The 1,153,433-nt window shown below is 32.2% G+C and overlaps 7 protein-coding genes and 5 long non-coding RNA genes across 18 annotated transcripts; 4 read left to right on the plus strand and 8 right to left on the minus strand.

The window, feature by feature from the left end:
- The first annotated feature begins 28,783 nt into the window (after window positions 1-28,783).
- Window positions 28,784-29,870, plus strand: LOC126750541 (uncharacterized). The gene is made up of 3 exons (XR_007665750.1): window positions 28,784-29,052; window positions 29,134-29,467; window positions 29,614-29,870. It is a non-coding gene; the product is annotated as an uncharacterized LOC126750541 (long non-coding RNA).
- Window positions 29,871-30,171: 301 nt separating this feature from the next.
- On the minus strand, window positions 30,172-31,035 carry LOC126750539 (uncharacterized). Its single transcript, XM_050460184.1, has 2 exons — window positions 30,888-31,035; window positions 30,172-30,779 (listed from the first exon to the last, which is right to left on the minus strand). The coding sequence occupies exons 1-2, from the start codon at window positions 30,933-30,935 to the stop codon at window positions 30,519-30,521; spliced, it is 309 nt and encodes a 102-aa protein (XP_050316141.1). The 5' UTR covers window positions 30,936-31,035; the 3' UTR covers window positions 30,172-30,518.
- Window positions 31,036-36,022: 4,987 nt separating this feature from the next.
- Window positions 36,023-560,642, plus strand: LOC126750535 (limbic system-associated membrane protein-like). Of its 4 annotated transcripts, none has more exons than XM_050460174.1 (11): window positions 36,024-36,261; window positions 118,688-118,824; window positions 338,876-339,001; window positions 368,613-368,813; window positions 377,219-377,491; window positions 491,099-491,196; window positions 541,091-541,265; window positions 541,321-541,526; window positions 551,274-551,523; window positions 560,285-560,320; window positions 560,428-560,642. In XM_050460174.1, the coding sequence occupies exons 2-11, from the start codon at window positions 118,779-118,781 to the stop codon at window positions 560,541-560,543; spliced, it is 1,527 nt and encodes a 508-aa protein (XP_050316131.1). In that variant the 5' UTR covers window positions 36,024-36,261; window positions 118,688-118,778; the 3' UTR covers window positions 560,544-560,642. The 4 variants fall into 4 exon arrangements, with proteins under 4 accessions (XP_050316135.1, XP_050316131.1, XP_050316133.1 ...); XM_050460176.1 differs by lacking the exon at window positions 36,024-36,261 and adding an exon at window positions 97,944-98,211; XM_050460177.1 differs by lacking the exon at window positions 36,024-36,261 and adding an exon at window positions 118,399-118,510.
- On the minus strand, window positions 50,429-51,028 carry LOC126750078 (uncharacterized). Its single transcript, XM_050459579.1, has one exon. It carries the CDS (start codon window positions 51,026-51,028, stop codon window positions 50,429-50,431), a length of 600 nt encoding a protein of 199 aa, XP_050315536.1.
- Window positions 64,961-70,108, minus strand: LOC126750079 (uncharacterized). The gene has a single exon (XM_050459580.1). It carries the CDS (start codon window positions 70,106-70,108, stop codon window positions 64,961-64,963), a length of 5,148 nt encoding a protein of 1,715 aa, XP_050315537.1.
- On the minus strand, window positions 122,607-122,987 carry LOC126750542 (uncharacterized). The gene is made up of 3 exons (XR_007665751.1): window positions 122,903-122,987; window positions 122,722-122,772; window positions 122,607-122,658 (listed from the first exon to the last, which is right to left on the minus strand). It is a non-coding gene; the product is annotated as an uncharacterized LOC126750542 (long non-coding RNA).
- Window positions 164,625-166,399, minus strand: LOC126750543 (uncharacterized). The gene is made up of 2 exons (XR_007665752.1): window positions 165,727-166,399; window positions 164,625-165,663 (listed from the first exon to the last, which is right to left on the minus strand). It is a non-coding gene; the product is annotated as an uncharacterized LOC126750543 (long non-coding RNA).
- On the minus strand, window positions 172,620-177,505 carry LOC126750536 (uncharacterized). Of its 3 annotated transcripts, none has more exons than XM_050460181.1 (3): window positions 177,307-177,505; window positions 175,512-176,433; window positions 172,620-173,744 (listed from the first exon to the last, which is right to left on the minus strand). In XM_050460181.1, the coding sequence occupies exon 2, from the start codon at window positions 176,354-176,356 to the stop codon at window positions 175,517-175,519; it is 840 nt and encodes a 279-aa protein (XP_050316138.1). In that variant the 5' UTR covers window positions 176,357-176,433; window positions 177,307-177,505; the 3' UTR covers window positions 172,620-173,744; window positions 175,512-175,516. The 3 variants fall into 3 exon arrangements, with proteins under 3 accessions (XP_050316138.1, XP_050316137.1, XP_050316136.1); XM_050460179.1 differs by having other exon boundaries at window positions 172,623-173,744; window positions 177,307-177,501; XM_050460180.1 differs by having other exon boundaries at window positions 175,512-177,505.
- Window positions 193,722-210,430, minus strand: LOC126750540 (uncharacterized). The gene is made up of 5 exons (XR_007665749.1): window positions 210,281-210,430; window positions 196,692-196,914; window positions 194,797-196,640; window positions 193,795-193,956; window positions 193,722-193,736 (listed from the first exon to the last, which is right to left on the minus strand). It is a non-coding gene; the product is annotated as an uncharacterized LOC126750540 (long non-coding RNA).
- Window positions 256,100-259,560, minus strand: LOC126750538 (uncharacterized). 2 transcript variants are annotated; one of them, XM_050460183.1, is made up of 3 exons: window positions 259,403-259,560; window positions 256,453-256,620; window positions 256,100-256,386 (listed from the first exon to the last, which is right to left on the minus strand). In XM_050460183.1, exons 1-3 carry the CDS (start codon window positions 259,458-259,460, stop codon window positions 256,160-256,162), a joined length of 453 nt encoding a protein of 150 aa, XP_050316140.1. In that variant the 5' UTR covers window positions 259,461-259,560; the 3' UTR covers window positions 256,100-256,159. The 2 variants fall into 2 exon arrangements, with proteins under 2 accessions (XP_050316140.1, XP_050316139.1); XM_050460182.1 differs by lacking the exon at window positions 259,403-259,560 and adding an exon at window positions 256,884-257,027.
- A 77,396-nt stretch (window positions 560,643-638,038) lies between the features above and the next one.
- On the plus strand, window positions 638,039-642,283 carry LOC126750080 (uncharacterized). The gene is made up of 3 exons (XM_050459581.1): window positions 638,039-638,303; window positions 638,355-638,640; window positions 639,205-642,283. The coding sequence occupies exons 1-3, from the start codon at window positions 638,039-638,041 to the stop codon at window positions 642,281-642,283; spliced, it is 3,630 nt and encodes a 1,209-aa protein (XP_050315538.1).
- A 418,298-nt stretch (window positions 642,284-1,060,581) lies between these two features.
- LOC126750214 (uncharacterized) lies at window positions 1,060,582-1,061,299 on the plus strand. The gene is made up of 3 exons (XR_007665640.1): window positions 1,060,582-1,060,698; window positions 1,061,079-1,061,139; window positions 1,061,190-1,061,299. It is a non-coding gene; the product is annotated as an uncharacterized LOC126750214 (long non-coding RNA).
- Window positions 1,061,300-1,153,433: the final 92,134 nt, after the last annotated feature.

Here is a 1,153,433-nt window from a genome sequence, read left to right on the forward strand (position 1 = left end):
ATAGAAACAAAGGATTTTAAATCAAGTAAATGTTTTACAGTCGATATCCAAGCAAAATTCGATTCAGAAGACTACTCAAACCAAGTCAAGAAATGGATATCAAACTTTTCTATGGTCACCAAGACAAACTGGATTGTATTTAGATCATTTCCCGATAATAAAAGACACCTCTTTAGAAAAACATATAAGTGCCAACACAACTGCAAAAATAAAGGTGATAAAAGTGTAAAAAACCGACAAAGGAATCTAAACTGTAAGGCATTTGTTAAGGTGCTAATAAAGAAAGTCAACAAGAACACAATAAAAAATGACCCTTTTCTAAAAGAAAATCTTAATGTTCTCATAAAGGTAAGTATCATTAAATCTTAATTATTTATATCATTACTAATATTGAAATGATAAAAGTTACGGGTTAGATCACAAAGTAAGGTTTGAATAAACAATAATTTAGCACAAACGCACAGGGCATTTAATAATCAATTAAAATAAGTTTTATTTTAGATTTCATTTTTCATTTTTTTTATCCCTTTTATAAATAACGTAATTCGATTTCACGGTTTAGCGTGTTTCATTTTTGTGGTAATATTAATAAGGCAATATTTTGTTTTTAGATACATTTTGAACATAGCCACGTGATTGATGTTGCCGAAGCATATGGTTTTCTAAGAATTTCGGAAGGTACAAGGCAATCCTATATAGAATATTTTAATATGGGTATGACACCAGTAGCTGCTCACAGTTTTCATGAACTTAAAATATTGGGCGATAATGAAGACAATTTTTCTCGTGTTAAAATTTTGGCAAATGCTCAAGTCAATCCAAGAAAAAGACAGATATACACATTATTCAATAATTGGAGGTAAGTAACATTCAGAAAATGGTCTAAGGACTGTCATATATTTAATAGGTATGGAGAAATCAATAAAACTTTGGTGGCACGTGGCATGACACCACACGCTTTCTTATGGCATTTGCTGGTTTAAAGTTTAAAGTTGGCAGAATTGAGGTCTATGAATTTATGGCAGTCACAACTATGGCAGGCATGTGGGTAAGGGGATATGTGGAAAACTCGAAGCCGTCAATAACTCAAAAACAATTGAAGATAAGGCCTATGGTACTTTTATCAAAAAATACTTACTTAGTGTCCATAATTTTCAAAAATAAAATAATATATAGGGTATTTCATTAAAAAAATTTGTATAGTCAAAAATAATTTAAATAAAAACTTTACTGCTAGCTCTGAAACTTTTGCTTTTAAAGTTTTTTTCTATCTAGCGGATAAGAGGAAGACGAATTATAATGTTTCGGTATGAAGGTATTGATTCAATTCGCAGAGTTTTTTTTTTCGTAAAATTAATTAAAAGTTACAAATAATTTACATGTTATAAATAATTTTACAAGGATCTCAAAATATCGACAAAACTTATGCATTTTTAATTACATTCTTTTACAAATGTATTTTTAAGAAAATAGTAACCGCTAAGATTTTCTTCTTTGTTTTAGAACTAATAGTTTCGACAGTCGAGATTCACTCCATGCACTTAAAATTTTGAAGGAAAAAAAGGAATCATTTTTGAAAATAGGAGTTGAGTTATTAGTAGATGAAGAAAATTTAAATGTTGCTATTATCACACCCATCATGAGGAGGGCACATTCCATAGCGTTTTCAGAGGAGATAGTATTTGTCCATTCGAGCAGGTCATGTGATCAAGCCAATACTGTTGTAACATTTCTGTTTGGCTCTTCAAAAATTGGAGGAATTCCACTAGGTTGTGTTATGCATAGAAAGCAAACAGAAGAAGATTATACTAAAGCTCTGGAAAATTTAAAAACGCTTCTTGGTTCTGCAGGATTCAACGGAAAAAATTATCCCCAAATATTTATGACCGATGACAGCGCAGCAGAAAGAAATGCATTACGAAAAATATTTCCCGAAAGTAAATTACTTCTATGCATATTTCATATAACCCAAGCAGTATGGAGATGGCTATGGAGCAGCTATCATAAAATATAAAAAAATTATCGGCAACACCTCATGAAACTATTTCAAAAAGTTCTGTATTCTTCCACAGATATTAAATGTGATTTAGCCATGAATGCTCTTCTAAATGACGCTGTTACAAAAAAATATAATAATTTCATGACCTACGTAGAGCAGCTATGGAAAAGAAAAAAGAATGGTGTTTATGTAGTAGGGCTACTTTAACTACGAGGGGGCATAATACTAATAATACTGTTGAAGCATCGATAAGAATATTTAAAGATATAGTGTTAGAGAGATGTAAAGCTTTTAACATATATGCTTTAGTGGATTTTGTTTCTACTATATTGGAGAACTATCACATGAGAAGATTACTTAATTTTGCTAATGGAAGAGAAACCAAAAATGATATTGCATAAGGAAAATTTGTTAAAAAAGCTAGTACCTTGAAAGTAGTTCAAACTGGAGAGAATAATTTTAAAGTATGTTCTTCTCAAGATGAACAAAAAGAGGCGTATAAAGTGATGTCAGATTTACAAATGTGCGAATGTTTTGCAGGTCAAGGAGGAAAATTCTGTAAGAACTTATGTGCCGTCCAAGAGATTTATAAAAATATTTCTATCTGTCCTCAACTAAATACCAGTGATAAAATTTTGTTGGCTAAAATGGCATTGGGCGACTCCGCTGAAAATAATGGTAATTTTTTCTTTCCTATGCAACAGTCAGTGGATGCATACGAAATTAATGCATCTTTCTCTGGTAATAAAAATACTTCGAATAATGAATATGTACACCATGATCTATCAGACCTACATGAAGAAAGTTTTAATCAAGAAACAGCATACGAAGAGGAAATAAGTCGCTTTGCAACAAACTTAACTTTTTTAATTCACTTAACAAAACAAAACGATTATTCCTTGCTGCCTCTTTTGAAGAAAGTCAACAGAAAACTGGAAGGTGTAAAGTCCACTACACAAAATACGCACTTAGTTTCTTTTTATTATATTATTTTTCAGGCATATCTTTTTTAGTGCTTTTTATTAATATTTCTTATAAACAGCGGCAGGCTATAGAGAGTGTTTTTTTAAATGCCAAAATGAAAATGGTTTATGTGGGAGAAAAATCAAATAAAATTAAGCAAGAATCATCTGCAAAAAAGTATATGCAGAAGCATATTATTATCGAATGCGCGAGAGATTTAGTTACTAACCCTATACATATTGAGCGCGAACTGCTGAAATCAGCTAGGATCGGTAAAAAGATTCATCGCATATCTTCGGAAAACTGAGCGTGCTGAATATGTATAGGGTCGGTAAAAATGCCTCCCGGACATCATACGGGCCACTTGGCTGGCAGTAGTGGTTGCATTCATCATGCGCATCGTACCTGTACATGTAAAATATCAATTTTTCAAATAATTTTAAGAAGCTTTTTTTATTTTATTGTTTTTAATTAACTTGTAGCAACACGAATATATTATTTACCAGGCATTTTTGATGTTGTTTAAACTCTGCCAAACGCCAGTTTTAAATTAAAAAAAAAATTTTGTTGGAAATATTTTAGTATGGCTAAAATTTTTATATGATATTATTTAAGTAACTACAAACCCAAAATTAATTTGCCAAGCAGTAATTCAGTCGTTAACCTTCAGCCAGGCCGATCTAAATGTGAACAGTGATTAGGGATGTTGAAAGAGTGCAGACAATCACGTGTTATAGCGCAAGCGAGATAGACGACAGCAGCTGTTTGTAGTCAAGATGGCGTCAGTTTAGTCACGTTGGTGTATTCGTTGCCGGTATTTTTAAAGTTTTTTACAAAATTATTTTACAATGGCCAGTAAAAAATTAAGTGGGCTTTCTGTAAAGACTGAAATGGAAAAATAATAACTTTTGTAGAAGACAAATTAAAAAAGTGTAAAGAAGTTTTACAAATACGTGTAAATCTTAAACTTCCCAGTACATCTAGTTCGACATTGATATTAAATACTGCAGTAGATGTTAGTCAAAACCTGCCAGCAAATACATTTGAAAATTCACAAACAGAAGTTAATAGCCAAGAAATTGATACTTCTGATACAATTATTGAGCCTGAAAATGTGGTAAATGTAGAAACAAATTCGAATCTCCAACGAATTTGTTTTTTTTGTGGAAAAGATCGCAAGCAATCAAAAGGTAAATAGCAAACATTACACTCTTCAAGTGATGCAAAAATTTATAAAAAAATATCAGAGTGGATGACAAAATTAAGTAATCAAAAATTGCTAGACAAAATAAAAAAGTTACAGTCAAATAGTGAAATGATTTTTTATCATCATTTATGTGAATTGGGATATTTAAATGATTATAATAAAGTTATTGCTGATAACCCACAGACTCCCTGGTATGACAACTGAAGTATTCGCCAGTGTATTTTCAAAAAAATCTCTAATAGAAAATCATTAATAGAAGAAGAAGTTATCAATAATAAAAATTGTTTGCTATTATCTTCTCTTTGTGATACATACAATGATGAATTAAAGCTTCAGTCTCAGTCAGATGTAAACTTAATGACAAATCATTATCTTGAGGACAAAGTATTGAAACAATTTTAAAAATTAATCAAAATTATTTCAAAAAATAAAAAAAAAGTAATCATGCATAAAGATTGTAATTTATTAGAAGATAGAGACTCAAAGAAAATGAGCTTATTGAGAAAGTTGCATTAGTCCTACGGAACACCATTTTAAAAATGGACAAATTAGAATTACCATCGAAAATTAAGCCATCTGATTTAATTAATGGTGAATGTACTATTCCTGAAAAACTAGATCAATTTTTCAAAACATTGATTGGTGGTAAAGATATTCGTCGCAGAAATGGTGTAAACTGTAGTCGGTTTAGCAACTCAATAGCCTCTGATACTATTTTTTGTGTGACCAATGGTACTATCAAACCATCAAAGCATATTACTCTTGGTATGACTATTAAAAGTCTTACAAGCAGCAGAAGAATCATTAACATTCTTAATCGTCTTGGACATTGCTGTAACTATACTACACTGGAGGAGCTGGAAACTGAAGCAACTTATTCATCTGTATATCGCTCTCAGATTAGCCCACCTGACATTATTAGGAAATTATCGTTATGCACAGGTGTCGCTTTTGATAACTTTGATAAGGTACGTTGATACGCTTAACGGAAAAGAAACTTTGCATGATACCGTGGGTATAATATATCAAAATATTGATGATACTCGAGATGAAGGTGATACTGATTCTACAAGTAATCAGTCTAATATGTTACCACCACCAGTGAAAAGAAGACGAACCTTTGAAGCCATTGTTCCTAAACTTGTTTCAATTTCTGCCCGCTTGGAAATGCTAGATAGATTAACACCTATTAGGAACATACAACATTATATTCCCAGTACTTTGTCTTTAGTACAAACTGTTGATTTGTTACATATGGTTTCACTCTTTTTCCATGTGCCAAACACTCCAATGTGGACAGGATTTAATTCTAGAATCATTAAAGATAATACTCCAAAACAAAAAGTATCCTACCTTACTCCAATCAATTTGTCACCAACAGAGACATCAGTAGTAAAGTTGACAATGATACAAGCTCAAAAAGTTGGTGTGGAATGTGACCAAAAATACGTTCAAGTAACATATGATTTGACTATCGCTAAAATAGCTCTGAAAATTCAGGCAACAGAAGCTCCAAAATTTTATAACCTCTTCATACATTTAGGCTTATTTCATCTGATAATGGAATTTTTTAAAGCGATTGGAGTTTTTTTAATGAGTGTGGATTATCACATATGATGGTTAAAATCATAGCATCAGGCTCAGTAAACGGAGTCATTGATGGGAAAGGTTTCAACCGGTGTAAACGTCTGCATCCGTTGATGGCTGTAGGTTTAAAAATAATACATTTTGATCAATACTTAAAAACTAAACAAATCGAACACAATCTTTTAAAAGAACAAATCTTTGATGATCTTGTGCAATATCAAGATCTTGAAGTTTCACAATCAACAACGACTGCTGAATTATTACCGAATCACGTATTGTCCTGACTGCTCTCTTCTTATCGAAAATTCGTAGATAAAACAAGGCAAGGTGATCATGGTAAAACTGCTCTGTTCTACATGACCTACATCCAACTAGTTCATTATTACATCATTTTATCGAGGAGTATATGCATCGGTGATTTTGAAATATTCAAACATATCATTCCTAAAGTCACAAATTTATTTTTTATTGTTAATCAGCCGAACTATGCGCGATGGTGTGTTAAATATTACGACAATTTGCAGAATGTTGAAGAAACACATCCAGGACTTGAAGAGGACTTCAAAGCTGGGTGTTTTGGTATTAAAAGAACCAATAAATCTTTTTTGAGAATACCAATAGATCTTACCCTTGAGCAGACAATAAATGCTGACGCAGCTAAACGTCTCAGCGGTACCGCACATTTTACCAATTCGATAGCTGCACGTCAACGCTGGGCAAAAAGTTACAGCATTAGAACTGCTTTGATTTTCCATGTTCTCGATGTTTGTGGATTGAGATACGGCAAGACATAACCGCAGACTTACAACCTAACCGGATTAAAATTTTTGAAAAACAACTTGCCCATTTCATCGATATTTTGGAAATAAACTGTAATCCGTTCAATCCAGATTTAAACAAAGATAATCTTGACAATATAGCTAGTGGAAAGCCGGTCGCTGAACAGATAGCAGAGTTCCTCCTGAACATCGAAGAAAGTGGTGACGACTTAAGAAAGCAGTTCATTAATGAATGTGCTATAGATGGAAGTAGATTTGACAAGCCAATAACAAAAATAAAATACTGAACTTTGCTGAGGCTCCAAAAAAAAGAAAATTAACCCTTGGAAATAAAGTTGTGGAGTTGAGAATGCAAAGGGACTTATTTGGGAGAATGTTGGGGATATCCTTAACTTAGAAAATTGATGTTGAGAAAGTTTTAGCATTTCCACTGACACCAGTGCCAACATCAATGTGCCATGCAGATGGGAGTATTTGTAAAACCGATAAATCGCAGTTAGTTAAGTTGATTGAGAAGAAAATTGGTAATAATGTCAATAAGCCACCTTCGCGTTTTCATATATCTATTTTAGATGGTTTCTTCATGTTACACCTAATGAAAGAAGTACCTGTAACCTTCGATGCTTTATCGAAAAAAATTCTAAGTATGATACTACGATTTCAATCTAATCATGTTGATATTGTCTTCGATCAATATTTTCCACCATCGATCAAAGATTTTGAGCGCACACGTCGGGATGAATTAATGAACCAAGTTACAGTCGGGCCTAATCATTCGACCATAAAACTTTGTGGCTGAACTGAAAAATATAAATTTTAAAGAAGCCCTTATCGATTTTTTTATTGATATTTTTTTTATCGATTTTATGATCATATTGGGCTGGTGATGAAATGGCTCCTATCATTGAAAATAAAATAATTTATGTGAATTTCAGAAAGTGCTTTTTATACCGGGTTGAAAGTAAGAGAGTAATTAGAGTTATGGAAGATTCATTGTCTTGCGAAGAACATGAAAAAGCTGATTCACGAATAATATATCACATTTGCCAAATAAATGTAGATGCCGAAGTTGTAATACGCTGCTCAGACACTGATATTTTAATAATACTACTTGGTAACATAGATCATTTAAATGCTTCACTAACACTCTGGATAAATTTGGGTGTCGGAAATCATGAACGATGCATAAGCACTTTCCTAGAATTTCACATATGTGAAATTCTAGGAAATTCTTTATCAAAAGCTCTACCGTGCTTTCATGCTCTCACTGGATGTGACTACACGCCAGCTTTTTTTCGAAAAGGTAAACTTCGTCCTTTTAAACTGTTAGAGCAATCAGAACAGTATCAGACAGCTTGTCAAAATATTATAACAGATGATGAAGAATTTGTTTTTTGAAGGTGGTAGACAATGGTACAGTGAAAACATCTTGTCGGACTTGCATTGTCTTATTTATTTAATGTAACACGACGTTTCGGTTGGTAAGTATCTCCAACCGTTATCAAGTGTAAACTGTAAACTTTTTTGATGAAGGATTGTTGGATGAATCATTTAAGATCTTAGAAAAATTAACTTGTCATATTTACGGAGCTCGGGATTCTTGGAACGTCAATGAAGTCCGCTTCCAACTGTTTTCAAACACTGAAACATAGAAAGCAGATGATAACTTTGAGAAAAAATTTCGTAATTTTGACCCGTCAAGCCTACCACCATGTAAAGCTAAATTATATCAGCATTTACAACAAGTTCGTTATGTAACAAAGTTTTGAAAAAATGCCTATTTGAAACATCCAACATCCTCATCACCTCAAGCTTCCGGCTGGACTATAAATGACGATAAATACGATTTTGTCTGGTTTGTTGGGGAGCAGTTACCATCATTAGTTGCCGACATTATTATTAAAGGTAACAATTTAAAATTAAATACTAATAAGATTATTTGCCGAGAAATAAAATTTTTAATTCTATTACAGATAATAATTTATTAGAAAATGATAGCTCAAAAGACGATGATGACAACGAAGACAATGAAAATGACAGAAGTGATGAAGATGATTATCAGGATGCCTCCGTTTTTTGTGATACAATAATTAATTAAAAAATCTAACCGCAACTTTCATACAACCATCAGAGTTTTCATTTATTTTCATACCTGAGATTAGTCAATTTCTTAACTTTCTACTACAATAAATAATTATTTTCATATCGTATTAACTCATTAATTTATTCACACATTAATTTAATATTTTTTTATCTTTCCTTTGTAATTTATTCGACAACTATTTTTCGACCAAGTAAAATAATATCACATTTAGATCGGCCTGGCTGAAGGTTAACAACAGATATTACTGCTTGACAAATTAATTTTGGGTTTGTAGTTACTTAAATAATATCATATAAAAATTTTAGCCATACTAAAATATTTCCAAAAAAATTTTTTTTTTACTTCAAAATTGGCGTTTGGCCGAGTTTAAACAACATATAAAATGCCTGGCAATAATATATTCGTGTTGCTAAAAGCTCAATAAAAATAATAAAAAAAAGCTTCTTAAAATTATTTGAAAAATTGATATTTTTCCTGTGCAGGTACGATGCGCATTGATGAACGCAACCACTACTGCCAGCCAGGTGGCCCGTATGATGTCCGGGAGAGTGAGAGAAAAAATATATCTAAAAACTGGTCTACCTGAAATTCTCTCTCGAAAACGTTGCCAGCTCTATAGTCTAAGAGCTGGCAACGTTAAATCAAACAATAACATAAAATTTAAATTTACTGTAAACAATTATCATTTTATATATGAAAACATCTAATACATTTTAAAATCATAAAGATATACATACTATTCATCTGCAATAACTGTAACCGCGACGAAAGGGGGGAAAAAGGTCATAAATACTGTAAAAAACCCATTTTCAACATGGTCTCGAAGCATTTTCAGTGGCACACACTATCAATTAAAAAAATATTGGATATCTTACCTTTACTTTCTATTTACCTGTTTTTATTTTATAACCAAGAATAAAAGCGATCGATTTTGTGTCTCAGGAAATTTTATCTTAACACATTTAATTTTTTTCTTAACACGATTTGAAGTAATTTTTAAAATTTTTTTAATAAAACAAAAAAATTAAAAACAAAAACAAGTAAAATTAAATACTCAATCTAACTTAAAATACTTTATTCATAATAAATAATATATATGTATAATTATACACAGAGTAATCTTACTTAAATTTATACTAATAAACAAAAAATTTAAAAAAATTGTCATTGTTACTTCTTCGTCAGAATCAGGATCAATGTTTTCTTCTTCCGAATCGTCTAAATCATCAGAACTAGCATCACTTTCATCATCATCCTCTTTTATAATTAATTTTTCAGGGATGTCCTCCATTATCTGGTCAATTTTCCAATACCTATTCTCTATATCTATAACATGTCTGACGTTATTTTTCCAATGATTGAAACTAACAGACTCGATACCCTTATATAATAAATCTAATAATTTGGTATAACTGTTATCACCAGTATTATGATTTCTTATATATTGCTTTACTTCGGCCCATATTAATTCTATAGGGCTTAATTCGCACATGTAGGGTGGTGTTCTTAGTGGAATATGTCTATGTTCTTTCAATAAGTTGTCTATTTTATAATTTTTAGTGGTCGTATTAGGCTTATGCGCACATAATAAATCGTAAAGCTCAAAGTTTCTTTTTGATTCGTCAAAATGAATTTTGTTGTCTTTGAGCCAATTCACTATTACACCTTTTGTCGAGGATTTTGTGGACACTACTTGCTCATACAGAGTAATAGGGGGCGTTGTCCTTAATAACGTCAGCCTGTTTTGGAATATTTGGCAACAGTTTTTCTTTTATCCATTTCGTAAAATGAAAATAATGTGATAATCCCCCGTAGATAGTGCAGCTTTAAAAATTAGAGATGCACCCAACCCATTTTCGTTTTCGGCATGTACTACAATGTAGCGACCACTCGAACTAATGTTTTCTGCTATTCCGAATATTCCATTAAAATTTTGCACCGGTTTTGACATTTTCTCCAATAAAATTTATTATTTTTTAATAATCTTCGCAGTGAGTCTTTTTTATATGGAAATTCAATTTCCTCCTTAGTTTTCGCCAGCATCTTTCCTAAAGTTGGTATTACTTTATATTCTGTATAAAATTTCTCAATAATTCTTCTTATTACGTTAAAATCAGCATCATCAATTTTTTCCAGTACTGATAATGTCTTACGTGTTTTTCCTGGAGTCGATAAAGGCTTTGTAGGGTCACACTTACGTCTATGTTGGTCTTCTTTTTTAATTTTAACTATAGTAGATCAAAGATAGATAGATAGAAAGTAGATCCAAAATACATAGCTGCTTGTTCTGTTTTATTTTTTAAGGGTAGCTTAAAAACATTATTGGCACTTTCCTCATCACCAAACTTTATTACATTTGCAATAACCTCACGAGTCTGACCTTTCAAAACTAAGAAACCACGATACCACTTAAAAACTAATATAAACACCAAGGAACAAAATTAACTCGATATTAAAAGATTATCAATAAATGAAAAATTAAACAGATGCTTGCACACTTTTAGAAAAAGATGGGCGGTTCTAAAATAGTAGGTGTGTACCTATGTAGGTAAAAGGCTACCTTGGCAGGTTCTAATAAAAAAAAGCAATTAATAAACCTGTCCTCAAATCATTTACCAATATGAATATACTCGTATATCATAAATAATTAGATTAAAATATGTTTGGTTAATCTACTATTATCAGATTAGCCCTTTAAGATACGATTGGTAAATAATAAAAAGATAAAATCGAAATGTATAAAAATGATACAAAAAGGATTAACGATAGGTGCAGGTCATAAATTAATAATTATTTTATAATATTAATTTATATATAATAATAATTTAAATTATTATAATAATAATAATTTAGTATATAGATACTAAATTTCCCTTTCCTTGATAATCCAACTATTATAATACACTAATAAATTGATAATAAAACTAATATTATAATACCTGCATATACATATATCATAATTTATGGCTAATACCCAGTGCGACGCCAGTGGGACTATTGTTTTCCTTTTAACAAATTTAATAAATTAAACAAAATTTTACAAATTTCAATCTCTAATAACTAGATATGAATAAAAAAATTCATTGGTACACAAAGCATAAAAATCAAAGTAGGTCTATGGTTATGAAATGCGGTATTCGGGCCTAATTTTGCATTCCAAACAACTTTTTCTTATAAACTTTTTTTACATAATGCCTAGAAATACTACTTTACCTACTCATAAAATTTTAAAAATGCTCGTACCAAGGCTTGATTTTTAAACAATAAAAATATGCTAAATTTCATTTTTTAATCAAGGTCAAATTTTAAACACAAAATTTTTTGTTATTTTCACGTATAAATTCGCTCATCCTGGGACACACTGTATATTAAAAATATTTATTACCTGCTGCTTCTGCTGTAAACTGGACTTTTTGCACTTTGTTGTATGCTGGATGCTCGTTATCACATGTTTTATACATGTTCATAATCACTTCCTTTACAGCAATGGTCAAATGTTTTCGTACTCTTTTCCTGGGGGTGACAATGGGGGTGTACGTGGCGCGTCAGCCATTATTTGTTAACAAAAAAATAAACACAATCTCAACTTTTCAATATTGCGAAGATTCAAATATTCGAATAGCAGGAAATTCAACCAAAAATTCTAAAGCCGCTCGACTAATAAAATTAAATAAAACCCCAAGTCATGAACCCTATCGAGGCTCTAGGCCACACCTCCGGCGTAGAACGATCACGTGACCACTCCATCTGATCGGTAAGGCAAGTATAGATGAATATTATATATCTATTATAACTACCTACTTTATTAGAAGTCTAGGGGCTGAAATTTAACACATATAATATTTAGCAAATATGGATGTAAAAAACTCAGCAAATGTATTAAAACATGTTGCACATAAGCTTGTTTAGGTTTTTCATTGAACAATTCTCTCCCCAGACCCTTAATAGTATTTGGAAAAATATTGTAAAATTTAGTAGCTATAAAGCCTTGTCCATCTTGGAACTTGTGATATGCTGAAATGAACAAGCTCTTTTGTCTAGTATAATAGCTATGGACCCCACTGTGACTTCACCTCAAAAAAGCTATATCTATCCTTCACATGTATTCAGTCATCAAGTATATGTATAGCGATAGAGAAGAGTAAGTATTTTATATCTTTTGAAAGTGTTCCTAGGTTCCCCCCAAAACTAAAGCCTGGCATAACTCTGATAGTCTTTCTCTTAACGCCAAAAGTCTGGATGCCAATGATAGGCTACTTCCAAAATAAGACTCCGTGTCTAAGAATATGCTGAAATATAGATTGATGAGAGGTTATTAAAGCGTTTTCTAAAACACACAAGGTTGCGAAGGATAAACAAATCTTTTCAATCTTAACGAAAATTTGGTTTATTTGAGCATCCCATTTTAGAGTAGGATTAATGTTCACTCTAAGAAACTGAACGTACTCCTTTCCATTATTTATATTCCCAGAGTCTCTAAGGGAAAAAGCAATTTTTTTCTTTAATCATGAGAAGTATATTGAAATCAAACCAGAACATTAGATTTGGCTGCACGTCATCAAGCCATGTAGTCTTGGTGATTTAATCTCACTGACATTGAGATAATGGTTATATCTGCAAAAAGGGTATATTGTTTTTCCTCTCTATCTAAAATAGAAGAAAAAAAGAATTAATAAGTGCAATTATACTATCATCACTAAGTTGTAGTAGGTCAATTTAGTTAAAAGGAGATCATGAGTTCAATTTTTATATAATTTCCTCAGTATACTTCATGGTTCTTAAGAGCAATCATCAGCACATGACTTTGCCCGAAATGGATTTAACGCGCTTTATCGGGAAGGTACGCATTTGGCAACATCACTCGCTAAAGCGAAGCAGAACGCTGTTCGTATCAATGACACCCGAGATTAGTCGGGAGGAACAGTATCCTCATGTTCTTCTGGTAATACAGTTTATTCACTACTTAAATTGACGGATTTAATGTATTCATAAAAAATGCTTTTATATAGGAGGGTATTAGTATCAGAATTTTCTGGAGTGAAGGAATGAATATAATTTTTTTATAATTTTGTCTCATTTTTAAATATGCCTAACAGAGTTTGTTAGTAATCAAAATACAAAAAATAAATTATAATAGTAATTTACTTTATTTACCAATAATACATTACAAATTAATTTATAATGTACAGCCTAAGAATAAAAATTACAAAATAAAGATAATAAATCACAAAACAAATTAACATAACAAAAATCAACTATATGAGAAAAAAACACATAACACAACATTTATCTAAAATTACACTTATTAAATATTAATTAAACAGTGTGTGTACCAAGGGTAGAAACATAATAATAAAAATCTAATAAAAAGGACAAAAGGAAGTATATAATTTCTTTTAAAAATAATAATTATTTTTAAATATACCTTAAAAATGCTTAGCAATCAGAATACAAAAAATAAATTATAGACACAAGCATGAGCTTCATCAAAGGTGCATAAAATGAACTTCAAAGTTCAATTAGTTCTTAAAAAATGTGTATCTCACTTTCAAATTGAACAGGCTATAACTTGAAAATTGATATGTAGAGAGAAAATAATAAATAAAATAACATGTCTCAGAGACACATTTTTTAGAATAAGGTGATACTATAGGATAGATAGATAGATAATATAAGTGATATTCTCCACCATACCACGTAGATAATAATAATTTTGAATTTGTTACATTAGATTGCTTATTTTTGTTTTGTGTTTATGGATTTAACTACTTATAATTAATAACGTAGGTACATGGTTTAGAACAAGCTGTAAAATATAAGATAATATTAAACAGTTATGTAAGTAATGTGAAGGTTCGATTTAGGAATTATAAATAAGAATGCCAAATGCGCTTACACCATTGTATATTACTCTCTTCAATGATATCTGGTATATTAGTAGTTATTTTAAAAACAGTGTTCTACATAATTGTCGCGCATACGGATGCAATAGTATTGCATAAATATTTAACAATAATAATAATTCATTGTATAACAAATTAATATACAGTATGATACTTGAAAATAAAAAACATATATCACTATTATATTATTGTACCACAGTAAGTATGCAAAAATGAAAATTATAATATAACGAAGTGGTATATTCTAATAAAAATGGAAAAACCTAACAAATATAATACAAAAATTGTCATTTATCGCTTAAGTTCTAGATGGGTTTCGAATTTCCAGGCTTCTATTATGCCTAGGATTTATGATTTCAGGCAGTAGACATTTAATAAAATCTTTAATTTTTCTATCACTTTTTCTTTCCAAAATGAATCATTTATTTTCATTTATATATAAATAGTAAAAGCAGTGTGGCATTCCTACTCTATATTTGCAGCCATTCTAGGCGCAAACTGATCCTTTTTTGGCTTTCTACTTTTTTGTTTAGAATAATAAATTTTTGACTTTCCGTCTTTTCTATTTCCCTTTTTTTAAAAATAAACGTAAAAAACTCAATAGTACAAAGAACAACGCGCACAAAATTGGAACAACTTCGCAATAAAATACTTCTAAGTGAACTCCGGATCAACTACTCTCAATTTAAAAATTCAAAATTCAACATCTCAATTTTACATAATATTGAATTCCCGTTGACCAGTAGCTGATGCCGTCGTTTGCGCAAATCGGGCCAAACAAGCGTCGCGGGTTTCTTGATTTGATTTACGCTAGCCCGGTCGAGAGTTGTTGCCAAATTGCACACACATTTGCAAATGCCAAAAAATTGCTACTAAAGTTATCGGCGGTTTAAGAAATTGTAAGAGAAATGCCTGAATTTTGTATTTCCATTCTCAAAGGTTTACTATTAATTTTTTTGAAATGGTTTTTTGATATAATGTTTCTAAAAGCGATGTAGCTAGAGGCGTATGGAATGATTTTTGTATTTATTTTTCTTGTTTTTAAATAAAAAATCAAAATTTTAAAAATTGAAAGAACTAGCACCTATCAACTCTTGAAAAGAATATGTACATTTTATTAGTGAAAACCGCATTTAAAAATTATGTAAAATAAAAAAGTTATCCAGGAAAGAGAAATTTATGGGTGAATAATACCCTTAAGTATTTGTACTTACTTATTTTTTACTAGTTCTCCGTTGATCCATAGGTTTTCATTTTGCCAAACTGATTTTGTAATTTGATCTTTTTGATATTTAAGATAACTCCGCTCTTCTTGCTACTCATCACTATTTCATCTGATCAATCAAGCTCTGTAAATCTTTTATTGTTTCGGCAATAAGTATGGGGTCATCTGCATACCAAATACTGTTAATGAATATTTTCTTAACCTTTACTCCCATTGTTGTTTCTTTTAATGCTCTCTGAATAATTTCTTCCTGAATAAAGATCCCTTCATATACTTGTCTTACACAACGTTGCATTTTTACTTCTTCTGAGAGCTCATTATCCACTTTGATATTACCCATTTGATTGTAGAATAAATTATTCATTATTCTAATATCTTTCATGTCTATATTTTTCCATTTATGCAATTGAATAAAATGATTATGGCAAACTTTATCAAATGCTTTAATGTAGTCAAGAAAACAGACTTACATCGGTTAATTAATGTTCATGCATCTTTGAGGTAACTTTGAAGATTTTCTTGTGTCCATTGCATTTCGGAACCCAAATTGGGTTTTACTAATATCTTGCTTAAATTTACTAAAAATTCTCTGATGTATTACCCTTAGAAATATTTTGACAGCATGAATGAGTCATGCTGATAATTCGATCATTGCCACTTTATTTTGCGTTAACCTTTTTTGGTAATGTAATGGAAGCAATTTCTGTGTTCCATATTGAGGCATATTGTAATAGGCCTATTATTCATTCCATTGATTTAATTTTAATCATTTCCACTGGAATTTTATCGAATCCTAGGAACTTGTATTTGCTATAAGATTTTACCATTGTTACTGCCCGTATTAACTCTTCTTTTTGTTGTTATTTCTTGTTCTCTGTTATTATCGAATAATTCTTGGATATACTCATTCTATTTTACTAGTTTCCTTTCAGTGTCTGAAGTTATTTTCTATCTCTGTTCAGCAAGATATCACTTTGGTTTCGTCATTTTATACTAGCTATAGCTCCTTAATTCTTTTATAAAGGTTAAGATCTTAGGTTAAGTTGTCTGTATTTTTGTACATATATTCTTGATCAATTGATCTATCATTATTGGCCTTTTAAAGTTTAAGAGTTGCAGATGTTTATTGTTTTGCTGAGATTTTGACTCTTCAATCGAATTTCTTCAATCTTACTATCACCGGATTATAATCTGTTACTACATTTGCTCCAGGATAGGCTTTAGGCGATATTATGGAATTTCAGTAACGTATATTAATAAGGAAGCCATCCAGTTTTGTCAGAGTGGATTCTCAAACACTTATACCTGGCAAACAAAAGTTTGCTGTAAATAAAGGGTAAAATAAATATAACATTTAAGTAAACACAAAATAAGGTTTAATTAGCTTTAATAATAAGCAGTATTTTACTTTCATTATTTACATTTTACTGTTATAAAAATAACCAATAAACCTTTGACAAAAAATAAATAAATAATTTTACCATTCCGATTTTACCTATCTATATACAATAAATTTTGATATATAATATTACAAATCTAGGTTTATGTATCGAAGCTCTTAAAAATGATTAAATACATAATGTTCCTGCTGATTATCTACCTTTGGCCAAAGTTTTATACTCATTTATAATAAATAAATTACATCTCCGAGGACCGAGGACCGAGGCACCGAGGACGGACATCGCGGCCTCCTCCTCTCGCGACATTCGTGAGCGTCATCGGCTGCAGTCAGTTGAGGAATCACAGAGCGAATGTACCAGTACCACCGACCTTCGTATATTCTATCAGAATGCCAGGGGACTTCGTTCAAAAACTAAGTTGTTTTTTAACGCGGTTGTATCGACGGACTTCGATGTTATTGCGATATCGGAGTCTTGGCTGAATGATGGCATTTTTTCGTCAGAACTATTTCCAAATGAATATTCAGTATACCGCTGTGATCGTAACTATGCAGAGATGAGAGAGAAGAGGGGTGGCGGTGTTATTTTAGCCGTGAAGTAAACATTTTTGGTTATTACCTTAAATTTAAAGCTACCTCAAAATCTTATTAATATGGTCGAGATTGTAGGAACTAAGTTGATTCTTGGGTTTTCTGTCTTGTTTATTATTTTATTATATATACCGCCCGGACCCAGGTATATGAAGATATTTTTAAATATTTATCTACTTTAACTTATTTATATAATCAAAGAGTACTTCTTTTGGGTAACTTTAATATCCCCGAGTTTACTTCTTATTCAGTTAATTCTGCCTCATCCAGTAGACTAAGTTAGTTTATTCACCTCTTGGAATTTTTCGACTGGCATCAAATTAATTCTATTAGGAATTCTCAAGGTAGGATATTGGATCTTGTCATCTCGTCTGATTCTGAGCTTTGCACAGTGGAGGGTTGCTCTGATTCTTTGGTGGAGGAGGAAGCAGTTCATCCATCTTTACTCATAAGAATTAATGACGTCAAGAGCAAGAAATGTAATACTTAATACGTAAAGTAGAAAATATTTTCTATAATTTTAAGAGAGCTGATCTTAGAGTTTTATATGATAGCTTCCTCGAAATTGATTGGAGTGATTTAGGAGTCGCTGGGGATGTCAATAATGCACTGGAGCTCTTTTATCAAAAAATTTATTCCCGTCTTAATGAGCTTGTTCCAAAAGCTGTAAAACGAACACGAACCTATCCGCCATGGTTTACCGCAGAGATAATGAAATCCCTAAAAGAAAAACATAACAAGTGGAAAAAATTTAAACGTTTTGGTCGTCTTCAAGATTTAGCCAGATTTAAAGAAGTACGTTCTATGATTAAAAGAGATATTGATCTGTCTTATAAGCAATATTGTAGAGGGCTTGAAGATGAGTTAAAATTAAAACCTCATAATTTTTGGAAGTTAATTCAGAACTCAAAAGAAAATAGCTCGTTACTACAATCTATGTTTGATCAGAGAAGAGAGCTGTTAAGTAGCCCTCAGGGTATTGCCAATGCATTTGCCGATTACTTCCAGAGTTCTTACACTACTGGTGAATCGCCGCAAAATAATGTTGATATAACTCAAAAGCCTTATGTACAGTCCATAATTTTGTCTGATTTCACTGAAAATGATGTTTTACTGGCCTTAAAGACTATCAAGCCAAAATCAATAGTTGGCCCTGATAAAATACCAGCTTTTCTCTTATATGATTGGGCTTGTATTTTTGCCAAACCGTTAACAGTTCTCTTTAATCTGGCTCTAAAACAAGAATGTTTCCCGAACCTCTGGATCATCAAAGAAAATTCCAGTACACAAAAAAAATTATAAAAATCTCATCGAGAACTATCGGCCAATTACAATAATCAACAACTTTTCTAAATGTTTTGAACGTGTTCTTCATTCGGCCTTATTTCCTTCAATGACATGTCTTATAGATCATCGTCAACATGGATTTATGAAAGGTAGATCTACCACCACAAACTTAGTTTGTCTTACAGAACATATATCTGAGTCAATAAATGCCAGGTCACAGGTTGACGTTATTTATACAGACTTCTCGAAGGCTTTTGACCGTCTGGATCATGGTATTCTTCTAAATAATCTTGACCAAAACTACGGTTTTTCTTCTCACCTAATACACTTTTTTAGCCTTATCTTACGGGTCGTCTTCAGCACGTGGAATGTTATGGCCGTAGTTCGGCTCAGATAGTTGCAACGTCTGGAGTTCCACAGGGCTCTATATTGGGGCCGCTCTTCTTCAACACATTTATTAATAGTATATCGGAACAGCTCACTGTAAATAGATTGTTATATGCGGATGATACAAAATTGTATTATGGCATCAATAGTATCTTAGATTGTATGGAATTGCAAAATAATATTAATCTCCTCAATGCATGGTGCAAAAATAACAATCTTCCTCTTAATGCTGCCAAGTGTAAAGTTGTTTCTTACTCTTTGAAGAAAAACCTGACTGTCCCGAAATCAACGGAGTTCAAGGATTTGGGGGTGACATTCGACAGCACTCTTTCCTTTCAGCCACACATTCAGGACATTGTTAATCGGAGCTACAGAATGCTGGGTTATGTCATTAGGAACGCACATAGCTTTAATAATATCTTTAGTCTTAAAATTTTGTATTTTTCTTATGTGAGATCAATACTGAAATATGCTTCTTCTGTGTGGTCACCATTTTATATGAATCATATACATGAACTAGAAAATGTTCAGCATAAATTCTTAAAGTTCCTTTCATATAAATGTGATGGAGTGTACCCAGAAATTGGTTTTTCACATCAACGCCTATTAGAAAGGTACTCCTTTAGTAGTCTTGAGGAGAGGCGAAAATCTGCTGATCTGAAATTTTTATTTAAACTTCTTAATAATAAAATTGATTCGCCAGACTTATTACGATATGTAAATCTTCATGTGCCCCGCATATCATCTAGAAATTCTGACACATTTTACCTATCTAGACCTAGAACGAATATTTGTAAATATTCTCCAATGTGTAGAGCATGTGGCACTTTTAATTCTGTTCAGGATCAATGTGACATATTCAACTGCAGTTTGTCCGAAATTAAAAGAGTACGCTTTTCCTAGATAGTAGACATAAACAAAATTATTTTTTATTCAAGTATTGTATAATTGTCAAGTTTTGTATTATTTTAATCATGTAAGCTATGTTACTCTGCTACCTTTAGACAGTATCTGATTATATTTTCTCTCCGTCACACCTAGTCACCTCGTGCGTTGTGCGAGAGAGAGAGCGACCGACGCGACGGTGGTCAGGTTGGACTTGACATTAATGAGACAGAACGTTTACGCATCGTTGAGGGGAGGTATCTCGTTGATCCTTTGTAATAAGCAGTAATAACTTTCTTCACTTTGTTTTTATAGATTAAAGTTGTAAAATTGAACTTTAGTTTTCCTCAGCCCCAACATAATTTCTGGTCCTTCGTGCTCGGATACCGTCCAAAGTAGTGCAGATTTCGCCCTGAAATCTCTGAAACCCAAGCAACCTGTGTGTGCAGAACGGCATCGCGTCCGACGCCATTGTGAAGAGAAGTTGTTTATATGCTTAAGCCCGGTAATATTGTAGCCTCTAGCAATATTTGATACCCGTTTGATGGTAATTTGGAGAAATAAGGTTAGTCCGTCACATACCTACCCATTTAGCCCAAAATTTATCCACCTAACCTAAAATTTACTCATTTAACCTAAAATGTACCCATTTTAACCAAACAAAATTATCCATTTAGCCTATAGGAATTCAATATTGAATCCGCTTGATCCACTTTGTGTTATTTTATATAGATTTATACACATTTAACCAAGTAACCTGTATGAATACGAACAAAAACGTTCTAAAAAACCCTTATATGTAACATTAGGTGCCTTTTGATCGCTATTTAATTATTCAACCCTACATTATAATCTGCATGCATATTTTATGTAAAGATTGATTAGTCTAAGCCTTAACTAACTTTAATAAAAGGGTGATTTGTCAGTTTATTTAAGTTTATAAACCTCCAATATGTCTAAATCCAGGAAAATAAGCAAATCGAATACTGATGTGGAATCCAATACAGAATCTCAAACCGAACAACAAATTACTTTATATAACAACCTTATAGCTCGTCGCGATGTTCTAACAAATCAAATAAACCGTTTTCAAACCTTTTTAGAAACCAAATGTATGTCTTTAGATGATCCTCTTTTAAAGTTTGATTTGAGTAAACGATTGAATAAAATTGAATCCATCCTTAGTGAATTTGAGCATATTCAACTAGAAATTGAGCAAGTGTGTATCAAAAACCAGTTTGAAGAATCAAAAGATCAAGAAAAAGAGCGTGAATTTTTTGAGACTTTATATTACACTAACATTTCACATGCTACTTCAATTTTAGAAAAAATCAATAGCTTAAATACCTCACCCTTAATCGAGCAGCTTACTTTAAGCTCTGATCCACCCCCTGTGGTGCATTCAACATTTTGTCCATCAAATAACCAAGTTGGTCCTCGTTTACCCTCTATACCTTTACCCACGTTTAGCGGTTCTTATGAAACATGGATTAATTTCAGAGATACTTTTATCTCACTGATTGACAAAAATACCCATATATCTAACATCGAAAAATTCTATTATTTGCAATCATCTTTACAGGGTGAAGCAGCTCAAATTATAACCGCATTATCAACTACAGAAAATAGCTATATTACTGCATGGCATCTTCTACAAGAAAGATACGAAAATCGAAAAGCAATAATTCATTCGCACGTTAAATGTATTTTTGATTTGCCCACAGTGAAAGATGAATCGTATTTTCAATTAAGAAAATTCTTAGACACGTTTCAAAACCATTTCAAATCACTTGAAAATCTTGAAGAACCTGTAGACAAGTGGAGTACGCTTTTAATTTATCATTTAAACACAAAACTGGATATTAAAACTCGAACAGAATGGGAAAACTTTTCAAAGGACATTGACACACCAAAAATGCCAGATTTTTTATTATTCTTATCGCAGCGTTGCCGCTTTTTAGAATCCCTAGATTTTAAACTAAACCCTAAGAAACCTATTAACAAATTTGAAAGGATTTATGAACGTAAATCCCTAATTTCCCAGAACTCTAGCTCAGTTTGTCCTATATGTAAAAATAACCACTTCATTTACTCTTGTAAAAGGTTTCTAGATTTGCCTAACTCAGCTAAGTTCTTTGAGGCAAAAAAGGCGAACTTATGCACCAATTGTCTGCGGCCAGGACATCGTAATGCAGAATGTCGCTCGATTCACACTTGCAGAAAATGCCAACATAAACACCACACCCTTTTACACAATGAAGTAAATACTTCAAATTTTAATTCTAATCAGCATAAACGCCCTCCTCATTTAATTAACAATCAAAACAATAATTCAGAGTCCGTCTCGGTACCCACTTATAATTCAAATAATGATTTCAACCCTAACCATTCAACCCACAGAGACAACTCTACTTCTCAAACCATACTTTTAACCTCTAACCATGGCCTGAATCGCCCTGATTTAAGCAATGGCACATTGTATGAACATGCACCCTTAAACTCAAACCATACCCCCTCAAATGCAACCACCTATCCACCTATGCAAAATACTCAAAATCTGCATTGTGCAAATCAAGACCCTCATTCTTTTGTGCTGTTATCTACGGCATTCATATATGTCTATAATAAAAATCATAACCCTATTCTTTGTAAGGCTGTCCTTGACAATGGCAGTCAATCTAATTTTATTAGTGAAAAACTGTTTAACCACCTTAGTTTACCCTATAATTCTGTGAATATGTCTATCTCTGGCATTGGTCCAGATGTAACAAACCTTAAGAAACGTACCCAATTGCAGATAAAATCCACCATCAGCGACTTTACTGCAAAAATACCTGCTTTGGTCATTCCAAAAATTACAGAGCTAACCCCTCAAGTACCCGTGGATCTATCCAAAATCACTCTTCCTAAAGGGTTAACCCTTGCTGACGCCGAGTTTCACAAACTCTCAGAAATTGATATCTTGATTGGCGCAGGATTATTTTATGAACTTCTCGGCCCAAATCAAATAAAAACTGGAAAGAGTAAAACCATCCTTCAAGAAACCAAACTTGGTTGGATTGTTAGCGGTCCAATATCTTTACTAGCTTATGTCTCTGATGACCCAAAGCCTTCTCAATCTTTATTTTGTGCCGACACTCTTCAAACCAGCCTGGAAAGATTTTGGTCTCTTGAAGAAACTACCGAACAACACCCTTATACCCTATCCAAAGAAGAACTTGAGTGTGAAGAACACTTGAAGAATACAATTACTCGTGACCCCACAGGTCGTTTTGTAGTAAATCTTCCTCTCAAACCCTCAGTATTTAAATTAGGTAATTCTTTAAAATTAGCCTTAAAACGATTCCAATCCTTGGAGCAAAAATTCTATAAAAATCCTGAAATTAAGACTCAATACTCAACTTTTATTCATGAATACATTAACCTAGGACATATGACTGAAATAAATCCTGATCAAGCTTTATCTTCCCCATATCCAATTTACTATCTGCCACATCATTGCGTGGAAAAATTAGATAGTACTACCACACGTCTAAGAGTAGTCTTTGATGCCTCCTGTGCTACCACTAGTGGTTTATCTCTTAACGATACCCTAAAGGTGGGTCCTAATCTACAAAATGATATATTTTCTATTCTTTTAAGTTTTAGACAACACAATTATGTCCTAACAGGTGATATTGCCAAAATGTACCGACAATTCTTAGTAGAACCCAGCCAGCGTAATCTTCAGCGCATTATATGGCGTGACAATCCTAATCAACAGATTCAGCATTTTATGCTTAACACTATTACATATGGTATGGCCAGTTCCTCATACTTAGCCATTCGTTGCATAAAGGAAATTGCCAACCAGGCTAAAGAAAAATTTCCTCTTGAAGGTCAAGTATTGTTAAACAACTGTTACGTTGATGACATATTGACAGGTGCCAATACCAAAACCGACTTAATTAATCTAAAAATAAATCTCATAAATTTACTTAAGTCTTACGGACTTGAATTAAGAAAGCTTCATTCTAATGACCCTGAAGTTATATCTGATTCGTCTCCTGGAAACCTAGCTTGCAATCATGTCATACCTAATGATTCTCAAAGCACAAAAACTCTAGGAATTTCTTGGAATTCTAATCAAGATATTTTTATTTTTACCTCATCTATTCGATCCATTTCTCAACCAGTTACTAAACGAATAATACTCTCACTCATATCTCAGATTTTCGATCCCTTAGGCCTCCTTGGTCCGATGGTAGTTCAAGTGAAAATTCTTCTTCAAAAGTTATGGCTTCTTCAGATAAACTGGGATGAACCTGTTCCCCTAGGCATTTTTAAAACTTGGAAGAATTTTACTCATAATTTAACCCTTATTGAATACTTACAAATCCCTCGACAAGTAACAATTAAGAATGCTGTATTTATTGAGCTTCACGGATTCAGTGATTCTTCTATAAACGCCTTTGGTGCGTGCACATACGTAAGATCAATAGACTCCTTTGGAAACATTGTTGTTAACCTTCTATGTGCTAAGAGCCGTGTAGCCCCATTAAAGGCTGTTACTCTACCGCACCTTGAACTTTGCGGCGCCTTAGTCCTTTCTCGATTAATGAGAAAAACTTTAACTGCTTTAAATTTAAATATAAGCAAAATAAACTACTACACAGACTCAACCATTGTCCTTTGTTGGCTTTCCTTAGAGCCACGCCAATTAAAAACCTACGTATGTAATCGTGTTTCGGAAATTCAAAACCTCACTAATGTCAACAGCTGGCATCACGTTTCATCCGCTGAGAATCCAGCTGACATTATCTCCAGAGGAATAAGTCCCGTAGACTTGAAAACTTGTCATTTATGGTGGCATGGTCCATCGTTTCTATCACAACCTTTGGAATTTTGGCCCAATGAAACTCATATCTCTAACTATCAACGCAAGAATTTTGATCCTGACGTATTAGAACTAAATCCCAAATCGATAATTCTTACTTCAGCAATTATTGCCCGAAACCCAATCTTTGAAAAATTCTCAAATTACAATAAACTAATTAATGTTATTGCTTATTGCTTTAGATTCTTTCAGAATTTAAAAACTCCTAAATCACAGTGTAAACTTGGAATTTTAACTCCCTCTGAACGCAACAAGGCATTAACTGTCTTAGTTAAATTAGTCCAAAACGAATCTTTCTCCACTGATATAAAACACTTACAATCTAAACATGGTTTACATAATCAAAGCAATTTAAAATCCCTTAACCCTTTTATTGATTTCAATGGAATCCTACGAGTTGGTGGACGACTTGAAAATTCAAATTTAAACTTTCAAGCTAAACATCCTATCCTTTTGCCTAAAAACCATCCCTTTACCCGCTTGGTGATAACCTATGAACATTTAAGAAATTTTCATTCTGGCATCCATTCAACCTTGTCTTTTGTAAGGCAAACATTTTGGCCAATTCATGGCAAGTCAGCAGTCAGAGCAGTTATTCTTAAATGTCTATCTTGCTATAAACTTAAACCTCAATCCCTATCTACCCTCATGGGTGACCTTCCAGCACCAAGAGTACATCCTTCCAGACCTTTCCTCGATACTGGTATAGACTATGCAGGATTTTTCCTCATCAAAAACTCAAAATTGAGAAATCGACAATTAGTCAAAGCCTACCTGTGTGTCTTTGTATGCTTAGCCACCAAGGCAGTTCATCTAGAACTGGTGAGTGATCTCACTTCTCAAGGCTTTTTATCTATGCTCAAACGTTTTGTGTCAAGACGGGGTTTATGTCAACATCTTTATTGCGATAACGGAACCAATTTCGTTGGAGCTGACGCCGAGCTACGCGATTTATACAACTTATATAAAACACCTGCACTTCAAAATTACTTTAAATCTCATATGATACAATTTCATTTTAACCCCGCGCGTTCACCACATTTTGGAGGATTATGGGAAGGAGTTGTCAAATCTTTCAAACATCATCTACGTCGTGTAATCTCTGATAAGAATCCTCTTACATATGAGGAATTTTATACTTTTATTGTTCAAGTTGAAGCGATATTGAATTCTCGTCCCCTAATTCCTATCAGCAATGATCCTAAAGACCTAGAAACCCTAACCCCTGGACATTTCCTTATTGGACATCCACTAAATATGGTCCCGGATGCAGACCTTCAGCAAGTTCCAGCGAACAGATTAAGCAGATACCAAATGTTGCAGTCCATGGTCCAACACTTTTGGAATAGATGGTCTAAGCAGTATCTTCACACTCTTCATGAACGCTCTAAGTGGCAGTTTAAGGGAGACAATCAGAATCTTCTGGGATCCCTGGTGCTGCTAAAGGATGAAAATAGCCCACCATCCAAATGGACTACCGCCAGAGTTGTGGACACTCATCCAGGCAATGATGGTCATATTCGAGTGATTAGTGTGCGCACTTCCAATGGTACTATTTTAAGGCGAAGTATCGTGAAAGTGTGTATTTTGCCCATTGACGATAAACATAGAACTCCCACGAGTAGGGAGCCTTTGCTTCTAGATTAAATCTAAGACTTTATACATTTGTAGGGACTTTAAGTTTTATTTAAATCATTTGTATTCTTATATTTAAGTTAACTCGTCTTCATGCTATTTGAAACTTTGATGTGTTTTCAAATAATTATTAATTTTAATTTAATCCTTTAATGTAATTTCAATATTTAATTTTATTGAAAGGTACTTGCCTCCCGCAGTACTTTCAAGGGCGGCGGTATGTCAAGTTTTGTATTATTTTAATCATGTAAGCTATGTTACTCTGCTACCTTTAGACAGTATCTGATTATATTTTCTCTCCGTCACACCTAGTCACCTCGTGCGTTGTGCGAGAGAGAGAGCGACCGACGCGACGGTGGTCAGGTTGGACTTGACATTAATGAGACAGAACGTTTACGCATCGTTGAGGGGAGGTATCTCGTTGATCCTTTGTAATAAGCAGTAATAACTTTCTTCACTTTGTTTTTATAGATTAAAGTTGTATAATTGAACTTTAGTTTTCCTCAGCCCCAACAATAATATTGTAGGAAATTATTGCTATTAATAATGTATTCTTTTTTTTTTCTCTAGTTTTGGATTGTAATTTGTATAATATTGTATTTTTTCCCCTACTCAATAATTGAAATTTTTTCTGTGGAGTGGTGTAATTAAAATAAAATAAAATAAAATAAAATCTCTTTGAGGGAGGTTATTTATATTAAATTTTATCTTTATTAAAAAGTTAAAGAATTTATTTTAAAAGCAATGAAGTTAAATAAATAAAACAAATAAGTCACAAGTACCCTTAGTATAAACGAAGACTGGTGTAAAAGGTACTTACTATACTCTTATGGAAATTCTACATCCAAGTGATTACACAAGTAATGGTGTTACCTCAAAATATGGCCTACTTTTGGCTTTTTGGTGTTCTCATTAGAGTCCTTCAGAAAAAGAAACAAGATGGTCAATAATCAAACCTGCTAGGTTACAATTTCAGAAGATAATCCTCACTGATCATTAACAATTATGCCAAATATAATCAAAATACCAAACACACTACCAAAGGATTGTATTCCCAAGTAGAAGGTTAAACATTAGGAAAAATAGCAGCAACAAAGCTGGGTCACTCTAAATTGAGAAAAAAAGATGCTTTAAACAACTAAATGCAAGAAAAGAAGATGACATGATCGTTCCCTGTCTGGGATTATGACTTAAAATGCTGTTACATGCATCCGATGTCCGATGATACGACGGTACGAAATTGTTCTTATTGGTCAGAAATTTGAATTGCCATTTTTAGTCCGATAATTTTTAACTTTGTACGATATCGGACGGGAATTAAAATAATTTAATATTTTTTCCGTCATCGGATCAACTTTAACCTCACTTTTTTAAATGTGTTTATTATTATTTGTTTCTGTTTCTAGTGTGTGTTTATTTTCACAAGAAAGTTATTCACAAAAATAAAATTTAAAGATTTATGGACGAATAGCCCTGGCCGTTTAGTCCATAGCTGCCCTCTCTGGACCCAGAAGGGTGTGAAGCCACAAGAAGAAAATTATAGATTGGTTTTTCCTTTTTTTTCGTGGTAATTTACCCCCTGGGAATCATACTTACTTGAATATCATGAATTTATGTGAATACGTAGAAGTCCAAAGGCAAAGAAGACGTATTAACAATGTATTGTTGTTATCGCTACTTCTTATCAGAAAAAGGCAACAAAAAAGGCAAAGATGGTTTTGGGTTCATGACATTTATAAAAATCGGAAGAATCAAGAAGCCTGTCACAACTTATTAAATTAAATGAAGCTTACCGATACTGAAAAATATTTTAATTATCTGAGGATATCTAGTGATTCTTTCCAAGACTTACTTCAACTTGTGGGTGGAAAGTTGGCTAAAATTCACTGTGTACGAGAACCCATATCTCCAGGAGAGAGACTAGCTCTTACATTACGGTACAATATAAAATAAATATGTTATTTTTTTATTTACAATATTATCTTTCTAGGTATCTTGCCAGTGGAGACAGTATGATGTAAATATCCTATGCCTTTCGTATCGCTCCTTCAACAGTGAGCATTATTATTAAAGAGACATGTGATGCTATTTGGGACTGTTTGAATCGAAAAGTTTTACTGACCCCAAAAATAGATTCCTGGTTGCAGATTGCTGAAGATTTTAAAGCCAAATGGCAGTTATCACACTGTGTTGGAGCTATTGATGGGAAACATGTCATAATCCGGGTATCTATTTACCAGATTTTTTTGTCACTACTAAATTCCTATGTTACATTGTCTACAGTAACCACTATAATAAATTTTCAGGCCCCAGTAAAATCTGGATCTACATTTTTTAATTATAAAGGGACGCACAGTTTAAATCTTCTAGCATTATGAGATTGCAAATTATAAGTTTACACTAGTGGATATTGGGGCAGAAGGTAGACACAGCGATGGTGGAAGTTTAAAAAAACTCTGAAATCGGGAGGTTGATAACAACAAATAATATTAAATTTCCAGCACCAACAGTTCTAGGCGATAAGGGGAAGTTATTCAATTATTACATTGCAGCAGATGAAGCTTTTCCTCTGACTACTTCTATTATGCGCCCATATCCAGGTCGGTTTCTCGCACAAGATAAAAGAGTTTTTAATTAAAGGTAAAAAAGTGTTTTTAACTGTTAGTAAAAATGAATATTCCTAGTTATAAAATATTTTTTGCATTTAATGTACAATACAAACTGGGTATGATGCCATGAACTCAATTTTATTGTTTGTTAACTGCATATTTTTTTATTTATTTTAGATTGAGTCGTGGCCTAAGGGTAATTAAGAATGTTTTTGGAATTTTGGCTCAAAGATGAAGAATATACAGAAAAACAATAATCGCAGGTGTACCAACTGTTGAAGCCATAATTAAAGCCACTGTATGCCTACATAATTATGTAATAAATGCAGAAGCTAACAACAGGAGTACCAGAAGTTATTTTACTCTTAATAGTATTGACAAAGAAACCAATCAGGGAGAAATAATTCATGCAGACTGGAGAAATGATGATTCCATAGATGGGCTTATTCCCATAGGAAGAACAAGCTCAAACAGATATGGTAGACCTGCAGAAATTATGAGAGATTCATTATGTAAATATTTTGTAGGTGAAGGAGGAGTAGGTTTTCAGTGGAATAAATAAAAGCGTAATATTTGCTCCACTAGTTTTATTTGTTTTTGCTTTCTGGATTCTTTATCCCCATCTATTATCAGATATGTCAAAAAAATTGATAACAAATGCATTTTAAGAAAGTTACTTAGAAAATTAACCTACCTTTGCACACGTTTTCAAAAATCCAGGCCTCGATTAACTGTTAAGCAGTAAGCAAAGACAAATTCGTTGTCATATGGAGTTTATTGGGGGAGTTGTAGGTGCTGGTGTAATGGGGAGTGGAGCGTTTACTGTTTCTAATGCAGCAATTATAGCCATATCCACCCCTTGCACTTTTTTATGTTTTTTATGATTCTCATCAGCACTAATAGGCGAAGTCAGTGGTGATGGGTTACTTGCTGTCGATGAAATACAACATTTGTCACAGTGGGCCTATAGCTGATTGTGTCATTTAAAAATGACATTTGGTCATAGTACTCCCACTTTTTTTTCTTTTTAGCAGCTGAGCCACTAGGAGTATATTCACCCCTTACCCTCACGTACATGTTTCTTAGATTTCTCCATTTTTTTTGAGAAAATCTAGCGAGAATTCAGGATTTTCTGCAAATTCTTGAAAAATCTCCAACCACAGCCTGTCACGAATTGTTTTACTTCTCTCCTTAAGGGAAAGCCTGGAGTTCCATAATGGAGGTCTCGCTTCAACACACGTGATAAGCAACTCTTCAACGGTATATTGTTGAAGTGTTTCTTCGGGTTCATCAGGATCAGCACTATCAGCAAGTACTGGTGTTCCCTGGGATATTTGTGACATCTGAAATGTTAAAACAATTTATTAGATACATAATGACTTTTTTAATAAGTAAAAAAAGCTAGTACTATAGGGTTTACTAAAAGCTCAATTTCTATGATCTACTCCTACCTCTGAATAGTCATTAACACTCTCTGGATCAAAGAGACTCTTATCCATCTCCAAGTTAAGAAGATTTGAAAAAATTATCAAAAATTAAAAAATAATACACAAAAACACAATAACATAAACGACAGATTGACAGATGACAGAAAATGAGAGAATATCTTATGGACGTGCTATCGGATACGTATGCATGTAAACACAAAAAATAGATAAAAGCGATATATTTGTTGACCAATAGGAAGGTAAGATTTCGACCAATAAGAACGATTTCGTACCGTCGTATCATCGGACATCGGATGCATGTAACAGCACCTTTAGTGTCAATGGTCAACTCGGTCCAGAGCCATCTCGTGACAAGATTTGTAAATATGTGATATTAGGCTATAATTTGTTCTGTTATTTATTTTATGTTGAAAGTCTGGATACCAATACAGGATAACATGAGATTAAGAATTTTTGTCTAAGAATAGAATGCAATATAGATATCATTAAGACCCTTTCTTCCCCTTTAAGCTTAGCGGTAATCAAGCTTATTTGAACATCCCATCTCAGAGTCAAATCAATATACACTCCAATAAACCGAACACACCTCTTTTATTTACATTCCCAGAGCCTGTAAGAAAACAAAACAAATTTTTCTGTGTTTCTTTATTCAAGAAGCGTATGGGCATCAAACCAGACTTTCAGATTTGAGTTCCTGTCCTTAAGCCCTGTAGTCGCATGGTTAACCAATTCCACTGACATTGGGACAGTGCGCTATAATTTTCCTTTTCTCTGTCTTAATGAAGATCATTGATGAAGATTAAAAATAAAACTGGCCCAAAATAGAACCTTGAAGCATTCCCATATTTACAACCCACCTACCATATTATTATCTTAAATCTGCAATAAAGTGCAATTGTATTATCATGAATGAAGTTGTAGTATGCTAATTTACTTAATAGGAGATCATGGAGTCTAATGTCACAGTCATTTTCCTTTTCAATGCCGTTACCTTTTAAAAGGTTGGCTATCCTCATAGCTATTGTCACTTTTGATGCTGCAGTTCTAAACAACTTAACGGAACTACAGTTGTACCATTTTCTCAAATTATTTAAACAAGAAATGCGTCTTCATTCGCTGCTTCTTTTTCTCTATACCTTTCCCTGCATAATATTTTGCGAAAATACATATTTCTTTTTCTTTATCACGTGGCCTAGATATTGCAGCTTGTGTTCAATATTTTCTTTCTCTTCTTATTTTTTCTAAAACCTCCTTATTTGTTACCACGTCCACCCAAGTTATTCTTCAGATCCTTTATATGATTACATCTTGAATGCGTTTAGTCACTTTTATTCTCCTTTAAAGTCTACGATTCTATCCCATATAGCAACGTTATGAAAACGTAACATCTCAGTATTCTGTCTCAAAGTTGTAAGTTAAGATCTCTACGGCATAACACATATCTCATTCTGTTAAATATTGTGAAGATGGAGCTACAGGTGTGAGCATGTACTTGTTGCGGCTGCTGCATTCTATAATTTTTTTTTTTACTAAATAAATGCCGAAAAATAGTATTCTAAGTTTTAAAAGTCATCCAGAACAACTCTGCTATTGGTCAGTTTTTAAGAAAAATTATTAGGTTCGGCAACGCCGCTTCAATCATGTGACGGCTGGTGGTTCAGCAGTCTCCGCGTTTCGCGTTCTTTATCTATCTCTATTTTCTTCTATCGCCATCGGCCATCGTGTGCACAATACAATAAATACAGTCCGCTTAGAAAGAAAGTAATTAATACTAAGTAATATTTTAGCAAAATATAACTTTCCACTTCGAAAGTGGTGTTCTAATGAATCCCAAGTTTTAGAGACGTTAGCACAAGACAAAGAGCTATCCTCGGGATATTTTATAACAAACGACGATACAAGGAAAACGCTCGGAGTATTTTGGTCAGCTAGGCAGGACACTTTAGAGCACTTTATAAATATTAGAAATATTAATGATTCCAGAATAACTAAAAGGTTAATTTTATCGGTCATTGCTCAAATATTCGACCCTTTAGGTCTGGTAGGTCCTGTCACAATTACAGCTAAAATAATTCTACAAAAATTATGGAGGCTTAAATTGGACTGGGATGAGGCTATTACCCTGGAATTGTTAAGTTTGTGGAATAGATTTTACACTCACCTGGAGTCTTTAAATGCAATTAGAATTTCTCGACAATGTGTGATAGACAACGCAGTTGACATTGAGTGCCATGGGTTTTGTGATGCTAGTGAGACATCCTATGGTGCATGTATATATTTAAAATCCATAGATTCTTCTGGAAAGGTGTTAGTCAAATTGGTATGCGCGAAATCCAGAGTAGCGCCTCTTAAATGTGTATCAATTCTCAGATTAGAGCTCTGTGGGGCTTTGCTATTGTCGCAATGGGCAAGGAAGGTTTTACCTGCATTAGATGTGTCGATTTTAAAAATTTGCTATTGGACAGATTCCACAATAGTCTTGTCTTGGTTGGCTCAAGAACTGAGTACCTGGACGGTTTTTGTGGCGAATCGCGTCGCCGAAATCCAGGAATTGTCCGATAGGGCTACTTGGAATCACGTTTGTTCAGCAGACAATCCTGCTGATATAATTTCTCGCGGCGTGAGTCCCTCCGCGTTAAAGACCTTAGACTTATGGTGGACAGGCCCATCTTGGTTGCAATATTTTCAAAAAGATTGGCCTTCGTCCTCATTTATTTGTGACAATATTCCTGAACGGAAAAAACATAAAATAGTCCTGGCAGGCATCATTCAAGACAGAACTATTCTTGAACTAAGATCGACCCTTTTTCAGTTGTTAAAGTTAGTAGCGTGGTGCCTCAGATTTTTTGTAATTCTCGCATCCCGGCTGCAAGAAGAAATCTTGAATCTACTCTTTGAGTTTCCAAAATAGATGCTATCTTAGTTTGTTTAGTAAAGGTGGCTCAAAATCAAGATTTTTTTCCCGAATTGACTTCCTTAGAAAAGCATGGCTTTGTTCATGCAACAAGTCATATTAAGTCCTTAGACCCGTTTTATGGAGACGGCCTATTTTAGTTGGTGGAAGGTTAGCTAACTCTAAAGAGACCTTTGGAGTCAAGCATCCTATAATTCTGCCCCATAGACATCCCCTTACTCGCTTGATAATATTAGATTATCATCGGAAACATTTACACGCGGGAGCTCAAGCTCTTTTAGCTATCATAAGACAACGATTTTGGATTATTAATGCTAGAAGCGCTATCCGCTCTGTTTTAGCTAAATGTCATACATGTATTAGAGTAAAGCCAATCAGCTTTACCCAAAATATGGGAAATTTGCCAAAGGCACGAGTGATCCCCCAAAGACCTTTTTATTCTTGCGGCATAGATTTTGCTGGCCCCCGTCAATCTTAAGGACGGAAAGCGTAGAAACCGAAAAATTGTCAAAGGGTATATGTGTCTGTTTATATGCTTTGCGACAAAAGCCGTGCATATCGAATTGGTAGGGGAACTTAGTACCGATTCTTTCTTAAATTGCTTGAAAAGGTTCGTTTCATATTCACACAGATAACTGTAGTAACTTTGTTGGAGCAAACAACGAGCTAGTTAAAATTTATGACGCTCTAACTAAAGTTTAACACAATATTCCTTTTAAAAATTACTGTTTTGGCAATCATATAGAATGACTGTTTATCCCAGCCAGGTCCCCACACCAGGGCGGGTTATGGGAGTCAACAATTAAATCGGCTCAAGCGCATTTGATACGCATTATCGGTAATAGAAATTTGCTGTTTGATGATCTATGCACTATATTTTCTCAAATAGAAGCTGTCCTCAACTCTCGGCCCCTAACCCCATTATCCTCTGACCCCAACGATCTAGCCGTCCTCACCCCTGGTCACTTCCTTATCGAGGACTCTTTATGAACATTGCCACAACGTGATGTCATGGCGCCACCCAGCAATAGGCTTAGTCACTACCAACAGTTGCAACAAGTGGTTCAGCACTTATGAGCCAAATGGAGCCTCGAGTATTTGGCAACCCTGCAGCAAAGAACCAAATGGCATGGACCTTCAGCTAACGTCAAGATTGGTTCGCTGGTCATCCTAAAAGAAGACTCGACCCCTCCGTTGTGTTGGAAGATTGGGCGGATCGTGAAACTTTATCCTGGGCCGGATGGTTTGGTGCGAGTGGCTAGTGTCAAGATAAGTAGTGGAATAGTTCGCAGAGCTATCCAAAAATTATGTGCTTTCCCCGTGGACAATGTCAGTACTTCAGGTTAAATACGAGACATTATGCAATTTAAAATTTACAAATGTTTATTTTATGTTTGTGTTGTAAGTCTCACGGCATTTTCCGGTTTACACCATCTTATTCTATGACAGTAGGGATTTAACACTTACAATGTAATTTTTAGTATCCTGGTAGCTTTTAAGGCTATGAAGGTTTGCCTAGTAGTTTATATTATGTAATCTGGTTCAGTCATGTGACGGCTGGTGGTTCAGCAGTCTCCGCGTTTCGCGTTCTTTATCTATCTCTTCTATCGCCATCGGCCATCGTGTGCACAATACAATAAATACAGTCCGCTGAGAAAAAAAGTTATTGGCTTTTATTTACTTGAAAGTTAATTAAATTAGTACAAGTCTAAGAGAAAATAACTCAGTCTATAAGGGTTGAATCAGCTATAGTGGAACGTGTAAAGTTAAAATCTAATATCTTTATCCTGAACTTTCTGTATCTTGTAGTGCAGCTATATTGTGGCCATTTGTTTACAATGAGTTTGACAGTTGTAGATATTGAAAAGATCAAGGGTATTTTTAATGATCATTTTTTCGACAATTTGGTTCAAAAAGTGACCAAAAAACTTGAGGAAATATTTGAAAAGCCGCTAAAAGAACAAGCAGAAATTATATCCAGTCTCCAGGAAAAAAATTGAAATGCTTAAACAGAACTCAGAAAAGCAGGAACAGGCATCGCGCAGTCTCAATGTGAGAATATTTGGACTTGTTTACCAAGAAAACGAGAATCTGCGCAAAAAAGTTTTGGACGTATTTAACAACAAATAAAAATTCAAGATTAATAATGTGCATTTATTTAAATGCCACCGCGTGAAATCCAAAAATTTATCGCAGAATCCGCCAGCGACCTTAGTATCTTTTTACAATGATACGGAACGGAGGTCAGCTTTAAAATGCCGGGGACTCCTGAAATCAACCCGTATATGAGTGAAAGAAGATCTTACAGTTTCGTTTATCACTGGTATCGGCGGCAATTAATAAATTTTTGTATAAAAATGCTTGGTGTCTAAACGGAAATGTGTATGTGAAAAGTAGAAGTGTTATTGTTCACATTGAAAATAAAGACGATTTGGATTCTCTATAGACCGTAGATATTGTGAAGTAAGTTATCTTTTATAAAAAAAAATATTTACCCTAATTAGTCTTTAAGTTTTTTTAATCTATTTTCTTTACTAATTTTGTTATATTTTACAGGGTTTATATAGTTGCATTTTTCGGAATTGTTTTTTTTTATATTAACATTGTTTCAAATGAATAATTTTTTTTTATTTTTAAAAAATACGAAGTTTAGAATAAGGGGACAAAAAGAAACTAGATATTTGGGTAAGAGTTATTATTGCTTTAAGCATTCATTCATCTTGAATTTATTAAAACTAATTAAATATGTATTTTTTTTTGCTCAAATAAGCAAAATTTAAATGAATATTATTTTATGAATTTTTATTTAATTGTTTTTTTTTTTTATTTGAGGTATATTTGAACTATATTTATAATATCACATAATATATGTGCTGTAAATTGGGAAAGCTCTGTTTTCTTTTTAAATTATTATTAATATTATTGTGGTTTATTTTTGTAACGTAATTTGTTGCCCCACTTTAATTTATTTTGTTGCGTTAATGGTTTATTATCATAATTAGTGTGGTTTTCGGTTCTTATGTGTAATAAATAGGTACTTTTACTTTATTATATTCTAGGCAACAGTAGTCGTGAGGCGAGCATGTCTCTATATTTACCTTAATTTATTTTTTATTATTTCGATTGATATATTTTAACTCCTTTAGATCCCTTTTCCTTCCTTTAAATGTCGCTTATTATTTCCTATACTAATATACGATCTTCACTGGCAAATTTCTCAAATTTTTAAGACTATGTTCTTGATTTTAATGTAGATTTTTAGCAGTAACTGAAATCTGGTTACACTCAGGAATTAATAGTACTGATAATAATATTAATAATTATAATACTGCGAAATCCGATAGGCAAACGAGGCGAGGGGCTGGTGTCGCTTTTTACGTAAAATCAAATATTAAATTTCAAGTTTTATGTACAGTAATGCTTGATTTCGTTAAATACAATTGGATAAAGTTTACTTCAGGCAATAATCACGTCATAATAGGAAATATCTATAGGCCACCATATAGTAATTCAGATATTTTTTTTCATACGTAGAAGATGTTTTGGTTAACCTATACAGGGTATCTTAAAATATAATATGCAATGGTGACTTTAATATAAATTTGCTAAACTCCACCGATTCCATTAAACGTTTAAAATCACTTATGGATACTTTTAATCTTGCTCAAATAATTAACGAATCTACTCATATAACCTCTACTTCGATAACTCTTATTGACTTTATTTTCACAAATTTTGAGCATATTGAAGACGCTGGGGTTCAAAACGTCTCCCTGTCTGACCATCTTCCGGTATACTTAAAAATTAAATTTTAAGTGGAACAACAACGACCAGTATGTTTCTCTTTTCTTTTGCTGATAAGTTTCCCATAGCGAGAATCGATGATATCTTGGATCAACTGGGAAGAGCCAAATGGTTCTCAACACTCGACTTAAAATCAGGATTTCACCAGATCCCACTGGAAGAAAGCTCACGAGATATCACCACCTTCAGCACAAACACAGCTTCCTATCGCTTCACTCGTTTGCCATTTGGTCTTAAAGTCAGCCCAAACAGTTTCCAAAGGATGATGAGCATCGCTTTTGCTGGTATAACACCTGAAAAGGCTTTATTCTACATGGACGACATAATTGTAATAGGATGCTCAGTAGGCCATCACCTTCAAAATTTAAGAAACGTTTTTGACACTTGTCGAAAATTCAATTTAAAACTAAATCCAACTAAATGTAAATTTTTCCAAAACAACTGCTACTTCCTAGGTCACCAAATACGTGCCAACGGTATTTTGCCGGATGAGTCGAAATATGACGCAATTCTTTCTTAAGTACCCTACACCACAATGAGGTGATGACGTCAGAAGGTTTACCAGTTTTTGCAACTACTATCGACGGTTTATACAAAATTTCGCTGAAATAACAGAACCCTTAAGGAAGCTTACAAAAAAGAATGCGCAGTTCCTATGGACTGAAGAATACCAAAGGTCATTCCACAAACTGAAGCAAATGCTCATCGACCCACAAATCTTGAAATATCCAGATTTTGAGAAACCCTTTATTCTTACAACGGCAAAAATGCAAGCAGCATGAAGCAAGCATATATACACATATTTAATGCATTAAGGGATCAGGAACGAGAAGGGGGAGAAAAAGGATTAATGTTGGGATAAATACATATATATTACGAATAAAAAAAATTTATATATATACAATATTTATTTTTATTTTTTTTCTTTTTTGCTGGCAAGAGAATAATAATTGCTTCATTTGTTTTTTAAAGGTAGCACAAAGTTAGACAGTGTTAGGTCCATATTAAACATTTTTAGGAGTGCCCCAAAGGACCTTTTTCTTCAGTGCCCTTTCTGCGAACATTATTTCTTATAGGTCCCCTCCGATAATTATTTCTTTGTGTGTAGAATACCATACTGGTGGTGGCTTCAGTCCTCACACTGGCGAATTTTGTCAACGCTTCCTGCACAGTCTGGAAATTTCCAGCTTCCATTATTATCTTTGCTTTTTTGGAAGTTGCGTTTGTGACCAGAGCTTTGATGGTCATGTTGGTGGTATATGTCTCTGCCAGTTGTTCCGGTACGCATTCGCTAACGTATGCTGTCTTCAGGTTTTGACATAGTTCCTCTATTTCGGTAGCGTATTTTGAGTCGTTTCGCTGCTTCAAGTTAAGTAGCTTGGCTGTCACTGATTGTGAGCTTTCGGGCTTGATGCCATCCTTTAGCTTTGCATGGATCAAGTCGAGACTGTTGCTATTGCCTACCAAACTTCTAGCTCTACCTATGAGTCTGGTTTTGACGTAAGCGACGGCATTAACTTCGTGCGTCTCAACATTTGCCTTAAGAAGAGTGAGCGCATCCAGAAAAGATGTCAGCTTATAGGCAGAATCATCGAACTCATTTGGTAAAATTTTGCTTGAAAAATTCTAACGTAGACAGAGGCATTGTGAGCGAAATGTCTGTCTCGGTTTTTATTATCGATATCGGTTCGTCAATGTCGTCGTCGTCGTCACTACATGTTAAATAAACTGTGAATTCGTCCTTAATTTCAGGGTCAATTTCCTTTAAAATCGAAATAGGGACTTTATAATCGACGCGAAGAACCTCGAACGATCTAATAACTCTATCTCTACAAGTGCTAAATAAAACTTTTATAGATTGATACTGATTATCGCTTAAGTTTTTATAAATATCAAATTATTTCTTACTTGAATTTTTATACTTTCTGACTGAGGTACCTTTTTCTTTATGACTCTTTTTGATTCCCTGAAAATTTCTTCTTTTAAACATGATAACTTGGCTAAAACGTCCTCAAATGTCACTTTTACGATACTCATAGGTGGCCAATTTAACAAATAATGTTATAATATTAAATACTAATATAAAGCTTAAATTCATTACGTATAGAAGTTTAGGATTGTTTGCTCAGGCAATGGTTTCCTATTATTTGTCTATTTTCAAAATGTTTAACTAAAATCGTACAAAATTATTACCTAACTAAAAAAATGTAATATTTATAAAGCATAACAGCTGACCTATAAATTTACTTCTACTAGAATAATACAATGTCAGCATAATTATATAAAAATTAATTTGTTCTGCGAACTTGACACTATACACTGATACACTGTCGTTACACTGTTGCCCGTGGCTAACGACCTTTGCAAAAATGTATATTATCAGCGTTTTCTACCACGCTTATAGGTTGATTGTTGTTGTCGAAAAAAATGGGCTCTCGCTGGTGCTCTCAGGTTAATGCTCCTACTGATGTCTCTTTTCAAACTCCTTCGGTATAACTTTCGGACACTTAGTACAGTCAGAATAAACACACAGCTCGCAATAATGTACAAAACGGCACGAATATCATGTGGAACTGATGACTGACTGTTTTTCGTCTTCGACTATAAAGTTTGAGTTAACCACACCCGAACTGGTTACATCACTTTCTTTCGATATGGATTTTCCCATAATTACTGGTACTTAGCCATTAATACATAGACTATACTGGGTTTTGCAGTCTGCAGCGGTTTTACTACACGCACGTTTTAAACGTTCCCGAATTTGCCTTGGATCTTTAGGCAGGATCGCCATGTGGAAGGTAGTTACCATAGGGTGTATGAAATAAGACCATAACAAGGTTTGGTAATAGACTGATTTATTATATGCTTGATTCCTCTGAATACAGTTTGGTTGTGACGCGTTATAACAATAACACAACCTCGGAACAAGGTTATAATCGAGGTTATAAAAATATAACATAATATAACAAACCTTGATGGCACCACAATAGGTTTTTTAATCTTAAGGCGTCATTCTTATATTTTCTTGTATTTGTTAATAAGTATTTACTTGGGTCTAAACAGTTTCCGGCATAGCCTGAAGGCTGCATTGACATGGCCTTTTATTTTTTATGTTCTATTACTATCTTCCGTATATATTATTGTAAATCTGTCATGAAAAATATTAAATTTGGTTTATTATTATTAATATTATTATATGGTTCTGACGTATCCAATTCTTGATTTAACTTCATCAGTAATGAATAAAGTAACTGTTATTGTTCCTATGTATTTGTATTTACTGACTTTCTTCACTAGTTCTCCGTTGATGCATAGGTTTTCATGTTGCTGAACTGACTTTGTAATTTTGATCGGTCTTTCTGATATTTAAGGTGAATCTGCTCTCCTCTCTGCTAACCACTATTTGATCAGCCGAGTTCTGTAAATTTTCTATTGTTTCGGCAATAAGTATGATGTCGTCTGCCTACTGTATATTATTATTGTGTATTTCATTCACCTTGTTCTCATTATTCTTTCCTACAGTACTCTCTAAATAATTTCTTCCTAAATAAAGATTTTTACATATACCACATTGTTTTTTTTCTTTGTCTGAGAGTTCATTATCCACTTTGATGTTCCTGTCTAATTGTAGTACAAATTATTTATTATTCCAACATCTTTAAAATCTATATTTTTACTTTTAATTAATTAAATAAGGTGGTTATATCGAACTTTATCAAATGCTTTGTTGTAGTCAAGAAAACAGATAAGTCAAATAAGGATTCTCTTGTTCTCATTGCATTTCTGAAGCCAAATTGGGTCTTGCTAATATCTTGTTCAAATTTCATAAAATTCTCTGATTTATTATCTTTAGGAATATTTTGAGAGGATGACTTATTAAACTGGTAGTTTGACCATTGCTATATTCTTTTGTGTTAAACTTTTGATTAATTTTTGGATAATGTAATAGAAGTAATTTCTATGCTGCATATTGTAATAGAAATATTGGGAGAACTGTATTTCAATAGTTCAACCAATATGCTTATTTGATCTTCTGTGATTAATTTAATCATTTCTGCTGCAATTTCATAAAATCCTGAAAATTTGTTTTTTGCTACTAGATTTTATCATCATTACTGCCTCTATTAATTCTTTTTTTATTATGGTTGGTTAGAATTTTATTTTTGTGTCCTCTTTCACTATTTCTTATTCTCCGTCATTGTCGCATAGTTTCTGGATATAATAAACAACTTTTTATTAAACTCGATGAAGGGCAGCCAAAGCTGTTTGCTTAACCGAGCATACAGAAATCAGCAATACATAATATTATAAATTACATGGTATAAACAGTCTTAATTAGTTACAATAATTATGAATATGAGAAATTTACAAAATTCAATCCAAATATATTTAAAAGTTCACAACCCTGGTATAGAACTATATTTACTCAGCATAAACCCTTTTACGTTTCTCTTAAAACTTGACAAACTACAATTTTGAAGTTTATTATGCAACAAATTGTTATATAACTTTGAAGCAAGAAACGAAAAGCTATGTTGAAACATAGCTATGCGATGCTTTGGTATATTTAAAAGGGTATTTTGACGTGTGATACGATCATGAGTGGAGAATCTAATAGTTAAACGATCTCTAAGATACTCTGGCGCTCCACTAGAGATGATTCTATGAAGAAAGCATGCGAAGTGTACCGTCTCTCGATCCTGCATATTTAACCACTTCAGTGCAGGTAACTTGTATCTGACGTGATCACGGGCCCTTAAATTGTAAATAAAACGTATACATGAATTCTACAAGCGTTGTAATCCTTTTTTTAATGTTACATCCAGGGCTGAGCCATACACAAAATCACAATAAGCAGTATGAGAGAGAACCAATGTTTCGCATAAAACCTTTCTCAACGGCAGTTCGAGTATATCTTTACTTTTGTACAGATTCCGCAATGACATATACGACATTTGAAGGACCCTTGCCAATTGGCTGCAAAATCGTAACTTAGAATCAATTATGAAGCCGAGATTCTTACATTCTCTCACGATCGGGATTAAAGTTTGGGATACATGAATAGCCAAATTATTCGTTGCCCACTCATGATCAATGTATATTACGACTGACTTCGACGGATTTAGTCGCAACCCAATATTTTTAGAATATTCAGCTACTGACTCTAAACACTCATTCAATCTAAGAACAGCTTCGTCCGCATTTGCTTTAGAAAAACTAGTATATATTTGGGTGTCATCCGAGTATCGTTGAATTATACAATTATTGACAATAGAATCCACGTTACACGTATAAATAACAAACAGCAAGGGTCCCAAAATCGATCCCTGTCTCAAAAGGCCTCAAAGATGATTTCCCATCCTCAAAACGCACTGACTGAGTTCTACCTAATAGGTAGCTCTCAAAAAAACGAATGGACGAAAGAGAAAATCCCAAAGAACTCAACTTCGCGCACAGAAGCTTGTGATCTATCGTGTCAAAAGCCTTGCTGTAATCAAGCAGAACCAGTGCTGTAGTATTACCCTTATCAGCTGCTTCATATATGTCGTCTAGAACGCGCAATAAAATAGATGTTGTACTATAGCCTTTACGAAAGCCTGATTGATTAGGGCTAAGGAGAGAGTAGTGCTTTAGATAAGTAGTCACTTAGAGCACACACATAACAAACTTATAGGTCGTAGGTCAGAAAACATTACTAGTTTATTATTTTTGGGCAAAGGAAGAACCACAGATGATTTCCACAGATCAGGGAATTGGCCACACAGAAGGCATTCATTAAAAAGGTGTGTAAGAAAAGGGACTATAACCGGGCAGTAAAGTTTAATCATTTGGATCGGTATACTATCCGACCCACAAGCATTTGATTTAATAGTAAAAATTGCATTTAATACATCAATTTCTAAACACGGTGTAAACCGAAAACTGCTTGTTGGATGTATCTGTTTATATTTATTTATACAAACGTCAGTGATATTTATCGCTAAAGCATCAACTGATTCTATAAAAAAATTGTTTATATCTTCGGGATTCCTTAAATGATTTGGTATTGTTATATTGTGTTTTTGTTTCCCATAAATATTAAGATCATCTAGAGCTTTCCATGTATCTTTACTACTATTATTTCGCGCTACAAATTGGAAATAGGCCATTTTCTCTTTTCGAACAGCATTTGTAAAATAGTTCCTGATCTCTTTATAAGCTTGCCAATCCTCTAGTTTTTTTGTTTGCTTATATTTAGATAGTGTTTTATTTCGCTCCCTTTTCATAATTTTTAATACATCCGTAAACCATGGTGCCTTTGGTTTTGTCACACGTACCTTTTGAATAGGTGCGTGGCAATTAAATAACGCCAATATTTTGTCTGTCATAAACTCTGCTTTTTCATTCATACAAGCAAGATTAAAAATCTTTCCTTAGCCAGTGTTTATCAAGTCAGAGTTAAACGCCTCAAAATCAAAATATTTAAAACTCCTAAATACAACAAATTTAGGCTTTCTGCTAGGTATTCTACATAAGAGTTCACACGATATAAGCTGGTGGTCTGTTAACTCATGCATATCATGATGTTTGATGTCACCGTGAATCATATTAACATTAGACAGAATAAAATAATCCAGCAAAGTACAATTAGTTTTAGAGAGTCGCGTTGGCTCTTTTACGAGTTGCGAGAGAGAAAAGGAATTAAAAAAGATGTCAAGAGTTGAACTATTGAACTATTACAAGCCAAAAAATCGACGTTCATATCACCCATACACACTAACTCATCACACAGAGGAATGACTGCAGCAATAGTCCGTTCAAATGCCGTGATACCATCTAATAAATTAGTTTTAGGCAGACGGTAAAAATTACCAATAGCAACACTTATCCCTCCCACTCTGATCATCACCCAAAATTGCTCAAAGCATTCTACAGATACAGTATCAATTGGTACCGCTGAAAGGTCGTCTCTTATGTATATGCCTACTCCCCCTCCCCGAGATCTCCGATCCTTCCTATAAAATTTAAAACCGTAAATAGCTAAAACCTCATCACTTATCGCGTCGCTCAACCAAGTCTCCGAGACTCCGAGAATATCAAGTTTTAAATTATTTAATTTATCTTTTAAGGCATTTATGCTGGGCAAAAGTGAACGTATGTTAATATGACCTACATTTAAATTTTTTGAGTTAGCCATAACAGAAAAGAATTTCCAATGTATATATAGAATAAAATATGTATCAGTATGAACTTACATCTGAAGAAAAAGGACAATTAATAATATAGAAATAAATAGAACAAAATATTCATGAGGTTAGTTCATTTAGAAAGGCCTCGCTTTTTATAAATATAGCATTTTCTCCGTCATTCTTCCTTGCCAAGACCTTGCCAGTCCGATGCCAGACGTATTTGTATCCCAGTTCCTTTAAAGCCTTGGCCTTTTTGAATAGGCGATAGGTATCCTTAGTTAACTCTTCATCTATGTAGATTGCAGCATCAGATATTCCCAGACCACAAACTCTAGGCGTAATTTTCCCCTTTTGAGACCGAACAGACAGGATGCGGTTTTTAAGTTCTGTGTCTTTTAAAGTTAAAGATATTTTGGTTCCAGCCTTTGTATTAAAAGAATGCACTCTAGCAAAGTCTTCAGGGACCACCTTGACATTCAAAGCAAAACAAAGCTTAACAAGATCCTCAGTGATTACCCTTGTATTACTTTGACCATTAAGGGGAAATCGAGACAGGCAAATATTTTATTGGATTTTTTTCGTATTCTCTAAATCGGCAGCTCTTTCTAGTCTCTCCACTTTTTCTTTTAGTATTTTATTTTCCTTTGATAATTCGGAAAATATTTCAGACATAATTCGATTACGCTCCCTTTCCTCTTCAAATTACTCATTAATGAAATCCATGGATCTTTTCACGTCTCGTACCTCGCTCTGTAGTTCCTTTATCAGCGTCTTAAGTTCCATCATCTCACCTTCGGACTTAGAAGATGAAGCCGGTACCGCGGATAGTCGTCTACTGCTGCTGTCACAATCCTTGCAGACCCAGAGTGTTTTTTGGGCTTGTATCAATCTAGCCTCCACCTCAGTTACGCCTCCACAGTCGAGATGAAACATCGCAGAACAGCGCTCACAGTGCAGCTCAAGACCCCTGCCCACACTTCGGTGACAAACCTTGCAATTTTTATTAGACATGCCCGTAAGGTATATGACGAAAGCAGAATACTTTTGGCAACAATGTCGCATGGGTAATTTATATGCGACTAACTATAAGAAATTAGGTAGAAAAGTTTATAAAGAACCGGCTGCTCAATATGCGCACAAACTCATTTTTCAACACAAAATCGATAGAAAATCCGGTGGCAGACAGAAAAGACGACCGCAATATATTTTCTCTCGCTTCTTATTAAAGAAACCGCCAGAAGAAAGCAGTCGCCGTACTTCGTTTCTTTCTACCTGCCTGGGATTTAAAGCCTATGACGTAGCCTGAAGGCCTACTCAGTGTCGTCTCGTACGGGAAGTGAGTAAATCGTGTAAAAGGCATTTAAAATCTGTTGTGTGTTTTTTTTTAAAGTATAATAGTGAAATAGACTATAGTTTTTTTAGTTAGACTATCCGATTTTTATTGTAAAAGGTAAGTAAAATTGGTTTAAATTATTCAATTGTCTAATAATTTAAAAAAATAAATGAAAATTAATTACTGTTAAAAATTATATTAGTTAAAATACACTTTGATTTTAAGTGACAAAATAATAGGTATTTAACTTGTAGGTATATATGTACAGCCTAGAGTGTGCATGTGTATATTAATTTTTTTACTTTCTAATTTTTTTTTTAGATGTCACCTAAGAAAATAGGCAAACAAGGACAAATAATTCACAGCCAAGGGAGAGAGATTATTTCAGTTAATTCCGTCCTAGTATTAGACAATGCAGCTTATCGCAATGTGCCTGTAGTCAAGAATGTTACATCTGGAAGTAAAAAGCAGGAAATAGTTGACTGGCTCAAGGAACGTAATTTTACATTTGATGCAAAACTCACCAAAACAGAGTTATATAAAATAGTGTCTGAAAATAAAAAAAGTATCCCGTAAAAACCAAGTTGGACGACCTAATGGAAAAGTATGGACACATTGTGTTACGTTTGCCTCCATACCACCCAGAACATAATCCGATAGAAAAAAATTTGGGCAACTGTTAAGAATTAGGTGGCAAACAGAAATTCCACTTTTAAATTGGCGGATGTCGAAACTTTGACAAGGCAGAAATTTGCGGAAATTTCGAATGATGAGTGGATAAATATTTGCAACCATATAGACAACATAGAAAAACAATATTTCGAAAGTCATCACCTTTTCGATGAAGCATTGGATTCTTTAAAATTTACAGTAAATACAGGCTCATCTGATGAAGAGATCGAATGGTCTTCATCGGATGAATCTGATTTAGGTTGTAATACACTATCTGATAATATGTAAAATAATGAAATATAACTTTAAGCTTATACCAATTTGTTTCTTTACACAAGTCGTTTAAAATACCTAATCCTTAAAAAAATGCGAATAAAGAATAATTTTCAGAAGAACCTATTTGAAGTCCTATTTTAAAAATAATTAGCGAACTGCATCCTCCTGTAAGTAAAACTATTTTTTATTAGATTTTTTATGGGCACATCACAATGCTAAAAAATATAATTTTAATTTATCTACATTTTTTTAAACGAATCTCGGAGCAATTAAATTCAAATATATGCATTCTTAGTTGGTATTTCATACTAAATCAAACACACTTATAATATCGCCAGCTAGACCTACTAAAAATTTAGGGCTATTTAAACTCTAGTACAAATAAATATTAATAATTTCAACAAGTTTGCCGCCTCCACTGTCTTCAGACCTCAACATAGTCATCTGACCCTATCGATAGAATAACGAGATGCGCGGATTTTGCCGCCTGTTGATGTCACCGGTTCTTTGTAAACTTTTTTAACTATACCAAACAGTCTAAAGTCCAATATGCCGTGCTAAATCTCGGTAGTTTACAGGTTATTCATAAAAAAAACCTTACAAAACCAGGAATAGCTTACCAGTTACAGGTTCTTTTACAAGAAGGTATCACTCTAATTCGAAGATGCGATAATAATAAAGGTTAATTGCTTCAAAAAACAGCTTTTGAGCAGGACCACAATAAACAAACAAACACACAGCTAGGCGCACCGTTGCCGTATCTCCTATATACTGATTCCATCAAACTAGCAATAATTTCCGTGAGTATCTGGGATTATTTTTTTATCTCTTTCCAGCAAGATATCGCTTTGATGTTATCTTTTTATATCAGCTAACTTCATATTTTTTTATAAAGGTTAAAATCATCGTGTTTTATTAGCAAATCTTTTATTTCTCTAAATTTTTCTCTATTCTTTTCCTTATCTCTTTATGTATATATGGGTTGTTTTCTATATTTAAAAAACGATCTTCTTTCTTTAGCTTTAAATTTTGTCAGTCTTCCATGGTTTTTATTTGCAAATAAAATTGTTTGCAGTAACTCTTTTGCTGAAGTTTTGCGATATATTTGGATCCTCATTCGGTTCAGCTTTGATCTTACTTAGTTCGGTGTTAATATTCTTGGTCAACTGCATTTTTTGAACATGACTTTTTTGATGACATTTTCAACTAAGCATTTTTATTTTGCTGAAATTTTAATTACCAACATATAATTTTATTTCTATCTCTTACCTTTAATTCAAAATGCTTCTTTAAAACATATTCTGTGCCTATTTAGGCATAATGTTCCAAATATTTCTATATCGATAATGTACATTTTTTCGAGACCATACTTATATTATTATGAATATTTTAACCGTATTTGCTGATATGCATTTACATAATTAGGGTATTATAGGATAAGACCATAAATAGTACACTTAATTAAGTTTGATTTTCTTTTTACAAAACTACCTTACAGTCATCTCACTATTAACTTTAAATATTTTCATTTAAATAGATTAAATATAAGTTTTTGTTAATAAAAATAAATAATTTAATTTGTCTTTAAAATAAAAAAATATGAATTTCTAGATATTTTAATATTAATTAAGAACTTTATAATTAATAAAGTTTTTATAGTTTTGATAATATTTCAAAAGTAGTCAATAAAAATTAGTAAATGTAGGCTTATAAATGAAAAAAATTACTTTTCACTTTCTTTTGTTAGAAGTATAGTTATGTTATATATTATTATAACTTTTAAAATTTCGAAAAAAAAAATATACTAATTTTTTCGCATTTTACAACAGCAGTATAAACAATGTTTCAAATCCTAATTAGGTACATTTAAAGGTAATTTATTTTTAAATTTTAATTAATTTTAGAAATGTTAATAAAAATAATAATAAGCATTGTCTTATTTTGCCTTTAAGCACCTTACTATGCTTAATGATTGATTCCCCAACCGGTATATCGATAGCACAGATTTTCCCGCAACTATTTACTCTATAATGATAATAGAAGCTAAGAATATAAAAATGATATATTTAATTAAATTAAAGCTAAAATATTTAATTTTTTTTACAAAACTCTTACATCTCCCTTTAAGGGCAGCCAAGTAAGTCGTCAATAAAAAAAAATATAAACAGATTTGCTTCACTGGATTATCGAAAGTCGTTTTTTTCCAGAAACTCTTTAAATAATTTCACCCTTATTAGAAGCTAGTGGATTTACATAATTTTTATGCACCCCTCAAATTTGCCAATTTCGTATTAATCTGCTAGACTGAATAAAATAAAAGTGTAGTTTTCGATAGATAAATCAACCCGGATAGATAATAAATGTCCTGATAACGCGTCTGTCCCCTTTACATTAGTATAATAAACTCATATATAAGAACTTGTGTCGAATTCAATAAAGGATAATAAAAATCTATGGTTAGTAGGGTAATTTTACTAAAACTCCGATTTCTTTTGTATGTACATTCTATACAGTCGAAATTCATTTATTTTTTCATCAAAATAGAAAGTGGGAATTTAAAAATAAAAAATGTCTTCTTATAGGAATATTATTCTACCATATGGGTTTAATAAAAGTCGTCCCGCTAAGCGAATATATATTTATACAGTATAAAGCTGGGAAAATGCATATTTCATGTTCCTGTAAATAAAATATAACCGGAAAATACTAGGGATTCACGCAGCGCGATACTGTTATTGTGCGACTGTTTTATAGTAGTTTTCCTTGTGACAAAAATGTTTAAAAGGAGTTTTTTTTGAGGCCCACCCGATGGGTGAGAACCATATGCACTTATTTACGACCATGTAGGAAAATTAGGTTAGAAGTTAAGTTTGAGGGATATAGGTGGAAATTATTGAATTATCAGTGGATAACTGGGGATTGAAATGAAACGACACGCGGTTCAGATAAGATCATGACAACTACTACTTTATTGTAAATTAATACTGACAGTTTATGTTACAAGCGGTTAGGCAACACGACATACTGAGTACGGCACTTTTACTCAAACTACCACTAGATAGCGTTAATAGGTTTAGATATCTAATATTAACACTCCCACTTATCTAAACCAATTAATCACAGGTTAATCTAAGTTCACTGTAAACATCTAACAACCTAAGCCTAATTCTGTCGTAAACCTAGCATGCTTTACAGAACATAATGCTTTTGTTAGGACATCCGCCAGCATTTCATCCGTAGATAAGTAATTTAACTCTACAAAACCATTTGCAATTAATTCTCGGACAAAATGGTAACGAACGTCTATATTTTTAGAACGCTTGTGACATATAGTTAAAAGCTAATTTTTGTGCACTTTGGTTATCATTAATTACCCTTACGCACAAAACTTATCGAGAATTTCAGATAATAAATTCCTTAAAAATACAGTTTCTTTAGAAGCTTCTGTAATATTCATATACTCGGCTTCAGTACTACTTAATGCCACCGTTTTTTGCTCGTTACACTCCCATGAAATAGACCCACCAGACAACATAAACACAAACCCTGTATATGACCGCCTATCTATTTCATTACTTGCAAAATCTGCATCAACATATCCCCTTAAGTCATAATTGCTATCTCTTTTACAAGCTAAACAATATCCCTTAGTCCCCTGCAAATACCTAAGTAACCTCTTAGCACACTTCCAACGTTGTTCGGTATAGCAATTATTGAACTGACTCAAAAAATTGACAGCAAATGTAATATCTGGCCTTGTTAATACTGAAATATACACAAGGCTACTCAAGAACTGTTGATAAGGGAGTTCCTTTTGATAAACACTAGGATCTGGCTTATCAAAGCAAAGTCCCTTTTCCATGGGTGTATTTACTGGCTTACAATCGCCCATATTAAACCTATCTAGAACCTGATTTATATACTGTTCTTGGTCTAATAAGATTTCACTTTTATCATCATTTATTCTAACCCTCATGCCTAAACATTGTTTAACCTGGCCTAAATCCTTGATTTTAAATTTTCTAGTTAAATGACCGCTGACAAAATCAATTTTATCTATACAGTTAGAAAATAAAAAAAATCGTCAACGTATACCGCAATGATTGAAATGAAATTACCTATACGTTTTATAAATAAACATGACTCATTATCACATCTTTTTATACTCTAAACCTATAAGTACAAGTTCAACTTCTTTATACCACACACAAGCAGATTGTTTCAAGCCATAAATAGCACGATTTAATTTTAACACACTCTTTTCATTTGTGCTGATTTTACTATCAAAACACTCTGGTATTTCCATGAAAACCTCTTCTTCCAGTTTGCCATTTAAAAAGGCTGTAACAACATCCAAATAGATTATTTCAAACTGAAATTGCACAGACAGTGCTAGTAACAACCTTAAAGTTGAATGTTTTACTACTGGGGAGAAGATTTCATCGAAATCTATACCCTGTTTTTGACTAAATCCCTTGGCAACTAATCTAGCTCTATAAGTGACACTATCATTATCATTACTATACTTAGTTTTAAAGACCTACTTACACTTCACTGGTGTATGTCCACAATGTCCTATGCGCAGTTCTCACTAAAGCTGTCCATTTCCCTGGTCATAGCTTGTAACCACTGGCTGCGGTTAGGACTGGAAAGAGCCTCCTGGACCGTCACTGGATCTCCCACTGGAACTGAACCCTCTGGCCTCCCTGTAAAGTAGCTGACAGTCATCCCATGTCCTTGCCTTTCTGCGCCTTTCAGATTTCCGAACAGCCTCTTCCGCAGCAGGAACATCCTGTTCTGGGGTGTAGCTCGGATCACTCTCATCACATACCTCGTCCTCAGTCTCCCACTTAGACAGCACAGGTGTTTCAAATATAGAGCAGGTTTCCTCCTGAATCTGGAAACGAGCACCATTCAAAATCTTTTCCATGATATGGACATCTCGGCTTGTACATATTTGCCTTGCAGTAGGGTTATACAACCTATAGCCCTTTGTGGTATCAGAAAATCCCACCAATACCAGCTTCTCTGATTTTCTGTCCCACTTCACCCTCTTTTCCTTAGGAATATGTGTCATGGCTGTACTGCCAAACACTCTGACATGACTTAGGTTGGGTTTCCTTAGCATAAAACGTTTTAGGTAATACATACTTACAAGAGATCTGTTTCTAAGATAGCAGGCTGTGTTGACAGCCTCTGCCCAAAAATTCTTTTAATGATCAGCCACGTAAAGAAGACACCTAGCCTTCTCAACCAATGTCCTGTTTAGTCGCTCGGAGAGCCCATTCTGCTGGGGTGTGTACGAGTTTGTGGTTTGGTGTATTATTTCTTGCTTCTTCAGATACATCTGGAATTCACCACCAATGTATTCGCCACCATTGTCGGTACGCAACACCTTCACCTTCCGGTCCAGCTGTTTCTCAATTAAACGTTGAAACTCCTTAAACTTCTCGAACGTTTCATCCTTCGTCTTAAGGAAATACACAAACGACATACGGGTATGATCATCCTGCATGGTCAAGAAATACCTCGGGTCTCCTATAGATGGTGTCTCCATCGGCCCCGCCAAATCACTGTGGATGATATCTAGCGCCCCTGTAGCTTTGGTACCTTTATGGCTAAAAGGTTGTCTGGAATGCTTACCCTTGCAGCGCACCATACAGTTCTGTGTGTCAATCTCTACCCGACCAGGATAATCAATGCCATCAACTATACCATCCTTCATCTTGTTTAAAAAGGTTGAATCTATATGTCCGAGCCTCCTATGCCAAATTTCACCACTGGTGACTTGTCCAGCAAAACTATCTCCTGAACATGTAGTGTCTAGCTTGTAAACCCCAATACTTAAAAATGCTTTAGCCACAAGAACATTTCTACTGTTGAAAATCCTGCAACAGTCCTGCCCAAAATCAACATGATTGCCCCTTGCTATTAACTGGCTGACTGAAATTAAGTTTGTTGTTAATTCAGATACATACTGAACATCTTTTACCTCAATTTCAACATTATTACTGCATACATTTGTGTAAATATTCACATCACCACAGCTGTGCACCGGCAGCTTCGTACTGTTAGCCACAACAATTTCTTTCAGGAATGGAGCTCTTGTATTCTCAAGCCAATCTTGCCTACACGTAAGGTGTACACTGGCACCTGAATCTAAGTACCATTCCATGTTCTTATACTGGGCACTCAAAAACACAACATTAAACGCACTTTTAAACTGATTTGGACTCTCCTTGTTCGTTTTTTGAGCAACTTGTGGGCACTTCGACATGTAATGTTCCGCTTTTTTGCACCGGCAACAGATTACTTCACTTAAATCCCGTTTTTTAACAGAATTTGTGCTTTCACAACTTTCCTTGCGTTTATTTTTGTTTCTATTTACATTCTGTTGACGTTTGGGAAACCCAGCGCCCCCTATAAAAGCACCAGCTGACGAGGAAGTCGCGAATCTGCTGCCATCTGGCTGCATATCGAGCAACTTTGTCTTAATGGCATCGACGGTAATATCGATCCCGCTTTGCTATCCGCTTTGCTATCCAGCGCCATCACCATCGGAGCGAAATGTTCAGGCAACCGTATTTGTATATAGGCAATAGTATTTGTCAACAACGATTTGAGTTGCCAGCGGGAGGAAACGCTTAAATCTGCGGACTTCGACGTCATGTGGTTCAAAATAATAGCCAGTGGTGCCACGAAATTTGTCTGCTGTATCTACAGACCACCAAGTGATACCCAATATAGACGGCTCTTTTTGAACCTGGTTGATTGCATTAACCATCTGCAAATTGACTACCCAAGCGCAGAAATCATCGTCATGGGTGATTTTAACGTTCACAATATCAACTGGCTGCGCTTCTGCAACAAGAACGACGACGAAGGACGGAAGCTGAGCTATTTGCTACCATATGCGGGCTTACGCAGCTTGTGGAGGAACCTACCAGAATCCCCGATCGAGACGGCGAGTTCGCGAGTCTCCTAGATCTGGTCTTGGCTTCAGACCCTGACTCGTACACTGTATCAGTACATGCCCCCCTAGGAACATCGGACCACAAATTGATAACAGTCTCTTGCCAGTTGGAGGTTAAAACGCAGGATCCTCTGATGCCGCGGAAGGTATGGCACTATAAATCAGCAGAGTGGAACCATCTTCGGGAATTTTATCGCTCATTCCCTTGGAAAGAAGTCTGCTTTAGAACCAATAACATCTCAGAATGTGCAAACCAAATTACAGAAACGATCTTGGCAGGTATGGAAGCTTATATCCCTTTTTCTACTAAATGCGGATCAAACAACAAGCAATGGTTCAACCTGAATTGCAAAAAGGCAGTAAACACAAAAACGCAGCATATCGCAAATGGCGTCAACATCCTTCCATCGAAAATCGGAGGAACTTTTTAGCCTCCAGAAATAGCTGCAAGCGAATTATTGATGAATGCAAAGAGAGTCACAACAATAGGATCAAAAAAAAACTGCTAAACTGCCCAAATGGAACAAGATCTTCCTGGTCGGTCTCGAAAGCCGTTAGTCAAGGATTTGCTAAGTCGGCCTTGCCACCCCTAACAGCAGATGATGGTTCTATCGCGGTAACAGCAAGGGAAAAAGCCAACTTACTGGGTAAACTCTTCGTGTCCAATTCTACTCTGCACTCGCAAGGCAAAACACCGCCATATTTACCAAGGGTGAATTCATTGATAGGAGAAATTTCGTTTCCCCAAACGAATTATAAATAAAATTCTTAAAAGCGTAGACACCAACAAAGCTTCTGGACCCGATGGAATTCCAGCCCTAATACTAAAACGTTGTGCAGACGAATTGACTCCTCCCTTATGAAGACTGTTCACGGCATCGCATAAGCAGGGTCATTTTCCAACAAGCTGGAAAACTGCTCGAGTGCAAGCTGTACCCAAAAAGGGTAAGAAGACGATGCCCTCCAATTACCGCCCGATTGCACTAGTTCCAGTAATATCGAAGATTATGGAGAAGGCAGTCAACCAACAACTGTTAAGATATCTGAAATCATTTGGACTAATCAGCGATCATCAATACGGCTTCCGAAAGCTTAGATCCACCGGCGATCTTCTGGCTTACGTCACACACTTGTGGACGGAGGCCATGGAGAAGCACGGCGCGTCCCGCTCAGTCGCTTTTGACATTTCCAAGGCTTTTGACACAGTGTGGCATGAGGGACTACTAACCAAGCTCTCCTCAATCGGCATACAAAACTCATTATTGAATTGGATCAAAAGTTTTCTTGAACAACGAACAATCCAAGTAGCCGTCGATGGATACCTCTCCGAAAAATTTAACATTAACGCTGGAGTCCCTCAAGGATGCATTCTATCCCCCACCCTTTTCTTGATATATATGAACTTAACGTCGAAGTGTTCTCTGAACCAGTTCCGCTGTACCGAGTGCACCAGTGCGACCGACCATGCTGTCCTTCTACCCGACGACCGAGTCTGCCATGGCTCACAAACTAGATGATTTGCTAGAAACCACTGTCAATCCAATCTACACAGCTTTGCGGACGATAGCACACTTATTTCCACATTTAAGTCCGCCAAACCAACGACAGCCGCAAGTTCTCAAAACCTTAGGCAGCAACAAGTAGCTTCAACCAAGAACGATATTAGAGCAATTTTGGAGTGGGGCGGTAACAATCTGGCCAATTTTAACGCTAAAAAAATGCAGGCTGCAGTATTTACGATGAAGACTAACCTTGGTGGCCCGGAGCTGGTTATGGTAGGGAAAACATTGCCAACGAAATCATCTTTACATCTTCTAGGAGTCGAGGTCACCAACAGTGTGTCCTGGCATGACCACGTTGCGGAGGTCGCCAGGGCGGCTTCCAAAAAACTCGGAGTGCTTTTCAAAACGAAAAAACTGTATACACCAGAACAGCTGCTGACTCTTTATAAGGCTCAAATACGCCCTTCCCTCGAGTATTGCTCGCATGTCTGGAGCTCTGCACCCAAGCATAGTTTAAACCTGCTGGATTCTATACAGAAGAGAGCTATTCATCTTATCGACAAACCAGAACTGACAAAGAGTCTGGATAGTCTGGAGCACAGGAGAAAGGTGGCTGATCTCTGTTTATTCTACCGTTATTATCACGGTAAGTGCTCCTCTGAGCTGGCAAGCCTGATTCCACCCAGGGCTGTTCTGGCAAGAAGGACGCGTCTAGCAGTTGCGGCTCATCAACATCGAGTCCACCTGCCTACCCCAAGGACGTCGCTGTATCGGGACTCATTCATCTCGAGAACATCTTCTTTGTGGAACGGGCTTCTACCTCACATATTTCCCGATCGCATACAACCTACAGCGATTCAAGATAAATGCCCACAAATATCTTCGCGCAAGCACCACTCCAAGAGTGACATAGGACTTTCCTCTTGTGCTTGTGTGTACCATAAAAAAAAAAAAAAAACCTTGCCAACATTAAACTGCCTATTAGCTCAGAATTCAACTTGAGCCCCGTACGACCAAGTTTCTGGGACGTTTCGATAATTTGGTTCACGTATTCTTCCATGGAGCTACAGTTTTCCAATAGCAACGAAATTAAACTTCGAAGAAGTCCAATCTTTCTCGTAAAGCCCTTGTTTTCATAGAGATCTTTTAGTTTGTCCCACACATCTTTTGCTGTGGTCGCCTCATTAACATGGACGTATAAAGAAGGATCAATGGACAAAACAATCTTGGCCTTGCACTTGTACGGAATCGGTCTCGGTTCCAGCTATGCAATTACTTAGGCTTTCTAAAACTAGGAAATTTTCCATCGCGAAGCACCATTCTTCATAGTTTTCGCGGCCATGAAACTTCGAAATTGACGACAAATAGTTGTTTACTGCCATCTTGAAAACTGCGACACTGCAACACCGCGGTGAACAAGACCCGGCGCGACGCTTTTCCAGCACAACTATACTGTTTTTCGACCAAAACTAGTCGTTTTCTACACGAAAACTGAACAAACTCGCGTAACTTCGTTATTATATCGCCCTGGGCCCATAACCTATTGAATTATCAGTGGCTAATTGGGGATTGAAATGAAACGACACGCGGTTCAGATAAGCTCATGACAACTACTACTTTATTGTAAATTAATACTGACAGTTTATGTTACAAGCGGTTAGGCAACACGACATACTGAGTACGGCACTTTTACTCAAACTACCACTAGATAGCGTTAATAGGTTTAGATATCTTATATTAACAGAAAGTAGCACTTTCCGCATATGGATGATAAGAAAACATTTATTAAACTTTAAAAGGTTTGAAAACGAGGATAGAAAGTCTAGTAATTTTTCGCGATTAAACTTCTGAAGATTTTAATAAAGGTTTTTAACTGAGCAAAAACTGATGAATACTAATAGAGCACTATTGGACACTTAGTTGTCGTTCAAGAGTGGTAGCGCCGTATCAGTTAAATGTGAACTGTTCATTGTACTATTAGAAAAAAAGACTGTTCAGTCTACTATGTGCAATTTTAAAGTCCATTGCTGGTGATAACTGATGGATCATCACAGATAGTTAGAATTAATTTTACCATGTAAAACATTTAAACTTTCAAACATACATATAAAAATATCTGTGTCATAAACTCTATTATATTTCCTACATCTGGAAATATTGGGAATTCATGGTTGAATGAAATAAATAACTTTTTCCCATTTAAATTTATTTTTATTTATTTGTGCACAAATAGATACGTACGTAAGTGATATGTGACGTGGGAATTAATTCCTACAGTATAGTAACGTAATAGTTAAATTACGTTAGTCCATTTCTTTAGAATTAACCAGCGTACTAATGCAAATGAGTTGAAATATGTGGACTTTGATATTACATTTTTGACTCAGCACATTTGGTTGAAAAGCGAGAAAGTTGTTTTTTTGACTAATATAGACTAGTAAAAAATTATTAAACAAAATCGACAAATAAGCGTCGGCTATAATTTCCTTGCTGAAAAATCTTTTAAATATTTTTCCAAGTATAATTAGGCAATGTGTATATATACGTATAATATATATAATTGGAAGATGACGATTTAGACCTGACTACAAGCGCAGAACATATAAATTATAAAAAAATCGTTATCGGTCAAAAGAGTCCAATTCCAACAAACAAGGTAACTTATATAAACTAACACACTAAATTTTATAAGGTGAATAATATAAATTGTATATTAACTATTTTTAACAGAACGAAGATAATAAAAACCGATATTCATATAAATCATTTTACATAAGATTACTATTATTACACTTCATAACTATATGCTTGTAATTCAATAAGCACTCGATTAATAAGACCAGTATTTGATATGAATTTTACATTATTTTCATTGATTTACTAGTGCCACTATTGGGAACTGATGGGCACAAATACTAATGGCAAAAATTAATAGTGCTGTATCAGTTCCTATAAGTGTTTTTCCGTACGAGTTCTGATGCCGACTTCCTATTGAAGGTTGACGACTACATTGCTGAATGTGTCGCTGTCTTATGCCACATGAACCAGTTCTTAAACATTCATTCCTATCCACTCTCTTATATTACAAAGCCAGATTTTTTCTTTCTTCCTATTTCTTTCTGTCCTTCTATTCTTTGCTATATCATGTCTTGTAGTAGTATATATTTGTCGTTGCACAGAATATGATCTATGTAAGCTGTTTTATAAATCTTAATAATCTTTAGTAGTTTTTTATGTCAAATGTGTCTTAGTACTTCTTTATTCAATATTCTGTGTCCAGCAACGGTACTCTCTAACTCGATAAACATAGAAATAGACAAGAAAAAATATAGAAAGAATATCTTTAATAGAAGAAGAATATCTTTCTATGCGCGATTAGCACTTGCTAACCTTTTCTCTATGTCACTTGGCATCGTTTGGCTTTAGACATTCTTATACTACCCAATCTACAAACATTAGCCTATTTTTATAGCTAATGGGATTTTTCACAGCCCATAATGTCAATTACTGAAATGTCATTCGACATTATCGATCATTTAAGTAATAAGTATGCTTTGTTATTGTTTCTGTTTTCATCCTATATCCATTAGGGATGCCGAGAAGGGAAAAATTTTCTTATAGATTTTTGAAGTAATTTTAGGTATCAATAAGACGGCGAATTTTATGATGGATCCTCCTAATTTTATCTTATCTCTTTCCTAGTGTGTATTTATAATAGCTTAATATAAAATATTTTCTTTTTTTTATTTAAATATATTTACTATTAAATTTATATTTTAATATTTGTCTTAAAATATAGATTTAAGATAATAATATTATTAATTTTGCCTTAGAAATGGAAGAGAAAGAACAAACGATTGAATTAAGGATAAAAGGATCATCTATATATATTAGTAAGTTTCATTTAGAATCACTTTCAAACCGACCCTATTCCCTTTATCACTTCTTAAAAACGTTGTTCCTTGCACAATGGGGCTTAATAGTCTAATTAAAAAGAGACGAAAGTAATAGCAAGACCATATAGTCTCTTTCTATAATTTTTTTCCGAAGGTTGGCGACGGCAACTCGAACTCTACCCGATCGAAACCAGTTGAGATTGAGAGTAGAGTTTAGACTTTTTTTCTATAATAGAAAGAAATTTTCTTTCTATCAAGTTAGAGAGTTCGCTCGCTGGGTATCCTTAGCATGCGTCTATATATCCACATGTCAATCGATTCCAACTTTTTGATATTTTAGGCTTTTAAGGTCCAGGCTTCTACTTTATGCAGTAACACTGACTACACATAATACCATGAACGAGTAACCTTATGAACCTTAGTTTAATTCGTAGGTACAAACTGTTGTTTGCAAACATTGAAAAGTAAGAAATTAGTGTCTCTTGTACATTTGTATTCTGTTCTTGATTTCTTCATCTGGATTAATGACTGTTCCTGAATATTTGTATTTTTTGACTTGCCTCACTAGTACGGTGAATATTAGGGTTTTTATGTAATACCATGAATTTTTTTCGTACGTTGATTCTAGTAAGTTCTACTTCTTTGAATGCTCGGTTAACTCTCTCTAGTAAATAAAAAAGACAAATACATTTTTATTATACTTTCTACACTTTTGTAGTAATACTTTAAGGGCGAAGAAAGCCTCTCTAATTCTATATCCCTTATTCAAACCAGACTGCATCCCATCTGGTTGTTCTTCAGATTTGCGGTATATTCTCTGTTGGATAATTTTTAGGAGGATTTTTAAGGTGTGAGTCAACAGTGTGATCATGCTATAATCATCGCATGATTTAGGATTATTTTAATTATAACTAACTTAAGCCACTCTCTTGAAGTATTCGCCGTTTTATATATTCTACCTAGGTAGTCGGTAAGGCTGGTCACAACTCCTGGAACAACCCCTAGAAGTTTGATCCCATAGTCTGAAACATCCTGTATACAGTGACCGCATAAATTCGATAAAAATTAGAGACATGATTTTTTAAGAAAACGTTTGGACCCATCGATTTTTATTTTAAGTTGCGCATTATTTCACATAAATTTCTGTATACAGGGTGGAACAAAAAAAAATATATGACGTCATCGGTAATTTTTTTAAATAGAATGCTATATTTTTTATTACATTTATGAAATTTAGGCGATATTCCAAGCAAGTTTCATAAAACACACCTTACCTCAAAACCCAACTGTTTCAGAAATATTAACATTTAACCAATGAGAAAGCCAGTAAGTATGTCTATTTACAAATTAAGATAAAATGGAGGATAAAATGTTATAAACTGTGACAACTCTTATTAATGTATCAAGTGTTTAAACTGATCACCATTTACTTCTTAGCAGAAAGCAAGACAGTTTACAAATTTATGTAAAACACTATCAATTATTTCGGGTGATATAAGTCTAATTTCATATCTAATTCTATCTTTCAAATCTTCTACGTTGTGCAGGTACCCCAATAGAAAATAGTCGCAGGGATTTAGGTCTTGTGACCTGGCCAGCCACTCTATTGGCCCTCTTCGTCCTATCCATCTTCGTGGGAACACTGTATCCAAGTAATTACGGACATCTCGAAAGAAATATCGCGGTGCGCCGTCTTGCTGAAACCACAAATTATCTATCGGGACAGCAGGGTCTTGTTCATCTGGGTATAGGGCAGCCATAGCAGGGAAAATTCGTTGTCCTGTTAGGTCTTCTTCGAAAAAGTATGGTCCTATTACTTCATTTTCCACGATACCAGCCCAAACATTAATAGATTTACGGTACTCTGTATGAGCCACAGTTGCCCAGTGTGGATTTGACACTGACTAGTACTGACAATTTTGCTGATTTACGACACCGTTTAAACAAAAAGTTGCTTGATCCGAAAACAAAACTCGTAACACAAACTGACGGTTATTATTGCAAATGTTTCGTTCTCTCTCCTTTTGTTACTTTTTGCTAATTTTACTTATTTTTTGTTAACATTAGTTTTCTTTAAAGTTTAAGATATTTAATAATAAGTTCGGTAATACTTTGTTTATTTTGGTTTATTTACATTGATTTTGCATATAAAAGTTCACCCGGTATAACACACGCGTTTCTTGGTAAATTGTTAATATTTAAACTCGACCTATCTTACATTTCCTTACTCTCTTACTCCAATGTTCCTTCCATAAAGCCTTGCTCTTTTATCCTACTTTACCTTATGGATCCCTCGGGGCGAGAGGAGAAGCTATTTGACCGAGGTCATCTGCCAAAAACTTAAAATACGGAACAGGTGTGCGATACCGGAAAGTAGTAGGACTACGGAAATTATTGAAACGGTACCTAAATCTCATGCGAGATAATACCGAAGTGCATCACGTCTTTGTCGATTTAATGAAAGCTGATTGGGGTGTTCCTTATATCAACATCCTTTACTTCATTTATTACTAGGGTAAGTCGAGTAATTTTTTTTCCTTTTACGTTAAATTGTCTCTTCTTATTTTGCTTCTATTTTATTTCGCTTATTACATAGTCACTAAGGGTGTGCGTCGAAAACAGAGGAGTCACCTTATTTCAGTGTGACTGAAGCAGCGTCCCTATTTTTTTACAGTCTGGCCTTGATAACTTGATAAATAATTAAGATCGAAATAACCTTGATTTAAGTAATTAAACATATAATATAAACAGGCCCGAAACAGCAAATGTTCATTATTTGCTCGCAAAATTGGTTTCTTCGATCAGGATCGTCCTCGTTTAATTCGTGTATTACTCTAATTTAATAAGAGTGGTATTCATTTGCATTTAAGATGCGTCTTACTGACGTTCCGGCTATATTATTATCTACTGAAATTTGTGAAGTTGCATTGTTTGGATTTTCTTCGACGAAGAGCAGAACGTTTAATTTTGTTTCTTCAGAAATTTTTGGACGACCTGATCTTGGCAAATCCCTAACATGACCTGAAGTTATGAATTTGTGCTCTATTCTACTAACTGTTGACTGAGAAATAGAATGGGTATTTGGCAGTAAACAGTTCACTTACTTCTTTTTGCGTGCGCACTCGATCCCCGTACCCTAGCATCATCAAAATTTCAATTCGTTGGGTTTCCGTTAAATTAGCCATAATTTATTCTGATAAAAAATTTTAATTTTCGAACTGACAGTCACATTCAAAAATGGAGATTCTTTACAAGTGCAACCATGAAAATAGAAACAATTGGCAGTGTTTATAACATTATTTTTATCCTCGATTTTACCTTAATTTGTAAATAGACGTACTTATTTGTTTTCTTGTTATTTAAATATAAATATTTCGGAAACAGTTGAGTTTTGGGATAAGGTGTGTTATATGAAGCTTGCTTGTAATTTCGGCTATATTTCATAAATGCAATAAAAAATGTAGCATTCGATTTAAAAAAAATGACCGATAACGTCATATCTTTTTTTTTGTTCCACCCTGTATACAAAAATTTATGTGAAATAATGCGCAACTTAAAATAAAAATCGACGGGTCCGAGCGTTTTCTCAAAAAATCATGTCTCTAATTTTTATCGAATTTATGCGGAACTTTAAGCGGTCACCGTATATCTTAATTTCTAAAAAATTCCTCATATTTCATGAATGTCGTAAGAGCTATGTTATTTCTATTTTAAATGATCTTTTTCCAACTTCCAATCCGTGAATAACCGTCTTCTCTATATATATTTGTCCTACGTTACTCTTTTTATATTCTGATTATTTATGCAAATGGCAGTTGCGTTTTCATTTGCATGTACCTGATTTAATGATTTTCATAATTTTGTTTTCTTTTAGCGTTTATATTTATCCTGTATTTATTGCTGCTATTATCAAGGCTGGAGCACATTTATTACAGTTCTTCAACATCATTAGCAATAGGGACAGTATTATCTGTATATAGTTTCACTCCAATTTCTTGATCTTCAAAAGTTTTCGTACATGTGGCCTCGGAGAATAAATTAAAAAGCAGAGACGATTAGACTACTCTGTCTAACTCATGACGTTATAGTTGAATGACAAAATATTATGTTTGAATATCAGGGCCAAAAATTCTTAAAAAGGTCATTCTTCAAGGCAAAAAGAATTTCTAGATTTTAAACAAACTATTAATTGATTCTCAATTAAATCGTAAAGTGTCAAATCCACACTATCCAGATTAATGAACTTTTCGTTGAGGGATGCTAACGATAATAATTACGTATTCACTTTATCATTTGAATGCAATTATTTGCTCTTGACGGATTTTAATTTCAAGTTTATTGCATTATTTAGGAAGTCCACACTTTCCAAAAATTGAGATTTGGACGTCATCTAATGAATTATTTTATTAACTAGAATTTGGTGTAATTAGATTGAGTTTTCGTTCATAGATGGAGCCCCCACAGCAGCAAATGAAATGTGCCTAAGTCCAGCGGTTTTTATTTTAGTTTGAATTTTGCGTCCGTGCGTTTCATGCTATATCAACATGTGGATTGCAGTGTTTGTTGTTTCCGCAGTTTGTTTTTAAATTACTTAATCATTTTTAAAAATAATTAATATACTGTTTTCCTACAGAATTTAGGTAAGTACAGAAATGTAAAATAATATTTAAATTCAGTTTTATCTTATGTTAACTTATTAGTTTATGCTGTATACTTTTGCGAGAAGTAAGACATTTTTCATATTGACTTAAATTGGAGTTACACATATTTCATACAATAAATTATTATAGCTCTTATCGTAAAAGTCCTAAACTGTTAGATTTACCCAAAAATTGAACTAATATCAAAACTTAAATCATTGTCATTGTAATTATTGCTATTTGTTGGAGAAATATAAAAATAGTGGACTGTATCTTTAATTAATTAATGCATAAAAAATTAAGACGACGGCCAAGACAACCCCAAAATAATTTGTGGCTCACCTTGCTGTCGCTTCTGTTCAGGACTGCTCCTCCAGGTTCACCTCCAAATATTTGCTGGGTTTGACGGTGTGCCGGCACTTATAATTTTTGGAATTCACTCGCGTGTCTTTATATATCGAGAGCGACTTATTTGGTCAGTAGTTTATATACCAATGCTAATGCTGCCAGTTCCCATCAATCAGGAACGATGCAGTACTGGACTAGAGGTGCGTGCGACTCTTCTCGGTCAAAATTAAGGTTGTCTTACATATGACGCGATAAAAAGCCGCGAATAATAATTTAGCAAAAAAAAAACTAAAGAAATTGTAGAATACAACTTTAGATATTAACAACGATCAGTACCACAACGAAGCAAAGCTCATGTTAAATATAATTATATGAATATTGACAATAAAAAAAGAATAAAAATAAATAAAGAAATGAGTCTTCCGATTTGACGGAACATACCGCCCACCTAAAATGTCCCACATTTTAAGTAAAAAAAAAAAAAAAGAGCAAAAATAATAAAAAAAAGCATGAATTCTAACGCGAAATATAAATTTTCCGCAGGAAAGACTAATTGTTCGGTAATGAACATAACTTCGAGACAGGACGGCGCAGTATCCCCTTATGCGTCTTTACCGCTACAACACGCGTAATGCCATCCCTGCCTGGAAAACATTCTATTACACGACCCAACAACCACGAAAGGGGTGGAGCATTATCCTCCTTTAATAATACCAACGAATCAATTTCAATGGCTTTACCTGTATCATACCACTTCGACCTCTGATTAAGGGTGTGTAAATATTCATTATGCCACCTCTTCCAAAAATCCTGGTGGATACGTTGAATAAGTTGCCAGCGCGAAAGACGACCCAATTTAATCTCTGTTAGGTCGGATTTAACGAAGGTATTTAAAGGTTCCAAATTCAAAAAATGACTTGGGGTCAGAGGGTTTAAGTCATTAGGGTCGCTACTTAATGAACAGAGAGGACGAGAATTTAGGATTGCCTCTATTGAGGTCAAGACAGTATTAAACTCCTCATAGGTGAGGATGTGCGAACCAACTACGCGATGTAGATGGCCCTTTACGGCCTTAATTCCAGCTTCCCAAATTCCACCAAAATTTGGGGCTGAAGGGGGGTTGAAATGCCACACTATGCCTTCGTGGATCGATGCATTACGCATATTTTGCATCAACTCTTTTGACGCACCCACAAAATTCGTCCCACAATCGCTAAACATGTCTGTGACACGACCTCGGCGAGAAACAAAGCGCCTTAATGCGGCCAGAAAGGCATCGCTTGATAGCTCTGTAACCAGTTCCAGGTGAAGAGCCTTTGTGCACAAGCAGACAAAAAGGCAAATATAAGCCTTACAAGTTTTGCTGCCACGATGCTTGCCCATAGTGATTAAGTATGGCCCTCCAAAATCCACACCACTTTTGGTAAAACATTTTACTTGATTTACTCTGAAGGACGGTAAATCACCCATAAGAGGAATTTGTGATGAAGGGTTACACCTAAAGCAACGCATGCAGGAAGACAAAACCTTTTTAATAATTCTTCTTGAAGAAGGAATCCAAAAGCGTTGACTGAGTAGGAATTGGGTAGTTTGTAAACCAGGGTGCATATATTTAATGTGAGTTTGTTCAATAATTAGAAAGGTAATTCGATGATCACGGGGTAATAGACAGGGGTGTTTATGATTATAAGAAAGAGAAGCGTGCTTCAATCGTCCGCCCACCCTGAGAACACCATCCTTGTCTAAAAAAGGAGAGAGCTTCCGAATATATTTCGGTAATATTGTTAGATTAGGATTGGATTTCGAAAGTTCTGCCATTTCTTGAGCAAATGAAACTTTCTGAACTTCTCGGATTAAAAGTAAGAGAGCTCTATCCAATTCTGCCAATGTTACATGACCTTTATTGTCAACGAGTTTTGGAGCCTTTACATATGCACAGAAACGTAAAACATATGCAACAATACGAATAATTTTGGATAAAGAGGAGAATCTTGAGATAAAATTATTCCATAAGTCAACCACTGGAGTTGAGGCTAATAATACAATCTTCCTTTTTTCAAGGTCCATATTATCGTCAGTTGTGTAAGGATCGTTAACCCATTTAGTGAGACAGGATGTTAGAAAACCGGGTCCGGTCCACCATTTTTCGAGGTGAAGTAACTCGGAGGGAAGAAGACCTCTGGTTGCAGAGTCAGCAGGATTATTTTCCGACCTAACATGAGCCCAGCAATCCGCAGATAATTTTTCCTGAATATACGATACGCGGTTACTTACAAAAGTAGTCCATTTATGGGGAGAAGACTTTATCCAGCTTAAAGCTACGGTGGAATCAGTCCATGCAAACAATGACGAAATATTTATAGAATCGGCAAACGCTTCTTTAACTGAAGACATTAAATCTGCCAATAAGACAGCCGAGCACAACTCTAGCCTTGGAATCGAGATTGTCTTAAGAGGAGCTACTCTACTCTTAGAACATAGCAAATACGTCTGAACGTTATCATCATAAGTAATTATGCGAAAATAGACCACAGCTGCATACGCCTTTTCCGAACTATCGCAGAAGCCGTGCATCTCACACAATTTCATCTGGGAAGGGATAATCTTTCGAGGTAATAAAAGGCTCGATAGGGTAGAAATACCTTCTTTAAATAAAGACCAGTATTCTTTAATAGAGTTAGGAGCAGGTTGGTCCCAGTCTAGTCCAGATGACCATAATTGTTGAATAATTATTTTCAAAGAGACAGTAACAGGGGAAAGAAATCCTAAAGGGTCAAAAATACGAGCCAAATCAGATAAAATGTTTCTTTTTGTACATGGTTTTACTATAGATTCTATTTTAAAGACAAAAGAATCACTAAGAGGATTCCATTGCAAGCCTAAAATCTTGACTATGGAATCAGTCTCTTTATCAAAGGAAAGGGGGTTCAACTGTGTCAAAGAGGTGTCTAAATGAGATATTAATAAAGGCGTATTACTCGCCCATTTTCGCAATTCAAAGCCACCAAGAGAAAGCAACGAAATTAGTTCTTGCTGAAGGGCAAGAGCTGATTCGATAGAATCAGTACCGCTAACTACGTCATCCACGAATATTTCATTCTCTAAGACTTCAGATGCCCTAGGAAATTTAAACTTATAATCCCTAGCAAGTTGAGTGAGAGTTCTAATAGCTTGGTATGGTGAAGAAGCTACACCGTAGGTTACGGTATTCAGTTGATAGTCTCTCACACGATCAGACTTTGAAAACCTCCATAAAATTCTTTGAAAATTTCTACAGGGTTGATCTATGAGAATTTGTCGAAACATCTGCTTAATATCAGCAGTGAATGCAACAGCAGGGATGCGAAACTTTAACAGCAAGTGAAATATATCCTGTTGAAGCTTGGGGCCGACTAACAAAGTGTCATTGAGAGAAATATTATTTGCAGCCTTCGCGGAGGCGTCGAAAACAACACGAAGTTTTGTGGTTGAACTTTCCGGACGAAGAATACAGTGATGGGGTATATAATAAGAGTTTTTTATATCTATATTTGAGGGTAGGATTTCCATATGTCCAGTGTCAAGAAAAACCTGCATAAAAGCGCGATATTCATCATGGAGCTCGGGATTAGACTCCAGACGCCGCTCAAGAGAATAAAATCTGCGCAGAGCAATATCTCGAGTATTTTCAAAAACTGGCAGTTCCAAATTTTTGAAAGGAAGTTGAAGGACATATCTTCCTGAGGAATTTCGAGTATGTGTCCTCTGGAAAAATTCCTCTGCAGCAACTTCATCAGGGGAATGAACATGGTAATTAGGGACTTGTTCCAGCTGCCAAAACCTTTTAACAATATCTAGAAGAGTGGAGCTGACAGTAGCGCAAAGGCTATTAGGGGTTGAACGAGAAATAGAGTCCTGGTAAGACACACGACCCATAATTATCCACCCTAGTTGAGTATTTAGAGCAACAGGTTTATTAATCGATTGCGATATTTGACCTTCTTTAACAAGAAAACCAAAAACATCACCTCCAACCAACATGTCAATAGGAGCCGAAACATTAAAACTTTCATCTGCCAGCTCGAGATGAGAAAACTGAGTGAAGCAATCTGTGGGTAAATCTGAAGAGGGAAGGTTTTCGCATATTTTTGGAATTATGGCAAAATCTAGAGAAAATTTGGGATTTGTAAAACATTTAGGCGTGAAGGTGCATGTGACTTCATGAGAGACATTTGAGACAGTGTCACCTAAACCTTTAACAAACAGGGAAAGAGGTCGTTTGACTAAGCCCAAACGTTTACATAATTTGTTTGTAATAAAATTCACTTGACTTGCGCTGTCCAATAAAATTCGCGCATTGATAAATTGACCCTGGGAATCCAGAACCCGAATCTGTGCCGTGGCCAATAAAACAGAGCTTTCAGTATTTTTGTGTGGTTTGATATTGGTCAAGGCAACAGGTTGAGATCTGTACTCACAGTTTGTAGAAGATTCCTGCTCAACGGCAGGTGGCTGAGAAGCTTCAAAGGAGTCATGGTGCAAAAGGGTATGATGAGGCTTGGAGCATTTTTCGCAGCGGCGACGAGATGAGCAATTAAACGAGTTATGTTTTAAACCTAAGCAATTGGTGCACCATTTATTAGTTTTTGCAATTTTATATCTTTCGTGGGAATTTTTACTTAAGAATTCTGAACATTTATAAATTGAGTGATTATTTTTGTGGCAAAAGTAACATGACGCAGCACTAACAACAAAAGTTCTCTTTGGCATTGCTGTTTGTTTTATATATTTAGAAGTACTAGGCTTTACATCTTTAAAAGAGCTTGAGACGGTATCTAATGCGATACACTGCTTCTTAAGAAAGTCTAATAAAATTTCAAAATGCTTGTGTTTATTTTGAATTTCGTCTAGAGATTTACCACACTCAAGTTCGAACCTCGTGGCTGTGCTTGAATCAAGGCGATCAAATAGCATGTAAAATAAAACGAAATCCCATTGTGAGACAGGGTGACCCATATTTTCAATTGCAGTTAAGTGTTCAGTAAATGTATCTAATAGAGTTTGAAGAGATTTTGCATCATGCTCATCAGAAAGCTTCACAGTCTTTTCAATCTCACGCCAGTGACTAACCGAAATTAATCGATTATTTTCATATCTACCCTTCAATGTATTATAAGCTATGTTATAATTATTATCAGTTAAAGGAGTACACTGAACAATGCTTAGTGGGGGTCCTTCTAAGGAATTTAAAAGATATGTAAATTTTTCTACATTGGAAAGACTTGAATTATTGTGAATAATAGAATCATAGAGGTCAATAAACGTCTTCCAATTTTTTATAGTGCCATTAAATTTTTTAAGTTCCAGCTTAGGTAATTTAACATGACTGGGGGTTGCCCTTTCTGCCCCTTGCTCAGTATTATCAAATAATTCAGCGCAAGTTGCTTGGATTGAATAAAAATTTTCATCAAAATGTTTTCGAATAGCCTGTTGATTCGTTAAATCATCATCATCACCCTGAGCGACAATATTTAAAATGGAGGCGTGATGATTATTGAATTCAGTAACAATCCCTTCAAGGTGTTTGACCCGAATTTTTAACTGTGTATGAAGGCGTACATTATTAATGGCATTATCAGCAACTACTTTGATTTCTTCTAAGCGGCTAACAGCACTATCGCGTTGAGCAATAAGGCCTCTTAGCTTTTTATCAGCCATATTAACGTGAGCGAAAGAAGAAAAATTAAATTTGGATTTAAATATTTTAATCCGAGATAAAGCAATACTGAGCAAAAAACAAAGTTTTAGACAAAATGAGAAAGGGGTTTTATTATTTTTCTTATTTTGATTAAACAGTAAAAAATGCTTAATGAGGTGAAATTAACCAAGCTACTTATACCTATTGATATAGAGCTATAAACTCAGAGATTCAAAAAAAATGGATTTATTTTTGTATATTTATTTTATACGTTAAGCGTGAAGGGTATAGTTGATTAAATTAGTTATAAAATTGTTCACGCAAGAGCAGAGATATAGAGAGATCAAGAGATATTAAGAGCATTAAAGAGAAGGAGAGATGGATGAGACCATATAAAGGAAATTGTTTTGATACACTAAATTGCAACAAATTTCTGAAAAGGTATAGCAAATAGAGAGAAACTGTCACAATATATAATCAAAACAATTGAGGGAGTTATGCGAGATATTATGAGTAATATTACAAATAATAACATATATAAGAGGAGAGAGGCAAATATCGCCTATGAGTATCACAAAGAGAGAAAGAGAGAGAGAAGATTTGGCAAACCAGGGGGTTTAATATTTGGGGGTAATAAGATTAATTACCAAATCTTTTACCAAAAAGTCAATAAAAAATTTTATTATTTTATTAGCAATATTATTGTAAAGTAATATTACTAGACAAGCCAACAACGAAAACCAAATTATAAGTCCGGGCGTAGAGAGGAAATAATATTAAGTAAAGCCACCGAAACCGAGTTGATTTACTATTCCACTCTGTAAAAATATAATAAGAGACGGACGAGGGACCAGCGGCGCTGCAACTGACGCGATATGCAATTATCGACGCGTTGAGACGCTAAATGTGAGAAGAGAGATAGATAGACGGTACTGTCCGATTGACTCGAGAATGGAATTTCTATAATTAACCAAAATTTTAAACAATTTTAACATGAGGTTTACCAATATAGCAATACCGAATAATAATTTTGTATGCTCTTACACGTTTTGGATGTAATTTTTTGCTGAAATGTAGGTATGCAATCAAAATCCTAAATCCAAATCCGCGATCGAAGTGACCAAAAAATGTTGGAGAAATATAAAAATAGTGGACTGTATCTTTAATTAATTAATGCATAAAAAATTAAGACGACGGCCAAGACAACCCCAAAATAATTTGTGGCTCACCTTGCTGTCGCTTCTGTTCAGGACTGCTCCTCCAGGTTCACCTCCAAATATTTGCTGGGTTTGACGGTGTGCCGGCACTTATAATTTTTGGAATTCACTCGCGTGTCTTTATATATCGAGAGCGACTTATTTGGTCAGTAGTTTATATACCAATGCTAATGCTGCCAGTTCCCATCAATCAGGAACGATGCAGTACTGGACTAGAGGTGCGTGCGACTCTTCTCGGTCAAAATTAAGGTTGTCTTACATATGACGCGATAAAAAGCCGCGAATAATAATTTAGCAAAAAAAAAACTAAAGAAATTGTAGAATACAACTTTAGATATTAACAACGATCAGTACCACGACGAAGCAAAGCTCATGTTAAATATAATTATATGAATATTGACAATAAAAAAAGAATAAAAATAAATAAAGAAATGAGTCTTCCGATTTGACGGAACACTATTTATGTATCTTAATAATTTAATTTGCTTTTTAGGCTTTGGGGTTACTATTAATGATTAATAAGATTTTAAGCTTGTCTATAAAAATTAAAATTGTGATTTAGTAGGTACTGTTAAAAATTGGGTTAAAAATACAAAAAAGGATATTTGATCGTGAAATTATGGTTTAACTATTTTAGAACAGTAATTCAACACAAAATCATTTAACTGTTTTAGCAGCGATACTGGGACTTATCCGTGTTTATAAATTAGTACACAACTTCTCTGTATTAACTAAAGACTGACTATAACTGATAGTATACTTTTTTTTTGTGCTTTAAAATCTAGAATTTCATAAGTTTTTTTATCTTTTTTAGAATGAATCGAACTTCAAGAAGCTTTAAAATTTTCAGCAAAGTTCTTAACGAAAGTCAAAGTGATGAGCCTGAAAACGTCGAGTTTGATAATGCTAAAAACCACGATAATGCCGAACTATCCCTTGCCATAAAGAATTTAGAAAACGAGTGCTTTCAAGCTAAAGTAGCCATAAATGATGAGAATATTGATCCCAACCTATCTAATGAAGATTTTGTTACGAAACTTATAAATCTTAATACCACCGAAGATTTAGATGCACTAATAGACATAGATTGCTTAAATAACGTAACGTTAATCGAAAAACAAGGGGCGGAACATTCTGAAAATGAATCTTCAAGTGGTAATAACAATAATCATAGTAATATTTTAAGTTTACAATCGGATCAAGGACAAGAAAATATTGATATTGAAAGTGTTGAGGCCTATATGATTATCGAAAACATTATGCACCTCTTGGCAACCGCGTATACCTGGGCAGCTTATATCGACGGCTCCGTGCAAGAAAGGAAGGGACTAGACTCCTCTTTAACACGCCGACGCGAAAGTAGCGTCTCTTCACGTTACGCAACAGTGACATAAATTATAATCGTTTGTTTTACGTTTTTCTTATAAGTTGTAATAATTAGTTTAAATAATACATATGTAACTGATTTGCATTTCTACTTTAATAAATTAATGTTTAAAGTAGTGGTCCTTCAAATTATTAAAATAGAACAAGTCACGACAACGAAATTGGTTTCCACAGACCATTAAACATGGTCACTTCGAATCGGATGATATCGCCTATGGAATAATATGGTATGGATGGATCTACACACGAAGACAACAATTGGGTGAGCTCGTTCTTAATTTAATGCATTTAACCTAATTCCTAAATTGTTCTATCCTAGTAGAGAAAGCAAGCTTCTATTATATTATTATCTCGTATATATACTTACTTTAAGACTGTATCGTATTTATCGTAACTCGTATTAACGTATGTGGATATTTATTTATATATCGAAATAAATAAATATTTAAATAACAATCACGGAAAAATCGTACATCGTTTATCGTTTAGTTTATAATTTACAAGTTGTATCGTCTTTAACTCGTTTATTGAACATAAAATTATTTAATCGTTTAATCGATTGTGAGTGCCATTTTATTATCGAAATCTAGACAAAAAACGGCTCGTTTTCTCGTAAATAAATAAAAAAAAAAAAGTAAAGAAAACATGTCTCGTAGAAAAACAAAACAGTCATCAGAGGATGTTGATCGTAATGAAATCGAAATATTAGAATTAAAACACGCCAGAAAAGTTATCTCGGATAGATTAAACAGATTCGTGGAATTTTTATATCAGGAACGCGAAAAAGACATTCTAAATTTAGATGAATTTCAAATCGAATGTCGGCTAAAAAGTGTCGAAGAGGATTTCTCTGAATTTGACAAAACTCAAACACGCCTAGAGTTTCTAGATTCAACAGAAATAGATTATCGCTTAGATACAGAATCATGTTTTTACAATCAAATTTCCCAAGCCAAAAAACTTATTTCTTTAGCTCAAACTGCGCTTACACAGCAAAAAATAGCATCCGATTCGCGTTATTTGGCGACGGAGGCAGCGGCAGCGGCTTCATCGTCACAAGCAGGCGTTTGCGTTGTTGCCAATAGTAAGATTCCGGATTTTGTTCTTCCTTCTTTTCACGGTAATTATGAGTCGTGGTATAGCTTTAAAGACGTTTTCTCTTCGATCGTAGGTAACAAGCAGGATATTAGTGACATCGACAAATTGTTAATTTTAAAATCATGCTGTAAAGACGACGCGAAAAAATTAATTGATTCAATTGAGCTAACTTCAGATAATTATACTATCGCCTTTGAATTATTGATGAAGCGATATGAAAATCGTAGAGCTATAATCAACACGCACGTAAATAAAATACTATTTGACCTCCCAAACGTACAAAAGGAATCATCCTTTCATCTACGAAAATTGTTGGATACATTACACCAACATTTAGCCGCGTTGGAAAAATTGAAACTTCGTGTGAGACAGTGGGACGTTCTTCTAATTCCAATCATAGTGCAAAAATTAGACGATCGTACTAAGCGAGAGTGGGAAAACAAACAGACCGAACAACTACCAACTTTAGAACAATTAAAAGAATTTTTAACCAAGAAATGTTTCACGCTAGAAGCTGTTCAAGTAACAGACACTCAAAAATCATTTAATACGCAAAATAAAAATTCGTACAATCAAAATTCTCAACATAAAGTTGCACAAAAATATTTACAAAAGGGTAACAGACTAGTTTCTTGTCCTAATACCCAATTTCAAGATAACAATTACTCGAACGACAATAAAAACTCGGCTTCTAAATTTAATCAAACAAATCAATACTTCGGCAAATTTGGTCAACATTTTTCTTGTTTCATTTGTAAACAAAATCATCCTAAAATATGCAATCGTAAGCATAATACTTCTTTGCATACTAATGAAAATCAGATCCAAAATAAAAATATGACTTTGCTCGCTCAAACATATCCTTAGCAACACGGTAACTTCTCAAATAATCCTCAAGATGATAGTGGCAATCGCTCATTTTATACTTCAGGCATAACACGGAGCGATAACGCACCTTGCGTTTTTGCACAGAATTCAGATCCAAATTTTAGATAAATTCAGCATAATGAAGCGCTGCGAGGTCAGGGTTTATTGGAACCGGAAATAAAAAATAATCGCTAAGTTTCAAATACAAAAGTGAACGTTGAAAACCCACACGAACTAACTGATAATAATCAAAGAATGTTTACCTACACCACTTTAAGTACAAATCAAGTACTGCTTTCGACTTCATCTGTTTTGATTCAAGATAGTCAAAATAAATGGATAAAATGTAACGCGCTATTAGACTCGGGATCGCAGTGTAATTTGATGAGTCAATCTTTATTTAATGAATTAAATTTAAAAAGCGAACGAATTGACATTCCTTTATCGGGAATTAACCAAATAGAAACTAAAATTACTAGTAGAACAAAAACAACAATTAAGTCACGATTTAATAGCTTCGAAATGGATGTACAATTCTTAGTCTTGCCGCAAATAACTGAAAAATCACCGATATTTAAATTTGAAAAATCGGAAATACTATACCCGCGACATCTTGATTTAGCTGATGAGTAATTCAATACACCAAAACAAATAGACTTGTTATTAGGAGCAGGTATTTATTTTGATTTGCTACAAGAGGGTATTATAAGATTAGGTAAAAACATGCCAATTTTAAAAGAAACGGTTTTAGGATGGATATTAACGGGGAATTTAAATTTAAATACTGATATGTACCAAAGGCAAGTGTGTTATGTAGCTACAAAGATTTCAAATAAACAATTACAAGACTCTTTACTTAAATTTTGGCAAATTGAAGAGCTAGAAGCAAAATATATTATCAAAAAACGAACAGTTCTGCGAAGAATATTTTAAAAATACCACGAAACAAAATGAAGACGGTTCATTTATAGTAAAATATCCGTTTTTAGAAGAAGATAAAGATAGGTTGGGAAACTCGAAAATTACAGCGTTAAAAAGATTTAATAGCTTAGAAAAAAGATTAAATAGAAACGAAACACTAAGAAATCAATATATTGAGTTTATGGAAAATTATGAATCGTTAGGGCATATGACACTAAAGGGCACATTAGACACAGATAATTCAATTGATAATCGTTCATATTTTTTATCACATACGGCGGTTCACAGGGATTCATCGCTGACGACAAAATGTCGCGTTGTTTTTGACGCCAGTGCGAAAACAAATACGGATATCTCATTAAATGACATCATATTAGCAGGTCCTACAATACAAGAAGATCTTTTTTCTATACTTTTAAGATTACCCCTTAGAAAACATGTTTTAAGCGCTGACATTGAAATGATGTACAGATGTGTTTAAATTGATTCAACTGAGCGTAGTTATCAACAAATTTTATGGCGTAAGGATTCCAAAGAAAAAATTAAAGTATTTGAATTAAACACTGTCACATACGGCACCTCGAGTGCACCCTTTCAAGCGACGCGTTGTTTACTTGAGCTATCATTACAATATAAAGACAAGTATCCTCGTACTTCAGAAATTATACGTAAATCTTTCTACATGGATAATTTATTTTTAAGTTTAGACACGGAGCAAGAAGCAATAGAAGTTTATCACAAAATATCTGAAATTCTATCTAGCGCAAATTTTGATTTAAGAAAATGGTTCTCTAATAATAAAAATATATTGAATTACATTGTAAATAATAGTAATAGTCAAGACAAAAATTTAGTTTTGTTTCATGACAGTGGGATCCTAATGAGGATGTTTTAAAATATGCGGTTACACCTTACACGAATGAAAATAAAATCACTAAAAGTAATATTTTATCAACCATTGCGCAGATTTTCGACCCCCTTGGGTTAATAGGTCCGTCAATCATTAAAGCTAAACTAATTATGCAGCAACTTTGGCATTTAAAGATTGATTGGGACGAAGATATACCGAATGACTTAAAAACAGCTTGGTTGGAATTTATCCTACAAATCGATTATCTTAACAAAATAAGAATTCCTAGACAAGTGTTATTAACAGGTATAAAAAATCTAGAATTGTACGGATTCTGTAACAGCTCAGAAAAAGCATACGGTGCGTGTGTATATGTAGGATCAATGAATAATAATAAAAACCAAATTAGACTTTTAACAGCAAAATCTCGTGTAGCACCTCTCAAAAAACAATCATTACCTCGTCTCGAACTATTAGCAGCACATCTACTAGCGGAATTAATTCACAAATTGCAAAATATTTTAGACATGAACATTTCCAAAATAACTTACTTTAGCGACTCATCAATTGTACTTTCGTGGTTAAGAATTGAACCATGTCATCTTAAAACGTTCGTAGCAAATAGAGTAGCAAGAATTACACAGATTTCTGACGTCGAAAGGTGGAGACATGTAAGAAGAAAAGACAATGCTGCAGATATCATATCGCGAGGACTTAATCCTAAGGAACTTTCAGAAAATTACATCTGGTTTAACGGGCCAGAATTTCTTAAAAACAATAATGTTATCGAAATTCCTTATTTGGACAATTCAGATGAATTACCGGATTTAAAGTTAACATTGTTATTAGCTCGAGAAACAAATACGGTTAAAATCGATATCGATATTTTTGAAAGATTTTCCAGTTTCATTAAGTTGCTACTAGTATTTGCTTATATACTAAGATTCAAAGATCGAGTATTAAACAAAGTAACTCAATCATCAATTGAGTTAACAGTAACCGAACTTACCGAATCTCAACAAAAACTAATCAAATTAGCTCAAAGTGAATCATTCCCGGAAGAAATATCAAGACTGAACCTTGGTAAAACTCTGAATAAAAATAGTAAAATTTTAAGTTTGCGACCTTTTCTTGATTAACATAAAATCGTAAGAGTAGGTGGTAGATTAAGTAAATCTGAAATAACTTTCAATCAAAGACACCCCATAATTTTACCTTACAAACACAAACTTACCGATCTAATCATTTTAGACCAACACACAAAGTATTTAAACGCAGGGACTCAGAATTTGCTTTCCATAATTAGGTTGACTTACTGGCCTATTAACGGTAAAAATGCCGTTAAAATAATCGTCAAATCATGCCTAAAATGTTACAGAATTAATCCTAAACCGTGTAAATTTCTAATGGGAGATTTACCAAGTGCAAGAGTAAATCCCAGTAGACCGTTTTCGAATTGCGGTGTCGATTATGCGGGACGTATTTATGTAAAAGAAGGCATATTGAGAAGGAGTAAAATTGTAAAAACATATTTATGTATATTTGTGTGTTTCTCTACCAAAGCAATTCATATTAAATTAGCTAGAGATTTGACAACGCCAAGTTTTTTAAATTGTTTAAAAAGGTTATGTTCACGCCGCGGAAAACCGAGCGACATTTTTTCTGACAATGGGTTAAATTTTATAGGAGCAAATAATCAATTCTTAGAGTTATATAATATATTAAATGATTGCAAACATAATGAAACGGTATCACGTTTTTTGTCAGGGGATAAAACAAAGTGGCATTTTATTCCTGCGCGGTCAGCACATATGGGCGGACTTTGGGAAGCCGCAGTTAAATCAGTTAAATTTCATTTAAGGCGAGTTATTGGCGACGCTTCTTTGACGTATGAAGAAATGTATACCGTACTGGTACAAATAGAAGCCTGCCTAAACTCACGTCCTTTAACGCCTATATCAACAGATCCAAATGATTTCCAACTCTTAACTCCCTCGCATTTTTTAATTGGCGACTCACTAGCCAGTCTACCAGAAGAAAATATAACCGATCTTCAGATGACCAGACTGTCCCGTTACCAGCATATGCAGCAGCTTTACCAGCAGTTCTGGGTGCGGTGGTCTAGGGACTATCTTTGCCAATTACAAACACGATCCAAGTGGAAGACGGATCAAGACAATTCCTTTAAAGTTGGTGCGTTAGTGGTACTAATGGACGACAATTGGCCGCCATTAAAATGGACAATGGCTCGAATTGTTGACATACATAAAGGTGCTGATAACGTGGTGCGGGTGGTATCGGTGCGTTTGCCTAACGGTACGGTTTCCAAACGTGCAATAAACAAAGTATGCTTATTGCCCATTGAATAGTAAATATGAAGACTTTTTGTTTTGAAAAGCAGACTTTTCAAGGCGGGCGGCATGTTGAGGCCTATATGATTATCGAAAACATTATGCACCTCTTGGCAACCGCGTATACCTGGGCAGCTTATATCGACGGCTCCGTGCAAGAAAGGAAGGGACTAGACTCCTCTTTAACACGCCGACGCGAAAGTAGCGTCTCTTCACGTTACGCAACAGTAACATAAATTATAATCGTTTGTTTTACGTTTTTCTTATAAGTTGTAATAATTAGTTTAAATAATACATATGTAACTGATTTACATTTCTACTTTAATAAATTAATGTTTAAAGTAGTGGTCCTTCAAATTATTAAAATCGAACAAGTCACGACAACGAAATTGGTTTCCACAGACCAATAAACAGAAAGTTCAGATCAGCAATTGGTTGAATCTGAAATTGGGCCCGAAGAAAATTTCCAAAATGATGAAGTCACATCAGAAAGTGAAGGTAGTAGCATCAATGTAACAAATAAAAAACGAAAACGTAGGCCAGAGTCAGTAATAATAACGAGTGAAAGTATATTAGCAACAAGAAGAAAAGAGAAAAGGGAGAAAAGTATTTGTGGCGAAAAGACAATAAATTTGTGGTGAATAAAAGTGGAAGAAAAATTAAAGATCGTTGTATCTCCTCAAAAGGACGAAAAAATGGTTTTGAATGCTATAAAATTAAAGAAGAGGTACGAAACGGCATATTTAAAAAATTCTGGAATTTTTCGTGGAGAGAAAAACAAGTTTACGTATTAGGAAGAACGACCGCAACAGTGACGAAAAGATCAAGAAACAGAAAAAATGAAAATGAAGGCCGAAGAACTACATCCTGCAGTTATTTTTTGAATACAAAACCAAGTAACGATAGGGTTAGAGTTTGTAAAACTATGTTCTGTAATACCTTAGGAATATCTCTAAGAACTATTACTTCTTGGGTTCGGAAAGATATGTGCTCTCCAGAGAAGAACAATAATGACAGCCATATAATACAAAACCGAAAAAAAGATGCTGAAGAATCTACTGAACTTTTCAGAAGAAGTATTGAGAAGAAATTGTCAATTAAGCAATTTTTAGAATCACTACCCAAATTAGAGTCACATTGTTGTCGCAAATCAAGTGACAAATTTTATTTGCAATCTCAATGGAAAAACAAATCGGAGCTTTATAATACATACAAGGACTTTTGGTGTAAAGATAAGAACATTCAGCCTGCCAGTATGACACTGTTCAAATATATATTTGAGGAAATGAAATTATCCCTGTTTTCTCCGAAGAAGGATCAGTGTGATGTATATGCAAGTTATGAAACAAAGAACACTTCTGACGAAATCTATAACCTGCATGTTACGAAAATATGCAGGTTTCGATTGTGTGATAGAGTGTTTACAATGGATCTGCAATCAGTGCTACGCAGTCCGAAGTCGAATGTTTTTGCTTTATATTATAGAACAAAGTTAATTGTTCATAACTTTACTATTTTTAACTTGCATTCAAAGGACGGATTTTGCTTTATATGGCTTGAAGGGGAAGGTGAGATCAAAGCAAATTATTTTGCTTCAATTACTTGCAATTTTTTAGATACAAAAGTTTGTCCTTCTCTTGATGCAAATAATAAAAAAAAACATAATTCTTTATAGTGATGGGTGCGGTGCACAGAATCGCAACGTTATTTTGGCTAATGCACTTTTAAATCTTGCAGTTCAGAATGATATCTGCATCATTCAGAAATATTTAGAGAAAGGTCATACACAAATGGAATGTGAATCTATGCACTTATCTATTGAAAGAAAATTATCTGGTAGGATTATAAACGTACCTGCAGACTATGTTTTTTATGCAAAATCTGCGAGAAAAATACCAAAACCCTACGAGGTGCAATATTTGCACCATGATTATATTAAAGATTTCTCTGGTCTAAAGTTAATTAGCAAACTCCGCCCTGGTCATAAAAAAGAGGATCCCGAAGTTCGCGACATTAGAGCATTAAAATATAGCCCTGAAGGGTCAATTGAATTTAAGCTGCAACATACTCATACTTTTGAAACATGACCGGTCAGATTAAATCAAAATAATCTACAATGTATCCCCATGGAAGATATTCCAAGTTTATATCAAAATAAGTTAAAAATAAAAAAGACCAAGTTTGAGCACCTTTAAAAATTAAAGGTAACAATAGAGCAAGACTATCATTCATTCTACGACTCACTTGAACACGAATAAAGCTAATATGATTTAATTTTTTCTGCGTATTTATATGTATTAGGATTAGGTACCCACTTATCTTCTGAAAATAGGGTTTTTATTTGTTAAATAAATATTTTATAAATTTAAGTCGTGTTTTTGTATTCCTTTTTCAGTTTTTTTTTTTTAAATTTTATTCACTATATTTTTTATGTAAATATCATTTACTATAAAAAAACACTATTTACTTTAATCTAATCAAGTTTTCAAGTTTACAATAAAAATAGTATAAAGATAGGGACACAAAATAAATAATGTAAGCTGCCTAACTCCAATCAAAATGACGAAATAACATGTGAAATTTGCCTAACTCCGATGATACCATTAAAAATTAAAAAAAAATATTATTATTTATTACTACACTACAGGAGAAAATCTAAGACACCCATGAAAAGTATCAAAGTATTTATAGCCAAAAATATAAAATTTTAAAACGTTTTTTTTCTCTCCTGTAAAATTTACCTTTTTGGACTTAGGCACTGTTTATATGACGGCGACATTATAACAAAAAAGCTAAAAGAGGGTTCTGAGGGAGCGCCAACCAATAAATGTGATTTATTTAACATGTACATAACCAATTTAATATCAGGCATATATTATGTGAAATGAGTTTACTGAAATTAATTATAATCAAATGGGAATAAATATCCAGAAAACTGGTTGATTTCAGCGTCTTTAGAGGTTTTCACGATCTTAATTGATCAACAGCGGTGATGATGACGATGGCTAGGACTTTGGAGATTACAATGGCGATAAGTACGATGATTTAAGTAATATCTATATTGTTGTGACGAATTCATAATGAGTTACTTATTTAATTGGGTATTACGTCACTTACAGCAAAAATAAATTTAGAAATTACTATCCCACATGCTCAAAAAATTGAAAAGAAGAAGAAAATAGACTTATTCACGTATTTAAAAGAAATATAGACTCAAATCTGTAATGATACCGTTCGATCCACATAATTTAATTTAAGATCAATAAGTTTTAAATACCGTAACATGGGAATACTTTAAATACGGGTCAAACTTTGATGAAAACTTCCTAAAATAGTTGCGCCGTCATACCCCCACCATTTCCCTCAGTACGACAATGAAACTGGACATCTGCTTGGTTCATTAGTTAAGCCAGTTAGTTGAGAGTCGCAGACCGTCGTAATTGTGCATCGATTAAATCAATCGATTAAAAAATATTATCATAAAGTCTACACGTGGTTTGCTCTGTTTTTGTAAGTCAGCAAACTTCAAGGCTATAAAGGTAAGTACATACATATATTACCATTATGTTCCTTCTTGTATTAATTTTAATGTGTATTACTTAGTAGATTTCAAAAAGATTTTAGTGAAATTTAAGTTAAGGGTTATTTATAGAACCATGTTTGTTCCACGGGGTAACTTTGATCGGGCTATGGGGTAACATTGATCGCTTGATCAAAGTTGCCCCATTAACATATATTATAATTATCTTTCCAGAAATTATTAAATTATTTTTTTTTTTCTTTCCAGAAATTCCTCGCGAGCATAAAAGGGTGTTGGGGAGCAGACATTATATAAATTATACCCCTGAAAAGCTGGAGCATGCATTAAAAGTAGTGGTGGATGGTATATGCTCAATACGAGAAGCTTCGAAGCAATCTAATATTCCTTTTTGAACTCTGGAAAAGAACAAGAGAAAACATATTAGTAAACCAGGTCGTCCCACTATTTTTACTATTTTTACTAAACACGAGGAAATAGCAATACTGAAGGCGGCTTCCAAATGTGCAGACTGGGGATTTCCATTAAGTCTCATGGACATAAGGATGCTGGCCAAGTATTACTTAGACCAAAAGGGTGATGTTGTTAATCAATTTAAAAACAATATTCCTGGTGTTGATTGGACATATAGTCTTCTAAACAGGCACAAAGACTCTTACGGGGAAAGATTAGCTACTAACATAAAAAGGGCAAGTGCTGCGGTGTCCAAAGAAACTTTAAATATATTTTATGATAATCTAGAAGTGGTAATAAGAGATCTTCCCAGTGCAAATATATTTGATTATGACGAATCGAATCTTTCCGACGAGCCAGGGAAAAAACGTGCTATTTATAGGCGTGGCGTAAAATACCCTGAGAAGTTTATGAACCACTCAAAAAGTTGCACTACCGTTATGATATGTGGGTCCGCTGATGGGATTCTATTACCTCCATACGTGATTTTTAAAAGTCTACATTTATCTAACTCCTGAAAAGAGGGTGACCCAAAAGGACTCCCGTGTTGTGACAAGCCATGTTGCAGTCTAGGGACTAGATTTAACTGAACACCAAGTGGATGGTTAGATGGGGCAACATTTCGTAATTGGTTTTTAAGCAGTTTTCTTCCCCATACGAAACGTTTAGATGGGCGTAAGGCTTTAATTGGCAATAACCTATCTTCCCATATGGATCCCGAAGTTACGAAGTTGTGTACAGAAAATGAAATTGATTTCATCTGTTTGGTTCCAAATTCGACTCATCTTTATCAACCACTTGACGTCGGATTTTTCAGGCCATTAAAAGAATCCTGGAGAGCTATACTTTCAGAATGAAAGTTGCAAAACTTAAGACTCTCAACGGTTCTTAAGGACACATTTGCTAAACTTCTAAATAAGACAATAAACTACATGGATGCAAGACTTCCACGACAGAAGTCTGATACTTTAATAAAATCAGCGATCAAACGTAATTACGTAAGAACGTAAGTTCATTTAGTGCTTCTGGTATTTACCCTCTAGACCGAGAACAAGTTTTTAAAAAATTACCCCGGGACACCGATGCCATAGATCCTACTGCTGACGTAGAAAGCGCCCTTACTACAATGTTAAAGGAGCAGCGATTTAGCGATCCGAATCAACCAAAAAGGAAGAAGAAACGGTTAGCTGTTGCACCTGGTTGTAGTATATCTATGGCATCAGTAAAAGGTCAGGAAGATAACATTACACCTGGATATAGTTTTCCTACAATAATCTTGGATAATATTTCTGACAGCGAAGACGATATGAACTTGTTGGAGCTTCGACAGGCAATCAATAAAAGTTCAGAACAGACTTTACGTTTAGAAAAGCTTGATATATATGAAGTTGGCCAATATATTTTGACAAAATTTTCTTTGCAGAGAGGCAAAAAAACTTACAAATATCTATGTAAGATTACTGAAATAGATCCCAAGATTTTAGTTACTGGTCTTAAAGCTATTAGTAGAAACAAAACCAAATTTAAACTCGTGCCGGATGATGTTTCTGTGATCAGAAATGAGGATATTATTGCAATTCAATCCAATCCCTCAGAAAAATTAGACGAAGTTCTGAATGTTTATTGTGAATTTTTGTCCAGCATTGCTATCGTCGAAGTTTAGATAATATTTTTTAAGTTAATATTATGTATTTTCGAAGTGGTATTTTCTTTTGTTTTGTTTTTGAATGAATGATAATACTTCTGACACGGTTTATGCTCAATATAATATGTAACTGCTTAATATATTTTTCAAGAAGTAAAGCGAGTTTTTTATTTCTATTATTTATTAACAGAAAACTATTTTTATCAATAAAATTGTCTTATTTTAAGTTTTTGTTTTTTGTATAGCCTAAATCTACAATTTAAAAACATTTTTTTAATCCAAGGCACTTTTTAAAAGGGATTACTTTACAAATCCATACAAAATAAATTGATGATCAAAGTATCCCCAACTTAAGTATATCTTTGATCACATGATTTTTTATTTTTTTTCTCGAAAATATGTAGTTTTTCAAAGTTTATTTATTTGTAGGATGTTTATCAAATAAAACCGATTGCTAAGGTTATTTTTAATTACTGCAAAACCATATTAGAGTAGCTAGAATCCCAAATGTATAAAAAAAATGATCAAGGTATCCCCATGTTACGGTACAATAATTTACTTGAGGTATAATCGATTTTTCTGTCCTGAGCTCGTTGCTCGTGAAGCTGAAGATTTGCAAGATAAGTATATTTTGCTTATATTTTTAATTTTACTTTAATTATCTTAATAACGGTATAGTAGATATAACTACAGAAACATTGATTCAAATTAGGTATTTTTAAAAAAGTAGGTCTTCTCGTTGTTTTTATCGTTTTTTAATTTTAATATTCATAACAACGTTAGGTAGGATATTGAAAAGAAGAAACGAGCTCAGAGATTAATAGATTAAACCTCAACCAAGTAAATTATTGTATTTAAAACTTATTGAACTTAAATTAAATTAAGTATATCGAACGGTATCATTACAGATTTGAGTTCATATTTCTTTAATATACGTGAATAAGTCTATTTTCTTCTTCTTTTTAATTTTTTGAGCGTGTGAGATAGTAATTTCTAAATTGATTTTTGCTATAAGTGACGTAAAACCCAATAAAGTAAATAACTCATTATGAATTTGTCAGAACAATACAGATTTTACTTAAATCAAAATAGGCCTAAAAACCTAATACTAGACATTGAGAAAAAATGTTTATTAAATCTCTCAGTGAAAATAGTGTAACATTTTTATATAAATGCAAACTTATAATATAAAGTAATTTAATACCAAAATGCTTAAGATTACACACATTATACAACAATAATAAAACACATAAAATCAGATGTGTAAAACACATAAAATAGAAAGTGCAAGTAAAGCGTTATTAAGAGAAAGAATTTAATTTTATAGATATAATGAAAGTAATTTAAATAATGAGATTAAAAAATAACTTATTTAGTTTAGTTGATCAAAATGATTTCAATCATATATGCTTCAATATAAATAATAGTTATTTAAATAATTTTAAAAAACAAAAACAAATGTACATAAATAAAATAAATCTACTTTATAATGAAAATATAAATCAAGAACTTTTAAACACAAACAATGCTTTTATAAATAGAACTGTTATTAATTTGTCAGATAGAGTTTTATCTAATACAGAAAAACTTGTTCTTTTTAAAGGTCTAAATTACCTAAAAAATTCTGCCTAAATTAAATATCATTTCAGCTATAGAAAACGCAACGATAGATTTACCAAGGGATCAACAAGATGAATTTAGAATTAAAACAAAGATATAAATTGAGAAAGCAATTAAAATTAAACAAAATTTAAACTCTTTAGAATTAAAAGCTTTAAAGACACTTAAATCCGATAATACTATTAAAATTCTTCTTCCAGCCGATAAAGGTATTGATATTATTCTTTTAAATATTAACACTTGTGAAAATAAATAAAATTTAATAATTAATTATGGCAATTATTCTCAATTATCTAAAGATCCTACAGAAAAAATTAAAAGACGAATTTATGATTTACTTAAAAAGCATAAAAACCAAATTCCTAATATTGATAGATTTAAATTAACTCCACAGAATAGTAAAACACCACATTTTTATGGTTTACCAAAAATACATAAAATGAATGTTCCTTTAAGACCTATAGTTAGTAGCATAAGTTCACCTACTCATCCTCTTGTAAAATATCTTTTAAATATTCTAACTCCATACACTAATAATAACTGTTACAATTCCTAATGCTGTATCCAGGTTATTGAAATAGCTTTGTTTAATAGATTATATGATCAGGTCAAGTACAGTATATCGGCACAGCAACATAGATTCTTACCAAATAGGTCCACAATGACTAATTAACTTTTATCAAATTAGTCTAATTTACACTGACATGGAAAAGGCTTTTGATAGGGATAAGTATTGTTTTATTTCAAAGTTTATTAAGACAACCTAATTATGAAAGAAAATTTACAAAGAGATTTTATGGAAACCTACCAGTGTGCTTGATTTATTTATCATGGTAAAAAAATTAATTTCAGGTAAATATAAGATACTAAATTTAAAATTATTTTACTTGAATTGATTTCAATTTATTTATATATGAGTTCTCCAAAACCAATTTTAATTCTATTAAAAAATTAATAGCCTGTCAAAAAAAACATAAAAAAATTATCATTGTCAATGCTTTTTTAGCTTTATCATAATCATAATAATGATATTAATGATGATGATGATAAAGCACTATCTTCAGAATAATAAACTTAAATCTAAAGGTAAAAGTATTACGAGAAAATTATAATGATAATAATTATTATCGAAAATATCCAGATATCTTTTCCTAAAATAAACTGAATTCCAATCTAACGCCAAATTGTCAAGTCCACAGGATCCATGCTAATGAAATTATCATTGAGCGATGGCTAACGATAATAATTCCCCATTCACTTTATCATGAGTATAATTATTTATACTCTTAATGGATTCTCATTTGAGACTTATGCATTATTTAGGATTCAAATATATACCCATCCAAGCCCAATAATGATGGCTACTATTACCGGTTTAAGAGGTCTAAATTGATTTTCAGTAATATTACCGGTTTTCAAATAGTTTTTTCTTATTATTTGCTCAATATCTATACTGTTGCATCAGTTTTTTTAACATGTTTTTTACCACATAAAAAAATGTCGCAACTAAAATAATATTCGACAATGCTGCCACAGTTACTAACCAGAAACAAAATAAATAACTGTCCGCCCGAATATATTATATAAAAACCTTTGAAAAATATAATATTCACGTTTGACATGAAATATTATCCACTATTAATATTATCACAAAACATGGCGTGTTTTTGGATTAATGTTTATCGCCAGTTTGCACGTAACTGAAACAGGATTACTTTGCCGAAACTATGTTTTTTTGTTGTTCCGGCTAAGAAATTAAGGTTATTTGTAGAATAAACTAAATTTTATTCATAAATTTTAATTCATTTAAATGGAAATCCATTATGAATGAGGCTTAATTTGTTTTAAAAGAAAAATTTTCTGGTAATGATAGACATTATCGTGATACTGGTTGTATATATAATCCATATTAATTGTATGATATTTGATTGTATTGCAAAGATAATTATGACCGTCATTATTATTTTAGTTTATTTAAAATACTCCTCTAGTTTTGGCCGTTTTGAGGTACTGTTGAAGGTTGGAAGTTTTATTCTTTATGAAAGAATAAGGTAAAAAATAGCTTCGACTGCTTAAAAAAAAAAAATTTAGGTTCTTAGAATTAAAAGTGGCTTTAATTGTCCGAAAAATATTTAAAAATACATCCCAAAAACTTACTGTAACTAAATGAAGAACTTGAAATATATTGTAGGTTTAACTGCTTAGAAAAGGAAACAAGAATATGAAAAAAAAAACAGTAACCCCTGGAAAAAGCAAGAAATTTCTGCAATTTGCGAAATAAAATTTAAAAGACCACTTATATATCATCAAATATATGCCTGTCTATAAGCTGTTTTAAACGTAAATTTCAAGAAGGTCAACTTAAAAAAAAAACAAAAAACTTGTCATTAAATGACAGGAAAAGTGCTTTTAAAAATTTCAGATATTGGGAGTATTATTTGTTGGCAGTAGGGATTTTTGGTTGTTAAAAGTAATTTATTAATTAATATTTTGTAGTTAAGGTATTTTGTTGAAGTATTGAAATTTTTTGAAAAGGGTATTGAGTCCTTTTAGGTTTAAATCTAAAAGAAACCAATTCCAGGCGGTTGAAGGTGCCTTTAGTTACCTAAAAAATATTTAATTCTATTTAAATTTAACTTAAGAGCCTTGAATGTGCCTGAAATATTGCTCGAATATATTAAACATTGCTTTATTTACCTAGAAAAAAAAAACAATTTTAAAAATATGAAACATTTATATAAAATTGGGAAATTTTATGCACACATAGCATGATAAATCATGATAACCGCTTAAGCTTATTCAAGATAAATCTTCTCAAGAGCCCTCTGAATTGATTCAAAGTAATACAATTTTTGATGTTAGCATGCAAGTTGTTAAATAGAATTAAACCTTTGTATAGAATTGAATTATGCATTTGGGTTGTGTTATATCTGTCGATTAGTATGAAGTCTATACGATTTCTTGTATTATAGTTATGTATATCTTCAAAAACTCTTAATTTATTACAAATATAATCGGGAAGCATCTGATGTTTTAATTTAAAAATAAACAAATAAATGTTATACAAAATTCTTTGATGTACAGACAACATATCTAGGACACCCAACATAGAGACAACAGGCGTGTAACGATTACAATTTAGAATCAGTCTCATAGCTCTATTTTGAATTCTTTCCAGTTGGTCAATTCTATACTGTGGCAAGTTAAACAATAATGTTGAACAGAACTGTAAATGAGGAAGAGCAATGGCATTGTAAAGTTTTAATTTGATGTACATTGACAAATTCTTTCCAATTCTTGTGATAAATCCAACTTTTTTTGAAAATTTTCTCATTACATAATCTGCATGAGCATGGAAATTTAGATTGGCATCGAAAATTGTTCCCAAATATTTAATTTCTTTGGCATACAAAATACTTTCCCCATTCACAGAAATCTGTATATTGCCCATGTCTATAGAACTTAATCTAGATCTCTTGCCAAATATACAAAACTTGAATTTACTTGCATTTAAACTTAGTTTATTTCTACAAAGCCAGATGAATAAGTTATTGAGTTCAACGTTCATGACCTGTTGCAGTTGATGAATGTCTTTACCCACCACATAAAACATTGTATCGTCCGCAAACAACACCACATTACACCCCCGCACTACCTCCACCAAATCGTTGACATACAATAAAAATAGCAAGGGGCCCAAGACCGTTCCCTGCGGCACACCATGCTTTGCATTAACACTTTTAGATGAACTCTTTTTTTACATGACTCGCTGAACTCTACCACTTAGATAAGATTGAAACCACTTTAATACATTATGTTTAAGGCCTATTATAACCGTTCTAATTTCCTAATTAATATTTCTCCACTCACGGTTTCAAATGGTCTCTTCAAATCCAAAAACACAGCCAGTACTAGATTATCAGAGTCAAAGGCCCTGAGAAAATTATCAACTATATTAATAATGACAGACTCACATGAATGATTCTAACGGAACCCCGATTGGTTAGGTACAACTATTTTATTTATGTTACAATGTTCGAGTAGCTGTTCCTTAACACATACTTCAAGGAGCTTCTCATAAATAGGTACGGTGTTAATTGGCCGAAATTGATTACACAATTTAGTGTTTTGCACTTTTGGAACAGGAACAATAGTAGAAAGTTTCCAGGCTTGCGGAAAAATTCCCAGTACTTAAGGATGTATTGGTAATATCCAAAAGATGATCACCCACAACATAAGCAACATCGCAAAGAACCTGCTTAGAGATGCCACTCTCCTCACCATTAACGTTTTTTAGATTCTTTAGTATTTCCTTCATTTTAGTCATCGAAACTTTATTAAATTATGTTAAGGTATTCTGGAATGAAGGTGATTCAATAAAATATGTTTGACCATTTGCTGCTGGTGGAATATCTGCAAGAATAAGATCAATACTATTCACGAAATAATTATTAAACCTATGTGCAATATCATCCTCCTGTGTCATGATTTCATTTTCAAACTTTATTTCATTAGGCATATTTTGGTTTTTGCCTGGCAAAAGCGTATTCAGGTTTTTCCAGAGTTCTTTTTGATTATTTTTATTTAGATCTATGGTATTCGGAAAAAATCTGTCCTTTTCTACTCTTATCTTGCTTACTATGGTATTTCTTATAGCTTTATATTTATTCCAAATGTTATGGTTATTTTCTATGACAGCCCTTTTATATAATCGATCCCTTTCCTGAATTTGCTTCCTTATATCTTGAGTTATCCATTTTTTATCGGCATATTTCTGTTTTTTGCATAATTTTAATCCTTGGGCACATACTGTCAAGAATTGTTCTAATATTTGTTACAAAAGTATTAGCTAGTAAGTCAACATCTGAACTATTTCTATTCCAATTGCATGGAAGCAGTTCTTCCTAAAGTTTATTGAATTTATAAACTTTAAAAGACCTAGTATAACTTACTAGATCCATTGGCTGTTCCTTCGATTGATCTATAGAAATTGATATAATAGAATAGTCACTAATTTTAAGAGTTTGATGGACTTTATGCAAAAGAGATTTGTTATTTGAAATTAAACAATCAATCAGAGTCTGACTTCTTTGGACTATTATAGTTGGAGTCTTAATTATTTGACTAAACCCATTGGTATAGATGATACTTAATAATTTGTTAATATAAAAACTGTTTTTTAATAAATCAAAATTAAAATCCCCAAGAATAATGTTGGTGCCATTAAATCCACTAACTTGCTCTAAATATTCCCCAAAAAAACTCTCTAAATTTGGCACCTTCTGAGGCGAATGGTACAAAACAGAGCACAAATATTTACCTCCACCCATAGATAGCTCAAAAGACAACAACCAGACATAATCATCAATAGACAATACAGATCTCACTTTATATCTAATATCGCTTCTAATAAGGGCCAAGACCCCACCTGTTCTACTGTTGTTAAAGTGTTTGATAAATAATTCAAAGTAACGTCCAACAGTTTAATAATGGTTAAAAATTACTTGGAAGGTCTTGGAAGTGTGTGCAATATTACTTGGAAACTACTTCAACTAAATAGAAAAGAAAACGTAATTTTTCGAAAATATAAGAAATTTACATAAAATTAGAAACTCTCAAATCTAATATTTAAGACCTGTGACTTGCAGTTTAATTTATGACTATTTAATTAAATTTAGGGCATTCGTGCAATATTCGAAATAAAACTTAAAAAATTATTTCTACTATCAGAAAGAAATAAAACAACTTTTTTTGGAAAAATAATTTACCTGAACTTGTAATATATTTTGTAGCCATTGTTTATGTAAAATTTTAACTTTCATTTTATGCTCATAATTTTATCTTTACTATTTTATATTTACAATTTTAACTTTCCATTTTATCTTAGCAATTAATTTTAATTTTAATCTTGGAATTGTATTTACAGTTTAAAACTTTTTTATCCTTACCATTTTTAATCTAGGTTAGTTTTTATCACTTTTTAATGTTTAGTTTTTTGTGCTTCTCAAGGTTTTTGTATTTTTTTTTCTCCTTGCAGCCTTATGTATTTTATAGTTTAAATATTTTATATACTTTTTGATACCAGTTTTTTGTATGTAGCTATTATGCTAAATAAACGACATTATTATTATTAAACAAAAAATAAAAGTAAAAATTAAAAAGATTTTTTTTTTAAATAAAACTAAACTAACAATATTTAATTTAAACAAATGGAAATGCTGAAAGTATTTTTTTATTTATTTCTGATTATGTTATTCTTTGGTACTGTAAAATCTCAAGTTTCAAGGTTTATGTGGGTATTTTGAAATTTAAGCTTTAATTAAATTACCTGGAAAATACTTAAAATTAAAAGAATTCAAACAGTCGAGTGAAAAAATCTTCTACTGCCTAAAAGAATTAAAAAAAACTTTCTTTAAAAAAAATATTTGCTAGAAAAGGTAATATTAAAATCAAAAATTAATTAAATATATTTAAAAAAATTAGATTAATAAGAAAATCTTAGACAGACAAAACATTGAAAGGCTAGAATTAGTAAACAACTTTGTTTAAGTACAACATATGCACAGGGGCAGGGGGGTAATTTGTTTACAAATATATTCATTGGTTCTTTATTGTCAAGTTTATACGTATTATCAAAAGAGGAAATTTTCAGCTATATATTAACACATATAATAATGTTACATTTTGGATTAAAAATAAAAAGTAAAAATACATACATATGTTATTCTAAGCGCAAAAATAACATCTTCAAAGCAAAAAAATTATATCATTCCTATTCCTAAGACCCCTTCTTTCGAATTCAAAATGGCAACACCGCAGGCAAAAGCTCTTTTTCTTTATCTTTCTGTTTTTTCATTAGATTTTGGTTGAAAAGGGAAAAAGGTTGGATCATTTCAGTTTTTTTTGTAAACTGTTACGATGGTAAAAACTTGTGCCATTTGTGCCGCATCATAAGAAAACGTGATTTAAGCCGATATTTTCATAATTAAATACCCATCATAGTCATTAAATCATATTAAGGGAGAACCATCATCATAAACGTAAAATAATAAAAACTTACTAAGGAATTTATATTAATTAAAAAATATTTAATTTTTATAATAAGGCTTTTTATTAGATAAGTACAGGGTCTTTCCCCATATATTGACCCCCCTCCCCCTACAGGGGTAATGCGAAAAGTTAAAAAAAAAAATTTAATACAAAACTATTGGGGTTTTACTTTAAACTTTTGAATCCGGTGTTAAAATTTTTTTTTTCGTTTAGAAATGTCACATTTTAACAGATGATCAGTTTTTTCTTACGGTACACCCTGTATATGACTTCATAGTTAAGAAGAGCCGAATTTTCTGATTTCAAATATATATAGTTTAACTATGTTTTATTAAACCGTTTCGGAAATATCGGGCTCCAAACTTTAAAAAAATAATATATTGAAGATGGTAGGCGCTGCATTGTTATTGTTTGACATTTATTAAAAAACAAATCATTCAGATGACATTGTCATTTCTTGTTTGTTGACCTATAAATGTTAAAAAATGCCGTACAGTGCTGAAGAAAAATGTGACATCGTCCGTATATTTTATAAAAATAATAATAACGCAAATGCCGCCAGAGAGGAATATCGTCGAACCTTTCCTTTACGTGCCATTCCGGAAAAAAATACGTTTAAAAATATAGAACGAGCATTTTGCATCAGGAAAACTCTACGAAGAAAACGTCGGACAGTTCTTGTCGATCCAGAAGAAGAATTACATATTTTGCTATATTTCGAAGGTAGGTAAGTTTTTACTAAATTTTTAATACATTTAGATCTACGTTATCATGTTCGGGCCTTGTCTCCCTCCCCCCTTGTCTCCCCTTGTCCCCCCTTGTCCCCCCCCTTGTCTCCCTTAAATTGCCCATAAAAAATGTTGAATTTCTTTTTAGAATACCCAAATCATTCCATAGAAGATGCCAGAATTTACTTTGATCGATCGGCCAAAAAAATTTATTCAACTTTAAAAAAGTATAAATATTTTGCTTAAATCGAATATTACCTGTTCAAACTTTAAGTGTAGAGCAAATAAATAAACGGGTAGAATTTTGTTAAGAGATGCTAGTGCTAAAAGAAGAAGATAATACCTTTTTTAAAAAAAATTTGTGGACCGACGAGTGCACCTTTACAACCGCAGGCATTTACAATCGAAAAAATGTTCGCTTTTAGTTAAGAACAAACCCCTGAATAACACGGGAAATTAAGTTTCAAGGGCGGCAATCTCTACATGTATGGTGTGGATTTTTAAATGACCAGGTCATAGGTCCTATTTCTTATAAGGGCAACTTGACAGGAGAAATATACCTAGAGATGCTTACTTATCAAATTGAAGCTAAACTTGAAGATCTACCCATAAGGCAATACGAGCAAATAGTTTGGCATTAAGATGGTGCCCCACCGCATAATGTGTTACCTGTTTTGAGATTTTTAAATGAAAGATATAACCTGTGGATTGGACGAACTGGGCCAATTCGTTAGCCACCAAACAGTCCAAACCTGACACCTCTTGATTCATTTCTGTGGGGTTACCTGCAAAATAAAGTTTACGAACAGAGAACTGAAAATGTCGAGGAGCTCCGCAGAAAAATTATTACCGCGATAGATGATATCAATCAAAATCATAGACAATTTATAAGGAATACAATACACAAAATTGAGCAGGATTATATAAACTGTATTGATAATGGTGGTGGTCATATGGAGCAGTTATAGTTATAATTACGTCTAAATTAAAGTTTAACAATTGTTAAAATAATGTATCTTTGTCAACAAAAAGATGCTAAATATCACCATAGTAATAATAAATCTTCTGTTTTTATTGTTTCTACTCAATTCATTTATCTTAAAAAAAACGCTAAACAATAACAATGCAGCGCTTACCAAGATCTTCAATATATTATTTTTTTAAAGTTTGGAGCCCGATATTTCCGAAACGGTTTAATAAAACATAGTGAAACTATACATATTTGAAATCAGAAAATTCTACTCTTTTTAACTATGAAGTCATATGCAGGGTGTTCTATAAGAAAAAACTGATCATCTGTCAAAATTTGACGTTTCTAAACGAAAAAAAGAAATTTTGACATCGGATTCAAAAATTTTAAGTAAAACCCCAAAAGTTTTATATTAATTTTTTTTTTAACTTTTCGCATTACCCCTGTAGGGGGGGGTCAATATATGGGGAAAGACCCTGTACCTTTTCTCTATTATCGTACGTTAAAAAAACGCATAAAGAGTTCATAAACGGTAATATTGTTTGAAGTTTAAACCATAATCTATTAATACTTAATATTTGTCATGTAAATATTTTTTGAGGACGTCACTGGTAAAGATTACTTGTGTTAGTGGAATCAACAATACGATCGAGCGGCGTTGCGATATTGTTGCTTTTTCCTCTAATACACGTTATTTACATTCATTTTACTTTGAATGTTGACTTCTTTATAGAATAACTTATTAGATTTTAGGCAACAAAAATTGAACAAGCTGCCCATAATTCTATGGCAATGCTAATTCTAGTCTTTTAATGTTTTAGAAAAAAATAAAATAATTCAAAAGGCAAAAGTACCTATATTTTTTTAAGTTTTTGAGTAGTGCCAGGCATTTTTCGTGATTTTCTAAAATGCTTATTTTTATTACTTCTTTTGACAAGGCTTTTTTATTATTTTTTTTAGGTTATTTCAAGGCCACAAATAATTATTTAAAGTTTTTTTTTTAGTTCTTTGGAGCTTGAGAAGCTAAAATTACCTGTAAAATATTTAAAAATTATATAATAAAAGTTCAGTGATATTTAAAAATGATTACAAGGGTCTTAAAAAATTTATAACAAAATTTATAGAGAACAAAAAGATTTAAAAATATGAAAAAATATTATAAAATCGGAAAATTGAAGGCATTTGTGTAATAATGTGTGCAATAATTCTGTCTAAAAACTTCTTTAGAAGATAATTTACTAAAAAGTCTATATTATAAAAATACAAAAAAAATTATTTGATTAAAAATATTAAATTCAACTATTTTATTGGAAAAATTAATAAGGATTAGTATCAATTTTCTTTAAGTACTGTGGAATTTGGAGGCGTTAATTTTAATTAATCCAGGAAACTAAAACAGTTTATTATTATATATAATTTATATTAATTATCTTTAAGAAATGATTTTAGGCAGTTAAAATTTTTAACGTTTTCAGCTTTACACTTTCAATTTTGCTGCCCAAAAACTGTTTGGAATATTATTTGGATAATTTTAAATCAGTTCAACTACCTGAAAATTTTTAAAAAACTTCTTATCTTTAAAAATAAAGTTTAAAAAAATACAGCTTTACCCACAAAGCAGAATTTTAAGAGAGCTTTTTTAAATTCTTTCAAAAAACTGCCTTACAAAGTGAATAATAAGTCAATATAAAAAAAAAACATAAAGTAAAAGTACAAATTAAAAAAGAATAAGATGGTAAGATTGATTTTTTTAATTAGTTTTTTAGATAGCCGAAGACATGTTTACTTATTGGGAAGTTTTTCTTCAATTTTCTTTGAGTAGTAAGTGATTTCAAGGCGTTGAAGTATTTTTTTCTAGGTACTTTTAAACCAAATTGCATAAAAAATGGTTTCTTGTATTTGATGCTATTGTAAGTAAATTTATTTAAAGTAATTTTTCCATAAAATCGAAATCATTTTTGAAAATCACAAAACAGTTTTACCACTAACCAAAACTCTTTATTTTATTCTCGCCACGTCAAGTTCTAATATTATCAATGACTAAGAGAAAAAGATAGTTTCTATTTCAAAGGTGATAAAGTAAAGAAAGCTGAAGATATTTAAAATTTGATATTGTTATTGAAAATAGCTCATATAAAAAGTTTTAAACAATTATCTTGTATGTCAAAACAACATTAAATGATTGCAGAAACCTTGCTTCCTCTTCAAATATATTATTTTAAATTTTCCAAAATTATATTTTTTACCAAAAATTTATAAACCCGATATTTAAATGAGACCATATGTCACCACTATATAATCTCCAATTTACATTTTAGTTTTTGTGTAAAATAATTTGAGACATTAAAGTTACTTTGTGAATATCTTTCAGTCAAAAACAGTTTATTGCAAAAGTCAATAATTGAATTTTAATAGAAAATTAAATTTTTGTTCCTTTGGATGTATCTCTTGGTACTCAAGCATTCCTGAAATTTTGGGATATTTGACTAAACTTTAAGAAAGTAATGGTTTTATTAATATCTGAGATATAAATAAATTACCCAAACTCTGCAGGTCACAAAATAATTTTCAATACAACAATTCATATTCTGAACAAGTTGAGGGTACAGCCATGGGTAATTGCCTCTCTTTCTTTCCAACAGAGTAGAGTTAAATGCAAAAAATACTTTCCAAGAGTTTGATTAATATATGTTGATGATGTGTTTGCCGTGTTCGACAAAAGCAAATGCAATATAAAGAAAAGAAAACTTTTGTTGCAATACCATATGATATTATCTTGCCTAAAGGCTTTAATAGAGATTCTCAAAGCTTATATATGCACTAAAATTATCATATACCTATATAAGATCTTCTACTTTAATATACTAAAAACCGTATAAAGAAAAAACCCTTAAACCTCTAATAAAATCAATCACTAATCCCTTAATCCAGATTTCATCGAAAAAAGAGTAATTTATTAGAACAGGAGGGATCGATTAATAATTAGTGTCGACACTTCCTTTTTATATCAAAAATACCAGCGGCTTCTTCTTCTACTTCTTCTTCTCTGTTTTTTATTTCGTTTCATCCCTAAGAATTCCACAAATAGTTAAGGGAGAGCAGAGTTTGCGCCCTCTAAACTGTACGCGGTTTCGTTAAATCGGGCGCAGTTTTAGCGCGTCCCTCGCACGATCCGCATCTTTTTCTGGATCCTGGTCCGGTATTATCTGCTCCCGTATCCGCGTGATATTTATACGCCGAAATTTTTGAATTTTTATTATTTTCGCGCGCGAACTTTTTTTTGTTATGATTGTTTATTGAGATTTGTGGGGTTTTTTGCTGTTCTTGTGGTAAAGTTGTAGGTTTAAGATATACTGAAAACTTTGTTTTTTATTTCTTGAACGAAAAAACTTAGTGTGGTGGTGCGGGGATTAAGTTAGAGAGATTCAAGTAAGCATAGAATTAAAAGGGAATTTTTTTTCTTTTATTTGGGTATGTTTTTTAAAATGATCCATATATTTAAAAATGTATTTTTTGTTGAACGCACACGTCATCCTCTGAATCGATAAAATTTAAACTGAAAAATTTTGAACAAAACTTTCAACTACCAGGAACTATTCCAAAAATAATGTGAACTGCTTCAACAAACTGTAAAATTACTTAAAAAACTCTTTAACCGACTAAAAATATTGAAAAAGGAGAAAATTCTTATTAGAAAATTATTTAATAAAAAACTAAATTTTGTTTAATAAAATCTTTAATAGTTTGTAACTGTCTGAAAGAATTAAAAACTTGATGTTGTTTTAAAAAAATTGAAAATATTAAGAAAATATCCTTGATGCTTGAAATACATTAAAAAAAAAACTGCTTCAACTAATAATAATAATAAACCGTAAATTATTATAGAACCCCCTCCAATAATAAAAACAACCAAAATTTTAATTTATACAAGAGAACAATCTAATCAATTTTAATTAGAAATGTGCTATACTCACGTGATGACTATTTCAATTCGCCCAAAAATTTTCATGTAGCATAATTGAAGAGCTAAGTGGATAAAGGTGTTAAGCAGCAAAAGTTAATATTTGAGCAAATCGAGTTTAAAAATTTAGAATTTATAGTCTATGTAACTTTGTTGTTTTAAAAGTCATAATTTCTAAATTTAAAACAGACAGTGGCATATATAATGTACTTCATATTATTAAAAAAATACAAAAAAAAAATCAGAAGTTTATAAAATATTTACTTTTTTTTGTACTTACCACCTTTATTCACTACATTACTGTCGATAATTTATTTGTTGATAAATGGATAATGGTAGTAAGAAACAATACTTTAAATATATTTGCAACGATTACAAATGCTTTTAAAAAATCAACTAATAAAAGGACAGTAATTTTGTCAAACCAGACATTTACTAAAATTTGTTGTACTTGTCACCTTTATTCAGCTCACACTTGTTATTTTACTTACTCACTGAATATGGATAATGGTACTAAGTACAAAAAATGTATACCCAAAACAGTAATATACCAGTTTATTTTAAAAATGCGTTGAAGTTTATGTTAAAAAAACTATCAGTATGAAAAAAGTAAATATTTTATTGTTCTTTGTTGCCAACACAAAAAATAAAAGCACAAAACTAAAAACAAAAAAAAATGTTATTCTGCTGTAAAAACTGTTTTATTTTTTCTTTCTTTTTTCTTCCTGTGGCATAAGTTCTTCCTTCTTAATGACATTTTCGTAGAAATATCTGTACTCTTCTTTAACAGACGCCAATTGCTCCTTTATATTTTCAATTTTTTCCTTAGACAGCTGACCAAGTTTTCCTGCTCGGGGAAGTCGTAATGTGGGGTCTGCTTCAAATTGGCGTTTCATTATACACACTTCTTTAAATGGGGCTTCTTCTTCATATAAATCTTTGTATAGATAATAATCAAATCTTTCAACTTTGATCCATTTTACTGCATCTCTAAATTGAACTTTTTCATTAAGTGTGTTTATTTTTCTGTTTACCACTTTTAGCTGATTGGGTAAATCAGAAAAAAGGCGAAAATGTGACTCCATATCAACAACGTGGTTATTCTTATCGGCTTTACTGATAATTTCTCTGTACTGGCCCGGAAGATAAATTGTGCTGTGTTTTCTAAGAACTTTTTCGATTCGACCAAAGTCGCGATCTGAATCCAAAAACGAGTGTCCAACTTCGGGAAACTTATGTTCAATTATTTTGAAGTATCCTTTAACAATAATCAGTTGATATAGGCAAATCATCATAAAATTTTTATTCTGGCCTGCACATGAATCTGACCAGATTATTAACTGATCTTTTTCCCTTATTGCAGCATCAAATTCAATTAAAGTTAGCAAGGAGCTAGCGACTTTCGTGCTTCCTCGGTTAGCAATGTCCTCTATCCAAGTGAAAAAATTTGCTTGATTTCTAGTTGAAGTGATCGTATGAATACCAAGGTTATAAAATCTGCCGGAGATAAAAGGCTTTTGATGTCGTGAGCCTCGGAAGTGGCATAGTTTGCTGTAAATCTACAGTTCAGTAAGCCACTTTGTTATTTTTTTCAGCCTTTTATCTGTCACTTCGTTGAAGGTCAAAGGCTTTGTGAAATCTTTGTATATGTTCTTAATTTCCACTTCCGGCATCACACACACTACACGTGTCGCTCCGTGGATGTCCAAAGGATAGGTTGAATTTAGTTTCAAATATTCTTCTATATGTGTACTGTTAAAAATATCTGGTTTGTTTGCATCTTCAAAAACACTTTTCAAAATAAAGAGAATGCATTTTTCTAACAGATAGTAATGGTGACAGGTAGCGTTTGTTGGGATTTTTGTGTCTTGAATAGTGAGATTTTTCGCTTGGAAAGCTCTTGATATGATCCATCACATAGTCGCACACTTCGTTAGAAATTTTGTGTGGTCTATTTGAATGATGCTCTCTCATGTCTGGTGAAGGTGCGGCGTTTCCATTAGCTAACCGCTTTTGTAAATAGTCAATTTTTTTTCTGCCAATTTGATATACGAAGCTGTAGCGGTTCTAGGTTATGATAGTTTTTTAGAGCTATCATTGCCATTATTATCACTAATTAATCCGTCATTATTTTTAGTATTTACTGCCACCATATTTTTGGCATTATGCATTATTTTAGCCGTTCTTTGCATCATTTTTAATATAAATATTTAGAATAAATACTAACGACACTCTAACAATAGCAAGGTATGACAAGATATAAACAAATCAAGCACGTTTTCCGTCACAAAGTTATATCTAAAAAATGGATGAAGGTGTTAAGTGCGCTTAACCCCTTTATTCATTTGAGAACCGATTTTACCGATGCACTTAACTCCTTTATCCTTAACTAAAATCGTAAATATGTGTTGTACGTTTCTGAATAAAAGATATATAAAAAATGTGTACTTAACACCTTCATTTAGCACAAAATCTAACTTTTCGTCAAATTGTTGCTTAACACCTTTATCCACTTAGCTCTTCAATTGTAAGTCTTATTTCTTTAAAATTTTACCGTTGCTTTTAATTAAAAAATTTTGGAATTAAGTTTTACTGCACTATGACGAACAGTTTTAAAAAATCAATTGGAATGAATTAAATCTAAAATATGTTTAACATCATTTTTAACTATAAAGAAACATTTTAAACATTATTTTTAAATGCCTGAAAGACTACTGTTGTTTTGAATAAAATACTTAAAAAAGTTAAAAACCTCTTTAACTCACTAGAAAAATTGAAGAAAAAAATAAATTTCTGCCGCAAGAAAAAACAATTAAAAATTTAACTTGCTTGGTGCCTGAAAGACATAAAAAAATTATATTAAATGCCTCGAAAATTTTAATAATTATTTGAACAAAAATCACTTAGCACGATTGGAATAATTGAAAAAAAATAACAATTTCTGCCGGGAAAAATATTTAATAAAAAAGAAAACTGTGAATACTGAAAAATTAAAAATTCCTGCCTAAAGAACTTAAACATATTTCATTGCCTGGAAAATAACCTAAAAATGTTAGAAGCTTCCTTAACTGCCTGCAAAAATTAGAAAAATTCTAGTCAACTTATTGATCAATATACAAGTATTAACTTGTGAAAAAACTTGGAAAAGAAAACATTTTCATTTAAAAACTATTATTTAAGTGAATTTTTTACTGGATTTCATATAAGGGCGGAAAAGTTGTTTTATTCACTAGGTTGGATTTTAAAGTAGAACCAGTGTATTTTCATCTCGACTGCTTTGAACAAATTTTTGAATTTTGAATATCGTATTCATCTTACACCTAAAAAAAAATACATTTGGTTCAAAAAAACTAGAGAAACTTATTAAATCATCATCAAAAAAAAAACACTTATTTATTTTTCATAACCGACTTAAGAGCCTTGGATGTGCCTGAAATATTGCTCGAATATGTTAAAAATTGCTCTATCTATCTAGAAAAAAAAACAATTTTAAAAATATGAAAAATTTATATAAAATTGGGAAATTTTATAGACTTGTGCAATCCTAGAAATAAAATTTTGAAAAATAGCTTTTACTGATTGGAAGAATTAGAAAATGTATCTTTAAAAAATAATGAATCAATAAGTAAACATAAAATGAATCGTAGAAAATAGCACAAACTGACCGAAAATTTGTTATTAAAAAAATTTCAAATGCTCAAAGTATTTTTTTTAAATTTTCCAGGCATTTTTAGTAATTTGTTAGAATTTTTTTTTTATTGTTCTCCTAAAAATTTAATTTTTTTTAACTCTTCTTTCTTGTATGCCTTATTCTAAAATTTCTTAATCGCAATACATCTGAGACATCTAGGTCTAACTTTGAAGACTTAATGTCTATATTAACTTTAAGGTCCATAATAAACTGAAATATAAATAAACCTAGAAATACAAACATTAATACCTTTGTAAGCACAGGAATAACGAAAGTTAAACGACATAACGACTTTTTAAAGACTTATTTTATTTTAAACAGTATGAGTAATATAATAATATGAAGCAATAGGTTTACAAGAATCTAATTAATCTCTCTAATTTTAAGACCCAGGAAGCTATATAATAAAAATATAATGATATAGGCAACCAAGTTATGGAAATTCAGCATTTCTCACGCTAATAACTTAATCCATATTGACATTGGAAATGTTTCGGATGCTGATACAAACAAATCAATCTTAGAATAATTCAGCCGCATACCGACGTCGGCACGGGCCTGTGTTCAAAATTTTCGCCGGGCCCTTATTTCTGATAGGAAAACGCCGAAAATAAAATAATTGCCAAAGCAGACAACTTCTCTTGGCCCATTACAGCTTCTTAAGCAATTTTTAATAATTTTTAATTTTTAAAACGATCTTTCTGAAGAAGCTACTGAAACAGGAATTGTAAGAAAAATATTGCATGCGGTTACAATTTCGTTAAAACTGCAGCAAGATGAAAAATTTTGAATCAAAATAAATTCGAGTAGTTCTAAAATCGTATTGTCATTTATTTTTCCCTGAAAGCATTTTCTAAAAGATAATAATTGGGAAGCAATTGAATCGGATAGAAGGTCTGGATATTTAATATAAAGCCTTTCGCCCATTTCATATAATGTCTTATCCGAAATGGATGAATTACGTATAGTTTTTGGTAAAATTACCCTAAAAGTGTCGTAAATTTCGTTCAATGCGCCACTCCTGCTTTTTATTTGAGCAATAACTATGTCGATTGTTTTATAAAAAAACATTAATTTTAAACTATTAACGCTTTCAATGTGGTGGTGCTTTCCGCTCTCGTCAAAAAATATCTTGTTGCGAACTATTCTTTTTTGCACGAACTGAGTAGAGGTACCCCATTCTCCTGCTAATTTAATAACTTCCTGCATTAATAAGTGAAAATTATTCCTCATTTCTTTCATATTTGCATATAAAGTATTAAATAATATGACAGATTGATCAATATTTTGGTCTTTATTTTGTAAGAGCCTAAAAACGGTATCTACTTGTTTTAAGACATTTGTTTTAATTATAATTAAAAGAACTGTTTCAAATTTCTCTAACTAACTTTTTGTCAGTTAGAGCAAGAAGATATAAAGAACAGAAGATGTTGCTTCGGTAATTTCCGCTGTATTTTGAGAAGTAAGTATTATTTTAGAAAGTGTCTTTAATACATCAGTGTACCTAAAACGAAGAGCTTCCAAAGCATCATGCCTGGACGACCACCGAGTAGGTGCTAATTTTTTTAAAGTTATTTTATTTTGCTTCACACTTTGCAATAGCGCCCATCCTTTGATGCTGTGACCAAAAAACACATAAATTTTGAACCATCTCAAAAAAGTTTCTTACTTCCGCAATATCTTTAACTGAATCATTAAGAATTAAATTTAAATTATGGCTGCGCAATGCACATATGGAGCATGTGGTGCTATTTTTAAAATTTCCGCTTTTACACCTTTAACATACCGCTCATGTTAGCAGCTCCATCATAACCCTGCCGACGAAGCTTTTTTATAAAAAGATCATGGTTGTTTAGGATTTCCAAAATGGTTTGGCAAAGGCCCGCACCAGTTTGGTCCGTTACAGGAATAAACCCTAAAAAAAGATTCGTGGATTTTAATTTGCGCCGGTGTGTTTTCTACATAATCTGTTATGACATATCTAATTATTATACTTAACTGATCAACTTTTGCAATATCATGGGTGGTATCAACTATAACTGAAAAAAATAGAGCTTCTTTAATTCTCTTTAAAATTTCTTGTTTAACCGAATTTCCTAATATTTGAATAATTTGGTTCTAATTTTTGGGCTTAAATACGTAACAGATTTTTTTTCCTTGTGTTCCAATAAATTTTGTAATACGGGATCATACTTTGAAAGCAATTAAATAATAGATAAAAAAAGACCTGGATTCCTTGAATTTTTGCTTTCATTATGTCCTCTAAAAGGCATGTTGCAAGAAGCTAGTGTTAGGGCCACATCAATGACGCGCCTTAAGATTTTTCTCCATATAAAAATTTCCTGGCGCATATTTTCATCTAATTTTTGGTCAATACTCTGAAAGTATTTTCGTGTTTGATTTTTTTTAAGTCCGGCTCTAGCCAACCCAACTACAGCACGACGCTTCATGGCACTCCCACTCTCAATACGTATGCCGGCCCACATAACACATAAGAATGTGTTATATTCTTATGTGTTATGTGTGCCGGCCTAACGTTAGTAACATGCACCGATCTCACTTTTTTCCACTCAAATTAATGTATTTTTATCATTTTATATTTTAATTAAAATTTAAAGTGTGCAGTAAAATTTTTTGTCATCTGCACGAAAAAACTAGCAAGATGCTTCATAAAGTTACAAAAAAACGCTAGCTAATAGGGATGAATTTCCAAGCTTTATTCTGAACTATATTGCCAGGCCTATTATGACGCCTCTGGAACATATTATTATAATAAATGCTTTCTTTAGCAAAGTAATTTTCTCTTCAGAATTAAAAATGAATAAAGTAACTCCTACACAGATAAAAAGGTGATGATAGCATCATATCTATCAGCCTATCTCGACTCTCTTGTTCTTTTTGAAGATTTTTAAAAACTCTTTTTACCTTGGTAACATAGTTTTCTTCAAAACGGGTCAACAGAGATGGCCCTTTTTGCAATATTTCTCTATATACATCGTAATCTATATTCGGGTCTGGACATATTTTAAATTTTTTAATACTTAAGTAAAGCGTTTGATGGTCAAATACTAAAATAATTGCAAGCTTATAATATTTAGATTCCCCCTTTAAACTGAACTCCCTCATTATACAGGGTGTTCATTTGAAAACTTCTCACCACGGATTTATCGAAAACCACTGTTTAAAAAAAAACGCCGAAATACGTCAAAAGGTTTATCAAGTTTGTCTTGATAGAAAGCAAAAACATGAAAATATCAGTTTTTATTTCAATAAGTGTTCAAAATGTTGCCCGTTAGGGTTTGCCAAATCTACAATTCGTTTATAATTTAAAACGGAAACTACCAACATAAACAGCAATTCCGAAGATTAGACGTGGAAAAAACTAATTAACAACCTGAATTTTTTTCCGCATTCTTTTCACCAACACAGATATTCTGGGCGAACTGTATTTATTGTTATTTATAGTTGCTAAGGGAAATAAAGAATTTATTTTGCCGTCAGTTACATTTGTGACAGTCTTGAAATAGTGAAAATTTATTTATTGAATAGAAGATTTTACTTTCAAAATGGTTTACACACTAGCCGAAAGAGTGGAAATTATTCTAATTTATGGTGCCCAAAATCAATGTGCTCAGCAAACTGCCGTCACGTTTAATGCCAGACATCAGGGGGTGGGCCGAAAAAAGCCGATTTTTTAAAAGTCGCAAAAAATAAAAGACGCTAGTTTGGAAAAGGTGCCTATGGTTATCATACAGGCAGGGAAATTTTTTGAATTAAAAAAAAAAAATTAACCGGGCCCAGGGGCTATTTTAGGGGTCAAAATTTTTTTGTCAAAAAAATTAGGGGCGCTACCTTAAAATCTTTTAATTAATCTGTTATATTCCCAGAAAAAATTTAAAGATAATAGTAAGCATTTTAACCCGCCCCATGAACGAAGACATTTTTAAAAAAATCAAATATATATCATAAATCAACATATTTGTATGATTGTGCACGTGCATTCGTGCAGCCTTTTGCTTGATTAGTATAATTTTAAATATAAAACTATACTAATCAACCCAGAACCCACCACGCGGAGGTATCTGTACCTGGAGTTCCTCCCAATTGGCATTTGTTGGCAGTCTTTTAGTAGCAAACCCACTGGCCCTGAAAAACTGTAAGGTCCCTTTTGAAGAAGAATTTTGAAGAAGATGACGTAAAGGCAATTCATTGGTATGGAGAAGACATATACTCCACTGAAGGGGTCTTCCGATATGAGTTTCCATAAGACGAATAATGCCTCCCTTCCATCCTGTATTTACGTTCGTTCCATCGCAACCGATTACAGACAAAAAACTTATATCCGTCTGATAATTCTCTAAATATTTTAAAAGATCATTTTTAATATTTACTGCAGTAGAAGCTCCTTTTGTAGATATATGTGCGAAATATATATTACCAGGTTCTTTTATAATTGAAATGTGTTCTTCTTGTTGAATAATTTTTTTGTTATTCACCATAGAAAGCGTTTGATCCTTTCGCCCATCAAAATAGAGGCCTACAATAGAGACTGCGTGTAGCTCAACGACCTTAAAATAATAAGCAGATCATATACGAGGGCAGACCGATATTATCAGCTTAGAAAATTGGTCATGGGCCCGGCTAAAAATTATTATTTTTTATAATATGTTTTTGGGTTATAAGGAGGTTTAATCAAATGTATTTTTTGGTAGCGCCCTTTAAAAAAATAATATTAATAAAAAAAGCCCCTTGAAGTGCCCCTGGGCCCAGCTGGATTTTTTTTTTTGGCGTAAATTTTTTGTTTATTATTTTTTTAGAAAAAACGCACCCTTTTTGCTATAGCGCTTTTTACAATTAAAAAAAAAAATTTTCGGCCCACCCTAATCATCCGGAGAAGATAACTTCGCATAGGTATGTTTTGGACATTGTTACTCGAAACTTGTAAACTGGTTCTGTTGCAAATAAAAAACGTGATCATCGGCGAATTTTGGGTGAAACCGCTCAAGTTGAAGTTTTGGGTCATTTTGGAATAAATCCTAATACTTCATTACGCAAGATTATTGCTGCCACTGGTATTTCATTAGGCTCTGTTCATACAGTTACCAAACTTCATAAATTTCATCCATTCAAAATGAAAATATTGCAAGAGTTGAAGTGAAAATACCGAAGACGATTTCGATAGGCGAGTTGAGTTTTGTGAAAAAATGACCGAAGCGATTAATGATAATACTATTCATGTAAAGAATATCTGCTTCAGCGATGAATGCACATTTTATCTAAATAGATTTATTAATAAGCATAACTGTAGATATTGAAGCAATGAAAATCCTCATGCATTGGTAGAAAGGCATACCCAGTACCCTCAAAAAATTAATGTATGGGCAGGCATTTTAGGAAATAAAGTGATTAGGACATTATTTATTAACGGAAATTTAAATGGAGACATTTATTTGGATATGTTGGAAAATACCATCAATCCATTATCACTGAATCCATTGAAAACCAAATCGATGATGATGGAAACCCTATACTTGATGAGGCTAAAATATATTTCCAGCAAGCCGGCGCTTCTCCTCACTATGTTCTACCCGTTCGGCAATGGCTAAACGAAGAGTTTCCAGATAAACGGATAGGGCGAAGAGGGCCTATAGAAGACTTCGAAAGACATTTTAAACAAGCTATTACTCGATACCCCCTGCCATTTAAAATTTTTAAGGGGATGACCCTGGGGGGCAATGGGTGAAAGGGCGTGAAGTAATTTTAGGTTAGAAAATTGTCCCCCTTGACAAACCTTTTGACGTATTTCGGCGTTTTTTTTTTAAAAGTGGTTTTTAATAAATCCATGGTGGGAAGTTTTCAAATGAACACCCTGTATATCAGATAGAAACCAGTAGGTTTAAATCACAAACAAACTAAATAAATTAGAAAATCATCCTTTTAGAAGTTTTTAATACTTCTATTTTTAATTTGGAGTTCTCCAAGAAAGAAGTCTCTCCCCCCCTTCTTTTTCTTATTTTCCGTAACGATCAATCGAATGACATAACAAAGCAATACGCCCACATATATCAATTTGCTCAATATTTATTCAAAACCAAATTTACGTCGATGAAATTGCAAGCTGCAATGAGGTTTCTATAAATTTTTAAGAAACTGGGCAAACGGAAAGGTTTACTACACCAAAAAGTCATCGTGGCAATGCCGTGCTTTATTCTAAGTAACTTATTATGTTCAGCAAGTTTGGGAATAGTTTGACTCTTTATTCACGTCCACATCCAAAGTTGACTCTCTTGTCGCATCATTAATTCGGGGGCTTCTTCTGACTTCTAGCGACTCATCCTATAAATACGTAAGTTCAGAACCTTGAGCGGCACTGGTCTTTATGAACATGGTGCACATTTGCTTAGAAAGCATCGTATAATGAGTATATTTTTTATATTTCTATAAAGTTTTAGTTTTCACAAAAGCCTACACTTTATACCTTTACAAAAAACTTGGACTATAATATCTGCACACCAGACATTGCCAAAACTTTTTCATTTGGCATGAAGATACGGTCGGTAAATTATCAAACAGCTGAGAAGTTATTAGCAATATTAATAAATTTAAATGAAAAATAAAACAGCTCTTTCTAGATAGTCCGTATTAACATAATATTTTTTCTTCTTAAGTTTTTGAATTTGAAAAGTACGCATGTTTGGTCAAAATATGTTATATACAGTAAACGGCAAAACTATGGAACAAATTTATTAAAAAATAATTGTGAAAGTGTTTGAAAAAACGCTCGCATATATCGATTTGAATTTTTTGTTGCGCATTTAAAAAAAAAATAAATTGTATAAAATAGGAAGAATAGAAAAATGAAATCCGTTTTTTTCTATTTTTAATAGAGTAAGTTTTAAAGGCGTTTAAATTTATAAAAGCAGCAACTTTCAGAGCCGCGTATTTTAAAAACAGTTGAAAAAGGGCATAATATGTGATACGTTAAAATGTTTATAATTTTGTGTAAAATCCAAAAATGTAATAACATATGAAGCATTCTATTTATATAAAAAAAATTGGTTTTGACAACGGCTACATAAGACACCCTATATACAAAATGTTTGTTAAAAAAATGCGCAACCAAAAATTATAATCGACGTGTATGAGCGTTTTTTCGAACACGCATCGATTTATTTTTATTTAATCTATTCCATATTTTTGCTGTCCACTGTATATTTGTTGAATTATAAGTATGTAGTATTATATTTTTTTTGTTTAATTTTAGCTCGATTATTTTTTCATTAATTTAATAATGATGTTTAAACTGTCTGAAAAATTAAAAAAAAAGATAAAATTAACTATGACATATATAAATACTTGAAAAATTAAAGATTACTTTAAATACCTAAATGAATTAAAAAAACTGCAATTATTAAGTTTAATTAAATAACACTTTCAACTTCCTGAAATATGAAAAAATAATTAAACTATTTATTATTATTTTTTTCGGTTTTCTTTTGACGCATTTGAAATGAAAACAAAATAAATTTAACTGTTTAAAAATTTTTTTGAAAAAATTAATTTAAAAAAAAATCCTGAAACTCTTAAAAAACCAACTACAATTAGAGGTAAAAGTTAAATTAATTTAATCTGTAACTGCCTTTTGGAAGAATTTAATATTTTGTAAATAAAATTAAGGATATAAATTAATTATAAATCCAATAAAATGCAAACTCAAAAAATTAAGTCAATTGCCTGGAAAATACTATTTCGAGATTTGAAGGCCGTTTCAACTGCATGAAAAAAAAATCTTGGACGCTATTAAATTTAAAGAACTATTTCACTGCTATGAGGTTTTACAGTACTTAAAAACAAATTTTACAAATCCCTTAGAAAATTTTAAAAAACTTAGGAATAATAATAAGTACTTTAAGTAGTTAAAAAAAGCCTTTAAATACGGAAAATTTTCGTGATATTGAATTTTTCTGATTATTCTTTCATGCAGTTAAAGTTAAGTACTTTTTATATTTAAATTTTCTTTGTAGTTTATCGGACTTTTTAAGTTTTATTTAATGAGAAATTCATAAATTCGTCCAGGCAGTTAAATCAATCTGATAAAGGTTAATAAGTTTAAGGCCCTTGAAATAAATCTTAGACTAATACACCTAATTTTGAAAGATATTTTCTGACATTTCGCAAAAACTTAAGTATATTTTTTAATAGATTAAATTATTTTTTTTATTTTAAGCAGTTTAGCCTTTTTTTGATATATGGTGTAAAAGAAATATTTGAATTTGTGCATGCACTTTTTAAAATTAATAACAAAAAAGCCTCAAGTGTTAAAAAAAAATATCTCTTTCTTTTAATGGTATTTCTTCCAAATTTTCATGATATTACTGCATTTTTTTAATATACTATTATGAAAATGTAAATACGTTAATTATTTTGCTAGTTTTTGTATAATTTTATTAGTATTATGTAGTTAAAGTTGATTCGTAGGGTTTCTTTAGGACTCTACTTACGTTTGGTTTATTATTTTTATCTATAGTATTTAGTTTTTAAGTAATTCATCTTGTTCGAGAGCCCCGTTTTGGCCCCAATTTAGGTTATTTAGGTTATATTATTGTAAATCCCTGTAGTTCTAATTTTCTAGAATTTGTATAATTGCTTGCTTTGACTGTCAGTATTCTCCTAAAATTATTGGTATCTTTCGGCAAAAACAATGAAGATAATTCTAAATATTTCGAAACTGTTCCATCGGGTTTTAAAAAAGACGCGCTTCGTGACAATTCATTCAGTTTTAATTGTTTAGTCAGTTTTTATCTTGGAAACAATTAAACGACAGTCAAGGCGAGTTAGGTTAGTGCTTTTGACGTTGACAATAAAAGTGTGTTCCCAAATTTCGTTACAATACTTTTTTTAAATATTTTATTATTTTAAAGTCAGTTTGAAGAATTTGATCTTCTAGATTGGTGGTTTGGCTGCTATTAATTTTTTATCTTAAAAGAAGGGTCCAGTAGACATTTCTTCCTAAAATCAAATAACGCCTTATTACTTAAATATACCTAACACATCTTAAATTTCTTCGGCAACTACAACTATGTAATTTCCAAACTTTTTCTCAAATTAAATGACATGGTTTCCAAATAAAAATCTCCTAAAGAAACTAACAAAATCGACTTATGTAATACCCTATAATTCTTAACGAGTCTCTTAACGAGTCTCTAAATAATAAAAACGGAAATTAAACGTTAAACCTAAAATTTCTAAAATCTGGAAAACTAAATTTAGATTGACTGTTGGCTACTATAAATTATATAACCTTTAAAAAATAACTCAGTAGGCATTTTCTCCTAAATCTAATAACGCCTTATCAGTCAAAAAGACCTAAAATATCGTAAACTCCTACGGGAATTAAAACTACACAATTCCCAACATTTCTCTCATATCAAATATCATGTTATTCAAATAAAAAAAAATCGCCTTAAGAAACCGAGAAAACCGACAGATATATTACGAGAGACGCCTGCTTTGAACTCATTTCTGTACACGTCGTATTTCAACGTTTTTGTTTCTTCCTTTTTTTTTTTTCTTTTAAATTAAAACCAGATGATGCGTCCCCGAATGAGTCTCTGAATGATTAAAACGGAAATTGGACGCGTATTTTTAAGATTTTGAAGGACATGTAATGTTTTTGAATTATTCCAAATGGTATTATCGAATTCCCTATCGTATGCTAGACCTGTCTAGGGTCTTGAATGACATCCCCTCTAAAATTCTTTCTAATATTTATGAAAGGGGCTGAAATTGAAATTGGGAATTAATATTATTAACTTTCTGGATGGAAGTTTGGGACAATGCTTCTGAGTTATTAATTTTGTATGTTTTTATGGAGATGAATGTTAATTAAGTTTCCAATGTACTAAGGGACATAAAATAAATACTTTCTTGCTTATTCACGACAAAATTAAGAACAATAAACGTATTTTTTATTTGTTTTTTTATTATCTGAAAAGCTAATGGTTTTTTTTTCAGGTTAAGAAAGAAAGGGTTGATTTAATAAGGGTTTGAGTTCTAAAGGGTAATTTTAAAAAGTTGATTTATATATTTTTAAGGCAATTAACTTAATGGGTTTTTTCTTTCAATAAAACCGATATAACATTTTTTTTTAATTTGAATTTTTATTTCGAGTCATTTCTCAGATGTGTCGGTTAATTCACATGGAAGAAATTGAACCCGACTTAAACTTTTTTAAATTTATGAAATTTTCAGTTAGTATCTCAGGAATGTTAGTTAAAATTACAGCATTTTCACAAAATAATTCATGTCACCAACAGGCTTAAAATTTAGTAACCTAAAAGTTATTAAAAATATATGAAAATGTCAAGTTACATATGGGCTGAAATTCTTAGGATTTGCTTTTTAGTCAACATTTTAGAATTCTGAAAAATTAATAAAATAAAATCCTATAAGTAAACTTCCTGTGAAATTATAAAATGTTAGAAGTCCAAGTCAACATTTCAAAAAAGTTATTTAAAATTTTTAATATTTAAAATTTTGAGACTAAAATCAAAATTTTGCAGCTGTTAGATTGAATTAAAAGAAAATAATTTAAATAACGTGCAATTTCAAAACTCTTTTAGGAATTTTAGTTAAAATTTTAATTTAAAAGACTTAATTAAAAAATTGGATATTTTAAATAAAAATTTTGTAGTAGTTAAACTGATTAGAAATGTTCAATAATTAAAATTTCAAAATAAGTTTAAATTTTAAAATTTTAAGAGTCAAAGTCAACATTTAAAAAAATGTGTTTGCAATTTTGGACATTTAAAATTTTAAGATTATTATACATCTAAATTTTGAGATTCGTGTTTAGTAAAATACAGTTTTTAAATTTTGGGACTAGGATCAAAATTTTGCAATTAATAAATTGAATTTGAATTAAAAGAAAATAATTTGAACTAAGTGGAATTTCTAAATTCTTTTAAGAACGTTAGTTGAAATTTTAAAATCGTTAAACTAATTTAAAATTTGGGAGGTTTAAAATTTCAAGGTAATATGTTAAAATTTTAAGATTCGTGTTTAGTAAAATACAATTTTAAAAATTTAAGACTAAGATCAACAGTTTGTTAAGGTTAGATTGAATTGAAATTAAAAGAAAATAATATGTTAAAAGAATAATAATAATGTGCAATTTCAAAATTCTTTTGAGAATTTTAGATGAAAATTTAAAATAATTATTCAAAAAAATCGGATATTTAAAATAAAAATTTTTGCAACCGGTAAACTGGTTTGAAATTTTGGATATTTAGAATTTTAAGATGAGTCTAAATTTTAAAATTCTAAGAATTAAAGTCAACATTTCAAAACATTTATTTGACATTTTGAATATTTAAAATTTTCAGAATATTTCGTGTTTAGTAAAATGCAATTTTTAAATTTTGGGACTAAGATCAAAATTTTGCAATTGATAAATTGAATTCATATTAAAGGGAGATAATTTTATTAAAGTGGAATTTCAAAATTCTTATAAGGATTTCGGTTGAAGTTTTAAAATACTTATTTGAACAGTTGAATAATGAAAATAAAAATGTTGCAATTGTTAAACTAATTCAAAATTTAAGATATTTAAAATTTGAAGATAATATGTCTAAATTTTGAAATTCGTGTTTAGCAAAATACAAAATTTTAAAAGTTTTTAACCAAGATCATTTTTTTTAATAAGGAAAATAAAATAATTCTAATAATATGTAATTTAAAAATGTTTTTAAAAGTTTTGGTTAAAATTTTAAAATACTTATTCAAAATATTTCGTTCTTAGTAAAAAAGATTTTTAAAGTTTTTGAAAATAAAAATAAAATTTTGCAATTGTGAGACTTACTGGAACTAACTGAAAAATAGAATTTTTTGATATTTTCCAGTTTCAACATTTTTCTAGGAATTTAAGATAAGATCCAATGATATTTAAAATTAAAATAATTCTAAATTTAAAATTAATAAAATTTCAAGATAACGAGTCTAAATTTTGAGTTTCCTTCTTGAAAAACACAATTTTAAAATTTTTGGAAAACAAAATATTTTTAATATAATGCAATTTTAAAATTTAAATTTAAATAATTAAAATTAGAATTCTAAGAAAATACTAAGTTGCTATATTAGTAATAGTTACACTGATTTAAAATTTCAGAAAAATATTATAAATAATATATTTTTAATATTGTGCAATTTCAAAATTTAAGCTTAAATTTTAAAAAACCATTTTCGAATTTTAGGAATAAAAATCTAAAATTTGCAATTATTAGACCTATTTTAAAATAATTTTAATAAACGAAATATTTTTGATATGATGCAAATTAAAAATTTCTTTAAGAATTTAAGCTAAAATAAAAAAAAACTAATACGAATTTTTAGATATATAAAATATCAAGTAACGAGTTTAAATTTTATATTCGTTTTTAATATATTTTTTTTTATTTAAAAAAAGAAACAAAATATTTTATATATTACAGTTTAATTTTTTTAGGGTAAAATTTTAAAAAACTGTTTCGAAATTTTAGATATATATAATTTCAGGGTAATTATATATATCTAAAATTCAGTACATATGTTTTAAGGTTTTTGTAAGAAACTACCATATAATGTATTAATTATTTGTCTTATTTTATCTATGTAGCTTTTTGCTAAATAATGATTAGTATTATTATTATTATTATTATTATTCAAGTTTTAAGATAGTAGATTAATATTTCTTCTAAGAAAAAGTTATTTTGAAAGTAAAGATCAAAATCTGTCAAATTTAAAAAAATATATATATCTACATATGTATATAAAATATCGATGGGTTTTTGACAAAACATCGTAAGCGACATTCCTCGAATTTTACAAGAAATGTTTTTTTTTTCTATTTTTTTTAAATTTTTTATTGAAATTTGTTGTTTTTTCTTCTGAACTCTTAAAGTAACTTTTAACTTATATTTTATTTTAATTTTACTTCCCGTTTTTTTATGCATGGTAGAAGCCAAACCCTTTGTTTGGAACGACTGCCTAAACCCCAATAATATTCGAATATCTCATGTCGCTCTTGCTCCGTTAGTTTTGCTGCACATCCATTTTGACATCTTTTATTTTTGCAAGGATTTTTTTGGGCCATTTTTCCAGCCCCTAATGCTCTTTCTGTTTGTTTTACTATTTTTTTAATACCTTTTTAGTTTTCTTTATGCCTGCGCTTCCTACAATGTCTGAGGTGATATCATATCTGCGATCTGATATTTCTGAATCAGAAAAGCTCATATTGGAATCTATTTCTTCATGAAAAGAATATTCGTCAGAGTCGCGTCTATTTTTTTAGGAGTTTTATTTTTATCGTTTTCTGATTCTGAACTGGATGAGTAGTCTACCAATTTATTCGGTATGATTGGTCTTATAATATTACGAATAAAATAAGCATTATTAGCAGCTTCCCCTAGATCTTTTAAATTTACAGGCTTAAGTGGAACGTAGTTTCCTATGACGTTTATCCGTTGCGATGTCAACTGTTGCAGAAAAATCATCCACCATTATTATCGGAATATTATCAATATCAAAAAAAGATGCATTTGCCTGATCTTGTTCGAAACCCATACTGCTAGGATCTAGATCTTCTGCTTCAATGCTATTACTGCATTATACTGGACTTAAAAGAGCATATTCATTTTGCAAATTATTCTCTGATTCTGCATGATTTGTAGGATTATTTTGAGTTGCCGCGTCGACATCTTTTAAAGCCATCATGTCTATGCGGTAGCCTCTTGAATGGGCCATCTAAATAAACAAAAAACAACTTTTATAATGAAAAAAAATGTAAAACAAACTTTCTAATCTTAAACACGAATTTTTGATAACTGCAAAATGTTAAAAAACTTCTAATTTAAGAAAAAATGGCCTTAAAATTTACACTATTTAAATCTTGTACTCAAATGCAGCAAAAGTAAGTTTAGGATTACCAGAGCAAATTAGGTAAATAAACTGATAATAATTTGCTGATAAATATTGCGTAAACGGACGATAATGCACTTTGCAATACCATAAAAACTAGTGGAATGACAAAATAAACGTGCCTTTACAAAATTGTATCGCCGTTAGGCGACGAAAGGGGGTAAAAGAATTATCGCAAGCGACAATAACAAAATCGTAACCATCGCGATTTTACGGCGCATACGATCTTTTGTCAGAAACATGTTGGCTCATATGATAAAAATAGTGACATTTTAAAAAGCGTCTGGAAATAATTGGTGGTTACTATCAAGTAAATATTGATTTTGGCCGTTTATAGTGAATATTAAAGACATGGAAAGTACTACTAATGCGTATTTTATCATAGGCAACAGCTTGTCCAAAAAAAGCAATTTATGAACTTTTTGTCGCCTCCAATGTTTTGTCAAAAACCCGTCGATATATAATTTCAAAGAATTGAAAGAAGAAATGTCAACATTTTAAGAAACTCATTTTAGAAAACGATTTCTATACAGTGAAATAAAATTAATTTCAAAATTTCAGAGTCTAAGGTTTTAAATTTTTGAACTTCTTAAATTAAAATTTAAAATATTCTAAATAATAAGATAAAAATATTATCTAAAATTGTTACGATAATAAATCAAAAGCACAATTTAAAAATTGTAAGACTAAAAAAGTCAAAATTGAATTTTAAGTTGATAATTAGTAATTTAAATCTTTGGGATAAATTATATAATAAATAAATTATATGATAAATTTGGGATTTAAAAGAAATAAAAATTTTGAAACAAAATCAAATTGACACAAAATTTTAATTTTAAGGATTACAGTAATTTTATTAAATTCCGATTCTGATTTCCATGTCAAGGGAATTTAACCAAGTGGCAACGACAAATAATGAAATTAAACTAAATGTAACTTTTAGGCTGTTGACAGCTAACATTTAAATCAGAGCCGCATTTAAGATGATGAATGGGAAACTTTATTATTAAGACACAAAATATTAATTTTTTAATTAAAATTTCCACTGATGAAAAAATAACATCTATTAATAAAATTGGTTTTAAAAAACTAAGAATAAAGAATAAAAAAGCATATTGCTCCAGACTATATAAATTTTATCGTAAAATTAAAATTTTAAGTCGATAAATTTAAAACATTTTGGATTTAAGCTTAAAATTCTAAAAGAATACGAGCATTTGTTCTAAAATTGAAATGTAAGTATTACAGTAATTTTATCAAAGTCTAATACTGATTTACATATTATTGGTATTTAACCAAGACACAATGACAATGAATAAGCTCAATGTCAAAATTAGGCTATTGGTAGATGACATTAAAATCAAAGCCGTATTTAGGTTTAATTAATGTTTAAAATTAGTTTAGTTATAAAAGTTGGCAAAATCCAAAATTTTCAAACATAAAATGGAGTGAAAATAGTTTTTTATTCTGCAAATTAACATTACATAGCAAATCTATTTATTATAGTACAGTCCTTATTTTTACACTAACGATCATTACCGAATAAAATAAACGTCAATTGTCACTTGTATTTTTAACAGGTAACACTAAAATTTTAACCGTATTTAGGCCTGAAAGGACAGGATTACTATGGAGGAATCTTCAATCATAAAATGGTGAATTTTCGGGGGAATTTTAATTAGTTTAATTTTTAAACCCATACATTGCGATACACTATAAGACCCATTTTACTAAAATACGATCCTGATTTTTATAGCAACAAGTATTAACGGACAATCAATGACCTAAAACGTTAATTTTAATATGGTTTTTGATGAGTGACACTTAAATCAGAACCGTATTGAGGCTTGACAAGATCATGAATTATTCTTCAATCATAGAATCCTGAATATTTGTTTGAATTTAATTAATTTCTATTTTATGCCTGAAAATTATAATACACTACAAAACCCATTTCATAAAATACTGTCCTGACTTTACAGTGACAAGTACTGATAGATAATCAATAAGCTAAACGTCAATTTTCACATGGATATTTGACCGGTGACATTAAAATTAAAACCATATTTAGATCTAAAAGGATTAATTTATCAATTTGACTTCATGACATGATGCCTTCTCAGGTTAACTTTAATTATTCTATAAATCAAACATATTTACCACAATACATAATAAAATTAATTTTATAAGATGATAGTCCTGATTTTAACAGTGACAAACATTGACAGATAAACGTCATGTTTCACTAGGACTGTTACTTAGTTTAATTTAGACTAACAAATTATCTTGTTCTCTTTCAGATGAAATTCTAATTAACATTCTTAAGGATGCCAAACCGCAACTAACTTGCTAAATCAAGAAATTCCCGTTCGTTCCTACAGAACCAAGAAAATGCAGTTCTTGATATTTATAGTATTCGGTGCCACTCTGTTCAAAGGTAAGTCAACCATTAAAAATATATTTAAAAATAAACACAGAATGTGTCGGTAAATATCGGCGCCTTTAAAAATTTTAAAATTAAAACTTTTTGTAATAAGACGACGAGGAACAGAGAAAAAAAGGATAAAAAAAGAGTTCCGAGGGAAATTTTTAATATAAATGTCGTTAGACATAAAGGCGGAAAACCTTTGATTAGTGTACTGAAAAATTGGCTCCTTTATGGTGTTATTTTTCGCCTGTAAAGCTGAAATTTTAAAATTACTTACTATGGGGATATTTGTGAGTTTTGAATGGCAGCTGTCGCCTAGGCGGTTGGGATAAGCGGAGACATTAAATTGAGTAAAAAAAACGTTTAAATATTTTACGTAGAAATTATATTTGAAAAATTGGTATATGTTTTCCTAAAGATTTAATTAAATGTAGAATTATTGGGAAGTTCTAATTCTTTGTAAGCATTAACTAAAAATAAAAAGTCTTGTCAAAATTTACTCCCTATAGATCTATTAATATTTCTCTTTCTGAGAGAAAATAATAGATCGCCTTGGATGTCTGAAGAAAAAGCTAAATTGTTTTATCTATGTGAAAAAAAACTTCATAAAAGCTTGTTCGTAGTAAGATCCTTTGTTTGCTATAGATAGTAATAATAATCAAAAAAAAGTTAAGGAAAAAGCAAAAATAGTTATATTTGCTCGAAAAAAAAAATATTTGGAAATTTTTTAGATATAAAAAATGTAAATTTTATATGACTTTAACTGCCTGAAAAAATTTGAAAATAACTAGGAGAAATTCATCTGAACTCTACTATTAAAATATATTTCTTTTATTACCTGGAACAAGTAATAAATTAATTTAGCTGCTAACTAAATTAATAGAAGAATTGTTAAAAACATGTGTATTACATTTTTTTGGAAATGAATTGAAGAGCTCGGAAGATCCACACAATTACATAAAAAGCAGTTTAAAAAAAGGGCATTTTTAAGTCACAAAATGGTTGTATAAATAAAATGTTGTAAATATTTTTCCTGAAAATTTAATTAAATGTCAGATTTTTAGAAAGTTCTAGTTCTTTGTAAGCAATTACTAAAATTAATAGCAAAAAAATCCTGTCAAAGTTTATTGACTATAGATCTATTACTATCAAAATCCATTGAGATGTCTATTTTTGAAAGAAAATAATAGATGGCTCTAGATGTAAATAATCTATGTAAAAACTAACTAAATTAATAGAAGAATTTTTTTCCTTTTTTTTGTAATGAATTTAAAAGCTTGAAAGATCTACGCAATTACATAAAAAAGGAAAAAAAAGCTTTTTTAATTTTCAAAATGGTTTTGTAAATAAATGTTGGAAATGTTTTTCCTAAAGATTTAATCAACTGCAGAATTTTTGGAAATTTCTAGTTCCTTGTAAGCAGTTACTAAAACTAAAAACTAAAAAGTCTTGTCAAAATTTATTGACTATAGATCTATTACTATAAAAATCTTTTAAGATATCTTTTTTTAAGAAAAAATAAAAGATGGCTCTAGATGTCTGAAAAAATTGTAAATTACTTGAAGCTATTAATGCAAGAAGGTGTTAACTAACAAATTATACATCTTGAGATAATTAGGGTCAAAGTTTATTGAATGGAACTTTTTTGCTATTAATTTAATTTTCATTTTACAAGAACAAGTGTTAAGTAAGTAAGGCCAACATTTTTTTATAGCACACAAACTTCTATTATTCAAGAAAGTTAGAGGATAGTCATAAAAATTAGGAAAAAAATGTGAGTAAAAAATGAAAAAAGGAGTTCAAAAAATTTATTTTTAAAAAAAAAGCTACAAAACTGTAATTTAAAGTAAATAAGGAAAATAATTAATCTTCGTCTTCTTTTCTGAGGCCAAGGTAAAAAGCCCGGAAGTTCTCGGGAATGTATGCCATTTGCTGTTGGATATTTTCGTATTTTTTAGATGCTATCAGCCTACTTTTATCAACGGGCGATAATAATAGCTCAGATGTAGTTGAAGTTGACTGGCGAGTTGTAGTACCTTTGCCTTTTGGAATGGAAAATTCTTTCCAACTTTCTTCATCACTTATGGAATATCTATATTTTGTTTTACCAAATTCTGAAATTTTTATCCACTTTACATTGCTTTACATTTTTTATTTTATTTTATCCACTTTACATTACCTTAACCAATATTTTTTCACCACTCTGAGTTTTTTTTTATTTACTAATTTTAATTTATTAGCCAGTTGTTTAATATCCACAAACTTATCCTCTATTCTAATGATTTAAAATGGAGTTTTTTTCTGCACTCTACCATGGTGTTTACATACTGATCAACTGTGTAAATATTCTGATGTTTTCTTACTTCTTTTTCAACAGCTGCAAAATCTCGATCAGAATCCATAAATGTATGGCCCACTTCAGGAAACTTATGTTCTATTGTTTCAAAAACTCCTTGCTGTATAAGGTAATGCCAAAGACATATAATAAACCAGTTTCTGTTTTGACTACCTGCTGAGTCACTCCAGGCTACAAGATATTTTTGTCGTGGTTCCAGATTAGTTAGGAACGCTAGTAGAGAACTTCCAAGTTCTTCAGGTTCACGACCTCTCTTGTCTTCTGTCCAAAGATGAAAATACCCCCTGCCGTTTGTGCTAATAACGTGCACTTCTAAGTTCTAAAGTATCTATATCTGTCTCAAATAAAATGCAATGCTAGTTGAAATTTCGGGCAACGGCATAGTTTTCTGCATGTCAAAAGTAATGTATAGAACATTGTTATTAGTTTTGGCGAGTTCCATATTTTTTTGTTGTTCAAAGGCTTTTTTAAATTTCGCAGAATGTTCATCTGTTGCTTCACCAGAGTCGCACACTTTGCAAGTATCCGATCGTAAAGTACCAAATCCTAAGTTGAAATCTTCAACAAATATTTTCCTGTACATTACTTTTGACACAACAGTCTCCAGTTTTCTTTCAACACAGTAGGCTTTGTATAACTCGTACATCTTATTTATTGATAAGGTGGGTGATAAATACAGCCGAGAAGGGTTCTTATTACGAGAATAGTGGGACATTTCTGCTGGGAAAGACTTGATATGTTCATGAACAATCATTTTGGTTTCTGCAGGTATGGCTTTAGGCCGATTGTGGTGATGACCTCCTTCATCTCTTTTTGGAGTTGTTTTACCAGCTGTTATTTGATTTGGAATCAAATCAAATTTTTTTCTGCCAATGTCAAGCATAGATAAAACCGCCTCTTTACAAACCTTTCGAGACTCTCCATTTATTTTAAAAAAAATACTCGTAAGATTTGGAGCGAACTGCATGTAACGTGGGCCTCTTTACTTTAGTGGGTTTTATCAAACTAAATAAGTATAAATTTTTCTCGTCAGTTTGTAATGCATAGTACTGGTTAAACAGTAAGCTTCTGTCTTCATCCGTGAAACGTTAATCGCATTTTAGTCGACAATTTTCTTTACACAACATCTTACCTACACTTGACACTTTAGCTGGCTCCACCTGACGTTTATAGTCTGTATATGATTTTCCAGCAGCCCTATTATTTTTTTTATTTCTCTTCCAAGTTTCTGGTTTTGCTATAACTTTTCTAAAATTTTTTTTTGTTCGAATCGAATCTAAAACTTTGTTTTAAATAATACCTGTTACGTCTATTTTTGTAAAAAAAATATACCTTCTATGATAAAATTATTTGCCTCTTCAGCAGAAACCAGTAATTATTCCATATCTAAAAAAATATTTTTTATAATAACTGCCTATTTAAAAATATTAAAAAAATACCTTCAACGTTCTGTCTATCTTCAACAAAAGGAACTATTTCATGCATATCTAAAAATATTAAATTATTCTTAAAAATCATTCTAGAATTACTTTGTCCTCAAAAAAAATTACCTTGTATTTCAAAGTTAAGTTCTTCAGCAGGAAAAACCATTTCTTCCATTTCTGAAAAATATTTAATTTTTTTTATTTTTCGTTTAAAGATCAAGTTAAAAAAATATTTGTTAGTTTTGTTTATAAGTTTTTGCTTATTATAGAGAACTAAGAGTTTTAAACATTTTTATATAAGAATTACCATTGTTGTTCCCAATTTCCTGAGTAATTAGAAGACCTTCATCTGTATAATCGTTTTCCTTGTCGAGTGCTTGAACAGATTTTTGAGTACTTTCAATATTACAAGAATTTCCAGTATCTAATAAAAAAAACTAATAAGAAAATTGTCTTTTTGGAATATTTACTACAGTCAATATACCCAAAAAATATCTTGCTCTTTTTACTCCTAAAACATGCACTTCCTCAGATGAATAAGATTCTGAAAACAAAAAACTAAACTGGATAGGCGGTGATAATATCTCTTATCTAAAACAATCGTTACCAAAGCAAATAAAAAAATATAATTACAGATATGTATAAAAAATGTAAACAAAAAATAAGAACCGAGTTGTTATACATACATATTTAAAAACTTACCATAATCCAGAACCAGAATCTTGAAACGGTTCCTCTTCTTGATATTCCCGAAGTGCCAGCGCTAAGATACGCTTGGTTCTGCTATTTTGGTTCATCCTCTCACCAATATTGCGATCAAAATTAGGTTAGAAATATTTAATATTTATCTTCACCAAAATAGATTTTCACCAAAAACAAATACAACAGTACGGAAGAACGCGTGCTAAACGACTAACGAATAATGCTTCTGCGTGTTCTGCAAAAAGGTGTTAACTACTCTGTTGACACCTTCTTGCAGAAACGTTGCGAGTTAACACCTTTATGCGCTTCAGAAAGTGCGATAATGGGATATTAACTCCTTTTTTATATAATTTTTTGGGGTTATTACTGCCATCTAAAAACTTTTTACTAACTAATATAAATGGATGTTAACACCTTTTTGCATTAATAGCTTCATTTTATCTTTGTGGAAAAAAATACGAAAAAGCTTGTTCATAGTAAAGTCCTTTTTCTGCTGTAAATAGTAATAATATTCAAAAAAAATTTAAGGAAATAGTAAAAAATAGTTAGGATTGCTCGAAAAAAAAACAGAAAATTATCTGGAAATTATGGCATATTTTAGGTATAAAAAAAGAGTAAATTAAATGGCTTTAGCTGCCTGAAAAAATTAGAAAATCACTAAAAATATCCATTTGAACTCATTTAGATTAAAATTTAAAAGAAAAAGTAATAAATGAATTTAGCTGCTAACTTAATTAATGAGAGAATTATTAAAAACATATCTAATAATTTTTTTTTGGAAATAAATATAGGAGCTTAAGAGATCCAGATAATTACGTAAAAACGAATTAAAAAAAGCCTTTTTTAATTTACAAAATGATAAATATAACAAATATGCATTTGATTGCCTGGAAAAATTCCAAAAATTTCTTTTTGTTTTGTCTGAAAATATTCGGAAATTACTTGAACAATTTCGAAAAATACTACTATTTAAAAAAAAATGCCTAAACTGCCTGGAAGAAGATAAAAAATACCCGAAGTCTAAGATAAAGCCGCGCTAAGCTTTAAAAATGATGAATATAAAAAAGGATTTAATTGCCAGGAATTTTTATTTTTAAAAATTCCAAGAAAATTTTACAAAGCAGGATTATGTCTGTTTTTTAATTTAATTTTTTGTCCCTAATTATAAATTGGTATAGTGATACTTTTGTACCAGTCTGTCAGTATGCTAAATATAGTTATTATTTTGTTAAGCAGATCAATTAATTTTCTTTCTAGTTCTTTATCTCTATATTCTATCAGTTTATTGGGGATGTTATCTACTCCCAAAGCTTTTTTGTTTTTTAGGTTTTTATTCTTCACACTTACTTCCTCCTTTGTAATCACTAATCTATTCATGATCTCTTCTGCTGTTTCCTATCCATAAATATCGTATTCCTTGTGGGAATGTCTCCCAGTATTCACTTTTGATTCTTTTAATTGCGTTGACTTTTTTTCATGTTTCTTTATGTTATTACATTTTCCTCTGTTAGTGTATTTTTACATGGTAAGCTCCTTTTTTTCCTCGGTCAGCCTTTTTACTTCCTACAACCAAGGCTTGGTTTCGCGAGTTTAGGTTTATGGTTATTTTCCCTATTAATTCGTCAGTTGCTTCTTGTATACATCCCTTATTTATATTCCAGCATGTTCCAAATGTTTTCCACATTTTTGTCTAATATGTTTCTCAATATAAGTCGTCCAATTAGTCTGCTTTCATCTAGATATTTGGTGCAGTTGTCATCCAATGATTTTATGTTGTATTTTTCAATCTATATTGGTCTTTGCTTTATTCATTGACGCCTCTCTATGACGAACTTTCGAAAAACTATTTTGTGAATCTCCATTTAGTTTCACAAATTTCCATTACTGTTAATTAGATAAATAGTATTTTGTAGCTTCTCGTAAACAGTATCTGATTCCTTCTTTAGTTCAGATATGTCCGAAGCGTAGATACAAGATACAGTGGGCCTTTAGTGAAAGTAAGTATGAGTTTCAATATTCTGTTGCTTAGGTAGTCGACGTTTTCTATGATGTCAGTGTAACTTAATTATTTGGATCTTCAGAGCTTTTCAAAGTCGTTTTTCAATCTTCGAAGAAAAAAACAAATATTATCTCTAGTCTGTTTAGCTATTCCGTAAATTCTAAAAAGCATTTAGTTTAAATTTAAAGCAATTTGTTTATATTTCTTCACGCAGTTAAAGCAACTTTTTCTATCCCTTTTCAAATAATTTTCTGATTTTATTAAAAAAATAATTTTTAAATTTTTTCAGGTAAACTCTTCTTTGTGAATAATTTTGTGACTCCAAAAAGGTCTACAGCATAAGGCAATTTTTTGTTAACTTTTCCAGACCGTTAAAACTAATTTTTTAAATTTGTTTTTAAGTAGTTTTCTAGATTTTTTAAGCTGTTCCCAATACTTCCTAAAAAGAAGCATTTTTTTTTAAATTTTTGAGGCAATAAATCTAAATCATCTGTCAACAATTTTAAGAATCCAAGAAAAAGAACTGCTAACACAATTAAATTTAAGGCTTTTATTTAGATTTTTCCAGGCAATGTAGCTAGTTTGTTAAAATAATTTTTTAGTAATTTTTTAATATCTTTAAAACTCTGAAAGTAATTTTTCAAACATTCCAGAAAAAGCTAAAATTAGCTAGTTAAATATAAACGACATAAAATTAACTTTTTTTAATTTATTTATTCAAAAGCTTTAAAAATAAAAATCTTGAATTGCATTATGTCCTTTTTTTTTAAATAATTTTAGGTAGTTGATAAAGTGTTTTTTCTATATTCCGTTAAAATTGTCTTTAAGTGCTTGGAAGAAATTTTACACGCCTGATTTTAGGAAAAACGTCTTCTAAATAAGTTTCTTTTAATTTTATAAAGTTAAAAGTTTTTAAATTCTGAAAAATTTATAGATCGAGTTTATGGCAACTGCCTTCAACAAATAAAGGAAAAACATCAATACAGTTTATAAAGCTATACTATAACATCAGGCTGCATCTGCCTGAAAAGAAAAACTATGTATAATCTATATATAAAAAAGGCTGTTCTTAGAGGTCATTACTCGGAGGTGAAAAGTAATAAAAGTTAACCAATAATAAACTTTTTCTTTTCACCCCCATACCTCAATTAGGAACCCTATTACCGAAAAACTTCCTTAATAAGCCCTTAACAGTAAATCACATCCTCTGTACCAGCATCTAAATTTAAAAAAGCCTCCCGGAACTTTTATATTATAACGGAAAAGAGGGGGAGAAACCCAAAGATGTAAGTTTGTTAATTAATTTATCGTGTTTTTGTAACGACGAGATAGCCCCCTTTCCTCCCGGAGGGAGAATTTGAGATTCTAAAATAACACGTTGGTTAACTTGCCTTTTAAGATAATATTAATTACTTGTTAAATTGCGTAAAAGTTTCTATTTTTATGTCATCAACAAAAGGAAAATTGACTTATCCGAGTTGTTTGTAAAGTTCAAGAAAGACGCAAGGGAACTTTATATTAAATTTTTAGCTTGGATGGGAACGGAGTCAGCCTCGAACTAACTTTTTAATGTTACTGTTATGGATAAAATACACTAAAAAACCTCACGGTGTTAAAAATCTATCGCGTGGTAAAACTCATTTTCTTCAGGTATTATGGATTACAAATTGTTTTCATGTCGAGTGACGAATCAGGAAAATTTGTCGCTGAGTGCTTTTCAAATTCGATTTGTACCGAATCGGGGAGCTGCTTTCATTGAATATTTATGGGTTGTTTTACGTTCATGACACCAGACTTGATGGCCGATATTAAAATTAAATAATGCCCTTTTATTTATGAGATTCCTGTATTTATTTTCTCTTGCTTATATCAAATTGTAACGTATTTATGTCATATAATCAAATACAATTTATTATTTTATTTATATCTCGATGTTAATCAATATGTTTTCTTGATGTTATAACTTGGTTTTATAAAATATACTTGAGTGGTATTATGAGGAATAACTCTGTATAATATTAATTACTTTTATCTGTGAGAGATGCTTTTAAGGACCGCTTACTCCCTGCTTATTGTATTGGTTATGCAGAAGCCAGATTTTTTTAATAGCTTCATTAGTTTTAAAAATCACTTTTTGGAAATTTTTTTAAAATAATATTGCGCAGTTAATAAAGTGTTTTTACTTAACACGTTGAACGCCACGTGCTCACCGGTGGTCATCATTAAAATCAGGCAGGGGACCTCGTGGTCACGGGTGGACATTTCTTGTGTCGCTTGTCAGGATTAATATTTGTTATTTAGTTTTATCGATATTTTGGACCTGGTATGACCTTAGAGTAATTATTTTTGATAAATATTTTCTTATTATGGTATCTTTACTTACTTTTTTTCATGATCCACCGATGGTCACTTGGTCCTAGAATGTAATTTTACATCTTGGGACCAAGTGTTCATCGGTGGGCATACTGCTTTTTTTATTTTAATTTTATGTTTTGTTTAGGTTTTTGTTTTACAAATTAATTATTTGTTACAGAATTAATTAAAAATGACTGGAAGACGCTTAACAGATGCTGAACTTGCCGCTGAATTAGAAAATTTGACTGATAAGAAAATAATAACAGGATTTTCGGATGATTCAATCAATGATCGAGATTTTGAACCGGAGGAGAGCAGCTTTGATTCAGAATCTGATACGGAAGATGGAGGAAATAATTCGGATGAAGATCCGGATGATGTTGTTCCTTTAGCGAATCTTATAAATGGCCGGAGATGGAAGCCTGTAACTGGAGACCGTTTAACATTCGATACATTTCCGAACAATACAGGAGTAAATTCCGCCATAGCTGTTGAGTTAGCTGGAAAAGATCCTGTGGATTTTTTTAACTATTTCATAAATGACGATATAATAAATCTGTTTGTTACGAAAACCAACAGATTTGCTTCACAAAATATTATCGGTATTACAAACTCCGGCAATCAGGTAAAGAAAGAATTGCAAAGTGAGTTGATACCGATCATTTGGAAATGCGTAAATTTTTAGGAATTATTAAGGGATTATTGGTCTAAGGGTGTCCTGTATCAAAATAATATTCCTAAAATAATGAGCCGAAATAGATTCGAAAACATATTAAGCATGTTTCATACTTGTGATAACGAAAGTCCAAGAGATATGGATAATTGCCTTTATAAGATAAGTAACGCCCTAAAGATGATCCAGTACAAGTTTCAAGAAGCATATATTCCAGAAGATATTGTTTGTATCGATGAAAGCAATGTGCCATTTCGAGGAAGAATACATTTTAGGCAATACATACCGAATAAAAGACACAGATACGGCGTTAAAGTTTTTAAGCTTTGTGTAACAGGAGGATAAACTTGGGCATTTAAAGTCTATACAGGCAAGGAGAAGACCGATGATATAGCAGTCTCAAAAAAAGTTAAAACTGAATTGATGGATGGCCTCTTAAATTCAGGAAGAACACACTTTACGGGCAATTGGTATACAAGTATCTTGTTAGCCGATAAAATGATAGAGCAGAAGACCCATCTCGTTGGAACGTTAAGAACCAATCGAAAAGGCAATCCTCCAGAAGTTACTAAAGCAACATTAAAAAAAGGAGAAGTAATTGCAAGACAGAATGAAAGAAAAACAGTAGTACTAAAATGAAAAGACAAACGGGATGTGTTGATGCTTAGTACCAAACATGACGATTCAGTTACAACTTTTTAAAAAAAAGGGAAAATGTATACCAAACCAGCTGTTGTGTTAAACTACAACAAAGGGAAAACATTTATCGATCTTTCAGATCAGATGGCAGCCTATGCCCCCTACTGTCGCCCTAATGGTATAAACGTGTACTTTTTCATTTAATAACTGCTACGACAGTTGTAAATGCCTTACATGTATTTAACAAGGTAAATAACAAAAAAATGAATATAACCCGATTTAGAGAATCTATTGCTTCGGCCCTGGTAGAATCTACTGATAATTTGGATATGCCATTAGCTGCTCGCCCATCAACTTCTAGAGAGTCCCAAAGACAAGTTCACACAAGTGGAGGGTCAAAAGAGAGTGACTAGAAAGAGATGTAAAGTCTGTTATTCAAATATGTCAAGACAGCATAATTCAGCCTATGCCCGAAAAAATGCTAAAAAGGTGAACACTATTTGTCAGAAATGTCAACAACCAATGTGTAAACCATGTTTTAATGACCATAAGTAAATTATTTTTGTGAAATTGCTTAAGAATAATGTTAATTTGGTTTAGAATGTTTTTTCAGTTACTTATTTTTTGTTCAAAATATATATTTCTTTAATTTTTACAAATATTATGACTTGATAACTGTCAATATAAACTTTCAGTCGGAAAATAATGTTTTATTTCCTAAGAATTACCCAGTATTTTTTTGTACATTGTCAGACCAAACTACCAAGTTCAATTAAAAAAAGATTACATTCTGGGACCAAAGTTTATATTTAAAATGCTAAATATAAGCAAAACGTTCCCACCGATGAGCACGCGGTCTCCAAATATAATTCGTAGTGTGCCCACGGGTGGTCATATTGTCATAGCAACTAAAATCACTAATGACCACCGGTGATCACTATAAAAAATTAACATGTCCACTGGTGGGCACGTGGCGTTCAACGTGTACTTAATTCGATGCAATTTCAAAAAAATATGGAATTTCCATGTTTTGCCTTCGGTTTCACAATTTTAAGTTTGGAATGTAGGGAAACTTGGTGCCCTATTATAAAAATGATGATGTAAGAAGATCTTAACTATTCTATTAGTAGAACTAGATTTTTGCTACCTACCACTCTATTTATTCGACACAAAGTTCATAACTCAAAAAATTAACCAAATACCATTTTGAAAATTTGTACACATATTCCATGGACAATTTTGTTAGACACCTATTTAAGGTGTGGCTAGTTTTTTTTCTTAAATTATTAAAAGGCTAGAATTAGCATTGCAGTGGAACTATAAGCAGTTTGTTTGCTTGCAACATGTCTGATGCAATGATGCTAAATGCTTATGTAGAAACGGATAAGTATATTTGTAAACAAAACACCCCTCTTGCTTCTGTGCACATGTTAAACTCAAACAAAGTTGTTGTTCACTAATTCTAGCCTTTTAATGTTCTAAGATTTTTTTGAAAGTTTTGTGTAGTAAATCATTTTTGTAGTTTAATTAATTCAAAAGCCTGAAATATAATATATAAAATGTCCTTAAACTTTATAAAGATATGACTTATAAAATAAAAAATAAGTTCCTGAATTATATAAAAAAATTTATTTAAAAGCCTAAGAATATAAATATGACTTTAAATCCCTGAGAGAACTTTAAAATAGCGTCAAACCAAGGATTGAAAATTTCTCCCAAAATATGACGTTTATAATAAATTTCAGGAAGAAATGCCACAAAGTAAAAAATTTGTATTTTTTTGGATCTTGCATGTATTAGAATACATTTTCCATATCTTTAAAGTAATTTTGTAATTCCAGTCATCTGATGAAATTAATTAATTTTTTAAAGAAATAATTGAAGAGCTAAGTGATTTAAGGGCCAAAATTAAAAATTGCTAGAAATCAAAGAAAACTTGGCAAATAAGGAAAATAAAACAAATGTATTTTTTTATGGACAATTGGCTTTATTAACAAACACAGAGATAAACTAAAACAAATGTTCTGTGGTAAGACATCAAAAAAACTTCGTAAAGCAAAATAAGTGAAGAAATAACGGAAATGATCTAAGTCCACAAAAATAATAAATTATTAAAAATCTAAAATATTGTTAAAAAATGCCCTATTGTTCTGATCAATGTACTTTAGCATTGCGCGAAGGTCTTTTTTCTTACTTTCTTTTATTTGCTTTAACACCAGGCAAGGCTAAGAGCTCAACCGACTTTAAATTTTGCACAGTCACACCCCTTTTTAATACACGGCACTTCTCCCATCCTATTAAGTCACTGAAATTTTTCTTGTACAATACTATGCCGAGCTCTTCTTTCGTCACACGTAACCACGACGCTTGTGTAATGCCCAGTTTAGTTGTATTTATAAGTTTTGATGATAGTTTATCAAAATCAAAAAAAGTACATTCACCCATATCTAAGAGTCTGTATGGCCTGGAAGGTCTCGTAGCCGCAATTGCCGTTTTGACATCGTTTACTGTCTAAAGCTTAGAACGTTTTGCTTGTTTCTCTATAAGGGCAAAATCTCTATCTGAAGACGAAAAACTATGGCCGGAAACTAAAAATTTATGGTCGACGGTGTCAAAATGTCCATTGGCTACTAATAAAATGTATAAGAAAATAAACATTCGTTTTTTTAATTGCCCTGCGCAGTTGTCACTCCATATACATAGTTTTCGCTTATAAATTGAAAGCTGACCTATGTTTAAGGCTTGTACAAGACATGATGCCATTTGGTTGCCACCTCGGCCCGACAGTCCTTCATGCCAGATGCACATTATCTCATCTGACGTATCTTGCAACATGACAACTGGCGGCTGTAATATATACTACTATGCGTTAATTTTGGTAGGGAAAAAACTTTCTGTAGATCCATGGTAATGGTACAGGTATCGCTACCTGGAAGAGTACTACTCGCACTCTCTTCTTGAATGACCTTTAGAGCTTTATCTGTTTTTCTATGATGCAACTCTAGCTCGTTTTTAGCTTTTCTTGATATATTAAAGTCCATGTCCTTCTTCTTAAAAAAAATAAATCACAAGTCTTGCACGTATCAACTCTAGGTCTTCTAAAAGAGAGATTTGGAAAATCCTTTATAAAAACTCTTCTATAGAATTTGTATGTTATAGTGCAAGCAGGATGTTTTATTTTAAAAGCGTTGAATAGCTTATGGACATTTAGGTCCGGACTGAGTTATTCTTTTTCACTTTTTGAACGGCTGTAGTGGCTCGCGTCCCTCGGAAAGCTGTTGATGTGGTCTTTTATCATCTTATTTGAAAGTCCGAGATTCCTTGTTTTACCATTTTTAATAAAATTAGGTACAGTTCTTATGATCCTAATTGGGGCTTTTCTTGGATACGAAGTATTTCAGATAAAATATTTTTATGCCTCTAAATCTATAAAATATACATGTGTCTCATTTTTGAGCTAATATATGAAATTTACCTATTTTATCTACTTTTGCGGTAAATCCTTATTTTCTAAGTATAGGAAAATTATATTTAAAAACTTTTGATTCAGGTTGATTAGAGTATTAAGGTAGAAAGCATTTATTTTCTAAAAATCATTTGAAAATTCTTTTATTTATTTGTCTAGGTATTTTAGCCTAGTAACCCTATTTTTCTATCTAAATAGCTTATATAGAGCTTGGCTTTGAAGCTGTCAGAGAGATACTTTTATCTTTAGATATTTATAAGATTAAGATTAGATCTAATTTTACAATGAAAACGTAACGTTTTTATAAACTATATAAACAAAGCTAAAAACGGGGAGGCCGCTTAAGGTGAAGTTAGAAGCTTCTTCTTGATTGCTCTTAGCTTTTTAATTGGAGTATAAAACTCAATTTAATCATTAACAGTGATTTACCGCCATTTTGGTTTCAATTAAAAACAAGGATTAATAAAAATCAAAAATTTAGGTCGAAACTAAATGCAAGTTTTTTGCTTCTTGTTTAAGATAAATTGTGTTCAATAATTTTTAAATGCAACTTAAATGTTATAATTTTAACTATTATCCTATTTTACTCAATTTAGGGATCCTTGGATTTGTTCATGAAATAATCCTAGTAATAGAATAATAATAAATAGGTTTAGGGTTAGAGAGAATCTAATTCAATTAGAAATTTTTATTGCTAAAATTATGGGAAGAAGGAGAGTAAGCTCTACGTCAAAAATAACAAAAATAACAGCAATTAGAAAGAAGTGTAAAGAGAATGGTAGGCGTGCTAGATTTTTGGGGTCAAATCCGCATTCAAATGGTCTGTTTTTTTCTCGATCATTAAAAGTTTTTTTTGAGATTAAATTAAGGATAATAGTTAATGCGAAAATTAGGATTAGGATTAAATTTCTTTGAAAAAAGATAAATTTTATTATTTATACTATTAGTATAGATTTTTTGATTGAAAGTCAAATGTAATAAATTATATTATATAAATATATTATCTTCCTCATCAGTAAATAGAAATATAAAGGAATAGTCATACTACATCTACGAAATGTCAATATCAGGCAGCAGCTTCAAATCCAAAGTGATGAATCGAGGAAAAATGATTTAGGTAAAGTCGAATGAGACAAATTGTTAGGAAAGTTGAGCCGATGATTACATGCAGTCCATGTAATCCCGTGGTTATAAAGAAAGTGGATTTATAGACTCTATCTGAAATAGTAAATGGGGCTTCTATGTATTCAGTCTATCATGAAGAGTGTACTTGAATTTTTTACAACCTCCTCGTTTATCCTTGAAGGTTGTATGCCCCTCCTTTTTACGCCTAACAAGCGTGGTAATCTTTTGCGGACTGATAGCAAATATTTTCAAAAACTTTTTTTTACATAGCCTTTTTACGTTACCTTGCCCATCTGGAACAGCAAAAGCTATGGTACATTGTCGTCTGCTGCTGACTCATCGTAGGTACCATGGCGGCGACGTTGGACTGGTAAAACTTGCAATAATCCCATGAGATAGCTGCCTTGCTCGTTGAGTTCAAGGCCATGGTATAGATCGAAAAGCTTAACTTTCATATCAATCACATCCCTACAGCTAAATTTACATTTACAGGTGATCTGAAATTAAAAAAATCTCAGGGTAATGTAACTATCGGCTACAAAGATTTGACTATCGTGCCGCGCCGCAAGCGGTCTAAAATTTCAAGCAAAATATCGTTAAAAATCTCGTACTAACCTCATTTTTAGGAACGGCTTTTTCAGGTTTTTGCAGCTTTGATTTTTGTGTAACATAAGATTTTCCACTCAATCTAGCTTCACTCTGTTTTTTTCTTCTTGATTTCGTATTTGTATTATCGCCAAACGCAATAGAGTTCATTGTAATTACTTTAACATATAAATATACAGACAATAACAATCAAATCTAACGACAAACCAACCAAGAATATCGACCTGCATACCGGCACTTAGATTAATTAGCAAAGAATATGATGCTGGACATAGAGGTGACCCCATCTTTGGACTTCGTTTGCAAGCCCTAGGGTGAAATTGGCACTTAGATCTCATAGTAGGATATTGGCGGTGGCACATAGAATATATTGAAAGAAAAAAACGAAAATGTATATTTTGGCACTTTTAGATCATTTAGCTCGACCACTCTTCAATTATGTCCATTTTCCAAGCTCTGGAGCAATTTCTTATTTGTTATATGGTCTTATATAATTTCCATGTTTTTTCTAGGAACTTTAAAACTGACTAAATCATTTAGAAAATTCTTCCGAGCACTTAGCGGTTTGATTTCACAATTTTCAGTTTAGATTGGGAGGAAAATTGGCGCCCAACACCTGGGTAGTTTATTTGTATATCTTTTTCGGGGTTTATAAGTTTTATGTAATAAACAATCGTTGTATCATTTGCAAATAAATTGTTTTTTTTTTTATTTCTTATGCAAAAAATAGGTCCAGAATATATAAGATTATGATTAATTTATCGTAGAGTTACGGGAATAAATTTGAAAATTATCCCAGAAGCAAGAAATTCATATTATTACGTATTGGAACTAATTTTCCTGATTTTTAAAGAAATTTTTTATTTAATTATTGGCATTTGTTGAACTTTGTTTATTTTTCAAGGGATTAGAAATATTCATTTACATTTTGCAAGCAATTACATTTTTAGATGTTGTCCTTTTAAGTGATCAAACACTGACTTATGATCTTATTTTAGAAATTTTTTTGTTTCTATCAGATCACCATAGTTCAAAGTAATGCAGCAGCTGAGTGTCGGCAGTATATGATGGAATGTATGAATTTGCAGTCACCTCAAAAACGTCAAAGGTGGTTAATAATATTGGTGCAATTATAGATACTTAGGGAAATCTAGATATTGTAGTTTTAGCAGAAGAATAACTAGTCAATTTTTCATTATTGTAGTCATTTTATTTACCTTTAAAGACACTGAAAGCATTTTTTTATTTCTTCTAGGCAGTTAAACTAAGTTTTTTAGTCTTTTAGGGAGTGGAATATACTTAATTGGCTCTCCAGGCAGTTTTTAAGCATTCAAACCAAATGAAGTAATCGTTAGTTTTTTCAGGCTATTAAAGCCATTGTTTCATTAGTCAGGCATTTCTTTACTTGTCACATTAGTGGAAGGATTTTTTGTTTCAGTGATATCTATTTTATCAGCTTTCCAGGCAATTTTGTAGCTACCAAGGCAATGGAAGTAATCTAAATTTTTTTCCAGAAAGTTCAAACGAGGGTTTCATTATTCCAGGCAGTTTCATCGTTTCAAAATGATTCTGTATTTAAAACTTTCTTAATTGCCTAAATAAACTATTTAAAGTTGATTTAAAAAAATCTTTTAACCACTATTTGTTATATAGTCTTATATAATTTCCAGGTTTTTTCTAGAAACTTCTTAACTGACTAGAATCATTTAGAAAATTCTTCCAGGCCCTTAGCAATTTGGTTTCACAATTTCCAGTTTGGATAGGGAGGAAAATTGGCGCCCAACGTATGGCTAATTTTTTTTGCATATCTTTTTAGGTGTTTATAAGTTTTGTGTAATAAATAATCGTTGTATCATTTGCAAACAAATTGTTTTTTTTTAATTTCTTATGCAAAACATAGGTAGAGTATATAGGATTAACATTAATTTATCGTAGAGTTTTGTGAATAAATTTTAAAATTATAAGCACGAAATTCATAATAAAATTAAGTTAAATTCTTAAAAAAAAGTTACTTAATTATTAATTCATAGGCCGAAAATATACACACATTATGTTTAAACTTTAGGAGAATATGCCTTTAAAAATGTGGAGTAAAATGAAAAATTTGCCTTAATTCATGGAATATATTAAAAAATTTATTTAAAAACCGAAAAACATAAAAAGGGTTTTTAAAAACTCAGAAAAATAAATAAGAAATGATTATAAATTCCCTGCAGAATTTTAAATTGTCTTTAAGGCCAGGAATTGGAAATTACTTCCAAAACAGGATATCCATAAGAAATTACTATAAGCATTAGAACTCATGTTCCCGTAAAGTAATTTTTTATTTAATTGCAGGCATTAGATGAACTTTGTTTATTTTTCAAGGGATTAGAAAAAACCATTTAGATTTTCCAAGCATTTCAATTAGGCAGAGGAATGCATCTATTTACAGGTTTAGAAAAAAATTCAATAAATTCCAACTTAAGGACGTAAAGCTAGAATGTAAGATTATGATTTGAGGAATTATACAATATAAAAGATTTATAAGTTAAACATCTTTGAAATAATGCTGTATAATATAATATTGTATGTTGTAGTAGTATTTTTAGTATGTTGAGATGATGAGCTCACGGTCGTGCAAAATAACAATTTTTGTCTTAGACATGTGGCGCTATTAGAAGCTAATAGTTTGATCAAAAATTTAACATTACTAAATTTAAAATGTTAACCCATTTTAGCACTTTAGCACTTTTAGCCTAAATTTGCATTTATCGCTTTAGATGTCAGCCATCCTCTAAAGCACAACGTGTTTTTTTTAAAGCAAAACGAAAACACTTCTGTTCTAATAACTTTTAGATTGTGTTCTTTTAAATAATCGAACACTGACTTATGATCTTAATTCAATTTTTTTTTAGTTTCTATCAAATTATTAAAGTCAAAGCAATGCAGCAGCTGAGTGTAGCTGCTGTATGTATGGATTTGCATTCACCTTAAAAATATCAAAGGTGGTAAATAAAATATTAATACAATTATAGATACTTGTGAAACTCTATCAGAACTATCAGAAGTTTTATCAGAAGAATAACATTTAGCCAGTTTTTCATTATTGTAGCCATTTTCTTCACCTCTAAAGGCAATGAAAGCATTTTTTATTTCTTCTAGGCAGTTGAACTAAGTTTTTTAACCTTTTAGATTTAGACAGTGGAATATATTTAATTGACTTTTCAGGCAGCTTTTAAGCATTTAAACCAAATTAAGTAATCTTTAGTTTTTCCAGAATATTGAAGCCAGTGTTTCATTACTCCAGGCATTTCTTTACTTGTCACATTAGTGAAAGGATTTTTTGTTTCTGTCGAGCAATTAAAAAACAAGTTTTTCAGTATTTCAAGCTATCTATTTTATCAGCTTTTCAGGCAGTTTTTTAGCTACCAAGGCAATGGAAGTAATCCTAATTTTTTTCCAAAAAGTTGAAACCAGGGTTTCATTATTCCATGCATTTTCATCATTTCAAAATGATTCTGGATTTAAAACTTTCCTAATCGCCTTAAATAAACTGTCTAGAGTTGTTTAAAAAAAATCTTTTAATCACTTAAAGTAATTCCGAATTTTTAATTATTATAAGTCTAGAATAAAGTGCCTGGAAATTTTCAATAGCTTTATCTTAAAAACTATGTGAAATAAACTTAAAAATTATTCTTGAAGCACGAAGTTCATAATAAAATTAATTTAATTTCTAATAAATTGCTGCAAGACCCTAGGATAAAATCGAGAATAAATGCAGATGCCTAAATTAATTTTTTTAAAAGTCTGAAATATGTATTATATGACTTTCGACTTTAGGGAGATATACATATTAGTCATAAAATAAAAAATGAGTTCAAAATTCCTAGAGTATATTGAAAAACTAATTTAAAGGCCCATAAACATAAAAAAGGTCACAAAAGTTCACAGAAAAATAAACAAAAAATTACTAAATTTCTAGAAGGAATTTAAAGTAACCTAGAAAAAGGACTTTATCAACTAGCTGGAATTAAAAAAACAACTTATAACGGATGGTTAAAATGATTCTGTATTTAAAACTCAATTAGTCGCCTACCATAAATTCACTTAAATTATTGAAAAAAATTTTAAACTTCAATAATCATGTAAAGTGAGCAACTTGGAACTCGCTTAAAGGTCCTTTTAGGCACTTCGTCCCTAATAGGACTATCAACTGTCTAAAATGTTTTAGGCAGTTAAAATAATTTTCAATTTAAAACGAAGATATTTGATAGTACTTCAAATTACTTGAATAAAATTAGAAATTGGATTTTAGAGATTTTATTTTATTCTATGCTTTAAGACCTAGAATAAAATGGAAAACGCCCAAATTCTAGAGCCGGAATTCTTATATTATAATAAAAAATATATTTAGAAAGCTCAAGAAAGTTTTTAATTTAATTATAAATATTACTTACAGTGAAAATCCGTATAGAAAGAACAGAAAAAATTTAAAACTCCAGGTTTTGGCTTCGGTTTAAAAATTTCAACATGGGCAGGAATATTGGCGCCCAACGTGCAGGAATTTTTTTTTTGGATATATTTATCAGTGTTTTTTAAGTTTTGTGTAATGAATAATTATTGTATTATAATGCACACAAGTTATTTTTTCTTCTTTTTATATAAAAAACATAGGTCCAGATTATAGGATTATTATTAATTTATTTTAAAGATATATAACTTATAAGTCTAAAATAAGCCCGAAATTAACGAAGCAAAAATTTATTTAAGTTCTAAAAATAAATCACTGCAGGAGCCTGAAATAAAATGGGGAATAAATCCAAGTGCCCGGAATAATATTAAACAATAATTCAAAGGACTGAAATATATATAAAATTACTTTAAGCTTCAAGAAGATATGGCTTGAAAAACCTGAAAGAAAATGAAAAATTAGTCTTAATTAATATATTATATTAAAAAAATTAATTTAGAAGTAGAAAAATATAACAAAGTTTCGAAACCTCAAAAAAATAAATAAAAAAGTATAAATTCCCGAAAGAAAATTTAAATGGTGTCAAAGCCAGGAATTAAAAATTACTGCCAAGTCATGAGCTCCATAAGAAATAACTATATATTTTAGGAAGAAATGCTACAAAGTTATGAATTTTTTAGGTCTTCTAGGTATTGGAAATAATTTTTTAAACCTTTGAATTATTTTTTTATTTAATTCTTGGCATTTGTTAAAATTTGTTACTTTTTTAAAGGACTACAAATAATTAGTCACATTTTTCAAGTTTAAGTAAGTAAGTAAGTAATTTCATATTTCTTATATATTTTTTAGGTTTTTTCTAGAATTATTTCAACTGTCTAGAATTTTTAAGGAAATTCTTTTAGGAACTTAATAATCATCCATAATAAACTGCCGGGTACTAATTTATTCGACGTTTTTTAGACACTTTATCGGCTTTCTGAAATTATTAGAAACAAGTCCTTTTAAGCAATTAATTTAACTCTTAATTTAAAATTTTATTATTCGCCTAAGAGAAACTATCTAGAATTATTTTAAAAAAATCTTCCAAGAACTTAAAGTTTTTTTTTATTTTGAACTTCATTAATCACCTAAAATGAACTGCCTGAAATTATTAAAAGAACTCTGCGAAGAAGTCATAAAGTTCTACTAAGTGTTTCGTCTAGAATTGTTTTAAGTACCTTAAAGTAATTTTTAATTAATTCCAGGCAATCGATATAGTTCTCTTACTGAATTCCTCTAGAAGTCATTGAGTTATGCAACTGTATTATATATTTTTTTAAATTTTAGGCAGTTGAGTCTCACTTAACTGAAAATATATTTTTTTTAAATTTTAAGTACCCAGGCCATTATTATTTTTTTTAATTTCATGTAGTATGGTTTGTCTGAAAAAGTGTAAGTTAATTTTAAGCAGTTAGGTCAAATAATCGTTAAATGTTAAATTTCGGGCAATCAGGCAATAATAATGTATTATATATTTTATTCAGCTTTTATATAATTATTTTAAATATTAGCACTACAAGTACATTAATTACTATTCATTTATTTTCTCCGATATTTGTTTAGAGTTTGAAGCCACTATACTATAATTTCGTAATTTTATTTATTCTAATGTGTTTTAATTTCAAGCAATTAATAATTATATTTTTTAAAGCAAAATTAAGCTATGGGCTGTTTCAATATTTTTAATTTCAGATATACTCTGTTTTAAATAAGTAGATAGTAACAAAATGGTAATTTCGTATGTTTAATTTGTTATTATTTTAAATGTGCATGGTTGTTTTATCATAATATGTATTATTATTTATATTTTTTAAAAACTTCCTATGAAGTTATTGAAATTGGTTTAATCTATATTATATTTACCCTGCTTGTCGTACCATTTTTAGTGTTTATCTATTGTTAAGAAGAGAGAAAACGTAAAATGCGACTTTATCTCAAAATTGATTATTGTAATATTCTAAACCGTATTTAGGAGAAAAGACTAAAAGAAATTGAGTATCTATATACTTTTTTTATAGCGAGTGGTTAAACTACTCCAAAAGCAAAGTATTTATTTATAATATTTTTGTTTTGTATTTCTATGTATTCATATAACCATCTTGTACCTAAACAAATCTATTTTTATTTTATTTTATTTTATTTTATTTATTTATAATAATAAAAAAAAGCTTATAAGGTTTTAGTACTCTCAACCTTTTTGAAATAGACTGTAACAAAGCCTAAACAATATTTTTAATTTAATTTACCCAAACTATGCCAAAACTATTATCATGCAAGCACAATAGCATTAGTTCGAAATTTGTTTATTCAACAATAAGCTTACAGTTGCAACAATCGATACAACACGAGAGAAACTTCTGCATATATTTCATAAAGTACTTATCCATAGGAAAACTTTTGAATTTGTACCGGTTAATATTAACTTAATCTTGTTTTAGGCAAGAAACTTATTTATCGAAGCAAGCACAAACAGAACTCAAAAACATCTAATTAACATCCCTCATAGTTAATAAAACGTATGCTTAAACTACATACTAAAACGTCTTGTTATACAACTTTGACACCCATCCCTGACAAGCTAGTTTATTCGACGCACAGCTGAAAATAGCTGAAGCTGAGAGAAATATGAAACCTGATAACGTAATGGAGTTTGCCTAAAGTGGATGTGGTATTACCAGGTGCTTTTGATAGCCCCCAGCCCTTTTAGAAGTCTATATTATTTTCATAATTATTCCGTCAGGTAAAGCGTGGTCGTTTCTTATACCCTTAATGATCTTTTTTCACTCAACCTATTATTACTGTAATGTTCTAATTTTGAATGTTCAATAAATGTCGCTCCACTTTTGTAATTTGGTTTTTGGCTTCAAATAATAAAGAATATCGGTAATGAGGTTATAATAGTGGCAATCGGGTAAATAGAGGTGTAGTTTCAGTTTCCAAGGGATATCAATTTATAAGCTGGGTTTCTTGACATTTTAGTTAATAGGATTGGTTGTTTGGTTGAATTACAAACGTAGTTTTATTTGGAATTCATTTATTATTCACAAACAAATATTAAAATATATATGTTTTTCCATCGTTGACTTAGGTTTATTCTGCTTTTAAGTCTTAATAATTAATATCAGATGAACAAGGGTATTTTTTCATCCTTTAGTTCCTTAGAAAATAGTACAATAAATCAATAACTGGTTATCTTTCAGACAAAATACCGCATATTCTTTTGACCGACTCGTTTGAAATCCAGCTTGAAATTGTAAAAAAACAGTTCTTCCAAGCACTTAAAGTAATTCTGGATTTCAAATTTTTACCTGAATTTACTTCAAAAATTCCTGGAAAATTAAAGTGATTCTGTACTTTAAACTTTTGTATTTTAACTATCCAGGGTTATGCATCTATTTAAATCTCTGGAGAAATCTATTAAAAGAAATTTCTAGATTGCGTGAAATTATTCAAAAATTTTTTCCAGGCACTTAAAATGATTCAGTATTTAAGATTTCATGAATCGATTAAGTGTGCCCAAGATTGTAAAATCATAAATAAAATAATTGAAAATTATAAACAATTATTTGACTTCCCTGCCTAAAATTCACTGTTCAAATTTTAAGACAAGCCGCACTACCTAAAAAGAAAATGTAGCCTAAGCTTACCGATTACTTACTTACTTATCTAAGCCTAGTTCTTAAAAATATATTGTGACTTAAGTGCTTACTATCATGAATTCGTAGACTACGTAAATATCTAGTTAAGATTTAACTGCCTAAAATTAATATATATATATATATATATATATATATATATATATATATATATAATTTAAATGCCTGAATTTTAAAAAAAGCTACAAACTAAACTACAAAAAAGTATTTCTAGAGGAATTCAGTAAAAGAATTATACCGATTGCCTGGGATTATTTAAAAATTACTTTAAGGCACTTAAAGCAATTGTAGAGAAATCTTATTGTAGAACTTGATCACTTTTTGGAAGAGTTTTTTTATTAAATACAGGTACTTGGTCTTAGATGATTATTTAAACTTAAAATAATTTAAAATTCATAGTCAGATTAACTGCTTGAAAGAAGTTTTTTAATAATTTAGGATAATTTAGATAACTCTAGAAAAAACCTGAAAAAAATATAAAACCGTAAAACAAGTAAGAAATTACTCCAGAGCGTGAAAAATGTAAATAATTAAGGCCAAAAAAATACAAATTTTTAACTTTGTGCCATTTCTTCCTGGAATTTATAGCTACTTTTTGTAACTGTCATATTTTGGGAGTACTTTTCATTTTCTGGCTTTGACGCCAGTTTAAATTTCTTCCAAGAATTATTTATTTATTTTTTAAAGTTTTGAATTTTTTTTATCTTCCCGGGTTTTTAAATTAATTTTTTAATGTATTCCAGGAATTTGGACAAGCGTATTTCACCTTTTTAAAGCCGTATCTTCCTGAAGTTTCAAGATATTTTGTATATACTTCAGCCCTTTTAATTAATTTTTAATATTATTTTAGGCAGTTGAATTCAATCCTCATTTTACTTCGGACATCTGCAGTAAATTATTTTCAGAACTTAAATTAATTTTTTTTGCTTAATTTCGTTAATTTCGTCCTTCTGTTTATAATTTTCGAGTTGATCCCAGACTATTTATAAGATAAATTAATGATAATCCTATACTCTTAAACTACGTTTTTCATAAAAAGGAAAAAAATTACTTGTTTGCAGATGATACAACGATTATTGATTAGACAAAATTTAAAAAAAACTAAAAAAGATATATGAAAAAAACTACCCACACGTTGGACGCCAATTTTCCTCTTATTTCTGAGTTATTTTAAAACCGAAGCCAAAACATGGAATCTTAAATTTTCCTCTGTTAGGAAACTATACTCATTTTCACTGAGGGTAACATTTATATTTAATATAAAATTTTTCTTCTCTCATGCTCTTAAGTTTTAAAATATATTTTTTATTACATTTTATTCTAGGTTTTAAAGCATAAAATAAAATATAATCTCTAAAATACAATTTTAATTTTGTTCCAGTCGTTTGTCTTATTAATAAATTTCTTCTAAATATTAATAAAGTTTTAAATCCAGAATTATTTAAGCTACCAAAAACAATTCGTTTTTTATAATTTCAGGCAGTGCTTAGAGAATTTTTTTAAATAATTCTAGAGAGTCTATTTTAGGCAATTAACAAAGTTTTAAATCCAGAATTATCTTGAAATGAAGAAAATGCCTGAAATTATAAAACACTCGGCTTCAACTGCTTAAAAAAACTTAAAGATTACTTTCATTGCCTTTGTAGCTAAAAGACTGCCTGGAAAACTGATAAACCAGATTGCACTGATTGAATTATTATAACATTTTGTTTACTCAACTGCCTGAAAAAAACGAAAAATGCTTCCATTGCTTTGACAAATGAAGAAAATGGCTGGAATAATGAAACACTGGCTTTAACTGCCTAAAAACCTAAAAGATTACTTCATTTGCCTTAAATGATTAAAAATTAATTGGAAAGTCAATTAAGTAGATTGGATTATTTCAACTGCCTGGAAGAAATAAAAAAATCCTTTTATTACCTTGATAAGTAAAGAAAATACCTGCGATAATAACAAACCGGTTAAAAATTATTATTCTACTAAAACTAATATCTAGAATTTCAAAAACATTCATTATTGGATAATTTTTATTTACTACCTTTGACATTTTTGAAATTATTGTAAATTCATACATTAAATCCTATACTGACTCTAATGATAAGGCATGGAATATTTTATTGCAGGAATCGAGAAAAAACTTTATTAAGATTTTAATTTAGTGCCAATTATTCAAAAGAACATAATCTAAATATAAAACTTACCAGGACGGAGGTAGTTTTGTTTTGCTTAGAAAAGCTTAGTGGGGTAGATCAATCAATCAATCAAATATTCTTTATTGTCAAAAAATTAAAAAAAAATTGTAGACAAAGCTATACATAAAAAAGCAAAACACACAAATATAGAAATCAAAATACAAGTACTAAATAAATATATACAGAACTGGGTACAAAAGACATAAATATACCTGGTCAAATTTCTTGTATTAAATGTGAAAAGTAAGAAAATAGGAACGTTAATAAAAATAGTAACAAGAAAGTGAAATAAAAAAAGTAAAATAGGTAACAAAAACAGTCAAAAACATTAATACAATGTTTAAAAAGTCATAAAAAATTTTATAAAAATTTAGCAATACAAAATATGGCTATTCTACATCATAAAAAAACTAATAATTATCCAGTGCGTGCATGATACTCAAAAATTAATATTTAAAAAAAATCATCTACTGCATATAAAGCCATCTCCAGTAAATATGATTTCAAAAAATTGCGAGATCGAGAAAGATGTCAATGATTTAATTTCCAAAAGCAGATGATTGTGAATTTTTTTAGCTCCGTAAAGAATAGAGCTTTTTATTAATTCTGACCTTGCGATTGGCACATAAAGATCATGCTCTGCCTTTCGAAGTGGATAATTGTGAGATGATCTATTAGGAATTTCTGATATATGCTTGCGAACCAAGCAAATAGATTCAAGAATGAATAAAGATGGAAGAGTTAATATTTTAAATCTTTTAAACATTTCTTGGCAGTGAGCTTGGCTATCTCTCTTTTGTAGTTTAAAAATGCGCTCAAATTGAGTCGCACAGCATGTGCCCCAGAATGGAAGGGCGTAACGAAGATGGGACTCAAAAAGGGCATAATACACTGTTCTTGATGACGAAAGATTTAATTCCCTGGAAACTGATCTTATGGCAAAACAAGCTGAACTTAATTTTTTACATAAAACATCGATATGTAATTCCCACTTCAAAGAGCTGTCAACAATAAGTCCCAAATATTTCACAGATTCAACAACGTCCAAGCTGGTGTTGCTAAGTAGAAAGGGTTGGATAATACCTTTATAAGATAAAACTTTAATTTTTGAGATGTTTAAGCAGAGAAGATTCGAATCGCACCACGATTTAATGTTGATAAGGTCTTTAGCAATAGTTGCATCAAGTGCCGCAACATCCGGATTGCTCCATGTAAAGCTAGTATCATCGGCAAAGAGACAAATTTTACCGCTAATGTTAAGATGGGTCATATCATTAATAAACAGCAGAAACAGAATTGGGCCCAGAACTAAACCTTGAGGTACCCCACATTCTATTGGTCTGCTAGAAGACATGGTCGTATCAACCTTTACAAGCTGACTTCTGTAGCTAAGATAGGACTTAAACCATTCGAGAGGCGTTCCTCTGAACCCATAGTGCTGTAATTTGTTGTTCAAGATAGTATGGTTTACACAATCAAAAGCCTTGGAGAAATCACAGAAAATAGTTGCTGTTGAATGATGATTGTTTATACTGGAGTAAACACTGTTAAAAAGGGAAAACATAGCATTATTAATGCATTTATTACTCAAGAAGCCAAATTGATGGGGAGTTAGTATTTTATATTTAAACAGGAATGATAATAGCCTTTTTTTAACCAATTTTTTTATGATCTTCGATAATGTTGGAAGGAGAGCGATTGGACGATAATTTGAAGCTTGTTTTTTATCTCGTCCTTTATGCAAGGGAATCATTATTGCAGTCTTAAGGCAGTTAGGAAAGACCCAATTTTGAAATGATTTGTTAATTAGGTTTCTCAGATGGTTTAAGGTGTTATCAGGCAGATTTGAGAACATTTTTAAAGCTCTTAATAATTTTGAAGCTCTGTTATTAGTACAGGGGTAGAAAAGAAACTCTGTAAGTTTTCATTAGAGAGATATGAAAGTGGATCATGAGAAGGTCTTATAGTAGTCATTAGGTTTTTAGCCACGTTTACAAAGTAATCGTTAAGATTCTCAGGTGAAGGGGGGATAGTGCTAGTTGAATAAGGCTTATTTCTTAATTCGTTAACAATAGACCATGTTTCTTTAGCAACGTTAACAGAATTAGCCAGCCTGTTATTATAATAAATATCTTTTGCGGCTTTTATTGGTTTTCGATTTAATATCCTGTATAGCCTTACATAATTTTAAAAAAATATGCAGTCCGAAAATTTTTTTAGGCATGATAAAGAGCTCATTTTCCTTGCAGACACACTTAAGCCTTTAGTGGACCAGGGTTTATGATGCCTAATTTTGATGGGTCTATAAGGAAAGGACTTATTCGCAATACTTGACAAGGTCTTTACAAATCTTGAAAACTCACTATCGATATCATCAGAGATTAAACCCCAGTCAGCTGTTTGGCATAGATTCTTGAACTTAAAAACAAATTTTAACCAAATATACGGCCTAATTTACGAAAATTATTTTTGCCTTAAGTGTCAGTAGTAAATCTGGTCAAAGCAGATTCATGGTCAGAAAAACCTGAATTGAGAACAGTACAATCAACGAAGTTCAGAGTAAAAGATGACACGATATAGTCAATGGTGCTGGAACTATTTTTAGTTATTCTGGTTGGTGAATTTACATGCATTAAAAAACCCATTGAATCGAAAATCGACTGAAGAGATTCTTGAGCAACACACACACTGGAATAGTCAATATTAAGGTCGCCACACAAAATTAATTTACTTTTTAGAGGCATGGATTCTAGCAAGCTTAGAAGTTTTAGACAGAAAGTCTGTACATCAGCGTCAGGTATTCTATAAACAAAACAATATAGAGTTCATATAACTTATGGTAAACGATGGAAAATCCAAAAACTTTTTCAGATATTAAGTTATCAAAATTAGTTACTGGGTGAAAAATCGGTGATTGTAGACATTATCATAGTACCTCCATAAGATAAAATACTTCTCTTAAATCTTGCTATTCTAGTGTAATTTCTAATAAAGACAGGTTCATCTATGTTTAACCAATGTTCAGTTATAGCAACAATTTCTGGAACATTTAGCTCTTCCAATAAAAGAAATAGATCATTAGTTTTGTGTCTTAAGGACTGAATATTAAGTAGAAATACACTAAGCTTGGTATTGTCCGATTTATCAGAGGGTGCTTAATCCTCTTTTCGCGTCACTTTATCTAAAAAATTTTATTTCTAAATGGGGAACCGCTAGAAAAATAGTTAGCATGATTTTCCCTAACTTTTTGAAGCCGTAAAACTCTTTCAGATGAAAAAAAAGGATCTAAAAGCAGAGAGGTCTTCTTCAATTTCATCCGAGTCAATACCATAGACGTCGTGAAAGCGGTTATAAAGACGTCACAGGGAATCCAAGTCAGTAGGTAGTCCCTCAGATGCCAGCATTAATTTGACACTGGTGTTGGTGTGGCCTTCAAAACATACATTCTCCACAAACTTGATGGTGACATGCTCCCGTCCTAGTGATCGTCTCTTTATCGGAGCCAATCTGCCGAACACCCAACGGCGACAATGGACTTACTTCAAGACCATCAATTACAGTACTAGCTGGTCAAGTATTTGGCTTTTTCAGCTGGATAAAAAGATCCTTATTTTAAGCACCAATTTTAAAAGTGGAGTCTAAGTTGTTCTTATTCTTTGGCAATGGAAAACATTGGATAAAGTCAGCAGTTCCAAGTTTTTCTTTGATGGAGTGAGCAAGTTGATTTACTGTGTAGGGGGATGCAATGTTGGATACCACTACATAATGTCATTCCTTTCTAGCAATGATTTTATGAGGTGTAGGAGATTTTGATTGTGTAGAAGTAGAAACCTCCGTGATCTTGTTGGTCTGGGTGGAAATGGACTTTTTTATTATAGGCGGGATGTATTTGGTAAAACTTGGTTTATCTTTTACGCCTATTTTTTCTATTTTAAGTGCCATTTGATTTACACTCCGGCATAAATCCTCCATTTCCTTAAGAAAATCTTGCATAAAGGAATCGTGAATTTGAACCTTAACAGATTAGTTGTGATTTCCCATGAGTATTGATGAGATGTTAAAAATTTCTTGTTTTATGTCCCTGATCGAATGAAAAATTGATTCTTGACCACACTCAGACTTACTTTTAGTTAGAAAGTCATGTATGTCATCCATTTTTTCATACAGGGACTTCCATTTGAAATCATGATGACTCAAAATGTCATAGAGTTTGGTCATGACAATGAAAAGGTCACTATTCTTTTTGAGATATGATCCCAAAGCATCAATAATTTCTATGGGGATCTGCGATTTTTCCAGTTGTGAAACTTTGTCGGGGAGGTATTTTGAAGTAGGAAAATAGCTTCTAATAGCGTCACATGTCTAAAATACCAATTAATATTTTTAGATGAGTATTCACAACCATAAATAATATGGAATACACCAGTTTAGGTGTCAAGATCATCTCAACATGCTTTTACTTTATATAACATTATTTCCAAGATGTTACTTATAATTCCGTTATAGTATGTAATTCTTTAAATTATAATCTTAAAAATTCTAACTTTACATCCCTTAAGCCTGAATTTAGAGTGCATTTACTTGGCGTTCATAAGTCTTGGTGTAAAAAGTTCTTTATTCTTTTTGTGTTTATCATCTTAATTTAAGTCCTTTCGGTACCTGGAATCAGTTTTTGAACAGCTATAGGCAGTCAATTAATTGCTTTGATTAGATTTTATTCTGGAACTGTAAAAAGATGTATGCCTCTGCCTAGTTAAAGTGGTTGGAAAATTATAGATTTTCTCTAATAGATCTCTAAAATTAAAAGTTGTAGCCTGGAATACAACAAATACCTATAAAATAAATATACAGTTTACTTACAACTAAAATTAAAAGATCAGTTTTTCTTTAAATAATTAAGAGCTTAACTGAGTCTAAAACTGTTAATTAACAAAATTTCTTAAATGCCCAAATTTAAGGCAATTAATTCATGGATTAACTACCTAAAATTAAAATTAAATTATAGCTGATAAGTGTCTAAAATTCTAAGCCAAAACACCAACATAAATTTATGAATGGTTTCACTGGCTGAAGTGAGTGCAAACAAATAAATGTATTAATTCATAAATTACTTAATAATTTAACAAATATATAAATAATTCGAGATTAAGCTGATCCAAATTAAAGAAAAATCATTCTTTATTTGACAAAATTTGCAAAAAAAAAATATGGATGCTTGAAATTTGTTAAAATCATGGATCTGCTCGGAATACTTTAAAAAAAGAATATCCAATAGTATAATTGTCGAAATAAAAAATGTGGCTTAACTGCTTCGAATTTTAAAGCAAACTAAAAATTTCTAAAATAACATTTCAACTGACACTAAGATATTAAAAATTCAAAATAATAAATAAACTATTTATTTGCCTAAAATTTAACAAAAATGATGGCTTTACTTTGGAATTTTACTACTTGGAATATAAAAAATATTTAAAGAAAAAAAAAACAAAGTTGTTGCAACACAACTGTTATTTATACAAACCATATATAGAAAAATTAAATGATTGATTTCAGTGCCTAAAATTATAGAATCCATTCAGTTGAATTTATGTAATAACGACGTAATTATTAACCTATTTTTCTTTTATCTATATAACTATAACTTTTAATAAATTTCCGCAACTTATCCTTTAACCTTGATAAATATAAAGAAATATTTTCATTTTGAGCTTTAAACTAATGTAATACGAAAAAATTTTCAAATGGATTTTCCAGTAATAAACATCGGTAGATTTATCTTCATACATCCAAACGGATTTGTTCCGGATGCTTTAAGTGACGTTGACTAAGGAAGTCGAGATTAAAAATTATCGAAGCCGGGGGGCCCTTCTAAATTATTAAGTTGTTCAATAAAAGTTCTCTCAAGTCCGGACGGTCGCCGGATTTATCGAGTAATATTTTCTACTTTAGTCAGCTTGTACCGTTTTATAAGTTAGTGTCGCTTTCCGGATTACTGAGCATCGATTTAATTTTCCTAGGACTTTAAATTGAGTTGTTTTTACGGGTTTAAAGCGGCTTACGAGACTTTAATATGACTTTCGGTAAACTGTATTATTGATTCATAAAACTAAAATTTTGTTAAACTAGTTGTATAGTGATGCAAAATAATTAAAAAAATATTATCATTTATAAAATAAATAGGGATTATTTATTTTTGTTAAACCACTCATTTATTTTCTTTAAGATAGTTAAGCCATGGAATTGTTATGTGCTCGTTAATTAATTAAAAGCTTACTGATGAAAATTTGTGATCCTATTTGTTTTAGATTCAAAGGTTTTAAGCAGGCAATTTATGAAATAGTTTTGTTTTATTGTATATTTTTAAATGCTATGATTATAAATTAACAATTACATCTTAATATCTATAGAATTTATTTATGTTAAGAACGTTTTCCTAAATTGCTAACTTATACTACTGAAAATTAAATGTTTTTGTATTAGTATTGATATTGGTCAAGACTTAAAAAAAACTTTAAATAAAATCCAGTAAATCAGAATTTGAAACAAGATAATCTACCAGAAGCTAGGGCCTATAAGAGCCATTAATTACATCCAACAAGCCAAATCTCACATTAGGAGAATCTTATTATACATTAAACTAAATGAAAATATTGGTTCTGTGAGCTGAATTTTAGGCACTACTAAAAAAAAAACAAAAAGTTAAATTTTTGTTTATTGGTTGGTTAAAGAGATGTCATATGGTTTTATCATTGACCAAAATACTGTAAACTATAGCGCTTATAGCGGAACGGAACTACGTTTAAAAAACACGTAAATTGTCGAAAATATATTATATCGAGCAAATATTAAAATTTACGCATAACCTAAAAGAATACTGTACTCATAATTATATATCAATATATTTAGGTTATTTTAACTGTTAGCACAAGTACTTTAAATTGAAGTAATAATAATAGGATGGAGATGTAGTGCAGAAAAATGGTTATCCAGTTAGTATGCCATCAGATTATGTAAGGTAGTTATTAAATAATGAACTATAAATAGTATAAAATCAGCAATATGCTCTTGTAAACTTATACGGAGGTATCTAGATTTAGTATCCAAGAATGTGTTTCACGATCAATATGTTCTCTCTCTAGCATTATAATCCACTGTTGATTGTAAAGATAATCGACAGTTTTGCTCAAGTCTCACTGCAATTCTAGATCCCTCTACACAAGATTTTGTACAATTAACTAACTTTTTTGGTATGCCCTGTTCTGCCAGGGCATTTTAAAATTCCACTCCAGTGATGCTATCACAGGCTTGTTTAAAATCTATAAATAGCTGGTGTAATGTTCTGTTGTATTCCGAACACTTCTCGATTAGCTGTCTAATAATAAATATCTGATCCACTGTCGATCGATTTATTTCTAAAACAAACTGGTAATCTCCCAATTGATACTCTACACTAGCGCTAATAAAATTATGGAAAACACTTTCCATCTTGTGTTGATAAAGAATATTCCTCTATAGTTTACGCAGTACATTTTATCACACTTTTTACATGTGGTCATAATAAAACTTGTATTCTAGGGGATTGGTATTTCTATCACTAGAGTTTCTCCTTCAGTTTTCATACATTCCGCCGGTAGATAGTAAATTGCTGATATTTCTGCTAATAAAAATATTGAAGTTGTGTGAACTGAGTTCTGGACAGTACTAAAAAAATCAAAAAATTAATTTTTTTCTTAATAGTTTTAATAAACAGATTATAGCGTTTATAGCAAAACTAAACTATATTTAAAAATCATAAGTTGTTGGATATATATCGAATAAATAATAAAATGTACGCATAACTTAATGGGATACTTTACCCATAATTATATATTTATGTTGTTTTCATGGTTAGCACAAGTACTTTGAATTGAAGTAATAATAATAAATGGATAGGATGAAGATGTGGTGCAAAAAAATGGTTATCCAATTATTATGCCACCACTTATAAGGTAAGTATTACATAATGAATGTATTCTAACTAAAAATAATATAACATCAGCAATATGCTCTTGTAAACTTATATGGAAGTATCCTACGATTAGGAACAATATCCACATGTAGAACGTTCATCACAAGTTGTTTCCTTTGAACAACCTTTATCATTTAGGCATTTCCAAGATCCTAAAAATTATCAAAACATCAATACTTTCATGCTGAACTAACACTTTAATTAGTATTAACGGCAAAATTCAGTTAGTGTTGGTAAATTGCTGATATTTCTGCTGATTAAGTTTTAATAGCCTAAAAGAGAATTCTTAAGATTTCCATTAAATTCCGATATTAAGTCGGTGGGACCCATTTCCTTATTTAAACAACAACTCATGTTCTTATGTTATGTTAGTAGTCAAGTATATTTATATATTTATTTTTCAGATATATCTTGTATTCCAAGCAGCTGAATCATCTTTTTTAGGCCGTTAATTCAATAAATAATATAACTTTTTATTCTAAATATTTAAATGATCTATAATATTATTCACTTAAATTATTATATAATTTTTATTTTAAAGTACTTGGTCCATGATTTTTTTTTTAATTTAAGGTAGGGCGATTTATTTAAAAATTGAATTTTAGGGAGTTAATCGGTAAAATTCATTTTAATTCTGGATATTTGAGTGGCATATTTTATAATATTAGGCACTTAATTATTTTTATTCCAGGTAGTTGAGTACATATTTTTTATTTATTTCAGACAAGTAAACATTCTGGATATTTAGGTGGATACCATTTTATAATTTTAGACACTTATGTAGTTTAATTTTAGGTATTTATCTTAGAATCAGGCAGTTCATTTAAGTATTTTTTTAGAAATTTTACTATGTATATTTTTTATATTCCAGGCTGTTGAGCATTGCTTAATAGATCAGGCCAAGATATTAGTTAAAATTTATTTAAGTACACAGACCATCTAAATATTTCAAATAAAAAGTAATACTATTTCATGACTGAAGAGATTAAAATAAAAAGCGTGTAAGTGACAAAAACTTTTCTGTTTTTTTGGAACAGTTACATGAAAAATTACAATATTTTATTATTTTTATAATCTTTTTCCAAAAAGAAAAAGATTTTGCTATAAAAAAATTACTTTTACTTCAATTAGAAATAAAAAATATGTATATTACAAAATAAATATTAATTTTCTTTTAGTAATATTGTAAGTATACAACTGTTAAGTTTTCATTTAATTTTCATTTAGTTTATTTAGTTCATATTAATTCTTGTTGTTTTATCACTCGGTATTTTTCTTTAGTTAAATTTGGTGCCTTTGGTTGACTCACCTTGTTAAGGAAGTATTTCATTTGTTTAAATATTTTATTTTTTTTGTTGAATTTCAACACCTCGTTTTGAGGCCTTAAACAGTGCGCGACACATTCGAGCTCTAAGCGTCAAACAGTTTAGAGTCGCGACTCAACACCGAAAAATCGCTAGCGTGAAAGTGTAGATAATTCGCAAATCTCGGCCACCGATAATAGAAGGTAAGGTCTCACAACAGCGTTTTCCAAGTTTTTTAGTTAATTTCATTAAGTGTTTACAGTCCACTAAATTACCTTTTTTTTCATCGTGAGTTAACTAACTTTTTTATTTTATTTTTTTTATTTGAACCCAGCGCAATTAATCAACATTATTTTTGGTCACTTCGAACCGCATTTTTGCTATTCACACTTTGGCCTTTTGAAAATTAACTTATAATTTTATAGAATAAACCGCCTAGTTAATTCAATCATATAGGCTTAAAAAGTACAATTAATTAGTTGATCAATTTTCTTCTCTTTTTTAATTTCAAAAATACATTGCATTATTCATTTCATCTTTAGTTGGTTTGCAGATAGTTTAAATATCGATCGCGAACATTTCATATTTTCTTAACAAGAATTTATGAATTATCGTTTAAATCAACACAGGTCGTTTTTCAAGTTGAATTCTTTTGCAGGATTATATCTAAAGGTAAACAGTGCACATCTTTTTTTCCAATAGGTTTCATTTTTATATTGGTTTTAACAGGGTGTCACAAGTTCATTCATTGGAGTTTTTTAATTGTTGCTTGTACTGTATACGCAACATCATTCTCGTTTTTTTATAGTCGGTCTAAAGTCGGTCTTGAGACTCCGTTTCTTGCCTTGAACTTTTCTTCTGTTTTCTTCGTTTTTTTTCGGATATAGTAGGATGTCCGATAAACTGAAAAGAGCCAAAGTTCTTAGACAAACTGAATTTAATCGTCTATCGGATATTCTTAATATATCGAGAAGTGCTAAAGAAGACACTTCCCAACACATAATCTTTAAATTGAGTTATGATATTTTGGAATCAATTAGAACTGAGTTTTTCAAGCAGCATAACGTTGTCATTAGTTGCATTCTAGATGATGAGGATCAATTCACCGAACAAGACGCGGTACGAAGCTCATTTGAAAAAGATTTTTGGTATATTAAATCGATTTATTTTGAGCTGTTTGGAGAATCATTGACTACAAATACTTCGTCTTCATCATCTAGTAATCAGTCCCATGTAACACTGCCAAAATTAGAGATTCCATCCTTTTCTGGAAATATTACACAGTTTGCCACTTTTAAGGATATGTTTGATGCTTTGATTCATAATAACAGTACTTTGCGTAACATAGAAAAATTTAATTATCTTTTGAGTTTCTTACGTGGTCAGCCTCTGACCTTGATTCAGAAGTTACCGATGACAGATGTCAATTACACAACCGCTTATGAAATGCTAGTTAAGCGATATGAAAACCCTCGTTTAGTTGCGGCCACACACTGGGCAGCTATCGAAAATAACCCCAAACTCACAACTGAGAATCCTGCCGAGTTAAGACAACTTTTGGATACATTTTCTGATAATCTTGCTGCATTAGGAAATCTTAACTTTCCTGTAGCTTCATGGGATTTCATTTTGGTTCAGATGTTGCTTAAACGCTTACATGTTTCTATTGCTACTGAATTCGAATTGCAATATGATTCACATACTACTCCATCATTTCAACAGCTTACAACCTATCTACATAAGCGTTGTGCCGCTCTCGACAATGTTTGCTCAGCCCTTCATGAAAAAGATAAAAAATCACTTAAGAGAGAGGATCGCTTCTCAAATTCCAAGGTTGCTCTTCTAGGCACTGAGCAATCTAAATCTAGCAGTTGTGCTATTTGTAAAACAGCACATTCTGTTTATCGTTGTCCTATCTTTTTAACAAAAACTCCTAATGATAGATACCAACTTGTAAAATCGCTGAAAATGTGTTTAAATTGCCTAAGTAGTAGTCATTCTGTCAAAGAATGTAAATCGCCGCATGTTTGTCATAAATGTAGACAAAAACATCATACTTTACTTCATTTTGAGAGAAATTATTTTTCTGGTAGTAGCAGCAGTACTACACCACCCGCACTCTCATCAACCAGCTCCATCCACAATGATCAACCATCTAGCTCTCAGGCGGACTCCAGGTCTACCAATTCTTCGCATCTGGTAGCGAGTAGCCTTAACAATTATAATTCTAGTAATGTGCTGCTTTCTACGGCTCTTATAGATATGTTAGATGGGTCAGGAACATTTCAGAAAATTAGAATATTGCTTGATTCTGGCTCGCAACTTCACTTTATCTCACAAAATTGTGTTAAACGTCTTGGACTTACTTCCTATAAGACGCCTTGCTCCGTTCAAGGTATTGGAGAAGCTCATGTACAAAACTGTGCAAGAAGTGTATTTACCAAGATTCGACCTTGTAATAAATTCACTCCCAATTTTGATTTGGAAGCTGCAGTTCTTCCAAAAATTTGCGGGCTATTACCTAGTCATCCTATTTCTACCACAAACTGGCCTCATTTACGCAGCGCGTCCTTGGCTGACCCTTTCTATGATACTCCTAGCTCTATTGATCTATTAATAGGTGCTCCATTGTTTCCCTATATTTTACTGGAGGGTAGACTTACCGGTGACTATAATGAGCCAGTGGGAATTAACACTGTTTTTGGTTTTATATTGATGGGTAAAACGGTTTCCAACTCTTCACCTATCGCTACACAATCGCTTCTCTGTTATCAGGCATCAGTTAATGATACTTTGCAGAAGTTTTGGGAAGTTGAAGAAGTACCACATGTCAAAGTTTTATCTCCTAAGGACGAGAAATGCGAAAATATTTTCCGTAAAACTACGTATCGCAATCGGGATGGCCGATTTGTGGTTTCCTTGCCCTTCCGAGGTGATGAGCCTATTTTTTATGGAAGTAGAGAATTAGCTCTTCGCAATTTCTTATCGTTAGAACGCAGGTTACAGCAAAATCCGAAGCTTTATGCAGATTATGCTGCTTTTATAAAGGAATATTTAGATCAGAACCATATGGAATTAGTATCTTCAGATGTAATCCTAAAAAAGTCATTCTATATTCCACATCACTGTGTTTTAAAGGATTCAAGTCCCACTACTAAGCTTTGTGTCGTATTCAATGCCTCTGCCAAATCATCAGATGGTATGTCACTTAATGATCATCTTCTGTCTGGCCCGAAATTGCAAGCTGACATTTTTGCGTTGCTTCTTGGTTTTAGAATTCATCGATTTGTTTTCCTAGCGGATATTCGTCAAATGTTTCGGCAAATTATCGTTAACCCTGCCCACACTGATTATCAGAGAATTGTTTGGCGCTTTTCTAAAGATCAACCTATAGCTGATTACCGCCTTCTCACGGTAACGTATGGACTAACATGCGCGCCTTATTTGGCTATCAAGTCATTGTTTGTTCTGGCTGAAGAGGAAAAGGATAATTTTCCTGAGGCCTCGCAAATTATTTTAAATTCATGCTATGTTGATGATCTAACTGGAGGTTCATCAACAATTGAAGATTCTAGAAAACTTCAAAAAGACTTAGTACTGATGCTGTAGAAAGGAGGGTTCGAACTTCGAAAGTGGTGTAGCAATGATCCTCGCTTGCTAGCTGATTTACCTCCTTCTTATTTGTATAATGAGGACATTTCTCTGAATTTTGATTCAGAAAGTCCGCTAAAAGTTTTAGGTCTTTATTGGAACCATTCCTCTGACGTGTTTCAATTTTTCGTTAACTCTGTGGATAGGGGTTGTACTAAACGCCTATTGTTATCTAATTTGGCAAAAATTTTTGACTCACTCGGCTTTCTTTCACCTTTAACGTTTCTCGTCAAGTTTTTAATTCAGCGTTTGTGGAATTTAAAGTTGGATTGGGATGCAACGCCTCCAAATGATATTCTTAATCTTTGGAAACAATATGTTAGCGATATTTTAACCCTTTCTAGCCTCAAAATTCCTCGCCTACTATTTCCCTATTCTCCTGTTGAAACTTTGGAACTACATGGTTTCTGTGATAGCTCCGAAAAGGGTTACTGTGCCGTTATTTATTTTTGTAGTTTACTACCTAACGGTCAGGCAACCACTCGTTTTAGTTGTGCAAAATCAAAAGTTGCACCACTAAAGACACTTTCTATACCACGTCTAGAACTTTGTGCGGCCGTGCTATTGTCTCGTTTGCTATCACATGTTTACGATATTTATAAAACATCTTTTGTTATCAATAAAATATACGCCTGGAGTGATTCTACAATAGCACTTTCTTGGATTAAAGCTTCTCCGCATCGGTGGAGTACTTTTGTTAGCAACCGCGTTTCTTTTATCCAAGAAAGATTACCTTTATCTTGTTGGCATCATGTTTCATCTGAGAATAATCCAGCCGACCTCGGTTCTAGAGGTTTGCTCCCTATGGAGTTATGTAATAGTTCGCTTTGGTGGGCGGGTCCTAGTTTTTTAATTAGCTCAACTCGCAACTGGATCCCCTTCATAAACACTCCTTCAACTTCACATGATTTACCTGAAGAAAAGAAAACATGTCTCTCAATTTTTTCTTCTAAGGGTTTTCTGGATAATCTTATTTCAAGGTTCTCGTCGCTCGACAAACTGAAACGCATTATGGCCTATATTCTTCGCTATAAGCATAATATTTCATTGCCCCGCAAAAAATATGAGGGTAACCTTACTTTGGTAGAACTCCACAATGCATTAATGCTTTTGGTTAGACATGTTCAGTCGCAAACCTTTTCCTCGGATATAATGTTAATTCAAGGAAATAAAATACCTTCGAAAGCGTTTAGAAAATTGAATGTTTTCCTAGATAGTGCTGGGATACTACGTGTCGGTAGTAGATTAAAACATTCTTTAAGTTTTAACAATAACTATCCCGCTCTCCTACCCAGTAATCACGAGTTTACAAGGCTTGTAGTTACTTTTTTTCATTTAAAGTATTTTCATGCTGGTGTGCAGAGTGTTCAGTTTCTTATTACACAGCATTTTTGGATATTGTCATCTAAAGCCGTTATTCGTCGTATTCTTGGTAAATGTGTTAGATGCTTTAGATGTAGGCCTCAGTCAATTCAACCTCCTATGGGTGATTTGCCTGCATCCCGCGTATCACAGGTAAAACCTTTTCTTCATACCGGCGTTGATTATGCTGGTCCATTCAATGTCATGATGTCTCGTTACCGCGGCTGTCGTACCAGTAAGGCCTATTTATGTTTGTTTGTTTGCTTTGCGACTAAAGCTTTGCATTTAGAATTGGTATCCAGTCTATCTACGGAAGCTTTCTTAGCTGCTTTGAGACGATTTGTAGCTCGCCGAGGTCGCTGCCAACATTTGTACAGCGATTGTGGTAGCAACTTTATTGGTGCATCCAAGCAGTTAAATAATTTTATGTTAAAATCCGCCGCATCTGAAGGTATAACATGGCATTTTAACCCCCCCTCTGCGCCCCACTTTGGAGGATTGTGGGAGGCCGGAGTGAAATCTGTAAAAACTCATTTATACAGAGTCATTGGTATGCAGTGTTTGACCTATGAGGAGCTAAATACTGTATTGGTTCAGATTGAAGCCTTTCTTAACTCGCGACCTCTTACACCCTTTAGTAATGATCCCAATGATATGACTGCTCTAACCCCGGGTCATTTCCTGACCCTGGAACCTCTGAGTGTTCCTCCTGAATTGGATGTCAACTCACTTCCCGTTCGTCAATTGGATCGTTGGCAAATGCTTCAAAAAATGCACCAAGATTTTTGGCGTCGTTGGTCTGGTGAGTACTTGCATACGTTGCACCAACGTGCTAAGTGGCATAAATCCAGTGGTAATCTTTCACCAGGAACTTTAGTTTTAATTCGCAATGATTTGGCCCCTCCTCTGCATTGGTCAATGGGCCGCATAACTGAGGTACATCCAGGTTTAGATGGAATAGTGAGAGTTGTTACTGTTCGCACTAGTAATGGGACTTTAAAGCGACCTGTGGTGAAGCTCTGTCCTTTGCCACTTTCGGAGGACTGAAAAATGCAATGCATTTTGGTGGGCGGTATGTTAAGTTTTCATTTAATTTTCATTTAGTTTATTTAGTTCATATTAATTCTTGTTCTTTTATCACTCGGTATTTTTCTTTAGTTAAATTTGGTGCCTTTGGTTGACTCACCTTGTTAAGGAAGTATTTCATTTGTTTAAATATTTTATTTTTTTTGTTGAATTTCAACACCTCGTTTTGAGGCCTTAAACAGTGCGCGACACATTCGAGCTCTAAGCGTCAAACAGTTTAGAGTCGCGACTCAACACCGAAAAATCGCTAGCGTGAAAGTGTAGATAATTCGCAAATCTCGGCCACCGATAATAGAAGGTAAGGTCTCACAACAGCGTTTTCCAAGTTTTTTAGTTAATTTCATTAAGTGTTTACAGTCCACTAAATTACCTTTTTTTTCATCGTGAGTTAACTAACTTTTTTATTTTATTTTTTTTATTTGAACCCAGCGCAATTAATCAACAACAACTAATGACTTTCTGAATCAAAAGTAAGAAGCTCCATTTCGTCTTATCCAGGTTTAAATGTATTATTTGGAGGAATGTCCATAGAAGCAATCACTTTTTTATTATCTTCCTTATTTGTACGGATTTTTTGGTGGTATACACTTATATGGCTTACTTACATATACTTACATAGTGATACAGGGTTTTAAGGTGGTATACTGATATACTTTACTAAAGACTGTAAATTGTTTCATTTTTTCATACTAATGTTTAAAGTTTCTTTATTAAGGTGGACAATACAGTTTTCAGAGTAGTGATTTGGCCAGACGCCAAAGATGGACACTCACATGATAAGAATGAAAAACCATTATTAAGGTTACACTTAAAATCAAATGCATAGGATTTTAGGTTTTTATTGTATTTAAAGTGAAATATTTGTTTGTTGACATACTAGATTAGTTTTTTTTTCAGTGTGCTGTTTTGGGTTACTTATTATAGCATTACAATTGTTAAATGTCGGTCTTATCACGTTAATCTAGTCAGAGGATATAAATACTTGTGGCATTTTTCTTTTGCATTTTTAGATAATGCTAAGAGACCGATTACACTTCATATAAGTATGGCCGGGTTCCAATAATTTATAGTCAATTTGTTTAAGCTGGGTTTCCCTAGCCATAAACATGACCATCTTGCATATACATTTATTTTTATTTTGACCACCATAAAGCTATAGGCTATTATTTTTTATTTTATCTGAAATAAGGTTAGGTACTTAAGCTATAATTTATTTATAATTTTAGACACTTAAGCCATAAGTTAATTGCTTTTAATTATAGGCATTTTAGTGATTTTGTTATTTATTAGTTTCAGTCTCAGTTAAGCTGTTTATATTATATTTAATTAAGGTCTAATTTCTTAATTTTAGTTAGCTACAGAACGCCTTTTTATTGCGGACTTAGTATTTATTTTTATTTTAATATTTCCAGAACACTTTTTAAAATTCCAAGCAAATTAATTTGTTTAATTAAATAATTCATAGAATACTTATTTTCAAGTAAAATTATTTGATCATTTTAGGCGGTTAAATTAATAATTTAATTTTTCTGGATAAGGTTAGGTTACAGTTCTTTTTTCAGGCAATTATCCTGTGTTTTTTTTATATTTCAGGGAGTAAAATTTTGCCAGGTATCTGTTTGGATGTATAAACATAAATCTACTAATGTTTATTGCTGGAATTCTATTTAAGATTATTGGTGTTACATCACTTCAAAGATCAAAAATGAAACTTAAGACATTTCATAAAAAATGCTAGAAAATATAGTTAAATTAGATTTTCCTGGTTTAACTAAGTTAAATAGTTAAACAATTACGCAGTTAATCTATAGAATAATTACTTTTAGTAGGCATATAATCAACGGAATAATTTCTCCTTATTCTTGATATTTTGGTGGCATATTATGATTAGTTAGTTTTGTTACGATTTTAGGCATTTAAAAATATATACCTAGTTTAAATTTGCTTATATCATAGATTATTCACATAATTAGAATTAAAAGTATTATTAGTAATTAAGACTCAACAAAAAAATACCTGATTTTTTTACATTCTATGCAAATGTCTGATAATGAAATAATTAAAAAAATATATTAATTAGTTTTTAATATTGACATCCATGATTTTATAGAATTTCAAATAACATCTAGAATTTTATTGCGTTATTTAAAAGTCAGAATTTTATTTCTGACATTTGAATAACGATTTTCCTTTAGGTTAAAATAGTTTAATCCTAGATTAATTGCTTTAAATTTGTTTTATTAAATCCACATATTTTATGGATTATTTTTAACTCCAGTCAGTAAAACCATTAATTTATTTTTTCTGGTATTTTTGTTCAAAATTTCAGGCACTTAAGCTATAATTTATTTTTAATTTTAGGTAGTTAAGTCCTAAATTAATTGCTTTTAGTTTCGGGCATTTAAGTGATTTTTTTACTCATTAGTTAAAGGATCATTATAAGTTATCATCATTATCATCATTATAATTATAGTTAAAGGATTATTTTCTTATTTTAGCAATTATCGTATACTTTTTTAATTTAGACTTTGTTTTTGTTTTAGTTTTTCAGGTACACTTTTTCAAAATCCAGGCAATTAAATAATTTTTGTTTTGATTTAAGATAAAATAATAAACTATGAATTAATGAATTTTAATATCAGGAGTTAATTAAATATACGATTTAAGGTAAAAAAACATTTTGTTTCAAGCAACTTTAAAAAAATTACAAATGTTAGTGTTAATTTTAGACAATTAATGGGTTTTTATTTCAGTACTATTTTAAGTAATATTATTCTAGGCAGATACCGATAATCGTTCCTTTTTTATCTCAGGAAAAACCTGAAAAATTTACGAAATTTTAGTCCAATTAACTCCAATTAACAATTTAACCCTAGATTAATTACTTTTAATCTGTTTTATTAAACCCACATATTTTATGCACTATTTTTAACTCCAGTCAGTAAAGCCATTAATTTATTTTTTCTGGTATTTTTGTTCAAAATTTCAGGCACTTAAGCTATAATTTATTTTTAATTTTAGGTAGTTAAGTCCTAAATTAATTTTAATTTCGGGCATTTAGGTGATTTTGTTACTTATTAATTTCAGACTAAGTTAAGCTGTGTAATAATTAATTAAAGGATTATTTTCTTATTTTAGCAATTATCGTATACTTTTTTAATTTGGACCTTGTCTTTGTTTTAGTTTTTCAGGTACACTTTTTCAAAGTGCAGGCAATTAAACAATTTTTGTTTTGAACTTAGCCAAAATAATAAAACCATGGTTTAATAAATTTTAATGTCAGGCAGTTAATTAAATATACGATTTAAGGTAAAAAAGGCATACACTTTGTTTCAAGGAATTTAAAATTTGGTGTTAATTTTAGGTAATTAATGGGTTTTTATTCCAGTACTATTAATACTACTAGTGAGAATTAAGTATTATTATTCTAGGCAGTAGATATAAAAGTAGATAGTAGTAGTAGATGTATAAAAGTGTATGACCAGTAGGGTGGAGCGACAATATAGGACTTAAAATTTTTTTTTGAAAATCAAAATGCCTAACTTGGATAAAGATGTGCTTGGGAATAAGAGGTTTTTTTCTCTTTTTATTTATTTTTTACCGACATCCCCTCCACCGCCACAGGGCCGGAATTTTTGTCGTTTTTTTTTTTGAAAATTAAGATGCCTGGCTTTGGGAAAGATGTATTTAGGAATAAGGAGTTTTTTGCTGTTTTTATTTATTTTTTACTAGCATCCTCTCCACCGCCACAGGGTGTATACATATATATATAAATATTTTTTTTAAGTATCATGATACCTGGTTTTGGGAAGAATATGCTTGGGAATAAGAGGTTTTTTGATGTTTTATGTTTTTTTTTTCATATCCCAACAACTCACCGACCAAAATCCCTATAAATAACCCAGAATAAAAATACACATATTATGGTTTTGTAAAGCAAAAATTTAATAAATATACTAATAATTGTGCAACACTACTTTGAAGGAAAATCTTTTTTAGTCTCAAATTTTGGCATAATGGACCGTGACTCTAATTTACTTTTTATTACTCCATCTCTTCTTTCATAATCACAAACTGTAGTATGTACCTCAGTTACCAGTTTTACGGCTCTTTCCACAGCTTGTGTGTGGCAAGGGTAATCTTTAATATATGATATTGTAGAATGTTCTGGATCGTTTACTATTTTTTGTAGCGCAACTTCCGTTAATGAAAACGTTATTGGGGGTTCGGTCCAACTTACATGTTGGTAGTCTACTAGCTCATAGTAATCTGAACCTTGAAAATTAAAATCTGGAACGACAAAATTTCGTTGTCTTAATTGACTATGATGTGTTTTAGCCCTGGCCTTCAAAATTCTGCAATAAGCTAGCTGCCTTATATATCTCCGATCATCCCACAACATAGACAATATTATATTTTCCGGGTGTCAAAAAAAACTATTCCTATTAATCACGTTGTGAATGATTTTTTTAAGTCATCTGACAAATAGTTGCATAATTGAATGGTTTTGAAAATATGTTTTGCGCCATGAATGCATGAAGGCTTCGTTTTAATAAAAAACCATATAGGGCCATACACTTTAGTTATGAATGTTACTAATGTAATTAAGTTTTGAGTTGGATTTACGGTGCTTACATATAAACGTAATAGTCTGTTTGCAGTAGTCAACCATCGGGAATGGACTAGTCGGCCTGGGTCACGTTTTAAGAGAGATTCGGAGCAGTAACCATTTTTAATAGCTAAATACATTTCATAAAGGTATTTTTGATCTATACTTAACTCTATGTTCGTATCAATATCAGGTAATTCACACGCTATTATAGAAAATTCTACGCTTGGTAGTTTTTCGCAATCGTTTAACCGCTTTCCTATAGGCCCACGAAATGCTCGAGGTCCAGTTGTTTCACCGTCAAGGTGTTGCAGTATATGTCGCAGAGGAAGCTCATTCGCATGCGACTGGCAAATAAACCATTGCAGGGGTCGCTTAATGTTTCTTTCGAGTAATGAAATAATTCCTCCCTTGGATCCTACATTGATATTTGTTCCGTCGCAACCAACCGCTTCTGAACTGTCGAGCGAAATTAAGGGGTTATCTAAGAATTCAGTCAAAAAATTCAAAATGCTTAAGGCAGTTCCAGAAACAGGGGAAAGATGACCGATATAGTTTGAACCTGGTTCTTGTAATAAAGTTATATGTTCCTTGACTACTATCCTTTTTCTATTGTCTGTAAATATTAATGTTTTGTCTTTACGTCCATCGAAGTACAAACCCCGCAACAGACCTATATTTGAAGATTTTTGTAGCTCTTGTCTTTTTTTCTGTCTTGCACGTCTGACTTTATGACGATCAATGATGTTCTGGGAGTCTTCGCTACGAATAATTCCATAATCTTGAAGCACGCCTAAAGCTATCGCTGCACCGGCTCTGTCTGACACCGCTTATCTGTCTAACATACTTGCCAACATGCAAAGGCTGCTAGTATTACGATTGCCGTTTGAGGTACTTGGATTATCAGAAAATAGTGGCAGTTCGGGAGAAAGATTGTCTTCATCGTTATCATATTTACCTTTCTCACTTTCGAAATCAGGTTGACCTTCAAGCAGCAAAATATCACTGCTGTCCTATGTTGTTTTTTTGACTCCTACTTTCTCTTTTTTGTTGATGTCGAACAGCCTTAAAATCAACAGACCCAATCATCATTTTTCTGTCCGACCTCTGATCTTGCAGGAATGGGCGTTCATTTAGAGGAACCTACAAATATTGACATTTGAAGAATCACAAATACAAACATACATTAATTACCCATACTCTTACCTTATTTGATTTTTAACATGAACACTTTTGAAAGTCAACACATTTGCATGCGGCAACATCAAATAATCGTTGGCTATCATTTACAAAATTTTCAATTTTGGACTTATACGAAGGAACGTCTTTTCTTTGTCGGTATGGCTTCAGGAGATCTTTTCTTTTTTTCTGGTACTCTTTAACTAGCGCCACAATTCTCTGATGACTTACTGTTGGTACAGACGCAGATTTCCAAATCTCTTCTATTTTTTGAGCGACAACTCCTGAAGCTTCGGATACAAGAAGATTGCGATTAACTTGACTTTCTTCCAAGTTATGTCGAATCCATAAAAAATACTTTATTACATCGAACAAACTAAGTCTTTTGGTGCACCAAAAATTGGACGTTCAATTGCCCTTCTTGTTGTAGACATTTTATTTCTTTATCACGAGTCAAAAAACGGAAAACAAATGCACGTGGGTACGTCGTCTACTAGCGTGATAAAACTAACTCGGGATCGGGATCGCAATAACCACAGTCGAGGTATAATACGAGTTCTACCGATATCGACCGACAATCGATTGGCGTTGTGCTCGTAACAAAGGACAACTAAGCTTCGGATAAATATAAGTAACCGATTAATGGCCGCTCATGCCATGTGCGAAATAATGTTTGGTATTAATTATTTTTTTTACCAAAAGGCTGACTGGGGAAAAGATGTATTATGATATTACAAATTTTTTTTTGTTATGAACAAAAATTATTACATTAGTCTTTCCACCGCCCCAAGGACAATATTCCAGAAATTAGAATGAAAGGGGTGGGGCGGTGGAAAGACTTTAGCCAAAAAATTAAGTTTTTGGCTAATTACTTATTTTTGCAATACACAACTTTCTACGTATCAGGCATGTCAATTTTTAAAAATAAAAAATATCGCTCCACCCTAATGACCAGCATGCTTGGGATAATGGATGAATTTTTCGATTTAAATAAATTGTTAAATGTGTGGAAAAAAGGACACTGAATATTAATTTTTCTTCGAATAAATGAGTAAATGTGTTAAAAATATATACCATAAATCAAGTCCGAAAACCCCTAAGAAGCGATACGCCAATTTCCAAAAACTTTTTACCCAAATCCTCCACCTTAAAACTAACCTATTGTAAATCATTTTATCAACACGAGAAATCCAAAAAGGAAGGAATCGACGATATAATTTAAGACACAGCCAGTATATCTTGCCCTTTCAAAAGTTTTAAGCGGAAAATATACCGTGGGGAGAAATTACTGGAGGGGATCCACTCTCGGGCATAAAACGAAAACTTGATACATATATATGCGGCAAAGGTTACGTAATTTAAAATTTAAAAGAAAAGTCAAATGATAAACACATACCAAATAAATTAATTTAGGATTTTTTTTTAATATAGGCCCATATGCGTGCATGTTAAAGGTCTATAAGATGCGATTAGTGCGAACATAACCGGTGATTTGTAGCGCACTCGGTGCCCTAATAACCCCCTTTTTTGGAAACGGTTTCGGAGGTAATGCAATAATGATTTGTTTTCACGATAGAACATTACGGGATTAGTGAGGGTTGGGTTTATGTGAGTCTTATCGCAGTTTCCATAGAGCTTTTCTTGGTTATTTTTCAGAGAAAAAGTGATTCTGTTTTTATTAAGACAGGATGTTTCAGAAAAATGGCACGGTTATGGGTTTTCGTTGCTTTTTTTTTAAGCCTGCAGTGATTTAAAATATATTTGGATATTTTGGTTTTTCAGATAAAGAATTTTGTTTTTTTTTTATTTTTTAATTACAGTCATCTAGATATTTGTTAAATCTTTAACAAATTAATTTTAAAATATTTCGAATTTTTAAAAAAAAGTCAATTTTTTATTTCAGACAGTTGAGAATATTTTTAAGATCATAATTCCATTAGACATAAAAAAATTTACTCATTGATTTTAAGCAGTTAAAATTTTTCTATTCTAATTTAAATTATTTTGTGTTTCTTTTAATGGGACTTTTAATTTATAATCATTATTCATTTATTCCAGGCACTTAAATACTTTTCTTATTGCAGGTAATTAATCGGAAATAGGTGAATTAAACTTCTAATGTAAATTGTCCTGAGTTGCTGAAAAGAAAATATTCCAAGCAATTGAGATTTTTTATTCTATTTTAGTGAAACAAACAAAGAAAGAAAACTATGTGAATTAATATTTAAATCTGAATTGTCCTAATTTTTTTTTAAATTTGAGAAATTATTAATTTATTTATTAAAGTTTTATGTAACTAAGGCTTCTCTTTTAGATTATTATTCATTGTTTAATTATCTTAATTTACAATGTCAGTTTTATAAACTTATATTTTATGCTTACTTATATCAATAAATTAGTTTTCCAAATAATTTTTTTTATTATAGGAAATTAAAGCAAATGAGTATTTTTTTAACTTTCTAAGAAATTTAATTTTAGGCAATGAATCATTACATGTTCAGGGATTTTAATCAAGCATTGATTTTTTTTTGAAAATTTTAGATTGATGAGCAAGTTTCAAAATTCTAAGTAATTAAATTTCAGAATTAATGATTTCTGATTTCCAACATTTCAACATGAGTTATGTATATATAAATTTATAGTTTGAGGTTTTTAAAGTATGACAGATAAACGAAAAATTAATTAATTAAAAATTAATTCTCACATGACGATAAGCCTGTGAGAAATAAATAGTCCAGTGACGTACCAAGTTTTATTTTATTTAACAATTTATTTAATATAAAGATTTTAAAAATTAAATTCCCTATGAAAAATTAATTCATATGGAGATTTCAATCTGCTTAGATCTAATGTGTCACTTCTGCTTACCAATTTCGAATTATCTATGATAAACTTTAGTACGTAGTTCCTACTAGAACTCTAGTACGAACCTCCTAGTTATTTTTGTATAATAAATTGAGGATTCTTAGTTAATTTATAACACTCGTGCGGGTTCTTATATAAAAAGTGTAAACTTGTAAAAATTTCCCTTCAAAAAAATTGGAATTTGAAAAAAAACTTTTTAATTAAATTTTCGACATTGGTTTGAACTAACCTTAAGTATTCTTACCCCTTGTTCTATGGACGTGTCAACAGGAAAACAGACCTCTCCTCTAGCAATGATTTGGGAGGCCTCAAAAGTCAAGCCTTAGTCGGACATATTTAAAACTGGCAACAGCCCACATTCAGTTAAGACAATGCAACTTGGAATGGAATATTCCATAGATGGTATCATATATTCCATAGATGGAATTGTTACTAACTGTCATTTTAATTTTGCTCGGCGGAAGATGATCCACATCTTTTAATGGCAGCACATCCGATTTGAACAAACGTATTTGATTTTCCTTTACCACCATAACAACATCTTTGTGGTTTAACACTGTCTGACCAATCATAACCGACACATACTGTATCTCATCAGGCACAATAAGTACAGGTACGGTTACGCTTATTAAATCCACTTCAATATCTATCTCTACCCTACCGACAGCAAAAGCAGTTCCACCACCATAGCCAGTAATTTTTACACTACAAGGTTTCCATGTAATTTCACATTTTTCTGCGGTAGTCACACGTATTGTAACTACGGCACACCCTGTATCAATAAGACTGTCACATGGAATAACACCTTACAGATAACCTCGTTACACCCTTCCGAGTTCTGGCTAGTCGCTTCACAGGTCAAAACGTTCGATGTAGAGACTCGATTTCTAAAACAATTAGTCACAGTGTGACCTAATTTCTTACACAAGGTGCAATCTACTTTAGGCTTACGACAGTCTCGTAAAATATGCCTCTTTTGTCTGCAATTAAAGCACTTATGTTTATCATCTTCGGGGTTCCCAATATTAGAGACGTATTAAAGGTCGTTGATCCTTGACAAACTTTTTGTCAAATTTATTGAAATAAGTGCCTTGCTTATTATGGGGTCGTTGTTCTTGAGTGGATGCGAGGCCTGATAAATATTCCCGGAACAAGTCCTCGGGTTCACAGTATCTACCTGCTTTTGCACCATTTTGAATTGCACTGTCTTCAATCCCGTCAATCAGCATAGCCACGGCATTTTTCTCTTTTATGTTGCAAGCACGAAGTAATTCCATTTTTCTGAAATACTACTCGGTCCACGATTGTCTTGGATTTTTATCTAAACCGATCATTTTCTTAACCTTCCGGAGCTCGCGCTAAGTATTTTGGAAAGGACGCTCGCATGCGGACTCAGAGTCCGCAGCCTTCAAATGTGCATATTTCTAAAAATTATTGGCAATAAAAGTTAATTTTTATTTATTTTAAGATTTTATTCATAAAATACATTGATTTTGGCATTTTAACAAAACTTATTACTACAAAAAAATTAAAATAAACATTTAACAACTTCCTAGAAATTAAAAATAAAAATGTATTTCATTCTGAGCGGCATTCATGACAAATAACAAGTGAATGCTCTAAACAAACACATTTGTGGCATTCAACACAAAAAAAACGAGAAGGTCTATTTTTTTTTCTATCGCAGTATGAGGAACGTCCACGTTGTCCTGCTGGTAGGGGCTCAGGTGTAGGTGTTTCCAGTCCGAAAAGTTCTTTTATTCTCAACTGCGTAGCCTTAGGAATAGTTTGCCTCATTCGACGGCGTATATAGCCCTCCACTAATTGAAATGACAAAGATCGCAAAAACTTTCTTCGTCGTATACTTTCATTATTATTTATTGAATGAACAACAAAAGAGTTTATTCCCGATACATTGAGTAACGAATAGAACACAACCATGGGCCATCTTCTTGTATTACGTGAACAGTTATAAGACGCACATAGCTTGTCAACACAGTCAACACCTCCTTTAGATGAGTTGTAGTTCAATATCATATCTGGTTTTCCAGTAGAAGCATCTATTTTATCGTCAAAATGCATACTTGATAAAAGCAGCACGTTTTTTTTCTTTTTTGGTGTATATGATATTAAAGTACAGTTATGACGAAAGGCGAACATGGACGATAAAAGTGGACGACCCAAAGGATTCGAAAATTCAGGTGGCAATTCCCTTTTGTTTTTTCTAACTGTACCTAATACAGTTAGCTTGAAATCGGACTGAAGGGAATTGAGTAGCTCCATACTGGTAAACCAGTTGTCAACTGTAATATTACGACAGGTTCCTTTTATTGATTGGCACAATTTCTGCACCACTGCAGTGGGAGAATTACTCGCTTGGAATGGACCCTCAGGCTGCTTTCCTACGTAAACCTCCATGTTGCAGGTGTAGAAAGTCTTGGCGTCTACCATAGCAAATATTTTTAGCCCATATTTATTGAATTTGCTAGGTATATACTGCCTAAAGTTGCAACGCCCCCGAAATGCTTCTAGCTTCTCGTTTATTGTTAGCCATTCTAAAGGTGTATAGGCTGAATCAAAGTTACCAACAACTGTATCAAACACTGTCCGGATGGCGGCTAGCTTGTCAGTCTGGTTTCGTTTATCTCTAGTTGCCAAATCATCAAAACGTAAATGATCTAGCAGAAATCAAAATCGACATTGGGACATCGTTAGTCGAAAAAGCTCAACGCCAGTACCATTCTGTGTCCATATTTCCTCAATATTAAGTCGATTAGATTTCAATACCCCAGATAAATAAAGCAATCCAATCAGTGCTTGTATTTCTAATATGTCCGTGTCTTTTGCATCTCTTTCACGTTGGTAATTGCCTCTACACATGGCAATATGTCTGTTTGTATTTTCGACTATCGAATTCAGTACTTCGTCTGTAAAAAAAAGCTTCCAAATATCAATTTCTCTTTTTAGGTCTTTCGCAGGTCTTTTTACCCCTGGAAGAGCTTTATCAAGTTCTCCGCCCTGGTTTTCACATTTCTTTTCGTCATATGTTTGGCCCACTCAGTTCCATCTTTGCCAATAAACACAGGGTAATTTCCCCTAGTGACTTCATCAGTGGCTTCCGTCTCCGAAGTTTCTTCTTCGGTATCACTATTCAAATCTTGCCTTTCTAAATTGTCTTCTTCTCCATCATCTTCTTGGTCCTCAAAATCACTCTTTGGCTCCTCATCATCTTCTTCCAAACATTCTTGCATGAACTTTTGCAAACGAGCCTCCTCTTGACTCCAGAAGCACGCCATCTATAAAAGTGTACAAATAATAATAATCTATCTTAAATTTTAATAATAAAAGCTAACACTCACCATTGCACCAGAAGTTTAACAAAAAAAAAAACGCATAAAAATATTTAAATTGAACGCTCGCGCGCGGACTTACAGTCCGCAGTGGCTACAATTTGGCAATAAACGCACACACCAACGCACAAATGAGCACTGACTGTAGGAGAACCCGGGATAAAAAGATACTTTAAAGATTAATCGAATACCATACTTACCTGTATGAAGATTAATCATAATTTTCCGAATTTGTCTTCCGATATGATTACGTCTGTAGTTTCTGTCTTTCCCATCTAGGCGATACGTTTTTTTAAAGTAAGCAAAACAAATGAGTCACACCCGACGACCATCTTCATGCCGTGCAGTGCGTGCCTTCATTCTGCTTTTTTTTTTTGGAGCGCAAAATTGTAAGGAAGCAGGGGATTTATGTATCGTGAGGTGGGTGGGCCGTAATCATATCGGAAGACAAATTCGGAAAATTATGATTAATCTTCATACAGGTAAGTATGGTATTCGATTAATCTTTAAATTTTCCTTCATTTGTCTTCCGATATGATTACGTCTGTAGCTGTTTAAAGTTTTTTTTAAAGCAATTTTGCCTGAAAAAAAAAATAAGAAAGTAAAACTATCATCGTTTTGCTTTCATTATAAATTTAATATACCTAATATTGGTATGATCAACTAAATAATAATAACAACGCTAATAATACTTACGTTAAGACAACGTTATATAGTATAATGGTTAACAAGTAATTACAGAATATAATGTAAAATATAAGATATAAACCGAACATAACCCCTAAACAAAATAGTAGTATTTAACATAGTTTGTTATTTCTCTAATGCTAATTTAAGAATTGTATTAGCAAAAATTTCATTTGGTTCACCGACAGGCCTGTTATAGAATTTTAGAAACACCTCAGATTCTAAACTCCAGCCAGCGGTATTTTTTATAGTATTTACATTGACCCCACACCTAAGGGCTGATGAGGTCGAAGCATGCCTTACACTATGACTTGAAAACCGTTCAATATTAATGCCGCTATTTTTAAGGCCTGCTTTTATCCATCTACTGATACTTTGACACGAGGCAGCGTGAAATGGTTTTTTATGTGTTAGAATAATGTTATTAATTTTGCCTCGTTGTAAGGAAGTTTTTTGAATACAAAAGTATATTGTTGTGGCTACACAAATTTCTAATTTTTCTTTGAAATATGGAAAAACTAAGGTAGGCTGTAGTTTGTTTGGACCTGAAGTTTTAATTTTTTCTGAAATTCTTATTTCGATTTTGTCCGTGGAACGAAATATATTATTTAACGTTATTTTACTTAGGGTTTGAACTCTGTGAGCTGTTGTAATAGCCATAAGGGTAACCAATTTTATTGTAAGTTTATCGATACTAAGATTTTCCAGTGGAAAAAGAGAAGCTAAATACTTTAGAACTGGATCTAAACTCCAAGTAATAGCATATTTTGGTTGAGGCGGTATAGTGTTGTAAGTATCTTTTATAAATCTTTTTATAATAATTTCGTCCTTGTTATCCACAGAAAAGATTAAATTAAGAGCTGACCTATATATATTATTAGATGAATATGAAAGGTTTTTATTAATCTCTTCTAACAGGAAATTTAAGTAAGTATTCAGGTTATATGAAAACATATCGATATTATTACCAATACAATAACTCCAAAATTTCTTATAACAGGTAGAGTATTGTTTAAGAGTCCCCTCGCTAATTGAGGAAATCATGATCGGGATAGCCGCTTCGGAAACGCTTCTTTTCATAAGAGCCCTCCGTATAACTTCCCTGCCACCAGGGAAATCTCCTTGCATAGCGGATGCTGTTGTCTAAAAGGAGAGAGAAGTAAGTTTTTGTTAGGACCAAAAACCAACGGTTTTTCTTGAAGTATTTTAAAAAAGAGTGGATACCAAGGCTGGGTCGGCCAGTCAGGTACCACTAATATACCACAAGCTTTTTCTTCTATTATTTTCTCTAATGCCCTTGGGAATATTCCAAGGAACCGTAAAGGCATGAACTGCTAAACAATTGGGATCTGGGAACCAAGATATATATTTTTTGCATTTAGTATTTAATTTGGTTGCGAAGAGATCTATCTCCGGTGTACCCCATTTATGAATTAGTTTTTGAAAAATTTGATTATTTAATTCATATTCTGTTTCTATAGCTAGACTTCTAGATTCTAGGTCGGCGTCTTTATTCTCTGATGATACTATGTATGATGCAAAAACTTTAATTTGATTCGCTTCACACCAATTCCATAGCTCTTGAGTAATTTCATTAAGGGTACCAAATTTTACACTGCCTCCTCGGTTTATACAGGCAATAGCAGTTTTGTTATCAACGCGTAATAGGACTTTTATATTTCTTAATTGTTTGCAAAATGATTGAATACCATAAAGAGCAGCTTTAATTTCAAGATAATTAATGTGAAATGAACATTCACTTGGTCCCCAGAACCCATGGCACTTTCCTTCGCTACAAAACGCACCCCAGCCGCTAGAAGAAGCATCGCTAAATATTTCTAAACTAAATTTTAGACTCTTTATGTGTTCACAATGATCTAAATTATTTTGGAACCATAAGAGTTCCTTTTTAATTTTTGAGGTGATGGCCATATAATTACTATAATTTTTAAGTTTAAGGGCCATACATTTTTCTCTTTCTAACATTTTTAGGTGATGTTGACTAAAAGGTATTGCAGGAGAAGCAGCTATTAAAGTACCTAACAATTTTGCAAAACCACGAATTTTTATTGTCAGTTTCTTGACATGTAATAGTAATTTTTTTATAGATTTACGTTGCTCATCCGGTAGTGAAATAGTCATATTTATTGTGTTGTATAAAAATCCTAAAAAGGTTAAACTTTGAACAGGAGTTAATTGACTCTTTTGTAAATTAATAATAAATCCCAATTTTTTTAACAGCTGTATCGTTATGTTAGTGTCATGTAAACATGTGTTTTTGTTTTTATTTATTATAAGAATATCATCTAAATCAATTACTAACACTAAACCCTTTAGTCGTAAAAACTTAACTACCTGTTTCATAATTTTTGTAAAAATATAAGGCGCGATGTTTAACCCAAATGGTAAACAATTAAATTCATATCGTTGATTATTAAAAATAAATCTTAAGTATTTTCTAGAGGATTTGTGAATAGAAAGAAGGAAATATGCATCTTTTAGATCTATCTTAGTTACAAAACAATCTTTTAAGAGAAGTTTTGCTATCGTTCTTTTGTCCTCGAGCTTAAAATGTGGTGCATGAATGTAGAAATTAAGATTCTTTAAATTCAGAATGAATCGTTGTTTATTATTTGGTTTGGGGGCAAGAAAAAATGTTGACAGGAATTCATTTTTGTTGTATGCACATTTTGAAATTGCACCGATATTTTTTAGTTTCGTAATATGTTTTTGAATACATGTTTTTGTACCTAATGCAAATTTAGATGTAATTTTTACAGGAATAGGTTCTTGAACAAATTTTATTTGAATTCCGTTTATGTATTGAAGTACGAATCTGTCATCAGTTAAGTCTTCCCAAACCGGTAAATAGTTTCGCAAGCGACCCGCATATTTAATATTTGTATTTACCAAGTTTAGTTTTTGCGGTAAGGGTTGGTCTGGTACGGTCTTCTCGTTGTTGCCATACGTGTTCCCCTTCCTTTCATCCTGGATCTGAATACTCCGCGCTGGTAGTTTAAATTCATTAAATTTGTATTTGTTTGGAAGCGTCTGGTAGTTGTTTGAATAGGTTTGGGTAGGTTAAAGGTCGAGAGGCCCGATGTTGAGGCTTTGGGAGCAAGTGGACCTGAGAATTGTTTCTTTTTGATCTCAATAGATGCTTTCTTTAAGTTTTGTTTAGCTTTTAGAGTTTCTTCAAAATTGGAACCAAACAGTTTATCATCAATGGAAGAGGATAGGGCCACGGCTTGTGCCTCAGAATTTAAAAATGGTGCAATCTTTTGTTTGCGTAACACCGAAATGGCATTATGTACGTTTGCGAAAAGTTGTGCACCATCTGCTAAACAAGTCAGGTTTTCTGTATTTTTCTCTTTTAATAACAGGTCCATTACTTTTCCTATTGCACTTAATCCATGACCCAACTGATATTGTAGGGATTTTAGGAGCCTGTCATGTTTGTTTGTTGTATCAGGAAGGCAGGCCAAAATTTCTTCATTGACTTTTGGAGGTAGTAATTGCTGACAGTTTGCTGGTAAATCGTACTTTTCAATAATTTTCTTACGTTCTTCTAAGCTTATTCCTTTTACTAAATATGACTGCCATCTTATTGCTATTTCGTTATGTAATTCAGCACCCAGTTTTGCATCATCCATAGGAGGTTTGGCTCCCAACGGCTTAAATTCATCCTCCAAAATAGGATCACCATTTTCCTCCTCGAGGTAGGTAGGTGGTTCATCATCTGCGTTGTCGTTCATGTTAAAATCGGTATTATCTTCTGTCTTAGTGTCACCCACGTTAACAAACACTATTTCTTCCTCCTCTCCAGAAGAACCTGGAATAGAGGATCTTCTTAAGACAACATTAATATAATGATAATGTTTATTTTAGATTATCATTATTAGTTGTAGTGTTGAATGACCTTGCCAATTTTATCTTACATTTACATAAATAGAGAGACCCCAAAAGAAAATTTACAGAACAAAATATAATTTATTTGTAACCTTTTAACTTTCAACATCCTTAATTACCCTCGGTTATAAGAACTGCTGACCAAGAGAGAGGCCCGTCACACCATATTAATTGCGTCTTATGTATAAACCCATAATAAAAACTTTAATGGTGTTAATATAAACAGAACAGATCTCTCAAATGTGTTTATTTTATTTTTGATTATTAGACGCATAATTTAGATTGTGTACTGAGTGTGCCACCTTCAATGATTAATTTAATAAGGTATCCACCCCGGCGGAAATGCGTAAATAGGGATGTGATTACATAACCTGTCGTTTTTATACCCTTGGTACAAAAAGACAAAATAAAATAAAAATAATACCAATTTTTGGCCCTTGACCCAAATTGCACTAAAATTTGTTGCCCTTGGCCAAATAATAAAAGAAGATTGTAGTTTGCCCTCGGCAAAATGGTAAATCAAAATATAATATTGGTCCTTGGCCTAATTTAAAGACTAAAATTTGTTGCCCTCGGCAAAATATCAAAAGAAGATTAGAGTTTGCCCTCGGCAAAATGGTAAACCAAAATATAATATTGTTATCTTTACCTGTAATGCCGTAATGAAATGAACAAAATTAGGCCCTAAGCCCCTTCACCATTTATTGGCATAATAAAATTACTGATTATGGGGTAAACATTTTTTTTTTTTTTTTTTTTTTTTTTTTTATTAATAACGTAGATCTAAAGTACTTACTTGGGGTAGGTGAGGAGATGAGGAGAGAGCCTCTTTCAATCTTTTCCTCATCCCGTCTAATTCCTCCAAAATATCACTTAATTCCCGCTTTTTGACACTCTTTTCCGAATCTCTTTTACGCGGCATTTTTTTAACGCAAGCTCGCACTAATCGATTAAAAACTGTACTCGCTAGATACGAAAAGCAGAATGAAGGCACGCACTGCACGGCATGAAGAGGGTCGTCGGGTGTGACTCATTTGTTTTGCTTACTTTAAAAAAACGTATCGCCTAGATGGGAAAGACAGAAACTACAGACGTAATCATATCGGAAGACAAATGAAGGAAAATTAATATTACAGCGCTGCGGGTTATCGATTGTCGAAATTAACGACAAAATAAAATAGTTGCGGAGTGAGAGTCCGCGCGCGAACTCCGGAAAGTTAAGAGTTGTAGGCAAATCTTGGTGATCCGGAAATGCATTAATAATTAAATTTTTCCATTCTGTCCAGGTGTGCTCATAAGTTTCCAAACTATTGTACCATGTCTTAGCGAAACCTTTTAAGCGCGACTGCATATCGATGCTTGAAAGGAAAAAGGTCATAAGCGACATTTTTTACAAAAAACACTTTTAAACACTACTAAATGCGATTTTTTTTCCTGCGTTATTATTTATTTAATAAACAGTGTGATTTTAGAAAACAATGAATAACGTTAGAGGGAAAATGTTGGTGGATTTAGCCAAACGCTCAACAAAACCTTGTGAAAGCAAAGAGAAAATTCGCAAAAACTTACTAAATTCAATTGACTGTCACAAGGTAATTATTATTATCGCATCTATTTTTTAAAGAACGTATTCCCAAAGCGCTATAAATTCATAATTTGTTTTAACTTGTAATTATTTCAGAATACTTCTGAAGAAATTTGTTCACCTACATTAGTATGTGAAAGTGCTTCAAGAAATATGAAACAAGAACAAATGGATAGTGTAGAGGTATCGTAAAACTTCATAACTTACCTAAAGGTATTTTAATTTAAATTATCCTTTCAGAGGTTAATTCCAGCAATATTTATGGATTCCCAACAAATTGTTTTTGAACAGTTTGGTGATAAAGAATATTCCATCACAGAACTGATTGATGATGCTCCTTCATCCGCAAATATAGCAGAACCGGTTACCTCAGATCATTTAGCAGAATTACTAACAAATCAACCCGCTAATAGTTCCTTTCTAACTCATAGTGAACAAAACGTGTGGGAAACAAACAATATTTTAAACAGTCCTGGTCCTTAAACAGTCATAAAAAGAAAATCACTTTGAAATAAAAAACGAAAAACTTTGGCATACATGGATTATTTATCTGAAGACGAAGCTTTCTTAGCAGAGGTTTATGGAAATGACGATTCGGATTTATGGGAAGGAGAATCTGATTCTTCATCTAGAAATAGTTGAACATGTGGAAAAGAAGCAGAAGCAAAAAAATGGCAATGAAGGAACAGGTAATGGGGGGAAGGAAAGTATTGTTGGAGAACTGGGCAGTGTTATTAAAAAAGAAAATAAAAGGAGAGTTAAAAAGAACGCCAAACAATCCGGCCAGGAATATACAAGAAGCGACGGCACTTTAGTCTCTGCCAAAAAACTAAGGCCCAATCCGTGTACAAGTAAAAAATGCGGCAACAACTGTGAAATTGTGACTGAAGAGAAAAGGAGCTTTTGGAGCCTTTCTCCAGAACGACGAAAGGACTGGATAGTTGGCTTAATGCAGAAATTACCAGTTAAACGAAAAAGATCTACTGGATCAGAAAAACGCCATTACACTTTTAAGTATTTTATAAACGAAGGTGAAGGCAAACGCGCAGTTTGCCTTCAATTCTTAGCTTGTACATTAGATGTGTCTCAGAAATTTATTTATTATACAATAAGTAACGCATCATTTGGTTCTGCCCAAGAAGATATGCGAGGGAAGAGCATTCCACCAAACAAAACCAAAGAGACTGCCAAAATTATAAATGGCATGAAAAGTTATGAATTATTTAAAAAAAAATGTTTAAATAGTCCTACTAGGAAATCAATAAATTGTCGCTTATGACCTTTCTCCTTTCAAGCATCGATATGGTAAATTGTTAAATTTTCATCCCAATTATTAATCGATTTTAGTTGATCTATCTTTTCGACCCACTTTATGAAACTCATTCCTATTAAATCGGGGGAAAACTCAGGAATACAATCAAAACGAATATTCTGATTGTGCAAAAGTGGACGAGATTTTTGAGTCAAAAGTTCTTTTACGGCATTTTCCAGATTTTTAATTTTTTTATTTTGGTCGGCAATAATGGACTCATTCATCTTACTTGCAACTTTCTTTCTTGGTGGTGGGTGGCTTTCAGGAGATAAGGACGTTTCCTTGACTTCCTTGGAGCCTTTCTGCTATATCTTCCATAATTAGTATCACTTTCTGACCCTGAACTTGAGGTAGAGGACGAAGAAGAAGAGCTGCGACACCTTTTATTTTTCTTGCCCCTGATGTCACAATTTAAAAAAAAAAAACACTTATTATTAACTTAAGCCACTAAATAATTCCTTAAAACACTAATGAGGTCTTGTAAGATAAAACAAGCAAACACTGTAATCCAATAAGTCTCTTCGAATAGAGTGTTATAATCCCACCGCTGCTTTATTAACACCCTTAAATAAAACGCCCAAATCAAATACAAAAATTAATTATTATTCCGGTCTTTTACAAACGAATCGATAGACTAACTCTTATATTTCTTTTTATAATCTTTTAGACGCAAAACCTTAAAAAATATCTTAAATAGCATAACACTACAAATTCCTATATCGGCCTCCTTGATCAGGCGGTGAGCCGGCCGTCGCCAAAGTTGCTTATAAAAGACAGTTTAAATAATTTTTTTAGTCTATTAAAATTAAATTTACTAAAAAAAAACTAAAAAGGAAAATAAATCTAAAATAACATTTTTCAATGATAAAGTGTAATATAAAATGATAAACAAATATATAGCCAGGTAAAACGTAATTTATATACCACTTCGTCGTTAGAAATTACTTTATAAAGTTTATTCTCCTTGGCTAATAACTTATATAGCACATGCCTTTCATACATTATAGCGCAAACATTTTTGCTGCAACGAATAACATGCTAATCTACCGTCGGTTATACGACGCGAGCTCTCGCTTTAAAATACACCGCTTGAAGCATATACTGGGCATAATAATAATCGATCAATCATGACATTATAGGGATTACTTTCCGCTGTCAGGCTTTAGCTTACATACTTTTTTTTAATGTTATTTTAATGTTTTTATCATCTATTAAAAAAACGACTAGATTACATTTTTTCAAGAAGAAAAAAATAAAAAATTAATAAAATTACAGACCGATTAAGACATAAAAATTACTTAAAATAGCCCCATTAAAAACCCCTAAAAAAACTTTCTCCTTAACGCGGTTAAAAAATACATCAACCGGGGCAATAAATAAAGCCATTCAAATGGTCTGAGATTATTATTTTGTCGTTCTCGAAGACAAGCCCTCCTTCTCCCGTTTAAAATACAAAGAAAGTTTCGTCGCTAAGAGTTAGCAGTGCAGGGGTAGGAGGGAGGGGAGGTTTGAAAATAAATTTAAAGTGCTAAAGAGTTCCCGTCATTTTCCGCTGGATTTTCCCGGCATTTTTGCGCCTTAATTCGAAAACTTATCCAGGATGGAGTTCGTTCTTTTAGACAATCTTCCCTATTAAATCTTTTAAAGTTTAGCATTCTGCGGGAGAATGTTTTGGACTACGCGAGTTCGCCTCTTCCAATTGAAAGTTTTAGTTGATCATTTGACAAGCTCCTTAAGAGTTATAGTTTTTTTTTATTGTTCAGGGTAACTTTTTATAATTCTAGAGTCAGGAAGCTCGAAAACTAAGATAAACGGTTAAAACGAAATATTACCTCAACGTCATTATGATTTTTTCATTAATTTTATTGCTATCCGGCCTAATGCCAGAAAACACGGAAACCTGAGTTTAGCCATTAAATTACGGATGCAATTATGGTTCCCTTTCAATAAAATTACAAAGTATGTAAAGGTCGCATGCACTTCCATATGATTAAGTTATTCTTAACATAAATCGATGCGGCGTTGTTTTTGTACTGCGACAGAACACACATTTTTAGGGTCGCAGATTTTGAGCGCGATTTTCGACATAAACAAATAATAAAATAAAAATGACGTTAGAAAATTGGAAAATAGAACCTTTGCAAAATTTCTATTTAATATAGATGCCTCAATGATAAATTTTTTGACACATAAAGGGATAGAAACTTAATATTATTATAAAAATGTAAAAACGTTAGTTATTCTCTTAGGTTTTGTACTATTTTATTGGTATTTTGTAGCTAAAGTTGATTCGTAGGGTTTATTTAGGATTCTACTTACTTTTGGTTGAATATTTTTATTTATTTTGTCTATTATTTAAGTAGTTCATCTTGTTTGAAGTCCCAATTTTGGCCCCAATTTAGGTTATTTAGGTTATATTATTGTAAATCCATGTATTCTTAATTTTCTAGAATTTGTATACTTGCTTGCTTTGACTGTCAGTATTCTCCGAAAATTATTGGTCTCTTTCGGCAAAAACAATAAAGAGAATTCTAAATATTTCTAAACTGTTCCATCGGGCTTTAAAAAGGACGCGCTTCATGACATTTCATTCAGTTTTAGTTGTTTAGTCAGTTTTTACCTTGGAAACAATTAAACGACTGTCAGGGTGAGTTAGGTTAGTATTTTTGACGTTGCCAATAAAAGTGTGTTCCTGAATTTCGTTACAATTGGTGTCAGAAGTAAAGGATATTTGGAAGCCTATTTTAGTGGATGCCTTTAACAAGAAGTCAGGTCAAGATGGAGACCGGGAAATTGATGGAGTTGCTATTAATGAAGTTTGACGAACAGAAAGTAGAACAAGAAGAAAGAGATCTTAAACAGAAAAAAGAACAAGAGGAACGAGACTGTAAACAAGAAGAGTCTGACCAAAATCAAATCTGACCTGAAGAAAGAACATAAAAACTTGATAAGAACCATGAAAGACGACCTAAAAAAAGAAAATGAGGAACGAGACAGAAAACAAGAACACCTTATAAAGACCATGAAAGGTGACTGAATTTAAAAGATAACCTTAAAAAGGAGCAGAACGAACAAGACAGAGAACAAAAGGAACGAGATTTACAACTTAGGGCAGATCTGGAGATGAATCAAAAACAATTCATGACTAACTTTAAAGCAAGAGTGTAAGAAGAATTGGGCCAAGTAAAAAAAAGATCCAAGAACTAAAGATGAAAGTAAAACGGACTCCTCTTCATCCCGATCCTGGAATGCAAACAATGATGAAAGTAAAGCCACCAAAATTTGACGGCAAAGAAACATGGAGTACCTACTTGAATCAGTTTGAGGCCGCTGCTAGGGGAAATTGCTGGGATAACGAAGAAAAGGCAATCAATCTAAAGCTATGCCTTAGAGAAGCTACAGACTTATTAAGAATGGTACCATCTGAGAATCAGCTCAATTTCGATATACTAGTACGTACCTTACAGATGATATACGGTGAAGCCCATCTACAACAAGTGTACCAGGCCCAATTAAAATCTAGAAGACAAGACGAAGTATGACGAACATAATATGACGAAAAACTCCAACAAGGAAAGGCCCTAAAAATCTTTGATGCCGATGTTGGTCGATTAGTAAATCTGGCTTACCCTTCAGCCCCACCAGAGTTCCGAGAATAAATTTCTATAAATTGTTTAAGTGACGGAGTTCGAGATTCAGATACTAACCACGCTTTGAGGATGGCTCATCATAAAAGTATTTCAGAAGCTTTGGTCCATGGACTAGAGTATGAGGCAGCTTTTCAAGCAACTAGAAGGCAGACACAAATAAGACAAACCAGAACTTCGGAAAGTGATCTCGAAGACCGCCTAAAGATTATTGAGTCAATATTAGCAAGGAAACCTAAAATACCATTCCAATGCTGGAATTGCAATGAGGAGGGGTATCTTAAACGTCAATGCCCCAAGCCTTTGAGAGATCTAAGGAACCAGGAAAACTTCAACTAGTCAGCTTTATGGGGCACAAGCTTGCTGGGTGCTACCAAGCCCCACGTATAAGTCTAAACCGGCTACTACATCCTGGCGAGAGCTTGGTAGGACCGGGAAAAATATGCTGCCGTGAATATGAGATGGTGGTGGATACAGGATCAAGTCATACTATCATGCATGAAGCCGAACATCGTAGCTCATTGTAGGCTTTCAGCACCACCCAATTTAATTCTGGAGTCTGCGGATCGAAAAAGGATCCCGATTCTTGGATTGCATGAAGCTACACCATTGGTACACACAAGAACATTCCAACAGCCAGTACTAGTGGCAGAAATCATGGACGATATCATATTAGGATTCGATGTATATAACCGGATATTGACGACGAGAAATGAAGAGATTTTTATGCACCACCTATATGAAGATAAAGAAAATACCAGTGTCGTTAAGCATATTACCATACCAGCAAATTCAGAGGAAAAGAGAGAGAAATTGTTTTGATTGAGCCCATGGAAGGCTGCAAAGTATATGGTCAAGAAATTTTTAGTCAAGGCGTTATCTACGCAGAAGAAATCTACTGTTTTGTTTCGAATGGTAAATTTAAAAGAATATGATCAACACCTGAAACAAGGAGAGAACATTGGCATATGCTCTGAAGTAGTGGCATTCATGAAAAATGCTGATAGAAGTCGTTATTCAAACAGACCTTTTCCTGTATGTGTAGTAAATTGCGACGTCTTCTTCAAGAAAATCAAGATGTGTTTTCCTTGCACGATAATGACCTGGGAAGTACTACTGCTTTGGTGTAGCATCAAATTAACACTGGAGACAAGGCTCCGATAAAACAAGCACCTCGAAGGATTCCGATAGCTAAACAAGGTCATGTTTCCTCAATGCTTTAAGAAATGAGGACACAAGGAGTGATAGAGCATTTTCAGAGTCCTTGGACATCTCCAGTTGTGCTAGTGGAGAAAAAGGATAAATCCACCAGATTTGGTGAAGACTATCGGCGACTGAATGACATTACCAAAAAAGACAGATATCCCTTACCAAGAATTGACGACGCAAAAGAGGAAAGATGATGCAGTATCTTGTTGGTGCGCCTTTTCAACGAATTGCCATAGACGTAGCAGGACCCTTTCCTACTAGTAGCTCCAAAAACCGATATGCTCTTGTTGCTATGGATAACTTTAGTAAATGGCCCGAGGTTTATCTGATTCCAAACCAAGAAACAACGACAGTAGCTGAAGTGCTGTTCCAGAACTGGATTTGTCGATTTGGTGTACCCAAAGAGACACATTCAGACCAAGGAAGGATTTTTCAGTCACAAATATTCCAACAAGTATGCCAGTTGCTGGAAATCAAACCGACAAACCGACTTACCAACCATTCATATTGGCATCCATAAATCAACTGGCAAAAGCCCGGCAAAAATTGTCTTCGGTGATGAACTTCGTTTACCTTTGAACATTATTACTGGAAGACTCCACAAGTCTGAACCCCTTGAGGAGTACGTCGACTACTTACAAGAGCGTTTGCAAATTGTTCACGAACAAGCACGGGATAAACTTCATCTAGAAAGTAACAGAGTGAAATCACGTTATGACTTAAAGGCAAATTGTACCGGTTTTAATCCTGGGGATAAAGTTTGGTTATACAATCCACGGAGGACGAAGGGCAAGTCACCAAAGCTCCAGAAGGATTGGGAAGGTCTATTCAATGTGGTCACTAGAAGTAACGACGTGGTGTACCGTATTCAGCGACATTGGACAACGAAGATAAAAATTGTAAACATCGTCTGGTTAGAGCCCTGTCATGACTCAGGTGGTCCCATGTTTGAGCCTGGAGGTGTTGATTGATCGGGACGATGAACCTTGAGAGGGCAGCAGTATTATGAAAATGTATATACGTTAATTACTCTCTTAGTTTTTGTACTATTTTATTAGTAGTCTGTAGGTAAAGTTGATTCGTAGGGTTTATTTAGGGTTCTACTTACGTTTGGTTTAATATTTTCATCTATAGTGTCTAGTTTTTAAGTAATTCATCTTGTTTGAGGGCCCCATTTTGGCCCTAATTTAGGTTATTTAGGTTGTATTTTTGTAAATCCATGTATTCTTAATTTTCTAGAATTTATATACTTGCTTGCTTTGACTGTCAGTATTCTCCGAAAATTAGTGGTCTCTTTCGGCAAAAACAATGAAGAGAATTCTAAATATTTCGAAACTGTTCCATCGGGCTTTAAAAAGGACGCGCTTCGTGACATTTCATTCAGTTTTAATTGTTTAGTCAGTTTTTACCGTGGAAACAACTAAACGACAGTCAAGGCGAGTTAGGTTAGGGTTTTTGACGTTGCCAATAAAAGTGTGTTTCTGAATTTCGTTACAATATTTTTAACAAAAAAAATTAACACAGCTCCCATACAACATATTTGGATTATCTAGAAGAGTGTTTTACTAAAGTACTTTGAAAAATTATATAAGGAAAACATCATTTCATAACTATACTCTTCTAATTTTTACGTTATACGTTTACCTTAGTAAACAAGAGTATTTTTTTTGCGTAAAATATTTTTTGCATCTAATAGTAAAAATTACTAAAAATAGCTCTCTAAAAGATAAAATAATTTTAAATAATTTAAAAAGCACATTTTTTGGTCTTAGGCACTTATGCACAATATAAATTTTTGTACGATTATGTCGATAGTAAATTCTGTTCTTTCTGAGGTGCTAGAAGAAAGTAATAGTTGCAATCATTGCAAGAAGAGCTTAAAGACCCTCTGGTTTTTGTGTTTTTTGCCCATATGTTTTCTAACCCAGCCAAATTCCCTACAGGCCAAATTTAATTTTTTTTAATTAACACGCTTTATTGGTAGAAAAATAATATATTTTGCTAACAAAGCAAGATTGGTATACAGGAACTATTAAATACATACAATACAAAAGATATAAAAAACAATTTAATATAAAGAATTAAAGAATGCAAGCATTCTTTAACATTTTCTTAGACATATTCTTACATTAACAGACAAATACCACAATAAAAGCAACGTAAAGTCAAATGTTAAAGAGCATACTGATAGAATTCCTTTATATTATAATAAGCCCAGGGGCGTTATTGCAAATATTTCAAAATACAAACATTAACAAGAGACAAATAGGAAATATAAATATTTTTAATTTATAAAACACTAACTTCAACATCAGATATAGTAAACTAGAGATCCAATAAACAAAAATAAATTAAAACTATTAAAAAAATTTCTTCTTATCTTTCATATCAGCAAAATGATTAATCGCTTTAATTATGTCGATATCTTTTAAAATGTTTTTTTTTATAGCTAATAAGAAGAGACAGTGATCTTTTCCGAGATATACTATTTTTCAGATATGTTTTAATTATCTTGAGTTTAGAAAACGATCTTTCGTTACTTGCCATGTTAAATAATATTATTGCTTTGACTATGTCAGGAAAGCTGGTAGCAGATGTGACGTTTTTAAATAAATGTTGTGATCATTTTCATCAATAATATTAATAAACAATTATCTATTACAGGGTCTACCAATAAGAATGATATAAGTTTAAATTGCTAAAAAATAAAAACGAATTGGTTTATTTCTATGATTGACGCTTCATGTTGTAGTTTATTATGTAACATTATGTTTTAAACAAAATATCATTAAGATGTCCACCTCGGCTACGGCGGCAGATGTTTAGACGATGAACCCAATTTTCAATCACTTTTTCTAACAAGTTGGGCTAAATTTCGCGAATAACCCTAGTTATGTTAACTTTCAACTCATTGATGGTTTGAGGATTGTTAGAATACATCTTCGACTTCACATATCCCCAAAGAAAAAAGTCCGGGGGGTAAGATCACAGGACCTTGGTGGCCAGTTGATATTGCCATGTCGCGAAATTATTCGATCTTCAAAACGCTCTCTTAATAAATTAATTGTGGCTCGGGCGGTGTGTGATGTTGCTCCGTCCTGTTGAATCCAATTCTGTTCGAAGTCTCCACCATTAATTGCAGGCCAAAGAAAGTATGTTATCATGTCGCGGTAGTGCTCTTCGTTGACTGTCACAGTATGCCCCCTTGTATCCTCAAAAAAGTATGGACCGATAATTCCACCGACATGCAAATCACACCACACAGTCACTTTTAACGGGTGTAATGGCACCTGTACTAATTTCTGGGGATTGTTCTGACACCAGAAGCGGCAATTTTAGGTATTGACAACTCCACTAAGACAAAAATGGGCTTCATCTTAAAAGATGATTTGTTTCCCAAAATCGGCATTTTGTTCCAACTGCAACAGGGCCCAGTCGGTAAACGTTCTTTGCAAACCATGATCAGCAGGCTTCAATTCTTGAGTTAGAACCATCTTATTTGGATGTAGGTCTAAGTCTTTCTTCAAAATGCGCCACAGAGACATTGGTGAAATGCCTAATTGCTGAGAACGGCGCAAAAGAGACACATTGTTATTCGCGTCAACACTTTCTCTTGCAGCGGCGATATTTTCAGCCGTCCTTGCACTTTTTTATCGCGTTGGTGGCTTATTACTCCCGTTAAAACTTATTACTTGTGAGCCTTACTGCAAGCTCAGAAGGCCGTCCACGATGGCCAAAATCTTCTCTTAGAGCACAATAACAGGCTCTAACCGATTTCGCATTTTCGTAATACCTTTTCACGATAGCTATACGTTGCTCTTGACTTAAACGATTCATGATGAAATGTCAAAGTATACAACTGACGCTTGATCCGCGTTTTGACACATACCATTTTGCATCCTACATGGCCCACTAAACTTCTATCACTTCTATTTGTAGACCCATTACTATATAAGTAGTTTAAGGCCCAAAGATTTAGAGTTAGTAAAATCATTTTTGTAAGATATTTGTAAATCATCTGCATTTTTAAGGATATCTTCTGGTGTTAATGCCTAAAAAGAAATGTATAAAAAAAACAAAATATTTCGTTTACATAACAAAAAGCATTAAAACGGGAGCTTATTTGAACTTATAATATGTCTAAAAGTTCATGAAATATATTTACTTTAAACCTTTGAATTCAGAATCTAAAAATATAAAATCAAATGACAATAATTCATCAAAATGTGATTTGACTCTTAGTGCTCTTTTGAGAGTAAATTGAGGTTTTATGCCGCGTTTTTGGCAAACTTTGACTACTTCTGTTATTTCTAAATACTTATGCCTCATTTTAGCTAAACAGTCCATTGTTTTCTTTAAAAGCACTACCACTTCATTTACACTTAAGTAACAGCAGAACTTCCATAACTTTTGATAACATTAATTTCTTGCAATGTCAAAATGAGAAATACACAAAAAAAACAAATTCAAAATTTTCAATATTATTTAAAATGCTTTTTGTTTTTTCCCCTATTAAGTGGAAATAATTTCGTTTTGTGTTGGTAATAGATATTTAACTTTGCCTTTCAGTTTATCGAATACTTCCTTCGGATCATATCTAGAAAGTGATTGAACTATAGAACGGAAATTTTTGATATAGCTATTATTTGAATTAAAGACTTTTTTATGTCTGCGAAACGCTAAAGTACCTCTAGCAAGTGATAAAGTATTACAAAATAGCCTTCTATCTATAAAATCTTAATTGAAGCTTTGCTTGTAATTAATTTTCTATTTTCCTTGTCAATCGTATTATCCTTTTCCAAGAATCATATACAAAGCAGTTTGTTATATGTATTTGAAATATATTGGTTCTTTAAATTTTCTGGATAAACCTTGCCAATCACTATTTCTAGTTAGCCATCTTGAACCCAAACAACCTACAGTGCTGACAATAGACAACATCTTTTGTTTTTTGAATAACGTAACCAATTATTATTGTTAGAATAACTTTCTGAAAAGCACCTTTGTCTAGTTATATTGGGAAAAGATCTTTAGTCCTTGATAGTTCGTAATCAATAATTAGCTTTCTTAAATTATTACTGTGCATTATATCAAAAATTAAAAAAAAAGCGAAATCCGTAGGATACTCATTGCTTAATTTGAATAAAAGATTAAAATCATTTTAAGTATTTGAATCTGATGCACTAGGTTCAGATAACATCGGACTCGGTTATTTGTTCTGTGTCAATTTTACCACCATTATGATTATGTTGTACATTATTTTGTTCATTGGTGGATAAGACGTTTATGAAAAATGTTTCTAATATTTTATTATGTTTGTCTCCATCTTGTTTAGTAACTTGACTACTTATAGACGGAAGTGTCTTCTCGCTAAATTTTAAATTTTTTTTAGATGATGCTTTAGCATTTGCAGCAAAAAACGTAATAAATTTTGGAAGTTTTGCAGTACTTTTTTGCAGTAACATTCACTTCCGTTTATTTGCAGCTCCACTTCTTGAACTTCTCTTTGCATTCATTCTTCTTTCATTATTCATTTGTACAGAAAAAAGTCCATTTATTTAATATTTGAAAAAGGTTATTAATTTTCGAGACACGTTTAAATTTAAGATTATGGAACGGATGCCAATAAAATTACACACTAGTCGTCTAAGATCAAAGTGATGGCAAGTGTTCAAAACAAAAAGTCGGAAATCAAATTATTAATATTCCTAAATAGCCCAAAAAAATATTGAAATGTGAAATGGACCAAAACAATTATACCCGAAAATCAAAATCAATAGATTTTTTAATATTGAAATATGTTCAAGTGTTTCTCTAAAATCAAAAATCACTTACTATTATAACAAATAACATAAATTTCGCAATAAGATAGAAGATAAAAAAAATTTTTATGTAGCTTTGATTTTTAATTCATTTAATTAACATCTTAGCTCTAGCACACTTAATAAGAGAGCTATGATCTTGCAAATTGTCTCGTTAAAATCAAACCAGCAAAACTGAGAAAAAATTGTTAGAATTTTTACTATGGGCACTCATAGAAGCTGAGATATATTTTTCATTTTTTGAATACCTCAATTCTCTTCACCAAAAAAAATTGGGATCTAAGACTGCCATATTACACTCTAATTCTATAAGTAACTACCAGTATAATTTTTTAAGTGATTTATAAGATATATAAGCTCTTTAATGGCTTCGTGATACCCTAAAAGAGTAATCGATGCCACTGATAAAATCTATAAATCCAAATTATAGTTGATAACTGCATAAAATCGTAGCGAGATTTATTTCGGGCAAAGGAACAAACAGAATGCAATATGCACTTTGGTGGTGGAAGGCGGTATTTCATTGTGGAAGTTAAATCGTTCTTTCTTATCGCGAAAATATGCTCTAGATCCCAAGTTTCTGGTTACTTTCATTATAAATGTGACGCGGGAGTAACGCGGGGATTTGATTTATACCGCGTGAGCTCAGATTTTTAATGCCATTTTTGTTAAGCGTAGTAGTGTTAAATCGTTTAGATTAATCGGGTTTTTAAAGAGGTTGAATTTAAGCGGAAATTATACCTATTTTATGGAATATAAGAGTATATGAGCATAACTTAATAGGGTATAATTTACATTTAATTACTACTTACTTATAACTTATTAAAAAAAGCATCGTTTTAATAAAAGCATCCATACAGAGTGTATCACAACTTAAATAGTCCAACTTAATACATTGGCCAAAAAAAAACGCAAATCAAATTGCTTTAAAAGGCCAATTTAAATGGCGAGAGATACAGTAAATAGAACAATATACATCCCAAAAGTTATGTTTGAATTCATTTAAAATTCAGCAGTGTGTTCGAAAAAAAAACGCTCGGACCCGTCGATTTTTATTTCAAGTTGCGCATTTTTGTACGTGAAGTTTGTATGTATAGGGGTGCTCAAAAATAAATTACGACTATCAACTTAATTTTTTCAAATGAAAGCACCTTTTTTTATTTCATTTTTGAATTTTGCGTAGAATTCTACGTATGTTTCATGCATCATGTCCTATACCTTAAGTCAACAGTTATTGAAAAAAAGACAACCAAACATTATTATTGAAGTTCACCTTATCTCTGAGAATTTTTTTACAGAGCAAAATTCCATTCGTATTTTTTTATTGTTGGCTGGTGACCGTGTATTTTTATAGAAACTGCATGACAGTTGTACGCCAAACAGATATTGTCAAGTGTGAAGTGTACGAGCAAACTTGCGGTTTTCACAATGGTAAAGTTAACGGAACGAGAAAAAATAGAAATTCTGTGCATGGTTGGGTTTGGTGATAGAACACGTACTCAAAGAGAAGCTGCTCAAGTATTCAATGAAATCCATCTTGGTCTTCCTCCAATATGTCAAAAGGTGGTGAGTACAATAAAGGCTAAATTTAGAGAATTCGGTCATGTTAGAGATCTGCCAAAATCTGGTCGCCCTGCTCGAGATGAAAATGAACAACTTGACATTTTGCTTTCTTTAGAAGAAAATCCATGCACTCCTCTGTCTCAGATTGGGGCAAATTTACACATGGCGAAATCTATAGTTCATCGAATAGTTAAAAAGCACAAATATCTCCCCTACAAAGTTATTCCGGTGCAAGAGCTATTTGATGACGATTTCGATAGGCGAAATGAGTTTTGTGAACGTTTACAAAACATGTGCAATCTAAATAATAATTTAGTAACAAATATTATTTTTCCGATGAAGCCACGTTCTGTTTGAATGGTAGTGTGAACAGACAAAATTGTCGATATTGGGCAACAGAAAATCCACATTAGATGATGGAGGTAAACACCCAGTACCTTCAAAAACTAAATGTGTGGTGTGGAATAGTGCGCGGAAGAGTAATTATAGTTCCCTTTTTCTTTGAACAGACTTTAACGGGACAAGTGTATCTCGATTTTCTCCAATTTAAATTAGTTTTAGCCTTAGAACATTGAAAGGCTAGAAGTAGTATGCCATGGAACTATGGGCAGGTTTGTTTGCTTGCAACATCTCTGATACAATGATGCCAAATGCTTATAGAGAAATGGCAAAAATCACTTTATAATATCATAAAAATTTTCAGTTTTTTCCGAAAACTTAAAACAATACTACTGCTCCCCTTTAATAAAATATCAAGCATTTTTTAAAAATAAATTTGATAAGATGCTCTATATCGAAGTCAATATACGTGAAATATGAAAATAAAGTACGAAGAAACGAGAAAACGTTAATGGCATCGCAACGCCGCTCGAACGCATTGTTGACGCCACCGATACAAGCACTCTCTACCAGTGACGTCGTCAACAAATATTTACCTGATAAATTTTTATTAATTATTATAGAGTTTAATAATAATAGTTTAGAGTTATAGAGTTTAAAATGATTTCTTAATAAATCATGTTTTAAGACACAAATTTTTAACATTTTGCAAAATTTTATTATTGTTATATTGGACAAAACTCAGTTTTACATCACTTACTTTAAATCACATAATATATAGTTCTATGGTGCTGACTTTTTCAAAGGGACAGTATTGCTTCAGCGGAAAGAGTTAAAACTACAAGGATGTTCAAATTGTGAAGGAGTTGCAGGTTTTTTATAGGTTATAAGATTTTTATTATGAGTATTATTTAGCCTGTACAATGGTTTTGAGACATTTAACGGTGACCTATATAATACCTAATACCAATTATTATATCATGTTAATTTATACTAAAAAACAAAGCTTACCTAAGAATAAAGACTATGTTGTACAATAGATTAGATTAGATAGTTTATTAGTAGTAATATACAAACAAGTACTTTTACAAGTCAAATAAAATATGTAATATGTTGGGCTTTTTCGAAAATCATGTTATTATTTCTTAAGTATTTTAATAATAACTTGAGACATCTAATTCAATTTCTTTGGCGCAAATTTGTTTGTTGCAATCTTCAAATTTTAATTTTTTGTTCTTTTTTTTTCCATAATTTGGTGACAAGTGATTTAGTTTTTAAAAAGTCCTCAGGATATCATTTTCATTTTACCCTAGAGTAATATACATAAAAATATAGTATTACCAATATTAAAAAGAAAAAATTAAAAAAATGTATTATGATAATCCAATTGATCAATAAAATGTATGTTATTAATAAGAATCTTTGAAATATCATACATTTGATTAATTGCATTTAATTACAAATATAACACAATAAAATACTATATCACTTTTAAATAAGATATATAGAATAAGATGATACATGGCATAAAAGTCTTATTTGTACTTAGAGAAAGAATTGAACAATAATTTTTAAATGTGCTATAATGATGTCTATTTTGAGTGTATTTTTACCTTTTCCTTGACAGAGTCAGGGAATGTGTAGCAGTTAAACAAAAACGGATTGGATGTGAAATAGTAATTGTTGACCTAGACCCCACAGTAACTATTAATCTCAGATGCAGTTATTGTTGATGATGAAAGATCAGATCTGTAATTATACAAAATTGGGTGTATCAAGAATATTAATTTATTTTAATTATCCATACTTGTCTATATTAGCTTCACTGTTTGTACTATATACCATTTTGGAAGCTAAAGAAGTTTTTGCACTCTTCAGGAAAACTACCCTTGCAGCTTTGAAGGGTAAATCACTTGGTAAATTAACTGAATTATCGGCTGCTGTGTTTTTAACCAGTGCATCAGAAATCCTAGTAAAAAAATAGTTTTACACACATAAGTATTAGGTATAAATAAAGCTTATATGAGTAACACTAATACTTTTTGTGACGATTTTTTTATACTAGAAAAATATATAAAAAAAAAATTACCTTTAAGGTAGAGCTGATTTTTTTAATAAAGTTTGGCTACTGATAATATTATCTTCCTTATATAATAAATCACTTCTAAGGATGTGATCTGAACAAATATATTCTTTTTAATTGTGTTGATTTCGATTAATGAAATCCATTGTTCCCTTTGGGCATATATTAGGCAATTTATAATAAGTATTTGATATTTAATCAAAAAGCAAAAAAAATTACAGTAATAAATTAATATGTGGTGCCAACTACTATATATATATTATTATAAGTTGCAATATGGTAAAACAAAAAAAAATTATTGACCAAATTTTAGGGAAAGACAAAATTAACTATACATAGATATCAAATCTTAATAAATTACAAAATTCTTTAAAGGCAATAAAAAATTAGTAATTTCATCTATCTACCTAATGTCTATATTAAAAAACATAACTATATATAGATAGGTATATGGGTATTATGCCATCTTTATGCCAAAACAACAAAAAAAACATAAAATCCTGCAATAAAACTAGGGACAAAATTCTAGTTTTATATGTTTTATAGCCTATTGATAGATGAATATGTTCAAAAATATATTTAGATTTAAAAATATAAATATTTTGGTATTTTACACACACTTTCACATTCAAGTTTTTATTAGGTTTATATCTATAAGATCCCCTATTCTACGTTTATGATGATGGTTACCCCATGATGTGATGTTATGAAAGTATCGGTACTTACTTGTGAAAAGATCGGCTTGAATCACCTTTTTATCATGATGCGGCACAAACGACACAAGTTTTTGCCATCCTAGCAATTTAAAAAAACACTAAAATGTGGCCTTTTGCCTTTTGAAACCAAAAAATTAAAGAAAATACACGAATCCCGAACGTAAACAAAAAGCCGTTTGACAGATGACACTATGCGTATGGCTCAGGCGCTTAAGTTCCGGTGTTGTCGCTTCAAATTTTTTAGAAACGGTTTTAGGGATAAGAATGTTAATAATTTTGCTTTTTTTTGCTTAAGGATATTATATTTATTCTTAAAATAGGTTAATTGTAGTATTTATATTTTTTAATTCAAATTTTCCTATAAAATACAACACAAGTAAGTTAAATTAACGTTATAATGGTTGTTAAAATATAGCAAAAAATTTCCTCCGTTGGAAATTCGCGTCGACTTGACAACAGAGAATCGGCAAATATGTTTGTAAACAACACACCCCTCTTGCCCCTGTGCACATGTTGGACTCAAACAAAGTTGTTGTTTACTAATTCTAGCCTTTCAATGTTCTAAGGTTTTAGCATTACTAGCTTTATTTCCAAATCCATTGGACCCAGACTATCCTGACGAAGAACTAATTTTCCAGCAAGATGGCGCTCCTCCGCACTATGCTGCCACTATGCGTACATTTTTGGAAAAAACCTTTCCCAATCGGTGGATAGGAAGGAGAGGACCCATCGAATGGCCTGTTAGGTCACCTGACCTAACACCAATCAACTTTTTTTGGGGGGATACCTCAAGTCGAAGGTATTTGTTAATAGGCCAAATAATCTAGACGACTTGAAAGAGAGAACTAAGTGCGCGCCATAACTCCGGAAATGATTGAAAATGTGCAACGAGACTATTGATCGCCTTGGATATTGTCAAGCCGTGAATGGCAACCATTTTGAACATTTAACTCAATTTTTGTTCTTTTTTATTTATTACATGAATCGTCTTTTTTCGATAACTGTTGATTTAAGGTATAGGACATGATGCATGAAACATACCTAGAATTCCACGCGAAATTCAAAGATGAAATAAAAAAAGGTGCTTTCATTTGAAACAATGAAGTTGATGGTCGTAATTTATTTTTGAGCAACCCTGTATATACAAACTTCATTTTGTACATGAAGTACAGGCGCAACTTGAAATAAAAATCGACGGATCCGAGCGTTTCTTTTTCGAACACACCCCTGAATTTTAAATGAATTTAGACATAACTTTTGGGATGCACTGTATAGAGACCCTTTATCTTTATCGATCAATCAAAACAATTTATCAATTTTTGATATTCCTTAAGCAAATCAAAGGCAAACAACTATAAAAATATTTATTGAATAAATTATCTATCCTATAATAAAATTAACTCAATTACAAATACAATTTAAACTATAAAAGCCCTTCGGTATATAATATTAACATCATCCCATCAGAAGTTTCACGAGAGTATCTTACCGACTAAAACCCGTTAGTGCAGTGCAGAACAGCTAATTAAAATTTCATACAAAGTTTCCGCACTTCCATCCGTCTTAAAATAAAATTGAATTTGCTACTTGACACAATAGGGCATCACCTTAATGGGTTCGGTAAGAGATACTTTAAAACAAAATCAATTATTTACTTAAAATATACCAAGCTAACTAAAAGGGCTAAAAACAACCCCAAATATGCTCCCTTTAGGACGTTTGAGGAATTACATAAATCAGTATTACAAGTATTACACGTCATTGATACATCACTCACGTTTTGTTTTAAGTATTCGCATAAGTCCAGGCCATCGATGTTTGCATAAAAGCATTGCCTAACAGTCGATTTTAAAGCTAAAAAAAATTTTAAATAGATTTAGAATGTTAAATTTGTACAATACTTACATCCAGATGTAAGCACGATTTTGCCACAAGTTCCACCAGTTTTGGCTTGTAATGGACTGAGCTTAAGTGCTGTCGTGCTGATGTTAAACTTTGAGAAAACTGGCAAAGCTAAAGAGGTATTTGAGGAAGATGCACTGGCCTAGTTTACTGATGTCCACTGGGTCGTCACATATTGTCGAAGTTCCTTCACATGCGTAACATGTGGTAAGCGCGGACGTGGTGCCTAAATAAAAGAAAATATAATTGTAATTGTTTGCTGATGATACATTGCTATTGCCAGAAAATAAAAGAAATGGGAAATAAGGTTTTTTTTTTCAATTGAAGAAGTCTATTTTGGAAGTGGAGTGTATGGTTAAGAAATGAAACATTTTATTTTAAAGGAGGTCATAAAATGAATGCCAATCTTATTTTAACCCTTTCGATACTAACGGGTGATATGTGTCCCACCAAAAAAACTGTTTTTAATATACGCATTTATTTTTAAATTAAATGTTTAAAAAATACTAGTGGGTCATATATGTCCCAGGCAATTCTTTTTACAAACGGGTGGGTCAAAAATGTATTATTTTTATATCGGCTGTTGTCCCAGTAGTATTATCCAGTTTTTGAAATTAAATATAACTCGTGGGCTTTATTTTGAGGTTAGATTGGATAGTAAGTTTGAAATGTAAACAAGCGGTTAAGTGGCGCTCTTGTTTTTGTGGTTATTAAAGGTGTTTTTTTGTCTTTAAAAGTGAATTAAAACTATGACAAGGTAAGCTTTAGTTAAGGTAAAATATTGTATGTTGTATTTAAATAAAATAAGACCCAGATATTTAGATTTAGGGACGTATATGTCCCAGTCGTAAAATTAAGATTAAAGTGGAAATTTAGGCATTAGCTGTATGTTTCTTATAACGTCAATTTATAAGGCAAAAAATCATTGAAAATTACAAAAAGTTAGTAAGCCTTTTGAATATGTGAATATTTTTTTGATATTTTTCGGTTGGAATTTATGCCTCTACACCTCGTAAAAATTTGAACATAATAATTTTATAAAAAGTTCCAATAGGTATTTAGAATTCAAATTAATATAATAAAAATAATACTGTATAATACGTTTATTACAGTTTACAGTACGTACGTTTAAAAAATAATAATTACAGCATTTATAGTCGTTATGTTTGGTGAAGACCTACATGATATATATTTTTAAAAACCCATCAGCTGATGCTTACTTTTTTGTGCTTGCAGTAGAAAACCGCTAAAACCTAAAGAATTACAAGAAATGGCTATGAGTATTGACTAGTATGGATTATCCGATGATTCAGATATGGAAGATCCTTTTCAAGATTCCGGCTCTGAGTACCAGCCCTCATCTGAAAGTGATATTGAAATGGATTCACCTAAAAAGAAGAAGCCAAAACGAGTCTCCCAGGATGAATTGGCAATTATTTGTAGTACCGACAATACTTCCAACATTAAAAACGAAAGCCCTGAAAGCCTTATTGAACCTGAAGTAATTGAAGAAAACCAGGAGAATTCTAAAAATGCAATTTGTGACACTACAAACATTCATTGGACCACCAGTAGCAGCTTATTCCAGCCAGCAAAAACCATACCAAAAATAAAAATCCCCAGCATTTTGTATTCCGACATAACTCATAAATCGTCTGAACGGGAGTGTTTTTTCAAACTGTTTCCTAAAAGCCTGTTTATGATTTTTTTCCAATGCACCAACCAAAGATTACAAATTCTCGAAGTCAAAAGAAAAAAAGCATATGCTCCAACTGATCATTATGAGATCATGATAGTTTTGGGGTGTTATATTGTTATGGCATATAACAAAGTACCGTGCATGGCAAACTACTGGTCCTCTAATAAGTCACTTGGAAATGAAGCTATAAAAGAAGCCATATCACGCGATCGTTTTCTTCTTCTTACATCTAAGATGTATTATAATAATCCAAGTCGTCCAGAAAATTCAGGAAAGCTTTATTACATTGAAGAAGTAATGTCCTGTTTGAAACATACGTTTTCAAAAGCGCGTTTGGAGAGCACATTTCAAAGCATAGATGAGTCTATGGTAAAATTCAAAGGCCGTTCAGCTCCTAAACAGTATCTTCCTCTAAAACCAATAAAAAGGGGCATCAAGGTTTGGGAAAGGTGTGATTCACAGTCTGGTTACGTATATGATATAAACATATATTGCGGGAAAGAAGTTGATACTCCAGATAGCACTCTTGGCCAAGGATTAGGTGAACGGGTTGTAAAGACCTTTAGTCTATAGAAGTCTATTAGAGACCCGGAGGTAATGGTATGCTTTGATAGATTTTTTGCTTCTGTTTCATTGATGTCTTCCATAAAATTTGCTGCAGTGAGTACATGTATGCCAAAACGAAAAAATCTTCCAAAATTTGAAGATTTTGTCGCTAAACAAAACATGAAGAAAGGCGATTCTTGCTCTTTATTGAGCAACGTAGGTGTTGCTGCATACTTATGGAAAGATTCAGAAGAAGTAATTGTTCTCTCAAACTGCCACAGTTCTGAGATGGAAACTGTAGAACGGCGACAGAAGGATGGAACTAAGGCTACAGTGCCGTGCCCCCCAGCAATCAAAGATTATAACTCCTATATGGGAGGAGTGGATCTCTCAGATCAACTCTCCGGCCTTTATGATATAGACCGGAAGTCACAGAAATGGTGGAGAAATGTGTTCTATAAACTTTTTCTTACTTCAGCCACAAATGCGTGGATACTTTTCAAAGAAGCTCACAATCGTGATGTTCCATTTATAGTTTTTTTAGTTAACTTAGCTGAATAGCTTATTAATTTGGGAAGAGAAAATGCAGGCATGGTAAGGAAACGTTGTACTGGCAGACCTTCAAGTTCGTCAAGAAATATGGTAAATGTTGGCGATCATTTACCTATGCAGGGAACCACTCGACGTAGATGCCATTCGTGCTCGTCAAAAAAAATCGAAAAACGTACAAAAACTATGTGTTCAGGTTGCAAAATTCCGTTATGCGCGGACTGTTTTTCGATATACCATAAATAGTTTGCGCGTTTATGGTTTCTATAATTAAATTTTATGTATTATGTTTATCTGGTGGTACACATTTGTCCCGATGTTTACTTAGTTTTCATTACTAGTGGGACACCCGTGTCCCAGGTTGTATTTCTTTTATACGCTTATATAAATAGATAAAAAGCAATTTTTTTTTAATTTCTAAGCTACCTTATCCTATAACAAGATTTTTTATTTAAAAAAATTAAAATTTAAAACTCGTATTTTGAATGCATCAGCTCGTGTGGGACATATATATCCCATTAGTAAAATCAAAACCATTTTTTAAAAAATAAAGTCGTTGCGAAAGGGTTAAGAGTAATACATTTCATTGAGATAACGAAATATCATCAAACTCAACACTTAGTTTTGCTGAATAAAAACCCTAAGTTTTAATTAAAAATGCAAATGTAAAATATCATGAAAGATTCTCATATCGTGATACTTACTATGATGTTCCAAAATAGTATATTTCGGATTAGACTTAAGTTAATGGTAAATTATAGGGAGTGGATTTCTCAGAAACTTGAGCTGAACTCAGTGGACCTGCCTAAGGCAAATATTAGTTGTATGCGTTTTTCCTTATTTACTCAAACACTGAATTTTAAGAAAAAAAATCATAAAATAGAATTCAATTACCTGTAGTTTGATATGCATTAAAACTAAACAAGGAAAATAATAGTTTTTTTCAAAAGAACAAGGGGGATGTATTGGTTCAGTTTTTCACCGTTTACTTAAAAACTACGCATTTTCATAAAAAAACTCATAATATAGTTTTTAAAGAGAATTGAATTTCCTTTAATTTAATAAGCATTACAACTAAAAATAAGACAGAACACCTTTATGCAAAAGAACTAGGGGTATATATTAATTCAGTTTTATACTATTTACTCAAAAACTATGTAATTTCCAAGAAATACTCATAAGAAATTTTTAAGGACAATTCGATTCACTCTAATTTAATTTACATTTCTATAATTAGGAACGAGGTTAATAATATTTTTTGCAAAAGAACTAGGAGGACGTATTGGTTCGGTTTTCCCCATTTACTCAAAAGCGATACATTTAGAAAAAATAATAGGATACTTTTTAAAGAGAATCTACCTCCCTGTAATTTGATATGCATTACAACTAAAAACAAGGCAAATATTTTTTTTAATCAAAAGAACTAGGGAGACATATTGAAGCTTGCAAATTTTGTTGTGCATTTTCTTAAGAAACCCATCATATATAGGTAACTTTAAAACAGTAGTCACTATAGAAGAAAAGAAGCCAAGTTTGCAATCGAACACAATCCTCAGGTCCCTCACACTAGGCACAACCTCAAGAGAACATAATTTAAATGAATGAAAGTTCGACTAAAAATCATCAGCCTAATTTGTTTTTTAACAATAAAACTAAAGATGATTTGCCAATAAAAGGTAGCGACTGTATTAAAATCAGGTACTAATACCGTCGATATTGATATTAAATAAACGGGGTACTAGATGAGAAACTGAAATTAAATTCATTAAATTGAAAAGTCATAGTCTGACAATCTGATAATGATCCGTTAAAATACTTCTAAGCTAATATTATAATGAACCAAAGACGCCTTAATGATTTAATATTTTAAAGAACGTTTTATGATTTGTATGATTTGTTACATGATCAAACGTTTTTGAAAAAATTATGTATTTGAAACAACATGTATCTAACTATCATTCTCAAATGACTATATAAAAAAATCAACAAAAGTAAGAATATTTAACTCAGTAGACCTACTTAGGGCAAATATACTTTTTATGCAAAAGAACTTAGGATACGTGTTCTTTTAGTTTTTTCCCATTTACTCAAAAACTATGCATTTTCTAAAAAACTATCATAATATACACTTTAAAGGAAATTTAATTTCCCTTCATTTGTTATATATTATGAGCCTAAATACTTTTTCATACTGATTTTTTTTTATAACATATAGCACCTTTATGCGAAAGAACTAGGAGTACGTATTAACTTAGATTTGTCCAATTTACTTAAGAACTAAGCAATTTCCAAAAAAGAAAAACGGGAAGGATATTTCTTACGCAAAATTTGATTTACTGTAACTTACTTTGCATTTCTGTAACTAGGAACGAGGTGAATTATATATTTTTGAAAAAGAACTAGGAGGATGTAGGTCCAGTTTTTTTCCTATTTACTCAAAAACTGTGCATTTTCAAAAAAAAAATTCATAAAATATTTTTCAAAGAAAATTGGATTTCCTGTAATTTGATCTGTTTTACAACAGACACAAGGAAAATATTATTTTTATGCAAAAGAACTAGGGGAATGTATTGATTCAGTTTTTTCCAATTTATTTAAAAACTATGCAGTTTCAGACAAAAACTCATATTATATTTATTAAAGGGAATCTAATTCCCTGTAATTTGATATGGATTACAACTAAAAACAAATCAAACAATAATTGTATGCAAAAGAACTAGGGAGATGTATTGGTTCAGTTTAATCAAGAACTATGCATTTTAAAAAAACTTAAAAGATAATTTTTAAAGAGAATTGAATTCCCTGTAATTTAATATATATATATTTTTTTTGATGGTTAACACAAGCACAAGAGGAAAGTCCTATGTCACTCTTGGAGTGGTGCTTGCGCGAAGATATTTGTGGGCATTTATCTTGAATCGCTGTAGGTTGTATGTGTCGGGAAATATGTGAGGTGGAAGCCCGTTCCACAAAGAAGATGTTCTCCAGATGAATGAGTCCCGATACAGCGGCGTCCTTGGGGTAGGCAGGTGGACTCGATGTTGATGAGCCGCAACTGCTAGACGCGTCCTTCTTGCCGAAACAGCCCTGGGTGGAATTAGGCCTGCCAGCTCAGAGGAGCAATTACCGTGATAATAACGGTAGAAGAAACAGAGATCAGCCATCTTTCTCCTGTGCTCCAGACTATCCATACTCTTTGTTAGTTCTCGTTTGTCGATAAAACGAATAGCTCTCTTCTGTATAGAATCCAGCAGCTTTAAACTATGCTTGAGTGCAGAGCTCCAGAAATGCGAGCAATACCCGAGGGAAGGGCGTATTTGAGCCTTATAAAGAGTCAGCAGCTGTTCTGGTGCATACAGTTTTTTCGTTTTGAAAAGCACTTCTTAGAGTCTTTTGGAAGCCGCCCTGGCGACCTCGGCAACGTGGTCATGACAATACACACTGTTGGTGACCTCGACTCCTAGAAGATGTAAAGATGATTTCGTTGGCAATGTTTTCCCTGCCATAACCAGCTCCGGGCCACCAAGGTTAGTCTTTATCGTAAATACTGCAGCCTGCGTTTTTTTAGCCTTAAAATTGACCAAATTGTTATCGCCCCACTTCGAGATTGCTCTAATATCGTTGTTGGTTGAAGCTACTTGTTGCTGCCTAAGAATCTGAGAACTTGCGGTTGTCGTTGGTTTGGCGGACTTAAATGTGGAAATAAGTGTGCTATCGTCCGCAAAGCTGTAAATTGGATTGACAGTGGTTCCTAGCAAATCGTTGATATATACCAAGAAATGGGTGGGGGATAGAATGCATCCTTGAGGGATTCCAGCGTTAATGTTAAATTTGTCGGAGAGGTATCCATCGACGGCTACTTGGATTCTTCATTGTTCAAGAAAACTTTTGATCCAATTCAATAATGAGTTTTGTATGCCGATTGAGGAAAGCGTGGGTAATAGTCCCTCATGCTACACTCTGTCAAATGCTTTAAAAATGTCAAGAGCGACTGAGCGGGACTTGCCGTGCTTCTTCGTGGCCTCCGTCCACAAGTCTGTGACGTAAGCCAGAAGATCGCCGGTGGATCTAAGCTTTCGGAAGCCGTATTGATGATCGCTGATTAGTCCAGATGATTCCAGATATCTTAACAGTTATTGGTTGACTGCTTTCTCCATAATCTTCGATATTACTGGAACTAGTGCAATCGGGCGGTAATTCGAGGGCATCGTCTTCTTACCCTTTTTGGGTACAGCTTGCACTCGAGCAGTTTTCCAGCTTGTTGGAAATTGGCCCTGCTTATACGATGCCGTGAACAGTCTACATAAGGGAGGAGTCGATTCGTCTGCACAACGTTTTAGTATTAGGGCTGGAATTCCATCGGGTCCAGTAGCTTTGTTGATGTCTACGCTTTTAAGAATTTTATTTATAATTCGTTGGGGAAACGAAATTTCTCCCATCGATGAATTCACCCTTGGCAAATATGGCGGTGTTTTGCCTTGCGAGTGCAGAGTAGAATTGGACGCGAAGAGTTTACCCAGTAAGTTGGGATTTTCCCTTGCTGTTACCGCGATAGAACCATCATCTGCTGTTAGGGGTGGCAAGGCCGACTTAGCAAATTCTTGACTAACGGCTTTCAATACCGACCAGAAAGATCTTGTTCCATTTGGACAGTTTAGCAGTTTGTTTTTGATCCTGTCGTTGTGACTCTCTTTGCATTCATCAATAATTCGCTTGCAGCTATTTCTGGAGGCTAAAAAGTTTCTCCGATTTTCGATGAAAGGATGTTGACACCATTTGCGATATGCTGCGTTTTTAGTGTTTACTGCCTTTTTGCAATTCAGGTTGAACCATTGCTTGTTGTTTGATCCGCATTTAGTAGAAAAAGGGATATAAGCTTCCATTCCTGCCAAGATCGTCTCTGTAATTTGGTTTGCACATTCTGACATGTTATTGGTTCTAAAACAGACCTCTTTCCAAGGGAATGAGCGATAAAATTCCCGAAGATGGTTCCACTCTACTGATTTATAGTGCCATACCTTCCGCGGCATTGGAGGATCCTGCGTTTTAACCTCCAACTGGCAAGGGATTGTTATCAATTTGTGGTCCGATGTTCCTAGGGAGGCATGTACTTATACTGTGTACGAGTCAGGGTCTGAAGCCAAGACCAGATCTAGGAGACTCGCGAACTCGCCGTCTCGATCGGGGATTCTGGTAGGTTCCTCCACAAGCTGCGTGAGCCCGCATATGGTGGCAAATAGCTCAGCTTCTCGTCCTTCATCGTCGTTCTTATTGCAGAAGCGCAGCCAGTTGATATTGTGAATGTTAAAATCACCCATGACGATGATTTCTGCGCTTGGGTAATCAATTTGCAGATGGTTAATGCAATCAACCAGGTTCAAAAAGAGCCGTCTATATTGGGTGTCGCTTGGTGGTCTGTAGATACAGCAGATAAATTTCGTGGCACCACTGGCTATTATTTTGAACCACATGACGTCGAAGTCCGCAGGTTCAAGCGTTTCCTCCCGCTGGCAACTCAAATATGCATTGCAACTAACAGCAAGGCAAATAATATTTTTATCCAAATGAGCTAGAGGAACATATTAGTTGAGTTTTTCTCGATTTACTCATAAACTCGGCGTTTTTATACTTAAACTCTCGATACACTTTTTGAAGAGAATTTAATTTCCTTTCATTTGCCACACCATATAACCCCAAATACTTTTTCAAACTAAAAAAATGAAGATATGTATAATTATCACCTTTATGCAAAAAAACTTGAACTACTTATTTGTTCAGTTTTGCCCAATTTACTCAAAAACTAACCCTGTAATTTGATATGCATTACAACTAAAAACAAGGAAAATAATATTTTTATTCAAAAAAACTAGAGAGACGTATTAAAGCTTGCAAATTTTGTTGTGCTCTTAAGAAACCCATAACTTATAGGTAACTTGAAAACAGTAGTCACAATATAAGAAAAGAAACTAAGTTTGGAATCGAACACAATCCTTAGATCCCTAAAAGTTTGCCTAAAAATTATCGAGTGACATGTTTTAATATTTAATTCTATATTTTTGTTGATACACCAAGCTGTAGTCTGCCCAAGTTTCGTTGTAGGTTGACGCAATCAGTCTCATTTGTAAAACTAAGCTCACAATAAAACTAAAGATGGTCTGCAAATAAAAGATAGCTATTGTGTAAAAAGCAGGTACTAATACCGTCGATATTGATATTAAATAAACGGGGTCCTAGATGAGAAACTGAAATTAAATTCATTTAATTGAAAATTCATAGTCTGATAATCTGATAATGATCCGTTAAAATACTTCTAAGCTAATAATACAATAAACCAAAGACGCCTTAATGATTTATTTTTTTTAACAACGTTTTATGATTTACATGGTTAAACGTTTTTAAAAAGTAAGTGTAAATAATTCTCAAATGACTAGATTAAAACTCAACAAAAAAGAGAATATTTAACTCAGTAGACCTTCCTAGGGCAAATATAATTTTTATGCAAAAGAACTTAGGGTTTGTGTTGTTTAAGTTTTTTTCCATTTACTCAAAAACTATGCATTTTCTAAAAAACATCCATAATACACACTTTAAATGGAATTTAATTTCCTTTTATTTCTTATACATTATGACCCTGAAGACTTTTTCATACTGAAGGAACAAAACATATAGCACTTTATACGAAAGAACTAGGGATGCGTATTAATTAAGTTTTGTCCAATTTACTTAAGAACTAAGCAATTTCCAAGAAAAAAGAGTAATTTACTTTGCATTTCTATAACTAGGAACAAGGTGAATTATATATTTTTGAAAAAGAACTAGGAGGATGTATTGGTCCAGTTTTTTTCCCATTTACTCAAAAACTGTGCATTTTCAAAAAAAATTCATGAAATATTTTTTAAAGAGAATTGAATTTCCTGTAATTTGATATGCGTTACAATAGACACGAGGCAAATATTATTTTTATGCAAAAGAACTAGGGGAATGTATTGACTCAGTTTTTCCCAATTTATTTGAAAACTATTCATTCTACGACAAAAAATCATAATACACTTTTTGAAGAGAATTTATTTTTCTTTCATTTGCTATACCTTATAATCCGGAATACTTCTTTATACTAAAGGAACAAGACTTAATACATTTACGCAAAAGAACTAGGAGTACGTATATATCACTTTTTCTTTATTTATTTAAAAACTATGCAGTTTCAGACAAAAACTCATATTATATTTATTAAAGGGAATTCAATTCCCTGTAATTTGATATGGATTACAACTAAAAACAAAACAAATTATAATTGTATGCAAAAGAACTAGGGAGATGTATTGGTTCAGTTTAATCAAAGATTATGCATTTAAAAAAAAACTTTGAAGATAATTTGATAATTGAAGAGAATTGAATTCCCTGTAATTTAATATGTATTACAACTAACAGCAAAACAAATAATATTTTTATGCAAAAGAACTAGAGGAACGTATTAGTATTTTCGTACCAAAACTCATGATACACTTTTTGAAGAGAATTTAATTTTCTTTCATTTGCCATACTATATAATCCTGAATACTTTTTCAAACTAAAAAAATGAAGATATATGATTATCACTTTTATGCAAAAAAACTAGGACTACGTATTTGTTCAGTTTTGCTCAATTTACTCAAAAACTAACTGCTTTTTCAAAACCAAAAGTAAATCAAAGTGTAGCATCTTCTTTATGCAGAGATCACAGAAGTGGAAAGTAATTAGAAATGACGAGGCATTAGTATGACAAAATTTATAAAAGTAAATAAAGGTTCAAAAGAATAATTGAGGAGCAGAGTTGCAAAATGCAGTTTGTTCAAAATTTCACATTTTGAATTAAAGGTGGCGCAACATTATTTAACCGAATTTCTATCATTTCACATCATTTTGGACATTCAAATCGAATTTTGTACCATTTAAAAATAATATATTGCGAAAATTCCCTAGACATGCAAAATGCATTTAGTCCATCACCTTTAGACAAACAAAAAGTATTTTGTCCACAAGACAAACAAATCGCGTTTGGTCCAGATGTAAACATGTTTGTTTCATAACCTAATTTCTGTCGGTGTGGTTTTAGTTTATGTACAAGTATTTTGTGTTTGTTTTATAACTTTTTCGTTAAGTTTAAATCACAATGGAGTCTGTAGATGGTGAGCACATTGTTGGTGATAGTGACTGGGGTAGCCGAAAGCGACAAATTAATTTAACAACTAGGGAAAGAAAAAAACAAGTGAGGTATGAATTTCTTTTTTAATACTTATTTCTTTTTGTTACGACTTTATACTATTTTAAGGTATTCAAACCATGATCCCGATTTAGAGCAATTTGATATAGCTTGCAACCATAAAAATAATTCAAATTTAAAATGTCAGCAAGTAAGTCGAGAAGATGTAATTAAACTTCGGGAAGTTTTTTATAGAAAATCCAATAAAACCGTTCAAAATGGAATTTTAGCCAGTTACATTACTTTAGATATACCTAAACAAAAAAGGTTCCGCAAGGCTGATGGAAAACCTCACTCTTTTGCAGTAAAATATTGCGTAAGTTAAACTAAAAGTGCTCAAATCCCCACGCTATTATATACATTTATTTTTATTTAAAAAAAATATTGATTTGAATTTTTTTTACCTATTAAATTTACATATTTTTTTAGTTTGAATGTTTCACCAAATTTTTTTAAAGTTTTCGTTAAGCAACAAAAATTGCAGGTTTGTCAGAAGTTTATAATGGCTGTTTATAATGTTGGTCAGAGGAGGGTGAATACCATGCAGGAAAGTGCAAACTGGGGAAACAGTTTTAACAGAAAAAAGGCGAGGGGATAGATGCACTTTTAAGTTTGTGGATAAACCGAATGCTGTAAGATCTTTTATTAGTCAGTTACAAGGAAAGGAAAGCCCTTATGGAAGCAAAAAGTCTCGACGGATTTATGTAGCATCAGAATACAACATTTCTATACTTTGGCAATTATATAACAAAAAGGCACCAAACAATCTGAAAGTAAATTACAAATATTTCAGCCGGGTGTTTAGTAAATGCTTTAATATAGGATTCGGTAGTCCCGCTACTGATGTCTGTAGCTACTGCGTTAGAACATAAAGCAAAATTGGTATGTCTCAAATTGCTACACAAAAACAAAATTTATCTACTGAACTAAAAGTGCATAAATTCCGTGCATCACAATTTCATAAATTAATGAAAGTTGAAGATCCCAATACCATTTTATATTGCTTTGATCTGCAACAAGTTCAGGTATTACCCAAGGTCCCTATTCAGGAGGCATTTTACGCTCAACAGCTGTCAATATACTTTTTTTGCATTAACAAACTTAATTGTAAAGACCCAGTATTCTATACGTAGATGGAGCACCAAGCGATTTTTTGAAAAAACTTACATTTCCAGACAAAATCCGTTTTTTGCAAATGTGTGTGGAGGACAAAATAAAAATAATCATGTTGTGCATGCTTTAATGTTTTGGCTTCAAACGTTTTCATGTGAGCAGATTAGAGACATAGAAATTATATTTCCAATTAGAGGTCACTCTTATCTCCCCGCCGATCGTATCTTTGGATGTATTGAAAAAAGCTTAAGGTCCCGTAGTATTGTAAAAACTCCAGATCAATATTGGGATATCTACACCAAAGTGGGTGGTGTACAAAAACTTGGAACTGACTGGCATTTACTTGACATAAAAAAAATTTTGCTGCATTTGAAAAAAGTGACTGGCATTCATTCTTGTCAAAAACTTTTGTTAAAGAAAAAAAGTTCCACCCATAATATTTTGCTGAAAACTGAGTTACTATATCGCAATTCAGATGAGACAAACAAGTTTCAACCACTTGCAAGATTCGATCAAATAGAATTACAGGAATTAGGTTTGGGTCATAAAATAAAGGGAAAAAAGTAGATAGTTTAAAAAAATTATTGGCATCATTATCTGGAGAAAACTGGAATCAGAATCCAGAATTAGAATGGTTAGTTTCAATTTTAGAAGGCCAGTGTGAGGATGAAACCAATGTTGAAGAAAGTGAGGACTGTGACTGTAACGATACGGAAGATGTTAATTTCATTTGAGTTTGTTAAAAAATAAAAATACTACTTAAAGAAAACTGTTCTTAATTTTTTGGTGGTAATTTTACCCAAAAAGTTTTTTCCAAAGGATAATCAAAAGCCATTTTGTCCACTATAGACATGCAAATAGCATTTTGTCCATATGTTTTTCTAAAATACCAAAGTTAGTTTTGCTTCTTCTAGTCTGCCATTCTAGTATTTACTCATCCTAAATTTTCCTAATTTTTTGGTAAAAGTCCTAACTCGGTAAGTAAGACCGATTCGTAGCACCAGTTTTTGATGTTTCCTGTAAATGTACAATTTGGACAAACCGGATTTTGTAAGTCTGCTCCTCAGTTACTCATTAACATTGACTACTGAATTGTTAAAGTCTATTTTCCTATAAAGAAGTTAAAGAAGTATTTTATCTACTTAATTACAAGAAATAAACTACTTCAACTTTGCCCTTCACCAAATCACTTACCAAAATAAATTTTGTGAAATCTTAAAAACCTTTGAGTCTAAAATTATAATATTAAGATAAAATTATTGAATTAAAAAATTCCTGTATAAAGATTTTATGAAAAAAAAAACAAAAAAAACTTCAGTAGGTCTAAATACATATTTAAAATATGTATAACTTCTGTGATTTGTTCAGAAACTTATAGTAAAAAAAGGAAGAGTGCTTGGTTATGATTTATGGATATAAGCGAATATTTTTCAATACACTTACCAAAAAGTCCAATGAACAATAGACACAAATTAACAAAAAGTTTTCCAGTCATGTTGGTTAAGTGCCTAGGGTACAGTCAGTCTTAATAGAAGATCTGAATTTGGATGTTTAACTAGCCAAAAAGCAGGAGACCAAAAACATTTATATTAAGAAAACGCTAAGGTTTATCCCCTCCAAATATTAACAAATCAAAAATCTCTTATCTGCAAATTATTATTATTGATACAACTCAATCAGAAAAATTATCTGATGCAGGATTTTTAATCGTTTTATCTCAAATTAGCAACAGTTTTTACATGATCATCATTATATTCGTCTAAAATAAAAACGCGTTAGTTCCAACTTCCCTTGCCCTTGTACCTATTAATTCTAGCTTTGTTTGCCGTAATCGAAGTCTGGTCTATTGCACTCCACCGGACTGTCCGATCCACAATAATGTTAACATAATGGCCGGACAATCAACCCTGTATCGAGGGCTTTCCATAAACTCATATAAAACATATACCGAGCGTTCAGGTGCAAGGATCTTGGATTAATGTCAATGAACAAAAATAGTGTTATTTTTTAGGAAAAGCTTGGGCGCCATTGACTATGGATTAGTCCAAGCTAGGTTTTATCTAATTATGTGTAATTAATAATAAATTAAATTTAAAATAAAGGACTATATATCGTGGGTATAAATGTCTTTACGATTTTTGAACTTAAAAAAAACATTATTTTATTTTATATTTATGCTTAAAAATAATGAAATAGTCCTGGCTTTAATATTTTTTATTTATTTATCCATGCAAGATAAAAATATTTTTCATTTATAACTAGTAGCTTGAATGGAGCTAATAAAAAACAGTGTGTGTAAACGTCGTAAATGTATTTTCTTTTTTGCTTAGATGAAAATCATTTAATCTCTAAAATGATATTTATCTCAACAGTGATTTTACAAATGAACCATTGCATTTACCATAAAAGAAAATATTTTTCTTCTACTAATCAATTTAAATATTATAAAAATTTTACCGTGATTAACCATGTTTGGCTTTTTTCTTTATCCATGTCCTGACCCAGACCATACTATGTGAAAAAACTACTTGTTAACATAAAAGGAATTATAATCGGTAGGAAATGGAAAAATATATTTTCTCTCATCAGCTTTAATAAACTTTTATAAATATTTATCACAGTAATGATTAGAAACAAAGTCAAACTATTAGCCTGGAAATCGAGTCACAAATTAAATATTGATCCCTTCAGTGATTTCATAATTTTTAGCTGGTTCACAAGAAGATGATGAATTATTTATGATTCATCATTATGATGATAAATCATTTATCTCAAGAGTGATTTTAAAAATGCTATTCAATTTGTATATTAGAAAATATTTATCCTGGCAGCAATTGAAAATGTTTTACGATTAATTAAGCATTAGTTTTTCCTGAGATGTCTAATCCAGACCAAAATATCTCAAAAATTGGCAGGTAAAAGAATTGAGATATATATGTATCACCAGTGATTTTCAAAATGCAATGACTTGTAATTAATGAAAAAATGTTTTTTTTTCTTTACCAATTTGGATATTAAATAATTATTAATTATTTACTACCATATTAACATAACCCATATTGCAGGTAAAAGGTTCTTTTATTGACGTTTTTTTCTACTCTTATAAGCTAAATACCTAAACTATCCAAACTGCCCAACCCAATATATCTTTTGGCTCATCCTGGGACCAGACCGTCGTTTGGTATAGGCAGAATCAATTTAATCCGTGCTCACCCGTGAGCATGTCATAAAAAAGTTATGATTCATCATCTCAAGAGTGATTTTAAAAATGGTATTCAATTTGTATATTAGAAAATATTTATCCTGGCAGTAATTGAAAATGTTTTACGATTAATTAGGCATTAGTTTTTCCTGAGATGTCTAATCCAGACCAAAATATTTCAAAAATTGGCAAGTAAAAGTTAATTGTATCACCAGTGATTTTCAAAATGCAATGACTTGTAATTAATGAAAAAATGTTTTTTTTCTTTACCAATTTGGGTATTAAATAATGATTAATTATTTACTACCAGATTAACATAACCCATATTGCAAATTGTAAAAAGATCTTTTATTGACTTTAAAATGAGAAATTTTCATTTTAACACATTGAGCTCCGCGTGCTCACCGGTGTGCATTTCGAGTTTGCTTTCTGGGATCACATGCCCACCATAGTCATTTTTATGGTATTTTAAGTTTTGGTTACATAAGAAAACGACTGTTTTTTATGACAATTTATTTTTATGTTTTAAGAGTGTTTTTCCTATTTTAAGGTAATATAACATGGTATATTAACTCAAATGTTGTTTTTTTCTACTCTTATAAACTAAATACCTAAACTATCCAAACTGCCCAACCCAATATATCTTTTGGCTCATCCTGGGACCAGACCGTCGTTTGGTATAGGCAGAATCAATTTAATCCGTGCTCACCCGTAAGCATGTCATAAAAAAACAGTCGTCTTCTTATGTAACCATGTAGCGCGTAACTCGGTTCAAACCAATTTATTTCCAACTCATAGTCATACCTACTATCCAACCACAAAAAAAATTACTAAGTCCAGACAAGCAAATTTTGTTTTAAAAGATTCAGAGATTTGGTGGCCGCCAGCTTTTAGACAGTGGAGAAGGTAGTAGAAGAAATTTTAATAAGAGCTCCACTTGATTTCAATATTTTACACCAAACCCTGATATATTATGATGGAATATAAGCCCCCCTTAATCAAGAAAATGAAGACCTATATTTATGCCTGTACCTAGATCCTAAAAGCTGAAAATAATTTGGGAAAAACTCAATATATATAATATAATCATCCAAGAATTTACATAGTCACTTCCATTTATATAAAAAAAAATTAAATTCCACTGAGATATTTAAATTTAGATAATTATTCAAAATGTAATACTGTAGTAATTTTAAATAAATAAGAATTGATAAAAGAATTAAGAGTTACTTGAGGTATACTTAAGGCGAGGAATTAGTAAAAAAAAAACAAATCCGCACTGAACTACTGTTCAAGGGGAAAATCCAAAACGTGATCACGTGTTGTTTACAAGAAGTATATGTTTGGAGCCTAATTCACAATACCTCACTGGCCCTAAATAACTTTTACAAACTATAGTCAAGTCACATTAATCTAAATAAAACTTTTAAATAGTAAGGTTCGAATTTGAAAGCCTATTAATGGTATGTTGGTGCAATAAAACCTATTAACCAACAACCAACACTATGACTAAATATGTTATTTGTAGCAAATAGCCAATCCCTTACAAGGTGATCCAGGCTCAATGTCAAAATCAATTATGTCGATGCTGGACTCAAATGAAAACCCTCAAGTTAATATTAATAGACTTAGCAAGAACGTCTCAACGTTCTTGTTTTACATAAAAGAAAATAAACCCATAAAATTCAAATTAATAAATCAACCCCCAACCCTAAATCAAACCGTTCAATAAGAGAAAAATAAAATAAAATGTGCAAAAACTTGCGTGTCCTCTAATCTCTTGTGTATTTTTGCTAAGGTAGCTTAACTATACAGCTCTGGAACCAGTCAGCTACAACCAGGGTAGCGACCACATGGGCAAATCGATTTCGGGCAAGTTCCAATCCAAAATCGCGGAGCCACAGTTCAATGCTCAGTCCAGGCTGTGTTGAGGCTCCCTTAAGCCGGTTGCCAACAGTGTTGGGATGACCAGAAGATACCAGAGAATAGGAAGAGACCAGAGAATAGAGGAGAGAATGAGAAAAAGGAGAGGCCTTTAAAATAGAGGACAAAAAAAATCAGTAAGATAAACACACAATCAATTCTATGGCAATTACCAACATGTTGCTACATACCTAAGGTGGTGAGCGAGGCCTAGAGTCTCGTTTTGTGGTTAGAAAATTTCAAAATCCCATAAATGGTGTGGGAGCAGCCGACCAAATCCAAAAATATCAGGTCAATCCGAAATCCTCTCAGCTACAACTTCCCACTAGACGTTCATCAAATTAAACCCCAAAACTTGGGAGGAATATTTTTCCATTTTACCGAATTACCGGCAAGATGAACTTAAATTTTCCTTAAAACCACAAAATGTCGACTGTTCTTTCCGATAACGGGATGGCTACCGGCTGGACAAGGAACTGACAACCGACCAGACAATGACAGGTGACACTGGCAGTGAACTTGTCACTCTCTCTCTTCGACACGATCTGATCCTGCCTCTTGGTGCAAACTACGCGGAGCCTCACTCTATCAAAATAGAAATTCCGCAATACCACAGCAAAATGATACTGCTCGGATACTAAAACATGGAAAACTAACAAAATTTTCCCAACGGGGCTACGAAATTCCAATTTTCCTCTTACGTCGCTCTGCCTGATTTATGACGCTCTGTCATCCGCCAAATGGAAACCAAACTTTAATGGGAAACAGCAACGCTGCCAAACCTCCACAACAACAAGTGTGTCAATAGTCATTACTGTCAATCACAGTCACTGTCAATCAGCTAGTAGGGTTAGAAACCAGATGTAAAGGCACGTTTATTTACTAAAACTTAACTTGAAGAATTGAAGGGAAATATAGCAAGCAAAACTGGGGAGGCCAATTTCAAATTAATTAGGATACCTTGCTCAACATGATTCCGCTATAGAAGAAAGTATTTGTAAGTTTTCCTACACTAACGGATCACCATCTAAAAGGTCTTATTTACTCCACTCATAGCGCAATCTGTGGCACAACAGCACCCTCTAGAAGTCCCTCCATACCCCAGACATATACCGGCCTCATAGAAACTCTTGACAAACAAATCAAAGGTCAGAAAGTTCCCAACACCAGGTACATGAATAGGGACTAAGGAAACATAATACGACTAACTCCACAGAGGTCTGCTGACAGAATAGGGTAGGTAAATACATTCCTAAAAATAATTAAACCCCGAAAGCCTTAAAAAAATAAATTGCATTACTATCAAACCCCAAATTCCATTTATAAAAACTGTAAATCACACAACCCTTTCAAGCCGATACCAAAACCCATAAACTTTTGCCCGAATTTATATGAAATCCCATGTTACATGCTTAGGGCAAAATCTGCATGTAACAACCAAAACTTAAAATACCATAAAAATGACTAGCCTAAATATAAAAAAAACTTACTAAAACGATCTAACGTTTGACGAAATACACACTGCCACAAAGAAACTGCTGACACTAAAGTTTTAAGCCAAATGTTTTTGGAAGCAAGTAGTACAAAGGGGAATATTACACGGTACACAAATTGTATTGACCTTTTTCGCATTTTTTCGGGCGTATGCAGCATTGTGAGCCATTGACATGGAGCTGTAGCATTTAGTGCATCTCTTTCGAGTAACTCGTTTTTGGCCTTCCACTTCCTTCATGCGCGTTGCGTTCTTGACGTGGAAGGACGAGAAACAGTATTAAGTTTTTCGTTGTTTTCAATGATACCTGAAACTACCTCTTCTTTGAAAGTGGTGATGCTGATTTTTTTCTTGTTTATTTTATTGTAAAGATGTAACGCATTTACTATTGTTGTAGCTGTAATGAGATGAAACACTAGGCGTTTGTACCATTTTGAAGTTCGCCTTAGAAAAGGCGCGTATGCTGACATTTGATCCGACAAGTCGATAAAGGCCTTGCCCTGATTATAGTCAACAATTACTTTCGGTTTAATAACTTCCTTTCCTTTCTTTGCTAAAGTAACGGTAGAATCATCGTGTTTGGTGCTTAGCATGATAACGTCTCGCTTATGCTTCCACTTCAGGACTACAGTTTTGTCATTATCTTGCCGAGCTACAATTCCACCTCGATTCAACTTTTCCTTTATTACTTCCTGAGGATTACCTTTGCGGTCTGCTCTAATTGTACCAACTAAATGCGTTTTTCGGTCAATCAGTCTTTTGGCTAATGATACGCTCATGTACCAGTTGTCAGTGTAAAGTGTGCGGCCACTGTCCAAAAGACCTTCCATCAATTCCATGACTACCTTTTCAGAAACTGCAAATTCACTTGATTTTTCTCTGCCGGTATATACCTTAAAATCCCAGGTGTAACCTCCAGAAACACACAACCTGAAAAGCTTTATACCGTAGCGGTGTCGCTTATTGGGTATATATTGTCTGAAATAAGTGCGTCCTCGAAACGGGACGTTACTTTCGATACAAATCTTTTTCGGGCATGTAGGAGGACTTAAATTTCTTTTGCAGCATGTCAAGAAATTCGGATATTTTGTAAAGTCGGTCCTCAGAGGGTCTGTCCTTCTCATTATCACTTACATGTAACATGCCCAAAATACCTTCAAATCTGTTTCTACTCATAATTGTGAGTATACGATTTTGGTACAACGATTTGGTTGACCAATAATCCCGTAACTGAGGCATTGGAAGAAGGCCCATCCATAATATAATGCCAAAAAATTTTCGCATTTCCACAGGATAGGTATCCACCCATTTCAGCACCTTGGCCTTCCGGTTTGGATCTGCTATTGCCGCAGCAATTCGCTGTGAAGCAAACCTATTGGTTTCAGTCACAAAGAGATTAATCATCTCATCGTCGATAAAATAGTTAAAGAATTCAGTTGGTTCTTTCCCTGCAAAGTCTGCACTAACAGCTGGAATAACACCAACATTCTGAGGGCTTTCACTGAAAGACAGTCGGTCTCCTTGAACGTGATTCCATTTTTGCTTAGTAGTTAAAGTCGCTAGAGGTACGTTATCATCTAGATCTTCGTCTTCAGATAATAATATGGCAGAATTATCTGAATTATAACCGGATGAATCGTTATCGGATGATAGATCACTTTCAACAGGAATAAAATCTTTATCTACGAACGAATCATCTGAAAATCCGGTAATTTCGTCTTCTATTATATCTCTTGACTCGTCGTCGGACAGATTATTCAGCTCCTTTACCAACTCCTGATCCGATAGATATTTCTTAGCCATATTTGCTTAATTCTGAAACAAAAAAACACATTAAAGCTAGTGTCCACGGGTGGGCATTCAATCCCAAAATGTAAAATAACTATTAACAAAAAATATCCAGAATGAAAATTTGGTCCCTGGAAGTAAAATCCAAATGCCCACCGGTGGGCACGCGGGGCTCAATGTGTTAAAAAGGGTCTACGCAAATAGCTTTTTAGCAATATCAGCTTAAAAATTCATACCAGAATGACTACTAATTTTTTTTATCCATTTCTTAACCAAATAATAAAATATTTTTCTTGACAGTGAGATTGATATTAAAAACGTTCAAGAATTGACTTGGGACATTTGAATGATTTATTATTATAATGTAATTATTATAAATTAAATATTTTAGTTTTTATGTTACACGAGCAATCCAACAACAGTTTTTTTAACCGTTTGAAAATCTAGACTGTGTAAACACAATTTTTATTTGTTCATGCAAAAATAATTGTGAAATTCTCTTAGAAGTGTTTTATCTGAGAGCTAGCAAGTAAAAAAAAATATTTTGTCTTATGAGTGTGATATAATAAAATATTTAATATAACCATAATTAAAAAGCACCAGTGAATATTAAAAAAAAATCTTTTTGTGTATTTGCTCAAAACTAATAATTTTCATTATTGACCCATAGTTAAAACATTATAAATAAAATAATAATAAATATTTATATATTTTACTAAAAATTTTTTCTAATGATCTAATAGGGGCCTACCACTTTCCCTTGTGAAAGTCCAGCAGCTATCAATAGTTTATCATTCTGCTTAACTAGGGCTAACAGCCAGTGCTTCTAGATCAGTAGATCTGTATGGCTGTTGTCCCTGTAAGAGATTTTTTCAACTGGGAAAATAAAAGCGAATATAGACTTATTCAAAACCAGAAGTTAGTATGGTAGATTAATAGATCAAAGTTAAATAAAGGGATGCATCTTTAGAAAAAACAAAATAGTATTTCACACTGAAAATTATCTAATAAACATCTTAAAACATCTTCACATAATTAAGGATTTCTTTACCAACCTATATAGATGAATCGAAGGATCAACAGATATCAAAAATCACATGTGATGAAATATAAGATATACTTTAAAAAGAATGAAGAACGGTAAATGTCTTGGGGAAGAGCTAGAAATCATGAGAATAGCAGTAAAGTATTTAGAAGAAGCACTTCAAAAACTATTAAATATACGTTTATAAGGCGCAAAAATATCAACTGGTATAATGCGGAAGTTGTGATGCTGTTTAAAAAGGAAAATACTAGTAACATCGAAAACTTTTGTTCTATTAGTTTGCCGTCACAACAGTATAAGATATACAAAAAAATAATTACTAACTGTCTTACAAAAAAACTAGATTTTTACTAACCCGCCAAGCAAATAGGATTTTGCAGTGCATTTAGTACCATTGATCATTTGCAAACATTATACATTATAATAGAAAAAACAACTTAATACAACATGCCCATACATCTCAAGTAACACACGATAGTTTAATTGACGTATATTTTTAATTTACACCATGGTGTAACATACATAAAAGACGGTTGCAAAATGCGTTTAACTAAATGAGCTTTTTAACAACTATACTTACCATCGACAAAATGTTAAATTTTTGGTTATAGAAAACCAGTATAAGACCTTTAATTTAATCGTTAAATAATTGTTCATATAGAATTTATAATAAAGGTATCTATTTAAACTTAAATTGTGATATATTATACGGGATATCTAAGAACTCGACCGACAAACTTTATAGGGTTATTCTCTAACAAGGATTGAGAAAAAATTTGTGTATGAATGTATGTTCTAAATCTTTAACTTTTATAACTTTCAGAGTGTTACAACTCAAAAAAAAGAGTTTTTTTTTTGAACAAATTTACTACTAATGTAGATGTTTTTTTTTTATTTGCAGATGTGTTTTATGCATCAGGGAGCATATTGTATTCTTGAGTTATTTATGTTTATTTATTTTTATTTGGTATAATTGTTGTGTTCATATGCTATTATATTCCAATATTACACTAAAAGACATGTATATACGTCTATGAAAAGTATAGCGTATGCTACACAGTGGTATATATGTAATATCGGTCATTTCATCAAATATGTAAAGAGCTATAATCGAGCTTAAAATTAAATGATATATTTTGTTTTTATTATTAATATACCTTAACTATAAACAATTGACAAATATACCAAAAATAATTATTAAACATATATATATATGTTACGATATATATGTTACGATATTAAAACAGTATGTGTTGCTTCTGATTCTAACATTTATAGATTTCGATAAGACAATATAAAACATGATCCTCCCTTAATGCCATGAATAATGCCAGAATCGAATCAAAAATAAAAGGGATCAAAATCAACCGATTATACCTAATCACTTACATTTCGCGGCCGATACTGTTCTCATCTACAAAGATCTAGATGAGTTAAAAGAATGCAACAACTAATATAAAAAACATCAAGAAAAATAGGGCTAAAATGTTTTCCAATTACATTTACTATCTAACGAGATGATTGAAAACGTTGACGAATACGTATACTTAAATTCTTTTTAAACAAGGCAAGATACGGAGTGATAAAAGTGGCACGCCGCACGACGTCTCGAGGGTTACTGGGAATCTTCTGGAACAGCCTTTTGCCGAATATATAGGGAGCAGTATCGCCGATGAGCGTTAGGTTTGTTAATTCAGTGAAGTAAAGTTCGGAATATTGGCACGAAATTAAAATAGCTATAAATAAATACAGTAAAAATAAATATCTCTAGTAGTCGTGGGTGACCGTGTTTTCGTAGTAAACTGTGTACATAAATTAGTTGACTATCTTCGATTGTTTCAATTCACACCTAAAAAAAAAGTGCTACAGTACCTTGCAGCTAATCCTATGGTTGGAACCGTTGGTGTGACACTCAAATTATGAGCCAAACTCTTTATTTGTACTCTCGACACGTGTTTCGCAAACGACGTTAGCACCTTTTGGAAAAGATTGAAACTAAACTAAAACTAGTTACAAATCTCCTTATATACTAATGATGTAGCTAATAGAGCGGAAAAAGCAATGAAGCATGGCCAAACAAATCTTAAACACCAACTAAACTATAAAATTGACTATAAGCGATTCGACCTTTATCCCTGTTAAGAATGTTTTTTAATTTTTGAATATTGCTATTTTATTCATATGTATTTAACAGTCGCACTGGGACCCTAACAGGGTACCCGGAGAATATGGAAGGAGGGGGTTAGGAACTAACCCCAGGTTTCCTTGAAACCGGAACAGGGGTGTTAGCGACTGACCCCAGATTTTTGTTTGTGTAGGTCCTTTTTTTTTAAGTAATAAAATGAATGATCTTATTAAAAAAAACATTTTATTTTTTTAAAGAATTTAATAAAAAATAAGTGTGCAAAAAAACTAAATATTATTACAGATTTTGCAATGTCTAGTTGTTCTAATTTGTTCGCTGGCCGTATGCCTAGGGCAAATATACTTTTTGCAATTAGAACATGCCTTCATATATTTTCAGTCGATCTTGGACAAATAAAACATCTTCCTTTTTTGGGAATCTTCTGCACAGCGGACCGAGTAGCTGGTCCATTTGCCTCTCGACGAACTAAACCTCTTGTTGTGTGCTGGTCTTGTTGACATTCCAAACCAAAAATTTTCAAGGAAGCTATATATTTATTTTGATATCCCTTATACTTTGAACGATTTCTTATGTTGATTTGACACAACTTCTTGCCTAAGCATTTTAGAAATATTTTTCTCGCAGATTTTTGTTTTGGATTCTCTCTTGCCCAGTTCTCGTTAGCTTTTATGAAAAGAATATAGGAGTTGTAGGCAACTATATCGATCAGATTGAAAAAAATAGCCATCGGCCATCTTCTTTTGCCTCGCCGATAACTATATGCCCTTACACATTTATCAAGCGTATCGACGCCGGCTTTTGTAGAGTTATAGTACAGAATAATTTCTGGCTTGTCATTTTTCACTTGCATATTATGATGTTATGTAGAAAGAACAGTGACGACCTTCTTCTTTTTGGGTGCATAACTTACAAGTATTTCACGGTCCCGAAAAACAAAGCGAATAGTGCCGGGAGTTGCAATCTTCAACGATTGTGGTCTTAATTCTGGTAAAATATCTTTTCTTTTACTCATTATTGATCATTATTTACCCATGACTGTAAGATTTTGTTCTAACAAAGCGTTTGCTGTTGGCACTGACGTACATTTTTTGTCCATTGTGATATTGCGACCACTAATCTGCAATTATGCTAATTTTACAAGACGTTTTACGACTTCTGGACCACTCTTGTAATCTTTGGACTGATTGATTACGTTTTCAGCATATGGTTCTGCAGCAAAATAATAGTAATTTTCTGAGTCACAGAGCACATTAGCTTCAATCCCATATTTACCAGGTTTTGTCGGAATATATAAACGGAATTTGCATCGGCCATGGAATGTTATAAGGTCCTCGTCTATTACAACTGACTCTGAAGGAGCCAAAAAGTCTGGAAATTTACCTGTGACACGCTCCCATATATCTTTTGCTACAGCAAAGTTGTCGTATTCTTTACGAACATCTCGAGTAGTTTTATCATGAAGCCTTATACATTTTTGGAGTAGTTGGAAACGGTAGTTTGAAAACGTAGCCCTATAAATTGGCAAATTCTCTTCATTGAATAAGTCGATAAGCGGATCTTTATTTTGCTTGTAAGCATCTGCTGTTATCAAGAAGCCGATGTAGCCTAATATTTCTTCTCTTTAAAAACTCCTAGATTTTTGTATGAAAGAAGATTGTGGAGTGCTTTCTTCTACAAGGGCGAGTTTCTGGTTAGTATATTGCTAAATAAATTCGATGTTGTCGTTATCGAAAAAAAGTCGAATCGCTTCAATTGGCGTTTTAGGATTTACTCCATTTTTGAGACCTGGCGTTTCTTTCATAACATTAGCAGCAATTTGCCTTTGTCGGGCAATAGGATCAGATTTCCATGTAAGACCTGATGCAGAAATCATGTCAGAATTAATTTGATTTATTACAGCTTTAGGCCGTGGAAGACGTCTTGCTGTAGAATCTAGAAAAAAAACAATCAAAACTACTAATAAACCATTTTGAAGATAGAAGTACTATTATTTTCTTCCGTACTACTACTTTCCTCATCTGATTCTTCATCCATAATTTCTTCAGAAGATTCATGCTGCTCTGATTGAATATTTGAAGCTAAAAGAATACAAAAAAAATATAGAATACAAACGCAGTAAAATATTTGCCACAACGCGCTACCTTTTTATGATTTTTTGAAACTAGTTATCTATTTACTTATTTATAATATATGTTACTTACTAGATAATGAGATATTTTCCGTTTCTTGACAAAAGCGATTCTGCTGTTCACCTTGATCGTCATTGGATTCTTCATCTGAACTTTGCAAATCTGGATCTATGTAATCCCTCACATCATCTTCATTCTCGGCATAAAGAGCTTGTTCCAATTCGCGATTAGTCAAATATCTTCCACTCATATTAAAATGAAACAGTTAGAAACTATAAAAAAAACTGTATCAGCACTGAACTACACAACAACTGTAACGATACTACTGATAAAAAGTCGCCAGACGCGGGCACATCGGTATTTTTACAAAGGCGTAGGCATGTGGATCGTACTATGCATTATAAAGACGTACGCCGAAGGTTAAACATTTTACCATTACCAACAAATGTCATGTCTATGGGTTAAAAAAATACACAGGTTAAAAGTCCTAAACGATTTTTGGATAAAAATTAAAAAGAGCTAAGGAATGCTAAAAAAAAATAGGGAGGGGTCAGTGCCTGACCGCCCCGTTCCAGGTGCGACAGTTAATTTTCTATTGTTATTAACTGGTTTAAGTAATTTTGAGTTATCTTACAAAGTGACCAGTATTTAAAACATGTTCAGCCACACTTGACTTTTCAACTCTTCTATATTTCACGTTGCAATTAATCTCATAGATCACTGACTTTTCATTGGTCTTTATTTTATCTTTTGGGTTTTCTAAATGATTTCGTAACTCGGCCGAACTTTGACAGACCATTCTTAGACCTCAGCCTTTGAAAACCCTATCAAAGCCTCTCGTCAAGATAGGATCGTATGATATTGCGACAAAAGTTTGCTTATTTTCATCTTTTTGAAATCTGGTAGCGTTTTTAGGATTAACTATGTCTTGAAATTAATGAATAAATGTCTTGAAATTTTAAACCTATGTTTTCTAATTAGCTTATCAATAATCTTATCGTCATAACCATTGACCCTAGCAATTGTTTTAATTGTTGCTTTTTCTTTTTTAAATCTGCTATTAGTTACAGAAAATAAGACCAAACGATGTACCAAGAAATGCATGCTAGCCATTTTATGTTGAAAACAATAGTTAGAGTCACTAGTTATGTATCTAAAATTATTTGTTTCTTGTTCGAAGGTGAATTTAATAGATGGATACTAGTTGTTGAGTTATTAGTTATTAGTTGAGTTATATCTTAACCAAATTTGTGGAAAGTATTGGAATGTATTTTTTGCATTTAACTCAAAACGGTTTATAAAGAGCTCTGCTTGGAAGGGAGAGAGGCAATTACTTATAGCTGTACCTTCTAGTTGTTCATAGTATGAGTTGTTATATTGAAAAAAAAATTTGTGACATACAAAGTTTTGTTAATTAAATTATTTCTTGGATATTAATGAAACTATTACTTTCTAGAAGTTCCATCAGATATTCCAAGGTTTCTGGTATAGAAATACTTGGAAACAAAGAAGATACATCGAAAGAAACAGGAACTTCATTTTCACTTAGAATTAAATTATTGACTTTTGAAATAACCTGTTGGTTGTTTTTGACTGAAAAGTATTCATAAAGTAATTTAATTATCTCAAATTGCTTTACTATAAACTTTAATATTCGTAACGTAAATATTCAGACGTTTTCAACGTAACTGATCTACTGAAATATTAAATTACGCAAAATACCAAAAGCCAAAAGGCAAGGCCGGCATCATCTTAAGCATTAATTTGATTTATAAAACTCTTTCTTGTGTTTATAACATTTTCCGAATACACAGGTCCGGTATACATTTATCACTTCAAAAATTACTTCAATTTCAAAGTTAAAGACTAACTTAAGATTAATCTAATTGCAGATTTTTCTAAAAGAATTTAATGAGCAGCAGAAAAGAATCGAAATTTTCTACATGCTTGTTAACTGTTGTAGAAATTACGTTAACTGGATTATGAAATGTTATTCAGCAGAAAAGGACATGGACAAATAATTGATTTCAAATTTAGTTAGTCAGAAGATGAATTGAAAAAAGAGAAAGGTAGTCGAATTATCTTGTTATTAAGCAAAGCATACGCCCAAAAAGGGATTTATTAAAAGATATGACATGGTCTAATTAGTAAAAGAAATGTACCTACTCTTGTGTCACATAAAATGTGCAAAATTGACTTCTTCTGAAGTAACAGTCCTGGAATGAAAAGGCAACCGATTAATGACATTTTACTGTACCTAATGCACCCAATTTGAAACAAATACACTATTGGATACAGAACTATTGAAGACAAAAATAATACAATTTTAAGCAAGGATAAAACTATTGCTTTGCTAACAAAGTCCAATTATTAAAAATGAGAAAACCTCAATGATTTTAATGTTAGCAGAATGTCTCCATAAAAGACAGTAATGATACTGCGATCAAAGGTATGCATATAAATAAAAAGTATGGAACTCACGCTATATATGAAAATTGTAATGCTTTTCTATTTCGCGGTTTACTTGCAGATATTTACAATTGCAGAGCTATCCTATTTATAAAGATGTAGATCTTCAGCGTTGTTTTAGGTGTCAAGACTTCTTTCACAAAAGCCAAAGGTGTATCTATGAAGCATGCTACGGATACTATGATGGTGGTGAATGGTGATAGAGTTAGTAGCAACTGCGTATTGCAGACTAAGAAAATACCTACACAGGATGAACCATAACAATTTGCAAACAGATTTCAAAACTTTTTATCAATAACAAAATTAATCACTTCTTACTATCTTATTATTATCTATCCTTATCTTAATGTTGCGTTGTGAACATTCGTTTAATTCATTTAAAATTTTATAGGAATATTGGAAATAATGTTTTGGGTGAATTTATTGCTTTGTTAAGTTATTTGACCACCAATATAAGATAAAGTATTTATCTCGTCAGTGATTTAAACATGATTCACGGTATACAAGAAACAAATAACATATTTATCTTAAAAAAAAAAATGTACCGTATATTTCTAACAGTGTTTTTCGTGCGTTTACATAATAATAATAAAATGATGATTTTGGCAACGATTTATAAAGTATAGTGATGTGTAGCCAGTAAAAAAGGCTTGTAAATAATTATTTATCACGAGTGTGATTATTACACATGAACTGCAAAAAACACAAGCAAACAGCTTCTGTTTGTCTTTAAAACGTATGTTAAAAAATATTTTTTAAGGTATTTGCTTAAAAATATCAAAATATTTATCTCAGTAGTAATTTTAAATATTCAGGTATAATTTGCTAAACGAAAAAAACAGCTTTTTTTCCTTTTCGATTTGGACGTATAATATTTATCACATCAGTAATGTGATAAGCATTAAGCCTGTAATTTGTTTATAACAAACAATTTTAAGCATTGTTGTAAATGGACCTTTTTCGTAAAATCGGCTCAAAGTAATAAGCTCAAGTTAGCGTCGACGCTAAGTTATATCTAAAGTTTAAGGACGCTGTTTTAGATCTTAAAATCAGGAAAATAATAATGAAATTTGTAGCGTGTGATCCCCGTACTATATTACTCTATAACCAAGATTTACAACTTTTATACACTACATGTTGAACTTGGTTGCACTTTAGAACATTTTAACTCCACATTTGTTTAGTAGTGTTCAAAATATAGTTCTATCTATGGTTTCAAAGGCTCTCTTAAAATCAAAAACCCACCAACGTCAGTTTATTAAAGTCAATTGCTTCACGGGACTCACATGAATGGTTCTTCCTAAACCCATAAATTATTTTTTAAATAAAAATCATGCAATTATTTTTTTGTACATGTTTCAGTAATTTTTAATATATAGGAACAGTATGAATTAAGTGAAACTTGTTGAAACACTTTATTACCTGCCAAAGTTATTCTACATCCAAGAAATAGTCCATCTTTTCTCAAAGAGACCAGCTTACATTAAATAGTAATAAAATAACCTTTATATCACAGGTTTGAAATTTAAATTTGAGTTTTAAATTTGTGACATGTGACCAATGGGTGTCTGCAACTACAAATTCACTCAATAGTCATCCTCATCTTATAGTCAGACAAAAATCCGAACATCATTTAAAAATAACAGAGACAATTACTGTTCAGCAAACTTTTGAAATAATAAAATATACTTACCGGAAAACCTCGGTTCCCTTGCAGTATTTCAGATTATATTAATTAACGCAATTTTACAATCCAATATTTAGATATACGGCAATAGGATTTCTCTTTGTTTAACGACTTGCACTTGAGGAATTGCGCATTAATTCCTAATTTAACATAGACTTTTACACCTAATTGTGCGGGCACCAAAAGTGTGCAATATAAAACATCTACATCTACGGGCACCAAAAGTGCGCAGTATAAGACAGATCTATACAAACATACTCATAATGGCCCTACTTCTTAAGATCAACGATATGAGAGAAATAATAATCACCACTGGTAAATTCAGCACACTTATGCCTCATGAGTAATACCTCTCTCACACACACGTCTTTCAAACCTTACTTTCTGATTAACTTACTCCTTCCCTTTTTGTGTATCCTCTAGATCAATTATTAGAGAGCTTTAGCCATATACAGTTTATTAAATATATAAAGTTATTTATTGATTTTAGCATCTATTGACAAAATAAATATTGATCAAAATGGTTTGTTGTGGTTTTAAAAGGCAAATACGAGTATATTAAAATAGAAAGAAAAGAATAATATAATGAAATAGGTTTTTCAATAATTTTGTATAACTTTTGGAAAAATGAAATTTCCTAGGGAGATATTTAAAATATCCGAAACACAATCACAAGAGTATCAGAACAAAGCACTTGTTGTGATACTCCACTCTTACCCAATCCTTCAATTTCCTCTTCTTCTTTCTTTCAAATTTTTAATATTTTCTTTAATTAATTATTTTCTTTTAATCCCCCATAGCTCCTTTGAATTATTTTTAGTTGCGTCTATATAGTTTTTATGTAAAATTGTTCGTTTCCTATTCTGATTTTGTAAATAATTATATTTCTTTTAACTCTTTAATATAAATTAAAACCAACCATTATAATATAATTATCACCTTCCTTCGTCATTTCTTTAATTTAAGCAGTGATCCGTTTTAAATTATCTTGTCATTATATTAGCTTCCGAATTTTTAGAAAATTTATATTAGTTCGGTATACTGCGAAAAGACGTGTTAAACAAATAAAAGAAACTCGCGTGACATACTCATATTAAGCGTCAACATTTTTTATTTCGGTAATAACTGGAAAAGTTAAAAAAACTGGGGTTTTCAGGGTTTTTTTCTAGTAAATTTAATCTACTTTTCGATTCTACCATCAACATTATACCGTCGCATGTAAATTTTTGTAAAAATCTCAAAGTAACAGTCTTTAATTCAAATGACGTCTCCTACTAATTTTAATAAAAATTTCGCATACTACGGGATACAATATTCAAAAGTAATTTCATTTAACTTTTTAAGTCTTTCGGTTACTTTTATTATAAAAATTTCCATGATGTCAGATTGACAGTTCCCGAGATATAGTCTAGTATAGAAAACACCCTGTATATTATTTTTTTAGCAGTAAAATGATCACAAAAACTTTTTTTTTCTGCTTGAATTATTAGATTAGAACGTGCAATAAAGTCTTGGGATTTTTTCGATTTTAAATCTCTTTTTATTAATATCCTAATCTGCGTTTGTTTTATCTATATAGAATATTGAAATTGCCTTCTTTATTTCAATTTTATTATATTATAAAAATACGCTGAAAAATGACATAAGCTTAAATGAACCAGCTAAAATTACACTTTTAAGAATTAAAAAAAAATCTTATCTCTACAAATAAATTTCGCAACGCAATTAAACTTATCGATTTCACCGAAAAAAATCTTCAATCTGATGGTGTCAATAAGAGATTAGATTGCGCTTATTAATTCTACGAAAATTACTCATTTTCTTAAACTGATAAACAAAGATAAAAACTCAATTTCCAAGTGAATATCCACTTTAAAAAAAGATGAAAAAAGATTCCGTTCAGTAGCTACGAACCGAGCTGGGAAGTCCCACGAATCTCCGATTAAAAAAATTTATTCAGGTGCAAATATGGATTCTAGCCTAGTCTGGATTGATTAGGTAAACAAAGGGATGTTTGTTTTTAGACGATGTCAACCCCATCCAGGGATTAGATTGATTAGGGAAATGGACGATATTGTAGTTCTTGAATAAAAGTCAAACACGTTGATAACTACATGGTTTGAGTGTTTTTAATTAAAATGCTTTGTTAAAATAGATCAATTTCTATTTTATATTTACTATTGATAAGATACTAGAACAAATAATAACAAGATAATGCGATTAGTATGACTTTCAGAGGGCAAAATAATCGCAAACTGCTATATTTAGAGCATATTATATACAGCATGTTCATTTAGTACTTTATCTATTGCAGCTGTTTTGAAGCAAAAAAAATATATTTTTTCCTATGCACAGAGGGTGAAAAAAGCTACATTTTAAAATTGTTTTCACTTATACAGACTGCACAAAAGGCGTGGCAGTAGAAATTTATGTTCTTTTTAAATAAAAGACCTTATACAGGGTGATTTTTAGGTTGATACTTTTTTTTAACTGTGTATAGAACTCGGTAAAATATACAGTTTTTTCAAATAACCTTTTTCGATACACTCAAAGGAAAAACAAGGAACATACAGAATAAAAAAAGTTAATATGGGTTTGTTTTTCATCGTCTGTTTATGTTTAGCTTTTGCTCGAATTTTTGTATTATCGATTACGCATTGTACCGATCAGTTAGTCTTAGACACTTTTGGTTTATTGTTGTTAATTTTAAATTTGCACATCGTTAGGAAAACAATGAAGTTGTGGATATGTTGCTTATTTATGGAGAGTGTCTTCAAAGTACTCCTGCTGCTTCGGTATTATACGCAGACCGCTTTCCTTTGCAAAATCATCCTAGACCCAGAAGTTTCATAAATCTTATTCAACGGGCTAGGGATACTGGCGATTTACGGGAACATTGTGGAGGGCATGCAGGAAGAGGAAGGAGACCTGAAAATGTTCATAGGGAAGAACAAATTTTAAATCTCATCGAAGAACATCCAACAATAAGTACTCGAGTTGTTACAGGGCAGGTCGGATTAAGTCAAACAAAAGTATGGACAACATTGCGCAAGAATCAATTTAATTCCTTTCACGTTCAACGTGTCCATGTGCTACTGCCTGAAGACTTCCCCAGCAGAGTTCAGTTTTGTGAATGGTTCCTACAACAACATGAAAATGATCAACATTTTTCGAACAAAATTTTAGCCATGGATGAGGCAATATTCGAAATAACAATTTTCGAAATACGCATGTTTGTTCTGTTGATAATCCCCATGCAATTCGCAGAACCAAATTTCAACACCGCTTTTCTGCTAATGTGTGGGCAGGAATTGTGAATGGGGTACTTGTTGGACCATTTATCTTACCAGACCGTTTGACGGGCGATGTTTATTTGGACTTTTTGCAAAATAATCTGCCTGTTCTGTTAGAAGACGTGCCACTGAATATCAGGCAAGCTATGTGGATCCTGCAGGAGCCCATTTTAGATGAGAAGTAAGCGAATTTTTGGATATAAGTTACCCAAATCGGTGGATTGGCTGAAATAGACCAGTTGCATGGCCACCAAGATCGCCAGATCTAAATCCATGTGACTTTTTTTTGTGGGAATATATGAAAAGTTTAGTTTTCAAGACGCCTATCGACACACAAGAAGAACTAATAGCACGTATTGAGCAGACTGCGGCAACAGACAAAAACCGATTTCTCTATTGCGTGCCGTGGTTACGTCGGGCAAATCGTTGTGTTGAAGTTAATGGTGACAACTTTGAACAACTTATTTAAATTAGAGAGGACTGTATTGGACTTATTTTATAACATTTTGGCAATGCAATTTTTTTATTTTTCGGTTTTTTGAAAAAAAAAAATATTTTACCGAGTTCTATACACAGTTAACCCTGCGGCGGGCGCGCCATTAAAAATGCCATGAGCGGTCGCTCCGCGGTACTCTATGCCGCAAGTAAAATAGTTGTAGCCTCACTGGCAAAATAAGTTTTAATTGAAAAATACGTACAAAATGATATACATACAAAACTCTAATCGTAGTAAAGGCTTTATTTATAAAATAAATTTTATAACTCAAAATAAATACAACAAAAATTATGAGATTCCCCATTAACAAAATATCAAAAATACATTTGTACAACTAAACGTTATACAAAAAAGGAATGTACTTATCACTTATAAATTTTGTTTTAAACTAATCTTCCTCCATTAGTGGAAAAAGACAACTATTACATTGCACCGATTTTTCACTGTGTGATTTACAAACAAATCTTTTGCATTGACCACAAGTAAAGGTAGCATTCGGTTCTTAGCGACGGCGACCGGCGACAGCGACCTAGCGACCAAGCGACAATGGTCGCCTGTCGCTTGGCGACCTACAGCATACGAAACTACGCGGCAAAGCTACGCGACCCATACTAAACTCAGTGCAGATTATAAACTAAAGGTGGTTGGGTTTCAAGTATGTTGAGTGTTTTAACTACAAATAGAAAAAGAAATATTCAGCAGTTATTAGAGGATGAAGAAGATGATTTAGTTATTATGTTATTAACTATGCCTCCGAAAAAAGCAAAGTGGAAAATCGACTCAATTTTTACATCGCGAGAAGAAGAAGGGTGCTTTCAAATACTTATAAAACGGCACTTAAATTACAAAGAAGAGAAATTCAGAAAATATTGCCGGTTAAATCATAAACAGTTTAATTTCATACTCAATTTAATAAATGAAGACATCAGACCAAAACGAAATGGCCCACCAACAATAATTACAAGTGCTCAAAAACTTTTCCTTACATTGAGGTAAGAAAATAATTATCATCATATTGTGTAGATCCTAGATAATCACTAGCATCCGATGCCACATGATCCGATAGTGAGGTAGTTAAGTTAGTAGGCTCGAGAATTGGAGAGGACACACTGTTAGGAGAATCTGGCGTCTGATTTATTGTAGAGGTGGTTGTATTATCTGATATGGAATAGCTTTGATTCGAATGTGAAGTAAAAGAAATGTTACTTCAATTTGAATTTTGATTAAGGTTCTTTAATTCATACTCAGCCATTAAATTAAAAACTTTAGTTTTAGCCTCGACTCTTAGTTCAGGTGTTAATTTATTTAAAATTGACCCGATATGAGAGTAAAATCAATTAATTCCATTTACATCTGCAGCTGGCTGATGTGGCTCCTGTGCCATCACGGCATTCATTTCATTTTGTCTCAGTTTGTCTCTCTCTTTCCAATACTCTATTAAAGGTGCATATGCATTATTATTTTTCTGTTGACGTTTTCTGCATTTTTTCCCTAATCCACTCGTTCCAGCTGTGAGTGTTCCTGTTCCGGTTGCCCTTTCATTGTTTGTCCGTTCACCGCTTACCTTGTCTCTATTGGTCCTCAATCTGCTTGTCTCAGCTGTGCCTATTCCTGCTAGTTCATTTTCCAATTCATTCGTTCTTCTTTCACTTCTCTCTTCTGTATCAATTGTCAGTCCACCAGTTGCCGTGTTTGTTTCTTCACTGTTTTCTTCACATTCAATGTTTTCATCTTGGACAGACGCAATACTGGTCCTTTCTGTAGGAATTTTATCCAGGAAGCGAAGTCGCTCAAACAACAGCCACTTTGTGGTTTTTGAAGAAGTTGAAGATCCCGTGGGCAATTTATTTTTACGTTTGCATCTATTGTAGGAATCTCTTATATACTTCCACCCTTTTTTGCATTCGTTACCTGTAACAAACAATTTTGTTTCAGATTTATAGCCACTGGAGAATCATATGCTTCATTGGAGTTTACTTATCGAATATCGGCAAGTTATATTAGCAGAATAATCAAGGACGTACTTGCAAGCCTACGAAAGAATTTAGTGCCATTTTTATTACCGACACCTACAGAAAATAATTTGAAGAATGTTGCAAATAACTTTTGGAATCGATGGAATTTTCCCAATTGCTTCGGGGCTATCGACGGTAAACATGTGCGGGTTAAGGCTCCTAACAACAGTGGTTCTCTGTTTTTTAATTATAAAGAATATTATTCGATTGTGCTTTTGGCGGTGGTAGACGCCAATTGCAAGTTTATTGCAGTTGACGTGGGCTCTTATGGTAAAGAGGGAGACAGCGGAATTTTCCACAAATCAGGCATAGGAAAAAAAATTGCTCGGGATCAATTTAATGCCCCGAAGCCCGCAAATTTACCAGGAACAGATATTGTACTTCCACACTTTTTAGTGGGTGATGAAGCGTTTGCCCTTGACACGTATATGATGAAGCCATATTATAGAAATGATGCGAGGGTGGATCGTGATAAAGCTATCTTCAACTACAGACTATGCCGTGCTAGAAGAGTGACAGAGAATTCATTTGCATTGTTATCAGAGGTATTTCGAATATTTTACACACCGATATCAATCAGACCAGAGGTAGTTGATGACTTAATTTTGACCGCTTGTTGTCTGCATAATCTATTACGAGATGCTTATTTAGAACGAAATGACATTCCTTATTATAAAGATGACCCAAAGATATCCCGGCCTACAGACAACTTGATACCATGAACCCGGTTTGGTGGCTTTGCAAACCAAGCGGCATTTCAAATTCGGGATTCATTAAAATCATTTTTCTTGCATCCAGCCGGTCAAGTTTCATGGCAAGAAAATAGTATAAATAGAAGAAATTAGTGTTTTCCTACAGTAATTTATTGTAGTATTTAAAATTGCGTACAAGAACCATACATATTATTGTACCACCAAAGTTTAGAGAAAAATATAGAAACATGAGAAGGTACTTACTTGTTTTATTCAGTGTTTGTCCAATTTCCTCCCAAATATTGTCCCTTACAACGTTATCTTTATAAGATTGCAGCTGTACATTGTATAAGGGTGGGTTTTTATTGATTAATTCTATTAATATCTCATCCTCTTGTGATGAAAAAGTCGCCATTTTCACGTGCTTTTCGCTAAAGTCGCCCCGCAGCACTGCCTCGGGTGCGACCACGTCGCGTGTCGCAGGACGTTCGTGGGCCGCGCCTACATGTCGCGCGACTCGGTCGATTATCCCTGTCAGTGCTACATATAAATCCACGTGAAGCAGTAACTAGCGTCTGCCGCCTGGAAATCACTGTACCTCTGCAGTCAGATGTGTGGTGCTACGTTGCCGCTATTCACATTAAAATACCGACTGGCGACTGCATAAGTTGCGCGCCGGCAGCTCTGAGAGATATTTTTTAAGGTGGTAGTTGGTTAAAAATAAAATAGTTTTGTGTTAAATGGAGGATTCTTTTATTAATTATTTTTTTAAAGGTTATATCGCTACGTACAGGGTACAGTAATAGGTCATTATGTACCTATTTAAGTACCAATACCTAATTTATATGGATTTTTCAGTTTTGGTTATTAATGTTAAATAGTTGTCCTTCCCTATACTAAAATGGGTGACATTTAACATTAGTGCAACCGGAATTACATTACAAAATTAATTAATATGATGAGAATAACCTAATTTAAGTCAATTCCAAAAAGAAAAAATGAGGAATTTTAATTTTTTATTATAATATTAATGATTTCAATCTGGAACTATTTTTCGACACATTAGTGACAAGCGAAGCGCAAAAATGTTTTGTTCATTCTAACGGGTTTGGGGTAAGGGGGCGCGGCGCGCCTGAGTTGGAGTAAGGCTTGATTTTAGAGTTGGATCTCAAAACGGATATCGACCGTGGGTTGGAGCCTCCCATCGGTTGGGTTAGTGTCTTTTGAGCCGCGTACCGGGAATATTAACTTTATTCATTACTTTTTTTCGTTTTCACGCAAAAAACTTAATTTTTCTGAATTTTTTTCCTTTAAAAAATAAAAATACTATACAATGCCTCTCGTCTCTAATTTTTCTTCAAAAAAACGTTTACTTTTGATTGCACTAATATTAAATAGACCTCTAAAATGAGTTAAGAATTGATAATGGTACCTACTACGTTTTCAATTAACTCATAATGTAATAAAATCACATGCCATTATTTTATTCAACCATTCATGAGATAAATGTGTTGAAAATTGTGCTTGCTATGACTAGGAAACTGTGCAGGATTCTAAAGATGGTAAAAACATATTGCACTTTTCTGAATGTAACCATTAACCTTTGAATTGCTAATTTTTAGGATTTTCAATTGAACATTCTATATAGGTATTAATTAGGCACAGCTTTACACACCTTTTATGTATATGCGCAATTTGCTATTTTAATATATTAATATTATTAAACCGTAACCCTAATAATATCTACGTCGTTATTTTTACTTCTATGCATTTTTAAATGTTGTTTCCAACGATTTCTGATCGTAAACACTTCTTCACAATGCAAACATTTAAAATTGTCAGTTCTAATTCTTAAATGAGGAGTTATCTCTTCCCGTAACTCCGAATGAAATTTCTTGACATGCACTCGTAAATGAGTGGTTCTTGTAAACAAGCGATTACAAACTGTACATAATTTATTGGGTTTGGAGTCCATATTATCACCGTTGTATAACCTACTTAATATGAATAAATAAAAATCAAAAATTACCTTTATTTATCAAACCTACCCAAGCAAAAAACTATACCTCGACTAATAATTTTTCTTTATCACATTCAAAAACATCCTGCGCGCCAAAATCACTTTATATCAATACTTCCTGCCTCCTGCCTCCGAAAAATCCTAACGAGAAGTGCGAGACTGCGAGCGAGCACATGCATGCATAACTGCTCACACAGAATGCGTTTTAATCATAAAATATGATATCTTTCATGAAAGCGGCAACATTGGCTATGCTCTACCGCGAGAGCGAGCACCGGCGGCACAAGGAACGGTGGTTCCGCAGACCCTAGTGAAGCAGTAGGTCGCGGTCGTGGGTCGCAGTCGCTGGTCGCAGTCGCCGGTCGCCGTCGCTAGGAACCGAATGCTACCTTAACTGTTGTTTTGTTATTTTTGTGTGCGCTGCATATATGACAACGACCAACCCGATTTTTATTTAGTGCCATAGGGACTTCAATAGAAGTATTATAGCGAGATAAAAACTCCCTAATATCCTTAGGAAATGTTTCTATCTTCGCGCGTTTCTTAAGATAATTTTCCATGAGGGATAGAAAGAAAGAAAGAAAGAAAGAAAATGTGCTATATTACGTAAGAATAATCTTGTGTACAAGCATCCTACAAGCTAAAAAAACAAAACACAAATACAATTTCAAAAGTTGACAAAACAATGAACAAAACTTTTTAAACATACTTAAATTAAAGATAACTAAATAAAACAATCAATTACTAAGTAAAGGTAAACTTGTTGACAAAACTAGAGAAGAAAAAAGGAAAAAAAGAAAACTTTCCAACATGTCCAAGGTTAAAACCTATCATTAAAAAAGTCATCCAGGTTATAATATGCCTTAGCCAATAAAAGCGACTTTAATTCTCTTTTAAATTTCTTAACATCAGATATATGTCTAACACACAGAGGAACATGATTGTAAATTTTTTTACTTATGTAAATTAATGAGTTTTTGGTAAGGGAAGACGTAGGAATAGGTAGCGGAACATCATTTACACGACAAGTCAAATGGCCAGTGTCAGAGGGTAGTTTGGGAATTTTGTGAATAAGAGCAGCTGTTTCTAAGATAAAGAGTGAAAAAAAAGTTAGGATTTTTTCAGAAATGAAGAGGGGTTTGCAAGAATCTCTTTACTTAGTAGAACACAGGTATCTAACTGCTTTTTTTTTGAATAACAAAGATAATGTTAAGTAGCCCCTTATTGGTTAAACCCCAAAAAGGCAAGCCATACCGAATATGAGATTTAATAAGTGAGAAGTACACTGAACGTGCAACCACCCCTCCCAGCTCTTGTTTTGCCATTCTTACTGCGAAACATCCAGAAGATAATTTCCCAGCTAAATGTAAAATATGATCTTCAAATCGAAGGCGTCCATCAATGGTAATTCCTAGGAACTTGCAGCACTCTTTATTCTGCAAGAGGGAATTTTCGTCAAACATCAGACCCTGAACATCGCACATAAACCCCATAATAGACGTCTTTCTTACATTAAACACGAGCCTGTTGGAAGCACACCACCCTGATAAAGTCTGAATGTCTTCAAGGATACAAGTCTTAATATAGTCAGAATTTTTATGGCTCCATAGTATGGTGGTATCATCAGCAAACTGAACCACCTTGCCCTGCAGTTTCAATGAACTCAAGTCATCCACATACAGTAAAAATAACAGTGGTCCCAACACTGAACCCTGGGGAACGCCGCATTTTAGGGATCTAGAAGCAGACAAACGCCCAGACCCTGAAACCTTCTGAGTATGATTTGATAGATAGGACTCAAGCCATCGCAATGCTACGCCTCTAAAACCATATTTATCGAGCTTAGATAACAGTATTCCATGATCCACACAGTCAAATGCTTTGGATAGATCACAAAACACTGCCGCCGATGACTCTTCAGAATTCAAGGACACATAGACGCTCTCCAAAAAGCTAAAAACAGCATCATGATTCCCTTTACCGGCTTGAAATCCAAACTGATTTGCAGACAAATTGCCATTATGATGAAAAAAGGACAAAATTCTGCTTTTTGCAAGTTTTTCAACTATCTTAGAGGACTTTTTTTGGAAACACTTGTACCGCGAAAATATAGCACGTTAATGTAAACACGCAACACTAGATCAAAACAATTTAAATTAATTAAAAAAACAAATCAAAACAAATTAAAACAAATCAAAACAAATCAAAACAAATCAAAACAAATCAAAACAAATCAAAACAAAACAAAACTGAGCACCGGCGCCTCCTACGAGTATAGACGTCTACTCTGTACGACTGCTAAACCGATACTGGGAAAATAAACTTAGAGAGGTCAAATACTTTCTTCGTCTTGGCGGCGTATCTGCTGGTCTATTATTATTGATTATAATTTCGGAGTTGATTCCTGCAATATCTAAAATTCTAAAGAAAATTGCTAAAGGCCACCTTCTTGTGATTCTTTGTGTTGTATACGAGGAGCATTTTTGGTCGACTGTATCGACGCCACATTTTGTTCTGTTATAATGTAATATTATTTCTGGTTTTTGTGTTTCCTCGTCAATTTCATCGTTGTCATGCATGGTGGACAGCAAAATTACAGCTTTATTTTTTTTAGCAACATGGGATAGTAAAGTGACATCAAATTGGAATCCAAACATAGAACTGTACGCGACGTGCTCGGTAGGAACTCAGGCGGTAATTCCCTTTTATTTTTTTTTACTGTACCAGTTAAAGTTATGGCATTTTTTAAAAGATACTGTGCCAATTCATAGCTAGTGTAATAATTATCTGTTGTTAAATTTCTTTTAGTGTTTTTCATTGGCTCTACCAGTCTTTGTACACAATATCGAATGGTTTGTTTGAAGTTTTGAAAGGTCCCTCCCGTTGTAATCCGCATTAAAGTGTAGTAGGTACGTTTTACTGTCACAAAGAGCATAGAATTTGATGCCATATTTGGCAGGTTTTAGTGGCATATACTGAACAAATCCGCATCGTCCTCGAAATGGATGTAACCTTTCGTCAATTGTGATAAACTCGCCCAAACTATAACTTTCCATGCAATTTTTGACAAAATCCCCAAATATCTTTCTTATCGCTGCTAATTTATCAAATTTCTCGCGTTCTTTTCTTGTTGTTATATCATCGAAACGAAGGGCATGAAGAAGAAACAAAAATCTTTTATAACTGAATAATGCTCTTAACAGAATCATTCCTGTCCCATCTTTGGCTCAAAGTTCTTCAACATTTACGTGGTTTCCTTTTTTTATGGAAAATATGAAAAGTGCTCCAAATAATGCCAACATTTCTTCGGAAGAAGTTAACTTACAATCTCGGACTCGTATAAAATTATCACGTTTATTTTCGAAATAAATATTAGTGCATAATACGATATGATCTACCATATCCCGAGTCAAAAAAAGGAAAAACGAATCTAATGGTTTTGACACATTTTTGGCCGCACCTTTTGATCCAGGTAAAACTTTGATAATATTTTTAGCCTTGGTTTTATTACCTTGAATTACAGGGGTGCTTTTCCAAATCGTCTCTTGATTTTTCCCAATATAAAAACGTTTACTCTGATTGGGCCTGACAAAGGATTCAGTTTCTTCGGAAAATTTATCAGCGGACTGTTCCGATTCACTGTTATAGCAATCTTCTTCAATAACTTCCTCCTTTCCTTCGCTTTCACTCTTAAAGTCGCAATATCATCCTCAATATCAGATAAGTTTTCGGCTATTCTCTGTAACTCTTTCTCAGTAAGTGGTTTGGTGGAGGCTCTTCTATTCCTAAATAATATACAAATTTTTTTTTTATGCCAGATTTTTTACACAATTTATAATTTTATTGTGATAAAATATGTATTCTGCGCAATAATATATATAAAAAAATACAAAAGATGTTATTTTAAATTTTACGTACATGACCGGTCGCGTTGCGGCACGGAATACCGCTGATCAGCTCTGATTAGTTTGACGCTCTTACTAGCACTAACAGAATCACGCTAATAAAATGCGTGCGAGACAGGCGCTTCTAAAAATACACATGGTGGCATACCTAGACAGCCAGGGGCGTAGGCCAAATATACCGAAAGAAAAATTTATTAAAGTTTAATTGCGGCATAGAGTACCGCTGCGCGACCGGCGAAGGGTTAAAAAAAAAGTATCAACTTAAAAATCACCCTGTAAATTAGTTGATTTCTAGATTCTTCCTAAAATTCAAAAAAATTTGATGTCATGCATGTTATACTTTAATCAAGTAGTTTTTGAATTAGAGACAGTTGCAATTTGTTTTTTTTTTCAACATTAAAATAGAGTCATGACTACTTGTCATAGGATAAAATGATTTTTACATTCCTATCTTAACTTTTTAAGATGTGCCTAATAAAAGAAAAAAAATGGTACTGTCACTTGTCTTTGTTTTTCCTTAAAATATCAAAAAATTTGGTGGTTAACGTAGCTACAAATATATGTCCTAAGATTGATCTTAAAAAGTTATGATCCTAAATGTGAAAAACATCTTATTCTATAACAAATACTTATGGATCTTTAGCCTTTAAAAGTTGAAAAAAGTCAATTTTAACTGTCTAATTCAAACACTACTTAAACATGTATACATTGAATTGTTCTTGTTTCTCTTTTAAGGCTGAATTTGAAAATCAAATATTTTTTAAAAGGTTCTATTTAAAAAAAACATAAAATTCTCCTGCACGCCTTTTGCTAACACCCTGTATATGTCAAAATATTTTTAAAATGTAGCTATTTTACCCCATGTATATAAAAAACAAATTTTTTTTTGCTTAAAAAAACAGAGCCACAATAGAGGAAGGTAGTACTAAATGCATACGCTGTATAATCACATATAGTAAAGGCCAATACATATTTTTATAAATTTCAGTAAAGCTTTTTTAAAGATTTCGGTCTGCTGATGATAATAGTTTGTCGTGCTTTGCTAGGAACACTTTGGTATTGCAAAATGGTTGGCAAGTGTCTATAATGGTTTAATAAGAATTAGATAATTTTTAGATATATAATCAAGACTCATGCAAGACTAGCAAAATTGAAAATAGATACCTACAGTTACATTTTTGGTAATAACCTTAAAAGATAGACCTATCTCTTGACGTTATATCTGAACGATATGACGTCATATGCCGAAGGCAAGAAACAGATTAAGGACTTTCTTAAAATCACCAGCACTTTTTCGGTCCTGAGAAATGTTAAATCCTAAAAGAGAAAGGTAAGTCTTAGAATTTTTATTTTTTTGGCATATCAGTTCTTCAATTTTGAATGTTTCCATCAGGACCTAAAATATACATCCAGTAATGCTAATTTTCAACTCTCTAACCCGTTGATTCTCCGCATTTTTTAAATGCATATCAATTTCTCTTTAATTATTCTTTTACCTTTAAGTTCACTTATTCTTTTTTTGTTTCTAACTTTTGTTATTTTTAAAGATGATTTAATGACATTCAATCCAATTTTAAATCCTAATTTATAACAATGATAGTAAATCAAAATAATTTTATCGACAAATTATTTAAAAAATTCATGGAAAACTATTATTATGTTAATCTAAGAGCTGACAATACAAAACCTTGACAATTTATTAGTTACAAATTCAAAATTACTTACGTATGATTGCATGATTTTCAGTCAAGATACAAGAATTCTTACAACTATTTCTCCAATAACCATATTGAAATAGTTTCAGAGATAAATTAAATTTCGAAACGGCCTTTGCATCTATATGGTAGGATCGATTTCAAAACTTTCAATAATTCCGTAAGTACGATACCTCTCGAAAACGATTTAGTTTTATCAGTATCTTTGCAATTAATAAACTTGATTGATTAATATTGAGCTTAACAAAAACTATTATCTCCATAGTGAAATTTCCTGTGGTAATATATGGGCGTTTAAGTAGTTTTAATTTTGTTAGTTTTCAACTAAAATATTTGTATAAAAATAGTTGAATTTACTAACATGGATTCATCGAGAATTAAACCGAGTACAAATTAGATTAGAAGTACGCGTGTAAAACCTAGATACTGATACTAAATCATTTAAATGTTATCATAATTATTAAACGAAATGTAAAGATTTCGATTATATAATTGTAGAGACTACGATAAAAAAAAATATTATATTAATGAGATTTGTCTCGAAAGTAAACACGTTATTTACACACCTAAGAATATTCTCTTTTAATTTCTAGTTTGTCCAGAAGGTCAACCTTTGTATTTTTAGGGCATTCATGTACTTTAGTACTGATACAATTTTTAGTCAAATAACCACTTTTAAAGATACTCGCTTTAACGCTATTTAACCAAGAGGAAAAAGTGTAGCGTAGAGAGTTAATAAAAAAACTACTGGCCTAATTGGAATATTGGAAGACTATATAAGAGCGGAGTTCTAGATTCATAGAGTACAGTTTTTCTTTTTTAGTGTTAAAGAACTCAGGAGTTAAGCTACACCTTTTTAATATATATTTTACTTTCGTAAAATACGATTAAGTGTCATGAAATCCTCTCTATCCAAAACATCCAATATCTTTTAAATATAGTAATTTCTTCCTAAAATTTCTAAGCAGTTGTCCTTATCTACTTTTGACAATATCGTTACTTTTTATTTTAGTTTTTAACGAAGTTTATTGATGGTATTATTTAATATATTTACATACCTTGAATTGAAAAATAATATAATTTTAGTTCGTATAATGTTCTTATATCTGATTTTTGTAGTCTGCAAAATACTTTTGGCCTTTAGAACTAAAGGTTCTCATGTAAGTAGGTCTACCTCAATACCCAAGCATCATATATTATTATCGTTATCGCATTATTATTATCGTCATCATATTACGCATCATATATTATTATCGTTAAATATATATTTATTCAACGATTTTTTTAGTAAATTTTTGGTTTTGGTATATTTATCAATGGTATATAACCAAGGTATATTTATTAAAAGGGGGAAAATTTCGGCATTTAAAAAAATCACACGGGTTTAACATATCTAGTTCTTAAACTTGATTACTACACTTCAAATGTTTGATGAAATTTCTCTGAACAATCACTGTTTTTCGTCTATAGGATCCATTCAATTAACGCAGTTTTATACTAAATTTTTATATATAAATTCATATCAAATTTTAGTAAACAGTGTTGTTAATTAAATATAAAATATATGTCTTCTGCTAAAACACTGTTTTTTATCAACACAGCCCTTACCCCCCCACCCACCCCAAGCATTTGCCGTGTAATAAATACTTTTGAAAAATCACCGTTTTTCGTCTATAACACCCAATTAAATAGAACTTTTTTTGTATTAAATATATATTATTATACATATGTATAATTATATCAAAATTAGAATTAAATAAACAAATTGTGTTATTAAATTAAGTATTAATGACGAAACCAGCGGTTTTTCACCCGTAGTATTTTGGAAAACCATGATTTTTAGAAAAAATTTTACTGGTAAGTTTTGTGGGGCTGGTGAGGGGCTAAGAGTAGGGTTAATAAAAAAAGCCGCAAATAATTGCCGAGAAAAAATGCTTCTTAAGAAAAATAAAGGTCATAAAAAAATTTATAGTTTTTGAATCTATACTTTCATCGCCTTAGGGTTATAAGGTTTTCGAGTAAAACTTAAAAAAATCCTGTTTTATTTCCCGAAAGCAAGGTGTATCGCTATGAAATTTGCACTAATTGTCCCATTTTTTATCGCAAAGAAGTGAAAATTTAGTATTTTAAAAAAACTCATTAAATTTTGAAAAAAATCATAATCTAGGTTCAAAAAAAAACAGTTTTTAAGTTATATATAAAACTATTGGTATATTTATCAACAGTATATGGTCAACGCTTTTATTAAACTCTAGAATATATAAAATACGTTTCTGTTTACACAAGGGCAAAATTTTAGCATTTAAAAAAATTTAAAAGGGATTTATATAGCTAGTTTTTACACTCGATTACTACACCTCAAATATATGATAAAATGAGCCCGATATCACATATCTGCCACTATGTAGGATAGGATATACTTTTAATACGCGTATATAACTAATAGTGTAATAATGGAATATCATACATAGAGAAATCTCAAAAAAATAGGAAATGCATTAATGTGTATGAATCAAGAATACAAGTTTGCTGAAAACTAAACAAGGCTTTAAAGAATAAAATTTATTTCAGAAAAATGCAGTTATCAATTTTTTTTATTAAATTATATTTACAATAAATCCTTTATAGACGCCACTGGTAAAAATTATGTTGTTTTTCTGTATGTCAAAAAATCCCTCCTGATGCATAAAATACATCTAAAAATTAGAAGAAAGAAATTACATTTGTAGTACAGATATTTAAAAAAAATCTCATTCCATTAAAAGCATTTTATAAACATCTTTAAATAGTATACAACATACCATACCTAAACGTTTAAATTTTTTGAATTAATAATAAATAAACAATGTACATCTGTTGTAAACCAAAAGTAAACGTTAATTTAACCATCGTGTGTTGCTTGGGTATAAAGATTATACTTAAGTTTAAGGTGATATATGCTGTCCTTGGCAGAGGTATATTTCTTTTTTAACAAATTTAACAATATTTCATAAAACTAAAAATAATATTGGCTCAATTTTATTTGATCTTTCCTAAAGTTATCAAACTTTAACCTAATGGTAGCTTTATGTCAATTAACTGCAATTCCTAATTTATTTAAACTGTTTGTAGAACTAATCTCTAATCTGTCCTTAAAAAAAACTATCTAAAATACTAAATTTCAAAAACATTGACTGTTAAACACAGGTACTTTGATAATACGTATTATGATAATATTTAAGTAGTTTATTATCAGTTTCTCGATAAGTCTAAGTTATTGAATCCTACTTTTTAAAATTTTGAGCAACTTTTTTATAATTATAATTTTAATATGTTTGTTGGCTGATTTTTTAACTTAAGGCCTGATGATGCTTTATCTAGAGCGAAACACGTGTAACTATAATAGTATCCATATGTATCTATATAATATATAGTATCTATATGTTGTAAAACAACTGTATTTTTTGTTGTTTTCGACAATTATGGTATGTTGGTCTCTTTGCTATAAACGGATGAGATTTTTGGGTTTATACCCACTTAAAATAGTTTTCCTGAGACAGTTTTCATAAAAGTTTGTTAAAATTATATCCATATTTTCCCTCATAAGGACATAAACATTAACACACTTAAATTTATTAATATAACTTTCCCTATAATGGCAAAAAAATAACATAACATCATCCCTTCCCTCGCCCCACCTACAGCAACGTCAGAATTAGTCAGAAAAGTATCGTCTCCATTTAAGTTATGCATAATTTTTTATAAATCCCACTTAAAATAGTATAGCCGAGACAGTTTTTGTAAGAGCTCGTTTATCAAATAAGTCATAATCGTTTATCAAAAAAGTTTATAATCGCTAAAATATTTTCCCTCATAAAACCTAAACTATAACTTTCCCTATAATGGAAAAAAAACATAACATCATCCCTTGCCTTCTCCACCTAAAGCAACTTCAAAATTACCTAAAAATTTAGGTATCGTCTCGATTAAAGTCATGCATAAATTGTTATAGTTCCTACTTAAAATAATTTTCATTAGACAGTTTTTGTCAAAGATAAAAATAAAAAATAAAAGAACTTAATCACTTAAATATTATGAATATGTTCCCTTATGACAACCAAAACTTTCCCTATAATGAGAAAATAACAAATCGTGCCTTTCCTCTCCTAAACACTAATAAAACGGTTAGTTTTGATGTGTGAGCCCTTCAATTTGAAACAAATTATAATGAAGTTAACCAGAGTCATCAATTTTTCTAGTTTCCTTGATTAAATAGTCACTAATTATGACCAATTGTTAATTTTGACAAAGTGTTAATCAAATAGTCGTATCTCTTAACAACACTATAACTAGCCTATTTGATATTCATGCTCCTCTTAAAACAATTAATTTATTTAAAAAACCGTTCTTACTTTGGATTACCGAGAATATTGGGAAAATACAAAAATTAAAAAATGCATCAATTTAAACGTACTACATGTCCAGAAAAATGTATTAGAACGCGTATTCAACACTACTAATTAAGCAATCCGATTTTCGAAGTGGATATAGTTGCGCAACAGCAGAAGCGGATATTATTGATAAAATTTTTCGTACCCGAGATAATAACAAGATCACTACTTTGGTATTGCTAGATTTTATTAAACTTTTTGATTTTTTAAATCCTCAAATATCGGTAGCGATACTGCACTATATAGGATTATGCTACATCTTTAATAAAGTCATTTCTTTCAAGTAAAAGGTCTCATGCAATTTTTTCAAGATGTCTTTAGTTCTTAATGGGGGATCCCAAGATAGTATGGCCACTCCATTTTATTATTAATACAACATGCTTTCCTCAATAGGTCTCCAGTAAATATATATTAAAATTAAACCTGAAAAAATGTATTGTTATTCTCTATGTTTAATCGTTCTCCCTACTTATTACATATTAGATTTCAGACAGACATTTATCACTTAAATATAAGAAATAAATCTTTAGCTATTCTCAAACACAAAAATCAATAATTAATGCGCTAATAATCATCCAATATAAATGATATTTTCAATTTCATTTATAGATTTAAAACAAAAATAAAAAAAATTGATTACATAATCAGTAACATGCATATTAAAGCTAGAAGATTTGTTTTTATTTTTATTGCTTATAAATTGTAATTGAATGGCTAGTATTAGATATATTCTCCCTTATTTAATTATTGTATTGTTGTAATCTGTACCAAATCTTGAACTACTTAAATATAGTAGTAATTTAGTTTATTAGTTATCAAATTAATTCTCATACATTGGCTTTTATTTACCTCAATAAATACACTTGTAAGTTTATATTGTATGTTTATGCCATGGTAAATAATAAACGTCATTATTAAAGTTAATTATTATTTATTTATAACAATTTTTCATAAATCCCACTTCAGTTCCTGAGACAGTTTTCGTAAAAGTTCGTTTATCAAATTAAAAAGTCAATTTTCCCTCGTAAGAACCTAAACATTTAAATTTTCCAACATAATTTTCTTTATAATCCCAAAAAAATAATTTAATATCATCTATTCCCTCTCCCACATAAAGCAACTTCAGAATTACCTAAAAGTTTGGGTATCGTGTCCATTTAAGTTATGCACAATTTTTCAAAAATCTCACTTAAAATGGTGTTCCTGAGACAGTTTTCGTAAAAGTATGTTCATCAATTAAGCAGTCGAAAGAGCCTAATCCCGAAAATACTATCAATATTTTCCCTCACAAGAACCAAAACATTCAATTTTTGAAACATAATATTCCCTATAATGGCAAGAAAAAAACATGATATCATCCTTTCCGTCCTGGACCTACAGCACGCTTAGACATACTTAAAAATTTATGTATTATTATTATCAAAGTATTATTTATATATTTATGTCCATTTAAGTTATGCACATTTTTTCATAAATCACACTTAAAATAGTGTTTCTGAGATAGTTTTTGTAAAAATTCGTTTACCAAATTAAGCAGTCGAAAGAGCTTAATAGCTAAAATAATATCCATTAGAACACTGCACAATCTTCAACAAAACGATCCTTGTTATGTTAAAAAACTAACATAACATCTTTCTTTTTCTCCCTTCACCTACAGCAACTTCAGGTATCCCGTGGGACCGGCCATTCAATTAATAATGTGCAAACAAAAGTTAATTACGAAATACGTTTTCAATTAATCGACGGTCTTAAATTACCGAGAGGAGGCAGTACGGTGAGAAGGGAGAGTCGAGCAGTTGCCTCGGGACTTGTTTGTCATCGACGCGGGCCCCCCCTTTCCCCATAATTCCCTCGGGAACCCGACATTCGCTACGGCTTTTAATGTTTTGGGCCTCGTTTTTCGATAGAATGTGACCTTTACCATGTTGGTTTGGTGTTAGTTTTCACAGTCTAACAGCTATTTTATTTTAAGGTTTAACCTTTTTGGGGTGGGTATATCGGAGGACATATTTTAGTATGAAAACCTGTTAAGCTTACTGAATTTTAAAGAAACACAAAGGTTAGTAAAATTGGTCAAGTCGAAATTTAGTACAAAAATTTAAAACATATTATTCCATATTGCGTAAAATACCTAGAAAATATAAAGTTTGATAAGTAAACTAAATCTTATAAGATATTAGTTAACTTAGGGATCTTAAAAGTACCAACATTGCTTTTTTCTTTGTTGACTTGGTAGTTATTATTATATCTACCAGGTATTTTACACCAATATGTAAGAATTGGCTTCAATTATTAAAAAAAAGATTTTAAATTACTCCAAGGTCTGCAGTGAATGAGTATAAGAATTGACTTCAAATACCCAGACCCAATGAAGACCAAAAATCTGACGCATATAAGAAATGTCAATTTTTTCTACTATAACAGGGGGCTTTTAATATTTTGATTGATGAAGAGATTAAAAATGTCTTTGATATTCAATAGAAATAAAATATAGAAATCTCATACAAAAAAATTGAAACATATTGTTTAATGTAGAGTTTGTGAATACCTGAAAAATATAGATTTTCATAATTAAAAATTAAACTTTTTATTCCAGGTACTACACGCCAATTAAAATATACATTAAATTATACGAATATGAGAATTTGCTTCAAAGTTCTGAAAAAAAGTCTAAAATGGTAGCCCAAAGGTACTGCCTAAAAAGTCTGAAGCAAATTTAAATTAAAAAAAAAAACTAAAAGTTTAGTCTAAAATGACTGTGAAGAAATATAAATAGCCTCTGTGTGTAAAAAATGAGTTACACGTATTTTGCCTCTAAAAGCACTACCTCTATCTACTATCACACCTAATCAACAGTTTTTGAAAATTACATCTTAAAAAAATATACAGGGTGTTTTCTAACTACGGTACGAAACTATACAGGGTGAATCGTTAGGTCGTTTTATGAAAAAAAGTTCCTATGAACGTATGTCGGGAGTTGCTTTGTTTTTGAGATATAGGGCGATGAAGGTTCAAAAAAATAACGGTATTTTAAAAATACTATAACTATCTTTATTGATGCAGGTATTTGAAGTTATAAGACGCTTATTTAGCTGTAACTAGATTGAAATTATTAGGTCCAGTGGCGTGTCAGTGGGCACCACATGCTTATTGTTGAGAAAAAAACAAGGCCAATAATTAATTGTTTTATAGCTTTTTATTTATTTCTGTATTTAACCAACTAAAAATACAACTTTTTCGTATCTTATCTTATTATCTTCATATCTGGCTTTGTTTTTGAGAAAAAAAATTTAAAGTATCTTTAACTCATTCTAAAAATTATCCATGGACGACAACATGAAATAAAAACCAATTAATTCGATAAACAATTTTGACCTTAAAGTACATGAGCAAAATGTCCATCCTCCAATGCACGACTTTTTGGTCTCTTGTGTCTTGTTTACTATGATAATAAACATTCAACTTCTACGATTTTTATTATCAGATTTTTGAAATACAACAAAATAACAAATACATTGCTTCTTATGACAAATAATTGGCAAGTCCATTCAAGTACCTCCTTTGTACCTACCTGCTTTAGAGACCAGCTGACAGTGATAAATAAATAAATAAATAAATAAATAAATAAAAAGGCCTTTATTTTATACTCGGCGAAGGGCAGCATGCTGTTAACTTAACCGAGTACACATAAATATTACAATAATATTATTACTATCACAAAAACACATAATTATTAAGTAGTTACTAATAGAAAATGTTAAAATATACAGAAGACAAAAAAAATTAACTATAACTTACAAAGAAAAATACAAATTTCACAGCTTAACGACTACTTGACATCATAATACTATATATATGCATGACCGATTTAACAATACAAATACTTATTAAAAAAATTAAATAGAACAATAGAAATGAAATTAAAAAAAAAAAAAAAACAATCCCAAAAAAAGTTGAAATAAAATTATCCAGTTGACTGTTTAATTCTAAGTTATTATTTTATATTATTGCTATTTTTCTCGATATTTATTGTTGGCTTTCAGTCAATATCTTTTTTAGGTTGTTTTTAAAGGATTGGAAAGACTTATCAGTACAGTGACTAATAATATATTAATTTATTAGCTTTGAAGCACAGAAAGAAAATGATCTTTGAAAAATCGCAGTGCTATGTCGGGGGATATCAAATTTTAAAACCGTGCGTGTTGTTCGATTATGTCTGGTAGTTCCTGTTTTAAGTTTATTTCGTAAGTAGGAGGGACTATTGTTTTTTAAAAGTTTGAATAGGAAACTGCAGTAATGAAGTTTTTCTCTATTTTGCACATTAAGCCACTTCAATTCTTTTAGCTTGCAAGTTACATGATCCCTTCCTCTCAACCCATAAACAAAGCGAATGCAAGAGTTCTGTATTTTTTGCAGTTTGTACCTACTAGAAGCATCAAGACAGGATCCATAAACAAAATTAGAGTAATTACAATGTGATAAAATCAGAGCTTCACAAAGCTGCCTTTTTAGTGTAATACTTAATAGATCCTTACTTTTATACAAATTTCTCAGGGACATGTATGCTCTTTGAACTACTTTAGATACTTGTGTTTTAAACCTTAAATTTGTATCAAAAGTTACACCTAAGTTTTTGTGTTCTTTTAAATTCAGAATTTTTTCACTATCTATCACAAGATCACAGTTCATACGAGACCATGATGCCAAGGGGCCAATGTAAATTACAGCCGATTTTTTTGGGTTTAATTTTAAACCACTCTTTCCTGAATAATGGTGAATTGTATCTAAGCACTGACCCAATGATTGCATAGATTCATCAACGTTATTCTTAGTAAACTGTTTATAAATTTGTGTATCATCACAGTATTGAGCCATACGACAGTCGCGAATTTTATTTTTTAGGTCATTTATATAAAGTATAAACAGCAAAGGGCCCAGAATGGATCCCTGGGGAACACCTCTTTTTAAATCGGCTGGCTCAGAGAACGAGTCTTCCACTCTTGTTATCTGGGATCTATTTGTAAGATAATTACTGCAAAAACGCACAGCTTTCGGTAAGAATCCGTAATAGGAGAGCTTCGCTAAAAGTAAGTTATGATGTAGAGTATCGAATGCCTTGCTGAAATCTAACAGAACCAAAGCTGTCGTCTCACCCTTATCCCAAGCATCAATAATATCATCCAAGACTCCAAGAAGGGCTGAAGCAGTATTAAAGCCACGGCGAAACCCCGATTGCGTTTCCGAGAGCAAATTATTTTTCACGATATATTCAATCATCTGGTTGTATATGAGTTTCTCAAAAATCTTGGACAATACAGAAAGTAGGCTTATTGGTCTTAAGTCAGAAAAGCCATCCGGGTTAGAGACCTTAGGTAGCGGCAACACTATTGCCTTTTTCCACAAAGAGGGAAATTTACCTATCTCGATGCAAGTATTAAAAATATGAGCACCGGAATGACACGAGGACAGCACATCTTAACCATTTCTAATGATATTTTATCAATGCCACTGGCATTTGATTTTATTTGCGAAATAGCTTCATATACTCCTCCAGTATCCACCAGCTCCAGATCGAACCTTTGATCCGTGGCTCTTCTACTCAGGTATTCCCGAATGGTCTCCGCTGAAACTGGCGTGGATACCTGACGTACCGACTCAACAAAACCAACAAAACACTGGTTAATTGCTTCCGGATCTTTTAGGCTATCTGGTAGATTTGATGTAGAAGTGCCTTTTGTCTTACTATAGATATTAAGATTGGCCAAACCGTTCCAGAGGGTTTTTTATTCTTGTCTCTATGCAGAAAATTTATATATCCCCTTTTTTCGTTTCTGACTGCAGTTGTAAACATGCTACGCACATTTTTATAGGATTCCCAATCGCCAGGATGTTTGTTTTTTTTATATTTTGAAAGTAGAGAATTTCTGTATTTTTTCATTTCCTTTAGAGTATCTGTAAACCAAGGTGCTTTCGGCTTTGTTACCCTAACCGTGGTGAAAGGTTCATGCTTATTAAAAAGTTGTGTAAGAATATGTGTAAAACACTGGACCTTATCATCTATTTCCGCAAAACTAAACACCTTACCCCAATTTGCGGCGTTAAGATCAAGATCAAAAGCTGCCCTGTCGAAGCTCTTAAAATTTCTAAACGTAACAAACTTTGGGGAAATCTTTGGAGCATTAATTGCAAGAGTGCAATAAATAAGTTGATGGTCAGAGTGCTCATGCATATCTCTATGTTCAACATTACCCATTAGTAGATTTTCATTTGACAGAATTATGACATCAATTAAGCTAGCTTTTTCCCTTGAAAACCTAGTGGGATTCATTGCTACTTGCTTAAAATTAAATGAGTCCAAGAGAAAATCAAATTGTTCATTAACAGATTTATATTCTAGAAGGTTAATGTTGAGATCACCCATTATTATTGTTTCATCTACCATGGGAAGAATGTTTGAAACCGAGGTGTCTAAATGCTCTAACGCCCTAAGGACATTAAACTGAGGCGGACGATAAAAAACCCTAAATCCTAATTTAAGTTTGTTTATTTGTAAAATAAACCATTGTTGCTCAAAAATTTCTACTTGTTCCACCAATTCCACCTTATGGACCCTTAAACTTGACCTCACGTAAACGCCAACTCCCCCACCTCTAGTTTTCCTGTCCAGTCGCAAAAAGTTATATCCTACTATTACGATCTCTTTATCTAAAATATTTTCTGAAAGCCAACTTTCCGTTATGATAGAGTTGCTATAAGTAAAATTCAGCTGTCAATTAGCAGTGATTCATTACTCCATCATGAATAGTTTTACTAACCATGAAATGACCGACATGCACTTTATTTATGAATTAGCAAATGGAAATGCAGAAGAAGCACGAAGAATTTACCAGAACAGATATCCTAACAGAGTAATTCCATGTTCAAAAACATTTAGAAAACTACATGCAAGATTATGTGAAACTGGGAGTTTTAATAAAAATATGGATGGTGAAAGACCAGAAACTATAACAACGCCTGAACTGGAAGAAGCTATACTTGATGCGATAGAAGAAGATCCTTCCAATAGTATCAGGAAGATTGCACTGCAGCTTGAAGTCAGTTCAAAAACCGTTTGGAAAGTTCTAAAAAGAAACCTCCTGCATCCATATCACATACAGCGTGTACAAGCTCTACTGCCTCGGGATTTTCATCCAAGATTAATGTTTTGCAGGTGATTGATTCATTCGATGACACACAATAATAATTTCCTACCAAATATTTTATTTACGGACGAGGCAAATTTTTCAAGAGATGCTATTATGAACTTCCACAATGATCATTTTTGGGCCGACGAAAATCCCCACGTTATTAGAGAAACTCATTTTCAGCAACAATTTTCGCTGAACGTTTGGATAGGAATTATTGGTGACTACCTAATTGGCCAATTTTTTTACCGGCAAGATTAACAGGTGAATCCTACATGGATTTCTTGCAACACCATTTACCCACTTTATTAGAAGAAGTACCCTTACAAGTAAGAGTCAACATGTGGTTTATGCACGACGAGGCTACAGCTCATTTCAGTATTCTTGCTCGTCAGCATCTCGACGTCATCTACCCTAATTGCTGGATTGGACGTGCAGGACCTCAAAATTGGCCGGCTCGCAGTCCTGATATGAATCCCCTGGATTACTATTTATGGAGCCATCTGAAGGCTCTTGTTTATAAAACTCCTGTTCTAGATGTGAATGACTTAAGGAATCGGATAATTGTCAATTGCAATATCATAAGGGATACTCCAGGTATTTTTGAGCATGTCAGACACTCAAGGACAAATCGTTTGCAGTCATGTATTTTATCAGAAGATGGGCATTTTGCTCATTTACTTTAAGGTCGAATTTGTTTATCGAATTAATTGGTTTTCATTTTATGTTGTCGTTCATGGATAATTTTTAGAATGAGTTAAAGATACTTTAAATTTTATTTTCGAAAACAAAGCCAGATATGAAGATAATATAAGATACGAAAAAGTTGTATTTTTAGTTGCTTAAATACAAAAATAAATAAAAAGGCGCAAAACAATTATTGGCTTTGTTTTTTTCTCAACAATAAGCATGTGGTGCCCACTGACACGCCACTGTATCTAATAATTTCAATCTAGTTACAGCTAAATAAGCGTCTTATAATTTTAAATTACTGCATCAAATTTCAACAAAATCGGTTTAAGGATAGTTATAGTATTTTTAAAATACCCTTATTTTTTTGAACCTTCATCGCCCTGTATCTAAGAAACAAAGCAACTCCCGACATACGTTCATAGGAACTTTTTTTCATAAAACGACCTAACGATTCACCCTGTATAGTTTCGTACCGTAGTTAGGAAATACCCTGTATTATTTCTAGTCTGTTTGTATGAACAGTAATCTGTCCGTAGTGTACACGTCCTAAATTTTCTATTTTTTAAAGATGTGATTTGCAGAAGCTGTTGATCAGGTCTGATAATGCCTTTAGGGGCAAAACAGATGTAACCTTTGTTTAATTTAAATATGTTCGAAACTATTTATCAAACTTGTTTACTACTTTTAAATTTAAATTTGTTTTTCGAAAATCTAAACTATAAGTTATTCAAATAATATAAGCAAAAATTTAAGATTACTTTAAGGGCAAGAATAAAATTTAAAAATCAGAAAAATTAACAAAATAGCTTAAGGTAGCCGTGATAAAACTGAAAATTAGTCTAAAAATTCGTAGGTATATAAGAAGTATACTCAAATTATAGGGAAAAATTTAAATGACCTCAAATTCCTGAAATAATTTTAAAAACTATTTAAAAAATCTCATTTAAATTATAATTGGATATAAATAGTAGAAAGATTAAGAAAAATACCTTCAAAGTATAGGTCAATACTGTATAACCGGTAAGTAACGGGTTCAAATTGTCAGGAAAAATTTAAAATAAGAGTTTGATAAATTAAGGGTAAATTTTGTACCTTATGGGTATTTTATTTTGATTAATATATTAAATATTTACAAAATTACTTTAATTTTCTAAAATAAATTTAGAAAAAAGAGAAATTTAAAGTTTATTAAGTAATTTATTAAATTATATCCTACAAATATTTGACAACAATTAATATATTAAAACACTTAAATTTGCTTTAAATTCCATTAATAAAATACAAATGAATAAAAAAATTCCGCCTAGTATTTATTCTAAAATGCCACAAATAAATTTAATGTTTTTTTTTTGCAAAATCTATAAATATAAATATGTCATTCAAATACTATAAAGAAAATAAACATATAAATAAAAATTGTAAATTCGTTCAGAATTTAGGAAAATTAACAAATGTGTCAAACTGAAAATTGGTTTAAAAATCTTGCTTATAGAAAAATATATTTAAGAACAATTTTAAAATAACTTAATATGCCTGGAATAAATTTAAAAATTATTATAAATGTTTCAGCCTAGCAATACTACCTTAGCAATAAATTTAAAATAGCTTCAACTGCTTAGAATAAACTTGAAAATTGTTCCAAAACTCAAAATCATTGAAGATTTTTTAAAAATATTCATGACGCGCTAGCACTAAATCTTTCTATCAGACTTTCTATTCAGTGCGAGTCTCTAACTTGGAATAAATTCACTAAATCAAAAGTATTCCTTTTTTCGCAAATATGCTCGGACACGTCGATTAATATTTCGAATTGCTTTTATTTTAGTATAAAAAAAATTATACAAAGTTCTTAAATGTGGGATTTGACATCATAGATTGTTTTTTAAAAGCAACCCAATTTTTTTAAATACTATTTTAAAAGGGTTTAACAAGTTACACACATATGCCAAATTTCAATCTTTTTCTTAATGTTTTTGAAAATATATCTAACAAATATTATCTAATTCGAAAAATTAATTAAATTTGATAGCTGTCTTATTCGTTTTTTCAAATCTTCAATATTTGCTGGTTTGGTCTTAAAAACTTTGCTATTTAAGTAACACCATAAGAAAAAGTCCAAAAGTGTTAAGTCCGGAGATCTGGTTGGCTATTCAAAGGAAGCTTTTCTGCCAATCCATCTATCTAGAAATACATCATCCAGGTACTCACAAACAGGTATTGCGTAATGAGGAGGGCTAAATCATTTAATAAAAAACAGACTTGCCATTTAAAAAAAGAATGGATGACGTCATATCTTACATTTAAGACACCCTGAATATTTTTTTTTAAATAAAGGCAATTTAAACTTAAATATGTACTTACATTGTAGATAAAAAAGCTTATGGAACATTCTAAGCTATATCACTGTTAGCCCATAAGTCAGCTTTAGTAAATTTTTATAGCTAAATGATATTATGCTAAAAAGTGACAATAATATTTTAAACTATATACAAATAAGAAATATTATTTATCACAGTTAACATTAATAAATATATATATATATTTATACTTTTTCATTTATCGCAAAATTAACTTGTCAAAAACTCAAAACGTATTAGCTGTTATCTCCCATTTCTATTTAACAAAATTATTATAAAATTAGTTTTTTTAATGTTTATTCTAATGAGATAAGCAATATTTATTTACGTATTGTTTTTATTCTCTTGCCATCCATTTAACCTAAAAACCTGATTAAATAAAATTAAAATTAAAAAAAAAAATAAAAAGGGCATTCAACTGCGCCCCGATATCTTTTCTAAGGAATTTTTTTAATTAGATTTTTACATTTATCTCTGTATCTATATCGAATTAACTTTAAGGTAAAAAGTGTCCATTTTTACCATAATCCTATTTCATACCTAAATTTTGTTTAAGGGGTTTCACAGGTGCGATAAAAAAATTATATTTATATACGTTATAAAATTTATTTTATTAAGTGCTATAATACAAATTATTGAAATCACAATAAAAACAAACTAAAAATAGATAGGATGACAATTGTAACGGATGCTCCAATTGCATAAGAAGAATTGCATAATTCATTCTCGCAAGTATTACAAGAAGTCAAGCTTCTTGTTGAATGTTCATTTGTAAAGTTCCTATTACAAAATTCAATTTCACTTTTCCCGTCATCTGAATAATATTTTGAGGATTTTAATGCACATCCTCTTAAAGTTGCAATAGTTCCTTAAAATTAAATCGATTAAGCAATAATACAATATAATATACAAGCAATAATGTTAGGACTCTTACCATTTTCAGCATACACAATTTTATAGCAAATCCTATTAGTATCATTTAATTCGGAACTAATAAGACTATTAAAATGGCAAATGCCTAGCCTTGCAGTATCAACAGCATCGTCACATGCACCAGATGAACTACATGAATAGCATTTGTTTAAAACAGTTCCATTTACAACTAAAAATTAGTACAATTAGTTTTGTTTAAAAATTTCTTACAGATTTAAAAAGATATATAATTTAAAAAATATATGCAATTTAGGTTAAACATTTAATGCTCTAATTAAGTTAAAAGTTTAAGGTTATTTTTATAACTCTTTAAAAAACTTCTTAAATTTTTTTAAAATAGAAGCAGGGAAATTATTACAAATAAAAAAAAGCTTTTTAACCACAGAAATTTCAATATCTTGACAGAAGCATGTAAAAATTTAATAAATATACCTGTAAAAGCTCCTAAAGCCACAACAGCTAACGCCCAATTTATGTTTATAACTGACATTTTATTGAATAATAATATTTTCAATTGCATTAGGCAACTGGCCCAAAACTGGATAAATAGCTATTTATATCACCTCTGAATGACTACGGATAATTGTTTTTATAAGCTTTTCATCTATATCCCAAATAAGCCCAACAGAATATATTAATTTTTGCGTAATAATGTAATGTTTAAAAGGAAAATCTATAATTGTCCTTTAAGCGGAAAAACAGAAGGGGATTTATTTGAACATAAAACCTGATAAAATTAAAATTATTGAAGTATGATTGAGCAATACGCACGATAGTGATCTTTTTTTACCGAAGGCATCAAAATTGCATTTTAGGGTATTGAAATACACGTTTTTTTGGTTTCCGTTACACTTTTAAGTAGATCTTACAACATAAATTAAACCAAATACAGGCATCCATCAAACCTCTTTCTATAAGTTAGTAGTAAAAAAATACATTGTTGGTAAAAAAAAGTATATTTCTAAATCCTTTTGAATGCATTTATAATTGCCAGCACTTCGTTTCCCCAGTTTTCATGTAAGGTATTAATTATTAGTCATTCTTCAGGATAATTAAAGTCCTGTCCAAGAGTTTACTGTAGTCATAGTCAGAATAAATTATTTCGCCTAAATGTGCAATGTTTAGGGGTAGATTATGAAAATAAAATTATGTATGCAATAGGACACTAAAAGCAGTTTAAACAAGAGTTTTAACCAGATAGGGAAAAGAATATAGGCCGTAAGTAGGCACTCGTATTAAAAAAAAATACATCCAATATATATATATATATATATTGGATAACTTGTAACAATAGTGCACCTTCCCGTGTCAATACTGAAAAGGACAAATCACCACTTAAGACCTCAGGTAAATCAGGAAAGAGCCTCGTCATAAACAGCACTCCTACGATTTTAAATCGTATTCTTACCAGAACTGTTGCCACTAGAACCACTTCTACCTCCAGTCCAAGCAAAATAAAGGTATACAATATTTTTTGTGAACAGAATAAGCCTTAGTTTAGTAAACCTTAGTTTTAGTTGTTTTCTAGAGAGTTTTTTTCTGGTTTTTTTCTGTCTAACTTCAAATAATTGTTTAGGGTAGGTACAATATGTCTTTACGTATTTCTCAAATTAATGTTAGATCACTAGTTCCGTATTTGGACGTGTTTAAGACTACCATTTTCAACAATAATTTGGGCATTGTTGGTGTGACTGAAACTTGGCTAGGTCCAGATATACCAAATAATAATATAAAACTAAATAATTATACCTTAAAAAGGCGGTGTGGCTCTTTATATTAGAAATCAATTTAAAACTGAAATTCTCTTTTCTGAGAGTCATGAGTTTTTAGAATGTATCTGGGCAAAAATTACAATAAAGAAAGAACATTTTGTTATTGGAATAATTTATAGACCACCTAGATCGAATATTCAGCAGTTTTTAAACAAAATGGAGGACATTGTTTTTAACTTGTTTTCTTTGTATAACAACATATTTTGTATAGGAGACTTTAATATTGATATGTTGCAATGTGATAATCTTTTCACAAAAAAGTTAGTTCCGATGTTTGAGCCCTTTAATTTAAAACAAATTATAATGGAGCCAACCAGAGTCACGAAATCTTCTAGTTCGCTAATTGATTTAATAGTCACTAATTATGACCAAATTGAATGCACTGGTGTTATCTGTTCTGATTTTTCCGACCACTTCGTAGTCTATTGTGAGATACAAACGGCCAAATTAAATTATAAACCAAAAACTATCATTTCTAGAAATCTTAAAAATATAAACTATAACCTATTTAAAAATGACCTTCAATCGATATTGTTTAATAATGTTTACAATATCGTTGATGTTAATCAAAAAGTCGTATTTCTTAACAACGCTATAACTAGCCTATTTGATATTCACGCTCCTCTTAAAATAATTACATTGCCTAAAAAACCCTTCCTACCCTGGATTACAGAGAATATTAAGAAAATGCAGAAATTAAGAGATGCAGCTCTTCAGCAGTTTAAACGCACTAAACGTCCATAAAAATGGGAATATTATAAATCATTAAGAAACTTAACAACAGCTTCAATAAGAATGGAACGTAAAGCCAATTATAAGCATACATTTAAAAATTGCAGTACTCGAGAAAAATGGGAGGAACTTAATAAACTAACTCCGTCTAAGAAAAAAGATATTCCGGTGCAGTTTAATGATGTTGATCAATTCACCAATTTTGTTATAAACTCTACTATCTCAAACCAAAAAGCCTTTAGATAATGAACTTTTAAATTTTTATTCAACCAATAAAAAAGTGAAATAAATTTCTCTTTGCAGTTCAGAGTAGTGAAAAATTATGAGGTATTTAACATAATTAAAAAAACAAAAAGTAAAGCCTTTGGATCAGACGGTTTTAACATAACTTTCATTATTCATAATTCATTATTTTTAGAAAAACATGTAAAAATTTAAAAAACATACCTGTGAAAGCTCCTAAAGCCACAATAGCCAACGCCCAATTTATGGTCATAACCGACATTTTATTGAATAACAATATTTTCAATTGCCTTGCATTCAGTAACTAGCCTAAAACTGCATAAAGAGCTATTTATATCAGCTCCTAATGATACTTGCCTTTTATCTATTAATCAAATAAAACATAAGTACAAAAGTAAGAATCTATCGATTTTCGCCAAAATAATTGGCACTCAAAAAAAACCTACGTTTAAGCGGAAGAACAAAAGGGAATCTGTTTGATTATGCAGTTTGATAATTATAAAATTAAAATTATGAAAACTCGATTGGGTAATACGCACACTTAGGGGTTATAAGATACATGTTTTTTTGGGCACATCTACACTTTCTTACTTAATTTTTTTAAAATATATTCTAGAAAGATATGAATTTTTCAAATTTTATATTAGCATAATTTAAAGTAGTTTTTAAATATAAGTAGACCGCAAATCATATTTTAAAGTAATTGTAAAAAATTGTACTTTGGCAAGAAAAAGTGTATTTCTAAAGCCTTCGAAGTATATTTTTAATCGCGTTTACTCAGTTTTAAAAAAACCTTTACGTAAATTAAATAATTGTATAATTTATTTCTTTTTTCCTAATAAATAAAATATTTCTATTTTTAATTGCTTTATTAGAGTGTGATTCAGCACAACATATAATTAGATTAAAAAAAAAAACAAAACTGTTCAAAAAAAATTATAAACAAAATATTACAATATAAAATATTATATAACACCCACCAAGTTAAATTATATAAATAACCAGTATAACTCAATTTTAAAATTTATTATAGTAGAGATGTAGTTATATTCTCCGATATTATCCAGGATCTAAACCACAATATTTACCAATACGGTTTCCCAAGGAAACCAACGAAATTGTATCAAAACAATAGTTGACATAGACAATAGAGTTTTACTTGAGGAAAACTTTAGGTTTTATTTTGAAGCCCTCGGGTGAAGAGGAAACCGAATTGCTGAAGCTCTCTCGATATTGTTATTCAGTAAACGTAGCGATATTCATAACATATAAAATCGGTTTTTAATTTGTTATTGCTTGGAAAACTCGTATGCAATAATTTCTAATGATTCTAGTATTTTGTACGCTAAAAATAATATTTTATTCTATAGATCATAGTATATTAATTTTGGTTTGGTAGTTATTGTTGAAGGTGTTTTAATAAACCTTTTCAGAAAATTTAAATAATTACTTAAAATTTAAAGAATTTAATTTAAAAATTAAAAAAAGCATGCCCATTCAAATTATGCACAATTTTGCATTATAATTATTCTAAACCATTTTAGATATAAGGCCAATATAAATTTACATTTTTGCCAATATTTAGTAGAAGTTCTGTACAATATAATGATATTTAAAAATGTCTGAGAGTAATTTTTTAAATTACAGCCAATTTAATTAGTTTTTTTTTTAAGAAAGAATTATTAAAAGTTAACAATAACTTAATGGATACAAATAGTATGCAATTTAATAGTATTTAATTTAATAATCCCTTATGAAAGCCACACATCTCTGATAATTCTCACATTCTATTTTTTTTAACATATATAAAAATTCCTATCTCTCTTCCTTCGATATATATAACTCGATATGTATGCTTATTTATTTCTTTACATTATTTTTTTTTAATTTCTTTTCGTTTTTAAAATCATTAATGCTTTTTTGGTTTTATTCAATTTCTGTTTCGTCTTTTCAATATTTTCTTTTATATAAAGTTAGTTCTAGGATGTGATTGGTTTTTTACTGGCATACTAATTAACTTTCTACTAGCATACTAATGTTAAGAGAAATTAATTATTTTTAATTATTTTGTAAATTATGCATTTTCTTGCTATTTTAAAAGGTCATTTTTTTCATTTCAGTTTTTTACTTTTGGTGTCATAATGTATGTTAAAATTTTTTGATAATTTTTAACATAAAAATTTGCTGTGTAAAAGTTTTTTTCTTTATATATTTGTTTACATTTTTATATTTATTTTTTTAACTTTTTTAATAACAAACATTAAAGATAATAATATTTCCCCTATTTGACCCCCAAAATAATTTTATTTACAATGCATTTATACTGTCAAATTTACTTAACATAAACACTTTAATTTTAAAGCTTTTAGTTGAAAACTTCGGCCATTTAAGTTTTGTACAATTTAAAATATTAAAAATGTATTTAAACCGGTTTATATTTTAATTTATTATAGGCTCAATGCTTGTGATGGTTTTTAAGAATTATTGAAGTGCTTAAATATAAAATTTTTTCGAAATATTAAATAATAATTTTATTCGATATATAAATGTTTAGAAATTTCTAAATTGATTTAATTAAAAATAATTAAATTCTAGATTAAAATTAATATCTAATCTTTTTGCAAAAAAACGCCAAAATATGTTAGCAGTTAACACAAAAGAAAAACATACTTTTTAAAAATAATTTAAAACGTGCTTCTAAAGGACGTAAGCAATATAAATTTCATATAATTTTTTTTGACATTTTTTTCCTATTTTAGACATTTCCTTAACTGATATGTTTTTTCCTTCGTTTGATTATAGAAAAATTAAGGCCTTTTAATTAAATTTTTTTTACTTTTGCTTTAAATATTCTTTCTCTGTTTTATTTTATTGCTACACTTCGTATTACTTTTGTGCAAATTTAATTTTAAATTTTATTTTTATAGTGTTTATCCAGGACTTTTTGTCAACTCTTTATTTATATATTTTTTTATCTAAATATTATATTTTTTGATCAATAAAAATTCTAAAAAAATATTAACATTTTTCCAGGATTTTTAAATAAGTCTAGATATTTCATTTTACATAAAAAAAAATATTTTAAAATATTAAAAATTTTTACTCTAAAGCGCGTAAAAAATTCTACATTATTTGAAATATTCAATAATATCTAAAATAAACATATTTTATATTTATTAAAATTTCAAAAAAGATATTTTTCACGACTTTTAAATCAATTCCACTTCACATTTAAGCAATTTATTAAAAATCAAAAAAGGTCTTAAAGTGTATAAATTTTCACTTTAAACACTTAAAAAAAAACTCACAATTTCTTAATTATCCAACAATCTAAGAAGTAAATTTTCCATTTTAAGTTCAATAAAAATCCAAAAAAAATTATTTTTAACAATTTTTAAATTATGTGCAATTATTTAATTTAAATTACAAACAATTATTCAAAAATTTAAAATATCTTGTATAAAAATTTCACCATTTAAAGATTTAATAAATTTACAAAAAACAATAAAGATTTCTCACAATTTTTAAATAATTTGCATTGATTGAAAATTTATTAAACATGCTTTAAAATTTTGTAAAAATATAAAATATTTTCTAATCAAATTCCACAATTTCTAAATTATTTAATAAGGAAACTCTAGGAATGTATGAAGTAAATATTTCATTTAAAATGTAATAAAATTCCTAAAAAAATTAAATTCACTAAAGCAAATAAAACATTTATCCTTTATATCTTCCTTGATATTTGAAGAGTGATCGAGCTAGGTGATCTAAGTGCCAAAATTAAAAATTGCTAGAAATCAAAGAAAACTTGACAAATAAGGAAAATAAAACAAATGTAATATTTTTTATGGACAATTGGCTTTATTTACAAACACAGAGATAAATTAAAACAAATATTTTGTGGTAAGACATCAAAGAAACTTCGTAAAGCAAAATAAGTGAAGAAATAACGGAAATGATCTAAGTCCACAAAAATAATAAATGATTAAAAATCTAAAATAGTGGTAAAATAGTGCCCTATTCTCCTGATCAATGTCCTTTAGCATTGCGCGAAGGTCTTTTTTCTTACTTTCCTTTATTTGCTCAACACCAGGCAAGGCTAAGAGCTCAACCGACTTTAAATTTTGCACAGTCACACCCTTTTTTAATACACGGCACTTATCCCATCCTATTAAGTCACTGAAATTTTTCTTGTACAATACTATGCCGGGCTATTCTTTCGTCGCACGTAACCACGACGCTTGTGTAATGCCTAGTTTAGTTGTATTTATAAGTTTTGATGATAGTTTATCAAAATCACAAAAAGGACATTGACCCATATCTAAGAGTCTGTATGGCCTGGAAGGTCTAGCAGCCGCAATTGCCGTTTTGACATCGTTTACTGTCTGAAGCTTAGAACGTTTTGCTTGTTTCTCGATAAGGGTTGAAGACGAAAAACTATGGCTGGAAACTAAAAATTTATGGTCAATGGTGTCAAAATGTCCATTGGCTACTAATAAAATGTATAAGAAAATGAACATTCGGTTTTTTAATTGCCCTGCGCAGTTGTCACTCCATATACATAGTTTTCGCTTATAAGTTGAAAGCTGACCTGTGTTCAAGGCTTGTAGAAGACATGATGCCATTTGGTTGCCACCTCGGCCCGACAGTCCTTCATGCCAGATTCACATTATCCCATCTGACGTATCTTGCACATGTATTCCAAAATTGTAGCATGACAACTGGCGTCTGTAATACATACTACTATGCGTTAATTTTGGTAGGGAAAAAACTTTCTGTAGATCCATGGTAATGGTACAGGTATCGCTACTTGGAAGAGTACTACTCGCACTGTCTTCCTGAATGACCTTTAGAGCTTTATCTGTGTTTCTATGATGCAACTCCAGCTCGTTTTTAGCTTTTCTTGATACATTAAAGTCATACATAAGGACATACCTTGCTTTTTAAAAAAAGTAAATCACAATCTTGCACGTATCAACTCTAGGTCTTCTAAAAGAAAGATTTGGAAAATCCTTTATAAAAACTCTTCTATAGAATTTGTATGTTATAGTGCAACCAGGATGTTTTATTTTAAAAGCGTTGAATAGCTTATAGACATTAAAATCCGGACTGAGATATTCTTTTTCACTTTTTGAACGGCTGTAGTGGCTCTCGTCCCTCGGAAAGCTGTTGATGTGGTCTTTTACCATCTGTCTATCATGAAGAGTCTACTTGAATTTTTTACAACCTCCTCGTTTATCCTTTAAGGTTGTATGCCCCTCCTTTTTACGCCTAACAAGCGTGGTAATCTTTTGCGGACTGATAGCAAATATTTCCAAAAACGTTTTTTTACATACCCTTTTTACGTTACTTGGCCCATCTGGAACAGCAAAAGCTATAGTACAATGTCGTCTGCTTTCTGCTGAATCGTCGTAGGTACCATGGCGGCGACATTGGACTGGTAAAACTTGCAATAATCCCATGAGATAGCTGCCTTGCTCGTTGAGTTCAAGGCCTTGGTATAGATCGAAAAGCTTAACTTTCATATCAATCACATCCCTACAGCTAAATTTACATTTACAGGTGATCTGAAATTAAAAAAAACTCAGGGTAATGTAACTATCAGCTACAAAGATTTGACTATCGGGCCGGTCTAAAATTTTAAGCGAAATATCGATAAAAATCTCGTACTAACCTCATTTTTGTGAACGGCTTTTCAGGTTTTTGCAGCTTTGATTTTTGTGTAACATAAGAATTTCCACTCAATCTAGCTTCACTCTGTTTTTTTCTTTTTGATTCCGTATTTGTATTATCGCCAAACGCAATAGAGTTTATTGAAATTACTTTAACCCTCTAAAGGGCCAATTTTTATTTTATGAAAAAAAATCATAGGCGGGTAAATTCATAACATAAAAATGAATTCGAGGCTTAAAAAAAGTTTATCATAAACCTTTAAAGCTTTGGGGATGAAAAAACCTCCCCCAGTCTTAACGCAGACCTGCCGACTAAAGGGACAAAAATAGTCAGAGTAAAAAAAAGCGAAATTAAACTTGAAATGTATATTTTGTGCCTCAATACAAAAAATAAGATTAGTGTAATGCTTTATTGTGTATGAAACTCTTAAAAACACTTTCTAGTTGAGGAAAGGCACAAATTTAAACTGTATTTAGTGCAAAAGAACTGAGTTTCAGCTTTACATCCGTTATTTTTACACATCCTTTTACTGGATCTATCCAAAAGGTCGGGCATGTGGTTCAAACCATCAAATCGGATATCTGGCTCGGGGATATATGTCTTAGATTTTTTTTGCAGGTTGCATTTCTTCCTGCTTCGAAGCAGATGAAGGCCTGCCAGGACGTTTTCTGACAGCTTCGTTACACTGGTAAAGGCGGCGATTCTTTATGAATCCGTTTGTGTAGCAGATATGCGTTGACCATAGCCATGTCAATAAAATGATAAAATAGACGCAATATCCACTTGCTAGTCTTTAGGCGAATATGGTACCTTTCAAGTAATCCATCCATTAGATCAACTCCGCCCATGTGATAATTATATTCACGTATGATGGCGGGGCATTCAATTTGCACGTACTTTTTTGCAGACCGATCATATCTTGTTGCCTTTGATGGTTGTTTATCTTGGAGAGCACTTTTAAAAGGTAGTACCTCGACGTATGTAGAAGCCAAACGCACATTTTTGTTGTCCTTCCAAAATACAGTTGTCAAATCTACACCATGCGCATTTCCCACATACTCAACAGAAAATCCCTTATCTGCTGTAGCAAGCTGTTTATCTTTTTCACTAGGCAATTTACAATTAGGAATACGACCAGAACGAATTGTCCTCAATGAATAAATACCTCGGCCTCTAAGATAAATAAGTAGTGGCAATGTCGTATAAAAATTGTCAAAATATATAATATGATTGACAAAGTCAGGTATTGTTTGAGATAGCCGGACAACAACATTTGCTGCTGCTCCCAGATTAGGCATAGTGGGCAAAATAACATTGCTCCCTGCGCTAGTAAAGATTTCGAAGGCGTAAGAATAACCATTGCTGTCACATAGAACAAATAGTTTGAACCCCCATTTATGGGGCTTTGCCGGCATGTATTGTCGCAATGAACTGCGTTTCATTTTAGTCGCGCACATTTGCTCATCTACGCATAAACGAGGTAATTTTGGAACTGTTTGAAATCGTTCATTTAAATGTTTCACTATCGGTTGGACTTTATATAATGGATCAAATCCAGGTTGATCCCGTTTTTTTTCTTTTGATTTATCGTTGAAGTGAAGATACTTACGAATCATAAAGAATCGTTTTGATATTATTGCCGTACGAACTGGTTCAAATGAATAACGACCCCAGTATTCTGTCGCATTTGGATAACGATATATCGACATAAATACCAAGATGCCAATGTACTTCCGGATCTCAGCAGCATTGGTAACAAATGTTGTCTTGATGTCGTACTGTCGAGCATATAAATTTGTTTGTTCTACAATATTTTCAAGAAACTCTTGTGTAAAAAAATAGGCGAAGCATTGATATGGAGTTTTTAAATCCTGAAAGTGTAGTGGAAGCTCTGTGCTTCCATGGAATACCACTTCATTTTTATGCAGCTGCAAATGCTGTTTACGCCAAATTATTTCTTTGCATTCTTTTGACTATGCTAAAAGTGCACTTGGGTTTCCCGTAAACCCACCTGTGTAAGGCTCGGAAACATCAGCCCCATCTTCAAATTCTGGCAGAGGAGAACGTGGTCGTCTTTGCTGCCGTTGAAATGAAGTAGATGGTTCACCTGAAGTCAACGGGGATAAAACTCTTGCAACAACAGAAATTTTTTGTGATTCAGTTAAATAATTCCCTGATGTCGATGGCTGTGAGGTATCAGGTGTTTCAATATCTAATGTCAATAATTGGTCGTCAGGCGTAGAAGATTCAGAAGTTAAATCGTTGCATTGATTTATTTCATCTTCAAGACAAAAATCTGGGTCAGCAAGACTATCATCATCGTCAAAATCGTCTTCTTATCGTCTTCAATATCGGTGTCAGGTCCTATATCTACATTGTCCAAAAGTTCAAACATTTCGTCCGAAGTCACTTGAGATAAGTCATATAATTCAGGCTCTCGGGGATCCTCCCCGGGCTGTCCTTTCTTGTTTGATGTCATATCTAACTACAAAAAACAAAAATAGTAAGAAAATAAATATTTCGTATGAATGAGATAATTTTCACACAAACCGGTCGATCCGCCTTTAGGCAGGTTGAGGTTATGAGTGATTTATAGCAAAAACACATGAACTACTTTTTTTTTCAACGCATAACTAAGAAATATGACATACATGAACTCACCTGTACATTTTTTGGCTTGAACAGATTGCTACATGTATTTATTTTATAGCACAGAAAATATCATTTATAGCGAATTAATTTTTCTGTAAATTTACTAAGGCGGCACATACGCGACTGACTCTACTGAAAAAATACGGGAACCAATAGCCGTTCTAAGTACGTCAGACACGAAACAAATTCCACTTCAAAGGCGGGATTGCCGCTATGTGGCCAAAAAATTCTAAATGAGATTTTGCTAAAGCCTGCCTTAAGGCGGGTCTGCTGGCTAGAGGGTTAACATATAAATATACAGACAATAACAATCGAATCTAACGACAAACCAACCAAGAATATCGACCGGCATACCGGCACTTAGATCAATTAGCAAAGAATATGATGCCGGACATAGAGGTGGCCTCATCTTTGGACATCGTTTGCTAGCCCTAGGGTGAAATTGGTACTTAGATTTTATAGTAATATATTGGCGGTGGCACATAGAATATATTGAGAGAAAAAAAAAACGAAAATGTATATTTTGGCACTTAGATCATTTAGCTCAACCACTCTTCATTTATATTCATCCTGATATTTGAATTTGCCTATTTACTGTTAATATTATTTATCTAATTTTAAAGAAACAAATAATTAAAATAAAACTCAAATGATTTATAAAATATATTAATTTAAAAAGTATTTTTTTTAATAAAATATATATACTATATTAGCGTTATGTTTATCGAATCAATTCAGGTTATAAACAATTTACACAAATTTTAATCAAAATAGTTGCTTTAATCAAAATATTTTATATTTTTAATTACAAGTTTTTCAAAATCATTATTATTTAAACAAAAAAATTAAAATTAGGCTGTTTGGAATTAAATATAAAAAAATTTATTTGATACAATTTTTTTTAGAAGTTTCTAAATTAATTCTTTGGTTTTCTGCTACCGTATCAAAAAAATAAATTTGGATTTTTCTTTAAATAATAAGGTTCTATGCTATTTTGAATTGTTCGATAAAAAAAATATTAATAACTTGGGCCAGAAACACATTAAAAATTATCAAGAAATAATTTTAAGGTATATACATAATATAGAACTAAACGATATTTATTTAATTTTGATTTTTTTATCTATATTTTAGATTCTGATATATTTTTCTATTTTGTCTCATTCTTTTATTATTATTTTTTTTATTTGTTCGTTTTTAATGAAATTGAAGCATTTGTATACAGATTTGTGTTTTTTTTTTAATATTTCTTTTAATAACTTTTTTTTATGTTTTTGTTAACTTTTTACATTTGCTATTTAATTTTTACAAAAAACAATTAATTTAAATAGAACTTACCACTCAGATGATTTATAAACCATATTTATAGAAAAGGCAATTTTTTATAAAATTTATAAACTCTAATAGCGTTTTGTTTGTCGTATCCGTTAGGGTTATGCATATTTTTTACAAATTTTATTAAATCTGAATAGCAAAAAAGTTAAAATAATAATTAAAATTAAGGTTGTATCTACATTAAAAAATTGTTATAATCTTAGAGAACATTATTTATATTATGGAAGCTCTTAAAAAATTGTGATTTATCAAAATTCTTAACCAAAATATTTGTTTGTTTTCTAGACCAGGCGAATTAGCTCAAATTTAATCAAAAAATGCACAAATTGCTTTCCTGAAACTGACTGTTGGAGTTGGTAGAGGGGTTCATAAAGAGTGAAAAAAACGAAAATCCAACAATGGGGAAAAGGGATGGAAAAATATTCTTTTTGCAATTTCCGGCGAAAGTTGACATCCAATTGAAAAATGTTCAATAGAAAAGTTGTAGACCATAAGAAAATCTATAATTTTTGTAGAGATCACTTTTGAACATAACCTCAAAATAGCCAAGATAAATGCGAAAAACCTTTTTTTTTTCGTTTTTTCAATTTTAATTTTTTATTTTCACAAAAATAGTTTAATCATTGTAAAAATTTGGGAAAATATACCTTTGTAGGTCCTAAATAACCTCAATTTTTTTTTGATTGAAATATATAAAAACATTCGGAGATATGCGTTTTTTTCGGAAAAAAACGTTTTTTTTTAAATGAAAATTGTACTTTAGAAAAGCATGGTACAGGATTCATCCGGGGCTAATTTTTTTTGTTTTCACATGTACTTTTATATAAAATAAAGAAACTATATACTTCCTATTTGAAAAAACGTCGAAAAATGCAAAAAAAGTCAAAAATTATTTTTACAGCAATAACATTTTTAGAAATTGTTAATTATTTATTTAAATTAGTTAAAAAATCAAAAAACAGATTAGACCATTCGATTCTACGGAAAAAAATACAAAAGAAACTATGTATCATTATTTTACCGGAGACTTAATTGGGCACAGTTGGGCTTTGTACACCGTGTAAATACAATCACATTCTTACGTATTTTCTCGATTTTCATAGAAAATAATTGTTTTTAGAACAAAATACAAGAGACAAAAATTATTTAAAATCAAATTGTCTACAACTTTTGTTTAAAATATTTTTCGCAAAAATCATTAGTTTGTCAGTTTTAACAAAAAAACATGCAAAAAAGTCAAAAATCGTTTTTAACATTGTAAATTTTACAGTTATTCTTAATAATTTGTTTGAATTTTTATAAAATTACAAAAACTAATTACATAATTTAATTCTACAGGAAAAAGTATAAAAGAAAATTTTATTATTTTTATACGAAACTAGATTTTTATTATATGTAGCGTATCACAGCTTACATTATGGAATATTACAAAATTACATCAACCTTTTTCTTTTAGACAAAATCATAATTTCTTGCTCATCATCCGTACTTTCATTGAATTCCGTGCTTCCTTCATCTTCATACTCTTCTTTAATATCACTGAGTTGTTATTCACATTCTGGATCCAAATTAATACTTTCAGTGTTACAACAACTATCTGAATTCTGAGATTTTACACATAATACCGTGCATTTTAATCCGTGTTTGCGGCATCCGCATCTATTTGTTGAGCAGCTTGTTTTCCAATTACACGAGATTTTTTTCAACAGCTCTTCAGGTATGACTGCGATGTCAGTGAAGCGAGGCACGAGTATTTTAGAAGTATCATCAACTACTTCCTTCCAGCCCCATTTGGTAGCACTTAATTCATGTCCCAGCCAGGTTTGCAGTTGATAATACGTTCTAAAACAGTGCTGGCTAGCTGCTCTAACAGTTGGAGGTAACTTTTCCAATTGAAACGTAGATTTTGCAGTCAATACCTGGTACCGCTGAAATCGCAAATCATCCAGAGATGAGGTTGATTTAGTTGAATTGTAAATAGATACAATCAATACACAGCCATTTCGAGCAATAAGCTTTGGATCAGAATTCTGTTCATAAAAAGGCTGTACTAGTTCAGCTAAATTTGTATTTTTCATGAGCGACTCGACTGTTTTCTTCTTTCCTTTTCCAGCAAACGCAGACGTTGAATCGCAACCGGTGAAACAGTGTAAGAATGCAACAATTGAACGGTAATTTGAGAAGTTGAAACTATTTGATGAATATAAGCAGTCACTTACATTGTGAGATCCTGCTTTTAAAAAATAAACTGCAAGATTTTTGACATTTAATTGATGTAATAAAAGTTAGTTTTATTTTTGCAATAACAATGATGCATATCACTTTCATTGAATGTATAAATGTAATTTTTCCTGTAGAATTAAATTATGTAATTATTTCTTTATTTTATAAAAATTCAAACAAATTATTAAGAATAACTGTAAAATTTACAATGTTAAAAACGATTTTTGACTTTTTTGCATGTTTTTTTGTTAAAACTGACAAATTAATGATTTTTGCAAAAAATGTTTTAAACAAAAGTTGTAGACAATTTGATTTTAAATAATTTTTATCTCTTGTATTTTTTTCGAAAAATAATTATTTTCTATGAAAATCGAGAAAATACGTAAGAATGTGATTGTATTTACACGGAGTACAAAGCCCAACTGTGCCCAATTAAGTTTCCGGGTAAATAATGATACATAGTTTCTTTTGTATTTTTTTCCTTAAAATCGAATGGTGTAATCTGTTTTTTGATTTTTTAACTAATTTAAATAAATAATTAACAATTTCCAAAAATTTTATTGCTGTAAAAATCATTTTTGACTTTTTTTGCATTTTTCGACGTTTTTTCAAATAGGAAGTATATAGTTTCTTTATTTTATAAGAAAGTACATGTAAAAACAAAAAAATGAGCCTCGGATGAACCCTGTACCATGATTTTCTGAAGTACAATTTTCATTTAAAAAAAAACGGTTTTTTCCGAAAAAAACGCATATCTCCAAAAGTTTTTAATATTTTGATCTGAAAAAAATTGAGGTTATTTAAGACCTACAAAGGTATAGTACAATTTTTCTCTTGAACATTTTTCAATTGGACGTCAACTTTCGCCGGAAATTGCAAAAGAATATTTTTCCACCCCTTTTCACCCCCCTAAAACAAGCCCCTACTACCCCATTGTTGGATTTTCGTTTTTTTCACTCGTTATGAACCCCTCTACCAACTCCAACAGTCAGTTTCCGGATAGCAATTTGTGCACTGTTAAAATCTAATTCGCCTGGTCTATTCGGGTGTCTCAAATTCAAAAATTCTTATATCAAAAAAAATTTCAAATATTAGTTTTTAGTTTCGTGTTTGTGACCCAATATCTTCAATATTGCAGAGGGTTGTTGGGTGAGGTCAGAAATAAAACAGAAACCTGTTTACCTAAATGTCGACGTTTCGACTTATATTAAGTCATCCTCAGGACACTGGTTGGTTCTACATTGTAAAAGAAAACACTTGTGATTTCTGTAATTCGCAAGTTGACTTATGCTGATGTTCGCCCATTTCTTCAAGTATTCATAGGTTTTTATTCCATGATTACGTTTTATATTTTCCAAAAATCCCATGTTGTTACGTTCTTTTAAAATGTAGATCAGTGTCCTAAGGATGGCTTAATATAAGTCGAAACGTCGACATTTAAGTAAACAGATTTCTGTTTTATTTCTGACCTTACCCAACAACCCTCCGCAATATTAAAATATTAGATTCAAAAGTTTTCATAAATTAAAAAATTTGCTAAGGACATTAACTAAAGTAGATTAATGGAAAAATAATAAAAACATTTTTTATTTAAACCTGATATTGATTTACCACATTTGTTTTTAAATATTTAATTTCTGTTTTTTTTGCTCTTTTATTATTTTGGGGTTTACAGTATTTCAACTATTATTATATTGTTTCCTTATTATTATATATTTGTGTTCTCAATTTTTGTTTATATACTTTTATTCTCATAAAGTATGTACGAAATTCTTTTCTTTAATAAATATTTATTTTTACGTTTTCTACTTTTTTTGTCGTTATTTATTTTATTCTTTTTTAGTCTCATAATTTTAACTATTTTAGTATTTATTTCCATCATAAATTATTAATTTTAAAATCTTTATATGCTTTAAAACAATTTTTTAAATTTATTTTAATAAGTAATTTTTTCCTTCGTTATCATGAAACTACTTATTTTATCATTTCTTTTTTGTCAAATATTTGAAAATTATATACGATTTAATTATTTAAAAAACCAATTTTGATCTATTTTTTGAGTACAATTACTGAAAACGGAAAAATCAAGTTCCACATTTTTAAAGCTAATTTGCGTTATTTATTAAAACAAAACTGTTATTAAATAATGGAAAAATTTAATTTTTTTAATTTTTTGAAAACTTTATTGATTTTAAAAATTTTAACAATTAAAAAGCATTACATGTATATTGAATTTAAATTGAAAATAGTTTAAATGAATTTTATGGAAAATTGTGCATAATTTTATTGGAGCGAATATTTAAATTAATATTTTCAAATTAAAGTGTTAATTTTAAGTTAATTTGACACTAATATTTTTTTAATTTGATTTTACCTCTTATTGTTTTTTTTTTGGTAAGCATTAAGAAATGCATAACCTTAATGAATACAACACAAATAATATTATGATATTTTATATATTTAATCTTATTAATTACAATCTTCGCTGAACTAACGGTAGAATTTATATAAAAAACAAAATATCAAGTATCTGTAGCTTTTATAAAAATAAACGTATTAAATTAAATACTCTTAATTTGCATTAATTATTTTATCCTACGTTATTCAAGTTTTGTCTTTTAAGGTTCCACTTGTTTAAAAAATTATACCTTTAATTATGTCATGATTTTTATTATTTTTTCAATTAATTAAAGAGAAATTTATAGTTTCCTAGGAAATTTGAAATATATTGGTTTCTACTAGCCAAAACTATTTAAAACTTCTAAAAACAAAAATTACAAACTTAAGCACCCCTTTAGAACTTTAAGCTTCTCGGAACTTAATAAGCCACCATTGAAATACACCTAAATCGATACAAAATACTCCCTTCCCTCTACAAAACCCGAAGCTGTTTGATGAATTAATTTTACATGGTAGGGTTGTAAAGTTTGGACCCACCCCTAAGGCGACTCCGTTCTCAATTCGTCTAGGGTTCAATTAAAGGGGGAACCTTTAAAAATGGCGAAAAAATACAATTTTAAGAGAATTCTTAATATATAGAAGCCAAGAAAGTTTAGGGAGTATATATTTTCATAATATCCGTTAGCGTAGCCACTCTAAAATCCATTCAACGGTTTGCCCCCGAGAATCTGGTTTAGCATTACACTTTCAAATGAAAATCCTTTATAGATGATGTTGACGGATCGGCGCTTTACATTTTTATTACTTTACTTTTTCCGCTTTCTTTCGAAATATTTATTTATTCACCTGTGTTGCATTAAAAGATTGATAAGATGGCGGTCGTGTCGGAAACTATAAAGGGGTATGAGAACAATGCGTCTTTGCTATGTTGATCATAAAGACAGCATTATATGAAAGTGCACTTAGCATTATCAGGTGATGCTTTTGGTTTTGCATTTAGTATGGATATACTACGTATCCTGCTAAGTAAGTGGAATTGTTGGCTTGCCATAGGATTTCTTAAGGAAAATTGTTATTTAGTACATTGTTTAAGCGTGTCTTCTCTTGATATAAAGTGCTAAACATTAAACCTTATTTCTATGCTATTTGGCAAGTTTAATCTTTTAAATTTATAAAGCAAATTTATTTGTTAATTTAAATATAGTATATAAAATCATGTAGAGTAATTCTTAATGTTAATAAATGTTTTGATTGTGTGTCATCTAATAAGAAATATGGAATGTCACTAAATGTTTAGTGTGTATATTTATATAACACTGATTAATTATCATTATTTTCATCTTAAATTACAATTATAAATTAGTTTGGTTAAAAAATAACTTCTGGTTCTAAGTTACGACACAAGATCCAATGTGGTCATTTCATTTATTAATTTTCTTTTTGATGTATTTAAATCTCAAGGATGTAATCTTATATTTTGTGAATATTATTTAAATAGGCCAAGGTGCACCTATGCAATAATTTTTAGTCAAAGCAAAGTGAGTGCTGCTGTTGTGATATGCGTTTTGTTTTAATTAAATTTATGTTTTGAGAATGTATGGTTGATAGTTTGTATTAAATATTTGTCAGTTTTAGTGTCATGGCGAAGGGGGTGGGTGGATGTGCGTGGGTCAGGATATTTTTTATGGGGTGATGGCGGTTAATACAGCAATACGAGCGGTTAATCAGCAAGATAATTTGATTAATCAAGATTATAAGAGGGTAAGTATGAATTTTACTGTTGCGCATTCTAATATTCGATCGATGAATACCGGATTTGACGAATTTTCAAATTATGTGTTTGATTACGACTTTGACATTTTGGGACTGTCAGAAACGTGGTTAACTCCTGAGCATGATAGCAGTAGCTTCGAAATTCCTGGATACAAACTTATTAGGAGAGATCGAGTAGGAAGGGGTGGAGGCGTAGGGATATACATTAAAAACAAATATAAAAATAAAAATATATATTTTAATGTAATTTCAGCTGATTTTAAATATGCTAGCATTAAACTTAACTTAACTTACAGAACCTACTCGAATAAATTTTGCTGCAAATAGTTTTAGCCTCATTGATGTTATTATAACAAACCAATCATCAATCATAAGAAAATCAGGTTCAGTAAGTATTTCGCCAGACATTTCAGACCATAGTATGGTATATACTGTTTTAAATTTTGCCAAGGGACGTGATACTGTTAAATACATTCAGTATAGAAATTATAATAATATAAATCGGGATCAGTTTAACTTAGACGCAGAACAGCTACCATGGGATAATATATATTATACACAAGATAAAGATAAAAAGATTGACATATTTAACAGGAATATATTATTTCTAATAAATAAACCTGCTCCGCTATTATCCAAAAAGGTAAAAGAAAAACCGTTTACGCCGTGGATTACAAATAATATTAAATTTCTTATGAAAGAAAGAGATAAGGCTCTTCGTAGATATTTGAAACAAAAAACTGAAGCACACCTCCAGTACTATAGGCAATTAAGAAATTTCACTAAGCATGCTGCTGCGAGGGAAAAAATCACCTATTTCAACACAATGTCACAAAAGCATGGAAGAGAATTTTGGAATGCTGCAAGAAAATTAAACCTTGGCTGTAAGAGGAATTCTGGCTTACCAGACAAGTTTTTAAATGCAACTGCTCTTAGGAACTATTTTTCAGGTTTAAATACTACAGCTGATACAACTTCAAATGAAAAACTTAATTTTTATAAAGCTAGTAGGTATTTTAACACAAGGTATTACCTAAGTTTTACACAATTGGATGAGCCAACATTAATTAAAATCATTAAAACAATACACTGTAACGCAATAGGTGAAGACTCCATAGGCTTAAAAGATCTAGAAATGTGCCTACCATATCTTACAAAACCATTATTAAATATTTTAAATAGCTGCTTATTACAAAATTTTTATCCTGCAATTTGGAAAAAAACTATTTTGAAACCTCTAGCAAAGGTGGCTGATCCAAAAGGGTTTAAAGACCTCAGACCCATTAGTATACTGCCTCTGGTTTCTAAAATTTTAGAAAGATTTGTGCACCAACAAATATGCAGCTTTATCGATTTTTACAATATCATCCCGGACTGCCAATCGGGTTTTAGAAATAACTTTAGCACTACCACGAGTCTAGTACACCTTCTTAATAACTGTAGGATAAATGAGGAAAAAAAGGTAATAACATGTCTTGGATTATTGGATTTTAGTAGAGCTTTCGATACTTTAAACCACGAAATGTTATTAGCAAAGCTTTATTATTTTGGTTTTTCGAATAACGCGATTGATTTCTTTAAGTCATATCTTAATAATAGAGTGAATTGCGTAGTAATCAACAAGGCTTCTACAACTGAAAAATCAAGTTATTACCCTGTATCTACCGGTGTTCCCCAGGGTTCTATTTTGGGGCCGTTGCTTTTTTCATTGTATGTTGCAGATATGAAATCCTGCATAAAGTACTCAATGTTACAACAATATGCTGACGATTCCCAGCTGTATACCTCATTTTCACGTGAAACTCTACCCATAATAGAAGAACAATTTAATAAGGATTTAGAAAATATAGATAACTTTTCCTGCGACCATAATTTGAAATTAAATTCGTCTAAATCATGTATAATTTTTCTGGGTGGTGGAAAGAACGCCCTTAATGCAGCAACAACTTTAAATGCAAAAATTCGTAATGAGCAGCTACCAGTAGTACGAGAGGCCATTTAGGAGTATACATTGATAGCGGTATTTTATTTCACACACATATAAAGAATAAGCTCAAAATTGCACACATGCGCTTAAGAAAACTTTACGGCTTAAAAAATCATTTACCTCCTAAAACTAAATATTTTTTATGTAACACACTTGTTTTATCCTTATTTGATTATTGTGATGTGGTATATTCGGATTCATTGATTAAAGATTCCGCTTACTCAATACAAAAACTTCAGAATTGTTGTATGCGTTTTTCCTACAAAATTCCATTTAGAAGTCACATTTCTCCTTATTTAAACAATAACTTAATTCTAAATATGAAAAATCGTAGAAAATATTACATGTATTCCTTTGTGTATAAAGTTATAAAAACTAGGGAGCCATTATATTTAGCTAACAATTTTACAAATTTTCTTCATGAGCATAACACTAGATTTATAAATTTATTTAGAATACCACAACATAGAACAGCAAATTTTCAAAAATCTTTTGTTTTTGTCGCCTCTCAACTTTGGAATAGACTTCCGGGTAATTGCAAAAGTTTTCCGTTTACTGCATATAAAAAATATATTCGTAATAAACTGCTTGATTCTCAAAAAAACAATACCTAATCTACAATAAAAATTAAAAGAACTGAGCCGCTCGATCTTCTATTGCTGTCTACTTATTATTGTTATAAATATTAATTAATTTACCTTTCCTGCATATCCAGAACCCCCGCCTGCTTCGCCTTACTTAAATACTTAAATATGATACTCAACGCATGCATGTCTCGATTAATTAAGAAAATCTTTTTTTTTTACTTTTTACTTTGAAGGTTTTTGAAGGGCTATGCCACACAGGTTCTATCTTATGATGAACCTGTGTAAACGGTTCTCTATAATCGAGGCATGGTCCTATTTATCATGTATTTGGTAGGTTGTACAACATATGTATATTATTATGCTACAATTTTGTATATGATTATTTATTTACCTTCATAATAAATAAATTTGTTTTGAATTTGACTTTGAATTTGAAAAAATGTTTTTCATGTAACCTGGGATAGAACGAATTATAAAACCCTCAAAAAGGTGGAAAATATACAAAAAAATAAATTTATCAAATAGCAACTAGATGCTAAAATTTAATTGAATTCCAGTATTATTTATTTTAACTGTCAGGGTTACTTGAACAATAAGGTTCAGAGTTCTTTGATTGGCAACCTAAACTTGCATTTTTCTTAGAAACTCATTTGTGTGCAGATATTGACATGTGTGAATTGCAAATAGTGGGCTACAATATTGAACAATGTCTCACTAATAATAGAAGAACTGTTTGAGAGTAAAAAAAATTTTGTATGGTATTTATCCACTGAAATTTCTGTGTCTAGAATAAGATATTTGTGTACAGTTCTATATCATCCACCTCAACATGAAAATGCTAAATTGATCGACTTTATGAATAGTTATGTAAAACAGGTGAGTGTATTCGAGGATGTTAATATCATCATGGGGGACTTTAATTTCGATTTATCAAAACCTTCATTTTATGGTGATAAAATTTTGTACAACATTTACTCAAATGGATTTACCCAAATTGTATATATATAAAAATTATTTTATTTATGTATTTCGACCAAATTGTACAATTTCATAATTTGTACAGTATTTTTGTTTGTGTTATGTACCTATTTACTTTGTGTGTATTTTGTCTAAGTATTTTTTTAATCTTTATTTGTTTATATTTGTATTTTTTTTCTTTTAGCTTTGTCGATAAAATGTAAATTTTCTGGCAATAAAGCATTTTGATTGATTTAATTGATTGACCGACAAGAGTATTACTTTAATTGATTACATCATAACTAATGATAAGAGTTTGCCATTTAAAGTACATTTGACACTTAATCTGTCCAACTTAAACAAAAACAGAAAGAAATCTCTAATATAGTAAGTAATATACCATAGAAATATGAGGGATTTTAATACTGATTAATAAGAATTTACAAAATTACCTCTTAAATACTAAATGGGATAAAAACTGTAAGAATGTTAATATTTTGGCTGATAGTTTTGTAAGAGAAATTACAGATAGTTTAAATATTATGTGCCCTAGGCAACGTATTATGCTTAAACAAAAATATGTACGCAAAAATTGGATAACGCATGATAAAAGATAAAAGGTGCATGTTAGGTATAGTTTATAGGTAAATGCTAAAGCAGAAAATATTAAGTATGGGGTGAATATATTTTTTTTTATTTATTTATTTATTAGACTCTCACAAACACATTGGAAATGTAATTACATGTTAAGAGTGCTTACTAAGCCAGTAAAGGCGAGAAAAAGAAAGACTACAACTAAAATATACTAACTAAACAAATTAACAATATAAAAAAAATATAAAAAACATACAAATACATATAGCAGGTTCTAAAACAAATATGTGTACTACTTATACTTTGAACTACCTAAAATCACAGTTCTAATTTGTCATACAGAACTATTAAAGAAATCTATATCAGATTTTTGTATATATTTATTACTTTGGTACATCATTCGATTTATAGGTGAACTACTTGGAGTTAAACATTGGAACAGCTTTTTGTTTCTTATTCTTAAGTTTACTTTAGGAACCACAAAAGTTATATTGATAATTAAGGAACATTTCTTATACTTTAAATTGTTGACAATATTATATATAAATAGTACATCATTTAAACTTCGTCTAATACTTAATCTAACCATACTACATTCAGTCAGCATACTTTCATAAGAAATCATATAGGGACAGGTATTTTGAGTTCTTAAGTACAGATACCTTAAAAACCTCTTTTGCACTTTTTCAATCATATCAATAGGCACCAATGACTGTGGTGACCAAACAACAGAGGCATATTCTAAATGGGGTCTAACCAATGTATTGTATAACATTATGATTGATTTTATTTGTTTAATGTTTTTAGTGTTTCTAATTACAAATCCAAGAACTTTATATGCTTTATTGACAATAGCTTCATAGTGCTGGTTAAATTTAAAGTTTGACTGCATGTACACACCAATGTCCCTACATTTTCTTTTCCTGCTAAGTGATAAATTATCAATCATGTAATTAAACTTTGTACATCCCACTTTTCGTGTAAAAGGTAAAACATGACATTTACCAACATTTAATGACCTTAAACCACTCAGACTTTGAGTTTAAATCACTTTACAACTCATCACAATCTTTAATAGTAATATATATCTTTAAAAAACTTAAAGTCATCTGTAAAAATGACACACTCAGAACATTCTACAGAATATGGCAAGTCATTAATAAAAATCACAAAAAGTAATGGACCAAGGTTACTGCCTTGTGGCACTCCAGACGCTGCCATGTACTGTACAGATAATTCTCTACCCATCTTAACCCGTTGAAGTCTTTTCTTTAGATAGAAAGCTATAAATTTACATGCGGACAGAGAAAAACCGAATTTACCCAGTTTAGTGATCAGCAGACCGTGATCAACCTTATCAAAAGCCTTTTCACAGTCCGTCATAATCACATCTAACTGCTCCTTATTGTCAATAGTCTTAGCTGTTGCCTCTGTCAGATAAAAAACAATATAAAAGAATTCGAAATTCCGTAAGATGTAGAAACATTTAAAAAAGTTAATTCCTGGAAAAAATTATTATTACTCAAAGAGATTAAATTTGAAAATCGGACATTATCAGATGAGTCAACAATTGCAAAAGAATAAAACAAATATTTCGTTGACAACATTTGTGAAATAATTAATAGTATTCTAAAATGTCATCTCTCCTTGGTAGACTCCTTGAGCGTAGCCCTCAATATCACATAGAATGTTTTTAATTATTTGAACAAATTTCTATGGCTGACCTAAAAAATATAATAAGAGATATAAAAAATGTTAGAAGAGGTGACCAGGGAATTTCTAAAAAAGTATTGTGTGATGTGTTTGATGTTGTTGGCAATCGTCTGCTTGATATTATAAGTACGTCTCTCTCAAGAGATTATGGCTATTACTGTTTAATTATATAAAAAAGCATTAGAAGTGGCTGTGAAGAAGCAAGTACCAAACACTGTGATGCAAATAAAATGTAAGTGTCAAATTAGTCTAGATTTCCTGAATCTCACTCTTGTGAATCTGTCATAATTAATATATGTGACGCACTTTTCTTAAAGAACTGGATAGAGAGAATTTTGTTTTAGCTGTATTTCTTGATTTTAAAAGAGCTTTTGAGACAGTAGATAAAAATGTAATGCGGACAATTATAAATAATGACTTATATACTTATAGGGGAATATACTTAAATGGCTTTGTAGAAAAATCCAAATTTTGTTTGTTTGGAATGAAAAGTAAACTATCAAGTATTAACACAGATAATATTCATATTTACATAAACAATATTGCAATCGAACACAAAAAACAAATTAAATATTTAGGTGTTATATTCTACTGTTTCTAAATTTTTACGTACATGCCGATTACATAACACAAAAGTATTCGCGAAAAAAGTAAGTTTTATTTCCAGGGTAAGACAAAATTTGTCACTGACTACCAGATTATTGTTATACCTATAATAGCATAGCAGCACTTCACCTTAAGTTTTGTTCATGACTTCTTTATAATTTACCTAAGTTAAAAATCGACCAATTACAGGTGGTGCAGAATCAAGCAATTAGAACTATTTTGAAATGCAATACTTACACTCATTACAGTCGTGTCATTAATACTGAATGTGTCAAGCATGTTGTCAATAAACAAAAAACATTTCTTAGTGTACATGTCATTCTATTTAAAGTAAAAAATAAAATGTTACCATTGTATATTTACGATAAAATCAAAATTTGTACCGATGTACATCATTGTGGCACACGTCAATCCTCTAACTTTATGTTATTAGATGTAATTCTAGTCAAATGCTCAATTTTTTACTTTATAAAGGTTTATCCGATTTTAGTATTTTACCTGATTTTATTAAGAAATGTACAACTCTAAATGCTTTAAAAGAACTAGTGAGATAACAGTTGTCCTAGTATTCCATCTGTATTATTTTGAAGCAAATTGAGAGAAATTATTTTTTAAATTTAGTTTATAACACAGGCAGTAACATTTTTCATTTTCTGTTTTATACAAAATCTTGCATTTGCTAAATTCGATTTTGTTAGTAGACTTGCACTATATCGGGGTTGTGACTCTTAAACGGGGTACTTCTGGAAAAACCGGGAAGCTGAGATTGTCCATGGAGTTCCGAGGTAATACATAATAGTCTCCCAGGACCGAGATGCCCTGTTTACTTGTGGGTCGATCTAACCCTGAAAAAAAAATGTGTCGTAACATGCACGAAAGATCTACACGAGCCGACCACGAGTTGCTACTTCAGCAGTATCATCGATTGCCGATACTTCGCAAATAAGGTGGAATGCAATGTTTAGCAATTTAAGTATGTTAGATATATTTTTAATATGTTCTGGTTATGTATATAGCACATGTTGCTAAATAAATATATATTAATTCTCTTTTAAAGTTCTCTTAAAAGTTTTTGAATTTTTAAATATTTATATCTTTGATTTTGCAAACAAACAGTCTATATATTTATACTGCAAACTTGTTAATTAATGCATCTTTTCAATAGATGCGAGTCACACTTCATATAGACCAGCATGTTAAGCCTTATTTCCATCGTGAAACAATTTGACTATTCAGTTCAACCACAAGTTTTAATGTAAACGGATTTATCTATGTCTATATTTCCTGACAAATCTTTCCAGAAATTCCAGTTAACAATTATTTATTTTTAAAATTCTTTTACTAATTTATTAACATAAGCATATCGCAAATTTTTAATGAAAAATAGCGTATTGCAGAAAATTAAAAAATTATTGAATCTTAAGTACACAAAATAAAAAAAAAACTTTTTCCGTGACAAAAAATAAATTTAAATGAATATGCTATGATTGCTTTACATTTAAAATAAAAAATTCTGTTGTGTTTGTGGTATCTATTTCGATTATGCAGCTAATCATTATTCACAAATATTTTCCCTTAATTTTGAATTAAAAAAATACTTATCGTATGCATTTAGGTTATGCGTCCATACCTACCCTAATTTTAGTTATGCGTTTAATCGTCGTCTCAAAATTATTTTCCAAAAATCTATTTGCTTTAAAAACATTAAAATTTTGAGTTAATGTCAAAACTTGAGACTTATTGCTGAATGCTAAAATGTAAAAACATAGCTTTTTTAAACGAAAAATTATAAATATTTCTCAGATTAAATTAAATAAAATAATAACGCAAAAAACCAAAAATTTCTCGACGAAATTAAAAAAACTGCGAATGTGTGCCAATCAAACTACGCCTTGTACTTCCAAAAAAGGCCCTTATTATAAAAAAAATTGGGCTTTTAATGTGGATTGTATGCATAATTTTAATATGCACGACTCACACATTCTCTTCATACATAAATTCGTGTTTAAAATTGCTGATCATTACCAAAGGCGTCCATTATAAGCTTAACCTACCAATTTCCTGATATCTCCCACCTTGCATGTGCAACACTTGAAACGTGAGGGTTGTAAATCATATTAATGGAGAAAAATTTATACTTGATATATTTTTTATTATCATGCATATTCTGTAAATTTATTACTTAATTTAGTGATATAAATTGTTTAAGAGTATGTAAACTTCACCTAGTTTTTCCATGATAAATTTCTAGAGATTCTAGAGATATTAGTTGAAAGTAAGTGCCTCTTATTATTAAATTAGATAATGTATAAATTATTTCATGTTTTCAGAATTATGCGGAAATTGCAAATTAAAAAAAAAAACTGTAAAAAAATAATTATTTTGAAACAATCGTTTATTCTTACTTTTATTAAGCTAAATTTTTATAATTATCAGAAAGCTTAAATGTTAAAAAAAGAATATAATAATAATCTCAATAATGCATTTTATTTATTTACGTAAGTTTAAATGTTTAGATTACCTACCAATATAAAAATCAAAAATTCAACAGGTAATACGAAAACTCTTTAAATAAACTAGAAAAGAATCCAGCTATCCATCTCGTACTTTTATACCTTTTAAATGAAATTTCATAGCTTGCAAAAACTTTTAAAATATGACCTATAAATGGAAAATGATGATCTCTAAAATGAATTTTGTGTTTTTCGTATTGGGCTGGTCATAATTTATAAAACAAAAAAAAAATTAAAATCCAGGTTGAAGAACATTTTTTTTCTAAGAAAAAACTATTTTGAAAAAGTGTGCTAATTAATTGTTAAAGTTTCCTTGCTATTAACTTAGAGTTTACACTTTTAGTTATAATTATTCTTCACTTTTTAGCATATATACCTAAGCAATATTCCGTCTTAATTATACTAACTTACTCTTTTTAAAATACATTTCTTTTGATATTTACTTACCAAAAAAAAAAAATTAATCCGTTGGTCAAACCTTAAAATTATTATTAATTATCTCCTTAAAAATGATTAGTGATAACCATAATAAGATAGTTATAAAGTTAGGCATAATTTTAATGTAGACTGTGCACAGTTTCTCTGCTGTTTATTTAAAAAATCCTGATTTTTTTATATAAAATTAACAATTCCTCACAAATTGCATACACTATTTTCTCCCCTTTCTCAAGGATTTAATTTAAACCTTGCTTAAACTTATCCAGGGAATAACGTTAATTCTTCCTTTATGTAGGATATTCTATACCTTAATAAATTGTTTCTTATATTTCAAGATTGAAGATTCACCGTTTTAACATACAAATATTCTCCTTATATTCGTTTACCATAAATTCTAAATGAGCCAATGTTATTTCTGGACAAGAAAGAAAAGAATCTAATTCTAGAATCTATACCATTAAATGACATTTTTTAGGAGAGGCAAGATATCGACAAAATACAACAAACCAGAAGAGAAAGACTATATAAATTACTATTTATAATATTAGGACGTTAGAAACAAGCGACCATTAAGAGAAGCTAGAGGACGAATCGAGGAATATTAAGTAGGGCTTTATGAAACATGGTTTCAAGAAGAAAAAAATTACTTTTTTAAATTCTGGACACAATCCGTTTGAAAGCCGAGAGCTCCGAGACCAAATAAAGCCGGGGTAAACTGACTGTTATCCTGAATTTATATAAATAAGTATCAACCATTATCAAATAGGGTAATAAGCCTAAGAAAAAAATACAATATTCAATTAATACATCGCTACGCACCCACAGGCTCATCGAACAACGAATTAATAGAGGAAAACAAAATGAAGATGTTACCTGGGTCAAAAACCTCGTAAACACTTTAAAGCTTTAAAGAACTTTAAAGCCAAGGTAGAAAAGAACAGCCAGGTGATACATCCTACGTAAAGAACTGTGGTTAAGGAGAACGGAACGAACGAGAAGATACGAAAACTTTACTACATTATCCCAGGTTACCTTTTTCCAAAAGCAAACTTAAAGGCAGTGGATATGGCCCAGGTCAACCGCTGGCCAACTGGTGAAAAGCCAAATAAATTTTATCTTCGCGATTAGGAGCACTATGTGTAAAGATAATGTTCTTTTTGATGATATGTTTGACAGAGGAAGACCATGAACTAGTGCACGCCAAGTACATAGACAGGAGAAGACATACATTCTCTACAAGAGATGCACTGCACCTTTTAAGGTAAGGACATAGATAAAATAACAGCCTTAGTCTTTTATAACAGCCATAGAAGCCGCGAGACTAGCACTGGAAAATGTGTTTAAGAAGCTTGAATACATTAATAAAATATATTTATAGCAACTCAGGGAGCTATGAAGAGAATAACGTTAGGGGTTACTTTAGAAATAAGATATGGAATGAAGAAATAGGTGATAGAAGCAAAGTAACAGAAGTTGTATAAAGGGTCGCAAGCTAGAAGTAGCAATGGATCGAACATGTGCCTAGACAGGATTTAGATAGATATATTTAGAGAACGGTGCTCTAGGGACCAAAAGGAATGACAACAAATATGGAACGACCGAAAAAGAGATGGATATATGATTTAAGAACAAGTATATTGGGGCAAAAATAATAATAAAAAATGTTTTTTTTATTTGCAATTATCCAATATATAAAATAAAATAGTATACAAATAAAAGGCTTACAAATTCAGAATTCCGCAGTGCAGATTCTTTTCTATAACTTTTTGTGACCTAAAAAAAAAAGAAATATTTTATTAAATAACAATTAAAATTATATTTGCGAATATTATTTAAAACTAACGACATGTACTAAGCCTACATCTAAAGCAATACACAATCTATTATTTTTAATAATTTTCAAACAAATCATGTCACGCACACACTCAAAGACAAAAATAAAATAAATACTACTATATTATAATATACATACATAAACAGACTGTATCTTTTGCTTTGTGATGTGTTTTGTTTGTCAGGTTGAATTTGTTTCTTTTTCCTTATGTGGGCGTATATGCTGTCATTTTTTGTTTTGCTGGTTGATATACTCTTTATAATTTATAGCATTTATATTATTCCTATTTTGAAACTTAGTATAGAATATACTTAGGTTAGATAATTAGGTTAGATGGAAGAAGATATCTGAATTTTTGTGCGCTGAATCTCGCCTTTAAACTATTAACTTTGTAATTGTATTTTTTTCCTAAATAAAAAGATCTTTATTATTATTATTATTATAATTATATTATTATTATTATTATTATTATTATTATTATTATTATTATTATTATTATTATTATTATTATTATTATTATTATTATTATTATTATTATTATTATTATTATTATTATTATTATTATTATTATTATTTACAGCCAGTTAAGACTCGCACTCCCTCTAAGGGAGGGGGGATCATTTACTTATCCCAGATACCTCCGATATCAAAAGGATTAAGCTCTGTGGTCTGTGGGGGCCTTTTCGGTGCCCTTAAGTGACCTGAAATGTAGAGATAATAATAATAATCTCCTAGGAATTTTCGAGTGCTGCGAGCAGTTGCCAGTAATACTGCCTTTTGCATGTGCTTATATAGATATTCGCCAGTTCCTAGTTGTTTAAGGTATTCCAGTAGACTCTTTGGTATTACACCCGTTGTCGATATAACAATTGGGATGGTCTGAACATTATCCATTCTCCATTGCCTTCCGATTTGAGTTTCTAGATCTCTGTATTTGGCGATTTTCTCAGTATGTTTCTCTTGCAGATTATTGTTGTTCGGTATGGCTACGTGAATTAGAGTTGTTTTCCTGGAAATTTTATCTATTAAAATAAGATCCGGTCTATTATGCCCTACATGTTGATCGGTAAGTACACTGCGGTCCCAATATAACTTATATCGGTCATTTTCCACTACGGGTTCTGAAGTATATTTATAATACGGAACCTTCTCTGTTGTAATAAGTTCCAACTTCATTGTCAGCTCTTGATGTAAAATTTTCCCAGCTGAGTCGTGCCGTTCTTTGTATTCTGTCCCTGCAAAGGCCTGACATCCTCCTGTTATGTGTTGGATTGTCTCTGATGTTTGGCATCCATACCGGCATTTGTCGTTTTGTACGGACGGATCTCTGACGATGTGCTTGAGATAATTTCTTGTTGGTATAACCTGATCTTAGATAGTGAGTAGATAGCCCTCGGTTTCTGCAAACATCTTGCTTGATACCAACCAATAGTTCGACGAAGCAGTGTCGACATGATTTTGGCTGATCTCATTAGGATGCCGCCCATGAAGGGGCTTCTCCATCCAGATGCGGAGTTTTTCCTGGTCCGTATGATGGTAGCTGCGCGCTTCCTCGCTCTTAAGTTGTAGAGGATTGGAATCGTCTATTTGATTTATTGCGCGATGCAGCGTGAAATTTTCTCCTTGCCTGTAAAAATAGGATCTTAAGTTAGTGATTTGTTTTTCAAGTTGTCTACCCAGATCTATTAATCCTCTTCCTCCAAGGTGGCGGAGAAGCATTTTTCTTTTAGTGGCACTTCGAGGGTGGTGGTTGTGCGTTTTAGAAAGTAGGGTCCTCCCTTTTCTTTGTAGCCTTTCTATGTCTGTCCTACTCCAATTAATTACCCCAAAAGAATAACTAAGAGCTGAACATACGTAGGAGTTAAGTGCCTTAAACATATTTTTGCTGTTGAGATTGGTTCTCAAAACTTGTCTTACCCTTTTCACAAACTTGTTAGTCAGTTCGCATTTCATTGTTTGTTGTTCAATCGTTTGTGATTGTTTCATCCCCCAAGTATTTGTAAATTTCGTGTTCGCCCATGGCCCCGATGGTCTGGAAATTCTGCATCTGATATTCTCCTGGCTGAATTTTTCCTCGAATTATATTGAGAGTACGGCATTTATCTAGTCCAAATTGCATGCCAATGTTGTTGGAGAACTCTTCTACTATATGCAGCATTTGGTTTAGCTGGTTCCTAGTTGCAGCCATTATTTTTAGATCATCCATATACAGTAAGTGATTTAACTTTGCAATCTCGGTGTTATTATCTCGGATGCTAAACCCGTAGTTGGTAGAGTTAAGACGGTTCGAAAGAGGGTTCATAGCAAGGCAGAACCATAATGGGCTCAGTGAGTCCCCTTGGAAGATTCTTGTTCGAATTGAAATGTTGTTTGTACTTACTGCGCTTTTACCCTGTACTTCGAGCTGGATCGTTGTTCTCCAACTTGTCATAGCGCTCTCTAGAAAAGACAAAGTATTACCATCAACTTTATACACTTTTAAAATGTTTATAAGCCGTTCGTGTGGTACTGAGTCGAAGGCTTTCTTATAGTCGACGTAGGCAGTAAAAATATTTCTCTTGTTGTGATATGCCTGGTTGTTGATGACAGAGTCGATAATAAGTTGTTCTTTATTCTAATTTCGCTGCTGGCTCGTGAGAATTAACGTCATTCTTTTATAAAAAGCATCACTAAATATCAATAAAAGACTTGGACCTAAAGAATTAACTTGAGTAGAGGTATTATATGAAAAAGACTGTTTAAATATTTTAGTTTTATATCTAGGTATATAAATAAACTTCCGTCAAATTTCAAGAAGAAGAAAAAGATAAAAAAAAAATTTTAGCAAATTTGCACAGAAATGCATTATTTTAATGTACAGGCCACTCACTTTCCCTTTACTCTCTGTTTATTTGAAAAATTTAATAAAAATTATTATAAAATGATACGCAAATCCCAACATAACCCACAATAATTTTTTCACTTACTCGACGTAGTTAATATGAACCTTGGCCTAATTTCTCTAGAGAATGAAATTGACTCTGCCAAATGTAATATTGCAAATTCTATAACTTAATATAATTATTTCTCAGATTTTAATATTAGAGATTCACCATTTCAAGGATATAAGTAATTATTAATTTATTTAAAATTTACACCTAACATAAAAACCAAGACAAAACAAAAAAATTATGATAATATTACAATAATAGTGCTGGTATAGGGCAAATAAACATGATTAAGATTTTGCATTCACATATGAGTGGAAATATAAAAAAAGGTAAGAAAAGCAAACATATAGAATGTAAAAATAAAATCATACAAATAGAATCTTAAGCTAAACGTAAATAAATAATAAAACATCAGTTGAAGAAGTTGAATTTGAGTGATAAGGTGGCATCAGTTTTAAGAGAAAAATGCCTACGCGGTTCTCTTTTAAAGTATAAAATTTAAAGCAATATTTAAAAAAAAGTAATTTATCAAAATTCAATAATATCGTAAAAATTTGGAAGCGATACCGTTAAAAAAGAAAAAAAAATTACTTTCTTTGAGCACTAGAATTTTTTTTGTTTTTTATTTTAACATGTGTCTGCACAAATTAGAATATTACTTCTTCTTCATCCATTAAAAAAAGGTTAAACTGCTTGAAAAATATAGAAAATAATTAAAAAATAAACTTAGGTTTTTGGGAAATAATAAAAAATGTCTTTCAAAATTAGGCGTAATAGTCTAAGAATTATTTTAAGAGTCTTACAGTTAATAACAATTCTCAGATTGATTAACTGCCTGGACGAAGTCAAGAATTTCCTAGTAAAAAGTCCAATAACGACAAAAAAAAAGAAATATAAAAAACGTTACCTTAACTAAAGTGTCTAAAAGAATAACCAAAAAAACTCAAGATTATCGCGAAAATTTTCCTAGTTTTTAAAGGTTTTTTTACACTATTTAAAGAACCTATTAATTGGGCCCTCTATTATTTTTATTGTATTTAATTAATATTATTGGTGTGGTAGAACATAATAAAATTAAATTACTTGCAGACGACTTAGTATATAAAGCATATATAAGTGATAACAATTTAACTGTCATGCAAGAAGCTATATATAAGAATATAAAACTAATATTTGATTGGCTATGTTTTAATAATTTATGTCTAAGTCTACGTTCTGTTTATATGGTAAAAAAAATAAATATTAATGAATGTTGATCTAAAAGGTATTATAACGAAACACGGGAAGAAAAATGTATATTGGAGTAACATTATAGATTATATTAGCAGATTATATTATAAGGAAATTCTCGACAAAAATAGGTTTTTTATATAGAATAAGTAAATATGTAACATCATACACCAAACATCTGTTGTATAATAATATAGCTGCACCCCACTTCGACTTTGTTAAACAATTTGCCGAGCAACAAAATTCAAGAGTTTTAACAGATTCAAAATAGAGTTATGAGAGCGATTCTAAAAGAGTGGGAAAGAATATTTAAAAGCCGATTAGTATATTACAGACATAAGCTCTGGACCATATGACGTTACAGTATTCAAGAATGCTTCTTGCTAATGCATTATAAATCCGTGTTAAAATTTGCATCTCATATCAGTTTTAGAGACTTGGAATTCTTTTTATGAATCCCAGGATTCAGAATGTTTTGCATATTATATTATCTAGGTACAGGTTTAAGTTAAGATCTTTGTCAAAGATCACTCTCAAGTTATTAATTTAATCCATTTGTCTTATAGGTGAGTTTTTATGAAGTTTGTGTGTTAGAAGGCATTATTACACTTAAAGAATCTCACATGCTTATACTTGGAAACCTTTAATGCGAGATAGTTCGCGTCATACCCAATCATAAAACGGTCCAAGTCTCCTTGCAAGCTCGTGTCTGTAGTAACTGCATTAAAGAATTTCATGTCTCTGGCATATAGCAAGAAAAAGTACCAGCAGCATCATTATTGAAAAGCGAAAAAAGTACAGGACTAAAACGGAAGTAACTCTCACTATACGTAAGACCACAAAAAAAAATAAACTGCCCATACAATACCAGTTGCTGAAAGCTTTCTCAAGAAGAGAGCATAGTAAATACTATCAAAGGCCTTTGATAGGTTGTAGAGGGAGGCTATTTGACAGCTCTTCCCCAATAATGACGATGAATATGGACGATTAGGTATACAGCATTGTATATCCAAAATTGCTTGATATTAGCTAAAATTGTGTGTTCTTGTATGAGATAAACTCAGTACTTGACAAGTCAATATGATATTTGGATTTTCTATAGCAATATTTATCAGCTGATCCAAATCTTTTGTATCCAAGGGCTGTAGCATTTATATATAGTTACATTTTATGAGCATCGTACGTTCATACACACTGTACTATTATTTTAGTCAGCAATCCCAATAATGCTTACTGTTTATTCCGAAATGACCAATCAATGCATAAAAATTAAACAGAGAGACCGTCATTGCTGGTCTGGTAATATTTGTAGACTAGGGATTTTATTTACTAGTTTTTAAGGCTAAAGTTGCTAGTTGAATAAAAGCTAATAAAAGTGAAGGATGATTGCATATCGGATTTGGTAAGAAACGCATTACACTTTTTGATGCAATAAAGGTCTAGGTAGTTTAAAAATATATAGCCCGAATTTTTTGCGAGAAATTGAAATAAAAGTTAATCTGGTGAAATTTTTAGTAGACATTTTTAGTTATCACGAAGTTCTTACAAAACTAAAGAGCTAACTTTAATTAGTATAAGCAGATCACTCTGCTTATTGTGCTTAACATGAGGCAGAATAAAATTACTCACTAAAACAAAGCATGCTTCAGGATTGTCATTTCTAAGAACTTCTATTTTGTCCCTGAATGCCTGATAAGAGTTTACAGAATCTACAAAATTAAGAGTCACCTTGTTGTCTTTGTATTATATTTGTTACCGACTTGTTTTTGTATTTTGATGATAGCGTAATTTTGACTCAAATATCCTCATATGACATGGAATAGGTACCCTGTATAATTGATGCGTTGATTCTTTTACTAACAGCAATTAATATGCTGCCTCCTTGCTTGGACTTTAGTAAATTAACATTTCTCATATTTATAAGAATTAGGGAAAAGTTCGCGACTGTAAAAATCATAGCAGGAAGTAGTATTTTCAAACATATTATCTACCTTAAATTCACTTACCTCGACAAATTTCAAATAAGACAATGTTATTTCTATGACAAGAATAACAATAAATTACATTATTTATTTAGTAAGCACAGCTATTTAACGTGCAATTTTAGACAGAAATGCATAATTTTAGTGGTCACGGTACACATTTTTCCTTTCATTTTGCAATTCGAAAAATCCCAAAATTATTCACATAAAAATGCAAATCCCAACAAATATCTCGCAACAGTTTCTCTACTTACTCAGGGATTTCATTCGATATGTGCCTTGCACCGAATTTATCTACAAAATGAAGAGATCCGAGGTTGTTCTCTGTTTTACTCTCCTAATGTTTGGGCTTATTTCTTATTGCCAATTCGGAATTGAAATTTTTAAATACGGTGCACGTCCACATTTATTCTAGATTGTATCGCGTGAATAATCTGAATCAGTCTGAGAAGAAAATTTTGTTTTTTGGTTCGTAGACACCAATTTACACCTTTCGTTTGCCTAATTTATTATTTTACTTTTGCAGTCTTAACAAAACTTTGACTGAAAATTTGTTTTTCGTTAATTTGTTGTATTAATTTAACTAATATATCGATATTGAATTTCCTAAAGATTTTAGAGATATTGTTTAAGGGCATGCATCCGATTATTAAATAATATGCATTACTGATTATATATATTTCAAATTATGTGGAAATAGCTAATTTCGTAAAAAAAAAAACATAAAAAAACTTGATAGTTTGAAAATAATAAAAAAGAATATAATAATAATCCAAATAATGCATTTTTTTTAATGATGTAGAATTAAATGTCTACATTATTTATATAAAAGTCAAACTTCCAAAATGGAAACACCAATACTGTTTCAATAAATTAGACAAGAATTCGGCTATCCATTTGCTTTTATACTTTTAAAATGAAATTTCATAGTTTGCAAAAACTTTTAAAATATGACCTATAAATGGAAAATGATTACCTTTAAAATGAATTTTATGTTTTTGCAGACGGCTAGCTGTAATTTAAAATAGCAATGAAAGATTTAAGTCCTTGATTGTAACAGAAAATATTTTCCAGAAAACTAATTTGCAAAAGAATATTTAATAATTTGGTGGGTTAAGTTGCCCTTCTTATAAAGCAACAATTGACCAAAATATTTTACACTTTTAATTATAATTACTATCCTTTTTTTTATATACCTAAGCATATTTTTTTCTTAATTATCCTTGTCTTACTTAGGTCTTTTAAATAGAAATTCCTCAAGATATTTACAGATCAAAAAAAAAAATTATTTTTTGTTATGTTGATCAAATTGAAAACATTTTATCAATTATCTCCTAAGGGAAATTATAAATGATAATGATATATTAACCGGATGACCTAAGTAATAGTTTCAACTGCTTTATGCTTCTGAATCCTGTGTCTGAAGCTAAGAATATTACTCATATATCCTCTTTAAAACCAATTTCATTAAAAAATGGAATATCGATGCAATTATTAAATACATGTCACTGAACAATACAAACCTTAATAGTAATAAAGCAAAGGTTCTTCAAAAAGCACTGCAGATGATTATTGTTTCTTTCCGTGAAAAGGTCATTTTATTAAAAAAGCAATATGCCTTCTTGAAGGGAAATAGTACTTTATGCTATACAGGGTGGCCATTTGAAAACGAAACAGAGCCTATTTTGGGTCCCTCAGAACGATTTAAAACTTTAGGGTTATAATCCACATAAAAATACCTTCAAAATAAGGTATCACTCGACCCCTGTTCAATTTAAAATTTTGGGGGCCCTCGTCACCCCCGCTAGGGCTTTGCCCTCAGGGGGGGGCGAGACTAGCAAAAAAATGGTTCTATTTAAATCAAAAATTGACGAGGTCCGAGGATTTTTTCGCAAATATTCTGAGGGACCCAAAATAGGCTCTGTTTCGTTTTCAAATGGACCCTGTATAGTATGTCACATCTAAAAGATCAACAAATTTGAATAACAGTGACAAAACAGTTGTTGTGTTTACGGACTTTGCTAAGGCATTCCTATGGTTGGAACCTAGGTGTCGTTATGATACTCAAATCACAAAATAGTTTTACCACTAGCAAAAACTCTTTCTTTTATTATAAACGTGAGTCTCGCTAACGACGTCATATTCTTTTTGACTTGGTTCAAAGATATCTATAGAAGAGTATCTTTAATAATTTCTTTATGATCCCAAGTTGTTTCGTACAAATATGACCTGTATTATTATCCTTATACCCTTTAGTTTATTTATGTTTGTCTTATTGTTGCAATGGTTTGGGAAATAATTGTATGTATGCGATCGCGTCAATCTATTTATAATTTGTTATTTGCCTATTCTTATTGCGCCTGGGTCAACCAGGCTTTTATGGTACGCAGTATCATTTGGCGCTCCCCATCAACAAAAATATATATGGAACGGAAAGCGGATATAGTCGCCCGAATTTTTGGCGACAGAGAATACAAATTTAGGTAAATTTTGCACTTTTCCTAACAATTTTGGTTTTACGGTCTTTCGAAGTTGGAAATACATATTCCTACGCGATAACTAAACCTCGCCGGATAAGTGTAAAAACACAAGTAATCATTTCAAATTGTGTTATTTTATCGTAGATTATCAAATTACGTACTAAAACAATCATTTTATTTTGATTCTTTGCTAATAATAAGACTGCGTTGCGAGATTGCGTTCCGAATACATTTCTTAAAAAGAAAAAAAAATTAGTTTTTGCGACTTTTTCGGACATATCTCGATCCCAGTTCTGTATTATTCTAAGTAATAATTTAAAATTGTCAAAATCACAGCAGTAAGTAGCATTTTCGAAGCCAAGAGATAAATATCCTTTTGAGTATCCAAAATAAGTTATTTCTAGAATATAAAATTACATTAATAATTTACAAATAACAGCTGTTTCACCTGTAATTTTACACAAAAATGCATAATTTTAATGTACGCGTCACACACTTTCCCTTTATTTTGGCAAATCGAGAAATCCCAAAATCATTCCTATAAAATGACATGCAAATCTCAACAAATATCTCGCAACTATTTCTCCACTTACTCGGGGATTTAATTCGACATGTACCTTGCACCGAATTTATACCGAAAATTAAGAGATTCGAGGTTATTCTCTATTTCACCTACCTAATGCCCGGGCTTATTTCTCATTGCGAATTGGATTTTCGCCATTTTTAAATACGGTGCACATGCACATTTGTTCTGGATTGTATCGCTTGATTAATCTGAATCAGTCTGAAAAGGAGATTTTTGTTTTTAGGTTCGTAGACATCAATGTATACCTTTCGTTTGCCTTATTTATTATTATTAATGTTAAATTTCCTATAGATTCTAGAGATTTTGTATAAAAGGGAATGCATCCAATTATTAAACTAGATGCCTTAATTATTCTAAAAACTTAATACTTAAAAAAAACGTAAAAACTTGACATTTTGAAAGTAATATTACTTGAATTCAGCTAAATTATTATAATTTTTAGAAAGCTGGAATGTTAAAAAAGAATATAGTAATAATCCAAATAATGCATTTTTTTATTGACGTAAGATTAATTATTTACACTATCTATATAAGAATCAAAATTCCTAAATGGAAATACCAAAACTGTTTTAACAAATTAAAAAAGAATTCAGCTATCCATTTGCTTTTCTACTTTTAAAATGGAATTTCATAGTTTGCAAAATATGACCTATAAATAGAAAATTATCTCTAAGATGAATTTTGAGTTTTTTATATATGGCTAGCTATAATTTAAAATAACAATAAAAAGTTTTAATCATTGATTGTAAAAGAAAATATTTTCTAGAAAACAGCAGTAATTTCCAAAAGAATAATTATCAATTATCTCCTAAGGGAAATAATTAATGATAATGGTATATCAACCCGAAATGCATAATTTTAGTGGGCAGGATGTACACTTTCCTTTTTCATTTTTTTTTGTTTATCGATAGAATTTTAATTTTCACGTAAAATAACATGTAATTCCTAAAATGTTGCATAAAACATATTTTCCCCTTTCTCAAGGATTCGAACCTTAAGGATTTCAACTTCGAATAAGGTTTTAATGTTGATGAACCATAGTCTGAATAAATTATTTCCCAAATTTCAATAGTGGAAAATTGCCATTTTAACAAGCAAACATCCTCTTCATGTTCGCTTACTATAAATTGCGAGTAAATTAATGTTATTTTTCTATAAACTTTACCGAAACAATCTAAACAAACTCAAATAAAAAAATCAAATATGATTGCTATACAAAATATTAGTTGGAAAATAAGAACAAAATAAAAAAAAAATATGTGAAACAATTAAAAAAATCACAGGCAATGGAAAAATAAACAATTAAAATTTGTTAGTGATGACACAGAATTTGGAAGTGAAATGACAATATTAAACTTTTACCAATTTGTATGACATAATTCCCAGAACATATAATGCATAATAACATCATGTACACCATATCAACTTACTAATAGCAACAATTGCTTTATGTTTCCAATGAACCACCTTTGGCGTACATAATTAATTTAGTATTTAAAAATTGCAAAGTTCAAACCTATTTTAAGGCTTTAGTTATCTCTCAATACATAAATCAGTAATACAGTATGCCACATCTAAAATATCAACAAATTTAAATAACAGTGGCAAAACAGTTGTTGCGTTTATAGACTTAGACAAGGAATTCCTATGGTTAAAACCTTTGGTGTGAAAACAGTACAAAACAGTTTTACCACTAAGCAAAACTCTCTTTTTTTTTTTCTACACGTATTTCGCTAACGATGTTAGCTTCTTCAGATAAATGAAATGGATAAAGATAAAAACTGTTCTGTACGTTTTTAACAGTCTTAAAACCTGCTCTTTGTACTAACGTCAATGGAAGACTTAATTCGAGATATGTTCAGAAGAGTATCTATAATAAAGCAATCTTTCACGTATCCTTTTCTCAGTTCTTTGTGACGTGTTTCCACGTGATAATTTCAAAATCTGTTTTTGTATTATAAATTATCCAACCACGTACGAAAACAATAATTTTATTTTAACTCCCTGATCATTACTGGATTGCGTCCTGGATATAGGTCTGAAAAGGAAAAAAATCTCAAGTTTTTGACGACTTGTTCCGACATTTTCCTTTGTTAGTTCTTTATTTTCTCAAGTAATAGTTTAAAATTGTCAAAATTAAAATGACAGCAGTAAGTAGAATTTTTAATGTCCAAAGACAAGCATCCTTCTTATATTCGCTTACTTCAATAAATTCCAAATAAATCAACGTTATTTCAAGGCAAGGATTTTATACCAATAAATTATATTATTTATTTAATAATAACAGCAGTTTCACCTGCAATATTACACAAAAATGCATAATTTTAATGGATACATGACACACCTTTCCTTTATTTCGCAATTCGAAGAATCCTAAAATTATTCACATAAAATGACATGCAAATCCCAACAAATATCTCGCAACAATTTCTCCACTTACTCGGGGATTTAATTCGACATGTGCCTTGCACCGAATTTATCCAGAAAATGAAGAGATCCGAGTTTGTTCTCCATTTTACCTACCTAATGCCCGGGCTTATCTCTTATTGCGATTTCGGAATTGGATTTTCGCCATTTTTAAATACGGTGCACGTCCACATTTGTTCTGGATTGTATCGCGTGATTAATCTGGATCAGTCTGGCAGGGAGATTTTTTTTAGTTCGGAGACGTCAATGTATACCTTTCGTTTGCCTAATTTATTATTTCTCTTTTGCAGTCTTAACGAACCTTTTACTTGTGTAAAATTTTCTTCGTTAATTTGTCCTTTTAATTTAGACTAAAAGCTCAGCTACGGCGATAGCTTAAAAGCTATTTCGAAAAGCTGTTTTATGTCGTTACGTTCTCTTTGGAGCAAGGGCATTCTGACAGGGCAAAAAGTTGGAAAACAGATATTAAAACTTGTTTCGGATCCCGTGTTTATTCGTTATGAATATTAAACGGTACGAGCTTTTGACTAGAGGAGCTTTTCTGAGATAGACTTTTTGGTCTTAACGTTTAAATGCTAAATAAAGCTGTAATTTCGCGTATTTTATATCGAAATTTAGGTTTAAAAAAACCTACTCTTTTATCAAATAAATCACTTAGATAATCGTGCATGTCCTGCCCAGCCCCATATTTTAACACGGGGGGCGGGTCAGGACAGTCTATGTATACCGAACCATTTATTTATCAAAAGCGCTAATTAACTTAATTTATACCATCAAGAAAAACAGAGATAAAGCATAAAATTATATGGGCACATTTAATGGGCGTGTACGCTCTTGTGTACACGCATTTATCTAAAAGGTCGACGGGTATAATTGCTCAATTACCCCCCAGCCCCTCAGATAATGATCTACATCCCTGAAATTTACACTGATGGCACTATCATATCTGTTTATCTTTTAGGGGTGGTTTTCACTTTGACGTGAATTTTTTTCACGGTGAAGCTTTTAGGACTTAATTAAGTCAAAGTACCGAAGCGATTTTAGGGTCTGCCACGCGAAATAAACTAAAAAATCATGATTGTTAAGTGCTTTATATTTTGGGGTGAAAATTTTAAAGTTAAGTGAATTAGCATAGTCCTTTTTTTTAATATAGAATTTAAAAGTGTTTTACCCATTTTTGGGCACACTTTATCTTTTGGGTAAAACTAAAATATTAGTTCAATGGCCCTGAAGATTAAAAATATCAATCTTTATTACAATAAATTTATAATTCGTCAAAATTGTAATGATTTGCATAAGCTTGTAAGTAATATTGTTGCCTATATCTTATTAAAAAACTGTGTCTAATCTAAATGAATTTAATTATTAATTTTAAGGTATCAAAGTGAGCATTGGAATTAATAAAAAAGTGGTTATGATTTCAAAATCTAATAAAAAAAAATTAAATTCTTGTTTGATGATTCTTATAGTCCCTAAACTGATTCTCAAAATAATTTCAAATATTTGCTAACCTGATCAATACAAAATTGTCTTGATTTCAATTTATTTATTTTAAAATTAATTAATTTATTTATTTATTTATATTACGGGAAAACCCCATTAACTGTAAATTTTACAAAGCAATAATATTTACATAAACAACTGTCATAATCTAAACCTGCTTAAAAAATTTATACTAAAGTAAAAAACACCTATACTACATATACTAGAAACAACCTTAATATTTTATATGCATGAATGTAAATACAAAATTTTATGCACAATTATGAAGTAAGTGCCCTCTTTAGATGCATAGGAACTTATGTTAAACACATCAATATTCGAATTGTTTAACAAATTCATATACCTATCCATAGAATTATTAATTCCATAGGATGTTCTGTGGAATGGAATGTTAAAGGTTACATTATGGCGCAACCCGTGATGAGGAACATTAAATCGTATGCGACCCAACAGATCAGGGCAATCAATAAGCCTATTAACGATCTTATATATAAAACTAGCACCAGAAATATTAAGGTGTTGCGACAGTGTCGGAATAGATAGTTGACTTTCAATATAAGAATAGTCATTATTCTCAATAACAGTTAAAGTTCTATGAGCACAATATCTCAGGAATTTATGTTGAACTCTTTCTAAAGCATCGATATGAATCTGGTGGTATGGAGACCAAACTACAGAGCAGTACTCCAATATAGTTCTTACTAGGGAGCAATAAGCCCTTCTTGTTGAAGAGACTGAGAAAGATGAACAGTTTCTCATCAAAAATAACTCCCAAATCCCTAATAGATGCAACATAATTCAGTAGCTCATTATTAATGAAGTAATTGGATTGAAACCGGTCGATCCTGCGAGTGAAACTAATAACACAACATTTCTTAACATTTAAATGAAGATTGTTTCGTTCACACCAATTATTTAAGCAATCCATATCTGCTTGTAGTAATTCTTGATCCACAATACTACCAACCATCACCCTCAAAAATTTTAAGTCGTCTGCAAACATCAAACACTGACTATACAGGAAACAGTTAACTATATCATTAATAAATAAATTAAATAATAAGGGTGATGTATGCCCTCCCTGAGGGAGACCTGATGTTACGCTGATAGGATCAGAAAGATGTCCACCTACCCTGACCCTTTGAATACGGCCAGTTAAAGAATTTTTAATCCAACTCACAAAATCAACATGGAACCCTACGGAGATCAGTTTTGACAGAAGAATTTGATGATCAATACGATCAAACGCCTTACTAAAATCGGTGTATATAGAATCAATTTGTTTATGATCCTCTAATTTACTCATAAGATCAGATTGGTAACAGATCAAGTTAGTGGCAGTAGACTTATTCTTGCAAAATCCATGCTGTGAATCTGATATTAAGCCTTTGCATAACCAAGAAAGTTGATTAGCTATAAGGCTATCAAAAAGTTTAGGTATTGAAGATTGAATGCAATTACTTCTATAATTATCTATGACATCCCGATGGCCAGCTTTAAACAATGGCACAATAAAACTTTCCCTCCAGGCAATTGGAAATGTGGATGTTTGTAAGGAAGCATTAAATAACAAAGATAAAGGAATGGCAAGAGTACATACACATTTCCTCAAGAGAAAATTCGGAATCCCATCTAGGCCTGCAGTAATCTTGTTGGGGAGTGAGCTAATACCTTCAAATATATCATATGTTAAGATCTTAGTAATGTTTAAATTTAAACCATTAGCGGGACCATTTTGCAGCTGATTATTATCAATACCAGGAGAATAAACAGTTTGGAAAAATTCTTTAAACATGTTTGCAATATCCAAACCACTGGACACTTGCTTGTCACCATAAAAGAGGGTATTAGGAAGGGTATAATTGGACCTCTTATCATTGATATATTTCCAAAATGATTTAGGGTCATTCTGTAAGCCGGAATCTATCCCTTCAATATATTGTCGGAAGCACAAATCAGACATACGTTTGCATTCAGACCTAAGGCGAGAAAATTTTATATAGTTTTCATCTGTATTATCTCTCATATATAATGAATGAGCACTCCTTTTGTTCCTAGTTAACTTTCTAAGTTCAGGGGAGAACCACTTAGGAAATGAGGAAGTTCTATATTTCTTTAAAGGAAGAAAATATGCAATCCCCATAGAGAGATATTCATAAAAAACGCTGATGATAAGTTAAGATCACTATGAGATAAATATTCGTTCCAATTAATTGAGGATAGAAAGATATTAAGCTCATTGTAGCCGTTTCGGAAATCATTAAAAAATTCTTCATAAGCTAGATTTGAAAAAATTGAGTTATTTGCTGTTGAAATATCCAAATGACACTCATATCCAATATGATGAAAATTGGCTTCAAAAAGAGGGTCAGAAGCTTTAAGAACATTTAAATCCTTAACATTAGAAAAAACCAGTTCTAAAAATACATTTCTATCATTAGGAATCAAGTTACATTGATAAAATTTTAAATAACCAAATCTTTGTGCAACATCTAAAGCTGGGCATTGAACCAGGAGACCATGCTCGTCATTGCCCCATGCAGCCCTTGGTAGGTTGTAATCTCTAAACAGATATACATTTAGGTTGGCATATTGAGTAGTAACACACTCCATGGTTTGACAATGCCAGATATAAGTATCCCGAGGTGATTGTGGAGGTATATAAACACCACCAATAATGAACTTAGTCCCATTACACTGGCATAGAATCAGAATTTGCTCAATACGGTCCTCTTGAATAGAAATGCACTGTGATTGTATACTATCACTGACAAATATCAGAATACCACCTCCACTCAACTTACTACTAGTTCGATAGCTTCTGTCACATCTGAAGAGCCTGAAACTCTTGCACGTCAGTTCAGCATCTACAATACTGTCATTCAAATTGCTCTCTACCAATATAATTATATCATAAGAACAGGACATAATACTACTGAGTAATGGTTGAATCTTAGTACGAAGACCTCCAACATTTTGGTAAAACACAGTTAATGGGGTTGAAGCAAGTTTTTTTGTTTGGACTCTACAACCACTGGAACACCTCTACGATACTGAATAATCAGGTTTTCCTCACCAGCAGATTTTCTATCTAATAAAAACTTCTTAGATTCCTTATATGCATCCTGTTCCATCTTAGTCTGGTCATTAGATAGTTTGTATCTAATTAGTAATTATAAAAAGTTTATCCCTATTAAGTACAGAAACAAAAAAAATTTTTTTTTAATTTTACACATGATTCTCTGTGATTTTATAAAGGAATACGTTTATAATCAAGAAACATTTCTTACGATTTAGATAAATTTTTATTGAGTTTAAATTGCCTTAGCAATTATGATAATTTTGATATTGATTCTAGAATAGAAGCAAAACCAATAACAAAATTGTTTTAATACAAATAATAATAATTGTATAAAGAATTACGTCAAAATCAACAGAAATATAATTAGAAAATAATTGTTATTTATGTAAAGTTTTATTCCATTTAAATTAATTAAATAGTTATAAAAATTGACTGAGAATCAATCAAGAAAATAAAATTAATCCTAACTAACAATTTAAAAGATTTTTAAAGTATATTCTAACGGGTCAATGTATTGGAACCAATACATTGACCCGTTTGTAAATTGTAATTTGTTGATTCTAAGTTAATAATTTTTATATTCATTGTCAAATAAAAATAGAATCATACACAAAATTTGTTTTAATTCAAGTAAGCATGCATTGCCCTAAGTAATTGTATAAGGAGCTGTGTTCATAATCAATAGAAACATAATTAGAAAAATGATATTATTCATATAGGGATTTATTAAGTTTAAACTAATTAAATAGATATAAATATCAACTAGCAATCAAAAACAAAAATTTTGTCCCAGGTAACTAATAAACATATTTTTAAAGAAAATTGTAAATAAATAAAGTATTGAAATCCAAAAATAAATTGTAATGACTCACATCAGCCTATATTTAATATTATCTTATATAAAAATTTATATATAATCTAAATTAAATTAATTATCAACTTTGGGGTATAAGAAAGGAGCTTTGGGATCAATAAAAAAATTGTTAAAATTTAAATATCCAATTAAAATCATTTCAATTCAAGTTTTATTATTTTTCTGGTCCTTTCTACGGATAAGTCCATTGATGTACTTTAAATGTCCATTATTCTGATCAATAAAAAATTGTTTTGATTCTAATTTGAAAATTTGTAAAATAATTATAAAAAGCTTATCCTTTTTAAATGCAAAATCAGTAACAAAATTGTTTTAAATTAAATAGGTCCGTGATTTAAATAAGTTCATGAAATTTAAACTAATTAAGATAAAAAATATAAAAATTGATTAGAAATCAAAACAAAATATTTTAGATAACTAGGGTTTTTACAGTATATTGTAAAAAAAAATATTCGAATCAATAAAACGTTGAACTGATTTAATTGTATCAAATAAGTGTATAAAGCAGATTATTGATAACCAAAAAAAAATTATTTTTAATAATGAACATTATCTTTTATTAAAGTTATATTTGTTATTGGAAAATCAATAAAAAAATTCAATTCTTTAAATATAAAAAGTACCTAATAGCGCGGTATTGATATAATTAATAACAAAATTAATTTGTATACAGTGAGAGCAAAAAGTCCGGAATAAATTCATTTAAAGTTCAGGGGTGTGTTCAAAAAAAAACGCTCGGACACGTCAATTTTTATTTATAACTGCGGGATTTCTTACTATAATTTTATGTATACAGGGTGGTCCAAAAATAAGTTACGACCATCAACTTCAATTTTTAAAATGGAAATACCTATTTCCTATTCTGTATTCTTAAAGAACAGAAAATTCTAGACATATTTCATGTACAATGTCCTATACCTATCTTCATTCGTTTTTGAGTTATTGACAGTTGAAGATCGGCGTATTTGCACTTTTGACATGTTATAAAATCCAAACGGTTAGACATAGACAAATGCGATTTGCACTTTTTATCGAAGCTTTTTTAAAACGATCTGTTGACACTAGCTAGTTAGTGTCAACGGGTACTGAGAAATTTACGGTTGAATTTCTGAACATACAATAATTCATGCAACTATGTAACACCCTTACTAAGGTAACCTTGTTTTTTTGTGTTTTTTCATCCATTGTTGCAATGATGTTGTCATCATTTTTTGAAGTGACAGGTATCAAGCAGTCTTATCCTTTATTATTGTAAAATTTAATATTGCCTGAAAAGATGAATAAGTTAAGTGAAACTGAGAGAATAGAAATACTAATTATGATAGGATATGGTGCTCGCATTAGGACCCAATACCAGGTTTGTGAAATGTTTAATACCAAGTATCCTGATAAGACAATATCTCAGTCTACCGTTAGCAAACTAGAAAGAAAATTTAGGGAATTAGATCACGTCAGAGATTGACTCAGATCGAGTCATCCCTTAATTTCCGAGGAAAAGAAGTTAAATGTTGTTTTGTCCATTAAAGAAAATCCTTATACACCGACTAGACAGGCAGCACTAGATAACGATGTTAAAAAAACATCTTTAAGAAGGATTTTGAAAAAGGCAAAATATCATCCCTATCAATTAAAATTAATCTACGAACTTATCAAAGATGATACAGATCGTCGATTAGAGTTTTGCGAAACTATAATGAATCTCTGCCATAACGACCGTCTTTTTACTCGTAGAATAATTTTTTCTGACGAGTCGACCTTCTGCCTCAATGGTACAGTGAACAGGCAGAACTGCCGTTACTGGTCTTCCTCCAATCCAAATTGGGTGATTGAAGCTCATACCCAATATCCTTAATCTGTGAACGTTTGGGCCGGCATTATCAATGACAGAGTCATAGGTCCATTTTTCTTCGAAGGTACCTTAACAGGTCAACGTTATTTGGAATTCTTAAGGAACGAACTGATTCGCGCTTTATGTTTGATGTTTCCAAATGCAAATATTCCCAATATTCCAGAAGCTTCAATTTGGTTCCAGCAAGATAGCGCGCCGCCACACTTTAGCAGAGCCGTGCGCCAATATTTAGATGAGGTATTTCCGGGTCGATGGATTGGGCGAAGGGGTCAATTGGAGTGGCCTGCTAGGTCCCCCGACTTGACCCCCTTGTACTTCTTTTTGTAGGGTTATTTAAAGCATAGAGTGTATGTAAATAAACCCAACAATTTAGAAGAATTGAGAAATAATATAAGAAATGAGATTCAACGAATACCTCAAGAAATGATACGCAACGTTCTAAGAGAATTCGAATCAAGACTCGCTTACTGTCAAGAAGTTAATGAGGCTTAATTTGAACATTTAATTCGGTCTAGATTAGAATAGTTTCTTTTTGTTCAACGTTTATACAATACTTTTGATTAAATACATTAATATTTTGAATGTTTTTTTAGAAATTCAACCGTAAATTTCTGAGTACCTGTTGACACTAACTAGCTAGTGTCAACAGATGGTTTTAAAAAAGCTTCGATAAAAAGTGCAAATCGCATTTGTTATGTCTAACCGTTTGGATTTTATAATATGTCAAAAGTGCAAATATGCCGATCTTCAACTGTCAATAACTCAAAAACAAACGAAGATAGGTATAGGACATTGTACATGAAATATGTCTATAATTTTCTGTTCTTTAAGAAAACAGAATTAAAAATAGATATTTCTATTTCAAAAATTGAAGTTGATGGTCGCAACTGATTTTTGGACCACCCTGTATACATAAAATGATAGTTAGAAAACCCGCAGTTAAAAATAAAAATCGACGTGTCCGAGCTTTTTTTTTTGAACATATCCCTGAATTTTAAATGAATTTATTCCGGACTTTTGGCTCTCACTGTATAATTATGATTAAATAATTCTTTTCGCAATTATAAAGGAATATTCACCTGAAATCTAGTAAAAGTTATTTTAATTTAAATAAGCCATTATTAGCATAAAACTAATTTAATAGTTTTTTAAGTGATTTTTATTGGCTTTTAATTAAGAATTAAAAGCAAAATTGTTAGGATAAAATCAATTAAAGAATAAAATTTATTCCTAACATTAAAATAAACTATATTTAATAATATATTTTTAAATCTGCAATAACTAGCATCAGTTATTAAGGGATTATTTAATTTGAATCCATACAAAAACCGCCATATTTTTGATAAGTTCTTACTATTTTGAATCTGATTAAATAATTATTGTAATATATATTGATTAGCAAGTAGACCTCAATAAAATAAAATTATAATTATTAATGAAAATGAATTAAAATATGATTCAAATAATTTAATTAAATGTTAAAAAATATAAAAGAAGATTGACCTAGAAACGGTAAAAACTTAATGAATAAAATAAGGTTATCCTGATTAAATAATATTTTTTGTTGGGTATTTTATTGAAAATATGAACATTCGGTATAAAAAAACTCCCATGGTTCTAATTAAATAATTATTATAGTGATTTACCAATGCACCATTAATAATAAAATTACTATGAACTTGAGAAAGTGTTTTATGTTTTTAAGTGAAATTTTTGAAGTTAATGGATTAATGGAAGCTTTTTATAAATATAGAATTAAAAAGCATTTGATATTTCTTTGAGCATATTTTAGCGTTAGGTATATTTAAAAAAACTAAAATTATGCTTTAATAAGCGGGAAAAATATAGAGGCTATTGAAATAGGTCGATGTACATTTCATCAAATTGTTATTATAAAATCAATAAAAATAAATTATAATGAGGATAGGCTTTCATGTCCTTAAATTTTTATTATAGTTATTATAATTTTTAAAAGGTAATCTAACTAGGTTTTATATGCCAATTCTTGTATACAATAAATAAATAAATAATAAAGTAAAAAATAAAATAATAACAACAAAAATGCACAATATATAAAAACAATTAAGTTATTGTATAAATAAGAGAAAACCTTTCCTAGTTTTTATTTAAACTTTTTAGAATTTTAAGCCTAGCGCATTACAACAATTCACTCAACTCATTAATAATTCAGCAGGTTCTAATATATTTTAACTACATTATAATACATTTACCAGTCAATATATCAAGCGTGTTCTCCTGCACGAATACATTTTAATTAAAGCTTGACAAATACATAAATGACCGACAAACAAACAATTCAAACAAACAAATTGCCGCTAGATTGTCAATATTTATGCTTGTCCAATTTCATATAAACATTTAAATAATGGGGGGAAAATATTAAACAACGTATTCGCCCTTTAGAGGCACCACCCTTATGAAATTTCACGGTTTCGACTGTTTAAAATTAGATGATAAAGCAAACCATATTGGTTGGGTATTGATTAAATTATTAATATTTAAAGGTAATTAGAAAATTTAATGATTCAGGTAAGGTTTTATTAAGTTTGTGGTTAAGTTTTAGGTTTTATTAGTTGAGTTTTAACTAATTAAATAATGTTGAAGAAGTAGTCCATACTTGCAGTGGAGTTAATATAGTTAATATGTCAAAGGGTAACAAAAATAGTTACCCGGAGGATGACCGAAAGTTTTTAGTTACTCTTTAATTAAATAATAATGAAAATTTACTAGGAATCGAGGAACAAATAATTTATTTTAATTAAGTTAATAAAGGAATAAATTAAATTTTAAATAGTCAAAATATTGGAATCCATAAAAAAGTTTCTATGATTTGAATATTTAATAAGACAAAATTAGAGTCCAGTTTTATGATTCTCCAAGCTTTTAAACTAAATCAAAATTAATATAAGATATTGTTCGGTAACTTAATCAATAATAAATTCTCTTGATTTATTGTAGCAACATATGGCTAAAAACTACTTTGATAATTTTTATATTCATTAATACAGGTTTGTCCTTATTACGCCTAAAAATAATAACAAAATTTTTATTGTATAAAAGACAATGTTTTTATTTACAGAAACATAATTAGAAAACTTTTATGATTTTGGTAAGGTTTCATTAAGTTTAAACGGAATAAGTAATTTTGAAATTTTATGAGAAATCAAGAAAAAATTATTAATCTTGAGTATTTCGTAATAAAGTAAATTGTAAAGTTTCAAAGTCTTGATTTAATAAAACATGAAATATTAATTATTAATTAAATTGATTTATTAAAACATGAAAATTCACGTTACCATGTAGTAATGTTGTTGCTTATATTTAATAAAAAAAACTGACAAAATTAATAATTGTTAAGGTAATTGTAAAAGGGAAGAATTTTTAAATCAATAAACAAATTTTATAAGTTTAATATAATAGAAATTCTAGATAAATTTATGATTCTCTTAGTCCTAAAACTAATTAAACAATTTCTAAAGTAATTCTTATTATGTGCTAGTTGTCTTGATAAAAACCTAATTTAATAGTTTTTATGCTAATAATAAAAATTTATATTTATTAAGTCCAGAATCAATAAGAAAATTGTTTTAATTCAGATAAGCATATATTGTCTTAAGGGATGTATTAAAACATATGTTTAAAATCCACAGAATTAAAATTGTAAAATTGTTTGATTCATGTAAGATTTTATTGAGCTTAAGCTAATTAACTGAATTGGAAGGTGTAAACGTGTTTCGATCAATAAAAAAATTGTAATGATACACATAAGCTCGTAAGTCATATTGTTACTTATGTCTTTTAAAAAAACTATATTTATTCTGAATGAACCAAATTATTAATTTATAAGGTATGTATAATTTAATATGGAAAGAACTTTGGAATTAATATAAAAAAGTTCCAATCAAAGAAAAACAAATTCTACTTTTTTGATTCTCCTTAATTCCTTAATTTAACTCCCAATTTTCATAATAGTTTCAAATGTTTATTAACCTAATTAATAAAAAGTTTTCTTCATCCCAATATCTTGTATATGGCCAAAAATTAATTTGATTGTTTTTATACCGACAAAAACAATTTTTCTTTAAAGATCCAAAATTAATAACAAAGTTGTTTCAATTTATATATAAAGTATAAAGGAACATATTGATTTTCAATAGAAAAATTTTAATATACGAAGAACAAGCTTTTACTGATAATATAATCGTTATAATAAAATCAACAAAAAAAAATCATTTTAATTAGGAATAACTTTTAAGAATAGGAAAATATTTATACTACAATGTAGAATTAACAACACTTAATATTAGCACATAATATTCGATCACTCCTCCAAGAAAAGGATGGATCACTATCAACAAATTTAAGAAAAAAATTAATTTGGAGATATTTGTGACTATTTAGAAACTTAATAAACAGAAATGATTAAAACGTTAAAACTACATCTCGTAATTCCTTAAAACACAGTAAATCATAATGTAAATTTATTAAACAGACTTATTCAGCAGCAATCAGAATTTAGATTTAATACACATAAGCAATTCATTTTTAATTTTACCCAAGAATCTATTCCTGAGGTTGTAGGCTACACTATAAGCTCAGGTCCCAGGTTTAGTTTAAATGTTATTAATATGATTCATATTCATAACCTTAAAACTAATTAAATTATTATTATGACAATTTCTAAAAAATTATTCACCTAGAATCAATAAAAAAATTGTTACTATTTAAATCATTTTTCTGGCTTTAAAATTAATTAAATAATTTTCTTTGTAATTGTCTATTGTTTCTATATGTAATTATTTACCTAGAATCAAGAAAAAGTTGTCATGATTTAAATAAACCTTTGTGTATAAAAGTAATTCGATAGTTTTAATAGGGACTATCAAAGGTTTGTGATTTAAAATTAACAACAAAATTATTACGATAAAATTAAATAAATAATAAATTTTATTGTCATGACTGAAATTAGTTTAAGCTTGCTTAAATGTCATAGTAAATTTCAAATATTTCCTTATTTACTTTTATATTAGTTTTATACTGATAAAATAATTTGCATAGTAAATATAAAGAATCCTTGATCGTGATCCAATAAAAAGTTGTTAGATATATATCAGCTTAGTATTCATAAAAGTAATCAAAAAAATTCATTATAAGAAATTACAAAATCGCTATGATTTAGATAAGCTCTTATGGATCTGAAATTGATCTGAAGTATACAATAGAACTTAATAAAAAATATTATAATTCTAAATAAAATTAAATCTTTAATAAATTGTAATTAATAAAAGTGAAATTCATATGAATTTATTAAATAATTTTATTAAATGCAAAAGAAAATCATTCATTCAATCTTAGTGCCAAAAAAAATTATCTTACAAACAAATTAATTTTTTTATTTCCTTATTCTTAATTTTTTTATTGATTTTATATTAATAATAATACCATCAATAAAAATCCACAATTTGAATTCTAAAAATGTTTCTGTTAATTATAAATGTATTTCTTTAAGTAATCGCTTAAAAAATTATTGTGGGAATTGTTAACTTAACCTAGCTTTTCTTTTGTTGTTAGTTGTAATGTGATCTGTGTAGGTCTAGGTAATGAGTTTTATAAGCGTTCTTTTTGTTTTGTGAAAAATATCTTAATGTATTTTTTAGGCCTGATGATGCTCCGATAGGAGCGAAATACGTGTAGCTTTTAAAAAATTATATGGATTTGATGAGACCGTGACTTTGTGTGTTTACCTTTGTTTTGTTTTCGTTTGGTCTCTTAGAGAAAAAATAGATGATACGTTTCTACTATACTATACTATGATGTAGAGAAGAATAAATTAGTTTATTTATGTTTTTATTATATCTTGTAAATTATTAAAACAATATTGTAACCTTTAGCTCTGTAAATGGTTTAAACTGTTGGGCTGTTTTGTTAGGCTATCAAATTAGTTTCTAGTCATATATGATCAATCTGAATCAAAACAATTTCTTAATCATTAGTTTAACGAATATTTACAATTGCTAAAATTGTCTTATCAGTTTTACAACTCTGATAATCATAAATTTATTTGAATTTATTTTTTTTAGATAATCAAATCATAGAACACAATTTATTAATTCCCAAGCTCCTCGCACAGACAATTACTATATACATTATTAAATAATTTAATTCAAATTAAATATAGTTTTTTTACATTACATATAAAAAATAATATTAAATACAGTTTTATGTAAATTATTATTATTTTTGTTGATTCCAATACTTTGTTTTTTGTAATGTGGTTTAAAAATACTACATTTGGTTCATCAAAATTATCTATTTTATTTTCAACTCAAGAAACCTAACGTGAATCTAAAGAATTTTCTAATTATATTTATATTGATTATAAATGTTTTCCTTTATACGATCAATAAGGGCAATGTGGGCTTACCTGAACTAAAATAATTTAATATTGATTCTGGAACATAAAAACTATCAAATAAGTTTTTGGCCATGGATGACTAATCTTAATTAAAATAACTTATTATTTGTTAAATTAACGAACATTTATAATAACTGTGAACATTAGTTTTATGACCAGGATAATTATATGTTTACGTAGACTTGTTTTTGATTAGATATTCAAATCACAATAACTTTTTATTAATTTTATTGCTCTTATACAATACCTTAGGAATTACTTAATTATTTATATTAAATTAAATACATCTTTTTTTATTAGATGTGTCTATAAATATTACAATATTACAAGGTTATCCTTAATTGTGCGTTGATAAATCATTATATTTATTATGTACTTAGAACCATAGAAGTCTTTTTATACAATGAATATTTTGGACCTTACTTTGATACAATTAAAATCAGGATACGGCCTGATTTGAATCACCATTATCTTTTTGTTTATTCTACGTCAATTGTCCTTTATATTTATTTAAATGAACTAATTAAACCATTAGTTCATTTAAATAAGTTATTCGAATCATATTTTTTATTGATTCCGATTTACTAATTATTTGCTTTTATTAAAAACGTTGAAAATAAAACGTACGTAGAAGGATTAGGACCTCAAATAAAACTGGTTTTATTTTAGAGGAAATGCCGATATTTTTACCTTTATTTAGGTCTCTTTAGCGTTGCAAATAAATAGTTAAATAAATAAACATATAAAAAAATACATAATTAAATAAAAAACACTATAAAGACAGGCATATCTTATTTATTTTTATATTTATAAAAATCTCTTATTTAATTTATTTACATTTAAAAAAGGATTATCCTGATTATATCATATCTATTGTAATACAGGTTTGATCTGAAAATCATTACAAAAATTATTATTATACTGATTTATGAATGCATCACTCAATGATAACATGACTATGACCTTAATAATTAACCTTAAATAGCCAATTATAGATATTCTGGTTGATAACCATTGTGTATAAGATTTTCCATATTTAAAAAAAATTATGATATTTTACAAATCTGTTACCAAGTTACACCACAATAAAGGGCGAAAATATGAAGGCTCCGCCTATTAGGGTGACCCAACAGACCACCCCTAAAATAAAATTTCACAGAAATGTCACAACAAAAATATGAACACATGTGTCCTTTATACGTGATTACCTGCCAATAGGCGGAAAAGGGACGGATAATTACATGAAAGGAAAACCATTGAATTTTGCGGCACAATCTCGACAATCTTTTTTTCGTTTTAGTTTAGTTGTGCTGGGGAGGACGTTCATATTATTGTCGCCGAGCGGGTAGTTTCTACATCTGTTGAAACAGGACACCCATAGAGAGTTTCGAGTGGATTGAATTGCTTTTTGATTTCGTTTAACGATAGCCCTCCTCGGACCGGTTCAAAGAGGTCTTTTTATATTCGATTTAGGTTAGGTATGTAATCGGAGGGTTGACCCTAGATTGTTTTATTTGATAACATTTACTTGAATAATAAGAGAGGGCGCTCTTAGATGCTTAATTGGAAGGAAAAGATATGTGATTAAGGGTAGTTCTTCGGTTCGGAACTTGATTGTTTTAGGTTTCTTTTGAATGTTTTTTTAGGGTGAATTTTGTGTCTACTGTTGTCAAACTAGTCCACGATTTTTTTTTATTTTGCCAAAATATTATAGAAATAATTGAAAATTTGTCTAATAACGCCAGAAAACAGTAATTTTTATAATAAGAAAGCTTCAAAAGATGTAACTGAAGAAAATGCTATTATGTTCTAATTTACATAAATTTCTGTTTAAAATTTCAAAAGTCGATTCAAAATCGAGGGTTTTCCTACTCCAAAAAACAACTTCTTTTTACAGTGCTATAAAAGTTGATAAAAATAATCCGTTAATATCAAGTCGTTTAAATATGTACATTATGTGCATAAAAATTATGCATTTTTATATAATTATTTGGGTCAAAAAGTATCCCTGATAATAATTTTTTTTCCGAAATATAAATTTATTTTGTAGTTTGTCCGCCAAAAAATCGAAAAAAAAAATTAATAGTTCCAACTTTTGCTTTATCAAAAGTGAAATGACTTCTTGGACGAAATAAATAATAATTTATATTAGGTATATAATGAAGTATTTTTAAATGATATAGAAGAATTAATACATAGTTTACTGTATTTCATATTTTTTACAACGATTTAATGTTAGTTCCTAATTTTCTTTTAAGTAAAAAGCAGTATTAATAAGGTTTAAAAAATATATATCTTTAACGAATAAGAAGTAAAATAGAAAAATAATAAAATACATGAATGGCAGAAAAGCATAAAAAAATAGAAAAGTCCAATTTACATTTCCGTAATTTAGTCTCAGATATCATAAAGAATAGTAATAAAATATTTTTTTTATGTCACTAAATAAACTACACTAGAAAAATAGAATGTATAGAATATCGATATTGTAGTATGAAAATGAAAAACTACTAAATTAAAAGCTCTTATTTTCTTGACAATATTCCCATTTCACCCTAAGTTATTATAAAAAAATGAAAATTATCTAAAAAAAAATTAAAGAGAATTTAGCTTATTCAATGATACTAAGAATAATAAAACAAAGTTATTTTTACTTTGCGTGAGATTTTTATGTTTTAAATAGACTGACTTTATAATTTAAACTTTAAAATTACTTTAACCACAGCTATTTAACAAAAACTTAAAAAAAAAACGTACAATTCAATTTAAATAAATTCAAATCAAATATTTCCATCTTAATTTAAAGACTTCTAAATAATTATGAAAAAATTTTTTTAAATCTTGGTTAAATAAACTGCGTAAAAAAACAAAAAATATATAAAAAACCGAGGTAATAATTTAAATATAAACAGGTGATATAGTAGACTAGAAGTCTTATTTTAATTTTTATATCCCTGCCTCAATTAGATTTATTTTCTAAGCTGCTGTTTATTAAATCTGTAATAATTTTTTATTAAGACCAGAAAACAGTAATTTTTATAATTAGAATATTTTAAAAAAAGTCACTTAAAAAACTGCTTATATTCTAGGGTTGTTTAAACTTACATAAATTTCTGTATAAAATTTTAAAAGTAGATTCAAAATCGAGGGTTTTCCTTATTAAAAATACAACTTTTTTTTACAGTGATATGTAAGTTGATAAAAACAATCCGTTATTATTAAGTCGTTCAAATAAAAAAAATAAAATAAAATGTGTCTTAATGTGCTTTAAAATTATGTATTTTTGTATACATTTTTCGGTCAAAAAGTAACCCTGATCATATTTTTTTTCAAAATATAAATTTATTTTTTAGTTGTTTAATTCTAGAATATGTTATAATTTAAATTCATATATTTATATGGAAAATCTGCCAAACCATGCACTTGTGATAGCTATAAACTATTTGATAGGACCTTTGTTGCTGCTGTTTATTAAATCTTTATTCTTAGTTTTTTATTTAGCACAGAAAACAGTAACTTTTATAATCAGAATGTTTTAAAAAATATTACTCAAAAAAGTGCTATTATTCTAGAGTTATTTAAACTTACATCAATTTTTCTATAAAATTTTAAAAGTTGATTTAAAGTCGAGGGTTTTCCTTATTAAAAAAAAAGAATTTTTTTGTACGATGATATGCAAGTTGATAAAAATAATCCCTAATTATTAAGTCGTTTAAATTAAAAAAAAATTAAATAGGCCTTAATGTGCATTAAAATTATGAATTTTTATATAAATCTTTTGGTCAAAAAGTACCCTGATAATATTTTTTTGTCAAAGTATGATTTTATTTTTTAGTTATGTTAATTTTAGTATATATTATAATTTAAATAAATATATTTGTATGGAAAATCTGCCAAAACATGGACTTTGTCCGTGGCAAAAAGATCGAAAAAATTGTATAATTCCAACTTTAGCTTCATAAAAGTAAATGAAATGACTTAACTTCTGAGACGAAACAAATCATGATTAATATTTAGGTATACAAATAAATATTTGTAAACGGTTTAGAAGCTTAAATACATAGATAGATATGTCTTTTTCACCTGTAATTTTTTACAACGATTGAATGTTAGTTTTTAATTTTCTTTTAAGTAAAAGGCAGAATTAATAGGGTTTAAAAAATATATATCATCAACAAATAAGAAGTAAAATAAAAAAATATAATACTTTACACGAATGGCAAAAATGTATAAAAAAAATATAAATGTAATTAACATTTCCGTAATTTAGTCTTAGGTCATAAAGAATAGTAATAAAATATTTCTTGTTTTATGTTACTAGACAAACTACACTAAAAAAATAGAATGAGTGTAGAATATCGATACTGTAGCATGAAAATGAAAAAGTGATTTAAGAAAAAGTCCTTATTTTCTTGCCTGTATTCCTAGTGTTTGGATTTCCAATTTAAAAGCCGGCTAATAACCGACCACTAAAAGACAATTTCTTATAGGCCAACTTTAATCGTAACAAAAACATAATTCATTACTACTATTCATACTTCTTGGAAACCATCATACGATTATTAAACGTATCTGGGATTTATTTTGGGCTATTAAGAGGGGTAAAATTACTAAATCAAACGAACTTACCTGTAATGAAGTTCGATTATAATTATATAAGACCTCGTGAAGTAAATAAGACAACAACGTAGTATCCCTAATTCATAACGCACACCACGAATTTTAAAGTAAACCAATAGCTCCCCTGCGCAGACATACCCCTCGGTTCTCCAACGTCATCCGGCTCATTATTTTAAAGACTAGTTAGTCTGCAGTGTCACAAAAAACGGGTACCTATACTTAAAGACAGGGAGGGTGGGACTTATTTACTTCACGAGGACTTATATAATTATAATCGAACTTCATTACAGGTAAGTTCGTTTGATTTAGTAATTATAATACGCCCTCGTTCCGTAAATAAGACAACAACGTAAATGTTTAAAGAATTTGTGCATCTGTAGACTAACACAGAAATCTTTTATTACAAAGTTAGAAATAAAAACAAACACTCTAGTGGGAAAAAACTTTTTTATAAGCCATAATTGTTGAATAAACTAAGTATAACCCTAAAGTTTAAGTAGAGACTTTACACTGCAAATGAGACTCTACTCTAAACAAAAAATTTTCCAAATCTATCAGCTATTATATTCCTAGCTAATGAATAAATGGTAACAAAATAAATCAATACAAACAAAACAAAAAATATATACAAAATATATAAATATATTCTATACACTAACTTCAATTTGTATTCAAATAATATGTTTAAATAACAAGGTTACTTTAATTAATCTAATATAGCCCTTGCATAAGAATACGGATCAGAAACAGGTCTCTTTTAAAATTTAGCAAATGTTTTTGAGTGATCGGTCCAGCCTGCTGCTGACCTAATAACATCCATCGAAACACCTCTACGATCTGCTAGAGATGTAGATGCGTGTCTCGTAGAATGGGACCCGTATTCTGAAATATTATTAATGCTTGACTTAACCATAACATTCTGGATCCATTGAGAAATTGTTTGTGATGACGCATTGTGGTAGGGTCTTTTAAAGGTAATGGAAAGTCTATTGCAATCTGAATTTCGCATGGATTCTGTTTTGTTCAAATAAAATAATAAATTGGTAGCTACGCAATCGGTCTTATCTTGTTCATAAAAAGGTAAAGAGATGATGAAAGGGTTGTTTTCTACTTGGCCCAGAAGTTTTTATTCGGTAACGAATGAATATTTGAACCCCCTGGGAGGAATATTTTATATCTTGACATTCTATTACTGAGAGGGTCTGAACTCTCTGGCCAGAAGTAAGGGCCAACAACATGGCCAATTTACTTGAAATTAGTTCCATAGAAACAACTTCATTTATTAAAAACCTTAGATAATTTAAAACCTGCAAAGGATCCCAAGTGTTAACATATTTAGGTAAACTGGGTCTTAAATGAAAGACACCCTTAAAAAACCTTTTTACAGGGAAGTCTTTGGCTAAAGAGGGTCCTAAAATTTGGACTATAGCAAAACGATAGGAATTTAGTGTTCCATATGAACAGCCCCTGCTGTATTACTCCTGCAAAAATTCTAAAACGACTTCAGTTGAGGCAGAAAAGCAGAAAAACAGTTGTTGTTTCTTGAGTGACAGAACTGGTACCATTGTTTAAGGCCCGAGTCATATTGTTTCATGGTGGAAGAAGTAATTAATGCCACGCAAACATCCACCGCGACCTTTGATGTCCCCCTCTTTTCTAAGGCCTTCTGGATAAGTATCCTGCTACCTTCTTCATTAGGTTTTAAATAAACAGGAGGTATCTTTAAAAGAGATATAAAAACGGGGTACCAAGGCTGGGTGGGCCAATAAGGTACAATTACAATGCCCTCTGTTTTATCTTTAATAATTTTTTGCATAACTTTAAGAATTAAAGAAAATGGCGGGAAAGCATAAAATTTAAAATCTTTCCAATCAAGAGTAAAGGCATCTACCTTAAATGCTTGAGGGTCGGGGTGCCAAGAAACAAACAAGGAACATTTGGAATTGATGCGAGTTGCAAACAAGTCTATGTCTGGTCGCCCAAATTTTAGGATTACCTGTTTGTAAAATTTATCGTTAAATTCCCATTCTGTTTCGAAATCTAACCTTCGAGATTCTGAATCTGCAATCACATTCTCCTTAGTATTGATGTAAGAAGCATGGATAGCAAGATTCCTCTCTTCACACCATTGCAAAATTTCCCGACAGAAGGAATTTAATTTAGGGTACTGAATCCCCTCCATTCGATTAATGTAGGCAATGGCCGTTGTATTATCGATACGCAGAAGAATGTTTTTATTATTAAGATTACTAGCACAGCATTTGAGGCCAAAAAATGCAGCCTTCAATTCTAAAAAAATTATGTGCTTTTTCTTTTCTTCTAATGACCAGAAACCATGTGATGTTATATTGTTACAGTGAATGCCCCAACTTGTTATACATTCATCTGAAAACATTTCTAGATGGAAAAAACTTAATTTGATAGAGTTACAACTGTTTTCTAAATGTGTTAACCACCATTTTAAGTATTCATGAATCAATGCGGATATATTCATGACTCTATCATAATTACCATCTGCTCGCCTTAGTGCTAAAAACTTTTCTCGCTCTAGGAGCTTGGTATACATCCAGCCAAAACGAACAGCTGGACATACAGATATTAATTTACCAATAATTTGAGCAAAAGTGCGAATTTTACAAGTTTTGGACCTTAGCAAAAATTTAACACACTTTAAAAGATGAGGCTTTTTGTAATCTGGTATACACAATGTCATATTTAGTGAATTATAATTAAACCCCAGATAACGACATGTCTGAGAAAGGGTTAATTGGCTTTTATTATGATTAATAACAAAACCCAAATATTCAAGAAAATTGACAGTTTTTAAAACATTTTCTTGACAGTCTTTGAATATTTTACCCAAGAGCAAAAAATCAAGAAAAAGTACTGAAAGTAAGCCTTTTCCTCTGAGGTGAGAAAGAACAGGTTTCATTAATTTAGTAAATATAAATGGGGCACAATTAAGGCCAAATGGCATACAATTATGTTCAAATAATTCACCGTTAAACATAAATCTCAAAAATCTCTTATAATTTTTTTTGATGGCAATTAAATAATAAGCATTTTTATGATCCAGAGTAGACATAAAAAAAATTTTATGAATAATGTTGGAAACCGTTCTTTGGTCTTCCAGCTTAAAATGTTGTAAAGAGACAAATTTATTAAGAGACTTTAAGTTTAAAATTAAACGTTTAGAACCGTCAGGTTTTGGCACTAAAAATATACTAGAGATATATTTTTCTCTACAATGATCTACTTTACTAATAGCACTAGAAGCCAACAATTCGTCAAGTGACTCCCTTAAGGCAGTTTTTTCCGAGTCTGTCCACTACCTCTCGGAAGGCCTTAAGCATTGTCTGGGCTTTGTTAAAAAGGGAATTTTTAAACTTGGTAATCAGGATAAAATATTTTTGTCATGGGTAATTTCTTTCCATTTTTCCAAAAATGTTGACAAACGTCCTACTAAACTAACCTCATCGTCTATCGACTGTCTCTCGGGGCTGGACGGGCGACGGTCGACGGTCGGCGACGGTCCTGGTTGGACGACCTTCTCTGGGTCGCATAAGGCCTTTGAGGGACTGGGAGGAAAGTGTCCTGTTCTGCCGTCCACCTCAATAGTTCCCCTTTTGCTGCATTTATCGAGGTGGACGCTGAGAGTTTCCCTGAACCGGTCCCGGAAAGTTTTTGATTGAGGTACTAAGTCTGGATGACCTCGCAGGCTTTAAATCCAGTCCAACCTTTTCGGTGTCCTTGGAGGCCCTTATCCGCTCTCCAAGGTTTCTTCCGAATAGCCATTCATCCGAGGACATATTTGTTAAGGTGTCCCTTAAATCTTTCCTAAGATCAGTAATAAATCTCTACGAATCACTGAATATTTATGGTAAAAATCTAGGAGCAGCCTGCTGGCATTGCTTGCTAGCTCCACATAGGATCTTTGAGCCCCCCCCCTTCTGAAATAAGGGCTGTTGTCAGCTGTCCTAGGGCTGAAATGGCTGTTCCAATTTGGTTTTGAATGACCCTAAGATTGGAGTCCCTACGAGAGACCTGCTCGTTTAATACAGAAGAGATCTCCGGATTAATTTGGAGACTCTTCAGGAGAGGACAGTTCTCTGCCGGTGGGTATTTATTGAATAAGCTTTTTTCTGTCTCTTCCTTAAGCCCTTTGGTAAGAATGAAGGACCACCTACTAGCAACATCTTTATGAATGTTAGGGCTTCGTAATTCTGGAGGTCGCTGCTCGTCCCCCAAAAGAGCTAAGATGGTGGCATCCAAACCTTCTCGGTTTTCTGTAAAAAAAACTTACTGTTTAGAACTTTGCTAATAAGGATGTTTGTACTTTAGCGAGTACTTTAGGAAACCATTTCCACAATAAGCAAAGAAAAACTACTATTACCATAAATAGTAAAAACTTATAAATGGTTTTCTCTGAAATACACAATAATATCACAGGAGAAGGTAAACAATTTTATTAAAATACATTAGGATTAAAGAAAAGCTAGGTAGATGACACCAGTCTTAAAAGTATAATATTTTATTATACTGGTCCTATTTATTTAGTATAATATACCATAATATTATACGGGACTTATTTACTATAATATGCCATAATATTATAGAGGTCCCAGGACTTCGGTCAAAGGAAAGATATACCATAATACCAATCCAATCCAGTATAATATACCATAATATTATACCGAATTAAACTTCAAAATAAAAACAAAAGGGGTTATTCAATTTTTTCTGTCAAAATAATCTCTCAAAATACTTTACACCTGAGTTTGACCTTTCATTGGCGGGAGCTCTAATGCCAGTTGAATTAGCGGCCAAAACCGATAATCGTACATCATCATCCTCCGAATATTCTGAAGAAATCAAATATTCGTCAACGGGGTCAGCGTTCTCAGTCTGAGAGCGAGAGCAGCTCGGATTTTGAAATATAGACGACGACACTGACCTCAACGATCTCCTGACGTCACTCTCGATCGCGCTCAGGTTCGGGCTGTTCCGCCGGTCGTTCTGTGAGCGAGAGCGGCCATGATGGCTTCTTCCACGCCCTTTCTTCAACCGCTTCCTTTATTTCGAAATTTTCCATTGAATATAATCCTCATCGTCCGAATCTGAACTGAAATAACGCCTCTTACATTTCTCTGACATTTCCACATACAAAATGAATAAAAAACTTAACAAATTTGGGTCACACACGCGAAAAACTACGGAAAACCCGGGTGCAATAACGTGGCGTACGGCACGAAAACAGAGAATGAGCCGGATGACGTTGGAGGACCGAAGGGTATGTCTGCGCAGGTATATAGGGAGCTATTGGTTCACTTTAAAATTCGTGGTGTGCGTTATGAAGTAGGGATACTACGTTGTTGTCTTATTTACGGAACGAGGACGTAATATAATATTACTTAGCAGCTCTTTGGTCTTATAAAGAACCTTATTTTATAACAAAGTTTTATAGATAACTATATGTTAGTTTAATAAAATATTTTTATATTAAAGTATGTAATTTAGTATAAAGCATTTATAAAAGATTTATAAAATAAACGTGTTTATTCACAAAATTGTTGCAAGACGCTATAGCTATGTTTTATATTTAAAACTAAATATACAAGTATTATTTTTTTATTATTTCACAGACTTAATGTATAATTATAACCTATTGATTTTGTATTTTGAGATGCCAAACAAAAGTGGCAAGCAAAAATTTTATTAAATAATAAAATATTAAAAATGCCATTGTTACTACTTCAATAAATTTTTAGAAAATATAATTTTAAATTTTGTTTAATAATAAATATAAATTAATTTTATTTGAGAAATACAAGAACAAACAAAAAAAATAATTGCCTGCTAAAAACAAACACACAAGTTTGATAACACCATTTGCAAATTAAGTAATTTTAAATCAGATAAAACTACAATTCAATTTAATTCAGATAAAACTGCAAGTTATTTTTTTCATACGTGAATTTTTTTTAGCCAAAAATACACCAACCCTATAATTTAAATTTTAAAATAACTTTGAACAATCTATTGGACGAAAACCCCGATAAAAACGCGATAATCGAAAAAATATCCATTACCGAAACACGCGTGGGACAATATATGTGGAAAATGCAAATCGGACGGTCCATATATGTATATATAAGCGTGTACTCTATACAACATCCATTCGGTAAATCTGGACGATTTGATTACTCTCGCAATCAAAGAATTAAAATGCTTTCTGGTTTAAACCTGCCACGATAATTGAAACGCTGATTTACAAAGGGAATTATCCCTCAGCCAAAGCTAAAAGCGCATTTTCTGGAAATATCGGTTTTTAATGATAAACCGGATTTTACTATCTGCCGGCTGTTTTATACGCTTTGTAACAAACAACAGCTTCACTCTTCCTCGATAACAACCAGCTACGATAAAACTATATATACGTGCAAATTTGTACTTTTAGATGGATCGAAACAATGTATTTTTATTGGGCAATTACGAAACGGATGCAGCCGGTTTCCTATAGCAAAATAGCCGTCTTAAAATTTATGTAATAACGGCGAATAAGATTATCTTAGTAGTTTTTTGTGCTTTAAAATCGGTTAGGGATGCATGACTTTTATTGCTTAAAATAAAAAAAAAATGGTCCAACATCAAAAAATTACACTTTTAATAACCTATCTTAGCTAGAGAAACAAAAAAATTACCATAAAGTGTCTAGAAAAAGACTTTTAAAAAGCTTCAACTTCCTGGAAGAAGTGGCAAAGTATTCAAAATACCCCTTTAGTTAAATTGTCAAAAAAAAGGAAATAATTCTAAAATGTAAAATGCGTAAGTAAATAACTTTCTAGAAAAAAAATTGCAAATAGCAATTCACTAGAAAAAAAAATTAAAAATTAAAAAGTCAAACACGATTTGTACTGTTTTAAAATTAAAGAACTAGGTATACTCACGGAGAAATTGAATAATTTAAATTACCTTGAAATGGCTAAATACGAGAAAGACAGAAAAAAATAGGGAAAAATATTAAAAAGTAAAAATATTACCTGCGAATATCTAGAAGAAAACAGTTTCATTTTGCAGGAAAAAAGGAAAAAACTAGAAATAGTGAAAAATTATTTGTACTATCAAAGTTTCTATAAACCAGAAATGCCACAACTATTTGAAGAGAACAGAACACTTTAAATGACTTTAATAATTGCTTTTATATGGAGAAGAAAATGTTTCAACTTCGTAAAAAAGTAGGGAAAATTCAAAGAAGTAAAACATTTACATTTACTAACAAAACAGGACAAACTTTTCAAATATTTTTAAAATCTTACATTCACTTAAAATTTAAGTTAAGAATTAAGGGAATCAAAAAAGAATTAAAATATGAAAAGAAACAATTGACAAATCTAAAGAGCTTTTAAAGAATTAAAATTCAAAAGTTTTTAAAGCAATTAAAACACTGAGCTAAAAATTTATTTAAAAAAATATAAATTATAATAAAATATTGTACTTTTATTGCTAAAATCTTTTTTGAAGTACCATTTTTGTCCGGGATATTTAAAATTATGTTACTTTAAATTTCACTTGTTACGCAAATTTAGTTTTTAATAATTAATTAATAATATTATGTATAAGCCAGAAAAACTATGGCAGCAACAAAAAAAGTTTTAGAATATAAATACTTATTAATAAGATAATATTTTGTCAATTGAAGACAAGACAAGTGAAGACATAGTGTACTTTTCACTGTCTTCACTGTTCGTTTGACCTTAATCCTTTAGGTATTCGTGGATATCCTTTGGATATTTAAGAATTTATAATAGTTATGAAGGCTTGGGTTTATTATTAATTAAGGTTCAATATCGTGTTCACACAAAGGTAATTAGTCTTTGAAGTTAGGTACTTATATTACAGGGTAGGTACTTACAAATATTATATTAGACATAAGTGATTTAAGCTGATGTGCACTTCTTCATAGCACAACACAAGTATTTTTCTTTATTAAACCCATATTTAAAAAATTATGGGCTCCAGTAATCTGGTAATCTGTGAGTTTTATGAACTAAGAACAATAAGTTGAATAAGTTAGGGTATAAATAAAAAATTCCTTTGCTGTATTCCTTCGTTAAAAGAAAGTAAATGTTAAGTGAGTTAGGATGACCGCCAATATCAACATATTGCCATTGTTTAAGGCTAATAACTACAATAATTGGGAATTTCGTATGAAGTCGATCTTTCAAATGAATAATTGCTCTGACGCATTTGACGTACCTCCTAAAGACCCCACTACTACCCACGTTACAGCCAGTTTTGTTATTCAAAATTTTCATAATTCATAACTTATTCAACGTAACAAATACATGCTTAATAGAGGAGAGATGTAAACAAAATTAATTTGTAGTACCAACACAATAAACTAAACCTAGGTGCAAGCACCTATATGTGTATAACTTAAAATTAATTATATTACTATACAACATAATAATATTTACTAGGGGCCCCATGCCACTAATTTACATAAACTTGAGGGTAGTACATTTAAAACACAGGTAAAAGAACTATAAGACACTAAGATTAAAAATTTCAGAAGAAAAGAAATACGCTATTTAGATAGTTATTTATAGAAGAAAATTTTTGTTTATTTGTAATCTCCCGAATTGTCCGCGGCAACTTATTGAAAATGTGTGGTCCTATTACAGAATTACAACTTTGGCTTCCGTCGAATCTGCGAAATGGTACATTAAGATGTCTTTCAGTTAGTTGTCTGGTTTGATGTTGGTAACTTATGTAGTTTTTATTTTTAAGTTTATACCAGAATACACAACTGGAGTATAGATATAAGGATCTGATATTAGGTATTTTGGTATCATATAAGAGCGAGGTGGGGTACAATCTGTGTTTTTTATAGATTATTTTGATAATATAATTTTGAACAGTTTTTAAGGATTTAAGAAAATTATTGTAGAGTCCACCCCTGGTCATTATACATATAAGAGATTCTTTAAATAATTGGTACAACATTATTAAAGTTTTTTTATGAGTTTCGTTCTTACAAGATTCCAAATAACCTTAAATACAAAAACTGTGTCATCCGCGTAAGATAGTGTCATGCCACCTATATGCAAGGATAAAAGAGAGTTTATATATAAAATAACGACTAAGGGCACCAGCACTGTGCTTTGGGGCACTCCAATTTGCACAGTGCTAGAGTCACTCAGGAAATCTCTAAATTTTTACCATTTGCTTTCTTTCTTATAGATAGTTGTTAAAAAGCCTTAGCACTACACTCCTAATTCCATATCTTTCAAGAACATGAAGTAACTTGGAGTGAAGTATAGTGTCGAAGGATTTAGCTAGATCCATAAAAACCGCAACACACTTTTTTCCCTGCTCCAATCCATATTTTATGTTTTCTATTAGACTAAACATTACATCATTTGTACCAGTTTTTTTTTCTAAAACCAAATTGATTTTTGTTAAGTACTTTATTTTTATTTAGGTAGTCATATAATCTTTCTTTTAAGCATTTTTCAAAAATTTTTCCAAATTTATTTATTAAGCTTATTGGTCTATAGTAAGAAACATTACTCTTACTTCCTTTTTTGTAAATTTGTGTAATAAATGTTTTGCTTTAATGAATTAATATGAAGAATTAGTTTATTTTTTATTATAGGTTTTAACGACATGGAGTTTAAGAAAGATGGATAATTTAGATTAAGCCTTGTGGTTGTATCAGGAATTTGACATGACATACTAATTCCTATTTTAGAGAAATATTCATTATAGAAATTGGCCATCTATGTGTCATTTTCAAAGTCTTTATTATTTAGATCTTATATATAAATGTCTCAGTTGGATTTAACTTTAGGTTCATTAGAAGCGTCAGTTAGAATTTCATACATCTTTTGAATATCATGTTTTGTATCTTGCAGTTTATTTATATAGTAGTTATTAATTTCTGTAAATTTTTTCTATTCTAAGTTTTTTTTATTTAAGTTTCAGTGTATCATTATTTTTATTTTTTAATAACTTTTTCTTCATTTAGTTTTTTTTTAATTGATGTAATAAAACCTTCAGTTATCCAGGGTTTTTTTTTGGTGTATATCTTATTTATTGTACATTAATTTTTTATGGAGCTAAATATGTTTATGAAGTTTTAATATGCCATGATTGAGTTTTTTATTTCATATACTTCCTGCCAGGTTTGATTTTGTATAAGTTCTATAAACTTTTGCTTTTAAAAAATTTTATTATAAGTTTTTAGGTTCTTAGTATTATCACTAGGGTAGTCTAGATTGGAGAAAATCTCTAGATAATTAGGGTAATGATCTGTTATATAAGTTTCTAAAATGTAGGCAGAAAAATTTAATTTGTTCCTTTGTGGACCATTTTGTCTTATGAACAGATCATTAATACATGTATTACTATCTTGTGTTACTCTGGTCTAGTATATGACTGATTAAGTAAGCTATAACCATAATAAAGGAGCATACTTATAAATCTAGTGCTTATTATGTTTGTTTTATTTAAGATGTCAATGTTAAAGTCGCCAATTATAATACTAATACCTTCTTTTTTTGTTAAATTATTTAGATAAACATCAAATTCATTAAGAAATAAATTTTCTGAGGTATTGGAAGATCTGTAGCATGCTATGAGTGAATACTGCATAGAGCTTAAGGAGAATCTAAGTTTAGTTAGCATTATTTTTGAAGTAGGGAGAGTTGTATGTTCTATTTCTAATTGAATACCATTTCCTATGTATATAAGTAACCCATCACAAATATTATTTGTACTATTGTTATAATTAGTTATAAACCCTGGGATAGTAAAGTTTTTTATTTCTGGAATATGCCTAGATAGAAGAACTAACACTTGATAGAAGATGAAGGTAACCTGTATTTTTACATTTCATATTCTTATTCTTACGATTTTGTTTATAAAAAATCATAGTTGGGTATTCAGAATCATATGAAATTCGATTAATATTTTCGAATATCCAAAAATAATTATTTTATCTTTTTAGTAAAAAATACAAAAACTACTAAAACACGATTTGTACTGTCTAAAAAAACAAAAGTGGCACAATTATATGGAGAAAGTTAAATTAAACGACTAAAAATATTTCAATATTTTTAGTCGTTTAATTTATATTTAAATTTTACGATCTAAATAATTTAAAAAAAATCCTTTATATGTGTAGAAGAAGAGTGACAAAATGGTTAAATTTTGAAGAACTGAAATACCTACTACTACTGCCCAAAAAGGGAAAAATTACCAAATTTACCTAATCAAAAATAAATAAATAGGCCTTTAAAAAAATTAAAAACACAAATTGAAAAACTTTACATTAAATTCCTGGATGAAAAATAATATATAATTTTTTGATTCAGAACTGATTAATTGTTTAGATTGACATTTTGTTAATTTTTAACCCTTTTGCACCGACTTTATTTTTTAAAAAATGGTTTTGATTTTACTAATGGGATATATATGTTCCACACGAGCTGATGCATTCAAAATACGAGTTTTAAATTTTAATTTTTTTAAATAAAAAATGTTGTTATAGGATAAGGTAGCTTAGAAATAAAACAAAAAATTGCTTTTTATCTATTTATATAAGCGTATAAAAGAAATACAACCTGGGACACGGGTGTCCCACTAGTAATGAAAACTAAGTAAACATCGGGACAAATGTGTACCACCAGATAAACATAATACATAAAATTTAATTATAGAAACCATAAACGCGCAAACTATTTATGGTATATCGAAAAACAGTCCGCGCATAACGGAACTTTGCAACCTGAACACATAGTTTTTGTACGTTTTTCGATTTTTTTTGACGAGCACGAATGGCATCTACGTCGAGTGGTTCCCTGAATAGGTAAATGATCGCCAACATTTACTATATTTCTTGACGAACTTGAAGGTCTGCCAGTACAACGTTTCCTTACCATGCCTGCATTTTCTCTTCCCAAATTAATAAGCGATTCAGCTAAGTTAACTAAAAAAACTATAAATGGAACATCACGATTGTGAGCTTCTTTAAAAAGTATCCACGCATTTGTGGCTAAAGTAAGAAAAAGTTTATAGAACACCTTTCTCCACCATTTCTGTGACTTCCGGTCTATATCATAAAGGCCGGAGAGTTGATCTGAGAGATCCACTCCTCCCATATAGGAGTTATAATCTTTGATTGCTTTGGGGCACGGCACTGTAGCCTTAGTTTCATCCTTCTGTCGCCGTTCTACAGTTTCCATCTCAGAACTGTGGCAGTTTGAGAGAACAATTACTTCTTTTGAATCTTTCCATAAGTATGCAGCAACACCTACGTTGCTAAATAAAGAGCAAGAATCGCCTTTCTTCATGTTTTGTTTAGCGACAAAATCTTCAGATTTTGGAAGATTTTTTCGTTTTGGCATACATGTACTCACTGCAGCAAATTTTATGGAAGACATCAATGAAACAGAAGCAAAAAATCTATCAAAGCATACCATTACCTCCGGGTCTCTAATAGACTTACATAAGGTCTTTACAACCCGTTCACCTAATCCTTGGCCAAGAGTGCTATCTGGAGTATCAACTTCTTTCCCGCAATATATGTTCATATCATATACGTAACCAGACTGTGAATCACACCTTTCCCAAACCTTGATGCCCCTTTTTATTGGTTTTAGAGGAAGATACTGTTTAAGAGCTGAACGGCCTTTGAATTTTACCATAGACTCATCTATGCTTTGAAATGTGCTCTCCGAACGCGCTTTTGAAAACGTATGCTTCAAACAGGACATTACTTCTTCAATGTAATAAAGCTTTCCTGAATTTTCTGGACGACTTGGATTATTATAATACATCTTAGATGTAAGAAGAAGAAAACGATCGCGTGATATGGCTTCTTTTATAGCTTCATTTCCAAGTGACTTATTAGAGGACCAGTAGTTTGCCATGCACGGTACTTTGTTATATGCCATAACAATATAACACCCCAAAACTATCATGATCTCATAATGATCAGTTGGAGCATATGCTTTTTTTGTTTTGACTTCGAGAATTTGTAATCTCTGGTTGGTGCATTGGAAAATAAACATAAACAGGCTTTTAGGAAACAGTTTGAAAAAACACTCCCGTTCAGAGAATAAGCTGCTACTGGTGGTCCAATGAATGTTTGTAGTGTCACAAATTGCATTTTCAGAATTCTCCTGGTTTTCTTTAATTACTTCAGGTTCAATAAGGCTTTCAGGGCTTTCGTTTTCAATGTTGGAAGTATTGTCGGTACTACAAATAATTGCCAATTCATCCTGGGAGACTCGTTTTGGCTTCTTTTTTTTAGGTGAATCCATTTCAATATCACTTTCAGATGAGGGCTGGTACTCAGAGCCGGAATCTTGAAAAGGATCTTCCATATCTGAATCATCGGATAATCCATACTGGTCAATACTCATAGCCATTTCTTGTAATTCTTTAGGTTTTAGCGGTTTTCTACTGCAAGCACAAAAAAGTAAGCATCAGCTGATGGGTTTTTAAAAATATATATCATGTAGGTCTTCACCAAACATAACGACTATAAATGCTGTAATTATTATTTTTTAAACGTACGTACTGTAAACTGTAATAAACGTATTATACAGTATTATTTTTATTATATTAATTTGAATTCTAAATACCTATTGCAACTTTTTATAAAATTATTATGTTCAAATTTTTACGAGGTGTAGGGGCATAAATTCCAACCGAAAAATATCAAAAAAATATTCACATATTCAAAAGGCTTACTAACTTTTTGTAATTTTCAATAATTTGTTGCCTTATAAATTGACGTTATAAGAAACATACAGCTAATGCCTAAATTTCCACTTTAATCTTAATTTTACGACTGGGACATATACGTCCCTAAATCTAAATATCTGGGTCTTATTTTATTCAAATACAACACACAATATTTTACCTTAACTAAAACTTACCTTGTCATAGTTTTAATTCACTTTTAAAGACAAAAAAACACCTTTAATAACCACAAAAACAAGAGCGCCACTTAACCGCTTGTTTACATTTCAAATTTACTATCCAATCTAACCTCAAAATAAAGCCCACGAGTTATATTTAATTTCAAAAACTAGATAATTCTACTGGGACAACAGCCGATATAAAAATAATACATTTTTGACCCACCCGTTTGTAAAAAGAATTGCCTGGGACATATATGACCCACTAGTATTTTTAACATTTAATTTAAAAATAAATGCGTATATTAAAAACAGTTTTTTTGGTGGGACACATATCACCCGTTAGTATCGAAAGGGTTAAGTCATCTTCAGAATATTTAAAAAATGTTTTTATTATATATCACCCATAAATTCAAATACAAAGGAAGCAAAGAGAAATTAAAATAAAAAAAACAAGGTACAAATCCAAAAAGTTTTTAAAGGACGAAAATTAAATGTGTTTTAAAGTGAAAAGATTAGAAAAACAGGAGACTAAAAATTAATCTAAAAAAACTTAAGTCATAAGAAAATATTGTGCATTTAATGTAACGACCACCCTTTAAGTCCGAGATATTTAAAATAGTTTTACTTTTAAAACACAGATAATTTGAGTTGTTAAATGAATTTATTATATTTATTTATTATTAGCCGTACAGCCCAACAGTATAAACCATTTACAGAGCTAAAGGGTATGAAAGCAAAAAAATAATACAAACAGCAAAGTTAATTATAATCTCGAAAAAGCTCTTACAACTTCAGCACCAGAGCATTTAAATAGAGTAAGTCCGAGTTAGATGGCCATACGGGAGAGATGGCCAATGTCGGAAAATTCCACTAAGCAAACGTATTTATATCCGCGAACGGTACTTTCTGCAAACAGTTGCGTTCAAATGTGTAAACAGTGACGATTTCCGAGCCGAATTGTGCCCATCAGTTGAATTTTTTTCATAAATAGTTTTCGTAGATCTTAAAAAATGATGTGTCTTTGATAGTAAGGACTATAATTTTTCGCAGAGTAGTATTTAAAGTGGTATTTTGGCGTTGATTAGTTAAATATAAACGAAAATATGTTCCTAACCTCAAAGTCTTTATCCAGCTTGTATATAAATTGCTTAAAAAGGGATGGCCATCTCTGCCGTACAATTGGGAGAGATGGCCAAATTGTTTTTGGTATAGATGGCCAGTATTCAATGCATTTTTTAATCGACAAATCTAGACTTAAGGCCGCGTTATGGGCGGCGCTGTTGGTTTTTATTTTCCATAAGAGCAAGGCAAATTATTTGGAGGTTCCGTTCAACAAACTACACAAAAAGTACGCATCAGATTTGCACTGAAAAAAAGGATACTTTGCTATTAATGCGCACGGCATTATCTCAAAGCCGACGCGGACTTGATACATGCCAAATGAATGGCCGATTTGCGGCAAGGATGCACTTTCCTTGATATAATTCAGAAACTTCTTTTACTCTAAATACATATGAACTTCATATAAAATATAAATCATTTCTTTTAAGATCTTCTGGTATGGTGACGAAAATATATAGTTTTTGTATAAATCTCTAAATACTTGTCTTAAAACCTAAATATTTTATGCGATAGAAGTCGTTTCTTCTTATAAAAACTTAAACATATTATCAAAAATAATTAGAATCTGAAAAGATTGAAGTAAGTTCCCGATACTTTTAGCAAAAGTATGAGAGCATTTCTTACAAACTCCAAGAGACTTGTTCCAAAGTTCAAGAATCTTATCTCAAAAGCCCCATTCTTTTCGCCCAGTAACTGTGAGTTTGATATAAGGCTTCTAATATTTTGAGTCAAAAGCATTAGAATCTTGTTTTAATACTATGGCATTTTGGCAATAGTTGCCAAAATAAGAAATAGGTATACAGTGTGTCTAGAAAGTATCGAGACACGTCTATAACTTTTTTTAGGTTAATTTGTCTTTAAGTTATGGTCATTTTCGTAGTAGCTTTTGGCATTGCATCTATTGGTGTCATGCGTTTGAGCTTATCAATGACATTTAAGATTATTTCAAGGTCATATTCGATTTTTTAACTGGACATACTTTTTATTATTTTTTTAATTTTAGCATAAAATTACAAGAATTTTAATGTTTCACATGCCATACTTTTATTTAAGTGTTTTTAAGATACAGGGAGTTAAAAATTGCACTTTTAATGACTTTGAGAGGCTCCAGAGCCAATTCTATTAAAGATAGAGAAAAACGAATTTCGCTTTCCTATCTTAACTTTCCAATATCTATTTTCTAATATACATGTCAAATATGACACCCGTCAAAAATATCTGTCAAAGATTTTGACAGGTGTCATGCATCTCAAAAGATGGGTGTTAAAAAGTTAAGATAGCAAAGTGAACTCCGTTTTTTCTCTATCATTAATAGTATTGGCTCTAGAGCCTCTTCAAGTCATTAAAAGTGCAACTGCCTGTACTGCCTGTGGTACATCCAAATTCTTGTAATTTTATGCTAAATTCAAAAAAATAATAAAAAATATGGTGTTTCATTTAAAAAATCGAATATGGCCTTGAAATAACCTTAAATGTCATCAATAAGGTATAACGCATGACACCATTAGATGCAACGCCAAAAGCTACTACGAAAATTACCTTAACCAAAAAAAAATTAACCTAAAAAAAGTTATAGACGCGTTTCGATATTCTTTCTGCGGACACCCCAATATAATATATTTTTAAGGGTGTCAATTTTTTAAATAATTCTGATTAATACGGATCAATTATGCTCCAAAAATATGTTATATTATATGTTTGGAGCAATAACAATTTATATCTACTCTTAAGAAAATATTTAATTATTTATTATATTCTTAAGAGTAGATATAAATTTTTATTGCTCCAAAAATATTATGTACTTTAAAACATGATGTAATAATAGCTGGTAATAAAATTTTTTCAAGAAAGTAGTTTTATAATTTTATTCTACAAACAATATAAAAAAATAGGCCAGCTTTCGGTTTTAATTTTTCTGTTAATTTGTAGAAATAAAATTATAAGTTTAAATTTTTGCAAACATTCGTTAACTGTTATATACATTATTTTTGGGATAGGTAATATATTTTTGAAGCATAATAATTGATCCTTATTAAACATTATTAATCAATAAAATAGCATCTTTAAAAATATATTATAGATACATACTTACATATTTTTATAAGATATTTTATAAAAAACATACCTACCTATGTATTATAATATATGTATCTACAAATACTTATAGTTATTTTTTTTTAAATGGGCCTACATAAAAAATAATACAATTTTTTCTATAAATCATTATTTAATTATGTTTAAACAAAGTTTTAACATAACAAATGTATAAAATATTATATTAAAAAAATATTAAGGTTCAAACAAAAAATAAAATATTAACAGTAAATAATTATAGGAACAACGTATTAATATAGTCCTACAAACTAATATAAGTTTGGCTTCAAAAACCTTTCTCGAAATCAATTCTTATAAAGCATAAAAAATATTTACATAGAAGAAATATGTAACAAACGAAGAAAAATAACTTAACACAGGCACATTCCTGTAAATCCATCAGTCTTTAGGGATTCTTATATTATATTGAACTTAAAACTATAAAGAGCATTTTAAAAATATATCTACATAAAAAACATACAGTGTCTCTCAAAGTCTAGTCGTTCCCAGACTTCTAGACTAAAGATTCAGTACAGTGTCTTTAGACAGTGTCTTTCTTCTTCTATTGGCGGGGGTAATAAATTGGGCATATATTCATCTTCAGTCAGTGCCACATCACTAGTAATTTTTTGTTTTTTTTTTAAAGGAATGGTCTAAAAATAAAAAATAATTTTTGTTAATTAGTTTTTTTGGGAATTTTAAATCATAGATATTTTTTCAAAGTCCATTTTAAAAATGTGACTTATTTATTATATTTAGTAGGTATGCAAGGTGTTTTGCAAATTACTAGTTCACTTTTGGGGTCTCGTAAACTAAGTATATACAAAGAGATATAAAAAAGTTTTAACTGTGACAAAGTTGCGCATTTTTGTATATTATAAAATGAAGTTATAACACCCAAAAGTTAAATAAACATTAGAAAATGTATGTATTGTATATGTCCTAAATATTCATACTCACATTGCAAACAACATCCTCTTCCCCCTTTTCATTCTGCAATGATTGCTCTAATCTTGTCAGCCTTATGCGATCTCCAATATTTGCAGCAAAAACATTTATTTGATCCACTGACAAATACTTAATAAGCTCAATGTCAATACTTTCATCTAAAATTAAACTGTGAATAAATAATTCTGTATTACCAAGAAAATCCCAAACTACTAAGTACTACTACTACTACTACTACTACTACTTTTTAAGTTAAAGGTTCCCCAATAACTTTACAACTTTGCCAAGTTTTTAAAATTTTCGCTGTTAATGGTCTGATGAAGTTCCTGGCCATCATCTTGTGGGTCTCAGCAATATCATTTGCCTCTATATCTGTTTTAATTTTTAATTTAAAAAAATTAAATTTGGTACCTATGCAAACTTTAGACATATACTTTTTCTAGTATGCAGTGTTGTTACTTTTATGTAAACTTGACAACGTCTTTCTTATTTTAAATAGAACACCCTATGTGTTATTATACTTTTGAATTCTTTACAAAATTCCAAGAACTTTGATGTATAGCATGCCATACTTTTTGTTAGCTATAGCTTTTAAGATAGAGGGTGTGGAAAAGTGTTTTTTTACCTATTTATAATTTTAGAAGGCTCTATATGGAGTTGTATATATTTGACATGTACCTTAAAAGATAGGTTATTACTATACCTTTATTACCTATTATTATACCTATTAAAAAGTAAAGATAGAAATGTGAAATTAGTTTTTCTGTTTTAAGAAAAACACTGTAGAATCCAATTGTAAAATAAAAATGTCAAAAGCATATAATTTTATCACAAAAGATCTTTCTCTTCGAAAAAAAACATATACTCTTATAAAAGTATTTTGTTACTTTAAACAAAGAGTAAACTCAGTAATTGGAAAAGAAAATTTCTTTCTGCCAAGAGCATATAATTTTGACAACAAATATTTACTGTTCTATATAAACGGCGTCAGCAAAATCGAGGCTACATGAGCTAGCATTACATGTAGCATTAATTTTCTAATAATTTTACCCGTAACTTAAACTAACCTATTATAAGCTAAAGGACTGGAAAAAATAGAGTTTCTGATGATGCCGGTGCGCATAGCGCATATGGATAACAATATGGAGGGAAAAAATTTAAGATTACAAACTTACCTGCAAATTTGCAACAAGTGGCCCAAGTTCCACTTCACCCATTTTTGAATGTTAATATGTCTCAAAAGAAAGTAAATTACTAAATTAGTAGATTACTCGCACTATGCACTATACACGGTACTTTGTGTGATGTCGCACGTCGAACCCCAACTGAACACTGACTGAACCCCGAAACTCGAAACGATGGAATACAATAAGACAAAGAAACAAGATAATCATATTCGCGTATGACAAAAATCGAAATTTAATTTTAAAATCATAAGATCTTGTTAAAAGTCCCATGCTAGCGGCAAGAATACCGGCTTTGTCAATAAATAATAACATAGCAAATGAATCGGGGATTTGATTGAAAAACTTTGGACCTCTTGAGGAAAGAAAAATACTATTAGTTTAAACTCGGCGGTTTTGCTATAAGAAAAAAAAAAGCCAAGAAACCCATTACTTTGCCAGAATCCAGATATTTTTTTCAGTGTGGTTGAAATTCGTTTACAACAACAATCCTAAAAGGGTTATTTACAATCCCAGGTCTGGAATTTTTCATCTTTTGTCTACTTGTTTAGTTAATAAATTCCGAAAAAAAATCAATATTTGGCAGGCTTAGGTCACCAACAATACATCAATATTTAAAATGAGATTAAAAATCTACAAGGCAAAAGATGAAAAATCACACTCCTGGGAGAGATACACTTTTTAGGAATGTTTATGTCAAATTTCAACCAAATCCGATACGTACTTTTTGCAGGGATGTTGAACGGGATTTCCAAATAATTTGCAATGGTCTTATGGAAAATAAAAACCAACATAGCCGACCAGAACACGGGCTTAATTTCTTAATGTCATGATGACTTGGAACTTCGTCTGTTTCAGACAAAATTCCAACAAACTACAAACGAAAATCAGCATCGACCAGGGGCTCCTGGAGTGAAAATGATTTAAAGGATGCCATGCAGGCTGTAAGAAGTGGGTCATCGGTTAATGCCGCTGCGCAGAATCATGGTGTACCACGAAAGACTCTAGAAAGAAGGCTGAAAAAAAAATACCTCTAAGGGACGCATGGGCCCCGAATCGCTTCTGGGTGAAACCAATGAACTTTAGTTAGCAAAGTTAGTTAACTTAAAAAGCAAGCTTAAGTTAGCAACACATTTGAAAAAAATACAGAAATATGGTTTTCCTTTATATATTGATGATGTCGCCGAGTACCAGTTTTTTTGCTGAAACAGCTAAATATACCGCATAGGTTCAATAGAGAGAGAAAGAGCAGATTACGACTGGCTTGGCTCTTTTTTGCGCCGGCATCCAGATTTATGCTTAAGAAAAGCAGAAGGAGTATCAATTGCACGAAATCAGAGAATGAATAGGCAGACGTTGAAAACTATTTTGATTTACTCCAAACCACCCTAGAAGAAAATAATATTCTTAATAAACCAGGATATATTTTTTACACCGATGAGACGGGGCTACAAATGAATAACCGTACTGGTATTGTTGTTGCCGAAAAGGGTTCTAAAAGTGTGTCTATGACCACGTGCACTGAAACACAGCCGATGGCGTGTGAACCCCAACCACCTACAAGTGCTCAAGCCGATATTAAAATAGCCAAGAAAGGATAAATAATTACCAAACTTTCAACAGCCTTTCAGCAGACACGCGAAGAAACCTCACCGATACCAAGTACGTCCAAAACAGATGTTACCCCTGGTACACTTTTGGAACAAATTTCTCCGGTTCCAACTTTACCAGAAAAGGTTAAAAGAGCTTTTGAAAAATCTAGGAGCTGTTTTGACTACAACGGAAAATATTAATGCTGTTAGAGAAAGATGTTTGAAACGAAGAAAAAATGCACAACCCAAGAAAATAAGCCAAAAGAAACAATAATCACGTAAGATTCCACAAAAATCAGATAGATTCAGTTCGAGTTCGGAGTAAGAATGTCTGAAAAACTACTTTGCAACTAAAAGAAAGGAAGATTGGATACAGTGAGTTGGATATAGTGAGTTGGATACAGTCAAGATAAATGGAAAAAAATAAACTGGCCATCTCTCTCTATCAGCAAAAATACGACCTGGCTATCTCACCCGTACAATAAGGGATAGATGGCCAATTCACATCTATTTTTCTGGAATAGTTAAAATAACTAAGTAACTTAATTTACCAGTTTAATTACCATAAACTAATTGCATATTGATTGATACACTTCTTGATGACCTTTTCTGGGTTTCGGCTTTAAATTTTATGTCGATCCGTTAAGATTTTCAAAAAGCTAGCCATCTTTCCCTGACTTACCCTAAATCATAAAATTGTGAGATTCTATTAGCGTTAATATACATACAGAGGAGAATGAATATAAAAGTATATTCGTATTTGCCTTGGTACAGTAAAAGGTTTTGAAATTCCTAATTTATTCATGGTACACAAAAATATAATTTTTCTAGCAGTAATAATAAGTAAATAAACATTTGAAAAAAAAATAATAAAATAATTTAAAAAGATTTATCAGCAATATACTATCCGATCCGTTCGCTCGACCTTTATCCCTTATATATTTTTGGATACCCTTCGGATATTTAATGACCTCTGTGTACTTTGTTTCAATAATAATTAAAAGGTTACAGGACAGCAGAGATAAAGGAGTTTTAAAAATTTATAAAAGATAAAAATACGTAATATATTATTTACTGAAAAAACCACGTGCTAAGTTCATAGGTATCCCAAAGAAAAAATCCTGAGAGGCCGAAAAACAACTGAAGAATATTTCCCTTTAAGTAAATCAAAATATATAATTACTTGAATAAAATCTGTACTAAATATTATTAGTATTATGTCTTATCAAATATACCTATTTCTTGCAACTGTGTTTATTCAAAAGTGTAAAACACCAATAAAAATACAAATCGGCGGCTCTAAAATCCCAAAAAAGAAATTACCGTACAAATTGCTACGTTATGCACCCTTCGGAAATCAAGTATTAGCGAAAAAACCGATAGAAACCCAATTTTAAACCGGGCTGTTGTAACGTCTGCTACAGCCGTTGCGGAATTAAATTTAAACATCTGTCGCGTGTGTGTATTTGGTTTTTTGTTCAACCAGTTTTTAAAAGTTCTTTTTAATTTTTTCCAGATTCCTGGCAAGCTACTAAAATCAAATCAGAGCCGGCCATACAGCCGAGTTTCATATCTTCCAGTCAAGTTTTCAAAGTTAAGGATCAGGATACGGTGGTTTTGCCATGTGAAGTTGCTAATCCAGGTAAGAATGACTTATTTTTGACTAAGACACTACATTGAAATTAATTGATCTCGGTGATAATTAATTAAAAATGTCAAAAAACCACTTCCCTCCTGAAAGAAGAAAAGTTGTTTATTTACCCCTCGCGAAAAAGAAAAATACGACACAATTCAGATTAATTCGTAAGTTACATCTGCGTCTGTCCGTTATTTATGAGCGGCCCTTTGTCAGCTTTATTGGGGTCATATTTTAAAGTAAATTGCGATGGGTGGGTGGATGTTCGCGTTTTGGGGGGTCGTTATATTTTGGCGGTCTTTTGTTTTACAATTAACCTCCATTTGACTAATTAAAGATGAACGAAAGTGTTCCCCGGGGTGGCATTGTATTAGTTAATTTAATGTAGTCTTTGTAAGATGAATTATGAGTTAAAGGGTTGGTTGTTGTTAATAATATTTTAGTTTGGTAGTAAATATATATAAAAAAACTTATATAAAATCCACCAGTATTAATATGAAATATTCGTTTAATTTGGTTAAATTTTTGTTCTAAGCAATGAAAAAATACATATGTTTACTAGTAATAACAAATTGGTAATAATTGTCCTGGTACTTTCAATTTTACTACTTCGCTTGAAAGTCGCATTAAGTTAATTTAAGTTCTTTATTTTCGCACACTTACATTAATATTCCGTAGCATTATTTGGTAGAACAAGCCATGACACAAAGGCAGATGGCAAAAATGGTGGTTGTTATATAAGGGGTTGTTTCAAAAACTTCTTGTTTTTGAAACAACCAAAAACAAGTTTTTAAAATTAAAGAAAAGACCGACGAGAAGTCTTGGAAACATCACTACAGTGGGGCAGGATCGCTCTGTAGCTGAAATACCAAAATAAAAGTGGTGTTTAAAGCATGAAATTTAAACTTAAAAATGAAATGGACGAATTTCTGATTTTTTCATGAAATTAAAATCGGCCTACGACCCAATAACCGGTAAATCCACAAAGGTACTAAGAGATTGATCAAGACACGTTACACTACGTGCTGCCATCCGTATCCCGAAATACAAAGAAAAAACTGCAATAAATTGGGGGTGAAAATATGATTGGTAAAAAAACTCCTTTAATTCCCATTCAACAAACATGGGGAGAGGGCTTTGGTATTTTTTTTAAATTTATTTCAATATAAAGCATCTCTACTTGCCAATAAATTTGCAAAAGGTTTCTTATTAGATAACGGTGTTGCTAGTTTAAAGTGACCTTCTTGCACACCGGATCTTAATTCTATAGAGTATTTATAGAGTCAGATCAAAAGAAAGATGAGAGCTCGCCAAAATAACCGTGGTAACACGGAACAATTTATAGGACTTAGAGGAATGGGTAAATGTTCCCTAAAAATAAATTAACAACTTAATAGAATTCATACTTGCATTGATGCTAGAGATGGTATTAATACTGATATATAAATTTATTTAAATGGCATTAATTCTTGTTAAATTATTATATTCAGAAAAAATATTTTTATAGAAATTTACACCTTTTGTTTTTTCTTCTATTATTAAGAAATTTGTAATTATTCTAGTTTATTTTTAAAATAATTAACTTTGTTATATTGTCGTTTTTACTAAATTCTATTTCTTAACTATTTCACATTAGTTTGGTTGTATGAATCAGATAGAGGGGTAGAAAATGTTCATCTTTTTAGCTTTTCTATTATGCTTGATGTATATTAAAAAAAAATAATAATAATAATTTGATAGTTAGTTTTTAAATTTATTTTTTACTGAACTTGAAATTTGATTATACTTAAAACTCTTTTTTTAGTATATTTATTTTTACTTTTTCGGTTTCATTAATTGTTTCCTTTTTACGATTTCTTAAATTTAATAAATATGAATCTCTTTTTATCAGAACATTAATGATTTCCAAGATAAAAGTGGAAAATTTCATATTCAGTTTTTTGAGAAAGTTTTAATTATTTTTTTTCGATGATGTCTGTTGTTTTTTATTACGTGTTTGTTATTGTGACCTTAAATTACTTTCTCTAAGTCTTTTTTTTGCTTATATAATATTTTGTTTTTCTTGGGTTCAAATATTAAATATCTATATAAATATAACTCCTTAAACTTAGTTAAATTATAAAGTAGTAAATAATTTTTTTGGAAGGAATTACATGTTTTAATCGCATTATATGTAAAAGACTACTTGTGTATTCTAGTATTATATCCAAAAATAATATATTTCAATTTATTTCTAATAATCTTTCTTCGCGTTTTCTATCAGCGCTATCATTTTAGTATTTTTGAAGTTGAATTAAGATTTTTTTATGTACTTGTCTGGTATCAATGTGTGAGGAAAAGTGTAAAGTTTTCACGTGTATGATTAAAAATCCAAAATAAAACCAGAAGAAAGTGAAAAGTGGGAAATTAAGTTTCAAATACTAATTAGGCTCGTTATCGGAATCAACAGTAGTAAATACCTAACTGGAAGCAGTATACGCAAATTTACACATTTCATTGTTATTATTGCAGTAAAGGGCCAGGCTTGGACTTGAAGTTTATTTTATTTATGAGCTTTTAAGTGTTTTGTTTTTTTTTTTTTGGTTTTATATAATGGAGACTTCCAACAATATATTTGATGGGGACCCCATGATCAGTTGTATTAAGTGTAAATTGGTCTTTAAAGATCTGAAGTCTATTATTCAATGTTCTGCGTGCAAATATTATTATCATGGAAAATGTGCTAATGTGGACATGCGTGGTTTCCAAATGAAAAAAGCCACTTGGAAATGCGAGGGATGTGAACCTTTAGGTGAAGGTAGATCAACTACCGATGCACCCAGAAACGAAAGATCTAGAAAACGCAGCCGTGTCGATGATTTATATGGATCCAGACTTTGCAAATGAAATTAGTAATACCATACAATTTTTGTCTTAGCCACGACTAAGGAGTTAAGTGAAAAGGTGGATTTGCTCTTAAGCGAAAACTGTGGCCTTAGAGAAGAAATCGCTAGCCTTAAAGGAACAAAAGTAGTGACAGCATCAGCTTCAGTGGTAAGGAATTCAATGTCATATGCAAAGGTATTGCAGAATGATAATAAAATATTGGTAGTTAAACCAAAAGAAGCTGATAAAACACGAAGCAAATGAAGGAGGATATCAGAAAAAAAGTTAATCCAGCTGAGATTGGTGCGGGTTTGTCTTTGGGTAAACCCACGAACGAAGGAAAGAACGAAGGAATAATTCTTAAATGTGGCAATGAAAAGAAGATTGGTATTATTCAGACTGAAGTACAAACTAAATGAAAATGCAGAATTCCCTTTGTTCCAAATAGGCTTGGCAGGATCTTTCTACTTGCGGGTGGATTAAAACACAAAAAGTTCAATTTTACAACTTTAATGTGATGGTTGAGTTTATGTTATAGTGGACTGTAACAAGAGAGATCGAAAAGGTAGAAACCCCTCCCAATCGCGACGGCTCCGTTGAGCTGAACGCGTGAACAACGCAATATTATGTTTTCTTTCACTCTTACACATAGAGCGCGTGGAGATTGTTGAAGTGACGACGATCGCTTCTCCCTTCGAGTGCCGAGTCGTAGTAAGCTACGAAATGTCAATGTCGTGATGACGATTAAACATAACAGTGGCGTAACATAATTAATTATATAAATAAAAACTGTTTATACCGCCGCCCTTGAAAGTACTAAGGTATCTTTCAACAACTTGATTGATTAAAGAAAGGAGAAAGGTCACGCAACTTAAAACAAAGAGGTTACAAAATAAATAACTTAAATTACTAACAAAAAATTACCGTGAGGTAATTAAAAATTGATACAAGTATATTATCTAATTAACTTAAGTAAATAAAAAATAAAGTGTTATTAATTTGCTTATAAAATCAAGTAAAAGTCTTAAGTCATTTTAGAAGCCTTGAATTCCCAAGACTCATCTGAAATAGGTAGAGGACAGATCTTAACGATACTGCGTTTAAAAACATTCCCGTTTGCAACACGAACACTAACAACACGTGTTATACCGTCCTTCCCGGGATGAAGATTGACAATTCTTGCAAGGGTCCATTTGGAAGGTGGGCTGTTCTCTTCCTTCAGTAAAACAAGAGAGTCTTGGAGGCTTCCAGGGTCGGTCTTAAAGCGCCATTTTGATCGCTCGTGGAGGGTATGTAAGTACTGCTCTGACCATCTGCGCCAGAAATGTTGCGCTAAAGATTGCAGCATGTGGTACCGGTTCAATCTGTTGATTGGCGTAGTCTCCAAATCAATATCAGGTACTAGGTTTAAAGGATGGCCGATAAGGAAGTGTCCGGGAGTCAGAGATTCAAAATCATTGGGATCATTAGTAAGAGGTAAAAGGGGACGTGAGTTCAACACTGCTTCCACCTGAACTATGAAAGTGTAAAACTCCTCATAAGTGAGGGGATTGTCATTTGATATTACCCGCCGGAGGTGATGCTTAAACGATTTCACCACACTTTCCCATAACCCCCCAAAATGCGGAGAAACAGCAGGGTTAAAATGAAACTGAATCATGTTATTTCTAGCATATTCTTCAAACTCGGGGGATTGATTAAGCTTGTAAATTTCCTGTAACTCACCATTAGCCCCAACGAAATTTGTGCCATTGTCACAATACAGGTGCTGACATAAGCCACGTCGAGAAACGAAACGCCTGAGCATGGCCAGAAAACCGCGAGTAGTCAAATCTGACACCAACTCTAGGTGGACAGCCTTGGTGGCTAAACAAACAAATATACATAAGTAGGCTTTTATAAATTTTCGGTTTCGAAGTTTTGAATCTTTTATCATGAAATACCCAGCATAATCCATACCGGTATGCGTGAACGGTCTAGAAGGAGTTACTCGAGGTTTAGGTAGATCTCCCAGCAGGGTACTTAAAGGTTTAGGATTTTGTTTGTAACAAGTAATGCATTTGTGAATTACAGTTTTCACAGCAGATTTTCCTTGAATGGGCCAAAATGTTTGTCTCACGAAAGACAATGTGGCCTGTGTACCAGCATGGAAATTTTTCTCATGAGTATGAAGGATGATTAAACGAGTAAATGGGTGTCTTTTTGGTAAGAGTATAGGATGTTTGGACTCATAGTCGAGAGAAGAGTATTCGAGCCGTCCTCCTACTCTCAGTATTTCGTTTTTATCAATAAATGGATTTAAAGCCTTTAATTTACTTTGAGAACGCAAACGATTTTTATTCTTTAAATCTCGTAGGTCAGAAGCAAATTCTTCTTCTTGAGTTATGATTACTAAAATGGTTAAGGCCTGATTACGTTCAAATAAAGTTAATTGTCCTATCTGTCGTGTAGATTTAGGTAACCTTAGATTCTGATAAAATCTAAAGCAATAAGCGACTACATTTATAAGTTTATTATAATTCGAAAATAGTTCAAAAATAGAAACTTTAGGCACAGTTGAAGCAAGTATGATTGACTTAGGATTCATTTCGAGGGTGTCATTGTCGAAAACCTTGCGTGAGTAGTTGGAAATATGAGTATCTGTGGGCCAATATTCTGCGGGTTGACATAAAAATGATGGACCTTGCCACCACAAAGTACAAGATTTAAGCTCTTGAGGACTCATACCTCTTGATATTATATCAGCAGGGTTTTGATTCGATGTGATGTGATGCCAATCATCTATATCAGTAGTTTTCTGGACTTCAGATACTTGGTTACAAATATATGTTTTTAGTTGCCTTGGTTGTAGGGAAAGCCAGCATAATACAATTGTGGAGTCAGTATAGTAGTACACCTTGTTTGGCTTACAATTCAGAGATTTTAGGATTTTGTCCATTAGCCTGGAGAGAAGTAAAGCTCCGCATAGCTCAAGGCGCGGCAATGATACAGCCTTTAATGGAGCTACGCGACTTTTCGCAGAAAGTAAGTTGACGGAAATATTTCCTAGGGAGTCCAGGGTACGGACATAAACACATGCGCCAAAGGCATTTATCGAAGAATCACTGAAACCATGGAGTTCCAGGTAAGTATAATTTTTAATGGTTACTTGGCGTGGAATTTTGAAATACTCAACGAGTGACAAGTGGTAAGTAAAATTTTTCCATATTCTAAAAATGTCTACAGGTACGGGATCATCCCAGCCAAGTTTAAGAAGCCAAAGCTTCTGCAAAAGAAGTTTTACTTGCAAGATCATAGGTCCAAGGAGACCGAGAGGGTCAAATATTTGAGAAATCAGTGAAAGGATCACACGCTTGGTTACAATATTGGTATTTAGGTCAATGGTAGAATTATAGATAAAGTTATCTTGTTCTGGATTCCAGGATATGCCTAGAGTTTTGTGATGATGGGTTGCATCTAAAGCAAGGGATTTATTTACATTATTTACAGGGTCATCCATGTCAGATAAGACTGTCTTAGAGTTTGAATAGAATTTCCTTAAATCTAGACCATAGGATTTAAAAATATTTACAAGGTTGTTACGGATATTTAAAAGGGATTCTTCAGTAGATGAGCCGGTTATTCCGTCATCGACGTAAAAGTCATTTTTAATGATATTGCTTTCAATTGGATATGACTCAGAGATATCGTATGAAATTTGCCTTAGGCAACGTGTGGCTAGAAAGGCACTGCTTGACATGCCGTAGGTTATAGTATTTAATTCATAATGGAGAAGTGGTTTTTGAGGTTCATTGCGCCATAAAATGCGTTGAAGGCATCGTTGGTTAGGATCAATTAAAAATTGCCGGTACATCTTGGCGATGTCTCCAGTTAAAACATAGTTGTGTTCTCGAAAACGCAGTAGGATGGTAAATAGATCATTTTGAACAGTGGGTCCAATTTTGAGGCAATCATTAATAGCGAAACCGGAAGAAGAAGCAGATGAGCCATCAAACACAACTCGGAGCCGTGTAGTTAGGCTATCGGACTTTTCAACGCAGTGGTGAGGTAAGTAATAGGCTGGATAAGAAAGGTGAGTATCATTTATCGGGTTAATTTCGGACATATGTCCGAGAGAAATGTATTCAGAGATAAAATCAGAGTAAGATTTTTTTATTTCAGGGTTTTTAGCAAGTTTTTGTTCTAGGCTGTTAAAACGCTTAAGTGCGGTTTGTAAAGAGTCTCCAAGTATAAACACATTGGAGTTAGAGGTAGATTTAAAATAAATCTTCCTGCAGGATCCCGGCGTGTGGTAGACTGAAAATGGTTTTCACACTCTGTTTCCTCCAGAGAATATTTATTATTGATTTAAAGTTGTTCGGTGGTTTCTTCAGAGTTCCAAAAAAGTTCTAGACATTTCTGAAGAGCATTATCGGAGGTGGTGCAGGTTAAAGCATTTGAAGTCTGAGGTTGGAGATTTAAGTTAAATAATGATATAGGAATAGGTCCACTTACAACCCATCCAAGTTTGGTGTCTTGTAAGATAGGTTTGTATTTGCCGAGTTTAATTTGGCTAGGTTTAAGTAGGCTATAGAAAATTTCTGCACCTAAAAGTAGGTCAATAGATGCAGGATTTAAAAATTCTTGATCAGCAAGAATAAGATCACTTGGAATATTTAGGTTGGAAGCATTGATTGATAATTGAGGGATTGGTTGGGTTATTTTAGGTATAACTAAGGCAGATACCTTGAAAGTAAAATTATTAGGAAGAGCCTTTATTTTAATTTGGGTTCGTTTAGAAATAGTGGTTTGGTTTTGGCTTATTCCAGTGACGGACATGTTAATAGGATAATAAGGTAAGTTTAGTTTATTAAATAGGTTTTGGGTTAATAAATTGGATTGACTTCCATTATCTAGGATAGCCTTGCATTTTATAGGTTGGTTGTTTTTATCGAAAACTTCTACGAGGGCTGTAGAAAGCAGAATAAATGAGTTTTGGCTTGCATTTGAACAATAAAGATTTTGAGAGTTATTTGTGGTAGTAGATGGATTAGTTAAATCGATATGATCATCGTCAATTGGCTGGATAAATGCGGTATTTGTAGAAGTAGAAGGTCTTGAGTAGCCGGTGTTAGGTTGAGTATTAGACTGAGGTTGAGTATTGCATTGAGCAGTAGGTTGAGTGTCTTGAGAATGTGTGAGTTTAGTTTGCATGTGTAGCAATGAATGGTGCTTACCTTTGCAGACTCGACAAGAATATGAAGACTTACAGTCACCTTGACGGTGTCCAGGACGTAGACAGTTGGTGCACAGGTTGGCACGCTTAGCTTCCGAAAATCTATTGGCTACTGGTAAGTCATGAAATTTTCGGCAGGAGTATATGAAATGATTTTCTTTACATAAGACACAAGTAGGGTAATTATTTGAGGTAAGTAAAGTTTTACGTTCGTATTTAGATTCATATTTTTCAGGTTTTTGGAGTTTTTTATTGCTTAATTTAAAATCAAAAGATTCGAGGAATCGGCAACGTTGCGATAAAAAGTTTATAAAATCACTAGTTTTAGGTTTGTCAATACTACGTGAAAATAATTCCCATTCCTTACGACTATTTAAGTCTAGTTTCATGGTAAGTAAATAAATTATTAGGCTACACCACTGGTCAACAGGTTCTCCCAAGTTTTGTAAGGATTTGTAATTGCTTTGAAAACCATCTAAGAGTTTTCTAAGACTTACGTGAGATTCGTCCCTTACTTGGTTAAGATCAAAGATGCATTTAATATGTGAATGTATTATAGCCTTTTTATTTTCAAAGCGCTCTTGTAATAGAGACCAGGCGGTGTTGTAATTACTTTCGGTGGTAGCTAAAGAGTTAATAAGTTGAGCAGCCTCGCCCTGCAAACTCGATTGTAAATAATAAAATTTTTCTATGTTATTAATTTGTGAATTTTTCTCGATAAGCGAGATAAACGTGTCCTTAAAGTTGGTCCACGTTTCGTATGAACCACTAAATTTTGGTAAAGGGATAGGAGGTAGGCGTGGGCCATACTGGGTACCAGATAGAAAAAATGGTGAATGCGCAGGGGGACTAGAATTCGCGTTTTCGTCCGAATTTGGTGTTTGCGCGGCAATAATTTTCTCTAGAATTAATTTACCTTGAGAAATATTGTCAAAATATAAATTTTCAAATTCCTCTCTTTCCTGGCCCTGCTCATTCGCTTCGTCAAACTGATTTTTAAGGCATAGTTGCTCAATATCAAGCTGAATAGATTCAAAATCGGTATTTAAAGATTCAATTCTGTTAAGTCGGGCGCTTAGGTCAATTTTTAGACGTGGGTCATTTAGGGTTAAGCACTTGGTTTCCAAAAAACTGTGAAAACGGTTAATTTGGTTAGTTATGGCATCACGGCGAGCCACTAGATTATTATAAAGATCGACTTGACGTTTGAGCTCGGCTTGTTCAGAATCATTTTCACTAGAGTTAGCGTTTACCTGCTTAGTGTTTCGTTTGGGCATTTTGAAGGAGTCGTATAGGATTTAAAGCATAAAAAAATCGAATAACACACACAAGGACAGTTTTTTTATTTTAAATATACGATGTTAAAATGACAAAATTGGTTAGTATTTGCATAAAAATGCATAAAAATCACACCAAAATAGCAATAAAATAGAACATGCAGTAATTTACTGTGTGATTTTACTATTAGCCACTCATAAATTAATTTTTTAAATGCTGAACAATCGGTATAATAAAGAAAATTATATAGAATATTGGTTAAAAAACGCTAATAAAGGTTTGAAATATCATTAAATATCACGGGAATTGTTCAAGTGACAGCAGCATTAAAATCTTATAGGATTTATTAGTATAAAATGATTTGGAAAGGACTGACCTGACATTGCAGTAGGTGTGCAATACAAAATCCAGTTCACTTCATGGGCACTAATGCATGGGTAGCTTCAAGTACTCGAGAACACGTATTTAAACGTATAAAAACGCACCGGGTGGCGATGGCGTCGGCTTCGGTTATACAAAGTAGCGGCTTGCTTGATAAATAGGGTAATATCTGGCTTTAAGGACCATATGAAAATGCAGAATTCCCTTTGTTCCAAATAGGCTTGGCAGGATCTTTCTACTTGCGGGTGGATTAAAACACAAAAAGTTCAATTTTACAACTTTAATGTGATGGTTGAGTTTATGTTATAGTGGACTGTAACAAGAGAGATCGAAAAGGTAGAAACCCCTCCCAATCGCGACGGCTCCGTTGAGCTGAACGCGTGAACAACGCAATATTATGTTTTCTTTCACTCTTACACATAGAGCGCGTGGAGATTGTTGAAGTGACGACGATCGCTTCTCCCTTCGAGTGCCGAGTCGTAGTAAGCTACGAAATGTCAATGTCGTGATGACGATTAAACATAACAGTGGCGTAACATAATTAATTATATAAATAAAAACTGTTTACTAAAATAGGCGACAACTATACTGTTAATGTGCTTAAAGTCTTGGAAAGGTGACTAAAAGTGGTGGGAATAAATGAGTCCGAACATCCGTTAGATGATGCAGAAATTATTGCAAAAAATTAAAAGCAAAATAATATACGTAGGAGTTTAGAAACAAAATTAAATATTCTGCGTAAAACTAAGATAGTAGATCAAAAGTTTAATTTAATAATGGACTTCCTAACATATTTTATTGAGAGGGAAAGAATGAATATTGGGTGGAACCGTTGTGTCGTTTTTAATGACTGTAATATTAAACGGTATTTTAAGTGTTGCCGTTATGGACACATGGCAAAAGAGTGTAAAGGCAGTAAAACGTGCAACATGTAGTGGTGTTCATGACGTTAAGGAGTGTAATGGAAATGTTGTTAAATGTGTTAATTGTGTTATGTCTAATCAAAGATAAGGCCTTAATTTGGATGTTGGTCATACTGTATGGGAGTTGAATAAGTGTGAATCGTACGAAAAGATTGAGGACCAACAAAGGAAAAGATACAACATATAGCAATTAGATAAAACTATTGTATTTAATGCAAACATAGTTTATTTTAACTGTCAAGAGTACATTAACAACAAGGATCACATTAATCTTTTAAATAACGATTGGAAACCAAAGATCATTCTTTTACGCGAGACTCACGTAACTCCCGATATTCAGTCGTGTGAGCTGCTCATAGATGGGTATAAATTAGAGCAATGTACAAGTAATAACAGTAGAACAGGAGGGGTCATAGGGTTTATTAGGCGTGATATTAAATATAGAATTAGAAAAGTAGTATGTGTTGAAAGTTATGTCTGGTTACTGTCTTTTGAAATGTCTGTGTCTCGTGATAAGTATTTATGTTCTATTTTATATCATCCACCTAACAAAGATGATGCTAAATTTTTGGAGTTTTTTGATCAATAATTCAATAATTACTAGATGAAGTTAGTGACTTTAATGAAACAAATGTAATTGTTGGTGACTTCAATTTTAATCTGCTTAAAAATACTTTCTACGGCAACAAAATTAAGGCCATAATATTTAGAAATGGATTTTCACAGATAGTCAAAACTCCAACTAGAACCGTTTCTGCTAGCCAAACTTTAATTAATTTTATAATGACCAATGACAAGCACTTATCTCATGGTGTACATATAACACCCAAAATTGGTGACCATTCCATTTTATCAATTCTCCCAAATAAAAAAAAAGATCAAAATATAGAACTTGTATCATATCAAAGATCATTTAGGAACTATAATTCTGTAAAATTACAAGAAGAACTTCTTGCATTCGAGTGAAATAACAGTATCTCTGATGTAAATAGATTGGTTAATTCTTTTGTGAATGACATAAAAAGTACTTTAGATAAAATGTGTCCGAGGACTAAATGTTTACAAATATTAAAATATAGGGATAAAAATGAATAACCGAGGATAAGAGAACTTATGCATAAAAGAGATAATTTATATAAGAGGGCGATAATTGATAAAAGTAAAAATACTTGGAATCAATATAAGGCTAAAAGAAATTTTACAGTTATCAAAATCAGAGTAGAGAAGGAAAATTATTTTTTTGAATGTATAGATTCTTATAAAAAGAACCCGAAGGAACTAAGGAAGAATTTGAAAACACTGTTGCCGAGTAAAAGTAGCACACTACCGGAGCAAATTAATTTTAATTTATAAATACTCCAAGATGAAGAAGTTATATCCCACAGATTTAATAAATATTTTGTAGAGATTGTGGAGGATATTATAAATAATATACCACAAAGCCGAAACAGATTAAATAATGTTGTATGTCTTTGTATGTCTCGTGTTTAACTTTTTTTTTAAATTCAAACCTGTCTCTATGTTAGAAATGAAAAATACTTTAAAAAACTTAAAAAATGTTGGTGGCTGTGAATCTGGTATATAAAAACATGTCCTCTGTGATGTTTCTCTTGTGGTTGGTAATAGATTGTTAGATATTATTAATATTTCTTTGTCTAACGGTGTTTTCCCAGATGATTGGAAACTGTCTACTGTTATACCTGTTCCCAAAGTACAAAACACAAATCTGCATAATGAATTTAGACCCATTAACACGGTACCTGTCTATAAAAAACTCCTTAAGGATTGTGTTAAGGAACAACTTGTTGAATTTTGTGATAAAGGCAAAATAACTGTTCCTGGACAGTCGGGATTTCGTGAGCATCATTCTTGTGAATCCGTTGTCGTTAATATTTGTGATGATTTTCTCAAAGCTATCGACTGTGATAATCTTGTTTTAGGGGTATTGTTAGATTTTAAGAGAGCCTTTGAAACGATAGATAGACAAATTTTAATTACCAAACTACAGCAATTAGGAATTAGGGATAATGCTTTGAGTTCCAGCTAAATTGAGTTACAGCTAAATGGAAGTTTTCCATATTTGGCAAAAAATCACGACTTAATCAAATAGACATGGATAGTGTGAGCATTACTGTAAATGGGGATAGCATTCTTTATGAGAGTGTTATTAAGTATTTTGGTACTATTCTAGATGCCAATTTAAACTTTTGTGTACATGCAGACTAGGTCATGCGAAAATTCTCCAAAAAAGTTGGATTTATCACCAGAGTGGGAAGAAACCTCTCTATGAGCACAAAGTTGCTTTTGTTAATAGCATTGCACTTCCACATTTGCAGTATTGCTCCACGTTGTTGTTTAATCTGCCACAATATAAAATATACCAGTTGGAAGTAATACAGAATACAGCTATGAGACTGATTTTAAAATCTGATTGATATACACCAATTAAATGTATGTTAAGTGTCCTAAATATGATGTCTGTGACTGAACGTTTAAAGTTTAATGTCTACTTGTTTTTATTTAAATTGAAACATCGTTTGTTCCCAGCTATATCTGTGATAAGTTAAAATCGTTTGAGGATGTACACACATACAATAGTAGACATGGTCAAGATTTTGCCATAGTGGATAGGTGTAACCTTGTTCAGTTACTTAATTCGATTTTATTTAGAGGCTTAATAGAATTTAATACATTGCTTGTGATTATTAAGACCTGTGATAATATAAACCAGTTTAGGAGGCTATTGTGAAAACATCTTTTAAATAGGGATAGCTAAGAGTATTTCTATTTTTTTTGTGTTGTACATTATATTCTTTTTATGATTTTAGTTATAAGTTTTATTATACCAATTGTGTTGTCCTAGTTTAGGTTTTATTTATACCAATAATTGTTGCGTACGTTTTCTTTTATTACGTTGGTCACCACTCTATTATACCTAATGTAGCCCTGTATGTAATGAATTTTTATTGGTTTATTATTATTAGTTTAGTTTCTTTGTAGACTTTTGAATACAATATTGTTCCGTTTGACAAAGAGAAGGACCATAAATAAATTCAGCATAGTTAAAGTGTGAAAGTACAGAGTTTTACATAACATTGCCATTAACTTGGTACTTAAAAGGTTTCTGTTGGAATATAGTTATTTAAGCGATATATATGACCTTTGTCATATATTATTTGTTATAAAGGCTTTTTTTTTTAATTTTTATCAGTCGTGTTAATAAGGAATTTTTATTTAAATAGTCCTAACTCAGTTTGGAGTAAATTTGATTTTTTGTCGTTTTTTCATACGACGCAGTTTCCGAGTATAACAATTAGAACCACGTGGGTTCTACAAAAAAATTCTTTACTTTTTTCAGAAAAGAATGAGACAAGCCTAACTTCTTTACACCTAGTCCAACGTGAAACCAAGATGACTTATTTTCATTAACAAATTTTTAACCTCTGATAATCATTAGAATTTTTAAGCAAACTTATGGCCCTATCAGTAGTTTAAAATCGACAAAATTTATTAATTAATCAGTCATTTTTCAAAAGTAAACTTAGTTTTCTAGACTGCATTTCAGGCTCTCATCCATGCTCACAAATATCAACTCCAGATAGAATTTCCTTTGAGAAGTTTAAATATTCTCCTTCTAAGAAAATTCGTTATTTAAAAAACAAATTCTATAGGTTCATATCAGTATCTCCAATAAATATTATTTAAGTCGTTTTTTAAAAGTAAACCCTTAGTTTCCTAGATTGTTTTTCAGGATTTCATCCATACCTACGTATATCAGCTTCTGCTAAAATTTTCATTAAGAAATTTAGACATTTTGTAAGCATACGAATAATAATAATCTTTATTTAGCATAAAAAGCTACATATAAAGAAACAATCCATTTTACAAAATTCAATAAGAATATAATACTTTTACCAACCCAGTACATTCTAATCTACTTTCGTCAGCAGGAGTAAAAAGAAAGAATAAAAACAGAACTCAAGAACTCTTTTACAAGAAAAAACTCTGTATCTCCATGTAAGCTGACAAAGAACTTGCAGAATATGATTTTCATTTTTTTTTGAAACCTTGCATCGTACGAAAAAAAAAAATTAGAGAATCAATTTCGCTCTAAAGTGAACAATAATCTGAAAAATAAGTTTTGTTTTTAGAAAAAGCATAGCGTACTATTTTTAATCAAGTATATTTAACTTAAAATTACGCACATTACTAATAAAAACTTTAAAAAAAATCCTTAAAATCTAAAATTTGCTTTTGTTATCCAAAAACGTACACCAAATTTCATAAAAATATTTTAAGTTTGAACACTGCAATTTGGGACAGCCTGTATAAAAAATAAATTAAACGTTATTATGAATTCTTTGGTAACTATTTAGACAGGGCAGTTTTTAGATAAATATATTTTTTTCTGTTTTTTTTTTAAATCTTTTTCTCTCTTCGTAAAAGAAAAATCTCGATTTCTTTTATCGATCAATATTTTATATTAAATTTCATCAACATTTTAATAAATAAACCATTGCTTTTTTAATTTAATTTTAGTTAAATAAAATATTTAATGTAATTAATCGTTTTTTCTTTTAATCTTGATTTTGTTTCGCAATAATTAAAAAAAACTTATGTACATCATATCCATTTAAATTATGCATAAAGTAAACTAATCAACGATTGGCACGCTAAGGTAATGTTATTAATAAATGCATTTCTAAAACTATAAATTCAGCACCATGCCAATAATTTTTACTTTTTTTAAATTATTTAATTTTTAGGACTTGGTATTTATATTTATAAATATATTTTTATAAATATTATATTGTTTTAGCCAAACTTAACGAAATCTCTTTAAATTCTAAAATTCACAATTACTGCCACACAGACTCTTACTTATTGGCATTATATACTTTTCCATTTATTGGTATTTTGTAAGTAATAACAAGATACGTACCTATCTTGCTAGATATAACTAAATGGTAATGCCTACTAAAAAATCATTTAGTTAGAATTATTTTATGTTCGTTTAATACAAAATACTTTAAAGTACAGCAAAAATGCAGAATTTTTAAATCCTTTATTTTAGTTTAAATATTATACTTAACACTTTTAAATAAAATAAAAAAGAAGTTCTTTTAATGATATTTTAAAGTAAAATAAAGACATTGAAAATAAAACAAATTTATTAAAACGTGACTCAATAACAAATCTTTTAGTTACTATTGAGACTTAATTTGCCCAAGCAGGATTTTCAAACAAAATTATCTTATAAATTTTGATTTTTAGTCAAACAACTTACATGAAAAGTTTTGGTGCAGTTCTTGCACATTATTCCTATGTTGCTACTATATACATATATTATTTGTGAAAATAAAATATATTTCGCATGAAATCACAATTATCAATTAAGGTATCACAGATTCTGCAAGGAGTCGACCCAGATTTGACATTAAAATAAAATTTTATACAAGCTGTGTCTAATTTCTGATTATCTTATTGGTTGCTTCTTTTGAGTCTTCTTTTAACTATTTTATTCTTGCTGTTTTTGTTGGTGCTTTTTTAGTTTATTATCTTCTTCTCTCTTTATTTTTTTGTTCTTCCATTTGTCTTTTACAATAGGTTGATGTAAGCACAAATGATTAATTTTTTCTGTACTTATGTTATGATTTATATACTTTTCGTCACAAAACACAATATAACACAACAAACAACAGTTATATTTTTATATTATTCTGGTCTTAAAATATTTCGTTATCGTATTGTAATAGGCTGTCAATTAAATCTTCTATTTGTATATCTATTATGAGGTTATCTTCATTAGTTTTAGTCTTAGAATTAAAATACATTTTCAGTTTTTGTAATAAGAAAAAACTCTCCCAGTTTTTATCACATCCAGTAAATGAGTCGTCAGAATGATCAAGTTCTAATGATTTTCTAGCCTTAATAAGTTCAGTTACGAACAGTTAATAAGTTAGGAACCTTATATCGGTCTTATTTCTGTCAGTCTGTTCAATGTTAAAACTTGCTATTTTTTGAAACTGCTTACCTAAATATTGGCTATAATCAATTGAACCTGAAGGGATATAATACACAAGCTTTAAACCCGATACAAGCAACTTCAAGTTTAAGAAAAATTTCAGCTGCTTTAAGGAGTTTTACAAAATGCCTGTCTACGAATAAAATAACAGGAAATTCTATATTTTTCTTTTTTAAATAGGGATCTAATATAATTTATGAAAAGTTTGGTCTTTATCTAACCGTTATCGCATAATCTGATGTCCCATGTATCTGGAATACTATTACCAATTGATAGACGCTTGTTAAATTAAATAAATTAAATATGTATAATCAATATATAATTAGTAAATTATTGAGTATTACTCCTTAGTGCAAAAAGGTAAAGTAAATGTAAATTTGCTTTCTATTTATTCAAATTTAAAATACCTAAATTTAGAAATGTATACCGAATCGATTTATGGGCAAAAAATCTTAAAACTTTTTTTAAAATTTGTTTTTATGAGTGTCAATATTAGCAACAATAAAAATATGGCCAAAACTATATTTGGGCACCCATGCCAATAATTGGATTTATGGATAATTCGAAGATGGTGTCCAAATGTTGGCACCTTATGAACCGCCTAGAATCATAATTTCTACAGCTGGAAATATGGTAAAAATAAACTTATAGGATCTATAAATGTATATCGTAGCAACTATCTCTTTAAGATTCTAATTGATCTTCATAATACGGTCCTTTTAGAAATTTGGGCAGTGTTTAATTCATGTATTTAAATGCCAATATATTTGTTACTAAACTTAGTCTTACTACCCTAAAGTATCTGAAAAGACAATTATATAAATCAAAAACTGCATTATTTGAAAAAAAATTATTTTTGGTTATAATTTAATGAGATGGTGCGTGTGCCAGCTGCGCCGCTGTACAGTGCCGGCTCTAAATTACTTTATTAGATAAATATTTATTATTTTGGTTTAAATGTTTTAATTTTATTTTTGAGAGTTTGCTATATACAAATGGGAACAAAATAAGCTGACATCAAAATAGCATTTTTGCCACACTTTTAATTTGACTTGGCAAATGGTTTTCGTTACCTACAACGTTTGCGTAGTGATTCCTTACACTTTTGGTATAAACATGATTTTGACTCGGTATAAAAAAGGTCACGTGATATTAACATTGGTACATTGTGCTTTGGCTTGTTCAACCATTTAGAAGGCGCTCGTGAGCATGGTTCAATATTTTGGTATAGATAATATTTTTATAATAGGTATAGACACTTTTAATAGGTATAGCGCTTTTCTTTATAGATTTTTTCTTTCATAAAAAATGAAACAGTCACAGGTCGACTCTAAAACAAAAATAAGCCAAATTTTCGGCAAGTTCATGAGAGACTTGTACTGGGGGTTAAGTCTTAAGTACTTATACAAAAAAATAACAGCCTAGAAATATCGAAAATAATGTAACCAAGCAATCTTAGAAGTGTTTTTGGTTGTCACATCACGCTTGCAATGTTTGACATACTGGGTGGTGCGTCGCCGACCGGAACATAGGAAAACCCATGTCGATTTTAAGGGGGTCAATTATTGGCTTCCCTGTACATTTTATAGAAAAAATGTAAGATAACTTTTTAAACAGACCAATCTGGCAAACCCTCGTGCAAAGTTTCAAAAAATTTTAATAAGTGAATCTTAAAGTATTCAATGACATGTAATTGCAAAATTACCAAATTTTCAGTTCAGGTAAAAACAAACGGGCACCAGTAAAATGAATATTGTCACTGACGTGAGGAAAAGTGTCAATAAATCAGTGACAGTCGATATTTGAAAACAAGTATGAATTTTTCAATCGACGAAAAAATAGATATAAATATTTAATGTAACTTCATCGTTATATTAAATAAAAGTTTACATAAAAAAGTAATGTTAACGTGTCTTACTTTGAATGTATGGTCGTGAGATTGATAAAACGAAAAAAAAAATTCTTTTATTCGGCTGTACGTCAGATTTGACAAAGCCTTATAACAAATTGTTTGCTGGTGGCTGGTGTCTGGTTTTACCTGAACCGAAAATTTGGTAATTTTGCAATTACATTTAATTGAATAAATCAAGATTCGCTTATTAAAATTTTTTTAAACTTTGCACGAGACTTTGCCAGATTGGTCTCTTCAAAAAGTTATCTTAAATTTTTTCTGTAAAATGTACAGGGAAGCCAATAATTGACCCCCTTAAAATTTACATCGGATTTCCTATGTTCCGCTCGGCGACGCACCACCCGGTATATCTTTCACCATCCGCCATCGGTATTTGATTCTAGTTACTTGTCAAAAACCAGGTTTCCACTTGTCAAATAATGTACACAGCATTGTTTGACTAGTGATTAGTTAAAACTTAAGAGTTAAAGCTTAAACTTTTTATTTCTTAGCTGATACAAGAGCGCCACCAGTATTTAGTTTTATTACAATATGTTTGAGATATGTGATGACATTGAAACAAGACTGTATGGTAGTAAAAAAAAGAGGAAATAAAAGTTAAAGAAATAAAAGTGTTAAAATACAAGGTAAAACAATATATTTTGGTTCTTTATATAGACCCCCTAGTTTAAATGTTAATGAGTGCCTTGAAGATTTGGAAAATACCCTGGTGAGTTTCATGCCATGTTGCAATCATATCTTTTTTGGTTCTGATTTTAATATAGATATTTCACAAACCGATAGTGCTGCTTGTAAACATTTATTTCGCTTGTTAAACAAATATAATTTGTCCCAACTTATACAATCTCCTACTCGCGTTAGTGAAAATAGTACCTCGACTCTAGATTTATTAGTTACGAATTCGCCGGAAATGTCATCTAAAGTGGAGGTTATTAAAATGGATGATATATCAGATCATCATTTGGTTTATTTTAGTTTTGCGATTAGAAAAAACTCGTATACCAATTTCATTTCGAACCTATAGGGATTATTCTAATTTTAATTTAGACATTTTCCTGGCAGATCTTTATGCTATAAATTGGGATCTTATTTTCTCTTTCAATGATGTTAATCTTATGGTTTCTTTTTTGAATGAAAACTTAATCAAAATTTTTGATGCTCATGCTCCAATGAAAAGCTCTAGATTTACTAAGGCACCAGCACCTTGGATAACTCCTAATATAAAGTTTATGATGAGGTTAAGACGTAAAGCCTTATCAAAATATGAAAAGTTAAAAACCGAAGCAGCATTTAATGAATATAAGCAAATCCGTAATTATGTAACGTTACCTGTTCGAAATGAAAAAAAAGCGTTTCTACAACATAAATTCAAAACTGACCCTAAGTCATTTTGGAAAACGTTAAAATCTTTAAACATCAGTGACTGCTCGAAGTCATCAGAAAATATTCTAGAATATTCACCTTCATATTATAATAATTTTTTTGTTAATAGTGTACCAAAAGTAACTTTAAACTCTGGCAATGATATATTTCAACAATATTCATCAAATGATCCCGCTTTGAATTTGGAAAATCAATTTAAATTTAATCAGGTAAACGAAGAGAGCGTAAATAAAGCCATATCCCAAATTAAAAGTACTGCTATGGGTTCTGACTGCATTACCATGAAAATTATTAATCTCGTAACACCTCATATTTCCCCGCATCTAACATTTATAATAAACTATTGTATTTCCATGGGTGTTTTCCCGGATGCTTGGAAAAAAGCTGATATAATCCCTGTCCCTAAGATTGGAAATCCAACGGAATTATCGCACTATCGTCCTATAAGCATACTCCCTGCCATGTCCAAAATTTTTGAAAGAATTGTTAATGATCAGCTTAATGAATTCTGCTTAACTAAAAATTTGCTTCCAGTAACACAGTCGGGTTTTCGTGCAAAGCATAGTACCAGTACAGCTCTTCTTCATATTTGTGATGATATATTTAAAGCTCTTGATCAGAAAAAAACAACAGTTTTAGTATTGCTGGACTTTAGTCGTGCATTTGACACACTGGATCATTTAATTTTATTGGAAAAGCTCCAATATTTTGGGCTACATAATTCTGCTCTTAAACTGCTAAAAAATTATCTTTCAAATAGACGTCAAAGGGTAAGAATTAATTCTATTCTATCTGAATATTTGCAGTTGGATCAGGGTGTCCCGCAGGGAAGTATTCTTGGCCCCTTACTCTTTTTGTTATATCTATGTGACTTTCATAAATTCCTTTGAGTTTGTGAATCGCACCAGTACGCCGATGACACACAGATCTATCATTCATTTAACTTTATGGAGGCCATAGAAGCTGTGAAAGCTATTAATTTGGATCTTTTAGCCATATCTGACTTGTGTAAGAGTCACAGACTCGTGTTGAATGTTGCAAAGTCCAAACTCCTTGTCTTTGACAAGCCCCTTCCAGATACCGTGAAGATCAGCATAGATGGATCTCCTTTACCTCCTTCTAATAACCAGAAGAATTTGGGGATTGTTCTTGACACGGATCTCAGGTTTGAGGGGCATGTGTCGAATTTGTTGAGGGCATGTTTTTGTAAATTAAAAATACTCTATATGAACAAACAGTTTTTGACAGCTGATATTAAACTACATCTTTGTGATACATTAATTTTGTCAATTGTTAGTTATGCTCAAGTTCTGTTTTGGCCTGCCTTGTATCAACGTGAAAAGAATAGCCTTCAGAAAATTCAAAACGCGTGCCTCAAGTTTAGTTTTGGTATGAGTAAATGCGACCATGTCACTCCCCTGTTGGTCAGATCAGGGTGGCTTTCTTTGGATGAACGCTTTGTACTGCAAATGGCTACACTAGTCCCTAAAGTTGTGCTTTTTGGACAACCAGCTTATTTGTCTAAGAAATTAATTCCAAACTCCAAAATTCACGGCTAGAACCACACGAAACGCGCATAATTTTGTTATTCCAGGGCATAAAACTGCAAAATTCCAGGGCTCATTTAGTTACAATGCTCCAAAAATCTATAATGCACTACCACCTGAAGTTAAGTCTCTTCTCTCTGTAACAACCTTTAAACAAAAAACTAAAAATAATATTTTTCAAAACCGACATAGGTAATCATCTCTGGTCCTTCATTGAAGTACCTACTATGATTTATTGCGCATAGCAGATTGTATTATATTTATTATTTTACATTTTTATTCTGCTATTATGTTCTATAAAATTTTGCATTTGTGCTTATTAATATGGTAAGATAGAGTAGCTTTAATCTAGATCTCGCCATTACTTATTTAGTAGTTAAGAAAACATGTATTTTTATGCTGAATAAAGAAGACATTTATTATTATTAATATTATTATTATTAAATAAAATAATGAAATTGGAGGGCAAGACTAAAAAAATAATTTAATTAAACTATTTTAACTTCAGCAGAAAGAAGAAAGAAGCAGTCATTTGTTTGATTGGTGAGGTCGACAATGGAATGGACTGTAAAAAAAAATAATTTTAAATATTAAAAATTATATTTTAACTTCTTTTCTCATCATATTTGAGGAAGCAGGATGCTCTGCAGTTCTCAAATGGCATAAAAAGATTGTCTGTCATTTATTGCTAAAACTAAATGGTTGATCTAGTCCTTGCATCTAATCCTGGTCTACGAGATATTCTTCTTCATCATCTGATTCTTCATTTAAATTTATGATGATCCGGTCTCCCCCATTTAACGTAATGTGGTGTAAGTTTCTATATTCTTCTTCGAACCTAATTATTTTTTAATCCACACTTTTGTCCACAGATCTGTCACTATGCGATTAACTTCTTCCTTAATAACCTCTACTATCCTGCTATCAAATTTTGGATACTTATTGCTTCTTCTAATACTCCTTTTGAGTTGTCCCTAAACCAACTCAATGGGATTAAATACACAATAGTAGGGAGGTAATCTTAAAATGGTATGACCATATGCTGTTCAGCAATTTGGTCGACCCTACATTGCTTTTTCCATGACTTGCTATAAAGAACTTTAAGTAGTTATTTTTTGATGTACGCTTCATGAAAATACAAATCATGCCCTAACAAAAAGTCTTATATCCTGCTTCGTACTGGATGAATTGAGAATTTTTCCAGTAGTCTCGAATTATAAAAAGCATTGTCCATGACAACCACACTATTTTTTTTTAACTTAGGAATAATGCTTCCTTTAAACCATGACTTTAAACTATGATTTTTATGGTAATCAACATTGCATTCCTAATTTTTTTTTCACATATTTTAAGGCCCCTTTTTACCCAACCATCCTTTGAACCACATTGAAGAATTATCAGTCTGGACCCTTGGGTTGGAGGTGAATCAGTTAGTTCACATAGATTAGAACCATCAGTCTATCCTTTTTTTGTAGTATCATGAGTTTCATTCCATGTCTTGTTCAAATAATAAATTGATTGAGACTACTCATTATGGCTGCCCTTTTATTAATTACTTTAAACTTTAATCCCAATTTTTTCAAATGCCTCCTTAAAGTTGTATTTGAGTAGTTTTTCCTAATCATCTTTATGGTTGGCACCTCACTGCGTCTATACTTATCATAGACAATACTCCTAAGCAATTTAGCAGTAGCTGGGCTAAGTTCCTTGAGTTTTCCTGCATCTTATATTTTAGCTATTCTATATTTGCTATATTTTTGCTATATTTATATTATCTTGCCATTTTAGCTATTGTCGAATAAGGAGCACCAGTTAAAAAGACTGTTTTTTGCAAGGCAGAACTTTTGCTTTTAAACTCAGGGTTGTTACATTATATAATACATTTTTGTACACATTTAGACAAATTTGTTTTGCATCCTGACTAAGATTAAAGCTAGGCGTACAAGCTGTTTGTTCTCCTGCATTTTCCACTCCATTTGCTTCTTCAATACTGGAAAATGAACATTTGGGATCTAAGTCACTTTATCATTTTCTTTTTGGGTCCACGGTCTCCAGAAATCAGTATTAGAATTATCCGAGAGCCGAAACATTTTAAAGTTTTTACAAATTAATAATAAATAGTCAAAACATATACTTTCATAAAAAAAACCAACAGCCAAAACAACCATTTTGCTATTATATAGCACTACTGACCTACTAAATTTAATTTACGGCACCGAACACAGTCAGGGATACTTCGTCGCACCACCCCTTTCCGAATTAATAAACGCATCAGAAAAAAACAAAAATGGAAACAATGCGGAATCCGGCACTAATATGGCACTGTCTGGCAAATGGTCGCGTGCCTTTAAATGCGGGCAAACACAGGTTGTCTTAGTCCGGTAAATTTGCATTTAACTGAAGCGCGGAAGGTTTTTTTTTACTAGTGTAATTTTTATTTTATATAATCGTTTTTTCAGATACTTTAGAGTAGTACGACTGAGTTTAGTGATAAATACATTGGCATAAAATACATGAATTAAACACTGCTCAAATTTCTAAAACGACCGTATTATGGTGGCGCCAGCGGGTGAGATCAATCAGAATCTTAGAGATGTGGTGGCTACTATATTATAATTTTAACAATAATTAGAAAGAGCCAATATAGCTTACAGAGCACTTAAAAAACATAATTACTATACGAAAAAGCTAAAGGCCCAATACAGACGAAGCAACACGACATCAACACGATACCCGAGCAACATGTCGCTCGAATGTTGCCGACTTGTGTCAGTATCCAGACGAGGCGATACGATATGAGATATTATTGGAGCATAAGACCAAATTGCCAGTTTATCTAAAGATGTCCAGTAGCGAAGAAGACTCTCGCGACGAAGAAGACATGCCTATTTATTTATATTTGCGAAATCGAAGCAGAAGAAGACGACGACGAAAATATTGGGTACATCCTTATATTAGAAATAACAAAAGGAGAAGACTGTTTATCGCAGCGAGAGAATTAAGGCAGACTGATAAAAAATTTCAGGCCTTTTATAAGATGTCCAAAGAAAGTTTTCGAGAATTATTAAGAGTTGTGGCACCTTTTCTTCACAAACAAAATACAGTGATGAGAGAATGTATTAGTGCAGAGGAAAGGTTACTTATAACACTTAGGTAAGTAAAAAAAAATATTTCTTCAGTTTATAAAGTTTGATTTTTTTAACATTTTAAATATTTATAATAAATATTATAAAGGTATTGGGATTTTAAAGGTTTTCCCAAATGGTTTGATTGGTATGAGATTGTTCTCCCGTTCATATTCATTTGGTGGTGAAGTGATTCCTATCTGGGCCTCCGAAGTGAAATTTCCATATAGTCCATTACTAGCTGAAGATATTTCATTTGTACCAAACGAATGTCGTGATGATTGAGAAACACTTCTTGATGAAGAGTATGGGTAATTATTTGAGCCAGTGGAAGAAAGTGGGGTTGTTATTATTGTAGATGGTCCTGAGCTTTTCTTTATGTTGTCAATTAAGTGCAGAACTTCTAGCTTAAAGTGTCGCATTTGATTATCGGTAAGTGTTTGAATGTCGGGTAATAAACTAAGCAAAAAATATTTTCTAGCAGTTTCATTATCATCAGTAGGGACAAGTTTTTTTTTCTTATTCTGCAAATACTCCAAAAATGATTCGTCCAAATTATTGTACATGTTCTTTTTCCCTGTTGTGTTGTACTGTGGGTTCTTCGTCGACTTTGAAGTAATAGGGACAGAATATTCTCTCTCGGAGTTATTATTAAATAACACTTCTGATGGTGCAGGTGATTCTTCATCCTAATGGTTATTTGCGGCAGTCTCATCCACTTACAAAGCGACTTGACTTTCTAAAGGATTTGGTGGGCCTTCAATATTTCCTGGTGATTAAGTTGTATTTATTAGTTTGACATAGGGCAGAATAAATAGCAAATAATTATGAACGTAGTATGGTTTCTTTGACTTTGCCGAGGAACCACTAGGGGCTGGCTTCAGGCTGCGTACAAATGCTGATCGAATGTTTTCCACCTCTCTTTGCATTCTTGATCTGAAAAAAATAAATATATGTATTAATCGTTATTATTATTATTGTTATCATTATTATATATGGCTTCTTTTTGTTTCAGATACCTAGGATCTGGTTGCACCTTCATGTCTTTGTCATTATATTTTCAAGTAGGACACAGTACTGTGGCAGAAATTATAACTGCCACAACACTGCTTATATGGCAAAAACTGAAAGATGAGTACATGAAAATACCAAATACTGAGGACTGGAAAAATATATCTCAGCGTTTTTATGAAGTCTGGAACATACCAAACTGTTTAGGAGCGATCGACGGGTAACATATACGGATTGAACAACTTCCTAATTCTGGCTCAACCAATTTTAATTATAAACAATATCATTCAATTGTTTTAATGGCAGTGTGTGATGCTGATGGTTTGTTTACTATGGTGGAAACTGGATTTGCTGGGAGGAATAATGATGGTGGGATATGTAAAGAATCCCGAATGCATTATTGGTTAGAAAGAAAAGGCCTTAACATACCGGAAAATTCACCTTTGCCTCATGATGATTCGCAGCAAGTTTTATTTTGTGGGAGATAATGCGTTTCCGTTAAAGCAGTATATGATGAGGCCATATCCTTTGACTTTAATAGATAACAAAAAAGAATGTTCAATTACAGATTAAGTCGTGCAAGAAAAATCATTGAATGTAGTTTTGGAATGATGACAAAAAAATTCCAAGTATTGAGCTGCCCAATTCGTTGTAGAAAAATAGAAAATACGGTAAATATAATAAAAGCTGTTTGTATTTTACATAATTTTGTCCGAAAACGGGAGGGATCTCAGTATACAACATCTATAAATGAACCAACAAGAACCACAAATAGACCGCAAAACGATATTCTTATGCAAGAAGAAGACATTAATTTACAACCGACTTCAGGCCCAACGATACTGCGAAAATATTTGACTAACTATTTTATAAAACCACGTGTTGCTCTTCCTTGGCAAAATAAATATTGTTATTAGTGTATTTCTACCAAAATACAATATTAAAACAACCTCAATTAGCATTAAATAAAACATTATTTGTTTGCAAATGTATTTTAGATTAATTAATTTTGTTTGCAAATGTGTTTTAAATTAATTAAATAAACTTGTTACTTACCAGAAAACTTGGTTTCTTTTGATATTTCATGCCACGCTTTTTCGGTTATGTCCTTCATTGGATAATCCGACCGTTTGAAGTTATACAAACATTCACATTTTTCCACTTCAATGACAATTTTTAAATTATTGTCTCGTTCGGCGGCCATTTCCAAGAAAAAAGACAATATCGTGAGGCAACAGCTTGCTGGCGACTAAATAAAAATGTTGTCGAGCAACTTGCAGCCACGTTGTCGTATCCCTTTCATGTCGTATCGCGTCGTGTGAATAGCTGCATTTAAATATATGGCGGCGACATGTGAGCGACATATTCCTCGGGTATCGTGTTGATGTCGTGTTGCTTCGTCTGTATTGGGCCAAAAACTTACTTTATTTCGTAATGGCGTCACTTGTAACCCACAAAACGTCAGCTATTCTAGTTTTAAGGAGCACGCGGAATTATCTGGTGGGTAATGCAAAGTTGGCAAATTAAAAAAATAATAATATTTTAGAGATTTTACATTTATTTCAATTTAAATCTAATAGTGCCAATCGTGACAACGTTTGGGTGGTTTACCCTAATTTATTTTTAAACCTGAAGTGCTTCCTTGTTAATTTTTTAACTAACTAGATATTTTACTAGACGACAGTACGTAACTACTATAAAGTTTTTAAAATATCGCCTAAATATTTTAGTATACAGAACGTATGTTTTTTCTACCACATGTCCTGAGACATTTTAAAAAACCCTCCAATTTATTTTTTTACTCCTCACTGGAATCCTCTTTTTTTGTGTAGTTTTAAATTTTTAGATATTTTCTTTTTCCTTTAACTCCTTCTTCTTCTTCTTTAGGTACCCATCCGTTTTAGATGTTGGACATTATATTATCAATTTTAACTTTTTGACAGCTCAAAATATTTTTCTTTTGTAATGTTTTTTCTTTTAAGCCCTCTTTTACCCAATACCTTTCCTTATATTATAGTTTGTAGAAGAGAAAGTATCGATCTTTATTTCCTATAACATCCCGCAGGTATTCTAGTTTCCTTTTTTTTAATGGTGTACATGACCTGTAGATCTTTTCTTAATTTTTCTTAGTACTTTTATGGTTGTAATGTGAGCTGCCCATGGTATTCTGCGTATTCTTCTATATAGCCACATTCTAATTGCTTCAAGATTGAGTATTGGCCTCTGTGATTGTACAAAATTTGACGCAGAAAAGAAAAAAGATATACTATCTTAAGTGCCTTACTTTCATTTCAAGAAATTTGTTGTGACTTTTAAAAATGACCCTCTTTTTGTAAAGTACCTTCTTTGATTATCCTTAACGACGATGTTTAATTCCTTGTGCATAATCCCGTTGTTCATTTATGATCGTTCCGAGGCAGCAATATTATTGAACACGTTCAATTCGAGTTTCTTCGATTTAAAGGTAATCTTCATTTATATCTCTTTTGCTGATGGTCATTTGTTTCGTTTTTTATACGTCGATTTTAAGACCATGTTGTTGACTGTACGGCGCTATAGAGTTCAATAATTTTTGCAGTGATTCCAATCTGCTATCGCTAAGGTGTCATAGGCATATCGAATAATATTCAGTACGACTTCATTCAAAGAGATACTTTCTTCGACTGCGTTGAAATTTTTATCGGAATGTAAGTAGGAGTATCAAAAATGAGAGAACACATCCCTGTCTTACCCCACGTTGTATTTTCACTTGTTCCGTTTAATTTCCATCAAGTCTTAAGTAGATATTTGAAATTAATCTGATAGCCTTTTCGCTTAATTATGCTGTGTTTAACGCAATCAAATACTTTTTTAATAATTAATTAAATAATTGATTGGACTTTATTGTTTTTATGATACTAGGAGTATCGGCTGGAGACTTCCATGAATATAGTCTTCTCTTTGGCAATTCGTATTTTGTGTTTTATACTACTAATTCTTTTTTTTTGTGCAAATATTTTTAGCCTAGTCTCCTTTACTATTTCTTTGTCCCAATCCAAACAATGAAACGAAAGCTGTTTTTAACCCAATTCCCAATTAAAATCGTCAATTACGACATTTATTTATTACTTTGGGAGTAGTTGTATTACGTATTTTATGCTTTGGTAGAGACTTTTGACTACCTCTTCTTTTTTGTCTGCAGATAACGTGCAATTAAATTATGCATAAATTATTTTAAACATACAATATTTCCTTGTTCAGTCTTATAGGAACTCACTTATAAAAAATTTCATGGGTGGCCATTGGAATTTGGGTTGTATAAAGTGAAGGAAAATTACGTAATTCATTATTTATTAACATGTAGTAAAAAATTTTAAAACAGATATTTTTTTCCGACATCCTTTAAGTCTTATGGCATAATAAATCATCCTTTTTAGGGCCTTTTTTTTACACTATTTGATGACAATTTAAAATAAATTACACGATATTGTATAATAGATCCCGAGAATTATTTCCATTGAGTTCGTATATAAAATATTATCCAATAAAATTTATGGCTTATAAAATGTATGTATATTTACCATATCACTACGATTACATAAAAACTTAAAAAATATTATTTAAACTAGATCTAATTCTATTAGCTCACCATTTTTATCAGTCAAATTTAATCTGTGTACTTTAAAACAATATTAATTGAATGTACGGCCTAAAACAATAGAAAAAAATCAGTTTGCCACCATTCGTTTTGCGATTTTATTGTAGTGTCACGCTGCTTGTGCCAAATTAAACTCATCGATCGATCCTATTTGTTGGTCAAGAATAAATGCACTAAATTAAAATTGTCAGCATAAAAACATGTCAAAAATGATTAAGTTTTATTCAAAAAAAAAAAAAACTGAAAACTGCGATTTTTTCCAACCAAATGAATTTTTTTTATGCGTCGGTGATTTAAATTAATTTTCAATTTTAGGTCCTTACGTGCTTGTATGGAAACGCGGTATCGCCGTGCTATCAGCTGGAAAAACTTTAGTTTCTCCCGATCCCAGGGTAACATTGAACCCGGATTTTAGTCTAGAAATAAAGGAAGTGGGACCCCAAGATGCCGGAGATTACGTTTGTCAAATAGGGACTTTACAACCGAAAGAAATCACCCATACCGTCGAAATACTTGGTAAGAATTTTATGTTTTAACGAGTTGTAGTTCTAATAGGGTAAATATTAACACAATACCGCATAATTGAAAGAAAACTGAAAAAAAAAACCGTGCCGAATATATTAAACAATACGTCGAGGGAAAATTTGATTGACTTTCATAATGAATGTGGGCTTTGTAAACAATTTTTTTATAAAATGGTAACTTTTTACCTAGAGGCACTGTTTAATTAGAAGTAAACCTTTGTTGTTTGTACTGGGAAATTTGATGTCTGTCTTGTTTTAAATAAACTTTTTTTTTGTAGCGGGAAAATTGTTTTTTTTAATAAAAATAAAATCATTGGAGATTTTTGTATGTGAATTTAATGTCAAACTCAATGGCATTCAATGGCAATATGGTTTCATAAAATATACTGTTTGAAAACTAGGCTATAAAAATTGTTTGATGTTTAATAAAAATATGCTATTTTTTTTTTGATGTACTAATATGTTATATAGAGAATGTGATACAAATACTCGAATATACATTTAATGTCAAATTTAATGGCAGTGAGTGGGCACAATATGGTTTTATAAAATATATTTTATGAAAACGGGATTACAAAAATTATTTGGTGTTCATTAAAAATATACTCCTTTTTATGTACTAAATTATTTTATATCGAGAATGTATTATAAATACTTGTGTAATAAAAAATACAGAAGTTCAGGAAAATATTTATATACTATAGTTTACTAGTTTTAGAACTTAAAATCGTCAAGGACATTTTTTCGATAAATAGTTTTATTATATCCGTTATTTTGTCTTTTGTAAAACAACAACTTTTAATCTTTTTCATCTGTAGTTTTTTATTTTACATTGCATCAAGGCTTTAATGTATAAACTACTACTCTTTTAATTTAATTTATTTTTTTGTTAAATTATAAATTTATTTTAATTCAATATTTTTTGCTCGTTCGAGTGAGTATTTTATGTCTACCATTCATCTTCTGCCTTTCCGTTTCGCTATAATTTTAAAAAACGTATAGAATATTTAATTTATGCATTTATTTATTTATTAATCTTTAAAACTTCCTAAGTGCTTCAGTCTTTAGTTTTATACTATTAATTTTTTTTATTTTATAAATTAAATTATATCAATCATATTTGAAAATACAGAATTATTGATAGAAATATTATTTAAATGGCAAAGTATCTTTGTGTTTTAGTGATTTTTTTAATTTTGTGAAATTATTTATATTGGACTCTTAAGATTTTAATAGACATTTAAAAAAGAAATAAGTACGTCAATTATTTTTAAAAAATTGTAATTTTTCGATATCTTTTTTAAGTAGTTAACTAAGAAATGAGAAAAATCCTCAACTGTCTAAAATAAATTCAGGATCTTTAACTTTTTGACAAAAAAAAAACGATATGTTGTTCATTTCAACTCTCTTCTAGACAGTTAAAGAATTTCTTTTATTTTCATTTTAACTGCCTAAAAAATAATGATGACAACAATTTTTTTAAAATTTTAATTAGGATAAATGTAGGATCATCAACTGGTCAACAAAAAACTACGTTTTTATGTTAAAAGTAATTAAAAACATTCTTTCATTTCTTCTTCAAGTGCCTGGAAGAATTACATTATGACAATAAAGTAGTTATTGTAGAAGGTCAACTGCCTAAAAAAAGATTAAAAATTACGTTTTTATAATTTTTTATTACTTCCAGGCAATTGAATAAGATATTAGCAAAAGTGTCACTAAATATCTAAAATAAATTTAAGACCTTCTACTGCTTAGGATATATTACAAACTATCCTTTAATTCAGTTGTTATTTTTTTTTGGAATTTCCAGAGTAAATAAAATGTATTTTCAACTGCTTGCAAAAAATGGCATACATAATGTTAATTAAAACTACGATCAGCTTTGCATTTATTTTAAACTAATAATTTTAATAGGGATTAATCAGTAAATTAAGGATGGTTAGCATATATTATTTTTTTGAATTTTTTTTATTTCTTCCAAGCAGTTTAAAAAAAAAAGTTAATATAAATATGAAATAATTGTCTATAAAAATATAAATATAAAAATATATGTTTTATGCACAACACTTCTATTCTTTTTTTACCATTAATTTGTTTTATTTATTTCATTTAATTTTAATTTTTGTTACTAATTATATTATGTTAATATAATATCATTATTTGTTCTTCTTCGAATGAATTTTTTTTATTTTTTTTTCTGTTTAGATTTGTTTCTAAATTATTTTGAAAGAAAGTGCATATCATATACATTTAAATTATGCATAATTTATTTTTAAAATCAAATGCCCTGCGGTTTATTTTTCTACTGTTATTTAATTTTTTTTAATTTATCAAGGTAAATTATATGGGGCAAGTGAATGAAAAATTTTTAAAAATATAAATTTAATTTGAATGATAAATTATGTATTAAAATTCTATTACTGTTACTTACTTTAATATACCTAAAATTGGCATAATTATTGTTAATTTATTCCTAATATTTTTGCTTAAATTTATAATTAGAAACTGGTTTTTCATTAAAAACTATTATTTGTAACTTTAATTTTAGGTGCATTTTTTAAAATTTAAAAAAGCATATTTCTACTTTTACTACATTGCATTTAACAGTAAAATTTATTTATTTTTCAAAAGTTAAAATTTACACAAAAAAAGTATTTTTAAAAATAATTATTAACAATTTAAATTTAAAAAATATTGTGTAATAAAGCATCTGTTTTCTTTGTCATATATATTAAATTGTAGTTTTTATTCTTGTATTACTAGTCATACATACGTCAAATTAGATATACAGGGAGACGTTTAATTATGCATCTACTGAAGTTCTGTCAATCACCTCCTCGCCTCCAGCTAACCTCACTTTAATATGTCCAATGGGAACCCCCATTGTCTGATACATCATAGTAAGCAGCGTAAAATTTTCTATTCAACGGTACCAAAAAAAATGAAATCGGTAAATGTGTAAGCAAATAGTTAGCGAAAATGTCGAAATAATGAATATTTTATTTACGCCAAACCTTGGTATTTTAAATGAATACTTTTAGTGTGGTAACTGCATCATTTTAAAATTATTAAATTTTTTATAATAGATCATCAAAAAAAAATACAAGCAATTTAGAAGTTAAAATGTAAGGTAACAAACAGTACATTTAGTTCAAGCAAATTATTTATTTTTTTAAGTAAAGAATGTGTACCGTTACTTGCGAGAAAAAAGAGTGTCTTCAAATTTTTTGCAAAAATCGTTGCAGTCTTATAACTTTGTATGTGTATTTATTTCACTTATATTTTTTGCGAAACCTACCTAATAGGTACAAAAAAACACTGCAATACCTTACATTTTTAAGGCGTTTTAAAAATGTAATCTGCTTTTTAACAGGCGATTTATTATTGTTAAATCTGTCAATTTGACGCGTGCAATTTTTCAATTTTAGTTAAAACAGTGAGCTAATAAAATGGTGTATACGCTAGCCGAAAGAATAGAAATAATTTTCCTTTATGGAGCTCAAGATCGGTGTGCTCGCAGAACCGCGAGAGCATTTAATGAAAGGTATCAAGATAAAAACGTGAGCCATAAATACGTATTAGAATTGATACGAAAATTTGAAGAGACGGGATCGATTTGCAATAAGAAAAAAAATATGAAAATAGAGTTGTCGATGAAGCATGCCAAGTTGAAGTATTAGGACAATCTGCATAAAGTTTTAAAAAAAAAAAAGTTCTTTCCTTATAAAATTCATATTCTTCATGAACTCGGAGAAGATGATTTTGATGGGAGAATTTAATTTTGTGAAGTGATGTGCCAGCGAATTGACGACGATCCCCATTTATTGAAGAACATTTGCTTCAGTGACGAATAAACTTTTTTTTAAATGGCCTGGTGAATAGACATAACTGTAGATACTGGGATAATGAAAATCCGCATGTTTTTTGGGAAGGCCAAACCCAATATCCCAAAAAAATTAATGTTTAGGCAGGAATTTATGGGAATGAAATAATCGGGCCATTTTTTTTGGAAGAAAATTTGACTAGCGAAATTTATTTAAACCTTTTAGAAAATGCAATATACCCTTTCATCATCCAGTCTATGAAAAATAAAGTAGATCAACATGGTGCTATATTATTGAATAAAAATAATATACATTTTCAGCAGGATGGAGCTCCCGCGTACTATACTTTGGTAGTTGGAGAGTGGCTTGATGAAAATTTTCGAGAAAAGTGGATTGGCAGACATAGTGCAGTCGAATGGCCTGCGCGGTCTCTGGACCTAACCCCACTAGACTTTATTCTTTGGGGCTACTTAAATAGCAAAGTTTATAAAACCCCACCTGAGAGTATCGAGAATTTAAAAAATAGAATATTTCAAGAATACAGAGAAATTAGCGGGCAGACCCTTGCCAATGTTCGTAAGGAGTTTGAAAATAGGCTTTTTTATTTTCTTGCTAATAACGGTGCGCATTTTGAACATTTAATAAAATACATTTGTTAAACTAATTAAATTTGTTTTTTTACCCTACCGATTTACACTTTAATTGCTTCTTGGTCAATCAATTTTATTTTTTTTATAACCATTGATAGCATAATGAATGCCCTTTAAAATAATGTATCACACCATGGGGTAGCCATTTGACATACCAAAGTTTGGCGAATAATAAAATAAAATATTCATTATTTTTAGACATTTTCGCTAACTATTTGCTTACACATTTACCGATTTCATTTTTTTTGGTACCGTTAAATAGAGAATTTTAAATTTTTTTTACAAATAGACATATTATGGTGAGGTTAGCTGGAGGTGAGGAGGTGATTGACAGAACTTCAGGAAATTCATAAGTAAACGTCCCCCTGTATATCTTTTTTTTTTTTTTTTTTTTTTTTTTTTTTTTTAAGAAAGTTATTATGGGCGGATCGTTTTGAAATGCAAGCACTGTATAAGTGTATCAGACCTAATAAAGCCTCCTGTACTATATGTTTAATACTAATTAGTTTTATTCTTTATAAATAATAATTTTATTATTTAGCCACAAAATATGAATAAAAAGAAAATTTCTCGAAATATATATATGACAATCTTAAGCAATAATTAATAGACTAATTATGGCTAATAATTTTCAAGCAAATAATATTTTCCGTGGAATCAGTTTCAGGCAATTTTTAAAATATATTTCTTAATCTTTTTTATTTAAGTTTTGATACAAAATATTATATTCAATTATTTCGACTACTTTGAAGCATCCTCAGATGTATTTTTTGTATTTAAAGGTCTGAAAAAATGGTTAATACAAATTCTTTATTTTAAATTCCTGTAACTAAATAAAGAATTAAAAATTTCTTTATTTAGTTACAGGAATTTAAAACCTATAAATTGAACTACTCAGAAAACCATACATATTGTAATGAAATTCGGGAATACACTTTTATTGGCAACGTAAAAAACACTAACCTAACTCGCCTTGACTGTCGTTTAATTGTTTCCAAGGTAAAAACTGACTAAACAATTAAAACTGAATAAAATGTCATGAAGCGCGTCCAAACCCGAAGGAACAGTTTCGGAATATTTCACATTTTTTTATTGTTTTTACCGAAAGGAACCAATAATTTTGGGAGAATACTACCAGTCAAAGCAAGCAAGTATACAAATTCTAGCAAGTTTAAAATATAAGGATTTACAATAATATAACCTAAATAACCTAAAATGGGGTTTCAACCAAGATGAACTACTTTAAAATTAGACACTATAATGAAAATATACAAACCTATAATATATGTATATATTTATATAACCTATATATATATGATGAAAATATACAAACCTGTAATATAAGTTGAATTAGTAATATAAGTAGTATTATAAGTAGAACCCTAAATAAACCCTACGAATCAACGTCAACTACAAAATACGAAAAAAATAGGTTAAAAACTAGAAAAATAATTAACGTTTTCGTCATGATATATATTTCTGCAAGACACATATTTTTAAAATTAACCATACTTATGTAACACAAAATCTCATGTTACCTTATTTAGGTATAATTTTAGACAAAAAACTTACTTGCAAAGTAATTCTTATACGTCTTACATAAGGTCTAGAATTGATTTTGAGCTTACTAACTGTTAATAGAAGTATATATAGAGCCTACCTATTAGCCATGGTCCTATGGGTTCTACACCTATTAAAGCACTTTATGAAGTTGAAGCATTAGAACCTAACTTGCTGAGCTCCAAGTTTCTTATGAAATAGAAAAATCTTAATACAGAACTTTTATGCAAGATTTATAAATTAAGCACTTATGATTTAACCACCTCTTTGTAAAGCCTGTCAAGAGTTGTACGCAATGTTAGAATTAGTTACTTACTCGGTACAAGGCACCCTAATTTAACACTCTTTATTCATCAGAATTAAGAAATCACTCCGAGAGCATATAAACATATACATATGCTTTAAAAATACTGAGGTAGTATACTAGGAATTTATATTCGTTCTCTAGATATTTGGAATTTAAATCAGTAAACATTGTAGCATATCAAAGCAATTTAAAATTCAAGCACTAGCTTCAGATATAAATATGCTAGTGAAACACAAAGCAATTTTTGCTTAAGATAGAAGTCCACTTATTTCGTCATTTGATAGATACCATGTCTACATTTCAGGTAATTGAAAATAAATACAGATGGTTAAATAAAATAAAACCTTTAATATGGGAAACTAAGAAATTGGTTAGAGATATAAATTATCAAAACAAAAATTTAACATTTATATGGGTTAAGGCAAATATAGGGTTAAGTGATAACTAAATCGTAGATACGCTATCAAAAAATGCAGTAAGTCAAGGAGAATCCTTATCATTCTTCTGCTAGTATTATTACTATAATATTAAAAAAACGCTATAGCTACTAAATGAAAATTTGGACATTCTAGTTTTTCAGCATAATATTTAATAAAATTAAAGTTTTACTATCTAATATATGTATTGTGTACACACTACACTACTGGTGACTTAAATCATATATTTTTAGAGTGTAAAAAATATATTCAAGAATGCGAAGACCATTGACTATTTAATATTAAAAATTTATAAATAAGTATCATTATAAAACATAATCTCTCTCATTATTTTAAATGCTGGAAAAAATTTAACCTATAAAATAAGTATGAATCAATAATATAAACATTATTATAACTTGCTGTATGGCTATCGCCCTGCAAAATAAAGATTAATTTGTAAAATATTTCATTTTTTAATAATTCAATCAATATTTTATCGGCAGTATTTGATCATTAAAAATAAACCATATAATCCACAACTCGTGATAAAATTAAATACTAACAAGAATTTAGGCACCCAATAAAATTTAAATACACAAAAACTAATCATTAATATATTCTTTGACATAGCAGTTGTTAAAAATATTTTTTTTTATCATTACTTATGAATTTGCCCTCTGGCCGTTTTTAAAACTTATCAATAAATCATTTTGCACAAAACAGCAGACCCGCCATAAATAAACAACACCACAAAACAAAATGTAAATAAATCCAATCGTTTGCATTATTCCAACGTTGATTCAGTCAATAATATTTGTCGAATTTTTTTTAAAACATTAAAAAATAAATATACAGATTCTGTTATTTATTAACCAGTGACCGGTTTATTTTTATCCGTAAAATTTAAAGTTATAGCGGGTCAAACGGCGGGCACAAAATAAAAATGAAATCTTCGAATTGAAAGAACGAACAGGGAAAAATAATGAACTGTCCCATGAAAATTGATGATTCCTGGCTGGAGTCCAGACTTTTTCGGAATATGTGTTCTGTCATGATCCCGAGTAAACTAAATTGCAACGCTGATTGCGCTTGTCATAAGTTTCCAGTGCAATTCGGGTAATGGCTGTTTGGATTTCTCTCGATGTGCATAACTTAAATAGACACGACGTGTGCCCGGATTCGAATTATAAATTAAAAGTGATTTATTGAATAGCTTTTAAATATTTAATAAAATATAAAAGGCAATGAAAATAATAAATATAAATGCCGAGTATTTTTATTATGTTAAGGAAATGAAAAAAAAAACTACTATTTTATAAGTAATGAAACATTCAATAGGGCCACTCGAGACAGTAATAAAGAAAACTAAGCCCTTTTATTTTAAAATTCACTCAGCTACAACGCACAAAAGGGAAATATGTCATATGAAAGCTCTCTGCCATTCTTTCCCGAGAAAATCCTGCAAAATACCTGCCTTTGTGTTCTGATATGCTTTTTTTCTTATTTCTTGAACTATGGAGTATACTAGAAGCTACATAGTGCGGTTTTTTTACTTCCACTTTTTACACAATAATGTCTGAATGTAACCATTTACTTTTTGATGGAAAAATTAAAAAAAATATTCTCTATTTCAGTTCCTCCAAGGATTCACTACATAACCTCAAACGGACGTGTTGAAGTTAAAAAAGGCTCCTCGGTACGTATGGAGTGTAAAGCTTCGGGAAATCCGGTACCAAAGGTCACGTGGTCGCGGAAAAATAACCTTCTTCCGGGAGGTGAACAGAGCATTATTTCTCCGGCATTGGTTCTGGATAAAGTGGATCGACATCATGCAGGTGTCTATCAATGTGTGGCCAATAATGGAGTGGGAGAAGAGGTTAAAGAGCAGATTTATCTACATGTTTTGTGTAAGTAAATTAAGTTGGAAAATTGTGCATTAAGTAATTGGATACGGTTCATATTTGCTTAAGAAAATTTGCGTATTTGGTTTCTAAATTGTTTTCTAATGCGGCTGAATTTCGTTTACGTACTTTCTTATGAATTCAGTAAATTCACTATACTTAAATACTGTCATTTAAATACTTAAGTGTATTTAAATGACATCCAGATAAACTAATTCTGATGTCTGAACTATTTTGGCGGTTTGAGTTAATGTTGTTTTTCACTATTCATGATATTAGGTAATGACTTGACTATGTATTGCAAATAAATAAAGAATTATTTGCCTAATTACTAAAGTATAAATAGCAAGTGTTTTAATAATGGAAAGTATAGCGCATTTATGCATTTTTATTGTCAAATTTTCAATAAATTATAAGAAAAACTAAGATTTATTATAAAAAATTAAAGAGAATTAAAAATACTCGTAAAATAAAGGTAAATGTATTACTTAAGTTATTATAAAAGTCAAGTCATTTTAATATTACATGTAAGCAGACCTCTAAATAGTTTACAAAAAAGTTACAAAATTTAATATTATAATTTTTTTAATTAACTAGGAAATTAGAATCTTAAGTAAAAACAAGAATTTAATTTGTTTTATAAGGCATTTCAACATAATTTTTAGACGATTGGTACTTGGTATATTTGAATTTCCCGCCATAGAGATGACACGGTTGACAATACTGTATAAATTATGAAACGGTCAAAAAATTCCTAAACCAAAGATGGCGTTGCCGTATCGTTTATCAAGTAGATTTGGCAAATAAATTAAATTAGTCAGTGGAAACAACGATTTAATGTGTAACTCTAATAAGATATTCTAACATATTTTACGGATGACTTATACTTGATAAAGCCATTTGAACTTCGCGCCATAGAGATCACAACATTGGAAATATTGCTCTTGTTGTCAAATTTGTCAAAAAAGTCATAAAACAAAGATGGCGTTGCCGTATCGTTGAGCAGTCCTATAAAGGCACATTTGGCAAGAAATATAAAATGTTAAATAAAAAAAGAATTTGTAATAGTCATAAGGCATTTCAAGATAATTTACATGCGACTAGCACTTAATAAAACCATTTGAACTGCGTGCCATAGAGATGACACCATTTGCAACACTTTTTTAAATTATCAGAACTGTTAAAGAAGTCTTAAAGATGGCATGACCGTACCATTTAGCAAGGATACTGAAGCATATTTAGTTGGAAATTTAAAATATTAAGTGTAAACAAAGATTTAATTAATAAGTCTCATAAGGCATTTTAAACTAATTTACAGAGGACTAGCAGTTGGTAAAGTAATTTGAATTTTGCGCCACAGAGCTGACATCGTTGGCAACACTATTTAAGTTGTCAAAACTGTCAAAGAAGTCCTGAGGCAAAGACAATATTACCTTATCGTTTAAAAGAGATATTGAGGTATATTTAGCGGGAAATTAAAAGTGGTGAGTGAAAACAAGGATTTAATTTATAACTCTAATAAAATATTTTAGACTAGTTTCCAGACGACTAGTACTTCGTGAAGCATTTTGAAATAATAACGTCAGTAACACACTTTAAATTGTCAAAATTATCCATGGAGTCCTATAGTAAAGATGACATTGCCGTAACGTTCAGCAAGAATATTGAGGCACATTTGGCTGGAAATTTAAAATGTTGAGTAAAAACGAAATTTAAATTAGTAACACTCATTTTAACATAGTTTGCCAACGTCTAGCACATGATAGAGTGATTTGAATTTCGCGCTATAGAAATGACACTGTTCGCAATATTGTTTAATTGTGAACACTGTCCAAGATGTCCTGAAACAAATATGGCGTTACCGTATCGTTTAGCAGCTATCTTAAGGCACATTTGGCGAAAGTTTTAAAATGTTAAGTAAAAACAACGATGGAATTTGTAACGTTATAAGGCATTTTAACATAGTTTACCGACGACTAACACATAGTAATGCGACTTGAATTTCGCGTCATTGAGATGATACCATTGGCAGTGCTGTTTAATTGTCAACACTGTCAAAGAAGTCTACTACTAGAGAATATCACGGCACATTTAGCGGGAAATTTAAAATATTGAATAAAAACAGGTGTTAAATTTGTAACTGACATAAAGCACTTTAACTTAGTTTACAGGCGAGTAGCACATGGGAAATCGGTTTGAATTTCGCGCCATATTTTAAATTATTTAAATACTTTTTAAATTATCGAAATTCAATCAAAAAGTACATTGTGTGAGAAATTTAAAATGGAAAGTAAAAATGAGGATAAAATTTATAACTCATATAAAGCATTTAACATAGTTTACAGATGAGTAGTACAAGATAAAAAAAAGATTTGAATTTCGCGCTATATTATTGACACCATCGATAACACTCTTTAAATTGTCAAAATTGTCCTACAGTAACGATGACGTTGCCGTACCATCTAACAAATCAAAATTATAAAAGAAGTCTTAAAACTTAAATCGCATTGTCGTAACGTTAGCAGAACTAGTGAAGCATATTTCGCAGTAAAATTAAAATGTTGAGTAAATATAAAAAGTAACTGTCCTAAAAAAATTTATTTATAGTTAAATTTCACGCCATAGAAGTTGCAAACAACTGTTATTACTCTTTAAAATATGAAAACTGTCAAAATAGTTCTATAACCAAGGTGGCGTTACCGTGCCGTAAAGCAGGAATATCAAAGCACATGTGGCAGAAAATTTAAAATGCTAAGTGAATCCAAATAACTATCCTAAGGCATTTTTAATCATTTACGAACGACTTGGTAAAGAGATTTGAATTTCGCGCTACATAAATGACAGTTGGCAACACTCTTTAAATTATCAAAACTGTCAACGAAATCCCAAAATGAAAATGAATTTCAGCAGAAATATTGATGTACATTTCGCGAGAAAATTAAAATGTTAAGTGTAAAGAAAACTGTATAGTTACCGTTATCAGCGCCGACTTTCATTTTCTAAACTGTCATAGCCCTAAAAAAATGAAGTTGCTGTGCCGTTCAGTTTCAGTTTTTAAAGGCGTTTTATGACGTCACCGTTCGGTGTTCAGGAACAAATTGCATGAAATGGGCTAATCATTATCAAATAATAATAGGTTATAACATCTGCCATTTATGAAATTGGAACGTGGTTTATTTAATAATCAAATTGCTGTTTAGTAACTGATTATGAAACGTGGCCATTAAGTGACTAATAAACAAATTATAAATAACAGTTGCAGTCAATGCTTTCCTGAATATCATGTTTGTAATTTCAGAAAAACTCTCCTATTAATTTTTGAGATCCAGCACCTGAAAGAGTATTTATTTATTACATTATAACCAAACGGACAAAAACATAAAGTTGAGTTAAAACATTGTATTTCTGCCTTTGCAAAATCATCCTAAAGTTAAACTTGGCAGTTAACATCCATTACCTTTCAAAAATTAATATCTTTATTTTGTTACGAGAAAAATGATATAATAATAATAATAATAATAAATGCCTTCATATTACGAAAATAGTTACAAAAGTTATTAACCAAAAATGAGGCGAGATCTAGCCTGGGGCTACTCTATCTAACCGCACTGCTAACTTAACATACAAAAGCATAACAATGTAAATAATAAATAAATTGAATAAGTTTTAAACATTATGAAGAACATACAGAAAAAAAAAATAAGAAGAAAAGCCTAAAATTATAAGAAGCCTAAAATAGAATTTTGCTTACATCACATGACGTAATTAATTATTAAAATAATTATAATTATATCTAGTTTATAAAAGAAAGAAAAAAGTAATAAGTAAGTAATTAGTGATATAATTTAAAATTAAATGAAATATATGTTTTATATTTTAGTTAATAGTTCGCAGTGTTAGAAAAGTAACATTTGACAGCTTTTCGAAATAAGACAGCCGAAGTTTTAGTTTTAAGATTATTTGGCAATGAATTATATACCTTAACCGCACTATAACTGAAAGACTCTTGTAATTTGGAAGTTCTATGATTTGGTATCAAAAGGTTTGCAAAGTGGCGCATTTCACGGCCATGTATGCTGTTATGACTGGATAATTTGTCATATAAATATTGGGGAAGTTTATTATGGAGTACCTTATAAACAAGAACAGCCATATTGATTTTATAACGTTCATCCAAATTCAACCAGCCAGAGGCAAGAAATAACGGGGTGACGTGATCAAATTTTCTTCTATCATAGGAAAACTTTAGGCAAGCATTTTGTAGCTTTTGTAGGCTTAACTTGTCCTTTTGATCAAGAGCTGGCCAGAAGAGTACACTACCATAGCTAATTAAAGAGAGAACCAACGAATCACTTAATTTGAGTTTAAAATCAGAAGATAAAATATCTTTATGCATGTATAGAATTTTCTATTTATAATAGGCTTTTTGTAAAATACTGGAAGTATGTTTTACAAAATTAAGCTGATTATCAAGAAGAATGCCTAGGTTTCTTTCGCAGTCAGATAGTTGTATAATATGTCCATCGATAATAAAATTTAAATTCAAATAATAAGATTTAGGCATTCCAAAAAGTAATAGTTTAGATTTAGTACCGTTGAGAGTCAGCCCATGAAAATTAGACACCTATAAAATTTGATTTAAATCGGTATTAATGCGTGCTAAGCCTGTATTCAGTTCATTTATCGGAAAAGCTGAGTAGAGTTGGACGTCATCTGCATATTGGTGAGACTTGCAGTTATGCAGGAATTCAGAAAAATCACAAGTATGAATCGAAAATAGTAGTGGCCCCAAAATGCTGCCTTGAGGGACTCCCTGACTAATATTTAAATATTCTGAAAAGGTGGAATTTAAGCGCACTCTTTGCTTTCTATTACTTAAGTAATCACAAAGTAGACTCAGCGCCGACTCGTGTAATCCAAAATATTTTAGTTTGGTAAGAAGAAGAGAGTGATCCAGAGTATCAAACGCTTTGCTATAGTCCAGCAGCACTAATACAGTCTCTATTATCCAAAGCACTAAAAATATCGTCACATACATGCAATAGTGCTGTCGTGGTACCATGCTGCGATCGAAACCCTGACTGAGTAATAGGAATTATGGAATTAAGTCTAAAAAAATATTTAATTGCATATACATGGCCTTTTCCAATATTTTAGAAAGGGTTGGCAATATACTTATAGGTCAATAATGAGAAAATTCCGTAGGGGTATTATTTTTTGGGATGGGCAGTAAATCAGCATTCTTCCATTCAGATGGAAATTTGGATAATACAAGTGCTTTACTAATTATAAAAGTTATATAGGGTGTTAAATAAGGAACTAAAAGTGAAATTATTTTAATGCCCATGCCATCAGAACCAGTTGCAGTAGATTTTATACTACAAATTTTCAACTTGCTTTTCAGAAATTTCTTTAAATTGAAATAGTTTCTTAACATTAGGGTGTACTTTATTTGTATACTTAGTTTTAAGGCCATTATAAGTGCAAACCGTATTTACCTTGGGAATGCTATTAATAAAAAAAGAATTAAGTCCATCAGGTGCGTTTTGAGAATCGCTAATAATTGTGGAAGGAGAAATTTTAGATGTTATGTTAAGAGAATTCAATGTTTTCCAAAAACAAGTAGGGTTTGAATTAAATTGTTTATTCAAGTAGGCTTTCTTTTCGCTACGTAATGCACCCGTTACAAAATTCCTAATTTATTTGAATTCATTAAGCGCAGCATCAGTTTTTAGTTTTTTATACTTCGTGAGGGCTTTTTGTTTAAGTTTTATCATAAATCGTATATTGTCAGTAATCCATAGAGCTTTACTTTTAGTGAACTTGGAGGTTTTTAAGGCCGCATGAATATCAAATACATTAATTACGTTTTTTTGGAAAAAAGTTACCATTTCATCAATATCAGTAAAGTTAAATATATTTTGCCACTTAATTTTTTAAATGTCATTAAGAAAATCTACGAAAACAAAATTTGAATAGTCCCTGTAAGTATGTAAAGACTTTGGTATACGGGTCTTTTCAAGTTTTAATTTACTTAATACTAAACATTGATCGGATATGTCATCCATATTAATAACCAAGAGTTATTAATATGGATGACCAATTGATATTAATAACCAAGATAACCAAGTGTGATTTTTGTTTAAGAAACTCTTATTTATATAGCTAATATTTTCTAATATCTTTTTTTTTATCGAATAAAAATATTATTTGTAATTATGGAGAATAGCAGCTTTTGCAAAATCCACTTAATATGGTTGGTTTTTTTGCAAAACCGGAAGATTTGAATATAAATTTTTTACTAAGAGTTGCAATCGAAATTGTAAACAACATTTCTAACCAATGCTTTTCTAAATATCGTGCTTATTGTTTGATGAAAATGCTCCTATTAGTCATTGAGATCCTGGACCTAAAAGATCAAATGTGCAATTTGGAATCCACTGGATACAAAAAAATAATATATCTAATATTATATTTTTTGAAACCCTCTAGAAAAAACTTCATTATCTCTAAAATTGTAGTTTGGATTAACTAGGACCATTAATATTATTTGTAGCCAATGCTTTTCTAAATATGATGGTTGTTGTCTTATGAAAATGCTCTGATATATTAATTCTTGAGACTTAGGACCTGGAAGATCAAATATGCTGTTAAAATTTTACTAGATAAAAATTTTAATATGTCTAAAACTATGGCTTGGATTGAAACATTTATAGACAATGATTTCTTCATATTGTTGTTTCATAAAAATGTACCTATTAATTAGTGAGTCTTAGGGCCTGGAACATCAAATATGCTTTTTCAGCCCATAACATAAAAACCTTCATTTCTCTTAAACTATATCACAATGTTCTTATTAAATCTTTCTGAATATCATGCTTCTTCTTGGACCCGGAAGATCAAATATGTTTTTTGATCGCCACTAGACAAAAAGCTTAATATCTCTAGAACTGTTGCTTTAATTACCTGGGAATATAAAAATTATTTGTAGTCAAAGGTTTTCTAGTCAAAAGTATTATGCTTGTTGTTTTATGAAAATGCTTCTGTTCATTCTTGAGAACCAGAACCTGGAAGATTAAACCGGTTTTTTTTAACTCGCTATATAAGAACCCTACTAACTATGGAATCAGACTGCTTACTGTGAAATAAGAGTTATTTGACCTATTTTAGTTAATAATAAAAATAAAGTATTTATCCTACTAACTGATTATAAATCCAGGCTGTTATAAGAATATTTATGAAATAGTCAATTAATTTTTGGATTAATTATGAATCCAATCTTAAATTAAAATCAATTTTTCTAATCTTAAAGTCAAGACAGAAAAGGATAAAAGTATATCAAACCAGACCAGAAAAAAAGAACAAATGATTATGAATAAGATTATTATAACAAAAATGTGATATTTGACTAATGATAAAACTAGACGGTTATGAGACTGCTTACTACAAAAAGACCAAAGCTGTCAAGCGACAAATAAGTCTAATAAAGTCTTTGTTGTATTAGCTACCTATTAAACCAGATTGTAGTTTAAATATTCATAAAGCAATAATCCAGTTGTTTAAACAATTATGAAATCAGACCGTTAAGTAAATATAAAATATGAAAATAAACCCAAACGTTATTAAACTATTCTAAACTTGAAAGCAACAAGGGAAAAGAGCAAGGGAATTTAAATAAGTGAAAATTTATGTCCATTTTAATATTATACGCTATACAATCATTATTATTTTAAATAAAATTAAACCAGGTCAACTTAAATTTTAACATGTGGCTGGACCCTTTTATGTAATTAAGAAGTCAGATCGTTAATTGACAGTTATGATTTAAAAATAGTGAAAATGCTAAATAATATTTATAAAAAATATACGCGTGTCATTTTATCCTTTACATAAATAAATGAAATCAACATTAAAATTTAATTAATAAAACTCGAAAAAAGATTATTATATCATCCCTTTAAAATGATTTCGAAATTCACCATAAATAGAACGTAAGCCGAATTCGGTATTAAAAAGCTCGAAACCTCACACCCCATTAAATTTCAAAATTAAATTTTATTTATTCATACGGTCCATAATTATCGTATTCAATAACATTTTGAATATCCCGTTTGAAAATTAATAATTAAACTTGATCGATAAAGTGACATCGCATAAAACATAATTTAATTTGTAAATCTCCCGAGCCGTGGCTAATCCAATCCCTTCTAACCACATTTTTGGAATAAAATTAGCAAAATATGCCCGATATTTATTGAATTAAGCCAATATTACTTTTAGCACCGGTAATTGTTATTGTTTGCAGTCAATTCTATTTTAATTAGGAGGATTTATCAGTAGATTTCGGTAATTACTGCCCGTGTAAACACAGTTTCAATTTTGTTAAGCGGCACCGGGTCTAATTTGTTTAACCTGACCGGTCAATTAACCGCTATTACTAAAAGTCAATACGGAACAATTATTTTTGTTAATTATTTGGGATTTTATTGGGAGAAGGGGGGAAAAGCTTAAAGCAAAATATTATTTATAACCCTTGGGATGTAATAGTAATTCTACCTCCGATCTAAACAAAATATTAGGTATGATGTTGATGGCTATAATGTTTTTGTGAGACACCATATATAAATGAACCTTCCTTTAAAAAAACACTTTTTTTAATCTGTCTTAACTGTATATTACTATACCAACCTCGGGAAATATGTCAAATCTTTTTTTCTTGTTGCATGTTCATTAAAAGTAGAAGATACAGAATCTACTATTTTAGTAATGGTTTGCTTATCTATCAGGCTTGATACATGAATGACGTGAGCTACCTCTACCTCCTGCACATATTCTAATTGATTTACGTTATTTTCTGTTCTTAAGATATCCAACAGCCGAGCCCGGTAGCACCGTGGGCAGAGTGTTCACGATGCGATCGTGTGGTCTCAGGTTCGAATCCTGGCACGAGCATGGCTGTTTGTGTTTGTCTTACAAAAACAAAAACAAAAACACTCATGGTTCGGAACCCACGTTAAACTGTAGGTCCATAATAAACAACAAGATTGGGCGGCCGTCGAAATACGACGCAAGTCCATTGTAATTAAGGAAGATCTCCAACAAATCTTAATCATTTTCATAGATGAGGGCTGTCAAGTTATTTGATGACTGATTCACCGATTTTACTAACTGTTAGTTAGTATACTTTTTCTTGACTGGAATGTCTTAGACTGTTTTACAACTACCTATTGCACAAATTTCATGAAAATCTAATATTATGTGTGGCATCTTGATCTGAAATACTCTGTGCTTGCAAACCCTTATTTTTATTAAAATGTGCTTGCAGATAAGCCGCCATGTCGCATTTTTTTGCGGTTAACCTACTTAATTCTTAAATTTTATAATATCGAAATATAATATTGTTTTATCTTATAAAAGCGCACTTATCTAATTACTCAAACCAAAACATGCTCACAAATATTATAGGGAACCACCGAGAATCGAAACGCAATTAACATAAAACGAAAAGGGACGCGGGACCGAACAACATTGAAAATTTCGATAAAGAATAGTGACTAATGGCCGATCGCCGATCACCTGATCGAATAGACTCCTGTGATTGGTGGAGTTTGAATTAGCTTGTCCGATTTTACGGGAATATTTATTTACTATAACTAAATGACATTGTTGAAATAATTTTTTTTCAGTAAAAATAGACTTATTTAGAATAGACTTTTACTTTAGTAGAATTAAATAATTTTTAAAAAATTCACAAGATTTTTTTAGGCATTTCAACAAGACGCAGTTGTTATTTTCACCACATTTTTATATGGTTAAAATAACTTAATTTTTGTTGAAACCTACTAAGATTTTGGCTAATAAACTACTTTAGTAACTAAATTTCCTCAATTTTATTATTAAATTTTATGCTATTAGCGAAATGTGCAAAACCACCACTTAAAAATCTCTCATTTTATTTAAATCACCTACCAAGTTTTTAGATTTCGAACTTCAAAATATATAGTCATCTTGAAGGTCAAACTTGTTCCTTGGATACCACTTACAAAACACTCTAATTATTTTAAAACTATTTCTTGAAATTTTTTAAAACTTACAATATAATTACATTTATAGGAAAACTTTACTTAGTATCACTTTTTTTATTTTATTAGTATCGCCTATCATTTTTTTTAGATTTTGAACTTTAAAATGGATGGCACCTTAAAGGTTAAACTTTTTCCTTGGATACATTACCTGAGTAATTACCTTACCCGCCCTAAGGTAGCCACCGCAATTTTGTTTCTGAATATACCACTGTATATTACCTTTTACCTTATTTAGTGATATATCATAATTTTTATTAATAAAATGTTAACGTCATAAGTACAGCCAGGCAATAAATAAATAAATAGTCGTATATTTTTAACAGGTGTATCACCCAATTACAGAAAATACAAAAATAAATGAATCTTGATAAAGTTCATAAAAAAAAATTTAAAAAAAACCAAAAAGAAAAGAGAAACAAAAAATATTTCAACAAAATTTTGTAATACATCATAACCCTTACCTAAGCTATAAAATAGATAAACAATAGTAGACTGTAATAGATCAATTAACCTTGCTAATAATAGCTTTCAAAGAATTATAGAAAATATCACAATCTGTACAATAAGTATTAAACAAATAACAGATATAATTTATTGGCGCTCTAGTTGATATATTCGTTCTAGGACGTTGACAATAAAAAGTTAAGAAACATCTTACGTTTAACCTGCGAATTATGCACCTAATTTGATTTACTAACTGGGTACAATCAATTTTATTATTTAAGAGTCTGTATAAAAAGGTAATTCCTAATCTACGCCTTCTAGTTTGCAAAAATACCATTTCAAATCTATCTAATAAAAAATCATTGTCTTGGCCCCTAGTAGGATAAGCACCATCCTCTTTGAAAGCCTAATATTTCAAAACTTGCGTTTGCAAATTAACCATTATATTATACAAAGTAAATAAATTAAACTGTCAATTAACTACGTTCGATGTTGCTATCCATTAAAAATAAAGTAACTGTCATTGTTTTCCTGTTCAATTGTCACTAGTCATTAAGAGATGACAGTTATCCTGTATCTCATTCACCAGTAATATGTCAACATCATTAACGTAAAATGTAGAGCCATGCAATTAAAGTAAACCTAAATATCCTAGCATAAAAAAAAATTAAACTGTCAGAATTAACTAAGGTCAACGTCGCTATCTTTTGGAAATAATATAACTGTCTATGTTTTAATGTTTAACTGTCACAATATATGGACAGATCATAGTTATCTTATACTCATCCAGCCATATGTTATGAATCTCATGACTCAGGTGTAAACGTCAATAACATCAAGTGAAGAGCTAAGCAATAAAATTTTACAATTATGTAATAACAGAATAATAAATTAAACTGTCATAATTATCTACTGTAAATGGCACTATATATTAAAAATAATATAACTATCATTATGGTCCTATTGAACTATCACTAGTCATTGACAGGTGCCAATTATCTTTTATCCAGTTGTCCGAAAGAAACATTTATAGTGAATACTCTTTTTGGTATTATACTTTTTATTTTATTCGAATGATCCAACAAGTTTCGTAGATTCTGAATCTTGAAAGAGATGGTTACCTTGAAGGTCAAACTTGTTTCTTGAACACCAATCTCAAAAAAGTTCAATAATTTCAAAACGATTTATTAAAGTTCTTTGCAAATTAGAGAATATTTATAGTAAACACTTTTCTTAGTAATATACTTCTTATTTTATTAAAATTACTTAACAAGTTTTTTAGATTTTCGACTTTATAATGGATAGTTATTTCTTGGACACCACTCCTAAAAATGGCCAATAATTTTAAAACTATTTATTAAAATTCTTTGAACAATAAAGCACCTCTATGGTGAATACTTTTCTTAGTATCATAGTTTTTATTTCATTAAAATCGCACAAGTAATTAACATTTTAAAGTTTATAATGGATGGTCACTTTTAGGGTCAAAGTTATTCCTTGGACACCACTTCCAAAAAAGGTCAATAATTCCAAAATTATTTATTAAAATTCCTTAAACAATAATGAACGTGTATAGTGAATTTTTTTGTTAGTATTATAATTCCTATTTTATTAAAATCGCACAATTTTTTTTAGATTTTGAACTTTATAATGGATGGTCACTTTAAGGGTTAAGGTTATTCCTTGGACACTACGTCTAAAATAGGCCAATTATTCCAAAACTATTTATTAAAATTCTTTGAACATTAAAGAGCATTTATAGTGAGTATTCTTCTTTGTATTCTACTTCTTATTTTATTAGAATCGCCCAACAAGTTCTTTAGATTTTGTAAAGGATGGTCACCTTGAAGGTCAATTTGGTTCCTTGGACTCCAGTCTCAAAAGAGTCCAATAATTTTTAAACTATTTCTTAAAATTTTTTGCAAATTGAAGAATATTTATAGTAAACACTTTCCTTAGTAATACAGGGTGTTTCTTTACCTATACGCATAAACTTGGGAAATTATTGCTAATGATAAATAATGACTAATAGCGAAAAAAAAATTAAGTAAAATATTTTTAGTGTCTGAGATAATTCTTTTTTTTTTTTACAAAAACGTAATAACTTTATCAGGTAGAATTTTGTTTTCAAATTAAGAAGTAAACAAATCCGGATGATGTTTATTATATTTAGTAGTACCTACTTTGCTATCAGTTGATACAGTTGTGGTCGTATTTCGTTTTTTATTAAAATTATGCCGCATAATTTTTTAAATGAGGAACTAATGGACATGTTACTGGCATACGGGGAATTAAGACAAAACAGTGTGGCTGCAGCTAATCTTTATGCACAAAGGTTTCCTCATAGGTATCATCCGTCGCGTAAAGCTTTTTTGCGTGTGGTTCAGCGGGGTAGAGAAACTGGAAATTTGCGGCCGACGCAAGGGCAACATGGTGGAGCCATTAGACCTACGCGCATTTTAAATCTGGAGAATTTGATTTTAGTTATCATCGAAGAGCATCCTAACATAAGCTCTAGAACAATTGCAACGCAATTTGAATTATCACCAGTCACAGTTTGGCGAATTTTAAGACATGAATTACTGTATCCATTTTACGTTCAAAGGGTACAAGCTTTACTTCCAAGGGATGATGCGCCTCGAGTAAACTTTTGCGAGTGGTTGTTACATCAGCAGCAGTTAAACCCAAACTTTACCAGGAACATTTTAGCTACGGATGAAGCAATTTTCACACGCAATGGTATTCACAATTTTCGCAACACGCATTTTTGAGCAGTTAAAAATCCGCATGCCATTCGGCGAACAAACTTTCAACAACGATTTTCAGTAAATGTGTGGGCTGGAATTGTAAACGGAATACTTATTAGCTCTTTCATTTCGGATAATCGTCTAACTGGTGCTCTTTATTTACAATTCTTGCGACAAAATTTGCCGGTACTCTTTGAAGAAGTCCCTCTTCACATTAGGCAGGATTTGTGGCTTCTTCACGATGGTGCTCCACCACATTTTGCGCGACCAGTGCGACGGCATTTGGATCGAATGTGCCCCGAACGATGGATAGGCCGAGGTGATCCAATTGGATGGCCTCCTTGATCACCCGACCTTAATCCGCTTGACTACTTTAATAATTTTTTTACTAATGACTTGACTTTATTTTTGGGGCCGCCTAAAATCTCTGGTGTATGTAACCGAAGTTGACAATGAACAAGAATTAAGAAATCGGATATTTGCTGCCGCCGAGGAAATTCGACTACAACCTGGATTAGCTCCTGTCTGCAACTCTTGGATTAGGCGTGCTCAATTATGTATTGAAAGTCATGGAAATAACTTCAAACAGTTACTATAATAGTTAAATAAACATTTATTTTGGAGAATTTACGTTTTTTTTTTTTAAAATTTTAATTAATAAGTCGTTTATCTCCGTAACTAAAACTATTTTACTAATTTTTTTTTTCACTAAAGGTCATTATTTGCCGTCAGCAGTAAGTTTATGCGTATAGGCTAAGAAACACCCTGTATACTTCTTATTTTGTTAAAATTACTTAACATGTTTTTTAGATTTTGGACTTGATAATGAATGGTTACCTTAAAAATCAAACTTCTTTATTAAACACCTCTGCCAAAAAAGGCCAATAATTCCAAAAACATTTCTTAAAATTCTTTTAATATTAAAGAGCATATATAGTAAATACTTTTTTTAGGATAATAATTCTTACTTTATTAGAATCGCCCAAAAAGTTTTTTTTTAGATTTTAGACTTTTAAATAAGTGGTCACTTTGAGGGTCAAACTTATTCCTTGAACACCACTCCTAAAAAAGGCCAATAGTTCCAAAACTATTTATTAATTAATTAAGATTTTGAGCCTTATAATGGATGTTCACTTTGAGGGTCAAAATTATTCCTTAGATACCACTTCCAAAAAAGGCCAATAATTCGATAATTATTTCTTAAAATTATTTCAACATCAAAGAGCATTTGTAGTAAATAGTTTTCTTAGTATTATAGTTTTGCATTACAATCGCCCAACAAGTTTTTTTTTAGATTTTGGACTTTAAAATGGATGGTCACTTTGAAAGTCAAACTTATTCCTTGAACACCACTTCCAAAAAAGGCCAATAATTCCAAAATTATTTATTAAAATTAGAATATCTACAGTGAATACTTTTATTAGTATTATTGTTCCTATTTTATTAAAATCGCACAAGTTTTTAATATTTTGAACTTTATAATGAAATGGTCACTTTGAGGGTCAAAGTTATTTCTTGGACACTCCTTCCAAAAAAGGCCAATATTTCTTAAAATTCTTTCAACATTAAAGAGCATATACAGGGGTTTTTTATATATTGCGACAGAATTCAGGAACGTGTTCTTTGGACAAAAATTCGCAAAAAAGTTCCTATAAATATAGGTCCTAAACCTTTTAGATTTTGAGCTACAGGGTGATAAAATTTTAAAACAAAAAAAATATTTTTTTCAATAACTTAAATACCCCTGAAGATATTTCTCCAAAGATTGGTATGCAGAGTCTGTGTATCCAGAGTGATTTACCAACATACTTTTAACATTTTTATATTCTCCAGTGGCGTGTGTGCGGGTTTTCCGCTAAATACTTTTATAAAGAAAAATGGTACGCCACTGGTTTTTCTTGTATTAAAAAATATTTTTAAATTTCTTGTTTTATTTGCAACATTTTTGATCCCCTGAACTTTGTTTGTTAGATGCACGGTTTTCGCACAAAAAATGAAAAACCATGGACATGTTGCTCAGATTTGATTAGACTTTCTTTATTCTAGTAATTATTCGTTTTATTTAGTTTATTGCAATTTTAATAATAAATAATAAAATTTTTATTAATTAATTTAGTACAAAAGCCAGCCCAATTTAATTAATTTGTAATTGAGGATTTAAAACTTTTCCTTCTACAATCTTTAATTTAATATACAAGTTTTTAAGTGATAATTTTTTTTTTTTTAAATTTATTTAAGTAATATTATTCAAAAATTCCTGGTATCTGCCGAATTATGTCACAAGACGTTATAATGCGATTACGCAATTCCTCCACATTATCAATTGGATTTCTATAAACCAGTAATTTAAGGTGGCACAACAAAAAAAATCCAGCGGATTTAAGTCGGGAGACCGTAGGGGCCAAGGGTGAATACCTATCCAACGATTTGAATACGTAGTATCCAAATACTGCCGAGCCACTAAACTAAAATGGGCTGGAGCACCGTCATGTAAAAAAAACATTTGCCTGTACCCGCTGAACATGATACGGGTATAAAAGGTTTCTTTTAAGATTATTCCAAACTGTAAAGTTACTAATGTGTACCGTCTGAGCAATTTTCCTAGTGCTTGCGGTGGGATCTTCCTCGAATTCATTGTGCACATGTTCTTCAATTTGAGAAGTAACTAACTGTTCGGGGATGTCCGTTTTCAGCGGTGAGATTTTTAAAGCTGCCGGTTTCACTTAGACGTTGGTGTAAACGCGTAAACATGGAGTGATGACGAATAAAGGTCGGGGCACACATATCCGTACCGAGGACGCACCGTGCCCGCAGCGCAGCTCGGCCGTGTCTCGGTTGTCAACAACACTATAGTAATCATATGGCGAAGTCTTAACATCAGCACACCGTGCCCGAGCATGTAGCACGCACCGCATCCGTGACGAGTGGGAATAGTTATGTTTAATTTTCAATGGTGACGGTGCGTTGTACGGTCTCGAACGAGCAATAAAATTTAGCTATTCAAAATGGAAATTGAAAGGTTAATAGAGGAAGTAAGGAAGTTTTTATCACTGTATGATTAAAAAAATGAAAAATATAGGAATACAGATTATAAGAACAAAGTGTGGAAGAAAATTTCTTTGGAATTGAACATAAAAGGTGGGTCTAAATTTATAAAACATATTTTTAATAAATTTAAATCGAAAAATTGTTAAATAATTTGTAGTATATTAGGTAGATTTTGGCAACATCCGGTTGTCTAGATGAGCGAATTTGTTTTAGTAAGCGGCTATTATAGTTTGTTCCACTTGTAATTATTTTATACACCGTGAAATTGATTCATTTTTTCTAAAATGCATTACAGCCCATTTTACAAAAACCAAACGAAGATTGAGGTTGATATTTGAAGTGGTGTGTAAGATCAGGTGTAAAAAAATGACCTAGAAAATGTTCTAATTCATATTTTAGGATAGGAGACATGCAGTTTTTTGAAAAGCTTTTATTTTATTTTAACTAAGGTTGGTACTTCTATATGCATAAAAAAATATTAATTAATTTTTCGAAATAAAACTTCTTCAAGTTAAAGTTTTTATTCAAAAATTTTAATTTAATTTTTACTTAAATAACTCGTAACGATAGTTGTATACGCAAATTCCAATTGCTTAATATACTAGGTTTTTATTTAGTTTTTAAATTTACATAAGAAAAAGTTACAAAGTTTAATCACCAATATTTTTACCACTAGATTATACATTAGTTGTTTGGGATTTTCGTCTTAGAAAATATTTTTTTACGGCGAAGAAACCAAATAACTAGTAAAAAAACATGAATTTGATACGATCTAGATTTTATTTACTACATTTTAGTGAAAAAAATGCAACATCTAAAAAAACTGGCAAATATGATCCATTATTTAATTTTTTTAAATTGCCAGGGTTGTATTTTCCTGCCAATCTACGCTGCCCTCTACAGAACTAAAGAAATCTTTTAGTTGTTCTCGTATTGCCAATGCTGTATTTGTTGATCATTACCAAATTTCGAGAACATTTTTCTTTGAACTAAATTTAATGTACCAACCCAATTAAGTTTCGATCCAAACTGACTACTTTGAAGTGCGTCGTGACCGTCCAATGCGATGCGGGATGCGGCCGTGTGTCGGAGATGTGTGTTTTGAGAGATAACGCACCGAGACACGGCCGAGCTACGCTGCGGGCACGGTGCGGTCTCGGTACGGATATGTGTGCCCCGACCTTTACACGATTCGGGTAACGTTCAGCAATACGCAAGGCTTCAGTGCGTTTCCGTTAGCCAGTCCATAAATGAAGTGCATATCGCACATTTCATTATTTGTGTAATTGTTAGTCATTTTTTTAACAAATTAATCTTGTCAACTGACGGACAGTGACTATGATTTAAAATTTAAAATATTACAAAATCTTGCAAATATCAACTTTATCGTAGGCAGAGGAAGAATGTGGTAAAGAGATTAAACTCTTAAACAAGAATGTGATTATCGTTGCGGCGGCGTTGTTCGTAGTTACGTTAAAAAAAATTATGTTTACAGGCTACTTCGCGATTTTGGAAGCGTGAAACATTAATACGTTATAGTCCATATGAACTCAATCCGAACAGCAGAAAAACTAAAACTCGGGTCATTAGCGGTATCTTCTTTGTAAAGCATAGGCGTGCCACAGGAGGATTGTAAAAAATAATTTTCTCTTCACAGAATGATCGATGACGTCTCCGGCTTTTATCACTGTGTAGATGGTAGTACGGGCAAGTTTAGTCAGCTCACAAACTCTTTTTAAAATGTCGTTTTGTGAGACCCCGCGCATTTCGTTTTTTAGGCAATTGAAAATATTTAAAACAACTCTCTGGGTTTGAACATGTAAGTCTTTATTTAAAAATTCCGATTACGCCAAGTCGAAATTAACTTCCAAATTGACCATTTCATTATCAGAAACATCAAAAGGTCTCCACAATTGCATTTTAAATTGTTAGATAAAAAGTATTTAAAAACAGTGATAACAACAGTAACAACAACAGTATTAACACCGACAAAAGCAACAACAAAAACAAAGACCACAATGGTAACAACAAATTAATTTATAAAATTACGACACGCGACCAACACACTCTTAAGACACCTGATTCTAAACCAGAAATAAAACATGAAACGCCACTGACACCAGGCCCATGTAAAATTTATCGTAGAATTTTTATGTTCTATAGGCCCGGCCCGTCCAAAATTCAAACCCCAAGCGCCGGTAGTAATCTTTTGTCTTCGTCTTTTACACGTTATTGCTGGGGACTTAGCCTACCTCTCTCTGACAAAATTTCTCGTTGAACGGGCCAGGTTTTGGGAATTTCCAGCGATATATATTGGCGATGTATATTGACCGTACCCCAATTTGTAAGGTGTTCGAATTGAAATCATCTACACTTTACTCATATGTCACTTTTTTTAACATGTTAAATAAAGTGACATATTATGAACTACAATGAAATTTTAAATAAAATTAAAAAAAAAAACTTAGTTTTTATAACGATCATAGAAAAAATAAATTTTAGCGATCAGTCAAAGCAGAAAAATGTTTTTTAATTTTTTGTGCGAAAACCGTGCATCTAACGGACAAAATCCAAGGGATCAAAAATGTTGCAAATAAAACGGGGAATTCAAAAATATTTTTTAATACAAGAAAAACCAGTAGCGTACCATTTTTCTTAATTCAAAGTATTCAGCGGAAAACCAGTACACACGCCACTGGAGAATATAAAAATGTTAAAAGTATGTTGGTAAATGGCTCTGGATACACAGACGCTGTATACCAATCTTTGGACAAATATTTACAGGGGTATTTAAGTTATCGAAAAAAAAATATTTTTTTTTTGTTAAAACTTTTCCACCCTGTAGCTCAAAACCTAAAAGGTTTAGGACCTATGTTTATAGGAACTTTTTTGCGAATTTTTGTCCAAAGAATACGTTTCTGACTTTTGTCGCAATATATAAAAAACACCCTGTATAGTAAATACTTTTCTTAGTATAATAATTCTTACTTTATTAGAATGGCCCAACAAGTTTTTTTTTAGATTTTTGACTTTGAAATGAGTGGTCACTTTGAGAGTCAAACTTATTTCTTGAAAACCACTCCTAAAATGGCCAATAATTTTAAAACTATTTATTAAAATTCTTTGGACAATAAAGAACCTCTATGGTGAATACTTTTGTTAGCATTATAGTTTCTATTTTATTAAAATCGCACAAGTAATTAAGATTTTGAAGTATGTAATGGATGTAATGCAAAGTTGTTCCTTGGACACCACTTTCAAAAAAGGCCAATAATTCCAAAACTATTTATTAAAATTCTTTGAAAATTAAGGAGCATTTACAGTGAATATTCTATAGTATCCTACCTCTCATTTTATTAGAATTGCCCAACAAGTTCTTTAGATTTTGTAATGGATGTTTACCTTAAAGGTCAATTTGGTTCCTTGGACAGCACTCATAAAAAAAATCCAATAACTCTAAATTTTTTTATTAAAATTCTTTAAACATTTATAGTAAATAATTTTCTTAGTTATTTATTTTATTAGAATTGCTCAACAGGTTTTTTATATTTTAAATTTTGTTAGGGATGGTCACCTTGAAGATCAATCACAATCCCACACCCAAAAAGTCCAATTCTTCCAAAACTATTTCTTAAAATCCTTTGACCCTTAAAAAACATTTATAGCAAATAGTATTATTAGTATCATCCTTTTAATTTAATTGGATTTTCTCAACTAATTTCTTAGATTTTAAACTTTGAATACTACTATAACCTTCTGCCTAACTGAGATATTTTGACAAATTTTTATCTTGATTCCAAGCATCTAAAGCCATTAAGGTTTAATTTTATTTATATAAAACCAGTTTTTTTTAAATTCCATGTATTTTTAGTTATGAGTTTTTGTAAAATTTATTTTGATTATAGAAACAATATAGAGACATATTAATTTTAATAATAATCATATGAATAAAACTCTTAAAAAATAAAGCTGATGTGCTAAGCTACTCTCTTAGTTATTTAGAAAAAATAGGCTAATCAGTTTTTAAATATCTCTTCATAATTTTTTTAATAAAGTTTAACTGATGAATCTTAAAAGATTGAACATACATTACAATAAATATTTTTAAAAACTATTGTTGAATTATTTTTTTTATCACTGATACTTTATTGTCCTATCTAAAACAATATAACAGTAATACGATATTCAAATTAAAAAAAAATATAGTAGTTACAATAATAACCAATAAATCAATATGTTTACGTTATAGTCTCACCTCTGCACGTCGTGATTTATTATAATATTATCTATGCCTATGCTGACCGTAATTTACGGATAAACATCTATTGACTAATACCGGCCATACTTCATATTCATTATCGAAAGTTATTTGACAGGCCCCATAAATAACCTATCTCTTAAAAGTGTTTTAATGATGATTTAACCGCGGATCTCTTTCGTGGGTCATAAATCTGAATTTTTTGCTTTAGTGCTCCCCACGGGTGTTTCCTGACAATATAATTCCAAATAATTAACAAAAACAATTGTTATGTTTTTATTTCTTTTCAATCGTAATTTAATATTAAAATTAGTCAAATAACTGTTTTTGTATTCAGTAATCGCCTAAAATAAAATGGACCTGGCGAATTTCTGGATGATAATACAAAAACTGAAATTAACTATTATCTTTGCAGTAATAAAGTTAGTTTTCTCTCTACTACTTAAGTGAAGGATGTTACTGCTCTAAATTATTGCAATATCAGCGATTATATTATAAGAGCTAAAGTATTTGTTAATATTAAGATACAACGGAGGAAGATTATCAGACAAAACAAACAAGTTATAGATCCAGAAATTACTTCTTATACTAGAAAGCAATGTCAAATGGATTTAAATGCCTAAAATAAAAATTGAAGATAGTCTACAACATTTAGAAAACAGCTTGAAATACTGGAAAAACTAATAATAAGTAAAATTGCCTCAAATGCTCAGACTAAAATTGAAAATTTAATAAAAAGTCTGAAATATTTGTAACAAAATAGCTTTAGATACTAGGACAAAAATTAAAATAGATTCAAATGCATTACTTAAAATTAAAATTTCAGAAATCTAAATTATATACGAAACGACTTTAAATACCAGACAGGAGTTAAACATGACGGCAAATGCCTGAAACAAAAATAAAGACTAATTCAAAATCAAAATAGCATTACTGTTTTTAATAAATTTAATAATTACTCAAAGGGGAGTAATTATTAAATTTATAGAGAGAAATTAAAAAGCTTAAAAAATAGCTTCGAATTTTAGGAATTAGAAACGTTAGATATCAAATATCTGGAATAAAATTAATAAATTGCTCAAAAATATAGAACGTGTTCGAACTGGCTTCAAAAACCAAAAAAAAATATTTAAATTGCCTTAAATTTCATAAATAAAATTAAACCTGTATCCAAAATTTGGAACATGTAATAAATCACTTCAAATGCTACAGAGATATCTGAAATAGTATTACTGCCTTAAATATTATATTGAGAATAAAACCTAAAACGCTAAAACAATCGTTTCAAATATTGAAAATCCAAATAAAATCCTTCTTAGATGCCTAAACCATTATTGAGATTTAGTCAATAAATTATAAAAAATATAGAAAATAGCTTCAAATATTTAAAAAAATATATATTTTTTTAAGTTGCCTCAAATGACTAAGATAAAGTTAAAAATTTATTAAAAAATCTGAATCATGTAATACATAGTTTCAAATATCCATAAGCTTTTTTCAACAGCTTAAAATGCACGAATTTAATTAAAAATTACTTAAAAAATTTAAGATATGGAAAAGACGGCCTTAAATGCTAAAAAAAGTCTAAAATAGCATCACTGCTTTTAATATGCTTTATGTAAAATTTAGAAAGTTTAGATATTTGCTTCGAATGTTATGAATGCAATTAAAAACGTTTTCACGTATCTGGAATAAAATGAATTTGGAATACATACCTAAAAGACATTGGATGTTTGTTGATTTTTTAAGGTGTTTTAAGTGTCATATTTTTGATATTAGGCTATTACCTTAAAACCCTGGCAGTAAGTAAAAAGTTTTCTCATCATGGTTCTTATAAAACTACGAAAAAAATAATTATTTATTAGTGGTTTCCAGACCTTTTTGAATTGAATTAAATTGATGAAACAGTGGGCTGCCAAGGCAGTTGTACATATAGGTCTCCTGATGGACCCGTCATGCCCCATCGGGGGTTACCAGAGCCCAACGGCCTTAGAGAAACCGATAAGGCTCTCTGGTCTGAAGGACTTAAAGTCGCTCGGTACACTGAAAGTGTTACCCAAGTATTTGAACCTAGCGCGCGTGAGTGCTGGTCCGGTTCCGGCTCCATCGGCACATTCGCGGATCCCAGTCCGGCAAGAGAGTCCGCTTCCTCATTACCTGCATGGCCTGCATGGCCAGGTATCCAGATGAGCTGGACCCTGCATCCAACCTGTACCAGTTTTTTCAGGACTTTTATGCACTCTAGTACAAGCTTGGAGCTTACTTTTGCGGCCGTGATAGCCTTAATGGCAGCTCTGCTGTCCGAGCATATTGATACGACTGTATTGCGGTGTCTGCAGCTTAGGATTTTCTGGCCGCATTTTAATACAGCGAATACTTCTGCCTGGAAGACAGTGGCGTGCTCCCCCAGCGAGTATGCCCTACTGGTATCTGGGATCCCAACAATAAGCCCTGATCCAGCTCTGTTATTCATTCTGGAGCCATCTGTGTACCAGATGGTCCCCCTATTTAGCAATGCAGGTCTGTTGGAGTGCTGCCACTCCTCTCTGCCTGCAATGTACGTCACGAATCCCTCGCAGTCCACAGTCACTGGAGCCATGCAGTCACTGCCCATCAGAAGGAGAAGACATTCCTGTATGGCCCGTGACCAAATTTTTGCGTGACCGGTCTCGCCAGCACGTAGTTCGCCGAGGACGTATAGCCTATACGCAGTCCTCATTGCCTCGAATTGCACAATGAGGTCCAAAGGCGGAAGGTCTCAAGCGCTCTAGTTGGCACCGTCCGCATGGAACCTGTTATGCTGAGACTTGCAAGACATTGGACTCTGTTCAGTTAAGCATGAATTTTCGCTTTCTTCGTACATGGCCACCAAACGATAGCCCCCTATGTGAGAAGAGGTCTCACAATGCGCGAGTAGATTCAGTGGAGGATCTTGGGAGACAGACCCCAGGTATTGCCAAAAGCCCGCCTGCAGGCCCATAGCGATCAGGTGACCTTCTTTATTCTGGTGTCTGCATGATCGTGCCAGGAGAGTTTGGGTTCCAACTTGATTCCTAGAAATCGAACTGTCCTGGAGTAATGCAGCTGCACGCTACCTAGAGATATAACAGGGGCGTGCCAAAGTTACGACTCCTCGTGAATAGTAGGAGCTCTGCTTTTTTGGGGTTATGATCCTGAGACCCCCCGAGAGGCACCATATGTCCACCATACGCAGGGCTCTCATCATAGTGCCCTGCATTGAGACGGCGTCTTTCCCTGGGCAAAGGATTACCAGATCATCAGCGTAGGCCTGTGTGTATAGGCCAGCATTGTTTAAAAGATTTATCAGGCTGTCGACCACAAGGCACCACAAGGTAGGGGACAATACTCCTCCCTGCGGGCAGCACCTAGCCAACGTTTCGACAATCTCGTTGTTGAGCTGGGCAGATACATGACGTTTCGAGAGCATGGCCCCTATCCAGCTAACCAAACAGGGTTCTGAGCCGCGGCTCTCGAGTAAGGCAGATTAATGCAAGAGGGGTGTTGTCGAACGCCCCTTCAATGTCTAGAAACGCACCCAGACAGGCCTTGTCACTACCCAGAGCACCCTCTACCTTCCTAACGAGGTGGTGTAGGGCCAGGTCCGTGGATTTGCCCGCCTGATAGGCGTATTAGTGCACATGCAGTGGTTTGTTGACCAGGATGCTTTCCTTAAGACATCGATCAATCAGCCTCTCCATCGCCTTCAGTATAAAGCTGGTAAGGCTGATAGGTCGGTACGATTTGGGATCTGTAAAATCGCTTTTTCCGGGTTTCGGAATGAAGACGACTTTCACTTGACGCCATAACTTTGGGACGTAGCACTGAGCAAGGGACGACCTGAATAGTCTGACTATCTGGGTTAGTCTTATGGTCTAACTGTCTGGGTTAGTACTTCTAACCCGTTTTGCAAAAGGCATGGATATAATCCATCCATGCCCGGAGATTTGAAGGCGGGGAATGTCTTGATTTCACCCTCTCGTAGGTAATTATTCTTCTAGCAGTCTCGAACTCTAAGCGATTCGGAGAACAGCTAGGAGGATCGCGAGATGAGTTGGAGTCTGGGAAGTGGGTGCGCAGCATGACCTCCAGTGACTCCCGCTCATTGGTAGTAAAGCCGTCATCTCGAAGTGACAGCGACCCCAATTTAGTTCCAGGTTCCTTGAACAGTACTTTGCACAGTCGTGCTGCGGATGGTGTGTTTTCAACGTCATAGCAGAACCGCCTCCAGCACTGTCTTTTGGAGTCCCTGAATGTCTTTTTGTTTTGCCTTTGAGCTGCGTGGAACGCATCCCAGTCAGTGGCAAGCTTAGTGGGCTCAGCCCTGCGAAGGAGCCGACGCGTAGTGTCACGGTGCTTTTCTGTGTTCCTGTTCCACCAGGCATTCTTGGCATTGGCGGTTCCGTCTGAGGGGACAGCTGCCTTCGAATGCCGCGACTATCGCACGAGTCAGGTTGACAGTCCCGATCTCTGTGTCGGCCGGAAGTGTGTACCTTGCCGGCATGTCCGCAAGACCACCGACTAGTTCCTCTCGAAAGTGGTCCCAGTCAGTGCACCTTGGGTTTCTGTAGGCTGGGGTATCGCACCGAGCCTGCTTCTTTAATTCAAAAAGAATGTGCCTATGGTCCGACATTGTGACCTCGAGGGACACTCTCCATGAGCTGAAAAGGTTCACAGTACTAGGTGAACCGATAGTAAGGTCAATAATTGCTTGACCCCTATTGCAGTAGAAAGTTAAGACACTGCCTCGGTTGAGTAGTTCTAGGCCATTTGAGCACATGAAGTCAACCAGGGAGCGGCCCCTTGGGTTCTCATCTTCGCATCCCCAAAGGCCGTGATGTGAATTTGAATAGCAGCCCATGAGAAGCGGGAGACCCAAGTCTTCACAGTATTTGACCACCGCAGTGACGGCCGGGAAGGGTAATTCAATTTCAATGGGAAAGTAGGCAGAGCAGATTACCAGATCCTTTCCCGTGTCCATTGACAGTTTGACGGCTACTAGGTCCTTTGTACAGAGACCTGAGAGGAGAAAGCACTGCACATTCCTAGTAAGGATGATTGCGCGGGGATTCTCACAAGGTACATGTTTATGTATTGGGCCGCCAGTTAAACCCAGGCCTTTAACAGAGCCCTGGTAAGTCCAGGGCTCCTGTAACAAGGCGACGTCGATATGGAGCTCAGTGAGCCTTTTGCATAGAACAGCGGTGGACGCTCTTCCATGCTGTAGATTCGCCTGCAGAAATGTAAAAGGCATGCTGTATGGTGTGGGGATAGGTGACTGCCAGCACGTTTAGTCCTTGGAGCTGGAAGGGCCATGGTCTACGGATAGCCCTGGCCCCCTCGGAAGCTGAGGTGTCAGCAGTAGTGGCCTTTTCTAAGTCGGCGGCCGAGGATCCAGGGGCCACTGTGGTAGTAGCCACCCTGGTGTCATTAGCCGCTTTCTTGCTCTCGATAAGGGAGACAGAGGCCCTGGTGATGCTATAAAATAGCGAGCCCTGTCTCTCCCTTATCGTTTTGGCCGATCCCTCATCCATCCCCACCACCAGCCTGAGGTTCTTAGCCACTTCCTTGCGCTCCCATACTCTCCACTGGGAGCACGGGAGGCCAGGATTTTAAAGCTCCAAAAGCCTCAGCGTGTCCTTGTCAGACTTATGTCTAATACCCGAAATCCTTAAGATAGCCCGGCATAAGCGAAGCGTGGTCTGTCCACTTGTTGTCAGCGTGACCCCCTTCCAAGGGGAAAGACTTGGGAGTGCCCGACGGAGACACTCCAGACTTTCGTGGTTCGCGGCCGTTAACAGAATATGGTTCCTGATCAGCCGCGGTGGATGGAATTGCAGTGACTGTGCCTCACTGCCGGGCGAAGTCCGCAGTATCGCCTCAGTCACCGAGTCCACGAATTGTAGCAGCTGTTCGCCAGTGAAACCGACCTCGGGCTGTCCCGTTCAGCACACTGCCAGCTGCAGCTTGGCGCTGCCGACCGATCGCGTATAGCTGACTTAAGGCCGGGACTCAGCGGTCCGCGGTCTCTTAGCCCCGCCAAGGCGCTCGGTAGGCGTAGACCCGGGTGTCCTGAGCCTTTTGGTGCCTGGTCCCTCCTTAGTGGAAGCCCCAGGCTTGCAAGCCTCTGAGGGACTAGGTGCCAGGACCGCCGCGGAAGCCGAGCCCGGGGAGTCCTTGGCCTCTTCTGCAGGCCCTAGCCTTCCTTCTCCTTCTTTTATCAGAACCGCAGAGGTTCTTTCTTTTCAGCTGTGCCCTGTTAAGAGCTCCAGCTAGATCGTCAATGTTGACGTCGGGGATTACCGGGTTCCCTGCTGAGACAGAGCCCTCGGGGGTAGATCCAGACCTTTTTATTTAAACAAGTATTTGTAGAAATAGAATATTTTATAATTTTTAAGCTATGGTCTGACATCAATAGCATAAAAAAATAAAAAATTTATTGATTTTTTGGTTTTAGGTAGATCGAGCTTTTTATATTTTAATTATAAAATCCTGAAAAAAACTGATTTCTTTTTTATTTTTCCCGGTATTTATATAAGAAATTATGAAATTTCTCATATTTTTGAGCATTTTTATTTAAGACCTAAAACATGATGTTTGTTTTATTTTTTATGATGGATGTTTTTAATTTTCTAGGTTTTTTTCTAAATTTCTTGTAGCAAAATTGCTTTTTTTAGTGACAATAATGTAAGGCCAAACATTTGATTTAAATATGGTTAAAATTAGGGATGACTGTTAAGAATATTTAAAAGTTTTTAAAAATCTCTGCTATAAATATACTATCCTGCGTAAAATTAATTACCAGGTAGGTACAAATATTCAAAACATAAGAAATAACTTCAAGAACTAAGTAGAATTTAAAAAATGTCCTTAAATGCCTAAAGCAATATTCAAAATTTAGTCATAAAAATTGGGTATATTATAAAACATATTTATAACTTTAAACGTCAAGAATAAATCTAAAATATCTTTAAAATAAAATTGATAACTTCTTTGAAAAAGTAAAAAATTTTTTAAAAGAAAGTTGCTTCAAACACTAGAAATACCCATTAAAAAATATATTAAAATGACTTTAAATGTCTGAAATAAAAATAAAAATAATACGAAACAATTGAAAAATAATGGAATTAGCTTTATCCTATGGATAAATGTTTACTAATATGAAATTAAAATTTTTAGCAGTTTCAACAGTTAAACAGCAAAACTATAACTAAAATTACATAAGAAAAATAGTTAATAACATTTCCAATCAGTGGTAAACTAACCTCAATTAGTGCCTGAAAAACAAATGTTTTCAATATGCTTTACACACGATATTCAAATTCAAATTCGAATTACTGATGATCATCATTAATTTAATTAAAAATTAACAATATATTATAATATTCAATGAAATAGTTAAATCCAAAATTTCAATTTTTTTTATTAAAACGAAACTTCTATTTAATCACATCATAAAATAGATGTATGCGCGAGGCCTACGTAATCCGTTATTTCATTGCATTAATTCAAAATAAATGTTCGCTTTCTGTTTTGTTAAATATTTACAAATTGTTTATTTAATTGTTGACACGCGGGATATGCGCTTTAAACATACCTCGATGCACATTTTAATTTCGGCTTATGATGGGTATTTTCATTAATTAAAATATGTATTTATTCCGGATTGCTGAGCTACGTGTTGATTTTTATGAATGTTTAGTAAACACATTTTATTATTGAGGTAAATACCTGATCCACAAGTTAAAAAAAAAGAAAAATAAATAATTTACCCATACGTCCGCTTCCTGTTGAAACAGGTTGATTTTGATTTAAAAACATACGTCGGTTAAGCCCTAAAGGCCCTTGGGATAGGGTATCTCCCTTATGACATATTCATTTCAAAATGACGAAGGTGATGCGTAAATAATAATCGTTGGAAATTATTCAGGACATAAAATCCCTTCGTATACCCGTGTTTTGGGTCATCTATTGACAATAGACGATTTAATATTGAATTTCGGTCTCTGGATAAGTGTTATTGGTGTATTACCGTCGTCAAACGGTGTCACTTACAGGGTTTCTTTTTGGTATTACTGTCTAGACAGTGATTCTGAGCAGAGAATATGGTTTAAAAAAGTTAAACATTGCTTTGTATTTACTGGAATTAACTAGAAAATACAGTAAACTTCTGCCAGTTGTCAGTTTTCTCACTGTCGTGACCGTCAAAGTTGGTAATAGCTTAAAATGTTAATATGCTATTTATTAAAATAATATATAATTTATTAATAAAATGTTAAAGGATGATTTTTATTGGCTTTCCAGATATTTAAAATACCTGCAAGAGTTTAATATTTCAAAGTGATAAAAAAATTATTTCAAATATCTGGAATAAAATAAACATTCCGTTCAAAATTCAGGAATATAGAGTAAAGCGGGGGAATATGCCTCATCGGGTAATATGCCTTAGTTCGCTCGTAGCTCACCCTGGCGGTTACGCCATCGCACTACCATAGTAACCTGTCGACATTAACGTAGTCAACCACCTGTTTACTAATTTCCTATAATTTTCATCATTTAGTGCACGATAAACCCCACAAACTGGTAAGTACCCACGAAAAATTATTTTTATACGTTATATGGTAGGAGTTTTTAAAAGTTTTTGTGATCCGATTAAAATAATCCACGTTGCTGTGGCGAGGTGAGATTCATAAGTTAACATAAATATAACACCTTTACCGCGGGTTTTTAATTTTCATTTGAAACGTTGGTGTTGCACCGTGGGGTAATATGCCGCATGAAAATGCAAGTGCGGCATATTACGCCAAGTACTATTTTGATAGGTATAGCTCATGGTGATTCGTATTTTTTTTATCATTCCAGATAAACACAATGCCACGTTCTTATATTCGGAAAAATAGAAGGGCCCAATAGTCAGAAGTAGATCTTCGAAATGCAGTAAGTCAAATCAAATCAAATCAAATCAAATCAAAAATATTCTATATTTTTGACTATTCTCTCGATTATAAAACCGTTTTCCCTTGTTAGCACAAGCAAAGAAGGGATGAAAAAGCCCTTTACAATTTACAGAAACAATTTTACAAATATAAAAATAACGTTTTTATATAGGAATGCAAAGTAAGATATAGAATTAATTAACCTAAGATTTTAAGACAGGCAGCGGCAGTGCGACAACGGACGAGCGCAAGGAGAGAGGACAGACGAGGCGAAAAAAGACCCCAAAAAATAACCCCAAGATGCGTGCATCGGCCTAGGCTATTAAAAAATATACGTATGTATGTTGCGGAAAAAGAAAGAATAAAACTAAAAACGGGATTTTAAAATATAATCTCCGAACATTCCACTGAAAATTAGCATATTATATACACATGTATATCTTCTGTTACATGTTACTATTTCTTGTATTATGTTATTATACGCATTATCACATTTTATATATCACCCTACTTGAATTAATTGCCAATTATTTGTTCCATAAGTAGTTTAGATTTTATTTGACCAGAGAAAGCTCCCAAGGGCATTTGCTTTATGTCATTGTTTAAGCCATTCCACATTTGAACAGCTACATACTTAAAAGAACGTTGAAATGCTGCGCTTCTATGCAATGGTACGATAAAAACGTTATTTCGTGTGGCATGCGCATGTTCGAATTCTTGAAACTGACTTCTTAAATTAAATGGTTGATTATTATTTACTATGCGATATACAAAATTATACATATGTAGCTTTCTTCTATTGTTCATATTTAATATTTTATTATTATTGAGATAAGGCGATATATGGTTTCTGTAGGGGATACTATAAGAGAATCTCATACAGGAATTTTGGACTTTTTGTATAATTTTTTTATCTTGTGAAGATAAAGAATTTCCATAGACTACGTCACCATAATCAAACAATGACAAAATAAGACTATCGCACAATAAGTACTTTTGTTTTGCCGATAAATTTCGCTTAAACTTAAAAAGTTTTTTTAAACGTAAATAAGCAGTTTTCGTTTTATTTTTTATGTGTAATTCAAAAGAGAGAGAGCTGCCAAATATAACGCCTAAATTTTTTGCCTCGGAAACAACAGAAATTGAAGTATTATCAATAGATATAGGATTTAAGGGTAAGTTGTGTTCGAGCCTTTGCCTTATATTAAAGTTGGAGCACATAATAAGAATTTTAGATTTTGTGGCATTAAGCTTAAGATTATGATTTCCTGCGTATTTATGTAGACTAATTAAATCACTATGAAAATTTTGATAGAATAGATTTATATTATTAAGGTGAATTGGAATATAAACTTGGGAATCATCGGCATATTGTTGCAAAGTGGCGTGTTTTATTACTTTGTACATATCAGCCACGTAAATAGAGAAAAGTAACGGCGATACTATAGAGCCTTGAGGTACTCCCTGGTTAAAAGGTGTAAATTCTGAGTAATGCTTTTCAGACTGCCGAACCACCATAACACAACTGTCTCTGTTAAGGTTTACGTTAATTAAAACACCTGAATTGTTTTTGACAGACAGAAAAAACGTCACGTTGTTGTCAACGACGAACTAACGCCGTCAAAATAAGCCCTCCACTTTCTTTACACATTAAGTGCATTTCTAAAATAAAGAAGTGGTTCACGATGGACTTGTTTGTTTAATTCAACTATAAAAAAATACAGTCCACAAACAACCCTTGCTGTTCCCAGCAGCAGAGACACTACACAATTTGGTGATCCAGCAGCGGAGCAGCAACAAAACATTTTTTGGTCGCATCGAGCGGATTTCAAGATTTTCCGGCGATACAAGTACAATTTGGGAGGTCAGTAGCCACACAGGTGAAGACAAATACCAAGGCCGCCTCTACAACGTCAACAAACAATTTGCAAGACAAAGGGACAATTTACCCATAAGTATCCTTTTTAAACAAAACCAGGGATTGGAGGTAAGCCTTTATTCATCACTTGGTCAATCACGGGAAAAGAAGTGCTCCTGTAGTATCGGATTGCAGTTCAAGCTGAGTGGCTTCGCCCGCATTAATGTATTGAACATATATATACAATAGTCAGTAATTAGTGTTAAAAGAGGCGTTAATACTTTTAATTAATCGCATTTCAATTCATATATTACGTAATCAAGTGTCGTCATAGTCATCGTCGTCGTTCATACCCACTACTGCATTCCAAAATTCACATGTATTCATAATGAAGTGTTATTTTAGAATTTAATGTACATAGTTTCAATCAGCTACATTCATATTTACATTATATTTATCTTATCGCATATAGGCTAAATCTTAGCATATACAATTAGAATTTGTAAAGAAGTTCTAATAGTGCAATTCTGTCATATTAGCAAATTTGTGTCAGAGTACAAAATACATATCTTTGTAATTCATTTGGATCCTCAAGGGCTGCTCATTTTTCACACCTCTTATATTTCTTTGGGAAATTGAGCACATATTTAAACTAAAACAAACCTTGTCGAGTTTTTCATAATGGCATCAAGAAAAGGAGCAAAGGGTGGAAACGAGTTAGATGAAGATGAAACACTACCCCGAATTCAAAATCTAGTAAGAAAGAGGGGAATGATTAATTCAAAATTATCACGTTTATTAAACTATTTTAATTCTTCAAAGGAAAGTGCTAATCCATCAACAATTCTTGAAATTGAATTGAGGTTGAAAGAAATAGAAACAAAATTGCTCACAGAGTTTTCAGAGATTCATTTTGAACTCGAAGGTTTAGATCCTGATAATTTCACTGAACAGGACCTAAATGATTTTGAAACTTTATATTTTAAAACAATTGCTGATATTAAACAATTTCTTTCAATTAAAACAACTTCAAGTGATCAGCAAGTTATACACGATGAATCCATTCATTCTTTACCACCCTATATTACATCCTTACAACGTCAGGTCTCTGTTAAAAGGCAAAACACAAAATTGCCTGTCATTGAATTGCCTAAGTTTTCTGGCCAATATGATAAGTGGCTAGAATTCAGGGATTTATACACTTCTCTAGTTCACAAAAATAATTGCCTTGAGCCAATCGAGAAATTTCAATATTTAAAGGCTACACTAGAGGGTGCGGCAGCACAATCAATTCAAGCTATTAACATCACAAATGAAAACTATGATTTAGCATGGGACATTCTTTGTCAAAGATTTGAAAACAAAAGATTAATAGTGCATAATCACATTAAATCCTTATTCAATATTTATGATATAAGACCGGATTCTGCCAATTCATTTCGCAATGTACTAGACATTATTTCGAAAAATATGCGCTCTCTTAACAATTTAGGTGTTATAACGAACTCTTGGGATCCATTAATCATATATTTAGTAACCAGTAAGCTAGATGTTGAGTCAATCCGGGAATGGGAACAATCAGGCTTCGCAGAAGAACTGCCCTCTTTGGCAGAATTATATGATTTCCTGTCATCTCGTGCAGATTTCTTAGATAAGGTAGCAATGCACAAGGGTAAACCACGCAAAACCTTCATTGTCAATCAACCGTCAACTCATCAGAGTTCTAACTTATGTTGTTTTTATTGTAAACAACAGCATGCAATCTATCATTGTCCTAAATTTACTGCTCTTTCAGTAGATCAGAGATGGTCTACAATTAAATCACAAAAATTATGTGTTAATTGTTTGCGCAGTGGCCACAAACTAGATAAATGTCGGTATGGTCATTGTAGACATTGTAAACAACGGCATAATTCATTACTTCATAAACAGCAACCTTTAATTCCAGTTGAAGATAGCCACCTTGTTTCAAGTAAGGAAACTACTCAAGGTCAAGTTGCCTTATATAATTCAACTAAGAGTCAAATCTTACTAGCCACAGCAGTGGTGCAAGTTTTCGATATTCATGGTAAAGGGCATTCATGCAGAGCCCTCCTAGACAATGCTTCAATGTCTAATTTTGTATCCCAAGATTTTGTGAATAAATTAGGCATAACACAATACAAAATGAATTCCTCAATCCTAGGAATTGGGCATTCAGTGTCTAATATTAACAAATCATGTCAAGTCAAATTCAAGTCTTGTTATAACAACTTCAATGTTTCATTAGATTGTTTAGTCATTCCAGAAATCACAGGTGATTTACCTAACACATATTTCAATCCAGAATGTCTAGATATTCCAACTAACTATCATTTAGCTGATCCAGCATTCTTTGAGCCCAATCACGTTGACTTACTTATTGGACCTCAACTATTTTGGGATATTATTTCTGCGGAACGCATTACTTTAGGCCCCAATAAGCCTATTCTGCAGAATAGCAAATTGGGTTGGTTGGTGTCAGGTCCCATAGGCATTCCTAACTCATCAAAGAATACCCTTTGTCATTTCTCAAAAACCTTAGATATTCAAAATCAGTTGCAAAAGTTTTGGGAAATTGAAGAGGTTTCAACCTCATCGCCAATCCTTTCAGAAGAAGAACTCTTAGCAGAGAAACATTTTATCGAAAATGTTGAGAGAGATTCAGATGGCAGATTCATTGTAGGGATACCACTAAAGAAGTCTTTAGAAGTCTTGGGTGATACAAGGGTTCAAGCAACACAACAATTTTTATCCTTAGAGAGAAAATTACTAAAAAATCCGAAGTTGAAGCAAATGTATCAGGAATTTATGTCCGAGTATCAAAGTTTAAATCATATGTCACCATTTATACCTTCTAATGACCAAATTTGTTATTTTTCTCCCCATCACGGTGTGCTACGTGAGAAAAGTCAAACTACCAAGCTCAGAGTCGTCTTCAATAGTTCGTTTCCAAGCACTACTGGTTTATCTTACAATTCAATTCAAATGGTTGGGCCAGTAGTTCAGGACGATTTAGTTTCTATAATCTTAAGATTTCGACAGCATCAAATCGTTTTTTCAGCAGATGTTTGCAAGATGTATAGGCAAATACAGGTAAAGCAAGAGTTTCGCCCTTTACAATTAATTTTATGGCGAAGTGATCCAAAGGATGATCTAAAGATTTTCGCTTTAAACACTGTTACATATGGTACGGCTAGTGCCCCTTTCTTAGCCACACGGTGTCTTAAGCAGTTAGCATTAGATCACATCTCATCATACCCTCAGGCATCAAAAATCATAAGTAAGAATTTCTACGTTGATGATTTGCTCGCAGGAGCAGACTTAGTGGAAGATGCAACTCGGTTATGCCTCGAAATTTCCTCAATTTTAAAGTCAGCATGTTTTGACTTACGAAAATGGAAGTCCAACAGCAAAGATCTTTTATCAAACCTTGCACATGGAAGTTGTACTCCTGATCATTTCTTCGGGTCTTCAGAAACAAACAAAACCTTGGGCATGTTTTGGTCTTGTGAAACAGATAACCTTTCATTTCATATCGATATCCCCTCAAAAGTTGGGCAATTCTCAAAACGACTTATTTTGTCCGAAGTGGCAAAGATTTTTGATCCCCTTGGTCTCTTAAGTCCAGTTGTCATTAAAGCGAAAATACTTCTACAGATTTTATGGACACTAAAACTTTCATGGGACGAACCAGTTCCAGTTGACATAGCCAAGAAGTGGTTACATTTCAGATCGCAACTGTTTAATTTAAATAAATTACAAATTTCAAGATGTATTTCAGTAAAAAATCCAGTCACTGTTCAACTCCATGGATTTTCGGATGCATCAAATAGTGCATATGGAGCATGTATCTATGTTCGAACTGTGGACGAATATAATAAAGTTCATGTCGAACTTCTTACATCCAAAACTAGGGTAGCGCCACTCAAATCTTTAAGCATTCCAAGATTGGAATTATGTGGCACTTTACTTTTGGCACAACTCTATATTAAGGTCAAATCTTCTTTAACTTTACAATTCAGTGAAGTCTATTTTTGGTGTGACTCGACTGTAGCCCTTGCGTGGTTAAGATGTTCACCCAACACTCTACAGGTTTTTGTGGGAAATCGCGTTTCCACTATACAACAAATTACTCCAATTGACTCATGGAGATATGTCTCTACGGATCAGAACCCTGCAGACATTCTAACAAGAGGAATGCTACCCAACGATATTATTAATTCAGATATGTGGTTTCATGGTCCATTGTGGCTTCGTGAGCCATCTATCAATTGGCCCTTAGATATTCACATGCACAAACCAATAGCTGTTACAGAATTGCCAGATCTTCGCAAAACAACCCAAACATTTGTGGAAATCGAAAATCAAAATTTATTTCCTTTCCACAAATTTTCAACTTTCACTCGTATTACTCGAATTATGGCATTTTGTCTTAGGTTCATTTTTAATTGCCGAATTAAAAAATTCGATAGGCATTTTAGCCATTTGACAATATCTGAACTTCGCAATGCTAAAGACATGTTAGTCAAGCTATCACAGCGTGAGTCATTTTTTGATGACTATCAACACCTGTTAAAATTTGTGGTAGTGTCAAATAAAAGTAGGCTACTCAGTCTCACTCCTTTTATTAAAGAAGGAATTATCCGAGTTGGTGGAAGACTAAAGAACTCATCGTACTCATTTCATAAGAAACATCCAGCAGTGTTATGTCCCAAGCATCACCTAACCAAGTTGATTCTTCAGCATGAACACAAAGTGCTTATACATTGCGGCTCTCAATTATTGCTTGCACACATCAGAGATAATTACTGGCCTATATCTGGTAAGAATTTAGCAAAGCGAATTATCAAAGAGTGCCTCATTTGTTTTCGTTTCAATCCCACTTCACCTAACCCTATCATGGGTAATCTTCCAAGTTCCCGAGTCAGTCCTCGAATTCCGTTCTCTGATGTTGGCATTGACTATGCTGGACCTTTTCAAATAAAGGATCGAAAGGGACGTGGTTGCAAGATCAGCAAATGTTATTTAGCACTCTTCATTTGTTTAACAACAAAAGCGATCCATTTGGAGCTGGTTACTGAGTTAAGCACGGGGGCCTTTCTTGAAGCTTTTCAGAGATTTATTGCAAGACGTGGTAAACCATTGAATGTTTATTCTGACAATGGTACTAATTTTGTAGGTGCATGCAATTATTTGAAGGAACTAGGTACCTTCCTAAAAAGCAATTTACCCACACTTAAAGAAAATCTAGAATCATCTTTTGAAGTTTCATGGCATTTTATTGCAGCATATTCTCCTCATCATGGTGGTTTGTGGGAAGCCGGTGTTAAAGCGGCAAAACATCACTTAAAAAGGATTTTATTTAACACAATATTGACTTTCGAAGGTCTTTACACAGTAATTACCCAGATAGAAGCTATTCTAAATTCACGACCTTTAACGCCACTCTCGACAGATCCAAATGATTTGCAAGTGCTCACCCCAGCACATTTTTTAATTGGGCGATCACTTCAATCTGTTATTCACCCTGATTTACAGAATACTGCTATCAATAGATTATCTAATTTTGAGCAATTAGAACTTCTAAGACAACAATTCTGGTCGCGCTGGACCAAAGAGTATATTTGTAATTTGCAAACTAGACTTAAATGGAAGAAGAACCAACCGAACATTCAATTAGGGACTATGGTTCTTATCAAAGACAATCACTTGCCACCGTTTAAGTGGAAATTAGGTCGCGTTAATACCCTCTATCCAGGGAATGATGGTGTTGTGCGCATTGTATCCGTGAAAACTATATCGGGTAACATTAGATGCACTGTTACCAAACTGTGTCCGCTTCCAATTAGTGACAATTGACATTTAGCAAAGTTGACATTGTTTAGAATAGTTCTAATTTAGTAAGTCTGTTATTAATAATTATTAAGTTCATTTTTATTTTTACTTTATTTATTTCAACTAACCTGCGTATTTCATTTTTTACTTAGGTTAAGTCATGTTTTTTATGTTTAGTGATTTGTATTTCTCTAGTTTTCATTGAAAGTATTTTCATTCTTTCAAGGTGAGGGGCATGTTAAGGTTTACGTTAATTAAAACACCTGAATTGTTTTTGACAGACAGAAAAAACGTCACGTTGTTGTCAACGACGAACTAACGCCGTCAAAATAAGCCCTCCACTTTCTTTACACATTAAGTGCATTTCTAAAATAAAGAAGTGGTTCACGATGGACTTGTTTGTTTAATTCAACTATAAAAAAATACAGTCCACAAACAACCCTTGCTGTTCCCAGCAGCAGAGACACTACACAATTTGGTGATCCAGCAGCGGAGCAGCAACAAAACAGTCTCTATTACGCAAATAATCCTTGAAAAAATTTACACCGCTCTCTGAAATACCAATATATTTTAATTTTGCCAATAACATATCATGGTTAATCGTGTCAAAAGCCCTACTAAAGTCCAATAAGGCCATACATGTTGGCTGACCATTCTCCTCATTTACCCTAATATCATTTAAAATACCCACCAAACTTGTAGACGTGCTAAAGTTTTTTCTGAAACCGGATTGACAATCTGCGATAATTTTATGTTTATCAACAAAATTTGAAATTTGATTAAAAATATGTTTTTCCAGAATTTTAGATGATGCTGGTAGAATACTAATTGGTCTGAGATCTTTATGCTCTTTTGGATTTGAATTTTTTGGAATCGGTTTAATAATTGCCCTTTTCCACACATTTGGAGACTTTTGTTGAAGAATACATTCGTTAATAATATGCAATAAAGGACTTAAGCAAAAAGGCAAACACAATTTTATATCTTTTATAGAAATACCATCGATTCCCGTTGCATTTGATTTAATAGTCGAGATTATTTTAATCATATTGTCTTGGTCCAAAAGCTGAAAATTAAGTTTTATATTATTTATGGTATTATTTTGATAAAATTCAATACATTCTTTACTTGTAGTATCAGGTAGGGTAGAAACAGTATTAAAAAAATTGCCAATATCTGTTGGATTTGATATGTTAGTAGGTAGCTCGTTTTGATATCTTTTTCCTTTAGTTAAGAATAGTTTATCTGCTATTCTCCAAAATTCTTGTCCTTTTTTGTTTGATAATTGATTAAAAAATGTTATTTTTTCTCGTATTATAGCATGTTTTGTGTAGTTTCTTAGCTGTTTATAATATTCAAAATGAGGCTGAGATTTACTTTTCAGATATTTTTTATGAGCACGATCACGTAATTTAATAAGAGTTTTTATATTTTCGGTTATCCATGGACAGTATATTTTCTCTTTAATAATTTTATTTTTAGCCGGAGCATGTGTATTTAAAAGCTGTAAAATATGTTCATTAAAAAACTGCACTTTGTCATTAATATCTATAAGGCGGTACATCTGATCCCAATTTATAAGCAAACCATCGTTTATAAAATTTTCCATATTTATGTTGTTATAAACTCTGAAAGTCATGGATTTTTTTTTAACCTTTATGTTATCATATTGAATAAATCAGATTATGATCCGTGATTGTTTCTGCTATGGCAAGCGACTCTGAGTTTAATGACACCAAATCATTACTGCAAATTATATAATCAATAAGGGTACCATCACCAGTGTTCATGTTAATTCTTGTTGGTTCTGTAATACGCTGTGAAACATTGAAATATTCTAAAATAAATTTTAATCTATTTGAATATGTATTTTGTTTTAAAAAATCAATATTGAAGTCGCCTGTTATAATTACGTAATCGAAACTTAAAGTTAACCTAAAAAGATCCTCCAAGTTATCTAAAAAAGCTGGTATGCTATTGGCAGGTGCACGATATATCGTAATAAGGGCGAAAGATCGTTTTTTAATTGAGAATGATATGCCCAATACTTCCAAATTATTAAAAGCCAAATTTAAGTTGTTAAATGTTACAGAATTTTTTATATATAGTGCAATTCCTCCACCACGGCCCTCTCTGTCTTGTCTTATTAACTTATATCCTGGCAAATTGAAACATTGGGTTTCACAGTTTTTATCTAGCCAGGTTTCGGTAAGGGCAAAAAAATCAAAAGGATACTGTGACATATACCAAGAAAACTCGTCAAATCCTGTATTCATTGACCTGATATTTAAGTGACCCACCGATAGGTTTCCCATAAAATTACCTACCAAATCCTGCATGATATTTTGATTATCCGATACACGCACACTACTGAGATCATTAGCCATAATCTATACAATTAATTTTAGTTTTAGCCCCCCGTACCCCTCCCCAAGCTCCCCCGACCACAACTGCAGCACCAATCCTGCCATAACCAATTAATATAAAACCCTGCATCTTCAAAACAATAACACAGCAAAGCACCGGTACGCATATATACAACCACTCCAGATATATAAATTCATACCCCTTGAAATGGCAATACCTTTTAACAACAGTTTAAAAGAAAGAAAATTATCCTAGTAAACCAACCCAAATATTAAAAACGAAATTATAACAACACCAAACAACCCCACAGAATATTTTAAATATGTATTTAACATATTGAAAAACAGCAGAAAAAATCTAACTTTTCCTACCCTTACCTAATCCTAATTACAAAAATTATGTTCTTGTTTATTCATTCATTTCTTTTTCTCTTCAGAAATATAGTGTGCAAATGACAATAAAAGAAAACATATCAAAAAGTACTTACAATTCGGTGTTAAACACAATCGCTTTATTCACTATTTTTTAATCCGGATAATTCTATTTCGTTGCTAATTCTGTGCACCGAACCACCACACTTCACATATATGTTCCCATTAAGGTTCCATACGTTTGTTTTCCCGAATTGATTTACTGCATTATTTAACAAGGCTAAACGGAGCCTTGTAAGGTCTTCCTTAATTTGGATACCACTTTTATGTAAATATTTACGCGATTTGAAAATGGACACACGCGCAGCGTCATTTGTGAACTGAACTAAGATCGCCGGTGGTCTATCGTTAAGGTTTTTAGATGGTACGCGATAGCATTTTTTGATGTCGGAATTCTGAATATTATATTTTAATTTTTTAGTAAAGAGGTCTTGAACTGTAGCACGTACATCTTCGCTTTCTTGAGCCTTAACTCCAAAAATACGTATGTTGAGACTGCGCAGAGACTGTTCTTGGGAATCCATGTTGTCTTTTACTTGTTGATATTCCCCTTCTAGATTTTTAAGTTTTGCTTCCAGGGATGTTATTCTGTCATTTTGCTCCTTAAATCTTTCTTCGAATTTGTTCTCAACGATCCTAGCCACCTTGTCAGCTATCTCTTGGAGAAATTTGTCATTGAAGGCGGCCATAATCGTCGATTTAATCTCCCGAAGATCGGCCGATGACAGACCCATATTTCTAGTTTTGACAAGCTTAAATTCAGCACCAAATTAGCAACTTTTACTGAAAACTTCACAACCACTGGATAAAGTAAACCTTAAAGTTTACTTTGCGATGCAGAGGAATAATTTTAAAAACTTGGGGACAATATATTTTAGAATTATTTGAGGAGCGGTCCTGGACGCAACCGATTAACTATACAGCGCCATCTGTAATTTGTAAGTGATATTCGTGCAGGCAAAGGGTCGGTTCGGAATAAGTCATACTTATAATGTTCCAGTTAGAACCTTAATGAGAAGAATGCGTTCCGGAAATTTAGATAAGATAGCATTAGGTCGCAAAGGCTCACTTACTATGGAACAAGAAGCAAGTTTAGCCAAATATATACAAAACATGGCATTTCACGGCTTTGCTTTAAGTGCTCATGATATAGGAAAGCTTGCTTATTCTTTTGTGGTCTAATAAAATATTCCTTATAAATTCAATACTGAACGGAAAATGGCAGGATAAGACTGGTTTCTAGCCTTTATGAGAAGACACCCTGTACTAGCCGTTCGTAAGGCTCAAGGTGTGTCTACTGCCAGGGCCAAGGGCATGACAAAACAAGAATGTACACAACATTTTGAATTACTGGGAAACGTTCTTAGAGAAAATAGTATATTGGATACCCCATAAAAGATTTTTAATATCGATGAAACAGGATTGCAATTGAATAACAATCCAGGCAAAGTTGTGGTAACAAAAGGCGCTAAAATGGTAAATTCTATCACAAGCGCTGAAAAAGGAGAAACTATTTCCGTTATAACCTGTGTAAGCGAAGAAGAAACTTTTTTCCCACCCTGCTGCATATTTAAGGGCAAAAATACAAAACGGGAATTCGAAGATGGCCTACCACCGGTGCGGCAAGGTTGTTATGGACGAAAAGTCAGGTTATGTCACATCTGAAATTTTCTTCCAATGGTTTAAAGACTTTTTTATTCCACGGAAAGGTACCGGTAAGTTTCTATTAATTATTAATGGACATTCCTCGCACTGTTCCAATGTCGAACTCTTAGATTTTGCTGTAGCGAATGACGTGATCCTGTTTTGTTTGCCCAGCCATACCACTCATTGGCTCCAACCGCTTGATCGCTCATTCTTTAAGCCCTTGAAGGCTTATTGGGCTCAAACTTGTCAAAACTGGGTACATAACAATCCTGGTCGAAAACTAAGCCGATTGCAATTTACCCAACTATTAAATATTGCCTAGTGTAAGGCTGCAACAATTCAAAACGAACCATCGGTTGAAGATAGTCTTACCCAGAAGAGATTTCCAGTGAGGAGGAGAATGATCCCAGACCAGGTAATGTCAAACAAAAAGAAGAACGGAAAAAAATACAAAATATTAAGAAAACGAAGAAAACCGAGATACCAAAGAAGAAAACCAAAGAACTACCAAGCCCTTCTTCGTCAGATATCAAAACAGAAGTAGTAACGCAGGAAAGCGACGAATCCGAAGTCGATATTGATGAATCAGAATTTTGCGCACAATGTCATGGATCATTTTATGGCAAAAAAGGTCCCAAATGCGACTGGCTTCAGTGCGTGACATCTATGAGATATGTACGAGATCTGACAGATTTTGCAAAGAATGTACGCCATTATCCGAATTTGCTTAAAGAAACAGTTAAAGTAGAGGATATCTACTAGTAGCCACTAGGAATTATATTAATAAGTTTTTATGTTTTGTATTTAACTTCTTTCATTAGAAATAAATTTATGTTTTTGGGATCATTAGCATTTTTTATTAAGAAAAACTCCTAATTCCTAATTTTCACATAACGAAAACATGTTGCCATATTACCCTGAGCTAGATGCTACCCATGGGTGCGGGTAAGATGGCAATACCGTATCATTGGACATTTATGATTATACTCTTTCTGACAACGAGAATATGGCAACGAGAGTTTTCACGTCGCAAACCTACATGGATACGCTCTAAGGTTCAGTGTTCGTATTGCGAGTAGATCCGATGGAGGTCAGAATGTGAGCGATTGACATTTATGTTGCCATATTTCCCCGCTTTACTCTTTAGTTTGTTATGGATATAGATTTAAAATGCCTGAAATAAAGCAGACAGTGGTTTCATATGCCTAAAACTGAAAAAATAATAAATAAATTTATATAAGTCTAAGAATACAAGAAATATCTAAAAAATTTAGTACAAAATAGAGGAAAATACAGTTTGTCTAATAAATACCAGAAAGCCACTTAAACTTATAGTAACTATCTGGAATAAAATGAAAAATTATTAAGAAAATCTGTAGCACATAAAAGATGAATAAAAAAAAACTAATGTTAATTGCCTGGTACAAAATTAAGGGTTAATTTAAAAATGTGGAATGTAAAAGAATTGTTGCTAAATACTATAGAGGCTATTAAAATGGCTTTAAACCCCTTAAATAAAATTTGTCTAAAAATATGAAACGTGTAAGACATAGCTTTATATATTTAAAATAAGGTTTAAAATTGGGTAAAAAATGTAAACTACTAGGCAGAATTAAATGTGGCTTTAAACACTGGGGAAAAAGTTAAAATAACTTAAAATATATAAAATGAAATTGCAAATTGATTAATAAATATTTAAAAACATAATACGCGGATTTTTGTGGTAAGAAAAACTTTAAAATGGCTTGAAAAGTAAAAAATTAAAAATTGGTATGTGAAAAATTAATTTTAAAAAAATAGTTATGGGCCAAAAATGTCAAACATGTGAGAAATAGGTTTAAATATTGAGAAAAATGTAACATTTAAAAACATCAAAAACAGCTTTAAAGTCCTGAAATAAAAATTAAATATAATAAAATTAAAATTTTGTCCAAAAATTGAATAATAAACCTAAAATGATTTTATAAGCATGTGGATATAAGGAATTGATTTTTTCTAGTAAGAAAAAGTTTAAAATGGCTTCAAATGTCTGGAAGAAAATGAAAAAATGGGCAAATATTTAAATAATAAATATGAAATAAGACACTAAATACCTTTTGAGTTTTTGCATGTTGGATACAGTAGAATAATGAGAGTGAAGTACGTTGGAAAAACAATCTATTTCGGATAATAAAACTGAAACATAAGACCTAATAACTAATTGAAAATATGCGCTCTCAGTAAATTGGTTGATGTAATCACAGGTTTTTCTATTATATAGTAATTTATAGCTCTAACAGACCTTTGTATAGTACCGAATTATGCATTTGAGTAGTATTATATTTATTAGATAGTGTAAAATCTGTACAATGTCCTGTTTTATAGTTATGAACATCACGAAATATTACTAATTTGTCACAGATATATATTGGCAAAAGGCCCTTTTTTAACCTAAATATAAATACATTAACGGTTAACACTACTCGCTGATGGATGGACAACATATTGAAAACATTTAACAATAATTTAATTGAAGTACAGCGGTTAAATTTTAAAATTGTCCTTATTACTCTATTTAAGATTTTTTCCATCTGGTAAACTGTATACAATGGCAAATTATAAAACAGCGTTGAGCAAACTGGAAATGGGGAAGTGCTATGGAATTATACAAAGAAATCTTGGTAGACCTCGACAAATGTTGGCCTATTCTTGCTGTAAATCTCACTTTATTTGCAATTTTTTTCGTAATATAGGCTACGTGTGTTTTAAAAGTTGAGTCCAATATTATACCTAATTTAATATTCTCATCGTAGCTTATTTTTTGTCCATTTACATGAATACACACACTTGGAATGTCAATAGAAGCTATTTTTGATTTTTTTGCAAACACAAAAAATTTTGATTTGTCTGTATTCAACACCAGCACCAGTTAAATAAGTTGTTAAGTTCAATATGTATATCACGAATCATTTGATCAAGGTTTTTGCCCACTATGTACATAGTACCGTCAGCAAACAACACTACATTTGTATTTTCAGTAACGCTAACCATCTCATTGATATATAGCAAAAATAGTAATGGACCCAAAACCATTCCTTGGGGATTGCCAAAATCGACATTTACAGTTTGAGAAACAGAATTTTTAAATTTGACACGTAGGACCTTATAACATAAATACCTAAACTATTTTAAGACATTATGCTCAATTCCTAGGCGCTCCAATTTACCTAATAATATATTCCTAACTATTGTTTCAAAAGCCATTTTAAAATAAACCCAACTAACACAAAATTACCACAATCAATGTCCTTAATAAAATCATCACAAATATTTAAAACAATGGACTCACAAGAATGATTTTCACGAAAACCGGATTGGTTAGGAATTATTATTTGGTTATTATCACAGTAATAAATTAGTTGCTCCTTAACACATACTTCAAGAACCTTTTCATAGTTAGAATGATTGCATGTTTCATTCGAGAACTTAGATACTCAATTTGCCAGGAAGACATGGCGATCATAATTCACATTACTAGAGATGTAGACCAGCTTCAAATTATGTTGCAACAACGACGAAAAGACAAAAAAGCAAAAACAATAAGTTTTGATGAAATTGAAGACACTAAAAAAATAGAAAAAGTCAGCGCGTATACATACGAGCTGGGACATATGATTCGAATAAAAAATCAAACGGCAGAAATTAAAAGTTGAATTGCACTAATGTGGGCTGAAATTACGAAGATAGAATATATACTTAAAAATAAAGATATACTAATAAACGAAATTAAAAAAAAGTATGATAACTGATATTACTAGTAACAGTAGACTGGAAACTATGTCTATAGAAAAAATGCTGAAAAATTCAATGTTTTTTAAAGACTCATAGAAAAAGCGATGTTCTAAGAAAAAAAAACAAACAAAAAATAAGAGGAAGAACGAAGATGTAGTGGAAAGAGTTGCTAAACTTAAATGGCAATAACCAAGGCATATAGCAAGTAATACAGTAAGATCGATATTAAAACTAACAAGATGGAGATCGAATCTATTAAAAGAGGCCTAGACGTACCTTAGAAGAGAGAATTTGAAGATGCAAAGAATATTGCGGGAAAAAACTGGCTCCAGATAGCACAGGATAGAAAGCGTAATTTTAGTATACTATATTGAGGGAATTTGGAGACTCCACTTTAGAAGTGGACAAGCAGTGGCTGAGAAAGGAGCAGAATGTCATTATGATTTAAATTATAAGACTATTTTTTATATATTATTAAAATACCTAACGTAGTCAATGAAATCGTAATGAAATATTTTAATATATCACTAAAAAATTTAGTGTTTTATTTTTTATATAATCCTAAGATATTTGCCAAATTTTTTATTCTAGGTATCCTTATATCTTTCTGGATATTTGAAGCCATTTTAAACTTTACCTTTTTACGAAAAATCGTACATGCTTCAAATATTTTTGTAAAAATTCTCAGCTTAATTAATTTTGTTTTTTATTCCAGATACTTTATGCTATTTTATGCTTAAGATTTTTGCCAGGCATTGAAAGGTATTTTAAATTTATTTTTCTTTAGAATTTATTATCGCTTTTTGTTTGTTCTACATTTTAAGTTTATTTTTGTTTTTTTTATTTATTCCAGGTATTTTAAGCTAGATCTTATATAATTCATCAAAGTCAATTTTCCATCCAATATTCAAAAACTTAAACGATATTCAATGTTTTATTTCTTATATGTTTTTTAGATATATGTCAAATTTCTAATTTCTGTCTAGGCATATGAAGCTATTTTAAATATGCGAATTTTTTGAAATGCTTTAGTCATTTTTGAACCAATTTGCAGATCTTTTTAAGATATTCGAAGCAACTCTAAATATTTTTCTAATATTTGAAGCCAATTTTAATTCACTGTAGATTATTCATCTTTTCAATTTTGTTCCTCCATACTTTGAAGTTAATTTTCTCCCTAGTATTCGAACACTATTCCTATGTTTACACCTAAGATATTTTTAACCCATTAACGCCTGGTTAATTTTTTTTTCGCAGAGAAATATCAAATGATTATTTTTTAGGTTTTTAGGATACAATACAAGGATTGACGGCAATTTTTTAGTTTTATTGGTAATACTGTAGCCGAAATTAAATGTGACCATATGGTAACACTAGGCGTTTTTACTACCTAGTTATAACAATTTGTGAAAAAATACAAAGAATTGTTCAGTGTCATTTATTTTAAAGTAAAAAAAAACTGTTATTTTAGACTAAAATCTACTTTCATTGAAAAGCTACTTTGTATGAAATAAAGAACAATAGTCAATACAAACACCCACGTTGCATTTTTTGCACATTGTTCTTCCCACTGCGGAACAGCCCACTCCAGCACAACGTCGCCGGTTGTTTTTGGGGAACTCGAATAACCAAAGGATCCCTTTTATCATACCGAATATCATCCGATACTCTCTTCAAGGAAACTGAGCTTCAGCTTGAAGTTTCAATCATAAACGGCACTTGAACTACTTTTTTTTCGGCACTTGAATATCGGCGCACAGATCCAATTGGTTGTACTCCAAAACATATTGACGCCAGAGTAACAACTCCATTATCAGCCCAGCGAACATATGAAATCCCATTTCCCTTATCAAGGATAGATTCGGTAGTACCTCTCGGTTTTTTTAAAGGTCTTTTTTCCTGTAAGAGAGCATCCCTTAGGTAATCTATTTTCACGCACAGTTCCAGTACCTTGATACCCTTTATCTCGTAAATATTTAAGGAGCTTTACGCCTGTAAATAAATTATCAAAATAGAGTTTATATGGTTTGAAACCTTTTACTCTTTCTACTTCTTTTAGCATTTGCACCATGGGCGCTGATGCTTTACCGAATAATAATTCATACTCAGGGGAGCGGCGGGGGTTATTTCCCTGATACATTTCAAAGTTGATGAGGTAACCGGAAACCGTATTGATACACCATATTTTATAGCCAAAACGAACTGGCTTACGTCGAATAAACTGCTTGCAGCTGTGTTTTCCGAAGTATCGAATCTTAGATTTGTCGTAACATAGATGCTCTTCAGGCTCAAAATAAACTAAAAAGTTTTCCTTGATCTTGTCCATCAGTGGACGCATTTTCCACACTTTATCAGACAGCTCTGGTTTACAATTATCAGCGAAGTGAATAAAACGCGAAATTTGCAAAAACCGGTCCTTGCGCATAGACATGTAAACCAGTTCATTTCTCATGTCATTATTTGAGTCCGAGTAAAACCTTTTTCCTGGTAACTCAATATACCCACTAATAATAAGAATGCCAATGTAGCATTTCATTTCTTCTACAGATACTCTAGGGTCCGGACAGTTTTTGAATAAGGCATACCTGGACATTTCCTCGATCATCATATGTATGATGTCATCATGGATAAACAAATCCAATAATTCCACGGGGCTTAAATGTTGATATTGAAGATGATATGAAGACTAACCTTGGTGGCCCGGAGCTGGTTATGGCAGGGAAAATATTGCCAATGAAATCATCTTTACATCTTTTAGGAGTCGAAGTCACCAACAGTGTGTCCTGGCATGACCACGTTGCAGAGATCGCCAGGGCAGCTTCCAAAAAACTCGGGAGTGCTTTTCAAAACGAAAAAACTGTATACACCAGAACAGCTGCTGACTCTTTATAAGGCTCAAATACGCCCTTCCCTCGAGTATTGCTCGCATGTCTGGAGCTCTGCACCCAAGCATAGTTTAAAGCTGCTAGATTCTATACAGAAGAGAGCTATTCGTCTTATCGACAAACCAGAACTGACAAATAGTCTGGATAGTCTGGAGCACAGGAGAAAGGTGGCTGATCTCTGTTTATTCTACCGTTATTATCACGGTAAGTGCTCCTCTGAGCTGGCAGGCCTGATTCCACCCAGGGCTGTTCCGGCAAGAAGGACGCGTCTAGCAGTTGCGGCTCATCAACATCGAGTCCACCTGCCTACCTCAAGGACGTCGCTGTATCGGGACTCATTCATCTGGAGAACATCTTGTTTGTGGAACGGGCTTCCACCTCACATATTTCCCGACGCATACAACCTGCAGCGATTCAAGATAAATGCCCACAAATATCTTCGCGCAAGCACCACTCTAAGAGTGACATAGGACTTTCCTCTTATGTTTGTGTTTACCATAAAAAAAAAAAAAAAAAAAAAAAAAAAAAAAAAATATGGCTTGAAGTCACATGTTGGAAAAATTGGAATCTCCTTGGACCCAGTCAAAGTCCTTTACATCAACAGTAATTTGTGTTATCGAAGGTGCTTTGTTTTGTGATGGCGAAGGAGACCTATGTTTTGGTGAAGCACGAAGTGATCCAAGACTTCGCGACAAATCATCAGAACTGCACCCACTAACTCTGGTGTTGTCCAGGAATTTTACTTCGGCTTGACCTCTTAAGTTGTCTGCCAGATAAATTGTCAATAAATCCACTACCATCTTCATCCCCGGAGTCTACGTCTGTCAGAACGTCCGGATCGGGTGGTTCAATAAATATTTCGTCTATATTATCACTATAGGCAATCTCTTGAGTATCTTGAAGTGAGAAACCCCTCCTATAACAAAAAAAAAACAATTTACAAAAAATTCGGTAGTGTAACCGCCTAGCGTTACCATACGGTAACAGGCTGATATATATATCTGTAGCTAATATGGCATAACTCAGATTTCGACAAAAAAATAACTAGTACAATATTTGATATGTCTTCTCACTGGCTAACAAAGTTAGAAATGGTTTCATAAAAAAACTCGAACAATATACTTACACAAAGTTTGGCTTCATAGCACTTTCACGCAATAGCAAAAACACCTAAATAAATTACACGTACACGTGTCTGGTACGAACGTCGTCTAGACCTGTTATGAATTAATCAACAAGTTGAACTATTTTTAAGAGACTGACAGCGCCATCTCTCCAACTGGCCTAAAAATAGAGCCGCAGCATCCTTTACAGAAAGCGTAAATAATTGTGACCATACGGTAACGCTAGGCGTTAATGAGTTAATTTATTCCCGATGTTTAAAGCTATTTTAGATGTCTGCCTAGTATTTTAAATTTTTTGTTAAATTTTTAACTTAATTTCAAATTTTTAAAGCCATTTCTTATAAATTCCTAATTTTTACATGAATTTTTATTATGTTTTATTTAAGTCGTTTGAAGTCATTTTAAATATCTTATAATATTTCATATAGTTTTCAGATTAGCCCATAATTGTATTCCAGGTATTTAACGTTAAAATGTAAGTTTTTTTGTTTATAGATTTTCTTAATAATTGTACATTTTATTCAAGGAAGTTTAAATAATTTTGGTGCCCAACAGAGTATCTTTCCAATATTTTTTTCTTTTTTAATCTAAGGAAAATTTTTCAAAAATTTCTTGTACATATTTATTTATTATTATATAAGTTTCAGGCATATGGCACAATTATGTACGTTACTTCAACCATTTAAATTTCATATCTTTCAGCTCTTGGATGCTACATCAGCTGTACATTCCAGCTTTTTGTACGAACTATGATTTCAATCATTTATAAAAAAATTTCCCTTTTTTGCATATAATTACAATCAAACAAGTATTTTTTACATATTATTAAAAAAGACAATGTAGTCAATGAAATAGTAATGAATTAGCTTATTATTTAATCAAAATATTAGCGGTCTAGAAATAACTTAGATTCTTATAATAATTATTATAATACGACTTTAATCCCAATCTACACGTTGAGTTTTATGTATTTATTTTAGTCATATTTAATGTATGAGTTCTTACTATTTTATATTCTTATTATTTTATATTTACCATAAGTGTATTTTTATTTTTAAATCAGTTTTTTATTACTTATATCATTATTTTATTGATTATTTAAACCTACTGTAATTTATATATAGCATATTATTATTATTATTATTCTTACAAGATCACTTTCAAAATAGTCCAATCTATTCCAAGTTAGGGTATTTGTATCAATTCCAGTAATGTATATCCATTCTTAATAGATATTATATTTATTGACAAATAAAAAATATTTCCTTATTTTTTCTTCTCCAGATCATTAGTTATTACACTATAGTAAAATAAAAAGTTTGCCGCAGCAATATTCGCGTGCCTATAAGTATTAAGATAAGGTCCATGTAGCCCTTTTACGTATTATAACCAATTATTGTGCTAATATTTATACTATGTAGTTTAGTTAGCACATGGCCATTTGGTCGCACGAACGAATCAAATGTCAGGGATCGGGTAAAAAATGAATTACGGTGCCGTGTTTTACGTGTCGGCTCGAGTATGAAAAACGAGAATTCCCGCTGAGGGAGAAAATGGGTTAAACAAGCGAACATATTTCTTTTTTTAATAACAAGTATTGTTGTTACTTTTTAAATTACAATTAAAATGATCTAAACGTTTGTATATTAAAATTGTTTGATAAAATAATTCTTCTGATTCAATTTTAATTTACGTAAATATTTCTTGTAAATTTATAAATGGTTTTGTCCAAGCAGTTAAAGTTAAAGTTAGCATGTGAATGAAAAAAAAATTACGTCGCTTATAGTAATTTAGAAATAATTAAAAAAAAAAGAACAAAACCAAGAACACAATACGCACACTTACGTCAAGAATTAAAAATTAAATAAATACTAAATTTAATCTAAGATGAAAAAAATAAAACTGGTTAAAGTAAAGAATGAGTTAAAATTGTAAAAAGAATAAAGCATGTAGAATTTATCTGTTCTAAAATAAAAGCAATAAAACAAAATTAAATAAAAAATAGACATATTAAAACTGTTCAAATTATATAAAATCAAAGTGTAAAACTGTAAATATAAAAATAAGTAATAAAACATGATGAAAATCAAGCCAAAGGAATAAAAATAAAATCAGGCAATCGCAGACGCGATGAAACAAATTCTTTCAATAGTCTCCTAAACCGGTTCAAACCTTTACAGTCCTTAATATTAGCTGGTAACCTATTAAATTCAATAAATAGAGTTCAACATTTGACTAGTGTAACGTCTATTATAGATAAAATTTGTACAATTTGTTGTACTATTATTTTGAAAATCTCCCAATATATTTTTTTTATTACAGATATATAAGTAAAATCTGTATTGTTGTGACGAATTCATAATGAGTTACTTATTATATTGAGTATTACGTCACTTATAGCAAAAATCAATTTAGAAATTTTTATCTCACACGCTCAACAATTGAAAAGAAGAAGAAAATAGACTTATTCACGTATTTAAAAGAAATATGAACTTAAATCTGTAACGATACCGTTCGATATACTTATTTTAATTTAAGTTCAATAAGTTTTAAATACAATAATTTACTTGAGGTATAATAGATTTTTTATATACCTAGGAGCTGAGGTTCAATCTATTAATCTCTGAGCTCGTTTCTTCTTTTCAATATCCTACCTAACTTTGTTATGAATATTATAATTAAAAAACGATAAAAAACAACAAGAAGACCTATCACCAAGACCTACCATGTATGTACAGTGGGCTGTACAGATACTTCCATTTCTTTCAACTATCAACTAGACCTTTGATCTAAGTTCTCAAGCTTTTATGTGTTGATAGACATAAAACAAGTAAATGAAAATAATTAATGAGTCCAGAGGCAAAAACAAACTAAACAATTACGTACCAAATACATTTCAGTAACATTGTTAAAAAATAAGACTATAACTTACTAAAGGTACCAAACTGCTAAAATTTTAAAAGCCAACTTTTTCCACAAATACAGCTCTAAAATATTTATAAGCAGTAAGACGTTTATAAGCTTTCATGTTTTTTGATGTAAAAAACTGAGTTAAAACCATGTAACTAATGAAATCCATTGACGTTTTTGGCAATGCACTCTGAAGACTATAGTCAAAATCCTTTTCAGCTAATGCATAGGGATTACAATTTTTCTGCTTGATTTTGTTCATATAAGCAGCTTCAGAACAACTTATTTTTAAGTCGGTGAAATAGAGACTCTCTAAGATCATATATTAATATGGAAGATTTATCTTTAAAAATCATCAGGACACACAAGCTCGACTCCGAAAAATACACTGGATCATACGTTATAATAATTCTTTGTAATGTTGAAAACTGTCAAATAACTCACATGGTTTTGATTGCCTAATAAGGGCCGCGATGAACTTACGCGGAACACGAAACATTTTTTTTCAATTAAATTTAAGCTGTAGGATAAGGTACAAACTGTACCCGATGATTAAACAATGTGTTATTATTCAAACCGGTTCTTTCATTTATAACAAAATTATAAAAAGTGCAGAGAAAATTCGCAAAAAAGGACCACACATATAATAACTTATTTAAGGTAACTGCGAGACACCGAAAATTTTGTACGTTTTTTTGTAAAAAAGTTACATCAATTATTAACAAATTGATAAAAAGAAAAACTAATTTTTTTAATGCATCATATATAATTATATTAAATTAATTTTTTCCCACGTATTAATGCCATCCAGTTCCCTAGACATGTAACCCATCAACTTCTTCCAAACGATATATCAGTCAACTACACGTTATAAAGACGTTGACATACCTAAGGCCCCACATCACGTAACAAGTATAATATCATCGATACTCTCGAGGGAGGTTGTATATAAAACAAATGGCACCATATTACAGGAAAAGGAGGTGGACATTTTACATGACAAAAAGGGCGAAGAAGATGCAAAACCGATTTAAATCATTCAAGAGAATACACACTGACATTTCCGCTGTATATATACAACATAAACTGGGTCTATATGAGCCCAGGATTTAGACGAAATTGGGTTTTTGGTGCGGTCCGGATTTAATATTCCGTACGGCGGGTTTTGTTGTTTTAGGGATTTACCGAGAGATAGCGAAAGTTTTGCTGACTACATTAGTTAAAATTTTGAAAGTAATGTGGAAAATAGTATCAAAGTTTTATTAATGTTTCGGACATTTACGGAACGTTCCATAAATGATTGCTACCTATTGAAATTCTTTTTGGTATATCCCGGTTTAAATTCGTTATTACTATGGGGATTATTTTTCTGACGCGATTTATTAAATTACGTACAAGAAACATAAAATGAGTGTTCTCTATGATACCTTAGACAGATATATGAATATAAAAATTACAATTTAACTTGTTTTACTTATTTATTTATTTCTCTATCTCTAGATATTAAAGGTGCAAAAAGACAAAAAAAATTCACAGATCTCGCATCTAACGTAAGTACCTTAGGTATATTGAAATTACCAAACATAACTTACAATGATCAGGTTAACATTTTTGCTGATTTTGGCTTTTAAGATAAAGGATAACGGTCGTATCAATACCCTATACAGGGTGTCCCAGCGAAAACGAAACAGAGCTATTTTCGGTATGAAAAAAATTTTTTTTTTCAAAAATCTCGGACACGTCGATTTTATTTTTGAGGGGGACAACTTTTCCTTACCAAGGCACCCTCATACCAGCAACCCCCTTCGAGGGGGTGGAATCACCCCTAAAATCCTAAATGGAAAGAGGGGTCGTATGATACCTTATTTTAAAGGTCTTTTAATTCTGAATATAACTGCCAAATTTGAAGTGCTAAAATTATTTCTCTGGATAAAACAGCTTGTCAAAATTGCGGAAACAGCGAAAATGAAAAAGGTATTATGGACTCTTTTTTGGATAATATTTTTAAAAGAACAAGGAAATCATATTTTCGAAGGGGTCACTTATTAATTAAGAGGCCACCTAATACCTGGAATCCTTTACGAGGGGTTGAAAGCACCCCTTAAATATTAAACAGAAAGAGGGATCGTGTTATACCTTATGTTGAAAGCGTTTTCACTTTAAATTTAAATGGTGACTTCTGAGTGACTGATGGATTTCTTCTGGATATGAAAGCCAAATAAAATTCTGGAAAAAATGCTTTAAATAAACCTTTATGCCTGAAACCCTTCCTTACAATTTTTTTTATTGGATCATTAAAACATGATTAAAAATTTATTAGTATTGTTAATATTATTGTTATTACACCTTATCAGCATATCATAAATAAAAACAAAATACCAAATAAAATGCAAACACAAGTATCTGAAGAATTTATTTAGCTTGCTAAATATCATTGGTACTTTTTTCATAAAGCAGCATTTATTTAAATAGTTTTAAATTATTACTCAGTCTTTTACGTGTTAAAACACTGTTAGCAATGGTTTATTCTACTGCAGAGAGGGTTGATGATAGAGTTTTTCTTTCGGCATAACAATTGTGCCAATAGAACGGTACAAGAATTTAATGACCTTCATCCAGAAAAACGAGTCAACAGAAAATACGTTCTAGAAATATTTGCTAAATTTAGGGAATCTGGCCGTGTCTTAAATAAAAAGCGTGAGGTTCAAAATGCTGTTGTTGTCAATGAAGCAATACAAATAACTGTCCTAGGTCAACTTCATGCCGAGCCAGGAATAAGTGTCAAAAAATTGGCGACGAGTACAGGAGTAAGCAAAAGTAGTGTTCATAGGATACTTAAGCATAATAAATTCCATGCTTACAAAATTCATCTGGTGCAAGAACTGAATGAGGACGATTTTGACAGACGAGTGCAATTTTGTGAATCACATAGTGATATGATAACTGTTAATCCGCGTCTTATTTACAACATTTGCTTTTCAGATGAATGTACTTTTTTTCTTAATGGCAACGTAAATCGTCTTCGTAAAACTGCCGCTACTGGTCAAATGCAAATCCGGGCCAGTTTCGTGAAGTTCATACCCAGTTCCCTGAGAAGTTAAATGTTTGGGCGGGAATCTTGGGCGGCTCCATTGTTGGTCCGTTTTTTCTGCCCGGAAATTTGAATGGAGAAATGTACCGAGATCTCTTGGAAAATGCCGTATATCCAAGAATAGTAGAAATAATAGAAGGCGGAAATCATTCTGATGATGATCAAGTCGTTTTCCAACAAGACGGAGCGCCTCCACATTATGCTGCTGGTGTGAGGCAATATCTTGATGAGATATTTCCTGATCGTTGGATTGGAAGGAGAGGACCTTTTATGGAATGGCCAGCTAGGTCACCCGATTTAACCCCATTAGATTTTTTTTATGGGGGCATTTAAAAACAAAAGTCTACGCTACCCAACCAGACACCCTAGAAGACTTACGCCAGAGAATTATAAATGAGTGTCAGATGATAACACCTGAAGTTCTACAAAACATCAGGCATCGTTTTGAGCAAAACCTGTATTCCTGCATAGAAGTAGGCGGGGCACAATTTGAACATTTAATAAATTGACGTAATTTAAATAAACTTGTTTTATTTAAAAGACACAAAAGGAAAAGGGTAGGTATTTCTTATCTCTCCACTTTTACTTGCAGTAAAGATTGTATTTCTTGCTATTTTTATATCCACAAGATATCCATCAGTCACTCAGAAGTCACCATTTAAATTCAGAGTAAAAAGGCCTTCAAAATAAGGAATGACACGACCCCTTTTTCTATTTAAGATTTAAGGGGTCCTTTCAACCCCTCGTAAAGGGTTTCAGGTATTAGGGTGGTCTCTTAATTAATAAGTGTCCCCTTTGAAATTAGGACTTCCTTATTCTTTTAAAAATATTATCCAAAACAGAGTTCAAAATACCTTTTTCATTTTCGCTGTTTCTACAATTTTGACAAGCTGTCATATCCGGATAAAAAATTTTAGCCACTTCAAATTTGGCAGTTATATTCAGAATTAAAAGACCTTTAAAATAAGGTATCACACGACCCCTCTTTCTATTTAAGATTTTAGGGGTGATCCCACCCCCTCGAAGGGGGTTACTGGTATGAGGGTGCCTTGGTAAGGAAAAGTTGTCCCCCTCGAAAATAAAATCGACGTGTTCGAGATTTTTGTAAAAAAAATTTTTTTTCATACCAAAAATACCTCTGTTTTGTTTTCGCTGGGACACCCTTCATATTTATTATGTGTATATTTTTTAATATTGTGAAATGTTACTATTACTATTATTTTATAATACAATTTGGTGAAAAATCGATTAAAAAAAAATTAAATAAGACAGTTCATCTTTATTAACTGGCAAAATAGGTAACAATACTCTAGTTTTGTCCATTGGCCAGAATGGCGCTCCACAGCAGCATTTTTTAATATTTTTCTTATAGCATATGTATGTTATCACTTTAAAACTCGATTTCGCTTTTTAAAAAAGGTTTATTTATTAAGATAATTATTATTTAATTTCAACAATTATTAAAACTTCAAAATTCAAATGGACATAGATTTATTATACAATTTAAAATTAATCTTACAGAACTAATTTAAAATTATTATATGTACTGTATTTATACAAAATAGTACAGCGGTGTCAGCGGTTCCCATGGTAGGAGCATCGGACGTAGACAATGGTAGAGCTGCATCAGCGGTTCCCATGATAAAGGAATCACGCCACCGGTTTGCTAATCGACGGAAATGGTATTGTTGCCAATTCCTAGAACTGCTGACTCTGGTTCGTTGCGAAATAACACACTTGTGTGGTTTTGTATTTCAACATATAACATGTATGTATGAGCTTGAGTTTGTAAAGTTCTAGAACTCAATACTAAGATTCTCTCCGCCAGGGTAATATTAGTATCAATCAGCTCTATAGTTTCTGGAAAATCTTCATCGTTTAAAAACTTAGTCTTCCTAGAAGACGATGCATTTTCTACTCATAATAACATATAATAATAATAATAAAAATGATAACGTTTATTAATTACCAATACAATTAACAATTCAATATTTACATTGCTGTAAAAGAAATAATAATAATATAATTGTGCGGGATTAAATTGCCCAATTTTCAGCATCCTAACAATTACGTAGGGGCTGTTGAAGCCACGAAGTAAACTGTTTATTTATTGATTAATTTTTTTATAATTATATATTATATAAGAATATATTTACAAAATAAAGAGCGAGAAAGAGAGAGAGGAAGAAAAGAAGGCGTAAAGAAGAGAAAAGAAGATGACACTATAAATGCAGCGCTACGTTACATATTGTATTATTAAATAGGTTACATATTAAGCAATTTTTTTTCCAAATTGAATTTCTAAATGAGCGGACTCATAATGTTAAATTACTAATTTTATACCTATTTATCAACTTGGCAGCATTATAGGAAAAAGATGATTTAAAAATTTCCTTATGATGTCTTGGAATGTCCAATAAGATATCTTTGTCTTAGGTTTACATGATGTGCTGAAGTTCTTAGTTTAATTTTATTAAGGAGGTAGTAAGAGGTGCGATTTTTTAAAATTTTATAATGAAAAGAAACTGATGTAGCTCTCTACGTGTTGCCATATCTAACCATTTTACATCTTTAAGCTTATAAATAATGCTGTTGCGTCTTCGTATGACTAACTTGAATTTGTGGTTTTGTTTTATTATTAAGGCATGGGCCATAAATTGAGTCACAAAAGTTAAAGTGAGATAAGACTAAGGATTCACATAATGTTTTTTTTGTTATTTGATTTAAATAATGTCTGTGTGGATAAAGCATTTATTGCACTATCTTTTCATTTACAATTTTAAGTCTAGATCGTTAACTGTATTCGTTCGGTGAATGTCACTGGCAAAGACAATTGCTACGGATTTGGCTGGATTAAGTTTAAGCTGCATATTTGCGGATTTTTCGTATAAATACTGAAGGTCGCTATTTATTTTTAAATTGTATCATCAGCATACATATGATGATCACAGTATTAAAGATATTTGTAGATGTTACAAGTATAAATAGAATATAAGAGAGGGCCCAGAATGCTTCCTTGAGGAACACCAGCTGTTATTTTTATACTACTTGAATCAGAGTCACCGATGCAAACCTTTTGAAACCTCTTTCTTTTAAATATAATTTAATTAGCCTTAATGCCATGTCAGACAACCCAATATACTGCAGTACTGCAATATGCTTTAGAGTAGTCTAGCATAATAAGAGCAGATGCATTTTTCGAATCTAATGATTTAAACATTGACTCAGTGACCTCAGCAAGAGTTGTCTCACAGCTAAGGCTCTGTCTAAAACCGGATTGTTTAATGGGTAAAATATTGTTAGAATTTACAAAAGTGCCAATCTAAGTCTCCATTACATTTTCTAAAATCTTGGATAAGCAGGGAAGAATGTCTTATAGAGATTGATCGAAGGAATAGATCGAATTCCTTAGGGTTTTTACATTTGCACAATGGACTGACTTTGGCTTGCTTCCATGATCGATCGATCAATGCTTTATTGTCAAGAAATTGTTACAATTTGTAGACAAAGCTGTAAAACAAAAAAGACACAAAAATACAAACAAAACACGATTAAAAAAAAAAAATAAATAAATAGAATAGAATATCTACAATATATACAGATTAATACAATTTCAAAATTGTAAGTAGTCAAAAAATATTATAAAATATACAGTTTAATGTATACAATCAGGAAATGTTCCTGATATCAAGCAAAAGCTTACAAGATGTCTAATATGAGGAATTAACAATGAACAACAGTATAAAATGAGATTTAAATTTAATTTATCTCGGCCAATTGCATTTGATTTTAGGTTATAAACTACTTTTAATATATCGCTATCTGCCACAGAAATAAAAAGAATAAAACAAAAAATTGATTTTAAAATATTTAGCTTGTTACTTAGATAGGATAATAATGTTTCATTATGTATGTTTTGATAATTAGCATACATCGACGAAAAATAATTATTTAATTCATGAACGTTGGACAGATGTTCTGGAATGTGGTTGGATCTATTTTTTATTATGTTTATTTTTTTAAGTTGTTGCCATTTCTGCGTAGTGGTACCTTGCTTAAAAACGGTATTCAAATAAGCTTTTTTTTTCAGCTCTTATGGCCGATGTTGTAAAATTACGAAGTTCTTTATAGTAAACCCAGTGATTGGGGTTCTTAGTGGCTCGGAATCTATTAAGTGCTTTATTGCGAAGTTTTATCATATGAGCGTGAGAACTACCTCGATGTTAAAATTCAGTTCTGACAAAATAATCTTTTAAACAATATTTCTGAAAAGGCCATTTTTTCATATTATTGAAAAGAAATCAGAATATAGACAACAAATAACAGGATCATTATTGACTAATTTTGATCTTGCACTATTGTTCATACTGTCAAAGATACTTTCTTCATCTTTTTAATTTTTTCTAAATTTCTCAGCACACGTTAATAGTTCTCTTTAGTGTATTTCTGAGGCACTAAGTATAAGAAATACCGTTGGTTTATCTAGTTGATGCTTTCCATGCTTTCTTTAATAAATTCGTGGTCAGTTATATTTTCTCGAGTAATATTTTTTACTCCATCATCATTATTACGAAACACCACTCGAAATGCCTCAATAATTTTTAAACGCATTACTTTTGCTGACATGTATAGAATATGGCAGGGAGTAACTTCACGTCTATCTCTTCGACGAATTTCGCTTATTGCCATCATGAATTGAGTATTTTTTATGTTGAATAAGACTTGTTGTTGCATATTTAGTAACTGTTCAGGAGTTAATGATGCCTCTTTTCTTATAGATATCACATTTAATTCTTCTTGGTAAGCTTTTATTTCAGACTGATGTCTATAAAGTAGTTTATTATCCCCTGCAAAATATATTATCTTTTGTAAACCTAAAAAGTTCGCATCCATTTTTACATTATATTTTTTATACGACGTATTTATTAAAAATAATAAGCACCTGCGTAAAACGCATCCTGCTAGATACGCCGCCTTCTGTAGAATATGGCGTTTTAATATTACAGTAGCTGCAAAATTATCATTAAAAATGTCGCGGCAAAAATGTGACTATACTGTTAACATAAACCGAAACATTTGATCATTACCAGAAAAATAATGGACCTTTCTTTACGGAAATTAAATGTTCAGCAATGGGACTTCAATGGGCTAAAGATCTGGCGGCACAGCAGGAACCCGTTAATAGTAGCTAATTGTGGATTTTTTTTTATACAAACTTGATTAGCAATTTTGACAACATTTATAAAAAATACACTCGTCCTCACAATTGTCTCAAATTTTTGGATAACCCGCTTCATAAAAGAGAAGAATAGATTTTTTATGATTTACACGAATATCTTAAGTCCACCAGATTCTGTCGCTCACACAACTGTATTCATTTAGTTTTTAAAAGTGGTAGATAATGGTAATGGAGATACAAGTAGTCGGATTGACATTGTCTTTGTTTTCAAGTATCCTGTACAACACGACGTTTCGGTCGGTAAGTATCTCCGACCGTTATCAAGTGTAAACTAAAGCAATTTCCTATTCTGCAGTCTTATTTATGATTGATGGGATCAATGAGGCGTGAATTCTGATGATGCGTGAAGAGAGCGTCTGCTAGAACAGGTTGAACATATGTTGGGAACATCTACACTGGGTTCGCTGAAAGCGCCGTGGTTTTGCGTTATGTAGGCAGCTTCCTGAAGTTTCCTTTTTTGCCAGTATGATTCCTTCCTTAGGATTTTTGTTTCAGACCAGTGAATGTTTTGGCCGTTTGTCCAAGCATGTTCAGCAATGCCTGATCTGGCTTCTTCTCCACTGATCGTCCATTTGCAATGTTCCTTGGCCTTAATTGCCAAAGGTCTTTTGGTTTCGCCAACATATGAGTCCCCACCCTCACAAGGGTTCTGGTAGATGCAGCTTTTGGTATCTGCTGTAGATTCTGGCTTTGTTTTGGAAACAGAACTTCTTATTGTATTGCCAGATCTAAAGGCGGTTTTTAGATTAAACTTCTTAGCAATTTGTCGGATTTTCTCGGATGGACCTTTTATATAGGGGATTGCGAGAAGTTCAGTTGATTCATCCTCTTGCTTGGTTCTGGTTTCCTTTGTCATCGACCTCTGGATAGTTTTTTGGGATAGCCATTCTGCTGCAGATCTTCAGTAAGAAGTGCTACTTCCGCCTTGAAGTCTGTGTCGTTATTGCAGATGGTTACAGCTTGGTTGTACAGAGAGAACTGATGATTCCAACTTTAGTCAAACCAGAGTGATTGGAATCAAAGTGTAGGTATTGTCCAGTATGTGTGGGTTTTAGATACACAGACGTTCTTATAATGCCATTTGTATTTCTGACAAGAACATGAATGAATCTAAGAATGGCAACGTCGAATTTTTCTCCGTGTCCATGGTGAATTTGGCACCATGTTATTCAGGTGGTGTAAGAAGCCCTGAATTTTGTCTTCCCCTTTATCCCAGATGATAAATGTATCATCAAAGTATCGCAGCCACAGGCCAGCTGAACAGACAGAAAATTAATAAAAATATTGGCAGAGAGGAAGAGATAGCGCTGAAAGATCTGAGGGAAAACAAAGCCATTAAAATTCTACCAGCAGATAAGGGTACTGTGATAGTTATAATAGACATGAATACCTACGAGACCAAAATAGAAAAGGTTCTACAGAAAGGAAAATACAGGTTGTTATCAAAAGATTTAACGGCGACCATTGAAGGAAAAGTGTACAGAACACTAAAGAACTATTCCTCTTTCTTAACGGACGCCGTGCGTACAAGACTTACCCCACATCACAGTAAGCCTCCACATCTTTATGGTCTACCGAAGGTTCACAAGGAATTGATGCCACTGCGACCCATTATTATATATACGTAAAGAACTCCAGTCATTTTGTAAATCTACTTCGACCTATCAACATCGGATCAGAGGATCGAATGGTTAGCTTTGACGTGAAAACTCTGTACACCAATGTCCCTATTGGAGATTCTCTGAAGATTATCCAGGATAAACTGAGCAATGACACGTCACTTCCGTCTCGAACCAAGCTTCCGCTTGGAGAAGTGATGGAACTTTTGGAGGTCTCCCTACGCAATTCTTATTTTCAAGTGAAAGATTTAAGGAAGGTTTTACGCTCAGGATGAGGGTCTGCCTATGGGAACATTGCTGTCTCCCGTGGTAGCCAACATATATATGGAATGGATTGAGTTGGATGGAATGGAGGAGAGAAGTTTAATCTAAAAACCGCCTTTAGATCTGGCAATACAATAAGAAGTTCTGTTTTCAAAACAAAGCCAGAACCTACAGCACACCAAAAACTGCATCTACCAGATCCCTTGTGAGCGTGGGGATTCATATGTTTGTGAAACCAAAAGACCTTTGGCAGTTAGGACCAAGAAACATCGCAAATGGACGACCACTGGAGAAGTAGCCAGATCAGGCATTCCTGAACATGCTTGGAAAAACGGCCAAAAGATCCACTGGTCTGAAACAAAAATCCTAAGGAAGGAATCACACTGGCGAAAAAGGAAATTTCTGGAAGTTGCCTACATGACGCAAAACCTGGGCGTCTTCAGCCAACCCATTGTGGATGTTCCTAACATATGGGACCTGTTCTAGCAGACGCTCTCTTCACGCATCATCCGAATTCATGCCTCATTGATCCTATCAATCATATATAAGCCTGCAGACGGTCGGAGATACTTACCGACCGAAACGTCGTGTTGTACGAAAACCAAAACAATGTCAGTTCGACTACCTGTTTCCAGTATTCAGTTAGTTTATTAGAATAAAAATGTTTTTCCATATAATTTATCAAAAATAATTTTCCATTTTCAAACATCTTTACATTAGCTGCTGTTATTGTAACTAAACTAATATTATTATCGATCGAATGTGGCTTGAAATAGTACTAGAACTTGCTTTGGAAAAGTTATCATCGACAAGTTCATCAGCAAGGATCCAGTTGTGGATTGTAATCCATTTGCCTGTAGTTGAGTTTTCTTTTTGCGGTAACGCTGACAATTTAATGCATTTTCAACATGGACATTAAATTAACATTAGTTTCATTATTACTTTATGAGTTTCATCATTAATAGTTGTTATTAAATTAGCGTGATTTATTAAATTTGTCATTGATGTCTCTAATTACGACATTTTTCCGCGTTTGATAAACGAATGAATTAGTTGTGTGTGAGCATTATTTGCTTGTCGCTTACGTTGTCTTGTTGAATAAAAAACTATTGTTATTTTCGTATTTTTTCATTTTTTTTACCAATTCTGTTTTCTCTATTTTGTTTGATATATTAAATAAAAAATTGGCCTTTGCAAATTATTTATTTGACAAACCAACTTTTGCTGCTAACTGCAAAATATCACATCAATGTTGCCATTCTTCATCCAGATGGAGATTTATCTTTACGTGAATCATCCTGTATATTGGAATTTTAAATAGTTAACTTGATATTCTAAACAAAATAACACTATAACTTACTATATTCAACATAATAGTTCTTTAGTAAAAGACCTAATTTTGGCCGCAACTAACAATGATAACAAAAATAACAAATAAACATATTCGCATCTACTTTGTTCATTTAATCACAATTTAACGCGACATAAATGGTACAATCTGCACTAATAAAAAAATAAATACTGATAATAATATTGGTTAATTTTGCTTGAGGAGGTATCGCTTCGCGGTGTCCAGGTCGCGACATCCTATATTAAGCTTGCATAAAAACGATCCTAGTACTATTTTCAATACTAAAAATTATAGATATAATTAAAAAGATCCATAAAAAATTTATATTTACTCAAAACAACCCTAAAAGTGTCTACTTTAAGTCTGTTTTTACCCACAAACCGTAAACTCTAACTAGCATTGTAACCTCTCCCAAAAGACTTTGAGGCAAAACTTTGTCTTCATATAAGTTCAAAGCGGCGCTACTACTGCTTACAGGGCCGTTTATACATCCGCTTTTCATATTACGGTTTTTCCATTTATGGCGAATCATCCCGACAATATGCATTAAACTAAAGCACTATACACGTGCATATTGTATTCATTTAAAAATTTTAACTTAAGCGTTAAACTTGTTACGTAATGTATACAAGTTTTAATGTTAATTTGCTTGCGGTTTTAATGTTTGAAGTTTCGGTAACTCGATATTTGCTCGTAATATTTTTAGCTTAAAGGGGTGGTAAATTGAAGGATCATCGACTAAAAATAACACGCGAAGACGCTGGAAAAGGTTAACGAAATTAGCCCTGCAGGATTAAATGGCAATCTGGGCAATTTTAGGGTTTAAGAGCTTTTTTGATTATAGCTTAGATTATGGATGCTCGAGTCTCGTGCTAATATGCAGTTTTAGGTAATGGAGTTACAATTTTTAGGATAATGAGGAAATGGTAATAGTTTCCTTATTTTAAACGGGATCCCAGTTATATTCTCCAGGCACTTATTGACCTTTTTAAATAATTCCAAGCAGTTGAGGTATTTATTTATGTTTCCCCTCAATAAATAGAAATTATATATTAAAAGTACTTAACTGTCTAGGATAACTCCAGGTCAATAATTACATGAAGATTTTTATTTTCTATTCCTTCAGCAAAATATTAATTTTTTTTTATTTATTAAGGTAAAATATAAAGATCATGTAGCAATGAACACTTTATATGCTTCCACTGAGATTCTTTTCAAAATATTATATTAATCTACCTTTCCAGATTAATTGGTATAGTAAATCCTCTGGAGACACCTTATCACTAATAGTTTTTAAAATTTTTTTTCTTTCTTATAATAAACATATGAATGTTTTACACACTTCAGTGTTTCCCTTAGCTCTAACAGATTTTTTTATTATAAACTAACATTAAGCACCCTTCTGATGATTAAAAATTTTAACTTTTTTTTTTCCCTTGTCGGTAAATCCTTAGTAAAGATCATTTAGCTATGAACACTTTCTATGCTTCCACTAAGGTTCTTTTCAACATATTATATTAACCTACCTTTCCAGATTAACTAGTATTCCATATCTTCTGGAAACACCTTATTACTATATAGTTTTAACATTTTTATTTATTTCTTACAATAAAAAAATTATTGGTTAATTCACTTTTTAGCCCTAACAGGTTATTTTTTTTGAAAACCAAAGTATCACTTTTTCATTAGTTGAGTATTTTGTCCCTTTTTCCTCTTCTTGTCGGTAAAGATTATTTAGCAATAAATAAACAAGAAACACCTTATTACTATTAAATTTAAACTCTTTTTTTAATAAAATAACATATTAGCTTATATAATTCCAGTCTCTTTTAATCCCTAATATGTTATTTCTATTAAAAAGGAAAATATCATCCTTCCAATAAATTAATATTTTGTCCCTTTTTCCTTATTTTGTTAGTAAATATGTAATTAAGATCATTTACCAATGAACACTCTATATGCTTCCATAGAAGGTTTTTTTAAAATAATATATTAACCTACCATTCCAGATTAATTAGTATTCCAAATTCTCTGGAAACACCTTATCACTATTAAATTTTAAAGTTTTTTTGTTTCTTACAACGGATAAAATAATTAGCTTGTAAACTTCCATAAACTTCTCAGCCCTAAAAGATTATTTCTATTAAATACCAAAATATCATTCTTCCATTATTTAAATATTTTGTCCCATTTTCCTTTCCTTATCGGTTAATCCTTAGTAAAGATTATTTAGCAGTAAATAATATATATGCTTTCACTGAGATCCTTTTAAAAATATTATATTAACCTACCTTTCCAGATTAATTGGTATTTCAAATCCTCTGGAAAATCTTAACACTAACAGAATTTAACGTTTTTTTTCATATTTACAATAAAAAAATTACCACTTCAAGGATTTTCTTAACCCTAGAGGTTATTTCTAATAAGAAGCAAGATATCTCCATTTCATGGGGTTTAAAATCTCAGATGTGGTTATTTGAAACTACATTTCTTAGGCAGTAAAAACTATGTATTTATTTCAGGCAGTGTTTATAATCCTTCAAGGGAAATGAAGTATGTCACTTGCATTAATTTCTGTAGTTTTATATTTCTTCTGTCAAATATTGACTTCTCTTATTTATTTAAGGAAGTTAAAGTAGGTAGTTGCTATAAAAAATCTAAAATTATAATTTAAAAAAAAATATTAAATTTAGAACATTCTTTGACTCCTTAGAATAACTCGAAAACTTACTAAAGCACATATTAACTACCTGTCCAAAATTCATTAATTACTTTAAATGCTACGATAAAAAAAAATTACTGCCTGGAATTATTCAGGTAAATCATTACGTGTATTAACTTTACCAAACCCAAAAGAAGAAATATAAGATATCTGAATTTACTAAAATATTTGGGAATTAAACTGCGTGGAATAACCTGGAAAGGTTCCTCTCTTAAATAGTTTTAATGTTTCTTGCAGTCGCAAATTTCAGGCAGTTGAAATTGACAAATTATTGTTTTTGTATAAATGGCAAGTACATTTAAGGCACTTAATATGAAAAACTTCAACTGCCTGGAAATATTAAAAAAAGTAAATAACTACCTATAAGAAATACAGAATTATTACTTTAAACTCATTAACTCATTAAAAGAGCGAATCTTTAATTTATTGAAATATTTGGAAATCAAACTGCTTAAAATAATTTAAAAAGGTATGTAATTTCACTTTTAAACAGCTTGATATTTATTTCTTGCAGTTGCACATTTTAGGAATTTAACGTATAAAATGTCAACTGCATAGAAAATTTTGTAAATATGTATATAAAAACACTCAATAAATTTGATGAAGCAAATGTTAACTATCTAATTGGAATACAGAGTTTAGCTTAACTATCTAAATGGGGTAATATTAAGTGTCTTTACTGCCTGGATATTTATAATAAGTCAAGATTTGTAAGAAATTTAACATGTTTACCTAAACTACCCAAAAGAGAAAATATAAGCTGTTTTAAATTTCTTTTATTTGCAGATTTTAGGCACTAAAAATTGGCAATTCTTATAATTCTTTAATCGGTGTAAGTAGATTTTAAGGCACTTAATTAATTAATTAAAATATATTAATGGAACAAATGTTGCTACCTAATTGAAATACCGAATTTAGCTGAACTATGTAAGTAAGGAAAAATTAAATACCATTAAGTACAACTGTCTAGAATAATTCAATTAGTTAACTGCCTTTAAAAAATACAGAATTTTTACTTCCACCATTCAGAAGAGAAAATATAAGAAATATCAACTCTATATTGAAAATTAGACAACCTGGAATAACTTGAGAAAATCAGTTATTGCTTGCGTTATTGCTTGCAGAAACACAAAAAGAAATTGAAATAAATTCTTATGCTACCTTCTTTAGGTAGATTAAATATTTGTTGAATATTCCAGGCAGTAGAGGTTTCTAATATTACCTCTTTTCAGCAGTTAAATCCCAAGCACTTGAAGTTTTTGTATCTCCTTAAGGCAGCAGTTTTAGGTAATATGACTTGGATACTTTTGTATTTATTTTTCGAATTACTGAATTGAACCAATCGAATTTAATTCTGATTATCTCAATGTAGTTTAATTTATTATTAATCCAATAATTGTTCAGTATACAACAAGACTGTTTTAGGCAGTTCTCTTTTTCTTTCAGGGCTTTTTTGAGATATTTGAAGTAGTTTAGGCGGATAATACAAAAAATCTAAATTGCCTGAAATATATATTTTTTTTATTTTTCTGCTACTTGGATAAAATACAAAATTTTAATTTTTAATTTTTTCGAGTCTCGTGCTAATATGCACTTTTAATAATAAATCGTTTTTTTATTTATTTAGGTATAATAAAAAAATCATTTAGCAATGAACACTTTATTTGCTTCCACTGAGATTCTTTTCAAAATATTATATTAATCTACCTTTCCAGATTAATTGGTATTGTAAATCCTCTGGAAACATCACTAATAATTTTAAAATGTTTTTTTCTTTCTTATAATGAATATATGAATATTTTACCCACTTCAATGTTTCTCTTAGCTCTAACAGATTTTTTTTATTATAAACTAAAATTGAGCACCCTTCCAATGATTAAAAATTTTATCTTTTTTTCCTTCCCTTGTCGGTAAACTCTTAGTAAAGATCATTTAGCTCTAAACACTTTCTATGCTTCCACTAAAGTTCTTTTCAACATATTATATTAACCTACCTTTCCAGATTAACTAGTATTCCATATCTTCTGAAAACACCTTATTACTATATAGTTTTAATATTTTTATTTATTTCTTACAATAAAAAAATTATTGGTTCATACACTTCCAGGCTCTTCTCAGCCCCAACCGGTTATTTCTATTGAAAACCAAAGTATCAGTTTTTCATTAATTGAGTATTTTGTCCCTTTTTCCTCTTCTCGTCGGTAAAGATTATTTAGCAATAAACACTATATATACTTTCACTAAGATTTTCTTAAAAATATTACATTAACTGGAAACACCTTATTACTATTAAATATTATTTTTTTTTATTAAATAACCTATTATCTTATATAATTCCAGTCTCTTTTAATCCCTAATATGTTATTTCTATTAAAAAGGAAAATATCATCCTTCCAATAATTGAATATTTTGTCCCTTTTTCCTTATTTTGTTAGTAAATATGTAATTAAGATCATTTACCAATGAACACTCTATATGCTTCCATAGAAGGTTTTTTAAAAATAATATATTAACCTACCATTCCAGATTAATTAGTATTTCAAATTCTCTGGAAACACCTTATCACTATTAAATTTTAAAGTTTTTTTGTTTCTTACAATGGATAAAATAATTAGCTTGTAAACTTCCATAAACTTCTCAGCCCTAAAAGATTATTCCTGTTGAAGACCAAAATATAATTCTTCCATTATCTAAATATTGTGTCTCATTTTCCTTTCCTTATCGGTAAATCCTTAGTAAAGATTATTTAGCAGTAAATAATATCTACCTGTAAGAAATACAGAATTATTACTTCAAACTCATTAACTCGTTAAAAGAGCGAAACTTAATTTATTGAAATATTTGGAAATCAAACTGCTTAGAATAATTTCAAAAGGTTTGTAATTTCACTTTTAAACAGCTTGATATTTATTTCTTGCAGTTGCACATTTTAGGAATTCAACATAAAAAACGTCAACTGCATAGAAAATTTTGTAAATATGTATATAAAATAACTCAATAAATTTGATGAAGCAAATGTTAGCTATCTAATTGGAATACAGAGTTTAGCTTAACTATCTAAATGGGGTAATATTAGGTGTCCTAACTGCCTGGATAATTCAAATTGGTCAAGATTTGTAAGAAATTCATCATTTCTATCTAAACTACCCAAAAGAGAAAATATAAGCACTTCGATATTTCTTGCATTTGCAGAATATAGGCAGTTGAAATTGGCAGTTCTTATAATCCTTTAATCGGTTTAAGTAGATTTTAGGCAGTAAATATAGAAAACGTCAATTGCCTGGGATATTTCTTAAGTACCATAAATAATTTTAAAAATGTAATGGAACAAATGTTGCTACCTAATTGAAATACGGAATCAAGCTGAACTATGTAAATGAGAAAAATTAAATACTATTAAATACAACTGCCTAGAATAGTTCAATTAGGTAACTGCCTTTAAAAAATACAGAATTTTTACTTCCACTATTCAAAAGAGAAAAAATAAGAAATATCAACTCATTGAAATATTTGAAAATTAGGCAACCTGGAATAACTCGAGATAAACAGTAATTGCTTGCAGAAATACAAAAAAAAAATTAAAAATTCTTATGTTAGGTAAATCCTTCTTTAGGTAGATTAAATATTTTTTAAATATTCGAGGCAGTAGAGGTTTCTAATATTACCTCTTTTAAGCAGTCAAATCTCAAGCACTTAAAATTGTGTTTTTGTATGCTTTTAAGGCAGTAGTTTTAGGTAATATGACTCGGATACTTTTGTATTAATTTTTCGAATTACTGAATTGAACCAATCAAATTTAGTTCTGATTATCTCAATGTAGTTTAATTTATTATTTTATTTTTATTTTATTTATTTAACGGTATCCACCAATTTTACTAAAACAAAATAACACAAAAGATACTAATAATAATACAACTTAAGCTAGATAATAGTAAGACATAAATCAAAGTTACAAATTAATTTAAAGAAACCTGTTAAGTAACGAGTCACTAATTAATTGAAACTGCTAAAAGAAACGTGCAAGTCAAGACTATACCTATCGAAAGAACGTTGCATTCTAGTTATAGGATTATGCTGTCCATAAGAACTACTATCAAAATTTACATAGAAGAGTTTTTTTAGTCTAGTCAAATTTTGCGCCCGAAAATCCAGCCTATTTAAAAGATAGTCACAAAAAGTTATGCCAGATATTAATTGGAAAATAAAACACAAGTCTGAATTATTACGCCTTAACTCAAGTGAGTTCAAAGAGAGAACTGACATGACCGACTTGTAATCAATATGACCATTAGCTAATGGAACCTTAAGTTTAAAAGAACAATTTCTTAAGAGTTTATTTTGGACTTTCTCAATATTTTCAATATGCGATTTATAAAATGGAGACCATACGGGACTAGCATACTCCAAACTAGAACGGACTAACGAACAGTACAGAACTTTATAGATAGAGCATGAGAAGTCTTGACTGCATCTAGTTATAAATCCTAGATTTCTATACGCTTTCTGAACTAACTTTTCAGCATGAGACAAAAGTGTCAACTTAGCGTCGAGAATTACTCTGAGATCCCTAACTTCCGTTACCCTTTTTAAAATAGTGGAACCTATACTATAATCAAACAATGTAAGATTGCGAATTCTTCCAAAAGTTATTGAATAACACTTCGGAACATTTAAATCTAAACTATTAATGTTGCACCATTCATAGAGATTATACAAGTCATCCTGTAACAATTGACATTGAACTCAATAGACAAAAACAATTTCAAATCATCAGCAAATAATAAAAATTCACAATTTCTTACAAATAATCCTATATCAATAACAAAGATTATAAAAAGCAACGAACCAACATATGACCTCTGAGGAACGCCAGATGGCACAGAAAAGCTGCTAGATAAGAAGTTATTAAGCCGTATACATTGCGATCTACCCAGTAGATAGTCCCTTAGTCAACAAATAATATTTGATCCAAAACCCAAAGCTTCGAGCTTTGCCAGTAGAAGGGCATGATTAACTCTGTCAAACGCCTTCGAAAAATCCGTATAAACAGCATCAACTTGTGAACCCTTACCAAAAGCATTAAACAAATAATCTTCATAACATATTAAGTTAATAACAGTGGAACGACCTTTTTGAAAACCATGTTGAATGTTAATAATAAGGCTTTTACATTGCCATGACAATTGCTTGGTTACAAGTGCATCCAAAAGTTTAGGCAAGTTTGACTGTATACAAACTCCCCGATAATTACTGACATCACTGGTATTACCAGACTTAAATATCCGCGTAATATACGAATTCTTCCAAAAAGAAGGAAATACTCCTGACTTTAAAGACAGATTGAATAAAGTGCAAATAGGCTTCGACAGAGTACATACACATTCACGAAGTAGCAAGCTGGGTATGCCATCCGGTCCCGCAGAAGTCTTGCTCTGTAAGCTAAGAATCTCGTCAAAAACCTCTACTAAAGATAATTCTACAAATTTGATATCGAATTGATCCACAAGCCCTATCATGTAATATTCAGGTATTTGAAATGCTTTATTAGAATATACGTTTAACAAATATTTGGCAAATAAATTAACAGTATCACCACCCTCATCACTAGTTTCAACATTAAAAAACATATGTTTAGGAATAATATTTGACTTTTTAATATGCTTACATGTTTCCAGAATAACCTAAGATTTAACAATAGATTATTCTCGGTACGAGAAATATAATCGCGGTAACACTGACCGCTCAACACACTGCATGACTGCCGAAGCCCAGAGAAAACCAAGTAATCACTTTGCAATTGAGAGTCCTTAAACTTCTTATGAGCAATCCTTTTACGTAAAACTAAGCTTTTTAACTCTCTTGAAAACCATACAGGAAAGCTACCAGTATTATAGGACTTAATAGGCACAAAATAGCTGATTCTTTTATACAAAAGGTCATAAAACTTATTTAGGGAAATATTTATATTAGAAGTGTAGTTAATAAAGGACCAGTCGATAGATGCAAGGAAATTATTTAACGATACAAAATCAGCACTTTTGAAGTCAAAAAACTTTACTAAATATTTCAGAGACCTTGACATATATGGTACTGAAAATACACATTCATACGGAGTGTGTCGAGAGCCAGTGACCGGCAATAAAAAACCATCTGCCAATCCAGAAGACCCATTAATATTAGAGAAACAAAGATCAAGAAATTTGCCTTCTGGATTTAGTAGCTGAAATATTTCCTTACCATCTAAGTAATTAAACACCTGTCCAAGCAGTGAGGCCGGTGCGACATTCGAACACCCATCCGAAAAGGTAACTTTAAGATTTTCGAATAATTAGTCCAATAAAATTGTTCAGTATATAACATATCTGTTTTAGGCAGTTTTCTTTTTCCATCAGGCCTTTTTTGAGATACTCAAAGTAGTTTAGGCGGATAATACAAAAAATCTATCTCTGCCAGAAATATATATATTTTTTCTTCTTCAGCTACTTGGACAAAATAAAAAAAATTTAATTTTTACTACCCTAAAGAGGAAATATTAGATTAAAAAGCGAAAGCGTCTAGAATTTGAGTAAATGTTGGACAGCCTGCATTTGAATTTCCTGAACAAGTACAAAAATTACGTTTTTCAGATAACATTTTGTAAGTCAAGTAGTTGACTGCCTGGAATAAGTCAATTTTTTTAAATACTTCAGGAAGTTAAGGTATTTAATAGTTTAAAGTTTCTGAGCAGTTAAAATCATTAGTTGTATATATCTTTTTTCGTCTGTGTATGCTTCTTTTAGAATAAACACCTTGGCTAAAGGGTTAAAATCGATAACTCGACTTGAGCTAATGTGCTTACCTTTTGATTTAATTGAAGGTATTACTGAAGAATTATTATTTTCGCCACATAATAATAAAACCTAGGCACCCTTGATCTTTCCTCCTTATGCAAGATAGACCAATTCCTTTATTAGGTACCGAAATAACCATTTAATAAGACGCGACAGCCATTAATAGGCAAAGCATTAAGTTAACGAAAGAACGTATAAAGTAAGAAGTTAAAAAAAGCCACACATCTTAATCTTTTCTGTGTTCAATCTAAGTCGAACTTTAGTAAGTAGTATAAAATAGAAGTAAAGCTGCGGTTCCTATTAATGTGCAGCGTATATTCATAATTACAAGTTACTATAATAGTTATCGCACCCCAGACTTGAGTTGGCCAGACGTGTATATTGTCACAACACAGAAATTCGTTATTTTGTATAGATATTATTCTATTTTATTATTATTAACCCTGTTGAATTATTTCAGGTAGTTAATATTAAATTTTTTACAACAGAAAAATTGAAAAAATCATAATTTTTTTTTAAAGTAGTTTTGAATCTTTCTGTATTAGAAAAAAATAAGAAAAGGTAAGAGAAGTTTTAAAAAAATTATAAAAAAAAAAGAATTTATATGTTAGTGGTGTATATTATTATTATGAGACTTATATGCAAATTTTATAATTAAATAGAAGTCCATATTTTGTAGGAAAATGTGTATATATAAATTTCTAAATGAGAAAATCTCAATCTCCAAGAAAAAATGCATGTAGATCATTTAGTTAAATGTATTAAGCATTTCGGCTGTATGCGCTGTATGTATATTTCGGTGTAAACAGCCATCTTCAAACAAAGAACATGACAAAAAACATATACGTTTAATAAATAAAACGCAAAAACTACCCGTTATCGGGAGTCAAAACAACAATATAAAAAAAATTTAGTTTTTGAAATATGATGAAAATACTTAACATAAAGTTAATTTTGGATGCATTTTTAAATTTTTTTTAGGTATAAATTATTCGCTTCTTAGATAAGTCTGTTTTCATAAATATTTAGTTTTCTCCCTCACAATTAAAAAATCCTTTTAAGCATAATTTAAACGTTTTTACTTGAAGGTAAAACAACTTTTAATATACAATTTCGTGTACAAACTGCTCTTATAACTTAAAAATTTTTTAAACTAAGAGTCTAACAAAGGAAAAATAAACTTTTCAGAATTTAAAAATATGATTAAAGAAACTTGATATAAATACCCTTTTGACTTAATATACATAAATAAAATTAATACTGGGTAATTTTGAATAAGAGAAATTTACAGCTATAAAAATCTGATCCTGCGTAAAAATTGATTATTGCGTTATTGTCGACGCAGATTTATTAGAGTTTAAAATTACGACCGCAAAAATCTCGATTTAATCATTTTTCCGCTTTTTTTTTTGAACCATCCATATTTATCACAAATATTACACTCCTAACGCTTCCACCACTTTTTTGATATTAGTGACTCTCATTATGTAGGTATCTCTAATCTGTTTCTGTTTTTTTATAATGACTCAATTTTGAATAAAGTAATGCTCTTTAATTGATTTCTTCAACTTTTGCTAATTTTTTGTTAACACAAAAAAAAAACAATAAAATATCCTTAATAGAAAATGGCGACCTAGGAGTCCATTATTTGTTAAAATCAATGCTACGATAGACAAATAAATACATTGTTATATCTAACGCTTGTGAGTGATTTTTTTTTTATTATTGTATATAAAGAATGACATTTTTCATAATAAAAATTCCCTTTATCCTTTTAAAGGACATTGGGAAAAAATATTGATGTTGTGATAAACATATAGGGAGAAAAATATTTTTTCAGTGATAGGCATCCTTAAAATTATTGCCAAAGTTGTCTTGACATTTTATATCAAAATACCAATAAAATGACTGTTTAGATAAATATGTCATCGCATCATAAGCCAATGAAATAAACAATTTTTTATTTGAACTTTAAAATATAGTTACAACCACTGCTGAGATTATTACTTTATCATTTTCAAACCAATAATGAACGAGAGAAAAAAAAAGGTTTTGTTGCTTTCAGGATGGCAAACCATTTAATTTACAAATCATATATTTTTTTATTAAGGCTATGTTTGTAACTATTATGAAAATAAATATATAAGCACAAATATTAAACAAATGATCCAGGCTAGAAAAAAAAACTTATTTTACTATATAACTTTAAAGATAGGTCAATATTTAAAAAACTTAAAAAATCACACCGTTTGATCATATAAAACAAACGAAAAATAAATCTAACCTTTATTTATCCTACATTTTATTCAACTCAATATAACGTTTTAAAACCATCTAAAAACGCAGTAAAGCAAATATCATTCCAGACACTTCACACACGGAAAAGCGTTATTCGTTCCGACATGAAACGTTAAAATATTTAACAGTTTTTTTTATTTTACGTCCTAGATTTCCGTCGAAAAAATAGACGTGCTTATTTTTGTATATTTTTTTTAAACCAGCAAGAGATAGAAAATAGGTTAATTCCGCTTTAGCCGTTGGAAAAGCTCGTTTTAGTATAAAATAAAAATCTTTATTTTATCTTTGGTAACTTTTAGGGCTCGTAAAACTAGTTTTTTTAGTACCTCATTTTTCCCTAATAAAAATAAATTAGCGTTGGATTACGAATTTTATAAAAAAAAAAAACTTATTGAGAATTAAACGGCTTTAAGTGGTCCTTACTTACAACTTTTTATATCTTGAGTTATTTCAGTTAGTGATCGAAGACTGATTCGCTTCCAGTTAAATTAAATTTTTCATAGAAACCTTTTACATTGACCTAATAGAAATGAATTGCCATGGATTGGGAATTGAATGCTCCTTAAATTTTAGTCGGGGTAAAAAAGGCCTTATCCAGCATTTTCCAGGATATCTAGTTTAAGATAAATTGCTTCCAGGCTGATCCAGATACTTAATTTACTTTTTTTCAAAAAATGCTTGTTTATAGTAGGCCGTCATTGAGTATAAAATGTTATTTAACAGCTTCCTCTAAAAGAGCTTTTTTAAAGTAAAATCAGTGAAAAAAATATTTTATGTAGGTAGTACAACAATTAATAACATTAATTAATTAACAATTTAATTGGCACAAACCATGAGTAAAAAATAATTGATATTTACGATATGGTAGGCTGTTTATCACCAAAACAATTTTTTTTTATAAGATATCTGCAGTACGAATACAAAGAATGAAAAACAATCAATGATTTATTCAAAATGTTGAAAGATAGAAAATCACAGACTTGTAGTTGTGCTCAACAAAATAAAAGTCTTTGGAACCGGAAGGAAAAATTAGCATTTTGAGCTGAAAATCTATATTTTATCTTAATTTATCTTAAAGAAAAAATTTTTTTACTAGAGCAACATCAAAAGAAAAATAATAAACTGTTATTAAATCTTGAAAAAGAACAAATAGGTCGAAATAATTTAGAGCAACTGTTTGTTAATTTCTGTTGTAATAAGCTACAGGCGCGGATATCGAAACAGGATATGAGTAATATATCCCGAACAAAACCAAGCCTGTTTTTTATATGTAAAAGCAGATTATTTAAAGAGTGCCTCTTAATTAAAGGGTACAATATATTCTATTTCAAACGATCTTATCCAAGAATTAGGAGCATAGCAAAAAACTCCTAAGAAGCCTCTTAAGGAGCCAAAGCAAAGCATTATAAAGCAAAAATAGTATACAATAAATTAATTATAAACAGAGAGGCCTACATAGTAGCACAAGAAGAAAATAAAATAAAAAAATCTTAGCAACTCAATCCTAACTTCAGTAAAATAATAGGGTCAGTTAGCGAACCATCTACACTAGGGGTGCCAGAAGCTTCCAAGTTTAATGACCTAGGGAAAAAAAGCTCTCTGTATCCACCATCTTCAGGAACAAGAAACCGAGCAAATTAATTAAAAAGCCAGATTCTGAGAACCGTACTCCTGTAGTAAAAAAAAATAAAAGAAATAAATAAGGTAAGAAAAGGAGGAACCAGATAATAAGTAAATGAAAAATAAATATGGCGACTAACTAGACAATTACGTACCCAAGTGCTCCGTTTATTTAATCAATAATAGTGGTATTTTCTGCATTAAAGTGAGTGAAAATTTTGTAGGGTCGGTCATCTTGACTCTGTAAATTCACCCAGAAAAACATTCGTTAGCCGAATGGAGGAAAGAATTGTTTCGAAACTTTGAGCAGCTTGGAAAAAGTTTTATCTTCATTTTGTAAACGTGTCGAGAATTGTGAAGCCGCCATGAAAAAAAAAAGGAGTCAAAGGCGACCCTGGAAGATCGGCTTGAAAATATTGAACAAACATCAATAAAGAACATAAAGAAGAAAAATGTTATGGCCGCAAAGAAACTTCTCAAAGACTCGGGAGTTACAATTTTTAAAGATCTGAGAAGAAGAAAATACTCCATGCTTGTGGCTGCAAAAACGAAAATATTGTAAGAATACTTGGACATGGGATGGAAAATGAATTTTTTATTAGGACTCTGTAAGGCAGACAAAGGTTATTGATGATAACTATCGTCAATAATTACGTACACGTACAATGTTTAACTTATTATTTTCAATTAAACTTTCACTTAATTATATGATATTTTATTATATCGCAGCATTCTATTTTTCCTCTTGAGTTAGGTAAAATTCATATATTTTCATTATATTTGTATATGTATGGTTATCTTTTATGATTTATCAATTGTTGAGTTTTCATTGTTTTTTTCTCAATCAATGTTTTTTTTTTACTACCACGTTTTAAGTTACGTACATGATATTATAATGGGGGTATCTTGGGTAAAGTGGGGTAAAGCCTTAAGTTAAAAGTATAAAGTAAGTTAAAACACGAATACTTTTATATCTTAGAAGTCTATATAGGTTTTTGAAAGATGAGTAGTGTTTAGTTATTTAATTTTGTTATGTTTTTTTTTTCATTAGCGATTTGTTGTTTAAAGTTGCAAATATCGTCGGGTTACAAGTAAAATACATTAAGTTAAAAAATGTACTTTCGAGTAATTTCGTTGCGAAGTTTTTATTTTTACATTTTTTTAAATATTTACATGTCTTAATTAAAATTTGGTTTTTTAAAAATTTTTATTTTTTTTTGCATATATATGGAGTAATAAGACTTAATAAACAGATTAATTAAACTTTTTAAAATACATTAATTTGAAGTTATTAATAAACAATACATTGACTTGTGTATTTTACTGGTATTTTTTTTAAATAATGGACTTATTGTACTTCTTTTAACTTTTATTTTAGCAAAATGAATACCTAAAATTGACACTTTACATGGGAAGATAAGCACTAGTGTTAGTATGGTATTAAAAACAAACTTTAAGTCAAAAACTCTAAAGCTATTATATACATTAAACTATCTAATCTATGTTTTGGTCTTCTTGGTCAGTATCACTTTCAGCTGGTTCGGCTGTTACATCTAAAACCGAAGATGAACAAGGCAAATTGATACCAGTCACGTAGTGTCGGCGGAATAATGTTTCTGTCGTAAAGCTTTAGAAGATCTTTTTTTTTAGCTACCGATATCGGTGGTTGTCTTTCATATAACGGCGGAATTATTATATCTTTAAAGCTTCTTTCCTTAGTCATTCGATTGGAAACTCGTCTGGTCAATCCAATATTAATTTGTTTATACTCATCGACAAAATGATACTCATACTGAACTATATTTGGGAACTGCTTATCATATTTAAAACATTTTACTTTTAACCAGTTAACAATAGTTCCCTTTTCGCCTTTATTTTTGTTATTTATAGTAAGTTGAACCAATTTTTTCAAATCCAAAAATTCGTTGAATTGCAATTCTCGTGTTTTATAAGGGGATGTATCACGCTTCCTTCCAGCTCGTGCCATTTTAAATATATTTTGATATTTATGGACACTGTAATTATCAATATGACGTTTAGCTGAATCATTGGAGCTGTGCATCGAGTCCACCTCCATATAAGAATGTCCGCTTTCCATAAACTTTTGTTCGATAACACAAAGTGTTGAGTGAACTCTCACAATATGTAAAAGGAGAGCTGTGACCTGTACATTTCTATTTTGACCTCCACATGTGTCTGAAAAAATAGTTAAATATTTCACCTCGGGAGATAATGAATTTATGTATAAGGATAAACAGGTACCAATTTCACAGCTTTCACGCTTTCCATTTATTTCGGTCCAAAAGTAGCAAAAGGCTTCGTTTGGTGGAGCAGATTATAAATTGTAAAATTATATAAGTTAAATTTGCGAAGATAATACAGTAAACTGACTTGTGATGTTGGGATTTGGAGCACGCTTTGCATATTACATGTTATAGATTTACAACTTTTATCACCAGTTGCTATTTTTTTATCTTTATCCTTTTCTTTCATAGACTCTTATTTTCTTCTTAAATGTTCCTGATACTTGAACTCTAACTTTTCTTTATCTATAGATGTTGCCTGTTAATATTCATTGCAAGTGGGACATTGGTCTTTTTTTGGTTTAATGAATGATAGATTATATTGGGTGCAAAATATTCTTCTATATGTAATAAGACTTACTCCCGGCGATTGATTTTTTTTACATTCTTGCATAAATAAATCAAACATTTTCTTAATATTTAGATTAGGCTCTCGACAACAGGAAAACTTTCAATGTGTTATTTCACTCTTAATTTTACGTCTTTTGGAGCTGGAGCTTTTTGACCTCTCTTGTCTGTACCACTGTACTCACTAGTTTCACTTCTATTTATCAATGCATTTAGGATTGGAATATTTGAAATGCATAAGGTTTTGTAGAAAAAAGACTGACAAACTTGATACCTAACTTCCTTTTTAGAAAAAAAGTATGACTTTGCATTACTCCTTTGTTTACTTTCCTATCCTTTTCGAGGCCGCCGATATTTTACTTCTTTTATTAAAACTGGCATAAAACCTTACGTTCATCATCAGAGTAAAATGTCGAACATTTGTATCTTTCCTGTTACACTTTTTTACGGTTGACTTTGGCTTCTTTTCTATATTTCTCTTCCAGCTTAAAGGCCTTGCAGTGCTCCATCTAGTTTTCTTTAAGCTAGGTTTCATGTATAACTTGAGTTCTAAACTCTTCACCATCTCTGCCTTCTTCACCAGTTGCTGAGCTATTATCATTTTTTTCTGGTACATAGTCCTTATCATTTAAAGAATCGTTTGAGTCCTCTATATCCGAGCTATATTTCGTTACTTGGTAATTACTAGGTCCAGGTACATCCGGATTTAGCACAGAGGGAAAGTTGTTTTGGCTTGGAAGACACTGAGTATTAAAGCCGTCCACATCTAAGCCAAAGTTCACAGACGCGATATTGCTTGGTACAGAAATTTCAGCTCTTATTTGTCCGTCTGAAGACACGCTATTTTGTGACGCTGGCTTAAACGATATGTCACAGTTAGTTGTATGCTCAGTTCTTGAATTTAAAGAAATACTTTGCGATGACTGTCCTGAACTCAGCCGATCTAAAATAGTCCAAAAATATATTACAAAATTACAAATTTTCTAATTTGTTCTCTTAATTTCATTTTTAAACTCTCTACCAATTAAAAATATTTAATATTATTTTTTTTTAAATTATCTTAAACTAGGCAATTTTAACTTTAGAGCATATTAATTAGGTACGAGAAATATTAAATAAACCAAGTGGAAACCGTACTGATTACCCTAATGCTATATATTATAATAATTGTCCATTTCTTACCCGGGAAAGAGTCATCTGCCTTTACAAGAGATAATGTGGTATAAGTTCGGTTTCTCGAGTCTGTACAATTTATTTGCGTAGTGGATGGTCTGCAAAAGAAATATTCAAAAATAAAAAAATTCGATTATTTATTAATAACTCAAGCAACTGACAGCACTGTAGATATTTAAATTATACCGAAAAAGTTTATGTGACGCCGTGGTTAGATTATACCAAAGGCCAAAAAAAAGTTAAACTGTCTTAGTGAATCTATGATTTCTGCAGAATAGTGTAATAAGAAATTCTCAATCGACTTAATATATTTTACCATTAACAAATTTTATGAAATGAAATCAGGTGGTGTAAATAATTTGAAACTGAAAAAAATTGACTTAGTGTGTTTTGCTTGTAACCCGACGATATTTAACGTAAGATCTATATTTTAGGGTTTTCTAGAGTTTAAAAATTTAATACTTAAATAAGACTTTGATGTGGTATTTTTTACAGAGACATGGCTGTCTGATGGTGATGATGTTGAGGTTTTTTTTATTCCTGCTTACCGGTTTGTTCATAAGGATAGGGAAGGTAGAGGTGGAGGTGTGGCGGTCTATTTTAAGAGCACTTATTCCCCAAAAATTGTTTCATTGGAGTTTACTGTTGCACATTGTTTAGAATATTTGATTCTTAAATTAAAAATCTGAAATAAATATTGCTGTTTTTGCGTCTTCTATCGACCTTCCAATATTAATTGTAATTTATTACTTAATGACTTTGAGAATATTTTTTTTACTATTTATCCTTTTTTTTAGCAGGTAATATATCTGGGAGATTTCAATATCAATCTACTAAATGAAATAAACCCTTTGATACCATTATTTAACAATTTTAATCTAATCGAAATTATAAATCAACCTACTAGAATCAGTCGGAATAGTGTATCACTTCTAGATCCAATATTTGAAACGGATGATCCTTTGGTCGGTGATTTATGTTGAATCGTTGGAGCCGCTATGGGATCACGCCTTGGTTTATTGTTATTTAAAAATAGAAGAGATGTCTATGAAGCCAAAGCTTATAACTTACAGAAATTTTAATAATTTTAACGCTCATGGATTTTATAGTGAACTTCAAGCAATTGGCATAATATAATTTTCGACCAAAATATTGACAAAATTTCCTTATTTAATGAATACCTTCTTTATATCTTCGATAGGCATGCCCCCTTTAAAACAGCAAGAATTACTAAACCATGGGCTCTCACCAAATATTTAGGTTTTTATGCGACAAAGAGATGCAACGCTTCGAGAACTCAAGAGCCTAAGACAACCAAATACTGTACCAAAATGGATAACTAAAGATATTTAAAAAAAAATTTGAATATTTTCATCTTCACGAGAAAACATAATTAATGGCTATACGACAGTTATATTCATTTGCTTTTTTAATGAACGTAAAAAAAAGAACAAAATTAAAGTAAATCCTCTTAACATTCCATAATTTGAAATGAAAACTCTTATAATGTATTTTATGCATTATCCCTATCGGAGTTATTAAAGTTAAAGTTAAGAACTTTTAAATAAAGTTTTAGGCTTATTTATTATATTGGTGTTACTAGTAAAAAGTCAAAAACTTAACAAAAACCTTTCAAATATGACTACAATGCTGAAAAGTATCCTATTCCCAAATCTGACCGTTTCATAGAATGTTATTTTTACTACCGGAATGTGACTATCTTAAATAAATTTTTTCTGGACTTGTTAAGAACATCACAAACAAGTGGCAAATTGTGCAGCTTTTGTAATCGTGATTTTTAAATTTCTTTATATTGGCAAATAAATGTATATTTATATTTTACCATGACTAGCTGTCCTCTGTGAGTTAAATAGAATTATCTTGATTTATAGTGGTTTAAAAAAATTATATGCTTTATAAAAGGTTTTTTTGACCCAAGAGTGTTTATCTAGAACTTTCCCAGATATCCGAAATATTGCCATTTGAAAACCCCTGACGTCACTTAATGTTAAATTTTAGGGCTCATAAAAGTAGTTTGACAAAGCAGTTTCTTTTTATTACTGTGTCATTTTACCCCAATAAAAATGGCAATAATCATAAAATGTATATTCATGACATCGCCCCAAAGGGTTGAATGTTTATTAAAGAGAGTGTGCTAGGTTCAATTGTTTCCTTCAATATTTCTATTTCCAATAAACTGCATTCGTTTTCTAAACTAAACATTTCCCATATATAACAGAAAATAAAATTTTCATAGTTCCGAGGGCGAGATGCCTCTATTCGGTGCAGAAATACTTTTGATAAAACTTTCATTTCGCGCCACTTTGTGCGAGATGCCGTAAGTGCACTGGAACGAAAACCTTTTTTTGTTTTTCCGGGGGAAAAATCCAAATTTGTTCCAGTTTACGTTGTGCCTTTTCGGTTGGAAAAAAATTGTTTTATTACATAGTGTAGGTTTTATTTTGAGAAAGAGAGTCCTCTTGAGTTGCGATTCTTTTTTATTATAAATTAATTTTTTTTTTAATTTTGAATTAAATTCTTTCTCTGGCATTTTTTTGCAAGAATTTGAGCCATGTCTCATTTTAGTGATTTTAATTTTTTGTAAAAGTTTTAAGGGCTTTTGCAATAATTTCTTAAATCGTCTAGGAATGTCAAGTAATTTTTCATTTGATTTTCACTTTTATTTTAAGGACTCGAAAAAAAAATCCAGGCTTTTAGAGTAATTTTTCACACCTTCCAAGCATTTAAAATAATTTATCATATCTTTAAAGTTTTAAATTTTTCAGGACTTTAGTATTTTAAAAATATTTTCCTGAAGTTTAATGACATTTTTAATTTTATTCCCGGCATTGGATTTTATTTGACCACAATTTTAAGTTCTAAGTATTTGTTTCTCTTTTTGTTTTAATATTAGTTTTTTTCCATTATGGATGTGTTAGGGTGGGTCGGTTCTCTAGGTTTTTTATGCCTGTAGTAAGAAAAGTTGCCAAATGGTCCATAATGAATACCAATTTTTTAATTTTAATTTTATTATTTTACCCCCCTCCCCCCGAACCTTAAAAAAAATTTTGATATTATTAAAGACTGCTGCTTCAAACTACTAAAAATAGCTTTAAAAACACTCACAAAAATTTTTATTCAATTTAAACAACGTTAAGCTTCCCCGCCAGGTAAATTTGTACGGAACGGCCTCTCCCTTCAAAAATTTCGTGATGAGGCTAATACTAAACTCTTTGATATTTCAAAGTGCAAATGTACCGATTTTAACTTGTGTATTTGTGAGAAGTCATACAAAGTTCCAAAAATGGAACAAGCTTTCCTAAACGACCAGAAAACTACACGATTAATATCAATAGGGCAAGTAGATGCCAAAACAAGTAAAATTTTGCAGCAAAAACAAAAAAGAAAAAGCAGGGAGCTCTCGCGTAATATTCCGGAGGACAAAAGTCAACAAATCATTTCGCGTAATGTATCAGAAACAAAAAATTGAACAAGGCAATCTATCAGATATATCAGTGCAAAGCGAACGAGTCTGTGATCCAGACTTCGAACCAGAGCCGTCAACTTCTACGGGCATAACCCTCGACTTTCCTGCATTAGCAAAAGCAATAGACCGAGCTGGATTATCAAGTAGAAAAGGAGCAATGATCACCAGTGCAGTTCTGGAAGATGTTGGATTGATATCCAAAACTGATCAATCCTATGTAATAGACAAGTCCAAATTAGATCGACAAAGAAAAAGGCAACGACTTGATTTACAAAAAAATATAACAAAAGATGGTACTAGTCTTTAAGCTCTATTCACATTAAAAAACAGGGTAAATCGTTATCTAGGAAAATCATTGTCGAAGAACATATAGTGTTATTAAAGGAACCAGGTAGCGAGTATATAGGACTCGTAACACCTGAAAACGGTACTGCAAAGACCATAGCTTCAACGATTCTAAAATATTTAACCGAAAATGAAGTATTAGTTAGCGAGTTAGTTGCGGTTGGCTGCGATGGTACTGTCATTAACACTGGGCCTCACGGTGATGTAATACATTTGTTGGAATTACATCTTAAACGACCTTTGCAATGGCTAATATGTCAACTACGTGCAAACGAGTTGCCATTGCGACATTTGGTTCGACATCTGGACGGAAATACCACAGGACCATTATCCTTCTCGGGTTCTATCGGCAAACTTATTGAAACATATGAGCGATTACCTGTCGTGTGCTACGAAACAATCAAAGTTAATTTACCTGAGGTAAATTTAAAAGAATTAAGTAGCGATCAAAAATAAATATTTTACCATACGAGATTTGCACTGCCATATCTACTGGAAACTGTCCATCTAATTTAGCAAATAAATACGAAATAGGAATACATTGCGGTAAGAAATCCCCCGCCTAAATTAAAAGTGTTGACAGAATATATTCTGAGAGTATATGTGAAGATTTGGCTTCGAGTAAAAACTGTACCATTGTACACATTTGGAGCTGTTCCCCTTTGGCAGCTAATTCAATATTCAAGATATTTAAGTGAAGAACTTAAAGCTATAGTTGATCCTGTAATTCAACGAAATGGCTTTTATGGCCATCCTGAAAATATTATACTAGCGATGATCTTTGACTCACGTCGTCATATAAGAGAATTAGGGTACAGAAAAATATTAAGTTGCAGGTCGAATAAGAAAAAAATTCCTGTAAATTTGAATAGCACGATAAGAAAATTTGAAATTTCCAAGTTCAATTTTGAAGCGGAATCATATATTGATTTAATAAATTAGCAAGAGTGCAAAGTAACAGAGCCACCAATGACGAATCATCTGTCTGATGAAGAAATTGAAGAATTTATTAAAACTAGCAGCTATCCAGAGGGAGATTTATGAAAGTTATCCTGCCCTACGCAGGCTGTTGAAAGATGTGTCAAATTAGTGACAGAGCCATCGTCGGCCGTATATGTTGGATACGTAAAACAATAGCATCTAGAAGCCAGATGCCAAAGTTTAATACCAAATCAGACTATGAAGTAGGAAGTTAGAAATTGCTCATATGGTTGGGTGAATGGGTGGGCAGGGATGGAACTCGATGGGAGCCACCTCCCCGAGGTGAGTTCTGGGTTATTTTATATCTGTTTATATACAAAATAGGCGAAGAGCTGCTCGTAAGTGGAAAAGTTGAAAAATGCTTGATTTTTTTTAGGTTTAAGAGCTGGCGGGGGGCCTAAATATGTCTACAATTTAATAGTTTTTTTTGCGTAATTAGGGGACTATATTTCATTATCTTATAGTACAGGCAAATTATTATTTTTTTATATTTTTTTTGTATTTTTAAGAATGAAAACATTTTTATCTATTTTATTATGAATCATAATTAAATTAATGTAATATATTATGGTTGTACCAAACATATCTTTTGTTTATAATATTTTCTTATTTATGCAAATATATTGTACGAATTTTATAAGATTGAACCTTTATTTTATTATTAATAACTCTTACATCATTAGTAATTATAAAACCTTATTTGGATCGTTATTATAATAATACTATTTGATATAATTTGTAATATTATTTCAAGGATTTAAAGTATTATAGTTTTCCATATAGATTTTATATCTTCCAGGTCTTTGAATTTATATTTGATTTTTTGATGTCAAAAAGTTTTTGTCTCTTCCTGAAATTTAAGAGTATTTTTTTAACATTAGCATAAATAATTTTTTAATTTATTTTAGTGTTTTGATCAAAAAAATCGTTTGAAACAATTTTTTAAATATTTGTTGGAATTATATTACAGGGAGTTAAATTTTTTGAAAGGTTTTTTAGGATTTTTGAGAATTTACAAAAAAATATTTTCCAAGAGTAAGTAAAGCAATTTTGTATTTTATTCCAGACATTTAAAAGAATAAACTATAATAATAAAATAAAATACAATTACAAAAACTTTCAATACTGATAATATAAAACTTTATAAAACGTTGCGTAAATAATAAAAATTCTGTTTATTTTTAAATATTATAATAAAGTAAAAGTAACTGATAAAAACAATTAAGGACAAAACTTAAAGAATAAATTTGAAATAAAATATGAGTAACTAGAAAGAATCCAAAATTATCAAAAATGCTATTTCAACAAAATTAAAAAACTTAATTGTTATAAAGTATAATTTTATTTGTTTAAATGCAGAACTTAAATGCGTCTGAAGCCAACTTTCTTTGATAGTTTTATATTTTTAATTTTTTTTTAATCATTTCGAAATTTTTATTTATTTTGGTGCTGCTAATGTTCCTTTTTGATAATCCTTAAGAAAAACTTTTAAAATGTTTTATTAATTCAATGAATTTTATATTGCCTATGCATTCAATGATCGAGCAAAATAAGAATCACATTTATTATTAGAATTAATTTTTATTTTATTATAAAAAGTTATTTAATTTATACATATGACTTAAGATATCTGACTAAGAGTTAATATTGAATGTAAAACAAAGCTTAAGTCTAAGAAACATCAATATCTAACTCGAAATATAGCTTAATATACATATTTTTTTTAGTCCAACAAATATTAAAATAAATAGAATTTTATATAGTTAAATGAATAATTTGATAACTATGCAAAACACACTAGTAATTTGGTTTTAAATTATGCTTTTTGCTTCATTTCTTTAGATATTTAAAGCCACAAAACTTTTCAAAAATGAAATTTATTTAAGAAAATAGTTTTTAAATGGAATAATTATATATTAATGAATATACTCGTTTTTATCAATATTAAACATGCATATCTTGAATATCTCTGAAAATTCTTTAGGCATATTTTTTAATGTTGTAAAATTGTTTTACAGTTTTTGGTTTTAATAAAAATAATACTAATAATAATATTATTATTAATCTGTATTTAGCATATTAAGCTTTATTCAAAAACCAACAATTTTCATAAAAAATAATTAAAATAGAAATACGTATAAAAATAACAATAAGTTTTATACACCTGATTTAATCATTTCCTTTATTACAATAACCTTTAATCTCGTAGTATATATTTCTGTGCATAACTTAAATACCTTCAATACATACTTTTTTTATTAATTTTAAATTATGCTAATTTTTTTTCTAATTCTTATATGTTCGTCTTTCTTAATAATTAAACTTTCTTCAATTTATGTATCAACCTAGTGATTTCTATGAGAAGGTTTATATACCAAATAAATAAAATAATTTGTTAAAATTAATAGATTAAAAAATTACTATGTTAAACAAATAAAATATGGAAATGACTACGAAAACTTCCAATAGATTTTTAACTTAAATATGAAACAAATCGGATTTCTCTCTCTCTAACGTAACAAGAATAATAAATTATCAAAAAATTTCTATTTGACGATATTTTTAAATCTTAATTTTAATAAGATTTATGATACTGTGTATAAGAGAATTTTATAAAATATAGCGTAAAATAATAAAAAGTTGTTCTTGTAAGTGAAAACTAATAGACAAAACAGTAAAAAACAAAATATGGAGCTTAAATTTGAGAATATTGTTAATTTAATGGCAAAAAATTAACTAAAAAGATCCAAAATCATTGTTGAAATAAAATAAAATTTAGTTTTAATCTATATTTATATTAATTAATTATTATATTATATTATTGTAATAACGTAATATTGTAATTACTATATATATATATATATATATATATATTTATTTGAATTTATGTATATATGTATATATGCAGAATTTATATATATATATATATATAAATTTTGTGTATATATTACGCTAAGCAATTTTTGAGACCAACTCTTCCTCTTAAAATTAACTTCTAGATCGGCCACTGGCTTATATACTAAAAAATTGAATATTTAAGCATATTTAGTAGTTAGGATAGGATAGATAGGAGTTAAGCTTATTTTAACTGAATTTTTCTATTAACTATGTATACATTGGACTAAAACATAATATGAAAATGTAAAATTGAGCCTAAAAGTGAAAATCATCTAATATTTAGTCAACTATATACATACTAAGTCTAAGAAACATTATCAAAATAAAAAAAAATAAATAGTTATCCGAAGCTCTTGTGATTTATTAATTTTAAAATATGCATATTTTAATTTTTTTTTACAATTTTTAGGTACAAAACTATATATTAGATATCCTAATTTTCACGAAGATAATTTTCTTAAGAATGTGTTTTTTAAATATGTTTAAGTATTTGTTATATAGTATTGTTTCACTATTTGTTAATTTTTTTAAAGCCAATAATCAAATTAATATGTCAATTCAAGAAAATTAAAAAAATAGTCAACTTATCTAAAGTAAAACAAAAAAATTATAATAAATAAAATATGATTTTATAAAATCGTGTGCATAAATTAAATGTCTACCATACACATTTTCTTTACTAATTTCAAATTATCCATAATCTTTTGCTAATTCTGGAAAAATAATCTTTCTTAATAATTATCAAGAAAATCTCTTTAAATGTTTTATCATCCCAATGATTTTAATATAGCTTATGGATATACAGGGCGGCCATTTGAAAACGAAACAGAGCCTATTTTGGGTCCCTCAGAACTTTTGCGAAAAAATCCTCGGACCCGTCAATTTTTGATTCAAGGAGGAACCATTTTTTTGCTAGTTTCTTTGCTTTGCCGAGGGCAAAGCCCTAGCGGGGGTGACAAGGGTCCTTTACAAATATTTTTTACGAAAAAAAATGCTTATAAATTTAGCAGTTAAATAAATACAAAAAATTTTGTTCTCGTACATTGTGAACCGTACTTTCTGTTGTTTTTTTTTAATACCCGTAGGAATCTATGCCAATTTTGCAAGGAAACTCTTGGTTATTATTGAGACTGTGTTATTATAGCAACATTTTGAAGTTTAATAGTGGTTGTCAATTACTGCTGTCAGATCATAGTGTGTCAAACAAATAGCTCTTTAAAGTTAGCTAGTTACAACATTGAGTTTGATAATGGTTTATTCACTTGCTGAAAGAGTTGAAATAATTTCTTTTTTCTTTGCGAACAATAAAAATGCTAATAGAACTGCCCAGCTCTTTAACAGATTACAACACCCTAATCAACAGGTCCATCGCAAATACATTTTGGAATTGGTTCAAAAATTTAGGGAAACTGGGTCTGTGGCTAATAAAAAGCGCGAAATGGATAATCCAGTGGTAAATGAAGCTTTAGAAGTAGCTATTTTAGGCCATATTATGCAAGATCCTACACTGAGCACAAGGAAGTTATCAACCGTATCTGGTATTAAGAGAAGCAGCATTCAAAAGATATTAAAAAAAACAAGTTTCATCCGTACAAAATGCATCTCGTACAAGTACTAAACGAAGACGATTTTGATAGGCGAGTACAATTTTGTGAAACTATATCTGAACAAGCCGCCAGTGATCCACACCAGCATTAGTGGAGATACTAGAAAATAACAACGAGTGCTTGGAAAATCGTCTAGTATTTCAGCAAGATGGGGCGCCACCCCACTATGCTGCAAGGGTTCGTCGATATTTGGACCAAACGTTTCCAGGACAATGGATTGGAAGAAGAGGAGCTATTGAATGGCCTCCTCGTTCCCCGGACTTAAGCCCGTTAGATTTTTTTTATGGTGCAATTTAAAAACTATAATTTATGCTAGTCAGTTAACATCGCTAAACCATTTGCGACAAAGAATAATTGATGAATGTCGTCAAATCACCCCAGAAATTTTGCAAAATGTACGGGAAAGGTTTGAACAAAACCTGTATTATTGTATGGAAGTCAAAGGCCAACATTTTGAACATTTACTTGATTGATTTTATCTTTAAGCCCTTTATTTAAAATTATACTTTTTAACATTTTTTTGTAACTTTTATTAGCCCCTGTATCAACTAGGCAAATAGTAACGATTTAAAACTTTAGGATTATAATCCACATAAAAATACCTTCAAAATAAGGTATCACTCGACCCCCCGTTCCATTTAAAATTTTGTGGGCCCTGGTCACCCCCGCTAGGGCTTTGCCCTCAAGGGGGCGTAAACTAGCAAAAAAATTTTTCCCCCTTGAATCAAAAATTGACAGGTCCGAGGTTTTTTCGCAAATATTCTGAGGGACCCAAAATAGGCTCTGTTTCGTTTCCAAATGGCCACCCTGTATTATAAGAAAGTTTACATTTGAAATACACAAAAAAAATTAACAAAATAAATATGTTTTTTATAATTTATTTTTTAATGTTGAATTACATTGCAAAAGTATGAACTATAATAAACAAATAAAATACGGTAGAAGCGTCGAAAACTTTCAATACATTTTCGATTTAAATATCAAACCAATCGAAATTCTTTGCTTTTAAACCTATAGCGTAGCAAGAATAATAAAAGAGAGAACATTTTTCATTTTACGATATTTTTCAAATGTTATTTCAATAAGATTTATGGTGCTGTGCAAGAGAATTTTATAAAATGTAACGCAAAATAATAAAAAATTTATTTTTGTAGGTTATACAATAAAAGAAAAGTAATTGACAGAAACAGTAAAGGGCAAAACTTAGATCACACATTTAGGAATATTATTACATAAGTAATAAAATGGAATTTAAAAATAGCAAAAATAGTAATTTTAAGAAGCAAGAACATTAGAATGAAGTATAATATACTTTATATGCATAACTCAAAAGCATCTAAAGCATATTTTCTTAATTAATGTTAAATAATGCACATTTATTTACTTATTTTATTTGTCATTTTTAATAAGCATTAAGAAAAATTCCTTAGATTTTCATGCAAAATATATGCAATATATTATAAATGCAAATTATATGTCAAAATGCATAGAATACATTTTTTTGCAAAAATCCGCCTAAAAAAATATAACTACAGCTGTTAAAAGTCGTATCGATGATCCTGAGATATAAACTCATAATTCTACTCTTAAAACCAAAATATTAATCATCTTACATGAGATGTATGTTGGATCACTGGAGTTTCATTGTAAGTTTAAAGAAACTTAAGGAAACGCTACTTAAGTGTGCTTATGGACTCCATATCCTTGAGCAAGTTGTGTAAAGTATAAATAGATTCGATGGTACTGATATGAAATAAAGAATTTGGAAAGATTGGATTCGGATTCTAATGAATTTTTGGAGCAGCATCTTAAGTTATCAAAGGCCAAAGAACTTGGAAATAGCAACAAGTCATCTTAGTTTTACGTCCTGGACTAAGTTTAAAAAGCTTAAGCTCGTTCCATCCTTATCTGAATTAAATGAATATTATCTTAGGGGACAGGGCTATAATTTTACTTAACAATCTTGATGGATTTCTAGAGCCTTATCAAGAATTATCAAAAGCCAAATAACCTTAATAAGTCACCTTGATTCCATATCTGTTCACAAGGTGAAAATCTGTTAGCTTATCTCTCTTTTAATGAATTAACAAGTTTTTTTACCGAATATCCAAACTTCTCAGAGGTACTTCTAACTGGAGCCCACATTCGTAGGCATGGATGACATTCTAAAAAGGTGTCTAGAAAACTCAGAGTTTGCTCCAAATTAAAATTGACTTGTAGGAATAATTTTTGTTTTTAGACAAATCAGTGGTGTACCATTTTAGTAAATAATATAGTTAATTCTATCACGGTACGGACACCATTAATAAAAAAATTAAATATTTTTTTTGAATTTAACATTCTGTATCTTAAAAACAAAGCATTTCTTGATATATGTTCTTAAAGAAAATTAAGGCTTATTATGAGAACACTGTTAAAATTTGGCCAGTGCAATTGTGGACATTTTATAATCCCATCATCTAACCAATCAATGCCATCACTTCTGTAAAGCCTATTCATCTGTTCATCTGTAATTTATATTAAAGCTTATATACCTAATTAATAAAATAAATCAGAAAAAGTAAAAGTAAAAGTATATATAAAAGTAAAAAGTAAAAGTAAAAGTATATGTCGTCAGTTCTTAAAAATAAATATTAATTTATTTAAAAAAAAATGTATATGAGCTAAGCTTATTTTTAATTATTTTTTATTTACTATAATTTGACAAAAATTTAATATGAAAGTGTAAAATATAGCCTAAACTTGAAAATATTTTTAAAGTTAATCTGAATATAGCCAAGTGAAAGTCCAATAAATATGATTAAGTTGAAAATAGTTTTATTTTGTTTAGTGCATAACTTAAATGTACGCGAAGCATATTTTACTGATCAGTATTAAATTATGCCTATTTTTCAATTTCTTTAAATAATTTTTTTCTACAATTTTTAGGTACGAACGCGGTACATTTTTTTCACAGTAAACCGAAATTATTAAAAAAATACTAATCTTAAATTTAGAGAGATTTTTTTTAGGTCCTTTTTATGATTTTACTTCATTTTAAAACACAAAATAATTTTCAAAAATATAATTTTCTTAAGAAGATAATTTTAAAATATCGTTTAGATGTAAATAATCAGTTTTTTCAAACCTTTAATAAAAGTAGTATATTGGTTCCAAAGAATGCACAACCAGCCACTATACCCAAACTTAAACAAAAAAATATAAAAAAATAATTTAAGATTTATACATGAAACGCTTATATATTAAATAAAAAATTATATATAGTAACTAACCCTACTTTATATCAAATTTTTTAATTACTATAAATTCAGCAAGAACTTAAATAGAATATAGTCAAATAAATAAAAGTAGTCGCAATAAATTAAAATAATTAAAAAAAAACTAAATAATATTATTTTAAACATATCGAAAATTAGTAGTGATGTGTGATTTAAAAGAAAATTACTATTGCAATGTAAAAACATAAAAATACTTTCATTTCCAGGACTTTTTTAGGATCGATCTCTCTGAACAATTTTTCAAACTAGATATTTTTATTTAAATTATTGTATCTTAATTATAAATTAATCTAAAAACTTTTAATTGAAATGAAATTTAGTAAAATTGTTTTAAGAAGTTGAAGAAAGCAGCCAATATATTTACCTGTACTAAAACAAAAAAAAATATAAAAAATAAAACGTAATATATCTTTGTTATAAACAACTTCAGCATCTCTCAGTATTTTCCTCATTATATGTGTAAACTCAATATATATGGTACTAGTTTATATTAGCCCATAGTTGTTTTATTAAATTTCTACTCTTCCAGTTAAAATTATATTATTCTAACCAACAATATTAAAACCAAATACGGTATTTTCTAATTATGTGCATAAATTAAATATACATGTTTTCCTTAACCGCCCCACCCGGTACTTAATTTAAACATATTATGATATACACATTGCTATTGTTTGTTTCTTTTATTGTGGAGCTTTACGGTCCTACGGTTTTTAATTTTTTTTTTAAACCCGGTTTTACTCAGATAAAACTTTTACAATGGCGTCCGCTTTTTGTGTTTCTCCCCAAATGAATTTCAAAGTGTAGCACGACGCTTGGAAAGTGGAGATTGGGTTTTTGCCGCTTTCTGTTTTGCTTTTGACGAACATTCTTTAGAATACATCGAACATATATTCAGAAAATCATAAATACAAATTGATAAAGTAAAAATCATGTGAACCAATACATGTAAAACGGTTTAGTAAATATTAAAAAATTTGAGCGGGAGAGAGTCGAATTGGTAGCCTAATGGAGGCCTTTATTGTTCTACGAAATTGACTGTCAGTGGTGTCAGTGACAGACTACGGTGTAGGTTTTGTTTTTATTTTAGGGTTCGGGTTTGTAAATAAAAGCGGCGCGTAATTCGGGATAAAAGGGTCGTTTGGTTTTGCCCAGATGTGACCCAAAATACGTATTAGCTTCTATAAAAGTAGTTTTTATTTATTTTTAAATCCCTAAATTGTTTTATATAAAAGGTACCGCAGAATAATAATCTGTATTTATTCTGTAAATAATTAGCGTTCTATTACGTTATTGATAATAGATATTTAATAAAATACATATCGTATACATATAGATTATGCACAAAATCAAACTTAAAATAAATGGCAACAAACGTTAAATTACCTAAAAGAAAAAGTGATTAAAAAAAAAATTGTTATGGTTCATACTAATCCTACATGTATGTTTTATATGCGTAAAACCTGGTTTAAATAAATTTAAAAATCTGGGACCATAAAGCTCTGTAATAAAAGAAGCAAAGGATAGTAATGTGAGTCATAATATGTACAGTTTAAAATTATTCCGGGAAGGTAAAAGTAAATGTTTTACATACATTTAATTTTATTCATTGCACCTTTTGGAATCATAGGTTTTTCTATTTTTAAAGTCTATTTTGCTTGGCGATTTAAGATTTTTATTAAATTTAAGCAAATAAAAATAATTATTCTGGAATTTTGTTGTGAGAGTTGTTATTGTGTTTTTATTTTTTTGAATTTTTTCTGAAGGTTGTAGTTAAAAATTGTAGAATAAATCCTCGTTATCTTGCTTGCTTTTATTTAATTTTTTCAGTATATAGGCTCTTAGGCAAAGTATAATGTAAGAAAATAGTTGAGTTGATACTAGTTTTTTAAAGTTTTTCTTGTTAGTTTTTAGAAACACCAAATAACGAGTTAAATTTTCTTAAAATGAATGCCAAGCATCTAAAAATTAAATGCATAATTAAAAATCAATTCAGTGCGGTTGCAGAGAATATGCTTGGATTACTTATATTTCAATTCTGCACTTAATTAAAGAAAAAAAATTAATTCATTTTGTTAAAACAAAGCTTTTTGAAATTATTTAAAATTAACTTTATTTTAGCTTTTAAGACTATTTTAGTATTTGATATTTATTTTATTTCAACTTAAAATTTGTTAAAAATGATTAAAATATTTTTATTTAAAAAATTATTCAAAATCATGATAATATTTGTATTTATGTTGCTTGATTATTGCTGAACTTTTTCAATCATATTAAAGTTTTTTACTTGCAACAAAATAAATACAAATTTAAATATTGGGCAAAAAAAATTAGGTATATAGAAAAAATAATATAATATAAATATACTAAGTAAATAAATTAAATACAGATAGGTAAATGCTATTTGTATACATTTAAGGTATGCGTTTTCTTGAATAAAATTAAAAAAAGAATTCTACTACTGTGTGTAAAGTACTTACTTTACATACTTCACAGGGTTTAGAAATTTTTACGCACTAATGCGTAAACTAATTTCGCCTTTTCAATTTCTGTTAATGTTCTCTTCAATAGTGGCAAATTTTTTTTATGTAACACGTATGTAAAGTCCCCTTTTTTATTTATGAAAATTTTCTTATCATAAAAAAAGGATCATTTTACACACTTGTTAGATAAATAACTATTTTTTTTTTATTAGAACAGAAACAAATAAAATTTTTGAGTTTTTTGAAATTATTGTTTTTCTTATTTTAAAATATAGTAATTTTTTTAAATTTATGCTTTTTAATGTTAATAATTGTTGATTAGTTTTTATAATAAATTTCATGTTAAAAGTTTCAGTTTGTCACATTTAAAAAATGTATTATACAGTATTCTAATAATTACTAATTAAAAGTAAAAAGAAATCTTATAATTATTTTGCTTTTGTGTTATCTGCAAAATAATAAAAGTTGCAATTTCGGTTAAAAAAATTAAACATATTAGAAATAAATTGAGCGAGATTAGGAAAATGGTGTTCGTATAGCTGTTAGTTATGCATTAAATTACATTGATCTCAATATGACTTTAATTAAGTTTTCTAAATTAAAAAAAAAATTAAGCTATATTAAAAATCTACTAATATGAATTCTTTTTAATTTAGACATCTTTTTTATTAGACATCTTTTTTCAAATACTTTGAAGTTTTCTAGTTGCATCTAAGTTAATAAAAATTTAATTAAACTATTAATTCTAGAATAATTATATAATTAATTTAATTTAGAAGAATTTTAGAGAAATTTAGCCACAATAGACATCAATAGTCTCAGTGGGAGGACAGAAGGTGTCCCACTCACAACAAACCTAACTAGAAAAAATATGAAAAAATAAGAAGAAAAAATTATTTACATACAGTAATGGCCAAAAGTAGATAGACAAATGGTTTTTTAAAAAAAATCAAAGGAAATAAAAATTCTATAATAAAGATATTTAAGTATATTATGAGCAACATAAACATGTATAAAAATAATAAAACATTCTTTAGAAACAATCACCTTATTTGGTAAATAATAAGAAATAACTAAATATATGCTGGACAAAAGTAGATAGACAAATTTAAAAAATAACCAATACTCTTTTTTTTCGAAGTATTTTTTTTTAATTACAAACTAAACCATCATTACCAACCATATTTTGTAAAATACTCATTATTGTCTATTACAGCCCGACATCTACGTGGCATTGATTTAATAAGATTGTCTATGAGTTTAAAACCAATATTTTTCCATTTTTGTTGCAACCGTTTGAACAATTCACCTTTATTTGAATAGTTTGTATCACTAATCTCACGATCTATAATTTCCCATAGATTTTCGATAGGATTAAGATCGGGTGACTGGGATGGCTATTTTAAAACTGGTATTTTTTTTCTTCGAAAAATGGCTTCATAATTTTGGAGGAATGCTTCGGGTCATTATCTTGCTGGAATTGAAATTCTAATAGTAAATTGTCTTCGACATAGGGCAACAACATCTCTGAGAATATCCCTGTACATAAACCTGTCCATTATGCCCTCTATGCGATGTAACGGGCCCATTCCATAACCTAAGAAGCAACCCCAAATCATCACTGATCCACCTGCATGCTTAACTGTGGGTTTTGTGTACTTGGGATTCAAACGCTGACTAGAAGGACGTCTAACATATTGCATTCCATCGGAATTAAACTTCGATTCATCGCTCCAGCAAATACGTTTCCATTCATGCTTTGTCCAGTGTATATGCTGACGGGCAAATTCCAATCGGGCTAAGCGATTCTTTTTTAAAAGCAATGGTTTTTTTGCTGGCCTACGTGCAAAGAGATTCTATTCTACCAACCTTCGTCTTACAGTCCTTAAGGACACATTACAATTCCCTAGAGCCTGTAATTCTATCTGAATTTGACGAGAAGTCATGAAAGGGTTATTCTGGCTAATTTGTTTTAATTTGCGTACAGCTCTAATGTCCTTTTTTTTTGCTCAACCAGATTTATTTTTTGCCTCTAATGATCCTGTCCTTTCATATCTTTTGATAATTGCTCAAACAGCTTTTCTTTTAACATCAAATCTACGAGCAATTATATCAATTTTACGATCACCCGCGCGATATGCATTAATAATGCATTGTCTTAAAATAAGAGAGAATCTAATTCCACGTGGTATGTTGCACCTTGAGTTACAGAGAAGCAATACTATACTAATTTTATTTTATAAATATCTAGACAAAAAAATAATTCCAAAATTGTTTTTGTCTATCTACTTTTGACCAGCTATATTTATATTATTGCTTTACCTGATAGCAAGCAAAATATTTAACTGAAATTTATTGATTTCTTTTTATATACCGCCTTACAAATAACAATAATTTAAAATCTAGGGGACCTGTGGGTAAATCTTTAATCAATTATATGAAAATAATACTTTGTCTATCTACTTTTGGCCATTACTGTATATATACTAAGGAATTAGTAAGAAAATATTATTTGTAAACATTTAACATAAATGCTTTTAATTAACTAACATCTTATAAATATTCTACTCTTGTAAGAATAGCGACATTTAAATTTTTTTTAACAATTCTTAACTAATTTGTTTAAATAATTTTGAATATATAATGCGTTATTCAGGTTCTTAAAATTATTACTTAAAATTAAAAAAAATTTTAAATTTATTGTGCTCGGGTATTAATTAAAAAAACAAAATGAATAAAAATACTCATATTGGCTATAAAATTCAAATTAATTAGAATCCTTGTAAAAATAGGGCAATTTAAATATTTTGGAAGCGATGTTTTTATATTTTAAAATCTTGTTTTTTTCTTTTAATATATGCTTTAAACTTTAAATTTTTGTTATTAATTGTACACAGATTACTTTAAACTAAATAAATGCAGAGCTTTTTGAAAAACAGTATATTATGCTTAAATAATATAATATATATTTTTATATATGTATATAGTAGAGATCAAAAGGATTAATTAAAAGAAGATTTTTAAGCAGCTGACGTCCAGTCAAATTAGTTAAAAAAAAATTAGTATTCCAGTAATTAAAAATAAAAACTTTATACCAATTGTAACATTCTACTTCAAAATATTAAATCAAGATATCAAAAGTTCAGTACATAGATATCATACTATACATACAATAGCTGTTAAAAACCTTTGTTTATTAACTAGTGATAACTCAATCTCTTTTATTTATTTACAGAAAGTTTTAATTTTCCAAATTTGAAAAAAATATTATTAAGTATTCCAATAGTTATTTATTATTATCAAAAAGAATTCTCAAGTTAATTTTGCTTGGTTTCTAAAAAATTAATGAAAATGCCAATATTGACTAAAAAATTAAAATAAGTTGGTAGATACACTGGTATCCAAATTAGAAAAGTATAATTCGTATCAATTTAAATTATATATATAATAGCATTGATTTTAATTATATGTACGTTTATTGAATTTTGAAATTTTTTAACTTGACAGGTTTTATGTTTTTTAATTATTTTTGATTTAGGTTTTATATTATTTTACACTGTTTTAAAGCAAATGGTCTTTAGCATTTTAATAATTAAAGCCTCAAAGAAATTTAAAATATACAAAAATTTAATTCAGCATTGAGGGCATCTTTATGTATATATCTATTCATCATTTTACTTCATGTTTAGTTATTAATTTAGTTAAGAAATAACTTTGGCCAAATATAACAAATAAAAACAAGAAAAAGAAGAAATATGCTGAAATAAGTGATGACACACAATTAATTAAAATTAAAATTTTATTAATCCTTTTTAAAAATGGCACAATTAATATCTCGAAAAACACATTTGATCTCTCTTTAAGACATTCAGTAAATTTATAATTCTAAAGTGACGGTATGAAGATATTTAAAGTTCCAACAAACTGTAAAAAAAAAGCGTCTATCAGTCGCAACAAAATATTGAAATATATAAGAGTATGTATAAGTATATACAGTGTGGTGACTTTAACTGGAATAAATTCAGTTAAAACTAATCAAATTTTATCTCGCAAAATTCCTGAGACCCGTCGATTTTTGTTTATTTTTTTCACATTTTAAGATAGTCTTTGTATTTTTTCACCTACAGGGGGAGGGTCCAAATTAACTCTAACTTTTTTTTTTTCAAATGGAAAGCCACTTTTTTTAAACTCTCATTAAAAAGAGCCCTTTTTCCTGATTAAATTGCCCTATTTACTTTTGTGATTATCTAAAGGAGAAATACGAAAAAAAAATAAAAACCATTAAATTATTAAAAGTCTCGAAATATTGTGTGTTGGTAAATTTTTGGCGTGTTTGTTTATTTTATTGGTATCGAGACATTTTTTGACATTGTTGTAGTGTCACTGTTAAAGTGAATTTCAACCAGTTGTTAAATAAGTTAACTTATATTGAAAAAATGCCTTATTTATCCGAATCCCACAAAATTGAAATCTTAATGATGATTGGTTATGGGAACAGAAGTCGTACTCAGCTAGAGGTTGTCCACTTATTAAGGCAGAAATATCCAGATTTGCCACCTATTAACCAAGGTACGATTAGTAAAATCGAAAGCAGATTTCGAGAAGTTAGGCACGTGAGGGATGTTTCAAGACAAAGGTCTTCTAAAATCAATGAAAACACCCAATTAAATGTATTGTTAGCGATGAAAGAAAATCTGGTAACTGCAGCCAGAAGAGTAGCTCACGAAAATTCTATTCATCATAAATCCGTGCTAAAAATTTTAAAAAGTGCAAACAAACGACTTTATAAAATGCAACACGTTCAAGAGTTATTAGAAGACGATCCAGATCGCAGAGTTCAGTTCTGTGAATTAATGATGAACGCCATTGACGAAAATCGCATATTTTCGGAGTGGATTCGTTTTTCTGATAAGGCTACATTTACCCTAAATGGCCATGTTATTAAGCAGAACTGTCGCTACTGGTCTGATGAGAACCCACACTGGGTAAGGGAAACTAATACACAATATCCCCAAAAAACTAATATTTGGGCTGGCATAATTGGCAGGCAAGTTATAGGGCTCATATTCTTTAATGATACTTTAACTAAAGAAAGATATCTAGAATTTCTTGAACATGAACTAGTTCCAGCCTTACGTGCCTTATATCCGAGTCAGTTCGATCCAGATTTGTATGATGAAAGAATCTGGATGTAACAAGATGGTGCTCCCCCATATTATGCCCGTAATGTACGCCAGTATTTAGATGACAATTTTCCAAACAGATGGACTGGTAGAAGGGATGCAATCAAGTGGCCGGCACGTTCTCCCGATCTCACCCCACTTGATTTTTTTCTGTGGGGACATTTGAAAATTCAAATTTATATGAGCAAACCAGGAAACCTAGACGAACTCAAAGAACGTATTAGGCAAGAAATCCGACAAATATCTCCAAAAGTGCTAGAAAATGTCAAAAACGAATTTTATTATCGTCTTGGGCTTTGCCAATAAGTAAATGGTGCTCATTTTAAGCATCTTATACATTAAACGCAACTTTTAATAATTTGATGGTTTCTGTTTTTTTTTCGTATTTCTCCTTTAGATAATCACAAAAGTAAATAGCGCAATTTAATCAAGAAAAAAGGCTCTTTTCAATGAGAGTTTAAAAAAAGTGGCTTTCCATTTGAAAAAAAAAAAGTTAGGGTTAATTTGGACCTCCCCCTGTAGGTGAAAAAATACAAAAACTATCTTGAAATGTGAAAAAAAATAAACAAAAATCGACGGGTCTCAGGAATTTTGCAAGATAAATTTTAATTAGTTTTAACTTAATTTATTCCAGTTAAAGTCACCACACTGTATAAGTAAGTAGTTTACTACTAGCTCATGTAAAAAAAAATTGAAAGCATCTACAATATAATTATACATTAAATAATTAAAAACAAAAAGATGCTAAAAACTTTCGATAATATTAGAATAAATGCTGATTGTAAAGATTATTGTAAACCGTATTCAAAATACCCAGTTTATTTTATTCATGTACAAAAATTCGCAAACACCCCTTTATTTGTATGAAATCTGAAATCTTTAATATTCATAGGCAGTTTTTACTGCAAATTAAATGTATAAATTTTGACCAACCATTTCAAACAATTAGTAAAAAACGCAGAAAATACTACTTTTTTTTTAATTTTAAAACTATTATTATAACTTTTAAAACCAGTATGGAAACATTAAATAAACATTTATTCCATTTTTCGTTATTAAATAAAAAAAAACGTTTAGGTCTGTTGTGATACATTTGGGGGCAAAATACGTGTAACCTATTCTCAATATTAATATAACTTTTAAAACTTTGACAAAACTTGTAATTATTTAAATAATAAAGTTTTTCCAAAAAAAATGGATAACTACTTTTACACTGATAGCCAGGGATTATAAGAGTGATTTTCGTAATATATACATTTAGGTTATGCATTTAATTACATTAATCTAAATAATGTTAGGATTTTAAGAAAATTATTTTTCTGCTATTTTTAAATTCTATTGATTTTATTTATTTCTATAACGCTTTAAAATAATCATATTAAGTATTCTAATAACTTAAACAAATATAAGATAAAATTGATAAAAAAATATATAAAATTTAAAATTTTTGGCCTAAAAATCGTAGAAAATATGTATTTCTTTTGCTCGTTTTATAGTAAATGCGAATGAACTAAAAATTGCAATATTAGCCAAAAATTTAAATTAATTGAAAAAAAAGGAAGAAAAAAAATTCTGCAAGAAGTAATACAGAAAACAACCAACAATTACAAACAATTACAATTTTAATATTCCTTTTGCAATTCACTACATTAATTATATCTAAAAACACATTTACTCTCTCTACAACACATTTGGAAAATTCTTTCTAATGCTAAAAATCCTAAAGAAGAGAACTTGAGTCCAGTAAGCTGCTTACTACAAGCTCATTTAAAAAACTTAAAAGCATCTACATAAAAATTATGCATAAAACGATTTAAAGAAAATAAAAAGATGCCAAAAACTTCGGATAACATTATAATAAATCTAAATTGTAAAGATCATCGCATATCGTATTTAAAAAACTCGTCTTTCTTATTAATTCACAGAAATTGGCAAGCAAAATGTTTTTATTTGTATAAACTCTGAACACTTTAGTTAATAAGCAACTTTAAGAGCTTAAAATTTAACGCAAAAAAATTTAAATTTATATTAAACGAAATTAGTAATATTAACTAATAAAACTAAAATAAATTGAAAATACACTAATAGAAAGATTTAAAAAATGCTATCCCTATAATTAAGCTATGCAATAAATTACATACAATTAAATTTCAGTTTAATTACATTTCTTTAAACTTTATGAAAACATAGTTTTTATTTTTTCTCTCCCTACTGAATCTATTTTTTAAATATAGTCACAAAATTTTAATTTTAAAAAAGCAAATATCATTTTGTATTCTAATAATTAAAACTTTGAGGAAACCATTGGTAGCATCAGAATATTAAAATTCTAAAAAGAAAGCCGAAAGGAGAGATTAATAGACCAGCAAACTACTTATTACATGCTTATTAAAAAAAAATGTACATTAAAGTTATGCATAAATTAATAAAAATATGGAAAAATGTTGGATTACATTAGAGTAAGTGTAGATTGTAAAAATCATTTTATACCGTATTTAAATCACACAGTTTCTTTTACTCATTTAAAGGAATTCGCAGAAACCCCTTTATTTGTATAAAATCTGAAAACTTTAATTTATAAGCAGCTTTAAGAGTCTAAAATTTAACTTCAATTAGAACAAGTGAATTTGTTTGCGCGAAACATGTTTAATATTTTAAAATTATTTTGCTATATTTATATACATATAGCTTTATTATTATTTTAAGATTTTTTATAATATATTTCTCATCTTTCAGGGCAAGTGAATGATTCATCTGTACAACTGAAAAACTTTATAAAAATCCCTAGAAAAACAGCATTTTCGCAGGTTTAATAAAATTAGTAATTTGAGCCAAATAATTTTATTAAATGCTACTGGTTTTTAATTGAAAACCACCATACTATTCGGCCGAGAGTTTAAGTTCCGAGAAAATATTTTTTAAATTATATTTCTCATAAAAACTTAATAAGGGGGTGAAAAAAAATGCCATCCTTCTATTCGTGTTAAAAATTAAAATTTAGTATAACAGCCACAATTTTCACTGATACCCAAAATATGTTTGCCGACTAAAAGCTGCTAACACATCTCATCAAATCCTAAAATTGGCTGTCTATGGCAGTTTCCTTTAATTCGACTCGTCCGCCTCAAGGGGTGAAGGTACAGAAAACTCGTTTTGGATTTGTTTTAGGTTTTATCAGCGAAAGGGCGAAAGCTTTTACGTGATTGATTCCTTGTCAAGATCTCCCTTTAAAACCTGATCGACTATGAACGTTTACTCTCTTTTCGTTTTAACAAAATTGGTTGTTTGTGAGTTTTCATCAAGAAGCAAACCTGTTCAAAAATATGCAAATTCGCGAAATAAATATGGCAAATTTCTTGGCAAAATCCCACCTTATTTCTCACAAATCTACTTTGCCATATGCCTCGGCCATATATCAAGAGATATTCCGGGTAATTTCGCTGATACCAGCTCAGTTTAGGCAACAATATTTCTGCGCTCTTATATCATGTTTTTTTTTATTTTTTAAAATATCTTCATACGCGTCTTGAATTTATGTCCTCATTAAATTTATGAGCAGTTGGCAAATTGACAAACATACATTTATAAAAGTACTTTTTTTTTGTAAAGTGTTTCCTTACCGAAATGAACCATTAACGGTGTTACGTAAACAGACAAATGAAGCGAATCTTAAATTAGCTGGTGGTGCAAATTCCCTGCCAAACTCGCTAACTAAGTTAAGGGCGTTTATAATCAAATTTGTTTGGTCTAACAAAATATACATGCAAATGGGGGAGAGAGGGCTAATATTCAATCTGACGAGAGACGTCGGCGCTTCATCAGACTTCGCACCCCTTTTGTTTTCTTATTAATACAATTTGCATCGAGGCAAATATAATTTTCAGTTTGTTTAATGACTGTCTGTCTTTTTACCATCTGATTAACTGGTTTATAAAAGCAATTTTGTTTTGGTTTTTGATTAAAGAAAATATGCATTTTAACTTGCTGTAAAGGTAATGCTGTTGCAGAAACAGCATTTATTTTTCAAAATCTAATTAATATATCAAAATTACAAAAAAAGTCTGCTTTTAAGCAAAAAATATGATTTTTTACCCACCTATTAAGTACCTACAAAAAAGGAAAATTGACGATTTAAAATCACTAACACGTACCAATTACTCACAACTCTAGCAATTAGATCCTCTCTGATGGGCACAGGATTTGTGTATATGAGTGGCTTTAGAAAAAAAAGTCTAAAGATCTCAAATAAGGTGATTCTTGCTAGCCAAGTGACAGAACCATCTGTTGTTGTATGCCTCGTCTAGAAACCAAACATTTAAAAAGTAAAAGAAAACATATAAACGTAACAAAATTCGCAACAATAAAGTGGAATCTTGACCATTTTTTATTTCTTCGAGAAAACAGGATGCGCTTAGTTTAAATTACGTATTTATTAAGAAAAAGTGCATAATTTGCTAGATAGCATCGGTGCTTAATTAAATTCTTATCTGTCTATTTGAGACGATAAACAATAATTTAAGGGTAGTTAATCTATCATAAAATGTAGTTGATTTTATTATGGTAGTATCACTAGTTTTTAAAAATAAATCAGTTCAAATTACAGTTTTTTTATCGTCCTAAAAGTGCTCCTACCAAAATAGGCTTTACTACTAACCTTATTAACTTAAAAATATTTTTTTACCCTGAAATTTTATCTCAGTATTATTTTTAATTACTATTTTTTAGTGAAAAAAATTTGAAAATATTTTTAGTGGTTCATAAGTTATGGACAAAAATGTTGGTTAAAAAGTAAAAAAATTCAAATTACAATGTGGTTTAAATTCTCCAAATTTGATGGCTGTAACTCAAGAAGTTTTTAAGGCATAAAACACGTTTATACATACATCAAATTGGTTAAAAATAAATTTTGAGCCTTTTTATGTGTAATTCTTTCAAATTTATTTTAATTATTTCATAGAAATATTTTCAATTAAATTGAGAAATTGTTAAAAAATTCAGCAAAAAAGTAGACTACTTTTCCATCAAAAATTCCATTTTTATTTAAATCTTAAATTTAGAGTGATGTTTTTACACTTTAATTTATCTTTACATTTTTTCCCATTTTATCGCGAAACCCTTATGAAAATATTTTCAGGTGGTTTTTAGGTATTGACCAAAATATCTATCAACTAGTAAAATTCATTGTAATTTTGACGATTTGGTTTTAAATCTTATAATTTAGTAACTTTTGGATCTTGAATGAGAAAACCGCCTTTAACTTAAAAAGTTTTTGATGTACAAAAATTTTTAAATATAAATTATTTAAAAATAAATTGCATTTTTTATGAATGATTATTTAAAAAATTGGTCAATATTTTTTTTAATTTATTTTTTGTTTGTACGCGATGAAGGTGCGCCTATTTCAAAGGCTCTTTCTTGTTAAAAATTATACGAGTTTTTGGAAAAAAAAATAACTAGTGTATCAAGAAAATTTTGTTTTTGTTTTTAAACTTCTGCAAAATTATACTTATTTATGGTACTTTTACAAGCAATAAAAAATTGTATGCTGCTGTCATGAAAAAAATGGCAATTGTTTTTTAAAAATCCAAAAAATATGTAAAAATTCAAAAACAATACTGTTTTTAAGAAAAATATGATTTTTTAGAAGTTAAAATTGACTAATACTTTGAACCAAAGACTCACAAATCTACCAATTAAGTGCATAATTGCTGTAAAGTATTGGTGCTTAATTAAGTTCTCATCTTTAAATATCCTACGAATTATTGGATAAGCATTTTGAGATTCCTAATAAAATTTAAAAAATAGATGATTTGTCACTACAAATAGTTGCTTTAATTAAGGTTTTTCAAAAAGAAAATCAATTTCAATTACAATTTTTTTATTGCTCATAAAAGTGCTCCATCTAAAATGGCCTTAACTACTAAATCTTTAACACAAAAAAGTTTTTTTATTCTAAAATTCATTTTCAGAAACCTCACTATTTCGTAGTGAAAAAGTTATAAATATTTTTTGTTGTTCTTAAGTTATGACTAAAAATGTCTGTTAAAAAATAAAAATCATAAAATAAAAATTTAATTGTAAGTTTTTTATATTTGATAGACCTTGTATGATGAAATAGCCTCTAACTCAAAAAGTTTTTGAGCTAAAAAAAATGGTTATATACAAACTTGTTAGAAAGTAATTGGACTTTTTTATGTATAATTCTTTTAAAAATAAGTAATTATTTTACAAAAATATTTGCTATTAAATTGAGAAATTGGTGAAAAAATTAGCAAAAAAGTGTTCTTACCAAAAATATTTTTTCTAGTCAAACCTTAAATACAAAGTAACGCTTTTATACTCAAACTTATCATCAAAAATTCCACCATTATATCGTGGAACAATAATTATGAAAATCTTTACAGTGGTTACCAAGTTATAACTAAAAACGCCCATCTTACGATTAATTTATATAGTGAATTTTTAAGATATTTTGGTATTGTTTTTGCCAAAAAACCAAAAATTATTACCTCCCTATATTTTTTATATTATTGGATTGGTTTTTTATAGCTTAATTCATTCAAATCAAATCAATCAAAAAAAACTCCTAAAACCCATCTTCTTTTAATAGCTTTTCGCAGTCCACTCCTGATTTCAATTTAAATTTTCTATCCTTATTAAGAGTTTTATTTTTTAAATGAATTGTATGTTTTAATATATTTTAATAGTAATTCTAATATTTTTATCCTTCAGTATATTTGTCAGTTTACCTTTAGTTCCTCATGTTTTTGTCGTATACGTCTGCTAATTTTCGCAGTTACCTAATTTAATAATATGCCCCAGATACATGTATTTGAGACATATTATTATGTCCTATATACCGGGAGGCGCATCAAAAACGAAACAGAGCCAATTACGGGCAGTCCATTAACTTTTTAAAAAAACGCTAGTCATTAAAAAAATTATCGCAAAAATAGGTTTAAAAAGAATTTGCTTAAGTGTTAGTTTATAATAAATGTTCAAAATGGCCACCTCCATTCTCCATACAATAAAAAAGATTTTGCTCAAAGCGTTGTCGCACGTTCTGTAATACTTCAGGCGTGATTTACAACTCATTTACAATTCTGCCTTGTAAATTTTCTAACGAAGTGGGTTCAGTCTCATAAACTTTGCTTTTGAAGTGACCCCAAAGAAAAAAGTCTAGAGGTGATAAGTCCGGCGATCGTGGAGGCCATTCAATAGCACCTCTTCTTCCAATCCATCGTCCTGGAAACGTCCGATCCAAATATTCTCGCATAAATAACGTATAATGTGGTGAGGCACCATCCTGCTGAAACATCAATCTATCCTCATCGTATCTGTCATTTTGAGTTTCAATTATAGCTGTCAATGCTGGATCAATGGCCTGTTGTAATAGCTCTAAGTACATTTCACCTGTCAGATTTCCAGGTAAAAAAAATGTACCAACTAAATTATCACCAAAGATACCAGCCCAGAGATTTAACTTTTGTGGGTATTGGGTGTGTACCTCACGATACACTGTAGGATTATTGTCGGACCAATATCGGCAGCTATGACGATTGACCAAGCCATTCAGGAAAAAAGAGCTTTCATCAGAGAAACACGTATTAAACAAAAAATTTGGGTCACTAATAATTCGTTCACTCATAATTTCACTAAATTGTGATCGCCGATCGAAATCATCTTCATTCAGCTCTTGCACAAGATGTATTTTGTGCGGATGAAACTTATGAGCTTTTAGAGTTCTTTGGATACTACGTCGACTAATACCTGTGACAGTTTCTAATTGACGGGTACTTAATGTAGGATCTACATTAATATGCCCTAGTACAGCCACTTCCATACCTTCATTCCTTACGGGATTTTCAATATTGCGTTTGCGATTCGCCACTGATCCAGTTTCTCGAAATTTGGAAACAAGCTCCAATACATACTTTCGCTGCACCTTGCTGTTTTCATGTCGCTCATTAAATAATTCCACCATTCTATTAGCACATTGATTATTTCCAAAAAATAATCCAATTATTTCAACTCTTTCTCCCGTTGTATGCACAATTCTTATTTTTAAAAATAGGTATTACCTAAAAAAAATAAAGTCCCGCACTATACATCATCTTTTTAACAGCGTACTACATTTAGAATAAATTGAGAATAATAAAAATTCAATTTTTAGTTTTTGTTTTTAAGAAAATTTTACAAGTATTTGTAAAATTTTTTGGCTGACCCGTTCTCTAGTTTATCCGTATTATTCTAATGATATTTATTACCTGTCGTAAATAAATTAATATTAATACAAACGTGGTCTGTGATTGAGATAGTGAACTAAAGCAAATTCTTTTTAAATGTATTTTTGCGATAATTTTTTAAATGTCTAGACTTAAGGTCAAAATATTCTGTAATATGATAGAGCTATCTCATTTTTTGTCTCATAATTTAATAATACTTGATGGTTTTGTCCTACTGCCTGGCATTGTTTTTCTTAAAAGTACCTTTGGTAGTCTATGATAAAGTAAAACTATGGAAAATTACCTTTTAAGGTTTAAATGCGAAACTTTTAAAAAGTACTTACTTAAATTGCATCAAACCAAGTACCCTTGTAAAGAGAATTATAAGACCTTTCCAATGAGGTATCACTCGACCCCCCTTCCTATTTAAGATTTTAGGGGTAGTGCCACCCCCGCTTAGGGGGTTGTAGGTGGGAAAGTGATTTTGTAATTATTAAGTGTCCCCCTCAAAAATAAAATCGACGGGTCCGAGCGTTTTTTTAAACAGGTAATGGACTTCCCGTAATTGACTCTGTTTCGTTTTCGATGCGCCACCCGGTATATATAATACATGTATTATCTTTATTATACATGTATTATTATGTATTAATATTTTTAAAATTCCTTATATAAATTACTTTAAATAATTGTGAAAAGGTTAACAAAAAATGCTAGTATACACTAAAGTTATGCACATGTAAAATTAAATCTTTCTCATGAATGTTTCCGAGTTTTAAATCAAATTAGTGAAAGTGGAAACTGTAAAAAAATCAAATATTCATGCAAAACATTACGTAATTTAAATGAAAATGCAAAATACTTATTTAGATCTTAATGGCGCTACTTTTAATATACTGAGGTTTGTTGAACATTTTATGAAGTATGTGAAAAAATTAAGAATTCATCGGCATTTTTTCAAATTTGACCAAAATTGGCTGAAAAATATGAATATTTTCAAAAGTCATCACAAACAAATTGAGAAGTTATTAATATTTATAAATCTTATAATGTTAAATATTCTTTTAAAATAAAATGCACAAGGTACATACATATATATTTGGCCTTTACACAAAATGAACGTTTACATTTAGCATTCTTAGATCGCCCTGTGTATAAATTATTTTAATTCAGTTACATTTAAGTTATGCCTAGAATTATTTTTCAAAAAAATTTCCTTGGACTTTTTGACTATATATCTCAGATTTGACTTTTAACATGTAACAAGACTGTTTCAGTAAAACTTAATTAATTTCACTATGCTCAGTTAGCGGTTTGGTTGAATTATTAGAACTCTTAACATGGATTTATTTTAACATTATATTTTTAAATAATATTCTGTAAGTCTCTTTTTTAATTAGTTTTTGTCTTATATTGTGTACAAGTTTCTTTTTAAGTATTAGTTTTATTTTTTAAATTTTAGTTATATTTAAAAATATTTGGTTTTAGTTTATTTATTATAGATTTTAATCTAAGTTCTAACCATTGAAAATAGTTTACCTTTTATGGATTCTTAGTTTCTTATATTGTCAATTTATTTCATTTATTAACAATAAATTCAGAATTGCTGAAAATAGAGATTGCTTAGTTTTGTTTGGTTGAAAAAAAAATTAAAAATTAGCGAACTTGGAAATATTTATAACATTTTCTTCATTAAATAATTTCTATTTCGTTCATTTACTTTGAAATCAATATATTTCAGTAAATACAAGTTGAGGCCCATCTAAAAAAATGTGTTCCGTATACAGTTAAGTTATGCGCAGAATTAAATGAAATTAATTTTAAGACAGATATTATTAGATAATATTATTATTATTACTATTATTATTGTTATTATTATTAATATTGACGTACACATCTATTTAAAAAGTTTTCTTATTTTTAAAAATAAGAAAATAAGACTAAGGCTTCCTATCTAAAAATTCCTTTTTTTGTGTGAAAAAGCTTAAATTTTTAAATTTTTAGACAAAACTGCAATAACATAAAACAATACAAAATAAGGGCATTTAAACGTCTCGTTTCATTTTTAACTTTTTATTAAAATCCGACTCAGTGATAAAAATTATATAGAATTCACCAAGTTTCAATATTTTTTGAATTTGAATCAATTTCTTCTAATTAAAATAAGGTATTCCTGTATATAAATTATTTTTAACACCAGAAAAAAGTTTAAAGAAATGTGCATCCAATACATTTAAGTTATGCTCCTATTTAAATTAAGTTCATTTAATCAGTGTTTTTTAAAATTAAATCAAATTGCTTAAAAATAGAATAAAATCCAACGGTGACTAATCTTACGTAACTTTACAATAAATGCATATAAAAAAACTAAATATATTATTTGGAAAATGATTTTAAAATGGCAAACTGAGAACTAATTATAATTCATAATTTTCATAGTATCAAATTTCATTTACGCACAAAATCAAGACTCAGATTAACTATTTTCCCTGTATATGAATTATTTTAAAATACTGTGAGACATTTCAAAGAATGTCTCACAGTATGTATAGTAATGTGTCCTACATACATTTAAGTTCTGATCAATAGCTATTTATGTTACAAGTGTGTAAAACGATCCATTTTAAATATATTGAAATATGTCACATGAGTCGTAGGTGAATGCGACAATTCCCATAAACGAAAAAAGCGAATTTTACACACCTGTAACATATAACACTTATTGTACTACCGAAGAAAAGATAATACTATTTACTAAATATACTTTTTAAGAATACTTTTTACTAAACGCACTAGTGCTTAAAAGGAAACGTTAAAAAAAACTAAAAAATTATAAATTAACTGTCAAATAAAGGTCAAATTACTTTTTACGCACTAGTGCGTTAGTGTGTAAACTAAGAACGGTAGTAGAAAAAATTAGTTTCAAGATGATTTCTGAATTTCAAATAAAATTGTCGAAAATAGATATTGTTTAATCGATATTTAAATCTGTTTGATTAAAAGAATTGAAAAGAATGATTTTGAAACACGACATTAATTTATTAAATTTTGTTTTTAAATCATACTCTAAATTTCAGTAATTGAAATAATATTTTTAGTAATTATTAGTGTAAAACGGCCTAAGAAAATCTGTTCCGTATGCATTTAAGTTATGCTATTATGTTCCAATATTAAGTTTAAATTTGACTTTTTATTTTTTCTTTCATTACTAATAAGTTTTGTTGATGTTCATTTCTTGATTCTTTAATTTCTTTTTTTACAAAAAGAAAATCAATTTAAAAAATATTTTTTTCTAGTACTAAGGACTAAGATGCAATTACAGGATCAATTATTTTAATAGTTAAATTAATTGTTTTAATTCAAATTAAAAAAAAATATTTATAATTGTTAAGAGGCATAGAAAAAAAACAATTTTAATATATATATTATTTATTTAATATATACATTCTATTGTTATATTGTATTAGTTTTTTGTACTAGGGAGGCAATATTATTATTCTCTCTAGAAAGGCAGTATAGAAAAAAAAAATTGTCCTTTAAATTTTTTAATTAACCCTTCCCAATTTTTTTTGTAAAATAATCCTTTTTTTAATTCAGTTTTTTCTCTTCATAGCCCTTTTTACAAACATAAAATACATATGCTTCACCTCCCATTAACTCCCCAAGTCCAATTCAAATTTCCACAATAAAACACCCGAATTTTTTTTTACCAAAATATTAAAACGCCTCTTCTGTTTTCATACAGCAATATTCCAACGACCGTTATTCTTCAAGAATATTCAAAACGAAAAATAAAAAAAATAAAAATTGCAACCCTTTCTCACCGCAAAAAGCCCTTAAAAAATTAATTTAAACCGCAGAGGGTCATTCTTTATTCTTGTTTCAGATCCGCCGGAAATCACCGTGGAAAGGCCGGTGGTTTACTCGGGAGAAGGCATGGAAGCCCAACTCGTTTGCATTGTGCATGGAGAGAGTCAGCCAGAGGTAAGTACATTGGCGTCCTACATTATTTTTATTTTATTCCAGAAGTAAAATAAAAAAAGACCAAAAGATTTAACTTAAATATAATCTAAAAGGGATAATTTTCAGCTATTCATATTTTACAAATTTTGAAAAACTTAAGAAAAAAATACGTGGTGGACATTCAAGTTATGCACACAATAAGAAAAAATTAATTATTTGATCTGCCATTTTTTGTAAAAGATTTGAAAATAAAATTTGTGTTTTTTCTTTTTATGTGACTTTTAAAAAATAGTCCTATTTCTTTGACTGTCAAAAATAATTTATTAATTTAAAAAAATATTATAATTTTTTATCGACTATACATGGAGTATAGTAACATACACAATGAAAAATAAAAAACCAGTACCTAGCTAAAATGTTAAAATTCATTAGAGCAATTAAATCCTATTAAAAAAAAATAAACGAAACAGATATTATAAAATCAAATAAAATGTAACAAATGACAACAGCAGAAAGACTTAGGAGTACCTCATAGCGTGTTCTAGCAGAACTCTTCCAAGTTGTAATATGGTTTATTAAAAAGTAATTTTTACATTGTTTATTGAGAAGTAATTTTTTCCAGTCTAACGTGAAATGTTTTTAAGATTATTATTGATTTCAGGCTGCTTGGCTGGTGATTGTACATTTTACGATCCTCGTATATACGAGATTTCCTAACCAAAGGATACCAAGTAAAGTAACATAAAGTTGTGATAAGTAATATAAAGAGAAGTAGGAGCCTAAATCCTTTTAAAAGAGAAGAGTAGATGTCTGAATAAAAAGAAGTAAAATGTTTAGATTTCTTTGAGTTAATAAATATGGCGGACAATACATCGCACTGCTTTCTTCAGGAAAACAAAAAACATATTTAAAAGTCCATGATTGAAATGATTTCCAAATAGAATACCATACTTAAGGTGGGACTCAAATAACGCAAAATAAAGATTTCGAACTAGTTATGGTCCTCAGACCTCTCTAAAAAGTGAGATCAGAGTTTCTTGCTTAAAGTTATAATGTGGCCTTCAAAATTTATATCTTTATTAATTCAAATGCCAAGAAACGTAGTCACTAAAGTATCTGGAAGAGCATCTTCATTCAACATCAGCAATGCAACATCACACTTAAACCAACGATGTGAGTTTTACGCTAGTTTAAGCAAGGGCTTAGTTTCATGGGCTTACTAAATTTTTTTATTTACTGTTTGTCCAAAATATATGTCGTCAGCAAAAATAGAGAAGAGCCCAGTGATGTTAAGAGAGACAAGGCAATTGGTATAAAAAAGGAATAGAATGGGACCCAAAGCCATACGAAAGGCTTACGAAAGCCATTAGTAATGGCCCAACTTTCCTTTTGCTTTAGAGAGTCTATTATTATAGTGAGATCTTATGGCAGACCTTATGGTATTTCTGTAAATGCTTCGATATTGATTGTAGTAGCTCAAGGAGACTGGATATAAGAAGGCTGATCTCCATGCTTAACAAATAAGGTGACGCAAAATTCACCTCGACGCCGTTGGTCAGAAGTAAGCCTTGCTCTGATTGGCTACTCTGCGCATTGTTTTTATTTTCACTTGCGTCAGTTTGACGTCTTAAAAAGAGAATTTTTGATAAATAATCGTTTCAAATTCATTTTTAATGGTAATAAGGCGTTGTGACATTCGCGGTTGCAAGATCGGCTCTTATTCTGATCGAAAAAAAAGGGAAAAAGGGTTTTAACTCTTTTTAAGACTCCACAGTGTCCACAGGTCAGTACATTATTATTTAATCATGAATAAATTTTTTTAGTTCATTTATTTTTTTAAATTTTATAATATATCAAAAATTGTTTCGCATAAACAACGATTTCTTTCGTTTGTGCAGGATGAACATAGATTTCGAAACTAGCAAGAAGCATTTGATTACATTAAAAAAGGTTAATATCTATACGAATTGCACATTCCTAAAAAAGATGTTGTCAGGATATATCGTAAAATAACTGATCCTGATGAGAGGATACAATACTTACCAGACACAAAGGCAACTTTACGAAGAATGGCATGTCTATACATGAAAATACTGAAAATCGCTTTATCATTATCACTGACATTATCAAAAGGTGGGTCCCGCTAATCAGAGCGAGGTACTTTTCTGACTAACAGCGCCGATGTATCAACTTTCGGAAACTAGTTTTCGTTCATTTTTGGGTACACATGTTTAGCATACAGATCAGTCTCTTTACCTCTAGCCGCCTTGCAGTAGCTTATAGAATTCAGGTTGTTAGTGAATTTTTAACCTAGTCTCACAATAAGTGGACGTTTTTACCTTACAAGGATTTTCTACCTTATAAGGATAATAAGAGACACTAGGACATCTAGTGCCTTTTGTTTTCCAGAGCTTTTCTTTTTACCAATAGAATTGTATATATTGGTGTTCAAGTAAAAGAAACAAACTTTTTTTTCAAGTGTTATCGTTTCGACCTTTATAAAATCATTATCCTTAGGATACTAAATGTTGGCTTTTATTGTTAAACTAAAACTATATATACAGGGTGTTCCGTTGATCATGTTACAAACTTCTAGGGCAGATAGAAAACGTCAAAAGAAAAAGTTCATATAAACATGGGTCCAGAAAAGCTTCCTCAGAGAGCTAGAGCTCTTTGAAAATAACCTTTAAAAACTAGTTTTTTTTTTAATAGCTCCGGAACTACTTTAGCTACCGCAACCAATTTTGGGAGTTAAATTATTGTTAGTATGTTTATTCTTTTGAACCTACTATATAAAAAATATATTTACCAGGGGCTTCAGAACCAGGGGGGTATTTGATAAATTTAGGCCCATTTCTTTAAGATTTTAATTTATGCCCGTTTGGGCATTAAATAATGATGTTCCTATGCTTTTTACATAAAAAAGGTGCTCTTAGTAAAAGTCGGTAAATGGTAAATATCAACGTATTTGTGAAAATTGACGAAAAGGAAGTTATGAGATACAAAAATGAATTACCTATTATTATTAATAAATAATAAAAAAAATATCTGGCGTAAATAAAAAAAAAATGTTTAAAAAAAGTTAATGTAGCCACTTTATTAAATTGGTACTCAAATTAATTAACTGTCACTTTAATTACCTTGAGGCATAAAATGTTTAAATGATTTTAAGTGTAATAAAAAACCAACAAATTAACAATTCTAGAAACGTAAACAAATTTTATTAAAGATTGGTATTACAAAAATAAACTTAAAATATTAATTGCTCAAAATGCCGGCCGCCACGACCGATACATTTATTGTATCTACGCACCATATTAAGGTTGACGTGGTTAAAAATATCAGGCGTGGTTTGGATTACTTCAGCAGCTGCGGAAATTCTGGCCACCAGATCTTCTTCTGACTCGACTGGAGTTTCACATACGAGACATTTCATATGCCCCCAAAGAAAAAAATCTAAGGGTGTCAAATCTGGTGAGCGCGCTGGCCAGGTGACAGGGCCTCCGCGGCCAATCCAGCGCTTTCCAAAATTTTCATTTATAAAGTCGCGGACAATAAGTGAAAAATGAGCTAGCGCTCCATCGTGTTAAAGCCATAAGTTCTGTCGTATATTAAGGAGCAGATCATCTAATAGTTCTGGCAGTACATTTCTTAAAAAATTTAAATAAATCTTTCCCGCTAAATGAGGAGGCTCCAACGCGTACTCCAACAATGCCGGCCCACATATTGACCGAAAACTTATGTTGATAGCTCCTAAAATGAATACCATAAGGGTTTTTCTCACTCCACACATGATTATTCTTAGAACTAAAAATGCCTTCTTTTGTAAATAAAGCCTCGTCAGTAAAAAGGACATATTTGGGAAATTAAGGTTCTTCTGTACACCGTTCAAGAAACCACTGGCAAAAATTCACGCGGGGCATAAAATCATTGGGTCCTAATGACTGCACCTTTTGCAGGTGGTAGGGCCGAAGAAGCTGTTCCTTAACAACGTTCCATACCCTTACATGATTTACATGCATCGCATCAGCTACTAGAGCTCGAGTACTTACTGATGGGTTATCTTCAAATCGCTGAAGCACTTCTTCCTCAAAATCGGGGATTCGGATGTTCCTTTGCGCACCATTATCTTGGCGTTTTATTTTAACGGAGCCAGTCTCCCTGAGCCGTTGATTAACCCTTTCAAAAAGTGTGTGAGCTGGGATTCGCCTTTTGGGAAACCGCTCTTCATATAGTCGAGAAGCAGCTCTACCATCACATCGAACTTTCCCATAAATTAAAAGCATATCGGCGTATTCAGCAAAAGTGTAATCTTCCATTACTTAACCGTAATAAAAAGGGAATTAATATCATGTAAAATATACTGACAGTGACAAATTTAAAAAATACTGACAGGTGCTGTATCTTAGTTTTAGTCAATTTCCACAAAAACGGTGATATTTACCGACTTTTACTAAGAGCACCTTTTTTATGTAAAAAGCATAGGAACATCATAATCTAATGCCCAAACGGGCAGAAATTAAAGTCTTAAAGAAATGGGCCTAAATTTACCAAATACCCCTTGATTCTGAAGCCCCTGGTAAATATTTTTTTTATTTAGTAGGTTTAACAGTAATTTACCTCCCAAAATTGGTTGCGGTAGCTAAAGTAGTTCCGGAGCTATTAAAAAAAAACTAGTTTTTAAAGGTTATTTTCAAAAAGCTCTAGCTCCCTGAGGAAGCTTTTCCAGACCCATGTTTATATGAACTTTTGTTTTTCTTTTGACGTTTTCTATCTGCCCTAGAAGTTTGTAACATGATTAACGGAACACCCCGTATTTATATTATTCACAATAATTAATTTAAAAATAGGAACTATATTCACACTAAAAACAAATATTTAATGTCTTGAGAATCATCTTAAGGGTCAACACGTCGGCAACAGAATAAAATGTGTTTGTTTTATTTAGATCAAACAATTCTCTCAAAAAATTCCCTTCTTTCTGAAACTTTAGTGCAACATTACAACTTAAGTTTCAGAAGTTCATACAGAAAAATTATGATCTCTATAAATATTTAAAAATTGAGAAATAAAAAACATTTAGGTTATGTATACAATTAAAATTGTATACGTCGATAAAAAATTGTATTTTAATTTCAACAATTTATATTCTTTTTCTAACTATTATATAAGATCAAGATTTAAACATGTAATTCTGCAAAGTGTTCATATTTAAAAAAAAAATGCGCATCCATAGAATAAAAATTATGCACACGATAACAGTACACATCATAATAGAAATGGGCAAAAACAAAATAGCAATTTTATATTTTTTTAACTATATAAATAAATAAAATGCATTTGGTGTACAGTAAGGTTAGTCACAAAGACATAAAATCAAGAAATCATTTAAAATTGCCATAAATGTTTAAAAAATGTATAGCTTTAAAAAAAATATTACGGATACGGATACGGATACATTTAAGTTATGCATAAAATAAATTCAAAAAACTCAATGTTTAATCCAGTTTAAAATAAGAAATACAAGCTCTACATGTACAGTATTAGTTAATGTCTTTAATGCGGTATTTCTGGTTGCCTTTCATCATGAGATCTATAATAGAAAAAATACATTAAGGGCATTAACCTTACCTATTTTAACCTGGACATAATAAATAATTAAACCTGCCATTTCATCTAAGATATTACAAAAATTTTAAATATTATTTTTGCTTTTTCAAAATAAATAGCACATCATATACCTTTAAATTATGCATAAACTAATAAGACCAAAAAAAAATTAAAAATTATCAAAATCAGAGAATAGTTGAATTGCGGTTCAAATAAAATACAAGCTCTTTTTATAGGTGTTGTCGTTTTGACGACTATAAAAGTATCTTCAGGTCGTTAAATGTTGACTTTTATTATTAAATCACAAAAAGTTTTGTATTTATTATTTAAATTAATAAGCTTAAAAATCGGGATCAAATCAAAATAAAATAAACATTTAGTATCCTGAGAATCATCACACATATCAAAACGTCGATAATTGAATGGGAATTTTTTTATTTCATTTGAGGTCAATAATTCCCCTGTTCTCCAAAATTTCAACTTGAGTTGCAAAACTTTGTACAAAAAAGATCGTAATTTACATTAATATTTAAATAAAGAAAAAAAAGTTATGTACACTTACGCATTCAATAAAAAATACATAAATCGACCAGTGAAACATATGCTTTATGGTTGGAAACTCTTAAAAAACATATTAAAAGTCTTGTTTCCAATAATTTTTCGATAAATATTTTTTTAATTAAAAACTTTGGACAACGATATTTTTCATTTCATCAATTTTAATTTTTACTGTATAAAATCAGGATCAACATTTAATTCCGCGAAGTATTATTATTTTTTTACTAAAATGCACATTCGTCATATTTAAATTATGCACACTTTAATAAAAATGGCCGTTATGTAAATAAAAATTATTTATTGCAATTTTATATTTTTTAATGAATATTTGAACATGGTGTATATTAAAATTAGTCACACAAAAATTAAATCAAAAAAGGATTTACAATTACCATAGATGTTTACACATTTTAATAAAAAAATATGTATCGTATACTTTTAGGTTATGCTATAAAATGGGGTAAAATAAAAAATAAAGCTGAAGCTAAAGCACTCAAAGCGTACAAGACGGTCTAAAATTAGAGCTAAGAAATTTGAAATAAATTAAGGAAAAAACATACAAAAATAATATTTTTAATATTGTAAAATAATTATTTTATAAAAATATTGAATTTATTCAGAAATATTCCCGTTTTTTCTTTAACTGTTAGTTATTTAAGAATTCTTCAATTTTAATGCAAACTGCGTGACATTTTTGTAAAGTAGCATGTAAAAAAAGTTTATAATATTAATCTTAATTAGGAAAAAAAAATATATTTTTTATAAATTTAGTAGAATTTCATAATGAATAAAATTAAGCACAGAATAATAAAACCAAATAAAAAATTTCGTGAAAACGAAATAGAGCATCTCGGTTAATTTCCATGGAGATATGTGGAATCGTCCCAATATTCTTTGAACAATCACAGTTTCCAGGTTTTCCGAAAATACGCCATTAAGGACTCTAATAATAAAAAAAAAATATAAAATTTTATATTAAATTACAACATAAATACAAGATTGACGAAATAGTCTATACTTACAGTGAAGTCGTAGAGTAAGGTAAATTAAAAAATGCACAGTTTTCCTCCACTTGGTTGGATATGATGTTTCAGACAGCGGTGTCCATCATCAGGGGGAATAAATAATATTAGTACCATTAAAATCGCTCAATGAGTACAGGTATAGAGGCATTATCTTGTTTTTGCGGAGCATCATACAATTCAGAACAGGAATACTTTCCACCAGACACTTTCTGGGACAATAACCAAATAACATTTATAATCCATTACACATTTTTTAGCTTGTACCGAAAATCATTTCATACTAAAGCAATTACTTTCCTAGTTCTATTATTATCTGTCTTGTACTTTTTTAGCCTATATCTCTTAATATTAAATTTATGGGGTTCAGTCTATTTTGACACATAAGTTTGACTGAGGAACAAGATGTTGATATTCCTTTATTAAAATAATTATAGTATTCTTATTGTTAAAAAAGCCCTGGACATAGACAATTTTCTAGTTGTTTGTAATATTTAAATTTAATTGCTAATCACTATATTTATTTTGCTGGAGGCCTTCAATGGTATAATAAGCCTCACATTAAAAAATATTACACCTAGTATGACAAACATCCAAGTTAAGACCATACTTTTGATTTAACGCTGCATAATTTACAGATTTATGTACATCTACATTACATTCTGTATCATCCTGTTCACCACCATATTTACCGCATACTTTAACAACCACAAGCAGTTTGTCTATAATGGCAACATTGAAATAGATGTTAAATTTTGTAATCATTAAACACACAGCATCTCTATATGTTGTTCTGCCTCTCATTTTTGCAAACAGTTTCCCCATCAGTCAGTCCTTTAAATCCCTCTAATCCCACTACCTTTAATTTTCTTTTTAATGACTTAGGAATATCTACAAGATAATTATCTCCAATTTTTTTTTAACAAATACCATTAAGTTATGCACACAATAGAGAAAACATTTTTAAAAAGCTTCGATTATAACTGACATAATCAGTGCGGGTAAAAAACAACCTAAAATTATTTTTTAAAAGTGTAAAAAGTAATTACAAAACACGCGAGCAATAAAGTAGCCCCGTGGGTGGTAACTAGCTGTCAACCGCAAAAAAAAATGAAAAGTAGGAACGTGGTAATAAAATCGGACATATTTAACCGTACATGTCGCTGCTGGCCATTACCATAATGCTGATTATGTAACCGACACGCAATTTATTCGGTTTCTTTGTTTTATGATGGCGCTTCCCTATTTTGAAATATTCAATTTTAGTGAGATTAGTTTTGTTAGTTTGGGTTCAGTTATCAAATTTGCAAGAGAGTTTAATATAGAGCAGAATTTACTTTGTGTACATATAAAAAGTATTAATTTGCTTTTGTATTTAATTCATTAATATTTTTTTAGTATCATTGTTATCACTCGTTAATTGAAAGAAAATGTGAAATTTTGTGACTCTTTTTCTGATAATAATAGGAGGTGATGAGTAAAGTCTTAATTTTCTATAAGGAAAGCACGAAGAAATTGACATCGTTAATAATTTCCTCCTTTTTAATCAAAATTGGAAAAGTGGGTAAAAATTATATGGAATAGGCAGACAAAAAAATTAAATAGTAAATTCCAAATCGTGATTTTTGATACCTTCGAGAAACTAATTATATAATACCAAAAAAACCCTAATAAAGCACTAAACTAGCCTTAAATATTAAATCTAATCCTAAAATCAGTGCAATCTGTACTAAAAAAAGACTTTTCCTTCCGAAAAAAAAAAACCTTTTCTGCACTTAGTTTTAAAATTAAGCTGAAAAATGATTTTTCAGCGTAAAAAGACGCACTGCCTGAATAATAAATCATCGGGATTAGCCCGCCTCACGACGAACTTTCCGTGAATTTAAATTCTGATTATCCCCCTCCACGATTTGCCTATAGAGTAGTAACACAATTGATTAAAAATTTTTAAAATTAAATTTTAATCGAGCATCGTTTTTTTTTTCGTTTAATATTAAAACTACAATGTGTCGTAACTTTGCGTTTAATTTAATTCTATGGGGGGAAAAGATTCAATTTACATGTTCCGCCGACGAGACCGTGTGGCTTACGTAAAGTTTTTTTTTAAAGTGGAAAATTTAAAAATCTTTTTCTCGTGTTTTACATTTTCTGAGTGGGGTTTTAATTAAGGCGGTAGACAGAGGTGACTCGTCTGAACTGAAACTTTATATTATTATTAGTTGCGGAGGAGTAAAACTTCACTAAAAGTTGTCGATTTATTTATTTCAGATTTTAAAGCTATAGTCGTTAATTTACTTACTAAAAAGGGAAATATTTACAAATTGTTCTTTCATAGTACCTTAGAGTAAAGGTTTTTAAATGATGTTTTTTAAATGACAAACTTACTCAACTGGTAGGCACTTGCCTTGGTTTTTGTCATTACAATTTTTTCCGCTTTGCTTAAATAACTTCAAGTACCTGAAAGAAGAAAAATGTTCCTCTTCACTTGCGGATAATAAAAGATAAATTATTTTATTTCTTACAGGCACTCCTGGAACAAAAAATCTAATTTTTTGACTTTTAATAAATTAATTTTATTTATTTCTTTAGAAGAGACCAAAAAAGTTTTTAGAGTAGTCTACAAATAAAAAATTTTAAAATTTTGATTACTAGAACCTAAGAATTCACTTATGAATAAAAAAAAATATTTTGTTTCTTGCAAACACACCTAGTATAAAAATTTTAATTTCTTGACTTTTAGTGATTGAACTATAGCAAAAACTTCAAAAAAAATCCAAATTTCTAAGTTTCTAAATTTTAACTACTAGAATTCAGAATGTTGACCTTTTAATAAGAGACATATAATTTTGTTTCTTACAGGCACTCCTAGAATCATAATATCAATTTCAATCGATAATTTGTAAATTTTAACAACTAAAACCAAAAATAATCAATTGCCAATAAGAGACGAATTATTTTATTTCTTACAGGCATTCCTGGCATTGAATTCTAGTTTCTTGACATTTAGTCAATGAATTTCACTAATTTTCTTAGAAAATACTAAAAGAGCAGAGAAGAAAGAAACAAATATGTTTATTCTCTACATGCACTTCTGGCAAAAAGTTGTCCGCAAACCGTGTCTTGACTGGTAGTGAATGAATTTTAGTTATCTCTATAGAAAAGACTTAAATAATCTTTAGAGTAGTCCACAAATTAATAGTTGCAACATTTTAACTGCTAGAACTAATAGTATTCACTTGCCAATAAAAGGAAAATATTTTTGTTCCTTTTATGCAATCCTGGCATAAAAATTCCAATCTCTTAACGTTTAGTGAACGGATTTAAATTAGTTCTTTGAAAATATTGAAAGAGTCTTTAGAGTAAAACATAAATCAATAATTTCTAAATTTTTACTATCAAAATGTAAGATGTTTACTTGCCAATTAAAAACAAATTTTGTTTTTTACAGGCACTTCTGGAATCTAATTTCAATTTCTTAAATTCACTTGCCAGTAATAAGAGACAAATTATTTTATTTCTTACAGGCACTCCTGGAACAAAAAATCTAATCTCTTGACTTTTAATAAATGTATTTTATTTATTTCTTTAGAAAAGACTAAAAGAATTTTTAGAGCAGTCCACAAATCCATAACTTATAAGTTTTGACTACCAGAAGTCAAGATATTCACTTGCCAATAAGAGACAAATTATTTTATTTCTTACAAACACTCCTCGAAAAAAATTCTAACTTCTTAATATTTAATAGATGGATTTTAGTCAATTTTGTAAAAAAGACGTTTTGTTAAAAGTAGTCCAAAGAATAGTTAAAAAATCACTAATTTTATTATTATTTCTTAATTATAACTACTAGAATTTAGAGTACCTTCTAATAAGGAAGGGCCACATATTTTTGTTTCATAGAGGGAATTAAAATGCCTGAAATACTGAATACTATCCAAGGATAATATTCAAATTTTCTAGGCACTTTTAGGCACAAGTTCGGTGTTTTTCTTTGATCTTTTCTGTTTTAATAAATGAATTCAAGTGCCTGAAAAAATAAAAATGTTCAATTTTTCTAAGCATTTATGTTGCTTTTTTTTTAACAATTTTTCCAGTCCTACAAAATAGCAGTTGAGTTTATTTTTTTCTTGAAAATATTTCCTGTTTTATAATACTTTAAATACCTAGAAGAAGAAAAATATATAATTTTTTCAGGCACTTTAATTGACCGTTTAAAAGTAAAGATTAACATAAGCTCGGGAAGGGAGGAAAGTAGGAAGAAAATGAAAAAGAATACGAAGTCTGGTTGTCTGCATAAAATAAAGATAATTCATGTTATTAAATTAAACGAATAATAAAAAATAAAAAAGTGTAAGGCCATTTTTTAAAATGTGTGAATAACTTAGGATTTTATGTGTTACATATTATGTAGGAGTGATAAGAGCAAACTCTTGTCCTTCGTATACAAGGCCCACGCAAAAATTTTAGACAAAAAGAATTTTTCTCTTTAACTCTGATTTAAGGAAGTTGTAGTATATAACAGCACAGTAGTCAATCTGAAAACAATAAGAGCACCAACCGATAAATATTTCATTATTTAGTCAACTTATTTAAGACATGCAGTTAGAAATTTCCTTGCTTTCCCAAATTTCTAGCCTATTCTAAAGATGTATATATAATGAATAATTTCTTTATATAAAGGCAACAAAACTAAAAAAGATTAAATTTGACCTTAAGGTCCAATTATCAAGTGAACACTTTTCCTTTATTTGCCTTTATTATTCTGCAAAAAAAACATACTCAGGTGATCAATCCGAAATAAGTGGCCCTGAACTGTGTGGAACTCCATAGAGAAGCAATTAATAATCTGATCACCTTTGTATTTTATTATGTGATATGCAATCCATTCACCTCTACAACCTACATCCTAAACCTGACATATGCTGAAAACTACTTACAGACTCTAGCCAAAAACTCAGAATAATGCAGCTTTGCCAACAGCTTCTCATGATTAATTAGATCTAGCAATAGAAAATAGGAAATAAGTGAGGCATTCATGTTCTTCGAGATGTTATTGATAAGGATGTATGTACTATGAGAAGTTGATGTGCTATAACAAGCCTTGAAATCAAACCCAATTATAGGCAATATATCTCTTAGTGCAACTAAGGAAAGAAAATTATCCCCTTGAAAATTTTCAAACGTTTAAAATTTAGGTCCACTTATTTTCTTGTTTTTTTCTGTCTATTATACTGTGAATAAATACTGTGAATATATACTGTGAATTCGCATTTTTCAGGGCAAATCCAGTTTTAACCAAAGTCTCTGCTTATTGAAATTATGGTTTTTAGAGACACCTAATTTTTTTTTAAACAAAAATTGTTAAATAGATGAGCAATCAGAATTTTTAGTCATTTTTAGTAATTTTTAAGGACTCCCAATTTCTTTACAAATAAAACTTTCTTAGAAATTAACAAATTTTGATCTTTGGATCGTAGTAGTTCTTGATGATCCTAGATTTCTTATAAGAATTGATTTTGAGTAATTTTTGTTTTCAGCGGCAAATCAATATTTTATACCAAATATCTGCTAAATAGAATCATGTATTTCTCAAGTCATTGATCATGTAATACAACAATTATTGAATAAAGTAATTCTTACTGCCTTGAAAAAAGGTCTCACCACTGCAGTTTTCCATATGACTAGATATTTCTCCCTCGCATATGCGAATGACACTGACATTATTAGAGACTCTACGCCAAGAGTAAAAGAAGTCTTTAATAGCATAGAAAAAGCTACAAGAGAAATAGGACTCAAGATTAATACGGAAAAGATCAAATGTATGTGCATTAACAGGTTGAGGCGCACAGATAGAATAGGAAAGAACGTGACAATAAATACGTCAACTTTTGAACGAGTGCGCTGTTTTAAATATTTCAGAGCTATAATTATAGGGGACAACGATATCACAGAGTAAAGAAAAGGCAAAATACAAGCTGCAACTCAATCAAATCAATATGGCACTGGTAAATTCCACGCAATCCACCCATATTTCAATTTTACACAAGCAGCTAAAAATCAGTTTCAACGTAGACTCCGCAGTAAAGCTCTGAGAGTTTCAAATTATAAAGCCAAGTTTCTTCATGGCTGACATCTCAACACTATTAAAATGTGATCTAAATGTGAATCCATTTTTGAAGGTGATACCAAGATCAGTAATCTGACTAAGACTGGTCAAAATAGTATTATGTAGATTAGTTGTAAGTAATGGAGATTTATGGTCTTTAATAACTGACTATACTACAATTTGCCGCGTTACCAAGTCTCCAAAACTTCCAAATATATATAAAGAAAAAAGCAGTCAATAATACTGTCTATGTTAAAAAGTGACTATAAATCATCTGCAAAAGCGAGTCTATGGCCGTTGAGTGAGCTAACCAAATCAATTTATTTAACAAAATACAGTGATCAATCTTGTCGAAAAAATTTTGAAATACGTATATAGCGTCAACCTAAGACTTAGCTAGATATAACTAGAAAAGCATAACGAATTATTACTATAAACTTGATCTCTAAAAAAAGCCATACCGATCAACGAAAAAAAAAGACCTTTGACATGGTCTAACAAAGACAAAATTAATATAATTTCAAATATTTTCGAAAGATTTCAGATGATTGAGATTGTCTAGGAGTTAGCAATTGGTTAGAATCCTCCTTTTTCTAATACAGGTGATATTTGACCACTTTCCATATATCTGGATTTTGTTCTGTAGATAGGATTAAATTGAATATGTGAGTCGATGTATTGGCCAGAAGACAAATACAATAATCGGCTACAAGCTAGGTATTTCATCGATCCCAGATGTTCTTTTGACGATTTCAATGTTTATAGTCATTAAAACTAAGTGTTAAGTCAGAGGATATCAGTTATGTTATCTAAATGCATAAATATCTGTGGTAGACACAATGTCAAAGCATGAGGAATTACGGCAAGCAAGAAGGAATGACTCAGTTTAGACACTACAAACATTCTGATAAAAACAGCTTACTGTACCAGTGTTGACTGGTGCTTATAAAGGCGAAACTAGTCTTTTGCAGCAACCCTAGGAGTATGACCAGAACAACTTATAAAGAAATTAACTCCCTACAACCTTTTAACTTGGATTTAGCATTATCCAAGTCGCTACTCTATCTGAGTGCCCTGTAAATTTGACCTGATTTAGTTGCCTTCTTTTTGTACTTTAAAATAAGTCATAATATCATTAGTGCTGCCAAAGATAACTTCAATAACCTAACGCCCATTACCCTTTGCTAGTAGCCTGTACATTTACAGTACACCTACGTAAATCGGTTAGCAGATCCTTAACGTATATATCCTCGGTTCTATCATCCCTCAGTTCAAAATTAAAAACTAAAATGTTATTAGAACTCTTGTAGCAATCGTGTAGGTCGCTTAGAACATCCACATCATTCAAAGCAGAGCAAGCAGGTGGAGCTGATATTACACAGGTAGCACCGGCTGTAGTCAAATCACTTATGGTTTGCCTATGTAGAAACGATGCGGTGCTCTAACAAAACAGCTCTCTTAATAGACTTACAGTGTTGATTGAGCATTAAAGGCTCCAGATAATTAATTCTCGTGGCTGCTTCATTCATTTTCTTAGCTTTATCAGAAATGAAAAGAAAACATTAAAGCAGATCTCATAAAAATGAATATGGCTTTGAATATTAATTTATTAGAGGACTGGGATACCTAAAGGAGTATAGTGCCTCCAGCCAATAACCTCCCTGGGTTGTAGAGCTATTTTGTATAAATGTCTGTATATTCAGATATTACTTAAAAAATGTCACTCACTGGCTAATAGAGTGTTAGGAAAGTAGTAATTTCTAATAGTCCTGGCAATAGAAGTAGCCATGTTACCTATGTTGGTGAAGTTATCACTCATAGCAGTGACAGTCCTGAAGATGATTGGGTATGTCAGAAGGCTCTTTGCAATAATCACTTTATTCACTTAATTTTGACCAAATTTTTTCTGAATTCATTTACGTTTTTGCCTTTGCTCATATTACAGATGATACATAATGCTTAACATTTATTATAGATAATATAAAAACAAAATCTCGATAAGTCATTAAGATTATAAATGAAGAAGTGACAAGCTTGGAAGAAAAAAAATTTATATAATCCCTTTGAATATAGTTCTCTTAATAAGCAAAGATCCACGGAAAGCAATGCAACTGCTAGACTTGAATTGAATCTTAAGTAGCTAAGTGATTATATAGATACTGTAATATTTTATTGCAATTTTCTAAGGAAGTATTTTTAACTTTATGGTATCTGAGACATATAAACAATAAATAAATAACTCTAATGATTACCTTTCTGTCTAACTTACCTATATATCTGATTGCTTCAATAAAATTTAGATCTCTGAAAAACTGATTTATTTTAGACTAGAAAATAATAAATTGTATAAGGGCATTTGTGAGATACTGCTTCCTACTAGATCGCTTTTCTTTTTCAGTTAGTGATAATCTTCTTAAGTAGCCTTATATCCAAAGTCAAAGGGCTGAATCAGTTCGAGACTTAGCCTATCAGTGGTGTACTCAATACATCCCTGTCCAAATACTGAGGTGAAGTCGATGTAGATAAACTTTTCTTTAAATTCATAAAGAAATATAAATTCTCGTACCATATTTTACATTTACATTCAATAAAATCCAATAAATTGAGAGTATTAAGTTTTTTGGATTCAGTATCTCTTCAACTTTTTTAAAAATAATCCTAACATTAGCAATAGCCTTTAAAACTGTAAACACCTTGAGGGAACAACTGGTAAACACAAAAGATAAAAACGGAGCGAGTTCTAAAATATAGGGTCCTACTCCTTGAATAGAGTAAAAGAGTATCTAAGCTTTTTTAACAGCTATGGGAACACCGATGTTGAAGAAGCGTTTGCAAATTATCTTTTGTCAACTGGTCACAATTTTTCGATGTCGGATAATGTAACTGTTTTGCATAAGTTTGCTAAAGGTAAAAAAAAACTGGATCTTCTGGAAGAGCTAGAGATTACAAGGGTTACAGTGGGTTTAAAACATGTTTAATTTTTTTTTATCTCTTATTAACAAATATGTAGATAATGAATCGGATTCTAATAATCTTTGGTGTTTAAAGATTTATATTTTAGTTAATAACGATGCACGATGTAGTTATCTTTTCACTTTAACCTGTATGCTATAATAAGTGTTCTTTAATATTCATTATTATATTTAAAATGTGGTATATTTTTTCTGTTAATTACTGTCTAACCATTGCTGCATATTTTGTGCTGATAGATGCGCCATGCTTTAAGAGTTCAACTTCTGATAAAAAGTCTCTTCCACTTCATTTTCCATCTCTTCCTTCCTTCATTCGGGATTCAAACCCGAGACCACACGATTGCATCGTGAATGCTTTGCTCACGGTGTTACCGGGGTCGGCCGTCTCGTAGTTAGCCCCTTGGTTTCCGAGGCGCTGCCTCCACCGAAAGTTACTAGTGCGGCCTACATTAAAATCCGATCGGATCTGTCTTGGCGTTGTGGAAGAGCTGAGATGTGGCAAGCTTAACGTTCAGTCTAAAACTGTCTCTGTCACCGAATTCCGTCAGTCACGAGAAACCGTTCCGGTAGTTCCCCAAATGAACAGACAACGTCCAGACGCTACTCGCATCTGCGACCCGCAGCCGTTGCTTTCCCAAGAAACCGTTCTATTGGCATTCAATGCGACCAAAACCATGTCGACACCGCCGACGTGGGTACCCAGGTGTGAATCCATGTTTACCAACACGTTCCATGCGAGCAGTGTGGGTGGTCAGCAATCGCCCAACAACCCTAAATCCAAAAGACCGCCGCCGATATATTCCGTCTTCTTTAAACCGTCCGCCGTACTGACTACTCCAGTTTCGCCGCCGTTCCTGAAGGGGATTTTGTTTTTTTTGAAGTATATTTAGGGTAATTTTTTTTTTCTTTTCTTTGTAAAAATGACAATGATTGCATCATTGCATTTTTCCGAAGTACGGGGGTATTTGTAACGAAGTTACAAGATTTTGTCTTTATTTTATAGTAATAAGGGTAAGCTCAGGCAGTCTTTTATAAGACAACTTAGATAATTTTGCTCCGTTAACATTTTAACCTCCAATTTTATAATTTACATAACAAAAAGATACATTTTAAGCTTTACCTGAGAGGCTAGTGGGGACTCTAAGCTCCTTTAATTACTTAGAGTAGCGCCCGAGGCATTTTGTTGACTTTTCTCCTATAACTGTACAAAGAAATAGTGAGGGGGGTTGACGGATACCCTGCGACGTCAAAGGTTAGAGGGTGGACATACGGCGAGTACGCAGAACACCCACTACAGTTTATAACATCAAAGTGAAAAACCACATCTCTCGACTATAAACAACAATTCCATACATAGGAAACAATCCTGATACCAATGTATTAATGACAAATTGTTAAAAAAAATAATTTAAAAAAAAATATAGTCACTCTTGCATAGTCAATATCCTACCTGGGAATTAGAAAAAATCTTAAATTTAAGATTTTTTCTAAAGTAAATTTTTTTTCAAGCGGTTGAAATCTTATCTAAATTTAATTAAAAAAAAATGACAAAAACTTAATTAGAGTTTTTAAACCAACAAATATGCATAAAACAAAATAAACATATAAAGCCATAAAGTCCTAAAATAAAATAAAGCGATATCACAAAACACTAATTTTTTTTTCCTGTACACCTAAACAAATCCTCCCCTGTTGTACCAAAAATAAAAAATCGCCCCCTAACGAGGCCGATTATTTACAACTCGCACCCTTCATATAATATGATGAAATTTTCCCAGTTCCCGAGAAAAAAAAACGTAATTAAATTATTTTTAACATTTCCAGGTGGATTAGATGACAAACATTAATTTTAAAAAGAAGCGCTCTACATGTTATCTCTCTTTCCTGATGAGCAGAGATTGTTTAATTTAATTTTTTTTTTAAATTTCCGTAACGATAGTAGCGTAATTAAAAAGCCAGAATACACTCGTTAAAAAAGGGAAAAGCATTTGAAAGTTTTCCGTAACAGGGAAAGTTTGTATGGAAACAAGGGATAATAATAGCGGAGTTAAGTGAAGAGTTGCTCAAAAAGCAATTAAGCTTTCATCGAGAGCCGGAGAGCGAGAGAGAGGGATAGAGAGTGTGTAAACGAGAGAGGAATCTCCGAGTTCGTTTTAAATTTTCTAAAGTGGCTAAGATAATTAGATCTGTTCTTGTTTTTGTTCGACGGTAAAGTGTAAGGGAAATATTCATTGAAATTGAGAACGAATCTCTTTTTCGGTGTGGATATCTTGTTGTAATTAAATTAATTTTAGGTGGAGTAGCTGGCAGAGAAAATGGTGATAATAGAGGGAACGACTTAGAAATTAAAAGTGAAAAATGAGTAATTTTAAAAATCGTTGTGTAATATCTAGGGCTTTTATTCATATTAATTATTTCTTTTTTAATTTATGGTGCACATGCTTTTGCTCTGAGGTTTTTTTATTATCATTTTCTCGTATGCATTTATTGGAAGGTTAAGAAAATAAATTTGTATTAAATTGCTTTTTAAAGAATTTTTGTATCTGCTTTTATAATTTTCACTTTTTCTCAATATGAAAATTTTATTGCAGCTTCTGGTGAATTTCAAGAATTTCCATTCTTATTAGAATATGTAATTTTTTAAGGCTATTAATATAGAACTTCTTTTACGGCCTTTTATGTCTGTTTTACGATTAAAAAGACTAGATCCTCACAAGTTTGTTGCCAAAAAAATGCAGTAATTTTGTATTTCTTAGTAATACTCACCTAATTTACTTACTTACTCCTAAAGAAAATGAAGAATTTGTTCATATTTTCACTATATCGATGATTTATTAATTTTGTAACGAAATTCGGGAACATACTTTTATTGTCAACGTCAAAAAAAAACACTAACCTAACTCGCCTTGACTGTCGTTTAATTGTTTCCAAGGTAAAAACTGACTAAACAATTAAAACTGAATGAATTGTCATGAAGCGCGTCCCTTTTAAAACCTAACGGAACAGTTTCTAAATATTTAGAATTATCTTCATTGTTTTTGCCGAAAGAGACCAATAATTTTATTAACATTTACATTTTCATAATACTGCTCCCCTCTCAAGTTTGATCGTCCCAATCAAACATGGGACCACCTAAGTCTTGATAGGGCGCTAACCGGACGATGTTTACAATGTTCATCTTCGTTGTCGGATGTCGCTGGATACGGTACACCACATCATTGATTCTGGTGACCACATTGAATGGACCTTCCCAATCCTTCTGGAGCTTTGGTGACTTGCCCTTCGTCCTCCGTGGATTGTATAACCAGACTTTATCCCCAGGATTAAAACCGGTAGAATTTGCCTTTATGTCATAACGTGATTTCATTCTGTTACTTTGTAGATGAAGTTTATCCCGTGCTTGTTCTTAAAAGGTCTTACTAACTCCAAAATGTCCTCCGCCGACACCGCCATGAACAGCTTCAAGAACTTCCGGAATCCGTTTTCGAGGAAGGACTGTCAGATATGTCTTTTCTTTTCCATCTTCGCTCTCCCAGACTCTTTTTAACAATCCATCTTTTATAACCAATAAATTCCATTGAGACCAATAAGCTTTTAGTTCTAGAGATTTGTCAGAAATATCTTTCCATTCTGGTTTTGAAATTTATCGAGATTTCAGTTCGTAAATAAGACCAAATACTGGGTCATTACACTGATCTTGGATTAAACTAGCTATATCCCACTCTTTAGAACTGTGAAGGCCAATACGATTAGAAGTAAATATCTCTGGATGCTGTTTTGATTCCTTTCTAACATAATGTTGACATGTTTCAATACAGAGTCTTCTCGATAAAGCATCGGCATTTTGGTAATATTCGCCTTTCCTATGTTCTATTGTAAAGTCATACTCTTGTAATCGTTGAAGCCACTTTGCTATTTGTCCTTCAGGGTTTTTAAATTGAAACAGCAATTTCAACGAAGCATGGTCAGTTCTAAGGATAAATCGTTGACCATACAAATATTTATAGAAATGTTCAATAGCTTTTACTGCTACTAATAGCTCTCGTCTGGTGACACACTAGTTTCTTTCTGGTTTTGATAACGTTTTACTAAAATAAGCTATCACTTGCTCGCCATCTTCATAATTCTGTGATAGAACGGCCCCAATTCCAACATTACTTTCATCGGTATCCAAAATAAAAGTTTGTCCAGGAATCGGATATGTTAAAATTGGAGATGTGCATAGTGCTCTTTTTAACCGTTGAAATGCTTCTCCGCAGTCTGTTGAACAACTAAATATCATTTTGTCCTCCGTGAGCTTATGTAAAGGCTTTGCAAGATTGGCGAAATTTCTTACAAATCTTCTGTAATAGGTAAAAAGGCCCAGAAAGCTTCTCAACTGGTATTTGTCAGTGAGTCGTGGCCAATTTTCGATTACTTCTACTTTATGTGAATCAGTCTTGACACCTTTTTCTGATATTACATGGCTAAGGTATATAACTTCTTTTTGAAATAAGCAACATTTTTTAGGACTAAGCCTTAGGTTGGCCTCTCGGAGTTTAACAAATACCTTTTGAATATTCTTCAAATGATCTTCAAAAATTGTTTCCAATATGATCACGCCATCCAGATAAACTAAACATGATTCCCAAGTCATTCTACGTAAAACTGTTTCCATAAGCCTCTCAAAGGTAGCTGGAGCATTGCAGAGTCCAAAGGGAATGACTGTAAGTTGCCAAAGTCCTATTCCAGTCTAGAATGCGGTCTTTTCCTTATCTTCCTTATCTTCTGTGTGCATCTTTACCTGCCAATATCCACTCTTTAGATCGAGTGTTGAGAACCATTGTGAACCGGATAGCGTGTCCAGGGTGTCATCAATTCTTGGTAGGGGATAACGATCTTTCTTGGTAATGTCATTCAGTCGCCGATAGTCTACACAAAATCTAGTGGATCCATCCTTTTTCTTCACTAGCACAACTGGAGATGTCCAAGGACTCTGAGAAGGTTCTATCACTCCTTGTGTCCTCATTTCTTGAAGCATTGACAAAACTTCTCCTTGTTTAGCTATCGGAATTCTTCGAGGTGCTTGTTTAATCGGAGCATTATCTCCAGTATTAATTCGATGCTGCACCAAATCAGTTCTTCCCAGGTTATTATCGTGCAAGGAAAACACATTTTGATTTTCTTGAAGAAGACGTCGCAATTTACTACACTAGTCCATGGGTAAATTGGCAGAAGATTCTTTAAATAGGTTTTGTAAACATACAGGAAAAGGTCTGTTTGAACGACTTCTATCAGTATTCTTCATGACTGCCACTACTTTAAAGCATACGCCAATGTTCTCTCCTTATATCAGATGTTGATCATATCCTTTTAAATTTACCATTCAAATTAAAACAGTAGATTTCTTCTGCGTACATAACGTCTTGAAAATTACTCATTAATTATAAAGCTTCTAAGTCGGAAAATATTTAAAAAGTAATGAACAACAGGCTTAACTTTTTGAGGTATTATGTTGTTTTAGAAAACTATCAGGATATATATAATTCTAAGCATTGCATTATTGAGATATAAAAAATATTTGAGGTATGCGCAATGTCATGTTTTTTGTTAAAATATATACCTAAATATATGAATTCAATATACTGAGATCTTACATGTGCAATTACCCACCATGGCAAAGCATCTAGAATCCTAAAATGTAGACTTTTTTTCAAAAACATGACTAGACCGACACTAGCTCTTCCAACTGAATTCTCTTTAATGGCATTTGAATAAACAGAGTAACAATAATTATTAATAAAGGCATTGGAAGTCGCTTGCGGAGGTTCAACAAGCCAGGTTTCCGATAGAAATATTATATCTGGGTCATTTTGATTTGAGAAATCCAAAATATCAATATTAACAAAGCCCGCCATGTTCCATGCAAAAGCAGAAAATGGTTGCTATGCGTCAAAATTGGTCCTCTTGGAGTCATTATCCTGGCATGAAATGGAAGTGTTGGACAGGCTTCTTTTACAAGATCCATTTTGTGGTTGGGTAGTGGTTACTATGAAGGGTTTGTGATTTATATACTTAATTGTTAAATTCTTCTACCCATCTTTTACGCGCCGATCGAGTTCACTTCTTAGGTCGTTCAAGTATTTAATCTTAATAGGTGTCTGATCATGTTTAATAAATGCTGTAGGATATGGAGATTTGCCTATATTGCTTTTGTTCTTAAGGATTCTGATAACATCGTTTTTAGAACTAAAAGTAAGGCGTAAAATATTAGGATGCTTATTTCCATGCCTAATGCGTTTGGCCCTAATAATTTCAGGTGCATTTGGGAGAATACTACCTATAAAATCGCAGAAAGTTTTTATCTTAGAGAAGAGTCATGACACTCGGGTAATCCACGTACAATTAGGTTACATTCTCGCCTGTTTCTATCAGTATATTCGGCAATCATATTATTAACCTGCAAGGTCTCACCTTCTCCAACACTGACTACCTTATTTCTCAAAATAGAGAAGTTGGATTCAAGGCTAGATATTGCGGTTTCACAGCGCACAATTGACTCCCTATTTTCTGTTACCGAAGACTATGCTTTCCAGCTTAGCATTTAATAATTTAAATTGATCCATAATGACTGCAAACTTTTTATTGTTCATCCCAAATTTGCTGACCTCGTCGCGCGATGTTTCCAGACCGTTAGTCCATATGTTAGAGTATCGAGCAAGACTAATTTGCCACAGGCGAGGTGCGATTCGGTACTGCAGACTCCGCACTTCTCCGAGTATGTACGATTACCGATATCGCGTAAACACGACTTGCACCGTTCAGCCATTGTAATTTACAGATAATAACGAGAATATATGCTTTTAAAGAATAATAATATGCAGTTTAAAAAAAAAAGAGTCCTCTGCAGGTTTAAAGGTTGAATGCCCTTTAGTGAATAAGATTGGTTAACAAAACTAGAGAAATTATGCAATTAATCCAAACAAAGACACTTGAAAATTAATACTTTTGTAAGCGGTTGATAAAAATGATGTTGACACGGCGACTGTAACGCCTAGACTGTCCAGATCAACTATAAAGCTAAACAACAATTATCAGTGATTTCTCTAATGGCATCGGTACGAACATGGAAATAGAAAAGTATGTGGTTCTTTATGTAAAAAGAGAACAGCAGCAAAACACATAAGTAATGAACGGAACTATTATCCCAAATATAGAGCCAAACAATACTTGCAACAAGCTTTATGGATAAATCGTGGTTAAGTCAAACAACAATTTTAGAAGTATCTGCAGGAAAATTTTTATCTATCCTTAGGCTTACCTGAATGCAGGAAACATCTTTCAAGCTCTCAATAAATAACCTTTATGCGGAGAACTTTCATTTATTTATTGTGTCGTATAGTCAAGAGATTATTTGAATATCTGATAAACCAGTATGTACTAGTTTATTAAGTATTACCCAGGGTGCACCACAAGCAGGCGAACAAAGTACACCCCAATCGGTCCAATCAAATGATCACCAATAGATCTCAAAAAAATTACAGAAAAATTATAACACTACTTATAAAAAATTGTCATCACGAGTTCGAGGCAAATATCGCTATTATTACCAACATTTCAAAAGGAAGAAAATTTGGTTTCCATGCAGAACTGTCATACACATGAAGTTCAAAAACTAAGAAAATACTTTCGTACCAAAAATATATCTGCGCTCTGAGCGATTTGTTCAGAGCACATACACTTCTCGCTTTTAAATTTATTAGGTATATATACCCTGTAAATTTAAAAAAAACATAGTAAAACACAAACACATATTTACTTGAGAGCAATAGGTGCATCATTGCCCAAAAGTGAACAGCGGTTATAATATTGTAACTATATTGAAAACGCCGAGAATACCAGCTATTTTTCGTCATTGTGGAATTACACAAGCGAGCACACCTCGCGACATCTCTGGAAACGCTTGGAAAGTCAGCGAATCTTTCGGAATCATGGTCAGCCGACTATATAAGGAGTCACGTCGCCGCTGTGAGGCTGTACACAGCTCAGTTCAGATTGGCGCAATATTAAGATTGTCCATAAATAGAAAATAAATACGCTGTAAATAAATATTTCTAGTAACCTTTAATGATCGTGTTTAGTAGTCTAAACTTTAAATAATTCAGCTGATTGTCTGCATCGAGTATTTGAATTCATACCTTAACGAACAGTTAAAACGCTCCAATAGCCCCACTGAAAAAGTAGTAATACAAAGAAAAATTCTTCAAGGAGACTCTTTAAGTCCATTGTAGTTCTGCTTGAATCTTAATTCATTGAGCTACCTCCTAAATGAACGACTATAGAATAGAATTGAATAGAATATAATTTTATTGCTTCTAAAGTAATAAAATATATACTTATAGCAATAGAGTACAGGCATTACAAGAAAAAATTGGTAGCAAGGCAGAATTGTTTAATATAAAAAACTGAAAACAGTAACATAAAAAATTGGCTATAGTTATAACCTATATAAACTAATCACTAACCTAATTATGCAACAATAAATAATTACATAAACCAAAACCATATAATATGTATCATAAGAAAAAGAAAATACTAATTATTGATTATAGAACCTTTAGTTAGGAGAAAAATAAGTACAACTTACGCACTAGCCCCAATAATCAGTCCCTAATACAAAAAGAAAGAACAAAATTACTCATTATGAAGCTTCTAAGTCGGAGAATATTTAAAAAGTAATGAACAACAGATTTAACTTTTTGAGGTATTATGTTGGTTTAGAAAACTATCAGGATATAATTCAAAGTATTGCATTAGTGAGATATAAAAAATATTTAAGGTATGCGCAATGTCATGTTTTTTGTTTGAATAAACAGAGCAACAATAATTATTAATAAAGGCATTGGAAGTCGCTTGCGGAGGTTCAACAAGCCAGGTTTCCAATAGAAATATTATATCTGGGTCACTTTTAAGTGAGAAGTCCAAAATATCAATTCCACAAAGCCCGCCATGTTCGATGCAAAAGCAGAAAATGGTTGCTAGGCTTCAAAATTGGTCCTCAAAACCCCAGCATAATGACTTCAAAATTGAAGTCATTACGCTGGGGTGAAATGGAAGTGTCGGACAGGCTTCTTTTAGAAGATCCATTTTATGGTTGGGTAGTGGTTACTATAAAGGGGTTGTTATTTATATACTTAATTTTTAAATTTTTCTCCCCATCTTTTACGTGCCGATCGAGTTCACTTCTTAGGTCGTTCAAGTATTTAATCTCAATAGGTGTTTGATTATAATTATTAAATGCTGTAGGATATGGAGATTTGCCTATATTGCCTTTGTTCTTTAGGTTTCTGATAACATCGTCTTTAGAACTAAAAATAAGGCGTAAAATATCAGGACCCTTATTTCCATGCCCAGTGCGTTTGGCCCCAATAATTTCAGGTGCATTTGGGAGAATACTACCTACAAAATCGCAGACAGCCTTTTTATCTTGAGAAGGGTCAGTACACTCGGGTAATCCACGTACAATTAGGTTACATTCTCGCCTATTTCTATCAGTATATTCGGCAATCATATTATTAACCTGCAAGGCCTCACCGTCTTCAACACTGACTACCTTATTTCTCAAAATAGAGAAGTTGCATTCAAGGCTAGACATTGCGGTTTCACAGCGCACAATTGACTCCCTATTTCTGCTACTATGCTTTCCAGCTTGGCATTTAATATTTTAAAATGATCCATAATGACTGCAAACTTATTGTTGTTCATCCCAAATTTGCTGACCTCGTCGCGCGATGTTTCCAGAGTTGGAGTATCGCGCTCCGAGCGACTTGTTCTGAGAGCATAAACTTCTCGCTTTTAAATTTATTAGGTATATATACCCTGTAAATCTAAAAGAAAACATAGTAAAACACAAACGCATACTTACCTGAGAGCAGGATTACCTTTTCCGGGAAACTAAAAGATCACTATTCGTAATCCAAAATGAAGTAGTTTTAACGCTAGCTTACAAAAAACCCGTAAACCAGTTTGGCTGATATAAATGCAGAAAGTGTAGAAAAATAAAAGAAAGCATTTAGCATATAATGTCTGGATGTTATTAAGTATTAATATAAATAATAGTTATTACCAAGTATTAATATGCACTATGAGTTTAATAGCAGAAGGACTAGAAACTTACAATAATTACCTTCAAAAACTAGTGCTTCAGAATATTGAGTTAAAACACTGCTGGATAATAATACAACAGAACGAACAGTTAAGGAACAAAATTACAGGCCAGATGTTGACCTTATTAACAAAGAGAACAAGAACCTATAAAGAGCATACACTGAGATAAAAAAATGCAAAGATGTGGCTTTTTAAATGAAGCATGAATATAATCTTATTCATGTTACAATTATACCACTAGTAATATCTGCAAATGGGATCATACCTAACATTGTTTAGAATTATACCAAAACACTAGGTCGATCGGAAAATAATATTTCCGCTAGTTTTTAGCCGGTATTTCAGGAACCGTCCCTGTTTTCCGAAAGTTGTTGTGTGGTTCATTAGAAAAAAACCATAAGACGGAATGAAAAATTTAGGTAAGTATAACAACTTGCGGAGCGAATAGATGGTTTTAAATTTATTTCAACTACCAACTATAGTGAAATACAAAGAACAACTAATACAATAACTATTATAACTAATATAACTCAATATTTCCAATTAAAAACGGCGATTAAAAAAGATATACTAATAATAATAGTAATAAAAATACAGCGAACTTAAATAATAGTACAGCGCTGACAAAAATTTATGCTAAAAAACTGCGATTTCTTTAACATCTTAACAAATTTAGGACCTCTTATACATAATAAACACAAACAAATTAAATTTATTTTTTACTATAAGACAGATAAATATAAAAGTAAGAGTTAAAGAAAGAAAAGAAAAACGGGAAAAATCAGGGAGAAGAAGAAGAAGCAAGGCACTTTATTAAGTATTCGATATAAAATTTTTATTCCAAATCATATACCTCAATGATCCTACACATAGAACCAAATCCAAGACTTTCTATTTGTTTATTAGGCTGACCACATTATAAGAAAATGAACATTAAGTTATACTTTTATTATGTTTTGGAATATCAACAAGGTATCTATGTCTAATATATACCGTATGTTCTGATGTTCTTAAATTGATTTTATCGAAAAGGTAAACGGGTGGTAACGACTTTTTAAGAATTTGGTCCATATCAAGCCACATAACGATTATTATTTTACCTATTAACTTATGGTAACTACTCTAACGTCTATGAATGACAAATATAAACCTCATACAAGAGAGTTATATTATTGAGGAAACGTCCGTATATTGTGTCAAAAAAATTGAAAAGGGACAAAATGAAGGATTCACATAATGTTTTTCTCGCATCTTGAAGTAAATATATCTGTGGGAAAAATAACATTTTTAAAGTTGAATAAAGAGTTTTCAGCTGACATGTTTTTTTGCAGCGCAATCTACGAACTGTTATTAAAACCAAATTCTTTGCGTAACATATTATTTTTTTGTTGCCAATTTTTTATTTTAAATTATTCTATATATATTTGACCCATTATTATTCATGTCAGAAAGATTTGTACCGGATTCTGTATGGTTAAGTCTGGATCACAGATTCCACTGGTATACAAAAAAAAATTATTATCGCAAAGTTCTAAATATATTTTCTAGGGTATTTTAAGTCGTCTGTTCCGAAAATGACATAACATTTATTTGTTCTAATTCGGGCTTATTTTTAAAATAAGGCAAAAAAAATAGTACGGCTATAATGAAAAATTTGCAATTTTTTTCCTGTGACTAGTGATAAACGTCACTTATGATTGCAATATAAAACAGCAACCCATAAAATAATTCTGGAATTATGCATGTGAGTTGCGAGTATGTCCAATCGGTACTTTTTGTTGTAACTAATAATTAAATATTTAATTATTAGTTATTAGTTATTACTTAGTTATTACTCCCTTGTTAATTTTTAAGAGTATTTAATAGAAATATTAAAATTATTTGTTCAAAACAAATGTCTTTCTGAACGAAGAATACCGATTGTGTGTAAGAACGTGGAAGTGGCCTTATATTGAAGAAGAGTTACCTTAAAAATTATCCAAGACTTTCGCCCTATTAGCCTGCTAATCCATTTATAATAACTTTTTACAAGAATTATTACTAACAGGTTAACTAAGAAATTAAACAGGTACCAGTCAAACAAACAGGCTGTATTCAGAAAAGAATACGGTACAAGGGAGCACTTACACACTCTACAAACTTTGATTGAGAATAGAAAATAATCCCACTTTATTTGGCGCTTATCGACTACCAGAAGGCAACTGATCCAGTTGAGAAATGGAACTTCATAATAGCAATGAATAATACCACAATAGACTTTCGATACTATCTTAGTATCAAAGCCATATGTAAGCACTCCACTCTGCATGTAAAAATCAATCAAGATTTAATAACAGATAAAGTTAATATACAAAGGGCGGTAAGGCAAGGAGATACTACCTCTCCCAAATATTTTACTTTGGCTCTGGAGGACATCTTTAAAAAGCTACCATGGGAATATTTTGGAATTAATACCGAGAGGAGTTATATCAACCACCTTTGGTTTGGTAATGATATTGTACTTATTATTTGCGATGAAGATCAGCAGCATTTAAACTATATTGCAACAATAAAGATGTATAAAAAATAATGAGTATTGATGAAATTAAAGCGCTTATGAACAACAAAAATATAAAAAAAGTCAGCCAGTACATATATCTGGGACAATATAAATTTTAAAAAAATCAGACAATAAAAAAAAAGAAGAATTTCACTAGCCTATGCTGCATTTGTCAAAAAGATGGAATATATACTTAAAAATAAGGATATATAAATAACCTGAAGGAAACGGTGTATGATAGCTGTACCATGAATATCATAGAAAAAACTGCTAAAAAACTCAAACTAAACTAAAAAAGGAAGAACGAAGGTCAGTTCTTTCACAATATCTGTTCTATATTGTGGAAAGAATTGCGAATCTTAAATGAAAATGAGCAGCGCACAAAGCAAGAAGAGACACAGATAGATGAACATCAAGACTAACAAAATGAAAACTGAAATAAACAAAAAGAATCGTAGATAGATCTCAGAAGAGATGGGCTAATAATTTAAAAAATTTTGCAGATAGCAACTGGTTACGGATAGAACAGGACAGAAAGACATAAAATTCAGGAATAGAACAGCACTGTCTTAGGAAGAAGAAGTAGGAGAAGATTATTATATGTAATTTGAAATTACGGCAAATAAGTAGATATGGTTGATAATATTATTATCAACCATATTCCAGGGTTTGTATAAATTAAATGGTAATAGCAAGAATAACATTTCCAAAATTTCAAGCGAATAAATACTTATAAACGGGAATAGCAAAAATTGGCCTGCAATTCAAAGAAACAATGGAAACTAAAGTGAATTAATATGTATGTATAAAAATAAATAGTAATCGATGATAATTTACAGTAAAAAACAGACACTGAAAAGACATATAAAAAACTAACTGTTGGAAGCTGTACGCATCCGTGCTTCGATGTGCTCAATTTTGCTGAAAGTTCAACATTTTAAATTGAATTACTTGTAAATATTATCGTAATCCATCATGATATATCAGTTTTACAGCTATGTGAATGTTACAGCATTCGCTACCATGTTACATATATCTGGGGTGCTATGAGCATGGCAATTAAGTGTCATCTAATGTCTGTGACATTAGCAAAGCTCTTCACTTTGTATTCTATTCTTATTGAGTCGAGATTCTTATTGCTACGGCGACTAAGAGCGTTTGTACACATGCCCATAATTATCCGATATCGGAGTCGGACACTTTTAAATTACATTGGTTTGTTATGGTAGCTTGCACACCACCGTCCAATATTATCGCATCCGACAAAAATTCCCGCCGATATTTTGAATAGTCGGATGGTCCGTTAAATCGGACTGGTAAATTCCACTACGATTGCGCTCGATCTCCACGTGAAAATTGTTTACATTCATTTTGGCTTCCAATAGTCTGCAATTTCTAGCGTATTAAGTGGCAAAAATGAGTGCTGGAACATTTAATTTTCATACTCTCATTTTGATTGAGCTTGTCGAAGGCAGGAGTTGTTTGTGGGACAAATTTGCTGATGGCTATAAAGACAAAATTCTTAAAAGAAAGTGTTTGAGCTCTTAGAACCGGATTTTAATGCTATGGACGATAAAGAGCAGAAAAAATAGGTATTTAAAACAATTATTATTGCAATATAGTACTAGTTAATTGTAAAGAAGTCAAGATTTAAGATACATTATATTTATGTTAGTTGCCAAGGCAAAGATCCCCCGGGGTTGCAAAATAGGTAGCGAACATGTTACGAATCTCACTAACACTTCTTTCCTCCCTGTTGTACTATCTGTCTCTTTGGTAAATTCTGGGAACCAACGTTAGGACTTATGAATGTGTCATCAGAAGATAAACCATCTCTTTTACGCACAATATTATGTAAAATCACACATACTTTTACAATGGTTTTAGAAAGATCCTTTGATGTGGTCAGTGCTATGCTAAATGCACATTTTACGTATCGTCTTACACGACATAGGCGATAATTAAAAATACGTTTCTGTTGATCTAGATTATGTCCCCCATATTATGGTCTAAGTAAATTTTCCAAAAGACCAAATGCTTCATCTGCGACTAATACAAATGGCAGCTTTTCACGCGTATGATGAATGACAGGTGTTGGTATATCCAATTCACCTTTTTTCAAGTAATTTATAAAATGGAGTTTCTTTAAAAACTGAAGAATCGCAGTCTTTTCCATGGGCTCCAATATCAACATAAATGAACTCATAATTTGAATTAACTGTTTATAGTTGAGATTCATCGAACAGTGGAAAGGAAATTTTGTTACACGGATGTGTTTGCCATCCACAGCCCTAATGCAGTTTGGAAATTGTGCTTGTTTCGAGAATCCTTCAGCTACATTCAGCCATTTCTGTCTTGAGGGTTTGCCCAAATAATCGTCCCTGAATATATCCCATAGCTTGCATAAACCAGTTTAAGAATGTTACTTATAGTTTTTACTTCCAATAGAAAATAATAATGTATATTTGTAAATGTCTCCCCACTTGCCAAGCACCTAAAAAAATTTTGAATCAAAATGTGTTTTAGTCTCAAATTCTTACTATGAATTTTTATTTTTAGGTGACATGATATTAACAAAATGAAATAACATAAGGGGCGCGCTCATTAGATCACTTAAAACTAAAATCGGGCAATCTGCAAAAAAGCGTTACATATACTACAACCAGTTACAATTTTTGCTCAAAATTACGAAGATGGATTATACAATATCCAGTATTACATTGGATCCAGGCAGTTCTGATGATACTGAACACACTGATGCATCCAGAATAAAAACGGCTGCTACACATTCAGAATTTTTTTTTAAAAAGGGTCCTATGTCTGAAAGAAATGTCGAGACAGATATGATCAATCTTTTGTCCCAGAAAGAAGAGACTCCAGCACCGCCTGATGAGGATGAGGCTTTCTTCATGTCTATTCTTCCAGCAGTAAGAAAAATGAATGAAGATGATAAGTTCGACTTCCGTATGGATGTAATGGGACTAATAAAGAAATATAAAAAGCGTAAAAGTGCAGCAGGCCAACAAACTTATTTTACCCCTGCCCTAAGTTCACAGAGAAGTAATACAGGAATTTATTCACCTGATACAACGCCCACTCAAAGACAAGGCCTTAGCGCTTGGCGCGTGACGTCATCGATGTGGGCCACCGATTTTTAAAAACCAAGGGATTTCATATGCTAATATCTCAATATTTGGCTTATTTTAAAAAATGCTAGGAATAGAATAGAGTTCAGGAAATATTCAAAGGTATGTTTTAGTTCTGGTTGAATGTCAGGTTAAATATTATGGTGTAAAATTAAATGCAGACTCCCAACTCCCCTACATCTGCGCCAAAATTCAACATATGTATTTAGGTATTTATAATAATTTTTTTATACCATCAAGTAGTAAAAAATTTTATTATATACACCTAAATACATATATTGATTTTAAAAGCTTAAAAAGCTTATCATACTCCCGTTCATGTAATTTTTTAATTGCAGAAAAAGAAGTACATTTTTTCTTTGAAGTGTCAAAATCAGGAAAATAAAATTTTTGGTCTGGTTTAGAGTTAAGCCAATTATTAAATACACATGTAAGTAAGTGAACTGTGTCGAATAGGTAAAATAATGGTCTCTGATTATCTATGGGATGAGGATAAACAATGCTAAGTTGGTCTGCAGTTGAAAAATGGCTCATGGCTTTCCCGTTAATGGCATTATTATCAATTATAACACAAAAAACTATGTACCCAATCTCCTCTAAATATTCAACAATTGTCCTAATAAAATTATGAAGCATGTCTGATGTAATTTTGAAGATGAGAGCTATGTGAACTACTTCTTTAAAGCTAGAACACACACTTCTAATCATAAAAGTAAATGCCGAGGAAGCTAGAGACTTATTATTGACTGATGTTCCAGTGCTATTACCGCCTTTATAGTCCATGTAAGGGTCAATATGAATTTCATCAAAAAGTAGTGTCACAAATCTCTCATGATTCTTTAGTAAACTAAACACATTTGGGGCATAAGTTAAAAACATTTTTTTTCATCTATGTGGAATTCGGTCATGTGTTTGTTACAAATACCCATTATAGTTTGAGGATGTGGTAAAATTAGGGATCCATAATATTTGGATTTAAGTCACAGTCGGGGTTGTTATTATTGGTAACATTTTCCTCCAAAGGCAGGGTAATAATAGTAAGGTCTATTGCTTCAAGTATTGCATATAAATCATCTAAACTATGGGAAGTATATGGAATTTTAAATTTTGATGTTAAAACACAAACTGGCTCGCTATATAAAAAAGTTTCAACATTTAAATTAAAAACAATTGCTCAATTAATGCATGGACCAGGTGTGTATTCAATTTTAAAAATTGTTAGCTTTTTGCTGTCTTGAGACTCACTGTGAGCAGTAAACCAATTTTTCGGTAGTTTAAAAGCAGAAAATTTTTCAATTTTTTTTCAAAACTGTCAATATTATTTTGTTTCTCATGCTTGCCAAAGTCAATTTTGCTTAATTCAACTCGTCAATATTTTGAAAACCTTTCATCTTTACTTGGCCGTATTTTTATAGTTTTTGACAAATAACTAGGGCAATTTAAAAAAATAGATGGTGTACAGTCTTCTTTTAGCCGTGGTTTTAGTAATTCTATTGTAAAAATTTTTTCTGTGTTGGAATCTTGAACTTGAGTACTCTTTAATATACTACCTTCAGGAAAATGAGCTTCACATACTTTGGTGTTGTTTGTGGGCTCAAAGTCATCTCTGTGTATGGCTTTTACACATTTTCGCCTTAGATTTATATCTTTAGGAAGACCGAAGACATGTACTTTGGGTCCATTTTTATAGTTTCCTTTACAACCCGGAACACAACACTTTTGAGGCATATTTACACTCTGGTATTAAGTACAAGCCGAACTAGGAGAAAAACATTAAATTAAACACGAACCAAAGTATTAAAGTCTGATATAAACAAATAAAACCGCGGCGCGCCGGAGAACCGGTTTTTCCGAGGATTTTTCTAGTCTGAAAATACGATCAGCGCCACAGAGCATAAATATAAACAACCTAACCTCTCGTTTCATCAGGTGGCACAACTAAAAGATGCGCCGTTGTCAGATTTATATAGAAAGAACTTCTATTGGCAAGTAACAAGGTATTAGATAAATGATAAAATTTGGAAAAATGGAAGTTTAAATTATAAAAAGAGAAATAAGGATGCACTCTTTTTTTTAACTAAATTGTAAAGTAAGAGCAGTTAAAGATATAGATTTAATTATTTTAAGATAGTAATAGAGCATCCTAACGTTCACGGCAATTTGCAAAGTCTGGCAGCGTTGCAGGCAGCCTTCCGTGGACGAACAACGGCAGCGCCAACAGCTGAATTCACCCGAAAATCAACCCGAAGTGCATGGCCCAAACGCGTGACGTCACGAGCAAAATTTTTTGGAGCGCTTTGTCCTTTTGTAGAGGTGTTATTGCCTGATATCGACAGGTTTTCTACCCAATATGGATTTCGAATGTTACAAACTATGCCAGGTTCATCAGGAAGTACAATGGAAAGTCAACAGATATATACTGAGGAACACAGTCCAAAAACCTTTACTGAACTGTTTGCTTCTATTAATAATACCGATAATAATACTTAGCTACGTTTTGTTATTATAATGTGAATTAAATTCAATTTACTATTTTCTTTACGAGTTTAATATTTTTGCAATGTAAAAACTTACCTTAAAGTTACCATTAACATTTCTTTCGGAGGAATAGCCAGCCTCATATTAGTATCTTGGTGACAAATATGTTCATGTAGATGCACTAATATGAAGTCAAAAGTGTTGATGCTCATTTGGAAGTAATTAAAGAATTTGGTATTATCTTCTCGTAGCTTATAAAACACTGTATAAAAGGTACCTTCCGCATAGCGTTCGGCTACTAGTCGATGAATCCAAAAGCGTCTGTTGTTATTTCTACGCTTTCGCCTGTAAATCCAATATAAAATAGCAATTCTCTTTTTCAGTCATATACGCATAATAACTAGAGTCGTAGCTACTAAAATACTAAAAACGAGTAACAAACTTTTAATACAAGTAGTCATAAAATGAAAATGGCGTAGATTTCCGATAAAAATCGGGCCCAGTATACAACGGTTCACCCATAATTACGGTTCCGATATCTGATAATTATCGATATGTGTACAAACTCTCTAAGTCTAATTTTACAGACTAAAGTATATCCTTCTTGCAAAATTCATTGCAGTTTATTTTCCAAAGTAGAGCAATGGTTTTACATAAATACTGACTGTTAATTAATATAATAAAAACATAGTCCTTTAACCAGAAACCTTCCTGACTGGACTGGACACCATGTTCCAATTTTCTTAGGGTTGTTCTTGACCCTGGTATCATCTGGAATATATATATACTGCCTCATTAATTGCAAAGTTCTGCTTTATTCCAAAGATGTGTTTGACTGCAAACAAATAATAAAAAATCTATTCCTGGCTACTATTTTTTATAGCCATGAAGAATTTTTGGAAGCTCCTTTGTCAGTCGTCAGCTTTTTATATTTTATTTTATTTTGGCTCCTAACCTCTTTTTTTTTATTTTGATCTTAATTTTGCTGCTATTGACGTATCTAAATAATTCTGTATCTTGGCATAAATAAATTCATATAAATTTAAATGTTGAATGTAGCGAATAAATATTTAAGTTGTATTTAGGTTCATTAAGTTTTTAAACTGCGTTTAGATTTGATACAGTATGTAGAGACTCGATTCAATGTGTTGCTAATTAGAAAACTTATGAAAATATTGCCAAAGAAAAACGAAATTTTTGCATAGGCACAATATCCTGAAAACTTAAGGGCAAAAAGAGCATAATTTTTTATTTCAGTACACCCAAGTTTATCAGTGTTATTCGACTCTCGTAATAAACTCCTAATATCTCACTGTTTACATGTTCGCATATATGTTAGCTTTTACGATTTGTTGTAGATAATTTCAACACAAATAACACACAAATTGTTCTAAAAACCTCGATTTATTCATTAAAAATATGCGAAATACAGCCTTTTATGTCGCGACCGAAATCAAACTACCTTTTCTTTTTAAAAATTGCCGCGTTAACAAAATCTTTAGCGTCCGCACTTTTACTGTTTATATTGGGAACGATGAGATAAAGTGGTTTTAAATAACATAAGCTAACACGGCCTTCCTGACATTGGGCGTCCTCGACCTTCTAACTTCCTGACCTATTTTGTTTATGTGTAAACAATTTAAATTTAAAACAAAACAAAAACAACAAAAAAATATATATAGCCCAAAAGAATTTTTGGGGATCTTGTTACAAAGATCTTATAAGCCCAAAATACAATGGGGACCATAGTCAAAAATTATGAAATAGCCTAAACATTTATTTTTAGGGAACTGTTGAGAAACTTAGCCTGTTTATTGGTCTGTGGAAACCAATTTCGTTGTCGTGACGTGTTTGATTTTAATAATTTGAAGGACCACTACTTTAAACACTAATTTATTAAAGTAGAAATGTAAATCAGTTACATATGTATTATTTAAACTAATTATTACAACTTATAAAAAAAACGTAAAACAAACGATTATAATTCATGCCATTGTTGCGTAACGTGAAGAGACGCTACTTTCGCGTCGGCGTGTTAAAGAGGAGTCTGGTCCCTTCCTTTCTTGCACGGAGCCGTCGATATAAGCTGCCCAGGTATACGCGGTTGCCAAGAGCTGCATAATGTTTTCGATAATTATATAGGCCTCAACATGCCGCCCGCCTTGAAAAGTCTGCTTTTCAAAACAAAAAGTCTTCATATTTACTATTCAATGGGCAATAAGCATACTTTATTTATTGCACGTTTAGAAACCGTACCGTTAGGCAAACGCACCGATACCACCCGCACAATGTTATCAGCACCTTTATGTATGTCAACAATTCGAGCCATTGTCCATTTTAATGGCGGCCAATTGTCGTCCATTAGTACCACTAACGCACCAACTTTCAAGGAATTGTCCTGATCCGTCTTCCACTTGGATCGTGTTTGTAATTGACAAAGATAGTCCCTAGACCACCGCACCCAGAACTGCTGGTAAAGCTGCTGCATATGCTGGTAACGGGACAGCCTGGTCATCTGAAGATCGGTTATATTTTCTTCTGGTAGACTGGCTAGTGAGTCGCCAATTAAAAAATGCGAGGGAGTTAAGGATTGGAAATCATTTGGATCTGTTGATATAGGCGTTAAAGGACGTGAGTTTAGGCAGGCTTCTATTTGTACCAGTACAGTATACATTTCTTCATACGTCAAAGAAGCGTCGCCAATAACTTGCTTTAAATGAAATTTGACTGATTTAACTGCGGCTTCCCAAAGTCCGCCCATATGTGCTGACCGCGCAGGAATAAAATGCCACTTTATTTTATCCCCTGACAAAAAACGTGATACCGTTTCATTATGTTTGCAATCATTTAACGTATTATATAACTCTAAGAATTGATTGTTTGCTCCTATAAAATTTAACCCATTGTCGGAAAAAATGTCGCTCGGTTTTCCGCGGCGTGAACATAACCTTTTTAAACAATTTAAAAAACTTGGCGTTGTCAAATCTCTAGCTAATTCAATATGAATTGCTTTGGTAGAGAAACACACAAATATACATAAATATGTTTTTACAATTTTACTCCTTCTCAATGTGCCTTCTTTTACATAAATAGGTCCCGCATAATCGACACCGCAATTCGAAAACGGTCTACTGGGATTTACTCTTGCACTTGGTAAATCTCCCATTAGAAATTTACACGGTTTAGGATAATTTCTGTAGCATTTTAGGCATGATTTGACGATTCTTTTAACGGCATTTTTACCGTTAATAGGCCAGTAAGTCAACCTAATTATGGAAAGCAAATTCTGAGTCCCTGCGTGTAAATACTTTGTGTGTTGGTCTAAAATGATTAGATCGGTAAGTTTGTGTTTGTAAGGCAAAATTATGGGGTGTCTTTGATTGAAAGTTATTTCAGATTTACTTAATCTACCACCTACTCTTACGATTTTATGTTGATCAAGAAAAGGTCGCAAACTTAAAATTTTACTATTTTTATTCAGAGTTTTACCAAGGTTCAGTCTTAATATTTCTTCCGGGAATGATTCACTTTGAGCTAATTTGATTAGTTTTTGTTGAGATTCGGTAAGTTCGGTTACTGTTAACTCAATAGACGATTGGGTTACTTTGTTTAATACTCGATCTTTGAATCTTAGTATATAAGCAAATACTCGTAGCAACTTAATGAAACTGGAAAATCTTTCAAAAATATCGATATCGATTTTAACCGTATTTGTTTCTCGAGCTAATAACAATGTTAACTTTAAATCCGGTAATTCATCTGAATTATCCAAATAAGGAATTTCGATAACATTATTGTTTTTAAGAAATTCTGGCCCGTTAAACCAGATGTAATTTTCTGAAAGTTCCTTAGGATTAAGTCCTCGCGATATGATATCTGCAGCATTGTCTTTGCTTCTTACATGTCTCCACCTTTCGATGTCAGAAATCTGTATAATTCTTGCTACTCTATTTGCTACGAACGTTTTAAGATGACATGGTTCAATTCTTAACCACGAAAGTACAATTGTTGAGTCGCTAAAGTAAGTTATTTTGGAAATGTTCATGTCTAAAATATTTTGCAATTTGTGAATTAATTCCGCTAGTAGATGTGCTGCTAATAGTTCGAGACGAGGTAATGATTGTTTTTTGAGAGGTGCTACACGAGATTTTGCTGTTAAAAGTCTAATTTGTTTTTTATTATTATTCATTGATCCTACATATACACACGCACCGTATGCTTTTTCTGAGCTGTCACAGAATCCGTACAATTCTAGATTTTTTATACCTGTTAATAACACTTGTCTAGGAATTCTTATTTTGTTAAGATAATCGATTTGTAGGATAAATTCCAACCAAGCTGTTTTTAAGTCATTCGGTATATCTTCGTCCCAATCAATCTTTAAATGCCAAAGTTGCTGCATAATTAGTTTAGCTTTAATGATTGACGGACCTATTAACCCAAGGGGGTCGAAAATCTGCGCAATGGTTGATAAAATATTACGTTTAGTGATTTTATTTTCATTCGTGTAAGGTGTAACCGCATATTTTAAAGCATCCTCATTAGGATCCCACTTGATTCCCAAGGTTTTTAGTTCCTTTTGGTCATGAAACAAAACTAAATTTTCGTCTTGACTATTACTATTATCTACAATGTAATTCAATATATTTTTATTATTAGAGGACCATTTTCTTAAATCAAAATTTGCGCTAGATAGAATTTCAGATATTTCGTGATAAACTTCTATTGCTTCTTGTTCCGTGTCTAAACTTAAAAATAAATCATCCATGTAGAAAGATTTACGTATAATTTCTGAAGTACGAGGATACTTGTCTTTATATTGTGATGATAGTTCAAGTAAACAACGCGTCGCTTGAAAGGGTGCACTCGAGGTGCCGTATGTGACAGTGTTTAATTCAAATACTTTAATTTTTTCTTTGGAATCCTTACGCCATAAAATTTGTTGATAACTACGCTCAGTTGAATCAATTTGAACACATCTGTACATCATTTTAATGTCAGCGCTTAAAACATGTTTTCTAAGGCGTAATCTTAAAAGTATAGAAAAAAGATCTTCTTGTATTGTAGGACCTGCTAATATGATGTCATTTAATGAGATATCCGTATTTGTTTTCGCACTGGCGTCAAAAACAACGCGACATTTTGTCGTCAGCGATGAATCCCTAAGAACCGCCGTATGTGGTAAAAAATATGAACGATTATCAATTGAATTATCTGTGTCTAATGTGCCCTTTAGTGTCATATGCCCTAACGATTCATAATTTTCCATAAACTCAATATATTGATTTCTTAGTGTTTCGTTTCTATTTAATCTTTTTTCTAAGCTATTAAATCTTTTTAACGCTGTAATTTTCGAGTTTCCCAACCTATCTTTATCTTCTTCTAAAAATGGATATTTTACTATAAATGAACCGTCTTCATTTTGTTTCGTGGTATTTTTAAAATATTCTTCGCAGAACTGTTCATTTTTTGATAATATATTTTTTGCTTCTAGCTCTTCAATTTGCCAAAATTTAAGTAAAGAGTCTTGCAATTGTTTATTTGAAATCTTTGTAGCTACATTACACACTTGCCTTTGGTACATATCAGTATTTAAATTTAAATTCCCCGTTAATATCCATCCTAAAACCGTTTCTTTTAAAATTGGCATGTTTTTACCTAATCTTATAATACCCTCTTGTAGCAAATCAAAATAAATACCTGCTCCTAATAACAAGTCTATTTGTTTTGGTGTATTGAATTGCTCATCAGCTAAATCAAGATGTCTCGGGTATTGTATTTCCGATTTTTGAAATTTAAATATCGGTAATTTTTCAGTTATTTGCGGCAAGACTAAGAATTGTACATCCATTTTAAAGCTATTAAATCGTGACTTAATTGTTGTTTTTGTTCTACTAGTAATTTTAGTTTCTATTTGGTTAATTCCCGATAAAGGAATGTCAATTCGTTCGCTTTTTAAATTTAATTCATTAAATAAAGATTGACTCATCAAATTACACTGCGATCCCGAGTCTAATAGCGCGGTACATTTTATCCATTTATTTTGACTATCTTGAATCAAAACAGATGAAGTCGAAAGCAGTACTTGATTTGTACTTAAAGTGGTGTACGTAAACATTCTTTGATTATTAGCAGTTAGTTCGTGTGGCTTTTCAACGTTCACTTTTGTATTTGAAACTTCACGATTATTTTTTATTTCCGGTTCCAATAAACTCTGACCTCGCGGCGCTTCATTATGCTGAATTTGTCTAAAATTTGGATTTGAATTCTGTGCAAAAACGTGAGGTGCGTTATCGCTCCGTGTTATGCCTGAAGTATAAAATGAGCGATTGCCACTATCATCTTGAGGATTATTTGAGAAGTTAGCGTGTTGCTGAGGATACGTTTGAGCGAGCAAAGTCATATTTTTATTTTGGATCTGATTTTCATTAGTATGCAAAGAAGTATTATGCTTACGATTGCATATTTTGCATCCTCTTGATAAACAATTTACCTTTAAATGTCCTGGCCTTAAACAGTTACTACAGAGTTTATTTTTATTTATCTCAGCATATTTTTCTGAGATTGGAAGATTTTTGAAAATTGGACATGTAAAAATAGGATGATTTTGTTTACAAATGAAACAAGAAAAATGTTGACCAAATTTGCCGGATTGATTTGTTTGATTAAATTTAGAAGCCGAGTTATTATTGTCGTTCGAGTAATTGTTATCTTGAAATTGGGTATTAGGACAAGAAACTAGTCTGTTACCCTTTTGTAAATATTTTTGTGCAACTTTATGTTGAGAATTTTGATTGTACGAATTTTTATTTTGCGTATTAAATGATTTTTGAGTGTCTGTTACTTGAACAGCTTCTAGCGTGAAACATTTTTTGGTTAAAAATTCTTTTAATTGTTCTAAAGTTGGTAGTTGTTCGGTCTGTTTGTTTTCCCACTCTCGCTTAGTACGATCGTCTAATTTTTGCACTATGATTGGAATTAGAAGAACGTCCCACTGTCTCACAGGAAGTTTCAATTTTTCCAACGCGGCTAAATGTTGGTGTAATGTATCCAACAATTTTCGTAGATGAAAGGAGGATTCCTTTTGTACGTTTGGGAGGTCAAATAGTATTTTATTTACGTGCATGTTGATTATTGTTCTACGATTTTCATATCGCTTCATCAATAATTCATGGGCTATAGTATAATTGTCTGAGGTTAGCTCAATTGAATCGATTAATTTTTTCGCGTCGTCTTTACAGCATGATTTTAAAATTAACAATTTGTCGATGTCACTAATATCCTGCTTATTACCTACGATCGAAGAGAAAACGTCTTTAAAGCTATACCACGACTCATAATTAAAATTTGGATTTGAATTCTGTGCAAAAACGTGAGGTGCGTTATCGCTCCGTGTTATGCCTGAAGTATAAAATGAGCGATTGCCACTATCATCTTGAGGATTATTTGAGAAGTTAGCGTGTTGCTGAGGATACGTTTGAGCGAGCAAAGTCATATTTTTATTTTGGATCTGATTTTCATTAGTATGCAAAGAAGTATTATGCTTACGATTGCATATTTTGCATCCTCTTGATAAACAATTTACCTTTAAATGTCCTGGCCTTAAACAGTTACTACAGAGTTTATTTTTATTTATCTCAGCATATTTTTCTGAGATTGGAAGATTTTTGAAAATTGGACATGTAAAAATAGGATGATTTTGTTTACAAATGAAACAAGAAAAATGTTGACCAAATTTGCCGGATTGATTTGTTTGATTAAATTTAGAAGCCGAGTTATTATTGTCGTTCGAGTAATTGTTATCTTGAAATTGGGTATTAGGACAAGAAACTAGTCTGTTACCCTTTTGTAAATATTTTTGTGCAACTTTATGTTGAGAATTTTGATTGTACGAATTTTTATTTTGCGTATTAAATGATTTTTGAGTGTCTGTTACTTGAACAGCTTCTAGCGTGAAACATTTTTTGGTTAAAAATTCTTTTAATTGTTCTAAAGTTGGTAGTTGTTCGGTCTGTTTGTTTTCCCACTCTCGCTTAGTACGATCGTCTAATTTTTGCACTATGATTGGAATTAGAAGAACGTCCCACTGTCTCACAGGAAGTTTCAATTTTTCCAACGCGGCTAAATGTTGGTGTAATGTATCCAACAATTTTCGTAGATGAAAGGAGGATTCCTTTTGTACGTTTGGGAGGTCAAATAGTATTTTATTTACGTGCGTGTTGATTATTGCTCTACGATTTTCATATCGCTTCATCAATAATTCATAGGCTATAGTATAATTGTCTGAGGTTAGCTCAATTGAATCGATTAATTTTTTCGCGTCGTCTTTACAGCATGATTTTAAAATTAACAATTTGTCGATGTCACTAATATCCTGCTTGTTACCTACGATCGAAGAGAAAACGTCTTTAAAGCTATACCACGACTCATAATTACCGTGAAAAGAAGGAAGAGCAAAATCCGGAATCTTACTATTGGCAACAACGCGAACGCCTGCTTGTGACGATGAAGCCGCTGCCGCTGCCTCCGTCGCCAAATGACGCGGATCGGATGCTAATTTTTGCTGTGTAAGCGCAGTTTGAGCTAAAGAAATAAGTTTATTGGCTTGGGAAATTTGATTGTAAAAACATGATTCTGTATCTAAGCGATAATCTATTTCTGTTGAATCTAGAAACTCTAGGCGTGTTTGAGTTTTGTCAAATTCAGAGAAATCCTCTTCGACACTTTTTAGCCGACATTCGATTTGAAATTCATCTAATTTTAGAATCTCTTTTTCGCGTTCCTGATATAAAAATTCCACGAATCTGTTTAATCTATCCGTGATAACTTTTCTTGCGTGTTTTAATTCTAATATTTCGATTTCATTAGGATCAACATCCTCTGATGACTGTTTTGTTTTTCTACGAGACATGTTTTCTTTACTTTTTTTTATTTATTTACGAGAAAACGAGCTGTTTTTTGTCTAGATTTCGATAATAAAATGGCACTCACAATCGATTAAACGATTAAATAATTTAATGTTTAATAAACGAGTTAAAGACGATACAACTTGTAAATTATAAGCTAAACGATAAACGATGTACGATTTTTCCGTGATTGTTATTTAAATATTTATTTATTTCGATATATAAATAAATATCCATATACGTTAATACGAGTTACGATACATACGATACAGTCTTAAAGTAACTATATATACGAGAAAATAATATAATAGAAGCTTGCTTTCTCTACTAGGATAGAACAATTTAGGAATTAGGTTAAATGCATTAAATTAAGAACGAGCTCACCCAACTGTTGTCTTCGTGTGTAGATCCGTCCATACCATATTATTCCATAGGCGATATCATCCGATTCGAAGTGACCATGTTTATTGGTCTGTGCAAACCAATTTCGTTGTCGTGACGTGTTCGATTATAATAATTTGAAGGACCACTACTTTAAACACTAATTTATTAAAGTAGAAATGTAAATCAGTTACATATGTATTATTTAAACTAATTATTACAACTTATAAGAAAAACGTAAAACAAACGATTATAATTCATGCCATTGTTGCGTAACGTGAAGAGACGCTACTTTCGCGTCGGCGTGTTAAAGAGGAGTCTGGTCCCTTCCTTTCTTGCACGGAGCCGTCGATATAAGCTGCCCAGGTATACGCGGTTGCCAAGAGCTGCATAATGTTTTCGATAATCATATAGGCCTCAACATAGCCTAAAACTTAGTTTAGAGAACAACCTATGCAAATTTTTAGAGCAGATAAAGCCCAACATGTAATGGTGAACTTAAGCCTAAAGATTCTTTTAGGGAACCTAAATGTCTAAAAATCACTTTACCAACAGCCTAAAAATCAGTTTAGGGAACAGCCTAAACTCTTTTTTTAGGGAACAAAATGCCCAAAATCTATTGGGGAACATAGCCTAAAAATTGGTTTGGGGAACAGCCCAAAAACCTTTTTAGGGACCTTAAAGCCCACAATTTTAAATGGGGAACTTCTTTATCACAATAGCCACAGCCTATTTGCACTCATCTAGCCACGCGCGCAATTGCTCGTTCGCCGCTACCGTGGTTCTGCTTTGCTTTCCTGCTCGTCTCAAGACATATCTCTCATTTTGCAGGCAATTAATGACTTCGAACGGGCCCTGATATTTGGGTTTTAATTTGCCACCATATGCCAATTGACTATTTTCTATAGCAACTTTATCTCCTCGAGAGTATGGCACTGCTTTAACACGCTTCTTATTAAAAGTTTCTGCTGACTTCTCAGTAATTTTCTTCAATCGATCATTTACATTACTGTTAATGGTTTTAATATCGAGAGCTTTTTGCTGTGAAGATGACACATCAGTTAACAGTTGGTTTGTAGCATTCAGACGCCGATTTTCACCATACATTAGCACCCATGGTGCATAGCCCGTCGATTTATTTATTGTTACATTAAAATCATCCTCAATATCAGGCAAGATTTTACTCCATTTCTTCTCATCTTTTTCATTTAAAACGGCACGCATAGCGTTAAATAGCGTGCGCATTACACGCTCTACTTGCCCATTTCCACGTGGAACTCCTGTTGCAATTAAATGTAACTCCACTGCCCATTCTTCTAAAAAGTCTTTAAATTTGCCAGACAGAAAAGCAGTACCTCGATCTGCTATTATACGTTTTAGTGCTCCTAACTCATGAAACACTTCACTTAGGGCTTTGATGCTATATTCTGTTGTTTTCTGCTTTATCGGACAAAAACGGACAAATTTCGTGAACGCATCTATTATCACTAATATCTGGGTGCACCGATTTGATTTTACTAATGGCACAGCATGGTCGATATACCATGTATCCATTTTGGTCGATGGCTTGGATTTTTGCTGAGATATGCCACTTTTTTTACCACTCGAGGATTTTCCCAAAACACAAGATCTACAGTTGGTCAGGTATTTCCGCACTGTTCTGCCCATGCGCGGCCATGCCAAATCTTCCCGTAACTTTAACAACATTTTGTCAGCACCTATATGAGATGGTTCATCATGGTATAAGCGCATTATATCCAGTCGCGCCGCGATTGGAACGAAACACCGATTAATTCCATCACTCGGACTGCATAAAAATACCAAACCGTCCTTCACTGAGTAGCCCGACCAGCTTTGCGTTTGTCTACTATAGCCTGACAAAATGCGTCTTCTTTTTGATAATCCCCGATTGTTTTATTTGCCTTATTTGGAACCGTACTGCGCGCCACTGAAACTCTATTTATCGAAACCGCATTTCGGCTAAGATAGTCCACATGAGCCATTCTACAGCCTTGCCGATATTCGATTTCAAAATTAAAGTCTTGTAACTTGATCCACCACCTGGCCACAGGAGGGTGTAATTCTTTTTTTAAAGCCGTAGCGCGCACAGAATGACAGTCAGTATAAATTGTAAACTTTATACCATACAAATACGCACGAAAATACTGGGTTGCTTCTACAATAGCCAGAGTCTCTAAGTCATAGGAGTGGTAACGCGATTCACAATCAGTAGTGCGTCTACTGTAATAGGCTACCGGATGCAAAATATTATCCAAGTCTTTTTGCATTAATACAGCACCTAACCCTATGGAACTCGCGTCCGTGTGTAATTCCGTATAATCAGAATTAAAAATATTTAAAATTGGGTATTCTGTTAGTCGTTTTATTAAGTCTAAATGAACATTTTCGCACTCACTTGTCCACTTAAAAGGTTGTCCTTTACGCAACAGTGCGGAAATTGGTGCAGTTAAACTGGCAAATCCTTTTACAAAACGTCTGAAATATCCAGCCAACCCTAAGAACTGCTTAACACCCTTTACATCGACAGGAGCAATAGTCTGTGCAAGCGCATCAACTTTTCGGTTACTTGGCTTTACAGAACCGCCTTCAATGATAACGCCTAGATATTCGACAGACGTTTTAAAAAAACTGCATTTTTCGAAGTTCATCACAAATTCCGATTTTGATAAGGTGTCAACAACTAGTCGTAAGTTATTAAAACCTTCCTCAATAGTGCGCGCTGGGCATAAAACATCGTCAATGTAAACAAATGCGATATCTTTTTTTAATAGTCCTAGAGCCTTATCAATTGCTTTCTGATAAGTAGGCGGCGAAGTAACAAAACCAAAAGGCATGCGGTTATACTCATACAATCCATCCGGGGTCACAAAAGCAGTAATGTGTTTGGATTTTTCTTCAACTTCAATTTGGTAAAACCCCGACTTCATGTCAAGAGTGCAAACATATTTGGCCTTACTAAGTGCATCTATTTGGTCTTGTATGCGAGGCAATGGGTAATTATTCCGCACTACTTGTTTATTTACCTCTCTGTAATCCACACATAGTCTCGTATCTCCATTCCTTTTTTAACCAGTACAATCGGGCTAGCGTAAGCAGATTCACTAACACGAATTATTCCAGTATCAAGTTGTTCCTGTATGATTTGCTTGACTTGCAACCTCTCTCAGTACGATAGATGCCGCGGCTTATAAGCAACCGGCTGTGGGTCACGTAATGTTATTATTAATTTTCCAGTGGTTACGGCGGGCGGCGTTTGATTTATGGCTTGTTGAAGTAATGTTTTTATAGCATTAGATAATGGCTCGTCCAATCCTGACAAATCTAATCTGCTTTCATCAAATGTGCGTACAGTACAAATCCTGGACATGCTAAGAGGATCATACACAATATCTACACTATTTTCATTTACCTCCACTTTAACACCTGGCCGTTTTCCATCGAGATCCATCTGGGATAACAAGAAAGTCCATTTCTATCGTCATCGTTGGTGTAAACATTATGGCAGTGCTGCGATCGATAGCCTTCATAATAGACTTTCCGATACCAGCCAAACATTGATTACTTGGTTGAATTTCTAAATTTAGTTTCTTTGCCACTTTTTCATGCAAAATTAATACGTCTTCCCCAGGGTCTACCAAATAGGAAATCGAAGTTATAGTGCTGTCATTTGTAAGTGTAGCTAAAGGTGGAGACTGCACAAGCCGAGTATTTTGTGACAGCATTACTCGTATTGGAAACCCATTTTTCTTGTAACAAGTGTCTTCTGAGTGTCCTTTCTTTTGGCAATATGTACATGTGTCTAACATTACAGTTTTTGTCTGATCTCTTGATGGATATTTTGTATTTGCTTTAGAAGGGCCAGGAAGAGGCTTTTCCATGTTGGACACTGTACCTTGTTTACAGTCTATCTGTTTATGTCCAAATCGATGACATTGTCGACACTTTCCGTGAAAAGCAGGGTGATCTTCACGAGAATTGTTTGGCCGTTTTCGTGACTCTCTCACTCGATTTACCTCGCTTAGTTTTGCAGCATCGCAGGCAGCTAACAACTTTAACAGATCCGCATCGCACTCGGGACTCTGCAAGCAAATTCGATTTTTCACCTCAGCACTTTGAATATCATGCTCTACTAAACTCAGCACTATCCTCCAAGGAAAATCAGCATAAAACCGTCTAATAGCTGACAACTTAACATTTCCATACTCAACTAGCGAGTCAAAATTGTTGCTCATAATTGCTAGACAGGCACGTAATTGAGTAGCTGGCGTGCCTTGTTCTGGAAATGCTACCTCAAAATGTCGCCTAAAAGATGCCCACTCTCTAACAATTGGCTTCCAATGACGATAAAATCGAGCTGCACGATCTCGAAGAGCGTGACCAGCTTTCAAAACAGTTACCGTATCAGAAATTCGCAACTCGGCTTGAATTCTGCTTACGTCATCCATCCACTCGACCATTGTGAACGGCGTGTCATCAGGATCAAAAATAGTTAAGCAAATTTGCGATGATGCCGCTGCTGCCATAACTTCGGGACCGGGACCAACCACAGCAATAGATTGCACATGCGCTTGTTTCACAGACGACTGTAGCGCCGCTTCACCTTGCGTAGCTTGGGCGTAGGCCATGGTGGATAAAATTTGCATGATTTGACTTTGAAAATTACTGTTACTTTCTTGCTGCATTTTAAACATCAACATCATCTGATTGTTCATTGATGCACTATCACTACCACCGATAATGGCTGAGCTACTCGTACCCGCACGGTCACTCTCACAACTTTCGCGTTGTTCCTCGTTAGCCATTTTTTAACACGCACAAAAAAAAATCACTTTTTAGGTCCTTTTCTCCTGTGATCGGCTTCACTAGGAGCTATCCCACTTCTGATGTTAGCTTTTACGATTTGTTGTAGATAATTTCAACACAAATAACACACAAATTGTTCTAAAAACCTCGATTTATTTATTAAAAATATGCGAAATACAGCCTTTTATGTCGCGACCGAAATCAGACTGCCTTTTCTTTTTAAAAATTGCCGCGTTAACAAAGTCTTCAGCGTCCGCACTTTTACTGTTTATATTGGGAACAATGAGATAAGGTGGTTTTAAATAACATAAGTTAACATATATGTAATTTTATTTTATTTTAAAACTGCAACGTAAAAAGTATTATACAGTTCATTCACAACCAAGCGGCCAAACAAGACAAAATTCCATCGCTTCTTATTGGTCACCGCGACATAAATTTCTGACTGTTTACATTTATTTACGTCTGGTCTCTTGCAGAATATCAGAACTTAGTATTTATTATTAGAATTTTTTTTCTAACCTACTAAAGTAAAATTAAATTTTTGAGTCTACTTCGAAAAATTCCTATGAACTCAAGAGCCTGAATTAAATATACCAACTCATCGACTCCTCAACCTGCTTTAAAAACGACCTCCGAGAAGCCGTTGGCGTTTCCTTTTTAATTTCGCCGATACACATCAAATATTTCGACGTAAATTGCGGCGTAGGCGGTAATTGGATATTTCGGATTCCTCGGTATCTCCTTATTATGAATTCAAAACCGTTCGATTGAAAAGCATCATTTTTAGGCGACGAATAAACGAGCCCTCTGAATTTTGAACGAATCCTTTATTTAGGTCCCATCCTCCTAAACAAATTCACAAAAGGGGCTCGGTTCTGATTTTAAATTAGCGATTTTCTCGCAAAAGTTCTTTTTTCTTGCTGGAAATTAACGGATGCATCTCGGGAAAATTCGACTTGAATCTATAATGGGCTAAGAAACGTTTAATTTCCCCAAAAAACGAATATATATCTAACTAATCAAATATGGCGAAAATCAGGTTTTATTTAGCGAGAAATTCAATTAACTCCCGAGTTGCCTTCTGGGTATTAAACACTTTATACGCCTCCTCCGGTTCTATTTTAGATACACCACCAGCAGAATTTATAAATTTAATTTAAACTTTTACACATACTATACTATAAACTTTCCCCGGTTTAATTTTTAACTTACTCTTGATTCCAGGTTTTATGGTATAGAGACACTATGCAACTGGATACGACTGAGCGCAGGATAATGGAATCCAGGGGATCTAGACACACGTTAGTAATACGAAAAGTGAACCGACAGGACTTTGGAAATTACACTTGTGTGGCCGATAACCAACTAGGAAAAACTAGAAAGAGTATTCAGCTCACTGGTAAGATTTTCTAAATTTTACACGAGGCAAGTGCATTGATGATTTGTTTTTTCAGGAAAACCACATCCAGTAAAATTCAACAGCCCCACCACGAGCCGTTGGAAACAAAACTACAACATTAGCTGGGAAGTTGAATCTTTAAGTCCCATAGAAGAATACAAACTTTTATACAGGAAACTTCCGGAAGTATCTGTTGTCACCGGTGACAATCAGCCACAACCCTTACACCATCAAAGCCAGAAAAAGTTGAACCAACGCGGGGTAAGTTGCATAAATTAGGTTCTTCTGACGCATATTAAAAACCCCCTGATTAATCCTCTCCCTTGGATGTTTATCCAGAAAATCCATTAAGTTCCCTAATCTCTTCCAGACTCGAAAAACTAGTCTGAGGCGGATAATATGCCGTGTGGCCTAAAGCGTCGCGAAATTGCGTCAGTTAAAGCTCAACGGAAGATGAAACTATTAAGAAGGACCGTACATACTGAAAATGATTCCTGGATCGCTTCGGGATAGGGAAAAATGCATATTTTCAACGGTCCGTGATATAAAATATGCAATAAAAGGGACGCTTTAGGGTGGCTTTTTATGGAATTTACACAGCAAAAGGGATATCTTTCGAGTATTTTGAATAGTTTTTGGATCAGCGGTTTTCTTCGGGGCATCTTTTTATACGGGCTGGTACTTGTAAAAGTAAAATAATTATGTTTTTCTCTTGAACTGTTATATTTACGTGAGGAAAAAATATGTTTACATATATCTCATTAATATTAATAAATAGCTGAATGCCCGCAGCGTTGCTCGCGTGGAATTTAAAAATAAAAGAAAAGTTCTACTGATGGACTTCTTTGTTAACAACATTTTTCAGTTTTGCTTTCTTGTGCCAGAAATATTAAGTTTTTTGGTGAACTTGTTCTAGAACAGGCTGCGTAGAATATTCCATGCGTAAAGCAATTCTGTCTTAAATCAATCTCTGCTATCTTTAGAGCCTGGCCCTGCGACTTGTAATAAACAAGCCAAAAAATTTTTCCAAATAATTAATTAACTCTAAATAAGCTATAATACATATGTATATTGTATACTTCTAATACAACATATGTGTAAAAATTTGGCAATAATGGTTCACCCGCGATTAAATGTGTATCTAACAGGAAACTTGTATTTAACTTTTGCCATCATAAAAAAGACTATAATCCAAATATTTTTTTTTTGCTCATCAATATCAATAACTTGTTTACAACGTAAATTAAAAAAATGAAATTTTGGAAAAAAAAAATAAAGTCATGCAAATTATATATTTTGTGGTAAAATTCTTATTTTTTTAAATTTTTATTATAATTAAAAATACAGAGTGATATAATATACTTAGACTACAGGTATAAAAAATGAGCTTAAAACTAGGATTACATATATTTATAATATATAAAAGCTGATCTAGCAAAATAAAAGTGACTGATGAATAAGTGTATATACTGGGGTTTGTGTCTATATAACTCCTCCGTCCTTAAGAAGCAAACATACCGGAGTGGTTGGTTTGCTTTAGGTCTTGAAGTTCTTCTCCACAAGGGGTGGTTTCAATGGATGTCATCTTCTTATTGCTTCTGAGTTTTAATAGGCATGACATCTTGGATTTGTAGAATAATAGTAGAATCGTGATAATGATGTAAATCATAATAGTTATTATGAACATTATCATGAAATTTGTTGAATAGTCTGGGTAAACACTTTTATCAAGTTGAATTTTTAGATGATTATCCCTTAGTTTCTTAAATACAAGTTTTAAACTTTGGATGTGTTCTTGTTAGCTTGTACTAAATATAAATAAATCATCAGCATATTTTACGTAAATCTTTTAAAATTTCATCCATTGCACGTTAAAACGTGGCGGGTGCATTCTTCAATCCGAATGGCATCCTTATGTATTCAAAATGACCGTTTTCTACTGTAAACGCTGTCTTGGGTATTTATTCTTCTGCCATTTCTATTTGGTGGAATCCGCTTGCAAGATCCAATGTCGTAAAATATTGAGATCTTCCCAATTTATCCAGAATATCACTAATATTGGGAATAGTCCATCTATAGTCAATAGCTTTATCATTAATTTTTCGATAATCAATGACTAGTCTCCATTTTTGTTCATCTAATTTTTTGGGTACTATTCATATTGGAGAGCTCCAAGGACTGGATGACGGACGTATAATTCCTTTGTCTAGCACTTCCTGTTTATGAATATATGGATATCTATATGATTTGGTATGTACTGGTATCTCATCTATCGTTTTTATTTCATATTTAACATGAGATGTAAATGTTAATTTATCTCCTGGTTTATAGAAAATATCCAAAAATTCTTGACATAGTTTTAAAATTTGTTCCCGTTCTTCTGAGTTCATATGATCAGTTTGAATAAAATCTCTTATGTTGTATTTTTTATTTTCTTTAATGATTTTAGAGTTTACGTGATCAGTTACATTGTCCAAGAAGAATATTTCATAATAATTATTATTATGGTTCCACTGTTAAGGGTTCCGTAATATAAATGGAATAAAGAGTCCGTTTATTTTTCTAGGTTTGATTAAAATTTCACCTTCAGAAATTCTGACTGGTATTTTCATGTTTTTGAAGTTTTTCATGTGGGTTGACTGATAAGAAAAAAACTGACGTCTTCTATTTGGCGATAATAAAATGGAATATTCATAGAATGGTTTATTAAAACTTGCTTAATAAGGGAAATATTTAAATTTAATTTTAGTAAATATGTTTTAGTAAATAAATGTTAGTAATGAAAGTCCAATAATACCGTCATAAAAATCGTGAAACTCAAATAAAATAAAATCTATTTCATTATGAATACCATATTCTTTAAAAATTGGAATTGAGTTTTTTGGCTACCTTAGGCTGTTTTAACAGTATTTTTTTTATTATAATATATACAATGAGGAAAGGAAGTTTCAGCAATTGATGGTTTTAAAATTGATTTATGCTTATTGATTTAACTACCTGTATTAATAGGAAGTTTTATATTAAAATAATTAATTTTAACATATGGAAAAGAATTGTTTATATTTATTTATATCAGTCAGCTTGGTTAGTTATTATCATTTTCATCATAATCTTGATTATTAACTTCTTCTACAATATAGTGAGGTTTTTGTTGATTTCGATATTGTGTGAAATGATTTTTAAATTCACTTGGATTTCTAGAATTATGCTTTGAACTTTGAATTGTTGGGTTTCTACATGTTGTCGACATGGGTATTGGTTTTGGTAATTGATAAATTGGAACTTGATTGGGTCTGAACACATTTTTTGGTTTACCAAACACTTGTTCATTAGTAGGTAATCTTTGAGGTGGTAGACTTTTAGGTCTAATATCAATAGGTTGATAAGGCCATTGTGGATTTGGTGAGAATTGTTTATTTTTGAAATTTTGATTAAAATTATTATTGTTTGGATAATGATTCTGATTACTATAAAATGGCTGATTATTATTATAATATAGTCTATCAACAATGAAATTTCTATTTTTATTAGAATGATTGTTAGTTTTATTAATATTGCTATTGCCATATAATCTTTCAAAATTTTCGAATTCGATTACATATGCCATTGCATCTTCTAAATAGTCTGGTTTCTTTAGATGCATATTATTTCTAAGAATTTCGGTACAACCAGCAATAAAAGTATTTAATGCTGTTTTATTATGAAGTTTAATTTGATAGGTCCGTTCTTAAACTGATATTGTAAAATCTTTACTAATTCGTTGAGCAACACTGCTTCTTAGAATTTGTAAACGGTTACCGAATGTAATTAGGTTTTCATGTTTAAAGGGTCTTGCTTTGGTTAATTCTTGGATTGAACAGTCAAGATCGCGTCTATCTAAAAAGCATTGTATTAAAGAGGATTTTAAATCTTCCGAGGTTAATATTTCTGTTCTATTGCCCACTAAAACTTTAGCTCTACCAATTAATTTTTCTTGGAAAGATTCAAATATGTGTTTTATTAATTTATGGTCATTTAAAGGGCGATAACTATTATAAACACGATCACATCTGGAAATAAACTTGTTTAGGGTATTAGCATCACCATCATATGGTTTATTTTACATTCAATATGTAGGAACTTAATAAATTATCCTTATTAGAACCTTGAACAGAGGGTGAAATAAGGGCAAAAAGGAAGTGGCACTTACCTTTCTCGACTCTTCTATTACTGTGCTCATATACCACGTCTAGACCACACGGTTCTTCTATTTGGATTGTGTCTGAAGGGGTTGAGACTCCACGTTGAAGGGTTTCTTGTCCACGATGGAAAGCACTTTTCAACGGACACAATCCTACCGACTGCGCCAATTATATATTTTGTGGTAGAATTCTTATTTTTAAAATTTTTTATTATAATTAAAAATACAGAGTGACATAATGTACTTAGACTACAGGTATAAAGAATGAGCTTAAAGCTACGATTATATATATTTATAACATATAAAAGCTGATCTAGCAAAATAAAGGTGACTAATGATAAGGTTGATATACTGGGCGTTTTTGTCTACATAACTTGCAGCAAAATAAAATTGTTTACATGCAACGGTCAGATCCCACTAAATTCCCGGTTCTCGTCCAATCACCGAAGTTAAGCAGGGTCGGGCGTGGTTAGTAGTACATGGATAGGTGACCGCTTGGAAACATTACGTCGTTGTATTAATTTTTTTTTTAACTTTTTAATACTTTTATGCAAAAAGGATATTTTAATACCGCTTTTTAAAATTAAAAATAAATATAGAAAGTTTCCTTAATATTTCCCCCCCCCCCCTTTTTTTACCTTGCCTGTTTCTGACGAACAAAAAAAAATATGATACGTAATATGTATGTAACATAAAAATAATATTATGAGATACCAGTGTTGTTTTTTTGCGTCTTTAAAAATAAGAAATCGTGTTTGAAATCATTTATTTTTTAAATAGTTAGATATTTCAACCCCGTCTACCTTAATACACCCCTGGCAAAAACAAAATTTAAATTACAATTTTAATTTTGAATGCACTACTTAAGTAATTGGATATATTGCCAATGATTGTGAAGGAAGTAAGGTGTGCGGTAAATGTACTGGCGAACATGATGACAAAGAATGTAATGTGGATGTACCTAAATGTGTAAATTGTGCAGCGTCAAATCAAAAGTACAGTCTTAACTTAGATGTTCGTCATACTATGTGGGAGATCAATAAATGTGATTCGTACAAAATTATTGAGGGCCTTCAGCGAAATAAGTATACTAAATAGCAATTACATTCAAATATTGTCTACAACTCAAGCATTGTCTATTTAAAATTTCAAGGCTTTTTGAACAATAAGGATGAAATAATTATTTTATTAAAGGACTGGTAACCTAAAATCTTGTTTCTTAGTGAAACTCATGTATCAGAGGATATTGAACCCTGTGAACTTAATGTTGAGGGGTACAAACTAAAAAAGTGTGCGACAGACAATAATAGAATTGGAGGAGTAATTGCTTTAGTAAGAAATGATCTTCGATACAAGTTAAAAAATGTGCAATGTGTTAAAAATTTTGTTTGGTTGTTGTCCTTGGAACTGTGCTCGTCTGGTGTAAAGTGTTTGTATTCTGTATTGTACCATGCTCCACAAAGACAGGATGCTGCCTTTATTGAGTTTTTTGAAAACTAGCTAGACGAGGTAAGCGATTTTAATGGCACTATTATTATTTTGGGAGATTTGAATCTGGATTTACTTAAAAACTTATTTTATGCTGACAAAATAAAGGATGTAATATTTTCCAGTGGATTTACACAAATTGTAAAATCGTAATAGTACTACGAGCCAGACGCTTATTGATCATGTAGTAACTAACGATAAAAATTTACCTCTTAAAGTTCATTTAACACCAAAAATCAGTGACCATTCCATTATCTCGATTAATGTTGATCATCAAAATCTAGTGACTCCAAATATAACTACTTTGAAAAGATCTACTAAACATTATAACTCAGATCAATTTCAACATGATATTATTAGTACACCTTGGAACACCAGCATTTCAGATGTTAATTTACAAGCAGAAGCCGTCATCTTCTCTATTACATTCTTAACGAAATGTGTCCCATGAACGCAGCTGTCACAGAACAAAAATATCAAGATAAGAAGTGGATTAACTCGGAAATTAAAAATCTAATGCGTGAGAGAGATATTCTGTATAAAAGAGCCATTTTACATAAAAGTGAAGACATATGGGCAGAGTATAAATCAAGACTAAATGCTATCGTGAGTAAAATTAGGAATGAGAAGGACAATTATTTTGCTGAAACCATAGATGAAAATTAAAAAAATCCAAGCGAGCTATAGAAAAATCTGAAGACCATCTCAGACGTGGCAGCAATAGCACATCAATTTAATCATTATTTTATAGATAGCATCAGTGAGATTATTCAAAATATAACGCAACAAAATATAGTTAGCAATGCCCCAAGAAGTCCAACCTCAACTAGTATTCTCCAGAATTTTGAACCAATATCAATGGCTAAATTGAGACAAGTCGTTAATAATCTAAAAAATGTAGGCGGGGGTGAAGATGGCATCTTCAAACAGATTGTTTGTGATGTCTTTCATGTTGCTGTAAATAAGCTGTTGGACGTCGTAAATACCTCACTTTCAAATGGCGTCTTCCCGGAGTCCTGGAAGATATCAACAGTTATTCCTGTCCCAAAGGTGCCAAATACCAAGTTGTCTAATGAGTTTCGTCCTATCAATACTGTTTCTATACAGTGCTTTCATTTCAAAACGATCCACCCTTAATAACTTTCTTAAAAAAAAAAAAAAAAAAAAAAAAAAAAAAAAAAACACGTCAAATTAGATATGCAGGGGGACGTTTAATTATGGATTTACTGAAATTCTGTCAATCACCTCCTCACCTCCAGCTAACCTCACTTTAATATGTCAAATGGGAACCCCCATCGTGTGATACACCATAGTAAGCAGCGTAAGATTCTCTATTTAACAATACACAAAAAAATTATATCGATAAATGTGTAAGCAAATAGTTAGCGAAAATGTCCAGAAATAGTTAATATTTTATTTACGCCAAACTTTGGTATTTTAAATGAATACTTTTAGTGTGGTACCTACATCCGCATGTTTTTCGGGAAGGCCATACCCAATATCCCCAAAAAATTAATGTTTGGGCAGGAATTTATGGGAATTAAATAATCGGGCCATTTTTTTGGAAGAAAATTTGACTGGCGAAATTTATTTGAACCTTTTAGAAAATGCAATATACCCTTCCATCATCCAATCTATCGAAAATCAAGTAGATCAACATGGTGCTATGTTATTGAATGAAAATAATATACATTTTCAGCAGGATGGAGCTCCCGCGCACTACACTTTGGTAGTTCAAGAGTGGCTTGATGAAAATTTTCGAGAAAAGTGGATTGGCGGACGTGGTGCCATCGGATGGCCTGCGCGGTCTCCGGACCTAACCCCACTAGATTTTTTTCTTTGGGGCTACTTAAAAACCAAAGTTTATAAAACCCCACCTGAGAGTATTGAGAATTTATAAAATAGAATATTTCAAGAATGCAGAGAAATTAGCGGGCATACCCTTGCCAATGTTCGTAAGGAGTTTGAAAATAGGTTTTTTTATTGTCTTGCTAATAACGGCGCGCATTTTGAACATTTAATAAAATAAATTTGTTAAACTAATTAAATTTGTTTTTCTACCCTACCGATTTACACTTTAATTGCTTCTTGGTCAATCAATTTTATTTTTTTTACAACCGTTGATAGCATAATGAATGCCCTTTAAAATAATGTATCACACCATGGGGTAGCCATTTGACATACCAAAGTTTGGCGTAAATAAAATATTCATTATTTCTAGATATTTTCGCTAACTATTTGCTTACACATTTACCGATTTCATTTTTTTTGGTACCGTTGAATAGAGAATTTTACGCTTCTTACTATAATGTATCACACGATGGGGGTTCCCATTTAACATATTAAAGTGAGGTTAGCTGGAGGTGAGGGGGTGATTGACAGAACTTTAGTAAATGCATAATTAAACGTCCCCCTATATATCTAATTTGACGTTTTTTTTTTTCAAAGAAAGTTATTAATTGTGGATCGTTTTGAAATGAAAGCACTGTATATGAAAAGGTCTTAGAAGTATGTGTAAAAGAGCAATTACTGCAGTTCTGTGATAACAACCAAATTATAGTTCCTAACCAGTCTGGCTTTCGTGAACGTCATTCATGTGAGTGTAAGTGTGTAAGTTAGAGTACATAGGAATTAAGCTGAACGTTTTAAAGTGGTTAAAGTCTTATTTGTGTAATAGGCTACAACGCGTGTGCAGTTTAATAATGCTATATCTGAAGCTGTAAATGTCGATGTCGGTGTGCCCCAAGGTACTATTCTGGGTCCATTATTGTTTTTATTTTACATTAATGATATGGTTAGGGTGGCTCAAAAATTAAATAAAATTATATTTGCTGATGATACTATGCTCTATATAGTTGGCCAAAATCTACAGCAAATGGTTTGCGACATGAACTTAGAACTTGGCAAGTTGTTTAACTGGCTTTGTAACAATAAGTTACGCTTAAATACCACAAAATCAAAATTTTGTATATTTGGTAGACGGTCGAAGATATCTTCTATTGACATTAAAAGTGTAAGTATTTGTGTGGATGGACAAAATTAGTTTACGAGGATCAAATTAAATATCTCGGTGTAATTTTAGACTCAAACTTAACTTTTCAGGCTCATGCGGATTATATCATGAGAAAGTTTGCTAAAAAGGTAGCGTTTATTAATAGGGTGGGACAAAACTTATCAATGAGTACAAAAATAACTTTATTTAATGCTATAGCTCTTCCACATTTACAATTTTGTTCAACTCTTTTATATAATTTACCGCAATATAATATCTCTCAATTGGAAAAAATTCAAAATAGGGCAATGAGAACAATATTGAGATGTAACCGCTATATTCCTATTAAAATAACTTTAAGTGTCTTAAATATATTGACCGTCCATCAACGAATTATGTTTAATGTTAACGTATTTAGATTTAAGTTGAAGAAAGGCCTTTTACCTAATTATATATGTGATAAGTTAGTGCTATTTCGTGATGTCGATAATTATAATACTAGGAATTTTACTGATTTTATTTTAGCTCATAAGTGTAATACTGTTCAAATGCTTAATTCCGTGCTCTATAAAGTTTTGCTCGAATTTAATAAATTGCCTAATGACTTAAAAATCTGTAATAATATAAATAGTTTTCAACGATTATTAAGAGTATATATTTTAAAATTGTATTATTAGGCCCATGTTTTGTTTTTTATATTTAATTTTTGTCGTTATAACCTCTTTGTATTTTATATGTAGCAATTTGCTAAATAAAGATTATTATTATTTTTATCATTATTATTATTGAAAGTTCCTTAAAAATAGTACTTTAATATAAAAATAAATGGTTAAAGTTTATTAAGCTTAGATTTAATTTTTTCTAAGAAGCTCCTTATAAATATCAAAAATATGTCTTAATAGTCTGCAAGGTGGATGCCTTGAATTTGTTTTAAATTTCGGTTAAATGAAAACCGAAAACCTTAAAAAAATCTTTTAAAATAAAAAAAGAGTTCTAGGCAGTCAAGCTTTTTTAATTTAAAAAAATGCATTTAACTACCTGGAATATATAATTCAATATTTTTTAAACAATTTAAGAGTAATAACATTAAATAAAAATAGATTTCCAGGCAGTTGAAAAACCATTAAATGTAAGTTCTTTTAAAATCTCTCGCCTTTTGGGATAAGCTTCTGGAAACTAATTTTTTGTGCCAGACACTTTTTAAAATTTCAGGCGATACTTAAAAAGTGTTTACTAAATAATTACTTCTTTAAACCATTAAATTTTAGTAATTCCTGGGACTAGTATTAACCGTACATCTACTGCGTTTGGACCATATTTTTGAACTGATATCCCTTTTTAATTTCAGGAAAACCGAACTTACTCGATCACCAACTTCGGTCATAGCCGCCCAATGAAAGATTGGAAATGGAACGGATTGGAATGGCGGGATGTCATATTGCCGGCGATTCCAGCCCAACCTGTCGGGATGCAGTTTATGAGCTACGACATACGTGGCCTGGAACCAGGACAACAGTACGAGGCACGAGTCCAGGCCCGGAATAAGTTCGGATGGAGTCCAGAGTCTCCCTCCTTTATTTTTAAGACGACTGAGACGGGTACGTATGTCATGAATTATTCTGTTTAAATTATTTTTTGTAAGTGGAAATTTTAAAAGAAATATACTTTTGCAATTTTTTCTATTGATTCCTTTATTTTATAATATTGGGTGATTTTGGAGCCACTGTACTTATGATGGAAATATTTAAAAATGATTTCACTTATAAAAATATAAAAACTTTAAATGATATATACTATTCAAAAACGTAATAGGAGTAAATGTAGATTATTTTTTATTCAAGTCATGTTTTCTGGAAAAGGATTGGGATTTGTTTCCGGCGTTATGGCTTTATTAATTTTTTTAAAAATTTACAAGCATAAAAGTCGTTAATATACCGATAACCCCAAAGGGCACTTTTTAAAATAAATTCCCAGAAAATAAGCTTTTTAAACCAAAAACTTTAAAAGTATGGTTATAAAAACTATATTTTGAAAAAAAAATATTTTTGCGGTAAAATGACTGCGATAAGCCTGTACCGAAAAATAAGACTTAAAATTGACAAAAAAGCAATTTAAAAAATCGTATGACAATACAAGGATAAAACATTGAATTATACACACAATTTTAATATGATCCAGTATTTTAGTATCAGGAATCTTGGATCGTAATAAGATAATGTTTTTTGTGTAAAGGGGATAAATTACGTAATGCAAATATAATAACAAGATGATTTAGATCGTAGTGAAGACATGAATTATGGTAAGGATGAATATAACTTAAAAATTCGGACTGTTTCCTTCTTAAGACATGATAACGTATCTCAGTCTTAGTGTCATAGAGTATAAAATGACGACGTAATACAATTATGGTTTTTAGTATAAAGGAATATAAACTAAGTACTTAATAAAAATTTAATTTTCGTGTCAATACCACCCAATTAGTATCCATGCGACCAAAAAAACCTTTTTTTGAAATGCGATTAGAATTTGTTTCTGGCGTTATGGTTGTACTGATTTTTTTGAAACTTTAGGCATAGAACTTCTTAATGTAGTGAACAACCCTTGAGAAATCGTTTTTTTGTGCCAAACACTTTTAAAAATTATAACTTATAATAATCAAATATTGTATTGTAATTATGTAATTGTAATCAAATGATGGTTTTTGGTATCAAGAAATATAAGCTACGTAACCAAAATGTCACGTTGGCCTAATTACAACTCAATTACAATTCATGCGGCCAGGAAAAATATTATTTTCACAATTTTTGCGAATTCTTTTGGAACATGATAGGGATTTGTTTTTGGCATTATGGTTGTACCGATTTTTTTGAAATATACAGGCATAAAAAATACGCTTTAATATAACTATAATCTAAAAGCGTGTTTTCTTAGATCAACCCATGGAAAGTCCTTGGTTTGTACCAAATATTTTTTTAAAATTTATGCAATACTTAAGCGACCTTGTATATAGGTTAAACGGCTTGATTACAATAATACGAAATAGAGGTATTTCTTCTTGCTATATGTAGTTTTTTATTATTTAAGTCAGGTTTTCGGGAAAATAATTAAAATTCGTTTTTGGCGTTAAGGCTTTACCGATTTTTTTTAATAAACAATAATGAGCTAAAAGGGCATTTTTAAAAATTAACCTTTAGAATGAGTCTTTCGTAAAAAAAAATGTTTTGAAAAAAAAAGAATTTTTTAGTATAAACACCTAAATTGCATTGATATGAAATAGAGAAATTTTTTCTTCGTAAATGTGAATTCATTAATTTAGTAATATTTTCTAGAATAATAATAGGATTTATTTTTAGCTTTATGATTTTACCGTCTTTTTTTTAACTTACAGTTACAGTTATAAAAATAGTTAAAAGAGCGCTTTTTAAAATCATGTAATGACTTGAATTCAATAATATTAACGTTTAGGTCTATAAAACATCTTCATTTAAGAAATAAATGTAGATGAATATAATTAGGATTAAATAATTTTGTATAACGAAATCCATTTTAAAAATAATTTTAAATAAATTTAATTTTTAACTATCAATAAAAATTTTAAAAATTAATTCATTTACACTTAAATTTAATGATCTTGCTTCTAGGCAATTAGCAAGTAAATTCATAGTGAAGAGTGCATTAAATTAAATAATTATTCAAAAATTGTAATTCCTACACAAATATCCTTACAAAAAAATTAAACTCATGAAAAGGATTTTATTACACATACATGTAAGACTTAATGGAAGCATGAATTGAAATGAAATCTTAAATTTAATGAATTAATTTCATTAAATGCTGAAATTGAACAATTAGGAAAATTTGATTTTAGACATTTAAGAAGTAAATTAGTAGTGAAGAAAATTAATTTATCAATTAGAAATTGCAGTTCTTTAATAATTAATAAATAATAAAAAATAAATAAAATTCATTAAAAGGAATTAATTAAATTCATAAACCTTTAGAAAAAATTAATTTAATGAATAAATCTAGACAAATATATTTGAAATATGCGGATTTAAAAACCCTATAGAGTAATATAAAAATATATTATCCATTTATTATATTACTTAATTAATTTATATTCACATAGAGAATTTATAACTATAAATTTATAAAAATTACAGAATTTAAAAATTTCAAGTTTATTAATTTATCACATAAATATACAGACCTATTAAAAATTTAATTTAATAAAATCCAAAACTCAATGAATGTAAATCTTTTAAAAATACATTAAATTATTTTTTCTCGAATTATATTTATAAAAAAAATTAAAATCCGTTAAAGGAAAAATTAATATTCATAATAAATTTACATAAATTTACTTAATAACTTAAAAACCTAATGTGATATAAGTTAATTTATTAATATAAATGAAAGTACAAAATTTAAGAATTTGAGCCACGTTCATTTTATAAATAATAGTATCTTGATACTAGAAATTTGTAAAAAAAATAATATTTATTAAAAAAATTTTAATACTATTAAAAGGATTTTGTTATATATAAAACTTTACAGAAAAAATAAATTTAAATAATAAATCTACACAGATTCAATTAAAATTAAATGATTCAAGAAACTCTTATACTATAGTAAAATAAACATAAATTTTCATAAAATTACAAGAAAATTTCGGTCATACTAATTTATTGAAGAAATGTGCAAACCGATAAGCATAAAAATTTGATATTTATTGATTAAAAATCCTTTAATTAGCGGATAATTTCATAGCGGGGAATGCATTACATTAATTAAATAATTAAAAATATTAGGTTTTGGCAAATTACCGAATAATCTTTATAAATAAAATTTTTAAGAAGGAATTAACTTAATGAATAAATCTAAATAAATGTAATAAAAATCTATTAGTTTAAATTTTTTTTTTCATGTTTACTTAATGAAGTAATATATGTATTTATTGAAAAAAAAATAAATAATAATAACTCATACATTTTTAAAGCTAAATTCATTAAAACCCAGAATTTAGTAATAAAGATTCTTGATCCTAGGCTTTTAACTAGTAAATTAGAAATAAAGAATGTACTATTAAATTAATTAAATACTCAATTAGATATTGTCGTTCTTAGAAAATTAATAAATATTCATTAAAATGTTAATATAATTCAAATTTAGTTATTTAAAAAAATTAACTTATGCATGAATTTATGAATATATATTTTAATAAAATTAAAAAGATGTAGAATCAAAGATTAAAAATTTTGGCTGTGTTAATTTAAGGAATAAATTTACAGACCTATAGAAGTAAAAACATAAATTAAATTAATTAAAAACCTAAATTTAAAGACTTTCTCCTAAACATTTAGCGAGTAAATTCATAGTGAAGAATGAAGTAAATTAACTACATATTAACTAGTTAATTAAAAATTTTAAATTTTAGGAAATTAACGAATAATTTAAAAAAATAATCCTTTAAAAGAGAAAATTAAATTAATTTTGCCAGTACTTTAAAGGTCATGTAGAGAAAGGGGTTAAATTCGAATGATACAAAATAAAATTTTTTTTTAACTTTGTTTTTTGATTATTAATACCATATTTTGCAAAAAAAAATTTCTGCCCATAGTATCGCCTAAACCTATTTTCCTTGGGCAAATTTTCACTTCATTGAAATTTTGATCTGTAAGCTTTAAAAATTTAATTTATTCGATTGGATAATCATCAATCTACAGTATATAAAAATTTAGATTTATATAATAAAAAAAACAATAAAATCCAACCAAACCAAATCACAAAAAAAATTTCTTCTAACATTTTTAGAATTTTTCTTTTGTCAGGAAATTTAAAAAAGATAAAAGTTTAAATCACATATTTTAAAATTTATATTCAACCTCCTTATACTTTTATAACATTTAAGTATTTTTTTAAATTTAAATATTTTCACTTTAATTTTTTATTCACTTGTCATTAATATTAAAATAAACAGTGTAACTTAATACCTGATTTAAAAAACAAAATATGATTTTTGTATTTTTACGAATCAGGAAAAGAGGCAATTTTTTTTAAGAATTGATTTCTTTTAAGATCATATATTACAAATTTTATTAAGTTAATTTATAAAAAGCAAGTACCTTTAATTAAATAGCCAATTTGAAAAAAAAATCTAAATATGATTTTTTGGCATTTTTTTTTAAATCATGAAAAACGCATAATTTTCTTTTATCTTTAAAGTGCTTTTTTTTGCAAAAGTTTAAATTTTTTAAATTGTGTCTTTTTTCGAAAATCTACGGAAATTAAGTAAACATATTTTAACTAATCACTTTCTTGTCTTGTAATTAATTTTTTTGATACTCATTTCATTTAAATAATTTCAAACCTTTTATTAAGTATTTAATTTTCAAAAAAAATAATGTTTTTTTTCAACAATTTTTTTTATTATTATTTAAAGGATCCTAAATATAAGGACAAATTTTTTAGTATTTTTTTTTAATGTAAAAAATTTTATAATATCATAACATGTAGCTTTAACTTTGTACCCGTGGTGATTGCCATATCCTCACAATTAACTACTGAATATTTCAAAAAAATCAATTTTTTAATCACCTATTTTTCAACCTATTAAGGAACGTCGACGTTTCAATTTATTACAAAAGCATTATCAGGATTTTGTGTAGGACTTTATAATATCATATCTTAATAACATCACCCTAACATCGCCTAATTTTAAATAGGTGCAATATATTGTACAAAATAATAAATTACTCCAAAAACCTACAAAAGAATAATAATAATAATAATAATAATAATAATAATAATAATAATAATAATAATAATAATAATAATAATAATATTTATTTAGCATAAATAGCTACATACAAAAACAACAAATTTCCCAAAAAATTAATAAAAATAAAAATTCATATATCAATAATAATGTTCATAAAGCTAATTCAACAATATATTTAGTCAGCAAGAGTACATATATAAATAAGCAATAAATATCAAATGCTGGGTATCCCTATCCCCGACACTTGCAACGCCCCGGTTTTACCAGGAACAGCAACATCCCGGTTAATCCAAGGAATACCGCAATATTTCGGTCCGTCTAAACATTGCCATGTCGGCGACCTAAGCACCCCGCCACCAAAACTGCTTCAGAAATTTTTAAAAATTACCACATACATAAAACTAAAGCGCTGTTACTAACTTCACAATAATATTATTAATTAATTAATTATTAATATACCCTTATAAATTAATCCATATACGCTTATTGTGTAAAAAATATAATATACATATGCACTTGAGGTTACTATGAACATTCCAATAGGTGAATCTCGGTCATGAGGTTAATTACCTATGGGCTGGCGAAATAGATCGAATATAGGGTGTCCTGGTTTTTTTAGAGAGACCATGTCAAATCCCGGTTAATCCATAAATACTTTTTCAGTATCCCGGTTGTTACATGAATACCAAACACAGCTCTTCTGCCACCCACAAACACCTCATCATTGTTCTCACTTCACTACAATATTTATCTGCACATATACAGGGTGTCTCACGACGAATAGACGCGATCGATATTTCGGAAACTAATTTTTCAAAAATTTTGAAAATTTGGCAACATAGCACAGTCGATGGGGGCTACACAACTAAAATATTTTGACAGTTGTGACGTTTCCGGTTATACCGGAAGTAGGTGTCAACTTCGTTATTTTAAATGGAACATCCTGTATATTTTTACTTTTTTGGCTTTTACGTGAAATTCTAAGTATATTTTGTGTATAATGTCCTATACCTAAGTGTAACCGTTTTTGACATATTTTTAATTTCATGTGAAAAACTATGTTTATAAGCCCTAACATAATTACCGATTACTCCCTTTTAGTAGCTTTTATTTATTGGTTAGTTTTGGTTTTATTTTAGAGGAAGGACCACTTTAAAAGACTATTTTAAAATTTGGCTAAAAAAAAGATACAGGGTGGTCAAAAACTAGCATTAAAAATTAAAATGAAAAAATCATTAAAAGTCAATTTTTTTAAATGGAAACCCCCTATTTTTATAATTTTTTCATTAAGATAATTAAAAATAAGGTTAACTTTGTATAAGGTTATCTAGTCCAAAAATTGATAGTTTCCGAAATATTGGCAGTTTAAATTTGGCCTAATATTAAAAGCCGTATAATAACACGGCTCAAGGATTGTTGATTAGTTGGGCATGACGGTTGTCTTTGCTCTGTGTGCAGTCTTTACTAACATGACCATATTGACAACAGTTGTAACACATAATAATGCCATATTCATCGAACACAGGACAGTGATTCCATCCTATATTTATTCTTTCTCTTTCTATAATCAAACTGTATGTATTTTCATCCACCTCAAATATTAAATTAAATCTATTTCTAACAATATTTGTTCGCCGTATTACCCTCATATTAACATTTTTTGAACTATTATTTAAATCATTTTGCTTAATTACCTTTGTTATTATATCACTGTCACTATTCACATTTTCATTTTCATTTATATCTACCACTTTGATGCGTCTTTGTAACATTTTGGGTCTATCAACAGTATAGCTTTCACCAAGTTTAATTTGAATTTCCGATTGGATGTTGGTAATTTCTTTTTCCGTGCCACAGTTTAAAATTAATCCACTTTTTTTTGTCGCTCTCCCCAGTGTTACTCCGATTCCGATGTCTGTTGGATTTACTTTTATTTTTAAATCTTCCTTTATTTTTTTGATATCCTTTGGAATCGCGTCCTTCTGATTAACAACTAGGACCTTACTTTGGGTGGTCGATGCATTTGATCGTTTCTCAAACACTCATTTTTCAGCAATATTATTTTTTAATTGCATACTTTTTAAATATACAATTTCTTCTTTAAGGCTGATGTTTTCTGCCAATAGTGTATCAACTTTTTCAGTAAGTGCATTAGTTTTACTGAATAATAGGTCTAAGGTGCAATTCATATGATCTATCAAGTTTTGGTCGATGCATAGATCCTCAACTCGGCTTCTTTTCCTCGATCTCTCGAGTCTGTTACTACTGTCAGTACATGTTTTACATTTCCAACTTGTTTTCTTTAAGTGGGATCCTCTTAACTCAACATTTTCACACTTTCCATGGAAAAACTCATAACACTCTGTACACTTGATAATTTTCTTAATATCATCAAAACCTTGTTTACACTTGTAACACGTAGAACAGTGACACTCGCGTGATGCACCTCTGGTCTCCGCCATGGTCGGTGACCGAATCTATCATCAAAACATGGAATAAAAATGTATATACCTTGTAGGCCTAGATGATGAGGACCTAAAGGGACCTAAATCCATTAAACCAAAAAACATGAACAAATTAAATTAAGTTATAATATCTGGACTAACATAAAAATAGGTATGTTAAAAACAATATTGAAAAATAATTACGTTTTCATATGCGAATGCATAACTTAAGTGAATCTGACTCCCATATATAATTATGATAATTTTTAAGAACTGAATTAGGTAATAAGGATTTAGACTATAAGAATTTACGATCTAAGAAAAAACTTTTTCCTGTTGATTAGAAGTCTGTACTTTTTTTTTAATAATTTAACATATTTTTCTGAAAAAGCCTATATGTCTACTTTTTAAATTAAGCTTTTTGTTATGTTTAAGTTTTCTCGTAATTTTATAAACATTTTTTTAATCACCTCATCCTATTATATCTTAGAAAAATTTCAAATAAAAATAGCTGTGCACTTTTTTTAAAATTTATCTGGTTTTTCAAATAAATTAAATTTTTTTTAATTTTTTTTTTTCGATATAATTTCAAAAAAAAAACTAAACTAATATTTTTACTTCCTGGTCTTTTAATTCCATTTTTTTTTAAATTATTTTAATTAAATAATTTATGTTTCATTAAATATTTAATTGAAAAAAAATAAATGTTTTTTCATTCGAATTTCTTATTACTACATTGATATAAATATCCTTAATTAAAAGTTACAATCACAATATAGCTCTCCTAAATTACCACACTTACCTTACATTATGTTAAAAAAGGCCATCCTTTTTTTTCAAAAGTTTCTCTAGAATTTTTAGGAAGAATCCGAGTCAAAATTAAATTAAAAATCCTAAATAACAATTATTATAAAAAAAATTCACTAAAACAACCCCAGATATACCATCATAATATGGTATTTTATACAGGGCATTGGGTAAATGTATTAATTATTATTTATCTTTATCTATATCATACAGATGTACAGTGGCTCCTATATCACGCTGTATAATTTCTCTTTTTAATTTCATGGCACTTCCTCCCCTTGCACTAATAAAACTTCGATGTATGACGCACAATTTGGATCTATGTAGATGAGAGCACCACAGATAACAGACATCTATTTGCCGGTAAGGATAAGATGTCATTACTAAACGCATGACATAATTAATTTTAATTAAAAAAAATAGTTAATTTAAAAAAAATCAATTGAAAACGTGCTGTCTCTTTATTTCAGAAAACGCAATAGAAGACGTCCTGAGTGTAAAATCCAGAAACGGGGCCCAAGAAATTTCTAATTTAAGTTATTTAGTCGTACTGTCTTTTGTGTTTATGATTTTTTATAATAATTAAGCTTTTACTCCTAAAATTTTATTTATTTTTCCACTTATTGTAAATACAGTTGTATATACCCTGACCTAAAATGTAATTAAACGTAACAAGTACCATCTATATATTGAATTATTTTTTGTATATAAGTATACAACCGTATAAAAAATAAAATGATATTACCAATATTATATACAATGTCTGTGGTGTTAAAATAGGCAATTTATTAAAAACGTAAAAGTAAATTATATAAATGTAAATAATGATATATTGCGCGGTACAATAGGGAAGCCATTGGCAGATTTTGAGGTAGCTATAAAAAAAGGAAAGAAAAGAGAGAATTAAAGGACTCCCCAGTGGACCAACCATTACATATATAATATATACTTTACTTTTACGACCGTAAAGAGGATAAAAATCTCGATATTATTATATATAAAACCAAAATACCATAATTAAGTGCTACATATTATATAGAGCTTTATATCAACCTCGGTTTCCGGTTATTGTGAAATACCTTCTAGGCTTCTCAATATTGTATAAGGGTTTAGTTTTTAAATTTTATTTCATCTTAAATGTAACAGGTTAATATACAAGAAATAAATATTGTATGATCTGCTCAAAAAAGGCTGTTTCTTTTACGGGATATCCTGCGGTAAGGTAAGTACGATTTTTAATTAGAAACTGGTTCTTAAAAAAAAATTACGTATAGAGACATTCCTTTAGAAAGCTATAAGTTCTTTTTAAATTATCTGTTTTTATTTAATTATGTTTTGAATATATCTATCTCATTCTACTATCAGCATTTTCTGTAGTACATCTTTTAATTTTAAGTACTTTTTCTCTATTAACAACTGTCTAGGACAGGATTTCCATTTCTTCTTAGTAGTTGAGTGCATTGTTCATGCCTCCAACTTGGTTGCCTGGAAGATTTTTTTTATTTTTCCCAGGTAGTTGAAAACATTTAATAATAATAATAATAATAATAATAATAACGTTTATTAATCCACGTATACATATGCTTACAAAGCTGTAAAAAAAATCATTGTAACAAAAAATGACAGACACAATGCGGATTAAAAGGCATAATTTCAGCTTCTCAACGCAGTTGAGGGCTGTTGTAGCCTATAAAGTAGAATAATTTATCCAAAAAAAGTATCTAATAGTAAGTACCCAAAAAAATAAATAAATAGTGCACAAAAATCGGGGAAACACATTTAAAACATTTTTACATAAATAAAATGAAAAAGAGAATATACAAAAATAAAAACCTATAACAAATCCAAAATTCATATTTTTAAATGCATTGCTCTGTTTTTAAATAATATTCTGGAGCTTAGATTTCATGGATTTTCGGAAGATGTTTGACGCTAGCGAAAGATCAGTAATACATTTATTTACTACAGATGCAATATTATAAGAAAATGATCATTTAAAAATTCCTTTTCGTTGTCGGATTTAATGACACGGAGATCAAAGAACTAGAACTTCTTTATCTAGAATTTAAAAAATACATATTTCCGCAAGCTAGGTGCATTTAACTATCTAAAAGGGAGTGAAGAGGGTAAGTTACTTAAACTCATTTGCCTGGTAGAGGTTCTGGATTCCTTCCAGAAAGTTGATTTCTTGCAGCAGCCTCTAACTCCAGTTGCCTGGACAGAGATCTTAATTTTTCCCCAGTAGTTGAGTATATTTAATAATGCTACAGAGGTAAAAGTCCAACTCATTTGTCTGAGATTAAAAAAAAAAAACAATATTTCAGCTAGCTAAGTGCATTTAACTATCTCACAAGGAGTGAAGAGGGTAAGTTACTGAATACGTTCGCTGCCGACCTTGACTGGATTAACTCTTCTCAATAGCCAAATAGATTTTTTTTAACAAACTTACTAATATTAGTGTATATAATCATTTTTAGTTACATCTATTGGTAAGCAATATAAAAAAGGTGTATATTGTTAGTGTTTTGTTGCTGCTTCGCTGCTGGATCACCAAATTCTGTTGTGTCTCTGCTGCTAGGAACAGCAAGGGTTATTTGTGGACTGTATTTTTTATAGCTGAATTAAACAAACAAGTCCATCGTGAACCACTTCTTTATTTAAGAAATGCACTTAATGTGTAAAGAAAGTGGAGGGCTTATTTGACGGCGTTAGCTTGTAATTAACAACAACGTGACTTCGACGCTATCAAAAACGATTCAGGTGTTTTAATTAAAGTAAACCTTAACAGTTAGAAAAGAAAAAATGTCCCCGATCGGAGCCGGCGGCACCAAGAATATTTGTATTATTGCTCACAAAAACCGATGACTCCAATCGAAGTCGTAAATAATAAAATTTTAATTTCAAATTTATTTATTCAAAAACAAGAAAATGAGACATTTTCTTTAGTTGCCTCTAAAACAGAATGTATTTCTACAGAAAATCAGTAAAAAGTTAATAAACAAGTAATCTGCTTAGCTTATTGCTAAATACATATAAATAAAAGTTATGTTATAAAACACAAAAGTTATTGCTTATTTTCAACGAATTATGATACTTATCAAAACATTGTGGACATAAGCTCGGTTTATCGGTGCATTCTTACACCCTATACAGGGTGTTCATTTGAAAACTTCCCACCACGTATTTATCGAAAACCACTGTTAAAAAAAAACGGCGAAATACGTCAAAAGGTTTGTCAAAGGGGACAACTTTCTAACCTAAAATTACTTCACCCCTATCACCCATTGCGCCCCAGGGTCATCCCCTTAAAAATTTTAAATGGCAAGGTGTGTCGAGTAATAGCTTGTTTAAAAGGTCTTTCGAAGTCTTTTATTTTGAAGTTTGATTTTTTTAAATCGTTCGATTCGTTTTCGAGAAAATTAGAAAATCTTTGTTTATCTTAGTTTGTTCAGATAGAAAACAAAAACATGAAAAAGTTTTTATATCAATAAGTGTTCAAAATATTGCCCGTTTTTGGCCAAACAATGATATAGACGATGTTCAAATTCCTGACGGACATTTTCAAAAACATGTTGTGGGATATCATGGTAGCTGTCGATGATGCGTTGACGAAGTTCATCCAAACTTTCAGGTTGGAGAGTAAACACAAAAGGTTTCAAATGACCCCATAGAAAAAAGTGTAACGGCGTTATATCAGGAGATCTAGCAGGCCATTCTATAGGCCCCCTTTGCCCTATCCATTTATCTGGAAACTCGTCGTCTAGCCATTGTCGAACGGGAAAAACATAGTGGAGAGGAGCGCCGTCTTGCTGCAAATATAGTTCACCCTCATCAATTATAGGGTTTCCATCATCATCGATTTGATTTTCAATGGATTCAGTGATAAGCGGATTGATTCCAATATATCCAAATAAATGTCTCCATTTAAATTTCCGTTAATAAATAATGGCCCAATCACTTTATTTCATAAATTGCCTGCCCATACATTAATTTTTTGAGGGTACTGGGTATGCTTTTCTACAAATGCATGAGGATTTTCATTGCTCCAACATCTACAGTTATGCTTATTACCAAATCCATTTAGATAAAATGTGCATTCATCGCTGAAGCAGATATTCTTTACATGAATAGTATTATCATTAATTGCTTCAGTCATTTTTTTACAAAACTCAACTCGCCTATCGAAATCGTCTTCGGTTAACTCTTGCAATATTTTCATTTTGAGTGGATGAAGTTTATGAAGTTTGGTAACTGTGTGAACACAGCCTAATGAAATACCAGTGGCAGCAACAATTTTACGTAGTAGTTGCAAGTATTAGGATTTATTCCAAAATGATCCAAAATTTCAACTTGAGCGGCTTCATCCAAAATTCGCCGATGATCACGTTTTTTATTTGCAACAGATCCAGTTCTTATTAAACAGATCAGTAAACTTAGTAATCAGGTCCAAAACATACCTATGCGAAGTTATCTTCTCTGGATGTCTGGCGTTAACCGTGACGGCAGTTTGCCGAGCACATTGATTTTGGGCACCATAAATTAGAATAATTTCCACTCTTTCGGCTAGTGTGTAAACCATTTTGGAAGTAAAATCTTCAATTCAACAAATAAATTTTCACTATTCCAAGACTGTCACAAATGTAACTGACGGCAAAATAAATTCTTTATTTTCCCTAGCAACTATAAATAACTAAGCAGGTATAACAATAAATACAGTTCGCCCAGGATATCAGTGTTAATGAAAAGAATGCGGAAAAAAATTCAGATAAACAAAGATAACCCTGTACATATAATGTGTCCAGTACATAAATTATTATTTCCTTGTAAAGAAATCAGTCATAATGCTTACACTAGCGTAAAGTCCGTGTTTTCCACCCCAAATATTATACGCTCTTTTTAGGCACGCACCAAAAATTAAAAAATAAATGGATAAATAATAGCACTACTCTCATGCACTTACTAAAGCTTACTGAATTACAAAGATATATATTGTGTGCAAAAAATCATACCACTTATGTTTACTGGTGCCATACGGGACCGCTAGGCTTTAATGGATTAATAACAATTGAGCTAATTTATTAGGAAAAACCCAGATCTTATAAAGACCCTTTATTAAGTAATTTAACAGTTGGGTGTCTACATTATTTAACATTCTTACAATAAATTATCAAGCTGACCAACACACAAACCAATATTGACAGTAATAATGAGAATCCAATCGCCTTTACGAATCCCCTGTAGGGTTATTAACGTCTATTAAATATCCCCATCGGGCTGTCATTAAGCTAATGGGAATAATGGACAGAACGGAAACATATATACTTATTCCCCGTTTCATGTTTTACAGGAAAAAAACCTGGCATATTCCCATGAGCCATCTTGACTTAATGCCCCTCTTTAAATTCACGTTAAGCGGATAAGACCGAATGGATTTCGTATGCTAACTAAAGCGGGATGAGGAGAAGGAGCAGGGTTGCCTGATATCATTGTAATTGAGAGCGGTAAATGACAATTAATATTCATCGAATTTACCCTTGACCACTCCCGGGAGCAGTTCGGTTCGTCCTCGGTGGGCAGAAACTCGACGCATCTAGAGACTTATCGAAGGACCAGGAGTTTAACTTGTTTCGCGACTAATTTGGGCTTGTTTTGTGAATTTGCCAGGATTTAATTAATCATTTAAGCAGTTTGTTTCGAAGTGTTGGGTTGTTTTAACAAATTAACATTAATTTTTTATTTAAAGGTCATATGCAAGAGCCAGATGGTTACTATGTTATTGTTAAGAACTGTTGAAATTTGATAAATTAGTGAAGTTGAAAAAAGCTGACAAGATTGTTGAGCTATTTGAGAAAATTTTAGCTGAAAAAAAGTTTCATATCGATGCGTTTTTATTCAAATAATGCAAATTTTCAGTTTTTAAAGTTCCGAGTTATTAATCCAGCAATGTCTGTCTTAATAACACATATTTTATTCTTAAATAATTTAGAGGATGTTTCTGGATGATTTGTCATGTTATTTTTGCATTAAATACATTGATGACCCTATTTTTTATATGCGAAAAGCACAGTATAGGAATACATATTTTCATGGAACCAATGTTTCCTAGATATCTGACGAATGCCATCAAACCAAGTAGTACCTAAGATTTTACAAGATGTTTGGAATATTGTAAAGTTATTCATTTAAAGCAAATTTTTGTTTTTTAATTTGTTTTTCGATAATACATCGAACAAATATAGAATTATATACTTAGTTATGTGGATGATATTAAAAAATAATTGGTCTTCTTTTTTAAAATAATTGGAGCTATAAAGATATGTGTGGAACGTCATTACACAGAGAGAGCTCAAAAAAGTTTATGATCACTACCTACTGACAAGACGTCGAATTTAATTACATATTTTAGCGAAATACGGGGTGACAATTTAAAAACATGAAAGGACCATATATTAGAAGAGAAACACTGATTTAAAAAAGCTTATCTGCAACCCCTTGGACAAGATGAGATACACCCCTAACATCTCAAATAGAAAGGGAGATCCAGTGCATTATCTTAGAGCCCCTGAAAGATTCTTTCTAATGATACCATAAAAAGCCCCATTTCGGCAAATGCTTCTCTGTTTATCAGGGAAAACTATAAATAAAAAACACTATTTTGAAGTGATTATTAATATTTAATTAAATGTTAAAAACGACTTACGTTACTTTCAAGACAATAAAAAAGCCTACTTTTAATTTTTTACATATACAGGGTGCGGCACAAAGAGCGAATTGGCCATTAAAAAAGGGAGGGGTGTGCGTCAGATTACATTCGGTACCTTGACTCAAAGCATTTCAATTTAATTTGAATTTGGCTTGATAGGTCCCTATTTTTTTTGATATTTCAAATGGGATTACTGTTTCAATTACGTCTGAACGTTACGTTAATATAGTAAGCACCTTCTTTATCTCCGAGTTAAAAAGAAGACGTATAACACACACCGCCAGAGCATCCGTGGCTGTTCTTCGTCCTATGTTTGCCAGCCTTTTAATTTCAAGATTCGATGACGTTTTATAGCCTCCTCGGTCCCCGAACATATCAATATGTGATTTCTTTTTATGGGGGTACCTCAAGTCCCGCGTCTATGAAAATAATCCTCGTATATTAGATGAATTGAAAGATGCAATCTGCCAGGAAATTAGTGAAATCAATAGAGATTTGTTGCAAAAAGTCGAAGTTAATTTTCGCGAACGCCTTCAAAAATACGTCTATGGAAACGGTCATTATATGCCTGATATTCTTTTCCACAACTCATTCATTCATCCAGAAAATTCATTGATTCAATATCAAATGCTATGTCTTTGTGTATGTTCGTCTAGCAATAAATTTTCCCTAAAGCAAAAACTAATGATTTTATGATTATTTCAAAAACATTCTATTCCTCTGCCGCACCTTCTACATATTCACATGTACAATGTGTGAATGGACATCCATAGTATTAAGAACAAAAAAATCTTCAATCCGAGTAAATTTTAGTCTTTTATTTGAAGCAAGTCTCAAATTCTCGGCTCAATGAAGCTTTCTAACCAATCATACAATATGTCTGACAGCATTGTGTCAGCTTTTGGAGTTTATTTTAGGAGTGTATACACGAACTCACTTCTTAGCGATATCGTCTGCCAATGTCGTCTCTGAACCTCCCTTAACTTGCATAGACGTCGTCGCGCTCGCGGCTACCGACAGTATAATGGCAAGCAAGTGTTTCAAAAATAACAGGACCTCTGGCCCAAATTTAATTCCTAGTTTTTTAGCTAAGGACTGCTCTATTGCACTTACAGACCCTCTGCTCCACGTTCCTTAACACTGGTATTTTTTCCAATGTCTGGAAGCAAGCCAAAGTTTGCCCTCTCTTTAAAAAGGGCGATGGTGGAACAATAGAGAATTACCGCCCTATATCCATTCTGTGCAATTTCTCAAAGGTATTCGAGTTGGCTCTTTATAAACTAATTTTTCCCAAGGATAAGTCCATGCTGGCCAACGATCAACGTGGCTTTGTTTTTGATCGATCATGTACTACAAACCTAGCATTCTTCTCTCAGTTTGTGTGAAGCACTTAATGATAGAGGTCAAATCGATGTTATCTACACAGACTTTCAAAAGGCTTTTGACCAGATTGACCATTCATCCTATTAAATAAGCTTGAATGCCAGTTTGGATTCTATGATCGCTTATAAAGCTCCTTAACTCCTATTTAGTTGACCGCTCTCAGTTTGTAGTGGTCGAAGGCTTTAGGTCTGCTTGTTTTCCACCCACCTCTGGAATTCATCAGGGCTCTAACTTGGGCCCCCTTCTATTTAACGTTTTCGCTAATGACTTGATCTCCACCCTCAATTGCTCTCTGTTAGCATATACTGATGACCTAAAGCTTTTCCATAGGATTGACTTTATAACAGGTTGTGGTCAACTGCAAGAAAACAATATTCTACACTATTGGTGCACCTTGAACAGGCTTAAACTTAATATTTCCAAGTGCAATGTGGCTAGCTACTTTCGAATCAAAAGTCCAATTGTTTTTAATTACTCAGTTAATGGAGAGTTTCTGAAAAGGTCTACCAGTTTAAAAGGATCTTGGAGTCACCTTTGACCAATAATTTTTTTTTATCCCTCACGTCAAAGATACTAAGTTTCTACGGCTACTCGCATGCTGGGCTTTATTATTACAAATTGCAAACTTTTTTCGAACACTGCCACTGCTAAAACTCTCTACTATGCATTTGTTAGATCCAGGCTGGACTACAGCTTCCTCATTTGGTCTCCCGCTACACCTGCTTGATGAGTAAATAAAGTTGAATTCACTGAAAACTGACCCAGATTCTCAATTTGCTGCTGTTTGTACACTACTGTAAAAAAGAGGTGCTGCCATTTGTTAAAACTGAACCGAGAGTCAACAGTTCGTATCGTTTTTTTTTGCCAAACAAAACATAATAAATAAACCAATACAAAATACCTACGGGCTTGACATGCTTAGAATTTTTAAGAAACATGTCTATATCGGTAGCCATAATTTTGAACATTTAATTAAATGTTAAGAAAAAATTTCAGAAATGTATTTTTATTTATTATTTTCCTTGATAAACAGAGAAAAACTTTCTAAAATGTAAAGTTATATCAGTAATATTTTTACTGATATAACTTTATCAGTAAAAAGTCGTAAAAAAATTAGAAAAAGTAGAATTTTTAGCTCAATATAAGTTCAATTTTAATAAATTTAGAAGTTGCTGCTAAAAAATGAACTGAGTTAAAAAACATAGTTCATCACATCCTTTTAATCAGTTTATAATAATTGATTTATCTAACATGTATTTTGAATTAAGTACTACTAAAAAAAGCAGAAAATCCTGAGTTACTAAGGAGATATAGGTTTCATCAAAAAATTAAAGATTTTTCAACAATAACATATAGAATATCTCTACTGTTTTTCTCAGATCTTATTCAAACAAATGCAAAACAATTACAATAATGTAATAGAGAATGCCAAAAAATATACTATTTCCACAGAACTAATCTATAAATTAAACTAAAATAAATGTTGAGGAATTTAATAATTTTTATTGCTCAGTAGCAGATAACTGAGTACCACAAATTTTATCAAAAGTTCATCCTATTAGTTACCTTAAGAATATCTCAGTAGCAAATTCCTTAATGCTTTTTCATACCAATTTAAATAAAATTAAAATGATATTCAAAAAAATAAAAAGTCATCAGGAATTGATAACCTTTCATAAGAAATTTTAACAACTTACCTGACTGCATAGTCGAGGTTCTTGCTACATCTATAAACAGTGCGATGTGTTGCGATGTCTCCAAAGCGTTTGATTGCGTAAGTCGTGAAATATTGCTCGAAAAGCTTTTTATTATGGTTTTAAGGATAACACACGCATCAACATAAGTGGATCAATTACGTTGTTTGCGGATGATACAACTATATTGTGGTTAGGAACAAATAAAATCATGCTGGAGGATGACATTTTTAGAGATATTTTCAATATTTTTATAGTAAAGCAGTGGTGCGACAGTAATAAGCTAAATTTTAAACTCAAAAACACATTTACTGGCGTCATAAGTGCTCGGTATCAAACATAAATTTAAATGATGAGCAGGTTATAGCAGTTTTTAAGGCTTTGTTATAGATTCAAGGCCGAAATTCGAGAAGCATATTAATTGCCTTTAAAAAAAACTAGCCTTTGCATGTTACGCTTTGTGAAGGATTCAAAATGAATTAGATCATGATATTTGAAGGAGTGTGTATTTTTCACGTTATATATACTCATGCAATTTTGAGTAATTTGGCACTATTGAATACATATTTAAATATTGCTTACAATGATGTATCACATGATGAAAGTTTCCATTTTATATATCAAAGTAATGTTAGCTGGAGGTAAGAAATGATTGACAGAACTTTGTCAAATATAAATAAATAAATATGTATGTCTTTATTTGGAATCAAATGCACATTACATTACATTGTTCTAAAAAGGCCAAGATTAGCTAAAACTACTTTTATTTCTTAACCCTTATAATAATAATTACAAATGTTTTGACAAACAAGCAGTAATAGTAATATAAAAATAAACCAAAGAACAAATTGAGAGAAATAAAAATTAGTTAAATACATTGGTAAATCGGCAGAGAACAAAAAAACTAATTGTGCAATTGTTCCTCCAAGAACAAAATTTTATAATCATTTTTAAAGCGAGATATTGGAATTGAAAAACTAGGTCTAAATTAATTATAAATTATTACGGCAATGTAAGTATAACTACGTGAGAAAAGAGCTGTGCTATAGTGTGGCAATATCAGAGTCTTATGCCTTATATCTCTATCTTGAATCGCATTTCTTGGAATTAATTTCTCTAACAGATATTTTGGCTTTTGATTTCTATAGAGCCGATACATAAATGTTAAAAAATGAAACGTAAAAAGAAATGACATTTTTAGCCACTGCAATCGATAGATATAAATGGATACATGATCAAATTTTCTTAAACTACACACAAATCGACAACACGTAATTTGTACACGTTGCAGTTTTTGCATAAAATTAAACGTCTTTCTGTAGATCCAATTTTTTTTATTAATGTTTTTTTAAGCAGTTGAGGTTTGGTTTCAAAAGCAAACAATATATGTAACTATTAATTTTTTTTAAAGTTTAATTTAATAAGATCTCTCTTTTTTATTGCAGCTTTGTTAACAAAGCTTTATGTTTATTATATTTACTAGTATAGCAAATTTTGCCTTTGGTCTAAGTATACTCAAAACAAATTGAAAAATAATAGTCCCAATTATTAAATTGCAAATCATTATTCCTTTTTATCTCTGTCTAATGATTAATTTTACTTAACTTCCTGTAAATAAACAAGAATATTTACTAAACTGCTAAACAATTCGTAGAAATTTTGCCGGTTACTTACAGGAGTTGTAGCTAGTTACACTCCTTATTTGCAGTGAGATGGTTTAATGCACTTAATGGCCTGAAAGTTTTTTTATTACAAGCAGTTAAGTTGCATTCAGTTTTTCGCTGTTCGCCAAGTAGTTGGGTTAAAGAATACTACTGTTTTTACCATTTTATTAAAAAAAAATAAATGCACTTCACTGCCTTGAATAGTATTTTTTTAAATCCAATCAGTTTAATAGTAAGTTAGATCTAGTTACTTTCTCTCACGTGGTTAAATATATCCGACTAATTAGCAGTAGCACAACCACAGAGGCCTTTCTTAATGATGAGTTGAAAACGAAAAAAAAATCATAAAATTAAAAAAAAATACATACATTTTTCTATTATATTAAATGGCAGGCGTGTAAAAAATTACAAAAATGTAATATAGATTTGAGGGGCCTAGTATCAAAGATAGCAATCTCCATCATTTTGACTTTTGAGGAAAGCACAAAATTTTGCTATACTTTTATTCTTCCGATATTAAAGCAAAAAGGCTTCATATAACAGAAAATGGCAAACTACGGCAAATTATAAATAAAGTTTCGCTAAATTCCTAACCATTTTAAGAAAAAATAGGAAAAACTGATGGAGAATGCCGTTTTTGATACTGAAAGCTGAATATTGCCGGTTTTGTTACCAAAACTAGTTGAAATGAAATTGTAAATCTTATATAATATTTTAAAGAGTTTTTACAAATAATTTTATTTATTATATATATAAAGAAAACATATTTTTATCTAAATGATGTAACTGGAAACCATTTTGAAACATGAATGAATGAATTATATCAAAATAGAAGGAACTTCTTCAATAAATTCACAGGTGGCTTCTTCAGTTTCTCCATCAACTGTTAACGTAGTATTATCTTCTCCTTCTTTAACTACTAGCTCCTTTTGTTCTTCCAGGAACCTCCAATTATTACCAAAGCGCTTAGTAAGTAGTTTATCGACATCTTTAAGGTTCAGCGAATTAACTTTTTGCAGACCACTTTCTATAATAATAGGGTCAATCAAATTATGAAGACATCCTTTCTTTAAAACACTTTTAAATGTTTGCAAAATATTTTTGTAATGTAATTCTTCTCTGATGGTAACATTTCCAGTTTTACATTTTTGTAAGATGAACCGTTTTGTATTTTTGAAAAAAAATGCCATGTACTGGTTGGTCTTTACTCGAGATTGTTTCTTTCCAATTGAAAACCTTACAATTTTGACCTAGGTGGCGTTTTTTGAAAACAATTCTAAATAGGTTGTTGGCTGTGTTAAAACTTTCTTATCTCTTTTTCAATATTGCCAAAGACCCTATCAGCTGGCAAGAAGAAATGACCAACTACCGGAAAAATTACCTCTATGTTTTCAACATGTTTTGGCCTTTTTGACGAAAGCCATTTGCAACACATACCAATAAGAGTAGTATTCTTGCTTTGGCCACTACAACCATCTGCCATTAATCTAACGGTGATGACCTCAGGTTTAAAATCAATTTTGTTAAGCCTGTCGAATACTGCTGAAGAAATTTCGTTGGAACCTTTGCCGAACTCGTTCTCCGTCCAATAATACGAAAAGCCATTTTTTTTGAGTCGATTGAAGCTTCGATTTAGATGTCCCCTGGACTCTGGTAAAATTATACTAATAGAGTTGCCTGGAATAATACGCACTTTGATCTGGCACCTTTGGAAGCACAAGGTTTTTTTGGCAATCGAAAGATAGTGTTATTAGATCATCCGGTGACTCCTTAAGCAATTCAAAAAAGGTATTAGCTCTTAGCTTATGATTTTTTTTTCAGTAGAAAATATTTTTTTTTGTCTGTAGATCTCTTAATCTTTTCTGTTAGCTGAATACATACCGAGCAGACATCAGTGTGCGGTGTAGTAAAGCTAAAGTTATACCTAGTATTAAAAATCATTTTAAAGTATGAGGGTTTTACTCTCTCGTCTAGAGAGCACTGACTATTATACATTAGGTTCATTTATGTATTGACAAATCGGATGAAAGATAGCGTCTACGAGAGGAAAAGCGGCAATAATGCGATTCAATGCTTTTAAAAGTATTAATAAATTTTTCGTCGGCATCCTGTTTTCCTTTAAAATTTGCTATTTTTCGGTCACCTCCTCTTTTTTCCGAAGGAGCTTCTCCTGTTTTTAGAAAAAATTTCATAACGTAGGTTAGACGAATATTTCTGTTTCGTTATATTTAATATATATTGGGCGGCGACGTTTAGGTTATTGAACTGTACAAAACTTTAAAATAAAAGCATCTTGGCGCATTTTATCCTTAACTACATAAAAGGCGTCATAGAAACTCTCAATATCTTTCATTGTTAGAGATGTGCATTGATAGGCCTTCGTTTTGTGTCCGCAAGTCGGAAATTGTGGTATCTATATAAAAAGAAAAAATTTAACAAAATTATTGCTTTTCAAATAAATAGACCTTATGAGATAAACAGTAAGCTTAAAACAACTATTTTTTTAATATTTTTGATTTTGTTTTAATTTAATGGTGAAAACATAAACATAATTAGTAGTTTTCCAACTCCTATTCAAATTTTGACAAGTCACATAACGTTATTCAATAATTTTATATTGTCAAACAGCATTTAGAACAGATTATAAAAAAGAATAATATGGACAGAGGAGTTCAAGAACATGCATAGTTTTAAGACAAGTTATAAAAAACATATTTAGGTTTTTCAACTACATAAAAAAACGAATCCAACAGTCAGCTAGCACTTAGAAGTTAACGTCCACTCACCTCATTTTTTTCCTTTCATTTTGCTTCCAAGTAGACGGATTCCGAATTCGTTTACGAGCCTTCTCGTTTTCAACGGGAGCTGTATCCATTTCTATTTTAAAATATAAACAATAAAACGTATAACACTTTAGAAAATTATCAAAACAAACTTCTAACCACGGCAGTTCTAATTAAACTAAACAAAATTTAACGTCAAATGATATATCACAATATGGTCGCTACGAGGCGTCTTCTTATTGGTCAAAGTGGAGATATCCGACCTTGATACTTAACGACTAAAGGTCGGGGCACACATATCCGTACCGAGACCGCACCGTGCCCGCAGCGTAGCTCGGCCGTGTCTCGGTGCGTTATCTCCCAAAACACACATCTCCGACACACGGCCGCATCCCGCATCGCATTGGACGGTCATGAAGCACTTTAAAGTATTCAGTTTGGATCGAAACTTAATTGGGTTCGTACATTAAATTTATTTCAAAGAAAAATGTTTTCGAAATTTGGTAATGATCAACAAATGCAGCATTCGCAATACGAGAACAACTGAATGATTTCTTTAGTTCTATAGAGGGCAGCGTAGATTGGTAGGAAAATACAGCCCTGGCAATTTAAATAATTTAATTTTCTTATATTATTTTACTTTTTATTAATATTTAATATAAAATGATTTAATAATAATTAATTATTAATTATAAAATTAATAAAATATATATTTTTATTGAAGTGCGACTGCTGGTTTCTTTATGCTGTGGCCGAGCTATGCTGCGGGCACGGTGCGGTCTCGGTACGGATATGTGTGCCCCGACCTTACTTCATATGATTACGAACGACAATTCACAACCGAGACACGGCCGTGCTACGGTGCGTGCTCGGTGCGGACTCGTTGCGGGCATGTGTGTCCCGACCATTATGGAGATTACCGCGTTTGATTCTTATGCCATAATTGCATGCTATTTTATAAATGGATAATGCCGCTTTTGATTCTCATGACTACGTTTTTTGTAGAGAGCTTTAAAAAACGAAGAGTTTGATGTAACTGACTCATTTTTGGTAAAAAGTGGAGATTGTCGACTTTGATACTAGACCCCTCAATTCCAAAAAATATACTAAAAATTAAGAAATTTGGAATATTGTGACCAACTAAAGAGGCAAGGTTGAAAAATCTATAAATTAAACTGAAATAAATTTTGAGGAATTTAGTAATTTTTATTGCTCAGTAGCAGATAACTTAGTGTCACAAATTTCATTAGAAGTTCATCCCATTAGTTACCCTAAGAATATTTCAGTGGCAAATTGCTCAATGCTTTTTTATACCAATTTAAATGAAATTAAATTGAAATTTAGAAAAATAAAAAGTTATCAGGAATTGATAATCTTTCATAAAAAGTTTCAGCAACCTACTTGACTGCATGCTTGAGATTCTTGCTACATCTATAAATTTTTTTCAAAGCGTTTGATTGCGTAAGTCGTAAAATATTGCTCGAAAGGTTTTTTATTATGGTTTTAGGGGTAACACATTGAGCTAGCTTTAGTGTTTTCTATCTAAGAGCAACCAGGTTTTAAAAAATCATAACGATGCGTCATCGGTACAAAGCATTAATCAGGAGATGACACAGGGCTGAGTACTTAAACCACTAATGTTCTTGATCTACATTAATGATAACCTCAAGATCCATCAACATAAGCAAATCAATTCCGTTATTTGCGGATGATACAACTATATAGTGGTTAGGAACAAATAAAATCATGCTGAAGGATGACATGATTAAAGATATTTTCAATATTTTCATAGTTAAGCAGTGGACAGTAATAAGCTAAATTTTAAACTCAAAAACACATTTACTGTCGTCATAAGTGCTCGGTATCAAACATAAATTTGAATGATAAGCAAGTTATAGCATTTTTTAAGGCTTGGTTATAGATTCAAGGCTGAAATTTGCAAAGCATAATAATTGCTTAGGAAAAAAACTAGCATCTGCATGTTACGCTTTGCAAAGGATTCAAAATGAATTAGATCATGATATTTGAAGGAGTGTGTATTTTTCACTTCATATATACTCATCCAATTTTGAGTAATTTGGCACTATTGAATACATATTTAAATGTTTTTTACAATGGTGTCATGATGAGAGTTTTCATTTTATATATCAAAGTTAGGTTAGCTGGAGGTGGGGAGATGATTAACAGAACTTTGTCTGAACTTTTTGGTTTCTATAGAGCCGATACATAAATGTAAAAAAGTGAAACGTAAAAAGAAATGACATTTTTAGCCACTGCAATCGATAGATGTAAATGGACACATGATAAAATTTTCTTAAATTGCACACAAATCGACAACATGTATTTTGTACACGTTGCAGTTTCTGCATCAAATTAAACGCCTTCCTGTATATTTAATTTTTATTAATTAATGTTTTTTTAACCAGTTGTGGTTCCATTTAAAAAGCAAACACTCTATTAAACTAATAACTTTTTTTTTAAGTTTAATTTAATAGGATCTCTTTTTTTTTATTGCAGCCTTTTTAACATAGCTTTATGTCTATTATATTTACTAGTATAGCAATTTTTGACTTTGGCTAAGTATACTTGAAACAAATTGAAAAATAATACGCCCAATAATTAAATTGCAAATCATTGTTCTTTTTTATCTCTGAAAGACAAGATTCTTTACTAAACTGCTTAAAAATTCGCAGAAATTTTTCCAGTTACTTACAGGAGTTGCAGTTTTGCTTATTCTCAGTGAGAATGTTTAATATAGGTACTAACGGCCTGAATTTTTTTTTTATTACAGGCAGTTAGGTTGCAATCAGTTTTTCGCCAAGCAGTTGAGTTAAAGAATACTACTCCCTTAACTTTCTGTTATGCACTTCACTGCCTTGAATAGGATTTTTTTTAATTAATCCAGTTTAGTAGTTTAAATTCATAAAGTTAAATTCATTTAGTTTAATTTCATCAGAAGTTCATCCCATGAGTTACCTTAAGAATATTTCAGTGGCAAATTTCGCAATGCTTTTTTATACTTGACTGCATGATTGAGGTTCTTGCTACATCATTAAACAGTGCGATTTCTCCAAAGCGTTTGATTGCATGAGTCGTAAAAGGTTGCTTAAAAAGCTTTTTATTATGGCTTTGGTGTTACATATTGAGCTAGCTTTAGTGTTTCCTATCTAATAGGAACCAGGTTGTAAAAAAATACAACGAAACGTCATCGGTACAGAGCATTGATCAAGAGGTGTCACAACTTTCAGTACTTAAACCACTAATGTTCTTGATCTACATTAATGATTAACCTCATATCAACATAGGCGGATCAATTACGTTGTTTGCAAATGATACAACTATCTTGTGGTTAGGAACCAATTAAATCATACTGGAGGATAACATTATTAGAGATATATTAAATATTTTCGTAGTAAAGCAGTGCTGCGTTAGTAATAAGCTAATTTTTAAACTCAAAAACACATTTACTGTCGTCATAAGTGCTCAGTATCAAACATAAATTTAAATGATGAGCAAGTTATTGCAATTTTTAAGGCTTGGTTATAGATTCAAAATGAATTAGACTATGGTATTTTAAGGGGTGTGTATTTTTCATTTCAGATATACTCATTTAATTTTAAGGTATTTGGCAATATTGAATAAATATTTTAATACTGCTTAGAATGATGTGTCAGACGATGGGGATTCCCATTTTATATATTAAAGTGAAGTAAGCCGGAGGTGAGGAGGTGATTGATAGAACTTTAAAAATAGAAATATAAAATTAAACGTCTTCCTGTACATCTATTTTTTTTACTAAATAATGTTGTTTTAAGCAGTTGTGATTCGTTTTGAAAAGTAAACACTGTTTGTAACTTTTAACTTTTTTTTTAACGTTGGATCTAACAAGATTTCTCTTTGTTATTGCAGCTTTGTTAACATAACTTAACTATTTTTATTATGTTTACAACAATAGCAATTTTTAACTTAAATACGCTTAACTATTTAATACAAATTGAAAAATAATAGTCCCAATAATTAAATTGCAGTTCAATGTTTTTTTTTAATATTTGCCTAATGATTAATTTTACTCTACTACCTGCAAGAAAACAAGAATCTTTACTAAACTGTTAAAATTTCGCAGAAAGTTTTCCAGTTATTAGAGTTAAAGAATACTGCTCTATCATTTTTCTGTTAAAAAAATTAAATTCACTCCACTGTCTTAAATAGTATTTTTTTAAATCCAATCAGTTTACTAGTAAGTTAAATCCAGTTACTTCCTCTCATGTGTTAAAATGTATCCGACTACTTATCAGTAGCACAATCGCGTAGGCCTTATAACCTTAAGGTTATTGCAGAGTCTTGATGATCAGTTGAAAACGAAAAAAAATCATCATCATAAATTTAAAAAAAAATCCATACATGTTCCCATTATATTAAATGGCAGGCCTGTATAAAATTTCTGCGTTAATAAAACAAGCACTTGAGGAAACCGAAGGAAATCTAATAGAAGTTAAGTGGTCAGCGGTGTCAGAGCTACGAACTCGCCCACCTATCGTGTTTCCTGTCGCCTGTTTTCTTTTTCGGTCCCGTCCGTCTATTCCCGGTGATTTATTATTCCTTAATGGCCATAAATACGGGTATCGACACAAATGAAAGGATTGCGATTGCGATATATATATATATATATATATATATATATATATGGTACAAATGGAATTACATCCGAGGCCAACGAGAAATAAATGGGATTGCTTTTTTCTCGGGCTTGATTTTTTATCTTGACTACAAAGTTTCAAATATCTGTGTAAGTAAAAGTTGCTTGCTTCTTTCTCAGTTGGTAATCTGGAGGTCCTGTAAGGCCATTGAATTCGTTTGAAAAAATTTAGTTGATAAGACTAGTTCTTCTTGGTACCATAATCTTTTAATGAGCATTGGCCATCATGTTTTGCTATTTATTTATTTATAAACCTTGCCCATGTGTAGGAAAAAAATCTTTACAAGAAAATAAAATATGAACCTCAAAGATCTAAGACAAATGAGAAAAAGTAATAAACCAAAGACAGTTACGTGAAAACCCTAAAAAATAAAAATTTTAAGACTTTAAAATTATATCATAAAATACAACTGGCAAATATTAAAAATCAAGGTATATTCATCAACTGGAGATATATTGGACTTGGAAGTAAATATCTTAGAAATCGCCCTTGCATCCCTCACTGTCTATGCATATGACAAGCATAGTGAGGGTTCCAAACATATGAACAGGATTCAAGCAATGGTCTTACTAAAGTACAGTACAGCAATCTAATAGCAGAAATGCTCGTAAAATCAGATATACATCTTTTTTAAATCCAAACACATCAAGAGCCCTGGAAAAAATTGTGTTAACGAGTTGGAAAAGGACAGTGTGGACTCCAGGATCACCGTACTGATGAATCCTTAGACAAAGGTGATCCCTTCAAAGTATGACCAAAAAGGTTTTATTTTGCTTCTCTGTAAAGTAAAAGTGGCATTTTACAATATTTGGATCCAGAGTATTCTCCCTACACTACTAATCTAGTTTTTTAGGTCTTATAAAAATTCTAAATAAATAAATAAATAAATAAATAAGGTCTTTAATAAGTCAAACAAAGTTACAATTTTTTTTTTTTTTAACAAATAATAATATACAAAATAATGTAATTTAAATAGTACAGAAATGGCGAAGTCTAGCAAATAAATGCTATTCTACTTAACCATGTGCATGTACCTATGCTTACTAAAAGTAAGAGAAGAAAAAAAGATAATCAATCCCTAAACTGTTAGCCATATTACAAACAAAAACATAACAGAGCCATTCAATACACCACTTCCAGTATCAATGTGAGGGGAGACCCATATACAGTTCTGAACAATTTATGAAGCAGCAGCGAGAAGCGTCTTAAAGATACAAAAAAAAAACAAAAATAAATCAGATCATAAATTCACTGGACGATTTTGTGTATCTAAAAGATAATTTTTTACTTTAAATTTAAATTTATTAAAATTGAAAAGTCGAAATTCGTCAGGAAGTGAGTTAATCAAGCTAATTGCATTATAAGAAAAAGATCTAGTATAGAGAGCAGTTCGAAATTGTGGCATTGAAAACTTTAACTTATATCTTATATTGACAGAGTGAGCAGAACGTCTTGTTTTAAAAATGGTACGCAAGATATTAAAATTTCGATCTTGATTAGATAAAAGTTTATATGTAAAATTACTTAAGTGATGTTTCCAAATATTATCCATTCTTAACCATTTTAAATCGATTATTTTTTGAGAGATGTGATCGCGTTTTTTAAGATCAAAAATTAGACGAGCGCAAGCATTTTGCATTACTTGAAGCATATTTTTGTGAAGTGAGTCAAGGCATGGAAAATAGATAAAATCACAATAATTAAAATTTGAAAGAACAAGAGATTCGGTTAACATTTTTCTAAGTTTAAAATTTAAAAAGTGTCTATTTGTAAACAGAATCTTTAGCCTCGAGAAAGCCTTACGTCTTAACATCTCCACATGAGAACTAAAACCTAATTGGGAATCAATTATAATACCAAGATTACGGGCTACCTCTACAAAGGGCAGTTTGTTGTTATTTACGCAAATATTCATATTTAATTTGACTATTTCTACCGCGTTCTTGTTACCAAAGACCATAAGGTTTGATTTTTTTGAATTTAAGTTAAGGTTATGTTCAAAGAGATCTTACTTAGCAATTCTAAGTCTTCATTTAAGTGAGCAGATGCAGCGTTAAGCTCATTGGGATGAAAAGAAATGTAAAGTTGCGTGTCATCAGCATAAGCCATTACATGACAATTTTTTAAGGACAATAAAATATCAGCAGTGTAAATTATGAAAAGCAAGGATCCCAAAATAGACCCTTGTGGAACAACAGATAAAATATCCAGCTCGCTAGAAGACTCATTATGGTACCGAACTTTTTGATATCTATTGGATAAATATGATTTTATTAAGAATACTGAGTCGGCAGAAAACCCAAAGTATTTTAGCTTAGATATTAAAAGTTTATGGTTAATTGTATCAAATGCTTTGGAATAATCAAGCAGGGCTAGCACTGTGACATTGCTGCGATCCGAATTTTCAAAAATGTCATTTGTTACTTTAGTAAGCGCTGTAGATGCACTTAATCCTGCCCTAAATCCACATTGATTATTTGGCAATAAATGTTTAGATAGGAAATAGTCATAAATTTGTTTATACATAATTTTTTCAAAAATTTTAGACGCTGTAGGTAAAATACTTATGATACGCAAATCGGAAAAATCATTAGGATTTGAAATTTTTGCTAGTGGGATTCCAATGGCACTTTTCCATGCAAGTGGAAAATAATTTTGCTCAAAACAACAATTGATTATATGAACCAGGAAAATATCAATGTACGGGCTACAATATTTAAGCATTCTAAGAGAAATATCGTCATCTCCCGAGCTATTCTTTTTTAAATTATGTAATATTTTATTAACTTCCGCAGCATCGGTTAACTCAAATGAAAAGTGGTTAGCTGCACTAAAAACGTTTGTGTCATAAAAATTTATTTTGTTGTCACAGTTATTATTAACGATTTGAAAAATTTGTGCAAAATAAGCATTAATTGCATTAGGATCAGAAACATGAGGTGGTAAATCTTTTTTTGTAGTATCAGAAAAATGTACGCCTAAATTTCGAAGTGTTAACCAGGTTTTATTGCTATTATTTTGTGATGTAATATGATTTAGATAGTTTTGTTTTTCCCGGCGAATCATAGTAACACATAAATTTCTAAGTTGTTTATAGTTGTTCCAATTTTGAATGCTTTTTGTGGATTTAAAAGTTTGTAATGCTTTATTTTTGTCACTAATAAGCATTCTTAAATTGGGTGTCAACCATTCAGCTTTTGGTTTTGTGATTTTTCGTGTTTTTAGTGGAGCATGCTTATCAAACAATGTTAAGATAAAGCTATTTAAAATATTAATTTTAACATCAATGTTGTTCTCTGTTATTATAGAGTGCCATTCCAAAGACTGAAAGTCTTTAAGAAAGTCTTGATAATTGAAGGTATTAAAACAACGGTAATTTAACATTTTTGGGGTGACTTTAATTTTAGGAGCACAAATTTCACAGTATGTAAGTCTATGATCGGAAATTAGATCTGCATTAACTGTTCCACAATCTTTGAGACTCAATGACTTAGAAATAAAAATAGGATCAACCAAGGTACTTGAAGTGGATGCTATACGAGTAGGTTCATTAATAATTTGTATTAAATTGTATGTTTCCAAGCACGTAAGAATTGGATTAGGAATGTTAAAAAAATTTACATTAAAGTCACCAACACAAATAACATTATCAAAATTTGTTCATATGTAAGACATAATATTATCAATGTCTGATACAAATGATGTTATATTAGACTTAGGTGGTCTGTAGTAGACCAATACAGTACTTTTGATTGCGAATTTTTAACTTTATAAATAAATGCTCAAGAGAATTACTTACTTGAATATCAAAGTCTATTTTATTATAGGGAATAGTATTTTTAATATATGCTAAGATTCCACCTCCTCTACCATGCTCTCTATCTTTACGAATGGCTTTAAAACCAGCTATATTAAATATTTCAAGATTTGTATTAGGCGTTAACCAACTCTCAGTTACCATGACTATGTCGAAGTTGTTTTGTTGGACTAAAAGGGAAAAATCATTAAATCCAGTGAATATGGACCGGACATTTAAATGTGCAATCTTCATTGTCAGTTCAATGATATCTTAAAAATAAAAAAAAAAAACATATCGCCGCTGCTAGAAATACACAATAATATAATAATGTCTCGACTCACAAATAAAAATCAATCAACAAAAAAAAATATATATATATATGTATCTATATGTATACCTTTGTAATCAGCTGCCCCTCACACAAACAAAATTAGAAAGAATTAATAGTATTAAAAAGGCTCAACAATATTTGTCTATACCAAAATCTACTAATAATATTACCTAACAGCAGAATTATAAACAATCCTGTATGACCCCAATCAGTTCTCTCCTCTTTCCCCCTACAATCGATAAGTTTATTTCATGCTGCTCAATGCTTCAAAAAAAATACATACAGTATATATTCCTTCAATTCAAAACAAAAATAAAGATTTTCATTTTAGTGTTTTACACCAGTAATTGAATCTAGAAGTACTAGAGATAGACTTTCCTCAAATCTATAAATCGTTAAATGAATATTTATAAGATAATATTAACAATATTATACCCAAAAGAAAAAAGTACGTGAAGATAAAAAAGAAAGGGAAAAAAAAAACTCCCAAAAAATACAGTACTGCATATTAAATATTAAATTTAGTTATCCAATGCGGAATCCCCATTAAATATAAATACTAATACAAAAAGAAAAACAGAACCCTGCAATAAAAACCTTGCCCTTTTGTTACAATATTAGGGTTAATTTAAAGAATAAAAAACAACTAGTACCCTGATAATACACGTATGACATACAACAAACAGTACATATTTAGTAACAATAATAATATCCCTAGTACAAATTAGAGAAAGGGCGATTTCTTACTTTTAATTTACGACCCTTCAGAAGTCGGTAATTCAGATTCACTTTTTATCAGCTTTTTCACACCACTAGAGTCAACAAAGTACACTAGACCACCAAAAGTCCAGGTAGAGTTGCCGTAAATCGATTTCGCTCCTTTAAAAATTCGCAGATTTACCGGAGTTAACAGTTCCGACACTAAATATGGACTATTTTTCAGTTTCCTTTTATTAAAATACACAAGGTCGCGCGCCCATTGTTGACAAAAATTAATAACCAGAGGCCTGGGCCGATCATTGGAATGTTTTGCATCCTTTCTGCCTAAGCGGTAACAATTGCTTATGTCGTTTTTTGATAAATTCACAGATAGTTTGTTACTTAATACATTTATTACAGAAGTATATACGTCATTAACTGAATCTTCCTTGAAATGTCCATGAAAAAGAGTCCATGAAAAGAGTCCATGAAAAAGAAGAGAATGTTTGTTTGATTTAAGTTGAAAGTTGTCAATATGGCGCCTAATAATTTCTTGCTCCTTTTTTAACAGCATAACGTCAGTTTTTAATGAATCCAAGGAGTCATTTATGTTTCTTTCAAATAAGTTAAATGTTGCTAATAGGTTTTGATCCTCATTACTTAAGTCGACAGTAGAAGGCTTACCTCGTTGACTGAGTTGCGATTTAAAGGCTTCCATAGTCTTAGTAAAATCCGCCGCCATGTCTTCGACTCGAACATTTAGGCTATTGTTACGGCTGGTTTTGGAGGCATCTTTACACAGGTCTTCTTTTCCACAGAAAAAAACGCACTTATGGGGAAATTAAATCAAAGAGAACTACACATTAAACGCAAAAATTCTGCGAATAACACTGAAATTTAACTAAAACAAGCAGAGAGCACGCACATGCGTCTACTCGATACACTGCACCATGTTTGAAATAATCCCTAATCAATTAATTATAAAAATTAATTATAAAAAAATAATCCCTGATTAATGAAACAGTAATATAACATTTAGATCATCAGCAAAATCTAAGAAACTATAAAATTAAAAACCATTAGACTTGATTATGAATATAAGGAATAATAGAGGTCTTAGATGAGACCCTTAAGCACCGTCTATAGATTACAACAGTTGTAATCTATAGACGGTGCCTTAAGGGACTCCAGCAGTTTAAAATATAATTACCTATTTTCACAACCTAAAATCGATTTAAGTGGTAACTTGCCTGCCATTCCAACAATGAGCCCTGAGTTCCAGCAGCTTTCAGCCTACTAAGTAAAGGCCATGAATTACATTATCGAATGCCTAAAAAAATTTAATGACATAATACACCACCCTCATAGACTTCCAACAGATAAAGTGATTTAACTTAGTTTTGTAATTTTTTTTGAGGAAACCATGTTGCTCATTAATTACGGCTATGTCAAGTATGCATCTTAAATATGATTCAATAACCGCTTTAAATAATTTTGCAATAAGTCTGAGATTACAAACTGGCCTATAGTTACTAATATTAGCCCTATTGCTAGATTTAAAAATTGGTGTGAAGTAGCTTTATAGTTTCCAAAATTCTGGAAAAATGAAGAAAAGTTACTCGCTTAGCATAATGTGAAGTGGACGAGGAAAAACAATACCACATTCTTCGAGGACAGAAGGTGGGATGCCGTCTGGACCAGGACCCTTGTTTAGATTTATGATTCCTTCATAAATTGTTGATATAGAAAATTCAGATAGTTTGCTCTCATTTAAATTTGTCTGAAACTGTTCAGCAAAGAATCAGAGCACTGGTGGTAGTGCCCTATTAGTAAAACTTAACTTTCAGTACTTGTTGGAATTTTGGGCGGAAAGAAAGCTCAAATCAGTTTGTCCTTCCTTCTTGAATTTTTCTTTAATCTTTTTTGAACAATTGACGATATTTTAATCTTTTTTGATTTTGACAGTAAAAAAAAAATTTAATTTTTATTTGATTACTTCCGGGTTGATTACTTAAAGATATATCGGTTCATCTTTTATCTCTTCCAGGAAGTTGGAAATCTTTAAACTCCTCTTCACTTTTTTTTGAGTCATGTGGAGAATGCCTCAAGATTTTGTATTGTGCTCAAAGATTTTTATATAGAGCATTATCACTTTTCAAACTAGGAGCATTCAATTTATTTTTAAGCCTCCTTTTTCTTTATTGTCTGCTGCCTTAATTTTGCTAAAAACTGGAAATTTACGTTTGGATACATTTTTTATAGAGCAGTAGCAAAAACAAAAAGTTTAAAATGTTATAAAAAATATTTACTATGTAGGGTAATAATATTCATCAGTCATTCAAGCAAAGGCAAATCAGAGGACTTAAAATCGTAATACATCATATTACATGAAGGAGCCTCCGAGAAACCGTGATGGGCCAAGTCTTGGATCTGGATAGTCAAAGGTAGATGATACTTATCTACCGACCCAATGTATCATCGCTTTGTATCAACACAGTGCTCAATTTTGCAGATAAAATCAAATCTGGTATTTTGTCTCAATTGGTTTCAATACTGCTCACCTAGTACAAATTATGGAATGCACACAAATAACTTAATTCATTGGGTATCGATTATAATCATCTACTATATGTACAAAGGGTATTCTATGGTTGACCATGTACAATGAGGTATGTTAACATCCCCACACAATAATGTATCATGGCCGTTCTTTATAGCATCAAAAATTAAGCAATATCTTTGGTACTTATTTAATTGAGAACTGCTCAACACCCTTAGAAACAACTACTGCTTCACTGTTTTAATTTGGATCTATGTCTTAGGGATAAATGTTGTTATTAAACATGGTTTTATTATTACTGTATCATATGTAAGACATATTTAAGCCATGATAATAATTGGGTTAATATAAACACTTGTGTAAAAAGTGGTTAACTTTATTTGGAACTAGTAAAAAGCTTCATAATTCTTGGATTTATATAAACTAACAGAAGGCCCTGGTTTGCATTTTTTCGAATAGCAACATATATACCGATTCTAGTATCCACTAACTACATTTTTACCAACCCCTTTCAGTGCTTTCAATTCGGTTTGAGCTGACTTGTAGCTTTCCTGTTGCTTAAATACTAAATCAAAGTTAATAAATATGGTCTCTTCCCTTCAGTTGGAAGATCTTTTTAATTCATTGATCTACTCTAGAGGTCTCTTTTATGTGAGATGAGTCATCAGACCTCAAATCAAGTACCTTTTTGGCTTCTTGAAGCTCCCATAGAATATCTGTTTCACCCTAAGGTTGACTAGCTGATGCCAAGCTGGTGTTATTTGTTTTGGGTTTAGATGCTACCTTTTTCAAGTCAAAATTATTGTGTATGTTAGAAACTATTGTTTTATTGAGATTTGTTCAAAAAAGTTAGACTGTAGATTTCTAGTACCATCACAAGCAATTCTTTAGCTCCGATATTCTCCTTCTTTCTAGACCAGGTTTCCCTAGAATTTTTCCTTCTATAATAAGATCCAAAATCTCATATTTCTCGAAATGTCTTATGATATAAACAGAATGTTTTAATTTGCTTCGTTTGATAGCTTTAATCACTTCTTCAGTCTTTGGTCAGGCGATTGAGAACTATAACACCCACATCTCAATAATTCTAGACGTTTAAGCATGATCTCGGCGAAAGCGCATCCTTCCATGTCGTACAGGAGAATTTGAAAAACCGCATAATATTGTCATTTGCAACTTCACCGTTAAGTGTTTACTGCTTAATACTATTTTCATCTTCACAAAGAGGAGTAGAGGTTTCTCAAATCCCGTTTTGATCCTCACCGTGGGGTCCCACTGATCATTAATGTTGCTACCGACGAACACCAACATACAAAATTTCTCCAGCTTTGTGCCATTAACTGGGATACCATTATCGTCAATATTAGGTTATTTGCTTGTCTATTATTGAGTCTTAATACAGACTGTGTACAAGTATCAGTTACCTTATTCATTAGGCTTGGTAGATCTTCTCCGTTATCAGTAACAATAAGTGTATTATCGGCTTATCTGATATTATTTATGTTGACCCCGTTAATATCATTTGCTTCAGTGGCATCAGTAAGTAGTTTGTTAAATATTTCCTCTAAATAAGGGCTGAAAATCACGACATAACTGACTGTTTCCGATCCATTGCTCGAACTTATCATATCCCCTGCCTTTTCATAAATAATTTTAAGACGTGGGTGGCTCATTAGACTAATTGTTTGATGGTCTTGTTTGATCTATTTTTCTTCAGAGCAATGATAGTGACAAATATTGACTTTAGGCAATCCGTCGGTATTATTCCAAACTTGTAGAGTGAGTAAAGAAGTTTTACTCACTTTGAGGGCTGTAATTACTCACTTGATTAAGTCCAGTTGCCTTATCATTTTTGGAGAAAAAAAACCCAACCTCTCTAAAAATGGTAAAGCAATTGGATCTGGTTAAGTGCTTGCTCTATTTCGTTTTCAAAAATTGGTAAGACTACCACGTTGAATGAATACCATTTTGACGAAGTTCAATATTTTGGGTTGCTGTACTGACTGCATCTCGCCATTAGTTTGGATCAAATGACATATGAACTGCTTGTGAACAGTAGCATCTAATAATTTTCTTGTAACGATGAGTGGATAATTGATTTGGTCATGGGCCACATCTTCTGTTTCCTTCCCCTCTATATGATCACTATAATGTGACTTAAAAACGTAAAAATTCAAGAGTACACAATACTGAACAAACATTTTGACGGACGTATTTCTTAAAGAACCAATGATTTTATTCTACAGGGTGTAACATAAGTGATGACTTTAATTTTAAAGGGTGATTCCTTCTCATTTTTTAAGTAAAAAAGTTCATATAAACATATGTCCGGTAACGCTTCGTTTTCGAGATACATTTCGAGAAATCTTTACATCTTGTTAGTCACTTTATAAGGTACCTTTTGGAATTCTTACATCTGGCCTAGAAATTTCAGGGGCATGCCCAGGGGTTCGCCCGGTGCAAGTCGGATGATTTTTTTGTAAAAAAAATTTCGCCCGGTACATTTTTTGTAAGTATAAAGTATGTAAGTATAACTTTTTTGTCTCTTAATTTTTTTTCGTATCTTGCTTCGTTTAGAAATAAATTTTAAAAACCATATTTTAGCACGTCCATAAAAAAAAACTAAAATGCTTCAAAATTGATTTTATTCGGAATACTACATATTTATGCAGGTATGTATAAAAATTTCTCTGATAAGAACATTCCTATGTCTTACATTAACATTTACCAGGTACTGGGTACTGTTGGTTGAATATGTTTTACTGTGCAGATAACTATGAATAATGCCGAATTAGCTCAACTGCATTTCATTTATGGTCTTGCAGATGGAAATGGTGCAGAAGCCCATCGAATTTATTATAAACGCTTTCCCGATAGACCAATTCCAGCAGAAAGAACTTTCATAAGACTCCATGCCCGTCTGTGTGAGACTATGGATCTGTCAATGTTCATGCTGAGCGCGTTGGTAGACCGAGGGTTATAATGACACCACAACTAGAGGAAGCAATTCTGCAAGCAGTGGAAGACGATCCGTCAACTAGCACGCGAAGATTATCGTTACAGTTTAACATCAGCCACGAAAGTGTTTGGAGGGTTTTGCACACAAATTTACTTTATCCATTCCACATTCAGCTGGTGCAAGCACTGTTGCCAACAGATTTTCCTGCACGATTAAAGTTTTGCCAGTGGTTTCTTCAAAAAACTGCCCAGAATCCAAATTTTACGGCTAAAATTCTTTTCACAGATAAGGCCTGTTTTTCACGGGAAGCCATAAGAAACTTCCACAATAACCATCTTTGGGACTTTGAAATGGCCATCACGATCTCTAGACCTGAATCTTCTGTACAATTTTTTTGAGAATATCTGAAATCGCTTGTTTATGCGACACCAGTTGTGGTTAAAAATGATTTGAGAAACCGGATTGTAAACTCTTCTAATGTCATACGCAACACACCAGGAATTTTCGAACGTATGCGCCAGTCGATGGGAAGAAGATTGCGTGCTTGTACTGACAGTCGTGGTTCTCATTTCGAGCATTTGATTTAATAAAATTTTGATGATATTTAAAACTAAAGTAAGTTTTTATTATTTTTTAGAAAAATTAGGCGATCGTGGCGTACACAAACAACAAATAAATTTTAAATAGGTAACCATTTGCGACGCCATTGCATTAAAATTTAAACATCAAAAATAGCATCTTATTAATTTTTGTTTTCGGTCAAGTATGCGTTTTGCAAAAAAATTTATTTAAGGTTTTTTCTTAGTTGTTAAATAATAAACATGCTGGTAATTTGTCAGTTAATTTTAAAGCATTTTATTTTTTTCATGGAGGCCCGAGACGTGCTGAGATACGATTTTTAATTATTTACTTCTAAACGAAACAAAAAATTCTATGTTATACGCAAAAAATTTAAAAGACAAAAAAGTTTCATTTTTAGATGCTTTATATAAAAAGAAATATCATACTTACAAAAAATGTATCGAGCGATATTTTTTTTACAAAAAAATCATCCGACTTATCCCGTGGGCACGCCCCTGACATTTCTAGGCCAGATGTGAGAATTCCAAAAGGTACCTTATAAAGTGACTAACAAAATGTAAAGATTTTAACAAATTCGGTAAATGCGTTTATGAGATATTAATAAAAAATCGATTTAAAAAAAAAAGTTTAACACCCTGTACCTCAAAAACGAAGCATTTCCGGATATATGTTTATATATATATTTTTTACTTAGAATATGACAAGGAATCACCCCTTAAAATTAAAGTAATCACTTACGTTACACCCTGTATATACGGCCCAAGGTAAATCATCATATATCAACATCAGTCACGCCCACAACTCAAATGCATTAACCCAATAAAGATCTATTCACATTCCATTTTTCTGAAGCTTAAAGAAAAACCCGAAAGAGCAAGGTACTGACTAAATTGATTTTAGTTTGCCTTGTGATATTCCGATATTTTATTTTACTGTGTCATTACTAACCTATCAAGCTGAATACATCGTCTTATTTCGCCGTCACATTTCCTGATATTTTTTATTAGGGAACTGTTAGTTATCGTACCGGGTGGTGCGTCGCCGAGCGGAACATAGGAAAACCCATGTAAATTTTAAGAGGGTCAATTATTGGCTTCCCTGTACATTTTATAGAAAAAAATGTAAGATAACTTTTTGAAGAGACCAATCTGGCAAACCCTCGTGCAAAGTTTTAAAAAATTTTAATAAGCGAATCTTGAATTATTTAATTAAATGTAATTGCAAAATTACCGAATTCTCGGTTCAGGTTCGGTTCAGGAGGAGTATATATATATATATACCGAACAAAAAAACCCTCGTGCAAAGTTTCAAAAAATTTTAATAAGCGAATCTTGAATTATTCAATTAAATGTAATTGCAAAATTACCAAATTTTCGGTTCAGCTAAAACCAGACACCAGCCACCAGCAAACAATTTGTTATAAGGCTTTGTCAAATCTGACGTACAGCCGAATACAAGAAATGTTTTTTTTTTCATTTTATCAATCTCACAACCATACAATCAAAGTAAGACACGTTAACATTACTTTTTTATCTAAACTTTTATTTAATATAACGATGAAGTTAAACCAATAACAATTATTATTACCGATTATTAAAAAAATAATTTTATCATACTTAGAATTTAATTAAACCAATAGCAGTATCTGAAATATTTTTAATTTATCTTCCCAGCAAGCCTATCTGTCCATTTCAACCATTAAACCTATTGTTAGTAAATTCGAGTCCAAAGACATTGCAATAAATTATTGTAAATGTTTAACTCAGAAGATCGAAAATAGATCCGAAAAAAGAGAAAACAGAACTCTTAATATTTTGTGAAATAAGTGTGGAAAACTAAAATAAAATAAAATAAAATACAATAACTTTTTTAAAACTAATAGAGAATTACATAAAAACATCAATTAATAAAATGTTCAAACAACCCCCCATTAACAGCTAAACAATATCCTAACTGATTATAAAATTCATTTCTAACGTTACTTAAGTTGATATTGGGAAATTTTATTACATTCTAACGAAATAGCGTTTTGTAACTGGTTTAGATTCTCAAATTTTACACTTTTATGAATGACACTTTTTAAATGACACCACAAAAAGAAGTCATTCGGTGAAAGATCAGGTGACCTGGCCGGCCAAAGTATCCGGTACCGTGGACCAATAATATTGCCATTAAAAGCATTTTCCAAGCACTCTCTAACCATACGGGCATTATGGGCAACCATCCATTTGGTACCAGATCATTTGATCTTCCTGAACAACTTCTTCCAAGACGGGTCCAATTTGATTTTGAAATAAGTCCAAATAGGTTTCAGCTGTTAGGTTATAGTCCATAAAAAAGGGTCCAATGATTTGGTGTCCTATAATTCCCACGAATACATTTGTTTTCTGGGGATATTGTGCCCGAGTATGAGCAAAGCGATGTTCATTTTCTTGGCTCCAATACCGGCAATTCTGAACATTTAGTTCATTGTTGAGGGTAAATGTACATTCATCGGTAAAAGAAATATTTCTTAAAATATTCCTATCATTATTTCCATTATTTCAAAACAAAATGCCATTCTTCCCTCTTCATCTCCTTCCTGCAGCTCTTGATGTTTTTCGAATTTATACGAGCAATTTTTGTGTTTTTTTAAAGTGCGCAATACCGTTGTATGATGTTTATTTACCTCTTGCCTAAGAACCCTCGTACTAACCATCTTGTTTTCCTCCACACTCAGTAGAATATTAAGATTCTCTATTCTCTCTCTTTCTTCGGCTCTATTTTCGATATCCTGAGTTGAACATTTACAATTATTTATTACCGTAGCTTTGGACTCGAAATTAATTGACAATACGTTTAATAGTTCTCCCTCAATAATTATAACTTCGGTTTTATTATAATTTATGTTTTTTTTTCATAAAGCGCACTGACATCTTCAGGAGTTTCAGAGTTTCTTTTTAGGGGACATCTATCAAAGTCGTATTATTAGGTAATATTGACTTAGCCACGTTGTTCTCCTAAAACCTGTCTCATGATAAATTCACTATAGATACTAAAAAGATGCGGCGAAAGAACACGCTCTCATTTGTGGAATCTCCAACAGACAAGCATTCATCATATAATATATAATAACAAAAAATTCATCATAAAATTGTTGCATATGATACACTAAAATGACCTGTAACACCCATAGACAACAAAATAGATCAGAACTTTACCAATTTTACGTTTACAAATGCTGTGCTATAATCGACAAAAAAAATACGTTTAATACGTATGTACGTGTTGAAAGTATAGAACTCTCTCGACTTCTCAAGTCATCTGGCCATAAACCAGTCTTCCATATTTCCTGGCTTAACTGATGTTTTATTCTCAGTCCTTTTTCTCCCATAGACCTTAGTACCTCGCCTGTTATAGCATTAATTTTCGGAGAATTATTAAATTTTAGTTTGTTTATGGCAGCATAAACTAACGGGAGCAAAATATCTGGTTCAAATTAGTTCATAATTCTTAAGATAATCATTGTCAGCATATTCAGATTAGCATCAAAACCTAGCACCTAATTCAAATTAGCAACCAAAATGTCGACTTTTTGGCCGGTTTTTCAGACATATCCCTGCCTCAGTTCTTTAATATTCTCAATATAATAATAATATTAATAATAAAAAAAATATATATATTATTTTTCATGACAGATTTATAATATAAAAGTGAAAAAAAAATTAGATAATATAAGTTAAAAATGCAAGCAGCATGAAGCAAGCACATATACATATATTTAATGCATAAGAAACGTAAAAGAAGAGGAAAAGAATTAATGTCGGGATAAACACATATATATTACTAAAGAAAAAATATATATATATATATATTTATTTTTATTTTTTTTACTGGCGAGAAAATAATATCTGATTAATTTATTTTTTAAAGGTAGCACAGGTTAAGACAAATGTTGAAATGTTGAATAAGTTAACAGTATTGGCGAGATTATATGAAAAACTTCTTTTAAAAAGTTCTTTTCTATGTCGCGGAATAGTTAGTAGATGTAATTGTCTAAAGCGTCGGTGGTATTTATTCGAAACTGGACTTGTACTGTATAAATATGAAGGTGTTCTTAATTTTAAAACTTTGTAACTAAGAGAAGCAAAATGTAATTTTCGACGATTAAACATATTTAATAATTTGTGAAGATTTCTGATATTTTCCTTAATCCAGGGAGCATATTTATAGTTTCTATTTCTTTTAAATACCTTTAAGGAGCGTGCCTATCAAAAAGTTGTTTTAGTGTAGTGTAAACAAATTTTACTTTGTCGCCTTTATCATTGATAGTTTAAATATTATGCCAAGGTAATGATTCAAGATCGTTTTGAAAGTTGGTAAGATTTATGTTATTTAAAGAATAAAATACTGGTAAAAGAAAAATAAACTGGTCGTTGTTCCACTTAAAAAGTAATTTTTAAATTAAATTTTAAAAACTATAGAGATATTAGAGATATTATTATATCATATTAGAGCATATATGAGTAGTTTCGTTAATTATTTAAGCAAGATTAAAAGTATCCATAAGTGATTCTAAACGTTTAGTGGAATCGGTGAAGTTTAGAAAATTTATATTAAAATCGCAAGTGCATATTATTTTTTTTCAGATACCGTGTATAGGTTGGCCAAAACATCTTCAACATGTGAAAAAAAATATCTAAATTACTATTTGGTGGCCTGTAGATATTTCCTATTGTGACGTGATTATTGCCTGAAGTAACCTTTATCCAAATGTATTCAATAAAATAAAGCATTACTGTACATAAAACTTGAAATTTAATATTTGATTTTACGTTAAAAGCGACACCACCCCCTCGCCCGTTTGCATATCACACCTCGCAATATTATAATTGGTAATATTAATATCAGTACTATTAACTCGTGAGTGTAACCAGGTTTTAGTTACTGCTAAAATATTTACATTAAAATCAAGAACATAGTCTTTAAAATTTAAGAAATTTGCCAGTAAAGATCGTATTAATATGGGAAATAATAAGTGACATTTAAGGGAACGAAAAAGGATCTAAAGGAGTTGATATGTATCAATCAAAATAATGAAAAAAAATGAGGTAAACACAGAGATATGCTCGCCTCACGGTCACTGTTGCCTAGAATACAATAAACTACCTAATTTATTACAAATAAAAACCGAAAACCACACTCACTACGGTAGTAAACCATCAAGTCAATAAAATAAATTAAAGTAAAGTGGGGCAACAAATTACGTTACAAAAATAAATTTACCTTCATAACCTTAATAATAATTTAAAAAGAAAACAGAGCTTTCCCAATTCACAGCACAAATTATATGTGATACATGTGATATATCATTCTAAAATTATTTTTTTTCTATATTGGTTTATATAATTACATATGCAAACAATCATTTTATAATTATTCTTTGCTTATTTTTAAACTGCGTCCCTGATCTAGGTCTCAAAAGAGGAAAAATCTGGACTTTTTGATCAGTTTTTCGGACATATACCTGTCTTAGTTATTTAATAGCCTCGGTATTTTTTTTCATTGCCTGTAACTAATTCATTTCTTGTATTAAATTTTAAAGTAAGAGGTTTTATTAGGGGTTATTAGAGGTTTTTTTAGAGGTTTTCTAAAACAAGTCTTTTGTAATAGGAGACAAGTCTCCTGTTCTGGTTCATTCATGATTGTTTTGGAATAGAGTTTCATCTACTTTGAATCTATGTGATAGCATCAGTAATACCGTATATCTTCTGGATGATTGTCACGAAATATGTAGATTTATGGAAGCTGGATTCAGTAGCGTCGCATCATCTGCTATATTTCGTCTAACCTGGGCCTGGTCGGATGCTGTATCAGTGATCTTGAGTAATGTGTTACATATACGGCTCAGACCAAATTTTTTAAAGAATTTTTGAAATGTTGTTGATTGCTGATTGAGTTACGAAAGATTTTAAGGTTGAAAAATAAAATTTATTTTCTTAAGAGGTTCTATAGTAAATAGGTTCATGTTAAATTTGGAAATTTCCAATTGACAGATATTATTTAAATTTTAACTTTAAATATTTATTTTTTACTTTTGAGAAAATTTTTAAGAATTTTTGCTTATTTTCGAATTTTGTTTAAATATTTTTTTACGTTTACCATTGAGCCCGTAGAAATATTTATCATTTTATATGAAAAAGTGTCCCACGTCAATCGACTTGTTATGATTTTTTAAGGAGTTCTATTTTATTTATCTAAATCAAGCAACTTATAATTTAATTATTAGTTATCGAATTCGAAATTAATATTCAAGTCTAAGTTTATTAATAATTAGTATAATAAACTTAATAGAACTTGCTTTCATGTTTTATAGTTATTTATTTATTGCTCATTTTATCTTTATTTATTCCAGCAGCAATAAATTTAATGAAAAATTTATCTAACAAATAAAATTTAAAATATGCCATTCTATAAGAATAGATACCAAAACCCATAATTTTTTTTAATAAAATCACATCAAAACTTTTATGATCTCCTTAAAAATTTAACGATATAAATGCGCTAGTCTCTTAGTTTTACGATACATAAGCAAAAGAAGGACACAATTAATCTTTAGGAGAAGGAGAAAAGTCCTCAAATTTCCTAGTAAAGCCTTCATTTGATGGCTAACTTAATATAAAGCAGAATAATTCTTGGCATTTTTCCCTGTCATCATTTTATTGTCTGTATAAAGGGAATAAAAATGATACTCCAGTGCGTTTTAAACATATGTTTTACGATTCCCCTTTTTACATCTTAAAGAGACTGCATACAGCAAACATAAAACAATCGTAAAATTTAATGGTTGTATATTCGCGTTTTTAAATATAATATAAAATAAAACAGGTTTATATTGCTGTTTTTTCCGTGGTTACATAAATTCTTTATTCGGCCAATAAGTCAACAAGATTTTTAAATCTCGTACAACAAACTTTGTTTTTTTTTAAACGCTAGTCTATTCAACCAGGCTGCCATTCACGTTTAAAAGAAGGTTAAATCCCGTCGCTGCGCCGACCCCAAAAAGCAATCTTACCCCCCATTTATTGCAGGAATTTAATCTTCTGGTCTGAATAGGTGGCTTTGTTAGTTGCCTCACTCGCTATTCACCACTCGATGAAGGTAGTAGGTCAATCTGCTAAAAATTAATTTGCAAAAAGAAATATTTATGAATTTTTATTTAAAAACTTGAACAGTTATGGTCCAACCAGTCCAAATTGAAAAAGCAAAAAATAAAATAAAAAAGTAATAGGTTCTGAGCAGTTCGAATTTTCGCGTTTAATTCATTTGCCGCGTCCCCTGTACATGGTGAAAAGATGAGACATCATCTAAAAGATTCGAAATTTTGAAAACATCTTGTCGGACTTGCATTGTCTTATTTATTTATTGTAACACGACGTTTCGGTTAGTAAGTATCTCCAACCGTTATCAAGTGTAAACTGACAGCAAACTACTATTCTATAGGCTTATATACTAGATGTGTGCAGCGATGTGGAAGGGGAGGGAAGGGAGGGAAAGTCATCTGTGAAAAAGAGTTGGAGGGGGGGAAGGACACGCGTCTCTCTAGATCCTACACTGTCCTGAGAGTAGAGGCTTCCAGATGTTGGGTATATCGACGCTTGGCGGGCTGAAGATTCTCTGATTCTGTGAAATGAAAGCTGCCTCTACGAATTTCCTCTTCCGCCAGTGCTGTTCCTTGTGCAGAATCTTGGCTTCTGACCAATGGATATTGTGTCCATTATGCCACGCGTGCTCTGCTATCCCGGATTTGGAAACTTCTCCTCTTTGGGTCCAGCTGCGATGTTCCTTCGCTCTGATTTCTAGGGGGCGCTTCGTTTCACCTATGTATGAGTCACCGCACTCACATGGGATCCGGTAGACGCAATTTTTGGTATCCACCATGCCATCTGGTTTGGTCTTTGAAACCACGCTTCTGATAGTGGTGCTAGATCTAAAGGCAGTTCTAATATTGTACTTGCTGGCAATGCGTCGGCTTTGTTCCGATGTACCCCTAATGTAAGGTATGGGTAGAAGTCTGGTTGTCGTGGTGGCCTCGTCTCTGATTTGATTTGGACGCGTCCTTTGGATGGTCCTACTTATTAGCTTCTTTGGATATCCATTCTGTTGTAGGTCTTTGTAGATGGTATCCACTTCAGTCTTGAGATCCTCGTCGTTTCTACAGATGGTTCGAGCTCTATTGTAAAGGGATCTTATGATGCCTACTTTGGTGGTTGCAGGATGGTTGGACTCATAGTGCAGATACTGGCCCGTGTGTGTTGGTTTTCTATAAACTGAAGTTCGTAGATTTCCGCCGACCTTTTTAACGAGAACATCTAGAAAAGGTAGAGCTGAGTCCTTTTCTGTCTCCATCGTGAACTTGATTGTTGGTCTGAAACTGTTGAGGTGAAGCAGAAACTCCTGAAGTGCTTTTTCCTCTTTGTCCCAGATGATGAAGGTGTCGTCCACATATCGAAGCCAGAGCTTCGGTTTGCAACGGGAGGCATCTATTGCATGTTCCTCAAACCATTCCATGAAGATGTTTGCTATTACTGGGGAAAGAGATGAACCCATCGGAAGTCCTTCGTCTTGGTCGTAGAATCTATCCTTGACCTGAAAGTAAGAATTACGAAGACAGATCTCCAAAACTTCCATCACCCCGTCCAGAGGCAGTGTGGTCCGAGTTGAGAAAGCTGCATCCTTGCTTAGTTTGTCTCGGATGATGTTAAGAGACTCTCCTATGGGTACATTGGTGTAGCGACTTTCGACATCAAAACTCACCAATCTGTCATTGGTCTCGACTTCGATCCCTCCAAGAAGGTCTACAAAGTGGGCAGAGTTTCGCACGAAAGACGCTGCATTTCCCTGGATCGGTCTAATGATCTCCAAAAGGAATTTCGAGAGTTCTGATGTCGGCGAATTTCTAGAGCCCGTGATGGGCCGCAGAGGCATTTGCTCCTTATGAATCTTGGGTAGTCCGTATAGGTGTGGAGGTTTGCTATAATGTGGTGTCAGCCTAAAGCGTACCGCATCCGACAATGTTGAGGAGTACTTTTTAAGTGCTCTGTAAATTCGACCTTCTATGGTTGTCGTCGGATCCTTAGATAGTAGCCTGTATTCGCCTTTGTTCAAAACTTCCTCAACCTTGTTTTCGTAGGTTTCCAGGTCCATAATCACAGTTGCATTGCCCTTACCTGCAGGAAGAATTTTGATGTTCTTTTCACTTCTGAGGTTCCTGAGAGCTGTTTCCTCTTCTTTGCTGATGTTCTGCAAAGGTTTCTGTTTTTTAAGTGAGTCTAGAGCAACCCTTACCTCGTGTCGAAGTTCATCGGCCTCAGGACGTGGTAGGTGGATTGATTCTACTGAGGACACTATGTCTATAAAGGATGGTTTTGAGGATATAGCGAAGTTTAGTCCTCTGTTTAACACCTTCTGTTCAGCATCGGTAAGGGTTCTTTTTGACACATTAATGATGGTGGCGGGGAGGTTAGAGGTTGGTGCTGGTTGAGTCCTGTTGGTTCGTCTGGATTTAAGGTTTTGGAGTTTTGAAAGGTGGCCTGCTCTTAGCTTTTCTCTTAGTTTTTGGCAAGTGAAGTTTATTTTGTCAAAGATTGGTTGATAGTCTTCCTCCAATGTAACTTCTTTGATTTCTTCGAATCGCTGAATGCATTCGATTTCTATTTTTGCTTTCTTCCAACGGTGGTAGCTAAGTTGAGATCGCAGCAGCTCTATACTAGCACGTTCAAGAATACGTTCTAATCTTCTACCTGGTATAGCGGTTTTGAGACGTAGACCAGTAGGAATGACATTGGCGTCTCTTGTCTCTCGCAGGAAGCTGATGTTTTCCTCCTCCTTGGTCATCTTTATCTTGGTTTTCTCAAAGCCTCTAAATAGGTTGCTGGTTCCGGGTCCGTACCGGTTATCCATTCTGTTTTTGAAGGTGGTAGACAATGGTACAGTGAAAACATCTTGTCGGACTTGCATTGTCTTATTTATTTATTGTAACACGACGCTTCCCTCCCCTTCCACATCGCTGCACACATCTAGTATATAAGCCTATAGAATAGTAGTTTGCTGTCAGTTTACACTTGATAACGGTTGGAGATACTTACCAACCGAAACGTCGTGTTACAATAAATAAAATAAGACAATGCAAGTCCGACAAGATGTTTTCACTGTACCATTGTCTACCACCTTCAAAAACACATTCGAAATTTTGTTTTACAACACATACTAAAATTTCAGGGTTCCAGCAATAGTACAAGTACCTGAAAAATGCAATTTTATAAAAAAAGTCCATTTTTTTGCGTTTTTTAAGGTAATTGGAGGTGTCAACCTAAACTCAAAAGAAATGGCTAGTGGGAACAATACTTTGATGCGTGGTGTGGGTAAATTTTTTTCTCGCGACAGGTGGCCGGGACTTGGTTGGGTTATTTGTAAAATTATGAATGAAAATAAACCGGAAACGATCAGGGAAAGGAAGCACCGAATCAGAAAATGAATGGGCTTTCCGAATCTGTGCATATCAATTGGGGAAAATGTGTCTTGCGGCCAGGAAAATTCGGCAAACATTTTGACGTCTTTGAAAAATGCCGTTTTTTTGAAATGTCAGTGTCTTTATACCGGGGTAAGACGAAATGAAATTTGCCCATTTATTTTATTAAAATTATTCGAATATATATGCGGGTCAGTCGTAATGATCTACTTAATTTAAAATAAGAATTTAGATATTAGGTGAGTTTTTACTATTTAGTTTATTATTAATAAATGTTAACAATTCTTAAACATGGCTTTTGGATATAAATAATTATTATTCAAAATTATTAATTTTTAAGGTTAGCCGAGTATCATAACTTTTTTGGTTTTGGTGCGATTTGGTTGAAATTTGGTACCTAGTACCTATTTCGGATAAGATTAATAAATTTTTACAGATATTTGACATGACTATGTTTTAGGGTCACGTGACTACCTTAACTTTTTAACTATTGGCCTGATTTGCTTGAAATTTGGTATTTGGGGTTAATTTAGGATGCAATTATTAATTTTTGACAAATATTTGACATATTATATTTTAAAGTCATGTGACTATCATAAATCTTTTGCTATTGATCCGATTGGATTGAAATTTGGTATTTGGTATTTATTTAGGATACAATTAATAAATTTTGACAGATATTGAACATATTATAATTTAAAGTCACGTGACTTCCAAAATATTTTTGCTATTGATTCGATTGGGTTGACATTTAGTATTTGGGCTTTATTTAGGATACAAGTAATAAATTTTAACAGAAATTTGACATATGGAATTTTAAAGTCACGTGACTTTCATAACTTTTTTGCGATTAATCTGATTGGGTTTAAATTTAGAATTTGGGGTTTATTTAGGATGCAATTGTTGATTTTTTACAAAATTTTAAAATATTAAGTTCTAGGGTCACGTGACTATCAACATTTCCTATTCGATTGAAATTTGCTATTAGGTGATATGTATATATTTATAGATGATATTTTGTATTACCGTATTTCTTTTATCTTAATTAGTTAAATTGTTTCTTAAATTTGCCTTTTTTGGTCTTTATCCAGAAAAAAAAAAATTTGAATTTGGAGCATGTTTTGAAAAAAGTTTAATTTTGGGCCCGATTTTGTTCGAAAATCGATAAATGCAAATAAATAAGTTTTCTGTTCATTTTAGAGTCAAACCGATAATAACCTTTTTGAAAGGTATTTTGAAGTAGTACAAGATAGAATAATAAAAGATTAAAATTTTTCCATAGGACCCTTGATAATTCGATATTTATGTTTCATGGTCTTTCTTTATTTTCTCCGATTTTATGATAGCCACAACCGATTCGTTTTAACATTCGGATGCCTCGTAATATTCCCGAGAACTTTTGTTTAGGATAAAAAGTTGTCAAAATTATAGTTTATTTAGAAAAAAATTAAAACCATTTTTTCGAAATTTTTCATGGCCTTTCGATTTTGGAGCAAAAAAAAAACTTTTTTTTTCTTGGGTTTTTTTTTAACTGGAAATTGCCAACTTAGGGCGTAAATTATAATTTATCGATTATCATTTTAAGAAAAAAAATGGTACCGTGGGAAAAAACGAGTTTTCTTTTATTTTTTTTCACATTTTCACTAATATCTCGACTTCTATAGCTTCGATTCAATTCGTTGATGGTTCCTATTATTCCTTATTCTCCTTCTGTTAATTCATTTTATATGTTATTACAATTTCCTTTCGAAATAAAACTGAAAAATTGAAAAAATCGACGTAAAAACCCAGTTGTCTTATCCCTATACATAGACTCCTATGTCATTTTGTCATAAAGCTTTTTTATTAGTTTTTGAATGGTTTTTAACCAGAAAAACAGAAATTTTGAAATCGGAGCATATTTTGAAAAAATGCTCATTTTGAGCCCGGATTTTGCTTCAAAATCGAAAAATGCGAAGAAATAGGTTTTCCGTTTATTTTAGAGTCAAATCGATAATAACCTTCTTTAAAGGTACTTAAAAGTAGTACAGGATAGACAAATTTTTCCATAGGACCCTTGATAATTCGATATTTATGTTTCATGATTTTTCTATATTTTCTCCGATTTTATTATAGCCAGAACCGATTCGTTTTAACGCACGGATACCTCGTAATATTCCCGAGAACTTTTGTTTAAGACAAAAAGTTGTCAGAGTTATAGTTTATTTAGAAAAAAATAAAAACCATTTTTTCACAATTTTTTATGGCTATACCCCTTTCGATTTTCGACAAAAAAAAAACATTTTTTTTCTGGGCTTTTTTTTACTGGAAATTGCCAACTTAGGGTTTACATTATAATTTGTCGATTGTCATTTTAAGAAAAAAAATGGTACTTTGGGAAAAAAAACGAGTTTTCTTTTATTTATTTTTTTACGTTTTTACTAATATCTCGACTTCTATAGCTTCGATTCAATTCGTTGATGGTTTTTTTATTACTAATTTCTTCCTGTTAAATCTTTTCATATTTTATTACAATTACTTTTTAAAATAAAAAAGTAAAATTAAAAAAATCGACGTAAAATCCTCGAAAAAAATAAACCCTTATGGGACTTTTCTCTGAATTTGGTATTTATGATTTATTTAGGATACAACTAATAATTTATGATAGATAACTGACATTTGAGTTTCAGCCTAGGTCACGTGACTACCGTAACTTTTTTGCTATTGGTCCGATTCTGTTGGAATTTGGTATTCAGGCTTTATTTAGAATACAATTAATATACTTTGACAGATATTTGAAATAAAAGACAGTATATTGACACACAACGCGAATATATAACAAATTATGGTTCTTTGAAGCATAATACCCCAACAACTGGTTCTCTCTTTCCTTGGCAGATGGCAGAAACGTTAGCCTCCCCGACTTACCTAAGTACACCTGATAGTTTTTGATTTTTTTTTAATTCCCTTATGGCTTTTGACAGACAAGACCTAAAGGTTCCAAACTGGTTCCCACGGACCCAAAGTATAGGAGCGAAGCGACTAATTTGTTTATTCAGTAGCGTTTAAGTAGCGAGCAAAGAACGTCAGAAAGCGTGAACTAACCAAACCGGCTAAAAATAAATCTTCAAAAAAAATTTGCGGTACGGACCCCTAGTTATTATAATATTAGAAAAAGTAAAAATTGAGGACCCCTCTAAACCAGAGGCAGTTTTTGTACGCTACAAAGGTATAAACACAAGCACCTATAGTGCTATACTTGGGTTACCGAACAGATGGAGTGGTCGCGTGATCGTTCTGCGCCGGAGGTGTGGCCTAGAGCCTCGATAGGGTTCATGACTTGGGGCACAGATGTAAATAGCTATTTACATCTGTGCTTGGGGTTTTATTTAATTTTATTAGTCAAGCGGCTTTAGATCGTTTTGGTTGAATTTTCTGCTATTCGAATATTTGAATCTTCGCAATATTGAAAAGTTGAGATTGTGTTTATTTTTTTGTTAATTTGTTTGCTAACAAATAATGCCTGACGCGCCACGTACTCTGCTATTGTCACCCCCCAAGAAAAGAGTACGAAAACATTTGACCATTGCTGAAAAGGAAGTGATTATGAACATATATAAAATATGTGATAACGAGCATCCAGCATACAACAAAGTGCAAAAAGTCCAGTTTACAGCAGAAGCAGCAGGTAATAAATATTTTTAATATACAGTGTGTCCCAGGATGAGCGAATTTATACGTGAAAATGACAAAAAATGTTGTGGTTAAAATTTGACCGTTTGGCATCCAGCCCTGCTTGATTAAAAAATAAAATTTAGCATATTATTATTTTTTTTAAATCAAGCTTGCCTTGATATGATCATTTTTTAAATTTGATATGTAGGTAAAGTGGAAGGTAAAGTAGTAATTCTAGGCAAGATATAAAAAAAGTTTATAAGAAAAGGTTGTTTAGATTGCAAAATTATGCCCGAATACCGCATTTCATAACCATAGGCCCACTTTGATTTTTACGTTTTGTGTACCAATGAATTTTTTTGTTCATATTTAATTATTAGAAATTAAAATTTGTAAAAATCAAAGTAGGCCTATGGTTATGAAATTCGGTATTCGGGCATAATTTTGCATTCTTTTCGATAAACCCCAATATATTAACATAACTTTGCATAACAAAATACTTAAAGGGGATTATTTTATCATTACCTGACCCAACCTCAAAATCGGTTTGAACCCATTTTACAGGCGACCGAATTATATTTTAAAAAAAACTGCTTACAATGCAAAGCTGTATGGTAAAATAATTTAAAATAAGTAGGCATAATTCTCCTCGTCTAAATCTGCCAAGGTTGCATCGATGGGCGGGCCTATATTTCTCGCACATCATTTACTCCATCTGTTCGGTAATCCGACTATAGGGACCTAAGTGCTAGTGAGACAATAAACAGTGAAAAGGAAAGAGAAATGAAGAAAAAAATTAAAAGTCAGGGTAAGTCCGAGGGTAGAATCACTCACAGCTCCTATCTTAAATCCCCAACAGAACCCAAATTATCCATCACACAAGATATTACTTTACTTCAAAACTCAATTACCGAATTAAAAGATAAAAATCACCAACTCTTATCTGATCACAAACTAAAAGATAGTGAAACCGCCGCCGTATACGCCCGAAACAATGAATTAGTTTCGGACATCGGCTACTTAAAAGAATGCTGATAATGCTGCGGAAAAAATTACCTAATAAATTCTCTTGAAAAAGAAAACACTACTTTAAAAGAAAAACTATCAATTCTCGAAAACAAATTCTATGAACTAAACTCTAAAAATGAAAAACAACAGCAAGCAATTAACATTCTAATGACTAAATTAGATGAACTAATAAAAATCAACAACGAAATAAACAATATTGATTTAAAAAAAGAAATTGAAAGATATAACGAAAATAATAAAACATGCGAAAAAAACAAAAAAAAAAAGAGTACTGTCACCTCCTGCAGACTCTGATGTGTCGGCCTGCAACAAGAACAGAATGGCGGTGTAGGGATCTACAGGGAACTTTTATCCCAATTATCATATACCGAATACGACGACACAAAAGACAATCAAATGGACATTGAAAACATCACAATTGATACAACAGAAAGAAAATTTCACGGAGTTAAATACTCACAATAATGACACCCAAAACTCAATAAATCAAAACCTCAATAATAGAAAAATAAATGAAAATAAAACAATTACCACAAAAAAAAACAACAGAAAACATAGACGAATTCCCAACGCTCACAAACGTCAAAAATAACCCCCTATACTCAGTTCTCCCCAACCTCTCACTAGCAGGAAAAAGCGCAAGTAAAACATTGTAAAAAGCAAAAATTAATATTCCAAAAGTAGTTCTAAGAAATACCAACAACTGGGTAGAGAAACACACAGCAATAAAGCAAAATAAAATAAACTTACAAGAAATCAAAAAAGACAGATTAGGACTCGCCTTTTTCCTTGAAAGTGTAGAGGACCATACAAAATTGACAAGACTATTAACCCAAATGAAGCTCGAGTACCATGCATACTTCCTAGAGGAAGATAAAAAATTAAACCGCATAATCAGAAGCCTAGATAAAAACTTCAACCTTAACGACGTAAGAGAGGAGCTAGAGTCGATGGGTTTCCATCGTGAAGAATTAAATTGGTTCAAGGTGGGATTCTTCAGGAGGGAAACCGATCTCATAAGATTTCTATTACCCAAATCAGAATCTCATATTTACAATATTAACACAATTTTTAATATAAAAATCAAAATAGAACACATGAGAAATTCCTTTATAAAAGACACCGATTAACTCTTAGTTACACAATGTCATAGATGCCCTGAATGGGGACACTTACTTAGCAACTGCAGCGCAAAGCCGAGACGTCATAAATGCAATGGCGATCACTGGTACAAAGAGTGCCAAAAAGATAGAACTCTCCCGGCAATGTGCTGCAATTGTGGAGGGAGCCACTTGGCAAGTTTTAGCAAGTGCCCAATAAATCCAAATTTTTTAGGTCAGCAAAAGCATCAATTAATACGAAAGAAATCTTTTGCATCGATTCTGGGCGATCAAAATCGGGGCAAACCAACTAGCAGCAACAGTGCTGTTCAACAAAAAAGCAGTCCTGAAATCAGTACAAACAAAACCTAAAAAGCAATAACAACAACACTCCAACAGCACTGCAGCTGCTCTTGATGAGCCCCGACGAGATCGACAAAAGACTCGATGCACTAGTTGCCAAAATCTCAGAAAAGTTAAACAAAGTCATAAAAAAAATATACAAAACCAACTTTTTCAACCACCTAAGACCGACCCAATAATTAAAAACACAGCTATAAAAGTCTTAACTAGCAGCAAAGAAATAATATTCCTCTCAATATACAAACCACCAAAACAAATTCTAAAAGCAGAACATATAGACCAAATATTTCAATGCGATATTCCAATCATTGCTGCAGGAGACTAGAATGCAAAAAGCAGATCCTGGGGATGTAAAAATGATAATTGGGCAGCAACCACTCTTGAAAAATACGCAACAGAAAACCCCATAGAAGTAATAGCACCTGAAGTATCTACTCATTTACACTATGCTAACTCAGACATTCTAGATATAGCTGTTACGAAAAATTTTAGCAACACCATAGCAGTCGAAAACATCGTTTAAATCGTAAAAAGTTCTTTTTAAGGGCCTTAGAATTCACTAAGAAGTTTAACTCTGGAAAACTTGGCAACATTTAATTAAACACTTTTGCCCCAGAGCAATTTATTTCATTAGGATATTTTGAGTAGTTTTTTAGAAAATTTTGTTTAAATGGCAAGAAGTTATTTTAGGACACCTTAAGATTCACTAATTCGTTTGACGTTTAACTGAACAACCTGGAAACTTTTGGTTGGGCGCTTTTAGATTCAAAATAACATTTCTAGAAAAATTAATTTTAAATATAGAGCAAAAATACACTGGGAAGTTTTTGAGAAAAAACCTTTGGTTGCTCCAACCACTCACCTATCCTAATTACATTCTCAAACATTTTTTCGGAAAACACAGTCTGGAATTAAAAAGTGACAAACTGGGACATGCTCAAAGAAAATCTGCTTGAGACTCTACCATTCCCCACTGCAAGAAACACTCACGAAATCGAAACAGCAGTCGAAAAAATATCCAACGACATCCTAAAAGCCAAATCTATTCACCAAATCCACCACACAAATTCCTATTGCCAAATCCCAATACCTAGTCTTCCTAAGGCGAATCAAAAATCTTATAAGAACAAGAAACCGATTAAAAAAACAAGCTAAAATTACCAGACAGTCAGGCATTAAAATCATAGCTAACAATTTAAATAAACTCAAGACAAAATATTTAAATATAGAAATGAACAATGGGAAAATTTCTTATACGAAATTGAAGATAAAGACGATAATAATAGGAAATTTTGGCATGTCTCAAAAGCATTAAGAGGAAAAACAAAAACGGTATTCCCACCTATCTAGAAGGATGAAAATACTCTAGTATATTCAAACAAAGAAAAAGTAGAAATATTTAATAACTCATTAGAGGAACAATTCAACCTAAATCAATTCTCGGATGACATAAACACAATAGATGAAATAAGAAACTCTTTAAACCAAATCAAAAACACACCATTAAACACACCATTAACTACAATTGGCAATGCGGACAAATGACTCGTTAGTTTTGATAGATCAATCACAGCAGCAGGCAAAATGAGTGGAACCAAAAAAACTGTTACCACGATCGTATATCACCGTAAATACACAAAGCACCTTCAACAATGAGCTTCTAATTAATAAGCCGAAAAACTATCATTTTGTCAAATATTTTGCAACAAACATAAACACGACTTATTCGCAAGCCTGCCGCGACGTGAATGAACGTGACGAAATTATTAACTATAAGATTTCTTCTTTCAGCAACCCTTCACAGTCCACACCTGGACATAGGTCTCCCCTATATTCTTCCATGTTTCTTTGTTCTGTGCCAGTTGGTGCCATCTGTTGCCCACTCTGTTTTTGACATCATCGAGCCAGCGTAACTGTGGTCTGCCAACGCTGCGTTTATGTATGCGAGGTCTCCATTGAACGATGTGTCTTTACCATCTCAAGTCGTCTTGTCGGGCGACGTGTCCTACCCAGCTCCATTTCAGGTGGGCTATGCGTGTTATGACGTCTTCAACTTTAGTTCTTTGTCTAACTATACATTATTGGCGATTTCAATGCTAAACTAGGAGTACCAGCGGGAAACAGAAATCAATACATGAGTAAATTTGAACTGGGTTGTACCAACGAACGAGGAGAAAGACTGATCAATTATCTCCAAAAAGAAAGTATGTACTATATGAACTCCTTCTTCAAAAAATCAGAAAAGTGACGTTGGACATGGAGAAGCCCGAACTCAAATACGAAAAGTGAGATCGACTACGTACTAACCAATAAAAAGCTTACTATAAAAGACGTTTCGGCCCTAAATCGCTTTGATACTGGTAGCGATCATAGGTTGGTAAGAGCTAAAATAGAAATAAACGTGAAGAGTGAACGAAATAAGCTAATCAAAATACAAGCATTTCCCACATCAAAAACAATCGAGGAAAACCGCCAAAAATTCCAAGCTGAACTTAACAAGAAATTGTCTAATAAAGAAGCACTGAACAGCTTGAATATAAACGACCTAGAACATAGAATATGTACTGACGTTAGAACGACAGCCAAAAAGATATGTGCCACTATCAAGAAAAATAATTCAAAAATAAAAAAGGAAACTAGAAAACTCATGGCGAAGAGAAGAAACTTGGAGAAAGGGACTCATCAATACAACGAAATTAACAGATTGATAAAAAGGAAAACAAGGAAAGATTTAAGGAAATACAACACAGAAATGATAACAACGACCATCGAAAACAACAAAAACATGAAAGTACTTAAAACACGTAACAATGATAAACGCCTCCAAATACATCAACTAAGGGACGCACAGGGAAACATCAAAGAGGACAGTAAAGATGTAATGGATATCGTGGAAAATTTCTACAGAACTATAAAATTGAATACAGAATTTCATAGAATTCATCGCATAAAAACAGGAATATCTTCTTTTGGCCCCATGTTTTATAATAGGTTGCCACTTCAAATTAGAATATTGCCTCTCAATAAGTTTAAAGTAGTATTAAAAAAATATTTTGTGGCTAAGATTTTTTTTAGTATCGACGAATATTTCAATAATAACTTTACTGACCTTACAAACTATGCATATTAGGTTTAAGCTTATGTAAGTAAGTGTGCCTTTGCTTTTGGCTAATATGTAAATAACTGACTTGTGTAAGCTTTTCTGTTAGCACCAATAAAGGTCTTGTTCTTGATCTTATATTTTTGTCCTGAAATAATAATCAAGAATGAAAAAATTTTTAATTAAAATATTAATATTTTTAGTAACAAGGACCAGTTCATAGCAAATATTAAATAAAATGGAAACGAAATATACCCTTTTTTGTACAAAAAAAAATTCTCACTCCATTTATAACGCAAAAAAAAAGAAAACCATTTGCCGGACTTTTTAATGTCGATAACCGTCAAGAGTGAGAGAGGGAGCGTGTTAATTGATGAAAAGCTCTCGTTCTCACTTAACCCAATTAAATAAATGAAGATTTCACTGCGCCCGCTTAGACCGTAAGGGAATTCTTGTTCGAGAGTTTTCACATAAATGGATTTTTCTTCTGAGCCCTTATCGGTACGAATGTAAATTCACTCGAAAAACTGAGGCGCTTTTTCTCTCCCTCGCCCCCTTTTATATTATTGGAAAAGACTTGAAATGATTTTTGTGGTTCAGATGTACGAGATACTTTAGGTGTTTATGGTCCTTGTGAAACACATTTCTCGTTTATCACGAATTCACTCCGTTTTAAAGGAAACTTTTCAAATTAAGCATATATCGGTCCTTTGCTCCGGTTTGTCGATAAATTACGACTAAGCATCACCGCTAGTGGGAGTTGAAATTGCATCGAGAACTGCACAAGACAGGGTTTCGTAAAGCGGAAAGCAATAATGTCTCAATTAAGCAAACCATATTCCATTGTCCCCTAATCCCCTGCTACGTCGAGCGTTGTCTGTTTTAGTGAATTGGACCCGGGGTGGTCAGATATCAAATGCACCGTCAAATAATAATTATTATTCCAGAAAATATGAGACTTTATCCCGAAAAACTTAAAAAAAGCTCCACTTATTATCCAACTGACAAAGCAAACTTATCACGAAGTTTTGAAGTATCTAGGACCCGGATTAATAACGGGAATTTGTCATTCCGGTAATTTGGCCTCACGGTCTATACAAGACAAGCCCGAGATCTAATGCTTCCTCCTCCTCCTCCTCTATCAAATTTGCAATTTAATTAGACCAACTGGCGCTTGTCCCAAACTGCTGTAATGGTTCATTTAAGACGCTAATAAATCCGATTATATGACGTTTCGGATTGGGGGGGTATTAATAGATCGGAAGATGGCAAACGATGTGTTGGTCCTGAATGATAGAAAAGGAAAAAAAATATCAGAAGTGGGGTGAAAAGCCAAGGAAATTAAAAAATTATTTGGAAATTAGAAGAAAATAGTTTTCATAGGTAATGTACGAGGAGTGACAGGAAATTACTTTTGACTATCCTTTGTCTCTATCTAAGTTTTGGCTTGCAATAAATATAATTTTTACGAAATGTTTGAAAGAACTGGGAAATCTAATTCCTCTATAAGCAAAGAACACAGGAAAAGTTATTTGACACATATTCCATGTGTCTTAAAAATGAAAAATATCGACCCACTCTTAGCCGTATTGAGGTTTTCATAAGTAAGCCCAAGGCACTAAAAAAATGTATTTCTATATATATAGAAATATATTTTTTTTAATTAAAAGAATATTATGTATTAATGAAAACTTAACCTTATCCAAGGAAACTGAAGATATTCAGTCATCTTTTCTCATTTGAAAAAAAAATACTTAAAAAACTAGAAAATTTAAAAAGAGACTTCATAAAAAATGGATCGAAAATTAAACGAAAATACACCTGGTAGTCTAGAAGATCCCAGAAATTAAAAAAAGGGAAGCTAATAACCAGAAAAGAAGCCAAGGAAATTCAAAGAAAGCAAGAGCATTAACTAAAATAAGAAAATTTAAGTAGAAAGCAGCTAGAAACACTAAAAAAACTTCGACAAATAAATTAAAAAAAAATGTAAAAATAGACAGTGAATGGAAAAATATGGAACAAATTTAATAAAAAATAAATGAGAGCGTGTTCGAAAAAACGCTCACACACGTCGATTAATAATTTTGATTGCGCTTCTTTTTCAACAAAAATTTTTTTCAACAAAAATGTTGTATACAGGGTGTCTCGTGTAGCCCTGGTCAATACCAACTTTCTTATTTAATGAGTTACTTATTTTATTCGGTATTACGTCACTTATAGCAAAAATTAATTTAGAAAATACTATCTAACACGCTTAAAAATTGAAAAGAAGCAGAAAATAGACTTATTCACGTATCTAAAAGAAATATGAACTAAAACCTTTAATAAAACCTTTCGTTACATTTAATTTAATTTAAGTTTAATAAGTTTTAAATATAATAATTTACTAGAGGTATAATTGATTTTTTTTTATTATATACCTAGGAGCTGAGGTTTAATCTATTAATCTCTAAGCCTGTTTTTTTCTTTTCAATATCCTACCTAACTTTGGTATAAATATTAAAATTAAAAAAGATAAAAACAACGAGGAGATCTACTTTTTTATTAAAAATACCTAATTTGAACCAACGTTTCGGTAGTTATACCTACTTTTTTTTTTGAAGAAACGAGCTTAGAAATTAATAAATTAAACCTCCTAGGTATTATAATAACAAAAATCTATTATACATTAAGTAAGTTATTCTATTTAAAACTTATTGAACTTAAATTAAATTAAGTATAACAAAAGGTATCATTAAGGATTTAAATTCATATTTCTTTAAATACGTGAATAAGTCTATTTCCTTTTTTTTTCTCGACGATCCTGGCGACTGAGCTAAACGGTAGTGTTCATATCGCTCTGAAGTTTTTCGCTGTTTTATCAAGTATAACGTATTTCGAACTAGTTAAAAATTAAATTAATCAGTTCTGTTATATGTTTTTTGCATCCTTCGTTTCACATTTTTTATTATACTACAAGAATGTTATTATTTTTTTTTAGAACATTTGAATAGGTTTATGACTCTATAGTTAAAGGTGTTGAAGCTTGACGATTTTTTAAACCAATAATTTCCTTTTTTAGCTCTTCATTATCCTTTAAAAGTATATCCATTTTTTCGGTCAGCAAGTTCGTTTTATCAACCAACAACCCCAAAGTTTGACTAATAGATTCTATGGTGTATTGATCGAAGAAGACCTCATCCACCCTGATCCTGCTGACATATGTGTTGGAGGAAATACTAAAAATGGAGGTGTGATTCTTGATTGTGGAGAAGAAATAGAATTACACAGGGTGCAACCAACTATTCAGAGTAAACTGAAAGAAAACTATACTGTGGTTAAACCAACTATAAAGGAGAACAGAATAAAAGTAGTCAGGGTGGATGAAAGTGAGCTAAATAGCGGAAATGAAGAAATTATTAATAAGGTAAGTAAGCAAAATGAACTAAAATCTTTAAGCAAAAACTTTTTTTTCATAATAGATAAGCAAAAAATTAATATAGGATGGAACCGTTGTTGGGTCTACATCGATTATGCTATTATGCGTCGCTTTAAATGTAGTAAATATAGTCATATTATGAAAGATTGCACTGGTAGCATGATTTGCCCAAAATGTACTGGTAACCATGATATTAAAGATTGCTTGGAAGATAAACCTAAGTGTGAAAATCAAAATCATGGTTTGAAAGTTGAGGTTGACCATGTGATTTGGGATGTTAGGAGGTGTGCGACATATCAAAAGCTCGAAGATCTTCAAAGGGGCAAATATTTAAAGTAAAGATAATGATAAAAATTCAAATGTGGTTTATCTTAACTGTCAGGGGTATCTTAATAACAAGGAAAATATAGTTTTATTAAAAAATTATTGGAAACCAAGAATTTTGCTATTATCTGAAACTCATGTGTCTTCTGTAGACCAAATGTGTTAAATTGGAGGTGGATGGGTACTTCTTAGAACAATGTACCCCAAATAATAGACGAACAGGCGGTGTAATGATCTTAATAAGGAAAGATATCAAATTTAGGCAAGTAACATTAGAATGTGTTAGGAGTATGTATGGAATGTTAGTGTAGAAATATTTCTTAATGGATCTAAATATCTTTGTAGTGTATTGTATCAACCCCTTAACAATAGAGCTGCTAAGTTTATTGAATATTTCTCAAACTATTTTGACCAACTATGCCGTCAATGCTACTACTGACGGTATTAATATTATAGCCGGTGACTTTAATTTTGATTTAACAAGATACTCCTTTTATGGTGAAAAAATATTAGATAGCACATATGGTTCTGGAATTACTTAACTAGTCAATAGTCCTACAAGAATAACAACAAACAGTACTACAGATTGAATATTTTAGACCAGTAGAAACTACAAGATTGAATATTTTATTAGAAAAGGAAGATAAGCCCCATATTTCGTCTTCTGAAAAAGCCTCAAATAATGTTAGCCAACGAACAACTTTGCGTGTATTAAAGAAAGAAAAGTATGATCAATACAAACTTAAATTACTGCATGAGGTAAAGGATGATGATCCTGATCGCAGACTAGAATTTTCTGAAAATTTGATGGAAATGTGTAACTTAAATCCATTGTTCCATCGGCAGATAAAATTTAGCAATGAAACCACATTTTGTTTAAGTGGGACGGTAATAAGTAAAATTTTAGGTATAGAAGCACGAATAATCCCTTTTGGATAAAAGCAATTCATCCACAGTATCTGCAAAAATTAAATGTTTGTGCAGGGATTTTAAATAATAAAATTATTGGAACTTTTTTTTTCGATCAAGTTCTTACCGTAAATCAATATTTAAAATTTCTTCAAAATTTCTTCAAAAATTTCTTAAAAAAAACTTAATTCGAACTCTCGCAATTTCTTTTCAAAATTCAAATTAGCTCAATATAACAGAATGGCCCGCAAGATCCCCAGATCTCACAACCCTAGATATTTTTCTTTGGGGGGTATTTAAACTCAAAAGTTTATAAAGATCGCGTTTATAAAAACCGCGCAATTATGTCAAAAGTCAAATTAATGAAAATACTCTTAGCAACGTTTTGGCACAAATTTACAGAATATAAATTCTGTAAATTTGTGGTTTTGGATGAGTTTTTAAATAGACTAGCATTTTAACAAGAAGTGAATGGTGGGCATTTTGTGCACTTAATAAAATAATGAAAATATGTAATTCGTTGAGTTCCATTTATAATTTTATCTACATTGATTTTTTTTACATGTACCATATTTCTTATGCTTTCAAAAAAAAGGAATTAACAAGTAAGAATTAAAAAATTAAATTATTTTTTTAAATTTTTAGTAAAATAAATTTTGAAGGATTTTCAATTCATAAAACCGCAATTTATAAAACCGCGTATCTTAGAAACAGTTGAATAAAAGTATAACATGTGATACATGAAAATGTCTATAATTTTGTGTAGAATCCAAAAATGTAATCACATACAAGGCATTCTATTTAAAATAAGAAATTTGGTTTTCACCACGGCTACATGAGACATCCTGTATACAAAATTTTTGATAAAAAAATGCGCAACCAAAAATATTAACTAACATATGCGAGTGTTTTTTCGAACACGCCCTCATTTATTTTTTATTAAATTTGTTTCATATTTTTGCCATTCACTGTATACCTTATATACTTATGCTTATAATTAAGGAATACTTATAGTTAATTTACCTTTTACTTAAAAAGACTTTAAAAAACTTAAAAAAAAAATCAATTCATTCAAAAGAAATTAAAAATCGAAAACTTGTAAAGTAGCCAAAAATGGAAGAAAACATAAAAAAGTTGCAAAGACAAAAGTTTATTTTAAGTAGAGAATATTACGTTTGTCTTTTATATTTTATACTGTTTCCTATAGTTTTTTTTATTTTAAATTTTATCTATACAAGCATATAATTTTTATATTAACTCTAATCGTATTTTATGTAATTTTTATTTTATTTTTATATTTTAGACCCAGTGTAGATTTAATGGTTGTAATAGTTTTTATCATTTTATTTTTATATGTATTATACTTAGCGCACATCCCTTTTATTATTTTTTTTTCGTTCTTTATGAATACTAATGATGGTATTTGCGTTAAAGCTGTGTATGTATCTAGCCTTTGAGCCTTACTTGTCATCATATTAAATATTTAAGTTTTTTCTTAATAGGTAGGATTAGGCAATAATATCCTTGTAGAAATTACTAAATAATAAATCAAGAAAATACTAAATCAAATATTAAACATTAATAAAACAAATTTTGTAAAACAAATAATTATAAAAAAAAAACATTGAAAGAAAAATATGAAGAAAACAACATTATATAAAAAAAATATGAATGCCATGAAAACTTAAGATATTACTGTAAATCACTTAAGTTTTTATAATCTTTGTTGTTGTTGATTATGGCATTTGAATTATTTCGTAGGCTCTAAAATTCAAAAAATAATAATGTAATCTGAGAAAATTGACTTAAAAATGTAGAATAACAAAGGGAGAAAAAAAATTGGAGAAACACTTAAACACAGATTAAGAAATAATAAGGAAACTAGAGAAATTAAAAAAAAATACGATGATAAAACTAAGGATATTTAAGGAAATTTCAAGTTGAAATCCTTTGAAAGTTTTGTAAAGAAAATCATTAAATCACAATTACACTTAATTGCATTGATTACAATAAAGTCTTAAAACTGTAATTATGTCATATAACATATTTAGCAATATTTTTCATTTAAAACAAGAAAACTTGTAAACCCTTTCTTTTACTTTACATAGATTTAAAACTTAATTTCCAATTTAACAATTTTCTTTAGTGAAATAACGACACTTTGATGAGCAAAAATAAAAACCCATAAGAAAAAAAATTAAAATCTTATCTAAGTCTTAATAAGTAAATCTTAAAAGGAATTGAGAAAAATTAGAGGTAAAACCACAAAGTGCAAAGAAGCTAAGAAACCTCTGGTTGAAACAAAAATAGAAAAGTAAAAACTCAAAAAAGAGAAAACTTTAGGAAAATTAAACCATTTTTTTCACTAAAGTCTTTATGACTTTCTGTTTTTGTTGCTTTTAATATTTATACTCTTTTGTAGCCTTTGAATAATTTTTTTTTCTATTATTCGAAAACCCTTTGAGTGTTTCAAAGAGAAATCTATTAGCGTAATAATTTTCTTCTTTTGGCCTATTGACCAAATTGTAAAATATTTTGATAAGACTGAAAAAAATAAAATTTGAAAGTGAAAGTTTAAACGATATCCATGAAAATTAAATTGAAAATCTAGAATGGCAAAGAAGCAAACATAATTCTTATATACTATATATACTCGTTGTAATATATTACAGTGAATATACTCAAACAACAAAGAAGCAAAACAAATGAAGAAACTTGTAGTTACAAATCTAGAAAGTCAACGAAATAAGAAAAAATTTAAGTTAAAAGTCTTTGAAGGTTATTTAAAGAAAACTCAAACACAAATAAAATTTAAGTATGTAATAAACATCAAAATTAAAATTAAAAAAAAAAACAAAAAAATATGGGAAAATTAAAAGATGACACCTAGAAAAGGAAACAAGTTCATACAGTTCATTTAACGATATTATTAAATAAATAAATAAAGGAGTTTATTTAGCATAATAGCTACATTCATTACAATAATTATAATTATAATATAAAGCAGTACTAAAGTCTACAAAGAAAATAACCTACAATAATAATAATAAACCAATAAAAGTTCATTACACACAGGGCTACATTAGGTATAATAGAGTGGTGATCAGCATAATAAAAGAAAACGTACACAACAATTATTGGTATAAATAAAACCTAACTTAGGACAACACAAACGGTATAATAAAACTTATAACTAAACTCATAAAAAGAATATAATGTACAACACAAAAATAAATAAAAATAAAAAAATTGAAATACTCTTAGCTATCTCTATTTAAAAGATGTTTTCTTAATAGCCTCCTAAACTGGTTTACATTATCACAGGTCTTAATTATCACAGGCAATTTATTAAATTCTATTGAGCCTCTAAATAAAATCGAATTAAGTAACTGAACAGTGTTACACCTATCCACTATGGCGAAATCTTGACGATGTCTAGCATTGTATGTGTGTACATCCTCAAACGATTTTAACTTATCACAGATATAGCTGGGTAACAAACAATGTTTCAATTTAAATATAAACATATAGACATTAAACTTTATACGTTCAGTCACAGACATCATATTTACGACACTTAACATACATTTAATTGGTGTATATCGATCACATTTCAAAATCAGTCTCATAGCTCTATTTTGTATTACTTCCAACTGGTGTATTTTATATTGTGGCAGATTAAACAACAACGTGGAGCAATACTGCAAATGCGGAAGTGCAATGCTACTAAAGCAACTTTGTGCTCATGGAGAGGTTTCTTCCCACTCTGGTGATAAATCCAACTTTTTTGGAGAATTTTCGCATGACGTAGTCTGCATGTGCACAAAAGTTGGCATCTAGAATAGTACCCAAATACTTAATTTCACTCTCATAAAAAATGCTATCCCCATTTACAGTAATGCTTACATTATCCATGTCTATTTGATTAAGTCGTGACTTTTTGCCAAATATGCAAAACTGCGATTTAGCTGTATTTAAACATAATTTGTTAGTGCAAAGCCAGATATATAAACTATTCAATTTATTATTTAGGTCGATTTGCATTTGCTGTAAGTTTTTGCCTATAATATACACCATTGTATCATCTGCAAATAATACCACCCTACACTTTTCAAAAACTTTTACCATATCATTAATGTACAGTAGAAATAACAGTGGTCCTAAGACAGTTCCTTGAGGCACACCAGAATTAACAGAAACACACTGAGATATACTATTTTTAAACATTATACGTTGGACTTTGTTGGACACATACGACTTAAACCAACTCAAAGCATTATCCCTAATTCCTAATTGCTGTAGTTTGGTAATTAAAATTTGTCTATCTATCGTTTCAAAGGCTCTCTTAAAATCTAAAAATACCGCTAAAACAAGATTGTCACAGTCGATAGCTTTGAGAAAATCATCACAAATATTAACGACAACGGATTCACAAGAATGATGCTCACGAAATCCCGACTGTCCAGGAACAATTATTTTGCCTTTATCACAAAACTCAACAAGTTGTTCCTTAACCCAATTCTCAAGGAGCTTTTCATAGACAGGTACCGTGTTAATGGGTCTAAATTCATTATGCAAATTTGTGTTTTGTACTTTGGGAACAGGAGTAGCAGTAGACAGTTTCCAATCATCTGGGAAAACACCATTAGGCAAACAAGTATTAATAATATCCAACAATCTATTACCAACCACAAGAGAGACATCACAGAGGACATGTTTTGATATACCAGATTCACCACCACCAACAAATCTTTTAAGTTTTTTAGAGTATTTTTAATTTTTAACATAGAGACAGGTTTGAATTTACAAAAAATGTTAAACATGGGGGGACATACAACATTATTTAATCTGTTTCCGCTTTGTGGTATATTATTTATAATATCCTCCACACTCTCTACAAAATATTTATTAAATCTGTGGGATATAACTTCTTCATCCTGGAGTATTTCTAAATTAAAATTAATTTGCTCTGGTAGTGTGCTACTATTACTCGGCAACAGTGTTTTCAAATTCTTCCATAGTTCCTTCGGGTTCTTTTTATTAGAATCTATATATTCAAAAAAATAATTTTTCTTTACTATTCTGATTTTGTTAACTGTAAAATTTCTTTTATCCTTATATTGATTCCAAGTATTTTCACTTTTATCAATTATCGCCCTCTTATATAAATTATCTCTTTCACCTCCTCGATTATCCATTTTTTATCCCTTTATTTTAATACTTGTAAACATTTAGTCCTCGGACACATTTTATTTAAAATACTCTTTATGTCATTCACAAAAGAATTGGTCAATCTATTTACATCAGAGATACTCTTAAATGATCTTTGATATGATACAAGTTCTATATTTTGATCTTTTTTTTCATTTGGGAAAATTGACAAAATGGAATGGTCACTAATTTTCGGTGTTATATGTACACTATGAGATAAGTGCTTGTCATTGGTAATTATAAAATCAATTAAAGTTTGGCTAGCAGAAACGGTTCTAGTTGGAGTTTTGACTATCTGTGAAAATCCATTTCTAAATATCATGTCCTTAATTTTGTTGCCGTAGAAAGTATTTTTAGGCAGATTAAAATTGAAGTCACCAATAGTTACATTTGTTCCATTAAAATCAAAAACTTCATCTAGGTATTGATCATAAAATTTAGCATCATCTTTGTTAGGTGGATGATATAAAATAGAACACAAATACTTATCACGAGACACAGACATTTCAAAAGACAGTAACCAGACATAACTTTCTACACATACTACTTTTCTAATTCTATATTTAATATCACGCCTAATTAATGCTAACACCCCTCCTGTTCTACTGTTATTACTTGTACATTGCTCTAATTTATACCCATCTATGACCAGCTCACATGACTCAATATCGGGACTTACGGGAGTCTCGCTTAAAGGAATGATTTTTGGTTTCGAATCGTTAATTAAAAGATTAATGTGATCCTTGTTGTTAATGTACCCTTGACAGTTAAAATAAACCATGTTTGCATTAAATACAATAGTTTTATCTAATTGCTATTTGTTGTATTTGTTCTTTGTTGGTCTTCAATCTTTTTGTACGATTCACACTTGTTCTGCACTCACATACAGCATACTGTATGGGAGTTGAACAAGTGTTTGGATGTTGGTCATAACCAACATCCAAATTAAGGCCATATCTATTAGACATAACACATTTAACAACATTTCCATTAGACTCCTTAACGTCATGATCACCACTACATTTTTCACATGTTTTACTGCCTTTACACTTTTTTGTCATGTGTCCATAACGGCAACACTTAAAACACCGTTTAATATTATAGTCATTAAAAACGACACAACGGTTCCACCCAATATTCATTCTTTTCCTATCAACAAAATGGTTATATGTTAGGGAGTCCATTTCCATTATTAAATTAAACTTTTTATCTACTATCTTAGTTTTACGCAGAATATTTAATTTTGTTTCTAAACTCCTACGTATATTATTTTGCTTTTCAACTTTTGCAATAATTTCTGCATCATCTATTATATTATTATAATTAAAAAATTGATCAGACTAAAATAGAAAATTAAATATTTATTAATTACAAGAAATTCTGGAAAAAATAAAATTAGAAATACGAAACGAAACTAGAGAAAAAAAGATTAAGATGAAAAAAAATTAGTAAAATTAAGTACTAATACATAGAAAACGAAACGATATTTTAATGAAATTTTTGTCACAAATTAAAGTCATTAGTACATAGAAATAAAAATTATTATGTTCTCTAAAGGATATTCTTAATTTCTCAAAAACAGTTATTTGAAAAAATTCCTTTTACCTCTATAAGACTAAAAGTATAGTTTTAAATTTATCAATATCTTTTCGTAAAATATCGAGAATATTTGAGCAACTTGACAGAAAAAAAATGAAAATTCGAGGAAATCAAAGTTAAAAGCCTTTAATCGCATAGATATAAAAAAATAGAGAAAACTGTAGTTAGAAATTAATCAAAGCCAATGAAGCTAGAGAAAGTTAAAAAATTAAGGATATTAAGGAAAAATTTAAGTTGCAAGCTTTTAAAAGTGAAGAAAAATTATCAAGATTTGAAGATCTTAAACAAAAAAGGAAACCTATATGCTAGGTTTAATTTTTTATTTTCATTTAATGGTATTCTTCCCATAGGTACGAATCTAGAAAAGCCAATGATACTATAGAAATATTTAAAAAAATAAAAAAAGTCTTAGAAGCAAAGGATATTTAGGTTTTATAATAAATACACAAAATAATTTAAACAATTCCAAGAGATCTAGTACAAGGAGTCACACAAAAGGAAATTTAGTACAAATATTAATATTTCTTTACAAATAAATATCTTTAATACGTAGGAATACAAATCATGATGTTTTTTAAAGAATATCTTTAATTTTTTAGAAAGAATTTGGATTTTAAAAAGAAAAAACTTTGAAAAGAAAAATTCTTTTTACCTTTGTCAGATTAAATGTTTCGTTTGTAAAAAATTGGCAACATTTATTAGATTAAAAAAAGTCAAGGAAACCATACTTTAAAATCTAATATAGCAAATAAATTACGAAATATCCATAGTAACAAATCTAGGAAAACCAAGGATACTATAGAAAAATTAAAACAAATCAGACAAAAAAAATTTAAGAATAAATAGGGAAAATGTAGAAGTTTTAGGTATTTAAAATTTATGCTAAAAAACAATTTTTTTCTAAAAATCAAAGGACATTTAAGGATATAATAAAAAGACATAGAAAATTAAATTAAAAAAGAAACATTCATAGATTCGCGAAAATCACAACACAAATAAATATTGAGGGCCAATATTTATTTTACATCCAACAGACTAAAAGTTCCCTTGGTAAAATATGTGCAGTATTTGCTCGGATTAAAAAAAAACTAAAAATTAAGGAAGTTATACTTAAAAACCTAAAATAGCAAAGAAACTTAAAAAAAATAAAAATAAAGATAACAGATATTTAAGGAAGATTTCTCGGAAGATGTTGAAGGTTAAAAGCTTTAAAAAAAACCTAAAGAGACAAGTATTTATCAAAAAACTTAGGAAAAAGCAAATTCAAGGTTTATTCACTAATATAATATAAAATTTAAAAAAGGTTCCGTTAGTAAAACATTTTACAGTATTTGGTCAGATAAAACAAAAAAATAATAAAATCAAGGGATTTAATAAAATAATGTGGATTGAAGGCTTTAAAAGTGAAAAAACCTCGTAAAACCTCAAATAAAAACAAAGTATTTACCATAAAAAAATCAAAATCTATAAAGCTAAGGATATCTAAGGATATGATAAATATACAAAATGAAATAAATAATTTTAAGAAAATTTGTGTAGTAACATTTATTAATATTATTTTTACATTTGAAAATTACAATTCTAATCTTTTCTGATAAATTTCTTAATACCCCTTAAAAAATCACATCAAGTTTCCAAAAAAAACTTCAAAAACAATTTTCTTTTCTCGACAAGACTAAAAGCAAAATTTGAAATTTATCAATTCCCTTTGGTAAAATATTGACATTTTAACCAGGCTGCCCCGAAAACGAAGTACGTGTTCTTTCACAAAACACGAAGTTATATTGAATATGAATAAATGAAAAGGGGGGTTGGTTTAAGTTAAAAAAATTCCCGCAATGCCATCTCGCTCTTTGTTTGGATTACAAAGGGAAACTGAGAGAGAGAGTGATTAATCCCAGAAAGCCTCCAAAGTGTCACAGGTGGAATTTAACTAGTAACATAATTTAGCAGCCTGGATATAGAATTGTGCTAGCAGGTGACCTTATCATTAATTTTTTAAACAAGGACTGTATTTATCTATTCAATTACAAAACCTGTTGAAATCTTTTGATTTGAAAATGTAGACTAAAGCTAACCAGAATTACCCAATTTTGGTTAATAATTATTGACTATGTTTGCACTAGATACGAAGGTGATTATTATGAGGCAGTGATTTTGAGCTTTAATTTGGATTAGGTTGTAGGAACTGGAGCATTTCAAAAGACAAAGAAGAATTTTTTCAAGCAATAATTTTAAATTGTTTTCAAGAGAATTTCAAGATAAAAACTGGACAGATTTAAAGAATGAATTTACTTTACATTAGTTCCATAACACATTTTCAAAAATTGTTTTCCTCTTAGAAATATAAAAGTAAAGCCAAGAAAGCCCTGGATTCCTAAAGGACTACTACTGGGTATTAGAGTTGCATCAGAAAAATTACCGCCTTTTTATTTTTCTTTCATTACAAAAATATTTTATAGACGACACGTTTTTTATTTCCTACTTAATAATTATAGAAAGATTTATTTATGGGCATGTTGTGGAACTTTTGAGAAAGAAATAATATCAATTCTAAACCTCTTTTTTTTCAAATACATAAAAGGAATGCTCGAACACCGTCAACCAATTACGTGGAAAAACAAGGCAAATGAGACCTAAAGTTTTCTTTGAGCCTAAAGTCCTTAATCACGTTTTTTTGCACGGTCTTAAGATTATCACTTAGTATTCAATCTTTAGGAATTAATTTTTACTTAAAAGGAATAGGATATAATACTCTTTAGGAATTAATCTTCACTTAAAAGATTAATGTCGTCACCAACAAACAAATATGAAATATGACAGATATTCAGGAAAATTGAAAATAAATCAACTTCAGGCTGGGATCGCATTTCATTAAAGATCTTTCAGCATATTTACCTGATATCAAACCCTACTGGAACTTTCTGAGGTAATTAGCCACTCATTCTTAACCCGGGTGTGTGAAGATCACCACTGTAGGAAAATTTTCTACCAATTGCACTTTTACCAACCCTTTTAAATATCGTAGAAAAATTGGTAAAGTAGAGGATGTTATCTTTCTTGCCAAACAAGAACATACCTAACATCAATCAGTTTGGTTTTCAGTTTAAGAAACTATAAAACCCTCAACCCGCCATGTGACTTCTGACAGACTACTCAATAAATTTAATTGACTGTATTTCTTAAAACGAAGCGCCACCAAAACTTGTCATCCCACCTAATCCTTCTACTATTATCTACTTCTACTATCGCCTGACTCGCATTGTTTTATGCCCTTGTGCAAATAAACTATTTCGGTCAGTTCATTCAGCGTAGTCTCCTAGATGCCACATGTTCGTTTGTGTTAGAAACATCGTGTGATCTCATATGGCCGGTCCGTCGAAAAGAATTCGTTTTGAATAATTCGTTTGAATAATAAGTTTGAAAAAACTGTTCTACAGTGGTATAATGAAGTTGATAATGATGCGAGTGATGTTGACAGTGCGCCAGAAGATGAAGTTATTGAATCTGAACACGACACGGCTTCTGACTTTTCTGAAGAAAACTGTAATGAAAGTGATTCTGAAGTTATGGAAGGAGAAAAGAAATATTTGTATGGAAAAACCGTTTCAGGTGGTGCACTAGTGAGGTAATTCCTTCGTCGCGCGTAAGAAAACACAACATAGTCATGAAGGTACCAACTGTAAAAGAAAGAGCTCGCGACCTAGGTTACAGCACCAAGTCCTACCTCGGTATGGAACCTATTTTTCTCCGACCATATTTTAGAACAGATGACAAATGGACAAATAACAAACTCTTCCAAATACGTTTAAACTACAAGGATAAAAACAGTATCAGCCATATAAGAGATTTAGATAAAATCGAATTGAAAGCTTTCCTAGGTTTGTTGATTTACACATCGGTATTCAAATCGAACCATGAAAATATAAAAACATTTTCAAACACACAATTTTTGCTACCGATGGATCGGGCAGAGAGATATTCCGGGCAGTAATGAGCCAAAATAGATTTGCAATTCTATTAGCTGCTCCGAGATTTGATAACCCTAAGACAAGAATTTATCGTAAGGAAGAAGACCCAACAGCAGCAATTTCTGACATTTTTACGAAGTTTATTAAAAACTGTCAAAACTTTTATTATCAGAGAACTCATTTCAAAATGTACATGCCTGCCAAACCCTGTAAATATGGCATAAAGCTTATGCGTCTCACTGATCCTAGGACGAGTTATCTTTGTAATGCTTATATTTACTGTGGGAAAGGATTTGATGGATTTGGACTAAGATGAACAGAAGTTTTCTAAACCGACCCAGGCTGTTATACGCCTCGCTAAACCTTTTTTTGAGAGCAATCGGAATATAACAGCTGATAATTGGTTTAACTCCATGGAGCTTGTAGATGTTTTTGCTCAAAAATAAACTTACCTTCGTCGGAACAGTTAGGGAAAAAAAGAGAAATTCCAACGAAGTTCTTGCCGAACAAAAAGAGAAAATTAGAATCATCATTATTAGGATTTCGAGAAGAGGTCACTATGGTTTACCATGTGAGTAAGCCTGGAAAATCGGTAGTCTTAGTTTCTTCTATGCACGATAAGGAATTTACTGATCCGGAAACACAAAAGCCAGAAATCATTGCCTATTATAATCAAAACAAGGGAGGTGTAGATACAATTGACGAGAAGTGTTCTAAAAGTTCTTCAAGTCGACGCACCCGTAGATGGCAGCTTGCGATATTCTTCCGTATTATTAACATTTCTGTTATAAATTCGGATATTTTACATCAATGTTTTAAGAACAACGTAGCAGTTCAGGAAAAATCAGTGTTTGCAAAAGAACTAGCAGCTAACTTAGTTCGAGAAAACATGGAGAGGCGCCAGAAAAATCCTCGGGTATCTCGCGATATACGCAGCACTATTATTAGAATATTGGGAATACCAGAAGTAGATCAACTACAAACAGAAAAGGATCTAGTGCTTCAAAAACGCAAGAGATGTTACTTATGTCCACGAGCAAAACACCGTATGACAAAATATTTATGTGTGCAGTGTAAACGTGCAATTTGCTTACAATGTTCGAAACCACTATATAATATGTGTATAAACAAACGAAATATTTAGCTCTTGCTACAAGGCAACTTGGTTAGGTTTAATTGATTTTTAAGTTGGATTATATAATATACTTCTTTTTCAACAAAGTTGTCCAAAGATATTACAATACTTTCACTTTTTTTGTATAAGCCGAATTTAAATTTTCTTTAGAGTAAATATTGTATTTAAGCTTATTACTATTACTTAAATTGCATTAAATATCATTATTTTTAGTAGAAGTAAGCTCATTTGTCACTACAAAATTCCAAAAATAAAGTTAAAAAAAAAAAACGAGCGTCATTTTGTTAATTTTTGATAAGTAGTCTGTCATACGACACATGGCTGTTTATGCAAAAAATTCTCACATGGTGGGTTAAGGGTTAAGAAAAATACATCAGATGCTATATTCCATTTTCTTAGTGAACTGGTTACTCATTTGAATGAGGAAGAGATGGCTGCAGCAGTATTCTGTGATTTGTCAAAAGCTTTTGACCTTACGAATTATAAAATTACATTATAACATAACCGATTTCGGAGCAATTTAATGTATTGGTTTGAGTCATATCTGTCAAGCAGGCAACATAGTGTAAGGGTTGGTGATATGGCATCAAACCTAAAACGTAACATGTCAGGCGTTTCCAGGGCTAAATATTGGGACCAATTCTATTTTTAATTTTTTTCAATGACATTTTAAAAATAAACATTAAAGGCCTTTTAACCTTATTTGAGGATGACCCAGGTATTTTATGGACCCATTGCAATCGAAAAACATGAATCCAAATCATAAACCATAATATGCCCAAGATTGAAGACTGAGCATCACACCATGTTAACGTATCGCTTATTTAACATTTCTAAGATCTGTATTAGGCATTTTAACCTTTGTTTTAACCATATATTAGAGCCAATAAAAATAGTCAATAACGAAATAGCTTGCAGTGATATTTTCAAGTTCCGTGGGATTTTTATTGATGATAACTCTTGATAACAAATTTGGCTTGACTGATACATGAAATGGAACACATTTTACCAGATAGAAAAGCTGCTTGCTGACTTCTATTCCCCACATAACTCTTGTTCAAAAGTCAATATTATATGATGCTAGAAAAATCTTTAATCATACACGAACAACCTTAAGAGAAATTAATTCCTAATAACCTTTAAACTCGAGCTGAAAAAAATTCTATTAAGCAAAACTTACTATGCTTTAAACAATTTTTTTGAAGAGAAATTTCGAGCTCTTTAAAACTTTCTTGCAATCTTTGAACATTGTTAAAAACACAGAAAGACCTTGCATAAAAGCACGGTCACACATTACCTAAGCCCTTAGATACTGATAACTCTTAATGTGATCGGTTTTAGGAGAGTAAACATAACTTAAAAGTACTTTACGGTCTGAAGCACTAACTGATTCAGATGTGACCGCTTTACAGTAGTCAGAAATTCAAAAAAAACGGACAAGACCCGAAAAATCAAATGTTACCATTCGAGGTAAAATACCTCTACATCTTGCCTAAATGGCGTTACGTTCATAAATTTCGAGAGTCAGGTGATTTTATTGAATACCTGATGACAGGTGTATCTCAAAAGATAACCTATTCGAGAATAGTCTGTGACTCAGCTGTTCGTTAAGTTTTCCAGCGCTCTGGAAAATCATTGTACAGATTCGCGTAATTGTGTTACAATCATCATACGACATGTAAAATGATCGTGAAGATGTGTACAAGATTAAGTTGCTGATAAAATAATGTTTAAAATTTTTCGAGTTAGCGTAAAAAAGGTGTAAATTTGACTGCTTCAGGTTGCTGTTTTTGTATTATACAATATACAATATGCAACATATTAATTCAATTTTACAAAATATAAATCATTCAATAGCAAAAAGACAGCAATACAATAGTCTATATTGGTACAATATCCCATTAACAAAATTACCTTAATATTATTGTAGCGTCTATCACGGAATGGAACATTTCACTAGACCGTTAGCTTGGCTTGTATCGAAATTTCCCATCCATCGACCTGTGTGGCAGTTTTCTGCTATTAAGTATAAATAATTAAAATGAAACCATATCATAACATTAAAATAATCTATATAATACATGCTAATATGCCTTAAATAGTTAAAATCCATCTATATACAAAAGAAATAATTCCTATAAAGAGAAGCGCAAGAGAGGAGATAAGGAGACAAAACAACCCGGAATGAAGCAGCAGAAACAAGAGAAGCATTGGAAGAAGAGATAGAAAAGCTTTGTGTGTGTATCAAATTAGTTGTGATTGCGCGAGATCCCGCTAAAGTAAGTATTTCATTTTGTGTAAAGTATCATGTACGAAATAGCGTTGACAGAACCTCCCCCTTTTTTCCCCCTCTTCCCGTAAACGAATATTTTCTGGACTCGCACAGTGGTTCAAAACGCCTGGAAATCTGGCCATAAATCGAATTGTCCGTCGATCTGCTTGAAACTTTGTATCTCAAGGTTTTTGGGTTCGCTAAATTCGATTTTGACTTGAGAATCAATAAATTCAACATGGCGGATCCAAAATGGCGGACATTTCTTCGACAAAAAGATTGGATTCACACCAAATCGCACTAAACGGGTATTTTTATGCTCGTTGAATTTGAATTTGATATCAGACTTATATAATATTATATAATATATTCAAAATGGCAAATTCAAAATGGCGTATATTTCTTCGAAAAAAAATCAGATTCACACCAAATTATGCTAAAGAGGGGTTTTTATGCTCGTTGAATTCTAATTTGATATCAGAATGAATACATTCAAAATGGCGGGTCAAAAATAGCGGAAATTTTTTTCCAAAAAATTATCAGAATAACACCAAATGATGACACCAACCAAAAAAATGTTATGCTCGCTCAATTCGAATATGACAAACATAAGTCATTATTGGAACACTTTATTTTGGAATGGTTCTGTTAATTATGAAATAAGAATATCTAATAATAAAAGTATATACAATTATGTTTGAAATAATGTGATTGTTATTAAAAAATTTTCATAGATTATATTCAGCGACCCCGAAAACGTAAAGGAAAGTTGATTTTAATTCGAAACGCTATTTTTTTATACAATTTGGCCGCCATTTTGTGTCCGCCATTTTGAATGTTGAAAAACAAAATCATTTTTGAATTTAGCGGCCCCAAAAACCTTAGGGTATGTACATTTGATTGTCACACGTTTAGGGGTTTTGTCCAGAAATATTGGATTTCAGACCACTGTGCACAGGGACAAATATTTTATCCTTTAAGATTGCTGTTACCACACAAATTCTGAATCTAACATTGAAAACGCTGCAAACGAAATTACAATACTTCACCTTAATACACAAAGTATAAATATTAGTGGCAATAATAAAATGCGAGAAGCGATTTGTACAACGTGTATATATATTTTTTTCTCACTAGCAAAGCGCTTTCGGCTAACAAATAGCCATCATTAGTGCTACCTAAAAGATGTAAAGAATATAATTTCAAAACTTCACTAGAATTATCCCACTTAGCTAGCTAAGATTTTTTGCGCTGGATACCAATTTTAATGTATCATTTATTTTTAATTTTAAGTTGTTTTTAATAGAGTTTCTTTTGATTTTACTTCCAATGCATAATAGCTGAGTTTTATTAGAATTTAAGTTTAAGTTATGTTCAGTAGATAATTCTTTAATTACTCGAAGATCAGCGTTTATGTTATCGGCCATTTTTTTCGATCTGTTATAATCAAAAGAGACATAGATTTGTATGTCATCCGCGTATGCTTGTGTTTTACAGTATTTAGGTGCAAGAAATATATCAATGGTGTAAATAATAAATTAAAGGGGGTGACAAAATAGCTCCTTGTGGCACACCCGACAGAATATCTAATGCATCCGACGTAATATTATTATAGACCATCTTTTGCGACCATTTGCTTAGAAATGAATTAATTAATTGAATAGAACCGCGTCGAGCCGATAATGTTTTAGCTTAGCTAATAGGAGACGGTGATCCAGAGTATCAAAGGCCTTGCAGAAGTCTAGAAGTACCAAAATATTTATGTAGCCTTCATCGCAGGCCCGGAATATATCATCGAGCACAGATGCTAAAACAAATGTACTAAAATAAAAAACACTGTACTATAATTCTCTCGAAATCCACATTGATTATTAAGCAGGATTTTGTTTACAGTAAAATAAGTGAATATTTGGTTATAAAGAATTCGCTCAAAAATTTTTGACAGTGTGGAAAGAATACTTATGATCCTCAACTTATGAAAAATGAGAGGGCTGACTATTCTTTGGTAATGGGATTCCCAGAGCAGTTTTCTAGATTTGGGACTTCTCTATGGCCGTGCTAATAATATGTAAAATTATATGATCTATTAAAGGGCTACATATTTTTAGCATTTTTAATAAAAACTTTAATAAAATATTCATTATTTCTAGACATTTTCGCTAACTATTTGCTTACACATTTACCGATTTCATTTTTTTTGGTACCGTTGAATAGAAAATTTGACGCTCCTTACTACGATGGGGGTTCCCATTTGACATATTAAAGTGAGGTTAGTTGGAGGTGAGGAGGTGATTGACAGAACTTCAGTAAATGCATAATTAAACGTCCCCCTGTATATCTAATTTGACGTGTTTTTTTTTTTTTTTTTTTTTTTTTTTAAGAAAGGTATTAAGGGTGGATTGTTTTGAAATGAAAGCACTGTACATATAGAGACAGAACGGTTAATAAAATTACTTGTTTAAAATGTAATATGAATGAGTCCTGTATGTATCGTTAACCATAATCTGATAAAAGGTATTCATTATTTGGAATTATTACTCTTCTTAGTCTATAGGAACGGATGGTAAATAAACAAAGTAATATATAAGATGAGCTAACGTGGGTGTGCAAATCTATTTGCTATTTAATCTCCTGTGCAGAGGGACAAAATTTCTTCTTAGTTCAACTTCTGTATTTAAGCACGTGTCAATAGGTCTTCCAATAAATCCAAACGCATAAATCCATCCCGTTCTGGATTAATTTTCTTTATTATTATTATTATTATTATTTGTTTCCTCTTGATTTGTTTGATATAAAGTAATTATTTTTAAGGGACATTTTGTCTGTACCAACAGATTTTCGTCAATTTCCATCAAAATTTTAATTAGATTTATAACTGTATTTTATAATTTTATATATAGGCAAATAAAGCATTTGAATTTGAATTTGAACTTGAATAAAATTTTTACTCCTGACATTGGCTAAAATTTTTCCCAATATACAATGTTTCGCATTCCCCACAGCTTAACTTGTATGCACCACTTTTTTCTAATTTGTTACATTTGTCCTTTTTTTGCTTAAATTATTATTTATCTTGTAAGAGTATTTTATATTCGGGACATGTTCTTTGATTGCTTAGGAAATATTTTTAGTGAGAATATTATTTAAAAAATGGATACAAATACATTTTGTAACTGATTTTTTGTTTTAACTTTTTTTAATCTTTTTATTAATAAAGTTTGAATTATAACCATTATTATAAGCAATTTGTTTGATAATGTTGACTTCTGGTATATTAGTCAATCTGTGGATATACAAGTTAAATATTGACATTTTATGCTGAAAAGGATGGTTGGAGTAATAATGAATTGCATAATCTATCTGCGTTAAAAAAACATTAAAACTCATAAAAACTATCCATTCCTATAGATTAAGAAACAAAACAATTCTAAATAATGAATACCTTTTATCAGATTATCGTTAAAGATGCATACATGACTTATTCCTATTACATTTGAAATAAATAATTTTATTCTTTGTCTAAACTACTAAATTGTCCAAATAATCTTAATTTTTTAATTGTAACATACGTTTGGCTAAATTTGATTATTTAAAATAAGTTTTGTCACCATATTTTATATTTTGATCCCTTTAGGGCAGCGAGTTTTATTTTGAGTCGTAAGTGTGATGATAATTGTAGTGAAGTTTTGAAGTTATATTCTTTACATCTTTCAGGTAGCACTGATGATGGCTATTTGTTAGCCGAAAGTGCTTTGCTAGTGAAAAAAAATATATACACGTTATACAAATCGCTTCTCGCATTTTATTATTGTCGCTATTTATCAACGTGTACACAGTCATTCTTGCAAGTTGATAAAATATTATAATTGGAATTGCTACCGTCTGAATTATCATATTTCTTATGTAACAGAACACTGGTTACAAAATGAAAAAAATTAAATCTCTGAACGTAAATAATTATTTGCTCCAAAGCTAGAGAGCTCCTTATTTAGCTACAGAGATCAGCCTACGGAAGAGACAGCCATATTTTCTAAAAAAAGTGGATCAATTAAATGTATCACAAGATTATAGTCCCAACTATAATCTTGTGTGGAAAAAAACTGTGAGTTTTACATTACAAGTTGTCGCTACATTCTTCATCAATAATATTAATAGGTCACCAAAAGGTAATATTAATGCATTTATGCTTAAATTAAATAAAATTTTAAATTCTGTTTATTTAACTAATAAGTTTTAATTACTTGTGGTAATTTTAACATTAACTGTGCAGTGGAGAATAATGCTGTTTTTTCTTTATTGCAACTGTTTTGTTCCTATAATATGATGTGGCATGTAGAGGAGATGACGAGGGTGACACCGATCATCAGAGAATTTTTCCACTATTTTTAACATCTGATCTAGTTGACTTCGTGTTCCTGCAGGAGTTTTTAAGTCATCCATATAAAGTGGATGGCTTACTCTTGTTATTTCTCTACTATCTCCTTTTAAGTCAAATCCGTACCTAGTTGTATTAGGTTGGCTAGAGAATGGGTTTATGGCAAGGCAGAACCAAAGTCGACTTAAGGAATAACCTAGAATATACCCCTCTAATAGGAACCGTATTAGTTCAAAAATACAGTTAGCGCTAGGCACCTGAAGTTAGTTGATGCACTTAAAACTGATAACTTCCGGTAACCTTGAGAATTCTATGTAAGAGGCCGATGTGAACAAAATTACTAAATTATTAATATTATATGTTGCTATGTATTTGTCTGTCATCTTTGTAAGAATACTATTTTAGACACATATGTAAATATTTTCTTATACACTGAGAAAAACAGGTTAGCTAAACATGTTAGTTGACATTTTTTAGTTGCTATTACTATAAAATTTGTTGCTTCAATTTTTATGTCTCTATTGTTCCAGTTATTTTAAATTAGTTGGACCTTGCAAGGTACTACAACTAACTTTATTAGCTCTAAAAACGACTATTTTTTTTAATAACGTATCTTGCTACATTATATTAATTTGTGGAAATGATTCTTCATTATTTTCCAAGAACGTATAATAGAAAACAACCAACACATTACTAGAAATTTAGTTGTGACAACCTGGTTCAAACCACTAATGTTTGTTAGTTCATCCTTCGGAAGCTTTCGGACTCAAGATTTTAGAAAATAATAAGTACTTATTGCACGTAGTGCCTCGGCCCCGAAGTTTACCGAATCCTCAGTTTGTCGGAGGTCTTAGTCTCTAATGCTATTTGGAACGGTCGTTTGTCACACTATATGATCTCGTATTCTGCGCATATACTGGACAAATAATGGACAATAATCGTTACAAAGTCCAGCTAATAAGTTGGCGCCTAGAAACTTACTTAGATGCGTTTGAAAGTAAATAACTCTGATTTTTCAGATATAGCTGTTTTTGTCAATAAAATAATTGATTATCATAAAAAAAAACTATCTTTACTAAAATTGTTTTGTTAGAACAAAAGCAGTTCGTTATCATGACACAAATTTAATGGTTATTGTGACCAAAATTATTGGTCGTCATACAAAAGTTATTAGTTCTCATAAGAAAAATTATTGGTTGCTGATGCGAAGAATAAGATTAAAACCAACCAGAAACAAAGTTTATTTTCTGAGTTTTACTGAAAAAGAACTACAGTTCGTGTAACCACTTTTTGCTTTATGATACCTTAAACACTTAATTCTATTAACAACAAACTTAAAATTTTTAATAAAAGTTGTGGGTACTGCAACAATGTTCTTTATTTTAAATAACCAAAAAATTTAGTTACCTAAACCATAGGAGGAGTTCTAAAAAAGCTACCAGAGTTTTAGTTGCCGTAACAATAGAAACGTCCTGTTCCTCGTACTATTTTATACCTGCTCTTATAACCAATTTGTTGCCCTGTCCTGTATGCTATCCACACTTTCGGGCTACTATTACTATGTTTTTAGTTATTGCAGCTTTTTTTTTTCTCACTGTAGTCATAATTATTGTTTAGTATTTATGACTGTTTGTTATCCAATCCGTCTGTCATTTATTTTTGGACTCCTGTATAATTTTAGTTATTAGTTATTTAGCATTTTCAAATACATAGCTTTGTAAACAAAATTATATATTCTCTGATAATAATGCATTTTTGCGCTCAGTTGAGTAACTAAGTAATTCAACCCAGATTAAACCGGAAGGATAATAATTCTTATTCTTATTCGAAAATATTCTAATATTATCCTTTCGGTTTATACAGGGTGTCCCGTTGAACTTGTAAAACCTTTTAAAAACTATGGGCTATCGAAATATATCGATATGACCTTTGTAAAATGTTTAGAGTTTTCGAGTTATAAGCGAATTTTAAAATTTTTCAAGATTCTGACCAAATTTTAAAAAATATATAAACTACAGCAATGACAATATCTGTCTAACTTTATTAACTATATAATAGTATCCAATCATGAAATGCCTTAGGACAGTAGTCACTTGTTCAAAGTTCTTTTTTATTATGGAAATAATACAGAGAGTTCTTATTATTTATTGCTTTTTCGCTTTTATACTGTAAGAGAAATAATTAATGTTTTATCGTGAATATCAGTTTAAAACCTTCCCTGTTTCATTCTAATTTCATAATGCTGAAAATATAGGCGGGTATCTTATCTCGTGAAAAAGGTATGCTTTTATGCTTTTTGAAATACTACGAAACACTCTTTTAGAAACACTTAATAGTATGGAAAACTATCACTAAAACCAATATTTTTATGTTACGGACAAGAATAACGATTTCTATTAAATCTTATATTACTTTGAACTCAATGAATTTTTGACGGGAAAAAAATTTGGATTTAGCGATCAAATTTGCAAATTAGTAGATAACAGATATTCATTATATTTTACTTCCGTCGCCTCATAATTTTAATATTATTATTTGAAACTTTTATTAAAAGCTTGATTTTGTTTTGTTGCAACGCATTGCTAAGGTAAAATAATTGTCCAGTTTGAGTTTTTTTGTCATACTGACATTTAGTGATTATAAGAAATATTTGTTCAATTTATTTTAGTATTAGTTTACAATACCTTATGTTAGGTATACGGCGCGTGAGTAAGCACGATGATATGCACAATGCAACTTATCTACGGAGAAAGTCATCAAAATACCAACGAAGCCGCTAGACTTTACAGGGATCAATTTCCTCTAAGAAACCATCTTAACTCTCGAGTGTTTCCTGCTGTGCACAGAGCGTATTGTGCAAGAAAAATTTGTTTCAGAATAATATTGAATATAATTATTAAATATAATAAATATATTATATATATAATATTATATATATTAAATATAATAATTATTGAATATAATAATATAATATTGAAAAATATTGTTTCAGGAGGTCAAGGAAGAACTTATTAACGTAATGACGAGGTAATCTCAGATGAAGTGTATGAAGATCCATCAATTTCAATAAGAACTATCCAACGACGAACGGGAATTTTAAAAACTACTGTGCATCGTACATTAAGAAGATACCAAATGTACCCATTTCATGTTCAAAAAGTACAAGCTCTTCTTCCAGCGGTTTACAGAAAACGGGTAGTATATTGTAAAGATATTCCGAGAAGAATGCAGATATGAATAAAGATATCCAGACTTTTTTGAGAGTATTCTTTGGAGTGACGAATTCTCATGTCGACGTTTCGGAGTTTTCAACATCCATAATGTACATGAATGGGCAATGGAAAAACCACATGCTATTCAGCAGGATAAATTTCAGCACCAGTTTAAAATTAAGCTTTGGATGGGAATGGTCAACAACAGAGTAATTGGTCCAGTCAAAATTCCCGATAACTTTAACGGAGTAATTTATTTGGAGCTCCTTCAAGGTCAACTGCTAATTCTGCTAGAGATGTACCTTTAGAGGTGAGAGGGCGAATGTGGTTCCAGAATGACGGTTGTCCTGCTCATTATGCTGCATTGGTTCGACAACATTTGGATAATACGTTCCCTGGAAGATGGATAGGGCAATTGAATCCTATTCCTTAGCCACCACGTTCCCCAAATTTGAATTCTTTGCATTTTTTTTATTGGGGTTGGTTAAAACATATTGTTTATTTAAGATCGGTTAATACAAGAAAGGATCTAAGAAAAAGAATACTTAAGGCGGCACGAGAAATGCATCAAGCAGGAACTTTGTTAACTGTTTTTGGAACTTGATTTAAAAGACATATTGTTAAAATTGTTAAAAGTTGCAAAACTTGCATAAGAGCTCGTGGTGAACACTTTGAAAATTTATTATATGCCTCTTCCCCAAGAATAATAAAAATTAAATTATTCGATTATTTTTGTAGCTTTGTATTTTAGTTTTTGTTTTTTAGGCATAAGTTTTGTAGCTTTTGTTTTTAAGGCATTCAAAAAAGATTTGATTTTTAATGCTGTTCCGTACAAATATGACCTGTATTATTATCCTTATACCCTTTAGTTTATTTATGTTTGCTTGTTGTTGCAATAGTTTGGGAAATAATTGTATGTATGCGCTCGCGTCAATATATTTATAATTTGTTATTTTGCCTATTCTTATTGCGCCTGGGTCAACCAGGCTTTCATGGTACGCAGTACCATTTGGCTCTCCCCACCAAAAAAAATGTGTATATATGGAACGGAGAGCGGACTGAGTCGCCCGAATTATTGGCGACAGAGAACACCAATTAAGGTAAATTTCGCACCTTTTCGTAACAATTTTTGGTTTTACGGTCTTTCGAAGTTGGAAATACATATTCCTACGCGATAATTAAACCTCGCCGGATAAGTGTAAAAACATTGGTCCTTCGAGCCGGATATGAACTAGAAATTCGGGAAAAACTGCCTTTTCTGCCTATAATATTGCACGTGCTGAGTGAATATTTTCGTTGTGGCCTGGCTCTCTTTGTCGTAATCGGATAAGTTGCTGGAATTCCTATAATATACGGAGAACGAAAAAGCCGAGAAGATCCCAGGTAAAGATTAGGCAAATTTCCTTTTAAATTCGTTTGTTAAAAATACATTTTTTTTTGTTGTTTTCGAAAGTTCAGACATACAATTTACCTAATATCTATTGGATTGAAATGATTATTAGCTAAATTTATTACATAAAAAAGTAAAATAATAACTATAAAAAATTTATTGAAGGTCACGCTAAAATCCATAGTTATAATCTTGGGCACTAAATTCGCTGGTACCAGGTATTTGACCTTCTAATTTTTGTTAGGTTTTTAATAGCAATTACAGGTATTTGGTGTACGGTACTTGACACTTATACGTTACCAGTATTCTTGCTACTTGTTTTGATGCGTGGAAATAATTTTTTGACCTTAAACGGTTTAATTTAATTTTGAACGTCCTTGCAAGCAACTGACAGCTATTTGTTTACGCTTGGTTTGTTTAATTTTGGCCGTAAATAAATAGTAAAACGGGATTATTATTTGGTTTTTCAATTTAATTTAATTTTTTTTTTAAATTAAACTGGTTGCACATGCGTTGAGTATAAAGAGTTCTTTAACTTAAGACAGTTGCTTCTATACATTTACGTCTTGTCCTATTTTACTTTTTTTCGGAGTAGGGGCTACTTAATAACCTTCAATTTTTTTCTAATTGATTTAATTTTTTTTTGTTATCTAAAATGGCAACGCAATTAACTGCTTCCCAAAGCGAGAAGTTGAATAGGCTCACATACCAGAGAAACGCTGTTTCAAATAGTTTAAAGGAATCTTATGCTGTAGCTTTAAGTGCAAAAACAGATGAAAATTTAATTTGTGAAGTTAAGGCTAGGTATGATGACACTGTTAACGATTTTCAAACTTTTCGGGAGTTACATAATTCGATAATTGGTATGACGGCGAGTTTAGGCGATGAAGAATTTCAAAGGCAGGATGAGTTGAGGGCAGGTGTTGCAAAAGTTTTTTATTCGTTTAAATCTTTATATAATCAACTTGTAGGCAGTTCGGTCAATGCTATGGCTTTTCAACCTGCTCATAAAAGCATAAAGTTGGAACCATTAAGTCTAAAGGCCTTTACTGGTGACTTTAAAGAATGGAGAACATTTTTTGATATGTTTAATAGTTGTGTGCATAATGACTTGGAGCTTTCTGTTATTGACAAATTTAGATATTTGCTAAAATATTTAGATGGTGAACCCTTGGCTTTAGCTCGCTCTTTGCCTCTCACTGAAGATAACTATGCCATTGCTTATAATGCTTTAATAAAAAAATATGAAAATCACAGGTTAATTGCAACAAAATTTTGGAATGAAATATTCTTTTCTTCAAATTTAAGAAATGATTTTAATCTGTCAGATTTAAGTAAACTTTTAAGAACCTTTTCTGAAAATTTAGAAGCATTGAAAAACCTTCGTTATCCTGTCGATCAGTGGGATTTTATTATTTTTCATTTGTTGTTATACAAAATCGACAATAATACTAGAAATCGATTTGAACTTGATTTTGCTAATAAAAGGACAGCTAACAGTCCAAGAGGGATGCCGGCTTACTCCGATCTTTACTCTTTTCTAGAGTCCCAACTTCATGCTATACAGTCTTCAAATATTATACAGAGTGCTGTCAAAAATTATTCGAGACCATCGAATTTTAATTTTAATTTTTCTCGTTCATCTCAACCTCAGACTTCTAGAAAACCATCAGTGGCCTTTGTCTCTACTAGTGCAAATAATATTTGCTCTCTTTGTAAAGAGGATCATTTTTTGACTTCGTGCCCCAAATTTCTTTCCAAAAATCCGCATGCTAGATTTAATTTTGCTAAATCTAGACGTCTGTGTTTGATCTGCCTTAGTTCTGCTCATAATGTTAAAGATTGTACTACCTCACAGGGTTGTAATAGTTGTGGAAATCGCCATAACACTTTATTGCATTTTGCAAAAACTCACAGTACCCAAGTTAATCCATCTCCAGCTGAAGAAGTTCAGAATATGGGTGTCACAAATTTAGTTGATCATATTCCAGTAGGTACAACATTAGTGGAATCTACAGCCTCTATACCTATTCTTCCTACAGCCATTGTGGAGTTAAAGGATTCCAAGGGTATTTTTTTACCTGTTAGAGCCCTTATAGATTCTGGGGCTGCTGCGTGTTTTATTTCGAACGAATGTCTTCTTCGTCTCGGTTTGTCGTATCAAAAATACCAAATAGACATTTCGGGAATCGGAAATACTGCTCGCACTACCTCAAAGGGTATTACAGAGTGTATAATTAAACCTCATTTTTCACCGGAGCCCAAGTTTTCGATGAAGGTGCTTGTATTGCCAGAAATTTGCTCGCAGTTGCCTCATAGAATGGTAAACACAGAGCACATAAAAAACTTGGACACCTTTGAACTTGCGGATGCTCAGTTTTGGAGACCAGGTCGTATAGATCTTCTTATTGGAGCCGAGATGTTTCCCTTTATTGTTAAATCTTGTAAGCCCATGGATTCCATTGATCATCCCTTGTTTTTGGAAACTGTTTTTGGTTGGGTAATCATGGGTAATGGAAAACCTTTGGAAAATTCTTCTAATTCGTCAAGGTTATGTTTGACAGCTAATTGTTTGACATTAGAATCATTAGATGAACATTTAAAAAGGCTTTGGGAATTAGACAACATCCCTCTTAAGAAAATTGAATCCCCAGAGGCAACATTTTGTGAGGAATTTTACTCGAACACATATGCTAGAGACCCAGCTTCTAATAAGTATGTTGTTGCTTTGCCCTTCCGTATTAAAGACCATATATTTGGTGAATCCAGACATTTAGCCCTTCGTCGACTCTATTCTCTCGAAAACAGGATCTACAAGGATTCTTCATTGTTGCAAGGTTATAAGTGTTTTATGCAAGAATATTTGGATTCAGGTTATATGTCTTTAATTTCATCAAACCAGCATAATAGCAATACTTATTACATACCGCACCATTGCGTAATAAAGGAAGAATCTGTTTCAACCAAATTGCGAGTGGTCTTTGATGCTAGCATGAAGTCCTCTGCTGGAATTTCTTTGAACGACACTCTTTATGCCGGTCCAAAGCTTCATTCTGATATTGCCACTGTACTCCTTCATTTTAGATTAAATAAATTTTGTCTGATTGCAGATATCAGAAAAATGTTTTTGCAAATTTTAGTCAGGAAGGGCGATAGGCGTTTTCAGAGAATCCTTTGGAGATTTAATCGAGAGGATTTCGTACAGGAATACGAGTTAAATACTGTGGTATTTGGTGTTACTTCTTCACCATACTTAGCCAATAGGACTATACAGCAGTTAGCCATGGATGAAAAGGAATCTTTTCCAATAGCCTCGGAAATTCTTTTAAAAAACATTTTTGTGGACGACATTTTGTCGGGTTGCCAGACTCTGGATATGGCAATTAAAATTAAGGGTGAACTTACAAATTTGCTTAAAAGAGGAGGGTTTGACTTAAGGAAATGGGCAAGTAATTGTCCTGATATTCTGTCAGGCACTCCAATAGAACACCAACAGCCTATTTCATTCGATACTGAAGAGCCCTCTTGCCTAAAGGTTTTGGGTTTACAGTGGCAACCTAGTTTGGATAATTTTGTTTACCAAATTCGCGAGACATCTGGTGACGTTTGTACAAAGCGTTCAATTCTGTCTAGTTTGGCTCGGATTTTCGATCCTTTGAGCATGATTTCTCCGCTCACTATGTATGCCAAAATTTTAATACAGGATTTATGGAAATTAGGTATGGATTGGAATGAAAATTCGCCCCCTGATATTACTCGCAGGTGGAAAAGGTTTCAATCAGAACTAGGGCTGCTTTCGTCTATTAAAATTCCTAGACATATTCCTGTAATAGAGGCAGAATCCGAGGTGCACGCCCTTTGTGACGCGAGTGAGAAGGGCTATGCGGGTGTTATTTATTTTCGTGTTTTGGTGGAAGAAGAATGTCAGGTATTCTTTGTGATTGGCAAATCTAAGGTTGCTCCTTTGAAAAAAATTACATTACCTCGACTTGAACTTTGCGCGGCTGTATTGCTATCTAACTTGTTGGAATTTGTCATAGGGGCGTTAGGAGACAAACTTTTAATTTCCAATATTTATGCTTGGTCCGATTCTAAAGTGACTTTGTCGTGGATCAAATCTTCGGCTCATCGTTGGCACACCTTTGTGAGTAATCGAGTAAGCCACATCCAAGAAAGAGTCTCCCCTGAAAAATGGCGTTATGTTCCCACTGGCGAAAATCCAGCTGATTGTGCAAGCAGAGGTCTCTGCCCTGCCGATTTAACAGGTTATTCTGCATGGTTTAACGGGCCTTTATTTCTTCGTTTGTCTTCTGAGCATTGGCCCATTAATAATCATTTTACTGTCAATAATGCCGAGGAATATCTGCAGGAAGAGAAAAGAGTTGTCTTGACGTCCTTAAAACTTTTGGAAAGGGATGGGTTGTTGTATAAATATTCTTCCTTACAAAAGATTTTGCGTGTCTTAGGGTATTGTTATAGATGGGTAAAGACTTTTCGCAGGACCAAGAATAAGGAACCTCACGTAATCGGTAAATTTTGTGAAAATGATTTGCAGGAAGCCCTAATGTGTCTTGTAAAACAGGTGCAAGAAGAAGTGTTTTCCGAGGTGATATCCAACCTTCGTAAAGGAAATCCTATTTCGAAAGGATTGAGACAATTAAACCCTTTTTTAGACGAACATGGATTTCTTAGGGTCGGCGGTCGTCTCACAAACTCGACCTTGTCGTATGATAAAAAATTCCCTCTTTTATTGCCCCAAAGACACAGGCTAACCGAATTATTAATAGTAGATATTCACGAAAAACATTTACATCCTGGCTTGCGAACATTACACTCCTTTATAGTGCAGCAGTTTTGGATATTGTCCGCAAAAAGAGCAATAAATCGATGTCTATCTTAGTGTTACAGGTGTTTCAGGGTCAATCCCAAGCCTATTGTTCCCTATATGAGCGATCTACCTGCTTGTAGAGTATCTCAGTTAAAACCCTTTGAAGAAATTGGTGTTGATTTTGCTGGGCCATTTTTAGTCACATTAGGCAAATCTAGAGGCATAAAATCGCAAAAGGCTTATGTCTGTATATTTGTTTGTTTTGCAGTTAAGGCGGTACACTTGGAGCTTGTGTCAGATTTGAGCAGCAATGCATTTCTTGGAGCCTTACGTCGATTTATAGCCCGTAGGGGTCGATGTAATAAAATCCATTCTGATTGTGGCACTAATTTTGTCGGGGCCAATAGGCAACTTTTGGATTTGTTTAAGGATGCCGCGCTCAGTGAAAGGATTGAATGGAGTTTTAATCCGCCGGCAGCACCAAACTTTGGAGGCTTGTGGGAGGCTGGGGTGCGCAGCATGAAAATTCATTTAGTAAAAATAGTAGGAATGCAGGTTCTTACTTTCGAAGAGATGTATACAGTTTTATGCCATATAGAGGCCGTACTTAATTCGAGGCCATTGCACCCTGTTAGTAACGATCCTAATGATGTTACGGCTCTAACGCCCGGTCATTTTTTAACACTAGAACCACTAATTTCTCTTCCTTCAAGGGATTTTTCCAAAACCAATATTAATACCCTACAACGTTGGGAACTTGTGCCAAAGATCCAGATTGATTTTTGGAAGCGTTGGCACCGGGATTATTTGCATACGTTGCAACAACGGTCGAAATGGACAAATAAGTATCCAAACATTAGGGTCGGGGACTTGGTTGTCATTAAGGATAATTTGCGGCCGCCATTGCATTGGTTGCTTGCACGGGTGCAACAGGTTCATCTTGGATTGGATGGCATTTGCCGGGTAGCAACGGTCAAGACAAGTAGTGGTACTTTACAAAGGCCCACCTCCAAATTATGTCTCTTACCAAATATTAATTAAATTCTTCTTATAATAAATTCTTAAGCAATTTATAATTTCATTTAATTTTGTTTTTTTTTTATTTTTGATTTTTTTGTTTTGGCATTTAGTTAAAATAAATGGTTATTTTAAGGTCGGCGGTATGTTCTGTACAAATATGACCTGTATTATTATCCTTATACCCTTTAGTTTATTTATGTTTGCTTGTTGTTGCAATAGTTTGGGAAATAATTGTATGTATGCGCTCGCGTCAATATATTTATAATTTGTTATTTTGCCTATTCTTATTGCGCCTGGGTCAACCAGGCTTTCATGGTACGCAGTACCATTTGGCTCTCCCCACCAAAAAAAATGTGTATATATGGAACGGAGAGCGGACTGAGTCGCCCGAATTATTGGCGACAGAGAACACCAATTAAGGTAAATTTCGCACCTTTTCGTAACAATTTTTGGTTTTACGGTCTTTCGAAGTTGGAAATACATATTCCTACGCGATAATTAAACCTCGCCGGATAAGTGTAAAAACAAATGCAAATGTAGGTTTTAGTGATAGTTTTCCGTACTATTAACTGTTTCTAAAAAAATGTTTTATAGTATATCAAAAAGCATAACTTTTTTATGAGATGTGACACCCGCATATTTTTTCACCATTATGAAATTAGAATGAAACAGGGAAGTTTTTAAACTAATGGTCATGATAAAACATTTATTATTTCTTTTACAGGGTAAGAACAAAATAAATACTAATTAAGTGAAAAAGCAATAATCCTGGAAAGTCCCCGTATTATTTCCACACTAAAGAAGAACTGTGAAAAAGTGATTACTGTCCTAAGGCATTTCATGATTGGACATTATTATAAAGTTATTAAAGTTAGACAGATATTGTCACTGACCTAAGTTAGATTTTTTGAAAAAATTTGGTCAGATTCTTTGAAAAATTTTAAAATTCGCTTATAACTTGAAAACCGTAAACATTTCACTAAGGTCATATTGACATATTTCGATAGCCCATAGGAAGACCAGTTAAAAGTTTTTACAAGTTCATCGGATATCCTGTATATACATATTATTATAATAATTAAATTGCTGACTTACACAGAGTCACAAAAAAGCACAATATAATCAAATAAAACCTCATCTAAGGCCATAAAATTCCACGTCATAAAACAAATGTTCAATCTACGGCTCAATTTCGGAAACAATCTTGTAAACTATTTTTACCGTAATACGGTTTCGGCCTCTCTGGCATTCGGGATTGATTTATTCCAGACTGGTTGCCACATGCAGGTCACGACTCCACACATCATACGGCGGGCTGGTGTCAGCCCGCAACCCGTAACTAATGTCTTTCTATATCAGAAATGTAAATCGAAGGAAACTGATATGGCCTAGGGAGGGATTCATCCTTATGGTGGCGTCATGCCGATCCAGGAAATACGTTTTGGTTTGTACAGTTTACTTCTGGATATTTATAGAATTTATCTTTAATGTCTATTGCTGGTTTGCTTGTAAAATGTCTTTAAAAGGTTTTTTTGAATATCTTATTTATTTTTAGTTGTTTAGGGGAATCCTTATAACTATATAGCGGTCGATGATCTTCTGAGAAAATATAAAAGATTTTTTTTTAGGGACTGTTTAATTTTTCTATAGATAAGCTCTCCACAAAAATATATCTGATACAGTCACATTCAGTTTGATAATTAAGCCGATTCCCTTTGTATCTGTGTATATATCCCTTTGTATTTATCTTGTATCTGAAAAAGGTAAATTTTACCCTCATTTGCTGGAATAGTGTATAAGTTGGTAATATTATTAATGATAACATACGAAATATGGAACAATGCAGTAAAACACAAAAGAACGAACTGGTGAGAATAAACACACAAAAATGTTTAACTTGTGTAAAATTATCTTAATGTAAAATCTATGTTTGCTGGACAATTAAAAGATATTGCAAAGGCTTTAGCAGGAGTCTCAAATTGAAAACCTGTAGGACCAGCTAGAGTTCACATCTATTGGTAGAAATAATTTATGTCAATCCACCCACATCTACAAATCAACTATATCCAAGTGGCCGATGAAATTTAGATGCACAGTTGTAAAACCCTTTGATGAAGGTTGTAGCTTATTTAAAGAGTCTGCGGTCGTAGAGGCATGTTAGTTTACATCGTACTGTTATAGCCGAGTGTTATAATTAAGATCAATTAAGTGATAGTGATAGTAAGAAGTATTTTCTCAATTTTGTGGAAAAGTGTTGGCCTTGAAAAATTATTTTTCTATTGCAAGGAACTTTAGTTTTAACAGTTTTATTTTGCATTCAATAGATTTCTAGAAAAAAAATTAAGGCTAAAATTATAAACATTTTTCTACGGGTACCTCACGACTTCTTGCAAAAGACTTTTTTTGGGAAAATTAAGTCTAAATTTTTTCTAATACATTACTCAAAAAGTTTTTTACACTTTTTTTAACCCTGGAATGCTACACTTATTTCCGACTCTGCATCTGCTACACGGGGGTACAACCGTACCCCAAATAAAACACGTCGTATTTTATAAAATAATAACTCTAAGTAATAATAACTAACCGAGTCTCTAAGAACACTTTTAATGCACATCCATAATAAAATGTTCATGCGGCACACACTGAGCATATTTTTTTTGATGTTGCAAACACACGAACTTTTTGCATACAGCACAGCTCACTCTCGATTTTCGATCCTCTCTTCTGGGACAAAGCATACACCTACCCACTGTTGTTGTAAGCCTAGTAGGTACTTCTTCTGAAATGGTTATCTTGAGGACCCTACATATAGTTTCACGGAGTTCGCGCCTCAAAGTTGGAGCTTCCAAATGACTCATCATGTGCGGTCTGACCAGGTCAAGGACAAGCTTCTTGAGGTATTCTCTCCTGTGCTTTACAATTTCTTTATTCACTTCACCAAAACCACGCAAAATAATCATTGAATTATATCCCAGAATATCCAACAAATTATAGAACACACATAATGGCCAGCGACGTGTTTTTCTACCAGTAGAATAAGTGTTGCACAACTGGTCTAAAGTATCCACTCCTCCTTTTGTAGAATTATAAAATTGAATAATTTCTGGTAACTTGGTTGTAAATGGCTCATCACCTTTTTCGTGCATTGTCGAAAGCATAATTACTGCTTTTTTAGCACTCTTGGGTGGACAGTATGAGAACAGTGTCAGATGTCTACTGTAGCAAAACCTGGCAGAATTTTGATTCTTTTCTTTGAGTTCCAAAAACGACTCAGGAATTTCTTTTTTATTTCTTCTCACAGTACCAACAATGGTAATTTTCCTCTTCAAAACATGTTTCGCGATCTCAATAGAAGTGAACCAGTTATCCATGGTCAAGTTCCTATTTGTTCCTTGGACAGAACTGGTTAGCTTATTACAGTAATATTGAGTTACAGGAACATTAGTTGGTGTGGAACCTTTTCCTATATAAATTTCAGCATCAGGTGCAAAAGCTGTTTTGGCATCACAGTACAACACAATTTTGATTCCGTATTTATTGGTCTTTGAAGGGATGTATATTTTAAAAGGACATCGCCCTCTAAAACCAACCAATAGTTCATCAATTGTAATATATTCTGAAGGAGTATATAGGTTTTTCATTTTAACGATTGACCTCTCAAATACCTCTCGAAAAGCTGCAAGCTTATCAGTTTCTTTTTTTTCAGCTTTGGACTGCTTATCATCAAAGCGAAGACAGTTTGTCAAAAACCTGAAACGTGCCTCGGGCATGGTAGCACGGTATATTGGAATTCCTGTGTCTTCAAATTAAATAGTTCGTTGGTCAAAACTCCGGCCATTTTCATAACACCGGCATAATAAAATAGCTCGAAAAGTGCTTGGAGTTCAATGCTGTTTGTATCCTTAGTCCAAGAGGGTCTCTTACCAACTGGCATAATAACAGGTGCATCAGTACCTTAATCATCGTTCTTATTTGAATATTTCAATCGTTGAACTTGGATCTCGTTATTAGTATATTGGGTAATTTTATCGAGATTTTCTTGAGTGAAACATAATTTCCAAGCTTCAGTTCCCGATGTTATATGTTTTGCTTCGTTTTTGTTTCCAGGTAAATGCAAAACCAGATTTCGTTTTGGTGTACGATGAATTGCGCCTTTCTTACCTGACCACATAAACCCATTTTTACCCCTTAATTTGGTAGGCACTGGTAAAATCTCCACCATATCTCTGTTGATCGCCTGTATTTCTGCCAATGGTATATTGTCATCTTCCGAATCTGTATCAGATGGAAAGGTATACTGAGTCTGTTCTGGTGCAATAAAAGAATTAAGATTGATTTGATTGCCGCGTAATTTATCCTCTTCTGACTCCTCTCTAAAATCAGGTATAACGGCATCTTCCTCCTCGCTGTCATCCAAAAACCTGTCTGAATCAGATTCATAGAGAATGCGATGAATTTCTCCGACATCTTCAGGCCATTATTCGTGCAGCCTAACAAAGAAAATCAATAATAACTTAAAAATCAAAGAAAAATATAATAACTTAAAAAAAAACTAAAATATTTTCAAGTATTATAGACATATTTTAGAAATATTTTTCAAAAAAAAAGATACTTACTCATATAATAATAATCACTAAAATCTACTGAGAAGCGAAATAATCACAGAGTATATTTAACCTAAACTGCTTTACTGGCGTACGCGCTAACCCCAAATATCACAAATCTCGAAAACAAAAAACCGTGTGCCAATGTCAATTGTCGCACGCGAACTGACTTGCCGCGTCTTGAAACTAATAAGACGTCGGCGTTCGTTCCCCCGCCCACTTTCATTTAACTTGAGATATGATTAAAGTAGCATTCCAAGTAGCATTCCAGGGTTAAAGCTTTTTGGAAATTGTCATATTTATAAAAAAATCAATTATTTAAAGAAAATAATATTTTGTTACTTAATAAAATTATCTAATTTTTCAAAAACCTTCCACAACTCTTTTAGTTTTCGATTTAAATCTTTATTATTTGTTGACTAATGTGAACTTGTAGTATTTTTGATTAGGATTTCAATGATAGTAAAAAATATTTCATCAAATTAGGAAAAACTTGTAAAAGATTTTTGGCACTTTTAAAAAAACAATTTTTTTTTATATTAATTTACAAAATAATTTGAAAACATTAAATATAAAAAAAATGTCTAACGAATACATCAACATAAAGACATAAATTGAAAATAACTTTTTTGCTACACTTTCAAGTTAGATGCACCTGCTAGATCTACTATCAGGAACGAGCAGTAAAGTTGTTTGTCATCTGCATATAAATGATAATAGCAAAACTCAAGACAAGCGACTACTGAGTTTTAACTGCTTTCTGTAATATTTTTGAATATGTCGGTAAAATACTAATAAATCGTAATTCGGTATACTGTGAAGGTACCTATTACAATAAAATTATACATACTACTTTCTATTTTTATAATACCAAATATAGGAAAAAAAATCGACAAGAAAATATTGCAATCAATTAATAAAAAAATGTTTTTTTACTACTTAAAATTGATAATAAAACTGGAAATTATTATAAAGATACCGTCATTTGCAATACCACCGGTATTTAGGGATCAATAAGTCCCATTTTATCAATCTCCAAGCCCAACAATACTACAAACGATACAATCTAACGTGAATTGTTAAATTTAAAAAATATAAAGATTTAGTGAATAATTTTACAGATTTAGCTTATTTTTAATATATTAAATACAAAATTAAAATGAACGAATAACTCAATAAGAAAATATTAAAAAATATTACAAATATTTTAGAAAAGTAAATTATTTGAGGAATTTTTAGCTGTGAAACCTTTAAGAAAATTTAAATATATAGTGAAAGATTTAAAAGAAAGTGTGATATTTAAAGAATTAATAAAAATCTTATGGAAATTAAACATAAATTAGATTGCTACTACTTAGAAGATCCTCGATGCCTAACTTCGCATTTTTATAAACAATAGTTGAACCATTATTTTTTTGAATACATTTCAAAAGGTTTCGTATTAATTTAACGGCTAAATACACTAATAAAATTATACAGTTATTTCTTTCATAAGTGTTCAAACAAATTTTTGTTTCTTAAAATTAATATTTTATATCTTAATCACCAAATTTAATATAAAACCAAATAATATTTTTCTAAAAGATCAAAATTTAGGCTGAAAATGATTTGGAGAAAACTTGCATAACCAAATATTGAACAAATATATACTTTGCTTTATCTTATTAATACTTTTGCAAATTTAGGTCTATTTTAGATATAGCTTAATATAAAAAAAACGTTTAACAAATAAATCAACAAGACAACAGTGCAAAAAGTTAATTAAACCATAAATATGTTACCATATAAAATATAAAACTGGAAATTAAAAAAAAAAAAGATAAAATCTGAATCTGAAATCTGAATAATTTTGTAGATTTTAAGGAATTTATAAATTCTCGAATATAAAAACAATTGTAAAATGAGCAAATTAAATAGAAAATATTACAAAAATTAAAGAAAAAAAAATTCTTACTATCTAAAATTAATTCTAAAACTGGAAATTACCTACCAAAACCCGGTCAAGAAAGTCAAGAATATAATTTTGAAAAACTCGTATAAAGAGTTAATGTATAGATTTACTGTATAATTTTACTGATTTAAGCATATTTTTAATAAAATGTTAAAAAAATGAATTAACAAAAAAAATATTAAAAACATATTAAAAAAAATGTCTAGTTTTACAGCATATTTTTTAAATTATTAAATATTTATAAAACTGTTTGATGAATAAGTCAACAAAAGAACGTTGAAAAATATAATATAATATCTGTTGGATTACAAAATTGTTTTTCTATTGTATTTGATGGGCATTGACATTCCAAGTAACTTTTATTAATAGTTTTCTAAAAAAAAAATAAAAAATAATTTTGAACATTCTTCTACGAGTATCTCTTTGTTTTGTAGGAAAATTGGGTAGACCTTTTTTCCTGTACTTTCCTTAAATTTTTTTTTTTATTTAGTTTTTTTAAGTTTTGCAAAGCCTTTTTTAAAGCTTCTTAGGCGATTATTCAATTTATATATAAAAGAAAATAAAACTGTTTACCGGTTTTTCTCAAAAAGGGGTTTATGCCTTTGACAGAATTTTGACAATTTTATCCCTAGCATTTTTGTTCAAGGAATTGGGCTGGAAACCCTGGAATTTTTGGGGAAATTTTATCCCAGAATTCGAGCGACTCTGCACACTTACTTTGTCTATCACATCTCACCATCATAAACCTCAAATTATTTGGAAGTTTTAGCACTAAGCGCTTAAGTAGTGCTCTATATGCTTTTTAAAAAGTACTTATACAGAACAAAAAGGACAATTGGTGGCTCGAATCAAATTTGCTCACTTATAATCTTCTTTCCCATTAAGCACTATTAAGCACTGGCCCTGCTACTAATCAAATCTAGCTACTCTTGATTTTTGTTCACAAACGGCATAGGACGAATCATACTTATTGGCGTCCCAAGAAACATAATTCACATTGAGACTAAGGCCGAATTTTTCTTGAGATGTAACGCAATTTATACACTTAGCACTATTAACATTAGAATCTTTTACATCATGTGGTCCGCTACACGTGCACACACATTGTTTACATTTGTTTAACAGGTGACCATACCGGCTACACTTAAAACACTTTCGAATTCCATACTCATTAAACACAGGACACCGATTCCATGCGATATTCATCCTCTCTTTTTCTATGAAAACCTTGTAAGTGCTATCATCAACTTAAAAATATTTTGTTAACAATCTTGTTTTTTTTATATTTTTTTTTCTGCCTGAGGTATTATGCAGATTGTTCTGACTTGCAATTTTAGACGTAATCTTATTGTCTTTAAGGTTATACTCCGATTTATTAATGCCAATTACTTTTTAGTATGTGTTCTAAGATCTTTGATACTTCCACACTGTAATTATCACCCATTTTTCTTTGAATCCGAGACTGAATAGTGGTAATTGCCTTCTCATTTCCACATCTGATTATTATACCTCCATTTTTTGTTGGTTTACCTAAGGATAAATCAGCCCCTATATCAGTGGGATTGACGTTTTTCCTTAAATCTGTCTTTAACTGCTGCACATCCTTTTCAGGGCATTTTTGTTTTACCACCAAAACTTTGTCACTATTATTAGCAACAGCTGCAGCATAGGACGACTTCACTACGTTCATGATGGGTACTTGTGCACTTGATTGGTTTTTACACTCTTTAAGTTTGGCAACCTCTATTTTAAGATCTCGATTTTCTTCCAATAGAAGATCCACTTTTTGGTTCAGCTCTTTAGTTTTTTCAGCTAAAAATTTCATTGCAGCAATGACCTCATTTGCAAAATCAAACTCAACAGAGAAAGAATCTTCCACACGACCCCTTTTTCTCATACATTCTTGTTTAGCAACCCCCCGATACACTAAGTAAATGCTCACACATTTCATATTTCCATCTTAATTTCCTCATATGGAATCCACGCATATCAATGTTCTGGCATTTCCCATGAAAATATCGATTACATCCATTGCATAGTATGATAGATCTAACATTATTAAACCCTTGCTTACATTTGGTACAATTCTCTATAGGGTCACCACCATCCATATTGTTTCGCGTAGCACAGAAGTAGATTAATTATTAATATTGTTATATAAATTAGGCACGTGGGGTTAAGTTGTAAATATTGTAACTACTAAGAAATTGCATATTAATATAATTAAGTGGGTTGATGACATAGGAAAATAAATGAATAATAACAATTGGTGTAACTGTTCAATATATATAATAAAAGATCTCAAAAGTCTAGTTAAGAGTATGGTGGAAAATGGTGGTTTTATTTGTCCATCTTTTTCCCATAGCTACCCCCTAACATATTACATGGCGACCCTGCCAGTGGCATAAAATATGCCAATAAATTTACTGGAACAGAGTACCAAATAAAGCAACAAAATGGGGAAAAACCAATCCAAAGAAGAAACAGTGATTGTACAAAGTGGCGACAGTGGTGGTACCACAGCTTCTGGAGCAGCTGGTTGGCGTGTGGCTGATGTCCTAACTATAGTTTTAGTGCTAATAGTGTCACTTTGTCTGATGGAATTTTGCTTAAGATATTGCAAAAAATGTCTTAGAGCAGAAAATCATACGGGAAGTAATTAGAAGCAGAGAGCAAATTGTGTAAGTAGTCAATAGTTACAGTAATGAGTGCGTTTAGTGTGTTAGGTAGTCATAACTTGTGTAAAAAGTGTAGTAGTGTTCAGTCTCAGTGAGAATTAATAGTTCATGTCAACACTAACCGGATTTTGTGACTTATTGGAGGAAGTCCGACTATTTCATAGGAATTTAGGAAAAGATTCGAAGGAGAGACAAGAAGATAAAAGTAAAACTGAACGCTATGTAAGTAAATTAAATAAATTTAGAAGTGAATTAGAGAGTGAAAAAGTAAATTTTAATAAAAGTGCGCATAATGAAAAAATATTTGTTGAGGCGAAAGAATATGTTTGTAGTTTAGAAAAATATTTTCCAACTGTAGAGGATATTTTAAAAGATAGGCTAGCTTTACATCGACCTGAACAACCAGAATCAAAAGAAGATAATAGTAATACTGAATTAAATAGTGATTGTGGTTGTTCGGAAGATAAAATTATGTCGGATAATTTTGATTTGAGAACCGCGGCGAATTTGCTGCCGGTTATGGATAGGTTGGAATCAACAACAAAGTTACTTATTGATGCCATTCAATTATGGGGATTTATTAAATGAAAATGGGAAAAAGTCGCTAATAAATTATGTCTTAAAAACCCGTTTGTCGCAGTGCCCACCAAGTGCTAAATTAAGACTTAATAATAATTATACTTCTTGTGGTGCTCTTATAGCTGATCTAAGAAATCATTTTATAGCAAAGCAGTCAACATCAGCATTGTCTTTTCAGCTTAATAATAGTAAGCAAGGTTCAAAATCAATTGAGGATTTTGGAAAACAGGTAGAGGAGCTACTTGTAAACCTTACTATTAATCAGGCAGATGGCGATGATAATAGTTTGGCTGTTTTGACTAGAGTAAATTAGAAATTAGCCATATCGGCATTTGCTAATGGGTTGCAAAATATTGACCTAAAAAGCATTGTAAAGGCGCGAAATTATTCAAAATTAAGTGAGGCTATAAGAGGAGCTAAAGACGAGGAGCTTACGGTCAGGAAGGATTATCATCAGGTGTTCCATTATAATAGTCGCGGAAATAGATATCAACATTATCAACATGGTAGTAGGGGTAGAAGCTATAATACACATTTCCGAGGACGTAATTATAATAATAATCATTTTTGGGCAAAATTTTAATAATTCTTTTAGAGGCCAAAATAGCTGGTCAAGGCAATATTCTAATACCGGAAATTTTAACAATAGACGAAATTTCCGTCGAGGTCATCATAATAGGGCATATGTTATGCAAAATTCTGATTTTTCGGGAGTAGAAAATTGTTTCGAGATAAATTCAAATGAAAATCGTTTTTTTCGAGTCTAAAAATGTACATGTTTTTGAATCAAGTGGCTTAAACTGTAAAGCATGTTTGATTTTTATCATTTTATTATATTATATTTTAATATATGTATTCTCATTTAAAACAAAACTCTTTTAATGATCTATAATAATTCTATCTCAATTTAATTAATTCCATAATCAATTAATAAAGATATTTAAAATAACGTATATTGCTAAAGATCTCTAATATTCATTGAGTTAAAGGGACACCCAAAAATATTAGTTGGGAGTCAGTCAGAAAGCAACGTTTAAGAGAAATGTGTGTAAGGTGGTGTGTTGGAAAAAGAGTTGTGTTTACTGGTTAAACCAGGCTGCTAAATTTAATAGTGGTGAATATGTGAGAAATAGTTGATCTTGAGTAGATATGTGGCCATTATGAGAAGTTTGTACAGATCTGTTTGCGCATCTTGAAGATGCCCGCACAAGTAGGTGTGAAAGCCTCTGTTCAATTAGGAACTAATGCGCAATTCCTCGAGTGCTGTCTGGTAAGACTGGGGGCCTTACCTGGGGCTCGATTGACACGAATAAACAGAAGGATATAGTAGAAATATATCCTTTGTCTTATTCGTTGAGATGCTTACTGCTTAGCGGCAGTGGAGCGTCTGGGGAAGCCCTTACTATTTTAGGTGACACTAGCTAGTCGTCAAATAAAGGAAGATAACATGTTTGACATATGTATATATTGAAATATGACATTGTGTAAATTGATGTTGACTGAGATGATGCAAGGGAACGGAAGTTCCCCGGTGAGTATATTTTATTATTGCCAAAAGTTGACAGAACAGTAAATATTGTTTTTTTATTATTTTTATGTGATGTTCGAGTTTATGTCTAACAATATGAGAATGATGACTGTTGAGTGAATTTGCATTGTAGAGACCCATTGGCTAAGAACAACTATGACAGGTAATAAACCACATTTTAAAGTGTATTTTACACAACTTTGTAAGTTTACTTTATAGAGGAAACAAAATTTTATTCTTATTAGATACAGGTGCATCAGTAAGTGTAATTTTTTATAAATATATACCAAATACTGAAAGTGTCGACTTCACAAAACAAACAAAAATAAACGGTATTTCTGGGTCACTGGTAGCACACGGTTCTGCTAGTATAGAATTGCACGTAAATAACGTAAACCTGCATCATGAGTTTCTGTTAGTTAATGAATTTGAAAAGGTTTTGATTTGATTTTTTTGAAAAATATGCAGCCACCATAAATTACGAAAAGTTTTTGTTTTCTCTATGGGTAGATAATAAGAAGGTTTGTGATGCCTATAGAATCAAATAAATATAATTATACAAAAATTCCCGCAAGATGTGAGATTATTAAATATTTTTACTTAGGTGTAAATGATGACTATGTAATTTTGCCTAGTGAACTAAGTCAAGGGGTTTTTGTCGCCGGAAGTATAGGCAAATCAAATTTAAATAAAATGATTCCTGTTAAATTATTAATTACTCGCGACGATAAAGTAATTTTAAAGAATTTTAATCTAACGTTTGAAAAATTTACCAATTATGAAATATGTCATTTCACCAAAAGTTTAGATGAAAAGGCGGTGGATCGAGTTGATAAGGTATTGGATTTAATAAGTATGGCGCATCTTAATAAAGAGGAACAATTTTCTATTCAGCTAATAATAGCGAAGTATGCTGACACATTTTATTTAAAAAACGATCCTTTAACAACTTGTAATTTTTATAAACAGAACATTAGGTTAAAAAAGCATGCAAAACCTGTTTATGTAAAACAATATCGGTTACCACATTCACAAAAACAAGAACTTCGCGAACAGGTCAATAAAATGTTAAAGGACGGTATAATAGAAAAAACTAAATCACAGTGGTCAGCACCTTTGCTAATAGTTCCAAAAAAGAGTGACAAAAATAGTAAAAAAGCGTGGCGATGTGTCATTGACTATAGATTATGCAATAAAGAACTGGAGGATGAAAAATTTCCTTTGCCATGCATAAATGAAATATTAGATTCTCTTTCAGCTGCAATGTATTTCTCGCATCTTGACCTATTTCAGGGACATTATCAAATTGAATTGGATAAATCTAGTAGGCAATGTACAGCTTTTACGACTGATCAGGGAAAATTTCAATTGACAAGGCTTCCAATGGGCTTAAAAATTAGTTCATGTGCTTTTGCAAGAGCCATGACAATTTCTATGTCTGGATTAAGCTGGGAAAGCTGTTTTTGCTTCATGCTTGATCTGATTGTTTTTGGTAATAACCTATTAAATCACAATAAAAATTTGACAAAAGTATTACAAAGGTTAAGAGACGTAAATCTCAAGTTAAATACAAACAAATGCGAATATAATATAATATGGAATGGCCTGCCGAGAAGGTAAGACATTATTATCTCCATTATAAACAGTAAAAAAAACTTGGCAAACCCTTCTGCAATTTGTTCACAACCTGCAAACTCCCCATTATTATAGGTCATCAAATCAGGAAGCCTATTCGTTGCTCTCCTGTTATTAAACTTATACCAAAAATTTTTGTATAAAGTAACTGGACCAAATTTGAAATAAAGTTCTGGTAACAAGTCTCCGTTAGAGTTTTGCACCTAGCTCTAAGATCTAAAAAGACGTAGTCTGGAACAGTATGACTAGACTGATATTTCTTATGTGAATATTTCTTTTGCTCGATCAAGTAGTTTAGGTCCCCTGAAAACCAACTAGAAAAAAACGAGATTTTAAATCTTTTAACAGAAACAAACAAAGCTATAGCCATATTCAAGATATGATAGAACTCTGAAACCGCATCATCAATATTAATTACATTTAAAACATGGTCCCAATTAACTCCATATAAATTACTATTAACACCTAAATAATTTGCATTTCTAAAGTCATAGAAGAACTGTACAAAATTGAAGTTTTTTCTTTATCATTGTTAAAAGTTAATTAAAAATGATAAGGCTTGTGATAGACAGATTTATCAAAAACAAAGTCAACAGCTTCACTCACCACTAGATTATTCCTATTGGTAAAAATAAGATCAAGAAAAGTATTTCTATAATTTGGCACAAAATTTCTTTGAAAAAAGTTAAGGTAAGAATAAAACTCCCCAAGTATTAATCCACTTGAGTTAGGTGGGTATCTAACAACAGTTCCAAACTAATCATTTTGCCGACTCCGGTGTCACCGTAGGCAAAGCGTTCACGATGCAATCGTGCGGTCTCGGGTTCGAATCCCGGCATAGGCATGGTTGTTTGTGTTTGTCTTATAAAAACAAATACTTGTGGTTCGGAACCCACGTTAAGCTGTAGGTCCATAAACAACAATATTGGGCGGCCGTCGAAATACGACGCGAGTCCATTGTATTCGAGGAAGAAGAAGAAACTCATCATTTTCCCAAAGAGCATCCGGAACATTAAAATCACCAAAAATAATAAAGTCAGAGTTTGAAAATTGTTGCCCTTCAAAAAAATGCCCTTCATAAGAATCCATATTGGACCCAGGTGGGATATACACCCTTCCAATTACAAAACTACTCCCGTCCACATTACAAGCTAAAAATATATGCTTAACTGAATCATAGTGCAATCTAAGGTTTTTTGCATTTATAAAGTCTCTAATGTAAATTAATACACCTCTACCTCTGCGTTTATTGCGTGTTAGAGACGATCTATAACAGCGAAATAAATTGAAAGATTTCACAGCCAATTCAGCATCCGAAAAATCATCAGAGAGCCAACTATCAACAAATATTATAATTTAATATTATTATGTAATTCCTGCAGTTTAGTACGTAAGCCCCCTACATTAAAACAAAAAACTTGTAATGTTCTCGATAACAACAACTATCAGCTATACTAGGATCGCAATGTTCTCACAGACTAACGTGTGATGCATAATAGACCAGATCTCCTACTTGTAGATAAGAATGCTAGGCAGACAACTTTTATCGACGTAGCAGTACGAAATAACAGCATTTACTTGATAAACACATTGATAAGATAGCCTAGTATAGAAATTTGGAAATACAGACAAAAAGGTAGATAAATATAGATAACGAGGCAAATATAGATGGAAAAGGTTCAAAGAGTCCGAATTAGTATTTTGGCATGTGCTGAAAGACTTTCTAAAGAACTAGAACAAACTACTTGGGCTTAGAGAACCCCTTTATAAGCCTATGTAAAACGCAGTTCTTCTTGCTACAGCCTGTAAAGAACATTTCAAGTTTTTCACAGGTCCGATAACTTGGAAAGGGCCTTCACAGATTTTAATCCTTTTGGTAGCTACTATCATTAAAATAATTGCGTGCGTATTAAGAGTTTACTCAGATTTTTTTGTAATGGTAACTCGGTTATACATAAACTAAAAAATAATGCCTCTTCCCAAAACGCCCTTTCCCAATATCCACCCTAATTTTATAATACGAAACCTGTCTAAACACCGTACATCCTAATACGAACTCTCTAATAACCCGAATCCCATAAAATTTTAATCAAGTTAAGCCCGCTCTAAGCTCTAAAGGATACCGGGGCACATCTCATGATTAGAATTCCCCAGAATGACCGCGGTTTTCCCTATAAATGTAACGGAATTCGCCCTAATGATTTTAGTGTTCGGAAGTGTTTAGTGCCAAAGCAAAATGGCGGAGATAACGACGATACTAATGCGGTTCGCCTGTAAATATTCATTTGTTTGCTCTAATCTTTGAAATCTCTCTGTCGGTTCGGCTTTTTAGAGGTACACCAAGGTACGGTTTATTTAATGTTCCCTAGTAGATAACGAATTATTTATTGGTCAATACGGCTGGGATTATGTTTTAGTTTAGAGGTCATTATAACCACGAAGTAATTTGCAGTATATAATTTCCAGTTATGGTGAAAAAAAAGAATCAATTTTTTGCCTTATTTTAGAGAAAATTTATAAACAACCCATGTTCCATGAAGAAAAATTTGATAAATATACTTCAAGTTACAACCAATAAATAGTCTTTAGATTTTTAGATACTTTCGTATAACTAAGATTGCTTGCTTTTTTGTCTTTTTGTTTTTTTGTCATTTATCATTTTTTTACATTTTTTAATGTTTAACTTTAATTTTATTAGAATATTAAATTTATAATGATAGATTATGGTCTATAAATATAAATAAACACAAATATTGTTTTGGGATAATGAACATACCCATACCCAATAATTTTACTAAAGTGCTACAAAGTTAAAAACCTGTATGTACTCTAAAGTAATGAAATCTATTCAGTGCTAATTAGGAATAATATACAGGGTGTTACAAAATTCGGTGCAACTATTTTAACAGCGTATTGTTGCAGTCAAAATAAGACTTTTTTCCCATAAACATGTGTCCTCAAATGCACCTTAGAGTTACAGCCTGCGTAAATTGCTTTTAGAAAATCGATTATTTGAAACACTGGCTATGGTTATGCGTCAAATCTTTTAAAAATTTGCAAGTGCCCGTTTTTTGGGTGCTCCTGATCTGTTCCGTCCCGAAAGTTCATTTTATGTCATTTTCGGGGACGATTTAGAGGGCCCACTTTGTGTTTTCTTATTGGATAGTTAATCGAGTTTAATAATGCTTCCCTTTCATTTACCAGCAATTTTCTCGAAAACGGTTTATTGTATCAAAAAAATGCAAGAGACAAAACTTTTAGATTTTTTTATGAATAACTAGATTGTGTTGCTAAACTTCTGAATTTCTGATCAGACACCTAAGATAAGAGCCATCAGAAGAGTGACCCCTTCTGACTCCTTCCCTAAAGTTGGATTTACACCATTTTTTGGATGGAAAATGAAAAGAGCACCCAAAAAAAAATTTTTGAATTTTTAGCAGAATTGACGGATAACTGTTGTAACGGTTTCAAATAATCGATTTTTTGAAGCAATTTGCGCGGGCTGTAGCTTTGAGGGAAAGCATTTTCAGACACATGTTCACAGGAAAAAAATATCCTATTTTAATCCCAACAATACGGTGTTAAAATATTTGCACCGAATTTTGTAACACCCTGTATAATATATTCCAAAAAAAACCAAACATTATTTAAAAAAAAGAGAAATAAAATAATTAAACTCTTTTTTACCCATCCGCTATGTTATAATCAATATTTTTTTTAGATATTTTCTCGTTTATTTTTATTATTACTTTTTTATTGAATTTAGATATTTGTCGTCTTGCAATTTTTTTCAAAAATTTTACATAACTTTTAAATATCCATATATTTGTCTATTTTCTTTATAAAGCTTTTCTTTTATGTGGTATATTTTAGTTCCGATGGTAGTTTATTAAATAATGTATATTTTATATACAGGTTGGCTAATAGAGGCCTAAACATAGGCATTATAAATGGCAACACTGCTTCTCGTTTACTTTCTGATTGATTAGCAGCGGCGCGGATTCCGATCCGTCTTATTTGCTATTTTCGGTACAGCACAATAAGCAAACGTCATTTTGCTATGTGATTGCATACTGCACTGTTGAATCTTAAAGCGCTATTTAATTTTTTTTAAATATTTCTTATTATGGCTTTTTATATCCCTTACGAGAATGTTAAATGCTTTTATGAAGGTAATTCAGCAGTACAACGCAGGGATTTATTCTCAATAAATTTTGAAAATACATCGATTCATTGTGCTAAGTATTTTAAATGTCATGTCAAATTTTAAGACATGTTTTTGACACCACGAATGTAGAAATTGTCACATTAAAGCTTAAGAACCACCTATTGAAAGGCGGGAAGAAATGGTTTGTAGTTTTGGATTCAACATGATCGAACAGAACTATGCAACTGGGTATGCACCATAAAACTGTGACGAGTATTTGGAAAAAACTTGGTTAAAAATATTCCAAAACTCAGGAGATGTTTCTTGAATAACAGTGGTGAAGAATGGCATTTTGTGAAGCCATGATGGAAAAGGCTAATGAAAATTTCTTAGAAAATATTGTGCTTTCAGATGAGTCCCCTTTTCCATTGCATGGTAATCCTTTCATTGTTTGTTATTTAAAATCTCAGGAAAACAAGAATAGAAGTTTTTAGTTTCGTACTCAGTACCCTCAAAAGTTAAATGTTTAGGCTGATATTTTGAGCTACCATATCATTGGGTCATTTTTTCCAATTTAAGCCACTGAGTTGCTACAAAACCAAGTTCTTCCTGCCGTTCAGCTCCTCCTGATATAGACCTGGACTTAGTCAATTTTCAACAAGATGGCTGTCCTGCTCATAATGCGGTTAGAGTAAAAGAATATTTTTAACAAATACATATCCTAATCTAGAAACAGCATCCCGGTTCCAGAAATATCCTATCAGAAGTAGACCATAAATTAAGACTAGACTTAACCTAAGCATTATTTTCTTGTCCCACTTACTAAAAGCACAGTTTATTGAGCCTGCCTTATAATATTAAAAACAGTGCAGCCGGTGATGACCACCAAGATGACTATTGAAGCGGAAACAATGCCTGCTATAATAAAACCTAATAAACTACATACTTAAAATAACATAACATACACACGACAAACATACTATTACTCATTTATGATAAATTCTCTCAAGAGCCTTCTGAATTGATTTAAAGTAATCGCTAGAATTTTTTTTATTAACAGACAAGTTGTTAAATAGAATTGAACCTTTCTATAAAACTGATTTATGCATTTGGGTTGTGTTACATCTGTCAACTTATTATACACTTCTTCAACAAATTAACGCACCACTTCAATAAATCAATTTTTTTGTAAACAGACAAAGAATAGAAAATAAAATTTCCCCAGATATATTCTACATTTTATTCGTAATTACAGTCAACCATCATTTAGGTTCAAATACAACAGAAAAAAAATTAAACGAAAAATGCTAAAAAAAGTAATGTTAAGAAAAATAGAAAAAATATGAAAATAGTCTTAATAACGAGTATTTGCACCTCTACCACGTATACCAACCACCCTCACATCGTTGGTTAATACTAAAAATTAATTGCCGTATTTCATTTTGATCGAGTTCTCTCCAAATCTGGATCAGCCTTTCTTCCACTTCCTGTAAGTTGTTTGGTTTGATCGATGTCGTTCTTAATTGCCTACCAAGAATATCCCAGAGTTTTTCGATAGGATTTAAGTCCGCAGTACGTGCTGGCCATTCCATAGTGGTCATTCCTACCTCTTCTCGATAATTTCTGACTGCCTGTGCAATATCCTGCATTAGTAATAAATTTTCGCCGATATAAGGGGCGGATGGTAACACATATTGCTCCAGGATCTCCAATATGTACCTTTCAGCTGTAACAGTTCCATTTTGTATGACCACTAGGTCCGTACGTGCGGTCAAAGGAATAGCACCTCACACCATAACGGATCCCCCACACCAAATAATATATTCAGATTCAGAATTAGTATATATTACGGTAATTAACCAATTTACAAAATAAATATAGTATATAAAATATTCAGCAGATTTTATATCGCATTAAAGCACTTGAAGTATTAGTACTATCATTAAATATTTAGCATAAATAACAGATAACAGGTAACATCGATAAAATTAAATAAAATATTAGGACAACAATGGTTTAAAACAGAGTAACTGCAATAGAAAAGAAGACACACTTTAAGATATAAAATTATATTGCACTTAAGCAGATTTTAAAACTCGTTGAAGTGAACTTAGAGAACAATGAAACAAATCTATACTGACACTATTTGAGTTAATCATCATTCTACCTATTGCACAGTTTTTACCATACAGTGTACGATGTTGTTCAAGGTCCAATAATCTAGTCTGTCTGAGCACTGTAGTAGGAGAAACATTTATATTAAGCTGACACAACAACTCAGGAGACTGTATTACATTTTGTATGTTGTGACAACATCGCAGTTTTTACGTCGAGTCTCCAACTTTTCAATGTTCAGCAATCTATACATTTCATTCTAATTAATATCAATACAAGGAATATTAGGCTAGTAAGCAATGTATCTTATGAATTTACGTTAAACTTTTTCTAGACACATTATATATTTAGTATAATAAGGTAGCCATATACATGAATTCGACTCAAGTTGACTGCGAAGCAATGAAAAATACAGAAGTTTGATGGAATCAATAAGAATCATATATAATATGGAATTTTATGAAGATAGCTGAAATACAGTCAGGCCCAGGGCCCTTATTAACATTGACATTGGTTAACTTTTCCAAGACTTCAGATATTTTTACATGCATTTCATCAATATTAAAATAACATGCAATATCAGGCTGCATAAATTCCTGAATATCAAATTCATCAGGAGAGTAGACTAAAGAAAATTATTGTGCAAATAAAGATGCTATTTTATGGCCATTTTCACTTACTGCATCTGAATATTTCACAGTAGATGGAATACTGTTATTATGTGTCTTATCTCTTTAATATTTCCAAAAATATTTAGGGTCACCGGAAATAGAAGATTGGGTTTGCTCAATATAGTTTGAGTAGCACTGATCGGCCTGATTTTTACAGATTGCTCTAAGATTACTGAACATAACATAGTCTTCAGTGGCCTTAGACTGTTTATACTTTGCATGTGCCAATCTTTTTTGCAAGACATTTTATTTCAATTCTGCGCTGAACCATATTGGAAACTTGAATTTATTGTTAATTTTTATGATAGGTACAAAATAGATAAGAGCGTTGCCAAATGCATTATACAAACAGTCCACACATTAGATGAGAATAAACTATCCCAATCCGCATCAAGAAGATAGCTGTAAGGACCTGCATAATCTGCATTCTTGAAGTCGTGTATTTCTTCACAATAATCAAGAAATTCAAAATTGTTTAACTTTATAAAAATCACCAATTCAAGATGATGTCGATCACATTCAACTAAATGATCATTTGAGCATGATAGGGTATCATTACTATTGTTACTAAAAACTAGATCTAGATATACCCCATTTGCATTTTGAATGTTATTGATCTGATACATGTTAAGGTATTGCATTGTTTCTAGTAAAGATTCTGCAGGCCCCACAACACCACTACTAAACATTCCAAGAGAGTCATTACACCAAGTCAAAGGGCCACTCTTTTCGGCCTGGTCTTCGGCCACCCTCTCGGTTGTCTCACAAAAACGTTGGTAGTCTTCGGGTTTAGAATTGGGAGGTGTGTAAAAGCAACAAAAAATTCGTCTCACTTTACCAAAAATAACGGAAACCCAGATGGCTTCAGATTCTTCATGAGCCACAGGCAGTGTGAGAAGTTACAATGAGCATATCGTTCGTTGAGTCGTCGCAACACACGAACATGTCTGTCGTTATTGTACAAACAAAATCGTAATTCATCAGTAAATAGCACTTGTTCCCAGCTGAATTTTAGACTTCGAGGTGTTACAAAACATTGTCGAGGAGCAGAAATTCTTAAAAACCGATGTTAAGTAGGGGTAGTTACCCGGTTTCGTCCTTGCGCTGGTCTGCGAGTATGATTCCCTGTTTCTAAGAATCTTTCTAACATCCGTGAGATGGATGTGTGGGATTAAATCGACCAAATATTAAATCGATGGACAATTCTTTAGTAACTTCAACCTTCTTCCGACAGTATCACTGCTTGGGCATATTAGGGTTAGTTCAGATGATAGGCGTTAGACGCGTGTTTTCCCAACGCGCGTTTTAAAATTATACCAACTACTAGTAGCTGTTTATATAAATCGCGCGATTTGAAATTTTACGAGCGTTCGACGCGGCTCAACACAAAAATTTGAAAGCGCGCGTTTTAAAATACGGAACGTTTCTATTAACTGTTCAGTTGAGACGCCAATTTTTAATGCGTTTGGTTATTTCATTGAGATCGTATTTTAGACCTCGTTAAAAGTCGTAATGTTTAATTTGTTGTACAGTAGCTAGGTATAAATAATAATTATTATTATGGAAAGTGAAGGATTTAATACTGATTTATTTATCGACGAAATTGAGAAAAGGCCTGTGATTTGGGACATGAATTCAAAGGAATATGCCAACAAAATTGCAAAAAGAAAGGCATGGGAAGAAATGGTAATGATTTTTTGCGATAAATGACGTTACGGATGAAAAAAAGGAACTATTAGGTAAGCATAATATTTATTTTCATTTCATGAATATACATTTAAGTCATTCAATCTTGCCCTTCAACTTTTCTTTCATTTATAAAGTAATTTGTAAATTTAGTGCGAATCATATCTGCATCCCGTACAATGCGTCCAGTGTGTGACCCTTTTAAATTTGTTAGTGGTGCTGTATTGAGTGTATCTCCATAATTGTAACCATCATTAATTCGTACTTAATTTTGCAAAACATGTATGGCTTTAACGATTTTCTCCGCAAAGTCTATATTTACATCCAATGGTCTATGTAACATTCACCACTTATTGCACATAATGCCGAATGTGCACTCAATATAACGACGCGCCAGTGTTAAGCGATAATTGAAAATTTTTTTCTCATAAGGTAACATTTTTCCACCATATGGCCTCATCAAATTCTCCATCATTCCGAAAGCTTCGTCGGCTACAATAACATATGACAATTTATCTCCTTCATTTCCTGTTATTGACGCCGCAGGAGGAATATCCAGTATCTTCTCAGTTAACTTTTTATATAACGTAGATTCTTTAAAAATTCCTGAGTCGCTATCTTTTCCGTAAGCACCGATATCAACACAAGAAAAATAATAGTTAGCGTCACATAATGCCATTAAAACCAAAGAAAAATAGTTGTAATACATTGAACCCGTGCGCCAGTTGTATTACTCGCACGTGCTTACCGTCTAGTGCTCCGATACAGTTCGGGAACTTTGCATGTTTTTTATATCCGTTCGAAATTTCCATCCATTTCGCACTACTTGGTTGTTCCATGACAAGATTCTTTAATGTATCCCATATTACTTGACATACACGTTGAATTATTCCAGATAAAGTAAATTTTCCAATTTTGTATCCGTAGTGTAGTTCTGCAATCGAACAGCCACTTGCTAAGTACCTGTAAAATAAAAAACAAATATTTTATCAGGGCCCAGTGGGTAAAAATCAGATAAAGTCTACCCTAGCAAAAGTTTATATTTTTCACTTTTTTACACATTTATTTACAACAAGATTTGAACCGAACGCACATGAATACACGCGTCGCAAGTTAGATACAAAGTTATGAAAATACCTCATTTGTACCAAAGCTTTCTAATTATATTATTCTTTTCAGGATCAGCATTTCAAAAAAAGTAGAAAAGCTTGCGCGACAATTACGTAAGGGGGTCCAAGAAAATCAAAAGCTTAAAATCAAGATCAGGTGCTTCTACAAAAACAAAGTATTCATATTTCAACAGACTAACATTTCTGCAACTAACAATTTAATAAAATGTTACGGACACCAACTTTGAAATAAACGATCGCGATGATCAGACCCCGAATACAAGTTTGGAAAATGTCGATGACAGTATTACAATTACATATCTCAAGCAGAAACAAAGTGCGAAAAGGTTAAAGCTCCATCTAGCTGATGAATATTTTGTTAATATAAAAAAAAATTTAAACAGAACAGAAACTGTACAAAAAAAAGAGAAGGAGGATGAAGATAAGTTATTCTGTCTATCCCTATATAGCTAGATTAAAAAAGTTTTAGAAAACTTGCGGTTAAAACTGAAAATTGACATTTATAACTTAATTTTACAAAAAGAATCTAAGCAATTGCAACCGCTTGAGCCGATTTCCAAGAATGTCTATCCTGCTGACACGCGATCATCAAGAAATTATCCATTCACATCCTACGGCGAACAATACAATACGAGTATGCCCCATTCTGGATATCCGGAATATGGGTATAATACTAATCCGTATGATAATCGTTCATATTCACAGAAAAATGAGATTCATGCTCCTTGTACTGATGTACAAAATCAAGCGGCCACGGTCGTATCAGTTCCAGCTCCATCGCCATCACTTTCATCGACCTATACTAATGAAAACTGTAAGGACTCATCAGAAATCGATTTATTCGATATGTAAGAGATTATTACTCGAATATAGGCCATTTTGAATTGAAAATATTTTTAGTTACTGTTTGTTTTTATGTTTATCTTAATATTGTTAATAATGTTTTTAGTTTTCTTTGTTTTCTAGATGTTGCTGATTTTATTAGTTTGGGTTTTTATTTTGATTGTTCTGCGAACAAACCTATAATTAATGCAACTTTGGGAATTAAAAAATAGAAAAGTAATTACTTACCTTAGGGTAACAATGAGTTTTTCTTTTGGTGAAATGCAATACCTTATTGCATTTACATCGGCTGCAGTATCATGATTAATTTTCTCTAACAAAGCGTCAAAAGATTTTATCGACATTCTAAAATAATTAAAAAACTTAGGTTCATAACTTCTGAGACTTGGATAGAGAGTCACGTATAAACTTAAAGTAAGTCTATTTCTTAAAATTGGATGAACCCAATATGCCCTTTCTCTTCTACGATGTGTCATTCTTCTATACGCAATCCACAAACAAATAGCTTCTTTCACATCCATTCTCGATGACCAACGAAATGATACTAACGCTCAATAAACGCAGTCATGTGTACAATCAGCATTTAAAATACGCGGGTTGAACGCGCGTCTAACGCCTATCATCTGAACTAGGCCTTAATCGCGGGTCAAATTACGTATTTGACGCTCCATAAAAAGCACAAACACAAATTATCAACAAACAAATAGTATTTGAATAATAATAGTTCTTAAAATCATGGACACTTTTGAATTAGTACATTTTATGTATATTTCTGTTTTTTTTTGCAAAAAAAACTATAGCTATAAACATAGTCAACAAATACCAAGATTGAAATAAACTCTAAGTCACAGGTCTCAAATTTATTTAATTAAAGTCAGAGGATTACACGTGTTTCGCCCATACTAGGCATCATCAGATCCACTTGTGTATTCACTGATAAAAAGAATGAAAAAAAGAAGCAGAGAACGAATATGTAGTAACTAGTCTCCGTCTGATTTTACCAATTTTAACTTAATTTCTACCCTTGAATTGTATCATGTAGTGTTATTATGAGTTTATTTCATTACTATTTAATATAAGCCGGTCTCTTTGAGAAAAGATGGACTATTTCTTGGAACAAATACCAAGTTTATAAATAGCATATACAAGAGGCTTGTAAAATTTAACATTATAATGAAAATTCTTATCAACGCTAATAAAATGTTTTAATATTTCAATGTAGTGCGTTAATTTCTTGGGGGAGTGTAGTAGTTATGTATATTTTTAAAAAATCATAACTTAGACCAAATATAATCATGCTTTATTGAAAAATAAACAAATATATGTTATACATAACTCTTTGATGTTTAGACAACATATCTAGGACACCCAACATAGAGACAATAGGCGTGTAACAATTACTATTTAAAATCAGTCTCATAACTCTATTGTGAATCCTTTCCAATTAGTCAATTCTATACTGTGGCAAATTAAACAATAAAGTTAAACAGAACTGTAAATGAGGAAGAGCAATGGCGTTGTAAAGTTATAATTTAATGTGCATTGATATATTTTTCCAATTCTTGTGATAAATCCAACTTTTTTTTTTAATTTTCTGATCACATAATCTGCATGAGCATGAAAATTCAGATTGGCATCGAAAATTAGTCCCAAATATTTAATTTCTTTGCCATACCTAATACTTTCCTTATTCAAAAAAATCTGTGTATTGCCTATGTCTATAGAACTTAATCTATAAAAGATCTCTTGCCAAATATACAAAAGTTGGATTAACTTGCATTTAATTTAATTTAATTTAATTTTTTAATTTAATTAATTTGATTTATTACTACAAAGCTAAAAGAATAAGTTATTGAGTTCAACGTTTATGACTTGCTGCATTGTACATGACACTCTAAACTCTACCCTTTAAATAAGACTGAAACCACTTCATAACATTATGTCCAAGGCATAACGGTTCTAATTTCCTAATTAAAATTTCTCTACTCACGGTGTCAAACGCCGTCTTAAAGTCCAAAAACACAGCAAGTACTAGGTTAATACAGTCAAGGGTCTGGTTTAAATCTTATCTATGTAACAGAGTCCAACGTGTTAAGTATGTTAGTTGTCTGTCTGGTGTTCTTGATGTTATGTTTGGTGTACCGCAAGGCATAGTGTTAGGTCCATTATTGTTTACATTATATGTATACTAATGATATGATAAAAGTAGTCAAAAATTATAAAATCGTATTATCTGCAGATAATACCATGATTTACACAGTTGGTAAAAATCTTTATGAACTGGTATCTAATATAAACACTGATCTTACTAACTTATTTAGCTGGCTTTGCGACAATAAACTAGGTTTAAATACCAATAAATCAAAATGATGTGTGTTTAATAGAAAATCAAGATTAAACGAGTTTCCAGATAAATAGATAGGGCGAAGGGGGCCTATAGAATGGCCTGCTAGAACTCCTGATATAACGCCGTTAGACTTTTTTCTATGAGGTCATTTGAAATCTATTGTGTTTACTCCCCAACCGGAAAGTTTGGATGAACTTCGTCATCATCGACAGCTGCCATGATATCTCACAATATGTTTTTAAAATATCATTGTTTGACCAAAAACAGGCAACATTTTGAACACTTATTGAAATAAAAACTGATATTTTCATGTTTTTGTTTTCTATCTGAACAAATTAAGATAAACAAAGATTTTTCAAATTTTCTCGAAAACGAATCGACCGATTTAAAAAAATTAAACGTCAAAATAAAAGACTTCGAAAGACCTTTTAAACAAGCTATTACTCGATACCCCTTGCCATTTAAAATTTTTAAGGGGATGACCCTGGGGGGCAGAGGGTGAAAGAGGCTGAAGTAATTTTAGGTTAGAAAGTTGTCCTCCTTGACAAACCCTTTGACGTATTTCGGCGTTTTTTTTAAACTGTGGTTTTCGATAAATCCGTGGTGGGAAGTTTTTAAATGAACACCCTGTATATACAAATGATAATAAATTTGTTAAAAAAGTAAATACATTCTATTGCAGCATATTAAAAAATGTTCTATAGTTTGGTAGTCAAAAAAATTATACTAATAAAATTGTTGATGATGTTAGCGTCAAAGAAGAAACGTCTACCGTGTACTTTCATCCCTTTTAACCAATAAAATATTAACGCACCCAAAACAAGCAAAAGTAATAGTAAAAATAGCCCCGAGGGAACTTTTTTCATTGTTTTCCCTGTGCTCGGTCTTTCTCTCGGCATTGTTTGCCGCCCGTAATTTCCTTTTACATCCGCGGAATTAAGCTGTTTTATATTAAACTGGCCGGCCTGATTAAACACTTAGAACCGCGAAGGGAATTTTAACGGGCATCAACCTAATAATAATAAAACATAAATTAACGCGAAAGCAGAAAAAAAAATCAGAAAAGTCGAGATTTATTTAGTTGCGTGACTTTAAGCCGTTCCCGCGGGGTTGGTTTTTTATTAAGTTTAAGCCACCCTTTGATAAAATTTGAATTATAATTCATGTTTTGTCGGTAGTTTGTTCTGAAAGAATTTATTTTCTTTGTTCGCGCCCTTTTTTTCTTAGGAATGTCATCGCGATTAGGACTTGTTCATTTATGGAAATTCACTCGTAATCACTCAATTGTTTTTGTTTAAATTAATTATCAGTTTTAATTGTATCTATTTAAAATTAATATTTTCTTATTTTATTAAATAAAGCTTATAGTTAATTAAGATTTAATTAATTATTTAGCAAAAAAATAATAGTTAATATTTTAGAGTAATAATTTTCTTTCTTTTGTAAATTTTTCTTAGTTTTATTAAATTTCCTTTAGTTCTGTTGGATTTTTTTAATTTTCTTTGCCCTCCAAAAACTCTTCTCTATTTTTTTTCAAGTCTTTCATATTTTTCTTAATATCTTTTACTTTTTCTAGGTATTAACCAAATTCATATTAATTAACAATGGACTTACCTAATTTAAAAAAGAAAAATTTAATACTATTCTTGTAATAAATAACAAAAATAAGGTGATCAATATTTATTAAAAAGTGATAAATTTTGCTGACATTTAAAGTAAAAAGGTTTTTTAAAATTTCTAAAGATTGAATAAAAATGGCAGAAAAATCAATTTTTGGGTCAAACCCATAAAAAGGTATTTGGGTAATTTTTTTACTAAATTAAAAAATTACCAAATGGTCAAAAACCGTTATAAAAAAAGTCAAATTTTGATTGAATTTTAATAATAATAATAATAATAATAATCTTTATTTAGCAAAATGCTACATGACATATCAATATTAAATATAAAAATACAAAGCTTGTTTAGTTTAATTTACATCCATACAACCACACGTAATTCCACAATCGATGTTTGATCTTTTGATTTGGTTGCGCCCGGGTCGGGTTGCGGCCTTGTTGGTTCAGCCAAAATAGTGCGGTCCCACGCTGTTTCCATGGCTGCACGTTTTGTCCGGGGGTCACCAGGACAATGACGACATCCCGGCAACATGGAAACACACCACCCTAGTGCGTCAGACCATGACCTAGATATGGATGCATACAAACTAAATATTTAAAATAAAAGACAATTTTACAGTATATTTAAGAATACAAAATAATCATTTACATATTACCTATTTACAGAAAATAAAAAATAAAACAAAAAATAAAATAAAAGTTTGTCATAATCGGAAAAAATTACATTTTTGTGGTAATACTAACAATAATATTTTGTTAAGATGTATTTATTCCGTTAGTAGCCTTTTGAAGAGGTTAACACTATTACAAACTTTTATATCATTTGGTAATTTATTAAACTCACTAAAGCCTTTGCAAAGAATAGAATTTAGCAATTGGTTGGTATTACATCTATTAACTAAAATAAAATCAGTACAGTTTCTTGTGTTATAATTATGGACGTCTCGAAAAATTGATAATTTATCAGTTTAATATTTTGGAAAAAGACCTTGTTTTAATTTAAGTATAAAAAAATTAACATTAAAAGCAATCCTTTGTTGAACAGATAACATATTTAAAACATTTAACATAATTTTAATAGGTGTTTATCGGTTGCATTTTAAAATCGTTCTCATGGCTCGATTTTGAATTTTCTGAATTTGGTTGATTTTATACTGAGGCAAATTATATAATAATGTTGAACAAAATTGTATATGAGGAAGTGCAATGGCATTGTATAAAGAAAGTTTAGTATAAAGTGATAAATTTTGTCCTACTCTGCTTATAAATCCGACCTTTTTTGAAAACTTCCTCATAATGTGATCAGCGTGTAAATGAAAATTTAAATTTCCAGAGTTGTTCCCAAGTACTTAATATTTTTGTCGTACATCAATCTTTCACCGTTTATTGTTATAGCAATGCTTTGAACATCTAGTGAACTTGTTTTAGATTTTTTTGCGAATATGCAGAATTTAGATTTAGTGGTATTTAAACTTAATTTGTTTTTACAAAGCCAGCAAAATAGATTTTTAAGTTCATCATTTATATCCGCTATAATTTGTTTTAAGTTTTTACCAATAATATATAACATAGTATCGTCTGCAAATAAAACTATAGAACATTTTTTTGTTAGTTTTACTATATCATTTATGTACAACATAAACAGTAATGGGCCCAACACTGTTCCCTGTGGTACGCCGTAATTAACTATTAGATATTCAAATAAAAAATTATTATATTTAACTTTTTGAACTCTGTTGGACAAATAAGATTTAAACCATTTTAGAGCATTGTGTTCTACACCTACGCTTTTTAATTTTTTCAATAAAATATCCCTGTTTATGGTCTCGAAGGCTCTTTTAAAGTCCAGAGACACAGCCAAAACGTACTTGTCAGAATCTATAGCTTTAAGAAATTCATCACAAATATTTACAACTGCAGACTCGCAAGAGTGCTTTTCACGAAAACCTGATTGGTTGGGCACTATTATTTGGTTTTGTCACAAAACTGCACTAATTGGTCTATAACGCACACTTCTAGTAGCTTTTCGTAGATCGGAACTGTGTTAATAGGTCGAAATTCACTATGTTTTTTTGTGGTTTGCACTTTGAGAACTGGAATGACAGTTGACACTTTCCATGACTCCGGGAAAACACCACTACTCAGTGATTTATTGACAATGTCCAAAAGTCGGTCACCAATAACATAAAATGCATCAGATAGAACTTGTTTAGTTATTCCACTTTCACCACCCCCAACGTTTTTTAGACTTTCAAGAATTTCCTTTATCTTGGCCATAGATATTCTTTTAAAATCTGTAAAGAAATTATCAGCTGTTGGAATCTCGGGGTTTATCTGAGTTATGTTGGGCTGCGGTATATTTTGAACAATTAGGTCAACACTGTCAACAAAATAATGGTTAAATTTTTGTGCTATATTTTTTTTATTGGTTACTACTTCTGTATCAAAAATAATTTCGCTGGGTAACAATTGACTTTTTCCTGGTCGGAGAGTTTTAAGATGTTTCCATAGCTCCTTTGGGTTATTTCTATTTTGGTCAATGGCCTCTGCAAAATATTTTTCCTTCTCTTGTCGGATTTTATTGACTATGTCATTTCGTTTCCTTTTATATGCATTCCAAGTAGCTTAGGTTTTACTAAAAACAGCTCTTTTATATAAAACGTCTCTTTCGCACATCATAACTCTAATATCGTACGTAATCCACTTCTTTCTTATTTACATATTTTTGTTTAATGACATTTTTTTTTTTTTTTTTTTTCCTGACACCGCAGTAAACATCTGCGGGAGTTCAGCAACCTGTCAGGCGCGTCTCCAGGTGGCGGATAGGAGAACGGCCGGAAAACCAGAAATGGTTCCGGTTAACGGTGACTATAAGGGAAGCCAACGGGCCTACACCCGTCCGAGCCAACTGAAGGTCATCGTCGCGGACCAGCTATACACCGTAAACCGTCCATTCGGCGCAACGACCCCCATGATCCTGAAAGGGAGCGTGGGGTACGTGCTGATGAACGGCACGGGGGTCTGGGCTTAACCACCCGGACCGCGTGGTGAGAACACTATAAAATCTCCCAATTCCTAGGGTAAGGCGCGCGCCAAGGGATGCAAGACTGGGGGGAAGCCCAGTCACTAGCGGCCAACCCTGGGGAACAAGGCGCACCCCAGTGTATCCAGCCTTACCCCTGCATGCGGGGCTCTGCAGGGGTAGACCACCCTTTCCCTAGCTACTCGTGGGAACATCTATGATGGACCAAAACAACAAAAAAAACAAAGAAGGGGGCCAAGAGCAACCTTTGCCAGCAATGGCGGGACCTAAAGGAACCGCTGTTGAGAAGTCAACGGCGGGGCCGCAAAGAACCGCCGCTGAGAAAGCAAAAGAGGGACCTGCCGGGAGGAAACGACCGTCGGGGGCTCAAAGACGGAAAGCCAAACTGTTGGCGGCCAAGGGAAGGGGGGGGACGGGGCCCAAAGAGGCACTGACACCCACCCAGACCAAGGCCAATACGAGTGAGACGCAAAAACGACATCGCTCGGAGGGAGAAACTCCGCCGGAGTCAAAAAGACCCAGGAAAAAGCCCAGGGGCCCAAGACGGGAACCAGGGCTGTCCTATCGGGATGCTGCGGCGGGGCTAAGAATTGCCATAACAGCCAAAAAATACCCCGAGGCATTCGTCTCGGAGGAGCAGGCAAACACCCTAAAGGGCTGGCTGCTCAACAAAACGCTCTGCAGAGCGGATCACAAATTGCGCCCAAGTTTGCAGGCGTAAGCCACGGTGGGGGAATCCTTCACATCACCTGTGTCGACGAGTCAACTAAAAATTGGCTCGTCGGACTGGTGCAGAAGGAAACTCCCTGGGAATGGGCTGAACTCCAGATAACGGAGGACGGCAAACTTCCCAGACCGGTGAAGGCAATAACATGGGTGCCGGGACCTACTGAGGAACCGAAAGCACGCCTACACAAGCTGGATGTTCAAAACAACATCAACACCAGCTTGTGGAAAGTGCTCGACATGAGGAAGGACCAGGACGACAAGGGTTGCCTGGTAACGCTCCTCATGGACGAGAAATCCTGGGCCAAAGTAAGGGAAGCGAATCAATCGCTATACCTCAACTTTGGCAGCATAAAGATCAGACTCTCGGCCAGCAGCCAAGAGAAAGAGAAGAGGGACCAGGCAACCCCTATGGAAACAGAGGGATTGCCGGGAACCTCTTCTTCCTAAAATCGCTCTCCGCAATGGGTGCGAGGCTGATACAAATTAACCTCCACCACTGCAAAGCAGCTACTGCGGCCTTACAAAAATGCATAGCCGACAACATAATTCAGATAGCCCTGATTCAGGAACCTTATACTTATAGGGGCCAGATAAGGGGACTAGGAAACCTCAACGGGAGACTAGTGTCAGACCCAAAAGAGGGACCTAACCTAAGAAGCTGTATCTTTATAAGAAAAGATATAGACGCCACACCGCTGTGGGAGTTTTGTGACACGGACACAGCGGCGGTCAAAGTACAAATCAAAACAGCGGAGAGGAGCTACGATACAATAATAGTATCAGCATACTTTCCGCACGATCAACAAGGGGAACCACCTCCGACAACAGTTCGGAGGTTGATAGACCATCAAAGATTGGAAAACCTTATTGGTTTGAACAATGCCTCCTTGCTTCGCTTTGGGTAATTGTTCTGTATTTTAAACGATGAACAATGAACACTTTAGTCAGTTCTTGATGATGAATTTATTTTAATTTTTATACAAGAGTTTAATTTTTAAGTTAACAAAATTTAATTTATATTGTTGCTTGCTTGTCGTTCTTGACAGAAGAGAGACGAGGCGTCCCGTTAGGGGCGCTGGAGTCTCAGTTCAGCTAACCGCAGGTAAAACTGTTCATCAAGGCAAGGTAAGTGGCGCGTTACAAACGCCGTCCGATAAATGGCGTCAGTAGGACTGAACTTTGAATAAAATAAAGTTGAGGGTACACTTGTAGTCCGAACATCCCGCCGCCTTTGAAAGGCTGACCTTTCAACATAACTTGAGCGTTACAAAACATCAATAGGCAACAAACAAACCTTCGTTGTTGCTCTCTTCAAGAAACCATTCTTAGTCTTAATGGTGACCACCCTAACGAGGCCATCAGCACCGGGATGGACTGCAGAAATTCTACCCAAGGTCCAGTAGGCTGGGGGAGTATTTTCTTCCTTAACAATCACCAAGGCACCAATTTGTAAGTTGGGATCCTTATTGAAACGCCATTTACTGCGTTCCTGGAGGGTGTGAAGGTAATCATGGCTCCATTATCTCCAGAACTGCTGGAAAAGCTTCTGAACATGAAGAAGTCGCTTTACCAAATTAGTGTGAGAATCTTCCAGGTTTCTCTGAGGCAATGCCGTCATTGGCTGTCCAATAATGAAATGGGCTGGAGTAAGTTTCAACTCATTGTCTGCGCCAACGAAAGCAGTAGCGTTATCTGAGTAAATATCCGTGCACAAACCTCTACGCGAAACAAAACGTTTCAGCAAATTTAAGAAAGCATCTGTGGACAAATCCGTGACTAAATCTATGTGCAAAGCTTTCGTAGCCATACACACAAAGATCGCGACATAACATTTTATTATTTTTCTGTTTTTGGTTTGGCCATCCTTTAAATTAAAGGGGCCTGCATAATCGATTCCAACAGAAAGAAACACTTTAGAAGGTTTTACGCGGACAGAAGGCAAATCGCCTATTTTATAAGTCAAATTAGGAGGGTTGGCTCTGAAACATTTGATACAATTTCTAATACAGGATTTGACTGCCATTTTGCCAATAATCCAATAATTTTGGCGTATATGTGATAGCGTTCCTTGATTTCCGGCGTGTAAAGCTCTTAAATGCTCGGAATGTATCAGTAAACTTGTAAATTTATGTTTTTTCGGCAATAAAATTTGATGTTTTTGATCGTAACTTAAGTCAGAAAACTTTAATCTTCCGCCCACTCTCAAAATACCATCAGGGTCTAAAAAGGGCGCTAAAGCTTTTAGCTTACTCCTTTTCAATACTTAACGGTGGGTTCTTAAATGGCAAATGCCCGCATTAAACTCAGAACTTTGAATTAATTTGATTAGACGTAAAGAAGTCTTTAAAAATTCAGAATTTGACACAAAATTATTAATAAAAGTTTGAACATCATGTCGACCTTTAGAGCGATCTATGAATCTAAAGACGTAGGCCGCAACTCTTATTAATTGACTGAAAGAAGAAAATTTAGAAAAAAGTTCATCAAAATTAAACAGGTTTTCGGTCTGATATAGAAAATTCGTATTTTGATTCTTGAATTCGGGAACATCTACAGGATTTTTGGAAAAATATGAAATATTGGTGGCCTCAGGCCAATTTTCTTTATCCTGTCTAAGGAACGAAGGACCATTCCAATATAAACTAGTGGACAAAAAATCATTAGTTTGAGAACCTCTAGACAATATATCAGCTGGGTTTTCATGAGTTGAAATATGATTCCAATCAGTTATATTGGTCAACTGTTGGATTTCAGAGACACGATTGCATATAAAAGTTTGCCAAGTTTTAGGCTCTCTTGACAACCAAGCTAACACTATGGTTGAATCAGTCCATAGATATATATTCTGAATCTCAAAGGAAATAGTGCTTAAACACTTGCTCACTAATCTAGCTAAGAGCACTGCAGCTTGGAGCTCAAGTCTTGGAATACTAATTGCCTGTACAGGAGCTACTCTTGTTTTGGCAAAGTACAAACGACAATCTATACTGTGTTGGAGTACAGCTCCAACATTATTAATAGATCTTAGATAAACGCTACAGCCATAAGCACTCTCACTAGAGTCAGAAAAGCCATGTAATTCGACCAAATTAGCACCTTTAATTAAAACTTGTCGAGGTATTTGTATAGTATTAATATTAAATAATTGTTTCTTATATTCACACCATTGGGAATGTAATTCTATGGGTAAATTTTCATCCCATGATAATTGAAGTTTCCACAACTGTTGAATGATTAATTTTGCTCGGATAATTATGGGTCCAAGGAATCCCAATGGATCATATATTTTTGAAATGAAACTCAATATTGATCTCTTGGTAACGGAATTTGTCATAGAATCTTCAAGTTGAAGTTTATAAATAAAACAATCGGACGTGGGTATCCAAGAAATTCCCAATGTTTTAGTGGTATTCTCATCTGATATGACATATTCTGATAAAGAATAATCGTCACTACCTTCTAAAAACACACGGGAGTTGTTTTTTACTTGAATTAAAGACTCTAAAGAAGGGTGACTAAGTAGAAAATCATCCACATAAAAATTTGAGCCTAAAATCACTTTCAATAGGATAATTGGTTCGGATATCATCAGAAATTTGCTTAAGGCATCTAGTGGCTAAAAATGAACTTGAAGCTAAACCATAAGTTACCGTATTTAGGCAAAACTCTTTAACAGGCAATGAAGGATCTTCACGCCAAAGTATCCGCTGCAAATTTCTGTGTTCCGGATGTACATTTATTTGTCTGTACATTTTAATTAAATCTCTTGTCAACGCATAATCATGATGACGGAATTTCAAAAGAATGGAACATAAGTCAGGTTGAACAGTGGCACCAACCTTTAAAACATCATTTAAACTTATATTGGTTGATGACTTTTGGCTACCATTAAAAACAACATGCAATTTAGTAGTGGTGCTTTCAGCCTTTTCAACACAATGATGAGGCAAATAGAAACATAAATCGTTTCCAACATTGTACTCGACTTCAGACATGTGAGTCAAAGTTTCATATTCTCTCATGAATGAAGTATACATTTCACACATCTGGGAATTTTTTGAAAGTTTTCTCTCAACAGAATACAAAGTACGTAAAGCTATACCTCTAGTTTCACCTAAATCGGTATAATCATTCTTTAGAGGTAATTTTACTACAAAATGCCCTGCAACATCTCTTGTTGTATTATCTAAAAAATGCCTTTCAACTTCTGCTTCTTCTTGGTTGAGTACAGGCTTATTTAAATGAATCTCTTCGACAAACCAAAACCTTTCCAGCTGTTTAGCCAAATCAATAGTAGATAACATACTCTGAGAAGCAAGATGATTTTTCTTTTGCATTTGCAAATTTCCACTGACAAGATACCCAAATAAAGATTTTTGCAAAACAGGTAAATTCCTACCTAATTTTATTTGTCCTACAGATAGCAAATCATAAAAAATGCTTGCACCAATAAGCATGTCAATTTTTTGAGGGGAATTAAAATCAGGATCAGCCAGAATGATGTTTTTTGGAATATGCAAATCTGAAATATTAAAGGGTATTTGTGGATAGTGCTTAGAGATTTTATCTATTACCAAACAGGAAAGTCTGGTCGAATAATTATTATACAAAGAAGAAATTTTAACTTTGATTCTTTTATTTATATTGGTGGAAACTTGACCAATTCCGATTAGAGGAAGATTAATATTTTGATAGGGCAATGATAAAATATCTGCAAATTCTTTGGTTATCAAATTAGATTGGGAGCCTGAGTCCAAAAATATGCGACATTTTATAGGTCTGTTATCTTTATCAAAAGCATGAACAATTGCTCTAGATAGCAAGACAAAATTTTCCCTGGCAAACAAGGAAATTGGCTGAACAATATTAGTGTTTAGATCAGAAGTATTTTCAGTAAAATTCTCAGTTTGAATACAATTGACTTTAGGGGAAATAGAATTTAATTCTGCATTTTTTGATGCCTGTGAAACAGTTTCATGTTGGCCTGATATCTCATTATTTTGCTTGCCAAAAAAATGCAACAAAGAGTTATGTCTTTTGTGACAAAATCTACAGGAAAAAGTAGTGCAATTTGAAGCTTTATGATTGCCTGATTTTAGACAGCAAATACAAATATTTAATGATTTTGCCTTTTCAAATCGATCATTAACAGACATGTCTCTAAATATATGACATTTGAACAGGAAATGATTTCCCTTACACAAAGGACAAATCAATTCTGACACCAAATTAACTCTCTTGGATTCATTCATTTTGTGTTTGAAACTATTGCTAGATGCTGTTTTATTAAAATTGCTGGGGTTATTATTATGATACGATATTGATTGCACTGCTTCTAGAATTTCACAACGTTTAGTCAGAAATTTTTTAAAGTCTTCAATAGTGGGCTTTATGATATCTTTACTACAAGTTTCCCACTCACGACGAGATTGAAAATCAATTTTTTCAGTTAGTAAATAGATCAAAATCAAATCCCAATGTTTAACAGACTCATCTAATAGTTCCAAAGATCTATAATTTTTTAGAAAATTATCCAAGAAACATCTAAGGTCCTTTGAATTTTCCCTAGGTACATTAGGTAAATTTAAAATTTCTTTAATATGAAAATTTGTTAAAATTTTACTATTTTCATAACGATTTTCTAAAAGCTCTAAAGCTGTGTCATAATTATTTTCAGTTATCTGTAAAGAAGCAATTACATTAGCAGCTTCCCCCACTAAACAATCAATCAAATAGTGAAATTTCTCAATTTTGCTTCTGGGCTTAGAATGCACCAAAGCATCAAAAGTGTCTTTAAATCGACGCCAATCCCCGAAATCCCCAGAAAATTTAAATAAATTTAGCTTTGGAAGATTAGCGATGGGCTCAACAAAAATATTATTTTCTGGACTTGGAGTAAAATCATTAGCATTGGCAGGTGGCCATATTGAATTATTTAAAGTTTGCCCCTGTATTAAATCCTGAGCAGAAGATACACAATCAAAAAATTGGGTTTCAAAATTTTCCCTTTCTGTGGCCCATTTATTCTCATCATGGACAATATTGCCCAAGATGTAATGAGACTCAATTTCACCTTGAACAACTTTAAACTCTTCAATAAGCTTGGGAGAAATTATTTCTAAACGACTTTTAATTTTTGAAACAGGGTTCTGTGGTTGTTTGTTTAAAAAATTCTCAAAACGAGTCAATTCAGCCTTAATTTGGCCTCTAGTTATATTAAGCCTTTTAATTTCACTAATATGATCTATTTCTTTTGCCATTTTAAATAATAAAAGATTTGTTTAAATTTGAGTTACAATCAGGTGCATTAATAGTTAAACCCTGTACATGAAAAATAAAAATACTTGTTTAATGTAAGACAAAATGTAAAACTGAAATTAAATAAGATAATCTGTAATAATCACATAAAATAGTAGGCGGCTCAATATATAAATTTACCAAAATTTTCACCTTTATGTGTCACACCAATAAATAATTTGTACTTTATATACAATGAAACAAATAAATAAAGCCTGCCTTATAATGTGCAATACACTATTATAAAATATAAATATTTTGATTAGCCTTTAAATGTGCAATACATTAAAACTTTTAATATGAATGATTGAATCTAAATTGTGTATTACAAATCTAGAATGTCCACACTACACTGTGTGGTTCAACTAAAATAGTGTGCACTACAGTATGCAGCTCGACAAAGAAATATAATTTTAATAATCTGCAGTACAGTACGCAGTACACAAAGATATAAATAATCTGCAACGTAGTGTATAATACAAGTTATAAATCTAATAATCTGCACTACGGTGTACAGTACAAAACATAAATAATTTGAAACGCAATGTGCAATACAACAAATAAAATGATCTGCAACACAGTGTGCAGTTCGAGTTATAAAGAATGAACTTGCTACTCTCCCAATGAAAACTAAATAATCTGTACAGGAGCGAGCAGTACAGGCCAAAAATAATGACTCATAAAATAGGCGATATCTACACCTTATGTTCAGTACATAAAAAAATCTGTCACTCTGTACAGTACAATATGTTTAAAAAACAAGCAACCAAATAGAAAATAATAAATGCATATGAATTATAATCTGTGCAGTAATACAGTACGTATGACCTCTCTAAATTAAAATACAAAAAATGTACAATACTACAATAGGGCTTGTGCACAGAACTTACCTTACATAAGGATTTTTAATTTTATTTACTTTCTTAAAACACATAAATATAATCAATATTTGACCTTTAAATAGGGCGAAATAAAAACACAACAATAAAACTTTATTTAAACAAACCCAGACAAAATGCAATGCAAAAACTTACCCGTGAAACCATCAAGCATCATCTTCCGAGCGCTGATAAGCATGGAAATAGTTTTCCACTTTTTTATTGTGAAAATATTGAAAAGAAAAAAGGCAACAGGTGAATGCCCTCAGGAAGATAATGGGAACTTAAAACTTTATTTCCTTCGATATTGGGCTGCAAATCCTTCCAAATTACAATTCACAAGAATTTTCTTGTTGCTGAGCCAGCACTGCATAATGGTTTCATCCGGCTGGAAGGACCAAATGGTTTGAACAATGCCTCCTTGCTTCGCTTTGGGTAATTGTTCTGTATTTTAAACGATGAACAATGAACACTTTAGTCAGTTCTTGATGATGAATTTATTTTAATTTTTATACAAGAGTTTAATTTTTAAGTTAACAAAATTTAATTTATATTGTTGCTTGCTTGTCGTTCTTGACAGAAGAGAGACGAGGCGTCCCGTCAGGGGCGCTGGGGTCTCAGTTCAGCTAACCGCAGGTAAAACTGTTCATCAAGGCAAGGTAAGTGGCGCGTTACAAACGCCGTCCGATAGATGGCGTCAGTAGGACTGAACTTTGAATGAAATAAAGTTGAGGGTACACTCGTAGTCCGAACACTTATAATAGGCTGTGACGCCAATGCTTACCACACTATCTGGGGAAGCACTGGAACAAACAAACGAGGCGAATCATTATTAAATTACTGTGCTGCCTCCGGTCTAAATATACTTAATGTGGGGGAGGAACCGACCTTCGTCAACATACTCCGCAGAGAAGTAATTGATCTAACCATTGGCAAGGGACGCATCTGCGACCTCGTTAAAAAATGGCATGTATCTGACGAACCAAGTTTGTCGGATCACAGATACATAAGATTCGATCTAGAATCTATGGATACAAATCCGGAGACCTACAGCAACGCCAGGAAAACGAACTGGGACCTCTTCAATGAGATACTAGGACGCGAACTGGAAAACTGTCCAACGGAGGCAAAAGACAATGTAGAGCTCGAAGTGCTGACAGAGTCAGTCACTGAGGCTATTAAAATTGCTTTTGAAAACTCATGTCCACTAAGCAAACCGCGTCAAGCAGGGAACACCTCATGGTGGAACCAAGAATTGGGCGAGCTAAGGAAGACAGTAAGAAAGCTTTTTAACAGAGCCAAAAGAACTGGCGAGTGGAATCTATACAGACAACACTTAACCAGGTACAATGATGCTATAAAAAGAGCAAAGAAAGAAGGGTGGAGGAAGCTATGCCGGGACCTAACAGAGACACCAGCATATGCTAGACTCCACAAGGCAATATCCAAAGGGCCACGACAAACCCTAGGCTCTTGTCTAAAACCCGATGGAGAATATACGACAACCGAAGAAGAAACGCTTGGCTTAATGCTGAACACGCACTTTCCGGGATCGAAAATTCTCCACCAACCAGAACATACCGAGGACCCAACTCCTATCATTCCGAACAGGGGCAAAAGGGAACACTGGGAACTAGCGAAAAAGGTAGTAACCTACGAGAAGGTTAAATGGGCGATAAATTCCTTCAAACCATTTAAATCTCCCGGAATGGATGGCATAATGCCAGTCATGCTACAGCGGGGTAGCGAACTGCTGCTGCCTGCACTATGTAAAATAATGCGGGCAAGTCTAGCCACGGCGCATATACCAGAGAGTTGGAGGGAAGCAAAAGTAGTATTTCTACCAAAGACGGGACGCGACTCCTATGCGAAACCTAAATCCTTCCGACCAATCTGCCTTACATCATTCCTTCTAAAAACAGAGGAAAAGCTCATAGAAAGGCATATCAGGGACAATGTATTACGGGTCAACCCTCTACATCGACACCAGTATGCCTACCAAACAGGTAAATCTTGTGAATCAGCGATTCACGAGATAACCCAGAGGGTCGAACAATCTCTGAACAATAAAGAGATCGCCCTAGGAGCTTTCTTAGATATTGAGGGAGCATTCGACAATACATCATATGACTCAATCAACCGTGCGATAGCAGCACGAGGAATACATCCCATGATTGGCGGCTGGATAACCCAAATGCTAAATCATAGGAAAGTAGCAGCAAATCTCAACAGCACAACGGTTAAGGCCAAAGTGTGCAGGGGAATACCGCAAGGGGGCGTACTGTCACCGCTGCTGTGGAACCTTGTATCGGACAGCTGGCTGATACGACTGGAGAGGCAGCTTATCCTTGCTATAGGATATGCTGACGATATAGTCATCCTTACACGAGGGGGTAGTCAGGCTTATGTACTCGAAAAAATGCAAAGAGCCCTGACTACTGTCGAGCACTGGTGTGAGGAAGAACAACTAAGGGTAAATCCCACAAAAACTACTCTGGTTTCCTTTACCAAAAGAAGGAAACTAGAGCCCATTAGAAACATAAAATTTTATGGAGAAAATCTGCGACTTGAAGACGAGGTCAAATATCTAGGTATAACCCTGGATAAAAAACTCAGCTTCAAGAAACATGTAATCCAGGCTACAAATAAAGCTACGAAAACTCTTATGTACTGCAAGAGAATGTTCGGTAGATCATGGGGACTGTCACCAAAAATGGTACATTGGATGTACACGACAATGGTTAGACCCATCATTACATACGCAGCACCTATATGGTGGCATGCGGCAGAAAAGAGGACTGTAATACAGATACTCAACAAAACACAACGAATAGCATGTCTGGGCATAACAGGAGCGATGTCAACAACGCCGACTGCTGCCCTAGAGAACCTGATAGGACTAAGCCCGCTACACTTAGTGGTACGGGCTGAAGCTATAACGGGGGCGAAAAGACTGCTGTCAAATGGCGCAACAATCCTATCGAAAGATGGGCACAATGCCCTATTTGACAAGATACAGGACCTTGGGCGCCTGGCCCTAAGAACAGACAGAACCAAGGTCACATACCTAGACAAACCTTTTATCATCAAAGAAAAAAGGGGACCACTGGACGCAGAAGCGAACAGGCTCAGGCAGAGGTTACTCAGTATGGCACACGGCAACCAAACGATCCAAGATCGGGGTAGCAGTGGGCATGGTGGAGGACGAACAACAGGGCAGACAACTTATGCTAAACCTGGGCCTCGAAACAACAAATTTACAGGCAAGCATAATAGGAATTCAAACCTGTGTCCAACTGATGAGAGAAGGGCTGCCAAGAGGCAAAACCTTCGCAATTTTCACAGGAGACCAGGCTGCGACACTTGCACTACAACAGTTCGAGACTAAGTCAAGGACTGTGCAAAGCTGCTGGGAGGATCTCAGGAACCTCGCCGAAGCGCAAAATAGGCCAGAGATAATCCTAGCAGAGAATATGGGCAACAATAAGGCTGCAAGAAGGGCTATCCAACTTGCAACCCAGGGAGCCAGCAACAGCCTAATAGGCCCTGAACCAACATGTTATGTCAGCGATAAGACCTGGAAGAGGGAAATCGGCAACTGGCTAACAAACCAGAACAAATTCTACTGGGAGCAGCTGCCAAAGATAGAACAATCCAAACAACTTATAGGCAGCCCACCCTTCAAGAAGGGTGAGAACATACTGGGCCTCTCCAGACAACAACTGCGAAGGGTCGCAGGGCTACTTACAGGCCATGCACCTATTTAACACGTCTACTTTTTCGGTAAGCTCCTTGGTCTTTGCCACCAAAAACTGCAAGGTATTGCTGATTTCACTGGCAAAATCCTGATCCAGAATATCGTCAACACGGCTTTTTTTTCTTGTGCGCTCACTTTTGCTACTTCCCTCACTTGACCCTACTTCACATACTTCACATTTCTAAGTGGCCTTTTTCATGTGAAAGCCGCGCATGTCAACATTTCCACACTTCTCATGGTAGTACTTTTTACACCCTGTACATTGGATAATATTTTTTATATCCTCAAACTGTTGTTTGTAATTTACGCAAAAACCTGAGGGATCTTCATCGAAAACCGTAGCCCCACCGGTCATTTTTCACAAATTTTTACCAAAACAAAAATTTTATTCAACAAAAATTTAAAATACGGTCACACCTCGGTACACTTATATGTTTACTTAATTTATTGTAAACACGCAACAAACGGTAGACCGCCCATCATACGTTTTAACCATCTCGCACCTCGACGACTAGAGTAGTAGTAAAGTAATAAAAGCATATTTTAAAGGATATTTTTTTCTACATTGAAAAATCATCAAATGGGCAAAAACTATTCGAGAAAAGTCCAATTTTGGTAAAATTCAAAGCAAAAAAAGCGCCTTTTTAAAATTTCTAAAAATTGACAACAAATAAAGTTTTTGGTAAATTTTATGAATTTTGCTTAAAGCAAAAAAGGGTTCTAATAAAGTTTCCGAAAATTGATAAAAATTGGCAGAAAAATCATTTTTTTGATTAAACTTATGAAGGGGTATTTTGTTATTTTTTTACTAAATTAAAAAATGACCAATTGATAAAAAAACGTAAAAATTCATAGCAAAAAAGCCTTTTTGTAACATTTCTAAAAATTGGGATAAAAAATAATTTTTGGCAAAACTCATATAACGACTGATTAAAAATATATTCAGAATAGAGAAAATGAGTTAAGTATCTTTTTTGCTTTAAATATATTATAATTCTTATTATTTTATATTTCACCAATTTCAAAAGATCACATATGAAAACAAAATATATACAAATAAATATCAAAATGTATAACTAAACTGTATAGTTAATAACCAAATCTATAAATCGCCTATAGGTTTAGCTACTTATTTTTAATTTTTGTGAATAATTTTAAGCGTAACGAAGCATTTTTTTTAATTTTATTTAAATTTCGGTAATAATTTTTAAATATTTTTCGCTTTTATAACATAAATGGCAAACTCTAACTGCAAAAATAAATAAAAACCCGTTTTTCTCATTGTTTGATCTTTGGGTTTTGAAAAAAATAATTAATAAACATTTTCGTGTTCACCTTTTTTGGCTGTAGTGGTCGGGGTAGGTAATAAAAAATTGGTGAACACTTTTTTCCGTAAAAGACCTTTAGGATGTTTTGATTGCAATATTAGATTTTGGCTTAATACCTTTAATAAAGCTTACATTTTTGGATGAACAAAATTAAATATAGGTACATTTACAAATTTAATAGGGGTAAAAAAACCACTCTCGTATGTATTTTAGGTCTATAAAAACCTACTAAAATTAATTTATTTAAATATAAGTACATTCAAAAAAAAACTCACATTTAAGGATTCTTTCGAGTTTTAAAGATATTTGACAAATTTCAATACACCTTGCCCACAAACAAAATAAGCCGTATTTATCCACCACTAATACAACTACCCATTTCAGCTTAATAAACAAGCCTATAAATCCCTTACACAAGTTCAAACATTCATAATAATTATGCCCGAAAATACCGTACCTAAGGCAATAAAAACACGAAATAATAGCGGGGTATTTCAGTTAACACGTACCAAAGCAGAATTAAACAATTCGGCTGCGGTCGCAAAAGCCAAACGCCGAACAAGTTTAGCCATAAATAATTGGCTATTAGCCACAATTATGGCGGTGGCCCGTTTAAATTATAGAGCTAGGCAATACATCGCCTTATTAATGCTACTGTTAACGTACCATATACCTGAGATGATAATTATTATTACAAGGGGAATTAACTGACGTACTTCCATTGAAAAATGCTGCCAGGAGCAGGCACGTTTTGGAAGCGAAAAACATTTAAAGTTATTAAAATTCATTAGTTCGTTTTTCGCAGAAATTATGTTTTTTTTTCGTTCGTTTTATTTTTAGCCATAAAGTTGGAATTTTGGCCGCTGGCTTATTTGCTTTATTGCTAAAATGCGGAAATGCACTTTTTTCTCTTTTTATAATAAAATATTTTTATATGTAATATTTTAATTGCTTATTATATTTCCGGTTACTCTAACATAATAATTTTTCTCTCTATTTCTCTGTTTAAAGATTTTAAAATTCATTATAATCTTTTCTTGTTTTTTTCAAGATATTAATTGCTTTTTCTGCCCCTTTTAAGAATCTGATGCAGATAAGAATTTATGAAAGTAAATTTTCCCAATAAATGATTTTTTTTCGATTTATCTTTAATAAGAATGCAGCTTATGATTTAAAAAAAATCATTCATTATTTCTGAATAATTTTTTTTAAATCAAAATATTTGAAGGGTACACGGAAAAAAGGGGGACAGTCAATTTTTAACTTATTTGAGAAAAGAAGTTTTTAAACTTTCAATCTAATGCTACTAAAAAAGTATTTTTATTAAAGTAATAATTGTTTTTTCGTGTTTAAAAGATTATATGGTGCTTCTAATAATCATACCATTTTCTAATAATATTTATGTTTTGATTGTTTAAAATTATGTTTTGTTAAACACTTACTAATTATTTTATGTAAACAGGGGGAATGTCAATAACTCAACAAGTTGGTATTTATTTTTCATGTTTAAAAAAATACAACGAAACTAACGAAAATATAAGTTATTACAGAAAAAATTAAAAATATGAAAAAATTAAAAAAACAACAAACTGCCACCGTCCGATGTCCCTTTGGAAAAGAAAATAAATGGCCTATTTTCTAGATTTTCGTATTGATGCCCCTTTTGCAACCGTGGGTTTGCTTTGTTTAGGCCGCTGCTTTGTAGATTCTGGTTTCGGAGTAGCCTTTTTTGGTTTTGGAGCCTTGCATGGAAGATGGGAATAAAACTTTTGAGCTTCCTCCTCACAGAATTTTTTAAGATCTTGAAGGTCCTTATACTTTTCAAACGTTATTGGCAACGGTTCTGTAAAGAAAGAGAAAGGATCTATGTAGTTTCAAAACAAAAGAAATTTCAATTAACTTAAAGACTGCATGTTGCCCTGACAAAGAAACGATAGGTATTCAATGTTCGTAAAACTAATCAAAAATAATAATATAGCTCACCTTGGTATGCAACGTCAGGAAGAATAATTTGTCCTGATTGTACTTCAGGATTATTTGAGCGTAGAACTAACTGAATCTGGTTTATTAATCACAGAACCATCCCAATGCCCATTGTACGTAAGTCTGTGTTTCAACATGCGTGGATGCTCCTTTTCAGCAATTAACTCCTTTATAGGCCTAGACTGAAATGGGCATTTCTTCAAGTAGTGTTGGTCTAAGAACTGAGTGCATCCACGAATAAAATTACTTTCAACTTCAGTTACACGAAAAGGCGATGGCTTTGAGCGAGCACCTTCAAATTCTTCAACCCATTCTTTAGGTAACTCAACCCATTTATTTTGGTTAATGTTAGCCATATTACGATCGCACTCCAGGTATGAGTGTCCCCTTATTGGAAAGTGCATTTTAATCTTTTCTAATCGTTTGGCATGGTGAACCAAATAATGAACAATCCGAAAAATTGTCCAATTTTTATTCTGGCCGCAGCAGGAGTCGCAAAAAATATCCAGTTCTTTAATGGCGGGATCAAGTTGCACCATTACAAAATAAAAAAGAAAAGAAGAAACTTCATTTGCATAAAAGTACGACTCGCCATTGGAAAGGACATGGATATTAAACATACAAAACGTCGATTGTCTTTTGTAATATACGTCGATTGTGGTAATATTCGGCACAGGTAAGTTCTTTTGGAAGTCCATTGCAATAGATTCTCGACTAATTGACTTCTGACTGTCTAACCGTGACTGGCGTTTTCGGGCATAGAATGTCTTGGCCTTTATCAGGTGTAGTTTGTTTTCTGTTGATAGCTTTCTTAATTTTCCCTCAGCTTCTAGTTTCTCCTTGCTACCATCGGGATAACTTTTGAGTCAATTTTCAATCGTACGAACTTCTGCAGCAAATTGGTCACAAGTGCTGCACGTATCTTGTCTAGGATACCCAAAACTTATATTAAAGTTTTCAATAAAAATTTTGCGGTATTTTTCGTACCACACTTTATTATCCGGGTACTTTATTTTGTACATATTGTACATTTTTGTGATATTCAACTCAGGTGGCAAATAGGTCCTCTTTGAGTCTTTAAGACTGTAATGACTTATTCGACCTTTAAAATACCCAATGTGGGTGCAAACTGCGTTAAAGGTGTCTTTAGTTATACGATTTCTTCGGTTTTGATGTTGACCACGACCGTCTTTAGGCTTACCACCTCTTTTAATGTATCGTTGAATAACTCCAGGTCCAATTTCGTGGATTGATGCCAGCAATTTTTTTTTAACGTCACTCATTCTCCCAAATATTTTCCGTTTCTTACTTGTCTTTGCTTGTTTATCGTCCACTTGACTATTCATATCTGTTTCTTCCATTATTTCAATAATTAAATTACGAAAACTAAAAAAAAATGTATGTACTGACGAAATAAAACGTTTTACGCTGCTTAGTATCGTCCAGATTCCAATCATAAATTCCAATGTTGCCAATTGACATTCCCCCTTCTTTTGCTGTTTCGGTTTGACATTCCCCCTTTTTCACGTGTATGCTATATTTTTAAACCGCGATAAAATCTTGACCATCCTCGTTATTGCAGTGCAATTTAGGCTGTAAAAAAGATCATATTGAAAGGTGCACCCAGCGATGCAAAACTGAAAAATGAAGAAAATTGACATTCTCCCTTTTTCCCGTGTACCCTTCATTTGGAATTGAATAAAAAAATTATATTAACTTTTAAATAAATAAGATAAGCTTAAAATATTGGAATAAAACTTAATTTAATTACATGTAAAAACGCAGTTAAAAGAGTTCATTTGAATTTACTTAAGGAACTTAAAGTTTTTTGTTGGAGATTTTCATCTCAAAGCTGAGCTCTATTTCTTATTTAGGCAATTTCAACTTTTCGTCATTTTTTTATTTTATTTCATAAGTTTCACCACGGTTGCCTTTTAAAAAATTGCGTTTTTAAAAATTCATCACAGGAGGAAAGGTCGCCACAAGTAGCAAAGGTGAGTGCATACGCTGGAAGGTTAACGTTTTTCATAAAAATGTGGAAGCCCTAAATTGTAATAGAACTATTCTCTCTTGGATAGAAGGATATACAATCCCTTTCCATATAGATCCTGTTCAGATTTATAAGCCTCGAACCAAAAAATTTACGACGTCGGAGAAAAAGTTCCTAGAAGGCGCCATTAAAAAATTGCAGGCGCAGGGTTTAATAAGCCGTTGTACTCAAGTAGAAAATCAATTTTTATCTTCCATTTCCCTGGTACCGAAATCAGATGGCAGAAAACGCTTTATATTGAATTTAAAACAACTTTATAAGTTTATTGACAAGCCACCACATTTTAAATTAGAAAATTATAAGCCTGTTAAGGATCTATTATTTAGGAATTGCTTTATGGTTACAGTCGATCTAAAAGATGGTATGCCAATGGGCCTTTCAACAGCTCCTTATATATTTACTAACTTGTTTAAACCAGTCATTAATAAGCTTAGATCAATGGGAATTATATGCATAATATATTTAGATGATATTTTGATAATAGGCAAGACTGCGTTAGAAACAAAAAATGGTGTTCGGGAAGTTATTGGTTTATTAGTAAAATTGGGGTTTATTATTAATTATAAAAAATGTAAGTTAATTCCAACAAATATCTGTAAGTATTTAGGTTTATAACAGTCAGAGTCTTACCTTAGAGTTGCCCAGAGAAAAGAAAATAAACATAATGAAAATGGTTAAAAAGTTAAGGTATAAATCATTAATTTCTATTCGAGAGTTTTCATTCAAAGGTGATTGGTATGATCGTTGCAGCCTGCCCGGCAACTAAGTATGGATGGGTTTATGTTAAACGGCTAGAACGGGAAAAATATTTGGCTCTTGCTTGAGTCGGAACTTCCAACGCTAAAATCAGAGTTACTACACTGATTAAAAGTGTTATAAAATGGTGGGAAAACAATGTTTTAAACTCTAAGAGTAATGTAAATATACAAACTTTTGTAAATATTCACTGACGCTTCAAAATCGGTAAAAATATTTAAAAGAAAATCCAATTTTCCATCGAATATTTTAAACTAAAAAAAAGGATTTTTTAATAATTTTAAATTTTTTACCTTCACGACTACAGCTAAAACTGCCAAAAATGTATTTTTTTATCAAATTCTTCATTATTTTAATAAGTATTATTATGCCATAAAAAACTTAATTTAAAAAATAATAATGTTGCATTTATTGAAAATTTATAAAAATTTAAATTCTTTTTATATTATTATTTACTAAACTCTACATTAAATATTTTTTAAATTACATTACGCCATAAAAATTTCAAATTACAAAAAATATTCTTCATGTGACCTACAGCTTGAGAGCTTGCCTTCATATTAAGCGCACCGAAAATTATTCAAAAACTATTAATAAAGTTATAAAATAATATTAAGAAAATGTACCTCGTCCCGTTTAAAATTATGCACCAAATCAAAAATACCTGTTTGAAATTTAAAAAAAGTTTCGATTGCATAAATTTCCCGGAAAATTGGGTAACGTTTAAGCCAAAATTAAAATGCAAAACAGTTTAATTAAGTCAAAGGAATGTAAAATAGATTGCGGTAGACGAGCAACGACGCGAAGCTTCCAGCTCATAAGAAAAGCCATTTAGGGAATTTCGGGTATACCTTGCTGCGCCATTATTATGCTCCGCTGCCTTTAATGCTATTCATGATTGATTTACCACATAAAAGCCATAAAGGTAATATAAATTTATTGATGTATCTACTTCTTTTAGGTAAACATCGTAAATCTTCTTTAAATATATGTAAATTTATTTTTCTTATCTGATTAGCAGGGATGTTTCCTGATGTTTCCAATTGTGCCAGACCCAATTTGGTTACGATAAGCTACTTTAAATGGCTTTTCACATGCTATTCAGTTGTTTGTTAAAGAGTACTGAATTAAAATCATTTGTTTTTTTCTTAGGCTATTATGTGTTTGCTGACATATTTTAATGGATAAATAATTAATTGATACAGTATCGATTTATCTGCGATAGGTGCCGGACGGTTAACTGCTTCGAGAGATAATGACGCGTATTTAAAATGACTTCGGTTTTTATAAATAATAGTGGCTCTTTAAATAGGATTAAATTTAGCAGCAATTCTGTGAGTTGTATCTATTTCAATTTAAATAAAAACAATTATCACGCCGCTTACCCTCTTACCTTCCCAAGATAAAATTATATCAGAAAAAATAAATAACATTGATTTTAATCTAAGATATAGATTGAATAGTGAAGGCCGATTTATCATATATGTTGAGCATAAATACTTAAATTTTGGAAAGTTACATCCACTTAAAATAAGCGGAAAATTCCTTAATCTAGGAGGAGACGAGAAATATATTAATCATATTAATCCAGTAGGTCATAATAGGGTACAGATTGTTTGTCAATCTGCTTTAGGTGCAAACAAAGTTGTAGTTAACCCAGTATTTGAAGTAAATGATTTAGTTGCTTATATTCCTTCATATTTAATACAAAAAAAGGTCTTATCAGAGGAGTAGATACTTCATATTCGGAAGAAAGTCTATTTAGTGCTATTAAGTCTTCAATCCCTATAAAATCACTGCAAAGAAGATACAAAACTATTTTAAATGACGAAGGTAAAACGGTTAGGGTTCCTAAACAACAAATTTTTGTAACTTTTGATAATCTTCAACTGCCTCAATATATAAATATTTACAAACTAAGATATGAAGTAAAAACGTGGTACAGTCCAGTTACGATATGTTTTAACTGCCTTAATTTTGGACATACAAATAAACAATGCCGAGGAAAGAAACGATGTAAAAATTACTCAGTAATTATAACAGACAATGAATGTACAAATTGCAATACCTTTTGCATCCACTGTAAATTAATTGAACATTCTTTAACTAGCAAACAATGTCAAAATTACCAAAGACAAAAAAAAGTCAATGAAGCCATGGCCAATTTAAACATTTCATTTAAAGAAGCCGAAAAAATCATCGAAATGCCCTCGTATTCAAGTCTAGTGCAAAAAAATAAATTTGCGCCTTTCTAAACTATCAATCAAGACAATTTTCCTGAATTACGCAACAAATACAATCACAAACATGCCCACAACATTAACAATATATCACTTTCGCAACCTACTCCTTCTAAAAACATAAATAATCCATTATTTTACTCCCAGCCAATTATTGACAATAGTAATTCAAATAAAAAACGGCGGCTTCAGGATAGAAGCCCTAATTATGAACCTATTCGAAGTGATTTCGATTGGTCTTATATCGGTTCCCCTTTAATTGAAATAAATCAAAAACAATCTAAAGAAAATGTAAAACAACTGAAACACAAAATACATGAAAACATTAAAAATGGATTAAGTCAATCTCTCAATTCTAACACCATTACTAATATTCCAGAAATTCTTAAATGTGTTAGTGATATTGTAAACGATACTCTAGTTAATATTATTGATGAAATATGGCTAATAAAAGACAACAACTAAATATAATACAGTGAAATGCTAGATCTGCTTACTCTAATCATAACCATTTAAAAAACCTTATTATTGACACCAAGTGTACAGACGCTATACTATTATGTGAAACTTGGTATAAGCCAGAATATAAAATTCGATTTAAAGGGTATAATATCATAGGAAAAGATAGGGTTCAAGGTAAGGGCGGAGTAGCAATTTTTTTTTTTAATTCAATACCTAATAAAATAATTGACTTTGTAAATTTAGCAAATAATAATCTAGAATTGTGTGGAGTTAACATTATGTTTAACAAAAAGAAAATCTCGTTAGTATCTATTTATAGACCTCCCAATGTTCAGGTATCTACTATCGACTACGAACGAATATTCTCACAATTAAAGGAGCATTGTATTATAGGTGGGGTTTTTAATGCCCATCATATAGCATGGGGTTCTGATACCTCTAATAATTTTGGTACTACACTAATAAACTCCTTAGATAATTTTCAGAATTTACTTATTAGGAGTCAAGGGCAAACAACCAGAGTTGGTGGTCCTAATCAGTGTAATTCTGCTATTGATATTACTATTATTTCATCCAATCTGATTCAAAATTCAGATTGGAAGATACTTCAGGATTCATATGGTTCAGACCATCTCCCAATTGTCTTGAATTTAAATAACGTTAACGTTAACAATACTAATAATTCTATACAGCATTTGGGTTGGAAACTTACACAAGCTAACTGGAATAACTATAGACACGAAATTGATCACAAAATGTCTTGTATAACAAATAAACCTGAATACGCTCATGAAATTATTAAACTTATTTCTAATATAATAACAGAAGTGGCTAATAAAATTTTCCCCAAAAGAAAAGCACAAAATAATAAGTATTATATTTCCTGGTGGGATGAAGAATGTCAAAACCTTTCAAATAAACGTAAACATATTTATAATTTTTACCATAAAAATAATAATTTAGAAAATTACATAGCATATAAAAAAATATCGGCCAAGTGCAAACTATACTTTAAAAAGAAGTCTAAAGAGAGCTGGATTAATTTTTATAGTAGTCTTAATGCTCAAAGCTCTCCAACAAAAATTTGGAATAGGGTAAACTGCATCCGGAAATCTTTGGTTGACAGTAATATAATGCCAGCAACTAATGATATTGCTGGTGAATTTTTAAATAAAGTAGCACCTATTTTGGTTTACCAAGATATCCCAAGAAAACAATCGGATAAAAACCATTATTTAAGCCAACCAATTTCATTTTCAGAATTTAACTTTCATCTTAAAAGACATAAAGATAAGAGTCCTGGTCCCGACAATATCACATACAGCATGTTGCTAAATCTTCCTAATTCTGCCAAACAATTTTTAATTAAAGCCTTTAATAGTGTTACTATTGATGGAGAAAGTATTAATTCCAAGTCAGCAATAGTTTTAATTAATAAGCCGGGTAAACCTGGTGAATTCAGACCAATAACTTTGTCCTCATGTATTAATTAATAAAACTCTTGAGCGAATTTTAAAAAGTCGTCTGGAGAGGTGGTGTGAGTCCAAATGCATCTTTCCGACCTATCAGTTTGACTTTCGTAGGGGTACGAGCATTAGCGATTGCTTAGCACATCTTGTTTCAGACATACAACAAACATACTCAGAAAATAGTTATTTGGGAGCATTATTTCTTGATATTCAAAGTGCTTATGAAAATGTTAATCTTTATATCTTGTGAGAAAAGCTTATTGGTTTAGGTGTTCCTGAAGGGTTTGCTCATAATCTTATTAATTTATTTACAAACAGAAATATTACCATAAAAACTAGTTATAATACAACAGATTATAGGACAACATCTGCAGGCCTACCTCAAGGTTCGGTCTTGAGCCCCTTACTTTTCAATCTTTATACAGCTGATTTTCACAAGCTGCAAATAAGATCTAAAATATTGTAATTTGCAGACGATTTTTGTATTTATTACACAGCATACGATATGCCAGCTTGTAAAAAGAATCTTAATCTATGTTATGTATATTTGTAATAAATATTTTCCAAGCCATGGATTTAGTATTTCTAGCAAAAAATCAGCCTTAGTAATTTTCACACGACACAATCTACAAATAAAAAATCAAATAATTTAAAGTAATACTACCCTTCCATGGATAAAAAAACTAAAATACCTTGGTGTATATTTAGACCAAAAATTGACATGGAATACCCATATAAATTATATCTTACAAAAAGCTGAAAAGAGCTTGAATATTTTAAAATCAGTCACTGCACGAAAATGGGGCTCTGATCTTAAGACATCTTTAATGTTCTATCAAGCATTTACTAAATCGTTGCTGGATAACGGCTCAATTTTTTATGGTTCTGCTACTAAAACGAGACTACTAAAGGTTGTTGAGACTAATGAGCTACCATTAGAGATAAGACGAAAAACTTTAGCAGAAAAACTTTTGATTAAAAATGTGCAATATCAGAATAAGCCACTAATAGCTAAAATACACAAACTAGGTATGTCTAATTTAACTAATAAATATTGGTTGAATAAAAACAGTCCATTGGCTGAAGCTTAAACTGAAACAAAATACCTCCATCAATTCATTAATGAAACAAATATACTATGGATGTACGAATTAGCTTTTGGGGTTAATTTTTTTGACCCCACAATAATATTTCCTACATTTACGAACTGTCATAAGGCCAATCAAACTATTCTTAAGGATACTTTGAGTAAATTTCAAAATTACTTAGAAATATACACAGATGCATCAAAAACTGCTGATGGTATAGGTTGTGCCTTTATTATTCCGAAAATTAATATTAAAAGCAAATATAAGTGTGAGGAATATGCTTCTATTTTTACTGCAGAGACATTAGCAATATTAAAGGCCCTGGAGTTTATTAGTGATGCTAATATAATTTCAAACTTTTTAATACATTCTGATTCAAAATCAGTTTTGCAATCATCAAAAAATGGACATAATTTTAAACACCCAGTTATTTTTAAGCTTCGAGAGGCTATCAGTAATCTTGATAAACATAATACTAAGGTAGCATTTATTTGGTTAGAAGGACACACAGGGTTGCTAGGAAATTAACTGGCAGAGAAAGAGGCCAAGGATGCAATTAAGACAGATAGGATTCTTTCCAAAGTACACTTTAGTGATATAGTTCCAATTATCCGAAAGAGGTCTTTAGAAACTTGGAAAAGAAAATATCTTGCATATTTAGCAAATACTTCAAATACATACACTTCAATAAAAGCGTCCCTTAGCAGTTATAGTATGGTTTCCAAATGTAACTTTCGAAGATATTTAACAACATCTTTCTTCAGATTTCTAGTGGGTCATGGTAATTTTAATAAATATTTACATAAATTAGGAATAAATGACTCATATATATGTAACTGTGATAACCAGTCAATTGATGATTTGAACCATATTTTATTTAAATAGAAAAATAATATGGACGCAGTGATGTTTCTGCATAATACATTGAAAGAGCTTGGCTTGCTTCCTATGTGTCATACTTCACTTATGGCAAACGTAATTTCCGACGATAGAATGAAGTCTATTTTTATGAAATGTTTGAAATTGTCCAAAAGGAAAATATAACTTGAACGTATATGCACTAGTTAATAATTTTAGTTACTTAGAGATCCCTTTGTTTTTTCCCTATTTCTTACCTACCTATCCGAGCCCCCCTATGTTCTGTTTTAAAAAATGTCCTGCATTGGCTCCAGGACAAGAAGCGTGTGGCCCTGTCTAAGATCCCTAGTATTAATCTTTCTTGCACTATTCCTTTTTTTGTACTCTTTTTATTAGATACAATGTCATACTACCCGATAGTATAATTATTTAAATACTATATTAGCAACCTGTTCTATAATGAATGAGTTTCTATATTGGAACACGTGGCTAAATGTGCCAAGCGCAAGGCCAAAAAAGGAAAAGAAAATTAATTGATACAAAATAATTACTAAAAAATTATGAATATGAATCATTGTTAGAGCTAAATAAATGTATTCTTTTAAGACCCGATATATAAGCTTATATATAGGATATATCACAAGTAAAATTAAATATAAGATATAGAAATTAAAAATTAAATTTAATTTTCATTTAATTAGCTAATAAATAAATTAATATAATTAGGAGAAATTCATTTAAATTTAAAAAATATTGAAAGTTAGTAAATTTTTAATACTTTTAATGCTGAGTCGAATTCTAAGCATAAAATGGAAAAAATTATATAAAAATGTCCTTATTTTAGACTGTTGAAATTTTTTGGCAGTTTTGATTTAAAAATATAAAATCTGAACTGTTTTACACAACAATTTTTTATATAATATTATATAATTATAATTTTTAGTTAGGAATATTTATCTCTATTAATTTTTCAATATCACTGCATTTTTGTAGCTAAATTTGTATTTATTTTTTTTTATCAGCACAATTCTTCTTAATAAGAAACTAACCAAATTACACATTTTATAAATAAAACTTGCTAGTACCTTATAATGACATTAAAAAAATAAAGCAAGCCTAACTTTATAAAATAAAATTTAATAATTTTATTTATGTAAATTAAACTTACAATAACAAAAATTACCATTTATCTAACGTTACACAGAAGTATTCAATTCAATTGACAAGCAAAGAAGTTCATTTGTTATGAGATATTTATCCAGTTTACCAGTACTAATAAATATACTTAATACGTCTCAAAATAAAATTAGTTTAAATCTGTGCATAATCTAACTGCATATGCGGCACATTTTAATCTTAACACGTTAGGGTGAAAACATGGGAGATGTTTTTTTCCCAAAACTATGACATAGATCCAATTATTCAATTTTATTTAATTTTTTATAACTTTTTAAATAAAATGAGTTTCAAAAAGTAATAAAAAACGTTTATTTAATCTACGAAATAGAGTATTGTTTTAAATATTTATTATATTGATAATATAGTTTCTTATAATAATTCCTATACTATTTTATTCCTTATTTTCATATTATATATTTTTTTGTTTTTCTATTTCTATATAAAATAGAAAAAATTATGGAGTGTATTAGATTAAAACAAAATAAATTTTAGAAATGTCAAAAATGCATTTTTTACCGTCCTTTCTTTTTTTTTTATTTAATCATTTTCTTCGAATTTTTTTGATTCTTTTCTATATTAAATTTAAAATATTGACTTATCAAATTGCTCTTAGATTAGGATTTTTTCTACTAATATAATACCTATATTTTTTTCTTTTATTTTTAAAACCAAATTACACGTTTTATAGATACCTCTAAATAATCTTATTTTTTTCGAAAATCATGTTTTTTTATTTTTTTTTTATTTTTTATATTTAAAAAAATTACTTTCATTGTATTTACTTTTAATGGTAAAAGCAAATTCAAAAAATACTAAATACTAATAAACTTGCCAGTACCTTATAATGAAATAAAAAAAAAGGAAAATGCTTAATTATATAAAATAAATTTTAATAATTTTTATTTATATTAAACTTACTATATATCTAACATTATAAAGAAGTATCCAATTTAATTCACAAACAAAGAAGTTCTTTTATTACGAAATGTTTGTTTAGTGCACCAGTACTAATAAATATACTTAATCTAAAATACAATTAGTTTTAATCTGCGCATAACCTAACTGCATATAAGACACAATTTAATTTTATCACGTTAGGTTAAAATTGTGGGAGATGTTTTTTTCACCAAAACTATAGATCAAAATATTTAATTTTATTTAAATGTTAATAACTTTTTTAATGAAATAAGTCCTAAAAAGTAATACAAAATGTTTATTTATTCTACGAGGAAGTTATAAAATATTACTTAACATTATATTAATTCCCATTTTATTTTATTATTTTATACTACTTTATTCCTTATTTTCATATTTGAATTTTCTTTAGTTTTTTCTATTTCTATGTAAAATAGAAAAAATTATGGACTGTATTAAATTCAAAGAAAATGAATTTTAAAATTGTCTTGAAAGAACATTGTCAACAAAAAATGAAAAAAAACATTTTTTCTCTTTATTTCTTTTTTTTTTCATTATTTTAATCGATTTTTTTGGCCCTTTTGTATCTTTAATTTAAAACATTAATTTATCAAATTAATTGCTCTCACATTCGGATTTCTTCCATTCAATTCAATTCACAAAGAAAAAAGTTTATTTAATACGAAATATTTATCCAGTTCACCAGTACGAATACATCTTAAAATAAAATCACTTAAACTGCGCATAACCTAACTGCAAATGGGACACATCCTATCATGTTAAAATAAAAACGTAGGAGATGTTTTTTCCCCAAAACTATGATATATAAATAACTATGTAATTTTATTTAATTTTTAATAAGTTTTTTAATGGAGTGAGTTTCAAAAAGAAATAAAAAAAAGGAAATTATTTATTTATTCTACGAGGAAGTAATAAAATATTATTTCACATTATATTAATTCCTATTCCTTTTTAATATTTTATACTTCTTTCTTCCTTATTTTCATGTTCTAATTCATGCTTTTATTAGTTTTTTCTATGTAACATAAAAAATATGGACTGTATTAAATTCAAACAAAACAAATTTTAGAATTGTCAAAAAAGACATTTTTCTCCTTCTTTTACTTTTTTTTAATTTAATTATTTTCTTCGAATTTTTTTAATTCCTTGGTATTTTAAATTTAAAGTAATAACTGATCAAATTGCTTTTATATTAGGATTTATTTTATCAATATAATTACTATATCTTTCTGTCTATTATACACTTTTGAATTTTCTTCTTTTTACGATCCGACATTCTCAATTACCAAAATATTTTAAAAGGTTTAAAAATAAAATGCGACGTAAAATAATTAAAATTATGAATTAATCAATTAACTAGTGATATTCACATAATTGTCAATACTTCTATTTTTTTTTTTTATTTTTTTTTAACCAAACAAAATTAAGCAATTTCCATTTTCAGAAATTCTATTTAATTTTATTATTTATAAATTAAATAAATTGATATTGGAATAAACTAAGAATCTACAAATAAAGATAAAACCTTAGCAGTGGTAAAAATTAATCAAAAACTTGACATATTTTAAAATGTGTTCTATAACTATATATACTATTATAACTAACGTACTAGTAGTCTAACAGCTAAAATAGACACATTAACAATAAATACTAGACATACGTAAAAATAAAGCAAAGTAGGTTTTTTATAGCAAAATTAAAAGTTATAATATGAATAAATGCATTTAAAACGAAACCTACCTATATGCACTAAAAATATATTATTAAAATAAATCCATGGGACCTATGAGTTTTAATAATTGATCCAATTTAACTAAGAGTGATAAAGTTTTACTGAAGTTTTGTCAACATTCAGGGTTAAAAGTCCAATCGGTGTGGTATAGGCAATAAGTACGATCGTATCCATTTAAGTTATGCATTAATTAAAAAACACTTTGTTTTACAAGAGTATTAATTTTACTTTTAATTTTTGCCTAATGAGTATAGTGAAAAAAAGATTTTTTTTAATCTGTCCACTTTTGAACATTTCCTTAGCAACTTTTATAAGTTGTTTCCTAAGCAACTTAAAATGGGTGAAGCCTGTGATTAACTAAATTAAATCTTGATTATAAATTCGTTGCTACTAAATACCCAGGGTAGTATAAAAGCTTCGAAATATTTCTCTAAACGCCCCTCCTCTTAATTGCAACATCGGTTCGCGAGGCGAAAAGTTCCTTCCTGGCAATGTTTAAGACCCCGGGACAAAAGTGCACAACGAGTCAATAAATAAGAAACTATCGGAGCAATAAAACTTTTAACAAGCTACAAGATTTCCTACTTCGGCGATCGGGCCGGACTCTCACGTTTCGCTCCCCCTATCTTAAGTTCTTTAAAAATAAAAAGTTTACCAAACTGAAGGCTACTTCTCGCCAGACTTTTGTATCTGCACCGAGAACCTATTGGGAAATTCATTCTATTAAAGATGAATTACACCTAAAACTCGTATTAATTTAATTTATCTAGATAATTTAATATAGGTGAAAGGTTTAGTTTGAGTACATCTAACTCAGCAACAACAATCTGGTTTTAATGGCATTCTATTGTTTCAAATCAGGATTAACCTCCATCCATTTAGTTTCTAATGGTTACTTTAATTAATTATGTAAGGATAGGTGCTGGGGAGGCCCAAATCGAATTGGGATTATCAAATTGAATTTCTCCCGGATTTTTCATTTTGTTATGTGAGGCAGAGAAGGAAATCCAATACAACAAATACTTTTCCAATAATCTAAAAACGTTCTTATCTCGTATATCTAGGTCTTATCTATGTGGGACAAGGCAGTTTTATTCGTTACCCTTTTTTTATGCTGTTTCCATCTTATCGCTAAAGCTTATTTATATTGCCTTTTATTAGGGCTATCGGGGGTTATTGGGGTTCTGATTGAAGCACAGGCATCTTTTTTTGTTAAATATATATTGAATTTTTATTTGAGTCTCTTTAATAATTGAGGTCAGTTTTCGATATTTGTTTATTACATATAAATATTACAAGTTTTTAATAAAAAATTTAAAACCCATTTATAAAAAGCCATACTTTTTTTTAACAAACTAATTTGAAAATTGTAAATGAGAACTTTTTTTGTATTTAAAAATATCAAAATTAATTCAGATTAAACGAATTGCATAAATACGAAATTAAAAGATGTGTAATGTAAACAAAATGTATGTTAGAGTTTTGTTGTAAATGCCTAGAATTCAATATTTTAAACCGCATTTAACATGTACGAATTCAGTTAAACAAAGTGTTAATAGTTAAACAAGTGTTAATATCCATTTAAGTTATGCATATCTTAAAAAAAATAGAAATCTTCGAATAGCATCCTTTTGATCCAAATTTCATTCATTCATTTTTTTTAATACTAGATTATTATTTAAATTTTAGGAATGTTTATTTTATTTAATTACGTTAATTATTGGCTTACCAATATTTAAATATTACTTTTACATTTTTAAGTTGTTTTCCTTTTTTTTTGGGTTTGTAGAGATTTTATTTTTAGTGGGTATTTTAATATTTAAGCTATTTTTTGTTCCTTAATATATTTAATTTTAATTTACTTGTTCGACTTCAAATTTTAAATAATATCTTTATTTAGCAAGAAGCTACATTCAATAAAAACATGTACATCAAACTAAAAGTGTAAATTGGCTATAACTGTATCAGGACACTCCGGTTTGTCCATGGATGGTCTCGGTAATCCAGAAACAGCATCCCGGTTCCAGAAATATCCTGTCAGAGGTAGACCATAAATTAAAACTAGACTTAACCTAAACATTATTTCCTTGCCCTACTTATTAATAGCACGGTTAATTATTGTTTGCCTTATAATAATAAAAATAATGTCGACTCAGGTTGATCGAGTCGGTTCGGTTGCAATCAGCCGATGACACACATTTGGAACTTGGTTGACCTTGCCGACTAGATACATTGGCCCCCCCGTGTAATACTTAGAAATGCTTCGGTAGTTCCAAGAAGCTGTAACCAGTATCCCGGTTGGCCCAAAAATACCCAGTGAACAGATAAACCAACAATTAAGATGATGATTGGAGCGGAAAAAATGCATACTATAGTAAAACTTAATAAACTACATAATTAAAATAAAATAATAAAACAACAAACACAATTTTACTTATTCATAATAAATTTTCTCAAGAGCCCTCTGAATTGATTTAAAGTAAAACAATTTTTGATGTTAGCAGGCAAGTTGTTAAATAGTATTAAAGCTTTGTATAGAACTGAATTATGCATTTGGGTTGTGTTACATCTGTCGACTAGTATGAAGTCTATACGATTTATCGTATTATAGTTATGTATATCTCCAAAAACTCTTAATTTATTACAAATAAAATCGGGGAGCATCTGATGTCTTAATTTAAAAATAAACAAATAAACGTTATACAAAATTCTTTGATGTACAGACAACATATCTAGGACACCCAACATAGAGATAACAGGCGTGTAACGATTACAATTTAGAATCAGTCTCATAGCTCTATTTTGAATTCTTTCCAGTTGGTCAATTCTATACTGTGGCAAGTTAAACAATAATGTTGAACAGAACTGTAAATGAGGAAGAGCAATGGCGTTGTAAAATTTTAATTTGATGTACATTGACAAATTTTTTCCAATTCTTGTGATAAATCCAACTTTTTTTGAAAATTTTCTCATTACATAATCTGCATGAGCATGGAAATTCAGATTGGCATCCAAAATTGTTCCCAAATATTTAATTTCTTTGTCGTACAACATACTTTCCTCATTCACAGAAATCTGTACATTGCCCATGTCTATAGAACTTAATCTAGATCTCTTGCCAAATATGCAAAACTTGGATTTACTTGCATTTAAACTTAGTTTATTTCTACAGAGCCAGATGAATAAGTTATTGAGTTCAACGTTCATGACCTGTTGTAGTTGATGAATATCTTTACCCACCACATATAACATTGTATCGTCCGCAAACAACACCACATTACACCCCCGCACTACCTCCACCATATCGTTGACATACAATAAAAATAGTAAGGGGCCCAAGACCGTTCCCTGCGGCATACCATGCTTCACATTAATACTTTTAGATGAACTATTTTTGTACATGACTCGCTGAACTCTACCACTTAGATAAGATTGAAACCACTTCAATACATTATGTTTAAGGCCTAACCATTCTAATTTCCTAATTATCATTTCTTTACTCACGGTTTCAAACGCTCTCTTAAAATCCAAAAATACAGCAAGTACTAGATTATCAGAGTCAAGGGCCCTGAGAAAATTATCAACTATATTAATAATGACAGACTCACATGAATGATTCTCACGGAACCCCGATTGGTTAGGCACAACTATTTTATTTATAGTACAATGTTCGAGTAGCTGTTCCTTAACACATAATTCAAGGAGCTTCTCATAAATAGGTACGGTGTTAATTGGCCGAATTTCATTACACAATTTAGTGTTTTGCACTTTTGGAACAGGAACAACAGTAGAAAGTTTCCCGGCTTGCGGAAAAATCCCAGTACTTAAGGATGTATTGATAATATCCAAAAGACGATCACCCACAACATAAGCAACATCGCAAAGAACCTGCTTAGAGATGCCACTCTCCCCACCACCAACGTTTTTTAGATTTTTAAGTATTTCCTTCATTTTAGTCATCGAAACTTTATTAAATTGTGTCAAGGTTTTCTGGACTGAAGGTGGTTCAATGAAATATGTTTGGCCATTTGCTGCTGGTGGAATATCTGCAAGAATAAGATCAATACTATTTACGAAATATTTATTAAATCTATGTGTAATATCATCCTCCTGTGTAATGATTTCATTTTCAAACTTTATTTCATTAGGCATGTTTTGGCTTTTTCCTGGCAAAAGCGTCTTCAGATTTTTCGAGAGTTCTTTTTGATTATTTTTATTTAGATCTATGGTATTCGCAAAAAATCTATCCTTTTCTACTCTTATCTTGCTTACTATGTTATTTCTTATAGCTTTATATTCATTCCAAACGTTATCGTTATTTTCTATGGCAGCCCTTTTATATAATCGATCCCTTTCCTGCATTTGCTCCCTTATATCTTGAGTTATCCATTTTTTATTGACATATTTCTGTTTTTGCACAATTTTAATTCTTGGGCACATACTGTCAAGAATTGTTTTAATATCTCTGACAAAAGTATTAGCTAGTAAGTCAACATCTGAACTATTTCTATTCCAATTGCATGTAAGCAGTTCTTCCTGAAGTTTATGGCATTTGTAGGTCTTAAAAGACCTAGTATAACTTACTACATCCATTGGCTGTTCCTTTGATTGATCCATAGAAATTGATATAATAGAATGGTCACAAATTTTAGGAGTTTGATGGACTTTATGCGAGAGAGATTTGTCATTTGAAATTAAATAATCGATCAGAGTCTGACTTCTTTGGACTATTCTAGTTGGAGTCTTAATTATTTGACTAAACTCATTGGTATAAATGATACTTAATAATTTGTTACTATAAAAATTGTTTTTTAATAAATCAAAATTAAAATCCCCAAGGATAATGTTGGTGCCATTAAATCCACTAACCTGCTCTAAATATCCCCCAAAAAACTCTATAAATTTGGCATCTTGTTTCTGAGGCGAATGGTACAAAACAGAGCACAAATATTTACCTCCACCCATAGATATCTCAAAAGACAACAACCAGACATAATCATCAATAGACAATACAGACCCCACCTTATATCTAATATCGTTTCTAATAAGGGCCAAGACCCCACCTGTTCTACTGTTGTTACTAGTGCATTGCTCCAAACTGTACCCATCAATAATCAACTCACATGGCTCAATAACCGTGGTTACGTGAGTCTCACTCAAAAGCAAGATCTTAGGCCTCCAGTCATTTACTAGTAAAATAATGTTATCTTTGTTGTTTAGATAACCTTGGCAATTAAAATATACAATGTTGGTGTTAAGTGCAATATTTAGGTCTAATTGCTACTTAATATATTTATTCCTTTGTAACTCTTCAATTCGCTTATAGGAATCACAACTAGTTACATCCCAAGAAACATGATTGACGTTTAGCCTAAGACCATACTTTTCATTAGATACTACACAATTGATACACTTAACGCTACATTCTTTAACGTCATGGGATCCACTACACTTTGCACACACTTTATTTTCTTTACACTCTTTCAGTAAATGACCATACCGACAGCACTTGAAACACCTTCGGATACCATATTCGTTGAAGACAGGACAACGGTTCCAACCAATGTTCATTTTCTCCTTTTCAATAAACACTGCATATGTGGTAGCATCAACTTCCAAGATCATATTGAACTTTTTGTTTACGATTTTAGTTTTTCTCACAATTTGAATTTTCCGGTTTGGAGATTCTGGAACATTATTTTGACTCTTTATTTTGGCCAAAATTTCATTATCTGATAGGTTGTACTCAGACTCATTAATGCCCACCACCTTAATCCTGTGCTCTAAAAGTTTTGGTACCTCAACACTGTAGTTGTCACCCATGTTGTTCTGGATCTGCGACTGTATCGAAGTTAGCTCCTTCTCATTGCCACACTTAATGATAGCGCTGCCTTTGGTTGCTTTTCCTAGAGATAAACCGGCTCCAATAACAGTAGTATTGACTTTCTTTCTCAAATCCTCCTTCACTTGCTTTACATCTTTCTCCGGACACTTTTGCTTTACAACCAAAACTTTGCTATCATTTTTGGTGCCTATTGCTGCAGCATATGACAACTTGGAGTTCACACTTGATGGGGCTGTTGACGGCTTACATTCCTTCAGGCTGGCAATTTCACGTTTCAAATTCTGGTTTTTGTTTAACAGGAGATCGACTTTTTGATTTAACTCGTTAGTTTTACTGACTAAGAGCTGCAAGGTGGCCATAATATCTCCCACATTATCTAAATCAATAACAATATCATCTGTGCGGCTTCTTTTCCTAGCACGCTCTGTTTTGTATGCACCATCACTAGATGCAGAGGGATCACACGATTCACATTTCCATGTCGATTTTCTCAAATGAAAACCGCGCATGTCAACATTAACACACTTTCCATGAAAATACTTAGCACACCTGGTATATAGTATTCTTTATTTTATTATTTACGTAACTTTCTAATTATTTCCATTCTTTTTTTTTGCAAATAAAAAAGTTTATTCTAAAATTCAACTTTAAAAATAAAGTTTAAAAGTATAAAAAAATAATTAAAAATGAATTCAATAAAATGTTATAAAATTGTATAAATAAAAATTTTAATTTGCAGAAATTCTTGGAATAATTTAGGATCTTATAAGTTTTTTTAATTCTACTAAAACTATTTTTAAAATTTTTTTTTTCTTTTTTAAATTTTTTTTTCTTTATTTAAAAAATGTATTAAAAATAACTTATTGTTATTATTTAATTATTATCTTTTGTGAATTTTACTGTGCATTTTTTTTTAATTTACTTTACTGTAACTTAATATTTTTAGGTTATTAAATTAAATTTACTGTACTCTGTGGAATTTTTACTTTTGAGTTCTTTTTTTTTTAATATAATTAAATTTTATCTTTTCTGACCTCGTATATTTAATTCTTAATTTCTTCATCTAATTTTGATTTTAATAATAAAATATTTTTTTTACAAAATAAAAATTTGTTGTCATATAAAGTATAAAAGTAAAAATTTCTCCACAAAAAAAAACATTAATAGGTTATAAAACCATATAAAAAAGAAATTCTTCAGACATTATAGGAATACTTTAAGAATTTGTTAATTTTTAAGAATTTTTAGAAGAAGAAATTTTTAAGAAATCCTTAAAAAAATAATCTTAAAAATGTAAACAAAAATAAATAAAAGATATATATATCGGTCGACATAAAGTCCATATACATCTAGATACATCTTTATCGACAATATATCCTAAATACTTAAGTTCGGATCGACAAAATTTACACTTATCCTGAGAGAGAGTTATACCGGCTCTATGAAATCTCTGGAAAATCTTTTCCAAAACCTTTAAATGTTGCTGAAAAGTCTGAGAAATACAAATTACGTCATCTAAATAAACAAAGGCATGTGGCTCCAAATCAGCTCCCAATAAGGTATCTACCAATCGCTGCAAAGTTGCAGGGGCATTCGTCAACCCAAATGGCATTCTCTTAAATCGATAAAGTCCCCGACCAGGGACAGAAAAATTAGTTTTATCACGTGACTGTTCATCAACCTCGATTTGCCAATACGCAGAGTTAACATCTAACGAAGTAAGATACTTTGCATTTCCTAATTTGTCCAAAATGCTATCAATAAAAGGGATCGGATAATCATTCTTAGCCGAAACAGAATTTAGTTTTCGATAGTCCACGCAAAATCTCCATTTACCATTACCTTTTGGTACTACTCAGGTAGGGAAAGACCAGGCAGATTGTGATGGCTCGATAATGTCGAGTTGCAGCATGTTATCATCCTCCTCATCGATAATCTTTAGAGTGGCGGGTGAGTATCTATAAGGGCGCAAACCAATGGGTTGGGCATTACCAGTATTAATCTGATGCTTTACTAAATCTGTTCGACCAAGCTTACCACCCATTAAAGAAAAGTATTTTGAAGTCAATTTATCCAAGGCGAATCGCTGTTCTGGGGTTAAAGTTTCCTGAGGAATAATGGCTTTAGTGATACAGATTTCCTAAGACGGCACACCAAAATACCAACAACCATTTTGCAAATCAGGAACGACACCAATAGTTTTCCAAAAATCGGTACCCAATATCAAAGAACAACTCAATTTCTCCACTACCAAAACGCTGCAAACCGCTACCTTATCATACAAAACAATAGGTAAGTTAATTGCGCCAATCACTTTACTAGAACTATGATTTCCAAAATTGTACTGAGAAAAAGGTGATGATAACAATTGTATGTCTGAACGTTGTAATATATTCGATATGCTTAAACCAATAGCAGTAACATTTGCTCCAGAATCCAATAACTTTCATACCTCATCTCGATACCAAATATCGAGATGAGGACGAACATCATCATTGCACTGTGCGAAGGCGTAATCTAGAATAGGGTAGCTGTGGTTACTAGTCGAGACCCTAATCGAACTGATCTCTCGACTAACTAACAGTTCGCCCTTGGGTTTCCCGACCTACTACAATTTGGACATGAACGGGTAGACACAGTTTCCCGACCGCAACGGAAACACGTGTCGACGAAAGGGTTGTGGACAAGTACTACTCAAATGGTCAGTACTACGACAATTTCAACAAACCACCGGACCACAAGAATTCTGAAGGTGCGGTGAAGAATTCATTGTATGTACACGAGGGTTTCTTGTTCGCTGATACATCAACTCAGGCTCGGCGACATTATTAGGGTTTACTGAAGGAGGTTGCATGCGTTGAGTTCGCAATTGGATGTTCTCAATCTCTTGTGCTGCAAGTTCCAGCTCTGTGATGTTGGTGAAATTGTGAAGTGCAAGTTGATTTTGCAATGAGGGGAGCAAATTTCGGCATATAATGCGAAGTTGCATTTCCTCGGATGGAGGTTCACGTAACTTTCGAAACAAGGTTCGCAATTGTGCAATAAAGATTACCGACTTCTCCACTGGACCTTGTGTTCTATTCCTTATATCACACCATATATCCTCCTCATATTCTGACGATAAATAGGCAGACCTAAGTTTACATTTCAATTCTTCCCATGACCTAATATCACTGCGTATAGACTTATACCAAGACAAGGCTGTGTCCGAAAATAAAATTACTGCGCAATGCAGCAGCTGATTCCAAGATATTCCACAAGCAAAACCCAACTCCTCTACATGCTCAATAAAATTGGTAACACTACCAGAACCATCAAATTGTAACTGCCATTTTAAAATTGTTGAAAAACTCTTCGCCAGCTCATCGGAACCTAACGGATTCGTGACATCATTAGCATTAGCAGAAGTAAACACGGGTACATTCCGCTTCAAGGTGGAATTAGATTGGGGAGGAAAGGAATAGTTCCTTGATGGGGAATAATAAGAACACGTTATTGGGTTAACTGGATCCTGTGAATTAACGTCCGTAGAAGGAATGGTGTGAAGTGACTGAACTAAATGCTTCCGAAGTGATCACTGACGAATTCAGGTACTCTGAGTATAAACTTATATATATCTATATATATATATATATATATATATATATATATATATATATATAGATATATATATATATATATCTTTTAGAAAGAAAGAAAGAAAGAAAGAAAATGTGCTATATTACGTAAGAATAATCTTGTGTACAAGCATCCTACAAGCTAAAAAAACAAAACACAAATACAATTTCAAAAATTGACAAAACAATGAACAAAATTAAACACAAGAAGACAAAACTTTTTGAACATACTTAAATTAAAGATAACTAAATAAAACAATCAATTACTAAATAAAGGTAAACTTGTTGACAAAACTAGAGAAGAAAAAAGGAAAAAAAGAAAACTTTCCAACATGTCCAAGGTTAAAACCTATCATTAAAAAAGTCATCCAGGTTATAATATGCCTTAGCCAATAAAAGCGACTTTAATTCTCTTTTAAATTTCTTAACATCCGATATATGTCTAACACACAGAGGAACATGATTGTAAATTTTTTTACTTATGTAAATTAATGAGTTTTTGGTAAGGGAAGACGTAGGAATAGGTAGGGGAACATCATTTACACGACAAGTCAAATAGCCAGTGTCAGAGGGTAGTTTGGAAATTTTGTGAATAAGAGCAGCTGTTTCTAAGATATAGAGTGAAAAAAGAGTTAGGATTTTTTCAGAAATGAAGAGGGGTTTGCAAGAATCTCTTAACTTAGCAGAACACAGGTATCTAACTGCTTTTTTTTGAATAACAAAGATAATGTTAAGTAGCCCCTTATTGGTTAAACCTCAAAAAGGCAAGCCATACCGAATATGAGATTCAATAAGTGAAAAGTACACTGAACGTGCAACCACCCCTCCCAGCTCTTGTTTTGCCATTCTTACTGCGAAACATCCAGAAGATAATTTCCCAGCTAAATGTAAAATATGATCTTCAAACCGAAGGCGACCATCAATGGTAATTCCTAGGAACTTGCAGCACTCTTTATTCTGCAAGAGGGAATTTTCGTCAAGCATCAGACCCTGAACATCGCACTTAAACCCCATAATAGACGTCTTTCTTACATTAAACACGAGCCTGTTGGAAGCACACCACCCTGATAAAATCTGAAGGTCTTCAAGGATACAAGTCTTAATATAATCAGAATTTTTATGGCTCCATAGTATGGTGGTATCATCAGCAAACTGAACCACCTTGCCCTGCAGTTTCAATGAACTCAAGTCATCCACATACAGTAAAAATAACAGTGGTCCCAACACTGAACCCTGGGGAATACCGCATTTTAGGGGTCTAGAAGCAGACAAACGCCCAGACATTGTAACCTTCTGAGTACGATTTGATAGATAGGACTCAAGCCATCGCAACGCTACGCCTCTAATACCATATTTATCGAGCTTAGATAACAGTATTCCATGATCCACACAGTCAAATGCCTTGGATAGATCACAAAACACTGCCGCCGATGACTCTCCAGAATTCAAGGACACATAGACGCTCTCCAAAAAGCTAAAAACAGCATCATGAGTCCCTTTACCGGCTTGAAATCCAAACTGATTTGCAGACAAAATGCCATTATGATGTAAAAAGGACAAAATTCTGCTTTTTGCAAGTTTTTCAACTATCTTAGAGAGGGTAGACAAAATAGAAATGGGACGGAAATTACAAGGCTGATCCAAATCTCCACCCTTATGAAGAGGGATAACCACTGCCTCTTTTAAACATGAAGGAAAAATGCCAATCTGTAAAGAATTGTTTATGGCAGAAACTAAAGCATTTAAGGCTAAATCAGGCAAAAAGAGTAACAACCTCGAAGATATCCCATCAGCTCCAGATGATTTATGGTTTTTTAGGAGTTTGATTTCATTTTTTACTTCAGTAAGATCGACAGGATGAAAGAAAAATGAATGCTCAACCGACACTTGTTGAAGATGTGAAGTGTAAGGGATCAATGTTACTACGACTGCCCTTGAGCAAGATATTAGGTGTATCACAATAATAGTCGTTTAAAATGTCAGGTCTTAACTCCGGTTCAGATACTTTTCTATGACAATGTCTAAAATCATTAATAATCGACCAACACCCTCTTTGCCTATTTGATGACATATTTAAGCGATCCCTATAATAATTAGATTTTGCTGCTTTAATTGTCTTTCTGTACAGACTACGGTATTTCTGATGGTATACAAGGATATTTTCATTTGTGGTATATTTGCACAATTTAGTCAAAAAACGGAGGTTTTTATCAGAAATTTTAAGGCCTCTTATAACCCATGGTTTTCGTTTCTTAGTTTTAAGCCTCATTTTAGGAAAGCACTGATTGATCTTATCACACAGAACTTGAAAAAATAAAGTAAGTGGGTCAGAAGCCGTTTCAAGTGCATTCCAATTTACCGAAGCTGTAGCAGCAGAAAAAGCATTGAAATTTCTCCTGCTGAAAATTCTTCCCATATAATGAGATGAAGATGATACAGTATTATATGGAATTTTAGCAAGAATAGCTTCATGGTCGGAAATACCAGATGGGAGTACTGTGCATAAAACGTCATCAAAATTTATACAGAAATAGTCAATTGTAGTTGCAGATGAAGAAGTTATTCGTGTGGAAGAAAGAACGTGCATTTTCAAGTCGTAAGAATTTAAAATACTTAAAAGAGAAGTACGTGGCAAGGTTTCATCAGTGTAGTTGATATTAAAGTCACCAGCCAATATAACCTTAGAGTGTAGGGACAACTGGGATAAAATAGAATCAAGTTTGTCCAGAAACATAGCAATATCTCCTGTAGGTGGCCTATAAACACAAAGAATGTATAAATTAAAACGCTTACAAAAAGAAAGAGAGAATTCAAAAACATTCTCTAACAGAAGATTATCATACTTATCAATATTACAAAAAATCGTTTCTATTGTTTGCCTAGCCAAGATCATGGTTCCTCCATGTATAGATTGTTGACGACAAAAATTTGATATAGGAAGATAATCAGATATTAAAAAACATTCACTAGGCCTCAACCAGTACTCAGTCAGAAGTACAATATCAGGAAAATTACATGTGTCCAGCAAAAGATGAAGCTCATCCATCTTGTTTCTTAGGGATTGTATATTAAGAATAAAGATACTTAAATTTTTCGAAGAGCTAATTTCAATTTTACTAGTAGAATATGAACATGAATGAGATTCAACTTTCGTGGACATGTCTATAAAAAAGAAGAATCCAATTCACGATCAGTAACTAGTTCAGACTCATTAATTTGATGATTCAAAGACAATTTATTCGATGAAATATTAATTTTAAAATATTTGAAAATATGTTCATGTAATAATGATGCCAAGTCTGAACCAAAGTTACTGGCGTGATTAGACTCCAAAATCCCACACAGATTAATATCATTCTCATGAAAAGTACGATAAAGGGCCTTATTACTATTATAGAAAACATTATGGTTTAAATAAGTATAAGGGCTTGTCATCACTAAAGTGTTTGTATCAACATGATTTTGAATTAAATTTTTTAAAACATCAGATGAAGAACAAATTCCATTTAACATTACTATTAAAAAATCTTCTTTTGTAAAGTCCTTAACTAAATTTGATGCTGTCCTAATCACCTCACTGCTTGAACTGCCCGGCTTCAGGAAACACTGGACCTTGTAGTAAGCTTCAAACTTTAAACGTAAATGTTTTAGGAACACTCTGCTACAATTACACCAACAAAGAGAAGCCGAGGTCGACTATCGTCAGGTGTATTTGGCCTAGTTGGTAGCTGTGTTGGAGAATTAATAACAACAGATTTGGATATCTGTAACTGTTCCTTCAATGCACAAATGTTGGAATAACAGGTATCTTTTTCAACCTCCAACACCTTTACGGAGTCTAACATCTTCTTATTTAAATTAGTTAAGTCGTTTACGTCTTTTTGTAGCAAGTTTATTTCAGTCTTATAGGTTGAAGACTCATTTTCTAATGTTTTTATCGTTACTATTAAATTTTTATTTAGGATATTTAGCTCGCTTATTTGTGAATTGAACTTAATACTTGCCCTTTCGCTCACTTCCAGTAATGCCAACAATTCACCTTCTTTAATTTTTAAGTTTTCCAATTCAACTTTAAGCTCTTCATTCCGTTTATGCAGATTTTCCAGGGATGAGGAAAACTTCTTTTCGGCCTCCGACACTTCAAAAACCATGCTGTTTCTTCTCATTCTCTCTATATATCTATCCTTCTCTTTCAATTCTGTCAACAAATCATAAATCTTTTACTCATTAATTTTTCCTTCCTGATCTCTTTCATTAAAATCATCTTCACATCTTTGTGAGCATAAAATCCTATAGCCTCCCAGTTTTATGGCATCAGAATTTCTTTCCAGACAACTTGGGTGGAATATTGAAATACAAGAGATGCAGCAATAATTTGGAAAATCCCTCTTCTGACAACATTTGAAACTGCGGTTCATTTTAGATTATAAGGCAATGTTATTAAATTGAAATAAATATTAAAACAGGAACTGCAAGTAAACAGTAACTTGAACTTAAACCCAAAACAGGAAACAAACGTACAACAAAACACACAATTGCACGTCCTACGGTTAATGTTCAATTATTTCAAGTTAAGGTCAATGGTAGCCTGATAATTTAAATTTAGTCAAAACAGGAACTGATTATAAAACAAAAACATTTACTGACGCAGGAACTTAATTAGTTTTTTTGGAAACACTTGTACCGCGAAAATATAGCACGTTAATGTAAACACGCAACACTAGATCAAAACAATTTAAATTAAATCAAAACAAAACAAAACAAAACTGAGCACCGGCGCCTCCTACGAGTATAGACGTCTACTCTGTACGACTGCTAAACCGATACTGAATTTATTTTTGTTTACATTTTTAAGGCTATCATGTATATTTACTTGTATTTACTTACCATGTAGATTTTGTTTGCCTTACAACTTTAACTCATTGACTGTGACTGAGACAACTGACCATACAGAGAACCCACGAAGCCGGCCTGATAGGTTCTTTTTGTTTCATCATTTAAATTTAACAGGGTTTCTGTAACCTATTAGACCTAGGGAGTTGTTCTTGTCTTAATAAATTCATGTTAAATCATACAAAGAAATCAAAAGGATATGGTTAAAATCAATTAAACAGCAAAAGAAAAAGACTACTAAGCTTACGGGTCAAGTCCCATGGTGTTCTTCTTTCGGGGGCGAGAGCCCGCGATGGGCTATTTTTCACCACATAGGGCTTAAGGCATGATGTGGATTGGCGGGGCTAAGGGCGGCGAAATTATCTGCTTTTAGGCTTCAGGGCGAAATCGTCATCACTACTGGGTCATGACTGGCGGTTTATAAACTTATTTTCAAGGAGCCGAAGTTTCGAGAGGCATCAAACCACTAAAAACCATCCTGCTTCAAAAAATATTTGGTTAAAAATGAAGAAACACTAATGAATTTTAGTTTTTAGTATTAATTTAGATAAAAATGTGCTGGCGGAGAGAGATGATAGTAGATTTATTTCACTACACCATTAAGCTCTCTCCGTCACAACGGACAGCACGGTTCACCTTTGACAGACGCAGGAGCTGGAAAGACCCCCCAGATGCGTCGCGGAACTGCTTAAGTAGTAGACCAAAAGACGCCTGGGCGCAAGACCGGAGATTGAGGGACTTCGCTATTTACTTTATGGGTTTTGCCGCTATAGGCTCAACCAAAACCCATAAGTAGATGAAATTACTTTACTTAAATAATTTCAAGCAATTAGATTAATCATATTTGTCATTTTAAAACTTATCTTAATTTTACTGTTTATTTATCGATTTTTTTGCTTTTTTGGCATTGAATTTTAAATATTTAATTAATTTTTACTTTTAATGTTTAGTTCTTTATTTTAAAAGTTAAATTCTAATTAATATGAAAGTAAAAAATAAGATGTATAAAATAAAAAAATTTAACATACATATATATTTTCATCAAAAAAATTAAATTCATTAAAAAGCAAAAAAACATATTACTTTTTAATTTTACTAAATAATTATTAGTAAATCTTTAATTAATTAATAAATTAAAATTTAAAAAACTTCAAATTTATTATTTTATTTAAAATTAAAATAAAATGATGTTAATTTTCTTTTAATATTAAAATACATGGAAGCAAGTTTAAGTAATTAATTAGTTATAATTTTTTTTTCAATTAACACCATTAAATGTATTCTTCTGGTCAATTACCAAATCGGCACTTATATGTTGAAGACTATAAAGTAAAATAAACTTAAATCCAAAGTTTAATTAATGAAATCAAATGGCTTAGAAAAACTTATTTTAAAATAAACAATTCAAATTTTCGTCATAAAAATTAACCGGTTAAAAAGAATTAAATTAAAAAATTTGAGTTTAATATATTAAAGACAATCATAATAATCCGACAATTCAGGCAAGAAAAGTAACATTTGAAATAAAATTCAGTTAAAAAAAGAAAGCTTACTTAAATTAGGGATACTGGGAGAATAATCCTTGACTGTCAAATAAATGCATCTGTTAAGGGATTTTACTTAGGCAAGCAAAAGAAGCCCCAATGACATAATAAATAAATCCATCCAGATGGAGGGGTGGACGCCATTCAATAAAACCAAGAAAACCGTCCATATCCGAGCACTTAATAATTAGGTTAATTCAAAAAGTTCCACCTGCCGCGGTTTAATCCATTTTACAATATTACTCCCGGGGGATAACAGATTTTAATTATGTTAATTCCTGGCATCTCCGACGTAACGCAGAAGACCAGACCGGCAACCGTTACAAGTTCTTTCAAACATTTTACTCGGGTTAATGTGGGCTGTAAATTCCTGAACGCTCGGCTAACTCGAAACAAAAGTACCGTCATCCTCGCTCCACGTTTTCCCCATTTCCTACGCACTTTTGGACCTATAAACATTAATTTGGAATTCAAGGTGATTTATAAATTCACTTAGGCAAAAGCCGTTAGTTAATTAAAAAAATATGCAAATTTTTGTCAGCCGTTAAGTGCAGTTTTATTGCCCGGGCAAAAACGTTTCTATTTAGTAATTTGGGAGGGAGTTTTCTCCTAAAAAGGTGGAACAAGTCAATTCTGTTTTAAGGATTTGATAAGTTGAGGCCACAAAAAATATATATTTATTAATTATAATGAATACAGTATCTTATAAATAAGTTTTCTTTAATAGGCTATTCTAGTGGCAATGTATAATTTAATCCCGAGACTATGCACTTTCGAAACATACACTTTACAGGTTCCTTCTACCTGGCGTTACACTCTGTGACGTGAACTTTTTGCTTTCGGTGCTGTATGTATCAGTTTGAGACCATTCTGTTGTGCCCCGTTTTTGTATTTTCTTACAGTATATCTGTTGTCCATTGATCGCGTTATCCTGCTTGCTCTCTAAAAGGGAAATCTCATGTTCAGGAACTCTATACAGAGCTAACATAATGGGAGAAAACTTTCAAACATTTTACATTTGACTGTGATGCTCAGCAGCAGATTTTATTATGACTGTTTACTGTATTTTATATTGGGATGTTTTGACATAACACGTTTGATTTCTTTGAGATATTGGTTTAATGGGATGTGCGAGGAATCAGCTAGCTATTGATGTGTATATTTTTGGGATTGATTTACATAAATACACAAATACACTGATGCCACAGGAATAAGGATTCCTGTTGATCAGGTACCATATTTTACACCTGTATAAGGCATTTTCATCGACGATGCTTGGCAGCAGGGTTGAGTTGAAGCTGTTGTCACTGCTCGTCACTCTTGTTGGAAAAGTAAATTGTTTATTTTTTTACTATGGTTTTATTTTGATGAGGAAGAGCAATAGAATTAAATTTTTAGTAGTTTTAGTGCCAGAAAATTAACAAATAATGATTTTTGTTAACCTTAAACCTCCTTCAAAACCCTATTATTAGTGAGTTACTTATTTTATTGGATACTACGTAACTTATAGGAAAAATCAATTTAGAAATTACTCTTTCATATGCTCAAAAATTGAAATGAAGAAGACAATAAAATTATTCATGTATTTAAAAGAAATATGAATTCAAATCTATAATGATACCGTTTGATATACTTAATTTAGTTTAAGTTTAATAAGTTTTAAATACAATAATTTACTTGAGGTATAATATATTTTTTTAAATACCTAGGAGCTGAGGTTTAAGCTATTAATCTCTAAACTCGATTCTTCTTTTCAATATCCTAACTTTTTTATGAATATTAAAATTAAGAAACGATAAAAACAACGAGACGATCTACTTTTTAAAAAATTACCTAAATTACCTAATTTGAACCAACATTTCGGTAGTTATATCCAATACCGTTATTAAGATAATTAAAGTAAAATTAAATTAAATTCAAAATATGAACAAAATATACTAAGCTTTTAAATTTCTCGCTAATACTTCCTTCAAAACTTCTTCTTAAGTCGACAATACTTTCAATACTTTTTTGTATAATTTCAAGGTTGATTAATAGCTTGGCAAACTGTTTTGAAAGATAACAAAAAATTCAAAGGTTACTTCTTTTAAAATTAAAGAAAATATATGAATTTCATAATTCAATCATATATCTTAAATTATTACAATGAGGGAAAGTTATATCTCAAATTAGATCAGTGGGAATATAGGAGTTGTGGTTATACAATTAATGCAAAATGTGTAGAGACCTTTTTTGAGAAATTCGATAAACTTGATGTACACATTATCAATGAAATTACGCCGGATAAGTTTTGTAGTGCTAAATTGCACCAACCTATTTTAATTTTTTCTTTAATATTAGGTCCTACACAAGTTCAGTCTGCACTTTTCACAGAAATGACGTACCAATAGATATTGAAAACTGAGAATAAATTCTCGATGAAGAAAACACCAACGACAGGGAATACCTAATTACTACATCTTTGTACAACAGCATCTGGAGAGTTGCTAGCTTGAAAAGGGCCTTCAGGTTGTTTACCCACATAAACTTCCATACTACATGTATAAAAGTATATATCATTGGCAACGTCGCCAACAGTAACATCGTATTGTTTTGTTGTCTAATGATTTTCCTGAATTTATATTAATTGTGAAGTGAAAGTAAACTAGTATTCTGGTTCAAAAGGCTAATCAGCATTTAAGGTATTATATCTTCCCCGCGGAGGGCCGGGGTAGAATAGCCCTCCGGTATGCTCTGCCTGTCGTAAAAGGCGAGTAAAAGAGCAACCTTTTTGGTGGTAGATGTTGTCTACTTGCATCGCCCGGTTCAATACCACCACATAGGAATTAGGCGGCGTGAAGTGGTTCCATGGAACTCACGTTTCGCCGCCATGTCGATGTGTCCGGTTTCCAAAGGGGAAATGGAGTAGTAAAATTAATGCATGATGGCGCCCTCACGACCAAAACTTTCCGGAGGTAAACTAGCCTTCCAGTCGGATCTCCGGGCGGAGGCTGGTCGGGGGGGTTCATCAGGCGGATTCAAAAGCCTAAAAATCAAATTCTGCAACATCAGAGGCATAAACACCAATATTAATGCAGTACACCAACACCTGCAATCAAATAAGCCTCACATTCTGGCATTAGCAGAAACAAAGGTGAAACCTCCAACAACAAATGTTCACCTCATTTATCCTGGATACGATCTACACACCCGATGTCGACTAAACTTTGGATTGGCAGTATTTGTCAAGAGCGATTTGAGTTGCCAGCGGGAGGAAACGCTTGAACCTGTGGACTTCGACGTTATGTGGTTCAAAATAATAGCCAGTGGAGCCACGAAATTTATCTGTTGTATCTACAGACCACCAAGCGACACCCAATATAGACGGCTCTTTTTGAACCTGGTTGATTGCATTAACCAACTGCAAATTGACTACCCAAGCGCAGAAATCATCGTCATCGGTGATTTTAACGTTTACAATATCAACTGGCTGCGCTTCTGCAACAAGAACGACGATGAAGGACGAGAAGCTGAGCTATTTGCCACCATATACGGGCTTACGCAGCTTGTGGAGAAACCTACCAGAATCCCCGACCGAGACGGCGAGTTCGCGAGTCTCCTAGATCTGGTCTTGGCTTCAGACCCTGACTCGTACACTGTATCAGTACAGGCCCCCCTAGGAACATCGGACCACAAATTGATAACAGTCTCTTGCCAGTTGGATGTTAAAACGCAGGATCCTCCGATGCCGCGGAAGGTATGGCACTTGGAAAGAAGTCTGCTTTAGAACCAATAACATCTCAGAATGTGCAAACCAAATTACAGAGATGATCTTGGCAGGAATGGAAGCTTATATCCCTTTTTCTACGAAATGCAGATCAAACAACAAGCAATGGTTCAACCTGAAATGCAAAAAGGCAGTAAAGACTAAAAACGTAGCATATCGCAAATGGCGTCAACATCCTTCTACCGAAAATTGGAGGAACTTTTTAACCTTCAGAAATAGCTGCAAGCGAATTATTGATGAATGCAAAGAGAGTCACAACAACAGGATCAAAAACAAACTGCTAAACTGCCCAAATGGAACAAGAACTTTCTGGTCGGTATCGAAAGCCGTTAGTCAAGGATTTGCTAAGTCGGCCTTGCCACCCCTAACAGAATAAAGCAGATGATGGTTCTATCGCGGTAACAGCAAGGGAAAAAGCCAACTTACTGGGTAAACTCTTCGCGTCCAATTCTACTCTGCACTCGCAAGGCAAAACACCGCCATATCTGCCAAGGGTGAATTCATCAATGAGAGAAATTTCGTTTCCCCAACGAATTATAAATAAAATTCTTAAAAGCGTAGACACCAACAAAGCTTCTGGACCCGATGGAATTCCAGCCCCAGTACTCAAACGTTGTGCAGACGAATTGACTCCTCCCTTATGTAGACTGTTCACGGCATCGTATAAGCAGGGCTCATTTTCAACAAGCTGGAAAACTGCTCAAGTGCAAGCTGTACCCAAAAAGGGAAAGAAGACGATGCCGTCCAATTACCGCCCGATTGCACTAGTTCCAGTAATATCGAAGAATATGGAGAAAGCAGTCAACCAACAACTGTTAAGATATCTGGAATCATCTGGACTAATCAGCGATCATCAATACGGCTTCCGAAAGCTTAGATCCACCGGCGATCTTCTGGCTTACGCCACACACTTGTGGACGGAGGCCATGGAGAAGCACGGCGAGTCTCGCTCAGTCGCTCTTGACATTTCCAAGGCATTTGACAGAGTGTGGCATGAGGGACTACTAACCAAGCTCTCCTCAATCGGCATACAAAACTCATTATTGAATTGGATCAAAAGTTTTCTTGAACAACGAACAATCCAAGTAGCCGTCGATGGACACCTCTCCGACAAATTTAACATTAACGCTGGAGTCCCTCAAGGATGCATTCTATCCCCCACCCTTTTCTTGATATATATCAACGATTTGCTAGGAACCACTGTCAATCCAATCTACAGCTTTGCGGACGATAGCACACTTATTTCCACATTTAAGTCCGCCAAACCAACGACAGCCGCAACTTCTCAGAATCTCAGGCAGCAACAAGTAGCTTCAACCAACAACGATATTAGAGCAATCTTGGAGTGGGGCGATAGCAATCTGGTCAATTTTAACGCTAAAAAAACGCAGGCTGCAGTATTTACGATGAAGACTAACCTTGGTGGTCCGGAGCTGGTTGTGGCAGGGAAAGCATTGCCAACGAAATCATCTTTACATCTTCTAGGACTCGAAGTCACCAACAGTGTGTCCTGGCATGACTACGTTGCCGAGATCGCCAGGGCAGCTTCCAAAAAACTCGGAGTGCTTGTCAAAACGAAAAAACTGTATACACCAGAACAGCTGCTGACTCTTTATAAGGCTCAAATACGCCCTTCCCTCGAGTATTGCTCGCATGTCTGGAGCTCTGCACCCAAGCATAGTTTAAAGTTGCTAGATTCTATACAGAAGAGAGCTATTCGTCTTATCGACAAACCAGAACTGACAAATAATCTGGATAGTCTGGAGCACAGGAGAAAGGTGGCTGATCTCTGTTTATTCTACCGTTATTACCACGGTAAGTGCTCCTCTGAGCTGGCAGGCCTGATCCCACCCAGGGCTGTTCCGGCAAGAAGGACGCGTCTAGCAGTTGCGGCTCATCAACATCGAGTTCACCTACTCACCCCAAGGACGTCGCTGTATCGGGACTCATTCATCTGGAGAACATCTTCTTTGTGGAACGGGCTTCCACCTCACATATTTCCCGACGCATACAACCTGCAGCGATTCAAGATAAATGCCCACAAATATCTTCGCGCAAGCACCACTCCAAGAGTGACATAGGACTTTCCTCTTGTGCTTGTTTTTACCATAAAAAAAAAAAAAAAAAAAAAATCCAACTGTGATAAATGTGTGAATTACAGCCGGAAACATAGAAAATACGTGTAAGTAATTTTTCCGCCAAAACTAACCTAAACTGCCACTCGGCGTCACAGGCTGCAAAAAGACATCAACAGCCAAGTAGGTCAGAGTAATCAAGGTTGCCAAATTGTGCGGGTCCGTCCTTTGCACAATATACAGGATGCTTCTTGTTGTGCTGTAGATTGTGATTTAAGTATGACAAGTGATATCACTGTCGAAACCTGTGGCAAATGCAAAGACAATTTTATTGTCAATAACAAAGCCGTCAAATGTGGTGGGTGCTTGCGAAAATACCATGCTGCCTGCTATAGTCTTACAAAATTCATTGCTCAAAAGTATTGGAGACCTGTCGAGTTTACATTGGCTGTGCGAAGATTGCAATGAAAGAGCCGTGAACCAACAGCTATTAATAATTTTAATGAGCTTGCTATAGTGAAAAAAGAAGTAGATTGTCTGCAACGGGAACTTGAGTTGACAAAAAAGCTCCTCGAAAATTCGGAGTATACCATCAAGCTCCAGAAATCAATTCTTGATTCTCACAAATTTAACAAATCAAGAATTGATCTGCCCTCTAACGGAAATAGTCTGATCAAAAGCCATTCAGTAAATACATATAGTGATGCTCTTAAATCAAAATCATCTATCCTAATTGTTAAAGGTAACAATGAAGAACAACAAAAAAATGTTTTAAATGGAATAGCGCAGTCAATGAATCCAGGGCAAATTAAAGCATGCATCAACAACACAAAGAAAATACGTGGAGGTATTGCTTTTCATTGTCAAGATGATAAATCTTTAGAAGTTTTAAAAAACTCTCTTAGTGAAACCATGAGCAAGAAATACAATATCGAAAAAGCCCAGAAATTCAATCCTAGGTTGCTTATAAGAGATGTACGGTTGGAGGGATTGGATTCTCCGGATGATATTATTAAAAATATTTCATCATTGAATGATCTAGATCATATTCTTAAAGAAATAAAATATGTTACTAAACTAAAACAACGCAATAATATAAGCAACCTAGTAGTCGAAGTCTCTCCAGGTGCCCGCAGACTGCTGCTGCAAAAGGAGTCAATTTTCGTTGGATGGAGGAAATCAAGAGTGGAGGATTATCTGCGCATCACCAAGTTCTATAGATGTTGTGCTTACGGCCATCCAGGTAAAGACTGCAAGGAGAAAAAAGACAGTTGTCCTAAATGTAAAGATCACAAATTTAGAGAATGTACTTCAAATGACAAAAAATGCATAAATTGTATTAGGGCCAATGCGCAAAACAGGAATAAGGTAATTCCAACTGATCATTTTTCTTTTGATCGGGATTGCCCGACTTATCTATATCATCTTACCAAGCTTAGGTCAAGGATAAACTACGAGTAATTTCTACCGCATATTTATATAAGTGTTATTTTTTTTTTGTTTTTTTTTTCTTTCTTTGTCGTCCAAATTATAATGGCTAGAAGAAAAAATGAAGATTTTTTAAGCATTGCCAACATTAATGTAAGATCTCTTTTGCCAAGTTTTGTAGAATTTACTCAGCTGGTGAAAGAGAATTATGATGTTATTGGAGTGTGTGAAACATGGCTGAATAATGCAATAACCACTGATGCTATTGACATGCCAGGCTACTCATTTTTTCGAAAAGATAGATTAGGTAGAGTGGGAGGTAGTGTAGGAATTTACATCAGATCATTTCTTTCATGTGAAACTGTGGAAATCAATGCTAACAATGTGAGCTTTGAATATTTGTTTTTAAATGTTAAATTTGGCTTATATAAGATTGCTCTTATTTTAATATATAAACCTCCAAGATCCAAAGTATCAGAGATAATAAACTTTCTCGAAGAAATTATATCCCATATTTTGGCGGATTATGACTACTCTGTTATATTTGGCGATTTGAATATTGATATGCTAAAGCCAAATTTGCTATATTCTACCATAAATTCCTATGGATACGATCAATCAATTAATGAACCTACACGGATCACCAACATATCTGCTACATGTCTGGATCCAATATTTATTAATAAAAAATCTATATGTCATAAGAGCGGTACTGTTGATTCGGATATAAGTGACCACAATAAAATGCCTTTCTGTACATTAAATATTCTCATTAAAAAAGTTAAACAAAAAGTTATTAAAATACGCGATCTTAAAAGTTTTGACTTGGATGAATTTAAAACGGATTTAACTGAAATAAATTGAGACCATATTTTTCATTTAAATGATATAAATGCAAAAGTACACTTTTTAGAACAAAATATTAATATTTTATTTAACATTCATGCACCTTATAAATATGTTAGAATCATTAAAAAGGCTGCACCTTGGCTAACTGATAATCTCAAGTTAATTATAAAAGAAAAAAACAATGCATTAACTAAGTACAAACAACACAAAAGTCCACAAAATTGGAATCGTTATAAGGAGTGCAGAAATTTTGCACTTGCCTCTATTAGAAGAGAAAAGGCTGCATATCTAAATAGCTTACAAAGTGAAAAATCTGGTGAAAAAATTTGGCGTGGTTTGTACAACTTTAACATTAAAACTGCAACAGACAATAATGATATACCATCTATTTTAAATAACCTCAATTTAATAAATAATTACTTTATAAGCATTTTCAATAAGTCTGATAAATATCTTGACAGAATTAGCTTTTATACCAATCAAAAATATACAAATAACATTTTTCAGTTTTCTCTGGTAGATCAAGACACTGTTTTTAAAACAATACAAAATATTAAATCCAATTCTGCGGGCTCAGACAATGTCACTAAACAAATGCTACAGCTGTGCTTACCGAACATTTTAAGTCACATTACCAATATTATAAATAGTTGCTTGCTAACAGGCTATTTTCCAAGAGCTTGGCGGGAATCAATTGTTTTCCCTTTTCCTAAAATATTAAATCCTCAGTGCTTGCAAGACTTACGCCCCATAAGCTTATTAAATGTTATATCCAAGGTTCTAGAACGGGTGGTTTATTTACAGCTTATTGATTACTTCAATAATAATAACATCATTTCCTCTCAACAATCTTGATTTAGAGCCAGCCATAGCACAGCAAGCGCCCTTTTAAACATCACCGACTATATAATACGAGCTCTTGACAAGAAACTTTCAGCTGTTATGGTAGCCCTTGATTACTCAAAAGCCTTTGATGTTATAGATCACGATTTAATTGTTGCTAAGCTAAAGTTTTATGGGTGTAATGACGTTGTCTTATCTTTTTTTAAAAATTATCTCTGGAATCGAACTCAAAAGGTACGACTGCAGGATAGCTTTTCGGATCCCAAGCATGTGGTATCAGGAGTGCCGCAAGGGTCAATACTTGGTCCACTTTTATTTTTAATTTACACGTCAGACTTGCCTAATATTGTCAGTACATCTGAAATTTACCAATATGCTGACGACACGCAGCTGATTCACTACTTTGATTCCGATGAATATGAAGAGATAGGCAACAATATAAGCACTGAACTCGACCTAATATCGAAATACTCAAAGGAACATAACTTAATCATAAATCCTAATAAAACGAAGATGTTGCTATTTACTAATAAAAAGTCTCGTAGAATTATAACTTCAACTATAAAAACTAAATTAGATAATACATTAATTACTTTTTCTGAGAGTATAAAAGTTTTAGGTCTCACGTTAGATGCCTCTCTTAGATTCAGAGAGCATGTTAGTACTATTCTTCAAAAGAGCTATTTGCGTTTGCGTATGCTTTATGCTAATAAATCAATATTAAACTTCAAGACTAGGAAAAAACTTGCCGAAACTTTTGTTATGTCAATTATCCAATATTGTCTGATAGTTTTCTTTCCGTCCTTGGACCAGCAGACACAATATCCGTTACAACGTGTGCAAAATACCTGCTGTAGACTTATCTTTGACCTAGGAAAGTTTGATCATGTGTCCCAAGGCATGTATGATTTGGGGTGGTTAAAAATACCTTATCTATATAAGTTTTTGTACTGCACCCTAGTATATCGCCTTTATAAGTCCAAAGCTCCGATATATTTATTTGAGAAGCTTATACCTAGAAATCATGTACATGCTCGAATTATTAGGCAAAACACTCTGACTATGCCCCATCACTCAATGGCTCTCTTTGAACGATCATTCACTTACAACGCAGTCAAATTTGTGAACGTCTTTAGGCCTGATTTTAGCAATGGCCTGTATGTTTTTAAAAAACATTTCAAGAACCTGTTTCTACAGGAATCATTTAGGTAAATCAAAAGATTTTCTTATTTCTGTTAAATGAATATTGTTTTATTTTCTACTGATTTATGTTTGTTTATTTTGTTTTTTTTTGTGTAATTTAAGAAGGTTAAGAGTTTAAGAGTAGCTTTTAGCTAATCTTCGCCTTCGAAGGCAAAACTATGTAAAACTATGTATTTGCTAAATAAAGGCGCTTTATTATTATTTATTATTATTATTAATATAAAACACCTTTGAGTCACACATAGCGAACACTTTTAGTCCATATTTATTCGGCTTGCTTGGTATGTATTGGAGAATACTGCATCGACCGCTTCTAGTTTTTCATCCACAGTAACATAGTGAAATGGAGTAAATCCAGATTTATATTTCTGCACAAAGTTATCAAAAACAGCCCTTATTGGCGCCAACTTGTTTATGGCTCTACGAGTTTCACGTGTCTTCATATCATCAAAACGTAAATGTCTTAATAAAAAGCAAAATCTTTGTAAGGACATTGTAACCCTAAAAATTTCAACACCTGTGCCATCGGTTTTCCACAAATCTTCAGCATTTAAATGACTGCTTTTGAACAATCCGCCTAAATAAAGGAGACCTATCAAAGCAAGCAATTCAATAGAATCTGTGGGTTAAGCATCTCTTTCGCGTGAATAATTGCCACGGACGGATTCAATATGCTGGTTTGTATACTGGACAATAATATTTACTACCTCTTCATAAAAAAAGTGCTGTCATATTTTTATTGGAGATTTTTGATTTTTTAAATCTCCTTTGGGACCAGACAAATGCGTAACCAAATTTTCGGCCGGTGTTCGGACACCTTTTGAAGGACAATGCTTTCGCCACTTTGTGGTCTTGTCTTCGCCTATAAAAAAGGGACCTTCATTGTATTCATTTACTTCAATTTCAGTATCCGAAATATCCTGTTCACTATCAGGATCATAAACCTCTGTTTCGAGGACGCGATCTTCTTCATCATCAGATTCATCCAGAGGCAACTCTTCTTCAAAGTCATTTTCCAAACATTCCTGCATTAATTTTTCTAGTCTGTCTTGCTCCTTTTCATACAAAGCCCTTCTAAAGATTAAACAAAAAACTATTAGTAAATAGATCGAAAATAGGCAATATTTAAATACCTTTGAGCAATAAAATAATTATTTACTAAAAACGATTTTCGACACGCCGCTTGTCGCTGTGGACTGATACTCCGCAAATATAAATATCTCCCTAACGCACTACAACAGAACGCTCCCGAGTTTAGCGGTACACTAATGATGCTATTTTAGTACTGAGTATGGTACTGAGAACCGCAGCCGGAGGTGCGCAGTAACTGTTAGTCAATAACCAAAAACATTTTAAAACGGAGCGAGAGTCCGCGCGCGACCACTGAAAGGTTAACCATCTTCGTATCTCTTATATTTACCGAAATCCCAATTGTGAGCTAGGAATTTGTAACACGTCGTATAATATACAATATCTAGTGAAAAATTATGTTTATAAATAATAGAACGCATGCAAGTCAATATTTTACTTATATTCGTTTATTTGAAGAAAAATGTAAAATAACAATAATAAAACGTATAAAATAATTGCATTTCCTATTTTTGACCGCGCGACTCTGGCTAATATTCCCGGCCCATTCACAACTCAATCCCAGCAGCATCGGGAGAATCTCGTATCTTCGTCTGTTTCACGTTATGCACGCCGAACTTGCCTATATTTATCTGACAAATATTGATTGTTGAACAGACCGGGGTGCCGTGGAAAGACTCGAATCGACCCCAAATATATATGGGAATCGATCACTAAATATCGTAATATATTTTGCAGTTTATTTTAATGCGTATATGTAGTATGTTGATTGTATTTTTTACATACTCAAGTTTGGAGCTTGACCAAGTAACTTCACCTGAACTATAAAAAATGGAACAAAACCAAAGACGTCCTCACTTTTGAAGATCTTCTTCGATTAATTAAATCTTCTTGTAAGTTTTGAAAATGGTTGTCAACCTAGAAAACAAAACCAAAATAATATTCCTTTGTTAGCCAACATCAAAGAATGCCATTTTGATTTGTATAAAAATTTTACATTTTAAAAAATTGTTATGTCCTTCTAACACTTTTCTAACACTGTTTCGCAAGTTTTTCAAAATAATCAATTTCTATATATATGTTTGTTTAGCGTTGGAACTTCTTACTTTGTGTTGTAAATTTCAGGGTTATAACTTAAATAATAAAAAGGTTGTGCAATTTAAAAAAAAATCGTTTTTGTTGGTTTCTCAAAACTTATATATTTGCTGCATTATATATCAAAATATATATATATGTATATATTCTACGCGCTCTTGGATTTTTTCTGTTTTTATTTTAATTATACACAAAAAACCTTTCATATCAAACATTTTAATTTTTTTATTTATGACAATTAAACCTTTTATACGTGTGCAAAATTAATTTAAAAAAATGTTTCTAGAACGTCATATAAAAAGCATATTAGGAACGTTTTACAAAAATTATCGATAGGATGTACGATAAATGTCTGAAATATTGGGTCTGATCTGGCATAAATATTATATTAATATAGTTTTATACTGCTTCCATTACTACTTATATTGCTTCCATATTATTTATTACATGTCATGGGTAAATGTGACATTGGGGGCTTATAACGACATACATTCTTAGTGAATTGCGCTTTGAGTGTCTACATTTATACATTAAATTGCGGTCTTAAATATTGTAAACCTTATCATTTTATTATTTATATTGTTGTAATCATTTAGAGCAATGCTTAACCTCATACCTATAACAATTAACTTACTTTCTTTATTGATAATTTTTTTTTACCTTGTTTAATTTTATTTATTTTGTAACAGCATACTCTATTTATTTTTTTTTAATTATATAATTGTGCAGCCCTTTTCCTCAACTATTAAATAAATGACAATATACAGTATCGTATTTTAAACAAGGTTCTTATCATTCTTTTACCTCATACTACATACAGAGTGTGGCGATCATAACAGAGTTTGTCTAGAGAAAATGAAGTATTCACCGGTTAAATAGTTTCGTGCAACTTGGGAGTTGATTCTTTGTTATTAAGATTAAATCCCAGAAAATAAAAGTATTAATTTGATATACTTTCTTTATTGGCAATATGTTGTTTTAATTACATGCTGTCCTCTTTTCTAACCAACAGCCCACCCCATGCGACTGTAGCTGGGAGTCATCAGATTAGTGTTTTTCTTTACAATTCAATTTTGCCAAAAGAGGGAATTACCGCCTATGAATTAAAGGGGTTTTAACACTACATGGGATATTAATAACATAAAATAATCCAATCTTCTCTAAAAAATATACAGCCTTTAAGCCCTGTTGGACCTTTTAGTCATAGGGCTTTTAAACGTACGCGCTCCGTATATATAACAATGGCTAATCAATTAGCCTCGGCGGGTATATATAAGCCTTTCAATTTCCGAAACTAACTCATGGCATGATTAGCTTGTAGCGCCTTCCTATTTAATTCGAAGGAGGCAAATTTACATAATGCCCTGACTAATATAATCTCCTCTATACACGCTTAATACCGGTCGTTATCTCCTGGTGTTAATACACCGGCTAATTACCGAGATTACGGACCTTAAATAGTGTTCGTACGTCTAGCTGAGGGATGATATAAGAGATTTTAATAATTTTATCCCCCCAGAGAGCATCGGTCGGTCCTATTTTAAAACTTTATATTGGATTCTGTTTACTTAAGGGCTCAACTACAATCCTCGAGAATGTCGTATTGTATTTGTACGTCTGAATAAGCCCGGAAAGCTCCGAGGTCTCTTGAGGTACCTCCGGACTGGAAACCGCAGATACCCGGGGAGGCCTCTCTATATTTACTTAGAGATCTCTTAAAAATACCTTAGATGGTCTCTTTTATTTTTTAGCTTGATGGCTGGATTACAGTTAAATAACGGCAAGTTTTCCTAAATAAACAAATTTAAAATTTAATTCTGAATGGGAGAATAGTCATTATGAAGAATATATAATAAAGGACATTGAATATGGCAGCCACAATCCCCATTAATAATCACCACCATGTAAAAATAAATCTCAATTCCCAAAAAAAGGAAATCTATAAAATTTGAAGACAAACCAAAACATTTCACACTTTTGTGTCAAAAAGTAACTATTTAATGCCTTAATCCACAGAATAAATGGGCCTAAGTAATTCGTATCACCTATTCTCTCATCAAACTCAAAAATGATTTATTGTCAATATAAACATAGAAGTTGTAGACAAAGCCAATAGACTATACATTAAAGGAATAAAAACGAGAAACTAATTTAAAATAAAATAAAATTATATAAAACTTTGAAAAATACATAAGTGCTAATCATGAAAAAATTCACCTAAACTATGCTTTACTAGCAAGAAATATTTTCGTCCTTGTACGTAGGCCTTTTTCAGACTTAAGTTGTCTTATTTCTAGTGAAAGTTTATTAAACAGCTTTCTACCTCCATATATGATAGAGCTACGGACAAGTTCAAAATGAGGAATGGGTAGCCTTAACATATAATTTTGTCGCGTATTATAGTGGCTTCCTAAGAAGAGTTTTAGAGAGTTCCTAGAGTCTAAGAGAGTTCCTGTTTATATTTTCTAAAAAATTGTAAGTTGCAGTAATAAGCAAACTGTTTCCAAAATAAAAATACAACACAGGGTTAAAATATTATGACTTACAAAAAGCGGGCGACATAAGTCACGAGGCTTGGCCCCACATAGATATCCAATGGCCCTTTTCTGGAGTACAAACACTGAACTAAAAAGTGAATTTGAACATGAACCTTAAAAGCAAATTCTATATCGAAGGTGCCACTCGATAATCGCGAAGTATGCAGATCTGCTGATGGAGAAATTAAGACTGGTGGCAATAACCCTTAGGGCGTAACAGCCTGATGAGACTTTTCTACATACATTCACAATATGGTCTTCAAATTTAAGGAACTTGTCTATGGAAAGACCTAAAAACTTACTGAACAGTGGCATGGTGATGGCTTCATTATTTAAACATATATCATTTGTATTACATTTAAAATTAAGGATATTTGTTTTGGAAACATTAAATGTCAAAAATTGTTTGCATCACACCAGTCTTTTAGTTTTAACAAATCTGCACGTATATTGGCCTCCCTTTGAGAAACATCAGAGTCGTGCCAGAAGATGGTGGTATCATCGGCAAACAATGTAAATTTGCCAGTTACCTGCAGTTGTGGCAGATCGTTCACATAAATGAGAAAAAGTAAAGGACCAAGTACTGATCCTTGCGGAACACCCACATTTATATTAAGTTCCTTAGAGATACCACCATTAAATTTGACAGCCTGGACACGATTTAATAAGTAGGAACGAAACCACTCAAGGGCAGTTCCTCTCAAACCATACAGCTCCAGTTTCATCAGCAGCACTCTGTGACTCACGCAGTCAAATGCCTTGGACAACTCACAGAATACCACTGCTGAAACTTCACCAACATTCAGTCGGTTGTACAGGTGCTCTAGAAAGCTAAAGATAGCATCATTTGTGCTCACAGACTTACGAAAGCCAAACTGCTGAAGACCCAATAGGCCAAACCTATTTAAAAATGAAACCATCCTCACCTTAACGAGCCGTTCCACTATCTTGGCTAAAGTAGGCAATAACGCTATAGGTCTAAAGTTAGAAGGACAGTCGCGGCCGCCACCCTTGTAAAGAGGAACAATCATTGCTCTTTTTAAGCACTCTGGGAAAACTCCAGACATAAATGAAAAGTTAATTGACTCGGCCAAGACTTGCAAAACAACAAGAGGTAAAACAGAAAATATTTTAAGAGAAAGCTCATCCCAACTTGATGAACTCTTATTCTTAATATTAACCATTAACTGTTTAAGCTCTTCTACACTTATGGGGGCAAAAAAGAAAGATTCGGCTACTACCACATTGCTGAGATGGCTCCTGGGATCTATTTTTTGTGAGAGATTGGCTGCAAGGTTACTAGCAATATCACAGTAGAAGGAATTGAAGACATTGGAATCTAAGGTACTTGGAATAACCAAGACATTATTTTTGCCCCTAAGCTCATTTAAAATCTTCCAAGACTCTTTTGCTCTGTTGAAGGAATTATTTATCCTCCTTTGAAAGTAGGTCCACTTAGCCATTCTGATTGAATTTCTGTAAATCTTGCGGTATCTGTTATAATAATTTAAAAATGTTGCATTGTTCATAGCGTATTTCCTAATGTAAAAAAGGGAGCGCATATTTTTCCCAGATACTCGTAAACCCTTAGTATACCAAGGTTTTCTATTTCGTTTCTAAATATTGACAACAGAAAAAGCAGTGTTAAAATTGTTTAATACTATTTAATGAAAGCCATGCAGTGGGTTAACAGTAGTCAGTAGTCAATACAATATTCCAACTTGACATATTGCAAAGCAAAGAGACTTGACTTGTTATAAGGGACTGATGGCGCTAAAAACTAAACTTATGAAATTAAAATTTTTGGTTAAACTCATTTAACGTACTTAAATCTTATATTTAAATTAAATATTATCTTGCTATCAACTATCCTGAATTTCTAACTTAATAAAACTAAACCCAAAAATCCCGAATAATAAAGTTTTAAATACAAATAAATTTTAAGGCCGGACCTGTGCAACTTTTAACGCTTGAGTGGCTGTGAATAAGGTCAGGCGTTTAACAAAATAGTACGTGGGCGCATGTAGTCAAATTTTACGAACCAAATGTATAAATTCTTTAAAAAATGGTTAAAACATTTATTTATTTAATTAAATGATTAAATATCGCTTAGAATATTACTTTATAACTCTTTCCACATAAAATTTTGCGATTTTAACATGCATGTCATGTGACAATACAAGCAATACCGGCACACGGACTATTTGCGGTACATCAAAGATTCTAATAGATATCTGAACTGAACTATATTTGCCGATAGGTGTTTCTGCCTAATAAATTTCTTTATGATACGTCAACCACATGACCAAAAGAAAAGGAAAAATTCGTTAAAGTTTTAAACTTTAGTTTTTGTGTTACTAGAGCTAGATACAAGAAAAAAATCAGAACTTAAATTTAGAATTTTTATTATTAAAAAAAATGTAACATCGTATACGTATGAAATTTTAAACTGATAATTAATTGATAAGAAGGTTTAGACTTATTCAGGAATTAAAAAATTTTTTACTTTAGTGATTTCTTTTAAATTTTAAAGAACTTTTCAAAGATGCATAAGAAAATTTACTATTTTAATAATTAAAATTCAAAATCCCTGAAATCCGAAACTTAAAATCCCTAATTTAAATATATATATTAATGCAAATAATAAAAAAAAATTAAATATATATATTAATATATTATAAAACTAAATCGAAGAAAAAAAATTATAAAAAAATTCACAAAATATATTCAGAATTTCTTGAAATTTAAAAATTACAATTTCGTATATATTTGGAATTTAGCAATGGTAAATAAGTGACTGGAAAGTTTAGACTTATTTAAGAGATTAAAAATTTTAAACTCTAGTTTTTTTTTTAATTTTGAAATACTTTTCAATGACACGTAAGCCAATTTAATATTTTAATTATTTCTATATTAACATATGAAAGTCTAAAATCTTTAATAGTAAAAGAATTTTTTCACTTAAATTTCTTTTATTTATATTTTTAAATAAAATATATTTTTAAACAATTCCAAAATTAAACAATAAAATTAAAAAAATACAATCTGAAAGATACATTATCAAAAATTTAAAAGTTAATTATTATAAATTTAAAACTAATTACTACAATTTAAAATTTTAAGTAACAAAAGATAGAATTTAAATTAAAATAATTAATTTTCTTAATTTTATAGCCATTAAAATAACATAAATATAAAATTCAGATGACAATTGATTGGCCAATAATCTTCGGTTTACTCAGTCATTTTAAATTTAAGTAATTTATTTAATTTTTATTATTTTTATAAACTTTACATTTTTTTTCCAAAATTTTAAATAAATTACAAATTAATAGGTTAAAGTAAAAATACTCTAAACTATAATGGGTAAAAAAAAATAAACACGATATAACTAACACAGTTTAAAAATAAGAATTTTAAATTAAAAATTTTCAGAATGTTAAGCACAAAGCCAAAAAACGAAAAAAGAAATAAAAAGTTAGGAGAACTTTTTGGTGATATATATATGTCGAAGAAATTAAAATAAAATTTAAAGCAAAATAGTATTTTTTCTAAATTTTAAAAATTAAATAAATAAAAGTAAGTAGAAGCCGTTAAAAAATATATTTAAAAAAAAGAAGATTCTAGTTAAGTAAAATGAAGTATTTTTTAATTAAAATGCCTAAAAGATCAGAAATATTAGAATATTTTATTACGAGTATTAAAATTAAAAATACCGGATCTTTACCAAAACGGAAAGATCGTCGGATCTTTATCAAAACGAAAGGATCAACGGATATTTACCAAAATAAAAAGACCGATGGATCTTCACTTATTAACATTTTTTCTCTCAATATGTCATTTCTCTTCTGACATATTGACAGATCTTTACGAATAGTCACAGATTTCAAATTCAAATTCAAAACATTTATATGCCAATATCAAAAATTACAAAACAATTGTACTTATGATGTAAGTGAAGTTAGCAAATAGGAGTGCATCTCGATGATAAAAAGCTTTTCTCAAAAGTACTTCTGCAAAAGGTACTTTTTACTAGTGATACATCCTAAAGAAAAAGCAACAAAAAAGGAAACAAAATTAAAAAAAACAAAAAAAAACCTTACGTAAAAATATTTTTTTTCGATATATTCTGATAATGAGAGCTTAAAAAAAATTAATTTTTTTTTATATTTATGTACACAGAACAGGGGTAGGCAACGACTGAATCAGAGAGATGCAGAAGACGAAACACAACCAATATACATAATATATGAATATAAATAATATGATACAGGTATATGCGACACGAAAATGTAAGTGTAGGTTGAGCCAGTACAGCTATATGAATATTAGGGTGGGCCGGTTCTCTAGGTTTTTTATGCCTGTAGTAAAAAAAGTTGCCAAATGGTCTATAATGAATACCAATTTTTAACTTTTTTTTAATTTTATTATTTTACCTCCCTCCCGCCCGACCCCTAAAAAAAAATAAAAAAAAAATTGGTATTATTAAAGACTGCTGCTTCAAACAACTAAAAATAGCTTCAAAGACACTCACAAAAATTGTTATTCAATTTAAACAACGTTAAGTCTCCCCGCCAGGTAAATTTGTACGGAACGGCCCCTCCCTTGCAAATGTACCGATTTTAACTTGTGTATTTGTGAGAAGTCATACAAAGTTCCGAAAATGGAACAAGCATTCCTAAACGACCAGAGAACTACACGATTAATGTCTATAGAGTAAGTAGATGCTAAAACAAGTAAAATTTTGCACCAAAAACAAAAAAGAAAAAGCAGGGACCTCTCGCGTAATATTCCGGAGGACAAAAGTCAACAAAACATTTCGCGTAATGTATCAAAAAAAAATTGAACAAGGCAATCTATCAGATATATTAGTGCAGAGCCGTCAACTTCTATGGACATAACCCTCGACTTTCCTGCATTAGCAAAAGCAATAGACCGAGCTGGATTATCAAGTAGAAAAGGAGCAATGATCGTCAGTGCAGTTCTGGAAGATGTTAGATTGATATCCAAAACTGATCAATCTTACGTAATAGACAAGTTCAAATTAGATCGACAAAGAAAAAGGCAACGACTTGATTTACAAAAAGATGGTACTAGTCTTCAAGCTCTCTATTTTGATGGACGCAAAGATAGAACTCTTCACATTAAAAAACAGGGTAAATCGTTATCTAGGAAAATCATTGTCGAAGAACATATAATAGTGTTATTAAAGGAACCAGGTAGCGACTATATAGGACACGTAACACCTGAAAACGGTACTGCAAAGACCATAGCTTCAACGATTCTAAAATATTTAACCGAAAATAAAGTAATAGTTAGAGAGTTAGTTAGCGAGTTAGTTGCGATGGTACTGTCATTAACACTAGTCATTAACACTATTAACACTACATCACGGTAGTGTAATACATTTGTTGGAATTACATCTTAAACGACCTTTGCAATGGCTAATATGTCAACTACATGCAAACGAGTTGCCATTGCGACATTTGGTTCGACATGTGGACGGAAATACCACAGGACCATTATCATTCTCGGGTTCTATCGGCAAACTTATTGAAACATGTGAGCGATTATCTGTCGTGTGCTATGAAACAATCAAAGTTAATTTGCCTGAAGTAAATTTAAAAGAATTAAGTAGCGATCAAAAATATGTATACGAGATTTGCACTGCCATATCTACTGGAAACTGTCCATCTAATTTAGCGAAATTTAGCTCCTGGCAAGTTATTTCACGCAAGATGGCTAACAACAGCAAATCGTATCTTGCGGGCTTACATTGCGGTAAGAAATCCCCCGCCTAAATTAAAAGTGTTGACAGAATATATTCTGCGAGTATATGTGAAGATTTGGTTTCGAGTAAAAACTGTACCATTGTGCACATTTGGAGCTCTTCACCTTTGGCAGCTAATTCAATATTCAAGATATTTAAATGAAGAACTTAAAGCTGTAGTTGATCCTGTAATTCAACGAAATCGCTTTTATGGCCATCCTGAAAATATTATACTAACGATGATCTTTGACTCACGTCGTCATATAAGAGAATTAGGGTACAGAAAAATATTAGGTTGCAGGTCGAATGAGAAAAAAATTCCTGTAAATTTGAATAGCATGATAAGAAAATTTGAAATTACCAAGTTCAATTTTGAAGCAGAATCATATATTGTTAATAAATTGGCGAGAGTGCAAAGTAACAGAGCCACCAATGACGAAGCATCTGTGTATATTTTGGGATTCTTGTGGTGCCCCTGGCTGGGCTAAGATATTCCCAATATCGGTTTAATAAAAAGGCTACTCAATTTTACAGTTTGCCTTTAATGGTAATGGTTTGAGTTACATGTTTGATTGGTTGTTATTCTTAAACTTAAGCGAACTAAAGAATACTCCTTCACAGCCTCTTCCCTTCGATTCTCCCGTCGACTCGTCGCGATCGCGCAGGTTAAAGCGGAGAGCTTCGATTGGCCTGCCCGGTCACGTGACGCAAAAGTAGAGTACATATTGTCTCGTGTCCTTGTTTCTCGCATTATGCAATAAAGGATCGAGTAACGCAGGAATGATAAATTAAATTTAGCTTTTATACAGTGTCGCACCATTAAACAAATAACTTAAATTAAATAAAACTAATCATACCGCCACCCTTGAAAGTACCCGGAGTACCTTTCAATAAGCTAAAGCTCGAAATTTAAGTAATTAAAGAAAATGAATAAGTATAAGTTAAATTTAACAAATTAAACTAAGATATAAGACTTAAAACTTAAGATTCACAAGTTCAGTTAGAACAAACTAAGCTAACACTGACAAAGGTTTTATTCGGAAATTGGAAGAGGGCATACCTTAACGATACTTCGTTTTAAAATGTTTCCATTAGAAATCCGCACACTCATTACACGCACCACTCCATCCTTTCCGGGGTGAATATCAGTGATTCGACCAGCGGTCCACTTGGAAGGAGGGTTGCTGTCATCCTTGAGCAATACCAATGCGCCAAGAAGGTTGGGACTTTCACTTTTGAAGCGCCACTTGTGTCTCTCATGGAGGGTGTGGAGGTACTGCTCTGACCATCTCCGCCAGAAATGTTGAACCATAGACTGGAGCATTTGATATCTGGTAAGCCGATTCATTGGGGTCTCCTTGAAGTCAGCATCGGGAATCATATTGAGCGCATGTCCAATAAGGAAATGCCCGGGAGTTAAGGATTCAAGGTCTAAAGGATCGTTGCTGAGGGGCAGAATAGGACGGGAGTTCAATATTGCCTCTACCTGAACCACAAAGGTATAAAACTCTTCATAGGTTAAACGGTTATCCTCAGATAAAATACGCCGCAAATGGTGTTTAAATGATTTCACTACACCCTCCCATAAACCCCCAAAATGTGGTGATCTAGCAGGGTTAAAGTGAAAATTAATCATGTTGTTTTTAAAATAAGCCTGAAGCTCAGAAGTATCATAAAATTTGAATATTTCTTGTAATTCACTCTGTGCTCCAACGAAATTCGTTCCATTGTCAGAGTACAAATGTTTACACAACCCTCGTCTTGACACAAACCGTTTAAGCATAGCTATAAAGCCTTGAGAGGTTAGATCGCTGACTACCTCTAAGTGTACAGCCTTGGTAGCTAGACAGACAAAGACGCATAAGTAGGCCTTTATAAATCTGCGGTTTCTTAACTTCGATTCCTTCATAAGAAAAAATCCAGCATAATCTACGCCGGTGTGAAGGAATGGTTTAGAAGGGGTAACTCGGGGTTCAGGTAAGTCTCCCATGAGGGTAGCTAAGGGCTTGGGATTTACTTTATAGCAAACTACGCATTTTCGAAGAATAGATTTTACGGCTGATTTTCCATGAAGAGGCCAAAAGGATTGCCTAACAAACGATAGTGTTGATTGTACTCCTGGGTGAAAGTTTCTTTTATGCTCATGAGTGATAATCAAACGGGTCAAAGGGTGATATTGTGGTAACAACATAGGATGTTTGGTTTGGTAATCGAGCAAAAAATTTTTTAATCGTCCACCGACACGCAGAATACCTTGACTATCTATAAATGGGTTCAAGGATTTTAGTTTACTTTGAGGTTTTACATTTCCCTTAACTTTAAGGTTTCGAATGTCGTCAGAAAAACATTCAACTTGGGCCATGATGACTAGAGTATTTAATGCATTCTGACGCTCTGTGGGCGTTAAATGTCCAATTTGACGAATGGTCTTGGGTGATTTTATATTCTGAACAAATCTAAGGCAATAGGCGGTTACGTTGACTAGCTTGTTGTAGTCTGAAAATTTGTCAAACAAAGAATTTCTTTCTATATGAGCTGAAGTAAGGATTATGGACTTTGGGTTCAATTCTAGGATGCCAGAATCGGGTGGTTTACGTTTAAAATTCAAAATATTGGTATTCTTTGGCCAAAATTCTGTAGGCTTCGAAAGAAATGAAGGTCCATGCCACCATAAGGAACAAGATTTCAGATCTTGAGGATTGGTGCCTCTAGATATTATGTCTGCTGGATTTTCTGTTGAAGATATGTGGTGCCAACTGTTTATATTGGTAAGTTGCTGAATTTCAGAAACTCGATTGCACACATAAGTCTTTAACTGGCGAGGTTCCAAAGAAATCCAACAGAGAACTATGGTAGAGTCGGTATAAAAATTTATTTTGTCTGGGTTGCAATCTAGGGCATTTAGAGCCTTCTTCATCAATCGTGATAAAACTAGAGCTCCGCAAAGCTCGAGATGGGGTAAGGTTGCAGCCTTTAGGGGAGCTACTCGACTTTTAGCACATAAGAGGTTGACTGCAATGTTGCCAAGTGGGTCGATTGAACGCACATAGATAGATGCTCCAAAGGCATTTATTGAGGAGTCACAAAATCCATGGAGCTCTAAGAAAATTGCATTTTTGATGGTTACTTGTCGAGGAATTCGAAAGTAGTCTACTAAAGATAGATGATAAGTAAAATTTTTCCAAGTTCGAAAAACATCTGTGGGAACAGGATCGTCCCAATCGACCTTGAGAAGCCATAGCTTTTGTAAGAGCAGCTTTATTTGAACTATCATGGGACCTAAGAGGCCCAACGGGTCAAAGATTTGAGAAATTAAGGAAAGAATGGTTCTTTTTGTTACTGGTTTAGAATTGGAGTTTATGGTTGAAGTGTATATAAATAAATCTTGTCTGGGATTCCAGGATATCCCAAGGGTTTTTGTACTATGCTCATCATTCAGAATAAAATGTGTGTCATTAGATGCATCTGGGCTTAACTCTGATAACACTTCGGGGTCATTTGAGCAAAATTTTCTTAAGTCGAATCCAAATTTCTTAAGAAGAGCAACAAGATTCTTTCCAAGGACGATAAGCTCTTCTTTGGTATCAGTTCCTGACGCGATATCGTCAACGTAGCAGTCCGTACGTAACACTTGACTTTCATGGTGGTAGTTGTTTTTAGAACGATCAGAAATTTCCTTGAGACAGCGAGTAGCTAAATAAGAGGAACTTGCCATACCATAAGTGACAGTATTTAAGGTAAAATGTCGAATATTTTCGTTGGGGTTGTCCCGCCATATTATACGCTGAAGGTTGCGTTGACATGGCTCTAGTAAAACCTGGCGATACATCTTGGCGATGTCACCGATAAGAACATAATTGTGTTTACGGAATTTCACAATGATGGAGAACAAATCGTTTTGAATATTAGGACCTATTTTAAGGGTGTCGTTCAGGGATAGGCCCGTGCTTGAGACGCAAGAGGCATCAAAGACTACCATTAAACGGGTTGTGGTGCTATCAACCTTTTCGACACAGTGGTGGGGAAGATAATAGCATGGATACTTTGAATCAATTGATTGGTTAGGTTGTATTTCAGACATGTGGCCCAAAGAGATATATTCTTTAATAAAATCTATGTATAATTTTTTAATTTCTGGGTGCTTGTTAAATTTCTGCTCCAGAGGATAGAATCTCTTTAAAGCAGGCTGCAGAGTGTCACCTAGATTAAAAACATTGGCTTTAGTAGGTAGTTGCACTATAAAGCGACCTGTTAAGTCCTGATGAGTGGTTTCTTGAAAATGATCTTCACATTCGAGCTCTTCTTTAGAGAGGACATGAAGTACTTGCTGAGTGGTTTCTTCTGTCAACCAAAATTTTTCAAGACAGCCTTGGAGGTCATTGGTGCAAAACAATGATTGGCTATGGGTTTTATACGATGATGCATAGGAAACATTTGCCAGTAAAGAAAGTGGTCCGCTTACTACCCATCCAAGCTGGGTCTCCTGTAAAATGGGATTGCCATTGCCAGTTTTTATTTGCCTTGAGCAAAGTATATTATAAAATAAACCAGCTCCTATCAGAAGATCAACCTCCGAAGGGGTGTGAAAGCTTGAATCAGCAAGAATGATGTCAGCGGGTAGTTTTATGCTAGAAATGTCAATGGGAATTTGAGGTGTAAGCTCTGTGATTTTATTAATCACCAAGGCTGGGATTTTAGCTGAAAAATTATTGACCATGGACTTTATTTGTAACTGGACTCGTTTAGTGAGGTTTGTGACGTCAGGGCCTATGCCAGAGACTGACATATTCACAGATTGGTATGGTATATTTAATAGCTTGAATAATTTTTCACTAATAAAGTTTGATTGGCTACCATTATCCAAAATGGCTTTGCAAATAATGGGTTTGTGGTTTTTGTCATAAATACATAAGGATGCTGTAGAAAGAAGAACAAATGAGTTGGGATTTTGGCTGGCACAATACAGGTTTTGGGTTGCTTGGCTTGTACTGGGTAAATCTAAATACCCCGAATTATGGGAGAGGGGTGCATTTGGGGTTTCACATATAAGACTATGATTGATTGTATTTTGTTGTTGGCTACCAGGACTAAAGGGTGCATGCTTCGATGCGGTTACATGAGATTGATGATTGGCGTTATTGCCTTGCATCATATGCTGTCCAGAATTGAAAGTACTTGTATAATTTGAGTTTGTTTCTCGTTTAGACTGTAAAAGGTTAGGTTGCATATATCTTGATTGGGATTGATGAGGTTTACCAGTTGAGTGGATATTAGAATCGTAATTGGGATCCTGATTAGATTCTCTATGTAAGAGGGTATGATGCCTCGCTTGACATCTTCTACAACTGTTTGTTGAATGACATTCTCGATGTCTATGGCCTGGACGCAAGCAGTTTGTGCATAGATTTGCTTTCCTTGCCTCAAAAAACCTACTTGATACAGACAACTCTAAAAACTTTTTGCATGAATAGATAAAATGTGTATCTTTACACATGGGACACACTACATTAGGGCATGAGCGTAGAGCATTTTGGGTTATTAAAGTTTTACGTTCATAGGATTTTTCAAACTTACTAGGAAACTTTTTATTATTTAGTTTAAAATCCAAAGATTCTAAAAAGCAACATCGCTGAGATAAGAATGTTAAAAAATCCTGGATTGTTGGAATTTCAATATCTTTAGTGAAAGTTTCCCATTCCTTTCGGGTTGAAAAATCTAGTTTTGAGTTCAACAGATATATGACAGGCGTGCACCATTGTTTTACTGGTTCCCCGAGGTTTTGTAAAGATTTAAAGTGGGTTTGGAATAGGTCTAAGAATTTTCGTAGCTGAATGTGGGATTCGTCTTTGATAACAGGCAATTCAAAAATGCATTTAATGTGGGAATGTATGATTGCCTTTTTATTTTCATATCTTTCTTGCAATAAAGACCATGCTGTAGCATAACTATGCTCGGTAGCTGCCAATGAGCTAATGATTTGAGCTGCCTCTCCCTGCAGGGTAGACTGTAAATAATAAAATTTTTCCACATTGTTAATTTGTGTACTTTTGTCTATTAAAGAGAGAAATGTGTCCTTAAAGTTGGTCCATGCCTCATAAGAGCCATTAAATTTAGGTAGGGGTATAGGGGGCAAACGAGGACCATATGGATATAATGATTGAAAGGTGGGTAAATGTGGGATTGAGCTTAAGTCTGGCTGCACACTTGCATTAATAAGTTTATCAATTCTTTCTAGAGTTGCTTTGGCATTGGATACAGTTTCATAAAATAAATTTTCAAATTCAGTACGCTCTTGCTCTTGGCTATCTGATTCTTCGAAATCATTAGCCAAGCACAATTGCTCAATTTTTAGCTGAATAATTTTAAATTCACTAAGAATGGGCTCAATATTAGTTAAACGGGTGCTCAAATCTATTTTTAATATAGGGTTATCTCGAGGATTGTCTAAATCTATACATTTATTCTCTAAAAATGTTTGAAATCTACTTATTTCATTTGTTAGTGCATCGCGTTGAGCTACAAGAATATTATATTCCTCTACCTGAGCTTTAGACCGCTCCTGGGATGAGTCATTTAGACCGACATTACTTCTTTGCTTTTTGTTTGTCATTTTTATTATTTATGGTAGGCTTAATGAGGTTAATCAGAATGGTAAAGGCTAGTAAACCAAGGAAGAAAAATATAAGTATTAAATTAAGTGAGTAAATCAGTTAATTGGATAGACTAAAGGCCTATCTAAGGCGGGTTATAGGCAGCTATGCTTTATATTGTTTGAATTAAATAACATAACACATACCTTAATACTAAACTAGTAACATACCTCACTCGGTAGATTTGTTATTAAATAGTGGATAAAAATAAAACAAATATGTATAAATTAAAAGAGGTGGTTCAAATGGCATTAATATTGCATTAAGGATAAGTGGGATGATGGAAAATGGACTAACCTTATTTTTCCTGGCTCTGAATTCGTCAGCTTCAATTGTATCAATTATTACAACATATTTCACAATGCAATGCTTCGCATTTTCGGGTTTTCACGGCGGCCATGTTTCCCGTTTGCAACTGGATCACTGGTTTACATGGCGGCTGCCGGCGTTATTTCTTGGTTATATCCGTCTACGAAGGACCAATGTATATTTTGGGATTCTTGTGGTGCCCCTGGCTGGGCTAAGATATTCCCAATATCGGTTTAATAAAAAGGCTACTCAATTTTACAGTTTGCCTTTAATGGTAATGGTTTGAGTTACATGTTTGATTGGTTGTTATTCTTAAACTTAAGCGAACTAAAGAATACTCCTTCACAGCCTCTTCCCTTCGATTCTCCCGTCGACTCGTCGCGATCGCGCAGGTTAAAGCGGAGAGCTTCGATTGGCCTGCCCGGTCACGTGACGCAAAAGTAGAGTACATATTGTCTCGTGTCCTTGTTTCTCGCATTATGCAATAAAGGATCGAGTAACGCAGGAATGATAAATTAAATTTAGCTTTTATACAGTGTCGCACCATTAAACAAATAACTTAAATTAAATAAAACTAATCAATCTGTCTGATGAAGAAATTGAAGAATTTATTAAAACTAGCAGCTGTCCAGAGGGAGATTTATTAAAGTTACCCTACCATATGCAAGCTGTTGAAATATGTGTCAAATTAGTGACAGAGGCATCGTCGGCCGTATGTGGGTTTACTAACAGAGATGGTTGAATACGTACAACGATAGCATCTAGAAGCCAGATACCAAAGTTTAATACCAAATCAGACTATGAAGTAGGAAATTAGAAATTGCTCATATGGTTGGATGGATGGGTGGGCAGGGATGGAACTCGATGGGAGCCACCTTCCGTGGTAAGTTCTGGGTTATTTTGTATCTGTTTATATACAAAATAGGCGAAGAGCTGCTCGTAAATGGAAAAGTTGAAAAATGCTTAATTTTTTTTAGGTTTAAGAGCTGGCGGGGGGCCTAAATATGTCTACAATTTAATAATTTTCTTTTTGCGTAATTAGAGGACTATATTACATTATTTTATAGCACAGGCAAATTATTTTCTTTTTACATTTTTTTTTGTATTTTTGGGGGTGAAAACGCTGATGATTTTTTAAACCACAGGTCTGTCAAAATTAAAGAAAAAGTATAAAAACGACCCACCCTTATCACTTATCACTGGAAAAAATCTAATTGATATTCATCTCAATACATATTTAGTTATTAGGCATTATACTGTATTTTTTAATTTAAAAATTAACATACAGCTATTAAATAATATTTTTTGTTTTACCGATAAGATATTTAGTACATTTAACATATTATCTACCGGTGTATATCTATTACATTTTAGTATTATTCTCATGGCTCTGTTTTGTATGATTTGAAGTCTATTGACCCTGTAATTCGGAATACCAAACAAAAGTGTAGAACAAAAATCCAAGTGCGGCAAAATAATACTATTATAAATTGGCAATTTTGTTTGTAAAGAGAGGTTTTTGCCAATTCTCGATAAAAAATTAACTTTTTTTGACATTTTGCGTGTTATGCTGTCAATATGAGAATCAAAATTTAAATGTGGATCCAAAACAACACCCAAATATTTAATTTCTTTCTGGTAGGATATTGTTTTATTATTTATCTCTACTTTTATTACATTCAAATTTACTTGGGTTAACCTAGCTTTACTTCCAAACAGACAAAATTTTGTTTTAGCTGCATTATTACTTAAGTTATTATTACACTGCCATTTGTATATATTATCCAAATCAAAGTTTAGATCTTCTTGCATTTTTTTAAGATCCTTTTCCACAACATACAGCATAGTGTCATCTGCAAATAATGCTTAGTTACTCCTACTACTGACATTGACAATATCATTAATATAAATAAGGAATAGAATTAGACCCAACACAGTACCTTGGGGAACACCATGATTAATATTTTTAGCAACAGATAATTTATTTTTAAATTTGACCACTTGTTTCCTGTTATGCAAATACGATTTAAACCAACTTAAAACTGTACCTCCTATCCCCATTTTTTCCATTTTAAGAAGCAAAACATTGCGATTAACCGTCTCAAACGCTCTTCTAAAATTCAAGAAAATTGCCAAAACAAGGCAAATTGTTCCATAAATGAACTGCAATGTAATTCAATGATTTTTAAAAAGCTGCTGTTGTATGTTGAGGAATCCTAAAAATATTAAACCGTCTAGTATTATGGTTTTGTTCATGCACATTGAAAAGTTTTCTTAGATATGGTGGGTTTCCCGACTTTAAAATTCTGTATATGAAAGAGTATATGTGATATTTGCGTCTATTTGACATTGACAAAATAAAATGATTATTAAGATATGGGGTAATATGACTTCTGTAGCAAATTTTAAAGGAAAAACGCATACAGGAATTTTGCACTTTTTGAATAGAAGATGAAACTGCCGATATAATTACGTTATTGTAGATTACATCACCATAATCAAACAATGATTTTATTAAAGAGTTGCACAAAATATAATTGGTTTCACGCGGTAAGTAACGCTTTAGTTTATTTAAATATTTTAAACGCATATAAGCAGTGGCAATTTTTTTGTTTATGTTGGCTGAAAATAACAAAGTATTATCAAAAATAATACCCAAATTTTTTGCTTCATTAACCACAGGTACTATTGAATTGTCTATTTTAACCACAAAGTCTTGAGAAACATGTTTTATATTATTTCTACTGGATTCTACATTTTTCCACTACTGTATATATGTAAATTATTTAAGTTCAAATTAAATTGTGTTTGTGAGTGTATTAAGGAATTTAATGAGAACATTGTATAAATCTGAGAATCATCTGCGTATTGTTGTAGTTTTGAATAAGATATAATATTTTTCATATCAGCTACGTATAATGAGAATAATAATGGTCCTAATAGAGATCCCTGAGGTACCCCAGTGATAACAGAAATAAATTCAGATTTTGAGTATAAGCGGTGAGAATCAATCTCCATGCATTGAAACCTGCTGGTAAGGTCTTAGTAAGGCAATTGAAGTATTAGAACAACCAAAGAAATTTAATTTAGCTAGCAGCTTATCATGATTTAAAGTGTCAAATGCCTTACTAAAATCCAGCAAACATACGGTTGTTAATTGTTTTTGTCTTCGTAGTGCCTGATATCATTCATAAGATTTACAAGTGGTTGTACTAAATTGTTTCACAAACCCGGATTGATATTCAGGTATAATTTTATAGGAATTTGATTATACATGGGTCTCTAGAACCTTAGACAATAGAGGTAAAATACTAATAGGGCGTAGATCTTTAGCTGCTTTGGGGTTTTCCACAAGTCTGGAAATTGATTTTCTATGGTACGGGAATTAATAAAATTGAGGAAACCGCTCCTCTGAATGGAAAATAATTAACAACATCTCTTATTGATAATCCAATCATGGTCTACTGAATTAATAGTAGTACCAGTTGATGCTATAATATCTTTTAAAGCAATCTTATTCATAAGATTAAAATTTAGTAAATTGGGGAAATTAAATCTTTGTTATTTTGATAGAAGGAAATTCTTCCTTTGCAAGTGGTGTCATTCAATACGAGTCATTCAGTACATTTGCTTCAGATAATGCGGCAGTTATGTTGTAATAATTGTTTTTTTGTATAATATTTAACTTTTTCACTGTATCCCAAAAGGGCTTTACAGAAATTTTAAATAAGTTGCGAAAATAAGAATTTTTCTCGCGTATGATAGCGTGTTTAGTGAATTTTTTTCAATTACGATAGTACTGGAGATTACCACTTTTAGTTTTTAAATATTTTTTGTGCTTTGTCTCTTAGTTTTATAAGTAGTTTAGTGTTATCGGTTATCCATGGAGTAAAAGGCTTACTTTTATTGTTCATTAGTCTTGTAGGTGCAAATTTGATGCAAAAGATCGAATGATCTTTATCGTACAACATATTGTACAACTCAAGTTGATTTAGACCGTTGGTTCGTAAAACGGCCCACAGACGATGCAATTTGTTGGACTACCGATCGTACAACAGGTTGCACTGTAAATCGTATAGACAGATCGTACAAAATTTTGCCCACAGACTTGCATAAATTCCGAGCGATCGGTAGTACAACTAGTTTAGTATGTATTAGTTCGCCATGGCACCAACTATCTCAAAAAAGACTATAGCTGCTTTAGTAGTCGCGTTGTTTTCGGATGATACTTATGAAGTAAAAAAAAGAAAAGGATGTGGTGTAAAAAATGGTTACTTAAAAGGCATATTTATTCACATATGAATTTACTTAATGAACTACGCGCCACAGAACCAATAGATTTCAAGAATTATTTACGAATGAACGACGATTCATTCAATATATTATTAGAGTTAGTACGGCCAGCAATTATGAAACAAAATACAGTCATGAGAAATGCAATTAGTGCGGAAGAAAGATTAACTATTACTTTGAGATATTTCGCTACTGGAAATTCCTATGAAGACCTTAAATTCAGTACAGCTATATCACCTCAGTACATAGGTCAAATCGTTCGTGAAACCTGCCGAGCTATTTATGAATCACTAAAAAGAGAATACTTGAAGGTAGGTAAAGCCATGACAAAGTTGGAAACAGAGCATTTATTTTTATATTCAACTCAAATAACATTATATCAAAATATTCAAAAAGGAAAAATATTCAACTTTGTACTACATGTTTTTCTGAAAACCAAATTTACATGAAACAAAAAAAAAACATTTGCATGAAAATAAAGAATCATTCATTGTAGTCACTGGGTTCGAAATGATTAATATAGTTTCTGCTATCTGACGTTGTATTAGAATGTTTGGTAAACGTAGGATTTTGGACCTGAAGTGTATGATAGGTGTATTCCTGTGGGGTTGTAGTAACACTTTGAGAATGTTGGGCTATATATGGACGTGAGTTTGTATTGTTAAATTGTGTGGAAGAATATGAAGTATTTTGAGTAGTCAGGTTACTGCAATAAACAACAGAATCTTCTGCGAGTTTTCCCATTCTCGCATAAAACATCACATCTGATATTAGTTTTTCAGCAATAATTCTTTGACGTTCATCCACTCCTTGTAATTGATAACCTATTTGTTTACCTACAATTGCATACTCATTTTCATTTTCATCATTATTTGTATCTCTAATCAACGCAGTATGAGCTAAATCTATCAAACGCTGTTTTTTTAGTTCACTTTCATTAATCGTCTTAGAAACTGTTCTCTTTTGATATTTGGCAATGGTTCTGCAGTATAAAGTTGTACTAGATAGTGGTGTTGAGGTAGCCTTCTCCTCTGCCGAAGTTCCTTGACTTCCCAAGGAGGAGAGTATAAAGGCGGCGATGATGAAAATCGTATTTCATATTCACTATTATCATCAGCATCTATCTAAAAAAAAGAATATCCAAAATATAAGGTCATGCAAATTTGTGTATGTATTTCAAGTCCCATCGCATGAACAAGAGTGGCAATAAGTTGCAGATGATTTTAAACAGATGTGGCAATTTGACAGCTGCTTGGGAGCGATGGACGGAAAGCATATCACTATTAAAAAACCAGCCAAAAGTGGATCATTTTATTTTAACACAAAAGTACTTTTAGCGTTGTTTTATTTGCAATTGTCAATGCAAATTACGAGTTTTTATATGTTCACACGGGTACCAATGGACGGGTATCAGATGGAGGAATATGGAGTCAAACAGGAATTTACAAACGTTTAATGTCAAACAAGTTAAATATACCGAAAGAAACTAAACTTTCTGGCAGTAATGACTTAGTGCCTTATGTTTTTATTGGAGATGAGGCATTTCCGCTAATGAAGAATTTATTGAAGCCATACCCGCAGAGAGGAATAACTCATGCTGGAAAAATTTTCAACTATCGCCTTTGCAGAGCCCGCCGAGTTGTCGAAAACGTGTTTGGTATCCTAGCATCACGTTTTAGAGTTTTCTTACAACCTATTGCTACAAGTGTTGAAACAGTAGATGATATTGTCCTTGCGTGCTGTGCACTTCACAACTTTTTGAGGAGGTTATCGAAGAAAAGCTACATAACAGAAGCAACTGTAGATTTTGAAGACACAATCAGTGGCGCGGTTGTGCCGGGGGAATGGAGACAAACTACTAATTTACTAAATCTGGAAAAAATTGCAGCAAAAAATGCCTCAAGAAAAGTAAGAGATTCTTATAAAAACTATTTCAATACTAATGGAAAAACTACATTCCAAGAAAAAAATATTTCATAGGTAACATCGTAATATGTAAGTTGGAATCTACTTACTGTGTTATTACTTTCCGATACTTCATCTTCGTCAATCGCTCTTGTTTTTCTGCCGCTTTCTGATTGTGATGTAAACAGTAGCAAATCATAGTACCAAAGTGTCGGTTCATATAAATCATCTGTTCCTATGCCTGTTCTTTTGGAATCTTGTACCTTGAATCAATACCTCTTTTATCTAGGAACATTTAGATAAGAGCCTATTATGATACTCATTTTGGTTTCTTTGAGTTATGAACTGAGTCTTATGCCGCACTAGTATTGTAATGGATTCAGTTTATCGCATCACTTAACGATGCCAACATGAGTAGATAATACCTAAAGTTGTTAAAGTCGTTAAATCGCAAAATCGCGACCTTATAGTGAAGTAATAGCTTAAACTTTCCTTGATATTTTCTTTTTTAATTCTCTTGATACACACCTCAATTATTAAAAGAGATATAGCTAATTTTAAACAAAGCATTTTTGTATTGGCTCTTATGGAAAAAATAGAGGTGTTCTATTTTCAAAGTCACGTAGTATATATCTAAAACTTTGCCCGATTCCTAATTTCAAAGATAATAACTACTTATAACTTACCTTTTTCAACTCTCTTCGGAAAGCTGTTCTCATAATTATTATTAATTTTCTTCTTTAAAAGTTCCATCGTTGCTGTTGGGTTTATTTCTTTTAATTTTCTTAAGAGAATTTCGTAACTTGCGTTACGTTTATGTTTGTTAGAATAATCATTAGATCTGACATCCCATAAACAAGAATGCTCTTGATAAATTTCTATAAATTCCGTCCAAAAATGCCTATTGTTTTCCATGATTTTATAGGACAATATCGCTACACAATATATCAAAATATTAACAATTTTTAAATGAAATCGTATGAACAAGTCGGCAAAAGACACACACGTTCAAACTTATCATATATCCAACCGAGTTGTACGACAGATTTTTAAACATGCTATACTTCCGTACGATTCAACCGGGTCGTACGATTGGTTGAACTACAATACCACACACGTTGCAATTATCGTTCAAACGGTTGGACCAACCAAGATTGTACAACTTGTAGTACAACAAATTGCATCGTGTGTGAACCGTTTAAGTGGGGTTGTAGTTCGACGTGCAGTTCGACTAGATCGTGTCGTATGAAAGTATAGCTTAACTAAAAATCTGTCGTACAACGCGGTAGTACATGCGATAAATCTGACCGTTTGTGTGCTCGCTTCCAACAATCGGAAGGATTTAATTTTTTTCCATTGTTTGGGCACTTTTCACCCATTGCCTAGTTAAATTAGTAGATAAATATGGATAATGAAAGATTTTGGGCGGAATTTATTGAAATATATCGGCAACATCCATGTTTGTGGTATATGAAATCCAACGAGTATTTGAACAAACACAAACGAAATGCCAGTTACGACGTGCTTTTAAATAAAATTAAACAAATAAAATCGGATGCAAATTTGGAATTTGTTAAAAAGAAAATTAATAATATGCGAACGGCTTTCAGGAGGGACTTAAAGAAGGTACATAAACATGCATGCGTTAATAAAATAAAAAATATAGTTTTTTTTTCGTAAATATAGGTATGATGTATTACAATCGTTAACTTTATTTGAAGGTGCAAGATCCAAAGCGCACAGGATTTGGCAGAGATGATGTATATGAGCCGTCCCTTTGGTATTGGAGTTAATGTTGTTTATAGCACAGTCCGAATCTGGAAGGAAGGGTCTCTCTACTGATGAGAGGAAAGATGAGGTTGTAAATAACACAGTAAGTAAACATTTGTGTTACAAATTATATTGAAGTTTTAGATTAAGATATTATTTTTTCTTGAAAGGCAATTTGTCCAGCATTATTATAATATTCTTTATACAAGTCTCTTACTTTCTTAGCACATAGTTATTTGCATTCTTCGATTTGGATCCTTCTAGTTTCAGTAAATTACTTGTCTGTCTCCATTCACCTGGTATAATAGTACCTGTTGTCATATCTTCACGATTTATGCACTTTTCTGTGATATAACTCTTTTTTGACCTCCTTCTTAAGAAATTATGAAGGGCACAACACGCAAGAACTATATTATCAACCCTTTCTACATCAACAGCTATAGGTTGCAGAAGTTGATCTGCAGTAAGTTTTTTTTGGATCTGGTATATTTGGTTTATTTGCTTTCAGACATGTATAAATTCCCGTTTTACTCCATATTCCTCCATCTGATACTCGTCCATTGGTGCCAGTATGAACATCATATGAGTCTTTACAATTATAATAGTATGATCCACTATTTGGTGGTTTCTTGATGATAATGTGCTTTCCGTCCATTGCGCTCAAACAATTTTCAAAATTCCACATATTTTTAAAATCATTTGCGACCTGGTGCCATTGCTCTTTATCTGATGGTACTTAAAAAATTATACCATTGTAAGATATATGAATGTTAATTTAAATTAAAATACGTCAATGAGTATTTTAAGTTGCCATTCTATATGAGTTTACTTTCAAACCTTTTTGCATAAGCTATGGAATTGTTAAAAATACGTAGAAAATACGATTTTTTTCGGCTATTTCTAAAATACATTGTAGTATGTATTTCATTTGTTATACTGCTTCTTTTTATTATAGTTTCATTTACATTTATATTTATACATTCATACTAATATTCATAATTTCCTATTTTTCCCTTCCAGGATGATAACATCGAAACTCAAATTGATGAGCAGACAGATGAATCACAAATATCTATTTTATCTCCCAGAAGTGAATCAGGAACACACACAGTCGAATTAAATGAAGCAATTCCGTCGTCTAATAGGTCTTCATCAGAAGTCAGCAATAGATCTAAAAAACGGGCTGCTCCAAGAAAATACACCAGCGAGATAAAAAAGTTAGAACTGATGTAATTAGCTCATAATACTTTAACCACCGAGGCAGATGAATACTTAATTGCCGGAAAAAGAATAGGTTATTAGTCAAAAGGTGTTGATGAGCAATAGAGAATAATAGCAATCAATACTATACAATTGCAAACTTTACCCCTGCCAGCACCACAATACAGTAGTTACCAATCATCGCAAAGTGGTTCAGAAGAACATTTTCTATTGAATAGCAGTGAAGATGCTAATACAACTATAAGGCATTACTACAAATCATCAGCCTCAAGACATCTAATAATAATTAGCGTCACTTATTATTATAAACTATACTACTATAAAAAAAGCCATAAAAATAAAAAAATGTTTTCTCGTACCTTTAAATATTCTTCTTTCAATCCATCGTAAATTGCCCGGCAAGTTTCTGGAATTATTTGACCGATAGCCTCAGCTGATATAGCTGTTCGAAATTTAAGGTCCTCATATGAGTTTCCACTTGCTAGAAATCTCAAGGTAACAGTCAGTCTTTCTTTAGCGCTAATTGAGTTCCTCATGTTTGTATCATGATTTGTTTCTTGATTCTCCGTCGAATTATTTTTAGCCGAAAGTTAAAAGAGTCTTCATCCATTCTTAGGTAATTTTTAAAATCATTTGGTTCACTTTAACTTAGTTCACGCAATAAATTCATGTGAGAATACTGATGTCTTTGCTGCAACCAATTTTTGAACCATTTTCTTCTTTTTCGCAGGGTTTCATGTTCTTCGGATAACAAAGCAGCCCCAATATTTGCGGCCGCTTTTCTCTTTGATAAAATCGGTGGCATTGTACAGTACAATATGAAAAGATCTAGCAAAAATAACTACATTCAACTTGTGTTTAAACAGGTTGTACGACAGATCGTATCCGTATGTGGCCGAAAATAGCATCAACCTATTGTTCAATTTCGTAGTACAACTTATCGTACGCCTTGTCGTCCTACGTGTAGTATCGTGTGTGGCCCGTTTAAGAGATAAGACACCATGAACGATGACAATGACGACCATGTTATGAAGAAGAAGAACGATTGAGTAGTACGTTACTGTAAAGGAATTATCAATAATATTAGGCAAATTCTTTAAAAGCCAAGTAGGTTACATTTTATTTATTATAAACATTAATAGTTGGTTGCAATAATTAGTCGACCTAGTATAGCAGCTATTTGCAAAATAAGCTATATCGCGGCTCGTGTCTAATTAGGTAACTGTGACGCTGTTCAATTGCTTTTTGTATGGAAATATTTTTCAATTCATTCAATAAACAGTTAAGACGTTGTATAGAAATAATTGATCCGGTAATTTTGGACGAGTATTATATATCATCGAGCGACGAGGAGGAAATAAATATGCCTTTGTCAAATTTAGATTTTTTTAATTTAGCTGGGAAAATAGTACCTCAGGAGTTTGATGGCTCACATGACAGGCTACAATCATTTTTAGATGCTCTTACATTACTTAATGAAAATCCGGGCGATCATGGAGCAAACGCAGTAGCCTACGTTAAAACACGACTTACAAGTAAGGCTCGAGGTTTAATAACTACCGAAGCATCCCTTGCAGAAATTATAAACACTTTGCGTTTAAAAATTAAAGGAGAGAGGTCACAGCTGTTAACAACAAAGCTATTAAATTTTAGGCAACATGCTAGAGATACCGTAAGTTATGCTTCGGATATTGAATCTCTAGCTGAAAAATTAAAAACGGCATATATTAGCGAGGGTGTCCCCGCCGATGTCGCAGCAAAGTATTCTACTGATCAAACAGTAAGAGCCTTAGCTCAAAATGCTAATTCCGAAAGGGCTAGGGTAGCTATAGAGGCAGGTACATTTACCACAGTGCAGGAGGTTGTCAATAAATTTATAAATATAAATAATAATGCACAGGCTTCAACTTCGAACATTTTTTATGCTAATTCAGGTCAAAAAAATTTTAGAAATAATAACAAATTTTTTTATAATAATAGAGGTAGGCGACCTAATAACAATAATAATAATAATTATTACAATAACACTCAACGCAGCCAAAATTTCAATAGGCACAATAATGAACGCGGTAGAAATAATCGCGGTTTTAATAATAATACAAGTAACAGGTATAATAATGACAGACAAACTAATATCAATAGAGCCAACAACTCATTTCACAGGTCAGTTAGGGCAGTTAGCACAATACCTGACCAGGGAAACAAAATGGACCCCCAAACCGGGAGGTTGGTGGATATCTCGTAAATAATGTGTTTAACATAAACCTTTCCTTCTCCAACTTTGTTATATTTTTTACAGAAATGACTGGTCAGGAAAACACTTTTTTAATCGATACTGGTGCAGATATTTCTATATTTAAAAATGACACAATTAGTCCAAACAAAATAATAAATTCACACACCCCTAGTCAAATTAAAGGAGTAACAGATGAAGTTATCACAACTTTAGGTATTGCAAGAACGGTCATTTCTGTTAATGGACACGAAGTCGAACATTCTTTTCACGTAGTAGATTCCTCATTTCCGATCCCGACAGATGCAATATTGGGTCGAGATTTTATCGCTAAATTCAAATGTAATTTAAACTATTCGGATTGGACTATGACTATTAGGCCGAATGACAATAATATTATTATACCGATTCGAAATAGTATTTCTGAAGACTCTATAGTTATTCCAGCTAGGTGTGAGGTACTACGAAAGATAAAAAGCCTACAATTTGTTAAATAATAATAATAATAAGCTTTATTTCCAACAGGTTACATATACCCAGTTACAGGAAAATCAATTAAATATATAAATGTACGAAAGCATGAATTGTATTAGATTCATGCAACTAAACTATAAAAAAAATATAAAAGAATTGCTATATAATAAAAAAAAGAAGTAGTGAAAACTTAAGAAAATAAATAATAAAAAATCAACACTAAATTAGGATAAGAATCAAGAATTAATTTAAATCAAAAGACCAAAAAAAAAAGGATAAATAAATGCATTCAAGCTAAAAACTAAATAACCAAAAACTGAATAACCTAGCCTAGCCTCCCCCACCGACCATACGCAGGTGATTCAAGATAAGTGCCAAATCGTCATGGTGAATGTCACAAGAATCAGCAATAGTGTTAAAGTTTTGACACATAAAGTGAATAGGACTCTGGTACAGAATGTTGGACCTGGCTGTGTCCAAGTTAAAAGCTGGACACTGTCTGGATCCTGGGCGTGGTATATGAAAGCAAATCCCTTGCAAAAGGGATGGGCAGTCAATTTTATGGTTAAGTAAATTAAACAAGAATTTCACCGAATGCATTTCTCTCCTCTTCGCAAGTGACCGTTCAGTATATCTAGAGAGCAGCAGGTTATGGTCAAAACCCCTTGGAGGATAGACTCCATCATCCTTAAATGCCAAACATTTAAGGAATCGCCGTTGGACTGATTCTAATAGGTGAATGTGCTGGTTGTAAATGGGAGACCAAATAAGGGAGCAGTAGTCCAGCCTGGATCTAACAAATGCATAGTAGAGCGTTTTGGCAGTGGCAGTGTTCAAAAAAAGTTTGCAATTTCTAATAATAAAGCCTAGCATGCGAGTAGCTCTAGAAACAGTATCTTCGATGTGGGGGATAAAAGAAAATTTTTGGTCAAAGGTGACTCCAAGATCCTTGAAACAGGTAGACCTTGCCAGAGACTCTCCATTAACTGAGTAATTAAAAGCAATTGGACTTTTGATACGAAAGTAGCTGGCCACATTACACTTGGAAACATTAAGGTTAAGCCGGTTCAAAGTGCACCAATGGTGTACAGTATTGATGTTTTCTTGCAGTAGACCACAATCTGCTATAGAGTCAATCCTATGGAAAAGCTTTAGGTCATCAGCATATGCTAACCGAGAGCAATTGAGGGTGGAGATCAAGTCATTAGCGAAAACGTTAAAGAGAAGGGGGCCCAAGTTAGAGCCCTGAGGAACTCCAGAGGTGGGTGAAAAACAAGCAGATCTAAAGCCTTCGACCACTACAAACTGAGAGCGGTCAACTAAATAAGAGTTAAGGAGCTTTATCAAGCGATCGGAGAATCCAAACTGGCGTTCAAGCTTATTTAATAGGATGAAGTGGTCAATCTGGTCAAAAGCCTTTTGGAAGTCTGTGTAGATAACATCGATTTGGCTTCTATCATTAAGTGCTTCGCACACAAACTGAGAGAAGAATGTTAGGTTTGTAGTACATGAGCGGCCAGAAACAAAGCCATGTTGATGATTGGCCAGCATGGACTTAACCTTGGAAAAAATTAATTTATAGAGAGCCAACTCGAATAACTTTGAGAAATTGCACAGAATGGATATAGGGCGGTAATTCTCTATTGTTCCAGCATCGCCCTTTTTAAAGATAGGGCAAACTTTAGCTTGCTTCCAGATATTGGGAAAAATACCTGTGTTAAGGATCAGATTAAAAATGTGGAGCAGAGGGTCTGTAAGTGCAACAGAGCAGTCCTTAGCTAAAAAACTAGGAATTAGATCTGGGCCAGAGGTCATTTTGCTTTTGAGACACTTGCTCGCCATTATAATGTCGGTAGCCGCGAGCGCGACGACGTTTATGCAAGTTAAGGGAGGTTCAGAGACGAGAGGATGATCGCTGGGAAGTGAGTTCGTGTATACACTCCTGAAATAATCTCCAAAAGCGGACACAATGCTGTCAGGCGTATTGTATGATTGGTTAGAAAGCTTCATTGAGCCGGGGATTTGAGACTGATTACGTTTGCTTCGAATAAAAGACCAAGAAGATTCAGTAGTAGAAAATGCGGAACTAAAGTCTGGTATCTTTGTTGCGAGAACTATTGTCTCAAAAAATTCCCCTATTATTAAGATTATTAGTACAACAAGCGAAAACGTTACTCTTAATAATATTCAGCTAAAAACGACAAGCCTAGCAGAATTTAATATCTATGAAATCGATACAGAATATAACGATAGAAATTCTAATCTCATGACGCAGCTTAATGTTAAAGATGTACCTGAGTTTGTCAAAGAAAAATTAATTAAGTTATGCAACGAATTTTCAGATATTTTTGCCCTTAAGTCAGATAAAATAACAGTTAACAACTTTTATCAACAAGAACTCCGACTAACTGATAGGTCACCCGTGTATATTAAAAATTATAGAATTCCGCATGCTCAAAAAAAAGAAATAAACAAACAAGTCAATAAATTACTGGAACAAAATATTATAGAGCCATCAATCTCCAACTATAATAACCCAGTTTTGCTGGTACCCAAAAAATCTCCTAACGGTCAAAAAGCATGGAGGTTAGTCATTGATTTTCGCCAGCTAAATAAAAAACTCATTGCTGACAAGTTTCCACTTCCTCGTATCGATGATATATTAGATCAGCTAGGAAGAGCTCAGTGGTTTTCAGTAATTGATCTTATTAGTGGTTTTCACCAGGTACCCTTATGTGAAAACTCTCGAGACGTAACTCAGTTTAGTGTTGATGCGGGATCTTTTAGATTTACACGTTTATGTTCTCAATGGCATTCGCCGGCATTACCCCTGAAAGAGCTTTTTTGTATATAGATGATCTTATCGTGATCGGTTGTTCTGAAAATCATCATTTTGAAAACCTGTATAAAGTTTTTGAAACATGCAGAAAATTTAACTTAAAATTAAATCCTGAAAAGTGCAAATTCTTTGAAAATGAAGTAACATATCTAGGTCACAAAATAACAAACAAAGGTATATTACCCGACGATAGTAAATATGACATCATAAATAAGTATCCAGTACCCAAAACTGCTAACGAGGTCAAGCGGTTCATTGCCTTTACAAACTACTATCGCCGATTTATACCTAGGTTTGCAGAAATATCAGCTCATCTTAATAAATTAACTAGAAAAAATGTTACTTTTACATGGACGCCAGATTGTCAAAAATCTTTTGATGAATTAAAAAATTCTTTAATTTCACCTAAAATATTGCAATACCCTGACTTTACGAAACCATTTATAATAGCAACAGATGCCTCAAAAATTGCATGCGCTGCAGTTCTTTCACAAAATTTTAATGGCAACGATTTGCCAGTGGCGTATGCCTCCCGGTTATTTACCAAGGGAGAATCCAATAAACCAGCCATTTTACAAGAATTAACAGCAGTTCATTGGGCAATTAAACATTTTCATTGCTATATTTACGGTACGAAATTTTTAGTGCGTACAGATCATAGACCGCTGGTATATTTATTTTCCATGAAAGATCTTTCATCTAAGCTTACGAGAACCAGACTAGACTTAGAAGAATATAATTTCGATATTGAATACGTAAAAGGTACGCAAAACGTTTGCGCCGATGCTCTTAGTAGAATTAGTATTCATGAACTTCAAGACGTTCATAGAGGCATTACTCAGGTATTGGCTATTACTCGATCTATGTCTAGAACTACCGAATCAATTAATGAACCAGTGTTGCAACAACCAATATTAAAACCATCTGTGTACGAAGCAGTGCGTAATGTTGACATTATTAAATTACCTTCACTGCATTTTCAAGTTAGACCTAATCATCTTAGGATGCTTATTAGGTACAAAAACAAGTTATATGCACAAAAAACTTTTAAAATCTCAAATGGCAACATTGCATTAGAGTATATGTTGTCTCAGTTGGATAATATAGCTGGAGATTTAAATATAAACAAAATAAAACTAAGCTTAGGAGATTCAATTTTTAATTTATGCGCAATTAATAAGTTTAAAGAGATAGGCCTTAAAATTTTAAAAAATACTAGTATTGCTCTTTCGCAAGTAAAGAAATTAGTTACAAATCAAAATAAAAAAATAAAATTAATTGAGGATTACCATGCTAACCCTATATTGGGCGGACATTGTGGCCAAAAACCACTTTTAAAAAAGTTGAAGGCTAGTTTAACTTGGAAAAATATGTCACGCGACGTCGCCAATTTTATAAAAAAGTGTCATAAATGCCAAGTAAACAAAATTAAAATTAAACTCGATGAACCACTAGTAATTACCCCAACCCCCCAAAAGCCTTTTGATATTGTCTGTATAGATACAATCGGCAGATTTCCCAAATCTGACGACGGTTTCGAATATGCGGTAACTATACAATGCGAACTAACAAAATACGTAGTAATTATTCCAATATCAGACAAACAAGCTTCAGCTGTTGCAAAAGCTATTATTAAAAATTTCATTCTTATTTATGGTCCTATGCGAGAAATTAGGACAGATATGGGAACCGAATATAAAAACCAGGTACTTGAAAATGTAACTAAATTCCTTAAAATAGATCATAAAATCTCAACAGCTTATCACAGCCAAACAGTTGGAGGCTGTGAACGAAATCATCGCGTTTTAAATGAATATCTAAGGATGTACATTAACGATTCAAAAACAGACTGGTCTACATGGACTCGATACTACGCATTTTGTTACAACACGACACCAAGTTCTTATCATGATTTTACCCTGTTCGAGCTGGTATTTGGGAAAAAAGCTGATTTTCAAGACTCATTGAATAACTCTCAAGTTGATCCATTGTACAATATAGATGCTTACGATCAAGAATTATGTTATAGGCTACAACTGGCACATAAAATGGCAGGGGAGTTTCTTAAACGAGCAAAGTTGGACAGAAAAGGCCAACTTGACATAAACGCAAAAGTATCCAATTTGAGTCCAGGTGATTTAGTTACGGTTACAAATGAAAGTCGGCATAAATTTGACTCGTGGTACAATGGTCCTTTTTCAGTTATCGGCACAGAAGGCCCAAACTGCACTATAAAGGACGATAAAGAAAAATCAATTACTTTACACAAAAACCGCGTGAGAAAATATTTTGTATAAATAAGATTAATTTGATATTTTTGTAGTTATATTATATTCATGTACTTATAATTTATTGTTTATGTACTTATGGGAGTATTTTTAAGTAAGAAATGTAATCATATATACTGACTTTGCAAAGTCGCTTATAGGTATTTTAAGGTTTAGGATTAAGGTTTTTATAGGTTTTTCAAGCCTTAATTTTTTTTATTAAGTTAAGCTTAACTTTAAGAATAGGTAGGTTAAGTAATAAATGTAATTCAACATTTAAAAAATGTTTAATGTTTTATATTTTCCCAAAAAATGACCTTCACAAGTGGCCATAGTGAAGGTCCTTCTCCAAAAGGGGATGATGTAAAGGAATTATCAATAATATTAGGCAAATTCTTTAAAAGCCAAGTAGGTTACATTTTATTTATTATAAACATTAATAGTTGGTTGCAATAATTAGTCGATCTAGTATAGCAGCTATTTGCAAAATAAGCTATATCGCGGCTCGTGGCTAATTAGGTAACTGTGACGCGGTTCAATTGCTTTTGTATGGAAATATTTTTCAATTCATTCAATAAACAGTTTTAGATGGGGAATCTTCTTTGTTTTACTTGCCCTAAGTACCCGGCCATTACATTACGTTACGTATAAATATTTTCTAGTTTGTCACGATAACTTTAAATATTGTAATAAAAGTAAAGTTTTGTTTATTAAGTCATATTATTTTGCTAATACTCTTACACTTAGTTATTTATTTGTGAATTTGGCATTGGTATTGACTTTTTAAATCGTGTACTATTTTAAATGAAAATGAACGATGATGATGAGTTATATCATCAAAATACATCACTTTTGAAACAAGATTGACATTTTATTTGGTGGAGAAGAAACTTCCTTTTAAGAAAAAAAATTCCTAATGTATTAGAGGCTATAAAAACTCCGCATCAAAATTTTCCATGCAAAATTCAAAAAATTTAACAAGTCGAACGTCCAAATACCAAAAGCTACTCCGCCAAAGTGCCAAAAAAACAAAACGTCTCAATTTGGCGTAGGTACCTTTTACGCGAAGTAAACATGGATGAAAAATGGCGAATCATAATGTTACCGGTTGTGCACACATCGTTAAAGAAATTGCGGCTCCGACTTCGCCAAAAGAAAAAGAGCCTAAACAAATATGGGGTCATCAAGACGATAAATTCTCCCTTTTTTATTGTCTCTCTCTTACATGACCCAATTCCCATTATTTTTTTCGCTTTATATAGAAAGCAAACTTTAAGCGTTTGAAAATTTGTACTTCTAATCTTTTAAATCGCCTTAATTTACATTTTGATTGCCCGGATAATTAAGAAAACTGTTAATTCTATTTCCCCGTTCTTAATTCATTAAGGAATAGTATTTAATGCGAAGCGAGAAAATTGCAAATGGGGCGCTCAGCTGCTGGCTCTCATAATTAGTCTAGCAAAAACGGGGTATGAAATTTGATTTAAGCTCTAGGCTTAAGTAAATTCAACCCAAATTGGTCAAAATGTAGCGTATAAATATAAAATTAATCGCAGCGGAGAGTCGCCGTTTGTTTTCACTTAGTCCAATTAGCCGAGAAGGGAATAGAAAAAACACATTTAAGTTCCCATTCGTGAAAAAGATAATAGGAAAACTTTCGGGGCAGTTTCTACTTTTGGAGTCTTTAAAGACAGTTTACTCTATTTTTCGAGTGGAGCGAAACTGTAGCCAACAAAACAATTTGTTCGATAAGGGAGAACTTTTAAATGCAAACGAAGGTAAATAGGTAAGTAAAGTCGAGGAGTAAAATGTAGTTCTTCAAGGAAATTGTACTTGGATAAAAGTTTTTAAACTGCTGACAAGTACATTTATTTGGCACAGAGAATATATTTTTTGAATCCAGATATCCAGTTATTTTTAAATGATGACCGAGTATAGTGTTCCTCGATTATACGGTTAAAATATAAAAAGCGGGATAAAGGACAACAAATGAAACCTCCAGTGTTTAATTTGCCAACGTTTCGACGTACTTAATTTTTTATCTTTATCAAGGCTAAAAGAGTAATAATTTTCTTACTTTATTGATTTCATTTACAATAAATTATTTTACAGATACGGAGTTAGTATCATCAAAACATTTCTCACTTTATGTACATTATTAATATAAAAAGGAGAACAAATACATAATAGCCAAATAGATGGGAGGCTCAGGGTAATTTTCAATCATATTTTTGTTTAATTTAAATGAAATAAATATAGAAAATTTGTATATATACCTATATAAAAAACAGATACAAAAGAATACAATGTTTGTTCAACAGTTGTTCGTAGTAGTCCAAGCAGTTAACACGTATGATAGGCGATCCATAGTTTTTCACGTGTTTCAAAGGGTTAAAGTACAGTTTTTGATTAATAATTTATATCATAAGAAGTCTTTTAAAATTTTGCATCTTTTAAGCTAAGTATTGACTTATTTTAAAATCACGGTTGCCATAAATCAGTAAAAATCCAATTTTTATTTCTCTAGTTTGTGTAATAAGTATAACATAAATATAGTGCACGTACGTGATTATTACAGTGTTTATATTAACGGGTTTTTTATTGTAAACAGTATTTGTCTGAACTAACTTATATTTATTTCATATACGGGGTGATTTTGAAATTGTGATTAACTAATGTAATAATGGCTGGAGGAAGTACTACGGATGACGGTGATCCAGGAAGTAATTGTGCTAAATGTAATTTAGTATTTGATGACACTAAGTCGATAATACAATGTCCCAGGTGTTCAGGTGTTCATATGCTGCAGCAATAGGCACCAAAAATTACAGCAAAGTTTTGGTTGTAAAGCAAAAGTGTCCGGAGAAAGACGTAAAGCAAGTGAAGGAGGATTTAAGAAAGAAAGTCAATCCTACTGTTATTGGAGCTGGTTTATTGCTAGGTTAAGCAACTAAAGGTGGCGGTGTTATCATTAAGTGTGGCAATGAGAAGGAGCTAACTTCGATTCAGTCGCAGATCTAGAACAACATGGGTGACAACTACAGTGTTAAGGTACCAAAACTTTTAGAGCACATGATTAAGATGGTAGGCATTAATGAGTCCGAGTACAACCTATCAGATAATGAAATTTTGGCCAAAATAAAGAGGCAAAATAATGTTCCAGAATCTTCAAACCGAAAAATTCAAATTGTGATGAAAAATTCAAAAAAATTGATCTTGGAAGTTAATGCTACCACGTATGCAGTGTTTATTGAAAAAGAGAACATGAACATTGGTTGGAACCGTTGTCCCATCTTCAACGAATATGATATCCGAAGGTGTTTCAAGTGCTGTCGGTATGGTCATTTACTGAAAGAGTGTAAAGAAAATAAAGTGTGTGCAAAGTGTAGTGGACCCCATGATGTTAAAGAATGTAATGTAAGTAGCGTTAAGTGTATCAATTGTGTAGTATCCAATGAAAAGTATGGTCTTAGGCTAATCGTCAATCACGTTTCTTGGGATGTAACGAGTTGTGATTCCTATAAGCGAATTGAAGAGTTAGAAAGGAATAAATATATTAGGTAGCAATTAGACCTAAATATTGCACTTAACACCAACATTGTTTATTTTAATTGCCAAGGTTATCTAAACAACAAAGATAACATTAATTTACTAGTAAATGACTGGAGGCCCAAGATCTTGCTTTTGAGTAAGACTCGCGTAACGCCGGTTATTGAACCATGTGAGTTGATTATTGATAGGTACAATTTGGAGTAATGCACTAGCAACAATAGTAGAACAGGTGGGGTCTTGGCCCTTATTAGAAGCGATATTAGATATAAGGTGGGGTCTGTATTATCTATTGATGATTATGTCTGGTTGTTGTCTTTTAAGCTATCTATGGGGGGAGGTAAATATTTGTGCTCTATTTTGTACCATTCACCTCAGAAACAAGATGCCAAAGTTATAGAATTTTTTGAGGAAGTCCATCAAACACCTAAAATTAGTGACCATTCTATTATATCAATTTCTATAGATCAATCAAAGGTACAGCCAATGGATATAGTCTATATAAGTTATACTAGGTCTTTTAAAGCCTATAACTGCAATAAACTTCAGGAAGAACTGCTTACATGCAATTGGAATAGAAATAGTTCAGATGTTGACTTACTAGCTAAGTTTTGTCACAGATATTAGAACAATTCTTGACAGTATGAGCCCAAGGATCAAAATTATGCAAAAACAGAAAGATGCCGATAAAAAGTTGATAACTCAAGATATAAGAGAGCAAATGCAGAAAAGGGATCGATTATATGTATAAAAGGGCTACCATAGAAAATAACGACAAAATTTGGAATGAACATAAGGCTATAAGAAATAACATAGTAAGCAAGATAAGAGTAGAAAAGGACAGATTTTTTGCGAATACCATAGATCTAAATAAAAATAATCAAAAAGAACTCTGGAAAAATCTGAAGACGCTTTTGCCGGGAAAAAACCAAAACATGCCTAATGAAATAAAGTTTGAAAATGAAATCATTACACAGGAGGATCATATTGCACATAGATTTAATAATAATTTCGTGAATAGTATTGATCTTATTCTTGCAGATATTCCACCAGCAGCAAATGGTCAAACATATTTCATTAAACCACTTTCAGTCCAGGGGCCGTATTTTTGAAACCATTCGACTTTGATTCGCATACGAAATTAGAGGATTTCGCACGAAAAATCGATATTCGTATTTTCGACCGCTTCGTATGCGAACTTTTTCGCATGCGGTGTCTCGAATGGGTATATACCATTCGAATTTCAAGTTCGTGTGCGATTCTGCCACTTGTCTTGTTTTGATTTTAAACTAGCTTTGTTTTTTTTTTAATTTGTGAGTTGGTTAAGTATTTTCGTAGTGTTTTTTTATTGTTTATTGAAAAAAAATAGCAATAATCATAGATTAAACAATCTTGTGCAAAGAAACGTGGTCGATGCACTGGAAGAGACTAAAACTCTGGCAGATAGAAGGAATAGGATGTACTCTTCATTTCTTGACCCATTTGAAATGTATGCAGATGCTTAATTTAATAAATTATATAAATTAAGCAAGCCTATTACGATAGAATGATTAAGCATATTACGATGATGTGATCTTTATGTGCTCCTGAGACTGTGTAATCTATCCACTAGTTTTATATAAGGCTTGTGCAGTTTTAGCCGAAAAATTTTGGGTGAAATTGCCCGACTTTAATTCCGGGTGCTCTTCCATAAATGAAATTAGTTCTTTCTTTCGCTCACTCGACACAAAACCGCAATATTTTTTATTTTTTGAAATCATTAAAAAAAAAGTCAATTCGCAAAAACCCAAGAAACGCCATGAAAAAACCTCAAAATTCCTTGATGTTTTTAAACTTAAATTTTAGGTTAGGTTAAAAAATCGTTATCGTCTTCATCCCAGTTGATACGGCCTCCAATAGCACTCGACTTTGCTACGTTGCCACTACATTTCATGTTCGCATGCGAATGAAATATCGAATGCTGTTCAAAAATGCACTTTTTAATTCGTGTGCGAATTTTGCCGCTCGACTTTGTTCGCATTCGAAGATTCTCGCATGGTTTCGAAAATACGGCCCCAGAATACCTTGACATAATTTAATAAAGTTTCGATGATTAAAATGAAGGAAATACTTAAAAATCTAAAAAACGTTGGTGATGGGGAGAGTGGCATCTCTAAGCAGGTTTTTTGCGATGTTGCTTATGTTGTGAGTGATCGTCTTTTGGATATTATCAATTCATCCTTAAGTACTGGGGTTTTTCCGCAAGCCTGGAAAGTTTCTACTGTTATTCCTGTTCCAAAAGTGCAAAACACTAAATTGTGTAATGAATTTTGGCCAATTAACACCGTACCTATTTATGAGAACTTCTTTGAAGTATGTGTAGGGAACAGCTACTTGAACATTGTAATATAAATAAAATAGTTGTACCTAACCAATCGGGGTTCCGTGAGCATCATTCATGTAAGTCTGTCATTGTTTATATAGCTGATAATTTTCTCAGGGCCCTTGACTCTGATAATCTAGTACTTGCTGTGTTTTTCGATTTTAAGAGAGCGTCTGAAGAGAAATATTAATTAGGGAATTAGGACGGTTAGGCCTTAAACATAATGTATTGAAGTGGTTTCAATCTTATCTAAGTGGTAGAGTTCAGCGAGTCATGTACAAAAATAGTTCATCTAAAAGTGTTAATGTAAAGCGTGCTGTGCCGCAGGGAACGGTCTTCGGCCCCTTGCTATTTTTATTGTATGTCAACGATACGGTGGAGGTAGTGCGGGGGTATAATGTGGTGTTGTTTACGGATGATACAATGTTATATATGGTGAGTAAAGACATTCATCAACTGCAACAGGTCATGAACGTTGAACTCAATAACTTATTCATCTGGCTCTGTAAAAATAAACTAAGTTTAAATGCAAGTAAATTTAAGTTTTGTATATTTGCAAGAGATCTAGATTAAGTTCTATAGACATGGGCAATATACAGTTTTCTGTGAATGGGGAGAGTATTTTGTATGCCAAAGAAATTAAATAATTGGGAACAATTTTCGATGCTAATCTGAATTTCCATGCTCATGCAGATTATATAATGAGAAAATTTTCAAAAAAAGTTGGATTTATCACAAGAATTGGAAAAAATTTGTCAATGTATGTACAACAAATTAAAACTTTACATCGCCACTGCTCTTCCTCATTTACAGTTCTGTTCAACAATATTATTTAACTTGATTCGATTCACAGGATAGAATTGACCAACTGGAAAGAATTAAAAAAAGGGCTATGAGACTGATTCTAAATTGTAATCATTCCACGCCTGTTGTCTCTATGTTGGGTGTCCTAGATATGTTGTTACATCAAAGAATTTTGTATAACGTCTATTTGTTTATTTTTAAACTAAAACATCATGCTCCCCGATTATATTTGTAACGTAATAAATTAAGAGTTTTTGGAGATATACATAACTATAATACGAGAAATCGTATAGACTGGTCAACAGATGTAACATAACCCAAATGCATAATTCTATTTAACAACTTGCCTGCTAACATCAAAAAGTGTATTACTTTGAATCAATTCAGAGGGCTCTTGAGAAGATTTATCATGAATAAGTAATATTGTGTTTGTTATTTTATTATGTTATTTTAATTATGTAGTTTATTAAGTTTTACTATAGTATGCATTGTTTCCGCTCCAATCATCATCTTGATTGTGGGTTTATCTGTTGACTGGGTATTTTGGGGCCAACCGGGATACTGGTTACAGCTTCTTGGAACTACCGAAGCATTTCTAAGTGTTACACTGGATTACCGAGACCATCCATGGACAAACCGGAGAGTCCTGATACACTTATGGCCAACTTACACTTTTACTTTATTTTTCATTTATGTTTTTATTGAATGTAGCTTTTGTTAAATATAGATATTATTTATTTATTTATTTAACACTCAAGAACCTACGGGCATACTAAAAAACATACACACTAAAAAATAAATACTCATAAAATCAGCATAAATAGACACACATGACCACAATTATTGCAGCGTTAACTTTACAGTGTTACATTTGCCAAGAGTTTGCAGACGATAGCTCAGAATTATTAAAGGCTTGGGATTGTTCGAAAGTTCACTTATGGCTGGCTATTAAAGAATGTAAACTTGATTATAACTACTAAATAAGAGGGCGCCACTTATTTTTTTTATAAATCAAAGAAAACTTTAAAAAAAACTTGGTATATAGGTTTCAAATAACAATTAAATGAACCTGGATCTCAAAGATCAAAAATCTCAACAATACAACCAAATTATATTTACATCGAAGATACATATGTACACACCTCATGTTCTAATCTGATAAATGTTAATAAGTTGCTATGAACTAAGATATGAATAATGTCGATATAAATTAAATGAGTTTGACAAAAGTAACATTTAAATTATGATTTCGCTACTAGGTAGATTTCAGCACTTAAAAATTTAATTGCAATTATTAAAGTTTTTAGTATATATTGGTATTACGCAGGGAAATGTTCATGAACCTTTTTACCTAAGGTATATCAGCCTTAACCGTGTTATATCTACTTAACTACTAAAGAGGATACTGAAAAATACTAAACAAAAAATAATTATTATTATAAATAAGAAATTGACGTATTAAATTATGACATTGACTAAATATTTGTAACATTAAATTGAAATAAATGTATATTAATAAAAATTTAAATAAGTGAGACAAATCTATGATTAGTGATATTTAAATAATTGGAATAAACTGGCCTGTATATTCCTCTAAGAAACGAACAGCTAGCCTTTAAAACCGAGACCATATGTTCGAAATGATCGATTGATTCTACAAATCCCAAAGGCTTGCGGAATCTGGAAATAATTAGAATTTGTAGGCAAATTTGGCATACCATTATTTTAAATTATTTATAAAGCAAAACATTAAAATGGAAATTCAATTATTCTGTCATTTCATTTATTCTGTCATATTAATTAAATAACAATAACTTATTAATATTGACATATTATATCTGACATATGGACAAAATAAGATTCTTTCGCGATTATGAAACCGAAAGCAAAATAACCATTTAAATGTAATACCTATCGTGAAAAAACCCACGAAATTAATTAATATTAACAAAAACAAATAATGAAAAAAATAGGAGAAAGTAAAAGAACAAATAAGCCAGGAAACGCAGAACCGCTAACATATTAATAATATGCGTATGTATACGTATAATCTAAAACCATCGCACTCTCTCCCTACTAGAACCATATCAGGTACAACACTCTATAACATTTTCACTAACTACGATGAGATACTGTCATTTACGGAAGAATGTCAATTCTGATTGGTGGACATAGCGATTTAAACATCTGCAGAAGTGAGTACAGTGATAAAACGATTGTATAGCGAGTCTATCAACAATAAATTTCTAAACTCTTTAATGACATAGATTAATTTTTGAATCTAACATAGATTCAAAATTCCTAAATTTTATGACCACTTTTACATTTCATTTTAGTACGTCATTTTCGGAAAAAAAAAAACTTCTCAAAAACACAAAAAAGTCGGCGGGTGACAGATGAGATTATAGACCTCTCAAATCAAGTAAAAAATATTCACTGGCTTGCAAGCAATACAGATAATTCTAACATCAAATTGTAATATAAACTCTTAGAAAACAACTATAAAAAAAGCATCTCGGAGGCAAAAAAAAACACAATTTAATGATCAACTCCTACAAAAATCCCCAAACATAAACAAAATAGCGTGGTCTAACATTAACTTGAACATAGATAAAAACATTTTTAAACCAGATATAAACCTAAATACTTCTATTTGCACGAACTCTGATAAAAATAAAATAATCTGTGAAGAATTCAACAAGTTCTTTTTATCATCTGTTGAGAAAATAATAAATAATCAGAAACCAGATGTAAATAAGGTAATCCTTAAATATTCGAGTAAATTTTTTTCCTTATTCCGGTCACTGCCGAGAAAATACTTGATGTTATTCTTAAAGTTTTAAAAAAACGATCAGCAGGTAGCAATTAAATCCCATGTTTTATTCTCAACTACCTTGCTAGGTGTATTTTGACGCCCCTTGAAAATATAATGAATGCTTCTTTTAGTAGGGCATTTTTCCAACAACATTAAAAATTAATAAAGTAACTCTTATATACAAAAAGGGCGATAAATGCAGCATTAGCAATTACCGAGCTATTTCGAATCTCTCGGTACTTTCGAAGATTTTTTAAAAACTTTTTTACAACAGATTAGTAAAATTCTTTGATCTTAAAAAACTCTTTTCACCATGTCAACATGGCTTTCTGCAAGAAAGGTCTACTGAGACGGCCCTTTTTGAATTGGCCTTTATAAATTATAGTCTGGATTCTGGTTTGGTGACTTTTGGGATATTTGATAACTTAGGCAAAGCGTTTGATGTGATTGATACTCAAATGCTAAAACTCAAACTGCAAGCGTATGGCATATATGGCCCATCTTTAAAATGGCTAATGTCTTATATTTCGGACAGAAAACGGTATGTTCAAATCCCAAATAAATTAAATGAAATAGAAAATTATCCATTATCTAAATCTTCGTTATTTAAATCTTCAACGCATGACGTAAGATTCAGAGTTTACCATAGGGGAATACTATTAAAATACTATCAATCGTTACAAAAAATATTTTTTCCTATTTTTTGTAACGATTGATCTAGTGACATAAGTAGTCAAGACTCATATGTGTCAATTTGCGGACGACATCTCAATCATAGTGTGAAAACCGACCTACACCGATGCAGTCTCTTGCTGCAACGAAGCTTCTATGAATTTCGCAAACTGGTGCGCAAGGAAAACGGATTATTATAAAACGCTGAAAAGTCTACACTGCAAAAGTGCTCTCATAAGAACTGACACAAAATCAGTCATTAAAAAATTAAAATTGTACAAAATTTTTGGGGCTTCAAATTGATAACAGGCTGTCATGGAATACCCACACCGACTATCTAGCAAAAGGTTTGGCAACATCGTGCTTTGTGGTGAGTACTTAGAACATTGAATGCCTAGAATAAGCCTAGCTGCAAACGATAGGCGAGGTTGTTTGAGTTCACCATCTATAATAATAATAATAATAATAATAATAATAATAATAATAATAATAATAATAATAATAATAATAATAATAATAATAATAATAATAATAATAATAATAATAATAATAATAATAATAATAATAATAATAATAATAAATATTTTTTTTAAGTTCATCATAACTACATAAAAAATACACATTTATTATTTTATGCAAATAAAAGGCCGACAAATTCAGAATTCTGCCAAGGCACATTCTGGTCTTTAACTTTGTGGCCAAAACTTAAGAAAACTAACTAAAAAAAATGTAGAAACGCTTGTAACAGACAGAGAAGTTTAATTATACACACCTACCCAAAAAATGTAGAACATTAACATAGTACCTCTCACAAAAAAAACACACGCACATTAGTTACCCATACTAAACACAGATTTTTAGTTTTTACCCATACCCAAACTAACAATATTGACCCTTCAATATTTTACGCAGATAGCTGCTGACTCATCAGATGCACCATCATTCCTCTGCGAAAAGTCTGAACAGACACCAAACCCAACTTAAAATTTATGCCCAAAGAGTTCATCTGATATGCAAAATTATAGGAAAAGGACCTTTTAAATAATTGAGTCTTACGTCTTGGAATATGAATTGTGTTTCTTCTTAAGCCCAAATGGTGAACATCATTTCTAAAAATAAATCTCTCAGACAATGATGTCAAATGGACTTTCCAATTTTTCATTCAATATATAATTTGCTTAATCCACTACATATTTTTTTAATGAGTTGTATTTTGTAATAGGTAAAAAATGTACTCTTTAAAAGTTTCGTTTTTTTGCTAAATAATAATAACACTTTAAGAGTAATTAACAAATTTTTCAGAATACAAAAAAGATTCCTGACAAAATAGTTAATGAAAAAAAAGCAATTTGGTAACGTAGAATACCTCTATGTTTACAATGCACGTATCCGATGCTGCCACTTTGTGTTGTTTTTCCACATAGTTTTTTATATCTGTGAAGCATGCGACCGATCAATATCCAGTAACTAAAAATCTAGAACGCAGCATATGTCATTTGCCAGCAACCTATTTATAGTCTGCGCCTGCTGTTATTTTAGTCGATATAATGCCCGTATCTCCTGAAATTCCCAAGGAATTTTAATATTTTTTGTCTAGACATTAACAATTAATAATTAAACCGATTTAGAGTGGTTTTAAACCTCTACAAAATAAAGTTTTTTTTTATGAAAATTACCTAAAAGTCGAATGTTAAAAAGATGAAAAACACTCACAAAGAATTTGATTTAATCTGTTTTCTGAAATAAATATCTAAGAGCATTTAAGATGGTTGCGAACCTCTACAAACAAAAGCTTTTTGGTAAAAAATTATTAAATTGTTAGATGTTAAAAAATATAAAGGGCTATTGTAACTCCTAACGGCTATAAGGAAAAGTTTTATTTGTTTCCTTTGGCAGTTATAGCCGGTTATCACATCTAACTCAATAATTTCGTTTTTAAAGGTTTGCAGCCATCTTAACTCCGTTTAGATATTTATGATATTTTACAGAGACGTGTTTAATTCAAATCCTTTGGACGTTCACTAATTTTTACAAAAAAACCTTAGTTTATAGCGGTTTATACCTACTATAAACCGATTTTGTTATCCATTGTTAATATCTAGACCAAAAATTATTAAAACTCCTTTGGAATTCCAGGAGTTTCGGCATTATATTGATTAAATTATAATGGGCACCAAATATAAATATGTTGCTGGCAAAGAACATATGCTGCGTTCTCAATTTTGGTTGCTGGATATCGACCAGACACTAACTTTATTAATTTTCCACACATTAATTTTGCGGCATTTTGGGTTCGAATAAGCAATAAATTTGCTAAATTATAATAAAATACTTAATTACACATTTTTATTAATATCTTGGTATCCAATACTTAATAAATACTTTACAAATATGCCGTCTTTTATAATATTATAACCTAGAAGGCTGACACCTAACTCGCCTGTGAAAGAACCGATTTAAATTTCCTTTTTTTCGAATATGTGACCCACTTCAGACTTCTTTATAATTTTTTAGCAAAAAATATAATAAAGAATCCCAATGAAAATATTAATTAAAGTTCAGTTCAAAAATCTATTAAAATCTTCGATGTGCCGTGAATAGTTTGTGTGCCAGTGTTGCTTGTATTGTGACATGGCATGCATGTTTAAATCGAAAAATTTTATATGGAAAGGGTCATAAAGTAATATTCATAAGTGATATTTAATCATTCCAATAAATAAATAAATGTTTTAATTTTTTTTTAAGAATTCATACATTTGATTCATAAAATTTGACTACATACGCCCACGTACTATTTTGTTAGTCGTCTGACCTTAGTCACAGCCACTCAAGCGTGAAAAGTTGCACTGGTCCGGCCTTAAAATTTATTTGTATTTAAAATTTTATTATTCGGGATTTTTGGGTTTAGTTGTATAAAGTTAGAAATTCAGGATAGTTGATAGCAAGCTAATATTTAATTTAACTACTTATAAGATTTAAGTACGTAAAATCAGTTTAACCAAAAATTTTAATTTAATAAGGTTAGTTTTTAGCGCCATCAGTTAGGTGTTTATAATAAGTGATGAGAGAATAGGTAGTGCAAATTACTTAGGCCCATTTATTTTGTGGATTAAGGCATTAAAGATCTACTTTTTGACAGAAAAGGGTAAAATGTTTTGGTTTGTCTTCAAATTTTATATATTTCCTTTTCTTGGTATTGAGATTTAGTTTTATTTGGTGGGTATTATTAACGGTGATTTTGGCGGCCACATTTAATATCCTTTATTATTGTCTTTTTTTAATTAATACATTTTATGAAAAATTATTATAATAACATACTCATGAAAACCCTATCGCTATATTTATAAAATAACCTTTATCTTCCAGTGAACTATGAAAGAAGTAGTCTTGCCTCTCTGGGACAAACAAGTGTGGCAGTAACTCTAAAAAAATAGTTAAACTGGTTTTATAGTATATCTGTAAGATAAATTATGGATAAAAAATTGTAAAAAATAAAATTTTAAAATTGTTTAATTAATAAAAACAGGATTTTCTTACTAAATGGAACAATAACTAGTTTGGCCACAGATCTTCAATTTCTGCATCAGATTCATCACTATCCAAATTTATAATGAAACGGTCCCCTGCATTTAAAATAATCTGATGCAAAATATGATATTCCTCTTCATATTTTATAATTTTTTCCTCAGACTTTCTCCACTTTTCCTATCCCAAATTCATAACTTCCTTCTTAATCGAATTTATAACTTTTTTTATCAAATTGTGAAAACTTATTTTTCCTGCGAGTTCTCCTTTTTAGTTCCAAATTAATTCGATGGAATTAAATACATAATAATAAGCAGGTAGTCTGCGGACAGTATGACCAAAGTTTACAGAATAGAATACAAGTTGCACAGCTTAACTACTTACTACTTTTGCAGTTAAGCTGTGCAAGTTGGGTCACTCCGGTCGGCCGTCAAAATCCACCCCGTCGCAGTTCCCCGTCTGCCTGGTGCACCACGTCTGGTGCACATTTATTTATCGATGTATACCGAGCGCGCCAAGCCCATTTCAGGTTTTACTCACGTTTCGGTCTATAGGGTGGAGTTAAAAGAAATAGTTGTGGATTTTATTAATTGTGTGGAAAACAAAATGACTAATCGAAATATTTGTTCAGTGGATGGTTGTGAAAGTCGAATGACTAATGAGATATCGTTTTTTAGGTGTCCTAAAGATGAAGAAAGGTATGTACCAAATATAGATTCTATTAAATAAGTTTTAATTATCTTTATATTACTTTAACTCAACCTTCTATTTAATCCTTTACAAGGGATTAATATTAGTAAATGAATATTGCAAATATAATAATTATTTATTAAACCGCCCAACTAACATTTAAAATAACTCGTATAAAAAAAATAATAAAAAATATAATATATTATGCAGTCTTAAATGAAACAAAAATTTTAGGTGTCAATCTTGGAAAAATGTCCTAGGATTTATAGGATCCCATAGATACGCGGATGATACTCCAACGCAATGTTATAACCGTATTAGAATTTGTAGTTTGCATTTTAATAATGACAGTTTTACAAATAAAACCCGAATTCATTCGTATGCTATCCCATCGATTGGAGTACCTACCCAAAAAGGTATGTTTTTTTTATAAATTTAAACCGAATCAAATTATTTTTTATTGATTTTAAATTAAAATAATATGTTGTATATTGTTCAGGCAGAACCCTTTGAAGTAAATGAGCCAAAGCAGCCGTTACTAAAAGGTAAGATATTTATTTAAATCAAAATACCTATAACATATTATTACGTATAAATAGTCGTTACGTAACACGTCAAATTAGATATACCGGGGGACGTTTAATTATGCATTTACTGAAGTTCTGTCAATCACCTCCTCACCTCCAGCTCACCTCCGGAAACGGGAATCCCAATGTGTGATAAGGAAATCGGTAAATGTGTAAGCAAATAGTTAGCGAAAATGTCTAGAAATAATGAATATTAAATTTACGCCAAACTTTGGTATTTTAAATGCATACTTTTAGTATGGTACCTACATCATTTTAAAATACTTACATTTTTTATAATAGATCATCAAAAAAAAATACAAGCAATTTAGAAGTTAAAATGTGTGGTAACAAACAGTACATTTAGTTCAAGCATATTATTTATTTTTTTTAAGTAAAGAATGTGTACCGTTATTTGCCAGAAAAAAGGGTATCTTCAAATTTTTTGCAAAAATCTTTGCAGTCTTATAACTTTGTATGTGTATTTATGTCACTTATATTTTTTGCGAAACCTACCTAATAGGTACAAAAAAACACTGCAATACCTTACATTTTTAAGGCGTTTAAAAAGTAGGCGATTTATTATTGTTAAAACTGTCAATTTGACGCGTGCAATTTTTCAATTTTAGTTAAAACAGTGAGTTAATAAAATGGTGTATACGCTAGCCCAACGAATAGAAATAATTTTTCTTTATGGAGCTCAAGATCGGTGTGCTCGCAGAACCGCGAGAGCATTTAATAAAAGGTATCAAGATAAAAACGTGAGCCATAAATACGTATTAGAATTGATACGTTAATTTGAAGAGACGGGATCGATTTGCAGTAAGAAAAAATATGAAAATAGAGTTGTCGATGAAGCATGCCAAGTTGAAGTACTAGGACAATTTGCTATGGATGCAACTTTGTCTATATCAAAGGCCGCAAAACTAACAAATATTTTCACTGGTTCCGTACATAAAGTTAAAAAAAAAATAAGTTTTTTCCTTATAAAATTTATATTCTTCATGAACTCGGAGAAGATGATTTTGATAGGAGAATTCAATTTTGTGAAGTGATGTGCCAGCGAATTGACGACGATCCCCATTGAACATTTGCTTCAGTGACGAATCGACCTTTTTTTTAAATGGCCTGGTGAACAGACATAACTGTAGATACTGGGATAATAAAAATCCGCATGTTTTTCGGGAAGGCCATACCCAATATCCCCAAAAAATTAATGTTTGGGCACGAATTTATGATAATGAAATAATCGGGCCATTTTTTTTGGAAGAAAATTTGACTGGCGAAATTTATTTAAACCTTTTAGAAAATGCAATATACCCTTCCATCATCCAATCTATGGAAAATCAAGTAGATCAACATGGTGCTATATTATTGAATGAAAATAATATACATTTTCAGCAGGATGGAGCTCCCGCGCACTACACTTTGGTAGTTCGAGAGTGGCTTGATGAAAATTTTGGAGAAAAGTGGATTTGCAGACGTGGTGCGATCGAATGACCTGCGCGGTCTTCGGACCTAACCCCACTAGACTTTTTTCTTTGGGGCTACTTAAAAAACAAAGTTTATAAAACCCCACCTGAGAGTATTGAGAATTTAAAAAATAGAATATTTCAAGAATGCAGAGAAATTAGCGGGCAGACCCTTGCCAATGTTCGTAAGGAGTTTGAAAATAGGCTTTTTTATTGTCTTGCTAATAACGGCGCGGATTTTGAACATTTAATAAAATTAATTTATTTAACTAATTAAATTTGTTTTTCTACCCTGCCGATTTACACTTTAATTGCTTCCTGGTCAATCAATTTTATATTTTTTTTAAACCATTGATAGCATAATGAATGCTCTTTAAATTAATGTATCACACCATGGGGTAGATATTTGACATACCAAAGTTTGGCTTAAATAAAAGATTCATTTTTTCTAGACATTTTCGCTAAATATTTGCTTACACATTTACCGATTTCATTTTTTTTGGTACCATTGAATAGAGAATTTTACGCTCCTTACTATGATGTATCACACGATGGAGGTTCCCATTTGACATATTAAAGTGAGGTTAGCTGGAGGTGAGGAGGTGATTGACAGAACTTCAGTAAATGCATAATTAAACGTCCCCCTGTATATCTAATTTGACGTGTTTTTTTTTTTTAAGAAAGTTATTAAGGGTGGATCGTTTTGTAATGAAAGCACTGTATAATCTAAATTAGCAAAATTAGTTGCACGAACCCAAACGTCAGTAAAACTTTCAGCAGATACGCAAAGAAAAGTTTTACTTAAGAAGACAGTAAAAACACTAGAAAAAACTATATTTAGAAATGATGTATAATATTGACAAAAAGAAGCAGTTCAAAACAGTCCATAAATTAACAAACTACCACATTTATCCTGATAAATTTCAAAAAATGAAAATAAAGTTAGCTTCGCAAGTATTTAGCCGCTCTGTAGCGCAAGCTATACATACTTATATTGAATTTAACGCCTTGCTAAAAGAGGCAACTATAACAACCAATTTTATATTTAAAAAGAATAATCTATTTAATTTATTAAACTCCAACAACTTACAAGATTTTCAAGCTTTCATGGGAACTGAAAAACAAAAAATGTTATTGCAAGATATGAAAAAACCTTTTTTATTTTAACTTAATTTATTTCTGGGCAGCTTACAATAAAAACAATTTTAATTCTTTGGGAAATGTTACAAAAAAAAGGTTATAGTAATTTATTAACACGTAATCTCAATAAAAATTGCCTCGGGCACTTGTTTGGTGAAATTAGAAATTGTTGTGGAAATTCAAAGAACCCTACTCCTATTCAATTCTGTCGATCTTTTAAAAAGGTTTTTGCGTTAGGATATTTAAATAATGTCGAAATAGCTAATTGTATAGATGATGGCGCTAAAGCCCTATTAAACTTAAATCCCGATTTTATTAGGAGTTACAATAATATATGCAATTATTCTCCCACTAAATATATTCTTCTTCGAGTTTTTACCAATGATTATGAAAATTTAAAAAGCATAATTAAAAAAATGTCTCTCGCGTCACTCTAGTGATAAATGCAATAATTTTGCAAATGCCCTCATTAATGAAGAGTTATATTATTGTAAATTAAAAGCATATCAAAATAATTCCTTATTTGGTGGTCTAACCATACCTCCAAAAGATATTATTGAGTACATAATAAAATTAGAAGGTATTTTTATCGCTGAATTTAATAAATTATCGGCGCAAGAAGCAATTGGCTATAATAAAACATTCGTAAATACTCGTAGAACTTATGTATCATACTAAATAATTATTTTATATAAGTTGATGTGTTTCGTTAGGTTAAAAATATGTTTATAATGAAGTTATTATATCAATAAAATGGTCAGCCTCTTCGTCTTTTAACAATGTACCTACTTATTTTAATAAAACTTTAACCAGTCTTTGTAATTATTATCTTTGTTTCATTTAAAATAATAACCTATATACCTAGTTTTATATCCTACAATTCGAAATATGTTCATGCCAAAATAGGTACAAACAGCTAACAAATGGATGCAAATAGAAGCCTATGGAATTTCCAGCGTTCCCCTACACCCAGGTAAACACTATCAATGGCCAAGTTTTGGCTTTTATTACCCCGGTCTCCACACTCGTTTTATAGCTCACACCTGCAGAAGCGGCGCGTCTTTGTACGATGATTTTCAAAGAGCTGGCTCCGAGTGATCCAACTTGTATTCTATTCTGTAAACTCTGGTATGACCATACCTTTTAGCTATGTTATCTAATACATACTGCTTTTCCCATGTTTTGGTATTTACAACTTGCAATAACTGTTAATAATTTATATAATATTTTCTAATAATTTCTAAAAGAGCATTTAGTGTAAATATAGTACAAAATTGTTTTGGTTATTAGACGGATTTCACTCTTTCTTTTGCTTTATAATAAAAAATGCAACTCACTTTCTGCTAATTACAATAATTTATTATTGCACTTTATTTTCGTCTGTTAAACTTGAGTGATCATTAGCAACATAAAATACTAATCATGTTTATCGACAAAATATTCCCTCTGCCCCCTTTATAGATATTGCGATCAATCCAAAATAACCAATGTTTATTCTAGTATATTCAATGTTCTAAGGGTGAGTAAGCACGAGTGTAGTTAGACTTTTTATTCATGCCCAAGCTTAAAGTCAACTCTCATATGGTGTCATTCCCCAATTAATGAGTCTCTTCTCATCTGAAGCGTTTATTGGTTCTTCAAAAACGAATAATCAGAAAACTAGACGGTGCCGGTTTTCTAGATCATGCAGCACCCCTGTTTATAAGGCACAGTATTATGACAGTATAACTCTTAATATTTGCGAAAAACTGCAGTCATTACTTTACAAGGAACTCGGATTACAATAGATGTATGCAAACAAGACATCAGCAGAACTTGCAACATAAGTCGGTCCTACTTGAAAAGAGTGCAATTTTTGCTGAGCCCAAGGCATTTAATAAATTATCTAAGAGCATAAGAGAAATTGATAGTATGAAGAAATTTAAATTGAAAATAAAGCAACTCCTTCTAGATAATCCGTTATACTGTTATAATGATTTTTTTTGTCTAAATTAACCAAGTTTAAATATCCTACGCTTTCTGGAGTATTTATGTGGACTTATAGTCTGCTTAGTATTTATTTAGTTTGTATAGAAATAGTGTTTTTTTTAATTTGTAAGTTCATTACTCGTTCTGTTTAGTTTATAAGAATATTTAATAATTGTATACCTAGATTAAGTTTGTGATTGACGCATACTATGTTTTTTTCAACCTTTGTAATGAAGAATTGAATAAATAATTTAAAAAATATATTTAGTACTATAATTGTGAACTTGTGGAAGGGAACATCGAACAGCAACCAGCCAGATGCTCTATGAAGGTGGTTTTTCACCAAAGCAACTGCGTTTTGTTTCGAAAAAGAGAAACAAAAACTAGTTGCTGTCTTTCAAAATAAAAATTAAACTAAGTGTCCACCCAAAGCAACAAAATAGATATTTTTGTTTTCGGTTATTTTATCTGTTTCTATTAAAGAGACAAGAAACAGTTTGAAAATTTCGATTACGAGCCATGATTTATTTGTGATTGCATGTGGGTTTTTTATTATTCAATCAATCAAAAAAAGCAATGTATCGCGTTAAGTCGCAATATATACAAAAGCGTGTCAACTACTAGTAACTCAAGTAATCTAACATAAAAAAAATATTTTTGTGCTCTTTTCAAGACAGTTTTAAAGGAGTTGGAAAGAAAAACAGGAAGTTTGCAAATCAGCTTCTTTTTCGAAACAAATCCAAATTCGTATAATATTAAGGGAAAGAAAATAAAAAATCCAAGTCACGCCTGTTTGTGGTGATTTATATATTAGATAATATGACGCTCCACCGTGAATAATATATCAACTCATTATAATATTTAGTACTGCTTTTTTCCATACTACATAACGGAAAATTTTGAATGTAATTTTTTTTCTTATAAGCAAAAAACAATATTGAATCGAATCTGAGCTTAGAGTTTGAGGAATGTAATGCTAAAATTGGCGGAGCATTCAAATGACCATTAACAATTTTAAACAAAAATAAAATATCTGTATATTTATACGCGTATTAAAAAGTGTATTTAAGTTTTCAAACTATATCAACATGATAAAATATCATGACAAAAAATAAGGTGATATTTTAGGTAATTTGGTGTTCAATAATATCTCAAAAATAGTTGATGGTTTATGTGCCGAATACCCTGTATGTTTATTTGTTTATTCTGAGAAAAGCCTTTTAAAATTAAATATTAATGTATTATTTATTCCTGTCAAGTAGATAAGGTAATTCGAGCTTAGTGCCTGGGAGAAAAAACAAAATTTCTTATTAAATTATTTAGTAATTGCCCCAGTCATGACTCCAATCTTTTTGAGGATAATACTCGACAAACAACATAAGGAACACGAATTTTGTTTGATAAACTTTAAAGTTAATGCATATACCTGTTTGAAAATTATGACAGACTAAACATTTTAACAAATCTATTAAGCCCTTTGTTCTGGAGGATTAGACAATGTATTTGTCTTTCCTACCCATTGATAATAATGCCTTACTGTGCCCTACTAGTTTTTAAGTAATTTTCTATTTGTAAGGCACTTGTTGAATTGGTGCCTAAGGCCCAGCCATCAATAATTTAAGTCGTAAATTGTTAACATCACCATCCGGGGAAATCCAAGCCGTTCTGGTAAAATACGATCCGGGGGATGTGTACGTTTTTACGATTCCCGTTTCGTTCCAAGTTCGCCTTTTTGTCTCAGTTTTATTTGCCGTGGTCTAGTAAAGTGGAATCGATGGATATTCCATTTGGTTTGACACGTGCAACCTGCTTTGAATATTTTATAATTTTATAGTTATGACGTCGTTTTTTTTATATCAGGCTAAACAAATTTGCGTCCTTCTTTCAAAAAAAGGTCCCAGAACCAGAGGACAGATTTTTTGCTAAAAAGTATTATGAGAAAGAATGTGTTTTAGATGCCAAACTTTGCAGTGAAATTAAACATATTAATTTCTACGATGATATTGTTAAAAAGATTGACAAAGAAAATGCTTTCAAGAAACCATGTGATAAAGCTCATTTGTAAGTTCAATGTAAAATATATAATAAAAAAAGGGTGAAGGAAGACCCGAGTAACAATTTGCCGTCACCTAAGTTGAGACTACTCTTATTTTCACTAGTCGCCACGTTGTTTTCAGTGCAAAATTTTCGACCAAACTTCGACGTACTGCACCTGTATCGCAACTGTTGTAAAAATCAGCTATTTTTACAACGTATTTTTTTACTATAGATGCTAGCAGTAGTAATGTACTCTTAAAACAACGACGTGCAGACGTGTACAATTTTTCGAATCAAAAACCCAGTAAGAACAACATTACCTCATCGTTAGCGAATGAGTATTACATTGCCTGATCGTCTTTGTGCATTTTTCGCTGTAGAGGGGGCTTTTTGACATGTTAAGAGTTTTAGGAAAAAGATGAAAAACCAAGGTATAGAGAATAAGAGGAAGAAAAAATATTCAATTCAACATAACCTACTTAATCTATATTTTTATTTTTATAATAAATTTTTTGCTTGGAATTATTGGGATTTATTATATTCGTTTTGCTTTAAAAAATTAAGAGATATAAAAACTAAATATTCTGCAACGCAAAAAAAAACTTGCAATGGAAGCAAAAATGCCTACAACTAGGTTACCTGAAGTTGATGTGGATTATGTAGAATCAATGGAAGTGGCGAAAGATAGCAGTGAAAAGGTTTGTATTAAATTTTACATTTGTAAAGTTGAAAATATAGTCTTTGTATATGGTTTCCTTCATGGTTCCTATATCCTACTTTATAGCCTTCCCTTACACAAGAGACTAACCAGTTTGACAACAATGGTAAATTTTAGAAACTTTTTGTTTTTCAGGATTTATAGAGCAGCAGCAGCAATAAAAATTCAGGATGTAATGTTAACGTTGAGTTTATATTTTTCGAAGAGCTTATGAATTTTTTTGTAAAAGTTAAAGTTTTTGTTTATTAAAGTTTGTAAAAAAACGTGCTGCATTCGCGCAACAAACTGCAAACAGTAATTGAAATATTAAAATCTTAGGATAGGTCCATCCGTTCTTCCTCTTGCTTCAGGCCAATCAGGGACAACGACAGCGGGTTTCTTATGTAACCAATAAAAAAAAGTACTTATTATTATTTTTTTTAAATCCGGTATACATTCAGGACGCGCGTGTTATTTAGGGCGAAAATAACATCTTTTCACAGTAAACTATGTTCCATTTATAAATTAAGTGCCTATAAATCTTTCAAAACGGGTATTTTACCCGTATAATTCACTATATTAAACTAGATACTAAACAAATATTAATAGGGACTGTTCAAAAGGTGGATTAAGTAGGTTGTATTTTTTAAATTGCTGCCTACTGCAGTTAAATATTAAATTATTGTTAAAAAAGTTAACAATAATTTAGTATTTAACTGCTTATTATTTAATAATAAAATTATTTATATATTATTTGTTAATTAATAAAATTAATAGTTAATAATTAACTTCTCTGCAAATAGATTTACAGCAATATAAGATCTGGTTTGATTCAAATCTCCTGTTTTTAAATGCACAAAACTAAGATTATGAGCTTTAAAGGTTCCTTGGAGAAAGTATCGCTTGGGAGCATTACCATCAAGCAACACAGCATCAACAGTTCCTTAGATTGACCATATTTAAAAATCTTGCTTTTTAAGAGCATATTGTTGGTCTTGCTAAAGCGATATCTTAACAACTGAGGAACTTAGTGCATCGGTTGGTCAATCTATTTATTTTGCTTTGATTGAGTCGCGTATTAGGTATGATATTTGTTTCTGGGGAAATTCTAGCCACTATCGTATCCAGTCAAATTCTGCAAAAACAGACTCTTCTGGTACATTTCCAGGGCAAAACCCGGAGAGTCTTGTAGACCTCTTTTTATCAGAGAGAGTGTTTTTACCATCACGAGTAACTACATACTGGAAGTGGCTAGCATCTTATACAAACATCATCATGCTAGCTGAGAGCTATCGGGTGCTAAAATTTTGGGGAAATAACACAAACGGGGGGGACTCGCGTTACATTAGCCCCCCCCCCGGTAAAAATGTTCTGTAATTCGCTTGGGGAGGTGGTGCTAGCGTTCTAAGTTGGGTGCTAGGTAGTGCTAGGTAAGGGCTATCGGGTGCTAAAATTTTGGGGAAATAACACAAACGGGGGGGGGCTCGCGTTACTTTAGCCCCCCCCGGTAAAAATGTTCTGTAATTCGCTAGGGGAGGTGGTGCTAGCGTTCTAAGTTGGGTGCTAGGTAGTGCTAGCTGAGAGCTATAGGGTGCTAAAAAATTAATGCTCTTAAACAACTGGGGGGGGGGCTACTGTAACGGACCCTCATAAATTCATGGCAGAAATTTTCAGGCCACGTACATCAAGTTGCATACATCAAACTTGCATCTGCCTGTTCCTATATCTACCTTGACGCAGAAATCTATTATTTATGAAGGCATAAATATATTTAATCACCTACCACGCAACATTAAAGAGGCAACGTCAATGAATATATTTAGACAGCGATATAGTCTTAGTGGGGAAGGCATATTATTTTTTATTGGAATTTTATGAAGATTCATTTAAATTTTTTGTATTGCGATGCCTTTGAAGCATTAAGATCCACCATTAAATCAAATATCGATTTAGCCTATAAAGATTTTATAGCTAATACTGAGAACTATAAATATATTTAACAAAATCCGAAAAATTTTTGGCAACTTATACAGGAAAGGCGTATATAATTATATATTTAATTATATTATATAATTTAGAGCGTCTAGAATCCTTGAGTCAATGAGTTTTACCAATACCGGTTTAAATAACCCTGATCAGATAGTCAATGCATTCGCCGATTTTTTTGGTAGTGTTTTTAATTAGTCTTTAGCCTCCCCAAATTTATTTAATGATCGTGTACTTTCTGAAAAAATAATAGTTACAAAGCTGAATCATGCAGATGTGCTAAATGTTCCTAAAAAACAAATGGTTTTGATGGTGTGCCATCCAATCTATTGCGTGATTGCGGCTATACGTTTACGGAGCCTCTCTGTACTATCTTTAACTTATCTCTTTTTACAAGCACTAATATAAAATTATTAATTTTTCTGTCGTTATGACGTCCATCCGTCCGACAATCAGTAACTCTAAAAACGTTGCAAAAGCGTTTAGAAAGTTAACGGGATAACGTTGAGTCAACCAAAAAAATCTCTTTCAAATTGATGTAAAACGGGGTTATCTCTACGGTTAAGACAACGTAACTGTTTATTTGATTTTTATTTTTGCGAAGAAAGTATTGTATCGAAAGCTCACTGTTGAGAAAAGTGGACTGTATTTATTGTTTTTTGGCAATTAATGGTTGTAAGACCTTACCTGGTTTTCTCTCGATTACAGTTTTTCACTCGCGTTAGCTAGCCAGCTTTTTCTCAGTACGAAATGAGGTTTATCTCATAAACACGGGATTGTAGCATGTGGTAGTAGATATGTGAACGATGCGGTTTAGCGATTTACTTCTTCTGATAATGGGTTTCAACGAACTGGGTCCAGTATGTTGGACGCGCACCTTTTTATAAGGCCTTAAAACATTCTTTTGGATGCATTTGAATAGAAATACTTTAACTAACTGTTTCTATACTAAGCGAAATTGAGTTAAAGTTTAATGAAAACTTAAAAGAGATTGAAGAACGAACTACTTGATGAACTGTTGTAAAATTTAAGAAAACTGAACATACCGCCCACCAAAAATGCATTGCATTTTTCAGTGGCTTGAAAGCGGCAAAGGACATAGCTTGACTACAGGTCGCTTTAAGGTGCCTTTACTGGTTTGAACAGTAGCGACTCTGACTACTCCATCCGAACCCGGATGTACCTCCTTAACTCGACCCATATGCCACTGCAGGGGGGCGGTGCTAAGTCACTGCGAATTAGCACTAGAGTTCCAGGAGAGAGGTTAACAATAGGCTTATGCCATTTGGCACGTTGATGCAGCGTATGCAAATACTCACTAGACCAACGGCGCCAGAAATCTTGATGTATTTTTTGGAGCATCTGCCAGCGATCTAAACGATTTACAGGTAACGAGGTCACATCAGTTTCGGGGAGAGCAGTCAGAGGCTCCAGTACTAAAAAATGCCCGGGTGTCAAGGCTGTCAGATCGTTTGGATCGTTACTAAAGGGTGTAAGAGGACGTGAATTCAAAAAGGCTTCAATTTGTTTTCAACTTCATAAGTTAAACACTGATTACCAATCACGCGATATAAATGGATTTTAACAGATTTTACCCCCGCTTCCCACAGCCCTCCAAAATGAGGAGCGAAAGGTGGATTAAAGTGCCATGATATGCCCTCAGTCGAGGCAGAATTAACCATAAAAACATTCAATTGGTTAGACGCACCAGTAAAATTGGTACCGCAATCGCTATATAAGTGCTGACAACGGCCACGGCGAGAATTAAACCTACGTAAAGCAGCTAAAAAGGCCTCGGTAGAGAGGTTAGAGACCAATTCAAGATGCAAAGCCTTGGTGGCAAAGCAAACGAATAGGCACAAGTAAGCCTTAGTGGTGCGACTGCCACGGTAGCGTGACTTCATCACATTAAGTGTGCCCACAGAGTGGACGCGAGATTCTTGCTTACCGGTGACTCGCGTCATCTCGCGTTTATCGCTTTAAGAATTATTTTGAATGTTTATATGAACGTATACACAGTTAAAACCGGTTAAAGCAGGTCCGCGCAGATAACCTGCTAGCCAGCTTTTAAAGTAATAAAAATTTAGTTTATTTCCGCGCTTGTCGTACGCGTGTTCACGTGTGTTGCCATGAATAAGTAACTACTTATTGCTGCGGTTTTTGAAAGGACAGCTATTTGGAACAAGAGGGATAAATTACATTGCAATCGCAATGTGATTGACAAATACTGGAAGGAAATAAGCGTTGAAATGAAACAAGATGGTAAGTACTTAAGAAGTATGTTTACTACACCATTATTTCTTAACATTATTTTGCAGTATTATTATTTAATAAGATTAATTTATTTTTTGCTTCATTTGGAGGTCTTCCCGTCGTTATTTTCAATAGATACTTCACTGAGATGTCTTTCAAAACCTTCCTTATCAATCATTGTGTTATGTAAAACGCAAATACCTTTAATAATATTGTCTGCTGTTGTAATATTGTTTCAATGGATTTTGAAGTAATTATACCAAACGTATATTCTACACATTTTCTAGCACGAGATAAGCGTTTATTAAAACATTCCTCTTCAATACTTAAATTTTTTCCACCAAAAGGTTTTAAGAGGAAAGGCAAGAGTGGGTATGCCTCGTCACTTATTAGTACAAAAGGCGCCTTTATTGTTGTTTGGGATAAATAAGATGGTGGCGGGATTTTAAATAAGCCATTTTTTAATTGACGATATAGTTCAGAGGCCTGAAATGAACTACCGTCGCTCTGTTTACCGTAACCGCCAATTTCTACAGCAATAAATTTGTAATTAGCGTCGGCTACACCCTGTAAAACTACAGAAAAATAGTGCTTATAGTTATAGAACATTGATCCTGAGTTTTTGGGACAAACAATTCGAACGTGTTTCCCATCAATGGCTCCGATACAGTGCGGAAAATTCCAAATAATATTAAATTCTTCTGATATCTTTTGAAAATCTTTCTCATTTGGAGTTGGCATATGAATGGGTTGTTAAACATCCCATATTATACACACTGTTTCTCGAACTATTTGTCCTACAGTTTGTATGAATCTGCAATTTGTATGAATATCTGAAAAAAAATCTGAAAAAAGTTTAAAAAAATATTAATTGCTTCATTACAATTTGATCGACATGAATTTAATTTTTGTAAACTGTGGTTGTTATAAAAAAAATATGTATATAAAAAAAGATGTAATAAAAATATATATAAAAAAGTATAGCTTGTATTTTTATTCTTTAGAGTCCCTGATCAGAAAGCAATGGAAATATTTGCGAGGCCAATTCTCTGTTGAATTGGAAAAATACCCTCCACCAAGATCTGGAGACGCTGCTGAGGATGTGCCCACATCCAAGTGGCCATATTTCGAACAACTTCTTTTCCTAAAGGACGTTATCAAGCCGAGGGTAACCATTGGAAATTTGTCGAGCACGCAGTCAACGCAGCAGACAGAACAGACACAGGAGACAGAACCAAATCAATCTTTGGACGAGAATAGCGATAAAGAGAAATCTTCTCAAGCTAGTTAAAGTTGCGTGATATCGCCTACTTGTATTTTAGGGCAAACAAATCCTATTTTGGCACCTAGTACATCACAGAGAAGAAAAATAACTGCTTTTGATGCATATCAGGAATCAATTTTGGAAATAGAGAAACGCAAAGTCGAGTATCTGAAAAATAAGGCCAAAAAAAGTTGCACTGATCAAGATGACGAACATCTGTCATTTTTTAAAAGTTTGCTTCCACATGTAATGAAAATACCTGAAAACAGAGTATTATCTTTTCGTTGCCGCGTGCAAGAATTAGTGGATCAATATTCCTACCAACATAACACTTTCCTCGTTCCTCCTCCATTATCTTCTACATCGTCCCAATCTAGTGGGCATTCTTCTGGCGATCCTACTATCATACCATACATGAAAACACCCACTCTTCCATTCCCTTAAATCACGTTTCAAAGGCTTCCTGCTAATGTTCCTACACCTATTTATAATAACCGGGAGGAAAACTCAACTTATAATGGAAATAAGGACCATTAACAAATAACAGTATTCCTATATGGCTTTAAGCTTATATTTGTATAAACAAAAGTAATAAAACAATTTTAAACCTAAAAATAAGTTTGTTTTATATTGGAAATGTATACTACTATCTTCTATTTATACCACTAAATACCTACCATTTAAACTAAATAAGAAGAAAAATATACCATTAAAAGTAATTTAAATTATTTAACAAAACTTACCTTAGGGTTATAACAAGTCTTTCTTCTGGTAAACAGGCTGCTTATATATATTGCACCAATTTTTGGTTAAACGACATTTCACTTTTTCTGTAATATAATTAAAAGTTTCCTGACTCATTCTCATGGAATTCTATTGGAAGAATCTTTCATTATCATTCTTTAAATTTGGAAATAAATGATGGTATTCCCCGTAAGTTTTTCTTTCACGATTAATAGAATGAAGTACAACTTTTTTTTGTTTAGTTTGGTAAAAATAAACTCCGTAGCAATAAGATCATCATCAGACGACGACATCTTGCTAGCAGTTGTAAAACGAAACTGGCGAATTTTAAAACGAAACTCGCTTTTACCGGTATTAACTGTGTGTAATCTCCGCGCGAGAAAACGGCGCAGATCGGCTTTGAATACCGGAAGCGAGAATCTCGCTTCTACTCTGTGGGCACACTAAAAGGCCCGGCGTAGTCCACTCCGGTGCACACAGGCGAAATTCGGGGAAAAGCCGGCCATAAATCGGAAATACCAACTTCCCAATTAAGGCCTATTCTGAGTATAATTCAATTATCTAGTTACCTGGGTATAATAAACAATTACCCTTTTGTTTTTCGTCTTGTCACTTGCAGAAATATTTTAGTTGAAAGTTGATGTTCGTGGAGACTATTTCATTGTGATTCAAAAGCGCCTGTAAAAAGTAGTAATTTAAATTTAGTTTTTCGGCAAAGTGTGGGTGAAAATTTTGTAAAGCACCAATGGAGCCTATTGCTAGTGGTAAGTAGAATATTAAAAATTATATTAATTAAATATATTTCTTTACTTTTTTTTATTACCGATTTTTTGAAAAGTTAACAGTTAATTTTTTTTAAAAAATTAAATTTCTGATCCTATGCTAAACTAAAAGTATGATTTCGCGTAATTTCCCGAATTTAAATTAGTTTTAAATTATTGCTTAATAAGTCCTTTGTGAGATCCAATCTTAAGTTGCTGCGATAATTTGCGATCTTGACGAAAAAATATTTTTAAAGATTTGTAGTCCGGGTCCAAATTCGTATAAAATGCTATTGTAGGTCCAAAACGCAAGAAATAATTTTCTGCTACTAACTTGAAGAATAAATTAATTTTTATAAAATAAAACATCATTTAATAGAAAATTTAATATAGAAATAAAAAAATTGCCATATGGGTTTAAAATTCAATATGGCGACCAATTTTAAATGGCAAAATCTTATGAAAAATAATTAACAAAATTACTTATTATTTCAGGGACAGCAACAAAATCTGCTTGGTTTAAAAGAAGCCAACTTGTCAGTTGGTTAGGAATTTGTCAGTCCAAGAAAAGAATGGAGCAGTGCCGTTATTTGGCAGAAAAAGTGACCTCTACTTGAGTCTTCAAAAGTCATATATAAATTCATCGAGAAATATGACACAAAATGGTCATCAGCATCAAGAAATAAAACTGCATTTGAAAATAAAAATCGAGATTGGTTAAATATTGAGTTGGAATTTTCTTCTGCAATGAATGAAGCTCAACCAGCCGAAATGCAGGATACCACTCTATCGAGTAGAGGGAGGCCATTCACTGGATTTTTAGATTTAAGTGACCGATCAAAAAGAAGAAGAACTGAACAGATGCGAGCAGATCGAAGCCCTGAAGAACTAACATTTGCTGCTCAAATGAAGTTTAGGTCCGAAGGTAAACTGGATGAAGCAGATGTGTTAAAAAATGTTGCATTCTCATCACCAACCCGTGCATCAAAATATAAAAAATCTCTTGAAAAAGAATGTGAAATACCATTTTTAGTGGACGAAGCCTTATCGCTTTTTGTAGAGGCTAAATTGACAAAATTTCAATACAATCTTATAAGAAATTCGGCAAAAAGCCATAGGTCAACTCTTTATCCTAATTATGAGTCAATAACTGCCGCAAAAAAAAAGGTGCTACCCAGAAAACCTAAACATTTCTGAGGATGTTGCTGAAGTGCCTCTTCAAAGTTTGCTGGATCATACATCTTTAAGGTTATTTGAGTCCCTGTTATTTGTGTCCTTGAAAGAAGTTTTAAATTCTTTAAACCAAGAAAAATATAATAATTTAAATTTAATTTGCAAATGGGGGTGTGACGGGAGTTCTGGGATGAGTCAATACAAACAGCAGTTTGCAGAGTCCAATATTTCAGATGCTAATATCTTTTTAACATCAATGGTACCAATTCAGCTCATTAACGGTGATCCGAAATCAAAAGATAAGTTTGTAATCTGGGAAAATCCCAGAACTTCCTCCACACGATTCTGTAGACCTCTTAGAGTCCAGTTTAGGCATGAAACAACAGAGTTATCAGTGAGAGAAAAGCAATATTTTGACCAACAAATTTCAGATTTGCAACCAACAAAGCTTGATATTCAAGGAAACAATGTATTTTTAAAACACATTTTATATTTTACAATGATAGATGGCAAATTGTGTAATGCTGTTACTGAAAATACTTCAACTCAGAGATGCTATTTGTGTAATCTAACATCCAAAGATTTTAACAATATCGATAAGGTTTTAAAACAGAAAATTGCTGACAAATCTAGATTTCAATTTGGTTTGTCATCTTTACATGCTTGGATTCGTTTTTTTGAGTGTTTGCTGCATCTATCTTATAAGATGGAATTTAAGCAATGGCAAGCGCGAGGCCAGGAAAACAAAGAAAAACTTGCAAATGCCAAAAAACGAATCCAAGACTTATTTTTTAAAGAAATAGGACTATTGGTTGACCGACCAAAACCTGGTTTTGGAAGTACTAATGACGGCAACACTGCTCGCCGTTTTTTTGAGAATGCTGCTAAAGCTTCGGAAATTACAGGCATTAATCAAGATTTGATATTTAGATTCAGAGTAATTTTATTAACAATTTCTAGTGGTTTTCATATTAAAATCGATAGTTTTAAGGATTACTGTCATGATACGGACAGAAAATTTGTAGAATTGTATCCGTGGTACAATATGCCATCTTCCGTGCATAAAATCTTAATGCACAGTTCTGATATAATATCATATTTTTTGGTTTCAATTGGGCAACTTGGCGAAGAAGCCCAGGAATCAAGAAATAAAGATATTAAAAGATTCAGAGAATTTCATGCACGGAAGTTTTCAAGAAAACAAAACATGGAAGATATATTTTGTAATCGCTTAATATCTTCTGATCCTTTAATCTCCAATATGAAAAAATCATCTGCTAAAAAGCTTAAACAGTACCCTTTAGAAGTTTTGGCATTTTTTGATGAACCAACAATTTCTGCTGATGAAAGTGATAGTGAAGATATTGACTGATTTTAATTATTATTAAGATAGGTTAGGCTTTACTATTATTACAAAGTTATTGTTAAGTAAGCTCTGTATATACTTTACATACTTAAATATATTACTCTTAACATGTATTTTAATTGCTTATTTTTACACACAAAGCAGAGGTTACTTATAAAATTAAATAGCACAAAAACAAACAAATCACAACTTTATTTAGTAATTAACAATAAGAAATTTTATTAAACTCAGGTACTTATATTATCAAAAGTCTCAACATTTTGAATTTTATTTCAAAAATTTTCCGTATTATGAATTTTAAACTCTTAACTGAAAAATTGTTGAAATAATAACATTCTGAAATTTTTTTAAGGAAATGCGTACTTACGCAGCGCCTATGTAATGCAATAAATGAACCCAAGGGGGGCGGGTGGATTTAAAAAAATGTTTAAAATGAACGTGTTATCTTAGTTTTAACATTTTCTTATGATTAAATATGTTTGTAGTTCATATCAGCACTACTACTATTTATGGCCGGCTTTTCCCCGATTTTCGCCTGTGTGCGGTGTAAAGAAACGGCTTTACCTGGGAGACGCGTACAGCAGGCAAATAACCCATAGAGGGCTGAGTAGACTGGGGTCTACACCTAGAGCAGCGTACACATTTTGAAATAATTTGACGAATGACCCTTTTGGAAGATACTATCCAGAATTGTTGCATGATAAGAAACTGAACGCTTTGGACACCTGCATGAAAATATTTTAAATGAAAATAAGTTATTACAAGTTTTGTAAACTCGTGAGTACCAGGTAAAAGGGCAGGATAATTGTGATTAAAACTCAATGAGTGTTTTAAGCGACTACTCACGCACAAGATATTGTCACTATCCATAAAAACGCTTAACCGTCTAAGCGGCTTTGAAGGCAATTGATTGCTTTGAATTAGCCTTATGTCTCAAGCAAGGGCCCGTGACTGAACATGCTTAACCAAAACCATTGTGGCGGCATGAAGTTGGGAAGACGTAAGAGCGCCTGTAAGTTTTTTAAGTGGGAAGCAAATGTTATTTTTGTAGCGAAAGATATAAGCAACAATGCGCGGTAATTTATCAAATAATAAAAACTTTAAAATGAGGCTTTCAAAAAATCTTCTGAAGCGGGAACCAATAAGCAGGTTTTATTTTCTTCAGGTAAAGAAGCGACATTTAAAGAAACATCTACAAAAGGGATCCAGTTGCGGTTTGAATTAAGTAAAAAACTCGGACCTGCCCACCAAAGCGAATTATTTTTTAACTCTACCAGAAACAGGCCTCTAGAACCTAAATCCACAGGATTTTTCAGAGGAGACATGATACCAATAAGAAACGGGTAACCTTTCTTGGATAAAGGAGACCCTATTACTAACAAAAGTACTCCAACGATGTGGAGACGCTTTGATTTACGAAAGGGCAATTGTTGAGTCACTCCAGGCGAAAATCTTATGAATTGCGAAAGATGAGGTATAAATTTTGTAAACATGTGACAGCAAACGAGACAAAAGCACAGCTGCGCATAGTTCTAAGCGTGGAATCGAAAAAGTTTTTAGCGGTGCAACTTTCGGCTTAGCACATACAAATTGAGTCACTACTTCTCCATCAGGAGTTAAACAGCATAGGTAAATTACAGCGCAATAGCCATTTGCGGAGCTATCGCAAAACCCGTGAATTTCTATGGTCTTATAAGTGAGAGGGAACAAACAACGAGGAATTTTACATTCCGATATAGAAGATATCTCCGAATAATATTTATTCCAAAGAAAAACGATCTCGTTTGGAGGCGTTTCATCCCAACCTAGCTTTAAGTACCATAACGGCTGAATTAAGTGCTTAACAAGAAAAGTTAAGGGAGAAATTAATCCCAAAGGATTAAAAATCTTTGCTAAATTAGACAAAAGTATTCGTTTTGTGCATCCTTTATCAATTGAACTAACTGAAAACTGGAAAACATCAAGAGAATGATTCTACTGAAGACCTAAAACTTTCAAGGGGCTATCTGAATCGAAATTAAGTGAAAGACTTTCATTATAAACAAAAGATGGTTGAAAATCAGCAAACAAACGAGGATCATTACTACACCATTTTCGAAGTTCAAAACCACCTTTCTAAAGAAGAGATAACAAATCCCTTTGAAGATTTTTCGCTCCCTCAATGGTTTCTGAGCCACCGTTGACGTCGTCAACATAAGATGACCTCAAAATAATTTGGGAAGCTGCTGGAAAATTAATCTTTTCCTCTTCTGCTAAAGCTAATAATGACCTAATGGTAAGATAGGGTGCGCAAGTTAGCCTATAAGTAACTGTAAGAAAGCTAAAATCAGCGATAGGTTGATCTTTGGAGAAGCGCCACACGATTCTTTGATAATCAGCGTATGCGGGGTTTATTAAAATTTGCCTAAACATTTGACGAACATCGGCTGTGAAAACAAAACGATGAATTTTGAAGCCAAGAAGTAACTCGAAAATATTAGTTTGTAATTTGGGTCCAGGAAGAAGACACTCATTAAGCGACACATCCCCGGGAGATTTTGCTGAAGCGTTAAATACTACGCGAAGTTTAGTGGTGGGACTGGAATCCTTTAACACACAATGATGTGGGATATAAAATGACCGTTGCGGTATGTCCCCTGAAGGTAGTAATTCCATGTGATTTTGAGTAAGGTATTCCTGCATAAAAGCAGAGTAATCACAGTAGAGCTTCGGATTCCTTTCGAGCCTGCGCTATAACGATAAAAAGTTTCGCACAGCTAATTCTCTACTGCTAGTAAACAGCAGGGTCCTGGCTTTGAAATGGCAAGGAAACTACGAATCTCCCATTTTCGTTGCGATAGGTAGAATTAGCAATGATTTCCTCGCATTTTCGATCCTCTGGAGATAAAGTCTTGACGTGAGGTACCTCCTCAACTTCCCAAAACTTTTGCATTGCATCATTAATAAACGTATTAAAGTAAACGCGGGACTGTGAAGCATGGGGCAAAAACCCTGACGACACTTTACCCATCAAAATAAAGCCGAAGATGGTGTTAATAGCGACAGGCTCATTGAGACGACCCTCCTCCAAAATATAAGGCAACAAAGAAGCACCTATTAGCATGTCAATAGGACCGAGGATGTTATAAGTAGGCTCAGCCAGCACAGCATTGCGCAAGTGAGGCCATGTTTCTTTAGGCAAAGGGGATTTAGGTAAACTACCATAAATTTTTGGAAGAACTGCTGCTTCCAAATCAATAATAGGGGTAAGTTATAGTAGGGGTGTTACAATTAGGTACATGGGTTTCTCCCACACCCTGAACGGAGCATGGCATATTATAAGGAGAAAGCCCAAGGCGTCTAACACAATCTTGCGAAATAAAATGAAGTTGAGAACGATTCTATCAGAAAAGAAATTCTATCCGCTGTAAAAAATCCTCTGATCCATATAGAAGGTGTCCGGAAATTACGCGTCTGGATTTCGTTGGGCGATTCTACATAAAAAATAAGTGCATCAAACCTTTAAACAATTTTTTCTCAAAATTAAGAAAACTCAAAATTAAGGAAGATATAGGATGTTAAAAAAAATTTTTTTCTTATTTGTTTTAATAACTTTTTTTCTAGTGTACTGATTTTTGCCAAATTTTGCATGCATGTTACTAGTGTTTCTTTGTATATATTTACCCTAATAACTTGACGCTAGTCGTCAAAGACAAAAGGCTTAAGCTGTCTTTCAACTTAGGAAAATTACTAAGAACTTTTTTGTTTTAATCTTTTTATAAATTTGGATGTCAAATTAGTAAAGAGCAACAAAATATCTTTTAAAGAAGTGATCTTGTTGCATCATCATAGAATTATTGGTTTCAAAAATTAAACGACGTTAAACATTTACGTACGTTCAATTAGAAATTTTAGTTTTCATAATTAACAAAGCAAGCCTTGAAACTTTAGTTTTTATGGAAATGATTTACGAAATTGTATTATAAACTTTGACAGATAATATTATCTGCAATTTTGATAATTTTTAAATTATTGAGATTGAAAATAAGATGAATAATAATAATAATAATTTGTATTTCAACGAGAATGTATTGTTATTATGGTGCAGCTGGGGGAAATGCGGTAAGAGCACAACTTTTGTACAGAGAAGCATTTTTGAATAGTAGAATACTACGATTGCAAATATTTAGCACTATCCATCACACACTAAAAAACTCAAAGAACAAAACTCCGTGTTTTGAATGAGATTAAGGATAACTCGACTCTTAGCGTAAAATCAATTGCAACTCAGGAAAATATTCCGAAAAGGGCATTTCATGAAATTTTACAACTCCTACATCCCTTTCATTATCAAAAAGGTTCAAGCTTTAAACCCTGAAGATCCAATTGCTCGACTTAATTTTTGTTGGACCACAAGAAACCTTCATATTCGTAAGTAAAATTTCACACGTTTTATTCTCTTCACCAATGAAGGTAGCTTTGGACATGATGGTTTAATAAACGACGAATTACGATGCGACGAAAATTCTCATGTAGATATACACATAGAACAACGTTTTCAGAATAAATTTTCCCTTATTGTCGACGATCATTTAATAGGGCTACATTTTTTCCCGCAAAGGCTAAATGGTGAGGTACACTTTTTATTTAAGAAATCAGTTACCCAGTCTACTAGATGATGTTCCTCTATAAATAAGGCGTAAAATGTGGTTGCTTTAAGACGGCGCTCCGCAGTGAGAGAATATTGATATCAAAATTTCTCTGAAAGATGGATTGGACGCGGTGAATTTATGCAATGGCCTCCCAGATCACCAGATGTAACCGCTATGGATTTTTTTCTTTTGGTTACCTTTCATTTTCATTTTGTTACCTAAAATCTCTCGTTTACAAGATTCCTATAAATAACCATTAAGAGCTTATTCAACGGTTTATTGACAATTGTGACATCATATTCTCTAGGATTTGTCGGAACTTCCATAGAAGAATTAATTTATGTATTGAAATGGAAGGGCAACATTTCGAAATTTTTTTATGAAAGTATTACTTTAAAATTAAATTAGGTGCATTAAATTAGTGCGGATATTTTGATGCTCTTTACTAATTTGAAATCCAATTTTATAAAAAAAAGGTGAAAGACAGCTTAAGCCTTTTATCATTGACGATTAACGTTAAATTAACCGATCGCCTTGCAAAAAAAGGGGCTCAAACACCATACTATGGTCCAGAACCATACTGTGGTTTAATGAAGACCCACATCACCGAAGATCTAAACAGATGGGAAAAAGAACAATTGCTGTCGCACTGGAGAAGAGCACCAGGACTAAGACAGGCAAAAAAGTTTATAACCACTTCTAGAAAAAGAGCTGAACAGCTCCTAGACATGAACAGATCAGACATCAGAACAGCAGTCGGACTCCTAACCGGTCATTGCCCAGTGAAATATCACACATATAAAGGCAATAGGTATAACAGAGGACGACCAATGTAGATTCTGCAGCAATGCCACAGAAACAGCAGAACACCTGCTCTGTGAATGCCCGACCCAACTCTGCAAGAGGCTCAAGTACCTGGAAGGGGTACAACCAACACCTCAAGAAGTGGGACAACTACCTCCCAAAAATATAGCTTTGTACGGCAGTCTCAAAAAGTTTTGTTTGTCTCAAAAAGTCTAAGACTTTTTGAGACAAACTAAGACAAGTAGAGTTATGCACAAAATATGTCACAGGTAGCAGTGCTGAGCGGCGGATCAGCCGAAACGACTCCCTTCTCAATCTACAATCTACAACGTTAAATTAATAGTGTGAATACAAAGAAACATTATTAGTAACATGCATGCAAAATTTGGCGAAAATGAGTACTCTAGAAAAAAAATTAGATTTTTTTTTAACTAGTATCAAGTTATCTAGTATCTTCTTTAATTTTGAAATTTCGAAAAAACTATTATATCGAAGTTTGTTGCATTAATTTTTTATATAGAATCACTCACTGTAATCCTGACGTAATTTCAGACGCGTAATTTCCGGACATCCTGTATAAGGAGGAAAATTAATGCCTACTGATTGAATAAGCTAAAGAATGTCCTTGCACCTCCTGGAAAGCGACCCCACAAAAGCACCCTTGCAAGGCTCAAAACAACCTCAGTGGTCGTGAAATTTATTAAGAAGTCAAAATATGTTGCAAGATATGTTGCAATGTATTTCTTACTAGAAACCAGTTGTGTGACCTAGACAATGAGATTCAGGAAAGAACTCACGTGAGATAAAAAAGGCCATCGACACAATCCAGACATTAGCAAGAAGTCTTAATTGTGGCAAGCAGGAGTATTTATGAAAGAAGATGGTTGACTGTGAGGCTGTATGTCCCTAATGGTACGCAGGTTTTTGATTTTCCCAAGGATGTATTAGTAAAACTATCTTTCAGTATAGCTACGCCAATTGCATTATTTGAACATAGTTTCCTGGGCCAGGTATTGAGATTGGATTTATATATTGACACAAAAAAGGAACAGAAGAAGATTAATGAAATTTAAATTTTATTTGGTATTTCTTCAGATATTTAAGTTTTTTTAGTAAGAAATTACAAACAATTCAATATCAGACGGAGTTTCATTCCTTTTTTCCTATCTCTTTTTTTGGCCATGGAAGTGTTGATATATACATATGTTGTAAGAGATTATATAATTAATATAGGTAGGTACAGTAACCCTGTATCTATCCCATTTATTATCTACGTATCTAATATACACACAAAAGAAAAAAATTAAAGCTTAACTAAACTAATATATCCAAAGTGTTTATCCCAATCAAAAAATTTACTATGAAACATTTAATATCCAGACAAATTTACAATATTCCAAATTAATAAATATCAGCGACTCACCTAGATGACTTAACACCTATATGTGTAGTACTGTTATCCAATAAACAATAAATAAAATAGAAATATCATAATTTCCAATAAAAATTGAATCAAATTTAAATTAAATACCTAATAATATACCCAAGTTATATGAAAATAATTTCTAAAACCACCAGGCTTTAAATTTGCATAATTAACACTCAATTAACACTTGCAAACTTAAACTCACATCTAAAAGAGTTTTTTAAAACTTTCTATTGAATTGAATTGAATTGTCGAAACAGTGGGCTGCCAAGGCAGTTGTGCATATAGGTCTCCTGATGGATCCATCCTGCCCCACCGGGGTTTACCAGAGCCCAACGGCCTTAGAGAAACCGATAAGGCTCTCTGGTCTGAAGGACTTAAAGTCACTCGGTACACAGAAAGTGTTACCCAAGTATTTGAACCTGGCGCGCGTGAGTGCTGGGCACTCCCTGACTACATGGTCAACGGTTTCATCCTTCTCACAGCACCATCGGCATTCCGGGTTGTCCGTAATACCGATAGTATGGAGATGCCTTCATAAGTGCCAGTGACCGGTTAAAAGACCTGTCACTAGCCGAATCTCGCGTCTTTTTAGGCGTAGTAGATTTTTGGTGAGACAGGCAGAGGGCCCACCTATGTGCGCTTTGGCCGTCTCATACCAGGGGACTCTTGGGTCCACTTGTCCAGCAGACCCTTTATTGATGGACCGCAACGCATTTGGCGATACCAACTATGGGTTCCGGCCCCATCGACACATTCGCGGATCCAAGTCTGGCAAGAGAGTCCGCTTCCTCATTACCCGCATGGCCTGCGTGGCCAGGTATCCAGACGAGCTGGACCCTGCAGCCAACCTGTACCAGTTTTTTTAGGACTTTTATGCACTCTAGTACAAGCTTGGAGCTTACCTTTGCAGCCGTGATAGCCTCAATGGCAGCTCTGGTGTCCGAGCATATTGATACGACTGTGTCCGCAGCTTAGGATTTTCTGTCCGCATTTTAATACAGCGAATACTTCGGCCTGGAAGACAGTGGCGTGCGCCCCCAGCGAGTATGCCCTTTTGTCGGATCCCACCAGAAAGCCCTGATCCAGCTCTGTTATTCATTCTGGAGCCATCTGTGTACCAGATGGTCCCCCTATTTAGCAATGCAGGTCTGTTGGAATGCTGCCACTCTTCTCTGCCAATGTGCATCACGAATCCCTCAAAGTCCACAGTCACTGGAGCCATGCAGTCACTGCCCCTTCAGAAGGAGAGGACATTCCTGTATGGCCCGTGACCAAATTTTTGCGTGACCTGTCTCGCCAGCACGTAGTTCGCCGAGGACCTATAGCCTGTACGCAGTCCTTATTGCATCGAATTGCACAACGAGGTCCAGAGGCGGAGTCTCAAGCGCTCTAGTTGGCGCCGTCCGCATGGAACCCGTTATGCTGAGACATGCAAAACGTTGGACTCTATCCAGTTGAGCACAAATTTTCGCTTTCGCCGTACATGGCCACCAAACGATAGCCCCGTATGTGAGAAGAGGTCTCACAATGCGCGAGTAGATCCAGTGGAGGATCTTAGGAGACAGATCCCAGGTATTGCCGAAAGCCCGCCTGCAGGCCCATAGCGCGCAGGTGGCCTTCTTCATTCTGGTGTCTGCATCATCGTGCCAGGAGAGTTTGGGATCTAACTTGATTCTCAGAAATCGAACTGTCCTAGAGTAATGCAGCTGCACGCCACCTAGAGATATAACAGGGGGCATACCAAAGTTACGTCTCCTCGTGAATAGTAGGAGCTCTGCTTTTTTGGGGTTAATCCTGAGACCCCCCGAGAGGCAACATATGTCATAAAACTTTCTATGTTTTCAAAAATATATGATCGAAATTTTTTCTTAAAAACATCAATTTTTTGGCAATTTTTAATTTCAAGGGGAATAAAATTATTTATTTTGGGTGCAAAATTATTAACAAAAATTTAAATTTGCATTATATTAGGTAATTCTATAAAATTATTGGTTTTATTTTTTGTTTCATACTTATATTCTACATATTTCTTCAAATCACAATTTTTATATACAAAAATACTTATCTCTAAGATGTATAAAGACCGTACATCAAAAGTAAACTTAGAATATAACAACCTCGTAGGGTAAAGCCTATTTTTTCTATAAATTAGTTTAAGTAAATAATTTTGTACAACATTCAACGAACCCAATTTACTCTTATACATACCACCCCATACAACAATATCATATCTTAATAAGGATTCTACTAGAGATTTATATAGATATATACAGATAACTATAGATATAGATTTATATAGATATAGATTTATACAGATAACGAAAAGGTTTTATTTAAAATGTTTTTTAAGACATAAAAGTTTTAAGTTATTTTTCTAATATATGATGTTAGTTTTTTTACCTGATTTTCCCATTTCAGATGTCTATTCATAATGATGCCCAAGTATTTTATTTTTAAAACCACTTTAATTTCTTGGTTTGAATTTTTTACTTTTATGCTGTTAAAATCCGGACGGTTTGCCAATGTTATAGAGAATACCATGTAATTTGTTTTATTTAGATTTAACAGGTTGACTGCCGAAGATTATCACCAAAAGTTTCCCTAGGTGCCAAAACTCATTTCCGGACAACCATTGCATACAAATTAAGGAAACGATATCAAAACGTTTGAATAATTATTTTTCTTCAAGAAGAATAAATAAAAAAATAGCGGTCATATATGGCCGCCCGGCACTGTAGGAACAAGTCTGCCGCTGTGGCCAAGCGGGCATCGCGTCGGCCATCGCGACAAAAAGTAAATATTTCCAGGAACCATGCGAACGTTTCTTGTTCGACTGTAACCCAGTATGTTTTGTAATGTGGTAAAGTGATAAATGGAGGTGAAAGTACAACTGGTCAACTGTTGATCACGTATGAATACAGTTGACGGCGGCCACGTGTTACGTACGAATGGAATAGAAACATTTAGTTCTTTCAGAGACAACCAAAGAGACCTGCAACTAGATAGAAATTTTTATCCTATTGTTGTTGCTCTCTTTAATCTGTATATATTGTATTTCGTTGTCTCTCTCTTCCCTTATAAAAGGTGAGCTAAGGTGGCGCCACAATACTAATCTTTCGCAATGCTAAATGTATTTAATTATCAGAGCAGTCAAGAGAAAACATTCTTCCATCTCCGTCTAAATGCATGCAAAAATACGGGATAGCTTGTGTCCAATTCTCTAGTATTTCTAAAATTATAATTAAGTACGGCAACAGTGCAATCCTTGCTCAATATGAACACGTGAATTTCAATATGGCTGAATAGTTGTTGTTGCTGATTAATTTTGTTTTGTTTTACATCATTAGTTGAGATTTTGGACGAGTGCTTAACTTTTACGTATTTTATTACCTACCAGATTTAGGTGAACTTAGTTACAGTAGTTAGTAGTTGTAGTTTTTTGTAGGATACAGATTTTAGTGTTTTGACTTGTGTTAGGAACAGAAATATTTTCATTAAGGTAATTGTTAAGGCTGTAGTTAAAATAGGTATTCCATGGAGGTTCAAAAGGAAAAATTAAGAGATTTAAAAAAAAAACATTAAAAAATAATTAAAAAACTAACATAAATAGTCAAATGAATTTAATTTTTATAATATAACTTAAAATAATTACAAGAATAACATTTGTTCAGACTATCTGTGCTGACTATTTGCTGCTATTTTAAACTTAGCTGTAATTTTTTTGTTTTATTCTTTTAATTAATTTTTATAGATTAAAAAAATACTGCATCATAAATAATGAAACATGTGTGTATGTATTTCATACACATACAAATTTAACAGTATATTCATTATTATAGAATAGAACAGACTTATCTATTCTTTACAAATTAGTAGAAAAACAGTTTTACCACTTCACCAAATTAATTTCATTTATTCTGGATAACTGTTTCGCTAACGATATTAGCATCTTAAGCAAAACATTAAACTTTTTTATTTTAAGTGTTACACCAAAGGATATATTTTTTGGAATATTATTATAGTACTGTGATAGTTAAAATCTTTCTATATTTTAATTGCATTTATGTATATGCATGTTACTGTTACCGTCTTAAATTATAAATTATGAAAATAATTAAGAAAATGCATGCACATATTATAGTTATACCATATACTGAAAATACAATACAAAACGTTTCAGAATTATATTTAGTTTATTTAGTTCCCCAATTTAAATGTTATTAAATTGCATTGTTTTAATTAAAGTCTGCCATCGTTTTGAGCAATTAAAAACATATCAATAACCAAATCAGCCGTTCTGTCTCAGAACATAATTATGATGTTCTGACTTTTGATACATAACGGCTGATTTTAATTAAAATAAATCATTAAATGCTTAATAGCCGAGGTTTGAATTATGGCGGCAAACGCTATCTGCGCCATCTACGTTCACCTTTCACGAAGAGAGACAAAGATGGAAAATAATCGGATATTTTATTAGCGCACAGTTGCGCGTCTCTTTGGTTGTCTCTGGTTCTTTCTCGATTTTCGACAACTACGTACAAAGAGTGCAGCTATGTCTAGTCGCAGCAAACGAATTTTGAGTTTAGCCTTGAATGTCAAACTAGGTAGGTTTATTTTTAAGCTGCAAACATTATCATTTACTTACTTGTTCCAAGACATATAACCACTTCTAAATATTTTTTTTCTTGAAGAAAGCGTAGTGAATATCAGTAGTGAAGACGAAGACAACTCAATCGTCGATCCAGCGTTTTTACCATCAAGTGATGAATATGAGTCATTTTCTGATGAATCCGGAAAAGGCGTAAAATTGATTTAGCTATGGCTGGTTGTAGCAAGGACACTCCTAGTAATGATAACTCACGTGAAATTCATGAAAGGCGTAAAAATGATTTATCTGTGGCTGGTTGTAGCAAGGACAATCCCAGTGATGGATAACTCACGTAAAAATTGTTCGAATAATTTAAAGGAGAGTCCTGGATGAATCTAAAAATATCGTGGAGACTGAATTTCACCTATCAGACCTGGTTCCTAGTAATGAACACTTTAGAAGCGATCCGCCCTCCCATACCTGGTCAGAACCAACTGGTAGGCACAAATATTTTCCAATGACTAGTGAATTTGGAATTGCTCCAAACTATATCGCGGCACTCATAAACGACTTGACGCCTTATAAATGCTTCACACTTTTTTCGGATAGGGATGTTATACAGGAAATGATAGACCAAACCAATCTGTATGCTACCCAAGTACTAACAGAAGCAGGGGATGTAACTTCTGGTTCAAGACTGCGTGGCTGGGTGCCTACTGACTGTCATGAAATTCTCAAATTTATTGGTATTAGTGGTTACATGGGACTTGTACAAAAACCGCAGATTTCGAACTATTGATCCAAAGATAAACTTTATAAGAACTATTGTGTTCCCTCTATAATGCCAAGGAATAGGTTCCAAATACTACTAAAAATGTGGCTTTTTTTGGATAATTCTACCTATTTACCTGGCGATAGATTGCATAAAATCAAACCCCTTTTAGACAACCTAATTCTGAAGTACCAAGAGATATTTACTCCTGGACATACTTTCTGTATCGATAAATCGATTGTTCCGTTTCAAGGTAGGTTGATTTTTAAACAATACATACCACAGAAAACCCACAAGTATGGTATCAAATTGTTCAAACTATGCAGTGGAAACGGGTTTACATGGAATGTACGAATTTACTTAGGGAAAGAGCAAGAAACCAGAGGTTCAGTGGCCACAAATATTGTTATAAATTTGAGCCAAAATCTTTCAAATTCAGGGCGCACTAATTGCTGACAATTAATCTACGAGTTTAGAACTGGCAAACGTATTACTTGAAAATAAAACTTATTATGTAGGAACTCTGAGAGCAAGGTGTAGAGGTAATCCTCAAGAAGTAATTGAGAAAAGGCTAAAGAAAGGTGAAATTTTTGGACTGGAAAATGAATGGGGCGGGGCATATGTGTATTAAAATGGCGTGATAAAAGGGACGTACTTATGCTGCAACCAAACATACAACAGAGACAATAACTGTGCAAAGGAGGAATGGTACAGTAATGAAACCGCGAGCTGTGCTTGAGTACAATGAAGGCAAATCCTCTATCGATCAAAGAGATCAAATGACTAGTTATGGAACTGCACTACGAAAGTCAATAAAATGGTATCGTAAACTTGCCGTAGAATTTATAATGAGTACGTCAATAGTAAACGCATACAACAGCTTAGCAGATAAAAAAATAAAAATAACAGAATTCAGAGAGTCGGTAATAAGAAAATTATTAGAAACAGACGGGAATCTAGAAAGCCTCGAAGAAGAAAAATATACGAATACCAGGTCGATGAAAGGGCATAGCCTATCAAGAAGGGAGGGTCCAGTTGCAAAAACAAGAAAGTATTGCAAGAGGTGCTATGAAAATAAGGCACCAGGTCCCAATGGAAAAAATAAAGTGAAGAAGGTGCCAACGTACTGCTCAAACTGTGAAAACCTGCCCCACTATTGTTTCGATATTGTTCATCAAAAGTAATAAATGTACATTTTTGTAACTTTTTCAACCTTATTGTATTATTCCTGTCAATTTAATAGTATTTAACCAATTTTGTACGACTGTTAGTCCATCTATCACATTTCGTTTTGTTTCGTTCCAAGATTTTGAAGAGAAGATTAAAGCCGTATCATCTGCGTAAGATATTATTGAGCCATTTTTGAGTTTTAAGTTAGTTAGGGTATTTATGTATGTTAAATCACTTAACGTTTTTCCTATTTTAACATTGGATTCTTTTGTACGAATAGCTTTTAAAGACATTTAACATGACACCCCTGATCCCATTCTTCTCGAGAGTTTCTAAAAACAGGTCATGTGGAACTGTGTCAAATGCCTTTGCTAAATCTAAAAACATAAATATACATTTTTCATTGTTATCCATGCTGTCATTAATCAGCTTTGTGAGATGGTAAAGAGCATTTGACGTACTCAAGGTTTTTAAAAAGCCAAATTGTTTATTAGACAAAATTGAATTTGATTGTAAAAAATAAAGTAATCTGTCGTTACAGCACTTTTCAAAAATGTTGGTAAAATAGTTCTTAATTTTTGTCTTATCATTTGATTTATATATCGGGGTAATAACAGATATTTTAAATTGATCGGGTACAATACCATTTCTAAAAATTAATTTGATTATGTGTTTCAGAGGGTCAAGTAAAAACATGTGGTTATTTTTTATTAGTTTTACGCTAATTTTATCAATACCAGGACTACCATTGGTTTTCAAAGAATTAATCTTTTCTATAATTTTACTTTTATTTACTGGCCGTAGGTATAGTGAATTTAATTGATTACTGCTTGTTATAAGCTCATTATCAGGCTTCCGGATTTTCTTTAACATTGCTAGCCCTATATTATTAAAAAACTCATTACAATGATTTGACAAGCCTTTCATATTTTTAAATTCATTTGAGTCATTGTTTAGTAATGGTGGGACAGTATTAGTTTTTTCTACATCATTGTTGGTAACTTTTGAGACTAATTTATAAACCTTTTTTAGGTCATAACCTGCTTCATGAACTTGAATTTTATAATAGTCATTTTTTAATTTTGCAAGAATTTTTTTCAGGTTATTTCTATAATTTTTAAAGTTTTGGTTAGCTATTTCATTAAAATTTCATTGCATATAACCTCAGCCATGCATCTCTATTTTAGATTTTCCAACTGATGGCGTATTTGTAAAGGCGTTTATTGTATTTAGGAGAGAGCTTACTTTTAACCGTGTACAAATTACAGAGTGGAAATTTTGAAAGGTGTTTGAAGATACTTTTTTCTGCTCTAAACACACTAAATCCAATCAAACAATAATTGTTGCAAGAGATTTTATTGGCAATTTTTCAGTCAATTCTAGCAGATTGATTGTCTTCTGTAATTTGTTCGTATCATTTGGTTAATCAAAAAAAAATGTAAATTTTAATACACGCAAAGGTGTATGTCTAGATAATGTTTTTAGCAATTTTGCTTATGGGTTATGGGTGAATTAACTATCGTATGTTGCTTGGGTACGTTCTGTTTTTCATATACGGCTAACATACCATCGGTCACTAATCACTCCGTATATTGGTAAAGTGTTCCCTAAAACATAAAATTTAAAAATTTTTTTCCACCCACAAAATTTAAGTTGAAAAAAAATAAAATAAAAAACTACATAACAGATAAAAAATGTACATAGATAAAAGTCATGTATATGCATTTAAGCTCCAAATAGTTTTATCACTTTTTTTCAGGACTATCAACAATTAGCGTTAATAAGGCGCCATATCGCCTTCCTAATTAGAGAGTCCTGCCGGAGGTTCGGCCCTAATTTAAATTGCCCATTATCCGAAGACGAAAAACGCGAACTCGCTCCCGAAGTGCCTTATATTCCAGAGGCGAGTTAAATATTAATTGCTTGTCTTAATAAAATCGATTTGTCCTCGATTTTTTTTCCGGAAGTACATAAATAAAAAGCAATCAGACGTCCCTATATAAAAAGTAATAAAACTAATTTTTTCGCCCTAACGAGCCTATAAAGTATTATTGCCCTTCTTTTCTAAGACATATAATCCCCATCCATTTTAGCTATATCAATACGATTTCTTTAATGATCACTCCAAATTGATGTTAGAAAAGTGAACTTCCTCTTATGCCCGGAAATTTATTACTAGACATAACTTTTCGAAACTACGAACCATTTATTATATATAGAGAAAGGCAAAAAGTGTATATATTCTTTTTTTTAATTAAATTAAACAATCAAACACATTCCGCGCCCTTCACAAAGAGGCGAGAAACTCACGTACGTGTTATTTTTAACTCGGAGTTTTAAAAACTCAACTTTGGGTAAATAAAATTTTTGTATTTTTCATTTGGCCCAATGAAGTTGAAACTTAATTAAATTTAGCGTGGAAAAACATCGGTCCGCTCTCGGGAAATGGTTATATATGCACTTCACATGCTTTTTTTGCATGGCAGAGGCTCATAATTGTTAGCATAACCCCCCGGGGTCCATAAACTCAGCGAAAACCCTCTCGAGGAGAAACCAGAAAGAAATAAGACGTCCATTCGAGAAGTATATTAGCACTTTTCTTGCCGACAGCCTCCCATTGGACTTGGTGATGAATAGGGCTCGATATTCGTTTGTTATTTGTGTATCTTTTATGTGTTCCTCCAGCGAAATGAGTCGGTTTTTCTTAAGGGTGGCTTTTATGGGCTTTTTTAGGCATGATATAAAGAGCTTTAGTTTTTATTATAAGGAGCTTAAGTGGGTTTTATGAAAAATTGGGCATAACTTTAATGGACACGAATCATGAATTTATTAAGTTGGTATAATTATTTATATAGGGTTTTTTTTAGGATATGGATTAGCATTAGTTTTTATGGTTTAATAACAGTATATGTATAAATATATTTGACATACGTAAATATTTTGATAAAAAATTCAAATAATTTTTTTTTTATTTTGAATTCAATGATACAATAAAATAAAATACAATATAAAACGGAAATGTTTACAAATACACAATCGAATTTATAGACACAACTTAAAGTTATAATATGATTCATAGTGTTAATTATAGATTTTAATATTAATTAATGTGATTCTTATTATTTATATTATCTTAATTAGACGACGAAATCGTTAGAATGAAACGAAAAATTTTACTAGACCACAAATTAGGACTGTGTTTAAAATTTTTCATTTCCTACACTGATACAAAGACAAAAACAAAGTTTTTTTCTTTTGTAAATAAATAAATATATTATTCTTCTCTAAGGAGCAGAGTAGCGGAGGAGGCACAATAGTGCTAGCGGTACAAGCCAAATAACAAGAACAAGGCGCACTTTGTGATACAAGCAAGCCACTTTGCACAGATGTAATATGAACCTAGTAGATTGATTTGACCCGTAGTTCTTAAGTTTTCATCCCTTAAGATTTTGGTTTGGGGGTGGAGGGGGTATATTTTAAAAGTAAAATATTGAAATGCGTAAATACATCTAGAAAGGCGTGTTTAAAATGGTTATCGCTTTATTTGTACCTTCGTAAGGCAATGCTAATGTCTGAATACACAAACATTCACCGGCAGATGAATTACAGCGCCATTTTTCAAAATGGCGGCGGAAAAAGTAACATTTGTCAACATGTCCAAATGTTATTGTGTTTGGTATCATTTCATAGGTTTTTGAGGTCGCTGAACATGTTTTTAATGATGACGATGTGATTATATACAACCTAAGTATGCAGTAAAATCTATGAAAAAAACGAGGTGTATGGAGCTCTTTAGAGTACCTATCTATGCGCGCAACTTTCCGCCAATTCGATTTGCAGGTTGCCGCTCGCATAGTACAACATTCTGCGGCGCAAATGAGATCGTTTTGTTTGTTTTAAAATTATATGCGGTGTGTTTTTAGTTTTGTTTGTTAAACTTGTACTTATTATGTGTTATTTTCTACATATTAATTAAGATTTAGAAGTAACGATAGATCTGTTTATCTATACAAGGTAAGTGGTGCGTTTTTTTTTACGATTTACGTAAAAATGGGATTTATAGTTTTATTAAAACAATTATGTACTAATAACTAATAAACAGACAATAAACAAAGACAATGTATTACATAAGTGATACCTATAAATACATAACATACAACAATAAAACCGGATTTAACACGTAAAGTGCCATCACGGAAATGCATTATTGTAGTACCCTGGGGCCAAATTATTTTATTTAATATACTAAATCCACTTTAGTAAATATCCTATTATTCATGCTTTTTTTACGGAATTTTTATTTTTTTTGTCGAATTTTTCATATATTTTTTTGACGGACGACGTTTATCCCCCATGGCCTGAAAGCAAACGCGCAATATTATGGCCAGTGGGGGGGCAAAGGTAACCGTCACCTAAGCGTAATTGCGACGCGCATTCCTCGATATTCGATTCAGTTTGACGTTAGAAAGCCCACCTGTATGATCTGTTCTTCGCTGTGTTTCGCATAGTAGTCGCAAGTTGTTATTTTCTTTTTTGGTTGTTTTTGTGGAGTACAGCTTGTGATATTTCAAGGCGTGTGAAAAAGAAAACTGTTGCAAGCGTAAAATCTTACTTCCAGTACTATGAGTCATTACGAAAAAGAACAGGAGAATCTAGCCACATTATGGGATGAAGTGCTTTCTGCGAGTGAGGATGAGTTTTCGCCGGATGTAAGTGACTATAACCCTTCTGGTTCTGAGTCTTAAAGTTCTGAAGAGGATCCAGAAACACCGAGAAAAAAGATTAGGATTTGCAATAGCTCTGAAAAGAAACGCGAGTTTTTTTCTCCTCCCTCTGATATGCCCAGCACTTCCGCAAAAAGAGTAGTGTTTGCAAAAGAACTCCAAGCTAATGACAACACATCGCAAACGTCAATACCAGCTAACAATATTGACGAAGTTATTGAGAGTGTCATTCAGCGAAATATCAATTATAATGATGAGACCATGCTGGATGAATCTCTAGCAGAACATGAAAGTGATTTGTTTTTTTGGTCCGATGTAACTGGCGTGCACATGAAAAATTTTTTATTTACAGTCACCAATCCTGGCATTCGAGCACATCTTTATGATTTGTAAGACCAAACTCCATATGAATTTTATAAATTAATAATTACTGACGACATATTTGATTTATTTATTCGAGAAACAAATATATACGCTGAACAACAAAAAGCCCAAGTTCTATCACGAAACGCACGTATTCAAAGCTGGAAAAACACAGACCGCTTGGAGATGGAACAGTTTATTGGCTGTATCATGTGGATGGGTCTAGTTCAATTACCCTCAATTTCCTCATATTGGTCAACAAGCAAAATATACTTAAACTTTATAAAACAAATTATGCCTAGAAATCGTTTTCAACTGTTGTTAAAAACTTGGCACTTTGCAAACAACGAAACCGTTTCTGATGGTGACAGATTGTACAAGATAACACCTCTTGTTACAAAACTACTGGAGAATTTTCAGTCTCCAATTGTCCCTGGCGAGTTTATCTGTATAGATGAGACTCTCGTACCTTTTAAAGGCAGACTGAAATTCAAATAATATATTAGCAATAAGCGCCACAAATTTGGCATAAAATTATTTAAACTATGTCTCGAAAATGGTTATCTTTACGATCTTTCAATCTACTATGGGCAAGAAAAAGAACCTAATCAAGGACAGTCAGTACCCTCCAATGTTGTCTTGAAACTCACGGATAATTTGTTAAACCAGGGACGCACAATCGTTGCGGATAACTACTATACATCTGTCGAACTGGCCTCTAAACTTCTAGAAAAACAGTCATATATTCTGGGCACATTACGCAGCAATCGAAAAAACAATTCAAAAGTTGTGGTTCAAAAAAAATTAAAACGTGGGGAGCATATTGCCAATGAGAGTAACAATGGTATATTTATTGAGAAATGGAAAGACCGAAGAGATATTCTTATGTTGACAACAAAATTTATTCCGGAAATGGTTACTCAGAAGAAAAAATCAGGAGAAAAAACAAAGCCAAGAAGTATTATTGAATATAATAAACACAAAGCCTATATTGATATATCAGACCAGATGAAAGCCTACAATTCTTCCCTTCGTCGTGGGGTAAAGTGGTATCGTAAACTAGCGATTGAGCTAGTTGTCGGTTCGGGACTTGTAAATGCCTATATCCTCCATCAGCAAATAACGCAGAATAAAATGAACATCACCAAATTCCGGGAGGAAGTCATTAATGGCTTACTAAAATATGAGGATACCCCATCTGTGAATAATCAGGAAACCGGCCATATACTTGAGGATACTGAAAAAAAGAGATCTTGCAGCCAGTGTAATGCTAATATTTCTAAAAAATCAGGACGTCAAATAGCGAAAAACAAGACCCCTAAGACTAAATTTAGATGTAATTTATGTCAAAAACACTTATGTTTGCAATGCTTTTTCGCAATACATGTTTCAAACTTAAAATAAAATAATTTTCAGAAAATAAAATATTGGACTTTTTTTACCATGTTTATAAGAACTAAAATAATATTTACATGAAAGCCAATTGATGTTTTATTTTGTCCAATACCTTTGTATTACACTGCCATTTCTTTTGCATTAAATTGTCGCATCAGTGCTATGCGACATGGCCCCATGTAATTTTTGGTCTGTCGGACCACATATATCCCCCACGGCCCGTATGGACCAAAACATCTAAGCAGAATGGGGGATCACAGTAATCCCCCATGGCACTATACGTGTTAAAACTCATCCACGACTTTTTTGTTTTTGTTTATTTTTAGAGGTGGTTAGTTTTCAAAAAGCTTTGTATTTATTTGTTATTTATAAGACATGCATGTTTCAGGTTATGGCGGATGGAAAGTTAGTGGTGGCGGGCTTTGTTCCCTTTGATGTTGTTTCCGCTTCTCCCTTTAATTGGACTTTATGTTGCATATGCCAGATCGGTGGTGGTGTTTTAACTTGTCCATTGAATAATCCGGTAGTGGTAACAAGAAGTTTGGGCTATGCATCTCTTGCGTCGAATCTGGAAAAACTAAAGGGCTACGAGTATAAACTTCCATGCGGACTTGACGTTAAGAATTTAGACAAGGGTAGTGGGATCCTTGCATCTGTTTTAAAAAATGGTGCTAAATGGCACAAGAATTGTACTTTAAAATTTTTGAAACCAAAATTTGATGAGATTCTTGTTCAGATTTTGTCCCCTGAGTCCCAAGAGTCAGAAGAAGATGTTATTGATCACCCTGTTACGAGGTCAGCTGGTAATAGGGCAACCAGCATCATACAAATTAATACCAAATACGATGTATGCTTCTTGTGTAGTGGTCCGGAAACTTGGAAAAAGCCTCTGAGACGGTGCGAGACCAAAGACTTGTATGTTAAGGTAAAGCGCTATGCCCAGATCCTAAATAATACGAACCTCCTTGCTGTTTTGGAAGTCAATGGTGATTTAGTGGCACAAGAAGCTAAATATCATTGTCTTTATTTGACTCGGCTGTATAATCGATGCCGCCGGGCAGAATCTACCAGCAAGCGTGAAAAAAATCATATTTTGTGCAGTATGCATGTAAGTATTGCTTTCGCAGATCTCCTTCTTTTTATTCAAAACTTCTTCCAGAGGTTTGGAGTGTGTGTATGAGGGCCCTTGACAATTGTGGTTGCACTAAAGGATGTGAAAGTCAACCGTGCAGCTGCCGTCAATACCAGCTGCCCTGCACTTTGGCATGTAAGAAGTGCAAGGGACAATGCCAAAACCAGAGGTTTCTAAGCCCTTTTGATAGTTTTTTAATATTATTTATAATTAATATTCTTTTACTCGTAGGTTTAACAGTCCTGAGGCAGAAACCGATCCCAACCAAGATGTCGACCTTTCGATTAAAAAAAAAAAAAACATATTGACGTATATGAAAAATTATATTATAAAAATGAATGTATACTTAATACTTATTATAATTATTACCTTAATATTATTTTTTTAAAATATACCCTCTGTTTTTCTTGCAACCATAGTTTTAATGGTTGCCAAAAATATAATAATTGTATTTACTACTACAATAATTTCCATACTAGTTGCTATATGGCTCAAAGGCATATTAAATCGCATTTTTAATACTCAAAAACGTATTCAGCGACCTCAAAAACATATGAAATGATACCAAACACGTTAACATTAGGAGATGTTGATAAATGTTACTTTTTTCGCAGCCATTTTGAAAAATGGTGCTGTAATTCGTCTGCCGGTGAATGTTTGTGTATTCAGACATTAGCATTGCCTTACGAAGGTACAAATAAAACGATAACCATTTTAAACATGCCTTTCTAGATGTATTTACGCATTTCAATATTTTACTTTTAAAATATACCCCCTCCATCCCCAAACCAAAATCCTAAGGGATGAAAACTTAAGAACTATGGGTCAAATCAATCTATTAGGTTCACATTACACCTGTGAAAAGTGGCTTGCTTGTATCACAAAGTGCAGTTTTTTTCTTGTACCGCTAGCACTACAAGAAGTAATAAGAAGGAAATTAAAAGCTTAAAAAAAATGCAAAACGTGTAATAAGCTGTGTTAGGTCAATATTTAAATTTTTTAGGTTATATTTTCTCCAAATTTTTGTTTTTAAATTTTGCGGTAAAATTTTAAGATTTTTCGGAAGCAAAAATAATATATTTTTTTGCAAATGAAATTTGTTAGAAAATTTGATTATATTTTATTATTTCTTTTAGAACGAGTGCTATATTGAAGATCAAGCTCAGTGAAAGTATATTTTATTTTTGTGTAGATATAAAGACTTGTACTTACAAATAATCATCTTAGGTTTAAAACAATAAATTCAGAATAAGGATTAATTGTAGGATTATGAAAAAGATCTAGTTCCATCTTTCTGTAATAAGAGTAGATTTAAATACAATCAATGTTCTCGATGTTCAGATATTAATAAATATATGAAGATTTCTTGTAACTGTCTGGTGAATATAAAATTTTATCATTAAATCACAAGACCAGTTTTACCACTAATCAAACTCTATAAGTGGCGTTCCCTATAGTGGCCTACTTTTAAGTGGCCTTATATACTTAGGATATAAAAAGAATCATGTGGGAGGCTATTAACCAGAATATAAGTGTTCTCCACTAAATAAAAAACTAAAAAAGTTGGTAAATTTAAAAGATAAACCAGAAGAAGAAAATCCATAACAAATATTATTGTTAGAAATCAGTACTCAATCAGCCGTTTATTAAGAAAGAACTGTAATGAAGTTACAATATTGGTTTTATTTTATAGAAATAGGTTAGCTCAGGCAGTATTTTACAAGAAAGTTTTGTACCGTTAATATTTAATTTGAGAATGTATAATTTACTAAAAGTGATGTGCATTTTAAGCTTTAGGTTATAGGTGGCTGGTAATTAGAGACATATCTAGATTAACCAATTTTATTAAGATTAAGAGATTCCTAGACCGGATAGTACTCAGTATAGGTTAGGTTTCTGATAAATTGTACCCAGTCCTCCGTCAACTAACTGGTGATTTTCTTTTTCTTTTTCGATATTTTCAGTACTGGTTATTCTTAAAATTTATTGAAAGAAAATCATTAAGATTAAACCTACTTTTTCTTTATTAAATTTATGAATTTTTTATATATTTATTTAAATAAGTTTAATTCCTACGTTATTTTTAACTATTAGTTGGGGAAATCAGCCTGCACGCCTAATGGTATACTTATTGTTTTATACTTTATTAGTGTCTTTACCAATAATAGAAGATCTAGTTTAATTGTATTAAAATACTAGTTGTTTAAAATTTTATTTTTTTAATAATTGAAATAGTTGATTGTTATCATAATGCATAAATATAATATTTTTTATGATTCCAATATATGGAATTTATTTGTAGCTTCCTAAGGCTTATGTAGAGACTCCAGTTTCTGGGTCAATAATTTTAAATATCAAACGTAAACTAACTTGCGTACACGGGAGAAACCACGCTACAGAACTTAATGTTTTTAATAAACTTTGTACCAGCTTCAAACTGTAAAATTTAGATAAGAAAATTAGATATAATAGATTAGATATAGATAAATAATATTTAGATAAGATAATAAAATTAAAATAAGTGTTAAGAGTTCCTTATTTTATTGGGTATTACGTCACTTATCGCAAAAATCAATTTAGAAATAACTATCTCACACGTTCAAAAATTGAAAAGAAGAAAAAAATAAACTTATTCATGTATTTAAAAGAAATATGAACTTAAATCTGTATTAATACCGTTCGATATACTTAATGTAATTTAAGTTCAATAAGTTTTAAATACAATAATTTAGTTAAGGTATAATAGATTTTTTTATATACCTAGGAGCTGATGTTTAATCTATTATTATCTGAGCTTATTTCTTCTTTTTAATATCCTACCTAACTTTGTTATGAATATTAAAATTAAAAAACGATAGAAACAACGAGAAGACCTACTTTTTTAAGAAATACCTAATTTGAACCATTGTTTCGGTAATTATATCTACTACCGTTATCAAGGTAATTAACCCGCCGTTGGTAAGGTTGGTAATTGTCACAAAATTGGTAAGCTGGGATATAGCATACCCCAATAAAAAAACATACATGTTTTGAATATAAACTAAACATTTTTGAAATATTATCAATAAATAATGTTTTTGTAAAATAAAACACATGACAAATAACCAACCAAAAAAATTAAACGTTTATTTTCAAAAGACCTACATTTTTACAAAAATTTCGAACAAGACGCAACCAGGTATTAAAAATATATTATTATTTTAAAAATATTTACTTAAAAATTAATTTTTGATTAAGTATAAACTACAAATAACTAAAGAAAAATATAAACTAATTCATTGCTTTATGTTTTATGTACTATCTATAGACCTACAGTTGTCGCATGTTTGCGCTGCATGACTCAGGCAAACAAATTTATTACAGGCCCTACAAGTGTAAAAAGATTTGCGATCTTTATTTCTTGGACATATATAACACCTTCTGAAAAATCTTTGCGTTTTTGTGTCTTCTCCAACTGTTGTTGGGACAATTTCCCTCTGTATATCGGAAATCTCACTGCTAGACTTATTCGCGGATTTTTCAGTCTACTCATTTTGAACGGTTTTACTAAACTCAATGATAAATCTTTTAGAAAAAAGCGCCTTTTTAGATTTTCATTCGTATAGCAATTAAAAATTACAAAAGCGTTTATAGCAGCTGAGTTTAGTAAGAAAAAGAATAGAGTTAGTGGCCACCTGCGGCTATTCCTTCATACACTATAAGTGGCAGACACTATACCGTATCTACTACTCCTTTTGTCATGTTTATTTCTGGTTTATTTTGATGACATTATTATTTGACAAAACATTATTATTTCTGATTTATTTTGATCCCTAGAATCGGGATCAATTGTGTTGTCATGATGAAGAGTTGATAAAAGGAGAACATTTTTATTTTTTTTTTGGAATATAAGAGACCAATGTTACGTCTGATTGAAATGCAAATTTGGAACTTTGTTTTCTCGCTTTGTTGTAAGTAATTCGCCAGGAACTTCTCTTTTATTTTTTCTCAGCGTCCCTTCTGAAGTAAGTTTATATTCTTTTAGTAACTTTATTGACAAGTTATAACTTGTAAACCAATTATCAAACGTTATGTTTCGCCTTGTTCCCCTAATTGGTTCTACCAATCGCGGAACTATGTCATCCGGTTTGTTGCTAAGGGCGTACGGACCTTCGGGCTGCTGACCTACATATGCTTCTAAGTTTAGTACCGGGTGATCAGTTAAGGGTAGCGAGCGGCCATATCTCATAAGATATTAGTCGTATAGATTTGAGAAAAAAAAATCATGATAAAAATCGCCAAGAGAAATTGCTGGAAATTATTTTCGAGTTTGTCAAACGTCCGATAGAGGGCGTAACAGCCAACACCAAGTAGAAAAATGGGATTTTTATAGAATTTTGTCTAATAAAAGTATATCGGTAATACCATTCTCATATTTACTGACCATTTTCCTACATTTTTTGTCTAAAACGTTTTATTCTATCTATCAAAATAAAGCGGTGGGGCAAGTTCAATTGTTTTTTTAAATAAACCAAGATTTCTCCCGTTTCTTTTGACCGATTTTAGCAGACTTAGGCTCATATAAAAAAAACATAATTTGCACTACAAAATGCTTATTTGGTTTTGAATTTTTGACTTTTGCTGTTGCCGCTAGATGGCGATAACTCAAATGGTTGTACATTTTTGAGTTTTTAAAAAAAAAAATAAATGTAATGGTATAATAATTTTTATATATTTTAAAAGAGGACACATTTCTCTATAATTTAATGAAAATATTTTATTGTCTACCTTTTTTTAAACCGTTGATATTGATCAAAATATAATTTTATTACATTAAAAAATGGCACGCCACTGTTTTTTATCAAAATAAAAATCAGTTTTGTAATCTCTTATAGGTTACTAAGAGAAAGAACCTCTTGAGTTTTTTTCGTTAGACAAACGGTTTTGGATTAAAAAAATAAAATAAGTTTACATACTGATAATTATTGTAAGGTTCAAATTATTTTTAAATATTACATCTCACAATAATAAAATAATTATCTATTATTTTTATCATTAATATTTATTTAATTAGTGAGAGAATGCATTAGTTCATAATTGATTAATAATTATTATTATTATTTCATAAATTAAATTAAAAATCAAACATCGCATTTAAGCGAAGCAGGCCATGATCTACGAAACTGAAAAAAAATAAAGAAAAGAAAAAATTGTCAATCACGCTTTGACAGTTCCTGCCATTGACATCTAATTTAATGTTATGTTAAAAGTATTTTTATAACAAATCATGCCTTTTACGAATGAAGAAGCCTTTGATATGTTGAGAATTTATTTTCAATGTTTTGAAAATGCGGCGATTGCTTCTAGGCAGTATGCACTGCGTTATCCCCTTCGAAGACGGCATTCCAGAATGGTTTTTCGGCGTTTAGCCTTACGTTTAAAGCCACATGGCCAAGTGCAACCAACTTCAACTTTGAGAAGAAATCGTAGGGTAAGAAGAGAAGATAACATTATAAATGTGTTGGTTTATATTCATACACACCCCTATATAAGCATAAGAGAGATCTCCAGAGATTTAGGAATATCCTATGGCTCAGTGCAAAAAATATTAATGGATTTTAAAATGCATCCGTATCACGTCGTGATTCATCAATTCTTAAATGAGACTGACTTTGAACGTAGGCTCGATTACTGCTACTGGCTTAGAGACTTCATTAGGGAAAACCGTCCTATTTTGTCACAAATATTGTGGATAGATGAAGCATCGTTTAGCAGTAATGGCAAGGTAAATCTTCATAACATGAATTACTGGTCAGACACTAATCCACACTGGTTACGTGAAGATTATCAGCAGGGTCGATGGAGCGTTAATGTCTGATGCGGTATTATTAATGGTGCTATTTTCAATCCGCACATATTTAATGGCGATCTAACCGGTGACATGTATTTGAACTTTTTATTGAACGATTTACCAGGACTCTTGGAAAATGTGCCTTTAGAAGTAAGAAGAAACGTGGTTTCAACAAGACGGATGCCCGGCACATTATTCTCGAAATGTGCGAGATTTTATAAACAGGCATTTTCCTAACCGTTGGATTGGTAGAGGCAGTCTATTTTTCTGGCCACCACGGGCCCCCGATTTAACCTGCCTTGATTTTTATTTGTAGGGCCGAATAAAGGATTTAGTATATAAAACTCGACCAACTACTCGAGAAGGCATGATAGTCCGAATTCAAAATGCGATAAATAGTATACCAAGAGCGGAAATTAAGTCAGCTGCCAACTCCACCCAGAAGAGATTAAACCAGTGCATTCAAAATAACGGACAACATTTTGAACATTTACGATAAAACTATTAATTTATTTTTAACGTTTATTTTTAAGTTCTGTGTTCTTGTTTTTAGTGTTATTGCTCCTGCTGTTGTTGGACAGTTTTATTAAGAAAATTTTTTCTCAAAAGTTTTTTTTTAAAATGATTGAATTTGATTGAAATTTTTTTTTGAAAAAAGTCAGGAGGTTCTTTTTTTTAGTAACCTATAAGAGTTTACAAAACTGATTTTTATTTTGATAAAAAACAGTGGCGTGCCATTTTTTAATGTAATAAAATTATATTTTGATCAATATCAACGGTTTAAAAAAAGGTAGACAATAAATTATTTTCACTAAATTATAGAGAAATGTATCCTCTTTTAAAATATATAAAAATTAATATACCATTACGTTTACTTTTTTTGAAAAAAAATCGAAAATGTGCTACCATTTGAGTTATCGCCATCTAGAGGCGACAGCAAAAGTCAAAAATTCAAAACCAAATAAGCATTTTGTAGTGCAAATTAAGCTCTTTTATATGATTAAGACTTTTATATTAAGTCTACTAAAATCGGTCAAAAGAAACGGGAGAGCTGTTGGTTTATTTAAAAAAAACAATTGAACTTGCCCCGCCGCTTTATTTTGATAGATAGAATAAAACGTTTTAGACAAAAAATGTAGGGAAATGGTCAGCAAATATGAGAATGATATTACCGATATACTTTCATTAGACAAAATTCTATAAAAATCCCATTTTTCTACTTGGTGTTGGCTGTTACGCCCTCTAGCGGACGTTTGACAAACTCGAAAATAATTTCCAGCAATTTCTCTTGGTGACTTTTATCATAATTTTTTTTCTCAAATCTATACGACCAATTCTAATGAGATATGGCCGCTTGCTACCCTTAACTGATCACCCGATACATAAAATGTTTTTGAGTCTACAAGTGCAAATACCTTGAGGCCATATTTAGCTGGCTTGTTTGGTATGTACTGCCGAAATCCGCACCTACAGCGGAAAAACTCAAGTTTTTCGTCTATTGTTAAATATTCTGAATGTACATAAACTGCTTGAGAGTTTTCCACAAACCGATCAAATATTGTCCGAATTGGAGCTAGTTTATCAATTTTAAGTCTTTCCTCCCGAGAATCTTTATTGTCGAACCTCAGGCAGCTTGATAGGAACCTAAAACACTTTAGGGGCATCGTTGCTCTAAATATGTCTATACCGGATACATCGCTAGCTCGAAGCTCATCTAAATTTAACCTACTAGCCCTAAAACGACTACACATATATAATAGTCCAATAAGGGCTTTTATTTCTAAAGCTGTTGTTTGTTGCACGATCGATTTGTCATTATAGTTTTCAGATTTTGTTTGCATTAACCGATTAGTACATTCAACAATAGAGTTAATAATAAGTTCGTCTATAAAAATATTCCAACAATCAAAAGGGGTTTTGGCCTCTTAAGCAATATCTTTTGGTCCCGGAAGATGGATAATAATATTTTCCTGACGTGTGCGCACAGCCGTATTTCCTGGATTAGCTACCCATTTAGTTTTTTGTCAACTCCCCATAAATACCTTGACCTTACTTCAGGCGAAAACTCCTCGACAATGTCATCTTCTAATATTTCTTGCTCAGAATCAGACTCCTCAGAACGCTGGCTAACGTGGTCGTCAAACTCGCCCTCAGAGCCGGATTCAATTGGCTCCTCATCAAGTATTTGGGATACCTCTAATGAATTATCCAAAATTTCCCAAAGCCTCAACAACTTTTCTTGCTCTTTTTCATATGACCATCGAGCAGACATAATATCTACAAATGAAATTCAAGGTAAACAAAAAATATCAATAGAGTAATAATAATTATTATTGTATTTCGCAGTTTCGTCTCATATTACAAAACACCCTGTAGTTGCAGTTTGCTGCACGGACGGTACGACGTTGAAAGCTGAAAAAGAAAACATGCAAGCCCACCCCTCTTATCTGACACATCCATTACGCATCCCAGGCCGCGGTGACGCGGCACCTCGTCTACATCGTCACAGTTGTTTGTCGTACGGAGCGGTATAGACGTTTTGTTTTGTGTTGTGATTTTGGGTCGAAATTCAACTGGTATATGTTTATCGATTTTGGAGTATTAGCAGCCATGTCAGGTTTAATTGTTCTATATACAAAATTATAAGATTCAAAAACGGAAGATAATATATTACAAACAGTGCGGTCACTTATTGTGTGCCCAGATATGGATTATACTTTATTTTAGAATACATGTATATTTTATGGCAAAAATTTTTTGCCTCTTGCATTGTTGCCACTTATTGTGGCTTTTTTACTAAAAATTATAGGAGTATAATAGATTACAGTGTAGGCTGCCACTTATTGTGTGCAGGAATCTACATATTAACTATATTTATATTATTATAAAATATTTAATAATAATATTAAAAGATTTTTTGTTGAAAAATAAGCACAGTATTGTTGCCATTTATTGGGGGCCTAGAATTTATTAATAGTTTATTGGGCACAAGGCATATACCTAATTTAGTTATTAGTCTTTTGTTATTAGGCATAGAAAGCTCTTCTGAGGGTGCTGATAGCTCGTCTGAAGATTCGTTTGGTGAGACGGGCATGGAGCACAACACCCAGAGAGACCTTGAGAAGTAGTCTGAACCTGGGCCCTCAGGTGTTAAACAGTTTTTGCTTCAAGATCCCTTGGGTACGGTTGCAAAAGGACCTCCTGTTAACACTGAGACTGCTGAGTATTGGAAAAAGATATTGATGAATGGTTTGCAAAAAGAGTTTAGAAAAGAGCTTGTGGATAAATATCCAATATCCGAAAACTGTCCATTATTAGGGCCTCCTAAAGTGAATGAGGAATTGACTATTGCTCTCCAAGATAGCTCTATGAGGCAAGATAATCTTTTTGCTCATATTCAATCGCAGCTTGGGGCAGGTTTGAGTGCATTAGTGGTCCCTATAGAAGATCTTATTAAATTAGGGGACGTAGGCAAAGATATTCTTCAGAAGGTAATGGACTCGACAAAGATGCTAGTTGACATCCACCATACATTGTCAATACACAGGAGATTTCTTTTATCTAATAACTTAGAACCCTCCGCAAAGAAAGTCAGTGAAAGCTGTCCAGTAGATCAGTTTTTGTTTGGGGAAAACTTTACATAGAATGTAAAGAACTCTCAAGATATGCAGAAAATTGGTTTGGTAGTCAAGAAAAAATCAAGTGCTAAACATTATGATAATCAACCTAGCCAGTCTTTAAACTGGAGGCGCCAGTTTCAACGGAGCAGGAAGAAAAGAGAGGAAGGGAGCAGAGGCAAACGACTGGAGACGTTCAAGAACCCCAGCAAGATACAGAAGTACAAAGGGCACCAGAAGTATCAGAGCCAGAGAATGAGGAAATAGAGGTACAATATGCATGTAGGGTGTCAAAATTTTTAGAAAATTGGAAAACTGTTACTTGTAATCCAATCATTATTGATTGGATTAAGGGATACAATATAATCTTTAGTAATGTTCCTAAACAGCATCATAAGCCAAAATCTATTAATAAAGGTAGAATTTTCAAGAAAAAAGTTAACAATAAAATAAAGGAATTATTGCATATTGGGGCTATTGTTCCATGTAAATATTCCGGTAATCAATTTTTATCAAATTATTTTTTGATAGAAAAAAGTAACGGTACAAGCCGCTTTATTTTAAATTTACGCAATTTGAATAAATTTTTAATCCTCCTCATTTTAAATTGGAAGATTATAGAACTGCTAGAATTTCGTTATGTCAGGGATATTATATGGCAAAAATTGATCTTAAAGACGCATATTTTTGAATAAAAGTTGGAAAGAAGTCTTGAACATATTTGAGATTTGAATATAAAAAACAAGTGTATGAATTTACATGTTTACCAATGGGTTTATGTATAGCACCAATTATATTTACAAAGTTAATGAAACCTCCTATTGCTAAGCTAAGATCTGAAGGCATAGTTTGTACAAATTTTCTTGATGACATTTTAGTAATGTCCGATAGTTTCAAAAAATGTCAAAATCATGTTAATAGAGTCATAAATTTATTGAAGTCATTAGGGTTTTTGATAAATGAGCAAAAAAGTGTTTTAGAACCATCTCAAAAGTGTAAATATTTAGGGTTTAATTTTAATTCATTGGAAATGGAAATGACGGTACCTGAAGAACGAATTACAAAAATTAAAAATATATACAAAATGATATGTAAGAAAAAATATCATTCTATTAAGATATTTTCAAAAATGTTAGGTATGTTAGTGGCAGCATGTCCAGGAGTTCTTGGAGAGAAGTAAATATTTGGCTTTAAAACATTCAAAAGGTTGTTACAAAGGAAAGATAAAAATTACAAAACCAATAATTTTGGAAATAAAATGGTGGCTATCGAATATTAGAAAGTGTAGTTTTTCGATAGAAAACATGAAATATGAATTTCAAATATTTTCTGATGCTTCGAAAATGGGATGGGGAGGAGTTTGTAAAGAGAAAACAATTAATGGTCTTTGGAATGAAGAGGAAGCAAACTAACATATTAATTATTTAGAGTTATTAGGAGCGTTTAATTGTTTAAAATATTTTACAGAGAATAAGACAAATGTTAATATTCTTATGCGAATTGATAACACTACTGCTATCGGATACATTAATCGTATGGGTGGTGTTAAATACAACCACTTAATGAAATCACAAGAAAAATATGGGATTATTGTGAGACTAAAGGTCTATACATTTTTGCCTCTTATATCAACTCGAAGGAAAATGTAATTGCTGATCAAGAGTCTAGATTGGGTTATTTGAATACAGAGTTTGAATTATGTCAGTATGGTTTTGGAAAAATCTGTAAAGAGTTTTATCAGCCGAATATAGATCTTTTTGCTACAAACTTAAATTCTAAATGTAAAATATTTGTATGTTAGAAACCTGATATAGGCTCTGTTTTTGTGGATGCATTTACAATTTCTTGGGAAGACCTAAAGTTTTATGCTTTTCCACATTTCTCATTAATTGGAAAAGTCATTCAAAAAATTAAAACTGAACAATCTGAAGGAATTTTAGTTGTCCCGGACTGGCCGGGGCAACCATGGTACCCAGTTTTTTGGCAAATGCTTATTGTGAAGCCTCTTTATATGGGTCCAGATAAAGACCTTTTAACTTCTCTTTGCAGGCAGCCCCATCCTATGTGGAGGAAGCTTATCCTAATTGCAGGAATTATATCAGGGAAGCGTTTGTAAGAAGGTTGTTTCCAGAAAGCGGGGTTTCAGTCCTTATTGCTTCTATCAGCTAAAATACTTTTAGGCAATATGATAGTGTATGTGTTAAATAATGTTATTACGTTTCTGCAAGAAGTTTTTGAAAGTGGTTGTTCATTTTCAGTAATAAATACGTATAAGTCGGCCTTAGCATTAGTGTTATCTAGAGACAAGGATGATGAAAATATTTTAAAAAGGTTTTTGAAAGGTTTACGTAATATTAGACCTCCAAAAGCCAGATATTCAAGTACATGGAATCCACATCCAGTGCTTGAATATTTGGAAACATTTTTTCCGTTAGAAAGCTTGTCTATAGAAAAAATAACCTTAAAACTTGTGACTTTACTAGCATTAATTTCGGGCCGTAGAATGCAGACTTTTAGTAAGATTAAGTTAGAGAATATACTAATGAAGGTTATATAGAAATTTTTGTTGATGAAAAACTTAAAACATCAGGTAGCGGTAGACCCCAACCAGTTTTACATATTCCTTATTTTAGGGAGAAACCAGAATTATGTCTAGCATCCACATTGGATGTCTATATTGACAAAACAAAAGATATTCGTCCGGCAGGCCTTAAATTTTTAATTTTAACTATTAAAAAGCCTATACACGCAGCCACTTCTCAAACAATTAGTCGCTGGATAAAATTAATTTTAAAAGAGAGTGGCATTAATACGGAAATATATTCAGGCTATAGTATAAGACACGCTGCGGTATCTTCGGCTGATAGAGCAGGGGTTAATATCGAAGTAATTCGGAAGGCAGCAGGCTGGTCGGAAAAGTCTAATACTTTCTGTTCTTTTTATAAAAGGCCCATGCTTCCGCCCAAAAATAGTTTTGCCAGGGAGTATTTAGTGGGGCAGATATTAATATATAGGAATTTGTTGTTATACATATGTAGAATTAGAACATTATTATTTTTGACTAATTTGTACCAATTAATTTAAGTTGCCAAGAGAGATTTAAATTAAATTATGTCGAATAATTTAGGATATAAGATAGTTAATTAGATTTGCCCGATTAATATACAAATCTCTGTAATTTGTAAAGTTGGTCTCAATTAAAATAAAAGGGCTGTTCAATTGAAATTGGTATTCTAATTCCATTTCCGGAAATTTGACCACAATTTACTTTAAACATCTACAGGGTGTTTTGTAATATTTCGACAAGACTGCTCATATAATTATGATCAACCATCCTTACAGGTAAGTCGATTGATCAATTAATTATTATAGGTTTATAACATATTAATAGTATACGTAATTATTATTATATTATTATATAATAATAATAATAATTTATAAATAATATGTCGTACTTACCTCTAAAAGAATTAAAGAACAAAAAATTACGAGAATGCTAAGCTGGGGTATGATATACCCCACCTTACTAACGGAGGGTTAAAGTAAAATTAAATTAAATTAAAAATATAAACAAAATATACTTATCTTTTAAATTTCTTGCTATATAATATTTTCTTTAAAACTCCTTCCTAATTTGACAATACTTTAAATAGTTTTTAATATAATGTTACGGTTTAATAATAGTTTGACAAACTGTTTTAAAAGATAACAAAAAATTCAAAGATTACTTCTTTAAAATTAAAGGGGTGTGATCTTAATGTAATTTAATGATAGAAAATATATGAATATCAAATATTTTAAATTAATAATTAATTTTGAGAATGCCCTATTCTACCTCTCTTTTTAGCAAAGGAATCCATGTATTATTAAAATCAACCGAACACTAAGCATTTATCTTCATTTAATATTATAAATGAACTTACTTACTTCATTATTATAAAACACTTTCAGCAAACAGTGTTTCTGAGCTGACCGCGTATTGATATTTTTAGCGACAATCGTAAACAAACACGTGAAGATGGAGGACGGAATTTCTTATTGTTAATGCAAAAATAAGTAGTGTTTACTCATAGGTAAGGGAATATATTTTAACATCTCAAGCAATACTAAATGTATCTGAAGGAAACAACCAGTAAAAATAGAACAAAACATTTCTCCATAAATCTTTTTCAGGATGCTAAAGTATTACACAATTTTCACTACAAATGTCAGATTCGTCTAACGTGCTGTATTGCTGAACAAATAATGCCATAAATAAAAAAATATAAAATATTCAAAGCAGCTTTCATGGGTCAAAATAATTGTAATATCCATCGATTCCACTTTACTAGAAATGAGGCAAAATACGAATTTGCAACGAAACTGGAACCGATAAAACTTATTCAGCACCCCAGGTCATATTGTACCAAAACTGGTATGTATGCTAATGTTACCAATTGAGGACCTAAATTTTTGATGTGTCTATTCAACAAGTATCTTACATATAAAAAATTACTTTAACACTAGTAGGATTCTCACACTAACTAAGGTAACATCATCGGTGATTAGGAGGGCCAAATACATTGTGTAATCCTCCGAACCAAAGCGACATTGTTTGGACCGTAGGTAAAGCTTAAGCATTCGAATCCGCTTAATCGATTTGTTAACAAGTTCAATCTGGCATAATTTTCAAACAGGTATTTGCTCTGGCTTTAACCTTTGTCAAACGAAATTTGATTACTGTTTATAGAAGCTTGGGTGTAATAAAGGATCTCGGGCTATTGGAACCCTCTAGTGGTTTGTATAATAACGCCTTAAAATTCTCATAAGACATTTCTAAGCTCCTTTGTGTTAATTTGAACTGAGTTTTCTTTTTCTTTCAGGAAGTTAAAGTCAGAAATAAGGGGCTACCTGGAAGGCAAAAGCGAGTAAATATTAATTTTTAATTTTTAAGGACAAAGCTCTTTATATATTTAATTTTTCTGTCCGAGCAATTTAAGTCATTGATATCTAGACTTCCTGGAAAAGAAAAAAAAAGTTAGCTATAATTGTCTCATTTTTTATTATTATTATACTTTTTATCATTTTGGTTTTGGTTGGTAATGCATGTTTTTGATTTATATAGGTTCGTGTAAAAATCTTCAATTTGCTCTGGTGTTTTTTTAAATAGTGACCTAAAAATTCATTAAAATGGAAAGAAATAGTTATTCAAATGAAGTTTTGATGAATCTATTTATTATTCATGGACAATGTGACAAAATTGTAGCAAAAACATGCAGAAAGTTCAATGAAATGTACCCGAATTTACAAAAAATGGATAAAAGAAAATTTATATGAATACAAAATAACTTTATACAATTTGGTTCACAACTTAAAAATGATACAAGTTTGCCCAAGCCTGTAACGTCTGATGAGGACAAAATCGTGAATGTTTTACCCTACTTTCACGCATATCCACAAGCTTCCATCCGGAGTGCAGCAGATGATTTAGGCCTAACTTATTATTCTGTGCAAAGAATTCTGAACTGATATGCATCCCTTTAAATATTCAAAAGTTCATCAGCTGCAACCGGATGATTACCAACGTCGCATTCAATATTGTGAGATACTTCTGACACGCACTCAAGAGGATCCAAACTTTCTAAAAAAAAATAATATGGACAGACGAAGCAAAGTTTTCTAGAGAGGGTATTTTTAATAGAAGAAATCAACATTTTTCGGCTAATCAAAATCCACACGCGGTTAAGGAAATTGGGTTTCAAGAAAAATTTAGTTTTAATGTTTTTTGTTTACTAAAAGACAATCAAATAACTTTTTTTATTTACGACGGGTCATTAAACTCCCATAAATACATTCAGATTTTGCGCTCAGTAGTAGAAGAGTTTCTGGAAAATTTAACGCTTGAAGATTATCGCACTTGCTGGTTCCAATTGGATGGGGCACCTGCTCATTGCACTGAGGAGGTGACACGTGAGTGAGTTGAGAAATTCGATGACCGCTGGTTTAGGCGTTTGGGACCATGGGACTGGCCTGCGAGATCACCTGATCTTACACCACTTAATTTTTACTTTTGGGGTAATTTGAAGCAAATGGTATACAAGACACCGGTAAACAGTAAACAGGAACTACGTCAACGAGTTATCAATTGCATTGGTCAACTTGATCCTTCTGAAATATAAGCAGCGACAACACATGCTGTACAACGCAGTATTTTGAATTGCTTAGAAGTCAATGGCAATCATTTTGAAAATTTATTGTAAATTACTTATAATCTTGTATCATTTTTAAGTTGTGAACCAAATTGTATAAAGTTATTTTGTATTCGCACAAATTTTCTTTTATCCATTTTTTGTAAATTCGGGTACATTTCATTGAACTTTCTGCATGTTCTTGCTACAATTTTGTCACATTGTCCATGAATAATAAATAGATTCATCAAAACTTAATTTGAATAACTATTTCTTTCCATTTTAATGAATTTTTAGGTCACTATTTTAAAAAAACACCCAAGCGTATTTACTATTATTCAACTAAATGTTACTGTCAAACATCAATAGCATAGCATTGTTTCATCATGACCTTTCATGGCCAACTAAAGGACATATGTCAAAATATTCCGATTTTTACAGAAAATTGCTTTTATTTCCGAAACCGAACTACTTCGATATAGGAATATAATACCTCTTGAGACAGGGATTTTAATTTCCTTTTAGAATATGTTATAATATACAGGGTGTTCCATTTAAAAAAATGCACTTTTTACCATTTTTGTATCTAGCGGTAAAATCACTAATTTTGAGCAACCCTGTATAACGTAGAACAAATTTTCATAGTGAAAAATAATATACAATACTTCCAAAAGTTACGTTTATAATTTCAAGGTTCTGCGCGTTTCAGTGCCGTAGTAATACAAATTTATTTGGATCTACGTTTTCGTCAAAAAATAAAGAAAATAATTAATTTCTCGAAAACCACTAAAGACAGGTATAGAAATACCTTATACAGAACCAATCATAAAGTGATAGCGGATCGGAAAATAAAAAAATATACAGGGTATTTCATTTAAAATAACAAAGTTGCTACTACTTTTTGGTATAAGCGGCAACGCTTCATCGCTAAAAATATTTTTAATCGTTAGATCATCAGCTAAAACCCATGTTGCCAAGTTTAAAAAAAAAAATTATTTTCCGTTCTCCGTAAACGTCTAAGGTACCATCAACAAACAATCACCCTGTATATGACCTCAGAGTTGAAAAGAGCGGAATTTTCTGATTTCAAATATTTATAGCCTAGCTACTTTTAATTAAACCATTTTAGAAAGATCGGGCTCCAAACTTAAAAAAAATTAAATATTGAAGATCTTAATACGCTGTCCATTGTTAGTGTTTGACTTTACTAGAAAACATTATTATTTTGCCGTTTTGTAAGATAAATGATTTAAGTAAAAACAATAAAACCTTAAGATTTAATATTTATTAAGTATTTAACTGCTTTCTTTCAATGACGAATACAAGCGCTATTATGACATCATTATTAATACAATTTATATAATCTTGTTCAATTTTTTTGTATCGTATAAATTGCCTATGATTTGCCAGTAAGCCTACCAAGATTTTTAATATTTAATTTTTTTAATGTTTGGAGCCCGATATTTCCAAAACGCTTTAATTAAAAGTGGTTAAACCATATATCGTTAAAATCAGACAATTCCTTTTTTTAACTATAAAGTCACATACAGTGGGTTCAATAAGAAAAAACTAACCATCTGTCAAAATTTCACATTTCTAAAAGAGGAAGAAATGTTCACATCGGATTCAAAAAGCTTACATAAGACACCAAAAGCTTTGTAAAGATTTTTTTGTTTAGTTTTTACCTAATCGCTTTGGAGGAATTTTAATATAAGGGGAAATACCCTGCGGAAAATTCCTGCAGTACATAGCCCTGGACTGCAAGAATTGCTTGAATTATCTTCAAATGATTTTTATTGATTTATGGAAACTCTGGTATGCTGCCTTATAGAATCTCATTTATGGTATTTTTGTTTTTCTTTCAAGCTGTAGAAATCAGAACTGCCTAGAACCTTACGTACTGGAAAAACAGAATACGTGAAATTTTCAAATTTGTGACTGTTTAATTAATTAAAAATTTGAGAAATATCCATTGCATCCAGCGTTTAATTTTTGTTCCAACTATGACCACAGATTTTAGGTAAGCGAATATATGTAATAAAATGGCCGTCTTTACCATTTTCAAATAATTGTATTAAGTATATGTGTTACTCTTCCAGGTACTCGAAACCAGGATGCAGTTTATATAGAGTCCATGCGCTATAGGTATCTCGACTATACATAGACCTGGAGTGCAGGAATCTTTTCAATTAATTTTATAGATCAGACAGTTTTTTTTGGAATAGCCTAAAACCTAATAGTGACACGACAGTCCTAAGACAATATATCTCTTGGTCTGTATGGAAAGAATACGTGGGTATATAAAATTTAAATTTAAGATTTTTCAAATAATTAAAAAATTGGGGAAAAAAGGTTACATTTATCTTTTAATGTTTGTATATTTAAAGTATAAAGCGAGATTTTAAATAGGCAAAAGTCACCGATATATCATTATGGCTGTTTTTTAATTTTCAAGTAATATTATTTCTCTTATAGGCAATGGAAATTAGGTCTGCCCAGACTGTACATAGACCTAAACTGCTATAATCTATTAAACTATCTCTATGGAGTAGTCAGAAGAAAACAAGATGAACTCCTGAGACCAGGAGAAATTAAAGAGACCAGGACACGCTTGATTCTTGAATTATCTATATAAAATAGCCAAATATTTTAAAATTGCTAAAAACCCAATAAATTATAATGACATTTTTAAAACAATATTTTAACATTAAAGAAATGCTCAAATAGAGTTTCTCTTATTCTCCAACAGTAAGGATACGTACCATCTCTAGATCCAGAAAAAATGAGATATTTTGAATTCCGATATATTAAAATTTAATTTCATTAATTTCATCAAGTAATTTAAAGTTTTTTTTTTTTTTTTAATGATTCTCTTCAAGGCAGTCAAAAGAAAGACCGCCTGAGCTGTTTGAAATATACTGTTTAGAATATACAGGACTGTACATAGACCTAGACGATAGAAATCTTTGGCATGATCTATCTATACTAGCCACATTTTTTTATAGCTTAAAGCCTCTTTCTTATAATTCAGATGTTTCTAGTAAGAAAAGGCAAAACAGATTTTTTCCTTATTTTCCTAACGCACGGGTGAGCGCCATCTTTATATCCAAAAAAAAATTATGGCATTTATAAAATCACATCATTTTTTAAGCTTGACAACCAGATCGTTAAGGCACAAGATTCTGATGATATTAAGTTTAGACTCATTAAGCTCGGAAAGCCTCGGAAACTGATATGAAAAGTAAGGCTCGAAGTAAATATTGCAAAAGCCAAATATCTGAGTTTGGAAGAAACCAACAAGACCTAATATTGCAAAATAGCGAAAGAATAAACAACTGTCAAAAGTACGAATAACTGGGCATAAATATTATAGTAAGGAAGCTTTGGATGCTAAATTTGCAGTTACTAAAGCGTCATGGGGACCTATTGGATTGAGAAGATTAGGTCCTAAAAAGAAAAAAAGTTTATGTTAAGTTTGCCCGGACAATTATATGGAACAACATTGTTTGTCTGACAATTAAAGAAAAAATCCGTTTTTTATTACTGGATATAATTAAACAATATACAGTTAGTATAACTTTATTATTTATTAATAAAAACTAGATAGAAAAATATTAAAAGTAAGTATCTTAATCTTTACCTTTACTGGATCCCTCTACAAAGTTGGTTTATACTTGGTAAATTTCTTCGAGTTCCTATAGATAAAGATGTTTATGAACTTTACACTTTTTTTATTCATTTTATATTGTACCATTAAAAGGAAAACGTACCTGAATCTAAAATCATATCTTCTAAAATGCCAAGTTTCTTTTCCACAAAATATACATTTCATATTTATATCACTCATTATTGTAATGCATATAAAACATATTGCATTAAATTAACATAATCGTTTTGATACACGAACTTAATAAATATAGCTGGACTGCCAATTGAATGAAAAATAAATGACCACTATAACTAGAGGGCCGCCATTTTGCGTGATTGTATCTATTCGATGTTAGCCAGTTTGACAAATTTCAGTTGTGCCAATTGAAGGGGAAACAAAAGAATTAAGGTTTCTAGGAGGTTTTTTTACAAATACAAAATAAAAAGTTACATTTAGTTCAGAATTTAAGATGCGTTAGATCTGTGATTTTTCTTGTACTTCTTTAAGAATTTCGTTAAAATTTATAAAAGTAATACTCACCTAAAACGAGACAAAGTTTCAATTAACTTAGGATAGATGCGTGCACTTTAAAATATTTGTTTTATTATTCTGATAACCTTGAATCCATTAATAGGTACAACCATCTATAAAAATCAAATTATAGATGATTTTATGAGAGTTTGTAGTTACCAAAGGTTTATTATACCAGATAATTCACAATAATTTGGTTTTGAGGAACAGCGCACAAATACGTTTTAATAAGGATGGTAATAGATAATCCACGTATTGAATAAGGAGGAAGCATATCGTCTGTTGCAGACGATACACCCAAGCGTCGTTTACAAATCGCCAGAAACTAGGCAATCCGCTATACTCACACGTTAAACGTCAGCGTCGTCAACTTCATTACCGTTATTTAATATATTTTTGTTGGCAACACTGAAAATGTTCAGTGACCAACATCAAAAGGACACAACCACGATAAAAATGGCAGCCATCAGGCACTGGTCATTTTTGGGTATCGTGACCATATGCATTAGCAGTCCAGGTATATTTATTAAGTTCGTGTTTTGATATAACAAACAAATCGAAGCGTCAAATCTGTCAATTGTCAATTCCGTCAAATGTAAAAATCAAACCCGTACTATTGTGAAATCTATCAGCTGAAAGGGCATCATGGTGGCAAACGATAGAGTGGGAATGGCGCGAGAGAGTAAGAAATAGAGAAAGTGTGAGAAGGAAAGAGAGACGCGAAGTGGAAAATATAATTTTCAGTAGCTGTACGCTATATTTATGGTTTTACCTACATTGCCCCATGAAAATCGTCACATAATATTTTTTTCGCAATTCTTAAAGGATTTCCTTCAAAATAAAAAGAAATTAATCACGCTCGAGTATTTCAAGGTAAGGTTTTTTTACAATTTTGTGACTCGCTCATTTCCTTACGCCACGCTCAAATCCTCAGTTGATTAAAATATACACTCTTCTTCATGTACTTAACTTACTATGTCTGACGCACCCGAGTTTTTCTGATCATAGATTTTTTTTTACTAATCTGACGGACTACTGTCAATGCACGTTTTTATAGTAAGGCTCCATATATGGTAAGTAAATAAGTAACAGAAAATAATTAGAAAATGTAATTTTCAATAAAATTCAAACCTTAACTACAGATACACTATATAAGCCCATATTTAAACAAATAAATGAAAGTTTAAAAATTCATTTATTAAATAAAATAAGTTTTCGATTAGTATATTTCTCAATTGAAATTTAAATTGCAAAAAGGGCGGTTCTATAAGTCTACCAGGTAGCTTATTAAAAAGCTTAACAGCCAAAAACCCCATACCACTCCGACACCTAGTCAAGCGTTGATATAATAATAATAATAATAATAATAATAATAATAATAATAATAATAATAATAATAATAATAATAATAATAATAATAATAGTAATAATAATAATAATAATAATAATAATAATAATAATAATAGTAATATTAATAATAATAATAATAATAATAATATCTTTTCCCAGATCCAAGGGTGGCAGAGGACTAACTGATATTTCTTTTCTCTTCGAAAAACAAGTAGCAGATCTTCAGAAATACTTCCTCACTATGAGAATAGAAACCTCTTCTCTTCATGGAGCAGTGGTGCTAGCGGATAACCGATAAACACTCTTGAATCTCCGTGCAGATATAGCAGAACACATTACTGTAACAAGATCAGAGCACACAGCCATTAAAAATAACACATGGAAGCAGACGGCAATACACGTAAAGCATCCTCACGGACTTAATGCCGAACATGTCGATTATGAAACGTCGAACTACTGGTTGACTCATGGAGATCTATTTTCTAAAACTGAAGGATGTATGATGGCTATACAAGACCAAGTGATTGCTACAAGAAATTACCTTAAGTACATGACTAATGATGAGAAAGTAATCGACGATCGATGTAGAAATAATGCCTGCGCGTACCGGAGAAAATTCAACATATAACATCAGGATGCACATCTTTATCAGCTGCCGAATATCTGCACCGACATAACTGTGTAGCAAAAATTATTCATCAAGAATTGGCAAAGCTTTATCATCTAATTAGCGAAACTTGCCCCTATTTCCAGTACAAACCAGAAACTGTACTTGAAAATGACTACTTTCGCCTCTACTGGGACAGAACTGTTTTGACCGATAGGACGCTGACTTGAAACAGACCAGATATAATCTTAATAAACATAGCCCAAAAGAAATCCTTTCTAATTGACATAGCAGTGCCAAATACCAATAATGTCTTAGAAACGACACACACTAAACTTGCTAAATACGCAGACCTGACTCACGAGATGGAGGCAACAATGGAGGCAAGATAATGTATATATACTCCCTCTAGTTATTTCATCCACTAGAATTGTCCCTTTAACACTGTCCGAAAACCTTAACGCATTGGGTGTTTCCTCCTGGACGATTGTGACTATACAGAAATCTGTTATACTGAATACATGCAACATTGTTCGAAAGTTCCTAAATCTACCATAGCAAAATTAATCTTGCCTTCAGGCCGATGAAATTGACAACACTGCTATCAGCGAGCCAAAAAAAGAAAAATAATAATAATAGTAATAATAAGCTTTATTTCCAACAAGTTACAAATACCCAGTTACAAAAAAATCAATTAAATATATAAATGTACAAGTACGAATGCATGAACTGTATTACATCCATGCAACTAAACTATAAAAGAATTACTATATAATAAAAAAAGTAGTGAGTTTGAGAAAATAAATAATAAAAAATCAATACTAAATTAGAATAAGAATTAAGAATTAATTTAAAGTAAAAGAGCAGAAAAAAAATGAGTAAATAAATGTATTTAAACTAAGAACTAAATAACCTAGCCTCCCCCACCGACCATACGCAGGTAACTCAAATCAAGTGTCAGATTGTCATAGTGAATATCACAAGAATCAGCAATACTATTAAAGTGTTGACACATAAAGTGAATAGGACTGGTACAGAATGTTGGACCTGGCTATGTCCAAGTTAGAAACTGGACACTGTCTAGATCCTGACGGGCGTGGTATATGAAACCAAATCCTTTGCAAAAGGGACGAGCAGTCAATTTAATGGTTAAGTAAATTAAACAAGAATTTCACCGAATGCATTTCTCTCCTCTTCGCAAGTGACCATTTAGTTTTTCTAAAGAGCAGCAGGTTATGATCAAAACCCCTTGGAAGATAGACTCCATCATTCTTAAATGACGAACATTTAAGAAATCGCCGTTGGACTGATTCCAATGGGTAAATGTGCTGGTTGTAAATGGGAGACCAAATGAGGGAGCTGTAGTTCAGCCTGGATCTAACAAATGCATAGTAAAGAGTTTTGGCAGTGGCAGTGTTCAAAAAAAATTTGCAATTTCTAATAATAAAGCCCAGCATGCGAGTAGCTCTAAATACAGTATCTTCGATGTGACAGATAAAAGAAAATTTTTGGACAAAGGTGACTCTAAGATCCTTAAAACAGGTAGACTCTCCATTGACTAAGTACTTAAAGATAACTGAACTTTTGATTCGAAAGTAGCTGGCCACATTACACTTGGAAACATTAAGGTTAAGCCCGTTTAAAGTGCACCAATAGTGTACAGTATTGATGTTCAAGCGAGATCAATTGAGGGTGAAGATCAAGTCATTTGCGAAAACGTTAAAGAGAAGGGGGCCCAAGTAAGAGCCCTGAGGAACTCGAGAGGTGGGTGAAGAACAAGCAGATCTAAAGTCTTCGACCACTATAAACTAAGAGTGGTCAACTAAATAGTTAAGGAGTTAACTATTAAGTTAAGTTAGATGCATGAAGAATGGAGAGTGAATGAAGAGTGATGCATTTCGGCAAATGCTCTTGCCATCATCAGACTTGAGTTACTTAACACATTTACTTATTTAATAGGATGAATCTGGTCAAAAGCCTTTGGAAAGTCTGTGTAGATAACATCCATTTGACCTCTATCATTAAGTGCTTTAAACTGAGAAAAGAATGCTAGGTTTGTAGTACATGACCGACCAGAAATAAAGCCATGTTGATCGTTGACCAGCATGGACTTAACCTTGGGAAAAAATTAATTTATAAAGAGCCAACTCGAATAACTTTCAGAAATTGCACAGAATGGATATAGGGCGGTAATTCTCTATTGTTCCAGCATCGCCCTTTTTAAAGATAGGGCACACTTTGGTTTGCTTCCAGATATTGGGAAAAATACCTGTGTTAAATGTGGAGCAGAGGGTCTGTAAGTGCAACAGAGCAGTCCTTAGCTAAAAACTAGGAATTAGATCTGGGCCAGAGTCATTTTGACTTTGAGACACTTGCTCGTCGTTATAATGTCGGTAGCCGCGAGCGCGACGACGTCTATGCAAGTTAAGAGAGCTTCAGAGACGACAAGATGATCGCTGGGATGTGAGTTCGTGTATACACTCTTAAAATATTCTCCAAAAGCTGACACAATGCTGTCAGGTGTATTGTATAATTGATAAGAAAGCTTCATTGAGTCAAAGATTTGAGACTGATTAGGATTGCTTCGAATATAAGACCAAACTTTACTCGGATCGGAGGTTATTTTGTTCTCAATACTATGGATGAACATTTTGTAGGCTTGTGCAGTTAGAGCCTTAATTGTCTTGCGCAAAGATCTAAATATTTCTAGATGATGATTAGACTTGGAAATCTTGAAATCACGAAATGCTTTTACCTTTTTATATATATTAGGAATTATGCCCGAAAACCAGGGAGAGAAACTATATGGGGACTAGTCTGTTCACATTCCGCGTTTCGTAGCCATACACTCTATATTGTGATTTATTTCTGTGTATTCACAATGTATTTTAAAATATATAAACAGATGGTAGAGTAAGTATTCCTAGATTGGTAAAAACATGTCTACAGTCATCCCTAAAACACATAAAACTCAGTCCACCCAGGATTCTAACAGCCTTTCTCTGTAAAGCAAATAATCTCTTTATATGAGGAGCATACCCCCATGCTAAAATGGCGTAAGTTGAAACAGGATACAAGGTTCCAAAATGGGCTATTCTTAGAGACGTAGGTGAAGAGCAGCTAGAAAGACAACGTAGTGCATATACAACAGTTCGAAGTTTTCCCGCAATATTGTCAATGTGCGCATGGCACTGAATGAGAAATGGATTCCTAAAAATTTAACTGTTGAAATGCTGGCCATCTCCGACTGTCTCATAGTGAAAATGACCTTATTTGTCTTTTCTGCATTTAAGTGTAGACGGTTCCTATTAAACCACTTCTGCACCTGACCCTGTATAGCATCTATCCCCAGCCCTGCACCCTCAAGTGAGTCATGCTACAGTTGTGTTATCAGCAAAAAGTATGAACTTACCGGTCTGTCTTATCTTAAAGGCAAGTCATTTATATAGATTAAAATAGTATGGGGCCCAAAACAGAGCCTTGGGGAACCCCTATGGTAATATTACTTTGAGCTGATGACACTCCATTTACACTCACAACCTGCCCCCTATCTGTCAAATACCAAGCCAGAAACCTTTAACCCAGAAGTTTTCGCAACAGAATTCTATGGGACACACAATCAAAAGCTTTGATTAAGTCACGGAATAAGACACTGCTAAAATTTAAGTTATTAAAGGAATCCATGACAAAAGCAACAAGGTCCAGGATTGCCATAACTCTATTCCTGTTTTTTCGGAAACCAAACTGGCACGTTGTGAATAAATCATTTTCCTCAAAAAACCTTATTAACTGCGTAATAATGCACTCAAAAATCTTTGAAAAAATTGGTAGTAATGAGATCGGCCTATAGCTTTCCTTCCTGACGTTTATAAAAGATACAGGTGAGAAGGAGAATGAATTTCCCGAAGCATTCAGACATGGCAAAACCTGTACCGGATCATTTTGTGAAATAGAAATGCTTGCGACAATGTTATGAGCAATATTTGAAAAAAAAAATTAATTAATCTGCAGTTATGTTACAATAATTAACGTCCTGTTTTGATTTAAAAATGCCCCTATTAGATTTAATAACCTGCTAGAGTGCTTTCGATGTATTTTCAGATGAATGAATAAAGTGATCGTTAGCCTTGATCTTTGCTTGCTGTAATCAAATAGCTTTTTTCCTTCAAACAATATACCATGTTTAAACTTCATACCAAATTGATACGGAAAGAATAAATTTAAAAGATTTTTTTTTCCAACCGATTCCGCCTCATTTCGAATATGAATATCACGTTTCAGATCAGAAGATAATTCACAGAGAGCATCGTATATTTCGGGGAGTGAATGTTTCAAGGTCTCAAGAGATTCAATATGACTTTCCCATCGCGTGGTAGAAAGAGGTTTTAAGGTTAAATTTTTTACATTACTTTGAAGAACGGCCCACTTTTGGGTGGAAGAAGAAAAGAAAACGCATAGCGCATGGACGACGGAAAAAAAATTAATAACTTCGTTTGAAACTTTTGCGGCATCATTATGTGCGACTATGTGCAGAGCAAGGTATGAAAAAAGCCCTCGGATTTATGTTAAGAATATTTTGTTGAAGACCATTATGCTTTCCTTATATATTGGCTCCATTATCGTAGCCTTGGCTTCTCATGTCAAAAATATTAATATTTTCAGTTTCTAAAAAATTCGTTACGAATTCTCGGAGTCCTTTTCCTGTAGTGTCATTGATTACACAAAATCCTAAAAAAAATTTCCTTATTTCTACAGATACATTATTATCTTTCTTATTAATATGAACAAATCTAAAGCTTAATGTTAATTGTTCTTGATGATTCACATGTGGTGTATAGTCTAGGATTATTGAGTAATATTTAGCCAATTTAAGTATTTCTTTAATATTTTGTCTAATATTGTCGCCCAATATTTGGAGAATTTGATTTTGAATTTTGTCTCCCTGCGACATATTTTTTCGTGAACCCGAATTCTACGAATATGTTTAGTTGTAACGGAATCAAATTTAGAGAAAGCCTCAATCAGTTGCAAGAAGTTGCCATTATCATTATGAAACAGAGTATTAGAACTACTTCTCAAAGCGATATTTTGCTTGGCCAAGAACCGAATAGCCGTTATTATTCTTTGTAAAACAGAAAACCATCTCTTTTTTTCAATATTTATTAGTTTTTCATGTAGGTAATCTCCTGAAGAATTTGATTTTAAAGCATTTTGTAATTGTATCAGGTCTTTACAACAATTAATATGTTTCGGGCCTGTTTATAATATATGTTTAATTACTTAAATCAAGGTTATTTCGATCTTAATTATTTTTCAAGTTATCAGGGCCAGACTGTAAAAAAATAGTGACGCTGCTCCAGTCACACTGAAATAAAGTGATCCTTTTGTTTTCGACGCACACCCTTAGTGACTATGTAATGAGTGAAATAAAATAGAAACAAAATAAGAAGAGACACAATTTAACGTGAAAGGAAAAAAAATGACTCGACTTACCCTAGTAATAAATGATGTAAAGGATGTTGATATAAGGAACACCCCAATCAGCTTTCATTAAATCGACAAAGACGTGATGCACTTCGGTCTTATCTCGCATGAGATTTAGATACCAATTCAATAATTGCCGTAGTACTACTGCTTTCCGGTATCGCACACCTGTTCCGTATTTTAAGTTTTTGGCGGATGACTCGGTCAAATAGCTTACTCCTCTCGCCCCGAGGGGTCCATAAGGTAAAGTAGGATAAAAGAGCAAGGCTTTATGAAAGGAACATTGAAGAAGAATTTTTCATTTTTCATTTTGTCGTACTAAAGTTCTTGATAAATTGCCAGTTGCCAGTCTTTAAACCCATTCTTTTGTCCAAGAGGACTAGATTCGTTTAAAAAGAGTTTGCAAGGGAAACAAAACACAGCATTTAACTTGACAGAATACATTAACCATGTGAGATGAACTGTTTCAACATTTGTGATTTTTTTATTGTAATAATAATCAGAAAAACTTCTATTATTGTCATCTTTCGGGTATCCTAAATTTTTACATTTCTAGACACCCTTCACTGCCAGAAATGATCTTGTTTTATCAGACAAGGGTAAGGGCCATGTTCCTGGGTCATCTGCTGAAAATCCATATTCTTGTTGATGTTGCATGGATTCGGAACCTGCAGGCGTGTGTTGAACTTTGAATTCACTACCACTGTCATTTTCTTGATGGCTCTCGACAATATCCATTTCCATGTTGCATTCGGCGATGCTTTCATTTCGGTTTTCGCTATTGCTTGACTGCTGAGAAGTAGATGGCATTTCACTTATTTCACTCATTTCAGGATTATCTGCATCTGCCCTTTGAAAAAATTTAATTTATCTGATGTGTATTTTTTCATTTCTTCTATTCTCTTAGTTTTGAGTTTTTTGTACTGTGCTCCAGATAATCGTTTGCATCCATCAGACATCTACGATAAGTATGAGCAACTGAAAAAGAATTATTCTCAATAAAGAGAACACTATAATATATGATGACATAAATTTTAAATTATTGCTTTTTGTTTTATGTAAAAATAAGCAAATTTACTATAAGGTGCTTGACGGGAATAAGGCCTAGCTAAGAAAAAAATTGAATAAAGTGAAAGACTGTAATGTTAATATTTAGTTAAATTCACCAAAGTGCTTATAAGGTTATATTAATTATAACAAACTTAAAAAAAAATAATCTCTAAAAAAACTAGAAAACAAAAAATTAATATTAAGAAAAATAACGCAAATCGGCCCTATTATCCGATGGAGGTTTAATAAAGCCTATGCATAAAAATGGCACAACTCGTTAATTGGGCAAAGTTTAGCAGCCATCGAGACACTCAAAATCATCCATGTCATTGTTAAGCTAACATATTCCTCATGGTACCATTTAAGACATTTGCTGCACTGCCTCATATCGGCCAGCCTGTCTTCCTCACATCCATGGCAATACCATTTGGTACTTAACTTTTCCCTCGAGCTTTCAATATCTTTATTCAATTTGGCACGACTTTTGTTCTCCTCGGTAAAAAGATTTCTAGTGACTGGAGCTCCTTTGTAGTTTAGAGCTTTTTTTCGATTTTTTTTAGGTTTTTCATTAGTTTTTACTGGTGTGGGCAAAAGCTCATTAAAAGAAGTGACTTTTGTTGCTCGTCTCTTTAATTCAGCAAGAGGGATATGGTCATCCGTCGAATCCGAGTCAGAAGAGTAAACATTTGAATAGGAAAATTTGCCAGACTTGTTGGATGCCATTCCAGACGGACCAGGTTAAGGAGATTCAGGTGGACGTCTATTTTCTTTGTTGGTATCATCTGGTGCCGGTCCGTCTGAGAGATGATGGAGCAAATGCTGTTTCTGGAATTCCCTTGGGATTTAATGGAAACAGACCAGTAGCCTCAAAACCGTTTATAATGTTACTATGTGTCATGCATTTAGACCAAACATTTGAAAGTATGATGTTAAAACGTGATTTGGTCAGCTTTTTGTTAGGATTCTGATCCATGAATAATAATACCTCATTAGCCCAATGATGCTCAAATGAACGATATACAGATTTGTCGAGGGATTGAAGCTCGTGTGTTGTATTCGATGGCAAACAGTAGAGATCTATATCAAGTGAGTCTCCAATATTAACAATTGACAAATCAAGATGACAAGCTGCACCATCAAAAACTAAGAGGCACCTTCCTGGACTTTTGTATCAGGCTAAGTGCTTGAGGATTTCTTTAAAAAGTTCGTTAGTCATGTAGCCTTTACTTGATTTTTCCACTAGAGTTCCTGGTGGCAAATTATCATGTAATTCTGGCTTTAGCCTCTTTCCTTTAAAAACAATCATAGGAGGTATCAAGATCATTATACGTTTTCCCTATTTTTGAAAAATGATCATCAACTATAAATTTATTAAGTTTTTGAGCCCTAGCTGGATTCATAAACTGTGCTTTTCTTTTAGAAATTACAGGATTTCTCTTCATAAAAGCCTTTAGCCAGTCTTTACCAGCAAGTATTGAAGTTGTATTAAATTAATGAGCAATTTTATTATCTTCGCAGAATCTAAATACCAATCGACGAAGGATCCGTGGAGTCACAGGTAGACCTATTTCACTATATCTTATTATTTCTTTAACGATATCAGCTTCTTGTTCTTCTTTTAAAATAGATTTACGACCTAGTCTTTTTATTAGGATTCCATTCTGAACATGATTTCTAATGGTTCTTCTGGGAATATTAAACCTTGCCACAGCCCCATATGTACTCAGAGTACCGCGTTGAACAGATCGAACTGCTGATATTAAATCCTCATCGCACCAAGGTGCCGTTTGTGACAAGGAGGCATGATGTTAAAAACCACTGAAAATAAAACAAGAATAGTTTAGAAGTTTAATAATATGTTAATAAAAACAATAATTTGTCATGAGGTAATAAGGCCTATAGCTTATTTTTATAGGCCTTATTACCCATCCATGACGAAATATTATGTAAATTTATTTAAATTATGTCGGCTAAATTTAATCTAATAAACTATTGAAATCACAAAATATAAAGTCTAACCAAAATATCTGCAGTTATAAATTAAAAATACAATTATAAATACTAAAAATACTTACGTTTTTGTTTGTTGTATCCTTATAATATTACGCGCGGCGACCCGTCGACACAAGTTATTGGAACTTACTGACGCCCGAAAGCGAGGAACGCGGGTAGTCCGTTCGAATGTCGTTTGTAAATGGACCAATAGGAGATGCGGACCCAACGCAATCGATTTGCGATTAATTTAAAGCGGTTTTTTTGAATATAGGCCTTATTACCCGACAGGTCTTATTACCTGCAGGTACCTTACTTTCTTGATTTTTTTCTGCTGTGAAAACTTTATTTGCCACTTCTTCCTTATTAGTAAGAGACTCTTCTATATATCCTTCAGCGACGTTTGTTGATTTCCATCCACCCAGTCTCTTTAAATTAGTAATATCTCCACCAGAATCAACAAGCATTGTGGCAGAAGACCGACGAAAACAGTGGCCGGTATATTCTTTCGACTTTGGCAAATTCAAATAACTGGCCACTATTTTAGGCATGTTTCTAAATTGGTGAATTCCTACTACTTGTCTACAACCTTTTTCATTTTGGTACTAAAAAAAAACCGAGTGGTATTCATGTCTCTTGGTCTCAAAGAGACATACTTGCGATATAGATTTAAGTATATTTCGTTTACTATAAATGATCTTGATGTATTGGTTTTTGAATCCGGTATGGTAACTAAAAGTTTAGATAGTAGGTCTTGAATATCTTGTACAGTCATTTTAACCAGCTCGTCCATTCTGCAAGCTCCGGAAATTCCAAATATTACAGCTACCTACAACAATAAATAAGCATATGTAAAGAATCCAAATATAATTTGAAGTTTTGTAAGTTACCTTAATCATTAAATATTCCTTATCTGGAGTTTCCTGAATAAATTTGTTTACATCTTCTTTAGTTAAAATCTTGGATTTTTTTGGATTATAGGCATGTGCTTGCCGCTTCAGGAATGCCCGTTGTTTTGAATATTTAGATATATCCACATCATGTCTGATTGCAAGGGTTGCCTTCAGCATTGAATAATTGGCCCATAAAGTTGAAGATTTCATCTTGGAACCAAGCTCCAAGAAGTCTATCATTACAACATTTTCCGATAAAAAGGTGTTACATTTTTATTCGTATGGTAGTCCATGAAGCGGTTGTATGCATACTTATACTAATTTCTAGATTTTACTGGTAACAATTCCAATAATGCAGCATTTACTGCCTCCGTGAGTTCTGGGGGGGTTCCCGAATTGAAACAGTCATCATCACTCATCATTTTACACGTTACTTTGGATTTTTAAAACGTTAAAAAATCAACACTTTGGAAAGCCACAAATAAATTTTTCACTCGTCAAGTTTGACAATTTAAAATTATGTACTTCATTTCCGTAGTTACGAAACAATGTTTCATGGCTTCTTTTTTTTATGGAAAAAATAATAATGTTGATTTGAAATTTTTGACATAATTAGTAATAATTTACCGTAATTTTAATGATTCCCCGTTTTCGGAAAAATAGTATGTAGACCTCGTAGGAAAAGCCACATTCCCGGACTCCGTATTGCCATTTTTACGATCGCCCGGGAATGTTAAGCTTTTCCTACTAGATATACAATATACTATTGTATTACTAGATGCAAATGTTTTTTTTATCGAACAGTAGATGGTGTTCATATAATTGGACAACTTTCCAAATTTGTCTTTGCCTGTTTAAAGCAGAGTTTATGCGAATATTTTAAAGTATTTATTTATCTGCTTGAATTGCTTTGCGATAGATAAAACGATATCTGTTAAAATAAGACGTGAGTCAATTGGAATTAGAAAGAGCTTTTTATGCTTAAGATCTAAAATAAACTTTGTTCATTCAGTCAGGTTTAGAAATAGCGGTAAAATCGGAATTTCCCTAGAAAATTATAAATATTATTTTATTTTCCGATTTGAGAAAAATACTTTTTGAGCAGTATTCATTTAAATCATGAAATCACTGTTTTAGTCATTTACTAATAAATTTTACATAACGTTCACGTCGTTTTGTGAGCTCTAAACGACAAATAATGAACGTCCCCAATATCTGCATCCTGCACAACTATTTAACTAATTTTCCGATCGGATAAATAATTTAAAATGAATTTATTTACGACGGCAAATTGGCAGTCGAAACTCACCGCACCGAAAACTTTTTGTTTTGTTTAGCGTTTCGAACATTGATTTAAAGGCACCGACAAATTGATATGTAGAGTGTTTTACAATTTAAATTCCAATAAACCCGAAATGTATCCAATCGACTCCCTCTTGAATTTACTCTCTAAATATATCATATCAATGCTGAATAAATAAATAACGTTCCTGAAACCAAGAGAAATAAAGTTACAGTAAGTGTGGCCGTAGTGCCCTTTATTGTGTCCTTAAAGTGGCTATAAGAGGGTCATATAAGAAGAAGCCCCCACTGAAATATGGACGTACATTAGTCTTAATGATGGCCCTAAGGGTTACTTTGTTGTCTTAAAAGTCTTTGGTTCCGATACACTTAAACTTAAAAGCGGTCCAACTAATTGCATCAAAATACTAAGCACACATGAGCTAAATAATTAGTCGAACGGACAAACAAAAGTCGAATTGACAAAACAGAGCAAAAATTAACGGACTGGTTCAGCTTTAGTGTAAACTGAACTTAATTGCCTGTAAAGCAGATAAATCGTTTATGGGAGGGATTTAGGGTGGAAACTTCATTTTTGTTAGAAAAGTGATTTTGGACATTCAGCAGGCTAAGCTAGGTTTAAGCAAATGGTTTTTGATAGAGTTGAGAAACTAGCAATAGCAATTTTTAAAAATGTCACTCAGTTTTAATCAATTAAAAGGAAAATGTGAAATAAGGAGACAGTATGAACCAAAGTCATTAAATAAGGAAACAATAAGATGTTTGTTAAATGATCAAAAAAGTTAGAAAGTCAAAGATAAAAAACAATGGATAAGTTGGATCTTGAAAAACCATCCTGAAACAAATGAAGCAATCCCAAGGATTCTGATTTTCTGAATTTGGAATCCTATAGAAACATTTGCTATATAGAGAAAGCTAATTAGAGAAAATGCAATGATTTTCAGATAGTTTTCTATTTACAATTTTCCTAAGCAGTTAATAGTATTGTGTTTCTTCCAGACTATTCTTAGTATACTTGGCTTGAAAAAATTAGAAAAAAAAATTGTTTAAGGGGTTTAAAGTCAGTCTATATCCAGAATAACTTCTGGGAAAATTAAAAAACCTATAAGAAAACTGTTTTTAGTTATAAGAGGTCAAAGTATTTTATAAGAAGCTGGACAAAAGCATTGCTAAACTATTTGTTAAACAATCAAGAAATTCTTTGATAATAGTGTTTTTTTGAGCTACTTTTTATTCAATAAATGATTGGTATTAATTAATTTCTAATTGCATTGACTGTATTAACAAATCAAATATCTTTTTAAATAATTAGAATAAATTCATAGAAAAAGTTTATAGTACTCTTTTCCAATTACCATTACTAGTAGATCTAGTGTCAAAATGGCTTAATACAGATTGAAACAATTTTCACTTTTCTATAAATTATTTGATAATAAATTGCAACTGCTTGTGAAATTATTTTTGAAAATACCAAAACCTCCCAATCTATTACATAATCTTTAAATTCTTCGTAAAATTTCATGAAATGTTATGTGATGTCTATGAAAAAAAACGTTTTGGAGATAAGAAAAAGTTAGAAATCCTTTTTTTTTGTCTTTGAAATGTCCTAGTGTCAAAACGGTATAACATAGATTGAAATGGCTTGTCAATCTTAACTGATAAATTTTTTAAAATAATTTTTGATTTAAATAGTAACATCTGTGTTATTTTAAATATTATTATGAAAATGTAAATACGTTAATTATTTTCCTAGTTTTTGTACTATTTTTATTAGTATTCTGTAGTTAAAGTTGATTCGTAGGGTTTCTTTAGGGTTCTACTTACGTTTGGTTTATTATTTTTATCTTTAGTGTTTAGTTTTTAAGTAATACATCTTGTTCGAGAGCCCTATTTCTGCCCCAATTTAGATTATATTATTGTAAATCCCTGTTGTTCTAATTTTCTAGAATTTGTATACTTGCTTGCTTTGACTGTCAGTATTCTCCTAAAATTATTGGCCTCTTTCGGCAAAAACAATGAAGATAATTTTAAATATTTCGAAACTGTTCCATCGGGTTTTAAAAAGGACGCGCTTCGTGACAATTCATTCAGATTTTAATTGTTTAGACAGTTTTTACCTTGGAAACAATTAAACGACAGTCAAGGCGAGTTAGGTTAGTATTTTTGACGTTGACAATAAAAGTGTGTTCCCTAATTTCGTTACAATTTGATAGCGTATATTTTATATAATTTATGAATTCGGTTCACGTGATATAATTTGAAGTGTTTTTTAAAATCCCCAGAAAAACTTAAGTTTTATTTGCATTTAGCAAAAATTCAGGAAAAAAAATGCTAAAGGTTTATAAAATGAAATATGAGTACTACTCAATATTTGATTGGCATTATTCAATTACCGATACAATTTACTCTATTAAAAAAACAAATATTATTCCTAAAAATCAGTATAAACTCATTAATATGATACTTTTTTCTTGCTCCTTTTACTCAATAATTTGTATTAATTATTTGTGGTACACAATATGTTTTTTTTTATTGCTTGTTCAATATCCCTAGTATACAAAATAAATTATAAAAGACCAAGAATGAAGCCTTGTGGGGCTCCTCTATCCAGTAGCAAAAATGATGATATGTTATTAATTTTAACAGCTTGAAACCGATTGCTCAAGTAGCTCCTTAGAAACAGCACAGTGGCATCTGAACACAAATAAGACAACTTTGCATATAACATGCGATGATTAATGGTGTCAAATGCTTTGCTATAATTTAAGAGAACCAAAGCCGTGGTTTTATTAATATCTAATGCACCTACAATATCATCTAGCACTTTAATTAACGCTGTAGTTGTGCTATGGGACTTTTGAAAGCCAGACTAATGAATTGGAATGAGACTATGCTCGTGCTGATAACACTTGCTGATAAACCAACTTTTCTAAAATTTTGCCCATTGTGGATAACAGGCTGATGGGTCTTAAATCAGAAAACGTATCAGGCTGTGTGCCAGCGGTTTACCAATTGCTTTCTTCCAATTGGAAGGAAATTTCAAGTTTAAAATACAAGCATTAAATATATGTACCAAGTACGGAATTATGGCTGATTCACATAGCCTAATTATTTCTAGCGAAATTCTATCAGCACCAGATGCATTGGACTTTGCATTACGAATAACAATCCCAATCTTGTCACCAGTAACCTACCTTAGCTCACATAAGTTGTTCATATTTTGTTTGTTTTCGTGATGCCTTAAAGTACTGTCATTAATCCATTTTATTTCTAAAAACATGTTTGTACATAGTAAAATTGAAAACCACCTTGTCTCTATATATTTTATATCACTCTTTTATTTCTTTTTGTCATCGAGGTTGTAAGATTGTCGGGTAATACGCTCAAGAGAAATTTCCGTTTCCGTTTCCGTTTTAGCAGAAAGGACGCGAAAATAAAATAAATACGTAATAAGTGCTGAGAAGCGGCCCTGCTGCTGCTGTTTACTGTATGTAGAAATTTATTTTCGCTTCAGTTAGCTGAACAGATGTGGTACTATAAAAACTATTATAACATGTGTTTAAAAGAGCTTTTAAGCTGGAACTTTACTAAGTAATAAATAATGGGTATTCATGAAAATAATAATATAAACAATTTTTTATGCATAAAGGTGGAATCTAACGCAACAACGTTCAAATAAAATAATTAAATTAAAGCCGGTGTGCACTAGATATTTATTTATATTTAAATTAATGCGGAACGTGCACGAATCAAAAATCGCAAATTTGCAATTTAAATTTCGTCTTCAAAGTGAAATTTTGCCGGAATAATTGCGATAATTTTCAATTGCCGCCCATTATTACTGCGAGTAATAAATATAATTTTATTTTCTAGGGGTGCAAATTGCGAGCGTATAGACCCGGTATTATTATATTAAAAATTCCGCGGGATCCATTTTTTTGGTATTATTATTTTGCATTTTAGTTTTATAAATATATGAAAATTTTGTATGTTTTATTATTTATAGTTTTTATTTAAATGATATTTGATTTCGAAAGGAGAATAAAAAATACACTTTTGATTTTCTATTTTTTTTTATAAAAATTTTATGAATGACGCTCTCTTTCTTTAAAACAATACTTTCCAATCCTATTTGCTATTCTTACCAATACGTCAGTCAAAATTTTTAAAAACACTGTAAAGAAATTTAAGTTTTATGCATATTGTTTAATGAAATCCGTTACTCTTAAAAACAAAATTGCAAATTAAAAATAATAGTAGAATCTATTTAGAATTTTTCAAACGTTGTTATTTTATTTTTTTATGTGGAATATGGAGTTCAAGATTTTAGAATGATTCTAAATTTGAAGTAAAAAGACGCATGGTAGTGCCAATACTAACATTTCTCTCCTTTAAATAGTGATTTTTGACTAGTGAAAAGTCTAATTTAAAAGTGTATTTCAGTTGTTTGGTGTACATAATCCATTTGGCTTCCGTATACATGAACTAAAATCGTGACTACTAATTTTAACCAGTGACTAATTTACAATTCTTTGTTTATCAGACGATTTGGAAATTCAATATAAAATACCCTAGATATGGATGGATATATAACCAATTAAAATCTATATGCGTTGATTAAAACTTGGTTAAGCAAAACGAAGTTTTCCAACAGGAATCACGTAGGTTTAAGGAGGATATTAGAAATTGTAACGTAGATCTTGTAACGGAAACAAATAAATTAAACCAAGAAAATGCCTCACTAGAAGAAGAAAATAATCAACTTAAAGTAACAATTCTTAGACCAAAAAAAATCCAAAAAATAATATAGATGTAAGCGGATTTCTTAAAAAACATCTCCAGCTCGCCAGAGAGCTGATCCAGCAGAGTTGCGGAGCACGGCAAGAGGCGGGAAATGCGACGTGGTACTTTCCAGTCCCCGGCCTGACGCGCTCGCGAAAATAAAATAAGTTGAATTGTCAAGTTGGCAAATTAAAAGTTGGTTTTGTGAATTTAATGACTTTTATTTAAGGGTATCAACCCCAAAATATTAATACTGTTTACATCAGAAGTGGGATGAAAGAACAGATTAATTACTGTGTACAGTTTAGTCTTAAATCGAACATTATAAAAGACAATAAAAACTAAGGTGTGGTGCAAAGTGTAAAATGATGGAAGGCAGCGAATCTGCGTCCTTTCGGCAAAATGAATGTGATAGTTCTGAGGAGGAGTCATCTGCAGGTCCCTCTGCATCCCCAAGAAAACGTATGAAGGTACAATGGCAAGAGACCTTAATTAGTTTAATGGCTGCCCAACAGCAACAACTTGCTAAGATGGCGCGTCAATCCAAGTTGGCAACGTCGACACAGCCAACGCCCAGTGTTTCGGACAGACGCACCAACACGCACGCTTCTGCCGTCAATACGTCATTTCGGGTTTCAAACTCCAGATAAAAGTGCCTACCCGATTAAAGAATGGTTAGACGAGTGTACGAAGTTAAAAGAAGAACTGCAAGTAAGTGATTTATTAATGATCACGAAAGCCGGAGATGCCTTGCGTCATCGTGGGTATCGCTATTATTGCGATTGGCGACCATTTTGCAGAAAATGGCAAAAATTTTGCAAGGACCTGACAATAGGATTTCCTGATAAGGAAACTCCTGCAGCTCGTGCATACACGGCAGCAACGAATTTGAGTCGTTGTGCGAATATGGCAATCAGAAACTCAGAGTGATCCGCAGATTTAACGATCAGTTACCATGGGAGACCGTTCTCAGTATGATTGAATATGGTTTGAGCCATAGTGAAGAACGTGCTGCTATTCGCATCCAAAAACCAAATTGCGAACGTGAGGTTTTACAGCTGTTTGGAGAGTTTGATGCACGTCGTGAAAAACGACCAAATATCGCAGGACCTTCTAGTTCTCGCAAAATTGAACATTATGCAAGGAACCACCTGTACGCGAAGCCAAAAATCGATACTCCTAGATAGCAGAAGAATTTAAGGGCAAGTGTTTTAAGTGTGGACAACATGGACATCAACAAAACAACTGTACTGGCTTTAAGCAAAAGACCTACCAGAAAATTTAAAATTGTAAATTGAATCATTGTTATCAAAATATAAGAGCAAAACACCTGATCGCATCACCACCGTCAAGGTGACTATTAGGCTAAAAGACAATGTACCCGTAGTGTATCACCCTCATCGTTTAGCTTATGAAGAGCGTATTCAAGTTGCCTACATAATAATTAAACTATTAAGGGACGGTATTATTCGCGAGAGTCAGTCAGAGTATGCTAGCCCTATAGTTTTAGTAAGAAAGAAAAATGGCCAACTAAGGATGTGTGTGGACTACTGTGATGTAAATAAAAAAGTGGTACGCGAAAGGTATCCATTACCTGTCATCCAAGACCAAGTTCATACATTGTGTAATGCTAAGTTCTTCATCAAACTTGATATGAAATCTGGATTTTACCAAATGGAAATAGAAGAGGACTGTAGGCACATTACATTGCACATTATGAGTTCAACCGGATGCCGTTTGGATATACTAACGCTCCTGCAATTTATCAGCGTGCAATTGATAAAGCCCTTGATTCTCTTAAAAACAAAAAAACATTGGTGTACATTGATGATGCTTTAGTGCCCTGTGTATCGATTGAGAAAGGCTTAAAAAACTTGGAAGAAGTTTTAAGTGCTTTATCTGTGGCTGGATTTTCGTTAAATTACAAAAAGTGTGTGTTTTTTGCCAAACAAACTGAATATTTGGGTATTATATTAAGTGAAGGAACAATACGTCCTAGTGAGAAGAAAGTTAACGCGTTAGTTAATCGCCTCCTCCAAAAAATGTGCATCAATTTATAGGACTTGCCGGTTATTTCTGTAAATTTATTAAGGGATTTTCACAACTAAGTGCGCCTATAACTGCTTTATTAAAGAAAAATTGCATGTTTGAATGGTCTGATGAATGTAAAGCAACTAGACAATTAATTATAAGTAAATTAATGATTCCCCTGTTTTGCGGATTTATAATCCAAACTTACCCTGTGAAGTGCATACTGACGCGAGTTCGATTGGGATTGGAGCTGCTCTTTTACAAAAAGAAAATAGTGAAGTGCACCCGGTAGCGTATTTTAGCCGACGTACAACGGAATACGACTCCAGGTATCACTCCTTTGATTTAGAAACTCTTGCTATAGTGGAGGCAATAGAACATTTCAGATAGGAACACTCTGTACGGTGTGCATTTTACCGTGTTCACTGACTGTAATTCAGTGCGTGCAACATCACTTAAAAAGAACCTTTATCCCCGTGTAGCGCGATGGTGGGTTAAACCACAAGATTACGATTTTTCGATTAAGTACCGACTGGGTAGCAAAACGATACACGTGGACTATTTAAGCTGAAACCCCATTACCAGTGACGACCGTGAATTAAAAGTTTATGCCCTAAAAACAATTAACCCAAATAAACTGTATGATAAACAAACATTACGGGACAAGTGTTTAAAGAAAATACGAGAACATTTGTTTTGGCCTAGCATGGGCAAGTGTTTAAAAAAATATATTAGGAATTGTAGAGCATGCGTACTAGGGAAATCACACACTGGCCCCCGAAATGGACTTTGGCAGCATGGGGAAAAACCAAGTGATATACTAGAATCAAGGCATATTGATCATGCTGGCCCGTTAGTTAATTCAAATGGTTGCACACAAATCCTAGTAATAATAGATGCATTTTCAAAGTTATGTCGATTAGTATACATACATATAATATATGGCCTTAAAGAAGTAATAACACATTAGAGGATTATCAGCAAGTATTGGAACTTATTGATACAAATCCTAAATTAAGTTGTCGTTATGCAGAAATAAGAGATATGTATAGATTTGGTCGTGATTCAGAGAATGAACCACGTCCAACGTCCAATATGTGTTGAATTTGTTAACCTAGCACTAAGGTCGGACATACTAAAAAATCCTAAGGAACCTAGAGGAATGAACAAAATATTAAACGAATAACTCGCCAGGGCAAAACTTTTAAAAATAACGATAATTATGAGAAATGGTTTGATATTTGTTAAAACAAGGTTTCTTTTAAAGAATCCCATGCGTGCTTAATGGTATTTAAAATTTAAATATTTACAGTATATAAATAGCATGTTTAGATTCCAAGGACTGAAGCTGATTTGTAGGTTTTGGACTTAGATTTTTGCATCTATCAATATTTGTTGGTTTATTAAAGTTTTTAAGTAATAAGTGGCTTTAAGCGTCCATAACGTAGTTATTGTACTTATACAGTGCATCCCGAAAGTTATGTCTAAATTCATTTAATATTCAGGGGTGTGTTCGAAAAAAAAACGCTCGGACCCGTCGATTTTTATTTCAAGTTGCTCATTTTTGTACGTGAAGTTTGTACAGAGTTGCTCAAAAATAAAGTACGACCATCAACTTCCTTTTTTCAAATGAAAGCACCTTTTTTTATTTCATCTTTGAATTTCGTGTGGAATTCTACGTATGTTTCATGCATCATATCTTAAATTCAACAGTTATCGAAAAAAAGACGATTCTTGTAATAAATAAAAAAGGAACAAAAGTTAGGTTAAATGTTCAAAATGGTTACCATTCACGGCTTGACAATATCCAAGGGGATCAATAAAGTCTCGCTGCACATTTTCAATCATTTCCGGAGTTATGGCGCGCACTTCTATGCGAATTCTCTCTTTCAAGTCGTCTAGATTATTTGGCCTATTAACACATACCTTCGACTTGAGGTATCCCCACAAAAAAAAGTCCATTGGTGTTAGGTCAGGCGACCTAGCAGGCCATTCGATGGGGCCTCTCCTTCCTATCCACCGATTGGGAAAGGTTTCATCCAAAAATGTACGCACAGTGGCAGCATAGTGTGGAGAAGCGCCATCATGTTAGAAAATTAGTTCTTCGTCAGGATAGTCTAGGTCCAATGGATTTGGAAATAAAGCTAATAATGCTGGAACTAATTCAAATTGGAGAAAATCGAGATACACTTGTCCCGGTAAAGTCTGTTCAAAGAAAAAGGGACCTATTACTCTTCCGCGCAATATTCCACACCACACATTTAGTTTTTGAGGGTACTGGGTGTTTACCTCCATCATCCAATGCGGATTTTCTGTTGCCCAATATCGACAATTTTGTCAGTTCACACTACCATTCAAACAGAACATGGCTTCATCGGAAAAAATAATATTTGTTACTAAATTAATATTTAGATTGCACATGTTTTGTAAGCGTTCACAAAACTCATTTCGCCTATCGAAATCGTCATCAAATAACTCTTGCACAGGAATAACTTTGTATTTGTAGGGTGATATTTGTTCTTTTTAACTATTCGGTGAACTATAGATTTCGCCATGTGTAAATTGGCCCCAATCTGCGACAGAGGAGTTCATGGATTTTCTTCCAAAGACAGCAAAACGTCAAGTTGTTCATTTTCATCTCGAGCAGGACGACCAGATTTCGGCAGATCTCTAACATGACCGAATTCTCTCTCGCGGAGAACTTTAAATTGAAATTAAACCCAAAATATTTTATTGATATGAACGAATTTGCGTTGATATTAAAGAATTTTTTTTGGCATTAACATTTAAAAATGATTTCGGGCATGTGACCCCCACGGCTGGCGCGTACGTGGCGTAATCTAGAGGTCAAATTTTCACACACTCTTTCTAGTACTGCAGGCTGTATTTCGGCAATCACGCGTCGTATGTTGGCTTCCAAGTACTCAAGTGTTTCGGGTTTATCAGCGTAGTCATGCAACTTTACATAGCCCCAAAGAAAATAATCTAATAGCGTCAAGTCGCACGAACGAGCTGGCCAGTTTACAGGTCCATTCCTTGAAATGTTATTATTCGTTGCTCGAATGTCTCTTGCAGTAAATTAATTGTTCGGCGCGCTGTAGGGTACGTAGCACCGTCCTGCTGAAACTACATTTCTGCAACGCCTGCAACGGCTTCCAATTGAGGCACAAAAAAGGTGGTTATCATGTTCAACAGCAAGTTCACTTGTTGAGAATGACGACGAATTGACACATTTTATGAACACTATGCTGCACAGCAGCTATCGCTTGTTGCGTGCGCACTGTACGGCGTCATACGGGATGCGTATTGTCGACTAGAGTAAAAGTATTGCGAAAACGATTAACAGTTTCTCGAATTAATCTCTCTGAAGGACGATTATGAGCACCATAAAACTAACGTAATGCCCGATGTGTTCGTCGAATAGAACCATGTCTTTCAAAATAAATTTGAACAATTTGGAAACGTTGCTCCGGCGTGAGTGTGTTCATGATGAATTGCCAAACCAAATTAATCTAAAAATAACCCAGAACTGTCAGGTCGGCTGTCATAAAAAACAGTGTTGCCAAATGAAAGTTCTCCGCCTTAAAAAAAACACCCTTTATAAGAGATTTCCGGAAAATTCTCAATAATGCAACACATAAAGTCTTTTAAGAATAATATAAATGAAAATACCAAATATAAAATTACTCATATTTATATAAGAAGTAGTTTTTAAAATTTTGAAAAGTTACTTTGTTTCCTAGATAAAATTTACATCGATTTTAAAAGAAATGTTCGGACTGAAACTCATCAAGTGAACAAAATTCAATTTTTTCAAAAAAATTTACAACAGGCATAATCTAAAGAAATATGATAAAGTTGTGGTTTTAATAATAAAATCATTAAAATATAAACGCAATGGTGTAGATATTGGGCCTTTTAATATATTAGAGATTACCCTGCAGCCAATCGAAATTGTAGAAATAAACTTGTAATAAGTTTTATATGTATAGATCACCAAGTTTAAGCAATGTCAATTTTGATCGGGATTTTTATGATTATTTACAAAATGTTAAAAAGTAAAAAGCACATATTATAACTGGCGACATAAATATGGATCTTTTGTCATTTATTGATGAAGATGAAAAATATAAAAATATTTTTACCCTTTTGAATTATCATTCCTATATAAATGACATATCTAGGAACCTTGACATAACTAGACCTTCTTTAGGAACTTGTCTTTAAAATTTTATAATTGAAATACTACATTTAAATAGAATATAAGATGTTAAGAAACAAAGTCATGAAAGAAAGAAAAAAAAGCAAAAAAGAGTATCTTAAATTTAGTATAACAAAAAATAAGCAGTAAAAGCAGTATAACTAAAAAATCTATGGCAATGAGTAAATAATAATTATTTATTTTATTTATCAAACACAATTTGCTTAGAAATGGAAAACACCCTATACCAATTCATTAACATATATTATCAATCTATGTTTTACCACTGCTATTTTTACGGATCTTCTAATAATTGGAATTATGATACCTTTACACAAAAGCGGATCTCATATTGATGTTAATAATTTTAATATATAATAATTTGCCAGCGGTCTCTTTGATTTCTAATCTGTCCAAAATCATAGACATTTTAAAATGTCAATGGTAAAATTTTTCAAAAAATTTAATTTTATTTCTAATAACTAATTTGGTTTCCGGCCAAAAAGAATAATTGGAGACATAATTTTGAAGCTTACTTCAGATTTATATGATGCTTTATCTTTGTAGACCTATCGAAAGCATTTGATACCGTAAATAATAAAATTCTATTAAATAAACTTGAGGCATATGGTCTAAGAGGAAATTGTAAAAGATTGATAGAAAATTACGTCTCACAGAAAAATGTCATATTTTGAAAACATATCCGATCAAGTTGCCAAGAATTTATTGAGAGACTCCAATGAGCAATTGCCTGCTTGTTTTGGGACTTGTATGTATTTTTTAATGTCATCTGTCAGAAAAAAAATTTTGGCGAATGTTTTTGAACTATTTGTTATATATTTTAGAGCCTGATGATGGGAAAAGTGTTCCGCCGAAATTCATTCCTGGATTCAGTTTGTGTCTATTTTTAGAAATTTTCTTAAAACATACAATAAAAGCCCTTTGATCCAACTGCTTCGAAAAAATGAAAATCTTTTAAGAAAGTCTTGACAGGCTCATCTAAAGAATTTAGGGATTTAAATAAAAAAGATAAATAAATAAATAGAGAAAATACTACACTTGTCCTAGGGATCCAGTACCAAAAAAAAATCATGTAAAATATGCTTTTGAAAATGCAGGCGTTTGAAGTACCCAGGTAATAAGTACTCTAAAAAACAAAAAGCCTAAAAAACAACAATTTTTTCTTCACTTCAAGGAAATTATAAGTAGATATCAAGTTAATAATTCGTCGCATTTATGGATTGGAATTGGAATTGGAATTGACGAAACAGTGGGCTGCCAAGGCAGTTGTGCATATAGGTCTCCTGATGGACCCGTCATGCCCCACCGGGGGTTACCAGAGCCCAACGGCCTTAGAGAAACCGATAAGGCTCTCTGGTCTGAAGGACTTAAAGTCGCTCGGTACACTGAAAGTGTTACCCAAGTATTTGAACCTGGCGCGCGTGAGTGCTGGGCACTCCCCGACTACATGGTCGACGGTTTCATCCTCCTCACCGGACCATCGGCATTCTGGGTTGTCCGCAATACCGATAGTATTGAGATGGCTTTCTAAGTGCCAGTGACCGGTTAAAAGACCTGTCACTAGCCGAATTTCGCGTCTTTTTAGGCGTAGTAGATTTTTGGTAAGACAGGCAGAGGGCACACCTATGTGCGCTTTGGCCTGTCTCATACCAGGGGACTCAGTCCATCTTCGGTGGGTCCACTTGTCCAGCAGACCCTTCATTGATGCGACCGCAACGCATTTGGCGATACCAACTATGGGTTCCGGCCCCATCGGCACATTCGCGGATCCCAGTCTGGCAAGAGAGTCCTGCTCTACTGGTATGTGGGATCCCACCAATAAGCTCTGATCCGGCTCTGTTATTCATTCTGGAGCCATCCGTGTACCAGATGGTCCCCCTATTTAGCAATGCAGATCTGTGGGAATGCTGCCACTCCTCTCTGCCTGCAATGTGCGTCACGAATCCCTCGCAGTCCACAGTCACTGGAGCCATGCAGACACTGCCCATCAGAAGGAAAGGACATTCCTGTATGGCCCGTGACCAAATTTTTGCGTGACCGGTCTCGCCAGCATGTAGTTTGCCGAGGACGTATAGCCTGTACGCAGTCCTCATTGCCTCGAATTGCACAACGAGGTCCAGAGGCGGAAGGCTCAGCATAGTTTCAAGCGCTCTAGTTGGCGCCGTCCGCATGGAACCCGTTATGCTGAGACATGCAAGACGTTGGACTCTGTCCAGCTGAGCACGAATTTTCGCTTTCTCCATACATGGCCACCATAGCCCCGTATGTGAGAAGAGGTCTTACAATGCGGGAGTAGATCCAGTGGAGGATCTTAGGAGACAGACCCCAGGTATTGCCGATAGCCCGCCTGCAGGCCCATAGTGCGTAGGTGGCCTTCTTCATTCTGGTGTCTGCATGATCGTGCCAGGAGAGTTTGGGATCCAACTTGATTCCCAGAAATCGAACTGTCCTGAAGTAATGCAGCTGCACACCACCTAGAGATATAACAGGGGGCGTGCCAAAATGTCTCCTCGTGAATAGTAGGAGCTCTGCTTTTTTGGGGTTAATCCTAAGACTCCCTGAGAGGCACCATATGTCTACCATATGCAGGGCTCTCATCATAGGGCCCCGCATTGAGACGGCGTCTTTCCCTGGGCAAAGGATTACCAGATCATCAGCGTAGGCCTGTGTGTATAGGCTAGCATTGTTTAAAAGATTTATCAGGCTGTCGATCACAAAGCACCACAAGTTAGGGAACAATACTCCTCCCTGCGGGCAGCCCCTAGCCGCCAACGTTTCGACAATCTCGTTGTTGAGCTGGGCAGATACATGACGTTTCGAGAGCATGGCCTCTATCCAGCTAACCAAACAGGGTTCTGAGCCGCGGCTCTCGAGTGCTTTGCAGATTAATACAAAAGGGGTGTTGTCGAACGCCCCTTCAATTTCTAGAAACGCACCCAGGCAGGCCTTGCCACTACCCAGAGCACCCTCCACCTTCCTAACGAGGTGGTGTAGGGCAAGGTCCGTGGATTTGCCCGCCTGATAGGCGTATTGGTGCACATAGAGTGGTTCGTTGACCAGGATGCTTTCCTTAAGGTATCGATCAATCAGCCTCTCCATCGCCTTGAGCATAAAGCTGGTAAGGCTGATAGGTCGGTACGATTTGGGATCTGTAAAATCGCTTTTTCCGGGTTTTGGAATGAAGACGACTTTCACTTGACGCCATAACTTTGGGACGTAGCCCTGAGCAAGGGACGACCTGAATAGTCGGACTATGTGTGGGGTTAGTACTTCTAACCCGTTTTGCAAAAGGCATGGATATAATCCATCCATGCCCGGAGATTTAAAGGGGGGAAATGTCTTGATTGCCCATTTCACCCTCTCGTAGGTAATTATTCTTCTAGCAGTCTTGAACTCTAAGCGAATCGGAGCCCGAGAACAGCTAGGAGGATCGCGAGATGAGTTGAAGTCTGGGAAGTGAGTGCGCAGCATGACCTCCAGTGACTCCCGCTCATTGGTAGTAAAGCCGCCATCTGGAGGTGACAGCGACCCCAATTTAGTTCCAGGTTCCTTGAACAGTACTTTGCACAGTCGTGCTGCGGATGGTGTGTTTTCAACGTCATCGCAGAACCGCCTCCAGCACTGTCTTTTGGAGTCCCTGAATGTCTTTTTGTATTGCCTTTGAGCTGCGTGGAACGCATCCCAGTCAATGGCAAGCTTAGTGGGCTCAGCCCTGCGAAGGAGCCGACGCGTAGTGTCACGGTGCTTTTCCGTGTTCCTGTTCCACCAGGCATTCTTGGCATTGACGGGTCTCCGTCTGAGGAGACAGCTGCCCTCGAATGCCGCGACTATCGCACGAGTCAGGTTGACAGTTCCGATCTCTGTGTCGGCCGGAAGTGTGTACCTTGCCGGCATGTCTGCAAGACCACCGACTAGTTCCTCTCGAAAGTGGTCCCAGTCAATGCACCTTGGGTTTCTGTAGGCTGGGGTATCGCACCGAGCCTGCTTCTTTAATTTAAAAAGAATGTGCCCATTGTGACCTCAAGGGACACTCTCCATGAGCTGAAAAGGTTCACAGTACTAGGTGAACAGATAGTAAGGTTAATAATTGATTGACCCCTATGGCAGTAGAAAGTTGGGACACTGCCTCGGTTGAGTAGTTCTGGGCCATTTGAGCACAGGAAGTCAACCAGGGAGCGGCCCCTTAAGTTCTCATCTCCGCATCCCCAAAGGCCGTGATGTGAAGTCGAATCGCAGCCCATGAGAAGAGGGAGACCCTTCACAGTATTTGACCGCAGTGACGGCCGGGGGGGCGGGTTAATTTAATTTCGATGGGAAAGTAGGCAGAGCAGACTACCAGATCCTTTCCCGTGTCCATTGACAGTTTGACGGCTACTTGGTCCCTTGTACAGAGACCTGAGAGGAGAGAGCCCGCACATTCCTAGTAAGGATGATTCCGCGGGGATTCTCACAAGGTACATGTTTATGTATTGTGCCGCCAGTTAAACCTAGGCCTTTAATAGAGCCCTGGCAAGTCCAGGGCTCCTGTAATAAGGCGATGTCGATATGGAGCTCAGTGAGCCTTTTGCACAGAACAGCAGTGGACGCTCTTCCATGCTGTAGATTCGCCTGCAGAAATGTTAAAGGCATGCTGTATGGTGTGGGGATAGGTGACTGCCAGCACGCTTAGTCCTTGCAGCTGGAAGGGCCATCATCTACGAATAGCCCTGGCCCCTCGGAAGCTGCGGTATCAGCAGTAGTGGCCTTTTCTAAGTCGGCGGCCGAGGGTCCAGGGGCCACTGTGGAAGTAGCCACCCTGGTGTCATCAGCCGCTTTCTTGCTCTCGATAAGGGAGATAGAGGCCCTGGTGATGCTATAAAATAGCGAGCCCTGTCTCTCCTTTATCGTTTTGGCCGATCCCTTTTCCACCCCCACCACCAGCCTGAGGTTAGCCTCTTCCTTGCGCTCCCACACTCTCCACTGGGAGCACGGGAGACCAGGACTTTAAAGCTCCAGAAGCCTCAGGTTGTCCTTGTCAGACTTATGTCTAATACCCGGGATCCTTAAGATGACCCGGCGTAAGCGAAGCGTGGATCCATTGTTGTCAGCGTGACCCCCTCCCAAGGGGAAAGACTTGGGAGTGCCCGATGGAGCCACTCCAGACTTTCCTGGTTCGCGGCCGTTAACAGAATGTGGTTCCTGATCAGCCGCGGTGGATGGATTGCAGTGACTGTGCCTCACTGCCGGACGAAGTCCGCAGTATGGCCTCAGTCACCGAGTCCACGAATTGTAGCAGCTGTTCGACAGTGAAACCGATCTCGGGCTGTCCTGTTCGGCACACTGCCAGCTGCAGCTTGGCGCTGCCGACCGATCGCGCATAGCTGACTTGAGGCCGGGACCCAGCGGTCCGCGGTCGCATTTATGGATTAATTGCTCGAAAAATAGTATCAAAAATGGTTTAGAATAGTTCAAAGAGTAAGTAAACGGAATTTAATTACTTCAGTTGCCTGAAAGGTAAAGAGAGACTTGAACAAAGGCATTAAAAAAATTTTTATTACACTAAATTTATCATTTTGTTTTAAATTAAAATTTTCCTTTCCAAATTTTGGAAAAAAAGAAAATTAGAGGAAGCGGATAAAATCAAATCAAAAACAGATACAGGTACAAAAGCGTTTAAATATAATGTTATCTTCAAAAATATATTCTATACATACAAACTGGCCTGCATAAAGACTGTCAGGTAATGAGATATGACAAGTCTTTTATGAAAACGGATTACCATGCTATTAAATCTGTCGAGCGACATCAAAGCCATAAACTTATATCATTAAAAGCGCACGTTATGCCCTACATTACTCCATTATGCTAGATGATGCCTTAGTAATAGAATATAAAGGAGCTTGAAAATGTATCAGAATTTCTTTTTTACATTTTTAACCAAGGTAGACTAAAAGGGAATTTAAAATTATTATTTAAGCATATTTCCAATATCTACTTGAGAACTATGCCAGATCTGGTTATATTGGTTTTTCCAGAAATATTATTATGAGTAATTTAAACTTGGGTTATTTTTTCCTCGCAGGTAATGAAAGAACTTTACTGATTTAAGAATATTAGGAATTTAGAGTCTTAGGTTTGAACTGCTTGAAAGAAAATCAAAGCCAGCTGATTATGATGATTTTTTTAGACTTAAAGGAATCTGGTATTTATATTTATCATTATCTTTTCCTTCGTATAAATTATTATAAAAAATGTCTTACTAGTAACAATAAATTTTTCCTTTTAGCACTTTTAACTTTCTGAAAGATAGATCTGTGAGTTTTCCAATAAATGTTCTAGTTATTGGATAATTAAGCATTTAAACTAAAAAAAAATAAATAGAAAATTATTTTAAGCTGTCTGGATGAAACAAAAATCACGTAATAATATAATAAATATGATAAATGTAGTAAAATTAATTACAAAATTTGTAAATAACCCTATATTTACCTTAAAATATATAAAAAAAATCCTTCCTCTAACAAAAAATCACAAAAACAATTTTAGTTGCTTATAAAAGACTCACAAAATGTAATAAACAGCTTAAAAAAAATTCAAATAAAGACATAAATTAATGTACTTATTTGATTTCTTAACATTTTCTTTTTACGTTTTTCTGCACATTTGAAATTATTATTTGAAATTAAAAATACTTTCAACTGCCTGGAAAAAATAATAAATTATTTTAAATTAATAAATATCGCGTGTCCTTAGCTAAAAGCTACATATTAAAATAAAATAAATAAATAATATATAATTATTGGCAAGTTAATAAATATTCTTTTAGGCTCGATTCACACTATGATTCCGATCACGGTTCGCTCTCGGTCCGGTAAAATCAGTCGATATCTACATTTTCGTTCTAGCATTGGTTATAGTCCAGACCACCTGTATGAAACTTGTATGGGGCAGGTGGGAATCGTATGTCGGCCATCTTGCTTGGCAAAATTGACAGAGAGCTGAGAGAAATTACGTTGTTGGCATTGACTGACGGAACATCATTTGTCATCTCATATCGGTTTCTCTTTCTATGTAGGTCGTAAGCAAGGGTTAGGTTTGTTTAAATAATGCTGTTTTAAATTTATTACTTTTTTCCTAAAGAATGTCTCTTTTAATATTATGGGTAACGTTTTAATTAATTTGCAGCAACTCTTCAGGTTTTTCGGTAAGAAAATGTGATTTTATTTATTACTGTTACCTTTTTATATTGTCAATTTTTTTTCTATAATAAACTCAAACTTAATTGAATTCAAATATTAAATTTTTAAATTTATCATTATAAATAAATACTACAAAATATCTAGGCCTCTTATTATCTTTTCAACAATCAAAAAATAGATTAAAATTTTCCTCTAAATATCCATCTTGTAAGAATATCTACGTTTTAAATGGTTCTAATAAACACATTATTAAAAAAAAATTTCAATTTCCTTAAGACCCCATTGCAAGAAAAACATGAAGATATGCAATGTGAATTTTAGTAAGATTTGTAGAAGCTATAGAATTTGTTCTGATCATTTCTCTTCAACAAATTTTAATAACCCTGATAATCCTCATAGGCTTAGGCATCATGCTATCCCCTGGTCTCCATTAAAATATCAAGTTGTAACTGAACAAAATTATTCCCTCATAAAACCAAAACAACTATTCACCAATAAATCGGTTAAAGTTAAGGCACTTGACACTTCTGTTGCTGCATCTGCAGGTTATGGAACTGAAACTGCTGAGATTTTGATGACTGTAGATAATAGTAATGATTCCGCTTTATTATCCTCTTCTTTGGAAAATGTCCAGTCTGTTTAACCCCAAATGGTGCTTCAGTCAATGCATTCAGAGAACTCTATTGGTTCACAAATAACAATAAAAAAAAAGCTATTCTAGCTAAGGCTGGTCTTTTCAGAAATAGTTTAAGTTATGAACAGAAGATTATGTATAATGTTCATAAATCTACCATGTGCAAGCTGTCAAAACTTAAGTTATTTCTGAAAAATGAGAGAGCTGAACTTGCCTCTTTAAAGTCCCTTTACAGTGATGAAAGATTTTAATTTATAGAGGACAGCCTTACTGAAGTAACTAAGGAATTCATTAATTCACAGTTGTTAAATGCTAATTGTCTTCCTTCAGGTCGCAGATGGTCAGTGAAAGGCAAAGCCTTTGCCCTCTCCATTTTTAAAAGAAGTCCACGTCTTTACAAATACTTGAGACATTTTTTCAACTACCCTCTCCAAGGACGCTTCAAGAAATTCTTGCATGCATTCATTTTGATTGTGGTCAAGTAAAACCCCTTTTAGAACATCTGAAATTACAGGTTGAATCAATGAGTGAACTAGATCGTTGCTGTGCTCTAATGTTTCATGAGATATCATTATGTTCAGGACTTTTTTATGAAAGGTCCAGACAGAGAATTTCTGGATTTAAAGATTTAGGTAAGCTTGGTTAACACTTGGTAGAAGTTCCAAGCAAGCAAATCATGCTTTTGTTTTTATGATAAGGGGTCTACGGAAATCTTATAAAATGCCAGTATCCTATTTTTTCACTCAGCATACAATCAAAACAGAGGTCCTAAAAATATTGATTGTTAACTGTATTAAAGATCTACAGTCAATTGGTCTAAAGGTTTGTGGATTGGATTTGTTGGAACAATTTGTGATCAAGCTGGCCCTAATAGAGCAGCTCTAAGAGAATTGACCATGGAGTATAGTGAAAGCAAACCTACTCCATATCACTTTATTTTAAATGGACAGTGCATTACTACTATCTTTGATGTGCCACATTTACTAAAAAATACTAGAAATGCTCTTGTTAAAAACAAAATTGAATTTGAGAAGGGAAAGTTTGCCACTATGGAGTACATTAAGCAAGCTTTTCAATGTGACAACCTAAAAAGAACATATAAGTGCCTTAATAAATTAAAGGAAAATCATTTTAACTTCAGTGACACTTTTTTAGCAATGAAAGTTAGTATTGCAGCTCGACAACTAAGCCAGTCAGTGGCAGCTGCCATAGAAACTTTCTGTTAATCAGGAGATTTAAAAGCTGAGGCTATTTATACTGCTGAGTTTTGCCACTTAATTGATAATTTGTTTGATTCACTTAATAATTCACAATATATTAATAGTAATGGCAAACAATATTGTTGTGCTTTGTCAGTTGATTCCCCTCACTGGAAATTATGGTCAGACATGTTGCCTAAATTAAGTGGGTGGAAAATTATTGATGTAGAGGGAAAAATAAATAATAGATGTCAATTTATTCAGGGATGGCAAATTACTATAAGAGCAGTGATGCTATTATGGCAAAATCTCAAAGGTATGGGACTTAAATATTTAAATCTTAAAAATCTTAATCCAGATCCCATTAAAAATTTGTTTGGGCAAATTAGGCATGAAACATGAAATTTCAAACTCCAATCCAAACTGTTTGCAGTTTGTTGCAGCTTTAAAAACTTTGAGTATAAATAATCTTAGTTCTCCTATTTCATAAAGTTTTAATTGTGAAGATGATTTCTGTAAATCAATTGGTAACTTTGGTGAGTTTTCACAAAAATATTGTGATAAACAAACTACTAACAGCTTGGACCTGGACATTATTCAACCTTCTGCTAATATTGATAAAATTTCTGATGAGGATGAATTTTTTCCACAAGATAACTATACCACACCATATGTTGCTGGTTATATTCTAAGAAAAAATAATTTTGATAATTGCACAATATGCCACAGTAATTTATATTCAAGTGAAGTACAGGAAGAGCACTTATTTATTCAGTTTTATACAACAAGATTAAATTACCCTTCAAGTCAATTATCACTTTTAGTAGATACTGTTTATGATAAATTATATAACTTTTTAGATAAATATGGACAATATACAGATTTAGTAGATAATTTTTGGTCTTTTCATCAAGAGAAATTTAATGACTTTAATTTTTGTGACACACATGACCCATCATTAAACCCATTGTTAGAACTATTACTCAATTAACAATCTATAAATATTTAAAGGACAAAAATCATAAAACCTTAAATAGCGATGGCCATGCAAAAAAACAAAAAAAGATCTGTCAATCAAAGATTCTAAAAAAGAGGCTAAAAATTTAAAATGTAAATTGTATTTTAAAGTAATCGAATTTCTGTGATAATTAATGACTTAGGTACTCAATTATCTGTGATATGTGAAACCCTTATTTCTAATATACTATATTTAATAAGGCTTTGCAATACAATACCTATTTATTTAAACATTAGTTTTGTCATTATTTTTCACATAAATCATTTAGTGAATTTATTTATAAGGTTTGCACTGCCTATTTTTTAATTTTATTTCATCCTTGTTTCATACCACTTCCTATGTTGCTGAGGTGAGACAGAAATAAAGAGTCCGAGAGAGCTGAGCCCCAAAATGGTTTAGAATAAATGTTTTTGTGTATAAAATAAATATCTTGTTTTTTTTTAAGAGTTAATTTTTATTTTATGTAGACATTGGCCTTTCAGTTGTTTTTTTAATTTACAGTTCCAAGTTATGTTGTTACTATTATGAAAGACCAACAAATATATCCTATGTATGTGATAAATGTTATACTGTAATAAGTTGTTTTTGTTTTTAAAGAGTTTTTGTTTTTTTGTGTTATAGAATTTTAAATTAGTTCTTAAAACCTGTTTAATTCTTCTTTAGGAAACAGAAACAAGTACATATTAGACAAAGATAATTAATGCTCTATTGAATACATCTCTGTGTTAGTAAAATAAGGATATTATTAGCATAATGATAAATGTCCTTAGTGTACGATAAGAAAATAGCACAAACATCTTCACAACCTTTGCTAATCTGTTTGGGTTAGGGTAGTTCAGTGCTAACAAAATACTTTTAAACATTTAGATTAATTCTAATTTATATGTCTGTTATAATAAATACCACTAAATTATGTATATAAATTTAAGTAATTATTGTTTAGAAAAATTAAATAATAAATATATTAAAGAAAAACATTGTTTTATTTTCATTTTGTAATTGGTGATATATATTACACTATTGTTAGTACACTGTCGTAGATTATTGCAGTAAATTTACTCATGTAGATATGTAAAATGAAACTGAAAAGTTTTATTTTTGTTCAGATCAATATCTGATGCCTGATAATTGAATGCCATTTTTTGATGAAAAATTCGAAATCTATATACGTCTTCACGCAACGAACGATGAATCAAGTCTGGACCACAGAACACAAATATATAGAGAAGTGGTAGTTGCATACAAACTGATAGAAATTCTTCTGACAAATCAGCTAGCGTCCTCTCGCTTGGCAACGGAAACTGTTGTAACTAACTTGACAGTTTGACGTGCCTAATTGAACCAATCAAAATGGTGAAAGGCGTGGCCAAATTAAGGCGGGAAATCAAATTTCATTTAATCTGACAATCTTATCATTTAATCGTAATATCTAAAGCAAACGCCTACTCAAAAAGGTTACTCATAGAGAAAAGGGTCTTTTTGATTAGGTGTTAATAGGCACGTCAAACTGTCAAGTTAGTTACAACAGTTTCCGTTGCCAAGCGAGAGGACGCTAGTTGATTTGTCAGAAGAATTTCTATCAGTTTGTATGCAACTACCACTTCTCTATATATTTGTGTTCTGTGGTCCAGACTTGATTCATCGTTCGTTGCGTGAAGACGTATATAGATTTCGAATTTTTCATCAAAAAATGGCATTCAATTTTCAATTTGAAGATCTAGCTATTATGGCTATCCTGCTTGTTGAGGAAAATCAAGAAAAAACAAATTTCGAGACGAAGAATGTGGATTCTTCCAAGTTTAATAAATAGAAAAACCGAAGGTGAATACCACACTTTGTATCGTCATTTAATAGATGATGAAAAAAAATTTTTGCAGTACTGCCGAATGGATTCCGGAACATTTGAAATGATCCTACGAAAAATACAAGATAAAATTTTAAAGAAAAATACAACTTTTCGTGAAGCTATTTCTCCACGTGAAAAATTACTTGTATGTTTAAGGTATGTGATCATTTTTATTATAAAAGTATCTAATAAAATCAAACAAATATTAACATAATACTAATAAATGAAGTAAATATAATAATCTGCGAAGAAATATGTTAATTATTATTATTATTATTGTTATGTGAGGATTGTTTCGTCATCACATGATTATAGTAATTATAATTATTAACTTTAATTTTCCCTTAATCAATACTTAGTGATACTTAAACTTTAATTTAATTCTTTACTTGTATTTAATATTTATGCATTCAAAAATACGCGTTTTGCTAATAACTTATTTCACTTTACATAATTTGCCTTACATCTTTTCCTTTTCCCCCCTTTTGTATATTCCTGAACTATACATATCTTTCCTTATATTAAATACGAATGCGAAAAGAGTGGGAGAAAAGGAGAAGGTCGTGCTAAGTTGTGAATTGAGTAGCAGCAATTCTGGCATTGACCGAAAACCGGTTTTACGCGCGTATTTTTCGGTACGTGACCTACTGCACCCATCCCCAAAATATCCAGGGTAAGTTACTTTATTTACTAAGTTACTCTCTCTTTACGTTTACGAATCAGCAGGTGAGAGGTTTAGATTACCGGTTAAATTCGAATATTGAGTCAGTGAAACCTATGACTTAAGGATTTTACTTAATTCCCTCGGGATATAAATATTTCGAAAGAGTTAACCTAAGGATTATGACTAAAATTTTGTGACGATTGATTTTCAAGTTGTTCGATTCGATGAAAATGATGACGACGCAGATGGAGCAGGTGATGGAACAGGAGATTGACCATGATAGGTTGGTGGTGGTGGCAAGAATTGTGAAGTCGGAGTATCTCTTGAGGTTAAGTATTTTTCCTCGATTTGGCTAACTATAGTGAATATTTTCGTCTTCACCATATGCTGATCAATTGGAGTAAAGTTTTTTATAGTAGAAGCCATCAAAGAAAATAAATTACCTATTGGATGTATGGCCCGGACTGGATGTATTTTCTTGTTATGTATGGCCTGGTCTATTGTTCACTTTTGAAGCTGTCAAAGTGGCCTTAGTAAATGTGTTACTAATATTTTTCGTTGGTTCAGCATCCCTATTTTCAACGCATCTAACCGAGCTGGTTTGCACAGCTGGTGAATCTTCTTTCTCTACTTCAACAATTCTTTTACTGTCTTTGTCAATAATTGATGACGTTCGTGGCCTATCAATATTGACAAAGTCATTGAGGAATTGCATATGATCACAATGCTGCCATTTGGAAATTTGCTTTCCGTGCTGCTTGGCCACTTTTAGTTTTTAATTTCGACTAATATTTGCGGTATTGAGATCTCAAAGATTCCCAACGATTTTTGGCACCTATAATTAAAAAGGAAAGCAGATAAGAAATACAATAATAAAACTTTGTGTGTGCAGATTTCTTACCAATTCATTAATTTTATGGCTGTCATTACTAATAATTAATATTAATTGAATTATAATCTAACATTAATTTTTTTTCATCGGTTTTCAGATTTTTGGCTATTGGAGATTCTTATAAAACAATTGCTTTTAGCTACAGTCTGGGCCATTCAACGGTACACTGTCGACTTGAAGTATGTGCAGCAATCAATGAAAGCTTATTGGCAGAATAATTCAGGAAAAATGGTAACAAATTGCGCATGGAATGTGGACAATGTGGAATTTTCCCAATTGCTTAGGAGCATTAGATGGCAAGCATGTCATTATACAAGCTTCAGCCAACAGTGGATCTTTATATTTTAACTATAAATAAACATTTTCGATTGTATTGTTTTCTTTGGTGGATGCTAATTGTATATTTATAGCCGTAGACATAGGATCCTATGGTAAAAATAGTGACGGGGGAATATTCGCGAATTCTGCATTCGGAAAAGGATTAGAAAATGGGACGATGAATATTCCCGAAGACTCCACTACCAGGAACAGAAATATTAGCTCCGTATATTATTTTGGGAGATGAAGCATTTCATATATTTAATGCAGCCTTATCCAGGTTTGAAAAATTTAGAAGACAACGAAAAGAGAATCTTCAGTTATCGTCTATGTCGAGGAAGAATATTAGTTGAATGTGCCTTTGGTATTTTATCGCTAACGTTTCGTATCTACCAGAGAAGATTGATAGCCAACCCTGAAAATGCAACTTTGATTGTCTTGACTGCTTGTATTTTGCATAATATTATTAGGAATAGCAGAACTATAAATAATGAAAATGTTTTAACCTGTACTAATAGTAATTGTGTACAAAACTTGAGAAGACAAGGCGGAAATGCGCAGACTGAAGCATTTGAAACTAGAGTGGTACGGATAGTGTGAACGGAATCATTGTTTTTTATAAGACAATATTTTACCGGACCGAGACTGGACCAAGAGTGAACCGTGATCGAAATCATATTGTGAATCTAGCCTTATTTCTAACTTTAAAAACATGAATAAAAATATTAAATACGATATTTTTCTTTAATAAAAAATATATTTAAAATATGTAACATAGTACCTGTGAATGTATATATATATATATATATATATATATATATATATATATATCTATCACAGTTCAGAATCGTATAACAAAGTCGAACAACATTCCAAGTGGGGTGGAGCTTTATTATTATTTAATAGATATTTTGTGTATCATGTTAGATATGTATATATTCGACATATAAAATCAATTTTTGTTCGATACTTTCCTTGTTATATATTCTGCATGATCGTAAATGTTGAGATTAGGGAACATTAGTCCCAAATATTTAATGCTACCCTGATATACAATTTTCTCCCCGTTTCTGATTATAAAAATCGGTTAATAAAATTTTAAAAATTAAATAAATTAACGATTTTAGAAAATTAATGTAATTACTTGAAATTAAAAAAAAAATGTCTACACTATTTGTAAATTTTAATAAAAATAATAATAATAATAATAATAAACTTTTATTATTATTATTAAACTTTTAAACACCAAAATTCTTCCACCTTATCTTTTAAATATTAATAACATGCAATCTCTTCACCTTTTAGTATATAGCGCAGCAACTGCCGTTGCTAAAGCCATGAAGATTAAGATAAGGACCCACAATGACTCTGTAAGAACCGAGCTCCCGATACCGCCATGGGAGACCAGACTTCAACGAAAAATTCAGAGATTTCGAAAAGATATCGGCCAACTAACAGAATATCTGAGGGGTACACGAATAAATAGACTAAAACAGAAAGTTGATGAAATTTTGCAGAGGAACAACATCCACACTCGGCATGAACCAAAAAATAATACAGCACAACAATGCCTGGATACTCTAAAACAGAAACTTTCCTTATTTTCAGGGCGCCTACGAAGATACAAGACCAGTAATAACCGAAAACGTGACAATCTTCGTTTTGAAAAGGCCGAAAAACAATTTTATAGAGAGCTAAATTCAAAATCAGATCACCCAGATAAGCAATACCCCACGAAAGAACAAATTCAAGATTTTTGGGCCAAACAACTTGCAACTCAAACAACATGCAATATCAACGCAAGCTGGGTTACTGAAGAGAAACAAAACAGTAATAAATATAACCAGATGGAACATCGACCATTCACTATCGAGAAAGTCAACCAGATTATCCAAAAACTGCATAATTGGAAATCACCTGGCCCAGAGGGAGTTCATAACTTTTGGCTAAAGAAACTACGGAGTATGCATCCTAAACTCTCAGAATTAATTAACCACGTTATTCTTAATCCACAGGAAATGCCAGCGTTCCTAACGCAAGGAGTAACCTATCTACTGCCTAAAGACCAGAATAACACACAATATGAGATATTTTTACTGCCTACGTCGACTATAAGAAAGCCTTCGACTCAGTACCACACGAATGGCTTATAAACATTTTAAAAGTGTATAAAGTTGATGGTAATACTTTGTCTTTTCTAGAGAGCGCTATGACAAGTTGGAGAACAACGATCCAGCTCGAGGTACTGGGTAAAAGCGCAGTAAGTACAAACAACATTCCAATTCGAACAGGAATCTTTCAAGGGGACTGCCTGAGCCCATTATGGTTCTGCCTTGCTATGAACCCTCTTTCGAACCGTCTTAACTCTACCAACTATGGGTTTAGCATCCGAGATAATAACACCGAGATTGCAAAGTTAAATCACTTACTGTATATGGATGATTTAAAAATAATGGCTGCAACTAGGAACCACCTAAACCAAATGCTGCATATAGTAGAATACAGGAGAATATCAGATGCAGAATGTCCAGACCATCGAGGCCATGGGCGAACACGAAATTTACAAATACTTGGAGATGAAACAATCACAAACGATTGAACAACAAACACTGAAATGCGAACTGACTAACGAGTTTGTAAAAAGGGTAAGACAAGTTTTGAGAACCAATCTCAATAGCAAAAATATGTTTAAGGCACTTAACTCCTACGCATGTTTAGCTCTTAGTTATTCTTTTGGGGTAATTAATTGGAGTAGGACAGACATAGAAAGGCTACAAAGAAAAGTGAGGACCCTACTTACTAAAACGCACAACTACCACCCTCGAAATACCACTGAAAGAACAATGCATCCCCGCCACCTTGGAGGAAGAGGATTAATAGATCTGGGTAAACAACTTGAAAAATAAATTACTAACCTAAGATCCTATTTTTACAGGCAAGGAGAAAATTCCACGCTGCATCGTGCAATAAATCAAATAGACGATTCCACTCCCCTACAACTTAAGAGCGAGGAAGCGCGCAGCTACCATCATATGGACCAGGAAAAACTCCGCATCTGGATGGAGAAGCCCCTTCATGGGCGGCATCCTAATGAGATCAGCCAAAGTCATGTCGACACTGCTTCGTCGAGCAAGATGTTTCCAGAACCGAGGGCTTTCTACTCGCTATACAAGATTAGGTTATACCAACAAGAAATTACCTCAAGCACACCGTCAGAGATCCGTCCGTACAAAACGACAAATGCCGGTATGGATGCCATACATCAGAGACAATCCAACACATAACAGAAGGATGTCAGGCCTTTGCAGCGACAGAATACAAAGAACGACATGACTCAGCTGAGAAAATTTTACATCAAGAGCTGGCAATAAAGTTGGAACTTATTACAACAGAGAAGGTTCCGTATTATAAATATACTCCAGAACCCGTAGTGGAAAATGACCGATATAAGTTATATTGGGACCGCAGTGGTACTTACCAATCAACATGTAAGGCATAATAGACCAGATCTTATTTTAATAGATAAAATTTCCAGAAAAAGAACTCTAATTGACGTAGCCATACCGAACAACAATAATCTGCATAATGTGCAAGAGAAACACACTGAGAAAATCGCCAAATACAGAGATCTAGAAATTCAAATCGGAAGGCAATGGAGAATGGATAATGTTCAGACCATCCCAATTGTTATATCGACAACGGGTTTAATACCAAAGAGTCTACTGGAATACCTTAAACAACTAGGAACTGGCGAACATCTATATAAGCACATGCAAAAGGCAGTGCTACTGGCAACTGCTCGAAGCACCCGAAAATTTCTAGGAAATAACTCTACATTTCAGGTCACTGAAGGGCACCGAAAAGGCCCCCACAGACCACAGAGCTTAATCCTTTTGATATCGGAGGTATCTGGGATAAGTAAATGATCCCTCCCCCCCCTTAGAGGGAGTGCGAGCCTTAACTGGCTGTAAATAATAATAATAATAATAATAATAATAATAATAATAATAATAATAATAATAATAATAATAATACGACTCAGTTGGGAAAATTTTACATCAAGAGTTGGCAATGAAGTTGGAACTTATTACAACAGAGAAGGTTCCGTATTATAAATATACTCCAGAACCCGTAGTGGAAAATGACCGATATAAGTTATATTGGGACCGCAGTGTACTTACCGATCAACATGTAAGGCATAATAGACCAGATCTTATTTTAATAGATAAAATTTCCAGGAAAACAACTCTAATTGACGTAGCCATACCGAACAACAATAATCTGCAAGAGAAACACACTGAGAAAATCGCCAAATACAGAGATCTAGAAATTCAAATCGGAAGGCAATGGAGAATGGATAATGTTCAGACCATCCCAATTGTTATATCGACAACGGGTGTAATACCGAAAAGTCTACTGGAATACCTTAAACAACTAGGAACAGGCGAACATCTAAATAAGCACATGCAAAAGGCAGTACTACTGGCAACTGCTCGCAGCACCCGGAAATTTCTAGGGGATAACTCTACATTTCAGGTCACTTAAGGACACCGAAAAGGCCCCCACAGACCACAGAGCTTAATCCTTTTGATATCGCAGGTATCTGGGATAAGTAAATGATCCCCCCCCCTTAGAGGGAGTGCGAGCCTTAACTGGCTGTAAATAATAATAATAATAATAATAATAATAATAATAATAATAATAATAATAATAATAATAAAATTCTATCAAAAGCTTGACGACACTTCTTCAATAAACACCGCCATTAGCATTTACCCCACTAAAGAAAACATTGAGGAGTTCTGGGGCACTTAATTAACAATAATAAATGAATAAAACCTAAACACTAAATGACTGACTGAAGGACGAGCAAAGAGCCAAGTATATAATTCAATGGCATTTTTACCATTTTCAGTTAACGAAGTGACTAATGTTATAAAAAAACTACATAACTAGAAAGCTCCAGGCCCAGATCACGTCTAAAATTACCGGATTAGGAACTTGTGGTCAACACATCAACAACTGACCGACCTTTTAAACGACGTGCTTATGAATCCTCAGAATTTGTCCAATTTTTTAACAGAAGGTACCACTTACCTCTTGTTCAAGGATTACCAAAATACTCAAGATCCGGCTAAATATCGGCCAATAACATGCTTACCCACAATCTATAAACAAATAACATCTTGCATTACAGAACGATTTACAGACATTATGATCAAAATAGTATCATAGCGACTCAACAAACAGGATGTACCAGAGGTGCCATGGGGTGTAAAAAGCAGCTAATTATCGACTCCGTAGTTTGCAATTAGGCATTTAACAATACAAGAAAAATTTTTAATAACTGCTTAATGCTACTAAATATGTATGCACGGTATCAATATATATTACTTAATACTTTTAAATATAATTCGTATTTTATAAACCGACTAAAGTTCAATCACCTGCAAGAATTTTAAATGATGAAAACTTTACCGTTTGACAATCTGACTGAGTAGCCACAGTTGTTCTAACGCCTAGTTGTTTTATGAAATAGCTTGCCAAATAATAAAATAATGAATAATTCAATGAAAGTTTAACAATCTGACCGCCGTTTATAAAATTACGAGTTTTATAATCTGACTACGACATATATAGAGTATTGTTAAAAAAATTCCACGGTCACTAAATATAAAAAATAATTTTACCAAGGCTTCTAAAACTAATAAAGGATTTTCCATGCTTAAAAAAGTTACAATGACTAGAATCAAAACAATACTAAAAAGTCTTAAAAATGTTGATGGTGGAGAGGGTGGCATATTAAGAACAGTTTTGCGTGATGTATTCTATGCTATAGGTGACTTTGTTCTAAGTATTATTAATACTGATATTATTATTATTATTATTATTATTAATTACATAGCGGAACAAAAAAAATTAAAAACACTTAGATTAATCATGCACAGTATGCATTTACTTTTTTTGGATTGGCTCTCTTTCCTGAGATAAAGGAGACAAGATAAGAAATATATTTTTTTTTAATTCGAATTATTAATAGTCGAGTTAGAAAAACAAATAATACATTTATTTGCGGACAATGCTCAAAAATAAATTTTGTTATAATTTCACATATTTATGTTGAACCTTGAAGTGATCAGTTTATGACTTATTTTAAGAATAAAGGTTCTTTCTGTCGTGATATTGAGTTTGCCACGTAAACCTTGTCGTCGGCCAAATAAGAAAAACGCGTAACTCCATTTTGGGGAGTTTTTCAGGAGACAAGAAAAACTGTTTCCTATCTTCCTTTTTAATATCAAACAATTGTTAAAACCTCAAATATGAGCAAATATACTTTGTTTTTACCATGTAAAGGGAAAAGTGAAAAATATTGTTTTCTAGTATTAAATGGAGTTACGCGATTTTCCGTCTAAAAAATATGTGTAATTGTGGATATAGGTGCTTTTCCAGTTATAAAAAAAAACTACTAGAAAAATCAAGAAGTTGAAAAAAAAGCTAAATATTTAATTAAAAAATTAAAATGACCTTAATCCTAGATCATTTTTAAGGTAGCTAGGTATAAAAAAGTATTAATTTTCTTTGAAAACACTTACCTAACAACAACGAACAAAATAAGTTGCAAAAAAAACCTAACGAATTTACAATACTTAGAAGGTAAAATTTACATTAATAGATCTTTAAACTAAAAAATTCACTCGTATAACAAGTCATCGTAAAATTTATGATAATCAGGTAATATACTCGATTTTAAAGTTTATCATAGCTTTGGTAGCTTTTAGGTCCGTAACAACGGGATCGCCAACGGTTCTTCCAGGGCGTATGGATGAATAAAATTTTAAACATTCAAACTTCTTAAAAAAGGTGTGATCAATGTATTTTGTTGAGTATGGAAAAGGAACCGATCTAGCCCTTTGACAATAGCCCTCGTAATCTGCAGGGAGATTTATTTTATATATATATATATATATTTTATTTTATATATATTTATATATATCGCGAATTTGAAGTTCGATGGCAAAATGCATTGCATCCACCTCCATCTGTGTGTGTCCTTTAAGCAAATATTTCTGGGTTATAATAATATTATTTTGAATAGCTGCATTTAGGCATGCATTGGCCAGTATGGAGTTTCGATTTTGCCCTGTACACCCATCGCTGTAAAAAATCATTTCGTTTGGTTTTATTTTTTACTTCTTGTTTCACGAAATAGGAAAGAATTGACGAAAATTCGTTCGCCATTATCCCCCCTTCACTTTCGTTCCAAAGATAGCAGAAACCTTCTTTGGTTTTTAAGTTAAAAATGGTGAAATTATGCACTATCAACTTTGTCTTATAGTACATAGAAGAAACTCTTGATTTCGGGGACAATAATAGCACTCCAAGTCCATTGTATAGACATTTACTGTAGCTTCAGTCTTTGTTTTGTCATTTTCTTTTTCTTGACGCGCTTCTTCTTTTAAAGTCTGGTAAGTTATAATCTGCCTCTGATAAATTTTATATTTTAAATGCTTCACACGAATCACACAAATCTTTTTTTGGTTTATAGAGTGATAGGTTTAGCTCCTCAAATTTTTTAAAAAACAGAGTTGTACTTACTGGTTCCAAATTATGCTCAACACAAAATTCGGTTCTATTAAATTATAACTCAGCACGTGACCGCCAAAGAGGTTCAAGGTATTGTTTTTTTGAAGATACTCGGCAATAATAACTTTCGAGTTTTGGTAGCATATTTAAAAAATCGCAAATGCCGGCGTTCTTTTCAGCAAATTTAATCTTTCTTATTTCACTTTTTGGATTAACTTCAGGAGATTCAAAATTGACATTCTGATTTGCATCTTTTATCCAATTTAAAACCATTGTTTCCTTTAACCCCAATGTTCCCCAAAGATTCTTTTGCAAACTCTAACTTTCTTAGTGTCAAATTTTAGAAAGTATTTCATAGAAAAATTTCTTTTGGATACTATTTCTTGCTCCCCCTTCTTCTTTTGACACCGTGAATTTCAACTAAGGTCTTTACGTGCATCTTTCGTTCCGCCCAATTTAGTTTGTTCCAGAATGTTCTAAATATGAGAATTCATTCTTCTTCTGTTAATGTGTCACATTGAATAGTAGATTTTTTTTGCCACAAGGATTTTGCAAAAATTTTCCTAAAAATAAAAATAAAATAAATGAAAAATCTGTGAGTAATATAATATTGAAAAAGCAAAATTAGTAAATTTAAAATGATAAGAAATTTACCTGGTTTGTTCATTTGGTAGTTCCAAGTATTCCCAATTTTCTTTTTTCCTTGGTATAGTAATCTCTTTGAACGTTTAGTTTTATTTATGTTACAATTCCAGGTAGACAGTGTTGATCTTTTTCGTCTAATTTGAGTTTTAAGAACAGTTTCTGGTACTGGTGGCTGCTGATGTTGCACTTCCATCTGATCGAGTATGGCTTGCTGTTCTTGGTTCATGTCAGTATTGTCAGTATCAGGTTCATCCGAACTATCCGAATTATTTTCTTCGGGAACATAAGCATCGTCCGAGTTATCACTATCATCCCGCTCATCTTGGGAATTTGCAAAACAAGTAATCCTTGAAGATGAAGTATTATTGATTTCGCTTTCCATCAAATCTAATATGTCTTTAATTGGAATTTCAACACCAAGTGGAATTTCAGGTGCTGGTGAGTCGAAGCTAGATAAAAGCCCATCTTCAATTTGACTATTTTAAAGTTCCTGATCACTTAGGCTTTTGGTATAAGACGCTTCATTGTTTAGGCTTTTCACAAAGTCTGATGTGTCTTCAATTGGAATTATAACACCCAGTGGCATTTCAGGTACCTGCGAGTCAATAGCAGATAAGCGCGCATCTTCGATCTGACTATTTTCAAGTTCTTGTTCACTTAGGTTTACGGCATAAAGCGGTTCGTTGTTTGGGTTTCCCACCAACTCTCGTATGTCTTCAAACTCATCAGGAACTAAAAACCCATTTTCTCCAACTATATACTCGAGAGAATCTATACGAGCTTGCTGCTTTGCCATCATCATAACAGTTTTTGTCCGCGATGACATCTTGAACAAGATTTTTATTTATTTATAAATTGAAACCGCACTTAATTAAAAATAATAGTTTTAATTTTAATTTAATAGAAAACCACGTAAGTACTGCATGTGCCTCTTAAACTAAAAAAAGAATACCATGTAACTCCAAAGCTAATTTAGAAGAGGTATTTTTATAATTACTAATAAACTAACAATATTTTTGTAAATGTACTTATTCAATGTAATGATCTTACCTTATAAATTCAATGGTTCCACTTAATTTAACGTTTGATTTAGCACTTTTTTCTAACTGCAAGAGTAAGCAGGTACGTACACTACTGACAGTGCAGAACAAACTGGGAGTTTTTCCTGCTATATTTTTGACAGTTGGAGTTAAGCGCTTTGCTATTTTTTTGTGGGAATTTAGTTTTGATTGATAAGTGTTGATGATAAGTGTTGATTGATAAGTGTTTTCATAATAGTCGGGTTTCGTACTCTTTTGATAGATGGCGATAAAATCTCAATTTCGACAAAAAGTTGAGTTACGCGGTTTTCTCATTTGGCCGACGTTGTGTTAACGACACTAACATTTTTTGTTATATACATTTATGTGGCAAATATTGTTTTCAGAGGCAAAGAAAAAATATCACAGAGTTTGTTGAAAAGACCAACATACGTTGAAATACGATACTGCGATACTGGAGTCAAGAAGGACCTAAAGGGCTTGAATTTGGAATGCCGATGGTATGAACTGAGCCAACTAATCATTTTAATGACTGTTATTTTTGTGCAGTGAATGTGAAAAGTATGAAAAACGTACTTGGGTTTATCCTAATGTGAAATCGGCCAAGCCCCCAGTCTTGCACAGCGATGATTTTTCAATTCCACTGTTTTCGAAATCATCTACTGCAAACTATGATGACTTTGAAATGTTGGAGTTGTTAGACAATCAAACACGCGACAGTGAAAGTGTGTTTGAAGAAAGTAGTTCTACAAAACAAGGATTTTCTCAAGAGGAGGTGAATGACTTGGTTCGTGATTTATATTTCCCAAAAAATCGGCCGAAATTCTGAGAGTAATATGGGCCTTCCCGAATATAAGCCTGACTATTGGAGGCTTTTTATAGATCGCTCGGAAAGAAGTCAAAAATGTGTACTGCTGTACAATGGAAATATACAAGGTGATTTTTAAGTTGATACTTTTTTTTTAACTGTGTATAGAACTCGGTAAAATATACATTTTCTTCAAATAACTTTTTTCGATACACTCAAAAACAAGGGACATACAGAATAAAAAAGTGAATATGGGTTTGTTTTTCATCGTCTGTTTATGTTTAGTTTTTGCTAGAATTTTTGTATTATCGATCACGCATTGTACCAATCAGTTAGTCTTAGAAACTTTTGGTTTATTGTTGTTAATTTTAAATTTGCAAATCCTAAAAATGGCACATCGTTATGAAAACAATGAACTTGTGGGTATGTTGCTTATTTATGGAGAGCGTCTTTAAAGTGCTGCTGCTGCTTCGGTATTATACGCAGACCGCTTTCCTTTGCGGAATCGTCCTACACCCACAAGTTTCATAAATCTCATTCAACGGGCTAGGGATACTGGCGATTTACGGGAACATCGTGGAGGGCATGCAGGAAGAGGAAGGAGACCTGAAAATGTTCATAGGGAAGAACCAATTTTAAATCTTATCGAAGAAGATCCAACAACAAGTTCTCGAGTTGTTGCAGGGCAGGTCGGATTAAGTCAAACAAAAGTATGGACAACATTGCGCGAGAATCAATTTAATCACTTTCACGTTCAACGTGTCCAAGCGCTACTGCCTGAAGACTTCCCTAGAGTTCAGTTTTCTGAATGGTTCCTACAACAACATGAAAATGATCAACATTTTTCGAACAAAATTTTAGCCATGGACGAGGCAACATTCACCCGAAACGGAATTAACAATTTTCGAAATACGCATGTTTGGTCTGTTGATAATCCCCATGCAATTCGCAGAACCAAATTTCAACACCGCTTTTCTGCTAATGTGTGGGCAGGAATTGTAAATGTGATACTTGTTGGACCATTTATCTTACCAGACCGTTTGACGGGCGATGTTTATTTGGACTTTTTGCAAAATAATCTGCCTGTTCTGTTAGAAGACGTGCCACTGAATATCAAGCAAGCTATGTGGCTCCTGCAGGATGGAGCACTTGCCCATTTTAGATGAGAAGTGAGCGAATTTTTGGATATAAGTTACCCAAATCGGTGGATTGGCCGAAATGGACCAGTTGCATGGCCACCAAGGTCGCCAGACCTAAATCTATGTGACTTTTTTTTGTGGGGGTATATGAAAAGTTCAGTTTTCAAGACGCCTATCGACACACAAGAAGAACTAATAGCACGTATTGAGCAGGCTGCGGCAACAGTTAGACAAAAACCGATTTCTCTATTGCGTGCCGTTACGGAACAGTGGTTACGTCGAGCAAATCATTGTGTTGAAGTTAATGGTGATAACTTTGAACAACTTAATTAAATTAGAGAGGACCGTATTGGACTCATTTTATAATATTTTGGCAATGCAATTTTCTTATTTTTCGGTTTTTTGAAGAAAATTATTCAAAAAAAAATTACCGAGTTCTATACACAGTTAAAAAAAAGTATCAACTTAAAAATTACCATGTATTTGCTTGGGTGGAAGAATACCAAAATATTTAAATTGTTTTAGAAAAGATTTTATATGCACAACATCAGTGGTCAGTTTGCGTCGATTTAAAAATGGTAAATATTTTATTAGGCCGGCAAGGTGGATATAGTAAATACCCCTGTTTCATTTGTCTATAGGATAGTCGAGCAAAAAATGAACATTAGAATAGAAAGAATTGGCCTATGGGGGTAGGAAAAAAAATGTGGTTCATGAACCACTGATAAGCCGAGATAATATCCTTCTTCCACTACTTCACATCAAGCTTGGCCTAATGAAACAATTTATTAAAGCTCTTCTGAAAAAATTCATCTATCAAAAATTCACAACCCTCACTATGGAAAAATTAAAAGCAGGTATTTTCGACACACCGCAAATACGTACTCTTATAAAAGACACTGAATTCATAAACTATATGACAGAAACTGAATCTGAAGCATTGCTAAGCTTTGTTTTAGTAGCCAAATATTTTTTGGGAAATGATAAAGCACCACAATATCCAGAATTATTTGCTAAAATGCTACAAAATTTTACGGGGTTGGGAGCTAATATGAGCATTAAATTACATTTATTGCACAGTCATTTGGACATATTTTCGAATAACCTGGGCGATTACAGTGAAGAACAAGGAGAACGGTTCCACCAGGACATTAGGATAATGGAAGAAAGATATCAAGGTCGATGGGATAGCCACATGATGGCAGATTATTGCTGGTCCTTAGTAAGGGAATGCCCTAAGCAAAAAAATGCTAGATAATCCTACAGGAAATGTTTTTTGTAATTTTTTTTATGTTTTGAGTAAACAGAATACATACTTTTAGTTATTGTATCATTTTAAAAAAGAGTTCAATACATTTTTTTTCTAAATATATTGCCATTTTTATTTCGGCTTTTTCAGTCAAATAGCAAATTTTACAAATCTGAGATTGATTTAGTATTTAGCACACTAGTCTTATAAAAAATTTACTTCAACCTTTGAGGCCGCAGAATCACTGTTGCCCAGTGTTATTAATATTAATAAAGTGGCGTCTTTCCAAATTTCCTGGAACCAAACACCATCAAATATAATGAGTTTCGACCGATGATACTGTGCTTGTCTTCGAAGAAGAATAGTTTGTCCGAAGTTATCCGAACTACTTAATGTCACATTTGGTGTTCCACAGAGTATAATTGTGAAGCCATTATCGTAGGTAACAATCTTGACCAAAGGCCGATTGATATTAATAAGGACCTAATAATTTATTTAAAAGGGCTCTGTATTAACAAATTGATTTTAAATACATGTAAATCCAAATTTTGTGCCTTGACTGAGAAATCCAAAAATGATAAGTGGAACTTTAATGAATTGGACAACATGCTGTTAATCAGGAGAGTATTCTTTATAAAAGAAATTAAATACTTGGGAACAATAGACGCATATTTCAATTTTATTGCCTATGCCGACTATATTATGAGAAAGTTCTCGAAAAAAAATGGGTTTGGAGCTAGGGTTGGTAAGCATGTATCCATGCGTACAAGACCAATGCTCTACAACACAATTGTTCTACTCTATTTACTGTTCTGTTCAACTTTAATGTTTAACTTACCACAATATCAAATAAGATGATTTAAGGTAATTTAAAATAGAGCTATGACAATTATTCTTAAGTGTTATCGCTATACTCTTATTTCATTTATGTTAAGTATATTAGGGATCTATTCTGTGAACCAAATAATTATATTTATATAAGTCAAACAAAATTTGTTACCTGCGTATATAATTGTTACCAATATGCCGTAATAATTTGAACCGGTTTAAGAGACTATTGCAAAAAAAATAATTTATCGCACCTTTTCATCATGTTCTATTGCATCTTATATTTACTGTTTTACACTTCGACTCTATTTAATTTTAATTTTAAGTTTTATTTTCACAATTTTAACACGTTCCGTATTTTAATCCGTTTTATTGTTTTTATTTTGGATTTACAGTCAAGTTTTATATATATTTTATTTATTAGGCTTTATTTTGAGAATACAATTAAAAATTCAATTTGTAAGGAATAAACAGACTTTCTAAAAAAATTATAAAAAAATATTACATTTACTTCAAAATATATTTTTTTAATTTTTATATAAGCATTTTTCAAGATCAAAAATAGAGGATACTTTTAACTACCGAGAAAAAATAATATAAACTTTTTGGAACAACAAAAAAAAGAAATTACCAATTTAACAAACTACATACTTACTTGAAGGTAAAAATAATAATTTATCAAAAATAAAGCGAATCTTAAGCATAACAAAAAAAAATGTGTCAATAAACCTAAAAAAAGTTTTCTTAACCCCATATATATAATAACCAATAATATTTCCTAGTAATCTTGTAATAATAGATGAGTGAATTTACTCAAGGAAAATAGAAACATATATCCTAAAAATAGCTGACCATAGATAGTTGAACGTAATATGTACATGTAAAGACGAAAAGTAAAGCGAGCGTGTGCACGGTGTAATTTAAGCCTGGAAACTTTTGCAAGCGCCGACTCAGCCGTACGTCATGGCCAGTTTGCATGAATAATGAGCTCCCCTGTTTGTTTTATACATAATTTAAAACTCAAGTTCTGTTTACTCGAAATTTTACCCCTTTCTATAATATAGGAAAATTCACCAGAAATATTTTTTAACCTTTTAACTCGTCGGATGATTTATGACGGAAATATCACACCGTATTATTCATGCGAGGGAGGCGTGACCCGGGTATAGTATTTTATATTATCTGTCATCCACGAGTCTCGCTTTTATTTTATAGTTTTTGATATTTTGCCGTTTTAAAGGATATTAAAAAAAATAAATCAGGTAAATAGAAAATGTAGGGGTTAAGGCATTAGGACTAAAGCAACTGGAGCACGCATAATGAAAAATAAGACTAAAGTGAGGGAAGAATTAAAATTATTAAGAGGGGGTAAATTAGAAAAGACAACGTGAATCAAAGAAGAACTGTTCTGTCAATCAATCTGCAAACCATTTCTTCAAAAAAACAAAAATCTCAAAGTAGCCATATGGATTTAAAGATAATTGCAGTACTAAGCACGATGCCGTGATTTCACTTAGAGAATCTGTTCACAAAAATTTAAAGGAAGAAAATCTGTGCATGAGCATATTTCTGGATTTAAGTAAAGCATTTGATGCTGTAACACATCGTATTCTGCTTGATCAATTGTACTAAATAGGAATAAGAGGCAATTCCTTGCTAAATTTAATAAGAGTCGAACAAGGAGAAATAATTTGCTTCGCAGATGACACGGTCATACTTATCAAAGGAAGTAATTAGAAAAGTATATGACAGAAAGCAGAAACTGCTATAAGAATCTAATTAAATTTTTTAAGTGTTTGACAATAAATTCGAGAAACTTCAATTTTGTCAGCTTTTCGGTAAAAAAGCGCAAATCTAGTTTTCTAGAAGACCTGATGATACACGAAGATCAATGTTTAGACAGACCATGTTCATTGTAAATGGAACATAAAAATAACATTAAATCAAATATCTTGGGTTTATAATCGACTCATAGCTTAATTGGAATTACGCACATACAAGATGTATGGACTAAAATTAAAGAACTTATTGTTACTAATTCTACCAGCTAAGACAGTTAATAAACTTTAAATTGTTAAAACTAATACATTTGTCTCTAGTAAAATCCACATTACACTACTGCTTTACAACAAGCATGAAGCCATTGATTCCTAATTAAAAATACGTCTTGAAAATGATTTTAAGAAAACCTAAGTTGTACTCCTCTGAAGTACTTTTTTCTGAAGGCAATGTCCTAATGATTTACCAAATATATAATAAATCAGTAATAAAATATATGTCAAAAAACTTTTTCTTCTATAGTTTAATTTTATTTACGTAATGTAAATACTAGAGGCTATAAATATGAATCTAATAAATTGGCTGTCACACAAAATCTAATACTTTTTAAATGTCAGAAAATCCGATTTTATGTAATACCTAAAACATATAATGTGCTACCAAATGACAAGGCAAGTAGAAGCTATAATAAAATAAAACTGTAAGTAATATAAACTAATTTTTTTAATATTTTCTTTTTTTGTTTATTTGCTACTACTTTTCCAATATAATTTAAAAAATTAAACATTAGCAACCATTACAATATCAAGTTTTTAAATATATTTTAGGTTAGTATATTAAACATTAAATTTAGCACGCATAGAATATATCCATAGTGCCCACATATGTTCCATATGTAATCTACCTTATTGTATTCCATATTTGAATCTATAAAGTCATAAAGCTAACAATCTATGAAATTGAGTTGTCGAAACAGTGAGCTGCCAAGGCAGTTATGCATAAAGGTCTCCTAATGGACCCGTCATGCCCCACCGGGTGTTACCAGAGCTCAACGGCCTTAGAGAAACCGATAAGGCTCTCTGGCATGAAGGACTTAAAGTCACTCGGTACACTGAAAGTGTTACCCAAGTATTTGAACCTGGCGCGCGTGAGTGCTGGGCACTCCCCGAATACATGGTCAACGGTTTCATCCTCCTCACAGCACCATCGGCATTCCGGGTTGTCCGCAATACCGATAGTATGGAGATGGCTTCTTAAGTGCCAGTGACCGGTTAAAAGACCTGTCACTAGCCAAATTTCGCGTCTTTTTAGGCGTAGTAGATTTTTGGTGAGACAGGCAGAGGGCCCACCTATGTGCGCCTTGGCCTGTCTTATACTAGGGGACTCAGTCCCGCAGCTTAGGATTTTCTGTCCGCATTTTAATACAGCGAATACTTCGGCCTGGAAGACAGTGGCGTGCTCCCCCAGCGAGTATGCCCTACTGGTATGTAAGATCCCACCACAAAGCCCTGATGCAGCTCTGGTATTCATTCTGGAGCCATCTGTGTTCCAGATGGTCCCCCATTTAGCAATGCAGGTCTGTTGGAATGCTGCCACTCCTTTCTATCTGCAATGTGCATCACGAATCCCGCGCAGTCCACAGTCACTGGAGCCATGCAGTCACTGCCCATCAGAAGGAGAGGACATTCCTGTATGGCCCGTGACCAAATTTTTGCGTGACCGGATTCGCCAGCACGTAGTTCGCCGAGGACGTATAGCCTGTACGCAGTCCTCATTGCCTCGAATTGCACAACGAGGTCCAGAGGCGGAAGGCTCAGCAGAGTCTCAAGCGCTCTCGTTGGCGCCGTCCGCATGGAACCCGTTATGCTGAGACATGCAAGACGTTGGACTCTGTCCAGTTGAGCACGAATTTTCGCTTTCTCCGTACATGGCCACCAAACGATAGCCCCGTATGTGAGAAGAGGTCTCACAATGCGCGAGTAGATCCAGTGGAGGATCTTAGGAGATAGACCCCAGGTATTGCCGAAAGCCCGCCTGCAGGCCCATAGCGCGCAGATGACCTTCTGCATGATCATACCAGGAGGGTTTGGAACAATCTATGGAAAATAAGTATTTCGCGCATCCAGAAATAAACTAAACAATTTTAAAAATTGTGATATAACTTGCCCTTAAGCTTAATCTTTTAATAGTAACTCAATGAGTTTAGGAAAAAGATGAATTTTATTTAACTGCCACTGCAATGTATAGGACATTCTGAACATGGAAATAGTTGGAAAAAATAAAAATATCTCTTAGAACCTTGGCTATAAGTGAAGAAGTATAATAAAAGAAAATTTAATAATATCCACAGTATGTCTTCTCAAGTGAGTAACACTCATCATTGTTTTTCTTCCAGGTTCACAATTCTTGACTTCCTGGCAAATAAATTACGTGTTAAGACTTTAGCGGGATTCCAGCTGTGTATTGCTTTCTTTTTTTCTGCTTTTCCTTTTTAGGTTTGTAATGAAAAAATGCAGCTGTTTTGTTCTCACTTTTACAAATAAATTTAATATTTAGCATATGGTAAATTAGAACGTTAGGTTCATGTTATATAGCTTACATAATTTACATATATTAATTTAACTTAAGAATTTCTTGCACTTAAGGTTTCTTTATTGCTATATTTTTTGATACTTTTTCTTGATACTTAAATTGAACTACCTACATTTTCTTCTCGACCTGCCTTTGTATTGCATTACCCATTTTACTTCCTTCTTATCAATCCTCCTCCATATTAATTCTTATTTGAAAATATGCAGACAATATACGTGCGAGAGAGATGCAAAGGCAGATTAAGAAAATATACCGCGAAAAATGTGTGCGGACAATACGACTACGGACGAGAAGCGAATTAGCAGAGCAACTAAACGCACGTGTATATCATAAATGTGCAAAATCTCTCTTAGCTTCCTTTTGTGTCTTACTGGTTAAGTCGAGTATATATACCTTTACAATTTATTAATTTGATATACTTTCTATATTAACGATTTAAAATAATTTACTATTACAATTTTACGTAATCTTTCTATAGGCGAAAGGGTTCGGATCAGAGAATGACGGGGTGAGCAGGCTTAGCCTATAAATTTACATCCATCACGAAATAATAGCTGTTTTATATTTGCCCAAATCCAGGGAAATCTGAAATACATCCGGAATTTTTAAAGGACATTACTATTTTTTTTATCTTACCTAATTCTACAAATGCCAGTTATTTTATTCAACCGAAGAGTTTTCTTAATCTTCATCTACAACTTTACCCCAAAAACCGACCGAGAAAAACTAAAAAAAAGTAAATTTTTTTTTCGAGACAGTTCGGTCATTTTAGTCAGCCTAGATATGAAGTACACAAACCCAGACTCGGTTTCAACTGCCTGGAAAAATAACTTTGCTTCTTCGAGGTAGCTGAGTTATTTTAGCTAAATGAAATGCTTTAAGTTATTATTCTACAGACTCTTATTAGGTTGTAAGAGTGCTTTTTACCCAGCGTCAAAGACTACACAGAGCTCTGCTTTAATAGCCTGGAAAAATTTTCTTGCGTCTTCCACGCAGGTGAGTTATTTTAGTTAGCCCACAAAGTACGATAAAGCAGAATGTGATTAAACTGTCTCAAAGACAAATTTTTTGTTACAGATAGTTAAGTCATATTAGCCAGCTGACAAAGACCTCCAAGTTTTTGTTTATTTAAATAGATAAATATATAAATAATAAATATCTTTTTAGCAAAGAAGCTACATTCAATATAAACATAAATGAAAAATGAAGTAAAATTACGTTGGCCATAACTCTACCAGGACCCTCCGGTTTTTGTATGGTCTCGGTAATCCAGAAACAGCATCCCGGTTCCAGAAATCTTCTGTCAAAAGTATACCATAAGTTAAAACTAGACTTTACCTAAACATTATTTCCTTGCCCCAATTATTAAAAGCCCAGTTAATTTTAGTTGCCTTGCCTTATAATAATAAAAATAATGTCGACTCAGGTTGATCGAGTCGGTTCGGTTGCAAGCAGCCGATGACACACATTTGGAGCTTAGTTGATCTTGCTGACCAGACAAATTGGTCCCCCCGTGTAACACTTAGAAACGCTTCCATGGTTCCAAAAAGCTGTAACCAGTATCCCGGCTGGCCCAGAAATACCCAGTCAACAGATAAACCCACAATCAACGTGATGATTGGAGCGGAAACAATGCACACTATAGTAAACCTTAATAAACTACATACTTAAAATAACACAACAAACTTAACACAATATTACTTGTTTATGATAAATTCTCTCAAGAGCCCACTGAATTGATTCAAAGTAATAGAATTTTTGATGTTAGCAGGCAAGTTGGTAAATAGAATTTAACCTTTGTATAAAACTGACTTATGCATTTGGGTTGTGTTACGTCTGTCGACCAGTATGAAGTCTATACGATTTTTCGTATTATAGCTATGTATATCTCTAAAAACTCTTAATTTATTACAAATATAATCGGGAAGCATCTGATGTTTTCATTTAAAAATAAACAAATAGACGTTACATCTAATTCTTTCATGTAGAGACATCATATCTAGGACACCCAACATAGAGACAATAGGCATGTTAACGATTACAATTTAGAATCAGTTTCATAGCTCTATTTTAAATTCTTTTCAGTTGGTCAATTCTATACTGTGGCAAGTTGAACAATAATGTTGAACAGAACTGTAAATGAGGAAGAGCAATGGCGTTGTAAAGTTTTAATTTGGTGTACATTGGCAAGTTTTTTTCAATTCTTGTGATAAACTCAACTTTTTTTTATATTTTTTTATTACATAATCTGCATGAGCATGGAAATTCAGATTGCCATCGAAAATTGTTCCCAAATATTTAATTACTTTGTCATACTTTCCCCACTCACAGAAATCTGTACATTATTTTTTTTTTATTTACAGAGACTCAGGTTCTTACTTTTTTCCTAAAGATACATTCGCGTCAAGATTATTTTGCAATAAAATCTAAAAAATACCATGCAATGCAATAAATATAATTAAATCTTACTCAGTTTAAATTCATAGCATTTGTACATAAAGGGATTGACAAACAAACTTGTATGTAACAAATACCATGTTTTATTAGTTCTTGTCAAACAATTTAAAAGTATATTACATTGAAGAGAATAACAAATTTAATATTTTAAATACAACTTTAAATTGATCTTGAAAACCTATGAGAAACTTTATAATTTTACATGCAAAACCTACAACAACAATTTTTCAAAAATATAATAACATTGTATATTAAACTTATAATTTTTTTTCTATGTTTAAACTTATAATTAATTAGTCGCTTAATTAGCACATAACTATTACAAATAACTTAACTTAACTACATTACACATAAATATTTAAGTGTAAAAAGACTAAAAATAAAGTATGTTTATTCACGTGTTTTATTTTATGGTTTATTTTTCTAAGAGCTGGCTTTCAAGAGTATCTCTGTTTCTAAAAAAGAAAAAAGCATTAACATTAGTAATTAATTAAATTAGAGTATACAAATAAATAGTAAAAACGGTGAGTTACGTTTATTAAAAAGGTATTATAGCTTGCATAGTAAATCATAGTGTAATAAATCATAATGAAGGCAGATGAGAGTTATTCATAAAGAGCTCTGATGCTTTAGTTAAATAAGCGGCAACCACATCTTAACTGATTTTCAGTGCTAGTAAGTAATGATTCATTCTATTTACAAGTACAAATAACTTGTAATTGTATTAATATAAGTAACGTAATTATTGCAGATTTTGATGTTCTATTTTTTGGACAATTTTCTTAGCAACAGCCTTTATTGAATTCAATTTACATTTTTTTCCATCAACTTTAATTAGTGTTTTTATCTAATATACGGCTATGTCAGAAAAAATTTATATAATACCAATGTCTATGGTCCAAGGCCTCGACCTGTGCTCTGGTAGGGGCAAAACATGTGTATCTTTGTTACCTATACATGTCTAAGACTAAGACTTGTTTTTCTTTTTGTTAATACAATCATTTAAATCCTTTATAAATTCACTAGCATCTTTTGACTGTTCCTTTAAGCATGGTAAATAACCACTTTTAATACATAAAGCTTGGCTTCAACCAGATAGCCTTGAAGAATGGTTTTACTTATTTCAGAAAGTTGAATTTTTTTGAGTACAAGAAGATTATATACACCTAGGGTTTGATTTAATTATCTGGAAGAATGGTTTTATTTCTTTCAAATTCTTGCAGCTAGAATTTCCTAAAAAGTATCGAAAATATGAAAATATTGTTATACAATCGTTTTGCAAAGTAAAAAACTTTTTATATTTTAGGTTGCTTTGATATCCTTTCTAAAAAAAAAGTTATTTTTTTCTAGTAGTACCGAAGGGTTAATCAAACTTCAAAAAAACCTAGGTATAAAAAACTTTTCATTGTTTTCTTTTGAAATATTTATAAAAAATTAACAACACCCTAAAACATAATTTATTGTTCCCAATTAATAAATCTCACCCCTTTACAAAATAATTTGCTCTTGAGAACAATATACGCACTTTAACAAACCCTTCCGGATACATAATGAATATCCCTACACAAGAATTTTCTTCGTGATTTGTCGGTTTAACCCTAACATGTTTCAACCCTTCTTCGAAAGATTCCAAACCGGGCCATTAAATATTAACGAGGCGACAAGGGAGGAGAGTACGGTTGAAAATCAAAGTCTCACATAATCCCCGTTAACCAAAGCAAACCACGTCCAAATCGGTATCAATAATTACCAGCCGCCCTTTAGTCAGACAATGCGGCAAGTTGATAGCGGGTTAGAAGGACCATGAAGTGGATCAATCCGGCAGAAAATTATCATGAATAATTAATACGCGATGTGTATACGTGATGTGTGACTTGATAAGAGTTTGATGATTTATATTATTAATGTAATAATTAAGTAAGCTTTAAAGGATTTATTACATAACAATTATGTTGGTTGATAAATTATTCTACACAAAATGATGGAAGACATAGATTTATGGTCATTGAAAAGTGAGGAATAGTACTCCTAATTGTCTTAAGATAATTTTAGCTAGTTATAAATTTATCTTATTGGTTCATTAACCGTAACCTTTTGGAAAACAATTCTTTATGAAAATGTAGTTACAAGAATATCGAGACCCTTAAAGTCTTGTGAGAAATATTTTTAGCTTAAATATTGTTCTACAATACTTCTTTGAGATTGCTTTTTTGCTTGTAAACAAATTATTATACCTAAAATGGCAAGGTGGCATCAATGTAATACCAGCAATGATCAGAAAGAGAGTAATAATAATTCCAATACAATACCTGCTTTTGAAACATTATTTCTGCGCCTTAAGTTTACCGGCGCAGTAATCGTTAAGACTATTTTCTATTTTTTTTTTCAATAAATTCTTATAGACAAAATGGTAAAAGCGCCATTTATTTATGGGCACAGATTATTGTACTTAGAAATTGTGTCACTCAATATGTTTAGCTTATGTTTTGTACACAAAATAGTAAAATTGTCATGGATTTATAGACGTTGAAGAGCGAGGAACAGTGCTCTCAATTTATTTAATGTAATTCTATTTCCAAATTTAACTTATTGATACATTAAGAGGCGCCATCAAATTATTGTTAGCAATAATTAGAGAGCAAGTAATAATGCTCCGATTTGCTTGCTTTTGAAAAGTAATTTTCTGTGAAGCTTGCCTCAGAAAAATATTCGAGGAATGTCTGAACTTCCTACATTCTTATAATTTAAATGCAAAATGCATATATTTCTTTACGGAGAATCTTTGTATTAAATTTGTTTGGAAAAATCTTTTTTTGTATCTAAATTCTAAATCTTATTTATAGCCTTTGTCTAATATGTCTCTCTTGGATAAGTTAAAGTTTTAGGTAGACTTGCTTTTAAGTAAGTCGTAAGTATCGATCTTGTTATCGCGAAAGGCTCCTAATTTGTCAATAATTAGTAACCGTCTTTCTTTAATGCTTAATTTTTTTATATTGTGTTCTTTTTTGTATTGCAAGAACTCGTCCATTATCTCAAAAAAACCTATGCAAGTAGAGAAAAGATAAAAACCCTCGGTCCAAGTCTGGGTTCAAATTTTTTTGAGACGAAATAATATTATTTTGAGACCGAGACGTTTACCGAGTTTTCAATTTTTCTCTATCCTTTTTTCTGACAAAAAAAATTATTTGATTTATACTTTTGCAAAATGACAATATTTCTTGTGATCGATTTTGTTATACAACATGGTGAAGGCGATGATGATTGATTTGTAGGCATTAGAGTGCAAGGAATAGTGCTTCCAATTATTTTACAGCAATTTTATCTATTTACAACTTTACCTTATTAATACATTAACCTTTTTTTAAAATAATTTTTATGTAGAAATTTCCTCTTAGAAACATCCATTTTTGATGAGTATCTGCAAATTTGCAGCTTATAAATTATATTACAGTACATTTCACATCGCGTTTTTTATAGACAAAATAATATACATAAAATGGCAAGAGCCGCATCAATTTAATAGAAGCAATGATTATAAAGCCAGTAGCCAAATTTCAAAAGTATTTAATTTAACATTTAAATAAATTATTATAGACGAAATGGTGAACGCGCCATTTTTCCATAGGGAAAGATTATTTAAGAGAAAATCGATGTATAACACAGTTTCTTTTAAACAACACTTAATAACTTTAGGTTATAAATTGTTTTAATCCTTGAGATCGACTTTTCCGAATGAAAAAATTATTGTTCATTTTTTTATTCATTCAGCATTGGAGAGGATCGACTAGCATTCCTAATTTTCTTAAGGGAATTTTAACTATTTCCAAATTTAACTTATTGATACATAAACCTTTTTCCTTTGGAAATTTGGTCTCAAGAACATCCATCCTCCCTTCTCTCTCAGGACACCCAGATCTCTCAGAGTTTCCTTGAGGAATATCTTTAGCTTAAATTATTTTACACTCCTTTTTTGAAATTGCCTTACGATACAAACCATTAATTTTAGCTTAAAAATCTCAAACCCTCTATGTGTGTAAACCATTTGAAAAAGGCGATTAATTAGCAATTCTGTTTGAATCAAGAATTTAAAGAAGTTAATAATACTCAAGCTCTTAAGCACATTCACTATATATGGATTGTTTGATGGGTAATCCTTTATAAAAATACTATTATGTATATCATTTTTAATGCAGGAGAGAATTTGAATGCTTTGCAAATGTATCGGGTTGTTATGCATAATTTTCTTTTTTTTAAATGGCTTGTAATAGTGGTTGGTAATAGTGGTTCTTGAATTTTCTATAATAAACACATTTAAAGCAAAAAATAACCCTCACACAAGTCTCATAAGAAATTTTTTAGACACAATAATCGACACTAAATGGGGAAAGGGTTTTGCCAGTTATCTAATTAAATACAACGTTTTCACTACTGTCTGATACCAAGACCATCCGATGTTCAGTACGCAGTCTTATGTTCACTAATCTCACATCCTAAATCACCTGACAAAAATTGATTTTAATTATACACACAAAGGTGAATCCGTCAAATATTGCTTTCAGTTGTTTTAAAGGAATTGCCAACATAACCCTATTGACATATTAACCTTTTTTTTTAATTATTTTATTTATTAGAAAGTCCAACATATTAAATTGTTAGTTTTTTTTTCTCATTGTTGTAATATTCGACCTTTTTTTTCGTCTGTATTATAAGTGTGTATCTAACGTTGCTTGTATTAAAATTAGGAAAATCAGTTTTGTTTATTTTAATTTCAATTGAAGGGCTTGGTGCAAAAACCAGTCAACTCCACTTTTTTATGAAAATGGTTTTTCTAGCACAATTTATAGATTCGCTTATTCTGCTTTATTTCCTGCAAGAATCAGTCAAGTCCAACGTATAATAATGAAAATAAATAGGATGTGGAGTTGGCTGAGGTACCTTTTGGTTGCAAGAAGCGGTCAAGTCCTGGAGTTGGCTGATTCTTGCTCCGAAAAATTTGGCAACATTGTTGATCACAAAAATCGTTGTTAACCTATCGCGCGCGTCACCGCGAGTGCGAGGAGTAGTTGGCTCAGAGATTACTAGGGTTCAGTTTGGTTTTGGCATCGTAGGAAAACGTGCTGCGTATCAAAGTAAACACTTTTTATTGATTTAATAATGAGCAGTGATTCAAGCAGTGAAGAGGATCCGTTTGCAAGTTCGGGTAGTGAGTAAGAGCCATCAGATCCTGATGTTCCGGGCCCGAGCCATCGACGACAAAAAAAAAAGAAAACAATTAAATTAGCCTCTATAAACAGCTTAAAGCCAAATGAGGAAGTTCTTGAAAAAAAAGGCAAGAAACGAATAAAACACGAGCATTTGTGGAAAAAAAATACATAAAACACAAAAAAGCTAGGGGAGAGGAGCATGTTAACTAGGTGAAAAAGGTTATCCAAAAAAAATGACTGGATCTAGCTGTTTATGTAAGCAAAATTGTTTTGAAAAGCTTAATCAAAACGAAAAAGACCTTATTATAAAGCAGTTTTATGATATTGGAGATAAAAAACAAGCAGGATATTTATTTGGGTGGCCTAATAAGGGGTAAAAATAATGCTGATTGCTGACCAAAAATCAAAATGTGCTACCAAAGCTATTTATCATCAAAAACTATGCGAAATCGATAAATGATGTTACTATACATATTAGTGCTTGCTACCAGAAAATAATCAAAATAGCACCCCTCTAAGGGGTAGTTTGTATATGTCAATTTCTAATAAAAATGTGCTACCAAAACTATTTACCGCCGGAAACTATTCAAAATCGATAGCTGATGTTACTATACATATAAGTGCTTGCTACCAAAAAATAATCGAAATAGCACCCCTCTAAGGGGTAGTTGTATTTGTCAGTTTCTAATAAAAACGTGCTACCAAAGCTATTTACCGACAAAAACTGTTCAAACTTAATATCTGAAATCAGTATATGTATGACAGCCTGGTACCAAAAAATAATTGAAGTAGCACCTCTCTAAGGGGTAGTTTGTTCTTGACAATTATTACTAAAAACGTGCTACTAAAGTAACCTACAGTCGGAAACTATTCAAACTTGGTATCTGTTATAATATGTATAAATGCTCTCTACCAGAATATCATAATAGGAGTTGCACGCCACTAGGGAATGGTTTATCTTTGACAATTTTCATTAGCTACCTAAACTATAAAACTTGCTTCCTATTTACCCTAAGGGACTATTTAATCATGATTTTTAATTTTTGTTGTTGTTGGGCATTAGAAAATTTGAAGAAGTAACATAAACGCAATATAAACTTTCTGGTACGTAATTTATAATATATTAACATTTCCTGGTATAACATGTATTTTATTCGTTACGCGAGTATTAAAACTAACTAATTATATTTATAAATCCTGGCATGTTGAACAGATTAGTTGTTTGAGCTTTTGTTGAAGACCTATACAGTTGTGGTGGTACCAATGATAGCATTTCATACACAAGATCATCTCTTCAAAAATATTGGACCACTTATGCTGCACCAATATGACAGAAACCGGCCATATCCTCATCCCAATAATTAACTGATACACACTGTAGAAATTGTAATGATGACATCAGAGATTTTCCGCTTAGGTGAGGTAGTAGGTTGTTTTCCTTTATGATAATGTTTCCTTTAAAGCCTGCTCTACCTTTCTCTACTATATTTTTATCATAAGCAAAGGTACGGAAATTTGAAGTTGTAGCGTAAAATAAATCAGTCAATTGTTTTTTAATGTGAATTCTGTAATTGTTGATTTCTCGAGATTGATGGTATGCTAAAACCCTGGAAGATCCGGTAATGATGTCACAGTCATATGAGTTATACTGAACAGGTAAATCTGTTGGCCGGTAAAGATTCCAATTTTCGGATAAACTTATGTGCTTTTGTTGATGAACGAACTGTAGTACTTCCATGACGAAGAAAATTTCATTGCGATATACTATATCACTTCTTATACTATTTAAGCATACTATAGTATTGAACTTTTTCAGCACCACTATCAAAACAAAATGTTCATTTTTACAAACCGAAATTAATAAAATATCCTTCTCGTAAAGTCCAAATTTTAGAAAACAATTTGCAGCAGTCTTGAAACTATTATTATCTGATTCTAAGAAATTAACTAAATATCCTTTCACTGGAAAGATATCAACCGATGCTTTTATCTTTTTTTCGTTTACTAGAAAAGCTAAATAAACATCAATTATCACATCTGACAAATAAAGGTCTTTGAAGTTTACACCTCCTTCATCTTTTACAAGACATTCTAAATCCTTAGGATATATCTGTCTACCATAGATGATGCACTGTTTATTATCACCGTCGCTGGGAAAAGATGTTTGCCTCTCCATCGATCGTTCTTCTGGGATGGGACTGATGGAAGAAGCTTCTCTAAATATATTCATTTTGTTCTCATAAAAACGTTTTACAAATTTTGAAGGAGTCGACGAGAAAGGAGCCAGAAAACGTTTTTTAGAAACACCCGTTAGTGTTACCGTTGGAATGAGGATGGTAGTTCCAAGAGTACTGTCTGAATTTGCATAGTTTATTTCAGCATCTTTAGCAGCTTCAACCACTGTCACCTTCTGGGGAGCTCTTTTTCTTCCTGACCTGGAACAATAAACAAAGTTAAGTGTTAAGAGATAATTTCTTATTATAGGTACGTACTTGTGTCCTCTGTTCCTCCTGATGATTGTAGAGAATTTTACATTTTTCTGAGAATTAGTTATGTTACCAACAGACAGACGGGCTGCCTCAATGTGGTGGCAGTTTCTCTTTCCCTTACAGGTACAAGTTTCTTGGGGAAACCAAGTCACCATATGTTTCTTATTGTTTATTGTGGAAATTACAAAAACTTGCTCTTCGGGTACGAGAGTTACACTGCCTTGTAGAATTATCATTTTGGCAGCTGTATATTTAGTATTGAGAAATTCACTATCGTCTTCCAAAGATGGTTTTGGTATGAAATCTTTATTTTGAAAAATATATAGTATTTTATCTATGGTAGGTAGGTAAATGTTGCTTCGGAAAAACTATATCTTTTGGATTTCGATATAGATGATTAAAGTTTTCATTCAGGCAGTAGTTTCCTATATTTGAGTATGCTTTAATAGTTGCTATTTCAATTATTTTTTGGTAGCAAGAACTTATATATATAGTAACATCTGTTATCGATTCTGAATAGTTTTCGACGGTAAATAGCTTTGGTAGCACATTTTTATTAGAAATTGACAAATACAAACTACCCCTTAGAGGGGTGCTATTTTAATTATTGTTTGGTAGCAAGCACTTATATGTAGAGTAACATCAGTTATCGATTTTGAATAGTTTTCGACGGTAAATAGTTTTGGTAGCACGTTTTAATCAGAAATTGTCAAGAATAAACTACCCCTTAGAGGGGTGATACTTCAAATTGTTTTTTGGTAGCAGACTGTCATACTTATACTGCTATTAAATATTAAGTTTGAACAGTTTCTGTCTGTAAATAGCTTTGATAGCACGTTTTTATTCTTGGTCAGCAAATTACACACCACCCCTAATAGGTGTGTCGAATGTACAACGCAAAAGACCAACAACAGGAGAAGGAAAAGAAAAAAATCATTCTTTCCAGTTCAAGGTAATATTATTGTTATATTATATAATATAATATTATTGGTCATATTATGTCTCCCAGTGATAAACGTGGTCAGCATCCTAATAGGCCAAATAGGATTCCTGAAGAAGTTTTGGTTCAAATAGATGAACATATTTCCAGTTTTCCTCAAAGAAAATCACACTACAGTAGACAAGATAATGAAAAAAAGTATTTTCTATCCCCAGAGTTAAACATTACAAAAATGTATAAACTCTAGTTGGAAGAATATGAGCCAATGGAAGCAACTGGAAGAAGGCAAAGATTTCAAGGATATTAAAACAAAGGTTTCCTATGATTTTTATAACAAAAAATTTAATTTAGATCATAATCTTAGCTTTGGCCATCCCAGATCGGATACATGTCAAACATGTGATGAGCTTATGAACTTAATTCTGGCAGAAAATGATCCAGGAAAAAAATCTCAATTGGAATGTGAAAAAAAGATACATTTGCAGAAGTCAGGAGTTTTCTACTCAAAATTAAAGGAGGTTACAAAACTTGCCCAAGAAGATAATTCTGTTGAAGTTTTATGCTTTGATTCTGAGCAAAAATGACCATTGCTACATATTCCTGCAGGTAATGTATTTTATAAGCGCCAGCTATGGCAGTATAACTTTTGTGTTCATTCGGCTAAGAAACAACAAGCAACATTCTTTATGTACAACGAACTAACTGCTAAGAAGGGGTGTAATGAAGTTATAAGTTTTTTGCATTTTTATCTCAATAACTACATCTCAGACACTATTACCACCATTTATTTATTTTCAGATAACTCTTTCGCACAAAATAAAAATCATACTTTAGTTCAATACATTCATACCTTTGTCAACACTTCAAAAACTAATAATAATTTAATATTTCATTATTTTCCGGAGCCCGGTCACAGTTTCTTACCTTGTGACAGAAGTTTTGGTCTAATCGAAAAAAAAAACGAAAAGAAGAAATAGTTTATCTCCCATCAGAATAGCAGAACCTAGTTAAAAAGACGTCAAAAAAATTTAATGTTATTGAAGTTACTCAAAATATGATTCTTGATTTTGCCACCTATTTTAAAAATAATTTTAAAAAAACTGTATCCAACCAGCAAAAGCAAAAATTTACAATATCGAAGTATCGTCTATTTAAATTTGGAAGAAATATTATTATACAATGCAGCGAAACAAGTGGTTTTCCAATATTTGCATCTTTTAAAAAAATTGAAAATGTTATGTATTTAGCTAATAAGTATGTTCCTCCGGTCCATATGTGGTATTATGAACGAGTCCGAAACGCAAATATTGAACCGCCTCAGCCTCGACAAAACGAGTCCGATGGAAATGACACTGATGTCGAATTTGAATATTTTCTTTAATTATTTAGTTACGTATATACTTGTGTTAAATGTTTCTCTTTTCATAAGCATCGTTTTGTGTTAATAAATGCCCCTTGGTTTGGAATATTTTTGTTCTATTGTATAGGTATAAATGTTCGGGGCAAAAAACAGCCAACTCCTCAACTTTCAATTTTTTTTCCAAATTATTGTTACGGAAAATAACATATATTTCTTATTTAGAAAAAATGCATTAATCATATTTTACTAAAATTAAATTTAAAAGACAAAAAAAACTAAATTTACAAAATTCGGAAAGTTTTTTAATTTCCCATAAGTTTTACAAAATGGAGTTGACTGGTTTTTGCACCCAGCCCTTCAATTATAAGGTAGTTTTAACTCTACAGAGATGATGCAAATATATTTTAGAAAACGTTGGCAAGTTTAAATAGAACTGGACTTTTATTTTATTGATCCCTAAATCCAATAATAATACAAACAATATAATCTTATTTGATGATTAAAAAAATACTTTTTTGGTATTTTTAAATATTCTTAGAAGGTTTGGTTCCAAGTTTATCTTTAAATAAAAAATTACCTTCAGAATGGCAAAAGCACCATAAATGCATGATAAGAAATTAATGGAGGGAGGATAATAGTGGTTTATGAATTTCCTCTAGTAAAAACATTTAAAGCAAAAAATAACCCTCTCTAGAAAAAAAATGTAGTCTCAAGAACATCCAGACACAATACAGGGTTTTTTATTTAAGAAATATCTTTTGCTTATGAATTGTTCTACAGTACATTTTATTATCGCAATTTTTTTCGAAGACAAATTAATATACATAAAATAGTGAAACCACCATCAATTTAATGTCAGCAATGATTAGAAAGTAAGTAATAATAATTTCAATGCGATGCCTTTTTTTAAAAATATTTTTTTATGTACGATATGGTCGATGCAATCATTAAGAATTTGTTTTGTGAAAAACATTTTTTCCTATAAATTATTCTACAGTGCCTTCATGAAATCGATTATTTTATAAAACATTTTATTATACACAAAATGATGAAGGCGTCATTCATTAATGTGCCAAAATTATTGACGTATCAGATAATGGTATTCTCAATCATTAAAACCAGATTTCCTTCATTGATTTGCATTGATACTTTAGTTTAAATCAAGAGCCAATATATTTTTTTCTAAAAAACACGTTATTTCCTTTATACATAAAATGGTGAATAGGTCATGGATCTGTAAACATTGGAGAGAGAAGAATAGTACTCCTAATTTTCCTAAGGGAATTTTAACTATTAACCTTTTTTTGGAAGTTTGACCTCAGGAATATTCAGACACAATACAGAGTATCCTTGAGGAATACCTTTAGCATAAATTATTCTACAGTCCCTTTTTGACATTACCTCACGATATGGATCATTAATTTCAGCTTATAAATCCCAAACCCTCCTGTGTGTAAACCTTAGATGCTATTTAGTATATCATTCTTAATCTAGAAGAGAATTTGAACTTTTACTAAAAATATCGAACAGATATACATATTTTTTTTTAATTGTTTTTTTTTTAATTTTGCGCTTCTTTGGTATTTGTGAATTTTTTTTGACGATTTAGTCCCCAGTTTACCTTTAAATAAAGAATTACGTTTAAGATGGTCAATGCCCCATAAATATAAGATAAAAAATTATTGGAGGGTTGGTTATTATGGATTTTGGATTCCCTATAATAAATACATTTAAAACATAAAACAACACTTACACAAGTCTTGGAAATAAGTTTTTTAGATACAATAATCTACACTAAATGGTGAAAGCGTTTTTCCAACTATGTAATTAAATATAACGTTTTCACTAGTGTCTGGTAGCAAGAGCACATAAAAAAATGAATATTAAAAGAGTGTTCGAAACGTAGCCTAACCTAATCATCAAGTTCTAAAACTTAACCTAAAAAATTTAGTTCGGTTAGACCGCATCGAGGGCTTCTGTCATAATTGTCATTAAATTATCGATTTTGTTTCGTCCCTTCCCACCACCCACCTTTGTATCATCGATCGTCACCATTGCTTATTCCTTTTTATTTTGGCGCCCATTGGGTGTGTTCTTTTGTCTTTTCTCAACAAAAAATAGTTAAAAATGTAGCTTAAAGCCATTAAAGTGTAATTTCATCATATAGAAGCCTTTTTGTTGTTTTAATGTGTGGTTTCAGATTCCTAGGATAGGCTAAGTGCAATTTTTTTATCAAATAGTTTTCACCATGTTGTAGGTCATCAACAAAATTATTGTTTACCATTTTAAAACTGCCCTACTAATGTTATCACCAGGAAAATTCATTTTTAAATGCAAGGCACCTACTTGTTTTAATACATACTATTGGTCTATTGAGGATTCATACAAAAATAAAATTTTCTTTAAATTTCCTGAAAGTGACTTTAACAGTGATATTATTAGGAGGTCCAAATGGCTTAAAATACTTGGTTTAAGCCCAACCTCAACAAGGTGTTATTTATGTCAAGACAATTTTGATGATATTTCATTTACTAGTACTATACATACTCGTTTAAGAAAGTGTGCTCTCCCAATTGCTGGCCCAAGTATTATTCAAAATGCCCCAGTACTGGTTGAGGCACAAGTACCTTGGAAAGATACATTGACTTTATTAGCTACTGTCATAATCCAGCAATCTCAATATGATATTCAGAATGAACATAATTATGCAAGGCCAATAGTCATTCACCCTAAATGGAAAAGAAAGGTTGTGACAAGCATAGGGCATTTTGATAGAGAAAATGGCACAAAAAAACAGAGATTTAGTATGTTGAGTCAAGTTTCTGAAACAAGGGTTAAATATCTTACTCCTAGAAGAAAAAATTTTAATTTTTAAACAAAACCCAAAGCAACAGAATCTGCAAATTAAAAAGCAAACTGTTTTCGAGCAAACAAAAATTGAAAGCGGTATATCAGTCGTCAAAAACCCAAGTTTTTAAAGAACTAGAGCAAAATATGGATCCTTCGGTAGCCTCTTTTTTTCAAAATTGCTTTACAAATTTAAAAACAAAAAGATAACATGGACAATCAAAGATATATGCCCTAGCACTCTACAAAAGAGGTCCAAAATCATACAGGTTTTTAAAAAGCAGTCTAGCTTTTCTAAGTAAATCCACCCTACAAGAACTTTAAAAATTTTTTTACTAGGTTTGACGAAAGTTATAGGAAGTAGCAAAAGCACAATAAGTAAAACAACTTCCATTCTACCAGGTCACTACTCAAGGAGGTACCTCACCTCGATAAGATAGGAGTAAGATCCAGGGTTTCTCCTTGAATATTTAAAAAAAAGGTCTTCAAGTTTAAAAAGATCAGCTTTTACAAAGTTATTAAGATTTTTAAGATTAAGTACAAATCTATATGAACCATCAGCTTTAGGAACAGTAAAGATATTAGAAAGAAATTGACCTGAGCAAGGCTTTACAACACTTACAGCACCTGAGGCCGAAAGTTTGCAATTACAACTTTTTAAAATGTTACCCTCAGTTAAAGACCACACTTGCCTCCTTGGACAAGACTTTTGAATTGGTTTTTTTGTAAATGGGATTTCAAAACCCCTTACCCAAGACAACATATTTTTATCTTGAGTTATTTTTGACCACTCAAGTAAATAATCTTTCAGTCGACCAGAAGTAAAAAGATGTGTTACCTCAGCATTTATCTGCGAGTCCTCGTTGCCATCTTTATCTTGTTGGGAGTTTCTTTGCGATGCTGGAATCCCTGGGGCTTCCTCCTCTCTTAAATGTTGACTTCTTTCCAGAAATTGTTGGGGGCATGTTGTGTTGGTTTTTGTCCACCTAGATATTCCCCTTGATGTCGAAGTGAATGCCTGTAGTTTAACTGCGGTCTAGGAGTATTAGACACCACTTTTTTAAAAACCTTTGGCCTTAGATCCAAGCCAGATCGCTCTGATTCCTTAGACATTTTGATCCTCTCTCCCAGCTTCTCTCCAAAAAGCCACTCATCAATGGGGCTGTTAGTAAAGGTGTCTTTGAACTCTTTTTTTCCAAGTCCAATAATAAGTCCAACAGTAACCTTGTAGCATCACCAATTATTTGAATTTTCAATTCATTTCCAGTGGCGTTCTCAGTAATTAAAGAACTCAGCACTTAACCTAATTCTGATAGAGCTGTACCAACTTGACTCTGTAAATCCAGTATTTTATTGTCTCGTTTCCGGACATCTCGGCTAGCAGCATCAACCTCTGGATTTAGTTTTGGACCTCCAATAAAAAGACAGTTCTCAGGTGGAGGGTATTTTGCTATAAGGGAAGAGTGGTCCTCTTCAGATAAACCTTTTTGGAGGGTATTCCTCCGACTTAATGTCACTTCTTTTAGAATGGGCTGAGAGGATGTTTTTTGGGGAGAAATGTCATGGCCAAGTAATGAGAGGACTGATTGGTTCCATTCATTAGGGTCAAGCTCACCTTCATTTTCCTTATTGCGCCCTGCAAATGAGATATGAAGGTATAAACTGAAATCCTAGAACTTAAACTATTTTACTGTTATCCAAACAGTAAAAATAAAAGTATTTGTTATCAAAACAAATAAAATGTCCTTATAATACTGTTATCAAAACAGTAAAGATAAATGTATTTGTTATCAAAACAAATAAAATATCCTTATAATACTGTTATTAAAACAGCAAAAATAAATGTATTTGTTATCAAAACAAAAAATTTTGTTATAATACTGCTATCAAAACAGTAAAAATAATTAGGTTAGGTACCTATTTGTTATGAAAATAAAAGAAAATTTGCGTGGCAATTAGCATTTAAAATTATAGTCCAATACAAAGAGATTGTTATCAAAACAATTAAATCTTTCACTTATAAAACAAAATACACAGGCAAAAAGACTCGAGACAAGTGGGGTAAACCTACCTGCTAAATCAGATGATTCAATAACATCAGAAAAGCTGGTAAAAGCGGAGGGCGAAGATAACCCTGCCCTTTTATCAAATTGATGACATTTAGGGTATACATCAGTGTCATTTTTAATATCATACTCTCCATAAAGAATATTTTAATTACAGGGTTAGTTTTTATATATTACCATTCCCCTAGCATTTTTGGGTACCCTCTGTACAAAAACGTAGGTAGTAAACGTAAAATTTTTAGGGCATATTTTTGAGAAATATAGTTATGTCTATAAATAATTAATTTATAAATTTGATAAATTGTAATTTTTGTATCATATCCTCAAAATGTAGAAAAAGCAAAATACATACCATGGACAGTGTTGTTGTGTGAAAAAAACAATTGTATTAGGATCCCTTTTAAGACAATACATTATAAACTTACTTTACAATTGACTTTAATTCTACCCCTACCCTTGTTAATTTGTTGATAACAGTGAAATTAACATTGTCAGTATCGAGCATTTAATTCTCAAAATAGGACTTAATATATTATACTTAAATCTCTAAAATATTGTCTTAATAACATAATTGACCCATTAAATCTTTTTTTGATAGCGTGTTGGGCTAAATCTCTTTCACATTCTCTAAAAATCAATGAAAAAGTGCATTATTAGCAATTAATTTTTTTGAAGGGCCTAAATGCATTAACTTAACAGGTTAAAAGCAAATTTGATGAATTTAATGTCAAAAACACTAACGAATTCAATTAAAAAATGTAAAAAATAAACATAAATTACCTACATTATCACTCTTAGCCTCTTCAAAAATTAAATTAATACACTTGCACTTTTTCATAATTTTTTAGAGTTTGTGATCGAGATTCACAGCCTTTACGCTGTTAAAAATTGATTTAATGGGCCAATAATTTTAAATTTCGCGCCATTTTAAAATTTTGAATAGCCCGCCTTTTATTTCCATGAGGGATCGGTATTACAGTAGACTATTTTCCCGACTGCGACAAATGTCAATTATTTTAGTTCGGTTAGACCGCATCCGCGATGCTACAATCGAGTTTAGGGTAAAGATGGTGTCTACTTGCTACTATGGGATTGAACCCTCTCTATACTTTTAATTACTCTATGCAAGAGCATCTGATGTATAGTACGTAGTCTTATGTTAAATAACCTCAGTTCCTAAATCGCCTTGGGAAAATTATACACACAATGGTGAATGCGTCAGAAGTTTGTAGGTATCATTTGTTTGTATCATTATGTTATGAAACGACCTTTTTGGCATTTTTTATTAAGGACATGAAGTTCGTTTAATAAATTTATTTAAAGCAAAAAAGTTACCCTCAAACAAGTAAAAAAAAGAAGATTTTTAGATACAATATTCTACACAAAATAGTGGAAGCGCCTTGCCAATTATCTTATATACGTATAATGGTCGAGGCGTCTTAACTTTGTAGACAGTGACCATTGAATTACAAGAACGAAATTTTTATCATCTTTTATGGATAATTGCTTTTTGATTTTAAGATAGACATCCAAATAGTCATTTATAGTAAAAAATCATCATTCATTTAAGCCGCATAGAGAATATTTGAGTACTATAATCTACACATACTGGTTAATGCCTGGCCATTATCAAATTAATCGTGATACTTCGTCTAGTATCTGAAAATGGGAATATCTGATGCATAATACGCAATATTATGTTCCATAACCTATTAAATTGCTTCAATTACAGCTTAAAGATCCCAAACCCTCGATGTATGTAACCATTTAAAGAAGGGCATTAATTAGCAATTCTTAAGTCTATCATTTTTAATGTAGAAGAGAACTTTTTCCAAACGTACCGTGTTGATTTGCATTTTTTTTCTTTCTTGAAAAATTGCTTCTTTGGAAATTTGGTTCTAAAGCGGTCTAACTCTAACTTTACCTTTAAAAACACAAAATATTATTCATAGAATGGGAAAAGCGACATAAATATATACAATATAATAAATATATACAATATAATAAGGAGTGCTAGTAATAGTGGTCTATGACAATTGATTTTAATTTAACACACAATAGTAAAGAAGTCAAAAATGTACAGATAGTAATCACTATATTATAAAACGATCCTTTTGGCATTTTTTATCAAAGGCAAACAGTTTCTCTAATAAACTCATTTAAAGCAAAAAAATTACCTTCACACAAGCCTCATTAAGAAGAATTTAAGATACAATAATTTACACTAAATGATAAAAGCGCCTTGCCAATTATCTAATTAATTTTTAGATTTCCACTAAGCTCTGTAATCATCAGCATTTTCCTCTTTTGTTCAATAATCTATTACGATATTAACCATTAATTACAGCCTCAAAATCCCAACCTTCTATATGTGTAAACTATTTAATAAATAGGGTAAAAAAAGGGAGTCTAATTAGCCATTCTGTTTAAATCAACAAGCTATTGATGCCCAAGCTCTTTTAAGCACATTCAGTATATATAGATTGGTACGATGACTGATCCTTTATAATGGAAAACCAGGTCACAGCTTTATTAATATGAGTTCATTAATTAAATGAAGTTGAATTTTAATTGATAAATTAATTAAAATATAACAGGCATACATGCCAGTAATGCCATTAAGTAAATAATTAGTCAAGAATTGAATATCGAAGTTTATAAGCACACCCTCTAAAGTTTTCATTAATTTAAGCGAAGCAACGATGCAAATTTACTTTCAGTGTCTGTTTTTTTTTTCGTACTTCGCATGCAGATTCGCCCATTCAATTTTAAACGACACGACTCGCAGTAGAAACTGTGTTCATCAATCACCGGTCTACACAAACCGCATTCTTCGCAGATTGACCTATTTAAGGTTTTCCATTAACTACAGCTCGAGACTCTGTTTGCACAGATTGCTTAATAATTGAATGCAATTTTGGCTTTGCTCGGATTGAGGTATGCACTCGCTTTACCTACCTTATCGATTTTGCGGGATTATGAAAATAGATACAAAAATGATTGGTAATTGTTAAAAGCTATTCAAAGGATCGACCTGATATCTGTATATCGATATATTAACTATAATAATAAAGTTTAATAATCCACATATACATATGTTTACAAAGCTGTAAAAAATACATCATTGTAACAAAAAATTACAGACAAAATGCGGATTGAAAGGCATAATTTCAGCTTCTCAACGCAGTTGAGGGCTGTTGTAGCCTATAAAGTAGAATAATTTATCCAAAAAAAGTATCTAATAGTACGTACCCAAAGAAAAATAAATAAATAGTGCAGAAAAATCGAGGAAACACATTTAAAACATTTTTACATAAATAAAATGAAAAATATACAAAAATAAAAACCTATAACAAATCCAAAATTCATATTTTTAAATGCATTGCTCTGTTTTTAAATAATATTTTGTAGATAAGATTTCATGCATTTTCGGAAACCGTTTATCGTTAGCGAAAGACCAGTAATATATTTATTTATTACAAATGCAATATTATAAGAAAATAATCGTTTAAAATTTTCTTTTCGATGTCGTGGAATATCTAAACGCCGTCTATTTCTAACATTAGCCTGATGATGAATATCAGCTCTAAACATCACCCTATCCAATAGATATTGTGGACATCTCATCCTAAAAATATTGTAGCAAAATAACACATAATGTAACTCTCAAGATCACTCAAGATCTTTCAACTTGTGCGACACTCCATATGACCTGCGAATACCAAAAATAAACCTTATACATACATTTTTCAACTTTTGTATACGCTTTTTATCTCTGTTGTCTAAACAAGGGCCATACACAGTATCACAAAAGTTAAAATGAGAAAGAATGAGAGAGTCGCACAGCATTCGCCTAGTATTCACATTTAACTCACGGCGCTAAATAAAGTTTTCAACATTGAATAGGCCCTCTGCAATTTTGTCACATGATATGAGAATCCTAAGCAAATATCTTGAAATATGATAGGCTCGTGATTAATTTGTATCCTTAAATTTTCCAATAGGTGCTGCCTTAAATTTTGTTTGATAAATGAATGACTAACTGCAGAAAGGGGATATGTCACAATTTTAAAATTGTACAGGAAGAGGAAAAAACTACCTAAACTTTGCTTAAAGCTTATTTGACTATTGTTTTTTTTGCGGAAATCTACCTGGAGGTATATTTTATATATCACCCTCGCCTCTTTTGGTGTTTTTAAATTTCCCATGAACCCACCTAGCATTTATAGTAGGCAGGAACGATATTGCGACTCTAAAAGAAACTATAGAGGGGACGGCAACCTTAGGCGGCAACATCCCATATTTGTAAGATGCTACGAGGCTGCGACTAAAATGGGGAATGATTTTGGGTAGCTGGGTAGTGTTTTGGGTAGTTTTTGCCACTAAGGCATTTACTTTGTTGTGCTACTATAAAGTAGATAATTTCGTCCCAGATACGTAGATGCCACGAGGATGCCTAGTAAGTGCATGGTCACAAGTTCGTGGCAAACTAATGCTTTTTCGAACGTCTTCATCAGCGCCACCTTTATAAAATTGTAAGATTGGTTTAAAATGGCATGATGACAAACGAATCATAAACAGCCGTTTTTCTTATTATATTATGATTTTTCATAATATTGATTTGAGTTTTTCTTAGGAATATGAAAGTAAATTTATCGACGCAATTGAGATTTATATGCCAAAGAGCAAGAATTTATTTTACTTTTTTTAAAGAATAATTATTGTTTTAGTTCCTGTTTAGTGTTAAGTGTTTATTTAGGGTAATCATAATAATAAATAAATATATATTTTCATGTACCCAAAAACAGAGTTTTCATTAGTTGTTAAACTATGAAGCAAAGGAAAAAATACAAGCTTGTCTTTCCATTCGATTGCAAATAATTTACATTTTATTTGGTCTAAACGGTATGATTTAGGCAAACTAAAATCGTTTTTACTTTTATGCTTACATTCATAAATATTTATGTTAGACGATTTAAACGGCAAAATAAAAAAATCTGCATAATTTTTTATACCAGCACCGTAAACGTAGTATTCTTCTTTATCTTGCAATACATACATTAATTCAATAATAATATTTTCATTAAAAAACTAAGAGATTAATAAATATTATATACATATTACCTAAGTCAAATAAATGTAGTGAATCAGCAATAATTATATTTTCAACCATATTAATAGGCAGCTTCAGTAGAGGTGTTACTTCCTTATGATGATCTTCATCCAACTGTACACTTTAAACAACCATGAGCATACCACAAGCATGAATTAAAGCATAGTGTGCCATTAAAGAAATATTTTATTTATCGAACAATATATAACATTTTACAATAATATAGATACTTACCTTTAATAAAACTTCTAGCTGGAGTATCGCGCACAAAATATCGAACCAATATTTTAATTTTTCTATTATTTAAATAAAGCCATTTTCTAGAAGGATATTTAGCTCTTCTACAAATTGTTTAAAATATTCTTGAAGAGGAGGTTTCGTTGGTCCACAATAAATAGCAATAGCCATTGGCTTTAATTTAGGGTATTCATGTACTTTAAGTAATATTGGCCAAAATTGTAAAGGAGAACTATTAAACGGAGGCAGTCCATCAATATTAAAAATAAGAGAAATAGAAGAAATAACTTTATCCTTATTTAACTCGGTTAAAAATGATTGCTGATACAAGTTTTTTTGGATCCCATCATACCAGAAATGCTCATCTCCCATTGGTATTATGGAACAGGAGCTTGGTGTTCCAATTAAAGTTCTACTGTCTCTAGGTAGTTCTTCAAGCTTAAGTTCATTTTTTAATAAAATTAACAAATCCGTTAAGGCTACGTGGGGAATTGAGTATCTTAAAGCCCATTGAATTAATTCTGATTTAATGTTACTTCCAGGCTTTAAATTAATTTGATCTTCACAGGTAGAGTCACCTGAAGGAAATTCTAAAATTTCATCAACGGGACTTATGTTGATTTAACAGCATTACAGGATTATGCAAAAATTGATTTTCGGGTTCTTATAATTCGCTTTCTGGCACATTCCGTTTTTGTTTAACTCTCCGGTAAAAGGTACTGGCATGTCTAAACTTTTTTTTATTTACCTTTGGCATTTTACTGTACTCTAAAATAATAAAATTTTATAACAAGTGTAACACTATTAGATACTTTTGATATTTTTGTGGTTCTGATTTATTATTTTGCTCTTTTAGTGGGGTGTATTAAGTAACGGCCACTTTAAAGTACCGATTTTTAATCCCGGCGACTTTTTAGTGGCAAGGGGTATGGGGCAGCCACTTCATAGTATCCTACCATAGTGAAAATAACTATCTTGGAACTATAGGTGCGACTATGTTTTTAAAGATCCTAATTGTCGTAGCCGGAACCACCCTGGAATTTTAATTGCTACCACAAAGTAACAAAAACTATTTCGAGGCATTACAGTAACATTTATAAGTAACTGCTACCATAATAAGTGACTATAAAGTTTCTGGTCTTTTATCGTGGCATTTGTAAAGATTCGGGCAGTTCCAAGATACTACTTGAAAGTGAACCGTTGCCACTTAATATATGGGTGCTTATCTACAAATATTAGTGGCAGGAACCAGACAGCGACATCTAAATTATACTTCATAGTAACTATGTTCTATAAAGTAACATTTTAAGTAGCAAAGTGGATTCAGGAACTATATTTTAGTAGCGAATACTTTTTAACAAGAATCAGGGACTATTATTGCTAGTTGGGAAGTTATTGTCAATTTTGACATATGGACATGTCTCCTTTTTGCAGTAAAATAAAACAAAATTCTATAATTTTGACATTTGCTTTATTCAAATAGTACATACTCATTTTACATCGCATTCTTTCTCACTTGTCGGCCAAGCCGAAATGATCCTCTAAAATTCCATATAATCCTCAGGAATAAATTTTATTTTATTTAATATATCAGTTTTTTTTTAATTGGTATTTTTTCATTTTAATTTATTTTTTATTTTAATTGGTAATTTTTTTTTAGCATTTCTAAGCCGGTAAGTATTACTTACAGGGCAGTTTATAAACTCACGGCCAACTATCTGAGTAGTTGTTGAAATACTCAAATGTTGGAAGGATGCGATAGAAAACGATTTCTTATGAGATCGTGGTACACTCTTTCCATAAGATTCATTACTTAGACAGGTTCTTTTATAAAATTGTGGCCACCAACGTTTGAAATCGTATACAAAATCGCTAGACACCTGAACAGTTGAAAATTTTGCTGGATTTTTGCAAGCCTTGGAAATTATTTCAACATAATCCTGGATGGTGTAAAATCGTTCTATTTTATTAAGTTGTCATTTAATTAGAACGCGAAACACGGTATTATTTTTATGCTGCTCACTACAGTTGTCACAGAAAATGTGAAGAGTTTTATACTTTTGCAAGCTTTGCTGATTTAAGTAATGCTTCTGAAAAGAGCATACGTCATTTGCACCTTTGCCCGCCTTCCCTTCATGGTAGACATAATAAGCAATATTATTTGATCCTAAATTATGTATCCCAAAAGTACAAACAGTGAGCTGTCGAAAGTAGTACAGATCTTGAACCGGAAGTTGTGGTAGCGATACATTCGCCATGAAATCAATGCAAAAACCTAAGGTACCATCTTCAGTACAGCGCTTTTTTACCGAATCTAGAGCAGTATAAAACTTCTTGCTTCGTCTCTTGTGGACCATTAGCTCAGCAACTGCTACTCTTTTTGCATTATCGTTAAGACAGTCACTCTTTATTTTAGCATTAAGTTCCTCGCAGGTACTGCAAGTGTCTTTTGCTGGTCTACCAAATTTTAAGTTATAATTTTCTTTAAAATAGGACCAAAAAAATTTGTAAGAAATTTTATCAGTTGGGTGTTTTTCTCTAAACATCTCAAACATTGTCTTTACTGATAATTTGCAATCTAGATAACGAATTTCTTGGCTCGTATAATGCGATATTTTTACCGGATAGGATTCAATGTGGTTCCGGATATTTGCAATAACCGATCCTTTTATTGCATTTCCACTTACATTTTTACCGCGCATATCCTGAGGGGTTTTGTGATTTTTTAGGAGAAAAACAATACGTTCGCATCGCTTCTTAGAGATTCCATAAATTGATAGAAATGCTCTTTTACAAGTCTGTATTCTACTTGAAACATTAAGAATAAAATATTTGACACTTAAAGACTTTGGTTTACTATTAGAAGCGTCTATGCTACCCCTTTTTCGTGAAATGGAATGTATTTCTAAGAGTCCTTGTAAATGCATATCTTGTAAGTCTTTTGTTTGCAAATTACAAAACAAATTAAACATACTTTGTTTTTCTTCTTCAGTCAGTCCACTTAAACATTTCTTGTAACAACTAAAAGGATAAACTAGTTTGCCTAACGATGATTTAAAAAAAACCCAGACTTACCATAAATCACCCGCAACCTATTTGGCAGGAATGCATTTTCCGGAATAATTTACATGTTGGACGCCTTGCAGTTTTGCCCTTTTAATATAATTTCTTTTTTATTTCTCAGTGTTCACAACACCTATTTTTTGTTTTTTTGGGATATCTTCAGATTCTGAACTCGAACTCATTTTTTCTATTCAACTTAAATAAAATGAAATTGTAAATGAAATAAGCACGTGTTGTTTCCTTGTTTCTATGAAATTCTAAACAGAACTAAATGACTGCGTTTTTTATTTCTCAGCCAGCAAAAACCAAAATAAATCAGAGCGGAACATTAAAATAGGTCCCCGAATCTCTATTGCATTTTAGTGATTATATTACCTGGTCTTTTGTATTGGTGTACGAAACTGCACGAAAAGAACCGAAGTCAATAATTTACCGCAGAATGGTTACTTCTCCAGGATATATCCCCTTTCTGCGGTTAGCGAGAATTATAATGCTATCGAGTAAATGTTGTGACAATGTCGTATGTCCCGTTTATGCAGTAAACGATGTATTTAAGGTAATGAAATCTAAATATATGAAAATATGAATTTCCTAAGAAATTGGAGATGTCTCCTTTCTACAGTTAGCGATTCAAATAACATCGCAACAGTGTAAGCCATGTTTTACAGATAAGTTATATAGACTTGACAAGTTTTCATTTAAACAGTCACCAGCATTGCCCAAAGTCGACGAATCAAAAGATAACATCAACTGAGTATCATCAGCATAACTATGATGTTTAGTATATTTTAAACATTTAAACAAAACGCACGTATAAATAAAACAAAAAGAAGAGGACCAAGAACACTGCCCTGAGAAACTCCCATAATTACAGCCATGTGTTCCGAAAAATTGTCATTTAAACAAACTCTTTGCTTTCGATGTGTGATAAAGCTGTCCATGAGTTTCATTGCAGCATTAGAAAATCCTACAAGGCCAAGTATCGACAATAAAAGCTCGTAGTTAAGCATATCGAAAGCTTCGATATAATCCAGTATCACTAGTTCAACGGATTGGTTTTCATCTAAAGATCGAATAATATTATCCATCACATCGCATAGAGCGGTCGCACAGCTATGATTAGAACGAAATTCAGACTGCTTTAGAGGAACAATAGAATTGCTGTTTAAAAACAACGTAATTTGCTGCTTAAGACATTTCTCTAGAACCTCTGATAATATAGGCAGAATCGAAATTGAACGTGAGTCGCTAATTTCTTTTGGATTTCTTACTTTGGGCAATGGAAGTATATATTAGCTAGTTTCCAACAGGTCGAAAATATATTTGATGCCATGCATGAATTTATCAAGTGAGTAATATGTGGTATAATAAATGGACAACAAAGCAATATAAGCTCCAAGTTTAAATTATGACGACCAATTGCTTTTGACTTAAATTTTCCTAAAATTTTCACGACGGTATTTTGTGACTGAACATTAAACTTAAATTAATTATGCGTTAGACTATTATTACGGTAATAATTAAGAAGCCCTGTATCGATGTTAAGTGGCTTGACAGAAATATTGGAAAAATGTGAATTTGCGTCATTTAAGTTTTTTGATAAATTCTCAGGTAATGTAGAGTTTTTGGACTTACAAATTTCTATTTTTCTCAGTAACTTCCACTTTTCCATAGTATCACGATGTTTAGTTCATGGTTAAGAAAAGCCTTTTTTTCAGCATACATTGAAGGACGTCTTGGATTTCTCTTTCACTTTATTCTGATAAGGGGGAAATATATGTTTTATTAGAATTGCTCTATTTTTTCTTACTTTGTTTTCAATTTTTTTTATTACGAAAAAAAAATCTTTTAGGAATTTTCATGATATGCAGCGTGAGTTATTAAAATACTAATAAAAGAGTTTTTAAGCCAAGAAAAAGTAGATATTATTTTCTCAATAATTCCGTATAAAAATCTTTTTTTAATCTCTTTTTCGATAAAACGTGTAACACCACCAATACTGCATACATACATAAAATATTTTATTTACAAGTAAATTAGTAGTAATTTGTAATTGACTCCCATGTAAATCTTACAAAGAAGTCTTCAGAGCTCTTAGATAGTCGGGCAAGATTTCTATCAGGAATTTTCGGAGACTGACTAAAGCAACCTTAACTTAAAAAGTTATAATTTGCTTATTTCTCTTTATTCACCCTTTATTTCTATTATTTTATATTTTTCAATTACGAATCACATATGACTCCCACATCAACAACTTTTGTTTAAAGGTCCCAAATATTTTTTTTTTCACTAGTTGAACGAAAAACTCCGTACTATAATTCAGATATTTCCCTATTTCATGTGCAATAAGTCCTGTAAGATAAAGAGTTTCCTTTACCATTCAAACTTAATAAAAACACTAATTATTATCGAAAAAAATAAAGAACCCTAATTACCATTAATTTTTTCTAACAGAAAACTATAAACCTGCTCTCACATAATCAATTTTTATTTAGAGGTCTCAAAAATATTTATTCCTGTTCACTGGTTGAACATAGGACCCCCTTTTTCACTATATTTCAGGTACTCACAGTACCGTACTGAAACTTAGTTGCGTTCATCCTGGCTCTCTCGCCATTTCATGTGCATTAAAACCTATTTATTTTAAATGGGATTTATAATGGGAGTCTTTTTTCATTAGAAGCCTTAAAAAAACAGCAAATTATTAGAAAAAATAAAGACCTTTTATTCACCATTAATTTTTTATAAGAAAGATATAAAAATCTACATACAAATTACGATTTTAATATTGTACACACAAAGGTGAAGCCGCCGAATATTGCTTCCAGTTATCCATCAATTTAATGTCAGCAATGATTAGAGAGTAATAATAATAATAATTTTGATTCTAAATATTTTTTCATATAAATTATTCTACACTGCGTTCATGTAATTGATTTTTTATAAGACCTATTATTACACACAAAACGGTGAAGGCGTCATTTAGGTGCAGAAATTATTGAAGTATCAGGTAATGGTACTCTTAATCATTAAGACCAGATTTCCCTCATTGATTTGCATTGACACTTTAAACAGGTTAAATTAAGAGCTGTCAAACAAAAAGAAATTATAGTGGTTTTTCTTTGCCATGCAAACGTAATAAGAATACTATATTATCAGAAGGAATCAAGACCCTTTAATTACCATTACTTTTTTATAAAAGAAAAATATAAATCTACTTACAAATTAATTACGAATAATAACCTGCTCTCTCTTAATCATTTTTTTTTAAGAAGAGAGGTCTTTCTTTTAAAAGAGAGGTATTTTAGAGCTCTCAAAAATATTCATTCCTTGAACATAGGACTCCCTAACATATGTCAGATAGTTACAGTACCACACTGAAATATAGTTGCTTTTATCCTGGCTCTCTCGCCATTTTATGTACATTAAAACCTACAAAATAATTTTATTTATAATGGGAGTCTTTTTCCATCGAAAACTTAAAAAAAACTAGCCAAAAAAATGCCCTTTTATTCACTATTAATTTTTTGTAAGAAAGAAATATAAATCTCCCTACAAAATATGATTTTAATTGTACACACAAAGGTGAAGCCGTCAAATATTCCTTACAGTTCCTTACCTTCTTATTTGGAAATTTACTCTCAAGAACATCCGGACCCAATACAGTGTGGTTTTTGAGAAATATCTTTAGCTTATGAATTGTTCTACAGTACAATTTAATATCGAAATTTATTTTAAAGACAAATTATTATAGATAAAATAGTGAAAGCACCATCAATTTAATGTCATCAATGATTAGAGAGTAAGTAATAATTTTAATGCGATGCCTTTTTCTGAAAAATGATTTTTTATATGACCTATTATTTTATTACACACAAAACGATGAAAGTGTAATTTACGTGCAGAAATTATTGAAGCATCAGGTAATGGTACTCTTAATCATTAAGACCAGATTTTCCTCATTGATTTGCATTGACACTATAGGTTAAATCGAGAGCCAATATACATTTTTTCAAAAACACGATGTTTACTTTATAGAATAAATGGTGAAGAGGTCATGGATCTGTAGACTATAGCTTTAGCTTAAATTATTCTACAGTCCCTTTTTGACATTACCTCACGATATAAACCATTAATTTTAGCTTAAAAATCTTAAACCGTCCTATGTGTAACCTTAGATAGTTTTGAGTATATTATTCCTAATGTAAAAAAAAACTTAAACTTTTACCAAATATATCAAGTAGATATTACCTTTAAATACAGAATTACGTTCAGAGTGGTGAATGCGCCATAAATGTATGATAAGAAATTATTGGAGGGTAGTAATTGGGGATTTTCAATTTTCTATAATAAATAGATTTAAAGCATAAAATTACCATTATAAAAACCTTATAAATAGGTTTTTTATACACAATCTACACAAAATGGTGAAAGCGTTTTTGCAACTATTTAATTAAATATAACGTTTTTACTAGTGTCTGGTGCCAAGAACATCTGATGTATAGTCTCATGTTCAATAACCTCAGTTCCTAAGTCGCCTTGCGAAAATTGTACATACAATGGTGAATGCATCAGAACTTTGTAGGTAGGGATCATTAAGTTATGAAACGACCTTTTTTATCAAGAGCAAGAAGTTCTTAATTTCATTATTAAATTATTTTTGTTTAATAAATGTAATTAAAGCAAAAAAGTTACCCTCAAACAAGTATCACAAAGAAGATTTTTAGACACAATAATCTACTTTAAAAAGTAAAAGCGCCTTGCCAATTATCTAAAATACGCATAATGGTCAAAGCGCCTTAAATGTGTAGACAGTGACCGTTGTATTACAAGAACGAAATCTTTGTCATGTTTTAAAGATAATTTGTGAGGCTTCCATTAGCATCTGGTCTTGAGAATATCTGATGCATAATACGTAGTCTTATGTTCCATACCCTAATAAATTGCTAATTTATTTTATAAGGAATTCTTAGATCGTGGGGCAAGATGTCTATCAGGAATTTTCGGAGACTGATTAAAGCAACCTTAACTTAATAAAATGTAATTTGCTCATTTTTGTTTATTTAGCATTAATTTTTATTTAGGGGGAAATAAAAATCTACGTACAAATCAATTACGAATAATTTTCGGCTTCAATGTAAACAACTTTTATTCAAAGGTCCCAAAAATATCCATTTTTTTCACTAGTTGAACGTAAGGCCCCGTACTATATTTAAGATATTTCCTTATTTCATGTGCAAGAAGTCCTGTAAAATAAAAAAAAAATTATAGTGGCTCTCTCGCCAGTTTATATGCAATAAAACCTACAAAATAAATGGGACTTATAATGGGAGGCTTTTTTCATTGAAAACTTAAAAAAACAGTAAATTATCGGTAAAAATAAAGACCATTTATTCACCACAAATTTTAAATAAGAAAGAAATATAAATCTACATACAAATTACGATTTTAATTCTACACACAAAGGTGAAGCCGTCGAATATTGCTTCCAGCTATTTTAAAGCAATTGCCTCTATTCCCAACCTAACCTTATTGACACATTAACCTTTTTTTTGGAAAATTATTTTATTTGGAAATTTAGTCTTAAGAACATCCAGACCCAATACAGTGTTTTTTTTTTTTGAAAAATATTGTTAGCTTATGAACTGATCTACAGTACACTGTCTTTACCATTTTGGATGAGACTGCAGGGTATCTCTGTCATTTTTTAAGATAGAGCTTTGCGGTTTTCGTGACCCTGTATCACTTTTTCGTAAAACTTTTAAAGCCACAAACAGAAATATTCTAACTACTTTTGTTCCTGAAATACAGGGCGAAAACGAAAATGTTCACTTTTGGAGATGTTATTATTTCTCAGGCCCTGTATAAGATAGAATAAAGATGAAAACTGCTTATAATAGATATTTTTACATAAAAGTCAGTGGCGTATTTAATTTTTTTTCCCAATGCACTGTTTTTAAGATTGGGCACGAACTTGGTATTTTTTAAATCGAACACCCTGTATATTTTAACGTCAAATTTTTGCATTTTTTTTTTGAATACATTGATGTATCACAACCTATTCTTTAGTAAATTTTAGCTTCAAAAATCAGAAAAATCCATATTTATTTTTGTTTTTAATAGTAGGCCATGAATTCTTTGATACATGCATAAAAAAACGTTTTGTTTATTGCATTCATGGAAACTAAGTCACAAACAGACTCAATACATATCAATAATGCTGGCTGACGGTGAAAATATGGAATTCCAAAATTTTGAAAAGTATGATATTATATAATGTTTAAACCTTTCTAACGAAAATGTCGAAGCGGCGCAGCAATTATATTTAAATAGTTAAAGCTCTAGCTTATTTTATTCTGTTACAAAATTCAAAAAATAAAAAAAGATCTTATTAGGTTTCCAGAAAGACGTCAGCCATCTCGGGCTACGGTATTCCGGTTAAAATCTAATCTTTTAAATTATGGCTGCTATTCAAAACCTAGGCAACCCCATGTTGATAGAAATGAAGCTGGCAAAATTAATGTTTTAGCGTGTGTGGAAGCAAGACCCCAAATTTCCTGTAGAAAGATAGAGGAAGAGATAGGAGTTTTCAAAACAAAAGTGCAAAAAATTTTAAAAAAGCATAAATTTAAACCGTATAAGATAAATATTATTCAAGAATTGCATCCTGACGATCCATTTAAACGAATGGAATTTTCTAATTGGTTTTTAACCAAAACTAATGAAGATCCGGATTTTGTAAAAAAGGTAATATGGTCTGACGAATCCCATATAAGCAGTAGTGGCATATTTAATAGGCAAAATACCAGACATTGGTATCAAGAAAACCAACATATTACTTTTGAACGACAGCAACAAGGCCGATTTGGTTTTAGTGTTTCCTGTTTTGTATTGGGCACTAAAATTGTATATACAATTTTTGAGGGTAGCTTAACTGCCCAACGATATCTAAATATATTGCAAAATAACTTGCCAGAGTTGCTGGAGGACATACCTTTTAAATATTGACATCAAATATATTTCCAGCAAGATGAAGCGCCCGCTCATAATTCAAGGGTAGTTAGAGAATATTTAAGTGCCCATTTTGATAGACGTTGGATTGGCACACACGGGTCAATCAGATGGCCCCCGAGGTCACCGGACTTAAGTGTTTTGGACTTTTTTGTATGGTCGTACTTAAAAAATAAAATGTATGCACTTACAAAGGCAACCCTTTATAATTTTAAATGCCTTAAGATGAATACAGACTGTATGTGGTTTTTGTATAAGATAAAATGGACAGCAGTTTGAACAGTTTTATTAAATTTATATTTGTTGTTTTTTTTTGGTTTTTGTAATTAATTTTCTAATTTGATTCTTGTAATTACTAATTAGTTTTTAATGTTAAACCTGGTCCGATATATTTTTTTTGTTTTTACAATTTTTATGTTTATATTTATATTTTAAGTTAATGTTTACAATATAGTTAAATAAACAGGTTTAAATCACATGGCGTTTTAAAAAAGTAATAATTAAATGCATGTGTGTAAGAATTCATGGCCTACTATTAAAAACAAAAATAAATATGGATTTTTCTGATTTTTGAAGCTAAAATTTACTAAAGAATATACATCAATATATTCAGAAAAAAAAATGCAAAAATTTGACGTTAAAATATACAGGGTGTTCCATTTAAAAAATACCAAGTTAAAAAACAACAAACCCAATCTTAAAAACAGTGCATTAGAAAAAAAATTAAATACGCCACTGACTTTTATGTAAAAATATCTATTATAAGAAGTTTTCATTTTATTCTATCTTATACAGGGCCTGAGAAATAATAACATCTCCAAAAGTGAACATTTTCGTTTTCACCCTGTATTTCAGGAACAAAAGTAGTTAGAATATTTCTGTTTGTGGCTTTAAAAGTTTTACAAAAAAGTGATACAGGGTCGCGAAAACCGCAAAGCTCTATCTTAAAAAATGACAGAGATACCCTGCAGTCTCATCCAAAATGGGACACAGTGTACATTTTATTAACGCCATTTTTTTCAAAGACAAATTGTTATATATAAAATGGTGAAAGCACTATCATTTTAATTTCAGCAATGATTAGAGAGTCAGTAATAATAATTTCAATGCAATGTAATTTTTTTTGAAAAATATTTTATTATACACAATATGGCCGATGCACCATAGGGTCATAGACGTAGGAATCGTTAAGAATTTTTTTTTGAAAAAATATTTTTTTTTATAAATTATTCTACAGGGCCTTCATGTAATCGATTTTTTTATGATAATAATAAGGACTTTATTTGTATATTTACATTTTAAATTATAGATTGACAAATCAAAAAAAAAGTGAATATTCAAAAAAGCGAGGTTCAGTTTGTCAGATTATAAATCTAACAACTTTTCAACTAACCTTAACTTAATCTTAAGTGTTAATCACAGTTTTTTTGAAAGTAACTGGAGACAGTAAGTACAACTGTAGGAAAATCATTTAGACATTTCGCAATAGGATATGATCGTTCGAACAGGGAAGTAAAATGCACTGGAATTGTTAGCTTACCCTTAAACCTTAAGCTTATATTATGGATGTCAGTTCGGAATCAAACTTTATTATGTAAGTATGGTGGATATTTAATCAATAAGACATTGTGATATAAACACACCATATGTAACTTGTCTCTCTAATCTTCTCTCTTATAAGACCTATTATTATACACAAAATGGTGAAGGCGTCATTAATGTGCAGAAATTATTGAAGTATTAGGTAATGGCACTCTCAATCATTAAGAACAGATTTCCCTCATTGATTAGCATTGGCACATCGAGAGCAAATATACATTTTTTCAAAAAGACGTTGTTTACTTTATACATAAAACGGTGAAGAGGTCATAGACTGTAGATTATAGCTTTAGCTTAAATTATTCTACAGACACTTTTTGACATTTGACATATATACACGACATAAACCACTAATTTCAGCTTAAAAATCTTTAACCCTTCTGGGTATAAACCTTAGGTGCTATTAAGTATATCGTTCTTAATGCAGAAGAGAATTTAATCTATTACCATTATATCGAGTAGATGTGCATTACCTATAAATAAAGAATTATGTTCAGGATGGTGAATGTGCCATGAGTGTATGAAAAGACATTATTGGAAGGTTGGTAATTGTGGATTTTGAATTTTCTATAATAAATACATATAAAGCATAAAATAACCCTTACGCAAGCCTTATAAATAAGTTTTTTAGACACAATAATCTACACTAAATGGTGAAAGCATTTTTCTAACTATGTAATTAAATATAGAGTTTTTACTAGTGTCTGGTACCAAGAACATCTGATGTATAGCACACAGTCTTATGTTTAATCAGCTCAGTTCCTAAATCGCCTTGCGAAAATTGTACACGCAATGCTGAATGGATCAGAAGTTTGTAGGTACTGATCATTAGGTTATAAAACGACCTTTTGGCATTTTTTATTAAGGGCAAGAAATTCATTTAATAAATTTATTTAAAGGAAAAAAGTTATTCTCAAACAAGTATCACAAAAAAGATTCTTAGGCACAATAATCTACACAAAATAGGAATTTTCAGAGACTGACCAAAGCAACCTTAACTTAAGAAATTATAATTTTCTTATTTCTCTTTATTTACCATTTGTTTTTTATAAGAGAGAAATATAAATCTACATACAAATTACGATTAATTACCTGGTTTCACATAAACAATTTTTATTCAGAGGTCTTAAAAATATTATTTGTTTTCAGTGGTTTAAGTTAGAACCTCCTACTATATCTGAGATACTCACAGAACCATACCGAAACTTAGTTTCTTTCATCCTGGCTCTTTCGCCATTTCATGTCCAATAAATCTTGCAAAATAAAGGGGATTTATAGTGGGATTCTTTTTCCATTAAAATCCTAAAAAAAACACTAAATTATCGGGAAAACAAAGACTTTTCGGCCTGATTTCCCACTAGATACAATCGAAAATAAATAGGAACCAGTGGTGTGGCCAACAGCCCAGCACTAAATGTTTCACGATGTTCCCCACCCTATTTACTCGGGTTTTAAGATTTTCTTCTATTTTTGTCTGCGTCTGATTTACTTTCACGTTGGGATTGTTCTGAACGACACAAAACACTATTTTAAGCGGAAAATCACCCTTTGGCAAATAGATGCCAGTCACCCGTAGCTTTCTCGCTGGCTGGGCACAATTTAAGAGCTTTTTTCCGAACTTTTGCGTTTATGCCACATCCGAAGTATCGGGAAAGTTTTAACTATTATTTATATACTCATACATTTTCAAATAGATGTTGACTAAAAGAAGTCCTCCCAGTAATCACTAATTTACCAGTTTCACTGCGGAAACTACAAAGTTTTTATATTAAACCTTTAAAATATAAGTTAGGAAACTTTAGAACGTCACGACATATAATTAAAGAGTTAAACTGCTATTTTAGAGTGAATGTTGTTTAAAGGCTTTCGTTAGTTTTGCAGATAAAGGTTTTATGGTGGTGCAACAAAAACTTTTGCTATCGTGGGGAGTTTACTTGGAAAATTTTATGGTAACTTGCATATAAATACGCTATTTAATGTTTACTTATTAATAATAGAAATTTTTTAGTACTTCCAGCTTTTTAATGTTTCTATTTTTGAAAGAAGTTATCCATATAGGCAACGGGAATAATGAGGGTTAGTATACTTTTATCGATTGATTTTTAAATTTGTCGATAAGTCTTTTAACGCCAATAAGAACAAAAAGCATGTTTAAATCAGTAAATTTTTATGAATTTTTCGTAATTTTTAAATTTTTTTCACCCAAAAAAAATTGAAAATTGTTCAAGCTGGTGCTTCTAAAAAATGAAGTTCTCAGATTCAAATTAAAATGCTGTATATGACATTTATTTCTGATAATTTATTTAATCTTAAGTGAATTGTCTTAAAATTTTAAATGATTTTTTTAGGTTTCTGATTGATTCTTTTATATAATTCCTAAAAAATATATTTTTTGATAAACGAGTTAATCTTAATGATTTGATTTTCATACAAACTTTTAGAAATTCTAGAGTAGTTTCTTTATATTTTTAATTGATTTTTCCGTGTACAGGGTGTCCCATTTCGGTTACTTTACGGGGTATCTCCGTTATTTTTAATGTTAGCGTGATGCGGTTTTCGCGACAGTATGCTACTTTTTCGTGAAAATAACGATGCCGTTAACAAAAAATCCAAAGCCCTCTTAGTTTTTAAGATATAGGCCATTTTTTAAAATTCGACATTTTGGGACTCCCCTTGTATTTCGGTTATTCTTAAACTTATCGAATATGTAAAAAAACCGTTTTATAGATTTTGTTTCGTAGAATGTAGTGGCGGCGTAGATTATTTTTTTTTAATATTTACTGTTTTTGAGTTATAAGCCAAACTTATGTTTTTTTTAATGGAACACCCTGTTTATATATGCACTAATAAATTTGTCTTCTTTTTACCTTTTCAAAAATATATGGTATGCACTTTTTTTTAAGAAACATACAAATAAATGACAATTTTCTAAAATTAAGGACATAAATTTATTAGTAGGCCATGACTCCTGTTGATAACAAAACAAAAGTCAACTAAATGTCAAATATTTATATTTTACGGTTTCTTAAGTCAAATATTTTTTGACTTAAGAAAAGTCAAGTTGGTGTTTGTTAGATATCCAGAGAGGCGACAACCCTTTATTGAGATATTTGCTCGCTTAAAAGCAAATTTAGTTGAACACGGAACCTTTGTTCGCCCGCGTCCGAAAACCTATAACAAGGAGAATAGGGAAAGAAAAGAAATAGATGTTTTGGGATATATTGAAGCAACACCTTCGTCCTTATGCAGAAAAATTGAAAAAGATATGGGTGTGTCAAAAACTAATGCTCAAAGGATCCTAAAAAAATACAAGTATCATCCGTATAAATTTAGTATTGTGCAACAGTTGCATCCTAGCGATGCTGAGCGCCGAGCACTGTTTTGCCGGTGGTATCTACAACAAATCGAAGCTAATGATTTGTTCGGCAGACTTGTTATTTGGTCAGATAAATGTTTTTTTTTCAAGTGCGGGTATTTTGAATCGTCACAATACCAGGAGTTGGAAAACAGAAAATCAGTATTTATTGTTCGAAAGGGCACAACAGGGACGTTTTGGAGTTGGAGTGTCTTATTTTATTTTGGGCAGAAAAATAATTTATCGGATTTTTGAAGAAGGTCTTACACAGCACGTAGATACCTAGAGATCCTCGAGGAAGTTATTCCTAGCACAATATAATGCAATTTACTTACAACAAGATGGTGCTCCTAGTCATAATTCAAGGCTCGTAAGGAAATTTCTTGAGAATAATTTTCCGCAAAGATGGATAGGTACCAATGGACCTGTAAGATGGCCCCCACGATCTCCAGATCTTTCAATTTTGGATTTTTTTTTATGGGGGTATCTACAAAATGAAGTGTATAAAACACGTTATGATGGAATTGCCGAACTTCGAGAGGCAATTAACTTAGCCTTTCAAAATCTGCGAAGGAGACCAATGGTTCTATTTAATGCCATTGAAAGAATCACAAAAATGTGCCAATTTTGCATTCGAGAGAATGGTCATCATTTTGAACATTAGCTTTATTTTTTTTTCTTTTTGTTAAATACAGTTGAGTTTTTTGTTTTGTTGCTTTATGCTACAAAATAAGCTTACGTTGTAGAAATTGAAGCTATACTGTTGTAGTGTATTTTTTTAATAATATGCTTTTGTCTCAATAGGTATATTTTGATTGCATCCAATGTATTTGCAATGAATTCAATTCTTTGTTAGTGATTTGTCTAAGTTTTATCTTTGTTATTGTTATTCATGGCCTACTAATAAATTTATGTCCTTAATTTTAGAAAATTGTCATTTATTTGTATGTTTCTTAAAGAAAGTGCATACAGTTATATATTTTTGAAAAGGTAAAAAGAAGACAAATTTATTAGTGCATATATATATAGGGTGTTCGATTAAAAAAAACATAAGTTTGGCTTATAACTCAAAAACAGTAAATACTAAAAAAATATAATCTACGCCACTGCATTCTACGGAAAAAAATCTATAAAACTGTTTTTTTACATATTCGATGAGTTAAAGAATAACCGAAATACAAGGGGGGTCCCAAAATGTCGAATTTTCAGAAATGGCCTATATCTTAAAAACTAAGAGGGCTTTGGAATTTTTGTTAACGGCATCGTTATTTTCACGAAAAAGTACAACACTGTTGCGAAAACCACATCACGCTAACGTTAAAAATAACGGAGATACCCCGCAAAAGTACCCAAAATGGGACACCCTGTACATCCTAGAAAAATGTAATTCCTCTATCCTAAATATTACCACAAACCCAAAATTAATCAACGGTTTATTGTGTTATTATTTAAAATTAATTTTTATAATTTAAATTCACATACTGTTGCTATAAAGTGGGTTATTTGTCTCTTTGTCTCTTCCTAAAAATTTTTCTTCTTATTTCTTTTTAAAATCTGTTCTAAAATTAATTAAACACTTTTTTATTCTCGGTATTGGGATTTTATTTTTTCTCTTTAATTCGTATTTCATCATTTTCATATTAAATAAGTTTTCGAATTAATCTTTAAATGTAAATTTTATGGAATTTTTTTAAGGACTACTTCAGCCTTTTCAATTATTCTTTTATATACAGATCGTGTTTTCGTTCATTACTTATAGGAAACCGCATAGAGGCGAAATTTTGCAACGTCGCGCGTGTACGAGTGCCTGCGACAGAGCACCGCCCCGGCCGGCCCGAGGACGGGATTAGTAAGCATCTGACTTTCGTGGGAGCTGTGTCGTTTGGCGACAAAATGTCCCAAAATATTACGCGAAAATCCAGGCATTTTTTAAATATTTATTCTAATGCGGGTTTTACAGACATGACAATGTGTAAAACCCGCATAGAATTGTAATCTTTAAATGTTTATTATGCTATGTTTTGCATAATGAAAATTAAAGCGTTATTCTAATAAAAAAATATCAATTCTGATAAAAATATAATAAAAATCAGAAATAAAACTCTAATAAACAAACTTAACAACATATCATTTTTTAAATAAAAGGCTCAAATAAACCGCCTTCTTTCGCTAAACAAAAACTTAGCCTATCGTAAAAGCTATTTCGCACCTCCAAAAGAGTTTCAGGTAAAATGGAATTGGCACCTTCGAAAATTTTATTTCGCAACTCCTCTAAATTTGTTGGCCTAACAAATTCATGCTTGTAAATGGTCTGCTTAAGGAAACCCCACAGATAAAAGTCATTTGGAGACAAATCTGAAGATCTAGGAGGCCATTAAATATCGCCAGTCCCACTAATAAGGCGGTTAGGAAAAGTAGTTGTTAAAAATTCTTTTATCCTAGCCGCGTTATGAGCAGGACAGCCATCTTGCTGAAAATAAACCGATCCCAGATCTACATCAGGTAGGATTTGAATGGCAGGAAGAACTTGGTTGTGCAGCAACTCAAGGTAATTTTGGGCGTTTAACGTGCCATCAATAAAAAATGGCCCTATATCATTGTCACCCAAAATACCTGCCCAAACATTCAATTTTTGAGGATACTGGGTACGAAACGGAAAACTTCTGTGCTCATTTTCCTGAGACCAATAACGAACAATGGAAGGATTATGTTTGTTATGTAATGGAAAAGAAGACTCACCAGAACACAAAATATTTTTTTTTAAATATTCGTTTTCATTTGCCTTTTCCATCATGATTTCACAAAATTCTATTCTTCGCCACTGGTCTTCAGGAAATATATCCTGAGTTTTTGAATACTTGAAACATTTGTACCCATATTTTTTCCAGATACGAGCAACAGTTTTATTGCTCATTCCCAGTTCCTCTCCAACACTTCCAGTGGACCGTGTCGAATTAAGTTCTAGGGTACTGCAAGCCATTTCTTCCCGCCGTTCTATATCCTGGACCACTTCAACAGGTGGTTTTTGACGTTTTGTGTGACATTTTTTACAATCTTGAAGACAAAAAGATGTCTCAAAATTTGTAACCTCATTTAAAACCGTTTTTGCACAAGGAATCGGTCTATTCTCAAATGTCACTGAAAACAAATCTCTACATTGTACTGCCGAATTGCCTCCATAAAACCTTGAAAAAGTTGAACTTTTTCGGATGGGGTATAAACAGCCATAGTAAAAAAAACACAAAAATAACCCTCAAAAATTATTATTGCAACGTGCAGTGACACAGCAAAGTGAGGTCTGCTGATTCCCGGTTCAAAAAATAAAAACGAAAAATTCCGCCGCCTGCAAGCTGCAACCAAGCGGTGTTGTCATTATTTTGGGTAATACGTAGCTCACGATAACACGATCTGTATATCTTAAAAAAATTAATTTCTTCCTATCTAACGTAAGCTCAATAATTAATTTAATGTAGCATTACTGTAATATATAGTTTAAAGCATTACTCTTTATATGATAGTTATTTCTAATCATATTATGTAATTGATTCTTAGTAGTGTAGTTGAAACTAGAAAAAATTAATTCCTACATCCCAAATATTACCTAAAATAATAAATGGTTCTATTTATATTAATTGAAAAATCAATGTTTATAATTCAAATAAAAACACTGTTATTTCGTATTTGGTCATTACCATTCCTTGTCTTTTCAATATTTTTTCTTTGTGTTTGATTTAGAAATTTGTTTTTTAATTAATAGTCATTTTTTCATTCTCTGAATTAGTATTTAGTTTGCTCTCTGTAAAATATGTCTTATAGTTTACTTAGATTCTTTTTTGTCTCGTTTTTCTGTATATTTCTTTTCATTTATAATTTTTTTAAATTTTGTACCGCATTCTTTATGTTTTTTTTTTCTGTTTCTTGTCTCCATCTCTATTTTTTATGACCAACGCTAAATATATTAGATTTTATCTAAAGGTTTTGTATTGAGTTTTTATGTGAATTTTGAGAAATTTTTCAGTGACTCCTTTGTACTTTTATTTGATTCTTCTGTATAAACCTTAGAAAAAATATAATTTTTACCCACAAGCAAAGTCTTAAGTCCACCACTTCTAAACCGTTCAATTTGGAAATACAGGAAAATAAAATATCATTCAAATCATTACTGTTTATATGAAGGTTATTTTTTATGACTTGTAATTGATTTGTATATGATGTAACTCCTACATCCGAAATATTAAATGGTTTAATTATTGGAAAATCAATTTTTATAATTAACATGAAAATACGGTTGCTTTGAATTTGGTCATTATTTTCATTTGTCTCTTTTTAACATCTTCAGGTCTTAATCCTTTTTTATTAGTTATTTTCTCTTTATCTGCACCTGGATTTCATTTCATCTTTTTAATTTGTGTTCCATAGTTTTAATCAGATCTTCTTATTTTCTGTCTCGTTTCTCTCTATTCTTATTTAATAATGTTTTTTTGTATCTTATTCCTTATGTCTTTTATCTGCTTCTTGTTTGTTATTACCAACGCTGTATACATTGGAATTTTTCTCAAGAGGTTGTATTGAATTTAACTGTAATTATCTTAAATTCTTAAGCAATTCCTCAGGATTTCCAAATTAATTTTTTTATGTAATTAAAATCGGAAAACTGTAATTTCTACATCCAAGTGTTACTATAAATCCAAAAATCCAAAAATATTAAATGGTTCAATATGTCATAATTAAAAAATCAATATGAAAATACTGTTACTTCGCATTTATCTTGTTTCTTCAATTCGTATTTCAAATCAAATTAAATTAATTTTTATTCATCACAATTTGAACAAACTGTATATTAAAATAATAGATATCTGTTTTAATTAAATGTAGACTCTGCGATTATAATAAAACCGATTGATTAGTCTGCAGAGGCTACATAGTTATGTAAAGCAGCCCAAATTAAATACTAATTGGAATCCTAATGAAAATAATAATAATAATATGAGGTCAAAATCCCGGCCAAGCACATGAGCCTCCCTACGAAGCCTCAAAGGCATACACATTAATTATTATCTTACATTAACATACACAAACACTAGTAAAGCGCAACATCCAGGCACTTCATTTTTTAAATTGAGCAAAGTTTAATAAATGGTCAATTATTACAATATTTAAAAAAATCTTTAAAAAATCAATGAGAAAATAAATGTCAGTCAGTAATTTGTATTTGTCAACATCTTATATGTTAAAATGTAACAAGTATATATTAATAATATGTTCTGAGAATTTTTGTAGTGATAAAGATTTTACTTCATGCAAATATTGTTTCTCTTTTTCATTGCAATAAAACTGAACGACTTTAGAAAATCTGATGAACCTGCATATAAATAGTTGATACATGCCATTTTGGTTTTATTAATTTTATATAAAGGGTGATTATATAAATAAAACTTACGTCAGTTAGTCACGCATAATATAAAATTATTATTTAACCCTTTATGTGCTAGTGTGCCTGCGGTGAGGACACTTACAAATTAATTTTTACTGACGGTCCTGGTGTGCTTACAGCGAAGATATCATTGATGACGTATGCCGAAGCGTGTCGCTCCTCTAAATTTAAGCGCCAATAAGAGTCGAGTATTATTTGGACAGTTTGCATATTAATGTTCGCACGTGGTATTGTTGTGGTAACAAGTTTCCCTGTTTTTTGGTTGTTAGAGCAGTTTTTGGGACCATGGGTGGTAAGATTTACTTTTATATTAGAAATAAAATATCTAGGATGATATTTATGTTATCGCTAGAATGTAATTTTGAGAAAAAGGTATTAGTTTTATAGAAAATATATGGTGTGCTCAGGGCGGTGACACCAGTCTCTTAGGCAAATAATTTTCTCAAAATTTCATGAGTATTTTTGTAACGGTTTTTTTATAGGATTTTATTTTTATTTACAGATAAATTTTATAACAAGCTTATAAATCTCAACTCCAATGACCTGTATGATTATTTGGAAGAAATTCCTTGTGACAACATTAGCGAGTTAGCAGATGTTAGTGAAGATAGGATTGAAGGGGACGCAGAAATAGTAGGCCCAACGGCAGCGGGGTCGCCAGCAATTGATTTGTTTGACATAGAAAATATGCCTATTATATTTAGGAATGATACTTTGTCCCAAGACGCTGATGCTGACTTAGCCGAATGGAGCAGTGAGGATGAGCTACCTTTGTCACTAATACGAGCCCAGGAAATTCGCAAAAAAGCTATATGAACTAACTCCAACTCACACTTTGTTCGAAATTTTAAAAAGAATTTGGAGAAGAAATAGGACCAAACATGCCCACCGATATAGAAACCCCTACCGACATGTTTTTGCATATATTCCCTGAGCATCTGTTAGACCACATAGCTTTTCAAACTAACTTATATGCCTTGTAAAGAAACGGAGGTAATAGTCATGCATTTACGCCTACTAATGTAGAGGAAATAAAGGGTTTTATTGCAATAAATTTGATAATAGGCATAAAAAAGCTACCCAGCTACAAGGATTACTGGTTCTCACGATTGGAAATGAGAGATCCATTCATAAGTTCAATAATGTCAATAGACAGGTTTTCACGGATGTTAGCCAACCTGCACCTAAACGACAGCTCTATATAGCCTGGCCGTGATCACCAAAACTTTGATAAGCTTTACAAATTACGGCCTTTGTTAGATGTATTATCTGATACACATAAAAATGCTTTGAAACCAAGTCAACATCAAGCTATTGATGAGTCGATGATCCGATTCAAAGGACGAAGCTCCTTAAAACAGTATATGCCAAAGAAACCAGTAAAATGTGGCTATAAAGTTTGGATTCGTTCCAAAAATTCAGGATATGTTTGTCAATTTCAGATTTACACTGGTAAAATAGGTCAAATGACCGAAAAGTCTCTTGGTGGTAGAGTTGTTAGAGACCTTACGAGAGACTTAGTTGGAAAAGGGTACGAAATATATTTTGACAATTATTTTAATTCGGTCGAGCTGCAAAAACAACTGCAAACTGAGTTGATTTACGCTTGCGGTACCGTCAGAAAAGATCGAAAGAATCTACCAACAGATTTATTAGATGACAAGCAGTTAACAAGGGGTGAATTCGATTGGAGAGTAAGCACTAATGGGTTGACATTTTTGAAATAGATAGATAATAGGCCAGTCCTATTTTTAACTAATTATCAGGATTCATGCAAAAATCAATGGGTTTCCCGCAAAAAAAAAAATGGTTCCGCCGAAGATGAGGTTTATGAGGCTGACCAAAAGTCGAAAAAGTGGTAGCATAGAATTTTTGTCTATTTCATAGATTTATCCTTAGTAAATGCATTTATATTGTATCAAAAAATAACGGATTCCAATGCGCAACTTTCGCTAAAACTTTTTCGACTTTCAGTGGGCCTAGGACTTGTGTGAGCTGAACAAGGTTTACCGAAAAGGGGTTGGCCATCAGCAACGGTGAATCATTTCAAACATACTGTACCATACGAAATTTGGTACGACTCGCACATGCCTCTATATGGCAAGCCTGGAAGATGTGCTTTTTGTAGTACCAAGGCGGACCCTCACAAATCAAGATGGCATTGTACAAGGTAGCTGTTGATATTACATTAATAAATAAATAAACATAGTTAATTATTGTTATTTTTTTAGGTGTGATGTTGCCCTGTGCCTTTCAGATAAGAAAAATTGTTTCCGTCAATATCATAGCAAATAAATTTTTTATAATCAATGTATTTTTCTAGCAATAAAAAATTAGTTTTTGCCAATTTTTTTTTTGTTTATCTGCCTAGTGTCCTTACAGTGAGCACACCTCATTGTAACTAACTCATATGCAAAAAAAAATATTTAATATTAAAAACATATTAAATAATGTTTAATTAATTGAGCAAAACAAACATTTTCACCAAAAGTAAAAAAAAAAATAAATCCGGCCTCAAAGGGTTAAAGAGGGAGTTATGAGAAAAATGCATACAAGTGTTTTTGAATGTATTAGACGTTTTATTATTAACTAAAAATGACTCGTCAAAATAAAACGTCATTAAATAAAATTTAATGACGTCACCTTAATCAAATAGTGATAAAACTATCATGTTGCATAAATAATATGTTGTTTTCGAAGGTAAATGTTTCTTTAAATGATATAACTTTTTTTATCTATGATGTGCCAGACCAAGTTTTTTCTCCACATGCACCTCAAACTTAAACCTTGTGTCAAAGAAAATGCCTTAATTATTTATTTCCGTATCGGCATATGATACAATTTGATGATAAAATTTTATGATTAAATATATACTTTTACAAGATTTTTGAAACTACTAGTAAAATACTGATAGGCCTAAGTTCTTTAAAATTAGATATTTTTAGTAGCAGTAGTATTTTATATTTTTAATCAGATTTTCTTATTTTCTGTCTCGTTTTTTTCTATATTCTTTTTTTGTAGTTGTTTCTTATCATCAATGCTGTATTGTACATACAAATTTTTCTCATGGACTTGCAATGGATTTTAATATGATTTTGTCAATGATTTCTTTGGATCTTTAATAATATTTAATTGATTCTTCTGTATAGTTCTTGGAAAAAATATAGTGTATAACAATAACAACGCCACGAAGATCAGCTGCTCTCATTAATATTGGCGCGATATTTAAAGCTGACATTAATTATCAATTTGCTATTTTTGTACATCAATAATTTTAATTTACACCTAAACGAATGGTTAAAACGCTACACAAATTTCTACTTACTAAACGTAATTTTAAGCCCTATAATTCTAAATTGGTTACATTACTAAAAGATATATTGATACAAATCAAAATTGCTTATATGACAGTTGTCTCTTGTGATTTGTAATTGATCTTCGTATGAAATTACATGATTTTTTAACGTGATTACTCTAGATGTACCAATTGATTCTTCTGTGTCACCTTTCTACACTAAATTTATTTTCTATATGTTTTAAAATCATCTATAAATAACCAGTAGTTTAATTTCACAAGAAACGTTGTAATGTCTTGCCTTTTTCCAAAGATAGCTCCTATTAGACACATATTTTGACATTTAGAACTATCATATTAACGTCGAAATGTAACTTAAGTGTATATGTTTTGGTGTATATATTAGTTAATTGGTTTAAAAACGAGAATATTATAACAAAAAGTAAGAAATTTATTATTTTTCTAGAAATTAATCTAAAGGTGGTACCAAATCTTAAAGGTATATATTACATAATTACACTTTATTCATATGAGCAACGCAACAAGAGAAAGTAAAAAGGACAGTTCAATGATACACGTGCTTTAAATTTCAAAATGACACCGTTCCATCAAAAAGTTGGTTACCTTTTAACGTCCATTTTCTAATAAAAATTTTGACTAGTCTACAAATAAATTGTTAATTAGAATAATAAAATTAATATTGGATCTTCCTTTATGTCAACTTTAATGACATATCTTATTTATCTTTTTTAATCAGTAGTTTAATTTCACAAGAAAACTCAATTTATCCAATTAAATATTAAGTTAAAAAAACCCACCCTCTTGCACTGGCTCCCCACCTAAATCAAACCCTACACCCTTTCAGTCCTTATTTAGTTATTTATTTATTTAATGAGTTTGTGGCGAGGCAACTAAATCGTGGTCGTTCGCCGTTCGCCTGCCAGCCATCCCGACTTTTATTAAAATTTTCTAAGGAGCTTACGTAAAACCGTAGTATATCTTGCGACGAACTGGATTCTTTCAAAACTGGATATTTCCATATTCTTTTGTCTGGCAGGACAGACGTTTATAAAAAAGCTTCGTTCATCTAGCCGCATAAAAACGGCACGGTCCATTAGGAATTCAGCCTGAAACGATACACAAATAACGAGTGTATATCGGGTCCTATTTATCACTTGTTCCTGTGGGATTTGAAGGCGGCTTGTAGTCGGTTTAAATGCCACGATGGAAGCCTATTACTTTGCCAGTGAGGTAGTTAACGATGATCTCTTAGGACCCTTATTCATCCTTTTACCAGTTTTTTTTTATCATTTAGGGAGGTTATTAAAAAGATTTATAAATGAGGGTAAAGTGAACATATTATTGAATGATCTAGTAATATTTTTTTCTAGTATATTGTATTATGATTAATTTTGTTAATTAGCCAGAAGTAATTGGAACTGTTCGAAAAGAAAAACTATTAACTTTATTGCTTTTTTTTTTAAAATGCTTATAAGGTAAAATTGCCAGATACCAAATTTTTGTATTAGATCTGGATAAATAAGTTTGCCAGTAGGCAGGATCAATTTGCAATAAGTTTTCTTAACCAGTAAAAATAATGTTATTTTACTTCCAGGCACTTGAAGCCAGGAATACTTTGAAGTGCCTGGAAAGACAAAACGAGTAACTATGAATGATCTCTCTCTTGTCCTTATACTCTCGCATGGTGACATCTTGTCTCACTTACTTGGATCGTGGACCTTTATCCTTCTCTGACTTTAATTGCAAGAAAAGCTTTTTGTAGACCGTTACCAACGATTTCTTTGGTTGAAAAGCACCTATTATTCTTCGATTGGTAATTTTTTAAGTCCAAGTGTTATAGGCATATGGGGCAACAGGAAAGACCAAGGAGCTTAGTCATTTTAAAGTTGAAGAAGTAGTCCATTCTTGCAGTAGAGTTAACCCTTTGTTAGTAAGGTGGGGTATATCATACCCCAACCTACATAATATCTCTATAATTTTGTCTGTTGCAAAATACGTAGCGCCATCTCGTAAGTATCTTTAAATATAATGTCAAGTGATAGAAACCACATGTTTTGGAGTGCGTCAGTCGCGTGTGAGCTTTGATCGACGCAAGTAAAGTGATTTGGGGTATATCATACCCCAACTTACCATTCTCGTAATTTTTTTTCTTTAATTCTTTGATTCTTTTAGAGGTAAGTACGACATATTATATATAAATTATTATTATTATTATTATATAATATAATAATAATTACGTATAATATTAATATGTTATAAACCTATAATAATAATTATTATTATTACTCCATTGATATTTTTTGTTTACCTTAAATTTCATTTGTAGATAGTCTGCTCGATGGTCATACGAAAAAGAGCAAGAAAAGTTGTTGAGGCTTTGGGAAACTTCGGATAATTCATGAGAGGTACCCGAAATACTTGATGAGGAGCCAATTGAACCCGGCTCTGAGGGCGAGTTTGACGACCACATTAGCCAGCATTCTGAGGAGTCTGATTCTGAGCAAGAAATATTAGAAGATGACATTGTCGAGGAGTTTTCGCCTGAAGTAAAGTCAAGGCATTTATGGGGAGTTGACAAAAAAACTAAATGGGTAGCTAATCCAGGAAATAAGGCTGTGCGTACACGTCAGGAAAATATTATTATCCACCTTCCGGGACCAAAAGGTGTTGCTAAAGAGGCCAAAACCCCTTTTGATCGTTGGAATATTTTTATAGACGAACTTATTATTGACTCTATAGTTAATGTACTAATCGGTTAATTCAAACGAAATCTGAAAACTATAATGACAAATCGATCGTACAACAAACAACAGCTTTAGAAATGAAAGCCCTTATTGGACTACTATATAATATGTGTGGTCTTTTTAGGGCTAGTAGGTTAAACTTAGATGAGCTTTGGGCTAGCGATGAATCCGGTTTAGACATGTTTAGAGCAACGATGTCCCTAAAGCGTTTTAGGCTCCTACTAAGCTGCCTGAGGTTCGATAATAAAGATTCTCGGGAGGAAAGACTTAAAATTGATAAACTAGCTCTAATTCGGGCAATATTTGATCGGTTTTTGGAAAACTCTCAAGTAGCTTATGTACCTTCGAAATATTTAACAATAGACGAAAAACTTGAGTCTTTCCGCGGTAGGTGCGGATTTCGGCAGTAAATACCAAACAAGCCAGCTAAATATGGCCTCAAGGTATTTGCACTTGTAGACTCAAAAACATTTTATATACTAAATTTAGAAGCATATGTAGGTCAGCAGCCCGAAGGTCCGTACGCCCTTAGCAACAAACTGGCTGACATAGTTCTGCGATTGGTAGAAACAATTAGGGGAACAAGGTGAAACATAACGTTTGATAATTAGTTTACAAGTTATGACTTGGTAATAAAGTTACTAAAAGAATATAAACTTACTTCAGTAGGGACGCTGAGAAAAAATAAAAGAGAAATTCCTGGCGAATTACTCACAACAAAGCGAGAAGAAAGAAGTTCCAAATTTGCATTTCAATCAGACGTAACATTAGTCTTTTATATTCCAAAAAAAAAATAGAAATGTTTTCCTCTTATCAACTCTCCATCATGACAACACAATTGATCCCGATTCTAGGGACACAAATAAACCGGAAATAATAATGTTTTACAATATGACAAAAGGAGGAATAGATACGGTAGATCAATTGTCTGCCACTTATAGTGTATCAAGGAATAGCCGCAGGTGGCCACTAACTCTATTCTTTTCCTCACTAAACTCAGTTGTTACTCTAAACTACTCGTTATTCGAATACTTTTTTAAATCCCAAATTTCCATGTCACCAGTGGCTGCTCATGGGTACTAAATATATTTTATAAGTAAAATATGGCAATATTGTTAATAAAATGAAATAAACCGCCACCGATCGGCCCAACAATAATTAATCAATAATACCTATTTATATTTACCTGGCGTTGTCGCCACGCACTTACTTGATACTTCGATACTCGATACCTTCGATACCCATTCTACAGTGCACACGAGCCAGTTTATTTAAGAGAAATTGCGTTCAACGGACTTTTATTACGTTTACGACTTTAGCATGGATGGTTCAAGTGGAAGATGGGCAGCGGCGTACTTATCGTACCATTATTTTTAATATCCAACCTACCTACCAATACTACCGGAGAAAAACTATATACACATTACTGATAATGACGCGAGCGCAAGCGACCGGGGCGAGCCGTGTGAATTGCTCAATGTTCTAACAAGTACTGCTTACCCGCAGAGCGAGGCTCAGCGAGGAATTGCCGCGAAATTGTCGCGAAGTAGCAGTCCCCGGCGAGCGCCGGCGGTTAGCGGCGTCTACTCGGCGTATTCGCTGCGATTTCGCCTACGTGTGAATCGCACCATTTGATCTTTTAGTCTACTACATGCGCGCGAGAAAACTTCGCAGCGAGCTCGCAGCAAACTTCGCCATGAAAATCGCTCGTGTGCATCGAGCCTTAGTATCAAGTAAGTGTGGCGAGTTGGCGGCTGGAAGACAGGGTAGGTACCGAGTGGCGCGACGGCGCGGCGGTTTGTTTAGGGTGTGTCTCAGTTTATTTATAATATAAATAATGTGATAATGACAGACGGCGGTCATAGTAATAAATTATTATAGATATTACAGAGAAAATGAATTATTGTTGGTTTTTTTTTTAAATAATTTTGTTTTTTTTCCTAAGAAGGCGTTTTTTTACTACTTATTCAATTTTAAAATTTTCTTATAAGGTAGACAGGTTAAAAACTTATAGGGAACTCAAAGAAGTGGCTCAGTTTTAAGTAAGTTACCGTGGCGTCAAGTTTTATTAAAAGTTTGGTTTTACGTTGTTTTAAATTTGCGTGATGTCTGATAAAAAAAAGAGTAAAGTTTGGTTGCATTTTACTGTGGTCAACAGTGAAAAAGCTAAGTGTGATATTTGTAAGAGTGTGTTATCTTATAAAGGCGGAACCACGTCAAATTTACAAAAACATTTAAAAGCAAAACATTTCTCTGTGCTTCACGAAGATAAAAGTATTGAAAGCAATAAACTGGCCAATGTTCCTAATGTTGAATCTGATCGAGCAGGACGTTTAACTAGTTTAGATATTGCACAGGTTGGTGATAATAATAATACAAATGCCACAAATGCCTTAAAACCTCAATTTGCTGGAAAAGTTCCTGCACGCAAGGTTTATTCCCAAGCCAAAATTTCTACACTTTCTGTATGCCCAGCATCCGTCTCTAGAAAAAAATTTTTAAATGAAATGGTCTTAAACATGATTTTGCAAGACCCGCAACCATTTTCTGTCGTCGGAGATAATGGATTTAAATCTCTAGTAGCTGCTCTTGATCCCTCTTATCAACTACCATTAAGAACAACTTTTAGTCGAGATTTACTAAGCCAAAAATATGATGACGTTGTTTTAAAAGTAAAATCTTTATTAAATGAAGCAGAGTTTCACAATCGCGCTTACTGCTAATACTTGGACGTCACGTTCTGTTGAAAACTATATGGCGGTAACTGCCCATTATGTAAATAAAGAGTGGACACCAAAGTCATTGTTGTTGGGTTGTTTTTATTTTGAAGAAAATCATACGGCTGAAAATATCATAAACAAGCTATTACATATTCTAAATGAATGGAGCATTTGCAGTAAAATAGAAGCTGTTGTAACTCACAATGCAAGAAATATTACAGCTGCAATAAGGTTAGCTGGTTGGCCAAATCTACCATGCCTGGCTCATACTTTAAACCTTGTCGTTCAAGATGCCCTAAAACAGCTACAGCCATTGCAAAACAAAGTTAAAAAAATTGTAGAATATTTTCATCGCAGTACCACAGCAGTAGGAAAACTTAATGAACTTCAAATGCAGATGATCAGTAAAAATCTAAAATTAATTAATGATATTGTAACTTGTTGGAATTCAACTTATTTTATGTTTAAAAGGATTTATGAAATTCAGATACCACTTGAAGCGGCTATTGGCATTTTACATAATCCGGTGGAGGCAATAACTGCGGATGAATGGTCGCTCTTAAAACAATTTTATGCTCTTTTAAAACCTTTTGAGGAGGTGACAAGAGAACTTAGTGCCGAAAGAAGTGTAAGTGTTTCTAAAATATTACCCTTAATTGAAAGCTTAAAACAATTTTTGGGCGGGATCCAGACAGATAATAACGCCGCCTTAGATTTAAAAAACAATTTAATACAAGGCTTAAAAACGAGATTTAATCGAATGGAATACAACACTATACTTGAAGTAGGCCAACTATTTGGATCCCCGTTTTAAAAAAAAGGTTTCAGTGACGATAATGCAGTAGTTCAAGTGAGAGAACTTTTAGTTTCTGAAATATCACTGCTTATCAAAACAAATGAAGCTATGGACGTGCAAAATATGTCAATAGATGAAGAGGATACTGTGGAAGAGGAGTCAATCTGGAAATATTTCCATGCGAAAATATCGAAAAATACATCTACGGTAGGTACTTCAATTATTGAAGATAAGCAGTATACCGAAGAGCAAAACATTAAAAGGAATAATGACCCGTTAAAATGGTGGAAAACAAGGGAAGCAGTGTATCTAAATTTAGCAGAGTTGGCACGAAAATACTTAGGCATAACGGCAACTTCTGTTCCAAGTGAACGGGTGTTTTCTAAGGCGGGCCAATTAGTATCAGATCGCAGGAGCAGAATTAAACCCAAAATTGTAGAAAAGGTGATATTTTTAAACGGCAATTCACATTTGTTTTGACTTCTCTAAATTAATTTGCGGAATTTTTTACTATATATTTTTCTATACCCATTAGAATTAGATATTCTTAATTATTTTGTTTTGTGTTGTTTACAATTATTACATTTAATATATTATTTTGATACAATTATCGCAAATCTTTTTACACTTGTAGGGCCTGTAATAAATTTGTTTGCCTGAGTCATGCAGCGCAAACATGTGACAACTGTAGCTCTATAGACAGTACATAAAAGATAAAGCAATGTATTAGTTTATATTTTTCTTTAGTTATTTGTAGTTAATACTTAATCAAAAATTAATTTTTAAGTAAATATTTTCAAAATAATAATATATTTTTAATACTTGGTTGCGCCTTGTTCGAAATTTTTGTAAAAATGTAGGTCTTTTGAAAGTAAACGTTTAATTTTTTTTTTGGTTGGTTATTTGTCATGTGTTTTATTTTTATTTACTTTCAGACTAATACAAAAATATTATTTATTGATAATATTTCAAAAATGTTTAGTTTATATTCGAAACATGTTTGTTTTTTTATTGGGGTATGCTATATGCTTGTGACAATTACCAACCTTACCAACGGAGGGTTAATAGATCAATGGATAACTAAAGATACTTCGGTCATCCTCCACTAAATTTATTTAAAAATTATTAATCCTACATGTTTCGGACATATAACATGTCCATCATCAGTGATAACAAATTAAAGAGATAAAAAATTCCGATAATTCTTCAATCCGTTATAGAATTATCGTATTGTCGTAATAATGTAATTTTAGAGTTTTTGTAACTCCATTTTTGGTCCCAATCTCATGTATCTTAATTCGTTTTAACCTTGTTTGAGGTACTAAACAAAAATGACAAAACCATTTAATTTATTATCCCTGATGATGGACATGTTATATGTCCGAAACATGTAGAATTAATATTTTTTAAAAATAAATTTAGTGGAGGATAACCGAAGTATCTTTAGTTACCCATTAGTCATTTTAGTTTGTTGCGATAAAATATGCAGTCGTTCCATATTAGAGTTAATTTTATTGTTAAGTTACGTACTATGGGCAGTCTACGTTTGATTTCTCCGTCACAAACTTTGCTTTTAATAAAGGAAGGGTTAAGGGAAAAGAACAGGAAGAAAGGTTAAAGGAAAAAGGCAATGAATGTCACACTCTCAATTTTTTTTTTGAGAAAATTGGAAATATAATGATGCTTGCGACTAGACAGATGCATTGAGAAAATAATATATATTTTTTATTACCAAAGTAGAAGTATATTCTATAAAGTATTAGAACACATTTTAACCAAATCTTTAAAAAACAGATGGAAAAATTTCAAAATATAAACATACTACAAAGAAACAAAGGTAAAAACTTACAGAAAGCTTGCAACTCAAAAGAAAGAAATGTTAATAATTTTTATTGCGAGCTAAAGAAAGAACGAAATTTTTTGCATATCCTTATTGATAAAATAAATCCTACGCAGGCAGTGTAATAGACATGCGAATCATGTTTACAAAATCTTATCAGCATCATAAGGTTTTTGTATTTTGCAGCAGAGATTGGTAATAGACCTAAGAATATGAAAGCTTTCATAAAAATAAAAAATAGAAATCATTCATTCAGCTGCTAAAAATTTAAAATGATTTAGTTTTCTTTAAAAAAGATACATTATAACTTATTACTGGCATATGCAAGTGGTGGCGGAAGCTCAAACTGCCTTTGTGGTAGTACATTTGTAATTGCTGGTGTTTGTTCTTGTTCCACCTCAACTATCTGGAATGGTGACGTTCCTGACATTTTTATAAGTTTAAACCAATCATTGGGTATTTCCATGTGCGTTTTTAAATTCACAACCTCATATTTTTCCTTAATGTATGAATGTCATCTTCAGGAAATATTATTCGTACTGATTCCAAAAGTTTTGTTTTATGAACAACATAATGAGTAAACCGAAACATGGCATAGTTTTGATTTTAGTCACCTGCAGAATCGCAAAATATTGTAAGTATTTCACGTTGTTATTTAAAAAATTAGTAATGTAATAGAACAGGAACGACAACACTTTATTTGGCCCTTTCTTAACAAATGCTTCAGGATAAGGTAAAAAATGTATTGGCCTGTAAATAGCACGTGGATTTTAAAACTGTACGTGGAAAATTGTCTCAGATAGTATACATGGTTGGTGGTGATGTTTGGCAATGAAATTTTTTTTTCGTAGTCCAATGCGATTTTTTTAAACTCTTGCTAGCAGCCTCTATAACAGCCTTACGTTTATGTAAATCATTCTGAGTTGTCCATTTTTTAATTTCTGCAGCATGTTTTTCAGGGGTTTAACGATTTTTGTTTTACGTGTAATTTATCACAAGCTAAATATGTGTGCGACCATGGATAAGCAAAGGATAAATTAAACGTTGTGTTAAAAACTTCCCTGTATGTAACGTAAGAAACTTTAATGGTCAGATTTTTTTTTTTAAACAAATTGAACATTTTCGTAATGTTTAAAGTCTCTGACAAATACGTTTTCTTAGATTCGTACAAATGTAGTAAGATAATCTAGTTTAAAATATATTTATGCGGTTGTATATAGCATCACGAGTTTCAGGACACAACTTTCTATGCTTTGAACTATGCTTACCTTGGATGTCAATTTTGCCCCTACTTATACCATAAATTAACTGGAAAGCTTTAAAACACATGTTAATTTCCTTAACAACCTCGTTGTGTTTCACTCTTAATTTATAAACAAAATATGCATTATTAAATTTTGCGTGTTTTTCAACTTGATGAGGTTGTCTTCTCTGAACTGATATAAGAGTCATCAATACAACCGAATATGCATGCTGCTCGCTGCTGTATACCAAAAATAAACGCTTATTTAACTATCATGTATTATTTGGGAACTTTGTCTTATACCGCTTTTTAGACTAAAAGACTTAAATAACGATGCTGTTAACTTTCCGGAGCTCGCGCGCGGACTCTCACTTAGCAACTATTTTATTTTGTCGTTAATTTAGACAATCGATAACCCGCAGCGCTGTAATATTAAGTATCTTTCTATCCCGGGTTCTCCTACAGTCAGTGCTCATTTGTGCGTTGATGTGTGCGTTTTTTGCCAAATTATAGCCACTGCGGATTGTGAGTCCATGCGCGAGCATTCAATTTAAATATTTTTATGCGTTGTTTTTTTGTTAAACTTGTTGTGCAATGGTGAGTGTTAGCTTTTATTATTAAAATTTAAGATAGATTATTATTATTTGTACACTTTTATAGACGGCGTTCTCCTGGAGTCGAGAGGAGGCTCGTTTGCAAAAGCTCATGCAAGAATGTTTGGAAGAAGATGATGAGGAGTCAAAGAGGATTTGGATAGTGATACCGAACAAGAAACTTCGCAGAGGGAAGCCACTGATGAAGTCAGTGTCACTGTGTTTATTGGCAAAGATGGAACTGAGTGGGCCAAACATGACGAAAAGAAATGTGAAAACCAGGGCGGAGAACTTGATATAGCATCTTCCAGAGGTAAAAAGACCTGCGAAAGACCTAAAAAGAGAAATTGACATTTGGAAGCTTTTTTTTACAAACGAAGTACTGAATTCGATAGTCGAAAATACAAACAGACATATTGCCATGAGTAGCAATTACAATGAGGCAATTACCAACGTGAAAGAGATGCAAAAGACACGGACATATTAGAAATACAAGCACTGATTGGACTGCTTTATTTATCTGGGGTATTGAAATCTAATCGACTTAATATTGAGAAAATATAGACACAGAGTGGTACTGGCGTCAAGCTTTTTCGAATAACGATGTCCCAATGTCGATTTCGATTTCTGCTAGATCATTTACGTTTTGATGTAAATGATCCAATGAGCCTGAAAAAAAATTTTTTCGGCAACTAGAGACGAACGAAAACAGACTGACAAGCTAGCCGCCATCCGGACAGTGTTTGATACAGTTGTTGGTAACTTTGATTCAGCCTAGACAAGACTTTCTACACCTACAACATGGAGGTTTACGTAGGAAAGCAGCCTGAGGGTTCATTCCAAGCGAGTAATTCTCCCACTGCAGTGGTGCAGAGATTGTGCCAATCAATAAAAGGAACCTGTCGTAATATTACAGTTGACAACTGGTTTACCAGTATGGAGCTACTCAATTCCCTTCAGTCCGATTTCAAGCTAACTTTATTAGGTACAGTTAGAAAAAACAAAAGGGAATTGCCACCTGAATTTTCGAATCCTTTGGGTCGTCCACTTTTATCGTCCATGTTCGCCTTTCGTCATAACTGTACTTTAGTATCATATACACCAAAAAAGAAAAAAAAACGTGCTGCTTTTATCAAGTATGTATTTGGACGATAAAATAGATGCTTCTACTGGAAAACCAGATATGATATTGGACTACAACTCATCTAAAGTAGGTGTTGACTGTGTGGACAAGCTATGTGCGTCTTATAACTGTGAACGTAATACAAGAAGATGGCCCATGGTTGTGTTCTATTCGTTACTCAATGTATCGCGAATAAACTCTTTTGTTGTTCATTCAATGAATAATAATAAAAGTATACGACGAAGAACGTTTTTGCGATCTTTGTCATTTCAATTAGCGGAGGGCTATATTCGCCGTCGAATGACGCAAACTATTCCTAAGGCTACGCAGTTGAGAATAAAAGAAATTTTTGGACTGGAAATACCTACACCTGAGCCACTACCAGTAGGACAACGTGCACGTTGCTCACACTGCGATAGAAAAAAAAATAGACCTTCTCGTTTTTTTTGCGTTAAATGCCACAAATGTGTTTGTTTAGAGCATTCACTTGTTATTTGTCATGAATGCCGCTCAGAATGAAATACATTTTTATTTTTAATTTCTAGAAAGTTTTTATGTGTTGTAAAATGTTTATTTTCATTTTTTTGGAGCAATAAGTTTTCTTAAAATGCTAAAATCAATGTATTCGATGAATAAAATCTTAAAATAAATAAAAATTCACTTTTATTGCCAATAATTTTTAGAAATATGCACATTTGAAGGCTCTGAGTCCGCATGCGAGCGTCCTTTCCAAAATACTTAGCGCGAGCTCCGGAAGGTTAATTTTCACGCTTTTCCAGATATTTTCGTAAAAATAAAATATTTAAGCAAAAGAATCATGTTTTGCTACTCCCATGTTTTCCAAGATAAGCGACAAATTCTTCCATTTTACACCGTCGAATATCTTGCTGCAGTTGACAAAGCACAAATTAATTTTATATAAAATTCATATGTTTTTTCTATTATTTTATTTCTACAGATTCTGGAACTAGGAAATAAATCTTGAATGTAAGACAAATATTAAAAAACACAATAAATGAAAGATAGTCAAAAACTTTTTGCAAAATAAATCCCTTTATATTATTAGTAGCCTTCCAGGCACTATCAGTCTGGATCTTTGGAGTTTTGCTCATTACTATTTTGCTGAGTTTTAAGTAAGTAGAACACGGGGCTTAAATATCTAGTTTTTAAGCTCGATTACTACACCTCAAATATTTGATGAAATGATCTCGATATCTCATATATGCTAATATATAGCATACGATAATATACTTTTCATACACATATATATCGTATAGTGTAATAATGTAATATCATACACAGGAAAATCTAGAAAATGCATTAACGTATGTGAAACACAGTAATTATACCAAATAAGATTTACATATAAAATAAATTTTCTTACTTTTTGTTGCAGAATCAACCTGTAAAGTTTGTCGGTAGAATTTCTGGACACCCGGCATTATACACCACAATTTAAGCTTTACTCCAAATTCCATAGTAACAATTATTTTACGATTCAAATAAAGTTATATACTGATTTTCTATATTTAAATATTTAACGTTTTGTTGATGGTAAGTGTATTTGTTTATAAGATCATTCCATAAACGCATTTTGTAACAATCTTTAAATAATATTTAATATACCATACTTAAGGCAAAGCGCAAATCGAGATGCGTATAGCGCGTGTGCCGTGACGCAGCACAGCACGTATTTTGTAGCCTGGTGAATATTATGAAACAGCGCAAATTGGTGACACGACGCGCCATGTCGCGACTTGAGTCTACGTGCAGTCGCGTGGCGCAGTGATTGAAACGCAGTTTCTCGTGCGTGAGCGTGCCTGGCTGTGTTGACAGGAGTTCATTTGCAATTTCTCTTTATATTTACAATAGGTTCGGAGCATATAAGAGCAGCAGATATAGCAGCTAATAGAGGTAGTATTATTATTTTATTTTTAAGCAACTTCAATTTAGATTAATTAGAGCAATTTATATTTTTCTAGGCGAAACACGTGTCGAGAGTAAAATAAAGAGTTTTGGTTAGTGATAAAACTGTTTTGTGATTCTTTCAGATAGTTGTATACACTTATGGATTCTTTTACTTAATTAACAACATTACACATTTTTTTAAGCAATTAAAGACATTTCTAAATATTATCTTAGGCTTCAGTTAAAGGTATTTGCCAATTAATTCAGGCAGTTTAAATCGCCCTTTCTTAACTCTCTTAGAGAGTTGTATATTAATTATTATTAATTAACAGAAATCTTTCTAGCTGCTTTCTCTACTAGGTAACCATATTATATATTAATATACAATATTATTACACAAGTAAGAAACCAAATGTTTTTAAAACCATGAGCAGTCAGGTACTACAATCTGAATCCTTTGCTAAGTAGAAGGTAGTATTATGATGTATGTCTTGTTTTTAAGATTCTAAATGGAATATCAAGATGTTTTGACTACCTTGCTTTCTTCTTAGTCTATATTTCAACTTATTCACTCTGAAATCATTTTTTCCTTTCTACCGAACAACATATTGTTTTTAAAATCCAGTCAACAGAATGTATCTAATTACCAAAAAAGGTTGCGAAGGATGAAATATTGTAATTGCCAGGAAAATATTCAAATGCGTATAAAATATTTTTTATTTTCTCAATTGAAAAACAATTAACTAAACCGTTTTTAAAATTAATAAGAAATTTTCATCTCGAGCTTTAACTAATATCGATATGTATTAAGTAAATCACTTATTTATTTAATCCCCATATTAATAAAACCAGTTTCATTCGTTATCCACACTCCAAATGCATTAAATCAAAATCTGTCGAAGGACGATAAAGTGGCTCAATTTAATGAAATATTATCTGCATGAAATTGATTCATCGCATTTTATCGGAGTAACAGGGCGATAATAGCGATATTATTCAGAACAGGCAAAGCCTGTAGCAGTAAGTCCTTTATTGGATAAAGGGCCTTTGTAACACGCGATTGATCGCGTTTCACTTTGTGAATATGCGTTATGAAAGGAAAACTGATGATTACTACTCGATTCCGTATCATCATCTATAGACGAAAAGTTATGTTTGGCTTAAAGAAAACGCCGTAATGTCGTTACGGCGACGACGTAATTAAGTTTCGATACCGGAATTATGAAAGTAATAAACTTCCCACAAAGCTGTAGTTAAAAAAACCTTTCGATATAAAGTTAAAGGAAGTTTTAATCGGTTTTCGTTATATTATAACGCTTCGCCATGAATATTTAGGAGACGAGCTTTTGACCCTAAGGTTTTTCAATTAAAAACTTTCGGTAACTAATTTTGATTTAAAGAGGTTTTTTTAACCTTCCGACGTTTTTTTCTTAGTTGATTTAGCGGGAAAAAAATTTAATTAAGAAAAAGGTGTAACGTGGCCATTTAGGTTATGCTTTAAAGCGTTAAAAAATCTCTTTTTGTTGGGTTTAAGATTTAATTAAGTGCCTTCAATGTTATTATTTAAAAATCATATGGTTTATTTTAGGTTCAATAATGACAGCTATTTAAGTTAAGACGTGGACTAAGGGATTTTTATAAATTGTTTAAAGTGCCAAAAATATTAATTTAAAATACACCTCCTGTTCATTTCCCACGATTGGTAATTATGTTATTAGCAGGAAAGACGAGAGAGATTAGTTCAGAAAGTTTTTAAGAAACTTTTTTAATTGAAAAACTTGGAAACTTTAAATAGAAAGCAAAGAAAATGGGTTAGGAATATTTATAACATCTGAGCGAATTTTCATTTTTAATTATGTTAATGGTTTGTATGAGGGTGGGGCGTAATGAAGTTTTTGAGGTAGAGACGTACCCTTTATTATCTAAAGGTTTTTAATTTATTTGCATAATTTGTGTGGGGTTATTTAATAAAAGAAACTCAGTAAAATTATTGGAATTTAGCTGTTAATGATAGAATGTACAGCAACCTTCCGGCAGGACGTATGAGGCACATTTGAGTACGTAAGAAATCGCTAAATATTAGGACTTTAGGTCCTACTAGCAGGACAAATGTGCATATATTCTGATTTGTAAAAGATTGTCCTACAAGCGCATTTTTGAATGACTTCAATATCTGTATTGAGTCCGATTTTATAAGAGTTTAAACTTGTCAATTAGTTACGCGTGAAAAATGGAAGTCGGCAGTCGTATTTTCACACCCGCTACGGTTTTTGATTCAAAAAATTATAATTCGTACAGTAAGTCACAGTTTGGGGATAAATGGTAAACTTCAGTGGGAATTAGATGGAAACCAAACAAAAATTAGTTGCAAACATCTGCGACTTGCTAATAATGGTAAGTTTCTAGTGGCATATATTTGTAATTAAGAGCAAATAGAGGTACAGGATTTTATTTGTATTTTTATCTCGGCGAATTTTTACATTCTCGTTTTTTGTTTATTCAGGGAGTTAGCCAATATTATTTTAGTTAGGATTACAGGTACATGTTTTTTAAAAATTAGGAAAATTTAATGAAGGCTAAAATACTCTTTTTATTAAATACAAATTTAGTTTTTGGGAACGGGTAAGATTTTAGTGTTGAAAAAAACTTTGTTGGTTGGTGTTTGTTGGTTGGTATGAAGGTGATTTTGTAAATATTAGGTGTCCCACTCGTAAATAGAATCAACGCATCCGAGCGTTTTCTAAAAAAGCTAACTGCCTGTAATTGCCATTCTTTTTAATTTTATTTTTCTTTTAAGGCGTATTAGAGACAAAAGCCCCACCACTCAAACGCAAAATTACTGAAGCCATGATATCCAGCTGTAATGATGAGCCTCACCAAATGTCATCTTCGTCTTTCTCTGCATCATCTGATTCAGATTCAGCTGACGACGATGCAGTATCCACCATAGAGACAGAATCTAAGAGGTATATGTCAGTTATTCACAGTAATTAAGTAACAGTTCATGACTGTACCTGGACTTTTGGAGAAACCGTGACCATCAATGCTTTCAAAGATGCGCAATATAAGCCCCAATTACATGTTAATAACATACCAAACATGACCGAGTTAGATTTTTGACTAGCATTTTTTCCGTCTGAAGATATAGATCTTATTATTCAAAGTACCAATGCAAGATTGAGGGAGTGCCGAAGAGCTGTAACCAAGGGCGACATTATGTATGCGATGACTGAATTCAACCGTCGATGAATCGATGTTTGCGTGGTACGGGAAAGGACTTCATAATGAACGCGATGGTATATGCCAGCTGTAATAAAAATACAAAGAAAGCCAAAAGGTGTCGATTGCGAATGCAAAACCATTGCTGATGTTCAGTCTGGAATCACGATAGGGCTTGAAATAAACGAAGGAAAAGAGGCAATGCAGAAAAAAGAATGGCAACGAGAACTGGGCGCAAGAACTGCGACAACTCTGAGACTTACCCGTCCGTGGCATGGATCTGGACGTATTGTAGTAGGCGACTCGTGGTTTGCTTCTATCAAGACGGCTGTAGAGCTTAATAAAAGAGGCCTGTATTTTTTAGGAATCGTAAAAACAGCAACCCGAAATTATCCAATACAGGAGGCAAAAATACGTTGACCAGAAGAAAAAAGCAAGTCTATTGCTGCCACCTGTGTGATCGCAGATCTATACATCAAACTAACATGTGTTGCTTGGCGTGACAAGAAGGTTCACACATTCTTAGGTTCTTGCAGTACAACTCTGCCAGGTGAACCTGCGAGAAAAAAAAGGACAGATGCCAACGGGAAAACCATTATCAAAGAAGTGGAGCGAATCAAGCTAGTGGAGGATTATTTTGATGGAGCCGCCGCAGTCGATATTCATAACCATATTCATCGAAACGGCTTAGCTCTAGAAACTATTCAAATTTAAATTCAAATTCAAATATGCTTTATTGTTTGAACAAAATATTGTTATAAACAAAGCTTCACCTAATTCTAAAGAGACAGAGTTACAAGGTTAAAATTATATTTAAAAATACAAGTTACAATGACGAATCAAAGTTAAACAGTTAAAATTTACATTTCTTTTTTCTTTTATTTTTCTTTCTCCCCTCTTTCCTTTCTTTTTTTTTGTTCTTCCTTTCTTTTCTTTTCTTGAATCAATAAAATCAACTATATCTAACTTTTCTTAACTAAGTACAGTTCAACATTTAGGGATAAAAAAAAAGAAAAACATTTAAAACAAACAGGTTAGGAAAAGAGCTAGGTCTCCCTTAATTAATTAAAATCTGATTGTCGTTGAAATATTCAGCCACAGAATAATAAGCTCGACCACTCAGAAATCTCCTCAAGAGAAACTTACATTTAATGAGAGATTTTGCCCCTCTAATGTCTTCTGGTAGGTGGTTAAAGATTTTTATACCTTCATAAAAAATTGATCTCTTTACCAAGGCAGATATTGGAATGGGAAGCCGCAAATTATTCCGCTGGCGGGTGACATATCGTGGATTCTGTAGGACAAACCTGTATTGATGGGAGAAAATACGGCATGCCACCTCCTGTATGTATAGGCAGTAGATTGTAAGAATGCCCTCCCTGATAAAATATGGTCGGCATGATTCCCTAGGTGATATCCCGCATATATAACGCACAGCACGTTTCTGTAGAAAAAACAACATCTGTAGAAGATAGTTGCTTGCACTACCCCAAAAGCAGACACCATACCTGAGATGGGACTCAATCAGGGAAAAGTACACGGCTCTCCCAATCCCCATACCAAGCTCCCGACAGGCCACCCTAACAGCAAAACAACCCGTAGAAACCCTATTGCTGAGACTCCGTATATGGTCCTCAAACATAAGACTACGGTTATTTGTAAAACAAATTAGTTTGGTCTTCTCTGGATTTAATGATAGTAAATTTGCCCTGAACCACTCATATATATTGAAGATCAGCCAACATGGCTATTCTCAAAGAGTCGGTATCATACCCATGCCAGAGAACGATGGTGTCGTCAGCAAAGAGCGTACATTTTCCCTGGATATTAAGTCGGATGAGGTCATTAATATATAGGAGAAAAAGTATTGGTCCCAGTACCGACCCCTGAGGTACTCCCCAGGCAACAGATTGTTGCCTGTGGTTTTAGGGGCTTGGGGGCAAGTGGAAGAGCTTCCGCAGCAGAACCTCGTGACTGACGCAGTCGAAGGCTTTCGACAAGTCACAAAACACAGCAGCGGAAACTCCACCACCGTTAATCTGACAGTAGACATCACTCATAAAGTTAAGCATTGCGTCATTTGTGTTTTTATTTTCTTGAAAGCCAAATTGAGAACCACTAAGAATAATCTTTGATTTTAACTAGGACATCACACGTTTTTTAACCAATTTTTCAATAATCTTTGAAAGTGTGGACAGAAGGGATATTGGTCTAAAGTTTGATGGTTCAGCGAGGCTGCCCGTCTTATGAATTGGGATAAGCTTAGCAGATTTTAGGCAAGCGGGAAAGGTGCCCATAACCCATGATGCATTTATAGCTTCAGCAAGGACACTCAGAGAGATGTCCGGCATGTTCAGGAGTATTTTGGCAGATAGGCCATCCTCCCCGGCTGAGTTTTTGTTTTTTAAGTTAATACCTCCTTAAGCTTAACCAAGTCTGTAGGTATAAAGAAAAATGATGCTTGAATACTGGTGCCTGACAAATAATTAAGTGGATCTGTTGTTGGGAAACCCAAATCTTTATGTATTTTATCAGCAATTCCAATAAAAAAGTCATTTATATGACTAGCAGAACATTCAGGGACTGCCATGGAATAATTGTTGTATGATTGACGGATATCATTAACAATCTTCCAGCATTCTTTAGACTTGTTTGTGGCCTTATTTAGGCAATTTGAGTAGAAGGATCTTTTGGCGATTTTTATTAGTCGCCGATACAAAGACCTATAAGAGTTAAAATATTGATGAAAAGCCGCGCAATTCGTGAACTTTCTTAATGTGTGAAGGGATCTCAAATTTCTACATGAAGTTTTAAGTCCCCTAGTTAACCATGACTTCTTGTTCGTTTTTGATCTAATTTTCACCATGGGAAAAGAGATATCAAAGAGGTTTATCAATTTCCGGTGGAAACACGACAATGGATCCGTCGAATTCAACACGGTTTCCCATCCAGCAGCCACACACGAGTTATGGAATCTGTCGTAGTACCACCTGCTGAAAATTCGACCGTAGGAGCACTCAGCAGTTTTGGGGCATTTCCCTTCACTGATTTCACAGATCACTGCCTCGTGGTCCGATATGCCAGAATTCCCAACAGTGCAATCCACCATATGCTCGGGATAATTAGTACAAACATAGTCAATGGTGCTGGACGAGAACCGTGTGATGCGAGTGGGAGACCCAACATGCATTTGAAGGTTAAATGAACTGAGTAAATTACGGAGGGTCAGTGTTGCAATAGATTTCTCGTTATAATTCACATTGAAATCACCCGCCAACAGTATGGAGGATGAACATGGGATCATAAGCAGGAGACTTTCCAAGCATAAGCAGAATTCAGAGCTATCAGATAATGGTGACCGATAAATACAAATAATGTATAGGTTTAAATCCTTACAAAAAGATGCAGCAAATTCAAAAACAGATTCCTTTAGAAGATGGTTAAATTTATCAATCTTTTGAAAAGTGCTTTCTGTTAAAAAACTTTTGCCAGCTAAGATCATACATCCTCCATGACATAATTCAGTTCTACAAAAGCTAGAAATCACTACATAGTTACTAATGTACATCATTTCGTTCACTTTAAGCCAATGTTCTGTGAGGAGGATAATATTAGGTTCCTTTAGTTCATTCAAAAGTAGAGAAAGTTCACCTGTTTTATTACGGAGAGATTGTACATTTAGTAACATTAACGAGAACTTGGAATTTGAGGCTACCTTGACTCCTTTGGAATCTGAAGGGCCAATAAAAAATTCTCATCTGTGTTGGGAACCTGCATTGATTCCACGCCTGACGGATTTCTCCTTGATGATAGCTGGATGTTGGGATTAAGAGGGACCTCCAGTGAGTGGATCCTACCGTCATTAAGAGCAAGACAGTTTACTAGGTATTCAGTCACTACATGGAATACTCAGAGATGGCAGCATAGAATGTTTGCTAGCATGTTTGGAATTATAGAGGCAAATGCCGTTCTAGCGTATAAATATTTTAAAAAAGATTTCAATAAAAAGCATTCTGATTTTACTATAGCTTTGGCATTACAACTTATTAATAACCAATGGATAGGTGCTGTAGTAGAAAGTCCGCTGCCTCCGCGGCAAGTACATAATGAAGCAAGGCTACCCCCGAGACAAGATTGGCTTCCTGGAGAACACACTCTCATTGCCCTGACTAAGGAAGATGAACGGCAAAGAGTGCAAAGAAAGTGTATTATTTGTAGTAGAATAAGAAATGTGCAGCAGAAGTCTAGTTACAGATGTAGCGCTTGTGGAATCCGAGCAGTAATGTGTTCTCCAACTACTGGAAGAAATTGTTTCACATATCACATTCAGCATGGTATACCAGCCTAATTTTCTATCAACATAAATTTATTTCCTTTTTTTTTTATAAAATCCTTATATGTTAAGTTGATTAAAATATTACCGTTTTATTTAAAATGTTTTATTTTTTATTTTGTACTTACATATTGTAGCGTTTTATTTTTCTATTTCTTATGTTCACTAACGCTCCATTGATATTTCATTAATTTCAATAATTATGTTAATAATTTCAGTCAACTTCTTTTATCGATATTTCTTTAATTTCACACTGTCAATGACACATTACTACTGTAACGCATCACTCTCCTGGTTTTATTATTCATGCTTTCTGTTGACGGTCCGTCACTCTTCTGGTTGGTCTTGATTGATGTTTTCTCTGATTGGATTGACATTGACAGCTCAGGCGAGAGGTGGGGTCGTTGCTTATTTAGTCGGTACTGCATCCATTTTTCGAGGACTTGTTCCCGTGTCGCAGGTAGAAGCGCACGTAAAAGGCCAGTTTTTTATTTTCGAAATTTGTGAAGCAGGAAGTGGCCAATATGGCTTATAATTTATAGTCCTTAATCTTGTTCCTTTAGGGAACTGTTTATTTTATAATTCTGGTGCAGGATGCCCAAGATTTTAATGGATAGATAATGAAACTTAGCAAGGTGAGTGTGTCACATTTTGAACGCCATTCATTTTTATCGACAGTGAATACAATGGCAACCGTTGTTTTAGGGTTTTACTTTTCCGTTTTCCTCTTTATTCTTTTTCAATCGTTGATGGCTACAGTCTGTTAATTTCCCCGAGAAATTGCTGAAAGCGGTGGAGCTGGAGCCAGAGTTAGAGCTGGTGTTAGCTATTCCCAATCCGGATAGCTGAGCTACAAATGGCATACATTTACAGCTTCGATTTTGAAGGCCAGCCGTTAATTTCTTGGAGGAATATACAGGCCAGTTTATTCCATTTATTTAAATATTATTAACCATAGATTTGTCTCACATATTTAAATTTTTATTAATATACCTTTAATTTCAATTTATTGCTACAAATATTTAATCAATATCATCATTTAAAACGTCAATTTCTTATCTATAATTTTAGTTATTTTTTGTTCAGTATTTTTCAGTACCTTTTTTGGTAGTTAAGTAGATATAACTTGGTTAAGGCTAATATGCCTTAGGTAAAAAGGTTCATGAACTTTCCCCTGCGTAATACGAATATATAGTAAAAATTTTAATAATTGCAATTTATTTTTCAAGTGCTGAAATCTACCTATTAGTGAAATCATAATTTAAATGTTACTTCTGTCAAACTTATTTTAATCACATCAACATTATTCATATTTTAATTCATAATAAATTATTAACAGATTACAGAACATGAGGTGTATACATATTTTTGATGTAAATATAATTTGGTTGTATTTTTATTAACTTTATCTTGCGATAACGATTAAATTTACTAAATACATCAGTGACAACAAATATATACATATTGCCACGTTTACTCTTAGGCAAAGGACCAAATAAATCCATACTCACAACCTGCCAACAATGTTTAGGGACCAAATTAGAAACCATTAAGCCTGCTGGCTTCTTTTGTTCAGGTTTAATTTTCTGACAAGTAACACAATGTCTCACAAACCTTACCACGGTCGACCTCATCCCTGGCCAATAATACAATCTGCCTATCTTGGCATAAGTCTTATAGACACCTAAATGACCTCCTAAAGGCGAGCAGTGGCAGCTTGCAAAAACCTCGTGTCTCAATACATTGAGACACGAGGTCAGATTTTTGACAATTCTATCTCTCAATTTAATATACCAAGAATCACTAGTTTTATGAAAATCATGGTTGGATTACCCAGATTTACGTGACGCTGCTGACTATTGGAAATTAGTTATTCCTAAGGATAGGAGACACGAGGTTTTTGCAAGCTGCCACTGCTCGCCTTTAGGAGGTCATTTAGGTGTCTATAAGACTTATGCCAAGATAGGCAGATTGTATTATTGGCCAGGGATGAGGTCGACCGAAGGCAAATAAGTCCCATCGATTCATACTACATCTTAAGATATTAAATAAATTTATAATTGCTCCACATTTTAAGTTAGACAATTATAAAACCGTGAAGGACTTAATTCCAAAACATGTTTATATGGCAACATTTGACTTAAAAGATGCTATTATATGGTGCCGATAAATTTCAGTCATATAATATATCTTCGTTTCGAATTTCAAGGCATGTTTTATGAATTTAATTGCTTACCCATGGGTTTGTCAACTGCACCGTATAAGTTTACAAAACTATTGAGACCTATATTTAGATTTTTTAGACAACAAGGTATTTTATGCCTTATTTATTTAGATGATATTTTTATTCTGGGCCGCTCGAAAAAGGAAGTAAAATGCAATGTTAATATTATTTTCTGTACGCTGCAATCTATAGGTTTTATCATTAATACTGAGAAATCCCAATTGAAACCTTCACAATCTTGTCAATATCTCGGGTTTATTTCTAACAGTGCTGATATGACTATGTATCTTTCACTGCTTAAAAAAAACAGTCAATTATGCAGGTTATAAAGCAAAAATTATTGGGATCTTAATATCTGCGTGCCCAGCAGTAAAATACGGTTGGCTTCATTCAAAAATTTCCACGTCAAAAGTACCTGTCACTACAAAAATATTTAGGGAATTATTCTAAAGTAATAATTGTTTCTAGATTAATATGCTCCGAATTAAATTGGTGGTTACTTAACATTCAACATTCTTTTACATCGCTGAATTGTCAGGATTATAAATTCGAGTTATTTTCTGATGCTTCAAAAACGGGATGGAGAGCAACATGCCGAAAGGAGGTTACCCGTGGCTTGTGGAGTAAGACTGAACTCCATTATCATATCAATTATTTAGAACTTTTAGCCATTTATTATGGTTTGAAATGTTTCGCGGCTAACGAACGTAATTGTACGATTTTACTGCGGGTAGATAATTAACGATTAAACGAATTACTTACTTTACTAAACGACAACAAGGTGTTAAAGTGATATCTCAAATTTTTGTGTGAAAAGTGTTCAAATGAAGCGTAAAGTGAAAGAAGACCTTAATAGGAAAGCAAAGAAGCGATTGTTTAAAGATTTAAGGAGGAAAATGGAAAAATTTCAGAGGTTTATGGAGAGTTCCACTTCAAGGAAGTTCTATTTTTTCGCACAACAGTAAATAATGTGGGTACTATTGAACCTAATCAAACCTATAAAAACAAATGCAATTTTTATTTTCAAAGAAATTACATAAACTTTTACATAAAAATATATTTTTTAAGCCACGGTAATATCTTCATTAGTAAGCAAAATAGCCGCATGAGAAATCCGAGAATTGTGCACATTCGAAATAAGATAAGCAGGCGAGTATGAATTCCTTTCTGTTATACCGTATGGAAATGTTTAATTTAATAGGTAATACTGATTGAAATATTTTACATGTAAATAAATAATTAATAAATTAAAACGATTTAGTTTTAAGTTGGTTTTTCCTTTACTGGGCCAACTAACATACGTTGTTTGTCCCTTTTTTATTTTTTTGGGGCAATTTTGACTGATTGGTAGTGTATTTAGTTGGTTGTTTTCTCACGTTTGTGAGCAACCAGAAATACCTAAAAATTAATAAGAAAAATTAATAGTTGTTTTGCTAATTGCCAACTATTAAAATATATGGATACTTACGCAGGATAGAATTCAGAAGATAATATTATTTCAGGTGAATACTCTGATTTCACAGATTCAGGGTCAGAGTCAGATCATTCTTCCGGAAATGATGACGAGCCTCAGGAAAGGGTGGAAAAGGATTTAACCCTAAGCGTAATTTTGGGAGAGGACCCAAAAATTATTGGGGAGAAAGGCCCTCCGTTATGCAAAGCTTTAGTAAATCGATGATCAAGCTACCTGAGCGAGGGACTAGAAAAGGATATCAGACAGGCGCTTACTGAAAAATATAAAACGATAACGGTCAGTTTCTAGAAGCTCCGAAATTAAACCCCGAGATTCAGATATCTCTGTCTCCAGCTCAAATTAAAAGGGACCAGTTTTCCATGAGCATTCAAAACAAGCTAGGAAGAGCTCTGGCAGAACAAGGTTCTGTTTTAAATATTATTTTATCAAAAGACGCAGCTCCGCATACGATTGACGATAATACAAAAACAGCCTTAGCTGATGCAGCTAAATTGATTTGTGAAGCACATTACCTCATATCCCACCACCGGAAACATGAACTATATCCCTCTTTAAACGCCGATGTTCAGAAGGTAGCTATGAAATCCCAAATTGACTCATTACTATTTGTGTGGGTCCAAGAAAAATATAAAGCTGCAAAAGAGGTTAAGAGAACTGCTTTAGATTTAAAAGCGGGTCCTTCAGGGAATAAGCAAGAAAAGAAGGATCGTTCAAACTACAAGCGCCAAAGCAACAGATCCAGGTTCAAGACAGAGAAGTACGACAGGAGGAAGAGGGCGAGGCAACCAGAGTGGCAGACGGAGAGGCAGCAGTGGACTCGGAGCAAGCAGTCCAAACAAAAGCAGCGTTGGTCGGAGAAATACCACAACTAGAGGTACCTAAAAAATATGCCGGTAGAATTATACTATTTTGTAAGGAATGGGAAAAGATCACGGCAGACCAAACTATTTTGCGTTGGGTTTCTGGGTATTCAATCCTTTTTATTAAAACTCCCATTCAGAAACGAGTTCCGGCAGTAAGCATTTCTAAAAAAAGAACTGACTAACTTAAATCGTGAAATTTTAAAACTAGAAGGTATTGGAGCTATCGTTAAATGCAAACACAAAGTTTTATATATAAAATTAAGTAGGGATTTAATTATTAATAAACGCGGCGAATTTTTATCGCCATATTTTTTGGTGTCTAAATCAGATGAGGGTTATAGATTTGTATTAAATCTTAAGCGTCTTATATATAGATAAGATATATTCAAGCTCCTCATTTCAAGCTTGAGGATTATCGGTCAGTAAAAAACTTAATAACAAAAGATTCTTTTATGGCAACTATTGATTTAAAGGATGCGTATTTTGTTATACCAATAGCAAAAAAGTACCGAAAATTCTTAAGATTTAAATTTAGCAATATTCTTTATGAATTTTGTTGTATGCCGTTTGGTCTATGTATAGCACCATACGTATTTACCAAGTTGCTAAAACCTGTAAATTTTAAACTTAGATCAGTAGTTTTTGAATCAGTGAATTATTTGGATGATTATTTTCTTTTGGGGAAATCCAAAAAGGAATGTTTTCTTAATGTTATGGAAACTTTAAAATTACTTTATAAGTTGGGGTTTATTATTAATTTTCAAAAGAGTTCCTTGAATCCTATGAAAGAATGTAAGTTCCTAGGCTTTATATGGAATAGTTTGCATCTTAAAGTTCGGCCAACTGATTATAAAATCACTCAAGCACAAATTAAAATTAATAAAATTATTCAGAAGTCAAAAATTAAAATTCGAAAATTTGCAAAATTAATTTCTTGAATTCAATGTGTTTGGCCTTTAAGTACAGTAGGTTATATATAAAGCAAATGGAAAAGGGAAAAATGTACCTATTGGCTTACAAAATAATAGAGGGGACTATTGTGGTGCCATCAAGGTTTGTTATATTATGTCATATTATTCTAACCTCGATTATTCAAGTGCCATCAAGGTTTGTTATATTATGTTATATTATTATAACCTCGATTATAACCTTGTTCCGAGGTTGTGTTATTGTTATAATGCGTCATAACCAAACTGTATTCTGAGGAATTAAGCATACAATAAATCAGTCTATTACCAAACCTTGTTATGGTCTTATTTCGTACACCCTATGGTAATTACACCTTTCCACATGGCGACCCTGCCTAAAGATCCAAGGCAAATTCGGGAACGTTTAAAACGTGCGTGAAGTAAAACCGTTGCAGACCGCCAAACTCAGTATAGTCTATGTATTAATGGCTAAGTACCAGTAATTATGGGAAAATCCATATCGAAAGAAAGTGATGTAACCAGTTGGGGTGTGGTTTACTCAAACTTTATAGTCTAAGACGAAAAACTATCAGTTCCACATGATATTCGTGCCGTTTTGTACATTATTGCGAGCTGCGTGTTTATTTTGACTGTACTAAGTGTCCGAAAGTTATACCGAAGGAGTTTGAAAAGAGACATCAGTAGGAGCATTTACCTGAGGGCACCAGCGAGAGCCCACGAGGAAGGCGGCAGAGAATAAGATAACCGAGTAAACAGCTGCTGACCCTCTGGTATGTACATTTATGCCTATGCTGTGAATTTTTCCGGACACATCGTTTTCGACAACAACAATTAACCTATAAGCGTTGTAGAAAACGCTGATAGTATACATTTTTGCAAAGGTCGTTAGCTACGGGCAACAGGGTAACGACAGTGTCAAGTTCGCAGAACAAATTAATTTTTAATTAATTATGCTTAATTAATTATATTATTCTAGTAGAAGTAAATTTATAGGTCAGCTGTTATGCTTTATAAATATTACATTTTTTTAGTTAGGTAATAATTTTGTACGATTTTAGTTAAACATTTTAAAAATAGACAAATAATAGGAACCATTGAGCAAACAATCCTAAACTTCTATACGTAATGAATTTAAGCTTTATATTAGTATTTAATAATCTTATATAATCTACCTATGAGTAGCGTAAAAGTGACATATGAGGAAGTTTTAACCAAGTTATCAAGTTTAAAAGACGAAATATTCAGGGAATCAAAAAGAGTCTTAAAGAAAAAGCTACCTCAGTCAGAAAGTATAAAAATTCAAGTAAGAGATAATTTGATAAAATTATATAACGAGTTTATTTCGACAATAGCGCGTATTTATAAAAACTTAAGCGATAATCAGTATCAATCTTTAAAAGTTTTATTTAGCACTTGTAGAAATAGAGTTATTAGATCGTTCGAGGTTCTTCGCGTCGACTATAAAGTCCCTATTTCGATTTTAAAGGAAATTGACCCTGAAATTAAGGACGAAATCACAGTTTATTTAACAACTAGTGACGACGACGACGACATTGACGAACCGATACCAATAATAAAAACCGAGACATTTCGCTCACAATGCCTCTGTCTACGTTAGAATTTTTCAATTTTGCAAGCAAAATTTTACCAAATGAGTTCGATGGTTCTGCCGATAAGCTAACGTCTTTTCTGGACGCGCTTACTCTTCTTAAGGCAAATGTTGAGACGCACAAAGTTAATGCCGTCGCTTACGTCAAAACCAGACTCATAGGTAGAGCTAGAAGTTTGGTAGGCAATAGCAACAGTCTCGACTTGATCCATGCAAAGCTAAAGGATGGCATCAAGCCCGAAAGCTCACAATCAGTGACAGCCAAGCTACTTAACTTGAAGCAGCGAAACGACTAAAAATACGCTACCGAAATAGAGGAACTATGTCAAAAGCTGAAGACAGCATACGTTAGCGAGGGCGTACCGGAACAACTGGCAGAGACATATACCACCAACACGACCATCAAAGCTCTGGTCACAAACGCAACTTCCGAAAAAGCAAAGATAATAATGGAAGCTGGAAATTTCCAGACTGTACAGGAAGCGTTGACAAAATTCGACAGTGTGAGTACTGAAGCCACCACCAGTACGGTATTCTACACACAAAGAAATAATTATCGGGGGAGACCTATAAGAAATAATGTTCGCATAAGGGGTACTGAAAGATTTTCAAACCGACCCGATAATAATTATTATAACAACCGCTACAATGGAAATGCGCAGAACAGCAGCTACAATCAAAATAGGCGGCAAAATAACTACAATGAACATCAATATAATAACAATCAATATAATAACCAAAGAAGAGGCAACGATAATAAAAGGCGATCAACTCACCGAGGAGGACGAACAAATCGCTATATAAGGGCATATAACACCGAGATCGGTCAGGAAAACCCACAGGAACCCCAAGAAGGTCCTTCAAGGCACTCCTAAAAATTTTAAATATGGACCTAACACTGTCTAACTTTGTATCCATCCAAACAGAGATCACAGGCTACCAGAATGTCACGTTACTGGTCGACACGGGAGCGGATATTTCACTGTTTAAAAGAAGAACGATAAATCCAGAACAGATCGTGGACAGATATAAGGTTAGCCAAATAAAGGGGGTGACAGAAGGGCATACCAACTCTATAGGAACTACAACAATCAATATTTATATAGACAACTATAGTATCAGTCATAGCTTTTATATCGTGGGTAACGATTTTCCGATACCAGCAGATGGAATCTTGGGACGGGATTTTATCTCGAAATATCAATGTCGTCTAGACTATAGCAACTGGACTATGACAATAAAATCCAAAGAAGGATATATAACAATACCAATATATAATAGTCCAGAGGAAGACGTCTTGATAATTCCACCAAGATCTGAGGTTGTGAAGCAACTCAACTCACTTAAAAATCTAAAACAAGACTCTGTAGTTCAGAACGTGGAGATAGCCCTTGGAGTTTTACCGCCAGCATCATAGCATCTAGCCAATCACTCTTTGTAAGGATACTAAATACAAATTTCAACAGAGTTACCATCAGAAACCCAAAAATTAAATGCCAAAACTTATGTAATTACAACATTTTTCACATGGATAGCAAAAACAACAGTAACAAACAAGATAGAAATAAGCTATTACTAAAGGAATTAAACACAGCCGACGCTGCACCCTTAAGGAAGCTTACAAAAAAGAATGCGCAGTTCATATGGACTGAAGAATGCCAAAGGTCGTTCCAGAAACTGAAGCAAATGCTCATCGACCCACAAATCTTGAAATATCCAGATTTTGAGAAGCACTTTATTCTTACAACGGACGCGTCAAAAGAAGCCTGCGGGGCAGTTCTTTCTCAAAACTCAAAGGGTCAAGATCTCCCAATAGCATACGCTTCAGAAAGCTTCACTAAAGGCGAAATTAATAAATTCGTCATAGAAAAAGAACTACCTGCAATACATTGGGGAATTATCCATTTTCGACCCTACTTATATGGAAAAACCTTCTTAGTTAAATCTGACCATAGGCCGTTAGTTTACCTATTCTCAATGAAAAATCCATCATCCAAACTTATGCGTATGAGACTAGACTTGGAAGAATATGATTTCGCACTAGAATACATTAAGGGAAGTGATAAGAAAAAAGGGGGAAAAAATAAAATCAGCGCTGAAAGCAAAATATGTTTCACCAATGGCAATCGGACCCATGAAAGAGATCCGAACGGATTTGGGTACCGAATACAAAAATGAAGTTATGGAGAAGTTGTCTAGCTTACTCAATATTAGCCACAAATTTTCTACCGCTTACCACCATCAAAGCATTGGGGGGTGCGAAAGAACTCATAGGGTATTAAATGAATACTTACGATCATACGTTAATGAAACGCGGACAGACTGGGAGAGTTGTCTTAAATATTTTTCATTTTGTTATAATACAACACCAGGAGTTTTGCATAACTGTACTCCTTTTCAGCTAGTTTTTGCAAAAAACCCTGAAATTCCTAACGAACTGACAAATAAAATTGACCCGGTTTATAACATTGACGCTTACTACCAAGAAGTTCGACAACGCATGCAATTTTCCTTACAACGAACTAGGGAATTTTTGGTCAAATCGAAAGAAAAACGCAAGGTTAAATACGATCAAACATCTCAAGGTCTCAAATTAAAGCCAGGTGACTTGATTATGATTAACAACGAAAATCGCAAAAAACTTGATCCTTGGTTCAAAGGTCCTTTTGCAGTAATAAGTATTGATAATGTAAACTGTACAGTGAAAAGTGAAAACGGAAAAGAACTTAAAGTGCATAAAAACCGAGTGCAGAAGTACTGCCAAAGTGCTAAAAGTGGTAGTGAGTAGCTTTAAAAAACTGTTCTATTTTTTTTTCTATTTTTAAGAATTAACTTTAGCGGTACCACTGGCAAAATACTAACAGATTGACGTCACAGTATAATATAATAATAATAGTAGTTTGTTTTCAAATTGCTTCTCAAACATTTCCCTCAAGGGCGGAGGAGCATGTCATAATAATATGTAAATAGTATTATTATTAACATTACTATGTACTTGAACTATTGTTTTATTTACTTTATATTCGTATCAAGAATTATTATTATAGATTACAATTTATTTCATAAATCCTAACATTGTATAATTTAGATGGTAGAAAAAATCAAAAAGGTAATTTAGATTCAGGCTTTAGTTATTGTAACGCTGCATCTTTTCAAATGGACAACGAATGTCTTCCATCATGCGCGGATGAAAGCCATTCTTTCGAAAGGGAAAGATGTGGTGCCATCAAGGTTTGTTATATTATGTCATATTATTATAACCTCGATTATAACCTTGTTCCGAGGTTGTGTTGTTGTTATAATGCGTCACAACCAAACTGTATTCAGAGGAATTAAGCATACAATAAATCAGTCTATTACTAAACAACCTTGTCATGGTCTTATTTCGTACACCCTATGGTAATTACACCTTTCCACACTATAATGCAAATATTAAAATTATAGAAAAATCACAAAAAGAGCATGTGGTTAAAGGAATTGCCCTGCAGTAGCCAATACTTTGGTTCGATTGACTACAAGTTAGAAATATTTAGTGATGCCTCAAACACAGGTTGGGGAATATTTTGTAGTAACGAAAAAGCTTATGGGTTTTGGAATGAGGTCGAATCTACATTACATATTAACTATTTAGAGATCTTAGCAGCTTTTAGTGGTCTTAGATGTTTTACTTCTAATTTTCAAAACTGTCACATTCTCCTTAAAATTGATAATATTACCGCAATATCTGTAATAAATCGTATGGGCAGTGTTCGGCACTTAATTCCATCACAAAAAAATTATGGCAACGGTGTGAAGCGAGAAGTATATATGTTTTTGCTTCATATATCAATACTCACGATAATATAGATGCAGATAGAGAGTCCAGGTCATTAAAAATAGAAACAGAATACTCATTAAGTATTAAGGCTTACCAAAAAATTGTTCTAAATCTGGGACTTCCTCAGATTGACATCTTTGCGTCTTCCCTGAATACTAAATGTAAGACTTTTGTATCCTGGAAGCGAGATACAAATTCCTTTAAAGTAGACGCGTTTACATTAAATTGGTCTGAGTTTTTCTTTTACGCTTTTCCACCCTTTTGTCTGGTAGGGAAAGTTATAACTAAAATTATTGCCGAGGGCTCAGAAGGAATACTTGTAGTACCATTTTGGCCTATTTAAACCTGGTATCCAAAATTTCACAAAATATTAGTTTGCCAGCCACTTTATTTTCGCCCAAGGATTGATTTAATATAATCTCCTTTTAGGGAGAACCATCCGGAATTTCGATTTTGGAACGTCTTACCCTGGTTGCAGGGAGGCTATCAGGGAATCCTATACAAAGAGAGGCCTACCAGAAGACTGCATACCCATCATGTTAGCTTCGATAAGTAATAGCACAATTAAACAATATAACGTGTCTCTTAGAAAGTGGTGGATATTCTACGAAAAAATAACATAAATGTTTTTCAATCAGACAGTAAGCAAATAGTTAAGTTTTTAAGTATGTGTCAAAATGAAGGGGCGTCTTACAAGTCATTAAATGCACATTTGTCAGTCATTAAAGTTATTACAGATATAACGGGAAATTTAGAAATTTTTAAAAGTTTTTTAAAAGGTGCTTTTAGGATTAAACCTCGTTTCCCCAAATATCAAGAAACATGGGATCCGGAAAAGGTTTTGAATTATTTGTCCAAACTTTATCCCTTAGAAAATATTTCATTTGATATGCTTTAGATTAAACTAGTTACACTCTTAGCTCTCACGTCTGCCCATAGAATGCCAACCCTATCTAAAATACAGTTAAACAATATATATACGTAGGAAGATAGAATAGAAATTATTATCACAGATTTAATAAAGACCTCTTATCACAATAAAAGTCAACCGATTTTAAGATTTCCCATATTTAGAGAAAAACCGGAACTTTGTATGGCAACAACTTTATGTTTTTATATTAATGCCACCCGACCAAAACGATGTGATAAAGATAATAATTATTTATTGTTAACACATAAAAAGCCATACCGGGTAGCATCCACCCAAACTTTATCTAGGTGGATAAAAAAGGCGTTAGAAAGTAGCGGCATAGATATTAATAAATTTAAAGGCTATAGTACCAGACATTCAGCGGTTTCAGCCGCCAGTAGACAGGGTGTCAATATAGAGACTATAAGAAGTGCGGCAGGATGGACAGCAAAATCAAATATGTTCGTTTGATTTTACGATAGACCTATATTAGATAAGTGCGTGTTTGCAAAATCCATTTTGGGTATGGAAATAAATTAGGTCCTCGTTAAAGTTAGGAGATAAGATGCTTAAGTAAGGATTTAATTATTAATTATATATATATATATAAATGATTATTTATATAAGGGTGTTCTGATTAAATATGTACCTACCTTTATGGATATATATATATTTTTTTTTTTTGAAGATATATAAATATTCAATGGAATTATTTTGAAATAGATTAATTTGTCTCAGTTTAACTCCCTTTTATTTCACAGGTGGAGTAAATTTGACAAAGCTAGGTTTGTTACTAGATCGCCATAAACTTTCAACAACTTACAAACTTAGTGTTCCGAATGGGTTTTTTAGAAGTATAATTAACGATTAAACGACTTACCTGTAAGGATGCTCAATCGTAATTATACGATTAAAACCCATTCGGAACACACCCACCCAGCTCATCTTGTATTGTCATATAACCCGATCCCTTGCGATCTAGTGACTGATATGTTGTACACAAAACACAAAACATTAATGATGATTCAGGTCGATGTGTGACGTGGGAGCTAGGAAGAATGTTTAAAGCAGTGTTGTTGTTTCGTGTCGCGAAACATTATTACAAACTTAGTGTTCCGAATGGGTTTTTTAGAAGTATAATAAAACAGCTATTGCATATATTAACAAAATGGGTGACATTATGTACCAAATTTAAACAAACTAAGTAGAGAAATATGGTCCTGGTGCGAACAACGAAATATTTTGTTGCACGCCTCGTATATACCTTCTAAAGAAAATTTGATAGCAGATGAGCAATCTCGAATTTTACATCTAGAATCTGAATATACATTACATAAAAATGCATATTTAGACATTGTTTCATTTTTTGGCAAACCCCATATAGACCTTGTTGCATCCCGAATAAATACAAAATGTAGAATTTACGTTTCTTGGTTCAAAGATCCGGGAGCAGTAACATCAGATGCTTTTACCCTAAAATGGGAAAAATCCTTATTTTTCTATTCTTTTCCTTCATTTTCTTTAATAGGAAGGGTTTTAAAGAAGATAATTAAAAATCAGTCCATTAGTATTCTAGTTGTGCCATACTGGCCTAATCAATCATGGTTTTCCGTATTTTTACGATTATGTTGTCAAAAACCAATAATATTTAAACCATCCGCGAAATTACTTCTCCCTCCTTTCAGGAAACCTCACCCATTATGGAAGAACATCCGCCTAGCGGCGTCGAAATTATCAGGAGAGCTTTTTTAAGAAAAGGTATTGCTCCGGAATCTATTCCATTAATAATAAATTTTATAAGCAAGTCAACTTTGTTTCAGTATTCTACTACATATAAAAAATGGTGGCTGTTTTGTAAAAGACGTAAACTTTATATTTACACCGTAGATGTTGGTAACATAATCTCATTTTTAAATGAATTGTTTTTAATAAATTTGTCATACGCTACAATAAATATCCATAAGTTAGCGTTAGCGCTTATATTAGATATCTTTACTAGCCATGAATTGTTGATAAAGCGTTTTTTAAAAGGAGTATTTCGTTACCGCCCTAGTTTTCCTAAATATACGGAGACGTGGGATCCTTCTATCGTATTAAAAGAGAGTATCTAAAACAATGGTATTCATTAGAAAATTTATTTTTGGAAAAATTAACGAAAAAGTTAGCAACTTTATTAGTTTTAGCGTCTCGTCACCGTATTAACACTCTTTTAAAAATAAAAATTGATAATGTAAGAATCGGATGGTATAGAGATTTATTTTACAGACATTCTAAAAACTTCCAGTCACAGTCATAAACAGCCTACTGTAAATTTAAAAATGTTTATTGATCACTTAGATTTATGTACTGTTACTACATTAAATAGTTATTTAGATAGGATTTGGTATATAAGAAATAATTAATTGTATTTATTTTTAGCGCATCATAAACTTTTTCATAAGGCATCGACTTAAACTATAAGACGTTGGATTAAGGATGTCATGAAATGTAGTGGCATAGACATAAATAAGTTTAAGACTCATAGTACAAGGCATGCTTCAACCTCTGCGTTTCTTAGGGCCGGTTTAGGCATAGATATAATTAAGGAAGCAGCAGGCTGGTCAAAGAAATCTATGGTCTTTGCAAAATTTTATAATAGACCGCTGCAATCCAACAAAAACTTATTGGAATATTAAGTTGCTTATTTTCTTAATCTTTAAACTTTGCTCGACAGAAAGCTAAAATAGTGTGACTACGTGTATTATCTAATTGGACAAGGGTATCTAATATAATACAGAACGAACTTCCTTCAGGTAAGTCGTTTGTGCTTCTAATTAAAATATTTATTAATGTGGTTTTGCATCCCATCCAAATCTTTTACAGCCAAATAACTCATGGTATCGTTAGCAGATAATTCTATTTCAAACCTATTTACAGCATTAGTTATATATAATAGGAATAAAAGTGGACCTAGAACATCGAATTACAGAATCATTCAAAAAGGAGGAGAAAAACTACTTAAATGCAAAGACTTTTAAATTAAGGAACAGGGATTGTGGAATATGCAGACTACAGTGATTCCAATTGTGATCGGTGCAAAAGGATTGATTTTAAAAAATATTGTCAAGTTATAAAAAAATCCCTGGCAAACACAACCTTCAGGCACTACAAGGGTCGGTTGAGATAAATAGAGCTAGGACATATGTTATCCTATTTGATATTGAAAAAATTTTAGTAAAATAAATATTAAAATTAAAGTTCACATACACAGAGTTAGTGAAAAATATTAAAAGATCGTATAAAAAATAATTGATGTATTTATTAAATTACTTCCTAATATTTGCATATAAACCCTTAAAATAATAAAACTGTCTCCTGGTACGTAATATTTCGTATGGCAAATTCAATATTGTTCTTTTGGTACGTTGCGACAGCCGAGCATTTTGTCTGTTTATGAAATTAGAGGCGGTGCACTCGGAATTGTTTTCGGGGCCAAAACTGGCTCTCGCATACATGAATATATTCAGATCGTTTTATTTGCTAATCGGATTTGCTCCGTTCCCAAACATGCTCTCCTTTCCGTGTAGAATAGGGCTAATTGAGACCTAGCTTGTATTGAATTTTATTTAAATAAAAATAATATTTTACGCGATTTGTATTATGCTTTCCCCCCTTTTTTCAGCACTTATTATGACAGTTTACTATACCTCATAAAAGGGTAAAAAAAATGTTAAACTTTCTCATTATATTACCGTTGATATCAGCGATTTTTCAGCTCGGGTAATATTATTGTTGTAAGAAAACCGCTGCTTTCAAGTTAAATCCATTTACTTGATAAACCCGAGCGCCCAAATTTATTCATGAATGCGAACGGGTTTATCATATTAAATAATTCAAAGTAAACCTCCCGAGTGTATAAATATGAATTTTGCCTCGTTACGTTGGCAATAATAGTAAATTACGGAGACCTCGAATATATGGCCTCGCCTAGGGCCAGTTTACCTAAAATGCACTGAATTTAATGTAAATGTATAAGATTTTAACTTTTTGTATAAATATTTGGGTACGAGAGTGGCAAAAATATGGTTTTAAATTTAATTTGGGCTATAAAAGTTATTATTTAAATATTAACGTTTTAGTTTGTAGTTAAAAAAAGCTGAAAAGCACTGAATTAACCATTTAGCTCCAAAAAATATTTTCTTTTACTTTGGAGGAACCTAGAGAGTCAATCAAAGAAAAACAGTCTGGAAAACTGTGGAAAGCACAATAACTTTTCTCTTGTCTCTCGTGTTTCTTTATTTGGCACTTTGGGCGATTTGCTAAGTGTATTTTATTAAAAAGGAGGGTTGATTTTTAAATTATTTAGGCCCAATAAAACCATGTTTTTTAAATCTACTCCTACATGGTTTTTAACTTAAGGAAACTTAAGGAACTTTTAAGAGAATTCCTTAAATTTACGGAACTTTTAAATAATTTAGAAATTACTTTGATATTCATTCCAGGTATGTGAAGCTATTTTTCCAAGTATTTAATATTATTCCTCGAGTTTTTCTAATAAATTTTCGTAATTTTAATAATTTTTCTAGGCTCTTTAAGACATTTTTTAGTATTAATTTTTTTAATAATAAGAGGCTGTCATTAATTTTTTGTTATGCAAACAGTTTAAGGTATTTTTAAAATCTTTTTAATATAATTAAAATAACATTTTAACATTTATAGCCATGCTTAAATAAGTCCTAAAATGCATAGTTGCTAAGATATGGGGTGATTAATTTACAAAAAAAAGTGTTTGTGTAATTAGCATTAAAATGCCCAACTGATTAAAAAAATATCAGCGTTATTTTTAGTCTTTCAGACTTATTTAAATAATTAGTTAATTACAAACATTTTAACTCCTAAAAAAATTTTTAATTATTATTTAGATTATTAATTAAAATTACATCAACGTCTCAGAAAAAAAAATAATTAGGATAAAAAATACCTTATTAATATTTTTAATTTAGTTAAAAAAAAACCTTTTTTTCCTTTAATAGCCAATACTAACTGAGTTAAAAAAAGTTAAATTTATAATATTACTTTTAATTTAATTATTTTCATTTTCTTTTAATTATTAAAACATTAAAGTTTAAAATGAATACAATCCCACGCTTTTCTGTTAAATTTAATTATTAGTTTAATTTTAATTACCAGTTTTTCTGTTAAATTTGCTGTTTAATTTTATTATCATTCTATTAATTAATTTAAATAGCCTCGTTTAATATCTTTTTAATAAAATTCTCCAACTACATGAATTTCATTTAAATATATATTTTTTTTTTAAATTGCACGATTTTACTTAAGATATTTTATTTAAAAAAATACAAATTTTCTGCTATTATCGATTTGTTGAAGTTAAATCATCATTTTCACCCTTTTTGGATATACCAAATCTTAATCAGTACAATAATTTAATTTTTATTTTTTAGCATTTTTTTTCTCTAATTTACCTTAAAATTTCTAGTTTTTCTTAATTTTTATTATATTGCATTTTTAAATAAAATATAAAATTATTTAATTGTTATAAGATATTGATTAGTTGTAAGATATGGGGTGTTTAATTAAAAAAATGGTTTTTCCATAATTACGATTAATACGCGATAGATAACTGTCTTGAAATTTTTCAGTATTATGTTTAGTAACTTAGTAGTAATTTAAGTGGAAATTAAATAATTTACTAATTAAAAGTTAAAAACTAAAAATTTGAACTTTTTAAAAATGTCTTAGTAATATTTAAATAAATAATTAAAACTGTAGTGGCATCTAAGAAAACGCAAATAAATAAAATAAAAAAATACTATATTGCTATTGAAAGAATTAAAAAACCTTCGACATTAAAAAAACCTAATTAATTATTAATAAATAATAATAATAATAATAATAATAATAATAATAATCTTTATTTAGCAAATTGCTACATATAAAATACAAAGAGGTTAAAACGACAAAAATTAAATATAAAAAAAAACAAAACATGAGCCTAATAATACAATTTTAAAATATGTACTCTTAATAATCGATTAAAACTATTTATATTATTACAGATTTTTAAGTCATTATGCAATTTATTAAATTCGAGCAAACGATAGAGCACGGAATTAAGCATTTGAACGGTGTTAAACTTATGAACTAAAATAAAATCAGTACAATTCCTAGTATTATAATTATGGACATCGCGAAATAGCACTAACTTATCACATATATAATTAGGTAAAAGGCCTTTCTTCAACTTAAATATAAGTACATTAACATTAAACATAATTCGTTGATGGACGGGCAACATATTTAAGACATTTAACATTATTTTAATAGGAGTATAGCGGTTACATCTCAATATTGTTCTCATTGCCCTATTTTGAATTATTTCCAATTGAGAGATTTTATATTGCGGTAAATTTTATAAAAGTGTCGAACAAAATTGTAAATGCGGAAGAGCTATAGCATTAAATAACGTTATTGTTGTATTCATTGATAAGTTTTATCCCACCCTACTAATGAACCCTACCTTTTTAGCAAACTTTCTCATGATATAATCCGCATGAGCCTGAAAAGTTAAGTTCGAGTCTAAAATTACTCCAAGATATTTAATTTGATCCTCGTAAACTAATTTCTGTTCATCCACACAAACACTTACACTTTCAATGTCAATAGAAGATGTCTTCGACCGTCTACCAAATATACAAAATTTTGATTTTGTGGTATTTAAGTTTAACTTATTGTTACAAAGCCAGTTAAACAAATTGCCAAGTTCTATGTTCATGTCGCAAACCATTTGCTGTAGATTTTGACTAACTATATAGAGCATAGTATCATCAGCAAATAAAATAATATTTGATTTTTGAGCCACCCTAACCATATCATTAATGTAAAGTAAAAACAATAATGGACCCAGAACAGTACCTTGGGGCACACCGACATCGACATTTACAGTTTCAGACATAGCATTATTAAACTTCACACGTTGTAACCTATTACACAAATAAAACTTTAACCACTTTAAAAAGTTCAGCTTAATTCCTATGTGCTCTAACTTACCAATATATCTCTATTAAAAGTTTCAAACGCTCTTTTAAAATCTAAAAACATAGCCAACACATAATTACCTGAGTCAATTGCCTTTAAAAAATTATCACAGATATTGAGAAGTACAGATTCACATGAATGACGTTCACGAAAGCCAGATTGGTTAGGAACTATAATTTGGTTGTTATCGCAGAACTGCAGTAATTGCTCTTTTACACATACTTCTAAGACCTTTTCATATATAGGAACAGTATTGATAGGACAAAACTCATTAGACAACTTGGTATTTGGCACCTTTGGGACAGGAATAACTGTTGATATCTTCCAGGACTCCGGGAAGACGCCATTTGAAAGTGAGGTGTTTACGACGTCCAACAGCCTATTTCCAGCAACATGAAAGACATCACAAAGAATCTGTTTGGAGATGCCATCTTCACCCCCGCCTACATTTTTTAGATTATTAACGACTTGTCTCAATTTGGCCATTGATATTGGTTCAAAATTCTGGAAAATATTAGTTGAGGTTGGACTTCTTGGGGCATTGCTAACTATATTTTGTTGCGGTATATTTTGAATAATCTCACTGATACTATCTATAAAAAATGATTAAATTGATGTGCTATTGCTGCCACGTCAGTCTCAATCTTTGTTCCAAAGAAAATTTCGCTCTGTATTGCTTCAGTTTTACCCGGCAGAAGGGTCTTCAGATTTTTCCATAGCTCCCTTGGATTTTTTCGATTTTCATCTATAGTTGCAGCGAAATAATTGTCTTTATCATTCCTAATTTTACTCACGATAGCATTTCGTCTTGATTTATACTCTGCCCATATGTCTTCACTTTTATGTAAAATGGCTCTTTTATACAGACTATCCCTCTTACGCATTAAATTTTTAATTTCCGAGTTAATCCATTTCGTATCTTGATATTTTTGTTCTGTGACAGCTGGGATCATGGGACACATTTCGTTGAGGCTTGATGTAATAGAGAAGATGAAGGTTCTGCTTGTAAATTAACATCTGAAATGCTGGTGTTCCAAGGTTTACTAATAATATCATGTTGCAATTGACCTGAGTTATAATGTTTAGTAGATCTTTTCAAAGTAGTTATATTCGGAGTCCCTATATTTTGATGATCAACATTAATCGAGATAATGGAATGGTCCTGATTTTCTGTGTTAAATGAACTTCAAGAGGTAAATTTTTATCATTAGCTACTACATAATCAATAAGCGTTTGGCTTGTAGGTACTATTCTTGTTGGCGATTTTACAATTTATGTAAATCCACTGGAAAATATTACATCCTTTATTTTGTCAGCATAAAATGAGTTTTTAAGTCAGATTAAAATCTTCCAAAATTATAATAGTGTTATTAAAATCGCTTACCTCGTCTAGGTAGTTTTCAAAAAACTCAATAAAGGCGGCATCCAGTCTTTGTGGAGCATGGTACAATACAGAACACAAATACTTTACACCAGACGAGGACAGTTCCAAAGACAACAACCAAACAAAATTTTCAACACATCGCACATTTTTTAACTTGTATCGAAGATCATTTCTTACTAAAGCAATTACTCCTCCAGTTCTATTATTATCTGTCGCACACTTTTCTAGTTTGTACCCCTCAACATTAAGTTCACAGGGTTCAATATCCTCTGATACATGAGTTTCACTGAAAAACAAGATCTTAGGTTGCTAGTCCTTTCATAAAACAATTATTTCATCCTTATTGTTCAAAAAGCCTTGAGAGTTTAAAAAGACAATGCAAGTTGTAGACAATGTTTGAATCTAATTGCTATTTGGTATACTTATTTCGCTGAAGGCCCTCAATTCTTTTGTACGAATCACATTTATTGATCTCCCACACAGTATGACGAACATATAAGTTAAGACCGAACTTTTGATTTAACGCTGCACGACTTACACATTTAGGTACATCCACATTACATTCTTTGTCATCATGTTCACCAGTACATTTACCGCACACCTTATTTCCTTCACAATCATTGGCAATATATCCGTAACGGCAACATTTAAAGCAACGACGAATATTGTAATCATTAAATACCCAGCATCTGTTCCAACCAATGTTTATTTTTTCTTTTTCAATAAAGTAATTATAGGTGTTTGAATCAACTTCAATAACCAAATTAAATCTTTTGTTAATAATCTTTGTTTTCCTGATTACATTCATTTTGGTTTCTGAATTCCTCTGAATGTTGTTTTGCCCACAATTTCCCCATCAGTCAGGGAATGTTCACACTCATTAATTCCGACTACCTTTAATATTATTTCCAATGATTTAGGAATATCTGCTATCTACTTATCCCCCATTTTTGTTTGAATTTGAGTTTGTATAACTTTTAGATCCTTCTCGTTACCACACCTCAAAACAATTCCTCCCCTTTTTGTAGGCCCACTCAATGATAAGCCAGTGCCGATACCAGTTGGGTCTACGTTTCTTCTTATGTCCTCCTTAACCTGCTTAATATTCTTCTCCGCATCTTTTTGTTTCACCACCAAAATGTTATTGTCATTTTGTACTGCTCTCGCATAGGAAATTGGATGTATATTTGGACATGCAGCAGCTGCTGCAGCTGGTGTAACTTTGATCCTCTTAAGGCTAGCGACTTCTTCTTTTGAACTTCGATTTTCGTGTAGCAACATATCGACCTTATCTCCCAGTTTCTTCGTCGTCGCCACCAGAAACTGTAAGGTGTTACTGATTTCAGCAACACAGTCCTGGTCAATGAAATTATCGACCCTGCTACGCTTTAATAAAGATAAGTTTTTTTTATATATAATGCTTTTATATTTTTTAAGAAAAAACGTCTATACTTTTCTAATTTTTTTTATTCAATATCTTCGAACCTATGCACTGAAATTAGACTCTAAATTTTTCGAACTTGTTTACAAATTATTGCATAACTTTATTGGAAACGACAAAGATGTTTAATCCTAGTTTTTTTAATTATAATTTACTATTTTTGTAAATTTGATCTTTTTTAATCTTATTTTATTATTTAAACATTATAGTTTTAAATTAAACAAAAAATAATTTTTTAGTTCAAAAAGTTGGTTACACGGATTTCGCCCCTAAAAGCATCATCAGACCTTAAAACTCTTAGGGCTACAAACAATACAACATGGTGTTAGGTCCCATTAAATACACACACTCAGTTTTTTGATACCGAGACATTGTGTAGTCCCTTTTAGATTTTAAAGTTTTAAATGCATATAATTCTAAATTATCAGATTCTTCCTAGATTCTTTTTAAATATAAATTTTTCATTCTATTTATGTATATTCCTTTTAATTAACTTTTAATAAAGATTTCAACTAGAGGGATTTTATTAAAATACATTTTTTTAAATAAATTACACGATTTTGTTTAATATTATTTACTAGATAACCGACAATTTTTTTTATTATTTACTTTGTTACATGTAGATTTTGCCCTAAGCATGTAACATGGGATTTCATATAAATTCGGGCAAAAGTTTATGGGTTTTGGTATCGGCTTGAAAGGGTTGTGTGATTTGCAGTTTTATAAATGGAATTTGGGGTTTGATAGTAATGCAATTTATTTTTTGTTAAGGCTTTTGGGGTTTGATTATTTTTAGGAATGTATTTACCTACCCTATCCTGTCAGCACACCTCTGTGGAGTTAGTCGTATTATGTTTCCTTAGTCCCTATTCATGTACCTGGTGTTGGAAACTTTCTGACCTTTGATTTTTTTGTCAAGAGTTTCTATGAGACCGGTATATGTCTGGGGTATGGAGGGACTTCTAGAGGGTGCTGTTGTGCCACAGATTGCGCTATGAGTGGAGTAAATAAGATCTTTTAGATGGTGATCCGTTAGTGTAGGAAAACTTACAAATACTTTCTTCTATAGCGGAATCATGTTGAGCAAGGTATCCTAATTGATTTGAAATTCGCCTCTCTAGTTTTGCTTGCTATATTTCCCTTCAATTCTTCAAGTTAAGTTTTAGTAAATAAACGTGCCTTGACATCTGGTTTCTTACCCTACTAGCCGATTGACAGTGACTGTGATTGACAGTAATGACTATTGACACACTTGTTGTTGTGGAGGTTTGGCAGCGTTGCTGTTTCCCATTAAAGTTTGGTTTCCATTTGGCGGATGACAGAGCGTCATAATTCAGGCAGAGTGACGTAAGAGGAAAATTGAAATTTCGTAGCCCCGTTGGGAAAATTTTGTTAGTTTTTCACGTTTTAGTATCCGAGCAGTTTCATTTTGCTGTGGTATTGCGGAATTTCTATTTTGATAGAGTGAGGCTCCGCGTAGTTTGCACCAAGAGGCAGGGTCAGATCGTGTCGAAGAGAGAGAGTGACAAGTTCACTGCCAGTGTCACCTGTCATTGTCTGGTCGGTTGTCAGTTCCTTGTCCAGCCGGTAGCCATCCCGTTATCAGAAAGAACAGTCGATATTTTGTGGTTTTAAGGAAAATTTAAGTTCATCTTGCCGGTAATTCGGTTGAATGGAAAAATATTCCTCCCAAGTTTTGGGGTTTAATTTGATGAACCTCTAGTGGGAAGTTGTAGCCGAGAGGATTTCGGATTGACCTGATATTTTTGAATTTGGTCGGCTGCTCCCACACCATTTATGGGATTTTGAAATTTTCTAACCACAAAACAAGACTCTAGGCCTCGCTCACCACCTTAGGTATGTAGCAACATGTTGGTAATTGTCATAGAATTGATTGTGTGTTTATTTGATTTTTTTTTGTCCTCTATTTTAGAGGCCTTTCCTTTTTTCTCATTCTCTCCTCTATTCTCTGGTCTCTTCCTATTCTCTGGTTTCTTCTGGTTGGCAACCGGCTTAAGGGCACCTCAACAGAGCCTGGACTGAGCATTGTACTGTAGTTCTGCGATTTTGGATTGGAACTTGCCTGAAATCGACTTGCCCATGTGGTCGTTACCCTGGTTGTAGCTGACTGGTTCCAGAGCTGTCGAGTTAAGCTACCATAGCCAAAATACACAAGAGATTAGAGGACACGCAAGTTTTTGCACATTTTATTTTATTTTTCTCTTATTGAACGGTTTGATTTAGGGTTGGGGGTTGATTTATTAATTTGAATTTTATGGGTTTATTTTCTTTTATGTAAAACAAAAAGTCTATTAATATTAACCTGAGAGTTTTCATTTGAGTCGAGCATCGACATAATTGACTTTGACGTTGAGCCTGGATCACCTTGTAAGGGATCAGCTATTTGCTACAAATAACATATTTATTCCTAGTGTTGGTTGTTGGTTAATAGGTTTTATCGCACCAACATACCATTAGTAGGCTTTCAAATTCGAACCTTACTATTTAAAAGTTTTGTTTAGATTAATGTGACTTGACTATAGTTTGTAAAAGGTATTTAGGGCCAGTGAGATATTGTGAATTAGGCTCCAAACATATACTTCTTGGAAACAATACGTGATCACGTTTTGGATTTTCCCCTTGAACAGTTCAGTGCGGATTTGTTTTTTTTTTACTAATTCCTCGCTTTAAGCATACCTCAAGTAACTCCTTATTCTTTTATCAATTTTTATTTATTTAAAATTACTACAGTATTACATTTTGCATAATTATCTAAATTTAAATATCTCAGTGGAATTTAATTTTTTTTATATAAATGGAAGTGACTATGTAAATTCTTGAATGATTATATCAATCTGGTGAACCTATGGATTGTTATTTGAGTTTTTCCCAAATTATTTTCAGCTATTAGGATCTAGCATAAATATAGTATATTTATAGAACAAGCATAAATATAGATCATCATTTTCTTGATTAAGGGGCGCTTATATTCCATCATAATATATCAGGGTTTGGTGTAAAATATTTAAATCAAGTGGCGCTCTTATTAAAATTTCTCCTACTACCTTCTCCACTGTCTAAAAGCTGGCGGCCACCAAATCTCTGAATCTTTTAAAACAAAATTTGCTTGTCTGGACTTAGTAATTTTTTTTGTGGTTGGATAGTAGGTATGACTCACACGGGTTGGAAAAAAATTGGTTTGAACCGAGTTACGCGTTACAACTTTAGAAGTAAAACCTAATTTTGACCCTTTTAGAAAATTCTTATTACACCATATCTAATTTTTACTATTTAGCTTTTTTTCTTTATATAATTAACGAGTCATATTACCTTAAAATTTCTAGTTTTTTCTTTATTTTTAGTATTCTGTATTTTATTTTTAAGTGATTTTTCTTATAATTTTTTAATAATTAACTACTGAAATACAGGTTGGTTGTAAGTATCTATTATTCACCATGAATTTTTAAACAAAATACAATAACGTATAGAACAAATTATTAAAACTAAAAAATTATGTATTTTTCACGATTGTGTAGAAAACAATCTCTTCTAATTTATAAATTTGAATCTTGAATAAGTATATAATTTTCCAATTATTAAACTTTCATATAAAGAGCCCGTAAAAGCGCTGAATCAACAATTTACCTCTAAAAAATGTGTTCTTTTATTTTGGAGGAAAACAAACAGCCAGTCAAGGAAAAACAGTCCGGAAAACTGTAGACAGCATAATAACCTCTCTCTTGTCTCTCGTGTTTCTTTTATTTTGCTCCTTGGACGACTCGCCAGGTGTATTTTACACCTTTAGGTTCAACAAAAGGTTGATTTTTATATTATTTAGTTCAAATAAAACAGTTTTTTTAAAGCTAAACTAAAACTAAAATGATTTTTGGAATTTTAATATAAATAAATAATATTTAAATATGTATAAGGATATATAAACTAAATTGAGATAATGAAACCGGTAATTACCATATGTTTTGCAAAAATTTAGTCTCATAATGTATAGTTTCTAAGATACAGGGTAGGGTGTTATTTTAAAAAAAAGAAATATCTGTTTGTAAATACCTTTAATAAGCCATAGCTAATTGTTTTGAAAAGTCAGTGTTCTTTCTAGAAAATTAAACTTAACTAAATAATTATTATTGAACTAAAAGTAAAAAAAAAAGATTTTGTCTGAATTTAACAAAAAATCTGGTTAACTTTTAACTGCTCGCACTGGTGTAAAAAATACACGAAATTGGCGCCAACTGCTGACAATTCTATACGATCACTTTTTCGGCCTCACCGTGATGTGTCTTCCAAATGCAGTGCCAATACGGTTGTCATCGCCTAAGTAGAAGGGCGAATATCCCGAGAAGTTTGTCATGGTGTACAGAATATACCAACGCGAGTAATTATGTAAGTACATTAAAATACTATATTTTTTAGTTTTTCAACAAAAAAATCGTTTATTTTGAAGTGTGTGCATATGTAAATATTATTAGTAATGGATTTGTTTTGAGTGTGATTAAATAAAAATTTAAATAAGTTGAAAGGTAGGTATGTAGTTTGAAAGTAAAAATCTAAGTGAGAGTACACCATTACCTCTGTTGGTGCCACGAAGGTACCTATACACGTTTGTATATTTAATTTATATATTTCTTATTTTCAGGCATCGAATAAAGATAAACAATCCGAAATGCTTAACCCAAAATGAATTGGAAGCTGTGGCCCAGCTTATATGTGATACGGATTCCGTAGAAGAAATTAGCGGGGAAGGTGACATATCTGATAAAATGAAGATATAGAGGAAGATAAACATAATTCAAACTCTGAACAAGAAATAAGCGAGCAAGAAGAGCAAGATGAAGTGAGAGATGATCAAAGTTCAGGCTCCCAAGATGTTCCTCTCTCCGTGTTAGTGGCCAATAGAGAAGGTCAGTATGTTGGCAAGGATAACACCACTATTTGGTATAAAACTCACTCTATGTGTAAATCTACTAAACCCAAAAGCAAAAATATAATAAAAATACTACCAGGGCCAAAGCAAGTGACGTAACTGATGAGATAAGTGCTTTCTCAAAAATTATTGATGATGAAATGATTGAACATATCATTCAGTATACGAATTTGGAAATTTCAAAAGTTCGGGCAAATTTAAATCGAGAAAGAGACGCAAAGGACGTTACAAAAACGGAAATGCTTGCTTTTATCGGATTATTGTTTTTATCTGGATGTAAGAAGCAAAATCACACCAATTTTTTGGAATTATGGACGAAAGACGGAACCGGATCAGAAATATTTCGAGCTTGCATGAATTATCAAAGACTTCTTTTTTTGCTTGCAGATATTAGATTTGATGACAATGGAACAAGGAACGAAAGAAAAAAACTGATAAGCTGGCCCCGGTGGGATTTATTTTGGACAAATTTCTTTATAATTCAGAAAAAAACTACTCTCTTGGTGAATATATGACCATAGATGAAATGTTGATTGCTTTTAGAGGGAGGTGCAGCGTTGTCCAGTACATACCCAACAAACCTGCCAAATATGGGTTGAAGGTGTTGCTAAAACATTTTATGTCACTAAATTAGAGCTCTACTGTGGAAAACAACCAGACGGTCAATATAATCAATTAAACTCGCCAACTGCCATAGTTCACCGATTGTTGGAAGAACAGAAATGAAGTAACCGAAATTTAACTTGCGAAAATTGGTATTCAAGTTACCCTTTGGCTCTGGAGCTGTTACAAGATAAAATAACATTTATCGGGACTCTAAAAAAAAATAAACGGGAGCTGCCATAGAGTTTTTGCCAAATAAAAATAGATTGGTTGAGTCATCCATTTTCGGATTTCAAAAGGATGTAACCGTAGTTACACCACTCATCCTTATGCTCCTCACAATTACAGAAGGCTTTTCCTAAAATCGCTTTCTCTGTCATTGATGAGACCTCATTTGTCTGAAAGAGCTGCAATATCTACTTTACCTTTAGACATTTTCTATCTAGGTATAAAAAAGCTCAAGTAAACGACGCAGAGGAAGAGCCACCCAGAAAAATCAGAGGAAGATGCTTCATCTGTGGCAGAAAAAAGAATAGAGTTACTACAATTACATGCAATACTTGTCATCAATTAGTGTGTAAAGAACACAGTGATAACGTAATTACATGCCATAAATGTAAGGAAGGCAGATCTGGCAGTGAATAGATAACTTTTTGTGTTCGTGTTTTTAGAACATATTTTTTGAATTTAATTTTTGTGTAATATTATTTCTGTTTATAATCATCGATTTTTTGCCAAAAATATGCACTTAAATTAGGCAATTATCTGTTACACGTACATTTATAATTTATAGAGTAAATAAAATAAAACAAAAACAAATTTAGACCATAAAATGCAATGGTGTACAAAGTACACCGCGCGAGTAGAAGCGTGGAAAAAAAGTGCGCGAGTAGTTAAAGGTTAAGTATTTATGACAAAATATAGTGGCGTCTCTGGTAAAACCTAGTCAGTTTTTCATAAATTTACCAGCAATTTTTCTGCATTTTTCGAACACTTTGTATGATTATTAATGCATAACTTTATGGTCATGATGATAGTTTTTATATTACTTTATGCACCACATTAAATCATTTATACCAAATACTTTTTTAAAATATTTCATGCACTAAATTAAATCAAATAAACTTTAAACTGTTTGCCAATCACGTATAATTTTGTTAAAGGTCACACATTTTTTAATCTTTTAATTTCAAATAATTATATTTTAAGAAATTAAACAACAAACTTTTTTTAAACATTAAGTTTTCAAAAATTATGTTCGCTTAACCATGCTTTATTAAACTAAACTTTTGTTTATACGTAATCTGTACATTACGTAATTGGATCCGATGACTTTTTTTAAATTATTTAATGCATTACATAAAATCAACCAAACGAATATACTAATTACGGACAATCTTAAGTGACACTTCTTACTATTAGTAAATTTATGCATAACTTAACTGGAGACGAAAAACGACATTTTTTATCTTTATAATCTAAGAGTTGTAAGAAGCTCACAATAAGAAGCTCACTCACACACTCTAGATCCAGACATCAGAAGCGCTGATGGACTAAAGAATGTCTTGAAAGTGGACACATATATTTTTTATAAGACTTTTTTAGTCGAGGAACATTTTAGGCTCCAATGCGAGATTTTGACCCAGAAAACAAAAAGGCTGATCTTCTGCTTGTCATCAACGAAGCAGCTTTTCCACAAGAACCGTAAAGAGCTTCAGTATGTCTTGGATCGATTCTTACTTAAAGTTTAAACAATTCCTCCTATTTCTGCAAAACTAGTTAAGTCATTAGTTACAAGCTCGAAAGCATTTTTAGTACATTGACCAATATTCTTCTGAAACAGCTAGATGAACAGGCCCGGATGGACCACATCAAGCAGGATGTTGCCATTATGTATTGTTCAGGAAGCAATTTATTTCTGTACATTTATTTAATAAATAAATTTATAATCAATATGCTTTCTTTACCACGTTTTATTAAGCTAAATTTGCGATTTCATGTATAGTTATACATATCATAACTGGATTCAATGAACTCTTTTTAATATTTTATGCACAAATCTAATTCAATAAAATAAATAAATAAATCTCAATTATTCTTTTATCTTTACAATTTTTACTGATACACGTGAGATTTACGCTACTAAATATCAAACATTTCACCCAACCATCAAAAGTTATTTTATTAAATTATAACGTGGCATTTTCCATAACCCTCGAACTTCAGTAATAAAGATTAAATATGGAAACTTTTTAGTTTTCGAAATAGTTAACTATATTAAAACTGGCGTGGGGAGAAGGTGAAGGACAAGAGAGGGAGAGAAACGATGGCTTCTCGAATACAACTTGTGTACAGCCAGAAGTTTCTTAAGATATTTATATATTTATGAGCTTCTAACTGAAGAAAAATATCCAAGAAAAAAATAAAATAATTAAAGTTTCTTAAGTGTTAATTTTGATTACGATGTCCTTATACTATCAAGTAACAATTTAAAAGAAAAAAAGTGTATAGTTGAAGGAAACAAGTTATTTTTATATTGTAACTTTTAACCATTATGCTTTTTTAACCACGTTTTATTAAACTCAATTTGCGGTTTCATGTATAATTATGCATAACATAACTGGACTCCATGAACTCTTTTTAATATTTTATGTACAAACTTAGTCCAATAAAATAAATAAATGAATTTTTTTAATAACCTTAATATTATAATTTTTACTGATACACGTGAGATTTGTGCTATTAAATATTAAACAATTTACTTAATACCAATAGTTGTTTTAATAAATAATAACAGGGAATTTTCCATTACCCTCGAATTTCAGTAATAAATATTAAATATGAAAACTTCTTAGTTTTCGAAATCGTGGCGTGGGGAGAGGGTGAAGGACAAGAGAAGGAGAGAAACAATGGCGTCTCGAATACAACTTATAAACTGCAAGAAGATATTTATATATTAACGAGCTCCTTACTGAAGGAAAATATATAATAATAATAATTTAAATAAAAAAACACATACATACAGTTAATCATACGTAGAAAATTATGGCCAAGTCTAGTCCTAGGGCTACTCTTACTTAACCGTTAAAAAAAAAAGCATATACATACATAAATATAATTTTACATAGTCAATCACCCTGCTAACGTATAAAGAAAAATAATAAAAAAGAAAAAAATAGGAATAATGCCGGAATAAAATGCGCAAGTTTCTTGTACGGTTAAAGGGGAGGGGGCGTGAAGCAAACTCAAAATAAAAACACATAGATAATTGGTGCAATAAAACCTGATTTTTTAACTTGAAGACTTACCTGTTACAATTTTCCAATAACAATGATAATAGCTCCTATTAACAATGGATATGCCATTAATACTTTGAAAATCGCAGGTATATGGGTTTCCAAATCGATAGATGGAAGAAAAGTATTTATATACCGACTAGAGATCCATAAACGATGTAAATATAATATAGAATTTAAGTCGATAAGGGAAAAGAATTTGTTTACTAGCTCCTAATGTTCAAAATCACTACTGAGATAAATGTGTAATCACATTTAAGTAATCAATAAAAAAACCAAAGCACTGATAAAATGACAACTTTATAAAGTTGATGCTATCCAGGAATATAAAGGCAGAAATATTAATACCAGGTTCAATAACTTTTAAAATCACTATATTATTATATTCTAATATCCATGAAGTAAATATGTTTAAGCCAATCAAAGAAATATATATTTCTTTTACCTAGCTGTTGCTAATAAATATAGTACTTTGTTAATAAACTAGTACACTACATTTTTGTAGTGTAATTATTTGGTATGATGTTTTATTTCAGACTAATATTGTAAGCAGAATAATGTAAAGTGTAACAATTGACATTAAAGTATGTCAAAATTACTTAAAGAATTTAGTCGATTATTTCAAAAATTATAGACATGATAATTTCTTTGAGGAAATAATTGCTCAAGCGGCAAAATTCGCCGCCGATCTTGAGATATAATTTAACCTTATCTCTGCCAAATGTTACATATTCCTTTAGAATACTCTTAAATTTACCAATATCTGCGGCTTCTCGGAAAAGGTTATTTTCAAAATTAAAAATAATAAAAAATTTTCTTTGATTAACTATGAATCACGAAAGACTATCTGGGCTAGCATAATAAACTAGGGCAGGAGATAGTTGACAAAATCGATTTTGATGAAGTTATGAGAGAATTTGCTGCCGTTAAATCAGGAAAAGCATTTATAACATTTCACCTAATATAAGTTCTAATTTTAAGTGACGGATTACCGATGTTTTTTTTGTTATTAATTAATAATATATTTACTCGTCGAGAAGCACCATCTGTCCGCTTAAAGCAACCAAAGAAAATGTTTAGTATGAAAGTAAGATTGTAAAAGAAATATAAATTTTAAAAATAAAACAACTAAAATTTCTCAAGTGTTGATTTTGATAACGATCCCTGTGTTATCCATTAACAATTTAAAAGAAAAAACTGGATGGATAAACATTTAAAGAATCCCCATGAAATTCTACAAAAACGTGCCAAGGACTTTTATTATTATTAAGACTTAATGAAAAGCTTCCCTGGAAAATACCTCTGTGGCTGGAAAAGGGATGCCAGGAAACGAGCCAAATATTAAATTGAGATGCCATTCTCCGGCCGGTTTGCATTTAAAGATGATAAAGCAATTAACGACGATCGGTTATAATAGCATTCCGTAGGTCAATAAGCTGGAGAATCTATTTGATGTTTTTTTTTTAATATGAAAAGACCCAGTCATTGTCATGTGTTAAACGGGAATGGATATAAGGTATAATTACGGCCACAAAATAGAAAAACTTTTGTTGGTTTTTCGCCCTCGATACCGGACGAGAGCTTAGCTAATATCACAGGGATTAAGCGATTTGCCCTCTTTCGGCCCTTTTGTCCGTCGGGAAGCTTTTATTAGAAAGTTTAATATTAAACTGGAATGAGGGTTGGAACCAATATATTAAGGGAAAAAATTAAGTAATTTCGAAACCATATATTATTACAAGCATCATAAAATTTCCCACGTTATATTAAACTACGATTATAACTAAATGTATGCATAACTTAATTGGACACGACGTTTTTTCTCTAATGGCGAATAAAATTGTTTATAATTGTCTTAAGTAGAAATGCATTTATAATTAATAATTCAAGAATCATAAGCTCCTATAGAGTATCATTATTCATTATTCAGACCCAAGAAATCGATGAAATAATGGGTTTAATTAATACGTTTGAGGCGCTATAAGAAAATCTGCATTTACTCAAACGAATAATAAATAAATTTAAAGGATGGGGTATTTTTTTTATGGAAAAAAAAACTCATAAATTTTAGTAAATCAATTTTAATATTGTTAATAAATTAAATATATAAAGCTTTTTTCTTTTCCAGGCAATAAATATACCTAACATTAACTCTATACAAGGAACTACTTCAAGAAAAAACTTCAACTACTCTAGCAATTCTGGTGATTCAGAAATTATTATTATTTAAAGTTATACTTCTTTCAATGCTAAATATGGGTATTAAATATAATTTATTAAATACCTCAATTCATGGCGAGTAAAAATTATAAAAGCAAATGTATAAATTGCTCATATAAGTTGATGAATTTAAAGGTAATAATACAACAAGAATATTTGTTAACATTATGATTGTACCCAGAATTGAGGGATTATTTCTATATTTGCATATTTTTATAATATTTTCATTCAACTGCATTGAAAAAATTAAACTGCGCCTTAGTTTTCTTATAAATACTAATGAGAAAATAGCTCTGGTAAGTCTAAGGGGTCTAGATTTATACCAATATTTTATTTAGACTGGATACCAATATTTTATTTAGACTACTTTGTCGTTTTAAAAAATGTATGACTTATACTTATAATATTATATTTAAAATTATTAATCAAGAAAGTAATCATTAAGGTACGCCGTTTTTTTACAAGTCTCTTAGCTCGGGGTGGGGAAACACTATGATATGTTTCACAATCTTGGGTAGTCCGGTAGATTCATAAGGAGCAAATGCCTCTGCGGCCCATCACGAGCTCTAGAAATTCGCCGACATCAGAACTCTCAAAATTCCTTTTGGAGATCATTAGACCGATCCAGGGAAATGCAGCGTCTTTCGTGCGAAACTCTGCCCACTTTGTAGACCTTCTTGGAGGGATCGAAGTCAAGACCAATGACAGATTGGTGAGTTTTGATGTCAAAAGTCTCTGCACCAATGTACCCATAGGAGAGTCTCTTAACATCATCCGAGACAAACTAAGCAAGGATGCAGCTTTCTCAACTCGGACCGCACTGCCTCTGGACGGGGTGATGGAACTTTTGGAGATCTGTCTTCGTAATTCTTACTTTCTGGTCAAGGATAGATTCTACGCCCAAGACGAAGGACTTCCAATGGGTTCATCTCTTTCCCCAGTAATAGCAAACATCTTCATGGAATGGTTCGAGGAACATGCAATAGATGCCTCCCATTGCAAACCCAAGCTCTGGCTTCGATATGTGGACGACACCTTCATCATCTGGGACAAAGAGGAAAAAGCACTTCAGGATTTTCTGCTTCACCTCAACAACTTCAGACCAATAATCAAGTTCACGATGGAGACAGAGAAGGACTCAGCTCTACCTTTCCTAGATGTCCTCGTTAAAAAGGTCGGTGGAAATCTACGAACTTCAGTTTATAGAAAACCAACATACACGGGCCAGTATCTTCACTATGAGTTCAACCATCCTGCAACCACTAAAATAGGCATCACAAGATCCCTCTGCAATAGAGCTCGAACCATCTGTAGAGGCGACGAGGATCTCAAGACTGAAGTGGATACCATCTACAAAGACCTACAACAGAATGGATATCCAAAGAAGCTAATAAGTAGGACCATCCAAAGGACGCGTCCAAATCAAATCAGAGACGAGGCCACCACGACAACCAGACCTCTACCCATACCTTACATTAGGGGTACATCGGACCAAATCCGACGCATTGCCAGCAAGTACAATATTAGAAATGCCTTTAGATCTAGCACCACTATCAGAAGCGTGGTATCAAAGACCAAACCAGATGGCCTGTTGGATACCAAAAATTGCGTCTACCAGATCCCATGTGAGTGCGGTGACTCATACATAGGTGAAACGAAGCGCCCCCTCGAAGTCAGAGCGAAGGAACATCGCAGCTGGACCCAAAGAGGAGAGGTTTCCAAATCCGGAATAGCAGAGCACGCGTGGCATAATGGACAAGTATCCATTGGTCAGAAGCCAAGATTCTGCACAAGGAACAGCACTGGTGGAAGAGGAAGTTCGTAGAGGCAGTTTTCGTTTCACAGAATCAGGGGATGTTCAGCCAGCCAAGCGTCGATGTACCCAACATCTGGAAGCCTCTCCTCTCAGGACAGTGTAGGATCTAGAGAGAGGCGTGTCCTCCCCCCAACTCTTTTCACGGATGACTTTCCTTTCCACATCGCTGCACACATCTAGTATATAAGCCTATAGAATAGTAGTTTGCTGTCAGTTTACACTTGATAACGGTTGGAGATACTTACCAACCGAAACGCCGTGTTACATTAAATAAATAAGACAATGCAAGTTCGACAAGATGTTTTCACTGTACCATTGTCTACCACCTTCAAAAACAGACCATATGATCTAACTGATACCATACCTAGAATATAATTCTTTCAACTTTTCAATGATAATGGATTCAGTCATTTTTTGTCAATCTAAAGATTTCAAAGAATCTTGGTTAATAGTCGGTAACTACCAAGTACCATGAAGCGCATTTAAATAAATCCAACGCAATTTTCTGCCGATTTGGAAATGAATCTTTTAAAAACGGTTCTTTAATATTTATTCTATTTTCAACACACTGAGGGCAATTCCTAACCAAATTTTCTATTTGAGTAGAAAGCCCAATCTACCAAACAGAAGATTTAGCTCTCTGTCAATATTTAACTACCCCCATGTGACCTTGATGAATAAAATGTAAGCATTTTAATTGTAAAGACGGAGGAATAATAATTCTCAGATTTCGTAATAAAAAGCCTTCTGAAAACGAAATTTCATCCTTATAAGGATAATATTGCAAAAGATTATCGTTCAAAGAATTTTTTTTAGGCCACCCTATCTCTGAAAACTCTTTGAGTTTCAATAACGTCTCATCTTTTGCTTGCTCTGTTCGTATTTCGTCTAGGAAATAGGATTTTACTTCTACTGAACCGACTTTGAGTATAAGATGCGCTTCAACTTCACTTGCCAGTTCATCTTCAATGGCTTTTTCTTGATTTTCTGAAAAATTACACGATAAGGCATCAGCAACGACTAAATCTTTACCCGGGAATAATAAATTTTATAACTAGTTTGAATCCTTCAAAATTCGACGCCAGAACACAGGCCAAAGCATGTTAAAAAAAGTTATTTATAAAATTACCCGTCTTCCAATTCAAAGAACTTCTTTGTAGACAACATTTGAAGTAATGTTTCCCTTGAGTACTATTTGTACTTTTAAATTGTCAAACGATCGAAACACCGGTTCTGGTAAATAAATACCAACTCGTTCTGGGGTTTGTCCTTGAGCCTTGTTTATAGTCATGCAAAACGCAAGACGAATGGGGAATTGGCGTCTTTTAAAACTAAATGGCAGTGAACTATCTGAAGGCGTAAGATCTATTCTAGGAATTATTACTCTTTGTCCTGTTTTAACTCCTATGATAATTTCCAAATCTAAACAGTTTTCATACATATGTCTTATAATTAATCTGGTTCCATTTAATAAGCCTTGAGATACATTTAAATTTCTTAATAGCATCACAACGGCACCCACTTTTAGTGTCAAAATATGAGGAGGCAAACCACTTAATTCCAAACTATTAAAAAACTCTTCCAGTTTTTAATTCCAAACTATTTAAAAACTGGAAATTGAAGAATTTTGCTTTCTTCTTCAGTGACTAAATAATTTACACTAACATACGTTTTTGCGATTCCAGGTATTAAATCTAAAACTTTTATATTAACGTGATTACAAGTTCGTTATTTGGTGCAAGAATTGCGTATTTGGAGACTTGTATTACATCTTCGGCTTTTAGAAATCCAACGCCAAGAATTTCGGTCGCGATGTCCCGTTTGCTTATTATACTTAAAGGCAATTCAATCAAAACTGAATTTTCAGTTTGCTTATTACTTAAAGCAGCATATTCACCATTGCCAATTTTAAGAAGAAAGTCACTAAAGTCTTGCTCTTCCGATTTAGCGCGCATGTTTTTATACAATTTAAATATTTTAAATTTCGTCCACAGTGAAGAAAATTTAATACAATGGTGAACAATTGTCTGTCTCGAAGAGTTAGGAACAACCGGCAAAACTTGTCGAAAGTCTCCCTTAAGCAAAATTATTTTACCTCTAAAGGAATGTTTATTACCCATTATATCCTGAAGGAGACGATTTACACACAGTAATGCATGAGCACTGGCCATTGGCGCTTCGTCCCATATAATTAGTCGTGTTAATTTAATATCTTCTGCCATTTTACTGTTAACATTTAAAGATGATATCGAAGATTCGTGAAGTTTAAGAGGTAGTTCAAATGTGCTATGTACTCTGCGACCATTTGGTAAAAGCATTGCAGCAATGCCAGTCCATGCTACTGATATTACGTCAAAACCCTCTTTGTGACACTTCGATATAAGACACTGATACAAAAAAGTTTTTCCTGTACCCCCTGGATCATCTATAAAGTAAGCGTCGCTCCTGTTAATATTGTTTTCTTGTATAACTTTACTTATTTCATTAATAATTAGACGTTGCTCCTGATTTGCCTGCAAAATCATAGAATCACAATTATAACTTAAACTTAAGTGAGGTGCATTGTCTGGAACTAATAGTATATTATTTACAATTGGTAAATTAATTATCGAAAGAGAAAAACCATGCAATGTTAAGGATTTGACTGACTGTAAAGAAGCAAGTAGTCTTCGCTCAGAGAATCCCTAAAAGTATCCCAAAATGAGACTGCATTAGAAGGTTGCTGAAATATGCAAATATAAGCAAAAAGTTGCCTCATTTGATGTGACATTTGAAAAACAGATGCTTCTTGTAAACAACGGTGTCATTCGGTATCGTCCTGAAGCAGCCCACGTCGCATCGCTGCCTCTTTAAAAGAAGCATAATGGACATTATCGTAAGTCCTTAAGTCGTCAAAACTTGTAGCACCTACGACATAAAGTAGTAAGAGACGAAGGTGATATCATTCAGATTCAATTGGAGAAACATTGTACATTCGACCAATAATTTTTAGCTTTTTCACACTTTTTTTCCAGGTATGCCCTTGCTTATTCCAGACATAATGAGGTTGTGTTTCCGGATAAATGTAAGAACTTCTGGTTGACGGATTTTTATTCAACTCAAACTACGCAGTTAACTCTGTATATTTAATTTCTGCTCTAAATAATGCTTCAGTTGCATTGTCCTTGCGAAAGTATAGTTGTTGTCCTTGCGGTAAGTGTATGTACGGGTAAGCAAATAACTGTGTGAGAGTGTTCATGCATAAGGAAGCAAAAAATTCTGTAGGCAGCTTCAGAGGGACTAACATATCGTGTATTCAGAAATGTTGACACTTCATTATGGTGAAGTGTACCTTTCTCCGGCGCAGTAATCTGTATATTAGCACAATCATATCCCTTATAAAGATATTTATGTATATATTTTATACTGTGAACGCTTGCACAAAGTTCAACATTAATGTGAGCCTGAAAATACATTAACAAAAATGGATTATAAGGAACAATGTAGTGGTTGTCAATTTCCACATCTTTGCCATAAATATTTTTAGTGATAGTCCTACAATTATTTCTTCTTTGATAAAGAGGATAACCATTAACGTTCTCTTTTGTTTGTTCTATAAATGGTTTTGGGAATTCTTTTGTACACTTACCCTCATCTATACAAACTGATTTGGTGTTAAGATTGCCGCAAGGACCGTGCACCATATGTGCCTTAACTAAATTGTACAGTGTTGTGTTATTCGGGTCTGGAATTTCTGCGGAAATACATTTATCAATATCCGAAATTTCTCGAAACTTGCAGTTATCTTTTAAACCTAGTAACAAATAAATATGAGGTAAACCTCTTTTTTGTAACATGTAAGGCATCGGCAAGACCAATATAAGTATCTACTCGAAGCTTTGCTTGTTGGTTGCGGATAAACTTTAATCTATCACCTTCAATACGGCAGTAGTAATCTACAACTAATTGTTGGCTTAATTTTCCTGCATTAATTATAGAATTAAAATCACCTTTAGGAGGATTACCACGAACCATAAGCCTGTATAAAACATCCTCGCATCGAAATATTTTGCCGTACTTTAGTTTTTTGCTCACCTCCAGTTGGCATTGAAATATACCAACCTGGCTCTCCACACGGCCATATAAGTACATAGCCAGCTTTTTTTCCTTACATATCTTTTGATGCATCGTTTTATATGAACGCACATAGGGATTATATTGAGTTAATATTTTTTGTAATATTTCGAGAACATCTTTGCGTAAAGAAGTTTTTGCAGAATTTTGAAGTCTAATTTGGTTGGCTTCAGAAAAATCCAAAATATGAAGTTGACCGTAAGAAGCAGAATTTACGCTTTTAGAATATAATTCAGAAATCTTGTGATATACCGTCCCAAGAATTCTAAAACAATAAGGAACATATTTCAGAGGTAATTTTAGATTTGCCCCAACAGACACGAAGAATAGAGAATTATTATATTGACGAATATTCGCCCTAAAATTTTTTGATAAATCATTATCATTAGTAAAGAGCTGTTTTATTTTATCAGGAGTCTTAAAATCCGCCAGTTTAAACTTTTTATTACTGCAACAAAGACCAAAATATCCAAAGGAGTTCGTTTCATATAAAAAAAATAGTGCAAAACAGAAATCACATGTGTTATCCAAATTGTCTAAGCTAAAAGAAGGCACAACGTTTGAAATGTTGTTTGATACAGCACGTCTACACTTTTGTTTTTGGTAATTTTGTTGGTTCTGTATCCGTTTCGTTAACTTTTCCCTGTAACCAGTCAAAGTTTTTTTTCGCTTACGTTTATTATTTTTAGATTGTTGAAGAACATTGCTTTCCTTAACAAAACTTGTGTTTTCATTTTCCGCAAAATTTGTGGGGCGAAAACGTAAAACACTATAATGACCCCTATTAAGATTGCCAGAAAAAAACCAATTGCAAATAATATTTCCTGTGCCATACTCTTGACTTTCATTATTTTTATCCCTATATACCCTAAATAAATAGTTAGAAAACAACTGCCCAATGCAGTGTAATTTAACATGGCCCGCATATTCACCATCCAACGATAGCAAGTTTTCGTAATCTACTGCGTTTCTGATCGACAGTCTGTAAGATAAATCTCCTATAATAAAATTTCGGTAATACTCCCATTCATTTTTAACCTTTTCTACAACCATTAATCGTATTTTTCTATGATGTCCATCGTTATTATACAAACAATAAGAAACCAATTGAAACAAACAATTTCCATCTCCTAAAATAGGAATAACTTCTCTTTCCATATTTATTTCCCAAACTAAGAACTTAAAAAATGAGAATAAGGAAAAAAAGTTCTTAACTTTTTTTAACGATTTTATTTAAACACCTTTTAATCGGATAAAACAATAAAATCCGAAATAGAAAACGAAACAAAAGCAGCCTATTTCAACTAAACAAACACAGCGACAACTATCCTAACTTTATCAAAATTATAAACGATCAGCGACTACTACTATCCGAACACGAAATGTTGAAAGTAGAGCAACGATCAACAATGAAGCAAGTGCCTCTGGCAGTAGTATTTATAACCTAACGTTCGTGTGACGTCAGATGTGCATGTCGCACCTCGAGTCGCCTCGCCCGGTCTTGTCGATCCACGTACCAGCGCATTCGCCATACTGCACAGAAAATGTTATCGGCTTAAAAACTATACTGTTTTTATAAAAAAATATACGCAATAAAACAATAAAAAAAATAGTGTTGAAAGATCTCGGTAACCAGAGGATTATTTAAAAAAAAAAAGATCGTGTAAATTAATGCAATACAACTCTCTCACGAACTTGCTGAAAAATTTGGCTTAGTGTTTTAAATATATAGATTGTACCTCATCAAGCGAATTCTAAAACGTTGTAAGCGAGCTGTTAATTCGTCAATTGGTTTAGTTTGAAGAACCTGAATTAATGGTCGATGATCGGTTTGAAACAAAATAGGTATTCCTGTGACATATTCCGAAAACTCATTAGCCGCCCAGGCGAGTGCGAGTGCTTCTCGCTCGATTTGCGCACATCTTCGCTCAGTATCAGAGAGTAAGCGCGAAGCATAGGCGACAATCTCATTTTTCCCATCCTGAGATTGAATTAGACATTCACCTAAACCATAAGAAGACGCATCCGCCGAAATCAGTATAGATTTAGTCGAATCAAAATACGCCAAAGTTGGGCTATTCTGCAACAATGTTTTAATTTTTTCAAGAGATTGGATTTGAGCCGCATCCCAAACAAATTGTATATTTTTTTTTAATAGAGATGTCAGTGGCTCTAGGATTTGTGACCGATTGGGAATAAATCTACAAGAAAAATTAATCATACCTAAAAACTGTAAAACCTCTTTTCTATTTTTAGGCTCAGGAAAATTTTTAATCGCGATGATTCGATCTGAATCAACTGTGACACCTTTGCTTGAAATTTTATGACCTAAAAATGTTAAAGACTGTGTTGGAAAAACATTTTTTTGCTTATTTAAGGTTAGTCCCTCCGCCTCGATACGTTTTAACACTTTCTCTAAAATATTGTCACGTTCTTCCAAGGTTGAAGCATGAATTAGTATATCATCGATATGACTTATGACCCCTTTTACGCCTGACAATATTTTATTTAATAGTATGGAAAAATATTCTAGAGCACAATTAATTCCGAAAGGAACTCTTTTAAAGAGGTACCTCCCAAATGGAGTAATAAAAGTGGTCAAAATTTGAGACTCAGGACTAAGTTTAATTTGATGAAAACCTGAATTCGTATCTAATTTAGTAAAATACTTAGATCCCTTTAATTGTGCCAGAATGGTTCTACTTTTCCTACGAGAAGTGTGAACGGTGAACTGCTTTGTTCAATTTAGTATAATTAACACATAGTTTGATTTTAGATTTTTTTTGAACCACTACAATAGGACTAACCCAGTCTGTTGGACTCTTTATAGCTTCAATTATACCAAGCTGTTCAAGTCTTTCTAACTCTTTTTTTAGAGGATTTAATAATGGAATGGGTACAACACGAGGCACAGACTGTACATATGGCTGAATACCCTCTGTGAGTTTAATGCGCATTTCAGTTTTGAAGGTACCAACATCATTAAAGATTCCTGAAAACCTTCTCTTGACATTGACTTAGAGATACTGATATATTCTCTTGTTGAATTGAAAAAATTTGACTTTTTATGTGAGAAAATAAATTTAATTTTATTATAGCTGTTCTACCAAGTATAGGTTTGGTCAATTTATCTATAATGTAAATGTCTGTATCGAAGTGCTGATGCTGAAAACTCAATCTTACTGATAATGTACCTAAAACATTTAGTTTAATTCCAGAGGGACAGGTAATAACTTTATCAGAAAATTTTAAATTATTTTTAAACTGTTTAAATAAATGAGATGGTACACATGTAATGTCAGCCCCAGAATCAATTAAAAATTATATATTTTTGTTAATCATAGAGACAAAAATTAAAGCTCCCCATTAATTAGTGTCTATGTGGTTTATCTGAATTGACCCCAAAAAAGAATTGACCTCTTTAGAATCCCCCAAATTATTTACAGATATGTACTCTAACTCAAGTTGTTCTAAATCTAACTCTTGATTTACATTATTATTAGTGTGGATAAGTCTGACCTTATTTGTACTTCTACATACTATTGCCTTTGACACTTCCTACATGTAGATTTTGCCGCTGGGCATTGATCCCTAGAGTGGGGTCGTAGACCACAGAACCCACACTTATCTCTACTTCCAACATTGCCACTTCGAAAGTTTTTTTTTTCCCTACCTTGGTTAGAAATACCTGGAACCTTTGAGTTTTCACTTTTAGTAGACTGCACTCGACTTACTTGACGACTAGATAATTCCCTTGACTGAGATGCTTGTAATTCTGCTTGCTTAGCCATCAGAATGCACTCTTTTAGATCCAAGTGTTCTTTTAGCTGCAAACGTTCAGAAGTCTTAGAATCCAGCATCCCAACTACAATTCTATCTCGGATAAGTTCTTCTTTTAGAGTGCCATAGTTGCAATGTTCAGCTAGTGAATGCAAATTTGTTATAAAGGATTCTATAGGGCTCACCTGGTTTTTTAACTGTAGAATTAAATTTAAATCTTCCACATAAGATTCTGGCTACCTTGGAAACTGTAACATAATTTCCTCTGATTCTTCTCCCATTATGTACACCAAAACGTTAGTTTCCTCCTTTTCTGGTTTACTTAGTTGTCCGGATACTGACATGTATCTTTTAAACCTTTTTCTCCAAGATGTCCATGCACCTGGAGTAGAAATTTGTCTGGCGGGCTTACACTAACGGGAGTTGTAACATTAACCACTTGGGGGCCTTGAAACTGTCCAGATGTATTTGCACCTTCCTCTGCACCTGCTTGATTTTTTGTCCGGGCATGATGACTTTTTAATCTAACCAAAAAAATTATTTTTTACAACGTATATAACAGAAAGGAGATTTCGCACCTGGAGTAGAAAAAGGAAATTTGTCTGGCGGGCTTACACTAACAAGAGATGTAACATTAACCACTTGGGGGCCTTGAAACTGTCCGGATGTATTTGCTCCTTCCTCTGCACCTGCTTGATTTTTTTGTCCGGGCATGATGACATTTTAATCTATCCAAAAAAATTACCTTGTATGATTTCAACAAGGGTTTGCGTTAACTGATACTCTACACTACTGGAACTGGTAATTGCGCATTCGCTAATCTCGATACGTATCTTTGTCCCTAGCTTGTGTTGTGTTGTGAGGCTTAAAACACATTTATAAGTTATGTTAGAACACACGGCGACCCTCTACTGTAAAAGCAATAATTTGCTTTTTTTACGCCACTGCACGACGAAACTACACCGCTGCCACCATGTTTGATCATTGGGTTCTTGAAATGAAAGCTACTTTGGTCGCTGTTACTCGTTTTTAATTTTTAAATTATATTATTCAATTTAATTTAAATTATATTATTATTTATTCAAGAGCGAAATCAAGGCCTGTTGACACACCGTGTTGGTTCTGTCACTGCCCGTCATTTACAGCCGATCCAACGTTGCCACGTCTAATAACTAAATCTAATACTAACCAAACACATGAACAAAACCAAACTCCAACTAGATAATAAAAGTATTAAACTAACTAACAGAACAAAAAGGAAGATAAAAAAAAATAGAACAACACATGGCTAAAAAAACAGCTAGGACAGAAAAATATCGACATAAAAAATAAAGATCCAGTTCTGTTTTGATCTAAAGAATGTCCTAATTTGTCACGGAGGTATAGTTGGAAATGATTTTTATTCACTTAAATTTAGTATGTATAATTTTACAGTTTACCTTTCTTCTATAAATTATACAGTTTATTGTGTAATTTGGATCGAGAATATGCAGGTTAGAACTGGTAACTGCTTAGCCAGTGCTTTTCAATAAAATTGTAAAACGTTTTAGAGGATAACAACATAAAACATCTAATTACTTGGAGCAATAGCTGCGTTCCTCAAATTAGGAATTCCTTCATTTTTTTTATGGATTGAATATACTTAGGCAAAATCCAAATTTACAAAGCTTGACCATGAAGTATTCTGGGCCAAGGCATAGGGCAGGTTTTCATTTATAAGAGTTAGTTGTTTCCTTATGTATTTTGTTTAACTTAGGTACATAATGTAGTTTACGTTTTGATTAAATGTAAGACATTCATATTATACAAATAATTTGTAAATTAGTTACTTAAATACATATTTTTTTCAATTCAGGGTTCTTTTAATTATACGCGTCATAATAATAAACCAGTTCTACTTATCATTTAGAACTATTATATTCTGATAACAAGATCTAAAAATGACAAAATTAAAGTGAAACAGTCCTAAGTAGTAGTTAGAACAAAAAATAATATTTGTGAGTAACAGAGTTCTATATACTATTTATCTTGTTCTATTACCTATTTTATTTAAGAAATAGGTAAATCAAAGATTCCAAAATATTCTGTTTGAAAAAATGTAAAGATAAACATTGTATATGTTTTACAAACTTATATGCCAAATTATTCAATTTGTTACTTTGCTTAGATAACTAACATAGGTTAGTCTAGCATAAGTCTAATCAATGAAAAAATGAGCGTGATCTTGAAAAGATAAATTTCAATCCTGCTAATATTTATCTCACCAAGATACCTTACTTATTCACCATGCTTTAAAGCTGCTTTATTTATTAAATATTCCACAAGATACATACTCTTTTTTCTACTGAATCTCATAAAACAATATAATATTATTGTTAAAAGACATATCGTCGGTCCCAAGGCAAAACCATGAATGTGCAAAATTGGCAATTTTTACCTATCTACATTGTTATATAAAAAAAATAAAAATAAAAAAATAAAGAATTATTTAATTTATAATTAATTATTAACAATTTATTACTTTAATATTGCTTTAATTATACTTGGATTAAATGAAATTTGAATGGAGGGATGGGGAATAACAGGAAGGAAAAAGGAGAGTAGAGATATGGGGAGTGAGGATTAGAAAGTGGGTACAAGGGAACCAATGGAAGGAGGGAGACTTACTATAGGCTATGGAGACAGCTCAGGGGATCTTCTCAAAGGGAAGCCGACTAGCACTAACCACTTTGGTAGAGTGGTGTGGATTCAACAAGAGATCAATAAAATATAAGCGCCACCTGTTTTATCCCAGATGGATAAGAAAATCCCGACGACCAAAAAAACAGGAAATTACTAAAAGCACTATAGGACCTATAAACCTGAAAGAAAATCTCACAAGGAAGAACAGACAGTTTTAAGTGAATCTATATTAAAAGAAAAATTAATAATCAAACTTATTATCCTAAGAACAAGTTATGTTGCCCTTCCTAAATATAGTGTTTATATCAAAACTAAAATCTTGTATTATGTTGTTTGGGGCTAAAAGTTTGCATGATTACTTTCGAAATAGGCCTATTTATCCAGTTTACAAGATCTATACGGTCTATTTCAATAAAATAACTAACATGTACCTAGTTATTACGAAACTATTCAAAACAATGGTGTGGTAGTAAAATCTTATGATGAGAGTGGTAACAATGTAACTTTGAGGTTAGTATTTAATCTAATATACTACAGTAAAGCTAATGAATGTTGACAGGACTTTGGTTTACTGGTTAGGTTGTTTTACTGACTGCATAGTTCACTAAACGTCACAACATTGATCAAACCTGGCTTCAAAAGGGCTGCATGATTGCGATGGGGGACCTGGGTGGATCGGTTTAACAGTGAATGTCAATGTAAATGTTGTGGACGTTATTGGAGTAGATGAGTGGAGATTTCTACCTCTTATAATAGTGGATAAAGACCATACTGGGGGATAAAAAAAAGCCAATGGAATTGGCCTTTTCTCGGGAACACAAAACTGGACACTTAAACAAAGAACCTTGAAAAAGTTGGGATTTAACTACACCACTTATAATCCTGCACTATTACAGTGTGGCATTTAGTATCCACAAACTAAAATACCCAAAAGGTGAGTTTTCAACTTTTCATGGGAGTAAAATCGGCAAAATACCAAGAAACAACCTTCTTCAAAGGCTTGTTCTTCAAGACTCCTAGAGGTCAAAGATTTTCGCGCCAGAAATGGTTTTAGTAGGGATATAGGAGAATGAGCTAAGATCTTATTGGCTAGGATATGACTTCTGACATTAGTGAAATCAAAACAATTAAAAAAAATTAATGTTATGATTAATAATTTGAGTTTTATCATAAGGGTTGAAAATTATTGATATCAAAAATAGAATTAATACTGAAATGATAACTGTTTATTTTATTAATTTTAGCACCAGAATAACTTAGAAATCGCCTCTTAAAGTTCTATAATCGAGCTATGCTTTCGCTAACATTTTAGATTCATTTTATTTTCTTATTCTTTATGCATCTGACGAAAATAAACTGTAACAACATTTTCAAGCACCTCTAAACTAGTTCTTGACAATGCCAAACCAACGAATCTGCAAGCATCATAGTTTTGATGGGGGTAGCTATACTGCCTTTGACGTATCTTAGTTTGTATTACAAAATATTAGGCAGTTTTCGAAGATGCATATGTTTTGACGCTTAACATAGACATAAACGTTATCTTAGCCGCTGTTTGACAGCTCCCCACAAAATGTTTTCGAAATAGGTGATACGTTTACCGCTAACCTAACGATAGCAAAAAGCTTTATTTCCATGAAATACGTGTTTATATTGTTTTTCTTAAGTTACAACATGATTGAGGATTTTGCAGCCCTAGATTCTTCCAGTTCTGACAGCGACTTAGACGATGCCCTGTTGTTAGAAATAATTAATCCACCTATTAATAATATATACCGAGCCAATATCTATGGCAATTTTAATTTAAACAATTTATCCAACACAGAATGTAGACTGTATTTTTGATTTGAGAAGACAGATATACCCAGATTGGTGTGTGCACTCCGACTTCCAAATGAATTTACAACTGATAGTGGACATAAGTGTTCTGGTCAAGAAGGACTCTGCATTCTTTTAAGGAGATTGACCTATCCTAACAAACTAAGTGATTTAGAACCCTTCTTTGGTAAATCACCTCCAGCATTATCCAAAATATTTGATTATATGATGCATCATGTATATGATAATTTTGGGCAAAAACTGACTTATCTAAGAGATTTGCAATGGTTGAATCTTGATAGATTTAGGTTGTATGCTAATGCAATAAATATAAAAGGCATACCAATTCCCAATTGTTGGGCTTTTATTGATGGGACAACTCAAGGCATTTGTAGACCAAGTGAAAATCAAGAAGCATACTACTCCGGACATAAACGACATCATTGTGTCAAATTTCAGGGTCTTACCTGTCCAGATGGAATCATTGTAAATTTAAAAGGTGCCTATGAGGGAAGAAAACATGATTCTACCATTCTAGGGGAATCTCAGCTTTACAACCAGCTAGAAGAAAGTACAAGATTTCCCAATGGTGAAAACTTTATTGTTTATGGTGATAAAGGATATGGAATAAGGGAGTTGCTGTTAACCCCATTTCGAGCTGGTCTGAATCCAGAACAGAGGGAATTTAATGCAAGAATGAGTCGGGCAAGGGTTGCAGTAGAGTGGGGTTTTGGAAAGGTTATTGCTGAATTCGCATTTCTAGATTACAAAAAAAATCAGAAACTTCTCCTGCAAGAAGTAGGTCTCATGTATAGTGTTGCAATTATTTTGACAAATTGTCATTTTTGTTTATATAGTAATCAAACAGCCAAGTCATTTAATATTAACCCTGTAAAATTAGAAGAATATCTGCAGTAACTATAACTAATATGTGATTTATGTATAAAATGTTTACTCTACAGTCATCTCAATATTACAAATATTTTTTAATATACACAAAAAGTCTAGAGCTTTCTTAGTCAAATCATATTACAGTATCTTGTAATTTAGTTTTTTATGGGTGTTAAATGTTAATAGAAATAAAATTGATAAAATTATAGATACATTGATTTTTATTTACTCTTATCTAACATAAGATTTAAAGTTTGATAAAAAAAACCTTGACAATTAAATTTTTTGAAACTTTTTACATACTCCAAGATCACTACTTTATTAATGTAACATATTTTGCTCGCATATTTCTTGGAGTCTGTAAAAAAGATTAAATTTTCAATCTCTTAAAAAAAACGTTTAAACTAAATTTATATTAAAGTATCTTCAATACATCAACAGTTGTAAAATGCAAAAAAAACTTAACATAAACCTCTAATTTACAAAACAAAAATAGGTTAATACCTGTAAATGGATTCATTTTACATAATAATTTTTGTCAATTCTCAAAAAAAGAGGAACATTCATATATGTATAAAAAAATTGAGAGCTTAAGGCTTATCCTTATCTAGTACCTATTTTTGTAAAACCTTTTTTAAAAGGTCATTTACAAGTGCTTGTTGGGTTTTTAATAGGTGCATCAAAGCCTGCCTTTCTTCTTTCTCTATGGCAAATTTTTCCTGCTCAAAAGCCCGTCTTTGTTTTTCCATTTCCAACTTTTCTGGTTCTATTTGTTGTTTTTTTTCCTCGATTTGCAATTCCTTTATTCTAATTTTCAGTTTGACATTATTATTTTCCTCCAAAAATTGTAAAGTATTCTTTTTTAAATTTTTTTGTACCACTCTGCCTTTTCTTTTACGACTTGGGCCTGAAATACACCAGATTAAAATCACAAGTTTTTTTCACTATATGAAAGAATAACATAACAAAAAATTATCATAAATAATGGTTGGTATTAATCATAAAACTACCTTGAATGTTTGATTGCGCTTCTCTGTGAAATTCATTATTTACTGGGTGATCCAAGGGGTGATCGTTTAATGGTATTGGAGATTCAATATTAATTGGAGATTGAGGTTTATTTGGAATTGTAGCACTCTCTTCTCCTGGAGACAAAAATATAATAAACTCTATACCTTAATGTCTATATTTAACTCCAAAATTTGTGGAAGTGAAGGATCTGATGTATTTAAAGTAAATCAAAAATATAATTACCAAACATATATTTAATATTAGGATTGCTTGAGGCCCAATCAAATTCCTGCTGTTCCTGATATGGAGAAGATGAAGATGATCTTGGATCTATAACTGCATGTTTATCCAATTTATACATTTATTTTGTTAAACCCTCCCTCAACAATTTGCCTTTCTCAGAATTCATGGCCTCTTTTTTAATAATTTCTTTTTCTTTTAGAATGCCATTAATAAGTTCTAAAACTTCTTGCAATAATCCATCTAAGCCAGTATATATTTCCTCAACTCCTGATCTAAAATCGTTTTAAAATTACAGAAATAATATTAACAACTTTGAAATTCGTTTTTAATGTGATTAACATACCGGGCTCTATTTTCCTTTTCTTTCCTCTCAAAATTTTTTAGAATATAATTTACATGTTCCTTCATTCCTCTTAAAGTAATATCTTTTCCTGTAAATTAACAAAAATTATTGTGTATGATGTTCTATTTTAATGGATCAACATAGGGATTATTACCTAGGATGTCCATTAGAAGTATTTGGTCATCTTCATCACTAAATCTAACCCTACTTCTCTTGAATTTTGTCAAGACACTAGAATTTAGATTGCTGGTCGTGGTCATTGTTACACAAAATTTAAAAAAACACAAATTTATTCTTACTCTTTCAGACAAAAGGAGACTAAATAAACTTGAATTATGAATTATTATTATTTGACAATAATATAAACAACATTAATGCGCATGCGTTTCGCTATATTTATGTCTCTCGTCCATAAGATAGCGGAGGGTATCGGTTAGGATATACGATAAATGACACTTCAAATGTCATACATGTCAATTAGTGGTTACCGGTGATACTTTTTAATGGTTTCGAAAACTGCCTATTAACCTACCGTAGGTATTAACCTACGGTAACACAAAATATTAATTTTGTGGTTTGTATTCGACTGTCGCAACGCGCGTATCGTGAATGTGACACTTTCGTGGTTTTGGCCTTGCATTAAAAGTTTTAAGTCAGTGAATGTGGTACATTCGTTGTTTTGACATTGTAAGTGTATGGTATACTTTGTAACATTCGTGTATAGATTTTTGAGTAGTAAAAAATCAATTATAAAATGATAAACGAGACATCTAGAACACAAAAAATAATGGATAGCATTAGGTCTAAAGATGAAAGAGATAAGCAATGTATGGACCAAAATGGAACTAAGGTAATAATAATTATGGTTAACTTTACATCAAAATAAAAAATTTAATTTTATTTATTTTTCTTAGGTGGCCTGCGATACAGGAGACATTAAAATTTATGACACTCTCTGGTAAAGATAATATTTTTTGATATTAGTGAATTATTTTGAAAGCCAAGATATTGTTTTAAATTCAATTTCAGGCACCGATGCTCAAGAAGACGTACTACCTCTGGCTAAAATTCAAAATGTTTCAACTACCAAATCAATACTTGCTAGCAATGAAAATCATACAATCAATAATATAGCAGGTAGTTTTTTTATTATTGTTTTAGGTGTATTTTTTTGACCAAGTTAATTTTATTATCTTAGATGAATGTCCAGAAAATGAAAAAGAAACACTATCTCATGTTAAAGAACAAAATGTTGTAATAAGTGAATTTGATAGTGATTATGACAACAGAGCATCGTCGTCAGATAATTATAATCCTGAAAATGAATCTGATAGTACAAGCAGTTCTTCTGGTTGCTCCACTTGCTCTACATCCTCAAGCTCTTCCAGTTCTTCTAAGGACACAAGCGACGAAATAAGTACGTTAAAAAAATATTTAAAAATACAAATACTCATTGCTTTTTACTTCAGAAAAACTTCCACTAAAGAGGAAGAAGAAAAACATTGGAACTTGGAAAAAAAATATCAGAAAACAAAAAAGACTTAGAGGAGAGGCATACTTAAGTGTTAAAAATATAGAGAAACCAGCAAGGCCGTTACTACCATGCCCTTGTGGTGGCAAAGCGAAACATAAAAGCCTTGAATCTGTTTCAGAAGAGAATAGGTCAAACATTTATGAAGAATTTCGGCAACTCTCATCATTAAATGATCAGCGGAATTTCATTATTCATCATGTTGAACAAATACCAAAAAAAAGAAGCACCAGAAATGTAGAAACTTCCAGAAAGGTCAACACCTGTAATTATTTTCTTACCGTTGATGGACAAAAAAATTATGTGTGCCGCGAATTTTTCATATCTACACTTAATGTAACAGATTCATTCATAAGAATATCTTTACAAAGACGATCTTCTACTGGAACAATAGAAAAAGACCGCCGTGGCAAACATACTCCTGCTAATAAGTTAACTGAGGATTGTTTGCAAATGGTACGTGATCACATTTTATCATTTCCTGCAGTTGATTCGCACTACTGCAGGGCTTCAAAAAAAAAAAAAAATTGGACCCTCCTCTTAACTTGTCCATAATGCATAAGATGTACAAATCACAATGCAAAAAAAAATATTCGCTCTGTTTCAATCGAAGATATAGACAAGTTTTTAAAGAATATAACGTGGGTTTTTTCAAGCTAAAGAAGGACCAGTGCAAGATATGTTTGGTACAGAAAAATATGACTGGAGAAGAAAAAGAAGCGCAAGAACAAACGTTCCAGGAACACTTGAGAAGAAAGGAATTGGCACGCAAGGCTCGCAGTGCTGATAAACTGGAAGCAATAAACAATTCTACTACATTAGCATTCAATTTTGACCTTGAAGCTGTACTCACAACTCCAAAAGGATCTGCAGGACAGATATTTTACTTGCGCAAGTTAGCTGTTTATAACTTGACAGTTTATAATATTGGAAATCAAGATGGCATTTGCTATCTATGGGATGAAACCCAGGGTAAAAGGGGTTCAAATGAAATCGCTTCTTGTATCTATGAATACGTATTATCTAATCCAGAAGTAACAGAGGTAGAATAATGTCAGATGGCTGTGGTGGCCAGCAAAAGAATTCAAATTTTGCTGCTATGTGTATGCAGCTCATTTCTGTTCATCCTAGCTTGAAAATCATAGATCATAAATTTTTCGAAAACGGACACACTGAAATGGAATGCAATTTCATACATTCCAAAATTGAGCAGAAAGCTAAGCATGTTCCTGTATACATTCCTGAAGGTTGGGCGCAAGTAATACGAGATGCTCGTATGAAACCACGCCCATATGAAGTAAGGAGCAGAAGCTTTGATGATGTTTATGATTTTAAAGAATTTGCAGCGCAAAAATTTGAGATGAACAAACTACCATGGCGTAAGATTTGCTAGATTCGTTATCTTAAATCGGACATGACGAAGGTGTTTTACAAAATGGATTTTGAACAAGAATTTCATGACATAAACTGCATGAAAAAATTTTGAGGTCGACCAAAAACAGCGGAGTTTAAAAAATCATATGAATATGAGTTACCCATTGCGAAGCCAAAATATTAGGATTTACAAAAATGTGTTCTGATTTAACAATCCCAAAAGTTCATCACAGTTTTTACAAGTCGCTAAAAATTAATAATAATATTAGGCATAGATTACCGGAACCAGATGACAGTGAAAATACCGACTCAGATTTTCAGTATTTTTTGAGAAAACCTTTTTCGTTTTTATATTTTATTTTGCCAATGATTTAGTAGAAGTTTAAGTAGTTTTCTTTTCTTAGATTTATAGATCCTGAGTTTATCCTAGTTTCCCAATGAAAATACACATGTTTATTGATATTTCAAATCAATAAAAATATTGAAAATCATTGTGTCTTTAGGTTTTCTTATTGTACTGTAAGTGATTTAAAAGAAAAATTTGCAATGCCAAATCCACGAATGTGACGTTTTGGAAGGTGGGGGCTAATAAACAGAAAAAATAGTAAGCAAGTCATAAACTGTCAAAGTAGATCCTATGTCTCCCAAGAAATGAAATTATTCCGACAAAAATCTGAATTTTCACAGAGTATCAAAACCTTCAAACCCAAATATCTCCAAATCACGATTTTTCACATTCATGGTTTTGGCATTGGGCCGACGATATTATTTAATTGGCATTAAGGAGATCATATGTTATTCTGGTTATTATATGTTGTTTTGCAGAATTTTATTATCTAGGGGAGAGCAGACTTTCCTATATGGTTTATAAGTCAACGGGATATATTTTAACTTTAGTAGAAGAACAAAATCATACAGAATAAACAGGACCGAGATGGGAATCCTGTTAAACTCCTAAAGAAGCTTTAAACTATCGAGATAAGCAACCACTAATTTTAATTTGCTATTTACGATTGCTTACATATGATTTAATCCAAGATAACAAGGCACCAGTGATTCCAAACTTTGACAAGGTTGGTATTGACTGAATGACCACCAATAAGTCCGAGTTTTTAATCAATGACAACCAAAATCTCTTAAAAAACTTTCCTCCGAACAGCCTTTCTACAGTGCTTAAAAAGCTTAGGAATAAACAATAAGATGCTTATGGGGTGGTTATTGGACAGATTGTTTTTAGTTTCAGATTTAATTATTGGACAAACGTTTGACAGCTTCTAATTTTTAGAGAACAAAGCCTGATTTAATGCATCACTAAATATTTTGTACAAAGGAAGATAAAGAGGATGGCAGAATCCTTTTAACACTCGGTTGGGAGTTTGATCAAAACTTGCACCTTTACTTGCATCATTTTTGGATAGTGCAGTTTTAACTTTAGTGGGATTTAAAACCTTAGAATAATACTAAATTATACTGATAATTGATATTGTTATCAGAATCAAATAAGGCATATTGGTTGCTAGTATTATATACAGAAGATAAATGCTTAGCTCAGCAACAGGAAAACCAGAATCAGCCTTAGTGTCACCAAGGAGCATTATACTAGAAATATTGGTTTCTGGGAAAGATATTAAAAAGGCATTCTGGATAAGATTATTCAATATCGAGAACTTCTTATCTATGTCATTGGAACGGTATACACTAATAAAAGACTGAAATTAAAAGTATTTTTATAATAGTGTCCTATTTGATCCTGAGAATGATCACTTCGTAGTTTTTTTACTTGTAGGTTCAGTTTTGTGATTTGTGTTTAAATTTAATTTTATTGATCTCAGAAAATCTTATTCCTACAGGTATAAATTAATTATTTTGACTATAGTTAGTAAGAATATCATCAATTTCGGAGCTGGGCTCTTGCCACGTTATCATTATTGCTGTAATTTATTATTGCTACAGTACAATCCATAATGTGTATAGTATCAGATCTATGACGGTCTCAGGCCTGAGACGATTTTTATACTAAATTCTAATCTGAAAGTCAGTTTTATTACACTATGTTTTATTTTAAAATAACATTAATATTTCTACAGTATTCTACGTCTTATATTAGGCCTTTTTTTAAATTACATTTAAGCCTTTTTTCATTCCTCCTATTTTAGTTTTTTATTTAATATTCTGTTTTTAGTCAGCGTTTCCTATTTCCAATATTCCCTTTATTTTTAATTCTGCTAATTACTTGTGTTTTTTTTTCATTATTTTTTAATTTTCCTCTTAAGCGTCATTTTTCGTAAATTTTTGTTTTATTGGTTACGTCACTTTTTTCCAATTAATTTATTTCCAATAAGCTATATGTTCTTTTAGTCCTCCACTTCTCATTATTTACATTGTTTTACATACTTTGCTTTTTATCAATCCGAAAAATTATTTGTTATTTTTTATTATCTATTCTTCTTTATTTTTTCAATTAAAAACAAGACCAAGAAATGTATAACTTCGTTCTGTGTATTTTTTTAACCTCATTCCTCTTATTTCAATTTCTTTCTCTTATTTATTTGAAGTTTACTTTGTCTCTTTAAATTTCAAAAATTTAAAATATATATTAAAACTGTTTGTAAGTAACCAATATACCGTATATTCTACAGAAGGATTTTTTATTCAATTTTATTTACCTTGTAGGTAAAAACATTATTAATAAATATATTCCAATTTCTATTTTCTCATAAACGTGTAATGTGTCCATTTAGATTATGCAATATAATATTCAGAAAGTGGAGATTTTTCAAGCCAATTAGGTTTTTAGATTTTTAAAGATATTCTTTTATTGCTAGGATTTAAATAAACTATTTAATTTTCTTTTATATACAAGGTAAGGTTGCAAACATTGTTACAATAGGCTGCAGTATATGCTACTCCTGTTTTGGATATCAAATTATTATTGCATTTTTAGTGCTAAAAAAAATATTATTTTCTTTATGTATCGTGTTGTAATAGTGCCCGTGTATTGTCAGTGCCGTTATTTAAGCCTAAAAATAACTTTTTGTGTAACACTAATCAAAAAGATTGTGTAAAATTGGTTGACATTTTTGTTTACGTCTGTTCTCAATAAAAAATTTGTGTTCTAGTATTCTACCATTTATACTCTCTATGCGAAATGGCAAGTGAAAGTAAAATATTTGACGGGGATTCTTCATCTATTTGTTTCAAATGTAAAATTATGTTTACTGTATGTTGTTTGTACTATTATAGAAAATATGGAAAGGTGGATATGCCTGGATTCATATATTCATTTATATTCATTATATGATTCATATATATATAACTGGAATCTCTTCCATATAAAAAAGCCCACTTGAAGCTATGAAGTTTGCGTTTCTGCAACAAATAGTGGACACCAGTCCCAAGATTTAATCCTACAAGAACTTATGAGAAAAAGGAGTCATGTGGATGATGAATGATAAAGGATGAAGTTTTAGTGAAAAAAACTAAAGTACCGACCTAAAAATAGAATTAATATTAGTAGAAAATTGTGGTATTAAAGCTGAAATTGCCAGGAATAAAGAGTATAAACATTTAAAACCTGCAATGTTATGTTTTCACCTCTTTCTTAATTCTCTACATGCTACATAGAAATGTAAGTAGAAGAAGTCTTTTCTCCACAAATAAAATGCCAATTCTAATTTCAGAAGTGCATCCTCGGCAAGTGTTCTTGCCATCATCAAATTCTTAAATATATATAAACAGTTTAAAAACATTTAGAAATCTTTTTTTCTGACAGATAATTTCAAAAAATACACTAAAATTGTTAAATTGTAAAAAACAGACAGTTTTTTACAGAAAATTGGGCAATCTCAGATTAGCAGATTTCTACTCAGAACTGGGACCAAGCGAGAGAGAACCATCAGACTTTTTATAGCTTACAAATTAAAAAAATTAATGAGTTTTAAATATGTTGATCACTCAACTACGTTACTGTTAGGACCTAGCGAATTAAAAAAGATGTTGCTCTCAAATTTAGTTTGCTCATTAACGCAAGTGTAAACCGGTAATTAATATGGCTTTGTTTATTTCAAGGATTTCCAAAAGATCCAAGTTTAAACCTTTCTGACAAACGTGGAGCACTTTGGTATCTAGATGCTTAACAAACATTTAAATAGGCCACATATTTACAAGAACGATCCCATTTTCAATTACCCTGTATGTAATTGAAAAAAAATCTACATTAATTGTCATTTATAATAAATAACGAATTTAAGAATTTGTTTAACTGACTCTGTAATTGAAGTCAAAATTTTATGTATTTAGTAGGAAATCAAAAGTAAATCAAAAATACATGGACCATATACGTAACACTGTAAACAGGATAAATACTCTTTATGAAAAAGAAATTAAATATCTGTATCTAATATAAGATGTCAACTTTAATATCCATGCCGCTGCCCACTATATAATGAGAAAGTATTTAAAAAAAGTTGTATTTTTAACAAGAATTTGCAATAAATTATTAATACACACCAAATTAATGTTGTCTAACAATAAAACATATAAAACAACATCTTTGGCTTAAACAAACCTGTGATATTTTCAGAGTTTTTGTAACTATAAACAATTATAGCACAAATGTTATACATACACTTATTGTTATTTTAATGTGTATGTGAATGTTTTATTTTATATGTACACTAATTGTTTTCTTTTAATTTTATTCAGACACATTTAATTTATATTTATTATTTTATTTTATTCGTAGAGTTTTAGTTTTATACTACAATTTCCTTCTCACAAACGATCCATAACTTTAAATTTAGTTGCTCTTATATTTATGTCACTTTTATACATTTGTATTTAATGTACTTGTATTTATATGTAGCACCAATCCTACATAAATCCTTTTTAACTTATTATAAATTCCAATATCTTTTTTCTTAAAAAGGTATATCATGTCCATTTATGTTATGCAATATATTATTAAGAAAGCAAAGAATTTTCCAGCCAAATAGACACTTTATAAGAAGAAGCTTAAAAAATTATTCTTTTTTTACGAATTTGTTTCTACATTAAATATTTACAATTAACTAGTACAATTAACTATTTTTTTTCTTTAAAAAAATAACAAATAAGGAATCCTAAAAAACAAATTCAATAATAATGGAATATCTTCTAAATAGGCTTACGATGCAAGCCACTGCAACAAATTTGACGTTTTCCCATATCGGATTCCTCGATTTCCATAATAACTTCCGGATTATCAGCGGGATACTTTCGAATAACCTCTCATCAGTTGCACCCAATGGCCCGAAAAGCTTCGCAAATTTGAAATACACTGTTTCCGTTTCCATCTCCCCCGCACACGAGGGCCGAAAGTCAGGACATTTCTTTTCAGAAAAAAATACCAGCCGTTACGAAGTTTATGTTTCCGGACTTTTTCGCCAACTTCGTCCATTACTAGCCGGTACGTATGTACCAAAATGCAAATCTACCGACGCTTAAAAAAGATTTACAACGATTTTATTACCCCGACATATATTTTGTTTCCCTCCCTTTTTGCTTACATTATTTTTACGAGCTCCGAACATAAATTTCATAGTGCAATCGTGTATTGAAACTTTATGGGGTATAAACGGTTTTCTGATGGTGTGTATGTATATGTCAGCACAGGTCTATTGATTCAAGATTAATTTCTGAGGGACTGGCCTTTTTTTATTCAGAAACGTCTCAATTTAAGCATAAAAATTTATCTCACGTGCCAGCTAGTTCACGTTTAAATTATTAGTTCAACAAAGCGAAAACTCCACCTAACTTTGCAAAAATACCGGTCTTCTTCTTCTTCTTCTCGTTCGCAACTTCGAACAAAGAATATTTTCGAAAATCTATAGGCACCGTAATAATTCTAGACAAATGCGACCCGGCGAAAATAAAAGGAAATCTTTTAGACTTGCAAAGGCAACATTGTGACTGAAATACTGAATTTTAATAATATTATCCGGGCTTTGTTCGGTCGGTTCGGATTTAAGAAGGTTTTGTCGGGAACTGTGTCACGGAAGTTTTCTTTTGTCGGAAAATTTCATATTTAAAAGCAAATAATTTTTTTCAGAAGCTAAGTTTTAAATTAAGTTTAATGTCTTAGTTTGTTTGAATAGTTATGCTTCAAGTTTTACGTAAGTTGTTGGGGCTTATCATATATAAAAGGTTTTTAGGACTCTTTTAAGAAAAATTTACTACGATTTATAAGAAAAGTTAATGAAAACTTTTCCTGTATAGGTAAAATATATTTACTGCAATTAAAAAAAAAAAAAATGTTTTTTGATATATTTCATTGCCTAGTTGAGATTTTTTATGCATTGTACTTTTTAAGAAAAAATTTAAAAGTATTGACAAATTTACAAACTGCAAAGGGTAAAAAAAATACATCTACTTATCCATGAAATATAAAAAAAGTATAAGTTTACGTGTTCACCACTCATTAATGATGATTATAATAGGAAAATTGTTAATGGTAATTTTATCCTAGCAATATTTTATTTTATTTAACTTTTGTAAAGCTGACGAAACAATATTTTAATCGAGAAAAATTTTAAAAATGGGAATTAGGACTACTATAGTCAACAGGTGGCTTAACCGTAGAACATGGAAAGGCTAGAATTAGTATAAACAACAACTTTGTTTCCGTTCAACATGTGCACAGGGGCAAGGGGGATGTTTTGTTGACAAATATGTTCATCGACTCTCTGTTCTCAAGTTTATGCGCATTTTCAAAAAAAGAAATTTTCAGCTATACAGGGTGATTTAAAATTGAGTGCAAAGATTTCAAGATGTATTTACCAGCCAAAAATAAGAACTTTTTTCATATTAGCGTATATTCTAATTTAAATGTAATTCTATCTTTTAGATAGAATTACACAATTTAAACTTAATTTAAGAAAAGAACCTCAGGTTCGTAGAGAATCAGTACATAGGAATAAAAAGTTTCAAGAGGAGCTTAAGGGTTTAGAAAATAAGTATGAGGAAATAAAATATAACTTTAATAAGGGCGTTCATGATAATCAAGTAGTAGTAGATGTTAAAAGAATAGTTATAGATATTAAATCTAATTTTAGTTTGTGTACGGAGTCTCTGTTAACTAGATTAAAGGAAATTAATAAAAATAAGTTATCGATAGATAGTAAATTTGCCACTGAAGAAACATTTGTACAAGAACCTTTAAACATGGCTGAAAAATTTGATTTAAGAACCGCTTGTTCATTAATACCGAACATGGACGATACTGCCGCTACCACCAAACAGCTCATCGATGATCATGTTAGGTAATAATGGAAAAGATATGTTAATTAAATATGTTTTAAAAGCTAAACTATCTCAAAATGCCAAACTAAGATTAAAATCACAATACGCAACGGTAAACGAGTTAGTTAGGGACACTAAGATTCATTTACTTCCTAAGCAGTCGGCTACTGCTCTAACAACTTTATTAGTTAATGCAAAGCAAGAAAATAAGACTATACAGGAATATGGCAAAACAATTGAACAGCTTATGCTAGATCTTACTTTATCTCAGGCAGTTGATGAAAATTCTGTACCCATTCTAAAGCAAGTTAATGAAAAAACCGCTATTAACTCTTTTACAAACGGCTTAAGAAATCGCGATTTAAGAACCATAGTTAAGGCCAGAAATTATGCAAATTTAAGTGATGAAATAGATGATGCGTTAAAGGAAGATATAATCAAATCGCCGGCAGACGTGTCCGGAAATCTTTTTCATTTAAGAGGGTTCTGCCCCCTTAGGCGTTCTCCAAATCATTCAAACTCTCGAGGGAGAGGTTATCAAAATTTCTATAGAGATAGACCTAATATTCGCGCAAATTTCAATAGATACAATAACAACAATTTTAGAAGCAATAACAATTTTACATATAATAATACCAATAATAATGAGACTCGGGGTCGAGGATCTTTTGCAAATCGCCGACCCTTGTGAAATTCTTATTATAGGCGTCACCGTGCACCGTCAGGTAATGGAGTGTATATTGCTGAAAATGCACTAGATTCCGCCGGTAGTAGTAATAGTACTAATAGTGATAGTACGGGCGTAAATAAAGGGTTCAAGGAAAATGAAGAAAAGACGTTTTTTCGATAATAATAATGTAAATAGTTTGAATGGCTTAATTTACATTAGTGTAAAATATGGTATGAATGAAATGTTACTTATGTGTGATACGGGTGCGAGTGTAAGTTGCTTATTTTCTAGATATCTTGCAAAAGGCGATATTTTAATGAGTTCAAATAAAATGCGAATAAAAGGAATCTCTGGGTTTACGTTTTCTCAAGGATCAGCAAAAATTTTATTAAATGTGAATAATGAAAATATAAGTCAAGAGTTCACTATAATAGAAGCTTTTGATGACACTATACATGTGCTAGGATCAGATTTTTTTACAAAATTTAATGCTATTATTAATTATGAAGATTTTATCATCTTATTTTGACACAATGGAAAACAACATACTTTACCATTGCAATCTAAAAATAACCATTGCTATACAATTATTCCACCAAGATGTGAAATAATAAAATATTGTTTTACAAGTATGAAAATTGTATGTTTAATTTTAAATGAAGAAGTATGCTATGGAGTTATTATAGCCAGTGCTATTGTAAAACCAGAAGATTATAAAATTCCAGTAAGGTTTTTAAATGTTAATGAAAGAGGAATAAAATTAAAAAATTTTCACCCCATAGTTCAGAGTTTAGAGAATTACGATACAATATAATTTATAACTCAATCTATTTCGGTTGAAAGGGTTGAAAAAATTTTAAACTTAATTGATAGAAAATCATTAAATTCACAGGAAAAATTATAAATAGATAAGATTTGTGCTAAGTATGCAGACGTATTTTATCTTAATAATGAACCCCTATCTGTTACAAACCTCTACCAACAAAAAATACATTTAAAAGAGGGGGCACTACTCTAGTTTTTATAAAGCCATATTGGTTTCCTCACGCTCAAAAACAAGAAATAAAACTTCAGGTTGATAAGATGTTACGAGATGGAATTATCGAAAAAGCTTGTTCCGAGTGGAACTCACCACTTCTTTTAGTTTCAAAAAAGAAAGATAAAAACGGAAATAAAAAGTTTAGGGTTGTCATAGACTACCGACTTCTAAATAAACAAATTAAGGACGGAAAATTTCCACTGCCAAATATAACGGAAATTTTGGATTCCTTATCAGGTGCAGTCTATTTTTCTCATTTAGATATGGCACAGCCAAATTACCAATGTGAATTACATCCAGAGAGTAGACCCTATACATCTTTTACTACCAATCGAGGTCAGTTTCAAATGAAACGTCTAGCAATGGGGATGAAAATTTCTCCAAGTGCTTTCTCAAGACTTATGACTGTAGCGATGGCGGGTTTAAACCACGATGCATGTTTTATTTATCTTGATGACTTAATTGTTTTTGTAATTCATTACAAAATCATAACACAAATTTGATAAAAGTCCTTAAAAAATTGAGAAGAAAAAACCTAAAACTCAATCTAAACAAGTGCGAATTTTTAAAAAAAGAAATTTTGTATTTAGGTCACATTATATCAGCGGAAGGTATTTTGCCTGACCCTGAGAAAACAAAAGTAATTTCAAGTTACCCAACACCTACAACCGCTGATGAGTGTAAAAGGTTTGTGGCTTTTGCAAATTACTATAGAAAGTTTATTAAGAATTTTGCTTATATCGCACAACCACTACATAAATTAACAAAAAAGGGTGAAGATTTTAAATGGACTAGAGAATGTAATGAGTCATTTGAAAAGTAAAAAACCATGCTTGTGCAACCACCACTGCTACAGTACCCTGATTCTTCTCCAGAAAACGAATTTATTTTAAGAACGGATGCTAGTGGAGTGGCTTTAGGATGTGTGTTATCAAATTCGAATGATAGACCAGTAGCATATGCTTCTAGAGCCCTAAATAAGGCTGAGAAAAATTACGCGACTATAGAAAAAGAGTTATTGGCCATTGTATGGGCCATGAAGCACTTTAGACCATATTTATTTGCACGAAAGTTTACAATTTTATCTGACCATAAACCATTAATTTACTTGAAGAGCACAGTCAAAAAATGTAGGAAATCTTGATTTAAAAGACAATATTTCTTCGGACAATAGGCTTGATCACCCCCAAAATACTCAATAGAGTTAAAATTGGTACCAAAAACAAAATTGATGAAATTAAAAAATACTTGGCCAGGTATAAAATCAAAAAATATAAGTTTGCAAACATTTTTTATTAACCAAGATTATCGAACAATGTCTGACTTAGGTGAGTCATTGGTTAATCTGGATAAAATGTGTATACAAAATAATATTGAGAATTTAATTTTAATAAAAAATGTAAACAATTTTAAAATTTTAAATGATTTAAAGAAAATTAAAAATGTTTTAAGTAATATTTTTATAAAAATTTATGTTTTAAGAGATATACAAAAAGTTGAAAGTCCCGAATTAAGACAAATTATATTAAATGACTATCATACTGTTAAGGACTAATCATTCCACGGATATATATAAACAGTAAACACATCGCCGGCGTCAGTAGCATCGCGCATCTCACCGCGCTTGCGTTCATACTTCATAGGAATATAAGTAAAACGACGAGTCGACGGTCGAGGCAGTCCCCGTACGATCGATGAAAGGCGAGGTTCTCGCGCGTCACCAAGATCAAACATGTGACGTCATTTTGTACTTCACTTAATTAATAACGTTTTTTGTACGTTTTGTTAAAATGTCATGTTTCTTTCGATGTGTAATAAAAATACAGTCCATATCTTTAAATTGTGTTATTAAATAAAGTCCACTATTATCGAAGGTGATAACATATTCTGGTCCCTCGAGTCGAATCTGTGAAAATAGCCAGTTTTTTATCGGACTTTAAAACTTGGACCTTATTTGAACGTTTTTTGTGACTACTCTAGGACAATTTGGTGGCAATAGTTTTGTGCCTATCGCGGACTATCAAGGACCTTTGTTAAATTGTACTGTTTTATTGAAAGCTTTAGGCTTTTTTAGTAGCAATTTTGTGAACCACAGTGATTTTTTTATTTTTTTGGACCTTAAAGTGATTCTTAGAGTGCCTATAAGCTCTAAATACATATGAACCGTAATTAATAAGAATTTTGTGTTGTGGAAAGGCTGATGTCAAAAGTGGGTAAGTCCTATTTTGCCTAAATCCCTTCTTGAATAGCAGTTTATTTGGCGTTAATAGGGTTGTTATTTTGATTTGTTTGACTCTTATAAATATAACTCAATATGGCTGAGGAAGCATTTAAAAAGTTAAATATTAGTCGTGGCACTTGTAAAGCTCAAAAAACACATTTTGAGAAAAAATTAGAGGAGTTTGAAATGCAAACCGCTTTAGGTGATGTTGAGATGTGTGAGCTTACGAATCGGGTAGAAAAAATAGAGGAAATTTATAACAAATTTCAGGGTACTCAAGAAGAAATCGAATACATCTGCGATAACTTAGAGAAAGAGTTAGAAGAGAGAGCTTTATTTGAAAACTCTTTCTTTAGCTTATTAGCTAGGGCACGCGCTCTGTTGAAAAAACATAGTGTGGTAAATGATGACGTTCGTAGTAATGTTAGCGATAAAATAAGTCAAAATGGTGGAGATTTGAGTGGAATTAGGTTACCTCAAATTCCTTTACCTAAATTTTCTGGGGACTATAGATCTTGGTTAGAGTTTAGGGATTTATTTTTAAGTTTAATACACACGAGTAGTAGCTTAGTGCCAATTCAAAAGTTTCACTACCTCCGCGGTTGTTTAGAAGGCTCAGCTGCAGAAGTTATAAAATCTTTAGATTTTTGCGCTGCAAATTATGAAAATGCTTGGACGACTTTATGCGAAAGATACAATAATAATCGTCTGTTGGTACATATGCATTTAAAATCGTTATTTGAATTAGAAACTGTAGACCGTGAGGCGGCAGATAAAATTAGAAGTTTAGTTGATAATGTGTCAAAGGGTTTAAATGCATTAAAAACTTTAAATCAGAACACTGATCATTGGGGTGTTTTGATTGCATATTTGGTTAGCACTAAACTCGATAGAAATACAGAGCGTGAGTGGGAAAAATTTAAAGGTACTCGTTTGACAATATTGGAATGGAACGATTTAAAGGAGTTTTTAAAATCCAGAGCTGACTTTTTAGAGACAGTTGAACGGAAAAATACTGTACCAAACTCGGTACAAAAGGAAAGGTTTTACTCTCAAAGTCGCTATGACAAAAATAAACAGAAATCTAGCAGAAGTTTTGTATCAAATGAAATAAAATGTATTATTTGTCAAAAGGATCATGTCATATCTACTTGTGAGTCATTTTTAAAATTATCAGTCAATGATCGCGTCGAAAAGGCTAAATCATTGAGGCTTTGTTTGTCATGTTTAAGACCAGGTCATTTTAGCAAATTTTGTAGGTTTGGTGGTTGTACAAAGCCAGCATGTAAGGGTAAACATAACGTTTTATTGCATCTTGATTATGGTATTAAAAACAGGGAATCTAGCCCGCAGAACTTCGAACCTCAACCGCTGAAGCAGAATAGTCAAGACTCCACTGAAGAAATTGTATCTTGTGTTTCTTCTAACACAGAAAATATTGTATTCTTATCGACGGCTATAGTAAAGGTGCAAGACAAGAATGGTGCTTGGCACGCTGCGCGCGCTTTACTAGATTCTGGGAGTCAGTCATCTTATATAACTTCTGAGTTGTGTAATAAGCTTAATTTAGACGTGCAGCAATGTAGGCTTCTAATTAGTGGCATAGGTCAAAATGCTTCTGAAGTAAAGTTTAAATGTGAATTAAATATTAGATCTTTACATGGTACTTTCAAGACTACTTTGAATTGTTTAGTTATGCCACATATCACTAGTAGCATTCCAGCTGTTTATGTAAACACAAACAGACTTGTGATTCCTAATAATGTAACTTTGGCTGACCCTTCCTTTAATAAGCCAAATAAAATCGACTTAATGATTGGCAATGATTTATTCTATTCACTTTTGTGTATAGGTCAGATACGTTTGGGACCTCAAAATCCTATTTTGCAAAAAACTAAGGTTGGATGGGTAGTTTGTGGACCTATGGCAGTTCCACCTTCTATAGGTACTTACGTTTGCAATCTTAGCGTAAATGAATCAAGAGGTATTGAATTTGATTTAAGAAAGTTTTGGGAAGTAGAGCAAGAATTTTCTAGCAATAATAAAATATTCTCTAGTGAGGAGAATGAATGTGAGGCTCATTTTCAGAGAACTTTTCGTAGAGATGCAGACGGCAGATTCATTGTGTCTATGCCGCTTAAAGAACCGCTAGAAAATTTAGGTGAATCAAAAGATAAGGCTTTTAAGAGATTTTTGAACCTAGAGAGAAAGTTTGAATCTAATCCATCTTTTAGGGAAAAATATGTCCAGTTTATGAAAGAGTATGAGTCACTTCAACATATGACTGAAGCTAGTAAAAAAGAGTGTGATTTCGCGTATTATATGCCACATCATGGGGTAATAAAAGAAGAGAGTATCACTACGAATCTTAGAGTCGTGTTCGATTGTAGTATGCCAACAACATCTGGTAAGTCGCTTAATGATCTACAAATGGTAGGGCCTGTGTTGCAACCTGATTTATTGAGTATTTTGTTCAGATTTCGCGAGTATCAGTTTGTGGTATCTTCTGATGTTGCTAAGATCTATAGGGCAGTACTTATTGAGCCAACACAGCGACCATTGCAACGAATCTTCTGGCGCGAATCACCCCATGAGAAGATTAAGATTTTTGATTTAAATACCGTGACATACGGTCAGTCTGCTGCTAGCTTGTTAGCAGTCAGATGTTTAGTGCAATTAGCCCAAGATTGTAAGGACAGTTTTCCTGATTTTTCTAAAATTATTGAGACATCCTTTTACGTGGATGATTTTTTGTGCTCAGTTGACTCTATAGAACACGGGCAATATGTGTGTCAGAAAGTGTCTGACGTTTTAAAAACTGGTTGCTTTGTATTAAGAAAGTGGCTTTCAAATGAGCCTGAAATTTTGAGATCTGTAAGTAATGTGGACGAAAGTTTTGGAATTTTGAAATTTGGTCAAGGCGAAAATACCAAAACTCTCGGGTTGACGTGGTCGTGTAAATCTGATTATTTGACATACAGGATAAAGATACAAGAAAGGTCAAGTAGAAGTACAAAACGTGGTGTTTTGAGTGAAATAGCTTCGATATTTGATCCTTTGGGACTTCTCGCACCATGTGTTGTTGTTGCTAAAGTTTTGCTACAAAAATTGTGGCTTCAGAAATTATCCTGGGATGACAGTTTGCCAGCTGAAATCCACAGCACCTGGACTAAGTTTCGTGAAGAGTTACCTTACATAAATGACCTTAAAATTCCACGTCATGTTACTTGTGTAAAGCCTGAAAAAATCGAGTTGCATGGGTTTTCAGATGCGTGCGATTATAGTTATGGTGCTTGTATATACCTAAGATCAATTGATGCACAGGGTATTATTACAGTTAGATTATTGTGTGCTAAATCAAAGGTTAGTCCTTTAAAGCCTTTGACTACCCCTAGATTAGAGTTGTGTGCAGCGTTGGTTTTAGCTCGCTTAGCTGAAAAGGTTCTTAGGTCTTTAACATGTAATATTGAGAGGTGTATCTTTTGGACGAATTCTTCAATAGTGCTGGGATGGTTAAAGACTGCTCCTAATTTGCTCAAAACTTTCGTGAGTAGCAGGGTGAATGAAATTCAAACTTTAACCGAAAATCATGAATGGAGACATGTTACTTCTGAAAACATTATAGCTGATGTTTTATCAAGAGGCGTATTTCCTCATCAGATTTCAAAATTAGATACATGGTGGAATGGTCCATCGTTTTTGTACCAACCTGAGGAAAATTGGCCTACTTCCATTGTAACCATTCAAAACCTTTCTGAGCTACGTCCAAATAGAAAAATTTTTAGCTTTGTTTCAGTTAATTTTCAAGAGCAGGTATTTAGTCAGTTTTCCGAGTTTTGGAAACTGGTAAAGTTTTTTGCTATTTAGTTAAGATATTTCCACAACTTGCGTTGTAAAGTTTCAAAGAAACCAAATGAACATAGAAAGGGTCGTATTAATTTCTTTGAGCTGATTGAGTCTAGGAATACTTTAGTTAAAATTTCTCAACAAACTAGTTTCCCCGATGAGTATTATTCATTGTTGACCGAAAAAGAACTGCATCCTAAAAGTAAAATATTAAGCTTAAATCCATTCATGGATAAGGATGGGATAATGCGTGTAGGAGGCAGATTAAATCAATCTAATTATGATTTTAATAAGAAGCATCCTATGTTAATTTCATCAAAGCATCGTTTGGCTAGGCTTATTTTTGAGTTCGAACATAAACGTTTAATGCATGCGGGACCACAGTTGTTACTCTCATCTGTGAGAGAAGTATATTGGCCCATTGCTGGCAGAAATTTAGCCAAGGCTGTCGTAAGAAAATGCTTGACATGTTTTCGTTTTAAGCCGCAGCAGACTAAGTCTATTATGGGTGATCTACCAAGAAACAGATTGATTCCTGGTAAAGTTTTTGATGTAGTTGGTGTTGACTACATGGGACCACTAAGTTTTAAAGATAAAAGGGGACGCGGAGCAAGGTTGCTAAAATGTTATGTGAGTGTTTTCGTGTGTTTCATAACGAAAGCTATTCACCTTGAAATCGTGTCTGATTTGAGTAGTGAAGCTTTTATTTTGGCACTTCGCAGATTTGTTTCGCGTCGTGGAAAACCTAGTCATATTTATAGCGATAATGGCACTAATTTTAAGGGAGCTAACCGAGAACTAAATGCTCTTGGTGAATATTTAATAAATGAAAAATGTCATCTTGAACAGTTGTATTTAAACGAACAGATCCAGTGGCACTTCATTCCAGTCAATTCTCCACATTTCGGTGGGTTATGGAAAGCGGGTGTCAAATCTTCAAAACATCACCTAAAGAGGGTAGCAGGTAACGCACATTTTACTTTTGAAGAGTTGACAACTCTATTGGCCCAAATAGAGGCTATTTTGAACTCCCGGCCACTTACTCCCCTTTCAACTGATCCCAACGATTATAATCCCCTTACTCCGGCCCACTTTTTAATTGGGAAAAGCCTCACCGGAATACCAGATCCTAATGTGACACTAATATCCGAAAATAGACTTTCCACATATCAGCGCATTCAGCAAGTTAAACAAAATTTTTGGAAGCGCTGGAATAAAGAGTACGTAAGTGAACTCCAGCAAAGAACGAAATGGAAACAAACACAATCAGATATTAAGGTAAATAGTTTAGTCATCATCAAGGAGGATAACGTACCGCCAATGAATTGGAAGTTGGGTAGAATTTTGTCGGTTTATCCCGGTAAAGACAAGATTAATCGTGTTGCTGATATTAAGACTTCAAGTGGTGTGATCAAACGCGCTTTTTCTAGAATATGTCCTTTGCCAATTGACTGTTAAGGTTGAAGCTGATAAAGTGCAGTGCTTCAAGGCGGGGGGCATGTTAAGGACTAATCATTCCACGGATATATATAAACAGTAAACACATCGCCGGCGTCAGTAGCATCGCGCATCTCACCGCGCTTGCGTTCATACTTCATAGGAATATAAGTAAAACGACGAGTCGACGGTCGAGGCAGTCCCCGTACGATCGATGAAAGGCGAGGTTCTCGCGCGTCACCAAGATCAAACATGTGACGTCATTTTGTACTTCACTTAATTAATAACGTTTTTTGTACGTTTTGTTAAAATGTCATGTTTCTTTCGATGTGTAATAAAAATACAGTCCATATCTTTAAATTGTGTTATTAAATAAAGTCCACTATTATCGAAGGTGATAACACATACCCTGTCAACGGGCGCATGTATAAAAATGTCAAGAAAAGTGACTTTTGGCCAGAGATGCAAAAGGATGTCGAAAGTTTTGTAAAAAGGTGCAATGAGTGTCAGAGAAATAAGCACTCAAAGCCCAATAAAGCACCTATGACGATAACCATGACAGCCTCAGCAGCCTTTGAAAAAGTATATCTTGATTTAGTAGGGCCTTTACCAATAGATATTCAAAATAATAAGTATATCTTAATCCTGCAGTGTGAATTGACGAAATTTGTTAAATGTTGTTCCATTCCAGGTAAAAAAGCAGAAACGGTAGCCAGAGCGTTTGTAAATACTTTTATTTTAAGATACGGAATTCCCCAAAATGTAGTTACAGATAAAGGAACAGAATTTTTATCAAATGTCTTTAGAGAATCTTGTAAATCGTTAAACATTAGGCACTTAAATTCTACTGCGCATCATCACGAAACACTAGGTGCACTAGAAAATTCTCATAAAAATTTGAGTGCATATTTACGATTACAAATATCTAAGGGTTCATCTAATTGGAGTTCATGGGTACCGTATTGGTGTTTTGCATATAACAATACTATACATAGCGCTACTCAATATACGCCGTTTGAGTTAGTTTTTGGAAAACAAGCCTTAATGCCTTCAAATATTGATCGTCCAACGGAACCAATATATAATTTTGATGAATACCATAAGAACTTAAATTAAGTTTACAAACAGCGTGAGATGATGCGAAAAATAACTTAATTCAAACAAAAACAGTTCGTAAACAAATTTTTGATAAATCAGCAAAACAGATTACTTATAGTGTGGGAGATCAAATATTGTTGCAAAATGACAACAAAACTAATAAAATGGAAGAATTTTTTAACGGTCCCTATGTAGTTTTAGAAGACAGAGGATGTAATGTACTTTTAAAATTAGAAAACAAACAGTTAGAGTTATATATTAGTTTAAAGGTTTAGCATAGGGTTTTATTATATATTGTAAGTTTATCGATTTTTTTAAGAAAAGCAAAAATTGTTCATAACATTATAAAAATTTTTACTTTTTCATCGGGGGAGGTGTGATGGACACTTATGTTTAATAATTAAGCTAAGCAATTGCGACAAAATCATTGTTATAATATAAGAGGCCATTGACACCTTCAAGCCATACCAAATTATAATACTCCAAAATTGCAATAATAACATATTAAGAAATAAGTAGATCTATACGTGTATGCATTACTTATCGGTTCAATGTACTTAAATTATTAATGACCATGACTATTTCGGCGACTGTATTTTTAATGAATCTTAATTGAATATATTCCGAGCTATGAACAGAACAAGTTGTGTCTAATTAATAAGGGCACGTAGTGCAACCCCCGAACCTATCCTGATGGGAATAACTCAACATTACACTTTTTTTAAATCTTTTTTTTTTTCATTTTTCATTTTTTCTGCGAAAATTATAAATTAGAAACAAACTACAACTAAACCGGTCGAATGAGCAGAACCGCACCTATGTGCATTATTACTTGCCCTATTATTTAGAAATTTCTAAATTAACTTTTAGTAAAAGCTATTTTTACATTTTACACAGAAACTATTTAACATAAAAAACATGTTCTATGTACAAACTATTTCTTCATAAAAAACTATAAATTGAAAACAATAAAAAGCTGGACCGGTCGAATAAGCAGCATTAGAGATCCAAGTGAATTAACCTTTGGCCCATTAATTAGAAACTTTAAAATCCATTTTCATGAAAAGTGTTTTTGAATTTTTTACTGGACGCATGTTTTATTTTTATCAAAAAAATTATAATTTTCTATTTATTTAACAAAAAATTTTGAGGCAAAATATTTAAATACAACTGGTTTGGTCGAATAAATATTCAAGAATCTATCTATTTTATTTTTCTTATCATCTATGTGCATTATTACTGATCTAATTAATTAGCGATTTTAAAAAAAGTGATCACTAAAAGCAATTTTTTTTAAATTTTCGACTAGCAAAATCTTGAAAATATTACTTGAAAACATGCGTCTAACTTGTAAATTATTCTCAAAAATAAAAGTTATATTTTTTTATTTCTTTAACGAAAATTTTGAACCAAGTCATTTAAATAGAACTGATTTGGTCAAATAAGTAGCATTACAGATTTTACGTGCATTTTTATGAACAACCTTTTTTTGAATTAAGCCATGTTAATTTTTCGAAAAAACCGGATCTAAAGCCGGATCGATCAAAATAAGCAGCATCATCTATGTGCCTTATTACTTGTCTCATTAATTAGCAATTTTAAAACGTATTTTCATTAAAAGCCTATTTCTGAATGTTCCCACTTTTAAAACGCTTCTCGCCGGACCGTTTTGACAATTTCACGTTAGAAATTACCATTTTGTTTGTGAAAATTCAACGCGCTTCCACTTCGTTATAATTGGAGCGTGGCGGCAAACAATCGGCTAGATTTCGACATTCAACCGGAAGCCTAATTCGACGGTACACAAAGGGATTTTAATCATTTCCGTCTCGCGCTACAAATTACGTTATTCGAACGCTTTTGAATTTTGAGGATAAGAAGATTCTTCTCGCAGAAATGTTTTCCCCCCGCCAAAAATATTCACATTCCCGGGCGTTAATTTGGCCAGGATTGAATTTTGATTTGCAGCACCGGAAAGCCGGAAAACGACATTATGCCGAGAGAAAATAAAATTTAACGGCTCGTATAATCCGGACAGGAGGACCACCGCTACGGTTTTATGATAATTGGTATTAAAGCCGCGCTTATTATTTATTAATTTTAAATTTAGGCGGGATTTAAATTTAAATAACGAGCTTAAAGAGCCGCTAACCATATTTATTTATCAAACTTATAAATAATGTACATTGATCTAAATTTTAAAGGCTACTATTATATTACTACTAATAGTACTAATACTACTATTATCTACCTAACATAATATCTATATAATATTGAAATAAAATAGACACAAATATACTTTTTTGTTTTTTGTATAACTTTTACAACACGTAAGTATCAATATTCAAGCCCAGATACATCCTATGTTTAGATACTAAGTCATTCAATAATTACTTACAAAACTAACAATAAATCACAACCGTACTTCCATTAGAGATTAGGCCCTGCGAATTATAAGCCCAATGACCAGCCGTCTTTAGTAGCGTTCCGTAACCTTATTTTTTCCAAGTCTCAAAGGTCAAACCCGATGGTGCAATTCGTGTTTGGTTTGTATGATTGGGGGAAATACATTGGAATACAATTGCAGATGTCAAGTCATGAATTTAAACCCTTTAAGGGTAAATCTCGGAAGTCCAAATAGACTCCAAACCCTAGACCGAGGGGGCGAGGGGCTTCGGCCAAAGATCCTTTCACTGCTGGGTCATGACTGGCGGTTTACAAACTCATATTCATGGAGCCCTAAGAGAGATTTCTCAATGGAAACACGTAACACCAAATAAAATATCACCAACAGTGAAAAATACTTACGAAGTTTCGATCGGCATCAAACCACTAAAACTCATACTGCTTCAAAAAATATTTGCTTGAAAATTAAGAAACACTAATGAGTTTTAGTTTTTAGTATTAATTTAGATAAAAATGTGCTAGCGGAGAGAGATGATACTAGATTTATTTCCCTACACCATTAATCTCTCTCCGTCACAGCGGACAGCACGGTTCACCTTTGACAGACGCAGGAGCTGGAAAGACCCCCCAGATGCTTCCTTACTTTGAAACTGACATTTATTTAACTTATGTTACAGGTTAATCTAAAAAGATTCATGCCTACTTATCTAACTAGAGTATTTCTAAAAATTAAGGAAATGGCTATTTTATGCAAACAGCAGGTGGCCTTTGCGTGGAGTATGCGTGGGTTTTCTCAGGCTCCCACGGGGTGTAAGCTCTGCAGCAGCATTTGAAACTGCTGCTGCATTGAGGCGAAGAACGCTTGCAACATGGCGTTCGGGTCTGTACCTAGCGGAGGGGGGACGGCAGCTGGGGCTTGTTGCGGTTGTGTGGGTGGTGCGGCGAGGCGGCTGTTGTCCTGGGTGCCCCAGGTAAACGGGCGATCCCGTTTGGCAGCTTTTTGTCTTTAGGATCTGCTTCGGATTCCTGGGGCATCCCAGGTAGTTGGCAGTATGCGGGCCGCCACAGTTGGCACATGTGGCCGGCTGGTGGCGTGGTTTGATGCACTCGGAGGAGGCGTGAAGTTGGCCACACTTCAAGCACTTGTGTGCCGCCGTGCACCTGGCCTGGGCGTGTCCATGGAGCTGGCACCTGTGGCACTGTATTCTCCTGGTTTATTTGGGCTTCTACCCTTATTTTCACGCCGCGTAGCTCCGTAAGCGAGAAGATTGCCTTCACTTCTCTGGGGAGTTGCACCAGCACCAGTGGTGTGGGCTGCCTGTTCCTGTTAAAGTACCGTGCCGCTAAGTGAGGGTGAGCTTCCTCAGGTCCTCCAGGATACTTTCGGCCGACCAATGCTCGAAGGGTCCTCGAAGGATGATGTTTAGCCTTCTCTCCTCTGGCAGGGAGAAGGAGTGGAACGGCACTTTTGAGGATTCCAGGTAATCCTGGGTGACTCTGTAGTCCGTGATGGACTGAGGGTGGATTTTTATTCCGTCACGAGTATTGACAACATGGCCGTGTTGCACTCCTTTGGACTTCAGGACGGCGGCGACTTCCTCGAATTTTGTCTTCTCCCTTATGACGATCGGAGGGATCTTGGTCCTGCGGTTTGTTGTAGCTGGCTTAGGTTTGGGCTCAGGAGGAGTGTTCCTGAACCCAGCCCTAGAGGTGGAGGTGGTGGCAGCGGGAGCTTGGTCGGGTGGCGCGATGGATGGGGTCTTCCTCGGGACCGTCTCCGGGTCCGAGGTCTTCCTTCTCTTCCTCCTGCTGACGACAGGTTGTAACGCGTCGTCTTCGTCCTGGAGACCTGCTGAAGTCCCAGTGCAGGAGCTACGCTCCTGTGCTGGGAGTTCGGCCATCTCGATGGACTCCACAGGTGTTTCCAGGGCGGCAGGGGGTGCTTCGACTGCGGGACTGGCCTGTACCGCAGTGGAAGCGGATGGCAGGGCGGACTCAAGAGCCTTTATCCGGCTCTTGAGTGCCTTGGTCGTCGAGTGGAAGATTCGGCGGAGGGCGTTCATCTCCTGCTCGTGTTTCCTCTTCACGCTTCTTATCAGGACTTCGTAGAAGTAAGTTAACGCCTCCTGATTCGTCGGGGTGGTTTGCAAAACGCCCAGATCCGCTTTACGTTCGGCCTCGTCTTGTGGTGTTTCCTCTTCCTCGTCCGTGTTACAGAACTCCGAGAAATCCTCGTCGTCCTCTAACAGGAAGGAAGAATTTTTATCTAGTTTGTGAGCCATGGCAGACTCGGTCGTCGGGTAGAAGGACAGCATGGTCGGTCGCAATGGTGCACTCGGTACAGCGGAACTGGTTCAGAGAACACTTCGACGTTAAGTGCAGGTGATCTGCACTCAACGGAGGAGGAACTCTGTCTGGCCCCCAGATGCGTCGCGGAACTACTTAAGTAGTAGTCCAAAAGACGTCTGGGCGCAAGACTGAGATTGAGGAACTTCGCTCGTTACTTTAATGGTTTAGCCGCTATGGGCCGTAGCGTAGCCGATCGATAGTTCTAGCCTGGACACTTATCCCCGCTTCCATCGATACCTCACAACAGAAGCCGAAATCATGCGAGGCGACGACCGCATCGCGATGGCAAAAATTCCGCGCTGGGGCACATATTTTGCGTTGATTCGAAATAATATTTTACTGCAGTTATTATTGTAGTTTATAGTAAGATTACGCATTTAAAATTTTAAACTACCAAACTATTTTGATATTCGCTTTGAGTTTTAAAAAGAATAAAAATTCGGTATTTAAATTAGGTGGGTAAATTAACAATTTTCGTATTTTGAGGGTAGACGAATTTGAAACACCGTTTATGTATATTTTTCCAATAAAATAAATAATAATAAATATTTAAAACATTTATCATATACCTAAAAATACGTAATAATAAAAAAATATATTATCTTGTAAAATGTAAAATATTAGGTCCCGCGGTATCTCCACTTAGTCGTTCCACTGTACGGCGTGCGCCATCAAATCTCGGCTTCAATTTTGACGCCACGAAACCAGTGTCACGGCTAGAACTACCGATCGGCTACGTATTGGCCCAATCAAAGCCCATACGTAGATCACTAATAAGCAAAGCATAGAGTGCCTGGTAGAAAGTACAAATCTGGGCCAAATTGTAATAATTCGACACGCGGCGCCACTGGCGTCCGCTTTAGTAAACCGGTTGATCAATTCAATTGCCGTGAAATCTTCTCCATGCACAGCATATTGTAAACAATAACAAAGGATTAAAATGGTGATAATTTTAATAGTGGTTCAATGAAAAATATTGGCGATTTCCATTAAGAGTCGAAGGCAATTGTAATTATGGTGGGTGTTTCAGTCAGCAGTCTCGTACTCTATAAGTTTTGAAAGAAAAATGTAGAACAAAGTCATTTTTAAATATTTTAACCAAATGAATAAAAGTTAGGATTCTCCAGATCCCGTCTAAATCGTAATTAATCCTGTAACAGCATATTTTTTTTTACTGCTTGAACAAATTTGCCCCTTACTGTAGTGTTTTTTACACTGTCAAATAACATGTTATAATGTTTTGGGCCTAGATAAATAATGGAATGCTGACTTATAGACCTATTGCTACCATGATAAATTATTTAATGAAACATTTCCTTCTTTGCACAAAAAATATGATGAAAATATTTGTGTCTTATGAAATGAAGCTATAAGTGGAAGATGCGCTGCAGATATCACTTCAAGCTACTTAGCTATAATAAAAAGAGCTTTGTCGGATGTAAAGCATTTTATTTTTTGGTGTGTGATTTGTACACAAAATTAGAATTAAAAATTGTTAATAGCATTAACAACAATACTTAATTGTTTTTGGGGACCAAAAACTATCACATTCAAATATTTTAAGGCTGGTCATTCTTTTATGAAGGCCGATGTTGTGCACGGTCTTATAGGTAGAGCCTGCAAAAATAGTCTAATATTTATGACATGAACAACGTTAACGAGATAATAATAAAAACTTCTTGTAAACACACAACTCTTATATTGACGCATAATTATTTTTACAAATTTACGGAAGGTTGTCGACTGAAAAGAAAAAAAAATTAAACGATTCCAGCTTAAAACAGTGTTAAGGTGGTAGAATTTAGAAAAAATCCAAAGAAATGTTTTTTAAAAATAGACATTCCTAAACCGTTTTTTCATCAACTGACATTTTAAGGTCCAAAGGTGAGCTCTCCATGCCGGAAGCAAGTTTATGCAGCAAAGAAATGAATACTCAAAAAAGCAGAAAATTCTTTAGGACTTGATACTTGTAAAATAAATAATATCTTTACTTAGCAAAAAAGCTACATTCAATAAAAACAAATGAAAAATAAAGTAAAAGTATAAGTTGGCCATAACTGTATCAGGACACTCCGGTTTGTCCATGGATGGTCTCGGTAATCCAGAAACAGTCTCCCGGCTCCAGAAATATCCTGTCAGAGGTAGATTAATTTAATTAAAACAAGACTTACCTAAACATTATTTCCTTGCCCCATTTATTAAAAGCACAGTTAATTGATGTTGCCTTGCCTTATAATAATAAAAATAGTGTCGACTCAGGTTGATCGAGTCGGTTCGGTTGCAAGCAGCCGATGACACACATTTGAAGCTTGGTTGACCTTGCTGACCAGATACATTGGTCCCCCCGTGTAATACTTAGAAACACTTCGGTAGTTCCAAGAACCTGTAACCAGTATCCCGGTTGGCCTAAAAATACCCAGTCAACAGATAAACCCACAATCAAGATGATGGATTGGAACGGAAATAATGCACACTATAGTAAAACTTAATAAACTACATAATTAAAATAACATAACAAACACAATATTACTTATTTATAATAAAATCTCCCAAGAGCCGTCTGAATTGATTCAAAGTAATACAATTTTTAATGTTAGGAGGCAAGTTGTTAAATAGAATTAAACCTTTGTACAGAACTGAATTATACATTTGGGTTGTGTTACGTCTGTCGACCAGTATGAAGTCTATACGATTTCTCATATTATAGTTATGTATATCTACAAAAATTCTTATTTTATTACAAATATAATCGGGGAGAATCTGATGCTTTAATTTAAAAATAAACAAATAGACGTTATACAAAATTCTTTGATGTACAGACAACATATCTAGGACACACAACATAGAGACAATAGGCGTGTAACGATTACAATTTAGAATCAGTCTCATAGCCCTATTTTGAATTCTTTCCAATTGGTTAATTCTATACTGTGGCAAGTTAAACAATAATGTTGAACAGAACTGTAAATGAGGAAGAGCAATGGCGTTGTAAATTTTTTATTTAATGTACAGGGCATTAAGAATGTTCCTGAGCTGTATCTCAGGCCCCAATAATCGTAGAGCGTTGCAAAAAAAAATTAGTATAAAAGTGGCCCAAAAAAAATAGCTGGAAAATATTTTGAAGTTCATTGGTTAACCGCTAGAGGGCGCTCTAGCTACTTAACAACTTTAAAGTCTATTTTTTCCAAAAAACCTTTAATAACTTGCATCTCAAAATATTATCGAAATAATCTACAAAGTATTCCTGACAAAAATGTTTTGACAACCATTTCTGTCAATTGTCAAATAAAGTGGTGGGGAGAGTTTCTATCTTAAATGGGAAAAATGGTAAGGAGTAGACTTTGGCTGCACCGATTTTTTTAAAACAACTTTTATTTAAAAGCTCTTTTATTGCTTTATTTTCCTACCAAAAAGATATTATTGGAAAATTTTCCTAAAACCCGCTAGGGAGCGTCTACTTCTAACTTACGCTATTCGACTTATTATTTTAAGAAACTGAAATGCAACCATGTGTGTTTTTTTACGGTATTAAGAGCGGAGAACAAAGCTTAATAATTTAGTAAAAACCGCATTTTGATATCACGTCTCTAACTAAATTTACAAAAAAAAAGTTGTTCATTAGAAAGTGAAAACATTAAATATGGTCGTTAAGTTCTACTTACCAGCCGGGTTAAAAAAACTGGTGTCTAAATGAATCTTTGTGTAGAGAAAAAATCTTGGTATACCAGCTTTTTAGAAATTCCGAAAGGTGACGTTTATTTATATACTTCTTTATAAAGGAGTTTCAGCGAGAATAAATCTATTCAGTATGGGAAAACTATGCCTAGAAACCACACATGATGTGCTAAAATAAGTTAAAAGAATAATATTGAAAAAAATACCGCAACTATTTGCAAAATTTGCAAATATTTGTTGTGTTCATAAAGGAACTAAAAATTAAAGTTTATATAAGACTACCGGTTAACAGTTTATTCGAGTATAAATAAATAGGTAATTAAATTATGCCAATTTTAATAAGTTGGTTTTGCATTTGTTTAAAAAACAAAAGGGCCGGTGACAACTCTGTGACAGCTGCTTAAAAGTTTTCGGTGGTCCTATAAGTTTAGTTATTTATTTCGATCAGAGTTTATTCTTTGACTTTAATTTAAAATGCGTCTGTCTTTCCAAGAGTCGGTAAATGTTATCAAAATTTTTTATAAATGTTTTGAAAATGCTACTATAGCTGAAAGGCTGTATGCTCAACGTTTTCCTCAAAACCGGCGTCTGAGTAGAGTACGCGCATATTTCTTCATTTGGCCCGTCGTTTTCGGACAACAGGTAGTGTAGTCCATCCGACCTACCGTACACAAGGTCGCAGGTGAACGGAGGAAAACGTAATAAATTATTTGGCCTATGTAGAATTTGATCCGCACTTAAGCATCAGATCTATTTCAGGCGATTTAGGCATTCCTCATTCTGTACTTCACAGAATTTTGCAGGAACACAGGTATAACACAATTTTTCAAAAATAAGTGCCTAGATATTTACTTAATTTAATATTTTTTGTATATAGATTTCATCCACTCCATATGTTATAACTCCACCAGGCATTAAATCTAGGTGACTATGACAAAAGACTAGATTATTGTCATTGGATGGAGAATATGTTGCTCGAAAATCCAAATTTTCTCAACGAAATTTTATGGACAGACGAAGCAACGTTCAATAGTGACGGAGGAGTTAACAGACAGAATATGCACTATTGGTCTGAAACTAACCCTCATTGGATGCGTGAGATCTAGCATCAGGAAAGGTGGAGTGTTAATGTCTAGTGCAGTGTAATAGGATCTCAGGTTATAGGTCCATTTTTATTTGATGAGAGCCTAACTGGAGAACGATATCTTGGATTTTTAAGAAATGAGCTTCTAGCATTATTAGAAGAGGTGCCTCTGGTTATAAGAGCCAACAAGTTTTTACAACATGACGGATGCCCAGCTCGTTTCGCGGTACAAGTGCGAACGTTCCTTAATCAGCGGTACCCTGATCGGTGGATTGGCAGAGATAGCTTTTTCCCTTGGCCGGCGAGGTAATTTTATCGTTATAGAAATATTATTGGATTACATTGCATATACTTGCAGATCGCCAGATTTAACCTGCCTTGACTTTTATTTATGGAGTAGAATAATAGCCATTGTATTTTCTTCGATTCCTACCAATAGAGAAAATATAAAACAGCGAATAAGGGGCGCTATTCGGAGTTTACCAGCTGCAAAAATAGAGGCAGCCGTGGAATCAACCCGACGAAGAGTTGAAAATTGTATAGAACAAGACGGACGACAATTCGAACACCTCGGCAGGCATTAGATTAGTGTAGGAATTAAAATAATATTATTTTTTTATTCCATTTAAAATAAGAAAGATTTTGTTAGTTTAATCGGTACCAAGTGCCAAAACTATCAAAATATTTTTATCGTGTTACAATGACGCGTCGACGTTGATAAATATTTAAAACGTTCCTATGCATAGTTTTCCTAGTTTTCCTATAAACATTGAATTATTACCTGATATATTACCAATAAAACTTCCTGTATAAAGAAGTGTATAAATAAACGCCACCTTTTTTATACAGGACCGGAATTTCTAAAAAGCTGGTATACAAAGATTGTTTCTCTACACAAAGATTCATTTAGACACCAGTTTTTTTAACCCGGCTGGTAAATAAAACCTAACGACCATATTTGATGTTTGCACTTTCTAATGAACAATTTTTTTTTGTAACTTTAGACGTGATATCAAAATGCGATTTTTACTAAATTATTAAGCTTTGTTCTCCGCTCTTAACACCGTAAAAAAACACACATGGTTGCATTTGAGTTTCCTAAAATAATCAGTCGAATAGCGTAAGTTAGAAGTAGACGCCTCCTAGCGGGTTTTAGGAAAATTTTCCAATAATACCTTTTTGGTAGAAAAATAAAGCAATAAAAGAGCTTTCAAAAAAAAGTTGTTTTATCGGTGCGGCCAAAGCCTACGTCTTACTATTTTTCTCATTTAAGGTAGAAACTCTTCCCACCACTTTATTTGACATTTGACAGAAATGGTTGTCAAAACATTTTTGTCAGGAATACTTTGTAGATTATTTCGATAATATTTTGGGATGCAAGTTATTAAAGGATTTTTTGAAAAAAATTGACTTTCAATTTTTTAAGTAGCTAGAACGTGCTCTAGCGGTTGACCAATGAACTTCAAAATATTTTCCAGCTATTTTTATTGGGCTACTTTTATACTAATTTTTTGTTTCAACGCTCTACGATTAATGGGGCCTGAGATACAGCCGAGGAACATTCTTAATGGGACACCCTGTACAATAACAATTTTTTTCCAATTCTTTAGTAATAAATCCAACTTTTTTTGAAAATTTTCTCATTACATAATCTGCATGAGCATGGAAATTCAGATTGGCATCGAAAATTGTTCCCAAATATTTAATTTCTTTAGCATACAAAATACTTTCCCCATTCACAGAAATCTATATATTGCCTATGTCTATAGAAGTTAATCTAGATCTCTTGCCAAATATACAAAACTTGAATTTACTTCCATTTAAACTTAGTTTATTTCTACAAAGCCAGATGAATAAGTTATTGAGTTCAACGTTCATAAGCTTTTGCAGATGATGAATGTCTTTACTCACCACATATAATATTGTATCGTCCGCAAACAACACCACATTACACCCTCGCACTACCACCACCATATCCTTGACATACAATAAAAATAGCAAGGGGCCCAAGACCGTTTCCTGCGGCACAGCATGCTTTACATTAACAATTTTAGATGAACTATTTTTGTACATGACTCGCTGAACCCTACCACTTAGATAAGATTGAAACCACTTCATTACATTATGTTTAAGGCCTAACCGTTCTAATTTCCTAATTAACATTTCTCTACTCACGGTTTCAAACGCTCTCTTAAAATCCAAAAACACAGCAAGTACCCGATTATTAGAGTCAAGGGCCCTGAGAAAATTATCAACTATATTAATAATGACAGACTCACATGAATGATTCTCACGGAACCCCGATTGGTTAGGTACAACTATTTTATTTATATTACAATGTTCGAGTAGCTGTTCCTTAACACATACTTCAAGGAGCTTCTCATAAATAGGTACGGTGTTAATTGGCCGAAATGTATTACACAACTTAGTGTTTTGCACTTTTGGAACAGGAACAACAGTAGAAAGTTTCCAAGCCTGCGGAAAAACCCCAGTACTTAAGGATGTATTGATAATATCCAAAAGACGATCACCTACAACATAAGCAACATCGCAAAGAACCTGCTTAGAAATGCCACTCTTCCCATCATCAACGTTTTATTGATTTTTAAGTATTTCTTTCATTTTAGTCATAAAAACTTTATTAAATTTAGTCAAGGTGTTCTGGACTGTAGGTGGTTCAATGAAATATGTTTAACCATTTGCTGCTGGTGGAATATCTGCAATAATAAGATCAATAATATTCACGAAATAATTATTAAATCTATGTGCAATATCATCCTCCTGTGTAATGATTTCATTTTCAAACTTTATTTCATTAGGCATGTTTGGGTTATTTCCTGGCAAAAGCGTCTTCAGATTTTTCCAGAGTTCTTTTTGATTATTTTTATTTCGATCTATGGTCTTCGCAAAAAATCTGTCTTTTTCTACTCTTATCTTGCTTACTATGTCATTTCTTATAGCCTTATATTCATTCCAAATGTTGTCGTTATTTTATATGGTATCCCTTTTATATAGTCAATCCCTTTCCTGCATTTGCTCCCTTATATCTTGAGTTATCAATTTTATAACGACATATTTCTATTTTTGCATAATTTTAATCATTGGGCACATACTCTCAAGAATTGTTCTAACATCTGTGACAAAAGTATTAGCTAGTAAGTCAACATCTGAACTATTTATATTCAATTTGCATATAAGCAGTTCTTCCTGAAGTTTATTGCATATCCATTGGCTGTTCCTTTGATTGGTCTATAGAAATTGATATAATAGAATGGTCACTAATCTTTGGAGTTTGATGGACTTTATGCGAAAGAGATTTGTCATTTGAAATTAAATCATCAATCAGAGTCTGACTTCTTTGGGCTTTTCTAGTTGGAGTCTTAATTATTTGACTAAACCCATTGGTACAAATAATACTTAATAATTTGTTACTATAAAAACTGTTTTTTAATAAATCAGAATAAAAATCCCCAAGAATAACGTTGGTGCCATTAAATCCACTAACTTGCTCTAAATATTCCCCAAGAAACTCTATAAATTTGGCATCTTGTTTCTGAGGCGAATGGTACAAAACAGAGCACAAATATTTACCTCCACCCATAGATAGCTCAAAAGACAACAACCAGACATAATCAACAATAGACAATACAGACCCCACCTTATATATAGTATCGCTTCTAATAAGGACCAAGACCCCACCTGTTCTACCGTTGTTACTAGTGCATTGCTCCAAATTGTACCCGGCGTTATGTGAGTCTCACTTAAAAGCAAGATCTTAGGCCTCTACTCATTTACCAGTAAAATAATGTTATCTTTGTTGTTTAGATAACCTTGGCAACTAAGATAAACAATGTTGGTGCTAAGTGCAATATTTAGGTCTAATTGCTACTTAATATATTTATTCCTTTGTAATTCTTCAATTCGCTTATAGAAATCACAACTAGTTACATCCCAAGAAACGTGATTGACGTTTCGCCTAAGACCATACTTTTCATTAAATACTACACAATTGATACACTTAACGCTACTTACATTACATTCTTTAACATCATGGGGTCCACTACACTTTGCAGATACTTTATTTTCTATAGACTCTTTCAGTAAATGACCATACCAATAGCACTTAAAACACCTTCGAATACCATATTCATTGAAGACAGGACAACAGTTCTAACCAATGTTCATCTTCTCTTTTTTAATAAACACTGCATACGTGGTAGCGTCAACTTCCAAGATCATATTGAACTTTTTGCTTACGATTTTAGTTTTTCTCACAATTTGAATTTTTCGGTTTGGAGATTCTGGAACATTATTTTGACTCTTTATTTTGGCCAAAACTCCATTATTTGATAGGTTGTACTCAGACTCATTAATGCCTACCACCCTAATCCTGTGCTCTAAAAGTTTTGGTACCTCAACACTGTAGTTGTCACCCATGTTGTTCTGGATCTGCGACTGAATCGAAGTTAGCTCCTTGTCATTGCCACACTTAATGATAAAGCCGCCACTTTTAGTTGCTTTACCTAGCAATAAACCGGCTCCCATAACAGTAAGATTCTTGCTTCACTTGCTTTACGTCTCTCTCCGGACACGTTTGCTTTACAACCAAAACTTTGCTGTCATTTTTGGTGCCTATTGCTGCATTTTGGTTTAAGAGGAGATCGACTTTTTGATTTAACTTGTTATTGGGAAGAATTGCCAACCGCCGATGGTTTTACTATTTAATTTAATTTTAAGTTAAAAAAATATTTTTGTTTGTTTTGTAAAGTTCGTTAAATAGAAAAATATTTTAGTTGCGTTGACCTGCTATGTTTTGTAATGTTTTTCTAAACAAATTTTGTAAAAATATAAAAAGTTTGTAAAAAGTATAAAAAAATTAGCTCACTTTGCTAGTTTTTTCCTTTGAAAAGTAAAACATCTTAAGTAACTTTAATTATAGTAACTATTATTTTCTGTTTTTTTTATATAATAAAAAATGGTAATTCTATAAACAAAACATATTACTCTTAACAACTTTACCATCCTAGATTTAAACACGGCAAAAATATTGGTCTAAAAGACATGTAATTGAAAAGGCATTACTGCAACTGTTTTTTTGTTTGAATTGAAAATTTGCAAAAACAAAACTTGCAAATTTACCATTTCACGCGAGAATATACGTCTAATTATTTCATTTTCGCTAACTGATTTTAGAAATATAGAATAGTTGGTTGATATAGAATTTTTTTCACAGTCCTGAGGTTTTATTTTATCCGCAATTTTTTTGACTTATAAAATAATCATTAAAGAGATTAGCAGCTTCTGCTTCATTAGTAAAATTATTTTGGGTGGGTATTTGAAATCTTTCAGAAATTTTTGTAAATTATTGATTTTTTCTTCATAGAAGTTGTCGTTTGTTTGTGTAGAGAGTTTATAAAGGGTCAAATGTCACAAAAAACAGTTTTTTACAAATATCGTTAAGACTGTCAAACCTACGATAAAATAAACTACTACTTTTTTGTTTAGTATAAAATTCTCCACGAAAATGGTTTCATGCATTTTCTTTTGTGGAGACCTCCGATTTGGAAAAAATTGCTGTTAAAATGTGGTAACTGACAAAAATCATACATTTTATGTCAAAACGTGTTTTGAAATAGTTTTCTCCTTGAATATTTATGGTATATACCTAGATCTTTTATCTTGTGACCTAGAGCATAGCTGGTCTTTTTTTTTAATTGAATAGAGATCCTACTAACGGTGCGAGTTAATAAAATAATGAATTATATAAATAAATTAAAATTGAAATTTAATCATCAAATATTATAAAAAATATTTGCCATTATTTTCATGCGTCAGGACATTTCCTCTATAAAAAATCAGTAAATTAGTTACAAAGAAATGTTAAGCTATTTGACGATTTAATAAATTATATTATGGAGCGACGTAATCATTGAACAATCATTCATAAGTCCATGAAAACTGGAGGTGGCGTTGCACGTGCTAGAAGTACAAAAGACAGTGTTTTAACAAAAAGGGTGTATGGTATACATACCATGAATATGGTATGTACGAGTATATACCATGAATGGTATGAGGGTACAAAGAAAGTATACAAGATCGGTTTAGATACAGCAGACCAGCATGTAGATGGTGACAATGACGACGTAAAAAAAGTATAGGATTAGTTTTCTTCTGATGATCCATTCCCAGAAATCACTTATATTATCTTCATTTTGGGTGGAATTAGAAAAAAAAATATTTACAAATATAAAATTGGTGTAGCGTCTGTGAAAACAATAATGCGTTTACAAATCTCAGATATAAAAGTTAAACGTATGCACAGGGTCCTTCCACGATTAACTAATAGGTACTTCTTCTATTAAAGTTCATAATACGAAAACTACTATAGATAGAGTAATAAAAAACTTTGAAGATCAACTACGAAAATTTCTCCAATATGAGTTAGCGTTGGCTTTAAAATGAAAACGCGCAAGACTATAACTTATCCTAAATTATCCTAGCAAGACAATAAATTATCCTTACATAATTTTTTTCAACCAGTATCGCTAGAATTAACTTCTCATGATAAACACATCTTTACGAAGCTATTTTGATTCCAACCTTACTAATATTTTTGACGATTATAACAATCAACGTAACAACACAAAGCAATGGAATAGCAACCAGGATCACTAAAAACCGGTACATATACAAAAATGAGGTTTGACCCTAAACTTTCTCTATTTTTCTCCAATGTCAACAACAAAAAGCGAGTTATTATAATGTTATCAGGAGAATTGAAATAGAATCATATAAACGTCGTGCAAGCAGAAAATGATGATGATAATTCTCAATACTGCAATTGAAGCCCTTGGGGTGAAAAGGATGCAAGCCACAAAATCCTTATACCCGACTTTTTTATTTGAAATTACTCGAAAATAAAGGTACTAGCCACATACAGCATATTTTTATGATCGGTCAATAGATGGCGCTACTGTGCTAAAGTGTCGTTTTCACAAAATCTGCTGTGTGATGAAAATTTTCGGTTTAAGGTTACAAGCCGCCATCATGAGTAGCCCACGTGCCGGATGTTCTCGAGAGTTTAAAGAGTTTTCAAGTAATTCTAGTGAAAAAAATAGCGGTGGATGGAATTCTGACGATAGTGTAAAAGACAGAGACTACGTAGAGAGTGAAAATTAATCCAGTGCATCATCCTGTGAAGAGTAACAGATATAATATGTATTTGAGGTTATGTGGCTTAAACCCTTTTACTGAAAATTTTAGTTATGTTATTTTGAAACTTATTTGGCTTATTTTGTGGCATATACCTTTTTTCTGAAAATTTTAGCTATGTATTTTTGCCATTATTTTTGTGTATTTTCTTAAAATATCTGTAATAATGTTTATGGCAATCCCGTTATGGGAGTATGATATTTTTCACAGGTATAATATTATTTTTTTTGACATAACATTTACTTTGTTTGTTATCATCATCCCAATATGTTTGTCAGAGTACTAAAATAACCATATATAGCGGATTTTTTGTTTACAGCAATCCAGAAAAAAACGCTGTGCTGAGCTTCCTACCCCTGACAAAAGGAATAAAACTAGATGGCGAAAAAAAAACGTCGAAAGATCTGAATTAAGGAAAATACGTCGAAACCTTGGTTCGTCCTATATAAATAAAAAAGGCAAAAATATTGAAGCCCGAATCTTAGATCCACCATGTGGTTGCAACAAAAACTGTAGGATGTTGCTTCAAGGTACAGAAAATTAAATTTTTGACGATTTTTGGAATATTGGCGAATATGACAAGCAAAACGCGTATTTATTTCATAACATAAAGCAGTTGCCAAAAAAACGTTCGTACCCCAAGAAAACAAAGAGAGCTGTCTCTTCTTGGAAGTTTAGTTTTTACTTTTTTGTGAGGGTCAATGGCTGTTTGGAATTGGCAAATTTAAAGGGTATTTGAATGCACCGCCAATTTTGTTAGAAGTATTGATTATTTTAATTGACCAATAACAATCCATATCCGCGTGCATGCGTCAATGATGGCTTGGACAGGTGCACGCTTCCTCCCGCGAGAGACGGGCTTTTTGATCGGTACCATCGTACGATACGCATCGAAACATAGAATAGCGTGTGTGTTGAGAAAACTGGCCGGCCAACCATAATCTACAGTTCTACAGTATACCAATTCATCGAGTGTCAGGTAAGTCGTTATTGACGCCGTAAATTTGTAATTGTTTTCTTTTTCTTATTTTCTTTTGCGTGTGAAGTTCACGCTGGTCCTTCAATACCTATTATTTGTCCTTTCCAAAAGGAGCCCCCCAAACATTTGATCCTTGCGAGCCAAATAAATTGAATCGTCCTTAAAATTTACAGTCTATTTAACTATCCAAAAGTGTTTTATCGCAACCTTGGTTTGAAGTCCATAGCAAGACGCAGATATTTCCGTTAAAAAAAAACATTTGTTTACCATTTTTTATAGCAACGCTTGACTAAGTAGCATTCCTATGACACTGGTGTCGATTTCCATTTGTCCGAGTAATGTGCGGTTGCAATAACCGATAACCGGTCAGTTTTTAACCCATTGTTGTGACAGGTGACAAGACATAACGTCAATGTCTTGTTATTGTTTACCTAACCCAATTTTTGATTGTTTACCTTTGTGATTTTGCCCAATAGAAATTTGAACTTTAACTCTTTGATTAATAAAAGTTCATTTTTACCGACCAATATACCCTTTTGTGATTCAACGTTATTCCGGCGTTGTTTATACCAGCGATTTATCCACAAATCTTCCGATTTGTATGGATACCCCATTCCATTAACGTTTATTGTGGAACGTTAAATTATTAGTGCTTCATTCATTTGTGATATTCAACGTTATTCCGGCGTTGTCTATACCAGTGTTATATACACAAACCTAACGATTTGTCTGGATACCAATTTCCATTAATTCCATATTGTGGAGATTTTATTTAGTATTTACCATTCTTAGTTACCATCATGTCTACAAATCAGCCAGTAGCAGCTAAATTAATAAAGAAGCGTCAGTCCTATATTAAACGCTTAGAAGCCATATATAGTTTGGCTATTGAGTGTCAAAACCATCCTTCCAAGTTGAATTTACTGAGAGCCCGCGCTGAGGATTTCCCTAGTATTTGTTCTTCTTTTGAGACTTTGCATTTAGACATTTTAGCTTGCTCTGATGATGACAAACAGGATGAGCAACATTCTCTTGGAAATACCTTTGATGAAATGAAATATGTTGTTCATTCCTTGCTTCGAGAGTTACTCCCTCCAGTAGATGTTGTACCAAAAAGTGGCTGCAAAAGCAACAATCACTCTTTTAGTGAATTGCCAAGTGATGATCATGATCATGATCTTGACCTACCTAGAATTAAAGTCCCTGTCTTTTCTGGGAACAGAAGAGACTGGCCTGCCTTTTATGATCTATTTCGAACCCTTGTCCATGAGAAAAGATCCCTTTCTGATATACAAAGATTCCAACATCTCCAAATGGCTGTTCAAGGTGAAGCAGCTGAGCTTATTAGAAACATTGCCTTAACTGAAGCTAATTATCCTGTGGCTTTTAATGCTTTAATTGAGCGTTTTGAGAATAAGAGAGCCCTAGCAACTGACTATTGGCTAGCTATATATAATGCACCTCCAGCCAAAACTCACTCTGCCGGTGATCGGAGAAGACTTATCACTACCTTTTCCCAAAATATGGAGGCTTTAAATTCCTTGCAAGGAATTGATTTGTGGGATTTTACCAAATTAAATTTGCTATTGCAAAAAATTGACCCTTCCTTAAAAACCCGATTTGAAATTGAATGCAGTGATAAACCCATTCCCAGATATGGAGATTTAACTAGATTTTTAAACAAAACATGTAAAGCCTTGGAAAATAGTGTCCTTCTTAATGAACCCAAAGTAGTATCTCAATCCAATTCGAAGCAAAAGGAATCTTATGACCCTAATAGATCTAAAAGAGTGGTTCCAACCAAAGCTTATGTGACCAATACCGAGCAGAAATGTTTGTTCTGCAACCTGAGTTCACACCCCCTTGTAAAGTGTACCAAGTTTATTGAAGCAGAGGTTTCAGTAAGATATTCCTTTGTTAAACAGCAGCATATGTGTTTCAATTGTTTCTCCAGGACTCATAGTGTTCCTAGATGTCTTGGAACCAAGGTTTGTAAAATTTGTTCCAAGAAACACCATACTTTGCTGCACTTCCAACCTATCAATGATGTTCCCAATGTTAGTGAACTCAAGGAACCCCCTACTGTTAATGCCACTTCTGTAGTGCCTTGCTTGACAAGTGTGCTTTCCCATGAAGAACCTACTTTGTTTGCTACAGCTGAAATATCAGTGTACAATATTTCTCAAGATTTGTTTCCTTGTCGTGCTATGCTTGACTGTGCTAGTGTAGCTAATTTTGTGACCTTATCTTGTGTACAGCAACTTGCTCTACCCATTACACCTAGCCAAATTCCTATTCAAGGCATAAACAATATGTCTACAGCTTCGTCATTAGGTACAGTTAAGCTAAAGGTTTTGTCCACAACTGGCCCATGTTTGGAATTTGAAGCAATTGTTGTGCATTCCATTTGTGAAAATACCCCAACCTTTCCAATTAATCCCTCCAAGTGGAAACATTTGAGAGGTCTTGAATTAGCCGACAAGAATTTTGCTGTACCCCATGGTATAGATTTGCTCCTAGGTGTTCCTTTGTTTTCCGAGATTATTCTCCCAGGTTTTAGGAAAAGTATCAATGGTAGTCCATGTGCTATTAAAACCATATTTGGATGGATTTTAATAGGTGGCAATAATACTCCCACTAATGAATTTGTGTCATTGTGTACCTATGTGCCAAGTACCATCCCAGTTGAAAGTCCTCTTGATATAAATTTGCATAAATTTTGGGAGCTTGAGGATGTTCCAGATAAGGTTCTCTTGAGTCCTGAGGAACAGAAATGTGAAGATTTCTTTGTTTCCACTTGTTCTCAAAAACCTGATGGACGCTATGTAGTGCGTCTTCCCTTTAAGCAACCAGACATTGACTTGGGTGATACCAGACATCAAGCCTTGAGACGTTTCAATTTGTTGGAGAACAGATTGATTAGAAATCCAAGTCTTCGAAGCTTGTATAACGATTTTATGCAAGATTATTTGGATCAAAACCACATGATACCCTGTACTTCCACTGACAATCTTTCATATTATTTTCCTCACCATTGTGTTGTCAAAGATGACAGTGGAACTACTAAAATTAGAGTTGTATTTGACGGATCTTCAAAAGGCTCTAATAACCTTAGCTTAAATGATGTTTTATTGCCAGGTCCAAAACTCCAAAACGATATTGTTACCATTTTGTTAAACTTTAGATTTTTCCCCATTGTGTTTAGCACCGATATTCGCCAAATGTATAGAATGATCGGCATCCATGAACAAGATTTAAAATACCAAAAGATTTTATGGAGGTTTGATCCTTCAAACCCTATTCAAGAATATACCTTGTGTACTGTCACTTATGGTCTAAATTGTAGTCCATATTTGGCAATCCGAACCTTACACCAATTAGCCAAGGATTATGGAAAAGAATTCCCCCTTGCTCGTGACATTCTTTTAAAGTCAACTTACGTGGATGATATAATTGGTCTTGGTCATTCAGTTAAAGGAATCTTAGAACTTCAGAAGCAATTAACAGATTTACTCTTTTGCGGTGGGTTTGAGCTTCGAAAGTGGACCTCTAATTGTAAGGAGTTGTTATCCCTAGTGCCTGAATCACATCAACACAATATCTCCTTTAATGACAATGCCAATTGTACCTTAAAAATTCTGGGGTTACAGTGGAACCCAGTGTTAGATGTATTTTCCTATTCAGTAAAACCAATCGCGCGTGAGTGCACCAAAAGAGTTATCTTGTCCGAAATAGCCAAAATTTATGATCCATTAGGGTTTGTAGCTCCAGTTGTATTAGTTGCCAAGTGCCTTATTCAGCGTCTTTGGATTCAAGGCGTTGGATGGGATGAAGTTCCTACTTCAGATGTCGTTAGCCAATGGCAAGTGTATGTCTCCCAACTTCCTTTATTATCCTCATTTGCGATTCCACGTCACGTAACTATTTCTGATGCTGTTTGCACTGAATTACATGGTTATTGTGATGCATCTTTGTTAGCCTATGGTGGTGTCTTATACATGAGACAAATTGATTCTGAAGGTAACGTACATGTAAATTTACTATGCGCAAAAAGTAAGGTGTGTCCTTTAAAGGTTCTATCCGTTCCCCGATTGGAGACATGTGCAGCCTTGCTTCTTTCCAATTTGATGCATTTTGTGATTACCAATTCTCCCATTAAATTTGACAGAATCTATGCTTGGTCTGACTCCAGTGTAGCCTTGTATTGGATTAAAAGTCATCCTTCCCGCCTTAAGACTTTTGTAGCCAATCGTGTTCAGCAGATCCAAGATAGAATTCCTCCCAATAGGTGGTTTCACATCAGTGGTGTAGGAAACCCTGCTGATTGCCTTTCTCGTAGTTTGTTGCCCAAGCAATTGCTTGACCATCCGTTATGGTTCAATGGCCCCCCATGGTTAAAGTTGTCTCACGAACTCTGGCCAACCCCTTTAGAGTTCGATCCAAAGGATAATCCGATTGCGCTTCAAGAAGAACGCAAAATTACTTGTAATTTAACCATACCAGAAATTTCATGTGTTGTAATTAGGCTGCTTGAGCGGTTTTCTTCCTTAAAAACTGTTCAACACATCGTAGCATATTGTATACGGTTCCGGGATAAAGGTCTAAAGAAAAGATCACTTCCCTTATCCCAAAGTTTAAGTGCTGATGAGATATATCAAGCTACTTGTATCATTGTTAAATCTGTCCAAGACAAAGTCTTTGTTAAGGAAATTAAATGCCTAAAAACCAATTTAGCTACCCCTAAACCCTTTAGAAAACTTGCCCCGTTTTTGGACTCCCATGGAGTCGTCAGGGTGGGCGGACGTTTGCGCCATTCTGATTTACCATTTGATGCCAAGCATCCTATGCTTCTTCCCAGAGATCATCGATTGACCTCGTTAATTATTGAAATGTTTCATAAAGATCATGGCCATCCTGGTCCCCGTCTTTTACAATATCTTTTAAGACAGCAATTTTGGATCTTATATATTGGTAGAGCCGTAAATTCTGTCCTATCCCAATGTTTTAGATGTCATAGAGTGAAACCAATTCCGTTTTCCCCCTTCATGAGTGATATACCCAAAGTTCGTATTTCCCAAGTTAAACCATTTTCACAGTGTGGAGTGGATTATATGGGCCCCATACCACTTACCATGTCTAGGCGTAGAGGTGTTCAAAGCCAAAAGGGCTATATATGTCTGTTTGTGTGCATGGTTACCAAAGCCCTACACCTAGAAGTAGCGTCCGATTTGTCCTCTGAATGCTTTTTAGCGGCATTTAGACGCTTTGTTTCACGTCGTGGCAGATGCTCTGATATGTACAGTGACCAAGGCACCAATTTTGTAGGTGCTTCCCGAATGCTTTTGTCCTATCTGCAGGGTTCGGCGGAAACGTTGCATATTCAATGGCACTTTAATCCGCCTTCCGCACCACACTTCGGAGGCCTGTGGGAGGCAGGTGTTAAATCGGTTAAAGCGCATCTTGCGAGAGTGATAGGTCAACAAGTATTATCCTTTGAGGAAATGTCCACTGTTTTGGCGCAATGTGAAGCCATTTTGAATTCCAGACCACTCTGTGAGATGAGTTCCAACCCCAATGATTTAGAGTGTCTGACTCCTGGTCATTTCCTGACCATGGAAGCTCTTACCGCCCCTCCTGATGAGGCACTAATCGATATCCCTTTTCATCGACTGAAACGTTGGCAATTGATTCAGCAATTGCACCAAAGCTTCTGGAAACGTTGGTCTTTGGAATACCTAAATCGATTGCAACAACGCAATAAATGGACTCTCCCTGACCGTTGTCCAAAAGTTGGCTCTCTTGTCGTAATCAAAGACAATAACCAACCCCCTCTTAATTGGCTTATTGGTAGGCTGGAAAGGATTTACTCCAGTCCCGATAACGTTCCCAGAGTTGTGCAAATTCGTACAACGAAAGGACTATTGGACCGACCCCTAATAAAGGTTTGTCCTTTGCCATCTCAATAAGTTTGAGACCATTCTTTGTTTATTTTATTATTTCCTTTTTTTTTCTTTTTTCATTATTTTCTCGGTTGTGTGTTGTTCTACCAATGGATGAAATTATAATTTGAATTAGCTAACCATTTTTATTTTGTTGTTTATTGAGGAGTTTTGCTATGGAAATCCTTATCAGGTGTGATTACACACTTGACCTTTTAAGTTGCCTAAGAGAAAAAATTCTATTTTTTGGTGGGCGGAATGTTTGGAATTGGCAAATTTAAAGGGTATTTGAATGCACCGCCAATTTTGTTAGAAGTATTGATTATTTTAATTGACCAATAACAATCCATATCCGCGTGCATGCGTCAATGATGGCTTGGACAGGTGCACGCTTCCTCCCGCGAGAGACGGGCTTTTTGATCGGTACCATCGTACGATACGCATCGAAACATAGAATAGCGTGTGTGTTGAGAAAACTGGCCGGCCAACCATAATCTACAGTTCTACAGTATACCAATTCATCGAGTGTCAGGTAAGTCGTTATTGACGCCGTAAATTTGTAATTGTTTTCTTTTTGTTATTTTCTTTTGCGTGTGAAGTTCACGCTGGTCCTTCAATACCTATTATTTGTCCTTTCCAAAAGGAGCCCCCCAAACAATGGCTTTGATGTAAAAATATGTAAAAGAGAATTTATTTCCATTCATGGTCTGACGTCTCAGAAGCGAGTACAGCTTCTGCACAAATGCTTGAAGGCCTAACCACACCTAAACCAGGTCAACGAGGGAAATTTCTAGTGCGTCATAATAAAATACCTCCTCCGGTATTTTATTATCCTGCCAGTCAGCTCGAGACCATATTAATATTATTCCAAAATACATAAGCCATTACAGTAGGAAAGAAAATCCTCATAAAACTTACATTAATTATGACCTCAATATATCTTCTTTATACTATGATTATTATAAGCCTTGGTGTGTTGAAAAAAATATAATACCTATAAGTCAGGATAAATACAGAAGGATATTTTGTTCTGAGTTTAATATAGGATTTAAGCTACCAAGAAGCGATACCTGCAAGATATGCGATGAACTAGATGTAAACATTGAGAATTCTAAAGAAGATGAAGAATCTCTGACGAAGTTAAAGACAGAAAAGGAGTTGCATTTAAGGCGCGCTGAAGTAATGCAAAATACGTTAAAGGATGAAATAAAAATGGCTGCTTTAAAGGATACATACGTATTATCATTTGACCTTCAGCAAGCACTCCCTCTACCCTCTTTAACAACTGGTCCTGCTTTTTACTTAAGGAAGGCATGGGTATATAATCTTGGAGTCCATGACTGTGTGAATGATAAGGGCTATATGTACATGTGGTCTAAGAATACTGGTAAAAGAGGTAGCGATGAGATTTCCAGTATTCTCTTTAAACATTTCAAAGAACAAGAACACCTCCCCAAAAACCTTATTGTATATACAGATAATTGCGGAGGTCAAAATAAGAACTGGGTCTTAATGAGCTTGTGGAAGCAGTTGGTTACAAAAGGTGTATTTGAATCCATAGAGCATAGATTCTTAGTAGTGGGGCATACTCATCTTCCGTCCGATAGGGACTTTGCTATGATAGAGAAATATAAAAAGAAGATAAAGGCAGTATATGAACCAGCAGATTGGTATGAGGCAGTAAGTAAGTGTAAGAAAAGCAATCCGTTTAAAGTTACTGTAATGAAGAGAGAAGACTTCTTTTCATTTAAATCTTTAGAAGGAAATATTACTAAAAAAAAGCTTACCGAAGAAAAAGAAAAAGTTGCCTTTAGCAAAATTTGTATCTTTAAGTTTGACAGCGTAAATCCCAATCTTTTAAAGATAAAACATTATTTAAATGAAAATTTTAAAAATGTAAATATTGGAAAAAAAGGTATTAGAAGGCAATGTTTAACAGAATGTTTAAAACAAAAATATATGGAGCCAATAAAAATAAACCCTAAAAAACTTGATAAATTATCACTTTTGCTACCTGAAGTAAGCCATAATTTTTTCTGGATATTGGCGCAAAAGAACTGGTTAGTCAAGAAGAAGCATTACCGATGGATATAGAGCATTTGGATGAAGACTACCCATTAAGTGATGACAATTAATTTATTATTCATTTAACTTTTATATTTTTTTAGTTTAACTTTATTTTTTCATGTAAAAGGATACAAGCCATATTTTTTTTTGCAAATTAAATTCCAAAAAAGTAAATCTAGTGATTTTTTTTAAAACCTTTTTATTGGTATAAGACTAGGTAAGGTATTTTATCTTTTACAACCGAATTCAACGATTTTGTGGATTAAAAATGATTTTCCAGAGGCGATTTCTCAAAACCTACTGCATGTGGGATACATCGTTTTCACGCCAAGGCCTTCAATTGAGTTGACGACTGAAAATCAGAGTATAGTTGTTGAAATTGATTTTGAATTTATTGACAGTTCCTGTGCCCGAGAATAAAGATATTTATTATATGAAAAAATGGAGAATTAAATATTAATACATATTGATAACTCTATAATATACATACTGTAATTTATATACGTAAATGTTAACTTAATTCTATACATTTTTAAACAAATATTAAAAAAAAAAATTAAGCACTATTTCTTTCCAACTATTGTAGAGCCTTGCATATGAAATAAATATAATTCAAAACATTGGTTAGAAAGAAATAATCTCGAGCAATTGATTAATTTCCTTTGACTAGATGTGACACGACATCTGCTCTCTTTAATAAATCTAAAGTAAAAGCTATTAAAATGTCTGAGAAGAGAAGTGACAATAGAGATGCAGCTAAAATATTTAATGAGGAAGAATGCTCTCCAGAGTACATTTTGACAAATGATATCAAAGCGTTCTTAGCAATATATGATGGTCCACTGCCCGAAGAATCTTTTGACCAGCATCGACAAGATATGATAAAGTTCTTAAGCTTTCAAAGTCTCCACCAACATCTGCAACTCAAGCACATTTGTGTCATATTTGTTATCAAGTCCAGAAATGGCTTGGTACGAATTTAAGTAGATTTTATTAGGGATCAACCATAATTTATAACTATCTATTTACAGCCAATACAAAAAATATTACCATCAGCGCCTAAGGTTTTATTAAACACAATCTCTTGTAATGGTATGAAATATTGTGGAGCTCACTTCAGAATTAGAAAACTTTGCCTACTTCCCATTTAAGGCTACTGCCATCAAAAATCATATCTAAATACGAAACCGAACAAAAATGATTCCAAAAATATTGAATTGATTATTAAATCTAATTTTAAAATGATTAAAAATTAGATTTAATAATATTTTTTTGCTCAACACTTAAGATTGGCGAAGACTTGGATGATGACCATTGATAAATCAGTTAAAGGTTCCATTTACTTAATTTTTTCATTGTAGCTTCGTGATTTAGGCCTATTTACATTGTTAAAATATTTTACAATTTTTTTAATTGACAATTGACAATCAAAACATTGAAAGTAAAATTTGATTTAAAAGAAGACTTGCAAAGTGAGATTGATAGTGTCGACAATAATTGTAAAAAAGTATTTTTGTAACCTCTGACCTCTCCTCAATAGTGAAGTTCAATTTGATGTAGGCTGCAAAGGTTTTGAATGACCTCGTTTTTAAATGTCGAAGCATTGCCTGTCGTAATTTTTCTGGGTAGGCCATAGTGGTTGAAAAAAAAATTAATTTATTGGCAATTTCTATACTTGTTGGGGTTATTAAGGGGTACGCTTGACCTAATTTTAAGAAACTATCAATGATGGTTAGGAATGAAGTATTATGTGTTTTATATACATCAATGTATGAGTGATAACCAATAGGGGCGGGTTTGAAGACTAATTTATTTAGGTGTCTTTCGTATTTCATTATTTGGCATACTTCGCAAAAGTTTACGTATGTTTTTACGTCATTTTCAAGGTTTGGCCAGTAAAAATGTTTCTTTATAGCTACTATATTTTCTTGAATTCCATGGTGAGATGTCTTTGTTTCATGGTAATATTGTACTTTAAGTTGTTGTTCCTCGGGGTCTATTATGTCTTCAAGTAGAGTGTTAGAAATGTACAAAGTAAAGGAGTTAGGGGCAAAATATTCTTAAAAAATTTTTAGGATGAGTGGTTCAAGACTTTTATTTTTAAAATGAAGGCAATATGTGTGCTTTGCGGTGAAGTGTTCTTTAATAATTTTACAGATTGTTTCTTCAGTAGGGTCATTATTTAAAAATATAAAGGTGTGGTTTTTGTTAAAGATATGTTGTTTCTGGGTTTTAACTTCATTGTTGTTAGAATATCTGAAAATCATTTGGTTTTTATTTACATTTACGGGTTTTTGTACGTAAGATGCTCCTATTATTGGGTTTTCTGAACTAGAATGTTGCGTTTGTGAGTCACTTTGGGATTTTGAAATATTGTTATTAGTCTTAGCAGGTCTTATAACAATGTTGGATATGATGTTAATTTTTGGCTTGTGAAGAGGTAGATTTTCTTCCGAGAGGGAGTTGAGAATATCATCAAGATCATCGTAGGGTAATTTTGGTATTTCGTTTGGGTTTATATTAGAGATTATCGAAAGTTGGTGATCCTCTAAAATGGGGTCATTTTCTAACGCATTAATTTGAATACGAGAGAGGGAGGCATTAGTGTTTTTTTTTGCTTGCCCTTTTTGTATATAATTTGGTAGTCATATTCTTGTAATTTAAGACGCCATCTGACTTTTGAGTTGGGCTCTTTAATAGAGAAAGGTCATTGTAGGGGTTTATGATCTGTAATGATTTTGAATTTTGTGCCGAAAAGATAGGGCCGAAAATATTTGGTTGCCCAAACGATAGTTAATAGTTCCTTTTCAATGGTACTATAATTGATCTCAGCTGGATTTAAGGTACGAGATGCATAAGCTATAGGTAAATCTGAGCCTATGGGGCCTTGGGATAACATAGCGCCTATTGCGAAGTTAGAGGCGTCGGTTGTTAGGTTGAAAGGTTGTGAAAAATCCGGGTGTTGGAGGATAGGGTCATTCATTAGTATGGACTTGCAAGTTTCAAAGCTTTTTATGAATTCTGGGGTGTCTAATATTTTCTGATTTTTCTTTAGGCAATTTGTCATGGGTTTTGTTAGGTGGGCAAAATTTTAAATAAACTTTCTGTAGTACCCAACTAGGCCTAAGAAAGATTTAATTTCTTTAGTTGTTTTTGGTATAGGGATTTTTTGGATTGTTTCTCGCTTTTTAGGGTTGGGTTTCATGCCTTTGGGTGTTATTAGATGACCAAGAAATTCGACAGATTTTTGGAGGAATTCAGATTTATCGATTTGAATTTTTAGATTATGATTTTTAAGTCTTTTAAATACAGTTTTTAGATTGAAGAGGTGTTCCTGAAGGGATGTGGAATAGATGATTATATCATCCATGTAAACAAGGCAAATTTTTCCTTAAAGGTCTTTTAGAACGTTATCCATGATTCTCTGAAAAGTGGCAGGTGTGTTCTTGAGACCGATGCCATTCGGTATCGCACACATATTCATAGTGCTCTTTTTCGACACTAAAAGCTGTTATGGGAATAGATTTTTTGTCCATCTCGATTTGGTGAAATCCTGAAGCCAATTCTAGAGTAGAAAAGTATTGGCTTCTACCGAGTTTTTCAAGAATGTCTGAAATATTGGGAATTGGGTATCGATCGTCTATAGTTTTCTCATTTATTTTTCCATAATCTATGACGATTCGCCATTTTTGGGTTCCTGAAGCGTCTGCTGTAAGGGTAACGATAGGACTTTGTATGAACTGTGATCTCGTGTGTTGTTTTTATTTCATGTTTAACCTCGTGGCTAAAAGATAATTTTTGATTGAGTTTGTGAAGAATATCTGAAAATTCTAGAATTAACTTTTTTAATTCGGTTTTTTCCTCTTACTTTAGATGTTGACATCGGATAAGTGAAAAATCGCATTTTTCTCCTGTTTTTTGAGGAGTTTGATACTGAGATTCAATTTATTCTATATTACAAATTTCAAAACTCTGACTTTGATTTGGTTGAGCTATTTTTTCAATGTCACTTGGTCTAAAATGGGGCATTTTACTTTCGTTTGTAAGGTTGCGCAATTCTATAGGGACAGTGCTGTTTTTTACTACCAAAAAGGATAAAGGCATTTCTAAACCATCCTTGCATTGATAGGGTATTAATATTTCGGTGTTGTCAGGGATATTAGTTGGAATGTTTATTATAATAATAGACAAGGATGGAATTCCTAGTTTTCGAATGTTCCTAGTTTTTTGAATGTTGAATGTTTGAAGTCGTCATGATAAGCAATTGGTATTTCTGTGTCGTCATTAAATAATTATTTATTTACAATATCTATATTAAGGTTTAATTTTTTAGGTTACGAAGGTCTCTAATACCTATAATACTATCGAATTAGTCGTGCAAATTATATAAAATTAAGTCAAGTTTAGTATCAAAGTTAAATTCTGTTAATAGAGGTATATTGGCTTTAAATTGGGTTTTTGCATCTCTAATGCATGTGATAAGGGTATGTTTTGAGGTGTAGATATGATCGGGAAAGTATTTTTCGGCGAGAATGGGCCTTATCACGGAGGTGTGACTGCCTGTGTCAACTAATAATTTTGCTGGTGATTTTTGATTTGAATGTATGGTAAAGAGTTAATTTGAAAGGTATTAAGATTTAGGGCGGATTGTTTAGTATGCTGTTTTCTTGAAAATTTTCCTTCTGATTGACGAGATCGTGTGATTGTTCATCTTGATAGAATTCAATTGGATATATTTCAGTGTACTTTCCTGATGATATAGATCATCTTCCTGGGTGTCGAAAACATAGTTTTGGTAATATTCGGGGGCTTCACTATTTATATTGGATAGGTCCACTGTAGAAGGTGCTCTGTTTTGAAACTGTTGTGGTGTTTTGAATTGTTGAGATCTATAACTTCTTGATTGGAGTGAGGGCATTCGGCTCCTAGTGGACATGGGTATTGAAGGTCCAGTTGGCTTATTCGAATTTTCTTTTGAAAACACATTTTTTTGTTTTCATAAAACCTATTCTTTTGTGGGGAATTGATGTTGAGCTAGCCGAATTTGAATATTTACTGGGCAGCTAAGAAAAGGTCTATTTGCATTATCGTTTCTTTGAGATTGAATTGGGGTTGGTTGATTGTATTTTTGAGGAGTTACAGCAAGGTTATTCGGGTATGTCATAGGTTGGTGGTAGTTAAAATTGTATTGGTAATCTGTTTGTAATTGTGGGGCATTGATTTTTGTGGGTTCGGCGGTTGAAAAATGGGTTTGGTCTGGGTGGGCATGAATGAACGAGCTTTGATTTGTTGTTCAAGTATAGAGTGGTTTGAAATGATTGAATTTGCATCTTCGAGGTATTGTGGATTTCTAAACATTAACATAGTTCTTAGGTCCATGGGCGAGTTAGACATTAAAACGCTTACAAATGTGATTTCTGTTTGTTCGATAAGAGCATTCTTAGTTTCTTGACCAATTGTTTGGACACTTGTTATCTTAAGGCAAACACGGGTTTTTAAAATTTTAAGTCTTTCTATAAAATCTAAAATATTTTTGTTTCTGTTGCGTACTAGAAAAATGAGTTGTTGTGTAAGTACTTGTCTGTTTAGTCGATCTCCAAATTTTTGTCTTAGGGCAATTTTAATTTGAGGCCAGGTTGTTATATCCGGTCTACAAAGCAAAAAGTCGCCCGCTTCGTCAATAATTTTTGAACATATGGACGCAAAGACAAATTCTTTTAGGGATTCGTCAGCCGTATTGTTGAAATATCTATTATAGAACTTATCTACGCTAGCAATAAAGAACTCTAAATGTTCGCTTTTTCCTGAAAAACATTTAATTGTACGTGCAATTTCTTTAGCTGCTGTGATAGTTGCCATATTATCTAATTCAGGCGTTCGAGATAATGAGATATTTGCAATAGTATGAGCTAAATTATCGATATCAGACTGTGACATCAAAATAACAATTAATATTAATTGTGAAATAATTCAGAAATATTCAAATAAAATGCTTAAATAGTAAAACTAAAACTAAGAAATGGTAAAAATAAAGAATGAGATTCCTAAAGTAAACGAAAATACTTTGTTATTTTGCACAATTCAGAAAAATTAAAATTTTCACAATAATTATTAAAATATGGAAGGAATGAAGGATTACTTACGATTATGCTGCTTCAAGTATCAACGGTGACTTCTTCTAGGCTCTTTACTCAGTAAATAGTAAAAACTAACGATTTTTGGATTTTGTGGTTTCGGGAATCTCGCACACCGGTTTCCAAGCACACAGGTATCCAAAAGATCTTCTGAGTTACGACCCACTGCGCCAGTTATGTGTTTTATATTAAACATACACTTTAAAAAAAAACTAATCTTATTAAATATGACAACCAAAAAATAACTACTATCAAGACGAGAATTAATTATGGAGTGTTTTTCTATTTCTAATATCGATTAATCGTAAGCTATTAATATAAAATAAGCACTTTCATCAGAACCTTGAGGTCGATATCCGGGTTGTACTGGAACTGGGTCACATAACTCACGCCACAAGTTTGTAAAAAACCAAAACAATTAACTTAAAATTAATGAAATACAAAAATATAAAATTATTGTCCTAAATGAGATTCGAACCTACAGTTAAGCAACAATACAACTACTGATGTTTAACGTACTTTGGAGGTATCTTACATCAGCTGGCTAATTTCTTTAAGCCCCTCGACATTTCTGCTACTTTTAAAATTTCAAATTCGTTAAAAAGAAATTTGTTAAGACCAGTAGATGAACAAGACCCTCTATCTAAATCTGGGATTTATCGCTTACAATGTGCCGATTGTCCCGCTATTTATAGGTAGGTCAGTCAGGCAGGAGAATTTCCACTAGAATATAGGAATATTTGAGTCTGGTGAATAAGTTTAAAGATACTAATACTACTGAAATCAAGTCGGCCTTTGCTACACATTTATTGTCCTCGGGCCACAAGTTTACTATTCCTGATAATGTATCAGTCGTGCATGAATGCCAAAAAAGCAGAAAACTAGACTTTCTGGAAAAATTATAAATCACCAAAGCCAAGAAAAACCCAATCCTAGACTCCGTTAACGACGTTTTTAATTTTGAACCGGGACTCAACAATATTGCCTGACATATTCCACTTCTACTAAAAATATCTCCAAGGACCTGGTAGCGCAGTAGTTTACATAACAAAACAAAGGTAAAAATACAAAGTCACGGTCTCATCAAATCCATATAATTTTTTTTTTTAAAGCTACACGTGTTTTGCTCCTATCGGAGCATCATTAGGCCTGAAAAATACTTTAAGATATTTTTCACAAAACAAAAAGAGCGCTTATAAAACTCATTACCTAGACCTACACAGATCACATTACAACTAACAACAAAAGAAAAGCTAGGTTAAGTTCAATTCCCACCATAGATAAAAATATATGCTTAAAAAAAATAAAAAAGTAAAAATGTAAAATGTCACCAGTGGGGAACGATCCAGCAACCTTTAGATCCACAGGCGCGCGTCTAACCCATAGGCCAAGTAGCATGATCAAAAATGGGAAACAATCCGAACTATACTAATATGTGTGAATATAAGTAAACAATCATCACAATAAAAACTAAAAATATCTAAAATCGAAAAAGAAAAAAGAAGAAAAGACTTTTTAAGAGAGGTTGTTATAAATGAGGTGAGGTTCAAACGTGAAAATATCGTTCACACACACAACACTGAAAAAAATTATTGTAAATTTACTTTTTAAGTTTACAGAACTTTCAATTGTGTTACAACAATTATTCAGTAAAATTTAAATATTTTGTAATAAACCAAGTATTTACTAAAATTCCTAAAAAACTTGTGTAAATTTAAATCACTTTGTGAAACTTCTAAGCAATATTACATTAGATTTGTAAAATTATCGAAGAAAGTTGCAAAATCACATTCAAATTATAAAATCACATAATATTTGTAATTATTTTTACGATTATAATGTAAAATTACAAGTTTTATGTAAATTTATACCTTACTTCTTAAATTTACCTTGGCTATGTAAACCCCGGCCAATGAGAGTGCGTGTTTACGCGTCCCCAAGCGATTCCAAAATTTTCAACGTAAATGACGACTCAGTTATTATTTTCGACTTACGACAGATAATAAAGAATTTTGTGCTAGTCCTTCTGTTTATCTTTACTGTTTCTTCGTGCCTATAAGTATCAGGTAAGTTAAATATTTACATTAATACCTGTTAACAATGATTACTTGTCAGATTGCCTGACTGGTCAATTTGCCAATTTCCATATAATCTGTGCGTGGTCCTTTATGAAAATATCTTATTACCTATTAGTATGCATTTAGTATAGATTTTCAGCAAGTAAAGGTTATATAAACTTGTAATAGAAAACTTGTAAACTAATAATGTTAATGATTTATATTTATATTTACTAATATTCATTTTATATATATGCTTTTTAAACGGCATTATTTTTAATGCCATTTGGAGCAAAATAACTATAATTTTAATAATAAAAAATAAACTAAATAATATAAATAAACTTTTGTCATAAGGTTAATTATTATATGTACTTATTTTATTCCAGGACATTACCGATGAATCTTCTCTTGAGCTTGGTATGGAACCATGCATTGTATTATGTGGTGGTAAGTAAAAATTTTTTTTTTGAAAAATATTATATATTTTTTATTTGTAGGCTCTAACAATACTATAAAAATATACCTAGAACAAGAACCTGTTACGGAAAAATGTGACTCATTTGGAGGAGCATTGCATTGCTTAATTGCTCTTTATTTTGTCTTGAATATCCCAAAGAAGCATCCTGCATTTTGGAGTTCCTTCAAAGATATATTTCAAAAATACACCCCAAAGCCGGAACCAAATCGAAAAAACAAAATCTTTTGAAAAGAAAAGTTATTTCATATTAACCGAAGTTCTGAATATTAAATTATTATTTTATTAAATAATTATTTATAAATTATTATATTATTTCTTTTTTTTGAGTCCATAAATGTTAAATGAATTAGTTCCAACCTTCAAGGGTTTTTTTTTGTGAGATTTAGCTTGTAAGTAGGTACCTATATTAACATATTTGATATTATATGGGGCCCCAAAATGTATATAGACTATGTCAATAGGTTACTTCAAGAGTTTTAAGAGTTTATGATTGTTTGTATATTGAAGAGTTTAATAAGTATTCAAATATACTTGTTATTTTCCTTTTTTTTTTTAAACTTACCATGTAGTTTTGTTATGTTCCTACTGAGTTTATTGAATTTCCATTGAGTTTTGAAAAAATAAATCCTTTGTATTTTTTAAGTTGCCACTTTAGTCTTTTATTTAATTTATCTAAAATACTAAACAAAAAACTGTAGCTAGTAAAAAAATACAATTATTCCAATGTAATTTTATCAGAGCATTTTTTACATTTACAACGTGGTATTTCAAAAAAAATGTTATTTCACAAATAAAAATTACTAAAAATTTGAAATATGAAATTGTAATTTCACAAAAATATGTATTTCTTAGTCACAAAGATTAAGTAAATTCACAATTAAAAGGGAAATCTAAATTACAAATATTTTGTGAATAATTATTGATTACAAATATTTTGCGATTTTACAACAAATATAATGGTCACACTAAAAGCAGTAGATTTATTGTAAATTCACAAAATATTTTTTTCAGTGAAGGACAGAGCTCTTTTAAGCTTTAGTTATTTCCATTTTTTCTAACAAGTCCAGTTTTTTGCCTTTTGAGCACTCATGCAAAATATCCGCTCCCTGAGTTAAAGAAAAACCATGTGAGGAAGCCATTAAATGATTTGCAAACGCCGATTTAGTTTTGATCATATCAGTAGTTTACATTATCGCTTAACTGACGTGTTTTTCGAGACTAGCAGTAGGTTCGAATCTCACTTAGGACAATAATTTTATATTTTTGTATTTCATCAATTTTAATTTAGTTGTTTTGGTTTTTTACAAACTTGGGTCATGTCACATTCCTAGGAATTTATTTTATTTACTGCGTGTGTATAATGTGACCATAAAGCATGTTGTTGTAGTCAATTTTTAAGGTACTAATTTCATCTAACTTTAAGTATTGTTATTGTATTTAGTTTCTTTGTTTTTAATTCTGATGATGCTTTTAATATGAGTGAAATACGTGTAACGAGACTTTGTGTAGTTCCCTTTAGATTATTGAATCTAGGTCTCTTTGAGAAAATGGACTACTTCCTTCAATTCTTTTTGTGTAATAGTCCTGGAATAATATACAGTCATCTATTAAAAGGATCACCCTTGAGTTTATATTTATTAAGTAGATTTTTTTATACTGATGTAACCTTCATTTTCAAGATCTTTTAACCCTTAATGGAGATGAGGATTTAAAAAAACATATTAATTTCGTATATTAAAATATTCAATCGTCTCTCAGTAGATATTGCAACTACAGAAATAAAATGTAAAAAGACCTTTTTCTTTCTGATGAAATTTTTTTTTCGTGAATAAGTAATTTATTTTTACCACGAATAGCTCGAAAACTATATACATTTCTGTAGTTAATTCTACAAACTATCACAGGCACGAACTTATTCTAAAATATATTTTCCAAAGGAATAACACAAAATCGCTATAAAAAGGAAATAATCCTGTAATATTTAAACCGCTCTTTCCTTATATACAAAAGAGCAACCCGTCCAAAACCGAGTACTACAGATAAATCGGGAACATTAAAGCAATAACACTTTGCAATGGCAAATCCACTAGAGTCCTCAAATCCTAGTTTAAAGTCCTGTTTTCTTCGGGATACCGTTACAGAACGCAGTTAAAATGGCACTAAAGGCACGGAAGCAATACAAGAATAAACATTTTGCCGTGATACGAGCTTGGCATGACTGCCAACTTCCTGTTTTTCTTTGTAGGTTGTTATGTAAAGCGGTTTTATTGTCGCGCATTAAAAAATCAACTTTGTGATTAAAATATTTATGGTTTTCTTCTTTTATATTTATGGCTTGTTGCTGCTATTTCTTTGTTAAGTACATATATCATTTAAATTAATGAGTACTTTATTTAAAATCTACGTTTTCTTTTTCGTTTGTATTAAACTTATAATTTAATAATAATGTAAAAAATATATTTAGTTAATTTTTCTCTATAAGCTTTTATTTATTCTCATTAATCTTTTTCTTTTTTTTCCCACAAATTTTTGTTAACAATAAAAACATCATTTATATTTTATGTAATTTGCTTTTTTTCTATTTTGGGTGTGTTATGATATATTTAGTTGTAATTGTCCTCCTATATTTTATTTTTCACATACATATTTTTTAGCTAGATATTTTTAGGAACATATATAAAAAATGCTTTGATACTGAGACTTGGGGTTTTAATTTCTTCTATATATTTTAGTTCCTTAATACCATTTCTTTTAAGGACAGTTAATATCTTTATTAACCTCAGTTTATTTCACTATATGTTTATTAATTATTACTTATTTGTTGATTTCCCTGCTCGTATTACAGATATAAGTCAGACATTAATTGATTATATTATGATCAATAATTCGAATTTGTCATTTAAGATTCATTTAGCACCCAAGATAAGTGATTATTCTATTCTGGCTGTACATCCTGCTCCGAAAATAGATAAAAACCATGATGTGATTATTAAACGTGGGTGTATGAAGAGGTACAATGTAAACCAACTCCATGATTATCTTTATGATACTGAATGGACAAATAATAGTGCGGATGTGAATATTTTGGCAAATACTTTTGTTGATAGTATCACAAATATATTAAATTCTATGTGTCCCAATAAAACCATTGTTCTAAAGCACAAATATATATATATATTTTTTTTTTTTTTTTTTTGTGTCGGTAGAGAAATTCTTTATGAACACTGGTTACGCGGCGCCGCCCCCAGTAGTGTGGGACTCAGTGTCGAGTCTGTTTCGTCCTATACCCACTAAAACTCCACCGCTGGGTGGTGCCTTGTGGCTTCCTACACTGCGGTCTGCTAAGAAGCAGTCCTATTGTGTCCCATATGTTTAGTCCCACAGGTTCAATTCTGTAGCTTCAAGGAAGTCCAGGATTGTGCCCAGTGGTAGATTTCTTATACCCTCTGGTGCGGATTTCTCTTCCCCCAGGAATGTTGCCCTGGTTTGATTAAATGCTTCACAGAAGCACAGTATGTGAAGAGTTGTTTCGTCCTCCTCATTGCATCCCCTACATAGCAAGGTAACTGATTTCCCTAGCGTATGCAGGTGTTTCCTGCTGGGTGCATGGCCTGTAAGTAGCCCTGCGACCCTTCGCAGTTGTTGTCTGGAGAGGCCCAGTATGTTCTCACCCTTCTTGAAAGGTGGGCTGCCTATAAGTTGTTTGGATTGTTCAATCTTTGGCAGCTGCTCCCAGTAGAATTTGTTCTGGTTTGTTAGCCAGTTGCCGATTTCCCTCTTCCAGGTCTTATCGCTGACATAACATGTTGGTTCAGGGCCTACCAGGCTGTTGCTGGCTCCCTGGGTTGCAAGTTGGATAGCCCTTCTTGCAGCCTTATTGTTGCCCATATTCTCTGCTAGGATTATCTCTGGCCTATTTTGCACTTCGGCGAGGTTCCTGAGATCCTCCCAGCAGCTTTGCACAGTCCTAGACTTAGTCTCGAACTGTTGTAGTGCAAGTGTCGCAGCCTGGTCTCCTGTGAAAATTGCGAAGGTTTTGCCTCTTGGCAGCCCTTCTCTCATCAGTTGGACACAGGTTTGAATTCCTATTATGCTTGCCTGTAAATTTGTTGTTTCGAGGCCCAGGTTTAGCATAAGTTGTCTGCCCTGTTGTTCGTCCTCCACCATGCCCACAGCTACCCCGAACTTGGATCGTTTGGTTGCCGTGTGCCATACTGAGTAACCTCTTTGCCTGAGCCTGTTCGCTTCTGCGTCCAGTGGTCCCCTTTTTTCTTTGATGATAAAAGGTTTGTCTAGGTATGTGACCTTGGTTCTGTCTGTTCTTAGGGCCAGGCGCCCAAGGTCCTGTATCTTGTCAAATAAGGCATTATGCCCATCTTTCGATAGGATTGTTGCGCCATTTGACAGCAGTCTTTTCGCCCCCGTTATAGCTTCAGCCCGTACCACTAAGTGTAGCGGGCTTAGTCCTATCAGGTTTTCTAGGGCAGCAGTCGGCGTTGTTGACATCGCTCCTGTTATGCCCAGACATGCTATTCGTTGTGTTTTGTTGAGTATCTGTATTACAGTCCTCTTTTCTGCCGCATGCCACCATATAGGTGCTGCGTATGTAATGATGGGTCTAACCATTGTCGTGTACATCCAATGTACCATTTTTGGTGACAGTCCCCATGATCTACCGAACATTCTCTTGCGGTACATAAGAGTTTTCGTGGCTTTATTTGTAGCCTGGATTACATGTTTCTTGAAGCTGAGTTTTTTATCCAGGGTTATACCTAGATATTTGACCTCGTCTTCAAGTTGCAGATTTTCTCCATAAAATTTTATGTTTCTAATGGGCTCTAGTTTCCTTCTTTTGGTAAAGGAAACCAGAGTAGTTTTTGTGGGATTTACCCTTAGTTGTTCTTCCTCACATCAGTGCTCGACAGTAGTCAGGGCTCTTTCCATTTTTTCGAATACACAAGCCTGACTACCCCCTCGTGTAAGGATGACTAAATCGTCAGCATATCCTATAGCAAGGATAAGCTGCCTCTCCAGTCGTGTCAGCAAGCTGTCCGATACAAGGTTCCACAGCAGCGGTGACAGTATGCCCCCTTGCGGTGTTCCCCTGCACACTTTGGCCTTAACCGTTGTGCTGTTGAGATTTGCTGCTACTTTCCTATGATTTAGCATTTGGGTTATCCAGCCGCCGATCATGGGATGTATTCCTCGTGCTGCTATCGCACGGTTGATTGAGTCATATGATGTATTGTCGAATGCTCCCTCAATATCTAAGAAAGCTCCTAGGGTGATCTCTTTGTTGTTCAGAGATTGTTCGACCCTCTGGGTTATCTCGTGAATTGCTGATTCGCAAGATTTACCTGTTTGGTAGGCATACTGGTGTCGATGTAAAGGGTTGACCCGTAATACATTGTCCCTGATATGCCTTTCTATGAGCTTTTCCTCTGTTTTTAGGAGGAATGATGTAAGGCAGATTGGTCGGAAGGATTTAGGTTTCGCATAGGAGTCGCGTCCCGTCTTTGGTAGAAATACTACTTTTGCTTCCCTCCAACTCATTATTTCAGCATTATTTTACACAGTGCAGGCAGCAGCAGTTCGCTACCCCGCTGTAACATGACTGGCATTATGCCATCCATTCCGGGAGATTTAAATGGTTGGAAGGAATTTATCGCCCATTTTACCTTCTCGTAGGTTACTACCTTTTTCGCTAGTTCCCAGTTTTCCCTTTTGCCCCTGTTTGGAATGATAGGAGTTGGGTCCTGGGTATGTTCTGGTTGGTGGAGATTTTTCGATCCCGGAAAGTGCGTGTTCAGCATTAAGCCAAGCGTTTCTTCCTCGGTTGTCGTATATTCTCCATCGCGTTTTAGACAAGAGCCTAGGGTTTGTCGTGGCCCTTTGGATATTGCCTTGTGGAGTCTAGCATATGCTGGTGTCTCTGTTAGGTCCCGGCATAGCTTCCTCCACCCTTCTTTCTTTGCTCTTTTTATAGCATCATTGTACCTGGTTAAGTGTTGTCTGTATAGATTCCACTCGCCAGTTCTTTTGGCTCTGTTAAAAAGCGTTCTTACTGTCTTCCTTAGCTCGCCCAATTCTTGGTTCCACCATGAGGTGTTCCCTGCTTGACGCGGTTTGCTTAGTGGACATGAGTTTTCAAAAGCAATTTTAATAGCCTCAGTGACTGACTCTGTCAGCACTTCGAGCTCTACATTGTCTTTTGCCTCCGTTGGACAGTTTTCCAGTTCGCGTCCTAGTATCTCATTGAAGAGGTCCCAGTCCGTTTTCCTGGCGGTCCTGTAGGTCTCCGGATTTGTATCCATAGATTCTAGATCGAATCTTATGTACCTGTGATCCGACAAACTTGGTTCGTCAGATACATGCCATTTTTTAACGAGGTCGCAGATGCGTCCCTTGCCAATGGTTAGATCAATTACTTCCCTGCGGAATATGTTGACGAAGGTCGGTTCCTCCCCCACATTAAGTATATTTAGACCGGGGGCAGCATAGTAATTTAATATTGATTCGCCTCGTTTGTTTGTTTCAGTGCTTCCCCAGATAGTGTGATGAGCATTGGCGTCACAGCCTATTATAAGGTTTTCCAATCTTTGATGGTCTATCAACCTCCGAACTGTTGTCGGAGGTGGTTCCCCTTGTTGATCGTGCGGAAAGTATGCTGATACTATTATTGTATCGTAGCTCCTCTCCGCTGTTTTGATTTGTACTTTGACCGCCGCTGTGTCCCTGTCACAAAATTCCCACAGCGGTGTGGCCTCTATATCTTTTCTTATAAAGATACAGCTTCTTAGGTTAGGTCCCTCTTTTGGGTCTGACACTAGTCTCCCGTTGAGGTTTCCTAGTCCCCTTATCTGGCCCCTATAAGTATAAGGTTCCTGAATCAGGGCTATCTGAATATTGTTGTCGGCTATGCATTTTTGTAAGGCCGCAGTGGCTGCTTTGCAGTGGTGGAGGTTAATTTGTATCAGCCTCGCACCCATTGCGGAGAGCGATTTTAGGAAGAAGAGGTTCCCGGCAATCCCTCTGTTTCCATAGGGGTTGCCTGACCCCGACGGTCGTTTCCTCCCGGCAGGTCCCTCTTTTGCTTTCTCAGCGGCGGTTCCTTGCGGCCCCGCCGTTGACTTCTCAACAGCGGTTCCTTTAGGTCCCGCCATTGCTAGCAAAGGTTGCTCTTGGCCCCCTTCTTTGGTTTTTTTGTTGTTTTGGTCCATCATAGATGTTCCCACGAGTAGCTAGGGAAAGGGTGGTCCACCCCTGCAGAGCCCCGCATGCAGGAGTAAGGCTAGATACACTGGGGTGCGCCTTGTTCCCCAGGGTTGCACAAATTGCACAATAAGCACAAATATTAGCAAAATGATTGGATTACGTTTGATATTTGTGAGAGAATTAATGTAACAGATAATTTATTTATTAGGGCTGTTGTAGAAAAAGATGATGGAGTATGGAGAGGATACAAAAGAGTATGAAATTTAATTGTTAATCAAATTAAAAACGAAAAAGATAAATATTTTAGAGGAGTTATTAATGAAAATAAAAAAATCCGCATAAAATGTGGAAAAAATCTAAAAAAGTTACTTCCTGGAAAAAATATTTTATTACTAAACGAAATTAAATTTGATGATCAAATGATTTCAAATGAATTACAAATTGCAACAGAGTAGAATAAATATTTTATAAATAGTATTGTTAATATTATAAACAATATTCCAAACTATTCTCTCTCTTATGACACCTTTGTTAATCCCTCTAATATTTAATATCCAGGGTTCTCAAATGAAAGAAAGTTCTCAATTTAAAGATATGTCCCTGAAATGAAGATAATTCTCAAAAATATGAAGATTCTTGGAGGCGGGGAAAATCGAATTTCAAAAATAATAAAATTTTAAATACAAATAAATTTTAAGGCCGGATCTGTGCTAACTTTTCACGCTTAAGTGGCTGTGACTGAGATCAGACGTCTAACAAAATAGTACGTGGGCCTATGTAGCCAATTGTTACGAATTAAATGTCTACATTTTTTAAAAAATGTTTAAAACATTTGTTTATTTAATGGAATGATTTAATATCACTTAGAATATTACTTTATGCTTCTTTACACGATTTAAACATGCATGCTATGTGACAATATAAGCAACACCGGTACACAGACTAATCGCGGCACATCAAAGATTCTAATAGATCTCAGAACTAGCCTTTATAAAAATTATTTTTATTATTACATGTATTTTTATTTTTAATAATTTTTGAGAAATTTTTTTGTTTTTGCACGTAGCTATTTATGCTAAATAAAGATTATTATTATTACCGATAATTTGTTTTAGGGTTGTGGAGAGGTAAAAATTATTCATATTTTCAAGTTCAGTTAAAGCCGATCATATTATTCTTTAATTCTTTTTTTATCTTGATTTTAATTATATTTTACATTCAATATTTCAATTTTGTCTTGGATTTCTGAGTATTAACTAAAAGTCTTATTTAAATGTTTTTCTCTAGCCTTAAAAGAAATAATCAAATTTTAGGTATCTCTGTCTTTTAAAATCCAATTTATTATTCGATTTGAAGAAGCTGTAGCACATTTACGAGCAGTTTTTAAGTATAAACATGATACTTTAAACAAATCAGATATATTAAAACAGTTTTTTAAAGAACTATAAAATTTAAAAAAATTCCTCAAGATTAAAAAATAAATTTTTATTTCTTTCTACATACGTAAGTATGTACGTAAGTATTCTACATACTTAGCTTATTCTATAGAGAACAAATATAATTTTTAAAAGACGAATATTTGAAAATAAACACTACATAAGGGATAAGCTGCTAGTTAGCAAATTATTTAGAGACTACATTTTGACTGAAAGTTTTATAACTTGAGTCCAAACAGTTTTTTATTTAGGTACTAAGAAGAACGAAATAGAAAGTCCTTTTTGTAATTACAAAATACCTCATAGAGCTTCTTCACACAGAAATCATTTTTCAAAGGGCCAAATCCGTGCTGCCATTTCGACGAGTAAAAATATTTAAGAATATCAATATGACTATCTAGCTCGAAGGACTAGAAATAAAAGGGTAGATCCTGGATCCCAACATCTAAGGCGAGTGCAATACTTTATTTTACACCAGGTAAAACCGCGTAACTGGTTCTATTTACTATCTATTTACTATCGACCACAACCGTAGCTTGAATTTTATTTTAGGAAAGGCAAATGTTACATTAAAATACACTTAAGGGTTACCTTTTTAAATCCCTGTAATACAGTAAAGAAATCTGTTTTTTTTTCACAGCACTACTTCAAATGCATAATATTTCACATTTATTTACCCAACACTTATATTTAAGAGTCCAGAGAATTTCTGCTACTAAAATTAGTTTCACTTCTCACAAGACTTAGGAATATAGAGAAAAACTGCAAGTAAAAAAGCCAATATTTAAACTTTTTACTGTTTTCAGAATTTACGGAAAATATTTTGCATACAGAGATCGGGCGTATCGATAGTTTGCGAGATAAGGAGCTACTAATGACTTTTTCCTCGCGTTTGGAACTGCTCATGAAAAGTATGGTTCATACTTATTAGTATAGCGTATTTTTTGCAAATATTTAAATATAATGGGTCATCATGAAAATATTGTGTATTATTGCTGCTTGTTCTTTCATATAGTTGTAAAACGGAACAACGACAAGGCGTGGCTACAGAAGAAACAAGAATAACAAACGAACATATTAGAAGTGGGACCATTCATTCTTAGAATTCAAAGGACTAGGAAATCCTTGTGAAAGTGCATAGACTTCGATCAAATTTATTGGCAATATCTGATGTAAAAAGAAGGGGAAGGGAGCAACAAAATAAAACAATTACATATTTATTTAAAGTAGAAAAAAACGAGAGGGCCAAGTCTGATACATCAGATACATGAAAAATATGAACTTACATAAATGACCGACTAATACATGCAACCCGAAAATACATAAAAAACAAATTATTATTGTAAATATGTACGGACTTTACATTAGTAAGGTCGACCGGGAAGAGTTTTACAACCAGCTAGAAGTTCTGATAAATATTATAACCAAGAAAATAAATTCATTCTAGCCAGAGATTTTACTGCTACGATCATAAATAAGCTCGATTACGCAATGATTCAATGAAGACGCATCATATGAAAATAGTGATATAAAAACTTGAAAACTAATATCATATGAAAACTTGGAGTTTATTGGAACTCCGAATAGAAAACGCAAGGTTAAACATAATATAACGAGATTCATCTGTAAAGACCAATAGTCCACTATAGACTATATCCTAATCAATAGAAATATTCACCCAATGCAGATCTTGGATGTACGATGGCTTGCCTTTTTGGACATGGGAGGGGGACAAAGACTGGTGCTATATACGTTGAAACTAAGAGTTAAACTAATCCATAAGAAGCTAATAGCAATTTATGAAAAATTCAACATAACAGTTTTCAATGAATTCACCAAAGACTTATACAAATCACGGTTAACGAAAAGAATAAGACCAAATCCAATAACAGCTGGGGATACAATTAATACGGCTTAGGTCCAAAATCAAAATTAATATCATAGCAGCAGCAAAAAAAGGCAAACATAAACGCAAAAGCCAACAAACCATAATTTACTTCAGAAATAAAAACTCTCGCTGCAAGAAAAGAGGAGCATAACGTTAGCAATACGTCGCTGTAAAAAATGGAGCCTATATCATAGGATATTCCTGATGATTCCTAAAGATATTACTATCTTGAAAATAGTAGCATAATTAGACTACAGTTAAATATAAAATAGATCCACAAATCATCTAAATATGTAATTTTAAAAATACATCTAGACAGTAGTTATTTTTAGAATTATTAGGTTAGTACCTTAAATTGCTTAAATAGGTAACATTTTATTAAGGGACTCGGTATTATATAAAAATACAGAAATTAAAAAAAAAATAATCTATCTCACAGAAAAGATAATCGCTTCTTATTGCTGTTATTTGACCGCTCTATCATTCTTCTATATACTTATAATTCTATAATCGCTTTATTTAATGCAAAATTTACAGTTTACAGTTACAACAGTTTACTCACTGTTTGCAGTGAGCTTGTATTTTAGTAAGGGTGGTTCCTTGAGGTAAGGGTAGATAGTTTAAGGGGTTAATTTGCTTGGGATCTAAAATTGAATTATTTTAGCATGAACGCGCCAAAATCGACTTTGGATTTAATGTGTGTGGGTGTTCAAGGCTTAGATTTCATAATAATATAAATTAAGATGGTCATTATATATAATTATTACAATTTGGTTAAAAAAACCAAAACAGAAAAACAAAAAACATAATTTTTAATAACCTTAAATACTTATAAATCTTGATGTAGTATGGCAATTAGTACCCGGATTTGGATTATATTCGAAAAATTACTTTGGAAATGACTTACTTGAACTCGGAATAAAATACTTTAATAAGTATCTTTGTAATATTATAAGTAAATATCAAGTTAGAACAAACTTAATTTGTTAATTTTTTCCTAACTCAAGCCTACCTAAAACTTATTGTACAATTAGTCTGATTAACTAAAAACCTTCTTAAAACATCCATTGCAACTGTATTTTAAATGATCGCCTCCTTCCAAACATTTTTTTTCGCGCCGTTAATTTAACGAAGACATAAAACCACGAGATAAAACCCATATCACGCCCCAAATTGCCGACCACTTCTATTTACCATAGTCATAAAGAGTGATACATTATCACGGTTTCGGCTATGAATACACAAGTGTTGTTTTTGTATAAAACTTTTATTATGTATAAAGTTTCGAGAGGGGCCATTATAGACTTTTTGGGCGAGTCTCCGTTTACATGTCGGGCGGTGAATAATAATAATAATAATAATAATGTTTATTTATTCTCAACCGTATATTCTGTATATTTTTGAATATAATTAATTTCATTACAAATACCGAATTGAATTGTAGAAAATCGCTACATGAAAAGCCGCAAAACTGGACATTTTTCATTAAAATCAATATCCAGGGAAGAAATAAATTCTATTATCGGTTTTAATGCTAGAGCAAAAAAAAATATTGAAGATGTTTTTAAACAAAAAATGTCGTTCTCTAGAGAACGCCTACAAAGGACTTTATAGCAATGCAAATACAACATGAACCAATAATTGCAAGCAATAAAAACAGGTCAGAGTCAAAATGAGAAACCTTAAAAAAGGCTTGCTTTATTATAATTATGCTTATTACTTTTATTATTTTGAAATCTTTACTTTTATTTAAAAGTGTTCATGCTCATTCATAATCATTAAAATCATGCATCTTGCGTTTATTATTTACTTTTATTTTAGCTACTCTTTATAGCTATAGACTTTTGGACTTTAACTATGGTTAATATTAGGTTATAGGGCACATTTAAAAAATGTATCAACATTTCATCTATATCGATATAGTGATGACACTTAAGATGTTTTTCTTTAATTTAAAAAAAAAACTTGGTTATGCACCTCACTTCCAACGTTTAAAATGTTTAGAATTTCTTATAGATTATTAAATACTAGGTTTTTAAAACGAAATTTTGTTTATTCAAATATATTATCAAAATTAGAGAATAATAGCCATATAAGTTATGCACATAATAGCTTTGGCAGTAAATTAAGTTATCAAATATTCGTCACTCTATACCATTCAAATGAAATTTTGTTTATTAAATAAATTCCAATATTGAATTTAATGTTGTATTAAATAATATACGTTGAAACGATTTTACTGAAATGATGTATTTAGGCATGCATCAATTTTACGTAAAAATTTTTGTTAAAACATTGTTTAAAGAAAATATGTTAATAGTCATTTATCTTATGTATTTTATTAGGCTATAACATAGTTTACAAGATGGAATGGAGTCTCTTGGGTAAGGTTAACTTCTGTGGAAAAACTGTAATGAAATTACTAAAGGAATACCGAAAAATAGTGATTTTCATATAAAGGAAAATCAAACTTGCTAATATTATAAATACATTTATCATATACTATCAATTATTACAGAATTGCGGAAAACTTAAAGAAGGCATTATTCTGGAGATGTTCAAAAATCTAGACTAGACAATAATCCAGGAAAGAAATAAATTCTATTTTCGGTTTTACTGCTAGAGCAAAAAAAAATATTTTGGACGTTTTTAAACAAAAAATCTCGTTTTCTAGAGAACACCTATATAGGACTTTATAGAAATGCAAACACAACATGAACCAATAATTGCAAGCAATAAAAATAGGTCAGAGTTAAAATGAGAAACATTAAAAAAGGCACTTTAGTTAAAAGAAAAGTTTACAATATGAAACCTAAAAAAGGTATTATTCTAGAGATGTGTGACAATCTAGACGTAGGACACAATATTTTAAATGATTTGGAATAACACCAAAGTGAAAAAATCAAATCTTTGAGAGAAGCCTATAATCACTTACACAAACTCATAACATCAGTAGTTTTTCAGTACCGTAAATGTGCCCAACTTGGAACATTTTTCAAGTTTAAACTGTAATTTTGTAAAAACAGCTGCTATTCAGAAATGATTATAAATTGATTTCGGTTAGTCATGTTGCTTACATTAATTTGATATATTAAAGATCCTAAAAAATAAATATTAAATGTACTCAGAAAAATAAAAAGTCGGTGTTCCAAGTCAGGTACCTAGTGCTCCCTGGATGAAACACCAATAATATTCCTCTAAATATCCAGCAGGGCCTTATTTAATGTAACTTGGTACATAAAAAAAATTAAATAATTTTTTTTACTAAAATAAACCTTAATTTAAAAAAAAAAGGACGGCTAAGAAAATATTTATCTCTTTATAATCTGCAAATACAAAATTTAAATTTCTTAAATCAACTTAGGAAACATTCTGAGAAAAAACAAAAAAATCAAATTCTGAAATCTAAACTTCAAAAAATATACCTATTTATTTTAGGTCGTAAATCTCCTTATTAGGGATAATAAAACTATAGTAACCTCTTACTACAACAGGGGAATTGAGTTTCAACTTTATCATACTAATATCCACTATGGAAAAATCATCTATGTCTGGAAAAACAAATGTATTTTCCGGACATTTTTTATCAACAAACCTTTTTATGAATTTACAATGAAACTGATCATAAGAGCTAAACTTTTCTTCAATTTTTCCCACATAGTGAGAACATTTAACGGCCTTTCTTATTTCTGTATTGAACTCTACCAAAACGAAATTACCAGGAGCAAGGTGAGACTCATTGAGTGTCGAAGAATTCTCCTGTCTGACAATATCTTCGATGAGTCATGAACCGAAAAATCTGAGATATTTGAATCTGAGCTACTACTGGTTTCATGTCTCTTCTTATTCTTTCGTTTCAAATCGCTGGTACTTGACTTAATCGCATCCTCCTCGAAATTCTGCGAAGTTGTATGAATCACGCTTTCAATCACGCTGTCTACTGAGTTGGGTGCTGGATTTTCTTGATTTTCAATATTACTAGCAGTAATAATTTTGCTGGGAGCTACGTCAAGGCGTTTTTTCTTATGAGTGCTGTCTTTAGCTTTGTTCGGATATCGCATATTTTTCAATAATTCCATAAAAGAAGAGTTCAATTTGTCGGATTGTTCTTGTGTAGGAATTTTCTTAGCCCATGTAGGTAAACGCTTAAGTACAAGATTGGGATCACATGGACCAATCCCACAAGCTCTAAAACCATTGATAAGATTCTCAGAAGAATCTTTCAAACCCTCTAGTGTTAACCTTAGTAAAGATGAAATCTGCAAATACAAAATTTAAATTTCTTAAAACAAAAATATTAACTTAAAAATAACGAGATCAACTTAGGAAACATTCTAAGAAAAAACAAAAAAATCACATTCTGAAATCTAAACTTCAAAAAATATACCTATTTATTTCAGGTCGTAAATCTCCTTATTAGGGATAATAAAACTATAGTAACCTCTTACTACAACAGGGGAATTGAGTTTCAACTTTATCATACTAATATCCACTATGGAAAAATCATCTATGTCTGGAAAAAGAAATGTATTTTTCGGACATTTTTTACCAACAAACCTTTTCATGAATTTACAATGAAACTGATCATAAGAGCTAAACTTTTCTTCAATTTTTCCCACAAAGTGAGAACATTTAACGGCCTTTCTTATTTCTGTATTGAACTCTACCAAAACGAAATTACCAGGGGCAAGGTGAGACTCATTGAGTGTCGAAGAATTCTCCTGCCTGACAATATCTTCGATGAGTCATGAACCGAAAAATCTGAGACATTTGAATCTGACCTACTACTGGTTTAATGTCTCTTCTTATTCTTTCATTTCAAGCCGCTGGTGCTTGGTTGAATCGCATCCTCCTCGAAATTCTGCGAAGTCGTATGAATCACGCTTTCAATTACGCTCTCTACTGAGTTAGGTGCTGTATTTTTTTGATTTTCAATATCACTAGCAGTAATACTTTTGCCGGGAGCTACGTGAAGCCGTTTTTTCTTAGTGCTGTCTTTAGCTTTGTTCGGATATCGCATATTTTCCAATAATTCCATAAAAGATGGGTTAGGAATTTTCTTAACCCATGTAGGTAAACACTTGAGTTCAGGATTGGGATCACATGGACAAATCCCACAAGCTCTTAAACCATTGATAAGATTCTGAAAAGAGTCTTTCAAACCCTTTAGTGTTAACGTTAGTAGAGATGGCAACTGGTCCAGGACACATCTCCGGTTTTTAATTTTCCAAGAATCTTGTTGCTTTCTCCAAGAGACTTTTAGAGGGTGAAAAAGCAAAACATCTAATGATTGACAAAGATGCGTGCTGTTTGGCGGTAACAACACAAACCTAATGTTGTATTTTTCACATTTCTGTATTACAGAAAGAGAGAGGTGACTTGAAAAATTCGCTCCTATCATAACTTTGGGCTTGTCATCTAATTTTTTTACAAATGGAGTCACAATAGAATAAAACCAATCTTCGAAGATTCTTGTGTCCGGATTTCGACCGATTATATCTAGAGTCTTTAGGTCCATGATGAGTCCAAGTATCATACAGGTGCGCACTCTTGTAAACTACGTAAGGAGGAAATATGGTCCCGTCAGCAGTCCCGGCCATCACAACAGAGACAGAAGCTTTACTATTATCAATGCAGCGCTCCGGATGTTTTAAACCCGGTTTAACTATGACTCGTTTTTTTCCGCTGTCCTCTGTAAAGTTAGTCTCATCATAATTTAAGATATGACGTGGTTCTACCCCTTCCAAAGATTTTAATAATTCCGAAAAATAATCATTGATTATCTTTTCAGATACTTCATAACGAGATCTTTTGTCATTTTCTGCATTTCTTTCTGTTAACTCCTTTCGATGTTCAAATAGAAATTTTTCAATCTATCTGCGACCAGGCATGTTATTTTTAAATCTCTTTCTTTGACTCCTTTTTTGTCCAAGTAATTTTGAACAAGAATTTTTATATCGTAAACGGTGAAAGGAAAGCCCCAACTACCTGCCATTTTTATCCCATGAACCAATTAATTCTCCTCTGCATCTGACAGAACCTTATGGCCTCCGTATTTGCGAGTGGATAGACCTCTTCTTTTACGTGATAAGGTCCCTAGTTAAATACCAAATTGCTTTGAGGCTGATCTTAGTGTTTGGCCTTGTTCCATTGCCTTCAATACCCTTCGCAGCGTATCATCACTGTAATGGGCTTGGAAAATTTAAAAAAAAATATATATATTTTCCCAAAAATAATTACAACATAAGTTTATAAGAACAATGACGTTTATTTCAAGTTGTTAGGGTAAGTATTTGCAAAGTTATAAGGCTGCTAGTCTGGGGTTTCTTAGACCTCCCGAGATTCCGTCCCAATTACGCACTACGTCATAGACGCCGCACAGCGACTACTTTTGGCAATCTAGGGGAACAAAAGTATTTTTTTAGAAAAAATAGTTCATTTAATTTTTGCTCGAAATATTTTAAAAATATGCCGAACTCGCATGAATCCAAACGAAAAAGCAAAAAATTATAAGTTCTTATCGGTTTAATTGATAAGAATGTAAAGCATTTCTGAAGTGTTTATGTTATAGCAGTTTTTATTTGCAATTTCAAGTAGTTGTAAAAGGCTCGTAGTGAAAAGTGTATTGGTTTGTTGTTTCGGTTCCTATTTTATAAAATGGATGTAGGTATGTACTTTTGCAAACAGTATGATTTTTTTAAAATTTGAGTAGCGTTATATAGGATTTTAATTTTTTTTATTAGATATGTCAAAATTTTTTAAATTTTAACAAATTGATTACAACTAGTCATATATTTTGAGTCCAGCAGATTCCAGTAAAATTAAAAAAATGTATATGGTCCCTCGGCAATGTTCTTTCAAATACAAAAATAAAAATTTGCAACTTTTTGCAACTTTGTTTTTTTTCTCAATTTTTAGATGAGGTTGTCATTACTCACAGAAACCTGTTTGATGCTTGGCGCACCGAGAAATCAAAAGATATCAAAAATGAAGCAATGTATACATATTTTCTGTCAAGATATAATGTGGATATGCTTCCAGAAGACTCAGAAAATTCAATTAAGGAAAAGCTAAAAAAGTTAGGATACAAATTTGCTGAAAAGTGGGAAAAAAGTTATCGAATTGAAAAAAAATTTCTAGAATTAAACTTCAATTGGCTTAATCAACAAATAAATTTTGATTTGAATGCTGAGCAAGCTGAACAACCATCAACCTCAAAAATGGGAAGACCACAGAAAAATTTTGAAGAACTTTGTAAAAAAAATAGAAGGATTACTCCAGTCGCACTCAAGAGAAGAAATTTTGTATGCGGCACAAGTGAAACTTTATGCAGAGGGAAAAAGGGATGCTGCTTTGATAGTAAGAAAGGTTGCCTCTGAACGAAATACCGCTGCCACAGCACTAAAAAAAGCCGAGTAAAGGACTTCAACTAATAATAATTTTGAAAATTTCTCAAAAAATGAGGCATTGGCCATGTTCTTAGATGGTAAAATGAGCAGGAGGTCCTATATAAGCGTCTATCAAAAACTAAAAGGTCGTGGTATAAAACTGTTACCCTCGTATGATAAAGGTATAATTGAGGCAAAAAAAAATTGTTATCCTGAAAATATTACCGTGACAGACATTTCTGCAGAAATCATTCTGCAATCGCTGTTGGATCATACCATAAATAGGCTTTGTACCGTTCAGAATGAAGTTCTTAATCAATTTTGCAATGGTGATGCTGAACTGCAACTTTTGTTAAAATAGGGTTGCGATGGAAGCAGTGGTTATACTAACTACAAGCAACGTTATTTAATGGAAAATTGCGAAAATGAAGATGACAGTGCAATTTTTGTAATTTCCCTTGTTCCAATTCGATTATCTTATGAGTCAGAGGGCAAACAACATATTTTATGGCAAAATCCGACTCCAGCAAGCACCCGATTCTGCAGACCAGTTAAGCTTTTGCAAAAAAACGAAACCGAAGGACTTATTATAACTGAAACAGACAAGATTAAATCGCAAATTTCACAGTTAAAAAAATGTTCTTATGATCTCGAAAATAATAATACTGTAAGAATTACACCAAATCTTTCCTTTACCATGGTTGACACAAAAATTTGTAATTCCCTTTTGCACATTGCATCACAAAAGTGCTATATTTGTGGCTGTGGACCGAAAGAAATGAATGACCCAAACAAATTTTTAAATAAACAAGCCAAGTCAGAAGTATATAGTTTTGGTATATCTTCTTTACATGCACGAATCAGAACAATGGAATGTCTTCTTAAAATATCTTACAGATTAGAATTCAAAAAATGGCAAGCAAAAGGAAGTGATAAAGAAATAGCAAACAAGAAAAAAGAACAAGTGCAAAAAAGATTTAAACAAGAATTAAATATATATTTTGGTTGACACTGTAAAGCAGGGTTTCGGATCCAGTAATGACGGGAATACGGCCCGTAAATTCTTCGACAATCCTGAAACTTCAAGCCTAATTACTGGAGTGAACCTGGAGTTAATAAAAAAATTTGCAATACTTCTTCAGGTACTATCCTCTGGGTTTGAAATTGATCCAGAAAAATATCAGATTTATGCAGACCGAACTCTAGCTATGTACTTAGAACACTACAGTTGGTACTATTTGCCGGTGACTGTGCATAAAATCTTGGTACATGGCTCAGCCATCATAAAAAATGCGTTAATCCCAATTGGACAACTATCCGAAGATGCGCAAGAGTGCATGCATAAAGATATTAAGAAAGTGCGAGAATACAACACCAGAAAATTTTCCAGGAAAGCTACAATGCAGGATTTAATGCATCATCTTTTAGTGGCATCAGATCCAGTAATAAATAGCTTTAGAAATAAAACTAGTAAACCTTTAAAACAGTTTTCACCTGAGGCTTTGGGTCTTTTAAAAGCACCAGATATGGAATTGGAAAGAATTTATGAGAGCGATATCGATAGCGATAATAATAGTGACAGTGAGACTGATTAAGTCTTTAATTTTTATTGAACTTTTTTTTATATGTGCAGAATAACTATTTAATTTATTTTACATACTATTCAAGTATCTATTGTTTTCAAACCAAAATTTTGTAGCCAATTTTTAATTTGTGTTTAGACTTAAGAAAATATTTATCTTTTTTGTAATATGTAAGCAAAAGAATAATTATTATCTAATTTATTTTAATTAGAAATACTTGAATACTACAATACAGATCTTTAAAGACAGCTTAGAATATTTTCAATTAATAAAAAAAATATTGAGATATTTTTTGTTTTATATTAAAAAAATTTAAGCTTAAAACAGTGGTTCTGGGAGGGGTGTTTCAGGGGGGAGGGGGGGGGGGTCGTTGGGTATTTTTTTAAAATAACCTAACTATTATATACCCAAAAAGTATTGGAGGGATTTGCTTTTTAAAAGAGTTAATTTTTGAGCACTAGGAGGGGGGAGGGATTGCCCCCTGCGCACGGTACTGCTTAAAAATTACTTCTCTTTACTAATATATGCATAAAATATAAATTTGGCACACAAAAATTGTGTCTATTACAAAGTAATACTTTTGTTCCCCTAGATTAGCAAAAGTCGTCACTGTGCGCCGACGCGACGCGACGGTGTATTATAGAGCGCTCCCTAGCCAGCCAGCCACAGCCTAGTGCCCAGGCGTTATTTTGACAGGGTGGTTTTGTTTGTTGATATTTTGACTTTTAACTTTTATTATTGACGTATTTTGCTTGTTGATTAATTACAATGGAGTAGGGATTTGTTCGTGGTCAGTCAGACAACTTACCCATTATATAAACGTAAATATTTTAAAACTATAAATTCTATTCAAAAATAAATAAAAATAAACTTTTACTTTGACACCCTGTTTTTCAAAAACTAAGCATTTTTGTTAGGAATATGAGTGGACCTGTAATCACGCACCTAAAACGAGCTGCTTGCCACCAAATCTGCAAAAATGTCATCTGGCAATTATTTTTCCTACGAAATTTAAATGAAAACACTGAACATCCCACTTTGATGTAATATCCAAAAAGTATAGATTTTACCAAAAATTTTACTTAAAAAAAACCAAGAATCTCTTAACATACACTCAAAAACAGGTAAGCGTGTCACCATAATGCGAGAAAAATTCGGCTAACTTCGTTAACATTGTAAATATAGGCTAATACCGGTCCAACCATTTTCCTTGCCTTAGGCGTTTTTCGACATAGAACATATGTACATATGAACTCATTAAAATACAATACAATATATATAGCAGGTATGTGAAGCAGACATTTTGAAAAACACAAACAACAGCAAAAACATGCATAATAATATTACCAAAGCAAAGCAGCGTGCGCGGACGACATGCTACCGTCGGCGTCGGTCGTCGCGTCCACTAATTGGGCGCCTGTGACGTATCATCCCGGCCGCGCTGGTACAAGGAAAAAAGTAAACATGGCGTATTTATTCGAACTTTGAAAATTAATTGTGAAGTAACTATAAATGCTAGAGAACTGAAATAAATTGCTAAATTTAAGTTGGAGTCTGCTCTTTTTTAATAAAAAATAATCGAATTGTCGTTTCGAAGCTCATTGTGATAAGTGCGAGAGCCTAGAACTTTTCTGGATTTTCAAGCCATGTGTTATCGTAATATCCATACTGGGCGTAATATCCCAGTAAATATATCTGGAAAAACATATTTTTGTTACGGCAGTGTAAAGTGTACATAACTTGGAACACAAAAAACATATGTTCCAAGTCAGATACCCCTGGGAATTTATCTAAAAAAAAAATTTCACTACGCCACTGTCTACTTTATGGTTAGGCACGTTTTAGGTTACTTAGAAAACATATTTACACATGCATAACGACATATAGAACGTAATTATCATAAATAATATTTCTTTCACAACAAGAGTTTTTCACGTGTTTTTATCACGTCAAGTATGCTCAAGGTCGTATTTGTGGAGGGGGAAATTGTTCCAAGTCATATCCCTATTCCAAGTTGGGCGCATTTACAGTACAACCCAATACAAAAAAAGTACATTGTATTGAAAAGACAGATACAGTATCTTAGATAGAAGAAAAACATATTTTTGGAACTTCTTATGCGGATATGATAAAAGTAAACAACAAGGAAGAAAAAGAAAATGGCTTCGGTTCTAATACCAATTAAAATCTAATTAAGCAATTAAAATAAAAAATATTGATGTCTCCAATGATACCCTATTCACAATTTTTCATATTAATAGATAAAGATTATAATAGTTACAAACAATTAAAAAATGTCGGGAAAGGGAAAAGTGAACGACAAGTGAGAGTAATACATTAAGATCAATCGTGGGAGAATGCTGTTGATACTATTATTAGTAATATGCCAAACAATATACCAAATTGTAAAGTGTTGTTCATAACGAAACATTGGAAAATAGTGAATAAACGCTATTTTTGCAAACTAAATTCTTGCATGCTGATTTCAGATATTTTGCATAATAGAATGTAGGAAACATTTCAAAAATGAATAATACTGTATTATTAAATTTGGTTGGCCTTAATCGTTAAAATTATGCATCTCACTTTTAATATTTATGTTTATTTTACTCTACATAGACTTCAGCTCCTTTACATATTAGGATATAGAATACAATTAAAAATGCAGTAAAATTTCATTTATATCGATGTTGTGATGACACTTGTTTTATCATAATTTTAAAAGCAAAACTTGGTAATGCACCTCACTGCCAACATTTAAAATACTTAGAATCTCTTATAAAATTTCATATACCAAGTACCCAAAACAGATTTTGTTTAATAAAATATGTTATATAATTTAGAGAATAATGGCCATTTTGAGTTGCGTACATATTACTTTTTACAGCAAAGTAAGTCATTAAATATTCACCACTTTACACCGTCCAAATGAAATTTTGTTCACTGAATAAATTCGAAATTTAAAATTATTTTTAAATTAAATAATACGTAATGCATATGTTCGTACTAAAATTACCTAGTTAGGCCTTTTGCAATTTCACGTGAAATATTTATTAAAATTATATTAAAAAAAAGTTAATAGCCATTTATGTTATGCATTTTATTACGCTACTATGGAAATAAATACTTTTATGTTTTACCTATCTATTATTGATTTATAATACCTTAGAAACGGAATTTGTTATGGTAGCAATAATACCTGCTCACACCTAGGGCATTATAATCGGGCATTATGATAATGCCCGAAAATTTTATTGCTTATCCAATTTTATTTCTCTCATAATAAAGAATAAACATCCGTTTAATACAAAAAATAATGTTTCTTTAAATAATAAAAATTAAACTTTATTTCCAAAATAAAAATTACAATTTTGAAATGTCCCGGAAAATGTAGCTGATCCCACTATAGAATGGTCGGTGTTTTTTGTGATGGTAGAGGTGGCAGCACTAACGCTATTTTGTATAAAGTCGAAATTATACCCATTTGTAATGACGTCATTTTTGTTTATCTTTGTTTAGCATATTCCAAACAGCGGCGACAACAAACTTTTGAAAAAAATTGGTGTCTGATGATTTTTGATTCATCTTTGATATATTAGGTTATGTGAAATATCCGTCACTGTCAATCAAAAATATTGGTTTGTAAATTTTTCTTGCAAGTTATTTCGAAAAGTGTTAGATAATGCCTAAAAAAAGATATAATAGGTATAATGAACAATCGCATCTGATGATTTTAAATTTTTAAATTGGCAACAATAAGAGAAAAGTTCAGGGAAGAAATTGAATATTTTGAGTTTTCCTTTGACTCCTTAGGAAGATGGATCAATAGCATAGGCTTCAAGTGGAAAAAATCAAATAACAGAAAATATTTGATGGACTTGCCAAATATTGTTCATAAAAGAATCAATTTTTTAAAGGAGAATATCAAAAATAGAAATGTAAGTCCGGAAGGTTTTACTCCAGTTTTCATTGATGAGGCGAGGATTTTTAGCAAGGGATCATTTCGTAGTAGCTGGCAAGATGACACCAAGTATACGGATTCAAGGAAAAACAGTGAAGGTAAAAATTATCTGGTTATCTTTATCTTTTTAGTTTTTTTTTTTGAATAAAAATTATTGCCCTTGTAGGGCAATCTAAGGGCCCTCTAACTTCATCATTTCATATGTTTCATAGTTTCATATAATTTCTCTCTAAGACAATATGAGGGAATTTAACTTCATACACTACTCGTATGTGCATGGAACATTACTTATTAATTATATTAAATTTATGTTCTGGAAGAATGATTTCTAAAAGAAGAGAATTGAATTCTCTCTTATTTTTAAGGTCATCGTTATATCGTGGTCCACGCCGGAACCAAAGATGGCTTCATCAAGGATGCAAATTTAATATTCGAGTGGATTAAAGACGAGAGATTATCATGACAATATGAACAGGAAAAACTTCGAAAACTGGTTTGAAACTCGGCTGGTTTCAAATCTTCCCCCAAAGTCATTTATAATCATGGACAATGCAAGTTACCATTATGGTTTATTAGAAGAAATCCCGAGAAAATCTTGGACAAAGCAGAGACTGACCGAATGGTTGAAGAAAAAGAATATTGGCTTTCCAGAAAAAGCCATGAAAGATAAAATATGGAGTATAGCACGCAGAAACTGCCCTAGTGAAAAAAAGTACTTCCTTGAAGAATATGTTAAACCTTTAGGACACAAAATTTTTCGACTGCCACCATATCATTGCCAGTTTAATGCAATTGAAATGGTATGGTCGGAATGTAAACGAAAATATGATCAATATATTTCCAATTTTAAGGGGTCACCTTCAGAAGTTCTGACTACATGGGAAGGGTAATAAACGAAATTTTTATAGATCATTGGCAAAAATATGTTTTTCATACAGAAAAGGTAATTGAAAAGGCTTGGGAGGCAATACAAGTGTGTGATGCCTATGACATTCTGCCACTTGTGATTACGACTGACAATATCTCTGATTTCAGTTCTGACTCTGACAATACTGACGAGATTGATTAAACTTTTTTTGTTCTAGCAAATTTTATTTTATGATCGTCGTTTAAGTATTCAATCATATCGTTGCAATTTCATTAACTTGGTAATGCAATATGGCGTGTTTTTTTGAGTTTGTATGTTTTATTTTTTGAAATGGTATTTTCATTTCAATGTGTTAATATATTCCTTCAAGCAGCATTTTTTTCATAAACAAGTAAATTAAAGTGTCAGTATTAAAATTTTTCCCAGTGAGTTAAAATAATTTTATACCATTATTCACAATTTTTGTAAGCTCGGTTTTGTTACGTCTACTGCTCGTGCCGAATTCTACTTTTCAAATATGTTGTAGATTTGGTTTTTGCGGTCTTTTGCTTGGAAAATATATGAGCAGCGTAATCCTGATCTGATTTTATCCCATTCTTCTTTATATTTGCGACCGTTGTTGTGCTCAATTTTGTTGCATCTGCGGCTCGCTCTATCACATTCTCAATTTAAAGTGCAATTCCGTTTCGAACTTGTTGTTTATGTCCCATTATCGACGTATATGCCGTTAAGAAGTATAATTATATCCCAAACGAAGCACCTGCCTCAACAAGTAAAGTTGACGATGTGCGACGCAAACAGTGGCCGGTATAAGCTTCTGCATTATCCAGTTTTAAAAATTTTGCGATCAATGTTGGGACGCTTCCTATGGTATTTTTTCCAACAGGTTGTACTGTACAGCGACTCTTTCTATCGGTAAGAAAGAATCTTCGCTCCTTTATTCCAGCTGGTCTTAATACTGCGTACTTTTTTATTAAATTTAAAGCGCCTAAATCTTCTTCAATTATAGTAAAACTTTTTGAAGTTGAAGTTTTAGTTTTTGGTACCTTTATAACCAAGACCGTTCCTCTATCTTCAATATCATCAATGGTCATTTTGACCAACTCATCTCGTCTTAAACCTCCAAAAACACCCATTACCAATATGACTTTGTGTACCAAGTAGATATCATCAGGAGCCTTTTTAATAAATTGTATTATTTGTTCTTCCAAAACTTCACACTTCTTCGGGACATATTCTTTCGACTTAATTTTTAAAAAAGATATGAGACGATCGTATTGCGAGATGTCTATATTTTTATAGACCATTAACGTAGACCTTAGGGTACAATACTTGGTCCAGAGAGAGTTCGGACTGTATTTTTCCGACTAAAAATATTAAAATTTGTTAAACATATGTACCTATTAAAATAAAATCATTAACTTACCAGTTCCTGAAAATATGCCATTAGAGCGGTTTCGGGTATTTGAACAATTGCGTTGGCATCTTTCCAAATACCAAATATGCTATACTCCCGATCATTCTGTGGCCTTGATTTAACTGGCAAAAGATTTTCGGTCGCTTTTATGGCCTTTTCTCTTATATTTTGTGAAATTTCTTCCATTTTAAGCAAATATTTAAACAAAAAATGCCAACTGACTAACTGACGGAAACATCAAAGTCAAACTTAAATAATCACTGCAAGTCACTTGATAAATTTCTGTAGGTAGTTATGTACGTATACCTACCTGTACAGGTAGACCCTATTTTTTAATTAATATTAAAATTATTTTTGTTCATAAAAATCAATTTTTAGGTAAAACATAAAGCATTGTATGCACCACGGGCATTGTTAGACTCTAATGCCCAACAGGCGGAAACCTACACCCGAGGGCTACTATTTTCACCTTTCGGGCATTATCGTCCTTACAATGCCCTTGATACATAAATAGCTATACTACTACAATGGAAATCCCCACCTTCTGTAAACCAGCGTCAAACAAGAATTAAAATATATCACATTGATGGACTTAATAATACTCTAATAACCTGATTATCAAAATTTTTCGTATTAGTAGACAAAGATTGTACTAGTTACAAACGATTTATAAATATTGGAAAAGGAAAAAGTGAGCGACAAATGAGCAAAACTATGTATAGATCATCATAACCAAGTATAAATCATCATGTCTTTTTGCAAGACAAAAAACTAAAAATATGTCTACCATAGGTATTTAAATTATGCTTATTACTTTTATTATTTTGATTTTACTTTCATTTAAAAGTGTTCATGCTCATTCATAACCATTAAAATCATGCATCTCGCGTTTATTATTTACTTTTATTTTAGCTACTCTTTATAGCTATAGACTTTTAGACTTTAGCTACTTTAGCAAAAATATGTTTATTCAAATATTTTATGTAAATTAGAAAATAATAGCCATATAAGTTATGCACATAATAGATTTGGCAGTAAATTAAGTTATCAAATATTCGTCACTTTATACCATTCAAATTAAATTTTGGTCGTTAAATAAATTCCAATACTGAATTTAATGTTGTATTAAATAATATACATTGAAACGATTTTACTGAAATGATGTATGTAGGCGTGCATCAATTTTACGTAAAAATTTTGTTAAAACATTGTTTAAAGAAAATATGTTAAAAGCCATTTATATTATGTATTTTGTTATGCTATAACATAATTTACAAGATGAAATGGAGTCTCTTGGGTAAGGTTAACTTATGTGGAAAAACTGTAATCAAATTACTAAAAGAATACCGAAAAATAGTAATTTTCATATAAAGGAAAATCCTATCGAATTTGCTAATATTATAATTATATTTATCATATACTATCAAGTATAACAGAATTGCGGAAAACTTAAAGAAGGCATTATTCTAGAGATCTTCCATAATCTAGACATAATAAAGAATATTATAAATGACTTAGAATTACCCCAAAGTAAACAAATATCTTTAAGAGGAGCATATAATAAATTACATAAACTGATAACTTGACTTCTTTTTTACTACAGCTCTTTAGAAAATAACTATTTTATATTAAAAAGTCAGGTACAGAAGGATAGCATAAAGCAGAAGGAAAAACGTAGATATTTCTAAACTTCTTATTCAGATATATTAAAAATAAAGGAGAAGGAAGAAAAGGCAAATGACTTATATTCTAATACCAAAGAAAGTGTGTGAAATTGATGTTTTCAAGATGCCTAAAAAAAATTGAAAGTGAATTGAAAAACAAGAATATTGAAAAGGTTTCATACATATACAGAAAACAAAATGGGACTATTATAGTTGGAAGTTTTGATAAGACACAAAATTAAGCAAAAACAATTTTTTAAGTAAACCAAAATACAAAAATCAAACATTCAGGTGAAACAACAATGTTCACAATAACTAGCATAAAAAAGGGTTTTTCGAATGAAGAGTTCTGGGAAAAATTGCTAAATTTAAACAGCAAAATGTCTGAAGAACTAGGTTTGATGTAAGAGGGAAAAATTTAAAGTAGTAACACAAAAATATTGCGATAACCAGACTGGATTCTTTGGCTGGAAGCACCAGCTGAGATAACAAAGTGGTTTCGAAAGAGAGGTAACATTTTTTAAATTTAGTTTGAATTCATATTCAATGATACTTCAACCTGTCAATTTATTTTAAGTGCTGTGGCTACGATCACGTAGCTAAATATTATTCTTTAAAAAAATGTCGCTATAAATGTACAGAAGGTCAGACTAGCAGACCATTCCAAAACTTAAGTGTCCAAGGAGTCTAAGGAGTAAGTCATGTCCCGTTTACTTAAGAAAACTTTCCAGATTCAAAATAATTATTAATTGTCACATTATTTTTAATAAAAGACAAAGTTTGTACTAGTTACCACTGATTAAAAAAGTGTTGAGAAAAAGAAAAGTGATCGTCAAACAAGTATAATGATCTAAAATGTACAATCGTTGCTTAATGTTTTGTACACAAAAAACATTGAAAACCCTAAAAATTGTTGTATTAGATAACTTCAACTGAGATACATGTTTCTGCCATAAAATGAAAAAACATGGATGTAGTGTTTTTTATGTACATGAAAGCAGAGACTATAAACCTAGAAATAAGGTAGGTATATAAACTATCAATTTTAAATAATATTGAATATGCTGCTGTAGAACCGAAGATAAATGACAATGTTTTAATTATTATTGCTATACATACATTACCCAGGAAACATGGACATCTTCGTAAAAACTCTTAGGTAATATTATTGAGGCAAAAAAAATATTAATAACTGTTGATTTTGGTATTGAATTTTTAAAAGGTATTTAGGACAGAGGTGACTTATTGTCTTTTTTAACTTCTTTTGATATAGAATAGACAATTCTTTCAAATACTAAAATATTTTAGTTTAAGAGGCATTTATTTGCGATCATACTGCTCAGAAAATAACTATAAATAAAAAGCGAATGATTAAGAATAAATTTACTTTTACATATAAAAGAATATTTGCACCTGAAAAAAAGTCTAAAATAACAAGACTGGTCAAAGGCGTATAAGATTAAAAAACTTGAGATTTAGGAACAGTATCCAAATTTTATGAATATGTTTTTGAGATTATTTAATTATTTCTTTCTGGTAAAACTGCTACCGACTCAAAAAAAAGCCATAAAAAGATAATGAGCAAGATAAAGAATTCAAATGTAAATTGAACGCTTTATTACCATTAAGTCGTAATAATATTTACAAAAGCAATTACAGAAATGTAAAAAAATAATATCAAGGTTTGTTATGGGCGGCACGATGGGAGATGTATGATGAAATAATAGAAATGTAGTTTGGTAAATAAAGTTATTTATACAACTTTGAATATTTAAAATATTCAAGCACTTAAAATTGTTTTGGTTTTGACTTTTTGCAAGACGAAAAACTAAAAATATGGGCACTATAATCATTTAAGTTATGCGTATTACTTCCAATATTTTTAAATATTTACTGGTAATTAGTAGATTTTGTGTTCTTATAGTAGTAAAGTTAATCAATGCTTAGAAATATTGATTTACTGGCGAAATTCAAGATTTTTTTTTTATTATAATAAAAAAAATTTGCACTTGCTTGTTTTTCACCTTACTTACAACATTTAAAATCTCTTACAGAATTTTAAATAACAGACAGTAAAAACAAAATTTGTTTATTAAAATATTTTATATAATTAGAAAATAATAGCTATTTAAGCTATGCACAAAATAGTTTTTGCAGTCAATTGATTTATCAAAAATTCGCAACTAAATGAAATTTTATTGACTAAATAACTTCCAAAGTTTATATTATATAATACATGTTATATATGATCCTATTGAATTGATGTTGCATGTTGCAATTTTATTCTAAAAATTTTACCAAAAGAATGTTAAAAAAATTAGTTAATAGCCATTTATGTTATGCATTTTATTATGCTATAATTTTTAAGTTAGAATAAAGTCTGAAAAATGACTGGAAAAATGCCTAAAAATAGTGATTTTCGTGTAAAAAGAAATCCCAGCAAATTTGCAAATAAATACAGGTATTCAGTCTACGTTTCTACCAGTAACTATGGAGGGATTCCAGTGAACTGTCAAAACAAATGAAAAATAAACTTGGTAATGATCTTGACGAAATCCCAGCATGTTTAATTAAGGCAATAATTCCAGAGATTTGTGTCATCTTATTTTTTGCAATAAATAATTCATTTATCCTTTTTATAAAAAAAAACGATTCAAGCTTACTTGAAAGTTACAAACCAATAAGTCTACTACCAAGTTTTTGGAAATTCTTTGAGTATTGAACTTATTTTAAAATATATAAAAAACAAAAATTTGGTGCTAGGCTTCTGCTTGAATCTGTCAAAGGCTTATGAGTCCATCGTTGAGGAGTTACTTATAAAAAAGATTGAACCTTATGGTGTAAGATGAAATGCCTTAAAGCTGTTTTATTCTTATGTGAATAACAAAAAACAAACTATAAATATAGAGGAAAATGGAGGTACATATATGTTTAAGATATTACATATATAGCACGGGGTAGTATAATAGATACTATTTTATTAATAATTTTCGTGAATGATCTTTTCTCCAAAACGGATGTTTCGCACAAATTTAACAGTAGAGATGGTAAACTTCAAAGAGATTGTAAGCAATGGAGAAGCTTTACTGAAAAATGCGAATAGTTAGTTTACAGAAAATAAACATATTCTGATTAATAAAGGAATAATGTTTCGATCAAAGTTATCAAGAGTACCGAAATCTATTAGCTAGTTGGTTCCTAATAGAGAAGTAAATATGGTTAAAAACACCAAATTCCTATTTCATTTGTGTTGTGATTTTATCTTATGTATATATACTATAAAACAATAAAAAAATTTAAAAAAATGAATTTTAATTGCCGTAAAGATTTAAAAACAACCCCACAAATAATCTTTTCCTATTAAAATTTTACGGCCTTTATGCATCGCACTAACAGATCCACCATAAAACCATTGTGCGCTAGGGGAATTTTGGCATCTACATTCAGCCAGTTATCATAACGGGAAATTCGCACCCACCCTCGTTACAATTTTATTGGGATGTGCATTCTTTTTTTTTGTGGTTTTGCGTGTACGAGTCGGCATAATTCGCGGTCTTAAATACAATAAAACAATAAAAGCGGGAGCCCAATTTCGCGACAATGGCCGGTATAATCTTGACAAATGTCCGGTATTAATGGAGTTTCCAGAATGGCCCCGCGTCGGATAAACGTGTTTTGTCGGGGGGTTGGACCGAGTTTATGACAAATCTGGACCGGTACAAAGGCGAGAGAGATTACGGCTATGTTTAGTGCTGTTTTATATTTAAGTAGTCTTGATTTATACTTGATGCTTAAGAGAAATGGGAAAATGAGATTTTTTTAAGGGATTTAACAACTTGATTTTTAATAGGGGGTCAGAAAGGGCGGGAAGACTTTTTTCCACAAATAAAAATTCCAATCTTTCAATGAAGAGTAGTGCCTTTCGATGAGTATACTTATCACCATCAGACTAAGATGTTTTTTTTTTCTTCAGATAAATTCAAGTGACTCTCAAACCTATTTAACTGCTAAAAGTTTAAAGTTATTTTTAAAAGTTTTTTCTTTGGTAAAGTACTATTGTTATTACGTAATCGGGAGGAGTAACTTATCGGGATACGTAGCTTAATGTAATCACCATAATGAATAATGCTGCAAACAATATATTAATATCGCATGGGTATATGTTCTGCTGAAAAATTGCCTACCATTCGTAAATATAAAGTGCATCCCAAAAGTTATGTCTAAATTCATTTAAAATTCAGGGGTGTGTTCGAAAAAAAAAACGCTCGGACCCGTCGATCTTTATTTCAAGCTGCGCATTTTTGTACGTGAAGTTTGTATATACAGGGTTGTTCAAAAATAAATTACGACCATCAACTTAATTTTTTCAAATGAAAGCGCCTTTTTTGAATGTAATTTTTGAATGACACGTGGAATTCTACGTATTTTTCATGCATCATGTCCTATACCTAAAGTCAACAGTTATCAAAAAACAGATGACCAAACATTACTATTGAAGTTCACCTTACGAGTCACCTTATCTCTGAGAATTTTTATACAGAGCAAAATTCCATTCATTCGTGTTTTTTTATTGTTGGCTGGTGACCGTGAAACTGTATGACAGTTGTACGCCAAACAGATATTGTCAAGTGTAGGAGCAAAATTGCGGTTTTTACAATGGTAAAGTTAACGGAACGAGAAAAAAAAAATCTGTGCATGGTTGGGTTTGGTGATAGAATACGTACTCAAAGAGAAGCTGCTCAATTATTCAATGAAATCCATCCTGATCGTCCTCCGATATGTCAAAAGGTGGTGAGTAGTATAGAGGCTAAATTTAGAGAATTCGGTCATGTTAGAGATCTGCCAAAATTTGGTCGTCCTGCTCGAGATGAAAATGAACAACTTGACGTTTTGCTTTCTTTGGAAGAAAATCCATGCACTCCTCTGTCGCACATTGGTGCAAATTTACACATGACAAAATCTAGAGTTCACCGAATAGTTAAAAAGCACAAATATCACCCCTACAAAGTTATTCATGTGCAAGAGTTATTTAATGACGATTTCGATAGGCGAAATGAACGTTTTGTGAACGCTTATAAAATATGTATAATCTAAGTAATAATTTAGTAATAAATACATGAAGCCACGTTCTGTTTGAATGGTAGTGTAAACAGACAAAATTGTCGATATTGGGCAACAGAAAATCCGCATTGGATGATGGAGGTAAACACCCAGTACCCTCAAAAACTAAATGTGTGGTGTGGAATAGTGCGCGGAAAAGTAATAGGTTCCCTTTTCTTTGAACAGACTTTAACGAGACAAGTATATCTTGATTTTCTCCAATTTGAATTAGTTTTTTTTATTTTATTATTTCCAAATCCATTGGACCCAGACTTTCCTGACGAAGAACTAATTTTCCAGCAAGACTCCGCGCTATGCCACTGTGCGTACATTTTTGGATGAAACCTTTCCCAATCGGTGGATAGGAAAAAGAGGACCCATCGAATAGCTTGCTAGGTCGCCTGACCTAACACCAATGGACTTTTTTTTGTGGGGATACCTCAAGTCGAAGGTATTAGTTATTAGCCCAAATAACCTAGACGACTTAACTCCGGAAATGATTGAAAATGTGCAACGAGACTTTATTGATCGCCTTGGATATTGTCAAGCGTGAATGAAATGCTTTCATTTGAAAAAATGAAGTTGATGGTGGTAATTTATTTTTGAGTAATCCTGTATATACAAACTTCGCGTACAAAAATGCGCAGCTTGAAATAAAAATCGACGGATCCGAGCTTTTTTTTTAACACACCCCTGAACTTTAAATTAATTTAGATATAACTTTTGGGATGCACTGTATGTATTTTTTAAATGATGTTAAGATAGCTTAGTTTAGTTTGTATGCAATAAAGTATATAGTTGATAAAGAACACATATTTGGGATTTCAGTTCCAATTACTTTTTAGATCAAAAGGATGAGAAATAAATAAAAATAACTCTTGATGAAGGATAAATAATTTATTTCCGTAAAAGTACAGACTAGTTAAACTTTTGCAGCTGGTTTGCCAGATAATGAGGCAGATTTAAGTGATACTATTGTTACCTATAAATGCAATAGTTCATCCACTGAAGACCTTATATTGTGAACGATAACTAGGGGAGAGTGGTACACAATGACACAATTTTTAGTAAATCCACTCTGGTGTGCGATTTTAACGTTTCAAAAATCTGCATTTAAGATGTCGTTATGCGTATATATATTCCTATAAAATTTAACAGTTACTGAATAAAAAAACAGAAATAATTACATAGAAATTTCTAAAAATATTTATTTCGGCATTTTTATCAGTGTGTACCGCTAGTGGTTGAAACTTAAGGTAGTTTACAATGAAATACATTGGAATAAATATCCTTATTAGGAATTTCCATTAGGAAGAGTCCGCTAACTGTAACTCTAAACTTTCAGATTCCGTTTCTGATTCACTCTTACTTGTCTTTTTTCTTTTTACTTTGTACGTCCTTTTTATATTCTTTCTTGTCTAAAACTTTCGATATATTTCGCTTTACTTTTGTCACTGTCTTAATATTTGGGACTTTATTTTTTTCTGTTTTGTAAGAAAGCTCTTTCATTTCCGGCGTGCTGGTTAAAATAACACTTTTCTTCGATTTCCGTGTTCGATTTGAATTTTTCTTGGGCACAGCCTTTGAGAATCCTCGAAATGGCGTAGTAAAGGAACTCTCTCCTGTCGACGCTATTTCAAACGTTGAGTTTTCCTCATCTAGTCCACATTCTCTAATTTTCATTGCACTATATAAATCAGCACTGGAGGTAGCTGCAATGCTTGTTGACGACATATCATTAATAATGGTAGCTTGTATTACCACCATTTCTTTTTGTGTATCGTCGTTTTCTAAATCATCCTTTTATCTGTCAGTAACCGAGGATGAAAGAAAATCAGCTTTCATAAAAATATTTTTGTTAAACGGGTATATTGCTGTAGAATTGAAACCGTTTATAATATTTTAGGAGTCATAGATTTTGAGTGAGCTATACCGACACATTCTGCAATTTGGTATATTGTCATAGAAACTCCAGGATAGTTAAGAAGCCACGAACCAATTGCACTGTTGTAAAAATTTTTTAAAGAAAAAAATACTGACTTATCTACATGCTGCATCTTGTTGCTTGTGTGTGGAGGTAGGGTTAAAATAATTATGCCATTCGATTTTGCTTTTTCTGCTATCTCCAAAGACATATGTGTTTCGTGATTGTCATATATTAATAGACATGGATTTTATTTCGTAGTAGAAGTATACTTAATAAAATGCTTTATTACTTGGGTAAAAAGGTCTGCGGTTATCCAGCCACTTGGATTGGTTTGTTTCAACGTTCCTGGCGGTGCTCCATTTAACATGAGGTTATTAAATTTTTTACGTGGGAAAATAATTGCTGGCGGTAGAAATGTTGCATCTGCTCGAATTATTGCAAAAGTAGTGGGTAGTAACCCTCTTTCGGCACTTGTGCACTGGTTTAACTGCTTAACTCCTTTTTGTGCTACTATTTTATGAAGCCGCTGGACGGTTGTTGTAGCCGTTTCATCTAAATTATATATTCGGATATCTTGAACAACTGATGGGTGTTTTTTATATATTTGCTCTAAATGTGAAAATGTGAAAATCGTTCAACATTAGGTTTTGTAAAAGAAGTAAGGCTCGATAGAGAGCAAGCTCCGGGCCTTGTAATGCTTAAGGTTAGATTTCTCTTTATAAAAGCCCGTAACCAATATTTGCTTGCGCACTTATTAGTTTTCCAAGATTCTGGCATAGTAATATTGTTTTTAGCAGCCATTTCGTGCGCCAATTGTCTAACTTTTAGGGTATTTAATCCGTATGCCATTTTTCTGCAGGTCTTAATGTAATCACACATAATCTTTTCCTGCTCTGAGATAAATACTATTCGAACAGCATAATTTGGCTCCATCTTGGCTTTAGGGCCATTTTTCTCTTTCATCACATATCGCCTTAATGTGCTAAAGTTTATGTCAAACATCTCTGCTGCTACGCGAAGTGAAGTTCCATTTCTTTTCACCTCTTGGACGGCTGCCGTCATTTGTTCGCTTGTAAATTTGGCTCTTGTTCGTTCTTTCTTCTTTTTTACCATGGTATACCTGCAATAAAAAAAAAACGACAGTATAGAATGATCATAATGGTACACGTACAAGTCTAAATCTATTTATTTGAAGGTAACATACCTTTCTATGTTCGATCCTCTTTTCAATATTTATCCATAAGAAAACAGAAAACGCTCCGTAAAATCTTTGTTGGTCGGCATACGAAAACTTACTAATGGTGGCTGACGCAATACTGTATGAGTAGTTCGCGACAGCGCTAGTGAAATTGTTGCGGTAAATTTAAACGAGTTAATAGCAGTGTTTCATTGTGTACTATGTTTCAATGTGTATCACTCTCCCCTACATTACAAGCGTAAGTAAATGTAAAAAGTATTTCAGAAATTATGTATTTTCCTCAAAAATAAATTACCTTTATTTTTGACAATATCGAAAACTTTAATCAGTTATCTCTTTATTCGTTAAACATTGGATAACCTTTAGGTCTCTTAACCTTTATGTTGCATTATTTTAATGATATATTGAAATAATTGATAAATACCAAAATTTCAATAATTACATTTTATACAGTGCTAATAATGTTAATTACTAAAAGGCATGCAAGTTTATCATCAATTCACTATTGCTTCAACGTATCCGCCTTCTCTTACAATACAGGTTTCCGTTCTAGAAGAAAATTCCCTCAATAGATTTTTGATTATATTCAGAGTTATACCCTGAATTGTTTCCGTAATAATTATTTCCGAATGTTTTACGTTTGCAAATCGCATGTGTTGATATAACTGTTCCATTGGACAAAGAAAGTAGAATAGTAGCTTCATCAGAAAATATTATTTTTCTAACTAAAAAATTATCCTTTATCTCTCATTGGAAAAAAAAATAAAATTCTAGTCGTCGTTCATAATTTCCAGGTTTTAAAGTATGGATATATTGTGGTTTATATGAATGAAAGTTGTTTTCTTTAAGAATTATTGCTTGAAGGTGTCCGTTGTCGCAGAGACACTTTAGGGTTTTCCACTGCATATTGCATAACATTTAACTTCATCTTTTTACTTGTAACGAATTTTTAACACTTGTTAGTGAATTTATTATTAATGTGTCCACATAATTGAAATTTTTTCATAATTCTCATACTGATAAATGGTGTATATTTTTCCCTGAATGTCTGTTGTTAAATATTTCAGCTGCTTTACGATAAGTTTTAAAGTTATCACCAACAACTAACAAAATTTCGATTTTTCTTCCACACTTAATCTGCATGTTAACAAATTTTAGTTGACTCTCAAGAAAATATTTGTTTATCAATGCATCTTAGATTTCACGTAACTGCAGTTACATTTGCATTGGTTGCGTATGCAATTACATGGAAAAAAATTTCGATGTAATTGCATATTTGAACGTAGTTTTTAGTTGTTATTAACCTTTTTTAATAACAATTTTCAATATTGTCATAAATAAAGGTACCGTATTCTTGAGCAAAATTCATATTCATATACGACTGGAAAAAATTAATATCTGATGGTTGTATTTTAGGTTTTGGAGCACGCAGAACTTTTTATAAAAAATTATTTGTAATTAAGAATAATAAAGTTTTCCACATGGTGCGACCTTAACTGGACCTGCTGCATATACAAGATGAATGGAAATACTAGCAATGTACTCGTAATACCATACTAGGAAACTTGGAGTTTAACACGAGTTGGTAAATAAATAAATTAGCAAGAAATTTAACAAAAAAAAAACATTTAAGTTTATATAAAATTATATTAAGTGCTCAGAGTATTTTCATTGTGTACCAAGACACAATAATTGTGCCTTGGTACACAATGAAGTGAAATATGCAAAAGGGTCCAAGTGCCATTTTTCTCAAAATGCGTTTTAATGAAGTTTTGGGGTCTATGCGCCACTAGAAACTTGCACTAAATAATTTATGTTTCTGTGCTGCCATCTTGATGATATTATTAAGAATCTTTTATAAACAGGCCCAAGTGCCCTTAATATTGCACATCATGCACATGTTCATTTTAACCTTACTTTTTGTTATAGATTGTAAACAATTGCTTTTTCGTCGCTGCTATTATTTTTTGTGTCTAAAAATTAGTGAGAAATTACAAATAATAAGTGAAAATATTGAATGTGCTCCATCTACAAGCATGTATAACATACCAATAAACATTCAAAGGAAAAAAAGGAGCAAAACCGGTGACGTTCGTAAAGATAACGAAGTTAAAAGAAACAGTGGACAACCTTTCAAAAAGAAAGAATCCTTCGTTCCAGGGAAGAAGGGCCCTCCTGAAGTATGCCAATTTTCAATACTTTAGCTTATTGTGTCTCATCTTATCTTAATTTCCAGGTATCCTGTAAGTACAACTTTGCTTGCAAGGCGTTGACACTCGAGGCAAGAAAGCAAGTTTTTCAAAAGTTCTGGGACCATGGGCAATATGCTGAACAACAGAATTTTTTGATGCATTTAATAGAATGTGATAACATAAAGCGCAGAAGACATGGCACTTATGAGACCCCGGAAGCTAGCAGGAGGCAACGTACCTATAGATATTATTTACTTCTTCCTGGAAACTCTAAGTTGAAGGTTTGTAGAAAGACACTTTGTGATACTTTTTCGATTGGAGTAAAAAGAGTGAAACTTATCTGTCAAAAGCTTGCTAAATGCAGTGACATTATATTGCGTGAAAAACGAGGAGAAAAACGTAGCAGAAGAGATTATTCGTGGAAATCAAAAATCATTGAGTTTATATCCTCAATCCCAACATGAGAAAGTCATTATGGAAGAGAGAAAAGTTCCAAAAGTTATTTGTCTGAAGATCTTAGCATCCGGAAACTTCAAGCAGCTTTTCTTTTAAAATATACCGAAAATAATACTGCACCACCTGTATCGAGGCAATGGTTTAATAACATCTTCAAACATCAGTTCAATGTTTCCTTTGGCCCTCCAAGGGTCGATACCTGTCCCGTAAAGATGCGACCTATATAAAGTGGATTTGAGAAAAGCTGCCAACCCCATACAAAAAAAGGACGTGGAATTGAAACAAAAATTACATCATAAGAAAGCAGAAGCTGCACAAAAAATGATGAGCAATGATTGCAAGATTGCAAAATTGGAAGAGTCTCCTTGCATCATTTCTTTTGATTTACAAAAATAGTTTTATATATCTTGATTGACACACACTCAGATGTATTACAGTCGCCAATTAGCTTGTGTGAACTTTGGTATGCACCATGAAGATAAGGGAACGGGATTCTTTTACCTTTGGGATGAAACTACTGGAAAACGTGGTTGCAACGAAATAGGTTCTTGTATTTTTGACTTTCTGACAAATCATCTAAAGATTTTCAAAAAGTCATTGGTTGTATGGTCTGACAACTGCGGAGGTCAAAATAAAAATCAAGGAATCGTAGCAGTCTATATTACTCTTGTTGCCAAAGGAGTTTTTGATGAAATTCTGCACAAATTCCCACAAACAGGACATACGTTCCTGTCTTGTGATAGGGACTTTTTATGAAGAGCTTATACAAAAGATGAGTGAACACGCAAACTAACGTTCGAATATGTTATTATTTAAAATAGTTTAGTTTTAAAAAGAGTTTAGAAGTTACTTTGAGTTTGAAATAATATTGGCACTTTTTGACATTAAATTTGAAAAATAAAACTTTTTTTGTAAAATTTGTACATTTTGTATTTGACACTTTGATTTTGCCTGTCCTGAACATAATAAAAATGGTTAATACAAAAGGGTTGGTTTTAATTTATGTTGTTTCAAAACGTTTTTGTCGCTACTGTAAAATTTGTGAAATGGCACTTGGGTCCTTTTGCATATTTCATTCTTCAATTACAGTTTCACGAATATTAAGCACAGCACGATTTATACCTTGTCTACTTAATCTGTTAAACTCCCTAATAATACTGGACGCATCTCGTCAGTAATTTAAAATTCGCTTCCTCGCATAAACTGGATTTCTTACTATTCATTAGGAGATGTTGCCGGCCATCTTATAGGACCTTTATTGCCAATACACCTTTCATCAAATATTTCTGTATGATAATTTTAAACTTGTCGTGTATTGTGATGTGGAGCATCTTGATGAAACTAGACTCTATAGTAATTTTGTAAAAAAATTATCCTTTAAAATTCAATCTTAAAAACTGGTAATAAGAATCGTCGTTAAGAGTTCCATTAATTAGTCGTGTAAGTCAAAATAATCGTGGATTATTTTGACTTAAAATGCGTTTGTTGTTTTTATTAAAAATGTCACAGTTTGTAAATGTACTTTTATCGATTTATATCATATTTCAATATGATAATGTTCATTATGAATTTTAAATAGCTTCAATCATTTTTTTTTTAATTTTCTCTAAATATTTGATAGGGAATTTTTTGTATCTAAACCTTAAAATAAAGTATGGTGCAGATGCTATCGCTTCAAATTCATAAAATAGTACTTCTATTGTATTTATAATAAATTTTATCTATATCTTGCTTTTCTTCATTAGTAAAAACCACAATTACTAAATTGTTTGTCAGATATCTGTCACCTTGTACTACAATACTAACAAAATATTTAAAAATATTTATAACAGTTTAAATATTATCTTGTCAGTTTATCACAGCATATTGTAGCAGATTTAGTTTTTTCCAAAATTTCGATATTTTAAAAATATTAAATATTACATGTGATAGATCGTTAAAGAGGCTATTTTGCAGAGATTTTAAAAGGATCCGTCAAGAACAAACAAAATTGATGATGTTCGGAAAAAGACGAAACGTCGTACTAAAAAATCTAAAAACACCAATATACAGGGTGTTTTTTATATATTGCGACAAAATTCAGGAACGTGTTCTTTGGACAAAAATTCGCAAAAGAGTTTCTATAAACATAGGTCCTAAACCTTTTAGATTTTGAGCTACAGGGTGGTAAAGTTTTAACAAAAAAAATGATTTTTTTCGATAACTTAAATACCCCTGTAAATATTTGTCCAAAGATTGGTATGCAAGGTCTGTGTATCCAGAGCCATTTTTCAACATACTTTTAACATTTTTATGTTCTCCAGTGGCGTGTGTGTGGGTTTTCCGCTAAATACTTTTATAAAGAAAAATAATACGCCACTGGTTTTTCTTGTATTAAAAAATATTTTTAAATTCCCCATTTTATTTGTAACATTTTTGATCCCTTGGACTTTGTCTGTTAGATGCACGGTTTTCGCACAAAAAATTAAAAGCCATGGACATGTTGCTCAGAAATGATTAGACTTTCTTTATTCTAGTAATTATTCGTTTTTTTTAGTTTATTGCAATTTCAATAATAAATAATAAAATTTTTAATAATTAATTTAGTACAAAAGCCAGCCCAAGTTAATAAAATTGTAATAGAGGAATTAAAACTTTTGCTTCTACAATCTTTAATTTAAAGTACAAGTTTTTAAGTGATAAAAAAATATTTAATTTTTTATTATTTATTTAAGTAATATTATTATTTTCACAAAAGTTGTTCAAAGTGTGCTCCTCCAACATCAATACAATCTCTATAATCAGCATCTAATCGACGTCGCATTGATTGGCGGACACGTTAAAAAATTCCTGGTGTCTGCCGAATTATGTCACAAGACGTTATAATGCGATTACGCAATTCCTCCACATTATCAATTGGATTTCTATAAACCAGTGATTTAAGGTGGCCCCACAAAAAAAAATCCAGCAGATTTAAGTCGGGAGACCGTGGGGGTCAAGGGTGAATACTTCCCCGTCCTATCCAACGATTTGGATACGTAATATCCAAATACTGCCGAGCCACTAAACTAAAATGGGCTGGAGCACCGTCATGTAAGACATTTGCTGTCTCAGCTGAATGGGGACATCTTCTAGCATCGCTGGTAATTCATTTTTAAGAAATTCTTAGTAAACTTATCCAGTCAACCTTGCTGGTAAAAAAAATGGACCGATGAGAAAGTTTTCAATAATGCCGACCCATACATTAAGTGAAAACTGGTGCTGATGACGGTTTTCTGCCACAGCATGTGGGTTCTCATAATGCCATATGTGGTTATTGTGGAAGTTCATAATTGTGTCCCTGGAAAAATTTGCCTCATCGGTGAAAAGTATTTTTCTTGTAAACGATGCATCTTGCCTTATGCGTTCTTGCATCCAACGAGACAAAGCCGTTCTTTTCGGAAAATCGCCTGGAAAAAGTGCCTGCACCCGCTGAATATGATACGGGTATAACAGGTTTCTTTTAAGAATAATCTAAACTGTAAAGTTACTAATGTGTACCGTCTGAGCAATTTTCCTAGTGCTTGTGATGGGATCTCCCTCGAATTCATTGAGCACCTGTTCTTTAATTTGAGGAGTAACTGTTCGGGGATGTCGGTTTTCAGCGGTGAGTTTTTTAAAGCTGCCGGTTTCACTTAGACGTTGGTGTAAACGCGTAAACATGGAGTGATGAGGAATAACACGATTCGGGTAACGTTCAGCATAAATACGCAAGGCTTCTCGTGCGTTTCCGTTAGCCAGTCCATAAATGAAGTGCATATCGCACATTTCATTATCAGTTTAATTGTTAGCTATTTTTTTTAAAAATTAATCTTGTCAACTGGCGGACAGTGACTTAAAATTTAAAATATCACAAAATCTTACAAATATTTGATTTGAATTGGAAGCGTGAGATATTAACACGTTACTCATATGTCACTTTTTTTAACATGTTAAATAAAGTGACATATTATGAACTGCAAGAAAATTTTAAATAAAATTTAAAAAAAAATCTTACTTTTTATAACGATCATAGAAAAAATAAATTTTAGCGACCAGTCAAAGTAGAAAAATGTTTTTTAATTTTTTGTGCGAAAACCGTGCATCTAACGGACAAAGTCCAAGGAATTAAAAATGTTGCAAAGAAAACAGGGTATTTAAAAATATTTTTTAATACAAGAAAAACCAGCGGCGTACTATTTTTCTTTATAAAAGTATTCAGCGGAAAACCGGCACAGACGCCACTGGAGAACATAAAAATGTTAAAAGTATATTGGTAAATGGCTCTGGATACGCAGACCCTACATACCAATCTTTGGAAAAATATCTACAGGGGTATTTAAGTTATCGAAAAAAAATCATTTTTTTGTTAAAACTTTACCACCCTGTAGCTCAAAATCTAAAGGGTTTAGGACCTATGTTTATAGGAACTTTTTTTGCGAATTTTTGTCCAAAGAACACGTTCCTGAATTTGTCGCAATATACAAAAAACACTCTGTATAGCACAAACAAGTGGAAATGTAAGCGTCAACTTATTTTAAAATCAGATAAGAAATGAGCTCAGAAAAAAATAAAATCGCTTTTTCAAAATTTTAAGATTTTTTCGAAGATCTTCGGAACCGTTCGTAAGTTTACATTTTTTTAAACGACATATTGTTGAGCTTAAAAATTATCAATTTTGCTATAATTTAACCATCTTCGTATCTTTTATAGTATCCGAGATCTATTTTGGTTTTTTATTGGGAAATCAATTAATTAAGTATTTATTTTAGCAGTAATGTAAAACGCTATTATTAACTTAAAAATTATAAACTATCTATCTCTGTGACTTGGAAACAGGTAAAAATTTGGCTTTGAATTGAAATGATACTTATCTAATTAAAGATTTAAAAGACTAATCTAAACATTTTTATCGACTTAGAATTTAAAAAATATTGATCTCGATAGTAATTGTGTCAAACAGAAATTAGCCATAAATGTTGTTTTTTTAGTGCGTCCAAGTAATTAAGTAATAATCTTAGCAGAGATTTTAAGAATTGCTTGATCTAGATCTTGCCTGATAAATAATTTATTTTGTTTTCTTATGGGCTCGAACATTATAAAATATGTATCAAAGTAGTAATTTTCCAGAAATTCTCGATCAGAATTTAAAACATAAAAATTGCTTTGTTTCCTTATTTGCTTGAAAATTATAAAATATATATCTCATCATATTAACCCATAGAATATTTAGTTAAAAACCTAAATTATTTTTCAATACTCAGAAGTCCTCAGCAGTGACTTTACAGGCTGTTGATCAAAAACGCATAAAAATGTATTTAATAACTTAATATATATAAAATATTTATCCTATTAGCGATTTTTAGTTTTTCTTAAATAGAAACCAGTGAACATATTTTTTTTGCTCTCTTATCGTAGAAACCTATGAAATGTTTTTCTAAGCAGATAATCTGATATATTTATCACATCTGTAGATTTAAATTTGAAAACTTGACTTTAAAATAATAATATATAAATCTTAGCAGCGATTTTGACACTAATTGTTAGCCTAAACAGTAAACTAAAAGCCTAAAAGTTGGGTCAGTAAACCCAAAATTGGTAAAGATAAAATAAAGGTAAATCCAAAATTGGTAAAGATATTTGCCTTTAAAATGTTAAAATATTTATTTACACAGTGAATAAAATTATTTAATTAAAAACTTTAAGCTAATTATTATTTCATCGGTGACTTTAAATGTTCGTTGCCTCAGCAATAACTTAAAGGTCTGTTGAATGAGTGATTCAAAAGCAAATTAAATTGAGCAGATAAAATATTTATTACATCTGTGATTTGAAATTTAAAAATTGCCTCTAAAATAATAAAAGGTATGTCTCAGCAGTGATTTTATTAGTTCGTCAAACAAAAATTAGTAAATTCAAAAAAGTAGTCCATTTTTCTCAAAGAGACCTTTTGATAATAAAAATTCAGAGATTAGAGGGACACAAAGTCAATGGTCTCAAAAGATGTTTATTAACGAATTTATTGGCGAAACACGTGTAATCATTTTTAAAAAAATAAACATCTTTTGAGACCATTGACTTTGTGTCCCTCTAATCTCTGAATTTTTAAAATTAGTAAAGATAAAAATGTTCGGCTTTAAAATTATTAAAATGTTTATATAAAATGACATTTAAAATATTTTCAATAAAAACTTATGACGAATTATTTATTATTTAATCGGTGATTTTATATGTCCATTACTAAGGAAATAGTGAAAACTTGTCTTGTTCTCTTAGCGGATCTAGTAAGAGACAATATTAATATTTATATTAGCAGTGCTTTAAAAAAATGTTGATCTGAAATTAAAAAAAAATGTATGAACTCTCTGTAATAAAACGTAAAATTAATTTATAGAGCCAAAACCAGTAAATAAATTTGATCAGTGACATAGTTAGATTGCAATGTTCATTTAGAAATTTGACATTAATTAAATTCCTCTAGATTTATAGTGAAGCTTTAAAATAATATTCCCGTGCTTAATCTAACGAAATGAACTAAAAGACTCTAATTTAACCGGAGGCTCTTATATTCAATTCGAATAATTATGGAAAAAGATAAAATCCGCTCGCGTTTCCGCAGTCATTTTATCCAGGAGGCATATAAAGGAAAACCATGCCGACAAGAATAGGAAAAGGCAGGAAAATTAAAGGAAATTGAGTTTTCTATGGTACGTTTCCTTTTCAGTTTAATACCAAAAAAGAATGTTAATTAAGAAACTTTAACTGCAATATTCACTTGACCAAAAAAGAAGTTTCGTTAAAATTTATAAAAAAAAAGAAGAAAATTTCGCTAGGGTTCAAAGCACTATCGGATATTTGTGTGAAACTCAGCCAATCTAAATATCCATTCGGCGGATGATGGTTTTATTTAATATCGGCCGAGCGGGTTCAAAAAGGGGGGCAAACTTGAGAATTTTATTGAATCAGTAGCTCGGATTTTCCGCTTGGGTGCCCTTCAAACAGTTAAATCCGAAGCAAAAGTACCAAATAAAAGGGATGACCTGGATAAAGGAGGTTTCAAGCTTGGATAGGCACGTTAGAAAGTCAACGCGAGTCACATATTTAGATTGCCTAATCATAAAAATGATCTAGCAGAGTGCTTATTTATAAGGTATAATATTGGCAAGTTAGATTTGAAAATAATGCTATTATTTATATAAATGCTTTAAAAGAAAAACAGTTTGTGAGTTTTTAAGTGATTTGCGTATTAGTAAAAATTAAATAGAAATAATTAGTAAAAAAGGACAGTTTTTATACTTACATTCCCAATTCAGTCTAAAAAGTAATAGATTATAAAAATTATATATTTACAATAGTAAAATTATTTTGGTAAATGACAAACAGTTTCGTAAAATTTCAGTTGAAATAAACTTTTATAAAATAAAATTGCCAAATTAAAAGTAATCATATTTCGTAGCAAATATGTGCTGCCAAATTTTTAGAAAAAATAATGGTATTAAAACATTTAGTGCTATAATATGAGGGGTCTAGTTCCAAAGTGTGCAATCTGCAGTTTTGTCAGTTTCGTAAAAAACGAAAAAACTTATTAATTCAATGTAATGCATTAAATAGACAAAAAAATGGAGATTGTACGTTATGAAAATTATTTTTGGGGATTGTTCACTTTGGAAATAAAACAATGCTTTTTAGTTTAAAAATACCTTTTAACTTATAAGCAGTACTTAAATTAGTCAAAAATTTAAGTACTGCTTATAAGTAAAAAAATTTATTTACTTCTTTAACAAAAAATGTATGTTAAAATACAAAATAAAACTCTAAGGCTGCATTCTTCTTCTTTTGTTTCACAGAAAGGGTCTTCAGTTGTTTCTTTTTGACTTGCACCTTCCAAAACAAATTTGTAGAAGTTTAATCTAAGATTACTTTTCCATTCTTCTCCATAGTGCATCATTCTTCTTACTAATTATGATTGGATCCATACTAAGGATGTTTTTACTTTTGTTTAAAACAGATTTTAGAATTCCTATGTCTGATTTATGGTTTGCTTCTCCTTGGACAACTAACACCCTATTTAAATTGAAAAAGCAAAATGCCACTGCTCTAGCGACTTTATGAATTTGACAGTTTGTTCCTGTCAGTCTCTAAATTGAACATCTTTTCCAACCTTCACCACAGTTTCATACTGCGAAAAGATATTTAAGTATTCCTCTGGCTCCAGATCTATAAAAGAGTGTCCTCTCATCGAAAATACAATATCAATTTTTTTTTACCAGGATTTGCTTACAGAGCCAGTTACAACACATACTATATATTCATGGTACAAAAATTAACGTCTCTCCAATAGATGTAGAAGTAAAGTATAGCGGGTTAAGGACAGAAATCAAACCTCAAGATTTGAAATTAGCCGTCTATTTATTATTTACGTCTTTTTCAAGGCTGAAAAAGATACAATTGGTACAAAATGGTGAAAGCAGTAGTTATTAATACAATAGTTAAGAAACCACCCAAACAAAAACACAAACAAACCAAGACTAAAGCATAAAAGTTAAAATTAAGACGACTTACCAAATTTACATTAGAGGTTTACGTAACAACTAAAACCTAGTGACATCTCCATCATACATACACCACAGATACAATCGTTATACATTAAAATACGCAGCACAACTACTAAGTAAAACCAAAAAAAAAAACCCAGCATAAATAAACTAAAATTGGCTTATGTCACAGATTAATTCACAATAAATAAGTAGTACGTATAGTAATTATAGTAAATAATGGCACCTTATAAGTCAGTGTTTAGTAGTAACTGTACGCAGAATTTGTTGTTATAAAGCAGAAATGATACACATTCTTTTTATGTCTGTAAAATAGGTTTAATATTACCTGGGCTCGTTGAAAAGTTAAGTACATAACAGTTTGGATTTATACAGCTTTAAGATGTGATTATATTGTGTACTTAAGCCCTGAGTATCGGTTCGGTGATTAACAGAATTATGTAATTGGATGTGTATCATTTCACTGATATTGCGTTTAAGATAGTGCCTCTGTCTATCAACTATGCTAACATCATCAAAATTGAAGTTATGCCCTGTGGAAAAGTGATGTTGTGCTAAAGCGGTCTTACCTTTTTTGTTCATATTTATGACCCTACAATCATATTGATGCTGATATAGTCTGTTCTTTAAATGCTGCCTAGTGATACCTATATAACACTGTTCACAATTACGACAAGGTATACGGTATACCAAACCGGAACTTAACTCAAGGGGAGTACTTTCTTTTCTTAATCTAATGATTTTACATATGAAAATTTGAAATATTTTGTTTCTTTACTCCTTACCAGTTGTGTATCTGTTAAAAGTTTAAAATTGTTGATAACTCTATTTACCAATGTTGTGGGGTAATTGATATTTCTTAAAAAACCTTTAATTTTCATTGTATTAGATTCATGATACTTCGGGCTACTCAATTTATAAGATCTAAACAATAGGTTTTTAATAATTTCTATTTTGTTTGACATTGGATGTGACGATAGGTAATTAATTACTCTGCCTGAAGATGAAGGTTTTGTGTACCAATTAGTTGTTAAAGTCCCATTGGTGTTCCATTCTACCATAATATCAAAAAATGGTATACAATTATTATTTTCTAATTCCATGGTAAACTTAAGCTTGTCATGATAATCATTAAAATGATTTAAAAGTTCATTTGTTTTGTTAGATGGGCACGCCAAAATTGTGTCATCAACATATATTTTAATGAAAGCCAATTTAAAAGGTAAATTGGGAACTATGTTAGTTAGGAGTTCGTTCATCACCAAATTTGCCAAAACTGGGCTGGCAGGGTTGCCCATAGCTGAACCATCCAGTTGTTGGTAGAACTGACCACCGAAAGAAAAATAACTGCTATCGAATAAATATTCAATAATTCTCAGCAAAAGACTTTTAGATATATCTGTGTAAGTGGATATAGTGCCCCATTTATTTTTTACAATATTTAAAACTAACGACTAAGGAACATTTGTGAACAATGACGTAACATCCAAGGACACTAAAATATAATTTTCTGGTATTGATACACTTTGTGAGAATTCCACAAAATCAAAAGAATTTTTTATGTTAAAACAAAAAAAAACAAAAAACCTTCATCTTCAGGCAGAGTAATTAATTACCTATCGTCACATCCAATGTCAAACAAAATAGGAATTATTAAAAACCTATTATTTAGGTCTTATAAATTGAGTAGCCCGAAGTATCATGAATCTAATACAATAAAAATTAAAGGTTTTTTAAGAAATAACAATTACCCCACAACATTGGTAAATAGAGTTATCAACAATTTAAAACTTTTAACAGATACACAACTGGTAAGGAGTAAAGAAACAAAATATTTCAGAATTCCATATGTAAAATCGTTTTCAGAACAAATCCAACGACACATCCGGGAAAAAAATTACAATTTTAAACTGGCTTTTTACAACATAAACTCAAGCAGTGTATTGATTTCCCAATTAAAAGATCGTACTCCCCTTGAGTTAAGCTCAAGTTTGGTATACCGTATACCTTGTCGTAATTGTGAACAGTGTTATATAGTTGTCACTAGGCAGCATTTAAAGAACAGACTATATCAGCATCAATATGATTGTAGGGTCATAAATATGAACAAAAAAGATAAGACCGCTTTAGCACAACATCACTTTTCCACAGGGCATAACTTCAATTTTGATGATGTTAGCATAGTTGATAGAGAGAGGCACTATCTTAAACGCAATATCAGTAAAATGATACACATCCAATTACATAATTCTGTTAATCACCGAACCGATACTCAGGGCTTAAGTACACAATATAATCACATCTTAAAGCTGTATAAATCCAAACTGTTAAGTACTTAACTTTTCAACGAGCCCAGGTAATATTAAACCTATTTTACAGACATAAAAAGAATGTGTATCATTTCTGCTTTATAACAACAAATTCTGCGTACAGTTACTACTAAACACTGACTTAGAAGATGCCATTATTTACTATAATTACTATACGTACTACTTATTTATTGTGAATCAATCTGTGACATAAGCCAATTTTAGTTTATTTATGCTGTGTCTAACTTTTATGCTTTAGTCTCGGTTTGTTTGTGTTTTTGTTTGGGTGGTTTCTTAACTATTGTATTAATAACTATTGCTTTCACCATTTTGTACCAATTGTATCTTTTTCAGCCTTGAAAAAGACGTAAATAAACGTCGAAACGTCGGCTAATTTCAAATCTTGAGGTTTGATTTCTGTCCTTAACCCGCTATACTTCACTTCTATACTATATATTATTAAAGTTACACGAATATTATTAAAGTCCGAAATATTTAAGATGTGGTGGAAGCAGGAGGTAATCTCATTAGATCCTTTGCTGTATTCATTTTCTGTCTAACAAAAATTAGTAACTGAAGGGTTAAGTTTACTCTTTGAGGTGCCCCGAACAACAGTAAAATTATAAATATAAAACCGTCGAGAGTAGTATGCCTGTTGGTCAGTAAGTTTGGGCAGTACCTGGTTCTTTTAACAATCAAAAGAGAAAACTTCCACATCATCTTCTTTATTTCGTAAAAGAGCAAAATAAGCTTGAGCCCTTATTTTGTAAATGCTTTTCTCGATCATTAAATTAGCTCTAATATTTTAGTCACCACAACTTTTTAATTTTTTCATTAATTGTAAGCAGGTAGAACACACATCCGTGCGGGAGGATCCAAAACCCAACATATATTGAGTACTACTTCTTTTAACTGATTCCTCATTTTCATTTGGAGCTTTACTACATTTTCTGCAGTAATGACTCTCAATAGCTTTAAATTTATTAATAAAATTCATAACATATTCTTTTCTGCCGTGATTTTTGCGGATATCGTAACAATTCCTCGATTTTCCTTTGCCGGTAGAGAAGTTTTGAAAAAGAGTTTTTCTGACCGTGTCAATTATTCTTCTTCTTGAAATTCCTAAAATGGCCGTAAAAGAATTTTGCAAACTGGAATAAATCTTTTTTATTGGCTAAGAATATAAAACTGAGTTTAAAATATTTTCTCATGGTAGTGCAATTTTTTGGACGTTAGCGTTTTACTGGAACAGTTTTCCAAATTTTTAAAAATAAAATTTTCTTGCTCGATTTTTTGTTTGACATCGTAGAACTTGCTATGAAAAGTCTTTACCTTGGCCATTGTAAGTGAAACACATTAAAATGCATATGTTTTGTGGCCACAAGTTGGATAAACCGGCAGAGAATGTGGAAAATACCTATTTAAGTGTAGGCATCTTTTGGAGCATAAAATAATATGTCATAAAGAAAAACTGTTGTGTGAAAACCTTTTTGTATTTTTAGGTGGTTTAGAGTTAGTCAAAAATTTTAATTTTTTTAACAGTGTTGTATAGTATTATATAGTTTGTATCTGTAAGTTTTCCTGAGTTTGCAGTTTTCCGTTTCCCGTAAATCACTAATTAACTGTTTAACAATATTAACTATTTAAAATCCGATAACAGCTCTGTTGTTTATTGTCGAAATACGAACGTTGAACGACACGAAGACTTTTTAAAAAACAATTTTATTTCTAAAAGTACAAATTGACAGTATAACGTGCAGCGACTTAAAATCTAAGGTTTATATAAGGCAAAAAGTACTGATGTAGCCAATCCCGCAAGTGGGTAGATTTACACTGGAGAGTCAGCTCTTCTTAGGCATATAACTGTCGATAAACATTTTTTGCGGCAGCAAGCATTCCGTAAACGTATAGGCAGTGTATCGGCAATTGATCCAATGAGCTTGAAGAATTGGAATTTTGTTTCGACGTTGAATCAAATGAGTTACCGGAGTTGCAGTAAATTTCTTCATAATATTTGACAGTATTTTTATTTTATTTTAATAGCAGCATAATGTCATTTTTTAAGTGTTGTAAAAATAAGGAATCATCGTTGTTTTTTTGTGTCGTTTGTAAAAATGCCTTTCATAAGAGCTGCTGGTCTCGTTTCAATAAGCAGTATACCTTAATTAAAGATAGCCTCTTTATTTATTCGCGCAACTATTCAGAGCTAGCAATAGATCACAATCCTGATACCTTTGACATATTCCATGCTATTATTGCAGAGCTGAAAAAGGAACATTTTGAAAAAGACAACCATATACATATGCTTAAGCGCAACTCTGTTTCTGTGGTGGAGGATCTATCAAACTATGAAGAAAAATTAATAACAGAAATTGCGGGCACTAAAATTGACTTAATTGTAAGATAGCTTGAAGAACAACAAAAATTTATTGACTCGCGCAACACTTTTCACTGCACTTTTCACCTTTTCTTTGTCTTTCCTTCAAGTTGCCCTTTAACTCATTTACATCCTTTCTCTGTTGAAGTGTAAGATCAGCTTCAATCTAAACCTGTGCAGTCTTGTCCATATTTCTTTTGCTTCTCAAAACCCTTGCTACTTGCTCGTTGATACTTAATTCGATTCTAAGGGATCTATGCCTATTTTTATTTTTCTGGCCAACTTTAGTCACCCTACGAATCTCTGTTGGACATCCAGTGATACTATCCAGTAAGTTTTTGGCGCAGGTGACATCATCATTATCTTCAGAAAAATTAAAAAGCATGTGTTTGTTTGCCTTTTCTGTCGTTCGGACATTTCCTGTATGAGATTATCACTTACTGATGGAGTAGTAGGTAAGTTGGTTGGTTAAGGCTGTTGTAATAATTTAATATCGTTTCTGATGCCATTCAAGGATGATAAAAAAGCAACATTAAGAAGTTTTACCTCTTTTTTAAGTTCATTGATCATGGAGCCGAATTCTAAACACTTATCTGTTTTGTTTTTGATATCTCGAACTTCAGTTTCCAAGTAAGAAACACGATTCACCAAGCCAAACAAGTCAATGAGATTAGGAAAGCAATCCTTACACACATAAGGCATAGCTCGACTGGAGAGAATAAGTGTTCTTTGTTCCTTAGTACTTATTCTGGAGCAAGATTTACACAAGACATTCTTGCACAAATCACATGGATATCCAAACATATCGGTGGAACTCTTTGCTGGTTTCTTAAAAATACATGAATGAAGACATCTGGTGCATGTGCCACTCATTTTGAGGTTAGATTTAAAAAAAAACAATTTTAACTTTCAAATAGAACTAGAAATAGCAGTTCTTATAGGATCTCGGAAATAGGGGACGAGAACACACACCACTAAACCAAAACTAATAATTAATATTCAATTTAGAGTAAAAAGTTCACAAAAATTATCAGAGGCCAAAAAATAAACAAACAATCTCAGTGAGGTTAGGTAGAATATTCATAATTATGTTAAAAATCACATTTCATGTACAGTGATAAAAAATATTGTTTCCCAGGGTCATTTTTGGTTTCTGTGTTTGAGGGTGCAAATTAAAAAGAGCATATTATTGTTGGAGCCCTGTATAGATCTCCTAACGGTAACATTTAGAGTACGGATTTATTTTTTAGATTTTTCGAAGAATTGCTGGAAGACAATTTAATTACAATCTACCAGCCTATTTTTTTGGGTGATTTTAATATACGTTTTGAAAGCGAAAATTTAAGCAAAATTAAATTAAATAACATTGCATCTGATGCAAGTTTTATGCAAATTATTAAGGATTGTACCAGAGTGGCTAATACATCAGCGACATTAATTAATTTAATCTTTACCAACAACTACTCACTCAGGGAAGTCACGGACGGAATTTTCCACAAATTTCATATCACCATATAATTGGATGTATATTATAGGTAGAAAAAGATTTCAAAAAGACAATAAGTGCCGGTTTAATACAGAAAGCATGGATGCTGTTATAGCTGATTTGTACAGCAAGGTTTGGAATTATTCATCAACGAATGTAGATGTTTTGTGCCAAAATATAATAACAAACATAACAGAAATTATAGATAGACTAGTACCGTTAGAAGGAAATCTCAGCCGAACACAACCATGAATTAACAGGCTGGTATTTCAAGCTCAAAGAGATAGAGACGAAGCTTTATAAGAAGTTTAAAGTAACCCAACTAAATCCAGACTGAGATTTGTATAAGAAAAAAAAATGTTTATGTTCGTGTTCTAATAAAAGAAAAGAAAAAATTATGAAAAAGCACTATTATGAAAAAATAATTGACCAGTGTAGAGGGGATAGCAAGAAAGTGTGGCAAACACTGAAGGAGGTTGTGGGCGGAAAGAACAGAAATATGGTATCCTGCAGAAATATTGAACTTGAGGAGGATACTGACTCGGTCAAGGAAAATTTTAGTCTATTTTATTCAAAGAGCATCAGTGATATTGCCAAGGAGATACCTAATATAGTACCCACCTTTGAAGAAATACATCAGGTAGATAATGGCATATCCAAGTTTAAATATAAACATTGCACAACTTCGTGACATTGTAATGAAACTTAAAAATAAATTACAGCTAATGATATTTTTAATGTAAAGTTTCTGACAACCAATTTTTTGTGTTTTTGGATATCCTCTGCTTTACCTAATAAATGTGTCTCTCTCAATGGGAAAAGTTCTAAAAGCAATTAAAACCAGTGTTATTATACCTATTCCGAAAGTTCCTAGACCAAGCAAGCCAGCTCAATATCGACCGATTAATTTGTCAGTAATAGACAAGATCCTGGAAACTGTGGTTTGCTCTTAACTGCGAAAATTTTAAGAGGCAAATAAACTTTTATTTAAGGGTCAATCTGGATTTCGCGAAAAACGTTCATGCGAGTCAGCACTACAGTATGTTTGTTCCAAATGGCGTTCTTTTATTATATTTTATATCATCACAATATGACGAAAATATTGTGCTAAGCGTTTTCATATATTTACAGCGAGCTTTCGAGACCATTGATAGGAGACGACTTATTCAAAAATTGCAGACTTATGGGATTACCAACAAAGCACTTAATTGGTTTGCTGACTACCTGAAAAATCAGGCGCATGTGACTCGAATTAATAATGTGTGTTCTAATTCAATTGCGAGTGAGATTGGTGTGCTACAGGGCAGTGTTTTGGGACCTCTTTTATTTGTGCTGTATGTCAACGATCCAGATAAATACTACATATCTGAGTTTATTTGCAGACGATACTTTAATTTGTATATACAGTAAAAAATTCTGAACAGATTGCTAATACTATATACTCAGAACTGGATGTTTTGTATAACTGGTTATGTGTAAATAGACTTAAGTTAAATATAAATAAAACGAAATATATGATTTTCGGCCCCAAGCAGAATATCTCAAATTCTTAGTCACTGGAGTGAGTCGTCTTCTTGTAATGGAATACCCTAATACAGGGTGTTTTAAAAGTCATGGTCCAAACTGAAAGGGGGGGTAGGGGAGGCTATTTGGAATCACAATAACCCCCTATGTTGTTATCCGATTTTTGATGGTTTAGAAGTTATAGCTGTTTTTTAGTTTTTTTCTATAATTTACTTATACTTACTGGCACATTATATGCACTGGCTTAAAAAAATATTTTTTTCTATGTCTGGGGCTTTATTTTTTAAATATATTTTTTTGTTTTTATTCCAACAAATGTCGAGCCTTTTTAAAGTGTAGTGTAATTTTTTTTTTGTTTCGCTGCAGAAAATTTTGTTTAATTTGTTTTTGGATTCTTCAGAAATGAATTTTAACAATTCAAAGAAGCACTACACAGTACACAAAGACCTACAGGAATTTAAACCAATATTTAAAAACTTCCTACTATTTCTAGTCTTTCAATAAAAACATTTACCTTATAGTGCTTATTATTTGATCAATGTATGTTAAGAAAATTTTTAAAAAAATGAAACGTAAAAGAAATAAAATCATACCACATTTTTTGCTTGCATACCACAAATTTGGTACTATTTAAGTGCGCTTGACCTTCAAATTGGAATTCAGAATGCTATCAAGAGCCACAAACAAAAATGATATTCTCACATGGACCATTTTAAATAGCCAAACCGACTATTGTTGGTATTTTCTGTATTGTTTTTTGTTTGTCTTAAGCTAACGTGTTAATCGATTTTTTTTTTCTGTTTTCTGACCTATTATACCATTAAAGTAATTATTCATCTGCATCGAGATGCCGGATCGGTAGACCCCACGGGAATATGCTGAAATGCATTACATTTATGGATTGTGCGGTGGGAACGCTCGCCTTGCTGCAAGAGAGTATCGTGATCGTTTTCCGGATCGTGAACGCTTTCCCGATCACAGAGTGTTCATACGAGTACATAACTCATATTTGCGGGGAGAAATATCTGATGATGTACAACAAATAGGCAGACACGGTTGGATGATGAAGAGGTGCTTGCTTTGATAGAGGCGGACCCTTCTACAAGTATTTGTAGAATTTCTAGGCCTACTAGATTAGCTATAGCTACGATACATCGCATGTTGCGGAGGAACAACCAGCATCCATACCACGTGCAACGTGTTCAAGCCCTCTTACCCCGTGACTACGCGCCTAGAGTAGCATTTTGCAGAGAAATGCTTCGACGCTGTCTGCAAGACCCGGACTTTTTCGCTTGCATTTTGTAGTCCGATGAGTCTTCATTTCAAAGACTTGGTATATTTTATATTCACAATCTTCACTATTGGGTTGTAGAAAATCCGAGAATAATAAGGCAAGATCGCTTCCAGTACGAATTTGGTGTAAATTTGTGGGCAGGAATTCTCGGTGGTAGGCTGATTGGTCCTTTCGAGTTACCGGTCAGATTAAATGGAGAGAGCTACCTAAATTTTTTAGAACACCAACTTTATGACCTTTTGGAAGATGTGCCTCTGGAATTACGGGCAAGAATGTGGCTGCAACACGACGGAGCGCCAGCGCATAGTGCACGAATAGTCAGAGACTATTTAAATGGTGCTTACCCAGATCGTTGGATAGGCAGGGGAGGAGTGGGATCGTGGCCGCCGCGCTCACCTGACCTTAATCCTCTTGACTATTTTTTATGGGGATGATTTAAAGAACTTGTATACCAAACGGAAAATAATACTGAAAATCAGCTTCGTCAAAAACTGCATGATGCAGCAACAAGTTTACGAAACAATGCTCGAGCATTTAGAAACTTAAAAAGAAATTTTATAAGACGATGTCGTTTGTGTATAAGAGCCGGCGGCGGCCATTTTGAACATCTTTTTTAAATAAATGCCAATGAAATATTCGAAGTTTTATTTTAGCTTTAATTTCTTTTACGTTACATTTTTCTAAAAATTGACTTAACTTATATTAAACAGATAAAGACCTTTAAGTTAAACGTTTCTATTGAAAAGCTATAAGTTGTAAGAATTTTTAAAACATTGGTTTAAATTCTTGCAGCGCCTTTCTGTACTGTGGTGCCTCTTTAAAACGGTAAAATTTGTTTTTAAAGAAACCACAAAAAAATTAAACATGATTTTCTGCAGCGATAATACAAATTTTTTTTATGATATACTTTTACTAAAAAGACTTGACAGTTTTTAAATAAAATACTAAAAAAATATATTTAAAAAATAAATCCTCAGACATTAAAAAAAATAATTTTTTAAGCCAGAAGTAAATTATAGCAAAAAAGTGAAAAACAGCTATAACTTCTAAACCATCAAAAATCGGATGACAACATAGGGGGTTATTTTGATTCCAAATAGGCTCCCCTACACCCCCTTTCAGTTTGGACCTTGAGTTTTGAAACACCCTGTATATCCACATTTGAATTATTCCATTTCATTTTTAATATCATGTAAAAAAGTTGATATTCAAAGACTTCAAGTATTTTAAAATAAAATAAAAGGCTACGAGAACTATATTGATATGTACACGAAACCGCCTATTGACTTGATGCTGAAGACACTTGGATGGCTTTTAGTGGAGCAAAGCATAGAGATGTCAACTGTTCTCTTTATTTCTAAAATTAAACATTAATTATTACCTGAATATTTGCAAGAGTGTTTAGTTTCCAGGTCGATAGGCACTTCCATAATGTAAGATTACGTGACACATATGACATAGAATTTGCTAGGACATCTTATATGCAAAAATGTCGGTGATTGCTTAAGACTTTTTAATGCATTACCAGTGGTTGTTAAAAATGCAGTATCAATAAGGGGTTTTGTAAGACAAGTCAGAATTATTTATTTAAATCAAAGTTAGAATACTCAAAAATTAGAAAATTTAGTTAGTATAATGAACTCATTCTTTGCAATAACAATAATATTAGCATAAGAGTTGAACTAGAATTGCTGTTTATTTGTGAAAAGTACCATTATGTATAATATTATTTGTTAATTTTAGGAAGTAGCTTTAGGGCTAAACATAATAAATATTTTATTTATTTAAATTATTTATTTAAATCAAAGTTAGAATAGTCAAAAATTAGAAAATTTAGTTAGTATAATTAGCTCATCCTTTGCAATAACAATAATATTAGCATAAGAGTTGAACTAGAATTGCTGTTTATTTGTGAAAAGTACCATTATGTATTATATTATTTGTTAATTTTAGGATGTACGGCTAAGCATAATAAATATTTTATTTCGTTTAACTTCTAATAAAATAATAACCATTTTATTATTAAGAAGTTGATGTATGAATACTTAAAAAAAGAATAAAAAGTACTTGAGAGGTTTTTTGCATTTTGATTTTCAATAGCTTAATTTAAAATAAAATCATAGTGAGTGAAAATCAAATCATATGATAATGAAAAAGAAAATAGATATAAATAATATTGCATTTTTCGGACTACAGTTTTATATTTACAGGAAAAAGACTATTACATTCTTATTATAAATTTAAGTGACGATTGTAAATACAGTGTAAATGATGAGCCACCAGATATACCTATTTTACTAAATTTGAGAGCTCTGTATAAAAAATGTAGGCTCTTTAGAAATATAACAATAAAAGAATAGGTCAGTAGAAGGGTCGCTAAAATGTCGCCAGTATTAACTTCTTTAAATGGTCAGTAATAGACGTCCCATTTATGTCATCAATCTTTTTAATCAAACAGGCTTAAACTGGGGAGGCATGTGATACTGTACTAATCTTGTAAATATGTTTTTTTTCATGCTTCTCTGAAATTTTAGATTTTAGTTTATTTTTATTTTTTGTAATATTTAACCCTTAATTAGACACCTGAGTCCTGGGGACTCATACTGAAATTTTATTCGCTCGTGACCCCCACTCTTTTGCGCCTAATCCACCGTGCGTTACAGAACCTTCCTGCAGTCAGATCTCGAATTGACCGCCGGACGGATGGCTCCTTCGAAAAATTATTTACGGGACGTATCATCCGGAGGTGAGTACACCATGAGTCCGTGGGACTCCCACGGACTCATGGTGTATTGTTACGGTACGATTATATTTACATAAATATTTTGTTTTTAGGCAAAAAATGGCAAATTTACCTGACCCAAGTAAGGTGAATTAGTACCTGGCTAAGGGAGTTGAAAGCTTTGGACGAAAATGAGGATGATGCTGGTACTCAGCCACAAGAACATGTACTAGAAGAGCTGCTATCAGATATTGATGATGGTGATTATATTGAAAGTGAACATCAAACAGAATCAGAAATGTCCAATGATTCAGATCCAGAATTAGAGAAGATGCTCAAGAAAATCCATTTAGCCCATTGGAGTCTTTTCAACACATTTTTAATCTACGTATGATGGATATTGTTCTAAAATGGACTAACAAAAAACTTGAAAAAATAAGATCAAAACATGTTAGGGATTACAATTTTAGAGAATGCAATATTATTGAGCTGAAAGCCCTTTTTTCCCTTCTTTTCTATAGTGCAGTGTTCAAGTCTAATCGCGAAAGTATACTTTCACTATTTGCTACAGATGGAACTGAGCGTGAAATCTTTAGAACCTCTATGTTAATGAAAAGATTCTGTGCATTACTGGTCGCATTACGATTTGATGATTTTGAGAACCGAGAAGCACGCAAAATTGTAGATCCAGGATGCGCTATTTCTGAAGTCTTGGATTTATTCAATGAAAATTCTCAAAAGTGCTATAGTATTGGCGCCAATGCGACAGTTGATGAAATGCTTATTGCATTTAGAGGAAGATGCAAATTTAAAATGTATATGCCTAGCAAACCCGCCAAATATGGCCTCAAAATGCAATGCTTAGCAGATTCTAGGACTCATTACATTTGTAATACCTATTTGTATACTGGAAAAGGTTCTGATGCAAGCAAGTCACTTCCAGAAGACATAAGAAAGTCTATTCCCACCCAAGCGGTTTTGCGGCTTTGTAGGCCTATCTTCAACTCAAACTGCAATGTAACAACAGACAATTGGTACTCTTCAATTGAGCTACTTACTTCTCTACGAGAACGGAAACTAACTAAAATTGGGACTCTAAAAAAGAATAAAGCCATAATTACTAAAGAGTTACTTCCCAATAAAAATAGAGATGTTGGCACTGCATTATTTGGATTTACAAATCATTGTACCTTAGTAAGTTACGTCCCAAAGAAAAATAAAGCGGTGGTTCTTTATTCTTCTATGCACCATAGTAATGAAATTGGTCCCAATACTGGTAAACCCATCATTATAGAAGATTACAACAATACAAAAGGAGGTGTCGATTCTGTTGACCAGAAGTGTTCGATTTACAGCTGTAGCCGCAGAATACACGTTAGCCCATGGCTATATTTTTTAGAATTTTAGATATGGCTGGTCTAAATGCCTATATACTGCACCAAAGCCATAAAAGGGCTAATAAAAGGTATCCAGACTTAATTTTTTAAAAGTTGGCTGCTAATCTTAATGAAAATAATCTTAGAAGTCGCCTATACAACACAAAGATTCCTCGCCAGCTACGAACCTCAATATCAAATATCATAGCCATAGAAGTACCAGAAGAAGTTGACCCAAGAATTGAGAAACCTCCAAGAGACCAAAGACAATATTGTACCTTATGTCATTATAAAAAAAGAACAAAAACAGCATACCTTTGCTGTAAATGTTTTAAACCCATTTGTTTGTCATGCGCAAAAAAAAATTGCAATAATTGCGTACAAAGAGAATATTTTTTTTTACATGTTTAGCATATGCACGTTTTTTCTTGTGATATATGTTACCAAAACTAATATTTTTTTTTATTTTTTTTAGTGTATTATATGTTTGTGTTTTATAGAATATTATAAGGTTTTTGTTTTCTTACATTTTTTTATTTGATATAACAATAAGCATACACTTTATGTTCCTATTTTAGTAAATGCAGTGTTTCAGTTATTAGAATAAAGTTTTTTTTATATAATTATCGTTTTATTTAACGAAAATACTTATATTGTAACAAAAAAAATAGTAGTTTATGATATCATTAAGAATAATATTTTTTTTAGCCAATTTTAAATGTGAGTCCCCGGGACTCATAGTTTCGTTTTAAAGTTAAATTTTCGACCTATCTAAGGGTTGTAAAAGAAGGAACATATTATAAAATGTCTGCTCTTTTACATTATAGTACTGGGTTAGAGGAGTATGGCGGACTGTACGGTACAGTAGTCTACTGTTTGGACGACGTTTGTTAGATATTAGAGGTAATGGATAAATTAAGTGTGTTTCATTTGAATAATCGCAGTCGTAAAGAAATGTGGATGAATTATTTTTTTCGCATGTGTCGTATTTTAATAGCTGCAGTACATCGTCAGTATTGTTAGTCAAATCAAAAAACCCTTTATTAATGTAAAAACAAACGTAGAACTATGTAAAATTATGCATCGCCATATTTGTTTACGTCTGTTATCGATAAATATTTCGACCGCTGCGTTTCAGTATTCTACGTATAATTTCAATGAGATTGGTCAATACTTTATAGTTTGGAGAATTATTTTTTGTTGGGATTGATATCAGTAAAATTAATCTATAATTGATTATTGCAAGGAATGAATAAAGTATCTTTAATATATCAATGCATCCGGTATCTTTGCGCGTTAGTAAAAAAGATGGCCTATGCGACATATGCGCTATGCGCGAAGAATTTTGGATTGCAATAAGCGGCAGTATCTCTCTCGTTTTGTTCGTTGAAAGTACCACCATCTTTTCGGGTACCACAAAAACCTTAATTCTACAAACTCAAAATTAGTGTAAACAGAGGCGCCTCAAATTCATGAGAACTATAAAGTGCACGAAGATCCAGCAACTAGATCCTCACGGGTAAGTAGTTAAGGCCCCTTTGTTTCGTCGCTCAATTGTGAATAATATCAAAATTTCTCTTTTTATACAGTCCACAGTTTTATCTCATTTATTAGTCGATTATTCACCAGAGATGTTGCGATTTATACAGGGTGGTCCAGTTATTACGTCATTAATTTTAATATGTGAAAGAGAGTTTATAAAGAATAGATAGATAAATAGACTTTCGATAGAGATTTAGACTTTCAGTATAAAATTTTTCTCAGAAATGTTTATTAAAAAAGATACAAGGTGTTATCGTTAAGAATAATTATTTAATATTTTTAATAACTTTTAAACTACCAGCTCAATTTTAATTAAATTTCACATGCAGGTTATTGTAGTGTAATTGTCAATTACTGATGAAGCCAATTTTTTAAAAAATTGCCAGTGGCGTAACATACGGAAGGACTTGGTTCTTTTTTTGTCCCAAATCTGCGGTGATAAAATATTTTTTTTATAAGTAGTCAACTGTTAGATTCTTCATTTAATTTCGCAAAAAAGTCACTCTTGCAAAATTATGATTTAAGGCACTGTTTTTAAAATATCCTAGTTTAATTTTACAGAAACGCCAGTTAAAATGCTGCAAAAAAAATTAGGCTTGAATCATAAACCTATCAAATGAAATAATGACTTACGATAACTTTTGATCATCTTTTATATTAAACGTTTTTACAAATCCAAGCCTGATTTCCTTTTGTTTATAAATTTTGCAACATTTAAGCAGGTTTTTCTGAACAATTAAGTTAGGATATTTTAAAAACAGAGCCTTAGATCTTAAATTTGCAAGAGTAACTTTTTTTTTCCAAATTAAATAGAGAATCTAACAGCTGATTTCTTGTTAGAAAATACAGGGTGTTTCCTAACTACAGTACAAAACTATACAGGGTGAATCGTTAGGTCGTTTTATGAAAAAAAGTTCTTATGAACGTATGTCAGGAGTTGCTTTGTTTCTGAGATACAGGGCGATGAAGGTTCAAAAAAATAACGGTATTTTAAAAATACTATAACTATACTTAAACCGATTTGGTTGAAATTTGGTGCAGTTATTTGAAGTTATAAGACGCTTATTTAGCTGTAACAAAATTGAAATTATTAGGTCCAGTGGCGTGTTTTGTATCCTGTTCTAGATGTGAATGACTTGAGGAATCGGATAATTGTCAATTGCAATATCATAAGGGATACTCCAGGTATTTTTGAGCGTGTCAGACACTCAATGATAAATCGTTTGCAGTCGTGTATTTTATCAGAAGGTGGGCATTTTGCTTATTTACTTCCATGGATAATTTTTAGAATGAGTTAAAGATACTTTTTTTTTTTTTCGAAAACAAAGCCAGATATAAAGATAATATAAGATACGAAAAAGTTGTATTTTTAGTTGCTTAAATACAAAAATAAATAAAAAGCTGCAAAACAATTATTGGCCTTGTTTTTTTCTCAACAATAAGCATGTGGTGCTCACTGACACGCTACTGGACCTAATAATTTCAATTTTGTTACAGCTAAATTAGCGTCTTATAACTTTAAATAACTGCACCAAATTTCAACCAAATCGGTTTAAGAACAGTTATAGTATTTTTAAAATACCGTGATTTTTTTAAACCTTCATCGCCCTGTATCTCAGAAACGAAGCAACTCCCGACATACGTTCATAGAAACTTTTTTTCATAAAACGACCTAACGAATAACCCTGTATAGTTTCGTACCGTAGTTAGGAAAGATCCTGTATATTAGCACCCCGCAGATTTAAGACAAAAAATGACCAAGTCCCTCCTTTGTTACGCCGCTGGCAGTTTTTTTGAAAATTGGCTTCATCAGTAATTAAAAATTCACAGCAATAAGCTGCATGCAATATTTTATTAAAATTGAGATGGTAGTTTAAAAGTTTTGATAAATAAACAAATAATTAATCTTAACTTTAACACCCTGTATCTTTGTAACTAAACATGTGCAGGGTGTTTATTTGAAAACTTCCCACCATGGATTTATCGAAAACCACTGTTTAAAAAAAAACGCCGAAATACGTCAAAAGGTTTGTCAAGAGGGACAACTTTCTAACCTAAAATTACTTCACCCCCTTTCACCCATTGCCCCCAAGGGTCATCCCCTTAAAAAATTTAAATGGCAAGGGGTATCGAGTAATAGCTTGTTAAAAAGGTCCTTCGAAGTCTTTTATTTTGACGTTCGATTTTTTTAAATCGATCGATTCGTTTTCGAGAAAATTAGAAAAATCTTTGTTTATCTTAATTTGTTCAGATAGAAAACAAAAAACATGAAAATATCAGTTTTTATTTCAATAAGTGTTCAAAATGCTGCCCATTTTTGGCAAAACAATGATATAGGCGATGTTCAAATTCCCGACAGACATTTTCAAAAACATGTTGTGGGATATCATGGCAGCTGTCGATGATGCGTTGACGAAGTTCATCCAAACTTTTAGGTTGGGGAGTAAACACAATAGATTTCAAATGACCCCATAGAAAAAAGTCTAACGGCATTATATCAGGAGATCTAGCAGGTCATTCTATAGGCCCCCCTCGCCCTATCCATTTATCTGAAAACTCGTCGTCTAGCCATTGCCGAACGGAACGAACCTAGTGAGGAGGAGCGCCGTCTTGCTGGAAAACATATTTCAGCCTCATCAAGTATAGGGTTTCCATCATCATCGATTTGGTTTTCAATCAATTCAGTGATAAGCGGATTGATGGTATTTTCCAACATATCCAAATATATTTCAGTTCAGAGATCTATTAGAATCTTTGATATACCGCGAATAGTCCGTTGTGCCATTGTCACATGACAAGCATGTTTAAATCGAAAAATTGTATGTGGAAAGAGTCATAAAGTAATATTCTAAGAGATATTTAATCATTCCATTAAATAAATAAATAAATGTTTTAAGCATTTTTTTTTAAGAATTTATACATTTGATTCGTAAAATTTGACTACATGCGCCCACGTACTATTTTGTTAAACGTCTGACCTCAATCGCGGCCACTTCAGCGTGAAAAGTTGCACAGGCCCGGCCTTAAAATTTATTTGTATTTAAAACTTTATTATTCGGGATTTTTGGGTTTAGTTTTATTAAGGTAGAAATTCAGGATAGTTGATAGCAAGATAATATTTAATTTAAATATAAGATTTAAGTACGTAAAATGAGTTTAACCAAAAATTTTAATTTAATAAGTTAGTTTTTAGCGCCATCAATGGGGTGTTTATAACAAGTGATGAGAGAATGGGTGGTATGAATTACTTAGGCCCATTTATTGTGTGGATTAAGGTATTAAATATTTACTTTTTGACACAAAAGGGTAAAATGTTTTGGTTTGTCTTCAAATTTTATATATTTTCATTTTTTGGGTATTGAGATTTATTTTTACTTGGTGGTGATTATTAATGGGGATTTTGGCTGCTATATTCAATGTCCTTTATTATTGTTTTTTTTTTAATTATTACTTATGATATATTATTATAATAATATACTCATGAAAACCCCTATCTCTATATTAAGTACCAATTTCTTTTGATAAAAAGTAATTATGTAGTCAGAAAAGTGGAAGTATATTTTTATAAACTTTTATATTCAAAATCATCTAGCTATCTATATTATGCGTGTAAAAGACACATGTTTACTTATAAAAAAAACACACTTTAGATCATATTTAGTTATTGTGCATATTAGGAGAGATTAAATGAAAATTAACAAAAATAAATGCTTATACTAAAAACTAAAAATCTTATACAAAACACTACATTTTAACTATACTGGATCCTAAAACTACAGTGAGGATACTAAATACTTTTATAAATGTAACCACTTTTTTTGAATCTGGCCCAAAGAGTTAATACAATTTTCTAAATTCTGTTTTTTTGCCTTTGTTTTTTAACAGTTTCTTCCATTAAGGAAGGAAACAGTTTCTCTGTTGCTGCTATGGATTTCAACTTCATCTCACACATCAGCATATGGATACAAAAGCATTACATTATATATACTTTATTGTGTCGCTGAAGGACAAACAGGAGCAGTAATCTGAAAGAAACAAACTTTAAACTTGTTTAATTAATAAAAAAAGGGATTTCTTACTTTGGTAAAAAGGAACTTTTTTCCAGAGAATAGAGAAAGAAGCAGTCTTTATTGTGTCGCTGAAGGACAACAGGGGCAGTAAGCTGTAAAAAACAAAATTTTAGACATGTTTTCTTAATAAAAACAGTGTTTTTCTTACCATATCAAAAAAGAGATTTTCCAGAGAATGGTAGAAGAAGCCGTCTTTATTGTGTCACTGAAGGACAAACAGGGGCAGTAAGCTGTAAAAAACAAACATTTAAATTTTTTTAATTAATAAAAATATGGTTTTCTTACTATGGCAAAAAATGGACTTTTTCTTAGAGAATGGAAATCATACATCAATCATAAATGTATCATACCATGTTTCGGCTAAATAATATATGGATCTTTCTTACTCCAAAATTTTTTAAATTTTCTTCAAATATTCTATATGTCGAAGCCAGATTATAAAAGCTGTCGTTTTATAAAATGCCTAGTCGTTTTATAAACGGCAGCCAGATTGTCAAATATTAATTGTCAACTCATTATTTTGCTATCTGGCTAGCTATTTTATAAAACGACTAGGCGTTTTATGAAACGACCATGACAACTTTGCCAGAATGTCAAACGGTAATGTTTTCACCGTACTACATTCTTGCGGGTGGAGTATTTCAGTCGGTTTGTAAAATACGAATTCTATTTAAAAGTATTTAATAAAATATAAATTATTGATATCAGCATACATATTTGGAGGATCCATATTTTTAGAGTAATAAACAAACCAAGAAGAGTTGTAACTAAACGAACCAAGCAAAACTGAAATTATGGATCAAATTTGAGTATCTGGCTAATACTGGCCGCCGTTTTTTAAAAGACTAAAATGCATCACTCGTCACAATGTCATAATATCAAACGATGAAATGTCTTTTTAGCCTTTAATGATCGGGCCAAGCAGTCAGCGTAGTTTTATAAAACGCCTAGTCGTTTTATAAAATGGCTAGCCAGATAGCAAAATAATGAGTTGACAATTAATATTTGACAATCTAGTCGCTTTATAAAACGACAGGTTTTGTAATCTGGCTACGACATATACACCACCTGACAATTCCATTACAGCAGCTCTTTTGTTAACCATCTTAAGCTTAAATCCAAGTTTTATCAGGTATCTCCGCAAGGTTGAGACTGAGAAATGCCCCTTGCCGATAAGGTGACCCTAACCATCTCTATGGTCAGAACCTCATTGTTATTGAATTACACAATAATAGAAAATAAATATCAAAGAATTACTATATTAGAATACACACCTTTTCTTAGCAATTTGGCAATATACATGTCAAGTCCCTTTGATTGTCTTGCATCTTTTCTTTTTATTCTGTCTTTAATCCATTTTTTTACAGGCATATTGTACTATAGGGAACCCCTGTTAAAAACGCTGTTTTTTGCAAAGCACTAAAATTATTTGTGAACTGAGGATCATTCCTTAGATTGTTATAGACATTTAGATAAATTTGTTTGGCGTCCGTATTTAAACAATTACGTTTTAAAACTGCTTGACTTTCCCCTGTAGCTTCTACTTCCCTTACTTCTTTTTGCTTTCTCAACACTAGAAAATGAACTATCAGAACTATGTAAGTCTATATCACTGTCCAGATCACTCTTATTGCTTTCATCACAAATGTTGTTGTCTTTCTTATGCATCCACGGTGCCCATAAGCCCGCACAAACACTTTGCTCTTCATTTGCCATATTTTCCCAGGGTCGAAACATTTTAAGGTCTTTAGGTACAATACCAAAACAAATCCACAAACACAAATTTAAAAAAAACACACTTTCTCACAGTAAAAACTGCAAAAAATCTAGACGAATACAGGCCAAATTCAAAATTCACCACTTTCATAAAGGTGTAAAAAGCAATACCGGCAAAACCCATCAAATAATAATAGCCTCACATGACCCCCCTCCCAACTATTAAAGGTGATAGACCCATCCAACAACTATTTTAAAGGCGATAGACCCATCCTTAAATATCTTTTTACAAACACGTCGAAAGTAATACAAAAACAACCCAAAAATTTAATTGGGTACGGCCCCGTAATTCTCAAAATCAGTGGGATAAAGAGAGATACACAATCACTTGCACATCCTAAAGTAGGAATCGCCAGAACGCAGGTGTTTTATCTTTGTTTAATAGACTGGCTAAAAAGAGGTGACAAGTCTGTGAGTGCTGGCAGTGTTTAAAATATTTTGTAAGATGCTTGGATTTTAGTCCGCGGTCAATTTTTTGATATTATTTTCTTGTAATGTTATTTCTAAAAATGGACATTTTCGAAAGAAAAAATAGTATAAAACATGGAGTTTTACGACGTAAATTTAAAATGATTTCATAGATAAACAGTATAAATTTTTGCCATTTAAACATGTACATCATGTGACAATAAATACGACAAAGGCGTACGGACTAGTCAGTGCGGCATCTGCGACACATCAAAGATTCTAATAGATCTCTGAACTGGACTTTAAATGTCTCCATTTAAATTTCCGTTAATGAATAATGGCCCAATCACTTTATTTCCTAAAATGCCTGCCCATACATTAATTTTTTGAGGGTACTGGGTATGCCCTTCTACAAATGCATGGGGATTTTCATTGCTCCAATATCCACAGTTATGCTTATAACAAATCCATTAAGATAAAATGTGCATTCATCGCTGAAGCATATATTCTTTACATGAATAGTATTATCATAAATCGCTTCAGTCATTTTTTCACAAAACTCAACTCGCCTATCGAAATCGTCTTCGGTTAACTCTTGCAATATTTTCATTTTGAATGGATGAAATTTATGAAGTTTGGTAACTGTGTGAACAGAGCCTAATGAAATACCAGTGGCAGCAACAATTTTGCGTAATGAGGTATTAGGATTTATTCCAAAATGACCCAAAACTTCAACTTAAGCGGCTTCATCCAAAATTCAGATCCAGTTTCAGTAAACTTAGTAACAAGGTCCAAAACATACCTATGCGAAATTATCTTCTCCGGATGTCTGGTGTTAAACGTGACGGCAGTTTGCCGAGCACATTGATTTTGGGCACCATAAATTAGAACAATTTCCACTCTTTCGGCTAGTGTGTAAACCATTTTGGAACTAAAATTTTCAATTCAACAAATAAATTTTCACTATTCCAAGACTGTCACAAATGTAACTGACGGCAAAATAAATTCTTTATTTTCCTTAGCAACTATAAATAACTAAGCAGGTATAGCAATAAACACAGTTCGCCCAGGATATCTGTGTTGATGAAAAGAATTCGGAAAAAAATTCAGGTTGTTATTTAGTTTTTTCCACGTCTAATCTTCGGAATTGCTGTTTATGTTGGTAGTTTCCGTTTTAAAATATAAACAAATTATAGATTTGGAAACGCTAACGGGCAACATTTTTAACACTTATTGAAATAAAAACTGATATTTTCATATTTTTGTTTTCTATCTGAACAAATTAAGATAAATAAAGATTTTTCTAATTTTCTCAAAAACGAATCGACCGATTTAAAAAAATCAAACGTCTAAATAAAAGACTTTGAAATACCTTTTAAACAAGCTATTACTCGATACCCCTTGCTATTTAAAATTTTTAAGGGGATGACCCTGGGGGGCAGAGGGTGAAAGAGGGTGAAGTAATTTTAGGTTAGAAAGTTGTCCCCCTTGACAAACCTTTTGACGTATTTCGGCGTTTTTTTTTTAAATAGTGGTTTTCGATAAATCCGTGGTGGGAAGTTTTCAAATGAACACCCTGTATAATCGTAGCTTTTAAGCTCATTCTTTATACCTGTAGTAGTCTAAGTACATTATGTCACTCTGTATATTTAATTATAATAAAAAGTTTTAAAAATAGGAATTTCACCACAATATACATAATTGGCGCATTCGGTAGGATTGTGTCCGTTGAAAAGTGCTTTCCATTGTGGACAAGAAACCCTTCAACGTGGAGTTTCAACCCCTTCAGGCACAGTATAAATAGAAGAACGGTGTGGTCTAGACATGGTGTATGGGCACAGTAATAATAGAATTGAGAAAGGTAAATGCCACTTCCCTTTTGCCCTTATTTTACCCTATGTTTAAGATTTTAATAAGGATAATTTATTAAGTTTTTACATATGGAATATAAATTGATTAATATTTGTATAGCACAAATAACTATTCTGCGATTTAAATAGCTCAGATAACGATATATTAAATATAATTAATTCATTTAAAAATTGTAAAATGACAACCCAAGTAGCCTTACAAAAACCCTGAACTAAACTGAGATTTATTAAAATTTAAATTAGATAAAATTAAATCATATGATGGTGATGTAATTACCCTAAACACATTTATTTTTTAGATGCAATAGTGTTTATAATAGTTATCGTTCTTTAAATGACGCTGAATTAATAAAACACATCTTTGAATCTTTCCAAGAAAAATTATCTGGTAGAGCTGAAGTTTTAGTAGGCAACAGGACAGAAATATTACAGGACCTGGGAAGATTTAAAAACCTCTTTAATACAATGCTTCTCAGATAGACGCGATCTTGACTGTTTAATGCAAGAATTAACCATAACAAGAACTCACTTTTTTTTTTGGTGGGACTGATTCACGTGATTTTTGTAGTTAATATGACGTCATGTAAAAGCCTCATTAAAGCAATCTGCTGACGTTTTTGTCACGGTTTTGAGACGTCATTTGGTTGCATGGGTTGTTATGTTTGTTAAACCGAAGCTTGTCTTGTATACTGGTATTCTAAATATGCATAAGAAATTGTTATTTTTTTTGCTTATTTTTTACCCAAAAGAAAATTACTACCAAAATATTCTTTTAAATAAACTTTCAAAATTTCTCCAGAAGCAAAAAATATCAAAAACATGCAATTTAAATTTTAATGTATGCACCTTAAATATAAATTTATGTAAGTCTACCTTAGTTGAAGACCGACGACTTCTACATTTCAATATCAAAAGCGAAATTCACATTTAACCGCTTTATTTTCCCAAAGAATTCTATAATATACCCGGAATGTCTCGCCGAAGAAGGAAATCATTATATTTTGGTGCTTTCGACGCTTCCGAATTTCTCCTATAGAAATGTCTGTCTCGTTATTACAGACACGTAAAGACTGTTAGGAAGGCGCCAAAGTTTCCAGGTTTTTCCAGGAAGCACGAGTGTAGAGGAATACACTGAGTTTTTATAAGAAAGGTAATAAATAAATTTATTTGTGAGCGAGCATCAAGTGTTTTGTAGCGGTCTTATGTTTTGTTACTCAGTAGTCATTAATTTTATTGCTAAAATTTTAATTGTTAGTAAATTATTTATTCTTAATACTTAATGACCAAGCCAAACCATATAATATGTAATATAATAAAATGTAATATATATATAATATACATATAATATGTTGATTATGAAGCAAAAATTTCATTGTATCTTTTTTAAATTTAATTTTACTCTTTACTGATAGAGCTTTAATAATTACGGGAAGCTTATTAAAGAACTTTTAAAATATTGCCGTTCCTAAGTAATGATCATCCTTGAGTTTTCTTGTGAGAAACTGTGTCGAAAGCCTTTGTTAAGTTCATAAACACTGCCAAATTTTTCTTTTTTATTTGTAAAGTTAGGTTTAATATTATTTAAAAGTTCGAAAATGGCATCCTCAGTATTTTTGTTTTCAGTAAACCCAAATTGCTTAAAGTAAAGTAAATTCCTGGAAGCTAAAAATGCCATAATTTTTTCCAATAAACTTTTTTCTAAGATTTTTGATAACAGATATTAGCCTATAATTATTTATATCTTTTTTATTTCAAGAATTATATACAGATTTGACAATTAATGTTTTCCGCTTAGATCAAACAACAGAGGTACTAAAGGATATATTAGTTGAATGAAATAAAGTTTTCAAAATGCGCCTATAAATTTTTTAATCAAAACTGTGGTAATTTTGTCTTTTCCTGGAGCCAAATGGTTTTTCAATGAATTTAATTGTTTAATAGATTCATTGTTTGGTACAGGGCTCAAAAAAAGAGTCTGCATTTAAGTTATTTATATACCTAATATCTAGATTTGTGTCAATGTTATCCTGAATGGATTTTTAAACATTAATAAAAAAATTATTAAACGTTTCACCTACCTCATTTTTACTAGTTATAAATGAGCTGTTTATTTTTAATTGATATCTATTATTTTTTTGTTTTTATTTTTGTGTATTTGTAGCCTCGTTGTTGAAGTTACAAATTTGTTTATAATCATTTTTCGATTGGTTGGAGTTTATCTTTGACTTGTAATAATTTTTTTTTGCTGTTTTAATTAAGTTTAGTTATGAAGTTTCTAAACCTGTTTTAATTTCTGATATCTTTTTCAGTACGCTGCGAATTATGTATAAATTTTTTTTTATTTTGTCTTCCTGAATTATCGAATTTATTAAAACCTGAGTAATCCAAGGTTTTCTTTTCCGATTTTTGCGTGTAAGTTTTATAGAGCTACAATTTTTCTCTGTATACTCATTTAATTTATTTATAAAATTTAAATAGGCTTCATCAACACTATAATTATTGTTTTTGATTTCTGCTTATGTTTCTCTCTCTTCAGGTCCTTGTTTCGATTAGTATAATTATTGATCTTTCTATAATTTTTTTTTACATTATTTCGTTCTTTAAAGGAAGAACATATAAGAAATGATCAGTTACTGCGCTTCGTAGCACTAGTGGCTTTATTTTAGTCTTTTTTAAGTTTTAATTTTTAATTTTTAAAGACATGATCGATGCAAGTTTAGGAGGTCAATAATACCCTAGTAGGCTTATTTATGCATTAAAAAAATCCACTCTGCATAATAAAATTAAGGTATTGTATCTTGTACAAACCTCTCACCGTTATTTCATTTTGGCATAAATTTAGCGGTAAAAATGTGAATACTAAATCTTGCAATTTTGGTTTATTGAAGGTGATCTTTAAATGCTAGTAATGTCAAAATCATTATTATTTATATTAAAAGTACATTTAATATTATTAAATTCAGGAAATTTGATTATATTATAGGTAGCATTTAAGTATTTTTTACTAAACTACACCATCATTTTTAATAACTGTGGATTCATTATAGGGGAGAGTTCTCTTGAAGTGGACAACCCATGTTTTAAGCCATTTGACATACCAAAGTTTGGCGTAAATAAAATATTCATTATTTCTAGACATTTTCGCTAACTATTTGCTTATACATTTACCGATTTCATTTTTTTGGTACCGTTGAATAGAGAATTTTACGCTCCTTACTATGATGTATTACACGATGGGGGTTCCCATTTGACATATTAAAGTGAGGTTAGCTGGAGGTGAGGAGGTGATTGACAGAACTTCAGTAAATGCATAATTAAACGTCCCCCTGTATATCTAATTTGACGTGTTTTTTTTTTTTTTTTTTTTTAAGAAAGTTATTAAGGGTGGATCGTTTTGAAATGAAAGCACTGTATATTACTTAAACGCAATTATTTTCTAAATCCTAATATTTAATGTGAAATAATTCTGATTATTAATTATTTAATATTTGATTATTACCTTTCGCCTTGTATATACAGTGTACATTAAAACACAGTATACAGATATAATCATTCAAACCTCGCCTATAGGAAATAGTCTATGAGCGTAAGCGAGAGGGGACATATGGAGTCCGCATGAGACAGACAGAGGGCACAATACATGCCGTTTCCAATACGCTACAAATTAATACGTTTGGCAACATTGATATCTCTGCCGCACGGCTCTCCGCTCGTTCATCGAAAAACGAGACAATTCTTATCCCCATCACACAGCACCAAGCATTTTTAACGATAACGTTATTTTTATTCCTAGCTTCCTGCTTAATCAGCAAAGATTAAATTTAAAACCGCTCGCTATTTTCTTGTTAAAATGTGTTGAAAAAAGCAAATTATTAAGTGGTATTATGCCGGCAGTTCTGTCGATGAAATATCAGGCAAAATTGCACTCACGTTCAAAAATCGGCCTATTCCCGTGCGCAGCACAATTTTTGCAATTATCCATAGGTTTGAGACCTTTGGGTGCTTGCAAAATTGCAGGAAATGCTACGCAAATGAGCAACCACCTGTTGTTAGACCGCTAGGCGAAGAAAGGGAGCTTCGAGAGGTTAATGTTTGTGCTGTTGCTGAAATGAACTTTCCTTGCAATAGTACAACCATTGCCAAAGAAACGGGTGTTGAGCCTTTAAGGGTTAGAAGAATTGTAAAAAGAAATAAGTACAAGTGCTATAAGTTGCAAAAACTCAAAAAATTTTCCCACAGGACCATGAGAGACGGATGGAATTTTGCCATGAAGTATTGGAAAGGACAAATCGGGACGAAATGTTTATTAGCAGTTATTTTGTTTTCAGATGAGTCCTCTTTCTCTATTTGTGGTAAACATAATCCGTCCATTACAGTGGGTTATTCGAAAGAAAATAAGCACATAAGCATACCAACACATACACAATACCCTCAAAAGGTAAATGTATGGGCTGGCATTTTAGGTGATTTAATTATGGGCCCTTTTTTTATCGATGGAAACCTTAATGCCAACAAATACCTTAATCTTTTGAGGGATGAAGTTCTTCCTGCTATTCGAGGGCTCAATATCAATTTAGAACAAGTTTGGTTTCAACAGGATGGTTGTCCCGCTCATAACGCAGTAGTGGTACGTCAATTTCTCGAAACGTCTTTCCCTGATCGAACAATCAGTGGAAACGATACTATTAAATGGCCCGCCAGAAGCCCCGATTTAGCCCCCAATGATTTTTTTCTTTGGGGATACCTAAAAGAACAAATTTATAGGCACGAAAATGAACGGGCTACTAATTTAGAAGAGCTTTGTGTTAAAATTAGGCAAGCATTTAATAGTATTTCCATTGAAATGTTGTCGAACACGAGAAGGTCGTTTTATAATCGATTGACGTACTGCATCGCTAAAAAAGGTGGCGTTTTTGACCCTGACATAAGATAATTTCAATTTTTAATTGAATATTATCAAATTAACTTAATTTCTTGCTTTATTTTGAATTAATTTTTTTATTTCCTGTCCAATATTTAGTTAATTTATGTTTACAACATTATTGCAGTCAAATTTTAGTTTAAACGAAACAATTTTTTTTTAATTTGCCACAGAGCAATGCATCCCCGCTTGAACGCCTTAAGAATACTGAAAGGTTTCGGTTTCGGGCTTCGGCGGGGTCCGCTGCTTCGAGTATGTTGTCACAACGTTGCCAGACCTATCGCGATATATAGTTCCTATAGGCGAAGTTAGAATGATCATATCTGTATATTTAATCTTTGGCGAAAGACAATCGATATTATGCAGTATAAAAAAATAATAAAAGGAGTTTCAATGCATTATTAATTTGGTTTTTATTTTTTAATCAGAAGAGTTAAATCATATATTTTGTGTACATATTTGATTGAGAATTTTTTATAATAATCCTGATTGAAACCTCATACAAAATACTTGTTCTATTCAAAATACCTTTTCAGTATTTAAGAACAGTTAAATAGTGAGTTAAGGTTTCTCAATTCAAGTGGCTCCAAACAATTAAAAGGTATTGTAATTTAAATTGAGTAGCGCCTAACTTATTTTTAATTTATGGCGATGTGGTAAGTATTTATTAACTTACGACTAAAGGCCTACAATATAGAGATGCCGTTCGCTGTGTAGCAATACAGGGTGTCCATTTATAAACTGACACATTTTAACTGCTTATAAGTCGAGAACGAAAAATGACAACAATGTGCGGTTTTCACAGAACCTCATCAATATTTTAAAAGTTTTTTTTGACAGTATTGCCAAGTTTCAAAATTGACCTGAAATAGGAGGAAAAAATTGAAGATTTTCAAAGGCCGATTTCTCAAAAATTTTAAATGTAACACCCTGTACTTTTTAATTTCACATGAAAGCCTGTTAAATCACCTTTCCGAAAATGTATAAATTGTCTTAAATTCATTATTTTTTTTACAGAGCCAATTTTAGTAAATGACACCTTTTTGAAAATTTTCCTAGAATACATATTCGGTGATTGTCGATTGATGAACATTTTCTGGTAATTGCCTATGTATCGCTTTAGCATGATCATAATTAAATGATTTGCGCTATTGCCATGTCTATAAAAAGTATTTATTCTATGTATTAAATTATAACTATTTATAACAATGTTAACAACAAACAATAGAAGAAATTAATTTTAATTTATAACTAATAAATTAGCTGCTGAATATGACCCCCATTTTGCTCGGAACACAAATGTAGACGGAGAAATAAGTTACCGTAGGCGTTTTGTAGCATTCGCGGTGTAATTTGGTTAAAAACGTTTACTATGTTGTTGCGCAGTTCATCCAAATTTCTTGGGGTTGGATTGTAGCAACGTCTTTTACATATCCCCATATACAAGAATCTGGAATGGTTAGATCGGGAAAATAAGGTGCCCACTCGATTGGACCTGCTCGCCCTATCCATCTGTTTCCAAAAGTAATATCTAAGGAATCCCTTGCGACCCTGGAGAAGTGTGGTGGAGCACCGTCTTGCTGGAAGTAGACCGTGTCTAAAATTCCATCCTGCTGAAGTTGAGGATAAAAAAATGTTTCCAACATATCAGTGTAATTGTTTCCATTCACTGTTGCTTCTTGAAAAAAAAATGGCCCATAAATTTTAAATTTCGATACTGCACACCAAACGTTCAGCTTAGGAGAATCTCTTTCAAATTTGTTATACACTCGAGGATCTTCATTTCCCCAAATTCGGCAGTTATGCTTATTTACTCCACCACTGATGTGAAATGTTGCCTCATCAGACATTATTAAATTGGTATCCGGCTCATTTCTAAAAAGATCTAGTAGTGTTTTGCACATTAAATATCTTTTTTCAAGGGCGCGATTTTGTATTTTTTGGAAAGTTTGAATTTTGTAGGGTTTAAACTTAATTATAAAAAAAAAATGAATTTAAGACAATTTATACATTTTCGGAAAGGGGATTTAACAGGCTTTAATGTAAATATTGTATTTATTTACCTATAACATCATTAAAAAAATAGAAAAAACGCTAATTATATATTTTGTGGTTCTTTTTTTTTAATTTTTATTATAATTAAATATACAGAGTGACATGATGTACTTAGACTACAGATATAAAGAATGAGCTTTAAAACTACGATTACACATATTTATAATATATAAAAGCTGATCTAGCAAAATAAAGGTGACTGTTGAGTAAATGTATATACTGGGCATTTTTGACTATATAAGGCCTCTTTCAGACGAAATCTTTGCGCGGGTTTGCCCGTGCCCGCTGTAGCTTGCAGACAGCCCACATTTTTTAAGAGTGACCCGCGTACTTTTTAGTCACCAGTGTTGTATTTTCGTTCATCCAGTATAGATCGAGACAGAATTCGTCTCATTTATCTCTTGTATTTATGCAAAAAGAAGAGAAATAGTAGACGTGTACTCTAGATTCATCCATTGATTGCTGACAGAACTAAGTTTGGAGCATTTTACACCCTATTTAACGAGCTCAGGAGAGTTTAAAATTTTTTAACTTCTTTGACGAACTGCTTTACAAATTACATGATAACTTACTTCGACAGGACACTAAAATGAGGGATTCCATTAAACCAGTGGAGCGGGTTGCTGTGGCCTTTTTTCTCAAAGTTAACTTAGGTTAAAAGAGGAACGTTTGACTCTTAAAAGTGTAAAAAAAAGATGGAATAAAAAAAATATTCATTCAGCTTATTACAGATCGTATGAAGCAAGAGATAGATCGAACGATAAAATATAAGTTTATTTACATACAAGTATTTTTATCTGTACAAACTTGAATAGAATTTGCTACTTCTAGATCGTTATTGATAAGGCATAGTTCAAATATAATCTTGTCACTTTTTACTGTTTATTTTGCTATTCATGTTTTGCAGAAAACAAAATAAGATGTACATCTGTTATATAAACGTACGTAAATGTACAAAATAAATCAGTTGACCAGCAACAAATAACAAACCTCAGCATACGATTTTACCTACCCTAACTTCGCAAGCTAAAAAAAATCACTGTGGGGAGGATTTTTACTGCCCCAATCACTTGTAGCGCTCTCCTATGTAAGGAGAGACCTTACTTACAAATTTAAGGATTTAAGAAGAACTGCTCCACCATGGGGGCCGATTACTGCTTCACTCAACCGCCTTCAATTTCTGCAGCGGTTTTTTGTTGTAAAGTTAGATTAGTTCAAGAGAAAACAACAAAGTTCAATTTTGATTTGCTGCGAGCGTGTCTTCCATCTTACAACTGAACGGAGACGATACCGCGAGACGGTTCAAAGGCGACTCGCTGAGAGATGACGAGCGACTGACACAAAGACGCCGCGCTGGTGGCGGTTATTTATAGAACATCAAAAGGCTGGTAGCGGCATGGTAGAAAAGCGACGTTGCCGCGGATTAACTTATTTTAAATTGTGTTCAATTTTAGATTTTACAGTTTTTATCCGTTGTAGAATAACAACAATCACCTATAAAAAAGGGCGGCATTTTTTGTAAATCCGGGCCTGGCTATAGTTGATTTTATATTAAGTCCATTACGATGCCTATTCTTGTACTTTTTAATTTTCCAACACTCTTAAAAATTAACACTTTATTGTTATATTGCTCAAATTTGACGATTATTGGCCCATATGTTTGTTTACTTTTGCGAACCCTATAGCATTTCATAATATTTTCATGGATAATGTTCACTTCCCTGCGTTAGTGCGGTGAGTAAATGTAACGCAAGCAGTGCGGTGGGGTTTGTGAAACCCCCAAAGATAATATAGAGTTTTTATTAAAAAAAAAAATTATTTGAACTACTTTATTCAATAGTAATTATTTAAACTAATAATAGAAAAAATATGCAGTTATTAATGAAAACTAAACTAACCCAAAAATTATTTTATATGAAATAAAAAATACCTGAACTTTACCAAAGAATTTTTAAATAAAATTCTAAACAACAATTATTTTTATTCATTTTGATAATGAGCCATGCATGTATCACATACAGGTACTAAATGGTCTAAGCATATATATTTTTCACAATTTTGACACTTATATTTAGTTTTACGGTCACGTGATCTTGGGAATTCCTGGCAACGCTGTTGTAAGAGGGTACCTTTGAAACGTTTTGGTGTATTTGATGGTTGCTCAGTATTTGACAGCCTAGCTGCTTTTTGCCTTTACTCTCTCGGTATTCTAGAGCTCGATGCCCTATCTTGAACAGCATCAGATATTAAGGCCAAAACTAATTTCTTTAAAAATTCTTTAAAAATTCCCGCCTTTTTATATTTTCTTTTGCATTGAAATAATATATTATTCGCGCATTTATTCCAGCAACATCTAGTAACCTGAAAAAGATCGTCAACGGCCATCTTCTACTGTTTCTTGAAGTATTGTATGTTGCAGCTTGTTGATCAACAGTGTTTACCCCACTTTTAGTGCTGTTGTAGAACGTGATAATTTCAGGTTTTGCTTTTTCGCCGGTTTCTATATTTATTTTAGCATCATGATGCATTGTGCTAAACATTATCACATTTTTTCCTTTTTTAGGCGTATAAGATACTCCTGTTATTCTTTCTTGAAAACCAAATATTGAGGAGTTTTTTTTGCGATTCTTGACGTTTGATATATTTGGAGGAAGTTCCTGTTTTATTTTCCTAACTGTCTCAACTACCGTCAAGTTATGTTGACTTATCAAATCTAAGGATGGCGGATGACTCCTAAACCAATTGTCTATGGTAACATTTCTGCCTGTTTTGGTACCTCCATGTTTGAAAGGTAAAATGTCTTGCTATCTGCCATCGCAAAAATGTTGATCCCATACTTGGATGGTTTGTTAGGAAGATATTGCCTAAAAGGGCATCGTCCTCTAAAGGCTGGCAGCATTTCGTCTATGGTCACAAACTCCCAAGGGGTGTAATTATTTTTACAATTACCCACGAATCTTTCAAAAAAACACCGCATGGCTGCAAACTTGTCGAAAATCTTTCTCGCTTCTCGAGTATTCAGATCATCAAACCTTAAGCAGGTCAGTAGAAGCCGAAATCGTTGAAGACTCATTGTGACACGAAAAATTTCAATACCTGTGCCATCAGTCTGCCACAAATCCTCAAGATTTTTTTTGATTGGCCTTGAAAAGGCCTGCTAAGTATAATAATCCCAAAATCAATCAATCAATCAATCAATGCTTTATTGTCAAGAAATTGTTACAATTTGTAGACAAAGCTGTAAAACAAAAAAGACACAAAAATACAAACAAAACACAATTAAAAAAAAGAAAAACAAAACAAAAATAAATAAATAGAATAGATTATCTACAATATATACAGATTAATACAATTTAAAAATTGTAAGTAGTCAAAATATTATTATAAAATATACAATTTAATGTATACAATGTCAAAAAATAATCATTAAAAAATCTCTCTACGTTAAAAAAAATTTAAAAAATTTTTTTAAAAAGTAAAAAATTATAAAAAATCCTAAAATAGCTACACAAAGCAGTATACCTTAACATGTACAGATAGTAAAAATACATAATCAGCTAGTGCGAAATTTTAAGTCAATGATTACAAAAAAAAAATCGTTAACTGTGTAAAAAGCTCTCTCCAGTAAGAATGCTTTTAATGCTTTACGAAATGCAAAACAAGATGTGATGGATTTATTTTCCAATGGCAGATGATTGTGCATTTTTTTGGATTATATAATATGGAACTTTTGACCAACTCTGAATGTGGGGTAGGCAGGTATAGATCATGTTCCGTGTTTCTAAGTAGATAACTATGGGAAGGCCTATCAAATGCTGAACCGTGTTTGCGTATTAGACAAAGGGACTCAAATATGAATAAAGATGGAAAAGTTAATATTTGAAATTTTTTGAAGAAATGCTGGCAATGACTTCTGTATTTAAGTCTCAGTGTATAACGTAAAGCTCTCTTTTGTAGTCTAAAAATACGGTCAAATTGAGTTGCACTACATGTACCCCAGAATGGAAGGGCGTATCGAAGGTGCGATTTAAAAAGGGCAAAATAAACTGTTCTAGAAGTAGACAGGCTAAGCTCCTTAGAAATTGATCTTAACGCAAAACAAGCGGAACTTAATTTTCTTGATAAAAAGTCAATATGTGTGTCCCATTTTAACAAGTTGTCAACAGTTAGCCCTAAAAACTTTACAGAATCAACTTCGTCAATTGTTGCATTACCAAGTACAAAAGATTGCAAGGTATTTTTATAGAACAACATTTTAGTTTTGGAAATGTTGAGACAAAGGAGATTAGAGTCGCACCATGATTTGATAGTAGTTAAATCACTTGATACGGTTCTATGAAGTGTAGAAATATCCGGATTACTCCAGGTAAAACTAGTATCATCAGCAAATAGACAGACTTTACCGTTAATATTTAGATTAGCAATGTCATTGATGAAGATAAGAAACAAAATAGGGCCAAGTACGGAACCTTGAGGCACTCCACTTTGTATTGGCTTGCAAGAAGACATAGTTGAATCAATTCTCACAGCTTGACTTGTGTTACTGAGATACGACTTAAACCATTCAAAAGGCGCTCCTCTCAACCCCTAATATTGCAACTTTTTTAATAAGATGTCATGATTAACACAATCAAAGGCTTTAGAAAAATCACAGAAAATTGTTGCTGTAGGGTGTTGGTTGTTTAAGCTAGAGTATACATTATTAAAAAGAGAAAACATAGCATCATTTGTGCATTTGTTATTTAAAAATCCAAATTGATGGGTAGTAAGTATTTTATATTTTAGCAAAAATGATTGAAGTCTTTTTTTAACCAATCTTTTAATAATTTTTTAAAGTGTGGGAAGAAGAGCGATAAGGCGATAGTTGGAAGACTGATCTTTGTCTCCTCCTTTATCTAGTGGAATTATTATCGCCAACTTAAGGCAGTTAGGAAAAACACTTTTTTGAAAAGACTGATTAATTAGAGTAATAAGATGACATAATGTACATTCGGGCAGATTTGAAAACATTTTGAGAGTAAGTCCATCAATTCCAGAAGAGCCTTTGTTTTTGATTTCCCTAATTGAACTGCAAAGCTCTGGTAACACTATACGGGCGTAAAGAAAAAACTGTGGAAATTTTCATTTGCAATGGGAAGATATGAAAGTGGATCATGGGAAGGAGTTATGGTATGGTGAAGTGGAGTTAGTATTCGACAAAGAAGGCTTATTTCTCAAAGCATTAACAATCGACCATGTTTCCTTAGCCACATTTTTAGATTTAGCCAGTCTCCTATTATAGTAAATATCATTGGCGGCTTTTAAAATTCTTTGATAAATCTTTTTGTAAAGTCTTACTTATTCATGAAAAAAAGCGCTGTCTGAAAATTTCTTAAGATGAGATAATAAGCGCATGTTCTTAGCAGATGTACGCAAGCCTTGGGTAGACCAGGGATTATGTTGCTTCTTTTTAAGAGGTCTCAAAGGAAAGGACTTGTGAGAAAGACTAGATAGCGTTTTTATAAATCTAGAGAATTCTGAATCAACGTCGTCAGAGAGAATATTCCAGTCAGTTGATTGACAAAGGTGCCTAAAATGTAAAAAAAAATTTATCCGAGAAAATACGGCCTAATTTGCGTGAAACATTTTTACTTTTAGATTTAGTTATGGAAAACTTTGTTAACATTGCTTCATGGTCTGAGAAACCTGGGCTTAAGACAGTACAATCGACGAAATCTGGCTCAAAGGAAGATACGACATAATCTATTGTACTAGAGCTGGTTTTAGTTATTCTGGTAGGTGATTTAATGTGCATGATTAAGCCAAAAGAGTCGAAAATGGACTGGAGAGATTCTTGAGCAGCACACACACTGGAAAAATCAATGTTTAGGTCGCCACATAAAATGAGTTTGCTTTTTAACGGCAGAGACTCAAGCAAGCTTAGTAATTTTTGGAAAAAAACATTTACGTCAGCATCAGGTGTTCTGTAAATACAAACAACGTAAAGATCAAAATTATTATTGTAGACAATGGAAAATTCAAATATTTTTTCAGTAAACTAAATTATCGAACCTGGTTACCATTGAAAAGTCGTTGCTAGTAGATAATATCACAGTACCTCCATGAGTTAGATTTGTTCTATCAAATCTGGCAACTGTAGTGTAATTATCTACCATCACAGGCTCACCAACATGCAACCAATGTTCAGTTATGGCAACGATTTCTGGAAAATGAAGCTCTTCTAGTAAAAGAAATAAATCATTAGTTTTATGTCTTAAGGACTGAATATTTAGAGAGAAAATACTAAGCTTGCCATTGTCCAGTATTTCAGAGAGTGCTTGATCCTCTGTTCGCGTCAAGTCATTTAAAAATGTTTATTCCTGGCGGGAGATCCACCAGAATAATAATTGCTATGACTCTCTCTGATTTTTTGAAGGCGTAGCAGCTTTTCTGATGAGAAGAAGGACCTAAAGGCTGACAGATCTGCTTCAACTTCAGTTGGACCAATACCATAGGCATCATGGTAGCGAAAGTAGAGCCTCCGCAAAGAGTCCACGTCACCAGGAAGTCCCTCTGATGGAAGTGCCAATCGGATGCTGATGTTGGTATGTCCTTCAAAACACACACTGGAGGGTTGATCATGCAGATAGGCAAGGAATAGCCTAAAAGGTTTTAAGATGGAAGGGTCTCTCAATCTGGCCAATAAATAGCGACCATCAGTCGCATCTGAATCTCTTGATAGCCGCACTATTGGTGGAGTCAACGGGTCCATATTATTTGCTGCTTTATTCGCCACTGAATTATTATCGATGACAAAATCAACCTCTAATAATTCTGTTGCAAGGGACTAAGAGGCAGCAATGGCCTCCCTATCAGAACTAATTTTCAAAGATTGAACCTCTCTGGATATTGTAGAAGATGTTGATGAAACTGAGCGATGTAGCAGGTTATGGCTGTCTGGAGAGTGAGGCTTAGACTTAGACTGGGAAGGCTTAGATTTGGGCGAGGTGGTACTATTTATTTGGACTGGCGCTTTAGAGGTTTCCAAACATGAATTTATGAGAGTGCCCGGTGGCCACATACTAATATCCTTCAGCCGCTTTAAGTGATTTAAGTTCTGCACACCAATTTTGAAGTCGGAATGTGCAATGTCCTTGGTTTTTAGCATTGGGAAACATCGGATAAAGTCCGTCGTTCCCAGTTTTTCTTTGATGAAGTGTGCAAGCTGATTTCCGGTGTACGGAAGTGAGATATTTGATACAACCACGTAATGCCATTCATCTTTGTTCATTTTGTTGTCCTTCGGTGACGTCGGAACCTCCGGGTCTGGTTTTTCTGTATGATCAGTGTGGCAGGCTATCGTCCTTTTAGTTACAGGTTGGTAACTTTTAACATTAGATTTTTCTTTAGCTAATTGTTCTATGGTGCGAGCCATTTGTTTAACATCTTTCCTCAGATTCACTACTTCACTTTTTAACACTTCATTGGAAGAATCATGGACCTGTACCTTTACCGTCTCACCATGGTTGTCCATAAGAATTGATGACAGGTTGAAAATTTCCTGTTTCATATCTTTGATTGAATGGAAAAGAGATTCTTGTCCATTTTCAGAGACAGTATGGAGGCGATGAATGCCATCAATTTTGTCATAGAGATTCTTCCATTTGGAGTCGTGAGAATTTAAAATGTCGTACATCTCTGAAAACACTGGAAGAAGGTCGTTATTCTTCTTTAGACAGGTTCCCAGAGCATTGACATTTTCTAGAGATATCTGAGAGTTTTGCAGCTGCGAAACTTTATCATGAAGATATTTTAATGTTGGTGAATCACAAACACTGCAGAAAAATCTAATGTTGTTGTATTTCTGCTGATGAAAGACCTTTGTAGTTACCTTGTCCAGACCGGTGCAGCCCATACAGAAATTACGGCGGCATTCCCCACTGCAACGAAGTTTGTATTTCTCTTTATCCGAGACGATTTTTTGACAGGAATCGCACTTGAATTCAGCCATTATTCTCCAGTGGACGGTAGATGTTTATACAGGAAAAACTCAAAAATAGTTCAACAGACAGAGTTACACAGGAACTAAATAGTTAGCGGGAAATGTTTTTTAACTAGAAAGCACGCACAGCAATTATGTTCAATATTAAAAGTTTAATAAATATCGAAAAAGTCAATGGTAGCTATACAAGGTCACGTTAAGTTTATACTAGCGGAACGTAAACAGTAGAATAGGAACTAGAATTTATCAGGAAGCGTATGTATAGCGGAAAACACACCGTTTGTACAACCGTCTCGTACGACTGCTGCAAGTAGAATGAAAGACTTTTAAGCAAATAGAATGAAAAGACTTTTTATTTCCCCCAAGGTAGTGTCTTTGGTTCGACACGGTTCTTTATGTTTTGCTTTTTGTTTTTGAATATATATATTTGAACATGAGACTAAGATGTCGAGAAGCTCAGTTGTAAAAAAGCAATACCAGCACTCTAATTCTGACTTTGCATTTTTCGCGTCACCTTTAGGGCCAGGAAAATGCATCACTAAGTTATGACTTCTTGTACGCACATTAATATTTGGAACATCTGAAAGCCATTTTGTTCTACCGTCTTTTCCTATAAAGTATTTTTTTGACGTACTTGTAGAAGGTTGGTCTCTTAGTTCTTCATTTGCCACTGTATCGTCTTCCTCATTGGCACTTTGCTCGCTATTTGTTAGGTGTTCTGATTCTTCTAAATAATCTTTATCATCTCGATCATCAGAGTCGCTGTCTCCTAATGATCCTTCATTAATTTGATCTGCGTTTTCTTCATTTAGCTTAGCTTATATCTCATCCATGTATTTCTGTAGCAATTCCTGCTCTTTCTCATAGGATTTACTACCCATTTTGTTTGGTTTCTAAAAAAGTAATAACTAATTATAAATATATAATACTATATGACTACAAATAAAGTTTTACCCGCTCAAAAATCAACAAAAAATAAATAACTGCAGTACAAAACAAATTCGCGATCGGTGCGGTGGGGTTTATGGAACCCCAGCCCAATAAAAATTGTTTTGACACGATGACTGGCTGCGATCGAACTGATTTCGCGGGCTTAGTAGACAGGTCATCTGACGAGCAAAAGGTACCTACAGCGTTGCCGGTTAATACTGAAAAACTTTAAAATCCTCGCTATGTATATATATATACCTAAGTTTACCACACCCCACGGCACTAACGCAGGGTTAAAAATCTAAATAGCTTTTACAAAGTTGAATAAACGCCTCCTTAGTAACCATTGCATTTCATTTTGTTTATCGAGCATATGATATACAAATAATGTTTTTTATCTTTTGGGTTTGTTGCATTCTATCGAATTTGTCTTCAAGAATCTTAATGACATGGTTATTTGGGTTTATTGTTTTTGGGATGGTTTCAAGTTTAGCATTGCTTAGTTATTTATCAATAATTCTTCGTCAATATAGTGCAACTTTTTGGTGATGAAAAAAAGAATTAGAAAATAAACTTTAAATTGATAAATGTAACGAAACAAATACAAACAACAAAACTAAAATTAAGTCTGGCTCCATTTACAAACTAAGCTTAGACTGTGGCCATAAAACACGACAAAGTTCTGTTACTACGAAAAGCTGAGCATTTATTCCTGTGATTAAACCAATCGAACACACGGCATCCAAAAGCTCGCGGAAACTTGCCGTCATTATCCAAAGTTTCCGGCGCTTCCAGACTTCATCCAGACTTACGAATAAATGATTGTTTTTCGAAAAAGGAACTATATCGCTTAGAATCCCCTTGTGCTTAATTAAATTGGGCCCAGGGGGGCGATTTGTAACTAAAAAATAATTGTTTCCACAACAACCCTATGCAGTGGAAAAAACCGTAAAAATATAACAAAAAAAACTTCAAAAAAAACACAGAGTTTTACTGATTAAAAAATAATATTTGATAATCATATGGCTTGTTTAAAAGGTAAAATGTTCCCTTCGTTACTACTTATCCCCAGACAATTTTATAAACTTTTTCTCCCTTCTCCACTTTAGGTCCTCTCATAAATTTAAAGAGCGGAGGCCCGAGGTTAATTTTTTTCCCATTTTTTTCTCTTTTTTTGAAGCCAGGATATCAAAAAAGGAGCGGCTGTTACATGATAACTTGCGAGTATCCGGGGGGACCGAGTTAAATCTGTTTCCCGTAACTCGCGGGAATTAAGTCCTTAAAAATTCGCACTGGCAGAATAAAAAGCACGATTATAAACCGGGATAAATGTGTGTGGATAAAAGTGCGGGAGAAAAAATAGCATATAATTGACGCCGTCTTGGGATTTTTTTCTTTGGGAATTAGCGTTTGTCAAATTTATTTAATATTTTGATATTTTTGTGTACAAAAAAGTATTTAGCGTAATATAGTAAATGAAGCCTTCATCCTAGAAAAATATAGAGCTTAATTTTTTTTTGCTTTTAATATAACACTCTGTAGATTATACGAGTCCTAAATAGCATTTGCTACTAAGCCTATCTTGTAGACATTAGAAGGTTCTGAAGCGTTTAAATTTAAAACGAAAATATTTATATATTGAGTTATGCTATATAATATTCATTGCTAAATTATGTAATAACCAGAATCGGTGGAGTAATGATTGAGTTGGTAATTAATACAATCCCTAATAATACCCAAGTCAGTATTGAAGAAAAGGATAAGGTCATCAAAGTAATTACTGTCAACCTCGTAACTCACTGTAACTCATAACTCAGCTGGGCATGAGACTCTCCACCAAACTCCAGGTCTATAGAATATGTCCAACAATCCAACTTGTTACTGTAAATTTCAAAGCAATGATTAATAGTTATTTTTTTTACAATCAAGAGGAGGGTGTTTCCCCTTAAGTTTCTTAAGCAGTTATTTTCAGCTAAATAGGTAAATGATAAAATAGCCAAGCTACCATCGGGTTTCTCTAATGACTTTTTAGAATTTACATTGTCTAGTTGTCTGGTCGACAGTTATTTTTGTAAACGCTTGGCAATACCGCATCCCTTCCACATCACGACGTCACCATGTGCGAGGTGTAGAAGCGGGAACCGGAAACGACTATTACTCTCTCGCTCTTGACTTTCTGACGACATAAGCAATGGCGTCATACTATTTAATTTAATAATTTATACTGCACTTATTACTGTGTTTGGCAAATAAATGTTGTTTTTTTGTTTAACGTGAAATGCAAATAATCTGAACGCCACACACTACATTTATGGTCCTTCGTCGCTGGGTTTGACTCCTGAACGGAATTTTACTGCATTTTATCATCCGTACGAGACTTTCAACGAGGCTTTTACCGCATTTATTTGTGGCTTGAACTGGAAGAAACGCCGATCGCCGACCCAATCGACACAAGTTTGGATATTTTACCTCTTTGACGATGGAAACAACAAGACCGTCTTCTCAGTGAACACCGATTGGTTTTGCTTATTTCACTATAGGTTAGTGCGTTCCTTTTTCACTTTCTTTCCTTTACTTTTACAGGCCTCTGTTTGATTTATTTGTTTATGTTTTTTAATAAACTTAAACTGTTTTGTATTTATGTTACTTTATGGTGGTTACTTTGATGGTACTTTACATTGATTATCGTTTGTAAATTTCGTGATATTTGATGCTACTTTGGTGACAAAATTAATACCTTTAACTGACATTTGTTTACGTTGCAATATATTACACATTTTGCTGGTATACTATACCTATTTACACTAATTTTTTTTGGTATTTCACACTCCCTTTGATGGTGATTTCTGCTATTTATATTTTATTAAATTTTGACATTTAATATACCTACTTTATTAGATATTTTACACATTTTTGGTGTTACTTACGTAGGTTTGATAATTTTAATTAAGTGTTCTGAGAAACCTATTTAATTGCATTGTTTTATTACTTTGCCTCTACTTTGAACAATTTGTTTGAAACTACTTGTATTTGTATTATTAACTATTCGAGATGACTGACGCAAGAAATAAAAGAAAGGCTACTAAAGCTGCTCTTATACGGTTTGAAAACTATTTTCAAGCTAATAAGTCAAACAGAAATCTTTCTCAAACTGATTTGGTGGAACTCAAAATGCGTGCGCAAAAGGCTGATCAATTGTTGGAAGATTTTAACGCTGCTCAGTTAAAGATTGCCGCTACGGAGCCTGATATTGATTTTGATGAACATGACAGTGAGTCTGAACAATTTGAAAATAAATTCTACCGCATAACATCTGAAGCGAGCAAATTTTTAATTGACCAGATGCAGCCGCAGGTTTTAACTCCAAACGTGGAAACTAATTTAGCATCTAATTCTAATGATGATTTAGCCAACATTAGACTGCCTCCAATAAATCTTCCAACGTTTGACGGTTCATATGACCAATGGTTGTTTTTTAGAGACACTTTCAATTCCTTAATACATAGCAATTTCAAACTAACACCAGCCAAAAAATTTCATTACTTGCGCCTGTCTCTAAAGGGTGTGGCAGCTGAAACTATCTCATCACTTGAAATCTCTGATGCCAATTATGATGTAGCCTGGAACATCTTAAATGAGAGATTCGAAAACAAATAGATTTTAGTCAGCAACCATGTAACGGCTATTTTTAATTTGCTATTTTATCACGTGAATCTGGACGTGGCCTTAGAGTCATACTTGACGGCTTACAGAAGCACATGGCCGCCTTGACGGTTTTAAAGATGCCCCCAGAACATTGGGATGCCTTAGTCTGTCATATTGTGACAGGTAAATTTGACAATGTGACTAGAAGAGCTTGGGATTCCAAAACCTTTATTGAAGAACTCCCTACTTACAAAGAACTTATAGATTTTTTAAAAGACAGATGCCGAATTTTAGAGTCTTTAAGAAACACTTCAAACAAAATCGAAAGGCCTCACCAATCACACCCCAACTTTCACAAAAATACTTCTCAGTCCTTTGTCGCCACTAACAGTAATAAAAAATGCACGTTTTGTCAAAAAGAACATTTCATCTACACATGTCCTCAGTTTTTACAAATTTCTGCTATTGAAAAATTAAATAATGCTAAACAAATGAAGTTATTTATTAACTGTCTTTCTATAAGCCACGCAACTAAGAACTGCAGGTCGTCTCGATGCAGAAAATGTGGAAAATTCCACCATATTCTTCTACATTTCAACAGAACCGATTCTGGGGCTGTACAAACCAATAATAGTAACACATCTACCTCTTCTTATTCCAACAGCACTGAGACTGACTTGAAAGACGTAGCCACAACATCTTTGTCTACGCATATTATGCACACTTCTCTTATATACAAGGTGAGTTGTAGTTTAGTGGTAAATGAAAAACCTAATTCAAACACTGTATTATTATCCACTGCTATCATCAAAGTTTTTGACACTACAGATAAGTCATACTTGTGTAGAGTACTCCTAGACATTGGAAGCCAATCCAATTTCATTTCAGAAAGACTTTGCAACTTGTTACAACTTCCTATTGAAAATATTAAACATTCTATCACTGGTATCAGTCAGAAAATTGAAACCATAAATTATAGAGTTTTTGCTAAAGTCCAATCCAATTTTTCTAACTTTCAGGCCAATATATCGTGTCTTGTACTTAAATCTATAACTGGAAATATTCCAGCTATATCCTTTGACACCAGTATATTGCACATTCCCAAAAATATTGCATTGGCTAACCCCGATTTCAGCTCTGCAAAACCTATTGACTTACTGCTCGGAGCAGACATTTTCTGGGAATTGATCCATATTGGTCGAATAAAATTGGGTCGAGGACTTCCAATTTTGCAAAAGACATATTTTGGATGGATTATTTCTGGTCTTTTACAAACTAATCTTAGTTCAAGCCTTTGCTCAAAGACACAGTGCTTTTCTACCACTTCAATTGACAATCAGCTAACTAAATTTTGGGAGGTAGAGGAATTTCCTAAAACTAAATACTTATCACCAGAGGAAATCTTTTGCGAGGAACATTTCTCTCAGCACACTTCTAGAGCCCCTGATGGTAAATTTGTAGTACATCTTCCACGTAAGGACTCCATTGATCGTCTTCGGGACTCGAAGTTGACAGCTACAAGTCATTTTTTAAATCTTGAAGGTAAACTGAATAAAAGCCCTGATTTAAAACGTACTTATCTGAGAATCAAAATGATACTTCTGGGTATTTTTTGCCACACCACTGTGTGCCTAAATTAAGCTCCACTACAACTAAACTACGGGTCGTTTTCGATGCTTCCTGTAAATCTGACTCAGGTTTTTCTTTAAACGATTTACTTATGGTCGGACCTAATGTCCAAAACAGTCTTTTCTCAATTCTCTTACGGTATTGTATACATCCTGTAGTTCTCAGTAGTGATATTGAAAAAATGTATCGACAGGTCTATGTAGCCTCTGAATATCGAAGCGTCAGAGAATTCTTTGGCGTGCTAATATTAATGAGCAGATTTTAACTTACGATTTGTCCACCGTTACATACGGTACAGCCTTTGCTGCATTTCTGGCTACTAGATCTTTGCAGGAAGTAGATAAATACATGCTAAAGACTGTCCAAAGATTTCTAACATAATACAGCGTGATTTTTACGTTGGTGACCTTTTAACCGGCGCACAAACAGTCGATGAACTTAGACAAATTAAATAAGACATCCATGATCTTCTTATGAAGTATGGATTTCCACTTAGAAAATGGGATACAAATGAGCCAACCTTAACTTCTGATTCCTCAATACATTCGATTTGTTTTGATACAGATAGTCCTTCTAAAACCTTGGGCATTTTATGGAATCACATTTCTGACACGCTAGAATATAAAATAGGTCCTACTGAATCTAGAACTCGCGTAACAAATCGTACAATTTTATCATCAATTGCCCAGATTTGGACACAGGACACAACTTGTGGAATTGAATAATCTTAATATACCAAGACTAACTCTTTGCGGTAATCCTATTGTGTGCAGCATTACTCTTAGCAGAACTAGCTAAAACTGTGTTAGCTTCAATACCTTCTACTTTGGACTCTAAGCACTACTGGTGTGACTCTACAATAGTACTTGCCTGGATTAGATCATCTCCTCATCGTCTAAAGACATTTATTGCAAATCGAATAGCTCAAATTCAATCCATGACTAATATTGATGAATGGAGATATATTAGAACCGTAGACAATTCAGCTGATCTACTAACTAGAGGAATTCCACCTTTAAGCTTGTTAAATTCGACTTTATCGTTTCATGGACCTCCTTGGCTGACTGAAGATGAGTGGCCAAACGACAATGTAGATTTATCAAATATATACTCCTGAATTACGAAATGTCACTTCTTTTGTGTCCATCGAAAAACATACCAATAATGACTTACTTATTTTAATTGACAAAGTTTCTAATCTTACTAAACTGGTTCCTACTTTTGCCTTTGTGCTACGTTTTAAAAACATCCTTAAATTAAAATCTAAATCTGATTATTCTAATAGAGAGCTTTCAACTCTGGAAATTGAGAATTCTTTGAATACACTTGTCAGCTTGGTACAAGCTTCGACATTTTCTGAAGAATTTAAAGCACTGAAGAATAATGATAAGGTCTCTAATAAATCCAAACTCCTTACCTTGAATCCCTTCTTTGACCACACTCTTAATCTTATTCGAGTTGGGGTCGTTTGCAACAATCTAATTATGGATATCAAAAGAAAC

The sequence above is a fragment of the Anthonomus grandis genome, chromosome 2 (assembly GCF_022605725.1).
Source record: "Anthonomus grandis grandis chromosome 2, icAntGran1.3, whole genome shotgun sequence".
NCBI lineage: Eukaryota > Metazoa > Arthropoda > Insecta > Coleoptera > Curculionidae > Anthonomus > Anthonomus grandis.

Coding starts and splice junctions, on each gene's coding strand:
- LOC126750539 (XM_050460184.1), bottom strand. CDS start 30,935: ATGGATAAGAGTCTCTTTGATCCAGAGAGTGTTAATGACTATTCAGAG. Junction 30,780..30,887: donor GTGTTAATGACTATTCAGAG/GTAGGAGTAGAT, acceptor TTAACATTTCAG/ATGTCACAAATATCCCAGGG.
- LOC126750078 (XM_050459579.1), bottom strand. CDS start 51,028: ATGAGGGTTAGAATAAATGATGATAAAAGTGAAATCTTATTAGACCAA.
- LOC126750079 (XM_050459580.1), bottom strand. CDS start 70,108: ATGGCTGATAAAAAGCTAAGAGGCCTTATTGCTCAACGCGATAGTGCT.
- LOC126750535 (XM_050460174.1), top strand. CDS start 118,779: ATGCAGTTCTTGATATTTATAGTATTCGGTGCCACTCTGTTCAAAG. Junction 368,814..377,218: donor CCATACCGTCGAAATACTTG/GTAAGAATTTTA, acceptor TCTCTATTTCAG/TTCCTCCAAGGATTCACTAC. Junction 541,266..541,320: donor AAAGAGTATTCAGCTCACTG/GTAAGATTTTCT, acceptor TTGTTTTTTCAG/GAAAACCACATCCAGTAAAA.
- LOC126750536 (XM_050460179.1), bottom strand. CDS start 173,729: ATGCAAGGAGATTTCCCTGGTGGCAGGGAAGTTATACGGAGGGCTCTT.
- LOC126750538 (XM_050460182.1), bottom strand. CDS start 256,971: ATGCAATTGAAAATATTATTATTCAATAAAATGTCAGTTATAAACATA. Junction 256,621..256,883: donor GGCTTTAGGAGCTTTTACAG/GTATATTTATTA, acceptor ACTAATTTTTAG/TTGTAAATGGAACTGTTTTA. Junction 256,387..256,452: donor AATTGTGTATGCTGAAAATG/GTAAGAGTCCTA, acceptor TTTAATTTTAAG/GAACTATTGCAACTTTAAGA.
- LOC126750080 (XM_050459581.1), top strand. CDS start 638,039: ATGGCAACGCAATTAACTGCTTCCCAAAGCGAGAAGTTGAATAGGCTC. Junction 638,304..638,354: donor GCAGGATGAGTTGAGGGCAG/GTGTTGCAAAAG, acceptor ATCAACTTGTAG/GCAGTTCGGTCAATGCTATG. Junction 638,641..639,204: donor AAAAAATATGAAAATCACAG/GTTAATTGCAAC, acceptor GATCTGCCTTAG/TTCTGCTCATAATGTTAAAG.